At 44.7% G+C, this 901,363-nt stretch overlaps 1 protein-coding gene across 1 annotated transcript; it reads right to left on the bottom strand.

Moving 5' to 3' along the window:
* Positions 1-9,249: 9,249 nt before the first annotated feature.
* Positions 9,250-809,681, bottom strand: LOC145360388 (glutamate receptor ionotropic, delta-1-like). Its single transcript, XM_080215582.1, has 14 exons — positions 809,413-809,681; positions 806,823-806,978; positions 455,521-455,805; positions 369,915-370,120; positions 126,990-127,043; positions 103,872-104,045; positions 99,152-99,313; positions 89,716-89,835; positions 40,094-40,195; positions 38,050-38,247; positions 34,812-35,142; positions 29,930-30,068; positions 9,366-9,561; positions 9,250-9,318 (listed from the first exon to the last, which is right to left on the bottom strand). The coding sequence occupies exons 1-14, from the start codon at positions 809,498-809,500 to the stop codon at positions 9,250-9,252; spliced, it is 2,280 nt and encodes a 759-aa protein (XP_080071708.1). The 5' UTR covers positions 809,501-809,681.
* Between the last annotated feature and the right edge of the window lie 91,682 nt (positions 809,682-901,363).

Genomic DNA, 901,363 nt, shown 5'->3' with positions numbered 1-901,363 from the left:
GAAGCTGTGTGTCTGCTTGTACTCTGCTCACTGACACGGTGGAGCTGTGTGTCTGCTTGTACTCTGCTCACTGACACGGTGGAGCTGTGTGTCTGCTTGTACTCTGCTCACTGACACAGGGGACACTGCGTGTCTGCTTGTACTCTGCTCACTGACACGGTGGAGCTGTGTGTCTGCTTGTACTCTGCTCACTGACACGGTGGAGCTGTGTGTCTGCTTGTACTCTGCTCACTGACACAGGGGATGCTGTGTGTCTGCTTGTACTCTGCTCACTGACACAGGGGATGCTGTGTGTCTGCTTGTACTCTGCTCACTGACACAGGGAATGCTGTGTGTCTGCTTGTACTCTGCTCACTGACACAGGGGATGCTGTGTGTCTGCTTGTACTCTGCTCACTGACACGGTGGAGCTGTGTGTCTGCTTGTACTCTGCTCACTGACACAGGGGATGCTGCGTGTCTGCTTGTACTCTGCTCACTGACACAGGGGATGCTGTGTGTCTGCTTGTACTCTGCTCACTGACACGGTGGAGCTGTGTGTCTGCTTGTACTCTGCTCACTGACACGGTGGAGCTGTGTGTCTGCTTGTACTCTGCTCACTGACACGGTGAAGCTGTGTGTCTGCTTGTACTCTGTTCACTGACACGGTGAAGCTGTGTGTCTGCTTGTACTCTGCTCACTGACACGGTGGAGCTGTGTGTCTGCTTGTACTCTGCTCACTGACACAGTGAAGCTGTGTGTCTGCTTGTACTCTGCTCACTGACACGGTGGAGCTGTGTGTCTGCTTGTACTCTGCTCACTGACACGGTGAAGCTGTGTGTCTGCTTGTACTCTGCTCACTGACACAGTGAAGCTGTGTGTCTGCTTGTACTCTGCTCACTGACACGGTGGAGCTGCGTGTCTGCTTGTACTCTGCTCACTGACACAGGGGATGCTGTGTGTCTGCTTGTACTCTGCTCACTGACACGGTGGAGCTGTGTGTCTGCTTGTACTCTGCTCACTGACACGGTGAAGCTGTGTGTCTGCTTGTACTCTGTTCACTGACACGGTGAAGCTGTGTGTCTGCTTGTACTCTGCTCACTGACACGGTGGAGCTGTGTGTCTGCTTGTACTCTGCTCACTGACACGGTGAAGCTGTGTGTCTGCTTGTACTCTGTTCACTGACACGGTGAAGCTGTGTGTCTGCTTGTACTCTGCTCACTGACACGGTGGAGCTGTGTGTCTGCTTGTACTCTGCTCACTGACACAGTGAAGCTGTGTGTCTGCTTGTACTCTGCTCACTGACACGGTGGAGCTGTGTGTCTGCTTGTACTCTGCTCACTGACACGGTGAAGCTGTGTGTCTGCTTGTACTCTGCTCACTGACACAGTGAAGCTGTGTGTCTGCTTGTACTCTGCTCACTGACACGGTGGAGCTGCGTGTCTGCTTGTACTCTGCTCACTGACACAGGGGATGCTGTGTGTCTGCTTGTACTCTGCTCACTGACACGGTGGAGCTGTGTGTCTGCTTGTACTCTGCTCACTGACACGGTGAAGCTGTGTGTCTGCTTGTACTCTGTTCACTGACACGGTGAAGCTGTGTGTCTGCTTGTACTCTGCTCACTGACACGGTGGAGCTGTGTGTCTGCTTGTACTCTGCTCACTGACACGGTGAAGCTGTGTGTCTGCTTGTACTCTGCTCACTGACACGGTGGAGCTGTGTGTCTGCTTGTACTCTGCTCACTGACACGGTGAAGCAGTGTGTCTGCTTGTACTCTGCTCACTGACATGGTGGAGCTGTGTGTCTGCTTGTACTCTGCTCACTGACACGGTGAAGCTGTGTGCCTGCTTGTACTCTGCTCACTGACACGGTGGAGCTGTGTGTCTGCTTGTACTCTGCTCACTGACACAGGGGATGCTGTGTGTCTGCTTGTACTCTGCTCACTGACACGGTGGCTGTGTGTCTGCTTGTACTCTGCTCACTGACACAGGGGACGCTGCGTGTCTGCTTGTACTCTGCTCACTGACACAGGGGATGCTGTGTGTCTGCTTGTACTCTGCTCACTGACACGGTGGAGCTGTGTGTCTGCTTGTACTCTGCTCACTGACACAGGGGATGCTGTGTGTCTGCTTGTACTCTGCTCACTGACACGGTGGAGCTGTGTGTCTGCTTGTACTCTGCTCACTGACACGGTGAAGCTGTGTGTCTGCTTGTACTCTGTTCACTGACACGGTGGAGCTGTGTGTCTGCTTGTACTCTGCTCACTGACACAGGGGATGCTGTGTGTCTGCTTGTACTCTGCTCACTGACACGGTGAAGCTGTGTGTCTGCTTGTACTCTGCTCACTGACACGGTGAAGCTGTGTGTCTGCTTGTACTCTGTTCACTGACACGGTGAAGCTGTGTGTCTGCTTGTACTCTGCTCACTGACACAGTGAAGCTGTGTGTCTGCTTGTACTCTGCTCACTGACACGGTGGAGCTGTGTGTCTGCTTGTACTCTGCTCACTGACACGGTGAAGCTGTGTGTCTGCTTGTACTCTGCTCACTGACACGGTGGAGCTGTGTGTCTGCTTGTACTCTGCTCACTGACACAGGGGATGCTGTGTGTCTGCTTGTACTCTGCTCACTGACACGGTGGAGCTGCGTGTCTGCTTGTACTCTGCTCACTGACACGGTGAAGCTGTGTGTCTGCTTGTACTCTGTTCACTGACACAGGGGACGCTGCGTGTCTGCTTGTACTCTGCTCACTGACACAGGGGATGCTGTGTGTCTGCTTGTACTCTGCTCACTGACACGGTGAAGCTGTGTGTCTGCTTGTACTCTGCTCACTGACACGGTGAAGCTGTGTGTCTGCTTGTACTCTGTTCACTGACACGGTGAAGCTGTGTGTCTGCTTGTACTCTGCTCACTGACACGGTGGAGCTGTGTGTCTGCTTGTACTCTGCTCACTGACACAGTGAAGCTGTGTGTCTGCTTGTACTCTGCTCACTGACACGGTGGAGCTGTGTGTCTGCTTGTACTCTGCTCACTGACACGGTGAAGCTGTGTGTCTGCTTGTACTCTGCTCACTGACACGGTAGAGCTGTGTGTCTGCTTGTACTCTGCTCACTGACACAGGGGATGCTGTGTGTCTGCTTGTACTCTGCTCACTGACACGGTGGAGCTGCGTGTCTGCTTGTACTCTGCTCACTGACACGGTGAAGCTGTGTGTCTGCTTGTACTCTGTTCACTGACACGGTGAAGCTGTGTGTCTGCTTGTACTCTGCTCACTGACACGGTGGAGCTGTGTGTCTGCTTGTACTCTGCTCACTGACACGGTGGAGCTGTGTGTCTGCTTGTACTCTGCTCACTGACACAGTGAAGCTGTGTGTCTGCTTGTACTCTGCTCACTGACACGGTGGAGCTGTGTGTCTGCTTGTACTCTGCTCACTGACACGGTGAAGCTGTGTGTCTGCTTGTACTCTGCTCACTGACACGGTGGAGCTGTGTGTCTGCTTGTACTCTGCTCACTGACACGGTGAAGCTGTGTGTCTGCTTGTACTCTGCTCACTGACACGGTGGAGCTGTGTGTCTGCTTGTACTCTGCTCACTGACACAGGGGACGCTGCGTGTCTGCTTGTACTCTGCTCACTGACACAGGGAATGCTGTGTGTCTGCTTGTACTCTGCTCACTGACACGGTGGAGCTGTGTGTCTGCTTGTACTCTGCTCACTGACACGGTGGAGCTGTGTGTCTGCTTGTACTCTGCTCACTGACACGGTGAAGCTGTGTGTCTGCTTGTACTCTGCTCACTGACACGGTGGAGCTGTGTGTCTGCTTGTACTCTGCTCACTGACACGGTGGAGCTGTGTGTCTGCTTGTACTCTGCTCACTGACACGGTGGAGCTGTGTGTCTGCTTGTACTCTGCTCACTGACACGGTGAAGCTGTGTGTCTGCTTGTACTCTGCTCACTGACACGGTGGAGCTGTGTGTCTGCTTGTACTCTGCTCACTGACACGGTGGAGCTGTGTGTCTGCTTGTACTCTGCTCACTGACACAGGGGACACTGCGTGTCTGCTTGTACTCTGCTCACTGACACGGTGGAGCTGTGTGTCTGCTTGTACTCTGCTCACTGACACGGTGGAGCTGTGTGTCTGCTTGTACTCTGCTCACTGACACAGGGGACACTGCGTGTCTGCTTGTACTCTGCTCACTGACACGGTGGAGCTGTGTGTCTGCTTGTACTCTGCTCACTGACACGGGGATTGCTGTGTGTCTGCTTGTACTCTGCTCACTGACACAGGGGATGCTGTGTGTCTGCTTGTACTCTGCTCACTGACACAGGGAATGCTGTGTGTCTGCTTGTACTCTGCTCACTGACACAGGGGATGCTGTGTGTCTGCTTGTACTCTGCTCACTGACACGGTGGAGCTGTGTGTCTGCTTGTACTCTGCTCACTGACACAGGGGATGCTGCGTGTCTGCTTGTACTCTGCTCACTGACACAGGGGATGCTGTGTGTCTGCTTGTACTCTGCTCACTGACACGGTGGAGCTGTGTGTCTGCTTGTACTCTGCTCACTGACACGGTGAAGCTGTGTGTCTGCTTGTACTCTGCTCACTGACACGGTGGAGCTGTGTGTCTGCTTGTACTCTGCTCACTGACACGGTGGAGCTGTGTGTCTGCTTGTACTCTGCTCACTGACACAGGGGACACTGCGTGTCTGCTTGTACTCTGCTCACTGACACGGTGGAGCTGTGTGTCTGCTTGTACTCTGCTCACTGACACGGTGGAGCTGTGTGTCTGCTTGTACTCTGCTCACTGACACAGGGGACACTGCGTGTCTGCTTGTACTCTGCTCACTGACACGGTGGAGCTGTGTGTCTGCTTGTACTCTGCTCACTGACACAGGGATTGCTGTGTGTCTGCTTGTACTCTGCTCACTGACACAGGGGATGCTGTGTGTCTGCTTGTACTCTGCTCACTGACACAGGGAATGCTGTGTGTCTGCTTGTACTCTGCTCACTGACACAGGGGATGCTGTGTGTCTGCTTGTACTCTGCTCACTGACACGGTGGAGCTGTGTGTCTGCTTGTACTCTGCTCACTGACACAGGGGATGCTGCGTGTCTGCTTGTACTCTGCTCACTGACACAGGGGATGCTGTGTGTCTGCTTGTACTCTGCTCACTGACACGGTGGAGCTGTGTGTCTGCTTGTACTCTGCTCACTGACACAGGGGACGCTGTGTGTCTGCTTGTACTCTGCTCACTGACACGGTGGAGCTGTGTGTCTGCTTGTACTCTGCTCACTGACACAGGGGATGCTGCGTGTCTGCTTGTACTCTGCTCATTCTCCATTTATCCTCTCTGTTTGGTTCTTTTCCATCGAATTGTCTGCAGACAATAGAACTTTGGGGAGTTGAGGAATTGATAGATTCACATTAACTCTCAGCTGGTTCCAATGTTCAAACCTCTCCTCTTTTCCACTGTTCAAAATCAAAAGAGGTTCACTCACTAAAATCAATTTTTAAAACTCCATTTAAACCAACCGTGACTGGACGACTCAATATTGTTCCTGTTCACACCGTGAAAAACTACATCCAGACCATCGAGAGGCTCAAAGGACGTTCAGTCCGGCTCCGACCAGCTCCCATTGCAAAGCAACCCACAACTCAACCCCCCCCCCCACAACTCAACCCAACTCCCCCCCCGACAACTCAACCCAATCCCCCCCCACAACTCAATCCAACCCCCCCCACAACTCAACCCAACCCCCCCCCACAACTCAACCCAATCCCCCCCCACAACTCAACCCAACACCCCCCCCACAACTCAACCCAATCCCCCCCACAACTCAACCCCCCCACAACTCAACCCAACACCCCCCCCACAACTCACCCCCCACAACTCAACCCAACACCCCCCCACAACTCAACCCCCCCACAACTCAACCCCCCCACAACTCAACCCAACCCCACAACTCAACCCAACACCCCCCCCACAACTCAACCCAACACCCCCCCCACAACTCAACCCAACACCCCCCCCACAACTCAACCCCCCCCCACAACTCAACCCAACACCCCCCCCACAACTCAACCCAATCTCCCCCCCACAACTCAACCCCCCCACAACTCAACCCAACACCCCCCCCACAACTCAACCCAACACCCCCCCCACAACTCAACCCAACACCCCCCCACAACTCAACCCAATCCCCCCCCACAACTCAACCCAACACCCCCCCCACAACCCAATCCCCCCCCACAACTCAACCCCCCCACAACTCAACCCAACACCCCCCCCACAACTCAACCCAACACCCCCCCCACAACTCAACCCAATCCCCCCCCACAACTCAACCCAATCCCCCCCACAACTCAACCCAACACCCCCCCCACAACTCAACCCAATCCCCCCCCACAACTCAACCCAACACCCCCCCCACAACTCAACCCAACCCCCCCGCCACAACTCAACCCAATCCCCCCCCACAACTCAATCCAACCCCCCCCACAACTCAACCCCCCCACAACTCAACCCCCCCACAACTCAACCCAACCCCACAACTCAACCCAACACCCCCCCCACAACTCAACCCAACACCCCCCCCACAACTCAACCCCCCCACAACTCAACCCAACACCCCCCCCACAACTCAACCCCCCCACAACTCAACCCCCCCACAACTCAACCCAACCCCACAACTCAACCCAACACCCCCCCCACAACTCAACCCAACACCCCCCCCACAACTCAACCCAACACCCCCCACAACTCAATCCAACACCCCCCCCACAACTCAACCCCCCCCACAACTCAACCCAACACCCCCCCCACAACTCAACCCAACACCCCCCCCACAACTCAACCCCCCCCACAACTCAACCCAACACCCCCCCCACAACTCAACCCAATCTCCCCCCCACAACTCAACCCCCCCACAACTCAACCCAACACTCCCCCCACAACTCAACCCAACACCCCCCCCACAACTCAACCCAACACCCCCCCCACAACTCAACCCCCCCACAACTCAACCCCCCCACAACTCAACCCAACACCCCCCCCACAACTCAACCCAATCCCCCCCCCACAACTCAACCCAACACCCCCCCCACAACCCAATCCCCCCCACAACTCAACCCCCCCACAACTCAACCCAACACCCCCCCCACAACTCAACCCAACACCCCCCCACAACTCAACCCAATCCCCCCCACAACTCAACCCAACACCCCCCTCACAACTCAACCCAATCCCCCCCCACAACTCAACCCAATCCCCCCCCCAACTCAACCCAACCCCCCCCAAAACTCAACCCAATCCCCCCCCACAACTCAACCCAATCCCCCCCACAACTCAATCCCCCCCACAACTCAACCCAACACAACCCCCCCCACAACTCAACCCAACCCCCCCCACAACTCAACTCAACCCAACCCCCCCCCAAAATCAACCTCTCCCACAACTCAACCCCCCCACAACTCAACCCAACCCCCCCCACAACTCAACCCAATCCCCCCGACAACTCAATCCCCCCCACAACTCAACCCAACACAACCCCCCCCCCACAACTCAACCCAACCCCCCCCACAACTCAACTCAACCCAACCCCCCCCACAACTCAACCCCCCCCACAACTCAACTCAACCCAACCCCCCCCCACAACTCAACCTCTCCCACAACTCAACCCCCCCACAACTCAACCCAACACAACACCCCCCCACAACTCGACCCCCCTCCCCGCCCAGATCAAACTCCTCCTCCGAGCTCCCAGTGCTCCTAGGTCACCGCACGCCTCCCCCCACCTTGTTTCCCCACAGCTCCCCCTCCCAAGCCTGCTGCTAACCTTGTGTTTCGGTAAGGCTGGAGTCTGAAATCGGCAAGTTACCATCGATGAACCTTCACTGGGTACACCAAATGCTGCTGTACCCAGCAGGGGGAGGGGGCTGAATGTGGGATTGGGGTTACACTCAGATCAGCCATGAATTGAATGGGGGAGCAAGCTCAAGGGGCTGAGTGGCCTCATCCTGCTCCTAATGTTTGGGTGAGCTTTGTGATCAGTGAGGATTCTGGGGTTTCAATCTCACAGGGCTGCAGGAGGGTCTGTTAATGTTGGTCCAATATCCAAGCAGGTTCTTTTATTATCTAAGGTATTTGACTAGTTTTTTAAGTGATATGTCCCACCTTCTCTTCTTTACAACAACACACACCCTGGGCCGCCCGACAGCACAGTGGTTAGCTCTGCTGCTTCACAGTGTCAGGGACCCGGCTTCCATTCCCACCTTGGGTCACTGTCTGTGCAGAGTTTGCACGTTGTCTGTGTGGGTTTCCTCTGGGTGCTCCCACAGTCTGAAAGACGTACTGGTTAGGGTGCATTGGCAGTGCTAAATTCTCCCTCAGTGTACCCAAACAGGTGCCGGGGTGTGGTGACTTGAGAATTTTCATAGTAACTTCATTGCAGTGTTAATGTAAGCCCACTTGTGACTAATAAATAAAATTTATATACAGGTTAGGTTGATTGGCCAGGGTAAATTGCTCCTTAGTGTTAGGGGGACAAGCAGGGTTAATATGTGGATAGGGCCTGGTTGGGATTATTGTCAGTACAGACTCAATGGGCCGAATGGCCTTCTATAAGGATTCTATGAATGGAGTTAGCTGCAGATTTTTATTTCAGCTCCAACACCATGTGTGAAGTGTAGAGGACAGAGTGTGAGAGGAGAAACACTTTGATAGTCAATTACAGAGTTAGATTGGAGCAATAATTCTTCCAGTAAGATCTTTGTCTTTGAAATGTGTGACAGAGTGAAAGCGATCACACTCAATTATCAATATTCAGAGAAAAGAATGAACATTTCTTCTCCTTCCTAAAGCAATACAACGCAGAGAGAGACCATTCAGCCACTTACTGGCCCTGTGCTAGAGTCCTTTAGTCCCATGACCCTGTAAATAGTTTCCCCCTCAACTAATTCTTCCATTTTCTTTCCAAAGTTCTGACTGAATCTGCTTCCACCGCCCTTTCAAACAGCACATTCCTGATCACAACAACTCGCTGTGTGAATTCTCCCATTCCACCTGCCACTGGAGTTTTAGCCGACAGGTTGTGACGGTCAGGCGGAAATTTCCGCTTTTTAGACCAGCGAGGAGAATTCCACCCAATGTCTCCTCATCGACTCTTCTGACACTTAGTAACTGCATCGAATCAAACTTCCACTCAACTTCCCTGCTCAATAAGGAACACATCAGTTTCCCTCTGTGTAAGTTCATCCTTCAGGCTCATTAAGCTCGCTTTAGGGATTGTTGGAAAAGGAGAGTAAAGGATCTTTTTGATCTCGAATTGTGATGTTACAAATTGGATTCTGGAGACAGTGAGGATTGGAGCGTGTTTATCCAGAGTGAAGCTTACCTTTGCAATGCCTTCGTTAGTCGCTGAAACACAGTTGTCGATTCCGTTGTTTTTACTGATGGTTCTCCACAGTTCAGTGTACGTGCTGTCCTGCTCCAAAGGATTTGTACCCTTTGCCTGAAAGTATTGATAGACAGAGGAGTCCCTCACTGTGCCGTACGATAAATCAGACTGCTTAGCCAGGTCTTGGAAGGAGCTGGGAGTAAGAGAAAGGAGTTTGAGAACTTAACACAGTGCAATCTGAAAACAGACAAATAACCAGGCCCACCATTGTTAGAGAGATTAATGACTTACCAATTACTGGAGTCTGATACATAGAGTGGCAGTTTACTGAGAGGGGGGTGTGATTTATTGAAGAGTGAATTCGCCTATCTCTACACACAAAAGCTGTGTATGTGTGTGTGTGCGTGTGTGAGAGTATATCTGTGCATGTGTGTGAGTGTATCTGTGTGTGTATCTGTGTGAGAGTGTATCTGTGTGCGTATGTGTGTGTATCTGAGAGTGTATCTGTGTGTGTATGTGTACGTGTGTGTATCTGTGTGTGTGTGTGTGTGTGTGTGAGTGTATCTGTGTGTGTATGTGTATGTGTGTGTATCTGTGTGTGTGTGTGTGTGAGTGTATCTGTGTGAGAGTGTATCTGTATGCGTATGTGTGTGTATTTGTGTGAGAGTGTATGTGTGTGTGTATGTGTGTATCTGTGTGTGTATGTGTATGGGTGTGTATCTGTGTGTGTCTGTGTATCTGTGTGACAGTGTATCTGTGTGTGTATGTGTGTGTATCTGTGTGAGAGTGTATCTGTGTGTGTATGTGTGTGTATCTGTGTGAGAGTGTATCTGTGTGTATGTGTGTGTATCTGTGTGAGAGTGTATCTGTGTGTGTATGTGTGTGTATCTGTGTGAGAGTGTATCTGTGTGTATGTGTGTGTATCTGTGTGAGAGTGTATCTGTGTGTATGTGTGTGTATCTGTGTGAGAGTGTATCTGTGTGTGTATGTGTATCTGTGTGAGAGTGTATCTGTGTGTGTATGTGTGTGTATCTGTGCGAGAGTGTATCTGTGTGTGTATGTGTGTGTATCTGTGTGAGAGTGTATCTGTGTGTGTATGTGTGTATCTGTGTGAGAGTGTATCTGTGTGTGTATGTGTGTGTATCTGTGTGAGAGTGTATCTGTGTGTGTATGTGTGTATCTGTGTGAGAGTGTATCTGTGTGTGTATGTGTGTGTATCTGTGTGAGAGTGTATCTGTGTGTGTATCTGTGTGAGAGTGTATCTGTGTGTGTATGTGTGTGTATCTGTGTGAGAGTGTATCTGTGTGTGTATCTGTGTGAGAGTGTATCTGTGTGTGTATGTGTATGTGTGTGTATCTGTGTATATGTGTTGGTGGGGGGGAGTGGTACAGCACAAAGCACCAACCAGTTTTATGAAGAAGAATGTCCGATGGTCTCAGCTGAATTGAATTGTTTCAGTGTTTTGAATGTTTCTCCGTTCCACCATGTCCATGGATTTGAATAACGTTTAACTAACTGTCCCCCCCAAACCCTGAATCTTAATCAAATCCTGAGCAGCAAAACCTTCCCACCCACTGAGAGCTGCCCCCTCATCTTACACAAAATATTTTTCACTATTTCATTGGTTGCCTTCAGCTGATCGGCTTCTTAAACACAGACAACACAGCCCCTTAAACACAGACAACACACCCCCCTAAACACAGACAACACACCCCCCTAAACACAGACAACACAGCCCCTTAAACACAGACAACACACCCCCCCAAACACAGACAACACAGCCCCTTAAACACAGACAACACACCCCCCTAAACACAGACAACACAGCCTCTTAAACACAGACAACACACCCCCTTTGAAAGAGCAATTTCCCCAGTGAATCATTCAGATAGAGTCAGGGGGCACATACACGGGCAATGTGTTGGAGCTGGGGGTGGGGGTAGATACTGGGTGATGAGGTGGGGCTGGGGGGCAGATACTGGGTGATGAGGTGGGGCTGGGGGGCAGATACTGGGTGATGAGGTGGGGCTGGGGGGCAGATACTGGGTGAGGTGGGAGACTTGTTCACAATATCAACCCTTCAGAAAGTTATTTCCATTCTCACTGACACCAATGAACATCCAACCGTCAAAGAATTCTGCACCTTGACTTCAACCAGTAACTGTGTATTATATTTTAGTTCCTCACTGATAGATATTCATTGTGTGGTAGTGTCGAGGAATTATGAAGGGTAAACTTTACTGGTCAGCACCTCAGTAGTTTGACAAGTCCTTTGTCGCTATCATCTGAATGAGTGTTACTGAACATAATTAAACATGGCAGCTTGTGGGTAAAGTATCTCCAGAATTATAAAGCTGCATTGTGATACATCCAGTTCTTCCCAATATCTGTGGCCAAGACACACACGGGTCATTGCAGAGAATCAACCTGACAAGTTAATAGACAACAACTCAGTCCTGAACTGACTAACAAGGGCATTGCAATACATTGCTGGGTATTTCACAAATGGGTCTCTTTTACTGACACCGTATAACACATTGGGCCCCCAATAAAGAGCGGGGATGGACTGTGCACTTTGGACAAGGAGAAAGAAAAGGTGTCTTTTATCTGTGTGTCCATGTTCCAGTCAGACTGTAACAGAGTGACTGTTTAGTGTCTGTAACAAAGAACAGCTGTCACCAACTGGGGAAAGATTACGGATTCAGAACAAGTGGAAAACTGAAGTTCACTCGGGCTGTTTGGGAAGAAGCTGGCCATTAGTCTGCTTTGGGAATAAGGTGAGATGAAGGAAACTACAAGCTTTCCTCGGTGTACGAACAGTGAAAGAGGCAGTGAGCTCAGCCTGAAATCCCACTGACTGGTCCTCAGCAGAGTTGCCATTGTGGGCCCCCCCTCAGGGAAATGAGGCTGAAGGATTGAGTGGTCATTCAGAACGAGCCTGAAGGATCCCTTCCCCTTCCCAATAAGTTTTCTGTCCATCCTATAGACAATGTCCACCCCACTGGGAAGTTTGTGCTTGACAAGGTGAAGGATGGTGGCGATGAAGATGGAGAACAAGGTGGGGGGGGCGGTGATGACAATTCCCACTTGACTGCAATATGGACCTCAAAGATTTCTGTCTTATTTCTGTCAGTGAGGACTGTCACTAACATCTTACTTGGGGGGGTGGGGTGCGGTGGCACAGTAGCAGTGGTTAGCACTGCTGCCTCACAGCTCCAGGGATCCAGGTTTGATTCCTGGCTTGGGTCACTGTCTGTTTGGAGTTTGCACATTCTCCCCATGTCTGTGTGGGTTTCCTCCCACAGTCTGAAAGACGTGCCGGTTAGGGTGCATTAACCCAAACAGGTGCTGGACTGTGGTGACTAGGGGAATCCCACAGAACACTGCAGTGTTAACATAAGCCTTACTTGTGACTAATAAATAAACTTTAACTTTGTGAAGGAGTTGGAGGATGTCGATGAATTCTCTGGACAGCTGGTCTTTGGCTGGGTCTTCTGTTGCACTTTTTAAATGATCATTCTTGGGATGTGGGTGTCAGTGGCTGGCCAGTATTTATTGCCCATCTCCAGTTGCCTGAGGGCAGTTGAGAGATTGCTGATTAACTGAGCAGAAAGATTTGGTCAGATTGATGAAGGCCGTGTGGAGAGGTTGATGCTGCTCCTTAAAGTTGTTGAGCAGTGAAAATCATGTTCCAGCTTTGGTCGGAAGCCAGACTGCTTTCCGTAAGGATTACCTCAGAGACTGGGAGAAGGTGGGGGCTAGTGAGGATTCAGGTGATGATTCTTCCCAGCGCTGGAGTGTAAGGAGATTCCTCGACAGGTCCCACAGTCTGCTTTGTCTCCTTTCATGGAGATGGTGCTAATAACAGCATCCCTGAGGTCAGCAGGAATCTCTCCTCTTCCAGGTTCCAGGAACAGCTGATGAAGATGACAGGAAATTCCTTCTCCAAGTTTGAAAATCTCTCCTGGAATCCCACTTATAAAGAACAAAGAAAATTACAGCACAGAAACAGGCCCTTCGGCCCTCCAAGCCTGCACCGACCATGCTGCCCATCTGAACTAAAACCCTTACCAGGGACCATATCCCTCTATCCAAGTACTTGTCAAGACACCCTTTAGAAGTCACTACCGTATCCGCTTCCACTACGTTCCCTGGCAATGAGTTCCAGGCACCCATCACTCTCTGTGTAAAAAAATCTGCCTCATACATCTCCTTTAAACCTTGCCCCTCGCACCTTAAACCTGTCCCCCCAGTAATTGACTCTTCCACCCTGGGAAAAAGCTTCTGACTATCCTCTCTGTCTATGCCCCTCATAATCTTGTAGACTTCTATCAGGTCTCCCCTCAACCTCTGTTGCTCCAGTAAGAACAAACCAAGTTTCTCCAACCTCTCCTCATAGCTAATGCCCTCCAAACCAGGCAACATCCTGGTAAATCTTTTCTGTACCCTCTCCAAAGCCTTTGCATCCTTTTGGTAGTGTGGTGACCAGGATTGAACACTATATTCCAAGTGCGGCCGAAGGTTCTATAAAGGGGTAACATGACTTGCCAATTTTTAAACTCAGTGCCCCGGCTGATGAAGGCAAGCATGCCGTATGCCTTCTTGACTCCCCTCACTACCTGCATTGCCACTTTCAGTGACCTGTGTACCTGTACACCCAGATCCCTTTGCCTATCAATACTCCGAAGGGTTCTGTATATTTCCTGTCTTTATTAGACCTTCCAAAATGCATTATCTCACATTTGTCTGGATTAAACTCCATCTGCCATCTCTCCACCCAAGTCTCCAATTGATCTATATCCTGCTGTATCCTCTGATGGTCCTCATTGCTAGCTGCAAATCCACCAACCTTTCTGTTGTCTGCAAACTTACTAACAAACCAGTTACATTTTCCTCCAAATCATTTATATATATTACAAACAGCAAAGGTCCCAGCAGTGATCCCTGAGGAATGCCACTTGTCACAATCCTCCATTCAGAAACACAGCCTTCCACTGCTACCCTCCGTCTTCTATGATTAAGCCAGTTCTGTATCCACCTTACCAGCTGACCTCTGCTCCCATGCAACTCACCTTCTGCACCGGTCTGCCATGAGGGACCTTGTCAAAGGCCTTACTGAAATCCATGTAGACAACATCCACTACCCTATCCTCATCATCTTCATCAGTTCCTCGAAAAACTCAATCAAGTTTGTGAGACACGACCTCCCCTTCACAAAACCATGTTGCCTCTTGCTAATATGTCCATTTATTTCCAAGTGGGAGTAAATCCTGTCTCGAAGTATCCTCTCCAAAAATTTCCCTACCATTGACATAAGGAAAGGAATTAAAGTAATTAAATAAAGGAACAACATTAGCTATTCTCTAATCCTCTGGGACGTGCCGGATCATCGACACAGATGCCATCAGCTTACGCGAGAACACTATCCACCAGGTACACGATACGTACTCGTACAACTCGGCCAACATTGTCTACCTGATACGCTGCAGGAAAGGATGTCCTGAAGCATGGTACATTGGGGAGACCATGCAGACGCTATGAAAATGGATGAATGAATATCGCTCAACAATCACCAGGCCGGAGTGTTCTCTTCAGCAGTCACAGGCATTCAGCCTCTGATCTTCAGGTAAGCTTTCTCCAAGGTGGTCTTCATGACACACGACAATGCAGAGTCGCTGAGCAGAAACTGAGAGCCAAGTTCCACACACGAGGATGGCCTCAAACGAGATGTTGGGTTCCTGTCACACTATCTATAACCCCGCAGCTTGCCTGGGTTTGCAAAAGATATAGTGAAGATTCTCCCAAGTCCATCCTCCTCCCATCCTCCACCCCTCTCCCCTCCCAAACAGAAATCCATCTGAGCCCACCCCCCTCCTCTGGCAGACGGCAGCAGAAGGCCAGGAAGGTGCTGCAGGCTGTCCAACGAGCGCAGTAAGAAGTCCCACAACAGGATTTTAACCTGGTGTTGAGACTTCTTATTGTGTTGACCCCAGTCCAACGCTGGCATCTCCACATCAACGACTGCAGGTCAGAAGGATGGTGGAGGGAGACCAGCAATCCAGGTAGGTTGGGGATATGCTCTGCTGAGGGGGGGGCCTGCCTCCCAGGAGTGGAGGGGTGGTCTGCCTGAGGGGCCTGCCTCCCAGGGGGGTCTGATCATGGCTCATTCCCCTCACTCCCCTCCCACCCCCTGGCCCTCCCCTGTCCTTGAGTGGGCCAACCCTCTTCCTGGCCACCCGCTTGCTCTTTATATATGTATAAAAAGCATTGGGATTTTCCTTAATCCCGCTGGCCAATGATTTTTCATGACACCTTTTAGCCTTCCTTACTCCTTGCTTAAGTTTCTTTTCACTTTCCTGGTATTCGACACTTGCTTTGTGTGTTCCCAGCCTCCTAGCTTTCCTTTTTGACTAGGCTCCCAATATATCTTGTTAACCAAAGTTCCCGAAACTATCCTTCATCCTTACAGGAATGTGCTGGTCCTGAATCCCTATCAACTTACACTTGAAAAGCTCCCACATGCCAGATGTTGATTTGCCCTCTACCTTCTTCAGTTCCTGCCTAATATTGTTGTAATTAGCTCTCTCCCAACTGATCAGCTGCACCTGAGAACTACATGTATCTATCCATCAATACTTTAAAGCATACTGAATTGTGGTCACTGTTCCCGAATTGCTCCCCCATGTCACTGCTCCAGCTTTTTTCATTATGGATCACAGTGTGGCTCACTCATAATAAGTACCTGGTGACAGCTTTGTTCTATTATACACAGGCTGTGAGTACTGCTTGTGCTACTGCATGTGGTATTGTACCATTTCCTGTCATTTACTATTCCCAGCTGGAAGCAGGAATATCTGCAATTGTGACAATCAACGTGGCATGGTATTGGCAAATGAATCTGAAGACCCCATATCAATCGAATTGTTTGCAGCAATCATAGAATCCCTACAGTGCAGAAGGAGGCTATTCAACACATCGAGTCTGCACCAACTACAATCCCACCCAGGCCCTATCCCTGTAACCCTCATACTTACTCTGCTAATCCTCCTGACACTAGGGTTAATTTAGCATTGCCAATCCACCTAACCAGCACATCTTTGGACTGTGGGAGGAAATTGGAGGACCTGGAGGAAACCCACGCAGACACAGGGAGAACGTGCAAACTCTACACAGGCAGTGACCTGAGCTGGGAATTGAACCCAGGTCCCTGGCACTATGAGGCAGCAGTGCTAATCACTGCTAATAGCTATTAGGTGCACGGAAAATGATAAATGGAGTGTATTTTTCAGCGTTTGGGTAATAGAATTGGTTTGTTGACTTGTTCTACCAGTACACTGGGGAGTCTGAGTTACTGTGCTGACCTTTCACCTCTAGGTCATGTCCTTCAGTCATTGATGAGTATCTATAGATTGTGTTCACATTCTGGGAACGAGGGCACTATTGCACCTCTGGGTGGTGTAGATGTGTACCACAGACCATCAGGTGTAAAGTTTCAATCAATACCCCAATCATAGGCACAGAGCTTTGATACGCTGTGTGAAACAGCACTATATCGTACACTCCCACTTGTTTAGTCTGTAATGGAATCAGCAGGATGAGACTGGGAACAATAAGCTCATCTAGCTTTAAACTTTAAACATCCAGCTGATGAATGAATTCTGCTGTCTTTTTGATTTACCAAATCAGAGATTAGCAAAACAATGCAGATGCTGGAAATCTGAAACAGCAATATAAAATGCTGGAAAAACTCAGCAGATCTGGCAGTGCCTGTGGAGAGAGAAACAGAATCACTTCCCAGCCACTTCCCTTCGTGTCCAAGCTGCTGCTGGAGTGAGATGACTTCTTGCAAGCTGTGTAGAGCATGCCTTCTAATTCTATCTTTTACTATCGTTCTATGCTTCTAAAACTGCACTTGCCCGTTTCCTTCTCTATGAACAGCGTGCTTTGTCTGTACAGCACACAAGAAACAATACTTTTCACTGCATGCTAATACATGGGACAATAATAAATCAAATATAATCGAATCAGAAGTGCCTGAAGAGGTTCTCTGACAGTTTGGGTGAAGAGTCAATTAGACTCGAAACATTAAATTCTGCTTCTTTCTGCACAGATGCTGAATTTTTCCAGCATTTTCTGCTTTTATTTGAACCATTTTGCTGAGACTGTTCTGTTGGACTCACTGAGTGTGCACTTATTTACTCAGAGTTTGCTCTATGTTTATTTTCTAAGTTGGAATAATAACCCTGATAACCCTAATAATAACCCCAATAACCCTAATAATAACCCCGATAACCCTAATAATAACCCTGATAGCCCTAACAATAACCCCAATAACCCTAATAATAACCCCGATAACCCTAATAATAACCCTGATAGCCCTAACAATAACCCCAATAACCCTAATAATAACCCTGATAACCCTGATAATAACCCTGATAACCCTAATAATAACCCTGATAGCCCTAACAATAACCCCAATAACCCTAATAATAACCCTGATAGCCCTAATAATAACCCTGATAACCCTAATAATAACCCCAATAACCCTAATAATAACCCCAATAACCCTAATAATAACCCTGATAACCCTAATAATAACCCCAATAACCCTGATAATAACCCTGATAGCCCTAATAATAACCCTGATAACCCTGATAATAACCCTGATAACCCTAACAATAACCCCGATAACCCTAATAATAACCCCAATAACCCTGATAATAACCCCGATAACCCTGATAATAACCCTGATAGCCCTAATAATAACCCTGATAACCCTAATAATAACCCCAATAACCCTAATAATAACCCTGATAACCCTAATAATAACCCTGATAACCCTAATAATAACCCTAATAACCCTAATAATAACCCCGATAGCCCTAACAATAACCCTAATAACCCTAATAATAACCCCGATAGCCTTAATAGTAACCCTGATAACCCTAATAATAACCCCGATAACCGTAATAATAACCCTGATAAGTGTGAGGTGATTCATTTTGGTAGGACAAATTTGAATGCGGATTACAGGGTCAACGGCAGGATTCTGAGGAATGTGGAGGAACAGAGAGATCTTGGGGTTCATATCTACAGATCTCTGAAGGTTGCCACTCAAGTGGATAGAGCCGTGAAGAAGGCCTATCGTGTGTTAGTGTTTATTAACAGGGGGTTTGAGTTTAACAGCCGTGGGGTTATGCTGCAACTATACAGGACCTTGGTGAGGCCACATTTGGAATATTGTACGCCGTTCTGGTCACCTCATTATAAGAAGGATGTGGGAGCATTGGAGAGAGTGCAGAGGAGATTTACCAGGATGCTGCCTGGTTTGGAGGGTAGGTCTTACGAGGAAAGGTTGAGGGAGCTGGGGCTTTTCTCTTTAGAGCGGAGGAGGATGAGAGGCAACTTAATAGAGGTTTATAAGATGATGAGGGGGATTGATAGAGTGGACATGCAGAGACTACTTCCTGGGGTGGATGTAGCTGTTACTAGGGGGCATAACTATAAGGCTCATGGTGGGAGATATAGGAGGGATGTCCGAGGTAGATTCTTCACTCAGAGAGTGGATGGGGTGTGGAATAGACTGCCTGCTGTGATAGTGGAGTCGGACACTTTAGGAACTTTCAAGCGGTTATTGGATAGGCACATGGAGTACTCCAGAATGATAGGGAGTGGGGATAGCTTGATCTTGGGATTGGACATAGCTTGGCACAACATTGAGGGCCGAAGGGCCTGTACTGTGCTGTGCTGTAATGTTCTATGTTCTATGGAATCTGGGAGGCGTGGATAGTAAAATCAGCCATTATCCAATCAATTCTTTTAGTTTAAGAATCAATCATTTTCCTCTAAGTTGGTACAATATTGAGCAATGTGCTACAAAATTCTGTCTTAACCTCTGACACACAAAACACACAAAGAAATACAGAAGGAGGCCATTCGGGCCCACCCGTTGGTGTTTACCCTCTACATAAGCATTGCTTCCAATCATACATATTCACCCTGTCTCCAGGTCACCGGTCTTCATTCTCCAATCCAATCCAATCTTAAATACAGTCTAGAATCATTAATCTTAGAACAACACTCCTTTCAGAAGGAGATGCCTCTGATCTCTCTCTCTCTCCTGGTTTTAGATGCTGTTGGAATCTTTGACCAAGTTTTTGGTTTTGTATGTTGACCTTGTATGTCCCAGTGTCAATGTTTTATTGATAATTGCTCCAATGAAGTCCCTTTGCACATTGAACAATGTAAAAGAATGTTTTAAAAATGCTGCCAATCTCAGTACGTTCCAGAATGCTTCAGCGAGAAGCACAGAATGGGCCTCACCTCATGTAACACACAACACAGGACAAGACTGAACAAAACCCAGAAACCTTTACCACCACCCTGAGACCCAGGGACCATTGCTCCATTCTAGACCCAGGAACCATCATCCCTCCCACCCCCTCGAGACCCAGAAACCATCGCCCCCCCCATCCCCCCCAAGACCCAGAAACCATTGCCCCCTCCAAGACCCAGAAGCCATCAACCCCCCCCAAGACCCAGAAGCCATCAACCCCCCCCAAGACCCAGAAGCCATCAACCCCCCCCAAGACCCAGAAACCATTGCCCCCTCCAAGACCCAGAAGCCATCACCCCTCCCTCAAGACCCAGAAACCAACACCCTCCCCCACAAGACCCAGAAACCATCACCCCCCCGAGGCCCAGAAACCATCACCCCCCGCCAAAGACCCAGAAATCATCGCGCCCGCCCCCCCGCCCCCCCACAAGATCCAAAACCTTTACCCCGGACCCAGAAAGTTTCAACCCCCAGGCTGGAATGAGGGCAAAAGGATGAGAGGGAATGAAAGGAGAAAGGAAGTGTAGAGATGTTGATAAACTGGGAAAAGGGAAAAGCTGCAAGTGTTCACAGCCTGATGCTTCATTGTATCTTGGCATAGTGGGTTTTGATGATGTTATTTAATCTGCTGCTGGGGATCTCAGCTTTGATATCCGTGTGTGTAATCTAACAAATCAATTCTCTTTGTCCTGGGGATTTGAACTGTACGTACATTTCAGTCTAAAAGAGAGTTCAATCCCTCTGGCAGTCAGGGTGAGGAGTGGGCAGAATCAGAGGCTGCATCCTGATTGAGATTCCAGTGAGCGAGGAGGGAGTCTGCATGAAGGGAAGATGATAAGTCTTGAGGCAGCAGAGCCGGTTAAATCGCAGACGGGGGGTGGGGGGAGCCGTGCGACAGAAGGAAAAGGAATGAAAGATAATGTTTTAGAAATAAAGACTTCATGTCAGCAAGCAATGTTTGCAAAACAAGAAACTCCCAGTGGATTTCTTTTCACAAAAGGAATGGACTTCATCTCCTTACTCTACACAATCTGGGACAAGGCTGAGAACGAGGCAATGGGCTTGTGCTAACTTGCTGAGAGAGAATGCGGAAACTTGCCTTTTAATTAAACAAGCAAACAAACATTTGGCTCTCTTGCAAAGCTGTGATGTTAAAGCGAACCCTTTATATTGTTCATTTCAAATAGAGTGAGATCAAGTGAATTAGGAGATTATTGAGCTGAAATATTCACAGACAGAATTCTGAATCCACTTCCACTTTGATGAGAGATGGATACATTTTTTTCGAATGATGCTCACTGACCGATAGCTTTGCTGTTGAACTAACTTCATTGAGAACACATTTCCCTAACACGCACGCACACACACACGCACGCACGCACACAGACACGCACGCACACACACACACGCGCACACACACACACACACATACACACACACACACACACACATACACACACACACACACACACACACACACACATACACACACACAGCTGCAATGCATCTGGAACCAGCCTGACCCTCAATCCTCAGCCCCCCCCCCCCTCACCCAGGTCAGTCTTAGAATGTAACCGGTGACAACTTTCTATTGGATGTAATATGACCAATGGGAACAAGCTGTAAGGGTCAGCTGACCCAGTAAACCATGGAACCAATTACAGAGCGATGTAATAGTCAGCTGACCAGCTGATTCACAAGAAATAAGGCACTCTGTAGAATTGTGGGAAGCTTGGAGTGGCCAAGGGCGAGGCCCCAAGCTTGGAGTAATGATGTTTCTTTATTAACCCTTTCTTTGATTGATAAGTTGGAGTAAGTTTTGTTATATCTTTATTGTCTGCATTTGAAGAGTTCTTTCTGAGGAAATGGGTAGTCCAGGTACAATGTAGCTGAGAATCTGTCACTCTGGACTCCGTAACACAGTCACTTCTTCTCATTGCCCAATTGCAGCACAGGAAGGTTAGGGAGGCATAACAAATGCAAGTTGTTGCTACTGAGAGTTTCCAGATCCAGACAGTTTCCGCCGTCGGTGCGTGCCTGCCGTCGGTGCGTGCCTGCCGTCGGTGCGAGCCTGCCGTCGGTGTGAGCCTGCCGTCGGTGCGAGCCTGCCGTCGGTGCGTGCCTGCCGTCGGTGTGAGCCCGCCGTCGGTGCGAGCCTGCCGTCGGTGCGAGCCCGCCGTCGGTGCGAGCCCGCCGTCGGTGTGAGCCCGCCGTCGGTGCGAGCCCGCCGTCGGTGCGTGCCCGCCGTCGGTGCGAGCCCGCCGTCGGTGCGAGCCCGCCGTTGGTGTGTGCCCGCCGTCGGTGCGAGCCCGCCGTCGCTGCGAGCCCGCCGTCGCTGCGAGCCCGCCGTCGCTGCGAGCCCGCCGTCGGTGCGAGCCCGTTGTCAGTGCGAGCCTGCCGTCGGTGCGAGCCTGCCGTCGGTGCGTGTCTGCCGTCGGTGCGAGCCTGCCGTCGGTGCGTGCCTGCAGTCGGTGCGAGCCTGCCGTCGGTGCGAGCCTGCCGTCGGTGCGTGCCTGCCGTCGGTGCGAGCCTGCCGTCGGTGCGAGCCTGCCGTCGGTGCGTGTCTGCCGTCGGTGCGAGCCTGCCGTCGGTGCGTGCCTGCCGTCGGTGCGAGCCTGCCGTCGGTGCGAGCCTGCCGTCGGTGCGTGCCTGCCGTCGGTGCGTGCCTGCCGTCGGTGCGAGCCTGCCGTCGGTGCGAGCCCGCCGTCGGTGCGAGCCCGTTGTCAGTGCGTGTCTGCCGTCGGTGCGAGCCTGCCGTCGGTGCGTGTCTGCCGTCGGTGCGAGCCTGCCGTCGGTGCGAGCCTGCCGTCGGTGCGTGCCTGCCGTCGGTGCGTGCCTGCCGTCGGTGCGAGCCTGCCGTCGGTGCGAGCCCGCCGTCGGTGCGAGCCCGTTGTCAGTGCGTGTCTGCCGTCGGTGCGAGCCTGCCGTCGGTGCGTGTCTGCCGTCGGTGCGAGCCTGCCGTCGGTGCGAGCCTGCCGTCGGTGCGTGCCTGCCGTCGGTGCGAGCCTGCCGTCGGTGCGTGTCTGCCGTCGGTGCGAGCCTGCCGTCGGTGCGTGCCTGCCGTCGGTGCGAGCCTGCCGTCGGTGCGAGCCTGCCGTCGGTGCGTGCCTGCCGTCGGTGCGAGCCTGCCGTCGGTGCGTGCCTGCCGTCGGTGCGTGCCTGCCGTCGGTGCGTGCCTGCCGTCGGTGCGAGCCCGCCGTCGGTGCGAGCCCGCCGTCGGTGCGAGCCCGCCGTCGGTGCGAGCCCGCCGTCGGTGCGAGCCCGCCGTCGGTGCGAGCCCGCCGTCGGTGCGAGCCCGCTGTCGGTGCGTGCCTGCCGTCGGTGCGAGCCCGCCGTCGCTGCGTGCCTGCTGTTGGTGCGAGCCTGCCGTCGGTGTGAGCCTGCCGTCGGTGCGAGCCTGCCGTCGGTGCGAGCCCGCTGTCGGTGCGAGCCTGCCGTCGGTGCGAGCCCGCCGTCGGTGCGAGCCCGCCGTCGGTGCGAGCCCGCCGTCGCTGCGTGCCTGCTGTTGGTGCGAGCCTGCCGTCGGTGCGAGCCTGCCGTCGGTGTGAGCCTGCCGTCGGTGCGTGCCTGCCGTTGGTGCGTGCCTGCCGTCGGTGCGTGTCTGCCGTTGGTGCGTGTCTGATGTATATCAATTGCTGCCAATCAGTGACAAGGATGGGCTGAATGTAGCATTTCACCTGACCCAGTGAATGCTGTAAGGTGGGATATCTAGACTGGAGTTTTACCGGTACACCCACCCCGATTCCGGGGGCACTGAGGTTTGGAGAATGGCGTTCTCCGTTAGCCTCGGGCAGGATCGTATGATCTTCGGGCTGACGTGCCGGTAAAACTCGGCACTCGTCTCAGAGGATGCAAACCCCTGGAACCAATCCCAATTTTATAACAAGATTACCCAGGAAAATGTGCGTTTCCCATCAGCTTTCTGTCCCAAAGCTCACCATGAAAATATTATTACTCCTTTCTCAGAGCTATACGTGCAAGATTCAAGTGCATGGGATGGGGGAAGTGTATTGAGGTGGACTGAAAACTGATTGGCAGAGAAGCAAAGAGTAAGAATTAATGGGTGGTTTTCAAACTGGCAGGCAGTAACTAGTGGGATGCCACAGGGATCGGTGCTGGGACCCAGCTATTCACAATATATGTTAAAAATTTGGATGAGGGAACAAAATGTAACATCTCAAAGTTTGCAGATGATACCAAGTTGGGTGGGAGGGTGAACAGTGACAAGGATGCAGAGATCCTTCAGAATGATCTGGACAGGTTGGGAGAGTGGATTAATCAGTGGCAGATGCAATATAATTTGGATAAATGTGAGGTTATTCACTTTGGAAGCAAAAACAAGAAGGCAGATTACTACCTGAATGGCTGTAAATTGGGAGAGGGGAGTGTGCAGAGGGACCTGGGTGTCCTTGTGCACCAGTCACTGAAGGTAAGCATGCAGGTGTAGCAGGCGGTAAAGAAGGCAAATGGATTGTTGGTCTTCATTGTAGAGGTTTGGAGTACAGGAGCAGGGACGTGTTGTTACAATTACACAGGGTCTTGGTGAGGCCACTTCCTGAGTATTGTGTACAGTTTTGGTCTCCTTTTCTGAGGAAGGATGTTCTTGCTCTCGAGGGAGTGCAGCGAAGGTTTACCAGGCTGATTCCAGGGATGGCAGGACTGACGTATGAGGAGTGATTGACCAGGTTAGGGTTGTTTTCACTGGAGTTCAGACGAATGAGGGGGAATCTCATAGAGACTTATAAAATTCTAACAGGACGAGACAGGGTAGATACAGGAAGGATGGTCCCGATGCGGGGGGGGAGGTGTGTGCGTCCAGAACCAGGGGTCACAGTCTGACGATTCAGGGTAGACCATTTAGGATGGATGTGAGGAGGCATTTCTTCACCCAGAGAGTGGTGAGCCTGTGGAATTCACTCCCACAGGAAGTAGTTGATGCCAAAACATTGAATGCATTCAGGAGGCAGCTGGATATAGCACTTGGGGCAAATGGGATCAAAGGTTATGGGGAGAAAGCAGGATTAGGCTATTGAGTTGGACAATCAGCCATAATGGTGATGAATGGCAGAACAGCTCAAAGGGCCGAATGGCCTCCTCCTGCTCCTATCTTCTATGTTTCTATATAGTCAATCTGCAGTGTGGACAGAACAAGCCCTTTATCCATCTCTCTGCTTGCTCCAAAAACCAACTCAAATTCAGCCCAGTTCATGGTCCCCACAATAGAGACACAAGATTCAAGCTGCCAAGGACCCACAGACCCCAATCAGTAAGGATAGGCAACAACACCGGGGTGTCCCACAAAGCTGTGTCCTCAGCCCCTGACTATACTCCTTATACATTTATGACCATGTGGCCAAATTCTCCATCAACTCGATTTTTGGATTTGCTGATGACACCACCGGAGTGGGTTGGATCTCAAACAATAATGGGACGGAGCACAGGAATGAGATGGAGAATCTGGTGAACTGGTGTAATGACAATAATTCCTCCCTCAATGTCTGCAAAATGAAGGAGATTGTCATCAACTGCAGGAAGCATAGAGGAGAACATGGCCTTGTCTACAGGGGATGAAGTGGAAATAGTTGAGAGCTTCAAGTTTTTAGGTGTCCACATCACCAACTAAGGAAATTTGGCATGTCTGCTATGACTCTCACTAACTTTTTCAGGTGCAGCATAGAAAGCATCCTTTCCAGTTTTATCCCAGCTTGGTATGGGCTCCTGCTCTGTCTAAGACAGCAAAAAACTACAAAGGTCATGAACATAGCCCAATCCATCACAACCTGCCTCCCATCCACTGACTCTGTCTATACTTCCTGCCGCCTCGGCAAAGCAGCCAGGATAAGTAAGGACCTCGTGCACCCTCGACATCCTCTCTTCCACCTTCTTCTGTCAGGAAAAGGATACAAAAGTCTGAGGTAATGTATCGATCGACTCAAGAACAGTTTCTTTCTTGCTGTCACCACACTTTTGAATGAACCTACTTCATATTAAGTTGATTTTTCTCTACACTGTAGTTATGACTGTAACACTACATTCTGTACTCTCTCCTTCTCAATGAATGGTATGTTTTGTCCATATAGTGTGCAAAAAACAATACTTTTCACTGTATGTTAATACATGTGACAATAATAAATCAAATCAAACAAGCATTACAGCCAATCTCCTACTTGATCTTAGCTAATAGACTGATTAATGGTTCACCCTGACCATGTTGTGCAGCTGGGAAGTTAGTTACTTTCACTGTTACCTGAATAATGTGGGCGGGTTCTCTGCTTGCTTATTGGATTATTGGGATCCGCCGTGATGACAATGTAATCGATGCCCAAAGTCATCACACCCACAATAGAGTGTGCAAAGCCTGAACTGTGCCAGTTGGGCAGTGTATTATTCAATCTCTGGTCTGCACAGTCGTAGCAGTAGATTACTGGAACTAACCACAGACAGGAACCATTTGAGGTCAAATGAAGTCAAGTCAATTCTCTGAGCCATGGGAGCCTTTGGAGTTCAATAGATAGAAGCAAATTGGACAAAATACCAAACAGTACGGTTAGCCCAAAGGGAGGATGGATTATGGATAATTGGGTGAAGTTTTGTGTCCCCTGGAATCACCGGCTTATTCTCGACTTCCACTCCACCACCTGGCTTTATCCTCCAATCCAGTGATCCCCTTAGTGCTCAAAACTCCATCCATCTCAGGGCTGAAGATACTCACTGAGTGAACATTAAAACTCTCCCAGATAGAGAATTCCAGCAAAGACATCTCTCCTCATATCAGTCCCAAATGGTTGTTCCTTCCCCTGAGGCTGCATCCCCTGGTTTTAGATTCCCCAGTCAGGAGGAAGATCCTCTCAGCAGCTCCTTCCTCACACTCTCGTAAGAGTTTTATACATTTCATTGGAATTACCTCTCATTTGGCTGAACACCAGAGAATGCAGCCCATTCTTCCCAAGCTGTCCCCGTACACAATTCCCTTATCGCAGAAATCAAACTAGCCATTTTGCCAAAGGCGGCACGGTGGCAGTGGTTGGCACTGCTGCCTCACAGCGCCAGGGACCTGGGTTTGATTCCTGGCTTAGGTCACTGTCTGTGCGGAGTCTGCACATTCTCCCCGTGTCCGTGTAGGTTTCCTCTGAGTGCTCTGGTTTCCTCCCACAGTTTGAAAGATGGGTGAGTTAGGGTACATTGACCCGAACAGGCACTGGACTGTGGCGACTAGGGGAATTTCACAGTAACTTCATTGCAATGTTAATGTAAGCCTTACTTGTGACTAATAAATAAACTTTAATTTTATTTTTCTTTAGGAAGGAAATCAAATGTGTACATCATACAAAGCTCTGTATAACTGCAATAACTATATAACAGTTTGACAAAGGGTCATCTGAACTTGAAATGTCAGCTCTTTTCTCTCCTTACAGATGCTGCCAGACCTGCTGAGATTTTCCAGTGATTTCTCTTTTGGTTTCTATAAAACTGCAGTCACACTTCCTTAGCCTTGTGCACCATTCTCTTTGTAACAAAGGCTAGCATTTCATTTCCTAATCACTTACAGTACCTGCAATTTCTGTGATTCATGTACAAGAACACCCAAATCCATCTCGTTCCCAACATCCCAGCAATATCCTAAGCTCACCCTGTGATCTGCAGTCAGGTGATGCACTACATAATAACCCAGTGTTCCAGAAAACAATTCAATTCAAAGCTGACCCGGGCCCAAGGGTTCAACCACTCACTTTGTTGATGTTTCTGAGGCAAAATGCCAATACTAACCCAAATAAATCAGTGACACTTAACTCTCCAACATTCCACTCATTCATTATCCAATGACAGGTTGAGTCACATCCTGTGATAGTTGCAATAAAATATCGCACAACTGGTTCCACGCACAGTCAAAATACATAAATTATTTATCAGTTGCTAAAAGAAAGTTAAAGGTGTAATATAACCTACCTGGAGGGTTCAGTGCCCATGGTGAAACTTTCAGTTATTAGTTCATCGGAAACAGCTCTCGCTCAAGCCCCAGCTGCCAGTGTGCTGTCACCCAGCTATGCCACACGGGTGAGATTGGGCTGTGTCCTTACCCAGAGTGAAGCAGCACCTGGTGCCACCCTCATCACCTTCTCACCCAGCCTCGAGTTCACCCTCATAACACAGGGGATGGGTGCCAGCCCATCCAGTCTGGTTAAATAGATGATCAAGTGTCAATTCGATTCGTTACCAAACCAATCAAGCCCACTAACGCACTGTCCATGTGCTATTTGGCCTGGGCAGCTAGGCAGGGGTGGGCCAGCTGGATTTTTTAACTACATTCACCAAAGGGCAGGAGGGGAAGGGGGGGATTTGATCAATGGACCAGTCCCTCACCCACCCACCCACTACTATTTACCATTTTGTCTTACAGGTGCGACCTGACCTGACGTATTTCTGCTGTTTTCTACTTTCTTTTTCAGTTTTCCAGCATGTGCAGTTCTGTTGCTTTTTTTCTGATATTTGTCTCTGAAATTCCATCTCCTCCTCTCTGTCTGTCTCGCTCTCTGTCTCGCTCTTTCTGTCTCTCTCATTCCCTTTAAGTTGCTCCTTAAAAGCTACCTCCTTCACCGTGCTTTATCCGCTGCCTGTGTGCTTTGGTGTCAAATGTTATCTGATATTCACTCCTGTAAAGCACTGTGGGATGTGTAAATATAAAGTAAGAACAGAAAAAAGATAAATAATTTGGACAGATACATGGGTAGGAAAGGTCTAGTGAGATATGGACCAAATGCAGGCAAATGGAACTAGTTCTATTTAGGAAATCTGGTCAGCACGGCCAAATTGAGCTAAAGGGCCTGTTTCTGTGCTGGATATCTTTATAACTCTTTGGGTCCAATTTTACCATTTTGATTCTAAGTGCTGAATCTGGGTGCAGTTCAGATCTGACTTGGAAGCCTGTTCTTAGGTGCCCCCATGTGCATTTGGCCGGCTTCCCTCCTCCTCCTTCCCTCCCCCACCAGAGGTCCTCTGGCCTCTCTCTTCCCCCCCACCAGAGAATGATCTGTCCTTCCTCCTCCCGCACCAGAGATACATCTGACCCCCCACCCACCACAGAATGATCTGGCCCTCCCCCCTCTCCCACCAATCTGAGTTAGGGAGCCTTTGGAAGCTCTGAGTTTACCTCTTCAGAAGCTGGAGCACCCGAAACACACCTTTACCAAGCCTGCCTGTTTTGCGCTGAACCTGGGCTTGCGACCACGATGGTAAGATGCCAGTAAGTTTGGGCATCCAGCTCAAGTCAACTTAAATACATTTAAATTGATGTCACACCCATTTCGGGCGCAATTCGGATCGCGGTCACTTTCAGGCCTCGGATCACACTAATTGTCTCACTCCTGACTTTACCAAGTTTTTGTGCCCTATTTTTGTGTGCAAGGCAGCAGTAAAATCAGGCCTCTGACTCTATCTGGCTCCAGGGCTGGTTTGAAACTTTGCTTCTGGGGGTGGTGGGGTGGGGTGTGATGAGTTATTTGTTACAGCACCCTCCCCTCCAGCCCCACTATCCCTGCCTGTGCTGTAGAATATCCCACACTCCAAACAGATAACCCACCCAAACACGAGTGAAACATCGCAAACCTCATCTATTGGCTACAGTTCTAACAAAGACAAAGTCTTTCTGTGACTTAGAAACAACTTGTGAATTCACATTGCCTCATTTAAGATCATATTAAAATGATAATACTGAAATATTTCTCCATTTGACACAAGATAAAACTCTGTTTTCATTGTAGATCAAGACTGATCAAGAAAGTGCAGATTTAAAATCTCTCTCAAGAACTCAGTCAGAGAGAGACATAAGACATTTCTTCCATCGATCCCAGATGCTATCAAAGGATAAATGAAAGGATTCTGGTTTAATCTTTCCAAACCTTCATCACCAATCTTTTATATGGTTTCCTCAGTGTATGCATTTGAATAAGAAAGTATTTCAGCCCAAGAGACAATTACAGAAAGAGTGATTGTGCTGAATGGGAATTCGGAATGAATCGGGATTGAATCCGACAATGTGATGGTGCGTTAAACACCAGACAAGAACCATCTTCCTTTGGGGAGGACTGTTATAGGTCAGATGAATCTGTCAGGATTAAATGCTACAAAATAACAGCACTGCTAGTGTAATGTCAGCTAAACAGATCAGTTCCTCCAAAGAAAACAGCACAAATTCTCTGCTGCTTCCTGTGCTGAAGAAGTCACTTACTGGATGGAGTTATCCATTCTGGACACAGTCAGGAATGCAGCGAGGTTGGCCGTGTATGAGGAACATACGATCAGTGTGAATAACCACCAACTGCCCATCACGATCCGCATCGCCACTGAGTTCATCGGTGAGTCCCCACCTGGAATCAGGATGAGAAAAGCTTCAAAATAAGGAAGGTTTAAATCAACTCAAATCTGCCGTAAAAATGAAAAGGCCGTTAAAAATACTTCCTGATCAGTTCTGGAATGTTTCTAACCATTCAAGCTGGGAGTTCAGGTGATTCTAATGTATCGGTGCGGACTCAATGGGCCAAAGGACCTCTTCCGCACTGTATGATTCTAACCAATACTCGTTCAATTAGAAAGAGGCCCAGAAAGGAAATATCACATTTAAAATCACTACATAGCAAACACAACAGAATCGTGATAATGGAGAGATTTGTAACGAATGCAGTGTCAAATGGATGGCCAACCCTTACTGGTCAATGATAAAAGCGAACATTCACCCTTTGTGTACTATTACTGTATTCTATCAGTGTACACTGTTATCATGTACAACAGCAGTTGTTCTGTTGGATTCTGCATTCGTTTAAAGGCAGTTCCATTGAGTGAAATTCAGAACAGATATCAAACTGAGATTAAAGGTTGAAAATTAGATGCAGATTGGAGTTTCCAGAATAATTTAAAGATACAATTTCTTCATTTGTGAAACTTGTAGCCACATTCACGATACACAAATTAGATACATTACCAAAATTGCATTAAATTTACATCTACTAATTAAGATAATTACAAAATAGACTTCTTTACAACTCAAAATTGGGCAGATCCATTTTTGTAAAATATACTTTCGTGATGTTAATAAGGAAACAAGAATGCAAATTAATTTTCGATCTTCCTGCCACTTCCTCAGGTTTGCTAAGTGGAACAGCTCCCGGTGCTTTGCTTGCTCTGATCAATAAAAGATTCGATGCTAATTTCATAATGCTGAATTCTTTCCCTCATGGATTAACTCTGAGTCTACAATAAAACAGACCCTGCAAAGAGAACTGCATTCAGCTAGATACAGGGAGGCTGTCACACCATAGGTTCAGACAGGTAGATGGGTGACTGCCAGGAGAGACAGATCAGGCAGAAGCAAGACAGAGAGCAAGGGAAAGGCAGATTAAACTGCATTTATTTCAGGGCAAGAGGCCTGATGGGCAAGGCAGATGAACTCGGCATGGATGGGTACATGGCACTGGGATATTATAGAAATTACTGAAACATGGCTAAGGGGGAGACAGGACTGGCAGCTCAATGTTCCAGGGTACAGATTGAAAGATAGAACAGGAGGTAAGAGAGGAAGGGGGAGTTGCACTTTTGATGAGGGAAAACATCACGGCAGTACTGAGAGGGGATATACCCGAGGGTTCGCTCACTGAGTCGCTACGATAGAACTGAGAAATAAGAAGGGGGAAATCACTTTGATAGGGTTGTACTATAGGCCCCCAAATAGTCTGCGGGGAATTGAGAAGCAAATATGTGAGGAGATTACAGATAGCTCCAAGAAAAATAGGGTGGTAATAGTCAGAGATTTTAACTTTCCCAATATTGACTGGGACGGCAATGGTATTAGAGGGTTTGGATGGAGAGAAATTTGTTGAGTGTATTCAGGAGGAATTTCTCATTCAGTATGTGGATGGCCTGACTAGAGAGGGGCAAAACTTGACCTCCTCTTGGGAAACAAGGAAGGGCAGGTGACAGAAGTGTTAGTGAGGGATCACTTTGGGACCAGTGACCATAATTCCATTAGTTTTAAGATAGCTATGGAGAATGATAGGTCTGGCCCAAGAGTTACAATTCTAAATTGGGGCAAGACCAATTTTGATGTCACCTTCCAAAATAATACTGATAGTCACAGCCATCATCATTTTAGTTTTGGAATCTATGGGGCACGATCTCCCAGCCATTCATGCCATGCTCCCGCTGCAGTGAGGTTGGAGAATTTGGCACTCAACCCAATCTCCGTTCTCCATCGCAGTGCGATGGGAAAAATCCCAAGTGAACGGCCAAAACATTCCAGCCTTAGAAACATGAAGCACGAAGTCATTTGGCCCATTGAGACGGTACTGGCTCTTTGAAAGAGCAGTTGTCCTGAGTCCCACTTCCTTTTTTGCTTGTGACTCTGTTGGTTCCTCGCCAACAGGTAACTGGCCAACTCCCTACTCAACACACTGACAGAATCAGCTTCAACCACTGGTCCAGATCCTGACGACTCTGAGTGAAAATATTTCTTCCTGATTTTCCCACTAAATCCAATGGTTTTCAATCTGTCACCTTTGGTTAGTGACCCAATTGACAGAGGGAACAGTCTTTCTCCATCCACTCCATCAAAAACTCCATCAAAGCTTTTGCCATTAAAGATTCTGAGAGTCAGCTGAAATGGTCTGCTGTACAAACGTGTCCCACCGTGAACAGGATGGGCCCAACAGTCTCTGTTAATGATTGAATTTCTGTGTTTCAATGTCATGAGTATAGGTTCCACTCGTCTCTCAATCTGAGTAAACCACAAACAGGAACAGTTAGAGTCTGCCATGATGAACCATATGGAGCTGACTGGATTGGTGCTGTAAGCAGTCTCAAAGTGTTTCCACCAATGGTACCAAGAACTGGGCCTTCTCTTACACTCCTGGGTTCGCTCAGCCTGATTGGCAGGGTTCAAATATCCGGACGGGGCAGATTCCGAATGTTCCAGCAAACTGTTCAAAGCGAGATTTGAAATGAACAGCCAGCTTCTAAATTTATGCCACCTGTTCACCCATAAACTCATCGATTGCTGAAAGAGCAGACTAGGAAGATTGTCAATCCTGGGAAAACGATTCTCGTCTTTGGTAACTAAAGCCTAATGCAAAGAAAGTGATGTGGGCGTGCTGTGTGCCAATCTTGTGTGTTTGCCATTCACTGATGATGGTGCTGGGAGTTGGGAAAATGGGAGAATTCAGTTGGCTTCCCAACATAACTGATCTGAGGGTATTTGTTCACTTTCTTGATCTACATAAAAGTCTTCAATAACTTTTTCCACAACACTCACCGAGCGCTAACTTGATGGTACTTTAATAATGAACTTGGCAATGTGCTCAATCAGCCAATGCACAAAAGGTTATTTGGGCAAATTTTCCTCTCTGGGTATTCATGCATAAAAATGATAGGAAATAAGATCAGGGTAGATCATCCAGCCCCTCAGACCTCCTCCAGAGTTCAATAAGATTATCCCACCCCAAGCCCACACTCTTCAATTCCATTCATGTCTGAAGATGTATCGATCTCCGTCTGCAATCTACTCAAAGACTGAGCACCCACTGCTCTCCGGGCAGAGAACTCCAAACAATCACAGCCCATTAAATGAAGACATTTCTCCTCAGCTCCATCCCAAATGATCAACATCTCACCTGGCAGGGGGCTGCTTCCCTTTGGCCGGCCTTTCCCTTAGCTGGAGTTTAGCTGTATGAGGCAGCCAGGCGCCTCGTACACTCACACACCTTTTAGATCAATGGGACTTGGACAGTGAGTTAACCCGGAAGAAATCGCAGCCTGCAGTAGATTCTGTGACAGCAAGAAGCTGGGCGCAGGAACTGAGAGGTCAGGAGGTCAAAGTTCACTTGTCGGGAGAGGAGGGACAGAGGAAGTGTAGACCCAGCCAGAACCCATTCCCACGTCCTGAATCACTGGATCTCCCTCCCCCCTCGCCACGTTTACCGTGACCTTTCTGCCATTGCTGCTTTAGTTAGGGGTCAGCCAGAAACAGATTACTGAAAACTCTTCACAGCGACAGGGAAAGAATGAGGAAAGTGGCACTTTATGATCTGAGCTTGCAGAGAGCTATCACAGACACAACAGGCTGAATGGCCTCCTCCTGGGATATAATGTTAATGGGGGCCAGTTGTTGCCCCCTCCCCCACTCCTCCCCCTCCAGGCTCCTCAGTGGTCACCGTAGTGGGAAAAATCACAAAGATGTCTACCTAGCACATAAAAACGTTCCCTGGGAGAGAGACATTAAGCAGGCACTGACTTTTAGCGCAGACAGCTACTTGAAACTAAAGACATGCAGGACGGACAGTTCTTTAAAGTTAAACATGCAGGAATCAGATACTTCAGAAAGTCAGTACAGAGCTCGAGGCACTTTTAAAATAAGGACACACCTTGGACAATAAGGAGATTAGCCATAGATGGGAACAGGGATACATAAATGCAGGAAAACCAATTACTGTATGTATAAACCAAAACTAAATCATTGATAGTCACTAATAAAGGAAATGATTCCATTCTATGAAAATGCAATGTTAAATGCCAATGTCTGTATATGTCTGGCTGTAACCATGTGTTAAACTATCGATCCAACTCAACTATAATGATGTGTTAAATGGATAATGTCCAGACTATCCATTGTCTGAAAGGTATAAAACTAAACCACTCCTATTGTATTACTGAGAGAAGGTAGCTACCCAGTACTGCGGAGTGCCAGTGCCTTTTCTCCACAAAGCTTTGTTAAATAAAATTGTATTGTTGCACCCCCAGTCTGACTCCGAAGTGATAATTTCCCACAACAGTCACCTTTCTTCATTTGTACAATCATCATCCCTTTCTAAACCACCATTCCCACTCTCCACACCTTCCTAAACCACCATTCCCACTCTCCACACCTTCCTAAACCACCATTCCCACTCTCCATCCAATGTACAACACCATCCCCAATACACACTATATTTTCCACATATTCCATGCTATTCCACAATTATATTTCCCAGTTACACTGTGACATAAAGACAATACTTTTCACTGTATCTCTGTACAGGTGACAATAATAAATCAAATCAAATCAGAATGAGCCAGTTGTGATCTACCTTGTTGAACAAACGCCCCGTATACCAGCCAGATGGCACTGTGCAGGGTGCTGGAGGTGGAGGTGGGGGTCTGAGGGTGTGTGGGAGTCTGTGTCCGGACTGACTGCACCCGATTGAGTACAAAGATCAGGACCCCCACCAAGGGAATGGCGGCAGCAATGCAGGCCCAGACTGCCAGGTCAAACGGAGCAAAGATGGAGAAAATGTTGATCTTTTCCTCTGGTTTTTTCAGGAGGATTCCAACAGAATAATCCATGTAGCGTTTACTGAAATCCACCACGCTTTCCCTCTCGGGGGTGATGGTTATTGCTGAGACGGCAATGTCTGCTTTCTGTAAACAGGAAAACACTGGGTTATTGGCATTGAATCAGGAAAGGTACTGTCCCTCCCCATTTCCACACATTGCTTTCTCTTCCTCTATCGCCACTGATCTTCCTCACTCCTTAATAACCTTCCTTTCCACTGTCTACCCGCCTCTTTAAACATTACCACTGACTTACCACCCTCTGGGACAGTCTGTCTCATATTCTCGCAATCGTACTCTCGGAATTGGGCTGCTTTTGTTCAAACTCCTTATTCTGGTTTCCCTGCTAAGGGGAAAGGTCATTCCATAAATAGCTCATCAACTCCTTTCATCACTATAAACACCTCCGTCAGCGCAACCTTCAACTTACTCACCTCCGGAGTACATAACCCCCAAAGCTCTCTGATCACTGAGTCTGAAACTTATGGGCTCATTGAGGTCGAGCCAAAGGAGATATTATCTCATGGTGAAGACTGGATGACAATGCTCCATTCACATCACTTAACGGATGGAGGACTCGATCCTAAATTGTTGCCCCAGACTTTGCAATGTTGGAACATTTGCTACACTGAAGCCTTGTGGGAGCTCTGACCTGCGCAAATGCAGTCATTGCTGGGGAGCCTCTGATGGGAGTACAGTGCTGCCCAGGCCTCTCACACTAACCTGGGTCTGTTGTGTGACACTTAACTGAACACTAGCCCCAGTGTTCTCCTGCTGTTAATTTTTGGTGTGGGTCAGTGATTATCCAAGTACCCACTACAACACATTCCCTCACCCCTGCACAGAAGGTCATAGAATTCCGACAGTGCAGAAGGAGGCCATTCAGCCCATTGAATCTGCACCGAGTCCCTAACAGAGTACTTTATCTAGGCCCTTTTCCCTGCCCGATCCCTGTAACAACATACATTTCCCACGCCTAATCTCTCTAACCTATACGTGTCTGGGCATTAAAAAGCAATTTATCATCACCAAACCTCCTAACAGGCACATATTTTGGGCTGTGAGAGGAAACTGGAGCACCGGGGGAAACCCACGCATAGACTGGGAGAACATGCTGGAATTGAACCTGGGTCCCTGGAGCTGTGAGGCAGCAGTACTAACTTATGCGTGCTGCGCTTTAACCTGGTGTTGTAAGATTTCTAACTGTGTTACTGTGCATTATCAGGGGATTCTCCGTCAACAAGAAAGCTTGTCAGACAGTGAGTGCCTCAACCACACAGCCAGCAGGGAATCTTGAGGCAGGATCCAGTCCTTACTGACTGGTTACAGTTTGCCACTGACACCAAGCTGGAACTTTGCCATCACAGGAATCCTCAGAAAACCTGGCTTCGAGGAGAGGAAACAAAGTGCAAATAATTTGCTTTGAAACGAAAAGGGCAGAGAGAGACTTGTAAAGCTGAGAAGCGCTGTAAACAGCCAGCATTTCGACATTTAAGCAAGTGTATTTTAGAGGGTTTGAAGTCATTAATCTTTAAGTTGGGACTGGAGCTAATGGGCAGAACCCTTCCAGAATCTTCTCTCACATTTCACCTTTGACAAACACAGAGACAGGTGCACCTTCCTCAGCCACTGCGGGAATCTTAACCACAGGCTGCACTTTATAGACGGCCAGCTGCTGGAAGAAAATGGCTTCATTTGATTAAACAAACAGCACACTCCCTCAGCACTGACCCTCTGACAGTGCGGCACTCCCTCAGCACTGACCCTCTGACAGTGCGGCACTCCCTCAGCACTGACCCTCTGACAGTGCGGCACTCCCTCAGCACTGACCCTCTGACAGTGCGGCACTCCCTCAGCACTGACCCTCTGACAGTGCGGCACTCCCTCAGCACTGACCCTCTGACAGTGCGGCGCTCCCTCAGCACTGACCCTCTGACAGTGCGGCACTCCCTCAGCACTGACCCTCTGACAGTGCGGCACTCCCTCAACACTGACCCTCTGACAGTGCGGCACTCCCTCAGCACTGACCCTCTGACAGTGCGGCACTCCCTCAGCACTGACCCTCTGACAGTGCGGCACTCCCTCAGCACTGACCCTCTGACAGTGCGGCGCTCCCTCAGCACTGACCCTCTGACAGTGCGGCACTCCCTCAGCACTGACCCTCTGACAGTGCGGCGCTCCCTCAGCACTGACCCTCTGACAGTGCGGCACTCCCTCAGCACTGACCCTCTGACAGTGCGGCACTCCCTCAGTACTGACCCTCTGACAGTGCGGCACTCCCTCAGCACTGACCCTCTGACAGTGCGGCGCTCCCTCAGCACTGACCCTCTGACAGTGCGGCACTCCCTCAGTACTGACCCTCTGACAGTGCGGCACTCCCTCAGCACTGACCCTCTGACAGTGCGGCACTCCCTCAACACTGACCCTCTGACAGTGCGGCACTCCCTCAGCACTGACCCTCTGACAGTGCGGCACTCCCTCAACACTGACCCTCTGACAGTGCGGCACTCCCTCAGCACTGACCCTCTGACAGTGCGGCACTCCCTCAACACTGACCCTCTGACAGTGCGGCACTCCCTCAGCACTGACCCTCTGACAGTGCGGCACTCCCTCAACACTGACCCTCTGACAGTGCAGCACTCCCTCAGCACTGACCCTCTGACACTGCGGCACTCCCTCAGTACTGACCCTCTGACAGTGCGACACTCCCTCAGCACTGACCCTCTGACACTGCGGCACTCCCTCAACACTGACCCTCTGACACTGCGGCACTCCCTCAACACTGACCCTCTGACACTGCGGCACTCCCTCAACACTGACCCTCTGACACTGCGGCACTCCCTCAACACTGCACCGAAGTGTTTTCCTGGAATCATGGCTGCAGTCACTGAGGGGGATTGGTCATCACACAATCTTATTCTGTCCGACAATTAGACCAAATTGGAAATAAAGGGTCACAGTGAGTGCTCCAATGGAGTTTGGGTTAATGCTTGCCTTGTTAATGAGTTCGCCGATCATTCCATTCCAGGATCCATTCCGAAGCTGTGTGCCATATTTATGATCCACTGCTTGATAAATTTCATACTTAAATCCCAGGTTCTTTGCCAATGCATCCAGCACATCGATGGAAAACCCCTTGTAGCGTTTTGGTTGTCCCAAGATGTTTTCTGCGACCATGACAAAGGGTTCCTCCTGTGAATACATATACACACACACACACACACATACATACATACATACAGACACACACACACAGACATACATACACACACATACACACACACACACACACACACACACACAGATACACACAGCTTAAAACTCGAGCACAATGGCACATCCATTATTTCAAACAAGGGGCAGTCTGACCCCGCCCACTGACCCTCCCCCACCGGCCCCGCCCGCTGACCCTCCCCCACCGGCCCCGCCCGCTGACCCTCCCCCACCGGCCCCGCCCGCTGACCCTCCCCCACCGGCCCCGCCCGCTGACCCTCCCCCACCGGCCCTGCCCGCTGACCCTCCCCCACCGACCCCGCCCGCTGACCCTCCCCCACCGACCCCGCCCGCTGACCCTCCCCCACCGACCCCGCCCGCTGACCCTCCCCCACCGACCCCGCCCGCTGACCCTCCCCCACCGACCCCGCCCGCTGACCCTCCCCCACCGACCCCGCCCGCTGACCCTCCCCCACCGACCCCGCCCGCTGACCCTCCCGCACCGGCCCCGCCCGCTGACCCTCCCCCACCGACCCCGCCCGCTGACCCTCCCCCACCGACCCCGCCCGCTGACCCTCCCCCACCGACCCCGCCCGCTGACCCTCCCGCACCGGCCCCGCCCGCTGACCCTCCCCCACCGACCCCGCCCGCTGACCGTCCCCCACCGACCCCGCCCGCTGACCCTCCCGCACCGGCCCCGCCCGCTGACCCTCCCGCACCGGCCCCGCCCGCTGACCCTCCCCCACCGACCCCGCCCGCTGACCCTCCCCCACCGACCCCGCCCGCTGACCCTCCCCCACCGACCCCGCCCGCTGACCCTCCCCCACCGACCCCGCCCACTGACCCTCCCGCACCGGCCCCGCCCGCTAACCCTCCCCCACCGACCCCGCCCGCTGACCCTCCCCCACCGACCCCGCCCGCTGACCCTTCCGCACTGTCCCACCCGCTAATCAGCAGCATCCTATCAGAGCAATTCTGATTCTCTCTGCAACCTTCACCAACTGAGTCATGTCATTAATATTCCTGAAGAATAATGTTTATTAACATTGTGTTCCTCAATGCTGCTTTTGAAAAATGTGATATTTAGCAATGAATCATGTTCAGGGCATGGGATGCATTGAGCTAGCACCCAGAGTTCGCACACCCCCCCATTGCTCCACTCTCCCCATTCCAAACAATTTGGAAACTGTTTTAGAGAGTTACTGAGGGAAGGAAAAGATGAGTATTAAGCCTCAGAAATATCTCATTGTTGGCATGAGGAAATTCAGCAACATTTTGGAAGCTGGGAATTTCCACAATCTTCCTCATTCCTGTTAAGAGGGTTTTAAAAGAAATACAAGCTGCTCAAAGCATCGAAGAAAGTTTCTTCAGGCTTGTTGATAAAAGGGAGCGTTCCAGAGGGCAGATAACTACCATAAAAAGATTATCAATTTATTGTGGAGAGAAGGGAAAAGGGTTGAAAGGCGGACAGATAATAAATTATTTGGAAAATCATTTCAGAGACAGCACACAGCCAGAGCTTCTCAATGAATGTATGACTCTGACTATAGGTGAGACAGGAGGAATTGGTAATGTTGGATTGCAGCAATGAGTTTAACAGCAGGAGTGACAGGGGAGGGGGAGAGACAGACAGGGGAGAGGGAGGGCGCAGGCAGGAGAGGGGGAGAGACAGACGGGGGAGAGGGAGGGACAGGCAGGAGAGGCGGAGGGACAGACAGGGCAGAGGGAGGGACAGACAGGGGAGATTGAGTGTCAGACAGGAGAGAGTGTGGGACAGACAGTGGAGAGGGAGGGACAGAAAGCTAGCACAAAGATCTCCAGTTACCAGAATAGTGACGACTTTCAGAGTGACACCCTGCATATCACTTTCCAAGCGTCGCTCCTGCAGACTCCCATTCAGACCCTTCACTGGATCCCAGACCGCCAACTATTCAAGCAATAATTAAAGCCAAGTTAGTCAATGAAACCATCCTCGCTTTCTCAGGTTAATGACAAAATGTCAAATCCTCTGATTATCAAAGGTTCTTGTCATACGCTTGCCTTTATATCCGTAAATAAATCATTGATTCAGATCCTCAATAATCATTGGGAGGCAGTGTGGGCAAGGCATTGAATTTAAATCCATCAACTCAGCTTAAACCCAAGGAGAAGAATCGCATTCAGTGAGAATCTCTCCAAGTTGAGTGTGAAAAGCAGCAAGATGTGAAATAGTCCATGGTTCTGAACTGTACTGCATTGTTCCTCAGTGGGTTCATTGGGTGGAAATGATTCTATCACACAACAGATAACATTGGCCTTGGCCAATCCCAACATGCTTTCCAGCCAATGAACTGTTTTCTGTCATGTAGCCGTGGTTGTAATTTAAGGAGATGTGGCAGGCAATTTGTGCACAGCAAGCTCCCATAGACAGCAATGAGATAAACACACAAATCATGTTTTAATGTAGTAAAGTGATGAACCAAACTCTGATCCCAGTCCGTACATCCTTCCAGTTTGTCCAATCTTGAATTTGTTGTACTCAGGATTTATATTTTTTGTTTGCGATATTGAGTAGATGTACAACGCTGGGATTGTCACCCTGCAGCCTGGATGGCTGAGTCTCTGACTGCCTCGTGTTGTGGTGAACAATTCTGAACCAAACAATCAGCCCACGTGACTGTGAGCTCCACACACTGTTGTTGCTCTCAGTGTAACAGTCCAATGGAGCGTAGCCACAGGCTGCCCATTTTACAGGCTGATGCATTTTAATATCCTTTATAGAAATGTCATTGTAACAGGGAACTGTGCAATCCCTCAATGTGAAATGAACATTTCCTGATTTCTGAGTGGCTCGTTGTGTGATATTTCCAGATGAAATTCTTTATGTGACACCAGTAAATTCCTGTGAAATGGAATGACAGTGCAGCCAACAATCCCACTGCCAGATAGGCAGAATTTCCCCATCCTGCCAGCCATGTGAAGTCTAGCGGGCACAGGTGTACCATGCAAAGCTCTGTTGACATCGGATGGGATTTTTCTGGCCTTATCACGAGGTGGGCTTTAGACTGACTCCATTGCAAGCCTGAAGTGAAACACTAACAATCGGCACTGCACCAATACTTACATTGCTGTGGAAAATATCTTCCTTTTTAATGTGGTTACGTTTGAGCAACCCTGTAAAGTGAGGATTGTTGGATTGTTTAAAGGCTTGGTATCATTCTCAATTTGTTGGTGTGGTTTAAGCTGATACAATGCAGAATATAATAGTGACTCTGAGCAAATCCAGGTGTAAGGGGTTCTCTCAGAGATCCTTGCCGTCCTGAGCATTCGAGTTGACCTCAGTGTTCACTCATCCTAAATGCTGGTGCCCACATTCCTGCCACAATCCATTATACCAATTGGAACATGTTAGAAGCTTTGTTCCACCCACCCACCAATTCTGCTGAAGAAACAAGACACAGTCAGACTGGGACCATTGCTGTGTAGAATCAGATTTGGAGCTTAGCTCCAGGTATGATTAACTGACAGCTGAACCAGGAACAGGTGTAGGCCACTTGGCCCCTTCAGCCCGCACTGCCATTCAATAAGATCATAGCTAGTCTGATTGTAACCTCAACCCCACATTCCTGCCATCCCCTGGTAACTTCTCAGTTCTTGTTAATCAAGAATCTATTTGTCTTTGTCTTAAGAATATTCAAAGACTATTTCTCAACCTTCTCGTAAATCTGATCTCAGTCTGAAATGAGCATCCCTTTATTTTTAAAAGTCACCCCTTGTTCTAGATTCTCCCACAAGATGAAACATTCTCGCCACATCCACCCAGTCAAAACCCCTTGGGATCTGGTATATTTCCATCAGGTCGCCACTTACTCTTCTAAACTCCAGTGGATACAAACCCAACCTGTCCAACCTTTCCTCAGGAGACAAACAACCCTTTGCAGGTATGAGTGGAGTAAACCTTCTCTGAACTGTTTCAAATGCATTTAATCCTTCCTTAAATAAGGAGACCAATGCTACATACTCCAGATGGAATCTCACCAATGCCCTGTTTAATACAAGCATAACCTCCATATTTTTGTAATCAATTTCCCTGGCAATAAGTGGTAACATTCTATTAGTTTTCCTAACTACTTGCTCTGTCGGTATACTAATTTTTTATGATTCATACATTAGGACACCCAGATCCCTTGGAATCTCAGAGCTTTGCAATTTCTCACCACTTTGCATTTGCCCACATTATACTCCATTTGCCAGATCTTCATCCATTCATTTAGTCTCTCTATGATTCTTTGTGGCCTCTTTATATCCTCTTCACAGCTTACTTTCCTACCTATCACCAGCAAATTTAGCAACCATTCCTTCAGTACCTTCACCCAAGTCATTTATATAAATTGTAATAAGTTGAGCCCTCAGCACTGATCCCTGTGGCACATCACTCGTTACACCCTGCCAACCAGAATAAGACCCATTTATGCCAATTTTGTTTCCTGTTAGTTAGCCAATCTTCTATCCATGCCAGTATGTTATTTCCATACACCATGAGCTTTTACTTTCCGCAATAATCTTATCAGGTGCTTTTTGGAAAGTTAAGTACAGCATATCCCCTGGTTCCTTTTTATCCACAGCATGTGACTCCTTCAATAAGTTGCCTAAATACAATTTCCTGTTCACCATGGTGACTCTGCCTTATTATCTTGAATTTTCCCAAGTGTTCTTCCATAACATTTTTAATAATGGCTTCTAACATTTTCTCTATGAATGAATCTCACCAATCTTAGGTTCCTGCTTTCCGTTTCCCTTCCATGTTGAACAAAAGAATAATGTTCATTATTTTCCAATCTAGTGGAACCTTTTGTGAATCTAGTGAAGTTTGGAAAATTATAACCAATGCATTAACTATTTCCCTAGCCACTCCTTTTCAGACTCTAGAGTGATGTCCATCCATAACCAGAGATTTGTCAGCCTACAGACCCAACAATTCGCTCAGTACCACTTCCCTATGATTGTAATTTCCACCCCGCTTCCATTTCCTGATTTATAGCTATTTCTGGGAAGTTACTTGTATCCTCTATGGTGAAGACCGTTGCAAAATATTTGTTCAATTCATTCATCATCTCTTTACTTTCCATTATCCATTCCCCAGACCCATTTTCTATTTACATACCTATAGAAACTCTTACTATCTGTTTTTACATTTCCAGTTAGCTTTCTCTCATACTCTAACTTCTCCCTCTATATTAATCTTTTAGTTATTCTTTGATGTTTTTATATTCTGACCTGCCTTCTGACTCACCTTTTCACAACGATATGCTTTTGATATGACTTTGATACTATCTATAGCTTGTTTCGTTAACTCTGGATGGTGGGTTCTTCTCTTGGAATTGTTTTTTCTCATTGGAATGGATCTATTCTGTAGATTTAGAAATATCCCCTTAAATGTTGCCCCATTACCCTATCCCTTAACCTAATTTGCTAATTCACTTTGACTAGCTTTAACTTTCATGTCCTTATAATTTCCCTTCTTTAAGTTTAACATACTAGTTTTGGTCCCGCTCATCTACGTGAAACTGAAGGTTAACTTCAATCATATTATGATCACTGTTACCTAGGGGCACATTCACTTTAATAAACTTACCTATTCCACAATACCAGGCCTAGTATTGCCTGCTGTCCGATTGGTTTCTGAATGTGCTGTCCTAAGAAATTATCCCAAAAACATTTTATGAACTCCTCATCCAGGCGATCTTTGCCCATTTGAATTTTCCAGGCAGATTGAGATTAAAATCCCCCATGATTCTCCCCATATCTTTCTGACAAGCTCCATCATTTCTTCCTTTACACTTTGTCCTACCATAAATGTTAGGAGGGCTTGAAAACCACTCCCATAAGTAATGTCTTACCTTTATTATTTCTCATTTCTACCCAAACCTACATCCTGTTTGTGAATGTGAGTGAGCATAAGTGCCTGTCAGCATTACTCAATTTCCACAATGTCCTCCTATGGGTGGGCCACACCTGACAGATACAAGTTACCCAGCACCTCACAGCGGCTCATCAATCTCCCCAACGAATGGATGCAGAATCTAACCATGGGCCTATTTAGGCTACTGTGAAGAACAACAGTTGGAGTCAATGTCTTTGAGTCATAGAGGTTTACATATGGAAACGGCCCTGTGTCCTGTGTCCAACTTCTCCATGCTGCCCCTTTTTTTTAAAAAACCCTAAGCTAGTCCCAATTGCCAGCATTTGGCCCATATCCCTCTATACCCATCTTACCCATATAACTGTCAAAATACTTTTTAAAAGACAAAATTGCATCTGCCTCTACTACTACCTCTGGCAGTTTATTCCAGACAGTCACCACCCTCTGTGTGAAAGAATTGCCCCTCTGGACACTTTTGTATCTCTCCCCTCTCACCTTAAACCTATGCCCTCTAGTTTTAGACTCCCCTACCTTTGTGAAAAGATATCGACTAATTACCTTGTCTATGCCCCTCATTATTTTATAGACCTCTATAAGATCACCCCTCAGCCTCCTACGCTCCAGATAAAAAAGTCTCAGTCTGTCCAGCTTCTTTATAACTCAAACCATTAAGTCCCAGTAGCATCCTAGTAAATCTTTTCTGCACTCTTTCTAGTTTAATAATATCCTTTCTATAATAGGGTGACCAGAATTGCACACAGTATTCCAAGTGTGGCTTTACCAATGTCTTGTACAACTTCAACAAAACATCCCAACTCCTGTATTCAATGTTCTAACCAATGAAACCAAGCATGCTGAATACCTTCTTCATTACTCTGTCCACCTGTGACTCCACTTCCAAGGAGTTATGAACATAGATCTTTTGTTCTGTAACTGTCCCCAATGCCCTACTATTAACTGAGTAAGTCTCTGAAAACTCATTGATCAAAACCAGCCTGCCCTTTATACTCTTTAAGTAAGACGACATATTGTGCGCAAGAAACTATCCTTTTCACTGTATACCAACTCATGTGACAATAATAAATCAAATCAAATGAAATTTTGATCCAGTGATAGGGAAGAAGTAGCGATATATTTCCAAGACAGGATGGTGAGTGACTTGGAGGGGAATCTCCAGATAGTGATGCTACCAGTAATCTGTTGCTCTTGTCCTAATTGGTAGCTGCCATGGCTTTGGAAGATGCTGTTTAAGCAGCATTGGTGAGTTCCTACAGTGCATCAAGGGAGGCAATAATATAGTGGTACTGTCACTGGACTAGTCACCCAGACACCCAGAACAATGATCTGGGGACCTGGCTTCAAATCCCACCACAGCTGATGGTCAAATTTGAATTCAATAAAAACCTGGAATTAAAAGTCTAATGGTGACCACAAAACTATTGTTGATTGTTGTAAAAACCCAACTGATTCACTAACGTCCTTAAGGGAAGGAAACCTGCCATTCTTACTCAGTTTGGCCTGCATGTAACTCCAGAGCTATAGCAATGTGGTTGACTCTGAAATGGCCAAGCAAACCACTCAGTTCAAGGGTGATTAGGGATAGCTAACAAATGCTGGCCAGCTAGCAACACACAGACCCCACAAACTAATCAAAAAGAATACTTGTCACTTGTCAGCCAAGCCTGGATATTATTCAGGTCTTGTTGCATTTGGACATGGACTGTCCCAGTATCTGAGGAGTTGTGAATATTATACACAATATCAACATCCCCACTGCTAACCAGCTGAAGCTGGCATGGAACTGAGATAACTGACCTCCAACCACCACAATCCCTTTGTGCCAGGTATAACTCCAACCAGTGGAGGGTTTCCCCGATTCCCATTGACTCCAGTTTTGCTCGGACCCATTGATATCACTCAGTTAAATCCTGTTTTGACAGAGATGGCAGTCACACTCTCCTCACCCCCACAGTTTGGCTCTTTTGTCCGTGTTTCAGCAACATTGAGAACTGGGGATCACTGTTTAAAAATAAGAGGTCGCTCATTTAAGATGGAGATGTTGAATCCTTTCAGTCAGAAGGGTGTGTGTCTTTCAAACTCGCTGGAAGCAGAGTCTTTGAATATTTTTAAGGCAGAAAATGGCCAAATGGTTTCTTTCTGCACTGTAGCGTTTCTATGATTCTAAATGGTGGAGCAAGCTTGAGGGGCTGAATGGCCTACTCCATAAGGCTATAATGAGGTCAGGAGCTGAGTAACTCTGGTGAAACCTAAACTGGGCATCACTGAGCAGGTTACTGCTGAGCAGGTCCTGTTTGTTAGCACCGTCGATAACCCCTTCCATCACTTCGCTGATGATTGAAAGTAGACTGATTGGGAGGGTGATTGGCCGGGTTGGATTTGTTCAGTTTCTTGTGTACAGGACACACCTGGGCAATTTTCCACATTGCCTGGTAGATATACCAGTGTTGTAGCTGTATTGGAACAGCACACAATATCTGGAACACAATTCTCAATACTAGTGTTGGAATATTGTTAGGGCCCATTGCTTTTGCAATATCCAGTGCCTTCAGCTGTTTCTTGATATTATGGGAAGTAAATCAAATCACAGACTGACATCTACAGGGACCTCTGAAGGAGGCTGAGATGGATCATCCACTTGACAATTCTGCGATTGCAGTGAATGCTTCAGCCTTATCTTTTGCTCTGATGTGCTGGGCTCCTCCATCATTCGGGATGGGGATATTTGTGGAGTCTCCTCCTCCAGTCAGTTATTTAACTGTCTGCCATCATTCATAGCTGGATGTGGCAGCAATACAGAAATGATCCATTAGATCTGATCCGTTGTTTATAGGATTGCTTTGTTCTGTCTATTCCTTGCTGTTTGGCTCACAAGTCAGTCCTGTGTTGTAGCTTCACCCGACTGGCACCTCAATTTTCCTGGACTCCGGAGGCTTGGACCCTGGGGGCTGCTTCTTATTCCAGTTCCATCCAGCTTCCGGCCCTGCTGATATTGGAGAGCTGTCAGCCAATCCGATTGGTCAGCAGCTCTCTGAGGCGAGACCTCATCCTGAGTGATGGGCAGAAGTCCCAGCTCCAGATTGTTAATGGAGTGTGAAATGGGAAACCCCAACATCCTGAATATCCTCTGTCTCCATACCTCTCTCTCTTCCTGTAAGATCCTCCTTATCACCCAGCTCTTTAACCAAGCTTTTGTTCAACCCTTTCAATAAACATCTCTCTCGATTTGATCCACTGCGTTCTGTGACAAGCCACTGAGTTTAAGTATCTTACTAACTGAAGTAAAGATGCTGACACTTATTCCCCTGAGAAATGCTTTGAGATGTTAAGTGTTCTGGATAAATGCTTCTAGCTGTTATTATTGACTTGGAAGATATTATTTAGCAAGGGGTTGAACAGAACAGTTCAGTCTGTGATGATGGAGCGGGAGGCTGAGAGATCTGACAGTGAGGCTAAGGGGTTTGTGACAGGGATAGTGACTCTGATAATCCCCCCCCAGGGATAGTGACCCCGATATTCCCCCCCCAGGGATAGTGACTCCGATATTCCCCCCCAGGGATAGTGACCCTGATATTCCCCCCCCAGGGATAGTGACTCCGATATTCCCCCCCCAGGGATAGTGACCCTGATATTCCCCCCCCCAGGGATAGTGACTCTGATAATCCCCCCCCAGGGATAGTGACCCCGATATTCCCCCTCAGGGATAGTGACTCCGATATTCCCCCCCAGGGATAGTGACCCCGATATTCCCCCCCCAGGGATAGTGACTCCGATATTCCCCCCCCAGGGATAGTGACCCCGATATTCCCCCCCAGGGATAGTGACTCCGATATTCCCCCCAGGATAGTGGTTCTGATATTCCCCCCCCAGGGATAGTGACCCCGATATTCACCCCCCCAGGGATAGTGACCCCGATATTCCCCCCCCAGGGATAGTGACTCCGATATTCACCCCCCCAGGGATAGTGACTCCGATACTCCCCCCCAGGGATAGTGACTCCGATATTCCCCCCAGGATAGTGGTTCTGATATTCCCCCCCAGGGATAGTGACTCCGATATTCCCCCCCCCCCCAGGGATAGTGACCCCGATATTCACCCCCCCAGGGATAGTGACCCCGATATTCCCCCCCCCCAGGGATAGTGACTCCGATATTCACCCCCCCAGGGATAGTGACTCCGATACTCCCCCCCAGGGATAGTGACTCCGATATTCCCCCCCAGGGATAGTGACTCCGATATTCCCCCCAGGATAGTGGTTCTGATATTCCCCCCCAGGGATAGTGACTCCGATATTCCCCCCCCCAGGGATAGTGACCCCGATATTCCCCCCCAGGGATAGTGACTCCGATATTCCCCCCCAGGGATAGTGACTCCGATATTCCCCCCCCTCCCAGGGATAGTGACTCCGATATTCCCCCCCCAGGGATAGTGACTCCGATATTCCCCCCCCCCCCCAGGGATAGTGACTCCGATATTCCCCCCCCAGGGATAGTGACTCCGATATTCCCCCCCCTCCCAGGGATAGTGACTCCGATATTCCCCCCGAGGGATAGTGACTCCGATATTCCCCCCAGGATAGCGACTCCGATATTCCCCCTAGAGACAGTGGTTTCGATTTCCCCCCAGGATAATGTCTCCCGTGTGTAGTTCCTCTGATTTTCCTCTTTCCATTCGAAAGGACAGCTTTCTTGTGTGAGTTGCATTGAGTCCACCAATCATAAGCAGAAATCCTGCTAGCAAAGAAAGTGCAGTTTTTTTCTGCAGAGTTTGGATGTAATGAAATAAATGGTGTTTCGCTTCAGTATAGGAACGATTACATTTCTGTCCCTTTGTCACTAAAACCTTTACTCACACAGGCATTCTGTTGGATTAAACTGATTGGTTGAATCAATTGTTGAGTTTTCCACTGTGCCAACAGAAGGAATCTGATCCTTCAGGATTCAGGCAGCGGGAGAATCCCTTGGGACTGTTACCCATAGACCAGTTTTCATCAACTTTTACAGTGCAGGAACCCCTTCGACCTTCTAAAAGTACTGACGGGATCCTGGAGAAACATCCTTATTATATTGAATTAAAGAACATTATTAGGTTCAGAGGGATATGGGCCAAATGTGGGCAACTGGGGTTAGCTTAGGGGTTTAAAAAAAAGGCAGCATGGGACCAAAGGGCCCGTTTCCATGCTGTAAACCTCTATGACTCTATAGTAGGGGTAGGTACAATTTTGTCTGTGACTCTATGACTAACAATGACTATTATTGCTAATGAGGTACAAACATACCAGGAAATGTAAAGGATGTTTTACGTGTCGTATATTTATCCAGTTATTATAATTAACATGTTCTGTTACTGAACAAATACATCCAAGCCACACACACACACACACACACACACACACATATCCCCCCACACACACACACACACACACATATATCCCCCCACACACACCTCTGCACATGCATGCTTACTCACACACACACCCCCCACACAACTCCCTCGCATCTCACATACACACACGCACATGCATGCACAGACACACTAATACATACATTCTCTCGCTTTAGTCAGTCGCCTCCATCTGCCCATCCTCCCTCTCTCTAGCCCTCTGTAGGGGGCGGGGGGATGGGGAGAGGGTGATGCATCCATTGGTACCTCAGAAACCACCCCACCCCCAACATCATTTCTTGCTGACTCTAACCTGCTTTCTGTCCATCAAACACCAAATCCTGTCTCCATCTCCAAACCAATAAATCCAAATCAGTTGAAAAGGTCACTAAACCACAACAAAAAGCTTTAAACACACTCTCCTCATAGACTGGAGGAAACTCAACAAATCTTTTGTTACCTTGTGAGGCTTGGGCTAATAAGCAGTGAAAAGTGTTTGAGACGGTTAAACAATTTATTAAGCAGGGCAGCTCAAACTGTGCAGCAATTACAACACACACTTAAACAGCCCTATTAAAGCAGCAATATCTCCCCAGAGAACTTCAGCGGGGTTGGAGGATGATTTGTACCCAGCAGGAATTGGAGGAAGCTGAGCAGGAGAAGGAAGGCAATCTAAGGGAAGGTTTAAGAGGCAGATTCTCCAAAATAATTGACCTCAGAGCAGCAGAGTCATAGAGTCATTGAGGTTTACAGCATGGAAACAGGCCCTTCAGCTCAACTTGTCCATGCTGCCCTTTTTTAATCCCTAAGCTAGTCCCAATTGCTCTGATATTCCCCCATATTCCTCTGTACCGATCTTACCCATGTAACTACCTAAATGCTTTTTAAAAGACAAAATTGTACCCGCCTCTACTACTGCCTCTGGCAGCTTGTTCCAGACACTCACCACCCTCTGGGTGAAAAAATTGCAGTAAGAAATCTCACAACACCAGGTTAGAGTCCAACCAGTTTATTTCCTCTAACCTGGTGTTGTGAGACTTCTTACTGTGTTTACCCCAGTCCAACGCCGGCATCTCTACATCATGAAAAAATTGCTTCTCTGGACACTTCTGTATCTCTCCCCTCTCACCTTAAATCTATGCCGTCTAGTTTTAGACTCCCTGACCTTTAGGAAAAGATATTGACTTTCTGGCTGATCTATGCCCCTCATTACTTTTACATACCTTTATAAGATCACCCTTGAGCTTTCTACTTTCCAGAATAAAAAGTCCCATTCTATCCAACCTCTTATAACTCAAACCATCAAGTCCCAGTAGCATCTTAGTAAATCTCCTCATTCTTCTTAGTTTAACAATATCCTTTCTATAATAGGGTGACCAGAATTGCACACAGTATTCCAAGTGTGGCTTTACCAATGTCTTGTAAAACTTCAACAAGACGTCCCAACTCCTTTATTTAATATTCTGACCGATGAAACCAGGCATGCTGAATGCCTTCTTCACCACTCTGCCCACCTGTAACTCCACTTTCAAGAAGCTATGAACATGTCCCCCTAGATCTCTTTGTTCTGTAACTCTCCCCAACGCCCTACCATTAACTGAGTAAGTCCTGCCCTGGTTCAATCTACCAAAATGCATCACACGCATTTGTCTAAATTAAACTCCACCTGCTATTTGTCAGCCCACTGGCCCAATTGATCAAGATCCCATTGCAATCCTAGATAACCTTCTTTACTATCCATCAAGCCACCAATCTTGGTGTCATCTGCAAACTTATTAAATTCTCATCCAAATTATTAATATAAATGACAAATAACAGTGGACTCAGCACTGATCCCTGAGGCACACCGCTGATCACAGGCCTCCAGTTTGTAAAACAACCCTCTACAACCACCCTCTGGCTTCTGTCATCAAGTCAATTTTGTATCCGTTTGGCTACCTCACCCTGGATCCTGTGAGATTTAACCTTATGCAACAACTTACTATGTAGTACCTTGTCAACTGCACTGCCCTCATCTACCTCCTTGGTTACCCCTTCAAAAAAACTCAATCAAATTTGTGAGACATGATTTTCCACTCACAAAGCCATACTGACTGTCCCTAATCAGTCCTTGTGTCTCTAAATACCTGTAGATTCTGTCTCTCAAAATACCTTCCAACAGTTTACCCACTTAAGATGTGAGACTCACTGGCCTGTAATTCCCAGGCTTTTCCCTGCAGCCCTTTATAAACAAAGGCACAGCATTTGCCACTCTCCAATTTTCTGACACCTCACCCATGACTATCGATAATTCAAATATCTCTGTTAGGGGAGCTGCAGTTTCCTCCCTAGCCTCCCACAATATCCTGGGATATACTTCATCAGGTCCTGGGGATTTACCTACCTTGATGCACTTTAAGACTTCCAGCATCTCCTTCTCTGTAACATGTATACTCCTCAAGACATCACTATTTATTTCCCCAAGTTTCCTAACATTCATGCTTTTCTCAACAGTAAATAATGATGAGAAATATTCATTTAGAATCTCACCCATCTCTTGTGGATCCACACATAGATGACCTTGTTTATCCTTAAGAAGCCCTACTCTCTCAGTTACTCTTTTGCCCTTTATGTATTTGTAGAAGCTCTTTGGATTTTCCTTTGCCTTATCTACCAGAACAATCTCATGTCCCCTTTTGCCCTCCTGATTTCGCTTTTAACTACTTCTACACCCTCCATTGTCTTCAAGGGATCCACTTGATCCCAGCTGCCTACACAAGCCATGTGCCTCCTTCTTGTTGTTGACCAAGGTCTCAATATCCCCAAGGTTCCCTACTTCTACCAGCCTTGCCCTTCACTCTAACAGGAATGTGTTTACCCTGAACCCTGGTTAACACACTTTTGAAAGCCTCCCACTTACCAGATGTTCCTTTGCCTTCCCACAGACTCCCCCAATCAACTGTTGAAAGTTCCTGCCTGATCAAAATTTGTCTTGCCCCAATTTAGAATTGTAACTCTTGGGCCAGACCTATCATTCTCCATAGCTATCTTAAAACTAATGGAATTATGGTCACTGGTCCCAAAGTGATCCCTCACTAACACTTCTGTCACCTGCCCTTCCTTGTTTCCCAAGAGGAGGTCAAGTTTTGCCCCTCTCTAGTCAGGCCATCCACATACTGAATGAGAAATTCCTCCTGAATACACTCAACAAATTTCTCTCCATCCAAACCCTCTAATACTATTGCCGTCCCAGTCAATATTGGGAAAGTTAAAATCTCTGACTATTACCACCCTATTTTTCTTGGAGCTATCTGTAATCTCCTCACATATTTGCTTCTCAATTCCCCGCAGACTATTTGGGGGCCTATAGTACAACCCTATCAAAGTGATTTCCCCCTTCTTATTTCTCAGTTCTATCGTAGCGACTCAGTGAGCGAACCCTCGGGTATATCCCCTCTCAGTACAGCCGTGATGTTTTCCCTAATCAAAAGTGCAACTCCCCCTTCCTCTCTTACCTCCTGTTCTATCTTTCAATCTGTACCCTGGAACATTGAGCTGCCAGTCCTGTCTCTCCCTTAGCCATGTTTCAGTAATTTCTATAATATCCCAGTGCCATGCCCTGAGTTCAATGGCCTTGTACGTCAGGCCTCTTGCACTGAAATAAATGCCATTTAATCTGGCCTTCCCTTGTTCTCTGCTCTGCTTCTGCCTGATCTGTCTAGTATTGGGCTTACTGACACTGCCTTTACTATATGTGCTCTCTTTAACTTCTATGCTGTTCTCAAACTTCTCTTCTGTCTCCCTGCTACTTTGGATCCCACCGCCCCCAGTAACAGGAGGAAAGGGTTTAGGGGTGAGTTCCAATGTGTGATGGATGCTCTCAGTATGAGCAGGATGTGATCCACTGACATTGCTCCTTCCCAATGGACAGACACTTCTGCTGAATGCCTCAATCCTGGTGAAGTAGTGGGGAATTTTCACTCCCGTTTGCAGAGGGTGTCATGGTGAGTGGGAGTTGGAAAATCCCACAGGAAGGCCAGGAATGAGTCTGACATCACGGTAAACCAGCTGACAGTCCAGTCATCAATGATGGCCATGTTTCCCACTCTGCCCGGTCAGGAAATCCATCTCCGATAAAGTCCCTTTACCAGAATCATGCAGCTACATTGGGTGATCAGAGCTGGTGCGTAACTAAAACAAGGTCTCTCAGTATGGTACGACAGTGATGTGAATCTGACAATCTGCACTTTGCTCATGAGTCTGGGTGGAATTTTCCCACTCTGCCAGCTGTGGGAATCGGAGTGGGTGGGACACGGATCTCAGACGAGATATTCCCACCTTGGGATGGACCTGGCAGGAAATTCCCACCCTCAGTGTGGACCGTGCAGCACTGATGGTAATCAGCACCAAGCTCCGCAGACAGCAGCACATTGCTTCCGGGGGCTGCTGGGCGAAGGTTGTTCTGGGGAAGGGGGGCACTGGCCTCAGGCATGGGAAGGGACAGCAGGGTTAGGGCTGTATGGGGGTGTACGAGTGGGGAGATTCCACTCAGACCCATGGCAGGGGTTGAGCACCCTCAGCAGTGGGGTGGGGAGAGGATACAGGACAGGAAGGGAGGAGCAGTGAGTGATGAGGCTTCCGTTTATAGTCTTGCACTCCTCCCCCTGAAGTTGAGTGTTCCTCTTGTCCATCAGGGGTCCCGATGTCTGTGGGTGGGGTCTTGCCAACTCTATCAGGCCCCACCCAGCAGAGTGACTGCACAAATCCTCCCCCTCCCCCAACCATTCCCGCACCCCCTCACCCCCTCACCTGTAGCCCTCCCAACCTGTGTACCCCCACTTCCCCCCCGCTCTGTGTACCCATCCCCCATTGCCCCCCCGCACCCCATGTATCCCCACTCCTGCTGCATCCATCCCCCCATATATCCCCCACCACCTCCCCCCATCCTGTGTACCCCCCCATCCCCCACCCCGACTGGGCTTCTGTCAGAACATGACACTTGGCCACTTTTTGGGAAAATTCCACCCCTAATTTTAGACTTGCCAGGCTATTAATTTCCCAATTCTTTCATCAGAACCTCCTGTCACAACCTGAAACATTAACTTTGTCCCTCCCCATGGAGGCTGGCTGACTCCCGGAGTTTTTCCAGCATTTTCTGATCTTATTTCTGACACATTAAACCTTAAAGCATTCTGTCAAACATTTCACTGGACGAAAAGGGATTGGTTTAGGTTAGTGGGTCATTGTTTTTTTTAACTGGTCGGCGCAACATTGTGGGCCGAAGGCCCTGTTCTGTGCTGTAATGTTCTATGTTCTAAAACTCTGAAGATAGGAAACTAAAAGAAATGTGCATCTTGCTGATACAGATATATGGAAGGTATTTAACAGGTTTGACCAGAATGTGTATCCTGTCTGGGTACAAAACAGAGCTTTCCCCTATGTGGATCAAAGCAATGCAGTGGTCTCGTGTTCAATAACTAAACCTCAACACAGAGTCGAGGATTGCAGAAGAATGCGAGAGGGCTGCTTTATCATCATGTGGAGATGTCGGTGTTGGACTGGGGTAAGCACAGTAAGAAGTCTCACAACACCAGGTTAAAGTCCAACAGGTTTCCACAAGCTTTCGGAGCGCTGCTCGCTGACTTACCTGAGGAACTTTAACCCGGTGTTGTGAGACTACTTACTGTGCTTTATCTTTAATCAGAATGCTTACTGTACTGGCAGCTAGTGATTGGCTATATCCACACCGTTCACATGGCTGGAACACTGCAATGTTCTATCATTAGCTACAGATGCTAACATACATTAGGGTTGGATATGGTGGATTGTGAGAGCCTTTTTCCTCGGATGGTGGTGGCTAATACGAGGGGACATAGCTTTAAATTAAGGGGTGGTAATTATAGGACGGATGTCAGAGGTAGGTTCTTTACTCAGAGGGTAGTAAGGGCGTGGAATGCCCTGCCTGCAGCAGCTGTGGACTCGCCAACTTTAAGGGCATTCAAATGGTCAGTGGATAGGCATATGGATAACATTGGAATAGTTTAGATTAGAGGGTCATTAGATTGGTTCCACTGGTTGGCGCAACATCGAGGGCCGAAGGGCCTGTACTGCACTGTAATGTTCTATGTTCTATAGTGACACAGAAAGATGTTATTCCATTTCCTCTCATTGGAATGCTTGCCTATCTCCACCCCGTGGTTTTGTTTGTTTGCAAACAAATGGAGGGATTTCAAATCTTGGTCAAATATGCAAATTATCGATCACTTGTTAAACATGTAGTGGGTTTAAAAGAGAATTATGAATGGTGCCTCGAGGCAAAGTCTTACTTCTTCTTCTCAAGTGTTTCAGAAGGCAGAGCTCACACTCAGCAACAAAGTCCCACAACAGCTCGGGTGAGGTTGTCTAATTCAGGATTACAAGCCCAACAGACATCACACAGGGGAATTACACAAACTCAGTCTTCACACTGAATATTGAAGAGAAAGATTACAGCTACGCTCCTTATCCCAACACACTGTTACCAAATTGCTGGATCCAGTTTGAATGTTTGTTTTGAACAAGGTGTCTGAGCACACGGGGAAATTTGCCTTGAACCATTGGGTGAGGATGTTGCAGATTGTAAACTTCTTTCACTTGGATTTTCTTTCTTCGACATCAAACCTCTTTCTGTGGAGCAGTAGCCTCTATTCCTAAATAAAAATAGCCCCGAGAGGATTATTGTCAGATTAAATCTGCAGTTGCTGGAGGCACAGACTAATCTTATGTTGCACTCTGTTCAGTCAACAGCTCATGTTTCCGCTGAGATTTAGCAAACCAGTCCAGACAAATGTCAAATTCACAGAGGGATTTGGAGAAGATGGGTTTGGTGGGGCTGGATTAGGGTCGGGGAGGGCTTCTTTAGCAGGGTGGCTTCAGAGAGGGGTGTATAGAGACGGGAATTCAGAGAGGAGGTCTTTGGAAAGGGGGCATTTCAGAAAGGAATGTTTGGAGGTAGGGAATTTGGAGAAGGGGGGAGTTCAGCGAGGGGTATTTAAAGGATGGAGTTTGGAGAGAGGGGGTTTAATGAGGGGAGTTTAGAAGAGGAGTGTTCAGGGAGGTTCAAAGAGCAGGGTTCATAGGGGGCTATTCGGAGGCGAGTTTGAAAGGGAGGTTTAGAAGATGAGAGTTGAGCGAGGGTGATAAGAAAGGGGGTTTTCATCGAGGGGGATAAAGAGGGTGGGCAAGATCGTCCGCTCCTCCTCCACAGTTGAGGAATTATTACTCCTCCTGGAGAAAGCAGTGAGGTTGGCTCGCAAACACCAACACAGAGTGACTGGCTGGGTCTGAAAGGATATCACTGCTACACTGGGACTGCGGCAGGTGGTGAGGGAACCAACAAGAGGGAAAAAGCTGCTTAACCTTCCCCTCACAAACCTGCCTGCCACAGATTATTTCCAAGATGGGGCCAGGCGAGGTGGTTACTTACAAGCTGTGCCCACCATACCTCCTAATTCTACATTTTACTCTTGTTCTACGCTTCTAAAACTTCATTCTAACTCCTTTAAACTCTCTAAAATGCTTTAATGCAATTTCTTACAGATTTGGCACCCTGGACATTCTCTTTTCCACCTTCTTCCTTTGGGAAAAAGATACAAAAGTCTGAGGTCATGTCCCAACTGACTCAAGAACAGCTTCTTCCCTGCTGCCGTCAGACTTTTAAATGGTCTTACCTTGCATTAAGTTGATCTTTCTCGACACCCTAGCTATGACTGTAACACTACATTCTGCACTTTCCCCTTTCCTTCTCTATGAATGGTATGCTTTGTCTGTATAGTGTGCAAGAAACAATACTTTTCACTGTATGTTAATACATGTGGCAATAATAAATCAAATCAAATCAAGGATGTGTTTGTCCATGATAGTATTGGTGGGAGTGACCACTGCGCAGTCCTAGTGGAGGCGAGGGCCAGTCTTCACATCATGTTGTGTGGTGCTATCATAGGATAGACTTCAAACAGATCTAGCAATTCAAGACTGAGCATCCATGGAGGTGCTAGTGGCCATCAGCAGCAGAAGAATTTCACTCAACCACAATCTGTATCCTGGTGACCCGATATATCCCCCATTCTACCATTACCATCAAGCCAGAGGATCAACCCTGGTTCAATGAAGAGTGCAGTAGGGCGTGCCAGAGGAACAGCAGGCATACCTAAATACGAGGTGTCAACCGAGTGAAGCTACAACACAGAACTACCTACACACCAAAGAGCAAAAGAACGAACACAACCTTTAAAACGGTTATCTGCAGTTACGATTCTGCTTATTATTGGGTGGGGCTGGGGGGGAGGGGGGAGGATAAGGAGGTGCAGGGGAGCTGGATTCTCCTGGAATGAGTGCAGAGGCTGTGGGTACAGGGACAGACTGCATGGAGAGCCTTCTTCATGTTCCAACACTTTGTCAAAGTTAACTTAAAAAATAATTCTAACAGAGACAGCTTTCCGGCTCTTTCCACTCCTTGTTGTCACCCATGCCAACTTAAAGCCCTCCACCATCTCCCATGGCCCCTCATATCCCTTCTTCCAACCCATGGCCCTTTACCCAACTCCATGGTCCTCATATCTCCAGTGCCCTCCCTACATCCCCATTGCCCTCTATAGCCCCATGCCCCCACCCCGCTATTTTTTGCCCTTACTGCCCCCAACCCAAACTGAGCTAGTATCCAGCATGGGCAAACTTCAGCAGCCACGCTGGAATAAAATGATGTGTCTGTTGCTAACGTCACTATTTTAAACAAATACTGTGCCATTGGTAAATAAATTCAATACATTGGAATTCCTTCAACAATTTGGTTATGAATACAAGTATTTCTATTCTATAACAACTTGGAGCTGTCAATTAAACTGCTCACTTAACAGGCCCCCCACTGCGATAATGTTAGTTTGTAAAGTCAATCAGTGTAGCAGAAATCCTTTAATAATAACCCTCAGGCTTATGTCAACAGGCAGAATAAAATATCCAGCACTGATATTTTTTAACTGTAGACTTTTCAAAATTTAAAGCTGAGTAGAGTTAAATCCACTCACAGCTCTGATAGTCTGAGAGTTTTGACAATTTAATGAGTTTTGACAGTTCTTTGACAGTGTGATGGTTTGTGCACTTTTTCTGTGTACAATCATGTTTATGTATCACGTCCCATAGGATGTTTTACTTAACCTAATGGGCACCATATCTCTCCAAAGGTATCCTGGCATTATATCCAAAGGGGCATCCCAATTTTCCAAACAAAGCCGCCATGTTTAGACCAATTCTTACTTGGTCTGATCTGCACATGTTGGGTTTCAGTCACCTGAACTGCCCAGATCACACTTCAGTGGAGACAGCTAACGAGTTAAATGGCCAGATTCTCCAATAAAAGAGACATTCACAAACCCCTGCCTAACTTGCATGAAAATAGGAAATATTGTGATGGTGGGGGGGGGGGAGAGGTGGTTCTTAGGATTCTTGCTCATTTTCAATATGTGGGTTGATGTGTCTCAGAAGAGGGTAGGGGATGAATTTAGCACAATTCCCTGGATATGTTACACTGCAGGTTCAATCATCCAGAGAGCTCTGCGAATGCTCACAGGCATTTAAAAACAATATTGTGGATATTCCAGGATTAATCACTTTGTCTTTTGGTTCAAGATAGGGCCAGACTTTAGGAGAATATCTGCCTTTGTTGTGAGTGTGAGGGCCTTATCTCTGTGTAACACAGGATCCTCCAGTGGATACATGATTCCCTCTATTTTCTCTCCATACTGAGGGACAGACCCTGAACTGTTCCACAAAACAGGTCAGAGTCACCTCTGTGAAAAGGAGCCACGGTAAAACAACAACGCCAGCAGTGTGTGGGAATGAAGCCATTGGACAATCCGGAATTACATCTATCGATCTATTTATTTTTACAGAGTTCTGTTGACATCTCCCTGGAAACCTCCAGTTCTATCACCTGGTCCAATTTATCTTCAGGTCATTTTCCTTCCCACACGATCGATAAAACCAGGATCACATGACATCACCATTCACCATCAGGCCCATCAGAATGCAGCACTGAATAAGTACAGGGACAGTAAGAGAATGCTGCAGAGTGCGAGCTCTGAACAGCAACAATGGGAATCTAGCACTGATTCTCCAACATCGTTTAACCTCGTTTGAACAGTGCAAAACTAAACACAAGAAGTAATCAAACTTGTAAAATATGCCAGTGTGGGATGGCATGTTTTTGATTATATTGAGTGTGTTGAGATTGTGCCAAAGCACTGCCAAACATACTGGCTCAAATTGGAACTAATTGGGAATGAGTGGCAGTGGGTTGCTTTGACAGCGTGATATCCGCAGGAGCTAACAGCTGTGCTGAGGGAAAGGCAGATTCAAAGAGGCCAGAGTCAGAATAGGAGATGAGGCCAGGGGAGGCAGGAAGACTCAGCAAGAAGATATCAATCAAGAGAAGAAGCAGGCAATAGCTGGGCTGTGAAGAGCTCTGAACAATACGCCTCTGAAGAGGTGAAAGAAAGAAGATGATTCCTGTCTGAATGATTAAGCTGAGGTGATTGAGTGTTTGCGTTGAGAGAGGGCTGGGGAACACAGCCATTTGAATTAAATCACACACTGTAAACTAAATTGTTTCACAACAATGCACAGAGCTGCTCGAGGGAGGGAGGCAGTCAGGAAAGTAACTGAATTGGAGACAGGAACTGAGGCACTGACCTACATCAAGATCCATTTTCTCAGAAAAAAGTATCCCTTCAGAATAGCAAATACATCGGAATTATAAAAGCTTGGGCTGAGCACCTCCAACAGTGCGGCACTCCCTCAGCACTGACCCTCTGACAGTGCAGCACTCCCTCAGCACTGACCCTCTGACAGTGCGGCACTCCCTCAGTACTGACCCCCTGACAGTGCGGCGCTCCCTCAGCACTGACCCTCTGACAGTGCGGCACTCCCTCAGCACTGACCCTCTGACAGTGCGGCACTCCCTCAGCACTGACCCTCTGACAGTGCGGCACTCCCTCAGCACTGACCCTCTGACAGTGCGGCACTCCCTCAGCACTGACCCTCTGACAGTGTGGCACTCCCTCAGTACTGATCCTCTGACAGTGCGGCGCTCCCTCAGTACTGACCCTCTGACAGTGCGGCACTCCCTCAGCACTGACCCTCTGACAGTGCGGCACTCCCTCGGCACTGACCCTCTGACAGTGCGGCACTCCCTCAGCACTGACCCTCCGACAGTGCGGCACTCCCTCAGCACTGACGCTCTGACAGTGCGGCGCTCCCTCAGCACTGACCCTCTGACAGTGCGGCACTCCCTCAGCACTGACCCTCTGACAGTGCGGCGCTCCCTCAGTACTGACCCTCTGACAGTGCGGCACTCCCTCAGTACTGACCCTCTGACAGTGCGGCACTCCCTCAGCACTGACCCTCTGACAGTGGGACACTCCCTCAGTACTGACCCTCTGACAGTGCGGCGCTCCCTCAGCACTGACCCTCTGACAGTGGGACACTCCCTCAGCACTGACCCTCTGACAGTGCGGCGCTCCCTCAGCACTGACCCTCTGACAGTGCGGCGCTCCCTCAGCACTGACCCTCTGACAGTGCGGCACTCCCTCAGCACTGACCCTCTGACAGTGCGGCGCTCCCTCAGCACTGACCCTCTGACAGTGCGGCACTCCCTCAGCACTGACCCTCTGACAGTGCGGCACTCCCTCAGTACTGACCCTCTGACAGTGCGGCACTCCCTCAGCACTGACCCTCTGACAGTGCGGCACTCCCTCAGCACTGACCCTCTGACAGTGCGGCACTCCCTCAGCACTGACCCTCTGACAGTGCGGCGCTCCCTCAGCACTGACCCTCTGACAGTGCGGCACTCCCTCAGTACTGACCCTCTGACAGTGCGGCGCTCCCTCAGCACTGACCCTCTGACAGTGCGGCACTCCCTCAGTACTGACCCTCTGACAGTGCGGCGCTCCCTCAGCACTGACCCTCTGACAGTGCGGCACTCCCTCAGCACTGACCCTCTGACAGTGCGGCACTCTCTCAGCACTGACCCTCTGACAGTGCGGCACTCCCTCAGCACTGACCCTCTGACAGTGCGGCACTCCCTCAGTACTGACCCTCTGACAGTGCGGCGCTCCCTCAGTACTGACCCTCTGACAGTGCGGCGCTCCCTCAGCACTGACCCTCTGACAGTGCGGCGCTCCCTCAGCACTGACCCTCTGACAATGCTGCACTCCCTCAGCACTGACCCTCTGACAGTGCGGCACTCCCTCAGCACTGACCCTCTGACAGTGCGGCACTCCCTCAGCACTGACCCTCTGACAGTGCGGCACTCCCTCAGCACTGACCCTCTGACAGTGCGGCACTCCCTCAGCACCGACCCTCTAACAGTGCGGTGCTCGCTCAGCAAGGCCAACATTTATTGCTCATTGCCAGTTGTCCATGGGAAGCTGATGGTGAGGATCCTTTTACAAGATGGGTGTGTTTTTCGTGAATTCAGAAAGTTGTAAAGGTTCAATTGCATTGTCCTGGAGTCACGGTTAATCCTGACCCAGTGAGGACATTTCGAGCACATTAGTGAACTGGAAAGGATTTTGTTTCCAACAATCAGCAGTTTACGCTCACCATTAGTGAGGCTTTTTATTCCAATGTTACTTTATTGAATTTAAATTCCACAGCTGCTGTGATGTGAATCTCTGGAATTCTCTGCCCGTTGAAGTGGTGGAGGCTGCCTCGCTAAATATTTTTAAGACGCGGGTTGATGGGTTTTTGATAAGAGAGGGGATTAAGGGTTATGGGGAGAGGGCGGGAAAGTGGAACTGAGACACGACAGATCAGCCATGATCTTATTGAATGGCGGGGCAGGCTCGAAGGGCTGGATGGCCTACTCCTGCTCCTATTTCTTATGTTCTTATGTGATTTGAACTCTTGTTGTTTCAGAACCATGAGCTCAGATTCCTGGATTACTTTCCCAGTGACAATACCATAGCACTGTCACAGTATCTTGTGTTTCCTACTGAATGGGATGTGAGTATGACTGGCCAAGCTCGTGTGTACTGCTCATGCTCAATTGCCCTCGAGACTGGCCTGCCGAACCAGACAAAGTCATAAAGGTGTGAGGTGAGCTCCCCACCCGTAATTAGTTGGGAAACTCTTAATTATTTGATCACTAGACTGTAATTAAGAACATTCTGTATTTGAGAGGAATGACTCATATCTAATGGCTATTTAACAGGCTTTTATATTCATTATCCAGTAAATAGCAGGCAGAGTCCCAGAAGATGAAGAATAAAATCCCAATTCCAGACATGGAATTGCACGTTTGATCTTGGGCCTTGTGAAATGCAGCAATTTGTTTCTGAGCTGAAGCTCTGAGCTTCCTCTCAACAGTTTACGGTTTTGAAGTGTGGTTTTTTTGCAGCATTAATCCTTTGTAGTGAGATTGTAAATAACGTGTTATTAATTCATTACAATATTGTTGTTTGTCAGTCACCATCTATTACCAGAGCTGTTGGAGCCGCCAGTCAGAATCTGCAAACCTTACAGATTGTACAGGAATAAATCATTCATGTCAATGTTGAATTATTTACTCCTGTTGAATGTATGAATTTGCTGTTATCTGGTTGTTGTTTGCATTGACTCAGTGGGGAATTGGTTGCACTGCCTAATCTAAACAGAACAATAATAATCCACAACAGCACCAACACATTTCCGGGAAACAATAGGTGAACAAAGTGATGAATAAATGTTCAAACTGACTGCTCAGTGTGAGCGACAGGCTCAAGATGGCACCTGAGCGAGGTGAGTTCTTGCACGCTGTGCCCAGCGTATCGTCTAATTCCATCTTTTACTCTTGTTCTATGCTTCTAAAACTTTATTCTAACTCTAACAGTGCTCTAATTCAATCTTTGACACCCTAGCTATGACTGTAACACTATATTCTGCACCCTTTCTTTTCCCGCCCCATATTCATAAATTCACAAGATACAGGAGCAGAATTAGGCCATTCGGCCCACTGAATCCGCTCTGCCATTTGATCATGGCTAACATGCTCCTCATCCCCATTTTCCTGTCTTCTCCTCATAATCCTTCAACCCATTCCCAATTAAAAATCTGTCTAACTCCTCTTTAAATTTACTCACTGTCCCAGAATCCACCACTGGTGGATGGGGGGAGCGAATTCCACAGATTCGCATCCCTTTGGGAGAAGTAGCTTCTCCTCAACTCTGTTTTAAATTTGTTACCCCTTATCCTAAGACTATGACCTCTCGTCCTAGAATGCCCCACAAGAGGAAGCATCCATTCCGCATCAACATTATCCATACCTTTTATCATCCTGTATCCCTCTGATCTCCTCTCATTCTTCTAAATTCCAGGCAGTATCAGCCTAAAGTGTTCAATCTCTCTTCATACGACAAACCTCTCATCTCTAGAATGTACAGTACGCTTTGTCTGTTTACCACGTAAGAAACAATACTTTTCACTAATACATGTGACAATAATAAATCAAATTGAACATAAGAACATAAGAAATAGGAGCAGGAGTAGGCCATCTAGCCCTTCGAGCCTGCCCCGCCATTCAATAAGATCATGGCTGATCTGTCGTGTCTCAGTTCCACATTCCCGCCCTCTCCCCATAACCCTTAATCCCCTCGCTTATCAAAAACCCATCAACCCGCGTCTTAAAAATATTTAGCGAGGCAGCCTCCACCACTTCAACGGGCAGAGAATTCCAGAGATTCACCACCCTTTGAGTGAAGAAGTTCCTCCTCAACTCCGTTCTAAACCGCCCCCCCCCCTTTATCTTGAGGCTGTGCCCCCTAGTCCTACTGTCCTTTCTGAGCGGGAAGAGTCTCTCCACCTCTATCCTATCCATCCCATTCATCATTTTATAAGTCTCAATGAGATCTCCCCTCATTCTTCTAAACTCTAACGAGTACAAGCCTAGTTTATTCAGCCTCTCCTCATAGCTCAACCCCCTCAACTCCGGTATCAGCCTAGTAAACCTCCTCTGCACTCCCTCCAAGGCCAAAATATCCTTGCGCAAGTGCGGCGACCAAAACTGCACACAGTACTCCAGCTGCGGCCTCACCAGTGCCCTATACAGCTGTAGCAAGACCTCCCTGCTTTTATACTCAATCCCCCTCGCTATGAAGGCCAGCATCCCATTCGCCTTCCTGACCACCTGCTGCACCTGCAGGCTGGGTTTTTGCGACTCATGCACAAGGACTCCGAGGTCCCTCTTCACTGTCGCATGCTGCAGTTTTTTGCCACGTAAGTAATAGTGCTTCCTACCATTATTCCTACCAAAGTGGACCACCTTGCACTTACCAACATTAAATTCCATTTGCCATTTCCTGGCCCATTCGCCCAGCCTATCTAGATCCTTCTGTAGACTCTCCACACCTTCCGCACAATTTGTCGTTCCACCAATCTTGGTGTCATCAGCAAATTTCGACACCATACACTCGGTTCCCTCCTCCAGATCATCTATATAAATGGTAAATAGCTGAGGCCCCAGCACCGACCCCTGGGGCACTCCACTAGTCACCAACCGCCAATCCGAATAGCACCCATTGACCCCCACTCTCTGCCTCCTATTTGACAGCCAATCCTCTATCCACGCTAACACCCTACCCCCAACTCCATGTCCCCTGACCTTCTGCAATAACCTCTTGTGAGGCACCTTGTCAAACGCCTTCTGAAAATCTAGAAAGACCACATCCACTGGCTCTCCTCTATCCACCGCCCTAGACACATCCTCATAGAACTCCAATAAATTCGTCAGACACGACTTCCCTTTAATGAAACCGTGCTGCGTCTGCTCTATCAAGCAATTCCCTTCAAGATGCCTCGCAATTTCCTCCTTAATGACAGATTCTAACATTTTACCTACCACAGACGTTAAACTAACCGGCCTATAATTCCCCGCCTTTTGCCTGCCACCCTTCTTAAACAACGGCGTAACATTAGCCGTTTTCCAATCTTCCGGCACTTCCCCGGAATCCAGCGACGTTTGGAAAATAACCACCAAGGCATCCACTATCACCTCCGCCATTTCTTTCAGAACCCTCGGATGCATTCCATCCGGTCCTGGGGACTTGTCCACAATCACCCCCTCCAGTCTGTCGAGCACCGCCTCTCTAGTAACAGTAATGTCATTCAGGCCCTCCAGTCCTACCACCTTTCCATCGCTAACACCCGGCAAATTATTCACGTCCTCCTCCGTGAAGACAGAAACAAAAAAGTTATTCAAGGCCTCAGCCATTTCCCCATTCCCTACCACTAAGTCCCCCCTCTCATCCTCTAAGGGACCAACATTCACCCTAGCCAGCCTCTTCCTTTTTATATATTTATAAAAACTCTTGCTATCCTTTTTTATATTAAGCGCTAGCCCAGCTTCATAGTTTCTCCTACCCTTCTTTATCAACTTCTTTGTCAATCTTTGTTGACATTTAAACCTCTCCCAATCCTCTTCTCGCCCACTACTCTTAGCTACTCTAAACGCCTCCGCTTTTAATTTAACACTTTCCTTCACCTCCTTCGTTATCCACGGCTTATTACCTCTCCTCCTACGGTCCTTTTTAACCATCGGAATAAATTTCCGCTGAGCACCAAGAAAGATCTCCATAAAGATCCTCCACTGCTCCTCAGCAGACCTACCTTCCAACGCGCTCCCCCAGTCAACATTCGCCAATTCTTCTCTCATCCTTCCGTACTCCCCTCTGTTCAAATTGAATCCAGTTCAGTTCAATCCTTGGTCAGATGTTTGAGAACGTACCCTTTTTGGGAATCCTGGCTGCTACCCTGCTGATTGTATATGGTTTCATTGCCCCTGGATGTTCAGACAGAGCTCAGTGTTGGGGTATAGGCTTCCTCACTGATTTCAATGTGCAAACTCTCACTCTGCCGTCACCCAGACATTTCCCAATGAAAACCTAGAGGCTCAGTTTCCCCAGAAAGACGAATGTTAATGGAGATAAAAGCAAACTACTGCGGATGCTGGAATCTGAAACAAAAAACAGAAAATACCGGAAAACCTCAGCAGGTCTTGATAGCAGGAGTAAGACCAAGGGTCACCCAGACTTGAAATGTTGGCTCTACTCTGTGTCCACAGGTGCTCATGATGTGGATATGCCGGCGTTGGACTGGGGTAAACACAGTAAAAAGTCCGACACTCCCTGGTGTCAAACCTGGTGCTATCAGACTTCTTACTGTGTCCACAGGTGCTGTCAGACCCACTGAGATTTTCAAGGATTTTCTGTTTCTGTGTGTGTGCGTGAGATGAGGGAACAAAATGTAACATCTCAAAGTTTGCAGATGATACCAAGTTGGGTGGGAGGGTGAACAGTGACAAGGATGCAGAGATCCTTCAGAATGATCTGGACAGGTTGGGAGAGTGGATTAATCAGTGGCAGATGCAGTATAATTTGGATAAATGTGAGGTTATTCACTTTGGAAGCAAAAACAAGAAGGCAGATTACTACCTGAATGGCTGTAAATTGGGAGAGGGGAGTGTGCAGAGGGACCTGGGTGTCCTTGTGCACCAGTCACTGAAGGTAAGCATGCAGGTGTAGCAGGCGGTAAAGAAGGCAAATGGATTGTTGGTCTTCATTGTAGAGGTTTGGAGTACAGGAGCAGGGACGTGTTGTTACAATTATACAGGGTCTTGGTGAGGCCGCACCTAGAGTATTGTGTACAGTTTTGGTCTCCTTTTCTGAGGAAGGATGTTCTTGCTCTCGAGGGAGTGCAGTGAAGATTTACCAGGCTGATTCCAGGGATGGCAGGACTGACGTATGAGGAGAGATTGACCAGGTTAGGGTTGTTTTCACTGGAGTTCAGATGAATGAGGGGGAATCTCATAGAGACTTATAAAATTCTAACAGGACGAGACAGGGTAGATACAGGAAGGATGGTCCCGATAGTGGGGGAGTCCAGAACCAGGGCCTCTGATCTTTGACGACCTTCATGATACACGACAGCGCAGAGTTGCTGAGCAGAGACTGATAGCCAAGTTCCACACACATGAGAATGGCCTCAACCGGGATCTTGGGTTCACGTCGCACTATCTGTAACCCCCATAACTTGCTTGGGTTTGCAAAACCTCACTTACTGTCCTGTCTGGAGACAATACACATGTCTTTAACCTGTGCTTAATGCTCACATTGTCTCCACTCACATTGTCTGCACCTTTAAGACTTGATTAGCTGTAAAGACTCACATTCTAATCAGTATTCTGTAAACTGTGTGTGTGCCTTTATATGCTCCGTTTGTGATCAGAACTCCCCACTCAACTGACAAAGGGGCAGAGCCCCAAAAGCTCGTGGCGTTTGTTACCAAATAAACCTATTGGACTTTAAACTGATGGTGTGAGATTTCTTACTGTGTTTACCCCCGTCCAACACCGGCATCTCCACATCATGGATGGCAAAGTCCCAAGGAAAAGGAACACTGTTTTGGTCTGAGTTACATAGAGCACAAGATCCTGGGATCGATTGATCGCTGGTGTGGGCTATTAGATCAGCAGTACCAGTGTAACAATGGCCATTTCCAATCAGCCACCCTGGCTGAGGGAGAAGGCCCATTCAGTCAGGGCTCCTCTTTCCAATTCCTGACATCAGCTATGACACCATCAACAGCAGCTGTCTTTTGCCAAATAATATCCCAACAGCAGCTGGCAATGGCACAAGTGATGTGGAGACCAGAAACTCAACCTCAATAAGAGACTGTGTCTTCAGCTGACGGGAAGAGAGAGTTTGAGAGGAGGGCAAAAAAAGGCAACCTTTTAAAATGGAGACAATGGGATGTAACTTCTCTTGTGTGTGACCAAGTGCACAAATATCTAACCCTCCAGGGTTACCCAGGAATGAAAGATTAATCTCCGGGAATCTGTCCAACTTCTTCAGCTGGTGAAAGGGAAGCGACTGGAATCATTTCACCAACACAAGGTTCTGGTGAAGGAGCCAGATTCAGACTGCAGCAATACTGGCTGACCCAGAAACTGCCATCCCTGAAATGGGCTAGTTTATCAATGGGTAGAAGGGGCATTGAAGGGCAGGGAGACGAGGAGGCCAGATTTGCTCTGTCGGATATAGAGCAGCTCTCCAGAAAAGCTGCTGGGGCCGGGGGGCACTCAAACCAAGTTCCACTTTGTGTCTCTGCATTCTTAAAGTGGTGAACAGCAAAAGCAGGTGAGAACACCAGCTTTAAGACAAGCAGTCCCTTTAAAAGGGGTATCAACTGTAGCAATGGTTTCAGTTGGAGGCGGGCTAGGAGGAGTGGGACAGCCTTATGTTAACACTGATTTGACCAAGCTAAAACTGGTGCCAGTGAACCAGGGCTAATGTTTCAGTGAAGTGGAATGATTTTAATTTTTCTGATCCAGGTGTTTGAATTCTGTCCCTCTGGATATTGCTGGCACACTCACCAAATATATAAATGGGAGATTCAAACCAAAGCATTTCAATTCAAAACCGGTTCCTGAAGATTAGACTCTTTCTCTGCCCAATGTTCATTATTTTAACCGAGTTAAAAACATTCTGCTCACAGAAAGCTGAGGTAGAGAGAGAGAGAGCGAGACTAAAGGGCCAGCAAGCTGACAATTTCATATAAATAAGCTAGTTGTAGAACAAGCCTAATAAACAAACAAGGGCACGCTAGCAAAATAAACCTTTGAACACAAGCTCCTAATCCAAGCAGGTCAGAAACAAAAGGATGCCATGTTCAATTTAGCATGCAATTGCTGAACGTGACTAGGGCTCACAGGAGAGTACCCTTTCCTGCTTTAGACTCATCTCCAGAGGCTCACAGCTGAATCTAGAATATCTATTTTCCACTTTAATTATGGTATATTAATTGCTTGGAGCTGCTGCATTATTTTCCCGTCTAATTAGCTAATTGTAAATTTACTTCCTTCTCCAGAGACAATGAGACTGAACAGTAAAGCCTGCAGGCTGGAAGCAATCTCCTTCACCATTCTGACAGCAAGGATGTAAAGTCCATTAATAATCCTGGCTTCTGGAATGCTCTGGAAATGACTTCTACCTGTGACTGGAGATGGGAAGAAGTTGAATAGAAAGACTCGAATTTGAACCTTGCTGCAGAGTTTCAGTTGGAGAAGTTGAGATTTCCATCAATGCAGTGGAATATTGACTCAGCACACATCCTGTTCTCGGCCAGCCTCCTCATCGACAGGTTGTAGTTCCAGGCAGGCGGCCAGTATTTCACAGAAAGTCTCAGCACCAGGGCTTAGTGCTGCTGATGGGAGGTGGGACTCGAGAGACAGACTGATTCCCTAGCCACAGGGCTTTTCATGTTGGGGAACCAGATGAAGGGTGAACCTGGCTAGCTGGACATTCTTGCTGCTCTTGGATCACCAGCAGTGCTGTAAAAGGACTTACCTTCGCCCCACTAGTGACCTCACCTCTCTCCAGCTGCTGGTTTGCCGAGGATAAGGAAACCTGACCATTTGCTTCTAAACTCCTTAAAATATTTAAAATCTCCAAACTGCCCCCTGCCCCACCTTGAGGAGTGGGCAAATTAGAGTTGAGATTTTAAATGTTTACACATCTCACTCAACACTAACCCATCCATGTTTTGGTGGTGGAGTATTCCATTCATCACTTTCTCACTGTACAAATGCCTGACCTGCTGCGTAAGGAAGTCTCGCCACAATCGAGTTTTGGTGAGATTGCACCTCGAGTACATTGTGTAGTTTTGACATCCAGATTGAAGGTTGCTTGCTCTGAGTGGTGAATCTAGAACACAAGGGCACAAAGTCAGGAAAAGTGACTGATGATTTGGGATTGAGATGAGGAAGAATTTCTTCACTCAGAGGTTTATGAATCTTTGGAACTGTCTAACCTAAAGGATTTTTAAATGTTCTGTCACTGGTTATATTCAAGACTCATGTTGATCCACCTTTCAGCAATTGGAAGAATTTGGTGAGTGGATCGGCAAGTGGCGTGACGTTTAAAACCAGCCATCGTTGTATTGAATGGTGAAGCAGTTTTGAGAGGCAGAACACGCCACTCCTGCTCCTCCCTTCAATCTTCTCTGTGAAGATTTACAATGAGTTGGAAAGTCACTATTGCCCTTTGTCTTTCTCTTCATATTCTTTGCAATGTCCTTTCACCCTGTCCCTCTGCCAGAGAGCTTCTGGTCAGATTGTTTTAGTTAATTTGAACCATTCTTAATCCAGACTTCTTGAGCTATCTGGAAATAATACTACTGGGAATTGTCAAAGGAGTGGTAGAGCATTATCGATTTAGTGACCTCCAGTCAATAGTTTTGCCAAGCTATTAGGAGAAACTCGATGCATTATCTAGTCATTGACCTCAAATAGACATGGAAGAGACAAGTCATTCACCCTCATTCTAGTGTATCCACCCAGAAAGAACCTCTTGCATTGCTTCACCAGCTTTAACACTAACAAAACCAGCCATTTAACACTCATTCAGGCTCATGTCTTGAGTTATGGCTCTCCCGTGAATTCCTGCCTGGGAAAGATTTGAAAATTGGATTCGTGCCTATATCGGAACACTGGTCTCAGGTGTTGGGGGCTGCCCTGGGAACACTCAAAGTACAAAATAAAATTACCTCAGCATTTGCAAAGTAATTGAATGGATTTGAAACAAAATTCAAATAGGACAAGAGGAAACAAGACATTTTCTTGGCTCCTCACTGTGTTGGAGACAGAGACAGATCACACAGCATCAGCCGGATTAACACCCAAAACATTTCTCCAGCTCCTACATCGCAACCTTGAGTTAGGCATCTTAAAGGAGCTAATTAAAGTATTGTATTCGACGGAACATGGAAATGACCTTTGCGAGAAAGGAAAATTCAGCATAACGTCTGAATTTAATCTCCCAATAAATAAGAATGATGGCCTCTTATCTTTTTATTCCAGTCATCCTTCAATCCCTTCAGTTCATTCCTCAAATAAATCACAATTTCTGCCATAATTTCCATTGTTGGAAATACATATTTAGCTGCTGGAAATAGTCAGACAGTGAATTACTTCTGAAGTGTGGCTTCTGTCTCTGTCACCTTGACAATATGTAAATGGTGGTCTCCTGTGTTTGGAGGTTAGACATTAGAAACCTCATTCCTCTGCACAGATCAATTTCTTACAAGTTCAGTCTCCTAACCTCTCTGCTTTCTGCCTCATTTTCGTCACAGCCTTTGGCAACACATTCCAGAAGCTCTGTTCACTCGCCAGCACAGGGATTTCTTTATTATCCCGTGTCCAGTGGGACCTCACAAACACACTCTCCTGCACAAGGTAATTTCCCCGTCAAACATTCCTCAGTGAATTGAAATTGCACAGATTACTGAGTTTCCTCTTCTGTTTACAAAAAAAAACTCCTTCAGCACAGCAAGAGGCAATTTCAAGTGAATCTGAATTAATAGACAATTTGAGCCAGATGGTGATGTGCGGTCTTCAAATGTTATGCACTGAGAAAATTCACAATAGACCTGTAACTTTTTATTTGGTTTTGTTTACAAGCCACCTTCTATTTCTTTGATTTACAGCTTTGAAATAATTCCCGCTGCCTTTCATTCTTTGAACACCAGCCTGCACCCTATCCTAGACACAGGAGATGGGAGATTTCTGTACAGGTACACCAGGTAATTGACACTTGCTAATGCAAAACCTAAGTACAGAGAGACATACAAAACTTGACAGCTATTTCAAGCCTATCCACTGTTAAAAAGAATATTGCAGAGCTTGGAATTCCTTTTAATTTCCAGTTCAATCTGTGAGGAATCCTTTTCAGTTCCTGAGTGGGATTCTCCGCTCACTCCACCACAGGTTTCACAGTGACAGAGGAGTCCACCTATTGGTCCATGGCGAAATCTCCTCATCCTGATGTTACCAATGGGGTTTCCTATTTAATGCACCACTCACCACCAGGGTGTGTGTGTGTGTGTGTGTGTGTGTGTGTGTGTGTGTGTGTGTGTGTGTGTGTGTGTGTGGTGGTAGTGGTGGTGGTGTGTGCACTGGTGATAGGACCAGAAGATCCCGCAGGCACGAACAGCTGGAAAGTACCGGCCCATGAGTGTAAGACTGGGGGAAACGTTTGCTACAATCACTGTGTTATGGTTCCAGCTGGACAAATCAGATCCCAGAGTGAAACCCAGCTTGATAGATTTTTAACCCGTAAGAGAAAATGTTGGAAAATCTCAGTGGATCTGGAAGCATCTGTAAGGAGAGAGAAGAGCTGACATTTCGAGTCCAGACGACCCTTTGTCTAAAAGGTAGAGAAAGTGGGAGATATTTATATTGCAGGGTGAGGGAACGGAAGGTGAGTCATAGCCACTGAAAGCAGGGGAAAAAAACTGCTAATGGCAGTCCACAGAGAGAATAAAGTGTGTGAATGGCCAAATGACAGTGAAGCTAAAATGAAGATGTGGGGAGGGGGAAATGGATGGGACAGAGATAAGATTTAGAAAAGAAGCAAAGGGGAAGAAAAGGTAAGGGAAGAAGGATAAAGAAGGAGGAGTGAAGAGGAAGAAAAATGAAGAAAGACAATAAAGAAATAAAAGGTAGAGAACAGTTTTAAAATAAAGGAGTTGAGGTGGGGTGAGCTAATCATCTGAAGTTGTTGAATTCGATATTAAGACCGGAAGGCTGTAAAGTACCTTGCCGGAAGATGAGATGTTGTTCCTCCAGTTTGCTTTGGGCTTCACTGGAACATTGCAGCAGGCCAAGGGCAGATATGTGATTGATTTTTATTTTGTTGTTGAGAGATGTAGAGGATAGTTACTGAGCAGAGTCATAAGAGTCAGCTAGTGACTTTTAATAAAAGCATAAAGCATTTTTCAACAAAAAGAGATGACCAATGGTGGAATTTTCCAGCTATTCCTGCCAGTATGAGTTTCCAGTCCTGCCGCCAACAATCCCTCGCTGCAGGCTCCCCTGGCGATGGAGAGTGTGAACATTGGGAAACCCTGTTGACAGGGATGGGACTGGGAGATTATGCTGCTGGCCAATATCAGGCTGCCTCTGCAAATGGCTGGAAAGTACTGCCCCATAGAGCACAACTCCTTCACTTTACAGAAATATATAGAAATTCGTAAAGATAACATCAGTTACAAAATCTATCTTATACTCTAAAGTTCACACTAAGCAGACAGTCCGTGTAAACTCACAGGTGAACTGTGATTGGACATACTACACTCCAAAACCAAGTTTCTGTGGATTTCTCATCAAACCCCCTCGATACACACATGCCACAAATCCAAGGTAGCCACATCCCAGAGACCGGTGGGGTGCACTGGGAACTGAGAGTCTCAGCCTTTGAGGGCCTAAACTCCATTCTGAAGGTAAGCATTTTCTTTTACCTTCTTGGGTTCATCACCCATGATGGTGGTTTGCTATACTCTCGAACAAACACAAAACAAGGTGATTGTGGAAAATGCTGGTGTGTTTCTGAGGGTGAATACACACGGCATTTGCACAATATTTCAGTGAGGTTCCAACACATTTGACATAAGCTAGTTCTGCCTCTCCTGAAGTAGCAGATGGAACAGTTTATTAAAATGATTCTGACATTAATTCAATGCACATTAATATATCAACAGCCACACACTTCAGATACTGCAGTCTTAGATTAATTGTGTCATAGAGTTTTACTGCATAGAAAGAGACCCTTCAGCCCATCATATCCATGCCAGTTATCAAGCACCTATCTATTCTAAATTTGTTGTCCAGCACTAGGTCTGTAGCCATATCTATGGCATTTCAAGTGATCATCTAAATGCTTCTTAAATATTGAGAGGGTTCCCAACTCTATTATCCTTTCAGGCAGCAAGTTCCAGGTTCCCACCACTCTCTGGGTGGAAAAGATTTTCCTCAAGTTTTTAGGAAAGCAAGGTTGTTTTAAGGGATTTATATTTTTATCAGTAAACCTTAGAAATAAGATATCGTTTAATTAAACACAGTTTAATTAAATGTTTCTGTGGAAGGATGGGTAAAATCTATAGTTAGATTCATGTTGGCGAAAGTTGTTTGTATGTGTGGGCTTTCTACTGTGCTTCGAGAGGGTTACTATATGAAGAATCAATAAACTAGCAATGGTCACTTAGCAACGGGGAGCCTTGTAAGATAGTAAAGCTTTCAAGTTTAAGTTTTAGCTGGATATACTCAGCTGAAGAAGACAGCAGGGAGTGAACATCTCTCAACTTTGCCTGGAGAAGCTGGACAGGACAGGATCTGCAAGGAGACAGACTTCCTAAAGAATCAATTCCTATCCAAATAACCAGAGAACTGGGGCAGAAAGACTATCTGAAGATGACTGAAGCTAAGAAAACCAAGACCAAGGTGTTGGTCAGAAACATTCAAGGAAGAGTAAACAAAGTACTCCAAGTTAAAGGGACAATTGCAGTAACCCTCGCTTTAAATTGGGAAAGTCGACATCAGAGGTAAATCAAAAGTTTGATGCCATTTTGGTAGAGTGTGGGAATCTAGAGTTAAAGTAATTGTGTAAAGTTTGTACAGCATTCAAGACAAAGAAATCCAAAAGGCGTGATGCAAAACCTGGATACTAGGGCCTGCAGATAAAAGTGGAGCGAAGATTTTGTTTAAAAGAATAATCTGTAAAATCTGGTCTGGATTTCAAAATGCACAGTAAGAAGTCTCACAACACCAGGTTAAAATCCAACAGGTTTTTTTGGTAGCAAACGCCACTAGCTTTCGGAGCTTTTCCCCTTTATCAGGTGAGTGGGGAGTTCTGATCACAAACAGAACATATAAAGGCACAGTTGACAAAGAGGCAAAGCCTTGAAAGCCACTGGCATTTGCTACCAAAAAAACCTGTTGGACTTTAACCTGGTGTTGTGAGACTTCTTACTGTGTTTACCCCAGTCCAACACCGGCACCTCCACCTCATGACTACTTTCAAAATGCAAACCATTAAAGGAAACATTATTATGAAAGAAGATTTTAAAGCATGTATTTGGGAGTGATGTTTATAAACCACCATGTGACAAGCATCTTGGGGGATTCTGAGCAGAAATCCACAGACACTAATTTGGGTTCAGAGCATAGTGTGGGTATTTGACCACAGCCAATCTATTGCTTAATTGGACTTTGTGTTATTGAGACCACTGCAGCTTAAGGTATGCTTTGTAATCCGTGTTAAACTTGAAAATCTGTATATAGTTGTGAAGTTAAGTGGAGAGTAAATGAGCATTGTATCATCATCCAATGTTTCGGGTTTAATAAAATTTTTTCTTGTTGAAACTAATAAGCAGTCCTATAGCTCTGTTCCTCCATATTTTCTTAAAAAAATTTAATGTTATGGTCTTTTGAGCCAGGGTTCCATTCTGGAATCTTCCCAACCAGTAGTAACATCAACTGGGAGCGCAGCACATGGTGTGGACCTCTGTCACTACATTCAAACATCAACAATAAAACATTCTGGCAAAGTGACCAGGTGCCAGATGGCACGCTGGCACAGTGATTAGCACTGCTGCCTCACAGTGCCTGGAACCCAGGTTCGATTTCTGGCTCGGGTCACTGCCTGTGTGGATTTTGCACATTCTCCCCGTTCTGCATGGGTTTCCTCCGGGTGCTCCAGTTTCTCCTACAGTCCAAAAGACATGCTGGTTAGGTGCATTGATCTAAACAGATGCTGGAGTGTGGTGACTAGGGGATATTCACAATAACTTCATTGCGGTGTTAACGTAAGCCTTACTTGTGACACAAACAAATAAACTTAGAAGAACATTACAAAGAGATATTTTTAAACTCAGATGAAAATCATTCGTTTACTTCTGATACTATTGTTTGAGCAAAGGTAAGTTTAGGATAAGAATTTACACCACATCTGAAAACATTCTTTAGTTTTGTACGTGGAAAGTTTGTGCAGCATAAGAATCAACCCCCAGTTATTCCAGCAGACAGTGTATTTCACACGATTTATATCCTTGTTGCAGTTTTAGTAATAATCCAGGTTTAGCTGTTCACGCGTCAGTCTGTTTCCCTCACTGGGCTGTGTGGGATTATGGGTGGGTATTTAATAATTATGACAATGGATTAATAACCAAATATTCCATGTTCAGATCCCACCTCAAAAAGGTGTGGAATTGATCTTAATAAATCTAATGCTCTGTGAAGTTAAGCAAAAGGACATGAGTATAAAAGGGTCTGCGTGGTCATAAAAGCACAACTGGTTCATTATATTGTTTAAGAAGAGGAATCCTTCTGCCTTCCTAACTCTCCGTGTACTGATAAATCAGGATTTCTTCATGTTGAGAATTATTAGTCGGTAACTCTGAGAGCAGACTGAATTCTGGGTGAGGGGCTTATCATTCCCACTCACAGAGGTTTGGAAGTAAAAAACACTGATTGAGATCTGAAAGACACAACTACCAAATGAGCCCAGCTCCTGGCCTAAGGGAACCAGTTCCAGGGACTGTCTGGACTGTTTCCTCTGGCCAGCTGTTACAGGCATGTTTACCCATGGTAACAGTCACCATGACCAACAGTCCACTGTCAGAGTATGCTGAAATTTGTGTAACACTGTTAATGTACTTTGTGGGCCAGATAGAGACCTGATAACTGCAAATTGGCCTTTCACAAGAGGCAACGTGCTGTCAACATCAGCAGCAGAATTCACCAGGTTATCAATCTTAATTTGATGTGGAGCTTGGGTGAGAACACCAGTTGTAGCAGTAAAAGTTAAAATGAGGTGTGATGCTGGTGAATCTAACACACTCAGCTCTTTGTGTACAAAACACTAAAAATAGCAGTGACTGAGTCATCTGTAGGCCACCAAATCCAGTCAAGAATAGTGGGAAGCTCCCCAGCCGAGGGGATTTTCACACTAACTTCACTGCAGTGTCAATATAAGTCTACTTCTGACACTAATAAATAAACTCTAAAAACTAAAACTTCAACCATGATGGAGTTCAGCATGAATCCAAAACAAAGAATTTAGGGAGGCACAGTGGTTAGCACTGCTGCCTCACAGTGCCAAAAACGTAGGTTCAATTCAAGGCGTGGGGCACCATCTGTGTGAAGGTTGCACATTCTCCCCATGTTTGCATGGGTTTTTTCCACGTGCTCCTGTTTCCTCCCATAGTCTAAAGATGTGTGGGTTAGGTGGATCAGTAATGCCAAATTGCCCCTTAGTGTCCACAGACATGTAGGTAAGAAGGATCAGCAGGGTAAATTTGTGGGGCTGTGGGGATAGAGCCTGGGTGGGATCATCTTTTGGAGAATTGGTGCAGTCACGATGGGCTGAATGACCTCTTCATGCACTGTCAGGATTCTATGAAAGGTTGAAGTTTTTCCACATTTCTCCACATATTTGATGCTGCCTTGTTGAAGGTGCATGTAATAGGTAAAATAGAAATGTTTCCATCCTGTTAAATTTGCCAAGTACGACCATGTTAGCAGCATCCCAGGAAGCCACATAACAAATTGTGATGTCTCCACATAGCTGTCATTCTAAATGCTTTTCCATTTGAGTCATTTTTTTTGGAAGCTGGGTCAATATTTCTGCAGGGGCCCTCATACTTGTTCAGGATGACCCTGACTGCAGAATTCTGAAAACCCTATATTTCTAGTCTTCTTGTGATGGTGTTACTGCAGGAGAGCAAGCAGCCTAAAAGAAATTAATCTTTTCTTGTGTTTGACTTGGATTCACAAAACTTTGCGTTAATGGATTTTGTAATCATCTCGACCTGTGCATGGAGAAACATTGCAACTTCCTCCTACAGTGCAAACGTCCCAACATAAGCAATTCACCCACAGTGCAAGGAATTGTTCACCATTTACCCTCTCCAAAACTGCCATAATTTTTAATAAACCTAGTATTTAACTCAATGTCAATGACTCAAGATTAGATTTCATCGGCAATACTAATGAGTGAGAGTTAGATAAATAAGGGATGTATGAATAGAGAGAGACAGCTTGTTTCCAGCTTGTTTTAATTCCCTTCATACCGTCTGTTGTACAGCAGAGACATGAAGTGAATCTCATTCATTGCAGTTGGAGCTCAGTATCAGTTAGGACAAGTCATTAACTGAATACCTAGCAGCAATCTACACGGCTGTGTTACTCTGCTGGTTACGGTAATAATTGCTCTGTGGGACTGGCTAGCCAGCACAAAGGGTCATGCAGGTTCCTGAGTTAATGAGTTGTTGGCCCTCGGAGCAATTTCATTTGTTCACCTCATACAAGAATTGGCTCTGTCTCTATTACACACTTAGACCAGGGGAGTAAACAAGAATGACTTCACATTCTGTACACTGACCCTGCTTAAACAAAACATTTATTTGTTCTTTAATCTCTCTCAGTTCCAGCATTCCAAACTTGTGCCAGCTTTTTATTTATATGCCCAGATCAAACGAAGAGAGAGACAGACTCTGCTGAAATCCATCACTATGTTTAAATCTCTAAATCTAATCATTCATATTGGCCTGGTATGGATGCTCCCATTCTCTGCTCAGAAGATATCTATGTTCAAACATTTACATGCATGTTGGAAGAGTCAAGACTGAGGGACCCAGAAGGCTGGCTAGGTTACTGCTGGATTTAAATCAACTATATAGACTTTCCAAAGGAATGTGATACAGTGCCACACAACTGTTTTGAGAGAAAAATCGTAGCTGACGGAATAAAAGGGATAACAATATCATGGATACAAAATTGGTGAATGGTAGGAGGCAGACAGGAATAATGGTTATTTTTCAGGCTGGAGAAAGGTTTGTAGTGGTATTGCCCAGGGATTGGGATCCTTGCTTTTCCTGAAATATATTAATGATCTACAACTTGATGTGGAGAGGACAGTTTCAAAGTTTGCAGATGATATGAAACTTGGAGGCATTTTGCTCTGTGAAGAACATAAGAACTAGGAGCAGGAGTAGGCCATCTGACACCTCAAACCTGCTCCGCCATTCAATAAGATCATGGCTGATCTTTTTATGGACTCAGCTCCATTTACCCGCCCACTCACCATAACCCTTAATTCCTTTACTGTTCAAAAATTTATCTATCCTTGCCTTAAAAATATTCAATGAGGGAGCCTCAATTGTTTCACTGGGCAGGGAATTCCACAGGTTCACAACCCTTTGTGTTAAAAAATTCCTCCTCAACTCATCTGCTTCCCCCTATTTTGAGGCTACACCCCCTAGTTCTAGTTTCACCCACCAGTGGAAGCACCTTGCTTCTATCTTATCTATTCCCTTCATAATTTTACATTTTTCTATAAGATCTCCCCTCATTCTTCTGAATTCCAATGAGTATAGCCCCAGTGTACTCAGTCTCTCCTCATAAGCCAATCCCCTCAACTCTGGAATCAACCTAGTGAATTTCCTCTGGATCTCCCTCCAGTGCCCGTAAATCCTTTCTCAAGTAAGGAGACCAAAACTGTACACAGTACTGCAAATGTAGCCCAGCCAAAACCTTATACAACTTTACAGCTAAGGAGTCAGCGTAGATCTTCAAAAGGGCATAGAGAAGTTGGTGGAATGGGCAGATAGGTGTAGATGATGTATTTTGGTAAGAAGAATATGAAGAGACAATGGGCCCTATTTTACCATTGCATCACACCCGAAAATGTGGTAAAGTCGGGCGTGAGACTATTAACATGATCCACCCCCACGTCCGCACAGATGGTCACTTTACTGAAACCCGGGAATGGCCACGATCCGATTTGCACCCGAAACAAGCGCAACGGCGATTTAACTGCATTTGCATGCATTTAAATTGAATTAATGAACTGCCCGCCCAACTCTATCAGCATTTTCCCACTTCCAGCCGTGTTTGCCGATCCGGAACCGCACCATAATGGACATGCTGAATAAAAGACTGTTTCGGGCACTCCAGCTTCTGAAGAGGCAAGTTCAGAGCTTCTAAAGGCTCTCTGACTCAGATCGGTGGTGGAGGGGAGAGGGAGGGAGGCGGGTCAAATCATCCTCCAGTTGGGGGAGGAGGGGAGTGAGGCCAGATTGTTCACTGGGGGGGGTGGGGGAATGAGGAGAGATCGTTCTCTGGGGGGGGTGGGGGAGTGAGGCCAGATCGTTCACTGGGGGGGGTGGGGGAATGAGGAGAGATTGTTCACTGGGGGGGGTGGGGGAGTGAGGCCAGATCGTTCACTGGGGGGGGTGGGGGAATGAGGAGAGATTGTTCACTGGGGGGGGGGGGGTGGGGGAGTGAGGCCAGATCGTTCACTGGGGGGGGGTGGGGGAATGAGGAGAGATCGTTCTCTGGGGGGGGGCGGGGGGGAGTGAGGCCAGATCGTTCACTGGGGGGGGTGGGGGAGTGAGGCCAGATCGTTCTCTGGGGGGGGGGGGGGGGGGGGGGGGGGGGTGAGGGGTGGGGGAGTGAGGCCAGATCGTTCACTGGGGGGGGTGGGGGAGTGAGGAGAGATCGTTCACTGGGGGGGGTGGGGGAGTGAGGCCAGATCGTTCACTGGGGGGGGTGGGGGAATGAGGAGAGATCGTTCTCTGGGGGGGGGGGGGGGAGTGAGGCCAGATCGTTCACTGGGGGGGTGGGGGAGTGAGGAGAGATCGTTCACTGGGGGGGGTGGGGGAGTGAGGCCAGATCGTTCTCTGGGGGGGGGGGGGGTGGGGGAGTGAGGCCAGATCGTTCACTGTGGGGGGTGGGGGAGTGAGGAGAGATCGTTCTCTGGGGGGGGTGGTGGGGGGGTGGAGGGAGGCAGATAAGATGTATCTCTAGTGGGGGAAGGGGGACAGGCCCAATCACTCACTGGAAGAGCAGGGAGCAGATGGATCTCTGGTTGGGGGGAGGTTCGCTGCCACTCTGCAGGTGATCGGTGGGGGGAAGGGGGTTGGTGGCTGTGATTGGTCTGGGTAGCGGAGAGGGGGAAGGGGTTGATATGGGGGACAGTGATGTCTGTGGGGACCATCGCTCCTGACCTGCTTTCTGCTGCCCGGAAGCGATCTGACACAGGCGTGCTTTTTCAAATTGTTTTCTAACTGTGCACGCACAGTTCAGAGCTCAGATCATTTTGGGTGCGCTAACCCCCACCCACAGCGTGAATCGGAGCCACGATTTTGTTTTTCAGGCTGAGTGCTAATGGGGGCTCCTGAGAGCAGGTTTCCAAGTCGGGTCTGAATTGTGCCCAGATTCAGCACTTAGAATGAAAATGGTAAAATTGGGCCCAATATAAAATAAGAAGTACAACTCCTAAAGGGTGCAGGAGCAAAGGGACCTGGGTGTACATGGATCATTGAAGGTGGCAGGACAGGTGGGGCTTTATTTAGAGGAGCACAAGAGCATGGAGGCTGTGCTGAACTTATATAAGATACTAGTCAGACCTCAGCTGGAATATTGTGTACAATTCTGGGCACCACACTATCGGAAAGATGTGTACGCATTGGAGAGAGAGAAGTTTATAGGAATGGTTCCAGGATGAGAACATTCAGTTATGAGGATGGATGGGAGGGGTTGGGACTGTTCTCCTTGGAGAGAAGGCGGCTAAGAGGAGATTTGATAGAGATACGAAGAACAAAGAAAATTACAGCACTGGAACAGCTCCTTTGGCCCTCCAAGTCTGCACCGACCATGCTGCCTAACTTAACTAAAACCCCCTACCCTTCCGGGGACCATATCCCTCTATTCCATTCTCATTCATGTATTTGTCCAGACCCCCCTTATCCGCTTCCATTACCTTCCCCGGCAATGAGTTCCAGGCACCCACCACTTCTGTGTAAAAAAATCTGCCTCATACAATCTCCTTTAAACCTTGCCCCTCGTACCTTAAACCTGTCCCCCAGTAATTGACTCTTCCACCCTGGGAAAAAGATTCTGACTCTCCGCTCTGTCCATGCCACTCATAATCTTATCAACTTCTATCAGGTCTCCCCTCACCTCCATCGCTCCAGTAAGAACAAACCAAGCTTCTCCAACCTCTCTCACAGCTGATGCCCTCCATGCCAGGCAACATCCTGGTAAATCTGTACCCTCTCCAAAGCCTCCACATCCTTCTGATGTGTGGCAACCAGAATTGAACACTATATTCCAAGTGCAGCCTCACTCAGGTTCTATGAAGCATCAACATGATTTGCCAATTTTAAACTCAATACCTTGGCCGATGAAGGCAAGCATGCCATATGCCTTCTTGACTACCTTCTCCCCCTGCGTTGCCACTTCCAGTGACCTGTGTATCTGTACACCCAGATCCCTGTGCCTATCAATACTCCTAAGGGTTCTGCCATTTACTGTATATTTCCTGTCTGTATTAATCCTTCCAAAATGCATTACCTCATATTCATCCGGATTAAACTCTATCTGCCACCTCTCAGCCCAAGTCTCCAGCTGACCTTTATTGATAACGATGGTCCTCATCGCTATCCGCAAATCCACGAACCTTTGTGTTATCCGCAAACCTTACTTTTCAAAATCCTGAGGGGTCTGGACAGGGACCCGTCGTAAAAAGAATCAAGAATGGGAGGGCACAGATTTAAAGTGATTTGCAAATGCGATGCAAACAAAAATACTTTTTGACCCAGTAAGTGATTCAGGTCAGGAACACACTGCCTGGAAGTGTGGTGTAGGCAGGTTCAATGGAAGCATTCAAGAGGGTATTAGATGATTATTTCAAATAGAAACAATGTGCAGGAGAACAGGGAAAAGACAGGGGAATGACACCAAGAGTGGAATTTTATCGGCACATCCACCCAAGGTTTGTACGATCCTGCCTGAGGCTTACAGAGAATGCTGTTCTCCGAGCTTCACCACCCCTGGAATCAGGCAGGCGTGCCAGTAAAATTCCTGCCCAAATCTTAATGCCCATTCAGAGAGCTGGAGCAGACAAAATGGGCCAAATGGCCTCCTTCTGGAGGGAAGGAGAATAAATAAATAGAAGTAAAATTAAAACATAAAGGTCAGTATCTGAGAGACAAAACAGGTAAAATGAACGTTAGAAAATGGTGTTGTTTGTAATAGTCGGAGTGAAGTGGATTCTTCACCCATCGATCCAGGGTCTTTCACCCAGTGTGTTGCAGGTTACGTTTAACAATTAAAATGTGGACCTGTTGCCATTAACAATCCATTTCTCACTGTCAATACCTGAACCACATTAGTACATGGATTCTAAACTGTGCTGTAATTGGACAGAGATCACGGAAGCACAACACTAACTTTTCAATCTGTCCCAGACATTACTGAAGTCAAAGCCCCCTCACCTCTGCCCGGTACACCATAAATATTACCGATCTACCTGGAGCAGACAGTGAGAGTTTAAAGTGAACTTGTAGTGTGGAAATGAGTATCAGTGTAGACCCTGGCAATAGAGGATCTCAGAATCAGGGGCTGGAATAGAGCAGTAAACCTGTTAATGACATTTATAAAGTGATGTCTTGGGAACCAGAGTCATTATCCAGTTCCCAAGCCTGAAACTTATGGTGAATTTACGAACAGCAGAAACCTGGGATTATTGGTGATGTTACTCCAGAGAATGTTGTACTTTTCCGGCTGTTCAAAGAACTTTTGAGATAATATTCAGGAAATATTTGCCACGCTGGTTATGTTGTCATCCGCTGTCTCCGAATAGCTGCTCTCACTGTTGCAAGGTGACACACTCCTCATTCCCTGAGTTATTACAGCACCGCGAAGGCATTCCTTCTCCCAGTGAGAGTATAACATCGGCTTCAGCCTGAGTTTAACTATTATCGGTTTCCTCTTGGGGAAGCACAGGCCATGTAATAGGATAAAGATTCATTTGTTTGACCCTTCACCTTAGCCGGGGTGTAAAATAACTGATATAGGATTGGCAACCTGTTATGGAAATCAAGGAAAAAGAAAACTGGGCACGTGTGTTATGGTTTAGTTGAGTTTTGTTTATTAATGTCACAAGTAGGCTTACATTAACACTGCAATGAAGTTACTGTGAAAATCCCCTAGTTGCCACACTCTGGCACCTGTTTGGGTACACCGAGGGAGAATTTAGCATGGCCAATGCACTCAACCAGCACGTCTTTGGACTGTGGGAGGAAACCGGAGCACCCAGAGGAAACCCATGCAGACATGGGGAGAGCATGCAGGCTCCACGCAGACAGTGAACCAAGGCTGGAATCAAACCCGGTGCAGTGAAGCAGCAGTGCTAACCACTGTGCCACTGTGGGTGGGGCATGAAGCACGCAGAGCAAATAACGGCAGAAACGGGTGGGACGCATAATGGGTGGGGCACGACGTACAATGGATGGGACGCAACGTGTAATGGGTGTGACATGTAATGGGTGTGATGCGTAATGGGTGTGATGCGTAATGGGTGTGATGCGTAATGGGTGGGACGTGTAATGGCTGTGATGTGTACTGGGTGGGACATGACATGTAACGGATGTGATGTATAATGGGTGGGACATGACATATAGTGGGTGTGATGTGTAACGGGTGTGACATGACATGTAATGGGTGTGATGTGTGACGGGTGTGATGTGACATGTAATGGGTGTGATGTGTAATGGGTGGGATGTACGATATGGGAAAATGGAATGTGTCCGCTTTGGCAGGAAGAAGGGAAAAGCAGAATATTATTTAAATGGAGAGATTGCAGAACTCTGAGGTGAAGAAGAACCCAGTGTCCTGGTGGATGTATCAGAAAAGGCTGGTCTGCAGATGTAGCAAGCGATTAAAAAGACAAATGGAACGCAGGTGTTTAATTTAAGGTGAATGAAATATAAAAGTTTGATAGGGTGGATTCCAGGAAGCTGTTCCCTCTTACGGGAGAGATGAAATCCACAGGGACACAGTTTGAAAATAAAAGATCTCCTTTGTAGGACAGGGATGAGATATTTTATATCTCTGAGAAAGTTGTGTGTTTGAAAGCCTGTTCCTCAGAGAAGCTGGGTTATTGCATTAATTCATTTGGCTAAATTAGAGTTTAGATAGACATGGGAGTCAAGGGTTACAAGGATCTTATTAAATGGCAGAACAGGTTTGAAGGGACGAATGGCCTATTCCTGCTCCTATGTTCCTAACTGGAGCATGTAATGAGCAATCTAATGTAAATGAAACATTCAGGCTCTGTAACTGGAGCATGCACTGAGCGCAAGATGAACTTATTAACTCCCAGCAAGTCCATCCGTGCAGGACTAGTACAGCTGGCAGAGAGAATGTGAACCTATGTTGCTATCTGAACAATGAGGTGTGAGGGTGTGCAACCCTGCCAGTACTAATGGGTAATAACTAAAGAGTTCATGTGTTACATTTGTGGAAACAATGCTGAAAGGAGACTAGTATGTGATAGATTTGAAACTGCCAAGACACACAATCATAATATACTGGAGAAATGCTGAATTCATCAGCATAAATTTCCTTTCTCTGATTTTGCACACCCATTATCTTATTAATGCTGGTATTTCAACAGTAGATCACCATAGGAACACATTAAGCTTCCATTCATAATCACCAAGCACGAGTTTGAGGCTCAGAGGTCGAGTTTGACCTCGACATTCACTTTGATGATATAATATGGATTCAGGGAGCCAGAGCAAAGAAAATGTCTGTGACTAATTGTCGCACCTACATCTTCAGCACGCTTCACAAATTAGATTATTGTTGATATAATTCACTTGATCACATCAATTTCTGCAGTCATTCTCTTTCTGAAACTCTCGCATTGTCCCACTTGAAGAGTTTTCTGGGGTATTGAACTGAAATCTAAACCATCCATTAGAGTCTTTGACATATAATTTGACCTAACAATCCTCCCCACCCGATATAATGTTTACTTTAGAGAAAGTAGGACACTGTGGATGCTGGACATCTGAAATAAATGCAGGAAAAAGATGGAAAAAGTCAGCAGGTCTGGCAACATCTGAGGAGAGAGGGACAGTTAATATTTCCAATCTGTATGATTCTCCTTCAGAGCTGGTTCACTCGCTTTCTCTCTCCACAGATGCTGCAAATGTGCTGAGTGTTTGGATTTTTCTTTATTTGAGGGGTTTGTTAAGGGGATTAAGGGTTATGGGGAGAGGGCGGGAATGTGGAACTGAGCCACGACAGATCAGCCATGATCTTATTGAATGGCGGGGCAGGCTCGAAGGGCTAGACGGCCTACTCCTGCTCCTATTTCTTATGTTCTTATTACCCCTCTGCCACTGAAGGCCAGTGGAGGTAACTTTTCTGCCTGTTTGTTGAGCGGTTAGCTTGAAAACAATATATTCAAAATCTAATGGATAGATTGGAATGAAAGCTGGCACACGGATTGGCTATGGCCAATTTTGGTGATGATGCAGATCTGGAATTTCTAAAGGATTTATTAACATTGGGAAATAATGTGAATTGCATTTTCCGAATCTCATGGATTGTCTCAGCTGTTCTGGTACAGTTTATCACAGCTCTGATAATGAGAGCAGAGTTTACTGAGCAGGTTGTTGGAGGCAGGTTAGCCTGAAGACATTAATTACATCTTTTTCTGCTTAGTTACTGACAAGGAAAAGCTGCAAGGAAGACTGCATAACTGTAATAACATTGCATTAACACATCCTGGCAAAGATATGTGCTCTAAGTAATACCCATCCCACTTGTTTTGGATTGATTTTGTTGGAGAACATGCTAATGGGAAACACGATGTTATATTGTAACTGTTAATTTTGGGGACCAATTTATAAGTAAATAATGTGCCTTCAATTAATCTTTCTGTCAGATTTACTAATTTAAAAGTTAAACATCTTTACAACTCATAATCACAAGGCAATTTTAAATAATTGCCTCTTAAATGTGTTTAATGATGTGGATAATGTGGCATCTCTCAGAATGAATGACAGCTCTCAATCACTAATTGGTGCTCATATTTAACCTTCACAAAGCAAATGTATTTTGCCCACACAATTCTCGATTTTATTTTGGAAAAAGATGGTTGATCCCAATAGACTTTCTTCTTTAGTCACAGCAGCTGGGAGAATCTTATCGGGTAAAGGAGAACCCATTCTCAGATCTGTACCGTCAGACCATTAACCACCTATAGTAAGGAGAAGATACAAATCCCCCAGATATCTGCAGGGAGAGGAGACAAGGAGAAGGTTCGATATGTGGAGTGAGACTGTGATTGGGTTGGGATTTTCTTTGGCGAATGTTTCAAAGTGTTAATGGATCTGCTACAAATAGAAAGCAGATCGATTCTCCCCACTTCAGCTGAGCATTGATATATTCCCATTTACTACAGACTAATCAATAGTAAAAGACTAGAAAACAGAATGTTAACACTATTGTATTTCATGCAAACCCACAAAACAGGGTCAAATGGTTGAATCACCTGGTTGTGACTTTTCGAACAACATAAAGTGATCCTTCGCTCACATCCCAGTAACGTGAGTGACCCTGCACTGTCCCCTTACAGAGGGTTTTCAGTAGATCACTTCATCATTTCACACTGAATTCTTCTGTCAGGCACATCAGTTTTTGTCCTTCTGCATTGGACGGTTACATTCTGCTGTGTACACAGTAATCTGATAACAGCACTCTGAGGGACACAGATTGCTAAGATATTGCTCTTTCACAGATGTGCTGGAACCTAGGCAGACTTTCATGGGCTACATATTGATACTGGTTAATGCATTGAACATCAAGGGGAAATAGTTATATTCTCTCTTGATGGAGATGGTCTTTGTGAGAACTGTTACTTGCCATTTATCCAAGCTTGGATATTGTCCCAGCTCTTTCTGCTTTTGAATATGGACTGCTTCAGTATCTGAGGTGCTGAATGTTGTGCTGTCATCAGCGAGGATCCTCATTTCTGACCTTATGATGGAAGGAAGGTCATTGATGAAGCAGCTGAAGATTGTTGGGTTTAGGATGCTGCCCTGAGGAACTCCTGCAGTGATGTCCTGGAGTTGAGATGATTGATCTTCAACCACCACAACCATCTTCCTTTGTGCCAGGTATGACTCCAATCATTGGAGAGTTTTCCCCCTGATTCCCAATGACTCCCGTTTCGCTAGAGCTCCTCAATGCCACAGTCTGTCAAGGACTGTCACTCTCACCTCACCTCTGCAATTCAGCTCTTTTGTCCACGTTTGAACCACTACAGGTAATGAGATCGGGAGTTGAGTGACCCTGGTAAAACCCAAACTGGGAGTCACTGATAGTACTGTCCATCACTCTTCTGGTGATGGACAGTAGATTGATTAGGCAGTAATTGGCCGGGTTGGATTTGTCCTGCTTTTTGTGTACAGGACATACCTGGACAATTTTTTACATTGTCAGTTAAATGCCAGAGCTGTACTGGAACAGCTTTGTTAGAGACATGGCAAGTTCTGGAACCTGAGTCTTCTGTACTATTTCTGGAATATTGTCAGGGCCCATTGCCTTTCCATTATCCAGAACGTTCAGCTGTTTCTTGATATCATGTGGAGTGAATTGAATTGGCTGGAGACTGGCATCTGTGATGCTGGGGACGACTGGAGGAGACTGAGGTGGATCATCCACTCAGTACATCTGGCTGAAGATTGCAGTGAATGCTTCAGCCTTATCTTTTGCTCTGATGTGCTGGGCTCCTCCATCATTCAGGATGGGGATATTTGTGCAGTCTTCTCCTCCAGTCAGTTGTCTAATTGTCCATCGCCATTCATAACTGGATGTGGCAGGACTGCAGATACTAAAATTAATGCTTGCCCGATATTATCCCTGAAGCAGATTTTTCAGGACAGACTAACCACTCATTGATCTTGTTGCTATGTTGTGAGCTTGCTGCATTTTGATTGGCTGGTCTAGTTTCCTACATCACAGTGACTCTGCTCCAAAGTATTTGATTGGTTGTGAAACATTTTGGGTATTTGTGTGAAAGGGAAAGATGTTTTTTTAACTGCAACTTGTACTTTTTTTCATTTATAGTTAGAATCCCATGTAATATTCAGCTTGTGACTTACATTGGGTGAACTGTCATTCACTCGATTCACAGGTTCTGCAGGGCAGTCTGTCAAAGGCTAGTTTAGAGAGAATCAGAATTCATACACAAGAACCCAAAGCTGTAATGAGTGCTGAGAGAAATTATCACAAGAAGATTTTCAAAGTGACACGGACTGAATGAAAACAGCTCAAAGTGGAGCTGCTGTCCCAGGGACAGGAATGAGAGTAGCGAAAGACCAATAATTGTACAATCTCTTCACTTCTTACTTTAGACGATACTAGCTGGTAGTGTGCAGTAAGGAATGAGAAAAAGATTTGTATTTACCCTTCGAATATCTTTCCCAAAGGTTTCACTGTAACTCGTGCCAAGGATCTCAAAGTTAACATTGGAGTTTGACGCACCATTTGCGAATCCCATGGCTCCTGTCAGTCCAACAATTTGACCCTAAGGAAATAGAGGAGAGAACAATTACTCAGCACACATTCAGATCATCACCCATTTCCTGCTCCATCCAATAGCAGCTGCTCCTTCAGAGTATTGATTCTGAACATGGAATATGACCCTTTGCCCAAGAATAATTCTGGGGAACATTCCTGGGGACAGTGACTTTAACATGGATTCCATGAGCCATGTAATGAGTACTTCACATGGGCAGGTGGAACTAGATCATGGCATTGTACTCCAATAGAATCCATTGCCTTCAAGAAACTCCAGTGGATCAAAACTAAAGCAAAATACTGCAGATGCTGAAATCTGAAACAAAAACAGAAAATGCTGGAAAATCTCAGCAGTTCTGTCAGCATCTGTGGAGAGAGAATAGAGCCCATGTTTCGATTCCCGGCTTGGGTCACTGTCTGTGTGGAGTCTGCACATTCTCCCCATGTCTGCGTGGGTTTCCTCCGGGTGCTCCGGTTTCCTCCCACAGTCCAAAGATGTGCAAGTTAGGTTGATTGGCCACACTAACGTTGCCCCTTAGTGTCCTGAGAAGCTAGAGAGATTAGCAGGTAAATAGGGATATGGGGGTAGGGCCTGGGTGGGATTGTGGTCGGTGCAGACACGATGGGCCAAATGGCCTCTTTCTGCACTGTCGAGTTTCTATGATTTCTATGCATCTGGATGACCCTTCGCCAGCTCTGTTCTAATGGATCAAAATGGTTAACAATAGCTCCCATTTTATTGTATCTAAATGAACCAAATGGGTAAGACCGGTACAGAGGGATATGGGCCAAATGCGGGCAATTGGGACCAGCTTTAGGGTTTAAAACAAAGGGCAGCAGGAATAAGTTGGGCCAAAGGGCCTGTTTCCATGCTGTAAACCTCATTGACTCTAAATTACTCCCGCTTACTACCACAATATAGAATCTATCTGATTGAGTCACATCCATCCATCTGAGAGAGGCAGAATAGTTGGGTAAGTATTGGATTGCAGTATAGGAAAGCTAGCACAGTTTAGAGTGACCAAATGGTCTTTTCTGAACTGTAAAGTTCTGTTGTTCGAAGATTCAATGTAAAATTTGATCCTAAGTAGAATAAAACAAATCATTTCCAATTCACACCCATTACTTAAAATATAATGTACAAAACCAGTTTTCATTAACTCCTAGTATATACAACACAATACATCCGGGCCAACATTTATTTACCAACAATGCTAACATGGATGATCTGGTCATTTACTTGTTGCATGTAGGAGTTTGTTGTGTGTAAATTGGTTGTGGTGTCCTAACATTACAATAACAATTACATTTCAATTGCTGTAAGCATTTGGGACATGTTGAAGTCACAAACAGGCCAGATAAATGCAAGTTCCTGTTTTTTTTCCAACATCAGTTCCTGTTCTTTGCCATTATATTAAATTCTAACTCTTGTGAATTCCTTGTTGTGCTTTTGCAGAAAACTGATTGTTGGACCAGTAAGTATACAGTCTTCATCAAACAAAAATGGTCAGATTACTGGTATGATCATTTCTGTACAGCTGACACTATTGGCTTACCCAAGGCTCAGTTGGACACGTCTCCTGTATTTGCCTCCTGTAATTTTGAAAAGAGGTCTTTTTCACTGAGTTACTCAGTGAAAACCAGAGAGGTGGGAAATGGGAGATAATTTTGTGTTAGATTTGTTGGGATTCAGAGTGTGATGATAACCGAGTCACTGCTGTTTGCATAATGGGACGTGGTTTCACATCTTGTGCTTCTTTATCTGACACGGAACGGGAGGTGAGCTGAGATTCTGCAAATCAGTTTTCACAAACAGACATTGGATTCTGATTTAGTCACAGTTTGCAGCAGCACTTGGCACTGATTGGCAAACTAATTACATAATTATCAGGACACATTGCTAATAACAGCAGCAACGTGTCTGAAAGATCCATGGCACAGTTATCCAGCCATCTGTCAGCACACATCAAACCCATCATTTAGAGTCTGATCTACTTCCCAAACACTGTTGCATTTGTCGAAGAGAGCAGCCGTCAGAAAACATCAAATGACATGATGTTCCCGGGGAAGGTCCCTTTTCATTCATTCATCTCCATTAACTCTGATAGTTAAAGCCAGTTCTTGGAGGTTGGAGATGGGTTGTTGTACCTCTGTCAGCAGATACGCCCAGGAATTCTGATGAATTATGATTCCCGTGGCAAGCGGGACAGGAAAATTCTGCCCTTGGTGTCTTTGTGTATCCCTACACAGTGATCTAATTTCCATCTCACCTCGCAACCCCAACAGTCTCCACTCAGTCATTATATAAAAGCAAAGAAATCACTGGAAATAAGGAATCAGCAAGAAATGCTGTTGCTTCACCATTTTACAATGTTCATTAGCATCAAACTGTAAACTGGAGGCCATTATACAATCCCTGCAGTACAGAAGGAGGCCATTTGGCCCATCGCATCTACACCGACCACAATCCCACCCAGGCCCTACTCCCATGACCCCACACATTTACCCTGTTAATCCCCCTGACACTAGGGTCAATTTAGTATGGCCAATCAACCTAATCCACACATCTTTGGACTGTGAGAGGAAATTGGAGCACCCGGAAGAAACCCACGCAGACATCGTGCAAACTCCACACAGGCACTGGACCAAGGCTGGATTTGAAGGCGGGTCCCTGGCGCTGTGAGGCAGCAGTGCTAACCACTGTGCCCCCGTGCTGTCCTGCAGTTTTGTATTTTGCATTTTATTTCTGCTTCGTTCTCAGTTTTGAGCCTTTTTTTGTAGACGATGATTTAAATTTAGATGTGATGGTTCTTTGATTGTTGATCAATTATATAATCAGTAATATTCTTAACTGTAGATTTGGACTTCCACCCAAGGATTTTTCTTGTGCATCCTACTCACACCTGCTGCACTGACTGCCATGAATCAAAACAGAATTATATATCTCTGTCCATTGTTTTAGAAAAAGGAACTGTTCTTCTTATATTGACCTCAATGACCCTTGTATGACAAGCCAGGACAATGAATGGCCGTACATGGGCTGGTCGGTAGGAGATAGAGTTTGACTGGTGAACATAACATCTGGTAGATGGCCAATGGAAGGAGGCACCACCAAAAAATGTACCAACAACTTGGATATCGTGAGGCCAGCCTGGCATTTGGTGCCTGTGAGGGAATCAATAAGGACTGAGACCTGGTTTTGAGAATGCTTGAATCAGGCCTTGCAAGGCTGGAATGAAGCCAGACATTTGGCTGAATGGGACAGTGCCTCCGGGACTGCGTCCTGTAGCCAGAGTGGAATAGTCAACTCCTGGAGGAGGAAAGGGCAGGAACAGAGGGACTGACTGTCGCTGCCATCTGTTGTAAGGTTATTCAGGGACTCAGTAATGTACGTACCAAAGAAAAACTGACCAAATTAGTTACTGAGGTGGAGCAGGCTAATTTAGGATAAATCATTTCAGACAGCTGTTTTCAACAGGTCAATCTGGGGCGAAAGTTTGAAATGTAGAATATATCACATTACGTACAATAAATTCTCACTCCTTTCCTTTAATATATAAAGCACTTTCTCCTTTCAATAAAGTTATCTTTCTTTTTTATTTCTTCTTTTTTATCCTTACTTATCCTTCTGTAATATCAATTGTAATCTTTATATAATTATTATTATTCAACAACATTATTGATTTAGCACGTTATTTGGCATTGTCCCTTACTCCTGTAGAAAGCCCAGAGAACAGTTCTGTCAGGAATCAGAGGTCATATTAAGTAATCTATATTCCACCTTTGTGGATTTTGGAAACAGGGTATAGCTTTAAATAAATTTATTTTTGGTGTGTTTCTGTATTTGAAAGGGTTAATGACTTCCATTCAATTCACATGTCTATATGTTAACGATGGTTTACAACATGAAAGCAAACAGAACTTCAGAGGAAACTAGGTTGTTGCTTAGCAGCCATGGGCCACCTCAGGTTAGAAAAACTTTTTGAATTTGAGTTTAAAATGGACCCAAGAGAAGCTGGACAGAATCAGGAGCTGTAAGAGGCAGAATTTCCAAAGAACAATTGAAAATCCAGAAACAAGGGAATTGGGACAAAAAATTATGTCTCAGGAAAATAGATAAGTTAAAGAAACAAAGAACAAAAAGCTGGACAATGTGCTGTTGGGTGAAGTTAAAGTTAAAAGCAGAGAAAGTGGAAGAGACAGTTGCCAGAAGTGAGAATCCAGACATCCGAGATAAATCAAAAGTTTGGTGACATCCTGATACAACCTGTGAAGCAGTAGTGTACATGGCAATTCAAGGGAGAAATGCCAAAAGAAGAGATTGAAATCCTGGAAGTGGATCCCTGGTGATGGCATTGAGAGAACGCTTTGTTTGGGAGCAGAGCCAAAAGTGGTGTTTTTTTCACGAGTGGAGTTTGGAAGCCAGAGCTCCAGTGAGATCAGTTGGCTCATAGTAAGCACCTGGGCGGATTTAATAAAAAATTTACAGAAGTTGATTTGGGTGACATCTATTACTTGGTTTAAGAGCGTGGTTTGTCTGATCACATTTCATCTATTGGTTTACATGGACTGTGTAGTTACCAAGAACATTAGAGTATAAGATATATTCTGTAAGTTGTGTTATCCTTTATAAATCTATAAAGATATAGCTGGGGTGAAGGAGTGATGTACCATAGTCAATCTTTTCATGCTTATTAAATGTCTTATTATATCGTTATAGGCTAACTGACAGTGTGGGACTTGACTATCCAATAGCAACATAGCTGGAGCCATAACAGCTCTGAACCAAAGTGAGAATTCAAGGGAATTCTCACACCCCAACAGAGGGTGGGGAGGGGATTGAGGAAGAGGGTGAGGGAGGATTGAGGGAGAGGGTGAAGAGGGCATTGAGGAAGAAAGTGAGGAGGGAATTGAAGGAGAGGGGGAGGGAGGGGATTGAGGGAGAAGGTGAGGGAGGATTGAGGGACAGGGTGAGGAGGGAATTGAGGGAGAGGGTGAGGGAGGATTGAGGGAGAAGTTGAGGAGGGCATTGAGGGAGAGAGTGAGGAGGGAATTGAAGGAGAGGGTGAGGGAGAGGATTGAGGGAGAGGGTGAGGGAGGATTGAGGGAGAGGGTGAGGAGGGAATTGAGGGAGAGGGTGGGGGGGATTGAGGGAGAGGGTGAGGGGGCATTGAGGGAGAGGGTGAGGGGGATTCAGGGAGAGAGTGAGGGAGAGGAGTGAGGGAGAGGATTGAGGGAGAGAGGGAGGGAGGGGATTGAGGGAGAGAGGGAGGGAGGGGATTGATGGAGAGGGAGGATTGAGGGAGAGGGTGAGAAGGATATTGAGGGAGAGGGTGAGGAGGCTTCCTCAATGCATCATCTACAACTAAATTTAAACCTAATTAGAAAGAAGCGATTGATAATATCACTATAACACATATTGGTGAATTGTTTGATCTCTTTCAAACAACTTATAAGGCAGGAAATTTCCACTTGAGGTCAAGGGAACTTTGCATAGTCGGTGTCCCGATCTGCTGCACTTCCCATGGGAACATTCCACTCATCATCCGGATAGCTGTAACACACTGAGTTTCTCAGCAAAGGAAATTGTGGGGTCAGAGAGTTTGACAGAGCAAGAGTTTTGGCCTTGGAGGGAGTGCAGAGGAGGTTTACTAGGCTGATACCGGAATTGAGGGGATTGAACTATGAGGAGAGGCTGAATAAACTTGGCTTGTACTCGTTAGAGTTTAGAAGAATGAGGGGAGATCTCATTGAGACGTAGAAGATGATGAATGGGATGGATGGGATAGAGGTGGAGAGACTCTTCCCGCTCAGAAAGGACAGTAGGACTAGGGGGCACAGCCTCAAGATAAAGGGGAGGCGGTTTAGAACGGAGTTGAGGAGGAACTTCTTCACTCAAAGGGTGGTGAATCTCTGGAATTCTCTGCCCATTGAAGTGGTTGAGGCTGCCTCGCTAAATATATTTAGGCTGGAAGGCCTACTCCTGCTCCTATTTCTTATGTTAATGTGGGACTGAGGAAACAGAGCAAGGGTTAATGTGGGACTGAGGAAACAGAGCAAGGGTTAATGTGGGACTGAGGAAACAGTACCAGACACACAGTAGAGACAGACAGATGATCGTAGACTGTGTGTAGTAGAGCCTGGAAGAAATCAGCATGGAGACAGTTCCTACACAGGGCTGTATCTCGGAGATGGGGAGGTTTATAGTTATGAGTTACCAATAAATGGTTGATGTTCAAATGTACAATCCTCCGAACCTCTGAGTGAAAGACCAAACAACCTTCCAACACAAGTCAGCTGGTGCATCCTCTGTGCCTGATTTTACCCTTCTGATTCAAAGTGCTGAATCTGGGTGCAATTCAGATCCCACTTGGAAACCTGTTCTCAGCCACCCCCCCCCCAACCCCCCCCCACCCCCATACACACTCAGCCTGAAGAAAAGTCACAAATCTGAATCGCGTTGTGGGTGGGGCTTATCGCCCCCAAAACGCTGCTGATCCAATTGGAGCCTTTAACTGTGCAAAAAAATTTAAAACCCTCCCCTGCCACCTCGCTCCTGGGCCACAAAAAGTGGATAAAGTAGCCTGGCTGTGATGGCCCCCACATACACCGCCCCACCCCCACAACATAACTGTCCCCCTTATCCCCCCACCCCTCCCGCTACCCAGACCAATCATGACCCCTTGCCCTCCACCCCTCCTCCAGCCGATCACCCGCAGAGTGACAGCGGATCCCCCGCCCCCACCAGAGATACATCTGGCCTTCCTCCCCCACCCCAATCATCGATCTGAGTCAGGGAGCCGTTGGAAGCTCAGAAGTTACCTCCTCAGAAGTTGGAGCGCCCGAAACAGACGTTTGCGGAGCATGTCTGTTTCGCGCTGAACCTGGACAGTGAACGTGGTGGTAAAGGGGGAAGTGCCTGTAAGTTTGGGCGTTCAACCCATTAAGTCAATTTAAATACATGCAAATATATTTAAATTGACATTGCGCCAGTTTCGGGGCATGTTCACAATCCATTTTTGGGTCTTGGTAAAGGGGGAATTGGTGTGGACACAGGCGTTGTTCGTGCTAATCGCCTCACACCCAACTTTGCCAAGTTTTCGTGCAACGCAATGATAAAATCGGGCCCTCTGTGTGAAAGTCTCTCAGAAACAGAACAGTTTCACCCGGAAACAATCCTTGCATCAGCAGACACCACCTCGTCACTATAATAACAGCACTGATACTATCTGCACTTTATCAAATCATAAGAACATAAGAAATAGGAGCAGGAGTAGGCCATCTAGCCCTTCGAGCCTGCCCCGCCATTCAATAAGATCATGGCTGATCTGTCGTGGCTCAGTTCCACTTTCCCGCCCTCTCCCCATAACCCTTAATCCCCTCGCTTATTAAAAACCCATCAACCCGCGTCTTAAAAATATTTAGCGAGGCAGCCTCCACCACTTCAACGGGCAGAGAATTCCAGAGATTCACCACCCTTCCAGAGATTCGCCCCGTAAGTAATAATCCTTCCGACCATTATTTCTACCAAAGTGGACCACCTCGCACTTGCCAACATTAAATTCCATTTGCCAGTTCCTGGCCCATTCGCCCAGCCTATCTAGATCCTTCTGTAGACTCTCCACACCCTCCGCACAATTTGCCGTTCCCCCAATCTTGGTGTCATCAGCAAATTTCGACACCATACACTCGGTTCCCTCCTCCAGATCATCTATATAAATGGTAAATAGCTGAGGCCCCGGCACCGACCCCTGGGGCACTCCACTAGTCACCATCCGCCAATCCGAATAGCACCCATTAACCCCCACTCTCTGCCTCCTATTTGACAACCAATCCTCTATCCACGCTAACACCCTACCCCCAACTCCATGCCCCCTGACCTTCTGCAATAACCTCTTGTGAGGTACCTTGTCAAACGCCTTCTGAAAATCAAGAAAGACCACATCCACCGGCTCTCCTCTATCCACCGCCCTAGACACATCCTCATAGAACTCCAATAAATTCGTCAGACACGACTTCCCCTTAATGAAACCGTGCTGCGTCTGCTCTATCAAACGATTCCCCTCAAGATGCCTCGCTATTTCCTCCTTGATGACGGATTCTAACATTTTACCTACAACAGACGTTAAACTAACCGGCCTATAATTCCCTGCCTTTTGCCTGGCACTGTCACTTTTCTGTTCTCATATATAATACAATCTCAGTTTTAGCAACTGCGATCAAATCTCATCTTAGCTACAAAATTCTGCACATTTTCTAACAGCCAATGGCAATGCAGCTTTTACCAATCAGCACATTAACAATCCCCAGCAGCAGGATCTCCGGATTCCTGGGAGAAGCCAGGTGATCAGCCAGACTTCCCAGAATACACAGCTGTCCCCCACAGCCGACAGAATCAACTTCTCTTCAGATTGGGAACAAGCAGTAAGGGATGACTTACCCAGCCTCTGCCCAGCAATATTCCTAAAGCCCAGCTCTCAAAGCAAGGACTCCACTCAGAGATTTCATTTCCTCTACTCTCAGGTTTCCCAGGCACAAAATGCAAACTGTCTTTCTCAGTAACACAGGTCACATAGCAGGACTAGAACTCACTGGAGGCCGTTCTTGCTCATTGCATTTTGCAGCTCAGAATAACTATCATGAAAACAATGTGGACTAGGTACTGAGTAACGTCAATCCATGCCAGGGGGAATAAAAACACTGGAGCGAGGTGAATGTGAAGGAATGAAATACTCGAGAGAGTCTAACAAAGTAATTTACTCACTTTCGTTAACATAGTGTAAAGCTAATGTTTATTTATCAGTCACAAGTGGGCTTACATTAACACTGCAATGAAGTTACTGTGAAAATCCCCTAGTTGCCAAAGACTACAGCGCCTGTTCGGGTACACTGAGGGAGAATTTAGCATGGCCAATGCATGTCTTTCAGATTGTGGGAGGAAATCAGAGCACCTGGAAGAAATCCAAGCAGACACGGGGAGAATGTGGAAACTCCACACAGGCAGTGACCCAAGGCTGAAATTGAACCCAGGTCCCTGGCGCTGTGAGGCAGCCGTGCTAACTACTATGTCATCATGCAGCTCTTAACGTTCTCTATGTGACTGTAACTTTCTTTCTTCAATCCTTCAGTCCTACAAAAGGTTTCTAACTTTCAAGATAAAGCTCCCACACCAGAAACGTAAAGCTGGTGTTTCTCTTCCGAGAATCTACACCTATAGCACTGGGGACAAGAGAATTCTCAGGACTCCCACTCAGACCCCACGTGGCCTACTTGCCTTCTCTGCAGTTTCAGAACCCTCAGATTTTTAGTTCAGTTCCTCTTACATTTTGAATGGTGTCCAGCATCGACCTCCCTCCGTTCCAGGGCTTGGTTGACTTCCTCATACAGTTGAGGCTTGCCATGCTGTGCCATTTCCGGTCCTCAAGCTTCCTGTGAAAAGCTCCAGCCAGTAACAGGACACTATCATAAAGATAAAGATTGGATGTCTGTGGAACAGAGAGATCACTGTTACTGAGAAGCCATTCCCAACTCCTGAGTGTTGACATTTCTTGTATTGTCAGTAATGATAGTGAGTAGCAGCATTAACACAGCAGTTTCCCTTTGCACTGAGGGGATTTGATACAGTTTTCTGTTCCTGATCATTCACATTGCTCTCTGTCTGACTCATTCCCATTGCTTTGCTGTGAAGAATGCTGCTCAGACTATCCAGTTGTTCATAGAATCCCTACAGTGCAGAAAGAGGCCATTCAGCCCATCGAGTCTGCGCCGACAACAATCTCGTCCAGACCCTATCTCCATAATCTCATGTGTTTACCCTGCTAGTCCCTCTGATACTAAGGGGCAATTAAGCATGGCCAATCCATCTAACCCACACATCTTTGAACTGTGGAAGGAAACAGGAGCACCTGGAGGAAATCCATGCAGACACGGGGAGAATGTGTAGACTCCACACAGACAGTGACCGAAGCCGGGAATCGAATCCAGGTCCCTGGTGCTGTGAGGCAGCAGTGCTAACCACTGTGCGACCATGCTACCCCCCTGTGCTACCGTGCCACCCCTGTGCCACTGTGCTGCCAATGTGTTCTCACCATCCATTCCCTGAGGCATCTTCCGATCTCCTCAGTGTGCCCCTGTCTCTGAGTGAGGAGCTCAGCAAAAGGGAAGGCTGTGGTTATGATCCATGGTGCTCAGTATTGGACTGTCACTGCCCTAACCACACTTCAACCTTGTGACCTTCCACCTTGCCCCCGTGTGCTCCGGATGTGTAAGATTTCTCCAGCTTTGTCTGAGGAGTGAAATTTGATTTCTTGGTCTGCAATTTCTAATACCCAATGAAATAATTCCAATAGGAAAGGGGGTAGATAGTTATCTCCAATCCACCAAGCACACAGGATAACAGGAATCGATATATCTTAGAGCACAGTAAGAAGTCTCACAACACCGGGTGAAAGTCCTACAGGGTTTATTTGGAATCACGAGCTTTCAAAGCGCGGCTCCTTCGTCAGGTGTGTCGGAGCAGCATCAGGTGACAGCACTCCGAAAGCTCGTGGTTCCAAATAAACCTGTTGGACTTTAACCTGGTGTTGTGAGATTTCTTACTGTGCTTACCCCAGTCCAACACCAGCAATTCCACATCATATCTGGGAATAAGGGGAAGAACCAATCAGATGGGACTACACTGATAGTCAGGGATTTACTTGGATAAGGGAAATATTCCAGAGATCCTGGAGATTGCAGACAGTGACTGAGGTCACATAGTCACTGGTACAAGTGGGTTTAATCAGCCTTTTTCAATTGAACCTTTACCTTGGTGTTGAATTCTTCTTTCCAAATGTGCACAGATTTGCTGGCTGCCATTCCCATCCAACTCCTTACACATACTCCTCAGAAACAGGGACAGATTCCATCCATTCAAACTGGTTATCACTGCCAAATAACTTGGATTGGAACATAGAATTGGGAACCATTAGAAAACTCCGAGGTTGATGGACATCAGTGTATTGGGCACCCTGCATACTCAAGGTTTGAGAGGGATCAGCTTTTCCTGTTTCTGAGGGTTGGCCAGGAACTTTCTCCTCCAGAAATGGTTATCTGAGTGAAGTGTCATGTATGCTGGCAGTGCAGAGACTGTGCTGCTGTGGAACTAACAGATAAACTCTATTCATTTCATAGTTCACACTCACTCTGTGTTCATCTGCAAACACCAGTACAGGAGTCAGTCTTACTGACTGATGTTACGTTCCAAATTCATAGCAGCAAAACTGACACTCATTCACTGGAGTATTTCAGTACGTTTGTGCTTCTCATCAAAGAACATAACATTCTATTCTTTAAATGAAAGACATTTATTTGTAGTCACGATAATGATGACAGGTGTGATCTGTATTTCAATGACATGTAGAACAGCAGCTGCAGAAACCTGCAGCATTCATAAAATCTTTCACTGAGAGAATGTTATTCCAGCTACAATTTCCCAGCAATCTGAGTCACATTCCCAAAATGTGTGTGTGTGTGAGTGTGTGTGTGTGTCAGAGAGTGTGTGAGTGTGTGTATGATGTGTGTGTATCAGTGTGTGAATGTGTGTGTGTGTGTGTGTGTGAAAGAGAGTGTGTGTGTGTGTTTGAGAGAGAGAGAGAGAGAGAGAGAGAGAGTGTAACTCAGCACTGAGTTTCCAGCTATTCTCTGGGTGGGTTTGATGGACTGATTGACTCCAGCTTCAAACTGCTTCTACGAGACAGCTGCGATTTTTGTACAATGTAATGGGAGCCAGAGCTGTTTCAGGATAAGACAACAATCATTCCATCCTCACAAGGCTTTCCCTAAACATCCAACCTAAAAATCAAAGTAACCAACTACTGCAGACACTGAACGAAAGACATGCTGGAAATACTCAGCAGGTCAGGCAGCCTCTGTGGAGAAAGAAACTGAATGAATGGGTTGGATCCTCCAAGGAGCAGTGAGCACTGTGGCATAGTCACTCTCACTTCCCCCAGTCTGGGGTTGGATATCTCTCAGCCAGCTTGCTATGGAATGTGCAGCACAGACTGTCTGGGATCCTTTGTGCGCTGCAGTCCCATCCGGAGAAGTGAAGGCACGTCTCCTGCTTACAGCACTTGGGGGAAGGGAACTGTGTGAGCGAAGTGGGCAGGACAGCTCATGGGGGAGTGGGCAGGGTCTGGGTAGTCAGGGAAGAGGGAGGATGAAGTGAGGGCGCTGGGAGGTAGGGCATGGATGAATGGCCAAGGGGGAGTTGAGGAGAGGATGGGGGTTGGTCAGTGGCTGGTCAGTAGTTGAGGGGATATGAGGGTAGTCGGGTGGTCAGTGAGGGATTGGGGCTTGCTTGGATTGTCAGGTGATCAGCAGAGAGCTGGGAGGGTGGGAGTGTACAGATAGGTGTTCAGGGGGTAGTCAGTCAGGGGTGGCAGAGGGGGTAGTTGGTGATCAGGGGACTGGGGGTTAGTTGAAGGTGAGGGGGTAGGTGGATGTCAGGAGGGTCAGTACCAAAGTTATCCAGGAGTTAGAATTGGGTTTAATCTTTCTAACCTGTCTTGGGTAACTATTCAACTGGAGAGTCAAAACCACCCAAAGCCTTCGATTTTACATAGAAACATAGAACATTACAGCACAGTACAGGCCCTTTGGCCCTCAATGTTGTGCCGAGCTACGTCCAATCCCAAGAACAAGCTATCCCACTCCCTATTATTCTGGAGTGCTCCATGTGCCTATCCAATAACCGCTTGAAAGTTCCTAAAGTTTCTGACTCCACTATCACAGCAGGCAGTCTATTCCACACCCCAACCACTCTCTCAGTAAAGAACCTACCTCAGACATCCCCCCTATATCTCCCACCATGAGCCTTATAGTTACGCCCCCTAGTAACAGTTACATCCACCCCAGGAAATAGTCTCTGCACGTCCACTCTATCAATCCCCCTCATCATCTTATAAACCTCTATTAAGTTGCCTCTCATCCTCCTCCGCTCCAAAGAGAAAAGCCCCAGCTTCCTCAACCTTTCCTCGTAAGACCTACCCTCCAAACCAGGCAGCATCCTGGTAAATCTCCTCTGCACTCTCTCCAATGCCTCCACAACCTTCTTATAGTGAGGTGACCAGAACTGAACATAATATTCCAAATGTGGCCTCACCAAGGTCCGGTATAGTTGCAGCATAACCCCAAGGCTCTTAAACTCAAACCCCCTGTTAATAAACGGGAACACACTATAAGCCTTCTTCACGGCTCTATCCACTTGAGTGGCAACCTTCAGAGATCTGTGGATATGAACCCCAAGATTTCTCTGTTCCTCCACATTCCTCAGAACCCTGCCGTTGACCCTGTAATCCGCATTCAAGTTTGTCCTACCAAAATGAATCACCTTGCACTTATCAGGGTTAAACTCCATCTGCCACTTTTCTGCCCAGCTCTGCATCCTATCAATGTCTCTTTGCAGCCTACAAGAGCCCTCCACCTCATCCACTACTCCACCAATCTTGGTGTCATCAGCAAATTTACTAACCCACCCTTCAGCCCCCACTTCCAAGTCATTGATAAAAACCACAAACAGCAGAGGACCCAGCACTGATCCCTGTGGTACACCGCTGGGAACTGGCCTCCAGTCTGAAAATTTTCCCTCCACCACCACCCTCTGTCTTCTATGGTACAGCCAGTTACTTATCCAATTGGCCAAATTTCCTTCTATCGCACTCCACCTTATCTTCTTCATGAGCCTACCATGGGGAACCTTATCAAATAGGCTCTGTCACCCCTGGACAAACCAGTGATGAAGGCTAGGCCACAGTTTACTGTCACAAGACTTGTGAAATAATTCAAAAATTAGTTTCTCCTTCACCGGTTTCGCGTGGGGACAGAATAGCTGAGGCCTAAATATTGTTCACAAAGGAAACTATTTCTCCAATAAATCCATTAGATCTCCGGGAATGCAAAGTTCCATCACATTCCTGAAGCTGCTTAAGTTTAAACTGTTCTAACACAGGGACCTGGAAAAGTTTGATGGAGAAGTTTTACTTGTTGTTATCACTCACTGACCTGTAGTGTTTGTAAGTAGCCTTCCTGTGGGTCACAGAGTAGTGAAGAAATGCGATGGTTGTTCCTCATGCATCTGCGATTGGGGTCCTTGGAGGTGGGGAAGATCTGTCGTACCACTGTCATCCGCCCCAGGGCACTGTGGACAAGCTCCAGAATCTCTGAGTCACTAATTTCCTGTTAATTCCAAATGATGCAATACATTAAATGAGGCACATTTCTGATACAACATCCAAAAGCACAGCATTAACTTTCACCCATACACTGATGACACCAAGTATTGCCTCACTGACCTTCCATGAACTCCTCCACTATTACTAAATGATCTGAACACTTGTCAGACACAGCGCTGGATAAGCAGAATTCTTCTCCAATTAAATCTTGGGAAGATAGAAACCATTCTTTTTGGCCCAATACCAAACTCCCCATTCACTGGTGAGAGAATAGAACTAACATTCCAAGTCTGGACGAACCTGCGTCAGAGTCAAAATGTGTGTGTAAATTGTTAATTGTTACATATTTTCCGGAATCTTTGTCTAGTTCAAGTTATGGGTCAGCATGGCTGAAATAAAGAGTTTTGCAAATGTGAGCCCCCAGCTAGCTTTTAGTCTATCTGAGGTATTGGGTACCTGTCAAGTTGGGTTGCTCGGTGAGAATAGTTAACCAAGATCATGACAGTGCAGTCTGGATTTAGCTTGGGAACAATAGGGGCTCCCCATTCGGAGAACTGTACTGGCTTTATAACTTCTAATTCCACCAAATGCCTCGGCTTTCTGCTGTAGCGAGTATGTTTTGGGTTGAGCTCTCAGAAATGTAGCTCTGAACTCAGGGTTCACATAGATTTTGGCTTTGAACCCCCGCTAAATCTGACTGAGCTCATTTTGATAACTGTCTTTGCACTTACCCAGAATTTCTTGAGAAGCAGTATCAGTCATTTAAAAACATTCCAGACAACTTAGCTTTATCTACTGTAACCAATCCCCCCGCCTGCCGCATCAAGCTTGGCCTCTGACCTTTCACTCATGGGTAATTGAGTGGACTGGTGTTAGTACCAAACTGGTGCAGTTGTGGTGCTGAATATACTCCCCCAGTGGCTAACCTGGCAGTCCTCCTGCTGAATCTTAGGGGTTGGAGACCTTCTCATAGGAATTTGTAGGTTTGTTCACCCAGCTCCCAGCACCTGTGCGAACCTCCATACTCAGTGGTCGCTCCTTCACAAGAAGGACTCTGTCAATGGAGATCTCTTGCTCAACTTAACCATGTTTAACTTATAAATCTCAGCATTTCCTTCTGAATCTTAACCATAGAAAATAGAACCATAGAAAATTACAGCTCAGAAACAGGCCTTTTGACCCTTCTTGTCTGTGCCGAACCATTTTTTGCCTAGTCCCACTGACCTGCACTTGGACCATATCCCTCCACACCCCTCTCATCCATGAACCCATCCAAGTTTTTCTTAAATGTTAAAAGTGACCCCACATTTACCACTTTACCTGGCAGCTCATTCCACACTCCCACCACTCTCTGTGTGAAGAAGCCCCTAATATTCCCTTTAAACTTTTCTCCTTTCACCCTTAACCCATGCTCTCTGGTTTTTTTCTCCCCTAGCCTCAGTGGAAAAAGCCTGCTTACATTCACTCTATCTATACCCATCAAAATCTTATACACCTCTATCAAATCTCCCCTCATTCTTCTACGCTCCAGGGAGTAAAGTCCTAACCTATTCAATCTCTCTCTGTAACTCAGTTTCTCAAGTCCCGGCAACATCCTTGTGAACCTTCTCTGTACTCTTGCAACCTTATTTACATCCTTCCTGTAATAGGTGACCAAAACTGTACACAATACTCCAAATTCGGCCTCACCGATGCCTTATATAACCTTACCATAACACTCCGACTTTTATACTCGATACTCCGATTTATAAAGGCCAATGTACCAAAAGCACTCTTTACGACCCTATCCACCTGCGACATCACTTTTAGGGAATTCTGTACCTGTATTCCCAGATCCCTCTGCTCAACTGCACTCTTCAGAGTCCTACCATTTACCCTGTATGTTTTACTTTGGTTTGTCTTTCCAAAGTATAATACCTTACATTTGTCTGCGTTAAATTCCATTTGCCATTTTTCAGCCCATTTTTCTAGTTGGTCCAAATCCCCCTAAAAGCTTTGAAAACTTTCCTCACTGTCCACTACACCTCCAATCTTTGTATCATCAGCAAATTTGCTGATCCAATTTACCACATTATCATCCAGATCTTTGATATAGATGACAAACAACAATGGACTCAACACCGATCCCTGCAACACACCACTAGTCACAGGCCTCCATTCAGAGAAGCAATCCTCCAGAACCACTCTCTGGCTTCTTCCATTGATGATGTGGGTATGCCGGCGTTGGACTGGCGTAAACACAGTAAAAAGTCTGACAACACCAGGTTTTAGTCCAACCTATTTATTTGATAATATTCTCACTAGCTTTCGAGGGGACAGCCTCTTCGTCAGGTGAATGGAGAGTTCTGGCCTCAGACAGAGCATATAAAGCACAGACAGTTTAGAGATTACTGATCAGTAATCTCTAAACTGTCTGTGCTTTATATGCTCTGTCTGAGGCCAGAACTCTCCATTCACCTGACGAAGAGGCTGTCCCCTCGAAAGCTAGTGAGAATATTATCAAATAAATAGGTTGGACTAAAACCTGGTGTTGTCAGACTTTTTACTGTGTTCTTCCATTGAGCCAGTGTCTAATCCAATTTACTATCTCCCCATGTATACCTAGCGACTGAACCTTCCTAACTAACCTCCCATGAGGGACCTTGTCAGAGGCCTTGCTAAAATCCAGGTAGACAACATCCACCGCCTTCCCTTCATCCACTTTCCTGGTAACCTCCTTGTAAAACTCTAATATATTGGTCAAACATGACCTACCACGCACAAAGCCATGTTGATTCTCCCTAATAATTCCCTGTCTATCCAAATATTTGTAGATCCTGCCCCTTATCACACCTTCCAATAACTTGCCCACCACCGACGTCAAACCTACTGGCCTATAATTTCCCGGATTTCTTTTGGAACCTTTTTTAAACAACGGAACAACATGAGCCACCCTCCAATCGTCCGACACCTGCCCCGTGAATACTGACATTTTAAATGCGTCTGCCAGAGCCCCTGCAAGTTCAGTACTAGCCTCCCTCATGGTCCGTGGGAATACCCTGTCCGGCCCTGGGGATTTATCGACTCTGATTTGCCTCAACACAGCCAGCACTCCCTCCTCTTTAATCTGTAAAGGTTCCATGACCTCCCTTCCTGTTTGCCCTATTTCCATTGACTCCATGCCTGTTTCTTCAGTAAATACAGATGCAAAAAAACCCATTTAGTATCTCCCCCATGTCTTTTGGTTCCATACAAGTCTACCACTCTGGTCTTCAAGAGGACCAATTTTATCCCTCACTATCCTTTTGCTCCTAACATACCTATAGAAGCTGTTTGGATTTTCTTTCACTCTGTCTGCCAAAGCAACCTCATGTCTTCTTTTAGCCCTCCTGATTTCCCTCTTAAGTAGCTTCTTGCACTTTTTATAGTCCTTGAGCATCTGATCTGTTCCTTGCTGCCTGTCCATTTCATACAACTCTCTCTTCCTCTTAATCACCGTTACAATCTCCCTCGAGAACCAAGGTTCCTTATTCCTATTTACTTTGCCTTTAATCCTGACAGGAACATACAAACTCTGCACTCTCAAAATTTCTCCTTTGAAGGCCTTCCACTTTCCATTTACATCCCTACCGGAGAACAGCCTGTGTCAATCCACACCTCCCAGCTCCCTTCTCATTTCATCAAATTGGCCTTTTTCCAGTTCAGAACTTCAACCCGAGGACCAGATCTTTCCTTATCCATGATCAGGTTGAAACTAATAGCATTATGATCACTGGATCCAAAGTGTTCCCTCACACTCACATCCATCACCTGTCCTGACTCATTTCCCAATAGGAGATCATCATCGAATTCTCTCTAGTTGGCACCTCGATATATTGATGTAGAAAATACTCTACCCCGTCTAAACCTTTAACAGTATGCGAGTCCCAATCTATATGTGGAAAATTAAAATCCCCTACTATCACAAATTTCTTCCTCTATTTTATTTACTGGGATCAGGGTGGTTTATTTGGAAGCTGGGAGTACTCTGCCTGCCTAGCATCCTGTCTGAATGTGGCCCATCCTGTTACAAGTGAAGCAAACAAAGAGTGGGATTTTGAGCCCACACTCGCTGTCTGTGAGAATAGCAGCACGGACTCAAAATGCAGCAAAATCCAGAAATCACTGGTCTCATTGGTAAGATTGCAACTTCCAGTTTTCACCACCCGTCACCAGAAATGTAATCAGGGTCACGCGCACTGTTTGCATACAGTTAAATTTCATTTCCATATTATGAAATCACCCAGGTGTGAGGCTGTCGTGGGGATTCCTTCAGGAGCAGAAAGGTGAATGTAAACCCCAGAGGAGAGGGGCATGGCCAGGTATTGGGTTGGCAAGGCCCCCAGCACAAGTTGGTACTGCCAGGTTGGTAACAGTACCAATCTATGCCAGCTGGCTATGCCAGGGGCAGACCACAGTGGGGGTCTCATGGGGGGGGGGAGGGGGCGGTGCAATCCATCTATTTGTGGTGATGGGAGCAGTTGTGGGTGCTGGTGATGCCAGTGATGGTCATTTGCAGGTGGCAGATGGGTGCTGGCATTTACTGTGTGGGTGGCTGTTTGGTCAGCTAGGGTGGGAGAGGTGGGGGGTGAAGGGGTCCAGTATTCAGTGGGGAGAGGGGAGGGGTGCTGACTCTTTTGTTTCTGTCTGTGATCTGGCTCTGGGGATCTCTGTTCACCCTCTGTGCCTGTCACTCGAGGTCCTCACCTCACAGCCATTTTCCTCCAAAGTTGATTCACTTCAACATCCTGCACACAATCGCTCAAAAGAACCCTTCTTAAGGAACTTACAGTGCCTTAAGCTAATTCTATTCCTTGGTCCAGGAATATTTTTGTTTCTGTTAATAGTTTCCTTTATATATTCAGTTTGTTAACACCACAAACCAAGCGATTGCATAAAATGTCATTCAATGAAGAGCCAAATTCAAAGTGCTCAGCCATCTTGATGAAGGTCCACAACAAATGCAGAGATTGTCTCCCCTGGGTCCCTGATGGATGAATTGAACTTATACCATTGTAATATCATAAATTGTAATGTTCCTTCGCTAACACCACAAATCAATCACTTGGCACCTGGAGCCTCCAGAGAGCTTATACTCTGGGGATCGCATGTCGTAAGCAAGATGACTTTTTGTTTGTCTCTCCCAGTAATCTCATTATTTGTGAAAAAATACTGAATCCTCAAAGAACAAAGAAAATTCCAGCACAGGAACAGGCCCTTCGGCCCCTCCAAGCCTGTACCGACCATGCTGCCCGACTGAACTAAAACTCCCTACCCTTTCCAGGGACCATATCCTTCCATTCCCATCCTATTCATGTATTTGTCAAGATGCCCCTTAAAAGTCACTACCATATCCGCTTCCACCACCTCCCCCAACAGCGAGTTCCAGCCACCCACCACTCTCTGTGTAAAAAACTCACCTCGTACATCTCCTTTAAATCTTGCCCCTCACACCTTAAACCAATGCCCTCTAGTAATTGACCCCTCACCATTCAACCTCCATCGTTCCAGTGAGAACAAACCAAGTTTCTCCAACTCTCCCCATAGATGTCTCTGAGTGTAACGGCCCAGCCTTCAATCCTCCGGCCGTCTCTGGAGATCTTTGGAGGCACACCCTTCCCCCTTGAACGCTGACACTCACAACTATACTCTTGTTGCCAATGACTCCTGGCCTCACACTGAGGGCCCCTTGCTCCCCGGCATCCATGCGCTTTCCTCCCATTGGCTAAGGCTCATGTGCTTCCATGCAATAGGTCCCAGGTGGGTCATGTGACCCTTAAAGGGGCCACACCGCCAGAGTAACATCTTGGAATCTTTAATCTGGAAAGAAGTGCCAGCCTTTTGGAGTGGTTTGATTCAGTTCAGGAGGCCGAGCACGGATTGTAAAAGGCAGATTTTGACCAATCTAATAGATTGTCGTAAATGTCTCCTACTCCAGCCAGGATCTGCGGTAACCTTGAGAACGGAACCTGCCGAAAAGGGCTGTTTTGATGAAAGTGGAGCGAGTTTACTGACTAATCTGTTCCTTTACACCTGATGTTTTCCATTGTTGGAAAGTAGTTTTAATCACCCATGGATTTCAGAAAGGCAGCCCGAGTCTTCATGATTGGAATCTGTTCTGAATTTGAAATGCCTTTGCCCTTTCTTTCATCAAAGAAGCATGTGATATCCTTTGATCTGAAGTTCAAAGGGACTCCTTACAACGATCAAATATTGATGGTGTTTGAGGTCGATAAGTGTTATTTACCTGATGTTTTAACATGGGAATATGAATATGAAGAGGTCTATATAACTGCATGGACAATGATCACATTTACATTCTGTGAATTCTAATATCGTAAAGAGGGAAAAGCAGATTCAGGCCCACTCCTCTTCCCAGTCTCGAGTCAGAATCCGGCTTCCTCCTTCCTCAGGCCATGAAAGACATCAGCTTTATTCCAGAACTGCTTCAACACAATGGCAGGGTTTGGAGTTTCAGAAGAGCTCACAATGGAGGGAGGCAGTTTGTTTCAGGGAGCTCCAGAGACGCTAGGGAAAGCCAGCTGTTCCATCGTGTCCTGGGAAAGCCTGTCCGCAACGACTGTTCCTCCTACTGGTCTGCTCACCACCAACAACTCACCCAAGTCCCTGTTCCTTATCATCTATCCAACACACTCCTGCTCACTGTAGCCCTTCTCCTGCTCACTGTAGCCCTCTGAGTAAGCACTGATTAGGGACAGTCAGCATGGCTCTGTGAGTGGAAAATCATGTCTCACAAATTTGATTGAGTTTTTTGAAGGGGTAACCAAGAAGGTAGATGAGGGCAGTGCAGTTGATGTTGTCTACACAGACTTTAGCAAGGCTTTGACAAGGTACCACATGGTAGGTTGTTGCATAAGGTTAAATCTCACAGGATCCAGGGTGAGGTATCTAAATGGATACAAAATTGTCTTGATGACAAAAGACAGAGGGTGGTTGTTTTTCAAACTGGAGGCCTGTGACCAGCGGTGTGCCTCAATGATCAGTGCTGGGTCCACTGTTATTTGTCATTTATATTAATGATTTGGATGAGAATATAGGAGGCATGGTTAGCAAGTTTGCAGATGACACTAAGATTGGTGGCATAGTGGACAGTGAAGAAAGTTATCTCCAACTGCGACAGGATCTTGATCAATTGAGCCAGTGGGCTGACGAATGGCAGATGGAGTTTAATTTAGAAAAATGCGAGGTGATGCATTTTGGTAGATTGAACCAGAGCAGGATTTAATCAGGTAATGGTTGGGCACTGGGGAGACTTACAGAACAAAGAGATATAGGAGTATACGTTCATAGCTCCTTGAAAGTGGAGTCACAGGTGGACAGAGTGGTGAAGGAGGCATTCGGCATGCTTGGTTTCATTGGTCAGAACATTGAATACAGGAGTTGAAATTGTACAAGACATTGGTGAGGCCACACTTGGAATACTGTGTACAGTTCTGGTCATCCTATTATAGAAAGGATATTATTAAACTAGAAAGAGTGCTGAAAAGATTTACTAGGATGCTATCGGGACTTGATGGTTTGAGTTATAAGGAAAGGTTGGATAGACTGGGACTTTTTTCTCTGGAGCGTAGAAGGCTGAGGGTGAATTAATAGAGGTCTATAAATAATGAGGGGCATAGATCAGCTAGATAGTCAATATCTTTTCCCAAAGGTAGGAGAGTCCAAAACTAAAGGGAATAGGTTTAAGGAGAGAGATACAAAAGGGTCCAGAGGGGCAATATTTTCACACAGAGGGTGGTGAGGGTCTAGAACAAGCTGCCAGAGGTAGTAGTTCAGGCAGGTACAATTTTGTCTTTTAAAAAGTGTTTAGACAGTTACATGGATAAGATATGTATAGAGGCTTATAGGCCAAATTTGGACAATTGGGATTAGCTTTGGGGTTTAAATAAAAAGGACCAGCATGGACAAGTTGGGCTGAAGGGCCTGTTTCCACGCTGTAAATCTCTATGACTCTGCTGCTCACAAGAGCCTCTCTGTCTTCCCCAACACCCATTGGTTTCTCCTCTCTCCGTGCCTCATCAATATCGTAATTCTCATTTCCCACCTAGCTCTGTAATCCATGAGTTCATGTCACGATTCAGGGGTGGATTCTTCACCACTTGATGCCTTTAACCTTCAGATCTTTTCCTAAATCTGTTAACATACAACCCTAATCCCACAGTATGATTCAATTCTCTGAGCACATCTCATGTCATTGGTCACTAGTCTAGTCTGCATATTCTGCAGATCTTGCTGTATGTGGGCACAGACTGCTTCAGTTTCTGAGGAGTTGTGAGCGGAACTGAACACTTGATATCCCCGGTTCTGACCTTGTGATGGTGGGAAAGCCATTGGTGAAGCAGCTGGAGATGGTTGAATCTAAAACACCCCAAGGTACTCTTGCAGTGATATTGTGGGACTGAAATGACTGACCTCCAACAACTATAAGCATCTTCCTTTATGCTTCTAACCAGTGAAGAGTGTTTCCCCTGATTTCAATCTCTGTAGGGTTAGTTTGATGTGGCTAACTGCTCATTCAGCCTCTTCAGGTAGCAGTGAAGAATCTACCATATTGGAATTGGAGTCACAGTAAGGACTGCAGCTTTCCTTTCCTAAAGAACACTAGTGAATCAGTTGCGCTTTTTGTAACATGTCATGTATGGATATAAATTTACATTCTCTGGATTATTAATCCAGGCTTCTTGGCAATTGTCACAACTCTACACAGATCACAACCTATTGTCACAACCATGTCACAACTCTACACAGATCCAACTGTCAACTGAAGCAGAAAGGGAGAAGTTAATTTTTCGATTGAGACATTCATTAGAAGGTGGGATGTTTACCATAAGTGAACATTGAAGCAGATTTGACAACATCATTTGAAGGATTAGGTAAATACTAGCACAAAAGTTAAAGAAAAGTTTGCAATGAAAAAGCAAGGTGAGTAGTCTGTTTGAACATTGGCAGAGTGCAATCGATCAAATGGGTTTACTCTGTGCTGAAAGAAGACGGGGATCGAAGAATAAAAAAGTGAAATATTCCATTAAAAATTGATAAACTTGGGCTGACAAAAGCCTGTTTAACAGTGAATGGTCAGTGCGCTCCTAATGTGGAGGTCTGCTAGTGGTTTCTCACTGAGTTCAATGCCGACAGAGCTCTTTAATATGCACAACTTTGCCTACATTGTGGAGAATTGAATTTGACAGGCTGGCGAGGTGAATCTTTCTAGTTCATTTCCTATTCCGTTCAGTCAATTACATGCTTGTCTTGCTTTTTCTTAAATAAAGGGAACTTATTGTGATCATCTAGCTGGATTCGCAGACTCACTTTAGTATTCTTGTTGGGGTTCTAAGTTACTGAGCATCAAGGAACAGGCTCAGATTGGCTGTTAATAAGTATTGATTCATTGATTATAATCAGGAAATCAATTTGAACACCTTAACAAAGCAGTTAGCAGCTGAAGAAGCGAAACATTCAGATGCTTTGCCAGTGTTCGGCACTTGTACACCAATTTGGATTCAATTGGGGAACAATAGATTTTATGCTCAATTAGTTGTCTTAATGCTGAACTTCCGCCTGTGACATGGAACCAACGCAGAAATAACTATCCGGCTCCAATCAGCTAAAAACACAAACTGACCTAATTATCGCTGGTAGCGAAGAGTATCCAATGAAAGAAATTTCTGGAATATCGACAAAGGCAGATAGGCAGACACTGGGAGAAGCAGTGTTAAAGCCACTGGCACCAATAGAAACATAGAAGATAAGAGCAAGCGGAGACCTTTTGGCCCTTCAAACCTGCTCTGCCATTCATTACGATTATGGCTGATTGTCCAACTCAATAGCCTAATCCTGCTTTCTCCCCATAACCTTTGATCCCATTCAGCCCAAGTGCTATATCCAGCTGCTATTTGAATACATTCAATGTTTTAGCATCAACTACTTCCTGTGGTAATGAATTCCACAGGCTCACCACTCTGGATGAAGAAATATTTTCTCATCTCTGTCCTAAATGGTCTACCCTGAGTCCTCAGGCTGTGAGCCCTGTTCTGGGCTCCCCCACCATTGGGAACATCCTCCCTGCATTTACTGCTAAGGCAGCTTTCTCTGCTGTATCATCCTAGGCTTGGTAAGAAGCAGGGAAAGGGTTGGGTCCCTCAGCATCACGCTGGCAGGGTGGTCTCTGATTGAGTTTGTCTGTTTTTAGAAGGTCGGGGCCCCATTTTTAAAGGTTGCCCCTGTGCACAAAGGTTAACGAGGGGAGGAGTTCCCAGGCATGATCTTCTACCACCCCCCGAATGATACTGTGGGAGGTCTGCCGACCAGATGCAAGCCCTGGGAGACTGGCCATGCTTCTCACCAGTCTGAGCTCAACGCTTCTCCATACAGGGGAGGAAAGGTTCAGGCGTATGGGTCTAATAATGAGATACAAATGTATAGAAATGATCTTTCCAGTCAGGCTGTGCCAACCTGGCCACTGGCACTGCCCAAGGAGCAAAGTGGCAATGCCCAGCAGGCACCTTGGAACTGCTCACCAGGCATTGGGCGATGCCAAGGGAAGCAGAACTAATGGGGGAGGGGAGGTGCAGCCTCTGGGGTGGGAGATTGATGGGGGTGAGGTATCCCACTGCCCTTCTGCATTTGGACAAAGGGAGGGAGGCCAGCGATTGGGGCGGTGGGGGGGCTGTGGGTGGGGGGAGGTCGGTGATTGGGGCTGGGAAGGGTTGACGATTGGAGCTTGCGGGGGTCAGAGATAGGAGCTGGGGGAGGTCAGTGATAGGAGCTGGGGGGGGGCGTCAGTGATAGGAGCTGGGGGGGGTCAGTGATAGGAGCTGGGGGGGAGGTCAGTGATAGGAGCTGGGGGGGGTCAGTGATAGGAGCTGGGGGGGGTCAGTGATTGGAGCTGGGGGGGGTCAGTGATAGGAGCTGGGGGGAGGTCAGTGATAGGAGCTGGGGGGGGTCAGTGATAGGAGCTGGGGGGGGTCAGTGATAGGAGCTGGGAGAGGGGTCAGTGATAGGAGCTGGGGGGGGGTCAGTGATAGGAGCTGGGGGGGGTCGGTGATTGGAGCTGGGGGGGGGTCAGTGATAGGAGCTGGGGGGGGGTCAGTGATAGGAGCTGGGGGGGGGGGTCGGTGATTGGAGCTGGGGGGGGTCGGTGATTGGAGCTGGGGGGGGGTCAGAGCTAGGAGCTGGGGGAGGTCAGTGATAGGAGCTGGGGGGGGGTCAGTGATAGGAGCTGGGGGGGGTCAGTGATAGGAGCTGGGGGGGGTCAGTGATAGGAGCTGGGGGGGGTCAGTGATAGGAGCTGGGGGGGGGTCAGTGATAGGAGCTGGGGGAAGGGTCAGTGATAGGAGCTGGGGGAGGGGTCAGTGATAGGAGCTGGGGGGGGGTCAGTGATAGGAGCTGGGGGGGGGGTCAGTGATAGGAGCTGGGGGGGGGTCAGTGATAGGAGCTGGGGGGGTCAGTGATAGGAGCTGGGGGGGGGTCAGTGATAGGAGCTGGGGGAGGGTCAGTGATAGGAGCTGGGGGGGGTCAGTGATAGGAGCTGGGGAGGGGTCAGTGATAGGAGCTGGGGGAGGGGTCAGTGATAGGAGCTGGGGGGGGTCAGTGATAGGAGCTGGGGAGGGGTCAGTGATAGGAGCTGGGGGAGGGGTCAGTGATAGGAGCTGGGGAGGGGTCAGTGATAGGAGCTGGGAGGGGTCAGTGATAGGAGCTGGGGGGGGGTCAGTGATAGGAGCTGGGGAGGGGTCAGTGATAGGAGCTGGGGGGGGTCAGTGATAGGAGCTGGGGAGGGGTCAGTGATAGGAGCTGGGGGAGGGGTCAGTGATAGGAGCTGGGGAGGGGTCAGTGATAGGAGCTGGGGGGGGTCAGTGATAGGAGCTGGGGGGGGGTCGGTGATTGGAGCTGGGGGAGGGGTCAGTGATTGGAGCTGGGGGTGGTGTCAGTGATAGGAGCTGGGGGGGGGTCAGTGATAGGAGCTGGGGGAGGGGTCAGTGATAGGAGCTGGGGGGGGGTCAGTGATAGGAGCTGGGGGGGGTCAGTGATAGGAGCTGGGGGGGTCAGTGATAGGAGCTGGGGGGGTCAGTGATAGGAGCTGGGGAGGGGTCAGTGATAGGAGCTGGGGAGGGGTCAGTGATAGGAGCTGGGGGAGGGGTCAGTGATAGGAGCTGGGGAGGGGTCAGTGATAGGAGCTGGGGGGGGTCAGTGATAGGAGCTGGGGGGGGGTCGGTGATTGGAGCTGGGGGAGGGGTCAGTGATAGGAGCTGGGGGGGGGTCAGTGATAGGAGCTGGGGTGGGGGACAGTGATAGGAGCTGGGGTGGGGGTCGGTGATTGGAGCTGGGGGGGGTCAGTGATAGGAGCTGGGGGGGGGTCAGTGATAGGAGCTGGGGGGGGGTCAGTGATAGGAGCTGGGGGGGGTCAGTGATAGGAGCTGGGGGGGGGGGTCGGTGATTGGGGCTGGGGGGGGTCAGTGATTGGAGCTGGGGGGGGGTCGGTGATTGGGGTTGTGTGGGGGGGGTGTCGGTGATTGGGGCTGTGGGGGGGGGGTGTCGGTGATTGGGGCTGTGGGGGGGGGTCGGTGATTGGGGCTGGGGGAGGGGTCAGTGATAGGAGCTGGGGGGGGTCAGTGATAGGAGCTGGGGGGGGGTCAGTGATAGGAGCTGGGGGGGGGTCAGTGATAGGAGCTGGGGGGGGTCGGTGATAGGAGCTGGGGGAGGGGTCAGTGATAGGAGCTGGGGGAGGGGTCAGTGATAGGAGCTGGGGGGGGGTCAGTGATAGGAGCTGGGAGAGGGGTCAGTGATAGGAGCTGGGAGAGGGGTCAGTGATAGGAGCTGGGGGGGGTCAGTGATAGGAGCTGGGGGGGGGTCGGTGATTGGAGCTGGGGGGGGGTCAGTGATAGGAGCTGGGGGGGGGTCAGTGATAGGAGCTGGGGGGGGGGTCGGTGATTGGAGCTGGGGGGGGTCGGTGATTGGAGCTGGGGGGGGTCAGAGATAGGAGCTGGGGGAGGTCAGTGATAGGAGCTGGGGGGGGGGTCAGTGATAGGAGCTGGGGGGGGGTCAGTGATAGGAGCTGGGGGAAGGGTCAGTGATAGGAGCTGGGGGAGGGGTCAGTGATAGGAGCTGGGGGGGGGTCAGTGATAGGAGCTGGGGGGGGGGTCAGTGATAGGAGCTGGGGGGGGGTCAGTGATAGGAGCTGGGGGGGTCAGTGATAGGAGCTGGGGGGGGGTCAGTGATAGGAGCTGGGGGAGGGTCAGTGATAGGAGCTGGGGGGGGTCAGTGATAGGAGCTGGGGAGGGGTCAGTGATAGGAGCTGGGGGAGGGGTCAGTGATAGGAGCTGGGGGGGGTCAGTGATAGGAGCTGGGGAGGGGTCAGTGATAGGAGCTGGGGGAGGGGTCAGTGATAGGAGCTGGGGAGGGGTCAGTGATAGGAGCTGGGAGGGGTCAGTGATAGGAGCTGGGGGGGGTCAGTGATAGGAGCTGGGGGGGTCAGTGATAGGAGCTGGGGAGGGGTCAGTGATAGGAGCTGGGGGAGGGGTCAGTGATAGGAGCTGGGGGGGGGTCAGTGATAGGAGCTGGGGGGGGGTCAGTGATAGGAGCTGGGGGGGGGTCGGTGATAGGAGCTGGGGGTGGGGTCAGTGATAGGAGCTGGGGGGGGGGTCGGTGATAGGAGCTGGGGGAGGGGTCAGTGATAGGAGCTGGGGGGGGGTCAGTGATTGGGGCTGGGGGGGTCGGTGATTGGGGCTGGGGGAGGGGTCAGTGATAGGAGCTGGGGGGGGGGTCAGTGATAGGAGCTGGGGGGGGTCAGTGATTGGGGCTGGGGGGGGTCGGTGATTGGGGCTGGGGGAGGGGTCAGTGATAGGAGCTGGGGGGGGGTCAGTGATAGGAGCTGGGGGGGGGGTCGGTGATAGGAGCTGGGGGAGGGGTCAGTGATAGGAGCTGGGGGGGGTCAGTGATTGGGGCTGGGGGGGGTCGGTGATTGGGGCTGGGGGAGGGGTCAGTGATTGGGGCTGGGGGGGGGACAGTGATAGGAGCTGGGGGGGGGTCGGTGATTGGGGCTGGGGGGGGGGACAGTGATAGGAGCTGGGGGGGGGTCAGTGATAGGAGCTGGGGGGGGGGGTCAGTGATAGGAGCTGGGGGGGTGGTCAGTGATAGGAGCTGGGGGAGGGGTCAGTGATAGGAGCTGGGGGAGGGTCAGTGATAGGAGCTGGGGGGGGGTCGGTGATAGGAGCTGGGGGAGGGGTCAGTGATAGGAGCTGGGGGGGGTCAGTGATTGGGGCTGGGGGAGGGGTCAGTGATTGGGGCTGGGGGGGGGACAGTGATAGGAGCTGGGGGGGGGTCGGTGATTGGGGCTGGGGGGGGACAGTGATAGGAGCTGGGGGGGGGTCAGTGATTGGAGCTGGGGGGGGGTCAGTGATAGGAGCTGGGGGAGGGGTCAGTGATAGGAGCTGGGGGAGGGGTCAGTGATTGGGGCTGGGGGGGGGGACAGTGATAGGAGCTGGGGGGGGTCAGTGATTGGGGCTGGGGGGGGGGACAGTGATAGGAGCTGGGGGAGGGGTCAGTGATTGGGGCTGGGGGGGGGGACAGTGATAGGAGCTGGGGGGGGGTCAGTGATTGGGGCTGGGGGGGGGGACAGTGATAGGAGCTGGGGGGGGGTCAGTGATAGGAGCTGGGGGGGGGTCAGTGATAGGAGCTGGGGGAGGGGTCAGTGATAGGAGCTGGGGGGGGGTCAGTGATAGGAGCTGGGGGGGGGTCAGTGATAGGAGCTGGGGGGGTGTCAGTGATAGGAGCTGGGGGGGGTCAGTGATAGGAGCTGGGGGGGGGGGTCAGTGATAGGAGCTGGGGGGGGGGTCAGTGATAGGAGCTGGGGGGGGTCAGTGATTGGGGCTGGGGGGGGTCGGTGATTGGGGCTGGGGGGGGTCGGTGATTGGGGCTGTGGGAGGGGGGGGTCGGTGATTGGGGCTGTGGGGGGGGTCGGTGATTGGGGCTGTGGGGGGGGGTCGGTGATTGGGGCTGTGGGGGGGGGTCGGTGATTGGGGCTGTGGGGGGGGGTCGGTGATTGGGGCTGTGGGGGGGGGTCGGTGATTGGGGCTGTGGGGGGGGGTCGGTGATTGGGGCTGTGGGGGGGGTCGGTGATTGGGGCTGTGGGGGGGGGGGTGTCGGTGATTGGGGCTGGGGGTGGGGTCAGTGATAGGAGCTGGGGGGGGTCAGTGATTGGAGCTGGGGGGGGGGTCGGTGATTGGAGCTGGGGGGGGTCGGTGATTGGGGCTGGGGGGGGGTCGGTGATTGCGGCTATGGGGGGGGGGGGTCGGTGATTGGGGCTGTGGGGGGGGTCGGTGATTGGGGCTGTGGGGGGGGGTCGGTGATTGGGGCTGTGGGGGGGGGTCGGTGATTGGGGCTGTGGGGGGGGGGTGTCGGTGATTGGGGCTGGGGGAGGGGTCAGTGATAGGAGCTGGGGGGGGGTCAGTGATAGGAGTTGGGGAGGGGTCAGTGATAGGAGCTGGGGGGGGGGGTCAGTGATAGGAGCTGGGGGGGGGTCAGTGATAGGAGTTGGGGAGGGGTCAGTGATAGGAGCTGGGGGGGGGGGGGTCAGTGATAGGAGCTGGGGGGGGGGTCAGTGATAGGAGCTGGGGGGGGGTCAGTGATTGGGGCTGGGGGGGTCGGTGATTGGGGCTGGGGGGGGGTCGGTGATTGGGGCTGTGGGAGGGGGGGGTCGGTGATTGGGGCTGTGGGGGGGGTCGGTGATTGGGGCTGTGGGGGGGGGTCGGTGATTGGGGCTGTGGGGGGGGGTCGGTGATTGGGGCTGTGGGGGGGGGGTCGGTGATTGGGGCTGTGGGGGGGGTCGGTGATTGGGGCTGTGGGGGGGGGTCGGTGATTGGGGCTGTGGCGGGGGGTCGGTGATTGGGGCTGTTGGGGGGGGGTCGGTGATTGGGGCTGTGGGGGGGGTCGGTGATTGGGGCTGTGGGGGGGGGTCGGTGATTGGGGCTGTGGGGGGGGGTCGGTGATTGGGGCTGTTGGGGGGGGGTCGGTGATTGGGGCTGTTGGGGGGGGGGGGTCGGTGATTGGGGCTGTGGGGGGGGGGGTCGGTGATTGGGGCTGTGGGGGGGGGTCGGTGATTGGGGCTGTTGGGGGGGGGTCGGTGATTGGGGCTGTGGGGGGGGGTCGGTGATTGGGGCTGTTGGGGGGGGTCGGTGATTGGGGCTGTGGGGGGGGGGGTCGGTGATTGGGGCTGTGGGGGGGGGTCGGTGATTGGGGCTGTTGGGGGGGGTCGGTGATTGGGGCTGTGTGGGGGGGGGTCGGTGATTGGGGCTGTGGGGGGGGGTCGGTGATTGGGGCTGTTGGGGGGGGTCGGTGATTGGGGCTGTGGGGGGGGGTCGGTGATTGGGGCTGTGGGGGGGGTCGGTGATTGGGGCTGTGGGGGGGGGGGTCGGTGATTGGGGCTGTGGGGGGGGGGTCGGTGATTGGGGCTGTTGTGGGGGGGGGTCGGTGATTGGGGCTGTGGGGGGGGGGTCGGTGATTGGGGCTGTGGGGGGGGGGTCGGTGATTGGGGCTGCAGGGGGGGGGTCGGTGATTGGGGCTGTGGGGGGGGGTCGGTGATTGGGGCTGTGGGGGGGGGGTCGGTGATTGGGGCTGTGGGGGGGGGTCGGTGATTGGGGCTGTTGGGGGGGGGTCGGTGATTGGGGCTGTAGGGGGGGGTCGGTGATTGGGGCTGTGGGGGGGGGGTCGGTGATTGGGGCTGCAGGGGGGGGGTCGGTGATTGGGGCTGTTGGGGGGGGGGTCGGTGATTGGGGCTGGGAGAGTGGCCAGCCTGCCAGGTTGGGGAAGGGGTGGGCCTGGTTGTAGTCACGAGATGGGACTGCGAGGGGGTGGCTGAATTGGGGGTGGGGGGTGGTTGGAGGGAAGGGTGGAGGTGGGGTGGGGATGGCGAGGCTAGCGCAGCCACTTCCTGGGGGAGGGGGAAGGAGCAATTGGGCAGTGGAGCGGTTGCTGGGTAATTGATGTGGGGATTGAGGGGTTGGTCAGCAATTGGGAGGCCAACAGTGCAGGGTGACAGTGCATGCACCAATCTCAGCACCGACAGATCAGCGCATGTGCAGTGGCGCACCCAGCACTTTGCTGCTGGCTTCTCCAGCAGGAATAGGCCCCAGCCACTGATTTTCAGCGGAATTTACTCTGGGGCACTCTACAGTGCAAAGTGTGGGAGATTCATTTTGAAACACCGGCTGAAAAAACCAGCAGGATTTACTGCAGTTTTCAAGTGAATTTGACACTTAGAATTTATCTGGGAGAATCCCACCCACTGTGCAAAGATAAAACCTTCAATGGGAGAGATAAGAAATGGTGACGCCTTTTGGACCGAGATGAAGAGGTCGCTTTTCACTCAGAGTTGTGAGTCTTTATAGTTGGCTCGCCAGCTATCTGCGGATGCTTCATCACCATTAATTTTAAGGTTGAGATGGACTGAAACGTTGGCCAGAATTCTCCAGCCGTTCACACCCGCGGATTCTCCAATCTTGCCAGCAGCACACCCCTGCCCATGGGTTTCTGGGGTGACATCAGTGGGAATTCCCACCTCCCACCAGAGGGAAACACAGGGCTGGGAGACTGGAGATTCTCATCCATGGTGTCTCAGGGAACTAATAGATATAGGGAAGGGGTGATAACCACAAGGAAGGTTGTGAATGTAGCCCAATCCATCACACAAACCAGCCTCCCATCCATTGACTCTGTCTACACTTCCCACTGCTTTGGCAAAGCAGCCAGCATAATTAAGGACCCCACACACCCCATACATTCTCTCTTCCACCTTCATCCATCAGGAAAAAGATACAAAAGTCTGAGGCTACGTACCAACTGACTCAAGAACAGCTTCTTCTCTGCTGCTGTCAGACTTTTGAATGGTCTTACCTTGCATTAAGTTGATCTTTCTCTATGCCCTAGCTATGACTATAACACTACATTCTGCACTTTCCCCTTTCCTTCTCTATGAACAGCGTGCCTTGTCTGTATTGCGCACAAGAAACAATACTTTTCACTGTATAGTAACACATGTGACGATAATAAATCAACTCAAAGTAGATTTGAAGCAGGGAATCAGCTATGGTCTGTTCCTGCTCTCTTCCTCATCTGTGTTTCTCTTAATGTTCCACTAATGTTCTACTTTTATGTTACTTAAACAGGGACCATTCTTGGAACATAGTAGAATCCTCTGGTGGTCAGGGCTGGTTTCATTTTAAATAATAGTTAGAATTTCCAATGTATGGCCAATGGTTATATTGTACTGATACATAACAAGGCACCATACTAAACAAACCAGTTCCAGCGGCAGTATTGGTTTGTGACACAGAAACTAATTAACCAGTGTGGTATTTCTATGGTATTTCTCAGTGGAAACTTTGGAAATGTTTGCATCAGCCCCCCTCTCCCCCATGTGAAATCCCCAGTGTGTTAAGAGGTGCAATGATCCCTGCAAATGTTCAGCTGTAAAAGGAGGGAGTCGCAAAGGGGAGGGATTAGAAAGATGTAAAGAGAGGCTCCGAACGGGATTGGAACGGAGGCCAGCGAGAGTACAAAGGGCAAAGAGAGGCTCACACAGAATTAAAAATCAGCTTGTTTTCTTTTGTGACATTTGTTATTTTACTTCAAAGTAATTCAGTGTCTGTGAAGCACTTTCAGACATTTCAGGGAGATGTGATAAAGACTGAATAAATGAGAGTTAGTCTGTGCTTCCTCAGAGCTGCGTATAAATGGTAGAGATAAATAAACATATTGTACTTACTTCTCATGGAAATATAAACAGAATACACACTGGTAGTAATCGGTTTGTTCGGGTTTGTTCACAGTTTATACCAGGATTATGCGCAGTGCTGTGAATCTCCCTCTGCCCTGTGCTAATAACCTGCTTTAAAACTAAATTGAAGTTCCCACTGTCAGTCTCACAATGCCATTCTTGTAAATCTGAGCTAGCTCACCAGTTTAATGTTAAGTAGCACTGTGATAACTGACTATTAACTGAATTGAGACTGCTTAAACTCATTCACCTTCCATCTTCTTTGTTTGATGGATCACAAACCGGGGGTGATTCTCCCATCCTGCTGCGATGCTTTTTTTGCACAGTGGGCTTGGAGACTCGAGCGGCGATTGATTCCCACGTTTCCTGCTGCCTGTCCGGGCTGCCACACATCTCAAAGTGCCGGATTTACAGCATCAGTTCGCTGCCTAATATACGCAGCAGGTAATTTGAATATAATTTAAATGCTATTAGCAGGCCCAGGACTGAAATCTCCAGGGCTGCTAGCCTCTCTCCCACCCCATCCCTACTAGGAGTGGTTCACTTGTGAGGGGAACCCCATTTTTGGGAGAATTTTGCAATCTCATAATTGCTTACAGGTTGTGTATATACCCAGCACCTCACTACCTGTTGTCAATGGAGCCACTTCACTATGACATTAATCTACTGGACCATGCTGCTGTACAGAGGGACCTGGGTGTCCTCGTGCAGGAAGCTCAGGGAGTTGGTTTGCAGCTGCAGCAGGTGATTAAGAAGGCAAATGGAATTTTGTCCTTTATTGCTAGAGGGATGGAGTTTAAAAACAGTGAGATTATGTTGCAGCTGTATAAGGTGCTGGTGAGGACACACCTGGAGTACTGTGTACAGTTTTGGTCTCCTTACTTGAGTAAGGATATACTGGCACTGGAGGGTGTGCAGAGGAGATTCACTAGGTTGATTCCGGAGTTGAGAGGGTTGGTTTATGAGGAGAGACTGAGTAGACTGGGGTTATACTCATTGGAATTCAGAAGAATGAGGGGAGATCTTATCGAAACATATAAGATTGAAAGGAATAGATAAGATAGAAGCAGGGAAGTTGTTTCCACTGGCGGGTGAAACTAGAACTAGGGGGCATAGCCTCAAAATAAGGGGAAGCAGATTTAGGTCTGAGTTGAGGAGGAACTTCTTCACCCAAAGGGTTGTGAATCTGTGGAATTCCCTGCCCAGTGAAGCAGTTGAGGATACCTCACTGAATGTTTTTAAGGCAAAGGTCGATAAATTTTTGAACAATAAAGGAATTAAGGGTTATGGTGAGCGGGTGGGTAAGTGGAGCTGAATCCACGAAAAGATCAGCCATGACCTTATTGAATGGCGGAGCAGGCTCGGAGGGGCCGGGGGGTGGGTGGGTGGTGGAGGTTTGGGATGGGAGGGGGCAGCTGCCCTACTCCCGCTCCTAGTTCTTATGTATTACTGGCCAGATTGAGAGCAAAGTTTTCACAGAATGTACGTATATCAGAACCAGTCCCACTGCATGGACCGCGAGGGGATGGTGTGCATTAAGGATAGGGTTGTAAAGAGGAATCTTACATTCCTTTGCCAGGATTCTCTGGCCTGACTGCAGTGATTTTCTCAGCAGCGAATGGCTGTGGGCTGTTGGCTGGTGGTAGGTTTTTCTGTTCCTGTCACGGTCAATGGGATCTCTCACTGAATGCACCCCCATCCCACCGGGAAAACAGACCCTGCCACTGGCATGGAAAGGCAGAATATTGTGCCCCTTGTTTCACTACTTTAATAAAGACTCCATTCCTTTTTAGGAAGATTGAGAGGTGATCTAATTGATGTCTTTAAAATTATGAAGTGATTCAATCAGATACTCTAATAGCTGCGAAGAACAGACAACCAACAAGCTTGCAAAACAAACAAGGGTTATCTGGGGGAAATAACTATACAAGACAGAGATAAGAATGCTTCTAGACCCTAACTGCTGGAAAGCCCACACTCTGCTCTCGATTTGTGCACCTCGCCATGATTTACCCAATGGGTTTTGTGAGCCACAGATAATTTGCCCCTTAAAGGAGCAGGCTATCACAGGGACAGGCGGAGAATAATGTCAGCACTGATCCCACTAGCACCCTGCTTGTGACACAACTCACTCACAAACCATACTCCCCTTTTCCCTGCTTTCATCCACTTTCAATCCACCTTCGGAGTTTCTCTCCTTACCCTGCACCGTCTGCTCCCACCATTCTTTCAGACAACGCACTGCACGTTGTAACTACTCAGAGCATTAAAAAAACTAATCTCCTGCCTGAAACTTCAATCAGCATCTTCTCTGTTTATTATCTGCCCTGAACTGGAACAATCTCTGTTCAAACTTTATGCAGTTTTGTAATTTTCTCTCCCCTTACCTTTCTCTGTTCAATAACTTCTCAACTCCCTCCAAATACCTGACTTCCCTGGTATCATTCCAATAAACTTCCTCCATGCCCTCCATAAAGCCCAACGCTGCCCAGAGCTCTCTGGTTGTAGTGAAAAGAAGTAAGGGGGGAGGGGGGTGCAAAAGAAAGCATGGGCTGGAGTAGGAGATAAATCTGGGCAGCAGTTTGTGCTGCGTGAATTTAGATTGAGATTGCTTCCAGCAATGGGGAACAGGCAGCAATATGTGAAACCAGAGCTCTTATTGATGTTAGGCATTGCAGAGCTTTCCAATACTCAGTGCTGATGGGAAGCTGCAAATCTCACTGAGCTGTTTAGTTACTAATGTGCCTGTGGGAACAGACACAGTCAGTGCATTCAGAGATCATTAACATAGCTTAACATTTGCACATTTCTTGCTCTTTGCAATGTAATCACTTAGAAGGAGAATCAAAGGAGTAACAAGGAGACCAAAGCTACACACAAGTATTCCAGAAACAGTCTCTCAAGTCTCTGTACAACTGCAGTAAAACTTACTGATTTTTATATTCCGTTCCCCTTGCAATAAACACCAACATTCTGTTTACCTTCCGAACCACTTGCTGCACCCCACACCAACCCTGCACCCCCATACACGCCCCACACCAACCCTATACCCCACACCAACCCTGCACCCCCATACACACCCTGCCCCAACCCTGCACCCCCATACACACCCCACACCAACCCTACACCCCACACCAATCCAAACCCCACACCAACCCTACACCCCACACCCCTCCATCCCCGCACCCCTCCACACCCCGCACCCCTCCACCCCCCGCACCCCTCCACCCCCCACACCCCTCCACCCTGCACCCCTCCACTCCCGTACCCCTCCACCCCGCACCCCTCCACTCCCGTACCCCTCCACCCCGCACCCCTCCACTCCCGTACCCCTCCACCCCGCACCCCTCCACTCCCGTACCCCTCCACCCCGCACCCCTCCACTCCCGTACCCCTCCACCCCGCACCCCTCCACTCCCGTACCCCTCCACCCCCCGCACCCCTCCACCCCCCGCACCCCCCCACCCTGCACCCCTCCACCCTGCACCCCTCCACTCCCGTACCCCTCCACCCCGCACCCCTCCACTCCCGTACCCCTCCACCCCCGCACCCCTCCACTCCTGCACCCCTCCACTCCTGCACCCCTCCACTCCCGTACCCCTCCACCCCGTACCCCTCCACCCCCGCACCCCTCCACCCCCGCACCCCTCCACTCCTGCACCCCTCCACTCCTGCACCCCTCCACTCCTGCACCCCTCCACTCCCGCACCCCTTTACACCCACACACCTCCACCCCCACACCGGTCCTCTGTCAAATAAACTTTGAAGTCACAACTATTGCCTGTCAGCTGCAGATTTACATCAGGAAACTATCCTGCAAGTTGATAGCCAGCATCTCCATCCAGCCACTTGCTAAGCCCGTGGCCTGTTCCTTCATGCCCAGTTGTGAATTTGGCAGTGCTGTTACTGGAACAGCTGAAATTCTGATCCTCCCAACTCTCCACAATCCCAGTACAGGAATCCCCCCGTACCCCAGGAGGTTCCAAATTCTTATTCTCCCTTCCTCCCGTTGGAGAATTGGCTTCCTCTGAGCATAGTGAGAGACAGGGCAATTAACAGTATGTGAGTTTTGGACAATAATCCACCTCTTATGAAACAGAATGTCACTGTTGATGCCTGGGACAATGGCTGTGGGCTTACCTCATTTACAAAGACCCAGTGGCTGTCCTTTGACGCTAAGTTTGTCTCCACTGCCTGAAAAACACAAATAGGTAAAACATTATAACAGATCAAAGGCGATCTGACCAGACAGTTGGGTCCTCCAGTAATGACTTACAGAGTTGATAATGTTTCTAAAGTACCAAAATGACTTTAACAAATACTCCAGGCTGCCGAGTTTCTTTCTGAGCAACACTAATATGTTGCATTTTTTTATCGAAGGAGTTTTTTCTACTTTTACTTTTTTCTATTTATTCGTGGCTTGGGGCATTGCCTCCTTTTTTATTATTCACACATGGGACATGGGTGTCACTGGCTGGATTTATTGTCTATCCTTCACTGCCCTTGGAGAGTAGTTGAGAGTCAGCCACGCTGCTGTGGATCTGCAGCCACAAAGAACACTACAGCACAAACAGGCCCTTCGGCCCACAAGTTGCGCCGATCATATCCATACCTACCAGGCCTATCTATATCTCCCAATCCCATTAAATCCCATGTACTCATCCAGAAGTCTCTGGAAAAACCCCAGCCAGTTCACCTCTACTACCACCGAAGGCAGCTGATTCCACTCACTCACCACCCTCTGAGTGACATGTAGACCAGACTGGGTAAGGACGGCAGATTTCCTTCCCTAAACGACATTAGTGACCCAGGTGGGTTTTTCAAACAAGCAGCAATGGTTTCATGGTCATCAGTAGATTCTTAATTCCAGATTTTGATAGGATTCTAATTTCTTCCTCAGCCGGAATATTACCCTGGGTCTCTGGGTTACTAGCCCAGTGACAATGCCACTGCATCACTGCCTCTTCTTTACTTTGGTTCTTGGGTTGTGGGCAGCTTTGGTATAACTCCATTTATTAGCCAGGCTGAGTGCACATTGAGAATTTACCACAGAAAGTATAGCTCCAATCACATGTCAACTAGAACAAGTAGAGATAATTGAGCAGTTTCTCCCCATCAACTTTCAGCCTCACTCTTTCCAGCGAGAGTGGATGAACTCATCGAGCTCGGGATTCCTAGCCGTACCTTACCCACTTTACTACCATTCAAATACTCCTAGTCACACACACTGAAACCATACACAGGCCAATAGAAACCTTGCAGATCCAAACAAACCAGCCAACCAGACGAAGTGGGCAGTAATATCGATTTTTCTTGTGTTCATTGAGTGATGAAAATTGGCCAAGGAACATGGAGAGCTGCCTGCTCTTATCTGATTACAGAAATAGGATCTACATCACTGACCCTCTGACAGTGCGGCGCTCCCTCAGCACTGACCCTCTGACAGTGCGGCACTCCCTCAGTACTGACCCTCTGACAGTGCGGCACTCCCTCAGCACTGACCTTCTGACAGTGCGGCACTCCCTCAGCGCTGACCCTCTGACAGTGCAGCCCTCCCTCAGTACTGACCCTCTGACAGTGCGGCACTCCCTCAGCACTGACCCTCTGACAGTGCGGCGCTCCCTCAGCACTGACCCTCTGACAGTGCGGCACTCCCTCAGCACTGACCCTCTGACAGTGCGACACTCCCTCAGCACTGACCCTCTGACAGTGCGGCGCTCCCTCAGCACTGACCCTCTGACAGTGCGGCACTCCCTCAGTACTGACCCTCTGACAGTGCGGCACTCCCTCAGCACTGACCTTCTGACAGTGCGGCACTCCCTCAGCGCTGACCCTCTGACAGTGCGGCCCTCCCTCAGTACTGACCCTCTGACAGTGCGGCACTCCCTCAGCACTGACCCTCTGACAGTGCGGCGCTCCCTCAGCACTGACCCTCTGACAGTGCGGCACTCCCTCAGTACTGACCCTCTGACAGTGCGGCACTCTCTCAGCACTGACCTTCTGACAGTGCGGCACTCCCTCAGCACTGACCCTCTGACAGTGCGGCACTCCCTCAGCACTGACCTTCTGACAGTGCGGCACTCCCTCAGTACTGACCCTCTGACAGTGCGGCACTCCCTCAGCACTGACCTTCTGACAGTGCGGCACTCCCTCAGCACTGACCCTCTGACAGTGCGGCACTCCCTCAGCACTGACCCTCTGACAGTGCGGCACTCCCTCAGCGCTGACCCTCTGACAGTGCGGCACTCCCTCAGCACTGACCTTCTGACAGTGCGGCACTCCCTCAGCACTGACCCTCTGACAGTTTAGCACTCCCTCAGCACTGACCCTCTGACAGTGTAGCACTCCCTCAGCACTGACCCTCTGACAGTGTAGCACTCCCTCAGTACTGTCTGCCCTGCACAGCAATTGTTTGTATTAAATCCCAGACAATGTGCCCACACAATGAAGCTCTGACAATTCAGCACTCCACTCAGTGCTCCACATCTGTGGAGTAGGAATTGAACTCACAACCTTTTGTCTCAGAGCTGAACTCAGTGAAGATGATTATATTTCGTAATTATTGCACAAGGTTGTTATAGAATAATAGTTCCAAACAAGCACAAAATGATGACAGCGATTTGCCCGAACAAATTCCAAATGCAGCTGCCAACAGAAGAATTGGTGCCTTTCCCATTGGCATTGGCAGGTCAACTGAAGTGGAATTCGATCACTCAAACTCAGATACCTGCCCCTGTATGAATGCCGCAGAGTTAAACCCACCAGGAGTGCAGGGCTCCCAAATCAATGAGCAGCTGTTCAGCTGACATTCAGTAACCCTTCCTGCTTTTCCTTTTCTCTGAATAAGTGAAGGAAGAATAACCCAGTCTCATGTTAATCCAGGAAGCAATTCATCTGAGATCTTTTATCAGGTCGATCTTTTGGAATTATGATTGTGGGTTTACCTTGGAAAGTCTCGACTGCTACAAGAACTCAAAAAAAACACTGAAACCCAGAACTGAACTGATCCCCAAAATTCAATTAATTGCAAAACAAATTAGTCCATTTCAAATCTGTGACAGCAGTGAATCAAGTTGTAGTTTTCCCCATGACAACTGCACTACAATGGTTCTATCCTTCACACAAACTCATGATAATACAATGAGGTACAGTTCTGAAATTGTACCTAGTGCAGGCGGTTACACTAGGGGATTTCAGCTTGTGTACAATAAAGCAGAGAGGTATGGATTAGCGCATATAAGGGGAAGTGATGGCCTAGTGGTATTATTGCTAGACAATTAATCCAAAACTCAGCTAAAGTTCTGGGGACCCGAGTTCAAATCCGCCGTGGCAAATGGGGGAATTTGAATTCAATAAAAAATATCTAGAATTAAGAATCTACTGATGACCATGAAACCATTGATGATTGTCAGGAAAAACCCATCTGGTTCGCTCATGTCCTTCAGGGAAGGAAATCTGCCTTCCTTACCAGGTCTGGTCTACACGTGACTCCAGAGCCACAGCAATGTGGTTTCCTCTCAACTGCCCTCCAGGAGTAACTACAGGTGGGCAATAAATGCTGGCCAACCAGCAACGCCCATATCACACAAATTAATTTAAAAAAAGCCTCACAAGTCTCCATTTCCACCTAATCTTAGAAGACAAACACTCCCATACGGGGAGGGAGAGTTATCCCAATACCAGCTCCTGATGGGCACACCAATTGCTCACCATCCCAGAACAGTTCTTCAGAAGGTGAACATTGATAAGGAAAAAGCTAAATCACGTAGGAAGAGTGCTTTAATTACAGTTTTCACATGTCGGATCTGGTATGTTTGTTACATGTGCGTTCGTCATAACTCAAATTTAAAGGAGCTCCAACAACTCAATAACCACTTCTTATTTTAAACCTCAGAAAGCCTGCCAGATTTGTTTCATTGCAATTAGCACATGGATGGTTAAATATAGTAAAAAGTCTCACAACACCAGGTTAAAGTCCAATAGGTTTATTTGGTAGCACAAGTTTGCGAAAGCCTGTTTTACCAAATAAACCTATTGGACTTTAACCTGGTGTTGTGAGACTTCTTACTGTGCTTACCCCAGTCCAACGCCGGCATCTCCACAACATGGTTAAATATAAACATTGAATAAATATCTGCATCCTTCACAATCCACAAAACATCCTGTTATAGGGAGACTTGAGTGGCGTGTCATCCTAGATAAACTCCTGCCTGGGTATCCTATGGAATTTCCTACTTACATATTCCATTTAAATTCCCACTCATGTATTTGAAGCAAAACCCTGATCATTGGGTGGCATGGTGACACAGTGGTTAGCACTGCTGCCTCACAGCGCCAGGGACCTGGGTTCGATTCCCAGCTTGAGTCACTGTCTGTGTGGAGTTTGCATGTTCTCCCTGTGTCTGTGTGGGTTTCCTCCCACGGTCCAAAGATGTGCAGATTAGGTTAATTGGCCATGCTAAATTGCCCCGTCGTGTCAGGGAATGTGTAAGTTAGAGGGATTAGTGGGGTAAATTTGTGGGGCTAGGGCCTGTGATGGGGCTGTTGTTAACGCAGGCTCGATGGGCCAAATGGCTTCCTTCTACAATGTAGGGATTCTATGATCTATATATTCTATATAAATTCTTGCCTGCATACGGTAGTAGTTTTGTACAGTTTTTTAAGGTTTCATTTTACGCTGTGATTAGAATATCAAAATAATGGAAATTAAACATCTCAGTATAATAATCTCGATTGTAGACTCACTGATTGGAGACCTCAGTGCTGAGCTTGTAAACATTGGATCCCTGACTCTGAAGACATATGAAGAGTATTAAGTATTCTCAAAGTGTAATTCATTCACTACTCTTCACCTGTACACATCAAACTATCATTCTGTCTGGAAAGTTTACAATCCCATCCTGTTCCTCGCGTTCTGTTTCTGACTGTTCACTATTGATATAAAAGTCACACAGGTTTGTCTCACTGTCCTATTTCTCCTGATCATGCCCAGTTCTATTCCTTCATTTTTCTGCCTCTATTTAAGGAGCTGACTTGCAGTTTCCTTTGCCATCAACCTCTAACCTCTCCTCATTTCTATTCAGCTGCAGCCAGCTGTCCATTTTAATTCTGGGGTCTGTTCCAATATATTTTCTCTCACCCAATGCCTTCGATTGAATCAAATTGCTAACTTATGAATCGTGGATTCTGCCCTGGCCATCTGTAGCCACAGTAAAAAGTCTCACAACATCAGGTTTAAGTCCAACCGATTTATTTGATAGTAAACTCACTAGCTTTCGAGGTTTCCTTCTTCTTCAGGTAACCTGAAGAAGAGGGAAACCTCGAAAGCTAGTGAGTTTACTATCAAATAAATCGGTTGGACTTAAACCTGGTGTTGTCAGACTTTTTACTGTGTTTACCCCAGTCCAACGCCGGCACGCTCACATCATCTCTAGCCACAACAGAGCATCTTTTACCAGCTCCTCATTCACAGAATGGTGAACCCATTCATGGCAATGAGAGGATGTCCCCCCTCATGGGGGAATCTGGAACGAGGAATCACAGCTTCAGAATAAGGGCTCTCCCATTTAAGATGAAGACAAAGAGGAGTTTCTTCTCTCAGAGCCTGGTTAATCTTTGCAATTCTTGACCGCAGACAGCAGGGGAAGCTGCGCCATTAAATATAGTCACCGTCGGATTTGGCAGATTCTTGATCAACAAGGGAATGAAGGATTATAGGAGGCTGACAGCAAAGTGGGGTTGAGATGATAATTATAATCAGTTATGATCGTTTTGAATGGTGGAGTATTGTGAGCAGTTTTTGGGCCCCATATCTAAGGAAGGATGTGCTGGCCTTGGAAACAGTCCAGAGGAGGTTCCCTGGAATGATTCCTGGAATGAATAGCTTGTTGTATGAGGAACGGTTGAGGACGCTGGGTCTGTACTCATTGGAGTTTAGAAGGATGAGGGGGGATCTTATTGAAACTTACAGAATACTGCAAGGCCAGGGTAGAGTGGACATGGAGAAGACGTTTCCACTGGTAGGAAAATCTAGATGTGGGTATGCCGGCGTTGGACTGGCGTAAACACAGTAAAAAGTCTGACAACACCAGGTTTTAGTCCAACCGATTTATTTGATAATAGACTCACAAGCTTTCGGGGTTAGCCCCTTCGTCAGGTGAATGGAGAGTTCTGGCCTCAGACAGAGCATATAAAGCACAGACAGTTTAGAGATTACTGATTAGAATGCGAATCCTTACACCTAACCTGTTGTTCAAGACCTGAAGTGGCTGACAATGTGAGTGGAAGGATCACTGATCACAGGTTAAAGAGATGTGTATTGTCTCCACACAGTACAGTAAGTGAGGTTTTGCAAACCCAGGCAAGTCACGGGGGTTACAGATAGTGCGACATGAACCCAAGATCCCTGTTGAGACCGTCCTCATGTGTGCGGAACTTGGATATCAGTCTCTGCTCAGCGACTCTGCGCTGTCGTGTGTCGTGAAGGCCGCCTTGGAGAACGCTTACCCGAAGGTCAGAGGCTGAATGCCCATGACCACTGAAGTGTTCGCCAACATGAAGGGAACAGTCTTGCCTGGTGATTGTCGAGCGATGTTCATTCATCCGTTGTTGTAGCGTCTGCATGGTCTCCCCAATGTACCATGCTTCGGGACATCCTTTCTTGCAACGTATCAGGTAGACAACGTTGGCCGAGTTGCAAGAGTATTTACCATGTACCTGGTGGATGGTACTCTCACATGTGATGATGGTATCCATGTCGATGATCCGGCATGTCTTGCAGAGGTTGCTGTGGCAGGGTTGTGTGGTATTGTGGTCACTGTTCTCCTGAAGACTGGGTAGTTTGCTGTGAACAATGGTCTGTTTGAGGTTGCGTGATTGAAAGCAAGAAGTGGGGGTGTGGGGATGGCCCTGGCGAGATGTTTGTCTTCATCAATGATATGTTGAAGACTCTGGAGAAGATGTCGTAGCTTCTCCGCTCCAGGGAAGTACTGGATGACGAAGGGTACTCTGTCCACTGTGTCCCGTGTTTGCCTTCTGAGGAGATCAGTGCAGTTTTTTGCTGTGGCACATCGGAACTGTCGATCTATGAGTCGAGCGCCATATCCTGTTCTTAAGAGGGCATCTTTCAGTGTCTGGAGGTGTCTGTCACGATCCTCCTCATCTGAGCAAATCCTGTGTATACGGAGGGCTTGTCCATAGGGGATGGCTTCTTTAACATGTTTAGGGTGGAAGCTGGAGAAGTGGAGCATTGAGAGATTGTCTGTGGGCTTACGGTACAGTGAGGTGCTGAGGTGACCATCCTTAATGGAGATGCGTGTGTCCAAGAATGCAACTGATTCTGGGGAATAGTCCATGGTGAGTCTGATGGTGGGGTGGAATTTGTTGATATCATCATATAGTTGTTTCAGTGATTGTTCACCACGAGGCCAAAGGAAGAAAATGTCATCGATGTATCTAGTGTATAGCATCGATTGAAAATTCTGTGCAGTGAAGAAGCCTTGTTCGAACCTGTGCATGAAGATGTTGGCATATTGAGGTGCAAATTTGGTCCCCATGGCTGTTCCATGTGTCTGGATGAAAAACTGGTTGTTGAAGGTGAAGACATTGTGGTCCAGGATAAAGCGGATGAGTTGTAAAATTGCATCTGGAAACTGGCAGTTGTCAGCATTGAGTACTGAGGCAGTCGCAGCAATGCCATCGTTGTGGGGGATGTTGGTGTAGAGCGTCGAGACATACATTGTGACGAGGAGTGTCCCTGGTTCAACTGCTCCGTGTGTGCTGAGTTTCAGTATGAAGTCCGTAGTGTCGCGACAAAAGCTGGGGGTTCTTTGTACAATGGGTTTCAGGATGCCCACGATATAGCCGGAGAGGTTCTCACACAGAGTTCCATTGCCCGATACGACGGGATGGCCAGGTGTGTTTGCCTTGTGTATCTTTGTGTAACAGGAAAATCTAGAACCAGAGGGCACAACTAGAGGGACAATCCTTTCAAACAGAGATGAAGAGGAATTGCTTCAGGCAGGAAGTGGTGAGTCTGTGGAACTCTTTGCTGCAGAATGCTGTGGAGGCCTGGTCATTGAGTGTCTTTAAGACAGATAGATAGGTTCTTGATTAATAAGGGGATCAGGGGTTATAGGGAAAAGGCAGGAGTTTAATCCGGAGAAAACAGAATTTAATCCAGAAAAATGTGAGGTGATGCATTTTGGAAGGTCTAATACAGATAGGAAATATACATTAAATGGCAGAACCCTTCGGAGTATTGATAGGCAAAGGGATCTGGGTGTACAGGTACACAGGTCACTGAAAGTGGTAATGCAGGTGGAAAAGGCATACGGCATGCTTGCCTTCATTGGCCGGGATATTGAGTTTAAAAATTGGCAAATCATGTTGATGGTTTATAGAACCTTAGTGAGGCCGCACTTGGAATATAGTGTTCAATTCTGGTCGCCACACATCCAGAAGGAAGTGGAGGCTTTGGAGAGGGTACAGAAAAGATTTACCAGGCAATTGCCTGGTACGGAGGGCATAAGCTTTGAGGAAGGATTGGAGAAACTTGGTTTGTTCTCACTGGAGCGATGAAGATTGAGGGGAGACCTGACAGAAATCTACAAGCTTATGAGGGGAATAGACAGAGTGGATAGTCAGAAGCTTTTTTCCTAGGGTGGAAGAGTCAATTACTAGGGGCATAGGTTTAAAGTGCGAGGGGCAAGGTTTAAAAGAGATGTACGAGGCAGATATTTTACACAGAGAGTGGTGGGTACCTGGAACTTGTTGCCGGGGAAGGTAATGGAAGTGAATACGGTAGTGACTTTTAAGGGGTGTCTTGACAAGTACATGAATGAGATGGGAGTAGAGGGATATGGTCCCTGGAAGGTAGGGGGCTTTAGTTAAGTGGGGTAGCATGGTCGGTGCAGGCTCGGAGGGCCGAAGGGCCTGTTCCAGTGCTGTAATTTTCTTTGTTCGTTGTTGTTTGTTCTTTAATGGGGATGGGAAAAAAATCAGCTATGATTGAATGGTGGAGCAGATTCGATGGGCCGAGTGGCCTAATTCTGCTCCTATGCCATATGATAGTATGGTGAGGCAGGCTTGATGGGCTGAATGGCCTCCATCTGCTCCACTTATGTCCACTTGACCAATCACACCAGCCCACCCAATTTACCATGTTTTATTTTAACAAAACGTTTATGCTGCAATCAACATGGAGCAATCTGAATGGATACTGAGACCAGGCTCAGAGACTGTCAATACAACCAGCTTTAACAGCATCTGGTTCTCTATACCTGCACGCCACAAAGATTTTTCTGAGCCACGGGTTTGATTACTGATGAGAAGTGGTTCCCTTCTTGACTCAATATTTCCTTATAAGAAAAGCTAAGCTGTCAGAGTCAGATACAGGAGAAACAGACGGAGATGTAAGAATAGAGAGAGGACTGGATGGGGAGGTGGCCATGGAGACAGGACCCTGATTGTAGGCCAAAGATCAGGCTGATGTTCAGCGCTGGCACCATCCCACTGACCGTCTGGATGCTGAATGGCCGGACGGTGTGAGAGACTCAGAATGAATTGAAGGGAAGAAAATAAACTGAAATGAGTCATGTAAAAGAAAATCCCAACACAACAACAGCATCATCTCACTTTGTTCAGTATCATTTTTGGCACAAAGGAAATCTACAATAAAACAAGTAGTTACTTTAGCAAAAGTCTTGAAAATAAAGAAGCAACTAGCTCACTTTATAATATTCCATTCGAAGAAATGTGAATGAGAAACAATGGTTTCTTTGGTATTGATGAGGCCAAGAAATTTCCTTCATTATAACCATGGGAACAGTATGTTGCCTTTGCCCTTCTGTATCTACTGCATAATTATCTCGTAATACCTGTTGTCCAAAGATTGTTAGAACTCAGTGTGATCAAGCAAAGACCCAGTTACTGTGACATTACCCTTTACTTTTTGATATTGTGTGGAGAGATATTGACCTCTGAGCAGTTACTCACTGCCTAGGCAAGACCAGGACTACTCTCAGCTACTCAGCTTCTGGGCTTTGATTCCTACCTTGGGTTTGAGTTTCAAATTTCTAAATCATAAATGTCAGAGGTCCTGAGGCACAGAGGAGCAGCACTGAGAACTTTACACAACATCTGTGATTTATATGCTCTGTCTGAGGCCAGAACTCTCCATTCACCTGAAGAAGAGGGAATCCCCTCGAAAGCTAGTGAATTTACTATCAAATAAATCGGTTGGACTGAAACCTGGTGTTGTCAGACTTTTTACAAAAGAGAAACAGCAGTGATCATTTGGGTCACATATTTACACTGACGTGAAACTTTACATTTCTGATAATAATCCTGTCCTGTATCTCTCTCTTTACACAGGCTGCCTGGCTTGCTGAGAATATCGAGCATTTTCTAACCAGAATCATACCCAGTTCCTAATGGGTGTGAAGGCAGTCGGGAATTCAATAATAATTGGCAATAAACTGCACTGTACACAACAGCACTGATAAACACAATGGGAAATGGAAATATAAAACAGCGCTGAGCCATGTGATACTAACCCTGGAACTTATCAATGAGAAAATGTTCTGCTCCCCAAGAATACAGGTCATCGTCTTGGTGTGAAGTCAAGAAAATCTGCCCTCTCCACTAAAGTTGCCATAGTCCCAGATAACCATGGGCTGCTCTCACTCCATTGAGGCACAGTAAGAAGTCTCACAACACCAGGTTTATTTGGAATCATGAGCTTTCGGAGGTTAGTTCACAAACAGGACATATATAGTTAAAGACACAATTGCAAGATAATAACAGATTGGAATACGAAAAATGGTTGGAATGCGAGTCTTTACAGGTACAGACAGTGCAAGTGGAGAGAGGGATAATCACAGGTTAAAGAGGTGTGAATTGTCTCAAGCCAGCTGGTAGGATTCTGCAAGCCCAGGCCAAATGGTGGGGATTACAGATAGTGTGACATGAAACCAAGATCCCGGTTGAGGCCGTCCTCATGTGTGCGGAACTTGGATGTCAGTTTCTGCTCAGAGACTCTGCACTGTCACGTCAAGAATATTCTGCCTCTGATCTTTGGGTAAGTGTTCTCCAAGGCAGCCTTCAAGACACACGACAGCACAGAGTCACCGAACAGAAATGGTATCGCCATATCCTTTGAGAGAAGGAGCTGACTGGTGGGGATTTTAATCTGAGGGTCACCACACCACAGGTGAGGGGCAAGGTGGAGAAGGCAGGACCTTCATGAATAACCTCAGCTGGTACAGGAATTGAACCCGTGTTGTTAACATCTCTTCTCATCACAAACCAGACGTCCAGCCAACTCAGCGAAACGGTCCTGCATCATCAATGGATTATTGATGCAGAGCAGCATCTGTCAGCCAAGGGGTGAGTCTTTGTTGTAAAATTCTGAACACAAAAGCATTTTCAAAGCAAAATATTCAATTTCTCAAGAGGAAATGACAGCAGTCGCATGGAAAGAAATGGAAACAGAAACAGAGAAATCCATCCTCTGAGTCGGGGGTTACATTTAATCAAAAACTACTTTAATTCAAGCTTCAAAATATAAGAAAACATTAAAGAGAAACACATCAAAGCACATGGTGTTCTTCACACTCAGACCACTTCCATCTCCTCCTTAATGGAATGGTAAATGTAACCTAACCTTTCTTTTCATACAGTAATATATTAGGGCCATGATAATAAAAGAATGTCCATCGCTTCCCCGCATGTTTAAAAACAGCTATTTACAGCTGAAAGCGTCTGTCTGATGTACGTGGGGAAACAAGCTATTAGCAACATCAAACTTTGCCCAATCTCATTTGTAGATATGACCTGAAGTGTGCAGGTTCCTGAACCTCACTGAAGCCTAATGCAGTTTGAAATACTTTCCCAGAGTATTTCAGCATCTCCAGATACAAAACAAGTCTTCATCATTTATAGAAAAGCAATGGAAGGTGATAGAAAACTAGTGAAAAATTTAAAACGGAGATCAGCCCCCCCAACACACCCTCCCCCCTCACCTTTTGTACATCCTCCTGTCCCCGCATTCTCTAAATAAATAATCATCTTTTCCAAATGCTTCTTCCCACTTCCAGTGCACCAGCTGAACTGGCCATGAGTATTCAGCACAATTGCTAAATGACCCATACTGCATATTAGATGTGGCATCATCAGTGCAGCGTAATCGGTGCTCTGCCTTTTACCCGGAAACATCCCTTTCTCTCTCAATAACTCAGCCAGACCTGATCACAGCTTTCCAGGTTGCATGGGGATTCCCATTTTCCCAGCTCGATGCTGAACAAGAGCCCACACATCACTGCCACCGGAACCATCCCCGACCCAGCCTCTGTCCCCACCATCAGGGCGATCACTCCTGGTTCCCCTAAATAGGAGCCAGCTTTAATCCCCGCTGATCGGAACCTCACCTGCTGAGTTAGGAAACTTCAGCAAGCCCAGAGAATACTATCCCGGCCTCACTAATGAGAGAGAAATGGACATTTTCATTTTATAATCAGCCGTGCATTGATTCCCAGTGATTAGGTTGGAAAACATATCCTGGGAAAGTCACAATCAGCTGGATGTTGGTGGAGATTCTACCTACAAACTCCGCGCTGACAGAGTCCGCAATGCAGCGGGCTGGGAGACTCACGCCTGACATCTCAACAAGAACCTCAGGTAACACGCCTGCACAAATTACCACCTTGCTGGTTTCACAGTAGTCTCTGCACCTTGCTGGTTTTACAGTGCAGTCTCTGCACCTTGCTGGTTTTACAGTACAGTGTCGGCACCTTGCTGGTTTTACAGTACAGTCTCTGCACCTTGCTGGTTTCACAGTACAGTCTCTGCACCTTGCTGGTTTTACACTGCAGTCTCTGCACCTTGCTGGTTTTACAGTACGGTGTCTGCACCTTGCTGGTTTTACAGTACAGTCTCTGCACCTTGCTGGTTTTACAGTGCAGTCTCTGCACCTTGCTGGTTTTACAGTACGGTGTCTGCACCTTGCTGGTTTTACAGTACAGTCTCTGCACCTTGCTGGTTTTACAGTGCAGTCTCTGCACCTTGCTGGTTTTACAGTACAGTCTCTGCACCTTGCTGGTTTTACAGTACGGTGTCTGCACCTTGCTGGTTTTACAGTACAGTCTCTGCACCTTGCTGGTTTTACAGTACAGTCTCTGCACCTTGCTGGTTTCACAGTACAGTCTCTGCACCTTGCTGGTTTTACAGTACAGTCTCTGCACCTTGCTGGTTTCACAGTACAGTCTCTGCACCTTGCTGGTTTTACAGTACAGTCTCTGCACCTTGCTGGTTTTACAGTACAGTCTCTGCACCTTGTTGGTTTCACAGTACAGTCTCTGCGCCTTGCTGGTTTTACAGTACATTCTCTGCACCTTGCTGGTTTTACAGTACGGTGTCTGCACCTTGCTGGTTTTACAGTACAGTCTCTGCACCTTGCTGGTTTTACAGTACAGTCTCTGCGCCTTGCTGGTTTTACAGTACAGTCTCTGCGCCTTGCTGGTTTTACAGTACGGTGTCTGCACCTTGCTGGTTTTACAGTACAGTCTCTGCACCTTGCTGGTTTCACAGTACAGTCTCTGCGCCTTGCTGGTTTTACAGTACAGTCTCTGCACCTTGCTGGTTTTACAGTACAGTCTCTGCACCTTGCCGGTTTCACAGTACAGTCTCTGCACCTTGCTGGTTTCACAGTACAGTCTCTGCACCTTGCTGGTTTTACAGTACAGTCTCTGCACCTTGCTGGTTTCACAGTACAGTCTCTGCGCCTTGCTGGTTTTACAGTACAGTCTCTGCACCTTGCTGGTCTCACTGTACAGTCTCTGCACCTTGCTGGTTTCACAGTACAGTCTCTGCACCTTGCTGGTTTTACAGTACAGTCTCTGCACCTTGCTGGTTTCACAGTACAGTCTCTGCGCCTTGCTGGTTTCACAGTACAGTCTCTGCACCTTGCTGGTTTTACAGTACGGTGTCTGCACCTTGCTGGTTTCACAGTGCAGTCTCTGCACCTTGCTGGTTTCACAGTACAGTCTCTGCACCTTGCTGGTTTTACAGTACAGTCTCTGCACCTTGCTGGTTTCACAGTACAGTCTCTGCACCTTGCTGGTTTTACAGTACAGTCTCTGCACCTTGCTGGTTTTACAGTACGGTGTCTGCACCTTGCTGGTTTCACAGTACAGTCTCTGCACCTTGCTGGTTTTACATTACAGTCTCTGCACCTTGCTGGTTTTACAGTACAGTCTCAGCACCTTGCTGGTTTTACAGTACAGTCTCTGCACCTTGTTGGTTTCACAGTACAGTCTCTGCGCCTTGCTGGTTTTACAGTACATTCTCTGCACCTTGCTGGTTTTACAGTACGGTGTCTGCACCTTGCTGGTTTTACAGTACAGTCTCTGCACCTTGCTGGTTTTACAGTACAGTCTCTGCGCCTTGCTGGTTTTACAGTACAGTCTCTGCGCCTTGCTGGTTTTACAGTACGGTGTCTGCACCTTGCTGGTTTTACAGTACAGTCTCTGCACCTTGCTGGTTTCACAGTACAGTCTCTGCGCCTTGCTGGTTTTACAGTACAGTCTCTGCACCTTGCTGGTTTTACAGTACAGTCTCTGCACCTTGCCGGTTTCACAGTACAGTCTCTGCACCTTGCTGGTTTCACAGTACAGTCTCTGCACCTTGCTGGTTTTACAGTACAGTCTCTGCACATTGCTGGTTTCACAGTACAGTCTCTGCGCCTTGCTGGTTTTACAGTACAGTCTCTGCACCTTGCTGGTTTTACAGTACAGTCTCTGCACCTTGCCGGTTTCACAGTACAGTCTCTGCACCTTGCTGGTTTCACACTACAGTCTCTGCACCTTGCTGGTTTCACAGTGCAGTCTCTGCACCTTGCTGGTCTCACTGTACAGTCTCTGCGCCTTGCTGGATTAACAGTGCAGTCTCTGCACCTTGCTGGTTTTACAGTACAGTCTCTGCACCTTGCAGGTTTTACAGCACATTCTCTGCACCTTGCTGGTTTTACAGTACGGTGTCTGCACCTTGCTGGTTTTACAGTACGGTGTCTGCACCTTGCTGGTTTTACAGTACGGTGTCTGCACCTTGCTGGTTTTACAGTACAGTCTCTGCACCTTGCTGGTTTTACAGTACAGTCTCTGCGCCTTGCTGGTTTTACGGTACGGTGTCTGCGCCTTGCTGGTTTCACAGTACAGTCTCTGCGCCTTGCTGGTTTTACAGTACAGTCTCTGCACCTTGCTGGTTTTACAGTACAGTCTCTGCACCTTGCCGGTTTCACAGTACAGTCTCTGCACCTTGCTGGTTTCACAGTACAGTCTCTGCGCCTTGCTGGTTTTACAGTACAGTCTCTGCACCTTGCTGGTTTTACAGTACAGTCTCTGCACCTTGCCGGTTTCACAGTACAGTCTCTGCACCTTGCTGGTTTTACAGTACAGTCTCTGCACCTTGCTGGTTTCACAGTACAGTCTCTGCACCTTGCTGGTTTCACAGTACAGTCTCTGCACCTTGCTGGTTTCACAGTACAGTCTCTGCGCCTTGCTGGTTTTACAGTACAGTCTCTGCACCTTGCTGGTTTCACAGCAGAGTCTCTGCACCTTGCTGGTTTTACAGTACAGTGTCTGCGCCTTGCTGGTTTTACAGTACAGTCTCTGCACCTTGCTGGTTTCACAATACAGTCTCTGCACCTTGCTGGTTTTACAGTACAGTCTCTGCACCTTGCTGGTTTTACAGTACAGTCTCTGCACCTTGCTGGTTTCACAGTACAGTCTCTGCACCTTGCTGGTTTTACAGTACAGTCTCTGCACCTTGCTGGTTTCACAGTACAGTCTCTGCACCTTGCTGGTTTTACAGTGCAGTCTCTGCACCTTGCTGGTTTTACAGTACAGTCTCTGCACCTTGCTGGTTTCACAGCACAGTCTCTGCACCTTGCTGGTTTTACAGTGCAGTCTCTGCACCTTGCTGGTTTTACAGTACAGTGTCTGCACCTTGCTGGTTTTACAGTACAGTCTCTGCACCTTGCTGGTTTCACAGTACAGTCTCTGCACCTTGCTGGTTTCACAGTACAGTGTCTGCACCTTGTTGGTTTTACAGTACAGTCTCTGCACATTGCTGGTTTTACAGTACAGTCTCTGCACCTTGCTGGTTTTACAGTACAGTCTCTGCACCTTGCTGGTTTCACAGTACGGTGTCTGCACCTTGCAGGTTTTACAGTGCGGTGTCTGTACCTTGCTGGTTTTACAGTACGGTGTCTGCACCTTGCTGGTTTTACACTACAGTCTCTGCACCTTGCTGGTTTTACAGTACAGTGTCTGCACCTTGCTGGTTTCACAGTACAGTCTCTGCACCTTGCTGGTTTCACAGTACAGTCTCTGCACCTTGCTGGTTTTACAGTACAGTCTCTGCACCTTGCTGGTTTTACAGTGCGGTGTCTGTACCTTGCTGGTTTTACAGTACGGTGACTGCACCTTGCTGGTTTTACAGTACGGCGTCTTCACCTTGCTGGTTTCACAGTACAGTCTCTGCACCTTGCTGGTTTTACAGTACGGTGTCTGCACCTTGCTCGTTTCACAGTGCAGTCTCTGCACCTTGCAGGTTTCACAGTACAGTCTCTGCACCTTGCTGGTTTCACAGTACAGTCTCTGCACCTTGCTGGTTTTACAGTACGGTGTCTGCGCCTTGCTGGTTTTACAGTACAGTCTCTGCACCTTGCTGGTTTCACAGTACAGTCTCTGCACCTTGCTGGTTTTACAGTACAGTCTCTGCACCTTGCTGGTTTCACAGTACAGTCTCTGCACCTTGCTGGTTTTACAGTGCAGTCTCTGCATCTTGCTGGTTTTACAGTACAGTCTCTGCACCTTGCTGGTTTCACAGCACAGTCTCTGCACCTTGCTGGTTTTACAGTGCAGTCTCTGCACCTTGCTGGTTTTACAGTACAGTGTCTGCACCTTGCTGGTTTTACAGTACAGTCTCTGCACCTTGCTGGTTTCACAGTACAGTCTCTGCACCTTGCTGGTTTCACAGTACAGTGTCTGCACCTTGTTGGTTTTACAGTACAGTCTCTGCACATTGCTGGTTTTACAGTACAGTCTCTGCACCTTGCTGGTTTTACAGTACAGTCTCTGCACCTTGCTGGTTTCACAGTACGGTGTCTGCACCTTGCAGGTTTTACAGTGCGGTGTCTGTACCTTGCTGGTTTTACAGTACGGTGTCTGCACCTTGCTGGTTTTACACTACAGTCTCTGCACCTTGCTGGTTTTACAGTACAGTGTCTGCACCTTGCTGGTTTCACAGTACAGTCTCTGCACCTTGCTGGTTTCACAGTACAGTCTCTGCACCTTGCTGGTTTTACAGTACAGTCTCTGCACCTTGCTGGTTTTACAGTGCGGTGTCTGTACCTTGCTGGTTTTACAGTACGGTGACTGCACCTTGCTGGTTTTACAGTACGGCGTCTTCACCTTGCTGGTTTCACAGTACAGTCTCTGCACCTTGCTGGTTTTACAGTACGGTGTCTGCACCTTGCTCGTTTCACAGTGCAGTCTCTGCACCTTGCAGGTTTCACAGTACCGTCTCTGCACCTTGCTGGTTTTACAGTACGTTGTCTGCGCCTTGCTGGTTTTACAGTACAGTCTCTGCACCTTGCTGGTTTTACAGTACGGTGTCTGCACCTTGCTCGTTTCACAGTGCAGTCTCTGCACCTTGCAGGTTTCACAGTACCGTCTCTGCACCTTGCTGGTTTCACAGTACAGTCTCTGCACCTTGCTGGTTTTACAGTACGGTGTCTGCGCCTTGCTGGTTTCACAGTACAGTCTCTGCACCTTGCTGGTTTTACAGTACAGTCTCTGCACCTTGCTGGTTTTACAGTACGGTGTCTGCACCTTGCTGGTTTTACAGTACGGTGTCTGCGCCTTGCTGGTTTCACAGTACAGTCTCTGCACCTTGCTGGTTTTACAGTACAGTCTCTGCACCTTGCTGGTTTTACAGTACGGTGTCTGCACCTTGCTGGTTTTACAGTACGGTGTCTATGCACCTTGCTGGTTTTACAGTACAGTCTCTGCACCTTGCTGGTTTTACAGTACAGTCTCTGCACCTTGCTGGTTTCACAGTACAGTCTCTGCACCTTGCTGGTTTTACAGTACGGTGTCTGCACCTTGCTGGTTTTACAGTACAGTCTCTGCACCTTGCTGGTTTCACAGTACAGTCTCTGCACCTTGCTGGTTTCACAGTACAGTCTCTGCATCTTGTTGGTTTCACAGTACAGTCTCTGCACCTTGCTGGTTTTACAGTACGGTGTCTGCACCTTGCTGGTTTTACAGTGCAGTCTCTGCACCTTGCTGGTTTCACAGTACAGTCTCTGCACCTTGCTGGATTCACAGTACAGTCTCTGCGCCTTGCTGGTTTTACAGTACAGTCTCTGCACCTTGCTGGTTTTACAGTACAGTCTCTGCACCTTGCTGGTTTTACAGTACAGTCTCTGCACCTTGCTGGTTTTACAGTACGGTGTCTGCGCCTTGCTGGTTTTACAGTACAGTCTCTGCACCTTGCTGGTTTTACAGTACAGTCTCTGCACCTTGCTGGTTTCACAGTAGAGTCTCTGCACCTTGCTGGTTTTACAGTACAGTCTCTGCACCTTGCTGGTTTCACAGTACAGTCTCTGCACCTTGCTGGTTTTACAGTACAGTCTCTGCACCTTGCTGGTTTTACAGTACGGTGTCTGCACCTTGCTGGTTTCACAGTACAGTCTCTGCACCTTGCTGGTTTCACAGTACAGTCTCTGCACCTTGCTGGTTTTACAGTACAGTCTCTGCACCTTGCTGGTTTCACAGTACAGTCTCTGCACCTTGCTGGTTTCACAGTACGGTGTCTGCACCTTGCTGGTTTTACAGTACAGTCTCTGCACCTTGCTGGTTTCACAGTACAGTCTCTGCACCTTGCTGGTTTTACAGTACGGTGTCTGCACCTTGCTGGTTTTACAGTACAGTCTCTGCACCTTGCTGGTTTTACAGTACAGTCTCTGCACCTTGCTGGTTTCACAGTACAGTCTCTGCACCTTGCTGGTTTTACAGTACAGTCTCTGCACCTTGCTGGTTTCACAGTACAGTCTCTGCACCTTGCTGGTTTTACAGTACAGTCTCTGCACCTTGCTGGTTTTACAGTACGGTGTCTGCACCTTGCTGGTTTCACAGTACAGTCTCTGCACCTTGCTGGTTTCACAGTACAGTCTCTGCGCCTTGCTGGTTTTACAGTACAGTCTCTGCACCTTGCTGGTTTTACAGTACAGTGTCTGCACCTTGCTGGTTTCACAGTACAGTCTCTGCGCCTTGCTGGTTTTACAGTACATTCTCTGCACCTTGCTGGTTTTACAGTACGGTGTCTGCACCTTGCTGGTTTTACAGTACAGTCTCTGCACCTTGCTGGTTTTACAGTACAGTCTCTGCGCCTTGCTGGTTTTACAGTACAGTCTCTGCGCCTTGCTGGTTTTACAGTACGGTGTCTGCACCTTGCTGGTTTTACAGTACAGTCTCTGCACCTTGCTGGTTTCACAGTACAGTCTCTGCGCCTTGCTGGTTTTACAGTACAGTCTCTGCACCTTGCTGGTTTTACAGTTGAGTCTCTGCACCTTGCCGGTTTCACAGTACAGTCTCTGCACATTGCTGGTTTCACAGTACAGTCTCTGCACCTTGCTGGTTTTACAGTACAGTCTCTGCACCTTGCTGGTTTCACAGTACAGTCTCTGCGCCTTGCTGGTTTTACAGTACAGTCTCTGCACCTTGCTGGTCTCACTGTACAGTCTCTGCACCTTGCTGGTTTCACAGTGCAGTCTCTGCACCTTGCTGGTTTCACAGCACAGTCTCTGCACCTTGCTGGTTTTACAGTACAGTCTCTGCACCTTGCTGGTTTCACAGTACAGTCTCTGCACCTTGCTGGTTTTACAGTACAGTCTCTGCACCTTGCTGGTTTTACAGTACGGTGTCTGCACCTTGCTGGTTTCACAGTACAGTCTCTGCACCTTGCTGGTTTTACAGTACAGTCTCTGCACCTTGCTGGTTTTACAGTACAGTCTCTGCACCTTGCTGGTTTTACAGTACAGTCTCTGCACCTTGATGGTTTCACAGTACAGTCTCTGCGCCTTGCTGGTTTTACAGTACATTCTCTGCACCTTGCTGGTTTTACAGTACGGTGTCTGCACCTTGCTGGTTTTACAGTACAGTCTCTGCACCTTGCTGGTTTTACAGTACAGTCTCTGCGCCTTGCTGGTTTTACAGTACAGTCTCTGCGCCTTGCTGGTTTTACAGTACGGTGTCTGCACCTTGCTGGTTTTACAGTACAGTCTCTGCACCTTGCTGGTTTCACAGTACAGTCTCTGCGCCTTGCTGGTTTTACAGTACAGTCTCTGCACCTTGCTGGTTTTACAGTACAGTCTCTGCACCTTGCCGGTTTCACAGTACAGTCTCTGCACCTTGCTGGTTTCACAGTACAGTCTCTGCACCTTGCTGGTTTTACAGTACAGTCTCTGCACATTGCTGGTTTCACAGTACAGTCTCTGCGCCTTGCTGGTTTTACAGTACAGTCTCTGCACCTTGCTGGTTTTACAGTACAGTCTCTGCACCTTGCCGGTTTCACAGTACAGTCTCTGCACCTTGCTGGTTTCACACTACAGTCTCTGCACCTTGCTGGTTTTACAGTACAGTCTCTGCACCTTGCTGGTTTCACAGTGCAGTCTCTGCACCTTGCTGGTCTCACTGTACAGTCTCTGCACCTTGCTGGATTAACAGTGCAGTCTCTGCACCTTGCTGGTTTTACAGTACAGTCTCTGCACCTTGCAGGTTTTACAGCACATTCTCTGCACCTTGCTGGTTTTACAGTACGTTGTCTGCACCTTGCTGGTTTTACAGTACGGTGTCTGCACCTTGCTGGTTTTACAGTACGGTGTCTGCACCTTGCTGGTTTTACAGTACAGTCTCTGCACCTTGCTGGTTTTACAGTGCGGTGTCTGTACCTTGCTGGTTTTACAGTACGGTGACTGCACCTTGCTGGTTTTACAGTACGGCGTCTTCACCTTGCTGGTTTCACAGTACAGTCTCTGCACCTTGCTGGTTTTACAGTACGGTGTCTGCACCTTGCTCGTTTCACAGTGCAGTCTCTGCACCTTGCAGGTTTCACAGTACCGTCTCTGCACCTTGCTGGTTTTACAGTACGTTGTCTGCGCCTTGCTGGTTTTACAGTACAGTCTCTGCACCTTGCTGGTTTTACAGTACGGTGTCTGCACCTTGCTCGTTTCACAGTGCAGTCTCTGCACCTTGCAGGTTTCACAGTACCGTCTCTGCACCTTGCTGGTTTCACAGTACAGTCTCTGCACCTTGCTGGTTTTACAGTACGGTGTCTGCGCCTTGCTGGTTTCACAGTACAGTCTCTGCACCTTGCTGGTTTTACAGTACAGTCTCTGCACCTTGCTGGTTTTACAGTACGGTGTCTGCACCTTGCTGGTTTTACAGTACGGTGTCTGCGCCTTGCTGGTTTCACAGTACAGTCTCTGCACCTTGCTGGTTTTACAGTACAGTCTCTGCACCTTGCTGGTTTTACAGTACGGTGTCTGCACCTTGCTGGTTTTGCAGTACGGTGTCTATGCACCTTGCTGGTTTTACAGTACAGTCTCTGCACCTTGCTGGTTTTACAGTACAGTCTCTGCACCTTGCTGGTTTCACAGTACAGTCTCTGCACCTTGCTGGTTTTACAGTGCGGTGTCTGCACCTTGCTGGTTTTACAGTACAGTCTCTGCACCTTGCTGGTTTCACAGTACAGTCTCTGCACCTTGCTGGTTTCACAGTACAGTCTCTGCATCTTGTTGGTTTCACAGTACAGTCTCTGCACCTTGCTGGTTTTACAGTACGGTGTCTGCACCTTGCTGGTTTTACAGTGCAGTCTCTGCACCTTGCTGGTTTCACAGTACAGTCTCTGCACCTTGCTGGATTCACAGTACAGTCTCTGCGCCTTGCTGGTTTTACAGTACAGTCTCTGCACCTTGCTGGTTTTACAGTACAGTCTCTGCACCTTGCTGGTTTTACAGTACAGTCTCTGCACCTTGCTGGTTTTACAGTACGGTGTCTGCGCCTTGCTGGTTTTACAGTACAGTCTCTGCACCTTGCTGGTTTTACAGTACAGTCTCTGCACCTTGCTGGTTTCACAGTAGAGTCTCTGCACCTTGCTGGTTTTACAGTACAGTCTCTGCACCTTGCTGGTTTCACAGTACAGTCTCTGCACCTTGCTGGTTTTACAGTACAGTCTCTGCACCTTGCTGGTTTTACAGTACGGTGTCTGCACCTTGCTGGTTTCACAGTACAGTCTCTGCACCTTGCTGGTTTCACAGTACAGTCTCTGCACCTTGCTGGTTTTACAGTACAGTCTCTGCACCTTGCTGGTTTCACAGTACAGTCTCTGCACCTTGCTGGTTTCACAGTACGGTGTCTGCACCTTGCTGGTTTTACAGTACAGTCTCTGCACCTTGCTGGTTTCACAGTACAGTCTCTGCACCTTGCTGGTTTTACAGTACGGTGTCTGCACCTTGCTGGTTTTACAGTACAGTCTCTGCACCTTGCTGGTTTTACAGTACAGTCTCTGCACCTTGCTGGTTTCACAGTACAGTCTCTGCACCTTGCTGGTTTTACAGTACAGTCTCTGCACCTTGCTGGTTTCACAGTACAGTCTCTGCACCTTGCTGGTTTTACAGTACAGTCTCTGCACCTTGCTGGTTTTACAGTACGGTGTCTGCACCTTGCTGGTTTCACAGTACAGTCTCTGCACCTTGCTGGTTTCACAGTACAGTCTCTGCGCCTTGCTGGTTTTACAGTACAGTCTCTGCACCTTGCTGGTTTTACAGTACAGTGTCTGCACCTTGCTGGTTTCACAGTACAGTCTCTGCGCCTTGCTGGTTTTACAGTACATTCTCTGCACCTTGCTGGTTTTACAGTACGGTGTCTGCACCTTGCTGGTTTTACAGTACAGTCTCTGCACCTTGCTGGTTTTACAGTACAGTCTCTGCGCCTTGCTGGTTTTACAGTACAGTCTCTGCGCCTTGCTGGTTTTACAGTACGGTGTCTGCACCTTGCTGGTTTTACAGTACAGTCTCTGCACCTTGCTGGTTTCACAGTACAGTCTCTGCGCCTTGCTGGTTTTACAGTACAGTCTCTGCACCTTGCTGGTTTTACAGTTGAGTCTCTGCACCTTGCCGGTTTCACAGTACAGTCTCTGCACCTTGCTGGTTTCACAGTACAGTCTCTGCACCTTGCTGGTTTTACAGTACAGTCTCTGCACCTTGCTCGTTTCACAGTACAGTCTCTGCGCCTTGCTGGTTTTACAGTACAGTCTCTGCACCTTGCTGGTCTCACTGTACAGTCTCTGCACCTTGCTGGTTTCACAGTGCAGTCTCTGCACCTTGCTGGTTTCACAGCACAGTCTCTGCACCTTGCTGGTTTTACAGTACAGTCTCTGCACCTTGCTGGTTTCACAGTACAGTCTCTGCACCTTGCTGGTTTTACAGTACAGTCTCTGCACCTTGCTGGTTTTACAGTACGGTGTCTGCACCTTGCTGGTTTCACAGTACAGTCTCTGCACCTTGCTGGTTTTACAGTACAGTCTCTGCACCTTGCTGGTTTTACAGTACAGTCTCTGCACCTTGCTGGTTTTACAGTACAGTCTCTGCACCTTGATGGTTTCACAGTACAGTCTCTGCGCCTTGCTGGTTTTACAGTACATTCTCTGCACCTTGCTGGTTTTACAGTACGGTGTCTGCACCTTGCTGGTTTTACAGTACAGTCTCTGCACCTTGCTGGTTTTACAGTACAGTCTCTGCGCCTTGCTGGTTTTACAGTACAGTCTCTGCGCCTTGCTGGTTTTACAGTACGGTGTCTGCACCTTGCTGGTTTTACAGTACAGTCTCTGCACCTTGCTGGTTTCACAGTACAGTCTCTGCGCCTTGCTGGTTTTACAGTACAGTCTCTGCACCTTGCTGGTTTTACAGTACAGTCTCTGCACCTTGCCGGTTTCACAGTACAGTCTCTGCACCTTGCTGGTTTCACAGTACAGTCTCTGCACCTTGCTGGTTTTACAGTACAGTCTCTGCACATTGCTGGTTTCACAGTACAGTCTCTGCGCCTTGCTGGTTTTACAGTACAGTCTCTGCACCTTGCTGGTTTTACAGTACAGTCTCTGCACCTTGCCGGTTTCACAGTACAGTCTCTGCACCTTGCTGGTTTCACACTACAGTCTCTGCACCTTGCTGGTTTCACAGTGCAGTCTCTGCACCTTGCTGGTCTCACTGTACAGTCTCTGCACCTTGCTGGATTAACAGTGCAGTCTCTGCACCTTGCTGGTTTTACAGTACAGTCTCTGCACCTTGCAGGTTTTACAGCACATTCTCTGCACCTTGCTGGTTTTACAGTACGTTGTCTGCACCTTGCTGGTTTTACAGTACGGTGTCTGCACCTTGCTGGTTTTACAGTACGGTGTCTGCACCTTGCTGGTTTCACAGTACGGTGTCTGCACCTTGCTGGTTTTACAGTACAGTCTCTGCGCCTTGCTGGTTTTACAGTACGGTGTCTGCGCCTTGCTGGTTTTACAGTACAGTCTCTGCACCTTGCTGGATTAACAGTGCAGTCTCTGCACCTTGCTGGTTTTACAGTACAGTCTCTGCACCTTGCAGGTTTTACAGCACATTCTCTGCACCTTGCTGGTTTTACAGTACGTTGTCTGCACCTTGCTGGTTTTACAGTACGGTGTCTGCACCTTGCTGGTTTTACAGTACAGTGTCTGCGCCTTGCTGGTTTTACAGTACAGTCTCTGCACCTTGCTGGTTTCACAGTACAGTCTCTGCACCTTGCTGGTTTTACAGTACAGTCTCTGCACCTTGCTGGTTTTACAGTACAGTCTCTGCACCTTGCTGGTTTCACAGTACAGTCTCTGCACCTTGCTGGTTTTACAGTACAGTCTCTGCACCTTGCTGGTTTCACAGTACAGTCTCTGCACCTTGCTGGTTTTACAGTGCAGTCTCTGCACCTTGCTGGTTTTACAGTACAGTCTCTGCACCTTGCTGGTTTCACAGTACAGTCTCTGCACCTTGCTGGTTTTACAGTGCAGTCTCTGCACCTTGCTGGTTTTACAGTACAGTGTCTGCACCTTGCTGGTTTTACAGTACAGTCTCTGCACCTTGCTGGTTTCACAGTACAGTCTCTGCACCTTGCTGGTTTCACAGTACAGTGTCTGCACCTTGTTGGTTTTACAGTACAGTCTCTGCACCTTGCTGGTTTTACAGTACAGTCTCTGCACCTTGCTGGTTTTACAGTACAGTCTCTGCACCTTGCTGGTTTCACAGTACGGTGTCTGCACCTTGCAGGTTTTACAGTGCGGTGTCTGTACCTTGCTGGTTTTACAGTACGGTGTCTGCACCTTGCTGGTTTTACACTACAGTCTCTGCACCTTGCTGGTTTTACAGTACAGTGTCTGCACCTTGCTGGTTTCACAGTACAGTCTCTGCACCTTGCTGGTTTCACAGTACAGTCTCTGCACCTTGCTGGTTTTACAGTACAGTCTCTGCACCTTGCTGGTTTTACAGTGCGGTGTCTGTACCTTGCTGGTTTTACAGTACGGTGACTGCACCTTGCTGGTTTTACAGTACGGCGTCTTCACCTTGCTGGTTTCACAGTACAGTCTCTGCACCTTGCTGGTTTTACAGTACGGTGTCTGCACCTTGCTCGTTTCACAATGCAGTCTCTGCACCTTGCAGGTTTCACAGTACAGTCTCTGCACCTTGCTGGTTTCACAGTACAGTCTCTGCACCTTGCTGGTTTTACAGTACGGTGTCTGCGCCTTGCTGGTTTTACAGTACAGTCTCTGCACCTTGCTGGTTTCACAGTACAGTCTCTGCGCCTTGCTGGTTTCACAGTACAGTCTCTGCACCTTGCTGGTTTTACAGTACAGTCTCTGCACCTTGCTGGTTTTACAGTACAGTCTCTGCACCTTGCTGGTTTTACAGTACTGTCTATGCACCTTGCTGGTTTTACAGTACAGTCTCTGCACCTTGCTGGTTTTACAGTACAGTCTCTGCACCTTGCTGGTTTCACAGTACAGTCTCTGCACCTTGCTGGTTTTACAGTACAGTCTCTGCACCTTGCTGGTTTTACAGTACAGTCTCTGCACCTTGCTGGTTTCACAGTACAGTCTCTGCACCTTGCTGGTTTCACAGTACAGTCTCTGCATCTTGTTGGTTTCACAGTACAGTCTCTGCACCTTGCTGGTTTTACAGTACGGTGTCTGCACCTTGCTGGTTTTACAGTGCAGTCTCTGCACCTTGCTGGTTTCACAGTACAGTCTCTGCACCTTGCTGGATTCACAGTACAGTCTCTGCGCCTTGCTGGTTTTACAGTACAGTCTCTGCACCTTGCTGGTTTTACAGTACGGTGTCTGCACCTTGCTGGTTTTACAGTACAGTCTCTGCACCTTGCTGGTTTTACAGTACGGTGTCTGCACCTTGCTGGTTTTACAGTACAGTCTCTGCACCTTGCTGGTTTCACAGTACAGTCTCTGCACCTTGCTGGATTCACAGTACAGTCTCTGCGCCTTGCTGGTTTTACAGTACAGTCTCTGCACCTTGCTGGTTTTACAGTACGGTGTCTGCACCTTGCTGGTTTTACAGTACAGTCTCTGCACCTTGCTGGTTTTACAGTACGGTGTCTGCACCTTGCTGGTTTTACAGTACAGTCTCTGCACCTTGCTGGTTTCACAGTACAGTGTCTGCACCTTGCTGGTTTCACAGAACAGTCTCTGCACCTTGCTGGTTTTACAGTACAGTCTCTGCACCTTGCTGGTTTTACAGTACAGTCTCTGCACATTGCTGGTTTCACAGTACAGTCTCTGCGCCTTGCTGGTTTTACAGTACAGTCTCTGCACCTTGCCGGTTTCACAGTACAGTCTCTGCACCTTGCTGGTTTCACAGTACAGTCTCTGCACCTTGCTGGTTTCACAGTGCAGTCTCTGCACCTTGCTGGTTTCACAGTACAGTCTCTGCACCTTGCTGGTCTCACTGTACAGTCTCTGCACCTTGCTGGATTAACAGTGCAGTCTCTGCACCTTGCTGGTTTTACAGTACAGTCTCTGCACCTTGCAGGTTTTACAGCACATTCTCTGCACCTTGCTGGTTTTACAGTACGGTGTCTGCACCTTGCTGGTTTTACAGTACGGTGTCTGCACCTTGCTGGTTTTACAGTACGGTGTCTGCACCTTGCTGGTTTTACAGTACAGTCTCTGCGCCTTGCTGGTTTTACAGTACGGTGTCTGCGCCTTGCTGGTTTCACAGTACAGTCTCTGCGCCTTGCTGGTTTTACAGTACAGTCTCTGCACCTTGCTGGTTTTACAGTACAGTCTCTGCACCTTGCCGGTTTCACAGTACAGTCTCTGCACCTTGCTGGTTTCACAGTACAGTCTCTGCGCCTTGCTGGTTTCACAGTACAGTCTCTGCACCTTGCTGGTTTCACAGTACAGTCTCTGCACCTTGCCGGTTTCACAGTACAGTCTCTGCACCTTGCTGGTTTCACAGTACAGTCTCTGCACCTTGCTGGTTTCACAGTACAGTGTCTGCGCCTTGCTGGTTTTACAGTACAGTCTCTGCACCTTGCTGGTTTCACAGCACAGTCTCTGCACCTTGCTGGTTTTACAGTACAGTCTCTGCACCTTGCTGGTTTCACAGCACAGTCTCTGCACCTTGCTGGTTTTACAGTACAGTCACTGCACCTTGCTGGTTTTACAGTACAGTCTCTGCACCTTGCTGGTTTCACAGTACAGTCTCTGCACCTTGCTGGTTTTACAGTACAGTCTCTGCACCTTGCTGGTTTTACAGTACAGTCTCTGCACCTTGCTGGTTTCACAGTACAGTCTCTGCACCTTGCTGGTTTTACAGTACAGTCTCTGCACCTTGCTGGTTTCACAGTACAGTCTCTGCACCTTGCTGGTTTTACAGTGCAGTCTCTGCACCTTGCTGGTTTTACAGTACAGTCTCTGCACCTTGCTGGTTTTACAGTACAGTGTCTGCACCTTGCTGGTTTTACAGTACAGTCTCTGCACCTTGCTGGTTTCACAGTACAGTCTCTGCACCTTGCTGGTTTCACAGTACAGTGTCTGCACCTTGTTGGTTTTACAGTACAGTCTCTGCACCTTGCTGGTTTTACAGTACAGTCACTGCACCTTGCTGGTTTTACAGTACAGTCTCTGCACCTTGCTGGTTTCACAGTACGGTGTCTGCACCTTGCAGGTTTTACAGTGCGGTGTCTGTACCTTGCTGGTTTTACAGTACGGTGTCTGCACCTTGCTGGTTTTACACTACGGTCTCTGCACCTTGCTGGTTTTACAGTACAGTGTCTGCACCTTGCTGGTTTCACAGTACAGTCTCTGCACCTTGCTGGTTTCACAGTACAGTCTCTGCACCTTGCTGGTTTTACAGTACAGTCTCTGCACCTTGCTGGTTTTACAGTGCGGTGTCTGTACCTTGCTGGTTTTACAGTACGGTGACTGCACCTTGCTGGTTTTACAGTACGGCGTCTTCACCTTGCTGGTTTCACAGTACAGTCTCTGCACCTTGCTGGTTTTACAGTACGGTGTCTGCACCTTGCTGGTTTCACAGTGCAGTCTCTGCACCTTGCAGGTTTCACAGTACAGTCTCTGCACCTTGCTGGTTTCACAGTACAGTCTCTGCACCTTGCTGGTTTTACAGTACGGTGTCTGCGCCTTGCTGGTTTTACAGTACAGTCTCTGCACCTTGCTGGTTTTACAGTACAGTCTCTGCGCCTTGCTGGTTTCACAGTACAGTCTCTGCACCTTGCTGGTTTTACAGTACAGTCTCTGCACCTTGCTGGTTTTACAGTACAGTCTCTGCACCTTGCTGGTTTTACAGTACTGTCTATGCACCTTGCTGGTTTTACAGTACAGTCTCTGCACCTTGCTGGTTTTACAGTACAGTCTCTGCACCTTGCTGGTTTCACAGTACAGTCTCTGCACCTTGCTGGTTTTACAGTACAGTCTCTGCACCTTGCTGGTTTTACAGTACAGTCTCTGCACCTTGCTGGTTTCACAGTACAGTCTCTGCACCTTGCTGGTTTCACAGTACAGTCTCTGCATCTTGTTGGTTTCACAGTACAGTCTCTGCACCTTGCTGGTTTTACAGTACGGTGTCTGCACCTTGCTGGTTTTACAGTGCAGTCTCTGCACCTTGCTGGTTTCACAGTACAGTCTCTGCACCTTGCTGGTTTCACAGTACAGTCTCTGCATCTTGTTGGTTTCACAGTAGAGTCTCTGCACCTTGCTGGTTTTACAGTACGGTGTCTGCACCTTGCTGGTTTTACAGTGCAGTCTCTGCACCTTGCTGGTTTCACAGTACAGTCTCTGCACCTTGCTGGATTCACAGTACAGTCTCTGCGCCTTGCTGGTTTTACAGTACAGTCTCTGCACCTTGCTGGTTTTACAGTACGGTGTCTGCACCTTGCTGGTTTTACAGTACAGTCTCTGCACCTTGCTGGTTTTACAGTACGGTGTCTGCACCTTGCTGGTTTTACAGTACAGTCTCTGCACCTTGCTGGTTTCACAGTACAGTCTCTGCACCTTGCTGGATTCACAGTACAGTCTCTGCGCCTTGCTGGTTTTACAGTACAGTCTCTGCACCTTGCTGGTTTTACAGTACGGTGTCTGCACCTTGCTGGTTTTACAGTACAGTCTCTGCACCTTGCTGGTTTTACAGTACGGTGTCTGCGCCTTGCTGGTTTTACAGTACAGTCTCTGCACCTTGCTGGTTTTACAGTACAGTCTCTGCACCTTGCTGGTTGTACAGTACAGTCTCTGCACCTTGCTGGTTTCACAGTACAGTCTCCGCACTTTGCTGGTTTCACAGTGCAGTCTCTGCACCTTGCTGGTTTCACAGTGCAGTCTCTGCACCTTGCTGGTTTCACAGTACAGTCTCTGCACCTTGCTGGTTTTACAGTACAGTCTCCGCACCTTGCTGGTTTCACAGTACGGTGTCTGCACCTTGCTGGTTTTACAGTACAGTCTCCACACCTTGCTGGTTTCACAGTACGGTGTCTGCACCTTGCTGGTTTTAGAGTACGGTGTCTGCACCTTGCTGGTTTTACAGTACGGTGTCTGCACCTTGCTGGTTTTACAGTTCATTCTCTGCACCTTGCTGGTTTCACAGTACAGTCTCTGCACCTTGCTGCTTTTACAGTACAGTCTCTGCACCTTGCTGGTTTCACAGTACGGTGTCTGCACCTTGCTGGTTTTACATTACGGTGTCTGCGCCGTGCTTGTTTCACAGTACAGTCTCTGCACCTTGCTGGTTTTACAGTGCAGTGTCTGCATCTTGCTGGTTTTACACTACGGTGTCTGCACCTTGCTGGTTTCACAGTACAGTCTCTGCGCCTTGCTGGTTTTACAGTACAGTCTCTGCACCTTGCTGGTTTTACAGTACAGTCTCTGCACCTTGCCGGTTTCACAGTACAGTCTCTGCACCTTGCTGGTTTCACAGTACAGTCTCTGCACCTTGCTGGTTTTACAGTACAGTCTCTGCACATTGCTGGTTTCACAGTACAGTCTCTGCGCCTTGCTGGTTTTACAGTACAGTCTCTGCACCTTGCTGGTTTTACAGTACAGTCTCTGCACCTTGCCGGTTTCACAGTACAGTCTCTGCACCTTGCTGGTTTCACACTACAGTCTCTGCACCTTGCTGGTTTTACAGTACAGTCTCTGCACCTTGCTGGTTTCACAGTGCAGTCTCTGCACCTTGCTGGTCTCACTGTACAGTCTCTGCACCTTGCTGGATTAACAGTGCAGTCTCTGCACCTTGCTGGTTTTACAGTACAGTCTCTGCACCTTGCAGGTTTTACAGCACATTCTCTGCACCTTGCTGGTTTTACAGTACGTTGTCTGCACCTTGCTGGTTTTACAGTACGGTGTCTGCACCTTGCTGGTTTTACAGTACGGTGTCTGCACCTTGCTGGTTTTACAGTACAGTCTCTGCACCTTGCTGGTTTTACAGTGCGGTGTCTGTACCTTGCTGGTTTTACAGTACGGTGACTGCACCTTGCTGGTTTTACAGTACGGCGTCTTCACCTTGCTGGTTTCACAGTACAGTCTCTGCACCTTGCTGGTTTTACAGTACGGTGTCTGCACCTTGCTCGTTTCACAGTGCAGTCTCTGCACCTTGCAGGTTTCACAGTACCGTCTCTGCACCTTGCTGGTTTTACAGTACGTTGTCTGCGCCTTGCTGGTTTTACAGTACAGTCTCTGCACCTTGCTGGTTTTACAGTACGGTGTCTGCACCTTGCTCGTTTCACAGTGCAGTCTCTGCACCTTGCAGGTTTCACAGTACCGTCTCTGCACCTTGCTGGTTTCACAGTACAGTCTCTGCACCTTGCTGGTTTTACAGTACGGTGTCTGCGCCTTGCTGGTTTCACAGTACAGTCTCTGCACCTTGCTGGTTTTACAGTACAGTCTCTGCACCTTGCTGGTTTTACAGTACGGTGTCTGCACCTTGCTGGTTTTACAGTACGGTGTCTGCGCCTTGCTGGTTTCACAGTACAGTCTCTGCACCTTGCTGGTTTTACAGTACAGTCTCTGCACCTTGCTGGTTTTACAGTACGGTGTCTGCACCTTGCTGGTTTTGCAGTACGGTGTCTATGCACCTTGCTGGTTTTACAGTACAGTCTCTGCACCTTGCTGGTTTTACAGTACAGTCTCTGCACCTTGCTGGTTTCACAGTACAGTCTCTGCACCTTGCTGGTTTTACAGTGCGGTGTCTGCACCTTGCTGGTTTTACAGTACAGTCTCTGCACCTTGCTGGTTTCACAGTACAGTCTCTGCACCTTGCTGGTTTCACAGTACAGTCTCTGCATCTTGTTGGTTTCACAGTACAGTCTCTGCACCTTGCTGGTTTTACAGTACGGTGTCTGCACCTTGCTGGTTTTACAGTGCAGTCTCTGCACCTTGCTGGTTTCACAGTACAGTCTCTGCACCTTGCTGGATTCACAGTACAGTCTCTGCGCCTTGCTGGTTTTACAGTACAGTCTCTGCACCTTGCTGGATTAACAGTGCAGTCTCTGCACCTTGCTGGTTTTACAGTACAGTCTCTGCACCTTGCAGGTTTTACAGCACATTCTCTGCACCTTGCTGGTTTTACAGTACGGTGTCTGCACCTTGCTGGTTTTACAGTACGGTGTCTGCACCTTGCTGGTTTTACAGTACGGTGTCTGCACCTTGCTGGTTTTACAGTACAGTCTCTGCGCCTTGCTGGTTTTACAGTACGGTGTCTGCGCCTTGCTGGTTTCACAGTACAGTCTCTGCGCCTTGCTGGTTTTACAGTACAGTCTCTGCACCTTGCTGGTTTTACAGTACAGTCTCTGCACCTTGCCGGTTTCACAGTACAGTCTCTGCACCTTGCTGGTTTCACAGTACAGTCTCTGCGCCTTGCTGGTTTCACAGTACAGTCTCTGCACCTTGCTGGTTTCACAGTACAGTCTCTGCACCTTGCCGGTTTCACAGTACAGTCTCTGCACCTTGCTGGTTTCACAGTACAGTCTCTGCACCTTGCTGGTTTCACAGTACAGTGTCTGCGCCTTGCTGGTTTTACAGTACAGTCTCTGCACCTTGCTGGTTTCACAGCACAGTCTCTGCACCTTGCTGGTTTTACAGTACAGTCTCTGCACCTTGCTGGTTTCACAGCACAGTCTCTGCACCTTGCTGGTTTTACAGTACAGTCACTGCACCTTGCTGGTTTTACAGTACAGTCTCTGCACCTTGCTGGTTTCACAGTACAGTCTCTGCACCTTGCTGGTTTTACAGTACAGTCTCTGCACCTTGCTGGTTTTACAGTACAGTCTCTGCACCTTGCTGGTTTCACAGTACAGTCTCTGCACCTTGCTGGTTTTACAGTACAGTCTCTGCACCTTGCTGGTTTCACAGTACAGTCTCTGCACCTTGCTGGTTTTACAGTGCAGTCTCTGCACCTTGCTGGTTTTACAGTACAGTCTCTGCACCTTGCTGGTTTTACAGTACAGTGTCTGCACCTTGCTGGTTTTACAGTACAGTCTCTGCACCTTGCTGGTTTCACAGTACAGTCTCTGCACCTTGCTGGTTTCACAGTACAGTGTCTGCACCTTGTTGGTTTTACAGTACAGTCTCTGCACCTTGCTGGTTTTACAGTACAGTCACTGCACCTTGCTGGTTTTACAGTACAGTCTCTGCACCTTGCTGGTTTCACAGTACGGTGTCTGCACCTTGCAGGTTTTACAGTGCGGTGTCTGTACCTTGCTGGTTTTACAGTACGGTGTCTGCACCTTGCTGGTTTTACACTACGGTCTCTGCACCTTGCTGGTTTTACAGTACAGTGTCTGCACCTTGCTGGTTTCACAGTACAGTCTCTGCACCTTGCTGGTTTCACAGTACAGTCTCTGCACCTTGCTGGTTTTACAGTACAGTCTCTGCACCTTGCTGGTTTTACAGTGCGGTGTCTGTACCTTGCTGGTTTTACAGTACGGTGACTGCACCTTGCTGGTTTTACAGTACGGCGTCTTCACCTTGCTGGTTTCACAGTACAGTCTCTGCACCTTGCTGGTTTTACAGTACGGTGTCTGCACCTTGCTGGTTTCACAGTGCAGTCTCTGCACCTTGCAGGTTTCACAGTACAGTCTCTGCACCTTGCTGGTTTCACAGTACAGTCTCTGCACCTTGCTGGTTTTACAGTACGGTGTCTGCGCCTTGCTGGTTTTACAGTACAGTCTCTGCACCTTGCTGGTTTTACAGTACAGTCTCTGCGCCTTGCTGGTTTCACAGTACAGTCTCTGCACCTTGCTGGTTTTACAGTACAGTCTCTGCACCTTGCTGGTTTTACAGTACAGTCTCTGCACCTTGCTGGTTTTACAGTACTGTCTATGCACCTTGCTGGTTTTACAGTACAGTCTCTGCACCTTGCTGGTTTTACAGTACAGTCTCTGCACCTTGCTGGTTTCACAGTACAGTCTCTGCACCTTGCTGGTTTTACAGTACAGTCTCTGCACCTTGCTGGTTTTACAGTACAGTCTCTGCACCTTGCTGGTTTCACAGTACAGTCTCTGCACCTTGCTGGTTTCACAGTACAGTCTCTGCATCTTGTTGGTTTCACAGTACAGTCTCTGCACCTTGCTGGTTTTACAGTACGGTGTCTGCACCTTGCTGGTTTTACAGTGCAGTCTCTGCACCTTGCTGGTTTCACAGTACAGTCTCTGCACCTTGCTGGTTTCACAGTACAGTCTCTGCATCTTGTTGGTTTCACAGTAGAGTCTCTGCACCTTGCTGGTTTTACAGTACGGTGTCTGCACCTTGCTGGTTTTACAGTGCAGTCTCTGCACCTTGCTGGTTTCACAGTACAGTCTCTGCACCTTGCTGGATTCACAGTACAGTCTCTGCGCCTTGCTGGTTTTACAGTACAGTCTCTGCACCTTGCTGGTTTTACAGTACGGTGTCTGCACCTTGCTGGTTTTACAGTACAGTCTCTGCACCTTGCTGGTTTTACAGTACGGTGTCTGCACCTTGCTGGTTTTACAGTACAGTCTCTGCACCTTGCTGGTTTCACAGTACAGTCTCTGCACCTTGCTGGATTCACAGTACAGTCTCTGCGCCTTGCTGGTTTTACAGTACAGTCTCTGCACCTTGCTGGTTTTACAGTACGGTGTCTGCACCTTGCTGGTTTTACAGTACAGTCTCTGCACCTTGCTGGTTTTACAGTACGGTGTCTGCGCCTTGCTGGTTTTACAGTACAGTCTCTGCACCTTGCTGGTTTTACAGTACAGTCTCTGCACCTTGCTGGTTGTACAGTACAGTCTCTGCACCTTGCTGGTTTCACAGTACAGTCTCCGCACTTTGCTGGTTTCACAGTGCAGTCTCTGCACCTTGCTGGTTTCACAGTGCAGTCTCTGCACCTTGCTGGTTTCACAGTACAGTCTCTGCACCTTGCTGGTTTTACAGTACAGTCTCCGCACCTTGCTGGTTTCACAGTACGGTGTCTGCACCTTGCTGGTTTTACAGTACAGTCTCCACACCTTGCTGGTTTCACAGTACGGTGTCTGCACCTTGCTGGTTTTAGAGTACGGTGTCTGCACCTTGCTGGTTTTACAGTACGGTGTCTGCACCTTGCTGGTTTTACAGTTCATTCTCTGCACCTTGCTGGTTTCACAGTACAGTCTCTGCACCTTGCTGCTTTTACAGTACAGTCTCTGCACCTTGCTGGTTTCACAGTACGGTGTCTGCACCTTGCTGGTTTTACATTACGGTGTCTGCGCCGTGCTTGTTTCACAGTACAGTCTCTGCACCTTGCTGGTTTTACAGTGCAGTGTCTGCATCTTGCTGGTTTTACACTACGGTGTCTGCACCTTGCTGGTTTCACAGTACAGTCTCTGCGCCTTGCTGGTTTTACAGTACAGTCTCTGCACCTTGCTGGTTTTACAGTACAGTCTCTGCACCTTGCCGGTTTCACAGTACAGTCTCTGCACCTTGCTGGTTTCACAGTACAGTCTCTGCACCTTGCTGGTTTTACAGTACAGTCTCTGCACATTGCTGGTTTCACAGTACAGTCTCTGCGCCTTGCTGGTTTTACAGTACAGTCTCTGCACCTTGCTGGTTTTACAGTACAGTCTCTGCACCTTGCCGGTTTCACAGTACAGTCTCTGCACCTTGCTGGTTTCACACTACAGTCTCTGCACCTTGCTGGTTTTACAGTACAGTCTCTGCACCTTGCTGGTTTCACAGTGCAGTCTCTGCACCTTGCTGGTCTCACTGTACAGTCTCTGCACCTTGCTGGATTAACAGTGCAGTCTCTGCACCTTGCTGGTTTTACAGTACAGTCTCTGCACCTTGCAGGTTTTACAGCACATTCTCTGCACCTTGCTGGTTTTACAGTACGTTGTCTGCACCTTGCTGGTTTTACAGTACGGTGTCTGCACCTTGCTGGTTTTACAGTACGGTGTCTGCACCTTGCTGGTTTTACAGTACAGTCTCTGCACCTTGCTGGTTTTACAGTGCGGTGTCTGTACCTTGCTGGTTTTACAGTACGGTGACTGCACCTTGCTGGTTTTACAGTACGGCGTCTTCACCTTGCTGGTTTCACAGTACAGTCTCTGCACCTTGCTGGTTTTACAGTACGGTGTCTGCACCTTGCTCGTTTCACAGTGCAGTCTCTGCACCTTGCAGGTTTCACAGTACCGTCTCTGCACCTTGCTGGTTTTACAGTACGTTGTCTGCGCCTTGCTGGTTTTACAGTACAGTCTCTGCACCTTGCTGGTTTTACAGTACGGTGTCTGCACCTTGCTCGTTTCACAGTGCAGTCTCTGCACCTTGCAGGTTTCACAGTACCGTCTCTGCACCTTGCTGGTTTCACAGTACAGTCTCTGCACCTTGCTGGTTTTACAGTACGGTGTCTGCGCCTTGCTGGTTTCACAGTACAGTCTCTGCACCTTGCTGGTTTTACAGTACAGTCTCTGCACCTTGCTGGTTTTACAGTACGGTGTCTGCACCTTGCTGGTTTTACAGTACGGTGTCTGCGCCTTGCTGGTTTCACAGTACAGTCTCTGCACCTTGCTGGTTTTACAGTACAGTCTCTGCACCTTGCTGGTTTTACAGTACGGTGTCTGCACCTTGCTGGTTTTGCAGTACGGTGTCTATGCACCTTGCTGGTTTTACAGTACAGTCTCTGCACCTTGCTGGTTTTACAGTACAGTCTCTGCACCTTGCTGGTTTCACAGTACAGTCTCTGCACCTTGCTGGTTTTACAGTGCGGTGTCTGCACCTTGCTGGTTTTACAGTACAGTCTCTGCACCTTGCTGGTTTCACAGTACAGTCTCTGCACCTTGCTGGTTTCACAGTACAGTCTCTGCATCTTGTTGGTTTCACAGTACAGTCTCTGCACCTTGCTGGTTTTACAGTACGGTGTCTGCACCTTGCTGGTTTTACAGTGCAGTCTCTGCACCTTGCTGGTTTCACAGTACAGTCTCTGCACCTTGCTGGATTCACAGTACAGTCTCTGCGCCTTGCTGGTTTTACAGTACAGTCTCTGCACCTTGCTGGTTTTACAGTACAGTCTCTGCACCTTGCTGGTTTTACAGTACAGTCTCTGCACCTTGCTGGTTTTACAGTACGGTGTCTGCGCCTTGCTGGTTTTACAGTACAGTCTCTGCACCTTGCTGGTTTTACAGTACAGTCTCTGCACCTTGCTGGTTTCACAGTAGAGTCTCTGCACCTTGCTGGTTTTACAGTACAGTCTCTGCACCTTGCTGGTTTCACAGTACAGTCTCTGCACCTTGCTGGTTTTACAGTACAGTCTCTGCACCTTGCTGGTTTTACAGTACGGTGTCTGCACCTTGCTGGTTTCACAGTACAGTCTCTGCACCTTGCTGGTTTCACAGTACAGTCTCTGCACCTTGCTGGTTTTACAGTACAGTCTCTGCACCTTGCTGGTTTCACAGTACAGTCTCTGCACCTTGCTGGTTTCACAGTACGGTGTCTGCACCTTGCTGGTTTTACAGTACAGTCTCTGCACCTTGCTGGTTTCACAGTACAGTCTCTGCACCTTGCTGGTTTTACAGTACGGTGTCTGCACCTTGCTGGTTTTACAGTACAGTCTCTGCACCTTGCTGGTTTTACAGTACAGTCTCTGCACCTTGCTGGTTTCACAGTACAGTCTCTGCACCTTGCTGGTTTTACAGTACAGTCTCTGCACCTTGCTGGTTTCACAGTACAGTCTCTGCACCTTGCTGGTTTTACAGTACAGTCTCTGCACCTTGCTGGTTTTACAGTACGGTGTCTGCACCTTGCTGGTTTCACAGTACAGTCTCTGCACCTTGCTGGTTTCACAGTACAGTCTCTGCGCCTTGCTGGTTTTACAGTACAGTCTCTGCACCTTGCTGGTTTTACAGTACAGTGTCTGCACCTTGCTGGTTTCACAGTACAGTCTCTGCGCCTTGCTGGTTTTACAGTACATTCTCTGCACCTTGCTGGTTTTACAGTACGGTGTCTGCACCTTGCTGGTTTTACAGTACAGTCTCTGCACCTTGCTGGTTTTACAGTACAGTCTCTGCGCCTTGCTGGTTTTACAGTACAGTCTCTGCGCCTTGCTGGTTTTACAGTACGGTGTCTGCACCTTGCTGGTTTTACAGTACAGTCTCTGCACCTTGCTGGTTTCACAGTACAGTCTCTGCGCCTTGCTGGTTTTACAGTACAGTCTCTGCACCTTGCTGGTTTTACAGTTGAGTCTCTGCACCTTGCCGGTTTCACAGTACAGTCTCTGCACCTTGCTGGTTTCACAGTACAGTCTCTGCACCTTGCTGGTTTTACAGTACAGTCTCTGCACCTTGCTCGTTTCACAGTACAGTCTCTGCGCCTTGCTGGTTTTACAGTACAGTCTCTGCACCTTGCTGGTCTCACTGTACAGTCTCTGCACCTTGCTGGTTTCACAGTGCAGTCTCTGCACCTTGCTGGTTTCACAGCACAGTCTCTGCACCTTGCTGGTTTTACAGTACAGTCTCTGCACCTTGCTGGTTTCACAGTACAGTCTCTGCACCTTGCTGGTTTTACAGTACAGTCTCTGCACCTTGCTGGTTTTACAGTACGGTGTCTGCACCTTGCTGGTTTCACAGTACAGTCTCTGCACCTTGCTGGTTTTACAGTACAGTCTCTGCACCTTGCTGGTTTTACAGTACAGTCTCTGCACCTTGCTGGTTTTACAGTACAGTCTCTGCACCTTGATGGTTTCACAGTACAGTCTCTGCGCCTTGCTGGTTTTACAGTACATTCTCTGCACCTTGCTGGTTTTACAGTACGGTGTCTGCACCTTGCTGGTTTTACAGTACAGTCTCTGCACCTTGCTGGTTTTACAGTACAGTCTCTGCGCCTTGCTGGTTTTACAGTACAGTCTCTGCGCCTTGCTGGTTTTACAGTACGGTGTCTGCACCTTGCTGGTTTTACAGTACAGTCTCTGCACCTTGCTGGTTTCACAGTACAGTCTCTGCGCCTTGCTGGTTTTACAGTACAGTCTCTGCACCTTGCTGGTTTTACAGTACAGTCTCTGCACCTTGCCGGTTTCACAGTACAGTCTCTGCACCTTGCTGGTTTCACAGTACAGTCTCTGCACCTTGCTGGTTTTACAGTACAGTCTCTGCACATTGCTGGTTTCACAGTACAGTCTCTGCGCCTTGCTGGTTTTACAGTACAGTCTCTGCACCTTGCTGGTTTTACAGTACAGTCTCTGCACCTTGCCGGTTTCACAGTACAGTCTCTGCACCTTGCTGGTTTCACACTACAGTCTCTGCACCTTGCTGGTTTCACAGTGCAGTCTCTGCACCTTGCTGGTCTCACTGTACAGTCTCTGCACCTTGCTGGATTAACAGTGCAGTCTCTGCACCTTGCTGGTTTTACAGTACAGTCTCTGCACCTTGCAGGTTTTACAGCACATTCTCTGCACCTTGCTGGTTTTACAGTACGTTGTCTGCACCTTGCTGGTTTTACAGTACGGTGTCTGCACCTTGCTGGTTTTACAGTACGGTGTCTGCACCTTGCTGGTTTCACAGTACGGTGTCTGCACCTTGCTGGTTTTACAGTACAGTCTCTGCGCCTTGCTGGTTTTACAGTACGGTGTCTGCGCCTTGCTGGTTTTACAGTACAGTCTCTGCACCTTGCTGGATTAACAGTGCAGTCTCTGCACCTTGCTGGTTTTACAGTACAGTCTCTGCACCTTGCAGGTTTTACAGCACATTCTCTGCACCTTGCTGGTTTTACAGTACGTTGTCTGCACCTTGCTGGTTTTACAGTACGGTGTCTGCACCTTGCTGGTTTTACAGTACAGTGTCTGCGCCTTGCTGGTTTTACAGTACAGTCTCTGCACCTTGCTGGTTTCACAGTACAGTCTCTGCACCTTGCTGGTTTTACAGTACAGTCTCTGCACCTTGCTGGTTTTACAGTACAGTCTCTGCACCTTGCTGGTTTCACAGTACAGTCTCTGCACCTTGCTGGTTTTACAGTACAGTCTCTGCACCTTGCTGGTTTCACAGTACAGTCTCTGCACCTTGCTGGTTTTACAGTGCAGTCTCTGCACCTTGCTGGTTTTACAGTACAGTCTCTGCACCTTGCTGGTTTCACAGTACAGTCTCTGCACCTTGCTGGTTTTACAGTGCAGTCTCTGCACCTTGCTGGTTTTACAGTACAGTGTCTGCACCTTGCTGGTTTTACAGTACAGTCTCTGCACCTTGCTGGTTTCACAGTACAGTCTCTGCACCTTGCTGGTTTCACAGTACAGTGTCTGCACCTTGTTGGTTTTACAGTACAGTCTCTGCACCTTGCTGGTTTTACAGTACAGTCTCTGCACCTTGCTGGTTTTACAGTACAGTCTCTGCACCTTGCTGGTTTCACAGTACGGTGTCTGCACCTTGCAGGTTTTACAGTGCGGTGTCTGTACCTTGCTGGTTTTACAGTACGGTGTCTGCACCTTGCTGGTTTTACACTACAGTCTCTGCACCTTGCTGGTTTTACAGTACAGTGTCTGCACCTTGCTGGTTTCACAGTACAGTCTCTGCACCTTGCTGGTTTCACAGTACAGTCTCTGCACCTTGCTGGTTTTACAGTACAGTCTCTGCACCTTGCTGGTTTTACAGTGCGGTGTCTGTACCTTGCTGGTTTTACAGTACGGTGACTGCACCTTGCTGGTTTTACAGTACGGCGTCTTCACCTTGCTGGTTTCACAGTACAGTCTCTGCACCTTGCTGGTTTTACAGTACGGTGTCTGCACCTTGCTCGTTTCACAGTGCAGTCTCTGCACCTTGCAGGTTTCACAGTACAGTCTCTGCACCTTGCTGGTTTCACAGTACAGTCTCTGCACCTTGCTGGTTTTACAGTACGGTGTCTGCGCCTTGCTGGTTTTACAGTACAGTCTCTGCACCTTGCTGGTTTCACAGTACAGTCTCTGCGCCTTGCTGGTTTCACAGTACAGTCTCTGCACCTTGCTGGTTTTACAGTACAGTCTCTGCACCTTGCTGGTTTTACAGTACAGTCTCTGCACCTTGCTGGTTTTACAGTACTGTCTATGCACCTTGCTGGTTTTACAGTACAGTCTCTGCACCTTGCTGGTTTTACAGTACAGTCTCTGCACCTTGCTGGTTTCACAGTACAGTCTCTGCACCTTGCTGGTTTTACAGTACAGTCTCTGCACCTTGCTGGTTTTACAGTACAGTCTCTGCACCTTGCTGGTTTCACAGTACAGTCTCTGCACCTTGCTGGTTTCACAGTACAGTCTCTGCATCTTGTTGGTTTCACAGTACAGTCTCTGCACCTTGCTGGTTTTACAGTACGGTGTCTGCACCTTGCTGGTTTTACAGTGCAGTCTCTGCACCTTGCTGGTTTCACAGTACAGTCTCTGCACCTTGCTGGATTCACAGTACAGTCTCTGCGCCTTGCTGGTTTTACAGTACAGTCTCTGCACCTTGCTGGTTTTACAGTACGGTGTCTGCACCTTGCTGGTTTTACAGTACAGTCTCTGCACCTTGCTGGTTTTACAGTACGGTGTCTGCACCTTGCTGGTTTTACAGTACAGTCTCTGCACCTTGCTGGTTTCACAGTACAGTCTCTGCACCTTGCTGGATTCACAGTACAGTCTCTGCGCCTTGCTGGTTTTACAGTACAGTCTCTGCACCTTGCTGGTTTTACAGTACGGTGTCTGCACCTTGCTGGTTTTACAGTACAGTCTCTGCACCTTGCTGGTTTTACAGTACGGTGTCTGCACCTTGCTGGTTTTACAGTACAGTCTCTGCACCTTGCTGGTTTCACAGTACAGTGTCTGCACCTTGCTGGTTTCACAGAACAGTCTCTGCACCTTGCTGGTTTTACAGTACAGTCTCTGCACCTTGCTGGTTTTACAGTACAGTCTCTGCACATTGCTGGTTTCACAGTACAGTCTCTGCGCCTTGCTGGTTTTACAGTACAGTCTCTGCACCTTGCCGGTTTCACAGTACAGTCTCTGCACCTTGCTGGTTTCACAGTACAGTCTCTGCACCTTGCTGGTTTCACAGTGCAGTCTCTGCACCTTGCTGGTTTCACAGTACAGTCTCTGCACCTTGCTGGTCTCACTGTACAGTCTCTGCACCTTGCTGGATTAACAGTGCAGTCTCTGCACCTTGCTGGTTTTACAGTACAGTCTCTGCACCTTGCAGGTTTTACAGCACATTCTCTGCACCTTGCTGGTTTTACAGTACGGTGTCTGCACCTTGCTGGTTTTACAGTACGGTGTCTGCACCTTGCTGGTTTTACAGTACGGTGTCTGCACCTTGCTGGTTTTACAGTACAGTCTCTGCGCCTTGCTGGTTTTACAGTACGGTGTCTGCGCCTTGCTGGTTTCACAGTACAGTCTCTGCGCCTTGCTGGTTTTACAGTACAGTCTCTGCACCTTGCTGGTTTTACAGTACAGTCTCTGCACCTTGCCGGTTTCACAGTACAGTCTCTGCACCTTGCTGGTTTCACAGTACAGTCTCTGCGCCTTGCTGGTTTCACAGTACAGTCTCTGCACCTTGCTGGTTTCACAGTACAGTCTCTGCACCTTGCCGGTTTCACAGTACAGTCTCTGCACCTTGCTGGTTTCACAGTACAGTCTCTGCACCTTGCTGGTTTCACAGTACAGTGTCTGCGCCTTGCTGGTTTTACAGTACAGTCTCTGCACCTTGCTGGTTTCACAGCACAGTCTCTGCACCTTGCTGGTTTTACAGTACAGTCTCTGCACCTTGCTGGTTTCACAGCACAGTCTCTGCACCTTGCTGGTTTTACAGTACAGTCACTGCACCTTGCTGGTTTTACAGTACAGTCTCTGCACCTTGCTGGTTTCACAGTACAGTCTCTGCACCTTGCTGGTTTTACAGTACAGTCTCTGCACCTTGCTGGTTTCACAGTACAGTCTCTGCACCTTGCTGGTTTTACAGTACAGTCTCTGCACCTTGCTGGTTTCACAGTACAGTCTCTGCACCTTGCTGGTTTTACAGTGCAGTCTCTGCACCTTGCTGGTTTTACAGTACAGTCTCTGCACCTTGCTGGTTTTACAGTACAGTGTCTGCACCTTGCTGGTTTTACAGTACAGTCTCTGCACCTTGCTGGTTTCACAGTACAGTCTCTGCACCTTGCTGGTTTCACAGTACAGTGTCTGCACCTTGTTGGTTTTACAGTACAGTCTCTGCACCTTGCTGGTTTTACAGTACAGTCACTGCACCTTGCTGGTTTTACAGTACAGTCTCTGCACCTTGCTGGTTTCACAGTACGGTGTCTGCACCTTGCAGGTTTTACAGTGCGGTGTCTGTACCTTGCTGGTTTTACAGTACGGTGTCTGCACCTTGCTGGTTTTACACTACGGTCTCTGCACCTTGCTGGTTTTACAGTACAGTGTCTGCACCTTGCTGGTTTCACAGTACAGTCTCTGCACCTTGCTGGTTTCACAGTACAGTCTCTGCACCTTGCTGGTTTTACAGTACAGTCTCTGCACCTTGCTGGTTTTACAGTGCGGTGTCTGTACCTTGCTGGTTTTACAGTACGGTGACTGCACCTTGCTGGTTTTACAGTACGGCGTCTTCACCTTGCTGGTTTCACAGTACAGTCTCTGCACCTTGCTGGTTTTACAGTACGGTGTCTGCACCTTGCTGGTTTCACAGTGCAGTCTCTGCACCTTGCAGGTTTCACAGTACAGTCTCTGCACCTTGCTGGTTTCACAGTACAGTCTCTGCACCTTGCTGGTTTTACAGTACGGTGTCTGCGCCTTGCTGGTTTTACAGTACAGTCTCTGCACCTTGCTGGTTTTACAGTACAGTCTCTGCGCCTTGCTGGTTTCACAGTACAGTCTCTGCACCTTGCTGGTTTTACAGTACAGTCTCTGCACCTTGCTGGTTTTACAGTACAGTCTCTGCACCTTGCTGGTTTTACAGTACTGTCTATGCACCTTGCTGGTTTTACAGTACAGTCTCTGCACCTTGCTGGTTTTACAGTACAGTCTCTGCACCTTGCTGGTTTCACAGTACAGTCTCTGCACCTTGCTGGTTTTACAGTACAGTCTCTGCACCTTGCTGGTTTTACAGTACAGTCTCTGCACCTTGCTGGTTTCACAGTACAGTCTCTGCACCTTGCTGGTTTCACAGTACAGTCTCTGCATCTTGTTGGTTTCACAGTACAGTCTCTGCACCTTGCTGGTTTTACAGTACGGTGTCTGCACCTTGCTGGTTTTACAGTGCAGTCTCTGCACCTTGCTGGTTTCACAGTACAGTCTCTGCACCTTGCTGGTTTCACAGTACAGTCTCTGCATCTTGTTGGTTTCACAGTAGAGTCTCTGCACCTTGCTGGTTTTACAGTACGGTGTCTGCACCTTGCTGGTTTTACAGTGCAGTCTCTGCACCTTGCTGGTTTCACAGTACAGTCTCTGCACCTTGCTGGATTCACAGTACAGTCTCTGCGCCTTGCTGGTTTTACAGTACAGTCTCTGCACCTTGCTGGTTTTACAGTACGGTGTCTGCACCTTGCTGGTTTTACAGTACAGTCTCTGCACCTTGCTGGTTTTACAGTACGGTGTCTGCACCTTGCTGGTTTTACAGTACAGTCTCTGCACCTTGCTGGTTTCACAGTACAGTCTCTGCACCTTGCTGGATTCACAGTACAGTCTCTGCGCCTTGCTGGTTTTACAGTACAGTCTCTGCACCTTGCTGGTTTTACAGTACGGTGTCTGCACCTTGCTGGTTTTACAGTACAGTCTCTGCACCTTGCTGGTTTTACAGTACGGTGTCTGCGCCTTGCTGGTTTTACAGTACAGTCTCTGCACCTTGCTGGTTTTACAGTACAGTCTCTGCACCTTGCTGGTTGTACAGTACAGTCTCTGCACCTTGCTGGTTTCACAGTACAGTCTCCGCACTTTGCTGGTTTCACAGTGCAGTCTCTGCACCTTGCTGGTTTCACAGTGCAGTCTCTGCACCTTGCTGGTTTCACAGTACAGTCTCTGCACCTTGCTGGTTTTACAGTACAGTCTCCGCACCTTGCTGGTTTCACAGTACGGTGTCTGCACCTTGCTGGTTTTACAGTACAGTCTCCACACCTTGCTGGTTTCACAGTACGGTGTCTGCACCTTGCTGGTTTTAGAGTACGGTGTCTGCACCTTGCTGGTTTTACAGTACGGTGTCTGCACCTTGCTGGTTTTACAGTTCATTCTCTGCACCTTGCTGGTTTCACAGTACAGTCTCTGCACCTTGCTGCTTTTACAGTACAGTCTCTGCACCTTGCTGGTTTCACAGTACGGTGTCTGCACCTTGCTGGTTTTACATTACGGTGTCTGCGCCGTGCTTGTTTCACAGTACAGTCTCTGCACCTTGCTGGTTTTACAGTGCAGTGTCTGCATCTTGCTGGTTTTACACTACGGTGTCTGCACCTTGCTGGTTTCACAGTACAGTCTCTGTGCCTTGCTGGTTTCACAGTACAGTCTCTGCGCCTTGCTGGTTTTACAGTACAGTCAGTGCACCTTGCTGGTTTTACAGTACAGTCTCTGCACCTTGCTGGTTTTACAGTACAGTCTCTGCACCTTGCTGGTTTTACAGTACATTCTCTGCGCCTTGCTGGTTTTACAGTACGTTGTCTGCACCTTGCTGGTTTCACAGTACAGTCTCTGCATCTTGTTGGTTTCACAGTACAGTCTCTGCACCTTGCTGGTTTTACAGTACAGTCTCCGCACCTTGCTGGTTTCACAGTACGGTGTCTGCACCTTGCTGGTTTTACAGTACGGTGTCTGCACCTTGCTGGTTTCACAGTACAGTCTCTGCACCTTGCTGGTTTCACAGTACAGTCTCTGCACCTTGCTGGTTTTACAGTACAGTCTCTGCACCTTGCTGGTTTTACAGTACAGTGTCTGCGCCTTGCTGGTTTCACAGTACGGTGTCTGCATCTTGCTGGTTTTACAGTACAGTCTCTGCACCTTGCTGGTTTTACAGTACAGTCTCTGCACCTTGCTGGTTTCACAGCACAGTCTCTGCACCTTGCTGGTTTTACAGTACAGTCTCTGCACCTTGCTGGTTTCACAGTACAGTCTCTGCACCTTGCTGGTTTTACAGTACAGTCTCTGCACCTTGCTGATTTCACAGTACAGTCTCCGCACCTTGCTGGTTTTACAGTACGGTGTCTGCACCTTGTTGTTTTCACAGTACAGTCTCTGCACCTTGCTGGTTTCACAGCACAGTCTCTGCACCTTGCTGGTTTTACAGTACAGTCTCTGCACCTTGCTGGTTTCACAGTACAGTCTCTGCACCTTGCTAGTTTCACAGTACAGTCTCTGCACCTTGCTGGTTTCACAGTACAGTCTCTGCACCTTGCTGGTTTTACAGTACGGAGCCTGCACCTTGCTGGTTTTACAGTACGGAGTCTGCACCTTGCTGGTTTTACAGTACAGTCTCTGTGCCTTGCTGGTTTCACAGTACAGTCTCTGTGCCTTGCTGGTTTTACAGTGCAGTCTCTGCACCTTGCTGGTTTCACAGTACAGTCTCTGTGCCTTGCTGGTTTCACAGTACGGTGTCTGCGCCTTGCTGGTTTTACAGTACAGTCTCTGTGCCTTGCTGGTTTCACAGTACAGTCTCTGTGCCTTGCTGGTTTTACAGAACAGTCTCTGCGCCTTGCTGGTTTCACAGTACAGTCTGTGCGCCTTGCTGGTTTTACAGTGCAGTCTCTGCGCCTTGCAGGTTTCACAGTACAGTCTCTGTGCCTTGCTGGTTTCACAGTACGGTGTCTGCACCTTGCTGGTTTTACAGTACAGTCTCTGTGCCTTGCTGGTTTCACAGTACAGTCTCTGTGCCTTGCTGGTTTTACAGAACAGTCTCTGCGCCTTGCTGGTTTCACAGTACAGTCTGTGCGCCTTGCTGGTTTTACAGTGCAGTCTCTGCGCCTTGCAGGTTTCACAGTACAGTCTCTGCACCTTGCTGGTTTTACAGTACAGTCTCTGCACCTTGCTGGTTTTACAGAACAGTCTCTGCGCCTTGCTGGTTTCACAGTACAGTCTGTGCGCCTTGCTGGTTTTACAGTGCAGTCTCTGCGCCTTGCAGGTTTCACAGTACAGTCTCTGTGTCTTGCTGGTTTTACAGTACAGTCTCTGCACCTTGCTGGTTTTACAGTACAGTCTCTGCACCTTGCTGGTTTTACAGTACAGTCTCTGCACCTTGCTGGTTTTACAGTTCTCACGAGTACTTCATGGTGTTTTGCATATTCTCTGTGATAAAAGCGAAATATTGCACATGTTGGAAATCAGAAATAAAAACAGCGAATCTTGCAAATGCTTGGTAAGTGAACTGCAGTTTTGAGGAAAGAGCCATATTTAACTCTCCCTCTCTCTCCATGGCGACTGCTGAGTATTTGCAGCACTTCGTGTTTTTTTAGATTCTGGGTGATGATCTGATTGGAATGTGTGAGAATCCAATGCTCTGGAACATACAACATAAATACCGACAATTTACAACAACTTGTGTTTCTGTTCGTCTGGTGATTTATAGAATCAGTCAGCTTTGAGAATGACATCCTTCTGCAAACTGAAAAGGTAGTTATTAAATCCCACAAAAATAGCAGAAATGCAAATGCAGCATAAATTGTTAAGATGAAAAGGGGCAATTTGTCCATGGAATCTATCTATCCATCACCAAGCCTGACATCCCGCTTTTCATTCTCGTTCACCTATCAGCCTGCTTTCCCTGGGTGCTTTCTCCTTAGACCATATTTCTATCTTTATAACATTATCCAACTCCAGCCTATTTCAGCTCATCTGTTGCTGCCTTCCTTACATCCAGCCAAGATTATTCCAATACATTCCTACTCCATCTCCCAATTTCAATCCATTTAAAAATAACTGTAGCTCATTTAAAATTTTGCTGTGTGTCTGCACTGCTTTTACAGTACAGTGTAACCAACTGTACTGCATGCCCTAACTCACTCCAAGTCACTCTTAACCCTGTGTTCACTCTCAGTTCAGGACACCATAACGTTAATCCTTCTTTCTAAATCTCTCCGGTGCCAAGCCACTCCCGATCAGTACAAACTCTTCTAGCCTCACAACCTTCTGAGGTTTCTGCACTCTCCAATTCCGGCTTCTTGCACATCCCTGCTCCATAAACGTGGATGGTGCCTTGAGCTGTGGAAGTCTTAACAGCCAGAATTCTCTGCAAATCTCTGCAACCTTTCATCAATCTGAGAGGCATTCTCCCTAAGAATATATCATGTGGTTTGATGTCAAATGTAGTTTGAAAATGCTCCCCTGAAGTGCCTTGGCAAGTTGAAGGTGCAACAGAAACGCTGGGAAGGATTTTCCACATGCCGCCATGGCATGTTTCACGTGGCAAAGCAAGCCCGCCATTGGCAGGCGGGAGGGTCCTGCCACTGTCAGCAGAGTTTTCTGTGTCTGAGGCCCCCCATTACCAGGTAACCAATGGTGGCGGCTCGTCATTGACAGGACTGGAAGATCCTGCCGGCGGGAATGGCCAGAACCTTCCCACTGTTGTATTGTCTTTTCTCTGTTTTATTCCCATTCCTTCCATCAGGCTCGAGGAATCCCTCTCAATGAGCCACCCTCTTAGTTCCATTTCACTGAGCTTTTGATCCCTCCCTTGGCATTTTCTTTGACTTTTTTTTCAGGCAGTTAGCTTTGACTACAGTTCATTGTTTTATTAATAATATATTACTGCTGAATTAATAATTACTATTTGGAATATTTTCAACTTTAGAATACACCCTGCATGATTCAAATTTTGAACAAGCAGGGAACAGGAAAAGGCTTTCAATATGATAGTTTAAAGGATTGGGCTGGACACACCAGGGGTATCTATCACTCAGTCACACTGCCAGCATTTCAGGACAGCTTTGGAATGAGAAAGTGCTTCCACAATCTGCTTCCAAACACCCTGTCCTAGCATCGCTGATGTCAGCACGTCAATCTGATGGCTATTTCCAATCCAGCACACATTAAGTTCAGAGCCAGCTCGCGCCGCTGTCAGTGACAATCTCTGCCTGGCCGAAAACTGAAAGGTGCTGGCAGCAACTCTGACCCTCAACGGCAGCAACTCTGACCCTCAATGGCAGCAACTCTGACCCTCAACGGCAGCAACTCTGACCCTCAACGGCAGCAACTCTGACCCTCAACGGCAGCAACTCTGATCCTCAACGGCAGCAACTCTGATCCTCAACGGCAGCAACTCTGACCCTCAACGGCAGCAACTCTGATCCTCAACGGCAGCAACTCTGATCCTCAACGGCAGCAACTCTGACCCTCAACGGCAGCAACTCTGACCCTCAACGGCAGCAACTCTGACCCTCAACGGCAGCAACTCTGACCCTCAACGGCAGCAACTCTGATCCTCAACGGCAGCAACTCTGACCCTCAACGGCAGCAACACTGACCCTCAACGGCAGCAACACTGACCCTCAATGGCAGCAATTCTGACCCTCAATGTCAACATTGTTGCTGAGGAGTGAATGGAGAAAGCGCAGTGATCCACTCAGTAAATCAGGCCAGAGGTTGGACCTGTATAAAAGTCAGTGTGAAATATATGCAGCTCATTCTCAACTCCTTATTTCCACACAATCCAGAGATTAGATGCAAGAGGCATCAGTCAGAAAGCAATAAATAAATGTTTTTTGATAAATGATGTCTGAGATGGAAGCAGCGTTCTGGTTGCTATGCTTAGCAACATTCTCAATTTGTTCGTAAGAATTCTCTCTTTTTGCTTTTCCAAGCCAAACTTTAACTGTGTTTATCTTCCAAAAGTGAAAGGCTTGCCCCTTATCACAACTCGAACCATCTTACAGCTAACAAATAATATCCAAGTGCCGAGCCATTTTCACTTCAATGCACCAAGATCCAGGGACAGAGTGAGCGGAAATGTGGTTCACACAGAGTTACCATTTGAAATACACCAGTAGAGAGAACACACAATCAATAATAACTCCTCAAAGGGAACGGGGTATATATGTGAAGGGGAACACTTTCCAGGGCTGGAGAGCAATGCAGCAAAATGGGGCTAATTGGATAGATCTTTCAAGAGACCAGCATAGGTACATTGGGCTGAATGGCCTCCTCCTTTGATGTAAATTTGAACAATTTTGCAAGATCCCACAAACTGAAAGATGCACATTTAAATCCTGCCATGCTACCAGGACTTGATGATTTGAGTTATAAGGAGAAATTAGAAAAACTGGGACTTTTTTCCCTGGAGCGTAGGAGGCTGAGGGTGATCTTATAGAGGTCTGTAAAATAATGAGGGGCACAGATCAGCAAGATAGTCTGCATATTTAACATATTTTCCCAAGGTAGGGGAGTCTAAAACTAGAGGGCATAGGTTTAAGGTGAGAGGGGAGAGATACAAAAGTGTCCAGAGGGGCAATTTTTGCACAGAGAGGGTGGTGAGTGTCTGAAACAACCTGTCAGAGGTAGTAATAGAGGAGGGTACAATTTTGTCTTCTAAAAAGCATTTAGGTAGTTACATGGATAAGATAGAGTATAGAGGGATATGGGCCAAATGTGGGCAACTAGGGCTAGCTTAGGGGTAAATAGTGGTTAAAAAGCTCCTTTTATGCATTATTTTTATTTAATTATCAATATCATGGAATTTTTTTATCTGATTCACAACAGATCCATTCCTTCACCACCACTGCCCAGATGTGAATAAGTCATACAGTCCTACAGTGCAGAAGGAAGCCATTCGGCCCATCAGGTCTGCACTGACCACATTCCCACCCAGTCACTATTCCAATACCTCCTTGCATGTATTCGAGCTAGTCTGCTGATAAGAAAGGGCAGTTTAACACGGCCAATCCACCTAACCAGCACATCTTTCAGACTGTGGGAGGAAACCGGAGCACCCAGAGGAAACACACACAGACACGGGAAGAATGTGCAAATTGCACACAGACAGTGACCTAAGCTGGGAATTGAACCCAGGACCCTGGTACTAACCAGTAGTTAGTGGTGTTAACCACTGTGCCACGTGCCACCCAAAATAGATTTCCCAGTTTCAGTATTTAAAAAGCAAGCCCTTGGGAATAACATTAGGAAGCAGCTCTGTCACATCAAAGAATAAATGAGAAACAATACTGTTAACATGCGACACTGAATAAGTTTCAAATCAATACAATCCCAATGTTAATACAAAAAGCTAAAATAATGCAGTTATTTCCAGATGTGCAGTTACAACATGCCAACATCTGTAGATGCGACAAATTATTTTGTGTTCTCCTGAATGACAATTCAAAGGGAGGATGATGAAATCTCATTGCAAAAGTTGCAAAAGTTCCAAAAGTACAGGGCACTGCTGATCAGTACAGCATTCAGTATTCAGTAAGTATGGCAAATTATAAAGCAGCAACTCTGAAACACGATGATATTCAGCACCAGGTGCTGAGTAAAGATCAAAGGAAAACAGCAAGATATCCAGTGCAGGGCTGAAGGGTGATCTTATAGAGGTCTATAAAATGATTAGGGGCACTGATCACCTAGATAGTCGATATCTTTTCCCAAAGGTAGGGGAGTCTAAAACTAGAGGGCATAGGTTTAAGGTGAGAGGGGAGAGATACAAAGTTGTCCAGAGGGGCAACTTTTTCACACAGAGGGCGACGAGTGTCTGGAACAAGCTGCCAGAGGTAGTAGTAGAGGCAGGTACAATTTTATCTTTTAAAAAGCATTTAGACAGTTACATGGGTAAGATGAGTATAGAGGGATATGGGCCAAAAACATCCAATGGGAATTAGCTTAGGAGTTTAAAAAAAAAGGTGGATGGACACACTGGGCCGAAGGGCCTGTTTCCATGCTGTAAACCTCTATGACTGACTCTATGACAAGTTTGGCCACATATTTCAGATGTCATGTGATAGATTTCCAATGGGTGTCTCACTGCAAACAAAGGTTACAAATGGTATAACCTGGATAGGCTGTCCATAATTCATCAGCTTTAGCCATGAATCTAGAGTGAGCCATAATAAAAAGAATCATTGATAAATGTGAAACACTTGCGTGGTTTTTATCAGGACTTGAGGTGAGAAACTAGTCATTCTAAAACTCATCCGGTTAGTCAGTTAGGTATTAGAACGCCGTAGTGAACTGACACATTTCAGAGTGAATTTATACCAGAGGTGAAATGTACTGTTAGTCACTGTGTAACACAGGCATCAAACCACAATCAGTCACTGTGTAACACAGGCATTAAACCACAATCTGTCACTGTGTAACACAAACATTAAACCACAATCTGTCACTATGTAACACAGGCATTAAACCACAATCTGTCACTGTGTATCACAGGCATTAAACCACAATCAGTCACTGTGTAACACAGACATTAAACCACAATCTGTCATTTTGTAACACAGGCATTAAACCACAATCAGTCACTTTGTAACACAGGCATTAAACCACAATCAGTCACTGTGTAACACAGACATTAAACCACAATCTGTCACTGTGTAACATAGGCATTAAACCACAATCTGTCACTGTGTAACACAGGCATTAAACCACAATCTGTCACTGTGTAACACAGGCATTAAACCACAATCTGTCACTGTGTAACACAGGCATTAAACCACACTCTATCATTTTGCAACACAGGCATTAAACCACAATCCGTCACTGTGTAACACAGGCATTAAACCACAATCTGTCACTGTGTAACACAGGCATTAAACCACAATCTGTCACTGTGTAACACAGACATTAAACCACACTCTATCATTTTGCAACACAGGCATTAAACCACAATCCGTCACTGTGTAACACAGGCATTAAACCACAATCTGTCACTGTGTAACACAGGCATTAAACCACAATCAGTCACTGTGTAACACAGGCATTAAACCACAATCTGTCACTGTGTAATACAGGCATTAAACCACAATCAGTCACTGTGTAACACAGGCATTAAACCACAATCTGTCACTGTGTAACACAGGCATTAAACCACAATCAGTCACTGTGTAACACAGGCATTAAACCACAATCTGTCACCGTGTAACACAGGCATTAAACCACAATCAGTCACTTTGTAACACAGACATTAAACCACAATCAGTCACTGTGTAACACAGGCATTAAACCACAATCAGTCACTGTGTAACACAGGCATTAAACCACAATCAGTCACTGTGTAACACAGGCATTAAACCACAATCAGTCACTGTAACACAGGCATTAAACCACAATCAGTCACTGTGTAACACAGGCATTAAACCACAGTCAGTCACTGTGTAACACAGGCATTAAACCACAATCTGTCACTGTGTAACACAGGCATTAAACCACAATCAGTCACTGTGTAACACAGGCATTAAGCCACATTCTGTCACTGTGTAACACAAACATTAAACCACAATCTGTCACTGTGTAACACAGGCATTAAATCACAATCTGTCACTGTGTAACACAGGCATTAAATCACAATCTGTCACTTTGCAACACAGGCATTAAACCACAATCTGTCACTGTGTAACACAGGCATTAAATCACAATCTGTCACTGTGTAACACAGGCATTAAACCACAATCTGTCAGTGTGTAACACAGGCATTAAACCACAACCTGTCACTTTATAACACAGACATTAAACCACAATCAGTCACTTTGCAACACAGGCATTAAACCACAGTCTGTCACTTTGTAACACAGACACTAAATCACAATCAGTCACTGTGTAACACAAGCATTAAACCACATTCTGTCACTGTGTAACACAGGCATTAAGCCACAATCTGTCACTGTGTAATACTGGCATTAAACCACAATCTGTCACTTTGTAACACAGGCATTAAACCACAATCTGTCACTTTGCAACACAGGCATTAAACCAGAATCAGTCACTGTGTAACACAGGCATTAAACCACAATCTGTCACTGTGTAACACAGGCATTAAAACCACAATCTGTCACTGTGTAACACAGGCATTAAACCACAATCAGTCACTGTGTAACACAGGCATTAAACCACAATCTGTCTCTGTGTAACACAGACATTAAACCACACTCTGTCACTGTGTAACACAGGCATTAAACCACAATCAGTCACTGTGTAACACAGGCATTAAACCACAATCTGTCTCTGTGTAACACAGACTTTAAACTAATTGTGGGGGGGAGGGTGCGAGGGTAGGTGACATTACGGGGTTTAAAGTAAAGGAGAGGGTGCAGGTAAGGGGGAGGCCATGGATGTCCCAATAATAAAAGGAGCAGGGGGCGTGAGTAGGGTTGGTGGCATTCCAGCAAATAGGGTACAGGTGAAGGCTGGGATGAAGGCACTTTATCTGAATGGACGAAGCATTCGGAGGTAACTGAATGAGCTGGTGGCGCAGATCAGCACAAATGGTAATGATCTGGTGGCCATTACAGAGACGTGGCTGCAAGGTGACAGGGACTGGGAGCTGAATGTCCATGGGTATCAAGTGTTTAGGAAGGATAGGCGGGAGGAAAAAGTGGGGGGTGTAGCTCTGCTGATTATGGGTAGCATCAGGGTGGTAGCAAGGGATGATATAGGAACCAAAGAGCAGAACGTGGAATCGTTGTTGGTGGAGATTAGGAACAGCAAAGGGAGGAAGGCGCTGGTGGGTGTCGTTTATAGGCCCCCGAATAATGATCTGGAGGTGGGGCGGGCTGTTAACATGCAAATAAATGCAGCGTGCAGGAATGGGACGGCCGTAGTTATGGGGGATTTCAATCTACATATTGATTGGTCGACCCATGTTGGACACGGTGGGCTTGAGGAAGAGTTCTTGGAATGCTGCCGGGATAGTTTCCTTGAACAGTGTGTGTTGGAGCCAATGAGAGAGCGAGCTATCTTGGATCTGGTGTTATGTAATGAGGCGGGTAGAATTAGGGACCTTGTGGTGAAGGATCCTCTTGGGAAGAGTGATCACTGTATGGTGGAGTTTCTGGTGCAGGTGGAGGATGAGAAAGTGGGTTCCCGGACATGTGTCCTTTGTTTGAACAGAGGGGAATACGGTAGGATGAGAGAGGAATTGGCGAATGTTGACTGGGGGAGCGCGTTGGAAGGTAGGTCTGCTGAGGAGCAGTGGAGGATCTTTAAGGAGATCTTTCTTGGTGCTCAGCAGAAATTTATTCCGATGGTCAAAAAGGATCGGAGGAGGAGAGGTAATCAGCCGTGGATAACGAAAGAGGTGAAGGAAAGTGTTAAATTAAAAGCGGATGCGTTTAGAGTAGCTAAGAGTAGTGGGCGAGAAGAGGATTGGGAGAGGTTTAAATGTCAACAAAGAATGACAAAGAAGTTGATAAAGAAGGGTAGGATAAACTATGAAGCTGGGCTAGCGCTTAATATAAAAAAGGATAGTAAGAGTTTTTATAAATATATAAAAAGGAAGAGGCTGGCTAGGGTGAACGTTGGACCTTTAGAGGATGAGAGGGGGGACTTAGTGGTCGGGGATGGGGAAATGGCTGAGGCCTTGAATAACTTTTTTGTTTCTGTCTTCACGGAGGAGGACGTGAATAATTTGCCGGGTGTTAGCGATGGAAAGGTGGTAGGACTGGAGGGCCTGAATGACATTATTGTTACTAGAGAGGCGGTGCTCGACAGACTGGAGGGACTGATTGTGGACAAGTCCCCAGGACTGGATGGAATGCATCCGAGGGTTCTGAAAGAAATGGTGGAGGTGATAGTGGATGCCTTGGTGGTTATTTTCCAAACGTCGCTGGATTCCGGGGTAGTGCCGGAAGATTGGAAAACGGCTAATGTTACGCCGTTGTTTAAGAAGGGTGGCAGGCAAAAGGCGGGGAATTATAGGCCGGTTAGTTTAACGTCTGTTGTAGGTAAAATGTTAGAATCCGTGATCAAGGAGAAAATAGCGAGGCATCTTGAGGGGAATTGCTTGATAGAGCAGACGCAGCACGGTTTCATTAAGGAGAAGTGTCTGACAAATTTATTGGAGTTCTATGAGGATGTGTCTAGGGCGGTGGATAGAGGAGAGCCGGTGGATGTGGTGTTTCTTGATTTTCAGAAGGCGTTTGATAAGGTACCTCACAAGAGGTTATTACAGAAGATCAGGGGGCATGGAGTTGGGGGTAGGGTGTTAGCGTGGATAGAGGATTGGCTGTCAAATAGGAGGCAGAGAGTGGGGGTCAATGAGTGCTATTCGGATTGGCGGTTGGTGACGAGTGGAGTGCCCCAGGGGTCGGTGCTGGGGCCTCAGCTATTTACCATTTATATAGATGATCTGGAGGAGGGAACCGAATGTATGGTGTCGAAATTTGCTGATGACACCAAGATTGGTGGAATGGCAAATTGTGCGGAGGGTGTGGAGAGTCTACAGAAGGATCTAGATAGGCTGGGCGAATGGACCAGGAACTGGCAAATGGAATTTAATGTTGGCAAGTGTGAGGTGGTCCACTTTGGTAGGAGTAATGGTAGGAAGGACGATTACTTACATGGCGAAAAACTGCAGCAGGCGACGGTGCAGAGGGACCTCGGGGTCCTTGTGCATGAGTCGCAAAAACCCAGCCTGCAGGTGCAGCAGGTGGTCAGGAAGGCGAATGGGATGCTGACCTTCATAGCGAGGGGGATTGAATATAAAAGTAGGGAGGTCTTGCTACAGCTGTATAGGGCACTGGTGAGGCCGCAGCTGGAGTACTGTGTGCAGTTTTGGTCGCCGCACTTACGCAGGGATATTTTGGCCTTGGAGGGAGTGCAGAGGAGGTTCACTAGGCTGATGCCGGAGTTGAGGGGGTTGAGCTATGAGGAGAGGCTGAATAGACTAAACTTGTACTCGTTAGAGTTTAGAAGAATGAGGGGAGATCTCATTGAGACGTATAAGATGTTGAATGGGATGGATAGGATAGAGGTGGAGAGACTCTTCCTGCTCAGAAAGGACAGTAGGACTAGAGGGCACAGCCTCAGGATAAAGGGGGGGTGGTTTAGAACGGAGTTGAGGAGGAACTTCTTCACTCAAAGGGTGGTGAATCTCTGGAAATCTCTGCCCGTTGAAGTGGTGGAGGCTGCCTCGCTCAATATTTTTAAGACGCGGGTTGATGGGTTTTTGATAAGCGAGGGGATTAAGGGTTATGGGGAGAGGGCGGGAATGTGGAACTGAGACACGACAGATCAGCCATGATCTTATTGAATGGCGGGGCAGGCTCAAGGGGCCAGATGGCCTAATCCTGCTCCTATTTCTTATGTTCTTATGTAAAGCACAATCAGTCACTGTGTAACACAGGCATTAAACCACAATCAGTCAGTGTTTCAGGATCTTACTGTTGTGCTCATTCAAAAACCGTAAAATCCTGCGTGAGGTCAACAGGCCTTTTCATTCTCCTTCTCCTGCCCACTCCGATTCCCATAGCAGGTGGGCTGGTTACAGTCTGACCAAAATCTGGATTTAAGAGTCTACTAATGGTCATGAAACCATTGTCGAGTTCCATAAAAACCTATCTGGTTCACTAATGTCCATTAGGGAAGGGAATCTACTGTCCTTACCCAGTCTGGCCTATATGTGATTCCAGAGCCACAGCACAGTGACTGACTCTCAACTGCCCTCTGAAATGGAGGGCACTTAGGGATGGCTAATAAATACTCATTTTCTGTACAATGTATTTAAAAAAACTGTCCCTTTATAACACAGCCAAAATCCATAGTTCTTAATGGTGTTAAAGTTATCTTTTTCCCAGGATGGAAGCGTCAATTATTCAGGGGCATATGTTTAAGGTTTAAAGGAAATTTGCGAGCAAGTTTTTTTACACAGAAGGTGGTGGGTACCTGGAACTCGCTGCTGAGGAAGGGAGTGGAAGCAGATACGATAGTGACTTAAGGGGCTTCTTGACAAATATGTGAATAGGATGGGAATGGAGGGGTATGTTCTCTGGAAGGGTAGGGGGTTTCAGTTCAGTCGGGCAGCATGGTCAGTGCAGGTTTGGAGGGCCGAAGGGCCTGTTCCTGTGCTGTAATTTTCTTTGTTCTTTGTGATGTAATTTCTAATGCACTGCTCTACAAAGTTCCATGGAAAAGTTGCCTTATGTCTTTGTAACATGTTTCTCTGATGTGATGCTAAGTCTCTAACAGGGTGAACAGAGGGGGTTTGATATTCACTAGTTAAACATAAATCAGCAATTCCTCCTTCTCATGGCTGGAAATATATTTTACAAAGTTATTGAATAAATGGAACATTATTTAAAAAATCAATCTCGCATCACCATTGCTTTTAATTAAGACACTAGTTCAAGTGAAATGGAAAGTGTGTGTAACACAACTTTCATTTAGCCGAGGCCTTACTTTATCAGAACATTGTCACCCTCTGTAATTACAATGCTTCTCTCTGAGTCTGATAAACAGCAATACGACCTGCACAATAACTGTTGGAAGCCTTTGAATGTTCACTGCATGCATCTGAAACAGCGGAAAGAATGTGGAATAACAAGCTGTTCCTGTCCACTAATAATTAGGAGATGGCCCAATACCCCACCATCCAATCTGCCATCATTGCTTTGATAGCTATTATTTGAACTTGCTGTGATCCATCTTCTTAATCAATTCAGATTAATTTACTACACCAGGCTTTCATTGAAGTATCTAATTTACGCAAACAATTTACCTAGAAGGCAGGAACAAGTGGACTTTTCACGGTAGGATAACTATACAAATAGCAGTCTGGAGATATTTAATGAATTCTTTGAGTGCTCCCCACTGGTGACATGATAATAAACCTGTTCGATCACAGGTGCAGGTTGGAGAGTACAGCTTTCTGCATGCAAGCCCCTGGCAGACAGGATGTAGACCTCCAGTTGTCCTTTTTAGACACTGAGTGAACCTCCTTTCACCTCTGGAAGCTGTGTGACTGAAGCTGTCCTCCAGGCTGTAGATTCAGTTTCAGCAAACTTCTCCCCACACGCTTCACCCAGAATCATTATTTTCAATAAGTTGGTGAAGTCTCATTGGTGCTGCCCCTGTCAATGTTCCACTCCCTCAGCGACCTGGTCATCTTATCCCCTTGCTGACAGGTTATAACATCTTGTTCTCACTGATACTGGAGTGTAACCAACTTTACACTGAGATGATAAGTGTATTCTCTGGTTATCAACTATCATGAGAATTGCATTCACTCCAGCAGTAACAAAGTCCCAATTACAGGAAGAGTGGTTGATTTTAACAGGACCCTTATCTGTAGCACGACAAGCTAAAATTCTTCCTGCGAGCTTCCAAAATGGCTACAGAAATGAAAAATCACATCAAAATGTAGAAAGTCGAAGCAGGAGAGGCCATTTGGCCCTTCGAGCCTACTTTACTATTCATTTTGATCATGGCTGATCACTGAATTCCCCTTTCCCCCACATTCCTTGATCCCTTTCGCCCCAAGAGCTATATCTCATTTCTTCTTGAATACGGATATAAGACATCATTTGGGCCTCTCATACTGCCTCTGACTGCTGCCATTGCTCTAGCACTTTTCCTTCACCCTTTAATATTTTTCACTAAACATCAAACTGCTTTTCCATTGAATGCTGTGATTGATGACTTTATTGGTTCCCTTTAGTCACAGATCCTACATTTTAACGACCCAGAGTGTGAAAATTTGTTTCTGGCTTCCTTCCTCATGGCTCTGCGACAATCTCAGAATGCCCAACTGATTCACAGACTCAAACAAATTCCTCACTATTTACTTTCTCTCAAACTGTTTCAGAAATGTTGACACTTCAGCTGGATGTCCCTTTAATCTTCTCCACGACAGTAACACTATAGCAGCTTTCACAGAACCACAGCAAACAGGTTTATTTTCTAAGCCATCTGTCAGGAAAATGCAAAGCAAGATGTAGAAGCCCAAATAAAGGAGATAGGCAGAAGCTGGGAGTTGTACGCGTTCCATTATAACATTATAACAGTGTGTTACATTTCACAAATCAATGTTAATGCACCAAATGAAACTTCAGTGGGCCCGATTTTACCATCAAATTGAGCCCGTTTTCAGGTGCAGAAACTTGGTGAAGTTAGGTGTGAGGCAAGTAATGCGATCCACACCCGCATCCATGTCAGTTCTCTCTTTACCAATGGTTGAAAACAGCCGCTGTCTAGACCATGCCCGAAATAAGTGTGACATCAATTTAAATACATTTGCATTGTTCTCTGGTGGAGGGGTTGGGATCCGCTGCCATTCTGCATATGATCAGTGGAGATGGGAAGGGAGGGCAGAGGGCTGCGATCGGTGTGGATAGTGGAGGTGGTGCTGGGATAAGGGGGTCAGTTATGTTGTGGGCGTGAGGCAATGTCTGTGGGGGGTCAGGGAGAGGCATTATTCCCCCGGGTGTGATGTGGCAGGGGTGCATTTTTCTATTTATTTTTCTGTGCACGCGCAGTTGGAGGTGTCGATTGGAGCTGCAGGGTTTTGGGTGCATTCGGCCCCATCCACAGGCTTCTGCAGTGCAATTCAGAATCAGTGCTATTGTTTCAGGCAGAGTGAGAATGGGGGCATCTGAGAACGGGTCTAAAAGTCCGATCTGAAACACTCCCAGTCTTAAGTCCACCCAGCACTTGGAATCAAACTGGTAAAATAGGGCTGTTAGTCTCTGAATATTTTCAGCTTCGATTGTTTAACACAGGAAAGGTAAGCTAGAGTGAAAGGGCAGCCAATACTAACAGCACTGCCTGCTGTGAGTTCCACTGAGTGGGGGATACCAAAATGTATCCCTTGGCTCTGCTAAATTAGTTGATTCTCGGCTTGTCTTGTCAGCTTGGATCAGGAATGTCTCACTTGCTGAGACTTTGATTGGATTGAATTGGATATAAACAAAACTAGCTGATTTACACTGAGATGTGGGAATGAGCTTCAGCCTGACAGAACAAAGGCCTTTTCTGATATTTGAGAATGATAGAACCTGTACCTTGCAGAAGGAAGCTATTCGGCCCATTGAGTCAGCACCAATCCTCTAATAGTATATCCCACTCAGGCCTTATCCCAGGAAACCCATAGAACATAGAACACTACAGCACAAACAGGCCCTTCAGCCCACGGGTTGCGCCGATCACATCAACACCTATCTATAACCCCCAATCCCATAAAACCCCATACACTCATCCAGAAGTCTTTTAAAAGACCCCAGCGAGTTCGCCTCCACCGCCACTGACGGCAGCCGATTCCATTCACTCACCACCCTCTGAGTGAAAAACTTACCCCTAACATCACTTCTGTACTTTCCTCCCCGCACCTTAAACCTGTGTCCTCTCGTAGCGACCATTTCAACCCGGGGAAATAGCCTCTGAGAATCCACTCTATCTATTCCACTCAACATTTTACAAACCTCTATCAGGTCGCCTCTCAACCTACGTCTCTCCAGGGAAAAGAGTCCCAGTTCCCTCAACCTAACTTCATAAGGCATGCCTCCCAATCCAGGCAACATCCTTGTAAATCTCCTCTGTACCCTTTCAATAGCTTCTACGTCTTTCCTATAGTGAGGCGACCAGAACTGCGCACAGTACTCCAAATGAGGCCTGACAAGGGTCTTATAAAGTTGCAGCATTACCTCCCGACTCCTAAACTCAATCCCTCGATTTATGAAGGCCAGTACACCATACGCCTTCTTGACCACCTCTTCCACCTGCGAGGCCGATTTAAGAGTCCTGTGGACCCGGACCCCAAGATCCTTCTGCTCCTCAACACTACCAAGACTCCTGCCCTTGATAGTGTACTCGTTCATCCCGTTGGTTCTGCCAAAATGGACGACTACGCATTTATCCGCGTTGAAGTCCATCTGCCACTTCTCCGCCCAGTCCTGCATCCTATTTATGTCCTGCTGCAACTTTTGCCATCCTTCCAGATCATCCACAACACCACCGACCTTCGTGTCATCAGCGAACTTACTAACCCATCCCTCCACTTCCTCATCCAGGTCATTTATGAAAATGACAAACAGCAAGGGTCCTAGAACAGATCCCTGGGGCACTCCACTGGTGACCGACCTCCATGCAGAAAAAGACCCATCCGCAACCATTCTCTGCATTCTGCAGGCAAGCCAGTTCTTGATCCATAAGGCCAAAGGCCCTTGGATCCCATGCCCTCTCACCTTCTCAAGAAGTCTTGCATGGGGGACCTTATCAAACGTGTTTGATAACGTGTTTGTTTACTCCGCTAATCCCCATAACCTACATACCAGTAGGGGCAATTTAGCACAGCCAATGCACCTAACCTGGACTGTGGAAGGAAACTGCAGCACCTGAAGGAAATCCACACACACACAGGGAGAATGTGCAAACTCGACACAGATGGTGACCCAAGCTGGGAACTGAACCCAGGATCCCTGGCACCGTGAGGCAGCAATGCTAGCCTCAGAGCAGCTGACCAATAGTGTTAAAGAAAAGCTAACAGCTCAATAATAAGGCTGAAAGTACAGCAGGATGCAGGCTGGCTGGTTCAGTTGTTATTTGTGCTGGTTTTGTATAATTGGGACCTTTGGACCTGCCATTCATTGTGGGAATGAACAAACTACAATTATACGGTAAGGTTTGCAAGCTCTTCGCTCATTTTAATTGTAAGAAGAGAAAAAAGATGAAAGAATGAATCTGCTGAAGGCACAGGTTTAATTTCGGAGGGTGTATTGACCATCACTGTGATTCTAACAGCTTTACCCAATGCATCTTCTCATTCTCCACAGGCTGCAATGAACACGGATATTGCAGTTTTATGTCGTCCTGGATTTAATATTTGCTCAGATTTATTGAAAATTATTTACCATTTGGGAATTAATTATCTTTTCTTTTTCTTTCAAAACTTGCAAAAATTGGAGAACCCATTACTAAGAGCTTTTCTTTAAGTTCCTTCATAATAAATGCAGAATTCATAGCTAGTCATTGCCATTCTGATTTGGACAGTGATCCACAGATTGGGGATTGGGGGTTCCCCTTCCAAATACAATTCCCACCCCTCTGCTGCCCATCTCCACCTACCGTCCCCCAGCCCTCCCCACCCCACCCTGCGCCCCCTCCCCCTCCCCCAGCCCACTCTACCCCACCCTGCCCCTCCTCCCCCAGCCCTCCCCACCCCACCCTGCCCCCCCCTCCCCCAGCCCTCCACACCCCACACTGCCCCCCCTCCCCCAGCCCTCCCCACCCCACCCTGCCCCCCCTCCCCCAGCCCTCCCCACCCCACCCTGCTCCCCCCTCCCCCAGCCCTCCCTATCACACCCTGTCCCCCCTTCCCCAGCCCTCTCTATTCCAACCTGCCCCCCCTCCCCCAGCCCTCTCTGTCCCACCCTGCCCCCCCACCCTGTCCCCCTCCAACACCTCCTCTCACCCCCATCCATCCCATCCTGCCCCTTTGCTGACCTCTTGGTCATCTTGTCACCCCCCCTCTCCCATCTCGTCACCACCTGCCCCCCCCCGCCCCCATCGCTCAGGCTGTCTCAGGTGACTTAATGAATTGCTGCAGTACATCTTGTAGATATTACACACTACTGCTGCTGTGAGTTGGTGCTGGAAGGAGCGAATCTTTGTAGATGTGATGCCAATCAAGTGGGGCTGCTTTGTCCTGGATGGTGTCGAGCTGCTTGAGTGTTGTTGGAGCTGCACCCATCCAAGCAAGTGGAGAGTGTCCCATCACACTCCCAGGTCTGACAAAGGGTCAGAGGCTCAAAAGCTAGTGGCTTTTGCTACCAAATAAACCTGTTGAACTTTAACCTGGTGTTGTATTTGGTAGCAAAAGCCACTAGCTTTTGAGCCTCTGACCCTTTGTCAGACCTGGGAGTGTGATGGGACACTCTCCACTTGCTTGGATGGGTGCAGCTCCAACAACACTCAAGCAGCTCGACACCATCCAGGACAAAGCAGCCCCACTTGATTGGCATCACATCTACAAAGATTCACTCCCTCCAGCACCAACTCACAGCAGCAGTAGTGTGTAATATCTACAAGATATACTGTTAAAGTTCAACAGGTTTGAGACTTGTTGCTGTGCTTTGTAGACAGGCTTTGGGCAGTCAGGAGGTACAGAAATATTTTGCTCTGTACGATCATTGAAGCAGAGCTCAATGCATAATTCAACTGAAATATAAAACAGAGCGATCATTTAGAATTCACTCCCATTAGTCACTCTGCCTTTCGGACATTTCTTTAATTTCATCATTTTCCATCCCGATGGCATTGCTTCAATTTGAATTCCAGGGAAGCTTGCTCTCGAGAGCTTCAAGTTTTTGGATGTCCGGCTCATCAACAACCTGTCCTGGTTCCTCCGCGCTGACACGATAGTTAAGAAAGCTCACCAATGCTTCTACTTTCTCAGAAGATTAAGGAAATTTGGCATGTCAGCTACAACCCTTCCTAACTTTTACAGATGCACCACAGAAAGCATTCTATCTGGTTCTATCACAGCTTGGTATGGCTCCTGCTCTGCCTAAAACCACAAGGAACTACAAAAGGTTGTAAATGTAGCCCAATCCATCACACAAACCAGCCTCCCATCCACTAACTCTGTCTACACTTCCCACTGCCTCAGCAAAGCAGCCAGTATAATTAAAGAGCTCACACACCCCAGACATTCTCTCTTCCACCTTCTTTCATCAGGAAAGAGATACAAAAGTCTGAGATCATGTACCAGCCGACTCAAGAACAGCTTCTTCCCTGCTGCTGTCAGACTTTTGAATGGGCTTACCTTGCATTAAGTTGATCTTTCTCTACACCCTAGATATGACTGTAACACTACATTCTGCACTCTCTCCTTTCCTTCTCTATGAATGGTATGCTTTGTCTGTATAGCGCACAATAAACAATACTGTTCACTGTGTGTTAACACATGTGACAATAATAAATCCAATCAAATCAAATCAAGTTTTCCATTAAAAATTAGACACTCTCGATGAGACCATTCTCCTTGAAGCGAGATGGGAGGGAGGGGTGACGAGATGGGGGAGGGGGGTGACGAGATGGGGGAGGGGGTGATGAGATGGGGGAGGGGGGTGACAAGATGGGGGAGGGGGGTGACAAGATGGGGGAGGGGGGTGAGGGGAGGGGGGTGAGGGGTGAGGGGAGGGGGTGAGGGGAGGGGGGTGAAGGGAGGAGAGGGTGAAGGGAGGAGGGGGGTGAAGGGAGGAGGGGGGTGAAGGGAGGGGGAGGGGGGTGAAGGAAGGGGGGGTGAAGGGAGGGGGGGTGAAGGGAGGGGGGTGAAGGGAGGGGGAGGGGGGTGAAGGAAGGGGGGTGAAGGGAGGGGGGGTGAAGGGAGGGGGGGTGAAGGGAGGGAGGGGGAGGGGGGTGAAGGGAGGGGGGTGAAGGGAGGGGGAGGGGGTGAAGGAAGGGGGGTGTGAAGGGAGGGGGGGTGAAGGGGGGGGTGAAGGGAGCGGGGGTGAAGGGAGGGAGGGGGAGGGGGGTGAAGGGAGGGGGGATGAAGGGAGGGGGGTGAAGGGAGGGGGGGGTGAAGGGAGGGGGAGGGGGGTGAAGGAAGGGGGGTGAAGGGAGGGGGGGGTGAAGGGAGGGGGTGGAGGGAGGGGGGAGGAGGGGAGGGGGGAAGGCAGGGTGGGTGGGGAGGTGGGGGGTGGAGGGAGGGGGTGGAGGGAGGGGGGAGGGGCGAGGGCTCCATGGAAGCAGCCAGGAAGTTTCACCATATCGCTCGACCCTGGTCTCATTAACTACACAGTCAGCAATTTCCTGACAATTTGCACACCCTCATCCTGCCCTCATCCCGCCCTCATCCCAGCCTCATCCCGCCCTCATCCCAGCCTCATCCCGCCCTCATCCCAGCCTCATCCCGCCCTCATCCCAGCCTCATCCCACCCTTATCCCAGCCTCATCCCACCCTTATCCCAGCCTCATCCTGCCTTCATCCCGCCCTCATCCCACCTTCATCCCGCCCTCATCCCACCTTCATCCTGCCCTCATCCCAGCCTCATCCCAGTCTCATCCTGCCCTTATATCAGAGTTCCATTTTCAAAAGCTGCTTGTGCAGGAACTAACTCATTCACTGAGCTGGCAAGAAGGAGACAGGGATCTTTGGAGCCAAAGTTTAGTTACACCCCTCAGGGTGCCCTTCTCAAAGCTAGCAGGCTGGGAGGGACACCCTCACCCAGCTGATGGGAAAAGGAGGTCAAGCAGGGGGGTCAGCCCTGCGGGTGAGCTGGTCCCTAAGGTAGTCAGTGCCCAGGATCTCCAGTACAGATCAGCCCTCCAATGCCACAAGAGGATGAACAAGCCTCTTGGCACCATCAGGGTCTGTGAACAATCCTCGGCTGCTCACACTACCCGCAATGAATGTTACCAGGCACATGGATCTCACTGGCAAGACAATAAGGTCACTTCTGATAGCAGTCCATCCAGTCAGCAGGTGGAGAGGTCACTGTGCTTCCTTCCCCTTTCCATATAGGAAGATCACACACTGTCTAGAAGGGGGGAAAGGGAGGGGTGGGACAGAGCTCAGGCATGGAGGACACCTACCTGCTTCTCTGAGCCTTGTCCTTACAGCTGGAAGGTGTTCTCCCAGAATGGACAAGCTGCAGTGGGTCAGTCACATGCCACACAATCCAGAGGCTTCTCTCTAAGACTGGGAGCATGAGGAAGACACAGGAAAGACTCTGGAAAAAGGAATGCAAAATACAATTCTTCTCAACTCATCTTTGTTCTCTTTTCACAGGAGAAGTAACTTCATCGCAATGTTAACGTAAGCCTACTTGTGGCCCTAATAAATAAACTAAACTAAATTCATTCATATTCACCAAGAAAGAGAGAGGATAGGAGGGGAGTGGCCAAACTTGGAAGAAGCAACTGAGTGTGAGGAAGGGGCAGCAGGGCTGACAGGAGGCAGACCAGGACCGGACTGTTGGAGATGGGGGAGAATGGATTTTGATCTCCATTCCGTCATAGAAACCCTGGGAGCCAAGGATTTCTCCATGCTGGGGACAGTTGATGCATTCACTTTCTCTCCCCCTCTCTCATTTACATTATGATAAACTTGTCCACTCCCACCCTGCCAACCCTCGGATTCTGTCTCCATCTCCATGGTCCCACCACTAACTCTCACTGAGTAAAATATTGCACCAGTGTCCGGTGGCATCTGGACGTGTACCTGATGTCTTCTTGCACGATTTGATATTCTTCTGGGACAGAAGGTGCCTGAAAATACTACATAAAAGTCTGCCTATAATCTTAAAGATCTCAATTAGATCACTTCACCATCACTGGCCTTTCCAAAGCAACCAGCCATAACTGCTTTGGCTTTTGCTTAACTCCATTCTTCCAAACTCTGTTGGAGCTCAGTTACAAATAGAACACTCACAATACCTGGGCAAAGTAAAAAAAATACACAAGAAGGAGAGCGCAGGAATGTTGGGAATGTGTGTAAGAGAATCTGCACATTAGACATAGAACATAGAACATTACAGCTCAGTACAGGCCCTTCGGCCCTCGATGTTGCGCCGACCAGTGGAACCAATCTAATGACCTTCTAACCTAAACTATTCCAATGTTATCCATATGCCTATCCACTGGCCATCTGAACGCCCTTAAAGTTGGCGAGTCCACAACTGCTGCAGGCAGGGCATTCCACACCCTTACTACCCTCTGAGTAAAGAACCTACCTCTGACATCCGTCCTATAATTACCACCCCTTAATTTAAAGCTATGTTCCCTCGCGTTAGCTATCACCATCCGAAGAAAAAGGCTCTCACTGTCCACCGTATCCAATCCTTTGATCATCTTGTATGCCTCAATTAGATCACCTCGTAACCTTCTTCTCTCTAATGAAAATAACCTCAAGTCCCTCAGCCTTTCCTCATAAGACCTTCCCACCATACCAGGCAACATCCTGGTAAACCTCCTCTGCACCCTTTCCAATGCCTCCACATCTTATAATGCGGCTACCAGAACTGTACGCAATACTCCAAGTGCGGCCGCACCAGACTTTTGTACAGTTGTAACATGACCTCACAGCTCCGAAATTCAATCCCTCTACCAATAAAAGCTAACACACCGTACGCCTTCTTAACAACCTTATCAACCTGGGTGCCAACTTTCAGGGAGTTATGCACAGTACCCCGAGATCTCTCTGCTCGTCAACACTACTAAGAGTTCTTCCATTAGCCCTGTATTCTGTGCTCCTGTTACTCTTACCAAAGTGAATCACCTCACACTTTTCCCTATTAAACTCCATCTGCCACCTCTCGGACCAGCTCTGCAGCTTATCTCTGTCCCTCTGCAAATTGTAACATCCATCCTCACGGTCTACAACTCCTCCAACTTTGGTGTCATCAGCAAATTTACTAACCCATCCTTCTACACCCTCATCTAGGTCATTTATAAAAATGACAAACAGCAGTGGCCCCAAAACAGATCCCTGAGGTACACCACTTGTAACTGAACTCCAGGTTGAATATTTCCCATCAACCACCACCCTCTGTCTTCTGTCAGCTAGCCAATTCCTGATCCACAGGAATTGTCCTGTAGCGACTAGTAAGACAAAGAGACACTGATGGGAATGTAATAAGAACATAAGAAATAGGAGCAGGAGTAGGCCATCTAGCCCTTCGAGCCTGCCCCGCCATTCAAGATCATGGCTGATCTGAAGTGGATCAGTTCCACTTTCCCGCTTTCTCCCCATAACCCTTAATTCCCTTGTCTGTCAAAAACCTATCTACCTGTGACTTAAATATATTTAGCGATGTAGCCTCCACCACTTCAACAGGCAGAGAATTCCAGAGATTCACCACCCTTTGAGTGAAGAAGTTCCTCCTCAACTCCGTTCTAAACTGTTCCCCCACTTAACTTGAGGCTGTGCCCTCTAGTCCTGCTGTCCTTTCTGAGCGGGAAGAATCTCTCTACCCCTACCCTATCCATCCCTTTCATTATCTTATACGTCTCTATAAGATCCCCCCTCATCCTTCTAAACTCTAACGAGTACAGACCCAGTCTATTCAGTCTCTCTTCATAGTCTAACCCCCTCATCTCCAGTATCAGCCTAATGAACCTCCTCTGCACTCCCTCCAAGGCCAAAATATCCTTGCGCAAGTGCGGTGACCAAAATTGCACACAGTACCCCAGCTGCGGCCTCACCAGTACCCTGTACAGCTGCAGAACGACCTCCCTGCTTTTCTGTTCTATCCCCCTCGCTATAAAGGCCAGCATCCCATTTACCTTCTTGATCACCTGCTGCACCTGCAGACTGGGTTTTTGCGATTCATGCACAAGGACCCCCAGGTCCCTCTGCACCGTAGCACGCTGCAGCTTTTCGCCCTTTAAATAGTAATCCCTCCTACTATTATTCCTGCCAAAGTGGATAACCTCACACTTGCTAACATTGTACTCCATCTGCCAGGTCCTCGCCCACTTGCTCAGCCTATCCAGATCCCTCTGCAGACTTTCCACACCCTCTGCGCAATTTGCTTTTCCACTCATCTTTATGTCATCAGCAAATTTTGTCACCCTACACTCAGCCCCCTCCTCCAGATCATCTATATAAATGGTAAATAGCTGAGGCCCCAGCACCTATCCCTGTGGCACTCCACTAGTCACCAACCGCCAATCCGAACAGCACCCATTGATACCAACTCTCTGCCGCCTATTGGACAACCAATCCTCTATCCACACTAACTCCTTACCCCCAACTCCATGCCCCCTAACCTTCTGTAGCAACCTTTTATGAGGCACCTTATCAAACACCTTTTGAAAATCTAAAAACACCACATCTTGTTTTAGGCAACAGGCAGGGCCCAATCTACATTTATTACAACTCTTATTATTTATCATTTTCACCTCTTAACAAATGGACAGAATGTTTCTAACCTGGCAGGCTTGTAACCAGTTCCATAAAGTCACAAGCAAAGGTTTTAACTCTTCAGTTTTACAGATTGTTAACATATATACTGCAGTGAGGCTGCCCGGATGGAATGCATCCCAGGGTTCCCCTCTGTCTACCGCACTAGTCACATCCTCATAGAAATCCAATAAATTTGTCAAACACGACTTCCCCTTAACAAATCCGTGCTGCGTCTGCTCTATCAAACCATTCTTTTCTAGGTGCCTCGCTATTTCTTCTTTGATGACGGATTCAAGCATTTTTCCAACTACAGACGTTAAAACTAACCGGCCTATAATTCCCTGCCTTTTGCCTGCTGCCTTTCTTGAACAGCAGCGAAACATTAGCCGTTTTCCAATCTTCCGGCACTTCCCCGGAATCCAGTGAAGTTTGGTAAATAATCACTAAGGCATCTACTACCACCTCTGCCATTTCCTTCAGAACCCTGGGATGCATTCCATCCGGGCAGCCTCACTGCAGTATATATGTTAACAATCTGTAAAACTGAAGAGTTAAAACCTTTGCTTGTGACTTTATGGAACTGGTTACAAGCCTGCCAGGTTAGAAACATTCTGTCCATTTGTTAAGAGGTGAAAATGATAAATAATAAGAGTTGTAATAAATGTAGATTGGGCCCTGCCTGTTGCCTAAAACTATTAAAGGTGCACGACGATATCCAAGGGAATGTTAAGCTCAGCATTCTTCAGGGGTCACAACCAAATTCCCCAGAGAACCGGGCACAAAGTGACCTCTTCCTTCTGCATTTCTATTGCCACGCTATTGGGGGTACCACTCCCAAATACTTTAACACCAAGAACAGTGTCACTCACTCACACAGGCCAACACACACAACTCAACTTATGTGTGAGCTTGTGCTGGGACCAGCATCCAGACAAGTATGGTTATTGCCATTCCTTTGATGTTGTTCCTTTCCCATTGGTTCTGTTGGAAGCACAGGCTTGTTGATTTACACTTGGTGAACTGTCTGTTCTTCAAGTGAGCATTGCACCTTGTGTCCTGTGACCACAACTGAAAAATATTGAACTAGCATTTGGGTCACTCAAAGAATACCCAACACAACCACTAAAATCCTTCAACAGAAGCTTAGAGCAATGAGGATCTCCATAATGGCAACACTGAGTATTGTGGTAATATAACTCAATAATTCATGGGCAGTTGGTTTACTGTGATATTGTGAACTTGTGGCTGTCAACTTGGCCTGACTGCTTCAATCATTCACAGGTTCACATCACAGGATCAAGGCTGATAGTGTGGGGGAGCTGCACTGAGATACTGTCCTGCTCACAGGTTAAGCTGAGGCCTCTTTGTGTCGGAGAGTCTAAAAGATAGCAAGGTCAGAATTCAAAAACATGTACAGGAAATGCTCCCAGTTCCCTAGTCAACATTTATCTCTTAACCGACATAACTAAGAAAAGATTAACTGATAGAGGTTTATAAAATGTTGAGAGGAATAGATAGGGTGGATTCTCAGAGGCTATTTCCCCGGGTTGAAATGGTCGCTACGAGAGGACACAGGTTTAAGGTGCGGGGAGGCAAGTACAGAGGAGATGTTCGGGGTAAGTTTTTCACTCAGAGGGTGGTGAGTGAATGGAATTGGCTGCCGTCGGTGGTGGTGGAGGCGAACTCGCTGGGGTCTTTGAAAAGACTTCTGGATGAGTATATGGGGTTTTATGGGATTGGGGGTTATAGATAGGTGTTGATGTGATCAGCGCAAGTCGTGGGCCGAAGGGCCTGTTTGTGCTGTAGTGTTCTATGTTCTATGGTTATTTATCTTAGTTATTGGTTGTGACATCTTGCTGTGCATAAGTTGGCCACTGTGTTGCCCAAAGCAGTGAATCTGCCTCAGAAAAGGCTCAGTATGTATGAAGCACTTTGCTAGACTCCACTGGACAAGTGCTCGTGTCTCCTTTCTCTGCCCACTGGGAGGCTTCTGTTTGTGTGTGTGTCCAGGATGCTGCAACATTGCTGGCATCATTGCATCATTATTTATGCTAACCTTGTTGGTCTCTCTTGGTGTCTCATTTTTTTAAAGCAATTGTTCATGGGATGTGTGTGTCACTGGCTGCGCCAGCATTTGTTGCTCATCCCTAACTGCCCTTGAATTGAGTGGCTCGCTTGGCCATTTCAGAGTCACCAACATTGCTGTGGCTCTGGAGGTGCATGTAGGTCAGACCGGGTAAAGACAGCAGATTTCCTTCCCTAAAGGACATTAGTGAACCAGATGGGTTTTTCTAACAATTGACAATGTTTTCATGGTCATCAGTAGATTCTTAATTCTAGATACTTTTTACTGAATTCAAATTCCACCACCAGCTGTGGCTGGATTTGAACCCGGATCCATTAGCTGAATATTAGCTGAGTTTCTAGATTAATAGTCTTGTGATAATACCACTAGGCCATCACCTCCCCACATGTGTGTGTGGATAAAGGGGAACCGTTGGATGTACTGTACTTAGATTCCAAAAGGCATTTGCTAAAGTGCCACACCAAAGGCTATTGCAGCAAATAAAAGCTCACGTTATCAGGGATAATATGTTGGCACAAATTGAAGGTTGGCTGCCTAACAGGAAACAGAGCAGGCACTGATGGACCTTTTCCAGGTTGGCATGATGTAACAAGTGGTGTGATATAGCAATCCGCGCTGGGGCATCAACATGTTACAATTTATAGAAATTTCTTGGATCAAGGGACCAATGGTATGATTGTTAAATTTGCTAATGACAGAAAAAAATCAGAAAATAAGTAGTGAAGAAGACATATGGAGGTTACAGAAATATATCAATAGGTTAAGTGAATGGGCAGACATCTGGCAAATGTGGAAAAATGTGAAATTGTCCATTTTGGTAGGAAGAATTAAAAAGCTTGTTATCTAAATGGTGAGAGCTGCAGCGCTCTGAAGTGCAGAGGGATCTGGGTGTCCTAGTGCATGAATCACAGAAGGCTAGTATACAGGTACAACAAGTAATTAGAAAAGCAAATAGAATGTTATCATTTATTGTGAGGGGAATTGAAAAATAGGGAGGTAATGCTTTAGATGTGCAGGGCACTGGTGAGACCACACTTGGGGTATGTGTACAGTATTCTTCTCCTTTTCTTCAGAAAGATGTAAATGTATTGGAAACAGTTTAGAGAAGTAAACTTTACCTGGAATGGGCAGGTTGGCTTATAAGGAAAGGCTGGACAGACTAGGCTTGTATCCATTGAGGTTCAGAAAAGTAAGAGGTTTGATGGAAACATATAAGATCATGAGGGCTATTGAAGGGTGGATGTGGAGAAGGATGTTTCCTCTTTTAGACAGATGGAGTTTAACCCAGAAAAGTGTGAGGTGACACACTTTGGAAGGAGGAATTTGACAAGAAAGTACTCAATGAATGGTAGGACGTTCGGAAGTACTGTCGAACAAAGGGACCTTAGCGTGTTTGTTCATAGATCTCTGAAGGTGAAAGGGAATGTTAGTAGGATGGTGAAAAAGATATATGGGACACTTGCCTTTATCACAGATTACAAAAGCAGGGAAGTTATGCTGGAGTTGTGTTGAACTTTGGTGAGGAGAATGGTATGCAGTTCTGCTCTCCACATTACAGGAAGGATGTGATTGCACTGGAGGAGGTGCAGAGGAGATTCACCAGGATGCTGCCTGGGATGCAACATTTCAGTTATGAAGAGAGGTTGGATAGGCTTGGGTTGTTTTCATTGGAGCGAAAAGAAAAGATTGAGAGGCAATCTGACTGAGGTGTACAAGATTATGAGAGACATGGACAGAGTGGATAAGAAGCAGCTGTTCACCTTAGTTGAATGGTTGGTCACCAGGGGACACAGGTTCAAGATGAAGGGGGATATGAGGAAGAAGTTTTTTATCTAGAGGGTGGTGACAGTCTGGGGGGAGGGTGGTAGAGGCAGGTTGCCTCACATCCTTTAAAAAGTACCTGAATGAACACGTGGCGCATCGTAACATTCAGGGCTATAGGCCAAATGCTGGCAGCTGGGATTAGCTGGGAGTTCAGGTGTTTCTAATGCGTTGGCGCAGACTTGATGGGCCGAAGGGCCTCTTCTGTGATGTATGATTCTAAGATTCTCGTGGGAGAATCTAGAACAAGGGATCACTGTTTAAAAATAAGGTGTCACCCATTTAAAATGAAAATAAGGCAAAACATTTTTCACTCAGAGGGTTGAGAGTGCCTGGAACTCTTTCTCAAAAGATGGTAGAGCAAAGTCTTTGAATATTTTGAGTTGGATAAATTCTAAATAAGTAAGAGGGTGATCGTTATCAGAGGAGGGGTGTGGTGCAGACTTCAGGTTCCTATCAGATCAGCATGATCTTATTATATGATAGAGCAGGTTTGAGGGGCTGAATGGCCTCCTCCTGCTCTTTGTTCAAACGCTCGTATGTAAATCACAGCACGGACCTTACTTTTCATGCTCACAGCATTTTCTACATCATCAAAAACAGTGTGAAACAATGCAGCAGATATTTTCTGAACTGAATTCCATTCTGATTAACTGATCAATAAAATTAGCCTTTATCCCAAAATTAAAAGTTTTTTTCCATTTAAGGGAGCAGAGCACACCACTGATCTACAACTGGCCCGGAACATTAGCCTGCAACCTTCCATTGCGAGACTGTTAATTTCAACAGTACAATCAGCAAATCTTTATTGACACCATTTAAGTGCAGAGATTCCAATTTCACGCTGTCTTGTTTTGATGTTACGCTTTGACTCCATTTTGCTGAATAAACAGGGGTGTTCAGTCACCCCTGTGCCCCATCAGAGGCTGCACAACAAAACTGTCCACTAGCGCCTGTACTCTGTACACTGCCAGTGTCCGCACTCTGTACACTGCCAGTGTCCGCACTCTGTACACTGCCAGTGTCCGCACTCTGTACACTGCCAGTGTCCGCACTCTGTACACTGCCAGTGTCCGCACTCTGTACACTGCCAGTGTCCGCACTCTGTACAATGCCAGTGTCCGCACTCTGTACAATGCCAGTGTCTGCACTCTGTACACTGCCAGTGTCTGCACTCTGTGCAATGTTTTGGATTAACTTGCCCGCTCAGGCTTTGGATATTGGAGAAATGTGACTGAGATGTGACAATGAAACATATAACTGGAGGCAGCTTCACAACCATTAGATTCATCCAACTGATCCAAAATGGTTGCAGCATTTCTCTGCAAGGTTCTGGTTGCAATGTTAATTATTTGTGTGCCCAGACTTTACTAACTCATAGAACTATTGAATTTATTAACACAAAGGCATTAATTCCATTTGTTATAACTCAGCCCGGCTGTTTAACTTGTCTCGATTCATTTGACTGTTATCAGCTTGGACCAGAGTTCAGGTGGCAATGTGACTCTGTATCATTGGTTAATCCACTTACTGACTACAGCCTCCTCTGTAGAGTGACGTTATTTAACAATCAACAGAGGCAGACACAACCAACTTGATGATCCAACAACTACCTAAATGCCGCAATAAGATGCCCTCTTACTGCCCACATCCCCTTAGGATATCCCAATCACTGTGACCATCCCAACACAATTCCTGCACCCCCCCCCCCCCCAACGTTACTGCCCACATCCATAAGAACATAAGAAATAGGAACAGGAGTAGGCCATCTAGCCCTTCGAGCCTGCCCCGCCATTCAATAAGATCATGGCTGATCTGTCGTGGCTCAGTTCCACTTTCCTGCCCTCTCCCCATAACCCTTAATTCCCCTGTCTATCAAAAACCTATCTACCCATGGCCTAAATATATTTAGCGAGGTAGCCTCCACCACTTCAACAGGCAGAGAATTCCAGAGATTCACCACCCTTTGAGTGAAGAAGTTCCTCCTCAACTCTGATCTAAACTACCCCCCCCCACACCCAACCTTACCTTGAGGCTGTGCCCTCTAGTCCTGCTATCCTTTCTAAGCGGGAACAATCTCTCTACCTCTACCCTATTCATCCCCTTCATTATCTTATACGTCTCTATAAGATCCCCCCTCATCCTTCTAAACTCCAACGAATACAGACCCAGTCTATTTAGTCTCTCTTCATAGTCCAACTCCCTCATCTCCGATATCAGCCTAGTGAACCTCCTCTGCACTCCCTCCAAGGCCAAAATATCCTTGCGCAAGTGCGGCGACCAAAACTGCACACAGTACTCTGGCTGCGGCCTCACCAGTACCCTGTACAGCTGCAGCAAGACCTCCCTACTTTTGTATTCTATCCCCCTCGCTGTAAAGGCCAGCATCCCATTCGCCTTCTTGATCACCTGCTACACCTGCAGACTGGGTTTTTGTGACTCGTGCACAAGGACCCCCAGGTCCCTCTGCACGCAGCATGCTGCCGCTTTTCGCCCTTTAAATAGTAATCCCTCCTACTATTATTTCTGCCAAAGTGGATAACCTCACACTTGCTAACATTGTACTCCATCTGCCAGGTCCTCGCCCACTCGCTCAGCCTATCCAGATCCCTCTGCAGACTTTTCACACCCGCCACGCAATTTGCTTTTCCACTCATCTTCGTGTCATTAGCAAATTTCATCACCCTACACTCAGCCCCCTCCTCCAGATCATCTATATAAATGGTAAATAGCTGAGGCCCCAGCACCGATCCCTGCGGCACTCCACTAGTCACCAGCCACTAATCCAAATAGCGCCCATTGATACCAACTCTCTGCTTCCTATTAGACAGCCAATCCTCTATCCACGCTAACACCTTATCCCCAACTCCATGCACCCTAACCTTCTGTAGCAACCTTTTATGAGGCACCTTGTCAAACGCCTTTTGAAAATCTAAAAACACCACATCTACCGGTTCCCCTCTGTCTACCGCACTAGTCACATCCTCGTGGAAATCCAATAAATTTGTCAAACATGACTTCCCTTTAACGAATCCGTGCTGCATCTGCTCTATCAAACCATTCTTTTTTAGGTGCCTCGCTATTTCTTTTTTGATGACGGATTCAAGCATTTTTCCAACTACAGACGTGAAGCTAACCGGCCTATAATTCCCTGCCTTTTGTCTGCTACCTTTTTTAAACAGCAGCGTAACATTAGCTGTTTTCCAATCTTCCGGCACTTCCCCAGAATCCGGCGAATTTTGGTAAATAATTACGAAGGCATCCACTATCACCTCTGCCATTTCCTTCAGAACTCTGGGATGCATTCCATCCGGTCCTGGGGACTTGTCCACCATTAGTCCCATTAGTTTATCAAGCACTACCTCTCTAGTGACAGTAATCGCATTCAGGCCCTCAACTCCTACCATCCTTCTATCTTTAAGATCCGGCAAACTATTCATGTCCTCCCCCATGAAGACCGAGGCAAAAAACTTATTTAAAGCCTCAGCCATTTCCTCATCTCCCACCGCTAAATCCCCCCTCTCATCCTCTAAGGGTCCAACATTCACTCTAGCCAGCCTCCTCTTCTTTATATGTTTGTAAAAACTTTTACTGTCCTTTTTTATATTTAGTGCTAGTTTAGCTTCACAGTCTATCTTTCCTTTCTTTATCACCTTCTTAGTCATTCTTTGTTGATCTTTAAATTTTTCCCAATCTTCTAATCACCCACTACTTTTAGCCACTCTGAACGCATCAGCTTTTAATTTAATACTCTCCTTTATTTCCTTCGATAACCACGACTGGTTGTTCCTTCTCCTACAGTCCTTCTTCACCATCGGAATATATTTCTGCTGAGTATCAAAAAAGATCTCCTTAAAAATCCTCCACTGTTCCTCAGCCGTCCTACCGACCAATCTGCACCCCCCAATCTACATTCGCCAATTCCTCTCTCATCCTTTCATACTCCCCTCTGTTCAAACAGAGGACACAGGTTTGGGACCCTACTTTCTCATCCTCCATCTGCATCAAAAACTCAACCATACGATGATCGCTCGTTCCAAGAGGATCCCTCACAACAAGATCCCTAATTCTACCTGCCTCGTTACACAACACCAGATCTAAGATAGCTCGCTCCCTCGTCGGTTCTGTCACACACTGTTCAAGGAAACTGTCCCGACAGCATTCCAAGAGCTCTTCCTTAAGCCCACCGCGTCCGACTTGGGTTAGTACTGTGTGCAGTTTTGGGCGCTGCACCTGCGCAAAGATATTTTGGCCTTGGAGGGAGTGCAGAGGAGGTTTACTAGGCTGATACCGGAGTTGAGGGGGTTGAGCTATGAGGAGAGGCTGAATAAACTAGGCTTGTACTCGTTAGAGTTTAGAAGAATGAGGGGAGATCTCATTGAGACGTGTAAGATGATGAATGGGATGGATAGGATAGAGGTAGAGAGACTCTTCCCGCTCAAAAAAGACAGTAGGACTAGGGGGCACAGCCTCAAGATAAAGGGGGGGGGGGGGGTGCAGTTTAGAACGGAGTTGAGGAGGAACTTCTTCACTCAAAGGGTGGTGAATCTCTGGAATTCTCTGCCCGTTGAAGTGGTGGAGGCTGCCTCGCTAAATATTTTTAAGACGCGGGTTGATGGGTTTTTGATAAGAGAGGGGATTAAGGGTTATGGGGAGAGGGCGGGAAAGTGGAACTGAGCAGCGACAGATCAGCCATGATCTTATTGAATGGCGGGGCAGGCTCGAAGGGCTAGATGGCCTACTCCTGCTCCTATTTCTTATGTTCTTATATGTAGATTAAAATCCCCCATAATTATCACCGTTCCATTTCTGCACGCATCATTTATTTGCTGGTTGATAGCCCGCCCCACCTCTAAGTTATTATTTGGGGGCCTATAGACCACACCCACCAGCGTCTTCCTCCCCTTACTGTTCCTTATCTCTGCCCACAACGATTTCATGTTCTGCTCTTTGGAGCCTATATCTTCCCTTACTACCGCCCTGATATTATCCTTAATCAGCAGAGCTACCCCACCCCCTTTTTCCTCCCGTCTATCCTTCCTAAACACTTGATACCCCTGGACATTCAGCTCCCAGTCCCTGTCACTTTGCAACCACGTTTCCGTAATGGCCATTAGATCATCCCCTTAGGATATCCCAATCACTGTGACCATCCCAACACAATGCCCTCCCGTTATTGCCCACATCCCCTCAGGATGCCCCACATGTTCTGCAGACCCAGCTCGCGCCTTGCCCCTGCTCACTGAACAAGCTGGCACAAGAAGCTACCTTCATTTTCTTGAAAAGCCTCAGACGCAAATCCCATTAAGTGCTTTCATGAAAACTCTGATGTTATACCTGCTAATTATTTAATTAGTTAATTTAATTTTCTCTGTCCTATTTGATCCCACGCTAGTAGTTAATCTATAAATATTCTGTGTAATTTCTCTGTTATAAACATTGCTGTAATTGGACTGGAATTTGCTCAACTTGTGGCATTTGATGGAGGATTTGTGAAGCACTGAATCTCCTTGCAGATACACGCTGTGACATGTACACAGCGTTCGATGCACACAGCACACTGCGGGCTTTACAGCTAATTGATCTATTAAAGGATTGAGTCAAAAACTTGTCCCAGATCAGTTTACTCCGATGAGAATGACAGGAATTGTGTTTAGATTTAAACATATATATTCCATACACAAAATACTCCTTTCCTGACATCATAATGTTTCCTGTTGTTGTACTATTGTAACCCTAGGAACAAACGCCGTGATCCTGGACACCAAGATAGAATTCATATTCTCAATTTGCGCTCAGGATGCAGACCAGCTGCAAAACTCTGCCAAGCAGACCAGACAAAGGAACTACACCATCTACATGCACACCAAGAGCAGGAAACTTGAGAAACTTGGCATTACCACCAGCAGTAACCAAGCCTCCCCCAGCACCATAGTAGGAAACAGTACCACCGCAGGGAAGCCCATTGTCAACTTGTCAGACTACACACTTCAACCAGATGAAGTTGAAGTTCTCAACCGAGGACTCACCTTTTGCCCCACCACTCAACTGGACTCCATCAGTCTCGCAGTGGACACAGAGGAATTCATCAGGTGAATGAGGCTGCGGGAGTTCTTCCACAAATCCCAAGAGGCCAACACTGAACACAATGAGACAGCCAATGAACCAGAACAGCCGACAGAGAGATCCGCAGTGCAGCAACCGAAGAGGAAAGAGTCCAATTGGACTCCTCTGGAAGGCCGCTGCCCTCGACTTGACATGTATGCCCAAGCCATCAGGAGGTGCGTTAACACCAGATTCATCAGCTGCACTCACAGGACAGCCCCGAACATCACCCAAGCACAATGCAACGCCATCCACGCTCTCAAGACCAACCGCAACATTGTCATCGAGCCAGCAGACAAAGGAGGGGCCACCGTCATACTGAACAGAACAGATTACTGTAAAGAAGTGTACTGACAACTGAATAACGAGGAACACTAAAGTTACCTACAGATCTGACCAAAGAACACGCCCGTCAACTCAACACTCTGATCATGACCTTTGATCCAGACCTCTGTACTCTGATCCCACGTACTCCCAGCATTGAAGATCTCTACTGCCTCCCAAAGATACACAAGGCAAACACACCCGGCCGTCCCATCGTATTGGGCAATGGGACCCTGTGTGAGAACCTCTCCGGCTACATCGAGGCCATCCTGAAACCCATCGTACAAAGAACCCCCAGCTTTTGTCGCGACACTGCGGACTTCCTACAGAAACTCAACACACATGGAGCAGTTGAACCAGGAGCACTCCACGTCACAATGGATGTCTCAGCACTCTACACCAACATCCCCCATGACGATGGCATTGCTGCAACTGCCTCAGTACTCAACGCCGACAACTGCCAGTCTCCAGATGCAATTTTACAACTTATCCACTTTATCCTGGCCCACAATGTCTTCATCTCCAACAACCAGTTCTTCATCCAGACACACAGAACGGCCATGGGACCAAATTCACACCTCAATATGCCAACATCTGCATGCACAGGTTCGAACAAGACTTCTTCACCGCACAGGACCTTCAACCGAAGCTATACACTAGATACATCGATGACATTTTCTTCCTTTGGACTCATGGTGAACAACCACTGAAATAACTATACGACGACATCAACAAGTTCCACCCCACCATCAGACTCACTATGAACTACTCTCCGGAATCGGTTACATTCTTGAACAGACACATCTCCATCAAGGATGATCACCTCAGCACTTCACAGTACCTCAAGCCCATGGATAACTTCACTATGCTCCACTTCTCCAGCTTCTACCCTAAACACATTAAAGAAGCCATCCCCTACGGACAAGGCTTCCGTATACACAGGATTTGCTCAGATGAGGAGGATCGCAACAGACAACTCCAGATGCTGAAAGATGCCCTCATAATAACAGGATATGGCGCTCAACTCATCGATCGATAGTTCTGATGCGCCACAGTGAAAAACCGTACCGACCTCCTCAGAAAACAAGCATGGGTCATGGTGGACAGAGTACCCTTCGTCGTCCAGTACTTCTCCAGAATGGAGAAGCTACAACATCTTCTCCAGAACCTTCGATGTGTCATCGATGAAGACGAACATCTTGCCAAGGCCATCCCCACACCCACAACTGTGCAACCTCAAACAGACCATTGTCTGCAGCAAACTACCCAGCCTTCAGGAGAATGGCGACCATGACACCACACAACCCTGCCACAGCAACCTCTGCAAGACGTGCTGGATCATCGACACGGATGCCATCATCTCACGTGAGAACACCATCCACCAGTTACACGGTACATACTCTTGCAACTCGGCCAACGTTGTCTACCTGATACACTGCAGGAAAGAATGTCCTGAGGCATGGTACATTGGGGAGACCATGCAGATGCTACGATAACGGATGAATGAACACCACTCGACAATAACCAGCCAAGACTGTTCCCTTCCTGTTGGTGAACACTTCAGCGGTCACAGGCATTCGGCCTCTGACCTTTGGGTAAATGTTCGCCAAGGCGGCCTTCACAACACACGACAGCGCAGTCACTGAGCAGAGACTGCTAGCCAAGTTCTGCACACGAGGACGGTCTCAACCGGGATCTTGGGTTCATGTCGCACTATCTGTAACCCCCATGACTTGCCTGGGCTTGCGACATCTCACTTACTCTCCTTTCTGGAGATAATACACATCTCTTTAACCTGTGCTTAATGCCACCTCCACTCACATTGTCTGCACCTGTAAGAATTGATTAGCTGTAAAGACTCACATTCTAATCAGTATTCTGTAAACTGTGTGTGTGCCTTTATACGCTCTGTTTGTGATCAGAACTCCCACTCACCTGATGGAGGAGTAGCGTTCCAAAAGCTAGTGGCGTTTGTTACCAAATAAACTTGTTGGACTTTAACCTGGTGTTGTGAGACTTCTTACTGTGTAACCTCAGAAACACAGCAGCCAATTGGTACACAGCAAGCTCCCACACAAAATGATGACCAATCTGTTTTTGTGATATTGGCTAATGGAAAAATACTGACCATGACAGCAAGGAGAATATCCAACTCCTCCTTCATGCTGTGCTATTGGGTCTTATGTGCCCACTTAAAAAGAGCAGAGAGGCTCTGGTTTTAACATCTCACCCAAAACAGGCCAATTCTGACAATCTGGCATTCCCTCAACAGTGAGTATCTCTCCCTCGGCAGTGACTACCTCTCCCTCGGCAGTGACTACCTCTCCCTGGGCAGCGGGTAGTCCTTGAAGGTGGCAGTGCAGGTGGAGAAGGTGGCAAAGGCAGCCTATGGTGTGCTTGCCTTTATAGGGAGGGGTATAGAGTGAAAAAGCTGGTGTGTGATGTTGCAGTTGTATAGAACATTGGTTCGCCCGCATTTGGAGTACTGCGTCCAGTTCTGGTCGCATTACTACCGGAAGGATGAGGAGACCCTGCAGAGACTGAAAAGGAGGTTTACCAGGATGTTGCCTAGTATGGAAGGTCTGAGCTACCAGGAAAGATTGGGCAAACTGGGGCCGTTCTCCTTAGAAAGGCAGACGATGAGGGGGGATCTAATAAAGATGTATAAGATTATGAAGGGTATAGATAAAGTGAACAGTGGTAAGCTTTTTCCTAGGTTGGATACAATAATTACGAGGGGCCATGGGCTTAGGGTGAGGGGGGAGAGGTATAACTTGGATGTTAGAGGGAGGTTTTTCACACAGAGGGTGGTGGGGGCCTGGAATGCACTGCCAAGTAGGGTGGTGGAGGGAGGCGTGCTGGGCTTGTTTAAGGCTTACTTAGACAGGCACATGCGCAGACTAGAGATGGAGGGATACAGGAGACTTTTCTAAATAAAGATCAAGAGCTCTGGGACGTTCCTAGGAATCAATTGATTCCTACAGACCTTCCGAAACATTTCATGGCTCACTTGCTTTATTCCTGTGCTTCTGGGGATTCCGTAAATGTCTAAGTTTTGCATGTTTATTGATGTCTTTTCTTTTACTTCACAGGAGATTCGGTCCACCTTGTTGACCAACAAGGGGCATACACACGGTGGGTTGTGCGATGGCTGCTCTTGGATGTTGCTTTGAGGGTTGCCTAGTGCTTCACGTTGTCAGGGTACGCTTAAACTGGACCATCTGACAGGCAACACGACAGCTCAGTGACTATCACTGTTCGCTGTGCAGATACATGGATTTGGGCTGGTGTCTGTGGGAGTTTGCACATTCTCCCCGTGATTGCGTGGGTTTTCTCCGGGTGCTCCGGTTTCCTCCCACACCCCAAAAACATGCTCTTAGGCTGATTGGTGTAACAAATTATCGCTAAATAAGTCTCCCCTCAATCTTCCCCAATAGGTGTAGACATAGGTCATGAGTAGAGGAGGGCACTCATAATGTTAAAATGGCGGCGCGGGCTCGTTGGGCCGAAGGGCCTGTTTCCCGTGTGTGTGGTTCTTTGTTCTTTATACCTCTCTCTGGGCAGAGTATCTCTCCCTGGGCAGCGAGTATCTCTCCCTGGTCAGTGAGTACCTCTCCCTGGGCAGTAAGTATCTCTCCCTGGGCAGCGAGTATCTCTCCCTGGGCAGCGAGCATCTCTCCCTGGGCAGCGAGTACCTCTCCCTGGGCCGCGAGTACCTCTCCCTGGGCAGCGAGTACCTCTCCCTGGGCAGTGAGTATCTCTCCCTGGTCAGTGAGTACCTCTCCCTGGGCAGTGAGTATCTCTCTCTGGGAAGTGAGTACCTCTCCCTGGGCAGCGAGTATCTCTCCCTGGGCAGTGAGTATATCTCCCTGGTCAGTGAGTACCTCTCCCTGGGCAGTGAGTATATCTCCCTGGTCAGTGAGTAGCTCTCCCTGGGCAGTGAGTATCTCTCCCTGGGAAGTGAGTACCTCTCCCTGGTCAGTGAGTACCTCTCCCTGGGCAGTGAGTATCTCTCCCTGGTCAGTGAGTACCTCTCCCTGGGCAGTGAGTATCTCTCTCTGGGAAGTGAGTACCTCTCCCTGGGCAGTGAGTACCTTTCCCTGGGCAGTAAGTATCTCTCCCTGGGCAGTGAGTATCTCTCCCTGGTCAGTGAGTACCTTTCCCTGGGCAGTGAGTATCTCTCCCTGGGCAGTGAGTATCTCTCCCTGGGCAGTGAGTATATCTGTCCCTGGGCAGTGAGTACCTCTCCCTGGGCAGTGAGTATCTCTCCCTGGGAAGTGAGTACCTCTCCCTGGGCAGTGAGTATCTCTCCCTGGTCAGTGAGTACCTCTCCCTGGGCAGTGAGTATCTCTCTCTGGGAAGTGAGTACCTCTCCCTGGGCAGTGAGTACCTGTCCCTGGGCAGTAAGTATCTCTCTCTGGGAAGTGAGTACCTCTCCCTGGTCAGTGAGTACCTCTCCCTGGGCAGTGAGTATCTCTCCCTGGTCAGTGAGTACCTCTCCCTGGGCAGTGAGTATCTCTCTCTGGGAAGTGAGTACCTCTCCCTGGGCAGTGAGTACCTTTCCCTGGGCAGTAAGTATCTCTCCCTGGGCAGTGAGTATCTCTCCCTGGTCAGCGAGTACCTCTCCCTGGGCAGCGAGTATCTCTCCCTGGGCAGCGAGTACCTCTCCCTGGGCAGTGAGTACCTCTCCCTGGGCAGTGAGTACCTCTCCCTGGGCAGTGAGTATCTCTCCCTGGTCAGTGAGTACCTCTCCCTGGGCAGTGAGTATCTCTCCCTGGGAAGTGAGTACCTCTCCCTGGGCAGTGAGTACCTCTCCCTGGGCAGTGAGTATCTCTCCCTGGGCAGTGAGTATCTCTCCCTGGGCAGTGAGTATCTCTCCCTGGTCAGTGAGTACCTCTCCCTGGGCAGTAAGTATCTCTCCCTGGGCAGTGAGTATATCTGTCCCTGGGCAGTGAGTACCTCTCCCTGGGAAGTGAGTACCTCTCCCTGGGCAGTGAGTACCTCTCCCTGGGCAGTGAGTATCTCTCTCTGGGAAGTGAGTACCTCTCCCTGGGCAGTGAGTACCTTTCCCTGGGCAATAAATATCTCTCCCTGGGCAGTGAGTATCTCTCTCTGGGAAGTGAGTACCTCTCCCTGGGCAGTGAGTACCTTTCCCTGGGCAGTGAGTATCTCTCCCTGGGCAGTGAGTATCTCTCCCTGGGCAGTGAGTATATCTGTCCCTGGGCAGTGAGTACCTCTCTCTGGGAAGTGAGTACCTCTCCCTGGGAAGTGAGTACCTCTCCCTGGGAAGTGAGTACCTCTCCCTGGGCAGTGAGTACCTCTCCCTGGGCAGTGAGTATCTCTCTCTGGGAAGTGAGTACCTCTCCCTGGGCAGTGAGTACCTTTCCCTGGGCAGTGAGTATCTCTCCCTGGGCAGTGAGTATCTCTCTCTGGGAAGTGAGTACCTCTCCCTGGGCAGTGAGTATCTCTCCCTGGGCAGTGAGTATCTCTCCCTGGGCAGTGAGTACCTCTCCCTGGGCAGTGAGTATCTCTCTCTGGGAAGTGAGTAAAACTGCAGCAGGCGACGGTGCAGAGGGACCTCGGGGTCCTTGTGCATGAATCGCAAAAACCCAGCTTGCAGGTGCAGCAGGTGGTCAGGAAGGCGAATGGGATGCTGGCCTTCATAGCGAGGGGGATTGAATATAAAAGTAGGGAGGTCTTGCTGCAGCTGTATAGGGCATTGGTGAGGCCGCAGCTGGAGTACTGTGTGCAGTTTTGGGCGCCGCACCTGCGCAAGGATATTTTGGCCCTGGAGGGAGTGCAGAGGAGGTTTACTAGGCTGATACCGGAGTTGAGGGGATTGAGCTATGAGGAGAGGCTGAATAAACTAGGCTTGTACTCGTTAGAGTTTAGAAGAATGAGGGGAGATCTCATTGAGACGTATAAGATGATGAATGGGATGGATAGGATAGAGGTGAAGAGACTCTTCCCGCTCAAAAAAGACAGTAGGACTAGGGGGCACAGCCTCAAGATAAAGGGGAGGCGGTTTAGAACGGAGTTGAGGAGGAACTTCTTCACTCAAAGGGTGGTGAATCTCTGGAATTCTCTGCCCGTTGAAGTGGTGGAGGCTGCCTCGCTAAATATTTTTAAGAAGCGGGTTGATGGGTTTTTGATAAGAGAAGGGATTAAGGGTTATGGGGAGAGGGCGGGAAAGTGGAACTGAGCCACGACAGATCAGCCATGATCTTATTGAATGGCGGGGCAGGCTCGAAGGGCTAGATGGCCTACTCCTGCTCCTATTTCTTATGTTCTTATGTTCTTATGAGTACCTCTCCCTGGGCAGTGAGTACCTTTCCCTGGGCAGTAAGTATCTCTCCCTGGGCAGTGAGTATCTCTCTCTGGGAAGTGAGTACCTCTCCCTGGGCAGTGAGTACCTTTCCCTGGGCAGTGAGTATCTCTCCCTGGGCAGTGAGTATCTCTCCCTGGGCAGTGAGTATCTCTCCTTGGGCAGTGAGTATCTCTCCCTGGGCAGTGAGTATATCTGTCCCTGGGCAGTGAGTACCTCTCCCTGGGAAGTGAGTACCTCTCCCTGGGAAGTGAGTACCTCTCCCTGGTCAGTGAGTATCTCTCTCTGGGAAGTGAGTACCTCTCCCTGGGCAGTGAGTACCTCTCCCTGGGCAGTGAGTATCTCTCCTTGGGCAGTGAGTATCTCTCCCTGGGCAGTGAGTATATCTGTCCCTGGGCAGTGAGTACCTCTCCCTGGGAAGTGAGTACCTATCCCTGGGAAGTGAGTACCTCTCCCTGGGCAGTGAGTACCTTTCCCTGGGCAGTGAGTATCTCTCCCTGGGTAGTGAGTATCTCTCTCTGGGAAGTGAGTACCTCTCCCTGGGTAGTGAGTATCTCTCTCTGGGAAGTGAGTACCTCTCCCTGGGCAGTGAGTATCTCTCCCTGGGCAGTGAGTATCTCTCCCTGGGCAGTGAGTATCTCTCTCTGGGAAGTGAGTACCACTCTCTGGGAAGTGAGTATCTCTCCCTGGGCAGTGAGTACCTCTCCCTGGGCAGTGAGTACCTCTCCCTGGGCAGTGAGGATATCTCCCTGGTCAGTGAGTACCTCTCCCTGGGCAGTGAGTATCTCTCTCTGGGAAGTGAGTACCACTCTCTGGGAAGTGAGTACCTCTCCCTGGGCAGTGAGTACCTCTCCCTGGTCAGTGAGTACCTCTCCCTGGGCAGTGAGTACCTCTCCCTGGGCAGTGAGTATCTCTCCCTGGTCAGTGAGTACCTCTCCCTGGGCAGTGAGTACCTCTCCCTGGTCAGTGAGTACCTCTCCCTGGGCAGTGAGTACCTCTCCCTGGGCAGTGAGTATCTCTCCCTGGGCAGTGAGTACCTCTCCCTGGTCAGTAAGTACCTCTCCCTGGTCAGTGAGTATCTCTCTCTGGGAAGTGAGTACCACTCTCTGGGAAGTGAGTACCTCTCCCTGGTCAGTGAGTATCTCTCCCTGGTCAGTGAGTATCTCTCCCTGGTCAGTGAGTACCTCTCCCTGGGCAGTGAGTACCTCTCCCTGGGCAGTGAGTACCTCTCCCTGGGCAGTGAGTACCTCTCCCTGGGCAGTGAGTATCTCTCCCTGGGCAGTGAGTATCTCTCTCTCGATAGTATATACACCTGGATAGTGAGTGTCTTTTTGTGATGTCTGACTCAGAGCTGACATAAGTCCTGATGTTGTTCACACTGATGGTGTGGGATTGTGTGTCTGTTCAGTTACTTTGACAGGGATGATTGGTGAAGCTACAGAGAAAGGCTGAAAGATAATATTCCCAGTGAATAGATGTGAGTCATTTATTTTTTGGCCATTGTGCAGACTGTCACTGAAGCTCCTAGAAATGTCGGAGAGATGTTGTGCAATACGGGAGATGTTAAAATGTAAGGGTAGTGCGGATGTGGGCAATTAGTGGGTCTGGGTGTATAGTGGGTATAGCACGTTGGGGGACAGCAGATTGGTTGAAGAAGGGGGAGGGTAGAGCAGGTGGGTGCTATAGTAGGGTTGGTATTGGAAAGTGGTATAGTGGGATGGTATAATGAATGGTATAGCGGGATGATATAACAGGTGGTATAGTGGGACGGTGTAGCAGTATGGTGTAGAGTGGTGGTAAAGCTAGGGTGGTATAGTTGGGTGGTATAGCAGGATGATATAGCAGGGGTGGTATAGTAGGGTGGTACAGCGGGGTGGTTTAGTGTGGGTGGTACACTGGGGTGGTTTAGCAGGGAGTGGTATAGCGGGGATGGTATAGCGGGACAGTATAGCATGGATTGTACAGCGAGGATGGTAAAGCGGGGATGGCGTAGCGGGGATAGTATAGCGGGGATGGTATGGCGGGGACGGTATGGCGGGGACGGTAGGGCGGGGACGGTAGGGCGGGGACGGTATGGGGGGGACGGTAGGGCGGGGATGGTAGGGCGGGGATGGTTGGGCGGGGATGGTAGGGCGGGGATGGTATGGCGGGGATGGTTGGGCGGGGATGGTAGGGCGGGGATGGTATGGCGGGGATGGTATGGCGGGGATGGTAGGGCGGGGACGGTAGGGCGGGGACGGTAGGGCGGGGATGGTAGGGCGGGGATGGTAGGGCGGGGATGGTATGGCGGGGATGGTAGGGCGGGGACGGTAGGGCGGGGACGGTAGCGGGGGATGGTAGGGCGGGGATGGTAGGGCGGGGATGGTAGGGGGGGATGGTAGGGCGGGGATGATTGGGCGGGGATGGTATGGCGGGGATGGTAGGGCGGGGATGGTAGGGCGGGGACGGTAGGGCGGGGACGGTAGGGGGGGATGGTAGGGCGGGGCTGGTATGGCGGGGATGGTAGGGCGGGGATGGTATGGCGGGGATGGTATAGCAGAGTGGTATAGCAGAGTGGTATAGCGGGGAATGGTATAGCGGAAATTGCTCTCGCAGGAGATGGTATAGCAGATGCATATATAACACATGGATGTGTAGAATGAATATCCTGCCTGCATGGTGGAAACAAGGTGATGAATGATAGTTCTTCCGTGATGAGCTCCTGCAGTGAGGTGTTGGGCCGTAATAACTACTCTCTGACACAACCGACACCTTGCTGTGTGCAAGCTCCGACACTTGTCAATGGAGATCATTCCCAGCACACACACTATCCGCTTTGCCCAGGCTAAATGCGGCCTTGGTATTGAAGCTGGTACTCTCACCCGTACCCTGAGGTTGGGACCAGAGGGGCGGGAGGGGATGGTATTGGTTATCGAGCCCCACTCCCCTACAGCTCATAGTACCAGCTTATAATTTACTCACCAAACTATCTGGCTGTTTACCTTCACCACCAGAATAAAAGAGAGTTTAATCAGCCTCTTTCAATCAAATCATAAGGCGAATGGGATGCTGGCCTTCATAGCGAGGGGGATTGAATATAAAAGTAGAGAGGTCTTGCTGCGGCTGTATAGGGCATTGGTGAGGCCGCAACTGGAGTACTGTGTGCAGTTTTGGGCACCGTACTTACGCAAGGATATTTTGGCCTTGGAGGGAGTGCAGAGGAGGTTTACTAGGCTGATACCGGAGTTGAGGGGGTTGAGCTATGAGGAGAGGCTGAATAAACTAGGCTTGTACTCGTTAGAGTTCAGAAGAATGAGGGGCGATCTCATTGAGACGTATAAGATGATGAATGGGATGGATAGGATAGAGGTGGAGAGACTCTTCCCGCTCAGAAAGGACAGTAGGACTAGGGGGCACAGCCTCAAGATAAAGCGGGGGCGGTTTAGAACGGAGTTGAGGAGGAACTTCTTCACTCAAAGGGTGGTGAATCTCTGGAATTCTCTGCCTGTTGAAGTGGTGGAGGCTACCTCGCTAAATATTTTTAAGACGCGGGTTGATGGGTTTTTGATAAGAGAGGGGATTAAGGGTTATGGGGAGAGGGCGGGAATGTGGAACTGAGCCACGACAGATCAGCCATGATCTTATTGAATGGCGGGGCAGGCTCGAAGGGCTAGTTGGCCTACTCCTGCTCCTATTTCTTATGTTCTTATGTTCTTATAATGATTGAGTTACTACAGGAACAAAGTTCATTTTAGCAAGTTGCAAAAACTGATTAGCACACAATAGTAATCTGGAAGTGTAACTATCCATCTCACTCACTTGCTCGCACACACACACACACACACACACACACACACACACACACACACACACACACACACACACACACACACACACACACACATGCAAGCAGCATGTACATACATACACAGATACACACATGTAGCCTCTGCAAAGATGGGCTGTTAGAGAGAAACTTTTTAATAATAAAGTTCACATTGCTTTTCTTAATTCATTCCTGGAAGTCCAACAGGTTTATTTGGTAGTAAACGCCAAAACCTGTTGGACTTTAGCCTGGTGTTGTGAGACTTCTTACAGCATTTCTTGCCCATCCCTAGTTGCCCGAAGACAGTTGACAGTCAACCACATTGCTGTGGTTCTGGAGTCACGTGTAGGCCAGGCCAGATAAGGATGGCAGATTTCCTTCTCTGAAGGACATTAGCAAACCAGATGGATTTTTCCAACAATCGGCAATGGTTTCACGGTCATCAGTAGGTTTTTAATTCCAGATATTTTTTGTTGAATTCTAAGTCCACCATCTGCCACGGCGGGATTCGAACCCAGGTCCCCAGAACATTAGATGAGTTTCTGGATTAATAGTCTTGCGATAATACCTCTAGGCCATCACCTGCCCTTGATCCAGTTAATCTGGTTTTAGCAGATGTCTGGAGATTCTCAAGGTGAGAGCTTTGGCGTGTAGGACAATATTAAGCTGGATCAATTCAACTTGCTTCAGCTTTGCAGGTTTCTAAATGTAGACAAGTTAGATTGAGATGAAGATTCCTTGGCTACAGGTTGATAACCACACACAGAATTTCCGGCAAGGCAGAGAGAGGGTGGGTTCCGGTAACCTTCCCTCTGAGCTTAAAAAAGAGAGCCCAAAACAAGTTCAAAACTCGAAGCCTGTTTCTGTCATGCCATTTCCAGTCAGTCACCATCCTTTGCTTTTGCCAGATTCTTTTCCCATCAATCAAAGTGATTGCAGTTCAAAACCGACAAACGCCTCTTCCTCCTTAAACACCTCGCTGGCCAGGCCATCTCTTGGAAGAGGCATGGTTGCTCCCACTCCAAAGGTGAACCTATGTCCTTTTTGTAAAATAAATCCAAGCTACCAAATAATGCAACGTTCCTTCCAAGTTTGAAAAGAAAAATCCAATTGATGAAGTGATGGTTTTTTCAACACTGGCACCTCCCAGATATCTCAGCATCTCATACATCACTGGGAAAGGATAACTTCCTCAGGGCTTTATAGACAGATAGAGGCAACTTCTAATGAAACAAACTTTGCTAAGAGGAAAGTAATCCCAAAACCTTCTCTTTGATACGTATGAAAAGCTCACTGGGCTGGTGATGGTGAAACAACACGACAGTCCATCAGAGGTGACCAGGAATACGGGATGATGTGAACACTGGCTTTATTTCTCAGTCTCACTCAGACCAGAGCAGGGATCACCTTGTAGAACTTTGCACTTTCTAAGTGTCATTTCCCCGGTGCACATTATAAAGCTTTATTTCGTTCATTGCTACTAAAATTACTGCTGTGTAAAACATGGTTTGGATAGTCCCGCTGGCAATTTTCACATTCTGCCTTCAAATTGGATGGTCAAATCCCATGTGGTGCAAAATGTGACAATCTGCGTCATTTATATAAGCAGGACATGCATTGCCTGTGACAGTAACACCATCGATATACACTGAGCCGTGACACAGTGGTTCAGTAATGCGTGTCTCTCACAATCTGTACCTGTCTTGCTCTTTCAGCCCTTTTGGAGCTTGCTCCATTTTGCTGCTAAATTCTACACACGTTTTGCCTGTGGGTAATTTCCACATTTCCATAAATGACTGACTTTAGCCTAGGCTCTTTCTTTCGCAAAGACATTCCACACAATGCTGCTGTCTTACAACAAGCAGCACCATGGTGCCACACTCCCACTGTTTCTCACTGCAGTGCTTCGAGTTCACTGATCCTCTTCCTTTACCCACTTTCATTCAAAAGGCTTTAAAAGAATATATACTTTGCCTTTTCAGTTTTTCTTACAAAGTCCATAACTAGATTTTAATGTGAAAAGCCATTTTTCACCATAATCATCAGAAGGTAATTATTGTCATGATAGAGAAATTGCATTCACATCAAATGGAACAGAATAAAAACAATCTTCATGCATTTTAAATAGAATTATAGAGCTTTACAGCACAGAAACAGGCCCTTTGGCCCAAATTATCCATGCTGCCCAGCTTTTACCACAAAGCTAGTCCCAATTGCCTGCATTTGGCCCATATCCCTCGATACCCAAGTAACTGTCTAATTGCTTTTTAAAGACAAAATTGTAGCCACCTCTGCTACTACCTCTGGCAGTTGTTTCAGACATTCACCACACTCTGTGTGAAAAAATTGCCCCTCTGGACACTTCTGTATTTCTCCCCTCTCACCTTATACCTGTGCCCTCTAGTTTTAGACACCCCTAACTTTGGGAAAATATGTTGACCATCTAGCTGACCTATGCCCTTCATTATTTTATAGACTTCTATAAGATCACCCCTAAGCCTCCTATGTTCCAGGGAAAAAAGTCCCAGTCTATCCAGCCTCTCCTTATAACTCAAACCATCAAGTCCGAGTAGCACCCTAGTAAATCTTTTCTGCACTCTTTCTAGTTTAGTAATATTCTTTCTAAAATGGGGTGACCAGAACTGTACACAGTATTCCAAGTGTGGCCTTACCAATGTCTTGTACAACTTCAACAAAACATCCCAACTCCTGTATTCAATGTTCTGACTAATGAAATCAAGAATGCCAAATGCCTTCTTCACCACTCTGTCCACCTGTGACTCCACTTTCAAGGAGCTATGAACCTGTACTCCCAAATCTCTTTGTTCTATAACTTTCCCCAACTCCCTATCATTAACTGAGCAAGTCCTGCCTCAATTCGATCTACCAAAATGCATCACCTCACGTTTATCTAAATTAAACTCCACCTGCCATTTGTCAGTCCACTGGCCCAATTGATCGAGATTTCATTGCGATCCTAGATAACCTTCTTCACTGTCCACTGTGCCATCAAGCTTGGTGTTATCTGCAAACTTACTAACCATGCTTTCTAAATTCTCATCCAACTCATTAATATAAATGACAAGTAACAATGGACCCAGTACTCATACCTGAGGCACATCGCTGGTCACAGGCCTCCAGTTTGAAAAACAACCCTCTACAACCACCCTCTGGCTTCTGTCATCTAGCCAATTTTGTATTCAATTGGCTACCCTATCCTGGATCCCATGAGATTTAACCCTATGCAACAACTTACCATGTGGTACCTTGTCAAAGGCCTTGCTGAAGTCCATGTAGACAACATCAACTGCACTGCCCTCATCTACCTTCTTGGTTACCCCTTCAAAAACTCAATCAAATTCGTGAGGCATGATTTTCCAATCACAAAGCCATGCTGACTGTCCCTAATATTTCTGTCCACATCCGGCCACCTGCTGTTTGATCATTTGTACTAAATCCTTTTGGCTGGGTTTGCACTAAACAAAACATTCTAATGAGGATAAAATGGTTTGGCACAGCACGGTGGCACAGTGGTTAGCACTGCTGCCTCACAGTGCCAGGGGCCTGGGTTCAATTCCAACCTCGGGTAACTGTCTATGTGGAGTTTGCACACACTCTCCGTGTCTGCTTGGGTTTTTTCTGGACGCTGCGGTTTCCTCTCAAGCTCCAAAGATGTGCAGGTTAGGTGGGTTATCCATGTTAATTTGTTCATTCGTGTCTCAAGAAGAATTGGTTAGGGGGATTAGTGGGATAAATGGGTAGGGTTAGGGGGATAGAGTGGCGAGCCTGGGTAAGCTGCTTTGTTGGAAAGTTGGCGTAGACTCAATGGGCTGAATGGCCTCCTTCTGCACTGTAGGAATTCTATGATTCAATGAGTCCACAACGTAGTGCTGGAGATCCTGCTGAACTGAACCCAAAGAGAGGGTCAGCAAGAAAGTAGTTGTGAGAAAATGAAATGGGCCAATGAGGACAGGGGGTTGCAGAAAGAGGCATCGAATCATTGAATGGCTACAGCGCAGAAAGAGGCCATTCATCCCTCTGTGTCCAAATCAGTTCTCTGCAAGAATAACTCATCTAGTCCCACTCACCCACCTTCTCCCACAACTCTGTAATTTTTTCCTTTATCCAACCGTATTCTTTTGAAAGTCACGATCATTTAGTGTATTCGAGGTCCCAGCTACTTGCTGCATAAAATCTTTCTCCTTATTTGGATGTGATGATAATATACTGAATAATGAGGCTATTGGGACCACTGTGTCTGTTCCCCGTCGAATTGCTGCACTTATTCCTCTTGGTGGTGGCAGTCACTAGTCTGGGAAGTGCTACAGAAACAGTCATTAGCCATTAGGTGGATTAGCCATGCTAAATACACTGGATTATGTGTGTGGGCCTGGGTAAGATACTCTTTCGGACAGTCGTTGCAGACTCGATGGGTTGAATGGCCTTCTTGTGCACTGTAGGGGTGTTTGGGATTTTGTGTTGCAGTGCAGTTTTATAGATGGTGCACACTGCTACCACTGGGCACCGATTGTGGTGGTAGCCAATATTTGAGGTGGTGCCCTCCCACCCCTAATGTTGATAGTGGACAAATTGAGGAGAATGAATAAGGTGTGAACAGAGCAATCCCATGTCTGATTAAACTCACTTTGCACAAATTTCCCACAGTATCTTCTTTCTGTAATTTGTTCAGATTAGTTTGAAATGTAAAAGGATCTTATTCATTTATAACTGATGTTCTCTCAAAGAAAAGTTAACAAATAAACACTCCGTGCTCATTCTTTCTGTTAGAAACGCCGGTGTCCACAGTTACTGAAATTTGCTGTCATCTTGTCAAGATTATAAGGTGCAACTAGAATCACAGACTCCCTCCAGTGCAGAAGGAGGCTATTCGGTCCATCGAGTCTGCACTGACAACAATTTCACCCAGGCCCAATTCCTGTAACCCATGTATTTACCCTGCTAATCTCTCTGACACAAAGGGGCAATTTAGCATGGGTATCCCATCTAACCTGGGCTGCATGGACAGTGGTTAGCACTGCTGCCTTACAGCACCAGGGACGTGGGTTCGATTCCAGCCTCGGTCACTGTCTGTGTGGAGCTTGCACATTCTCCCCATGTCTGCAAGGGTTTCCTTCCTGTACCTGCAATGGGTTTTAAACTTATCATCAAACAGGATATATACCTTTTTAAGCTACAGCACCATACATTTTATTTAATAAATTAAGCCATAGTGTGGTTTTTTAAAAAACTTTTCTAGTATCGCTCACTTTTTAAATTAAGCCAAGACCAAACATTTTATATAGAGAAACAGAAACGGGTGCTCCGGTTTCATCCCACAGTCCAAAGATGTGCAGGTTGGGTGGATTGGCCATGCTAAATTGCCCCTTAGTGTCACAGGGACTAGCTAGGGTAAATGTATGGGGATAAGGCCTGGGTGGGATTGTGGTCAGCACAGACTTGATAGGCCAAATGATCTCCTACTGCACTGTAAGCTTCTATGATTCGAACCTGCATATCTTTGGAGTGTGGGAAAAAACTGAAGCACCCAGCAGACACTGGGAGAATGTGCAAACTCTGCACAGTCACCCAAGGGTGGAATTGAAACTGGGTCCCTGGCACTGTGAGGCAGCAGTGCTAACCACTGTGCCACTGTGCTTTCTCCCTAGTGGAGTAGGGACAGCATCACAACTAATATTTAACCTCGCTAAATATTTTTAAGAAGCGGGTTGATGGGTTTTTGATAAGAGAGGGGATTAAGGGTTATGGGGAGAGGGCGGGAAAGTGGAACTGAGCCACAACAGATCAGCCATGATCTTATTGAATGGCGGGGCAGGCTCGAAGGGCTAGATGGCCTACTCCTGCTCCTATTTCTTATGTTCTTATGACAGGACTGTGTAATTATAGTGCGACAAGTTTTCTCTCAATTCAAATTGGATTATTAAGAGTCTATATTCAAACTCCAAAAAGCCCAGAATATATTGTTTTAAAATCAGGACTGAATTCGATCTGTTTGACCTGAGCCAATGTCTGCACACTCTCACTTCACTTGTGCCATCAATGCTTAGCATTGACACTATGTATAATGCGACAGGGGATTATATTAACATTCTACTGAATCAGCATGTGTCATGGGGCTGCTGCAAAATGTACCTTAAATTATCTGGCATCTTTTAAGATTCTATTTACATCATAAAGTGTGTATTGCTGAGAGATTGTCAAAGGGTCCATGTCAAACTCAACAAAGGATTCTTGTGGAAACTGCATAAATGCATGATGACTTTTCAAATATTTTACACTGTAAAATGATCATTAATATTTGAAAACTTCTTGGTTGGTGTTTCACTGTTGTGAAATGATTTCCAGGCTGCTCAGAAAGTTGTACACGAATTGATGGAACACTTCAGTAAGATTTCACCACTGCAAACACTTCAAACCATCTCACCTCTGTAAAAAAGAGCTTCTCCCCAAGCGCTGGGAGGCATTAGTTTGTGAATGATGTTCACCCACAGTGAGGGATGATCACCTGGTTAGGATGCTGGAGGCAGGAACTAACCATTGAGGCTGTCAGTACCTTCCTGAGGGAGAAGAAGGTGCAGGGTTTACTGGAATAGACAAGTACAGATGAGAGGGGAGTTGGGTTATGTAGGATGGTGTTTATGGTCAAGTAAGTAATCCCTGCTACAGACAGATATTGCCCTTGTCAGAATGAGCAGCTGGACATGATACTGTAAATTTCCATGGAGCTGGCTGTCCGGTGAATGGTGCAATATCATTGTAATGTCCAAACTATGTTAGGGGTTATAGGCTTTAAACAAAAAGATAAAAACGTGGTTTGCACGCGTAGATTCCGAGTAACAAAGAACAGGTTTATTGAAAGAGAGCTTCTTTAGATACAATGTGACTTGCTCTTGAAACAATCATGCAACCACTTAAATATATAACACTAATACATGTTTACATGTAACTAATTATGTGTCTGTGCCATAAAGATGACAGCAATGCATTTTCTGCCAGATTTCAGCTTTATGTGCACAGAATTCTAAAACATCAGGAGTTTATGTATTTTGTGAATAAACACCAAACTTCCAGCAAAGCCCTGTGCACAAGACAAAAGGGGGTATTATTTTCAGAGTTATTTGTATAAAGGAATCCAAAGTCATTGTTATTGTTACTGTGTTCTCTGTTAGCCCATTAATCACCTAGACCAGATAAAAATTAGTGTCTGTGATATGATAAATATTTCCATGGGCAAGTTAACCAAATAACTTATGATATGTGAGACAATGGATGAGAACTTGAAGATTCCAGAGTCAGACGTGAATTGATAAATGTCAAATTCAAGTGATACAAGTTCACCAGGAAAGACATATCACACTGTCTATTTGGAGGAGTGCTGGGTTACACTGGAGGAGTGGCTGGGTTAAATCGGAGGAGTGGGTCCAGAATATGTACCAATTTTCAAAAGACTAAGGGCAGCGGTCACTTTTTTCACTCCTGCTAAACTCGGCTAAGCTAACTTCCTCCTCACAACCAAAATAATGTGTGAAAACATGCTACCAATCTGTTTAGATGAAGAAGTTCTTCCAGTTTGCCATTCTGATTGCCAGCTTTAAGTTTGGCTGTTAACAGGAAACAGGGGGTTGGCATAAACAGGTCATTTGCTGGTTGGCAAGGTGTAGCCAATGGTATGCCACAGGGAACAGTATCAATGACTTGGATTATGGGATTGAAGGGATGGTTGCTAAACTTGCTGATGATGCAAAGATAGATGCAAAGTATGTTGTGAACAAAAAATAAGGAGACTTCAAAGGGACATAGATCAGCTTAACAAGTCCCCAGAAGGTAAAAAACAATTCAGACCAATATTCTTATTTCCCCATTTTACAGTTTTTTTTCCCTTCTGGATGGGCAAAGATCAGGCAAATGGAATATGATAGAGGAGAAGTGAATCAAACACCTTCTCACTCCACTCTCTTCCTCTGCAGTAAATGTGACAGAGATTGCCATGCCAGGGAGGCGATGGTTAACACAAAGGAAATTTGGTACGTCAGCTATGACTCCCACCAACTTTTACAGGTGTACCATAGAAAACATTCTTTCTGGTTGTATCACAGCTGGGTATGGCTTCTGCTTTGCCCAAGACCGCAAGAAACTACAAAACGTCGTGAATGTAGCCCAATCCATCATGCAAATCAGTTTCTCATCCATTGACTCTGTTCCCGCTGCCTTGGCAAAGCAGCCAGCGTAATTAAAGACCCCACGCATCCCAGACATTCTCTCTTCCACCTTCTTCCTTCAGGAAAAAGATACAAAAATCTGCGATCACGTACCAACCAACTCAAGAACAGCTTCTTCCCTGCTGCCATCGGACTTTTGAATGGATCTACCTTGCATTAAATTGATCTTTCTCTACATCCTAGCTATGGCTGTGACACTACATTCCGCTCTCCCTCCTTTCTTTCACTATGAACGGTATGCTTTGTCTGTATAGTGCGCAAGAAACAATACTTTTCACTGTATACTAATATGTGACAATAATAAATCAATAAAATAGAGATCACCATCACAGTGCAAAAACATCACCTGACCAGATGAAAGCTGTCATTTCTCCGGATATCAGTTGGAGCAGGGTTTGGGAAAATCAAGCTGATTGCAGGATATGAACAACCAAGTTAAATCAAGACATGGGTTGCAAAGCGTATCCGACAGAAACCTGTGCTCTGGATGGGTCTTATCAGTAGAGATAGAAAAGCAGGCATAATGCTAAAAATACTAGTTTGATTCCAGTTAGAGGAATGTGACACCAGGCTTTAGGAAAGTCAGAGAAAAGCTACAGAAGTGATTCCGGGGAAGAGTAATTACAGATAGACTTGAGAAGCTGGGATTGTTCTTCCTGGACCAGAGAAATCTGGAGGTAGTTCCAATCATCCAGGGTCTACGTAAAATAGACACAAACTGGTTCTAATGGCTAAAGGTTGGTAAACAGAAGGCACAGATTTAAGACTGGGATTCTCCCCAAAAAATTCTGTGTCTCCAATTTGCAGGAAAATGGGAGTAAGACCCGCTGATTTATTTTCGCGTGATTTTCAGATTGGATCTCCAACACTCTGAGCATTGCAAAATGCACGAGCAGGATTCACTGTGAAAATCAGGGAGCGGGGTCTATTCCCACCCAAGAGACCGGCAGCATAGCACTGAGGGTGCCAGTGCACATGCGCCGATCTGTCAGCACTGAGATTGGTGCGTGCACAGTGACCCCTGTCTGCTGGCCTCCCAATCACTGACGTTCCTGATTGCTGACCAGTCCCACAAACCATCCATTGCTGGCCTACCAACACCCCCCTCTCCCCCTCACCCTCTGATTGCTGGCCTCCCTGAACACTCTGGGTCAGCTCCAATGCCCCCTCCCCATCCAGCCCCAATCTCGTGATTTCACCACACCCCCCATCACAGCCCCAACCCCCAGCGACAGTCCTGACTGCCCCCAACCACCGAGATGGCCAGTTCCAAGCACCTCGTTGGTCCATCTGCCTGCGATGCCTGTGCAGAGTAGCAGCGGGACACCCCACTCCCACCGATTGCCCCAATAGACCCCATCCCAATTGGCTCTGCCCCAACAGGCCCTGACCCTTTGGCATTGCCCAATGCCTGGTGGGTATGGCCACGGTGCCCCTTGGACATTGCCAGTTTACTCCTTGGGTAATGGCAGGGTGCCAGGCTGGCAATGCCCAAAGGGCAGCCTCCTTACCCCTGACCTCCTGGGAAGGGCCTCAATGGCCTCTCTTCCCTCCAGTGGGGTCGGCCGCCAGTTCCCTGTTAGCAGGGAGCAGTTGTAAACCCTGCTGGAGGGAATCACCCCTGGTGGGGGAGGGCGGGGGGGCCCAGAGACCTCAATACTGGGCCTGCGAATGGAATTTAAATCACAATTTGAAGATGGTAATCAGCCAATTTCCAGCGTGGAGCTGATTACTCGGGAAATCTTTGGCTGGGAGACGCGTGGAGGATGTGGTGTCCAGCGGGAAGCCTGCAAAACGGCCCCCGCTGGTGTCTCCCAGCCTGCTGCACTGCGCAAACAGCTGGAAGAATCGCCCCCAAGATGATTGACAAAAAATGAGAAATGGCACGTGGGAAAACCTTTTCACACGACGATGGTTTCTAATTGGGAGTGTATTCTGGTCTGGTGGTGAATCCAGGTTCAGTTGTTGCCTTGGAAAGGGTGTTAGATAAATATTTGAAGAAGATGATTACAGGGGATGTCAGGAGAGAGCTGGGGAATGAGAGTATTAGAATACTTGCTGAAAGGACTGTGCAGAATCGATGGGCTGAACAAACTCCTTCCGTGCTTTAATATGGCAGAAGCTTCCTGAAAAGGAGAGATCCAGTTCAGAGCACAGGCATATGGTGAGTTTTTGGTGGGACAATTAATGCAGCCAGGGCTGCCAGTTGGCAAGCTGTGGCAATGAGAGAAAGTGTTGTGCTGGGCTGGCAGGGACATTTGTAAGGACAGTGTCAAACAGGCGAGGCTGCATGATCCCCTGTAGCCTCTACAGACCTGGAGAGTAAGAAGAATATGATTCATCAAAGATCCTTAGACAGCACCTTCCCAACACTCCACCACTTCTATCTGGAAGGACAAGGGCAGCAGATAAAAGGGAACTCCACCACCTGCAAGTTCCCCTCCAAGCCATTCACCACCCTGATTTGGAAATATATAGGTCGCTCCTTCGCAGTCACTGGGTCAAAATCCTGGAATTCTCTCCCTAATGGCACTGTGGGTCAACCCACAGAATATGGACTGCAGTGATTCAGGAAGGCAGCTCACCACCACCTTCTCAAGGGTAACTAGGGATGGGCAATAAATGCCGGCCAGCCAGCGATGCCCATGTCCCACGACTGAATAAAAAAATGATGGAGATAACATGATATCGGCCTGTTATCCTGATACAGGGAAGAAGCAAGGTGCAAGCAGGAAATCTCAATACCTTTAATATCCTGTCAATGGTTAGATTTTTGTGCTTTTTTCTGCCTTTCTGCCTCTTACTAATCCACTTTGGTAACAGCCATCACGGAGCGAATAATGTGAAACATTCAGCTCCTGTTTCTGATTACATCAATCGTCCTCTTTTCTCCAGGTTTATGTCAGCTGTGTTCATTTCTTTTTGATAACACAGTCTCTCTCACTGCACTATAAACTACACATGTTTTTAAAAATCCAGATACATTAATAAAACAAGAGTGTTTTACCAGTAAGTAGCAGAAATATTCCGTCAAAGGAAGAGGGTGAGCTGAGCGAGGAGTTTTCTGGAAGTAGAAGCGAGCGAGTGTCTCAAAGTGAAGGCAGCGTACAAAACACAGCTGATTCTACACCATCCGCTCAGTATTTCCTCAAGAGTTTCAACTTGAAAATGGTAAAAAGTTTGAGGTTTAAATTTATTTCCTTTATTCAGTACTTACCACAACTGCTGAAAGTACCCAAAGCATCTCACATGCTGCAAGTGACTTTGACATGTGGTGACTTATCTGGGCACACAACGTACAGCAAGATCTCATGAATAGTTGCGATGAATGTTGAATTCCTGTTTCCTTGATGCTCTTGTTTGAGAGAGAAGTGTTAGCCAGGACACTTGGCACCTTGCTTTCCTCGAAACAATGCAGTGCTCCCTTGACTGCTGAAAGCAGCCTACATTATTGGCAGCATGATGGGAAAGTGGACAGCACTGCCACCTCACAGCTCCAGGGACCTGGGTTCAATTCCAGTCTCGTATCACTGTCTGTGTGGAGTTTGCACATTCTCCCCATGTCTGTGTGGGTTTCCTCCGGGTGCTCTGGTTTCTTCCCACATGTCAAAGGTGTGCGGGTTAGTTGGATTGGCCATGCTAACTTGTCCCTTAGTGTTAGGGATTAGCAGGATAAATATGTGGGGTTAAGGGAATAGGATCTGTTGGGATTGCGGTCAGTGCAAACTCAATGGGCCGAATGGCCTCCTTCTGCTCTGAAGGATTCTATGATTCTATAATTACTTGCTGATGTCCTGGAATTGAACTTAAAGCCACAATCTCCCACTGCAGAAGCAACGCGGAGCGGATATTTGAGAGGCCAAAAGGAGAGGGGAGTACGGAAGGATGAGAGAAGAATTGGCAAATGTGGACTGGGGGAGCGCGTTGGAAGGTAGGTCTGCCGAGGAGCAGTGGAGGATCTTTAAGGAGATCTTTCTTGGTGCTCAGCAGAAATTTATTCCGATGGTCAAAAAGGACCATAGGAGGAGAGGTAATAAGCGGTGGATAACGAAGGAGGTGAAGGAAAGTGTTAAATTAAAAGCGGAGGCATTTAGAGTAGCTAAGAGTAGTGGGCGAGAAGAGGATTGGGAGAGGTTTAAATGTCAACAAAGATTGACAAAGAAGATGATAAAGAAGGGTAGGAGAAACTATGAAGCTGGGCTTGCGCTTAATATAAAAAAGGATAGCAAGAGTTTTTATAAATATATAAAAAGGAAGAGGCTGGCTAGGGTGAACATTGGACCCTTAGAGGATGAGAAGGGGGACTTAGTGGTAGGGGATGGGGATATGGCTGAGGTCCTGAATAACTTTTTTGTTTCTGTCTTCACGGAGGAGGACATGAATAATTTGCCGGGTGTTAGAGATGGAAAGGTGGTAGGACTGGAGGGTCTTAATGACATTACTGTTACTAGAGAGGAGGTGCTCGACAGACTGGAGGGACTGATTGTGGACAAGTCGCCAGGACCGGATGGAATGCATCCGAGGGTTCTGAAAGAAATGGCGGAGGTGATAGTGGATGCCTTGGTGTTTATTTTCCAGACGTCGCTGGATTCCGGGGAAGTGCCGGAAGATTGGAAAACGGCTAATGTTACGCCGTTATTTAAGAAGGGTGCCAGGCAAAAGGCAGGGAATTATAGGCCGGTTAGTTTAACGTCTGTTGTAGGTAAAATGTTAGAATCCGTCATCAAGGAAAAAATAGCGAGGCATCTTGAGAGGAATTGCTTGATAGAGCAGACGCAGCACGGTTTCGTTAAAGGGAAGTCGTGTCTGACAAATTTACTGGAGTTCTATGAGGATGTGTCTTGGGCGGTGGATAGAGGAGAGCCAGTGGATGTGGTCTTTCTGGATTTTCAGAAGGCGTTTGACAAGGTACCTCACAGGAGGTTATTGCAGAAGGTCAGGGGACATGGAGTTGGGGGTAGGGTGTTAGCGTGGATAGAGGATTGGTTGTCAAATAGGAGGCAGAGAGTGGGGGTCAATGGGTGCTATTCGGATTGGCGGATGGTGACTAGTGGAGTGCCTCAGGAGTCGGTGCTGGGGCCTCAGCTTTTTACCATTTATATAGATGATCTGGAGGAGGGAACCGAGCGTAGGGTGTCGAAATTTGCTGATGACACCAAGATTGGAGGAAAGGCAAATTGTGCAGAGGGTGTGGAGGGTCTACAGAAGGATCTAGATAGGCTGGGCGAATGGGCCAGGAACTGGCAAATGGAATTTAATGTTGGCAAGTGCGAGGTGGTCCACTTTTGTAGGAATAATGGTAGGAAGGATTATTACTTATGTGGCGAAAAACTGCAGCAGGCGACGGTGCAGAGGGACCTCGGGGTCCTTGTGCATGAGTCGCAAAAACCCAGCTTGCAGGTGCAGCAGGTGGTCAGGAAGGCGAATGGGATGCTGGCCTTCATAGCAAGGGGGATTGAATATAAAAGTAGGGAGGTCTTGCTGTGGCTGTATGGGGCATTGGTGAGGCCGCAGCTGGAGTACTGTGTGCAGTTTTGGGCACCGTACTTACGCAGGGATATTTTGGCCTTGGAGGGAGTGCAGAGGAGGTTTACTAGGCTGATACCGGAGTTGGGGGGGTTGAGCTATGAGGAGAGGCTGAGATCTCATTGAGACGTATAAGATGATGAATGGAATGGATAGGATAGAGGTGGAGAGACTCTTCCCGCTCAAAAAGGATAGTAGGACTAGGGGACACAGCCTCAAGATAAAGGGGGGGCGGTTTAGAACGGAGTTGAGGAGGAACTTCTTCACTCAAAGGGTAGTGAATCTCTGGAATTCTCTGCCCGTTGAAGTGGTGGAGGCTACCTCGCTAAATATTTTTAAGACGCGGGTTGATGGGTTTTTGATAAGAGAGGGGATTAAGGGTTATGGGGAGAGGGCGGGAATGTGGAACTGAGCCACGACAGATCAGCCATGATCTTATTGAATGGCGGGGCAGGCTCGAAGGGCTAGACGGCCTACTCCTGCTCCTATTTCTTATGTTCTTATGTTCTTATGAGAGTTAAAGAGAGCAATGTTTCCCATAAGGACAGTTTTGTGATCAAGCTGAGCAATAACTTTAAGAGGAATTTCACAGAGTTGACAGGAAGTGTCTCCTTATACACAGAGGAAGATGAAACAGGTTTCCAGAAAAGATGGGTGAGGCGCGAAGTCTCGATTAACTTAAAGAAATAAAAGAAAGACTTGCATTGCGATAGTGCCTTTCCTGATCTCAGAACGTCGCAAAGAGTTTCACTGACTTATTGAAGTGTTGTCACTTTTGTCTAGTAGGAAATAAGACGCTAATTTGTGAACACAAGTTGCCACAAACAATAGTCAGAATGGTCAAAGAATTGATTTTTTTTACTGATGTTGATTTGGGAATACATATAATCCAGGCTGCTGGAGTTAGCTCTCTTCTCCTTTCTATCATCCTGAGAGCAAATCAAACCCGTCCAACAGCTTAGTTAGAGAACCATAGAGGTATACAGCTCAGAGAAAGGCCATTCGGCCCAACATGTCTGCAACCGTCAAAGATAAACCTAACTGTTCTAATTCTTTTTCCAGCTCTTGGCCTATAGCCTTGGCTTTGCAAGTACACATCAAAATACTTGTTAAATGTGAGGGTCCCTGCCTCCACCACCTGTTCAAGCAGTGAGTTCTCCACAGCTATCTCCCGTCTGATCGTCTATCTCCTCCTGTAATCGAAGGTTATCCTTCTTACTATTTACCACCTCACCAATGTTTGTACTATCCGTGAACTTGCTGATCAACCCTCCTCTGTTCAAATCCAAATTAAATGCTGAAAGGAGACTGTGCTTCCAACATTGCAGCACTCTCAGCAATGCACTCATGCGTCAGTCTGGATTATAGGTTCCACTTTCAGGAATAGGAGTTGAAGTCGTTATTTTCCCCCTTGGTTAAGGCTGCCAATTGGACAAGATGCCTTTGCAGCCTTTCCTACAGCATGAGTTTATGTCCTTTATTTTGACACTTCCTTCTAATTGTCCACATTCCTTTAAATTTCACCCAACCACAATGTTCTATCCCTGTGATTAACCAGCTCCAGAAACATTCAATAATCATGTAAATCAGCCAACCACTGATGATCAAATACTTTCAGCATATTACCATTCTTGTCAGATTTACCCCAGTCCCCAAGTATTTCTAGTTGATTTAACCCAGTCACCAAGAGCACACTCTTGTGGTCTGTTTCAACCTATTTCTTACACTTCCACACTGATGTGGCTTTGAAAAGTTTTCTATCCTTCAACCTTGCTTCTTTTAATCCGTCCCCAATATTTAACTTAAATGTGACTATTTGGAACCAAACTGATAGTCTTTCATATGGCACTCCGTCAGATGTCTTCTGATTGTCTAGGCGTATGTAGCATGTAGAACTTTCCAGAATGCACATGAATGGTCACTTTTTCCTTCCCTTATGAATCAATATTGACTGCAGTTTATTGTTACTCTTACACGGATAATCAATAGTGCTAATAATCGACTGGGATTTACATGGGATGAATGGATCTGCAGTGCCCGTGTTCTTTTTGTTGCCTTTTCCGAAAATGAATATCATGACAAGTTGTTTACTGGCCGCTACTATCTCTCATTGTCCAATGAATCCTTCGTAATAATTGTCAATGCTTCATAAATCTCCTGTCTTCCAACTTTGGGATCAATGTCAACTTTACCTGGGGAATTTGTTGTTTTCAGCCCATTCACAAAGCTTCCACCTCGTTTACATGAACGTCACTAACTTTGCTTGAGTTACCCTGTGAGCTGGGCAGGAGAGATTACTCATGGACAGTGGGAGAAGCAAGCATTCTGAATACTAACCATTAGTATCCTCTCTGAAACCTGTTTGCATCTTTTACCAAGACCTGGCTCTTCACTGTGTTGGCCATTTGATGTATTGAAGGGAACTGTTCTTATGTGTGACTCTGTAGATGTTCATTCTATTGTTTATCTATATTTCAAGGAGTTTCATTATTTTTGAAATGCTGGCATTTTCTCAAGTCTACCAGACCCCTGTCACCATGATCCTCATGCACACAGTCCTATCCAATTACCCAGTGAGGTCCTTTAATACTACTTACATGTCCTATTCATAGAATCATAAAAACTGTGCAGAACAAGGCCATTTAGCCCATCAAGTCTGCACCGACAATAATCCCACCCAGGCCCTATCCCCATAACCTCACATATTTACCCTGCTAATTCCCCTGAAACTAGAGGCAATTTAGCATGGCCAATGCACCTAACCCGCATATCTTTGGAGTGTGAGAGGAAACTGGAGCACCCAGAGAAAAACCCATGCAGACATGGGGAGAATGTGCAAACTCCACACAGTCACCCAAAGCCAGAATTGGATCCAGGTTCCTGGTGCTTTGACGCAGCAGTGCTAACCACTGTGTGACCGTGACACCTAATTGATTTACCATTCTGCTTTCTTTCGCTTTTTAGATTTCCCTTGATGTTTCTAGCTCTATGGTTCCATCATCCCAATGAACTTCCACCTAAGCTGTGCAACAGAATGTTGTAAAACATGTTTTTTCCTCCATTTCCTCACCTTTTATTACCATCATCCTGCCTGAAAGCAACAGAGCTTCACCAACGCAGTATTATAATACATTCTCTGCGACATTCTCTCCTAGGAAACACTATCATTTGGTTCATTAGCAACAAGACTTATCAATATGAGTTTTCTATATGACAAAAGCATGTTTGCAATGCTCCAGATATGAAACCAATATCAAAGAATGAGAAAGACAACTAGACATTGCAATTTACTGAACTCACTAATTTACATGCGCTTACAATGAATGTACCTGAATTCCTATAGAGCATTCAAGTATCATCCTTAAGGTCATAGACTGCATTACTGAGTAAATATGGCAATTGGTTCCCCGTGCACCAGACCACTGTTGAGTTATACCACCAAGTACATTATTTTAATTAATATTTCTTACATTTTTCAGCACAGTAACCAATCTTGACAGTGCTGTGACAATGAATAATTACTGGCACCAAGTTAATTTCAAAAAGACTTTGGAAGAGACAGCAATTTGCCATAAATTACTGTTTTTCAGATCTTTCACCCAGGAAAACGGGTTCCATTCCCAGTCACATACTGTAAAGCTCATTCCCTCTCTCTCAAATCTATTCTGAACAATGGGAGACAGATAGAATCCACAAAAGCACAGTCATGTTAATCTGCGTGACAACAGTTTTTGTTCTCACCCTTATCCCTAGCATCAACAGAAGACTTTGGGATTTTTTTTGGAGAATACTCTGCAATTAACAGCAAATAAATCTAAAGGCAAATTACTGCGAATGCTGGAATCTGAAACCAAAGAGAAAACGCTGGAAAATCTCAGCAGTTCTGGCAGCATCTGTAAGGAGAGAAAAGAGCTGACATTTCGAGTCCAGATGGCCCTTTGTCAAAGTTTTAACTCTGCTTCTTTCTGTCTCTTATCTCTCCAGCTATCTGCTTCCCTCTCTATCTCTCTCTGCTCCCACCGTTCCCCCCCCCACCCACCTCTGCTTCCCTCTCTATCTCTCTTTGACAAAGGGTCATCTAGACACGAAACGTCAGCTCTTTTCTCTCCTTACAGATGTTTCCAGACCTGCTGAGATTTTTCAGTATTTTCTCTTTTGGTTGCAATTAGTAGCAAACTGTATTCAATCTTCACAGATACTTCTCACTCAAACTGGTTACCACTCATCTGAGCTGCCAACACTAGTGTCTACTCACATCCAGCAATGAACACACTGAGGACAGATGGAGGCTAGAACATATGACCAAATTATCCATATTTCACTGAACCTCAATCACTGTGTGATCTGACCTGATGCTATCTGAACAGGAGCTTGCTCAGGGTGAGGCTCATTGGATTCTTGTGTCAGTGTGTATGGTCCAGCATTCCAATGCAAGATGCTTCCAAAGAGGGCCTCTGTTGCATCCTCCTCACTGGAGGCAACAAGCAAAGCTCAGGCAAGGCATCTAATGTTCCTCTACCAGCGTTTCGAAATGTCAAAGGGAATCACATACAAGGAATTTCATTGAAGATTTGTCATTGTCGGGAGGCAAATGTGAGCTTTGTTGAAAGGTAAGGCTCCAATGCAGCACTGGATTGAATGGCCAGCCACACTGTGGATAGTTGAGTAAAGAGTGATGGTTTAATACTGGAAAAATCCCCGGCTTCCCTTCAAACTCTTCTGGTTGTTTCAACTGAAGGGGCAAACATTGGTTTAGTGACATCAAAACCAACTCTGCACTGGAGCGCCAGTTGGTGTAAACTGTACAAATTAAGGCACTCGAACCTTTAACCATCTCCCTCAGGGGTAAGAGTCCTATCATGGGTATGCTGATACTATCAGCATGCCAATGCTCTGCACCTTTGTTCTAATGTCATTCACAGTGATTGCTGTATTCTAACCATCCAATATTCTGGGATTTCAGTGAGATGGATTTTCCCACAGCGGCACTTGTTTTAATGTTTCACCTTTCAGTCTAACTGGATTAAATTTGAATCTAGGACAATGTTCCGATACAGTAATTCCGCAACACCAGACTCCCCTGACGGAAAACAGAGATCTTTGTCAAATCACCCATGCTGCATTTGAACTCAGACCCAAAGGGAGAAAAGAACATATTCTAATCTGTTGTGTATGTTTTTTGGCACATACATCATTTACAAATATGAGATGTCATTTTGAGCTGAACTCTTGGTGCTAATCCACAAGATTTCTTTTCACTGACAATGATAGCAATGGGTTTTGTTGCAAGATCTGGAACGTTAACTCTGGCCACGGTTCTCTCATTCTGTTGCACTAATTTTTTCGAGTGGGGTTGGAGCTGGGCTGGGCCCAGGAATGATCAGGGGGCCAGTGATCAGGCCTTTGGGTAGACGGAGAGCTGGCATTGCAGGGGTCGCAGGACTGGCCAGCAATCGAGAAGCCGGCAGTGCGGGGCCATTGCATGTGTGTCAATCCCGGTACTGACAAACGGGCACATGAGCAGTGGCCCACTCAGCACGCTGATTTCAGCCTCCCCAGGGGGTAGGTCCGCTCCCTGAAATTTAATGATATTCACACTGGTGACTTTTGAATTCCACCCCATGTGTGCGTCTGTGTGACTACATCTGTGTGTGTGTGTGTGTGTGTGTCTGTCTGCGTGTATGTGTGTGAGAGTGGAGGGATGGGGGCATCGGAGCCAGAGGGAGTGAGGATTTAGCAGCTGCTGTGTGTAAGGGCTGATCAGGTTCCCAGACACAACAGGACCCAATTAAAATAAAGAGGAAAAAGTGACTGACAATAATAAATCCAATCAAATCAAAGCAAATCAAACACTGATGCAGAAATGTCAGGTAAGAAACACATTCAGCGAGAGTATCACAGTATTGGCCACACTCACTGCTCATTCCGGGACTCTGCCCCGGAATGTGTTCAAACGTTCACCACACAGCCCAAATTCTGCGATCTCACTTTCACTGACATCTCCTGGAAGATGTTAAGCCGGAGTTAGCAACCCCAGAGAGGGATGAACTGAAATCACAGAATCGCTCCAATTCACAGGGAGGTCATTCAGTCCATCATGTCTGAATCTACTCTCCAATCAGCCATTCACTTAATGTCATCCTCCCCACAACATTCTCTCTTTTCAAGTAACAGTCTAATTTCCTTGTGAATGCCGGGATTGAACCTGCCTTCACCACACCCTCAGGCAGTGCATTCCAGATCCCAATCACTCGCTGTGTGAAAAGTCTCTCTCCATGTTATTTTTGCTCCCTTTGTCGATGATTTTAAATCTGTGCCTTCTCGCTCTCGAGCCTTAGACAATTGGGAACAATTTCTCCCTTTCTACTCTGTCTAGAGTCCTTGTTGTGTGGAATCTATTGAATCCCCTTATGCTTAACCTTCCTCTGTCCAAGGGAAACAGCCATTAGCTCACCACTTTATCTTCAGAACTCAACTTTCTCATCCCTGGAAACATTCTTGTGAATCTTTTCTGCATTCTTGCTAATGCCTTCACATCCTTCCCAAAATGTCAAGAACTAAATTCTGCAGCTGAGGGACCGTAACACATTAACTTCGCGACTTTGTACTCCCAGTTATAAGGCAAACCCTGATTTGTTTGCTCATCAATTCTTGCACATCCATTAGGCCTGTAGTCGAGATGAAATATCTTGTACCATACAAATAACCTCGTGATGCACACAAGGTTTGTAAAGCTCACATTTAGAATTTTTGCATTGCTTGGAACTATAATATGAGCAGTTCTTTTGTGTTATTTGATAAATGAATGCTCATCTGGGAAGAGAGTCTATACTTTCTGAGATTCTCCAAAAGCTAGCTCGCATCGTGATGGTGACATTTTTGTTCTTTCAGTATGTTTGGTTGAGACGCACATACTCTCGGCCTATCCACGTTCCTCCTTTGCTAGATCCTGCCTACAGCAGTATACTACACCAGGACAGGCCGCAATGAGGAACTGCAGAGCAGACTGGATCCACAACAACTTGGGATTATCCAATCAGCTGCTCAGGTTCCACATTCTTGTGTGATGTGGTCAAGGAGAGTGTAAGTGAAGAATGATCAGTTGGCAGATAGTTTTGTACCTGAAAGTTTTGCTGACACGCAGCAGTAACTAAACTCTTGACTACAGTTAGAAGAAGCCTCAGTGACCAGAAGACTAAGAATATAAAGAAGGAAGCGTTAGCCCAACAAAATAAACAAAAGTTAGTAGGAGCACAAGAACTGAGGCTTTCATCTCCAATTTTCTCTTCCTGTCACCCATACCACCATTCCTCAGTCTCCTGCCTCCCTATCCTCTGCCCCTCTTGCCCTCTCTCTTGCCCTCCTTCCCTCTTTCCCTTCCTCCTTTTTTGCTTCCTTCCCTCTAAAGCACACTCTCTCCACCCCTTCTATCCTCTGGACCCTATCCAATATTTAGATTCTCTCTAACCTTCAATTCCCTCCCACCTCTGATCCCCATTCCCACCATCTCCCCTCTCCATCCATCCTCCAACTCTCTCCCCTTCACTCACCCAATCCTCTGACTATATTCAACCACTCTCCTGAAGCACCTCACCTCTGCCACCCCACAGTGAACACTGACGTGTGCTGGTTATTATTGCAATGCATCAATTACAAGACAGTCACTGCTTTTTTTCTTCATATTGATGATATGCAGTTGTAAACTTGAACATCGACCTCAACTTACTTCAGGAATTCCACAAGTTCTAGTTCAGATTCAACCTTTAACCTCACTTCATTAGAAAGTGGACTCTTTCTTAAGAAGCTGGATTCTTGTCTTAATTTTACTACATTCTGCTGGTCTTACCTACATCACACTCATCCAGTCAGCTGGCTATCATACAAACACAAATCAGTTTGCATAAAGACATCAGCCGTGACATAAGTTACAAACACACACTTCCTTAAACCGAACAGCAGTTTCCCTGTGTACAGTAGCTAGCTTCCATCACTCCACAAAGATGATCACCTGAAACATTAAACTTCATCGTGTATCTCAAAGTCACAGCAGCTGAAGCATGGAACAGAGGCATTGAGTTCACCTCAACTCCACTTATTCCGAATTTGCTTACAGAATTTAAACTGACTGAAGACAGTTGCTGGAAAATACAGCAAGTTAACATACTCTCTGTTTAGCACTCGGATCTCAGTCTGAATCTCGCCTTGGCCTCTGGTCTCTCCTCTCAGACAGGTCTACATCTGCACTGTACAACAATGTTAATGCAGAGGACTCCCCAGCCTGCTATTTGAATGAGAACTCTAATCTGGTTAAAATGAATAGGCTAAAAATGATATTAAAAAGTTGTGAAAAGGAGCAGGAGACCTCGTGCCTGCCCCACAAGACTACGACTGAATTTCTACTTTCACTTTCCTGCCCTGTACCATATCCCTCAATTCCTTACCTAATGCACTCTGTCTGGAATATATTGAATGACTGGACATCCACAGCTCCTTGGGATAGAAAATTCCAATGATTCAAAACCCACAAAGAGAAGAAATTTCTCTTCCCCTCAGTCCTGAATGTCCAGCCCTCCCCCTGAGAGGGTGCCCCCTAATCCGAGACTCTGTAAGCAGAGGAACCAATCTCACAGCATCTATCCTGCCCAGCTCCCCAAGACTCTTTGAAACCAATTTACCAAATGATGTTCAGTGATGACTGTTTCCAGGATTCGAATGGGACAAGATAATGCTAGCCATTGCAAGCTGTTTCAAAAACAGAAAATGCTGGAAAATCTCAGCAGGTCTGACAGCATCTGTGAAGAGAGAATAGAGCCGGGAAGATCCTTCGTCAAAGCAAACTGTTTCACCTTGTCCAATCCAGTACAACAGGAAGACTCAAAACTACTCCTCCAACACTTGATTTCAGTGAGTAAACAGGCTCACCAGATAGTCAATCACATCCTATTGACCCATTTAAATGTAAATTACATATACTTTTTTCAGAAAATAATATTTCAGGGTACAATAAATGAGTAAATTCAAGCTGAGCAAGCTCAGGAGAAACAGGTTATCTTTCAACTTATGCTTCCCAAAGCACTCCAATGCTCCAACAACACTCAAGAAGCTTGACAATATTCAGGACAAAGCAGCCTATTTGATTGGCAACACATCTACAAACATCCACTCTCTCCACCCCGATGCTAAGTAGCAGCAGTGTGTACTATCTATAGGATGAACTGCAGCAATTCACCAAAGATCCTTAGACAGCACCTTCCAAACCCACCACCAAGTCCAGCTAGAAGGACAAGGGCAGCAGATACACAGGGAGCACCAGCACCTGCAAGCTCCCCTCCAAGCCACTCACCGTCCTGATTTGGAAATATATCGCCATTCCTTCACAGTCGCTGGGTCAAAATCCTGAAATTCTCTCCCTAATGGCATTGTGGGTCAAGATGTGGATATGCCGGCATTGGACTGGGGTAAACACAGTAAAAAGTCTGACAACACCAGGTTTATATTTGATAGTTGAGTTTACTATCAAATAAATCGGTTGGACTTAAACCTGGTGTTGTCAGAATTTTTACTGTGGGTCAACCCACAGAACCTGGACTGCAGCGATTCAAGAAGGCAGCTCATTACCACCTTCTCAAGGGTAATTAGGGATGGGCAATAAATGCTGGCCAGCCAGCGACGCCCACGTCCCACCAATGAATAAAAAAAACTTCCCCTCACCCCAAGTCTGGCTCTGATGTAGGCTAATAGATGGAGACTGATCACTGGTTAGTTAACAGTTCCATCCTCCCTGTATTAAGTGATGGTAAAAAGTGAACTTGATGGATCTTGCAATTCCCATATTGCAGTGAATGGTAACTCTTTAAACAGCAATCGGGCTGGTGTGAGAGAAACAGGTTAAGGTTCATCTTCTCACACCAGCAATTTCCATAGCTTAGAGTTTTATAAATTCTACCTCGAAGTAGTGAGTATCTCACTTACTGTACTCACCAGAACAAATGATCAGTAAAGTTTTTAAGAGATTTCTATAACATGCTGTAATAACGAGAAACGATCCAATTTAAATTAATCTCCAGATTCTATTCTGAGCTTCACAATTTGATGTCGTTTTCAATTTCCTAAAAATTCTGGTATTTCATTAATCGCTCAGCTTCCTCTCAGTACCACTCAAACATGCAGATGCAAGGCAGCTCACCCTGTAGAACTGCTGTGAAAGAAATGGGTCATGGGATTCAATAATTGAAGTGTAGGTGAAGGTAATTGTTTTCAAAGTGGCATTTAGGTTCAGGTTGGCTTCCCTGACTTCTGAGCAGCAACACAATCCCGATGCTCATGAATTTATTTCTCACTAACATTCTAAAATGGTCTCTGAAGAGGAAACATGGTATTGCTAAATGAACAGAGGTGAGAGCATCAGCTCGAATCACTGAACCATGGCCAGAACACTGTCAGAATGAAGTCTATTTTAGTGACCAATGTGGATTGCAGTTGGAACAAATGACTAACCTAAACAATATTTCAGCAGCTTACTTAACGTATTCAACTTGTGGCTTCATGGCAAGTGATAATAAATGTATTTAGAATGGTCAAGATTTAATACAAGATTGCTTTCCAGAAAGAAAACTATATCACATCTCACTTCTCACAGAAGAGTTTCAAACATTTTAAATAGTGGTTTAATCATGATGTGTTCGAACAGCAACCAGTTATTATATGAGGTGCATTGGGCTAATTGGGGAAGGGGGTGGGGGAGAGGTGACTAGGTCCCAAGGGAAGTGGTGCACTCGGGGGAGGAGGGGTGGTAACCGTGAGCTGAAATGAGCCATTTTAAAGTTTGGTGAAACGGGTCTTTATCAGAAGAGTTTATATTGATGTGGCAGCTGTAATGGAGTGGAATGCCTCAAAGATGCTTCTCAAGAGTGGAATCTGAGCAACTGGATACTGGACGAAAGTTGGAGGTATTACACTGATGACCAAAACCTTGATTAAAAAGGTTGGTTCAAAGCAGAATTATGGCCGGCACAGTGGTAGGCACTGCTGCCTCGCAGCGCCAGGGACCCGGGTTCCATTCCGGCCTTGGATGACTGACTGTGCAGACACATTCTCCCCATATCTGCGTGGGTTTCCATTGGGCGCTCTGGTTTCCTCCATGCTAACTTGCCTCTTAGTGTCACAAGATGTGTAGATGAGAAGGATTAGTGGGGTAAATGCACGGGGTTACAGGGATAGGGCAGGTGGTGGGCCTGGGTAAAATGGTCTATTGGAGAGTCAGTGCAGACCCAATGGCCAGAATGACCTCCTTCTGTACTTTAGGGATTCTAAGAAAAACCAGAAAGGTTTAAGGAGAGAGCTCCAGAGCTTTGGGTTTGGAAAGTGGAAGGCTGGGCAGCAATGGTATTGGTGGATTGAAGAATATCAAGACGACAAAAGCAGCTAGGATTGGAAGAACACAGAGTTCTGGGTGTGTAGTCTGGAACAATTCAACCACAATGATAAGAAATTTAAAGTCATGATGTTGGTGACTCAAAGCCAAAGTAAGTAATAGACAATGTTCCCTTCTAAACTGCACACAATCACAGTGTCCCCTTTAAGATCACAGAATCCTTACAGTGCAGAAGGCAGCCATTTGCCCACTGAGTCTGCACTGACCACAATCCCACTCAAGCCATATCCCCAAAACTACATACTACCCTGCTAGTCCTCCCGATACTAAGGGGCAATTTACCACGGCTAAGCAACCTAACCTGCACGTCTTTGGACTGTGGGAGGAAACCGGAGCACCCGGAGGAAACCCATGCAGACACAGGGAGAACATGCAAACTCCATACAGTCACCCAAGCTGGGAATTGAACCTGGGTCCCTGGCGCTGTGAGGCAGCAGTGCTAATCACAGTGCCACCATGCCGCCCTAGATACTGCAAGTGGGCAGCCAAGAAATATCATGGTACTGAGCATTACAACAAACAAGCTGTACATAGCACAATATTTTCAAGGATCATTAGTAATTGAGATATAATGAACTGTTAATGTCACACTGTCACCAGCCTTTGGAATTTTTCAAGCTGTTTCGGCACTTGCACCTGTTTGGTTGCAAAACAGATTTACAGGAATTAACCTTTTGCTTTTTAGAAAGGCAGTGGGAAAACAAAAGTGACATATTAGCTCAAAATGATTGGCTAGAGTCAGCACATTAATATTCAGGCAAAGCAGGAGATGGATGGGGTGAGTATGTGATATACATCAACCACTCACACAAAGTGGAAAAGTGGGTAATGTGATATTGACACTGGTCTTGTCACCTACCAAAAGTTTAAAGAAGTGGAGGAGGGAATGATTTACATTTGGGGGAAAAAAAAGCCCATTTTACTGATTAAAAGCCAAATCCAAAACAAGAGATTCCTGAACACATTCTCTCATCAGGACATGAACACCCTGGGCTGGATTTCTCTGTGTTGGGAACTGTGCACTTTTATCATTCACAAACTGAGTGCCCGACTCACGTCTGATTTCACATGTCATTTGTTGTCCTTTCACACCCAGGTCAGGTGGGCCGTACAGTTTGAGCAGGTTGTGCTGGAGTGTGAGGGTACAAAGTGGGTTACGATGCCTGCCTCAATTCTCTAACCCAGTATCGCAACTCTTAACAGTACTGAAAAACACCCAAAACCTCACCCCTCACCTTCCTCAACCCCACATACCCCATGCCTCCTCACGCCAAGCCATATATATGCTCCATGATCTCCCATACAACTTTTATACCCACATGTAATCTTTATGCAATCTCAGAACACGCACGCTATCCCCCTTCATCCTCCACAGCCACTCACCCAGTGGAGGCGATCTTGAGCCCACACTCACCATCTGTGCAAATGCCGGGGGTGGGGGGAACTCAAGTTCTGGAACTCACAGATCTCACCGGCGAGATACTGATCTCAGATATTCCCCTCCCATCGTCAACAACACCATTATTGGCTGCCAGGCCGTAATGAACATGAAGCTGCTTTACATGGAATTGAGTATATTTAAATGTTATTAACTGCCCCCTCCAACACCACCAGCCATCTCTCATTGCTAGAGGGATGGAGTTTAAAAACAGCAAGGTTATGTTGCAGCTGTATAAGGTGCTGGTGAGGCTACACCTGGAGTACTGTGTACAGTTTTGAGAAAGGATATACTGGCACTGACGAGAGACTGAGTTAACTAGGATACTCTAGAATTCTGAAGAATGGTGGGGGGGGGATCTTATAGAAAAATATGAAATTATGAAAGAAATAAATAAGATAGAAACAGGGAAATTGTTTCCACTGGTGGATGAAACTAGAACTAGGGGGCATAGCCTCAAAATAAGGGTAAGCAGATTTAGGACTGAGTTGAGGATGAATTTCTTCACACAAAGGGTTGTGAATCTGTGGAATTCCCTGTCCAGTGAAGCAACTGAGGCTATCTCATTGAATGTTTTTAAGGCAAGGGTAGATTTTTGAAAAGTAAAGGAATTAAGGGTTATGGTGGGTGGGCGGGTAAGTGGAGTTGAGTCCACGAAAAGATCAGCCATGATCTTATTGAATGGCGGAGCAGGCTCAAGGGGCCAGATGGCCTACTCCCGCTCGTAGTTCTTATATTCTGTGTGGATCTTGCACTTTCTCCCCATGTCTGCGTGGGTTTCCTTCGGGTGCTCCAGTGTCCTCCCACAGTCCAAAAGATGTGCTGGTTAGGTGCACTGGCCATGCTAAATTCTCTCTGTGCACCCGAATGGGTGTTGGAGTGTGGGCAACTGCGGGATTTTCACAGTAACTTCATTGTGGTGTTAATGTAAGCCTATTTGTGACAAAACAAAACTGAACATTCACCTACACAAATGGAAGATTGAAGCTTTGAGGCACTTTGAGCGTCATTAATATTTTGAAAATTGGGACATCTCCAGTGTTCCATCCTTCAGTAAATTGGTTTCTAGCGAGTTAACAGTTTGGCACTGGATATGAACGGAATCATTAAACTGGGAAAATTACCCACTTCCAATCAGTGCTTCCATCATCAATCTCATCAAACGAGGATCCAACACGGATTAACAATGGGCCACTGGGAAAAGCTTTCAAATATGTTGATTGAACTGAATCATATTTAAATAAAGAGGATGACTGACTTATTTTATCTTTAACTGCAAAGTTATGCTTATAACAGGGAAAGTGTTCACGATGTCATTCTATAGAAAGGGCAGATGTATTCTCAGTGAAATGTGGAGATGGCAGCATCTGACCGCAAGCCCAGTGTTCAAAATAAAATCATTTATAAATCAACTCAAACTGCAGATTTTCAGAGAAACCCCCACAACTACTGACCCCAATCCACAAACCCTCACAAATACTGACCCCAATCCACAAACCCCCACAAATACTGACCCCAATCCACAAACCCCCACAAATACTGACCCCGATCCACAAACCCTCACAAATACTGACCCCAATCCACAAACCCCCACAAATACTGACCCCAATCCACAAACCCCCACAAATACTGACCCCAATCCACAAACCCCCACAAATACTGACCCCAATCCACAAACCCCCACAAATACTGACCCCGATCCACAAACCCTCACAAATACTGACCCCAATCCACAAACCCCCACAAATACTGACCCCAATCCACAAACCCCCACAAATACTAACCCCAATCCACAAACCCTCACAAATACTGACCCCAATCCACAAACCCCCACAAATACTGACCCCAATCCACAAACCCCCACAAATACTGACCCCAATCCACAAACCCCCACAAATACTGACCCCAATCCACAAACCCCCACAAATACTGACCCCAATCCACAAACCCTCACAAATACTGACCCCAATCCACAAACCCCCACAAATACTGACCCCAATCCACAAACCCTCACAAATACTGACCCCAATCCACAAACCCTCACAAATACTGACCCCAATCCACAAACCCTCACAAATACTGACCCCGATCCACAAACCCCCACAAATACTGACCCCAATCCACAAACCCCCACAAATACTGACCCCAATCCACAAACCCTCACAAATACTGACCCCAATCCACAAACCCTCACAAATACTGACCCCAATCCACAAACCCCCACAAATACTGACCCCAATCCACAAACCCCCACAAATACTGACCCCAATCCACAAACCCCCACAAATACTGACCCCAATCCACAAACCCCCACAAATACTGACCCCAATCCACAAACCCTCACAAATACTGACCCCAATCCACAAACCCCCACAAATACTGACCCCAATCCACAAACCCCCACAAATACTGACCCCAATCCACAAACCCCCACAAATACTGACCCCAATCCACAAACCCCCACAAATACTGACCCCAATCCACAAACCCTCACAAATACTGACCCCAATCCACAAACCCCCACAAATACTGACCCCAATCCACAAACCCCCACAAATACTAACCCCAATCCACAAAGCCCCACAAATACTGACCCCAATCCACAAACCCTCACAAATACTGACCCCAATCCACAAACCCTCACAAATACTGACCCCAATCCACAAACCCCCACAAATACTGACCCCAATCCACAAACCCCCACAAATACTGACCCCAATCCACAAACCCCCACAAATACTGACCCCAATCCACAAACCCTCACAAATACTGACCCCAATCCACAAACCCCCACAAATACTGACCCCAATCCACAAACCCTCACAAATACTGACCCCAATCCACAAACCCCCACAAATACTGACCCCAATCCACAAACCCTCACAAATACTGACCCCAATCCACAAACCCCCACAAATACTGACCCCAATCCACAAACCCCCACAAATACTGACCCCAATCCACAAACCCCCACAAATACTGACCCCAATCCACAAACCCCCACAAATACTGACCCCAATCCACAAACCCTCACAAATACTGACCCCAATCCACAAACCCCCACAAATACTGACCCCAATCCACAAACCCCCACAAATACTGACCCCAATCCACAAACCCCCACAAATACTGACCCCAATCCACAAACCCTCACAAATACTGACCCCAATCCACAAACCCTCACAAATACTGACCCCAATACACAAACCCCCACAAATACTGACCCCAATCCACAAACCCTCACAAATACTGACCCCAATCCACAAACCCCCACAAATACTGACCCCAATCCACAAACCCTCACAAATACTGACCCCGATCCACAAACCCTCACAAATACTGACCCCAATCCACAAACCCCCACAAATACTGACCCCAATCCACAAACCCCCACAAATACTGACCCCAATCCACAAACCCCCACAAATACTGACCCCAATCCACAAACCCCCACAAATACTGACCCCAATCCACAAACCCTCACAAATACTGACCCCAATCCACAAACCCCCACAAATACTGACCCCAATCCACAAACCCCCACAAATACTGACCCCAATCCACAAACCCCCACAAATACTGACCCCAATCCACAAACCCTCACAAATACTGACCCCAATCCACAAACCCTCACAAATACTGACCCCAATACACAAACCCCCACAAATACTGACCCCAATCCACAAACCCTCACAAATACTGACCCCAATCCACAAACCCCCACAAATACTGACCCCAATCCACAAACCCTCACAAATACTGACCCCGATCCACAAACCCTCACAAATACTGACCCCAATCCACAAACCCCCACAAATACTGACCCCGATCCACAAACCCCCACAAATACTGACCCCAATACACAAACCCCCACAAATACTGACCCCAATCCACAAACCCCCACAACTACTGACCCCAATCCACATATCCTCACAAATACTGACCCCAATCCACAAACCCTCACAAATACTGACCCCAATACACAAACCCCCACAAATACTGACCCCAATCCACAAACCCCCACAAATACTGACCCCGATCCACAAACCCTCACAAATACTGACCCCAATCCACAAACCCCCACAAATACTGACCCCAATCCACAAACCCTCACAAATACTGACCCCAATCCACAAACCCCCACAAATACTGACCCCAATCCACAAACCCCCACAAATACTGACCCCAATCCACAAACCCCCACAAATACTGACCCCAATCCACAAACCCTCACAAATACTGACCCCAATCCACAAACCCCCACAAATACTGACCCCAATCCACAAACCCCCACAAATACTGACCCCAATACACAAACCCTCACAAATACTGACCCCAATCCACAAACCCTCACAAATACTGTCCCCCTACCCACAAACCCCCACAAATACTGACCCCAATCCACAAACCCCCACAAATACTGACCCCAATCCACAAACCCCCACAACTACTGACCCCAATCCACAAACCCTCACAAATACTGACCCCAATCCACAAACCCTCACAAATACTGACCCCAATCCACAAACCCCCACAAATACTGACCCCAATCCACAAACCCTCACAATTACTGACCCCAATCCACAAACCCCCACAAATACTGACCCCAATCCACAAACCCCCACAAATACTGACCCCAATCCACAAACCCCCACAAATACTGACCCCAATCCACAAACCCTCACAAATACTGACCCCAATCCACAAACCCTCACAAATACTGACCCCAATACACAAACCCCCACAAATACTGACCCCAATCCACAAACCCTCACAAATACTGACCCCAATCCACAAACCCCCACAAATACTGACCCCAATCCACAAACCCTCACAAATACTGACCCCGATCCACAAACCCTCACAAATACTGACCCCAATCCACAAACCCCCACAAATACTGACCCCAATCCACAAACCCCCACAAATACTGACCCCAATCCACAAACCCCCACAAATACTGACCCCAATCCACAAACCCCCACAAATACTGACCCCAATCCACAAACCCTCACAAATACTGACCCCAATCCACAAACCCCCACAAATACTGACCCCAATCCACAAACCCCCACAAATACTGACCCCAATCCACAAACCCCCACAAATACTGACCCCAATCCACAAACCCTCACAAATACTGACCCCAATCCACAAACCCTCACAAATACTGACCCCAATACACAAACCCCCACAAATACTGACCCCAATCCACAAACCCTCACAAATACTGACCCCAATCCACAAACCCCCACAAATACTGACCCCAATCCACAAACCCTCACAAATACTGACCCCAATCCACAAACCCCCACAAATACTGACCCCGATCCACAAACCCCCACAAATACTGACCCCAATCCACAAACCCCCACAAATACTGACCCCAATCCACAAACCCCCACAACTACTGACCCCAATCCACATATCCTCACAAATACTGACCCCAATCCACAAACCCTCACAAATACTGACCCCAATACACAAACCCCCACAAATACTGACCCCAATCCACAAACCCCCACAAATACTGACCCCGATCCACAAACCCTCACAAATACTGACCCCAATCCACAAACCCCCACAAATACTGACCCCAATCCACAAACCCTCACAAATACTGACCCCAATCCACAAACCCCCACAAATACTGACCCCAATCCACAAACCCCCACAAATACTGACCCCAATCCACAAACCCCCACAAATACTGACCCCAATCCACAAACCCTCACAAATACTGACCCCAATCCACAAACCCCCACAAATACTGACCCCAATCCACAAACCCCCACAAATACTGACCCCAATACACAAACCCTCACAAATACTGACCCCAATCCACAAACCCTCACAAATACTGTCCCCCTACCCACAAACCCCCACAAATACTGACCCCAATCCACAAACCCCCACAAATACTGACCCCAATCCACAAACCCCCACAACTACTGACCCCAATCCACAAACCCTCACAAATACTGACCCCAATCCACAAACCCTCACAAATACTGACCCCAATCCACAAACCCCCACAAATACTGACCCCAATCCACAAACCCTCACAATTACTGACCCCAATCCACAAACCCCCACAAATACTGACCCCAATCCACAAACCCTCACAAATACTGACCCCAATCCACAAACCCCCACAAATACTGACCCCAATACACAAACCCTCACAAATACTGACCCCAATCCACAAACCCTCACAAATACTGACCCCAATCCACAAACCCTCACAAATACTGACCCCAATCCACAAACCCCCACAAATACTGACCCCAATCCACAAACCCTCACAAATACTGACCCCAATCCACAAACCCCCACAAATACTGACCCCAATCCACAAACCCTCACAAATACTGACCCCAATCCACAAACCCCCACAAATACTGACCCCAATCCACAAACCCCCACAAATACTGACCCCGATCCACAAACCCCCACAAATACTAACCCCCTACCCACAAACCCCCACAAATACTGACCCCAATCCACAAACCCTCACAAATACTAACCCCCTACCCACAAACCCCCACAAATACTGACCCCGATCCACAAACCCCCAAAATACTGACCCCAATCCACAAACCCCCACAAATACTGACCCCAATCCACAAACCCCCACAAATACTGACCCCAATCCACAAACCCTCACAAATACTGACCCCAATCCACAAACCCTCACAAATACTGACCCCGATCCACAAACCCTCACAAATACTGACCCCAATCCACAAACCCCCACAAATACTGACCCCGATCCACAAACCCCCACAAATACTGACCCCGATCCACAAACCCTCACAAATACTGACCCCAATCCACAAACCCCCACAAATACTGACCCCGATCCACAAACCCCCACAAATACTGACCCCAATCCACAAACCCCCACAAATACTGACCCCAATCCACATATCCTCACAAATACTGACCCCAATCCACAAACCCTCACAAATACTGACCCCAATACACAAACCCCCACAAATACTGACCCCAATCCACAAACCCCCACAAATACTGACCCCAATCCACAAACCCTCACAAATACTGACCCCAATCCACAAACCCCCACAAATACTGACCCCAATCCACAAACCCCCACAAATACTGACCCCAATACACAAACCCTCACAAATACTGACCCCAATCCACAAACCCTCACAAATACTGTCCCCCTACCCACAAACCCCCACAAATACTGACCCCAATCCACAAACCCCCACAAATACTGACCCCAATCCACAAACCCCCACAACTACTGACCCCAATCCACAAACCCTCTCAAATACTGACCCCAATCCACAAACCCTCACAAATACTGACCCCAATCCACAAACCCTCACAAATACTGACCCCAATCCACAAACCCCCACAAATACTGACCCCAATCCACAAACCCCCACAAATACTGACCCCAATCCACAAACCCCCACAAATACTGACCCCAATCCACAAACCCTCACAATTACTGACCCCAATCCACAAACCCCCACAAATACTGACCCCAATCCACAAACCCTCACAAATACTGACCCCAATCCACAAACCCCCACAAATACTGACCCCAATACACAAACCCTCACAAATACTGACCCCAATCCACAAACCCTCACAAATACTGACCCCAATCCACAAACCCTCACAAATACTGACCCCAATCCACAAACCCCCACAAATACTGACCCCAATCCACAAACCCTCACAAATACTGACCCCAATCCACAAACCCCCACAAATACTGACCCCAATCCACAAACCCTCACAAATACTGACCCCAATCCACAAACCCCCACAAATACTGACCCCAATCCACAAACCCCCACAAATACTGACCCCAATCCACAAACCCTCACAAATACTGACCCCAATCCACAAACCCTCACAAATACTGACCCCGATCCACAAACCCCCACAAATACTGACCCCGATCCACAAACCCCCACAAATACTGACCCCGATCCACAAACCCCCACAAATACTGACCCCAATTCACAAACCCTCACAAATACTGACCCCCTACCCACAAACCCCCACAAATACTGACCCCAATCCACAAACCCTCACAAATACTAACCCCCTACCCACAAACCCCCACAAATACTGACCCCGATCCACAAACCCCCAAAATACTGACCCCAATCCACAAACCCTCACAAATACTGACCCCAATCCACAAACCCTCACAAATACTGACCCCAATCCACAAACCCCCACAAATACTGACCCCGATCCACAAACCCCCACAAATACTGACCCCAATCCACAAACCCTCACAAATACTAACCCCAATCCACAAACCCTCACAAATACTGACCCCAATCCACAAACCCCCACAAATACTGACCCCGATCCACAAACCCCCAAAATACTGACCCCAATCCACAAACCCCCACAAATACTACTCCCTACCCACAAACCCCCACAAATACTGACCCCTACCCAGAGACCCCCACAAGTACTGGCATCTGCCCAGCGATCCGCTATAAAACTGACCCTTCCCCAGGGTGGTCCTGCAAACACTAATGCAGGATCTCAGCTTCCTGTCCTGGGATGCTGTAAGCAAGTTTAGAAGCAGGAAAAATTATGGATCGAGTCCTGGCCCTACGTCCTGGTATAATGGTTCAGCTAATCACTGAATAAACTCACTCTTCCACTACTTGGCTCACACTCACACACACAGGCCACCCCCCTGACACACCGCCTCCCCCCCCCACCACCACCACCACCACCACCACCCTCAGTGTTTTTGACCGTGTTAATTTGCTTTACCTGGAGTTTGTCTTACAGGAGGGAAATAACAGCGGCGTAGAAGGGTTAACGGTCTATTTCTCATTTCTTTTGTTACATGAAAAGATCTGTTATTGTTTCACTTAATAGGTTGTTATAACATTTTCATAATTTGACAGTTTCACATTTAAGCTTTAACTAAAGAGTGATTAAAACGTTTTGTTCTCTGATTACAAGCTGCAATTCCCATTTGCTTGCATGCAAATTCTCCTACAAAAGGAGTATGACCCATATTGCAATGAGGCACTGTATGTTTAATTGCTCATGCATACTAGACTGTGATGCCTTTAATTATTTCTGACACAAAGCAAAATGTGGAAAAATGGCTGATCTTCTTAGTACAGACTGGCATTTAGTCCCAGCTCACAATCACATTGATGACAAGGAACGGGAAGCAGGCAGGCAGTCCCACTGTTGCTCAGAATTTCATTACGCTGATGGAACTTACTGCTAATGTCAGTCACTACACTTCAGCTTTCCCTTTGTAGCAGAATATCTTTATCAATAACCAGTTATCTCCCCTGTGAACATGCAACAACCACCAGAGAGGTCCCGTTCTCCAGCTAATTCCTCCCATCCCCTTATAGAATTCTAAAACTGTTAGAAGCAGCCCTAAAGGGAAAAAAAAGGAAAAGAAAAAGATAGAAAAAGGGGAAGGAAAGGAAAAAGGAAAATAAAGAAAAGAACAAAACAAAGAAAAGAAAGGAAGGAAGGGAGGGAGAGAAGAAGGAAGGAAGAATGGGAGGGAGGAAGGAAGGAAGGGGTGAAGGGAGGACAGAAGAACACAGAACATAGAACATTACAGCGCAGAACAGGCCCTTCGGCCCACGATGTTGCGCCGACCAATTAAAAAAGCAATGACCCTCTAACCTGAACCAATCCCTTTCCATCCATAAACCTGTCCACGGATCTCTTAAATGCCCCCAAACTAGGCACATTTACAACTGCAGCAGGCAGGGCATTCCAATCCCTCACCACCCTCTGGGTAAAGAACCTACCTCTGACATCCGTCCTATAACTACCACCCCTTAATTTAAAGCTATGCCCCCTCGTGCTAGCTTTCTCCATGCGAGGAAAAAGGCTATCACTGTCCACCCTATCTAAACCTCTAATCATCTTAAATGTTTCAATAAGGTCTCCTCTTAGCCGCCTTCTTTCTAACGAAAACAACCCCAAATCCCTCAGTCTCTCCTCATAGGACCTCCCCTCCATACCAGGCAACATCCTGGTAAACCTCCTCTGCACCCTCTCCAAAGCCTCCACATCCTTCCTATAATGTGGGGACCAGAACTGCACACAATACTCCAAGTGCGGCCGCACCAGAGTTTTGTACAGTTGCAACATGACGTTGTGGCTCCTAAATTCAATCCCCCTACCAATAAACGCCAAGACACCGTATGCCTTCCTAATAACCTTATCTACTTGATTCCCAACTTTCAGGGATCTACGTACACATACACCTAGATCCCTCTGTTCATCAACACTATTCAGAGTCCTACCGTTAGCCCTATACTCTACACATCTGTTATTCCTACCAAAGTGAATTATCTCACACTTTTCCGCATTAAACTCCATCCGCCACCTCTCGGTCCAGCTCTGCAACTTGTCCAAGTCTCTCTGTAAACTATGACACCCCTCTTCACTATCTACCACACCTCCGACTTTGGTGTCATCAGCAAATTTACTGATCCACCCAACTATAGTCGTCACTCGGACGCTTACCGGTATTTGTAGTTTTTTTTCTTACTTTTATAAGCACTTACCTCCGAGTATCGGCCTCATTGTTCCTGTGGAGCAGCACCGAGAGGCAGCGATTTTTGGGTGTGTGTGGAGGTCGCGAGTGTGGTACATTTTCTTGTTTATATTTTTAACTGTTATTTCTAGTTAAAGTCGCGAGTAGCGGTGGTTTTTTTTTCTTTTTTAAAATTAGTTAGAAACCGGAAGTCGTCACTAGGACGCTTACCGGTATTTGTAGTTTTTTTTTCAGGTCTCTGACCCTATAAATTGGCACAGAGAGGAGACCCGATCCTCTACACTGGTAGAGAATCCCACCCTCCCACCTCCTCTAACCTAATTATAAGTGTGTGGGAAGTTTTTTTTTCTGCTGGAAATTGTTTCAGGGATGGCAGTTCAGGCAGTAAGCTGCACCTCCTGTGGGATGTATGTGGTGAGGGACACCAGTAGTGTTTCTGCTGATTTTACCTGGAGGAAGTGTGTACGATTGCAGCTTCTGGAGGAGCGTGTTAAGGAGCTGGAGTTGGAATTGGAGGAACTCCGGATAATTCGGGAGGCTGAGGCGGACATCGATAGGAGTTATAAGGAGATAGTCACTCCTAGAAATGAGTCTTGGGTAACTGCCAGGAAGAGGGGAAAGAAGCAATTGGGGGGACAATCCCCTAGGGCTGTTCCCCTCCAAAATAGGTTTTCTGTCCTGGAGGCTACAGTTGAGGAGGAATCAACTGGAGATAGCCAAAGGGAGCAGGTCTCTGGGGGTGAGCCTATTGTAAAAGCTCAGGTGGTTAGGGGATGTAAAAGATTTGGCCTCGTGATTGGGGACTCCACAGTTAGGGGGACGGATAGGAGAGTCAGAGGTAATGGTAGGGACTCAGGGCTGGTGTGTTGCCTTCCAGGGGCTGGGGTCCGGGATGTTTCAGAGAGGGTGTTCAGGACTCTTAAGGGAGAGGGGGATCAACCCCAAGTCATAGTTCATGTGGGGACGCATGACATAGGGAGGTTAAGGGAAGGGGATATTAAGCAGAAATTTATGGAGTTGGGGTGGAAACTTAAGGCCAAGTCGGACAGAGTGGTTATCTCCGGACTCTTGCCTGTGCCACGGGATAGTTTAGAGCAGAACAGGGAGAGGGAAAGTTTGAACTCGTGGCTGAGGGGATGGTGCAGGAGGGAGGGGTTCAGGTTCTTGAGCAATTGGGGCTCATTCTGGGGAAGGTGGGACCTCTACAGGAGTGATGGTCTACACCTGAATCAGAGGGGAACCAATATCTTGGGGGGTAAATTTGCAAAGGCTATGCAGGGGGGTTTAAACTGATTCAGAGGGGGTGTGGGATCCTGAGTAGCGGGAGTGAAAGTGAGGGGGGCATAGATGGGGACTGCAATGCACGGCATCATGGGGGTGGAGCGGAGCAGGGTTTGAAATGTGTATACTTTAATGCGAGGAGTATTCGCAATAAAGTGGATGAACTTGCAGCGTGGATCAGCCGCAGTGTCATGTTGCAACTGTACAAAACTCTGATGCGGCCGCACTTGGAGTATTGTGTACAGTTCTGGTCCCCACATTATAGGAAGGATGTGGAGGCTTTGGAGAGGGTGCAGAGGAGGTTTACCAGGATGTTGCCTGGTATGGAGGGGAGGTCCTATGAGGAGAGACTGAGGGATTTGAGGTTGTTTTCGTTAGAAAGAAGGCGGCTAAGAGGGGACCTTATTGAAACATATAAGATGATTAGAGGTTTAGACAGGGTGGACAGTGATAGCCTTTTTCCTCGGATGGAGAAAGCTAGCACGAGGGAGCATAGCTTTAAATTAAGGGGTGGTAGTTATAGGACGGATGTCAGAGGTAGGTTCTCTACCCAGAGGGTGGTGAGGGATTGGAGTGCCCTGCCTGCTGCAGTTGTAAATGCACCTAGTTTGGGGGCGTTTAAGTGATCCGTGGTTTATGGATGGAAAGGGATTGGTTTAGGTTAGAGAGTCATTGCTTTTTAACTGGTCGGCGCAACATCGTGGGCCGAAGGGCCTGTTCTGCGCTGTAGTGTTCTATGTTCTATACCTTCATCCAGATCATTTATAAAAATTACAAACAGCAGTGGCCCCAAAACAGATCCCTGAGGCACACCACTTGTAACCGAACTCCATGACGAATACTTCCCATCAACCACCACCCTCTGTCTCCTATCTGCTAGCCAATTCCTGATCCAATTAACTAAATCACCCCCAATCCCATACATCTGCATTTTCTACAGAAGCCTTCCATGGTGAATCTTATCAAACGCCTTACTAAAGTCCATATATACCACGTCAACTGCCTTACCCCCATCCACCTCTTTGGTCACTTTCTCAAAAAACTCAATAAGGTTAGTAAGGCACGACCTACCCTTCACAAAAACATGCTGACTATCTCCAATCAATACATTACTCTCTAAATAACTATAAATCCTATCCCTAATAATTTTTTCTAAAACTTTGCCCACAACAGAACTAAGACTCACTGGTCTATAATTCCCGGGGAAGTCTCTGTTCCCCTTCTTAAACAATGGGACAACATTCGCTATCCTCCAATCCTCTGGCACTACGCCTGTGACCAACGACGACCTGAAGATCAGAGCCAGAGGCTCTGCAATCGCCTCTCTTGCCTCCCAGAGAATCCTAGGGTAAATCCCGTCCGGCCCAGGGGACTTATCTATTTTCAAACCCTCAAGAATATCTAGCACATCCTCCTTATCAACTGTAATACTATCCAGTTTACAACCCTGTAACCCAATGTTCTCCACAGCTACATTTATGTCTCCCTGCGTGAATACCGAAGAGAAATATTGGTTCAATGCCTCTCCAATCTCTTCCGGTTCCACACATAACTTCCCACTGCTGTCTCTAACCGGCCCTAATCTTGCCCTAACCAATCTTCTGTTCTTAACATATCTATAGAACGCCTTAGGATTCTCCTTAATCCTATCAGCCAAAGTCTTCTCGTGTCCTCTTTTAGCTCTTCTTAACTCACTCTTTAACTCGCTTCTAGCCAATCTAAAGCTTTCCAGTGCACTACCTGAGCCCTCAAGTCTCATCCTGACATAAGCCTCCTTTTTCCTTTTAACCAGCGAAACAACTTTTTTAGTGCACCACGGTTCCCTTGCTCGACCATTTCCTCCTTGCCTGACAGGGACATACGTATCAAGGACTCGCAGTAGCTGCTCCTTGAAAAAACTCCACATTTCGGATGTTCCCAGCCCCTGTAGTCTCCTAGTCCAACCTATGCTTCCTAATTCTCTCCTAATAGCCTCATAATTACCCTTCCCCCAGTTAAAACTACTGTCCCGAGGTTCCAGTCTATCCCTTTCCATCACTAAGGTGAATGTAACCGAATTGTGGTCACTATCACTAAAATGCACACCAACTTCCAAGTCTAGCACCTGGTCTGTCTCATTTCCCAGCACCAAATCCAATATAGCCTCACCTCTAGTTGGCCTATCTACATACTGAGTCAAAAAACCTTCCTGCACGCTTTGTACAAAAACTGACCCCTCTAATGAGCTAGAGCTATAGCTATTCCAATCAATATTAGTAAAGTTAAAGTCCCCCATAACAATTACCCTATTACTTTCACTCCTATCCAGGATCGTCTCTGCAATCCTTTCCTCAACCTCTCTAGAACTTTTAGGAGGTCTATAAAAGACTCCCAACAGGGTGACCTCTCCTCTCCTATTTCTAATCTCAGCCCATACTACCTCAACAGACAAGTCCTCATCAAACTTCCTCTCTGACACTGTGATACAGTCCTTGACTAATAATGCTACCCCTCCCCCCCTTCTACCTCCTTCTCTACTCCGACTGAAGCATTTGAACCCCGGAACCTGCAACAACCATTCCTGCCCCTGCTCTATCCATGTCTCTGAAATGGCCACAACATCAAAGTCCCAGGTACTGATCCACGCTGCAAGTTCATCCACTTTATTGCGAATACTCCTCGCATTAAAGTATACGCATTTCAAACCATGCTCTACTCCACCCCCACGATGCCGTGCATTGCAGTCCCCATCTATTATCCCCTCACTTTCATCCCTGCTACTCAGGATCCCACCCCCCCTCTGAATCAGTTTAAACCCCCCTGCATAGCCTTTGCAAATTTTCCCCCCAAGATATTGGTTCCCCTCTGATTCAGGTGTAGACCATCACTCTTGTAGAGGTCCCACCTTCCCCAGAATGAGCTCCAATTGTTCAAGAACCTGAACCCCTCCCTCCTGCACCATCTCCTCAGCCACAAGTTCAAACTTTCCCTCTCTCTGTTCCGCTCTAAACTATCCCGTGGCACAGGCAAGAGTTTATAAGTTTATAAACTTGTATGTATTGAGGATTAGTTGAGGGAGGGAAGCAGCTTTCTTTATTCATTCATGGGATGTGGGTGTCACTGTGGAGTAGCATTTGTTACCCAACCCTAATTGCCCCCTGAGAAGGGCCTCAATGAATGAATGAGCTGAAATAGAAGCTGGTGCGATATGTCTTGAACTCACTACAAGAGTGAAGTGGGGGAGCATTTAACACGATGGGAGGAGGAAGGTTGCAAGTTGGATACTGGAGGTAAGAGAAGGATCGGTCAGCACTGACAAGGAGCTTCTCCTGTGTAATCCAGGAGTGAGGCAGCTGTTGGAAAAGCTTCTCTACACTTGGAAGCAGTGTGACAGACTAGAACAGGCTTCGCCTCTGCATTGTTAAACATTGGTGAATGGAATAAATAGTGTTCTTGAAGAAAAATTGGAAACAACATTTTTTGAAGACAGTTTTAGTCACGGAGAAGCTTCATTTGAGATCAAGGGAGATACCTAAGCTGCAAATGTCCATAAGTGAAGACAGTGTAAAGTGAAAAATAGAGCTATTGGTTGGTTTTACATGAAGTACAATGATCTTATAACATCAGCAGATTCGTGAGAGAGAGTCTGAGCAAGAAAAACAAAAATTACAAACATGTCTTTGCAGAACTGAAAGAAGTAAGATTTGAAAAAGCCCATCAAGATGAAGAAATTCTGTGGTTTTATTAGTAGAGGATAGAAGGCTGGACCAGGTGAAGTGACCTGATCTGAGAAAGTAGAGACAAATGTTGCAGAGAGTTGCTCATTAATTTGGTGAAGGAGCAGAGGCCCAGAGGATACTCTTCAGATGACTGTTAGAGTATTTTGAGATGAAACATGAAGACATAAGAACATAAGAACATAAGAAATAGGAGCAGGAGTAGGCCATCTAGCCCTTCGAGCCTGCCCCGCCATTCAATAAGATCATGGCTGATCTGTCGTGGCTCAGTTCCACTTTCCCGCCCTCTCCCCATAACCCTTAATCCCCTCTCTTATCAAGAACCCATCAACCTGCTTCTTAAAAATATTTAGCGAGGCAGCCTCCACCACTTCAACGGGCAGAGAATTCCAGAGATTCACCACCCTTTGAGTGAAGAAGTTCCTCCTCAACTCCGTTCTAAACCGCCTCCCCTTTATCTTGAGGCTGTGCCCCCTAGTCCTACTGTCTTTTTTGAGCGGGAAGAGTCTCTCCACCTCTATCCTATCCATCCCATTCATCATCTTATACGTCTCAATGAGATCTCCCCTCATTCTTCTAAACTCTAACGAGTACAAGCCTAGTTTATTCAGCCTCTCCTCATAGCTCAATCCCCTCAACTCCGGTATCAGCCTAGTAAACCTCCTTTGCACTCCCTCCAGGGCCAAAATATCCTTGCGTAAGTACGGCGCCCAAAACTGCACACAGTACTCCAGCTGCGGCCTCACCAATGCCCTATACAGCTGCAGCAAGACCTCCCTACTTTTATATTCAATCCCCCTCGCTATGAAGGCCAGCATCCCATTCGCCTTCCTGACCACCTGCTGCACCTGCAAGCTGGGTTTTTGCGACTCATGCACAAGGACCCCGAGGTCCCTCTGCACCGTCGCCTGCTGCAGTTTTTCGCCCCGTAAGTAATAGTCCTTCCTACCATTCTTCCTACCAAAGTGGACCACCTCACACTTGCCAACATTAAATTCCATTTGCCATTTCCTGGCCCATTCGCCCAGCCTATCTAGATCCTTCTGCAGACTCTCCACACCCTCCGCACAATTTGCCTTTCCTCCAATCTTGGTGTCATCAGCAAATTTCGACACCCTGCACTCGGTTCCCTCCTCCAGATCATCTATATAAATGGTAAATAGCTGAGGCCCCAGCACCGACCCCTGGGGCACCCCACTAGTCACCAACCGCCAATCCGAATAGCACCCATTGACCCCCACTCTCTGCCTCCTATTTGACAACCAATCCTCTATCCACGCTAACACCCTACCCCCAACTCCATGTCCCCTGACCTTCTGCAATAACCTCTTGTGAGGTACCTTGTCAAACGCCTTCTGAAAATCCAGAAAGACCACATCCACCGGCTCTCCTCTATCCACTGCCCTAGACACATCCTCATAGAACTCCAGTAAATTTGTCAGACACGACTTCCCTTTAATGAAACCGTGTTGCGTCTGCCCTATCAAGCAATTCCCTTCAAGATGCCTCGCAATTTCCTCCTTAATGACGGATTCCAACATTTTACCTACCACAGACGTTAAACTAACCGGCCTATAATTCCCTGCCTTTTGCCTGGCACCCTTCTTAAACAACGGCGTAACATTAGCCGTTTTCCAATCTTCCGGCACTTCCCCGGAATCCAGCGACGTCTGGAAAATAACCACCAAGGCATCCACTATAACCTCCGCCATTTCTTTCAGAACCCTCGGATGCATTCCATCCGGTCCTGGGGACTTGTCCACAATCAGCCCCTCCAGTCTGTCGAGCACCACCTCTCTAGTAACAGTAATGTCATTAAGACCCTCCAGTCCTACCACCTTTCCATCGCTAACACCCGGCAAATTATTCACGTCCTCCTCCGTGAAGACAGAAACAAAAAAGTTATTCAATACCTTAGCCATATCCCCATCCCCTACCACTAGGTCCCCTTTCTCATCCTCTAAAGGACCAACGTTCACCCTAGCCAGCCTCTTCCTTTTTATATATTTATAAAAACTCTTGCTATCCTTTTTTATATTAAGCGCTAGCCCAGCTTCATAGCTTCTCCTACCCTCCTTTATCAACTTCTTTGTCAATCTTTGTTGACATTTAAACCTTTCCCAATCCTCTTCTCGCCCACTGCTCTTAGCTACTCTAAATTCCTCCGCTTTTAATTTAACACTTTCCTTCACCTCCTTTGTTATCCACGGCTTATTACCTCTCCTCCTACTGTCCTTTTTGACCATCGGAATAAATTTCTGCTGAGCACCAAGAAAGATCTCCTTAAAGATCCTCCACTGCTCCTCAGCAGACCTACCTTCCAACGCGCTCCCCCAGTCCACATTCGCCAATTCTTCTCTCATCCTACCATACTCCCCTCTATTCAAACAAAGGACGCGTGTCCGGGAACCCACTTTCTCCTCCTCCATCTGCAACAGAAACTCCACCATGCAATGATCACTCTCTCCAAGAGGATCCTTCACCGCAAGGTCCCTAATTCTACCCGCCTCATTACATAGCACCAGATCCAAGATAGCTCGCTCCCTCGTCGGCTCCAACACACACTGCTCAAGGAAATTATCCCGGCAGCATTCCAAGAACTCCTCCTCGAGCCCACCTCGTCCAACATGGGTCGACCAATCAATATGCAGATTGAAATCTCCCATAACTACTGCCGTCCCATTCCTGCACGCCGCACTTATTTGCGTGTTAACAGCCCGCCCCACCTCCAGATCATTATTCGGGGGCCTATAGACGACACCCACCAGCGTCTTCCTCCCTTTGCTGTTCCTAATCTCCACCCACAACGATTCCACTTTCTGCTCTTTGGCTCCGATATCATCCCTTGCTACCACCTTGATACTATCCTTAATCAGCAGAGCTACGCCACCCCCTCTTTCCTCCTGCCTATCCTTCCTAAACACTTGATAGCCCTGTACATTCATCTCCCAGTCCCTGTCACCTTGCAGCCACGTCTCTGTAATGGCCACCAGATCATATCCATTTGTGTCGATCTGCGCCACCAGCTCATCCACTTTATTCCGAATGCTTCGTGCATTCAGATAAAGCGCTTTCATCCCAGCCTTCACCTGGACCCTATTTGCCGTAACGCCACCAATTGGGACATCCTCGGCCTCTTCCCTTACCTGTACCCTATCCTTAACTTTAGACCTCGTAAGGTCACCTACCCTCGCACCCTCCCCCCCCCTAATTAGTTTAAAGCCCTGTCTACAGTCCTCTTTACTCGATTCGCCAACACTCTGGTCCCAGCACGGTTCAGACCCACCCCATCCCGCCCGAACAAGTCCCACCTACCCCAATACTGGTGCCAATGCCCCATAAATTCGAACCCATTCCTCCCACACCAATCCCTGAGCCACCCATTCACTTCCTTTATCCTGTCAACCCTACGCCCGTCTGCACTCAGTTCAGGCAGTAGCCCAGAGACGACCACCTTGTCGGTTCTACTCTTTAATTCCATTCCCAGCTTTTCATACTCCCTCCCCAGATCCTCAGTCCGTACTTTGCCTACGTCGCCGGCACCCACATGTACTACAACGACCGGGTTCTCACCCTCCCACTCCAGATTCCTCTGCAGCCCAGCTGCGACATCCTGTACCCGAGCACCAGGCAGACAACATACCCTTCTGTGCACTTTGTCATTGTGACAAAGGACAGTGTCAATACCCTTCACCCCACTATCCCCAATCACTACTACGTTCCTTTTCGCCTTCTCTTTGCCTATGTCCTGCTGCATCACTGTACCGTGTGCAGTTTGCTCACCAACCTCACCTGCCTCGTCCTCTTCCAGACTGGAAGCAAGAACCTCAAACCTGTTATGCAGATTAAGAGGCTGAGGCCTCCGCTCCTCACCCCCCTTCCTCCTCCCAGCAGCCCCCTTTTGTCCCTGACCCTTAGATTTAGCCAGTCTAGCAGGGGTGGATGTCACTTGCACCCCAGTGACAATGGCACCCTCTCTCCCCCTGATGAGCCTCAGTGTCTGTAGCTCAGAGGCCAGCTCATCCACCTTGAGCTGGAGCTCCTCCAGCAACCTGCACTTACTACAGACATGGTCACTGGGAAGGACCCTGGGGTCCACCAGTTCCCACATCATACAGAAACCACACATCACATGCCCCTCCATTATTCACTGTAATTTTTTATGGGGAAAAAAAATTTTTTTCCTTGTTTCCTGCTGTAGTAGTTTTGAAAAAAAATTTTTTTCCTTGTTTTTTCAAACAAACTCACCTGGCCTTTTTTCCTCCAAGCCCTTTTTGATATTAAGCCCTATTAACTCACTCTGTTAGTATTTGTGGTTTAAAATACTGTGCCTGGGAATTTCCTTCGAGATTCCTTCACATCTGACCAGATGGACACAAAACAACATTGCAAACCTTCAGTGAGTTACAATATGTCCACATCTCCTTTATCTTTCACTTGTCCACCAAACCCTTCACATTAATGTATATTCACCTGCAAAGTGAGTCAGTCTAACTCTCAAATGTGAATATTTTCCAGTTGTGCTTGTTTGAGGTGCAGGGGGATGAGCGAATGGAATTGCCCCAAATTACAACAGGATCACTTGATCAAGCAGAAAGAAATGATGGGCTTCTTGTATTTATTTGCTATGTCTTGACACGTTTTTATACAATATATTCTCACGGAGACCCTCTGTGTGTTTTCTCTACTTTCAATAGGTTTCAATGCTACGAATATCAGTCACAGTATAAATTGAAAAGTTTTCCCAATTGGAGTTTCTTAAACACACTATCTGACTGATGCTCACAGACAGTGGTTGAATGAGTTGAAGCTTAAATGTTCATACCTAAAGAAGAGATATCTTGGGGCAATTTTCACAACCCGTTGTGCTGATTTTTCAGTGCAGTGGTCCAGAGATTCAAGCACCAGCTGATTCACTCAATTCGCGCTGGGCGTCTGGCCCTGAATTCTGGCATCATCAGATCCACGCTGGCAATTGGCTCAGAGCTGCATTAGATATTCAAATATTCATTTTAATCTAATTTAAATTGGCACCTTCGCACTGCCCACTGCTGGGCAGTGCCAGGGGCTGTGGCCTGAAGAGGGAGGGACCTATGGAGTGGGTTGTGAAGGGAATACGTTAGGAGAGGCCTTGTTGCCAATCGTCAGGAATTTGGGGGGAGGGGGAAAGGGGCACGATCGTTCTGAGCGTGTAGTGGGGGGGGGGTGACATTTCCGGGTGATGTGGGACTCATGATCAGCCGCAGGCCCCCACTATAGCTGTGGGGGAGAGGGCAGGGTTTGTTGAGGCTGGCTGCAGCAGCAGAGGCCTGACATGCCTCATTCTCAAACCTGTCAGGCTCTGCTGGTTGCCAATACACATGTACAGCCACAGAGGTCCGCACATGCGCGACAGTGCCCTCTGCTGCTAGAGCAAGCTGGCTGGTGATTTAAGCCCTGCCCTCTTTCCCCACAGACAAGGAATGGAGCCCAGTTTTACCAATAATTTGCGCCCGTTTTCAGGCGTGAAATCGTGGTAAAGTCAGGTGTGGGGCCTTTATTGTGATTGGCTCCCGAGTCCGCGCAAGTCGTCACTTTACCGAGACCCGCGAATGGCGGGGATCCATTCTGCGCCCAAATCATGTGTTTAAATTGAATTAATGAACAGCCCGTCCAACTCTATCAGCATTTCACCCTTCACCACCGCATTTACCAATCTGGAACCTGCTGAATAAAACTCTGAGTCGGGTGCTCCAGCCTCTGAAGAGTGCATTCAGCATTTCCAACAGCTCTCTGACTCAGATCAGTGGTGGGGGTGGGGGGAAGCTGATCAGATCATTCTCTGGTTGTTGGGGGGGAGGAGGAGGAGGCGGGTCAGATGTATCTCTGGCGGGGGAGGGCTGATTGTTGTCTGGTGGTTCTTCTGGAGGGGAAGGGGAGTGAGGCCAGGCCATTCTCTGGCTGGGGCGGGGGAGGGGAGTGGGGTGCAGAAGAATGGGAGTGAGGCAATTTGTTGTCTGGGGGGGGGTGGAATGAGGCCAGATCATTGTCTTGGGGGGTTGGTGGGGGGAGCAGGGAGGCAGGTCATGGATCTCTGGTGGGGGGGTGGTGACAGATGGATCTCTGGTGGGGCGCAGGGGGGTCTGCTGCCACTCTGCAGGCGATTGGTGGGGGAAGGAGGGCAGCGGTGGCAATCGGTCTGGGTAGTGGGGGGGTGGGTAAGGGAGGCAGTGATGTGTGTGTGTGTGTCCCTTATCCACCCCCCTACCCACACACATCACTGCCTCCTTATACACCACCCCACTACCCAGACCGATCGCCACCCCTGCCCCCCTACCCCACCACCGATCTCCTGCAGAGTGGCAGTGAACTTCCATGCCCCCCCCACCAGAGATCCATCTGCGCCCCCCCGCCCCCAAGATACACCCTCGCTCCCGCTTTTTGCCCCTGGGTCGCTTTCTCCAATTTCTGCGGCTCGGGAACAATCTGACACGGGCGCGCTTTTTCAAATTTTTTTCTAACTTTTCTAACTGAGCTGGATTTAGAACTGTTTGGTAAGATCGCCCCTTATTTATATTGTGTGATACTTTCATTCTCTAGTTTCTACTTGTTATTCAAATTATTTATTTTTGTCTTATTTTCTAATAGAACATAGAACATAGAACACTACAGCACAAACAGGCCCTTCGGCCCACAAGTTGCGCCGATCACATCATCACCTACCAACCTACAGACCTATCTATAACCCTCAATCTCATTAAACCCCATATACTCATCCAGAAGTCTTTTAAAAGACCCCAGCGAGTTCGCCTCCACCACCACTGACGGCAGCCGATTCCATTCACTCACCACCCTCTGAGTGAAAAACTTACCCCTAACATCACTTCTTTACATATTCTTTCCATTTGCAAACTCTTAAGGTTCTGCTCTGAATTTTATACCTGAGGGTCCTACCTCCAGCGTAAGATGCCCATTTCCATATTTAAGGATCCCAAAACCAGTTTCAGCCAAGGGTCCTAGATGACTAAAGCATCCAGGTGCAGTCGATGCAGTTTGGGGGCAACAGATCTCAAAATGGCTATTTCATGTGGATTTACCCGTACTCTTGGGAATCATAAGGAGCAATCATTTTGAAAAGTGTCTAAAGTCTAAAGTGATTCCTTACTAAAGGAGGGGAATATAAAACCCAATACTTTCCTAACATTCTTCCATTCCATCAGCTTCCTTTTTATTCCTCTTCTTGAATCTACTAAATTTACAATTCATTCAACACGCCATGAGGAAGCTGACCCTTGTCTCTCACCTTCTTATCTTTACTCTTCCAAAGTGCAGCTGCAATGATAGCAGGAACCTGAGCACCCCCACCCCCCATCTTCCTCAGCCCCCCAAACTAGCTTGCCCTGATATTAAACTCAACTAAGTTCATTCACTGTTCACACAACATGGCCAACTCTAACATTCTAGAGCTGCAGCAATATTACCAATACCCCTCGGTCACTCACAGTAAAAGCCTTGCTCAAGGGCATTCCTTTTCAGCTATTTTCCATCTCAACACCATTTGTGTTTGCAGGATTTTCAATCTGATTTTTCCTGATCCAAACATTTAGTGCAATGTTCAAGTGTTCTTTGTGTGTCTGTCTGTCGGTGTCCCTCTCACCTTACTCTCCAAACTCATCATGCCCTGACTTGTTAGCCAGGTATCATTCCAAAATAGGAGAACCTCATCACTTTGTCTGGAATCTCCTGCTCTGGGACCAGAGTACAGCCTCCCTCAGACTTTTTATGTCACTCAGAAATTCTCATGCATTTCCAACAATGTATTTAACAGCTACATGGGCTAGTCTTGCTCAGCCATCTCTGTTTGACAGACTGCTGGGTGCCTCGAGGACATCAACCTTTATAAATCTTTTAACTCCTGTTTCACACCACTGATCTCTATTTTTCCTGACTCCTTAATAAAAATAAAACTTGGTATTCTCTTCTCAGGAACACCTATTTCACAAGGGAGTGAGTGTACTGGCTGCATTTTGTCAATCTTCTCCTGAGCCAACCAGACGGTGAAATGAAGATGCAAGTGTTGTGATGATGGTAACTTGCCTCGGAGTTTCCCTCGATGCTCAGTCATGAGGAATAACAAATACTCAGTGAACTTCCGGTGTAATGCTGGATTGTTTCTCCAGCACTATCCATTCGCTGGATTTCATAACGCTTATTCAGGCACTCAGGGACTTTTTTGAGAAATCACTAAAGACGGTAGTAACTAAATTTCCAATTCCTCTGCTGCAAGACTGCTTCCGAGATTTAACATTCCCTTTAATTAGGTTTTCCACCCATTCCCCAAGTCACTGCATTGATCTTTCTATCGCTCTTGCTGCGCAGGTTCCTTTCACACTAACTCAAATGGTCACTTTCTCTGTCTTATGTCTCCCTTGGCATTTCTCTATCTGCTATTATCAGTTCAAGAAATTTACTGACCCAATTTCTCTTTCACATCCTTATCCCAGTGTAAAGTTTCTGTCCCTGCCTCTACTCACTGTTGACTGTGACTCCAGCAGATACCCCATTCTCCTGCCCCTCTCTCCTCACACTCTCAGCAGGAAGAGTCAGGGGCAGGCATGGACAGTTTTTGTGTTTGGTTTTCAGACTGGGCAGTTTGTGCCAGTGGGAGCTGGGCTGAAGTTCCTTCTATAACTCCAGCTGGAGTTGTGTCCTGTAGCTCCATGTGTTTTCAGCCCTCTTGTCACATTCCATTCTACAAAGCAGACGACAATGTTGGGGTCAGGCAAGAGGAGGATTCAACCTGTGCTGGATTACATCAATCCTGGTTTATGCCAAATTATCAATTGCCTGCATCGTGTCAGGATTCGACATTGAGAAATGTTGCCCAAGTCAAACCATAAGTCAAAAATAAACATGACGTGAGACTGATTTATTCAGCCTCTCACCGGAAACGGGCAAGAGGCTGACCGTGCCGGAAATCCGGTTCCAGTAAGATACCGAGAGCTGGGAAATCGGACACAATCCTGATTTCCCGGCTCTTGCGCGATTTTACCGGCTCACCCCACCCATTGATGGGTGGGGCGAATGGGGAAAACTCTGGCCTGGGTATTGGAAAGAGAGAAGGCAGCTCTCTATAAATCAATCTAATAGTAAGTAAAAGATTGGGTGTGGTTTCCTCCTTCACTGCCTGACAATCAGACTGAATTAACAACCTCCTGCAAGTAATCCGCCATCCTTGGACATGTATCACCATTCTGATATTGTCACAAATTCCTGTAACTCTGTCCTAACAGCACTGTGGAGATATTTACACCACATGGACTGTAGCAGTTCAAGAAGGTGGTTTATCCCAGAATCCAATGAATATAAAAAATAATGCCTTGTGGAGAGGTTATAATCTCCAGTGACAGTGACTGGGCCTACAGTAACTCTTCTACTGACTGAGAATATTTTAGGCAGTGATTTTAAAGTTAAAAAGTTTATTAGTCGCAAGTACAGCTTACATGAACAGTGCAATAAAGTTACTGTGAGCATTAGCCCTAGTTACCACATTCCAATGCATGTTCGGGTCAATGCACCTAACCAGACTGTGGAGGAAACAGGAGCACCCCAAGGAAACCCACCTAGGCACGGGGAGAATGTGCAAACTCCGCACAGACGGTGACCCAAGCTGGGAATCAAACCCAGGTCCTGGCCTGTGAGGCAGCAGTGCTAACCACTGTGCTACCATGCTGCCCAAGATTTGTTCTCACCATGTCTTATTCTTCTACTCAACCTCTGCAATACTACAAATATCCACAGAGCGTGGTGGCTACAACAGGAAGAAAATCAATGCACCAAATGGGGGATTGAATCATTAACCGTACAGAAAGCTCTCAGTGTTTACCCAAGACTGACTACCTCAGATCATGATTACTCATCACCACGTTTCCTTCTGGCATCTCACAAATTAAATAAGGCAACTATTTAATTATTTCAAGAAATACTTTTCCAATCATTTGGAAATTTGAAATAGGCCCACTTTATGTTTGGGGCTTCTATAAGGAAATGTATATTGATGGTAATATGAGATACAAAACTGGAATTGGTAAATGACATTTGATAGTGTTAATGTCCTGATGATTCTCTGTCATTACAAATTACTCCACCCTATCAACCCACTAAGTCACAGCAGCAACTCATCTCTGCAGGAATCTGCAGTCTACAGGTTTCAGCACCTAATGTAGAAGTCTACAATGTGTACTTGTCCTTCTCTCTGTGAAACCAAACCTCCTTTCATCAATGCTGCTCTTGTTGTCTACATCAATGGAGACAAAGTCAAAAGGGTTGAGAGCTACAAGTTTTTAGATGTCCAGATCACCAACAACCTGTCCTGGTCCCCCACGCTGACACTATAGTTAAGAAAACCCACCAACTCCTCTACTTTCTCAGAAGACGAAGGAAATTTGGTACGTCAGCTATGACTCTCACCAACTTTTACAGATGTACCATAGAAAGCATTCTATCTGGTTGTATCACAGATTGGTATGGCTCCTGCTCTGCCCAAGACCGCAAGGAACTACAAAATGTTGTGAAAGTAGCCCAATCCATCACGCAAACCAGCCTCCCATTGACTTTGTATCCTATACTTCCCATTGCCTTGGCAAAGCAGCCAGCATAATTAAGGACCCCAAACACCCCGGACATTCTCTCTTCCACCTTCTTCCTTTGGGAAAAAGGTACAAAAGTTTGCGGTCACATACCAACTGACTCAAGAGCAGCTTCTTCCCTGCTGCTGTCAGACTTTTGAATGGACTTACCTTGCATTAAGTTGATCTTTCTCTGCACCCTAGCTATGACTGTACACTCTGCATTCTCTCTTTTCCTTCCCTGAGAATGATATACTTTGTGTGTATAGCACGCAAGAAATAATACTTTTCACTGTCTGTTAATACATGTGATAATAATAAATCAAATCAAATCAATTGTAATCCCCCTATTCCTTTGTCCGAGAATCCATTTTGAAATAGTTTTCTAATTTTGCCTTGTCAATTAATGATGAAAACTTAAAGTTCCTCTGGTCTTGCAATGCCAGTGATCTTGTATAACAGCTCAGCTGATATCAGAAACTGATTTCCATTTTAAGTTTTAATAAAAGCCAGCAGCAAAAATATTAAATGTTCCCCAACAATGTTGGCATCAAGCAAATATGACATCTGCTCAGCGTAAATCTCCCACGGTACCTATAAACAAGGAACTTCCAGAAAATTCTCTAATATGGCAATTCCAATATGTTTTGAATTCCGAATGTCTTTTTGAGGATTCTCCTCTGCTCGATGAGGTACCCAATCAAATTAATGAAATGTAAGAGATTTACTATGGGTCACTTGTGGATTACTGGATTAAATCAAGCAGGTTGTCATCTCATGAGAGAACCTGTGTGGCTTTTAAAGTTTCTGTAAAAGTAATCTGTCATCTATTAGTCTGTGAAAAGGTATCATATTCAGTACCCCAAGATGCTGATACATCACTTTGATTGTCACAGCGTGAGCCCATTAAAATGGAGTTTGTTCAGAAACTATCAGGATCAGCTAATCCTCATGGGTGCAATTCATTACCCAAATTTTTCTCTAACATACAGCGCGAGGAATCGCAGCAGATGTGTTGGGTTGAATTACTGGCAGAGCTGCCACATTTTGCAGCAAAGATCTTTTTAAATGGAGGTGATTGAGCTGTTTAAATTACACAAATGTAAGTAAAAATGATTGAAATTCATATTCTGATGTCTCTCCATCTAAACTGTGAATAATTAAGGTGAGAGTGAAGTATTGCACAGATTTTGATCTTAAAAACCAATTATTGAACAGTAGCAGAAACGGGTTTGAATGGTCAGTGACAGGAGGATGCTGAGGGGGATTGATGCCAGCGTTCTGCACACTGCTGGAATTTCCATTTTTCTCTGCGCACTCACTTTACCATTCTTTATATAACAGGGGCGGGGGGTGGTGCGGTGTCATAGTTTCAATAAGTTACAATGAGCTCAACCATTTGTGCACTGTGAGGAATATAATTTACATTGAAAATAAAAATGTATTGTGAGGTCCACCAGAAAATATGGCCTCCATCAAGTCATTCCAGAAACCATTGCACACTCTTTCAGGCCCTGTGTGACTGATGACCATCTGTATCACACACACACAAGTTTACTTTAGAGGGAGAATTTTCTCCTGTGACTCAGAGGTTTGTGGGTTTGAATGCACGATCTTTCCAGACAGATACTCTAGTGTTGTTATTATAAATATATAAAAAGGAAGAGGCTGGCTAGGGTGAACGTTGGTCCTTTAGAGGATGAGAAAGGGGACCTAGTGGTAGGGGATGGGGATATGGCTAAGGTATTGAATAACTTTTTTGTTTCGGTCTTCACGGAGGAGGACGTGAATAATTTGCTGGGTGTTAGTGATGGAAAGGTGGTAGGACTGGAGGGTCTTAATGACATTACTGTTACTAGAGAGGCGGTGCTCGACAGACTGGAGGGGCTGATTGTGGACAAGTCCCCAGGACCGGATGGAATGCATCCGAGGGTTCTGAAAGAAATGGCGGAGGTGATAGTGGATGCCTTGGTGGTTATTTTCCAGACGTCGCTGGATTCCGGGGAAGTGCCGGAAGATTGGAAAACGGCTAATGTTACGCCGTTGTTTAAGAAGGGTGCCAGGCAAAAGGCGGGGAATTATAGGCCGGTTAGTTTAACGTCTGTGGTAGGTAAAATGTTAGAATCCGTCATTAAGGAGGAAATTGCGAGGCATCTTGAAGGGAATTGCTTGATAGAGCGGACGCAGCATGGTTTCATTAAAGGGAAGTCGTGTCTGACAAATTTACTGGAGTTCTATGAGGATGTGTCTAGGGCGGTGGATAGAGGAGAGCCGGTGGATGTGGTCTTTCTGGATTTTCAGAAGGCGTTTGACAAAGTACCTCACAAGAGGTTATTGCAGAAGGTCGAGGGACATGGAGTTGGGGGTAGGGTGTTAGCGTGGATAGAGGATTGGTTGTCAAATAGGAGGCAGAGAGTGGGGGTCAATGGGTGCTATTCGGATTGGCGGATGGTGACTAGTGGAGTGCCCCAGGGGTCGGTGCTGGGGCCTCAGCTATTTACCATTTATATAGATGATCTGGAGGAGGGAACCGAGTGTAGGGTGTCGAAATCTGCTGATGACACCAAGATTGGGGGAATGGCAAATTGTGCGGAGGGTGTGGAGAGTCTGCAGAAGGATCTAGATAGGCTGGGCAAATGGGCCAGGAACTGGCAAATGGAATTTAATGTTGGCAAGTGTGAGGTGGTCCACTTTGGTAGGAAGAATGGTAGGAAGGACTATTACTTACGTGGCGAAAAACTGCAGCAGGCGACGGTGCAGAGGGACCTCGGGGTCCTTGTGCATGAGTCGCAAAAACCCAGCTTGCAGGTGCAGCAGGTGGTCAGGAAGGCGAATGGGATGCTGGCCTTCATAGCGAGGGGGATTGAATATAAAAGTAGGGAGGTCTTGCTGCAGCTGTATAGGGCATTGGTGAGGCCGCAGCTGGAGTACTGTGTGCAGTTTTGGGCGCCGCACCTGCGCAAAGATATTTTGGCCTTGGAGGGAGTGCAGAGGAGGTTTACTAGGCTGATACCGGAGTTGAGAGGGTTGAGCTATGAGGAGAGGCTGAATAAACTAGGCTTGTACTCGTTGGAGTTTAGAAGAATGAGGGGAGATCTCATTGAGACGTATAAGATGATGAATGGGATGGATAGGATAGAGGTGGAGAGACTCTTCCCGCTCAGGAAGGACAGTAGGACTAGGGGGCACAGCCTCAAGATAAAGGGGGGGCGGTTTAGAACGGAGTTGAGGAGGAACTTCTTCACTCAAAGGGTGGTGAATCTCTGGAATTCTCTGCCCGTTGAAGTGGTGGAGGCTGCCTCGCTAAATATTTTTAAGACGCAGGTTGATGGGTTTTTGATAAGCGAGGGGATTAAGGGTTATGGGGAGAGGGCGGGAAGGTGGAACTGAGCCACGACAGATCAGCCATGATCTTATTGAATGGCGGGGCAGGCTCGAAGGGCTAGATGGCCTACTCCTGCTCCTATTTCTTATGTTCTTATGTTGTCAGGTTTTACTCCAAGTATTTTGTTTAAGAGTCTTGTCTCCCCAGGGCCTGGTCTGATTGTTTACTCAGGTGTTAGAGTCAATGGAGTTTGTATCTAGAAAGAGGAGATCATCTTGATCCATCTTACTTGGTAATGTTCTTGAAGATAACATAGTCATTAGCTCAATCTACGATCTACCAATAGACCAAGCCTGAGGAGATCCTAGTAAAAGGTTTGATTCTGGAGTATAGTTTTGGAGTAAAATGTCCTCCATCATTTTCACCCCATCGTGTTATTCAGCAAGCCTGTGCATATTGTCTGAGCCTCAGCAAGGACAGGAAACCATCAATACAGCCTATCGGAACTGGGGCAGGAAATGTGGTTTTTACCATTGAAGGTTACATTGAAAAACTGAGGCAGCTACAGGTAACTGAGATATTGGCTCCTTGAACAGGGCACAAAGCTGATTTAGCCGTTGCAATCTGGGGATGTCACCAGCTCTCTACTAAAAGTGCGAAGGCTTTGCCGAGATGATGAGAAACAATTGCTCACTTGAAAATGTATAGAGGCAGAGGAGATGCCGATTTTTATACTTTTCTTCATTCTCCTAGTGAGTGTTCAAAGGCATTAATTAGGTGAGGTTGATGTGTTTTAAGATTTGATCCTTCTGACAGTTGAGTGATATTTTTAAATTTGAGATCCAATTATTTCAGTGCATGATGTGTTGCAGCTGTTGCATGTGGAAGCTAGCAGAGACCAGTATGATCCAGGTAACCACATCTGCAGTAAGTGTCTTCAGCCCAAGGAACTCTGGCTCAGACTGGATGATCTGGAATCTGAACTTCAGGCACAGTGAGGCATTAGGGAGGGGGAAAGTTACTTGGTCACTTTGTTCCAGGGCCCCTTAGGCTAAATACTTCAGATTTGATCCAAGGTCTCGGACAGAGTGTGTGACTGTGAATAAGGCAGGAAGCAGGACCCAGGAGGAAATGATGGAGGAACCTCAGCCCTTGCAACTGTCCAACAGGTTTGTGGTTCTTTGAACTTTTGTAGACAAGGGCAGGGACTGTAGGATGGAAAAAGAAACTGATCATGACAGGGTGGTGCAGAAATCCATTTAAGTGAGGGGAATAAAAATGAATGTATTTGTAGTAGAGGAGAGTATAGTCAGGGGTTAGATACTTTTCCGCAACTGGGAGCGCAAGTCCCAAAAGCTGCATTGCCTGCCTGGTGCCAAGCTTAAGGATACCTCTTCTGGACTGAAGAAGTACCTGGAGTGGGATGGGAAGGATCCAGTTGCTGTGGTCAATGTAGGTACCAACAACATAGGTAGGACTAAGAGAGAGGTTCTGCTAAGGGCATATGAGCAATTAGAAAAGCAGGATATATGAGTAGAACAAGTCAACATGGTCTTCTAAAAGGGAAATTATGTTTAGTAAATTTTATTAATGTTTTTGGGGATGTAACTTGTTGGAAAGATGAAGGGGAACCAGTAGATGTTGTATAATTAGGCATTCAATAAGGTGTTTGCATTAGACATGGGTTCATGGAAGTGAGGCTGATATATTAGAATGGATAGAGGATTGGTTGACAAGAAGCAGAGAGTACGGATACATGGGACATTTTCAAGTTGGCAGGTTGTGAATAGTGGAGTGCTGCAAGGATCAGTGCTAGAGCCTCAGCAATTTACAATCTGTATTACTAACTTGGAGAGACAGCGAGTAATGTATCTAAGGTTGCAGATGATACAGAGCTAGGTAGGATAGCAAGCTGTGAAAAGGACACAAAGTAGCTTCAAATGGATGTAGACAGGTTAAGTGAATGTGCTGCAAGGCGGAAGAAGGAGCATAATGTGAGAAGCGTAAGGTTATTTACTTTGGTTATGAGAATAAAAAAGCAGAATATTTTTTAAAATTCATGAAACTTGTCTCTCTGAACATGTGCACTTGTACAAAGAATACAAAACGTCAGAATGCAGGTACAGTAAGCTATTGGGAAAGCAGATGGCATGTTCGCCATTGATGACGTGCTCCTGCTGCAGTTTCCTGATGGCGAGCGGTGCGTCTAATGGGAAACCCTGTTGACAATGACGGGACAGTAAGATCCCATCGCCAGCAAGCTCGTTGCCAATGAGCTCCTGCTACCTTCCGCTGCTGAGAAACATACTGCAGAGTGGGGATAAATTCCACATAATTCCCTTGACTTGGAAATGTAAAACAAGGGGGCACAGTTTTTATATGCTTGTAAAAGTCGATCTGTTTTCATATTCCTGACTATTTTACTCTTCTTAATTTCCTAACAACATGTTAAACTAACTACTCTATAGTTTCCTACATTCTGCCTCCTCTCCTTTTTGAATAAGGGCGTTACATTCACATGTTCCCATTCCATTGGAATCTTTCCCACATCCAGGGAAATTTGGACAATTATAACCAATGGATCCACTATCTCTGCTGCCACTTCCTGCAATACCCAAGGATGTCAGCCATCAGGTTCTGGGTATTTGTCTGCCTTCAATCCCAACAGTTTGCTCAGCACTTTTTCCTGTTGATGATGAATGTTGACTCTTTGCTGGTTTCTAATCCATTGTAAGAAGTCTCACAACACCAGGTTAAAGTTCAACAGGTTTATTTGGTAGCACAAGCTTTCTGAGTGTCGCTCCTTCTTCAGGTGAGTGAGGAGTTGTGTTCACAAACAGGGCATATAAAGACACAAACTCGATTTACAAGATAATGGTTGGAATGTGAGTCTTTACAGGTAATCAAGTCTTAAAGGCACAGACAATGTGAATAGAGAGATGGCTAAGCAGAGGTGAAAGAGATGTGTATTGTCTCCAGCCAGGACAGTTAGTGAGATTTTGCAAGCCCCCAGGCAAGTTGTGGGAGTGACAGATAGTGTGACATCAACCTAAGGTCCCAGTTGAGGCTGTCCTCATGTGTATGGAACTTGGCTATCAGTTTCTGCTCAGCGATTCTGCATTCTTGTGTGTCATGAAAGCTGCCTTGGAGAACGCTTACCCAAAGATTAGAGGCTGGATGCCCGTGACTGCTGAAGTGTTCTCCAACTGGAAGGGAACACTCCTGCCTGGTGATTGTCGAGCAGTGTTCATTCATTCATTGTTGTAGCCTCTGCAGTCTCCCCAGTGTACCATGCCTCGGGACATCCTTTCCTGCAGCATATCAGGTAGACAATGTTGGCTGAGTTGCTGTACCGTGTACCTGGTGGATGGTGTTCTCATGTGAGATGGTGGCATCTGTGTTGATGATCCAACATGTCTTGCAGAGGTTGCTGTGGCAGGGTTGTGTGGTGTCATGGTCACTGTTCTCCTGAAGACTGGGTAGTTTGCTGTTTGAGGTTGTGCAGTTGTTTGAAGGCAAGAAATGGGGGTGTGGGGATGGCCTTGGCAAGATGTTCATCTTCGTTGATGACATGTTGAAGGCCCCGAGGAAGATGTCGTAGCTTCTCCGCTCTGAGGAAGTACTGGACAACGCAGGGTACTCTGTCCACCATGTCATCCTCAACCCTCAGACTAAGCGGTTTGCTTTGCAAAATGTTAAGTCTCTTCTTTAATCTAATACCATCCCTAACCTCCTTAGTAAGACACGCGTGGATAGTTTTCATTCAGCTTTTGTTTTTCTTGAACATTTTGAATTGTTTCTTTAAATGTTTCCTGCTGCTTTTTTTCCTGCAAGTTAACCTTTCAGTCTATTTAACCAATCAACTGTTTCCGGCTACGCCCTCATACCTTTGGAACTGATGTGGTTTAAGATTCTTGTTCGTGATCATTTTGAACGGAGATGAGAAGAAATCTGTTCACTCAGACAGTTGTGAATTCTTGGAATTCTCCACCCTAGAGGGTTGTAGATGGGCCATCATTATATGATGGGATAGAAGAATGTTAGGTCTCTCAGGGAATTAAGGGAGATGGGAGAGGGCCCCATTAGCCCAAGATCAGCCATAATCTTATTGAATGGCAGAGAGGCTTGATGGGCTGCATTATCCTCCTATTTCTTTCACAAATCACCAAGTATAACATTTATGATTCACTGTTAATGATTAATTGCTTTCAGTCTGAAGAATTAAATAAGTGTGATAGTGTTCACTGACAGGATGTGGTTACACATAGAGAGCTCTGCCTCAAAAAATATAGTAATAATTCAGGACTTCCACTGAGTGTCATGCTGCACCTCAGGGCCACACATGTCTGTCCCACCACATTGAACATGTCTGAGTCATGATGTCACATGAGTTGCTGCGTAATGCCTGTTGAAATGTTACGGGAAGTGCCTGTGTGGGATTCTGTTGGATAGTTGGTGTGGACTCAATGGGCCGAATTGCTTCCTCCTGCACTGTAGGGATTCTATAAACACAGGCACCAAATATTAAATCGCTCAGAGTGCTGCAGTCAAAGCACAAATGTTTGATCCATTGCCACAGTATAAAATGTGTCGATCAATATTGACCAATCAATGCTCAGTAATGTATGTTGATCTTTAATGTATTTGTATTAATTGAATTGGGGAAATTATTGTTTAAAATAGATAAATTGATATTCAAAGAAATGTATCTTTACTTAACACTGTGTCAGCTGAACTACACTTTGCTCACTCTGCCATTGGGGATAACACTGTGTAAATTTACTCAAGACCTTAGTAGAAAATTAATGACATCAGTCACTGCCGATAACAGTTACCAATTACAAACGGTATGTTTTGCTCAACTCCCACAATGCACTGCTTACTTCTACAAGCAACTTGGCCCACAGAACAATTCACTTGTACCATCACCCACAGAGCAAAGCACAGTTTAAAATCCAATTGGTTATTAATAGTTCTGTATGGAAATGTTTCTCTCTGTATGAAGATTTCATGCTGTTATCTAGCATGTTCAAGTCTGTAATATCGAGACTGTGCCTGGGATTCACTGTGGATGCTGTTATTTCTTTAGCTCCTTTGTATCAGCCTAGATTTCCATTCAACATCGCAGACCACAACTCAGCTTCCTAAACACATTCACCGATTACCGCAAATCACCTCTATCAATTGGTGCATCTGAGGAATAGTTTAGAGCAAATACCAGTGTTTCTTAAGTGACGGATATTTTAATATGATGGATTATTCCTTTATTAAATTACTACAGGAAGTTTGGACGAATATCTTACACAATCAGAAGTCAATAATTGAGCACTCTCGCCAGCTTCTAAAATGATCTGCCTTCTAACCAGCATCAGAACAGGATTCCAGGCACACACAATTCTTTGCTACCAGTGTCAAATTGGCTTTGCCCAATCGTACAAAGTAATGAGACTTGACCAAAGTTCAAAGGTTATCAGTACTGTATATTCTGAAACTTTGGGAAAACTCCTTCCAATTGCAGAAACCCCATTAAGGTTCCGCAGGTGATATGTTCCACCTTCATTCGAAGTTAAATGTGTTTCACAACAATGCAACATCTCAGGAAGGGAACAGGTAAAAGATTGAGGGAAATGAATAAAACAGTTAACAATGACTGTTAGAGGCTGAGGTAATGTCACAGTTAGAGACCGGCACTGGTGAGGGTGACCTGATATGAGAATGGGCAACTAATTATTTAAATTCACAGCTCTTTGGCGATAAGACAACTTTGCAACAAATTTGAAATGGAAATCACAAACATCTCTTGACTGCAGCAACTAAAAGTTAAGAATGGGTGCGTGAATCCTCACGTATAGAAATAAAGGGAAACTTTCACATACAAATTACCATTTGGTACAGCCAATCTGTGTAGGCATTTACACCCACATCCAACCAAATAGCTCCAATCAAATTTCTCCACCTTATTTCCATACTCCTTCAACCAATGCAATCAAATTTTGAATGTTGATACCATTTCTACTTCACCCTAACTAATCCTGGGAGTGAATTATGCTGCTTCATAACTCTGCGGAAAGAATCTTCGGTACTAAGGTGTAACCTTCTCTGGTTGCTTCCCAGCAGTGCGATATGTTATTGGAAATGTTCATTTCATGTTGTGAAGTTGAGTTTGTAAAGATGTAAAGAATTGGAAAAACTACTAGAGGGAAAAACAGTGTGTGGTCCCTTTAAACGCTGGCTTTGTGGTCAATGCTGGAATGTTTAAAATGCAGATATACAGAGTAAACAGATTGCAATATTTGTTGCAGAGACCAAAATATCAGGCTTGCCTTGGTACAGACTTTGCAAGTTTTTGCATTCTGACAGCCTATCAGTTTAAAGAGGAGATCCAGGTATCAGGAACCCATCAAATTTGAATTTTGCTGTTGTTGTCAGTGTCAAACCAATCCTGACATAGAAAATTGATAAGTCATCCAAGTTATAAAACAGGAACTCAATTATCTGCCAACAGTTCAACTGAGAGCCTGCCAGAGCAGAAGGACATCTCTAGACTGGCTCTCCACCCTGCTAGCTAAAGAACAATCTCCAAAGAGAATTTTCCATCTGTCTAACAGAAGACCATCAACTCAGAAAGACCTTATAGACAGAGGAATCAACAGAAAAACTCCAAAAGCCTCTGAAAGCCATCTGACCTTTTTGTATATTTTCTTTGAGAGTGACTAAAATTCTATTATTACTGCCTTGGTAATGAATGGTCCTTGTATTTATTCGAACAACATTACAGTCAGACCTTCCTTCAATTAATGGTACTTGTTCAGTTAGGGTTCCAGTTGGTTAAATAAAGTGAATGTCAGATCCTTATATTAAAGTTAAGGTTTATTTATTCGTCACAAGTAAGGCTTACATTCACACTGCAATGAAGCTACTGTGAAATTCCCCTAGTCGTCACACTTTAGCGCCTGTTCGGAAGGGAGGAAACTGGAGCAGACACGAGAAGATCGTGCAAATTCCACACAGACAGTGACCCAAGCTAGGAATCGAACCCGGGTCCCTGGCACTATGAGACAGCAGTGTTAGCCACTGTGCCAAGGTGCCACCCCTCTAAATATTAAGGTAGAACAGTTAAGACCTTCCCAAACACTTTGACCAGATTACGAAGTGAGGTAATCATTATTCCATCTAAACATACAGACAAGACCAGTGACTATTCATACAAATGATCCCAATTATCCATCATTGCAATCATTGTAGACAGTGTGTCCTCTCCAATGGGTGAAGAAAGGATATCAATAGAGGGTGAATTTCAGAATAACAGGATAACATCATGAGCTCCATTGTGCATTCTCTCCTCCACGGGATAACGTAGAGCTATAAAATATACACTATTCCTTATAGGGTAATATACAAGAGCCTAATTCAGCATCTTAGGGCCTTCAGGCAATGAAGAATATCCCAGGAAAGGGGAACATCAGGATACCACTATCGGTACAAGTTATATCAGCGAACACTCACATGTACAGGGACCAGTAAGTCATACCCCTAGCCCAGGCTCACAGCACTGCAAACCTCTCTCCTCTCCAACCAAACCAGAGACACCATTCAGACTCCCTGATACCATTTTCCTTCAAAGAAACTGCCATCAAGGAGAAGAAGAATCGTCAAAGCACCCACCAACAGGACATCCGAGGAGAGATACAACTCTCCTCCCGACAGGATAAGGTCAACTCATTCAGATAAGCTGTAACAAATCATATCAACACCCAACCACCGGATAGAGAGAAGAAACCGCAATAAAAGAGGACCATTTGGATTGTCCAGTACATGTCATGTGGTCTTTCAGTATACATTTTCACAAGAATGATGCCTGGAACAGAACAGCATAACCTTATCACAAACAGGACATTGTTCCCCCTAGGACAGACTGGAAGTCTCCATATAAGACCTCTTGGAGGAGGTGACCTCCATCCTCCAGCCTAATCTCCAACTGAAGAAAGACCCCCATAAGACTGCTCCATCACACCCAGATTTGAATTTGGGACCCACAACCACCACGCCCCCAGGGGAACCAAGCTTCAGGGCGAAGTGCAGTCCAGAAGCCCCCAGAAGGGGATGCCTTGGGAGAGGGCAATCTATTCCCCTGTTTAAGATACGCCCCACCCAACCCAGATAACACAGCCATTGCTGGCTTGACCTGCTCTACAACATCCTACATTAAGGGCCAACAAACCAAGAATACTCACTTCACTCTTACCCACCAACTTTCCCCCTCTCTAGGTACCACTCATGCCCCACTATCAACAAATTCAACCCATTACTCTTCATCATTGAAACTCAAACAACTGGATAATGTGCTCACTGTGCATTCCATGGACCAGTGCCCCTGCTCACGCAACCAAATCAAAATAGAAGACCCACAAAACAAGGTTAGATATTCAAAGTTAAGTCAGCTATGGCCAGGCATGCACCAAGACATAATACCCCCACTCCAACATCACTGGAGACACCAGGGATAGAGAGAAATAAAGACCCTTTTCCAGGATACATGATCTGTCTGTATTTAGTCAGGAGACAAACAAGGATTCCTTAGTCCCATAATAACCAAAATTCAAATGAAAAAAGTGACCATAATTGTTCTAATGGGAGTTTTCCTCATCCACATTAAGGACTCAGAAGGTCCTAGTAACCATCTTCATACCAAACTATATGCCTGCTATCACCCAGAAAAGTGAAGGCTCTAAATTTATACACCCCCAGTGCAAATACAAGACAGATCAGAGACTTCAACACAATTATTCCGAGAATACTCATCTTCAAACTTCATGGACTGGGCCTTTCTCCTCCCTCTGTGACTGGATCTAAGACTTCCGAACCCACAGGCCACAATCAGGCAATAACACCTTGTCCAAGACCATCCTCAAGACCAGTGCCCCACAAGGCTGTGTCCTCAGGCCCTTACATTCCTTATACACCGATGACTGTGCGGCCAAATTCCCCTCCAACTTGATTTTCAAATTTGTTGATGACACCACCATAGTGGGTCAGATCTCAAACAATGATGAGACAGAGTACAGGAAAGAGATAGAGAATCTCGTGAACTGGTGTGACAACAATAATCTCTCTCTCAATCTCAACAAAACAAAGGAGACAGTCATCGTCTTCAGGAAGCATGATGGAGGTCATGCCTCTGTCTATATCAATAGGGACAAGGTGGAAATGGTCAAGGACTTCAAATTACTAGGTTTCCAGATCACCAACAACCTATCCTGGTCCCTCCACACTGACATTATAGTTAAGAAAGCCCACCAACACCTCTACTTTCTGAGGAGATTGAAGAAATTTGGTATATCAGCTACGATTCTCACCAGCTTTTACAGATGCACCATAGAAAGCATTCTTTCCGGTGGTATCACAGCTTGGTATGGCATAAAACTATGGTATGGCAAGAAACTACAAGAGTCATGAACAAAGCCAGTCCATCACGCAAACCAGTCTCCCACCCACTGACTCTGTCTACACTTCCCGCTGCCTTGGAAAAGCAGCCAGCTTAATCAAAGCCCACACACACTCTGGGCATTCTCTCTTCCACCTTCTTCTGTCAGGAAAAAGATACAAAAGTCTGAGGTCACGTTGTTATTATTCGTCCACCTTGTCGATGAGGACCTCGACACCATTAGTCATTTTGAGGCTGATATCGGTGTGTCCGAAGATAACTGATCAGGCCAATTCGGGCACGGAATGTCCTGGCACATATTTTACAGACTTGTGTAGACACTGTAGTTGTTGCGCTGGTGGCTCTGGACTTGCACAGCTCGCGCTTAAGTTGTGTTTCAGCAATGCATCTTGCATTTCTTATGTTCTTATGTTCTTTGTAAGTTTGACAGTCCTTGTGGATGAGCCAGCACCAGGTAGGGCGGTTTTGTGCCAGCATTTCCCAGGTGGTCGTGTCAATGTCAAGCAACTTCAGGGAGGCTTTGAGTGTGTCTTTGTAACGTTGCTTCTGCCCTCCATGCGACCATCTTCCAGCAGAATTCCCCAAAAAGGAGCTGCTTGGGTACGCGCTCTTCTGGCATATGGATGACATGACCTGCCCACCGGGTCTGCGCTCTCATCAGCAGTGTGTGGACTGATGGTAGACTTGCTCTAGAGAGAACTGCAGTGTCTTGTACTTTGTCTTGCCATGTGTAATATTCTGCAAAGACAAGTCATGTGGAAATGACTGAGCTGTGTTGCATGCCTTCGATATACAGTCCATGTTTCAAAAGCATACATGAGGGTAGGGAGTACCACGGCACCGTAGACCTTCAGTTTTGTTGCTGGGCTGATTCCTCAACATTCCCACATAGTGGAGTGCAGCCTACCAAAAACAGAAACTTGCCTTTGCTATTCTGCAGTTAACTTTTGTATCAATAGTCACTGCTTGGGAGTCATGAAAGCTGTCAGCCAACTATCCAGTAGCAAAGCCCCAGGGGTAGATGCCATGCCATACCCTGAGGTCACGTACCAACTGACTCAATAACAGCTTCTTCCCTGCTGCCATCAGACTTTTGAATGAACCTTCCTGGTATTAAGTTGAACTTTCTCTACAACCTAGCTATGACTGTAACACTACATTTTGTTCTCTATGAACGGTGTGCTTTATCTGTATAGTGTGCAAGAAACAATATTTATTGTATACTAATGTTTTTACTGCATACATGTGACAATAATAAATCAAGATTGCTGGCATAGTGGACAGTGATGAAGGTTTTCCAGGGTTGCAATGGGATCTTGATCAATTGGGCCAGTGGGCTGACAAATGACAGATGGAGTTTAACTTAAATAAATGCAAGGTAATGCATTTTGGTTGATCTCACCAGGGCAGGACTTACTCAGTTAATGGTAGGGTGTTGGGGGAGTTATAGCACAAGAGATCTAGGAGTACAGGTTCATAGCTCCTTGAAAATGGAGTCACAGGTGGACAGAGTGGTGAAGGTGGCATTCAGCATGCTTGGTTTCATCAGTCAGAACAGTGAATATAAGAGTTTGGACGTCTTGTTGAAGTTGTACAAGACATTGGTAAAGCCACACTTGGAATACTGTGTGCAATTCTGGTCACCCTATTATAGAAAGGGTATTATTAAACTAGAAAGAGTACAGAAAAGATTTACTGGGATGATACTGGGACTAGCGCGATCATCGTATGGTGGAGTTTCTGGTGCAGATGGAGGAGGAGAAAGTGGGTTCCGGGACACGCGTCCTTTGTTTGAACAGAGGGGAGTACGGTAGGATGAGAGAAGAATTGGCAAATGTTGACTGGGGGAACGCGTTAGAAGGTAGGTCTGCTGAGGAGCAGTGGAGGATCTTTAAGGAGATCTTTCTTGGTGCTCAGCAGAAATTTATTCCGATGGTTAAAAAGGACTGTAGGAGGAGAGGTAATAAGCCGTGGATAACGAAGGAGGTGAAGGAAAGTGTTAAATTAAAAGCAGGGGTGTTTAGAGTAGCTAAGAGTAGTGGGCGAGAAGAGGATTGGGAGAGGTTTAAATGTCAACAAAGAATGACAAAGAAGTTGATAAAGAAGGGTAGGAGAAACTATGAAGCTGGGCTAGCACTTAATATAAAAAAGGATAGTAAGAGTTTTTATAAATATATAAAAAGGAAGAGGCTGGCTAGGGTGAATGTTGGACCCTTAGAGGATGAGAAGGGGGACTTAGTGGTAGGGGATGGGGAAATGGCTGAGGTCTTGAATAACTTTTTTGTTTCGGTCTTCACGGAGGAGGACGTGAATAATTTGCCGGGTATTAGCGATGGAAAGGTGGTAGGACTGGAGGGTCTGAATGACATTATTGTTACCAGAGAGGCGGTGCTCGACAGACTGGAGGGGGTGATTGTGGACAAGTCCCCAGGACCGGATGGAATGCATCCGAGGGTTCTGAAAGAAATGGCAGAGGTGATAGTGGATGCCTTGGTGGTTATTTTCCAAACGTCGCTGGATTCTGGGGAAGTGCCGGAAGATTGGAAAACGGCTAATGTTACGCCGTTGTTTAAGAAGGGTGGCAGGCAAAAGGCAGGGAATTATAGGCCGGTTAGTTTAACGTCTGTTGTAGGTAAAATGTTAGAATCCGTCATCAAGGAGGAAATAGCGAGGTATCTTGAGGGAAATTGTTTGATAGAGCAGGCGCAGCACGGTTTCATTAAGGAGAAGTGTCTGACAAATTTATTGGAGTTCTATGAGGATGTGTCTAGGGCGGTGGATAGAGGAGAGCCGGTGGATGTGGTGTTTCTTGATTTTCAGAAGGCGTTTGACAAGGTACCTCACAAGAGGTTATTGCAGAAGGTAAGGGGGCATGGAGTTGGGGGTAGGGTGTTAGCATGGATAGGGGATTGGCTGTTAAATAGGAGGCAGAGAGTGGGGGTCAATGGGTGCTATTCGGATTGGCAGTTGGTGACTAGTGGAGTGCCCCAGGGGTTGGTGCTGGGGCCTCAGCTATTTACCATTTATATAGATGATCTGGAGGAGGGAACCGAGTGTATGGTGACGAAATTTGCTGATGACACCAAGATTGGTGGAACGGCAAATTGTGCGGAGGGTGTGGAGAGTCTGCAGAAGGATCTAGATAGGCTGGGCGAATGGGCCAGGAACTGGCAAATGGAATTTAATGTTGGCAAGTGTGAGGTGGTCCACTTTGGTAGGAATAATGGTAGGAAGGACTATTACTTACGTGGCGAAAAACTGCAGCAGGCGATGGTGCAGAGGGACCCCGGGGTCCTTGTGCATGAGTCGCAAAAACCCAGCCTGCAGGTGCAGCAGGTGGTCAGGAAGGCTAATGGGATGCTGGCCTTCATAGCGAGGGGGATTGAATATAAAAGTAGGGAGGTCTTGCTGCGGCTGTATAGGACATTGGTGAGGCCGCAGCTGGAGTACTGTGTGCAGTTTTGGTCGCCGAACTTACGCAAGGATATTTTGGCCTTGGAGGGAGTGCAGAGGAGGTTTACTAGGCTGATACTGGAGTTGAGGGGGTTGAGCTATGAGGAGAGGCTGAATAAACTAGGCTTGTACTCGTTAGAGTTTAGAAGAATGAGGGGAGATCTCATTGAGACATATAAGATGATGAATGGGATGGATAGGATAGAGGTGGAGAGACTCTTCCCGCTCAGAAAGGACAGTAGGACTAGGGGGCACAGCCTCAAGATAAAGGGGGGGCGGTTTAGAACGGAGTTGAGGAGGAACTTCTTCACTCAAAGGGTGGTGAATCTCTGGAATTCTCTGCCCGTTGAAGTGGTGGAGGCTGCCTCGCTAAATATTTTTAAGACGCGGGTTGATGGGTTTTTGATAAGCAAGGGGATTAAGGGTTATGGGGAGAGGGCGGGAATGTGGAACTGAGCCACGACAGATCAGCCATAATCTTATTGAATGGCGGGGCAGGCTCGAAGGGCTAGATGGCCTACTCCTGCTCCTATTTCTTATGTTCTTATGTTGATGGTTTGAGGAGAGGCTGAATAGACTGGGACTTTTTTCTCTGGAGCATAGAAGGCTTAGGGATGATCTTATAGAGGTCTCTAAAATAATGAGGGGCACAGATCAGCTAGATAGTCAATATCTTTTCTCAAAAGTAGGGGAGTCTAAAACTAGAGGGTGTGGGTTTAAGGTGAGAGGGGAGAAATACAAAAGCATCCAGAGAGCCGATTTTTTTACACAGAGGGTGGTGAGTGTCTGGAACAAACTGCCAGAGGTAGTAATAGAGGCAGGTAAAATTTTGTCTTTTAAAAAATTTTTAGACAGTTACATGGGTAAGATGGGTATAGAGGAATATGGGCAAAACACAGGTAATTGGGACTAGCTTAGGGATTAAAAAAGGGGCAGCATGGACAAGTTGGGCCAAAGGGTCTGTTTCTATGCTGTAAACCTCTATGACTCTATGACTAAGTCGAATCAAAATCAAATTAAAATAAATAACTACTGCATAGCAAGTCAGCTTACTCCACAACTCCCCATTCTTCGCTAATGGCATTGTGGGACAACTCACAGCAATTCCAAAAGGCAGCTCAGCACCACCTTCTCAAGGGCAACCAGAAATGGGCAATAAATGCTGGCCAGCCAGCCACACCCATGTCCCATGAATGAATTAAAAAAAACAGAAAGGAGACCTACAAACAATTAAACCCGGCCTCCCTCATCCCTTCATCGGAGCATAGGGTGATCAAACACCATCAAACAGGAAAAGAAATGGACAATCCTGATTCTTGCAGGGTAACAGACATTAGATGCCTCTGTGCTCATATATCATACACCCTTGTCAGGATAAAAGACAATATCACAAAATCAAGATTATAATCTCAAGGGAACAAAATTCAGGATTAATGATGAACTGCAGGAAAATATAACCAAAGCCAGTCAGGATGGCCAAGCAACATCCAGGATCCATCCAAAGTTTCACCAAAGCCTTTGTATCTCCACCATGTTGTTGTCCCAGAGCCTTGGTAAAGAGAAACCTAGGCCCCAGCAGGTGGCGAAGATCCATCATATTCAGCCAGCTCCAGCCCTTCTCAACGGACACTGAGGACAACACAACGCAAGACCAGTGGAGTCTTTGACTGACCCCAGGCTTCAGAGACTGGATACGTTGCGCTCCATTAAACCAGAAACACCCAGTCTTCACTTCGAGATTGTGAAAGCATGGTAGCCATGCTCTGACCCCATCTTCCTGAATCAACCAGGATGTTTGTCAGGCCATGCAGCAGGATTTCCAAGGACTGATGGTGAGCCCCCAATAAGGAAACTACCCACTCGACTGACAGGATTCTCTTCTCCACTTCATCCAAGCTCTTTAGGATATCTTGCAGTTCATCAATCGGTGCTGTGGAACCGAGACCATCATCCACAATTTTCCCCCCAACTGGCAACCATCATCTCGGTGTTGATGACACTGCCAAAGCATAGGCCCACTCACAGCGAAACCACCATTGCAAACCAAGCTCCACTCCAACTCTCTCCGACTACCTCAATCAAATGAGGATTTTCTTGACTTAACTCAGATCCCTGTGGTCAAAATTCTGCCAGTATCTTCTGGGAACATAGCACAGATTATACACATCAGGATCGGATCATCACAGAGATTGTGCATCAGGACAGAAAAAACAGATTAAAAGATGAGTAGCACCAGAGCTCAAGAAAACACAGCCATCTCGTGCTTAAATCATGTGAGCTTCGAGAGATTAGTTTTAAGCAATGAGACATCAGCAGAAAGCAGAGTTAAAACCTAATGTGGGTTCATTTAATGAACAGACATTCATCAGAAGAAAAATACCAAAACCAAAAGGCCAAATGCCAGTTACAGCTGGCAATGCAAAATTCCAGTTGGGAATTTGCTGAAGAAAAGGTTCATTATCTTCAATAAATTTACAGTTAATATCTGTGTCTGTACCTCCCCATTCCCAATCCATCATTGTTTATCTGAGTACACCGTGGCAGGGATAGTTGTCACGTCATAGCTCCACAGTGTATCCTATGAGAACACAAACTCTCCCAAGAAGTCAAATTACAGCCCATCAGCTGCTGCTGTTCTGTTATGTCACAGCAACAGTGAGTACATTATGCTCTCTGCTATCTATTCTGGGTTTACTTCCCCAAGGTATAGAATCTGTTTCGATCAGTAAACTTATTGGACTCTGTGTTCAGCTTTCAGAATGGAAGGTTCAGTGTAGTTCATAAAACAATGAACTCGAAACAGCAGAATTGTTCATTCACACTTGTTTTGCGTTCTTGATGGGTACATTAGTGGCACATCTGCAGCTGAAGGCATTATAGTTGCAGTAATAGGCAGATTTCCCATTCTCAATCTGAATGATCTCATATCTTTGCCTGATGGATTGTGGGTTTATTAATATGGATTTATATAAATGTGTGTCCGGTACAATAGTTACTAAAACAATTGTTAAGAGTTAATCTTCTTCAAGGATTCTGTGGGCTGAAGCATGCTCAAAGTGTAACAGTGCTCGTTTATACCTTAAGAATCCAAGTGCTGGACAATACAATGTCAGAACAGAAAACACTGCAGTCTAATGGCACTGTGCACCCAAATTCTATTGCTTAATACTTCAAATTGGAAAAGAGATGAACCCTTTTGTATAATGTGTATCAGCCTTAGAATCAATGGTATTATTAACTTTAAGTAGGGAAAGTGCTAATACTGGAATCTGGAATAAATAGCTGCAAAGCAGAACAGTGAGGGTCTGTGAAGAGAAAGAGGTAGATCCATGTTTTAGGTCAAACTCAGAATTTTCACTGTAAACTGTTTACCTGTTTGTTTACAATATGGACAACTCCTACTCTGAATTTCCAGCTGATCCTGAGTTTTTTAACTTAAAAATGATTTCTCATTGAACCTAAATTAATGGCATATATTTATTAATCCCTGAGACAACTTTGAGGTAGTAGCAATATGAAGGTTGATTTTACTGTTGGCGATCTGATCTCCACAATGCAGATGTATTTGTACTGAATGCCTTTCCCCACTGGTTTAATGCAGGTGATGACCCATTTGTTCCAAACATGTGTTCAGCTTAAATTAGAAGAACAGGGAATTAATATCTGATGTAAACCCTTAAAGAGGTGACAGTCATGTTGATTCATTGGAATCCAAAGCAGCTGGCATCCAGAAAAGCAACTCAAAATGGGATCAAAGTTTCCATGTCAAATTAAAAGCAATGGCTAATCATCTGGAAGTTGTGACATTATGAAAAACGGATGAAAATGCTGCCATGCAGCCGATATATTTTTGTCTTTATCCTTTCATGGATGTGGGCATTGCTGATGCAGTCAACATTTCTTGTCCTTTCCTAATATCCCTTGAACTGAATAGCTTGATAGACCAATTCAGAGGGCAGTTAAGAGTTAACCACATCGCTGTGGGTCTGGAATCACAGGTAGACCAGACTGAGTAAGGACAGCAGATTTCCTTCCTAAATGGACATTAGTGGCCCAGATAGATTTTTACAACAACCAATGGCAGCTTCATGGTCACCATTACAGAGACTAGCTTTATATTCCCGATTTATTAATTGTGTTTAAATTCCACTGGCCGCTGTGGTGGGATCTGAACCCATGCCCCAACGCATTAGCTTGGATTATTAGTTCAATGCTACCAACTACAGTACCTTCTCATTATACATTGTTCGATTGCCAAAAACCAGTGGTGAAGGAAAGAACTAGAGGCAATTACACATTTTTATGAGCATTTATTTACTGTGCTACATATTAGAAACATGCACCTCCTAACTCTACAACCACAGTTTCAGCCAAAATGAAGGAGATTGTCATCAACTTCAGGAAGCATAAAGGAGAACATGCCCCTGTCTACATCAATGGGGATGAAACAGAAAGGGTCGAGAGCTTCAAGTTTTTAGGTGTCCAGATCACCAATAACCTGTCCTGGTTCCCCCCATGCCGACACTATAGTTAAGAAATCCTACCAATGCCTCTACTTTCTCAGAAGACTAAGGAAATTTGGCATGTCAGCTACGACTCTCGCCAACTTTTACAGATGCACCACAGAAAACCTTCTTTCTGGTTCTATCACAGCTTGGTATGGGCTCCTGCTCTGCTCAAGACTGCAAAGAACTACAAAAGGACATGAACGTAGCCCAATTCATCACACAAACCAGCCTCCCATCCACTGACTCTATCTACACTTCCCACTGCCTCGGCAAAGCAGCCAGCATAATTAAGGACCCCATGCACCCCGGACATTCTCTCTTTCACCTTCTTCTTTGGGAAAAAGATACATGAACCAACTCAAGAACAGTTTCTTCCCTGCTGCTGTCAGACTTTTGAATGGACTTACCTTGCATTAAGTTGATCTTTCTCTACACCCTAACTATGACTGCAACACTACATTCTGTACTCTTTTGTTTCCTTCTCTACGAATGGCATGCTTTGTCTCTAGCGCGCAAGAAACAATACTTTTCACTGCATTTTAATACATGCAACAATAATAAATCAAATCAAATCAAATTTATATGGGGGGTGGGGGGCACGGTGGTACAGTGGTTAGCACTGCTACCTCACAGCACCAGAGACCCAGCTTTGATTCCCGGCTTAGGTCACTGTCTGTGTGGAGTCTGCATGTTTTCCCCATGTCTGCGTGGGTTTCCTCTGGGTGCTCCGGCTTCCTCCCACAATCCAAAAGACATGCTGGTTAGGTGCACTGGCCATGCTAAATTCTCTCTCAGTGTACCCAAACAGGCACCAGAGTGTGGTGACTAGGGGATTTTCACAGTAATTTCATTGTGAATGTATGCCTCCTTGTGACACTAATAAATAAACTTTAACCAAGTGAAACTGCAGGTGATACCAACCACGCATACAATCAAACACAATAAATATACTATTAAGAAGGCACATCTTGCACACTATTTCCCCCCACTGAACCCCACCACCTCCTCTGTATTTCCATCCTCCAAATTACCAGTTCAATCCCCAATGTCGTGACATCCAAACTCGCCACAATCTCTGTCTTCAGTATACCTGCCAACCATGCCCGACCTTACCATATCCCATCCACTGTATCCCTCACTCCATTCATCACAGAGAAACAAAACTTGCTTCAGAACAAACTGTGGCAAAGGTCTCATCTCAGAAAGTAAATGAGAAGCTGTTGTCCTTGTGATTCAAGTCACTGTCTGAATTCCTTGGGTGTACGGCCAGACATTGATTCTTTTTGTAGCAGTGATTTTGAATTTTTTTTAATTTACCTTACATGGCTGCTGTCACTGTCAAAATGAACCGTGTGTTTTCCTAGCCACCTTCCTCCACTGAAAGTATTTCTCTCCCTTTGGAGTTGGGCTTCACCTTTCAAAGGTAGGCCTTTGCTGTCCATTCAATATTGGGTACTTTGCTGAAACAAGGCAAGTGTAGCCTTGAAAACCTGGCTTGCTCACTCCAGACTGCCCGAACATCAGGTCTCAGACCAACAGCCACGTTTCAAACCCCCCTGCTGGACATCATCGGTTCAACGTCTTTGACACACGATGCACAATCTACTCAGACCAACTGATTCCACCTGCAAGAGGAAGGGTTCTCTTTTATCCCCAAGCCTCTCTGAGGAATATCCAAAACCACTTACCCAACTTTACATTCTATTCTTGCAATCTGGAGCAGCTGCTATACTTGGCATCTTTACTGTCCTAGCAGTCACCACGTTTCTCTCTATGTTTGATCATCTTATTATCCAACACTGAGATCTTACAATTCTTGGGCTAATGTGTGTGCTATTTATGGAACGGGGCAGGTTAGAGGTGTGATTTCCTTCAGCCATTAAGGAGAGGTTCAGGTTGCCTTTCCTGAGAAGTGTGACTTGCATTGATTAACCTGAGAAGCAGTGGATTGTGACAGTTCACAGAAACAGCAATTGGGAATGGGTCATTGAAAAGGGTCCAATGGCCAAAGGATTTTTCATTATTCTGTTTTGTTTATGATCTGACAATTATTCCCATTCTTCGGTGCACGGGACACACATTTTCACAACATTTGCTGCTCAGTTTTCCATCTTCCCTGGAGAAAGGGAGTGTAACTAATATCGCTTAATATTTGAGGAAGAAACGTTCCCAGCAAAACCTCCTCACAAGAATGGGAACGCTTTTGATAAGTGTCAAATGGTCATTGCTAATTTAATTTGATTTATTATTGTCACATATATCAATATACAGTGAAAAGTATTGTTTCTTGTGCACTATACAGACAAAACATACCGTTCATAGAGAAGGAAACAAGAGAGTGCAGAATGTAGTGTTACAGTCTTAGCTAAGGTGTAGAGAAGGATCAACTTAATGCAATGTAAGTCCATTCAAAAGTCTGATGGCAGCAGGGAAGAAGCTGTTCTTGAGTCAGTTGGTATGTGACCTCAAACTTTTGCATCTTTATCCTGCAGGAAGAAGGTGGAAGAGAGAATGTCCGGGTGCATGGGGTCCTTAATTATGCTGGCTGCTTTTCCGAGGCAGCAGGAAGTGTAGACAGAGTCAATGGGTGGGAGGCTGGTTTGCGTGATGGATTGGGTTGTAACCTAATGAACTATTCAGTCCAGTATTCAAAATGTATAATTCCAACATTTTTCAGGCCTCCCATTACATCTTAATGGCAGCTTCCACCAGTCTTTTGTCACAGAATTAAGTACTCCCAGCTGTATGCTTTAATCATACTTCACTCAATAAATAATTTCTTTAGACTCCCAATGAAAAGGGCAGGTTCTTCCTTGCGGCAGTTTTGTTCCTGGGACATTGGAAACATGACCCGGTGCTTTCCAAGTTGCAGTTCTTGTTTGCGTTTATGGTCTGTCTAGTGGCTGCATTGAACCATGTCCAGTCTGATTCACTTACATGGCAAAATCCTCTGGTGTAAATGCTGTAAACTGAGTTACACTGAGTTAAGCTGACTTCACTGAATTAACCTGAGTTACACTGCTGCAAGCTGACTTATGCCGAATTAAGCTGAGTTACATGGAGTTAAACTGAGCTACACTGAGTTACGCTGAGTGAAGCTAAATTACACTGAATTAAGCAGAGTTACACTGGTGTAAACTGAGTTACACTGAATATGCTGAGTTACATTGAGTTAAGCTGAGTTACATGGTGTAAACTGAGTTACACTGAGTTAAGCTGAGTTACACTGAGTTAAGCTGAGTTACACTGATGTAAACTGAGTTACACTGAGGTAAACTGAGTTACACTGAGGTAAACTGAGTTACATTCAGTTAAACTGAGCTAAACTGCTGTAAGCTGAGTTACACTGAGTTAAGCTGACTTCACTGAATTAAGCTGAGTTACATTGGTGTAAGCTGAGTTACGCTCAGTTAAGCTGAGTTACACTGAGTTAAGCTGAGTTACATTGAGTTAAGCTGAATTATACTGGTGTAAACTGACTTACAATGAGTTAATCTGTGTTGCACTGGTCTAAGCTGAGTTATACTGAGTTATGCTGAGTTACACTGAGTTAAATTGAGTTACACTGGTGTAAACTGAGTTCCATGGAGTTAAGCTGAGTTACACTGGTGTAAGCTGAGTTACACTGGTGTAAACTGAGTTACACTGAGTTAAACTGTGTTACACTGCTAAACGCTTAGTTATACTGGTGTAAGCTGAGTTACACTGCACAGCTCCATGGTGGTTCCGTGTCTCCACCATCAATGTACACACAGCTCTGCTCTAACATCACTGCCAAGCTTGAGTGAAAAACACCAAAAGAATAATTCAGCTGTTCCAATTTATAAGAAATTGGCAGGCGATTTTCTAATCAGTGATTCCATCTTCAGCACAGTGAGTGGAATGGAACGCACGATAGAGTAAATATTTCTTGGCTGTGAAAGCAAGACATTAGGGTAGGTTCAGGCACCTTTTGCTATATTCTTAGATCTGTGATACACATTAAGTGATTGACTGCAGTGAGTGGCTTTGGAAGGGAGGTCATCATTCAGGAGAAAATATCATTTCCATTTTGCTGCTGTCTTCCTCTTTGATATTTTGGAAATTTAGCATATTGTGGATTGCAATGTAGGCTGAATCATCAAGGCTAACATTTCTTCTTTGGAGCTACGTGTGCCAATTGGCCCAGCCACTAACGCAACAGTTCAGCTTAGCTTTTCCTAATGTTCTGCTCCATCACTCAGCAACTTAAAACTCCACTCGTTACGATATAAAGGGCAACATTCAGACCAGTAAACAGCAGCAAGGTGTGTGTTCCAAAGGAAGGTGCATGTTCCAAAACATTACCGCATCTAGCTACCCACTCCATTAGTTACATGGACTTGTACTGATAACCATCTCCCTTTGGTGATCAATGGCATTATCATTGGTCAAGCCCCCCCATCATTAACATTCTAGGGGTTACAATCGGCCAGCAATTTAACTGGACAACCCTGGGCAGACAAATGTTAGGAATGTGATGGAATACTTTCCTCTTGCCTGGATGAGTGCAGCGACATTTCAGGAAAATCCAATAACATTCAAGAAGATCAACACCATACAAAACAAAGCAGCCTCCTTGAACATTAAACATTCACTCCCTTCACCATCAACGTACCGTGGCAAGAGTGTGTACCAGCTACACGGTGTATTGAAGCAACTTGCCAAGACTCTTTCAACAACACCTTCCAAACCCGTGACTTCTATCACCTGGAAAGACAAGGATGCAGACACATGGGAACACCACCAACAAGTTCCCTCCAAGTCAGACACCATCCTGACTTGGAAATACATCACAGCTACTTTACTTCTGCTGGGTCAAAATTCTGAAGTTCCCTTCATAACAGCACGGTGGGTGTACCTGCACCAGAGGGATTACAATGGGTCTAGAAGGGCACTAACCACCACCTTCTTAACAGCAATTAGGGATGGGCAACAAATGGTGGCCTTGCCACCAATGCCCACATTCCATGGAGGAATTTTTTAAAAAGTTTAAGTTTATTAGTAGTGTCATAAGTCGGCTTACATTAACACTGCAGTGAAGTTATTTGAAAATCCCCTAGTCATCACACTCCAGCGCCTGTTTGGGTACACTGAGGGAGAATTTAACATGGCCAATGCAACCAACCAGCACATCTTTTGGACTTCCAAAAGATTTGGATGGACAAGGAGTGTCTTGTCATTTTGATTGTAGTCCTGGTAACTACAACCAACCAGTTTCAGACATTGTTACTAGATGCTGTTGGCTACTTGCTGATCATTCAGGAGACCAACAACCCACCCTTAAGAAATGATATCTGTATAAAGGAGTTGCAGCAAACTCTGCATTACCATTAACAATGTACAGCCCTTTCCTGGGCCAATTAATTAGAATCCATAGAATTCTACAGTGCAGAAGGAGGCCATCGGGCCCATTGAGTCTGCACTGAAAACAACCCCACCAGGTCCTATCCCTGTAACCCCATGTATTTACCCTGCTAATCACGCTGACGATAAGGGGCAATTTAGCATGGCCAATCCACCCAACCCGCACATCTTTGGACTGTGGGAAGAAACCAGAGCACTGGAGGAAACCCACACAGACACTGGGAGAATGTGCAAACTCCACACAGTGACCCAAGCCGGGAATTGAACCCGGGTCTCTGGTGCTGTGAGGCAGCAGTGCTAACCATGAACTCATGAAACTGATGGTGGAATGATGGTTAGGATTGCTGCTGAATGGTGTGCAGAACCTTCAGATTGGATTTGGGTTATTAACAAAAATGAATGTTTCAGATGCAAAAGTCAGAAACATTTGTGGATTGTCTGACAAATGATACCAAGTCCCTCTGTATTTTAAAACTGAAGGGGGAGATGAATAATCAGAATTTAAGTAACAACATTCAAATAATTCTGAGGAATACATTAAGGTGTGAATCCCACTTGTGTTCTGTAAATTTCTGGAATATTTCTGACACTGTTCAGAGCTGCTGTCAGTGTCAGGGTTCACTGTGGGTGATTGAGCCTGAAGGTGTGGTGAAGAGGGACTGACAATAGAGCTGCTGAATAATGTTAATCATTTCACTCTATCACTCTTGTCAGCCAGCACAATCACGGCAGGAACAACTACTCACCTTCAGCAAAAAAAAACAAGCTGCGTGCAAATCATGTCTGGAAATATTTTTCAAGAAGGGTTCCTGAATGTAGATTGGCTCTTTAACAAATAAGGAGTCAAAATGAGGCTGTAAACCTGTCCAAATCATTTGATATGAAATGATTTATTTTCACATTGAATTTGTGAGTTACAGAGTAATAATTCCAGTCTCATCTGTTCCCTTTTCTGGATCTGCATTTGTTATATGCCCAATATGCCTTTACAGATATTCTAACTTTATTTAGTACAGCTCCTTCAAGGTCCAGGTGACTCACTTTGCTGTTCACTTCAAATCAATCGACCGCACTGGGCACTGTTGGCTCGATGGTCCAGTCCTCTTCTCCTGATGAGAGCAGTGTGATGTTAAATAGCATCTTCCACTTTAATTTTGCCACAATTTCCTTCACATAATCTTGCCAGGTTTTCTCAGTTGTGGCAATCCTAACATGCAAGACGCAATATCCAACTTCTGTTCCACGTCCAGTCCAATCTAAGCCTCTGGCACATCCGTGGTTTCACCAGTGCAGCTGTCTCTTCAGTTGACGGGCTCCAAAGCTCTGGAACTCCTTCCCTAACCTCCCTTCTCTTTTAATACACTTCTTAAAATCTACCTCCTTGACCAAGCTTTTGGTCAGCTGTCCTGCTATTTCCATATCTGGCACAGTGTCAAATGATGCTTGACCCTGCTCCTATGAAACACTTTGGGATGTGTTGCTACATTAAAGGTGCTATATAAACACAAGTTGTTGTTGTTTTCACAGATAACAAGGATGCACTGAAGAATTTAAAAACTTTCAGAAGACTTCAACTTTCTCTAGCAACCAATCAATCCATCAAACAGAGTTATAATTACAAGATTTCTTTCTCAAATTACTCTGATCCCAAAAAGGATTTTCAGGTATTATGCCTTAATCTGTAAATCTTATGTTTCTGGAACTGGAATGAAATGCAGGCTCCTGGACACAGTGCCATTAACTTATATCAAACTTGTCGCTATCTATACAGGTTTTGTTCATTCATGCCTCAAATCCTTGTGCTCAGGCCTCCAGCATGGCTTAGATTCAGCATTTAACACACGTTTAGATCTGGCAAACTTCAATTATTTACAATGATAAAACTGTCAACATTCTACAAATGTGAGGCATTTGAGATGTTCAGTTTTATGTGCAAACAGACCTTTTTCACTCCAAGATCAAGATGATGTTTCAGGGCAGGTTTCTGACATTGGCTGAGGAAATTCTTCAGCATTTTTAAACAGTTCCTGAAACATGCAAGTCCTTGCTGACAACGTCTTGGCGAAATTATACCCCAGTTCCTTACGTTCAATGGGTTTCATTCAAAGTATTTTGTTGGAATATCTCCTATGTCTGGTGGAGGTGGGTGGACCTACACATTTAATGTACCAGTAGTTCAATTTGAACTCTGCTGTATGTACAAGGAGTACAGGCTGAGACTGATGGAAAATTGTTCTGCTACTCTCAGCATGAAGCTTGGAGATTGTAACTCATACTCTCTCTTGAGTCAGCATCTAGCTGCCAAGTGGCAGTGGGAGTTTCACTGATAAGAGGGAAAGGTGGCATCATAAGCACGTTGCTGTGTGTTGGGGGAGGGTGGGGGGGTGTGGTTACGGGATGGGGTCCAAATGGCATTGGGAGAACAGTCAAGTGGATAGGTTGAAAGAGGGGCCAAAGGCTTTTGTTTGGGGCTGGGGAAGAGGACCTCTTCTGGCCCAGTTCCAACATTGGGTTTGATGCTGTATAGAGCAGTGAAAATCATGGCAGGATTGAAATGACATTATCAAAGCCAACAAACACCTACCACTGAAGCCACATGAAACTCGAGGTTACAATGGCAATGGGTCACAGGTACGGAGGTAAGGAAACTGCCCCAATTTTAACCACCTTCCCACCATTCATTCGTCGTGTTCCTGCCAGGCACGAGGAACTCAAATCAGAGCCTCTCTTTCAGGAAAAATCTAAGACCGCCAGAAACCCACAAAATTATGGGTAGGGTAATGAAAACCCAACCCGACTTCCTGTCTCTCCCCATAACTTTCTGACAACGTTGTACTGTCTTTTGAGAGATCTCTCCCTTGATGGGAATTTTTTGATTTTAAACTGCTACAACTTACAGAAAAACATCCCCAACACATCAACATTCTGCTCATTTCAGCTCCAAATTTACAACCTTTACATTTATTCAGTAGGAACTGACAATGAAATCTGGATGTTCTGATGCTGAAATTTTATGTACAATAGCTAACTGGGTTTCTTCAAATTTCACTCAGTCAATGGAGATGTACATTTCATATTTAATATGAGAAATGACAAAATATTTCACAGAAAGTAGTTGAAAACTTGGTCATATCTTAAGACATGTCAGAATTTTGAGTTAGGCACAGGGTTGAGAAGGTTACCTGACAATCAATGGGGCTCCAATGAAAATAACACCCCACACATCATTCTCTTCTCCGAATGAAGACAAGTTATTGCAATTCATCAAGTGCTGACTTGGTATTCATACCGAAAAACAGTGAAGGATATTGGTAAAAATGGCACATCACTGTGTTATTCCGAGCTGTAAGCAGAGGATACAAGTAATGGTGCTAATGGCAAGCTCTTAACCTGTAAAAAATTCTGCAGCAACAGGCAAGGCACTGAAATTTATTCCATCACAAGATGGAAAGAAATGAAAAAGCAATACAAGAGGGAGAAAGAAAATGGAAGGCACAGTAAGTACAAACATACTTTGAGTGCTAATGTTGTAACTTTATCCCTAGCCTACATATTAAACAATTCACTGGAGGCTCCACAAATACCCCTATTCTCAATGATGGAAAAGTTCCCGTCAGTTAAGGCTGAAGCATGCGCAACAATCTTCAGCCAGAAGTGATGAGTGGATGATCCTTCTTGGCTGTCAGAGGTTCCCAGCATCACAGGTGTCAGTCTTCAACCAATTTGATTCACACCACATGATATCAAGAAATGGTTAAAGGCATTGGATACTGCGAAGGCTATGGACCCTGACAATATTCCAGCAACATACTGAAGACTTGTGCTCCAGGACTTGTTGCACCCATAGCCAAGCTGTTCCAGTACAGTTACAACACTGATAGCTACCTGGCAATGTGGAAAATTGCCCAGGTATGTCCTGCACATGAAAAGCAGGGCAAATCCAGCCTGATTAAAATTATTGTTCCATTAATCCAATCTCAATTATCAGTAAAGTGATGGAAGGGCTCATCTGAAAGAGCTTATATGAAAAGCAAGGCAGCGTGTCTTTAGGACAATCATCCAGTGGCTCTGACATTTGCTATTATGAACTGCTTCAAAAGGCCAGTCATGGCATGAATCAATTCCGGCGCCCCACATTGCCTGAATCCACTACAGTTTGCCTATTCCTGCAACAGGTCCACACAGTCGCCATCTCCCTGGCCCTACACTTAACTCTGGAACACTTGGATAAAGAAAAACAACTATTTATTGAGTACAGCTCAGCCTTCAGCATTATTATTCCTGTAAAATGCATTTCCAGACTCCCTCTGCACCTGGATCTTAGACTTCCTAACCCACAGACCGCAATCGATGAGGATAGGCAACAATACCTCCTCCACGAACATCCTCAACACCGGAGCCCCACAAGGCTGTGTCCTCAGCCCCTTACTATACTCCTTATACACCTATGGCTGTGTGGCCAAATTCCCCTCCAACTCAATTTTCAAGTTTGCTGATGACATCACCTTAGCGGGTTGGATCTCAAACCATGATGAGACGGAGTACAGGAATGAGATAGAGAATCTGGTGAACTGGGGCAGCAACAATAATCTCTCCCTCAATCTCAACAAAATGAAGGAGATTGTTATCAACTTCTGGAAGCATAATGGAGAACATGCCCCAGTTTACATCAAAAGGGACCAAGTGGAAATGGTCAAGAGCTTCAAGTTTATAGGTTTCCAGATAATCAACAACCTGTCCTGGTCCCTCCATGCCAACACTATAGTTATAAGGCCCACCAAAGCCTCTTAGGAAGCTAAGGAAATTCAGCATGTCTGCCAAGACTTTCAGCAACTTTTACAGATGCACCATAGAATGCATTCTTTCTGGTTGTATCACAGCTTGTATGGCTCCTGTTCTGCCCAAGGCCACAAGAAACTACAAAAGTCATGAATGTAGGCCAATCCATCACGCAAACCAGCCACTGACTCTGTCTACACTTCCCGCTGCCTCAGCAAAGCAGCCAGCATAATCAAGGACCCGCATACCCCAGACTCCCTTCCACCTTCTTCGGTTGGGAAAAAGATACATAAGTCTGAGGACACGTACCAACCAATTCAAGAACAGCTTCTTCCCTGCTGCTGTCAGACTTTTGAATGGACCTTTTCACTAATACATATGACAATCATAAGTCAAGTCAAACCAAATCAAATCATCATCAGTGCAATGAGAGGAGAGATACAAAAGGGTCCAGAGGGGCAATTTCTTCAGAGGGTGGTGAGTGTCTGGAACAAGCTGCCAGAGGTAGTAGTAGAGATGGGTACAATTTTGTCTTTTAAAAAGCATTTAGATAGCTATATGGGTAAGATGGGTACAGAGGGATATGGGCCAAATGTGGGCAATTGGAACAAGCTTAGTGGTTAAAAGAAAAGGGTGGCATGGACAAGATGGGCTGATGGGCCTGTTTCCATGCTGTAAACCTCTGTGACTCTATAACTCAATGAAGAGCGCTAAATTAGCAATAACCTGCTCACTGATGAACAGTTTGGGCTTCACCAGGGCCATTCAGCTCCTGACTTCATTACAGCCTTGGTTCAAACATGAACAAAAGAGCTAAACTCCAGAGGTGATGTGAGAGTGACAGCCCTTGACATCAAGGCAAGATATGACCAAGTGTGACACCGAGGAGCCCTAGCAAAACTGGAGTCAATGGGAATCAGGGAGAAAACTCTCCATTGGTTGGAGTCATACCTGGCACAAAGGAAGATGGTTGTGGTCATTACAGGTCAATCATTTCAGCTCCATGACATCTCTGCAGGAATTCTTCAGGATAACGTCCTCAGCCCAATCTCTTCAGCTGCTTCTTCAATGACCTTCTCTTCATCATAAGGTCAGAAGTTTGCCGATGATTACACAATGTTCAACACCAATCGCAACTCCTCAGATACTGAAGTAGTTCATGCCCAAATGCAGCAAAACCTGGACAATATACATTCTTGCCAGTCCAAGCGTGGATATCGTCCAGGTTTTGCTGCATTTGGGCATGAACTACTTCAGTATCTTGCCAACAAGTTACTCACCATCCTGACTTGGAAATATATCACCATTCCTTCACTGTCACTGGGTCAAAATCCTGGAATTCCCTCTCTAACAGCAATGTGAGTGTACCTACACCACATGGACCTGCAACAATTCAAGAAGGCAGCTCACCACCGCCTTCTCAAGGACAACCATGGCCCAGCCAGCAATGCCCGCATCCTATAATCAAATTTAAAATCACTCCCAGTGTAGGTATTGTAACTGTCTCTCTCTGGACAATTGAAGTAGAATATGATAACTCATCCACCGCTATACAGCATCATTACTAATGTAATCCTATGGTTATTTTGTGTATGTTTGTGGCACTGACCCAAGTATTGTATCAATAAACACTCTTTGAGAAAACTAATTGGACAAACTCGGTGAAAATTCTCCAGGCTCTCATTTGTCATTTATAGAGATACCATTACCCACAATTAGAATTCATCAGCTGTGAAAGTCGTGGGCTCCCAATGGAGCTAGGACTGTGTAAATTACAGACACTTATGGACTCATTAGAATTTTACAGGCCTAAGGCTACATCAAGAAATCCACTGAAACACTGTATTTACGTAATAATTACTTGTTCCAGCACTCACTACAAACTGCATTGCAAACTCCTCTTTTACTCTCAGATCCTGGCCTAATTTGGTCTTTCCTTAACAGATGAAATTGCCTGATGGTTGCTTCTTGCAGTTATATGTTAGATCATAAGACCATAAGACAAAGGAGCAGAATTAGGCCACTCGGCCCATTCAATCATGGTTGATACTTTTCTCATCCCCATTCTCCTGTCTTTTCCCCGTAACCCCTGATCCCCTTATTAATCAAGAAGTTATCTATCTCTGTCTTAAAGACACTCAATGACCTGTGTTAACACATAGTCAAAATAATTTACATGTACAATATTATTTTGGGTGTGCAATGACTCTGTAGGCAAAATGCAGCAGTTGTTCCACATTTTCCCGGAGTGTGCCGACTGCCTGTTTAATCTGCTATAGGCGACAAGTCCGGAGGGCACTAATTCAGCATTAACCTTCAAGCGATATCATTACTTCTGTAACATTGCTCTGAATTACTGGGAATTACCGTGAGGAAAAGTAGGCATGTTTGTCTCAGAGTCAGGAATGTCATGAAGTCGAGCTCTGTCACTGCACGTAAGGACCGATTTCACTCACAGATATCATGCAGCACTTTAACAGGACATTTCTCACAGCAGACAAGTCAGTTTAGCTGAAATTACATCTGCAAGAACTCTATCAAGCTATTCTATTCAAATATAAACACCTTGCAGAATTTGTTCAGACATATTTTTGATTTGCATTCCTTTTCTAAATGAACAATTACTTAAATTCCATGGGCTTTCAGTCAAACTGCTGATCCCCTTTCACAGCCTCTCCTTCTCAAATTTGGGATTCTGTCTAAATCTTCTGAGAATGGGTTTGGTTTTTTTTAGCTTGTTTGTGCATTATTGTGGGTCAAAAGTTCAAATTCCCCAGACTCCTTCAATTAACTTTGAAAGTTTAAAAGGACCATTTTTAATTTGTCTTGAGTCCAGGAACACTCTGTACTATCACAGACACAAAAGGGATCACTTCACGTTCCCTTTGTTTCCCTAGCTCTCCCAAGGGCCCAGATTCCCTCTGCATGCTGTTCCAAAGATATTGGCTATCTTCCTTAATGTCCTTGCGTCAGTGCAGGCTTGGTGGGCCGAAGGGCCTGTTCCTGTGCTGTCTTTTATTCTTTGTAATCTCATAGAATCCCTACACAGTGCAGAAGGGGACCATTCGGCCCATTGAGTCTGCACTGACCACATCCTACCCAGGCCCTAACCCCATAGCCCCACATATTTACCCTGCTAATCCCCCAACACAAGAGTCAATTTAGCATGGTCAATCAACCTAACCTGCACATCTTCAGCATATGGGAGGAAACTGGAGAACCCAGAGGAAACCTGCACAGACATGGGGAGAATGTGCAAACTCCACACTGACAGTGACCCAAGCCAGGAATTGAATCCAGGTCCCTGACGCTGTGAGGTAGCAGTGCTAACCACTGTGCCACCATGCTGCCCCAGTGAGGTGAGGTTCCCATTTTCCATAAATGATGCAAGCAATAAATGTCAGCAGGATATTTAATGATGTGAGGCAACACTGAAAAGCCTGGCATCAGCCTGATGTCTAAGGGTACTTGTTTCTAATGGTGCGCTCAATGTTCAGGAACAAGAATCTTGATGGACCTTTGCATTTCCCAGATCCAGTTGCCAATTGCCCACTGCCATTGGGGATCAAAGCTGGGCCTTTCTGATTGCTTAGCTTAGTTACTGATACCTATCTCCCAATTGAAAGGCTCAGTTTGTTACTTTTACATCAGATAGAAAGTTAAGAAGCAGCTATTAAAGAACAAGCTCTCTTGACGGAGGGCTGCAGAATGAGATCATCCAGTGTGTGGCGGGGGTTGGGGGGCAGTCTTTAAAGGATGATTACACACATTCTCACACTGTCTCTCTCTCTCACACACACATGCCACACCCCACACTCACACATGGACCCTAAAGAGAAAATCTCAGTAAGTCTGGCAGCGTCTGTAATGAGAGAAAAGAGCTGCGGTTTCGAGTCCAGATGACCTTTTGTCAAAGCTCAGACAAAGTCCTGGACCTGACTGAGACAAGTAGAGTCATTTCCACCTTCACTGCCTGAGTGGGTATGAATTACCCAGCTATTAATGAACTAATTTTTCTCCTTTCCACTTGAAATCAGGTGTGTTCCATAAAAGATGCTTGATTGGTTCTTCTTGCTAATAGGCCCAGATAGGGAAGGTGGAAATTTACCACATTGTATCCAACATATTGAACCTCCTATTCTCACTCTCTCTTGGGTAGTGTGGTCAGTGTCAGACATGGGCCAGGGCAGCACGGTGGCACAGTGGTTAGCACTGCTGTCTCACAGCACCAAGGACCCGGGTTCAATTCCCAGCTTGAGTCACTGTCTATGTGGAATTTGCACATTTTCCTCGTATCTGTGTGGGCTTCCTCCGGGCGAACAAAGAAAACTGCAGCACAGGAATTGCCCCCCAAACCTGCACCGGTTTCTCCCACAGTCCAAAGATGTGTGGATTAGGTGCATTGGCCATGGTGAATGCATGAAGATAGGGTGGAGGAGGGCCTGGGATGCTCTTTTGCAGAGTTGGTGCAGACTCAATGGGCCAAATGGCCTCATTCTGTGCTTTGGGAATTCTATGAAATCAATAACATCCCCCCATGTGCAGAGTGGAAAATACGCTGGAAAGTTGATTCCATGAATGAAATGAGTTCTTTCACCAGCTGAAAGCCTGGCTAACCCTGACTGCTTTCTAAAAGAAAGAAGCTGTCCAATGAGCAAAGGGCAGGAAAGGGAATTACTAATGCATAAAGAAGCAGAACAAAAGCTGGGTCTATCCAGCACTCTATTAATTTCAGCAGTCGATAAACTGAATTGTGGTTCACCTCCTCAAGGTTATTTGCAGCTGCTGCTTCAGCTGAAACCTTGGAGCGGAAGCTCAGTCTGACCCTGACTTTTGATAAGTTGTGAGCTAGGCAAGAACAAAATTCACATCTCAACAGGAGCACTGGCCAACAAACAAATGAGCAAATCAGAAGAGAAGTTGTGAATGCCGCCACAATTCATATATTCTTACTGAGGATTAAAGAACACTGAATACAAGAGTAAAGTGATGAAGAATTTACTCAGAAGTTGGTCTTCTTCCCAGTTATTCACCTTCCGCAGGATATAACTTGATTGCAAGCAAAGGTCATAGAGGTTTACAGCATGGAAACAGGCCTTTTGGCCCGACTTGTCCATGTTGCCCGGTATTTACCACTAAGCTAATCCCAATTGCCTGCATTTGGCCTATATCCCTCGATACCCATCTTACCCATGTAACTTTTTAAAAGGCAAAATTGTACCCGCCGCTTGTTCCAGAAACTCACCACCCTGTGTGTGAAAAAATTGCCTCTCTGAATCTTTTTGTATCTCTCCCCTCTCACCTTAAACCTAGGCCCTCAAGTTTTAGACTCCTCTACCTTTGGGAAAAGATGTTGACTATCTAGCTGATCTGTACCCCTCATTATTTGATAGACCTTTATTAGGTCACCCATCAGCCTTCTACACTCCAGAGAAAAAAGTCCCAGTCTATCCAGCCTTTCCTTATAACTCAAACCATCAAGTCTCGGTCGCATCCTAGTAAATCTCTTCTGCTCTCTTTCAAGTTTAATAATATCCTTTCTATAATAGAGTGAACAGAACTATACACAGTATTCCAAGTGTGGCCTTACCAATGTCTTATACAACTTCAACAAGACGTTCCAACTCCTGTATTCAATGTTCTGACTGATGAAACCAAGCATGCCAAATGTCTTCTTCGCCACTCTGTCCACCTATGACTCCACTTTCAAGGAACTATGAACCTGTACTCCATGACACACAACAACGCAGAGTCGCTGAGCAGAAACTGATAGCGAAGTTCCGCACACGAGGACGGCCTCAACTGGGATCTTGGGTTCATGTCACAATATCTGTAATCCCCATGACTTGCCTGGACTTGCAACATCTCACTAACTGTCCTGTCTGGAGACAATACACATCTCTTTAACCTGTGCTCAACGCTCTCTCCACTCACATTGTCTGTACACTATAAAGAATTGATTACTATAAAAAATCTGATTACTATAAAGAATCATTATTCTGTAAATTGAGTTTGTGTCTTTATATGCCCTGTTTGTAATTAGAACTCCCACTCACCTGACGAAGGGGCAGCCAGCACTCCGAAAGCTAGTGGCTTTTATTACCAGATAAACCTGTTGGACTTAATCTGGCGTGGTGAGACTCCTTACTGACTTTCTCAATCACACAGCACTGTAACATTAGGTTGATCACAGCACCATAAACAACCTCTTCATTAGAATCCTAACACAGCACAGATGGGAGCCATTCAGTCCATCATCCTGTTCTGCTCTCTCAAACAATCAAATAATTTCATTCACCTGCCATTTCTTCACACTCATAAATATTCATTTTCAAAATATTTCATCATTTTCCTTTTACAAGCTGTTTCAGTTCTATTTACACCATGCTCTCCAGACATTCTCTCTTCCACCTTCTTCCGTCAAGAAAAAGATACAAAGTCTGAGGTCACGTACCAACCGACTCGAACAGCTTCTTCCCTGCTGCTGTCAGATGTTTCACTGAAGTTACCTCGCATTAAGTCGATCTTTCTTTACACCCTAGCTATGACTAGCACTCCATTCTGTACTCTCTCATTTCCTTTTCTATGAATGGTATGCTTTGTCTGTATAGCACGCAAGAAACAATACTTTTCACTGTATTCTAATACATGTGACAATAATAAATCAAATCATTTACATTCAGTTCTGATTGGGTAATCCTTGTTCTGGGAAAAAAGATAATTCTCCTCATCTTCCTTTTGTCCTTTGGCTGATGATATAATTTCTATTTTTTTGTTAGCAACCAGTAACAATGGTTTTTCCCAAATTACCATATCAAACTCCTCATTTTTGAACGCCTTTATCAGATCTCCTCTTAACCTTCTGTGCTTTTCGATTGAAAAGAAAGCCAGTTTCTAGTTTCTCCTTGTAAGTGAAGTATCTCATCTCTGTTATCATCTCAGTGAATCTCTTCTCTACCTCTCCGTGGCCTTGCCATCATCACATTATGTGGATGATTGAGACACTGAAACAAGTGGAAGTGTGGAGTCAAACATTCCTGAAGTATATGTGGCACTGTTGTCATAGCGATGACATGTTTCAAGCCATTGCAAGCACAAGGCATTGAGACCAGACTGTCATATTATCAGAAAGCTGCAGATGAACTCAATCTGCATTAGCGTTAAAAACAAAGGGGTATAAATTCACTTTGTGCAACAGCAACCAACCAATTCCCTTTTCCATTAATGGGAGTGCAAACTGAGCGACCAATTTGCTATCACCCAAGCCACACTTACACTAAAGTTCACAGTGAGTATTGGGTCTATGCAGCAGTGGTTTAGTCTACAAGCTTTGATCTAAAAATCATATTCAAATGCCCACCCCGCGAATGACATTTTTGCAGGCTAATGCCCAGAATTTAGCACTTTTCCACTTTGGAATGCAAAATTTTTGTTTTGAACACCCATTTCATTACATCGAAATTATAATGAAAAAACCGACTGTTCAGTCCAATTATTCTGTGCAAGTGCTCCTACTTCACACACTTTGCACCCTGACCACATGTCCTTCCACTGCCTCCTCCCTCCTGTATGCATCACTCCTTCCCTTTAAATGCATCAATGCTTTTTTGCTTCAACCTTTCCCATGTAGCAGTGCACACAAATTCTTCCTAAATTCTTTATTTGATTGGTTTGTGATTAACTGATGTTTGTTCTCATTGTTCTGGACTCATCTCAGAAATGGAAACAGTTTCTTCAGGAAACCAGCAATCCATCCATAGGAGGTATTCTTTCTGGCTGCATCACAGCTTAGTTTGGCTCCTAAAGGCCAATATCTGCCTGGGTACTTGCCAGTCATGCAAAGTTAAGTCAAGGTCTAGTACTGGACTTGAACTTTAGTATTCTGTAAGATAACTTCTTGTTGATTGGGTGGGTGGTTAATAATTGTGTATAAATAAATATTATTGTACTAACAAGAAGTCTATTAGCAATTCTTTGTCCACAATATAAGACAGACTATGCGGCTGGCGCAGTGACACGTTGCACTGGAATGACCCATTACATATGTTGATCCCACTCCAGATCATTGCTGGGTGAGGCTCAGGAAACTCAGCCTATCTGACCCCCTCTCTCCTCGCATGCTTTGATGCTTGTCCAGGAGTACATGGTTAAGATTGAAAGATTGCGAGGTGAAAATCCCTACCCTACCACACTGTTTCACACTGAGTTAACCCTGGGCTGAAATTGAATTGTGAGTTGTAACAGCAGCATCTCATTATTGCCCCGTTTCTCAACCTCTCTGGCTTTCCGTATTCAATATGTCCTGCCATAAATGGAGAATTCAGTCAGTTGGTACAGGGAAACATGATTCTAGCACATAGCTCTGGGATGTGCTGCTTCCAGCACAATGCTGAAAGGTTTCCTCACATTTTGGTGATAATATCAGATCCTGTACTGCAATCTGCATACAGTAGGCTTCCCAGATTATCCAGCATTTATCAGGCTTTTTTAGAATTTTTTGTAATGCTGTAAATAAGCACAAGAGTTTCCCACAATGAATTCTCCTGACTACCATCCAGCATACTGACCTCCGAGCAGCTCTTGTACGCACTACTGAGGGACAAGGCTGAGTGAAACATTGTTGGTTTGCAATGTATCTCTGCCAATTTCAATGGCTTTCTGTTAATTTATTTTTAGCCTCATTTGTAATCTACGATTGATTTTAAAATAGGTTCATTCACATTTCCATAACATTAAACTTTACTGGAACTTTCTGACAAGGTCAAGACAGCTGCCGTATTCTTGAAAAAAAAGCTTTGCAAGAAGTGAGTCAGAAGCATTACATGGCAGCAAGCTACAGAAAAATCCATTATACACTCTTTTACATAAAAGACTCTTGTCCTCCAGGGTCTTTGTGGCACTACAGACAGAAGGCTGAAAATCAGGAGACATCACTAGTCTTCCATCTTGCTTGCTTTAACAATTTCCTCGCAATCTGAACCCATGTCTCTCAGGGAGTTTGAGACAGGAAGGCCGGTAATCAGATTAGTATGCTGTCTGAGGCCTCGTGGGTCAGCCACTGGACTGGAATATATTCCGGTGTGATTTAAAGCCATGTCAGGCTCAATAGTTTAATGTGCAATGTGTTAGTGTCAACAACAACAAGGGTTATTAGATAATCCAAAGCCCCAGACAAGTGTGGGGGGTGTGAGGGCCTGAGGAAATGCAACCCAGGGAGAAATGTAAACATGACCTAACAAAACACAATCGAATGGATCAAAGGCCTTCTCTATCATTTCCAATGTGTGGAGTTGCAATGGATCAGATGAGTCTAAAGACTCCACTGTTGCTCTCAATTCCACATTCTCACTTCCATCACACTGAAATACACAATGTGAACACTTCCCAATGGATTTGACACCAAAAGCTGGGTGAGATGATGGCTGGAATTCTCTGGCCACGCTGATCTAAAAGCTGTAAATTCCCACCCGATTGTCAATAGTGTTTCGCATTGTTGGCAACTCACCCACTGCAATTCCAGTGGTGGGCGGAATGGGAGAATTCCAGCCCATGATTTTAAAATTAATTTTCCACTGGCCTTGAGACACTGGCCTCCAATTACTGATTTTGGACAGGATGTAGCTATAAATAGTAAGCTCTTCACCCCCCTCCCCTACCCTCCTCCCCTCCCCGCTTCCCCGTCCTCCCCTCCATTCCCCCCCTCCAATGGTTATGTAGAAAGTGTTGAACAGAGGAAGCTCTACATCATAAACTATTAAAAATCTGGCTTTCCCTTTGATGGGACAAACTTCCAGGAAAGGCCAGTATCACCAAGAAACACATGACTGTGGGTCTACAATTGTGCTGATGTTATTAAATCATTTTAAAACACAAAAAAGTAATTCTGATCTGGAGCAGGTTTCAAAAGGATGGGAGCAGAGCAACAACGAAACACACTCACTGGCTCAACTTCCAGGCCAAGATATTGGGCGTTTGGCAAAAGGGTGTTTGGGAAAGAATTGGGTGTCCATGCAGGGAGGTCACCACTTTGCTTCTGGGCCCCAGAAAGCCATTGGAAGCAGCACTTTAAGTGGATAAAAGGCAGTAGAAAGCGAATGGTCTAGAGTATGAAAGTTAAGATGTATAAACGTTTAGTAAGATGGTTAAAGCGCTGTGTGTAGTTTTGTCTTTCACACGATAAGAAAATATTTAGACAATGTACAGAGTGTACAGTGCAGATTCAGTCTGATAGTTTAAAGTAATTCTTTGTTTTTATGACATGGACACTATTTGTAAGGCTGGCATTTATTGCTCATCCCTAGTTATCCAGAGAAGGTTCCGCTGAACCACCTGAGGGGCTTGCTTGTTCACCTCAGATGGACCACATTAGGAAGGAGCTGGAGCCGTATGGATGTTAGAAAACCAGTTTGGTTTTTCTGATAATCCAGAAGTCAGAGATCTTTATTTCCAGATTTTGTGAAAAACTGAATTCAAGTGGTCAAATTTCCAAGAAGGGATCTGAGCTCCAGTTCACTGGATTATAAATCCAGGGACATAAATATTACATCACCATATCTGACATGAGGCAACACAAATATGAACAAAGACTTAGAACAAAGATTTAATAACAATGTTTAAAATTCTGAAGTGATAGCCTAGAGGAGAAATAAACAAACTTTTCCAGTGATGTAAATGAAAGGACATGTGATGTCAATGTTCTCTTGAATTTTTATCGCTATATGTGGCCTGCTTGTTCCATTGTCGGGTCTGTTCCAAATTCCTGTGTGGCTGCACACCCAGGCAGCTTCTGAGCTGGAACATTGGCAGAAGCAAGATTATATCTAAGAATAAGGACAGAGAGCAAGAGAAATTTCTTCACACAGTTTGTTGTGAGACTGTGGAATGTACCACAAAACACAGAATGGATTGGATTGGAAAATGAAGGAAAAGGAGATAAAAGGATATGGGAATGGGGGAGTACATGGTATATGGGTACATATGAACATAGAAATTAGGAGCAGAAGCATTGCAGCCTCGGGTCACTGTCTGTGTGGAGTCTGCACTTTCTCCCCATGTCTGCATGGGTTTCCTCCGGGAGCTCCAATTTCCTCCCACAGTCCAAAGATGGGATAGGTGGATTGGAAATGCTAAATAGGCCCTAATGTCAGGGGGCTGAGCAAAGTAAATATGTGGGAATACAGGAATAGGGCCTGGATAGGATTGCGGTCAGTGCAGACTCGAGGGGCTGAATGGCCTCCTTCTGCACTTTAGGAATTCTATGATGATTTCTGTGAGTAGGCCACTCGGCCTTTTGAGCATGTCTGCCATTCAATAAAATCATAGCTGATCTCATTTTAATCACAACCTCACATACCTGTCACCCAGAAAAACTTTTCGTCCTGCTGTTTATCAAGAATCTACCTAGCTCAGCCTTAAGGATAGTCAAAGACCAAGTAGTTGCTTGCATTGCTGCCTCCCAACGCCAGGGCCCGTGTTCAATTCCCGACTTGGATCACTGTCTGTGTGGAGGCAGCATGTTCTCCCTGTGTCTGCATGGGTTTCCTTCGCATACTTCAGTTTCCTCCCACAGTCTGAAAGACATGCTGGTTAGGTGCATTGGCCATGCTAAATTCTCCCTCAGTGTAACCCGGACAGGTGCCAGAGTGTGGCGACTAGGGGATTTTCACAGTAACTTCATTCCAGTGATAATGTAAGCCTACTAGTGATGCTAATAAATAAATTTTACTTTATCTTTGGAAGAAGAGAATTACAAACTCTCACAATGCTCAGGGAAACAACATTTCCTCAGCTCTGTTTTATTTTAAAACAGTGACCCCTAATCCTACATTCTCACACAATGGGGAACATCCTCTCCAATCCATCCTGTCAAGTCCCCTCAAAATCTGATACGTTTCAATCAATTCCCCTCCTACTTTTCTAAACCCCAGCCTCGCCTGTCCAACCTTTCCTCATAAGAGGTTAATGTGGCATAATTAGAGTGCATGGGGTTAACGGTAATGTATTGGCATAGATTAGGAATTGGTTGGCAGACAGGAAACAGAGTAGGAATAAATGGGTCTATTTTGGAGTAGGGGACTGTGACTAGTGGTGTCTCAAATGGATTATTGCTTGGGCCTTACTATTCACAATCGATGATTTGGATGAGGGAACCAAATGTCATATTTCCAGGTTTACTGACACCACAAAACTCAGTGGAGGCATGTAAAGAAGCTTCCAGATGATTTAGACAAGTTAAGAGTAGGCAAATGCATGACAGATACATCATATCATGGACAAGTGTGAAGTTATCCACTGTGGAGACACAGAACGGCAGAATGTTTTTTTAAAATGGTGATAGATTGAGAAATGTTGATGTACAAAGGGGTCTGAGTGTCCTCGTATACCAGTCATTGAGAGCAAACATGCAGGTGCAGCAAGCAATTAAGAAGGCAAATGGTATGTTGGCCTTCATTGCGAGAGGATTTGAATACAAGGTGAACGGTATAAATCCCCCTCACTGTACTGTCCTCTATTACCAATACACTGCATTTTGCTCCCCCTAATTTAGTGGCTTCCTGTACCTCAGTGCCAGGGTCAGTGAGCTCATCCAGCTGACCATCCCCACTCTCATCCAAACAAGTGGAAAGAACCTCACATTTATTGGACAATTGCAGAGGGTGACACTCATGCTCTCTGGGTCTCCCAACCTGTCTGACTCATTGCCACAGTGTCCAGTCCCTGACCACTGACCCAAACAGAAGACCCTGTCCTAATTACTGTGATGTTTCCCAGTCTGTGTCCTCTTGAAGTTTATCATTATCCTCCTCACAGTTCACAAACTTCCAAGTTTTATGCCATCCACAAATTCTGAAATTGTGCCCTGTGCGTCCAAGTTGAGCCATTAATATATATCAAGAAAAGCTCAATCCTAATACAGGTTCCTGGAAACACCAATAAATAACTTCCTCCAGCTGTTCCCCACTACTCGTGGCTTTATATCCATGCTGTCACTTTCTGTTTTGTCCCCTGGGCTTTACCTCTGCTGGAAAGCTCTTTATGTGCACATTATCAAATGACTTTTGGGAGTCTAGATACACCACATCAATTACATTACCCTCATCAATCCTCTCTGTTACTTCATCAAGAAACTCAATCAAGTTAATTAAACCCAATTTGCCTTTAACAAATCCATGTTGGCTTTTCTTAATTAATTCAAATTTGTCCAAATGACGGATAGTTTTGTTCCAGAAGTCTTCCCACCACCAAAGTTGAACCAGTTGAGCTGTAGTTGCTGGATTGATTCTTATTTATTTCACGTGGTAACATTTCCAGTTCTCCAGTCCTCTGGCAGCACACCTGTAATCTAAGAAGGATTGAAAGATTTTGGCCAATGCCTCCACAGTTTCTACTCCTATGTTCCTCAGTACTCTTGAGCGCATACAATTTTGTCTTGGTTACTTTTCAATTTTAAATACACCAGCATTTTCAGTATTTCAACTATCTCCGGTTTCATTATTACTTTGGTAGCATCTTCTTCCTTGCAAAAGGCAGGTGTGGGCATTTCATTTAGTACCCTGCCAATGCCCTCTGCCTCCATGGATAAGCTTCCTTTTTGGTACCAAACTGCAATCCTCAATATTGTGTGGACTTGGATATATGTCCTCTGTTTGAATTCAAGATTGCTGTATGTAACGTCAAGACCTAGAGTCCCAGCTCTCCTTTCCCTGCAGGACTACACCCTCACTCTGTCTCCTATTGGTGTATCAATGGTAAAAGGCTATTGAGGATTGCAGTTTGGTACCAAAAAGGAAGCTTATCCATGGAGGTAGAGGGCATTGGCAGGGTAGCTAAGGGGCATGACAAACTGGGAAAAAAGTAGCACCAAAAAAGCACAAGAGTGCAGGACAAAGAAAATGGGAAAGTAATAAAAGGGGAATGGAGATGTTTATAAGTCCAACTTCTTAAAAGATTCCTTCCATCAAATTCCAATGATGCCTGCAGGCAGTTTCCCTCAGTGAGAATATTCTTATTTCGGGGAAATCCAGCACTGACTGACAAACAATAACAACATGAATGGCACTGCATTTATTTTATGCTGGGTGGTTGATGTTTCCTCTGCTGTAACCATTTACATTTCTTCTGAAATCATCTTTTTGCTTTTTAAATACTTGACTCATGTTCATGCGTTGCACCATGATCACTCCTGTCATTTACTGACTGCTGCTCATCTTTCCCCTTTTGTCCTTTCCATTGCTGAGACTTTGTAGAAAAACAATTCACTTTTAACACTGCAGTTCTGATAAAAGATCACCAGATTGAAATACTAGCTCTCTCACGAGATGCTGCCTGATTTGCTGAGCCTGTCCAGCAGTTAACTGTTTTTAAAAGTTTTTGAAGTTTATTTATTAGTGACACAAGTAGGCTTACATCAACACTATAATGAAGTTACGGTGAAAATCACCTAGTCACTACACTCTGGCACCTTTCGGGTACACTGGGGGAGAATTTAGCATGGCCAAAGTACCTAACCAGCACTTCTTTCAGGCTGTAGGAGAAAACCACAACACCTGGAGGAAACCCATGCAGATACGGGGAGAACGTGCAAACTCCACACAACAGTGAGCTAATGTCAGAATTGAACACAGGTCCCTGGCGCTGTGAGGCAGCAGTGCTAACCACTGTGCCACCACCGTATTTGTTGTTGGTGATATAGATTTGGGGAAAAATGTTGGAGCAAACAGCAATATTCCCTGCTCCTCTTTCACATAATCACAAACAGTCTAAACAGCCAGGCAGGACTCTGTTTAATATCTCATCTGTATTAAAGTATCATTACCTTACACTGTAATACATACTGGCATTCCTCAGAAAGCAGCTGCAAATGATGTTTGGATTAACTTTCAGTGCCAACATCAGGGCTCATAATCCTTTCAGGTAAATGTCATCACACATCAACAGATTTACTTAAATACTTACAGCTTGCTGTCATAGTCCATGTCTTCAATGGAACTCTCACAATCACTCTCAGGGTAGCTTTTATCTTTCTCAAGGGTAGAAATTATTCTTCCAAAGATTAGGGGACAAATTACTGTTATGAAAATAGCAGAGGGAAGGAAGGATGTGACTCGATCCCATTCAGCAGTCACCAAGGCTCATTTCTTTGTATAATGTGGATTGCTGGAGTAAATGGAACATTGTCATTTCTGGGTGTAATTTGAGCTTTGGTCTGCCTCACAGCACCAGGGATCTGGATTCAATTCCAGCCTTGGGTGACTGTGTGGAGTTTGCATGTTCTCCCCATGTCTGCACGGGTTTCCTCCGGGTGCTCCAGTTTCCTCCCACACTCCAAAGATGCGTAAGTTAGGTGGATTGCTCATGGTAAATTGCCCCTTAGTGTCTCAAGATGTGTCGGTTAGGGGGATTAGTAGATGAGTAAATGCATAGAGTTATGGGGATAGGGCATGTGGTGGGCCTGGTTAAGGTGCTTGGCCAGGGAGTTGGTACAGGCTTGATGGGCTGAATCGCCTCCCTCTGCACTGTAGTGATCCTATGATTCTATAAACTCTTACCTCAGTTACATTTAAATGGGTAATTGTCTGAATAAAACATAACAGTGCTAATTGTTAGGGGCCAGGTCAGAAACTCCAAGTTAGATTGTGAAGTTAGCCTGGACCCTTTTGTTTTGATTTTGTCATTAGTGCGAACATAAGGCATTTCACTCTTGGTGTGATTCTATTGACACACTAGGAAGCTTTATTATAACAAACTTTATTTAACAACACATTTAAAATATAACCAAAAGAATTAGCTTAACTTTTCCCAATTGAAATACTTAATCTTGTCAAGATATAATTCTTAACAGCTAGCTATCCCTATAGTTCCAATTTAAGCAATATTCAGATTCACATAGCGTAGCCTCCAGAGGAAGATCTCTCTTCAAACAGAAAAATTTCAGAGAAAGAGACTTGTTTTCTGACAGATACCAGTCTCTATCTAGAGAGAGACAGAGAGATACAGAGAGCAACTTCTCTGCAATTTCTAGCAGCATTGGTCGTGGTTTCTCTGTGTAAGCCTAGTCTCACCCAGTCACATGATTATTCCTGTCAATCAATTTAATCAAGCCCCACTTTGAAAAACTCAGGGGAAAACACTAAAACAACAATACTACATTAGCCCAGATTAAAACGAAGATTCCAGCAATTAGGATCAATTATGCTTCTGCAATATCAGCGTGTGGGCTGCTGGCAGCAAAATGGCACTAGGTAAATAGAACTGATTACTAAAAAATATCCCACAGAAGAAACATGACTCAAATAAGAACATAAGAACATAAGAAATAGGAGCAGGAGTAGGCCATTTAGCCCCTCGAGCCTGTCCCGCCATTCAATAAGATCATGGCTGATCTGAAGTGGCTCAGTTCCACTTTCCCGCTTTCTCCTCATAACCCTTAATCCCCTTGCCTACCAAAAACCTATCTACTCGCGTCTTATTCTTATGTTCTTATGAGGAGTGTTATCATGAGCATAAAGGCACTCATTTCATCTCAGACTGACTGCCTCTCCGTAAGCCAAGCTGTCTTAGAGACACTGAATTGTTGGGTCCAGCTCAGCGAGCTGGCAGTCCAAATCAAAGAGATTCTCCAGATCTCTGTAGTCCTGGTGGGCACGCCACAGAAATAGTGTGAACAGTTATTTATGAAATATCTTCAATGTTTCTATCAATCAGTGTCTGACCAAAGTTAAGACAAGAGGTAAGATTAACTTCAAACTCCAGCATTCACCTCCTTTTGTAACTTTTACAAAACAGCAGAGAAGCATATTCAGAAAACTAGCTGATTTGAGTATGGATTTCCTCATTCGCGCCCCCCCAACACCCCCCACCTCCCTCCTGTGGAGCACGAAGCAACTGGAAGCTGCATTTCACCCACTTGCACCTTCCTGGTAACACAATGAACCGAACCTCACAATTTTCAAATTGTCATTTATGTGCTTACATTCTGAAATATCTCCATGGACACACTGCCTCCTATAAATAACAACGATGATGTGCAGGCTCAAAAACAGCGTATTCAGAAGATGAATCATTGCATCCTCCTCCGTCATTCACTCTGGATTCAAGATGTAATTCACCTCAGCTGAAAGAAATTGGGGAAATATTTTCACAGTCGTGAAGGGAAACAACAGAAATCTTCAACCAGACTCTGACAGCAGTTTAATTTCTCTTTTTCGATTTGCAATAGTTCGATCGTTGCAGAGTGCTGGTATATTAGATCTGTGCAAATACAGCTGCATGCACCTTACCCTGTTGTACACATTATACTGAAACCACTTTCATCATCTTCAATTTGGGTCATTTACTGGAACGCTCATCTATGAGTCAGGAGGTTGGGGCCAATGCTGCACTCTGGGATTTGTACTTACAATGTAGTCAGGCGATTGAAGCCAGTGCTAATAGTCGGTAACTTGTGAATCTGTGTGCCTGTGTTTGTAGCAAAAATTGTTCTCCAGATGTCCCAAGCAACAAGCTAATTATTCATTCACCGCATTGCTGCAGGATTCTGTATTTGTCTACATCAAAACAGCCAGGAGAAGTCAAAGTAATTCAAATGTGTAATATTTTGAGGTATCTAATATGGTATAAAATTGCTGATTTTAAGGCAAGTTTAGGTATTAGAAGAAACAATAATAAGAAAATAATAAACAGTTACAGCATTATCCTTAGGATCAGCGAGCTCTGGATCATGTAAAGTTCATTTATTTGTCACAGTAAGGCTTACATTAACACTGCAATGAAGTTCCTGTGAAATTCCCTTAGTCACTACACTCCAGTGCCTGTTTGGCTCAATGTACCTAACCAACACGTCTGATGTACCCGGAGGAAACCCACGCAGACACAGGGAGAACGTGCAAACTCCACACAGACAGTGACCTAAGCCAGGAATCGAACCCAGGTCCCTGGCACTGCCAGGCAGCAGTGCTAACCATGTGCCACTGAAAGATGTCCCAAGAATGAATACCAAAGGTTGCTCTAAGGTAAACATAAATGAGGCAGGCCAAATGTAACATGAATGGGACTGTGGTACCTGAACTGGAAGAGATGGGGTTTAAATGCAGTGAGACACAAATCACAGCCCAAGGCAAGGCCCAGAACAAGGGGGATAACTAACTAAAACTAACATTCCACTTGCAACGCACAATACTCTGGATTGAACCTGAGCATTGTCATGCCTTTACCTTGGAGGCACAAACAGAAAGATTAACAATGATACACAATTCATCCTCCAGGCCTGTTAGCTGGAGAACATTACTGCTCGACTCAGATCAGTCTGCACTGCTTTCACTTCATTTCCATTAGCACTAAAAAAACGTTTCACTTCAATATCCCAGCATGGAACTGACATGTCTCGGCTGATAGGCATCACAATGAAGTAAAATTGTATCTGTCCTTACTTTGACAAAAACACCCAACTTAAATGAAAATACAGTTTCTCTATAAATTCATCAATACAGTCAATTAATTTAATGGCTTTTGAGCACTGTTCCCTTGAAACTGTGTGGCTGCAATGCAGCCCAAAGGTTCCAGCTCAGACAGAGCAATTTGAAATTACCTCACGTACAAACCGTGCAATAAAATTTAAAGGTACCACACTCAAACAAATCTGCCACGCACAACATAAAGGCTTTTGCAGAAGGTAAGAACTCATGGTGTGCGTGCTTTATTCACAAACTCACAGGAAACAGAGAGTCAGGGTAAACGGGTCATTTTCAGGTTTGCAAAGTGTGACTAGTCGAGTGCTACAGGGTTCAGTGTGGGACCACAGCTATTTATGATCCATATTAATTAATTGGAAAAAGTGACCGAGTGTTTTCTGGCTACATTTGCTGGTAATACAAAAACAGGTAGAGAAGTAAATTGTGTGTAAGAGACAAACTGCCTGCAGATAAAGGTATGGTGAGTAAGCAAAAAACTATGTAGAGAAGAATGTGGAAAACATAAAGTTGTCCACTTTGGCAGGAAGAGTACAATAAACAGATTATTATTTATATGGGAAGAGTTTACACAATATTGTTCAACAGAGGGATCTGGGTATCCTTGTAAATGAATCTCAAATTGTTGGCATACAGGTACAATAAGTAATTAGGAAAGTAAATGGAACGTTGCTCTCTCCTGCAAGAGGAATGGAGCAGAAAAGTAGGGAAGTCTAACTACAGATGCATAGGGCATTGGTGAGGCCACATCTGGCTACAGTTGTGGTCTTCTTACTTAAGAAACAATATAATTGCATTGGAATCAGTTCAGAGAGGGTTCACTAGGCTGGTTCTAGAATGCCGGGGTCATCTGATGAGGAAAGATTGAGCAGGTTGGGCCTATACTCATTCACTGGTGTTAAAAAGAATGAGAAGTGATCTTAATTGAATGTATCCGATTCTGAGGGGGCTTGACAAGTTAGACACTAAGAGAATGTTTCCTCTCATGGGGCTATCCAGAACAAGGGGCACCATTTAAATGTAAAGTGTCTCCCGTTTAAGATGGGGATGAGGAGAAATTTCTTCTCTCATTTGGATATTAGTCTTTGGGATTCTGTAGAAGCTGGGTCACTGAACAAGGCTGAGCTTTAATTGACCAGCAAATTAAGGGCTTTGGGAAGCAGACAGCAAAATGGAGACCACAATCAAAGCAGCCTTGATCTTATTGGTACAGCAAGCCTGATGGACCAAATTGTCTGCTTCTGTTCCTATTTATTTGCTTGAAACCACTTTTCCATAAATCATACCACCTTGTAAACCAGCAGAAATCCTCATTTCAATTAGTACTTTAGAATCTCCTTTCCTGTTCAATATTCACAACATTAGCTGTTTCACAATGTGCTCAGTGATGCAACTGGCTAAGACCTGTCACATGGGAAAGGTTTCTGTTGGCTGGAATGGATTCTGCAGCTTGCAGTTGGCTGATGAGGTCCCAGAGAGAAGCCATGAGTGCAAGAACAATATCAAAATAACTTTAAAGATCAATCTCAACTCTTTGATTAGATTACTGACTTGGAAGCACTCCCAGTAATTATTTATGAAAAGAGATAATCAGCAGTTTTATAGAAAAGAAGAAAGAAAGTTTGCATTTCTCTACAACTGATATGTCCTCAGACTGTCCTTTAGCAGATTTCAATAACAGTCACAATCATTACGCAGACACACAAGGCAGTTCATTTGCACATAGCGAGGTCGACAGATTTCCGATGAGGCGAATGACTTATTAGTCAGTTTTTAATGATGTTGTCCCAGAGCAGTGGGAGAATTTCCAGCACTTCCGAATACTGCCAAGCCTCCACCTGAACAGGAAGGTTTGGTATTAGATTGACACATCCAACAGAGCAGCACTGCGTCAAATAGGTACTCTGACAGTGTGGCACTCCCTCAGTACTGACCCTCTGACAGTGCGGCACTCCCTCAGTACTGACCCTCTGACAGTGCAGCACTCCCTCAGTACTGACCCTCTGACAGTGCGACACTCCCTCAGTACTGACCCTCTGACAGTGCAGCACTCCCTCAGCACTGACCCTCTGACAGTGCGGCACTCCCTCAGTACTGACACTCTGACAGTGCGGCACTCCCTCAGCACTGACCCTCTGACAGTGTGGCACTCCCTCAGCACTGACCCTCTAACAGTGCGGCACTCCCTCAGCAATGACCCTCTCACACAGCAGTGTCCACTCAGTATTGACTCTTTGACACTGCGGCACCTCCCTCAGTATTGACTCTCTGACAGTGCGGCACTCCCTCAGCACTAACCCTTTGAAGTGCGGCACTCCCTCAGCACTGACCCTCTGACTGTGCGGCACTCCCTCAGTACTGACACTCTGACTGTGAGGCACTCCCTCAGCACTGACCCTCTGACAGTGCGGCACTCCCTCAGTACTGACACTCTGACAGTGCAGCACTCCCTCAGTACTGACCCTCTGACAGTGCAGCACTCCCTCAGCACTGACCCTCTGACAGTGCGGCACTCCCTCAGTACTGACCCTCTGACAGTGCGGCACTCCCTCAGTACTGACCCTCTGACAGTGCGGCACTCCCTCAGCACTGACCCTCTGACAGTGCGGCGCTCCCTCAGCACTGACCCTCTGACAGTGCGGCGCTCCCTCAGCACTGACCCTCTGACAGTGCGGCGCTCCCTCAGCACTGACCCTCTGACAGTGCGGCGCTCCCTCAGTACTGACCCTCTGACAGTGCGGCACTCCCTCAGCACTGACCCTCTGACAGTGCGGCACTCCCTCAGCACTGACCCTCTGACAGTGCGGCACTCCCTCAGCACTGACCCTCTGACAGTGCGGCGCTCCCTCAGCACTGACCCTCTGACAGTGCGGCGCTCCCTCAGCACTGACCCTCTGACAGTGCGGCACTCCCTCAGCACTGACCCTCTGACTGTGCGGCACTCCCTCAGTACTGACCCTCTGACTGTGCGGCACTCCCTCAGTACTGACCCTCTGACAGTGCGGCACTCCCTCAGTACTGACCCTCTGACAGTGCGGCACTCCCTCAGCACTGACTCTCTGACACTGCGGCACCTCCCTCAGTATTGACCCTCTGACAGTGCGGCACTCCCTCAGCACTGACCCTCTAACAGTGCGGCACTCCCTCAGCACTGACCCTCTGACAGTGCGGCACTCCCTCAGCACTGACCGTCTAACAGTGCGGCACTCCCTCAGCAATGACCCTCTCACACAGCAGTGTCCACTCAGTATTGACTCTCTGACAGTGCGGCACTCCCTCAGCACTGACCCTCTGACAGTGCAGCACTCCCTCAGTACTAACTCTGTGACACTGCGGCACCTCCCTCAGTACTGACCCTCTGACGGTGTGGCACTCCCCCAGTGCTGTTATTCAAACATACAAATTAAGAGCAAGAGTAGGCCACTTGAGCCTGTTCCACACTCAATGAGATCATAGCATGATTCTCTTGCTTACAAGAATCTATCTAGCTCTGCCTTAAAAATATTCCAAGATTCTGCTTCCATTGCCTGTTGGGGAAGACTCTCAATCCTCTACTTAGAGACATTTAGAGACACAAGGACTGATTAGGGACAGTCAGCATGGCTTTGTGAATGGAAAATCACGTTTCACAAATTTGATTGAGTTTTTTGAAGGGGTGACGAAGAAGGTAAATGAGGGCAGTGCAGTTGATGTTGTCTACATGGACTTTAGCAAGGCCTTTGACAAGGTACTACATGGTAGATTGTTGCATAAAGTTAAATCTCATAGGATCCAGGATGAGGTATCTAAATGGATACAAAATTGTCTTCTTGACAGAAGCCAGAGGGTGATTGTGGAGGGTTGTTTTTCCAACTGGAGGCCTGTGAACAGCGATGTTCCTCAGGGATCGGTGCTGGGTCCACAGTTATTTGTCATTTATATTAATGATTTGGACGAGAATTTAGGCATGGTTAGTAATTTTGCAGATGACACCAAGATTGGTGGCACAGTGGACAGTGAAGAAGGTTATATAGGATTGCAATGGGATCTTGATCAATTGGGCCAGTGGGCTGACAAATGGCAGATGGAGTTTAATTTAGATAAATGCGAGGTATGCATTTTGGTTGAGCGAACCAGGGCAGGACTTACTCAATTAATGGTAGGGTACCGGGGAGAATTACAGAACAAAGAGATCTAGGAGTACAGGTTTATAACTCCTTGAAAGTGGAAGCACAGGTGGACAGAGTGGTGAAGAAGGCATTTGTCATGCTTGGTTTCATTGGTAAGAACATTGAATACAGGAGTTGGGATGTCTTGTTCAAATTGTACAAGACATTGGTAAGGCCACACTTGGAATGCTGTGTACAGTTCTGGTCACCTTATTATTGAAAGGATATTATTAAACTAGAAGGAGTGCAGAAAAGATTTATTAGGATGCTACTGGGACTTGATGGTTTGAGTTATGGGAAGAAATTGGAGCATAGGAGGCTGAGGGGTGATCTTATAGTAGTCTATAAAATAATTTGGAGGTAAGAGGAAGGTTCTTTACACAGAGAGTTGTGGGGGTCTGGAATGCGCTACCGAGTAGGGTGGTGGAGGCAGGCACGTTGGACTCGTTTAAGATGCAGTTAGATAGGCATATGAGTGAAACGGGAATGGAGGGATATGGTAGGGGCTATTAAATAGGGTAAACCTCGGGAGACACCGGAAGGGCAGGCTGTATAACTAATATGTTTTGTCTTTATTCCACAGGTGGAGGTCCACCTCGTGTCAAGCGAGGGGCATGCACACGGCAGGTTGTGCGTGGGCTGCTCTTGGAAGTCCAGGAGTGGCCTAGTACTTCGTGTCGGTGTGTGTGCTTGATCCTGGACCGATAGACGGGCTCCACAACAGCTCAGTGACTAGCACTGCTAGCTGTGCAGATACATGGATTTGGGCCTGTGTCTGTGGGAGTTTGCGCATTCTCCCTGTGGTTGCGTGGGTTTCCTCCGGGCGCTCCGGTTTCCTCCCACACCCCAAAGATGTGCTCTTAGGCTAATTGGTTTCCACCAAATTGACACTATTTCTTCCCTGAATCTGACTGAGTAGGGTCCCATTCGTAGACATGCAGGGTAGAATAGGTGTAGGGCGATGCGGCGGCGCGGGCTCGTTGGGCCGAAGGGCCTGTTTCCCGTGCTGGGTTGTTCTTGTTCTTTGTAATGAGGGGCACAGATCAGCTAGATAGTCAACATCTTTTCCCAAAGTTAGGGAGTCTAAAACTAGAGAACATAAGTTTAAGGTGAGAAGGGAGAGATACAAAGTGTCCAGAGAGGCAATTTTTTCACACAGGGGGTGGTGAGTATTTGGAACGAGCTGCCAGAGATCGTGGTAGAGGTGGATACAATTTTGGCTTTTAAAAAGCATTTAGACACTAGCATGGCTAAGATGTGTATAAAGGAATATGGGCCAAACGCAGGCAACTGGGACTAGCTTAGGTATTAAAAAAAGGGACATCATGGACAAGTTGGGCTGAAGGACCAGCTTCCATGCTGTAAACCTCTATGACTCTATAACTAAGAACAAAGAACAAAGAAAATTACAGCACAGGAACAGGCCCTTCGGCCCCTCCAAGCCTGTGCTGACCACGCTACCCCACTTAACTAAAACCCCCTACCCTTCTGGGGACCATATCCCTCTACTCCCATCCTATTCATGTACTTGTCAAAACGCCCCTTAAAAGTTACTACTGTATCCTCTTCCACTACTTCCCCCAGCAATGAGTTCCAGGCATCCACTACTCTCTATGTAAAAAACTTGCCTTGTACCTCTCCTTTAAACCTTGCCCCTCGCAATTAAACCTATGCCCCCCAGTAATTGACTCTTCCACCTTGGGAAAAAGCTTCTGACTATCCACTCCGTCCATGCCTCTCATAATCTTGTAGACTTCTATCAGGTCTCCCCTGAACCTCCGTTGCTCCAGTAAGAACAAACCAAGTTTCTCCAATCTCTCCTCATAGCTAATGCCCTCCATACCAGGCAACATCCTGATCAATCTTTTCTGTACCCTCTCCAAAGCCTTCACTACCTTCTGAATTGAACACTATATTCCAAGTGCGGCCTAACTAAGGTTCTATAAAGCTGCAACATGGACTTGTTAATTTTTAAACACAATACCCCGGCTGATGAAGGCAAGCATGTGCCTTCTTGACTACCTTTTCCACCTGCATTACCACTTTCAGTGACCTGTGTACCTGAACACCCAGATCCCTTTGCCTATCAATACTCTTAAGGTTCTGCCATTTACTGTATATTTCCTATCTGTATTAGACCTTCCAAAATGCATTACCTCACATTTGTCTGGATTAAACTCCATCTGCCATCTCGCCGCCTAAGTCTCCAACTCAGCTATATCCTGCTGTATCCTCTGATGATCCTCATAGCTATCTGCAAATCCACCAACCTTTGTGTCGTCCATAAACTTACTAATCAATCCAGTTACATTTTCCTCCAAATCATCTATGTATATATTACAAACAGCAAAGGTCCCAGCACTGATCTCTGAGGAACACCACTTGTCACAGCCCTCCATTCAGAACACCTCTGTCTTCTTTGACCAAGTAAGATGTCTCACAACACCAGGTTAAAGTCCAGCGGATTTATTTGGTAGCAAAAGCCACTAGCTTTCGCAGCGCTATCCCTTCGTCAGGTAAGTGGGAGTTCTGTTCACAAACAAGGCATATAAAGACACAAAATCAATTTACAAAATAATGATTGGAATGTGAGTCTTTACAGGTCAAGTCTTAAAGATACAGACAATCTAAGTGGAGTGCGCGTTAAGCACAGGTTAAAGAGATGTGTATTGTCTCCAGACAGGACAGCTAGTGAGATTTTGCAAGCCCAGGCAAGTCGTGAGGATTACAGATAGTGTGACATGACCCCAAGATCCCAGTTGAGGCCGTCCTCATGTGTGCGGAACTTGGCTATCAGTCTCTGCTCAGCAACTTTGCGCTGTCGTGTGTCATGAAGGCTGCCTTGGAGAACGCTTACCCAAAGATCAGAGGCCGAATGCCCATGACCGCTGAAGCGTGCGCCAACAGGAAGAGAACAGTCTTGCCTGGTGATTGTCGAGCGATGTTCGTTCATCCGTTGTCATAGTGTCTGCATGGTCTCCCCAATGTACCATGCCTCGGGACATCCTTTCCTGCAGTGTATCAGGTAGACAACGTTGGCTGAGTTGCAAGAGTATGTACCGTGTAACTGGTGGATGGTATTCTCACGTGAGATGATGGCATCCGTGTCGATGATCCGGCATATCTTGCAGAAGTTGCTGTGGCAGGGTTGTGTGGTGCCGTGGTCACTGTTCTCCTGAAGGCTGGGTAGTTTGCTGCAGACAATGGTTTGTTTGAGGTTGTGCGGTTGTTTGAAGACAAGAATTGGGGGTGTGGGGATGGCCTTGATGAGATGTTCGTCTTCATCAATGACATGTTGAAGGCCCCGGAGAAGATGTCGTAGCCTCTCTGCTCCTGGGAAGTACTGGACGACAAAGGGTACTCTGTCCACCATGTCCCGTGTTAGTTGTCTGAGGAAGTCGGTGCGATTTTTCACTGTAGCGCATCAGAACGGTCGATCGATGAGTTGAGCGCCATATCCTGTTCTTATGAGGGCAATTTTCAGCGTCTGGAGGTGTCTGTTGTGATCCTCCACATCTGAGCAGATACTGTGTATACGGAGGGCTTGTCCGTAGGGGATGGCTTCTTTAATGTGTTTAGGGTAGAAGCTGGAGAAGTGGAGCATCATGAAGTTATCCATGGGCTTGAGGTACTGTGAAGTGCTGAGGTGACCATCCTTGACGGAGGTGCGTGTGTCCAAGAATGTAACCGATTCCGGAGTGTAGTTCATGGTGAGTCTGATGGTGGGATGGAACTTGTTGATGTCATCATATAGTTGTTTCAGTGGTTGTTCACCATGAGTCCAAAGGGAGAAAATGTCATCGATGTATCTAGTGTACAGCTTTGGTTGAAGGTCCTGTGCAGTGAAGAAGTCTTGTTCGAGCTTGTGCAAGATGATGTTGGCATATTGAAGTGCGAATTTGGTCCCCATGGCCGTTCTCTGTGTCTGGATGAAGAACTGGTTGTTGGAGATGAAGACATTGTGGTCCAGGATGAAGCAGATGAGTTGTAAAATTGCATTTGGAAACTGGCAGTTGTCGGCGTTGAGTACCGAGGCAGTTGCAGCAACGCCATCGTCATGGGGGATGTTGGTGTAGAGTGCCGACACATTCATTGTGAGGAGGAGTGCTCCTGGTTCAACTGCTCCATGTGTGTTTAGTTTCTGTAGGAAGTCCGTAGTGTCGCGACAAAAGCTGGGGGTTCTTTGTACGATGGGTTTCAGGATGGCCTTGACGTAGCCAGAAAGGTTCTCACACAAGGTCCCATTGCCCGATACGATGGGACAGCCGGGTGTGTTTGCCTTGCGTGTATCTTTGGGAGGCAGTAGAGATCTCCAACGTGGGAAGTACGTGGGATAAGAGCACGGAGGGAGCTCTGAAGGTCCGGATCAAAGATTTTGATCAGTCTGTTGAGTTGACAGTGTGTTCTCTGACCGCTCCTTGACATCAGATCTTTTGCTTCCCACTTGGTAAATGTTGCTGGTCCGACTTCTCCCAGAATGCACAGTGATATCCCTTAGCCGCTTCTACCGGGAGCAGCTGAGGAAATCTATGACTCTAAGAGAGGACATTTCTCTTCATCACTACCTTATATGGGCAACCTTTTATTTTTAAAGGGTGACCCTTTGTTCTAGATTCTCCCACGAGGAAACATCCTCCCCATAGCCACCCTGTCAAGTGCCCTCAGGATCTTGGACGTTTTGATCAATTCACCTCTCACTCTTCTAAATTCCAGTGGAGTCAAGTCCAGCCTGTCCAACCTTTCCTCACAAGACAATCCATCCATTCCAGGTATTAGTCTAGTAAACCTGCAATGCACTATTTCTAATGCATTTATATCCTTCCTTAAATAAGAAGACCAATACTGTGCACAAACTCCAGGTGTCCCTCTGACAGGGCAGTGCACTCTCAGTCCCCCTAATTATCAACCTTGGTTATTAGCTCAATGCTGATGTGGGAGTTGAACCCTGTAGCTTGTAACCAACACTGAGAGAGTATCTGACAGAGCTAATTGGTACCATTGACTAGAATCTTACCTGGACTAGCCATATTAATAGTGTGGCTACAAGAGCATGTCAGAGGCTAGGAACTCTGTGGCGAGTAACTCACCTCCTGACTCCCCAAAGCCTGTCTACCATCCACAAGGCACAAGTCAGGAGTGTGATGTAATACTCTCCATTCCCTTGGATGGGTGCAGCTCCAACAACACACAAGAAGCTTGGCACCATTCATGACGAAGCAGCCCGCTTGATTGGCATCCCATCCACAAACATGCACTCCTTCCACCATCGATGCTCAATGGCAGCAGTGTATACCATGTACAAGATGCAATGAAGGAGCTCACCAAGGCTCCTTAGACACGTCGACTGCCTCTAGAAGGACAAAGTCAGCAGATACCTGGAAACACCACCACCTGGAAGTTCCCCTCCAAGCCACTCATCATCCTGACTCTGAAATATATCACTGTTCCTTCACTGTCTTAGTGTCAAAATCCTAGAATTCCCTCTTCATCAGCACTGTAGGTGAACCTACATCTCAGGGCCTGCAGCATTTCAAGAAGGTAGCTTACCACCACCTTCTCAAGGGCAGCTTGGGATGAGCAATAAATGCTGGCCAGCCAACGACACCCACATCCCACAATGAATTTTTAAAAATACCAGGTTTTCATCCAGTTTGCATGCAGTATTGATCTTTGGTTAGCATTGTGTGTCTGGTTTTTCACACTTTGAGGGCATGTTGGCAATCAGAATGAGAGTGTGTAAGTGATGATAAGTTCTTTGTGCTTTAAGCTTGAAGTGATGCAGAGTGGCTCAGCCAACGAAATGCTGATCAGCATGTCTTCCAAAAAAGTCTAGTTACTCAAATTGATGAATTTTTTGTGGGCGTACAGCTGGACAAGTATTTTTCAAGCAGATTACTGCCAATGTGCAATGGCTCAAACAGTGATATTCCCTGCTACAAAACTGTCCGGTTTCCATACACTGCTGGTGTTTGGCTTTCCAGATCGAGGTTCGCTACCTGCATGATCAATGACCACATTTTGCACTCTGTTAGCTCCAATCTTTGCCTATCAGCCATCCACTGAAGTGGAATTGGCTGTTTTGGCTCCATCACCACTCATCCTTTTAATAGCCATGGGTTTTTCAGGAAAATCTAAAACCACTGTTCCTGCTCAATGATTGTGAAATGTTCACCAGGCGAGATCACACTCACAACTTGAATATGATGTGCAATACATAAGGCTGGATTGATGACAAACCTGTCAGTACTCAGTGAAATGAACAGAAAGCTATGTCAGTGCATGCGCAGTTAAACAGTGAAACCCAGAGATGGTGTGAATAATTCTCTGCTCCTCTATACAGCAGGCTGCTGGAACTCATAGAACACAACTCAACTAATGCCAACCTCTGCTTTTGGCCTGATTCGTCCTTCTGCAACAACCCTTGAAACAGCCATGCCTCTTTGAATGAGGTGGAATTGGAATTTAAACAACATGCTCAGTTATTATTAAAGCATTCTTTCTGGTTGTATCACAGCTTGGTATGGCTTCTGCTCTGCCCAAAGCCGCAAGAAACTACAAATGGTTGTTAATGTAGCCCAATCCAATCCATCATACAAACCAGCCTCCCATCCATTGACTCTGTCTACACATCCCGCTACCTCGGCAAAGCAGCCAGCATAATTAAGGATCCCATGCATCCCGGTCATTCTCTCTTCCATCTTCTTCCATTGAGAAAAAGACATAAAAGTCTGAGGTCATGTATTCAAGAACAGCTTCTTCTCCACTGCTGTCAGGCTTTTGAATGGACCTATCTTGCATTAAGTTGATCTTTCTCTACATCCTGGCTATGACTGTAACATTACATTTTGCACTTTCTTGTTTCCATCTCTATGAACGGTATGCTTTATCTGTATAGTGCACAAGAAACAATACTTTTCACTGTATGTTAATACATGTGACAATGGTTAATCAAATCAAAGTTATAATTACTGCTGAACAACCCCTCTGGCTTTGAAAAGTTTATTTTATACTTAAGGAATGTCCATTATAATTTTTCAAAGTCAGATTATTAAACATAATGTTCCAGCTGTTCATTCCGGAGGGATCTGTTCCTGCCAGTGGCACATCCTGCCCCAACTGCAGTCAATGGGAAATCCCATTGGTAGCAGGGGGATCATAAGATCTCCTAGCAGGGAATGATTCGCTGCCTCCCACAGCAGGAAAGATGCCAGGAAATCCTCCCTTCTGGATATTAGCTTCTCCTGTATTCCCAGATGTAGGTCCCAATCTCAATTTTACTCTCTGTCAAATTTATCAGAAATGAAAGAGTTTTTTTAACTTCCAGCTTTGTTATCAGTTAGAACTCTTTAATGTAATTAGCTGGCTTGTGACATCACTGTTGCTTGGCAACAGAAATGAAATGAACATCTGTAAAGGTGAAATTCACAGCTGTGAGACTTCTGTGGGCAGCAGGGAGTTAGTGCAACATCCAGCCCATTAATCATTTATCCAAAACTCCCAACAACACATACTTTTCCGTGTATTTGCCATGGTCCCATCTGTTGACAGTTTACACACTGAGCACAAATACCAGAAAACAAAACTCCTCCAGTCTAACACAAGTCAGTAATGACCATACTTTGTGAAAGCTCAATGGGTTTCAAAGAGAATCACAGAAAGCCACAAACTCATTGGCACAGATCCCAAGAAATCAAGTTCATGATCAGTGAAAATCAGCGAGCAGCAATAACAATCCTTGAATATTTCTCAAGGGTCTATTGTAAAGAAAAGGCCGATTATTGAGCTTTGAACATAAGAACAAAAGAAATAGGATCAGGAGTAGGCCTTCCAGCCCTTCGAGCCTGCCCCGCCATTCAACAAGATCATGGCTGATCTGATGTGGATGAGTTCCACTTTCCCGCTTTCTCCCCATAACCCTTAATCCCCTTGCCTACCAAAAACCTATCTACCCGTGTCTTAAATATATTTAGCGAGGTAGCTTCCACCACTTCAACGGGCACAGAATTCCAGAGGTTCACCACCCTTTGAGTGAAGAAGTTCCTCCCCAACTCTGTTCTAAACTGCTCCCCCCTTATCTTGAGGCTGTGCCCTCTAGTCCTGCTGTCCTTTCTGAGTGGGAAGAACCTCTCCACCTCTACCCTATCCATCCCTTTCATCATCTTATATGTCTCAATGAGATCTCCCCTCATCCTTCTAAAGTCTAACGAGTACAAGCCCAGTCTATTCAGCCTCTCCTCATAGCTCAACCCCCTCAACTCCGGTATCAGCCTAGTGAACCTCCTCTGCACTCCCTCCAAGGCCAAAATATCCTTGCGCAGGTGCGGCGACCAAAACTGCACACAGCACTCCAGCTGCGGCCTCACCAGTGCCCTGTACAGCTGCAGCAAGACCTCCCTGCTTTTATATTCAATCCCCCTCGCTATGAAGGCCAGCATCCCATTAGCCTTCCTGACCACCTGCTGCACCTGTAGGCTGGGTTTTTGCGACTCATGCACAAGGACCCCCAGGTCCCTCTGCACCGTAGCATGCTGCAGCTTTTCGCCCTGTAAGTAGTAGTCCTTCCTACCATTATTCCTACCAAAGTGGATAACCTCACACTTGCCAACATTGTATTCCATCTGCCAGGTCCTCGCCCACTCGCTCAGCCTATCTCGATCCCTCTGCAGACTTTCCACACCCTCCGCACAATTTGCTGTTCCACTTATCTTTGTGTCATCAGCAAATTTCGACACCATACACTCGGTTCCCTCCTCCAGATCATCTATGTAAATGGTAAAATAGCTGAGGCCCCAGCACCGATCCCTGGGGCACTCCACTAGTCACGAACCGCCAATCCGAATAGCACCCATTAACCCCCACTCTCTGCCTCCTATTTGACAGCCAATCCCCTATCCACGCTAACACCCTACCCCCAACTCCATGCCTCCTAACCTTCTGTAACAAACTTTTGTGCAGCACCTTATCGAACGCCTTCTGAAAATCGAGAAACACCACATCCACCGGTTCCCCTCTATCCACCGCACTAGACACATCCTCATAGAATTCTAATAAATTCGTGACAGCACACTCAGGTAGCAACAGCATAGAAACCCTTGCAACCCCACAAAACCCTACATTCCTGCTTATTGGTCTCCTAAACAAGTTAAAGTATTTACAGATGTTAATTTTTGACACAGCAAGGGGATATCTACATAGTTTTTTTGTGTTACGTTGATGCATTATCTTATTATTGGAGTTTGACTACTTTAATGGTTATAATTGCTTTTGCAGTAAAATATAAAAAAACTCTTAAAAATAAGACAAAAACTATTAAAGTCAGATTAAATCATCTGTACAGCAATGGATACAACATCTGAAATCAAACAAGACAACAGGGATGAGGACCAAAATACACAGAACAAATGAAACGCAGCTACCCAAAATAATAAAATTACCCAAAGTAATACATAAGCAAAATCCTGCAGGTACTGAAAATCTCAAATAAAAAGTCAAAATGAGGGAAATACTCAGCAGGTTTAGAAGCATCAGTGAAAAGGGAAACAAGAGTTCATTTAAAATCAATCATCTTTCATTAAAATGTACGTTTAAGATGAAAACTCTGTCCACAGATTCTGCCCGACATGCTGAATATTTCCGGCATCTTTTGCTTTTACTTTGTGTCAGGAACATGAACAGTAACAAAATATTATGGACTTTAATATAATCAGGAAAAAATTAGAAGGAAGATTGGGATGGGACAGTTGTACTAATTAGAGATAACATCACTCACATGGACTGCAATTAAAGATAAGGAGGGATCAGTCATATTAATTGGGGTATACAACTGGTAGTGGAAAGGAAGTGAGAAAGACATATGTAAGTAAACATGTGAAATGAGTAAAGGGCATAGAATAATAATCATAATTTGATTTGATTTCTTATTGTCACATGTATTGGGATACAGTGAAAAATATTGTGTGCTGTACAGACAAAGCAAATCATACATAGAACATATAGGGAGAAAGAGAGAGTGCAGAATGTAGTGTTACAATCATAGTTAAGATGAGGAGAAAGATCAGCTTAATATAAGGTAGGTCCATTCAAAAGTCTGATGGCAGCAAGGAAAAAGCTGCTCTTGTGTTGGTTGGTACGTGACCTCAGACTTTGAATCATTTTTCCGGATGGGAGAAGGTGGAAGAGAGAATGTCCGGGGTGCGTGAGATCCTTAATTATCCTGGCTGCTTTGCCGAGGCAGCAGGAAGTGTAGACAGAATCAATGGATGGCAGGCTGGTTTGAGTGATAGATTGGGCTTCGTTCACAACCCTTTGTAGTTCCTTGTGGTCTCGTAAGAGCAGGAACCATACCAAGCTATGACACAACCAGAGAGAATGCTTTCAATCTGTAAAAATAGGTGAGAGTTCTACATGCTGAATTACCTTAGCATCCTGAGAAAGCAGAGGCATTGGTGGGCTTTCTTAACTATAGTGTTGGCATGGGGAGACCAGGACAGATTGTTGGTGATCTGGATATCTAAAAACTTGAAGATCTCGACCATTTCTAGATTTTAACTGCATCCAAATAAACTGGAAAGGGCAGGCATTGAATGGACAAGAGGGATTGACGGTTTTCAGCGTGTACAAGAAGCCTTTCTCCCCAGTGTGTGAAAAGCCCTAAAAAAGAGGAAATACTGCTGAATCTAGTGAGGAAATTGAAGCAGGAAAGGTAAGAGAGAAAGCGTAGTGGAACAATCAGGCAATGATGACCATAGGGTAGATCCTAGGAGAGGAAAGTCAAGTACTAGGGGACACAGGTTTAAGGAACGTGGGGGCAAGTCTGGAGAAGATGTGCGAGGCAAGTTTTTTGCACAGAGGATGGTGAATGTCTGGAACGCACTGCCTGGGGAGGTGGCGAGAGTAGATACGATAGCAGCATTTAAGGGGCATTTAGATGAATGCATGAGTAGGTTGGGAATGAAAGGATATGGACTCTGTAAGTGCACAAGGTTTTAGTTTAGGCAGGCATTATGATCAGCGCAGGCTTGGAGGGCTGAAAGGCCATTATCCTGTGCTGTACTGTTCTTTGTAGCATAATATTTAAGATTACAATTGATAACAAAGTATAACAAAGGCTAAAGTAATAAATTGAATAAAGCTGATTTTAAGAGGATGAAATAAAAGTAGGAACAATAAACATTGAGTTGGAAGATTAGAGGGAAACATTTAAAAATGTTGATCAATAAAGCCCAGAAGAAAAGTAGCGCACTAAAGAGAACAACAGACAGTGATGGATCACCATGTATGAATAAAAATATCAGGCCAAAATTAAAACTAAAGAAAAAGGCAGACAATAAATACATAGATAATAAAAGAGAAATGACAAAATAAAATGCAAATATGGCAGGAAAGGAGTTGAAGAAAAGTTAGGAAAACAAAGGGGGACCACAAGGTTAAAGTATTAATGAGTATTAAAATAAGGTATACAGCATGTGGTTAAGAAACTCAAAATACTTGCCTTAGTTTGAAGTCTGGAGGTTGGGAACTCCAGTTTGCACTGGCTGGGGAATGGTCACAAATGTGCAGTTTGATGATTTTGCAGGTCAGGGAGCACTCTGTGTGCCTGTGCAGACAGAGACAGAGAGAGAGAGAGAGAGGAACAGCACGGAAAGACAGGTCAAGTGATCTGAAACAGAGTACCATCATGGTGTGAGTGTCCCAGGGAGCAAGAAACTGAAGGGGGATGGAGACAAATCCTAAAAGATGGTCCCAGCTAGGGGATGAAGATAGAGGACAGGAATAGGTACTGTTCAGTAAAGTTATGGAAAGGTTCACAGTAATAGGCTCTGAATTCAACAAACAGTGGCAGGGAGCAGACTATAAAGGAGTGGGCGCAAGGGTAGTCCTGGAGATCTGAGAAGGCAGCCAAAGATGGATGACACTGTGCTGTGGCCATTGGAGCAAAGGTACCCCTTTGGAGAAGTGGTGTTTTGTTTGGCACAGGGGAAGTTCTGAAATTGTGGTTGTAAGATGAAGTTACAATGTGCTTGGACATCTAGGGAAAAGGAACATCAGAAGACAAGCCTGAAATTCTGTGGGGTGAGATGTTCTTAGAACCATCCAGGCAACCTTTAAAGAGAATTCAAAGGTGAGATCTTCAGACAGGAAGATTGTCATGAGAAAGTCAAAGTTTCAGTCAGATTGGTTGATTCTCAATGTGACAAATGCCTGGATGGGTTGTTGGAAAATCCATGGAATCTGGTTTGATTGCATTTATCATCTATTGTACGGTGGTGTATTCAACCATAGTTGTCTATTAACCTACATGTACTTCATAGTTACTCTTCAAAGAGTATACATTGGAAATTGTAAATTGTTTTATTTTTCTGAAGCAAAGTTTATCTTGGTTAATTCCAAACCGGTAGAAACTTGCAGCTTGATCCACTTAACAAGCATCTTGAACCTCAAACTTCATCTACTTTAAACAAACCATTATTGGCCCCTAACTAGATCATCCCTTCATGTCCGGGATCATAATAAGATATTTAAAAAGCAAGGGCAGAGTCAGGATAAGGATAGGGCTACTAAGTGGTACGTATGATATACTCACAGGTATTGGGAGAAATATTTATCAATTTCTTTGCATAGGTGTATACCAGGGAAGCTCAGACATTAATTCTGCCTCCAAGCAGGAAGGTATCAGGAACAGTTAACGAGTGCAGTTCAGTAATTACTGAGGCCACTTGCGCAAGGGTAACTGTTCCTGAAACATGTCTGCTTCGCAGGAATGATGTGGAGATGCCGGTGTTGGACTGGGGTAAACACAGTAAGAAGTCTCACAACACCAGTCCAACAGGTTTATTTGGTAGCAAAAGCCACTAGCTTTCACAGCACTTGCTGCTCCTTCGTCAGGTGAGTGAGAGTTCTATTCAGAAACAGGGCATATAATGACACAAACTCAACTTACAAAATAATGATTGGAATGCGAGTCTTTACAGGTAATCAAGCCTTAAAGATACAGACAATGTGAGTGGAGAGAGGGTTAAGCACAGGTTAAAGAGATGTGTATTGTCTCCATTCAGGAGAGTTAATAGGATTTTACAAGTCCAGGCGAGTCATGGGGGTTACAGACAGTGTGACATGAACCCAAGTTCCTGGTTGAGACTGTCCTCATGTGTGCAGAACTTGGCTATCAGTCTCTGCTCAGCGACTCTGCGCTGTCGTGTGTCGTGAAGGCCACCTTGGAGAACATTTGCCTGAAGATCAGAGGCCGAATGCCTGTCTTTTGTTCACTACTGGAATAACTGTTTGAAAATCGGTGTTGCTTTCTTTAGCCTTTACCTTAAACAAAACTGTTCATCATAACTAAAGCCCCACAATGAGACTGATCATAATCAGTCAAATTTTAAACACTGGGGAATGATGTGAAGAAAGGTGGACTGCACCGTTACTAAGGAAACTCCTTCAGATTCTTCCGCTGACATTGTACCCACACATGTGCAGTAAGCGCTCCTCTAGATTTATGGCAGAAATAAACAAAACCAAACTAAAGTGGTGGGAATGACATTAGTAAAATAGCTGGATCCAGAAGATTTCATCTTTGCATTTTAGAAGAATGTAAGGACAAAATGTAAGAAAGAATATTACACACGTAAAACAATTCAGCAGAAAAGTGAATAGCACACTGGTAGATAGTTATCATTGATACCAAATGCAGAGTAACAGCAGGACCCCCCCACCCCCACTGATCTCCCCCACATAGGCCATGTCCCCAATACACCCTGCCTCTCCCTTGGCTTGGCCCCCTTGGCACTTACTGATGCCCACTGGCAGTGCCAAGGTGCCTCCTGGGCATTGCCACTTTGCCCCTTGGGCAGGGCCAGGAGGGTCAGGCTGGCATTGGCAGGGTGCCCAGGCCCAGAGGGCACCACTCCTGCCTTACCCTTGACCTTCCGGGGGAACGACCATGGATTACCTTCACTCCAGCCAATCAACTAGTTCCAATAGTGGGGAACCATCGTAAACCCGTCTGGAGTGAAACAAACCTGGTGAAACAGGGAGAGAATTGTGGGCCTAGATACTTCAGTAAACAGTCTCTGCTTGTATCTCCGGGCCCGCTGCACTGGCTGGAAGAATCGCCTCCATTGTATCTCAATTTCAATAAAGTCATTGATACGCTACCACATAAAATACTTACGAATAAGGTCAGAACATGTGGTGTTAGCTGACAGGTAATAAAATGGCTAACAAATTGAGTAAAAAAATCAGAAAATAATAGCTGGGAGATTAAGGGTAGTGACAGACTAACAAGCAGTGGGATGTGGTATTCCACTAGTATTGATGCTGGGTCCCCTGTTCTTGACGATTTTCCATTTGGACTCAGGAATTGGAAATACCAGTTCAAAATTCACAGGTACACCAAATTGCAGAATGTAGTTATTTCAGAGGAGACTGTGCAAAAATACACAAAAACATGAAGAAACTTGTGGAATGAATGCTTCATATCTTTTCACTCTTTCACAGGATGTGAGTATTGCTGGTTAGGCCGGCAATTATTGTCCATCCCTCACTGCCCTTGAGAAGGTGTTGGTGAGCTGTCTTATTGAGTTGCTGCACTCCATATGGTCACATATAATCTTAGAGCCTTTAAAGCACAGAAGGAGGCCACTTAGCCCATTGTGTCTATGCCATGCTGTCAGAATATCCACACAGCTTTCGGATGGGAATATGAACAGTGACATTGGTAAGTATGAGGTGGCATATTTTTGTAGGAAGAACAAACAGCCAACTTAATCCTTGAAAAGTAACTATATAAACATGGTAGAGAAGCAAAGAGATCTCGGATACAGATACACACATTACCACAACTAGCAAGACAAGTGGGATGGAGGAGGGATGGAATTGAAAAGTGGAGTAGGTATATTCCACTTGTTTAGAACATAGAACATTACAGCGCAGTACAGGCCCTTTGGCCCTTGATGTTGCGCCGACCAGTGGAACCAATCTAATGACCCTCTAACCTAAACTATTCCAATGTTACCCATATGCCTATCCACTGGCCATTTGAACGCCCTTAAAGTTGGCGAGTCCACAACTGCTGCAGGCAAGGCATTCCACGCCCTTACTACCCTCTGAGTAAAGAACCTACCTCTGACATCCATCCTATAATTACCACACCTTAATTTAAAGCTATGTCCCCTCGTGTTAGCCATCGCCATCCGAGAAAAAAGGCTCTCACTGTCCACCCTATCTAACCCTCTGATCATCTTGTGTGCCTCGATTAGATCACCTCTTACCCTCCTTCTCTCTAACGAAAACAACCTCAAGTCCCTCAGCCTTTCCTCATAAGACCTTCCCACCATACCAGGCAACATCCTGGTAAACCTCCTCTGCACCCTTTCCAATGCTTCCACATCTTTCTTATAATGCGGCGACCAGAACCGTACGCAATACTCCAAGTGCGGCCGCACCAGAGTTTTGTACAGTTGCAACATGACCTCACGGCCCCGAAATTCAATCCCTCTACCAATAAAAGCTAACACACCGTATGCCTTCTTAACAACCTTATCAACCTGGGTGCCAACTTTCAGGGATCTATGCACATGTACACCGAGATCTCCCTGCTCGTCGACACTACCAAGAGTCCTTCCATTAGTCTGATATTCTGTACTCCTGTTACTCTTACCAAAGTGAATCACCTCACACTTTTCCGTATTAAAATCCATTTGCTACCTCTTGGCCCAGCTCTGCAGCTTATCTCTGTCCCTCTGCAAATTGTAATATCCATCCTCACTGTCTACAACTCCTCCGACTTTAGTGTCATCAGCAAATTTACTAACCCATCCTTCTACACCCTCATCTAGGTCATTTATAAAAGTGACAAACAGCAGTGGTCCCAAAACAGATCCCTGCGGTACACCACTAGTAACTGAAGTTTGGAACTCTGTTTGGAACTCTGGTTCGACCACACTTGCAGCGCTCTGAACAGTTCTGGTCTCCATACTGTAAAAAAGATATAAAGACAGTGGAGAAGATGCGAAAGCGATTTATCAAATTAATTCCAAAGGATCCAACAGGAGAAATTCAACAAAGTCTCTATTCTCCTCAACAAAAATCCCACTTCGGAAAACAAAGAGATTTGAAGATTCTGAAAGGATTTGATATGGTCGATGTGATGAAGGTGCTTCCACCTGGATGAGAACAGAATCGGGGCAATAAACATAAGATAGTGATGCATAAATGCAACAAGGAATTCAGGAGAAAGGTCTTCATCAGAGAATGGTTAGAATGTAAATACCACTGAGTGGACTTGGTGGCAAATGGAACAGATGCTTTTAAGGGAAAATCCAGCAAGCAGCTTAAGCAGAGAGGGGAATAGAAGGATAGGTTGATAGGATTCAGTGATGAATGGCTCATGTGGAACATAATCAGTGATGTTGTCCAGTTGGACTATGCAATCTGTTCCTGGGCTGTGAACTATATAATAAGCAGACTGCCTTAACGTGTTGAGTGCTTTTTTTTCAACAAGGAAAAGTCACCATGGTGATTGAAACATAATAATTTCCAGAGGATTGACACAATATGCTTATTCTTGGCTGTAGACTTTATCTGGTCTGCAATAAACACCAAGATGTGTAAGTGCTGCCACGAAATGGAAATCTTTGTCCAGAATTCAGTGCCATGAGAAGTTGCACAATAGAGGCTGTTGTTTGAACGTGAGTTTGAGCTTTAGTACCTGTCTGTAGAGAGCTTTATGTAACAATTTTGGACTAGTTACTATATTAGTTGTAGATAAAGCTGTATTAGACAGTTCGTGACTTATTATCAGATGTAAGTGCAAAAGCCTGCCTGCCTTTTCTTACATTGAATAGAGCTTCTGGTTGTAATGAATTTAAACAAGTCAGTCACAACACAAAGGGTAGACAGATAGGGAAATAAAAGCTGACTTTGTAGGATTTTCTTCTTAGCTTAAAGTGCTGATATTGATTTGCCAGGTCAAATCCTTCTGAAAGTAGTGACTTAGATTAGAGGTCAGAGTTCACTGCTGAGCACAGTAAACTTTAAACACGAGTTATGTCTCACCTTGGGACTGTAGAAAGAGACTGCTGCACTGTCACAGGGTCAGTGCTGAGGGAGTGCCGCGCTGTCAGAGGGTCGGTGCTGAGGGAGTGCCGCACTGTCAGAGGGTCAGTGCTGAGGGAGTGCCGCACTGTCAGAGGGTCAGTGCTGAGGGAGTGTCGCACTGTCAGAGGGTCAGTGCTGAGGGAGTGTCGCACTGACAGAGGATCAGTGCTGAGGGAGTGCCGCACTGTCAGAGGGTCAGTGCTGAGGGAGTGTCGCACTGTCAGAGGATCAGTGCTGAGGGAGTGCCGCACTGTCAGAGGGTCAGTGCTGAGGGAGTGCCGCACTGTCAGAGGGTCAGTGCTGAGGGAGTGCCGTACTGTCAGAGAGTCAGTGCTGAGGGAGTGCCGCACTGTCAGAGGGTCAGTGCTGAGGGAGTGTCGCACTGTCAGAGGGTCAGTGCTGAGGGAGCGCCGCACTGTCAGAGGGTCAGTACTGAGGGAGTGCTGCACTGTCACAGGGTCAGTGCTGAGGGAGTGCCGCGCTGTCACAGGGTCGGTGCTGAGGGAGTGCCGCACTGTCAGAGGGTCAGTGCTGAGGGAGTGCTGCACTGTCAGAGGGTCAGTGCTGAGGGAGTGTCGCACTGTCAGAGGGTCAGTGCTGAGGGAGTGTCGCACTGACAGAGGATCAGTGCTGAGGGAGTGCCGCACTGTCAGAGGGTCAGTGCTGAGGGAGTGTCGCACTGTCAGAGGATCAGTGCTGAGGGAGTGCCGCACTGTCAGAGGGTCAGTGCTGAGGGAGTGCCGCACTGTCAGAGGGTCAGTGCTGAGGGAGTGCCGCACTGTCAGAGGGTCAGTGCTGAGGGAGTGCCGTACTGTCAGAGAGTCAGTGCTGAGGGAGTGCCGCACTGTCAGAGGGTCAGTGCTGAGGGAGTGTCGCACTGTCAGAGGGTCAGTGCTGAGGGAGCGCCGCACTGTCAGAGGGTCAGTGCTGAGGGAGTGCCGCGCTGTCAGAGGGTCAGTACTGAAGAAGTGCCGCACTGTCAGAGGGTCAGTGCTGAGGGAGTGCCGCACTGTCAGAGGATCAGTGCTGAGGGAGTGCCGCACTGTCAGAGCGTCAGTGCTGAGGGAGTGCCGCACTGTCAGAGGGTCAGTGCTGAGGGAGTGCCGCACTGTCAGAGGGTCAGTGCTGAGGGAGTGCCGCACTGTCAGAGGGTCAGTGCTGAGGGAGTGCCGCACTGTCAGAGGGTCAGTGCTGAGGGAGTGCCGCACTGTCAGAGGGTCAGTGCTGAGGGAGTGTCGCACTGTCAGAGGGTCAGTGCTGAGGGAGCGCCGCACTGTCAGAGGGTCAGTGCTGAGGGAGTGCCGCGCTGTCAGAGGGTCAGTACTGAAGAAGTGCCGCACTGTCAGAGGGTCAGTGCTGAGGGAGTGCCGCACTGTCAGAGGATCAGTGCTGAGGGAGTGCCGCACTGTCAGAGCGTCAGTGCTGAGGGAGTGCCGCACTGTCAGAGGGTCAGTGCTGAGGGAGTGCCGCACTGTCAGAGGGTCAGTGCTGAGGGAGTGCCGCACTGTCAGAGGGTCAGTGCTGAGGGAGTGCCGCACTGTCAGAGGGTCAGTGCTGAGGGAGTGCCGCACTGTCAGAGGGTCAGTGCTGAGGGAGTGCCGCGCTGTCAGAGGGTCAGTACTGAGGGAGTGCCGCAGTGTCAGAGGGTCAGTGCTGAGGGAGTGCCGCACTGTCAGAGGGTCAGTGCTGGAGAGGGTGCTGCAGTATCTGGAGTCATTCAGATTATAATGAGAGCCAACCATGTCAGTTCTGCCGATGGATGTAACAGATTTTACTGCACTGTTCTGACTTCTTTGACCATTTATCCAACAGCACCAAAAATACATAATCTGGGCCCTTTGTTGATCTATTGTCTGTGTGATCTTGCTGTGGGTAACTTGAATGCTGTAATCATTCCAATTCAAAATCCATCTGGGGTGGGGAATGATACAGGGGTATTCTGGTCCAAATGGCAGTCACATCCCTAAGGCAGCATCACAGCAACCAGTACCAGGGTCACAACTATTTACACTTCAGTGACTTGGAAGAAGGGACCAAATGTGTGGTTGATAAATTTGCTGATTGGACAAAGGCAGGTAGGAGAGTGAGTTTTGAAAAAGACATAAGAGGTTTGAAATGGGATAGAGGGAGGTTAAATGAATGGACAAAAAAATTGGCAGATGGAGTATAATGTAGAAAATGTGAATTTATCGATGTTGATAGGGAGACTGGAAAAGCAGCATGTTATTTAATTGCAGTGAGATTGTCAAACTCTGAGGTACAGAGGGATCTGGGTGTTCTGGTACATGAATCAGGAAAAATTATTATACAAGTCCAGCAAGAACTTAGGATGGCAAATGGAATGTTGTCATTTATTGCCAAGGGAATGGAATATAAAAGTAGGATGTTTTGCTGCAGTTGCACAGGGCATTTGTGCAGTACTCTCTCATTATATTATAATCATAACATTATAATTACCTGTCATTATCCCTCTCTCCACTCACATTTTCTGCACCTGTAAAGACTTGATTACCTGTTAAGACTTGCATTCCAATCATTATCTTACAATTTAGTTTGTGTCTATATATGCTGTGTTTGTGAACCCAACTCTCCATTCACCTGATGAAGGGACAGTGCTCCGAAAGCTCGTGCTACCAAATAAACCTGTTGAACTTTAACCTGGTGTTGTGAGACCTCTTACTGTGTCCACCCCAGTCCAACGCCAGCAACTCCACATGCATTATGGTAGAGGTAGCAAATTTGCTGAACTGTCATTGTAGTTTCACAACAATTTGTTATGCATTGTGATTTGAGAGATGAATAAGGGGGTTTGCGACTGCAAAAAATAAAAACTGAGAATGCTGGAAAAACTCAGCATGTATGGTAGTATTTGTGGAGAGGTAAAGAGGTAACAGGCAGGATTTTAGGGTCATGCTCGTCACGAAACCTTAAAATCCTGCCAGAGCACAATGGACCTTTCCATGGTTCACTCCTTGGCCGCTCCAATTCCCGAGGTGGGCCAGCTGGTAAAAATTCTGGCCTAAGTTTCAAATCCATATGACAGTTCTGTAGCATTTTCTGTTCTTATTTCAGATTTACAGCATCCACAATATTTTTCTTTTACAACTGCTTTCTCTGAACAAAATGTGAAAGACTGATCTTCCCTCCGACCGTTACAATATACAGCATTTCATTAAGGAATGATTGGACAACATTTTCCACTTCCTTCTCTTACAGTATCACACACCAATTGGAGATCTCCATCTTCAACTAAACTACTAGATATCGGATCTGACATTAGGTAGTCAGATATCTGGGTTATCAATAAAAAAAGTGTGAAGCTCTGTAGCTGCTGCTTTAGGGTGGCGCAGTGGCAGAGTGGTTAGCATTGTTGCCTCATAGCGCCAGGGACACAGGTTCAATTCCCAGCTCGGGTCACTGTCTGTGTGGAGTCTGCACGTTCTCCCTGTGTCTATGTGGGTTTCTTCCGGGTGCTCCAGTTTCCTCCCACAGTCTGAAAGTCGCTGGTTAGGTGGATTGGCCGTGCTAAATTCTCCTTCGGTATACGCAAACAGGTGCTGGAGTGTGCTGACTAGGGGATTTTCACAGTAACTTCATTGCAGTGTTAATGTAAGCCTACTTGTGACATTAATAAATAAACTTTAGTTTCAGACTGATATTACTATCATTAATGTGGAAGAAAATCACACATATTTCAAATAGAGGATTCAATCCATCCCAAGTTGGGCCATAAAGAAAGAGTCTTAAAGGTGAGGAACTTGCTAAAGAATTGACTTCAATATTTGTGGATTTTTTTTTCATCTCAGTTGATTCTTTTATCTTAAGATGATTTTATTCAAGTGATAAGTTTAGGTATCTTCGAAGTGTGCAGAGTAGGAGAAATGAGGAAACATTGCTGAGAATTGATGGAATATCAACAGGTTCTGAAACACCTTTCAATTTGACTCCATGACATCAACATGTAGATTCAATCTCACCCAGTTTCAATGGGTGCGATATTTATAACATCTTCGCTGAGTCAATCAATCCTTATTACAGCACAATTGCTAACACGATATACCCACACTTATATTCATATTCACACCTCCCACACTTTCTAAACATAAACTGCAATTGCCACAGAAATCATTCAAGTCAGAGAAACCACACGAGTAACTGAGTCATCAAGTTTTGTCATCAAGACAACAGAGTCTTAGAAATCAAAAGCAGCAAGTAGAGTGACAAAGTGAATTTGGTATCACTTTAAGAATATCATTCCCCTGCCAGACCTCAGGGGGAGCTCTCAGCATCCCAACTTTATTGAGGCACCCTTGAGCGTACGAATAGACAGCTGGGTCTGAATCTTCCTGTGGGCTTGGCTTGGTTCCTTCACATAGAGGAATAGCACAATCTAAAAATCATCATCCCTCAAGCTGCCATTGTAGGATTCAGTTATAGAAGGTCTAAGTTGCCATAGATTCATAGAATCCTACAGTGCAGAAGGAGACCATTTGGCCCATCATGACCCTATCCCCATAGCCCCATGCATTTTCCTAGCTAGTCCCCTGACACTAAGGGGCAATTTAACATGGCTGGTCCACGTAAGAACATAAGAACATAAGAAATAGGAGCAGGAGTAGGCCATCTAGCCCTTCGAGCCTGCCCCGCCATTCAATAAGATCATGGCTGATCTGTCGTGGCTCAGTTCCACATTCCCGCCCTGTCCCCATAACCCTTAATCCCCTCGCTTATCAAATACATCTTTGGAGTGTGGGAGGAAACCGGAGCACCCAGCGGAAACCCACACAGACACGGGGAGAACGTGCAAACTCCGCACAAGACAGTGATCCAACCAGACATTGGGCCATCAATTTGGACATTGAGAAAACCATCTCCCAAATCATGGGAGGATTTTTCCTGTTGGATAAACCTGCACTATTGTGGGAAATGGTGAGCATGCTGTCATCTGACTGGTTTCAAAATGGGAATGTTGCATAAAACTTACTATATTCACAGGTAGCATGGTGGCACACAGCGAGTGTGGTGGCTCTGAATATTTAAGTCCGAATCACTTCAGGATGTCGGGTGTGACGATACTGTGCCTTTAAGAAATGTATTTGTGTCATGTTCCGTATGCAGGATTTTCTTTTCGAAATCAGTTCTATTTACCCGGTACCACTTTGTAACTGACAGCCCACGTGTTGATACTGTAGGAGTATAACAGATCCTCATTGCTACAGTGTTTGTTTAATCTGGTTAATGCAATGTTGCTATTTTAGTTTTTTCCCTGGGGTTTTTCAGAATGGGGATTGATTGACAGGAAAAATCATGTGACTGGGTGGAGCGAAGCTCTCAGATAGGCACAAGCTCTGTTGCTGCACGGATTCTTTAGAGAGAAGTTGCTCTCTGCCATTTTCTTTCTCTCGATGGAGATTGGAGTCTGAGACTTGCCAGAAGGTGGGTCTCTTTCTCTGAAGTTCTGCTGTTTGAAGATACAGCTTTCTCTGGAGGCTGCTCTATGGCAATCAGAAGAAAGATGCCTTTCTGTATGTGTCCAGAGACATTAAAAGACTGGAAATCTAGTACCCATGTAAGTATCTGGGGGTGATTCTCCCAGCCTGCTGCATTGCTTTAGCAGCACAGCAGGCTGGGAGACATAAGCAGAGGCTGTTTAGTCAGCTTCCCGCTGAGCACCCCGGCCTCCGGAAATTGATGCGGAGCTGATTTTAATATTATAATGAGCATTACCATCCCATTAGTGGGTCTGGGACTGATGTCTCAGGGCCCGCTAGCCTCTCGCCATCTGCCAGGGGTGGTTCACTCCAGCAGGGCTTACAACAACTCCTCAGTAATGGAGAGCTGGTGGCCTGACCCCGCTGGAGTGAAGAGCGGCCATAGAGGCCCCCCAGGGGTTCGGGGTAAGGATGAGTGCCAGCTTCTCCCCTGGCACTGCTTAAGATGCACCTTGGCACAGCCCACCCGGCATCAGGCAGTGCGGGGTGGGGGGGGGGGGGGCAGAGGAGGCAAGGCCTTTGCATTGGGATAAGAGGCAGAGGGATGGAAAGGCCGATTGGGGCCAGACATCGGAGTGGGGAGGTGTTCTGCAGGCAGGGGGATATGGGGAGATCACAGTTGGTGGGGAGAGAAAAACATCAGGGAGGGGTCCAGGAGGCCAGCGAACAGGGGGTTGGGGGGTTAGGGGCATAGCCAACAATTGGGGGTTGCGCGGTTGGCCAGCGATTGGCAGGCCAGCAATGCAGGGCCACTGCGCATGTGCCAATCTTGGCACTGGCAGATCAACACATGCTCAGTGGCCCTTCAGCGCTGTGCTGCCGGCCTCTCCAGAGGGAATAGGCCCCACCCCTGGATTTTCAACTCTCTGAGACACTCTGAGGGGGAATTCATTTTGAAAATCCCGCTAAAAAAAAGTTTCCTCCAGTTTTTACACAAATTTGGCACTTCGAATTTTTTGGGGAAAATCCTGGCCAATATGTTTATTTTTACAAACTGATCCTGAAGAAGGATGCATGTTTGTGGGGCTATTGCTTAAATTGGAACTATAGAGATAGCTAGCTGTTAAGAAATATACCTTGTCATGCTTAAGTATTTCAATTGGTAAAGTTATGTTAATTATTTTGGGTTATAACTATTAAATAAAGTTTGCTTTAATAAATCTTCCTAGTGGGTCAATAGAATCATACCTCGAGTGAAATGCCTTATGTTTGCACTAATGCCAAAAATAAAAAAAAGGACTCTAGGTTATTTTCAGAATATACCTTGGAGTTAGCTTCCGAAGCCATAAAGTCAAGTGAGCCTGGATGATTGAGCTCACCAAGTAGATGCAAATCAGCATTATAATATATTTGAATAAATTATTCAGCCTCCTACCCATTTCTGGCTCCTGCAAACTCACGACAGCTGAGAAATCAGGCATGATCCTGGTCTCTTGGCCCTCCATTGGTGGGTGGGGTGAGCCGGTAATTTCCCGGCTAATTTTCCTTAGGTCCCTACATTAAGAAAGTCTCTATGGAGCCACCCTGTCAAATTCTTCCAGTATTTTAAACACCTCAATTATTCCAACCTCAATCTCCTACACAGAATGCAAGTCTTGTTTATGAAACCTGTTCACATAATTTAAATCTCTTAGCTTGGGTAACATTCTGGTTCACTGATATCCTTTAAGAGAGGAAATCTGCCATTCTTACCTGGTCTGGCCTACATGTGATTCTAGAGCCACAGCAATGTGGTTGACTCTCAACTGCCCTCCAAGGGCAACTAGGGATGGGCAATAAATGCTGGCTCAGCCAGGGATGCCCATGTCCCACAAATGAATAAACAAAATTCTGGCCAGTCAAGGCTGCATCCCTTCAAGATCAACATATCCTCCTTGCAAAGGAACAGAAGGCACCAATTGTCCACTAGTGAATACATGAAGGCATCTGGGTCCGTGGGTTAACTAAGCAGAGTTCAAGAATATGACTCTCTCAAATTGGATTGGACTTTCCCATTGTGGAGTTTTAACATCAGGAAAATAAATTAAACAGGAAGCTGCAAGGACAGAGCTTTCCACAAAAAATACAGGACACACTGCTTCAGTTTTCTCTGCAGAGTCCACTATAGGTAAAAGAGGATCGTAAACAATGATATCAATGGATGGAGGACAATGGTCTGCCTGGATTGGTTCACATTGTTAGCCTAATGATACAATAAACAAAGCACCCAAAGCACTCCGCAATCCCATAACAAAGAGACTGTGCAAGGCTTGTACTCGTTAGAGGTTAGAAGAATGAGGGGAGATCTCATTGAGACGTATAAGATGATGAATGGGATGGATAGGATAGAGGTGGAGAGACTCTTCCCGCTCAAAAAAGACAGTAGGACGAGGGGGCACAGCCTCAAGATAAAGGGGAGGCGGTTTAGAACGGAGTTGAGGAGGAACTTCTTCACTCAAAGGGTGGTGAATCTCTGGAATTCTCTGCCCGTTGAAGTGGTGGAAGCTGCCTCGCTAAATATTTTTAAGAAGCGGGTTGATGGGTTCTTGATAAGAGAGGGGATTAAGGGTTATGGGGAGAGGGCGGGAAAGTGGAACTGAGCCACGACAGATCAGCCATGATCTTATTGAATGGCGGGGCAGGCTCGAAGGGCTAGATGGCCTACTCCTGCTCCTATTTCTTATGTTCTTATGTTTCTTATGTATCTCCAGCTATTGTCGAAATCGGTTTCCTTTCTGATTTACAAGTGCACTCACTGGCAGTATACAGACTCTTCCATGTGCTGATGTATAAAAGGGATGAAACAAGGAGATCCTTCAGTTGTTAATTGTACCGGCAGTGTCACGATCTTTGCAAGAATGGCACCAAAATAGATTTATTATTACTATGCATTGTGCTATAATCCTCCTTGTGGGCTGTTAACAGGACAGTAAAAACTCGCTGCCGTTAAGTGTGGAGGGAGTGGAAACAGTAAATCATTTTGAAAGGGAACTGGATGGGCATTTGAAGAAAACAAACTCGCAGAGTTCCTAGGATCAAGTGGGGGAGTGGGATTGACTGGACTACTCTCTGGACAGCTGACCAGGACTTAGTGAGCTGGCCATTGAGGATTTAAACTAGTTTGGCAGGGGGATGGGAACCAAAGTAAAGGTGAATTAGCTGAAGGGGAACCCGAGAGTAGGGCCAGTGAGACTCAGAGGAAGAGCGGGCAGGGTGTGAATGCTAATCAGAGAGGGTCTGGTGGACTGAAATGCATTGTTTCAATGCAGGTAAGGCAGATGAACATAGAGCTTGGATTAGTACTTGGAACTAAGATGTTGTTGCTATTACAGAGACTTGGTTAAAGAAAGACAGGATTGGCAGCTTAACATTCCAGGATACAGATGTTTCAGGTGGAATAGAGGGGGCTGTAAAAGGGATGGGGGAAGTTGCACTACTGTTAAGGAGAATATCACAGCTGTACTGTGGGAGGACACCTCATACAGTGAGGCAATATGTGTAGAGTTCAGGAAAAGGAACGGTATAGTCACAGTGTTGGAGGTTCACTACAGGCCACTCAACTGCCAGTGGGAGATAGAGGAACAGATATGTAGGCAAATTTTGGCAAGGTGTAAAAGTAACAGAGTTGTTATGATGGGAGATTATTGACTTCTCCCATATTGACTGATTAGTGCCGGGGCGTGGATGGGGCAGAGTTTGTAAGGATCATCCAGGAGGGCTTCTTGAAACAGTATGTAGATAGTCCAACCAGGGAAGGGGACATAATGGATCCGGTATTGGGGAATGAGCCCGGCCAGGTGATCAACATTTCAGTAGGGGAGCAGTTCAGGAACAGTGACCACAATTCAGTAAGATTTAAGATACTGATGGATGAAGAAAATCGCAGTCCTCAAGTGAAGATGCTAAACTGGGGGAAGGCTAATTACAACAATATTAGACAGGAACTGAAGAATATAGATTGGGGGCAGATGTTTGAGGGCAAATCAACATCTAACATGTGGGAGGCTTTCAAGTGTAAGTTGGTGGGATTCAGGACCGGCACATTTCTGTAAGGATAAAAATAAGTATGACAAGGTTTGGGAACCTTGGATAACAAGAGATACTGTGAGTCTAGTCAAAGAGAAAAAGGAAGCATTTGTCAAGACTAGGAGGCTGGGAAGACAAGAAGAAAGTGTGGAGTACAAAGGAAGTAGAAAGAAACTTAAGCAAGGAGTAAGGAGGATGAAAAGGGGTCTTGAAAAATCATTGGCCAGCAGGATTAAGGAAAATTCCAAGGCTTTTATATGTATATAAAAAGCAAGAGGGTAGCCAGGAAAAAAGTTGGCCCACTCAAGGACAAGGGAGGGGATCGATGTGTGGAGCCAGAAGAAATGGGCATGATATTAAGTGAGTACTTTGTGTCAGTGTTCACCAAAGAAAAGGACTTGGTGGATGAAGAATCTGGGATAGGATGTGTAGATAGTTTGAGTCATTTTGAGATCAAAAAGGAGGAGGTACTGGGGGTCTTGAGAAACGTTAAGATAGAAAAGTCCCCAGTGCCTGATGGGACATACCCCAAAATACTGAGAGAGGCAAGGAAGGAAATTGATAGGGCCTTGAGAGAAATGTTTGTATCCTCACTGGCTACAGGGGAGGTCCCAGAGGATTGGAGAATAGCCAATGTCGTTCCTTTGTTTAAGAAGGGTAGCAAGAATAATCCAGGTAATTACAGGCCGGTGAACCTTACTTCAGTGGTAGGAAAATTATTGAAGCGGATTCTTCGAGACAGGATTAACTCTCACTGAGAAATAAGTGGGTGTATTAGTGAGAGGCAACATGGTTTTGTGAAGGGAAGGTCATGTCTCACACACTTGATCGAGTTTTTCAAGAAAGTGAAGATGATTGATGAGGGTAGGGCAGTGGATGTCGTCTACCTGGACTTCAGTAAGGCCTTTGACAAGGTCCCTCATGGCAGGCTGGTGCAGAAAGTGAAGTCACATGGGAGCAGAGGTGAACTGGCAAGGTGGATACAAAACTGGCTCGGTCATAGAAGACAGACGGTAGTAATGGAAGGGTGCGTTTCTGAATGGAGGGCTGTGACAAGTGGCATTCCTCAGGGATCAGTGCTGGGACCTTTGCTGTTTGTAATATATATAAATGATCTGGAGGAAAATGTAACTGATTTGATTAGTAAGTTTGCTGACAACACAAAGCTTGGTGGATTTGCAGATAGCAATGAGACCATCAGAGGATAGAACAGGATATAGATCGGTTGGAGGCTTGGGTGGAGAGATGGCAGATGGAGTTTAACCCAGACAAGTATGAGGTAATGCACTTTGGAAGGTTTAATACAGAGAGGAAATATACAGTAAATGGCGAACCCTTAAGAGTATTGATAGGCAGAGGGATCTGAGTGTACAGGTACACTGGTCACTGGAAGTGGCAACACAGGTGGAGAAGGTAGTCAAGAAGGTATATAGAACATAGAACATTACAGCGCCTGGGAGTAAGTACACTTAGTAAGAAGTGACATTATTCAGAGACCACATTCAGGTTGCAATGGATAATGGAATATAATGGAATTGAACACCAATTATGGAAAGAGGAAACTGAAATTGAAAAATAAATGGCATTTTTTTCCTGCAGGTCACCTCATTCAAGAGCTAGGGAAAAGAAAGAGTGTTCAGGAGCAATAATGAGACAAGGAGTGATGGAGGGAGGAAGATCTTGCTCTATGAAAACTGAAGATTCGAAAGGTTTTTTTAAAAATGACTGAATTGACTCAAGTTCGAAATGACATTTAATCCCCACAAGAATTGATGAATGGACGTAGTAACATTGAAAATAGTCAAATTGTCTCTTTTATGAAACAGCAGTAAGATTAATCGATGGTTTGTGGGTGACAATGATACAGCAGTGCACAGAAACGAGATCCTTTGTGCAGGGCGGAGGAACCAAGAGCCAGGAGTTCTGTGGTTACCACATTCACAGGACGAAATCTGATGTAAAATGTTCTGAGTAGAATCCATCGGGATTCTGAAACAGCACTTTTGTGCCTCTCGTGCCTTAACCTAGCAATATTAATATATCACAACCACACTTGGATAGTTGAAATCTCCAGTGTTGTTCAGAGAAACAAGGCACTTACATCTGCCATTGTGATATCAGAGACTCTGGGAAGACAGTTTGTGGAGTGGTCTGAGATAAAGAATCACCAGTCTGTGAGATGAACCTTCAGTGGTGGAAAGAAGAGTTTGCTCAATATTCATACTTGCAAATGGGAATTTATTTCCACACCCTTGGTTATGAATTCTTTTACCATGGTATTTATTACTATTGAGGACAGTGATGGGTGGCATGGTTGGCACAGTGGTTAGCACTGCTGCCTCAATTTCCTGGTCCCTAGTTTTCCCTGGTTTGGGTCACTGTCTGTGTGGAGTTTGCACATTCTCCCTGTGTCTGCGTGGGATTCCTCTGGGCTCTCTGGTTTCCTCCCACATTGTGAAAAGATGTACGTGCTGGTTAGTGCATTGACCTGAACAGGTGCCAGAGTGTGGCAACTAGGGGATTTTCACAGTAACTTCATTGCAGTGTTAACGTAGGCCTTACTTGTGACTAATAAATAAACTTTACCCTGTGGCCTGGGACACTTTGGTTGAAGAATTCAGGAGTATACCATGGATTTGAGCAGGGCTGCTCTGATAGGCAATGACAGAACTATTACATAAGGCATCAAACACTTGGACATTTTAGTCTCAAGGTTGTAGAAAAATTTAGGTTTAATAATTAACTTGTAGTTTACCTTTGTGTAATGATCAAGGAATCAAAGTCTATTAATCAATTAATCAAACATGATATTTTGTCAATGCAGGACACAAGTAAATCACATAACTAGGCTCTTGTTAAAAGTCAAATCCACATTTGACAAGTACACAGCCCCAAGTCAGCACTGTGAAGTCAAGGTTGATTAAAATTGACTAATGGAAGATCGTTGGGCTAAGAGGGGCAATTTCAGGATGGCAACCTGTGATGAGTGGACCACCACAGGGATCATTGCTGGGATCAAAATTATTTACAATATATATTGATGACTTGGATGAGGGAAGCGAATGTGCTATTGCCAAGTTTGTGAATGGCACAAAAATAGATGGGAAGACAGGTGGTGAGAACGACACTTTGGAAGAATCTTACCAAACGAAGACAGAGTGCTGTTTCCAGTGAGTAAACCAACTTGTTTCGATAGAACGTAAGAACACAAGAAATAGGAGCAGGATTAGGCCATCTAGCCCTTCGAGCCTGCCCCGCCATTCAATAAGATCATGGCTGATCTGTCGTGTCTCAGTTCCACTTTCCTGCCCTCTCCCCATAACCCTTAGTCCCCTTGCCTATCAAAAACCTATCTACCCGCGTCTTAAATATATTTAGCGAGGCAGCCTCCACCACTTCAACGGGCAGAGAATTCCAGAGATTCACCACCCTTTCTGTGAAGAAGTTCCTCCTCAACTCCGTTCTAAACTGCCCCCCCCCCCTCCTTATCTTGAGGCTGTGCCCTCTAGTCCTACTGTCCTTTCTGAGCGGGAAGAGCCTCTCCGCCTCTAGAGAAACTGGTTGTTTTTTTCCTCCGGGTTTTCCGACACTCTGCCAAAAAATATCAAGGAGGTGCTCCCTTTCCCACCCCCAATCAGAGTTGGCACGTCTCTTCCCCCGTGCCGATCATCAGCATCTCCTTCCCCCCCTCCACCGACCATCGGACCATTCCCCACACCCCTCCCACAATGGCCATCGCATTATTGTGGAACCAGTGCTGGGGAGCTGTTTATACAGAGCTCCCCAGTGTTTGCTGCTTTTAAGTCATTGTGGGCTGGGCCAATCAGAGGGAATACACTGTTGGAGTGGTGTGAAGCTTGTGGGCTTAAGGATTATCACTAATGAAGCATAAGATTTGAACCAAAAACATTCCAGCACTATCAGCAGATACCAATACTCTGCCATTTTTGGTAAGATTTTGCTCACCACTCACTCATGACATTCCTGAGATTGCTATTGTCTGAAATAAAACAATGCTCTTAACAGTGAGGTACGACTAAGTTAGAATTTTTTAACTTGTAGCATTGTTCTTTGTAGCCTTATAGCTCTTGTGACTTTTATTCTTTATGAACATGTATTCGGCCATATCTTGTGTCTGTATTTTGTTTTTAATATGCAGACTTTATAAAACCTCTGTATTCTAATTTTTGTAAAGCAATGTACCACTTTGTACTTTTACTATTTTAAAATTAACTTGTACCACATACAGGCAGTTAAGAATTCTATGACACCTAGACATCAATTCAATATTTGGGTTAATCTAAATATTAATCGGTAAAGTTCAACACCATTCTGCCTTCTCCTACAAACACAGATACTGGAACTACCTGAAGGTCCTTTGTCTTAGTGGGAGGACACAGGACAACAAGAAAGGCAATAATGAAAGAGACAGCAATTGACACAATAGATCATGCGCCACCTAAACCAATCAGAATTCAAATATGGGACTAATCGTGCACATGGGTTTTAGTTTGGAAAGAATTAAAAAATATCAGCTCTGAGCTCCTAGATGTGCTGAATTTGAAGATGGAACTGAAAACTGTTTTCCAGCTTGGAGCACAGAACGAGAATGGGAACGAAGAACAAAGTACAGTGCAGGAACAGGCCCTTTGGCTCTTCAAGCCTGTACCAATCATGATGCCCTAACTAAACTTAAAAAAACCTTCTGCCCTAACTCAGTTTGTATCCTTCTATTCCCTCCCTATTCATGTATCCATCCAGATGCCTTTTAAATGTTGCTAGTGTGTCTGCTTCCACCACCTCCTCCGGCACCCACCACCCTCTGTGTGAAAAAATTCCCCCAAACATCTCCCTTAAATTTTGCCCCTCTCACCTTGAACATGTGCCCCCTTGTAATTGACGCTTGCACCCTGTCTATGCATCTCATAATTTTCTGGACCTTTATCAGATCTTCCCTCAGCCTCCGTCTCTCCAGTGAAAACAATCTAGTTTATTCAACCTCTGCTTATAGCCAACACTCTTGAGACCAGGCAACATCTTGGTGAACCTTCTTTTGCAGTCTCTCCAAAGCTTTCATGTCCTGCTAGTAGCAGCCTAACGAAGGTTTGATATAGCTGCAACATGATTTTCCAACTCCTGTGCTCAATGAGATGAGAACGAGAGAGAAAAGTCTGAGGTCACGTCCCGACTGATTCAGGAACAGCTTCTTCCTTGCTGCCATCAGACTTTTGAATGGACCTACCTCGCATTAAGTTGATCTTTCTCTACACCCTAGCTATGACTGTAACACTACACTCCCTTCTTTCTGCACTCTCTCCTTTCCTTCTCATTGAATGTATGCTTTGTTTGCATAGCATGCAAGAAACAACACTTTTCACTGTATGCCAATACTTGTGACAATAATAAATCAAATCAAAATCAGAGGGACAATACCACTCATTGCATGATGTCCTTGCTGAATCGGGAAGCAAGAACCACAGCAATGCAGTAAAGTTGCTGCCCAGCTTGTGAAGTATGACTTTTGTTGCTTGTTGCCTGAATTCCATCACTACATTGTCTTCTATTGTCTAAATGGTTCCAGTCTCAACGGACAAATTAATAGCAAGTGGAGTTGGAGGTAAGAACCCTCAATAAAATGTGCAGGTTCTCCATCATTCTGGTTTTGCCTGTGTCATGCCTGGGTCTATTACAGACTAATGAATAGAGAGATCTCAGTGATTAGTCAACAACTCTGTTGTTGTTATGTAAACACCAGGTGGTCGAAAGAAAACTGGGACCTCAGTCTTTCTTTGCCTAACAATTCTTCTTTTTCTCTGAATAATGACAGACCCCCATGTACTGCCATGGATTTTAACAATAACCCATTCTATATCAGGTATCTCAGCTACTTGCTAATTAGCCCCCCGACACTTATGAAAATCTCAGAATTAAAATTTTGCTTCTCTTCATCTGAATTTGTGTGAATATTTAACTTAATTTCCATTGATTTTGGTTCCTGTCCTTCCTCCATCCTCCCTTTATGTAGCGTCTTTCAGAGTGAGCACAAGACTGGTCAAGGCAACTGTACAACCACTCTGTGACACTGCTGCATTGCAGCAGGGCTTTTTTGGAAGGGTTACAAAGAGTTTATCAGAAACCCAAAGGAATCTTCCAAGATACCAAACAGGCTGGTTTTCTCTCCAGATCTTAGCCACAAAAACAGCTGGCATGTTTCACGCCATCATGTAACAGGGTGGAGCCTAATCACAGCCGAATGGCTGAGTCACACTGAGACCTTGGTGGGCCTGAATCTGATTCTCATTATCTGCCAATGAAAACCAGCAATCCAATCATCAAAACAGAGGTGAATATGTCACCAACAATGTATCAAAGCTGAGCTGACATGTGTGGCTCACACATTGGACACACTCCGTTCATATAGCACATCCACAGCAGTAGGGCTGGCATGAAGAAGTTGATGCCCTGTGTCTGCAAGGAGAAGCAAGATGCCATACATTTCTACATTAGTGAGATGGGGAAGGATGGTGAGACAGAGATCACTAAATCCTGGTGCTCAGAAGCTGTCAGTGGAACTCCACTCCAGCCATGTTTGATTCACAGGCCACACTGTTCTAATCAGCAAATATGTGACTCAGGCCTTGCTGCCAGGTTACAGGTTTGTCATAACTCCGAACTATCTGCTGCTCTTTATGAACATTACATTTCATTCAGCATATTGCAACAGACATCAAAGTATTGGGAAATATTTTGGCTTTACCATGTTTTTTGGTTCATTAAAATATTAATTTTATTTACACAAATTAAACAATTTAAAATAGCTTCATATTTAGTACTGAATTAAATCCTTGAGGCAAATTATTAATGACAAACTATTTTTCTTATCAGCTAATGCAACCCTTAATGAAAATTCAATCAACAAGTCAGGGTTAACTCTATCCCTCCTAATGCTGGAGTATCAGGAGGCAGCATTTAACATTTAATCCCGCGTATAATTTGAAACTGATGTTCTGCACCAATTATCCGTGAAGTTTGACAGAAATGGAACTCTCTCTAACAGTCCCACAATCTTGTGCAGCATTGAACCACCCGGTCTGAACACTGAACTCACAACAGATGGCATCATCCTCTTATTTCCACAAGTAAAATCAGGAAATCAAATATTTTCTTTTCGATTTTGCTGTCTTTTCACTCTTCTCGATGAGGAACGATAACCTTTGGTATCTGGTATCAAGAACTCCTTAAAATGGAGAATACCACTGGAATTTTACCACCTCGCCTACCTGAGCCCAGTGGAGAATGCCGTTCTGCAAGCCTCACCTGCCCCAATTTCAGGGCTGGCGTGCCGATAAAATTCCGGTCATTCCACCTGTGCTTCCTAAACTTTCTTATGAGCATCAATTTATGTTTTACCATTGCCAATTTCTCCACTTCTCCCATAAGCTGTCCAATGTTTTCAACAAGTGTGAGAGGTGATTTGTGTCATTCAGGAACTCCAACCCACTCCAACCCATTTGGAATCTACTCCAAGCTGAGTTAACATCAGTTCTATTAAGGAAGATCTCATCGTTTGGCCAGACTGACTTGATCCCGCAACTTAAATATATTCCTGCTCATTGCAGCCCCATCCCAAGAGTCAGTGTTCCTCCTCAAAGAATGCAACAGTCTCACAATGTTCCTTCATCATTGTAAAAGGCAGGTGAAATTTCCACCTTTCTCCATCTGCTGTATCCCTTTTCCCATATGACTGCTCAGGGGCACAGTCGGCAAGTATAGGAGGCGAGGGTCCCTTTGAACAGGTATACTGTCAGTCAGAGCCAATCTGCCACCAAGTCGCAGGAACTGAGCCGGTGTCACTGACCTTTCGCTGCATAAACCATGGATTAGGCTGATAGAATGCGACAGCACAATTTAAACACTGTTACTGAGAAATCATTGTGTTATTTATATATTCTTCAGGAGAACTGTGATGCTTAATGCTTCTAATTGAATATATTCCACTATTGCTCTACCACGTTCATTATGGAGTACAGCTTCAAAAAGTAGCAATTTGCAAGTTGATTTGGGAGTAATTTAACACTCAAACTGTAATTAAAATGACAAGATTTTTGTGACTAACATCATGTCGTCAAAGAGTAGATGCAGGATGATATGTATCCAATCGGCAACAGATTATTCCCATACAGCACATTGTGATATCACCTTTCTGCATTTCATTAAAGTAACAGTACCGATTTCCATCACCTGGCAAGAGCCCAACTCAAAGAGAGTCAGTGGGACTGCAATGTACTCCCACTGGGGCTTCAGCAATGACAAGTCCATGATACTAAATACACTTGAAGGATACTATGAGAAATTGGAGTTACATAAACAGAAGCGCTGACAATTGGCAAATTAGCATATAACATATCCAACAATTCAAATGATTCTGAATGACCACATTGTGAACAGAAAATGTGATGGAGTTGGAATGGTTTAAAAATTCACAACCCCCAACAGCAGAGTAGAAAGGTTTCCTCAGAGAGGAAATATAATGCTAATCAACTGATCAGATTGGAATAGGACGCAAACAATATGCCTTGTAGTGATATGAACGCATCAGTTTTGTTTCCAAGCGATGACAGAGATCTGGGGTGTTGGGGGTGGGGATGAGGGAACCTATGTCTAAGCTAATTGAGTATGGGTGATTCACAAGGAGGGACCTTGATGGGCCAAATGGTGTCCGATGCCAACTTTTCATTGATTGTGATTTCTACATGGGTTTCAGCACAATTGTGCCAATAGATTAACAGACTAGTCATTCTGTAGATATTGATCATGTTCATCTTTATTATCTTCTCTTCTTTCCTTTGTGCAGTTCAATGATGGAAGGTGTGGACTTTCCCAAATGTCAGAACGGTGAGGAAATGGGAGTGTTCCATGTTGGACTGGACTGCAATGCTGCCACTCTCAGTCATTCTAAGAGAGAGCAGTGAATTGTGGCTGGTTCTGGGAGGCCTAAACAGCCAGTGGTCGGCTGCTTAGCATCGAGTGCCATTTTGGAAGACAGCCCTAATCTCACTGTGCACTGGGAGATCCCCCCTCCTTTCCCCCATGGATATTGGGACCCCCACCCCCCTTCATTGGTGGAATTTTCCCCACTACCTCCTCAACATAGCTGGTATCAGGACCCTCTCGAGTCCTCTTCATGACCCCTGACAGGCTCCATCCTGCATGGTCCCCTCCTTGCATATCTCCTCACCATTCCCCCCCTGCCCACAACCACCACACAATCCCATCACTCCTTCCACTCACACCCCACCCTCCTGGCAATGCCAGGGTGCCAGGTGGCCCCACCCACCAGAGGGCTTCAGTAGCCTCGGAGGCTCCCTCCATGGCCATTGTGCCTTGTCTCCGTTAGTGGAGACCAGTAATGATTCTCACTGGCTCCTGCCGTGCCCAAAGCTCGGAAGTTCCCGGGAGCTGAGAGAATCCGGCATCAACAGGCTATGCATATTTAAATACTGCTATAGATATGCTAATTGCCTGCTGCCCTTTCTGGGTGCAATCCATTTGGACCAGTGGAAATGAAACCAGGACGATTGCAAACTGCTTGGTGCTGTGTGTGAAACTGGTTTTTAGACCCACACATTATTTCCCAGTGCAATCCCTGGCAAGCTCGCAAGGGCAGAAAATCACGCACTCCACCCCCACCCCCCTCCACCCCAACCGCCCCCCCTCCCCCCGCCCCAACCCCCCTCCAGCCTCTCCCCAATGGTGTCATTCCAAATCTCTATCTATGGCTCCCTTAAGGAATGAAACTAGTGTAGCCCTAGGTTCACCAGTATTAGCAGAGAGAGGAGCTTTCTGAGGGATTTGTCAGGTTCCTTTCACCCAGCCCCATACACTCATACAGCTGGACTGAAATGGAGTAAGTCTCACAACACCAGATTAATGTCCAACAGGTTTATTTGGTAGCATGAGCTTTTGGAGTGTCGCTCCTTCTTCAGGTGAGTGAATCAGGAAGGAGCGACACTCTGAAAGCTTGTGCTACCAAGTAAACCTGTTGGACTTTAACCTGGTGTTGTGAGACTTCTTACTGTGCCCACCCCAGTCCAACACTGGCATCTCCACATCCTGAAAATGGACCACAGACTGAGTTACAAAGCCACATATATCACACACTTATCACACACAGCATTAGCCAGGGTTATTCTCAGCAACATTAAATAAAACAGAAGCTACAAGTTAAACAGTAGCAAGAAGTGAAAATATAATCAGTATTCCACTCTGGACAAGAAAAAACAAGTCAAGTGTACTGGACAGGTGGGCAGATCAAGAGTACCAGATAGGTGGCCAAGTCAAGTATACCAGATAGGCGGGCAAATCAAGTGTACCGGATAGGCAGGCAGATCAAATGTACTGGATAGATGGGCAGATCGGGTGTACCAGACGGGAGAGCAAGTCAAGTATACCAGACAGACGGGCAGATCAAGTGTACCAGCTAGGTGGCCAAATCAAGCGTACTAAGTATGTGGGCAAGTCAAGTATACCAGACGGACGGGCAGATCTGTAGAAGTCATATGGATTTGAAACATTAACTCTGTTTTCTCTCTACACAAACACTGCCAGATCTGTTGAATTTTGGCAGCATTTCCTGTTTTTGAAACAAGGTGTACGTTGGAAACACGGGACCGGCTGAGAGACATTGTCAAGGGATAAGCTCCTCAAAAGAGAAACATTGGCCAGAACTCTTCCACCTCACCTGAACGAGGCCGTAAAATCCCCCCCTTTAACTGAGGAACATACCATTCTTGGTTTTTTTATCACAAGGAACCTGTCAGTATTTTTGGAGATTAGCCATGGTACAATTTACAGAAAAGAAAATGCTCCTGTGAGCTGACAAAAATCATCCTTTGGAAACATGAAAAGATAACTGGTACACTGGCTCCAGATCAGGGTGGGGTCACATTCACTGATGAAACTGTTTATTTGCCCATGTTGTGAAACTCAGCATCAGAAATATAAAGATAATGTATAATATGTTGCACCAGTTTAATGCATCTCCTCATTACACTGCTGCAGGGAATGATTAATCACCTTGAGTTTTGGAACATTTGCTAAGTCCATTTCAGACACTGACAGATAGGAATTGGATTTAGGAAGTCTCACTTACACGCAATTAGCAACAAAAGTTGTCAGTAACATCCCAATGCAAAGTCTGGCAGCCTGAAGAAACAAACTGGGACTTTAACGCTGGATTTAGCAAAACTGGCCACTAACTGCACATGTTTTGGGTCTTTAATGGCCTGTCCAGTGTTTTTAAATGTTACCATGAACAAGATGGTTCAGAAATTTTTTGTATAACTGCATTTCTATGGACCAGGAGAGCAGGGCTGAATTTGACATCTCCCATATCGGCACTGTGGGAGCAGCTGATGGGCTGGGTCAGTGCTGGAGTTGGTCCTCAGATTCCCCAAGAAACATAAAGAAGCCTGAGCAATCTGTGTTGGTTTCCAGCTTCATGCAGGGCCTGTGGTCTAATTTTGATCAGTACTGAAGCTGATGTTTTCAGCCACACAACAGGGGGATGTCAGTTTGCAGCCTCGAATTTTTCCCTGTGCATTTGTGATCTTGTGTGTGGAGAGAGTTCATGTATCTTGGAAAAAACATGTACAAGTTGCCACGGAGTGTGATTATTGGAAATCTTTCCTCCACATTCAAGATGTTGCGAGTGACTAGAGGCAATCACTCAGCCCAACGTGCAGGGAGAGGAGAATTGAGTAAAACTCCTCTTCACTTTGTCCTTACAATAAAAATGAGCATTTTCCTCTGGGACCAAGCTGTGAGCAGGCAGTTCCATGACGACCGTATTTCTAGGCATGTTGTGCATGAGTCAACTCTTCACAGCAGAACTTCACACAAGAATGAGAGAATCAGCAGGAAAAGATGCCAGTACAACCCAGGATGCCCATTATTCATTCTGTGAGCCACTCTGAAGATGCAAATAGCTCTTGAAAATGTGGCTAGGTAAATCTTAAATCTAAGTCTAACCCCCACAATCTCCACTGACCACAAAGTGGCAAATTTTCAAATCCTCATTGATGCTAATCCAACCTCATGTGACTGAACTAGCCAATGCTGGTAGTGGTGGTATGTCAGTGATTGCCAGGGACCACTGCTGTTGTTCGCATTGTAATAAATGTCTGAGAGGCTTCAGTCAGTTCAAATGCATTTACACAAAACACTAACAGTGTTTGATGAGGGCTGGTGAGAATAGATTAAGAGACCTCTTATTTTTAAACAGTAAACACAAATTTTGGATTCTTCCATAACAGGAAACATCCTCTCCATATCCACTCTGTCAGTACTCCTCGGGATCTTACACGTTTCAATCACATCACATCTCATTCTCTTAAATTGCAGTGGATACAAGCCTAGCCTGTCCAACCTCACCTCATAAAACAACCTGCCCATTCCACATATTAATCCAGCAAATATTCTCTGAACCGTTTCTGACACATTTACATATTTCCTTCAATAAGAAGACCAATACTGTACACAATACTCCAGGTATGGTCTCATCAATGCTCTGTATAACAGAAACATAACTTCCTTACTTTTGGAATCAATTCTCCTTGCAAAAGAAGATAACATTCTATTAGCTTTGGAGGTCTTATGTTGCAGTGGGTAGCATCCCTCCCTCTGAGCCATGAGCTCCGGGTTCGAGTCTCATCCCAGGACTTGATGGTCAAGGAAGTTCTGTTCGCGAGATGGCCAAACAAATTGAGTGTCAACCTGCAGAATCTTTCCAAAATGCCAATAGCAGACAGTGAGAATGTGAGGGTGGTCAGCCACCCCTGATGTTGAGTGGCACCCCTCAAGCTGTAAGTCCCGTTGACAGACTAGTGACCAGTTCCAGAAAAAATCCTTGCTATGGGGACAGATGAAAAGTCTGCCTTGTGCACCACCAGTTGCAGGAGGAGAAACCACACCATTCTATTAGCTTTGCAATTGATTTGCTGATTAATTTTCATAGAATCCCTACAGTACAGAAGAAGGCCATTCGGTCCATCAATTCTGTACCAATCGCAATCCCACCCAGGCCTTATTTCTGTAGCCCTCATTTACACTGTTAATCCCCCTGATGCTAGGGGCAATTTAACGTGGCCAATCCTCCTAATCGGCACATCTTTGGACTGTGAGGGGAAACTGGAGCACCGGAGGAAACGCGAACACACGCATGCAAACTCCACACAGATAGCGACCTGAGGCCGGAATTGAACCTGGATGCCTGGCGCTATGAGGCAGTGGTGCTAACCACTGTGTTGCCATGTCTAGTTCACTAATGCTCTTTAGGGAAGGAAATCTGATTTGCCAGTCTGGCTTATATGCGACTCCAGACGCACAGGAACATGGCTGACTTTAACTGCCCTCTTAATTGGCCTAGCAACCACTTAGTTCAAAAGCAATTAGGGATGGGCAACAGTAGGAATGGCCCAGCCAGCGGGACCCACATCCCATGAAAGAATAAATATAAATAAGTGAGTTGGAGTTTGAAAGATGGATCAGGGACTGGGCTCTGGGAGGGTGGAAGATGTTAATGGAGCAGAAAATCGATCCACAAATTGTCAATCCACCTTAAAAATGCAAATTACCTCATGGGGATGGAGAGTGAAAAACGTAGCATTGTTATTGAAGGGTGAGAAGGAATGTCCAGGGAATCAGAGAACAGCTGGTTTAACATCAGCCATGGGGACCCTCTTTGAATCATAATTTAAGAGAGAATTCACGCACCCCGGACATTCTCTCTTCCACCTTCTTCTTTCAGGAAAAAGATACAAAAGTCTGAGGTCATGTACCAACCAACTCAAGAACAGCTTCTTCCCTGCTGCCGTCAGACTTTGAATGGACTTACCTTGCATTAAGTTGATCTTTCTCTACACCCTAGCTATGACTGTAACACTACATTCTGCAGTCTCTCTTTTCCTTCTCTATGAATGGTATGCTTTGTCTGTATAGCGCACAATAAACAATACTTTTCACTGTGTTAATGCATGTGACAGTAATAAATCAAATCAAATCAAAGCCATTGAAGTTCAAGGGTGGCCAAGGCTTGTTACCTTTCATAATGTTAAGTATTTGGAGGTGACTGGTTAACAGTGCGACTCCAGCTGATTCTGGGCTGTTTCCACTTGTTTATCAGCACAATCAGGCAGCTTCGATCAAACAAGAGCAAAAGATGAAACGCATTTTGAATGTCAATGAATGACACCCCAAACTATTTCTGTTTGTGTTTCCCACAACCCCAATCACAGGCTTATCTTTCAATTTGCCTGAATCAGTTCCTGAAGATACAAAGTGGCCACACACTCAGGTTGAAACTGTGAGATTCTGTCAATTGTGTTGTTTGAAGAAGGGTCGTCAAACTACACTCATTTTCTTGGTTAAAAGGCATTTATTGAAACATTTCAAAAGCTTTCTTATATATTTAAAAGATATTTTAAAAACTGATGAGTGTACACCAATGGAATGATTGGATGCTTCAGTACAGTATTTGTTCAGGTCATCTTCAATGATTTGATCTTACTGGGTGGTTGATTCGACATTCTTATTAAAAATTGTTATTTGAGGTGGTAAAGCCATTTTCAACTGCACCAGGTCGTTATTACTCATAGATACATCAAGGAATTCTCTAAAGAGAAAATAACCAATTCCATTTCATTACACTGCCCAATTGCACTGCTTCATTGAAGATCCCACTTTTGTGATGATGCAAATACATGTTAGCAAGAGTCTGAATCCAAGTCTAACCAGCACAATTTCACATGCTACAATGACTGCAATTTCCTAAGGCAGCAATGTGGTTTATATAGATTTTCAGAAAGCTTCCAGTAAAGCTTCTCATAAGGCTGGTTAGCAGGACTGTAGCTGCGTGGTGTGGGGGTAACGTAGCAGCAGATAGCTTAAGAAAACAAGAACACAAAACTAGGAGATGGAGTAGACCATCTGGCCCCTGGAGTCCGCTCTGCCATTCAATAAGATCACAGCTGATCTTTTCCTGGACACAGCTCCACTTACCCGCCTACTCACCATAATCCTCGATTCCTTTACTGTTCAAAAATCTACCCTTGCCTTAAAAACATTCAATGAGATAGCCTCAACTGCTTCATTGGGCAGGGAATTCCACAGATTCACAACCCTTTGTGTGAAGAAGTTCCTCCTCAACTCAGCCCTAAATATGCTTCCCCTTATTTTGAGGCCATGCCCCCTAGTTCTAGTTTCATCCACCAGTGGAAACAACTTCCCTGTTTCTATCTTATCTTTTCCCTTCATAATCTTATATGGTTCTATAAGATCTCCCCTCATTCTTCTGAATTCCAATGAGTATAGTTTACTCAGTCTCTCTTCATAAGCCAACTCTTTCAACTCCGGAATCAACCTCTGTAACCCCCTCCAGTGCCAGTATATCCTTTCTCAAATAAGAAGACCAAAACCATACACAGTACTCTAGGTTCACTAACGGGCGGGAATGTGTCATTCTGAGATTGGGAAATAGTTGATTGTGGGGTGTTCTTGGAGCAAGTGCTGGGACTCTATCTGGTCTGTAGGATTGCTGAGGGAAACTGTGCCTTACAAAGGTCAGAAATAAGGAGAAAACATACAATTGCCTCACTTAAAGAGTCAATGGTATACTTTCACTTTCTGTTCCACTAGAACTAGAGGGCACAACTTCAGACAAAGGGGATGATCTTTTAAATCAGAAATGAGGAGGAATTTCTTCAGCTACAAAGTGGTGAGGCTGTGGAACCCTTTGCCACAGAAGCTGTGGAGGCTCGGTCATTGACTGTCTTTAAGACAGAGATACATAGGTTCATGATTAATAAAGGGATCAGGGGTTATGGGGGAAAAGACAGGAGAATGACGACGAGAAAGATATTAGCCATGATTGAATGGCAGGGCAGACTCAATGGGTTGAGTGGCCTAATTCCATTCCTATGTCTTATGGTCCATCTTATGGTTGCATAATCACTTACACCCTGCTAGTTGATAAATTACATTTCCCCTCACTGCCCATTCTGGTAACTATCCATTCTCACTAAGACAGACATGCTAAATACTCCCTTCACCGGGTCATTCAGTGGCTGTCACAGTTTTGGGAATGGGGATTAAAGTTCATTCATAAAAAATAGTCAGATCTAAGTTAATAAGGATAAGGAATAATGCAGCATATCAAAAAGCACTGGTAACTCATACAGAACATCACTGAGCAGTATTATCATCAATTAAATTATGTTCCCTTTTTGGCATTTACTTTGAAAGCCCTTTGTAATGTCAATCTTCATGAATGAATTATTAAGACTAGAAAGGGAAGCAGGAGAGATTGTATTATGCATTGCACCAAAGTCAGCATTTTCTGCAATTCAAGCATTTGTGTCATTGTGTGTTTGTAATTTACCATTTCCTTCTCCTCTAACCCACGCAGGTTCCCATTCTCCTATCACCCCTCTGCCTGCTGACCAACATTAGTTCCTGGTCCACCAACATTATACAGAGTTATATTATATGGAATTATAGACCAGTGAGCCTTACTTCTGTTGTGGGCAAAGTTTTGGAAAGAATTATAAGGGATAGGATTTATAATCATCTAGAGAGAAATAAATTGATTAGGGATAGTCAGCACGGTTTTGTGAAGGGTAGGTTGTGCCTCACAAACCTTATCAAGTTTTTTGAAAAGGTGACCAAAGAGGTGGATAAGGGTAAGGCAGTTGATGTGGTGTATATGGATTTTAGCAAAGCGTTTGATAAGGTTCCCCACGGTAGGCTATTGCAGAAAATGCAGATGCATGGGATTGAGGGTGATTTAGCAGTTGGATCAGGAATTGGCTAGCTGATAGAAGACAGAGGATGATGGTTGATGGGAAATATTCAACCTAGAGTTCAGTTACAAGTGGTGTACCTCAAAGATTTGTTCTGGGGCCACTGCTGTTTGTCATTTTTATAAATGGCCTAGATGAGGGTGTACAAGGATGGATTAGTAAATTTGCTGACGACACCAAAGTTGGAGGAGTTGTAGACAGTGAGGATGGATGTTACAATTTGCAGAGGGACATAGATAAACTGCAGAGCTGGGCTGAGAGGTGGCAGATGGAGTTTAATATGGAAAAATATAAGGTGATTCACTTTGGTAAGAGTAACAGGTGTACAGAATATAGGGCTAATGGAAGGACCCTTAGTAGTGTTGACGAGCAGAGAGATCTCAGGGTACATGTGCATAGATCCCTGAAAGTTGGCACCCAGGTTGATAAGGTTGTTAAGAAGGCATACGGTGTGTTAGCTTTTATTGGTAGAGGGATTGAATTTCGGAGCCGTGACGTCATGTTACAACTGTACAAAACTCTGGTGCGGCCGCACTTGGAGTATTGCGTACAGTTCTGGTTGCCGCATTATAAGAAAGATGTGGAGGCATTGGAAAGGGTGCAGAGGAGGTTTACCAGGATGTTGCCTGGTATGGTGGGAAGGTCTTATGAGGAAAGGCTGAGGGACTTGAGGTTATTTTCATTGGAGAGAAGAAGGTTAAGAGGTGACCTGATTGAGGCATACAAGATGATCAAAGGATTGGATAGGGTGGACAGTGAGAGCCTTTTACCTCGGATGGTGATGGCTAACACAAGGGGACATAGCTTTATATTAAGGGGTGGTAATTATAGGACGGATGTCAGAGGTAGGTTCTTTACTCAGAGGGTAGTAAGGTCGTGGAATGCCCTGCCTGCAGCAGTTGTGGACTCGCCAACTTTAAGGGCATTCAAATGGTCAGTGGATAGGCATATGGATAACATTGGAATAGTTTAGGTTAGAGAGTCATTAGATTGGTTCCACTGGTCGGCGCAACATCGAGGGCAGAAGGGCCTGTACTGAGCTGTAATGTTCTATGTTCTAAATCAAATTTAAAGACTCACCCTCCTTTTCAAATCCATCCATGGTGTCCCTAACCCTCCCCTGCAGCTCTACAGATCTCTGAGGTCTCTGCACTTCTCCAATCCTGGCCTCTTACATCCCCAATTTTCATTGTTCCACCACCAATAATCTGAGCCATAGACGGGCCAAATGGCTGCCTTCTGCACTGTAACAATTAAGTGATTCTATAAAGTTTTCTTCTGAAACCTCTCCACCTTACTCTTTCCTTCTTTTAAATTACCTTGCTGACCAAGTTTTTGGACTTGTTCTAATATCTTCGGCATTGCTTAGTGTCAATTTATGTTTGGTTCATGTTGCCGGTAAAGAGCCTTGGGACATTTTCTGATGTTAAAGTGCTACATAAATGCAATTTATCATATATCACCAGGAAGATTAGATGGTGAATCCAGGCAGATACACCCATCCAATTATCAAGCTCCAAAAGTTGAGTTGTCATTTGGGTGTTTCAGCTCTCTGTGTCAGTTATACACTCCGATATGATACAGCATTTATTCAGCACATTGCCAGAATATTTGCACTACACGACATAACAGCTCATCATATTTACATATTGTCCAACCTGAACATCATTCATTCTTTCTTTGGAATGGTAACTACCCATTCCTCACCAGTGTCCAATAAATTTTAATATGCTTCTAATAAGAAGTGTGAAAGTTCTAATTATTGCTGTCTGTTACACAATTCATAGCTCTTCAGATTATCACTGTGAGTCTCACTAAATCTACACGAACAAGTCAGCCCAGCAGCGCGAAGAAGGCAAAGTAAAAATGGATTTAAATATTCAAAATACATCAGTGGCAAAACTGGATCAAGATTTTTCCATTTCTTTGACACAAACTGCACCATGAAACTGGACCTTTTTGGACCGATGCCCTATGCCCCAAGGGCTCTAGTGCAGCCAAGAACGATGTAGAAGCAGCCTTGACTGCTGTCTCAATGCTAATGAAGATCCTAATACCTCATTATACACCCTGCTCTGAAATTGTTCATGTGCTCTCGGCAAAGCCTGTGCTGCACAACTTCCAATGGCTGTAGTCAGCATTACAACAGGTTAACCCACACATGGCTGCAAATCCCTGACAATAAGGGAGAGGAACATGTTGCATTTACCATAATGTGGAGCTCAGAGAAAGAAGATTTCCCTTCTAGGCTCCACAGCATGAGTGTAGGCCTCCCAAATTGTCCTGTTTCTGTTTGTTACCCTTCCACTTCTTCATCCCCCCCTCTCCTGCTTAACTCCCCCCACCCTCCGCCCACTACACTCTCACCCTCCCAAACCTGCATCTTTCTGTTCTCCTCACTCTCTCTCTCTAATCTTCCCTCTTGTTCTCCTCTCTTTCCCATCACAAACCTTCCTGAGGGGTGCTCCCAGTAGCTCACTGCAATGATTCAGATGGACCCAGCCCCATTATGGGGGATCCCTGGCTGTCTCAGCCTCTGGGCACTCCAGACACCCAGACACCAAACCAATCCACTGTCCAGTTATAATAACATTATTCATGGAGGTAAAGACCCGTTCTGGGCAGAAATTGTGAAGAAACTGTTAGGTTTCATTCCTCCTAATCACGCAACTTTAATATCGCTTTGCTCATCTTCATGCATTTAAAAATTAAAGACTTTTTTGAAAAATTGCAAGGGGAAAGAGTACATTCTGTGTAAAATATTTTACTAACAGACTCTGAAGATGTTGACACTGAGGAGTTTCAGAAAGCTCGGAATTTCACATTTGACACTTCTGAATCAGAAAGGCAGCGAAATTTTCATTATGAAGACAAATAGAACATTTAAAATTAAAAACTGAGACAATCCTGGCTGTTTCAACACCAACGCATATTTGTCACTTTCAGCTTTCCTCCCCACCACCCCAGCATGCCCCAGTCTGGCACCCCTCCCACCCCAGCATGCCCTCATCCTGGCATCCCCCGCATTCACTTTTGCGTTGTGTTGGCCACTGACCTCATTGATGAATGTCTGGGCTCCCCGTGGGCTCAGGAGAAGGACGGCTCGCCGCAGGGTGTCCCGGTAACGATTCAGCTCCTCTGTTTTCATTGTGGTGAAGAGGCTGGCAAAGATCCGACTGATATTCTGATCAATTCTCTGCAGAGACACATCTAATCCCTGGCGAGAGGCTTGGTCCAGAAACCCTTGCAATCCTCGAATATCTGGGAATGCAATCACAAGAAGATTTATTGAGATTACATTATTAAAAGTTTGCTTTACATGTTTCCTAGATAAATACCTAAGGGCATATGTGTCTGGGCCAACACAAAGCCTCTGGTATGTTAGGCTGGAATTCTCCAATGTCCCCACCGCTGGGTTTAATAGTGAGTGGCAGAGGATGAGGGCATTTGCTGGCATGAATTTTCTGCGGGAGTTTCTGCTAGTGCCTGCCATGGCAGATTAGAAACCGGCCAATGACTGGTATGAAGCTGATTTATATCACATTAACAGGACGCAGAGGAAGGCCCAGCCAATATTCTACACCCACGTCCGAATCTCCACCCTACCAACAGGAAAATGCGGCCCAGAACTTGTTTGGAACAATGTGGCGTTCAGAGGGCAGTGCCTAGGACAGCCTTCAAAGTTTAGGATGGAGGCTGTCATGACCTTGGACCCTGGAACCCCACAGCAGTGGGTGGGGAGCATCTTTCAGGCAGATCTTCCAGCTTCAGTATCATTGAGGAGATTCATCTTCCAGCCTCAGAGTTCCTGGAGATGCATCTTCTTTCTTCAATGGTGGGTCATGATGGTGGCTGTCTTTTGAATATGGCAGCCAGATAAGAAGGAGGGACGTGTGTAAACAAACCCACCCTGCCACGGAATAGGCCATTAAAACCCCGGATACAGAGTCAATGAGGTTCAGGCTGGAAGATATGGTGCAGGTCTCCACAGTGGGAAACACCTCCCATCCCCGCCACAGGATTTAGTCTCAGATGGGAGAATTCCACCCTTATTGTGTGATTCTGAGCATGGCCCTTAGTTTGGGAGCTTCTCATGAAAAGTTTACATTTCCCCTTCGCATTTATTCCAACGTTCATATAACCCTCAGGTGGCAGTGCTTCCTACTGAGGCAGGTTTTCATCTCCTGCCCAGACAGCTTCGCACCTACTTCAACGTGTTTGTTAATTCTCCCCCTGAAGAGGCGACTTGATTAAACTCACTGAGGAATGGTCTGCATGTTCTCTCTCTGACTGGAGTGAGAGAATTGACGAAGAGGGAAACCTCGAAAGCTTGTGAGTATTATCAAATAAATCGGTCGGACTAAAACCTGGTGTTGTCAGACTTTTTACTGGAGTGAGAGCAGCAGCATGAGTTACCTGTGAGGTAGAGAGACAGAAAGAGGGAAAGAAAGAAAGAGAGAGAGAGAGATATTCAAGCAGCCAGAGACAAAGATACTCAGTGAGACTGTTGGAAAAAGATGGAGAGAGATGTATAAATGAAAAGGAAAGAGAGAGAAAGAGAGAAGGGGGGTGAAGAGGTAGATGTGTATTGAAAGTGCAGCATAGAATCCAGTTAAACCGTGAGTTGTTTTCAGTTGTTTGAAGAGGTCTGGGCTGTGGTTGGTTATTAAGATTTTGACCTGCTGCTTTATGACAGATTTGTCAATATTGCTGCAGAGTCATTAAACTTTTCCTGTTATACCTTGTGTGCTGCTTCCTGCTGATTGCAAAATACCATCACAGTCAACTGTGCTTGACCAATCAGCAGCCTCTATTCAAAGTGGCCAGCATGTATCAAAGAGAGTTGACTTTACGATGATTAATTTACATGTCTCCTTGAGGGATGATGGATCATTATTAGATTGAATCCTCCCCTCACTACCGCTAGCCTCCCGTAGCTTGCTTGCAACATTCATTACTCATTTATGAAGGTTAAGCTCCCTTTAAACGGGACTCCCTCTTTAATTGATAAATATATTTTTAAATGGAGTCAGTCAGATAGAGAAAGTGGCTTTTTGAGAGGGGTTGCAGATCAAACACAATGCAACTCAAACAAGAATTGATAAAGATACGAGGACAATAGGGAATAAACACACTCCACCTTTACTCAGAATGTGTAACAGGATCAGACACATTCAGTGATATTTTCTGTTCAGTAGTACACACCAATTGCTATCATCCCTAATTTCTGTGCGGAGCTTTAACTGAAGTTTGCCCCATCCGTTCCTGCTATACTGACAGAGAGCTTTGTGCAGGTATATCATTTGCCCAGTTGTACCATTAAAATTTGGTCATTTTAACATTTATATTAATGTAACTGTCAGAGGTTCTCACCTCAATATACTGTGCACCATTATCATTTCTAAATTCATTTGAAATGCGTAAAGGCCTAACACAGGCAGAAATGTAGCATTGTTTGTGAACATGGCAAATTGGAAAGTTCCCACGTTTACCACTCCTTTATATGAGTATAATGCTGTTTATTCACGGATGTGCTTTAAAAGCTCCACAGTTCCTGAATAGATGGGAAGGGATTCATTTGTAGATATTCAGGAATCCCTGGGACACATTACACAACGCCCTCTGGGTTATACTAAATTTATACAACTGCAGTTTAATCTGAGATGTCGTGAGTGTTCAGGTTTAGATCTTCTGCACCGGAATCAGTTTTATTAATTGAATGTCCCTTTCTTACTCCAGTTGTACTGTATAAATCAGTTAGCTCAGTATTAACATAATATATGGGAATCTTTCTAACTGGGGCAATATGTGGCCTGTATATTTAGATTTTTCCCACAGTAAAGATTGGAACAACTTAAATATTTCAATATTTGATTAAAATCACTGGAATTGTTAAGATTGATTAATTCTTCCAGATCTCAGTACGAGTTGTAAAGGAATGTAATTATAAATAAGGAGTTAAAAGAGAATTCAGCAATAAAGAAGGAGTTATGGTATAAATATTAGAACTACTCAGTAGAATTTTTAGACTTGTTGCATTCACTGCAGCATCATTCAAGATAAAGACATACTTACTGTAGAGTAGTTTGACAGTTCTCTCCTTAATTGGGATCAAGGTATTTTGCTAAACTCAACAGCTTTTGACTTGGGGAATTAAGGTGAATGCTACTTTAAATAATGATGCATTTCTTAAATATCTCTCTGCAATATTAATAAGTCTTCAATTCTCCAATGGAAACAAGATTATACTTACTTTCCCTAGAACTATCTATGTTGCGATTACCATCAAAAATGAATTGCATGTTCAGTACTTTACTAAACTTTCATATTATTTAGAAAGTACATTGTTTCATACAGTCTTCTGTATCCAAGCTTGAGATCTCATCTCCAAATATTTTTCAGAGGAGAGGTACCTTGTGAGGAAAGGTTCCCAGACCTGTCTAATATCCAGGTTGTTATAATCTAGTCAAAGCAAGTTCAAATGGCTATTTGGTGTTCCTGCAAAGTGTCCAGATGAGTCATTGGGCCTGATTTTGCCACTGAGTCACGTCCATTAATGGGTGTGAAAATGTGGTAAATCCGTGCCCGCGTTGATGCCCATTTTACTGACGCCCAGGAATGGCCACGATTTGATTCACACCCAAAACGGGTGCAATGGCGATTTAAATATATTTGCAAGCATTTAAATTGAATTAAAGAACTGCCTGCCCAACTTTACCAGCACCTCCCCCTTTACCATCACGTTCACACGTCCAAATTCAACGCGAAACAGACATGCTCGGCAAAGGTCTATTTCGGGCGCTCCAGCTTTTCTGACTCAGTTCCGGGATGGGGGGGTCTGGCCAGATTATTCTCTGGTGAAGTGGGGGTGTGGAAGAAGGGAGGCCCAATCATTTTCTGTTGTGGGGAGGGGAGGACGGGGTGGGTCAGATATATCTCTGGTGGATGGCAGTGGGGGGGTGGGGGGGGAGGGGGAGGCCTGATCGCTCTCTGGTGGGGGTGGGTGAGGGGAGGAGGGAGGCCAGGTCATTTTCTGGTGGCGGCAGGGAGGCAAATCAATGTTTCTCTGGTGGATGGAGGTGAGGGAGGAGGAAGGCGCAATCGTTGTCCAGTGGGGGGAGGATGGTTGGAGGGAGGCTTTCTCTGGGAAGGTGGGGGGGACCCCAATCATTCTCTGGTGTGGTGGGGGGGGTGGGTTAACTCTATCCCATTATATTTCTAATTCTGATCATTCCTGTTATAAATGCTACTTAGATTATATTTCACTTGTCATGAATGTTGTTTCTTTTCCCCCTACACCACCAAGTTCAGAAGAAGTAGAAATGATCTTACTCCCATTTCCCAAATTATCTTCTAAACTTGGAAATGCAGATCTTAGAATTTACTGCAAGTTGGCTGTTGCTAAACACAATTGTAAATATCGTTGAATGGAGCAGTGGTTATTTGTACACACACTGATATGTTTCACTACACAGCTTCAATAAAGGCCTGGATATGGACCTCAGTGGATTTTGCAAGTATAGGCAGCAGAGAGAAGGGATTTCACAGCTGTAATAGTGCACATGCACTTAATGAGTGAAACTATCAAAGTACTCGGCTGTGAGTATATGAAATATCCATCTGGCTAGAAGGTAGGCCAGATGGATCTCTGGTGGAGGTGGAGGGGGGGAGTGGGGCTGCCACTCTGTAGGCGATTGGTGGGGGAGGCGGGGAGGGGGTCATGATCAGTCTGGGTGGTGGGGGATAAGGAGAAAAACTATGTTGAAGGAGTGGGGGCAGTGTCTGTGGGGGCCATCATTCCCGGGCCGCTTTATCCGCTTTTTGCGGCCCGGGAGCAATGCCACAGCAGCACGATTTTCAATTTTTTTCCTAACTGCACATGCGTAGTTCAGAGCTCCAAACATTTCAGGAACGCTAAGCTCTGCCCACAGCGCAATTCGGACTCGCAATTTTTTTTCAAGCTAAGTGCGAATAAAGGTGCCTGAGAACAGGTTTCCAAGTCGGATCTGAATTACACCCAGATTCAGCACTTAGGATGAAAACGGTAAAATCAGGCCCATAGAATCATAGAGGTTTACAGCATGGAAACAGGCCCTTTGGCCCAACTTGTCCATGTTGCCCCTTTTTTAAAAATCCCTAAAATAATCCCAATTGTCTGCATTTGGTCCCTATCCGTCTATACCCATCGTACCCCTGTAACTATCTAAATGCTTTTTAAAAGATAAAATTGTGCCTGCCTCGACTACTGCCTCTGGCAGCTTGTTCCAGACACTCACCACCCTCTGTATGAAGAAACTGCCCCTCTGGACACTTTTATATCTCTCCCCTCTCACCTTAAACCTGTGCCCTTTAGTTTTAGACTCTCCTACCTTTGGGAAAAGCTATTTACTATTTTGTAGACCTCATTATTTTATAGACCTCTATAAGATCATCCCTCAGCCTCCTACACTCCAGAGAAAAAAGTCCCAGTCTATCCAGCCTCTCCTTATAATTCAATCCATCAAGTCCCAGTAGCATCCTAGTAAATCTTTTCTGCACTCTTTCTAGTTTAATAATATCCTTTGTATAATAGGGTGACCAGAAATGCACACAGTATTCCAAGTGTGACCTTACCAATGTCTTGTACAACTCCCGATGTTCTGACCAATGAAACTAAGCATGCTGAATGCCTTCTTCACCATTCTGTCCACCTGTGACTCCACTTTCAAGGAGCTATGAACATATACCCCTCGATCTCTTTGTTCTGTAATTCTCCCCAACGCCCTACTATTAACTGAGTCCTGCTCTGGTTCAATCTACCAAAATGCATCACCTTGAATTTATCTAAATTAAACTCCATTTGCCATTCATCAGCCCACTGGCCCAATTGATCAAGATCCCGTTGCAATCGGAGACAACTTTCTTCACTGTCCACTATGCCACCAATCTTGGCGTCAGCTGCAAACTTACTAACCATGCCTTCTATATTCTCATTCAAATCATTAATATAAATGACAAATAACAGTGGGCCCAGCCCTGATCCCTGAGGCACACTGCTGGTCACAGGCCTCCAGTTTGAAAAACAACTCTCTACAATCACCCTCTGGTTTCTGTCAAGAAGTCAATTTTATATCCATTTAGCTACCTCATCCTGGCTCCCGTGAGATTTAACCTTACGCAACAGCCTATCATGCGGTACCTTATCAAAGGCCTTGCTAAAGTCCGTGTAGACAACATCAACTGCACTGCCCGCATCTACCTTCTTGGTTACCCCTTCAAAAAACTCAAATTTGCGAGACATGACTTTCCACTCACAAAGCCATGCTGACTGTCCCTAATCAGCCCTTGCATCTCTGAATGCCTGTAGATCCTGGCTCTCAAAATACCTTGCAATAACTTATCCACCACAGATGTGAGGTTCACTCGCCTGTAGTTCCCAGGCTTTTCCCTACAGCCCTTTTTAAATAAAGGCACAACATTTGCCATTCTCCAATCTTTAGGCACCTCACTCGTGACTATCGATGATTCAAATATCTCGGCTAGGAGACCTGCAATTTCCTCCCTGGCCTCCCACAATGTCCTGGGATACACTTCATCAGGTCCTGGGGATTTATCTACCTTGATGTGCTTTAAGACTTCCAGCATTGCCTTTTCTGTAATATGTACACTCCTCAAGACTTTATTTCCCAAGTTCCCTAACATCTATGCTTTTTTCAACAGTAAATACTGATGAGAAGTATTCATTTAGGATCTCACTCATCCCTTGTGGATCTGCATGTAGGTGACCTTGTTGATCCTTAAAAGGCCTTACTCTCTCCCTTGTTATTCTTTTGCCCTTTATGTATTTATAGAAGCTATTTGGATTCTCCTTTGCCTTATCTGCCAAAACAATCTCATGTCCCCTTTTTGCCCTCCTGATTTCTCTCCTAACTTTATTCCTACGCCTCCTATACTCTTCAAGGTATTCACTTGATCCCAGCTGTCTTTATTCTTCTTCACCAGGGCCTCAATATCCCGAGTAATCCAGGGTTCCCTACTTCTATCAGCCTTGCCCTTCACTCTAAGAGGAATGTGTTTACGCTGAACCCTGGTTAACATACTTTTGAAAGCCTGCTACTTACTAGACGACTCTTTGCCTTCCCACAGACTTTGCCACTTAACTTTTGAAAGTTCCTGCCCGATACCATCAAAATTGGCCTTGCCCCAATTTAAACTGTTAACTTTTGGGCCAGACCTATCGTTCTCCATAGCTATCTTAAAACCAATAGAATTATGGTCACTGGTCCCAAAATGATCCCTCACTTACACTTTTGTCACCTACTCTTCCTTATTTCCCAAAAGGAGGTCAAGTTTTGCCCCCTCTCTAGTCGGGCCATCCATATACTGAACGAGAAATTCCTCCTGAATACACTCAACAAATTTCTCTCCATCCAAGCCTCTAATACTATGAATACAAAATGAAATGTTTTAACATGTTTCCTTTATCAGCAATACTCAGGCTCTGTACTACAAAAGGACTAAAACTTTCATTAAAAATGTATACAGTTTGCAGGGTTTCAATGCTGTCAGTTTGGGGCTCCCTCATGTGAAGACAGATTGTTAGTCCCAGGAGAGCTGCGGAGTCGGTAAATATATCCAGATCAATCCTTCTTGTCTCAGTCCCTTGGGTTTCCAAAGACAGACACTAATGTGAGGATTCCGAGCTGGATACTGATAACTAATCTATCCTAGGCCAGGCAAGCAGAATGTGAGCTCAACAGTTTTATGCTTTCTTAAAAAACAAGCTCAAAACTTAAAGCTTACCTCCATCAGGCACTTTCCAGTAAATCTCTAAATATTGCCTTGAAATCTTGTTTCTTCCATTTTTTTTATTCATTCATGGACATGAGCATCGCTGGCTGGCCAGCAGTTATTGCCCATCCCTAGTTGCCCTTGAGAAGTTGGTGGTGAGCTGCCTTCCTGAATCACTGCAGTCCAAGTTCTGAGGGTTGACCCACAATGTTGTTAGGGAGGGAATTCCGTGATTTTGACCAGTGACTGCAAAGGAACAGCGATATATTTCCGAGTCAGGATGATGAGTGGCTTGGAGGGTAAACTGCAGGTGGTGGTGTTCCCATTTATCTGCTGCCCTTGTCCTCCTAGATGGAAGTGGCCATGGGTTTGGATTGTAATGTCTAAGAATCTTTGGTGAATTGTTGCAGTTCATCACATAGAAAGTACACACTGCTGCTACTGAGCGTCGGTGGTGGAAGGAGTGGATGTTCGTAGATGTGCTAATCAAGCGGGCCTTTTTGTCCTGGACGGTGCCAAGCTTCTTGAGTGCTTTTAGAACCGCACCCATCCAGACAAGTGGAGAGTATTCCTTCACACTCCTGACTTATGCCTTATAGATGGTGGATAGACTTTGGGGAGTCAAGATGTGAGTTCCTCACTGCAATATTCCTAGCCTTTGACCTGCTTTTGTAGACAGTGTGTGTGTGTGGTGAGTCCAGTTGAGTTTCTGGTCAATGGTAACTCCAAGGATGTTGACAGTGAGGAATTCAGTGATGGTTACACCATTGTATGCCAAGGTGTGGTGGTTGGAGTGTTTCTTATTGGTGATGGTCATTGCTTGGCATTTGTGTGGAGTGAATGTTACTTGCCACTTGTCAGCCCAAGTCTAGATATTGTCCAGATCTTGTTGCATTTGAAAATAAACTGCTGTAGTATCTGAGGAGTCACAAATGACACTGAACATTGCACAATCATCGGCAAACGTCCCCACTTCTGACTTTATGACGGAGGCAAGGTCATTGATGAAGCAGCTGAAGATTGTTGGGCCCAGGACCCTACTCTGAGGAACTCCTGCAGAGATGTCCTGGAGTTGAGATGACTGATCCTCCACAATCATAACCAATTTCCTATGTACTAGGTATGACTCCAACCAGCAGAGTGTTTGCCCCCTGATACTCATTGAATCCAGTTTCACTAGGACTCCTTGATGCCACACTCGGTCGAATGTGGCCTTTATGTCAGAGGCTGTCAGCTCACCTCTAGAATTCAGTACTTTTGTCCATGTTTGAGCTAAGGCAGTAATGAGGTCAGGAGCTGATTGACCCTGGTAAAACCCAAACTGGGTGTCACTGAGCAGGTTATTGCTGAGCAGATGCTGCTTGATAGCACTGTTGATAAAGTTAAAGTCTTAAAGTTTATTTATTAGTCACAAGTATGGCTTACATTAACATTGCAATGAAGTTACTGTGAAATTCCTCTAGTTGCCACAGTCCAGGACCTGTTTGGGTCAATGTGCCTAACCAGCATGACTTTCAGACTTTGGGAGGAAATCAGAGCACCCAGAGGAAACCCACACAGACACAGGGAGAATGTGCAAACTCCACACAGGTAATGACCCAAGCCAGGAATCGAACCCACGTCCCTGGCGCTGTGAGGCAACAGTGCTAGCCACTGTGGTGCTGTGTAATAGTACTGCAAGGTCAGAAATATTAATTCAGTTTGAAATAAGAAGGAGCTCAGTTTGAAGTCTGTAGTTTTGCTTGTCAATGTGAGTTAGAATGGGGCAAAGCTGCAGCTCTTTCTGAGAAAATAACAAATGGGAAATGCCAGGGTTAGCTGCTCTTGTGACAATGGTGATAACCAATATCTAAGATGAAAAGAATGTTTATTATATGGTGGAGTTTTGGAATCAGCTTCCAATAGAGGGTGATGAGAACCTTTCAGTTTATGGATGCAAACTGCTGTCTGCACACAAGTGCTGAAAAATAATCTGTACACAATACACAGCAGATTAGATCAAAAGACAGAAATCAGGCCTAAAATAGTGTTGTCCACCTAGTGAAAGTGAAACTCTCATTCACACCACTGGCACCTTAACTTCTTCAATCCCCTCCAAACGAGTCCCTGAGATTGACCCAACAGAAACACCAGTCTGACCAGATGTTACCCAACAGAAACACCTGTCTGACCAGATATTATCCTTTCCCACGTATAATCCCCATCTTTCCTCACTCTGCTGGCCGCAATCCCTAATGCACTGATTTTGAGATCTTTGTCTATATTTAACAATCTCTTCATAACCAAGGTTTAAACTATCTCTGCAATGTCCTGTCGGGCAATACCTCAGCTGTTGCCCTCCACCAATGGCAGCAGACCCTTTGGCCAACTCTGGAATTCTGGAATCTCCCAGAAAGCCCTCCATCTTAATAGCTCTTTATCTATCTTCCAAAGTTTTCTCATAAACCTCAACTACCCACTTTGGTCCTCTCAATCACAGAATCAGAGAATCATACAGAAGAGGCCTATCAAGTCTGCACCAATGCATGAGAAACATTTGACCTCCCACCTAATCCCATTTACCAGCACTTGGCCCACAACCTTGAAGGTTATGTTCTGCCAAGTGCTCATTCAGGTACTTTTTAAAGAGGTAACGCGCCTCTACCATCCTCCCAGGCCATCACCTTTCCAGACCGTCACCACCCTCTGGGTAAAAATGTTTTTCCTCACATCCCCCTAAACCTCCTGCCCCTCACCTTGAACTTGTGTCCCCTCATGACTAACCTTCCAACTAAGAGGAACAGCTGCTCCCTATCCATCCTGTCCATATTTCTCATAATCTTGAACACCTCATCAGGTCGCCCCTCAGTATTCTCTGCTCCAGCCAAAATAGCCCAAGCCTATCCAACCTCTCTTCATAAATTAAATGTTCCATCCCAGGCAGCATCCTGGTGAATCTCCTCTGCAACTCCCCCAGTGCGTTCACGTCCTTCCTGTAATATGGTGGCCAGAACAGCACACAGTACTCCAGCTCTGGCTCAAAGTGTGGCTTTGCCCCTTTTGTAACCTATGCCTCAATTGATAAAGGCAAGTATCCCATCCTGGCTCAATATCCAACATGCCTCTTGAGTGGAACCCCTTAACATTTTACAACATAGGACATAGAAAAGCTACAGCACAAATAGGCCCTACAGCCCACAAGTTGTGCTGCTACCTACGAGACTTACCTATAACCCTCAATCCTATTAATCCCATGTACTCATCCAGAAGTCTCTAAAAAGATCATATCGAATTTGCCTCCACTACCACTGCCGGCAGCTGATTCCACTCACTCACTACCCTCTGAGTGAAAAACTTACCCCTGATATCTCCTCTGTACCTATTCCCCAGCACCTTAAACCTGTGTCCTCTCGTCGCGACCATTTCAGCCCTGGGAAATAGCCTCCGAGAATCCACCCTATCTATACCTCTCAGGTCACCTCTCAGCCTTCGTCTCTCCAAGGAGAAAAGACCAAGCTCTCTCAACCCATCCTCATAACGCATGCCACCCAATCCAGGCAACATCCTTGTAAATCTCCTCTGCACCCTCTCAATAGCTTCCACATCCCTCCTGTAATGAGGCAGCCAGAACTGCGCACAGTACTCCAAGTGGGGTCTGACTTGCGTCTTATAAAGCTGCATCATTATCTCCTGACTCCTAAACTCAATCCCTCGATTGATGAAGGCCAGTACACCATACGCCTTCTTAACCACATCCTCTACCTGCAAGGCCGATTTAAGAGTCCTATGGACCCGGACCCCAAGGTCCTCTGATCCTCTACACTGCTAAGAGTCTTACCCTTGATATTATACTCCTTCATCCCATTTGACCTGCCAAAATGGACCACTACACATTTATTTGGGTTGAAGTCCATCTGCCTACAATAAAGATGCTATTACAAGCTATCCTAATCCTAGCTCCTAAGTGTACTCTTTAGCCAGTGTGTTTAGGTTGGGATATTAGAGAAATTAATATTTAGTCATTGAAACCCTTAAAGTTACCTACTGTGAACTTTCCCCACCTCAGGTGACGATTATAGGAGGGCTGCAGAATGGCGTCTAGACTACACACAATTTTCTGTCACTTCCCTTGAGGGGTGTTTTGGTATTTGGTTGCTGGGAGTTATCTGAGATTTAAATGAGTCTGCTGGAGCAGTGAGTGTTATGATGGCCATGGGGCATCGTACATCGAGCTCCCCGGGGGCATCGTGGGGTACAAGCTCCCCTATTAAACGAGCGGAGGCTCGTCCAATAGGAAAGGAGCAGCAGGGATTTAAAATCAGCTCTCTTTGTCCAGCAGTGAAAGGACTCTGGAGTGTAACCTGTATACTGTAGCTGCTGGAACACTGCTTTATTCACTATGTTAAGGATGTATTAGTGATGGAAGACGAGCCGCGGTGAGATTATCACAGGCTAACTTAAACTGATGCTCATCAGAAGAAAGTGGCCCATAGTTCAAATCATGATGGAAATATTAGGTTAGATACATGTCTGTATCTTTAATGGGACTTGAACTTCCAGTCTTCTGACTCAGAGGTGCAAGTTTTACCAACTAAGCCATATGTACCTGACAACGCAAGCACAATGGCACAGTGATTCCTCACAGCGCCAGGGACCCAGGTTCGATTCCTGGCTCGAGTCACTGTCTGTGTGGAGTTTGCACATTCGGCCTGCGTCTGTGTGGGTTTCTTCTGGACGCTCCGGTTTCCTCCCACAGTCCAAAGATGTGCAGGTTAGGTTGACTGGCGATGATAAATTGACCCTGGTGTTCAGGGAGGGTTAACAAGGGAAATATGTGAGGTTATGGGGACAGGGCCTGGATGGGGTTGTGGTCAGTGCAGACTTGATGGGCTGAATGGCCTCATTCTGCACTGCAGGGATTTGTTGATGTGATTCTATGATATTACTGAGAGAGATATGAAAAAGATTTAGATAGCTGACATGTAGTGTTAGCAATAGAGAAGATGGGCCAAATGGCCTCCTTTTGTGCAAGCATTTCTAGGATTTTATAGTTAGATTGTAGAATCTGGGACCTGGCTATTTGTCTAATTTCCCCAAATCTTTGTGTGCAATCAATTACCCAAGTCTCAGGACACCATCCTTACCACAACTGTCTTGCTAACTTTTTGTTAGTAAAAGATCAAAACTAAAGCCAATGTTGTTTGCAGGATTCATGCAACATTGCTTACATTCTCGGCAACACTGCAGCGACAGTGGAGCTAAAATCTCCACTGGTTTATGCTGACTGATCTCCTGCTCTCTCACAATAAAAATAAAATACCACCAACACTGGAAATCTGAAACTAAAGCAGAAAGTAAGTCTGGCAGAAGCTTCACAGAGCGAAACAGATTTAATGTTTGGAGTCCAATATGATTTCTCTGGAACAGACTCTTGTGCGTTATCAGTTACATGAGCAACATCAGATAGTTCAAAGATCCTTCAACTCTCTCCTAGTCCAGCTGGAAGCTGAATCCAGCAGTTCAGTATTGAAGCCTATTCCTCAAACTGATCATTCTTCCCTGATGCTACTTTTTAAAAGTCGGAATAGCACTTGCCGTTTTTGCAGTCCCCAGGCATGTTAGTGGTTTCTGAAAGTCATGTCTAACTAGCACAGTTTAATTTTACAAGGAGGTCTCTGATGTGGTTTATAAGGAAATTTTTGTGAAAGATACTTATGAGGAATTCCAAAAGGAATTTGATCAGGAGATAGTTAGGAAAAAGTGACGCATGTGGAGTAAGAAGCAATCTTTTGTCACTGGCAGGGAATTAGTTAGGAGCTGGAGTAAGGATAATGATTATGTACTCAAACTGACAGGATCTGGTAAGTGGTGACTCCGCTGTCCCCCATCCCACCTTGCTCCCCTCCACCCCACCCTGCTCCACCCCAACCCATCCCCCTCGTCCCACAGGATTTCAATGCCAGGAAACCCAGAGCTGTGCAAAAAAAGCCCGATCCTTGATTCTGTAAGCTGATTTTGAGTTTGAAGCCTCGCGTCTCTATGATGGAGCTTTACATCGGGTGAAACAGAGATGCCTTTTTAAAGCCTTTCAAATTATTGGACACAAGGAAAATTGCTTTCCTTGTCTCAGGACATGATTGGTTCAAAAAAACAGGGTTTCTGACTCGCCCTTCAATAATTACCTATCCTCTTCAATCTTCTTATCATCTTCGTAGTCTCCCCTCCACCTGAGTCTAACCCTTGTTCAACACTGCAGCAGGTGAGGCAGAAAGACCATCTTAAAGACAGTCAGGAAGCCCCACATCGAGGTTTCACTCAAAGCGGCCTCCACCAAACTGTTTGAAGGAGTAAAAGGAAGCTGTGTTTTAAAATACTGAAGGACATTGCATTTTGGACATTCTCCCTTCTGAGTTATTTTCAAAAGTCTGCAAGGAGCTGCAAAAGGTCATGAATGTAGCCCAGTCCATCACTCAAACCAGCCTCACATCCATTGACTCTGTCTACACTTTCCGCAGCTTTAGAAAAGCAGCCAGCATAATTAAGGACCCATGTGCTCTGGACTTTCTCTCTTCCACCTTCTTCCGTCAGGACAGAAATTCAAAAGTCTGAGGGCACATACCAACTGACTCAAGAACAGCTTCTTTCCTGCTGCCATCAGACTTTTGAGTGGACCTACCTTGCATTAAGTTGATCTTTCTCTGCACCCTAGCTATGAATATATCACCACATTCTGCACTCTCTTATTTCCTTCTCTTTGAACGGTATGCTTTGTCTGTAGAGAGGACCTTCGGCTCATTCGGGAGAGTGAGGAGGTTATAGATAGGAGCTATCAGCAAGTAGTCACACCAGGGCAACGGGATGAGGGCACTTGGGTAACTATTAGGAAGGGGAAACCTCAGGTGATGGAGAGCACACCGGTGGATGTCCCCCTTCAAAATAAGTACTCTGGCCTGAGTACTACTACGGGGGACAGCTCATCTGAGGGAGGAAGCGGTGGCCAGGTCTCTGGAGCTGAGCCAGTGAGTCGAAAAATCAAAAAAGAGAGCAGAAAGGTAGTGCTAATAGGGGACTCCACAGTGAGGGGCACGGACAGGCGTTTTTGTGGACGTAGACGGGAGTCGCGGATGGTGGTTTGTCTCCCTGGGGCTGGGATTCGGGATGTCTCTGGGCGTGTCCCAGACATCCTGAAAGGGGAGGGTGAGGAACCAGAGGTTGTAGTACATATAGGTACTACTGACATAGGCAAGAGGGAGGCACTCGTGAAAAGGGACTATAGGGAACTGGGTAGGCAGCTGAGGAAGAGAAAAGCGAAGGTAGTAATTTCAGGATTGCTGCCTGTGCCACGGGAGAATGAGGGAAGAAATGAAATGAGGTGGAGGCTGAATGCGTGGCTGAGGGACTGGTGTCGAGGGCAGGGATTTCGGTTCCTAGATCACTGGGACCTCTTTAGGGGTAGGTGGGACCTGTACAGTAAGGATGGGTGGCACTTAAATCCCAGGGGGACTAATATCTTGGCGGGAAGACTGGCTAAGGCTACCGGGGGGACTTTAAACTAGAAAGGATGGGGGGAGGGAATTGTGATGGGGAAACTGGGACGGAGGAGGTTAGCTCCCAGGTAGGGGAGGACCGCAGGCAGTATGGGGGGGAGGTTAGACAGGGGGTGGAGAAGGGAAATGCCCAGACTGAGGGGGTGAAGTGTATATATTTTAATGCAAGGAGTGTAGTGAATAAGGTAGATGAGCTTAGGGCGTGGATTGCTGCTTGGGAATGTGATGTGGTGGCCATTACGGAGACTTGGATGTCTCAGGGACAGGACTGGGTACTTCAGGTGCCAGGTTTCAGATGCTTCAGGAAGGACAGGGAGGATGGCAGAAGAGGTGGTGGAGTGGCACTGTTGATCAGGGACAGTGTCATGGCTGCAGAGAAAGAGGATGCCGTGGAGGGACTATCTACAGAGTCTCTGTGGGTGGAAGTTACGAACAGCAAAGGGTCAAAAACTTTGCTGGGTGTATTCTATAGGCCACCCAATAGTGACAGGGAAGTTGAAGTGCAGATAGGGAAACAGATTCTGGAGAAATGTATTAATAACAGAGTTGTTGTGATGGGAGACTTCAATTTCCCAAACATCGACTGGAATATCCCTAGGGTAAGGGGTTTGGATGGGGAGGAGTTTGTTAGGTGTGTTCAGGAAGGTTTCCTGACACAGTATGCGGATGAGCCTACGAGGGGAGAGGCTGTACTTGACCTGGTACTGGCGAATGAACCAGGGCAGGTGATGGATCTCTCGGTAGGGGAGCATCTTGGGAATGGTGACCATAATTCTATCTCCTTCACAATTGCATTGGAACGAGATAGGATCAGGCAGGCTAGGAAGGTGTTTGTCTGGAGTAAGGGGAGATACGAAGAAGTCAGGAAGTTACTTGGACAAATAAACTGGAAGGAGGCGCTCTTAGGGAAAAGTACCGAAGGAAGGTGGCGGATATTCAAGGAATGTTTGTCTGGAGCTATGCGTGACAACGTTCTGATGAGACAAGGGGGTTTTGGTAGGTCGCGGGAACCGTGGTGCACAAAGGCTGTGTTGAACCTAGTCAGGAGGAAAGGGAAGGTGTACAAAAGGTTCAGGGAACTCGGAGAGGTTAAGGATCTTGAGGAGTATAAGGACTGTAGAAAGGAGCTTAAAAGGGAAATTAGGAGAGCCAGAAGGGGTCATGAGAAGACCTTGGCGGGTAAGATTAAGGAGAATCCCAAGGCCTTTTATAAATATGTGAAAGGTAAAAGGATGAGAAGAGAAGGGATAGGACCTATAAAAGGTGAAGGGAGAAAGGTCTGTGTGGAACCAGAAGAAATGGCAGAGGTGCTTAATGAGTACTTTGCCTCAGTATTCACGGTGGAAGCTGATCTGGGAGATTTTGCCACGGATTTGCAGCAGATGGAAAAGATTGAGTTTGTGGGTATTAAGGTGGAGGATGTGTTAGAACTTTTGAATTCTATCAAGATTGATAAGTCGCCGGGACCAGATGGGATATACCCCAGGATACTGTGGGAGGCGAGGGAAGTGATTGCAGAGCCCCTGGCGATGATCTTTGCGTCGTCAATGGAGACGGGAGAGGTTCCGGAAGATTGGAGGATTGCGGATGTAGTCCCTATTTTCAAGAAAGGGAACAGAGATAGCCCGGGAAATTACCGACCGGTGAGTCTGACCTCAGTGGTTGGTAAGCTGATGGAAAGGTTTCTGAGGGACAAGATTTACGACCATTTGGAGAGGTTTGACATGATCAGGAATAGTCAGCATGGATTTGTCAAGGGCAGATCGTGCCTTACGAGCCTAGTTGAGTTCTTCGATAATGTGACTGAACACATTGACGAAGGAAGTGCCGTGGACGTGGTGTACATGGACTTCAGCAAGGCGTTTGATAAGGTCCCCCATGCAAGGCTTCTTGAGAAGGTGAGAGGGCATGGGATCCAAGGGCCTTTGGCCTTGTGGATCCAGAACTGGCTTGCCTGCAGAAGGCAGAGATGGGTCTTTTTCTGAATGGAGGTCAGTCACCAGTGGAGTGCCCCAGGGATCTGTTCTAGGACCCTTGCTGTTTGTCATTTTCATAAATGACCTGGATGAGGAAGTGGAAGGATGGGTAAGTAAGTTCGCTGATGACACGAAGGTCGGTGGTGTTGTGGATGGTCTGGAAGGATGGCAAAAGTTGCAGCAGGACATAAATAGGATGCAGGACTGGGCGGAGAAGTGGCAGATGGACTTCAACGCGGATAAATGCGTAGTCGTCCATTTTGGCAGAACCAACGGGATGAATGAGTACACTATCAAGGGCAGGAGTCTTGGTAGTGTTGAGGAGCAGAAGGATCTTGGGGTCCGGGTCCACAGGACTCTTAAATCGGCCTCGCAGGTGGAAGAGGTGGTCAAGAAGGCGTATGGTGTACTGGCCTTCATAAATCGAGGGATTGAGTTTAGGAGTCGGGAGGTAATGCTGCAACTTTATAAGACCCTTGTCAGGCCTCATTTGGAGTACTGTGCGCAGTTCTGGTCGCCTCACTATAGGGAAGACGTAGAAGTTATTGAAAGGGTACAGAGGAGATTTACAAGGATGTTGCCTGGACTGGGAGGCATGCCTTATGAAGTTAGGTTGAGGGAACTAGGTCTCTTTTCCCTGGAGAGACGTAGGTTGAGAGGCGACCTGATAGAGGTTTATAAAATATTGAGAGGAATAGATAGGGTGGATTCTCAGAGACTATTTCCCCGGGTTGAAATGGTCGCTACGAGAGGACACAGGTTTAAGGTGCGGGGAGGAAAGTACAGAAGTGATGTTAGGGGTAAGTTTTTCACTCAGAGGGTGGTGAGTGAATGGAATCGGCTGCCGTCAGTGGTGGTGGAGGCGAACTCGCTGGGGTCTTTTAAAAGACTTCTGGATGAGTATATGGGGTTTTATGGGATTGGGGGTTATAGATAGGTGTTGATGTGATCGGCGCAACTCGTGGGCCGAAGGGTCTGTTTGTGCTGTAGTGTTCTATGTATAGCGCTCAAGAAACAACGCATTTCAATACAAAAATCAAAGATTACTTTTGCTCTGTGAATGTGCCATTCTTCAAGAAAACACAGGTCAAAGATAATTTTCCAGCAGGGAATACCTAGAGTGGGAAGAGATTCCCATTTAATTGACCATGAATGAAACACCTCCCCACTACCTAGTGGTCTTAGCTACCTCCTCATTCATTGAACCAGAATAGAAACAAGTCATCTCCAAATCTGACAGACTGAGTGTTATCTCATTTAATTTTTTTTTAGTGGTTTGTTTTATTTCAACTCAGAATGTACATGTAAAGGACAGTATTTCAATTTGTACAAATGCCTCTGGGCAAGAAATGTCTGAAGGAACTTCTGGTTTTAAGTTGGATTCTTTTTGTGAACCCATGATTAATATAAAATCGTCTCACTTCAGGTCTCAATTTTCAACACTAACTTTAATAAATACACGCATTTCATATGGAGAATTAATCAGATTACTTCACAAATGCTATCTTCACCCTATCATACCCATATATTGGACCAGTTATTTTGCAGCATAACTTATACTGCACGGTTAAAATTATTTGTAAGATATACCTGTTCTGTCAATTTGCATACTTTTTCTTCAAATCACATCATATTCTTTTTGACAGTTGATTGAATCCCTTCTTTATGCTTCTCTACCCAAACACCTGCCCGACTGTTCTAGACTGCCCACATAGTTTCACTTAGAAAGTATTGCTCTCACCACTTAACCATGGGTGGCACGGTGGCACAGTGGTTAGCACTGCTACCTCGCAGTGCCAGGGACATGGGTTTGATTTTCAGCTTGGGTTACTGTCTGTGTGGAGTTTGCACATTCTCCCTGTGTCTGCATGGGTTTCCTCCAGGAGTTCTGGTTTCCTTCCATAGTCTGAAAGATGTGCTGGTTAGGTGCATTAACCATGCTAAATTCTCCCTCAGCGCACCCGTACAGGTGCCAGAGTGTGGCATTGCAATGTTAATGTAAGCCTACTTGCGACGCTAATAAATAAACTAAAACTAACCAGAAGGTTATCAGTTCCAGCCCCATTTGAAGACTTTGAGCACATAATCAAGGCGAGCGCCAGTGCAGTGCTGACTGGGCAAGTACTGAGGGAACACTGCACAGTTGGAGGGTCAATACCCAGGCAGTTCTGCACTGACAGATGTTAATTGTATGTTGATTAGATTGTTAGGACACACAAGTAAAGGACATTGTTTAATTAAGTACCTTTAGCAAATATAAATCGGGTGTGTAGAAGGAGAACTGTGAGATTGGAAAACAAAGTCAAAATCTCTTGACAAAAACAAACAATTCTGCATCTTGGTTTCTGCTTCACTAACTGGCTTGGAGCCTGCTCATATCAGAAGGTCAGTACTGAGGAAGTGGGAGGCTGTCTTTCTCTCACTACACAATGACAGTGTGGTGTTGCCTGACACGGTGTTTGAGAAGCTACACGTCAGCCCCACAATCCAAATTCAGTCTGTCATAAGCAAGTCTTAGGTGGAATCAGAAGGAGCCCCGAAAACCCTGGCATTTGATTCATTTAGTCTTTGCAAAGTAATGGCTCTCTCCATGGCAATTTGGGCTCCCAGCTGCTTGTTCCATATTCCCCGGGTGAAGTTTGTCACTCAGTCTTGCAACAACAATGCATCGGGCTAAGGTCCGGACAGAAACTGCAGTGAGTAACCTTGGTGTGAAGGAGTTGTACTTGGGTGAAGAAAAAAATCAGATGCTGATGATAAAAAGAGGTATAAACTCTGGAATATAAATGTCTTCAGGCTAAGACTGAACAGTAGCAATGGACACACGGGCACACAGGAGCTTAGACTGGACTGCAGGCACTTTAATTGAATGAGCTGACCCATGGTTTCATCTTTCAATCAACCTGCATCTTTTTAATTACAGCTGAGTGCTCCCAGCTTGTCTTTTTCCTGGCAGCATTCTGCATCTCCCACTCTATTCCTTTCTCAAAACCTTTAAATATTAATATCATGCATATACACAACAAAAGAGAATTTATTTTACTCTCAGTGTCAACATGCATGGTATCTTGATGAGGAATTATAGTTTGCTATATAAAATTTGGATTTCCTATGGAGAAATCATGGGGACACTTATCCAGATTGTGAGTCCAATGTTTTTCTTCTGATTATAATTCCCTATCATTGCTTCTCAGGGGTGAATTAGATTCAACAACCTTATAAATGGTTTCTTTTTCACTGGAGAGATGACAGAAATCTGGAGCAGAAATGGTAATGTTCCATCTAGGAGTCTAACTCTTAATTATAACAAATATTAAATTGAGAGAACTCAGCTGCTAACAGCTATTGAACGGTCTCTGCTTGAATTGAGGAGTGGTAAGGAGACAAAAGAGACAGAAAAATGAGGGAAAGGTTAATTTATATGCAGCATTATGTAAAATGTTGTCTTCACAAATTGTCCATTTTTATGCATCCACCCTATCCCTGCTGCTCCCAACTCCCACCCTCCTCCCAAGGGAACATACAATCTAGCAAATATGCATATCTCAAAGTATTTTTTTGAATGTGATGCCCCAATATACTGGGAAAGTCTCTAAACTCCATTTAATAAAAACATAATTTTCCCAGAAATAATTACAGGGCGGCACAGTGGTTAGCATTGCTGCCTCACAGCACCAGGGGCCCAGGTTCAATTCTAGCCTCGGCACCGTCTGTGTGGAGTCTGCACATTCTCCCCTTGTCTGCATGGGTTTCTTCCTGGTGCTCCTGTTTCCTCACACACTCCAAAGATGTGCAGGTTAGGTTGTTAGGCCATGCTAAATTGCCCTTAGTGTCAGGGGATTAGTGGGGTAAATATATGGGGTTACGGGGATAGGGCCTGGATGGGATTGTTGTCAGTGCAGGCTCTATGGGCCAAATGGCCTCCTCCTGCACTGTAGTAATTATATGATTCTATGAATTGGTCTATGTGCAGCATAGGAAAAAGTGGAGACCGTTCAACTTCCTGAATTGGCGTTATTATTACATAAGAACATAAGAACATAAGAAATAGGAGCAGGAGTAGGCCATCTAGCCCCTCGAGCCTGCCCCGCCATTCAACAAGATCATGGCTGATCTGAAGTGGATCAATTCCATTTACCTGCCTGCTCCCCATAACCCTTAATTCCCTTATCGATCAGAAATCTATCTGACCGTGACTTAAATATATTCAACGAGGTAGCCTCCACCACTTCAATGGGCAGAGAATTCCAGAGATTCACCACTCTTTGAGTGAAGAAGTTCCTCTTCGACTCCGTTCTAAACTCCCCCCACCCTATTTTGAGGCTGTGCCCTCCAGTTCTGCTATCCTTTCTAAGCGGGAAGAGTCTCTCTACTTCTACCCTATCTAGCCCCTTCATTATCTTGTACGTCTCTATAAGATTCCCCCTCAGCCTGCTAAACTCTAACGAGTACAGACCCAGTCTATTCAATCTCTCTTCATAAGCTAACCCCCTCATCTCCGGTATCAGCCTGGTGAACCTTCTCTGTACTCGCTCCAAGGCCAATATATCCTTTCACAAATACGGGGACCAAAACTGCACACAGTACTCCAGCTGCGGCCTCACCAGTGCCCTGTACAGTTGCAGCATGACCTCCCTACTTTTATATTCTATCCCCCTCGTTATAAAGGCCAGCATCCCATTCGCCTTCTTGATCACCTGCTGCACCTGCAGACTGGGTTTTTGCGACTCGAGCACAAGGACCCCCAGATCTCTCTGCACCGTTGCATGCTGCAGCTTTTCACCCTTTAAATAATAAACCCTCCTACTATTATTTCTATCAAAGTGGATAACCTCACATTTGCTAACGTTATACTCCATCTGCCAGGTCCTCACCCACTCACTCAGCCTATCCAGATCTCTCTGCAGACTTTCCACACCCTCCATGCAATTTGCTTTTCCACTCATCTTCGTGTCATCAGCAAATTTTGTTACCCTACACTCAGCCCCCTCCTCCAGATCGTCTATGTAAATGGTAAACAATTGAGGTCCCAGCACCGGTCCCTGCGGCACTCCACTAGTCACCAAATGCCAACCAAAAAAGCACCCATTGATTCCAACTCTCTGCTTCCTGTTAGATAACCAATCCTCAATCCACGCTAACACTTTGCCCCCAATTCCGTGTACCCTAACCTTCTGCAGCAACCTTTTGTGAGGCACCTTATCGAACGCCTTCTGGAAATCCAAAAACACCACATCCACCTGTTCCTCTCTGTCTATTCAATCAGATATGAGGGGACTAAGTTCTCATCCTGTACATTTTTTATAAAATACATGTAGATATCTTTATGGCTATTTTTACAATTTTAAAAACTGGACAAAGACCTTTTAAAACGGTTGAAACTCTGTCAATCTGTGACCCTTGACCAAACTGATCTAACTGGCAGTATCACAGAATCTTGTACCTCATTATCTCTGAAGAGACACCAGTGACATCCCTGTGGGCTTCAGAGACCAAGTTCAAAGGGAACTATATAAAGTCCATCTGCATTTCACAACCCAGATTGGCCACCTGAATCTCACTTGTCTGCTAGGACAAAGGGCCAGACAAACTTCCTTTCAAATCTTAATGGTTGTGACAATTAACCATCTTGGGAACCCAGACAAGGGTACATGTACCTTGTCAAAGACAATGCAAAGAGCTGGGCATCATGCGATACAGACCTCTTGCTTGTATAACCAGTGATATTGCCTTGCTATTCTGCAAAGTCTCAGTTTGCCACTTTACCATTTAATTAGCTGGGTCATTAAGGGACAGAGTTGATGGTCTGAAATTGTTGAACTCAGTGCTGAGTTCAGAAGGCTGTAAAGTGGCTAATGGGACGTTGAGATGCTGTTCCTCGAGCTTGGGTTGAGCTTCACTGAAAAATTGCAGCAGAAAGAGGACAGAAATGTGAGCATGGCAGCAAAGTAGTAAATTAAAATGGCAAGCACCTGGACGTTTATTGTCATGCTCACAAACTGAGACTATACCAGTCTACCTGTCCCCAGTATACAGGAAACCACATTCTGTGAAGAGAGAGGAAATAAAAGGGCAGGTGTTACGCCTCCTGCAAAATAAGAAGTCTCACAACACCAGGTTAAAGTCCAATAGATTTATTTGGTATCACAAACTTTTGGAGCGCTGCTCCTCCATCAGGAAATAAACCTGTTGGATTTTAATCTGGTGTTGTGAGATTTCTTACTGTGCTTATCCCAGTCCAACGCTGACACCTCCTCATCAAATACAAGGGAAGGTACCATGGGAAAGGGGTGAGGTGTTGGGGGTGATGAGGAATGGACCAGGCTGTGTTGAAGAGAACTTTTTCTTCAGGATGCTGAAAAGGGAGAAGAAGATAGTTTCGAAGGTGGTAGCATATTGGAGGTGATGACTCTGTCAGGGGACAATCCTCTCAACATGGAGGCAGGTGGGCTGAAAAGTGATTTGCATTCTGTACCAGAACATCCAGATCCCTCTGCACCACAGAATTCTTAATGTATCTATGTCCCTTTGCAGACTCCTGATGTACTCTGCACAACTTACTCTCCCACCTATCTTTGTGTCATCAACAAATTTAGTAACCATCCCTTCACCCATGTCATTTGCATTGATTGTAAACAGTTGTGGCTCCAGTGCTGATCTCTGCGGAATTCCATTAGTCACAGTTCAGCATCTGAAAATGACCCATTCCAGTCACACAATCCAGCCAACACAAATTCCTCAAATATTAAAAATAGAGTCTTTAACGACTCAGATAGCGTGCGACTGAAAAAAACTTTCATTTCCATGTGGCATTTGGGTGAGGGAACCACAGTTACACGGACCACTGAAATACCAATGAGAATTAACCAAAGGAATAAACCTGGACTCCCATCAAATAACTGCTTGTTGTCAGACTCAATTTTGACCTTATCAGCACAATATCCATGAATGTTCTCCACCAAACACTGACTGCTGTTCAAATACAGTGAGGAGAGGAGAGGAAATACTGGGGAGTGGGTTACCTAGGGACCTTGGTGTATGTGGACAAGAATTGTTTCAGTATCTGAGGAGTTGTGGACAACACTGAAGACAGTGAAATCAGCGAACATCTCCAATGTTGGTCATTAAAGAAGTAACTGGAGATGAATGGGCTTGGGACATTATCTAATGGAACTCCTGCAGCAATGTTTGAGGTTGAGACAACTGGCCTCCAACAACAATCATCTCCTTGTGCTAAGTATGACTCTAAGCAGTGGAGCTCTTTCACATTAATTGACTTCAATTTCCCTAGTGCTCCCCAATGTCACACTTGATCAAATGCTGCCTTGAGGTCAAGAGCAGTCATTCTCACCTCTGGAATCCAGCTGGATAGAAGTAAATTACTCCAAATGCTGGAATCTGAAACAAAAGAGAGAATGCTGGAAAATCTCAGCAGGTCTGACTGCTGAGATTTTCCAGCATTTTCTTTCCATAAACCAGTTCTTTTGTCCATGTTTGGACCAAGGGTCATGTGTGATTTTGTTTCTGGTTGAGTGTGTGGGCATGGGAAAGATTGTGTGTGTGTGTGTGTGTGTGTGTGTGTGTGTGTGTGTACGCGCGTGCGCCATGTGGATGTGTGTGTGTTTGGGTGTACTTGTGCGTGAGTGTGTGTGAGTATGTGCGCGTGCGTATGTACGAGCGTATGTGTGTGTGAGTGCGTGTAAGCGCATGTGTAAGAGTGTGTGTGTGAGTGCATGTATGTGCGTGTGCGCGTGTGAGCACGCGTGCATGTGTGCACAATCAGATAATTGGCCAGTATTCACTGTTTGTATTTACACATGACAAATGGGAAAAGAATCAGATTGCCACACGACTGAGACTTGAACTCCCTAAATAGCTTGAATTAATAAACTGTTGGGAGTTAACTCCAGTTCACCGTGTGATCCATAAAGAGAACAGGAACTCCAGGCAGCAGCCTGCACTGTCTGCCATCTTACCATTAACATGGTAAGAAGTTCCACAAAACCAGGTTAAAGTCCAACAGGTTTATTTGGTAGCAAAAGCCACTAGCTTTCGGAGTGCTGCCCCTTTGTCGGGTGAGTGGGAGTTCTATTCACAAATAGGGCATATAAAGACACAAACTCAATATACAAAATAATGATTAGAATGCCAGTCTTAAAACACACACAACTTACCATTAAAACAGGTAACCACAGAAGGAGCTCTGTCCAGGTACAATTACCTGGCCCCCATCTACACTGTGAATTCCTGGAACATTGGAACTGGTGCCTTCAAGCCGGGTTCAGTTCTTTGTGCCTCTTCTCTCCTCGTGGAAGTCTGGCTTCTGGAAAGACGGATCCCCTGGTGCTACTTACCCAATCTAACCTCAAAAGAAATCCTCCATCAGACTTTCGATTCTGGGCACATGTAAAACCCTAACTCGTTTGTTTACTGTAGTCTTGCCCTGATCCCTCTTCCCTTGTTTATCCCTCCTTTATTTTATGAGTGCAAAAAAGGGCAGAAGTTGCAAAACCCCTGCGTTTTACGCACGTGTGAAATAAACCAACCATTTTTAATTTTATCTTATTCTAGGTTTGCTGTGTAGGTTACTCACAGAGGATTGGAACACTCCAAATTTAAGGGTTGGGAAAAGTATGTTAGCATTTACTGAAGGTGAAATCAAAAATCAAGAGGTTTTCTGTTTACAGATGGGTAATAAGAGGAAAAATCAGGGCTGTTTAAATTAATCCCTCACCTGTCCGTGACCTGCTGAAAGGGTGAGTAAAGATTTCACTGGCTGTAAACCCGAGAGGTCGCCTGACTGTTGCAAATAATCAGATTGCAACTTCAGCATATCAAGGGTTAACTTTAACACATCTTCTAATTTTAATTAATGTAGTTATCTGAAGGTATTTTCAAAGGATATTTTATAAAACTAAATAGTTTACTCTACTATAGGATTTAACTCAAGGTCACGTAGCTAATTAAATAAGAGAAGTTCAGGAAATGGAAACCTGTTCAAAGTATGTATTAAAATTCAGATCCTCACATTCCTATTCTGAACATTGACAGTCTTTTGCATAATGTGTTTAAAATCAGCTGTGGCTTGAACCTGACTGCGAGTGCTTATATACAGAATACTAATAATACACAGTGCTTGTCAGAGTGAACAGAAACCACATTATAAACCCCTCAGTTTAAGCACTATCACTGTTGTGCATGACATACTATCATCACAAGAGCCTCATACAGGTCATATGCCCTTCACATGTTAGTTTTTGATTATAGTAACAAGATTGATAGCAACAATGATGGATTTTTCTTCCATTTTTAATGTCACTCCAGGCTGGAAAACCTGGTTGCTAATTTAAGTCGGTGCTGAAAATGAAAGGGTTAAAGGAGCTGTTGGGAAACTATTCAGTAAATACACTACGCACTCCTCACCCACAATCTGTAAGAATGATGAGCTTAACCTGGTTCCAATTTTGAGAAAAAGACCAATTGATAAAGACCAATCGTTTGCAGAGCTGTGCAGCATCAAATAGAAAGGCAGTTGAGTTCTGGAAGTGTTAGTTGTGGTCTTTGCCAATGTGACAGACTAATGCAGTGATGGTGAGTAGATGATTGACTTGGAACCATAAACAAATGTAAGCTGGGTCTCTGTGGAGTTATGACCAGTTACTGGTGAAGAAATTTGTAACTCAAAAACTGAGAGAACAAAAGCACCTCGCTGTGCATTTCAGAGCTGGGAGTTACTTACACCAAAATACAGGCAGATATATAAGTTTGTACACTGTACGAACAGAAATGAACAAGATCACTTAGCATGGAGGCAGCAGGAAATTTAGAATATGCCCAGCATGGAGAAGGGTGTGTGGGGATGAATGTTTTGGGGAGGGGTGGGGATGGGGAGCGGGGTACATGGAGAGTGAAGTAATAAGAACCTGACTTCCCCCACAAAGGTTTACAAAGTGAAATGGTGAGTAAATACAATCAATAAACCTGTGCAGATTGCAACAACCTGAGCAGCAACATCTCATTGCAGATACTCACAAGCAGAAAATTGAAGTTTGACTTTATTCTGCCTATGGGCTACAAGCGAATCAACTCAATTAAAAAGGAAAAAACCTTTCAACCAGCACAGTGAGTTCACATGAGTTTAAATCTCCAGTCTGATTTTAACACTGGTCTATCACCTCTGAAATTAATGAACAGAACAGGAAGATATGCTAGGAGCAACATGGGGAACATCGAAAAAAAATGAGGTGCCAATGTGGTGAATTTGTATCATAAGCAGCCTGCTATACACAGAGCAACATGGTAGCATAACCAACTGACCAGATCAAAACTCCAAAGTCCTGCCATGTCCACTCATGAATAGTGGTGGACAGATCTAAAGATTCCCTATCCTCAGTGATGGGGAGCCTAGCAAGGACCAGTGAGCTTGCACAAGCCAGTGGGACAGAGATTGCAGCCGGAGTGAGATTCAGCCAGAGTGAGGGTATTGGGAATTTGGAGCAGGAGTTCAATGCTGAGGGGAGTTGCTCATCTTCAGGAGGAGTGGAGAGGCAGATGTGTGAGAGAGACTCGAGGGCAAGTGATAGGTAAAAAGAAATTGAACTGTGACACCACAGCCAGCAGTCAAGTGATTGGCTGGTGACTGGTAAGTAGTTTTTCCTTTCCCTTTTCTCTTTTTTTTGTTTTGGCATTGTACTTGTTGTAAGTTAACAAAGGGCTAAGCCACCGTGTCATGCTCCTCTTGTGCAATGTGGGAATTTAGGGATTCTTCTGGTTCAGGAAGTGTGTCCAAATGCAGCTGATTTAGACACTTGATGGCTCTGGAGCTGTGAATGGATTCACTTTGGAACATCCATAATGCTGAGGAAGTCGTGGATAGCACGTTCAGTGAATGGTCACACAGCACATAAAAATTACTGAGGGAGATAGAAAATGGGCGACCAGCAGAGAGAGGAAGAGTAGGAAAACAGTGTCGGGGTCCTCTGCAGTCATCTCCCTCCAAAACAGATATACCATTTTGGATACTGTTGGGGGAGATGGCTCACCAGGGAAAGGTGGCAGCGGCCAGCTTTATGGCATAGGAGGGCAGAAAAAAGAGTGGCATAGCTATAGTGATAGGGGACTCAACTGTAAGGGGAATAGACAGATGTTTCTGTAGATGCAAACGAGACTCCAGGATGGTATGTTGCCTCCTGGGTGCAAGGGTCAAGGATGTCTCGGAGCAGCTGCAGGACATTCTGGAGGGGAAGGGTGAACAGCCAGCTGTCATGGTGCATTTAGGCACCAATGATATAGGTAAAAATGGGATGAGGTCCTACAAGCTGAATTTAGGGAATTAGGAGTCAAACTACAATGTAGACTCTCAAAGAGAGTAATCTCAGGATTGCTACCGGTGCTACAAGCTCATCAGAGTGGGAATGTCAGAATACCTAAGATGAATACGTGGCTTGAGAGATGGTGCAAGAGGGAGGGGTTCAGATTGCTGGGACATTGGAACTGGCTCTAGGGGAGATGGGACCAGTACAAATTGGACAGTCTGCCCCTGGGCAGGACTGGAACCAATGTCCTCGGGGGAGTGTTTGCTAATGCTGTTGGGGAGGGTTTAAACTAATGTGGCAGGGAGATGGGAACCGATGCAGGAAGTCAGAGGGAAGTAATGTGGGGACAGAAACAAAAGGCAGTAAAAGAAAAAGTGGAAGGCAGAGAAATCAAAGAAAAAAGCAAAAAGGGCCACAGAACAGAGGCTGTGGAGAACTCAGCATGGATAAAAGATTGGCTGTCTAATAGGAAGCAGAGAGTTGGTATCAATGGGTGCTATTCTGATTGGCAGTTGGTGACTAGTGGAGTGCTGCAGGGATCGATGCTGGGGCCTCAGTTATTTATCATTTATATAGATGATTTGGAGGAGGGGGCTGAGTGTAGGGTGATGAAATTTGCTAATGACACGAAGATGAGTGGAAAAGCAAATTGCGTGGAGGGTGTGGAAAGTCTGTAGAGGGATCTGGATAGGCTGAGCGAGTGGGCGAGGACCTGGCAGATAGAGTATAATGTTAGCAAGTGTGAGGTTATCCACTTTGGCAGAAATAATAGTAGGAGAGATTATTATTTAAAAGGCGAAAAGCTGCAGCATGCTACGGTGCAGAGGGACCTGGGGGTCCTTGTGCACGAGTCGCAAAAACCCAGTCTGCAGGTGCAGCAGGTGATCAAGAAGGCGAATGGAATGCTGGCCTTTATAGCCAGGGGGATAGAACAGAAAAGCAGGGAGGTCGTGCTGCAACTGTACAGGGCACTGGTGAGGCTGCAGCCAGAGTACTGTGTGCAGTTTTGGTCGCCGCACTTGCGGAAGGATATATTGGCCTTGGAGGGAGTGCAGAGGAGGTTCACCAGGCTGATACCGGAGATGAGGGGGTTGGACTATGAAGTGAGACTAAATAGACTGGGTCTGTACTCGTTGGAGTTTAGAATGATGAGGGGGGATCTTATAGAGATAATGAAGGGGATGGATAGGGTAGAGGTAGAGAGATTGTTCCCGCTTAGAAAGGATAGCAGGACGAGAGGGCACAGCCTCAAGATAAGGGGGGGCGGGGGGCAGTTCAGATCAGAGTTGAGGAGGAACTTCTTCACTCAAAGGGTGGTGAATCTCTGGAATTCTCTGCCTGTTGAAGTGGTGGAGGCTACCTCGCTAAATATATTTAAGTCACGGGTAGATAAGTTTTTTACAGACAAGGGAATTAAGGGTTATGGGGAGAAAGTGGGAAAGTGGAACTGATCCACTTCAGATCAGCCATGGTCTTATTGAATGGCAGGGCAGGCTCGAAGGGCTAGATGGCCTACTCCTGCTCCTATTTCTTATGTTCTTATGTTCTTATGTTCTCAGTGAAGGCGAAGAGAAATAAAACACAAAGAGAGTGTATAAAACATGACAGGACAGATGGTACGAGTAAGTAGGGCAGAGAGCAAGGGAAATCGAGATTAATCTGTATTTGTTTCAATGCAAGAAGCCTGACAGGCAAGGCAGGTGAACTCAGGGCATCAATGGGTACATGGGACTGGATATTATAACAACTACTGAAACATGGCTAAGGGGAGGACAGGACTGGCAGCTCAATGTTCCAGGGTACAGATGCTATAGGAAAGATAGTTTAGGAGGAAAGGGAGGAAGGGGAGTTGCACTTTTGATTAGGGAAAACATCATGGCTGTACTGAGAGGGGATGTATCGAAGGGTTCGCTCACTGAGTCGATATGATAGAATTGACAAATAAGAAGGGGGGAATCACTTTGATAGGGTTGTACTATAGGCCCCCAAATAGTCAGCGGGGAATTGAGAAGCAAATATGTGAGGAGATTACAGATAGCTCCAAGAAAAATAGGGTGGTAATAGTCAGAGATTTTAAGTTTCCCAATATTGACTGGGACGGCAATAGTATTAGAGGGTTTGGATGGAGAGAAATTTGTTGAGTGTATTCAGGAGGAATTTCTCATTCAGTATGTGGATGCCCTGACTTCAGAGGGGGGGCAAAACTTGATCTCCTCTTGGGAAATAAAGAAGGGCAGGTGACAGAAGTGTTAGTGAGGGATCACTTCGGGACCAGTGACCATAATTCCATTAGTTTTAAGATAGCTATGGAGAATGATAGGTCTGGCCCAAGAGTTAAAATTCTAAATCGGGGCAAGGCCAATTTTAATGGTATCAGACAAGAATTTTCAACAGTCAACTGGGGGAATCTGTGGGAAGGTAGAGGGATATTTGGTAAGTGGATTTCAAAAGTGTGTTAACCAGGGTTTAGGATAAACACATTCCTCAAGGAGTGAAGGGCAAGGCTGGTAGAAATAGGGAACCCTGGATTACTTGGGATATTGAGACTCCAGTCAAGAAGAAGGAGGCATATAACATGTATAGGCAGCTGGGATCAAGTGGATCCCTTGAAGAGTATAGAGGCTGAAGAAGTAGAGTTAAGACAGAAATCAGGAGGGCAAAAAGGAGATATGTGATTGCTTTGGCAGATAAGGTAAAGGAGAATCCAAAAATACATAAAGGGCAAAAGAGTAACTGGAGGGAGAGTAGGGCCTCTCAAGGATCATCTACATGCAGATCCACAAGAGATGGATGAGATCCTAAATAAAAATTGCTCATTGGTATTTACTGTTGAGAAAAGCATGGATGTTAGGAAACTTGGGAAAATAAATAGTGATATCTTGAGGAGTGTAATATTATATAGAAGGAGGTGCTGGAAGTCTTAAAGCGCATCAAGGTAGATAAATCCCCAGGACTTGATGAAATGAAATGTATAAACATTGTGAGAGGCTGGGAAGGAAATTGCAGGTCCCTTAGCAAAGATATTTGAATCATTGATGGTGACAGGTGAAGTGCCTGAAGACTGGAAGGTGGCAAATGTTGTGCCTTTGTTTAAAAAGGGCTGCAGGGAAAAGCCTGGGAACTACAGGTCAGTGAGCCTCAAATCTGTAGTGGATAAGTTGTTAGAAGATGTTCTGAAACAGTATCTATGACATTTAAAGAGGCAAGGACTAATTAGGGGCAGTCAGCATGGCTTTGTAAGTGGAAAATCATGTCTCACAAATTTGATTGAGTTTTTTAAAGGGGTAACCAAGAAGATAGATGAGGGCAGTGCAGTTGATGTTGTCTACATGGACTTTAGCAAGGCCTTTGACAAGGTACCACATGGTAAGTTGCTGCATAAGGTTAAATCGCACTTGATCCAGGTAGGCAGTTAGATACAAAATTGTTTGATGACAGAAGACAGATGGTGGTTATAGAGGGTTGTTTTTCAAACTGGAGGCCTGTGACCAGCAGTGTGCCTGATGGGTCGGTTCTGGGTCCACTGTTATTTATCATTTATATTAATGGTGTGGATGAGAATATAGGAGGCATGGTTAGTAAGTTTGCAGATAACACCAAGATAGGTGGCATATGAACAGTGAAGAAGGTAATCTCAGACTGCAGCAGGATCTTGATCAATTGGGCTAGTGGGTTGACGAATGGCAGATGGAGTTTAATTTAGATAAATGTGAGGTGATGCATTTTGGTTGATGGAATCAGCCTACGATCAGGACCTGCTTGGTTCACACAGAACATAGAACATTACGGCACAGTACAGGCCCTCCGGCCCTCGATGTTGTGCCAACCTGTAAAACCAGTCTAAAGCCCATCTAACCTACAGTATTCCAAAATCATCCATACGTTTATCCAATGACCATTTAAATGCCCTTAATGTTGGCGAGTCCACTACTGTTGCAGGCAGGGCATTCCATGCCCTTACTACTCTCTGAGTAAAGAATCTACCTCTGATATCTGTCCTCTATCTATCACCCCAATTTAAAGCTATGACCCCTCATGCTAGCCATCTCCATCTGAGGAAAAAGGCTGTCACCGTCCACCCTACTATCCTCTGATCATCTTATATGTCTCTACTAAGTCACCTCTTAACCTTCTTCTCTCTAATGAAAACAGCCTCAAGTCCCTCAGCCTTTCCTCATAAAACCTTCCCACCATACCAGGCAACATCCTGGTAAACCTCCTCTGCACCCTTTCCAATGCTTCCACATCTTTCCTATAATGTGGTGACCAGAACTGTACGCGATACTCCAAGTGCGGCTGCACCAGAGTTTTGTACAGCTGCAACATGACCTCATGGCTCTGAAACTCAATCCCTCTACTAATAAAAGCTAACACACCGTACGCCTTCTTAACAACCCTATCAACCTGGATGCCAACTTTCAGGGATCTATGCACAAGGACACCGAGATCTCTCTGCTCATCTTCATTACCAAGTAACTTGCCATTAGCCCTGTACTCTGTATTCCTGTTATTCCTTCCAAAGTGAATCACTTCACACTTTTCCACATTAAACTCCATTTGTCACCTCTCAGCCCAGCTCAGCAGCTTAGCTATGTCCCTCTGTAACCTGCAATCTCCTTCCGCACCGTCCACAATTCCACCGACTTTAGTGTCATCCGCAAATTTACTAACCCATCCTTCTAGGTCCTCATCCAGGTCATTTATAAAAATGACAAACAGCAGTGGCCCCAAAACAGATCCTTGCAGAACACCACTAGTAACTGAACACCAGGATGAACATTTCCCATCAACCACCACCCTCTGTCTTCTTACAGCTAGCCAATTCTGCTCCAAACTGCTAAATCACCCTCAATCCCATGCCTCTGTATTTTTTGCAATAGCTTACCATGGGGAACCTTATCAAACGCTTTACTGAAATCCATGTACACCACATCAACTGCTTTACCCTCATCCACCTCTTTGGTCACCTTCTCAAAGGACTCAATAAGGGTTGTGAGGCATGACCTACCCTTCACAAAACAGTGCTGACTGTCCCTAATCAAATTATTCCTTTCTAGATGATTATAAATCCTATCTCTTATAATCATAACTTTGCCCACAAGAGAAGTAAGGCTCATTGGTCTATAATTACCAGGGTTGTCTCTACTCCCCTTCTTGAACAAGGGGGCAACATTTGCTATCCTTCAGTCTTTTGGCACTATTCTTGTAGACAATGATGACCTAAAGATCAAAGCCAAAGGCTCTGCAATCTCCTCCCCAGCCTCCCAGAGAATCCTAGGTATAGGAGGCTTAGGGGTGATTTTATAGTGGTCTATAAAATAGTGAGGGGTGTAGATAAGATAGATCTTTTGCAAAAGGTAGGGGAATCTAAAACATATGTTCAAGGTGACAGGGAAGAGGTACAAAAGGGTCCGGGGGGCAGTTTTTTCACTTGGAGGGTGGTGCGTCTCTGGATCGAGCTGCCAGTGTTCGTAGTAGAGGCCGGTACAATTTTGGCTTTAAGAGGCATTTTAACAGTTACATGGGTAAGATGGGTATAGAGAGACATGGGCCAAACGTGGGTAATTGGGATTAGCTTAATGTAAAAACTGGGTGTCATGGACAAGTTGGGCCTAAGGGCCTATTTCCAAGTTGTAGATCTCCGACTCTTTGACATCAGCGCTGAAGTATTTGGAACCATTTTCAGCCAGAAGGTGATGGTTCATTCCAACCCCCAGTCGGTATAAAGTGTGGATGGGGTTATCAAATTCCTTCCATGAGCCTCCAAGGATTCTGAAAACATGCCTGAAACTGGCCCAGGCTGATCAAAATCATAAATTGTTTGAAAGACCTTGATTTTAATTATCCATTTCACACAGATCAGTGGCTAGTTGTGTGCCTCAGGGATCAGTATTGGGGCCCCAATTGTCTTCAATTTACATGAACGATTTGGAGTTGAGGACCAAATGTTAAAATTCGCAGATGACACTAAGATGAGTGGCAGAGCAAAGTGTGCAGAGGATGCTGAAGGTCTGCAAAGGGATATAGATGGTCTAAGTGAGTGAGCGAGAGTCTGGCGATGGAATACAATGTTGGTAAATGTGAGGTCATCCATTTTGGTAGGACTAACAGCAAAATGGACTATTATTTAAGTGACAAAAAATTGCAGCATGTTGCTGTACAGAGGGACTTGGGTGTCCTTGTGCAGGAAGCTCAGGGAGTTGGTTGCAGGTGCAGCAGGTAATTAAGAAGGAAAATGGAATTTCGTCCTTCATTGCTAGAGGGATGGAGTTTAAAAACAGTGAGATTATGTTGCAGCTGTATAAGGTGCTGGTGAGGCCACACCTGGAGTACTGTGCACAGTTTTGGTCTCCTTACTTGAGAAAGAATATACTGGCACTGGAGGGGGTGCAGAGGAGATTCACTAGGTTGATTCCGGAGTTGAGAAGGTTGACTTATGAGGAGAGACTGAGTAGACAGGGGCTATACTCATTGGAATTCAGAGGAATGAGGGGAGATCTTATAGAAACATATAAGATTATGAAGGGAATAGATCAGATAGAAGCAGGGCAGTTGTTTCCACTGACGGGTGAAACTAGAACTAGGGGGCATAGCCTCAAAATAAGGGGGAACAGATTTAGGACTAAGTTGAGGAGGAACTTCTTCAACAAAGGGTTGTGAATCTGTGGAATTCCCTGCCCAGTGAAGTGGTTGAGGCTACCTCATTGAATGTTTTTAAGGCAAGGATAGATAATTCTTTTACTGTTCAAAAATTTAAGGGTTATGGTGACCGGATAGGGAAATGGAGCTGAATCCACAGAAAGATCAGTCATGATCTCATTGAATAACAGAGCAGGCTTGAGGGGTGAGATGGTCTACTCCTGCTCCTGGTTCTTTTGAGTCAGTAGCACACAGACTGCACCCAGATGTACCAGCTACAGGGAGTATTCCCTTCCTCCCCCAGAAGTGGCTTCCTTCTTCCAGCCCTTCCCCACTGCGGGCAGCAATCAGCTGGCCAGCCCAGCATGACAGCTTTTAACTTACACAAACATTGAGAGCAACAGCATGGCTCCTGTTCAGCGAGAGCAGGTCTCTGGCTCTATGGCGGCCTGTTACCAAGAGTCCGGCAGCCCCACTCCTCCAGTGAGATTGATCTTCTGAGAGTTTGCACATGGGAAGGCACCAGCTGACCATTGGCTGGATTGAAACTCTCAGAACAACAATGAGTTGCATCAGCTTTTGAGCATCATTGCTAGAATAAATGCTCACCTGAGGAAGGAGCAGTGCTCCGAAAGCTTGTGCCACCAAATAAACCTGTTGGACTTTAACCTGGTATTGTGAGACTTCTTACTGTGCCCACCCCAGTCCAATGCCAGCATCTCCACATCATGAGCACCATTATGTTGGTTCTTGGCTGATGTTTGGGGCAAGAGTCACAAATCAACGTTTCATACCACTCCCAAACCCTTGCCTATGTAGATAGTTCTGCTGCCAAAGTAAACCTGAGAATAAAATCAAAATTTCTTCAAGTTGTATTTCTGGCAGCTTACAATCACCACTTTATGCACCATTTGATTAACTAATGATGCCTTAATTTCTATGCAAGTCCAGTCCACACAGCCCTGCACACTTGGGAAACCTGCAAAAGGAAGCAATCTGTACTCTGTGTCTGACTGTTTGTCTACACTTTGGGGAAAATAGATGAACTGCCAGGCTCTATGGAAAATGCATCTGTCACCGTATGAATACAGATTGAGTTGCCTGGAGCTAAACTTCTGCAATCCTGCTCCAGGTGCTGTAATGAATGTAAACAGCTAAAAAGCTGCACTAACATTTACCGTCATAGTATTGGGAGCCTGCGAAACATCCTTTACATCTATTATTAGCATGTGGCAAATTTCACTGATTAACCTCAGTGAAAATACTTCTCAAGGGCAAAGAGGGATGGGAAATAAATGCCGGCCTTGCTCGTGATGCTACATCCCAAGAATGAATTAAAAAGACATGACTCCTCAGTTTATATCCTCTTTACTTCGCTTTACATTCACTTGTATTGACCAGACCTGCAAATGGCATTTCCCTTGGCCTTACCCTCACTTGCTCTGATGTTTATCACAACACTGAAAAAGCTTTCTAATCAATGTCACACTGACAGTTCTTTGACAGCTCAGCTAATGATTCTTTTTGTCTTATCTGATGATCTCTCTGCCCCTTTCTACAAAAGTAAACATATAAAACTGGAACCAACTTGTGCGTCCAAGCAGTTCAAACCTTCCTTCAAACAGCAAATGTTCACATTTTGAGAAGACTATTTTTCCATCAGCAAACCTTCAATGAATAGTTTAATTTATTCCAGAGTAAAATTCAATTATACAATCCTGAAAGGAAATGTAGCAACAATGGAAAAATAATTTGTACTTAGCTCAACAGTCCAATCCTATTGCCAAAACCTGTGTACCATATCATTCTGCTGGATGACTGCTGTGAACCAGAATGAACTCAGCAACAGGACAATGGAACAAATGCTGCTCTTTATTTGGTCAATCCAATCTTCTAGAAAGATCAACCATGAGAAATGTTTTGGAATACCTGGTGGATGTCCTCCTCAGGGTCAGCTATCAGGAGTTGTTCATGAACTGTCAGCACAGAGATAGGCAGGTGGAATTTCCTGTGTGACATGGAGGTGATCTTGAAGCCATTCCCGCTGCCCATGAGGATGCCGGCAGGAGCTTAAGATCAGAAATCGCAGATCTGGATTTCAGATCTTTCTCACCTCTCGTTTTAATTTGAGTGAACCTGATTTACATTAATTTCAATATATTGTAACATGAATACATGGCCCCCTCACCAGATATCAAACCAGATACGTCGGTGCGGTTTACAACTGGTACACCCTGACGTGAACCTGTCATGGGGATCCCCAGGGGCCATAAGGGTAGATATAGCCTCAGGGAAGAGGGAAATGGTGAGGCAGTAACCTAGCACTGCCCCTTGGCACAGCCAGGTTGGCACCATGCCCATGTCAACTAAGCAGTGCCACTCTGACAGTGTTAACATATGCTGGGGGCATTGCTGGGGTGGACCCCATTGAGAACCTCATTGAGGGGGAATTTGTTTGTACGTGGTGGTGGATTGGAATGATGGGGAAGCGGGGGATGCTGGCAGTGACCACTTTGGGAGGTGGGTGGCCACTTTGGGAGGTGAGAGCCGCCTTGGGCTCTGGAGTATGGGGGAAGGGGCCAATAATTGTGGCGAGTGGGAGGTCGGCATGAATGCCGGCTCTGATTGAGGGGTAGGGGGTGGTGGTGGTGGTGGGTGTGAGCTTTTCATTCCTGGATGATGTGACGTCGCGCTAGAACAGGTTACAATGGGTTCATCCACAGATGAAGCTGTTATCCCTCAGGGGCACAGAGGAAAGTACAGCCCTCGGGGGAGAGGGACATGGGCACTGCCCTTGCAATGCCCCCTGACAATGCCAACCTAGCAGTGCCAACCTGTGCCAGGGCTATGCCAGAGGCCTAGGGAGAGCCTCACATGTGGGAATTGTTCTATTTGTGATGGGGGAAGCAGACACAGAGAGCAATGGGGATGTCAGATGATTCTGGGGGGGTGAAGGCAGAAGGGGTAGGAAGAGGGGGAGATGTCAGGGGTGTGGGCAAGGGCACAGGTATCTCTGAGGTGGAGGGGGCAGTACTGTATTTGTTTGTGTAATTGGGGTAAACTCGGTCTCAGTGAAGCCAGTTTCTTATCAGAGTGATGTGCAAACCACGCCCAGTATTTTCTTTAAAGGGACAGGATCAGGAAGATGACACTTTGTCAAATTCTCGTAAAATTCCAAAGTATTTAACCTCTGACTTACTTTGTTTTACATAAAATAACTACCTCTGACTCTGTTATACATAACACATTCAAAAGCTTCACAAAATATCCCAACAGCTGGCTTGGACTCAGATGCGACCTGTTACAAGATAAAATGATCAGATTCCCTCCCAATGGGCTTTGCCCTGATGTCTCCTGGGTTGATTGTTCCGTGGGAGCATTGAAGAGAGGCTGCGATTTGAGAGTGGAGAGCTGTGGGTGAGTAAAAGTGACTTTTTCTTTTAGAAACTAACTTTATTTTTTAGTGGGTTTTTTTTTGATTGTTTTTTTTTTAAGTTTGACCCCGGTTTGACCCCGGAAGTAGTTGCGAGGGCACTCGGGTCGCGTTTTTTTTTTACCCGACTATAAATTAGACCGGAGGGGTTTCCCGATACTCTACACGGGTAGAGTATCCCAGCCCTCCCCCCTCCCCTAACCTAAAAAAAAAGAGAGAGAGAGAGGGGCTCTGTCTGAGAGCTGGTAAGACTGCTTTTGTATTTGTGTGTGCTGTAAGTGCTTTGGCTCACAGGGCCAAAGAGATAAGGTAAGTTGTAAGTTTTTTTTTCCCTTTTTTCCTTTGGGTTGCTATAAGGGGTAAATATGAGTGTGAGACCTGTATGTTGTTGCCAATGCAACATGTGGGAGGTCTTGGAGGCTCCTGGCCTGCCAGACATCCACACCTGTGCTCGGTGTGTGGAGTTGCAGGCCCTACGAAACCAGGTTAAGGAGCTGCAAATGCAGCTTGAGGACCTTCGGCTAGTTAGGGAGAGTGAGGACGTTATAGAAAGGAGCTACCAGCAGGTAGTCACACCAGGGCAACGGGATGAGGGCACTTGGGTTACCATTAGGAAGGGGAAAACACGGGTGATGGGGAGCACTCCGGTGGATGTCCCCCTTCAAAATAAGTACTCTGGCCTGAGTACTACTGGGGGGGACAGCTCATCTGAGGGAGGAAGCGATGGCCAGCTCTCTAGAGCTGAGCCAGTGAGCCAAAAAATCAAAAAGGGAAGCAGAAAGGTAGTATTAATAGGGGACTCCACAGTGAGGGGCGCAGACAGGCGTTTTTGTGGACGTAGAAGGGAGTCGCGGATGGTGGTTTGTCTCCCTGGGGCTGGGATCCAGGATGTCTCTGGGCGGGTCCCAGACATCCTGAAAGGGGAGGGTGAGGAACCGGAGGTAGTAGTACATATAGGTACTACTGATGTAGGTAAGAAGAGGGAGGCACTTGTGAAAAAGGACTATAGGGAACTGGGTAGGCAGCTGAGGAAGAGAAAAGCGAAGGTAGTAATCTCAGGATTGCTGCCTGTGCCAAGGGAGAATGAGGGAAGAAATGAAATGAGGTGGAGGGTGAATGCGTGGCTGAGGGACTGGTGTAGAGGGCAGGGATTTCGGTTCCTAGATCACTGGGACCTCTTTAGGGGTAGGTGGGACCTCTATAGTAGGGACGGGTGGCACTTAAATACCAGGGGGACTAGTATCTTGGCGGGAAGACTGGCTAAGGCTACCGGGGGGACTTTAAACTAGAAAGGATGGGGGGAGGGAACTGTGTTGGGGAAACTGGGACGGAGGAGGTTCGCTCCCAGGTAGGGGAGGACCGCAGGCAGTATGCGAGGGAGGTTAGACAGGTGGTGGAGATGGGAAATGCCCAGACTGAGGGGCTGAAGTGTATATATTTTAATGCAAGGAGTATAGTGAATAAGGTAGATGAGCTTAGGGCGTGGATAGCTGTTTGGGATTGTGATGTGGTGGCCATTACGGAGACTTGGATGTCTCAGGGACAGGACTGGGTACTTCAGGTGCCAGGCTTCAGGTGCTTCAGGAAGGACAGGGAGGGTGGCAGAAGGGGTGGTGGCGTGGCACTGTTGATCAGGGAAAGTGTCATGGCTACAGAGAAAGAGGATGTCGTGGAGGGATTGTCTACAGAATCTCTGTGGGTGGAAGTTAGGAACAGCAAAGGGTCAAAAACTTTGCTGGGTGTAATCTATAGGCCGCCCAATAGTGACAGGGAAGTTGAAGTGCAAATAGGGAAACAGATTCTGGAGAGATGTTTTAATAACAGAGTTGTCGTGATGGGAGACTTCAATTTCCCAAACATCGACTGGAATATCCCTAGGGTAAGGGGTATAGATGGGGAGGAGTTTGTTAGGTGTGTTCAGGAGGGTTTCCTGACGCAGTATGTGGACAAGCCTACGAGGGGAGAGGCTGTACTTGACCTGGTACTGGCGAATGAACCAGGGCAGGTGATGGATCTTTCGGTAGGAGAGCATCTTGGATATGGTGACCATAATTCTATCTCCTTCACAATTGCGTTGGAACGAGATAGGATCAGGCAGGCTAGGAAGGTGTTTGTCTGGGGTAAGGGGAGATACGAAGAAGTCAGGAAGTTACTTGGACAAATAAACTGGAAGGAGGCGTTCTTAGGGAAAAGTACCGAAGGAAGGTGGCAGATATTCAAGGAATGTGTGTCTGGAGCTCTGAATGACAACGTTCCGATGAGACGAGGGGGTTTTGGTGGGTCGAGGGAACCGTGGTGCACAAAGGATGTGTTGAACCTAGTCAGGAAGAAAAGGAAGGTGTACAAGAGGTTCAGGGAATTAGGAGATGTTAAAGATCTTGAGGAGTATAAGGACTGTAGGAGGGAACTTAAAAGGGAAATTAGGAGAGCCAGAAGGGGTCATGAGAAGACCTTGGCGAGTAAGATTAAGGAGAATCCCAAGGCCTTCTATAAATATGTGAAAGGTAAAAGGATAAGAAGAGAAGGGATAGGACCGATAAAAGGTGAGGGGGGAAAGGTTTGTGTGGAACCAGAAGAAATGGCGGAGGTGCTTAACGAGTACTTCGCCTCAGTATTCACGGTGGAAGCCGATCTGGGAGATTTTGTTATGGATTTGCAGCAGATGGAAAGGATTGAGTACGTGAATATTAAGGAGGAGGATGTGTTGGAACTTTTGAATTCTATCAAGGTAGATAAGTCGCCGGGACCAGATGGGATGTACCCCAGGATACTGTGGGAGGCGAGGGAAGAGATTGCAGAACCCCTGGCGATGATCTTTGCGTCGTCAATGGAGACGGGAGAGGTTCCGGAGGATTGGAGGATTGCGGATGTAGTTCCTATTTTTAAGAAAGGGAACAGAGATAGCCCGGGAAATTACCGACCGGTGAGTCTGACCTCAGTGGTTGGTAAGCTGATGGAGAGGCTTCTGAGGGACAAGATTTACGAACATTTGGAGAGGTTTGACATGATCAGGAATAGTCAGCATGGATTTGTCAAGGGCAGGTCGTGCCTTACAAGCCTAGTTGAGTTCTTCGATAATGTGACTGAACACATTGACGAAGGAAGTGCCGTGGACGTAGTGTACATGGACTTCAGCAAGGCGTTTGATAAGGTCCCCCATGCAAGACTTCTTGAGAAGGTGAGAGGGCATGGGATCCAAGGGCCTTTGGCCTTGTGGATCCAGAACTGGCTTGCCTGCAGAAGGCAGAGAGTGGTTGTGGATGGGGCTTTTTCTGAATGGAGGTCAGTCACCAGCGGAGTGCCTCAAGGATCTGTTCTGGGACCCTTGTTGTTTGTCATTTTCATAAATGACCTGGATGAGGAAGTGGAGGGATGGGTAAGTAAGTTCGCTGATGACACGAAGGTCGGTGGTGTTGTGGATGATCTGGAAGGATGGCAAAAGTTGCAGCGGGACATAGATAGGATGCAGGACTGGGCGGAGAAGTGGCAGATGGACTTCAACGCGGATAAATGTGTTGTCGTCCATTTTGGCAGAACCAACGGGATGAACGAGTACACTATCAAGGGCAGAAGTCTGAGTAGTGTTGAGGAGCAGAAGGATCTTGGGGTCCGGGTCCACAGGACTCTTAAATCGGCCTCGCAGGTGGAGGAGGTGGTCAAGAAGGCGTATGGTGTACTGGCCTTCATTAATCGAGGGATTGAGTTTAGGAGTCGGGAGGTAATGCTGGAACTTTATAAGACCCTTGTCAGGCCTCATTTGGAGTATTGTGCGCAGTTCTGGTCGCCTCACTATAGGAAAGATGTAGAAGCTATTGAAAGGGTGCAGAGGAGATTTACAAGGATGTTGCCTGGACTGGGAGGCATGCCTTATGAAGTTAGGTTGAGGGAGCTGGGACTCTTTTCCCTGGAGAGACGAAGGTTGAGAGGCGACCTGATAGAAGTTTACAAAATGTTGAGAGGGATAGATAGGGTGGACTCTCAGAGGCTATTTCCCCGGTTTGAAATGGTCGCTACGAGAGGACACAGATTTAAGGTGCGGGGAGGGAGGTTCAGAAGTGATGTTAGGGGTAAGTTTTTCACTCAGAGGGTGGTGAGTGAATGGAATCGGCTGCCGTCAGTGGTGGTGGAGGCGAACTCGCTGGGGTCTTTTAAAAGACTTCTGGATGAGTATATGGGGTTTAATGAGATTGAGGGTTATAGATAGGTCTGTAGGTTGGTAGGTGATGTGGTCGGCGCAACTTGTGGGCCGAAGGGCCTGTTTGTGCTGTAGTGTTCTATGTTCTATGTTCTATGATCCTGGGCTACTGCTGCCGATGTCTCTAAATCTTGCCTTCTGATACAGACATTGCATATTTCCAGCCATGTTCTCACAGGACAGGCACTAATCAATCACTGTCTTTTTAGTCATAAATACTGAGAGTCGTGCCTCTGTCAGGGGGTCGTAATTCTCTCCGGAACATAACACACAGGGCTCCATGTTCAATCACTATCTATTTCAAGGCACAGCAACAGTCACTGTCCAATCAACTCCTGTGTTTGGTCTATCCTGTTCCTTGTTGCTCCCACAGTCCTTCACCCTTTTAACCACTGGGCTTTTCTGACGTCTTTACTTTGCTGGTGCCTTTATAAATGCTCATCAGGCTCCAGTGGATTCTGATGTCTCACTCCACACATCCCTCTTTCGGGGTATTTGTTGGGCCATTTTGTCAAGTTTTCCCTTGCCTTCCTATCTTCCTATCCTTTTTACATGAGTTTATAGTTTAACTTAAGGAGTCTTCAAATGATGAACTTCCTGTAACCAGCATCTACAAGTCAAAATCAGACAGACAATCTCGGTCCCAAGAAATACCTTAATTAAATCAACATCTGATCAGTATTACAGGATTGCTTCAATTTCAAACTTTTGTAAATTAGTTTAACTTCCTCATGATATTATCTTTCCATGATATCCTGAGTATTTAAGATTTCTAGGAAGATGTCGAAATATTGCTGGGAAAAATGTTAAGAAAGAGCATTAACAATTATTTCCCCCTCGCTGGCAGCGTGAGCTCCCAGATCAGGCAGAACATGGATCAGATAGATGCAAAAGAAAAGGATCTCTAAGGTGAGACTCATTAAAATGCAGAGTGTATATAATAGATCAGTTGATGCATCCTTTGTACCTCTGAGCTAAATGTCAGGCTTACAATAAATTCTGTCGAGATGTTCCCTGCTATGCCTTGTTCTATATCACTCAAATTGTGGCTGTTATGCAGCTCAGAGCTAGTCTCGGATCAGTAACTGCAGTAGTGCTTTGCAGCCTGCAGCAAAGAGTTGAGATGGCTTGGCTGGGAGAGAAAGCTAAGGAAATATCTGCTCATGCGGACATGCAAGAGGGCGAGATAGAACATAGAACATTACAGCGCAGAACAGGCCCTTCGGCCCACGATGTTGCGCCGACCAGTTAAAAAACAATGACCCACTAACCTAAACCAATCCCTTTTTGTCCATAAACCTATCCACGGATCTCTTAAACGCCCCCAAACTAGGCGCATTTACAACTGCAGCAGGCAGGGCATTGCAATCCCTCACCACCCTCTGAGTAAAGAACCTACCCCTGACATCCGTCCTATAACTACCCCCCCTTAATTTAAAGCCATGCCCCCTCGTGCTAGCTTTCTCCATCCGAGGAAAAAGGCTATCACTATCCACCCTATCTAAACCTCTAATCATCTTATATGTTTCAATAAGATCCCCTCTTAGCCGCCTTCTTTCTAGCGAAAACAACCCCAAATCCCTCAGTCTCTCCACATAGGACCTCCCCTCCATACCAGGCAACATCCTGGTAAACCTCCTCTGCACCCTCTCCAAAGCCTCCACATCCTTCCTGTACTGAGGGGACCAGAGCTGCACACAGTACTCCAAGTGCGGCCGCACCAGAGTTGTGTACAGTTGCAACATGACGCTGCGACTCCTAAATTCCATCCCCCTACCAATAAACGCCAAGACACCGTATGCCTTCTTAACAACCTTATCTACTTGATTCCCAACTTTCAGGGATCTATGTACACATACACCTAGATCTCTCTGTTCATCCACACTATTCAAAGTCCTCCCGTTAGCCCTATACTCGACACATCTGTTATTCCTACCAAAGTGAATTACCTCACACTTCGCTGCATTAAACTCCATCCGCCACCTCTCGGCCCAGCTCTGCAACCTGTCTAAGTCTCCCTGCAAACTATGACACCCTTCCTCACAATCTACCACACCTCCGACTTTGGTGTCATCAGCAAATTTACTAATCCACCCAACTATACCCTCATCCAGATCATTAATAAAAATTACAAACAGCAGTGGCCCCAAAACAGATCCCTGAGGCACACCACTCGTAACCGAACTCCATGACGAATATTTACCATCAACCACCACCCTCTGTCTCCTGTCTGCTAGCCAATTCCTGATCCAATTTCCTAGACTACCCTCAATCCCATACATCTGCATTTTCTGCAGAAGCCTACCATGGTGAACCTTATCAAACGCCTTACTAAAATCCATATATACCACGTCAACTGCCTTACCCCCATCCACCTCTTCGCTCACTTTCTCAAAAAACTCAATAAGGTTAGTAAGGCACGACCTACCCGCTACAAAACCATGCTGACTATCTCCAATCAATTCATTACTCTCCAAATAACTATAAATCCTATCCCTAATAATTTTTTCTAAAACCTTGCCCACAACAGAAGGTCTATAATTCCCGGGGAAGTCTCTGTTCCCTTTCTTAAACAATGGGACAACATTTGCTATCCTCCAATCTTCTGATACTATACCAGAGACCAACGACGACCTGAAGATCAGAGCCAGAGGCTCTGCAATCACCTCTCTTGCCTCCCAGAGAATCCTAGGGTAAATCCCATCCGGACCAGGGGACTTATCTATTTTCAAACCCTCTAGAATATCCAGCACATCCCCCTTATCAACTGCAATACTGTCTATTTTACACCCCTGCAACCCAGTGTCCTCCTCAGCTATATTCATGTCCCCCTGCGTGAACACCGAAGAGAAATATTGGTTCAATGCCTCTCCAATCTCTTCCGGTTCCACACACAACTTCCCTCTACTGTCTGTAACTGGCCCTAATCTTGCCCTAACCAACCTTCTGTTCTTGACATACCTATAGAACGCCTTAGGATTCTCCTTAATCCTATCTGCCAAAGTCTTCTCATGTCCTCTTTTAGCCCTTCTTAACTCACTCTTCAACTCCCTCCTAGCCAATCTAAAGCTTTCTAATGCACTACCTGAGCCCTCAAGCCTCATCCGAACATAAGCCTCCTTTTTCTTTTTAACCAACGAATCAACTTTTTTAGTGCACCACGGTTCCCTAGCTCTACCAAATCCTCCTTGCCTGACAGGGACATACCTATCACGGACTCGCAGTAGCTGCTCCTTGAAAAAACTCCACATTTCGGACGTTCCCAGTCCCTGTAATCTCCTAGTCCAATCTATGCTTCCTAATTCTCTCCTAATAGCCTCATAATTACCCTTACCCCAGCTAAAACTACTGACCCGAGGTTCATGCCTATCCCTTTCCATCACTAAGGTGAACGTAACCGAATTGTGGTCACTATCACCAAAATGCACACCAACTTCCAAGTCTAACACCTGGTCTGGCTCATTTCCCAGCACCAAATCCAATATAGCCTCACCTCTAGTTGGACTATCTACATACTGAGTCAAAAAACCTTCCTGCACGCTTTGTACAAAAACTGACCCCTCTAACGAGCTAGAGCTATAGCTATTCCAATCAATATTAGTAAAGTTAAAGTCCCCCATAACAATTACCCTATTACTTTCACTCCTAACCAGGATCGTCTCCGCAATCCTTTCCTCAACCTCTCTAGAACTTTTAGGAGGTCTATAAAAGACTCCCAACAGGGTGACCTCTCCTCTCCTATTTCTAATCTCTGCCCATACTACCTCAACAGACAAGTCCTCATCAAACTTCCTCTCTGACACTGTGACACAGTCCTTGACCAATAATGCTACCCCTCCCCCCCTTCTACCTCCTTCTCTACTCCGACTAAAGCATTTGAACCCCGGAACCTGCAACAACCATTCCTGACCCTGCTCTATCCATGTCTCTGAAATGGCCACAACATCAAAGTCCCAGGTACTGATCCACGCTGCAAGTTCATCCACTTTATTGTGAATACTCCTCGCATTAAAGTATACGCATTTCAAACCCTGTTCCACCCCACCCCCACGATGCAGTGCATTGCAGTCCCCTTCTATGCCCCCCTCGCTTTCACCCCCTCTACTCAGGATCCCACCCCCCCTCCGAGTCAGTTTAAACCTCCCTGCATAGCCTTTGCAAATTTTCCCCCCGGGATATTTGTTCCCCTCTGATTCAGGTGTAGACCATCACTCTTATAGAGGTCCCACCTTCCCCAGAATGAGCCCCAATTGCTCAAGTACCTGAACCCCTCCCTCCTGCACCATCCCCTCAGCCACGAGTTCAAACTTTCCCTCTCTCTATTCCTCTCTAAACTATCCCGTGGCACAGGCAAGAGTCCGGAGATAACCACTCTTTCTGAATTGGCCTTTAGTTTCCACCCCAACTCCATAAATCTCTGCTTAATATCCCCTTCCCTTAACCTCCCTATGTCATGCGTCCCCACATGAACTATAACTTGGGGTTGATCTCCCTCTCCCCTAAGAGTCCTGAATACCCTTTCCGATACATCCCGGACCCCAGCCCCTGGTAGGCATCACACCAGCCCTGAGTCCCTACCATTTCTTCCGACTCTCCTATCCGTCCCCTTAACTGTGGAGTCCCCAATCACGAGGCCCAATCTTTTGCATCCCCTAACCACCTGAGCTTTTACAATAGGCTCACCCCCAGAGACCTGCTCCCTTTGGCTATCCCCAGTTGATTCCTCCTCAACTGTAGCCTCCAGGACCGAAAACCTATTTTGGAGGGGAACAGCCCCAGGGGATTGTCCCCCCACTTACTTCTTTCCCCTCCTCCTGGCAGTGACCCAAGACTGATTTCTAGGAGTGACTATCTCCTTATAACTCCTATCGATGTCCGCCTCCGCCTCCCGAATTATGCAGAGTTCCTCTAATTCCACCTCCAGCTCCTTTACACGCTCCTCCAGAAGCTGCAATCAAACACACTTCTTACAAGTAAAATCACCTGAAACACTACTGGAGTCCCTCACCACATACATCCCACAGGAGATGCAGCTTACTGCCTGAACTGCCATCCCTGAAACAATTACCAGCAGAAAAATAAAAATAAAAATATTAAAAAAAAACTTCCCCCACACTTGTAATTAGGTTAGAGGAGGTGGGAGGGTGGGATTCTCTACCAGTGTAGAGGATCGGGTATCCTCTCTGTGCTAATTTATAGGGTTAGGGGCCCGAGAAAAAAAAACTACAACTACCGGCAAGCGTCCTAGTGACGACTTCCGGTTTCTAACTAATTTTAAAAAAAACCGCCGAAACTCGCGACTTAAACTAGAAATAAAAAGTTAAACAATATAAACAGAAAAATGTACCTTTTTTGCTGCCTCCTCACACGCCCAAAAATCGCTGCCTGGTGGCACAGTGCTAATGTCACTAGACTGATAATCTACAGATCCAAGGTAATGCTTTGGGGAGCTGGGTTCGAACCTCACCAGAGCAGGTAAAAAAATTATTTGAGGTGAGTTTTCCACACAAGCTGGGGGAGAAATATATCATGAGTGAGACACAACCAGAGTGAGCGTGTGTTTTTGGGGAATTTGGTGCCCAGGGGAAATTTTGGCTTTCTGCTCTGCTGTAGGAGCGGAGGCTATAGAGGAGAGTGCTGACGGGTGAGTAGTAGGTAAGGTCGGGTAAGTATTTACTACTTTCATTGCTTATAGTTTCTAAGGTCTTGTGGTTTATCGTTTGTAAGAGCTATATCCTGTTGTAATAAATATCAGGAAGTAAGGGCCAAGACTAATTGATATTACTTAATTTTAAGCATCTTCGAAAAGGTTTAATTTAAAGTCATGACAGGAGTGCTCAAAGCTGTGGTGTGCTCTTCAAGCTCCATGTGGGAAGCTGGAAACATTTCCAGTGCCTGGGGTCAGCATGTGTGCAAGAAATGTCTCCAATGCAGCTCCGGAAGCCTGGATTTCAGAGCTCGAGTGGTGGGTGGAGAGTATCATGGAAAGAATCTATAGAGAGATAGTCAAACAGCAGGCTCAGACTCCACAGGCAGGAAGAGAAAGGCGCAGGAAGAGAAAGGCACAGTAAGAGAGCTAGGTAGGCTGTGCAGGAATCTTCTATGGCCATTCCCCTGCAAAACATTTTGGATACTGTTAAGGGAAATGACCTCTTGGGGAAAAACAGCAACAGCCAAATTCATTGCACCATGGTTGGTTCTGCTGCAGAGAGGAAGAGTGAAAAGTCTGTGAGTGCAATGGTTATAGGGTATTCAACTGTCAGGGGATAAGACAGGAGTTTCTGTGGCCACAAACAAGACTCCAGGATGGTATGTTGCCTCCTTTGTGCTAGGATCAAGGATGTCTTCGAGCAGTTACTGGACATTTTGGAGGGGGAGGGTGAACTGCCAATGGTCTTGGTTTATGTTGGTACAAACAACACAGGTTAAAAAATGGAGGCAGTTCTAAAAGCAGACATAGAGTTAAGAAGTTGAAAAGTAGGACTTTGTAGGTAATGATCTCAGGATTACTATACGTGCCATGTGCTAGTCAGAATAGAAGCAGCAGGATATATTGGATGAATACACGGTTGAACAGGTGGTATGAAGGGGAAGGTTTCAGATTCCTGGATCAGTGAGACTGATTCTGGGGAAGGTGGGACCAGTACAAACTGAGGGGGGGGGGGATTTAAACTAAAACGGCAGGGCAATGGAAACTGGAGCGGGAATCGAGGACAAGAACAAAAGACAGTAAGGGGAATAAGAAAAGTGATAGGCTGGGAAATCAAGGGCCAGAATCAAACAGAGCTATGGAAAAATAATGAGAATAGGCCAAGGAATGTTAAAAAGGCAAGTCTTAAGGTTTTGTGCCTTCGTGCAGGACGCATTCACAATAAAGTGGATTAATTAGAGTCATAGAGGTTTACAGCTTGGAAACAGGCCCTTTGGCCCAACTTGTCCATGCTGCTTTCTTTTTTAAACCCCTAAGCGAATCTCAATTTGCCGCTAATGGCCCATATACCTCTATACCCATCAAAGCTATGTAACAATCTAAATGCTTTTTAAAATATAAAATTAATATAATTTATAACATACTATAAAATTATAAAATATAAATTTTGTGATTTTTATCAATGACTTGGAAGTGGGGGCTGAAGGGTGGGTTAGTAAATTTGCTGACGACACCAAGATTGGTGGAGTAGTGAATGAGGTGGAGGGCTTTAGCAGGCTTCAAAGAGACATTGATAGGATGCAGAAAAAAAGTGGCAGATGGAGTTTAACCCTGATAAGTGCGAGGTGATTCATTTTGGTAAGACAAACTTGAATGCAGATTACAGGGTCAATGGCAGGGTTCTGAGGAATATGGGGGAACAAAAAGATCTTGAGGCTCATTTCCACAGATCTCTGAAGGTTGCCACTCAAGTGGATAGAGCTGTGAAGAAGGCTTATAGTGTGTTAGCATTTATTAACAGGGGGTTTAAGTTAAGAGTCGTGGGGTTTTGCTGCAACTGTACAGGACCTTGGTGAGACCACATTTGGAATATTGTGTTCGGTTCTGGTCACCTCATTATAAGAAGGATGTGGAAGCATTGGAGAGAGTGCAGAGGAGATTTACCAGGATGCTGCCTGGTTTGGAGGGTAGGTCTTATGAGGGAAGGTTGAGGGAGCTGGGGCTTTTCTCTTTAGAGTGGAGGAGGATGAGAGGTGACTTAATAGAGGTTTATAAGATGATGAGTGGACGTGCAGAGACTATTTCCTCAGGTGGATGTAGCTGTTACTAGGGGGCATAACTACAAGGTTCATGGTGGGAGATATAGGAGGGATGTCCAAGGTAGATTCTTTACTCAAGGAGTGGTTGGGGTGTGGAATAGACTGCCTGCTGTGATAGTGGAGTCAGACACTTTAGGGACTTTCAAGCGGTTATTGGGTAGGTACATGGAGCACTCCAGAATTATAGGGAGGGGATAGCTTGATCTTGGGATTGGACATAGCTCGGCACAACATTGAGGGCCGAAGGGCCCGTACTGTGCTGTAATGTTCTATGTTTCTATGTACCCACTTCTACTACTACCTCTGGCAGCTTGTTCCAGACACTCATCACCCTCTATGTGAAAAAATTGCCTCCCTGGACATTTTAGTATCTCTCCCCTCTCACCTTAAACCTATGCCCTCTAGTTTTAGACTCCCCTACCTTTGGGAAAAGGTATTGACTATCTATCTGATCTGTGCCCCTCATTATTTTATAGACCTCTATAAGATCACTCCTCAGCCTCCTATGCTCCAGAGACAAAAGTTCCAGCCTATTCAGCCTGTCCTTATAACTCAATCCATCAAGTCCCGGTAGCATCCCAGTAAATCTTTTCTGCACTCTTTCTAGTTTAATAATATCCTTTCTATAATAGGGTGACTAAAATTGCACACAGTATTCCAAGTGTGGCCTTACCAATGTCTTGTACAACTTCAACAAGATATCCCAACTCCTATATTTAATGTTCTGACTGATGAAACCAAGCATGCAAAATAAATGCCTTCTTCACCATTCTGTCCACCTGTGACTCCACTTCCAAGGAGCTATGAACATATACCCCTAGATCTTTGTTCTGTAACTCTCCCCAGTGCCCTACCATTAACTGAGTAAAACCTGCCCTGGTTCAATCTACCAAAATGCATCACCTCGCATTTGTCTAAATTAAACTCCATCTTCCATTCGCCAGCCCACTGGCTCAATTGATCAAGATCCCATAATTAATCGAGCAAATAGATATAAACAGGCATGATATAATTGGGATTATGGAGACATGACTGCAGAGTGACCAGGATGGGGACTGAACATCCAGGGATGTTCAGTATTTAGAAAGAATAGGTAAAAAATAAAGGTGGAGTTGCATTTCTGGTTAAAGAGGAAATTAACCACCTACAGAGGAAGAATATTAGCTCTAACAATGTGGAATATATATGGGTGCAGCTAAGAAACACCAAGGGGCAAGAACGTTAGTAGTGTTTATAGATATAGACAACCCCGCCCCCCCCCCCCCCTTCCCACCCCGCAAAATGTAGCGGTGATGTTGGGAATGACATTAAATCGGAAATTAGGTATGCATGTGACAAAGGAACATCTGTAACTGTGGATAATTTTAATGTTCATATAGATTGGGCAAATCTATACCATATAAATACCATAGAGAAGGAATTCCTGGGGTGCATACAGAATGGTTTTCTGGACTAATACATTGAGGAACCAACCAGAGAACAGGCCTTTCTAGACTGGATATTGAGCAATCTAGTTTGCAAGACCCCTTAGGGATGAGTGACCATAATATGATAGAATTTTTCGTCAAGATGGAGACTGATGTAGTTGATTCTGAGACTAGGGGCCTCAGTTCTAGTTGGCTGTGATAGATTGGGAAACATTACTTAAAGGGATGATGGTGGATAGACAGTGGCCAACATCCAAGAAACATAAGAATGAACTCCTATGTTTCAACTGTTTTTTGCAACAGTTGGTTGTTCCTGTGCCATGCCTTACAAGGGAATTTAGAGATAGTATTAGATCCAAGGGAGAGGCATACAAATTAGCCAAGGAAAACAACAGACCTGAGGACTGGGAGCAGTTTAGAATTCAGCAAAGGAGGACCAGAGGACTGATTAAGAAGGGGAAAATAAGAGTACAAGGGTAAGCATGTGGGGAACATAAAAACTGACTAAAAGTTTCTATCATTATGTGAGGAGAGAAAGCTTGGTAAAGACGGTCAGAAACAGGGGAATTTATAATGGGAAGGAAGAAATAGCTGACCAACTGATTACATACTTCGTTCTGTCTTCACAAAGAAGGACACACATAAGATTCCAGAAATGTTGGGGAACACAGGATTTAGTGAGCTGAAGGGAATTAGTAGTGGAATGGTACTGGAGATATTGATGAGATTGAAGGTCATAAATCCCCAAGGCCTGATAATCTACATCCCAGGATATTTAAGGAAGTGGCTGTAGAAATTGTGTTTGTGTTAGTGGCCATTTTCAAGATTCTGTGGACTCTGGAACAATTCCTACAGATTGGAGGGTGGCAAATGTAACCTCAATATTTAAAAAGGGAGGTAGGGAAAAAAGAGGGAATAATAGACCAGTCAACCTGACATCAGTAGTGGGGAAAACTAGAATACATTATCAAAGATTTTATAGATTTGGAAAACAATGCCAGGATTGGACAGGGTCAGCATGGATTTATAAAAGGGGAATCACGATTGACAAATCTACTAGAATTCTTCAAGGATGTAACTGGTAGAGTTGATGAGAGGGAGCCAGTGGATGTGGTTTATTTGATCTTTCAGAAGGCTTTTGACAAAGTGCCACATAAGAAATTAGCATGTAAAATTAAAACGCAAAGATTTGAGGTGGTGTATTGAGATGGATAGAAAATGGTTGGCAGACAGGAAAGGAGGAGTAGGAATAATAGAGTCTTTTTCCAAGTGGCAAGCTGTGACTATTGGGGTAACGCAGGGACCATTGCTAGAACGCCAGCTATTCACAATATATATTAATAATTTAGATGAGGGATCTTAATGTAATATCTCCAAATTTGCAGATGGCACAAAGCTGAGTGAGAGGGTGAGCTGTCAGGAGGATGCAGAGATGCTTCAGCGTGATTTTGACAAGATGAGTGTGTGGGCATCTGCATGGCAGATACAGTATCATTTGGATAAATTGAGGTTATCCACTTTGGTAGCAAAAACAGGAAGGCTGAATTGCAGTAAATTGAGACAGGGGAACGTGCAAAGAGACCTGGGTGTCCTTGTACATCAGCTGCTGAAGGTGAGCATGCAGGTGCAGCAGGCGGTAAAGAAGGTAAATGGTATATTGGCCTGCAAGGCAAGGGGATTCGATAACAGGAGCAGGGGTGTTTTGCTCCAGTTATATAGGGTCGTGGTGAGGCCTGGAATACTGTGTGCAGTATGGTCTCCTTATCTGAGGAAGAACGCTCTTGCTTTGGAGGGAATGCAGGGAAAGTTTATCAGACTGATTCCTGGGACAGTGGGAGTGTTGTGTGAGGAGAGATTGAGTCAGTTAGGATTATATTTGCTGGAGCTCAGAATAATGAGGGGGAAATCTCATAGAAACCGAGGAATTGCTAACAGAACTAGACAGGATGGATGTAGGACGTGTAATCCTGATGGTGGGGGAATCCAGAACCAGGGGTCATAGTCTAAGAATAAGGGGTAAATATTTTAGGACTGAGAATGAGGTGAACTTTCTTCACTCAGAGTGTGGTCAGTCCATGGAGTTTGCTACCACAGAAAGCAATTGAAGCCAAAATATTGAATGTTTTCAAGGAGCAGTTAGAGCACTCGAGAGAAAGGGGATCAAAGGATATTGGAGGGAGGAAGAATCAGGCTATTGAGTGGATGACCAGCCATGATCATAAGGAATGATGGAGCCAGCTTGAAGGGTGTAATGGCCTCATCCTGCTCTTATTTTCTATGATTCTTTGAAAAGTATTGAGATAGTAAGGAACTTGGTGAGCACTGTCCACACTGGAAGCAGCTGTACATAGACAGCGACCAGGAGATACAGTTTATGAATCAGCTTTCTCCACAGCTCAAATTGTGACTCCAGAGTGAGACTGCCACTTCTGGATTGCAGTGGAATAGGATTGTCCAAAAACACAGCTAAGGGGAAAGTTCTGATGCCCTTCTGCTTTCTGAGTCAGACAGTATTCAGCATTCACCAGTATTTGATGTTATGTAAAGTTCCAGTTCCCCAGGGGCCAAACACTTATGGTAAGACTATGAATAATTAACATGTATTTAATAAGAATCTATTGCCATTGTGCTAATTAGTAATATTTCAACAACTCTGTAAATGTAGAACTATAGGAAGATTATAAATGTTTGATATCAGGAGACACGCATTATTAATTATAGACGAATACTGCCGCAGAAATATTCCCCATTGCTCCTCTGTTCCATACCATTTTCTCAGTTGCGTTTTAGTATTATTTTACTCATACAGAGGCAAAGCCAGACCCTCAGCGCTTCTCCAGAAAGTTCATTCAGTCATTGACTGGGCCATCATTGCTGTGACTGGAAGCCTACACCAATATTCAACTTTGTCATCTCTCGATGTCAGCAGCCTGCACTCGCAGACCAAGTGTAGCCAGGACCAACCATCAGTTAAGGACTGGCAGAGGAAATGGCTAATCCGAGTGTACATACAACAGGTCATCAAATAATGAAAGAGAGATTTGAAAACAACAGGAGCAACATTAGGTGATCTAGCTCTCCATGTACTGATAATGTGTGTGATTATGACACCAAGATTGGGGGAACGGCAAATTGTGCGGAGGGTGTGGAGAATCTGCAGAAGGGTCTAGATAGGCTGGGCGAATGGGCCAGGAAATGGCAAATGGAATTTAATGTTGGCAAGTGTGAGGTGGTCCACTTTGGTAGGAAGAATGGTAGGAAGGACTATTACTTACGGGGCGAAAAACTGCAGCAGGCGATGGTGCAGAGGGACCTCGGGGTCCTTGTGCATGAGTCGCAAAAACCCAGCTTGCAGGTGCAACAGGTGGTCAGGAAGGCAAATGGGATGCTGGCCTTCATAGCGAAGGGGATTGAATATAAAAGTAGGGAGGTCTTGCTGCAGCTGTATAGGGCATTGGTGAGGCCGCAGCTGGAGTACTGTGTGCAGTTTTGGGCGCCGCACCTGCGCAAAGATATTTTGGCCTTGGAGGGAGTGCAGAGGAGGTTTACTAGGCTGATACCGGAGTTGAGGGGGTTGAGCTATGAGGAGAGGATGAATAAACTGGGCTTGTACTCGTTAGAGTTTAGAAGAATGAGAGGAGATCTCATTGAGACGTATAAGATGATGAATGGGATGGATAGGATAGAGGTGGAAAGACTCTTCCCGCTCAAAAAAGACAATAGGACTAGGGGGCACAGCCTCAAGATAAAAGGGGGGAGGTTTAGGACGGAGTTGAGGAGGAACTTCTTCACTCAAAGGGTGGTGAATCTCTGGAATTCTCTGCCCGTTGAAGTGGTGGAGGCTGCCTCGTTAAATATTTTTAAGACGCGGGTTGATGGGTTTTTGATAGGAGAGGGGATTAAGGGTTATGGGGAGAGGGCGGGAAAGTGGAACTGAGCAGCGACAGATCAGCCATGATCTTATTGAATGGCGGGGCAGGCTTGAAGGGCTGAATGGCCTACTCCTGCTCCTATTTCTTATGTTCTTATGATCAAAGCGGGGATGGGGGGGGGAGGAAATGATGATTCGGCTCCCTTTCTTTATTCAACCCCCTCCGTTGTTCACAGCATGGTTCTGTCCCTCGTGGACATCTTTTCCTGGTCCAAATGTTCTTACACTTTAAAAGAAGTCATCTTAACCAGGCTTTCATCAGTTAAAGAAAGATACAGTTTATTAATTACTAAAACATGAGAAAAAAAACAATAAAAAAGCAAATCACCTGCACACAGATTAGAAATGAGAACTCAGTCAAAAATAAAAGTTTACAAAGATATACGAATCAGTCTTTGGCTTGTTTATGAGGAGTAGATGGTGAACGTTGCCATTAGGTTGGGTGATTCCGGTTGCACGGACTTTGGCAGTTGAGCAGTTGGTTTGGAGATTTTTGGTTCTGAAAGTTAACTAAAAGGAATTGTCCTGCTTTTTCTTTGTCTGTAGCTTTGCCGACTTATGACTTGTTTCCAGCAATCAGAAAGGGAGAATTTCTTTACCTGCAGGGATCCCTAGTGAATGCTTTTCAGCTGCGACCTTCATAGAACATTGCAGCTTAGAAGAACTAGAACACCAGGGTTTTAAACCCATGTTGTGTATTCCTGGGACAGGTAAAAAACACAAACATGTATTTCACCCAGAACTGCTTTCTTTCAACTCACAGCACTGTTTGAAAAACAGCTCACATGAGATGGTTATCAGTCTCCATTATCTCTACAGGAGATTACAGTTCAGTTTTTGCATTTCATCTCTTCTTTTGAAGTGTGTCTCTCTGAATATCCTTGACACTCTCCAGGTATGATGTGGAGATGCCTGCGTTGGACTGGGGTAAACACACTAAGAGGTCTGACAACACCAGGTTTAAGTCCAACCGATTTATTTGATAGTAAACGCACAAGCTTTTGGGGTTTGCCCTCCGTCAGGTGAATGAAGAGTTCTGGCCTCAAACAGAGTATATAACAGCACAGACAGTTTAGAGATTACTGATTAGAATGTGAGTCTTTACAACTGACCTGCTATTCAAGTCTTAAAGATGCCGACAATGTGAGTGGAAAGAGCATTATGCATAGGTTAAAGAGATGTGTATTGTCTCCAGACAGTACATTAAGTGAGGTTTTGCAAACCCAGGCAAGTCATGGGGGTTACAGATAGTGCGACATGAACCCAAGATCCCAGCTGAGACCGTCCTGGTGTGTGCGGAACTTGGCTATCAGTCTCTGCTCAGCAAATGTGCGCTGTCGTGTGTCGTGAAGGCCGCCTTGGAGAACGCTTACCTGAAGGTCAGAGGCCGAATGCCTGTAACCACTGAAGTGTTCACCAACAGGAAGGGAACAGTGGCCACAACACCATACAACCCTGCCACAGCAACCTCTGCAAGGCATGCCGGATCATCGACATGGATGACATCATCACACATGAGAACACCATCCACCAGTTACATGGCACATACCCTTGCAACTCGGCCAATGTTGTCTACCTAATACGCTGCAGAAAAGGATGTCCCGAAGCATGATACACTGGGGAGACCATGCAGATGCTACGACAACGGGATGAATGAACATCGCTCGACAATCACCAGGCAAGACTGTTCCCTTCCTGTTGGTGAACACTTCAGTGGTCACGGGCATTCGGCCTCTGACCTTCGGGTAAGCATTCTCCAAGGCGGCCTTCATGACATACGACAGCGCAGAGTCGCTGAGCAGAGACTGATAGCCAAGTTCCGCACACACCAGGACGGTCTCAACCAGGATCTTGGGTTCATGTTGCACCATCTGTAACCCCCATGACTTGCCTGGGTTTGCAAAACCTCACTTACTACACTGTCTGGAGACAATACACATCTCTTTAACCTATGCATAATGCTCTTTCCACTCACATTGTCGGCATCTTTAAGACTTGAATAGCAGGTCAGTTGTAAAGACTCGCATTCTAATCAGTAATCTGTAAACTGTCTGTGCTACTTTATGCTCTGTCACCTGATGGAGGGCAAACCCCAAAAGCTTGTGAGTTCACTATCAAATAAATTGGTTGGACTTAAACCTGGTGTTGTCAGACTTCTTACTCTCCAGGTATGACATTCTATGCTCTCTCTCGGGACTGAGTATAATCCGCACAGGAACTTCCTAGACGGTCACTGAATTATCTTCTCAAAATTTCTATCCCCTGCCATTTTTTTGCTGGTATGTCCTCTTTCAAAAAACACGTCTTACTTAAACATTCAATGTCTCCTTAAGTAATTTGGGGCAATGATCCCTTGTAACGACACATTGATCAATGTGTGACTAATTTAAAAAGGAACATTGCCTCATTTTGTTTGGGTGAAATGAGATGGAACATATAACTGAAGTAAGTAGTACAACAACTAGGAAATTGTGGTGAACTGTTATAAGACAGAGACTCAACTGGAGCACTGTGACACACTTTAGAAAGGATGTACAGATATTGGAGAAGGTTCAGAAAAGATTTATAAAAATGGTCTTGAGGTTTCATTTACAAGAATATTTGCAACAAGCAAGAAACTGCTCTCCTGAGAGAAGAGAAAACTGACAATGGACTTGGGAGAGAAATTCAAAGTCATGAGGAGTCTGGACAGAATAAATAGGGAAAACTCATTCCCATTTTTGAGAACCAAGTAACGTCCATTTAAAGTGATTGTCAAAACAAATAGGCAATGTGAGGAGAACCTTTGTATGCAGCGACTGGCTCACATTTGGAGTTCATACCTGAGACTGTGGTGGAGGAATATTCAATCCTGGCTACCAATTGGATAATTATCTCCACAGAAAAGAATATAGGGTTATAGGGCAAAGACTGGGACTGGCTTACTCTCACAGAACATTAATTAATTAATCATGGACACAGTGGGTGGAATGACCGCCTTCTGTTTTGTAACCATTTGACAAAATTGTGACCATAAGATGGGCTCAACATGAAATTAAAAGGATAATGAAAAATCAAAGATCAGGGTGATGGAGAGAAATCCAGCCCAAATTAAATGGGCAGAAAGGCCAGTCGGGGTGAAACATTGAATCTGGGCTGGATATGGTCCAAAATAGCTGCATTTCCATTGGACAAAAAGTGTCCTATGGCAGTAGCGTTTCAGGGATAAAAGAGATCAAAATTAAACTCTAGTTCGAAACTGAGGAAGTGATGAAACTGAGCTAATTAAACTTAACAGAAACCACAAGAAACTGCAATGGCAGGTGAAAATAAATATGAAAATATTCAGCAGATAACTTAAATGAATAAGGGCTTTCAAATGCATCAACAAATGAGCAGATACAGAGAGCTACTAAAGTTATTTTAGACTGTTCAGGAAAACAGCAAGCAAAGACATGATTGGCTGAATGATTTTCCTAGCTGACTGGTTTCAGGAAACACTGTAATGTGACGTCTCCACTCCACACATCCTCCTGGCTATCCACTGGGATTGTTTAATGACTATAGAACACAGGATAGTTTGGTGCAGTGGGAGAAATTAAGACAAGAATCCTTGTTAAGAATTAAAAATGACACGTTCAAGTAGCCATGGAATGCTCGCAACACTGGCTGCATCTTTTCACTCACCTTTATGAAGAATGACTCTTGCGTTTCTTAATTTTAACATATAGTTAATATCTATTTCACTGTGTCATACCTAAAACCTTCACTTCTGTAAATGTAATTTAAAAATAACTTACATCTACAAAATACTTAATCTTGTCTCAGAAACATCTCAAGGGACTTGACAAACAGTTACTACTTGTACAAATATGGTTTAATATATACAAATCTCCATCATGTAACAGGTAGGCAGGGTGGTGGGGGTCCTTCATCAATTCCTATATGTCATATATCCCAACCATGGTCATTGCAAGATCCAAATTTTATGACTTCAGGTTCTAAATGTAATGAAATCTACTTAAAGAAACTTCCAGGCCATTTCCATGTGGTTCTGTGTAGACTTGAAACGATAGAGCGATTTTATTATTTTGATTCTGAATGCTGAATCTGGGCGTGATTCAGATCTGACTTGTAAACTCTGTTCCCAGGCGCCCCTATATGCACTCAGCCTGAAAAAAACTGTCAATCTGAATTGCGCTGTGGGCAGGGCTTATTGCGCCCGAAACGCTGCTGCTCCAATCGGCGCTTCAACTGTACATGCGCAATAAAAGAAAATTGAAAATTGCTCCCCTGTCACATCGTTCCCGGTTTGCAAAAAGCAGACAAAGCTGTCCGGGAACAATAGCCCCTACAGACATAGCTCCACCCCCACAACATAAATGTCTCCTTTATCCACTCATCTCCCCCCGCTACACAGACCGATTGTGACCCCCTGCCTCCTTTCCCCCCACCAATCGCCCACAGGGTGGCAGCGGAACCCCCCTGCCCCGCACCCCCACCCCCCCCAACCAGAGAATGATCTGGCCTCCCTCCTCCCCCTACCCCCACCAGAGGGGAATCTAAACCTCCTTCCTCCCCTCCCCACTGGAGAATGATCTGGCACACCCCTCCCCCACCGATCTGAATCAGGGAGCTGTTGGAAGCTCTGAATATAGCCCTTCAGAAGCTGGAGCACCCGAAACAGACCTTTGCCGAGCATGTCTGCTTCACCCCAAATCTGGATGGGCAAACGTGATGGTGAAGGAGAAAATATCAGTAGGATTGGGTGTCCAGCTCATTAAGTTAATTTAAATGCAAGCAAATGCATTTAAATCACCATTATGCCTATTTCGGGCACAGTACCAATCACGGCCATTTTCGGGCCTTGGTAAAGTGGATATCTGCGCGGACGTGGGCGTGGATCACACTATTCGCCTCACACCCGACTTTACCAACTTTTCGTGCCTGAAAACGGGTGTGACATCAATGGTAAAATCAGGCCCAATATTACCATTTCTTCACTGTCGCTGTGTCAAAATCCTGGAACTCCCTCCCTAACACCACTGTGGGTGTACCCATGAGGACTGCAGCTGTTCATCGCCACCTTCTCAAGAGCAATTTGGAATGGGCAATAAATGCTGGCCTAGCCAGTGACACCCACATCCTGTGAAAGAATTAATTAAAAACTTCTGAACTTTCACCAAGATGTGTGTTGGTTTCTTCTTTCTCACCATCCCATCACTCTCTGATTGCCCTGTTCCCTGAACTTGCATAATGTCCTAAATATGTTAGAGGTTGTGACTTTCAAACAAAAAAGAAAGGTTGTGCTTTGCACGCATAGATTTAAAGTAATAATAATGTTTATTGCAGGAGATGATGCCCGTATAGAGTAGAAAATGAAATTAAACGAGGACATCACTATCAAATCATGTGACCATCTCTTAAAGCAATCATGCAACCACTGAAATATCTAAGAACTTGAAAGGAGCATCTCTGCAGGAAACATAGACAATCCCATCTGTCTGCTGCCAGTCAATCACGTGTTGTGAAGTTCACACCATCAATTTGCATTTTCAGTCCCCTTAATTGTCCAATTATTTCAGGCAAATTAACCAGCTCAAGTTGAAACAAATCATGTTCCTTCCCTTCTGTTCCTCCGCCTGTGTGATTAATTTTCAGTTAATTAGAGTGTCCCAGCTCATGGAACTACTGTGGAGTATGAAATTTAATGCAGTCAAATCCTCTGATTGCACTGTGGTCACAGGAGTAAAGGCAATAAAATGACAATGTGGTGGCGACTAACAATCCTGCTCAATGACAAATCTATTTCTTCTATGAAGCATTGAGGAGGTTTGCTTATGTTAAAAGTGTGCGTAGCCTTCTGTGACAGAGATACTGCTCAAAACTTGGAATTTAATTTCAGAACCAAGACAGAGCTTCTGAAATGTAGGGTTTGATGGAAATTGGAATTAGGCTAGCAAAATTGCAACACCGTCTCTCCCAGTGGCCCTGTTAAATAAGTTCTGCCTTGGGACTGCCAGGTAATCCTCACAGTCTCCAATACAGGCTATCTCACTTAAGGATTGAGGGTTCTCAGTCCACTGCGCATTGAGAAAATCCCTCCATCTTTGTTTGAATGTAGACATTAACATAAACAAATTACAAGTAAACAATTTAGTGCGGACATGCCAATGTTAATACGGCATAAGATCTATTTCTTTAAAGTTTATTTATTTAGTGTCATAAGTAGGTTTATATTAACACTGTAATGAAGTTACTGTGAAAATCCCCTAGTCGCCACGCTCTGGCACCTGCTCAGGTGCACTGAGGAAGAATTTAGTACAGCCCATGCATCTGACCAGTACATCTTTTGGACTGTGGGAGGAAGCCAGGTCACCCAGGGGGAAGCCCCCACAGACACAGAGAGAACATTCAGACTCCAGACAGATGGTGACCCAAGCCAGGAATCAAACCCAGGTCCCTGGTGCTGTGAGGCTGCAGTGCTAATCACTGTGCCACCATTAGATTTGGTGCTGGATGAAGTGATTTGTTCCAGCAGTTTCTGGTTGATTAGTTGGAAGGTGAGTATATGGAAAGGACAAACTCTTTCAGATTGGCAGTGGTTCAATGTTAAACAGCCCTCAGACTTATAAAAATATTGTTACACAGAACAACTGCTTTTGCAGCCAGTCACTGCACACAGATCAGTAGCTCTATGTAAACAGGGCATCATTCTCAATCAGAAAGTAAGGAATGAATTTAAGATAAATGAAATAAAGTAAATACAATAAATCCAAACATATGAACAAGAAGGAGAAGGCCATTCGGCCCCTTGAGTCTACTCCACTATTTAATTCGATCAACGTTAATCTGGTAGTAACTTCAAAACTGCATCTGACTTACTTAACTTATCATCCCCAAGAGATTGTCCACCTCTGTCTTAAAAATACTCAGACTCTGCTTCCACCTCCTGTTCAGGGAGAGAGTTCAAGAGACCTTCTGAATGAAAAAACTGTCCCCTCTGCTTTTTAAATGGGCGACCAGTTATTTCTAAACAGTAACTCCCCCCCGTTCTAGATTCCCCACAAGAGGAAACTCCCCTTTACATCCACCCTTAAAGACCTTTCAGGATCTTGCATATTTCAATCACATCACCTCCTACTAATCTAAACTCCAGCAGATATAACCCTAGCCTGTCTGACCTTTCCTCATAAGTCAACCGTCCCATTAGACCATAAGACATAGGAGCAGAATGAGGCCACTCAGCCCATCAAGTCTGCTCCACCATTCAATCATGGCTGACTTTTTCTCATCCCCATTCTCCTGCCTTTCTTCCTAGCCCTGAATCTCCTTATTAATCAAGAACCTATCTATCTCTGTCTTAAAGACACTCAATGACCTGGCCTTCACAGCCTTCTGCGGCAAAGAGTTCCACAGATTCACCACTCTCTGGCTAAAGAAATTGCTCCTCACCTCTGTTTTAAAGGCTCATTCTTTCAGCCTGAGGTTGTGCCCTCTGGTTCTAGATTTTCCTACTAGTGGAAACATCCTCTCCATGTCCACTCTATCCAGGCCTCGCAGTATCCTGTAAGTTTCAGTAAGATTCCCCATCATCCTTCTAAACTCCCAACAAGTACAGACCCAGAGTCCTCAACCGTTCCTCATACGACAAGCTCTTCATTCCAGGGATCATTCCTGGGAACCTCCTCTGGACCGTTTCCAAGGCCAGCATATCCTTCCTTAGATATGGGGCCCAAAACTGCTCACAGTGCTCCAAATGGGGTCTGACCAGAGCCTTATACAGCTCAGAAGTACATCTCTGCTCTTGTATTCTAGACCTCTCAACATGAACACTAACATTGTATTTGCCTTCCTAACTGCTGACCGAACCTACACATTAACCTTAAGAGAACCTTGAACAAGGACTCCTAAGCCTCTTTGTCTTTCTGATTCCCTAAGCATTTTCTCATTTAGAAAATAGTCTATGCCTCCATTCCGCCTTCCAAAATGCATAACCTCACACTTTTCCACACTGTATTCCATCTGCCACTTCTTTGCCCACTCTCCTAACCTGTCCAAGTCCTTCTGCAGCCCCCCTGCTTTCTCAATACTACCTGTCCCTTTACATATTTTTGTTTCATCTGCAAACTTAGCAACAGTGGCTTCAGTTCCTTCCCCCAAATAATTAATGTATATTGTGAAAAGTTGTGGTCCCAGCACTGACCCCTGATGCACACAATTAGTCACCAGCTGCCATCCTGAAAAAGGACCCTTTATCCTCACTCTGTCTTCTGCTGATCAACCAATCCTCTATCCATGCCAGGATCTTACCCTTAACACCATGGGCACTTACTTAAATCTTCACTGAACTTCCAATACATTTACATCCTTCCTTAAACAAGGAGACCAAAACCAACTGCAATGGTCGAGGCTCCTGCACTCTTGTCCTCGAGGTCCCCTTACCGGTCTCACTTGCAGTCACATTCTCCTGTCTCTGACCACTGAACAAATCAGAAGACCCCATCCTAAGTGATGTGACCATCTCCTGGAATATACTGTCCACATAACGCTCCCCCTCCTTGATAGGCCACAGTGTCTGCAGCTTGCTCAATTATTGGGAGTCAAAGTTCCCTCAGTCGCAACACTTACTGCAAATATGTTTGCCCTGGACCACAGCAGTATCTAGAAGTTCCCGCATCCTGCAATTACAGCGCATCACCTACCCATCCATCTCTAATAGGTGTTAATTAATTAATTAAACCTGTAACTTTCAATCAATTTTGATACTGCCAATACACTTTACAATATTGATAAAACTTAGTTTCTCATAATACCAAATAAAAACATAATCAGGAAAAAGTTCTATTTAGTTTTCAAAAAGAAGGAAAGGATGAAGAAAAGAGTCTCAGCCTGATTTAGCAAGATAGCATCCTCTTCTCTGGATCAGAAGGTTGTGGGTTTAAACCCCATTACAGTCTTTTGAACTAATGCTAGCACTACAACAAATGAGCTTTTAAGGTAATATCATTGGTTCATATTAAGGATCTAACTACATTGTTTGAATAAGAAGGTTGAGTTCCCCTGGTCTCTTGGCCAACATTCCTCCCTCTTAAATCACCACCAAAAAGGACTAACTTGTTATTCACCTCATTGCTTTTTATGGAATCTTGCTGTGTACAGGCTAGCTGCCAAAACTGCTTCCATGACAGCATTACCCGCCCTTCATTGGTTGCGAAACAGATTAGGTGTTTGTGAGATGTGATAAAACATTTTATAAATGCAGGTTCTTGCTAAAAAAATGAACAGATTTCAACAGTCAAAGAGAATAAATAGAATGGGAAGGAGTGTGCAGAAACGGTATGTTCATTAAGACAGTGTTTGGAATAGACACAATCCCAGAGGTACTGGTTCTTAAGCTGCAATTCTCACTGACAGGTTGTCATAACAATGACCTGACCTCTCTAGAGAGTAATTAATAGATTAGGAAAGATGAGGCCCAACAAGTAGCCACTTACAGATGTGTACACACTGCAAGAGATGATATCTGACTGACAGGATGAATGACACACTGTGAAAACCTTCTTAATTAATAAGGTGATATGCATGCATCAGCACTCAGATCCAAATCTTATTCTGGTATGTTATAGGAACCAGTTACTTACTGGTTCTGTCGGTCAGCTTCTTTGTCAAGGTGAATTCTGTTCACCAAGAAGAAAATGTTAATGATGGAATAGTGAGTGATTGTCTCAGCCTAGCCACCCAGTGGCTGTGTGAAACACTCCCATTTCAGTAATATCACACACAAAGCAAAAGGCTGAAGCTCCTTGCCATAAGAGACAGCCTGGTTCATCAGAGGTGGATGTCGCTGGCAAAAGGCACCAATCATTGCCCTTGAGAAGGTGCTGGTGAGCCCCCTGGTTGGACCATTGCAGTCTGTGTTGTGTAGGTGCATCTACATTGCTGTTAGGGTGTTCCAGGATTCTGATCCAGCAACAGTGATGGAATGGCAATATAGACCAGAATTCTCCAGCTGCTGCTCCAAGCGAGGAAGGAGAACTTGGCGCTCAGCCAAATCTCTGTTCACTGCAGTGGGACTGGAGAATCCTGATGGTGTGAACGGTGCAAGAATTCCAGCCACATTTGCAGGCCAGGATGGTATGTTCCTTGGAGGAGAACTTCCAGTTGGTAGCACCTGCTACCCTTGTTCTTCTGGGTGGCAGAGATCACAGGTCTTGAAGGTGCTATCACAGGAGGCTTGAGAGTTGCTGCAGAGCATCAACATGGTGGGTCTCACTGGAAACCAGCTGAAATGATCCACACTGTTACATGAAGGACCCACACAGGAGAGAGAATGGATGCTGTGATAATCCACGGGATTTTTTTGTTTTTTCAGCTGTTTAACGGCCCCGTATGTTACAAAATCTGTAGTTATTGGCAGGTTTCCATTGTTATAAAGCGGAGGGTGATCTTCCCCCTCTGAGAACTAACACCAAAACACCCAAAGAGGAGAACCTCGCCTTATAATCTGTAAAAAGTGTGGGTGAAGTGGTGTGACCTGCTCTTCAGCAACTCCTAGTGGTTAAATACAAAATAAATTCCTGACACTCACTCTAAAATCAACACATAACAATTTATTTATCTAAGTAACAGAGAGCAAATTAACTAAACTACTGACAACTGAATAAATCCCTTCTATTAACTATTCCTGAATAAAACAAGATTCTAATGCTGTTCCAATAAATACAATTCCCACTCATTAACAAAAATAGAATTAATCACTCTCCAAATTACAATCAGGTTTTGTCTCTTCCAGAACATTCCGAGCTTTTCCTGTTGATGCTTTAGTCTGGAACTTCTTTCTTCTTTGGTACCTCTTCTATCTAGATGGTGCTGTCTCTAAAACACAGATGAAGCTATGAGTGCCAGCGATTCTCTCTAGAGAGAGAGTTGAGAGCTGAGAGCTGTAGCAGGTGGCAATTGCTCTCTCTGTCCCACTGCCCTCTTCTTTTATACACGTGATGATATACCAATATTTCCCACATTAGGATTGGTTCCAGGTTGTCCAAAATCATCAGATTTAAATTTAATAGGTTTTTGGTATCTAAGCGCCTGATTCAGATTGATTGGCTAAATTCAAAAACCTGTTGCCTTGGTAAAACTGCTGCTTGGCCTTTCGATACAAATGTCCCAGTCTGGGCTCTTTGTATACTGCTCTTAAGCACAGAAAAAACACCACAATTTACTGGGACCACACACTGCTACCCCCACTCCCACTCCGCCCCCTCCCCCCCATCCCCCAAGTATTTTAAAAACAGCAAATTTTAACTTCCTGCCTCCCAATCTATAATGACTCTATCCACCCTTGGCGAATGGGGGCTCAGAAACATTACTTTGACCAACAATGAGGCAGGTGATGTGTGCGGCAATGAATCAGAGACTTCTACAAGAAACTGATTCACAAAATGACACAGCAAGGAACAACATAATGCGGATATATATGTGTGTATGTATATTTGTCTGTGTGTGTGTGTGTGTGTGTGTGTGTGTCTGTATGTGTCCATGTGTATGTCTGTGTGTGTGTGTAAGTGTGTGACTGTAAAGTGTGTGTATACATGTGTGCGTGCGTGTGTGTGTGTACGTGTGACTGTATATATACATATGTCAGTGTGTGTGTGCATATAGGCTGTGTGTGTGAGTGTGTATGTGTTGGGGGGGGGTGTTGGGATGGGGAGAAGATAGTGTAAATAAACACGGTTTACATGGGTATGTGTCCAACATGTACATTAGACAGAGTGAGAGGGGCTGACAAGTGCTGCAAAATTAGAGGGCCCAGAGTGGTGCTTGAAAATATGTTTCAGGTTGTGATCAGTCTGAGCTGAAACAAAGGCTCTTCTCCTCCATGGCCCCATTTGTCCAGATGTTCACTCTGAACTCTTGCACCTCCATAAGGCATTAGTGAGACCACGTCTACAGTAACGAACAGCATTGGTCTCCTTAATTAAGAAAGGATATAAATGCGTTAGAAGCAGTTCAGACAAGGCTGATTGATTGGTACCTCGGCCGGGGGATGACTCATAAAGAAAGGTTGGACAGGCTGGCACCTTATCCAATGGCAATTAGAAGAATGAAACATATTAGATCCTAAGAGGACTTGGCAGGGTGGATACTGAAAGGATTTTTTCTATCATAGGGGAGACTTAAACTAAAGAACATGGGTTAACAATAACGGGCTTTCCATTTAAGATGGAGGTAAGAAGATTTTTTTTACAAAGAGGGTTGTGGATCTTTGGAATTTTCTTTTAATTGTTCATGGACACCTCTGGCTGGGCCAGCATTTATTGCCCATTCCAGATTGTCCTTGAACCGAGTGGTTTGCTAGGCCAATTAACAGTGAGCAACAATGCTGTGGATCTGGAGTCATAAGCAGGCAGACAGGTAAGGACAGCAGGTTTCCCTCCCTAAAGGGCATTAACGAACCAAATGGGTTTTTAAATCAATTGCCAATGGTCATCATTAGAATTTTAATTCTAGATTACTTATTGAATTCAAATTTCACCAACTGCCATGGTGAGATTTGAAACCATGCCCTTGGAGCATTGCTCTGGGTCTCTGGATTACTTGACTAATGACAATACCACTACATCATCATCTCTTCTGGAGCTGTGGAGGTAGTGTCACTGAATACATTTTAAAGCAGAGGTAGAGGGACTGTTGACTAACAACAAGTCAGAGGTAGTGGGGAGAGGGGGAGGGGGGGCAGCAGGTGTTGGCAAAACTGAGGCCACAATCAGGTCAGCCATAATCTTATTGAACAGAGAAGGCTCAAAGGGCTGAATGGCCCACAGCTGCACCTAACTCATACATTAATATGCTACGAGGAAAGATTGGATAGGGTGAGGCTGTTCTCCTTGGAACAGCGGAGGCTGAGGGGAGGTTTGATTGAGACATACAACTTTGTGAGGAGCCCAGATAGAGTGGATGGGAAGGACCTTTAGCAGAGAGGTCACTGACTAAAGAGTTATTGATGCAAAGCAATTGGTAGAGAGATTAGAGGGGAGATGGGGGAAAAAGATTTCCCCCTTGAGGATGGTGAGGTCTGGAACTCACAACCTGAATGGGTGATGAGGCAGAAACTCATTTAAATGGCATCTGGATTTGCATCCGGTATGCCTTAAGCTGCACGAGCAAATGCTGGAAAGTGGGAAAGGCTGGCGGGGGGATCGTTTTTCAGCTGGCATAAATGTGACGGGCAGAGTGGTCTCTTTCTCTATCATCAGTTTTCTGTGATTCTCAGAAGAAACACACTGGGACGAGTATAAAAATCAGGAGATAATCTAATTTGGTCCCTTGAATTATTTTTCCAAACAGACCATGGCCTATTCAGCAAAAAATGGAAGAAATGGTAAAAAATAGGAAGATAAGGTTCTATCCCTGATCCCTAATGGGAATGACAGGTATTATTGTTGTTAAGAAGGCGTACGGTGTCTTGGCGTTTATTGGTAGGGGGATTGAATTTAGGAGTCGCAGCGTCATGTTGCAACTGTACACAACTCTGGTGCGGCCGCACTTGGAGTACTGTGTGCAGTTCTGGTCCCCACATTACAGGAAGGATGTGGAGGCTTTGGAGAGGGTGCAGAGGAGGTTTACCAGGATGTTGCCTGGTATGCAGGGGAGGTCCTATGAGGAGAGACTGAGGGATTTGGGGTTGTTTTCACTGGAAAGAAGGCGGCTAAGAGGGGATCTTATAGAAACATATAAGATGATTAGAGGTTTAGATAGGGTGGATGGTGATAGCCTGTTTCCTCGGATGGAGAAATCTAGCACGAGGGGGCATGGCTTTAAATTAAGGGGGGGTAGTTATAGGACGGATGTCAGGGGCAGGTTCTTTACCCAGAGGGTGGTGAGGGACTGGAATGCCCTGCCTGCTGCAGTTGTAAATGCGCCTAGTTTGGGGGCGTTTAAGAGATTGGTGGATAGGTTTATGGACGAAAAGGGATTGGTTTAGATTAGTGAGTCAATGTTTTTTTTTTAAAAATAAGACTGGTCGGCGCAACATTGTGGGCCGAAGGGCCTGTTCCGCGCTGTAATGTTCTATGTTCTATTCCCATGTTACAGTCAGTCAGCTGCCTTTTGCTGACACTGCGCAGATGTTAGCTTTACAGTCACTGTGAACCGAACAATGTTTGGCCATCACTCATTCTCCAAACCACTGGCCCCACTCAGATCATCTTAGGTTTCTTTGAATGATGAGATTCTGTCCTTCCGACTTCATTGCCTCATTCTGCATCTTTCTCCATCCAAAGAGTTTCCCAATGAATCACAGCAGGTGTGTAGATAAATTAACAACATTTCAGACACAACTCACTGCACCTGTGTGAACCACTGGGAATGTGTAAGTGGAGGCAGGGACAGCTGTGTGTGAATCCTGCCAGCACAGCAGGAAGTCGCACTCAAAAGGAACAGCCCATAATGACACCATGAACACTCCCCTTTTTCTCACACCCAAGACAAATCTGTCAATTTCTCCTTTGTCCTGACCTATCCTTGATTGTCTAGTTTTCCTCACCTGCCCCTTTCCAACTACATCATTGTGCATATTTCTACCTAGCTTCAGTTCTGTAGAAGGATCATTTAGTTCTGAAATACTAATTCTGGGGGAGATTCTCCCGCCTCTCTACAGTGTATTTCTCTCCTTCTGAGGGACTGTATGATTTTATCCTGTTGGTCGTTAATTGGGGAACAAAAGCAACAAATCTACAAAGACAAACTCACACACACACACCCTTCCCTATTTATACTACAGAGGTGTACAGCATACATACATAAAGGTATGCATTGAAACTAGGAGCAGTAGTAGGCCATTTGGCTCTTTGAGCCTGCTCCGCCATTCATTTTGATCATGGCTGTTTGTCACATTCAATGTCCTGATCCCCCCTCACTTTTTCCCATGTTCCTTAATCCCTGTAGCCCCAAGAGCTATATCTCATTTCTTCTTGAAATTAGACAACTTTTTGGCCTCAACTACATTCTGTGGTAGGGAATTCCACACATTCACCAGTGTCTGGGTGAAGAACTTTCTCCTCATCTCAGTTCATAGAATCATAGAATCTACAGTGCAGAAGGAGGCCATTTGGCCCATCGAGCCTACACCATCAACAATCCCACCCAGGTCCTATCCCCACAACTCCACATGTTTACCCTCCTAGTGCCCCTGACACTAAGGGGCAATTTAGCATGGCGAATCAACCTAACCTGCACATCTTTGGAGTGTGGGAGGAACTGGAGCACCCAGAGGAAACCCATGCAGGCAAGGAGAGAACATGCAAACTCCACATAGACAGTAACCCAAGGCTGGAATTGAACCCAGGTCCCTGGCGCTGTGAGGCAACAGTACTAACCACTGTGCCACCATGCTGCCCTAGAAGTCCTAAAAGATTTACTCCTTATCCTCAAACTATGATCCCCTAGTTCTGGATTCCCCCACCATCAGGAACATTCTTTCTGAATTTACCTGTCTAATCCCGTTAGAATTTTATAAGTTTTTATGCGATTCCCTCTCACTTTTCTAAACTCCAGTATATATTATCCTAATTGACCTAGTCTCTCCTCATATGATAGACCTGCCATCCCAGGAATCAGCCTGGAAACCTTTGCTGTACTCCCGCTAAAGCAAGGCCATCCTTCTTCAGATAAGGATACCAAAACTACACTTGGTACTCCTGGTGTGGCCTCACCTATGCAATTGCAGTAAAACATCACTATTGCTTTACTCAGATCCTCTCCTATGAAGGCCAACACATTATTTGCTTTCTTTACTGCCTGCTGTACCTGGGCGCTTACTTTCAGTGACTGATGCATGAGGACTCCAAGGTTTCACTGAGTATCCACCTCTCTCAATTTATGCCCATTCAGATAATAATCTGCCTTCCCATTATTACTACTGAAGTGGAAAACCTCACATTTATCCACATTATGCTGCATCTGCCATGCATACGCCCACATGCTTTGCCTGTTCAAATCATGCTGAAGCATCTCTGCATCCTCTTCACAGCTCACCCTCCCACCCAACATTGTATCATTTGCAAATCTGGAGAAAATACATTCAGTTCCCTCTTCCAAATCATTAAGATATAATGTGAACAGCTGGGGTTCAGCACAGATCCCTGTGGAACACCACGAGTCACTGACTGCCAATCAGAAAAAGACCCATTTATGCCAATTCTTTGCTTCCTATCTGCTACCCAGCTTTCGATCTATCTCAAGATATTACACAGAATCCCATTAGCCAGTAGTCTGTTAAGTGAAATCCTTTCAAAAGCCTTCTGAAAGTCCAAATAAACCATATTCTCCCTGGTCAACTCTACTAGTTACATCCTTGAAGTGTGCAAAGGTTTCTGTTGGAATTGTCCCTGTTGTATGTGGGTGGATTCTCGAATTCTGTTGACTGAGTCAGCTTAGGCTCGATTATCAATAAATTATGATGTCAGTTTTGATTTTCTGCTCATGGACTCTGAATATTTGAGGGAAGTCCTGTTCAGATTAATTAGACAGGCAGCAGCAAAAGGATCTACAATCATTTCATATCATTTTAAGCTTCTCAACAGCTTTCAGAAATTCCACCCTTGAGTCCAAGCCTCAGTTTCGTGGTTCCCAACTCTGGTTGGGATGTATTTCTGGAGGTTTCATCACATGACTTCTCATTTTTAACTGCAGGGCTCAATCAGCAGTTTCCTCCATCACCAATATATATTCTTTATAAGTGTCCAACAAAAATAAAATAAAATTCAAACACCCCTATAATTTTTTGCGCTGGTTTTCTTGCAGCTTGTATGCGTTTGCACAGTGTGTGGTATAAAGAAAGGTGAGTTAAAGATGTGGACTGCGATATGGAAATATGAATATTGTGGCTTTAACCAAAACCTGGTCCAAGGAAGCACGGGACTAGGAGTCAAATATTCCTGGACACAAGGTTTTTCAGGATAGATAGGAAAGGAACAAAAGGGGGAAGAATGGCAATATTAATTAAGGAGAGCATTACAGTGATAAGGAGAGGATGTTCTAAGGGATAAAAGACAGAATCTATTTGGCTAAACCTAAGGAACAAAAAAGGTGCAATTGCGTTGCTTGTTATAGTCTACAGGCCATGGACTAGTAAGAAAGAAACAGGGCTAAATTTGCAATGAATTTCTTGAGAGGTGCAAAGATTATGAAGTAGTTACATTGGGAAACTTTATCCGAATATAGATTGGGATAGGAGCAGTGTAAAGGGCAGAAGTTCCTGGAGACTGTTCAGAAAGATCTTCTTCAGCACTGTGTTTCTTGTCCAGTGAGGAAGGAAGCACAACTAGATCTGATTATTGGGAATAAGAGGGGCCAATAGATCAAGAGTCAGTCAGAGAACAATTAGGGACAATGATCATTGTATCAGAAGGTTCAGGTTGCCAGTGGAAAAGAACAAAGAACAATCCAGAGTGAAAATAACAAATATTGGGAAAGCAGACTTCAATGGGGAAACACAAATCTGGGCTGAATAAATTTGAGTCAAAGATTGGAAGAAAAATGACAGCTGAATATTGGAATCCCTTTAAAGAAGGAATAGTTTAGAATAGCCTTGGTATATTGCCATGGAAGTGAAAGGTCAGATTAGCAACTCCACAACTCCTGGTGAAAAAGACAGAGGGCGCGATCTTGCTGCCTGGTTACGCCACACTTCCACTGCAGCAGAGGCAGAGAATTTTGTGACATTCCAAATCTCCGTTGACCGCAAGACAATAGAAAAATCTCGCTGGAGTCAACGGTCAGAAAAATCCAGCCAGAAAGTAAGATGAGAAAGAAAGGGTGAGTTTCTGACAAATGCCAGGTGGACAACACACTGAAGATAGACAGTTCAGAGAGGAAGTGAAGAAGTAAATAAGAGAAGCGAAAATAATATGAAAAGAGATTGTCAGCTAACAGCAAAGGAGTGAATCCCAAAGGCCTCCATGGCAGATAAGTAGTAAAAGGGTGTCTTTACCAAGGCAGCAGTGAAAAAGGAGGCAATTCATCAAGGCTTTCAAATTGATGACATAGTATTGGATAGAATATCTGTACTTTAAGCCGACTGGACACCTGGACTAGATGAGATACATCGTAGGATGCTGAGGAAAGTGAGAGTAGAAATTGCAGAGGAGGTTATGTTGAACTTGTGTAAGACACCAGTTCAGCCTCAGCTGAATACCTATTATATTGAAAAATTAAACCAGAAAAGATAATAATTAATGCACAATAGGTACAAATATACAAAAAACAAACTTAATAGATGTTTCTAGCACTGACAATGTTTCCAGACACTGACAGCTGTTGCCATTCACTGACAGATGTTTGCAGACACTGACAGATGTTTCCAGCACTTACAATATTTCCAGACACTGACTTGTTTCCAGCATGACAGCTGTTGCCGTCCACTGACAGATGCTGCATGTTGCCAGATGCTGACAGAAATTGCCATTCACTTGCAGATGTTGCCAGATGCTGACAATGTTCCAGACCTGCTGAGTTTGTCCAGCATTTTCTTTTTCTTTCAGATTTCCAACATCAGCAGTATTTTGCTTTTGTTTAAATAAAGGATGTTTCAGTGTATTATAGAATGGCACAGTGGTTACCACTGATGCCTCACAGCACCAGGGACCCAGGTCTAATTCCAGCCTCAGGTCAGTGTCTGTGTGGAATTTGCACATTCTCCCCATGTCTGCGTGGGTTTCTTCTGGGTGCTCTAGTTTCCTCCCACAGTCCAAAGATGTGTGGGTTAGGTTGATTGGCCATGCTAAAATTGACCCCAGTGTCAGGGGACTCGCAGGCTAAATATGTGGGGTTACAGGAATAGGACTGGATGGGATTGTGGTCTGTGCATACTCGATGGGCTGAATGGCCTCCTTCTGTACTGCATGTATATTTATTCTAATAAAAAGGTTTTTTTATTCAACAAATACTTCCAATTCTGACCTGCTTGCCATTTTTAATGGAACACACACACCCTCACTCATCCTCTCACTCATATCTCATCCACCACTCTCACCCACTCACCCTCCTGTTGGAACTACCCCTCCCCCTACCCCCAGCAGCTCTCGGGGCCCCCAACTTTTCCTCAAGGCTGGTCCTATTGTGGAATCAGTGCAGGTGGAACACAGTTTGGGAACCCCTGGATTAAATAGTTATCTAACAAGGTACAAAGTGCAGAGTTATTGGTGAAGATTGTGTTTATACTTCAACTCTGATTAGGCTGCAGTCCACATGCTGCGCATTCAGAAGGTTAATTGTGTTTATTTTATTCTGGGTGAATGTATTATTGTTATTCTTAGAGTTGTTCCCTGGGGTTTCACAGTAGGGTTTGATAAGCTTGATTGATAAGAAAATCATACTTCTGGGTGGAGCTAGGCTTACAGAGAGAGAAAACAAAAGCAGGCGGTTGCAGTTTGAAGTTTTTTGCCTGTTTCTCTCTTCCTGAAAATTGAAGTTTGGGGATCTCCTGGACTTCAGCTGATTACTTCTCCAGAGGTCTGCAAAAGGCAAGAGGTCTTTTCTCCCCCTCTCTCACTGGAGTTCTACTATGTGAAGACAGGTCTTTCCCTGGAGGCTGCTGTGTGAGAGTCAGAAGACAGGTGTCTCTCTGTATCTCTATCTAGAGGGGTTAAAAAGTTGGAAAACTAGCAACACATGTAAGCCTGTGTATTCTTTGCAAATTGACTCTGAAGAGGAGCTTGTGTCTGCAATAACTATTGCTTAAATTGGAAATAATCCAGATAGCTAAAAGTTAAGAATTGTAACTTGTCATGTTTAAGCATTTCAATTGGTAAACATTATGCTAATTCTTTTTGCTTTTGTTCAACTGGACTGTTAAATAAAGTTTGTTTTAAAAAAAGCTTCTGAGTGCCCAGTTATGTATGGGCAACATACAGTCCGACTCCCCTCAACAGTGATAAAAAGCCAGAGCACAGCCTCTTGGGAAGGGACTGGTTACAGAAAATCCACCGAGATTGGCAACAGATTTTTGAAAGTACATATGGCAGATCAGCCTTCTCAAAAGTCAACCCACAGAAAGCGACTGGCTCGGACAGGGTACCCAGACAAGCACTCAGATCCTGCGTGGATCAATTGGCACGGGTAATCGCAGACATCTTCACCCACTCTTTATACCAATCTGAACTCCCTGTCTGCTTCAAGAAGATGACCACGATCCCAGTACCAAAAAAAAGCAAGGCAGTGTGCCTTAATGGCTATCAGCCGGTGGCTCTGACATCCATTATTATGAAGTGTTTCAAAAGGCTAGTCATGGCACAAATCATTTCTGGTCTCCCAGATTGCCTGGAACCACCATAGTTTACCTACGACCACGACGGATCCACAGCAGGTGCTAACTCCCTGGCCCTACACTCAACCCTGGAACACCTGGATAACAAGGACACTATGTCAGACACCTATTTATTAACTACAGAACAGTCTTCAAAACCATTATTCAACACCATAACACCATTGAACTCTTCTCCAAACTCTAGGGTCTGGGGCTTGGCTCCTCACCCTGTGACTGGATCCTAGATTTCCTAACCAATTAACTTTCAAAAGTCATTTGGAGGAGTCTGAGCAGGCAAAGGAACATCTGGTAAATGGCAGGTTTTCAAAAGTGTGGTAACCAGGCCTTCAGAGTAAACACATTCCTCTTAGAGTGAAGGACAAGGCTGGCAGAAGTAGGGAACCTGGATGACTTGGGATATTGAGGCCCTGGTCAATAAGAAGAAAGAGGCACATGACATGCATAGGCAGCTGGGATCAAATGAATCCCTTGAAGAGTATAGGAGGTGTAGTGGTAGAGTTAAGAGAGAAATCAGGAGGGCAAAAAAGGGACATGAGATTGTTTTGACAGATAAGACAAAGGAGAATCCAAAGAGATTCTACAAATACATAAAGGGCAAAAGAGTAACAAAGAAGAGAGTAGGGCCTCTTAATGATCAACAAGCTCAGCTGTGAACGGAACCACAAGAGATGGGTGAGATCCTAAATGAATAAATCCAATGATAAATCCCCGGGACCTGATGAAGTGTATCTCAGGATATTGTGGAATTGTCGACAGCCACAGGTGAGGTGCCTGAAGATTGCAGGGTGGCAAATATCGTGCAGGGGAAAGTCTGGGAACAACAGGCCAGTGAGCCTCACATCTGTGATGGGTAAACTGTTGGAAGGTATTTTGAGAGACAGCATCTACAGGCATTTAGAGATGCAAGGACTGATTAGGGACCATCAACATGGCTTTCTGACTGGAAAATCATGTCTCACAAATTTGATTGAGTTTTTTTGAAGGGGTAACCAAAAAGGTAGATGAGGGCAGTGCAGTTGATGTTCTCTACATGGACTTTAGCAAGGCCTTTGACAAGGTATCACATGGTAAGTTGTTGTATAATGTTAAATCTCACAGGATCCAGCGTGAGGTATCTAAATGGATACAAAATTTCTTGACAGAAGCCGGAGGGTGATTGTGGAGGGTTGTTTTTCAAACTGGAGGCCTGTGACCAGCGGTGTGCTTCAGGGATCAGTGCTGGGTCCACTGTTATTTGTCATTTATATTAATGATTTGTATGTGAATATGGGAGGCATGGTTAGTAAGTTTTCAGATGACGCCAAGATTGGTGGCATAGTGGACAGTGAAGAAAGTTATCTCCGATTGCAGCGGGATCTTGCTCAATTGGGCCAGTGGGCAGATGGAGTTTAATTTAGACAAATGTGAGGTGACACATTTCAGTAGATTGAACCAGGGCAAGACTTACTCAGTTAATGGTAGGACACTGGAGAGAGTTACAGAACAAAGGATCTTGGGTTACATGTTCATAGCTCCTTGAAAGTGGTGCCACAGGTGGACAGAGTGGTAAAGAAGGCATTCGACATGCTTGGTTTCATCGGTCAGAACACTGAATACAGGAGTCAAGATGTCTTATTGAAGTTGTACAAGACATTGCTAAGGCCACACTTGGAATGTGTGCGCAGTTTTGGTCACCCTATTATAGAAAGGATATTACTAAACTAGGAAGAGTGCAGAAAAGATTTATTAGGATGCCACCAGGACTTGATGGTTTTGAATTATATGGAGAGGCTAGACAGACTGGGATGTTTTTCTCTGAAGCATAGGAGGCTGAGGGGGTGACCTTATAGAGATCTATAATATAATGAGGGGCATAGATAAGGTTACCTTTTCCCAAACGTAGAGGAATCTAAACTAGAGGGCATAGGTTTAAGGTGAGAGGGGAGAGATACAAAAGTGTCCAGAGGGGCAATTTTTTCACACAGAGTGTGGTGAGTGTCTGGAACAAGCTGCCAGAGGTAGTAGTAGAGGCAGGTACAATTTTCTCTTTTCATAAGCATTTAGATAGTTACATGGGTACGATGGGTATAGAGGGATATGTGCCAAATTCAGGCAATTGGGATTAGCATAGGGGTTTAAAAAAAAGAGCGGCATGGACAAGTTGGGCCGAAGGACCTGTTTCCATGCTATAAACCTCTATGATTTTAACCCACAGATCGCAGTCAGTAAGGATAGGCAACATTGCCTTCTCCACAATCATCCTCAACACTGGTACCCCACAAGGCTGTGTTCTTAGCCCCTTACAATACTCCTTATACATTTCTGATTGTGTGGCCAAATTCCCCACCAACTCAATTTTCAAGTTTGCTGATGAGACCACTAGAGTGAGTTAGATCTCAAACAACGATGAGACAGAGTACCCGAATGAGATAGAGAATCTGGTGAACTGGTGCGGCAACAATAATCTCTCCCTCAATCTCAACAAAAACTTCAAGTTTTTAGGTGTCCAGATCACCAACAACCTGCCTATACCAACATTATAGTTAAGAAAGCCACAAATGCCTCTGCTTTCTCAGGAGTCTAAAGAAATTTGGCATGTCTGCCATGACTCTCATCACCTTTTACAGATGCACCTCGGAAAACATCCTTTTTGGTTGTGTCACAGCTTGGTATGGTTCCTGCCCTGTCCAAGACCGCAAGAAACCACAAAGAATTGTGAAAGAAGCCCAGTCCATCACACAAACACGCCTCCCATCATTGACTCTGTCTACACTTCCCACTGCTTGAGAAAAGCAGCCAGCATGATCAAGGACATCACACACTCCGGACATACTCTCTTCCACCTTTTTCTGTCGTGAAAAAGAGACAAAAATCTGAGGTCGTGTACCAACCAACTCAAGAACAGCTTCTTCCCTGCTGCCATCAGACTTTTGAATGGGTCTACATCATATTGAGTTGATCTTCCTCTACACCCTGGCTATGACTGTAATTCTACATTCTGCACCCTCTTCTTTCCATCTCTATGTACAATATGCTTTGTCTGTATCGCGTTCAAGAAACAATATATGTATATTAGTACATGTAACAATAATAAATCAAATCAATTTTAAAAAATGGGTACTGGAAATTTATACAAAGTCATTGGGAAGTATACCGAAGTGTTCCAAGGCCGAGGGAAGATTAAAGGTGCTAAGACCAAAGTCTACATGGACACTAAGTCCTGACCTAAATACTTCAACACACAACCAGTCCATTTTGCCCTACGTGCTAAAGTAGAGGCCGAATTGGAACACCTAGAGAAACCTGGCATTATGCACCCAGCACAATTTGGGCCATGCCAATTGTCTGAGTTTTAAAACTCTCTGGGTGATGTTTGAATCTGAGGAGTTACTGCAAAGGGAGAGTTTGGATGGGCTTGTCCAGCAACTTGTCTAGCATGTTAGAGTTTGATTAAAAAGGGAAAAATGTGTGTTCCTGGTCAACGAGATAACGTGCCTCATGTACAGAATTGACTAGGATGGATGATACCCTGTCAAAGAGAAGCTAAAGGTCATAAGAGGAGCTCTGACTATATACAACAGAAATACAATGGTGTTCAAGTCTTTCCCATGTCTCATAAATGACGATGGAAAGTTCAACCTGAACTTGGCCACTCTGCTGGTATGCCTCCATTTACTGTTAAAAAAAAATCAGAAATGACCATGGCAAATGTTGCAAGAGGTAGCCTTTGTAAACATCAAATAACAATTGCTGTCAACAAATATACTAGTCCATTATATCCTCCTGACACTACTCCTTGTAACCTGCAATGCCTCCCCCTATGGGATAGGTGTGTATTATTGCACCATTTAGATAATGTGACAGAATGTCCGATCGCATGTGCATCACAAACCTTGGCAAATGCAGACAGGAAGTATGTCGACATCAAAAAGAAGGTTTGGCCATGGTGTTCACAGTGGAAAAGTTCCACCAGTACATCTGTGATTGTCATTTTACCAGATTAACTGATCACAATCCTCTCTTGAGTCTCTTCAAGGTGATTATTCCCATTGTATCAGTCCAATACTGGGCCCTGCTATCAGATGCCTATGAATATACTTTAGAACATCATCTAGGAAGGCACCTCACCAATGCGGATGCCTTGAGCCACCTGCCGCTACCCATCACCCTAACTTTTCCCCGGAAGATGAATGAAGTTGTCATGATTCTGAACTTCACGGGCACTCTGCCAGTATTCACCATGCAAATCTTGGCATGGACCCAGAAAACTCAACATTGGTGACATTATGTCATGTTGCCCTAAACAGGACTGGGCCTGCTGAAGTGTCCCAGGTAGGGACGAGTGTGCGTACACCACCGGAATGGTTTTACTTTGCATTCTGTAATAAACTATGTTCCTTTCCAATCGAGCTTCTTCAGTCTTTACATCTGGAAGTTTTGCCCCCAGGAAGCTGTTGAGACTTTGGATCAGTTGAAAATTTACAGAGACAGATTGTGTTTAGACGAGTTAGCCAGGAAAGACCTAAAGAGAGAGCTAAGAAGAGCCAGGAGGGGACATGAGAAGTCTTTGGAAGATAGGATCAAGGAAAACCCTAAAGCTTTCAATAAGTATGTCGGGAATAAAAGAATGACTAGGGTAAGATTAGGGTCAGTCAAGGACAATAGTGGGAAGGTGTGCGTGGAATCCGAAGAGATAGGAGAGGTACTAAATGAATATTTTTCCTCAGTATTCACACAGGAAAAAGACAACGTTGTCGAGGGGAATACTGAGATACAGGCTATTAGACTAGACAGGATTGAGGTTCATAAGGAGATGGTGTTGGCAATTCTGGAAGGTATGAAAATAGATAAGTCACTTGGGCCGCTTGGGATTTATCCTAGGATTCTCTGGGAGGCTAGGGAGGAGATTGCAGAGCCTTTGGCTTTGAACTTTAGATCGTCATTGTCTACAGGAATAGTGCCCGAAGATTGGAAGTTAGCAAATGTTGTCCCCTTGTTCAAGGAGAGTAGAGACAACCCTGGTAATTATAGACCAGTGAGCCTTACTTCTGTTGTGGGCAAAGTTTTGGAAAGGATTATAAGAGATGATTTATAATCATCTATAAAGGAATAATTTGATTAGGGATAGTCAGCACGGTTTTGAGAAGGGTAGGTAGTGGTTCACAAACCTTATTGAGTTCTTTGAGAGGGTGACGAAAGAGGTGGATGAGGGTAAAGCAGTTGATGTGGTGTATATGAATTTCAGTAAAGCGTTTGATAAGATTCCCCACAGTAAGCTATTGCAGAAGATACAGAGGCATGGGATTGAGGGTGATTTAGCAGTTTGGATCAGAATTTGGCTAGCTGCAAGAAGACAGAGGGTGGTGGTTGATGGGAAATGTTCATCCTAGAGTTCAGTTACTAGTGGTGTGCTGCAAAGATCTGTTTTGGGGCCACTGATGTTTGTTATTTTTTATAAATTACCTGGATGGGGGTGTAGAAGGATGGGTTTGTAAATTTGCAGATGACACTGAAGTCAGTGGAGTTGTGAACAGTTGAAGGATGTTGCAGGTTACAGAGGGACATAGATAAGCTGCAGAGCTGGGCTGAGAGGTGGCAAATGGAGTTTAATGTGGAAAAGTGTGAAGTGATTCACTTTGGAAGGAGTAACAGGAACACAGAATACTGGGTAAGTTACTTGGTAGTGTGGTTGACTAGAGAGATCTCGGTGTCCAAGTGCATAGACCCCTGAATGTTGACACCCAGGTTGACAGGGTTGTTAAGAAGGCGTACGGTGTGTGAGCTTTTATTGGTAGAGGGTTTGAGTTTCAGAGCCATGAGGTCATGTTGCAGCTGTACAAAACAGTGGCCGAGATGCCGCTTTTGGCTAAGATCAAGTATAGTATCGACATGCTGCACTTGGTTGAAGTCATTAGGTTACATTTCAGCTTCTTTTGAAGCAATTTTTTAAAGTGGCATCTTGGCCTTTTGACTAAGATGCAAATAAGATCAAGCTTTGGAGGAGGAGCCTACTCCAATCAGCTTGGATCATGTAGATCAAGCCCAAGACAGGTGGTGAGAGCCCTGTCTTGTCAGCTTGGATCAGGAATGTCCCAACTTGTTGGGACTCTGAATTGGATTGGATTGGAATAAAGGTTAAAAAAAAAATTTTTTAAACTACCCAGCCTCTGGGGGAACAGTAACCACGACACCACACAACCCTGCCACAGCAACCTCGAAGACGTGCCGGATCATCAACACGGATGCCATCAACTCACATGAGAACACCATCCACCAGGTACACGGGACATATTCTTGCATCTCGGCCAACGTGGTCTACCTAATTTGCTGCAAGAAAGGATGTCCTGAGGCATGGTACATTGGGGAGACCATGCAAACACTGTGACAATGGATGAATGAACACCACTTGACAATTACCTGCCAAGAGTGTTCTCTTCCTGTTGGCTAACACTTCAGCAGTCACGGGCATCCGGCCTCTGATCTTGGGTAAGCGTTCTCCAAAGTGGCTGTCACGACACACGACAACACAGAGTCGCTGAGCAGAAACTGATAGCCAAGTTCTGCACACATGAGGATGGCCTCACCCAGGATTTTGGGTTCATGTAGCACTACCTGTAACCCGCACGATTTGCCTGGGCTTGCAAAATCTCTCTAACTGACCTGGCTGGAGACAATACACATCTCTTCAACCTGTACTTAATGTGCTCTCCACTCACATTGTCTGTACCTTTAAGACTTGATTACCTATAAAAAATCACATTCCAACCATTATTTTGTAAATTGAGTTTGTGTCTTCATATGCCGTGTTTATGAACAGAACTCCCACTCACCTGACAAAGGAGCAGCGTTCCAAAAGCTAGTGGTGTTTGCTACCAAATAAACCTGTTGGACTTTAACCTGGTGTTGTGAGATTTCTTGCTGTGTTTATCCACTCAATCGAGCACGGAGCTGTCAGTTCTGGCAGTTATTCAAACATGGCCTGAGTTCACTGTCTGATCCCTAAAGATTTCCCTGCGTGCTTTACAAGGAAATCCCCTCATCTGGAGCTCTTTAATCTAACTCACACAGCTGTCACAATCTCTGGCTGCTGATAACCCTTCGCAATGCCTGAATTCAGCACAGTAGCATCAGTCTGGGCCAACACTCTCTGACAATCCTTCTGATACTTCATGATTGTCAATTTACTTGGTCTGAATCAAGGGCACAATAAATCCCCAGTTACCTGAGGATTAGAGATGTGAAAGTGTCAGAACAGGAAATGTGAAGAACATTCCAATTTTCCAAATGGTAATTGGAGACTTCAGTGTTGTCCAGCTATCCAATGACCAGATGAGGTTTGGACTGGACTGGATACAAGGATGGTGGTTGAAAGAACAGCAAAGGTTATTTTATCCAACAGAGGGTTCACGAACATCCCATCTCCACCACATCCATCCCCAACCTTAAACTTTAGGGCTTCATCCTTTTAGCATAGAAACAACAGATGCACAGATGAGAAAGTAATTGGTAGTAAAATGTTTATCTCCTCTAACAGGAAGACGGCACATTCTGCTCTTGTTCCTGACATGACTCGATGGCACAAAGTTCTCTGCTGCGTATCAATCATGAAATGTACCAGACATCTTTCCCCTCGTTATGTTGTGCACCCTCTGTTCATATTGCTTCAGGCAATTCAAGTGCTGCATTTATTTATTGTACAACCTTTCAGATTTCTTACTGTCCACTTCAACAGTCTGTTATAGCATTCCTGACAGAGATGTTGAAATAAGATTTTCAGAGGGGACACAAGGCTGTGTTAGGTGAAGGACTGGCGACTACAAGCTTGCCACAACCCAGGGAACCTCTTCCACTAATATCAACATTAATCAGGATACGAGATACTCTTCACTCCTTCCACTCTCATTCAAAGCAATCACAGACTCCGAAACTGGGGAGAAAGTAAGTTCATGTCAAACTCAAACCTTGCCAATAGGGGGAGTTTCAGATTCTGGATTATTCCTTATGTAACCGAATCACAGGTAATGAATGAATGATTATTTTGAAAATTTGTGTTACAATTTGATCAAAACATTCACAAAGTTCAGATGAATATTGTATGTACCACAGTCTGGGAGTCAAAACTATGTTATTCATGTTGCAATTTAACATAAACAAAACACGAGAGTGGGGGGTGATTCTCCCAGACCGCTCGCATCTCCCAGCACATCCGCACTGGAAATTGGCAGGGAAGTGGATATATTATGCTAATGCACGTTACCATATACTTTAAATGTGATTAGAGAGACCGAGACTGAATTCTCTGGGTCCAATAGCATTTCTCATCCCGCGAGGAGCATTTCACTGTGGCGGGGATCAGACTGGCTCCCCACATTTGGGGAGCTCGTGGCCTGACCCTGCTGGAGTGAAGGGGCCTCCCAGAGACTGGGGCAGCAGGAGGTTGCCATTGGCACCCTGTCAATGGCAGCCTGTGCCCCCGGCACTGCCCAAGAGGCAAAGTGCCAATAGCTGGGGGCACCTTGCCACTGCACATTGGGCACAGGACTGTGACAAGGGGCTGCAGCCTATGGGGGGTGGTGGGGACATCAGTTGGGTTGGAGGGTCCCGCTGTCACTCTGCATAGGGATTGGTGGGGGAGGAGGGTGGCATGGGGGTTTGGGACTTCGAGTGAGGTGGGGGGGTGGTGTTAGGACAACTAGTGGGGTATGGGAGGGATCTGGTGGGAGGCAGCAGATCGGGGCTGCTGGGCAGGGGAGGGGGGGGAGTGTGGGAGTTGTGGCTGTGCCAGACCATTGTTGAGGGGCCAGCGATTGGACCTTTGGGAGTTGGGGGGGAAGGGGGGCACTGCTGGAAAGCCAGGCATGAGGGGATTGCAGGGCTGGCCAGCGATCGAGCTGGCCACCAATTAGGAGGATGGCAGTGCAGGGTCACTGCTGATGCACTGATCTTGGCAACAAAAGCACAGTGGCCCGCTCAGAGCTATGCTGCCAGCTTCTCGGGTGGCAATAAGCCCTCCCCTTGAATTCTGGAGTGAATTACACTGGGACACTCTGAAGTGCTGCGTCAGAGAGAGTTATTTTGAAGCTCCCACTGAAAAAATAGTGGGATTTACTCCAGTTTTCACACAAATTCGACACTTGGGGATTTTTTTGGGAGAATTCCATCAAGATCTTAACACTGAAAATGATGAAACATTTAAAAGATTTTCACACTTCTTTTTGAGGTTGTTTTGACTGTACTTGCAAACCAAGTTTTTAAAACCTAACCAATGGGATAGATTTGACAATTGGATCTGAGTTTTAGTTTGAAGGATTATTCTTGGAGTTACAGTTCGGCCTGACAGTAGTTGGTTGAGTGTAAACCTGCACAAAGTGTGGAGTTAGCTGACCTGCTGCATTCTGCGGCAAATCACTCACCATAGTTGCTGTCGTAGAAAACAATGAACTTCTGCCACCGAAGCTCATTGACTAGTCGAAGTGTGACATCCCCGATTCGGACAGGAGGTCGAGCAGGAAGTGTGTACTCCTCCAGGTCGGGATTCTGGATGAGCTGACAGGCAGTACGAGGAGAGCCTGCATTACTGCGCTGTACAAAGAGATGAGGAATATGCATGGTGTCTGTGAGAGACTGGAGGGCAGTGGCTGAGGTGCATCCAGTGGAAGATACCAGGGCGAGGATTCCTTGAGTCATCAGGTCACATGCTGTCACACAAAAAGAAAGAAACAATTAATCCCCAACTGTTGGGTAAAAAGGACATTAATATGATGAAGTGGTAGTTTGGCGATAATTAAGTGGAGGGTACAGCTGAAACAGTGAGTGTAAAACTAGCCTCATTACTCTGCCACTGCACAGGGGGAATGTCAGAATCCAAGGTGGTTCTGTCTTTGATTTTTGCTTTGTGTGGCAACAGCTTCTGTCCACCAGAATTTTACTCAAGCCCAGATTTAAAAAATCCCCACATTCTGCAGACTGCAGAGGTCAATGAAGAAAAGTAGTTTGGAAAACCAGACTGCCATAACTCTACACAACTAATTTCACAATAATTACATAGATTAATCACCTTCCACAGGGAAAACTGCACAAGGAACTTAAAATGTTATGCTGGCAAACCAGATAAGATTACATTGCGCCATACAGGCACAGAGAAATTTACTGTGTCTAACACTTACTGTACCTACTCTGGGTGTGTTTGATGGGACAATATAGTTGGAACTTTATTCTGTGTCTAATTAATGCTGTACCTGCCCTGGGCGTGTTTAATTACACACATTATAGCACATTTCAAAATCTGAGACAATCAGAAAGCACTTTTCAGCCACCCAAGTATTTCCTTAAGAAACCAATTTGCACACAACAGGGTCTCACAATGAGATAGATGTTTGATATAATGAACATGGTTGAGGGGTAAATATTGGCCGTGACACCAAGCCAGAGAATTTCACCCATAATTCTTCCCTCTCTCTTCTCATTTTCTTTCCGTTACTTGTTTCTCTGCAGCTGAAAAGAATGTAGAACAACAAAGTTCTCCTCCAACAATCTCAATCTGGAATCAGGTGAGGAAGATTACTGTGCCCATTCTAGCTCCTTCTTCACAAAAGAAGACTTCCAAAAAAATGGATTTGAACTAATTCCTGGACTACCAGTACCTCTCCACTTCCCTCTGGGCTGTTCCAAATGCTAGTCCCACACAGTTTCAGACATTGGTTCTGAAACTGTCCCTTATTGTAACCTGTGGCCTGTTCTCTCACTGTTTGATTGAAGCGCTATTTGCTGCATGATGTACTGTTTAAAATTCTGACCTGCATGAGATGCACTCTCAGTTCTCATTGAGCCTTACAGCAAACCATTCAGCTACCTTGGCCATCTTGGCTCTTTTGAAGATCTGTCCAGTTTAGTCCAGCTTTTTATCCAAATCCCTGACGATATGTCCTCAAATATAATTCAATTTGAAAGTTCCTATGGAAACCGCTTCCTCACCATTTTCAAGTTGTTTGTTCAGAGCTTAGCAATTGCTATGTGAAGATGTTTTTCTCATTGTTCTTCTAGTTTTTGTGCTAATTATTTTAAATCTATGACTGGTTATCAACCCACTTGTTGGAAGAAATAACTTCCCTGCCACTTTATCTATCAAAACCCTTCATAATTTGAGCACCTCTATTGGATCTCCCCTCCATTTCTCTGAGAGGAATTGACGCTTAAGTTTATTTATTAGTCACAAGTCAGCTTACATTAACACTGCAATGAACATAGAACATAGAACACTACAGCACAAACAGGCCCTTCGGCCCACAAGTTGCGCCAATCGTATCCATACCTAACAGGCCATAGAACTATCTATAACTCCCAATCCCATTAAATCCCATGTACTCATCCAGAAGTCTTTTAAAAGACCCCAGCAAGTTCGCCTCTACCACCACCAACAGCAGCTGATTCCACTCACTCACCACCCTCTGAGTGAAAAACTTACCCCTGACATCTCCTCTGTACTTGCTTCCCAGCACCTTAAACCTGCGTCCTCTCGTAGCGACCATTTCAGCCCTGGGAAATAGCCTCCAATAATCCACCCTACCTATGTCTCTCAACATTTTATAAACCTCTCTCAGGTCACCTCTCAACCTTCGTCTCTCCAGGGAGAAGAGACCTAGCTCCCTCAACCTATCTTCATAAGGTATGCCTCCCAATCCAGACAACATCCTTGTGAATCTCCTCTGCACCCTCTCTATAGCTTCCACATCCTTCCTGTAGTGAGGCTACCAGAACTGCGCACAGTACTCCAAGAGGGGTCTGACAAGGGTCTTATAAAGTTGCAGCATTACCTCCTGACTCCTAAACTCAATCTCTCGATTAATGAAGGCTATCACACCATACGCCTTCATGACCACATCCTCTACCCGCGAGGCTGATTTAAGAGTCCTATGGACCCAGACCACACAGTCCTTCTGCTCCTCAACACTGCTAAGACTCCTACCCTTGATGTTGTGGTCCTTTATCCCATTGGACCTGCCAAAATGGGCCACTACACATTTATCCGCGTTGAAGTCCATCTGCTACTTCTCCGACCAATCTCGCATCCTATCTATGTCTCACTGCAACTTCTGACACCCCAATGAAGTTACTGTGAAAATCCTTTATTCGCCATACTCTGGCGCCTGTTCGGGTCAATGTACCTAACCAGCACATCTTTCACACTGTGGCAGGAAATCGGAGCACATGGAGGAAACCCACACAGATGTGGGGAGAACATGCAGACTCTGCATAGATGGTGACCCAAGCCGGGAATTGAACCTGGATCCCTAGTACTGTGAGACAGCAATGCTAACCACTGTGCTACTGGGCCACTTCACTAATCTCACCAATAACTAAAATCCCCGATCCTATAAATCTTCTCTGTTCCCTGTGCAGTGCCCTGACACTCTTCGCAAAGCTGCTTCTGCTACTGTGGATCATTTACTTGAAAGTAGCATTTAACTCTGTCACTGAACAGGGGTGGCACAGTAGACAGTGGTTAGCACTGCTGCCTCTGAGTGCCAGGGACCTGGGTTCAATTCTGGCCTCGGGTCACTGCTGTGTGGCATTTGCATGTTCTTCCCATACCTGCGTGGGTTTCCTTTGGGTGCTCTGGTTTCCTCGCACAGTTTGAAAGACATGCTGGTTTGGTGCATTGACCCAAACAGGTGCTAGAGTGCGGCGACCATGAGATTTTCACAGTAACTTCATTGCAGTGTTAATTTAAGCCTACTTGTGATTAATAAATAAACTTTAAATAAACGCTAAAGAACAGGGCAGAATGTAAGAGAATGATTACCAGATTACTGTACGTAGTTATGTAGATAACTTCTCTTATTACTTATGTAGCGGCTACATAAAGGAATACCAAGCTCATTAATAGCAGTCAAGTAATGTTGGCCACAAGCTGCTCTTGCTGCCACAGGAGCAGCGCATTTAGCAGTAATTAAAAGAGTCATTAATTTATTGCACTCTCGGCCTCCAACTCTCACACTCACAGCCAAAACAGAAGCGGCTCGCTGACTGGAAGGATTTGGAATAAACTATAGAGGGTAATTTGCTAAATTCCTCCTTTGGCCTGGTACAAGCAGCATGTTACAAATTCAGAAAATCTCGCTCCTCACAGGGAAGATGTGAGTGGCCGATGGATGTTTAGTATCAAAAACCATGGCTGTAAAATTATGCTGAATAATTAGGAATAGTTACTACATTAAGGTGCAATTCCTTGCCTGTTATTTTAATCCAGGAGTTTACATGAAATTGGCAGATGAGCCTGTGTTAAACAGCAGTGACAGTGAATGTCTTCACAATTTCAACATTCACAGTGTAATGTTTTAGGCCTAAAGACAACTACCTGTCAATCCTACTCCCAGTCAGCCAATAGCAAGCGAGCAGGGACAGCTGGAAGTGGGTGGTGCGGAGGGGATGGGGGTCTTGAAGCTTTTCCATTCCGCTTCTTCTGCTGTGGAATGAGCTACCCACTGATCTTCTTTTATAGAACATAGAACATAACAGCGCAGAACAGGCCCTTCGGCCCACGATGTTGCGCCGACCAGTTACAAAACAATGACCCACTAACCGAAACCAATCCCTTTTCGTCCATAAGGTTTCAGAAGGAAATCACAGGAACTGGCCCATGACAGGCCAGACGCAGAAGTCAACCCCACAAACACTCTACTGCCACATGAAGGATGACTCTAGGATTTCTCGCTTTGAGATGTTTGCAAAATATTATTGCATAAGCTTTTCTCTATATCTCATACCTGCACACACGTCATTATAAATTCCTACGTCCGTATTTATATCAGAAAGTGTCATGTAAACGTGTCACACTGTAGTGACATCTTTCTGCTGGTGGTGGTGTTACATTACATGTGTCTCCCTACATCTCACCCAATACCATTGACTCTGTCTTGTAAATTGGTGATTTAACTGTAATGGGGTGAGAACAGAATGAATGACTTTAACTTGGGACTGATTTCACAGCTGAGTGTTTGAGTCCAACGATCGCTGTCCTATAAACATGAAGGTGATACTCAGACTGGGCTCCCCATTAGGATAACTGAGATGAGAAACTTCTAACTGTATACCACTGCCTCCTCTCACAGCTACTAGCCTGTTGAGTACGATTGCCAGTTTATTGGCAGTTACTAATGGGTTATGACTTGCCCGAGTAAAGGAATGCATTCACTAGGAATCCTGATGAGAACATCCCAATAGAATTCAAACTGGGCCTTTAGCTAACAAGCACAGGAAGGGGATTTTGTGTCATGTATTATTTAAAGAATTCAGAAATGACAGCATTCAATCCACAAAATGGCATTTTCTTCCATTTTAAATATTGATAAATCAAGACCATAAGACCATAAGACATAGTATCAGACTTGGGCCACTCAACCCATCGAATCGGCTCCGCCATTCAATCATGGCTGATATTTTTCTCATCCCCATTCCCCTGCCTTTTCCCCAAGCCCCTGATCCCCTTATTAATCAAGAATCTATCTAACTCTGTCTTAAAGGCATTCAATGACCCAGCCTCCACAGCCTTCTGTGACAAAGAGTCCCACAGATTCACCACTCTCTGGCTGAAGAAATTCCTCCTCATCTCTGTTTTAAAGGCTTTAGCCTGAGGTTGTGCCCACTGGTTCTAGTTTTTCCTACAATAGGAAACATCTTCTCCATATCCACTCTATCCAGGCCTCACAGTATCCTGTAAGTTTCAATAAGATCCCCCCCGTTATCCTTCTAAACTCCAATGAGTACAGACCCAGAGTCCTCAGCCGTTCCTCATACAACAAGCTCTTCATCCTTGTGAACCTTCTCTGGATCCTTTCCATGACCATCACATCCTTCCTTAAATATTGGGCCCAAAACTTCCCACAATACTCCAAATGGAATACTTCATGTTATGAGTTTAAGCAGCAGCTCTTTTTCAAGTTTACAGGACAGAAGTTTATGAAACAGTTTTAATTTGTTCTTGTACACATTCCCTAAGGGCGGATTTTTCTGTCTCTCCTCAAGGGATTCCCTTGTTGCTACCACACAATTCCGGGTAAAATTCCAGCACAAATATTCATCAGGCATTAATTATGACTGTTTCCAGCTCATTATTCACGACATAATCCTAATCATTATGTAACATCAACAGACAATTAGTTTAAACAAAAGAAAATGTTTCTTGCAGTGCACAATGTTAATATTGTCTGTATCTCGGAAAAGAAGATTAACCCAGTCTTCTTAACTCTTTTGGTGGTTTGGATGGACGCGAAAGATCTAATGAAAGAAGTGGGATGGCGCCTATAACTGACTATGCCCACTCTGCCCAAGAGGCAAAACCAAAAATTCACCCCCTCTAAAATAAATGAGTTGCAGACATTTGAGTGGCTGTTTTGATGCATCATTCGCTTTAATATAACCCCTCAGATGCCAGTATTTCTCACCAGCCTCTTGCAATGTGAGTAAGACTTCCCTGACTTGTTCACGGTGTTCTTGTTTCATTGACCTTGTATCAAAATGTCATCCACATGAAGTATAATGCCAGTATAATGGAGATTGTCCTTTGCAATAGTTCAGGGGCAGGTGTGGTGCCAAACGACAGATGGTTACACAGTTCTGTCCAAAGGATGTTTTGAAAGTAGTTAAGCGTTTGGACTCCTGGTCAAATGGCAATGCCAAAACATGCCTTCGATGTCAAATTTGGTGAATAAGGTGCTTTTTGCAAGTTTGGCCAGATTCTCATCTACCAAAACCATCAGATGTATTTCTCTGTCAATTGCCCTGTCAATGTAGATACAAATGGAGCCATTAGGATTCAGGGCTAGTATCTTAACAGAGTACCAGCTGGTTGGTTTAGTCACTGACAAAATAACTCCTTGTTGCAGCATCATCTCACTCTTATTCCTGACTATCTTTCAGGCCAGATTAGGCAAAGAAACTAAACACTTGTCTTGAGTATAATGTAACACATGGATTTTAGATAAACTAAGCCTGTAAAAAGTGTGGGTCAAATCATAACCTGTGTGGGGAATTTCCCCTCAATTCCACTTCAACATTGGCATTACCTGCTTTCAGAAGTAAGTTCAGGGTTATGCAGGCTATGTTTTCTCCTCAACAAAGAATATTCTTGGTTCTTGATAGCACAATGTTTCAGAAGCATCCTTCCCTCTGTATTCCAGTGTCGGATCTAGCTGGCCTTGAACATTCCCCCACCTTGCTGGACACTGAAGTTGAATTGAGGATGGTTGAACCTACACTCTATTCAGTCATGAAACTCTGCCACATAACACTGAGACACCAGCTCCTGTGTCCACCTTCAACAGGGTCAAATATCCATTTTCATCAATGTCAGTACTCTAATACTGGTCTGTATTTCTCTTTCTGTCTCCTAGGAAGGTGCTTTCCTGGTCGTCAAGGTCTTCAATTTCTTGAATGGAGATTTGTTGATCAGATTTCTCCATTTGTCTTGTAAACACTGATTTCCTGCAATGGCAGACCACTTTTAATTTGCTACATCAAATTGTGCAATTCAGACAGGGCATTCTTCTCGCTTGTAGACTTTCTCCCTGCCACAGCAGAAACATCGGAAATTGGAGAGTAGTACCCTTTCTGGGCATTTCTCATTGCTGACTTGCTGCAGCCTACACACCAAACAACTTCATCCAGCTGTTTTTGCAAGATTTTGTAGAATTTTTTGTCTCTGACAAAAGCCTCATTCTGCCTCTGCTCCTCAGTCTGTCTGCCTTGCTTCAATTCAAATCTTCCCGAGGTTATAAGAGATTCTCATGTAAAATGTTAATAGCTATTCGATCTCTATCCAGGTCATCTTTTAGTGTCCCATTCTCTGAATTTTCGACAAAGTGGTAAAATACACTAATGAATCTCTCAATGCCAGCACCCTGTTTTCGACCACAGTGATAACACTTCACCTGTTTAATGACAATATTTTTACTAAGTATGGGTCAAAAGCTCCAATGGCCTTCTTGTAGGAGTCTGTCTCTTCATTCACCCCCTCTAACCAGCACATCTTCTGCTATACTCACAACCTCATGCATCAAAGTTCATCTCTGTCCTCTTGTGAGACCTGGGGTGCTGCAGTACAGGATAAAAGTTCTTGGCTAATCTTGCCACTGCACGGACTATCTTTAGCTCTTTATATTTTGTAATGATTCTGGTAGGATCAAAGCAGTAATCCTGAATTGAGGTTGCCTTTCTTACACTGCTTGTCTTGGCAGGCACTGGGCTGCTCTCATTGCTTTGTTATCTCTGCTGTGGTTGCTGGGTTTGACCTTGGTTTCACTTGAAACTTTTCCTGCTGTTTTCTGCTGTTTCTCTGTGGGTGCAGTCATTGCTGTGACCACCTGTTATAAGGATTTTATCCTGAGACACATTAGCTTCTTATTCTGGAAGAGATCTTGTCGGGGATGATGGTCTATTGTTAAATACACATTTATTTACAGATTAGCTGTTTATGAAGGTTAAGACAAAGGCATTGCTATCCAAGGTACCTCTCAGTCATCGTTTCTCTGCAAGACATGCTGGATCATCGACATGGATGACATCATCTCACGTGAGAACACCATCCACCAGGTACATGGCACATACTCTTGTAATGCAGCCAACCTTGTCTACCTAATACGCTGCAGGAAAGAATGTCCCGAAGCATGGTACATTGGGGAGACCATGCAGACGCTACAACAACGGATGAACGAACATCACTCGACAATCACCAGGCAAGACTGTTCCCTTCATGTTGGCGAACATTTAAGCAGTCACGGGCATTCGGTCTCTGATCTTCAGATAAGCATTCTCCAAGGCGGCCTTCACGACACACGACAACGCAGAGTCGCTGAGCAGAAACTGATAGCCAAGTTCTGCACACATGAGGACGGCCTCAACTGGGATCGTGTTCATGTCACACTATCTGTAACCCCCAGGACTTGCCTTGAACTTGCAACATCTCACTTACTGTCCTGTCTGGAGACAATACACATCTCTTTAACCTATGCCTAATGCTATCTCCACTCACATTGTCTGCATCTTTAAGACTTGAATAGCAGGTTAGCTATAAAGACTTGCATTCAATCAGTATTGTCTAAACTGTGTGTGCCTTCTATATGCTCTGTTTGAGACCAGAGCTCTCCAATCACCTGACGAAGGGGCAAATCCCAAAAGCTCGTGGGTTTACTATCAAATAAACTGATTGGACTTTAACCTGGTGTTGTGAGACTTCTTACGTGACTCCTTGCACAGTCTTAGTAGTTATCATTAACATTAACCCTTTACAGAGTTCACACAATCCAAACTACAGACACTTCCAAGTCTGAATAGCCTTACAGGTTATGATTTGACCCTGGCAATTTTTCTATTTGAACTGATGCTAAATCGAGTTCCCTATTCAGGGTAAATTTTCAGGGTAAATTGATGCCGGACATTGTTTCATGCTAAACATAAGATACTGACCCTTTATCAGAGACTTCTTCAAACTAAGGCACGACTGAAAGGTAATTAACATTAGACATCACATTCACTCTATTAATAAATGATGGACTTTCATTCCAATATAGGTTCATTCACTGCTAACTCTCAGGAGATTCCAAACATCAAACTAAATAAGCAATCCAGCTGGTCTGAGAATCCTAATCATAGCAACAATGAGAGGATTAGATACTGAACAAGAATTGGAAGAATTCAGGCACCTAACTGAAGACGCACTGGATTAGATTGGTGTCCAGAGACAGAGACAGGATAAGACAAGATAGGTTGACGAGGGAAATAATTTGGGACAACAAATAATGGACAACAAATGCAGGTGTAGCTAACCTTGCCTAAATACTGTGAAAGAACAAAAAATGAGGCACAAAGATGGGGCCGCAGTAAGATAAGAACCAGAGGGCTGCATTGAAAAGGAAAAGTGAAGGAGATAACATTGAAAAATCCTCACCCATAACAAAGAAATTAAGAATAAATTCTCCAATTAAATCTCCAAGACTCTACATGGAATACAAACAAGTTAAATACAAAATTTTGATCCTCTCTGAACCTAATCCTTGACTTAACTCATCCTATCCTGCCCCCGAAGCTTCAGATCTTGTTTCTTTGATCTTTCATGGGATGTAGACATCATTTATTAAATTCAGGGAAAATTCCATCAGATTGAAAGATAGTGAATGCAACTCAATAATGAAGGGAGACAGAAAGCAGGAAACTACAGGCCAGTTACCTTAACATATGTTGTAGGGAAAATATAAGGAGTCATTCAGGACACTTAGAGAAATTCAAGGTAATCAAGCAGAGTCAAGATAGTTTTGTGGAAGGGAAATCATGTTTAACCAATGCTTTGAAATTCATTGAGGAAACGTGCTGTGGATAAAGAAGAATCTAAGTGCAGTGGATGCACTGTGCTTAGATTTCCAGAAGGTGTCACATCAGGTGTCACACTAAAGCTTATTGTGGAACATAGAAGCTCATGGTGCACATGGTAACATATTGGCATGAGTAATATTAGCTAACTAACAGAAACAGAGTAGACAAGCTGTATTGAGTGGTGTGCCATAGAGACTGTGCTGGGGCCTCAGCTTTTTACAATTTATATAACAGACTTGGATGAAGGGCCAAAGGAATGGTTACTAAATATGCTGATGGTACAAAGGTAGGTAGGAAAGAAAGATGAGACAAGGACATAAGGGATACAGAAGGTCAAGAGACTGGATAAAGATCTGGAAGATTAAGTATAATGTGGGAAAACGTGAAATTGTCCATTTTGGAAGGGAGAATACAAAGAAGCTTATTTACTAAATGGTGAGATATTGCAAAACTGTGAGATATAGAGGGACCTGGGTGTCCTAGTGCATGAATTGCAAACTGTTAGTAAACTGGTACTATTAGGAATTAGGAAAATTTATAGAATGTGATCATTTGTGAGGGGAATTGAATACAAAAATAGAGAGGTTATGCTTTAATTACATAGGGCGTTGGTGAGACCAGTCTGGAGTATGTGTACAGTATTGGTCACCTTATTTAAGAAACAATGTAAATGCTTTGAAAGAAGTTTAGGGAAAGTTTACTAGATTTTTTTTTTCTCTCCTTTCAGATATTGCCAGACCTGCTGAGATTTTCCAGCATTTTCTCTTTTGGTTTCAGATTCCAGCATCTGGAGTAATTTGTTTTTATTCAAGGTTTACTAGTGATACTTGGAAAAGCAGGTTTATATTACGAGGAAAAGCTGGACAGGCTGGTCTTGTATCCATTGATGTTTAGAAGAGTAAGAGATGACTTGAATGAAACCTTTAAGATCCTGAAGGATATTGACAGAGTGGATGTGAAGCGGATGTTTCCTCTTGTGGAGAATCTAGAGCTACGGATCGCTGTTTAAAAATAAGGTCACCCATTTAAATCAGAAGTTCGGAGATTTTCTTTCTCTCAGAGGGTCTATGGAACGCATGTCCTCAAAAGGCAGTAGAAACAGAATTGTTGAATATTTTAAGGCAGAGCCAGGTAAATTCTTGATAAACAATGGGGGTCAAAGGTTACTGTTGGAAAGAAGTCAGGGGCTGGTTGGTGGGGTTAATGGGAATGAGGTTACAAACAGATCAGCTATGATCTTATTGAACAGCAGAGCAGGCTTGTTGGGCTGAGTAGCCTATTCCTAATTTACATGCTCATATGTTCAGAGTCAACTATATTACTTTAGATCTGGAGTCACATGTAGGCCAGATCAAGATGGCAGATTTCATTCACTAAAGGACATGAGTTAACTAGATGGGTTAATGACAATTGATGATTGTTACCATAACTTTAATTCCAGATTTTTGTTAACTGAATTGGCCGCCATGGTGGATTTGAACGCATGTCCCTACAGTGTTAGCCTTGCCCCCTGGCTTATTAATCCAGCAAAATTAGCAACTGTCTCCCTTTGTGCTGGTGTTTTGAATACTGGTTTTACCGGATGCACATAGCCATTGCAGACGGTGAGTAATCTATATGATGTATTGATAACTGAAGGAAAACATTTTGCTGGGTGAAACAGAACTTTCACATCTTGAGCACCAGTTGTGTGCCTCAGCCCAAGGTCCAGGCATTTAATCTAGACTTCGCAATAAATAAAAAGGTATTTTTCGCTCAGAGGTCCATATTGAAATCTCTAATTTCAGCTGTCAGCCACTCATATGCCTGAAATAGGGAATATCGTTGACTGATGAGGCCCTGGGAGATTTAGTCCAGAGACAGAATGGATATAATTTCTACAAAGCAAAATATTGTGAAACTGTGCTGAAATTTGCTCAAATTCACATGGGCCATAGTAAAATAGAACGTCCTCAGCAGCTGCACATTTACTGCAGCTGGTTCAAGCACAACAGATTTTAAAACTTATTGGCAATGTTATATTAAAGCTGCTTTATTTAGCCTCACGTAGGAAATGAGCTTCAGGGAGTAAGAGTGAGACTGAAAAAGGGACTGGTCGCAAGAATGAGTTGAGACAGTGGAAGTGATATGGGAGCCCAAATTGACTGGAGGTCCCCTGAAGAGAGGGAGATCAGACAGGCGTACTGTCTTTATTGACAATGGACTGTGTGGAGCTACCATGCCAGTCACATTGCTTTTAAAAAATTAAATTTACTAATTATATTTTCAGTTTTCCCATTAATATCACCCCTCTTTGGTCTTGATAGCAGTTCTGTTAACAATTGAAAGATGCAAGATTTGTCCTTCAACAGACTGTGTCTTGGTCATGAAGAATTCTACAAAATCTTTAGCACACCACTTCATTTCCCAGTGACCAATTCAACTGACAAAAGAAATCTCTGTCTCACTCTGATGGCAAGACTTTCTAAATGGAAGAGGTGAAAAGGAAAGGGAGATTGCAGAGCTGGAGCTGCAAATGAAATGTCACAGAATACTGCACATTGGATTACAATCGTAAATTAGAACAACTCCTTGGGCCTTTTAAGAAAGGAATCATAAACTTCAGCAGCAAGCTATTAAACTGCACCGAGCACCTATCAATGCAACAACATTTGGAGAAAGAAATAATCAGCTGCTGGCTTGGTGAAACAGTGCTAACAACTGGCAGCGTGATCAGAAAACTCTGCAGAGCCGTAACCCCAGACTATTCTGTTCACTGGTGTCGTTTCAACAAATGGAGACTGTGAACACTTCAATTCTGAATATTTAGGACTTTCCGATGAGTGTTCAGGATAGTTGGTCTGTCACCAAATTCCTCCCACTGGAGGACTCAAAATTCACCCCATTGAACACTAGCCCTCTCACGCTGCATTGGGCAGCACTGGGCTACACTGGCCATTACCCATGGGATTCTCTGCAGCAGTACAACAAGGTCTTGCTGATAGAGGTATATAAAATGATGATGGGTATAGATAGAGTGAATGCATGTAGGCTTTTTCCACTGAGGCTAGGGGAGAAAAAAACTAGAGGACATGGGTCAAAGGGGAAAAGTTTAAAGGGAATATTAGGGGGGGCTTCCTCACACAGAGAGTGGTGTGAGTGTGGAATGCCAGATGAAGTGGTAAATGCGGGCTCACTTTTAACACTTAAGAAAAACTTGGACAGGTACATGGATGAGAGGGGTGTGGAGGGATATGGTCCATGTGCAGGTCAAGTGGGACTAGGCAGAAAAATGGTTCAGCACAGACAAGACCTGTTTCTGTGCTGTATGTGTTCTATAGTTCTACGGTCACTTTGACAACATTCCCGCCACTCATGACTTCAATAACCGACACGAGCAGCAGTGTCATGGGATCATCATCATCTCCAAGTCCCAGTTTGCGCACACACCACCTAAAAGGTCAGATATTACTGGTCATTCATCACCACTGAGTCACCAACCCCATCCATCACTTTGTACACACAGAGACATAGTTCCCAAAGAGAAGCCACATGCTGTCACCAGCCGCACATTGCTGGGGTTGCAGGGCTTTCCCCTACCCCTGCCAAGGCTGCAGGGCTATCCCCTATCTCTACTGGGGCTGTAGGGCTCTCCCCTATCCCTACCAAGGCTGCAGGGCTATCCCCTATCTCTGCTGGGGCTGTAGGGCTCTCCCCTATCCCTGCCAAGGCTGCAGGGCTATCCCTTATCTCTGCTGGGGCTATAGGGCTCTTCCCTATCCCTGCCAAGGCTGTAGGGGGTTCAGTAATGCTATCACTCTGGATTGGCAGCAGGGGGCAGCATTAATACCACACAGAATAGGTCATTCATCAAAAGACAATGAGTGATCGCAACTGTTCCACCAAAGTCAGTCAAATATCTCCTCACTCTGAACTCACTCACACATTCACACACACACGCACGCGCACACACTCACACGAACTCATTCTCACACTCACACACACACACACACACATACATTCATTCACTCAACACACACACACTCACTCACTTACTCACACACGCTCACAAACACAGACACACATTCACACACACTCACTCATACACACACACGGACTCAAGTACTCTCACACACTCACACACACACACACACACACTCACTCACTCAGAACTCACTCTCACACAAGCCCATAGACATTTGCAGGACAACACTCCACAGGGATCTCACACAACGTCAGTTCAAGGACATTACCACTTACTCTCTCACACATGCCCTTGCATCTCCATCTGGACTCATGTCCTGTGGAGTACATGACCTCATTGTGTACACAGCTCCACTCACGACCCACAAAAGGCAGGCCCCTCATCATCTGGCTGGTCATGCATCCTGCCAATACTCTCTCCATCTGTCTTTATGCAGCGCAGCCTCATATACCATAGGAGGGAGAGGTCCCAGACCAGGCGTGCACTCAGCAGAGTGAAGGTCCTCACTCCCTCTGAGGAGTAGCTGAAGAGAACTGATGACAGTGGGTCAGCGGCGCACACTCAGGTAAGGAGCCTCACCCCTCAGATAGCGATACAATGAGTGCACTGTCATGTCTTCCAGCTGCCTGCCACACACTAATTATCCCCACTTTATTTTCCAGGCACTTCCAGAAAACAGCCAATGGCAACATCTCCAGCAGGGAGGACACCTCGAATGAGGAATCAGAGGCTAGCGCCACTGAGGTGATACAGAACGCATTATGCTCTTGCTGGAGGTGGATCTCCTCCAGGAGCTTTGTCAGGCTGAGGGCATACAGGTTCAAGTCTGCTGAGGATTGTAGAATAGCTCTTACCTCAACCAGGCTGCTGTAAAAACTGAGATGCGAGACAGATACTTGAAGAGGCAGCACCTTCTGGAGTCTGATGCCAGCATGCCCTCTTCCAATTGGCACCTCAGCTCTGCAAGGACACATGTTCCCGAGGTTTCACCAGGCTCAGGACAATGGTGAGCCTAATGTGTAAATAGTGACTCTCTGACTGAAATGCATGGTTGAACTGAGAGGGGCAGCAATGTTTGTGTTCATGTGGGCCCATGATTGAAGGCACTTGTCCAAGAATATACTCACTGCAACTCCACATTCTCCTTGTGGGAGCTGGTGTCTATGAGGGCCTCATGTACATGCCTGCCTTGTCTGACCTGTACTTTGGCCATTTCCCCCTGCAGCCTTGGCTTCCTCGACCTCATCACCCTCATTCTATTCATTGTTCTCCTGAATGGTATAGTCCCTGGTAACTCCTCCCTTTTCTGTAGCATTGCATTGTGTAGCACACAGCAGGCCCCAACAATCTGTGAGCACCTCTGTGAGTACAAGGAGCACTCTACCTGATCTGTCGAGGCATCACTATTATATCTCCAAATGCTTGAGTAGCAGAATGTATATCTTTGTAGCTTCTCCCAGCTGGATCTTATGGCTGCAAAATAGGTGTCATCAGCCGCATCCTTTTCCAATACCCTATGTCACTGAGAAGCCAATCTTGGATCCTGTGTGGGCTTCCTTGAAGGTGATTAGGATCTCAACCACTCAAGATGTCTGAGTCATGGCAGTTTTCTGGGTCTCTTGCATGATTTGTTCCGTGTGGTCAGAGGCCAGTTGCACACTGAGTGAGTGGTAGTCCTTCCTGTTGATGGTTGGAGTGTTTGTTTCTAGGGAGGTTTTACAACCACATGAATGCAGTTGATGACACCCTGCATCTATGGGAATCTAGAAATTACTGTCAAGCTCCGGCCTCCTGGCTTGCTTGATCCTGAGTGAGTTCAATGTAATTGTGGGCCCAGGCCTCCAATCCTTGTTCGCATTACAACTGAAGTGGATGTACCAATGCCCCATGTGGACTTTACCTTTCCCCTTCTTGAGGCCTATTGCACAGTGAGATAGAGAAACCATCACCACCCACACTCCCTAAGACAACTTCAAACATCCCTACGCTATCTTTTCCGCATCTATGGGTTGCAGAGACCTCCCCTACTCTGAGTGTGCTATCTGTGATCCAGTATTATGCCAGACACCTCCCCGGCCCAATGTGCCTGATGTTATCACCACACCCTATGCACAACATACTGAATGTGACTGACAGTGAACTGACATGTCCTCCCTTTCACTGGATTGGGTCAAGTACAGTTTTTGAAAGGCCTTGAATATAAACTGAAGCACTCCTTCATTCTGCCACACTCCCATTCTGGCCCCAGATATCTTATGTTCCTCTGTAAGAGACTCTTCCCCATTCTGGCCTAGAGGACGCTTCCTTCCTCACCTTACTAGTCACATGGCTAAGCGTAAGCTTTGCCACTGTTCTCCCTCAGCTGGTCGAGTCCGTGCCCGACAGCCCCTTCCCACATTTCTTCCTCGCCCAGGAGAGCTCTTGCCCTGCAGTACATTAGCCCTGGTCTGGTAGGTACAGCCTTGCCTGTGATACTCCCTGGGAGCGACTTGGTGCTGCCTGCAAAGGCTGGTGTTGATTCCAAGGTGCCACAATGCAAGGTGGAGAACAAAGCTCAAAGTCATGAGTGAAATGCAGGCCATCAGGTGCACATCGTGAAAGGTGCTGGTCTAATTGGATGCTGACATGGCCTATTGAACCAGCATGGGGGAGGGTTATTCCAGAGAGCAGCCATTATAATGAGTGTGGATGATAGTCAAATGACTTTTCCAACCTGGTGCAGCAGGAAACACGTGCACCACTGAAGTCAGAAATGGACAATCAGAATGAAAAATGGGACATAAAACACATTTTTTTGGCTCTCAGAATATGTTCCACTCCCATCTCTCGTGAAACCTCCCCAGGGTGGAAGTGGGAAATCCTAGGCAAGCATTTCAACCCTCAAGCCGCCATTGGCTGCTCTCTATTTTTTTGAGGGGTTCCTGCTAGAGCAGCCATTTAAATTGCATTCACATCAAGCAGTGATGCAAGGCATGTTTCATTGTAATAGCTTGCCCACAGCAATAGAACAATAGCAGCGCAGAGAATCAAAGTCTTAAACAGAGAAAAGACTTACATATATAGCCTGAGTTTATCTCACAGCCAACAAAGTACTTCTGGAGTTTAGTCACAAAAATTAGATAAATTATCAAAAGATCCTCATCAGAAGATATTGGTTAATATTTCCTTGTTCCTCCTCAAATGGAGCCATGGGATCCTTGACAGCCATGATGTGGATATGCCAGCGTTGGACTGGAGTAAACACAGTAAGAAGTCTGACAACACCAGGTTTTAGTCCAACCTACTTGACAGCCACTATTGAATGTGCATATCTGGCCAGTTCAGGATAGTCCGACTTGTGTTAGTTTGTTTTCTAGATGTGATACATGCAAGGCTAACATTTTTTGCCCATCACTTCGTTTTTCCTTCAATCCCTAATGTCCATGAAGTGATGGAGTGTCCGAAATGCTGCTGGGGACTGAGTTCCAGGACTTGTTCCAACACTGCTAAGTTCTTGCTTCTGTGCATTTTTACCCTTTCCTGGTAAGTATTCTCTGTTGTTGGTTCTTCAGTTACTCAGTCATGTCAAATTAAACAAGTACCATTCTCCCGGAACTACAGATCTCCTCTGAATGTATCTGCGCAGCAGCACAATCCTCTCCTCCTCATTCACACAAAGCTCAGAATGTCACTACACTCTGGGTGTAGAAATGCAAGTCTGACAAATAATAATCACACACAGCACAGAAGAACAATGGCCTCTCCATCTTCCCATACACACCCTCAGAGAAGTAAGGCTAGCCAAAAGGCTCAGGACTCAAGTGAGCTGAGGCCCACAGATTAGTACATTTAAAATAGCTTTAATAAAAGTTACAGTTCTATAAACTGAGCATCCTCTTTATGAGGAGGGCTGGGTGAAACTAGGTACATGGGGAGAGAATAGAACATAGCAATACAATGGTGCTCTATGTATCTCTGTCTGTGTCATGAATTTTGCCCGTATCTTCATTAGGTTTCCTGCTCAACACACTTAGATCCTTCATTTGTTGATGCCACAGAGGGGTGAAGGCAAGGTCATTCATTTCCATAACTTTTGAACTCAGAGAATATAGCAAAGAAATATGATTTTGCAAGAGAATTCCAGAGGATAATAAATTATATTTCCAAGCACCTTAACGTGACTCAGACATATATGCAATGTTTCTGAAAGTTCTGCACCAGTAATAGAAAGTGGAGTACAAGTTGCTATGGCAACATGCACTTTTTACACCTATGTTGTAGCCTGTAGCTTTCATTTGTGATGGTAGATGCTCCAACTTTCTTTCCATCACATAACTGATCAGGAATCTCTTCTGCTCTGACCACCTGCCATTGGCATGGGTTGCAAGGATTACTGGTTGCTAGTCAACCTGTTAGCAGCGTTACGAATGCATTTTCCTTGACCATCAAGTCCTGGGGTGGGATTCAAATCTGCTCGAAAAAACCTCCTCAACAGAAAATAATGCATCGATACATATAGCCAAGCCAACTGAATTTTCAGCTTTCAACAGCCAGTTGTCAGAATTCTCCAGTCTCACACACCCCACCACTGCTGCCAGCAAGAACTGGGAATTTGGCATTCAACCAAATCTCCATTCGCTGCAGCAGGACTGGAATATCCCAGTCGCAGGTGAGGTCGGAAAATTCCAGCCAACAAATGACTCATAAGAAATGTTTGGCAACATTACAACTAAATCCCACTCTTTCATTCTTACCAAGAATACTTCTGTGGTTGGGAAAATGTAATCAGAACTGCCAGTTGACAGGCTGTGAAATATCTAGAAATGAAATTTATTCTCTTCTGCCAAGTCTCCAAGAATGAGATTTTGTGTGGACATAATCTTAGTGGAGAAAGATTCCAATCTGTACTTGTCCACAGAAAGGATGAGTCAGTGAATCAACTGGAAACGTTGCTGCGATATTGTCTACCTAATGATGCATGGTTTGCAGAATTTTATAAAAGTATCTCCGGTCTCATGCATAGTCTTTCTGATATTTTTATGTTTCAGTAAGTTCACATCTGGCCCTTCTGATTAGCTGCTTGCCACAATGTAGTGGATCAAAAAAATTACAGAAAAAGTTATCAACTTTCCTTTATCCACATAACCTTTTCCCGTCCAATATGCCTAATACTCACCATCTAAAAACAAAGAAAATAAGATACTGGAGCAGAATTAGGCCATTTGGCCCATCAGGTCCACACCACCATTTGATCATGGTTGATATGTTCCTCATCCCCATTCTCCTGCCTTTTCCCCATAATCCTTCAATCCATTACCAATTAAAAATCTGTCTAACTCCTCCTTAAATGTATTACTAACAATGGTTCTAGTTTACCTTTCATACCTCTGGCATAATGTCCATTCTGTAATCACCTTTCCCAAGTTTACCACTAGCATCTTTCTCCACCACACAACGACCAGGGTGATTCTGGCTGCTCTTTGTCTTCCCACCACTCACCCCAATCATCCAGCAGGAAATCATACTAGTCAAGAACATGTCTGGACCAACGTGGTGTGTACATGTGGGCACTTGCCTGAAGAAGGCCCGAGTTGTCTCCACAGTTTGGGCTGGAGGCCTCTAGTAACTGTGGACCCCAGAGCATGTAACAGAGGGGGGAGTGAGGGTTGTTGTGGCAGCATCTACCAGGTAAATCTTCTAGCTTTGATATCTTTGAGGAGATCTATGTTCCAGCTTCAGATTGCTCCTGGAGGTTCATATTCTATCTTTAAGGTGGGTCAGTTATGTCCGGATGCCTTTGTGAAAAGACATGTGGATATGATGGCAGAGCACAAGCCATCCAGCTCATCCTACTGCCCGTCGTTGCTAAGTGCTCGCAAAGTCTATTTAATTGGCTGGGGTTACGTGGTATGGTGCAAAGTCTCACTGGCCTTTGGAATGAGAAACACTCCCCGAGCCAGCACCTGATATGGGACTCAGACTCAGAACTGAAATTCCACTCATTTTGCTTGATTCTTAGCTATCCTCTGAAGGTGCCTTATTACAAATCATTCAGCATCGCGCTGATTGTGGTCACCATCTCCTGGGGGAAATAGGCACTGACAATTAATGCTGCCTTGCAGTGACACCCACAACCTGAGAACATGTTTGGTTAGCCAAAGTCTGCTTGCTCATTTAAAGGAAACAGGCTATTCATAGAATCCCTACAGTGGAGAAGGTGGCCATTCGGCCCACTGAGTCTGCATCGACAGACACTATCCCCACAACTCCACACATTTACCCAGCTAATCCCTTTAACCTATGCATCCCCGGACATCAGGGGCAATTTAGCATGCCCAATCAACCTAACCTGCGCATCTTAAAGTTAAAGTCACAAGTAGACTTACATTAATACCGCAATGAAATTACTGTGAAAATCCCCGAGTCGCCACATTCCGGTGCCTGTTTGGGTACACTGAGGGAGAAGTTAGCATGACCAATGCACCTAACCTGCACATCTTGGGACTGTGGGAGGAAACCAGAGCACCCAGAGGAAACCCACACAGACATAGGGAGAGTGTGCAGATTCCACACAGACAGTGACCCTAGCCAGGAACTGAACCTGGGTCTCTGGCACTGTGAGGCAGTAGTGCTAACCACTGTGCTGTCCTTTGGACTGCGGAAGGAAACTGGGTTCCCTGGAGAAATCCATGCAGACATGGGGAGAATGTGCAGACTCCACACAGCTGGGAATCGAACCTAGGTCCCTAGCACTGTGAGGCAACAGTGCTAACCACTGTGCCATCGTGCCACCCTAATACTTCCTCTACGACAATAGAAACATCAGGTAAATTTGGTAATGCTCATATTAGAACAACTTTAAAGCCCAATTTCAAGGCCCTGACGTTAATCTTGGTGTTTATACAAAATAGCTTGGGTTAAAATTGCAAACTGATTTTCACTGAATGTATTATTAATAAGAGTAACAGGTAAAGGTGGATTAAAAATACATAAGCCAAACATGGCGCAGAAACAAGACTACAGAACGTGGAATAATACAGGATACAATACCTAAGATAAAGCAGAACATAAATACAAAGGAGATTGAAGAGGCACAGCGCAACACTGGAGGAAGACTAGATAACACAATTCAGAATAGCAGTCTCAAATATCTCGAGTGGCTAACCTGTCCAATTCAATTCCAATCAGCTCAACACAATATTTTCATTAAAAATTGTGAAGCCATGTATCAACAGATAGTAATTATGAGTAATTATTGAGCTTCAACCTTGGCGTTCAGTATGGTCCTATCATATATTAAGCTGATCTTTCTCCACGCCCTTTCTGTGACTGTAACACTTCATTCTGCACCCTCTCCTTTCCTTCTCTGCTATGTACTCTATGAATAGTATGCTTTCTATGAATGGTGCACAAGAAATAATACATTTCACTGTATCCCCATACATGTGACAATAATAAATCAAATCAAATCAAATCAAATCAATATTACTTTGCTCACACTTTAAAGAAGCACACTAAGGGCCCAATTTTACCATTTTCATTTTAAGTGCTGAATCTGGGCACAATTCAGATCCAACTTGGAAATTTGCTTTCAGGCGCCCCCATACGCACTTAGCCTGAAAAAGAAATTGCGGATCTGAATTGCACTGTGGGTGGGGCTTATCGCGCCTGAAATGCTGCAGCTCCAATCGGAACACTGAACTGCACATACGCAGTGAGAAAACAATTTGTAAAACGCACCCCTGTCACATGGCTCCCGCTTCGCAAAAAGTGGACTTTCTGTCCACTCCGCCCCCCACAACCAGAGATACATCTGACCTACCTCCTCCTCCCTCCCCCCCATTCACCAGAGAATGATCTGGCTCACCTCCCCCCCTCAGAAGCTCTGAACTTACCTCTTCAGAAGCTGAACATGCCGAGCATGTCTGTTTCGCAGTGAATCTGGACGGGCAAACGCGATGGTAAAGGGGGAAGTGCTGTTAAAGTTCGGCAGGCAGCCCATTAATTCAATTTAAATGCTTGCTAAATGCAATTAAATCACCGATGTGCCCGTCTTGGGTGCGATTCGAATCACAGCCATTTTGGGGCCTTGGTAAAATGGGCATCTGTGCAGACGCAGGCACAGATCATGTTAATGGACTCACGCCCAACTTTACCAAGTTTTCATGCCTGAAAATGGGCACAACGCAATATTAAAATCGGGCCCTATGTCTGCTATGGTGAAGATACACTTCCCAGATTATTCCATAAACATTGGTGGGAGGGTGAGGGCGGCATAATACCTCCATTGTGCCTGCCTCTGCTCCCCATTTACTCTGAATGATATTATTTCACTTTGTGCAGTCTCAGTGCAGTGCTGCTTACCTATGTTGGATAGTATGTTTCTGTGGAACAGAAAGAGGCCATTCAGCCCCTTGAGCCTGATCCAGCATTTCATTATCTCATGCCTGTTCTATACTTGAACTCATTCAATCACCTTTACCCTGTAATCTTGAACATCCTTACCCAACACAAATCTATTGATTTCAGAGTTAAGGTGAGGGAATAACTTGCACACAGCTCATTGATTGCTACAATTCACTGATCCTCACCTGCTGCTTGTGGTTTCTGATCTCCCTGTTCCGTTCCCTAGGGTGTTTTATATCTGCAGAAATTCACCTTGAAATTCATTTCCATTCTCGCTATAGGTAATTAATTGCATGGATGCCATCAGCAGAGATAGTTTCAATATCTTGTGTTGAACAGTTGGTAAATGTTTACTCAAAGGCAGTTTGCATAATAACAAAGCACCTCGAGTATTGAAATGCATGACTTGAATCTGATCACAGTGTACAGCTCAAGTAAACAAACTGTATTCTCATGTTGCACACTCACAGGTGAGGTGACTCGGATCAATGCAGATATGGCTATTCCCCATGGGTCACAGAAATTGTTTCTTCTAGTCAGTATGGTAGAATTTATCCAATCGTATGCTTTTCCCCAATAGAAGCCAAAGAATTGAGAAATTACTGTCCCAATTGCTGTCCAATCCCTGAACAGAATTTTCAGTATATCCTTGAAAAGTCAATGCAACAAAATGGCCCTGTCTTCACAATGGCTGCCGGATCAGTTTCCCCGAGCAAAAAAGGAATGTGAAAATCAATCACTTGATGGTGTTCCTTTTCAATATAGTATCAGGTTCCACCGTTTTCAGAAGGAGATCTGAGTTATGAGGAAAGGCTCTTCTTTTTCTATCTCTGGATTGGAGGAATGATTTCTTCAACACCAGATGCCATGGTTCCCTAAAAATAGATTTTTAGGGAACTTCAGCTCAGTTTCAAGAAAATGTGAAGTCCCAATTGAGCATTAAATTGTTCATCTTAAAGAATTAGGAACTCATCTAGAGGCTCCAGCAATCTGGCTGGTGTGGGAAATGATAATATGCAATATGAGGTTCTCGATGGAGCAGAGGTTTACCCACAGCAAAGCCATGCTACATTTCATCTGGAATCTGATGCTGAGCAAAAGATAGTGGCTCTGATTTTACCGGCACATCTGCTCCGAACTCGCTGAACACATTCCCCGTGATCTTATGAGTCTCAGGTGGGCGAGCCGGTAAAATTCCAGCCAGCAAGTCTACAACCCAGTACAAAAAAAAATAGAAACGTACGTGGTAAAGCACAAGACTCAGTGTCAGGCTTTTATTTCCTGAACATTGAGTATCTAAACAACATAGATAGGAGCTTCCTTTATTAGGCCGATATGGACATGCGCCTCCTCTGGTAGGAATCATAACCTGCACCTTCTCATAGTTAAATACTACTTGTACTGGCCTGAATGCCAGAGTAAAGGGCTGGATTAACTGAAAAGAACATTGGGGGAATACTGGTAGGAATTAAAATGCCCAATAAATGCTATAAGAATAATTGTATATTTTGTTGTAGAATAGGGGAAGATGGTGATGTAGTGGAAATATCACGGGACTAGTAATCCAGAGGCCCAGACAAGGATTCAAATCTATTTAAAAAAATTAAATTCAACTAAGAAATCTGAAATACGAAGTTAGTTTCAGCAATAATGACAATTTTAGTTGTCATAAAAACCCATCTGATTCACTAATGTCCTTGTGGGAAGGAAATCTGCTGTCCTTACCTGGTCTGGCCTACATGTGACTCCAGGACCACAGCAATGCCAAAGAAGCCAGTAAGTTTAAGGGCAATTGGGGTAACACATGTTGCCCACACCCCATGAAAGAATAAAGAAAAAAAAAGTTCCAATGTCCTACGAACTTAAATACAAACTTATATTAGCATTAGCATTGCTGCCTCACAGCACTAGAGACCCGAGTATGATTCTGGTTTTGGGTGAAGGTGTGGAGTTTGCACATTCTCCCCGTGTCTGTGTGGGTTTCCTCTGGGTGGCTCTGGTTTCCTTCCACACTCCTAAGATGTGTAGGTTAGGTGGATTGGACACGCAAGGGCAGAGGGAGGAGGGACTGGGCCTGTGTAAGATCCTTTTTCAGAGAATGGGTGTTGATGGGCTGAATGGCTTCCATCTACACTGTAGGGATTCTATGAACATAATAGATTTACTGCCATTAATTGTATCCTGGCTAAATTCTGGGAAAATGTGAGATGTGAATAATTAAACACAATTACAATCTTTAGAAGTTTTGACACAGTAACACTGAAAACATTCTACAAGGTGATGACAAAGAAATCCAGGAAGAAATACCATACATCAAACAGTCAAAACTCTGAACGTACTCCAAGGGCTGAACAAAGATTTGTGCTGTGGAATAAACCCCATTGTTGTTTGTCCATCGTCATCGATGAGGACCTTGACACCATTAGTCATTTTGAGGCTGGTTTTGGTGTATCCGAAGATGACCGATCAGGCCAATTCGGGCATGGAATATCCTGGCACATATTGGACAGACTTGTGTAGACACTGTAGTTGTTGCGCTGGTGGCTCTGGACTTGTGCAGCTCGTGCTTAAGTTGTGCATCAGCAATGCACCTTGCTTTGTGAGCTTGACAGCCTTTGTGGATGAGGCAGCGCCAGATAGGGCTGTTTTGTGCCAGCGTTTCCCAGGTGGTCATGTCAATGTCAAGCGACTTCGGGGAGGCTTTGAGTGTGTCTTTGAAACGTTTCTTCTGCCCTCCATGTGAGCGTCTTCCAGCAGAGAGTTTCCCAAAAAGGAGCTGCTTGGGTATGTGCTCGTCTGACATACGAATGACATAACGTGCCCACTGGGTCTGCGCTCTCATCAGCAGTATGTGGACTGATGGTAGACTTGCTCTGGAGAGAACTTCAGTGTCTGGTACTTTGTCTTGCCATCGGATGCGTAATATTCTGCAAAGACAAGTCATGTGGAAATGATTGAGCTGTCTTGCATGCCTTTGATACACAGTCCATGTTTCACAGGCATACAGGAGGGTAGTGAGTACTGCAGCGCTGTAGACCTTTAGTTTTGTTACTGGACTGATTTCTCGACGTTCCCATACAGTGGGCGCAGTCTACCAAAAGCAGAACTTGCCTTTGCTATTCTATAGTTAACTTCTGTATCAATAGTCACTGCTTGGGAGAGGGTGCTGCCAAGATAAGTGAACTGGTCCACTGCCTGTAGTTTCTGCCCTTTGATTGGGATTATGGGTTCTGTGTACGGTGCATGAAGAGCAGGCTGGTGCATGACTTCAGTGTTTTTAATGTTGGAGGCGAGTCCAAAGTTGTCACAAGCCGTGGAAAATTTGTCCATACTGACTTGCATCTCTGGCTCTGAGCCAGCATACAGGGCGCCGTCATCGGCAAAGAGGAAATCTCTCAGAACAGTCTCCTTCACTTTGGTAATAGCTTGAAGACTCCTCAGGTTGAAAAGCTTCCCATCCATTCTGTACTTGAGGCTGATTCCAGCAACACTACCTTGGAAGGCATCATTCAGCATGGCAGTAAACATCATGCTGAACAGTGTGGGTGCGAGCACACAGCCCTGTTTGACACCATTGGTGACTGGGAATGCCTCAGAGGATTCTCCGCCATCCAGTACTCTGGCCATCATGCATCATGGAACTGGCGTACCATCTGAATGAATTTGGGAAGGCAGCGGAACTTTGACATGATCCTCCACAGGCCTTGTTGGCTTACAGTGTTGAAGGCTTTAGCGAGATCAACAAAGGTTGTGTAGAGCTCGCGATTCTGCTCCTGACACTTCTCCTGAAGTTAGCGCGCAGCAACAATCATGTCAGTAGTCCCACGACCTTTGTGGAAGCCACACTGTGAATCTGGAAGCAGGCCTGGCTCCAGATGAGTGACCAGATAATTTAGCAGGACTCTTGCAAGGGCTTTTCCTGTGATGGAGAGCAGCAAGATTCCTTGGGGATTGTCACATACTTGCCGATTGCCCTTCCTCTTGTAGAGGTGTACAATGGAAGCATCTTCAAGTTCCTGAGGAATGGATCCTTGCTTCCAAAAGGACTGGAACAACTCGGTGAGCTTCTTGATAAGTGCAGGACCAACAGCTTTATAGATCTCTGCGGGTATGGCATCTGCCCCTGGGGCTTTGCCACTGGATAGCTGGCTGACAGCTCTTGTGACTTTGGCTACTACCGGTGCGTCTCCATGGTGCTCCTGATATCAATGTGGGGAATCCTGTCTGTTGCCTCATCCTTAATAGATGACGGTCGGTTGAGGAAGGCTTCAAAGTGTTCAGCCCATCTCTACAGGATCTGAGCCTTCTCTGTAATGAGAGTTGGACCATCTGTACTCGGGGGGGGGGGGGGAACTCCCGAGAGATTGAGGTCCATAGAGAATGTTGAGGGCTTCACAGCACGGTTTCAAGTCATTTCTGTCAGCGTATCCCTGTATTTCATCTGCCTTGGTGCTCAGCCAGGCATCCTGCATTTTACACAGTTTATTCTGGACTGTCCTGCGAGCACTGGTAAAAGCATTTTTCTTGGTAGCTGAAGATGGGTCGTTCTGACAGGCCTGATGAAGACAGTGCTTTTCAACAAGTAGAGCCTGTATCTCCTCATCATTCCCATTGAACCAATCATGCTGCTTGCGGGTGGAGGGCCCGAGCGTCTTCAGCACAGATGTATGGACAGCATCCCTGAAGCGTTCCCAGTTGTCCTCAGCGCTGCCTGCGAGGTGTAAGTCAGCAAGCTTGATTTCTAAGTCTACAGCCAGTGCAGAAGCTATGCTGGGGTTCTTTAGCTTGGCCGCATTGATTCTTTTCATAACCTTGCTTCCTTGGGGTCGCCTCTTGGGTCTGATGCGGAGCTTCATTTTGGAGACAATGAGCCTGTGATCTGTCCAGCAGTCAGCACCACACATGGCTTGGTTACTCTGACATCCTGCCTGTCTTTTCTCATTCACCTGACGAAGAGGGAGTCCCCTCAAAAGCTTGAGTTTACTATCAAATAAATCGGTTGGACTAAAACCTGGTGTTGTCAGACTTTTTACTGTGTTTACCCCAGTCCAACGCCGGCACATCCACATCATGTCTTTTCTCCTGACAATGACATAGTCGATAAGATGCCAATGCTTAGAGCGGGGGTGCATCCAGGAGGTCTTGTTACGGGTAGACAGATGGAAGGTTGTGTTAGTGATGAAGATGTCATGTGCTGCACAGGTCTTCAGAAAGAGTAGGCCGTTACTGTTACATTTGCCCACTCCATGACTCCCAGTGACTCCCTGCCAGATTGCAGAGTCACACCCTACTCTTGCAGTGAAATCACCAAGCAAGATCAGCTTGTCTGCACTGCTCACTGCTGATAGTAGGGCATCTAGTTCTTCATAGAACTTGTCTTACATCTCGTCCGGGTTGTTCATTGTGGGGGCATAGGCGCTGATCAGGGTGGCTTGACTTCTGTTCTGTCACGGAAGCTGTAATGTCATAAGCCAGTCGTTCACACCCTTGGGTAGACTATCAAGTTTCCGAACAAGGTGACTCCTGATGGCAAATCCAACTCCAGCATCACGATGCTCATCGCTGCCCTGGCCACTCCAGAAAAAAGTGTTTCCACCTCCAGTTTCAGTCAACTGACCTACGTTGGCAAGACGAGTTTTGCTCAGGGCTGCAATGTCAATGTTGTGTCTTTCAAGCTCTCTGGCAACTAAGGCTGTTCTTCTCTCTGGTCTGTCTGCTTTAGGGTTGTCCAAAAGCGTGCGCCCGTTCCAAGTGCCAGTGGTGAGCAGCGTCACCTTATGTTTTATTTTGTGTGTTCGACCACAAGATGGGATCTCTGCCAGCCGCGGTAAACTGGCCAGGGTGTAGTGAACCCCGCAATGTTTAGGGCACCTTTTCTGGCCCCTTCCTCATTCTACGGAGGTGAGCAGTGCATTCCTGAAGAGGACAGCTCAGTCGCCCATGTAGACGCCGAGTTCCACTGCTGCTTCGATCATTGGAAAACGACCATTAGACCTGAGCCGCCTGCGTGCAGGTCCGTGATTACAGCTCCCAGTGTATCCACACCTGCTGCTTCGTTGCTCGCCCATCGCCACAGGACTTAAAGGGTTGAGTAGGTCACTGATGATGATGATGATGGTATCGAAACTAGCACTTGATTTGGATTAAAGTGAGGGAGAGTTGCGCAGTGTCAGCCTCACTCTCTCTTCCCAATTCCCACCTAGATCCAGTGGCAAGACAAGAGTCAAGACAGCTGGAGATGGGACTAGGCGCAGTGGATGACCAGGACATCTTCCGTGTCTTGTTCTGCTCTTCGCGTTCCACGATGGCTGCAGAGACCGCCTTCTTGACCGTTGGACCTTCCATTGGTCTCTCTCACTCAATCTGCCGGACTCTGTCTTCACATGCTGGGATAGACATCTCCCTAAATCACTGAGGGTTGAGACCCGTCAGCTACTCTCACCTAGTTTCGCCAGCTTGTCAAGGCCGTTGCCCGGAGTGTGTCCGCTGTCGCATGCAAACAGCTACGGGAAGCCACACGTGAGAGCTGAGTGCCAGGTAGGGACAAAGGATGGACAAACCGCCTTGAAAGGATGCAACATGTTCCCCCACAAAAGGTATTACCCATCCCTGACACCCCATACACGTCCAAACCCCACTACTACATATGGAGAAGTCAGTGAGGTCTGTCCCTGCAGTGCACAGTCCACCACAGCTACTGAGGTGTGGCGCTCACTGCCATTGGGTTACAACCCTGGCTCACTGCACTATCTACGTCATAATGGAACAAAATAGCACACTGCTGCCATTGATATATAACTGTTGTACTTAAATAAACAGCACGTAGCACCTTTAGACAGATGATCTACCCTCCCAGTACTGTCTGAAGGCAGAATCAGACATTATACAAGATAGCAGGAACCTCACAGAGTATTGCCTGGCCAAAACATATCAAGGAATTCAGATAAAATCAACATTGCAAAAGCGAAGGTCGGGCAGTTAATGAATACCATCCAAGCAGTGAGATGTATCACAGGCTTGCAACAAACTCAGTATTTCTTACTTTGCCATGACACATCATTTGATCACAATGCAGCTTTAGTTCCACATTGCTGACCGGGGAATCTTGGCAGCAATAAGATGATCCAACAGCCCAATAAACAGCAAATGTCATATTGAATAAATCAGAGCACTGAGGGGCAGAGGGATGTTCCCAGATTTCTGCTTCTAGGAAAACAAATTATCGCCATGATCCAGTTGGGCCAACAGAAATTACAACGTGGAAACACGCCATCCAGTCCAGGCAGCTCATTTGATGTTTAACCTCTAAGTGAGTTGTATCCAAAATCCCACATACCCATCTCCTTCTCATATTTAAGATGACAGGGTATGGTGGACTGAGGGAGTGCTGCACTCTCAGAGGAGTCATCTGTAGATCAATATTAAACCATGGTGCATGAAGAGGTTTCCTCTGGAGGTCCCCAGCATCACAGATGTCAGCCTTCAGACAATTTGATTCACTCCATGGGATACCAAAAGTGGCTGAAGATATTGGATAAAGAAAAGCATACGAGCTCTGACAACATTCTGGCTGTAAAACTAAAGACTTGTGCTCCAAGACTAACTGTTCATAGAACATAACAGCGCAGTACAGGCCCTTCGGCCCTCGATGTTGCGCCGACCAGTGGAACCGATCTAATGACCCTCTAGCATAAACTATTCTAATGTTATCCATATGCCTATCCACTGACCATTTGAACGCCCTTAAAGTTGGTGAGTCCACAACTGCTGCAGGCAGGGCATTCCACACCATTACTACCCTCTGAGTAAAGAACCTACCTCTGACATCCGTCCTATAACTACCACCCCTTAATTTAAAGCTATTTTTGCTCCAGTACAGCCAGGACACCCGTATCTACCCAACAATGTTGTAAGTTCCCCAGTACGTCCACAAGAAGCAGGACAAATCCACTTAATACCCCATCAATTTACTCTCAATCATCAAAGTGATGGAAAGCCTTGTTGATCTTTAAGTGGCACTTACTCAACAATAATCTACTCACTGATGCTCAGTTTGAGTTTCGCCAGGGCCACTCAGTTCCTGACCTCATTACAGCCTTGGTCCAAACATGGACAAAGAGCTGAACTCCAGAGGTGAGGTGTGAGTGATTGCCTTTGAGCATTTGACTGAATATGGCATTAAGGAGCCCTAGCAAAACTGAAGTCAATGGGAATCAGGAGAAAAATTCTCCATTTGTTGGACTCGGACTGGGCACAAAGGAAGATGGTTGTGGTTGGTGGCTAATCACTGTAGTCCTGGGACATTACTGCAGCAGTTCGTCAAGGGAGTATTCTAGGCCCAACCATCTTTAGATCCTTCTTCAAAACCTTTCTTCCAACACCAGGGTTGAAGAAGGAATGTTCACTGATGATTGCACAATGTTCAGCACCATTTAGAATTCCTCAAGCACTAAAGCTCAAATGGCCTGATCAACTTGGGCTGATAAATTGTAAGTAAAATTCAGACCACACAAATACCAGATAATGGCCATCTCCAGCAAGACAGTATATAACTATCTCCCCTTAACATTCAATGACATTACCAATGCTGAATCCACCACGATCAACAGGTTTATTACCTTTGACCAGAACTTTAACTGGATTAGTCATAAAATTACTGAGGCTACAAGAGGACATCAGATGCCAGGAATTCTGCGGTGAGCAACTCACCTCTAAACTCCCCAAAGCCAAGACACAGGTCAGGAGTGCGATGGAACATTCTCCACTTGCATGAATGAGTGCAACTCCAACAATACTCAAGAAACTTGACATTATTCAAGACAAAGCAGCCCACTGCATTCTATCCATCATCTTAAACATTCAGTCCCTATACCACCGACCTACAGAAATAGCTTGTTAAGATTCTTTCGATAGTAGCTTAAAAACCCACTACCTCTATTACCCAGTAGAACAAGGGCAGCAGCCATATAGGACAGCACCATCGATAGGTTCCTCTCCAAGACACACACCAACTACAATTATATTGCCACTTCTTCACAGTCACTGGGTCAAAATCCTGGAACTCCCTCCCTAACAGCACTGTAAGTGTTCCTACACAACATGGATGCAGTGGTTGAAGAAGACAGCTCACCAACGCCACACTTACAAGGCACGTAGGGACAAACAACAAATACTGGCCAAGCCAGGAACGCCCACATCTCAAGAATGAATAAAGAAGTTGCATTCCCATGTCATTCTCCAAAGGGAACTGAATTCTCTTGATGGACTAGTCAATGCTCCTTTCCAAATTAAAACACATGAAATAATTATTCATTGCCTTGCTATTTGTATGATCTTGTATGGTGCACATAAAGTAATCATTTGGATGTGGGGCACGTGGATGTGAAATAATGTGCAACATAAACACAAGTTTTCTCTTTTGTCTCCTAATTTAGAGACCTCAGGATTAATGAATTCACTGTCGGATTTGAACCCACAACCTTTTGCAATTATTAAAAGATTGCGTTGAAATTGTTTTAATTCACAGCATCAGTACAAAATACCTTGAATAAGGAGGAAAACTGAGTGAAAGCTGTAATTACAATCAAATTACAGCAAGAAATCCAGAAAAGAAATCCGATTCACACAGACGTACACCTGACATGCTTCAAGAATTAAAAACAAATTCATCTGGAACTTGACAACAGAAGTGGAGATAGACCAAAGCATATCAAAGTGCTTGGAATATTCTGTCACTTTAGAGATGGACTGGTTTGGATCGTTCATCCGAATGTGCAGAGATTAGCTTTAAGCAACTGTTATTGGCTTTGGCCATGACCCCTGAAGCAAAGAACCCATCCCAAACAGTCATTTGATCCTCTCTGAAAAGGATCCTCTTTCTATTTCCTATCTGATATCTCTCCACCAGTTTTAAATGGTTCTTTACATATTTTCTATTTTATTTTTATTACTGCTAGGCTAGAATATTATACATTATAGACAAGAAGTGGTAAAACCCAGAATAATTTACCTAAATTCAATAGCAGTGCGCAGGCTAAAGGAGCTTTGTCTAATATTCAGTGCTCTGTGGGATCCACTCACATCCTGATAGTATCTGGAGCATTATTTCAAAACCATACATTAACTATCACAAACACCTTTGCAGATTTCTTATTACGGCTTTCATGCAGACAGTTGATAGCTACTTGTGAAAGGATTCCATGACCAACACCATCTTGGATACAGGTTGAGGAATTACTTGCATGGATCATTCTGCAAGTCAGCCTTGCTTGTCGGGAGCCTGGGTGCCAGCAGCACCTATCAGAAGCGCAGATGCATAATGCTTTTAATTACCTGATCAAACAGGCAATTGTTAATATACTCACAGTGTTTACTTCCTCTGGAATGGACTAAAGAACCTGAACCTTCAGGATGATTGAACTATGCCCAACATGTCTCCAAACTCAGCGGAGAAATTTTGCGAAGCACTGATCATTTCACATGAGTCACTGGTCAGGTTTGACACAATAGGAACGAGTGTGTGTCATTCTCATATTCAAGAAGGGCAGAGGAACCAAACTTGACAACTACTGATCCATACTTTTCACGTCAGGAATAATTCCAGGCTTGCTATGTATGCTATATGTCTGCTTTTCCTACCTCAATAAACAGATAATTAATGATCAAATCAAAAACTAGTATGAAAGTAACCTAGTAGATAACAGCCCAAACAATGTTAGAAGGGGCAGATTCTGCCTAACGAAGTTCCTGGACTTTGTTGAAAGGACAAGTACACAAATACACTTCAGGAAATTTTGTTACATTCTCCACTAAAAGGTGGAAGTGCTTTAGTAAAGTACCATTTAAATACTTGTCGCGTTTAAGTGAGATAAATCACAAGGTGTAATTCTGATTCTCTCCGAATGATGCCCTGTGATTTGACAGGGCTTTGCTTTAGAATCTCATGTGAAGAAAGGCATCTCTGACAATGCAGCACAATCTCAGCACTGAACCATAATGTCACCAAGACTGATTATTCAGTCCCAGAGTGGAACATGAATCCACAATCCCCTACACCTATGCTCTCCGCTCTAATGGAAGGCAGACATGCATTTTTCAGCAATTCTGATATTCACACAGTAATAGTTTTTTAAAATAACCCTGACCGATACAAGAAAGCCAGATACGATCTAAGGAGATCAAAGATGCCAAAAGACGGTACCGGACTAAAACTAGAGTCCCAGGCTAGCCCTGTCGACTATGGCAAGATCTGCAAGACATAACTGGCGACAAGATGAAGGCATGTAAGATCGCCGGCTCCAACGCACCCCTCCCTGATGAATTCAATGCACTCTCAGCCCGTTTTGAGCAAGAGGTCAGCGAGAGCATCCCCTCCACCCTGGAAGCCATGGATGAATATGTATCCGGGGTCACCATTGCAGATGTCAAAGCAGCTTTCTCAAAAATCAACCCACAGAAAGCAATAAGCCTGGATGGGGTACCTGGACGAGCACTCAGGTCCTGCGTGGATCAGCTGGCGGGGGTATTCGCAGATGCCTTTAGCCTCTATTTACATCAAATGGAAGCCCTATTTGCTTCAAGAAGACAACCATCATTCCAGTGCCATAGAAAAGCCATGCAGTGTGCCTTAACAACTATCAGCTGGTGGCTCTGACATCCATCATTGTAAAGTGCTTTGAAAGGTTAGTCATGGCACAAATCAATTCCAGTCTCCTGGACTGCCTGGATCCATTGCAGTTCACCTACTGCCACAACAGGCCCACAGCAGATGCCATTTCCCTGGCCCTGAATTCAACCCTGGAACACCTAGATAACAAGGACACCTAAGTCAGATTCCTATTTATTGACTACAGCTCAGCATTCAACATCATTATTCCCACGAAACTCATCTCCAAACTCCATGGCCTGGGGCTCGGCTCCTCCCTCTGTGACTGGATCCTGCACTTCCTCACCCATAGACCACAATTAGTAAGGATAGGCAACAGCATCTCCTCCATGATCATCCTCAACACCAGTGCCCCACAAGGCTGTGTTCTCAGCCCCTACTATACTCCTTATACAGCTATGACAGTGCGGCCAAATTCCCCACCAACTTGATTTTCAAGTTTGCTGATGACACCACTGTAGTAGGTCGGATCTCAAACAATGACGAGACAGAGTGCAGGAATGAGGTAGAGAATCTGGACAACTGGCGTGATAACAATAATCTCTCCCTCAATGTCAACCAAACGAAGGATATTGTCATCGACTTCAACATGCTCCTTTCTCCATCAATAGGGACGAAATAGAAAGGGTTGAGAGCTTCAAGTTTTGAGTTGTTCAGATCACCAACAACCTGTCCAGGTGCTCGACAGACTGGTGGGACTGATTGTGGACAAGTCCCCAGGACCGGATGGAATGCATCCGAGGGTTCTGAAAGAAATGGCAGAGGTGATAGTGGATGCGTTGGTAGTTATTTTCCAGATGTCGCTGGATTCCGGGGAAGTGCCGGAAGATTGGAAAACGGCTAATGTTACGCCGTTGTTTAAGAAGGGTGCCAGGCAAAAGGCAGGGAATTATAGGCCGGTTAGTTTAATGTCTGTTGTGGGTAAAATGTTAGAATCCGTCATCAAGGAGGAAATAGCGAGGCATCTTGAGGGGAATTGCTTGATAGAGCAGATGCAGCATGGTTTCGTTAAGGGGAAGTCGTGTCTGACAAATTTATTGGAGTTCTATGAGGATGTGTCTAGGGCGGCGGATAGAGGAGAGCCGGTGGATGTGGTCTTTCTTGATTTTCAGAAGGCGTTTGACAAGGTACCTCACAAGAGGTTATTGCAGAAGGTAAAGGGGCATGGAGTTGGGGGTAGGGTGTTAGCGTGGATAGAGGATTGTTTGTCAAATAGGAAACAGAGAGTGGGGGTTAATGGGTGCTAATCGGATTGGCGGTTGGTGACTAGTGGAGTGCCCCAGGGGTCGGTGCTGGGGCCTCAGCTATTTACCATTTATATAGATGATCTGGAGGAGGGAACCGAGTGTATGGTGTCGAAATTTGCTGATGACACCGAGATTGGTGGAACGGCAAATTGCGCGGAGGGTGTGGAGAGTCTGCAGAAGGATCTAGATAGGCTGGGCAAATGGGCCAGGAAATGGCAAATGGAATTTAATGTTGGCAAGTGCGAGGTGGTCCACTTTGGTAGAAATAATGGTAGGAAGGACTATTACTTACAGGGCGAAAAACTGCAGCAGGCGACGGTGCAGAGGGACCTCGGGGTCCTTATGCATGAGTCGCAAAAACCCAGCCTGCAGGTGCAGCAGGTGGTCAGGAAGGTGAATGGGATGCTGGCCTTCATAGCGAGGGGATTGAATATAAAAGTAGGGAGGTCTTGCTGCGGCTGTATAGGGCATTGGTGAGGCCGCAGCTGGAGTACTGTGAGCAGTTTTGGTTGCCGCACTTACGCAAGGATATTTTTGCCTTGGAGGGAGTGCAAAGGAGGTTTACTAGGCTGATACCGGAGTTGAGGGGTTGAGCTATGAGGAGAGGCTGAATAAACTAGGCTTGTACTCGTTAGAGTTTAGAAGAATGAGGGGAGATCTCATTGAGACGTATAAGATGATGAATGGGATGGATAGGATAGAGGTGGAGAGATTCTTCCCGCTCAGAAAGGACAGTAGGACTAGGGGGCACAGCCTCAAGATAAAGGGGGAGCGGTTTAGAACGGAGTTGAGGAGGAACTTCTTCACTCAAAGGGTGGTGAATCTCTGGAATTCTCTGCCCGTTGAGGTGGTGGAGGCTGCCTCGCTAAATATTTTTAAGACGCAGGTTGATGGGTTTTTGATAAGCGAGGGGATTAAGGGTTATGGGGAGAGGGCGGGAATGTGGAACTGAGACACGACAGATCAGCCATGATCTTATTGAATGGCGAGGCAGGCTCGAAGGGCTGGATGGCCTACTCCTGCTCCTATTTCTTATGTTCTTATGCTCCCCCCATGCCAACACTATATTTAAGAAAGCCCAACGACACCTCTACTTTCTCAGAAGATTAAGGAAATTTGGCATGTCAGCTACAACTCTCAACAACTTTTACAGATGCACCACAGAAAACCTTGTTTCTGGTTATATCACAGCTTGGTATGGCTCCTGCTCTGCCAAAGACCACAAGAAACTACAAAAGTTTGTGAATGTAGCCCAATCCAGCATGCAAATCAACCTCCCACCCATTGACTTTGTCTATACTTCCCACTGTTTCAGCAAAGCAGCCAGCATAATTAAGGATCCCACGCACCCTGGACATTCTCCCTTCCACCTTCTTCCACTGGGGAAGAGACACAAAAGTTTGAGGTCACATAACAATTGACTCAAAACAGCTTCTTCCCTGCTGCTGTCAGACTTTTGAATGGGCCTACCTCATACTAAGTTGATCTTTCTCTACACCCTAGCTATGACTGTAACACTACATTCTGCACTCTCTCCTTTCCTTCTCTATGAACAGTATGCTTTGTCTGTGTAGTGCACAAGAAACAATACTTTTCACTGTATACCAATACATGTGACAATAATAAATCAAATCAAATCCAATCAATGAGTTACACATTCAGTTGACTGGAAGGAATATAACAACAGAAGCAAATGAATCACCTTGGTTTCAGGATGAGTGGAGCCGCGATTAAGTCAGCTGAGTTATTTGCACAGAAACAATAATTTGTATGAGCAAATTAACTCCACAGCATTGATGGCAGATCACAAAATAAACCATCAGGTTATATATAAACCATCTACTGATCATTAGCAGTGTTGGATGGGACTGGTAATGGGTTTCTTTCTTGTGAATGCTGATCACTAAATATGGAATCCTGAATAATGGGCAATTAATCTGTGAATCCCCACATTTCAAACTGATCCGACCCTTCACTTGCTCAGAAAACAGATTCAAACACAGGGCCAGACTCTATCTACAGATGGACGGAAATGTGTAAAGACCCTCGGTGGCGTCAGCTCCACACCTATACACTCTCCTGTACATATCGATATAATTATGAGTTGTTAACTGACTCAGGGTAATGGAACCTACTTCACGGAGTCCAAAGCAGGATTCTTCACTGAGAAATACACTGGTGTCCACAGAATAAAGCAGACTCCCATCACCTAATGAAATCGCCTTGGACCGGGATTTTACTCAGTATCAGAATTTGCAAATGGGAGCTTTCCATTCCATTTTTGCTGGAGCTCTTATATCATCACTCCCTTAGTTTGCTCACTGAACATTTTATTTTCACTTTGGGGTCTGGGTTCAACTGGTTAATAAAGTGTTAAAATTCCACAGTTTTACTGAGATCTAGGTTCTGAATCTAACAACAATAAAGCTATTGCAGTAGCCCTGAAGTGAACTAATCTCAATCCAGTTGACACTGGTGGCTGAGCTTCTTATTCCCTTTATTTGACAGTCTTGCTGCCACATCTTGAAAATCAAGGTGGTGTTTGGAAGATAACTAGCTCACAACTGGCATTTCTAGAAAATTCTACCTGCAATATTTAATGCAACTATGCTCTGAACACTGTATAAAACATGAACAGTATGAAGTTCCATTCTATCGTGCTCAGGCTGCATGAGAAAGTTGAAGCAGAATCAATGTGAAGGTCACAGTAAGGTAAAACACTAATAATTTTAAAATTCAACTCGTGAATTCCCATTTCAAAAATGATCACCTTTCTAATGAGTACTTGGGCCAAATCTAGACTCTGTCACTGGTATTGCGATAGTGATGGTTTCTCAAGGCAAACTCAAGTTACAGGTCAGTGTGGCATTTAAAGAGGAGTGACAGGTTGCTAATGGGGCTGTTTAACAGCCAGTACTGGCCCAGGGAGGTGGAGGCAGATGGATATGAAGTGTTTTCCACTGGATGTTAGGTTTAACTCCCTGCTATGCCTGCAGTATTGCCGGAAAGGATGAGTTCTCCATCTGGTTATGTGCCCAGATTGGACAGAAGAGGATGAGAGATCAGGGTTAATAAATACTTGAGTGGGTTAGACATATGGTTGAATAGTGTAACATATTCATCCTAGTTCTTCTAATCATGTGGCATTCTTAACAGTGACATTGTTAACTGTATAATAATTCAAAATCTATACGTTTGGAATCTGAGACCATCCCACCATCAGTCTATTTGACGTTTATAAGGAGTATTGTCATCGAGATTCAGGTTAAAAAGGAAGGGCATCATTAAAGATCTTTAATATAACCAAACCATCAAAGCAACAGTATCTGGCTCTGATCTTTAACATCGAGTCCTCATCATGGATCTCCGAACACTCAAACCTGTGGGTGGCATGGTGACACACTGGTTAGCACTGCTGCTTCACAAAGCTAGGGACCTGGGTTCAATTCTGGCCTTGGGTGACTGTCTGAGTGGAATCCGCACATTCTTCCCATGTCTGTATGGGTTTACTCCAGGTGCTCTGGTTTCCTCTCACAGTCCAAAGATGTGCAGGTTTGGTGCATTGGTCATGCTAAATTGTGCCTCAAGAGAAGGTGATGGCCTAGTGGTATAATTGCTAGATTATTAATCAGAAACTCAGCTAATGTTCTGGGGACCCGGATTTGAATCCCGCCACGGTAGATGATCTGGAATAAAGAATCTACTAATGATCATGAAATGATTGCCAGGAAAAACCCAGCTGGTTCACTAATGTATCTTAGGGATAGAAATCTGCTGTCCTTACCTGATCTGGCCTACATGTGACTCCAGATCCATAGCAATGTGGTTGACTCTCAACTGCCCTCTGGCAACTAGAGATGGGCAATAAATGCTGGCCAGCCAGCAATGCCCATGTCCAACAAATGAATAAAAAAAAGTGCAAGTCAGTGGGTAAATATGTGGGATCACAGGGATAAAGCCTGCGTAAGATGCTCTGTTGGAGAGTCAGAGCAGACTCGATGGGCTGAATGGCCTCCTTCTGCGCTGTAGGGATTCTATGATTCTATAAATCTTTTTCACATTGTGTTCTACTGAAACTCCCTAATAATGATGGGTTATAATGGGGCAGTTACTGTTACAAATAGACTCTGATGGTGGAATGTCTTATAATGCTGGGTTCTAATGTTGGACCTTTATTATAATTGAGTTTGGCAGAGCAAATCCTTTATTAACATTGTTAACTTTTCATAAGGACAAATAAGAAAGAAAGGGTGATATGTTGCTTTGTTAGTACAAGATAGAATAAGTACGATAGCAAGAAATGATCTTAGATCAGGAGATAAAGAATCAATATAAACAGTGGCAAGAAATTACAAGTGGAAGACTACGCTAACCCTAATCCTAACAGTAACTATACTGTAGGATGGAGAACAACCATTGTGGAGTCAAAAATCTTTTTAAAACCTATTATTAATTTACAGTTAACTGTCAGTATATAAGGCACTAATCCTTGGCAATGATTCTTGGTGCTGCTTTAAACTTTATTTGTCGGCTAAGGAAGGACAAGGTGCAAAGTGTCCATAGATAAATAGTGCTGTCTACACCTGCACTTGGGTGGCAAGTGGCACAGTGGTTAGCACTGCTGCCTCACAGCACTAGGGATCTGGGTTCAATTCCAGCCTCAGGTCATTGTCTGTGTGGAGTTTGCACGTTATCCCCGGGTTTCCTCCAAGTGCTCCAGTTTCCTCCCACAGTCCAAAGATGTGCAGGTAAGTGGATGGCTGTGCTAAATTACACCTTAGTGTCAGGTGATTAGCAGGGTAAATATGTGGGATTGCAGGAATAGGGCCTGGGTGGGATTGTGGTCGATGGGCCGAATGGCCTCCTTCTGCACTGTATGGATTCTATGATCTCCCTTTAAAGATAAATAAGGATATTCCTCTCCTGACTGAAATGCCTTGATTTGTAATTCAGCATTGAGGAGTAGACGTGTGGCTTCACATTGCCATGGAATCACTGTCCCTGAGTCACTGCCATTCACCCTCTGCTGGCGCAGCTTGTAACACACACCCGTTCAAAACTATATTCACCTACATTTTAGCCACAGGATCAGGGTGATTTTTGTCAGAGAATCTGAGATAGCTGAGCAACTGTCTGTAAATAACACACTCATGGACCAGAGGTGAGTCAGGAATACGAGACAATAATTGTTGGAAGTTAACGGAAAAGGCTCTAAATAACCAAAGATAATATTGCAACAGTACAGCAGTGTCATGGTGAATCCCTTTCAGGACACAGAGTCAATTGGCAAGAATCTTCAAGAAAGGCTTTCTGAATAGCCAGTAAGCTTGATTCAGCAAGCACGCCACAAGCAAAGAATACTTGTGGTTGACTTGGAGAATGCTGATCTCCACAGGCCAACAGTTAATTCTGGGCTAAGACTCTTCAAATCAGCACTCAGACTCAACTTCACAAATCTAATCAAACTACAAATTCAGATAGGGGCCAATGTGAGATTCTAAAAAGTAGTCAACAGAACCCACTCAGCATTCATCACAGCATTTCCTTTTGGGAATTCAAGCTTTTTTAAAGGACATTTTGAAATTTACCACACATTAAGTACAGCTCACCGCATTGTGAAACATAGTCTACACACACTGGCTGGAAACCTCCGTCCGTTCACGCCCTGCCAACGCTGCCAGCAAGGATGAAGAATCTGGCGCTCAGCCAAATCTCGGTTTACTGCAAGGGAACTGGAGAATCCCGCTGGCGTGAACGGCTGGAGAATCCTACCCAGGTATATTGAATGAGAGAGTGAAAACAGGATAGAGTGAAAGGGACTGGGATGGAGTAAGTGTGTTAGAATGCCCAGAGCGCTAGTTAATGTTTAAAGAGAAATTCAAACACCTAGTGTTCACCTGAAAGAAATTATGGTACAAGATTCCATGATCTAAAACAAATGGATTCTACTGTTTAAGAACAAGCCAAGCAAACAACTAAATATACACTTTCTTAGGTAAATACTTATACTTTACATCAAAATGCAGAGTGAAACACAACCACAAATGCTTAAACTAAAATTCTCAAAGAAATCTTCCCGTTACCTGATTTTTCCTTCAGGCTACTTATCAAGTGTTTGAATGTTCCTTCATATCCTGGGACAAAAACAAAATGCCACAGCTCTCAGATATTCACTTTGATCACTTCTCAGTGATCGTGCTATCTTCCAAGCCTTCTAGTAGCTTCTATCTAATTGTTCCTCCACCAGTCCTCAAGGATCTTTCAATTGTAGACACTCTTGCCCAGTACGAGCTCCATTACACTACTTCCCAGCCTGCTGAACAGGACTTAAACCCACCAACTTGACTTCTTTTAGCTTTAACCACACAGACTTTCTGAAAAAATTCAACAGACAACTTCCCAGAATTCCAACCAAGATTCCACCCTGAATTTCCTGTCTCTATGGAAACAAAACTGGTTGAGATGTCTGTTGGATTTTTAGATCAATTAAATTCTTACTTCAAAATGAAGTAACTCTGGGACCTATCAGAATAAATACATTCAGTTAAATATAATTCTAACAAAGTCAGGGAAATTCTTCTTAGACAGAGGGGGGTTTTCTGGCCTCCCTGTGGCATGTTTCTCCTGGCAGGAAGGGGAGTACTGTTCGCTGATATCTAGTGGCCCCATTGCTGTCAATGGGACTTTCCATTGTCTGCATCCAATGCCGCCAGTAACTCGGGGGTGTGCCATTGGTGGGGCCAGAAGATCCAATTAGCGTGAACGGCTGGAAAATTCCACCTTACTGTCTGCAGTTCCCCCATTCTCCTAACCTTCACCTTATAAACACACATGGTCATGGGACCCTTTGAACTGCCATTATTTGAAGTGTTCTGGCAATTTCTGAAGTCCAGCATTTTAATTACCTTTCCTTTACAACTTCAATCTTGCTAAAGTTAAAACTTATCTCTTAAACATGAATATGAACCATGCACTAAATGATTGTGGCAAGAGTCAGAGAGTGAGAGAGAACTGAGTAAAGGGATTATAAAAGATAAATTGTGAAGCAGCCCGGGTACACGGTTGTATCTTGAGGGAAGGTATGAGCACTATGTTTACAGAGCAGGTAGGGACACCCCCCCCACCCCCCCAAGAACCCTGATTTTAACTTTGGAAATATCTGATGGTCTTTGAAAAATCAACTCATCTATACTCTGCCATCACCGTACAGGTCAGTATGGAGAACCAGGAGTCAAAGTGAGGAAAAGGTTAGATCTCCCTCACAGTGCCCAGGCTGTCACTCCATAAGTGGCCCATTCTTAATGCTCTGATCAGATTGATCAAGAATTCATTTATTTCAGTACGCTTAAAATAGAAATGAAGATTGCAAGGTGTCAACGCTTGAACAAGCACTCTGATAACTCAACTCTAACTTACAGCTCAGCATTGTCTTTTGGGCGTTTAGTACCATTAGATTTTAAAAGGCCTACTTCAGCCTGTAATATTAAGAGAGTTTGCACTTTGGCACATGTCAAAATAATATCGTTGCTTTGATCACGATTGATTCTCAGCGTCAAAGAAGTTTTTGTCTTTGGAAGCCTAAAGATTTTGCTATGGAGAAGAATCAAAGCGAGATTGAGAGAGAAAGCGAAGGAGACTGAGACAGAGAAAGATCAGAGAATGCTCTCTGCTGCAAAAATAGCCCTATAGCTTAGCACACACATACACATACACACACACTGTGAGAGACTTTCCAATATTGTATTGTCTTAGGCTTGTTCATACACTGACTGACACTAATGCTTCAGGCTAATTAGTGAGTATATATCATTTAATCTGTATAACATTTACTTTATTAAACTTAGTTTATCAAATTGAAAGGAGATATAGTGGGAACCCAATGTACATTCTAACATGTGACTGCAAAATGAAGACAAGAGTCCTAAGATCGTGAAGGACACAATTCAGGGAAGGCCACTCCCATGATAGCCCCTTTAAACTATTAATACCTTCGGGAAAATGTAGCAAAAATGTTAAGGAAATATGATATGATACAAGTATAGACTTAATATAATCATAGAATCATAGAGACTTACTGCACAGGAGGAGACCATTCAGACCAGTCAGCCTATGTTGAAACGCTGAAAGAACAGTCACGCTAACTCCCAATCACTTCGCTTTCTGTTCACAGCCTATTAAATTCCTCACTCTCAAAGATCTGTCCAATTTCCACTTAAATGCATTTATTTTTCTGGTACAGGATTCCAGATTCTGTATATTCTCTGAGTGAAAAAGATTTCCCCCTCATCTCCCATCTAGATATTTTGTCAATGAGTCTAAACATATGGCCTCTGATTAACCCAGTCGCTGGAGCAAATAACTTTTCTCTATAATCTCACGACAAACTAGGGCAGCTCTTCACATTCTTTGTTTGAACAGTTCTAACTTTTCCAACTTTTTCTCAAAATAAAGTCCCATATCCCTGGCAGCATCTTGGTAAATTTCTTCTTTACTTTTTCCATGTTAGCTGTGATGTCAGAGTACCTAACATAGACTTGCTGAGGCATAAAAGAGGCATCAGTGTTAAGCTTCCAAATTTCAGATCATCAGAATTGATTCCTTGATTTCATCAACAACAATATAACTCACAGAGACCTGAGCAAACAGATACAAAGACCAAAGTGACAGTGGGAGACATGATGTGGAGATGCCTGGTCTCAACCCGGTGTGGTGAGACTTCTTACCGTGACATTGGGATGGAAAGCCAAAATCCTGGTCAAACTGCAGAGTTTTAACACAGATCTTCATTACAAGTTTAAATTCTTGTCTTTGACATGCTGTCAGGATAGGGAATAGGGTATATGGAGTTAGGCCACAGATCAGCCTTGATCTCACTGACTGGCAGAACAGGCCCAAAGGGCTCTAGGCCTCTCCTGTTCCTATTTGCTTCCCTGTTTTAATGCTGATTTGATCCTTCCTGACAAATAATTGGATGTAGCATTATGGGAGCAGAGATTAGGTATTTTATACATCATGAAAAATGTCTCTCAATCCAGGCCACTCAGACGCCCGAGTTAAACTCTATCTACTTAACATTCAAGTCTGGTTCCCCAAATCCATGCTGCAGGCATTATTTCCATGTCTCCTGAACTGGTTGTGTGCTGCTTCCTAGCAACAGGCAGTGTGGTCTGTGCTGTGCATCCGTGATATGTCTCTGTCTATGCATCTGCCTGCTTGGTGTCTGTGCATTTTGTTAAAGCTTTCTCAAGTCCCTGCACCTTCATCAGGAACAGTGATGGTGAGCATTCTATCTGTACGTTGCAGTTGAGACGATGTTTGCCAGCTCAGCGATGAGGCAGTCTATTTCAGAGTTCACTTCTCCACACAAAGCAATTAGCAGCTGTGATACAATTGGGCAGAATGATGAGTTCTTGATTCATCTAAGACCCAATTGGATGCTGATTAGAGAGATGTCAGGATTGGTTATTTTGAAAAGGAGAGAACGGACTTTTTCACCCAAGCCCATCTTGTGAAGAGGGTTTTATCCTATCAGCTTAGAATCAAACCAAGGGCAACAAACACAAGAACACAGGAAATAGGAGCTGGAGTAGTTCCCTCAACCCATCGAGCCTGCTTTTCCATTCAACACAATCATGGCTAACCTTCGGTTTCAACTTCATTTTTCTGTCAGCTCTGCATATCCCTGAACTCCCTTAGAGACTAAACATTTGTCTTTTCCAGCCATAAATGAACTCAGAGGTATTTGATGTGAAGGAATGTATCCATGTACGCAAATTCCCTCCCCTCAGAGAAGTCCCATGTTTGAACAACAAAGTAAGGGCCTTGATCTCCTCCAAACGCACTATCAGCAGCTTCCTTCACTTATAAACTGTTTACAGCACAGACAGAGGTCATTTGGCCTATCGAGTCTGCGCTGGCCAAAAAAACAATTCACCCAGCCTAATCCCACTTTCCAGCATTTGCTGCCTGATCCTGCACTTGAGGTGCGATGTCAGGCACTTTATAAATGAGTTGAGGGTTTCTTCCTCTACCACCCTATCATATTCACAAACCTCGGAATCTTGGACCAAGCTCCAGAGAGTCCAATGTGCTGTGTCGGGTAAGCAATTAGAATGGAGGGCCACTGCTTTCTGACACACCTGACATTGTCTAGCAACAGAAATCAAGTTTGGCCACACAAGCGCTACAAAGACATGCTGAAGGGAAATGTGAAGTGGTGTGGCACAAGTCTAATGAGCTGGAAGAATCAGAGCCCTGATCCATACAGCCTCTGCCACTTTTGAAAAGGATCAACAACAACTTCTTATTGCTGCTGGCATACAACGTCTTACATCAGCATTTGTCCATTCACAGGATATAAATTCCAATACCCCAACTGTTTTCATCACTGCACGTAACCATCTCCATGTTCATCACTGATGAGTCTGTACATCCATCTTCTTCAAATCTGAAGAACAACCACTATCATCACCCTGTCAGGCAGTGAGTTCCAGGCCCCTGGATCCCACTGGGTGAAAGGTTTTCCTCATCTCCCCTAGAATCTTTCTACCTATCACTTTAAATCCATGTCCTCTAGTCACTCTGTTGAAGTAAATAGATCATTCCCATCCACTCTATCAGGCCCCTCACAATTTTGTACATCTCAATCAAATTTCCCCTCAGCATCCTCTGCATCTGGGTGGAAGAATCAATTACTAGGGCTCATAGCTTTTAAGGTGCGAGGTGCAAGGTTTAAAGGACATGAACGAGGCAAGTTTTTTTACAGAGATTAATGGGTGCCTGGAACTCACTGCTGGGGGAGATAGTGGAAGCAGATATGATAGTGACTTTTAAGGGGCGTCTGGACAAATACATGAATAGATTGAATATAGAGGGATATGGTCTCTGGAAGGGTAGGGGATTTTAGTTCAGATGGGCAGCATGGTCGGTGCAGGCTTGGAGGGCCAAATTCTCTTTGTTCTTTAACCTCAGACCATCCAATTTTTCCTGTACTCTCAGTAAAGCAAAGATACCCTTTCTCTAATGAGGTGACCAGAACTGCATAAAGTACCCAGGTTGTGGCCTATCTGATATTTATACAGTTTCAGCATAACCTCTCTTATATTCCATGCCTCAGCTAATAAATGAAAGGATTCCGTATGCCTTCTTAACTACCTTATTGACCTGTCTTGCTACCATTTTCATTTTGATTCTTTAAAAATTAAGCCCAAAGTGTAAGGATTGTTGAGAAGTCTTGCCCAGTGATCTCCAGAAAACCTCTACTGTGTGTCCACTCTTAGCACATCATTCATCTTCAATAAATCATATCAATGAAGCAAGCTCTATGACCCCTAGATTCTGACGGTCACTTTCTCAGACTCCATTGAGAAGAACATAAGAAATAGGAGCAGGAGTAGGCCATCTGGCCCTTCGAGCCTGCCCTGCCATTCAATAAGATCATGGCTGATCTGTCGTGGCTCAGTTCCACATTCCCGCCCTCTCCCCACAACCCTTAATCCCCTCGCTTATCAAAAATCCATCAACCCGCGTCTTAAAAATATTTAGCGAGGCAGCCTCCACCACCTCAATGGGCAGAGAATTCCAGAGATTCACCACCCTTTGAGTGAAGAAGTTCCTCCTCAACTCCGTTCTAAACCGCTCCCCCTTTATCTTGAGGCTGTGCCCCCTAGTCCTACTGTCCTTTCTGAGCAGGAAGAGTCTCTCCACCTCTATCCTATCCATCCCATTCATCATCTTATATGTCTCAATGAGATCTCCCCTCATTCTTCTAAACTCTAACAAGTACAAGCCTAGTTTATTCAGCCTCTCCTCATAGCTCAACCCCTCAACTCCGGTATCAGCCTAGTAAACCTCCTCTGCACTCCCTCCAAGGCCAAAATATCCTTGCGTAAGTACAGCGACCAAAACTGCACACAGTACTCCAGCTGCGGCCTCACCAATGCCCTATACAGCCGCAGCAAGACCTCCCTACTTTTATATTCAATCCCCCTCGCTATGAAGGCCAGCATAAGCCCTCTCTCTCTCTAACCAACAGCTTCAGCTCTGATGAAGGATCATCTAGACTGGAAACGTTGGCTCTATTCTCTGTCTCCACAGGTGCTGTCAGAGCTGTTGAGACTTTCCAGCATTTTCTGTTTTTGTTTCAGATTCCAGCATCCGCAGTAATTTGCTTTTTGCCTTCATTCTCTTTCTAAGATCTTTTCATAATTTTTTCTTGCAGAATAGCCAGAGAGTTCCTCAGAGGTTTCTGCAGTTGGAGACATCATTACTTTGTCACGATTGTTGGAATACGCCTGGGGAAGAGACACACTATTGGACTCTTCCTACAACGCCAAGTCTACAGTCCCATGTTGTAGCTTCCAACTGCTTAGCAGATTGAAGTTCTCCATTAGTTCACCAGGAGCCTAACTATCTGTTGATCACTGTGTATACCACCTGTCCTCTGTAGTTTAGCATTCCACTGTATTGCTGAGAAACTGCTGCATTGTCAAAGGCACTTTATAAAGGAAAATTCTTTCTTCCTTTATCACTGAAGGCATCAAAGTAAATTTGGCATCTCTATACTGAAATGGATTTACTATGGGGATGCTTTTAAAGAACTTATATATAATCTTCAAGAGATTGCTCTTAAAAGACATGTCGATAAACTCCAAAGGGTTTATAAATGGACATGCACTCATTTGACTTTGCAACATAAAATCGCTTTGGAGGAGTAAGATCCAACTGATGTTTTACCCAAGTCCCACTCGCACTGAACTTAACTCCGAATTTATTTCCAATTGAAATACAAAACCCACAAAGTCTGTGGAAACTAGCACTGCCAAACTATTTCCCAAAATGAGCTGGGTTGAGGCATGATTTGGGAAGCAGGTGAGATATAGACAGTGCTGGAGAGCAATCCTTGAAGAATGTCAATAATGACACATCGCAGAAGTACGTCTCTCTCTCACTCACACACACATGCACACACGCACACATGCACACGCACAAACAAAAACATATACAAAATATGCATCCTCACACACATACACACAATACAATCATGGGCTTTTTTATAACTCAGTCTTAGATTTTCCAGCTCACCATAGAATCAGAGAAACTTCCAGGACTGAAGAAGGCCATTTATTCATTTTGCTTTGTTGACTCTTTAAAACAGCAGTCATGCTTAGTCCCACACTCACTTTTTGTCCATAGCTCTGTAAGTTTCTCCAATACCTGCCCAACTCTTTGAAAAAATACTTGTTGAATCACCTTCCACCATTTTTTCATGTAGGGTGTTCCAGATCCAACATTTTTAATACTGCACGGTTCCCAAATGTGAGCAGCAATGTCCTCAAACCCAAAACACTTCTTCCCTAGTGACCCAAGCTAATGTTTGAGCTTCTGCCCTCATGGAGGTGATGGAGACTCAGTGGCTGCACATAAGATAAATCTCGGCTCCTGTTAATTCCCTGATGTCTTTCTCATTGCTAACTGCTCTTGCTGCTTCAAATTGGGATTTCTCCAGCAACAAACACTAATAACAACCCTTTCCAATCATCCAAGCCCCCGACTAGGACAAAGCGAAGAGCAAGAAAAACCAAAGGAACTTATCAATTACCAAAACACAATGAATGTGTCTGAAAACATCGAATCTCAAGAGGGAGCCATAGTCAAGCTGTTGCAGCTCAATGGCAATCAACTGTGGCAATGAATTGATTCTCAGTCAATAACTCTTCGATCACAATGATGCTGCCGTGAGAGGGATCCGGGAGACAGTCACTAGTCTTTGTCTCCCAAAGTACATTGGCTACAGGCCACACTCACATGTGACACTGTCGCAACATTTTAGTTTTATTTATACCATATTTACAGACACTCTACTGCTTTCCTTGTACAGTCACCTGTTTTGCTCTACAAAGGGAATTGGTTCTGATGGTGGACAGCACATCCAGATATTCAGCACCAACAGGTTAAGACAGACAGCAAAGGAAAGAATGAAAAAAAAAAATCACCAAGTGTAGGCAGCAAATAGACCAGCAAGCAGGCTGATCTGCCTTTGTACTACTTGTAGATCTTCTGGGTGTTAGAACAAGATGCTGATATTTATCTCCCAGTTTAGCCTATAGTCTTGTCTAATGCTCAGAAACTCAGTGAAAGACCAGGTACCTGTAGCTGCCGAGAAATTCCTGAGGTCAATTCGAGATCAGTAAATTGCTTTAAAAGTCCTATGCAAGTATATGCTGTCTCCACTGGGGGAGAGCTAGAATGTCAGCATGGCAAGTGTTTTACAGCACAGAGGGAGGCTCTTTGGCCCATTGTGTCTATGTTGACCATCAAGCACCTATCTATTCTAATCCCATTTTCCGGCACTTGGTCCACAGCCTTGTATTGCAATGGTATTGGTTCCTGCTGCCACCACTTTTTCAGGCAGTAGTTTCCAGATTCCCAGCACCCCCGGGTGAAAAATCTTTCTTCAAATTCTCTCTAAATTTCCTGCCCCTTATTTTAAATCCACATCCCTTGGTTATTGACTCCTCTACCAAGGGGAAAAGATTCTCCCTATCTATCCCATCTATGCCCCTCATTTTGTACACCTCAATCAAGTTCCCCCTCCAAGCCTTCTCTGCTTGAAGGAAAACAACCCTGGCCTCTCTTGATAGTTGAAACACTCCAGCTCTCGCAACAACCCGGTGAATCTCCTCTGCACTTCTCTCGTGAATCACTTCCTTCTAGTGTGTGACGACCAGAACGGCACACAGTAAGCCAGCTGTGGTCTAACCAGCATTTTATGCAGCTCCGTCGTAACCTCCCTGTTCTTACATTCTGTGCCTTGGTTAATAAAGGCAAAAATCCTGTATGTTTCTTAACCATCTTATCTACCTGTCCTGCTACGTAAATAGTTATAACAGGGGATATGCACATTTATAATGGGCACAAGTACAGGAAATAGGAACAGATGCAAAATATTAAATTTTGAAAACAGCAAAATGTAACATAGGAATAAGAATTCTGGGAAATAAAAGCTGTGAGCCAACAGGTTAGGTGTCATGATCACACTTGGTCCTGCTCTGTACAATATCTCTCAGTGGTTTCAGATAAATCCTGACTCTCAGGCAATCCGGGACATTCATTTTCTATCCTGACACTGTGTCCTGCTGAATCCCTGACCCCGAATATTTCTGCCTCTACAAACAGGATCCTACATTCTCATTCACCCCATTCGAAATCAGCCAGGCCCTTTCTCTAATGAGACAGAGTGGAGATGGAAATACAATTAAAAATAAAATAATTACAGATTCACTTCACCTTACTGCAAATGCCTCCAGGCTCCAGTTGAAGTGAAACTTGATTCTGTTCTTTGTGTAAGGAGAGTTTTGTGCAAAACGCCAGTTACACACTGAAAATTTCACACAATTGATGAAAGGATTCCATTGCGCAGCTGAATGGGGCAAGTGAGAAGGAGAAAGGGAAAGTGAAAGGGCAGTGCTGACGGACTTCTGCTCTGGGTTGGAGAGGTACTTGCAGTGGGAGGATGAAGAACCCGTTTTCGTGGTCTATGTCGGTACCAACAACATAGGTAGACCAAGGAACGAGTTTCTGTGTAGGAGGTTTGAGGAGCTAGGCACTAATTTAAACAACGGAACCTCCAAGGTTATAATCTTTTGGTTATTACCTGAGCTGTGTGCCAATTAGCAAAGGGTTCATAAAATTAGGGAGCTAAATATGTGGATCACTTCTCCTGGTGTAGGAGAAGTGGATTTCAGTTTGTGAGTACTGGCATTCGGGGTAAAGTGGGGGCTGTATCATTGGGACAGTCTACATCTGAACTGTGCTCGGGCCAGTTTCCTTGCAAACCATATAACTAGGGAGGTAGAAAGAGCTTTCAACTAAATAGAGGAGGATTGGTTCTGTAGAGGAGGTATGTAGGCTTATGAAGCAAAAGGATATGGCAGCATTACAAGGCAGCTATTAAGGTAATGATACCCATAGTGTGATAGGAAGGGACAGAACATAAAAGATAGTAATAAATAGGGTCAAAAAGGGAAAAACTGGTAACAAGGTAAAATGGTGTTCAGGGCAAGAGAGTGTGACTGAGAGTGACTCAGGTCACGGGACCTAGAAGGCAGTAACACAGAAGCCCCAGTTTTGGCAAGTGTCCAACAGGTTTGAGGTTCTTTTAGCTTATTTGGATGATAGCTGGGCAACCAAGTGGATGAGTTGATAAGACCATGGTATAGGACAGGAAACCATTCAAGTAGACCCAGCAAGAAGGAATGCAGTTGTAGTAGGAGACACTATAATGAGGGAGATTGATACTCTACTCAGTAGCAAAAAGGAAGAGTCCAGAAGGCTGCTTCGCCGGCTCGGTGCAGAGTTCAGGACATTTACTCAGGGCTGGAGAGCAACCTGAAGTCAAAGGACAGGATTGAGTCTTTGTGGTCCATGTAGGTACCAGTTATAGAGGCAGAACAAGAAAAAAGGTTTTGCATCGTCAGCATGAGGAGGTGAGGGGAGATGAGACTGACTGCACTTAAAATCAAGGCTGCATCTGACCGAGAATGGAGCCCAAGAAAACTGCAGTGAAGAGAATTAGGGAGAAAATTCTCTACTGGCTGGAATAATATCCAGCAAAATGGAAGATGATTGTGGTTGTCCATTTCAGGGGTAGCACGGTAGCACAGTGGTTAGCACTGCTGCCTCACAGAACCAGGGAATGGGTTCCATTCCCAGTCTCAGCTGACAGTCTATGTGGAGTTTGCAAGTTCTCCATATGTCTGCAAGGGTTTCCTCCAGGTGCTCTAGTTCCCCCCGCCCCCTCCCCCCCACCAAAAACACACACACAGTCCAAAGATGTGCAGATTAGGTAGATTGGCCTTACTAAATTCCCCCTTAGTGTCCCAAGATGTGTAGGTCAGGGAAATTAGTGGGGTAAATACATGGGGTTAGGGCCTGGGTAAGATGCTTTGTTGGACGGTTAGTGCAGACTTGATGGGTCAAATAGCCTTCTTCTACACTTTAGGGAGTTTAGGGACATCTAGAACTCAGAATCACAGTTGATCATTTAAGACAGAAATGAGGGAAAAATATTTCTCTTCGAGTGCCCTGAGTGTCTGGAACTCACTTCTTCCAAAGGCAGTGGAAGCAGCTTCTTTGAATATTTTTAAGGAAGAGAGGGATAGATTCTCGATTAGCAAGCAGATGAAAGATTATTGAGGCTAGGCAGGACTGCAAAGTTGAGATTACAATCAAATCAGCCATGATCCAACTGAATCGTGTTACAGGTTCAAAAGACTGAATGGCCTCCATCTGCTAATTCGTATGTTCATTTGTATGTTCATTTGGAGTACAATGTTAGCAAATGTGAGGTTATCCACTTTGGCAGGAATAATAGTAGAATGGATTACTATTTAAAGGGCGAAAAGCTGCAGCATGCTACAGTGCAGAGGGACCTGGGGGTCCTTGTGCATGAGTCGCAAAAACCCAGTCTGCAGGTGCAGCAGGTGATCAGGAAGGCAAATGGGCTGCTGGCCTTCATAGCGATGGGAGATTGAATATAAAAGTAGGAAGGTCTTGCTGCAACTGTACAGGGCACTGGTGAGGCCGCAGCTGGAGTACTGTGTGCAGTTTTGGTCACCGCACTTGTGAAAGGATATTTTGGCCTTGGAGGGAGTGCAGAGGAGGTTCACTAGGCTGATACTAGAGTTGAGGGGGTTGGACTATGAAGAGAGGCTGAATAGACTGGGCTTATACTCGTTGGAGTTTAGAAGGATGAGGGGGTATCTTATAGAGACGTATAAGATGATGAAGGGGATGGATAGGGTCGAGGTAGTGAGATTCTTCCTGCTCAGAAAGGACAGCAGGACTAGAGGGCACAGCCTCAAGATGGGGGGGACACAGTTTAAAACAGAGTTGAGGAGGAACTTCTTCACTCAAAGGGTGGTGAATCTCTGGAATTCTCTGCCTGTTGAAGTGGTGGAGGCTGCCTCGCTAAATATTTTTAAGACGCGGGTTGATGGGTTTTTGATGAGAGAGGGGATTAAGGGTTATGGGGAGAGGGCGGGAAAGTGGAACTGAGCAGCGACAGATCAGCCATGATCTTATTGAATGGCGGGGCAGGCTTGAGGGGCTAGATGGCCTACTCCTGCTCCTATTTCTTATGTTCGCCCTGGAACACTAGTAACAGTTTGGTGAACAACCCCTCATTTTTAAACAGTGACTCTGAGTTCTACATTGTCCCACAAGAGAACCAGCCTCTCTACATCCACCCTGTCAATATCCCTCAGGAGTTTATATGTTTCAATCAAGTCACCTCTCACTCTTCTAAATTCCAGTGGATACAAGTTCAGCCTGTCCAACCTCCCCTCATAAGATAACCTGCCCATTTGGTGAACTGTACTCTTTCTAAAGTTGTATTTTAAACATGTTCCGTTGGAGGATGTTTCTAGCAGGTCCTGGAAGTTGTCGGCCCTGTGATGTCTGTGACGGGTGTCCTTCATTGTTGCTGAAGCAGTATAATTGATAACATGTTGATAATAATCCGGCCGAGTGTAGTGTTCTGTGAGTTAATTGTCCTTGGTGGAATTGCTGAGTAGAGCTTGATTTGAGATTGAATAAAGGTTTATGTCATGTGCTTCAGAGAAAAGTCCCATTTTGGTTTCACTTTTCAGTAGTAATTTGAAGTGGAGAGAAGCAACAGTGCTTTTCCCTCTCTCTGGAGTTGGGGCTTTAGTTTCATTTCTTCCTAAAAGCTGGTAGAGGAAGGAAGCATCTCGGTCTCTCTCTTTCTTCAGAAGCTTGCAGAAAGTTCCAGGGCTGGGAAACCTCAGCGATTTAATCCAACATTCAAAGAACCAGTCTACAGCAGGTGTTAAAAAGGTGGCAACCTAGCATCACATGAGCATACTTGCTTTTTGCGTCAAGTCTAGAAAGGGCTATATGTTTGTGAGATGTTGTTTAACTTGGAACATCACAGATAGCTAGCTTTTAATGTTCCTACGGTATCATGTTATCCTAAATCTGTTATTATAGTTTAATTGTCTTCTTAAATAAACTTTGTTTGATAAAAGCTCCCTAGTGAGTCACTTGAATCATACCTAGAACGATACATCTTACACTCATGCCAAATTCAAATGTAAAAAGTTAGGATCTAGGCTAACTTCATAAAACATCTTGAAGTTTCTTAACAAGGTCCATACATTTCTTTGAAGGTGCAGCACTCAGAAAAGTATAAATTCAAACCAGTGCTCTCTATAATTATAGCAAAACATCCTCCTGTTTAAATCATTGTGCTCTACTGATAAAGATTAACATTGCATTAACCTTTGTGAGTACTAAATTTTAATGACAAATTTAGTGTATTTGGATCCCTAAATCTCTTTGTATTTCCAATGTTCCTGGCTTTTGATATTCAACTAATAATCAGATTGATCCTTCATTGGCCCAAAGTGGATGCCACCCTGAAGCCCACATTGAAATCGATCGACTACATTTATTCCTATTCTGTTTCCTGATCATTTTACTCTCCCATCTGCACTATTTAGAATATTTAGAATATCACCTATCACTAAATTGTTATTTAGGTGATTGATAAATATTGTGAGGTTTTGGGGCCTTATCACAGATCCTTCTGGGACACAAGAAGTCACTTCCCTCGAGCTGAAGTACATATTCACCACCCCTTTCGCCTTCTACCATCAGGTCAGTAATTCTCCAAGCTTTAATTTTAGCTAACAGCCCCTTATTTGAAATCTTATTGAATGCCTTCTGTAAGTCCAGATGCATTGCAGCTGTAGAGATTCCTCTGCATACTACATTAGATACTTTCTAAAAACAAATCTAATAAGTTCATTAGATATGATCTACCCTTTCCAAATCCATGTTGGCTCCCTCTATTCAACTCAAATTTCTCTTACGTGGTTCACCACTCTGAACTTAATTCGAAATTTCAATTAGTCCTCCACAATAGATATTAAATCGTCAGTCTTCATTCAGACAGAACCATTCAGACAGTTCCAAGGTAGCGCCGGAGCGTGGCGACATCTTGCAAGCTGTGCCCAGCATACCTTCTAATTCAATCTTTTACTCTCATTCTATGCTTCTAAAACTTTACTCTAAACTCTGCCACATTCTGCACTCTTTCCTTGCCCTCTCCATGAATGATGTGCTTTGTCTGTATAGCACACAAGAAACAGTACTTTTCATTGTATGTAACAATAATAAATCAAATCAAATCAAATTCCTGCTTCTCTTTCTCATGTTTTTCTTAAATAATGAAGTTACATTTGCAAGTTTCCAATTCAGTTTCCTGATTCTAAAGAACTCTGAAAGATTATCCCAGAAGCACCTGCAATTCTCACCTGCTCCCTTTAGAATCTTGGGCTGAAAACCCTCAGGTCATGTGATGTCTCAGTCTTTAGTGCCATTGCTTTTTCTAAATAGTTTTTTTCCCACTAATTTAAGTTTAATGAGCTCCAGTCCTTGATTCATGATTAAGTTCCTTGGAATAGCAGGTAAATTATCCTCTTTCTCCAAACTGAAGGCTGACAGAAAGTAATCTTTCAACAAGTCTGCTATTTCCTTATTTCTGTTCGTAATCTCAGCACATTTTGAAGGGTCTCACATTATCATTGACTCCCTTTCCCTTATAACTGTAAAATCCATGGGTTAATCTTGATATTCCTTGCAAGATTCTTTTCCTATTTTCGCTGCTCTTTTTGTCCACTTTCCGTTATATCTGTCCTACTTACCTGCATTACACTATCATTTTCACTGTTGCATTCCATCTAATTCTACATTCACCCCTCAATTCTATGACTCAGCAAGGCTGTTTTATTTGGTAAAGAGAGTTCTTTCCCCACTGGGTTAAATGTTGATCCTGTATTATGCAAAATTCTTTTTTGATCACCCCGCGCTGATCACCAGCAGTTTTATCAATAGAACTGTTTTGAAACGTTGGCTTCCATCAGTCTTTGTCTTTTCCTATTGGTTAAAATTAGTACAACCAAAATACAAAGAACAAAGAACAACCCAGCACGGGAAACAGGCCCTTCGGCCCAACAAGCCCGCGCCGCCGCATCACCCTACACCTATTCTACCCTGCGTATCTACAAATAGAACCCCTGACTTAGCCAGATTCAGGGGAGAATAGTGTCAATTTGGTAAAACCAATCAGCCTAAGAGCACATCTTTGGGGTGTGGGAGGAAACCGGAGCGCCCGGAGGAAACCCACGCATCCACAGGGAGAACGCACAAACTCCCACAGACACAGGCCCAAATCCATGTATCTGCACAGCTAGCAGTGCTAGTCACCGAGCTGTTGCAGCGCCCGTCTACCGGTCCAGGATCAAGCACACACACCGACACGAAGTACTAGGCCACTCCCGGAACCTCCAAGAGCAGCCCACGCACGACCCACCGTGTGCATGCCCCTCGTTTGACAACGAGGTGGACCTCCACCTGCGGAATAAAAAGACAAAAACGTTAATCACAAGCCTGCTTTTCCGGTGTCTCCCGAGGTTCTAACCTTATTTAATAGCCCCTACCATAACCCTCCATCCTCGTTTCACTCATGTGTCTATCTAACTGAACCTTAAACGAGTCCAACGTTCCCGCCTCCACCACCCTACTCGGTAGCGCGTTCCACACCCCCACAACTCTCTGTGTAAAGAACCTTCCTCTCATATCCAAATTATACCTCTCCCCCCTCACCCTTAAATCATGTCCTCTTGTATTTGTAACCAATCTAGGGAGCAGTCTCTCGCTATTGACTCTGTCTATTCCCTTCAGTATCTTATATACCTCTATCATGTCCCCCCTCAATCTCCGTCTTTCCAAGGAGAACAGTCCCAGTTTCTCCAACCTTTCCTCGTAACCCAGCCCCTCCATGCCAGGCAACATCCTGGTAAACCTCCTCTGCACCCTTTCCAGAGACTCCACGTCCTTCCGGTAGTAAGGTGACCTGAACTGGACGCAGTACTCCAAATGCGGTCTAACCAACGTTCTATACAACTGAAGCATTAGACGGCAGCTTTTAAACTCTATACCCCTTCCTATAAAGGCTAGCATTCCATAAGCCTTCCTGACAACATTCTCCACTTGTGTCGCAACCTTCATGGATTTGTGAACCTGCACTCCCAGGTCCCTCTGTGTTTCTATACTCCTAATTTGTCTACCTTTAATCACATAGCTCCTCTCTACATTATTCCTTCCAAAATGCATCACCTCGCATTTGTCAGGATTAAATTCCATCTGCCACCTATCTGCCCAATGCACCAACCTATCTATATCCTGTTGTATCACCTCACAATCCACTTCGGTACCCGCCAACCCTGCCATCTTGGTGTCATCAGCAAACTTGCTGATCACACCACCTACGCTCTCTTCCAAGTCATTTATGTAGACTACAAAGAGGAGAGGTCCCAGTACTGAGCCCTGCGGCACACCACTGGTCACTGGCCTCCAGCCGGACAAAGCCCCCTCCACAACTACCCTCTGTCTCCTATTACCCAGCCAGTTCTCAATCCACCTAGCTACCTGACCTCGTATCCCATGCGCCTTAACCTTTTCTACCAGCCTACCATGAGGGACTTTGTCAAACGCCTTACTGAAATCCATATAGATGACATCAACGGCTCTCCGTTCTAGAATCTTAGTGACTGTATTAAGTTTCTCCTTTGTAAACTTAATATTGATTTCAATATCTTGTTCACTGTTAGAGAAGTGTTCTCCTCCTGTCAAATCTGTTTCATTACTCCTTATTAATCAGGTGGCATTAGGACTGCTGCCTCACAGTGTCAGGGATCTGGGTTCGATTCCCGGCTTGGGTCGTTGTCTGTGTGGAGTTTGCGCATTCTCCCTGTGTCTGCATGGGTGTCCTCTGGATGTTCCTGTTTCCTCCAACAGTTTGAAAGATGTGAAGGTGCATTGGCTCAAACAGGTATTGGACTGGTGACTAGGGGAATTTCACAGTAAGTGTTAATTTCATTGCAGTGTTAATGTAAGCCTTACACGTGTGACTAATAAATAAACTTTAACTTTTCCCTGCATCCCTGTTGTTTCTGGAATTCACCTGAAAATTACTTTGAGAAATTCATTATCTGTCTGATTCGACCCACTATGTCCTCCCTAATCTATATGAAAATAAAGTCTTTGGTGAAAAGAAATGTGCTTTTGCTACTAGGCTTTAATCTCTGAATTCATAAATTCTATCACTTCATTGTTGCTATCAGGAGGTTTGTAGACCACTTTGTTGAAACCTCTCATTCATCAGCATAACCATCAAGACTACACCGATTGCCATAAGCTCATAGATCATAGACTCCCTACAGAGCAGGAGGCCATTCAGCCCATCGAGTCTGTACCAACCACAATCCCGATCAGCCCCGATTCCCATAACCCTTCGCATTTACGCTGCTAATTCCCTCTGACACTAGGGTTATTTTAGCCAATCAACCTAATCTGCACATCTTTCAGACTGTGGGAGGAAACTCACACAGACACGGGGAGAACGTGCAAACTCTACACAGATCAGTGACCTGAGGCTGGAACTGAACCCAGGTTCCTGGCACTGTGAGGTAGCAGTGCTAACCACTGAGCCACCCCCATGCATCATCCTCTCTTGTTACAATGTCCCATCTGAACCTTAACCTCATTTACTCACCTTGTTTCCATAACACCTAACCATTCACTCTTACTTAAATATTTGCCATTCTCAAGTTTTGAAATTTTCAACAGTTCTCCCAACCTCAACTGCTTTTTGGGCACAGATTTCCACTAACTTTGAATGAGAAATTGCTTAGCCATCATCTAGATCTGCTGGCCAAAAATGTTAATTGATTTCAGGATCTTATTGTTCACCTGAATGTTGTAGTTGACACTGTGCCAACTATCTCCAATTGTTCTTGTATTTCAGGATCTTATTGTTCACCTGAATGTTGTAGTTGACACTGTGCCAACTATCTCCAATTGTTCTTGTATGAGAGATAACTCCAAATTTCCCATTCTTCCAATCTATCCAATTAAATAAATGATAAAGGACACACAAACCTACAAATTAGGAGCAAGAGCCTTTAGCCCCTCAAGCCTGCTTCTCCTTTCAATAAGATCATGGCTGAGCTGACAGTGGCCTCAGCTTTGTATTCCGCCGACCCCCAATAACCTTTGATTCCCTTGTTAATAAAGAATAGATCTACCTCCACCTAAAAACGGGTCATTGACCCTGTCATCACCCTGCCATCACTGCCCTTTTGGGAAGAGAGATAGAGATAGGATAGAGGGTGAGAAAATGTTCCCAATGTGAAAGGATGGAGAACAAGAGGGCATAGATTTAAAGTCATTTGCAAAAGAAACAAAAGCCACATGAGAAAAAAACATTTGAGGACAGCGATGGTTAAGGCCTGGAATGTGCTGGTGGCAGATTTAATCGAGACGTTCGATTAAAAGGACCAGACATTATTTGAAAAGGATCAATATGTAAGTTTGTGGGGAGAAGTTGCGAGAATGGCACTAATTGATCAGAGAGCTGACTCGATGGGCCAAATAGCCTCTTTCTCTACTATAAAAATTCTATGATTCTGTGAGAATTCCAAAGGTTCGCAGTCCCCTGAGAGAGAAAAAACTCCTCACTTCAGTTTGAAACATGAGCTCCCTGATTTTTAAACCATGTACTCTAGTTCTAGCCTCGCCCACAAAGGAAAATATTCTTCCACAGTCCACCCTGTCGAGTCCTTTGGGATCTTTTGTGTTTGGATCAGATCACCTCTGAAAGTTCTAAACTCCAATGAATACAGGCTCAGTCAATCCAACCTTTCTTCGTAAAATAACCCCTCCTCTCCCGCACCCCAGTTATCAGTCAAGTGAACCTTCTCTGAACTGCTTCTAATGCACTGATACCCTTCTTCAATAGAAGAAAACCGTACGTAGTATTCCAAATACTAATGCTCTGTTATAAGTGGTAATAATATCCCTACATTTATATTCCATTCCTCTTTCAATAAAAATCATCCTATTTACATTCTTAATTATTTGTTGTACCTGCATGCTAACCTTCTTGATTTGTGCACCAGAACACTTCTGTAGCTGCAATCTCTCTTTATTTAACGACACATTGCTTCTTAACTCTTCCTGCCAAAGTGAATAAGTTGGCATTTTCCCACATTTTACTCCATCTGCTAAAGTTTTGCCCACTCACTTAGAACATAGAACATTACAGCGCAGAACAGGCCCTTCGGCCCACCATATTGCGCCGACCAATTAAGAAAAAAGCAATGACCCTCTAACCTAAACCAATCCCTTTCCATCCATAAACCTATCCACGGACCTCTTAAACACCCCCAAACTAGGCGCATCTACAACTGCAGCAGGCAGGGCATTCCATTCCCCCACCACCCTCTGGGTAAAGAACCTACCTCTGACATCTGTCCTATAACTACCACCCCCTAATTTAAAGCTATGTCCCCTCGTGCTAGCTTTCTCCATCCGAGGAAAAAGGCCATCACTGTCCACCCTATCTAAACCTCTAATCATCTTGTATGTTTCAATAAGGTCTCCTCTTAGCCGCCTTCTTTCCAACGAAAACAACCCCAAATCCCTCAGTCTCTCCTCATAGGACCTTCCCTCCATACCAGGCAACATCCTGGTAAACCTCCTCTGCACCCTCTCCAATGCCTCCACATCCTTCCTATAATGTGGGGACCAGAACTGTACACAATACTCCATGTGCAGCCGCACCAGAGTTTTGTACAGTTGCAACATGACGTTGTGGCTCCTAAATTCAACCCCCCTACCAATAAACACCAAGACACCGTATGCCTCCCTAATAATCTTATCGACTTGATTTCCAACTTTCAGGGATCTATGCACATATACACCTAGGTCCCTCTGTTCGTCAACACTATTCAGAGTCCTACCGTTAGCCCTATACTCTACACATCTGTTATTCCTGCCAAAGTGAATTACCTCACACTTTTCCGCATTAAACTCCATCTGCCACCTCTCGGACCAGCTCTGCAACTTGTCCAAGTCTCTCTGTAAACTATGATACCCCTCTTCACCATCTACCACACCTCCGACTTTGGTGTCATCAGCAAATTTACTAATCCATCCTTCTATACCCTCATCCAGATCATTTATAAAAATTACAAACAGCAGTGGCCCCAAAACAGATCCCTGAGGCACACCACTTGTAACCGAACTCTATGACGAATACTTTCCACCAACCACCACCCTCTGTCTTCTATTAGCTAGCCAATTCCTGATCCAATTAACTAAATCACCCTCAATCCCATACATCTGCATTTTCTGCAGAAGCCTTCCATGGTGAACCTTATCAAACGCCTTACTAAAGTCGATATATACCACGTCAACTGCCTTACCCCCATCCACCTCTTTAGTCACTTTCTCAAAAAACTCAATAAGGTTAGTAAGGCACGACCTACCCTTCACAAAACCGTGCTGACTATCACCAATCAATTCATTACTCTCTAAATAACTATAAATCCTATCCCTAATAATTTTTTCTAATACTTTGCCCACAACAGAAGTAAGACTCACCAGTCTATAATTCCCGGGGAAGTCTCTATTCCCCTTCTTAAACAATGGGACAACATTCACTATCCTCCAGTCTTCGGGCACTATACCTGTGACCAACGACGACCTGAAGATCAGAGCCAGGGGCTCTGCAATCGCCTCTCTTGCCTCCCAGAGAATCCTAGGGTAAATCCCGTCCGGCCCAGGGGACTTATCTATTTTCAAACCCTCAAAAATATCTAGCACATCCTCCTTATCTACTGCAATACTATCCAGTTTACAACCCTGTAACCCAGTGTTCTCCACAACTACATTTACGTCTCCCTGCGTGAATACCGAAGAGAAACATTTGTTCAGTACCTCTCCAACGTCTTCCGGTTCCACACATAACTTCCCACTGCTGTCTCTGACTGGCCCTAATCTTGCCCTAACCAATCGTCTATTCTTAACATATCTAAAGAAAGCCTTAGGATTCTCTTTAATCCTATCAGCCAAAGTCTTCTCGTGTCCTCTTTTAGCTCTTCTTAACTCACTCTTTAACTCCCTCCTGGCTAATCTATAGCTTTCCAGTGCACTACCTGAGCCCTCAAGCCTCATCCTGACATAAGCCTCCTTTTTCCTTCTAACCAGTGAATCAACTTTTTTAGTGCACCACGGTTCCCTTGCTCAACCATTTCCTCCTTGCTGACAGGGACATACTTATCAAGGACTCGCAGTAGCTGCTCCTTGAATAAACTCCACATTTCGGATGTTCCAAGACCCTGTAGTTTCCTAGTCCAACCTATGCTCCCTAATTCTCTCCTAATAGCCTCATAATTACCCTTACCCCAGCTATAACTACTGCCCCGAGGTTCATGCCTATCCCTTTCCATCACTAAGGTGAACGTAACTGAGTTGTGGTCACTATCACCAAAATGTTCACCAACTTCCAAGTCTAACACCTGGTCTGGCTCAATTCCCAGCACCAAATCCAATATAGCCTCACCTCTAGTTGGCCTATCTACATACTGAGTCAAAAAACCTTCCTGCACGCTTTGTACAAAAACTGACCCCTCTAATGAGCTAGAGCTATAGCTATTCCAATCAATATTAGTAAAGTTAAAGTCCCCCATAACAATTACCCTATTACTTTCACTCCTAACCAGGATCGTCTCTGCAATCCTTTCCTCAACCTCTCTAGAACTTTTAGGAGGTCTAGACTCCCAACAGGGTGACCTCTCCTCTCCTATTTCTAATCTCAGCCCATACTACCTCAACAGACAAGTCCTCATCAAACTTCCTCTCTGACACTGTGATACAGTCCTTGACTAATAATGCTACCCCTCCCCCCCTTCTACCTCCTTCTCTACTCCGACTGAAGCATTTGAACCCCGGAACCTGCAACAACCATTCCTGTCCCTGCTCTATCCATGTCTCTGAAATGGCCACAACATCTAAGTTCCAGGTACTGATCCATGCTGCAAGTTCATCCACCTTATTGCGAATACTCCTCGCATTAAAGTATACGCATTTCAAACCATGCTCTACTCCACCCCCACGATGCCGCGCTTTGCAGTCCCCATCTATTATCCCCTCAATTTCAACCCTGCTACTCAGGATCCCACCCCCCCTCTGAATCAGTTTAAACCCCCCTGCATAGCCTTTGCAAATTTTCCCCCCAAGATATTGGTTCCCCTCTGATTCAGGTGTAGACCATCACTCTTGTAGAGGTCCCACCTTCCCCAGAATGAGCCCCAATTGTTCAAGAACCTGAACCCCTCCCTCCTGCACCATCTCCTCAGCCACAAGTTCAAACTTTCCCTCTCTGTTCTTCTCTAAACTATCCCATGGCACAGGCAAGAGTCCCGAGATAACCACTCTGTTTGATTTGGCCCTAAGTTTCCACCCCAACTCCATAAATTCCTCTTAATATCCCCTTCCCTTATCCTCCCTATGTCATGTGTCCCCACATGAACTATGACTTGGGGCTGACTCCCCTCTCCCTTGAGAGTCTTAAACAGCCGCTCCGAAACATCCCATACCCCAGCCCCTGGGAGGCAACACACCAGCCCTGAGTCCCTTCCATTACTATTGACTCTCCTATCTGTCCCCCTAACTATGGTGTCCCCAATCACCAGGCCCAATCTTTTACTTCCCCTGCCCACCTAAGCCTTCACAGCAGGCTCACCTCCAGAGACCTGCTCCCTTTGGCTATCTCCAGTTGATTCTTCCTCAACTGTAGCCTCCAGGACAGAAAACTTATTTTGGAGGGGAACAGCCCGAGGGGATTGTCTCCCCGATTGCTTCTTACCCCTCTTCCTAGCAGTTACCCAAGACTCATTTTTAGGAGTGACTATCTCTTTGTAACTCCTATCAATGTCCGCCTCAACCTCCTGAATTATCCGGAGTTCCTCCAATTCCAGCTCCAGCTCCTTAACACGATCCTCCAGAAGCTGCAAGTGTACACACTTCCTGCAGGTAAAATCAGCAGGGACACTCCTGGTGTCCCTCACCTTGTACATACCTATTTGCCTGCCTATTTCTCTTTGCAGATTGCATATGTCCTCTTCACAACCCACTTTCCTACCTATCTTTGTGTCATCTGCAAATTTAGCAACCATCCCTTCAATCCCTTCATCCAAGTCATTGATATCGATTATAATGACAGCATTAATTGAAGCATTTTAGAACATAGAACATAGAACACTACAGCACAAACAGGCCCTTCGGCCCACGAGTTGCGCCGATCACATCAACATCTACCAATCTATAGACCTATCTATAACCCCCAATCTCATTAAACCCCATATACTCATCCAGAAGTCTTTTAAAAGACCCCAGCGAGTTCGCCTCCACCACCACTGACGGCAGCCGATTCCATTCACTCACCACCCTCTGAGTGAAAAACTTACCCCTAACATCACTTCTGTACTTTCCTCCCCGCACCTTAAATCTGTGTCCTCTTGTAGCGACCATTTCAACCCGGGGAAATAGCCTCTGAGAATCCACCCTATCTATTCCTCTCAACATTTTATAAACTTCTATCAGGTCGCCTCTCAACCTTTGTCTCTCCAGGGAAAAGAGACCCAGTTCCCTCAACCTAACTTCATAAGGCATGCCTCCCAGTCCAGGCAACATCCTTGTAAATCTCCTCTGTACCCTTTCAATAGCTTCTACGTCTTTCCTATAGTGAGGCGACCAGAACTGCGCACAGTACTCCAAATGAGGCCTGACAAGGGTCTTATAAAGTTGCAGCATTACCTCCCGACTCCTAAACTCAATCCCTCGATTTATGAAGGCCAGTACACCATACGCCTTCTTGACCACCTCTTCCACCTGCGAGGCCGATTTAAGAGTCCTGTGGACCCGGACCCCAAGATCCTTCTGCTCTTCAACACTACTAAGACTCCTGCCCTTGATAGTGTACTCGTTCATCCCGTTGGTTCTGCCAAAATGGACGACTACGCATTTATCCGCGTTGAAATCCATCTGCCACTTCTCCGTCCAGTCCTGCATCCTATTTATGTCCTGCTGCAACTTTTGACATCCTTCCAGACCATCCACAACACCACCGACCTTCGTGTCATCAGCGAACTTACTTACCCATCCCTCCACTTCCTCATCCAGGTCATTTATGAAAATGACAAACAGCAAGGGTCCTAGAACAGATCCCTGGGGCACTCCACTGGTGACTGACCTCCATTCAGAAAAAGACCCATCCACAACCACTCTCTGCCTTCTGCAGGCAAGCCAGTTCTGGATCCACAAGGCCAAAGGCCCTTGGATCCCATGCCCTCTCACCTTCTCAAGAAGTCTTGCATAGGGGACCTTATCAAACGCCTTGCTGAAGTCCATGCACACCACGTCCACGGCACTTTCTTCGTCAATGTGTTCAGTCACATTATCGAAGAACTCAACTAGGCTCGTAAGGCACGACCTGCCCTTGACAAATCCATGCTGACTATTCCTGATCATGTCAAACCTCTCCAAATGCACGTAAATCTTGTCCCTCAGAAGCCTCTCCATCAGCTTACCAACCACTGAGGTCAGACTCACCGGTCGGTAATTTCCCGGGCTATCTCTGTTCCCTTTCTTGAAAATAGGGACTACATCCGCAATCCTCCAATCTTCCGGAACCTCTCCCGTCTCCATTGACAACGCAAAGATCATCGCCAGGGGCTCTGCAATCACTTCCCTCGCCTCCCACAGTATCCTGGGGTTCATCCCATCTGGTCCCGGCGACTTATCTGTCTTGATAGAATTCAAAAGTTCTAACACATCCTCCACCTTAATATCCACAAACTCAATCTTTTCCATCTGCTGCAAATCCGTAGCAAAATCTCCCAGATCAGCTTCCACCGTGAATACTGAGGCAAAGTACTCATTAAGCACCTCTGCCATTTCTTCTGGTTCCACACAGACCTTTCCCCCTTCACCTTTTATAGGTCCTATCCCTTCTCTTCTCATCCTTTTACCTTTCACATATTTATAGAAGGCCTTGGGATTCTCCTTAATCTTACCCGCCAAGGTCTTCTCATGACCCCTTCTGGCTCTCCTAATTTCCCTTTTAAGCTCCTTTCTACAGTCCTTATACTCCTCAAGATCCTTAACCTCTCCTAGTTCCCTGAACCTTTTGTACACCTCCCCTTTCCTCCTGACTAGGTTCAACACAGCCTTTGTGCACCACGGTTCCCGCGACCTACCAAAACCCCCTTGTCTCATCGGAACGTTGTCATGCATAGCTCCAGACAAACATTCCTTGAATATCCGCCACCTTCCTTCGGTACTTTTCCCTAAGAACGCCTCCTTCCAGTTTATTTGTCCAAGTAACTTCCTGACTTCTTCGTATCTCCCCTTACTCCAGACAAACACCTTCCTAGCCTGCCTGATCCTATCTCGTTCCAATGCAATTGTGAAGGAGATAGAATTATGGTCACCATTCCCAAGATGCTCTCCTACCGAGAGATCTATCACCTGCTTTTAACTGCTTCCTAGGCAGAATTCCCATTTGTTCATATTTAATATTCTGCCATTGTCTCATTCTCACCCATCCGAAGAATGTCAGAATATTAATATTTGTTGCTCTCCAACAAACCAATCCCTTTTCCAATTCTTCCCATGGACCAGAGCAGACCCTTTAGCCTCTCAAGCCTGCTTCTCATTTCAATAATCTAACACTTCATTTGTACACTTTGTTCAATTTGCCAATAGCACCAAGTGATTAGTGAATGAAAGGGGTGATGGGTTTTCTTTCCATTTTGAGGTTCAGCACTTTACAGATTGGTGGTCCAATGTGGGACTTTTGGTACAAACAGTAGAGAAATATGTCTGGAGGTGAAGTGAAGAATATTGTTTAAAGAGAGTAGGGGTGGGCTGGATTCAGTAAAATGACACGCGTGAGAAAAGTGTCCGATTATGTGGAGGTTTCATTCTTTTGCTTGCTACTGTATTCCTCCATGGCCTTTTTCATGATAACATTATAGCAGTAATCATTTTTGAAAGGACCAAACTATGATTTGAAAACTCTCCCTTACCAATTACTTAGGTCATTGTGGAAAATCATTTGTACAGGCAGCTGAGATCAGATGTAACCTTTTGTTTTCCTTCCACCAGTTTTTATTTTTCTTATGGCAGTGTTTAAGAACAAAGGGGCAGGGACCCTTTTAAGTTATCTCAAAATGTCAAAAGTAATCCTATTCAGGCATTCTCAGGTCCAGAGACAAAGGTTATGCAGTAACTAGTGAAATATAACCAGTCTTCAGATGAAATCGATTTGTTTCCTTTTTATTTGGCACTGTCTACATAAATTTGAAACATTTACTAGAAATGCAATGAGTTTGGCAGACACGTTAGAAGTTAATAATGGCAGCATGTAATAGAGAAGACAGATCTGAGGGAAAATTGGCAATGTATTTTAAGGCTGCAGAAGCAATATGGGGAATTGAAGTAAAAGATTTGTGTTTCAACTTTGTGGTTGCTTTTTAACAATGAACTGTGCCTCTCTGATGCATTATGATTTGGGTCATTGTCCAATAGTCAAATTATTGCTCCCAAGAACTGAAACAGGATATTATGAACAAAGCGTTTGGATAGGATCCCATCAGGCAAACAAAGCTATCTTTTTTGCCACTGGGGTATATCTCAAGCACAATACTGAACTGCTGGCCTTGTACACAGATAGAAAGCACCACACTAGCCAAAGTATATGACTCAGATTTAATTAGATTGCAATGTTTCACTAAACTTACTATATGCAGGAGCTTTTCAAACTAAGTTGCGAGACAGGAAACACATAGGATCAAGATCACACTCCAGATATGTACCTCTGTTAAATTGCTTTTGGAGCCACCAAATGAGGTCAGGGCCAAGTATGTTACCCCTTAACCCTCCCTTCCCTTCACCCAGAGGTCAATAGCCAACATTTTCCACCACACGTAAAGAATAGTGAGATTACGAGATGAATCTGATACTAACCCAGTTTGAGTTGGATAAAATGGTGAGAAAAAAATGATGACAGAATTAAAAGCAACAGAGCTGTGAAACGGTCAGTGAATCTTTACTTCCATTGACTTCCTTTCTGACACTAACTTTGAGCTGAAGTTCGGATGTGTTGGATGGCTTTGTGAAGCTGTGATCTTTGTATTAATGGATCATTTTGAAAAAAATGGGAATCCACCAGGTCAGGTGTGATTTATGCAACTTATTGTGACGATCTATTTCGTACAATTTTTACTTTCTTGTCCCAGTGCAGAGAATTTGACTTAGCTTGTGTATGAGCTATCTGTGGCCGTACAGAGCGTGTATCATCTGAAAACTACATAGAGGACTTTTGATTAAAGTCTTTTGTTTTACTGTTTCTCATCAGGATTTGTCTCCTTTGCCTTTCATGATGAAGGTTGTGGATGGAAGCCCATTCTCAGACCTGTCCACTTGCTTTAGTTCTTGCTTGTTTCACTCTGCAGCTTGGCCCAGTTATCCAAGCGAAGTTGGCACTTGGATCCACTGCAGATTGTGCAGGGTTCAGTCCTAGTATGTTAAAGCATACTCGTGGTTTTAATGGTTCAAACTGAACAGATAATTTTATCTTTGTCCTTTGGGGGACTTACATTTGATCTGTAAAGCCGGAAGAGGGAGTCCCAGAGGGAGAGAGTGCACACTCCATTTCAGACAAAGAAACATTTGACTGTACGGTGGATTTTCACATGTCACAAAAAGTTAATATCATAATTTCCTAGACTCAGCTGAGATGAGTTCTGAAACTGTCATTCACTTACTCAGAGCTACCCATCAGTATTGTAACGTGATGAAGTATTTTGCACTCTTGAAACTGAAGGGGTGTCAGTGCTGGGCAATGGCATCATTCCACTTCAAGTATCCTGTATCATCATCAAAAACTCCCAGGGCAGCTACAGAACCAGTTAGATATAGAGTAAGGCTCGCCTTCCACTGTCCTGTCATACACTTCCAGGGCAGGTATAATACTGATTAGATACAAAGTAAGTGTCATCATTCTTGACCAGCAATTTAAGGAAAAGTAACCACTTCATTTACAGGTTAAAACTTTACACAGGCCTCCAGCCTCATAGCAGCAATCAGTTCCCAAGATGACTCTAAGAAGCCTCCATTACCCTGGTAATCCCCATCTTTTTCCCCAGTTGGTCCCCTCTGCAGATTGATCCTTAAAGGGGTATTCACCACATGCCTCCCCCTCTAAGTCCTTTTGTACAAATGCCAATCCTCAACTTGCACAGTCCAAGTAATTAAACATTCAGTACATGAATTTAGTCAATTATAAATTAAGTCCTTCAGGGCTTTCTGAATCCTTGTGAAGCAGCATAACTTCTCTGTCTGGGGTCCTTCCACAGAACTGTGGTCAGCTAAAGCCACAATGACAGGCACAGGCAGTTCAATTCGATCTGTTTCCATGCAGACCTTTGTTTTGCCACAGGATAACCAGCGCTACAACAGTCGGAAACATTTCCTGATGGCCGTACTAGCTGCTGGGGTAACTTGTGCTCTCTCAAGTCATCGATTTTTGAACAATTCTATCTTCTACGTCCACTTGATAAGACAGAGGTCCACTTTAGAGACAACAGACCCTATTTTACCATTTTGATTCAAAGCACTGGGCAGACTTGAAATTGGGAGTCATAAGAGTCATAAAGGTTTACAGCTTGGAAACAGGCCCTTCGGCCCAACTTGTCCATGCTGCCCTTTTTTTAAAAACCCCTAAGCTAATCCCAATTGCACACATTTGGCCCATACCCCTCTATACCCATTGTACCCATGTAACTATCTAAATGCTTTTTAAAAGGCAAAATTGTACCCGAACAGACAGTGGAGTGTGGTGACTAGGGGATTTTCACAGTAACTTCACTGTGTGTGAAAAAATTGCCCCTTTGTACACTATTGTATCTCACGCCTCTCACCTTAAACCTATGCTTCTAGTTTTAGAATCCCCTACCTTTGGGAAAAGGTATTGACCATCTAACTGATCTATGCTCCTCATTATGTTATAGACCTCTATAAGATCGCCAGAGCCTCCTGTGTTCCAGAGAAAAAAGTCCCATTCTATCCAACCTCTTCTTATAACTCAAGCCATCAAGTCCCAGTAGCATCCTAGTAAATCCTTTCTGCACTCTTTCTAGTTTAATAATATTCTTTCCATAATAGGATGACCAGAATCTTGCTATGAAGCTTCCCATTTGCTCCGACCGCAAGAGTGATTGAAACCAAGAATTCTGCATGTGGATACTGGTTTTTCAATACTTCCTTTTTTTTTGAATGCTTTGCTCCCACAGTCCAAAGGCGTGCGGGGAAAACAATGCTCTACAACCACTCTCTGGCTTCTGTCATCAAGCCAATTTTGTAATCCATTTAGATACCTCACCCTGGATCCCATGAGATTTCACCTTATGCAACAACCTACCATGCATTACCTTGTCAAAGGTCTTGTTAAAGTCCATGTAGACAACATCAACTGCACTACCGTCATCGACTTTTTGGTTACCCCTTCAAAAACCTCAATCAAATTTGTGAGACATCATTTTCCACTCACAAAGCCATGCTGACAGTCCCTAATCAGTCCTTGTGTCTCTAAATGCCTGTAGATCCTGTCTCTCAAAATACTTTCCAACAACCCACCTCAGATGTGAGGCTCACTGGCCTGTAGTTCCCAGGCTTTTCCCTGTAGCCCTTTTTAAACAAAGGCACAACATTTGCCACACTCCAATCTTCAGGCACCTCACCCGTTACTATCGATCATTCAAATATCTTGGCCAGGGGACCTGCAATTTCCTCCCTAGCCTCCCACAATGTCCTGGGATACACTTCATCAGGTCCTGGGGATTTATCTACCTTGATGCGCTTTAAGACTTCCAGCACTTCCTTCTCTGGACAGCACAATTTATTTCCCCAAGTTCCCAAACATCTATGCTTTTCTCAACAGTAAGCACTGATGAGAAGTACTCATTTAGGATCTCATCCATCTCTTCTGGATCGGAACACAGATGACCTTGTTGATCCTTAAGAGGCCCTACTCTCTCCCTTGTTATTCTTTTGCCCTTTATATATTTGTAGAAGCTCTTTGGATTCTCCTTTGTCTTATCTGCCAAAACAATCCCCTTTTTGCCCTCCTGATTTCTCTCTTAACTCTACTCCTACAACCCCTATACTCTTTCAGATCCACTATCAATCTCAGGACACCACACCACACTGATGCCAAATGGAGAGGGATAATAGGTTAAAACCAATTCCTTCAAAGGGTCAAAATGTACTAAAATGTTTGAAGAATGCAGCAATTGCTTTCCTCTGTTAAAAGCTTCTCTCTGGGGCATTATCCAAAACCAATGCTGTTGCTCCTTTAGCAGCAGATGCAAGGGAGTTAATAATGTCAATCTTCAAGGGAATGTTTCAGATCAGACTTTTAGATCCGTTCTCAGGTGGCCCCATATGCACTCTGTCTGAAAAAATATCAGCGATTCTGAATCGTGCTGCACAAACCTGCAGGCAGAGCTTAACGCACTCTAAAACTCTTCAGTGCCAATCGGCACCTCCAACTGCGCATGCATGGGAAAAAAAAATGATAGAATGCTGTTCCCCTGCCACATTGCTCCCAGCCGGATAATGCCTCCCCTCTGGTCCCCACAGACATTGCCCCACTCCCACAACACTATTGACCCCCTTATTCCACCCCCCCACTCCTTGCCACCCAGACTGATTGTAGGCCCCCCCTTCTCCCCCACCAATCTCAGGCAGAGTATCAGCGGACCACCCAACCCCCCACCAAGATCTCAAGCAGAGAACCGTCAGATGCTCGGCACTTATCTCCTAACTGGAACGTATGAATCAGACTTTTGTGGGGCATGTCTGTTTCATGCTGATTCTGGGCGGGTGAACATGGTGGTAAAGGGGGAAGTGCTGTTAAGGTTGGGCATACAGCCCGTTAACTCAATTTAAACACAAACAAAGGCATTTAAATGGGCACAGTCCCGATCACGACCATTTTCGGGCCTTGGCAAAAGGGGAAACTCTTGCGGAGATGGGCATGGATCGTGCTACTCACCTCACGCCCGACTTTACCAAGTTTTCACGCCCAAATGGGCGTAACGCGATGGTAAAATCGGATCCAATGACTCCAGGGACCCAATTCGACCCACTTGCAGAATTCCTCACGTACAATGAGTGTGTTGGCTTACATGAATTAGGGTTTGTCTTCTGGCTGCTTTAGCTGTCCTCAATCCACCCGTCAAATTTGGAAACATGATGCTCTGTCTCATTCTGAGACAAGGGTTCATTAATAAGCCTGCTGGCCAGGCTCCTGTTGTTGCATGTGGAGTGGTCCTATAGCACAGAGGGAATCCTGAGATTCTGGTCTCCAGGCTCCGTCTTGACTGCTTATTTAAGCAAGAGTTAAAGGTTTGGACGGCATGTTTAGCTTAAATGATGGGGTAGCCAGGTGCAGTCCTAATGAGCTTAATACCACGGAGGATGGTGAAGTTCCGAAAGTCAGCACTCATGAATATTGTTCTATTATCAGACACAATGGGGGCAATCTTACCTGCCATTCACATCACTCTCTCGTTGCAGTAAGATCGGAGAATTTAATGACTAGTCAAATCTCCATTCAGCGCAGTAGGATGGGAAAATCCCGCTTTATGACTTTGGGTATTCCATGGTTGGAACATTGAGAAATTATGCCAATGTGGCACGCGATATTGGAGACTTCACTTCAAACACTTCCATCCACTTTGAATGTGTATCAACAAGGAGCAGAAGAATTGTGTTTGTGAATGGACCAACATAATGATTATGACTCATACCCAGAGCTAGCCAGGTCACTGCCAGGGGGCCATGGGGCTGCAACAGGAAACCTTTATTGCAGTTGGCACTTCACAGTCCTCGACAAGGCTCTCAATGTCAGCATAAATGCCAGGCCACCAGACATAATTCCTAGCAAGCATCTTCATTTTAGATATACCAGGCTGAGCGCTGGATAATTCAGCTAGGAGCAACTCTCTTCCTGGTACACTGCTCCGGCTCCCCGAAGTATGAAACCATCTTGGCAATTCAATTCATCTTTTCATATAAAAGATGGTTTACTCTTTTCAGAAAGTGGCTTATTGGTCAAATCATTCCTATCCTGCGCCTTACCTTTGGACACAGTGGTTCCTAATTTGTCCAGTTCTTGATCTGTTTCACTGAGACTGACAACATGTCCAAGAGAATTAATGCCATGACAACTTTCAGCAGTACCTGGGGGAGGTGCAATGCTCTCTTGCAAAGGTAGGTGACTAAGTGCATCTGCATTTGCCATGTGTGTTCCAGGTGGGGTGCTTGAAGGTATATTTGGAGGTGGAAAGGGTTAACCCCCAATGCTAAATTCTTGCTGATGTGATTGACAGAATAGCCTTGTTTTCAGCAGCTGCTGATCAGAAATAATAGCAAAGTTTCTACCATACAAACATTGGTGGAATTTCTTGACACCAAAAACTATTGATAATCCTTCTTTCTCAACTTGTCAGTAGCCTTTTATGGCTTCTGAGAGGGTTCTCAAGACATATCCTTTTGGCCTTTCAGATCCACCATCAATCTCATGACACCACACCACACTAATGCCATATGGAGTGGGATCACAAGTTAAAACCAATTCCTTCGATAGGTCAAAATGTACTAAAATGTTTGAAGAATGCAGCAATCACTTTCCTCTGTTAAAAGCTTCTCTCTGGGGCATCATCCAAAACCAATGCTGTTGCTCCTTTAGCAGCAGATGGAAGGGAGTTAATAATGTCAATAAATTTGATTAAAAATACTCTTAGTAATTAAATGATTTGAGCACCGATGTGTTTTTGGGGGCCAGTGCCTCATTCATGTCTCTGATCTTGTCTTCCATGAAGTATAAACCTTGTGCCTCTACACGGTACTCAGGCAGACTACCTCAGTGACTTGAAAAGTATGTCTCCTTCTTGAGGTGAACTCCAGTCTCCGGATATCTCTTAAGCTCCTCCGCAAAGTTAGTTAGATGCTTGACTTCTGTTGGTCCAGTTATAAGGACACCAACAAGACATACTATAATTCATGGCAGCCCTTGTAACAGATTTTCCACTGTGCTCTGGGAAATAACACATGCTAATGACACACCAAAGGGCAGGCATGTATATTGGAACAAGTCTTCGTATGTGTTTATCGTAACATGCCTATGGGAAACATTGTCTAAGTCATGTTGCTGATGTGTGTAATTTATATCCAGCTTTGTATCAGATTGGCCTCTGGCCAGCTTTGCATATAGCTCCTCAATCTTTGGGATTGGATATTTAACCAATTTGTCAGCCTGATTAACTTGTAGTCCTCATAAATGCAGACATAGAACATAGAACATAACAGCGCAGAACAGGCCCTTCGGCCCACGATGTTGCACCGTCCAATTAAAAAAGCAATGACCCTCTAACCTTAAACCAATCCCTTTCCATCCATAAACTTATCCACGGATCTCTTAAACGCCCCCAAACTAGGCGCATCTACAACTGCAGCAGTCTTGTCTGGCTTCAACACCAGGACTATGGGTGCTGCCTATTCCACAAATTGAACTGGCTGGATAGCTCCTAGTTTTTCCAATCTCTTTCATTCAGTATCCACTTCTTCTTGTAAGACAAATCATAGAATCCCTACAGTGCAGGAAAAGGCCATTTGGCCCATTGGGTCTGCACTGATCACAATCCCACCTAGGTCCTATTCCTGAAATCCCACATATTTACCCTGTCACTAGGATCAATTTAGCACAGCCAATCAACCTAAATTGCACATCTTTTGGAGTGTGGCAGGAAACCAGAGCATTTGGAGGAAACCCATACAGACGCAGGGAGAAAGTGCAAACTCCACACAGACAGTGACCTGAGGCTGGAATTGAACCCGGGTCCCTGGCGCTGTGAGGCAACTGTGCTAACCACTGTGCCACCATGCTGGTACTGGTCTTGTCCTAAAAAATTGAGCCGTTGCCTCTATATCCACATAGATCTCGATCTGTAGGCCCTTTATCTTGTCTAACTCATCACTGAAGATGGGCATAACTTGTACCTTTAAGACTTCATTGCCTGTAAAATCTCGCATTCCAACCATTATTTTGTAAATTGAGTTTGTGCCTTTAAATGCCCTGTTTGTGAACAGAACTTCCACTTACCTAACGAAGGAACAGCTGGTGGCTTTTGCTACCAAGTAAACCTGTTGGGCTTTAACATGGTGTTGTGAGACTTTTTACTATTATTACTGTCAGCAGCCTGTTGCTCATAGCTTACAGCTACTGGTGTCATGCTTATTATTTTCCTGTGTAAGTTGTTAACTCTGCTTTAGTATACTTTAAATTCAATGGCTGGCCTCCTTTTCTCATGTAACAAAGTCTATGTTGACCTATCACAGTCACAGGTATCCTGGTGTCAACTGCCATCTCAGAGGATTTACATTTGCCAAGAATATTACAGTCATGGGGGCTATGCTATCTTGCCCACTTTCATATGAAGCAGGGAGTGAACATTTAAACTGTTGGTGTCAGCTTCTTCCACATCAGATACTTGTGATGCTTTACGTAATCGGCTACTGGGTCGTGTTTTTTTGCACCGATGCCTTAAATTGCCTTTCCTGTGATAGAAGAAACATTGATATAGCTTCGGTATAGCTGCAGGATCCAGGGGGATGGTTACCTCCACAACGGTGACACTCTTTTCCGATTGATTTCCTCTCCTAAATCTTCTTGTTTTATTTGTGTCTGAATTCACTTTCCATTTCACTGCTACACTTCATTTTTGGCATCACTGCTGACTGCAGATTTCTACCTTAGCTGGTAAATGGCACCCTCTTCATGCTTCGTAACAATGTGCACCTTTTTTTACTGCTTTCCATTGCCAGCGTTATCCCCAACGTTTGCACAAAATTTACATCTGCCAGTAACTTCCATTGAATGGCCTCATTATTCACTACACACAAATCTGTCCCATAGCATATCATTCAAAATGGCTCCAAAGTTGCAATGCTCTGAGATTTGCTTCAACTTAATGGTTGCCCTGGGGCACTCCCCTTGAATCAAACCTAAATTGTTTCAATATGACTGATGATTTCAGATGGAGATGTGAATTTATCAATTCAACAATCTCACTGAATGACAGTCAGGCGTGCGTGGAGTTTTGAGACTGTGAATCAATTTGTTTGTCTGGGTTCCACACACACTGAGGAAGGCTGTCTTTCTCTCCCCTTCTTCTTTGTTCTGTTTTCCTTAAAGTAATAGCCCAAACACTCTCTGAATTGTGTCCAGTCCTCCATAGAGACATTAAAAGGATCCATTCATACAAATCAGATTATTATTGTCACTTTTGTTTCAACTTTACTCAACTTCAGTGGAAACTGTACAATCACAGTTCAAGGTTCACTTTTATCCTGATCATCAATGTAATAATTCTTCACCAGTTTAGGAAAAAAACAACAACAGCATGTTTATCTCCAGGTTAAAACTAGACAGAGGCCTTCAGCCTGGTGGCTGCAATCAGCTCTCAAGGTGATGCTAAACACAGAAGCCCAGGCACCATGGTTATTCCCCTACCTACTTCTCAGTTGCTTCTCCAGGTCATTAAAGGGACAAGCCTCAAGGGTCAAGGATTAAATGATCACGACAGTAAGTCTCCCTTTACAGTGCCCTGTCAAACACTCCTGAGGCAGACTCCCGCATGTCTGCATGGGTTTCCTCCGGATGCTCTGGTTTCTTCCCACGGTCCAAAGATCTGCGGGTTAGGTTTAATTGGCCATGCTAAAAAAGTGCCCCTAGTGTAATGAGATGCATAGGTTAGAGGGATTATGGGTAAATATGTAGGGATATGGGGGTAGGGCCTGGATGGGATTGTGGTCGGTACAGACTTGATGGCTGAATGGCCTCTTTCAGTACTGTAGGGCTTCTATTATTTCTATGATGATATAACATGGTTTCGATTTGAGAACAAAAAGTAGGAGTAGACCCACAGTCTATTTTGTCTTCTCTGCTATTCAACTAGATCATGACGGAACTTGATTTCAACCCCACTTTCTGCCGGCTCCCCATAGTCCTTGTGAGACCAAAAATCTGTCTATTCCAGTCTTAAGTTGTTCAATAATGAAGAACTCACAACCCCTCTGGGGTAGAGAATTTCAAAGATTCACAACCTTTAGAGTGAAGTCATTTCTCCTCCTCTCAATCGGTCTCCTTTCCCTACTGTCCCTATGTTTTAGATTCTCAACCAGCTGAAACAATGGCCACGATTCTCCTAAAAAAATTTGCCGAGCATGTCTGTTTTGCGTCGAATCTGGACGGGCGAACATGAAGGTAAAGGGAGAAATGCTGGTAAAGTTGGGCGGGCAGCCCATTAATTCAATTTAAATCATACAAATGTGTCTAAATCGCCGTTGAGCCCATTTCAGGCATGGTTCAGATCGCGGCCATTTTCGGGCTTTGGTAAAGTGGGCATCTGCACAAACGTGGGCACGGATCGCGCTAATCACCTCACACCCGACTTCACCGAGTCTTTGTGCCTGAAAACGGGTACGATGCAATGGTACAATCGGACCCTCTACTTCCTGTCTATGAACCAATTTTCCATCCATGCTAATATATTACACCCAACTCCATGAGCTCTTATTTTGCCTATTAATCTTTTGCATGGCACCTTATTGAATGTTTTCGTAAATCCAAGTATATTACATCTACTGATTTCCCTCTATCTATCCTCATCAACTCCAGGGCAGGTGCAGAGAAATACAAAATCCATTAATAACATCATCCCCCTTGAGGGTAGGTCATCAGCATTTAGTGACTTGCTCTTTATTCTCAAAAACCTTTCCATCGCCTACAAGATACAAATATTCTCCACAGCTCCAACATAACTCAAAAACTTGATGTTCTCCCGGTTAAAAAGGTCTACTTGATTGAAGTAACACACTCATCACCTTAAACCTTCACTCCCCCTGCCAAAGGTGCAATGTGACTATACAGCATTGTAGAACTTTGCCAAAGCTGCTTAACAGCACCAACTAAACTTGCAACCTTTACCACCTGGAAGGACAAAGGAATTGGTGCATGGACACAGCAATACCTCAAAGATCCCCTCCAAGTCACACACTGTCCTGACTTGCAGATATATCATGGTTCCTTTCTGGGACAAATACTGGAACTTCCTAATAACAGCACTATGGAAGTACCTACATCACATAAACTGCAACTGTTCAAGAAGTTAGCGCACCATTTTGTACATTGGGCAATTAGGAATGGGAATAAATGACGGCCTTGCCAGAGATGCATATGTTCAATAAATAAAACATAAATTTTGATTTACCACATCCAAAGGACAAATCTAAGAAAAATTCCTGAACAATATTTTTGTGAAGTCTTCAAAGCCATTTCATGGGGAAGACCAGAATTGCAGATATTACTGATGTAATTTCATTGATAGATTGAGTTTGTAATATTCTTTATTCTTTATTTTCCTCTGTGTACCAGATGGGTTCTGATTAATAGCAAGGCCAAATGTTTCCATACTCAATAAGCTTCAATCCTGCATCCATTCCTTGCCTCCCAAACAACACGATTGGACATTCAGAAGAATGAAGACACAAGAAAAGGAAGAATGCTTAAAATAGGAAAGCTTCTCAGAAATTGACAATCACATTAGAGAATAAACAGAATTAATCAGGGGCTGGCTTGAAATACAATGATGTGGGTATGCCGGCGTTGGACTGGCGTAAACACAGTAAAAAGTCTGACAACACCAGGTTTTAGTCCAACCTATTTATTTGTTGGATAAATAAATAAATAAATAAATAAATAGGTTGGACTAAAACCTGGTGTTGTCAGACTTTTTACTGTATTTTATTGAAATACAATGACAAGCTGAGATCAAAGGCAGAAATGAGTGAGAACATTGGTAATAGTGAGTATTTGTACAATGTAGTAAATGCTCAACTGGGACTACTTCAAGCAACAGTCAACATGATACAATGCCATCGGGTTACATTTTTTATGTCAACTGTACTCTAATGTAGCTTTTGAGCTGAGGCTGGGGGAACTGCAATTCAGTGCTCTAGAAGCAGTTTTTGGAATGGAATTATTTCTAGGCCAGTTTGGTAAAACTTAGGCAAATGACCTGTGCCTGGTTCCAGAACCAGCAGCAACAGTCTTGTAAATCATGAGATTGAGTCTTTAGAATGGCTCTGTAGCTGAAATCTAGGATGCTGTTCTCTTCCTTCATTCTTGCTGACTTCACTCAATTACACAATAATCCATCATTGTTTGTGAATCCTACGCAATCACATATTTCATTAAGAATTCTCTCCAGTGCAGCTTTTGAATTGGAATTTGAATAAAACTTGGTTTGCCAAAATTAATGTAAATCATTCCAATCTGAAATATTCTGCTGCATGTTTGCTTCTGTTTAACAACACTCTCTCATTCCAAGCTTTTGTGCTTCTCTTCAACAGGAAAGATAAACAGGACGTGGGTAGTGTGTGAAAGCAAATGATTCAGTTCAGCTTTTACATTAAGACGATGGTCAGATGGTCAAGAGTTTTCCTGCATGCTATTTCACAATTTGAAAAAGGATAGGTTTTGGAATGAAGCTGAAAAAATGCCACAGGTAACAGCTTGGACACATAGTGATAACTAGAGGCTGAGGAAAATGTTAAAGATTGGTGCATCAGCTCAGAATGTCAAAGGCTTTGTGATGTCCTCGCAAATGGCCCATCTGCCAAAGGCATGTAGCACAGTTGACAAATCACTCACAGAGTGACCAAGTAAACATTTACACAGGCAATCATAAATCAGGGCAGAAATTTCAAGGTGACAGATAATCTGATAGCCAGAAGTAACTTCTAACTAATCGAGCTACACTTAAAATAGGGAGAAGGATTTTTCAACGTGGACAAATTTCCAAAGAGGGGCTGGCATGAGAGGCATTGAATAGGAAAGAGAAGTATTGAAAAGAAGCAAGCCTTAAAGATGAAGAGTAAGTCAGCATCCAGGTTGCTGCCCTACTCAAGTTCAGAGTGGAGGATCTGGGAGAATCAGTGTAATCAGGTAGACCAAAATGGAAGATGTTTCTTTACCAAGAAGTGAATCTCTCTTTGGTTACTCTTGGCCTTTTCTAGGATTTTACATTTGGCTTTGTTCTGAACTCTTAAAAAAATACTGCAGGTTAAATAAAGAGCAAGAAAGGACAGCTACAAATTACTGTCAATCTCCTTCATGACCTATTCAACACGTATGGCATGAATGAAGAAAAGCAGATTGTTGAAAGGTAATTATGTTTTATTTAGCTGCTGTTAATGAAGCTAACCGAAAACCAGCAGTTCAGACCAAGCCAATTACAGGAGACGTTGTGACTCTGGCACTGTCCCTGCACCACATTTTTGGTGCTGATTGGGATATCGGCATTCACAGTAGATTTCATTTCTAATGCAGTTCTGAACAGTCACAGATTGTATTAATGATCTTTTACTATTTCCTGGTAAGACTTTTGCTTGAAAAAATTAAAGCCACAAAACAGATCCTGATCTTGGTCTTGAATAAAATTAATATTAAGATAATTTCCCACCTGTTTTTAAATTTGGCAATTCATATAATTTTGAGCCACGTTTCTAATTCATGGCTGTTTAGTCCTAACTTAATTTTTTACCTCCATCCAACGATTTCCAAACTTCAGTCCATGATTTTGAATTCCAGACTGTCTTCAAGAATATTACAGAGTCATAGAGGTTCACAGCACAGAAACAGGCCCTTCGGCCCAACCTGTCCATGATGCCTCTTTTTTAAATCCCTAAGCTAATCCCATTTGCCCGCATTTGGCTCACATCCCTCGATACCCATCTTACCCATGTAACTGTCTAAATGCTTCTTAACAGACAAATTGTACCTGCCTCTACCACTATCTCTGGCATCTTGTTCCAGATACTCACCACCCTCTGTGTGAAAAAACTGCCCCTCTGGACAATTAGTATCTCTCCCCTCTCACCTTAAACCTATGTTCTCTAGCTTTAGACTCCCCTACTTTTGCAAAAATATATTGACTATCTAGCTGATCTGTGCCACTCATTATTTTATAAATCTCTATAAGATCACCCCTAAGCCTCCTACGCTCCAAGGAAAAAAATCTCAGTCTATCCAGCCTCTCCTTACAACACAAACCATCATGTCCTGGTAGCATCTGAGTAAATCTTTTCTGCACTCTTTCTAGTTTAATAACAATCTTTCTAAAATAGGATGAGCAGAATTGTACATTCCAAACGTGGCCTTACTAATATCTTGTACAACTTAAACAAGACATCCCAACTCCTGAATTCAATGTCCAGACCAATGAAATCAAGCATGCCAAACACCTTTTTCACCACTCTATCCACTTGTGACTCCACTTTCAAGAGCTATGAACCTGTATACCTAAAGCTCTTTGTTCTATAACTCTTCCCAAAGCCCTGCTATTAACTGAGTAAGTCCTGCCCTGCTTCGATTTACCAAAATGCATCACATCGCATTGATCTAATCCAACTCCAGCTGCCATTCATCTGCCAACTAGCCCAACTCATCAAGATCCCATTGCATTCCTAGATAATAACCTTCATCACTGTCCACTCTGCCACCAATCTTGGTGTCATCTGCAAACCTACGAACCATGCCTACTAAATTCTCACTCAAATCATTAATATAAATGACAAATAACAGTGGACCCAGCACCCATCTCTGAGGGATACCGCAGGTCACAGGCCTCCAGTTTGAAAATCCTCTACAACCACCCTCTGTCTTCTGTCATCAAGCCAGTTTTGTATCCATTTGGTTACCTCACCCTGGATCCTGTGAGATTTAATCTTATGTGACAACTACCACGCAGTACCTTATCAAAGGCCTTGCTAAAGTCCATGTAGACAACATCAACTGCACTGCTCTCATCTACCTTCTTGATTACCCTTTCAAAATACTTAATTAAATTTGTGAAACATGATTTTCCACTCACAAAGCAATGCTGACTGTCCCTAATCAGTCCTTGGCTCTCTAAATACCTGTAGATCCTGTCTCTCAAAATACTTTCTAACAATTTATCCACTACCGATGTGACGCTCACTGGCCTGTAGTTCCCAGGCTTTTCCCTGCAGCCCTTCTTAAACAAAGGCACAACACTTGCCACCCTCCAATCTTTAAGCGCCTCATCTGTGGCTGTCGATGATTTAAATATCTCTGCTCAGGGACTTGCAATTTCCTCCCTAGCCTCCCACAATGTCCTGGGATACACTTCAACGAGTCACTTCATCATATCACTTGATGCTGAAAGGAAAACAATATCCTTCACATCAGAGTGTCTTGTGATCCTCAGTTTATCCATTTGCGCCACTGTGTATAGGAGACCACAGCACCTTTATAACAAATAACCACATGTTATCATAGTCTGCAGCTTAGATTTCCCAATTAGCACTGCATTAAAATAAGTTAAAATGTTATTAATTGAGGGTCAAGTACTGTCTCTTTCAAGCCTTACTACGATGAGCTAGGGGAGTACATTAGCCTGCATATAATGTGGTATTTCTGTTGTAAACAACACGAGGAAATATTTTTTCTTTCTCCAGAAAATGATGTGCAGTGATTCAGGTTGCCTGCTGACTCTCTTAGCTGGACCACTTGAAATGGTATACAAAAGAGAAAAGGTGAGGATGATGTATATTGCAGACTTCAGAAAAATTGGTAGTACACAATAAGAAGTCTCACAACACCAGGTTAAAGTCCAACCAGTTTATCTGATAGTAAACCCACAAGCTTTCGGAAATGGTGTTACTTCATCAGGTGTGTGGAAGGTTCTGATCAGAGAAGGGCGTATAAAGTCACACACAGTTTACAGAATACTGATTAGAATGCAAATCTTTACAGCTAACCTGCTTCTCTATCAGAACCTTCCACACACCTGATGAAGGAACACTGTTTCCAAAAGCTTGCAAGATTACTATCAAATAAACTGGTTGGACTCTAACCTGGTGTTGTGAGACTTCTTACTGTGTTTACTCCAGTTCAACACCGGCATCTCTACATCAGTTGGTTGTACAGCCAGCCATCACATCATTTCCCTGAGTGCAAACATGCCACTTTGCAAGATACATTTCCATGACAACATCACCTGCTTACAAAGATTCTCTGCAATATTCATGCCATGCGTGAGCTTTTACTAAGTAAAGACCAAGATTGGGAGGGGTAAGGGGGAAATGAGAGCTGATATTTTGTTCAGAGATTGTGGTTCTGGTTAATTATCTAATATCATACAGAACTCACAGTTCAAGTATCGAGCTAGAGGCAATAAAATAGGAAGCCTGTCACCTCAGCCATAGGATTTAATCTTGCTGGTACAACATGGTACTCAGCCACACAGAGGATACAATCTGTAAATGCAGCTGGTTGTGATTAAGAGGAAGATGAAGCAGAATTAAAAATGCAAACCAAAGAATTTTGTTTAGAAATCACGTCTTCAGACACAGTACACCAAGGAAAATAAGTTAAAGACATGCAGGTCTACCTCTGTCTCTCAGTTAAATGCAGAGTTCTGCGTGGGCTGCATGCTGAAAGCTGTAGCCTCACTATGTAAATCATTGATTTCATTTACCTCCCCCCTCTCCAGTCTGTCCATCGTATTACTCGGTAAATATTTAGGCAGCTGTACCCAGACTGACACAGCCTCTGAATACCAACGCTGGCTCAAATGGTTAGAAGTACACACACAGAAAACACACAACACACACTGCATGATAATTACACAAGTAAACACAAAAATGAGAATCACAACACAAAAACGACAATATTTATAATAGGCGAGCTAAACATCAGTACCCACAATTCACAGACAGAATAAACATGCAGACAGACACGCTAAACACAGTTACAGACACATTAAACACAAGTACAGACACACTAAACACAGATACAGGCACACACTAAACACAGATACAGACACAAACTAAACGCAGATACAGACAAACTAAACACAGATACACATAAACACAGTTACAGACACAAACTAAACACAGATACAGATACACATAAACACAGTTACAGACACAAACTAAACACAGATACAGACACACACTAAATACAAGTATAGAAACATACTAAACTCAGATACAGAAATGCTAAACACAGATACAAACACACACTAAACACAGATACAGACACACACTAAACACAGATACAGACACAGACACACACTAAACACAGGTACAGACACACACTGAACACAGGTACAGACACACACTGAACACAGGTACAGACACACACTAAACACAGGTACAGACACAAACTAAACGCAGATACAGACAAACTAAACACAGATACACATAAATACAGTTACACACACACAAACTAAACACAGATACAGACACACACTAAATACAGGTATAGAAACATACTAAACTCAGATACAGAAATGCTAAACACAGATACAGACACACACTAAACACAGATACAGACACACACTAAACACAGGTACAGACACACACTAAACACAGGTACAGACACACACTAAACACAGGTACAGACACACACTAAACACAGGTACAGGCACACACTAAAAACAGATACAGACACACACTAAAAACAGATAGACACACACTAAACACAGATAGACTCGCTAAAACGCAGATACAGATACATACTAAACTCAGATACAACACATAATAAACACAGGTACAGACACACACTAAACACAGGTACAGACACACACTAAACACAGGTACAGGCACACACTAAAAACAGATACAGACACACACTAAAAACAGATAGACACACACTAAACACAGATAGACTCGCTAAAACGCAGATACAGATACATACTAAACTCAGATACAACACATAATAAACACAGTTACAGACACAAACTAAACACAGATACAGACACACACTAAATACAAGTATAGAAACATACTAAACTCAGATACAGAAATGCTAAACACAGATACAAACACACACTAAACACAGATACAGACACACACTAAACACAGATACAGACACACACTAAACACAGGTACAGACACACACTGAACACAGGTACAGACACACACTGAACACAGGTACAGACACACACTAAACACAGGTACAGACACAAACTAAACGCAGATACAGACAAACTAAACACAGATACACATAAATACAGTTACACACACAAACTAAACACAGATACAGACACACACTAAATACAGGTATAGAAACATACTAAACTCAGATACAGAAATGCTAAACACAGATACAGACACACACTAAACACAGATACAGACACACACTAAACACAGGTACAGACACACACTAAACACAGGTACAGACACACACTAAACACAGGTACAGACACATACTAAACACAGGTACAGACACACACTAAACACAGGTACAGACACACACTAAACACAGGTACAGGCACACACTAAAAACAGATACAGACACACACTAAAAACAGATAGACACACACTAAACACAGATAGACTCGCTAAAACGCAGATACAGATACATACTAAACTCAGATACAACACATAATAAACACAGGTACAGACACACACTAAACACAGGTACAGACACACACTAAACACAGGTACAGACACACACTAAAAACAGATACAGACTCACTAAACACAGATACAGACACACGGAACAAAGATACGGATACACACTAAACACAGATACAGACTCAGTAAACATAGATACAGACACACACTAAATACAGATATAGAAACATGCCAAACTCAGATACAGAAATACTAAACATAGATACAAACACACACTAAACACAGATACAGACACACACTAAACACAGACACAGACACACACTAAACACAGATACAGACACACACTAAACACAGATATAGGAACACAAAACACAGATACAGACACACATTAAACACACATACAGACACACTAAACACAGATACAGATACATACTAAATTCAGATACAGAATCACCAAACGCAGATGCAGACACACACTAAACACAGATACGGACAAACTAAACACATATACAGATACATACTAAACTCAGACAGATACACTAACCACAGGTACAGACACACACTAACCACAGGTACAGACACACATGAAACATAGACACAGACACACACTAAGCACAGGCACAGACACACATTAAACACAGATACAGATACACAATAAACACATATACAAACGCTAAACACAGATAAAGACACACAAAACACAGATAATAGAACATAGAACATAGAACACTACAGCACAAACAGGCCCTTCAGCCCACGAGTTGCGCCGATCACATCAACACCTACCAATCTATAGACCTATCTATAACCCCCAATCCCATTAAACCCCATATACTCATCCAGAAGTCTTTTAAAAGACCCCAGCGAGTTCGCCTCCACCACCACTGACGGCAGCCGATTCCATTCACTCACCACCCTCTGAGTGAAAAACTTACCCCTAACATCACTTCTGTACTTTCCTCCCCACACCTTAAATCTGTGTCCTCGCGTAGCGACCATTTCAACCCGGGGAAATAGCCTCTGAGAATCCACCCTATCTATTCCTCTCAACATTTTACAAACCTCTATCAGGTCGCCTCTCAACCTTCGTCTCTCCAGGGAGAAGAGTCCTAGCTCCCTCAACCTAACTTCATAAGGCATGCCTCCCAGTCCAGGCAACATCCTTGTAAATCTCCTCTGTACCTTTTCAATAGCTTCTACGTCTTTCCTATAGTGAGGCGACCAGAGCTGCGCACAGTACTCCAAATGAGGCCTGACAAGGGTCTTATAAAGTTGCAGCATTACCTCCCGATTCCTAAACTCAATCCCTCGATTAATGAAGGCCAGTACACCATACGCCTTCTTGACCACCTCTTCCACCTGCGAGGCCGATTTAAGAGTCCTGTGGACCCGGACCCCAAGATCCTTCTGCTCTTCAACACTACTAAGACTCCTGCCCTTGATAGTGTACTCGTTCATCCCGTTGGTTCTGCCAAAATGGACGACTACACATTTATCCGCGTTGAAGTCCATCTGCCACTTCTCCGCCCAGTCCTGCATCCTATTTATGTCCTGCTGCAACTTTTGACATCCTTCCAGACCATCCACAACACCACCGACCTTCGTGTCATCAGCGAACTTACTTACCCATCCCTCCACTTCCTCATCTAGGTCATTTATGAAAATGACAAACAGCAAGATAGACACACGCTAAACTCACATACAGACACACACTAAATACAAATACAAACATACACTAGAAACAGACACAGAAAACATTGTTAGTCACACACTAAACACAGTTGCAGACTCACTAAACACAGATACAGACACAAACTAAACACAGATACAGACACAAACTAAACACAGATACAGGTACATACTGAACCCATGGGGTCACAGACAACTAGCTCAAAGCTTTAAACAAAAACTCTGCTAATATGGTCCCAAATGCTTATTTTCAAACGTTTATGACATTTTCAGAAACAGTCAGTCAGCTCCTTGCAGTAGTTGCAGAAGCTGCAATCAACAGTTTTTGTTCAGTAAAGATCATGAATCATTTGTCAATGGAACTGTTGTTGGTAGATGTACCTTCCAACTGAGGCAGCTGCTAATAGGCAGCCCGCAAACTGACCATGTGATGGAACTATTCCAGCAAAGTTGCCCGACCTTGGAGTCCAGTGCCCAAGTTGAGGCTTCAGGATGTGTCACTGACTGGCTGTTTTATACAATAATCTGATTCAGTGAAATGGGCCATTGTTTTTTGATGATGCAATAACACAACTCCATGTTACGATAAGTAGTATTACAACACCAGGTTCAAGTTCGACAGGTTTATGTGGAATCACAAGCTTTCAGAACACTCACCTGATGAAGAGGCAGTGCTGCAAAAGCTCATGCTACCAAATAAACCTGTTGGACTTTAACCTGGTGTATTGTGGAACTTCTTACTGTGCCCACCCCAGTCCAACACTAGCATCTCCACATCATAACTCCATGTTAGTGATTCAGGCAGTTTAATGGTAAGAAATTCCACACACCTTGCTTTTAAGCACTGATTTCGAACAGTCTGTGCAAGAACCAAACTTGTTATCTCGTGGCCTCATGGAAAGAGATTTAAGTTTCTTTTTATGCATTGATTTCTGCAATATTTCCTCCGGTTTAAATCAATTTCAAAGCTTTCATCTCTTTCTCCATCAGAACTGCTGTATCAGACATTCCATATCATGATAATCTTTTCAAACATAGCTAATTGTATTACATGGATTACATTATCCATGGGGCAGAATGCACCAGAATCATTCCCTTGTTATAGTATCTGACAGTCCACTGAGGCAAGTATCACACGTTCTCAAACAAATATCTGTTCCACTGATATTTAGAACTTATTTATGATTACCAGAAGGGATTGTTAAATCTATACATCAAGCACACATTCAACACCACTGCACCCACCTCATCAGAACAAAACAGGCATAACAGTAACAATTTACCAGAATACTTCCTCAAGTCTCATTTGCACCATTGTTCAGAACCATTTCTTCTGTGGTTCTGGAGTTTGCCTCATAAGTTGAAGCCTCATTCAATTTTGAAATGAAGGGCCTGCTCCCATTTCTCAGAGACGTGGTGAAACTTGATGGAACCAGCACTCTGTAAATGCCAATTAGTTTGCTAGATTTAGAATGCCTACTTAGAAATCTGTAAGGTGACCACTGAGGGCTGCCAAAGAATCCAGCAGCTGAACTTTAATGAACCAGCAGTGCCCCTCCAGCTTCCAAGTTTCTTCTGTGGCTTGGTGCCAGTCTACACTCACATCCACGTCCCATTTACCATCCTCCCCACCCCCAACCCAGACATACCTGTGAGTAAGTGTCAGTGTCCTCTCGGGTCTCTCCCTGCACTGCTAATCGCTAATAGCTATACTCTAGAGGCTGACACAGTTTCTTTCTCTCTCTGTCGAGATACTGTCGAGACTGGGTGGCCATTGGTAAATGAGTTAATCCTCTGCAGGAGCAGAGCCTGATGCAAAATGTTCGTCCTGACCTATGATTAATTCTCTTCACAATGCACAGGAATAGTTGATATTAAACTCACTGATTTAAAGGTCTTGGTGCTCATTAGTATAATAAATGTGTTAAATTATACCTCAATACCAATTAAATTTTGTTTTAATGTTGCATGTTTTGTTAGCCTCTGCAGAACAAATTACTACAAATCAGAAGGTGCCGGGCAACTTTAGTAATGGAAATATTCCAGGTTACATCTGGAAATACTTTTATACTTAAATATTTAAGTATATATTTGAATTATTCAAGATTGAAATCAAGTTGGTGTTTCCATCAATTCCATTAAACTAGATTATATTTTTGTCCTGCTTTCAGTCTTTCTCTCAGGCAGTCCTTTGGAGTTGAGGATGACTTGCTTACACTCTAAAAATGAATTCTCAGCTGACTGAGGAGTCCACTGTTTGACCTACAGCCTCTGTCACAGGTGGGCAGATAGTGGTTGGAGGAGTAGGTTGATGGGTTCCTCAGTTACTGCCTGCACCTTTCGGTGTTTGAGGTTCCCCGGTTACTGCACGCTCCTTTGGGTCATAGTCATAGAGTCATAGAGGTTTACAGCACGGAAACAGGCCCTTTGGCCCAACATGTCGATGCCACCCTTTTTTTTTAAACCCCAAAGCTAATCCCAATTGCCTGCATTTGGCCCATATCCTTCTATACCCATCGTACCCATGTAACTATCTAAATGCTTTTTAAAAGTCAAAACTGTACACACCTCTACTACTGCCTCTGGCGGCTTGCTCCAGACACCACTCTCTGTATGAAAATATTGCCCCGTGGACACTTCTGTATCTCTCCCCTCTCACCTTAAACCTATGCCCTCTAGTTTTAGATTCCCGACTTTTGGGAAAAGATATTGACTATCTAGCTGATCTGTGCCCCTCATTATTTTATAGGCCTCTATTAGTTCACCCCTCAGCTTCCGACACTCCAGAGAAAAAACTCCCAGTCTATCCAGCCTCTCCTTATAACTCAATCCATCAAGTCCGGTAGCATCCTAGTAAATCTTTTCTGCACTCTTTCTAGTTTAATAATATCCTTTCTATAATAGGATGACCAGAATTGCACACAGTATTCCAAGTGTGGCCTTACCAATGTTTTGTACAACTTCAACAAGACATTGCAACTCCTATATTCAATGTTTGGACCGATGAGACCAAGCATGCTGAATGCCTTCTTCACCACTCTATCCATGTGTGACTCCACTTTCAAAGAACTATGAACATGTACCCCTAGATCTCTTTGTTCTGTAACTCTCCCCAAAAACCTACCATTATCTGAGTAAGTCCTGACCTGGTTCAATCTATCAAAATGCATCATCTCGCATTTGTCTAAATTAAACTTAATCTGCCATTTGTCATGCCACTGGCATTGATCAAGATCCTATTGCAACTGGAAATAACTTTCTTCACTGTCCACTATGCCACCAATCTTAGTGTCATCTGCAAACTTACTAACCATGCCTCCTATATTCTCATCCAAATCATTAATATAAATGACAAATAACAGTGGACCCAGCACCAATCCCTAATGCACACTGCTGGTCACAGGCCTCCAGTTTGAAAAACAACTCTCTGCAGTCACCCTCTGGCTTCTGTCAAGAAGTCAGTTTTGCATCCATTTAGATACCTCACCCTGGGTCCCGTGAGATTTAACCTTATGCAACAGCCTACCATGTGGTACCTTGTCAGAGGCCCTGCTAAAGTCCATGAAGACAACATCAACTGCATTTCCCTCATCTACCTTCTTGGTTATCCTTTCAAAAAACTCAATCAAATTTGTGAGACATGATTTTCCACTCACAAAGCCATGCTGACTGTCCCTAATCAGTCCTTGTGTCTCTAAATGCCTGTAGATCCTGTCTCTCAAAATATCTCCCGACAACTTGCCCTCCACAGATATGAGGCTCACTGACCTGTAGTTCCCAGGCTTTTCCCTGTAGCCCTTTTTAAACAAAGGCACAACATTTGCCACTGACTAATCTTAGGCACCTCACCCGTGACTATCGATCATTCAAATATCTTGGCTAGGGGACCTGCAGATTCCTCCCTGGCCTCCCACAATATCCTGGCATATACTTACTTCATCAGGTCCTGGGGATTTACCTACCTTGATGCACTTTAAGACTTCCAGCACCTCCTTCTCTGTAATATCTACACCCCTCAAGACATCACTATTTATTTTCTCAAGTTTCCTGGGCGTAGGGTAGATAGGATTAAAGAGGTGAATGGGTGGCTCAGGGACTGGTGTGGGAGGAATGGTTTTGAATTTATGGGGCATTGGCATCAGTATTGGGGCAGGTGGGACCTGTTCAGGTGGGATGGTGTTGGTCTGAACCGTGCTGGGACCAGAGTCCTGGCGAATCGTATAACTAGGACTGTAGATAGGGCTTTAAACTAATTGGGGGGTGCGCGCGAGGGTAGGTGAAATTACAGGGTCTAAAGCATAGGAGAGGGTACAGGTACGGGAAGAGGTCAAGGATGTCCCAATAATAAAGGGGGTAGGGGGCATGAGTAAGGTTGGTAGTGTTCCTTCAAATAGGGTCCAGGTGAAGGCTGGGATGAAAACACTTTATCTGAATGTACGAAGCAGTCGGAACAAAGTGAATGAGCTGGTGGCGCAGATCAGCACAAATGGATATGATCTGGTGGCCATTACAGAGACGTGGTTGCAAGGTGACAGGGACTGGGAGCTGAATGTCCGGGGGTATCGAGTGTTTAGGAAGGATAGACGGGAGGAAAAAGGGGGAGGGGGGTAGCTCTGCTGATTAAGGATAGTATCAGGGTGGTAGTAAGGGAAGATATAGGCGCCAAAGAGCAGAATGTGGAATCGTTGTGGGTGGAGATTAGGAACAGCAAGGGGAGGAAGACGCTGGTGGGTATGGTCTATAAGCCCCCAAATAATGACCTGGAAGTGGGGCGGGCTATAAACGCGCAAATAAATGATGCGTGCAGGAATGGAACAGCAATAATTATGGGGGATTTCAATCTACATATTGATTGGTAGACCCATGTTGGACACGGTGGGCTTGAGGAAGAGTTCTTGGAATGCTGCCGGGATAGTTTCTTTGAACAGTGTGTGTTGGAGCCGACGAGGGAGCGAGCTATCTTAGATCTGGTGTTATGTAATAAGGCAGGTAGAATTAGGGACCTTGTGGTGAAGGATCCTCTTGGGAAGAGTGATCATTGTATGGTGGAGTTTTTGATGCAGATGGAGGATGAGAAAGTAGGATCCCGGACCTGTGTCCTCTGTTTGAACAGAGGGGAGTACGATAGGATGAGAGAGGAATTGGCAAATGTAGATTGGGGGTGCAGATTGGGAGGCTGGTCTGCTGAGGAACAGTGGAGGATCTTTAAGGAGATCTTTCTTGGTGCTCAGCAGAAATTTATTCCGATGGTAAAGAAGGATCGTAGGAGAAGAGATAATCAGCCGTGGATAACGAAGGAGATAGAGAGTATTAAATTAAAAGCTGATGCCTTTAGAGCGGCTAAAAGTAGTGGGCGAGAAGAGGATTGGGAGAGGTTTAAATATCAACAAAGAATGACGAAGAAGCTGATAAAGAAAGGAAGGATAAACTATGAAGCTGGGCTAGCGCTAAATATAAAAAAGGATAGTAAGAGTTTTTATAAATATATAAAAAGGAGGCTGGCTAGGGTGAATGTTGGACCCTTAGAGGATGAGAGGGGGGACAAGGAAATGAGGCCTTGAATAACTTTTTTGCTTCGGTCTTCACGAAGGAGGACGTGAATAGTTTGCCGGGTGTTAACGATGGAAAGATGGTAGGAGTGGAGGGCCTGAATGAGATCATTGTTACTAGAGAGGTAGTGCTCAACAGACGAGTGGGACTGATGGTGGACAAGTCCCCAGGACCGGATGGAATGCATCCCAGGGTTCTGAAGGAAATGGCCGAGGTGATAGTGGATGCCTTAGTGATTATTTTCCAAACTTCACTGGATTCTGGGGAAGTGCCGGAAGATTGGAAAACGGCTAATGTTACGCCGCAGTTTAAAAAGGGTAGCAGGCAAAAGGCAGGGAATTATAGGCCGGTTAGTTTAACGTCTGTTGTAGGAAAAATGCTTGAATCAGTCATCAAAGAGGAAGTAGCGAGGCATCTTGAGAAGAATTGTTTGATAGAGCAGGCGCAGCACGGATTCGTTAAGGGGAAGTCGTGTCTGACGAATTTATTGGAATTCTATGAGGATGTGTCTAGTGCAGTGGATGGAGGGGAACCGGTGGATGTGGTGTTTCTCGATTTTCAGAAGGTGTTTGATAAGGTGCCGTACAAAAGGTTGTTACAGAAGGTTAGGGGGCAAGGAGTTGGGGGTAGGGTGTTAGCGTGGATAGGGGATTGGCTGTCAAATAGGAGGCAGAGAGTGGGGGTCAATGGGTGCTATTCGGATTGGCGGTTGGTGACTAGTGGAGTGCCGCAGGGATCGGTGCTGGGGCCTCAGCTATTTATCATTTATTCGGATGATCTGGAGGAGGGAGCCGAGTGTAAGGTGTCAAAATTTGCTGATGACACAAAGATAAGTGGAACAGCAAATTGTGCGGAGGGTGTAGAAAGTCTGCAGAGGGATCTAGATAGGCTGAGCGAGTGGGCGAGGACCTGGCAGATGGAATACAATGTTGGCAAGTTTGAGGTTATCCACTTTGGTAGGAATAATAGTAGGAAGGACTACTACTTACAGGCTGAAAAGCTGCAGCATGCTACAGTGCAGAGGGACCTGGGGGTCCTTGTGCATGAGTCGCAAAAACCCAGCCTACAGGTGCAGCAGGTGGTCAGGAAGGCAAATGGGATGCTGGCCTTCATAGCGAGGGGGATTGAATATAAAAGCAGGGAGGTCTTGCTGCAACTGTACAGGGCACTGGTGAGGCTGCAGCTGGAGTACTGTGTGCAGTTTTGATCACCGCACTTGCGCAAGGATATTTTGGCCTTGGAGGGAGGGCAGAGGAGGTTCACTAGGCTGATACCGGAGTTGCGGGGGTTGAGCTATGAAGAGAGGCTGAATAGACTGAGCTTGTACTCGTTAGAGTTTAGAAGGATGAGGGGGGATCTGATTGAGACATATAAGATGATGAAAGGGATGGATAGGGTAGAGGTGGAGAGGTTCTTCCCGCTCAGAATGGACAGCAGGACTACAGGGCACAGCCTCAAGATAAGGGGGGAGCAGTTTAGAACAGAGTTGAGGAGGAACTTCTTCACTCAAAGGGTGGTGAATCTCTGGAATTCTCTGCCCATTGAAGTGGTGGAGGCTACCTTGCTAAATATATTTAAGATGCAGGTAGATAGGTTTTTGGTTGGCAAGGGGATTAAGGGTTATGGGGAGAAAGCGGGAAAGTGGAACTGAGCTACTTCAGATCAGCCATGATCTTATTGAATTGCGGGGCAGTCTCGAAGGGCTAGATAGCCTACTCCTGCTCCTATTTCTTATGTTCTAAGTTCCCTAACATTCATGCTTTTCTCAACAGTAAATATTGATGAGAAATATTCATTTAGGATCTCACCCATCTCTTGTGGATCCGCACATGGATGACCTTGTTGATCCTTAAGAGGCCCTACTTTCTCACTTGTTACTCTTTTACCCTTTACGTACCTGTAGAATCTCTTTGAATTCTCCTTTGCTTTATCTGCCAAAACAATCTCGTGTCCCCTTCTTGCCCTCCTGATTTCTCTTTTAACTCTACTCCTACACCCCCTATACTCTCCAAGGGATTCACTTGATCCCAACTGCCGATGCATGTCATGTGCATCCTTCTTCTTCTTCTTGATCAATATCCCAAGTCATCCTGGGTTCCGTACTTCTACCAGCCTTGCCCTTCACTCTGAGAGGAATGTGTTTACCGTGAACCCTGGTTCACACACTTTTGAAAGCATGCCACTTACGTCCCTTTGCCTTCCCACAGACTCCCTGATTAACTTTTGAAAATTCCTGCCTGATACTATCAAAATTGGCCTTGTCCCAGTTTATAATTTTAACTTCTGGGACAGACCTATCATTCTCCATAGCTATCTTAAAAACAATTAAATTATGGTCACTGGTCCCAAAGTGGTCCCTCAATAACACTTCTGTTACCTGCCCTTCCTTATTTCCCAAGTGGGGGTCAAATTTTGCCCCCTCTCTAGTCAGGCCATCCACATACTGAGTGGGAAATTCCTCCTGAATACACTCAACAAATTTCTCTCCATCAAACCCTGTTTGAGGTTCTCCAGTTACTGCGTGTTCCTTTGGGTGTTTGAGGTTCCCCAGTTATAACGAGCTCCTTTGGGTGCTTGAGGTTCCCCAGTTATAACGAGCTCCTTTGGGTGTTTGAGGTTCCCCAGTTATAATGAGCTCCTTTGGGTGCTTGAGGCTCCCCTGTTACTGCGAGTTCCTTTGGGTGTTTGAGGTTCCCCGGTTACTGCATGCTCCTTTGGGTGTTTGAGGTTCCCCGGTTATAACGAGCTCCTTTGGGTGTTTGAGGTTCCCCGGTTACTGCATGCTCCTTTGGGTGTTTGAGGTTCCTCGGTTATAACGAGCTCCTTTGGGTGTTTGAGGTTCCCCAGTTACAGCGTGTTTCTTTGGGTGTTTGAGGTTCCTCCGTTACAGTGTGCTCTTTTCACTGCTGAAGATTGGCTTGCTCTCGGCGATGGAACTTGAGATGTTCATCTTATTCCCAGATGGTTTTCCTCCACTCTGGGCAGGCTTGGGTCAGGATTTCACTGGAGTCAGCGGGGATGTTGCACTTTAGAACATAGATCATAGAACATTACAGCGCAGAACAGGCCCTTCGGCCCACGATGTTGCGCCGACCAGTTAAAAAAAAAACAATGATCCACTAATCTAAACCAATCCCTTTTCGTCCATAAACCTATCCACGGATCTCTTAAATGCCCCCAAACTAGGCACATTTACAACTGCAGCAGGCAGGGCATTCCAATCCCTCACCACCCTCTGGGTAAAGAACCTACCCCTGACATCCGTCCTATAACTATCCCCCCTTAATTTAAAGCCATGCCCCCTCGTGCTAGCTTTCTCCATCCGAGGAAAAAGGCTATCACTATCCACCCTATCTAAACTTCTAATCATCTTATATGTTTCAATAAGATCCCCTCTTAGCCGCCTTCTTTCTAGCGAAAACAACCCCAAATCCCTCAGTCTCTCCACATAGGACCTCCCCTCCATACCAGGCAACATCCTGGTAAACCTCCTCTGCACCCTCTCCAAAGCCTCCACATCCTTCCTGTAATGAGGGGACCAGAGCTGCACACAGTACTCCAAGTGCGGCCGCACCAGAGTTGTGTACAGTTGCAACATGACGCTGCGACTCCTAAATTCAATCCCCCTACCAATAAACGCTAAGACACCGTATGCCTTCTTAACAACCTTATCTACTTGATTCCCAACTTTCAGGGATCTATGTACACATACACCTAGATCCCTCTGTTCATCCACACTATTCAAAGTCCTCCCTTTAGCCCTATACTCAACACATCTGTTATTCCTACCAAAGTGAATTACCTCACACTTCGCTGCATTAAACTCCATCCGCCACCTCTCGGCCCAGCTCTGCAACCTGTCTAAGTCTCCCTGCAAACTATGACACCCTTCCTCACAATCTACCACACCTCCGATTTTGGTGTCATCAGCAAATTTACTAATCCACCCAACTATACCCTCATCCAGATCATTAATAAAAATTACAAACAGCAGTGGCCCCAAAACAGATCCCTGAGGCACACCACTCGTAACCGAACTCCATGACGAATATTTACCATCAACCACCACCCTCTGTCTCCTATCTGCTAGCCAATTCCTGATCCAATTTCCTAGATTACCCTCAATCCCATACATCTGCATTTTCTGCAGAAGCCTACCATGGTGAACCTTATCAAACGCCTTACTAAAAAAAAATCCATATATACCACATCAACTGCCTTACCACCATCCACCTCTTTGGTCACTTTCTCAAAAAAGTCAATAAGGTTAGTAAGGCACGACCTACCCGCTACAAAACCATGCTGACTATCTCCAATCAATTCATTACTCTCCAAATAACTATAAATCCTATCCCTAATAATTTTTTCTAAAACCTTGCCCACAACAGAAGTAAGACTCACCGGTCTATAATTCCCGGGGAAGTCTCTGTTCCCCTTCTTAAACAATGGGACAACATTCGCTATCCTCCAATCCTCTGGTACTATACCAGAGACCAACGACGACCTGAAGATCAGAGCCAGAGGCTCTGCAATCACCTCTCTTGCCTCCCAGAGAATCCTAGGGTAAATCCCATCCGGACCAGGGGACTTAACTATTTTCAAACCCTCTAGAATATCCAGCACATCCCCCTTATCAACTGCAATACTGTCTATTTTACACCCCTGCAACCCAGTGTCCTCCTCAGCTATATTCATGTCCCCCTGCGTGAACACTGAAGAGAAATATTGGTTCAATGCCTCACCAATCTCTTCCGGTTCCACACACAATTTCCCTCTACTGTCTGTAACTGGCCCTAATCTTGCCCTAACCAACCTTCTGTTCTTGACATACCTATAGAACGCCTTAGGATTCTCCTTAATCCTATCTGCCAAAGTCTTCTCATGTCCTCTTTTAGCCCTTCTTAACTCACTCTTCAACTCCCTCCTAGCCAATCTAAAGCTTTCTAATGCACTACCTGAGCCCTCAAGCCTCATCCGAACATAAGCCTCCTTTTTCTTTTTAACCAACGAAACAACTTTTTTAGTGCACCATGGTTCCCTAGCCCTACCAAATCCTCCTTGCCTGACAGGGACATACCTATCACGGACTCGCAGTAGCTGCTCCTTGAAAAAACTCCACATTTCGGACGTTCCCAGTCCCTGTAATCTCCTAGTCCAACCTATGCTTCCTAATTCTCTCCTAATAGCCTCATAATTACCCTTCCCCCAGCTAAAACTACTGACCCGAGGTTCATGCCTATCCCTTTCCATCACTAAGGTGAACGTAACCGAATTGTGGTCACTATCACCAAAATGCACACCAACTTCCAAGTCTAGCACCTGGTCTGGCTCATTTCCCAGCACCAAATCCAATATAGCCTCACCTCTAGTTGGCCTATCTACATACTGAGTCAAAAAACCTTCCTGCACGCTTTGTACAAAAACTGACCCCTCTAACGAGCTAGAGCTATAGCTATTCCAATCAATATTAGTAAAGTTAAAGTCCCCCATAACAATTACCCTATTACTTTCACTCCTATCCAGGATCGTCTCCGCAATCCTTTCCTCAACCTCTCTAGAACTTTTAGGAAGCCTATAAAAGACTCCCAACAGGGTGACCTCTCCTCTCCTATTTCTAATCTCCGCCCATACTACCTCAACAGACAAGTCCTCATCAAACTTCCTCTCTGACACTGTGATACAGTCCTTGACCAATAATGCTACCCCTCCCCCCTTCTACCTCCTTCTCTACTCCGACTAAAGCATTTGAACCCCAGGACCTGCAACAGCCATTCCTGACCCTGCTCTATCCATGTCTCTGAAATGGCCACAACATCAAAGTCCCAGGTACTGATCCACGCTGCAAGTTCATCCACTTTATTGCGAATACTCCTCGCATTAAAGTATACGCATTTCAAACCCTGTTCCGCCCCGCCCCCACGATGCTGTGCATTGCAGTCCCCATCTATGCCCCCCTCACTTTCACCCCCTCTACTCAGGATCCCACCCCCCCTCCGAATCAGTTTAAACCTCCCTGCATAGCCTTTGCAAATTTACCCCCCAGGGTATTTGTTCCCCTCTGATTCAGGTGTAGACCATCACTCTTATAGAGGTCCCACCTTCCCCAGAATGAGCCCCAATTGCTCAAGTACCTGAACCCCTCCCTCCTGCACCATCCCCTCAGCCACGAGTTCAAACTTTCCCTCTCTCTATTCCTCTCTACACTATCCCGTGGCACAGGCAAGAGTCCGGAGATAACCACTCTCTCTGACTTGGCCTTTAGTTTCCACCCCAACTCCATAAATCTCTGCTTAATATCCCCTTCCCTTAACCTCCCTACGTCATGCGTCCCCACATGAACTATAACTTGGGGTTGATCTCCCTCTCCCCTAAGAGTCCTGAATCCCCTTTCCAACACATCCCGGACCCCAGCCCCTGGTAGGCAACACACCAGCTCTGAGTCCCTACCATTACTTCCGACTCTCCTATCCGTCCCCTTAACTGTGGAGTCCCCAATCACGAGGCCCAATCTTTTACATCCCCTAACCACCTGAGCTTTTACAATAGGCTCACCCCCAGAGACCTGCTTCCTTTGGCTATCCCCAGTTGATTCCTCCTCAACTGTAGCCTCCAGGACCGAAAACCTATTTTGGAGGGGAACAGCCCCAGGGGATTGTCCCCCCACTTGCTTCTTTCCCCTCCTCCTGGCAGTGACCCAAGACTCATTTCTAGGAGTGACTATCTCCTTATAACTCCTATCGATGTCCGCCTCCACCTCCCAAATTATGCGGAGTTCCTCTAATTCTACCTCCAGCTCCTTTACACGCTCCTCCAGAAGCTGCAATCGAACACACTTCTTACAAGTAAAATCACCTGAAACACTACTGGAGTCCCTCACCACATACATCCCACAGGAGATGCAGCTTACTGCCTGAACTGCCACTTTTTCAAGGAGTTAAAAACAGTTGTCACCAATATTCTTATTTCCCAGTTTATACTGGTGTTCCATTTAAAGGTACTCAAGACCAGTTCAGGCTAGTATTCTTATTTCTCCATTTTTACTATTACTTTTCTTCTTCGGCTCAGAGTCAGAAGGCTGGACCTCACTGCAAAAACCTTAGGTTGAGACTGACAGACCAGGAACCAAAAGAGTGCTGCACTGTTAGAGGTGTTATCCTTTGAATGGGATGTTAAAATGAAGCTCCTCTCTGAACTTTTGGGTGGTATAAAATAAACCATGGCTCTATTTTGAAGAAGAGGAGAATTCTCCCTCATTAATGTACCAGCCTACACTTTTCCTTTAACTAACATTGCTTATAACAAATTATCTGATCATTACCACATTACTCTTTGTGGGAGCATACTGTGTGATAACTAAGTGCCACATTCCATACATTCCAGCAGTGTCCCGAGGCTATGCACCTTGATTTTCAACTGACTGTAAATTTTGCGATTTGAACTGAGATGGACAAACTTAAAATACAAGCCACTTTCCAAAGTGAAGGTGAGAAACAAACAAATCATCTTCAGGGGAGAGTGAGGAGAGAAAAAATCCTACAATCCAGACACCCATCAAAACTCATAATGTCTCAGAAAGATACATTAAAAATCCAGAGTATTGATATCAGAACAATGGCCGCCACACCCAAAATCTCTTGGAAAATATACAATGGGTGAAATATTTTGTGGGCAGCATGGTAGCACAGTGGTTAGCACTGCTGCCTCACAGCACCAGGGAGCCAGGTTTGATTCCCAGTTTGGGTCATGTCTATGTGGAGTTTGCACATTCTCCCTGTGTCTGCATGGGTTTCCTCCGGGTGTTCTGGTTTCTTCCCACAGTCCAAAAGACGTGCTAGTTAGGTGCACTGACCATGCTAAATTCTCCCTCAGTGTATCCAAACAGGGACCGGAGTGTGGTGACTGGGGGATTTTCACAGTGACTTCATTGTAGTGTCAATGTAAGCCTACTTGTGACAAATAAATAAAATTTCAAGGTAAGGCTGTCCAGCCACTAGACAGAGATCGCAACTCACACAGATGGTGTCAAGAAAGTCTTCAACAGAAGAAACAAACCAAAAACTCTCCGCCTCTCTTTCTTTTGGATTAAGAGGGTCCCCCAGTTCAAGAAGTCAATTTTACCAGAAACCTATGAGTGAATTAAGATCACATAACAACTGAAACATTTTCCACATCTGACCACATCCACAAAACCAGGTAAACTAAATCAGCTGCAGTTTAAAACCTACACTTCCAGGACAATCAAAGGATATTTAGCCATCTATTCTTTTGCTAATTTAATTAGATTCTAACTCTCTTTATTTCTCATGTTAGTGTGTAGTGTGCGTGTGTGTGGCCCGAAGAGTATATTTTGGCCAAATGTCTGACATTGCAATTTTTATTTCATAACACTATTTAAATGTAATTCTAACAAATGAATCAGCCTAACTATTGACAGTTGAATAATATTTAAAAATGAAAGAAAGCAACTTTGCTTTTGAGCTTATGACTATTCTAGTTTCAAATAAGCCCCATTCATGGATAGATCAAAACCATTTTTAAATAACAGTAAGAAGTCTCATAACACCAGGTTAAAGTCCAACAAGTTTATTTGGGAGCACAAGCTTTCAGAGCACTGCCCATTCATCAGATGAGTGGAGAATTGGGTTCACAAACAGAGCATATATAGACATGGACTCAATTGCAAGATAATTGTTGAAATGCGAGTCTTAACAGATAATCAAGTCTTTATAGGTACTGACAATATGAGTCTATATATGCCCTGTTTGTGAACATAACTCTCCACTCATTTGATGAAGTAGCAGCGCTCCAAAAGCTCATGCTAGCAAAAGAGCCTGTTGGACTTTAACCTGGTGTTGTGAGACTTCTCACTGTGCCCACCCTCAGTCTAATGCTGGCATCTCCACATAATTTTTAAATAAGTATAGTTAACAAATCCATGCATTCTGCTATAAATTGTGTTAACCATCTTGATATTTTCAGCAAGATTTTGTGGAGTGCGAGTTCTCAGGAGCAGTTTGCAAATGCCACTGACTTGAGCCAGACCTCAGCTCTGACAAAGGGTCATCCAGACTTGAAATGTTGGCTTTATTCTCTCTCCAGATGCTGTCAGACCTTGCTGGGGTTTTCCAGCATTTTTGTTTTTGTTTCAGATTCCAGCACCCGCAATATTTTGTGTTTACCTCAGCTAAAGCTGACTGCTTTCTGCTGCAGACCTAGCTCCGCCCATTGCCACATCAGAAACTGATTGATAACTCATGACTCTTTTCAATCAACTGAATCAAAAACTCCAGGAGAAATCTCCATCGATAAATAAAAACCCATTAGCTCTATCCTAAGTAAATAGTACAAGGTTAAAATTAGTAATTGTCCTGCTCTCCCAGCATCTGAGCTGCATTCCCAACAGACATAATGACTGCCTATAGAACAAAGCTGAATTTTTAAACATTCCCCTTAAGACATAAATATTGCAGTACTATGATCACACAATACCAAAAGAAAGCTGCACTTTCAGAGTTAGATAGTGGGATTTTCTACACCCTCCATGGTATATTTTCCATTGGTGGAGGCTGTTCACCATTGGCCAGAGATGGGATCTTGCAATCTCACCAATCCCTAGGGTATGCCCTTCCTGCCGATGACTGGGCAACCCATCTGGGGTGTGGCTGGAAGAACCCACTGGAGGGAAGTGCCAAAATATCCCACCCATTCACATCAGAGGGCAGCTCTGTTTTTCACTTGAATGTTACAAAGAACCAAGAACAATACAGCACGGGAAACAGGCCCTTCGGCCCAACGAGCCCGCACCGTCATTTTAACATTGAGTCCCCCCTCCACCCATGACCCTTGTCTATGCTTATGGCATTCCATATTGAGGGAAGATTAATTTAGGGACAATTTGTTACACCAGTCAGCTTAACAGCACATCTTTGGGTGTAGGAGAAAACCGGAACACCTGGAGAAAACCCACGCAAGCACGGGGAGAATGCACAAACTCCCACAGACACTGGCCCAAATCCATGTATCTGCACAGTAAACAGTCTTAGTCACTGAGCTGTCATGTTGCCCAGCATCTGGTCCAGTTTAAGCGTACACTAATGACATGAAGTACTAGGCTACTCTCGAAACAAAGAACAGCCCTCATACGACCCATCGCGTGTATGCCCCTTGTTGGGCAACAAGGCAGACCGAAGCACCTGTGGATTAAAAGAGAAAAACATCAATACCATGCACATTCTTATACAAACATTTAAGGGAATCCCCAGAAGCTCAAAAGTAAAACAAGTGAGCCAGAAAATATGTTGGAAGGTCCATGGGAATCAATTGATTCCCAGGGACATCCCAGGGCTCCTGAACCTTATTTAAAACAGTCTCCTATATCCCTCCAACTCCATCCCGCTCACGTGCTTATCTAAGTAACTCTTAAACAACTCCAATGTGCCTGCCTCCACCACCTTGCTTGGCAGAGCATTCCATACCCCCACTACCCTCTGTGTGAAAAACCTCCCTCTAACATCCGAATTATACCTCACCCTCCCTTACCCTAAGCCTGTGGCCCCTCGTAATGTGCGTTTCCAATCTAGGAAAAAGCTTACCGCTGTTTACTCTATCTATACCCTATATCTATAGCTATTGTTAAAGTTCCCATTTCCCAACTGAAATCAAAACAAAGTTCTCCTGGTTTCCTGGCCAATATTCATCCCTCAACCAACAATTCCAGAACAGGTAAACTTGTCATTTCTGGGATTGTGCCATTTCCAAATTGGCTTCTGTATTGGCCGACATTATAACTGTAAGAACACTTCACAATAATTCATTGACCCTGAAGATGTGGAAGACACGCTATTAATGAAGGTTCTCTCTTTCTAGATTATACAAGAAAAATCATTTTAGCAGAACGGCTGAAGGATTGCAAGCTTTCAGTTTGTGGTTTCGGTCCACTGAACTTGAACATAGCTGCCAGTCAGAGGTATAAGTTATGTCTTCACATTTTGGAAATATGGGATGCATGGAGCTATCTCCAGTAACAGTTAAAATTTTCAGATAAGAACTGACAATACAAAATAATCACAAAGAAATTCTATTTCTTCTCCATCTTTCCCCAAGAATACCATTTAATGTGTACACACACTTCCTGGATGTTGTTACAATCTGCATATTTTTAATTAATTTACATTTAAATTCAACTGCCATTGTTCAATTTTCATCTTCAATTGATCCAGATATTTATGCATCACATTTCTACTTGTTACCTGGCAACATCACTTGGCAACATCAGCAAAGTTTAAAGTATTATTCAAAAATTATTGTTTATCAATAGAGTGCGCAGCAAGACACTGAACTGATTCCTGGAGGACCCTGCTACATACTGCTTTCCCATTTCCTGCTTAAATTCCCATCCTCCATTTCCTAGACTTGAAGAACTTCCCCATTTAGTTAATGAATTTGTTATTAATTCTCAGATCTGCAACTCTATTAGAAGCCTGACTGTCCAAGTAAATTTTATTTACTCGACAATCACCATCCATTGGCTGAACTTGCTCCTGAGAGAATTTGATCAGATATGAGACCTGACCTACTGCTCCTGGATCCATGCTGATTGCTGCTTTTGGTACCTGTGCCCTATTGACAGAATTCCACATAATAATCTCACACATTTTCCACCACAAACATTAGTCAGTTTGGTGTAGAACATCACAGACAAAGTAAAAGTTGAGAGCTTCATGCTTTTAGGTGTCCATATCACCAACAACCTGTCCTGGTCCCACCATGCAGACACTATAGTAAAGAAAGCCCACCAACGCCTCCACTTTCTCAGAAGACTAAGGAAATTTGGCATGTCAGCTACAACTCTCAACAACTTTTACAGATGCACCATAGGAAGCATTCTTTCTGGTTGTATCACAGCTTGGTATGGCTCCTGCTCTGCCCAGGACCGCAAGGAAGTACAAAAGTTGTGAATGTAGCTCAATCCATCACACAAACCAGCCTCCCATCCATTGATTCTGTCTACACTTCTCACTGCCTTGACAAAGCAGCCAGCGTAATTAAGAACCCAACGCACACCAGACATTCTCTCTTCCACCTTCTTCCATTGGGAAAAAGATACCAAAGTCTGAGGTCACGTACCAACCGACTCAAGAACAACTTCTTCCCTACTGCTGTCAGACTTTTGAATGGATTTACCTCCCATTAAGTTAGAGTCATAGAGGTTTATAGATTGGAAACAGGCCCTTTGGCTTAACTTGTCCATGCCGCCCTTTGTTTTCAAAACCTCTAAGCTAATCCCAATTGCCTGCATTTGGCCTATATCCCCCTATACGCATTGTACTCATGTAACTCTCTAAATGCTTTTTAAAAGATAAAATTGTACCCGCTTCTACTACTACTACTATCTCTGGTAGCTTGTTGCAGACACTCACCACACTCTGTTTGAAAAAAATAATCCTCTGGACACTTTTGTATCTCTCCCCTCTCACCTTAAACCTATGCCCTCTAGTTTTAGACTCCCCTACCATTGGGAAAACCTTGTCTCTGCCCGTCATTATTTTATAGAGCTCTTTAGGTCACCACTCAGCCTCCTACGCACCAAAGAAAAAAGTCCCAGTCTATTCAGCCTCTCCTTACAACTCAATCCATCAAGTCCAGGTAGCATCCCAGTAAATCTTTTCTGCACTCTTCCTACTGTAATAATATCCTTTCTATAATAGGGTGACCAGAATTGCACACAGTATTCCAAGTGTGGCCTTACTAATGTCTTGTAGAACTTTAACAAGACGTCCCAACTCCTGTATTCAATGTTCTGACTGATGAAACCAAGCATGCCGAACGTCTTCTTCACCACTCTGCCCACCTATGACTCCACTTTCAAGGGGCTGTGAACATGTCCCCCTAGATCTCTTCGTTCTGTAACTCTCTCCAATGCCCTACCATTAACTGAGTAAGTCCTGCCCTGGTTCAATCTACCAAAATGCATTATCTTGCATTTGTCTAAATGAAACTCCATCTGCCATGTGGCAGCCCACTGGCCCAACTGATCAAGATCCCATTGCAATTGGAGATAACCTTCCTCACTATCCACCATGTCACAATTTTGGTGTCATATGCCCCCTATATTCTCATCCAAGTCATTAATATAAATGACAAATAACAGTGGGCCCAGCACTGATCCCTGAGGCACACCACTGGTCACAGGCCTCCAGTTTGAAAAACAACTCTCTACAGCCACCCTCTGGCTTCTGTCAAGAAGCCAATTTTATGTTCATTTAGATACCTCACCCTGAATCCCGTGAGATTTAACCTTAAGCAACAACCTATCATGCAGTAACATGTCAGAGGCCTTGTTAAAGTCCATGCAGACAACATCAACTGCACTGCCCTCATCTAGCTTCTTGGTTACCCCTTCAAAAAACTCAAGCTGATCTTTCTCTACACCCTAGCTATGACTGTAACACTACATTCTGCACTCTCTCGTTTCTTTCTCTATGAATGGTGTGCTTTGTCTGTATAGCATAAGAAACAATACTTTTCACTATATGTTAATACATGTGACAATAATAAATCAGATCAAACCAAATCAAATCAAATACACACCACTCTCCTATTGTTTCCATGTCAGGATATCATTTTCTTGTGCTTTATGTGATGCTAAAATCAGAATTCTGTGACTGCAGCAATACATTGCAATTTGGATAAGAAAACCAGGTGAATTCAATCCACAATCCTATCAAAGGAACTTTCCAAATATTCAGGAGTGGGGTAAAAAATACCAAACATTATACTGAAGCATTATGCAATTTTGCTATTTGCAATGTTCTCTTTATTAATGGAATATAGGATTTAAGGTATGGTCTGTAATACATCCATGTTATGAGCATCTTCCAGGCACAGTGACATCAAAACAAAACACATGTATCAGCCACCTTCATGTCTGTCTTTTTTTACAAGTCTTCCCCAAAATGTAATAGATTTTGACATTGAGATAGGAATAATGTGACCAAATATTGGCACCAACTGGCAACAGTGACTGTGATGAATGAGATTAGCCAGCTCTCAATAACTGAGCTGCTGACATGGTGTAGATTTTTGGCTGGATTGTGCAAGGACTGAGTTTCAAACTATCTCTTCGGTGAATGGGATATCACCAAGTTCCAACGTGTGTTGGGCTAAAAGTGCTTTTCTGGCAGGAGTGTATTTTCAGGGTTGAGTTTGATGACACTGCAACTGCAGAGGGCACACATCCTGCTGTGTGCATCAGAAATGGTGCCCGTCTAAAAAAGGAACAGGAGGGAAGGAGAGGATCTCAATCCAACATTTTTCCTTCCATTGCGCATTGTCCATTCACAATGTCATTGCCGTTACCTTGAGACCAAATGCAGATGCTCTGCACTACATTAATTTTGCTTAAATATTTGTTAGGAAGGGGTGACATTAGTGAAGTACAATTAACTGAAGAGCAGTTAATAAACTTTCTAATAATTTCTCCATGAAAAGCAAGGATTAATTGCATAGTCCAGCACGCTTAAAATTGCATGTCTTTAATGCACAACCTCAATGGTCGTTCTGAATTACAGCAGGTTCGATTCCCGGTTGGGTCACTGTCTGTGTGGAGTTTGCACATTCTCCCCATGTCTGCAAGGGTTTCCTCTGGGTGCTCCGGTTTCCTCCCATAGTCCAAAGATGTGCGGTTAGGTGGATTGGCCATGCTAGATTGTCCCTCAGTGTCGGGGGACTGGCTAGTGTAAATGTATGGAATCGTGTGGATCGGGCCTGGGTGGATTGTGGTCAGTGCAGACTTGATGGGGCTGAATAGCCTCCTACATTGTAGGATTCTATTCCATAATCAGTCTGAAAGCATGCATCTGAATCAGGCCTGATTCATGCTCAGTATATTGCAAGGCCAGAACAGTTCCTCATGCTCTCAAAAGTTGAAAAGGGACTAAAGGAGCTACAGAGAAATGCTGTGCTAGCAAAAACTGGCTGATTGAGCAACTCCCAAATCAGATAAACCAATGGACCAAATGTTTCAATCAACCACTGGATAATGAGCAGTGTTCATGCTGTGCTCGCAAGATTTTTGTGCAGTTAGTCAGATCAAAGGCATTCTCAAAGTCAGATTTGTCTCATGCTCATGCAGAGCTCACATGGATGAAGGGAGTCAACAGTATCTCATGATAAACATACACATGGTTATGTTCCCTTTAGTGTGACAACAATCTTCCAAGCTGCAATAGATAAGGTTTGGCAAGGACTGCCATACTGCCCATGCAATCAGAATGATGTGTTGATCATGACCACAACAGAGAAGGAGAATCTTTAAAGGTTGGGTGCAGTGTTAAAGCAGCTCAACAATCTCTGTTCCTCCACATTCTTCACAACCCTGCCGTTGACCCTGTAGTCCGCATTCAAGTTTGTCCTACCAAAATGAATCACCTCGCACTTTTTCAGGGTTAAACTCCATCTGCCACTTTTCTGCCCAGCTCTGCATCCTATCAATGTCTCTTTGCAGCCTGCAAGAGCCATCCACCCCATCCACTACTCCACCAATCTTGGTGTCACCAGTAAATTTACTAACCCACCCTTCAGCCCCCTCTTCCAAGTCATTGATAAAAATCACAAAAAGCAGAGGACCCAACACTGATCCCTGTGGTACACCGCTGGTAACTGGCCTCCAGTCTGAAAACTTTCCCTCCACCATCACCCTCTGTCTTCTATGAGACAGCCAGTTACTTATCCAATTGGCCAGATTTTCTTCTATCCCACACCTCCTTACTTTCTTCATGAGCCGACCATGGGGAACCTTCTCAAACACCTTACTAAAATCCATGTATACAACATCAACTGCTCTACCTTCATTTACACACTAAGTTACCTCCTCAAAGAATTCAATCAAATTTGTGAGGCAGGACTTACCTCTCACGAAACTGTGCTGACTATCCCAGATTAAGCTGCATCTTTCCAAATGGTCATAATTCCTATTTCTCTGGACCCTTTCCATTAACTTACCGACCACCGAAGTAAGGCTAACTAGTGTATAATTACCAGGGTCATTCCTATTTCCTTTCTTGAAGAGAGGAACAACATTTGCCTCTCTCCAGTCCTCTGGCACAATCCCCGTGGACAGTGAGGACCCAAAGATCAAAGCTAAAGGCTTCACAATTTCATCCCTTGCCTCCCAAAGTATCCTAGGATGTACCCCATCTGGCCCAGAGGACTTATCAACCCTCAGGTTTTTCAAAATTGTTAATACATCTTCCTTCAGAACATCTACCTCCTCCATCCTATTAGCCTGTATCACATTCTCATCCTCAAAAACATGGCCCCTCTCCTTAGTGAACACTGAAGAAAAGTATTCATTCAACGCCTCTCCTATCTCTTCTGGCTCCATGCACAAGTTCCCACTATTATCCTTGATTGGCCTGAACCTCACCCTAATCAGTTTTTTATTACTCACATAAGAATAAAAAGTCTTGAGATTTTCCTTTATCCGACCCGACAAGGACGTCTCATGCCCCCTCTTAGCTCTCTTAAGCCCTTTTTTAAATCATTCCTTGTTGTTCGTCCATTGTCATCGATGAGGACCTCGACACCATTAATAGTAGGAGGGATTATTACTTAAAAGGCGAAAAGCTGCAGCATGCTACGGTGCAGAGGGACCTGGGGGTCCTTGTGCATGAGTCGCAAAAATCCAGTCTGCAGGTGCAGCAGGTGATCAAGAAGGAGAATGGAATGTTGGCCTTTATCGCCTTTAAAAGCAGGGAGGTCTTGCTGCAACTGTACAGGGTACTGGTGAGGCCGCAGCCAGAGTACTGGGTGCAGTTTTGGTCGCCGCACTTGCGCAAGGATATATTGGCCTTGGAGGGAGTGCAGAGAAGGTTCACCGGGCTGATACCGGAGATGAGGGGGTTAGCCTATGAAGAGAGACTGAATAGACTGGGTCTGTACTCATTGGAGTTTAGAAGGCTGAGGGGGAATCTTATAGAGATGTATAAGATAATGAAGGGGATAGATAGGGTAGAGGTAGAGAGATTCTTCCCGCTTAGAAAGGATAGCAGGACTAGAGGGCACAGCGTCAAGATGGCGGGGGGGGGGGTCAGTTTGGATCAGAGTTGAGGAGGAACTTCTTCACTCAAAGGGTGGTGAATCTCTGGAATTCTCTGCCCGTTGAAGTGGTGGACACTACCTCGCTGCATATATTTAAGTCACGGGTAGATAGGTTTCTGATAGACAAGGGAATTAAGGATTATGGGGAGAAAGCGGGAAAGTGGAACTGATCCACTTCAGATCAGCCATGATCTTATTGAATGGCGGGGCAGGCCCAAAGGGCTGGATGGCCTACTCCTGCTCCTATTTCTTATGTTGTGTTCTTATGTTCTTACCATTAGTCATTTTGAGGCTGGTTTCAGTGTGTCCGAAGATGACTGATCAGGCCAATTCGGCACAGAATGTGTTGCGCTGGTGGCTCTGGACTTGTGCAGCTCGCATTTAAGTTGTGCTTCAGCAATGCACCTTGCTTTGTGAGCTTGACAGCCTTTGTGGATGAGGCAGCGCCAGGTAGGGCGGTTTTGTGCCAGCGTTTCCCAGGTGGTTGTGTCAATGTCAAGCGACTTCAAGGAGGCTTTGAGTGTGTCTTTGAAACGTTTCTTCTGCCCTCCATGTGAGTGTCTTCCAGCAGAGAGTTCCCCAAAAAGGAGCTGCTTGGGTATGCGCTCATCTGACATACAGATGACAGGACCTGCCCACCGGGTCTGCGCTCTCATCAGCAGTATGTGGACTGATGGTAGACTTGCTCTGGAGAGAACTTCAGTGTCTGGTAGTTTGTCTTGCCATCTGATGTGTAATATTCTGCGAAGACAATCATGTGGAAATGATTGAGCTGTCTTGCACGCCTTTGATACACAGTAAACGTTTCACAGGCATACAGGAGGGTAGTGAGTACCGTGCCGCTGTAGACCTTCAGTTTTGTTGCTGGGCTGATTCCTCGATGTTCCCATTCAGTGGAGTGCAGTCTACCAAAAGCAGAACTTGCCTTTGCTATTCTGTAGTTAACTTCTGCATCAATAGTCACTGCTTGGGAGAGGGTGCTGCCAAGTGAACTGGTCCACTGCCTGTAGTTTCTGTCCTTTGATTGTAATCATGGGTTCTGTGTACAGCGCATGAGGAGCAGACTGGTGCATAACTTCAGTGTTTTTAATGTTGATGGTGAGTCCAAAGTTGTCACAAGCCGTGGAAAATTTGTCCATACTGACTTGCATCTCTGGTTCTGAGCCAGCACTCAGGGCGCAGTTATCAGCAAAGAGGAAATCTCTCAGAACATTCTCTTTCACTTTGGTAATAGTTTGAAGACTCCTCAGGTTGAAAAGCTTCCCATCCACTCTGTACTTGAGGCTGATTCCAGCAACACTGTCCTGGAAGGCATCATTCAGCATGGCCATAAGCATCATGCTGAACAGTGTGGGTGCGAGCACACAGCCCTGTTTGACGCCATTGGTGACTGGGAATGCCTCAGAGGATTCTCCGCCATCCAGTACTCTGGCCATCATGCATCATGGAACTGGCGTACCATCTGAATGAATTTGGGAGGGCAGCTGAACTTTGACATGATTCTCCACAGGCCTTGTTGGCTTACAGTATCAAAGGCTTTCGCGAGATCAACAAAGGTTGTGTAGAGCTCGTGATTCTGCTCCTGACACTTCTCCTGAAGTTGGTGCTCAGCAAAAATCATGTCAGTAGTCCCACGACCTTTGTGGAAGCCACACTGTGAATCTGGAAGCAGGCCTGGCTCCAGATGAGTGACCAGACAATTTAGCAGGACTCTTGCGAGGGTTTTTCCTGAGATGGTGAGTAGCGAGATTCCTCGGGGATTGTCGCATACTTGCCGATTGCCCTTCCTCTTGTAGAGGTGTACGATGGAAGCATCTTTAATTTCCTGAGGAATGGATCCTTGCTTCCAAAAGGACTGGAACAACTTGGTGAGCTTCATGATAAGTGCAGGACCAGCAGCTTTATAGATCTCTGCGGGTATGGCATCTGCCCCTGGGGCTTTGCCACTGGATAGCTGGCTGACAGCTTTTGTGACTTTGGCTACTACCGGTGTGTCTCCATGGCGCTGTTGATATCAACGTGGGGAATCCCGTCTATTGCCTCATCGTTAATAGATGACGGTCAGTTGAGAACGGCTTCAAAGTGTTCAGCCCATCTCTGCAGTGTCAGAGCCTTCTCTGTAATGAGAGTTGTACCATTTGTACCTAGGAGGAGGGAACTCCCAAGAGATTGTTGAAAGCTTCATAGAACCGTTTCAAGTCATTTCTGTCAGCGTATCCCTGTATTTCAATTGCCTTGGTGCTCAGCCAGGCATCCTGCATTTTACACAGTTTATTCTGGACTGTCCTGCGAGCACTGGTAAAAGCATTTTTCTTGGTAGCTGAAGATGGGTCGTTCTGACAGGCCTGATGAAGACAGTGCTTTTCAACAAGTAGAGCCTGTATCTCCTCATCATTCCCATTGAACCAATCATGCTGCTTGCGGGTGGAGGGCCCGAGCGTCTTCAGCACAGATGTATGGACAGCATCCCTGAAGCGTTCTCAGTCGTCCTCAGCGCTGCCTGCAAGGTGTAGGTCAGCAAGCTTGATTTCTAAGTCTACAGCCAGTGCTGAAGCTATGCTGGGGTTCTTTAGCTTGGCCGCATTGATTCTTTTCATAACCTTGCTTCCTTGGGGTCGCTTCTTGGGTCTGATGCGGAGCTTCATTTTGGAGACAATGAGCCTGTGATCTGTCCAGCAGTCAGCACCACACATGGCCTTGATTACTCTGACATCCTGCCTGTCTTTTCTCTTGACAATGACATAGTCAATAAGATGCCAATGCTTAGAGCGGGGTTGCATCCAGGAGGTCTTGTTACAGGTAGGCAGACAGAAGGTTGTGTTGGTGATGAAGAGGTCATGTGCTGCACAGGTCTTCAGTAAGAGTAGGCCGTTACTGTTACATTTGCCTGCTCCATGACTCCCAATGACTCCCTGCCAGATTGCAGAGTCACATCCTACTCTTGCATTGAAATCGCCAAGCAAGATCAGCTTGTCCGTACTGCTCACTGCTGATAGTAGGGTGTCTAGTTCTTCGTTGAACTTGTCTTTCATCTCGTCCAGGTTGTACATTGTAGGGGCATAGGCGCTGATCAGGGTGGCTTGACTTCTGTTCTGTAGCAGAAGCTGTAATGTCATAAGCCGGTCATTCACACCCTTGGGTAGACTATCAAGTTTCCGAACACGGTGACTCCTGATGGCGAATCCAACTCCAGCATCACGACACTCATTGCTGCTGCAACCGCTCCAGAAAAAAAGTGTAACCACCTCCAGTTTCAGTCAACTGACCTACTTTGGCAAGACAAGGTTCGCTCAAAGCTGCAGTGTCAATGTTGTATCTTGCAAGCTCTTTGGCAACTAAGGCTGTTCTTCTCTCTGGTCTGTCTGCTACAGGGTTGTCCAAAAGCGTGCACACGTTCCAAGTGCCACTGGTGAGTGGTGTCACCTTGTGTTTTATTTTGTTTGTCTGACCGCAAGATGGGATCCCTGCCAGCTGCAGTAAACTGGCTAGGATGTAGTGAACTAGGCAATGTTTAGGACACCTTTTCTAGCCCCTTCCTCATTCTACGGAGATGAGCAGTGCATTCCTAAAGAGGACTGCTCAGTCGCCCAGGTAGATGCCGAGTTCCACTGCTGCTTCAGTCAGCGGAAAACGACCATTAGACCTGAGCCGCCTGCGTGCAGGTCCGTGACTACAGCTCCCAGTGTATCCACACCTGCTGCTTCATTGCTCGCTCATCGTCACAGGATTTCAAGTGTTGAACTGGACGCTGATGATGATGATGATGTCGAAACTAGCGCTTGATTTGGATTAAAGTGAGGGAGAGTTGCGCAGTGTCAGCCTCACTCTCTCTTCCCAATTCCCATCTAGATCCAGTGGTAAGTCAAGAGACAAGACGACTGAAGGTGGGACTAGGCACAGTGGATGACCAGGACATCTTCTGTGTCTTGTCCTGCTCTTCGCATTCCACGACGCTTGCAGAGACCGCCTTCTTGACCCTTGGACCTTCCATTGGTCTCGTCTAGTCAATCTGCCAGACTCTGTCTTCACATGCTGGGATAGACATCTCCCTATCTCACCGAGGGTTGAGACCCTATCTCACCGAGGGTTGCTCTCCCACAAACAAATCTAACACTTGGCCCGGTTCATTGCCCAGTACCAAGTCCAATGTGGTCCCACTTCTTCTCGGCTTATCCACATATTGTGTCAGGAAACCCTCCTGCACACACTGTACAAAAAAGTGTCCCATCCAAACTATAACATCCGAACTATAACAAAATGCTTGTGATGCATGTTAAAGAAGACCAACCAATGGTACAATACCAGCCTCCCATCCATTTTCTCTGTCTACACTTCCTTCTGGCTCAGAAAAGCAGCCAGCATTACTAAGGACCCCACACATCCCAGACATTCTCTCTTCCACCTTCTTCCTTCAGGAAAAAGAAACCAAAGTCTATGGTCACGTACCAACCAACTTAACAACAGCTTCTTCCCTGCTGCTGTCAGACTTTTGAATGGACCTACCTTGCATTAAGTTGACCTTTCTCTACACCCTAGCTATGACTGTAACATTACATTCTGCACTCTCTCGTTTCCTTCTCTATGAACAGTATGTTTTGTCTGTTTGGCACACAAGAAACAATACTTTTCATGTATGTTAATACATGTGATAATAATAAATCGAATCAAATCAAAAAAACATGTTCACAACAATGCGAACTGCAATCTGAAACTAGCAGCTGATACTTCGAACTAAAGAGTTGGGGGCAGAAGTCAGTCATGTCATAGATGATGATTAAGAGAAGCTAATAGTGTTTGTGTCATATCCTCTTACCAAGATGAACATAACTCTGTATAGATAAAAAATGATGTGCCTGGAATAATTTTCAGAATCAAAAAGTTTCATCAATTTTTGTTGGATAGAAATTTCACACTTGTAACAATCTCGAGCAAGAATGTTGGCATTTATTGCAAGGTGAATGAAACATAAGAGCAGGGAAGCTTTAGTGCAGCTTCACAGGGCATTGAAGTACTGAGTACAGCTCCGGGCTCTGCATTTGAAAAAAGATATAGTTGTGTGAGAAACAGTTTAGAGATGGTTCATTTGACTCACCGAGGGGCTTATCTAACGAAGAGACGTTGAACAGGTTGGGCCAGTGGAGTTTAAAAGAATAAGAACATAACATAAGAACATAACATAAGAAATAGGAGCAGGAGTAGGCCATCTAGCCCTTCGAGCCTGCCCCGCCATTCAATAAGATCATGGCTGATCTGTCGTGGCTCAGTTCCACTTTCCCGCCCTCTCCCCATAACCCTTAATCCCCTCTCTTATCAAAAACCCATCAACCCGCTTCTTAAAAATATTTAGCGAGGCAGCCTCCACCACTTCAACGGGCAGAGAATTCCAGAGATTCACCACCCTTTGAGTGAAGAAGTTCCTCCTCAACTCCGTTCTAAACCGCCTCCCCTTTATCTTGAGGCTGTGCCCCCTAGTCCTACTGTCTTTTTTGAGCGGGAAGAGTCTCTCCACCTCTATCCTATCCATCCCATTCATCATCTTATACGTCTCAATGAGATCTCCCCTCATTCTTCTAAACTCTAACGAGTACAAGCCTACAAGAATGAAAGGTACTTCTTGAAACACACAAAGATCCTGAGGGGATTTATTGGACAGATATCAGGAGGATGTTCCCACTTGTGGGAGAGACTAGAACCAGGGGACACAGTTTAAGGATAAGAGGTCTATCGTTTAAGAAATGGGGAGTATTTTTTTGTCTCAAAGCATTATTTGTATGTGGAATTCTCTTCCCCAGAAAGCGGTGAAGACTGGATCATTGAATTTATTCAACGCAGATTTAGACAGACTTTTAATAGACTAAAGGAATCAAAGGTTTTGAGTGGCAGATGGCAGGGTTGTGGCCACAACTAGATCAGTCACGACCTTGTTAAATGGTGCAGCAAACTCAAAGGACTAAATGGCAGCTCCTGCTCCTAAATCCGATGTTCCGATGTAAACAGCTATTCTGCAGCCAAGGACTGCAATACCAAACATGGTACTGTTAAGAATGCAGCAGTGAGCTGTACCTGCCTCACATTACTACAATGCATATTGCAGTCTGAGAGAGAACCCAGTTGCTGACACACTGGCTGGGATTTTACCGGTTCGCACCATCCGGCGATGGGCAGAGAAAGCTGATAAATTCACACGAGTGCCAAGAAATTCAAAGTAGAAATGGTCGAGAGCTTCAAGTTTTTAGATATCCAGATCACCAACAACCCGTCCTGGTTCTCCCCAAGCCAACACATGTGGGCATGTGAAATCCTACCAATGCCTCTACTTTCTCAGAAGACTAAGGAAATTTGGCATGTCAGCTACGACTCTCACCAAGTTTTATGGATGCACCACAGAAAGCATTCTTGCTGGTTGTATCACAGCTTGGTACGGCTCCTGCTCTTGCTCTGCTGAAGACCGCAAGGAACTACAAAAGGTCGTGAATGTAGCCCAATCCATCATGCAAACCAGTCTCCCAACCATTGACTCTGTCTACACATCCTGCTGCCTCGGCAAAGCAGCCAGCATAATTAAGGACCCCACGCACCCCAGACATTCTCTCTTCCACCTTCTTCCTTCAGGAAAAAGATACAAAAGTCTGAGGTCACGTACCAAAAGACTCAAGAACAGCTTTTTCCCTGCCACTGTCAGACTTTTGAATGGACCTACCTTGCATTAAGTTGATCCTTCTCTACACCCTAGCTATTAACATTACACCCTAACATTACATTCTGCACTCTCTCGTTTCCTTCTCTATGAGCGGTATGTTTTGTCTGTATAGCACGCAAGAAACAATACTTTCCACTGTATACTAATACATGTGACAATAATAAATCAACTCAAATCCAATCAAATCAGGATTGCGCCCAATTTCTCAGCTCTCGCGATTTTAGGAGAATCGGATTTCTGGCAAGATCAGCCTCACTGGAAATGTGAGATAGGCTGAATAGTTTAAATGCTTATTTGCATCTGTTTAGTGAGTCCATGAATGGGGAACAGTTGGCCTCGCTGGTGGAACCTGAGGCCCCCAGAGAGACTGAGGGTGGGGGGTGCCCCTTGGGCAGTGCGAGCCTGGCGGTGCTATCCTGGCACCTTGACACTGCCAGTCTGGGGAGGCAGGGCTATGGGGGCAGGACTTTTGAGGATGGGGCTATGGGGTGGGGCCTGAAGAGGCAGAGCCTGAAGGGGACAGGGCCTGAAGGGAGTGGCCCAATCAAGGAGAGTGGGGTCCACTGCACATTCTACAGATGCGATCAGATCGAGGAGAGAGGGGTGCAATCAGTCTGGCCGTTGGGGGCTAGATGTCTGTATGTTATGGGGCTTGCGATTGGCTGCAGGCCCCTGCGGTTGCAGCGGAGGACTACACATGCGCAGTAACTCCCTTTACCGGCTGGCTGATAAATTAAGCCCAGTCCACCGCCACCTGCAGCAGCTAGAAACAGCCTATATCATTTTTTGAATGACTAAATACGTAAAATTGGGCGTGAAAACTCCCCAAAAAACAGATCAGAATCAGATCTCCATTTTCACGCTAGCTGGACACTTGGAATTATTCTCATAAAATTCTGCCCACTGTCCCATCTGCCACAATGAGAACTTGAGATGTGGGCTGTGAAGATGCAATCTTAACTCGGAATAGTAGGTGCTGATTCTCCGGGAAAGTGGTCTATAAACAGACATTGAATGGTTGGACAGGTTTGCACAATATCCAGACGAGGAACTGGAACCACTCCACAATTGTAATGAATCGTTTTGTGAATGGGACTGCATCAAGTGGAGTCAAAGTGATGGATTCATTCTTTCGAAGAGAAGTGTCATGGATGTTTTAAAAGGTGTCTCTCCAAAGTCGCCAGCGAACAATGTATTTGTATGTGTTGTGTATTTTCTTACTCAGAGAATGAGAAATTCAATTTAAAATAAACCAACTGCAAAATCTTTTAGCTGGAAAAAGAAAAGGCTGTTTCATTTCATTCAATTGCTCTGAAAATTACTTAAGAAATGATAAAGTTTAATTATGACAAATGAAAATAAAATGATACTTATAAATATGTTCAAAGACGTGCTGGTTCAGTGTAATAGCCAATGCTAAATTCTCCCTCAGTGTACCCGAAAAGACACCAGAGTGTGGTGACTAGGGGATTTTCACAGTAACTTACTGCAGTGTTAACGTAAGCCTACTTGTAATACTAATAAATAAACTTTTAACTTTAAAATCAATGTTGGTCCCTATTTAGTGCATGAGATGGAGACGTTGGACTGGGGTGGCCACAGTAAGAAGTCTCACAACACTAGGTTAAAGTCCAATAGGTTTATTTAGGAGGGTGTCTTTCAGCATCTGGAGGTGTTTGTTGCATTCCTCCTCATTTGAGCAGATCCTGTGTATACGGAGGGCTTGTCCGTAGGGGATAGCCTCTTTAACATGTTTAGGGTGGAAGCTGGAGAAGTGGAGCATCATGAGGTTATCCATGGGCTTGCGGTACAGTGACGTGCTGAGGTGACCATCCTTGATGGAGATGCATCTGTCCAAGAATGTAACCGATTCCAGAGAGTAGTCCGCAGTGAGTCTGATGGTGGGATGGAATGCTGAAAGACTCCTTTGTAAGAACAGGATATGACGCTTGACTCATCAATCAACAGTTCTGACGCGCCACAGCAAAAAGTTGCACCGACCTCCTCAGAAGACAAACACGGGACAAGGCCGACAGAGTACCTTTTGTCATCCAGTACTTCCCCGGAGCGGAGAAGCTACGGCATCTTCTTTGATCACTTCAACAATGTCATCGAGGAAGACAAACATCTCACCAAGGCCATCCCCACACCCCCACTACTTGCCTTTAAACAACTGTGCAACCTCAAACGGACCACTGTTCATGGCAAACTACAGGAAAACAAAAACCACAACACCACACAACCCTGCAAAAGCAACATCTGCAAGATGAGCCAGATATTTGACAGGATACCACTATCACACATGAGAACACCACCCACCAGGTATACAATTCGTACTCATGAGACTCGTCGAACATTACCTATCTCATACACTGCAGGAAAGGATGTTCCAAGGCGTGGTACAAGGGTGACACCATGGAGACGCTGTGACAACAGATGAATGGACACCGCTTGACGATCGCCAGGCAGGAGTGTCCCCTTCCCCAGTCAGGGAACACTTCAGCAGTCACGGGCATTCAGTCTCCAATCTTTGGGTAAACATCTTCCAAGGCGGCCTTCATGACACACGGCATCGCAGAATCACTGAGTAGAAACTGATAGTCAAGTTCCACACACAAGGGCAGCCTCAATTGGGATCTTGGGTTTATGTCACACTAAATGTAACCCCCGCCTGGGCTTAGAAAATCCTACTAACTGTCCTAGCTTGAGACAATTTACACCTCTCTAACCTGTGCTTAACCTTCTCTCGCACATTATACCTATAAAGATTTGATTTCCTGTAAAGACTCACATTCCAACCATTCTTCACATTCTGATCTGTAATTATCTTGCAATTGTGTCTCTGTCTATATATATATATATATACACACATGTATGGTGTGTTTGTGAGCCTACCTCCATGCACTTGATGAAGAAGCAGCGCTCCGAAAGCTCGTGATTCCAAATAAACCACATGTGGAGATGCCAGCGTTGGACTGGGGTGGGCACAGTAAGAAGTCTCACAACACCAGGTTAAAGTCCAAACAGGTTTATTCGGAGTGCTGTTGGATTTAAACCTGTTGGACTTTAACTTGGTGTTGCGAGATCTCTTACTGCAGGCTGATATGCTTTGAAGACAAGATGTTGCATTGTTTGATGCGAAGGTCTTGAGGTTGTAGAGTTGTCTCTGCAGCTGTGATGGTTCTACTGTTGAGTTGCCACAAGTTGCTTAAACAGGTGAGCTTAGTACATGGAATCAAAGTTTACAGAGGTCTGTTACTTCTGTTTTGCAGATATGTTACTTTTAATTGCCTAGCTACAGCATACTCATGGCTATTTTAAGATGCCTTCCTCTGTTTCTACGTGGGCTGAAACTTCTTCAAGATGGTTCTCTGGAGACCTGCTGTTTGCAAACAGCTTGCTTAGCCTTTTCTATGTTTTTTTTGTAAGCCAGGATAGACACTGAGTCAACAAGGCTGATTCTTGTTCCAAATAAAGAAGCTGCTTAGGCCAGGCCTGAGACCGATCTTAGCCATTGTCTGTTTGAGGGCCCTTTGTAGACCCAAATATCTTCTGTGAATTCCCTTGAGGTAAACATGGTCTGGTCTACATTTGGATAGTAAGGACTCCACGAAAGAAGTCATGTGACTATTAGAATCCATTTTGTTTCATTCTTTTTAACATCAGTGTAAGTTTTTAAAGGGTAACCTTAAAATGCTGTTAATTTTGAAATTCATAATGCCGTCATGAAAACAACGTGATGTTCTAGCAGATCATCATATTGAGCACACAAGAAATAGTCAGTGTGAAATCCATTGCAAAAGAATTTGTTTATTTATCTTGTCTAGACAATGAACTAGAATCATTGGTAAGCAAATGTACCATCTGTCAAAAGCATAGAAATAAACCAGCAAAAGCTCCTTTGCAATTGTGGTCATGGCTGATTCATCCATTTAAGGAGTTAATGCAGACTTCTGTGAAAAGGAAAATGACAATTTCTTGGGGCTCCTTGATAGACACTCAATGTGAATCAAAATAAAATCCATGGTTCAAAACATTAGCCCAGTGAACCACAAAGAGTAATGTTCCATTTTAGTTTGTCATGGATTTTAAGAACGTAAGAAATAGGAGCAGGAGTTGGCCATCTAACCCCTCGAGCCTGCCCTCCCATTCAATAAGATCATGGCTGATCTGAAGTGGATCAGTTCCACTTCCCCGCTTTCATCCCATAGCCCTTAATTCCCTTGTCTATCGGAAATCTATCTACCCGTGACTTAAATATATTCAATGAGGTTGCCTCCACCACTTTAATGGGCAGTGAGTTCCAGAGATTCACCACCCTTTGAGTGAAGAAGTTCCTCCTCAACTCCGTTCTAAACTGCACTCCCCCCCCCGCCTTATTTTGAGGCTGTGCCCTCTAGTTCTGTTTTCTTTTCTAGGCGGGAAGAATCTCTCTACTTCTACTCTGTCTAGCCCCTTCATTATCTTGTAAGACTCTATAAGATCCCCCCTCAGCCTTCTAAACTCCAACGAGTACAGGCCCAGTCTATTCAATCTCTCTTCATAAGTTAACCCCTCATCTCTGGTATCAGCCTGGTGAACCTTCTCTGTATTCTCTCCAAGGCCAATATATCCTTCCGCAAATTTTCTGAGGAGTTTGGCCCAGAGACTGCCCTCAGTTATGTTACGCTCCACCCCAATATGTCATGGAGCAAAGTAGTATCCTTTTCCTTATTATTCAGTATCAAATTGAGCTGTTAGGATAATTAAAGAACACTGAAGAAACAAATGGTGCATGGATACTCAGATTTTGGTATGAAACAGTGGCTAGCTAATTTTCTGCAGAATTATAGAATAACTCCACGCTCCCTGACAGGATATACACCTGTGGGTCTACGATGAAAAGAATGTTAAGGACACATCTGAGTGTTGTTCTACCAAATGTTCCTGTTAATGCTGAATGTAAACTGTTCAGTCAACAAATAAAAACAAATTACTGCGGGTGCTGGAATTTGAAACCAAAAGAGAAAACACTGGAAAATCTCAGCAGGTCTGGCAGCATTTGTAAGGAGAGAAAAGAGCTGATGTTTCGAGTCCAGATGGCCCTTTGTCAAAGCTTTGACAAAAGGTCATCTGGACTCGAAACGTCAGTTCTTTTCTCTCCTTTCAGATGCTACCAGGCCTGCTGAGATTTCCCTGCGTTTTCTCTTTTGTTCAACCAAAAATGTTGGCATGATAAAAAAAGAGAATTAAGTTTCAGACATAATGAATATCTTTGTATTCTGAGTCTCCGTAAGTCTATAAGAAGACCAACAGAAGTAGGCCATTCAGCCCATTGAGTCTGCTGTGCTATTCAATGATATTATGACTGATCTGATATGATAATCTTCAAGTCCACTTTCCCACTGATGTGGAGGAGCGAATTAGGCTAATAAACACACAACCATAGATTTAAGAACACTAATTTTAGAATAAATGATCTTGGATTATGGGAACATAAGTCAGCCAGGGTTATTGCCACAGAAGACAGCTCTGCATAATTAACAAATATTTCTCATTTAAAACATGTATTTTAAATTTACAAAATGGATGTGTTTTGCTTTTGGTTATATTTTGTGAAACTTCAGTTGGTGGCAAAATGTTCTTGTTTGTCCATCGTCATCAATGAGGACCTCGACACCATTAGTCATTTTGAGGCTGGTTTCGGTGTGTCCTAAGATGACTGATCAGGCCAATTCGGCACAGAATGTCCTGGCACATATTGGACAGACTTGTGTAGACACTGTAGTTGTTGCGCTGGTGGCTCTGGACTTGCACAGCTTGCGCTTAAGTTGTGTTTCAGCAATACACCTTGCTTCACGAGCTTGACAGTATTTGTGGATGAGGAAGCACCAGGTAGGGCGGTTTTGTGCCGGCGTTTCGCAGGTGATCATGTCAATGTCAAGCGACTTCAGGGAGGCTTTGAGTGTGTCTTTGAAACGTTTCTTCTGCCCTCCGTGCGAGTGTCTTCCAGCAGAGAGTTCCCCAAATAGAAGCTGCTTGGGTATGTGCTCGTCTGGCATACGGATGACATGACCTGCCCACCGGGTCTGCGCTCTCAAGAGCAGTGTGTGGATTGATGGTAGACTTGCTCTAGAGAGAAGTGCAGTGTCTGGTATTTTGTCCTGCCATCGGATGTGTAATATTCTGTGAAGACAAGTCATGTGGAAATGATTGAGCTGTCTTGCATGCCTTCAATACACAGTCCACGTTTCACAGGCACACAGGAGGGTAGTGAGTATTGCTGTAGACCTTCAGTTTTCTTGCTGGGCTGATTCCTCAAATGTTCCCAAATGAAATCCCATGAGGTCAGGGTGCGTATTGCTATTGGCTGGAGTTAATGACAGGATGGTTACTGATTGATTTATATTAATGTTTACTGGATAATGTCCACCAGAAAGGTGGGTAATATGATTTTGGGATTCTATAATTGCCTTCATGTGGGCATTGTTCTTCGGACTGATATCCAGCTGCCCACATTCTATACCTTGTGTGCAGAGCTTCCTCATATCATTCTCCCATTTGGTTAAATAAAGTCATGTGTTCAACATCAGTATACTGCATTGAAAGTCTTTGTATTAGCTTTTGTAGCAATACATAGCCTCGAGAGGAAGCCCCCATCTATACCACCTCATCCCAATAACCTTTACTGATTAAAAATCTTTCCTCTCAGCTTGAACACACAAGTCACACATGCGTAGGGAATGTTGTATGAGTGTGTATTTGGTTGAGATAGATAGCAAGATGAGAAACATCCATGTAGACCACATGATCCCAGCAAGGGCTAAATCACAACATGAACATAATCTACTTGATCACAAGTCCATTCCAAAGTCTGAACCAATTCAGACTTTAGTGTCTGAAATACCAGTTTCTGAAGAGAAACCCGGATCTTCTGTGAGTACTGAACCAAAGTCCATGCTACTCCATTCTAGAGTATGTAAGGAGATCAGGGAGGTTTCAAAAATCACTTTCCAAACTTGATTTGTAGATGTAGTTGAAAAACATAAATTGAAGTTAGATAGTAGTTTTCATCACCACGAGATCTCCAAATACTTTAAAGACAATAAAGTATTTTTGAAGCTCAGTCATTGTTGCAATGTAGGAAGTACAGCAGCCAACACGTACAAACTCCCATAAAAATCAATATGATAGTGTTTCATAGTAATGTTGACTGAGGGAAAATATTGGCTCGGACACCATGGATAACTTCCCTGCTCTTCTTTAACATAGTGCCCCGGGGCTTTTATATCTATCTGCACAGACATAGGGCCCCAATTTAACATCTTATCTGAAAGATGGCACTTCCAATAGTGTAGCATACCTTCAGTACTACACTGATGTTTCAGTTTTTATTTTTGTACTTAAGCCCTAGAGTCATGGTGTCATGAAAACATTTTTATTTATTAGCGTCACAAGAAGGTTTACGTTAACACTGCAATGAAGTGACTGTAAAAATCTTCTCATCGCCACACTCCAGCACCTGCTTGGATTACACTGAGGGAGAATTTAGCATGGCCAATCCACCTGAACAGCACGTCTTTCAAACTATGGGAGGAAACTGGAGCACCCGGAGGAAGCCCACACAGACACAGGGAGAACGTGTAGACTCCACACCAGTGACCCAAGCCAGGTATCAAACCTGGGTCCCTGGTGCTGTGAGGCAGCATTGCTAAGCACTGTGCCACCATGACTCCCACATATCCAGGATATCCAAGAAATTGAAATTTTTTTTGCTGGTAATGTTCTGATTACTTATTTTAAACTGTGGGAATATGTAAGATCATTAAAACAGGGACAGAGTGACTGTGTGAATGGAACTGGAACATCTGGTATGTTAATGAGTCTAGCAACACTGCAAACAGACGTTTACCTCAGGCAATATAGTAAGAATAGGTGCAGATCATAAATAGATTTGAATAGGTTTGTTGAGGATTCAAGGGAAGATATACACAGTGTGGAGGAAAGGTGTCAGAGGGAAGGTAGATTAAGTGAGTTTACTTTGTTTTTACATTCTAAAAGCTGAAATAGAGAGATTAAGGTAATTAATTTTGGGAGAGAGCCATTTCAAAGGATGCAGGTCAGAAAAAGGAGAAATCAGAGTAAATAAACATATTTATAGGATATTGAAATACAGGAATAGCTGTTTGCCTCCCAACAAGTAGTGCATGTGGAGATAATCTGATTGAAAGTCAAGCTACTTGTTTATCTCAGAAACAACCCCAAGAGGTGCAAAAACCCTGTGTGGTAACAGTTATTGGATTTTTGTAAATGTTAAATCTATAAGGTGTTGTGGAACAGACTGGGTACAGTTAGATCTGAATCTAGTTTAGCTAAGATTGTTGGAACTGTTTTAGGTACTGATACTGTGTAAAGCCATTGTCGTAGATAATTTTTTTTAATTGAGATTTTCTTTCATGAGATGTGGCCAGTATTTATTGCCCATTCCCAAATGCACTTGATCTGAGTAGTTTGCTTGGCCATTTCAGAGGACACTTAAGAGTCAGCCACATTTCTGTGGCTGTGGAGTCACATATGGGCCAGACCAGGCAAGGATGGTAGATTTCCTTCCCTAAAGGACATTAGTGAACCAGATGTGTTTTCCCGATAATCGACAATGGTTTCATGGTCATCAGGAGACTTTTGATTCTAGATTTATATTCTGGTATTCAAATTGCACAATTTGCCATGGTGGGATTTGAACCTGGGACTCTAAAGTATCATCCTAGTCTCTGAATTGCTCCTCAGTCCCACTGTGCCACCTCCCCCTCCTCCCTGAGTACGTCTAATTTACTTTACTGTTTTTCTTCTATTTCTTAACAAACATTGATTTTATTAATGTCATCACAAAGAGTTGGGGAGATCATTTTCTTGATTCTGAACGTCTCCTCATTCCATATAAATTGCAAACACAGTTGCAGCAATTGTTTCACATTTCTCTTCTGGGACTTTAACAACATGACATTTAGCATCAGCTGTGCCCTAAACAGTGGGACTTGACCTGAAAGCTTTACTCAGCAAGAGTGTTATCAGCTGAGTGGCAGGTAACACCAGTTGTAATCTTGCCAAAGGTGTATATTCACAGAGATCTGTATATTTTATTCTGACATTGTAAAGAGGATGCAGTGTTACATATTTGTATACTATGAACGTGCCCAGCGTTCAGTGACATCAAAAAATGTGAACCGAGTCCTCTCTGAGTAATTTCACCAAATTTACTGCATCTTTGCAGGTCCTTGCACTAGACTGGTACACAATCAGAATGGAGGCAAAAACGGCCCCAGCTCATTCACGTACAAGCCTTCCACCCCCAGCAGACAGCAATCAGAAATGAAGAGCTACACTTTGCATTGCACAGTCCCAAGCTTCTAGCTTTAAAAATATATACAAACAGCTTCTTATTTCCTAAGCAGTATATTAATTGAGAAACTACTGAATACCAAATTTATTCCATTCAAGCCAAGGGCTTTGTGGCAATGGTTGAGTTACACATTCTGTATTCCACAGCTGAATGCTCCATTCCTTCCGGGAATACACTGATGTATTGATTTGTAAGAAACGTTCTGGATTCAGTCATTGCAATTACAGCAGTTTTACCAACACACTACAGCAAGACAACAGGGAGCATAGGTTCCATCCCCAGCACCACTCAGTCCCAGCTTTAACTGTGAGCTGCAGGAGTTGCTAATTGAAGGCCAGACACTTCACAGATCAGGGGGAAATCTGGCCATGAGCCACTATCAGGTGTTTCTTAACAGCTGTTTCCAAACATTAGGAACAAGCACCACGTATGTGTCCTGTGGGAAGCAGCAGATGAATCTGACACCTTCCTGAAATAAAGAAATGACGTATCTCTAGAAGAACACAGCTTAGTTCCAATACAATCTAATGCTCTGGTGGGTCAATGAACACATTAACTGATTAGCGACCATTGACAAGAACAAAGGACAAAGAAAATTATTGCACAGGAACAGGCCCTTCGGCCCTCCAAAGTCTGCACCGACCATGCTGCCCGATTGAACTAAAACCCCCTACCCTTCCAGGGACCATATCCCTCCATTTCCATCCTATTCATGTATTTGTCAAGATGCCTCTTAAAATCACTATCGTACCTGCTTCCACTACCTCTCCCGGCAATGGGTTCCAGACACCCTCCCACCCTCTGTGTAAAAAACTTGCCTTGTATATCTCCTTTAAACTTTGCCTCTCGCACCTTAAACCTATGCCCTCTAGTAATTGACTCTTCTACCCTGGGAAAAAGCTTCTGACTATTCACTCTGTCCATGCCCCTCATAATCTTGTAGACTTCCATCAGGTTGCCCCTCAACCTCCGTTGTTCCAGTTAGAACAAACCAAGTTTCTCCTACCTCTCCTCATACCTAATGCCCTCCAAACCAGACAACATCCTGGTAAATCTTTTCTGTACCCTCTCCAAAGCCTCCACATCCTTCCCATATTGTGGCAACCAGAGCTGAACACTATATTCCAAGTGCGACCTTACTAAGGTTCTATAAAGCCACAATGTGATTTGCCAATTTTTAAACTTAATGTCCCCGCCAATGAGGACAAGCATGCCATATGCCTTCTTTATTACCTTCTCCACCTGTGTTGCCACTTTCAGTGACCTGCGTACCTGTACACCCAAATCCCTCTGCTATCAATACACCAAAGGATTCTGCCATTTACTGTACATGTCCTGTCTGTACTGGACCTTCCAAAATGCATTACCTCACATTTGTCTGGATTAAACTCCATCTGCCATCTCTCCATCCAAGTCTCCAGCTAATCTTTCTCCTGCTGTATCCTCTGATGGTCCTCAAATCCGCAAATCTTTGTGTCCTCTGCAAACTTACTAATCAAACCAGTTACATTTTCCTCCAAATCATTTATATATATTAAATCATGACAATAGGTCATAAATAATACAATAGGTCATCAGAAAGCTTGTAGATAGTGAGGTTAAAGGTAAGGAAATCATCCAGAGATAATGTAAAGATCTGCCCACACCTTTTCATATCATTGTCCAGAAGGGAAATGACAATGGATAAAGAACTGCTGAAATCCTAAAGAAGTAATTCTTGTCATTATTAATTACACTTTGACAGTGGGGCAAAAACTGTGCCACATGGTGGTCAGTGCACACAGGCTTGTCCCCTTTTTCCTTTCTTTATTTCTTGGGTCAAATAACGAATGAAAGTAAAAGTGTAACACCACTGTCCAAGATCCCACTGATAGTGATCCCTCAATGCACACTCCCTGTGGCAATACCTTAATCTCTGCTCAAAGGTTTTCCATAGCTGAGATGAGGGAATCAGTAAGAACGTGAGTTTTTTTTTAATATCCAATTCAATCCAATCAAAGTCCAATTCGAAGTCTCAGCAAATGAGACATTCCCCTCCAAGCTTCCCACTTCCCGTCTTGGGCTTGATCTACATGATCCAAGCTGATTGGAGCAGACATTGCACCTTCTCCAAGGCTTGATTTCATTTGCATCTTAGCCAAAAGGGCGAGATGCCGCTTTTAAATAATTGCTTCAAATGAAGCCTCAGTGTAACCTCATGCCTTTAATCAAGTGCAGGATGCCAAAACTACACTTGATCTTAGCCAAAAGGCAGAGAAGCTTTTTAAAACTTTATTGATCCAATTCAATCAAATCAAATCCAATTCAGAGTCTCATCAAGTTGAGACATTCCCGATCCAAGCTGACAGGACAGGGCTCTCACCTCCTGTCTTGGGCTTGATCTACATGATCCAAGCTGATTGGAGTAGGCTCCTCCTCCAAAGCTTGATCTGAGAAGTTACTGCTCCAATAAGCCACGTTGCAATCTCTTCCTTTTTATGAAATCTTCTCAAATTCAATGTTTGCATTCTTCGGTTCCGTATCTATTTTGTTAAGCCTGACTTGACTGAGCGATTTGCAAATTTTCTGGAATGTGTGTACAAATCATTAAAACACACAATTTAGAAATACAAAATGCAGCACTATAGCAAACGGCAGGGAAGAAAAAATTAAAATAACAAGAAGAACAAACTCAAGGAGCTTAGATGGAATAAATAACTGTTGCATGAGTGTACAGCTAATAAGGGAGTTATTTTTTGAATTCCAAGCTGTCCCAATTTTCATTACATGTGGATTTTAGGCACCAGAGCATGAAGCTTGGAGCTGCTGATTAGAAACCTAGTCATGATGTGGAGATGCCGGCATTGGACTCGGGTAAACACACTCACACGCACCCCAGGAGAACTCCCACTCACCTGACGAAGGAGCAGCACTCCAAAAGCTAGTGGCGTTTGCTAACAAATAAACCTGTTGGACTTCAACCTGGTGTTGTGAGACTTGTTACTGTGGTTAGAAAACTATCCATAGCAGGGAACTCGCAATAGAACCAGAAGAGTCAATGGAACAGGAAAAGCAATTCATAAGCAGAGGGACTGCATTAATGCAGGATATTTCCACAGTGGTTCACTTTTGCTGTCAAGAACAAACCAAAATAAACAATAGAAATTCATCCCAAAGTATCAATGGACAATTTCAGTGAGAAAAGCAATGCAGACGTTTATTATTCAGTTAGTGCCAGCAAAATGTTCTTGGACAATGGCGAAAATTGTGGGCAAATAGAATGTGTGTAAAGATGGGACCTTGGTTTCCACACCACGTGATGGTCTATGTGGTCCAGAGATAGTGAACGCTCTGACTGGGTTTTGTGGGTACTGTTAATACATTACACTTTAGTTTGTCTTTATTTTGGAAATTGGCTTTCAGAGCTTGGCTTATTCTTAGTTTCTTCCAGCCAGTGCTAAGTAGTTTGGGTCAGCTCTGTCAGGCCAGGGCTACCATGGTCTGTGAAGGACGGGCAGGATTGGTGAGCCCAATTTTTTAATTCCTTTGTTTCCTGTGCCCCCACACCAACACAAACACACACACTCGCACCAACACACACACAGACACTCACACACACATACACACTCATACACTAACAGAGACATACACACAAACACACATAAACACACACATATACACAAACACCAACACACACTCACATACACATACACCCACACACATACACTCACAAGGCAGTTGCCATGGTGTACATGGATTTTAGCAAAGCATTTGATAAGGTTCCCCATGGTAGGCTACTGCAGAAAATGCAGATGCATGGGATTGAGGGTGATTTAGCAGTTTGGATCAGGAATTGGCTAGCTGATAGAAGACAGAGGGTGGTGGCTGAAGGGAAATATTCAACCTGGAGTTCAGTTACAAGTGGTGTACCTCAAGGATCTGTTTTGGGGCCACCGCTGTTTGTCATTTTTATAAATGACCTAGATGAGGGTGTAGAAGGATGGATTAGTAAATTTGCTGACGACACCAAAGTTGGAGGAGTTGTAGACTGTGAGGATGGAAGTTACAATTTGCAGAGGGACATAGATAAGCTGCAGAGCTGGGCCGAGAGGTGGCAAATGGAGTTTAATACGGAAAAGTGTGAGGTGATTCACTTTGGTAAGAGTAACAGGAGTACAGAATATAGGGCTAATGGAAGGACCTTTAGTCGTGTTGACGAGCAGAGAGATCACGGGGTACATGTGCATAGCTCCCTGAAAGTTGGCACCCAGGTTGATAAGGTTGTTAAGAAGGCATACGGTGTGTTAGCTTTTATTGGTAGAGGGATTGAATTTTGGAGCCATGAGGTCATGTTACAACTGTACAAAACTCTGGTGCAGCTGCATGTGGAGTATTGCGTACAGTTCTGGTCGCCGCATTATAAGATGTGGAGGCATTGGAAAGGGTGCAGAGGAAGTTTACCAGGATGTTGCCTGGTATGGTGGGAAGGTCTTATGAGGAAAGGCTGAGGGACTTGAGGTTATTTTCATTGGAGAGAAGGTTACGAGGTGACCGAATTGAGGCATACAAGATGATCAAAGGATTGGATAGGGTGGACAGTGAGAGCCTTTTTTCTCGGATGGTGATGGCTAACACGAGGGGACATAGCTCTAAATTAAAGGGTGGTAGTTATAGGACGGATGTCAGAGATAGGTTCTTTACTCAGAGGGTAGTAAGGGCGTGGAATGTCCTGCCTGCAGCAGTTGTGGACTCGCCAACTTTAAGGGCGTTCAAATGGTCAGTGGATAGGCATATGGATAACATTGGAATAGTTTGGATTAGAGGGTCATTAGATTGGTTCCACTGGTCGGCGCAACATCGAGGGCCGAAGGGCCTGTACTGCCCTGTAATGTTCTATGTTCTAACACACAGACACACACACACCAATACACATGCACACACTCACACACCAACACATATTCACACATACTCATACACTAACACAGATACACACACAAACACACCTATATACACTGACGCCAACACACACACTCACGCACACATACACCCACACACACACTCAGACAATGCACACACCCACCCATACGTTCACACAGACACACACACAGGCACACACACACTAAATTTTCCTTTCACACTAATCAGTTTACATTGCTATAAATCCCAGAGAAAAAAATATGACAAATTATGTCAAAAGTTTAAAGGGTTTATGCTCTGAGGATATGTTATATAAAACGTTCATTTATAATGTCATTAGCTGGACATATCTATCTTTTTGAAAAGGGTGCTTCTGCAAAGGGCACTGGCCCACTGCAGCTACTATGGTGCATTTGAGAGGGTCTCAAGCTGCTAAATAAAGACACACATCTGTCCTGCCCACCATGAGAGCGGGTGAGGAGCTGACCGTGCAAAGGTCCATTGACCTCGGGCATAATTTTCCAGTCTGGGGGAGAGCGCAGCAGGAAAATCCCACCCACAGAGTCTACAAAGCTCTCAGAGACTGTGGCTAAAATACACCTCGAATGAAACCAGAAAGAGGTCGCGTGACCAAGTTTTCACGTGTAAAATATACTGGATTTGAATTAACAGTAAAAGAACAACAAGACGGCAAATAGCCTTACTCATTTCTCTCTTTCTCTGAAGCCTCCTTCATGAAAGTTGCGTTCTTTGTGATTTGAAAACCCACCAGAGGATTTCATTGTACAAGCCAAGAGTTCTTACAGGAGCAATCTGAATCAATACGACTGTCTCCAAGAGAAAAGAGAATCAAACACCCAACACAGATCTCTTTGGGAAACTCAAATACCAACAGTTACAGTAGAGAGTGACCCTTTTGCAGTGAATAAGCATTCAGACAATCCGTGAATATTTATATTTCTGACTTTACTTCTTACTTGGCGAAGTTTTTTTTTGAATGCTTGTATGTGTGTGCTGTTTCTGTGTAGTGGGTAGTTGGACATATTTGGACATGTTAAATATCTTGTTAATAATTTCTGTTTCTTTGTCGCAGTGAGTTTTTGCCATAAAACTAACTCTTTACTTGCTAACTTAAGGAAGCTGGCTGGTTTATTTCTTATACTGAGCTACACACAGGTAAGATGTGTTGAGTATTGCGCGCAGTTCTGCTCACCACACAACTGGTCTTGAGGATGTTGACTATGAAGAGGTTGAATAAACTAGGATTGTTTTCACTGGAAAGACAGAGGCTGAGGAGAGACCTGATAGAGGTCAACAAAATTATGAGAGGCACAGAGAGTCAGAGGCTTTTTTCCAAGTTGGAAGTGTCAATTACAAGGGGGCGAAGTTCAAAGTGAGAGGAGGAAGTTTAAGGGAGATGTGTGGGGAACGTTTTTCTGATGTGGATGTGCCGGTGTTGGACTGGGGTAAATGAAAACACAGTCAGACTTAGAACGTTTTTCAGGCAGAGTGGGTGGATGCCTGAAGTGCACTGCCAGAGGAGGTGATGGAAGCAGGCACATTGGCAACATTTAAGAGGCATCTAGATGGGTACATGATCGGGAGGGGATAGAGGAATATGTACCAACTAAGGGCAGGGTTTTTTTTTAGTTTAATTAGGGCATCATGGTCGGCACAGGCTCAGAGGGCCGAAGGGCCTGTTCCTGCGCTGTACAGTTCTTTATTCTCTACATAAGAACATAAGAAATAGGAGCAGGAGTAGGCCATTTAGCCCTTCGAGCCTGCCCCGCCATTCAATAAGATCATGGCTGATCTGAAGTGGCTCAGTTCCACTTTCCCGCTTTCTCCCCATAACCCTTAATTCCCTTGTCTGTCAAAAACCTATCTACCCGTGACTTAAATATATTTAGCGAGGTAGCCTCCACCACTTCAACGGGCAGAGAATTCCAGAGATTCACCACCCTTTGAGTGAAGAAGTTCCTCCTCAACTCCGTTCTAAACCGCCCCCCCCTTTATCTTGAGGCTGTGCCCCCTAGTCCTGCTGTCCTTTCTGAGCGGGAAGAGTCTCTCTACCTCTACCCTATCCATCCCTTTCATTATCTTACACGTCTCTATAAGATCCCCCCTCATCCTTCTAAACTCCAATGAGTACAGGCCCAGTCTATTTAGTCTCTCTTCATAGTCCAACCCCCTCATCTCCGGTATCAGCCTAGTGAACCTCCTCTGCACTCCCTCCAAGGCCAAAATATCCTTGCGCAAGTGCAGCGACCAAAACTGCACACAGTACTCCAGCTGTGGCCGCACCAGTGCCCTGTACAGTTGCAGCAAGACCTCCCTGCTTTTATGTTCTATTCCCCTTGCTATAAAGGCCAGCATTCCATTTGCCTTCTTGATCACCTGCTGCACCTTGATCTTGATCACGTCTGTTCATATCTATATTGAATTGGCAATGTTTTAACTTCAAATTCTGTTACAGCCAACCCAGCAGGGGACAAAAGGAGAAACAAGCTCACCTCTCCTAACCCAGTCATAACAGTTACTTCATTTACGTTAAGGAGGTGATGGCCTAGCGATATCGCTAGACTATTAATCCAGAAACTCAGCTCATGCCTGGGACCCGAGTTTGAATCCAGCCAGGGCAGATGGGGAATTTGAATTCAATAAAAAAAACTATCTGAAATTAAGAATCTACTGATGACCATGAAACCATTGTTAATTGTAGGAAAAATCCATCTGGCTCTCTGACGTTTTAAGGAAAGAAATCTGCCATCCTTAACTGGTCTGGCAGTAACTCTAGAGTCACAGCAAATTGGTCAACTCTCAGCCGCCCTTGGGCAACTAGGGATGGACAATGCTGGCCAGCCAGTGACAACCACGTCCCACGAGTGCATAAATAAAGGGATAAACTAAGTTTTTACATAAACAAAAAGGGTTCAGCCCTAAAGTTCTGCCATGTTGATTTCTTGGAGAAAGTATTTTCTCTGATATAAAGTTTGAGTATAAAGACAGAATATGGTTTATTTAGAAAAGAGTCATCAGGTTACGATGTACGGTAACCCATTCCGACCTTTCTTTGCCAAATCATCTTGTAATTTGATTGAGCGCAGACATTTTCGGGATCACTGTTATAGAATGTATACTTGTCAACTGGCACCCTATACCATAGCTTATTGTTCGGGTCTCTGCAGCCTGTATTTAACAGAGCATCCCCACTGGAATATAATTCATTCCACCGCCTTCAGGGACCTGATTGTGGGCTGTAAAAATTGACATGAACAAAACCAGCCAATTCCAGACGCCATTTAAAGCTAAATATTGAATCTCTGGAGTCTTAACTTAGTCAATCAAATTCTTTGGCCTCAAACTTGACCTTCTGGCCCGGAGATGAGGGTACAGCTCACTGAGGTAGATGAGCATAGTATCGAGCCAGAGTGGATAAGAGCGGTACAGAGCAAGCTGAATGAACTCTGTCTGTGCTGTAACCATTCTATGATTGTATAATTCTGGAGCCGAGATTAGAATCTCATCACGTTTCTTTTATTCATTCATGGGATATAGACATTACTGGTTAGGCCAGTATTTTCTGCCCATCTTGAACTGCCCTTGAACTATGGGCAGTGAGCTGCTTCTGAACATTCAACATATGGGGATGTTGAGTTTTTCTTTTTCAATTTTAATTTCTATTCACTGAACAGAAGTATTCAGTCAGACAGCTTTCATTTACTGTTCTTACTCTTTTTTGGGACTCGCAACTGTACTTTACTGTACGCTTAAGAAAAAGAGGGCTGACTCCATTCCACATTAACAAATAAAGCAGGCTTACAGAGATGGAATAGGAAACAAAGGGAGACCACTGCGAGATCACAAAGGATGTGCAGCCTGGCCTCTGACAGGCTGTCTCATTAGCCCTGCGATACCCATATCACACACTTCATTCAAACAACCTGCTTGCTGAGATTTTCTCAGCCATTGAATCTAGACATTAATCAATATAAAGGTCTTTGCAGAGGAGTTTAATGAGTTCTGCATCTCATATTTGGCCTCCATATTAGTACTCATCAGTGAGTTGCTGTTCTGACTATATATGTTAAATTTCTTCATTAACAAACTGTATTGCTGGAAGCTAAGATTGTACAGATAATTCATAAACCCCTGCTGCAAGTTACAGTTGGAGGAGAAACTACATTCATTTATTGCAAGCTGCTTTCAGGGAACCTGGTTTGAGCGACAGGAAGGGGTGCCAGCATTTCATATTACTGTTCCTTTGACAAGAGAAGCAGATAGAATAAATGAGACATGTACATGCCATGTGCATACAGACACATAGCTCCATTCGCAATACCTGCAACCTCAAGCTCCACAAACTAAGGGGTATATGTTGACACCGCATTCATTTCCTGGAACTTTGATATAAACTGTTTCTCACTCAGAGGGCCCAATTTTACCATTTTGATTCTAATTGCTGAATCTAGGCACAATTCAGATCTGAGTTGGAAATCTGCTCTCAGGCGCTCCCATATGCAATTAGTCTGAAAAAAAATTGCAGGTCTGAATTGCGCTGTGGGTGGGGCTTATTGCACCTGAAATGCTGCCGCTCCAGTCGGGGCTTTGAACTGCACATGCGCAGTGAAAACAATTTTGAAAAATGCGTACCTATCACATCTCTCCTGGGCTGCAAAAATCAGATAAAGCAGCTGGGAGCGAAAAGCAGGGATGGTGGCCCCCATGCCCATCACCCAACTCCCACAATATAACTGTCCGCCTCATCCACTCACCCACCCCGCTACCTAGACCGATCGCGACAGTCTGTCCCCCTTTCCCTCCACCGATTGCCTGCAGAGTAGCAGCAATCCCTGCCTTTCCCCACACCAGAGATCCACCTAGTCTCCCTCCTCCCCCACCAGAGAGCAATCTGGCTTCTTGCCTCCCTCTCCCCCCCCTCCAGAGAATGATTGGGCCTCCCTCCTCTCCCCTCCCTCACCAGAGAATGAACTGGCCCGCCTCCCCGCCCCCACCCCACCACCAATCTGAGTTCGAGAGCTGTTGGAAGCTCTGAACTTATCTCTTCAGAAGCCTTGACGAACATGTCTGTTTCACACCGAATCTGGACAAGCGAACACGATGGTGAAGGGGACATGCTGGTTAAGTTGAGTGGGCAGCCCATTAATTCAATTCAAATGCATGTAAATGCATTTAAATTGCCGTTGCACCTATTTTGGGCGTGATTCGGATTGTGGCCATTTTCGGGCTTTGGTAAAGTGGGCATCTGCGCGGATACAGGCGCGGATCGCACTAATCGCCTCACGCCCGACTTTACCACGTTTTCGCACCCAAAAATGGGCGAAACGCAATGGTAAAATCCATTGTGGCAAAATCCACTGGGAGTAGAATTCAGAGTCCAGGCAACCCAACTGTTCTTTGGGAAGGCCAGACTATATCCAGAATGTTCACCATCAGTCATTCAATACCATCATGGCTGATCTATGCCAGTCTCAGTTCCTTTCCTGTGCCATTTTCCCCATCACCCTCTATTCCTCGATCTATCAAATATTTATCCATCTCTACTTTGAATACTTCTAACGATCCAGTCTTCACCATCCTTTGGGGCAGCGAATTCTAGAGATTCGCCACCCTCTGCAAGAAGAAATTTCTACGCACCTCAGTTTTAAATGACCGGCCTTTTATCTTGTCACTATACCCCTTATACGAGACACTCCCATTAATGAAAACATCTTACCATCTACCCTATCACGCTCGTTCAGGATCTTAAATGTTTGAATAAGGTCACTTCTCACTCTTCCAAACTCCAAGGAATACAGACCGAAACTTTTAGTCTCTCTTGATAAGACAACCCTCTCATCCCATTAACTAGCCTGGTGAATCTCCTTTGGACTGTCTCCAATGTTACTATATACTTTTTTTTAGGTAAAGAGACCATTATTCCAGATGGCAGAATTCCAGATGAGGCCTCACCAACATCCTGTACAATTGCAACAAATTCTCCCTATTTTTAAAATCCAACCCCTTTACAATAAAGGCCAAAATGCCATTGGCCTCCTTAACTACTTGCTGAAGCTGCTAATTTTTTTGTGATCCGTGCGCTAGAACAACCAGATCCCTCTGTACTTCATTCGCCTACAACTTTTCTCCATTTAGATAAAAATCTGTCTTTTGATTTCTGCTACTAAAGTGCATGACCTCACACTTCCCCCCCATTAAACACCATCTGCCAGGTTTTCACCCAGTCACCAATTTATCTTTAGACAATTCTCATCATAACCTGCCCTTCCAACTATCTTCACATCATCAGCAAATCTGGGAACCTTACATTCTGTTCCTTCCTCCAGGTCATTGATGTAAATAATGAACAATTGTGGGGCAAGAACTGATCCCTGCAACACTCAACTAGTTCCATCTTTCCATTCTGAAAAAGACCCATGTATTCTAATCTCACTGTTATATGGCACCAGTTTTCATTCCATGCTGACACACTTCCTTCAGTTCCATGGGCTTTTACTTTATGTACCAGTCTCTTTATGCGGCACCTTGTCAAATGCTTTCTGGAAATCTAAATATCACTACATCTATAGGTTCCCCTCTATCTACTCTCCCATTACCAGAAAATTTGTCAAACATGATTTACCTTTAGTAAAACCATGTTGGCTGACTGATTTTATTTAGCTTTCCTAAATGATTAGGTTAATTGATTATTTTGATTACTTTATTGACTCCAGCGTTTTGCTAATAATAGATGTTAAACCAACTGGCCCACAGTTCCCTGTCTTCTGCTTTTCTCCCCTTGTGAATGAGGGAGTCACACTGGCTGATTCCCAATCCTTTGGTACCCTGCAGGAATCAAGCAAGCTATGAAAGATTTTAACCAATGTAGCCATTTCCTATCAAGACAGGTTTAAATAGTTTGGGTTTGTATTCCTTGTCTTTTAAAAAGCATTTAGACAGTTACATGGGTAAGATGGGTATAGAGGGATACAGACAAAATGCGGGCAATTGGGACTAATTTAACATAGAACATAGAACATTACAGCGCAGAACAGGCCCTTCGGCCCATGATGTTGCGCCGACCAGTTAAAAAACAATGACCCTCTAACCTAAACCAATCCCTTTTCATCCATAAACCTATCCACGGATCTCATAAACGCCCCCAAACTAGGCGCATTTACAACTGCAGCAGGCAGGGCATTCCAATCCCTCACCACCCTCTGGGTAAAGAACCTACCCCTGACATCCGTCCTATAACTACCCCCCCCTTAATTTAAAGCCATGCCCCCTCGTGCTAGCTTTCGCCATCCGAGGAGTTAAAAAAAGGGGTAGCATGGACAAGGGCCTGTTTCCACACTGTAAACCCCTATGACTCTAAAACCCTAGCAAGCATTCATCAGGTCCTGTGATTTGTCCACATTTAGCCCCTTGAGTTCTACCCTATCCCTTGTGATTGGATTTTTTTTTATAAGTTTTACCATGTTATTTGAAATCAGTCCTTCTAATATCTTAGGGATATTAGCAAACTTCTCCCACTGTGAAGACTGATGCAAAAAAAATTTATCATCTCTTCCATTTCTTTGTTTGCTGTTATCAATTCAGCAGCCTCATTCAGTGGAGGCCCCACATTTACCTTAGCTGCCCACTTCCTATTTATATATCCATAGAAACTGTAAGTGTGTTTAATGCCATAAGCAAGTTTCTCTCAAAATTCATTTTCTCCCTAATGAGCTTTTTTTTTGATTTCCCACTATCCTTTACCACTTTGTAAATTCTGCTTTCTAATTTAACATTAACCTTGACCTCTTGTGTTAACCATGGATTTTGCCTTTCTCGAAGAATCCCCATTTTTGATTGGGATAAACTCCTGTTGAGCATTTGGGACCAACTGCTTGAAGACCCACCGCTGCCCATCTACCGGCCTGTATCTTTACCCCGTTCACCTTAGACACCTCTTCCCACATACCATTATAATTGCACTTATTTCAGTTGAAGTCACTGGTTATGGACCTCTTTACCCTCAAACTGTATCTTGAATTCTACCATATTGTGATTACCACCCCTTTTGGGATCTTTAACCGCAAGATCCCTTATTAATTCTTCTTCATTATATTAAATCAGAGTTGGTTCCACAAGGTACTGCTCTAAAAAGCAATCCCTGATGTACTCCACAAATTCTTCTCAACTACCCTTGCCAGCTTGCTTTGTCCAATCAATACGCAGATTAAAATATCCCACGATAATTACAGCTCCCTTCAAACATGTCCCGACATTTCCCTATTTATGCCCTGATTTCTTGAGGGGTCACATTTTGGAGGTGTGTAGATTACTCCCACTCTTGCCTTCCTACTCCTGCTGTTCATGATTTTAACCCAAACCAACTCTACATCACTATCCACTACCTCTCAATCACAAATCAGCACTGCTTTGAAACTTTCCTTGGTTAACAATGCAACCTCACTTCCTTTCCACTTTGGTCTGTCTTTTGGAACATTGAATATCTTGTAATGTTGAGCACACAGTCCTGGTCACCCTGCAACCACCTTTCCGTAATAGCTAATACATCATACTCAGATGTTGCAATACCTGAGTATCAACTCCTCTATCTGTGGTTAAAGTTCGATATTCCCATCTACCCCATAATTTCAATGTATACCACGCCTCTGCCCCATGACTGAAATCCCATGTGAATCAAATTCACTATTCACTCAGTTGCTGTCTCACTCCGACTTGCCTCCTTGCATGTCCCTTACTGGCGATAACATCTGTCTCCTTCTGATATTTGGGGTCCAGGCCAAAAATTTGATCTGGGTGCACAGGAAGGTCTAGTCCTGCTCCATCTGACCAATACCATTGCTGAGACCAGGGTTAGTGATCTCAATTATATGCCACATTCTAAGTGGGTGCAGAGAGACAAATATTCCAACTCAGGAAGCCCTTAGCCCTCGTCTCCAACCCCTTACATGAACAGCCTTGTAGGGGTAGGGTGGGTCACAGAGGTGAGGAGTCGGGGTGGGTGCGGGAGTGAGGGGGGTGCGCCCTACCTGAGTCCATTGTCATTTTGGTGAATGTCTGGGGAATTACAATGGGCGCACACTCAAATATCTTCAATGCTAGGACATCTGGGAGGCAAGTGTGAACAATATGAATAAATGGCATCCCTCAATATGCTGCATAATCACAATGTGTATTCATGATATTTGTTGCATTGAGACTCTTTACCTGAGGAACAGCAGTTGTTCAGACATTCACCGGTCCTTGAGTTTCGAACTCATTTTTTAAACAGGTTTTTGAATTAACTGAAAAGGACAGAATGGGCCTTTATACAAAAAGTGGCTAATCCTAAATCATTGATCATAAAATCCTACTTTGCAGAAGGTGGCCTTTTGGCCCATCAAGTTTGCACCAATTCTCTGACAGAACATCTGAGTAGACCCACCTCTGCCCTGGCCTATCCCTATAACACCATTTCTCTTGGCACACCAAGTGGCAATATGGCATGGCCAATCAGCCTAACCTGCACATTTTTGGACTGTGGGAGGGAACCGGAGCACCCGGAGGAAACCCATGCAGACATGGGGAGAGCGTGCAAACTCCATACAGACAGTGACCCAAGGCCGGAATCAAACCTGGGTCTGGTGCTGTGAGGCACCAATGCTAACCACTGTGCCACCATGCCATAGGCACAAATATACCAGAAGATTAAACAATCATAGTCTGTCACAGAAGGTTATTCGAAGTGATTGGGGGAAATCAATAGCATTTTCAGAGACAAGGCATTTTCTTAATGCAAAGAGTAGTTAAGACATTAAAATCATGAGTGTCAGCAAATGCATGTCAAGAGTTGGATATATTAAGGATGCAAATTGCATACAGTATTGGAAGGTCATCATATGCTTAAAACATTTAATCAGCTTCAGCAAGAATTTCTCCTTCTTTCATTTGGGTTACCTGGTGTGGAGAAGAGGATTCAGGCAATTAGCACGGTGGAGATGTGCACTGGGTGCTGTCATATTGACTGAGAATCCTGAACTGATGATGTAATTGATTAATTTTCAGCTACATACCGTGACTATAATTGTGCCTGGTATGCTTCAGAATGTTCATAAAACATGATGGCATTAAATCGGATCAGCAACTGGTGAATTTGTTAGCTTTGTGGGAAACAAGGTTTAAGGGAGTGAAAATATATTAAGTAAAGTCAGGCAAATTCACCTCTGTATGGAATGTCCTAAGACATGGTACGAAAACTGAGCAAAGGCCTGTATTTTAGGGGAAGTCAAGTATGGGTCACAGAAACACAAGAACTATATTTAATTTCTTCTTGAAATTACACAATGTCTTGGCCTCAACTACATTCTGTGGTAATGAATTCCACACATTCACCATCTTCTGGATGAAGAAGTTATTCCTTACCTCGGTTCTAAAAGTTTTACCCCTTATCCTCAAACTATGACCCTGAGTTCTGGACTCCTCCATCATTGGGAACATTCTGTCTAACCCTGTTAGAATTTTATAAGTTTCTATGAGATTCCCTCTCACTATTCTAAATTCCAGTGAATATAATCCTAACCAATTTAGTCTCTCTTTATATGACTGACCTGCCATTTCTGGAATCAGCCTGGTAAACCTTTGCGGAACTCCCTCTATAGCAAGGTCATCCTTCCTCAGATAAGGACACCAAAACTACACACAATACTCCAGGTGTAGCCTCACCAACACCCTGTACAATTGCAGCAAAATATCCCTGTCCCTATACTCAAATCTTCTCGCTATGAAAGCCAACATACCATTTGCCTTCTTCACTGCCTGCTGTGCCTCCGCGCTGACTTTCAGTGGCTGATGCACGAGAACACCAAGGTCTCGTTGAGTATTCACCTCTCTCAATTTACACCCATTCAAGTAATAATCTGTCTTCCTTTTATTGCTATCAAAGTGGATAATCTCACATTTATCCACATTATAGTGCATCTGCTATGCAGATACCCACACACTCAGCCTGTCCAAATCACACTGAAGCATCTCTGCATCCTCTTCACAGCTCACACTCCCACCCAACTTTGTATCATCTACAAATTTGGAGATAATACATTCAGTTCCCTCTTCCAAATCATTACTATATAAGGGGAACAGCTGGGATCCTAGCACAGATCCCTGTGGAACACCACTAGTCACTGACTGCCAATCAGAAAAGGACCCATTCATGCCAACTCTTTGCTTCCTATCTGTTAATCAGCTTTCTATCCATCTCAAGATATTTCCTGCAATCCCATGTGCTTTAATTTTACATAGCAGTCTGTTATGTGAGACCTTGTTGAAAGTCTTCTGAAAGTCTAAATAAACCACATCCACTGATTCTCCTCAGTCAACTCTACTAGTTACATCCACAAAGAATTCCAATAAATTTGTCAAGCATGATTTCCCTTTTCAGTATCCACCTCGGGCCAGTGTTTATAGCAAATGTTCCAATAGTACAAATAGTAATGATCATCGAGACACTGACAGGAAGAATCTCATTCAGAGAATCTTGGAACTATTCCTGATCTTATAGGTTGTGGTCAGCGGAGCAAGGAATCAGTTAGAAGCTACACCAGAGAGATGCTTAGCAATCACATGGAAGACTGGGCCTCTTAGGGTATTTATAACAGTCAAAAAGGGCATTTTGAAACAGTTCATAGGGACTCCCTGGAAACAGTCCATTCAGGATGGCATCACCTTTGGCCACTCACAGAGCTGATCATGCAGGGACTATTGAAAACGTAGAAGGAGAGATATAAGAAAAGTTCACCTTCCTTTTATTCCTCACTGTTCAGGCAGCTTGGTAAACAGGTCAGAAGTTGGATCTTTTTCCCGGGAACCTTGATCAATGCTCCAAATACGAGAAGGCACTAGAAGGAGGCAACTGGGCTGGGTGAGAGGAAAACTTGTGAATATCACTTAAGGAACATGTAACCCTTTGGAGGAATAGGAATAAGAAAAGTGATAGGCAGAGAAATCAAGCTCCAGAATCGAATAGCACCACAGTGAAAACTACAGGAATGGACAAAGGTTGTTAAAAAGACAAGTCTTAAGGTTTTGTGCCTTAATGTGTGAAGCATTCACAATAAAGTGGATGAACTGATCAGTTAAATAGATGTAAACAGATGAAGACATGCTGCAGGGTGACCAGGGATGGGGACTGAACATCCAGGGATATTCAGTATTTAGGAAGGACAGATAAAAAGATAAAAACTGTGGAGTTGCATTGCTGGTTAAAGATGAAATTAACACCACACTTAGGAAGGATACTGGCTCCAACAACATGGAATATATATGGGTGCAGCTAAGAAACACCAAGGAGCAAATACAATAGTATATATAGAGACCCCCAAACTGTAGTGGTGATATTGGGGATCACATTAAACAGGAAACTAGATATGCGTGTGATAAAGGAATACCTGTAATTGTGGATGGTTTTAATCTACATATAGATTGGGCAAATCAAACTAGACACAATGACATGGTTTTCTGGACCATTAAATTGAGGAACCAACTAGAGAGCAGGCCATTTTAGACTGGGTGTTGGGCAATGAGGAAGGAACAATTGGCAATCTAATTGTGCGTGACCTAGAAAAGAATAATTGGCAATCTAATTGTGGCACCTAGAAAATAATGGTTTGATAGAGCAGACGCAGCATGGGTTCGTTAAGGGGAAGTCGTGTTTGACGAATATATTGGATTTCTATGAGGATGTGACTAGTGCGGTAGACGGAGGGGAACCGGTGGATGTGGTGTTTCTCGATTTTCAAAAGGCGTTTGATAAGGTGCCGCTCAAAAGGTTGCTTCAGAAGGTTAGGGGGCATGGAGTTGCGGGTAAGGTGTTTGATGGATAGACGATTAGTTGTCTAATAGGAGGCAGAGAGTTGGTATCAATGGGTGCTATTCTGATTGGCGGTTGGTAACTAGTGGAGTGCCGCAGGGATCGGTGCTGGAGCCTCAGCTATTTACCATTTATATAGATGATCTGGAGGAGGGGGCTGAGTGTAGGGTGACGAAATTTGCTGATGTCACAAAGATGAGTGGAAAAGCAAATTGTACGGAGGTGTGGAAAGTCTGCAGAGGGATCGAGATAGGCTGAGCGAGTGGGCGAGGACCTGGCAGATGGAGTACAATGTTAGCAAGTGTGAGGTTATCCACTTTGGCAGAAATAATAGTAGGAGGGATTACTATTTAAAGGGCGAAGAGCTGCAGCATGCTACGGTGCAGAGGGACCTGGGGGTCCTTGTGCATGAATCGCAAAAACCCAGTCTGCAGGTACAGCAGGTGATCAAGAAGGCAAATGGGATGCTGGCCTTTATAGCGAGGGGGATAGAATATAAAAGCAGGGAGGTCTTGCTGCAACTGTACAGGTCACTGGTGCGGCCACAGCTGGAGTACTGTGTGCAGTTTTGGTCGCTGCACTTGCGCAAGGATATTTTGGCCTTGGAGGGAGTGCAGAGGAGGTTCACTAGGCTGATACTGGAGATGAGGGGGTTAGACTATGAAGAAAGACTAAATAGACTGGGTCTGTACTCATTGGAGTTTAGAAGGATGAGGGGGGATCTTATAGAGATGTATAAGATAATGAAAGGGATGGATAGGGTAGAGGTAGAGAGATTCTTCCCGCTCAGAAAGGACAGCAGGACTAGAGGGCACAGCCTCAAGATAAGGAGGGGGGGGGCAGTTTAGAACGGAGTTGAGGAGGAACTTCTTCACTCAATGGGTGGTGAATCTCTGGAATTCTCTGCCTGTTGAAGTGGTGGAGGCTACCTCGCTAAATATATTTATGACACGGGTAGATAGGTTTTTGACAGACAAGGGAATTAAGGGTTATGGGGAGAAAGCGGGAAAGTGGAACTGAGCCACTTCAGGTCAGCCGTGATCTTATTGAATGGCGGGGCAGGCTCGAAGGGCTAGATGGCCTACTCCTGCTCCTATTTCTTATGTTCTTATGACACCCCTTCAGAACGAGTGACCAATAGAATTTTTAATGAAGATGGAGACTGACATAGTTGGTTCTGAGATTCAGGTTCTGAATCTTAATAAAGGAAACTACGATGATTGCGGCGTGAGTTGGCTGAGATCGATTGGGAAATGTTGTTTAAAAGGGACGATGGTGGATAGTCAATGGCAAACATTCAAGGAGCGTAAGGGTGAACTTCAACAATTGTTTATTCCTGTCTGGTGCTAAAGTAAAACTGGAAAGGTGGCCAAACCATGACTTACAAGGGAATTTAGAGATAGTATTAGATCCAAGGGAGAGGCATACAAATTAGCCAAGGAAAACAACAGACCTGAGGACTGGGAGCAGTTTAGAATTCAGCAAAGGAGGACCAGAGGACTGATTAAGAAGGAGAAAATTGAGTACAAGGGTAAGCATGTGGGGAACATAAAAACCGACTGTAAAAGGTTCTGTCGTTATGTGAGGAGAGAAAGCTTGGTGAAGACAAATGTAGGTCCCTTACAGTTAGAAACAGGGGAATTTATAATGGGAAACAAAGAAATGGCTGACCAACTGAATATATACTTGGGTTCTATCTTCACAAAGGAGGACATAAATAAAGTACCTGAAACGTTGCGAAACACGGTTTATGAGAGGAGGAACTAAAGGAATCAAGTAGTGAAATGGTGTTGGGGAAATTGATAGGATTGAAGGTTGATAAATCCCCAGGGCCATCTACACAAGGAAGTGGTTCTAGAAACAGTGGACACATTGGTGGTCATCTTCCAAGATTCTGTAGGTTCTGGAACGATTCCACAGATTGGAGGGTAATTAATGTAATCCCAATATTTAAAAAGAGAGGTAGAGAGAAAACAGGGAATTACAGAGCAGTCTGCCTAAAGTAGTGGGGAAAATTCTAGATTACATTATCAAGGATTTACAGCAGAGCACTTAGAAAACAATGGCAGAATCATACAGACTTCGCATGGATTTACAAAAAAAAATCATGCTTGACAAATCTACTGGGACTCTTCAAGGATGTAACTAGTAGAGTTGATGACTGGGAGCTCGTGAATGTGGTTTATTTTGGCCTTTCAGAAGGCTTTCACAAAGACCCACATAAGAGATTAGTGTGTAAAATTAAAGTGCATGAGATTGGGGGTAGTGTATTGAGATGGATAAAAAACTGGTTGGCAGACAGGAAACAAAGAGTAGGAATAAACGGGTCTTCTGCCAAACAGCAGGCAGTATTCCAGAAATCAGTGCTCGGACCCCAGCTATTCACTACATATAAATTGATAAATTAGATGGGGGGAACTAAATGTAATGGCCAGAATTTTCCAGCTGTTCATAACAGTGGGATTCTCCAGTCCTGCTGCAGTGAACAGAGATTTGGCTGAGTGCCAAGTTCTCCATCCTTGCTTGCAGCGGTGGCAGGACATGAACAAGTAGAAAATTCCAGTCAATATCTCCAAATTTGGAGATGACACAAAGCTGGGTGGAAGGGTGAGCTGTGAGGAGGATGCAGAGATCCTTTAGTGTGATTTGGACAGGCTGAGTGTGTGGGCAATTACATGGCAAATACAATATAATGTGGATAAATGTGAGGTTATCCGCTTTGGTAGCAAAAACAGGAAGGCTGATTATTATCTGAATAGCTATAAATTAGGACAGGAGGATGTGCATAGAGACCTGGGTGTCCTTGTGCACCAGTCGCTGAAGGTCAGCATGCAGGTGCTGCAGGCGCTGCAGGCTGTAAAGAAAATAAATGGTTTGTTTGCCTGCATAGTGAGAGGATTCAGTAACAAGAGCAGTGATGCCTTGCTCCAATTATACAGGGCCTTGGTGAGGCCACATTTGGAGTATTACGTGCAGTTTGGGTCTCCTAATCTCAGGAAGGATGTTCTTGCTATGGAAGGAGTGTAGCGGAGGTTTACCAGGCTGATTTCAGGGATGGCAGGACCGATGTATGCAGTTCAGAAGAATGAGGAGGGATCTCATAGAAACCTATAAAACTCTAACAGGACGAGACAGGGTAGATGCAGGAAGATGTTCCCAATGGTGGAGGAGTCCAGACCCAGGGACCACAGTCTGAGGATAGTGCGTAAACCTTTTCGGACAGACATGAAGAGAAACTTCTTCACCCACAGAGTGGTCAGCCTGTGGAATTCTCTGCCATAGAAAGTAGTTGAGGCTAAAACATTATTTGGGGAGGGGACAGAGGTCCACTACCCCAGGTCATGAATTGCGATGGCCTGGAGAAGTGGGAGTCTGCGGGTTTTGCGTTGGGCACCTCTCCACTGCCAAACTCCCAGAGTGGCACTAACATGAAGCATATTAAAAGCCACACATGTAAATACAATTAGTGGGCTTACAGCCTGAATCAAATGGCCCTCGCTATTCACCCACCCTCCCAGGGGCATCTGCAGCAGGAGGATTTGGTACAGTGTGTTAGACCCAAGGATCAAGGAAGCACCACCAAACCCTCAGCCCCTATCCTCTCTCTCCATACCACACAGGCATGAGGTTTATCTGAGCCAACAGCCCACACATGCCCCTTTCCCTCTCAGACACCACCACCACCACACCAGCATTGACAACTTGGCCTGCCACCTTGAGCCACATGGCGGCTTGAGGAGATAGGTCCAATGGCTACTTGTCCTCTGCTACTGCAGAGGGAGGGTCCCTCAAGGGTCCTGGGGATTGAGTGGGCTCGGCCTGGGGGAAAGGGGTTGACCTCACCACTCTCTATCTGGATGGGTGCGAAATGGACTGCCCCTTTTATCCCTGGCAGACCTGTAGATCATTCCCTGGCAAGGTGTTTTCTGCATTCATGTCTGTAATCAGTGAAAATCCTGAAGTGGCCAGGTCACTTTAACCTTCATGTCCTCCGCTTATCTGGCAGGATTTAAAATCATTATCGCGCTCCGTTCTGCAATACAGATTTTTCTGTCTCCTTGTCAGAAGCTGCAGGTGAAAGCAGACCCCTTAGAAACCCTCTGACATAGAGGAGGTGTCAATTTCACCTGGGGGAGGGGGTTTCCAGTCTGCCCAGCTGTGCACTCACCCCGGTGTACGCACACAGTTTTGATTTGATGTTGCTGAGACTTCCCAGTAGCAGAAATCTTCACTGCAATTGAAGCCTTTGATGTGTAACAAGTTCAGGGTACAGTGCTTTGTCTAAGATTCAGCTGTCAGATCAAGGGATTTCTATCGTTCTCCAGCCACCTGTGTTTATTTTGATTTCTCTTCAAGTTGACTGCACCTCAAGCACCCCATTGATCCTGCTCACAATGTAGACAGAAGCCAATCCTGATTTACAGCCTGTGAGTTCACTTCCTCTTTTGCAAACCACTTCAAAGAGGGATGGATCCCACATGATCTGTTCATCAGAATGCTTTTCATATCCTTGTGATTTTCAAACATAGTTCAATAAAAATGAGTTTGAGAATGGGATGCTGGCCTTCATAGCGAGGGGGATTGAATATAAAAGTAGGGAGGTCTTGCTGCAGCTGTATAGGGCATTGGTGAGGCCGCAGCTGGAGTACTGTGTGCAGTTTTGGGCGCCGCACCTGCGCAAGGATATTTTGGCCTTGGAGGGAGTGCAGAGGAGGTTTACTAGGCTGATACCGGAGTTGAGGGGGTTGAGCTATGAGGAGAGGCTGAATAAACTAGGCTTGTACTCGTTAGAGTTTAGAAGAATGAGGGGAGATCTCATTGAGACGTATAAGATGATGAATGGGATGGATAGGATAGAGGTGGAAAGACTCTTCCCGCTCAAAAAAGACAGTAGGACTAGGGGGCACAGCCTCAAGATAAAGGGAGGGCGGTTCAGAACGGAGTTGAGGAGGAACTTCTTCACTCAAAGGGTGGTGAATCTCTGGAATTCTCTGCCCGTTGAAGTGGTGGAGGCTGCCTCGCTAAATATTTTTAAGAAGCGGGTTGATGGGTTTTTGATAAGAGAGGGGATTAAGGGTTATGGGGAGAGGGCGGGAAAGTGGAACTGAGCCACGACAGATCAGCCATGATCTTATTGAATGGCGGGGCAGGCTCGAAGGGCCAGATGGCCTACTCCTGCTCCTATTTCTTATGTTCTTATGTTCTTATGTTCTTAATTTCATAATACTTTGCCAGTATTATGACTTATTCTATTCAAGTCTGAATCCGCACAACAATTGATATGTATCAATATATTAAGATAGCATCAAATGAAACACCTAACATTAACAGAGTCATAGAGGTTTACAGCATGGAAACAGGCCCTTCTGCCCAACATGTCCATGCCGCCCCTTTTTTAACCCCTAAGCTAGTCCCAATTGCCCGCATTTGGCCATACCCCTCTATACCCATCTTACTCGTGTAACTGTCTAAATGCTTTTTAAAAGACAAAGTTGTACCCACCTCTACTACTACCTCTGGAAGCTTGTTCCAGGCACTCACCATCCTCTGTGCGAAAAAATTGCCCCTCTGGACGCTTTTGTATCTCTCCCCTTTCACCTTAAACTTATGCCCTCTAGTTTTAGATCCCTTACCTTTGGCAAAAGATGTTGACTACCTTATCTATGTCCCTCATTATTTTATAGAGCTCTATAAGATCACCCCTAAGCCTCGTATGCTCCGGAGAAAAAGTTCCAGTGTATCCAGCCTCTCCTTATAACTCAAACATGTCTGATCCAAGTGCATTTAACAGGATATAGAAAATATAGCAACTCAATTGTGGCTAACGATGGAAAAGGAGACATGATGGAAAGGACAGATAAGAGCCACACATGGTAGAGATAATAGGATTGGAGTAGTCATTTACAATCTTTCTTCAGCCTTCCTTAAACTCAGTGGTGGTGTCAGAGGACTGGAGAATTGTAAACATTACACTCTCATTCAAAGAAGTATGTTAAGCCAAGTCCAGCAAATAGAGGATGGACACTTTAACGCTGTTGATGGAGAAACTTTTAGAAACAGTAATCTGGGACAAAACGAATAATCATATGGACATATGAGAGTTAATTAAGGAAAGGGAGCATAGATTTCTTAAGGGGAGATTGGGTTTAACTTGCGGGAGTTTTCTGAAGTAGAGAGATTGATGAGGGCAATGCCATTTGGTACACATGGATTTCCAAAAGACATTTCATAGAAAATCACAGAATCCTTACAGTGGAAGAGGGACAATTCAGCCCATTGAGTCTGCACTGGCTCTCTGAAAGAGCATTTTAGCCTCACTCTCCTGCTTTATCCCTGTAACCTAGCACATTCTTTCTCTTCAGATAGCAATCCAATTCCCTCTTGATCTGCACCTGCCTCCACCATCCTCTCAAACAGTTCACTTCAGACTCTACTCACTGCTATGCCTTTGGCCAATCATTCTGAATCTGTGCCCTTGAGCTCTTGATTCATCAAGTATGGCGCCCAGAATTGGACACAGTATCCAGATGAGGTCAAACTAATGAATTATACAAGTTTAACATAACTTCCTTATTCTTTTACTAAATGCCCTTATTAATAAAGCCTAAGATACTATGATCACAATTTTACTGGCTCCCCATGCTGGTCAAATTAAAAAAGCTCAAAGCAAACGACTGCAGATATTGGAATCCGAAATTAATGCTAACAGTTGTACAAGATGTATGAGGTAGATTTTTTACACAGACGGTGGTGGATGCCTGGAACTCGTTGCTGGGGGAGGTCATGGAAGCAGAAACGATAGTGACTTTTAACGGGCATCTTGACAAATACATGAATAGGATGGGAATAGAGGGATATGGTCCCTAGAAGGGTAGGGGGTTTTAGTTAAGTCGGGTAGCATAGACGGTGTACGCTTGGTGGGCTGAAGGGCCTGTTCCTGCGCTGTAATTTTCTCTGTTCTTAGTTGCTTGCACAGATGCTGTCAGGCCTGCTGAGATTTTCCAGCATTTTTTGGTTTTGTAATCTAAAACAGAAGAACATGCAAGGTGACAGGAAGAAGGCAGCAGTATTACACTAAATGAATTGCTCAGACAGAGCAAGCTGTATATGATCCAGACGGCAAGAATCAACAATATGCCACTAACACAAGAGGAACTGCCCGTGACTCAGAATCAGCAAATCTTCAACAGGTGAGAGAATTGGGCCCAGCTGTGGATTTTTGGGACTATGTCTCATAAAAGCACTTCCTATCAGCTAAATATGATGGACCAATCATAATAGGTCAGAGGAGAAGTTAAATAGTAAAGGCAGTGTCAGTAATCCTCGTACTAGACAGGTCATAGAACATAGAAACATAGAACATTACAGCTCAGTGCAGGCCCTCCGGCCCTCAATGTTGTGCCAAGCTATGTCCAATCCCAAGATCAAGCTATCCCCTCCCTGTAATTCTGGAGTGCTCCATGTGCCTATCCAATAACTGTTTGACAATTCCTAAAGTTTCTGACTCCATTATCACAGCAGGCAGTCTATTCCATACCCCAACCACTCTCTGGATGAAGAATCTACCTCGGACATCCCTCCTATATCTCCCACCATGAACCTTATAGTTATGCCCCCTAGTAACAGCTACATCCACCCGAAGAAATAGTCTCTGCAAAAGCAAGACAAAGCAAGGAATGTCCAGATTAAACTGCATTTATTTAATGCAAGAGGCCTGACGGGCAAGGCCAATGGACTCAGGTATATGGGAGGATATTAAAGCAATTACTGAAACATTGCTAAGGGAGGGACAGGGACTGGCAGCTTAATGTCCCAGGGGACCAATGCAATCGGAAAGATAGAGCAGGAGCTAAAGGGGGTTGCGGGAGGTGGGGGGGTTTGTACTTTTGATTAGGGGAAACATCACAGCAGTACTGAGAGGGGATATACCTGAGGGTTCGGCCACTGGGTCTGTATGGGTAAAACTGAGGAAAAAGAAGGGAGAAATCACTTTGATAGGGTTATATTATAGGTCCCTAAAGAGTGGCGGGAAATTGAGTAGGCAGCAAATATGTGAGGAGATTACACGTAGCTCCAAGAAAAATAGGGTGGTAATAGTGGGGGATTTTAACTTTCCCAACATTGACTGCAACAGCTTTAGTATTAGAGACTTGGATGGAGAGAAATTTGTTGAGTGTATTCAGGAGGAATTTCTCATTCAGTATCTGTATGAACCGACTAGAAAGGGCACAAAACTTCATCTCCTCTTGGGAAATAAGGAAGGGCAGGTGACAGTGTCAGTGGGGGATAGGCTAAATGCAGGCAATTGGGATTGGCTTAGGGGTTTAAAACAAAAGAGTGGCATGGACAAGTTGGGCCAAAGGGCCTGTTTCCATGCTGTAAACCTCTATGACTCTATAGACCTATTGTGGCTTTTGTCCTCCCAGAAGACACTCAGGAGAAAGATACCTGGAAAGGAGAGTTAAGAAAATAGGAGAAATATTGAACAGCAGCCAAGAGAAAGAGAACCTTTCGGACATGACACCAATGAGCTGGCAGCTACTTGCAAAACTTAAAATTAATTAACAACATCGGCATTCTAAATGAAGCTTAGAAAAGCTGATTGAAGGTTTTAAATTCCTTTATTCATGGAGGCTTCTTTAGAGCTGCACGTTTCTTTTGAACTTCTCAACTTTTTTAATAAAATTCTGCTGAAGAACCATGCATTTTTATATTTGAGATAGGCTTGTGCAGTAACTTGCTGGATCCAGCATCCTGACTCTGTTTCTATAGTACAAGGTTCTTTAACATTCCTATTCTCTTCTCCTCAAACTGCCATCACACTCTCGTCAATATTTAAAAATATAATTGTTTTTCTTGAGGTTTTATACTTCAGCCTAAGTACCATGAGCCAGAGATCTATTTTTCAGTTTGTAACTTAGCAACATGCAATTATTTCAATAAGTGCTAAAAAATCTAACTTCAGAACCAACAGATAATGCCATGGAAACCAGGCAGCAGATAGAGGGTATATAGCTGACAGCATTTGATGCAATTGTACAAGGTCTCCTCCACTGTGTTTTGAGCATGTTCCTCAAATTCAACCTGATAGTAACACCTCAAATGTACTGTTTAGTTTCCAAATCGCCATTGTGATTGCTTCCAAATCCAGCTGTCTGTCTCTTGCCAAATGACAGTTTGTGTCTGTTATAGAATGAGCTGAGATTGCCCAAATTTGCAGCATTTGTTGCTTATAACTAACAGTGTGAAAAAGCAGTGTGATAGGAAAAAGCAGCTATTTCCATTCTCCTGTTCCAATAATCTGCCTTGATCCACCTTCAGAAAACTGCTTGACCACCTCAACATTGTTTCAGTTTGAAATATGTCATGTGTATGGTTTTTCACAATGGCATCACACACCGAAATAAACAGAGCCTTGAGAAATGGCCTGCATCCACTAGGAAATGTGTTGAGATTACTTGAGGAATTCCTTTATGGCCCTTCCAGCTGAAGAGCAGTCTCCATCCTCATGCCTACGCCTGAACAGCATCCAAAAGGGAATTAGCAATATTCTGTGTCCACCAGTTTGAAGTTAGGTGAATCCTCAGCAATCCAGATGTTTGAGAAAGAATTTGACCCCAATGATGAGTTGCAAGTGAATGATACTGGCTCTCTTTAGTTGCATTTTCAGTGTGGTACTACCAGTGTGTCACTGTTTCACTTTGTCACCTGCCCAGTAATGAGTACGCAAATTCACTGTAAACAAAAGTGGTAAACGGGCAGGGTGTTAGTGTGGGAGGGTTCTTGTGCAATGTCACCGTGCCTCACTTGCAAACCCATTCCTACTTGATTAATGCAGAAGGAAGTCAGGCACATATGCTAGAACTTCTAGACCAGTTTACAAAACATTTCATGTAAAAACTTAAACCTTTTACAAAATTTGAGATAATCCCAAGCAGCATTATGTCCCATTATCATAAAATGAAACAGCTCCTCAATATGTCTGAACTGGAGAACATTGAGGTCCACAATCCCTGCCTGGGGGAACTGTGGGATCCTGAAACCTTATCATACTTGTCCTGGAATGCAGAGCAGCCAGAGGCAGGAACTGATTGGACTGATCCTGATAAACTTTGTTTTATTCTAATTTTGCTTCCAATTTCCACCCCTCTCACATGATCCATCTCCATCACTTCCTTTCTTATCTTTAACTCCACTGGCTCCAGTTCTGGTGATAGATTGTCTCCCAGTATTCATTAAACTCACCAACTCCCACATCTAGCTTAACTACATCTTATCACAGCAGGCTTCCTGTGAAGTCTCCAACGTATTTTCCAAGTTTTGCCACGTCTGTCACATCTGTTCCGATGATGCGACTTTTCAAAATGGTGTTTCTGTCATGTCTTCCTTTTTCCTGAGCTGAGGTTTCCCCCATTGTGATTGACATGGTGGTCAACCATGTCAAACCCATCTCCTGCACTTCAGCCCTCATCCCTTCCCCTCTCTCTTCAAACCATGATAGAGTCCCCCTTCTGCTGACTTTCATCCACCAACCTCTGTATTCAAAGTATCATGCTCCACCATTTCTACCAACTCCTGCATGATTTTATTCATTTTATTTATTTATTAGTCACAAATAGGTTTACATTAACATTGCAATGAAGTTACTGTGAAAATCCCCTAGTTGTCACACTCTGGTGCCTGTTTAGGTACACTGAGGTCAAATTTAGCATGGTCAAGGTGCCTAATCAGCATGTCTTTCAGACTGTGGGAGAAAACCGGAGCACCTGGATGAAACCCATGCAGACACAGGGAGAATGTGCAGACAGCGACCCAAGCTGGGAATTGAACTTAGGTCCCCAGCGCTGTGAGGCAGAAGTGCTAACCTGTGCCACCAGGGAAACAGATGGCATCACAAACACATCTTCCCTTCTCCTCCTGTCAGCATTGCGTACGGACTGTTCCCTCTGTGATACCTGGGTCCACTCCTCCATCAGCCCCAATACCTCATTCACTTCCCACAGCACCTTCCCAGGCAATTGCAGGAAGTGAAATTCCTGCCCCTTTACCTTCTTCTTCCTCACTGACCAAGGCTCTGAATATTCCTTCCAGCTAAAGCAGAGGTTCACTTGCACTTGCTTCAACTTATTGTACTGTATTCACTGCTCAAAATGCACTCTTCTCTACACTGGAGAGACTAACTGCAGACAGGGTGACCACTTTGTGGAACACTTCTACTCAGTTCACAAGTATGACCCAAATGCTCCAGTCGCTTGCCATTTCAACTCACCATTTTGCTCTTATGTTCACCTTTCTGTCTTTGGCCTGCTACAATGTTCCAGTGAAGCTCAATGCAACATGGAGGAACCACTCCACATTTTAGAATCTCTTGAAGGTTGAGTTCAATAACTTCAGACCATCAACTCTGTCCTCTATTTTGATCATTTTTTCCTCACAGGGCCAGTTAGTAACTTGTTTTGCTTCCAGAAAGGGCAGATTGTTATTCTGCCATTAACACTTTCTACTATCTGACCTTTACGCAATTACTAGCACCTGCCTTAGTCTTAATCAATCAAGACTACTCTGTTTACCTACGTCCATGATATCTTTCTCAAACCTCTCCTGAGCTCCCACCTTCCCTGACACCCCTCTCTTCAACTGCATTAAACCAATCGAATTTCTTTCTTTCTTCTGTTCCTATAGGCTGGAAATATTAACTCTGTTTCTCTCTCCACACATACTGAGTTTTTTTCAGCATTTTCGTTTTTTTCTTCAGATTTCCAGCATCTGCAGTATTTTGCTTTTATTTTGCATTCTAAGATAGTTTCGTGAGTGATGAATAACAAACTCAACTTAAATGACAAACTTTGGTTCTTTCCTGAATCAGTCTCTTTTGTTTTTAATAATCTATATATAGCACACATCACAGGCTCTCACCTTAGCCCTCACTCTAATGGACAATAGTCAAACAGTTTAATATGAGCACCCAAACACTAATACTGCAAGGCTGCTGATAAAACCACAGCTCCATCAAATTAACATGTGCATGGCCCTTCAAGGTTCACCTTAAAAATAAGTGCAGGATAACCCGTGGGGATGGTGGGATTAACCTGCTGAGTGATACAGGATACATTAAGGCAAATGCTGAGATTTCATATGCTTTCGGGAATTGTAAAGCACTATGATATCACAGAAGTGAGAGCCTCAGAGAGGTTTAAAGAAGACAGATGCTGGAATTCTACTGCCCCGCCTGCCACAGGAATTGGAGTGGACAGAGGGTAGACAATGGGAAGTCCATTGACCTCAGGTGGGATCTTCCAGTCTCGGGTCGAGCAAGGCCATAGAATCCCACCCAGGCCTAGAGTTTAGGATTGATACTGAGAAACTGGGAATTTAAACCGATTTCCTTTGGTTACTGTGTTCCTGACATCACTAACAGATGGTGACCAGAGGCTCTTATTCCAACTGAAGCCAAGTATTTGTTAGAAAGGCAAATGATTTAATTTAAATGAGAATTATGGCACACATGACATAGCCATGTGGCAGCTAACAGAGGACCTTGGGTCAACATTCCTATTCAATAATCTGTGGGAAGTAGAAAGTTAATACCACACACAAACCTTTAGGATTTTGTGATCACTGCTCCTTTCCTTCAAAACCCTTTTTGTAATTTATTTTATGGTTTTCGTTCCTCCAAAATTCTGCCTTCTCCTGTCAGGTGTGTCCTGCTTGATGTCCCTGCTGGCCTTTGTGATAATGCTATGGGATGTTTAAGACTGAGATCTGTATAAATCTAACTTTTTGATCAACTGCATGAGCAAAGCATTACAGGGAAACCAGGAAACATAAAAATTAAACCATCCTACAAAACAATCGCCAAGTAGTATTTAGATTGCATTTAATTCTTCCAAATTGAGTAGGAATCTGATTATTCCTGAGTTGGTTTGAATACAACTTCATGTTTCAATTTTTTCAGTGGAAGTCTCAAGTGCCTTGTGGTCCGTGTACATAGATGGTTAAAACATTATGGACATGTATAGAAAATGATTAAAATGGCCAATGCAACTGTGGCTTTTACATCTAACGAGCTAGAATACAAGGGGGTGGGCATTAGGGTACATATTTACAAAACCTTGGCTTGGCCACACCAGAAGCTCTGGACACCAGAGGAAGGCAAACTTTCCTTTCTGAATCAGGCATTCTGGTTTTTATGAGGGCTCGGAGATTTCTACTAAAAATATTGATGTGAGTGAAACCAATAAAACGTTTTGAGAATGAAAGCTGTAAAAGGGAATGGGATAAGGGCAGCGGAGTGGACAAAGTAGATCACTCTTTAAGGAAGGTGACACACACATGGTAGGCTGCAACAGCCTCCTTTTATGTTGCCAATTTTATAATTCTAAGTAGATCTTGCACCAGAAGTCTGATTTTTCATATAGAAATCAGTTGTAATGAATCCAGGAAGAGTAGGAGATTGGTTTCAGTAGGTAAAGCCAGCTCACAGTGTTAGACTTTACTTACACACATAATGCAGCTGCAGTGAGCATGAAAACATTTCCGGTCTATAGGCATCAGTGACTTGTTCATTAGCACTGAGGGAATCTCACTCAATCTCTCATTGTATGAATGGGCCCAGGCTCTGGATTCTATCTTCTTGTGTTTGTATCTCATAACTCCACAGCTCTGCAACAAATAAATGTAACTGAAACCACGAGCCAAGGCCAACCAGCCAATCGCAGCCATGGAGCAGCAAGGGTAGCAGGCAAGGAGCAACTCGTCCCAGCCTGGGTGAGGAGGGCAGGCCAGCCCAATTCAAGCCTTACCAGCACTAGGAGATGACAAGTATGGCAGGAGCTTGCCTTGAAGACCCCAGGTGTTTATAATAAAAGTTCAAGTTTATTTATTAGTCACAAGTAAGACTTACATTAACAATGCAATGAAATTACTGTGAAACTACCCTAGTCTCCACACTCCGGTGCCTGTTTGGATACACTGAGGGAGAATTTAGTAATGCTAATACACTTAATCAGCACGTCTTCTGGACTGTGGGAGGAAACTGGAGCACCCGAAGGAAACCCACACAGACACGGGAGAATGTGCAAACTCCACACAGACAGTGACCCGAGGTTGGGAATCAAACCTGGGTCCCTGACACTGAGTGAGCAAGGTTAGTGAGATGGAAGAGTGTGAGGGAGACTGTACAGTTGTGGGAGAGTGGAGATGGGGAGAAATAGTGTGAGTGTATGGGGGCACTAAGGGAGGAGAGTATGTGGGGGGGTTTAGGCAGTGTAGTAAACTCACAGGGAGGGAGAGTGTGAGAGGCAAAAACAGAAAATGTTGGAAAATCTCAGCAGAGTCTGACAGCATAGAATCACAGACGCTGTCAGACCTGCTAAGATTTTCCAGCGTGTTGTGTTTTGTTTCCAGCATGATTCCAGAGTGTGAGAGGGCTGGCATGCATTTTGGTGCATCTTTACAAGGTTTAGTTGCAATAATATAATTCACAATTTTGTAGGGTCACACTGTGGCACAGTGAGGCATTGCTGCCTCACAGTGCCAGGGACCTGGGTTCGATTCCCACTGTCTGTGGGAGTTTGCACTTTCTCCCCGTGTCTGCGTGGGATTCGTCTGGGTGCTTTAGTTTCCTCCCACAGTCCAAAAATATGCGGGCTAGGTACATTGACCATGCCAAATTCTCCCTCCAGGCGCCAAAGTGTGGTGACTAAGGAATTTTCACAATAACTTAATTGCAGACCATTCTGACAAGAGGTAAGCTTGGTGTGTTTTTTACAAGTTAAAAAGCACTAAAGCAGGATCAATTTGTGTATTTTTGTGGCATGTGCTTTTGTGTTCTGTGGGGCGTGCGTTGGCGGGGTCGGGAGAGATATGACAACAAGTGGGCAAAAATGATGGTGAGTGCAGGACCCCACAAAGTGTAAATCAATCTCTGATTGCAAGATGCATTGCAGCAACTTGCCCAGTCTCCTGTGGCTGCAACTTCCAAACCTATTGGACCTATTCTTCCTCAATCACTGCCATCAGTCTGTTTCTACCCCGTTCCATCTTTTCAGCATTTTAAACACTACTATCATGTTCCCCCATATCTTTCAAATAAACACCTCAAATTGCATCACAAGCAATTATACTAAAGAACAATGACTGTCCAGCCATTTTATGCACAGCAAGATTCCACAAAAATCTATGAAATGAATGACCAGTTATTCTGCTTTTCGTTGCAGCCAGAAGAATCTCTGCTCTTTCCAATAAACGTTTTGCTTCCCATCATTCACAGCATCTGATCAGGAGCACAGTATCTCTGAAAGTTATGAGTATGAACCCATAGCCACTTGACTCACTAATGAGAATCCTGTCAACTGCACCAAGCTTTCAGAGTTGCTTCAAAACTTTGAATGGGTGTGCAGTTGTTGTAAAAGTCTTGTTAGAATTCATAATAATTTGGCTTTTCAGAGTGAACTACTTCCATATGATTCACCGTTTGGGGAAAATGTACAACCTGTCATAATGATTTATCAGTACTGTCTAAAAAGCATTGTCAAGCACTCGTACTTAAATTTCATTTGACAAGGGGCGATGTGCCTGCTTAACAAAAGAGGTTGCTTATTGGTTCAGAGTTCTAATTCATATTAATGATTGATCTTAATTAGACTGTGACACCTTCCTCAATAGTATGAACATCAAAGCCCTATTAGCAAAAATGAAGCATCATCTGCACACTTTGCTTCTTTGTGTACTCATAGCAGAAACTGGATCCTGCTCCATTGTGTTCACCTTGCTGCACTGAGTCTACTCACGCTCTGCTGAACACTGGGGCAACGGGTGACAAACAGAAGTACTCAGAGAGAGTGGAGTGAATAAAAAAAGATGAATTACTCCCTCGCTCCTCGCCACCAAAGAAAATAATGAGACAAAAATTCTCCATATCAAACTAGAAGCTAATTAACCTCTTGTGCCTCCATTTCTTTGATTTTTTTTCAAGATACAATCTTTGATGAATTACATAAGTTGGAAGGAAGTCAGGTGTCAGAGTACTGATCAGTTATGCTTACATCAAATAAGTACTACAAAACATGGATCTGATATCAAACTCGAGACAGTTTTACAGGCTGTTTGTCAGCAGTATAATAAACACAGCGGTAATGTTTCTTCAGTTGCTATTGCTTTTTGAATGTGTTCTGAGAGACAGGATAAGAACATAGAACACTACACCACAAATAGGCCCTTCAGCCCACAAGATGCACCGATCACATCTATACCTACCAAGCCATAGAATTATCTGTAACTCCCAATCCCATTAGATCCCATATAATCATCCAGAATTCTTTTAAATGACCCCAGCCAGTTCGCCTCTACCACCACCGACGGCAGCCGATTCCACTCACTCACCACCCTCAGTGAAAAACTTACCCCTGACATCTCCTCTGTACTTGCTTCCCAGCACCTTAAACCTGTGTCCTCTCGTAGCGACCATTTCAGCCCTGGGAAATAGCCTCCGAGAATCCACCCGATCTATTCCTCTCAACATTTTACAAACCTCTATCAGGTCGCCTCTCAACCTTCATCTCTCCAGGGACAAGAGACCTAGCTCCCTCAACCTATCTTCATAAGGCATGCCTCCCAATCCAGGCAACATCCTTGTAAATCTCCTCTGCACCCTCTCAATAGCTTCCACATCCTTCCTGTAGCGAGGCGACCAGAACCACGCACAGCACTCCAAGTGAGGTCTGACAAAGGTTTTATAAAGTTGCAGCATTACCTCCTGACTCCTAAGCTCAATCCCTCGATTAATGAAGGCCAGTACACCATACACCTTCTTGAACACATCCCCCACCTGCGAGGCCGATTTAAGAGTCCTATGGACCTGGACCCCAAGATCCTTCTGCTCCTCTACACTGCTAAGACTCCTACCCTTGATATTGTACTCCTGCATCCTGTTGGTCCTGCCAAAATGGACCACTACACATTTATCCGCGTTGAAGTCCATCTGCCACTTCTCCGTCCAGTCTTGCATCCTATCTATGTCACGCTGCAACTTCTGACATCCCTTCAGACTATCCACAACACCACCAACCTTCGTATCGTCGGCAAACTTACTAACCCATCCCTCCACTTCCTCATCCAGGTCATTTATGAAAAGGACAAACAGCAAGGGTCCTAGAACAGATCCCTGGGGCATTCCACTGGTGACTGACCTCCATGCAGAAAAAGACCCATCCACAACCACTCTCTGCCTTCTGCAGGCAAGCCAGTTCTGGATCCACAAGGCCAAAACCCCTTGGATCCCATGCCCTCTCACCTTCTCAAGAAGTCTTGCATGGGGGACCTTAGCAAACACCTTGCTGAAGTCCATGTAAACCACATCCACCGCTCTTCCTTCATCAATGTGTTCAGTCACATTTTCAAAGAACTCAACTAGGCTCGTAAGGCACGACCTGCCCTTGACAAAGCCATGCTGACTATTTCTGATCATAAACTGTCACTTTGAAAGGACTAGATTAGTCAGCGATAGCCAGCATGGTTGTTACAACAAGGTCATTTCTTACTAATTTAATCACATTTTTTGAAGTAACAAGGAAGATTAATGAGGATAATGCAGTGGATGTTGTCCTCATTGAGCTCGGCAAGGCAGTTGACAAGGTTCTGCATGGCAGACTGGTCAGAAGAGCAAAAGCCCATGAAATACAGGGGAATGTGTCGAGTTGGATCCAAAATTGGCTTAGTGATAGGAAACAAAGATTGTGTGCATTGCTGGTGAGGTCAGCATCTATTGCCCATTCCTAATTGCCCTCATAAAGGAGGTGGTGTGCTACCATCTCGAACCACCGCAGCTTATATAATGTGGATACGCCCACAATGCTCTTCTTAGGGAGGGAGTTCCAAGACTTTGACCCAGCGACTGTGAAGGAAAGGTGATGTATTTCCAAGTCTGGATGGCAAGTGGCTTGGTCAAGAACTTCCAGGTGTTAGTGTTCCCATATATTTTCTGTCTTTGTCTTTCTAGGTGGTAACAGTTGTGGGTTTGAAGCATGCTGTCTAAGGGGCCTTGGTGAGTTATTGCAGAACATCTTTTGGATGGTGCATGTTACTGCTATTATGCATTGGTGACTGGACAGTGTCGCATACATCCCTTGAATTAATTTTAAAAAACAGCTCTTTGGGGGAGGGAGTGAATGTTTTTGGATGAGGTGCCAATCAGTGATATGTCCTGTGCTGTACGTTATATATATTAATGACTTGGACATAAATGTAGATGGCATGATTGGGAAACTTGCAAATGACAAACAAATTAGCTGTATAGTTGACAGTAAAAGGGATACAGTTGTCTCCAGGTAGGTTGAGGGAGCTTGATCTTTTCACCCTGGGGAGATGAAGGATGAGAGTTGACCTGATTGAGGTTTAAAAGATGTTGAGAGGTATAGATCAGGTGGATTCTCAGAGGCTATTTCCCAGGGCTGAAATAGTCGCTACAAGAGGACACAGGTTTAAGGTGCTGGGGAGTAGGTACAGAGGAGATGTCAGGGGTAAGTTTTTCACTCAGAGGGTGGTGGGTGAGTGGAATCAGCTGCCGTCAGTGGTGGTTGTGGAGGCGAACTCATTGGGGTCTTTTAAGAGACTTCTGGATGAGTACATGGGATTTAATGGGATTGAGGGTTACAGATAGGCCCAGTAGGTAGGAAAATGATCAGCGCAACTTGTGGGCCGAAGGGCCTGTTTGTGCTGTAGTTTTCTATGTTCTATGTCTCCAAAATGATATCAATGGCTGGATGGATGGAAAAATGGCAGATGGAGTGTCAGTTAAAGCTAGCACTGATTTAAAGTGACAGGGACAAGGATTAGAGGTGGTATCAGGAAAGACTTTTTCAGCCAGAGGGAATTCACTGTCTGGTTTGATACTGAAGACAGAAACGCTCAACTCATTTTAAAGTGGATTTGCTACTGGGTGCATCAGTGCTGCTACTCTTGGAGTTTTCCACATGCTCACTCTGGAATGATGTGCTTTTTTGGAAAGGACAGGAATGTTATCCCAGACAATGCATTATTCTGCAGCAAGGATAGAGCGATGACCTTTCAAAGCCACAATGTCTCACTACTGTTGAGTAAACACGAGTGAGAGTTTAATCGTTACTTATCCAGGGAATTAACCAGATTGGAAAGTGTTTATAAATTTCAGGTTATAGCTCAGAGGTTTTTGAGATTGTCCTAAAAGTGTAAACGAGGTCTAGAGTGTGACCACTGGGCATGATGTCTGCATTTATCAGCACGCTGTTACCATTATATTCAAAGGTAGCTCTTGGACTGAAAGATCAAACTGAGCTTGCAGTTCACTCATAGCCAGAAAGAATGTCATCGTACAGGAACTCTTTCTTCTGATGGATTCTAATAGTATCAGGCCTTCATTTATCTTACAGCTCACCAACCTCAAGTGACTGCTCTCCCCTAGCTGGACCATAAATGTAATTTGCCAGCCACGTACCTAATTAAACTGAGAAGAATGTTTTTAGTTCTAATTATGTCATCATGATATCAGTTGGTATGAATGCAAAGCCTGTGTGATCTCTCACAACTGTGCAACCTTCTGACTGGCTGCGTGACCTTATCATTGGTTAAAATATTTGTTTAGTAGTTCATGTATTTTTGGTCAGGGATCTGTCTCTTCAGCGTGTGTGGAATATGTTTTAAGGAAACATGCGTGTGTGTGTGTGTGTGTGTGTGTGTGTGTGTGTGTGTGTGTGTGTGTGTGTGTGTGTGTGTGTGTGTGTGTGTGTGTGTGTGTGTGAGTGTGTGGGGAAAGTGAGGAAGGGGGTATAGATGAACCATAGAAAATTACAGCTCAGAAACAGGCCTTTTGGCCCCTCTTGTCTGTGCCAAACCATTTTTCTGCCTAGTCCCACTGACCTGCACTTGAACCATACCCCTCCACACCCCTCTCATCCATGAATCCATCCAAGTTTTTCTTAAATGTTAAAAGTGAGCCCGCATTTACCACTTTACCCGGCAGCTCATTCCACACTCCCACCACTCTCTGCATGAAGAATCCCCCCCTAATATTCTCTTTAAACTTTTCTCCGTTCACCCTTAACCCATGCTCTCTGGTTTTTTTTCTCCTCTAGCCTCAGTGGAAAAAGCCTGCTTGCATTCACTCTATCTACACCCATCAAAATCTTATACACCTCTATCAAATCTCCCCTCATTCTTCTACGCTCCAGGGAATAAAGTCCTAACCTATTCAATCTCTCTCTGTAACTCAGCTTCTCAAGTCCTGGCAACATCCTTGTGAACCTTCTCTGCACTCTTTCAACCTTATTTACGTCCTTCCTGTAACTAGGTGACCAAAACTGTACACAATACTCTAAGTTCGGCCTCACCAATGCGTTATATAACTTTGTAAGAAGTCTGACAACACCAGACTTCTTATTCTGTTTACCCTAGTCCAACACCGGCATCTCCACATCACTATACAACCTTACCATAATACTCCAACTTTTATACTCGATACCCCGATTTATAAAGGCTATAAAGGGACGTATGTGTGTATGAGAGTATGTATGTATGTGTATCATAGGTGTGTAGTGTATTTGTGTCTATAATTAAGTGTGAGGGTGTGGTGCAGGCACTTGTTTGTATATAGTATTTTCTGTACTGTGTACTGGTGCCAACTACTTTACCCACACTCAGTCCACTTTCTTACTTATGATAAATGCGTGCTGGAATGAGCTATGCCGTCAGCCAGAGCCTATGGAACCAACACTCGGAGACACTCTGGACCACCCACAGTGGTGGGGAACCTTGCAATAATTACACAAGGGTAGAGAAAGATAGAAAATGTCATCCATCACAATGTTCATGTTGCCATACTTCAATCCACCAGATGGATAGTAACAGCTCTGAGGCTACTGACAAGGCCATTAAAGATTTATGGCTTTAAAATAATGAAGCAGAAAAGTTATAAAAAATATTCAGGATCTGATCATCTGAAATCTAATAACTTGGAAATGTTTTGTCTGTAAAATTGAGATTCATCAGTTTCTGACAAGATCGTTAGCATCAATGACGACTTATCCAAACTTCCTTGCCTGCTTGAGTGCAGCTGGGATAGATTCCACGTGAATGGTTCTGGTTTTTCTCATCCTGCCACAGTTTCTGTACAGGAGTGACAGTTCTGTTGTTACAGATGCACTGAATCACTCAGGGTTAATGCTCTTCATCTTGTAGTCAGATTTATTGTTTTCAAACTTACATTGGATTGTATTCCTGAATAATAAACCTAAATTCATAGAATCATAGAATCCCAACAGTGCAGAAGGAGGCCATTTGACCCATTGAATCTGCACTGACTGTCTGACAGAGTATCTTACCCAGATCAATCATCCTGTCTATCCCTGTATCCACACATATTCACCATGGCTAATCCCCCTAACCCACAGATCTTTGGACACTTAGGGGTAATTTAGCATGGCCAATCCACCTAACATGACATCATTGGACTGTGGGAGGAAACCAGAGGACCCGGAAGAAACCTATGCCAACATGGGGAGAATATGCAAACTCCACACAGTCACCCAAGGCCAGAATCGAACCTGAATCCCTGACACTGTGAGACAGCAGTGCTAACCACAATGCTGTCCTTTGCTACCCAACTATTTGTTTTTTTAACGAGTGTGTAAGATATCATACTGAACATTTTGTTATCCCAAAAGTTCATAGAATCAAACAAAGAAGCAGCAGTAGGCTACCTGGCCCTTCGAGCCTCTTCCACCAACCATTTTGATCACGGCTGATCACCAAATTCAACATCCTGTTCCCCCCTTCCTCCCATACCCTTAATCTCTTTAGTCCCAAGAGATATATCTAATTTCTTCTTGAACTTAGACAATGTTTTGGCCTCAACTACTTTCTGTGGTAGTAAATTCCATACATTCACCACCCTCTCGGTGAAGAAATTTCTCCTCACCTCAGTTCTAAAATGTTTACCCCTTATCCTCAAACTATGACCCCTAGTTCTGCACTCCCTCACCACTGGGAATATTCATTCTGAATCTACCCTGTCTAATCCTGTTAGAATTTTATAAGTTTCTATGTGATCCCCTCTCACTCTTACATAATCCTAATTATTTAGTGTCTCCTCATATGATAGATCTACCATCCCAGGAATCATCCTGGTAAACCTTCGCTGTGCTCCCTCTATAGCAAGAACATCCTTCCTCAGATAAGGACACCAAAACTGTACACAATTCTGTCCATTGTGTGGCCTCACAAACACCATACATAATTGCAGTAAAACATCCCTATTCTTACACTCAAATCCTCTCACTATGAAGGCCCACATGCCATTAGCCTTCTTTACTGCCTGCTGTAACTAGTTTAAGCCAATGATGCACAAAGATACCAAGGACTCGTTAAATATCCACCTCTCTCAGTTTACACCCATTCAAGTAATAATCTGTCTTCCTATTTTTGCTACCAAAGTGGATAACCTCACATTTGTCCACAGTATCCTGCATTTGCTATGCATATGCCCACTCACTCAGCCTGTCAAAATCACGCTGAAGCATCTCTGCATCCTCCTCACAGCTCACCATAGCACAGATCCTTGCTGAACCCCACAAACCACTGACTGCCAATCAGAAAAAAATCCCATTTATGCCAACTGTTTGCTCCCTATCTGCTAACCAGTTTTTTGTCCATCTCTAGATATTTCCAACAATCCCATGCGCTTTAACTTTATATAGTAGTCTATTATGCAAGACCTTGTCAAAGGCTTTCTGAAAGTCAAAATAAACCACATCCACTATTTCTCCTCAGTCAATTCTACTAGTTACCTTTTCAAAGAATTCCAGTAAATTTGTCAAGAATGATTACCCTTTTTTAAGTCCATTCTTATTTGATCTGATTATACCACTGCCTTCAAAATGCTGAGCTATGAAATCCTTGATAGTAGACTCGAGCAACTTCTCCAGTACTGATGTTAGGCCCACTGGTCAAAAGTTCCCTTTATGAATCGCAGGCTTGCTTTCGCTACCCTCTAATCTGCAGGAATCAGTCCAGAGTCCAAAGAATTTTGAAAAATGACCAGCAATGGATCTATTATTTCTAGGACTATTTCCTTAAGTACTCTGGGATGAAGAGTATCAGGCCCTAGAGATTTAACCATCTTCAATCTCATTAATTTCCCCAAAACAATTTCTCTACTGATACTGATTTCCTTCAGCTCCTCATGAGAACTTGTGTCTCTCAGAACTTCTGGTACATTATTCATGTCTTCCTTTGTGAAGTCTGAAGCAAAGTACAATTGCCCCAGTCTACCTGGGCCAACTCTTTCATACATAAGAACATAAGAAATAGGAGCAGGAGTAGGCCATCTAGCCCTTCGAGCCTGCCCCGCCATTCAATAAGATCATGGCTGATCTGTTGTGGCTCAGTTCCACTTTCCCGCCCTCTCCCCATAACCCTTAATCCCCTCTCTTATCAAGAACCCATCAACCCGCTTCTTAAAAATATTTAGCGAGGCAGCCTCCACCACTTCAACGGGCAGAGAATTCCAGAGATTCACCACCCTTTGAGTGAAGAAGTTCCTCCTCAACTCCGTTCTAAACCGCCTCCCCTTTATCTTGAGGCTGTGCCCCCTAGTCCTACTGTCTTTTTTGAGCGGGAAGAGTCTCTCCACCTCTATCCTATCCATCCCATTCATCATCTTATACGTCTCAATGAGATCTCCCCTCATTCTTCTAAACTCTAACGAGTACAAGCCTAGTTTATTCAGCCTCTCCTCATAGCTCAATCCCCTCAACTCCGGTATCAGCCTAGTAAACCTCCTCTGCACTCCCTCCAGGGCCAAAATATCCTTGCGCAGGTGCGGCGCCCAAAACTGCACACAGTACTCCAGCTGCGGCCTCACCAATGCCCTATACAGCTGCAGCAAGACCTCCCTACTTTTATATTCAATCCCCCTCGCTATGAAGGCCAGCATCCCATTCGCCTTCCTGACCACCTGCTGCACCTGCAAGCTGGGTTTTTGCGACTCATGCACAAGGACCCCGAGGTCCCTCTGCACCGTCGCCTGCTGCAGTTTTTCGCCACGTAAGTAATAGTCCTTCCTACCATTCTTCCTACCAAAGTGGACCACCTCACACTTGCCAACATTAAATTCCATTTGCCATTTCCTGGCCCATTCGCCCAGCCTATCTAGATCCTTCTGCAGACTCTCCACACCCTCCGCACAATTTGCCTTTCCCCCAATCTTGGTGTCATCAGCAAATTTCGACACCCTGCACTCGGTTCCCTCCTCCAGATCATCTATATAAATGGTAAATAGCTGAGGCCCCAGCACCGACCCCTGGGGCACCCCACTAGTCACCAACCGCCAATCCGAATAGCACCCATTGACCCCCACTCTCTGCCTCCTATTTGACAACCAATCCTCTATCCACGCTAACACCCTACCCTCTTAGTCCTGCATAATTACCTTTGCCCAATGCTAAAACCTGAGTATGTGATTCTGTCTTCTCACTTCCAACTTGAATTTGAAATCCTATCATGCTGTGGTCACTCCTTCCAAGTGGATCTTTAACTACAAAGCCATTAATCATTCCTTTCTCATTAGATAACAGTCAGTTCTCTGGGGGAGCTCCATAACATACTGCTCTAAGAAACAGTCCCTCATACACTATGAACCCTTCCTCTAGGATACTCTTGCCAAGTTGGTTAATCCAGTCAATATGCATGTTAACGTCACCCATAATTACTGATGTGTCCTTTTCACAAGCCCTCCTCATTTCCTGATTTATACTAAACCCTAATTCTGAAGTACTGTTTGGGGGCCTGTAAATTTCTCCTAGCAATGTGTTTCTTTCCTTGCTTCTTAATTCTACCCAGACTGACTCAACATTTCAGTACAATACACAGTGGGGGCTGATTTAGAATCTCCACATCATTGTGCCAAAGCCATTCCACAGTATCAGAGGGAAGCCTGATGGAACAAGAGAAGCAGAGGGTTGGCACCTGGACAGGTCAATCTTTGTTTCATCAATGTCAACCTGGATCTAATGTCGAGACCATGACAACACCAGGTTTTAGTCCAACCTATTTATTTGATAATATTCTCACTAGCTTTCGAGGGGACAGCCTCTTCGTCAGGTGAATGGATACCCACATCGAGACCATGAGGAACAGAGAGGCTGGCTTCCCAGACGGTGTCATGAAGACCTCTATGTGGGTTACTGGATTATCTTTTTGCCGTCTCCGTCTACTGCTGCCTTCTATTTCCACATTTCAAACGATGACACTTTAAGCCCAATCTCAGGGATTCCTTCCATTGCTATATAACAGGAAAAGTGGTGTGAGGTAGTAAGAGATAAAGGGGTCCTGCATGGTTTGGACACATCCTCTGGGCAGACATGTTCCCATCCTCAGCAGTAAGTAAGAACATGTTCCAGGCTGCATTTTCCACACACCTGTTAGCACGGGAATCTCAGACTGTCTTCCATACCATCCCACTCAATAAGCGCCTGAGGAGCTCCTTTGAAATGATTCTGAATCAGCAGATCCCTGACATTTATACCACCCTCATGAGCCCATCTCGTCTTGAACTGTGTCCAGGTACTTCTCTGTTCAGTGTCATTTCCTTCTACCTCTACTTCCTCCTCCTGTCATGCTCTTTTGTTAAGGAGCTTTCTCCTTCCAGATCTTCACTATTCTCAAGGTCCACACATCTCTGGAGGACCAAACAAGACAACTGAAAATTGAAGGCAATGAATTGAATTCTGTGCTGGGGACTGTTAACCAGACTTACTGGCAATGACACAGCTCATTTTCCAATTCTAGCAAATTTTAGGATATCAGACATTGTAATGGAAGTAATGCATTCATATTCAGTCCTTGTTACTGTTCCCTGGGTTTATTTATCAAACAACAATCTTCTGTTTCGGAAATGCTGAAAGTTAAAAGAACTGAATCGTTAAGGTAGGAGCTAAAGATTTAAACATGTCCTCCCAGATAAATGCTTGCTGATTTGTTTTTTTAATATTGTGCTTTTCAATTAGTATCTTTAAATAATCCTCTTGTCAGGCCCTGTGGATCACAAGCTGTCTGCTTTCACTCATTCTTTGACAATTATTTCCTGAAACCTTGATTAATTTACTTCCAGATGTAGCTTACATCTCCATAGCAGCCACTGCAACCCAGCAACCACAGTCTGGTGGCCTTGATCTTATTGGTGGCTAATTCAGTTGGACCACAGACAACACTATCAAGAAATGAATTCAGCATGGGAGTAGATCAGTATTATCAAGGGAACCATGAAATGTGTTGCTATTAGGATTACACTCACTGAAGCTTAGAAGAATGAGGGAATTCATAGAAACTTATAAAATTCTCACAGGGTTAGAAAGGGTAGTTTCAGAAAGACTGTTCTCAATGGTGGAGAAATCCAGAACTAGAGGTCATAGTTTGAGGATAAGTGGTAAGCCTTTCAGAACTGTGGTGAAGAGAAATTTCTTCACCCAGAGAGCGGTGAATCACAGAATCATACAATATTACAGTGCAGAAGAGGTCATGCAGCTCATCGAGTCTGCACTGATGCATAAAATGCCCTGACCTGTCCACTTAATCCCACTTGCCAGAACTTGGCCCATAGACTTGAATGTTATGGCATGCCAAATACTCATCCAGATACTTTTTAAAGGATGTGAGACATCCTGCCTCCACCACCCTCCCAGACAGCGCATTCCAGACCATCCCCACACTCTGGGTACAAAGGCTTTTCCTCGAATTCATCCGAAAATTTTTAATTTGTATCCCGTTGTAACTGACCCTTCAACAAGAGGAGCAGCTGTTCCCTATCCACCCTGTCCATGCCCTTCATAATCTTGAATATCTCAATCAGATGGCCCGCCAGTCTTCTCTGCTCCAGAGAAAACAACCCAAGCCTATCCAACCTCTCTTTATAACTTAAATATTTCATCCCAGATGGCATCCTGGTGATTCTCCTCTGCACCCTCTCCAGTGCATTCATGTCCTTCCTATAATGGATTGGATAGGGTGGACAGTGAGAGCCTTTTACCTCGGATGGTGATGGCTAACACTAGGGGACATAGCTTTAAATTAAGGGGTGGTAGTTATAGGACGGATGTCAGAGGTAGGTTCTTTACTCGGAGGGTAGTAAGGGTGTGGAATGCCCTGCCTGCAGTAGTTGTGGACTCGCCAACTTTAAGGGCATTCAAATGGTCAGTGGATAGGCATATGGATAACATTGGAATAGTTTAGGTTAGAGGGTCATTAGATTGGTTCCACTGGTCAGCGCAACATTGAAGGCCGAAGGGCCTGTACTGCGCTGTAATGTTCTATGTTCCATAATGTGGGGGCCAGAACTGCACACAGCACTCCAGCTGTGGCCTCACCAAAGTTCTATACAACTCCATCATGACCTCACTGCTTTTGTAATCTATACCCCGATTGCTAAAGGCGAGTGTGCCATATGCCTTTTTCACCAGCCTATTAACCTGTCTTTCCAGCTTCAGAGATCTACGAACAAACATGCCAAGATCCCTTTATTTTTCAGAACTTCTCAGTGTCAGACCTTTCATAGTATACTTCCTTATCAAATTATTCCTTCCAAAGTGCATCACCTCACACTTTTCAGGGTTAAATTCCATCTGCCACTTATTCATCCATTTGACCATCTCGTCTATATCTTCGTGTAATCCAAGACACTCAAACTTAGTGTTTACCACTTAGCCAATCTTTATGTCGTCAGCAAACAAGTGGTGCCAAACTTGCCAGGAAAATTTCAAGGCCCCACCAGCAGCCTTGTTGCACCTTTAGGGATGGCCAGAGAGACCCTGGGTGCGAGTACATGCAGACTTCACAGGGCCATTTATGGGCTCCATTTTGTTAATTCTTATTGATGCCCTTTCAAAACAGACCGAGATGCACTGGATGGCCTCTACTGCCTCTTACAGTACCATACAGAAACTGTCAGTCTTTTAGTATGCATGTATACCCAAGGTTTTCGTGACAGAGAACAGGACATCATTTACCAGTGGGGAAGTTTCAAACCTTCATGAGTACGAATGGAGTGAGCCACATCTACACAGCATTCTACCACCCATCCTCAAACAGCCTGGCTGAGTGGGTAGCCCAGGCATTCAAAAGTGTCATGAAGAAACAAACCACAGGTTCTCTTGAAACAAAGCTCACATATTTCCTTTTTAATTAGAGAACTATGTCAGATATGATTGTGTAATAGCCTCCATGGAGCTACTGATTGGTTGCCACATTCAGGCTAGGCTTAGTCTTACATTCGCAAATTTGGCCGGCAATGTCCATTTAAAACAAGAACGCAAAGAAGGGGCCATGACAGTCAGAGACTGGGTAGAAACTTCAAACTGGGAGAGTCTGTGCACGTGAGGAACTTCAGCAACAGCTCTCTTTGGATTCCGGGAGCTATTCTCAAGAAAACAGGACCCGTGTTTTATCAGCTGAAAACCAGGGAGGAGACCTTAAAGAAACACATAGATCATCTCCAATGCAGGCAACCTTCTGGACGGAGTGAGTGGGAACTGAGTGAGAAGGGCTTTGGCTTGCTGGGCTTAGGCGAGTGCAGGCTTGGAGAAGGTGAGTGACAGATTTCTGCCTTGGGCACTTACAGGAGGTTGGGACATGGTAGGGAATATAGGGAGGAATGTAAGTTGCGTCCGGTGCCACATGTGGGAGTTCCTGGTGGTGTCACGGGTCCCCAAGGTACACATCTGCAGTAAATGTTCAGAACTGCAGCGATTGAGGGCCCGGGTCAGGCAACTCGAGGGGCGACTGGAAGATGCGTTTCTAGTCAGGGAGAACGAGGAGATAATGGCTGGGAAACATGAGCAGGAGGAGGTCTCAAGGGCTGAAGAGAAGGGAGGATGGACGACTGTTAGGAGGGGAAAGAGGAAGAAGAAGAGTAGTCAGGGTCCCCCGGCCTCCCCGGAGGCCCCCCAAGGTTCGTCGGCAGGGGCACAGAAAAATAGGAAGGAAGGGGAGACTGACTTAGAGGGACGGAAGGGGGCTGGTAAGGTGATAGTGGTAGGGGATGGGAGGGTCCGAGGGATTGATAGGAGGTTCTGTGGGCAAGGGCGCGACTCCAGGATGGTGGTCTGCCTCCCTGGAGCAGGGGTAAAAGATATAATGGAAAGGGTAGAGGGAATTTTGAAAGGGGAGGGGACCCAGGCAGAGGTCATAGTACACGTAGGGGAGGGGGATATAGGAAGGAGGAGTAGGGGAGAGGTCCGTAGGCAATTTAGGGAGTTGGGGGCCAAACTAAAGAGCAGGACCTCTAGGGTGGCACTGTCTGGGTTGCTGCCCAGTACGAGCAGGGCTAAGAATGATGAGATCATGCAGTTGAATGCATGGTTGAGGGACTGGTGTAGGGTAGAGGGGTTTACTTATGTGGATCACTGGGAGGTGTTTAGGAGAGAAAGGCAATTGTACAGGAGGGGTGGGGAGGATTTGAACGGGAGGGGGACTAGTGTCTTAGCAGGGAGGTTAGCTGGGGTGTTCAGGAATGATTTAAACTAATAGGGAGGGGGGGTGGGGAGGTGGCTGGGAGAGAGACGGGTGAAAGGAAAATTATAAGGGAGAAGGTGGTTCCGAGGGACGCTTGTGGGTTGAACTGTGTCTGTTTCAATGCTAGGAGTGTGGCAGGGAAAACGGATGAGCTTAGGGCCTTGATGTTTGTGAGGCAGTTGGATGTGGTGGCTGTAACGGAGACGTGGTTACGGGAAGGGCAGGACTGGCAGCTGAATGTTCCTGGGTACAGGTGTTTTAGGTGTGACAGAGGAGGGTTGAAGAGAGGTGGAGGGGTGGCACTGTTAGTCAAGGAAAACATCACAGTAGTGCAGAGGGAGGGCGATATGGAAGAGATAGGGATTGAGTCGCTGTGGGTGGAGTTGAGGAATAAAAAGGGAGAGATCACATTGCTAGGGGTGTACTATAGGCCACCCAACAGCCCAAAGTCAGTGGAGGAGGCAATTTGCAGGGGCATTTTGGACAGGTGCAGGAAGAATAGAGTGGTTGTAGTGGGTGATTTTAATTTTCCCGGAGTGAATTGGAGGGGGCCTAGAGCTGGGGGTACGGAGGGAGAGGAGTTTGTGAAATGTGTTATGGAAGGGTCGCTAGAACAGTATGTAACTTGCCCGACTAGGGGAGGGGCTATACTGGATTTAGTGTTGGGAAACGAGCCGGGGCAGGTGGGTGAGGTAGAGGTAGGCGAACATGTGGCGAACAGTGACCACAAGTCCGTCTACTTTAGGATAAAAATGGAAAGGGACGAGTGCCGTCCAAACGGGAGTGTGCTGAACTGGGGAAAGGCGAGCTATGGCAGGATTAGGAGGGAGCTGCAGCAAACTGACTGGGAGGGACTGTTAGCTGGCAAGTCCACGGTTGGCAAGTGGGAGGCTTTTAGGGACAAAATGAAATGGTTGCAGGGGAGGTATGTTCCGGTTAAGCGAAAGGATGGGAAAGGTAGGATTAGAGAGCCGTGGATTACGGGGGATATTGAAGACTTGGTCAGGAAGAAGAGGGAGGCGTATGTTAGGTCAAAACAAATGGGTACGGAGTGTGCGCTGGAGGAATATAGAGAGAGTAGGAGGGAGCTAAAAAGGGGAATTAGAAGGGCGAAGAGAGGGCATGAGATGGCTTTGGCTGGTAGGATTAAGGATAATCCTAAGGCATTTTATTCCTATATTAGAGGCAAGAGAGTAGTTAGAGGGAAAATTGGTCCTCTTAGGGACAAGAGTGGAGAGTTGTGTATTGAGTCGGAGGGAATGGGGGAGCTCCTGAATGAATACTTTGCGTCGGTATTCACGAAGGAGAGGGGTTCGGAATCGTGCGGTCTCTTGGAGGGAGCGGAGGTTCAGTTGCAGGATATAGTTATTACAAGAGAGGAAGTGCTAGGGCTTTTAGGTAGCGTAAGGACGGATAAAGCTCCGGGGCCTGATGGTATTTATCCCAGGCTGCTTAGGGAGGCGAAAGATGAAATTGCTGGGCCTCTGGCGCACATCTTTGTCTCTTCTTTGGACACAGGTGAGGTCCCAGAAGACTGGAGGGTAGCAAATGTGGTCCCGTTGTTCAAAAAAGGTAGTAGGGATAACCCTGGGAATTATAGGCCGGTGAGTTTGACGTCGGTGGTAGGGAAGTTAATGGAAAAAATACTTAGGGGTAGGATGTATGAGCATTTGGAGCGTTGCGATCTGATTAGGGATACGCAACATGGCTTTGTTAGAGGGAGGTCTTGCCTTACGAGTCTGGTGGAATTCTTTGAGGAGGTGACAAAAACGGTTGACGATGGGAGAGCCGTTGATGTCATCTATATGGATTTCAGTAAGGCGTTTGACAAAGTCCCTCACGGTAGGCTGGTAGAAAAGGTTAAGGCGCATGGGATACGAGGCCAGGTAGCTAGGTGGATTGAGAACTGGCTGGGAAATAGGAGACAGAGGGTAGTTGTGGAGGGTACCTTGTCGGGCTGGAGGCCAGTGACCAGTGGTGTGCCGCAGGGCTCGGTACTGGGACCTCTCCTCTTTGTAGTCTACATAAATGACTTAGAAGAGGGCGTAGGTGGTGTGATCGGCAAGTTTGCTGATGACACCAAGATGGCAGGGTTGGCGGGTACGGAACTGGATTGTCAGGTGATACAACAGGATATAGATAGGTTGGTGCAGTGGGCAGATAGGTGGCAGATGGCATTTAATCCTGACAAATGCGAGGTGATGCATTTTGGACAGAATAATGCAGAGAGGAGCTATGTGATAAAAGGTAGGCCGATTAGGAGTATAGACATACAGAGGGAGCTGGGAGTGCAGGTTCACAAATCCATGAAGGTTGCGTCACAAGTGGAGAACGTTGTTAGGAAGGCTTATGGGATGTTAGCCTTTATAGGAAGGGGCTTAGAGTATAAAAGCTGCCGTCTAATGCTTCAGTTATACAGAACGTTGGTTAGACCGCATTTGGAGTACTGCGTCCAGTTCTGGTCACCTTACTACCGGAAGGACGTGGAGTCTCTGGAAAGGGTGCAGAGGAGGTTTACCAGGATGTTGCCTGGCATGGGGGGACTGGGTTACGAGGAGAGATTGAAGAGACTGGGGCTATTCTCCTTGGAAAGACGGAGATTGAGAGGGGACATGATAGAGGTATATAAGATACTGAAGGGAATAGATAGAGTTAATAGTGAGAGACTGCTCCCTAGACTGGGTACGAACACGAGAGGTCATCACTTAAGGGTGAGGGGGGGGAGGTATAATTTGGAGGTAAGAAGAAGGTTCTTTACGCAGAGAGTTGTGGGGGTCTGGAATGCGCTACCGAGTAGGGTGGTGGAGGCAGGAACGTTGGACTCGTTTAAGATGCAGTTAGATAGGCACATGAGTGAAACGAGAATGGAGGGATATGGTAGGGGCTATTAAATTAGGGTTAAACCTCGGGAGACACCAGAAGGGCAGGCTGTATGATTAATATTTTTTGTCTTTATTCCACAGGTGGAGGTCCACCTCGTGTCAAGCGAGGGGCATGCACACGGCGGGTCGTGCGTGGGCTGCTCTTGGAAGTCCAGGAGTGGCCTAGTACTTCATGTCGGTGTGTGTGCTTGATCCTGGACCGATAGACGGGCGCCACAACAGCTCAGTGACTAGCACTGCTAGCTGTGCAGATACATGGATTTGGGCCTGTGTCTGTGGGAGTTTGCGCATTCTCCCTGTGGTTGCGTGGGTTTCCTCCAGGCGCTCCAGTTTCCTCCCACACCCCAAAGATGTGCTCTTAGGCTAATCGGTTTCTACCAAATTGACACTATTTCTTCCCTGAATCTGACTGAGTAGGGTCCCATTCGTAGACATGCAGGGTAGAATAGGTGTAGGGTGATGCGGCGGCGCGGGCTCGTTGGGCCGAAGGGCCTGTTTCCCGTGCTGGGTTGTTCTTTGTTCTTTGTTCTAGTCGTGCTCCACACCGGCCTGTGGACAGGAAACTGTTCCCTCAAGAGCCAATCATCTGGATAATTAAGATTTTGGCTCGGACATGGAGACTGAGATGGCAGAAACCCAGTCAGAGGTCACTAAGGACGAGCCCCCTATAGCAATTCTTCGATGGTCTTTGCAGAAGGGGTGTTCACCTATCCATTATATGCCCCCTGACCAGACCACACGAGCGATGGAGATGAAGCCATGGGCAAAGAGACAAAGAAGGCCCTATCACGGTGATGGTTTTACTTTGCATTCTGTAATGAACGAGGCTTCTTTCCAGTCACGCTGAGTCGTTACAGTTTTTAGAAGTTTTTAAGTCCTCTTCTTTTTACTCATTCCTCCTGCTCCAAATCTTCTCATTCCGCATTTTCTTCACTTCCTCTTTTTTCTCTTCCTTCATCCCATTCTTTGCAACTTTTTGCCTCTTCATCATCTTCCATTTCCTCCTCTTGCTTTCTCTTTATCTTTTAATTCCCTGGATAAAGCTCTCATTTTTTATTTTCTTTCTCAAACAAGAAGTAATTGTTCAAAACTACTAAACCTAGCTGCTGGAAGCTTTAGATTTAATAGAGCCTAATAAATTTGCAAGAATTATAGACATTATATCTGTGTAATACAGATTATAGAGGGATTAGTCCTGCTCCATTTTGTGATTCTATTGTGAGGCATTTTTCTAAAATTGCTCCAATAGTTTGTGAGCCCAAACTATTGGAGCAACTATTTTGCTTCATCACGTTATAATGATTTATTCATCTTTAAACTGAAGTAAACACTCTTTGTTCAGCGAGCAGCAGGTTTATGATAAATGGGATGTGTGACATGGTAAATACATTCCACTGTTTGTGATCTGTGTTTTTTTGGCCTGTAACATTGGTTTGTGAGAGAAAATCGATCCAGACAAGGGACAAAATCTTACCAAAAAAATGGCAAGTGTTGGTTCATGCACGTGAAACAGAGTGTTTTTCGCCAATGGTACCGGCCTGTTTTCGGTTTGGATATTCTACCTCATTAGCAATAATTTTTATGCCCACAAGTTTCATGTTCCATTTAATTGGCCCACCTCACAATGACATAACAGCTGGAAGCACTGGGGAGCTCCGTATAAACAGCTCCCCGGCACTTGATCCACAACAACTGCTGGAGATGGCAGGCAAGAAAGCCACGCTGCGCTTTTCGGAGGGGGCCCTCATCAGGATGCTTGATGGAATGGAGGAGAAATGGGAAACACTCTATTCCCACTCCAGGAGACGGATTTCCAGCAGGGTCACCACCCCTATCTAGGATGCAGTGGCAGCCCTGGTCAGTGCACGCGTCTCCAGAAAAGGATGGGGCAGCAGTGTCAGAAGAAGATGAATTATCCTTGAAACGTCAGCTCTTTGCTCTCCTTACAGATGCTTCCAGACTCACTGAGATCTTCCAGCATTTTCTCTTTTGGCTTCACAGCCCCAACCCTTCCTCGCACTCAGCCACCTTAGATTTTGCCAACACCAGGTTCCCCCCTCCTTCCCACAATCACCATGTTCCCCCAGTAGCTACCATGCTCCTCACACTCCAAGTCCCACCCAAGCCCCATGTCTGCCACACCTCATCACCATCTTAGATGTCAACATTCCAACATACAGTCTCCCTCTCTGTGTCACTGCAGGACAAACTCAATCACAACAGGCATCAGGAAGCATGGCCAGCTGGAGTCATGCCCGAGCTGAGAACCCTCACATGTTTTGAGGAGGAAGCCCTGGAGCTGGCCGGGGAGGAGGAAGAGCGTGCCTGCGCTGCCAGTGAAGTGGGGACAGCAGAGAAGAAACGGCTTCTGTGATCTCTCTTTCTGCAAGTGCTGCTGTAATGGAACAGGAGTGACATCCTCGATCTGGCCAACTATCGTCCCAGATCAAGCTAGGGCTCTCAGGGGTTAGAAGTTGTCCCACATTTTCTCTCTCACTCCAATGTGAAGGTAATGAATGGAAATCTGGGAGATTGGCTGTCAACTATTGATTGATATATTTGGTTGACTCTCCCAGGAATTTAAGGATCTATCTGATTCTCTGATGTCCATTCTCCCACTAACTGCTGGTAACTAGAATCATGTTTCAGATGCAGGTGGAGATATTAGTTGCTTCACCTCAGGTTTCAGCAAAGTGCAACATTCCATCAGATTCCCACAGAAGCCTTCCTCTCTGCACATAGACTGACAAGAAGCATATTACTAAAAATCAGACTCTTCTGCCCATGTCCATCTTGGGATATGGGAGATTTAGAGAATGGGCACCTCCATCCTAAGAGACTCATGGATTTCATGCCCCTGATCACAGTCTATTGACACCTGCAAAGTGGGTATGTGCAGACATACATGAAAGGAAGATTATCTTACCTGTTGAAATTAGTTTTGTTTCACAATATTGGCTGTGAAGTTCCTGGAAAATGTGTTCAGCAAAGGAGATGTTATTGAAAGAAAATCATAGAGGGGGGTGGGGGTGCGGGCGGGTGAGTGGCACAGCTAATCCAACTAGAGATGGCAGATTGGAGATGTGCACAGTGTTACTAACAGCCCCAGACTGTAATTTCATGCTTGACCTCCAGACTGATCCACAGAGACTGAAGGAGCAGATCCGTTTGTCAAAAGCAATAGTAGGGGAGGAATTGTGCAAGTTATATCAACTGAATTGTAGTAAAATTTCAACATGTTGTAGAAGCAATGCATGACTGGCTGTATCACACAGTTCACCTGCATTGGTGCAGGGACCTAATGGCTCCATAGTAAGTAGCTTGGTACGCTTCCTGCCAAGTGAATTTAAGCAGTGGCTAGTATGTCATACAAGTGTGTTAGACTGTGGTTTGGACAATTCAACATACAGATTTGGGATCTCAGAAGAAGTTTACTGTTTGGAAGATATTCCCAGGAATTGTTTAGTTTGGACTTACAAATGCATTTTGAAAAACTGCACTTTCTGATGTGAAGGGTAGTAGAATTGAGAACACATTGGATTGCTCTGGCTCAATCACACGCGTTGAGAGGGAATGCCTTGTCTTGAATTTTTTAAGTTTGGGATTAGAAGACAAGGAATTTTGAAGCTTTCACCTGTCCAATTTGAAAAGCCTCCTAATCAGCTCCTGTCCCTTTCTATCGATAACACATGACTACCCGGCCCTTTTCCTGGGAGCAGGGAAATGCTATTATCAGGAGAATGGTTACTCACAGAAATGTGTTCACTTCTTTTAATGCCAGCAAGCCAGAATGTCGTTTCTTACATTGGTATATGGGAACAGCATGGGATGACTACAATGTGTTTCATGTGGAGTCAAATACCCAGACATATTTTCTAAAACTAATTAGACCACGTTAATATCATTTTATTTTTCAGTCTGAATCATGAATAATCCCCTCATCAACCCAGTTTATCGATCTTGAAAGTTGTACAATTGGTAGGATTTATCTTTTTCATGTTCCTATATCCATTACTCATTATGACACCTAAGCAACAAGTTGCATCATATAGATCAGCCATTGACTTGGTAGCAAAAGAGGCTTGAGGAGCCATAGTTTCTTAGATTCAGCGATAAACTGTAAGGAAGAGAAGCTGCGATTCATGGAACGATGTTTGAATACAAAATCAAAAATGCAAAATCGAAAATCAATTGGAAAATAAGCTATTAGTACCAAAGGAAGAGAAAGAACCTCACTCCACCTCCACTTATCCACTATCCAAACCTTCAACTTTATTATTCCAATGCTCTCCAGCTAGCCTCACATCTTCCAGCCTCCATAAATCTCATCTCATCCAAACTGCAGCTGTTGAAATCGTAACTTGTGTAAAGTCTGATTGACCCATTCCCCTGAGGTCACTGATCCAGCATTGCCTCAAATCTAAAATTCTCATCTAGATTTTCAAATCCATGATTGACCTTCATCCTCTCCACCTCCGTAACTCCTCCAACCACACAACTCAGAGATTGGGCACTCCTCTAATGCTGACCTCTTGCACATCCCAGATTTGAAACCTGCCTGTCTTTCTATCCATCTTTAAAATGTTCCTTAAAATCTATCTATGATGATGCTTTTGATTGTTTGACCTTATTTTACCTTCTGTGGCTCAGTATCAAATGTTGCCTCCTATGCTTCTATTAGGTCCAACGTCATTCTTCCCACATCGAGCCTGTTTAGTCCCATCAGGATTTTATAAGGTCCCCTCTCTTCTTCTAAATTCCAGGGAGTACAAGCCCAGTTGATCCAGTCTCTCTTCAAATGTCAGTCCTGCCATTCCGGAAATCAGTCTGGTGAACCTTTGATGGACTCTCTCAATAGCAAGAATGTCCCTTCTCAGACTAGGAGACCAAAATTCAAGGTGTGGCCTCACGAAGGCCCTGTATAACTATAGCAAGATATTCTTACTCCTATACTCAAATCCTCTTGCTATGAAAGCCAGCATGTCATTAGCTTTCCTCACTTCCTGCTGTACCTGCGTGCTAACCTTTAGCGATTGTTCCACAGTGACACACAAGTCACATTGCACTTCCCCTTTTCCTAAACCGCCACTATTCAGATAACAAAAGAAAATTACCGCAAATGTTGGAATCCAAAACCAAAAGAGAACATGCTGGAAAATCTCAGCAAGTCAGGCAGCATCTATAAGGAGGGAAAAGAGCTGATGTTCAAGTCCAGATGACTCTTTGTCAAGACTAAAAGGCATAGAAAGAAAGAGAATTTTATCTGCAAGGTGAGGGAATGGAAGATGAGTCATAGCCACAAAACAAGGAGAAAGGTTGTAAATGGCAGTCCATAGAGAGAATAAAGTATGTGAATGCCCCCCTCCCCCCGCCACATCTTAATCTGTCACATTTTACCCTCTGATTTCAGCTTCTCTGCGGTTTGCCATTCAACCTTCTATTCTCTCTACCAACTGCCATTAGCATCTCTTTGTCTTTCCCCTTGTTTTTGTGGCTATGACTTTCCAATATGGCTAGTAGACAAAGTATTCAGCAAGAAGATCAGTTAAAGAGACTTTAATAGAATGGTATGCACATTATCCCCCAAGATCTTTGTAACAATGGTCATGGCCACTGCTAAAGTCTCTGTTCCTGGAAATGGCAGTCAGGCAATTTATTGAAAAGGCAACGTCAAAGCATTGTTTCTCACAGGGAGGGAAAGAACAAGGGCGGATTTTAGTGTGTGAGGATAGTACGGCGACTGAGCTGCCTTTTTTAAACAGGGGACAGGAGGAGGCTGTTCCACTATTCTGTGAGGTCACAGAGATTTACAACCTAACACTGCATACCTGTCTTGCCCCATATTTATTAGTGTCACAAGTAGGCTTACATTAACACTGCAATGAAGTTACTGTGAAAATCCCACATTCCAGTGCCTGTTCGGGTACACGGAGGGAGAATTTAGCATGGCCAATGCACCTAACCAACACGTCTTTCAGACTGGGAGGAAACCAGAGCACCTGGAGGAAACCCTCGCAGACATGGGGAGAATGTGCAAACTCCGCACAGACAATGATCCAAGCTAGGAATGGAACCTGGATCCTTGGCAATGTGAGGCAGCAGTGCTAACCACTGTTTACGTTGGTACCTTTGATTATCAAAAATCGATCAATTTCTCACTTAAAATTCATATTTGATCTTTTAACCATTAATTGCTATATATGGACAAGGGTCCTAACTTCTGGCAGCTTTTGCGTGTTAATGTGTTTCCTCATTTTACTCCTGAAACATCTGACTCTATACTTTTTAAACTATGCCTCATAGGCTGGAATTCGCTAACCTCACCCATGGCTACGATTCTCTGATCCCACTACAGTGAATGAAGTTTTGGCTGAATGCCAAACTCTCCATTCTCACTGACAGCAGTGGCCAATGTAGAAGATCAGAGAATTCTAGCTTTGAGCCTTCCCTGTTAATAAACTGAAAAAAGAGTCAAGAGACAGACATAACATGATAGAATGGAAGGGAAAAGCTTGAATGATTCACCGTTATTTGATCCGCAGGTCAGACTGCTTGTGCATGATTTGAGGAATAACAAAGATCAGTTCTTGATCTCCAAAGATCACCAACAACCTGTCCTGGTCCCCCCATGCTGACACTATAGTTAAGAAAGCCCACCAACACCTCTACTTTCTCAGAAAATTTGGCATGTCAGCTACAACTCTCACCAACTTTTATAGATGCACCATAGAAAGCATTCTTGCTGGTTATATCACAACTTGGTATGGCTCCTGGTCTGCCCAAAACTGCAAGAAACTACAAAAGGTAGTGAATGAAGCTCAATCCATCACACAAACCAGCCTCCCACCCATTGACACTGTCTACACTTGCTGCTGCCTCGGCAAAGCAGTCAGTATAACTAGAGACCCCACGCATCCCAGACATTCTCTCTTCCATCTTCTTCCATCTGGAAAACGATACATAAGTCTGAGGTCACGTACTGACTGACTCAAGAACAGCTTCATCCTTGATGCCATCAGACTTTTGAATGGACCTATCTTGTATTAAGTTGATTTTTCTCTACATCTAGCTATGACTGTAACACAGCATTCTGCACGCTCTCCTTACTTTCTCTATGAATAATATGCTTTGTCTGTAATCACGTGCAAGAAACAATCATTTTCACTGTGTACTAATACATGTGACAATAATAAATCAAATCAAATCAAAACTTTTATGTGCAGAATAATGTGTATTTATTTTTAGTTCTATTCCTTCAGTCTGTGACACTACATTCCTGATTTAATAGTGAAAGAAATGTCACAGTGAAGTAATTAGTTATTTTCCAGTACAGAGTCCAGGAGGAGTTTAGTAGTTGTGATGTTTAGCTGATTAATCCTGTACACTAACTGTGAATTACAGGGATGTTAACAGTTTATTTGCCACTGTCCTTTCCAAACCTGTTTTTTTTTGTTTTTATTCCAATTCAAACAAATCAAGTCCAATTCAGACTCTCAAGACGTTGAGACATTCCTGATCCAAGTTGACAAGACCTCACCTCCTGTCTTGGGCTTGATCTACATGATCCAAGCAGATTGGAGTAGGCATAACTCCTCCTCCAAGACTTGACCAAACCTACTTTTAAATGGCTTCACAGGCGATTGGGAATGGAACATCAGTATTAGTAGTTAGGATCAGTTGCTTGACAAAGCAACATCCTTTGACAACCTTTGGTGTGTCACACAATTCAGGATCTGAGAAAAGAAAGGTTTCCTCAGCATTCCATCAAGATCCTCAGGAACAGTGGAAATGCCAATTATTGAGGCAGTCTGTGCGGTGATAACCACCTGTCTTGGCCATTGTACCCATACGCTGCTTTCAATTTATGAACCTGCTAAAGAGACATGCAGACCTCATCAACGCTTTCTGAGCTGTATTACTGTTAAATTAAATCACATGTAGTTTAAGAAATTAGTCTCTGGCCTATTTTAGACATATTTTGTTTAATACAACATAGAAAAGTTTTTAAAATATGATGACAATTACCTTTGCACTCTGTTTGTAACATTACGGTGCTGTTCCCTCCCACAGCGCACAGTGAGTGTTAAGAGAGGTATTCAAAAAAATGGGCAGGCCTCGCTCAGGGGGGGCAGGGATGGGAGGACCAGAAATTCCCACCTGAGCTCAAAGGAGATTTCTGTTGTCGGACCCTCGTCCATGCCGGGCAAGGTGGAGAGTTCCAGCAAGGGACTCTGATTGGCTAGGGAACTGGTTTTCTGCCTGAAAGGTTGGTAGGCAAAGGACACAGATTTAAGACCATTTAGAAAAAGGGTAGGGGAGATGAGATTACTGTTTTTAGCACATTGATTTTCTATGATCTGCCAAATAAAGAGTAATGAGAAAAGATTCAATAATCACTTTCAAAAGAAAGTGGATACATACCCAAAAAGGAAATATTTGCAGAGTAATGGGGAAAAAAATAGGGGATTGGGACTAGCTAGAGAGCTCCGTCAAAGAGCCAGGACAGAGATGAGGGATTGAATGGCCTTCTTCTGCTCTGTAAGATGCTATGATCAATGCTATTATACAGCTGTTAAACAGCTGTTAAGAAGTTCCAATCTTGTGAAATGGGTAATTATGAATATTGTTGTGGTCTCCAAATTGATTCATCTCAGCTCTGTCCTATGATTAATGATTATTTACCAATTTGACTGCATCAGACTGACTTGGAAGGCAAAAGTTTAAGTTTAAAAGATGACGCAGTAAAGAGCTAATTTTTATACTGATATGTAATCAGTTGGGACCAAAGGCTGAAATTGTTGTTGCTGATAGAAGTGGGAGACTGTTTAGTACATTTGAGACATTTCTTGCCACATTATTTTAAAATAAATGGAATCATGCTTGTATTACAGAGGCCTTCTATTCATTACAACCCCAATTTAAAATCTATGGCTCTCACATAGCGTTTCCTCACACTCCTCAACAATGGACTATGAAAACAGTTGATGACATAATTCTTACAAATTAATCAGAAAAACATTATTTTGCAATAGAAACCACCAGAAGCAGGTGATTTAGGCATTATTCACATTTGCTGCATGTGATAACTTGTGTAAAATTGTTTCTGGGCTGTCTACTTAGACACAATGACTATCTTTCAAAAACGATTCTTCACTGTTAAGCATTTTGAAAAATCCCAGGAGTGAGATAAGACCACATCTCAATTTTTGTGATGGATTGTTATTGAACCAGCTTGCCGTACACATTTGCTTTATGTTGGATGTTTATGTTCCTGATAAATGTTTGCCATCTCACTCATGATAGTGTCTTAATACAAACTCCACTCCCTCTCAATACTCCAGGCTCTCAGTATAAACTCTTCTCCCTCCTCTTTCACACCAGCCCTGAGACTCAATATAAACTCTAACCTCTCCTCACTACCTAAGGATCTCAGTATAAACTATAACCCCTCCCCACAATCCCCTGAATCTCAGTATGGATACCAGTATAAAGTCTAAGCCCTCACTGCCCATTGAGTCTGAATATGGCAAGAAATGTCTCATAAATGTACTAAACAGTCTCCCACTTTTATCAGCAGCAACAATTTCAGCCTTTGGTCCCAACTGATTACATATCAGTATAAAAATTAGCTCTTTACTGCATCATCTTTTAAATTTAAACTTTTGCCTCCAACACTCACTTACTGGGGAATTGTGAGCATACTGGGATAGTGTGACTGTACGGGGCTGTGTGAGCATACTTGGGGACTGTAAATATACTGGGGAGTATGTGTATATACTGGGGAGTGTGAATATACTGGGAGATGTGCATATACTAGGGGTGTGTGAATATACTGGGGGATGTGCATATACTACGGGTGTGCGAATATACTGGCAGATGTGCATATACGAGGAGAGTGTGAATATACTGGGGGATGTGCATATACTAGAGGAGTGTGCATATAATGGGAGGAGTGTGAATATTCTGGGGAGGGGAATGTGAATTTACTAAGTGGGTAGCTACACTGGGGGAGCAGTCTGGGTAGGAAATGGCAGGACACCAGTAGTTATCCCATGCTGCCCTGAGCTTGAATGAACAGTTGAGGGTTAAGGGAATTTTGAGTTCATTCTAATCAGACCACAAATGATTATTTTGAGAGAAGGAGATCTCCCACACTATTTCCTTTCTCCAAATCCTTACTCAGTAAAATTACATTCTAAATGGCTATTGGCATCATTCTTTTAACATTTCAGATTTTGAATTTGTGAGCTCTTCTGGTTAGTTGCCGAGAACTGAATAAACCTAAATGGCAATGCTTACAGGCATTCCCATGAGCCAATCATTCCCAGTGCAATAATCTACTCCCCAACTGAATCACAATAAAACAAATTCAGATGTGGAAATCAGAAAGAAATGTTAGACCAGGATCTGATTGGTGAAATCAGCATCAAACCCCTGGCCAATTCCTGGTTCAGTGCAGTTTCTCTGAAATGCTTCAAACTGAAATGCTGGATGTGATCCCAGTGTGATTCTTGGTCAGGGCTGGGAGCAAAACTGTCTCCGATTTTTCAAAGAAGAAATTGTGTGGATCAACCGATCAGTGGGAAAGGGCAAGGGAAAAAAATGTAGAACTAGTGAGATAAATAGAGCATCGGCTGGGTACATGACAGGAAGACCAAGATAGCTGATTGAACAACAGGTAGATAGTTGCACAGCAGACAAATAGAAATCCTCTCTGGGATTGTATAAACAGACAGATAGTTAAACTGATAGGCAGAGCCAGGAAAAAGGAAGTTCTGACAGAGTCTCTCCCAGGGCAATGTTCTTTGGGAATAACATGATGAATAAAAGGAAAGCTGAAACTTCAGTTCCTTTGAATCTGTTTGGCTGATTGTGGTGATTATTGTGACAGAAAATGAGCTGCAGCATAGAAGTCTATCTCCATGGCAACATGAGGTGATAGTACAATTCATCACCTTGTTAATTTCAGGTGGTGAATGAAGCAGAGACATGGGCATAGTCGTAAACATAGCCATGGACATGGACAGGTAAGTCACCCCCAGAGCAAGCAAAGCACCTGACACAGGCAAAGTCAGAGAGAACAGAATGTAACCCAACCACGCAACCTTCTCACATTGTATAATTTTACTGTTTCCGATTTGCAGGAAGTCTAATGAAGAGTAATGGTGATACCTCCAAACAGATCGCAACAATAAAAAATATCAGGCAGTATTTGAGAAAGAAGATAAATACAATACAGAGTTGGTATAGAAAAGCAGATTGGTAAATCAGTGCTTTAAAGGTGAATCTGGCCTCTGCGCCTCTGTATTCAAATCCATTACTGCCTGAAGCTTCTGCAATTCATCTCTCCCCAGTGATTGCCTGTTTTTTTTTAAATAATGATATTGTCTCTATTTGCAGCATTATCCTTGAGGAGTGGGGCTTAAAGACACAGGTAAGGTTGGCTCCACAGAGTTTGGGGCACTCCCATCTCAAATTGAAATTAAATACACCCTCCCGCATCATCACCGGCAAAAGGCATCAGAGCTCTCCCTCCCCCCACTAATGCAGGCACCACACTGCCCTCCCTTATGCAGATATTCTCCCACCATCCCACCCCCGCTCCCCATGAAGGCATCCCTCTTGCAAAGGTGGCACCCACCCCCACACAATGCAGGCATCCTCTTCTCCCCCCCAAACCATTAGAAACATAGTCCCCTTCCCCCCTCCTCACACTACAATACAGGAACCCTCCCTTCCCCTTCATGCAAGCAATCCCCCAGCATCACCAGTCCCCCTCATATAACAGGAAGCCCCAAATAGGGTCCTCTAGAAGCTCCAACCCTAGCCCCACTTCTGTCAGTGCCAGGTTGACAGTGTCAGATTGCAAGGGGCAATGCTCAGCCATTTCTTTCACCACCCAGAGTCTATACTCACCCACGAACTCCCAGGGCAGTCATCATGACTGGTTTTCGTTTTTGGAAACCAGCAGTAATTCCCGCAGATGTGACATCATGCCATTGGGCAGCTGACATCTGGAAAAGCTAGAAGCTCCAGCCTAAAGCCATATGTACATATTTAAATAGAGATAAATTGATGGAAATCACAGCCTCACTGGGTGTGACCCTGATTACGTCATGGCGGGGAGGCAGGAAAGATCTCACCCCCATCTCCATGATAACCCTGTTGCGAGAGTTTCCAGCCATGATGGGATTTACACATGCATCAAATGGGGCTGCAAAATCCTGGGCAGGGCTGGGTGACAATTAGAAAAGCTTTCCTTTTCAGAAATTTCCTTTAGATCAGTGTCTTTGCTATTTATCAAATTCTGACAGCTGAAAGTTCAGAAAGAACATTTTGTATCTTGTCAGCAGCCTATAGCAAAATCATCACCATAACAACGAGAAACAGCCAATTACAATATCCTCACCATAACAATGCTGTCATCTGCCTGACCTTTTAGAGAAGTTTCCAGCTGATTTATGGGTTCCTTAAAACATTATAATCATCACTTAAGAAAGATCCCAAAGCATATATATATATACACAATCAATTACTTTGATACACTGTGAATATTATGTCAGCAAATGCAAGTGTCATTTTGCACACCACAGAATCCAACAGACGATAATGGCATGAAGGGTCAGTGAATATATTATGGTTTTAGTGGTTTTAAATGAAGGTGAATTATTGACTTGGACCCCACGAAAACTCCCTATTCTTCTTCCAGTTAAGTTGTGCAATATTTAGCACCCACCTGGACTTGTAAAATCATCAGTTGGGTGCACAATTTAAAGCTTCATTAGAATACCACCTCTGCCAATGTGTCAGTTACTGGCCTGATTATTAGCCAAAAGTTATAGACGCACTCCAAAAACGTAACTGAACCTGCAACCATCTTCTTTTCATTCATGGGACATGAGTGTACTGGTGAAGTCAGCGTTTATTAATTATTCTTCAGAAAGTGGTGATGGGCCTCCTTTTCGAACTGTTAGAGTCTGGATGATGATGCCATACCCTCAGTGCTGTTAGACACAGTTCCAGGATTTTGACCCAGTGGCAGTGAAGGAATAATAACACAGGGCAGGTGGAAAGAGAACCCAGAGGCAGTTACCACTACCTATACAAGCAAGTGACTCGCCCAGAGGTAGTATATCCGAACAGCCTTCTCGAAAGCCAACCCATAGAAAGTGACTCGCCCGGATGGGGTACCCAGATGAGCACTCAGATCCTGCGTGGATCATCTGCCCAGAGGTATTCGCAGACAACTTCAACTTCTCTTTACAACAATCTGAGGTCCCTATCTGCTTCAAGAAATACCATCATTCCTGCGCCAAAGAAAAGCCAGGCAACGTACCTGAACGACTATCACCCAGTGGCTCTGACATCCTTCATTATAAGAACATAAGAACTAGGAGCAGAAGTAGGCCATCTGGCCCCTTGAGCCTGCTCCGCCATTCAATAAGATCATGGCTGATCTTTTCATGGACTCAGCTACACATACCCACCCACTCACCATAACCCTTAATTCCTTTACTGTTCAAAAATGTATCTATCCTTGCCTTAAAAACATTCAATGAGGTCGTCTCAATTGCTTCACTGGGCAGGGAATTCCACAGATTCACCCCTTTGTGTGGAGGCTAAAAGGGGTCATGAAAAGCCATTGGCCATTAAGCCATTAAGGAAAATCCCAAGGCTTTTTATACATATATAAAGAGGAAGAGGGTAGCCAGGGAGAGGGTTGGCCTACTCAAGGACAGGGGAGGGAATCTATGCATGGAGCCAGAGGAAATAGGAAGGTATTAAATAAGTACTTTGCCTCAGTATTCACCAAAAAGGATTTGGTGGATGATGAGACTGGGAAAGGGTGTGTAGATAGTTTGAGTCATGTTGAGATCAAAAAGGAGGTATTGGGGGTCTTGAAAAATATTAAGGTAGACAAGTCCCCAAGGCCTGATGGGATATACCCCAGGATACTGAGAGGGGCAAGGGAGAAAATTGCTGGGGCCTTGAGAATTCTTTATATCCTCACTGGCTGCAGGGGACATCCCAGAGGATTGGAGAATAGCCAATGTTGTTCCATTGTTTAAGAAGGATAGCAAGGATAATCTAGGTAATTACAGGTCAGTGAGCCTTACGTCAGTGGTGGGGAAATTGTTGGAGAGGATTCTTTGAGACAGGATTTACTCATACTTGGAAATAAGTGGATGTATTAGCAAGAGGCAACATGGTTTGTAAAGGGGAGGCCGTGTCTCACTAACTTGATCGAGTTTTCCAAGGAAGTGATGAAGATGATTGATGAGGGTAGGGCAGTGAGTGTTGTCTACATGGATTTGACATGGTCCCTCGTGGCAGAGTGGTATAGAAGGTGAAGTCGCATGGGATCTGAGGTGAACTGGCAAAATGGATACAGAACTGGCTTGGTCACAGAAGACAGAGGGTAGCAGTGGAAGAATGCATTTCTGAATGAAGGGCTGTGACTAGTGACATTCCTCAGAGATCAGTGCTGGGACCTTTGTCGTTTGTAATATAAATAAACGACTTGGGGGAAAATGTAACTGGTTTCTAAGTTTAATTTGTAAGTTTGTGGACAACACAATGGTTGGTGGAATTGCAGATAGCGATAAGGACCATCAAAGGATGTAGCAGGATTTCGATCTGTCGGAGTCTTGGTCAGAGAGATGAACAAGGGAGTTTAATCTGGACAAATGTGGGGTAATGCATTTTGGAAGGTCTTAGACAGATGGAAAATATATAGTAAATGGCCGAACCCTTAAGAATATTGATAGGCAGAGGGATCTGGTTGTACAGGTGCACAAGTCACTGGAAGTGGTAACGCAGGTGGAGAAGGTAGTCAAGAAAGTATATGGCATGCTTGTCTTCATCACCCGAGCCTTTGAGTTTATAAATTGGCAAGTCATGTTGCAGTTTTATAGAACGTTGGTTAGGCCACACTTGCAATACAGTGTTCAATTCTGGTTGCCGCACTATGAGAAAGATGTGGAGGCTTTGGTGAGGGTACAGAAAAGATTTACCAGGATGTTGCCTGGTATGGAGGGCATTAGCTATGAGGAGAGGTTGGAGAAACTTGGTTTGTTCTCACTGGAATGACGAAGGTTGAGGGGTGACCTGATTGAAGTCTACAAGATTATGAAAGGCATGGACAAAGTGGATAGTCAGAAGCTTTTTCCCCAGGATGGAAGAGTCAATTACTAAGGGGCATAGGTTTAAGGTGCAAGGGGCAAAGTTTAAAGGGGATGTACGAAGCAAGTTTTTTTTTTACAGAGGGTGGTGGGTGCCTGGAACTCGCTGCCGGGGGAGGTAGTGGAAGCAGGTACAATAGTGACTTTTAAGGGGCTTTTGGACAAATACATGAATGGGAATTGAGGGATATGATCCCCGGAAGGGTAGGGGGTTTTAGTTCAGTCAGGCAGCATGGTTGGTGCAGGCTTGGAGGGCTGAAGGGCCTGTTCCTGTGCTGTAATTCTCTTTGTTCTCTTTATTCTTTGTTAATGAAGGGCACTTTGCAGGATCTTTGCAAGATGCACCTTTGTGGTGCCTGAATCCCACGCCTAGGTCAATGCTGAATTTTCAATCCAGTAATATCCTCATTGTAGTTTGTTGTAATGGCTTAATTGATACAACTGAGTGGTTTGCAAAGGAGGCCATTTCAGAGGGCAGTAAACAGTCAACCACCTTGCTACGGTTCTGAAGTTCCATTTAGGCCAAACTAGATAAGAACCTACTGACTCAGAGGCACATAGTTATCCACTGAACGTGAACTGACGTAAGTTCACGATAATGTTACTTTCATGTGGATTTTCTGTTATAATTTAACTTTTCTGGGAAGTGAAAGATCCCAGCAGTTTCCACAGCAATGAGGCCTTGCACTTCAGGATAGGTATGTGAAACACCCTGCGCATCTGCTCACTTAGCATGTGTAACTTGCCACAATTTGGAGTAAGACACCCCTGGGAAGAGAGAAATAGCAAATTTTGAAAGACCCTAACAAGACCCATAGGTAAAGACTGTACAGACAGGTATAACAGCAGTTTTCAAATTAACCCTTCCTATGGCTCAACAAGTAAACTCAGAATTTTTTTTGTGAGGAAGAGGGGATGGCTAAAATCTGCAGGAAATAACTGAAGAGTAATAACTATGCTATGGTAAATCATGCTGCGTGAAAATTAAAAGCTTGAAAGTGTTCACTGAACACCCATTGATGAAGGATGGAACTATCTTCACTACGCATTGCAAACATGCACTTCCTAACCCAACAAGCACAGTTTCATATTATCATAGGACTAAAAATGAAACCCCAGTTAATGCACGTCATCAATATTTAGGTACAATTAACCTGCAACGTTGCTATCTGTACCTTCCCAGGGTATGAGGAGGTATAAATGCTCTCATGAAAGGTAGCATTGTTCTCTTAAACACGAGTCCCGCGAACACAATTCTCAAAGTCTCTGCTTTTCCTGGTCTTGAATCTGTCCTGATTCACCAAGTCTCTGGATGAACCAAGCGAAAAAATGGAATGCTTCATTTAAAATACTTAGCTGAAGTATCCTGAAATATCTGCTTAAATGTCTGCCACTGCTCTATTAATCTATCTCCTAGCCTAGTATACCCGTTCACTTCAGCTAGATCAGCTTTCATGCCCACACAACTGCCCTTATTAAAGTTTAAAAGACTAGATTTAGGTCCACTCTTCTCCCTTTCAAACTGGATGTAAATTCAATCATACGATGGTCCCTGCAACCTAGGAACACCTTTACACTAGAGAGAATTAATTAATCCTATTACATTACACATCGCCAAGTCTAATAAAATCTGCACTCTCTGGTTAGTTCTAGAACGTGCTGCTCTAAGAAACTATCTCAAAAGCATTCTATGAACTCTTTATCCAGACTATACCAATCTGATTTTTCCAGTTCATAGGTAGATTAAAACCACACATGGTAATTACTATCCCTTTATCATAAGCATCCAATATTTCTTTCTGTATACTTTATCCTACATTGCAGTTATTGTTATGAGGCCTGTAGACCATTCCCATCAGTGACTTCTTTCCCCCACTATTCCTCATCTCCACCCAATCTGATTCAACATCCTGATCTCCTGAAGCCATTCTAGATTAACTGCACCACCTTCACCTAATTTCATATCCTTCTTGAATGCCATAAACCCCACAATATTCAGAGTCCAATCCTGCAGCCACCATAATAGGCACTCATCTGATGAAGGAGCAGCACTCCGAGAGCTCATGCTACCAAATAAACCTGCTGGACTTTAACCTGGTGTTGCGTGACTATTTACTGTATCATAATAGCAATCAGATCATATTTATTTAGTTCAATGTAAGTATGGTCAGTGGGACTAAGCAAAAAATGGTTCGGCACAGACAAGAAGGGCCAAAAGGCCTGTTTCTGAGCTGTAATTTTCTAAGGTTCTATGAATCTGTTTATTTTGCTATGAATGCTATGCACATTCAGATATAGAGCCTTTAATTTTGTCTTTTTCTTATCTTTGTATCATCTAGCCTTGAACATTGATACACTTTTAGTTTTTTTTCTATCCCTTATTGCCATTCTCACACTCTATTTCCCATCTTATTATTTTCCTCTCTGTCCTTGTCTCCACTCTTTGATATACCAAATATTTTTACATTTGCTCCCTTGGCCCCAGTATTTGGTTTAAAACCCTTTCAATTTCCTTAGTAATGTAGTTCATAAAAACAACTGGTCCCAGCATCATTCAGGTGTAGACTATCACAACGGTACAGAGCCCACTTTCCCCAGTCCTGATTCCAGTGCCCTACAAACCAGGGTGCACGTCTCCCACCCCAGTTTTTGAACCACATGTATGTATCCTCTGCCAAACTGCACGTGGCTCAGGTAATTATCTTTGAGGTTCTGTTTTTAAATTTAGTGCCTGACTCCTCACACTTTCTGCGCAGAATCAATTTCCTATTTCTACCTATGTCATTGGTATCTCCATGGACCACAACAACTGGATCCTCTCCTTCCCACTGCAAGTTTAAGTATACCTAGTGCCCTCTTGTACTCTTCACTGAACTTAATGAACCAATTGAACAATGGTTTTAACTGAAGGTGATGAGTAATGATATTTTAAAAAATCTTCCGTTGTGCTTGATTTCTTTGGAACATCAAATGAATGGGGTATTTGCCATGCTGTGAGTTGCATTCCACAGCAGTCATGGATGTTGATGGGCAATTCATGCATCCTGACTGCGACTCCAGACAGCCCTCTTTGATAATAGTGTCTGACCCTGAGCATTGAACATTTCATTAGCTTGCCTGATGCTACAATTTATTTAAACTTTATTCTTGTCCTTTTTCTGATTTGTTTCATGTTTGTGGGCAGTACTGACTTGGCTGAGGTCACTCTTCCCACATTGTGTCAGACTGTTCATTCTGTCTCTCCTGTCTGGAAGCAGACACTAACTCTTCAGGTACTGCTGCTTTCCAGTAATATCATATTGCCTTTCACACAACCTCTGCCAGGAATTAAATAAAATGTGCCATCTGGCCTCCCACTCTGTCATATTTGTCATCAATTCCAGAACTCAATCATTGATTTAGTTAATCTGCAAGGACTTCCAAAAGTTAGCCTTGCCAAAACACTGTGCCGAAATGAAAGTGCCCACAACAAGTATGAAATCCCAGTGGGATATCTTGAATCATTTCTAATATCCAGAAAAGCCAATATTTTTACTTAAAGAATCTTCCCATCCTAAATGTTTCAAGGAGACTACACACTCTGGCCACCAGCCTTTTACTCCACTCTCTTCTGTTCCCAGGAACTATTCAAAGAACAGCATTCAAATTTTCCCAGTGCCCGAGCTGGCCAACAATCTATCCTTCAAACAACATTTGTCACTACCAACAGCTCGGTTACCCACTCTACAGTGACCATCAGTCAAAAGTTCTTAATTGTCTGTGAAATGCCTCGGGACATCCAGAGATCATTTCTTTTTGGATTACTATAGACCGTGGGGTATAAATCGACCTTTGAAGTTTCAAAAAAGTCTTCCGAATATGTGGGAATATTTTGTATGTCAAGTTGGTAAAGTAAAACACCAGTCTTCCTGCCAGTGATAGTGTCAGCCATTGCCATTCTAAAACATGAGCAAACTAGTTCCAGTAGTTGAAATGGACTCAGCGTAACAGATTTTATCAAATTAAATAATACTGCAAGGAGAGCTGAACCACAATTATAATGCTTTAAAAACTAGCAAATTCATTACCTTTGACTTCCGATGCAAAGTGGTCATCAAGTTCATCCTGAGTAATTTATTTTTAATTCTTCAACAGAATATGGACATTTACTGCCCATTCTAATTGCAATTGAGGAAGCGAGCTACAATATTGAACTGCTACAATCCATGTGGTATAGGTACACCCACAGTGCTGTTAGGGAAGGAGTTCTAGGATTTTGACCCAGCGACAGTGAAAGAACGGCAGTATATTTCCATGTCAGGATGGTGAGTGGCTTGGAGGGGAATCTCTAGGTCTGGTATTCCCATTTGCTGCGTTTGTCCTACTAGGTGATAGAGGTGGTTGGTTTGGAAGGTACTGTCAAATGGTGGAGCAGGCTGAGGTGATAAGTTCCTTACTCCTATTTTATATGTTCATACATGGGATCTAAACAGGTGCCACATTAATAAACTGCATTCTTTGCGTAGACTACTAGGGCACTTACTTCACACACTAACAATCCACAGCTTCACTCCATCCTCATGGGACTGATTTTTCCATTTTGATTCTAAGTGCTGAATCTGATGATGCAGAACCGATTTGTAAACCTGCAGTGTCCGAAACAGACCTTTGCTGAACAAATCTGGATGGGCGAACGCGATGGTAAAAGGAGAAATGCTGGTTAAGTTGGGCAGGCAGCCCATTAATTCAATTTAAATGCATGCAAATGCATTTAAATTGCCATTGCGCCTGTTTTGGGCACGAATCGAATCGTGTCCATTTTCGGGCCCTGGTAAAGTGGGCATCTGTGCAGACACAGGCGTGGATCATGCTAATTGCCTCACGCCCGACTTTACCAAGTTTTCGCGCAATGGTAAAATCCGGCCCCATATATCTAATTGTTGTCATGGATATGCACAAAAAACAGTGTGTAGAACAAGATTTTCAGCATAATTTTACATTTGAAAACCACCATAGGCTTTAGTTTTGTTCTGCTGGCCTCACAGGCTAATGCAGCATGAATCTTGTCTTCTCAGGTACTTTTATTCTCATTAGAGCTGTTTTCAAACCTTTCCATTCCACAATTCAGTTCCTAGGTATATTGAAATTCATGGATATTTCGTGCATGGTGCCAATGTTACACAATGACTACACAGGCTTCTTTCACCGTCTGATGATGGGTTACTAAAAACTGGCAATTTTGGCATCAAGTTCTTTTTGGGGGTCTATGAATCATCATGTCTTTTGCTGCAATTTTCAATGCATTCATTCCATAAACCACCTAGACCAACTAGCTGTTGCTCTGAAATCTCTGATGCAAGAGTTTGAGTTGGTGCACTTTCAACCAAATGTGCAGGTTACACTTCTGGTGACAATGTAACCATTCTAATGTTTTTCTAGGATTCATCCCCATACACAGATCCTTAAAAGTGACAGCACAGGTGGAAAAGAAAATGCCATGCTTCCCTTCATTGGCTGGGGCATCGAGTATAAAAGTTGGGAAATTATGTTACAGTTGTATAGAACGTTGATTAGGCCACATTTAGAATACTGTGTCCAATTCTGGTCACCACACTACCAGAAGAATGTGGAGGCTTTGGAGAGAGTGCAGAAAAGGTTTACCAAGATCTTGCCTGGTCTGGAGGGTATTAGCTATGAGGAGTAACTGAATAAACTGGGATTGTTCTCCCTGGAAAGATGGAGGCTGAGGGGCGACCAGATAGAAGTTTATAAAATTATGAGGTGAACAGTGGAAACTTTTTCCCAGGGCACAAATGACAATTCCAAGGAGACACAAGTTCAAGGTAAGGGGCGGGGGGAAAGGTTCAGTGGAGATGTGCGGGGGGAGTTTTTTTACACAGAGGGTGGTGGGAGCCTGAAATGCACTGCCAAATGAGATGGTTGAGACAGTTATGTTAGCCACATTTAAAACGTGATAAACATTTAAAATATGATAGACACATGAACAAACGGGGAATAGAGGGATAGAAAGGATTGGTTAGATAGGACAATGTGATCATTGCAGGCTTGGAGGGCCGAAGAGTCTGTTCTTGTGCTGTACTGTTTTTTATTCTTGTTCCTATAAGCTTCTCAAACTCAGGCCAATGTTTTGTCCTTGTTCTCATGATGCATTGTGTCTTGGACATCTTCCACAGGGTGGATTTCTTTTTCTTCTATTTTCGCACCTTCTTTTCAGGAACAACAAATTCCTTCACTGCAAATGTTATCATTTTTAGCTTGAAACCAACTTCATATTTCTATCCTTTTGCAAGAAAACCTGAGGGCGGATTTCTCCCCAAAACATTCTAAGTGTCAAATTAGTGGAAAAACTGGAGTAATACATGCAGGTTTTTTCAGTGAGAGTTTTTCAGTGGGAAAGCAATAGTCTAGTGGTATTATTGCCAGACTATTAGTCCAGAAAATCAGCTGATGTTCTGGGAACCTGGGTTCGAATCTCTCCACGGCAGATGGTGGAATTTGAATTCAATAAAAAAGAAATCTGGAATTAAGAATCTACTGATGACCATGAAACCATTGTCATTTGTTGGAAAAACCCATCTGGTTCACTAATGTCCTTTAGGGAAGGAAATCTGCCATCCTTGACTGGTCTGGCCTACATGTTGACTCCAGAGCCACAGCAATGCACTTGACTCTCCACAGCCTTCTGAACAAGGGAAACTAGGGATGGGCAATAAATGCTGGCCCAGCCAGCGATGTCCATATCCCATAAATGAGTAAAAGTTTACACCAAAATCTCCCCAATAAATTGTCCTATCTACATTCTGTGCAGTGTAGAGGCCACCAGCATGAATATCATTAAACTTCAGGTGGCGGGGCCTATTCACGCTGGAAAGGCTGAAATCAGCAGGCCCCTGCGCATGTGCAATGTCCGCATACTGTCAGCCTGCAGTTTGCTGGCCAGCCTGGGATCCCCGCACTGGTGGTCCGTCCTCCCACGACCCCTCCTCCCCGGTCCATTTGCAGGCCAACCCCGAGCCCCTGTCCCTTCCTGGCCCACTCCAAACTCCAACGGCCCTCCCAGCAATGACGATTTCCACCCCCCCTCCCCTTCATGGTGTTGACTGCTTGATCCCATGTACCAACTTTTAAAGCATTTTAAGTATTTTAAAGTTTAAATATTGAGGCTGACTTCTAATGTGAGTCCAGCCCTAAACATGGATTTATTGGCTGAAAAAAGTGGGGTTGAATTGTATACCCAATATGGGCCTAAACATGCATTTTGGCATTTATAAACTGGGTCAATTTACATGCAATGGTCTACTGGGTCTATAATGAGCAAACAGAATTTCAGATCAGCTGACAGTTTAATGGATTAGGCAAATAAACGAGGTAGAAACCAATATCAGGGCAAGGTCAATGTTGGATAATATTTCATATGGAATGAAGTGGGGTGAAATTTGGTACAGGGTCTGGTACAGAAGTATGTTGATTCAGGGTTGTTAAAGAATGATGTTAACACACAAAAATATGAATTAGGAATAGGAGATGGCCACTCGGCCCCTCAAACCTGTTCTGTCATTCAACAAGATTTTAGCTAATCTGTTTTTGATCTCAGCACCATATTCCTGCTCACCCCGGATAACCGTCCAGCCCCTGATTGAATAAGAATCTGTCACGCTCTACCTTAAAAATATTCAAAAATCCTACTTCCACAGCCTTTTGAGGAAAAGAGTTTTGAAGACTCACAGCCTCAGAGAAAGCAATTCTCCTTGAGTCTGTCTTAAATCAGCAACCATTTATTTTTAAACAGTCATCCCATTCTCAATTTTCCAAGAACAGGGTTAGGATTAGGATTAGGGTTAGGGTCTGCTCCACATCCACCCTGTTAATACCCCTCATGATCTTAAAGGGTTCAATGAAGTCACCTCTTAGGCTTCTAAACTCCAGTGATATGGACTATGAAGAAAGGATGAGCAAACTTGGATTGTTTTTTTATTGGAGCATCAGAGGATGAGGGGGGACCTGATTGAGGTTTACAAAATTATGACAGACTTGGATAGAGTGGATATCCAGAGCCTTTTTCCCAGGATCGAAGAGTCAATTATTCAGGGACATAGGTTGAGAGTGAGAGGGGAAAAGTTTAAAAGGGATGTAAGGGACAAGTTTTTCATACAGAGGATGGTGAATGCCTGGAACGCGCTGCCGGAGAAGGTGGTGGAAGCAGATTCCATAATAATGTTCAAGAGGCATCTGGACAGATACGTAGATAAGCCGGGAATAGAGAGATATGGACCACATAAAGGCAAGAAAATGTTAGATGAGAGAGACATCTATGTTGGCACAGACCTGGTGGGCCAAAGAGTCTGTTCCTGTGCTATACTGTTCTTCATTCTTTATAAATCTAATCTGTCCAACCATTTTTCATAAGACACTTGCCCAGTCCCAGTGTTGGTGTCATTAATCTTATCTGAGTTGTTTCCAATTAATTTATATTCTTCCTTAAATAAAGTACTCCAGATGTAGTGCCACCAATGCCCTGTACAACTGAAGCATAATCTCCTTACTTTTGTAATCAATTCCTCTAAAAAAGAGTCCTATTAGCTTTCTGAACTGCTTGTTGTACGTGTACACCAACCTTTTGTAACTTTTGCACTTGGACACCCAGATCTCTCTGAAGTTCAGAGTTCTGCAATTTCTCACCATTTAGATTATAAACTTATTTGTTATTCTTCCTGCCAAAATTGAGAATTTCACATTTTCTCACATCACACTCAATTTGCCAGATTTTTGCCCACTCACTTAACTTCTCTATTTCCCTGTAGTGTCTCCTGATGTCCTCTTCGCAATATACCTTCCCCTCTCTTTGTGTCATCAACAAGTGTAGCACTGATTCCTGTGTCATTACATCCTGCCAATCAGAAAAAGATCCATTTATGCTGTGTAGGGTTGGGGGGAGTCACTGCACATTCTACAACAGGATCTATGAGGCTGGGAGGGAGGAGACACTTGGGCTGCAGTACCTGATGGGGGGACAGGAATAGAGATGGGGTGAGAGGGGGGACAGTGATCAGGGCTGTTCCGGGGGTGGGGGGGCGTGGTAAAAGAGAGGGTCAGGTAGGTCGGTGATCCGGGGGTGGGGGGGTGGTGTCAGCGGTGTTTGGGAATCCAGCAATCGTGAGGCCAACAATGTGGGGGGGGGGTGCAGATTGGAGCATGCACAGTGGCCCACTCATCACTATGCTGCCAGTCTTTCCAGCTGGGTGCCCCCCCCTCCACCCCCAACACACCTCCACTTTCTGGTGTGAATCTTCCTTGGCACCCCATGGAGCAGGAGTGCCGGAAATTCATTCCACTAAGTACGCCTAAAAAACAAGCGGGAAATTCTCCTATTTTTTTGGGCACTTTTTTTTGGGAGAATCCCAGTCCTGGTCTCACCAATACCCTGTACAACTGAAGCATAACCCCTCCACACTTAAATTCAATTCCCCTTGCAATAAATGATAACATATTAGCTTTGCGAATTACTGGCTGTACTGAGACACACAGATCCATTAAGGAAAAGCAAGACAGTTGTAAAACAAGTTGCAGATACACAGTCCTATTTTACCAATTACACAAAGTCTACATCTACCAAATACTCAGCAGCTCTCAGAATATCTGTGGACAGAGAAAAAGAAGCCACAGTTTCAGGTCGATGATCTTATGTCAGTATTTTCAACATTAGCTGTTTCCATGAACCATGGGAGATTCGATAGCTGCTGTGACAAGATATATGTGGCAGGTATGTCTGTGGCTGAAAGGGCAAATAGTGACTAAAGGGAAAGCAAACAAGTCAGACTATATCTAGATCATAAAAAGAAAGGTGACCAGGGTAAACATTACTGCTAATATGATGGGCATTGACAGAAGATATTGCTGCTGAGTCTACATTTCCGGCGCAGCAGAGGCGAAAGAATTGAAATAGTAATTACACAGACCCTGCTTACCAAGAAGATGTTATAGTTATGGAACTCAAAGATATCAAAAGTAGCAATTGTTTCATTCAGGCCTTTGTTCCCAGTTGGCTCACTGAACCTCCAGTCTGTTATTTCTGATCTTTCTTTGGCTCTATTGAGATTGAACTAGGATCTTACAGTTCTATGCCTGAAAGCCTTTGACAGCAATCTAGGACAAGGGATGGTTCAGTGTGTACAGTACGGGTTGGTTCTTGGAGTGGAGACTCTTTCCTCATTGGAACTTGATTCTGGCAAGTGGTCTCCACCCTTTGTGCTTATCTCTTAGGCTTGCTTCCTTCCTACCTATCCACCACTACTTTTTAGCTAGCCACATAATCTCTGTGTCTGTATGTCTTTTTTTCTATTTTTGCCTCCAACTAATATCACTTAAATGTTCTCCATGTAAACACTTTAGAAGTCACTCTATCTTGTTCCTCTTTCCCTCATTCTGCTCCTTTCAAAATGCTGCTTATTTCAGGACTGAAATGTCACTTCCATCCTGTTTTCTAACCTGCTTAGCAGCATTCTCGGGTTTTGTTTTAAATGTTCAGCAGCTATAAGATTATTATGTGTGTTTTAGCTGTGATGCCCTGGTGTGAATCAGCCAAGCAGGCTCAAGTGCACAGCACCTGCAGGTACACAGACTGGCAATGACTCAGTCAGCTTCAGGAAGTGCGGAGAAATCTGGTTGCCGTGATCTCTATAGGCACGACTGTTGGTTCTTCGTTCCAGCTTCTGTTAACCCAAATTAAGTAGATGCAGCTGGAGAGACCAAAAGGGAAGAAACAAACTAGGAAGAGATCAATCACACAAACTTGGTACGAGATCTCATTGTATTCAACTCCAACAGAAAACAATGATTTTGTGTATAAGTGGTTGCTGGAACCAAACTTTGGCAGAATTATTGTCAGCGGGTAGAAACTCGGTCTAATACCTCACCGTCTCTTCAACTGACAATTATTCTCTCATTATTTGAGAATTCGTCCTAAGTTATCTCTAGATTTACTATCAATATATGTTGAATTTTATTGTTTCTCTTGAGTCGTCAGGTGTTTTTCTGCACTGCAGGCTCCATTTCTATCTAATTCAATTCCTCGCAATGTCCTGCAAAAGACTGTTACTCGGACCAAGTGTTAGGGTACGGATCAGATACCCCAAAGTATGTTCTGAAGCCAGGCTACACCCCAACAGTTTCCTATTTTAGCATTAGTCTTAAGATAAGTTATTTCACTCCAGAGAGGGAGAAAGAGAAAGAAAGAGAGAAAGCGAGAGAGAAAGAAAGACAAAGAAAGTGAGAGGGAAAGAGAGAGAGAGAGAAAGACAGAGAGAGAGAAAGAGAGAGAGAAAAAGAGAGAGAAAGAGAAAATCAATCATTAGTCTGCATTCTAAGCACTTGAGTCACCTGATGCCTGGATAAATCGGCACTGTGTAAAACAGAACTGAATGTTAAACATACTCCTCATAAGAAACGTGATATGATTGCATTTCTTAAAGGCACAGTATCACTGAGTAAGGTTAAGAACGTTGTTTACGTAACTACAGCCCTGAAACAGCTGCTGACTGACTTAACATCATTACTAAACATTTAGAAGCATTAGGGATCTTGCCATTCCTCAATCTCCTACAGACGCAGGTACTATGATCCAACATGAAGGAGGAAAGATCCTGTTTCATAAGAACATAACATAAGAACATAAGAAATAGGAGCAGGAGTAGGCCATCTAGCCCTTCGAGCCTGCCCCGCCATTCAATAAGATCATAGCTGATCTGAAGTGAATCAGTTCCACTTTCCCGCTTTCTCCCCATAACCCTTAATTCCCTTGTCTATCAGAAATCTATCTACCCGTGACTTAAATATATTTAGCGAGGTAGTCTCCACCACTTCAATGGGCAGAGAATTCCAGAGATTCACCACCCTTTGAGTGAAGCAGTTCCTCCTCAACTCCATTCTAAACTGCCCTCCCCTTATTGAGGCTGTGCCCTTTAGTTATCCTTTCTAAGCGGGAAGAATCTCTACCTCTACCCTATCTAGCCCCTTCATTATCTTGTACGTCTCTATAAGATCCCCCCTCAGCCTTCTAAATTCCAACGAGTACAGACCCAGTCTATTCAATCTCTCTTCATAAGCTAACCCCCTCATCTCCGGTATCAGCCTGGTGAACCTTCTCTATACTCCCTCCAAGGCCAATATATCCTTTTGCAAATACGGGGACCAAAACTGCACACAGTACTCCAGCTGCGGCCTCACCAGTGCCCTGTACAGTTGCAGCAAGACCTCCCTGCTTTTATATTCTATCCCCCTCGCTATAAAGGCCAGCATTCCATTTGCCTTCTTGATCACCTGCTGCACCTGCAGACTGGGTTTTTGCGATTCATGCACAAGGACCCCCAGGTCTCTCTGCACTGTAGCATGCTGCAGCTTTTCACCCTTTAAATAATAATCCCTCCTACTATTATTTCTACCAAAGTGGATAACCTCACATTTGCTAATGTTATACTCCATCTGCCAGGTCCTCGCCCACTCGCTCAGCCTATCCAGGTCTCTCTGCAGACTTTGTGTGCCTTCCACGCAATTCGCTTTTCCACTCATCTTCTTGTCATCAGCAAATTTTGTTACCCTATACTCATCCCCCTCCTCCAGATCGTCAATGTAAATGATAAACAGTTGAGGCCCCAGCACCGATCCCTGCGGCACTCCACTAGTCACCAACTGCCAACCAGAAAAGCACCCATTGATTCCAACTCTCTGCTTCCTGTTAGATAACCAATCCTCAATCCACACTAACACCTTACCCCCAACTCCATGCACCCTAACTTTCTGCAGCAACCTTTTGTGAGGCACCTTATTGAACGCCTTCTGGAAATCTAAAAACACCACATCCACTGGTTCCCCTCTGTCTACTGCACTAGTCACATCCTCATAGAAATCCAATAAATTTGTTAAACACGACTTCCCCTTCACGAATCCATGCTGCATCTGCTTGATCAAACCGTTCTTTTCTAGGTGCCTCGCCATTTCCCCTTTCATGACGGATTCTAGCATTTTTGCAACTACGGATGTTAAGCTAACCAGCCTATAATTCCCTGCCTTTTGTCTGCTACCTTTTTTAAACAGCGGTGTAACATTAGCCATTTTCCAATCTTCTGGCACTTTCCCAGAGTCCAGCGAATTTTGATAAATAATTACGAAGGCATCTGCTATCACCTCTGCCATTTCTTTCAGAGCGCTGGGGTGCATTCCATCCGGTCCCGGGGACTTGTCTACCTTCAGTCCCGTTAGTCTATCAAGCACTACCTCTCTAGTGACAGTAATTGCATTAAGGACCTCATCTTCTACCATCCTTCTATCTTTAATATTCGGCAAGCTATTTGTGTCCTCCTCTGTGAAGACAGACACAAGGAACTTATTTAAAGCCTCAGCCATTTCCTCGTTACCCACCGCTAAATCCTCCCTCTCGTCCTCCAGGGGTCCAACATTCACTCTAGCCAGTCTCTTCTTTATATACTTGTAAAAACTTTTACTATCATTTTTTATATTTAGAGCTAGTTTAGCTTCATACTCTATCTTTCCTTTCTTTATCACTTTCTTAGTCATTCTTTGTTGTTTTTTAAAATCTTTCCCAATCTTCTAATTGCCCACTAGTTTTAGCCACTCTGAACGCATCAGCTTTTAATTTAATACTCTCCTATATTTCCTTCAATAACCACGGCTGGTTATCCCTTTTCTTACAGTCCTTCTTTACCATCGGAATACATTTCTGCTGAGTACCGAGAAAGATCTCCTTAAAAATCCTCCACTGTTCCTCAGCCGTCCTACCAACCAATCTGCACCCCCAATCTACATTAGCCAATTCCGCTCTCATCTTATCATACTCCCCTCTGTTCAAACAGAGAACACTTGTTTGGGACCCTACTTTCTCATCCTCCATTTCCAAAACTGCCTGACATGGGAGCCGAAGCTGAAGGCTCAAAAGGTCATGTTACCTGACAATGGGATAGTTTGAAGTCACACTATTTGCAATGGAAACTCTCCTGGACCCCAAGGGAATATTCGCTGCAACAGAAAATACTGGCAAAAACCGAAGACAAACAGAAGAGATGTGGTAAAAGATATCAGTAATCGTTCTTGCTGTGAACAAGTGAGGGTAATGATTAGAAAAGAACATCGACAGAGTTTTTTCCTTTTTATAAGAGGATTGAGAAACCAGCCCAACTTCTCTTTATTAATTAGGGTTCCACAACAATTCATTTTCAAGAATGATATTAAAATAAACACCACTGTTGCTGTAATGTGGCATTATCCATGAGCCAAATCATTCAATCTTGATTCTGACAGCGAAGTCCCCAATATAGTTTGTGGTTGCTACAATCTATTTATTCCAGCTCCTTCATATTGAATGGTGCAGCCCATTGATTATCTCATGCCATATGGAGATAGGTGGAAATATTTTAACTCGTCAAACAGGGTAAAATTTCTGAGATTAATTGCTGTGTACTGATTATTTTTGAAATATTGATTATTTGTGAACAATTTTAGTTTAATAACAGGAAGAAAGAAATTTGAAAAATGGCCCCAGTTTTATTTTCCACTCTGTTTTGTCACTGATTTTGACTTGGGCGATCAATCTGTGTGTCTTGCAGTGCTGACATTTCAGCCCAATAAACAAGCACAAGTGGATTGGTTTCCTCCCTATTGCCCTTTGCCATGCTGTTGAAATGTTAATTTAATCAGCAAAACACTAAATAACCTTGCAGCCTCAGCTGATTTCTACTGTTAAACTGAGTGGCTTGGCCTCACAATGCCAGGAGTCCTTCACTATGATTGAATCTAGAGTAGAGTTTGACAGTCTGAGGCTGCAGTGAGAAGATGTAACTATGGAGAAGGCAGCACTCCAGCTTTCACCACAATGCCCTCACTCCCATCTCACTACTCAGTGCCAATCACACTGCTTCGTTCCAATATCCTTCAAGCTGCAACTCCAGACTGAGCAAGATCAAAGCAGAATCTGATGAATTTGCCAGTTCCATATTTGCTCAATTTGTTCTTTTAAAATTACTGCAGTTGTAAGAAATTTTCACTTTTCACTGAAAGAGCAATGTGGAACGGCTCTTAGCTCTGCTGCCTCACAGCACCAGGGACCCCGGATTTGATTCCTCGCTTGGGTCACTGTCTGTGCGGAGTTTGCACATTCTCCCTCTGTCTGCATGGGGTTTCCTCTGGGTACTCCGGTTTCCTCCCACAGTCCAAAGATGTGCAGGTTAGGTGGACTGGTCATGCTAAATTGCCCCTTTGTGTCCCAAGATTGTGGTTAGATGGATTAACCATGATAAATGTGTGGGGTTATGGGGATAGGGTTAGGGAGATGGCCTGGGTAAAATACGCTGTCAGAGATTCGGTGCAGACTCTGGGCTGAATGGCCTCTTCTGCACTGTAGGGATTCTATGATTCGATGATTAAAGCATGGTGTTGAAATAGCTAATCAACGTCCAGGGCACTTGGGCAGATGGTGCTGCATAAGAACAAATCCAATAGAGGACAAGTTGAAAATTGCCTTATGGTGAATGCTGCCGTTGTAAACAGTAAATTGACAAATTCACCAAATACAATAATGATTTGAAAGGCAGAGAAAAGCAGGGAGAAATGTATTTGATATTTATCAATATTGATTGTAAAGACACCAGAGCACTGGGTCATCAATTTTGTCCAGATAAATATCATAAAGTCCTTGTGAAGATAAGGAAATAGAACGGAATTGCAGCAGACTTGTCATCTAACAGTGATCAGAAAAGGTACAGCAGGAGAGAATATATGCACACAGTACTCCAGGTATGGTCCAACCAAGGTTCTAAACAATTGAAGCAAGACTTCAGCACTCCCGTATTCAAATCCACCTGCAATAAAGGTTAACATACTATTAGCCTTCCCCATCATCTGCTGCACCTGCATATTAGCTTTCAGTGAATTATTGTTGAGGGCACTTGTACCCTTTGTACATCTACACTTTCTAAGAGAAGGCAGTGGTAGCTGCATTCCTGAACCATTGCAGTCCATGTGCTGTTTTACACCCACAGTGCTGTGAGGAAGGGAGTTCCAGGCTTTTGATCGTAAATTGTGTAACTTAGATAAGAACTTGCAGGTGGTGGTAACCGTATGCATCTGCTGCCCTTCCTTTAGATGGTAGGGGTAATGAGTTTGGAAGGTGCAGTTAATGGAAACGCCGTTGAACATCAAAGACAGAGGGTTAGATTCTCTCTTTTTGTGATGGTCATTCTCTAGCATGTGTGGTACCAGTGTTACTTGCCACTGTCAACCCGATCCTGAATGTTAGCCAGATATTTCAATGTCAACCATTTGTCCAGTCTAACAGATATTGTCCTTCAGGACTGAACCAGCTTGTTTATCAGAAGTAGTACCAAATCACTATTGGTGATGGACATTGATGCCTCGACCTATACTACATTGTGTGTTCAACATGGAGGAGCATCAGCTTAAAGCTGCCAGTAAATGGTAATAACAGGACTCTCTTTACCCATTTTGACCTGAAGCCATGAGTTTTAGAGTGTTGGGTAGTTCATTCCAAGCATCATTGCAGCTTCTCACCTGCAAAGGTGATAATTTATGCTTCAAAGCACAATAGCCATCAGGTTGCTCCAGCTCATAACCAAGCCTCTCTCTCAAAAAACAAAGAAAATTACAGCACAGGGACAGGCCCCTTTGGTCTCTCAACATGCACTGGCTATGCTGCCCATCTAAACCAAAACCCTCTGCCCTTCTGGGAACCATGTCCCTCCATTCCCATCTTATTCATGTATTTGTCCAGCTGCCCCTTAAAACTAACTATCATATCTGCTTTCACGGCCTCCCCCGGAGCGAGTTCCAGGCACCCACCACCCTTTGTGTAAAAAGCTTGCCTCATCCATCTCTTTTAAACCTTGCCCCTCATGCTGAATATCAAGTCACAGACAAATGAATGAGGGGTGGGGGGGGCGCTGTAGGTGGTGGCTGTTGGAAAGAGGCTAATCTACTGCTTTTGGGTTTGTATTTCTGCCATCCACCCAGAAATTTCTCTCACAAAGTCAGTCACAGTTTCGAGTCACAAAGATATCATTAAGATATCCCAACACACTGTCTGAAGAACATCTTTCCATTCTTGTTATCTGAAGCTCACAGATTTTACAGGAGAAGGCGAGGACAATTACAAAAAGAGAGGAAAATGTAATACACGCACAATGTTCTTCCAGTACTCATCACAATTATTCAAATTAAACTGCTGCACTGTACTGTGGGAGCAACTATGGAACCAGACCAGACTTTTATTATATTTTAATTAATTAAAAAACACTTCCACATAATTGAAATATTTGAAGAGCTCTAATATATTCTCAAAGGAGCAGCCTGGGTAAGTGCAGTTACTCCTTGGAATGAGTTCCAGAGGATAACTGCTTGTCCAATTTGAATTGCGGCTGTCCCCTGAGCACCTGTGTGAAGAGAAGTTGCCAGGGCCCACTGTCTCTGTACAAAATGCTGCACAGCTGCTGACACACACAGGCATTCGCACTGCCGTTGTCGTAATTCTAATTTTAGTAAAACACTATCAGACCAGCCAACTCCTGGTGTCTGTGCTGCTAATTTCAATCTCTTATCCCATGAGCACCCTCACAGAAACAGTATTATCTCCACAGCAAATCCCACCTACACTAATTCCATTGGTTGACTTCCCGCCTGACTCCATTCATCTGCTGTGAGACCGTCTTCCACACCCTTTCTTATCTCAAAGATACACGATTAAAATATTCTCCTGACTGGCACCACTGAAATTCCCCTTCCCATACACCCCCAATCCATTAATTCCAGTTCATCCTAATCTATGCTCTAACTCACACCAGCTCCTGTTCATCCATCATCCCTGTGCTTGTAGGTTTAGTCTAGCAAAGGCTCAAATTTAAAATTCTCATCCTTGTGTTAAAATCCCTCCAGCGCCCTGGTCTTCCCCATCCCTTTTCCCCATGTTCTCTATGAAGGTTTTGCCTGTATAGTGTGCAAGAAACAATACTTTTCACTTATCCCATGTGACAATAATAATTCAAATCAAATTGAATTGAACATAAGAAATAGGAGCAGAAGTAGGCTATCTGACCCCCACCTGTCTGATCTGCTACTTGATAAGATTATGGCTGATTTGACAGTGGCCTTCAATTTATTTTTCCTGCCTGCCACCACTTAACTATTGCTTCCCCTGAAGGTCAAAAATCAATCCAACTTAATCTTGAACAAATTCAATGACCCAGCCTCCACTGCTCTCTGCGCTAGTGAATTTTACAGATTGACAACATTCTGAGAGATGAATTTCTTCCCCAACTCTGCCTTAAATGGGAGGCCCCTTATTTAGAAATTGTGATCCCTAGTTTTAGATTTCAACATGAGACAAGATATCCTCACAGCATCCCCTCAGCATCTTTGATGTTTCACGGTGATCTCTCACTTTTCTAAACTCCAGTGAATATAGGTCCAATCTGTTCAATATTTTTCTCATAACACAACTCATTCCAGGAATCAATCTAGTCAACCTTCTCTGAACAGCATCCAATGCAAGTACATTCGTCTTTAAATAAAGAGACAAAAACTGCACAGTTTTACTACTCTGGGTCTCTTTAATGTCCAGTGCAACAAAACTGCCCACATAGAGGCCACGATTCTCCCAGCCCACTGCGCTAATGTTTTAGCTCAGTGGGCCAGGAGGATCCTGCAGCTGCTGATCTATGGGATTCACTTGCGCATTCACACCTCGCTTGCGTCTCCCAGTGCCGGATTTCCGGCGGTGTCTGCTCTGCACCAGAAATCAGTGGGGAGACGTGGAAATGATATAAATAATCATTTCCCTACAATTTAAATGAGATTAGCGGGCCCGGGACTGAATTCTCCAGGCCCGCTGGCCTCTCCCACCCCGCCAGAGTCTTCCACTCCAGCGGAGATTACACTTGCTCACTTTTGGGAAGTTCACACCCTGGCCCCACTGGAGTGAAGGGGGACAATCGGGGGCCCCTCCAGAGGATTGGACAGGGGAGGTATCCTCTGGGCATTGGCACCCTGGCAGCCTGTGTCTCAAGGCACAGGGGCACCTTAGCACTGCCCATTGGGTATATGAGGGTGGGACCTAGGGGGCGGGGCATCCTGCTGCCACTCTGCAGTTGGGATTGGTGGGGGAAGGAGAGAGAGAGATCAGCAGCTGGAAGGGTTGGCACTATGGAGGGAAGGGGGTCAGCATTGTGGGGGGTGGCACTGTTGGAGGAGTGACTGGTGCAGGGGGGAGGTGGGTAGAGATCGGGGCAGGCTGGAGGAGGGGGGTGGGGTTCGGGCCTGGTCCTGAGAATGGTCGGAGAGCCAACGATTGAGCCATGGGGGGTGGAGAGCTGACAGGGGTCATGAGACTGGCCAGCAATCGGGAGGCCAGCAGTGCGGAGCCTCTGCGCATGTGATCTTAGCACTGACAGACCAGCACATGCACAGTGGCCTGTTCAGCTGGCTGATTTCAGCCTCTCCAGTGGGAATAGGCCCCGCCCCCTGAAATTTAATGATACTCATGCGGTGGCCTCTGCAGTGCGCAGAGTGTGGGAGATTCTTCTCTGAACTCTCATTGATAACACTTGAGTGTATTACTCCAGTTTTCACGCTAATTTGACACTTAGAATTTTTTGGGGGGAATTCTATCCATATACTACATTCCGTCTACAATAAAGGTCAACATTCAAATTGCCTTTCTAACTGCTTGTTGTACCTACATGCTAACCTTTTGAGATTAATGCCTGAAATATCCAGATTTCTTTGACCCACAGCATTTGGCAGTCTCAGTCCATTTAAATACATTCACCATTTTAATTGTTCCACCTCTGTTAGCCAAGTTGTCTCGTCTCTAAGCTCTGAAATTCCTCTCTAAAACTTGTCACTTCTCAGCCCTCTAAGATATTCCTTAAAAATTACCACCTTGATCAAGTATCTGTAATGATGTTGTGTCAGCAAATCTCAATTATCTGATATTGTAATTGAAAATAAGGAAATGGTAGACTTGCCAAGTAATTATCTTATAACTATCTTCAAGTACAGATGTGAGATACCAGAAAAAAAGTAAAAATAGATCAGGGGAGAACCTTACTGGTTTTAATGCAGATCACAAATTGGCAATGCAGGAAATAATAGAACATAGAACATTACAGCGTAATACAGGCCCTTCGGCCCTCGATGTTGCGCTGACCAGTGGAACGAATCTAATGACCCTCTAAACTATTCCAATGTTATCCATATGTCTATCCACTGACGATTTGAACATCCTTAATGGACTGGATTTCAGGTTTCTTGACGGGGTGAGGGAGGTGGGACGAAAACTAAGTGGCCCACTCATTCCTACCCCTGCCACCTCAACTCATTCAATTAAGCAAATTCATGGCCATCCAGTGGGAAGGTGGCCAATTAGAGAAGCAAAGAAGGGGGCTCCGTGCCCAGTTGGCACTGTAGGCCAGGATGTCATGTAGCAGATGGGTATCGCTACGACCAGGAGTCAGTAACCACTGGAATTGTAAAGGCCTGCTGCTCTCAAAACTGTCATTTTTTTGATGGCTCAAAAAAGGTCAAAAAAGTACTTCAAAACAAAATATACAAATGCTGCCACCTTCCCCAGCAGAAACTGCAGGTACATTCAACCATGGTCCCAGCAGCCTGTCTTTTCTTCCACCTTTGTACTGCCTATCATAGCTGCTGTCAAACATTCCCAAACCTTTTCAAATTCAACACTTGAAAAATGCATTTGGCAACAAAATGTTGAAGACAACTGGGTTGTCAAGAACTACTTGTTAATTAGTGATTACAGAATGATGGATGGGCTATCAATTTCTGTCTCCATCTGCCTTCACCTGACGGTGGAGCAGCACTCCGAAAGCTTGTGATTTCAGATCAACCTGTTAGACTATAACCTGGTGTGGTGTGGCCTCTCATCTTGCCCACTTGTCTTCCAAACCTGGGAAACTGGCATGATGGCATCATATTGCTGACACAACATCATTGCACCCTGTTTTAATTTGTGTGGGCAGTGGGACAAAGCCCCCAGCTTGTAAATGTAAAATTCAGCCCAATGAGACTAAAGGCAGACTGATCACCTGGATCTGAAACAAAATGCTGGAAAATCTCAGCAAGTCTCACAGCAGCTGTGGAGAGAGATTAGAGCCAATGTTTCCAGTCTGGATGATCCTTCATCAGGGCTTTAGGATCTGATGGTTTCCACTTCAGGTATTCAAAGAAATAAGCGAGTAAATTGTCAAAGTTAGAGATAATCTTTAAAAATTCTATCGGTTCATGAATTGTTACTTTGGATTGAATTGATTAACGTCACACGTTATTTAAAAAGAATGGGAGAGATTAAATAAGTAATCACAGACCGTTTAGTCTAATATCAGTGTTAGCGAAGTCTCTTGAATCTGTTATTAGGAGCAAAGTGACTGATCATTTGGACAGGTGTGGACTGAGCAGACGGCAGCAGCATAGATTCTTAAAGGTAAGTCGCTTACAAAACTAGCTGAACTCTTAAAAAAAATCCCTGAAATGACAATTAATGGAATGTCAATGGACATTATTTATATGGAGTTCCAGAAAGTACGGGACAAGATTTCACACTACAAAAAAAAGGAAAGTATATGGAATTGGAGGCAACCTTTCGACATTGGCGGGGAATTGGTTAAACGATAGATGAAGAAGAGAGACAAAGCGTATTAACTCAAATTGGCAGGATGTGAAAGATGGTATCGCACCACCCCCTCCCCCCAACCACTCCATGCTGGGGCATTATATTTTCACTATATTTATGGATTACTCAAAAGGGATGAGACCTAACATCCAAGTTTGTGAACACTGATATAAGTGTAAAAATCCAGGTCAGAATCTGCAAAGTGTTTTATGAAGTTTGCCTGGATCATCGGTTCAGCAATTTGAATTTGGTTAGGATATGCATTAGATGTTTCACTTCAGGTGTGATTCAAATAACCCACTAGGGAGCTTTTATTAAACCAAGTGCATTTCACAAAACAGTTAACATACAGCAATTACTTTTATCAATAACAAATAAGAGAAAAGGCAATCATGATATTATATAACCCCTAACAACTATATGAAATATTCCAACCAAACATACCCCTTAACACAGATTTACAACAGAAAATAAGACTGCTCACATGATGCTATAACTTAGTCCTTTGGCTGGAGAATTGGAACTCTGACTTCCTAGCCTTGTAACTTGCATGAGAGCTTGAGGTGGAGGTAATGCCACTGCGGGCCACTACTTTTTCCCAACAAACCAATTCGAGACAAAGACACTCTAGTTACTAGCTACCAAACCACAAAAAGCAGAATTCTCACTCCAGGAAGGCAAGAAAACTTGCTTCCAGTTACTCAGCAGAGTTTACAATGCCAGGGAGAGAGAAAACCTGCCTGCAGCTTAATAACCAGGACAGCCTCTGACCCTGAACCAAAACTGAAAGTGAATCCTTGGATCCCACTGTGGAGGAACCACCTGACCAATCGTCCCCCTAACTATTCAGAAGGTAGTAAAATCCCAGATACTGCATGATGCTCAGAGTAAAAATAAACAGAACCCCTTTTTAATCATTTAAGCAACAATAAAAGGACTACTAAGCAGACAGCTCGGGGCCTGCTTGTAAAAGCACAGAGCATGATTTTAAAAATATATTTCTTAAAAGTTCAGTAGCGTCACAACAGTGAGTAGTGTAGACAGAGTGAGAAGCTGCAAAGGGACAAGGTTAGATTAAGTGAATGAGCAAACCTGTGGCAGATGGCGTTCAATGTGGTTCTTTGGACCTAAGAAAAATAAATCAGAATATTTTCTAAGTGGTGAACAGCTGGGAACTAAAGCAGAGGGATTTACGGATCTGTGTATAGATATCACTACAAGATGCCAGATAGATACTAAAAATAATTTAGAAGGCTAGTGGAATGTTAGTCTTTATCACAAAGGAGTTGGAATACAAAGAGTTGGACTTTTGTTATAACCTGTACAGAGAGCTCTGGTCAAACTCCAGTTGGAGTGATGCATTTACTTCTGGGTACCATACGTCTAAAAGGATAAAAGAGCCTCAGAGAGGAAGCAGTACAGATTTACCAGAACAACAAAAACAAAACATATGACTTGTTCAGAAGCAGATGATGAGCTATTGAATTTGAGAGGGTGACACTGTCACTCTGTCCACAGATACTGTCAGACCTACTGAGCTTTTTCAGTATTTTCTGTTTTTATTCCAGATCTCCAGCATTCGCAGTATTTTGCTTTTACCAAAGTAACACTGGGGCTAAAATGGTTAAATCACCAAAGCTAAACTAGGCTTCTATTGTCTTGACTATAGATTAAAGGAATTATGTACTTGAGGTGTTGAAGGTAATTAAAGGATTTAATAAAATGGATAGGGAGAAAATAATTCCTCTGATGGGAGAGTTGAGAACAATTGGGGTGGCACAGTGATTACACAAGAACACAAGAAATAGGAGCAGGAGTAGGCCATCTAGCCCTTCAAGCCTGCCCCGCCATTCAATAAGATCATGGCTGATCTGTCGTGGCTCAGTTCCACATTCCCGCCCTCTCCCCATAACCCTTAATCCCCTTGCTTATCAAAAACCCATCATCCCGCGTCTTAAAAATATTTAGCGAGGCAGCCTCCACCACTTCAACGGGCAGAGAATTCCAGAGATTCACCACCCTTTGAGTGAAGAAGTTCCTCCTCAACTCCGTTCTAAACCGCCCCCCCTTTATCTTGAGGCTGTGCCCCCTAGTCCTACTGTCTTTTTTGAGCGGGAAGAGTCTCTCCACCTCTATCCTATCCATCCCATTCATCATCTTATACGTCTCAATGAGATCTCCCCTCATTCTTCTAAACTCTAACGAGTACAAGCCTAGTTTATTCAGCCTCTCCTCATAGCTCAACCCCCTCAACTCCGGCATCAGCCTAGTAAACCTCCTCTGCACTCCCTCCAAGGCCAAAATATCTTTGCGCAGGTGCGGCGCCCAAAACTGCACACAGTACTCCAGCTGCGGCCTCACCAATGCCCTATACAGCTGCAGCAAGACCTCCCTACTTTTATATTCAATTCCCCTCGCTATGAAGGCCAGCATCCCATTCGCCTTCCTGACCACATGCTGCACCTGCAAGCTGGGTTTTTGCGACTCATGCACAAGGACCCCGAGGTCCCTCTGCACCGTCGCCTGCTGCAGTTTTTCGCCATGTAAGTAATAGTCCTTCCTACCATTATTCCTTCCTACCATTATTCCTACCAAAGTGGACCACCTCACACTTGCCAACATTAAATTCCATTTGCCATTTCCTGGCCCATTCGCCCAGCCTATCTAGATCCTTCTGTAGACTCTCCACACCCTCCGCACAATTTGCCATTCCCCCAATCTTGGTGTCATCAGCAAATTTCGACACCCTACACTCGGTTCCCTCCTCCAGATCATCTATATAAATGGTAAAAAGCTGAGGCCCCAGCACCGACCCCTGGGGCACTCCACTAGTCACCATCCGCCAATCCGAATAGCACCCGTTGACCCCCACTCTCTGCCTCCTATTTGACAACCAATCCTCTATCCACGCTAACACCCTGCCCCCAACTCCATGTCCCTCGACCTTCTGCAATAACCTCTTGTGAGGTACTTCGTCAAACGCCTTCTGAAAATCCAGAAAGACCACATCCACCGGGCTCTCCTCTATCCACTGCCCTAGACACATCCTCATAGAACTCCAGTAAATTTGTCAGACACGACTTCCCTTTAATGAAACCGTGCTGCGTCTGCTCTATCAAGCAATTCCCTTCAAGATGCCTCGCAATTTCCTCCTTAATGACGGATTCTAACATTTTACCTACTACAGACGTTAAACTAACCAGCCTATAATTCCCCGCCTTTTGCCTGGCACCCTTCTTAAACAACGGCGTAACATTAGCCGTTTTCCAATCTTCCGGCACTTCCCCGGAATCCAGCGATGTCTGGAAAAGACTGATTGGCACTACTGCCTCACAGCACCAGCGACCCAGGTTTGATTCCCAGTTTAGGTCACTGTCTGTGTGGAGTTTGCACATTCGCCCCATATCTGTGTGGGTTTCCTCTGGGTGCTCTGGTTTCCTCCCACAGTCTAAAGATGTGTGAGTTAGGTGGATTGGCCATGTTAAATTGCCCCTTGGTGTCAGGGGGATTAACAGGGTAAATACATGGGGTTACAGGGATAGGGCATGGGTAGGATTGTTGTCAGTGCAGGCTCGATGGGCCAAATGGTCTCCTCCTGCATGTAGGGATTCTATGATTCATTTTATGATTACCACAGGATTAGAGCAAGCCATTCAAGATTGACATTAGGAAGCACTTCACATATCTTGTTAAATAAGGGTATTAAGAATTATGGAAAGGTAGGTAGTTAGAGTGAAGGCACAGGTCAGCCATGGTCTAACTTAAAAGAGATCCTCTGAAAAGGTTGGCAAGTGATAGACTCAGGTGTTAGAATCATAGAATCCCTACAATGCAAAAAGAGGCCATTCGGCTCATCAAGTCTGCACCGACCACAATCCCACCCAGCCCTATTCCCGTAACCCCACATATTTATCCAGCTAATCCCCCTGATACTAAGGGTCAATTTAGCATGGCCAATCATCCTAACCAGCACATCTTTGGACTGTGGGAGCAAACTGGAGCACTCGAAGGAAACCCATGCAAACATGGGGAGAACATACAGACTCCGCAAAGACAATGACCCAAGGCCAGGTCCCTGGCACTGTGATGAGCCACTGTGCCCCACAAAATAGCTCGTGTACTAACAAAATGAAACAATTGTATAAAATAATTCCTGGATATTTACACATCAAGGCCCCCCATCCTAATTCCTGCAATGGAAAAAGATAAGTCACAGGGTAAATTTCCACTTTCCACACTGCTAGAATGTTGTAAATTTATGAACCCCAAGAATGGTCCTAATTGCAGATGGAATGCCTTGAGCTGCCAGTGCAGTTGCCCAGAGTGTATGCGCTGTGCACACTGGCAAATGTCCCCTTGTGACTGTGCAAGCTACTTTGTCTGATCCCTGTAGAATATTCCTCCCAGTACAAGAGAGGATCTGGGAACTTACTGCTGAAGATAAGCAACGGAAGAGTGATTGTGTAACTTATTAAAATCAAGGTCACATAACTAGACAATAAATAGTATGTGTTTATGACGATGAACATAACACATTGAAGACAAGAGTACAAGGTTATTAATCAGAGGCTTGTGAATAATTTTGGAACAATGAAAGATGAGTTTGAACATTATAATTAGATTCATTTATGCCTGCTGTTACACAGACTTTGCTAACCTATTATCCTGTGCTTGACTGGGATGAGTCACTATCCATTGACCCAGTGTACCCACATATTTGGTTGTGTCTGAGTAATAATACAGTTCTGCTAGTTACAAGGCCCCAGGGTTGCTTCTTCTTCCCCCACTCTACTGACTTAATGACCCTACTTCAGAGTGAAATTAGAGAATGGTTTGAATGAGCTGTGAAGAGTTTTGAAATCACGAAATGTTGCAGAATTGCACTTCTGTATTATTGCAGACATTTGCAGGGTATAATTTCTATTCTTTCATATAGCCAAGTGATGATTTTATTTGATTTGATTTATTATTGTCACATGTCTTAGCATACAGCAAAAATTATTGTTTCTTGCATGCTACGCAAAGTATACCGCTTATAGAGCAGGAAACGAGAGCGTGCATTATGTACACTCCTCAAGACATCAGTATTTATTTCCCCAAGTTCCATAATATCCATGCCTTCCTCAACAGTAAATACTGATGAAAAATATTCATTTAGCATTCGCTCATCTCTTGTGGATCCGCACACAGATGACCTTGTTAATCTTTAAGAGGCTCTGTTTGTTCCCTAATTTCTCTTTTGTCCTTTATGTATTTGTAGAATTTCTTTGAATTCTCCTTTGCCTTATCTGCCAAAGCATCTCGTGTCCCCTTTTTGCCCCCTTGATTTACCTTTTACCTCTATTCTGACACCCGCTATGCTCTTCAAGGAATCCACTTGATCCCAGCTGCCAAAGCAAGTCATGTTCCTTGGTCCTTGGGAGCACAGCAGAGAGGCAGCGATTTGTGAGAGGAGAGCTTGAGGGTAAGCTAGAGTGATTTTTTTTAAACTAACTTTTCTTGTTTTTTCTTTAAATTTTAAACCAGAAACCGGAAGGAGTTTGCAAAGAGGCTTGGGTAGTTTTTTATTCCCTTACCATAAATTGGAACGGTGAGGAATTCCGATACTCTACACAGGTAGAATATCCCACCCTCCCCTCTCCTCTAACCTAAAAGGGAGAGAGAGAGAGAGAGAGAGAGACTCGGAGTGAGGGCAGGTAAATTTGTTCTTTTGTTTTTTGTGAGCTGTAAGGGCCTTGGCTCACAGGGCCTAAGCCTAAGCAAAAAGGGCGAGGCAAGGTAAGTTTATAAGTTTTGAATTACTTTTTTCTCTCCTGTATTTCTAAAAAGGGCAATTATGAGTGTGAGGCCAGTATGTTGTTGCCAATGCAATATGTGGGAGGTCCTGGAGGTTCCTGGTCTCCCAGATGTCCATATCTGTGCTGGGTGTGTGGAGCTGTGGTTCCTAAGGGATTGGGTTAAGGAACCTGAACTGCAGCTCGAGGACCTTCGTCTCATTAGAGAGAACAAGGAGGTAATTGACAGGAGCTACCAGCAAGTGGTCACACCGGGGCAACAGGAGGAAGGCAAGTGGGTAACTGTTAGGAAGGAGAAAGCTCATGTGATGGAGAGCACGCCGGTGGATGTCCCCCTTCATAATAAGTACTCCTGTCTGAGTACTGCTGGGGGGGGACAGCTCACCTGGGGGAGGCAGCGGTGGCCGGGTCTCTAGAGCTGAGCCCAACCCAGTACTTCAAAAAAGTAAGGAAAAGAGGAGAAAGGCAGTGTTAATAGGGGACCAGACAGGCGTTTTTGCGGATGCAGACAGGAGTCGCGGATGGTGGTTTGCCTCCCTGGAGCTGGGATCTGGGATGTCTCTGGACGCGTCCCAGACATCCTGAAAGGGGAGGGTGAGGAGCCGGAGGTTGTGGTACATATAGGTACCGCTGACATAGGCAGGAAGAGGGAAGGGGTCATGAAAAGGGATTATAGGGAATTCGGTAGACAGCTGAGAAAGAGGAATGCAAAGGTAGTAATCTCAGGATTGCTCCCTGCGCTGCAGGAGAGTGACGGCAGCAATAGAATGAGGTGGAGGGTGAATGCGTGGCTGAGGGACTGGAGCAGGGGGCAGGGATTCCGGTTCCTGGATCATTGGGACCTCTTTAGGGGCAGGTGTGACCTGTACAATAAAGATGGGTGGCACTTGAATCCCACGGGGACCAATATCTTGGCGGGAAGGTTGGCTAGGGCTACTGGGGGAACTTTAAACTAGAAAGATTGGGGGGAGGGAATCGAGATGAGGTGACTGAGAGCGAGGAGGTTAGCTCCCAAGTAGAGAAGGACAGTAGACAGTATGAGAGGGAGGTTAGACGGGTGATGGAGAAGGGAAGCGCCCAGACCGAGGGTCTGAGGTGTGTCTATTTTAATGCCAAGAGTGTAGTGAATAAAATAGATGAGCTTAGGACGTGGATTGCTGCTTGGGAATGTGATGTGGTGGCCATTACGGAGACTTGGATGTCTCAGGGACAGGACTGGGTACTTCAGGTGTTGGGATTCAGATGCTTCAGGAAGGACAGGGAGGGAAGCAAAAGAGGTGGCGGAGTGGCACTGTTAATCAGGGACAGTGTCACAGCTGTAGAGAAGGTGGATGCCGTGGAGGGACTGTCTACGAAATCTCTGTGGGTGGAAGTTAGGGACAGCAAGGGGTCAATAACTTTGCTGGGCGTTTCCTATAGGCCGCCCAATAGTGACAGGGAAGTTGAGGTGCAGATAGGGAAACAGATCCTGGAGAGATGTAGTAATAACAGAGTTGTCGTGATGGGAGACTTTAATTTCCCAAACATCGACTGGGATATCCCTAGGGTAAGGGGTTTGGATGGGGACGAGTTTGTTAGGTGTGTTTATAGAACAGAGAACATTACAGCGCAGTACAGGCCCTTCGGCCCTCGATGTTGCGCCAACCAGTGGAACCAATCTAATGACCCTCTAATCTAAACTATTCCAATGTTATCCATATGCCTATCCACTGATCATTTGAATGCCCTTAAAGTTGGCGAGTCCACAACTGCTGCAGGCAGGGCATTCCACGCCCTTACTACCCTCTGAGTAAAGAACCTACCTCTGACATCCGTCCTATAATTACCACACCTTAATTTAAAGCTATGTCCCCTAGCGTTAGCCATCACCATCCAAGGAAAAAGACTCTCACTGTCCACCCTATCTAACCCTCTGATCATCTTGAATGCCTCAATTAGGTCACCTCGTAACCTTCTTCTTTCTAACAAAAATAACCTCAAGTCCCTCAGCCTTTCCTCATAAGACCTTCCCACCATACCAGGCAACATCCTGGTAAACCTCCTCTGCATCCTTTCTGATGCCTCCACATCTTTCTTATAATGCGGCGACCAGAACCGTACGCAATATTCCAAGTGCGGCCGCATCAGAGTTTTGTACAGTTGCAACATGACCTCACGGCACCGAAATTCAATCCCTCTACTAATAAAAGCTAACGCACCATATGCCTTCTTAACAACCTTATCAACCTGGGTGCTAACTTTCAGGAATCCATGCACATGTAAACCAAGATCTCTCTACTCGTCAACACTACCAAGAGTCATTCCATTAGCCCTATATTCTGTACTCCTGTTACTCTTACCAAAGTGAATCACCTCACACTTTTCCGTATTAAACTCCATTTGCCACCTCTCGGCCCAGCTCTGCAGCTTATCTGTGTCCCTCTGCAAACTGTAACATCCATCCTCACTGTCTACAACTCCTCTGACTTTGGTGTCATCAGCAAATTTACTAATCCATCCTTCTACACCCACATCTAGGTCATTTATAAAAATGACAAACAGCAGTGGCCCCAAAACAGATCCCTGAGGTACACCACTTGTAACTGAACTCCAGGTTGAATATTTCCCATCAACCACCACCCTCTGTCTTCTATCAGCTAGCCAATTCCTGATCCAAACTGCTAAATCACCCTCAATCCCATGCATCTGCATTTTCTGCAGTAGCCTACCATGGGGAACCTTATCAAGCGCTTTGCTAAAATCCATATACACCACATCAACTGCCTTACCCTTATCCACCTCTTTGGTCACCTTTTCAAAAAACTTGATAAGGTTTGTGAGGCACAACCTACCCTTCACAAAACCGTGTTGACTATCCCTAATCAATTTATTTCTCTCTAGATGATTATAAAGCCTATCCCTTATAATTCTTTCCAAAACTTTGCCCACAACAGAACATAGGACACTAGAGTACAAACAGGCCCTTCGGCCCACAAGTTGCACCGATCACATCTATACCTGCCAAGCCATAGAACTATCTGTAACTCCCAATGCCATTAGATCCCATATACTCATCCAGAAGTCTTTTAAAAGACCTCAGCCAGTTCGCCTCTACCACCACCGACGGCAGCCGATTCCACTCACTCACCACCCTCTGAGTGAAAAACTTTCCCCTCACATCTCCTCTGTACTTGCTTCCCAGCACCGTAAACCTGTGTTCTCTCGTAGCGACCATTTCAGCCCTGGGAAATAGCCTCCGAGAATCCACCCGATCTATTCCTCTCAACATATATAAACCTCTATCAGGTCGCCTCTCAACCTTCATCTCTCCAGGGACAAGAGACCCAGCTCCCTCAACCTATCTTCATAAGGCATGTCTCCCAATCCAGGCAACATCCTTGTAAATCTCCTCTGCACTCTCTCAATAGCTTCCACATCCTTCCTGTAGTGAGGCGACCAGAACTGAGCACAGTACTCCAAGTGAGGTCTGACAAGGGTCCTATGAAGTTGCAGCATTATCTCCCGACTCCTAAGCTCAGTCCCTCGATTAATGAAGGCCAGTACACCATACGTCTTCTTGACCACATCCTCCACCTGCGAGGCCGATTTAAGAGTCCTATGGACCTGGACCCCAAGATCCTTCTGCTCTTCAACCCAGCTAAGACTCCTACCCTTGATATTGTACTCCTGCATCCTGTTGGTCCTGCCAAAATGGACCACTACACATTTATCCACGTTGAAGTCCATCTGCCACTTCTCTGCCCAGTCTTGCATCCTATCTATGTCACGCTGCAACTTCTGACATCCTTCCAGACCATCCACATCACCACCAACCTTCATATTGTCGGCGAACTTACTAACCCATCCCTCCACTTCCTCATCCAGGTCATTTATGAAAATGACAAACAGCAAGGGTCCTAGAACAGATCCCTGGGGCACTCCACTGGTGACCGACCTCTGTGCAGAAAAAGACCCATCCACAACCACTCTCTGCCTTCTGCAGGCAAGCCAGTTCTGGATCCACAAGGCCAAAGCCTGAGAAGTGGGGTCTGAGGGTGCTGGGGCCTGAGCAGAGTGGCGAGGGAGGAGGGAGTGAGAGGGACAGCAATCAGTGGTGGTGGGGGGAATTGGTCAATATCCGAGGAGGTGCGACCAACACGGAAAGTGATCAGCATTGGGCCCCACTGTCTGTGGACGGTGCAGGGTTTGAAGACAGGAGATCTCCCAGTGTGCTGGGCGATTGGGGCACATCTGCGCAAAAGTGTTCTGGGAGCTCAGCAGCTGGCTTCACCGGCTCAGGACCAGACTAGGCTCTGCCCAACCTAATGGCAAGAATCGCATTTGACTTTTAACTAAATGCCATACGTTTATGACTTGGAGCTCACCCAAAAAATGGGCACGAGTCACTCCTGTTCCCATGCTCGTTCAGCACTCAGAACTTTTTCCATAAAATTCTACCTGTTGTGCTATACCAAGAACAGGAAAGGAAATATAAAGAGATCTCAAGTCAGCTTAATGCAGGGTTTGTAACACCCGTACTCTGCTGCCAAATACTCAATAAAACATCATCATTACGAATCCTTCTAGATTATTATTACGGGAAGTGTGTGCTCAAAATGAAACAACAGTATCTTACATTCCGGGTTTCTGAACTGAGGATCATAGAGAATAATGCTGTCAGGAGGGAACGAGATTAAACACTTTAAACACAGCCAGAAAATTCATATACTGGACTTTTCTATTTTTGGTCATTTACTGGCTCATTATTTCTGTTGCTGTTTACCAATGAAACAGGTTTTGTTGCAATGACAATGCTGATTTCATTGGGCTATATGATCAACCAGAAGTCGGAACAGGATGTTCTGAAAATCATTGTCATGCTCAGCAAAGAAGCAATGAAAAATACTTGAACAGTGTACCTTCCATGTGTCTGAACTAAAGGCAAGTCTATTGTCAACTACCGAATGCAGAAATGTGGTAGATATTATTGAGGCTTTATCGGCGCAATTGGGAAAGATATCCTGAGCAAAATTGTGCCTTGCAGGTATGAATCTTATAAAAAGGCCATGTTGCCAAATAAATTCCTCTGTCAATGACACTAATCCTATTTGCCGTGTAACATTGAATAACGTGAAGCCACTATTTACTTTAATCGCTATCGCGCATTGCCCTTTGCCTTGCAAAGCTTCCAACGAGTGGCGGCTGGAATGGAGGCAGCTTCAGGGCATTTTAAACACAATCAGCCAAAAAGCAGCTGCCTATTCCAGTCTGAATTCAAATCGAGTGTTCAACAGAGAAACATATTCTGGGCAGAAGTGTTCTCAGATTTCATTACCTATCAGAGAAGATAATTTGGTCACCAATTTACTGGAGTTTCAGCAGCGATGGAAATGTAATTGCAGAAATGAAACAAAGCATTTGCCTGCCTGCCTGTTTCTGGTATTGCTTTGACTGGATTAATTCACATATTTCCAGGAACTCATACTGAACATGTACAGTCAGTAAAAGGCGTGATATGTTGTAATGGAGGGGAGGAGGAATAAAGCGGAAACTTCAGCTATAAACAGGAAGGGCAAGTCGCCACATTTACTTCATTGAATTTTTATTGGGGAAGAGGCCTGTGATTTGACATGTTTGTTCATCAAAATCTCACAGGATTTGTGAACTCAATGTGAATGTCTCCAGGATCCCAATTTAGGGAAACAGTAAATACAATTGAACTGAACTAGATTTCCTCAGCCGGGGAAGGACAGGAAAATGTTCACTGAGCAGTTAGCTTCGGGGGGAAGAACTGACACAAACACATGCATGGTGTGCAAATTAAGATCCTTTGTGCTATAATTTTTATGATTTTGTGATTCCACAGTCTCTTCTTTGAGCCTAGATCTAATTTTAAGGTTATTTCCCCTTGTTCTTGATTTCCTGACACAAGTATCAGACCACCCCTCAGCTTCTTTACATTGAAGAGGATAAAAACAATGCAATGCAATCTCCCTATTAATCTAATCCTCTAAACCTTGGTATCATTCTATGAATCTGCACTGCAACACCTCCCCCCCACCCCCTCAAAGATCAAGGAGGCGATGGCCTAGTGGGATCATTGCTAGACTATTAATCCAGGAACTCAGCTAATGTTTCGGGGACCTGGGTTCAAATCCCGCTGCAGCAGATGGTGAAATTTGAGTTCGATTTTTTAAAAATGTGGAATTAAGAATCTACTGATGGCCATGAAACCATTGTCAATTGTCGGAAAAACCCACCTGGTTCGCTAATGTCCTGTAGGGAAGGAAATCTGCTGTCCTTACCTAGTCTGGCCCATGTGTGACTCCAGGGCCACACCAATGTAGTTGACTCTGAAATGGCAACTAGGATTGGACAATAAATGCTGGCCAGCCAGCGAAGCCCAAGTCTCATGAATAAATGAAAACAAATCCATATGTCCTTCCCGAGGTGCAGTGTCATGAACTGAATGGAGTACCACAGATGGGTTTGACTAAGGTTCACCCATCAACAGGGGGCAAAATTCCTGCCTCACACCTATGCCCAAATTCCTGACCTACCAGTCTATCCTTTGATTCAGTAGGAAAGAACCCAAAAGAACTTGCCAGCAGTAGATAGGTAACCAACAAGGTACTATCATCCCCAATGTTGTGCAGAAAACCCAGACTTATCCAATTAGGATTCAGAAGTATTTTCAGGTTCAGTGCCTGGGTGGCAATCTGGGGGACTGCAGCATAATACACACTTGATTTTCATCTTATTGCAATCAACGGAATACAAATCAGGCATATTCCACAATGGGAATGTGACCAGCTCTACCAGATTACCAGCCAGATCATGAAGTGGAAAACTAAGTCATAAATGCTGCTTGAATCGATGGGGAACCATTGCTGAGATGTGGGACCTGATTATGGAAAGAACAGACTGAGTTGAGCAGATAAATGTAAGAGAAGCACTAGGGATGGAATATTGTTGCTATCCGAGCTCTGGTACTACAACCAGCTGCTTGAAGGCATTCTCAATGCAATGCCACAACCTCTTTATTCACAGTGCTTGCCATGGGTTCCTCCTTCTCCTGAACCTCCTTTCGCAGTTACTCAAGGTTGCTGCCAGTGAGACACCACAACCTCTTTATTCACAGTGATTGCTATGGGTTTCTCCTTCTCCTGAACCTCCTTTCGCAGATACTCAAGGTTGCTGCCAATTTCTGTTGCCCTTATCTAATGCTAATCAGTTGTGAAGCTTCTCTCTTTAATTATGCACTTCTCTGGCCTTCAAACAGGTGAAACAAGCTGGTTTCTGTAAACTCAATAATAATTTCATTTCAATCTTCAATGAAGGGAAAGTACTTTAGGCGATTAAAGCGGCTCAATTAATAAAATGACATCTGACAACTTCGTCTGTCTGATTCAGTTTAACTTGAACCTTTTCCCTTTGCTTCTTTTTTAACAACAAGGCACCTTATGACATGAGAAGTCTTTATGAGGAAGGATATGAAAAACAAGACAATAAAACAAGACAGTGTGAAGGAAGTCTGAATTCAGTGTAAATTGTATGATGTAAAAGTGCACAGTGGGCTGGGATCTCTAACTGTGCCCGTGGTCGCCCCACTGCAAGTGAGAATGGTGAATTTGAATTCTCCGACACTTCCAATTTTTTTTAAGAGGGGACCTAAAATTGCTGCCAAGACTAGCTCCTTGGAGATCAGGGCACCCCCTTTCAGGTCCCCCCACTTCTGGACCCCTGTTCTGGCTCCACTTCGAACTCCACCTTCAGCCACCCCCTCTCACCCCCGTCCCCACTTTGACCCTATCACCACGGAGGCAACATACCATCCTGCAGTCTCATTATTTTCAGCCAGAAAAACGCCTATCTATTCCCTTTACAGTTGAACCCCGTATAACTGTTACATTCATGACACTTTTTACTCCTCCCCTCTGCAGCAGAACCAATTGTGGTACAACGGATTTGGCTATTGTTTTCCCTGAGAGGTCAATTCCCTCAACAGTATCCAATAGGATACATCTGTTTTGCAAGAGAATAGCTACAGGAGATTCCTGCACTTCTTACCTAGCTCTCTTGCTCTGCCTGGTGGTCACCCATTCCCTTCCTGTAGAATCTCAACCTGCAGTGTGACCAGCTCTATATACGTGCTATCCACAATACTCTTTGCCTCACAGGTGCTCCACAGGGTCCCCAGCCGTTCCTTGACACCAAATCTTCCGCTTTCCGCTTCTCAGTAGACATTGCTGCACCAACTGCTCCCAGAATGCCTCAGCAAAGTCCCTTTGATGCTTCTAAGGCATTTGCTCCCCTTGTATTTTTTAAAAGTCTTTCTTTTCAATCTCATTGTGTCCTGAATGTCTCTGGTCCATCCATGGTTATCTGTACATGTTATTTCTTCCTTTCACCCTTGAGGGAACGTGCTGGGCTGCACCCTCCCCATTTCCTTTTGGAATACCCCCCCCCCCCCCCAACTTTTCCGTAGATTTTTCCATTAGTAGCTGGTCCCAGTCTACCTTGATCAGTGAACCTGATGACATTGGGACATGAATCTCTGCATGAATGCAGGGCTGGAGAATATGCTTTGATTACTTTTAGGTGACTGCTGTACTTATCGATGAGGAAGTGAGCATTGCTCCACTATCATAATCCAACTCAGCTCGATTTGCTGGGCAAACAATGCACCTACTTTACAGATTGTACAGTGCGGAGTGAGCAAATGCATTGTTAGTCTACACAGTATAACATCTGGGGTACAGTAACAGTGTGGCAAAAGGCACCTGTTTTGAGGACACTCCAAACCAGAAAATTCGTGGCCATGCCAACAGGCACTAGCCAGAAATCATAGGGCCTGGCCTTCAGACAGACCTGGCTCCTAGACGAGCCTTACAGCCTACAATAGTCCATCAATGTAAAGGGATAGGTGGCCATTCGAGGTGGGAGTTTTTAAATGCTCATTTGGAACCTGTTGGGGGGGCAGTTTAGATTGGAGTTGAGGAGGGACTTCTTCACTCAAAGGGTGGTGAGTCTCTGGAATTCTCTGCCTGTTGCAGTGGTGGAGGCTACATCGCTAAATATATTTAAGTCACAGGTAGATAGGTTTTTGACAGACAAGGGAATTAAGGGTTATGGGGAGAAAGCGGGAAAGTGGAACTGATCCACATCAGATCAGCCATGATCTTATTGAATGGCGGGGCAGGCTCGAGGGGCTAGATGGCTTACTCCTGCTCCTATTTCTTACATACTTATGTAGTATTGACATGGGTGTACCTGTTCTTTAACAGTAGGGAACTGGGGCCTGCACTAACGTTTTCGTTTTAGATTAATTATTAGTGTCACAAGTAGGCTTACGTTAACTCTGCAATTAAGTTACTGTGAAAATCACCTAATCGCCACACTTCGGCACCTGTTCAGGTACGCTGAGGGAGAATTTAACATGGCCAGTGCACATAATCAGCACATTTCTCAGACTATGGGAGGAAACCAGAGCACCCGGAGGGTGCCCATGCAGACACGGGGAGAACATCCAGACTCCGCACAGTCAGTGACCTAAACCGGGAATCAAACCCAGGTCCCTGGCGCTGTGAGGCAGCAATGCTGACCACTGTGCCACCAGGGTTGGCTCAGGATTTGAACCCATAGAATTGAAGAGGAATGGAACTCTAATAAATGTGAAGTTGTCCGCTTTGTGAAGTGATTGCTCTATGGGTATCGACAATAGAATCACTGTCCAACACTTAAAAGGATACGCTCCTGCTTGGAAACAACATTTATTTTCACACAGCTCATTCTTATGTAATGGACTGCTCACTGAAGGAAGAAGTATCTTTGGAATTACCTAATAATTTTAAACCACAGGCTACAGGGAACTTGCATTTATGCAGTGTAGCACCTTTCAGAATGGTGGGATGGCCCAAAACACTTTACAACCAATGAAGCACCTTTGATCTATAGCTACTGCTCAGAAAAATGGCAACCAATTTAACAGCAATGAAATCAATTAACAGAGTATTTGTTTCTCTGTGCTGGATAAGGAATATATATTGGCCAGGACATCAGGAGAATTCCCCTGCTCTTCTTCCAATATTGCCATGGGCTCTTTAGTGTCTGGCTGGGAGGGTCCCACAATGGAACCCTGGTTCAAAAGACTGTGGCTGGATCACCGGTGGCAAGATCTTCTGGTGATGTTCCCAATGATTTCCATTTGACTCCACCTTATGCCATCAAGAAACCTGTGGTGGGGGTGCACTGTTAGCAGGACCTGCAGATCCCAACGGCATGGACAGCCGGAAAATTCCGGCCAGGGTTTTTTGAACCAGTATTCCAGCCAAACACAAAAGATCCCATGGCAATATTGGAAGAAGAGCAGGGGAATTCTCCCAATGTCCTGGTCAATACATATTCCTCATCCAACCCGGAGAAATAGATGTTCTGGTTACTTATTTCATTGCCATTAAATTGGTTGCCACATTTCCGAGCAGTTTCACAATATATCTTATGCTCGCAAGTCCTTGGTCCCTGTAAGCCAATAGGTGAACTGTGATCAGGCACGCCACTCTGAAGCCATGTGGCAGATGCCACCTAACCAAGTTTCAGTGGATCTCTGCTCAACTCCACCCCCCCACCTTCCCCAAGATGATTATTACACCATGAACCAACTGATCTCACTGGACTCTGGCTCCCACATGAGTGTTTCCAAACTTCACTCTTGAAAAGGCACGTCTTAGAATCTTCTTTCAAAAAATTGTTTCCCTCCACTGTTTTCAGCAAGAATTTTTTCAATATTCTTCTGTCATGAATAGCCACATGATTTCAAGTTTTCAAACAATCTCTCAGTTGCTTGGTCCCCAACAAAATACTGTTGCTCCAAAGATTGGAATAAGGACATCAACCTTTTGATTGTCTCAGAGATCTGGCTTTCCCCAACCAGTTTCACCCAGTCTGCCCTTTCGAGGTCTGTCTTTAAATTCAGTGAACAGTACACTGCTCAAATTCCAGTTCCTGGTTTCTTTTTTACTCTAATCAGTTCATTCTCTAGTTACTAGAGCTAACTGTCCTTTAGTTTCTGGGACTTGCTTTCTTCTGATTACAAGATTGTTCTGCTTTTGGTAGAGCTGACAGCTGTTCTCTCTCTAGCTGCTCAGCTCCTTCTGCCTGGGTCCAGTTAAAATAAAAATGCTAGTTCTTCCCTAAAGGTAGCCCCTGGTTACTAAACCAGAGTTCCTTTATTTTCTAAGCACCTGTTTATCTTTCATGCCGTAAACTCTCTCAGTCCTGTAGGGACAGATTTCTAAATGAACCCAAAAACCCCCACACATGCAAATACCTTTGTTTAAGATGAATCTAATTAGTCAGTGCCGTGGCTTAGTTGGTTAAAGTCACTGCCTTGTAAACAGGAGATATCTCAGTGATGCCTTGATGCTTTGTAATTTTCTTTGTTCTTTGAAGAATAGGGGGTTTTAGTTCAGTCAGGCAACACAGTCGGTGCAGGCTTGAAGGGCCTGTTCCTGTGCTATAATTTTCTTTGTCCTAGAGTTTTATCCTAAAATAAAGCAAACTACTGCAGATGTTGAAATGTGAAACAAAAACAGAAAATGCTGGAAAATCTCAGCAGGTCTGATAGAATCTGTAGGGAAAGAATAGGAGAGTTTCATCTTTTCTTGCACAGAAACACAAAAGTAAACTCACTTAAATCTATACTTTATTTCTAACACCCAACAATATGAACGTAGATCACACAAAACTACCTCTACTTCCTGACAAAGGGCAGTGGTTAGACACCTCATTCTAAGATGGCACCTCTAACAGGGGCATGCTCTAACAGCAGAAATATCAGGCTAAATTAAAGTGCTGCAGTCTTTAGAGTGGAAATGCGATCCACAATCATCCTACTCGTGATGAGAGGGCTACCAGCAGAGCAAAGCTAACAATTATTTGAATGGGCCCCTCAAGGAATGAGTGACATAAACTGTGAAGAGGACGGATGGATGTCTCACTTACTGAATCTGTATCTGTGGTTAATATTGGACCCGCTAAGAGATATAAAGCCAATACACTGTTTATCACTCCTGGATGTAAGGGGTAGTGAAACAATTGCAGGCATCATTTTATTGGTAAGTGAGAAACAAGATATATTGTGGCGACATGAGGAGAAAACTTTTTGATGCAATTGACAATAGTTAACAGTGGCAAAGTTGTGTTTCTTTCATGACCAACACTCACCATCCAAAAATGAGTGGAATACCTACTTGGCCATCCTGACCTGTCTCAAACTCAACCAGGCTGCCCACCTCCCCATCTCCAGGAAAGGAAAGATAGATAGAATCATATGTGTTTACAGCATGGAAACAGGCCCTTTGGCCCAACTTGCCCATGCCGCCTTTTTTTGAACCACTGTGCTAGTCCCAATTGCCTGTGTTTGGCCCATATTCCTCTATACCCATCTTATCCCATGTAACTGTCAAAATGCTTTTTAAAAGGTAATATTGTACCCGCCTCTACTACTACCTCCAACAGCTTGTTCCAGACACTCACCATCCTCCTTGTGAAAAAATTGCTCCTCTAGACCCTTTTGTATCTCTCCCTTCTCAACTTAAACCTATGCCCCCTAGTTTTAGACACCCCTACCTTTGGGAACAGATATTATCTAGCTGATCTATGTCCCTCATTATTTTATAGACCTCTATAGGATCACCCCTAAGCTTCCTACGCTCCAGGGAAAAAAGTCCCAGTCTATCCAGCCTCTCCTTATACCTCATACTACCAAGTCCTGGTAGCATCCTAGTAAATCTTTTCTGCACTCTTTCTAGTTTAATAGTATCCTTTCTACAATAGGGTGACCAGAACTGTACATGGTATTCCAAGTGTGGCCTTACCAATGTCTAGTACAACTTCAACAAGACATCCCAACTCCTGTATTCAATGTTCTGACCAATTAAACCAAGCATGCCGAATGTCTTCTTCACCACTCTGTCACCTGTGACTCCACTTTCAAGGAGCTATGAACCTGTATCCTTCGATCTTTTTGTTCTATAACACTCCCTACCATTATTAACTGAGTAAGTCATGCCTGGTTCAATCTACCAAAATGCATCACCTCACATTTATCTAAATTAAACTCCACGTGCCATTCATCAGCCCACTGGCCCAATTGATCAAGATCCTGTTGCAATCTGAGTTAACCTTCTTCACTGTCCACTAGACCACCAATCTTGGTGCCATCTGCAAACTTACTAATCATGCCTACTAAATTCTCATCCAAATCATAAATATAAGTGACAAATAACAGCGGACACAGCACCGATCCCTCAGGCACACTGCTGGTTACAGGCTCCAGTATGTAAAACAACCCTCTATAACCACCCTCTGTCTTCTGTCATCAAGCCAATTTTGTATCCATTGGCTACGTCACCCTGGATTCCATGAGATTTAACCTTATGCAACAATCTACCATGTGGTACCTTGCCAAAGATCTTGCCAGAGTCCATGTAGACAACATTAACTCATTGCCTTCATCTACCTTCTTGGTTATCCCTTCAAAAAACTCAATCAAATTTGTGAGACATGATTTTCCACTCACAAAGCCGTGTTGACTATTCCCAATCAGTCCTTGCCTCTCTAAATATCTGTAGATCCTGTCTCTCAAAATATTTTCGAACAATTTATCCACTACAGATGTGAGGCTCCCTAACCTATAGTTGCCAGGCTTTATCCTGCAGCCCTTCTTAAACAAAGGCACGACATTTGCCATCCTCCAATCTTTAGCCACTTCACCTGTGGCTGTCAATGATTCAAATATCTCAGCCAGGGGACCCGCAATTTCCTCCCTGGCCTCCCACAATGTCTTGGGATACACTTCATCAGATCCTGGGGATTTATCTACCTTGATACGCTTTAAGACTTCCAGCACCACCTTCTCTGTAACATGAGGAGATGTCAGGGGTAAGTTTTTCACTCAGAGGGTGGTGAGTGAGTGGAATCGGCTGCCATCGGTGGTGGTAGAGGTGAACTCACTGGGGTCTTTTAAAAAACTTCTGGATGAGTACATGGGATTTAATGGGATTGAGGGTTATAGCTAGTCTTGGTAGGTATGGATATGATCGGTGCAACTTGTGGGCCAAAGGGCCTGTTTGTGCTGAAGTGTTCTAAGTTCTATGTTCTATGTACACTCCTCAAAACATCACTATTTATTTCCCTAAGTTCCCTAACATCCATGCTTTTCTCAACAGTAAATACTGATGAGAAATATTCATTTAGGTTGTCACCCATCTCTTGTGGATCCACACATAGATGACCTTGTTGATCCTTAAGAAGCCCTACTCTCTCTCCAGTTATTCTTTTGCCCTTTAAGTATTTGTAGAAGCTGTTTGGATTCTCCTTTGCCTTATCTATCAAAACAATCTTGTGTCCCCTTTTTGCCCTCCTGATTTCTCTCTGAGCTCTACTCCAATGCCCTCTATACACTTCAAAGAATCTGCTTGAACCCAGCTGCCTATACATGTCATGTGCCTCCTTCTTCTTCTTGACCAGGGTCTCAACATCCCGAGTCATCCAGAGTTTCCTACTTCTACCAGCCTTGCCCTTCACTCTAAGAGGAATGTGCTTACTCTGAACCCTGGTTAACACACTATTGAAAGCCTCTCACTTACCAGACATCTCTTCGCCTTCCCATAGAGTCCCCCAATCAACTTCTGAAAGTTCCTGCCTGATACCATCAAAATTGACTTTTCCCCATTTTAAAATGTTAACTTTTGGGCCAGACCTATCATTCTCCATAGCTATTTTGAAACTAATGGAAATATGCTCGCTGGTCCCAAAGTGATCCCTCACCTACACTTCTGTCACCTGGCCTTCCTTATTTCCCAAGAGGAGATCAAGTTTTCCCCCTCTCTAGTCTGGCCATCCACATACTGAATGAGAACTTCCTCCTGAATACACCCAACAAATTTCTCTCCATCCAAACCTCTAATACTTTGGCTGTCCCAGTCAATATTGGTAAAGTTAAAATCCCCTACTATTACCACCTTATTTTTCTTGGAGCTATATGTAATCTCCTTACATATTTGCTCCTTAATTTCCAGCTGATCATTTGGGGGCTTATAGTACAATCCTTTCAAAAACATTTCCTGCTTCATGAGAATGGAGGAGTGTTACTGTTGTGTGAGGTAACTGAGACAGGAAGTTATTTTTTGAGTTAATGTAGAGTGGGTGAAGAATCACTAGCTCATTCAGGGCCCCCCAGAAATCTATCACCATTATTGCCGAAATAAATGTATTTTCTTACAATGGTGAGTCAGGTGTTTTATTGAAAAGAGCAGAGGGTTGAAGAAAATCCCAGGAGAAAGGAGTGAACTTTGGATCCTGTCGCATCAAATCGCTGTTCAATTAGATCATGTGACTTAATAAACACAATTCTGCTTTCCTGCAGTGTCTAATTGTTAAAGTGCTGGGTTATATTTGTAATTAGCCATGTTCTGAACATACAGCAGAGAGCTTGCCTTGTTTGATAGCAAGTCTTTCATGAGTTAGAAGATTGTTATTTGTAAGTTGAACTTCAGGAATTCAGTTTGGAATGCATTCTAACCTCGGTGGGAGAGATTGCTGGACTGTCAAAGACAATGAAATTCAAATGGAAGATTTACAGGTTAGTTGCCTGTTCAACGGATTAGGTAGGTGTCAAAGATCATAGAATTAAAGAATTTTTACAGCATAGAAGGAGGCTATTTGACTCATCATGTCTGCATCTTTTCTCTGTCAAAGAACAAAGAACTAACAGCACTGAAAATCACAACACAGGGACAGGCTCTTCGACCTTCCAAGCCTGCACCGTTCATGCCGCCCGGCTTAAGTAAAACCCCCTATCCTTCCAGGGACCATATCCCTCTATTCCCATCCTATTCATGTATTTGTCAAGGCACCCCTTAAAAGTCACTATTGTATCTGCTTCCACTACCTCTCCTGGCAGCGAGTTCCAGGCACCATCACCCTCTGTGTAAAAAATCTGCTAGGTAAGTTGTCAGAGCAACTTATTTAGTGCCAGTCACACTGATTCTCCTTGTAACCCTGCACATTCTTGCTTTTCAGGTAACAATCCAATTCCCACTTGAATGTCTTGATTGAACTTGCCTGCACCAGGCACTCAGGCAATGACATCTGGATCCTAACCACTCGCTGCATGAAAACATTTTTTCCCCATATTGCCATTGCTTCTTTTACCACATTAAATGTGGGCCCTCTGGTTCCCAAGCCTTCCACCAATGGGGAACATTTTTTCCCTATCCACTCATCTAGATGCCTCATGGTTTTGAATACCTCTATCAAATGTCCTCTTAACCTTCTCCAAGGAAAACGTCCCTATTTTTCCACATTAACTTTGTAACAGAAGTTCTTCATCCCTGGCACAATTCTTTCCTGCACCCTCTCAAATTTTTTTTATTCATTCATGGGACATGGGCATCGCTGGCTGGCCACCATTTATTGCCATCCCTAGTTGCCCTTGAGGAAGTGCTGGTGAGCTACCTTCTTGAATTGCTACAATCCATGTTTTGCAGGTTGACCCACAATGCCATTAGGGAGGGAATTCCAGGATTTTGATCCAGCGACTGTGAAGGAACAGCGATACATTTCCAAGTTGGGATAGTGAGTGGCTTGGAGGGAACTTGCAGGTGGTGGTGTTTCCATTTATCTACTGCTCTTGTCCTTCTAGATGGAAGTGGTCGTGGGTTTGGAAGGTGCTGTCTCAGGATCTTTGGTGAATTGCTACTGTGTATCTTGTAGGTAGTATACGCTGCTGCTATTGAGCGGTGGTGGAGGGACTGGATGCGGTATCAATCAAGGGGGCTGCTTTGTCCTGACTGGTGTCAAACTGTTACATAAGAACATAAGAACATAAGAAATAGGAGCAGGAGTAGGCCATCTAGCCCTTCGAGCCTGCCCCGCCATTCAATAAGATTATGGCTGATCTGTCGTGGCTCAGTTCCACATTCCCGCCCTCTCCCCACAACCCTTAATCCCCTCTCTTATCAAAAACCCATCAACCCGCGTCTTAAAAATATTTAGCGAGGCAGCCTCCACCACTTCAACGGGCAGAGAATTCCAGAGATTCACCACCCTTTGAGTGAAGAAGTTCCTCCTCAACTCTGTTCTAAACCGCCCCCCCTTTATCTTGAGGCTGTGCCCCCTAGTCCTACTGTCCTTTCTGAGCGGGAAGAGTCTCTCCACCCCTATCCTATCCATCCCATTCATCATCTTATATGTCTCAATGAGATCTCCCCTCATTCTTCTAAACTCTAACGAGTACAAGCCTAGTTTATTCAGCCTCTCCTCATAGCTCAACCCCCTCAACTCCGGTATCAGCCTAGTAAACCTCCTCTGCACTCCCTCCAAGGCCAAAATATCCTTGCGTAAGTACGGCGCCCAAAACTGCACACAGTACTCCAGTTGCTGGAGCTGCACTCATCCAGACAAGTGGGGAGTATTCCATCATACTCCTGACTTGTGCCTTGTAGATGGTGGATAAGCTTTGGAGAGTCAGGAGGTGAGTTACTCGCTGCAGTACTGCTAACCTCTGACCTGCACTTGTAGCCACTGTGTTTATGTAGTGAGTCTAGTTGAGCTTCTGATCAATGGTAACCCCAAGGATGTTGACACGATGCCTCACATCTTTCTGAAAGTGTGGCTCCCAGAAGTGGATGCAATATTCTAGCTGAGGCTAATAGTGTTCTATACACATTGAACATAGAACCATAGAACATTACAGCACAGAAACAGGTCTTTTGGCCCTTCTCGGCTGTGCCGAACCATTTTTCTGCCTAGTCCCACTGACCTGCACTTGGACCATATCCCTCCACACCCCTCTCATCCATGTACCTGTCCAAGCTTTTCTTAAATGTTAAAAGTGAGCCCGCTTTCACCACTTCATCTGACAGCTCATTCCACACTCCCACCACTCTGTGTGAAGAAGCCCCCCCCCACCTAATATTCCCTTTAAACTTTTCCCCCTTCACTCTTAACCCATGTCCTTAACCCTAGCCTCAGTGGAAAAAGCCTGCTTGCATTCACTCTATCTATACCCATCATAATCTTATACACCTCTATCAAATCTCCCCTCATTCTTATACGCTTGAGGGAATAAACCTTTCTCTGTAACTCAGTTTCTCAAGTCCCGGCAACATCTTTGTAAACCTTCTCTGCACTCTTTCTACCTTATTAATATCCTTCCTGTAACTAGGTGACCAAAACTGCACACAATACTCTAAATTCGGCCTCACCAATGTTTTATACAACCTCACCATAACATTTCAACTCTTATACTCAATGCTTTGATTTATAAAGGCCAATGTACCAAAAGCACTCTTTGTGACCCTATCTACCTGTGATGCCACTTTTAGGAAATTATGTATCTGCATTCCCAGATCCCTCTGTTCTACTGCACTCTTCCATGTCCGACCATTTACCCTGTAAAACATATTTTGCTTGTTTTTACATCTTCCATTCCTGCCAAAGACAATCCCCCTTGGCAAGATCCCCAGTGGCGAGCCATGCAAAATGCCATGGATACTGGCAGGACTGGAAGGTCCCATCGTCATCCAAAGATGTGTCATTTCTGCTGCCAGAAAATATGCCGCAGATGGACTGTAAAACTCTGCCTTATGTCACTATTAATAAAGCCCAGGATGCTGGGTGCTTTATTGACTGCTCTCTCAACATGTCTTGTCAGCACCAATGATTTATGTACATTTATAGCCAGGTCCCTTTCTTGCACATCCTTTAGAATAATACTCTTTATTTTATATTGTCTCTCTGCATTCTTCCCACCAACAGTAGCTGCAAGTAAATTATTCCATCTTCTCCTCATCTGGATGAGAGCCAATCCCAAGGCAGGGCTGCCTTCAGCCCTACATCATCAACGTCCCAGTGGATGTGTGAACAAACTGAAATGATAACATTATTGGAGCCATCCTTTACATGTTTCCCTCCATCTCCAAGACAACAGGTAAGCGTTAAGCTCTTCACCGGACCTCCATCTAGACATGGCTTCCCCCCCCCACCCCTGCAGGATCAGAGATGGGTGCTCCCCCCCATTCATACATGATTGCATATGGACCATGATAATGAGAGCCAGGTACAAGAAGCCTCAAATGGATACTTTTCCCCCTGTCTCCACCACCTTCAAAACTCTATAGCGAGACCATTGTCTTGGAGCACTAACGATTCCTTGTCAGTCAATAAATTCAGCTGGGACAGTGGAGGTTTGGAGTGGCAAAAACCTGCCCTCCATCTGCTGCACCTCTTTGACAGGCAAGCTGGCAAGACCTTATTCTGTGCAGCATTCTGCAATAGTGCAGTCTGGAGTGAACGCCCCTATTGCACATCCATATCAAGTGTGTGCTGTTGATTGGTTAATATTCCAATCCAGGCTGTAATTCTGAATGTTTGAAAGGGCTGAAGAGCTTGCGTTGCTGCTTGCATTGATTGTTCTGGTTTTCTACTCTTCCCTTGCCTCCTTTTATCCCTGCTTCTGTCTGCAGCACCAAATTGGCACCAAATGAACAGCAGCTCCACCCTTGCTGAGGTCACAATGTTATCAGACCCTCCTCCCATTGACTGACCATCTGCTGGATCAAGTTCAGTTTGGAAAAATGGTTAACTTCACCTTTCAAACTCAGTTCACTCCCTTCCACCCTCCCCTTGTTGCCCATAAACTTCCTCCCAGCACCATAAACTCACCCAATGTCACCACCCTTCTTCTCTCAATCCCTCCATTATCCTGGACCCGACCATCATCCATTTTCACATGGCTTTCTCCCCTCACAGCTGCCATCTGTTACCATGCCGCTGCCCACCCTGATCCTACCAACTTGTCTTGTCCTCCTCTATGACCCACTCAATGAGACTCTCGCCCTAGACCTGCCACCCTCCACATCCCACTACCCCCTCTGACTGAGACTGTTCCCTTTTTTCATCTGTACTGTGTTTTCCCCCAGAACCTCAACATTGACACTACCAAGCCTGCCCTCTGAGACACACCCCTCCTCAAACACTCTCACCCACCTTTCTCCTGACTTTCCCCCTTCCTTGGACACTCTCCTCACCTTTACCCTGTCAAGCCTTTCCTCCATCCCCTGTCCCCCGACCCCACTTCCACTCTCTTCCAGGCTCTCTTAGAACTGCATTTGGATAACAGCACTCAATATGAGTGAAGCAATGCAAGGTCCCCAAGAAGCAGAAACTAACATCTACAAGCCTCAAAGCTGTGAAGGTCACCATGTGCATGCCACTTATATATATCCATAAAACTGAACGGTGGTGGGGAGCTCCATTCCAGTGAGGTAGGATTTTAATGAATATTCATGAGAAGCTATTGGAAACAGCGTTCCTGACATTTTCCATTAGGAACCTCCACCCGCCTTGAATTCACTTTGAAAGTTGGAAGAACAAAATTACAACAGTTTGTCCTGCCAATGGGAAACAGAGCCAAGGCAATAGCGGGAGGCATTTCATCAGGTTCACGACTGGCGTCCTGTTACCCAAGGGATATTTTTAGTGCAATCAACTATGCGCTGGAAACCGGCCTGAAGCCGATTATCATGTGGAAATGGCATTGAAATTGACATTTCAATACAATTAGAGGGCAAAGGCTGGCATTTTCTGGGCACGCTCTTGTCTCCACCCGCACCAGGAGTGGTTCCCACCGGTGGGATTTATAACTGCTCCCCACTGATGGGGAACAGGCATCCTCACCCCACTGGTGGGGACAGAAGCCATTGAGAAACCCCCGGAGGTCAGGTGCAAGGAGGGATGCCCTTTGGGCACTGGTCACCAGGCACCCTGGCACTGCCTAAGGGGCAAATTGGCACTGCCCACAAGGCACCTTAGCACTACCCACCATGAACCAGGCAATGCCAAGAGCGTGGGACCAGATGGGTGCAGGGCATAATGGGGGAGTGATTGGTGATGGGAGGGACCTGTTGCCACTCTGCAAGTGAGATTGGTAGGTAAGGCAATGAGGAGGGCAATCAGGGCTGGTCTGGTGGGGGAGGGGGGTCAGGAAAGCCCGCAATCAGAGGCGAGCAATCAGGAAGCCGGCGATGAGTGGGGGAGGGGCAGTGCGCATGTGCTGATCTCCCCACTGAAAGATTGGTGCATGCGCAGTTGTCCGCTCAGCATGATGCTTCCAGCCTCTCGGGTGGGGATGGTGGCCCCATCCCCCTACTTTTCAGCATGAATCTCTCTCTGGGTATTGCTCAGAGGGTCGGCAATTCATTCTGGTATGTATGCCCAAAAACAGGCAGGAAAAACTCCCATTTTCCTACCTGTTGGGCACTTAGTTTTGGGAGAATCTCGATCCAGGTTTTTTTGCCTCCCGCAGTGCCCCCACCCATCATGATTCCTGCTGCTCCTGGCAGCAAAATATTAGTTCTCATTCCCATCGTTTTTCTCCCAGGTTTGCTGGCAGCAACATCCAGAAGATTAATCTCTATTACAATTCTGGACAGTTGGCAACTCTAACAGCAACACAAGGTTAGAAATTGAATTGTGGAGTTACACAGCAACAGATCCCTCTCAGAGAAATCTCTTCTAACATTTCAATCACTTATCAGCCAAGTATTATGATATGGAATGAATTCATTGCAAAATATATGCATACATGAGCTAGATAATACAGTTTCTGGACTGGTGCTGGTTCTGAAACTGATTGGCAAGTGAAAGCAACAGCCTCAGCTTCAGTTGCTGACATCTAATCAAGAATACTGACCTTACCTGATAAATGCTTGCAATGAAGCAAAACAGAACATCAACAGGTCACCATCTGTGCGGGGTTTGCACATTCTCTCTGCATGGGTTTCCTCCAGATGCTCCGGTTTCCTCCCACAGCGCAAAGATGCGGGTTAGGTTGATTGGCCATAATAATTGACCCTAGTGTTGGGGGATTAGCAGGGCAAATATGTGGGGTTACGGGAGTAGGGCTTGGGTTGGATTGTGGTCAGTGCAGACTCGATGGGCAGAATGGTCCCCTTCTGCACTGTAGGGATTCAATGACTGTATGATAACTAAAATCTTGATGTTGAGTTGGTCTAGTTCCAAGGACCTCACATTAGCAGGCACAGGTTTCCTTACAGATTCTCTCTGTGGTAAGAATATTCATTTATAGGAACCCTGTCCATCAGTTCTAATGCTGCATTCACAGTGGATAAAGGGGCCAGTTTGCTCATCACTATTTGAAGTTGTTCTCAGGGAAAGGTATCTACATTAACGATGATACTCCAGCCACAAGCAGAGTCAATTTTTATGATTTTCTTTGGTTTAGCTGATACCAGCTCAATATGTAAATTTGGAGGGGTGCCCAGATTGCGTTTATCACAGTCATTACTTTGGCACTGTATTAGCTGTTTGAATTGGAAATCCCTCATGAATCTTCCCTGGTCAGTGAGAATGGGGGAGATGGATGCTCGAATCCTTTGCTCTTGTAAAGTGCGAATCAACTGCTAAAAACCACAGACAGGCACTCTGGATCATCTTGCAGCTTGCCTCCAGTTACTGTTTTTGAGGAGTCACTGAAACTATGATTCAGTGATTCATCTTCAAGTTTGGCAGCACACAGGGACAATGTGTGCCTCTATTCTGACCTGCTTCACACAGCGTTTCTGAGTATATAATCCTGGCATTTCAATTAATTCCAGCCTTTCAAAATATAATGTTTTACAACTTATTTTCATTAGAAGCGTTGCTCCTAAGGTTATGACCTAGTGTTTCAGTATTACGCACTGATCCCGAGTTAGCCAAGTGTTCTATTAAGAGTACTCGGATAAGCATGGTTTAAGCACTACTTTGATCTGCTTCGACACATCCATAGAGTGGCACAGTAGCTAGCACTGCTGCCTCATAGTGCCAAGGTCCTAGGTTCAATTCCAGTCTCGGGTCATTGAGTGTGGAGTTTGCACGTTCTCCTCGTGTCTGCATGGGTTTCCTCTGGGTGCCCCAGATTCGTCCCACGCTTCCAAAGATGTGTGGGTTAGGTTGATTGGCCATGCTAAATTGATCCTAGCTGTCAGGCGGATTAGCTGGGTAAATCCGTGGGGTTACAGGAATAGGGCCTAGGTGGGAATGTGGTCGGTACAGACTTGATGGGCTGAATGGCCTCTTTCTGTACTGTACTGTAGGGATTCTATGATTCCACTTTCTAACCATGGAAAGTAATTTTTAAAGCTGGATGTACCTAAACTCTGGAGAATTCGCTCAATATTTCACATCAATCAGTCACCTGAAAAGATAAAATGTTTTCAGAATCTGTGCTGTTTGAGAGCCTCTCAACATTTGACAGACAATCCATTAATTTTGAAGAGGACAGGGGAATACTCGGGTTTTCAAGTCTGTCTTCAATAGAAAGAAAACCAAAACAATCACAACATGTCTCAGTGTACAGCAACAACAAAAATCCTTCAGTCCATTTGAACATCCAGAATTACAGCCTGGACTGGAATGTCAACCAATCAACAGCACACACTCAATATGAACATACAATAGGGGCGTTGACTCCAGACTGTGCTATTGGAGAATGTTGCACAGAATGAGGCCTCACCAGCTTGTCTCACACTATTGACTAGCACAGCAAGTCATGACCATTATATAAATGACAGGAAGCACTTCGACAAGATGAGAAGTTATTTCTGCTGCTGCACAAAAAGAATGACGTCCAATTCCTTTCATAACAAATGAAAACAAATGCAGGAAAGATTGTAGCTACCTCTATTATGTTGCTATGGCTACCATCCCTTCTTCAGAACAAATGATTGCGATCCCCTCACAAAACTTCGTCTTGCAGCAGTTTAGCTGAAAGACCTATTGAGCAACTCATCTTTGGAAATTTAATTTTGCAAGGAAGCACCTTGAATTAAAGTTTCTTCCAGCAGTAAAATCAGTGAGGCTTTGTTGTCTTTCCCGATCAGTCAGTGTCACTACTTAGGGTACGTTCCAGATACTTTGGCTGCTAGTATTAGATACGGGTCATTGTAGAGTGAAACCTGACTATACACAGCAGATGTAAAAGAGTATAAATAGTGTTTCTAACCCAACAAGATGCATAATGAACGGTTAATCCCAGTCAATGAATAAAATTACACAAGACTAAATTCTACTTAGGAAGAATGGTTGATTTAGGAAATGGAAATGTCATTGTGATGCGGTAAAGGGCACTTTTCCAAACTTAGACATTATCCAAGACATATTGTTAAGCAAACAGGAGGGAACTGCATTCAACATCTATCCCACGTGAGACATATTGCAACAGACATTGTGTGCTATTTGTGAAATTACGTTAGCTTATTTTAATGAGTACTAAAATTTAGCAATAATTTTAAACTGCATCTGGAAGAGTGTCAGTTTGGACACTGACATAAATCTGATTATATCAGAATAAAATAGACCTGATGATCTTTGCATTAAATCCGGTTTAATGCCAGTGTGATATATTGATTCTTTACTGATACTGAACGACAGCAATCTCCAATCTGAGGCCCCAGCTTTACTGTACATGCAATAAAGCAATCTATAATACCTCCCCGCTCGAGCCCCAGGCAGTACCAAATATTTATAACACAGAAACAAGCATTCAGTTCAGCTGGTCAATTCCTGTGTTTCTGGTCCACACAAACCTTCCTCCACTCTTGTTGCTCTAAGCCCATCACTATGTCCTTGTATCCAATTCCAGCTCACGAGCTTATCCAGCTTTCTCCTGAATGCACCCACATTCTTGACCTGAGCTATTCCTTGTGGTGACAAGATTCACACTCTATGGAAAGTAATTACTCCTAAATCCAAAAACCGCTAAGGAACACGAATGTTCCCATTACTACAGGGTGTCATTGTCCCTAATTTAGATGTTTGTTTGGCATTCTGGTTCCTCAGTATACCATGTTTAATAAAATTATAAACCTGTTTCTGAAGAACCAACATACAAATTAGGAGCACAAGTAGACCATTCAGCTCTCTAAGCGTGCTCTGCCATCCCATCTAGCCCACATGCAAACACTGAAAAAAGTAAGCAGCGACCAAGTAGTGAAATGCACAGTCTGAGACATTGTTGTAATCTAAATCTACTTTCATCAGAAGTTATCTGTGATTATGTCCAGTTTCATTATGCTACCAGCTATCCTCGGGGTCATAAACCTCTGGCCAGCCCAGAGATGTTGAAAAACTGGAAGAATAACAGATGAGTGCTTTATCTTGAACTTCAGACTGCGTAACTTGTGCAGCTATGGAAACATCTTGCAAATTATTTGAGGTTTAAAACAGCTGCTGGGTGTTAATTCTCTTGTATCCAGATTCCTATCTCTAAATGTGTGCTAATTTACATTCTAATGCCCTGCTGACATCAACCTGTTCAATGCACGAGGATCTGAAAGACCTGTCCATCATACTTATCTTTGAAGAGTGTCAGATGCAAAGTGCAAATGTATTGTGGCATTAAAATGTGTTTCTTTTCTCTGACTGGTTTATTACTTATAAATTATAATTATTTATTATTTTATGTGAAAAACATGTAAAACTGGACGAGCCTGTTTACTGAACTGCTCCTTTAAATAACCAAACTGCAGTGAATTGTCTGGCGAGCAAATTAATTACTTTCTCAAAGACTCTGATAAGCAGACTGCATGAGAAGGATTTTTCCAATACAATAGTTTTCTATATTTCTAATAGTTTAGCCAACTGGAACTTACAGAAAAGAGTTCTGTACAAAGGGAGCAATGTGGAGCCACAAGCGAGGAGCGAACATGATATGAGCTCCCCCCAGTAAATCCTGTTCAGTCTGGCCCCATTTTGTAACACTACAATTTCTTTTCAATTCTCTGACTGTGCTGAGAAGACTAAATTCCTTGTTTACATTCAATTTTACACTCCAGTACTGTTGACTAGCTCCCTGATTGACAGGTCCAAAATATTTCACATGGCTGCATGGTGTGGGGGGGGTGAAGGGGAGTGACCCATATATTTGATGGTAGAGGTGAGGTTAACCCGCAGTTTTGGGGTTGCTTACTTAGTCTGCGGGGGGTGAGGGGGGGAGCTTCGCCACTTTCATTCAAGAGGCCAGGGGAAAGGGGGCCTGTCAATGAAATATTAATTTAAAGGTGGTGCCCCAACTTCTGAGAAGCGGGGTTGGCTGGCATGTTCCCCATTGGGGATAATTTTCCCAACAGAAGGCAGTCAAATCCCACTTGGCAAGCATCAGTACCAACAGAAAACACTCTAGGTTCTCACAAGTGGAAAAAGTTCGATTTTATTCCAGAGAATCACAGCCAATATAAACTAAATTGGACAATTTCACAAAAATCACAGAATCCTTCAGTGAAGAAGAGGCCCTTCAACCCATCGAGCTGTACTGACACATGAAAGGCCCTGACTTGCCCACCTAATTCCACTTGCCCGCACTGGGCCCATAGCCTTGAATTAATGGTGTACCAAGAACTCATCCAGGTACTTTTTAAAGGATGTGAGGCATCCCACCTCCACGCCCTCCCAGGCAGTGCATTCCGGACCATCACCACCCTCTGAGTAAAAATGTTTTTCCTCAAATCCTCCCCTAAACCTCCCGCCCTTCACTTTTAACTTGTAACTGACCCAAGCCTATCCAACTTCTCCTTATAACTTAAACATTCCATCCCAGGCAACATCCTGATGAATCTCCTCTGCACCATCTCCAGTGCAATCTCATCCTATCTATAATGAGGAGACCAGAACACCACACATTACTCCAGTTGTGTCCTCACCAAAGTTCTATACAACTCCATCATGACCTCTCTGCTTTTGTAATCTATGCCCCGATTGATAAAGGTGAGTGTGCCACATGTCTTTTTCTGCCTACAGAGATCTATGGACAAACATGCCAAGTCCCTTTGTTCTTCGGAACTTCCCAGTGTCAGACTTTCATAGTATACTTCCTTGTCAAATTATTCCTTCCAAAGTGCATCATCTCACACTTTTCAGGGTTAAATTCCATCTGCCACTTAGCTGCCCATTTGACCATCTCATCTATTTCTTCTTGAAACCCAAGACACTCAACCTCACTGTTAGCCACCCAGCCAAATTTTTATATCATCAGCAAACTTACAGATCCTACTCCCCCACATAGTCACCTATGTCATTTATATAAATGATGAGCAATAGGTCCCTGTGGTATGCCACTGGTCACTGGCCTCCAGTCTCTAAAGCAACCGTCTGTCATCACCCTCTGTCTCCTACCGCTAAGCCAATTATGAATCCACCTCATCAGATCACCCTGTATCCCATGTGCATAAGCCTTCTCAATCATTCTCCTTTGTGGCACTTTATCAAAGATTTTGCTGAAATCCACGTAAACTACATCAACTGCACAACTTGCATCTACACACTTGGTTACATGCGCAAAAAATTCAATTAGATTTGTTAGGCATGACTTCCTTCTGATAAAGCCATGCTGACTATCCCTGATCAAACCTTGCCTCTCCAAATGCAGATAGATTCTCTCCTTCAGAATCTTCTCCAATAATTTCCCAACTACAGATGTGAGATTTACTGGTCTGTAGTTCCTGGCTTGTCTCTACAACCTTTCTTAAATAGCAGAATCATGTTAGCTATTCTCCAGTCCTCTGGCACCTCCCCACTGGCTAGGGAGGAATTAAAAATTTGGGTCTTAGTCTCTGCAATTTCCTCCCTTCTCTCCCACAACAACCTGGGACACAATTCATCTGGACCTGGAGGTTTGTCCACTTTTAAGCCCACCAATACCTCCAATACCTTGTCACTCCCTGTGATAATTTTCTCTGTCACTGTCTCCCTCCCATGTTTTCTGCAACTTGTTAATTTCTTTATCCATGACAAATCTGAACTGTACCATGTTGTGGTTGCGATCACCAAAGTGCTCCCCCACCAACACATCAACCATCTGTCTGGCTTCATTTCCCAGAATTAGGTCCAGCACAACTCCCTCCCTCATTGGATCCTCCACATATTGATCTAAGCAGTTTTCCTGTATACATTTTAAGAACTCTACTCTATCTAAGTCCTTAACATGATGGCTATCCCAATTTATGCTGGGAAAGTTGAAATCACCTAATATAATTACCCTCATATTATTTTTACACCCCTCTGCGAATTGTGCACATATTCGCTCTTCAATTTCCCGTTGACTATCTGGGGGTCTATAATAAACACCTAGTAATGTAGCTGTCCCTTTTTTATTCCTAAGCTCCACCCACAAAGCTTCATTTGATGCCCCCTCCAAGATATCATCTCTCCTTACTGTAGTAACTGCTCCTTAACTAATACTGCAATATCTCCTCCCTTTTTACTCCTCCATCACCTGAAGATCCTGTATCCCAGGACATTGAGCTGCCAATCCTGCCCCTCACTCAACCACGTCTCTGTAATGGCTATTATATCATAATTACACGTGTCAATTCTCGCCCTTAACTCATCTGTTTTACTTTTAATACTCCTGGCATTGAGGTAGAGGCCTTCCATCCTTGTCTTATTCCCTTGAAACTTACTACCGCTCTATTCCCTCTGACCTAACTGTGTTTCTATGTTATACTATGTCCCTATTCTGATAACAGTCTGGGTTCCCTCCCTCTGACAAACTAGTTTAAACTCTTCGCAACAACACTAGCAAACCCACCAGCATTGGTCCCATTCTGGTTCAGATGTAGACTGTCCCTCTTGTACAGGTCCCACCTTCCCCAAAATGGTCCCAGTGGTCCAGGAATCTAAAACCCTCCAGCCTGCACCAACTCTCAAGCCATGCATTCATCTGCTATTTCTGTACTCACTAGCTCGTGGCACTGGAAGCAATTCAGAAATGACAACTTAAGAGGTCCTGCTCCTTAGTCTATCGCCTAACTCCCTGATATCTTGGTGCAAGACCTCATCCCTCTTTCCAGCTATGTTATTGGAACCAACATGTGTATGACCTCTGCCTTATCACCCTCCCTTTCAGGATGCCCTGAGCGGCAGCTTTTCTGTGACATCCCAGACCAGGGAGGGAACACACCATTCTGGAGTCTCTTTCACCACCACAGAAGTGCTTAGCTGTGCCCCTGACTATGGAGCTCCCTATCATTATTGCTTTTCTGCTCTTTGACCCTCCCTGCTGAACAACTGAACCAGCCATGGTGCCTCTGCACTGACCACTGGTATTGTTTTCCCCCGAAAGGTCATTCCCCCCACAACAGTATCCACAGCAGTATACTTGTTAGAGAGGGGGACAGCTCCAGGGGATTCATGCAATGGCTGCCTACCCTTTTTGGTGGTCACCCATCTATCTGCCTGCACCTTAGGTGTGACACGTCTCTGTAACTCCTGTCTATGATGCTTTTCACCACCATCTGCATGCTTCTCAACGCATCCAACTGCTGCCCCACGGCTGAACCATGCAGTCTGTGAGGAGTTGCCATTGGATGCATTTCCTGGAGATGTAGCCATCCGGAACACTGGAAGCGTCACGGACGTTCCACATCTCACGGTTACAGCACTGCACGCCACTGACTAACATTTCAAGTGTTAATTAATCAATCACTTCAAAATAAATTATTAAATTTAGCCTTTGCTTAAAAAGGGCTGCAGGGAAAAGCCTGGAACTACAGGCCAATTAGCCTCACTTCTGTGGTGGGTAAATTGTTGGAAGGTACTTTGAGAGACAGGATCTACAGGTATTTAGAGATGCAAGGATTAACTAGGGACAGTCAGTATGGCTTTGTGAGTGGAAAATCATGTCTCACAAATTTGATTGAGTTTTTTGAAGGTGTAACCAAGAAGGTAGATGAGGGCAGTGCAGTTGATGTTGTCTACATGGACTTTAGCAAGGCCTTTGACAAGGTACCGCATGATATGTTGTTGCATAAAATTAAATCTCACGGGATCCAGGGTGAGGTAGCTAGCTAATTGGATACAAAATGGGCTTCTTGACAGAAGCCAGAGGGTGGTTGTAGAGCGTTGTTTTTCAAACTGGAGGCCTGTGAACAGCAGTGTGCCTTAGGGATCAGTGCTGGGCCCACTGTTATTTGTCATTTATATTCATGATTCGGATCAGAATATAGGGAGCATGGATAGTAAGTTTGCAGATGACACCAAGATTGGTGGCATGGTGTACAGTGAGGAAAGTTATCTCCAATTGCAATGGGATCTTGATCAATTGGGCCAGTGGGCTGATGAATGGCAGATGGAGTTTAATTTAGACAAATGCGTGGTAATACATTTTGGTAGATTGAGCCAGGGCAGGACTTGCTCAGTTAATGTAGGGTGTTGGGGAGAGTTATAGGACAAAGAGATCTAGGAGTACATGTTCATAGCTCCTTGAAAATGGGGTCACAGGTGGACAGAGTAATGAAGAAGGCATTCGGCATGCTTGGTTTCATCGGTCAGAACATTGAATACAGGAATTGGAATGTCTTGTTGAAGTTGTACAAGACATTGGTACAACCACACTTGGAATACTGTGCGCAATTCTGGTCACCCTATTATAGAAGGGATATTATTAAACTGGAAAGAGTGCAGAAAAGATTTACTAGGATGGTACCAGGGCTTGATGGATTGAGTTATAAGGAGAGGCTGAATAGACTGGGACTTTTTTCTCTGGAGCATAGGAGGCTGAGGGGTGACCTTATGGAGATCTATAAAATAATGAGGGGCATAGATCAGCTAGGTAGTCAATATCTTTTCCCAAAGGTAGGGGAGTCTAAAACTAGAGGGCATAGGTTTAAGGTGAGAGGGGAGAGATACAAAAGTGTCCAGAGGGGCATTTTTTTTCCACACAGAGGGTAGTGAGTGTCTGGAACAAGCTGCCAGAGGTAGTAGTAGAGGCGGGTACAATTTTATCTTTTAAAAAGCATTTAGATAGTTACATGGTTACGATGGGTATAGGGGGATATGGGCCATTTGCGGGCAATTGGGATTAGTTTAGGGGTTTTTAAAGAAAACAGCAGGATGGACAAGTTGGACAAAAGGGCCAGTTTCCATGCTGTAAATCTCTATGGCTCTATGACTATGACTAATTAAGCCCTTCTTTCCTTGTCCTCATCCAACCAATTCCAGCCCTTACTGATAATGAACCACAATATGTAGCTTTGAAATTATAAAAAGTGATAAAATTTGTAAAGACTTACCAACCTGACCCGCTATTACCAATTAGCACTCTCCCTCTGCTGTAGCCTCTGCTGCCTGTTTCACCAGGCTGCACTCAGTGCAGACAGAACAGCACTTACTGGCCTCTGTTTTTATAGGTTTCAATTTACAATGCCGCAGAATTGGTTTGAACCAGTTGTACAATTAACCAGCCGGAGTTACAGTTGAGGGCTGACTCAGCTGATTCCTGTTTCAGGAATGCACTAAAGTGCGGCTTTTAACTTCCCAATTAAAGAACTAATATAACTAATCCTGAAAGCAAGTTTAATGACTACTTGCCTCCTTACAACTTATCAAAAGGGGTACAGGAACAGAGAGCTACTCTGTATACACATACCTTTGAAGGTGGCAGGACAAGTTGAAAAGGTGATTAAAAATTCCAGCAGGATCCTTAAGTTTAGTAGAGACATAGAGTATGAAATAAAGGAAATTGTGATAACTTTAAATTACTGGTTAAGCCTCAACTGGAGTATTGTTCCCAGTTCTGGGCACCACACATTAGGAAGACAGACAAAGTCTTCGAGAGGGCATGGAGCAGATTTATTAGATTTGGAGCAGGGATAAGGATGTGCTCAGATGGGAGAAGTTGGAACTGTTTTCCTTTGAGCAGAGAAGGTGAAGGAGAGATTATTCAAAATGATGAAGATTTTATGGAGGCAATAAAGAAAGCCCCCTTTCACTGACAGGAGGATTGAAAACCAGAGGACAACGATTTAAAGAATTGGCAAAAAGCTGGAGGGATGGATGAGAGACAACCTTTCTTTAAAACAGTGAGTTACTGTGCCTGTCAGAAGGATGATGAAGCAGATTCTATGCTGCAGTAAATTTCAAAAAGGGGATTCAGAAAAATACTTGGAGAATGAAAGAACTGTAGAGCTCTGGGGAAAGTGGGGAGTGGGATGGATAGCTCAGTTGGCACAGACACAGTGGAGGTGAATGGCCTCCTTCTATGCTTTAAGATTCTATTAGGCAGTCAGGGATACACTCGGGCCTCTGCTTCCAGTTGAGGACTACTATGCACCCATAATTATTGACACATTCTATTATATAACAATCCCACTCCGACTGGGGACCAAATTGATATTATTTGTCAGAGTTAATGATCTGTGCTCCAAAACTAACATTTTAATGCATTGGATTTAGATCATCACCAACATTCTAGGAGGTATGTGATTACAGATTCAAATTATTTCTCTCTGTTTCTCTCATTCCAATCAAAGGGATTCTCTTTATTAGTTAATGAAGCATCACGGCTCTCTCACAAACACTGTTAATTAGTGTGTATTGTGTCAAAACATTTAACAAAAAAGCATCTTCTCCCTAATTCTGCTTGTGATTTTTTTTCTTGAAGGTGAGTGTTTGAAACTTCATATTCAATTCCTAGAAATTTAGCTCCTACAGCTAAGAAATCTTCAATGAAACAGTTAATAACAAATGTCAGTTTATTCAAGAATTGGGATTAAACTGTACTATAAGGTAATGGGATATGATCTGGATTACTAACCTAGTTTACTGAGCAGGATTATTAACGCAGTTTATTAACCTGGATTACTAATTTGGATTACTCACCTCGTTTACTAACCTGGTTTACTAATTGGGGTTACAGACCTGGTTTATTGACCCGGATTACTAATGCGGTTTACTAACTAACCTGGATTACTGACTTGGATTACTAACCTGGATTACTGACTTGGATTACAATCAGGATCACTAACCTGGACTACTGACTTGGATTACAATCTGGATTACTGACTTGGATTACTAACCTGGTTTACTGACTTGGATTACTAGCAGATGTTTACTTGCCAATCACAAATCCTATTTGTAGCCAGCTGGAAATCCCATTTTGAAATGTTAGCCAAGGTGTTTGCAACACCATCTGACGGGCCCTCAGCAACAAAGTATAAAGTACGATATTGACGCACAGAACAGTCTTCATGTCCACTCCAGCAAGTTAACTTCTTTGCCAAGTTTTGTTCAGTTACTGTGTGTAATTGCAGATGCTATCCATGTAAACATGCTCTGAAAGCACAAGGTGTAGCTGCTCAGGCCATGCACCATCAGTATGACGCCAGCAGTAGTTTAACTGGAAGCCGTCACAATCAAACACAGCATGTGTCACAAAAATGAGTGATGGGTTTGCAAACACTCCTGAATGCAGACAATCACCTGTTCATGGGGCAGTTATAATCCTAATCAAATCTCTGCTGGCAATCAATGCTGGCCATTGTGATAGTTTCCTATTAAACAGCTCAGTATTGTGGAGATCCCTTTATGATGAATGGACAGATTATATAGTTATTCACTTGCACACTGTGAAATGAGCACATTTCTCTGAAGGCCTGCAGAGTTGACATTTCCAAATCATTGAAAATATTTCCGAAGTTTCAGAATTTATTGTCCACTTGGTGTAGAACCCAAAAGGTCAGCATTTGAGCAGCTGCTTTGTTACATAGATCTTTTTACTTTTCTTTTCCACTCTTAGAAAGTTAGAGAACTGTCCACAAGGGGAATCTGATCTTTTTAAAATCAGTATTGCTTAAAAACCATGCTAACAGTTATTTGGCTAATATTATTGATGTCTCTGCTGCTGGTTAGCAGAGAAGGTGGCACAGCTTTGTTAATAACATTTAGAGGAACAATTATTTAGTTCCTTGGTGAAGTGCCTAGCAACTGGCTGAAGTAATTGCCAGGGGTGAAGCTGACAGTAGCTAAATTTGCATATGATATAAAGCCAACGAAGGTGGTGGGCTCCAAAGCTCAACTGGATAAACAACAGTTAGATTTGTATATTCTCGTAAGTGAACTGACAGGTGGCAGATAAAATTCAATGGAGAAACAGAAAGTGCATCACCTGAGAATATAAAATCCAGAGATTATTATTTGAACGGAACAAAAGTAATGCACATGGAAAATGAGGGAATCCTGATTGATAATAAATTTAAGTCATCACAAAACTGCACGTAGTAGCCTTGTGTAAGGCAAATCTGATGTTGGAATGTGTTTAAAGATTAACATTGGGCTGAAATAGTCAGGTAATCCTGCCACTTTATAAATAATTAACACGGCCGCACTTAGAATAATGTGTACAGTTCTGGTCACGACAGCATACAAAGGAAGACAGTGACCAGAATGTCTAATGGTGGGATGGGTTCTGCAGAACAATTTGTAAATTGAGCATGTCCTCACAGAAGTTTGAGAGGGGATATGATTGCTGTTTTTAAAATGCTAAAGAAACTGGATAACAAAGGTCTGTACTTGAAGTGGGGTAAATTCAAAACTAATATCAGCAGACAATATTTCAGTGAATGAGTATTGAGTCACTGTCTTCCTTTGTATCCTGTCGTGACCAGAACTGTGCGCATTATTCTAAGTGCAGCCGTGTCAATTATTTATAAAGTGGCAGGATTACCTGACTATTTCAGCCCAATGTTGATCTTTAAACACATTCCAACATGAGGTTTGCTTTACTCAAGGCTACTATGTGCATTGTTGTGATGACTTAAATTTATTGCCAATCAGGATTCCCTCATTTTCCATGTGCATTACTTGCGTTCTGTTCAGTCAACAGAATCACCTTCCCACGGATAAGGTAGCAGCAGATAATATTGATTCGTTCAAATGTAAATTAGATAGATTTCTCTCAGAAAATAATATGTTGGGAAGCAGTATATGCGCAATTTGAGACTTGATGTGTGGCCAGTATAGTATGTTTGCAAGAGCAGGTGATGGTTGCCCCAAGTTTCACATTGCTCTCAACCACTGGGACTTTGCTCAATTCAAATCTGGGTCTGTTGTACATTAATTGGTAGAGATTGGTTGCTATAATTGGTTACAAACTCTCCTATTCTTTTATCATGCGACTAGCAGATTGTAGAAGGTGAATTAGATGGATCTTGAAAGTTTTTCACCTAACAATTCCTAAATTCCTGTGTGTGCTTTCCTGCAGTCAGTGCTTAATATTGGGCACACTCAGTGAAGATATATTATCATTACAGTAGAGGAATGTATCAATTACATAAAATGTCACTCTCACACTCCAGTGAGCTGGGAATCCTCCTTCATAGTGGGAATTGACTTGTAAGTATATGCTGTGACAGCTGTGTTAAAGATCAATCCAAAAGCTCAAGAGAAAGCTGAGATTATAAATAAAAAACATCTTTCACCAGAACAGTGGATTTGTGGATCAAAGTTTGTCCTGTTTGTAGACTGGTTTCTTTACTTGGTTTGTGTTACCCTTCTGTTGCCTTCTCCTTTAGCTTTCTGATTCGTTAAAGTCACAATCAACCTCAAAAGTCAAAGGTTCCAGCTGAAACAGTCAAAGCCAAACAATGGTTTCAAGATGTCCATGGAATTACAACAGATTTTAAGATAAATGAATGAAAAGTATGAAATCTAAAATGTGGGAATGATGAGGAGTCACTTTTGCAACTGAACAATGAATTGAGAGTTTGAACCGCCAACACAGATTGGGGGTGATTTTGAGCCCACACTCTCTGCCTGTTGTTGTGTTTGTCCTGCAATGGCACAGAGAGGAAGAGTATAGATGGGAGTATTGACATTAAAGATGGTGCTGAGGTGTCGCAGGTGTGGGGCTTGGGATAGAAGTTGGAGTGTGAGGAGCATAGCAGTTACTGGGGGAACATGGTGATTGTGGCTGGGAGGAGGAACTCAGTGCCTGGTGTTGGCAGAGACCAAGGTGGCTGAGTGAAGGAAAGAGCTGGAAATGTGAGGAATGAGTCTGGAGGTCCATTGGGAGACTGGGGACAGTTCACTCACCCTGGCTGAGCGAAGAAGATAATTCATCTCCTTCTGACACTGCTGCCCCATACTTTTCTGGAGCGCGCTTGCACTAACAAGGACTGCCACTGAATCAAGAGGTGGTGACCTTGCTGAAAGGCCGTCTCCTGGAGCGGAGGTAGACTGTATCCTGTCTCTGCTCCACTTCATCCAGCATCCTGATGAGGGCTCCCTCCGAAAAGCGCAGCGTGGCTTTCTTGCCTGCCATCTCCAGCAGTCATTGTGGAACAAGTGCAGGGGAGCCGTTTATACGGAGCTCCCGTGTTTGCAGTGCTTGCAGCTGTTAAATCGCTGTAGACAGGTGAATCAGAGGGAACACACTGCTTGAACGGTGTGAAGCTTGTGGTCATAAAGATGATCACTGATGAGGCATAAGATTTGAACCAGAACCATTTTGGTGCTGTCAGCTGGAAACACTCCGCTAATCATGTCGGAGCCCTCATTAACACTAAATGATCACTCACTAACACTTCCGTCACTTATCCTTCCTTATTTCCCAAGAGGAGGTCAAGTTTTGCCCTCTCTCTAGTCGGGCCATCCACGTACTGCATGAGAAATTCCTCCTAAATATACTCAACAAATTTCTCTCCATCCAACCCTCTAATACTATGGCTGTCCCAGTCAATGTTGGGCAAGTTAAAATCTCCTATTGTTACCACCCTATTTTTCTTGGAGCTATCTATAATCTTACATATTTGCTCCTCAATTTCCCACTGGCTATTTGGGAGCCTATAGTACAACCCAATCAAAATAATCTCCTTCTTCTTATTTCTCAGTTTCACCCATACAGACCCAGTGGCCAGACCCTCGGGTATATACCCTCTCAGTACTGCCGTGATGTTTTCCGTAATCAAAAGTGCAACTCCCCCTTCCTCTCTTACCTCCTATTCTATCTTTCAATCTGTACCCTGGAACATTGAGCTGCCAGTCCTATCCCTCCCTTAGTCATGTTTCAGTGAATACTATAATATCCCAGTCACATGTACCATCCATGCCCTGAATTCATCTTCCTTGCCTGTCAGGCCTCTTGCATTGAAATAAATGCAGTTTAAGCTGGACTTCTCTTCCTTTCTGCTCTGCTTCTGCCTGACCTGTCTGGTATTGGGATTACTGACACTGCCTTTACTACTTAATGTGCTCTCTTAACTTCTGTGCTGTCTCAACCTTCTCTTCTGTCTCCCTCCTGCTTCGGATCCCATCCCCCCTACCAAACTAGTTGAAACTCTCCCAAGTGGTTCTAGCAAATCTCCCCACCAGGATATTAGTCCCCCTCTAGTTCAGGTGTAACCTGCCCCCCTTGAACAGGTCACTCCTTCCCCTGAAGAGATCCCAATGATCCAAAAATCTAAATTCCTTCCCCCTGCAACAGCTCTCAAGCCACGCATTCACCTGCCTAATCCTCCTATTCCTACTCTCACTAGCACGTGGCACTGGTAGAAGTCCAGAAATTACTACATTCGAGGTCCTGCACTATAGCCTTCTGCCTAACTCTTACATTCACACTTCAGGATCTCATCCTTTTCTCCTACCTATGCTGTTAGTACCAATATGTACAACGACTTCTGGCTGCTCACCCTCCCCCTTAAGAATGTCCTGCAATCACTCAGTGACGTCCTTGACCCTGGCACCAGGCAGGCAACACACCATCCTAGTGTCTCGATCACAGTCACAGAAACGCCTTCTGTGCCTCTAACTACCTATTACTGCAGCTCGCTTGCTCTTTGCCCGACCCTGCTCTACAGCAGAACCATGTGTGGTGCCACAGGCCTGGCTGCTACTGGTATTTCCCCCTGACAGGCTATCCCCCTCAATGTATCCAAAACAGTATACCTGTTTGAAAGAGGAGTAGCCACAGGAGACTCCTGGAGTCACTCATCTACCTAACTGAACTGGTGGTGTAACAACCTCCCTGTAACTACTGTCTATCACACATTGAGACTTTGCAGATTAATAATCCAGAAGCATTAAGATCCAGGTTAATGTTCTGGGTACATTGCAATGCGTGGAATGTAAACATAATTAATACATCTTGAATTGAAAACTACTCTCAGTAATGGTGACCATCAATCTTTCATCAGTTGTCATATGACCCAACTGAATCATTAATGTCCTTTAAGGAAGGAAATCTGCTGGTCTGGCCTACATGTGAGTCTAGCCCAGAATATAGGATTCAGATGCAGGAATGGTCTATTCAGCTCTTTGAGCTTTTTCTGCCATTTGATGAGAGCTGACTGTATTCTAAACCCCATCTCACACCCCATAAACCTAGCCTCCTTTGTCTTGTCAAAATCCATCCAACTTATCCTGTATTATACCGCTCTTAGGAGTATTGATAGGCAAAGGGATCTTGGTGTACAGGTACACAGGTCACTGAAAGTGGCAGTGCAGGTGGAGACGGTAATCAAGAAGGCATACAGCATGCTTGCCTTCATCGGCTGGAGTATTGAGTTTAAAAATTGGCAAGTCATGTTGACGCTTTATAGAACCTTAGTAAGGCCACACTTGGAATGTAGTGTTCAATTCTGGTTGCCACACTACGAGAAGGATGTGGAGGCTTTGGAGAGGATACAGAAAAGATTTACCAGGATGTTGCTGTAGTGTTCTATGTTCTATGTTCTCACTGGAGCAATGGAGGTTGAGGGGAGACCCGATAGAAGTCTACAAGATTTTGAGAGGCATGGACAGAGTGGATAGTCAGAAGCTTTTTCCCAGGGTGAAGAGTCAATTACTAGGGGGCACAGGTTTAAGGTGCAAGGGACAAGTTTCAAAAGGGATGTACGAGGCAGATTTTTTACACAGTGATGATGGGTGCCTGGAACTCGTTGCCGGGGAAGGTAGTGGAAGCAGATACGGCAGTGACTTTTAAGGGGCGTCTTGACAAGTACATGAATGAGATGAGAATGGAGGGATATGGACCCGCAAGCATAAGGAGTTTTAGTTAAGTCAGGCATCATGGTCAGTACAGGCTTGGAGGGCCAAAGGGCTTGTTCCTGTTAATTTTCTTTGTTCTTTAATAAATTCAATGATCATCTCCCAACAAGAGAGAATCCAGCCATTTCCACATTGACATTCTATGCTGCAGAGGGACCTGGGGGTACTTGTGCACGAGTCGCAAAAACCCAGTCTGCAGGTGCAGCAGGTGATCAAGAAGGCGAATGGAATGTTGGCCTTTACAGCGAGGGGGATAGAATATAAAAGTAGGGAGGTCTTGCTGCAACTGTGCAGGGTACTGGTGAGGCCGCAGCTGGAGTACTGTGTGCAGTTTTGGTCGCCGCACTTACGCAAGGATATATTGGCCTTGGAGGGAGTGCAGAGAAGGTTCACTAGGCTGATACCGGAGATGAGGGGGTTAGCCTATGAAGAGAGACTAAATAGACTGGGTCTGTACTCATTGGAGTTTAGAAGGATGAGGGGGGATCTTATAGAGACATATAAGATAATAAAGGGGATGGATAGGGTAGAGGTAGAGAGATTCTTCCTGCTTAGAAAGGATAGCAGGACTAGAGGGCACAGCCTCAAGATAAGGGGGGGTGCAGTTTAGATCAGAGTTGAGGAGGAACTTCTTAACTCAAAGGGTGGTGAATCTCTGGAATTCTCTGCCTGTTGAAGTGGCGGAGGCTAACTCGCTGAATATATTTAAGTCACAGGTAGATAGGGTTTCTGATAGACAAGGGAATTAAGGGTTATGGGGAGAAAGCGGGAAAGTGGAACTGATCCACTTCAGATCAGCCATGATCTTATTGAACGGTGGGGCAGACTCAAAGTGCTAGATGGCCTACTCCTGCTCCTATTTCTTATGTTCTTATTATTACCATCACTGAATCCCCCACTATCAACACCATTGAACAGAAACTGGACTAGCCATTTAAATATGTTGTTGCTATGGCAGGTCAGGGATCAGAATCCCATGGCAAGTAACCAACCTCCTGATTTCACAAAACCTGTCCACCATATACAAAGCAGAAGTCAGATGTGTGATGGGATATTCTCCACTTGTTTGGGTGAGTGCAGCTCCAACAAGTTTGACACCAGCCAGCACTCCATCCACTTACAACATTCTCTCCCTTTTCCACCAGCATATCATGGCAGCCGTGTGTACCATATACTAGATGCGCTGCGGCAACTTGCCAATGTTCCTTCAATAACACCTTCCAAATCCACAACCTTTACTTCCTGGAAGGACGTGGGCACCAGGTAGATGGAAACATCACCGTCTGCAGGGTCCCTCCAAGCTACGCACCTTCCTGATTTGGAACTATATCACTGTTTCTTCATGTAGTTCAATCAAAGTCCTGGAACTCCTTCCCTAACAGCACTGTGGTATTCTTACACCACACGGACTGCAACAGTTTAGGAAGGCAACTCACCACGACTTTCTCAAGGGAAATTATGAATGGGCAACCAATGCTGGCCTTGCGAGAGATACTCACATCCTGTGAGCAAATAAAAAATCCCAAATACAAATAAAATGAGAAAATAATCAATAACATTCACAAGCAAGTAGTCAGTTCTGTGTGTGTTGGTACGTTTCCATTAGCCCATGGTCCATTTCAGTTTTCTTCTCAAGTCAGCACCTGAGCACTTGATGTGGAAACGTGGGCTGACACTAGCCCTTCTCTCTGGTGTTCTGGGTGCTTAAACAACAGTTAAAGAAATGCAACATCATGGTTCAAAATAATAACAGTAACTGAGAAATAACCTCAATTAATTCTGTCACTAGATTAGAATTTGGAGATAAGACCATAAGCCACAGGAGCAGAATTAGGCCACTCAGCCCAGTGAGTCTGCTCTGCCATTCAATCATGGCTGATATTTTCTGATCCCCATTCTCCTGCCTTTTCCCCATAACCTCTGATCCCCTTATTAATCAAGAATCTATCTATTTCTATCTTAAAGACACTCAATAACCTGGCCCTCTACAACCTTCTGCAGCAAAGAGTTTCACAGATTCATCACCCTCTGGCTGAAGAAATTCCTCCTCATCTCTGTTTCAAAGGAACGTCCCTTTAGTCTGAGATTGTGCCCTTCTAGTTTTTCGTGCTATTGGAAACATCCTCTCCTTTAAGGATGAGTTGGATGGATTTTGATAAGATAAAGGAGTCTAAGTTTATGGAGGCAAGGTAGAGTTTAGAATACAGTCAGTTCTTATCAAATGGCGGAGCAAGCTCAAAGGGCTGAATAGACTACTCCTGCTTCTAAATCCTATATTCTGGGTTCAGACTCATGTGTAGGCCAGATGTCCTAATACACAGCTTGAAACTGAACACAGGCATGTGGAATGTTTTGTGGTCACGAACAGAATTTCACCGCCTTGTACACTTCAAACCAGATTGAGAATATCAAGGTTGCAATTTACAAAATGTGTGTAAAGCCACAAATGATTCCCAGCAGAAACTCAATTAGAAAACCTCAAATGTTTTGAACAGGGATTCCCAAATGTACTCCAATACATTTATATATCAGGCCAGTACGCCGGAATCATCTCTCTGCTGTCTCCAAAAAATCTAGCCACTGTAGCATGCTGACAGAACAGTGTAAAGCCAAACTGCTCTCTGAAGGTGTGTACTGGCAAGGAGACCTCTTGGGGGGCCCAGGGGCTTGGGGGGGAGGGGGAGGCTCATGCATGGGCACTATTCTGACACCACCCTGCCCTAGCATCCTGGACTACTCAGGTATAACTTGGCACCCCACAACTACCGACACAGCCCTCCCCACTCACGAGCACTGTCTGGATAGTGCTAAGATAGTGTTCAGGTAATACCGGGGAAATATAGCTGAATAAAAGTACGTTACATTGCTAAAAGACAGTTTCTGATGCACTTCTTTGCATAGTTTATCCATTGAACTAATTGCTCTTAGCACAAGAGCAGAGGCATTAGAAATATTGATTCAATTCTGCTTAGCTTCGTTACATTCCAATTGATCCCAGCTGGCTCAGTAGATAAAATGGACAGTTCTGAACCCAAATGGAATTTTTATCAAGGCTGTGTATTTTTAGAATTACTAACTTTGAGAAAGGAACAAAGATGGTTGAACATTTTAATGTAGATCCTTCTGAATACAACCTTCGCCAATTACCAGCTGTGTGTGTCCTGCATTCTCTAGTTTCTGTTTTGGCATTTCCAACATTTACCATACTTTATGTTATTCAATGTTACACAACAATAATAATTACATTTCAAATCAATTCCAAGAGAGGGCTGTTTCTGAATCAGACTAAGGGGGCAATTTTCCAATCTAGCTGTGCCTGGCAGAGATCATGCCAATCCCAGGAAGTAGCGTGTGGACCTAAAAACTGATTCTACACCCAGTGCCAAAAAAGGTTTGCAATCATCACGGCCCACTTCTACTGGCATGAACAAAAAGGGCATGAAACGGACTAGCATATTTAAAGCAGCATTTAAATATGCACAGCCCATTAGATGCTGGATTCTCCCAGCTCCCTAAAACTTCCAGCCTTCAGGCACAGTGTAAGATAGGTCAGAATCACCATGGTCTTCATTTGCAGAGATCAGGCACAATGACCATGCCTGGGGCCACGAAGGCCCTTGAAGCCCTCTGGTAACTGAGGACATGACTGGGCAGTGCCCACCAGGCACTCTGACAGTGTCAACTGGGCACTGCCAATGTGCTGGGGTAGTGCTAAGGGGATATGGCCTGAATGGGAATGGGGCTTGAGTGGGGGCTGTGATGGGAGTGCACTATGGGGGAGCAGTTTGCAGAGGGGGGGGATGTTGTACATGGAGTTCACATGGGCAGGGTCGTGCGGAGGTGGTTCATGCTGGGGGGTTCGTGCAGGGGGGTCATGAAGGGGGTTGTCGTGGAGGGGCTTCATGCAGGGGGTTTAAGCGGAAAGGGTTGCGCAGAAGTGGTTTGTAAGAGAAGTTTAGAATAACCTGGGACTAAAATACTGACAGATCAGAGTGAATAGAGTATAGAAAAGTCACAAAGTGCCTGGGCGGCACGAGTGGCACAGTGGTTAGCACTGCTGCCTCACAACGCCAGAGACCCGGGTTCAAATCTGCCCTCGGGTAACTTTGTGGAGTTTGCGCACTCTCCCTGTGTCTGTGTGGGTTTCAAACTGGATCTGTAGGTGTTGGGGTTTCACTTGACCGGAAGTAGCAACAACAAGATAACTTACTTACTCAAAGACTCAAATTGCTTGTGTGCTGTTCTGATCTGATCGCTGATTGTGTGCTATCACCTCTAGTCTGGAAAGGTGTTGTACTCTTATTGCTTTGCCTAGTTCAGTTTCTGTGGACGTGGACGGAGTTATTATGTTACACGGCAGTATTGTGGAACTGGAATAGCTGACAGCACTGAAACAATGAGTCAATTATTTACCCATTACCGTAAGGTCCCCAGTGAGGGTGGAGGGGGTTGGGGGTGGGGGGGAGTGCTGACATGATGCATACAATTTCAAACACCTTGTTAAGACTGTGCTTTAATTTTGGTGCTACAATTTGAGCTGATTTGAACAGTTATGAGAGGCCACACCCACAGCATGCATTTCTGTTTGATGAAATGCTGCAGCACCTGCAGATCCAGTTTGATCCTTTTGGTTCAAAGAGCAGTGTTTAATAGATTCTTTGCTTACACTGTGCAAGAAGCTACCTGTTCCTATAACGATAAGTTATATTGTCTACTTAGAAGTGTTTAAAATCATGACAGGATGGGAAAAGGTGGATAGAAGCAGACAGTCTCCAGCAGTCTGCTGGGTCGAGTGAGGACCAAAGCACAAGACTGAATGTAACAGATTTGGGATAGAGGACAGGAGAAACAAAGCTATGGAATTCACTATCAGGGCTTGTAGTTGAGGAAGAATTTGTGCCAACATTCAATATGAGATTGTGTAAGTGGTCGAGCAGTGAGAAGTTAACTGTGCTTAGTTGGTGACCAGGTCAAACTCCAGCTTTTCTTGGGAGTCAGGGTGTGAAAATTCAGACATTCATGGATTAAAATCTGGGTTCTGATTTAAGGAACTGGATCAGTGAATTGAAACATTGCTGCTTTTAAATGTAAAATTTGCAAATGCTCTCATAGGGATTGTTCATGCATTGCGCCATCTGTTGAAATATGATTGGTACATCCATTGCATTTATAAAGAGGGTAATGACCACTTGGGACTTTCTTATTTCCCTCAAAGTCTGCATCATCTCTGGCACCTGAGAACATGGAAAATATATCTTGTGAATCTTCTCTGCAATAATACCGAGCAAAGTGCAATTTTGCATCATTTTGTGATATCAAAACTCTTCGTAGTTCATTCAAACCATTCACTAATTTCACTCTGAAGTAGGGTCATTAAGTCAGTGGAGTGGGGGACGATGAAGCAATCTTGGGGCCTTGAAACCAGCAGAACTGTATTATTACTCAGACACAACCAAATATGTGGGATACACTGGGTCAATGGCTAGTGACTCATCCCAGTCATGCACAGGATAATAGGTTAGCAACAACAACAGGAGATTAATAACCACATCATGTCTCTTGAATTCATTCTGAATTCCTGCAACATTATGCACAAATCTCTGCTCCATATTTTTAAACATTATCATCCCCAAATGTCGTATTTGTCTTCTTAAAGGCAGACATTTTTGATAGGAAAAGGCCTTGTGTGTTAAGTTGCACGACAATCTCCGTGGTCCCCTTCAAGTCATGCACTCGGACATAAATCAGTTTTTTCCTTGTCACAGGATGAACCTCCTCAAATTCCTGCCTGACACCATCATGGAAGCCACATCATCGCAAGGGCTTCATCAGTTTAAGGAGACAGGTCACCTTCTCAAGGCAACTGAGGATGGGCAGAATGCCAGCCTTGCCACTGCCACCCACACCCCAAAATTAAAGCTTTAAAATGTGAACTCAGTTACTTGTTAGGTATTTGTATTACTACTGATGAGCTTCCTGAAGATCTGCTATCTCTGCATGTAGTAAAGGGTGACTATCCAGCATTGATGAATATGGCTGGAGAAGATTCAACTGAACTGGCTGAAATCAACATGACCAATGGAGAATTAGGCCTCACAAAAATGTTAAAGAAGCAGAATGTTGTGTTTGATGGAGACTGAGGGAGCAGGAAAGAATTTATAGTTCAACTCTAAATAAAACAAGAAAGCCAAACAAAATGCCATATATTATTAAAACCAAAGGTGGAAACTGACTTGGAAAGTCTTCTGAAGACAGAAGTCTTGGAACCGTCAGCATCAGTGATTGGGACACGCCAATAGTTCTAGTCATCAAGAAGGATGAATCCGTAAAGGTTTGCGGAGACTTCAAGGTCACCATTAGTCCAGTGTTATATGGGGAACAGTACCTATTAGCCTACTTGTTTATGGGATTGGGAGACGGCCAATGTTTTAACAAAATTGACCTGAGTCAAGTTTACTTACAGATGAATGCGGACAAGAAATCATAGAAACTTCTGACAATCATGACATACAAAGACTCGTTCTGGTATCAAAGATTGACATTTCGTATCACTTCTGCTCCTGCATTGTTTCAAAGGGCAATGGATCAGATCACAAGAAGATTGGGCAGAGTCCAGTGATATCTGGATCACATCCTAATCACTGGAAGAGATGAAGACAAACATCTTCAGAATTCAGATGCTACCCTCCAGAGATTGGAAGGCCATGGTCTGAGAGTCCAGAAGGAGAAGTGTGAGTTTTCCAATCCTCTGTTGAGTATTTGGGACACGTAATTGATGCAGTCGTCCTTCACAAACCTCTTTCTTGTAGACTTACCTACATCTTAGAATATTAATCAGTTGTATTCTTTCCTTGGATTGGTCCAAACTTGGCAACCATTCTGAAATCATTATATAACCACTTATGCCTGAACAAGAGGTGGAAGTGGTCGAATCAATGCAATTATGCTTTCATGCAAGCCAATGAAGCATCACTTAAATCTGAAGTTATTTTGATCCTACTCTACCCCGACAATTAGCTTGTGATGTATTCTCTTGTGGTACTGGAGCAGTGGTCTCCCACATCATGCCTTCAGGTGAAGAAAGGCCCATTGTTTTAGAATCTTGAATCTTGAGCAAAATTGAAAGCAACTACGCACAAATTGAAAGGGAAGCATTAGGGACCATCTTTGGAGTAAAAAATATTCAAATCAGTTCCTGTTGTGATGATACTGTGTCTTTAAGAAATGTGCTTGTCTTGTTCTTGTGCAAGATCTGCTACAACAGATTGTAGTTTGTTTTCATTGTCGGCGATGTTCTGTCTGGGTCCAGCAACACAGTATTCTTACAGCAACAACATAAGTGATCTTAATTGCTCCATGTTTGTTTTAATCAGAATTAATGAAGAGTTCTGTTGTTTTGTGTTTTCCCTGGGATATTTCAGAGTTGGGCTTGATTAGGTTGATATGACTGGGGACAGCTAGGCTTTCACAGAGAACTCAAGGCAGTCTACATTTGGGATTTTTAGAGAGGGGTTGCTTTCTCTGTATCTCTTGCTCTGTCTGAAGTGGAGACTGGAATCTGCCAAGAAATAAGCCTTTTTCTCTGAGATTCTACTGTATGGGGTGGAGCTTTCTCTGGAAGTTGCTGCATTAGAATTAGAAGATGGGTGTTCATGTGCATCACTTTCCAGAAATGTCAAAACGCTGGAAATCCAGTACCTACGTGAGCATTTTTGGTTTCTGTGCTAACTGGTTCGAAAAACTAGATTTATGTTTATGGGGGATATTGCTAAATTAGAATAATGGAGTGAAGTAGCTGTTAAGGATTACACTGTGTCATGTTTAAGTCTTTTAATTGGTAGAAGTTATGCTAATTCTTTTTGATCTAAATGTGTTCTTACATAAAGTTTGTTTTAATAAAAGTTTCCTAGTGAATCACTTGAATCATACCTAGAGTGAAACCTAATGCCAAAATCAAATGTAAAAGCTAGAGTCTAGACTAACTTCATAAAATATCTTGGAGTTTCTGATCTGATTCTTAACACTGCACAGAAGAGAATTCACATTGTTGATAGACCAGCATCTGCTAACTACCATTTTTGGACCACACATTGGAAGTCCATCACATGCAGCAGGTAGAATGCAAAGATGGACATTGCTCTTGTCTGCACATATTTTCACCATTATGTGTCAACAGTCAAGCCTATATGGTAATGTGAATAGACTTTCAAGATTGACAAACTACCTGCTCAAATGGGAATATCTTTTACTTCAAACAAGTAGACAGTACCCCAGTCACATTTAGTCATGTGAGGATGTATACCCAGAGCAATCAGATAAACTCAGAAGTGATAGATGCAGTATTACGAGGGAAGACCTCAAAATGAATGCCTAACCTGAAACCATACCACTCCAAGGGATTGGAACTATACAGTCAGGCTGCCTCCTCTGGGAGCTCAGAAGGATCATTTCACCATCACTGAGAAAATGGGGGTTACAGAAGTTACTTGAAGGTAATAGTAAGGAGTTATTTCTGGTGGCCTGGACTGAAGGCGGAAATTGAAAAGAAAGCTAGAATATGTTCTTCCTGTGCAAAGGAACCGGTCACCCTGAGCAGCGCTGCACCCATGGGAATAGCCTGAAGGGGCTTGACAATGAGTGCATGTGGACTTTGTAGGACTTTTTGAAGGACACATGTTCTTGGTAATTATCGATGCTCACACAATAGCCAAAGGTCACTATGATAAAATCAACTTCAATGGACAAAACTAGTGAGAATCTAGAATATTTAATCAGTTTAGATTCCCTAAACAACTGGTCAACAATAGCGGACCTATGTTTGTCTTCCAAGAATTTAAAAATTTCTTGTAAGAGAATAGTATTCAACAAATTAGGCCCATACTGCCAATCAACTAGCAGAACATTTCATTCAAACCATGAAATATGCCCTGAGAGCAGCCAGAGAATAAGGTTCATTGATCAAATCTCTTAACAAATTGCAACTAGTGGATTGAAATACTATACAATCAACCACTAAGACCTCGCCTGCATTATTAATGATGAATAGTCAAGAACACAAGAAATAGGAGCAGGAGTAGGCCATCACTAGGAAGTCGTCACTAGGACGCTTACCGGTAGTTGTAGTTTTTTTTTTGGGTTTATAAGCACTTACCTCCGTGAACTGGCCTCATTGTTCCGGAGGAGCAGTATCCAGACGTAGCGATTTTTGGGCGTGTGAAGAGGCAGCAAGAAAGGTGCATTTTTTCTGTTTATTTTGTTTAACTGTTTATTTCTAGTTTAAGTCGCGAGTTTTTTCGGCGGTTTTTTTTAAAAATTAGTTAGAAACCGGAAGTCGTCACCAGGACGCTTACCGGTAGTTGTAGGTTTTTTTTCTTGAGCCCCTAATCCTATAAATTAGCGCAGAGAGGATACCCGATCCTCTACACTGGTAGAGAATCCCACCCTCCCACCTCCTCTAACCTAAATTATAAGTGTGGGAAAGTTTTTTTTTGTTTTTGTTTTTTTTTCTGCTGGTAATTGTTTCAGGGATGGCAGTTCAGGCAGTGTGCTGCATCTCCTGTGGGATGTATGTGGTGAGGGACTCCAGTAGTATTTCAGGGGATTTTACTTGTAAGAAGTGTGTTAGGTTGAAGCTTCTGGAGGAGCGTGTAAAGGAGCTGGAGGTGGAATTAGAGGAACTCCGCATAATTCGGGAGGCAGAGGTGGACACTGACAGGAGTTATAAAGAGATAGTCACTCCTAGAAATCAGTCTTGGGTCACTGCCAAGAGGAGGGGAAAGAAGCAAATGGGGGGTCAATCCCCTGGGGCTGTTCCCCTCCAAAATAGGTTTTCGGTCCTGGAGGCTACAGTTGAGGAGGAATCAACCGGGGATAGCCAAAGGGAGCAGGTCTCTGGGGGTGAGCCTATTGTAAAAGCTCAGGTGGTTAGGGGATGCAAAAGATTGGGCCTCGTGATTGGGGACTCCACAGTTAAGGGGACGGATAGGAGAGTCGGTAGTAATGGTAGGGACTCAGGGCTGGTGTGTTGCCTACCAGGGGCTGGGGTCCGGGATGTATCAGAGAGGATATTCAAGACTCTTAGGGGAGAGGGAGATCAACCCCAAGTTATAATTCATGTGGGGACACATGACATAGGGAGGCTAAGGGAAGGGGATATTAAGCAGAGATTCATGGAGTTGGGGTGGAAACTAAAGGCCAAGACAGACAGAGTGGTTATCTCTGGACTCTTGCCTGTGCCACGGGATAGTTTAGAGAGGAATAGAGAGAGGGAAAGTTTGAACTTGTGGCTGAGGGGATGGTGCAGGAGGGAGGGGTTCAAGTACTTGAGCAATTGGGGCTCATTCTGGGGAAGGTGGGACCTCTATAAGAGTGATGGTTTACACCTGAACCAGAGGGGAACAAATATCCTGGGGGGTAAATTTGTGAAGGCTATGTGGAGTGGTTTAAACTGATTCAGAGGGGGGGTGGGATCCTGAGTAGAGGGGGTGAAAGTGAGGGGGGCATAGATGGGGACTGCAATGCACGGCATTGTGGGGGTGGGGCGGAGCAGGGTTTGAAATGCGTATACTTTAATGCGAGGAGTATTCGCAATAAAGTGGATGAACTTGCAGCGTGGATCAGTACCTGGGACTTCGATGTTGTGGCCATTTCAGAGACATGGATAGAGCAGGGGCAGGAATGGATGTTGCAGGTCCCGGGGTACAAATGCTTTAGTCGGAGTAGAGAAGGAGGTAGAAGGGGGGGTGGGGTAGCATTATTGGTCAAGGACTGTATCACAGTGTCAGAGAGGAAGTTTGATGAGGACTTGTCTGTTGAGGTAGTATGGGCAGAGATTAGAAATAGGAGAGAGGTCACCCTGCTGGGAGTCTTTTATAGACCTCCAAAAAGTTCTAGAGAGGTTGAGGAAAGGATTGCGGAGACGATCCTGGTTAGGAGTGAAAGTAATAGGGTAATTGTCATGGGGGACTTTAACTTTACTAATATTGATTGGAATTGCTATAGCTCTAGCTCGTTAGAGGGGTCAGTTTTTGTTCAAAGTGTGCAGGAAGGTTTTTTGACTCAGTACGTAGATAGGCCAACTAGAGGTGAGGCTATATTGGATTTGGTGCTGGGTAATGAGCCAGACCAGGTACTAGACTTGGAAGTTGGTGTGCATTTCGGTGATAGTGACCACAATTCGGTTACGTTCACCTTAGTGATGGAAAGGGATAGGCATGAACCTCGGGTCAGTAGTTTTAGCTGGGGGAAGGGTAATTATGAGGCTATTAGGAGAGAATTAGGAAGCATAGGTTGGACTAGGAGATTACAGGGACTGGGAACGTCCGAAATGTGGAATTTTTTCAAGGAGCAGCTACTGCAGGTCTGTGATAGGTATGTCCCTGTCAGGCAAGGAGGATTTGGTAGGGCTAGGGAACCGTGGTGTACTAAAAAAGTTGATTCGTTGGTTAGGAAGAAAAAGGAGGCTTATGTTCGGATGAGGCTTGAGGGCTCAGGTAGTGCATTAGAAAGCTTTAGATTGGCTAGGAGGGAGTTGAAGAGGGGGTTAAGAAGGGCTAAAAGAGGACATGAGATGACTTTGGCTGATAGGATTAAGGAGAATCCTAAGGCGTTCTATAGGTATGTCAAGAACAGAAGGTTGGTTAGGGCAAGATTAGGGCCAGTTACAGACAGTAGAGGGAAGTTGTGTGTGGAACCGGGAGAGATTGGAGAGGCATTGAACCAATATTTCTCTTCGGTGTTCACGCAGGGGGACATGAGTGTAGCTGAGGAGGACACTGGGGTGCAGGGGTGTAAAATAGAAAGTATTGCAGTTGATACCGGGGATGTGCTGGATATTCTAGAGGGCTTGAAAATAGATAAGTCCCCTGGTCCAGACAGGATTTACCCTAGGATTCTCTGGGAGGCTAGAGAGGTGATTGCAGAGCCTCTGGTTCTGATCTTCAGGTCATCGTTGGTCTCTGGTATAGTACCGGAAGGTTGGAGGACAGTGAATGTTGTCCCATTGTTTAAGAAGGGGAACAGAGACTTCCCTGGGAATTATAGACCGGTGAGTCTTACTTCTGTTGTGGGCAAGGTTTTAGAAAGAATTATTAGGGATAGGATTTATAGTTATTTGGAGAGTAATGAATTGATTAGAGGCAGTCAGCATGGTTTTGTAGCAGGTAGGTCGTGCCTTACTAACCTTATTGAGTTCTTTGAGAATGTGACCAAAGAGGTGGATAGGGGTAAGGCAGTTGACGTGGTATATATGGATTTTAGTAAGGCGTTTGATAAGGTTCACCATGGTGGGCTTCTGCAGAAAATGCAGATGTATGGGATTGGGGGTAATCTAGGTACTTGGATCAGGAATTGGCTAGCAGATAGGAGACAGAGGGTGGTGGTTGATGGTGAATATTCGTCATGGAGTTCGGTTACGAGTGGTGTGCCTCAGGGATCTGTTTTGGGGCCACTGCTGTTTGTAATTTTTATTAATGATCTGGATGAGGGTATAGTTGGGTGGATTAGTAAGTTTGCTGATGACACCAAAGTCGGAGGTGTGGTAGATTGTGAGGAAGGGTGTCATAGTTTGCAGGGTGACTTAGACAGGTTGCGGAGCTGGGCCGCGAGGTGGCGGATGGAGTTTAATGCAGAGAAGTGTGAGGTAATTCATTTCGGTCGGAGTAACAGATGTGTTGAGTATAGGGCTAACAGGAGGACTTTGAATAGTGTGGAGGAGCAGAGGGATCTAGGTGTATGTGTACATAGATCCCTGAAAGTTGGGAATCAAGTAGATAAGGTTGTTAAGAAGGCATACGGTGTCTTGGCGTTTATTGGTAGGGGGATTGAATTTAGGAGTCGCAGCGTCATGTTGCAACTGTACACAACTCTGGTGCGGCCGCACTTGGAGTACTGTGTGCAGTTCTGGTCCCCACACTACAGGAAGGACGTGGAGGCTTTGGAGAGGGTGCAGAGGAGGTTTACCAGGATGTTGCCTGGTATGGAGGGGAGGTCCTATGAGGAGAGACTGAGGGATTTGGGGTTGTTTTCGCTGGAAAGAAGGAGGCTAAGAGGGGATCTTATTGAAACATATAAGATGATTAGAGGTTTAGATAGGGTGGATAGTGATAGCTTTTTTCCTCGGATGGAGAAAGCTAGCACGAGGGGGCATGGCTTTAAATTAAGGGGGGGTAGTTATAGGACGGATGTCAGGGGTAGGTTCTTTACCCAGAGGGTGGTGAGGGATTGGAATGCCCTGCCTGCTGCGGTTGTAAATGCGCCTAGTTTGGGGGCGTTTAAGAGATCTGTGGATAGGTTTATGGACGAAAAGGGATTGGTTTAGATTAGTGGGTCAGTGTTTTTTTTTTAAAAAAACTGGTCGGCGCAACATCGTGGGCCGAAGGGCCTGTTCTGCGCTGTAATGTTCTATGTTCTATCTAGCCCCTCAAGCCTGCTCAATAAGATCATGGCTGATCTGATAGTGGATTCAGTTCCACTTACCCACCCGCTCCCCATAACCCTTAATTCCCTTATTGGTTAAAAATCTTATCTATCTGTGACTTAAACACATTTAACGAGGTAGCTTTTACTGCTTCATTGGGCAGAGAATTCCAAGGTTCACTACCCTGTGGGAGAAGAAGTTCCTCCTCAACTTTGTTCTAAATTGACTCCCCCGTATTTTGAGGCAATGCCCCCTAGTTCTTGTTTCCATTGTAAATGGAAATAACCTCACTGCTTCTACCCTGTCTAGCCCCTTCATTATCTTATATGTCTCTATAAGATCTTCCCTCAACCTTCTAAACTCCAATGAGTACAAGCCCAGTCTACTCAATCTCCCCTCATAAGTTAACCCCCTCATTTCCGCAATCAACCTGGTGAACCTTCTCTGTACCCCCTCCAAAGTGAATATATGCTTTCTTAAAATAAGGGGACCAAAATTGTACACAGTCAACTGTGATTGGCATTCAACCTGTTGAAAGAAATTGTATAACTGCAACAATGAAGATAAATAGAACAACAGGGACGCAAAGCAGAACTTTATATAAGAACATAAGAACATAAGAACATAAGAAATAGGAGCAGGAGTAGGCCATCTAGCCCTTCGAGCCTGCCCCGCCATTCAATAAGATCATGGCTGATCTGTTGTGGCTCAGTTCCACTTTCCCGCCCTCTCCCCATAACCCTTAATCCCCTCTCTTATCAAGAACCCATCAACCCGCTTCTTAAAAATATTTAGCGAGGCAGCCTCCACCACTTCAACGGGCAGAGAATTCCAGAGATTCACCACCCTTTGAGTGAAGAAGTTCCTCCTCAACTCCGTTCTAAACCACCTCCCCTTTATCTTGAGGCTGTGCCCCCTAGTCCTACTGTCTTTTTTGAGCGGGAAGAGTCTCTCCACCTCTATCCTATCCATCCCATTCATCATCTTATACGTCTCAATGAGATCTCCCCTCATTCTTCTAAACTCTAACGAGTACAAGCCTAGTTTATTCAGCCTCTCCTCATAGCTCAATCCCCTCAACTCCGGTATCAGCCTAGTAAACCTCCTCTGCACTCCCTCCAGGGCCAAAATATCTTTGCGCAGGTGCGGCGCCCAAAACTGCACACAGTACTCCAGCTGCGGCCTCACCAATGCCCTATACAGCTGCAGCAAGACCTCCCTACTTTTATATTCAATCCCCCTCGCTATGAAGGCCAGCATCCCATTCGCCTTCCTGACCACCTGCTGCACCTGCAAGCTGGGTTTTTGCGACTCATGCACAAGATCAAGGATAAGGAGTTTTGGTTAGAAATTACTCCACAGGAAAGAAATGGATTCTGGCCATAATCTTTGCACAGACTGGACTTGTCTCTTACACCAGAGATGATGTTATCTGGAAAAGACATTCTGACCAACTATTGCTGGGAGAACAGATCCACTGGAATTGGAACCTGCTGAGAATCCAGATCCAGCCATCTAATGTAATGACCTGAACCTTCCTACAACCCTGAGACCAAGGAAACTGTTGAGGAGAGAGAGCAATACCTCATCTACTAATCAGATACTAAGACAATGTCTAATGCCTACCAAAATGGAAATGTAAAGGAAAAGACACTGGACAGTCACTATCAAATATTCCAAGAGACACAACCTCCAGACCATCTGACTTATTAACAGTAACTGAATTACTGGTTATTGTTTTGAACTTGTTGGGGTGGTTCAATTTAAGGGGGGGAGGAAATGTTACGTTTTTGTATTAATCCTTATTAGCTTATTGTGTTCTGTTGTGTCAATATATTCATGTATTCATCTGAAGTGACGTCACAAGTCCTTAGTGCAGGAAACAGGCAGAGAAGAAGCAACCTTTTAAATAACACATACCTATAAATGAAGCTCTGTTGTTTTTAACCCTCCATGCTACCTAGCATGATTTTCCAACATACAACAATATTTTTCTCAATTTTAATTGTCTTTCAATGCTACCTTTCATTTGTCTCAGTGTTAGAATGTCGCCACCTTGTTTTTCTTTGTATTCTTACTCTCACTGTTCCTGTATCTGTTGTGTTATTTTACTGGCTATCCTGTCTAGTTGACTGACATTATTACAGTTCGTTAGAGAGGTACTGCTTCCCCGCCATGAGGTTAAATAATAAAATCTGTATAGGCTTCACACAATCACTTAAACTGAGCCTCACACAATCTGTCAAGATCTTCATCAAAGACAGGCACATCCAGAGAGACTCCAAGGCAGTGATTGATTAAAATTTGGAAATGTGTGACCACACACAGCAGCAAATAGTCATCCTAAAGATTGGTTACTGCACTAATGAGCAATCCTGCTATGTTTCAGTTGTGTCCCAGTAAAAACCAATGGGATAGATCTCGAACAAGGCTAAAACTGCAGGCATGCTGCTTGCTGTATACACATGTTACACTGCTCCAGGGTAACTACTATAACATAGTACTGCATTGAGCAGCCTTTTACAAAGGACTAATGAATCTTAATGCAGGGAGCATAATTCCCAGCCAGGCTAATTGTACAGATCTGCTTTCATTGAGTAGCTGAAATTTTCAAGGTGTTTGCAAAGGCAAATGCTTAAGAAGGATGCTAACCAGTAAATTAGACTGTAAAATAGTGCAGAACACAAACCTTACACATGACCTTGTCGCCGTTTCTTCCTGGGAGCAGTTATCTGATGTGGATGTGCCGGCGTTGGACTGGGGTAAACACAGTAAAAAGTCTGACAACACCAGGTTTTAGTCCAACCGATTTATTTGATAGTAAACGCACAAGCTTTCGAGGTTTCCCTCTTCGTCAGGTGAATGGAGAGTTCTGGCCTCAGAACTCTGCTCAGTTATCTGAGCAGCAGACTCGATCAGTCACCACTATCCCTGAATACGGCATGCAGTGTCACACAATCTGTCAAGATCTTCATCAAACAGCGGACAAAAAAAGGACAAAATAACTTGCTAATACTGGAAATCTGAAACAAAACCACATCAACTCTGTCAACATCTGTAAAATGTAGGATTTTTTAAAAATAAAATCTTTTGTCAAATCTGAAAACCAGGGGATAAAATACCATTGAGTCATAACACACAAGAGGAGGAATTTGGCCTATTAAGTCCATGCTAGCCCTCTGTAGACTCATTAAATCAGTCGGTCCCATTCCCCTGCTCTATTCCTATAAGCTGACAACTTTATTCCCTCATCTGCCCATCCAGTTTCCTTTAGATAGCATTCATCATCTCCACTTCCACCAACCTCATCGGCAATGGGTTTAAGATCATTTCCACTCACTGTGTTAAAAAGTTTTTCCTCACAATCTTTTCCTGCATCTGTTATTCAAAACCTTAAATCTGTTTCCCCAATCCTTGTACCCTTGTACCAGTGGGAATTAGCCAATCTTTGCGTACACCTCCATTAAATCACCCCAAAATCTCATTTGCTGCTGAGAGAACACCAACCTCTCCTTCCTAGCCTTGCAGCTTTCTGACTTTAAGCCAATTTTTTATCCAAGCTGTCACTGACCTTCGAAGTGGCACTTTGTGCAAGGTGTTCTTAAAATCTGAATAGATAATATCCATTTGTATTTTCTTCAACAACCTTTTCTATTACTTCACCAAAAATTAGATTAAAATTAAATCTTTTTTTGATTTTTCTTGCCAATTATTGTTTCTAAAATCTTACCTACCACTAATGTTAAACTGACCAGTCTGTGGCTCCCAAGAATGTCCCTGAACCCATTCTTGAACAAGACAGCCACATTTAGAATCTTGGGATTTGAGTGAATATAAAGGGAACATGAATAGATTTCTGGACATGGAGTTAAAGCAAGTCAATGGAGTTCAGGGACAAAACTATCATCATGCAATATCTGAGGACTCAAGGAGCTGAATGGTCAGTCCTGCTCCTTTGGCAGATATGCCAAACACACAGAGGAAGTTAACTGGATCACTGCTCTTCAAACTGCTCCGTAAAAAAATTTATTTATTTTCCATTATGATTGACGATGACAAGATTGTTGTTAAGTCTGACACTTTCTGTTTTTGTACCAAAATAAAAGAGATTGACAATGTTAAAGACATAGCAAGCCAAAATTGAAGGGGTATTGTTCAAAGCCTCTCCACTGCTAAGTCCGTCAGTAGTTTCTATGGGTAAAGCCACAGCAATTCCCTCATCACTGGTTAGAGACAGTTATAAATCAATGGCGCCTGGCTCACCCTCTAACAATGGCACAATAAGTCCGATCGGTCTGGTGCCTGTTAGAGAACAAGGTCAATAGAAGTAAAAGGAGAGCACACTGCTGCGGTGCCAAGAAAAGCGCATTGCCCTAAACCGAATGTCTTCTGAAAACAATCACAGCCATCCAATTCACTTCACTCATTAAAATATATATCAGTGCAGCATTTACTGAGTGCTCAGACAGTTTTCCAAGATGAACATTTCTTCCCCACCCCAATGTCAGGCTTACAATAGATCATTTCAAAGGAATTAAGTTAAATAAAATGTAGCAAAATAAACTGAGGGGACTAAATGAGTTACCGGCTTGCTGGTAGCTGCCAGTGTATCTGGAAACTGCTGCCAGCAATCACACTGAACCTTCACAATCAGACATTTCAAACACAGATGAACTCTTTGGACAAATACATTCACAGTCGCATTGACAAGCTCATCTAATGAGATCAGCCATGGGATCTTTCCAACAAGATCAGTCACTGAAAGCACACCCTAGAATTATAATCAGTCTGATATTTCGGAGAGAGCTAAATTCAATTCCCATTTATAGCTCAACTCTAAATATCAATTGTTTCTTTGTGAAAAACAAGACGGCTGCATCAACTGTTCAGACAATCCTTTCACAGAAGTCAATTTGCCACTTGAGAGTTTCCCAGAATGGTTGCCTACATTACTGGAATCTGCAGCAAATCAATGTTGTTGCTCATTGCTGCCAACACCACTTAAAGAAAAACTCCTTAAAGATCTCATTTTAAGAAGGAACTAACTACTCTCACTACACTAGCAGTGGCTCACTGAGAGCATAGATACATTTGTCAGAGAGGTGGGAGCGAGGGTGGGCTTTTATACAAAGAGGATGGAGAAAGAGAAAGAAGTGCACGTGTGCAAAAATGTGCAGGAATTAGTGTAAATAAATTGGTCCCTCTACAAAGATATGTAGAGGGACAGGTAGTATTGAGGAAGCGGGGGGAGGGCTGCAGAAGGACTTGGACAGATTAGGGGAGTGGGCAAAGAAGTAGCAGATGGAATACAATATGGAAAAGTGTGAGGTTATGCACTTTGGAAGAAGGAATGGAGGCATAGACTATTTTCTAAATGGGAAAACGTTTAGGAAATCAGAAACACAAAGGGACTTGGGAGTTATTCAAGATTCTCTTAAGGTTAACGCGCAGGTTCAGTCGAAAGGATTATGCAGTGTTAGCATTCATGTCGAGAGGGCTAGAATACAAGTGTAGGGATGTACTCATAAGGCTCCATAAGGCTCTGATCAGATCCCATTTGGAGTATTGTGAGCAGTTTTGGGCCCAGATCTAAGGAAGGACGTGCTGGCCTTGGGAAGGGGTCCACAGAAGGTTCACAAGGATGATCCCTGCAATAAAGAGCTTGTCGTATGTGGAACGGTTGGGGTCTCTGGCTCTGCACTCATTGGAGTTTAGAAGGGTGAGGGGGGATTTCATTCAAACTTAAGGGAGAAGAAAAATTATCAGTCATGATTGAATGACAGAGCAGACTTGATGGGCCAAGTGGCCTAATTCTGTGCTTATGCTCATGGTCTTATCGTAGACTAATAGCGAAAGGAGCAGTCAGTCTGAGCAACAGCTATGTGTCAAGGGAGCGACAGTGACTCACAATTACTGACGTCTCCATAACCTCTGCATGACTGCTTTATTTTAAATATCTTGCCTTGTATTTCCATTTTGATACAAAATCCACCGAGATTAAAGGACTGAATGCCACGTGGACAAGCCTCACTTTGTCATTTACGGTTTGTTGGTGGTGTTGGAGCAGAAAGTTCCTACTCTGTAAATCACGGCCAGGTTTCACTAAAACGTAGGGGGAGATCTTGAGCCTGCATTTGCCATCTGAGCAAATGTCAGCAGCAGCTCACGATCCAGAAGTCAGTGTTCCCACCAATGGAAATGCGATTTTGGATCTTCCGCGACCCTCATAGCAACATCATGGGCATGAACCTGCTTTACATGGATTTGAATATATTTTAATATAGTTAACTAGCCCCCTTGCCGGTTATTGACCACCTTCACTAACAGGACGTTAGATCGGCACAGTTTACAACAGGTTCATCTAGATGTGAACCTATTGTCAGGGTCTCTCTGGGGGCATAATGGTAAGTATAGTCCAAGGGAAGAAGGACATGGGTAGGCAGTGCAGATGCCATCCCAATTCTCTGCAGCCAGATTTTGCTGGGATGGTGAGGCTCCGTCCCTACATGATGGTTTGAAACACGCTCCCTTGATTTTTTTGGCAGAGTGTGGCAAAATCTGGAGAAAAAACTGGCCTGTTTCAAAGTGTCAGGCTCAGACTGAAAACTAGAACAAAGCTCTCTAGTTACAGTTTTCTCTTAAGACTTTGACCATCTTATACGACAAAAAGTGAATGGGTGGGGTTTGTGCCATCATTCTGGTGGAACAAGGCCAGATAAATCCAGAAAGACTGACTCTACAGAGATTGGGGTGTCATCTTTATAGGGCCCCCCATCAGAACAAAAAAATCCTGTGCCATCACGGGAGTATCAGGGGCTCTGCCCCCCACCCCCTACAATCACACTGGCATTCCTTACTCCCCCCACCCTCTGCTGAAGTATCACCAGCATTTCCCTCCCTCCCCACTCTGCTCACTCTTCCCCCCTCACCCCACATCGCACATCAATTAACATCCCTCATGGGGCTCCCACTAGGGCCCACTCCTGGCACTGTCCCCTGGCACAGATTGGCACTTCAGGGTTGGCTTTTGGCAGTGCCAATCTGTGCCGGTGAGCATGGCCCTCTCTCCCCAGGGACTATACAGGCGAGGCATACAAGATGACCAAAGGATTGGATAGGGTGGACAGTGAGAGCCTTTTACCTCGGGTGGTGATGGCTAACACAAGGGGACATAGCTTTAAATTAAGGTGTGGTAATTATAGGATGGATGTCAGAGGTAGGTTCTTTACTCAGAGGGTAGTAAGGTCGTGGAATGCCCTGCCTGCAGCAGTTGTGGACTCGCCAACTTTAAGGGCGTTCAAATGGTCAGTGGATAGGCATATGGGTAACATTGGAATAGTTTAGGTTAGAGGGTCATTAGATTGGTTCCACTGGTCGGCGCAACAGCGAGGGCCGAAGGGCCTGTACTGAGCTGTAACGTTCTATGTTCTATACTTACCTCTGTGCCCTCAAAAGAGATCTCCTTGACTGACATATATTTGACCAATCCTGTTGTAAACTTTGCTAACGTGAATATATAATAAAGGAGGATCACTGGGGCAGGGGCTGATTAATAAAACTTAAATTCATGGGCGTGACTTCCTGACCTTGTGACTGTGACAACTAAGAGTCATTGTCACTCTGGAGAGAATCACATTGCCCAAGTTTCCAGATTTTCGGCCCACGTCACCATTCTCTATGATGGCAAACGCACTGAAGATCCCCCACCGTCTGACAGTTGCAGAATCCAAAGATTGAGGGGGAATTCCAGAATCACCACTCTATCCTTTACATGATACTAAATCTGTATAGTACACATTTGGAATCACGAGCTTTCGGAGCATGCTCCTTTCTCAGGTGAGGAAAGTTCATGATTCTGGACTTTAACCTAGCATTGTGAGACTTCTAATAATAGCACTGAAGGAGGCTTTTGGGGAAAGGAAGGGAATGAAGTGTAATGGTGTTAGGAGAGTGAGGAGAATGAAGTGTGACAGTGCTGGGATGGTGCACCCCTGGAATGTATACTGTGAATGAATTAATATCTTCAAATGAAACAAGTAGTGGCAAATCATCTCAAGTTCTTTATTCCATTTATATTCAAATGATTCTGGAACACAAACTGAAATTGTGTCTAACATTCCTTCATGTTTTTCTAACCTTTTTCTTCAATTTGCACTGACACATGCACCAACTCTACAGTTTTGATTTTCTGAAGAATTAATAAACAATTGAAACAAAGGAAGATACAGGATTTTGTGTCAAAAATCAAAACTGAAGAGTTCTAGTATAAGATGAGTTTGAGATTGATACAGAGCTATGGGGAGATCATAGGTAGGGAGGTTTTGGACTGATACAGGGCTAATGTGAGTGAGTGGGACAGTGTGATTAGTTTTGAAATATTGTAGTGAAGAGTTGACACAGAAATGCTTTTCTCTGTGATGCAAATTTATATTGTTCTATTTTCCTGGAGTTCACACAGGTGAAAGGCATTTCCTGTTATAGCGTTGCATAACATTAATTGTTATGAATTAAACTCTGTAAATTCTGAGAAAGATTTATCATAACATTGAACTTGTATTGATGTAAAATGTCTACTCGCAGTGAAAATGATTTTAGACTAACAAAGGATTTAATCTAAATGTTAACCAACATTTCTTTTCTCAGATGCAGACATACCTTTGATTTCCTTCCATACTCAGAAGGTCCTAATTGTTAAAAATGAGCACGAGCTGGCAAACACTCTAATCACGGCATTCAGATTACCATGACCCAGAACGAACTGGACGCTGGAAACGAACTGGTGTCACAGCTTTCAGTTCCCAAAATGGGTTTTGTGCACACAACAATACAAAACAGCTGAACACTCAAGAGTGCTTCCACTTTTGGAAGCTGTACTGTCCTCGCAAGATTTCTCACCACAGCCAATGCACCTACTGTTCTGCCAAAACTCTGCCAGTTCTGCTGTGAAGCCACTGATGGAAGATATTCAAAGTACACTAGTAATGACTCACTCTTCTGCATTCTCCGATTAATCCACTCTGCATCTCCTCACAGCAGTGTAGCAGGGGTCCCTAACCATTCAGAGCAAGGATGGGGTATTTTAACAATGGAATAGCAGGGCATATTTGTCACCTTAAGTATCCAATATTCTTTAGAGTTTAGAAGAATGCAAGGTGATCGCATCAAAACTTTTAAGATTTTGAAGGGTCTTGATGGGATAGGCACTGAGATTGTTTCCACTAGTTGAAGAATCTGAGGCACGAGAGCACAGTCTCAGGGTAAGACCATCAAAGCTTCATTCAAAAAAAGGTCTTACTCTGTGGACAGTTTGAGGTGCCATTTGTATGTTACTTGATGGATTGTAATTACAATCAAAGTAACAGTGTGAAAAATTAATGACAGGCTCACTCACTCCATTAGATTTATTTGTGAGTGATTTTGGAGTTTATGTGGGAGTTTAATGCATAGTCAGAAATGCAGAGTACATATCCAACTGATGCAGTTTGGTAAGGCTTTGGAACAAGAAATGTGGAATGATTTTGATTTGATTTATTATTGTCACATACATGCATTGAAAAGTATTGTTTCTTCCACACTATATGGAGAAAGCATACCATTCATAGAGAAGGAAAAGAGAGGGTGCAAAATATAGTGTTACAGTTATAGCTAGGGTGTAGAGAAAGATCAACTTAATGCAAGGAAGGTCCATTCAAAAGTCTGAAGACAGCAGGGAAGAAGCTGTTCTTGAATTGGTTGGTACATGACTTCAGACTTTTGTATCTTTTTCTCAAAGGAAGAAAGTGGAAGAGACAATGTCCTGGGTACATGGGGTCTTTAATTCTGTTGGCTGCTTTGCCAAGACAGCGGGAAGTTAGACAGAGTCAATGAATGGGAGGTTGGTTTGCGTGATGGATTGGGCTACATTCATGACCTTTTGCAGCTCTTTGTGGTGTTGGGCAGAGCAGGAGCCCATACCAAGCTGTGAATACGACCAGAAAGAATGTTTTCTATGGTGCATCTGTAAAAGTTGATGAAAGTCATAGCTGACATGCTAAATTTCAATGTCAATTTGAGTCAGAGACAAAACTGACTGGATATAACTGAATATAATGTTTTATCCTGGGATGTGTGGAGCCATTCTAATAGACAGAATTTGCATTGATGCTTAAACCTGACAGTAGCACAGAGCTTACTGGGTACAACTTAGTTATACCTATTCTGATCGCCCTTCACACTGGACCTCGTAAAAGCCTCAAAGGACCTACACAAAGAGAACAACTTTATCACTTCTGCTCATCGTTTCTGAAAGCTGGACAGCATGCGTATCTGATGAGATGCTCAAGGAGCTACCTTGCAACACCGAGTGCCATTTCCTTTTGTCATTGAAAGCTGAGCTGCCAGTCACAGGTTCAGAGGGCATTACTGGTTCCAGTTTTGTAGAATAGTTGAGGGCAGTGAAATGGGAGACTGGAAATAATCAAAAAAAGTCAGTTTGTAACTCACCAAAGGGAGATACCAAAACCGGTTGCAGAGAAAGTCACTGTTCCGCTCCTCTGGTATAGTCCATGGCTTATTCCAGCTGGCCATAATCACAACTGGACACCATGATTTGTATCAGCCCTCTTTACACGATCCAATCCAAAACCCATATGATTTTATAGTCCCAGAAACTAAAGCCTAAATCGAGACAGTCTCCTGGAGTTCCACAGTCCACATTGTTATTAATAATATGCATTTTTAAAATCACTCTTTAAATTATTCCTCAAGGGATGGTGGGCATTGCTGACAAGGCCAGCATTTAATGGCTATCCCACACTGCCCAAGAAGAAGACAGTGGTGGCTTTTTTCTTGGCTGTGGAAGTCCATATGGAGACATAGTTCCACAATGTTGCAGAAGAGAAAGGTCCAGAATTTAAATTCAATAAGGCAATAATCATATCTGTTAGTTCAAGATGCTTTAGTCAAGATAAGAATAATTCAGCACCAGCTGAAAACTGTTTGAAAGTTTGACAACAAAAATGTTAATAAAGTGCATTTTAATAAAATACTTTAATCATCATTAAAGACCAATTTTACTGGGGGAAATCAAAAACAAGTTCAGCAAAGTTTGTACAGCTTATAGAAAAATGTCGACACATGGGAAATAATGCAGCTCTCAAACACAGGAAAATATGATAAAGGCAAGCTCATTAAAGAAAGGAAAGCATTAGCACCTTAACAATCATTCAGAACTGTCACAAAGAGCTTCAACAATAATGGATTATTTTCAAGTTCAGTGATTGTTGATGTGTGGGCAAACATATAACCAGTTATGCATAGAAGAATTCCAAAACCAGCGTTCCTGCTGCCAGTCAATGCCCTCCAAGAAATGGGGTGGAAGCAGATGTAACATTTATATTTTAAAAGGGAATTGGATATACTTGAAAGTAAAAACGTTGTTGGCCTTGGGGAAAAGTGCGCGAGACATAATGGCCCAAAGGATCTCTCTCTGTTCTATAACATTTGAATACAGGAGTTGGGGCATCTTGTTGAAGTTGTACAAGACATTGGTAAGGCCACACTTGGAATACTGTGCACAATTCTGGTCACCCCATTATAGAAAGGATATTATTAAAGTAGAAAGAGTGAATGAAGCATGAATTTTGGTTCACTGTAGATGACGTAAGCAATGCCCCAAATAACTGTATATCAGGAATGGGAGGGAGAGAAGAACGCAGGAAAATCATAATCACCAGGCAAGTGGTATTGAGCAAATTGCTGGAAACATCAGGCTGACAAATCCCCAGGTTCAGATGGACTTCACCCACAAGAAGAAAGTGGCTCATGAGATAGTTTCATTGGTTTTAATTTTCCAAAATTACTCAGAATTGAAGAAGGTTCCATTATTTTCGACAGTAATAAATGTAACTCCTTTATTCAAGAAAGGAAGGATACTGAAAACAAGAAACTGCAAGCTAGTTGGTCTAACATCAGTGAATGGGAAGAAGTTAAAAGCTATGATTAAAGGTGTTATAATAGAGCACTTAGAAAAATTCAAGGCAATCAGGCACACTCACCATGGGTTTGTTAAAGGGAAATCATGTTTAACCAATTTATTGGAGTTCATTAAAGTAGTAACCAATACTATGAATAGAAGGGAACAGTTGGATATACTATATTTAGATTTCCAGAAGACAGTTGATAAAGTGCCACATCAAAGATTACTGCAGAAAATAAAGGCTCAGGGTGTACGGGGTAACATATTGTTAGGAGATAGAAGATTGGCTAGCGAACAGGAAATAGAGTTGGAATAATTTTTTTTCAGGTTGGCCATGTGACGGGTGGTGTGTCACATAGTTCATCACAGGGGCCTGAACATCTTACAATTTAAGTGAATGGTTTGGATGAAGATGTGGTTGCTAAATCTGTTGATGACATGAATATAGGGAGGAAAGTAAATTGTAATGAGGACGCATGAAGACTACAGAAATAGGATAAGCGAATGGGCAAAGAACTGGCAAATAGAATATAATATGGGCAAATGTAAAATTCTCCAAATTGGCAGAAAGAACAAAATAGAAGGTTATTGTCTAAATGGTGAGAGATTGAAAATCTCAGATTCAGAGGATATCCAAGGATTGTAAGGGAAGTGAGTGTTGGAATTACTGTGATGACTTCAGCCAGGCCAACGCGGTTAGCTTGCTAGAGTATGAATGACCTGATGAGTGCCTTCCGCACCTGCTGTGCACCGCAGGGACTGGCGTGTGTTATAGACACTGATAATCACATTTTGATTTACTGTTTTAAGTTTCCTTTGGACTTTGGTTTTTGATTGGGCCGTCCCCCCTTCCTTTTGGGGGGCTGCCCCTTTTAATTTGTCCCTAAGTTAGTTTGAGTTCGTTTACTCGTTGGGTACATAAAAGAACTACCTGATAAGTCTTAGGCACCTGGTGTGGAGGGGGGTGGGTCAGGAGGACAATGTCCTCGTGAACCTGCTCCTGGGCCTGGTGAAATGAGCCATCAACAGGTCCAGGCAGCAGGCAATTGACGGGGTTGTCCATCCTGACTGTCTAAGTCTCTACCAAGGCTATATGCACGGCCAGGTATCCCTGCAGAGGGAGCATGTAGTGTCCATGGGCACAGTTGACACCTTCTGCACCCGCTTGGCAACACAGGGGCTGGGGTGTATTATAGCCCGTGATAATTACCTTTTAATTTGATTTTATAAGCTTCCTTTGTACTTTGATTTTTGGTTTGAGTTGTTCCCCCTCCTTTTAGTGAGCTCCCCTTCTAATTTGCCCCTAAGTTAATTTGAGTTCGTTTATTTGTTGAGTATGCAAAAGAGCTACCTGATGAGTCCTAATTGATGGTTAGATCAGGGAGCCTCATGCTCCCTATTTAAAGCAGGTGTGTCAGACTCCCAGTCTGCATTCAGCAGGGAGTAACTGGAGAGCTGTCTGTGTACAGATGTATGGTGTGAATAAAGTAACGTGATGATGGGACTTTCGCCTCCGTGGAGTTATTACAGTTAGCTATACTTTTTCAGTCTTCTTTCAGATTCTGGGGCAGTGCCAGGGGACCTGAGAATTGTAAATGTTCAAAAAAGGGTGCGAAAATAAACTTAGCCACTACAGGTGGGAAATTGAGAAGCAAACATGTAAGGAGATTACAAATAGCTCCAAGAAAAATAGGATGGTAATAGTCGGAGATTTTAATTTTCCCAACATTGGCTGGGACAGCAATAGTAGTAGGGGGTTGGATGGAGAGAAATTTCTTGAGTGTGATCAGGAGGAATTTCTCATTCAGTATGTGAATGGCAAACTAGAGGAGCAAAAGCTGACCTCCTCTTGGAAAATAAGGAAGGACAGGTGACAGGAGTGTTATTGAGGGATCACTTTGAGACAAATGAACAAAATTCAATAAGTTTGAAGATAGCTAAGGAGAATGATAGATGTGTCCCAAAAGTTAAAATTCTAAACTGGGGCAAGATCAATTTTGATGGTATTAGGCAGGAACTTTCAAAAGTTAATGGGGGGAGTCTGTGGGAAGGCAAAGGGATTTCTGGTAAGTGGCACACTTTCAGAAGTGTGTTAACCAGGGTTCAGGGTAAATACGTTCTTCTTAGAGTGAAGGGCAAGGCTGCCAGAAGTCAGGGACCGTGGATGACTCGGGATATTGAGGCCCTGGTCAAGAAGAAGAAAGAGGCATATGACATGCATAAGCAGTTGGGATCAAGTGAATCTCTTGAAGAGTATAGGGTGTGTGGGAGTAGAGTTAAGACAGAAATCAGGAGGGCAAAAAGGGGACACAAAACTGTGTGACAGATAAGGCAAAGGAGAATCCAAAGTGCTTCCACAAATACATAAAGGGCAAAAAGAGTAACAAGGGAGAGAGTAGGGCCTCTTAAGGATAAACAAGGTTATCTATGTGTGGATCCACAAGAAATGGGTGAGATTCTAAATGAATATTTCTCATTAGTATTTACTGTTGAGAAAAGCATGGATGTTAGGGAACTTGGGGAAACAAATAGTGATGTCTTGAGGAGTGTACACATTACAGAGAAGGGGGTGCTGGAAGTTTTAAAGCGCAACAAGGTAGGTAAATCTCCAGGACCTGATGAAGTGTATCCCAGGATATACTTCATCAGGTATACTTCCCTTGTGGCTAGGGAGGAAATTGCGGGTCCCCTAGCTGAGATACTTGAATCAGCAATAGCCACGGGTGAGGTTCCTGAAGATTGGAGAGTGGCAAATGTTGTGCCTTTGTTTAAAAAGGGCTGCAGGAAAAAGCCTGGGTACTACAGGCCAGTGAGTCTCACATATATGGTGGATAAATTGTTGGAAGGTCTTTTGAGAGACAGGATCTACAGGCATTTAGAAATTCAAGGGCTGATTAGGGACAGTCAGCTTGGCTTTGTGAGTGGAAAATCATGTCTCACAAATTTAATTGAGTTTTTTGAAGGGGTAACCAAGAAGGTAGATGAGGGCAGTGCAGTTGATGTTGTCTACATGGACGTAAGCAAGGTATCACATTGTAGGTTGTTGCATAAGTTAAATCTCACAGGATCCAGGGTGAGGTATCTAAATGGCTACAAAATTGGCTTCTTGACAGAAGCCAGAGAGTGGCTGTAGAGAATTGTTTTTCAAACTGGAAGCCTGTGACCAGCGGTGTGCTTCAGGGATCAGGGCTGGGCCCACTGTTATTTGTCATTTATATTTATGATTTGGATGAGAATATCGGGGGCATGGTTAGTAAGTTTGCAGATGATACTAAGATTGGTGGCATAGTGGACAGTGAAGAAAGTTATCTCCAATTGCAACGGAATCTTGATCAATTGGGCCAGTGGGCTGACAAATGGCAGATGGAGTTTAATTTAGACAAACGCAAGGTGATGCATTTTAGTAGACTGAACTAGGGCAGGACTTACTCAGTTAATGGTAGGACATTGGTGAGAGTTACAGAACAAAGAGATCCAGGGATACATGTTCACTGCTCCTTGAAAGTGGAGTCACAGGTGGACAGAGTGGTGAAAAAGGCATTCGGCATGCTTGGTTTCATCGGTCAGAACATTGAGTACAGGAGTTGAGACGTCTTGTTGAAGTTGTAAAAGACATTGGTACGACCACACTTGGAATACTGTATGCAATTTTGGTCACCCTGTTATAGAAAGAATATTATTAAACTAGAAAGAATGCAGAAAAGATTTATTAGGATGCTACCGGGTCTTGATGGATTGAGTTATAAGGAGAGGCTGAATAGACTGGGACATTTTTCTCTGGAGCATAGGAGGCTGAGGGGTGACCTTATAGACGTCTATAAAATAATGAGGGGCATAGATAAGGTAGACAGTCAATATCTTTTCCCAAAGGTAGGGGAGTCTAAAACTAGAGGGCATAGGTTTAAGGTGAGTGGGGAGAAATACAAAAGTGTCCAGAGGGGCAATATTTTTACACAGAGGGTGGTGAGTGTCTGAAATAAGCTGCCAGAGGTAGTAGTAGAGGTGGGTACAATTTTTCTTTGAAAAAGCATTTAGATAGTTACATGGGTACGATGGATATAGAGGGATATGGGCCAAACGTAGGCAATTGGGATTAGCTTTGGGGTTTTAAACAAAAGGGTGGCATGGACAAGTTGGGCCAAAGGGCCTGTTTCCATGCTGTAAACCTTTATGATCCTATGATATTGTTAAGGGACGCAGGTGAAAAGCTTTGTTTCATGAAGCACTTCAGCAGATATGCAAGAGATATTTAAAGAAAGGATTGGTTCCATCTTCAACTTTGCAATGTTAAGGATAAAAGTTCAGATTACTGCTGAAATTTACCTACATGGTGCATCCAAAAACACTCAATCTTCAAATAAAACATTCAACTATTAAATGGGTAACGTTTGTATTAGTTTCCAGTCTGCAATTAATCAGTTCTTCAGCTGCGGAGCAGAATAGAATGCAAAATAATCGTATCAGATTAGGGAACAATACCCCATTTACTGAATCACTTCAAACGAATCCTTTCACAACCTAAACCACATCCAACCAACAACCATGTTTACGAAGTATCACGGAAAATTACTGCTTCCATCAATTAACATTAATTGCCAGAAAAATTATAGCTGTGAGAGAATAAGCACATAATAATAATGATGTAAGAGCATAATAATAGATCTAAAGGGAAGCAAGAAGGACTAATATAATCAAAGACATAGTTTGACCGAGGCCTTCAACTGCCTAATTACTTTGCATCTTCCTCCGATGTCAAGCTTTCGTGCATTCGTAAAGTGGAGCGCAAGGAGGAAAATATGTTTCCACATCACATCTATATCAAGTTCTGCCTAGTCTGTCTGTATTTAGCCCACATGGATTATTAGATTAAGGGCCTGATTTTACCATTTTGATTCTAAGTGCTGAATTTGGACACAATTCAGATCCAACTCATAAACCCTGTTCTCAGGTGCTCCTCAACCTGAAAAAAAGTCACAAATCTGAATCACGCTGTGGGTGGGCATCGCCCCCAAAACACTGCTGCTTCGATCAGAGTCTTGAACTGCATATGCACAATCAAAAGAAATTTGAAAAACACTCCCCTGCCACATTGCTCCCCACCTGCTTTATCTGCTTTTTGCAGCCCAGGAGCGATGGCCCCCACAGATATGTCCCCAACCCAAAACATAACTATCTTCCTTATCCACTCAATGCCTCGCTACCCAGGCCGATTGCGACCCCCTGCCCCACTTCCCCCTCACCGATCACCCGCAGAGTGGCAACAGACCCCTCCCCTTCCTCCTCACCGACCACAGGCAGAGTGGCAGCAGACCCCTCCTTCCCCCTCACTGATTGCCTGTAGAATGATAGTGGGACGCCCCTGGCCCTGCCCTCCCCCTCCCCCTACCAGAGATACATCTGGCCCTGCACCTCCTCTTCCCCCCACCAAAAGAGAATGATCTAGCCCTCCGTCCTCCTCCCCCAACATCCCGCCCAACCCCCCCATCAGAGAACAATCTGACCCACCTCCTACTCACCCCCTCTTGAGAATTATAGGGCCTTCCTCCTCCTCCTCCGTCCCACCAGAGAATGATCCCACCCAGCCACCACCACCACCACCACCGCCACCACTGAGTTAGAGAGCTGCCGGAAGGTCTGAACTTACCTTAGGACACTTAGGTCAGAACTTTACCACCTCACCCAGCCGAGAACAACTGAGAATGCCGTTCTGCAGGCAAATGCATTTAAATTGACATCGCCCCTGTTTCAGGCATGGTCCCAATCATCTTCATTTTTGGGTCTTGGTAAAGGGGGAACGGCCGCGGAGGCAAGTGCAGATCGTGCTACTGACCTCATGCCCAACTTTACCAAGTTTCCACCCTGAAAACAGACGCAACGCAACGGTAAGATTGGGCCCTAAGAATCTCCTTCTGCACCTCAATATAAAACATTGTTCTCTGCACCCACAGAACTTCCGTATCTCTGAATCAATATTTGAAGTTATTGAGTTAGACTGTTCATTATGGGCCGAATTAAATACAGCCCACGTTTGGGTTCCTCATAAACTAGAAAATAGAATCAAAATGCTCAAACTCATTCCAGTCAGAATCATTATGTACAATCCCTTCAGCCTGAGCTAAAGAGCAGCACCTCAATCACTGCTCTATTCTTCCTCCAAACCTTGTGTGCCTCACATTCTGCTTCACTAGGGCATTTCACATTTGTCTTGCTCTTTGCCTCAGACATCAGAATGCCGTGTTTCCTGTCACACAAATGCCTTTTTATTTTTGAAAACTTACTTTCAAAAAACTTCCAACTAAAAAAATGACATAGCAAACTGCTTTAAAATGTGAGGCTATACTCCAAGGTGCAGGTGAGGAAAGCAAACAAGAATCCCCTCTGAAAGGATGTGTGAGGAGACAGACATGTCAAAGGAAACCTACAGACATCAAAATGCAACACTCAAACTGAGGAAGAGATTAAAAATGCAAAGTGCTGAGTTTTAGTTAACAGTAAAGATAAAGAGATCCACTAACAAGACAAATGCACCTGGCAGATATTCAAATGCCACTGCAGACTCATTCCCACAAACCCATGTTGAAGACAAAATAACCCCATCTTCTGCGTTCTATAATCTTGAATGGAATTTTCATGAAAAATGACTAAGGTCAGAATTTTAACACCTCGTATGTCCCAGGCTCACAGAACAGCATTCTCCATTGGCCTCGGGTGGGTGAGGTGGCAAAATTCCAGCCTAATTGTCCTAGCAGCAAGAAAATAACAGCGATCCATGCTGGTCTCTCCACTCCGCATTTGTCCCACACTCAGTCGCTTATATGGAGAGTGGTGAGTTGCGTGCTGGCACTGAGGTGGCCAGGGCCTAAACACACCAGTGAACTTGTCTTTAGAGCACCATTTTGCAAGGGCACCCCAATCTCAATGCACTGGGACATCCCCTCCCTCCCCTCACAGGCGTGGGACCCCACCCCATCAGTATCATATTCCCCACCCCCTCCCCAACCCAATGGGTTGCTGGCATCAGGGCCACTCCGATGGGTCGCCCGTCAGGACCCCTGACATCACCCCCATCAGGTCCGCCGATATGATCTATCACTTCATGAGCCTCCATCATAGCCCTCTCAATCATAGTGCCACTGTCATAGCGCCCATCAAGTCCCACCTTCGGCACATTGATGCCCAACTGGCACTGCCAAGGTGCCTGGTTACCAGTGCCAGGTGCGCACTAGCCAATGGGGACCTGGAGACTATACCACCTGGCCACCAGGGGCTTCCATGATCTCCAGATCCCTGCAGTGTCCACTGTGCCAGTGATTTGCCCCAGCCTGACCCCTTGCCGGAAAGGTGGGAGCAGTCTGAGAATAGGGACGGTTATGTGCCAAACTCCCTAAAGCGATGGAAATCCAATCTATCTGATACAGATTGGCCTCGCACTCTTTCTGGGCACAATCCAGTTCACATCAGTGGAACTGTGTGGGATGATTGCAAGCTGTTGGGCGTCAGGTATTTTCAGCCCACACGCTATTGTTCAGGGGATTGAGGGACTGATGTATGAGGAGCGATTGACTAAATTATGATTGTTTTTGCTGGAGTTTAGATGAATGAGGGGGGAATTCATTGAGACTTATAAAATTCTAAGAGGACTAGACAGGTTAGATGCAGGTAGGATATTCCCAATGGTGGGGGGAGTCTAGATTCAAGGGTCACAGACTGAGGATTCGGATTAGACCATTTAGGACAGAGATGAGAAAATATTTCTTCACCCAGAGAGTGGTGAGCCTGTGGAATTCATGACCACAGGAAGTAGCTGATGCCAAAACACTGAATGTATTCAATAGACAGCTGGATATAGCACTTGGAGCGAATGGGATCAAAGGTTATGGGGAGAAAGCAGGATTAGGCTATTGGATTGAATGATCAGACATGATTGTGATGAATGACAGAGCAGGCTCGAAGGGCTGAATGGCCTCCTCCTGTTCCTATCTTCTGTGCTTCTATGTTTGGGATCTGCATAATCTGTGCCTAGCACGGTGAGATCAAAGAATTGTCACCTCTCATCTCAACAATCAAACTTCATTATAATGTAATGATTACAACAATGACTGTAAGCTATGTTAATGAAATTGCTTTTTGGGAATTTACAATCCTGTGTCACTGGCAACAATATTCTAATGTCTGACTTAACTTACACGAATCATCTTTCTGAGAATCTCACTGGATGATGTGAAGAGAGTGGCTATATATTTATCGAGAGTACCAGCAGAGAAGGTGGCCAATCAGCCCTTCAGATATCTGCCAAAGGAAAGAAAGACCATTTTCCAGCTCTAGACATTAACCACCACAGATCTAGGTAATTCTAATGTGTAAGCATGTTTCGCATGTTCGTTCGAGACTTCCTACCTCTAGGTTTCTGCCATAACCACCCCCCAGCGGCACCCTCCCCCCCACCACTCTGCTTAAAACTATTTCCCACTCAATTCCCCTTTATTTCTTCCGCCAATCATTTTTAGTCCATGCCTCCTGGTAACCCCTCTGCTATAAGAAATGGGTCCTTCCATATTCACTATGTCAAGGCCCCCTCACAATTTTATGCCTGGCTTCGCTAAAAAGCTTTCTGGAAAGCCAAGAAAGACTGTGATTTAAAAAGGTATTGGAAAGCTTCTCTGCTTTCTAGCAAGGCTCAGAAACTTGGAAAAAATGCTTTGTTAAAAATATGTGGCCAGCCCATCCAGCTGCGGAGAAAAGAGAAGCTACTTCAGGATTAATTAGATGTGAGATGATTATATCAACAATGCAGGCTTTGATCTCCCTGGGTTCTCAGCCAAAAAAAGCTTTCAGCTACCAACAGATCATTTGCTTCCTGTATTAACAAACAAAGTCTAATCCTTTCTTTGATAAGATTTGAGCTGTCAGTCAAAATGCTTTTAGCAGTAGACCATTTGCTGCTTCCGAAAACTAACAAAGGCTAATCCTTAAATTGATCTGTTGCAAACCTGTCAATCAAGCAGCCTCCTAAAACTCAATGGAGCAGATAGTAATTTTGCAAACAAACACTGAAGTGAAACTGACAACCTCCTGTCAATTAAAACACTTCAAAGGAGCCAGACAACAGGTGCAGCTCTTTGGATGATAAATGGGATAATCCCAGTGAATCTGACAATTTACTGTCAATCAAAGCAGTTCAAAGAGGTCTCAGAGCAGCTGGGCTTTATGAGAGAAAGTAAGCGGATCTCCCTATCGAAACGGACAGCTCCTTTCCATCAGAACACTTTATCTGGAGCTTATGACATTAACCAAGGCCAATCCCTACTCTGGAATGGAGGGCTGTGGTGATTCTGAAAACTTCCAGGTGCACAGGGGGCCTGGATTTTAATGTGACCAGGAACTTCAAACCACAGAGACAACAATAAGAAACTTTACCAGAAGGATATCTGAAATCACCATCCTAAGAGCAAATATTTTTTCCAGGGCTGCAAGGAGAAGTGCAGCCAATAGACCACCATCCCTGGGGAGACACCTGAGGTCAAGCGTTTCCCACCAGCCTGAGCACCCCCACCCTCCAAACTCCAGATGTCCCCCTGCCCCCGCCTGGCAGTGGCAGACTGTCATAGAGGCACTGGTGGAAGCTGCAGTTTACTCCATGCCTCCCCCCACCCAGAGTCCATGACACAGGGTCCATGCTTCTCTGGACCAGGTGGAACGGGGGAAGGGAGGGGGGTGGGGCGGGAACAGGATAGGATCGGCACCTAGTGGGAATCCTAATTGGGTCTTCTCTTCTCGCCCAATGGAATGGGCCATTAGGATTCCCGGCTGGGGCAAACTGACCCAGAGAATCCCAGCCCATATATCATCATTCTGACTTGGAAATATCTCGCTGTTCCTTCATTGCCACTGGGTCAAAATTCTATGACTACCTTTCTAACAACACTGTGGGTCACCTACACCATATGGGCCACAGCAGTTTAAGAAGACTGCTCACTATCACCTTCTCTAGAGCAGTTAGGGACGGACTATGAATTCTGGCCTAGCCAATGAAGCCCACATCCCACAAATAAATAAAAGAAATTATTTTAATTTTTATTTTTAATCTAACTTTTCTTACTTCTGATATCTGGATGTTGACACGGTTGTATCTTCTTTATTTCCTCATGTTTAGCCGCTAATAAACCTGCTTTTTCTTTGACTCGTAAAAACATGGTTTGATTGGCTCCTTCTTAAGAAGTGAATGCATTTGGAATGGAAAAGTGGATCTACAGGGGGAAAAATGTTAAAACCCTTGTGGCATCCCATTTGAGGATGCCGAGTGAAGGGGAGACATTTGAATCATAGAAACCCTACAGTGCAGAAAGAGGCCACTGTCCACAATCCCAACCAGGCTCAATCCCCAGATCCCCACATATTTACCACTAACCTATGCATCCCAGAACACTAAGGGGCAATTTCGCATGGCCAATTAACCTAACCCGCACATCTTTGGACTGTGGGAGGAAACCGGAGCACCCAGAGGAAATCCATGCAGACATAGGGAGAATGTGCAAACTCCACACAGTTACCCAAACTGGGAACCAAACCTAGGTCCCTGGAGCTGTGAAGCAGCAGTGCTAACCACTGTGCTACCTCATTCATTCTTCTTCATTCTGTAACACTCCACACAGAGTTATCAATGCAATGTTAAAATTACAAATCTTTTCTGGAGGAAAATGTGACATAATTCCAAGCAGACATGAGAGCCTAAGTAATGTACCAAATTCGCATCAATAGCACCTCCAGCTCCAAGAGGCAAGGTTAGTAAGACGACCTGTCAAGTTCCCAAGACACACATTAACAAGATTTGAACAAACACATTGAATCAGAGACTGATGCAGCACTGAAGGAAGCCAATCATTCCAGTGTGCATGTGTGAGCTTTTTGGAAGAATTAACCAATTACTCCCACACTCTCTACATTGCCAAAGCCCTGCAAATGCTTTCTCCTTTTCTAGGATCCATCCAATTCTCTTTAGAAAGTTATATTGAATCTGCTTCCACTGCCCTTTCAAGCAATGCATTCCAGATCATAACAGTTCACCATATATAAATAAAAACATCTACTCATCTTCCCTCTGATTCTCTTGTTAATCAGCTCACATTCATTCCTTTGGTTACTGATCTTTCTGTCACTAGCATTCTATATTATTTATTATAACAAAATCCTTCATAATTTCCAGCATATCTACTAAATCTACCCTTAATCTTCACTCCTCCGAGGAATTGAACCCCAGCTTCTACAGTCCTGCAGATTCTCCATGTAACTGAAGTCCCTCATCCCTGGTAAATCTCAACAACTTCTCGATAGGTCATGACAGCCTTCGTAAAGTGTGGGACTCAGAACTGCTTGTTAATTCTCCAGCTGGGATTTAATCAGTGTTTAATAAAGATTGAACATAACTTCTTTGCTTTTGTATCATATCCCTCTGTTTATAAAGCCAAGGATCCCAAGTGCATTTGAACAGTCATCTCAATTTGTCCTGACACCTTCAAAGATTTGTGTCCCAGATTCCTCTTACCTGCACCCCTTTAAATTGTCCCACTCAGTTTTATATTATCTCTCTTTATTCTTCCTATCTAAATGTAACAGCTCGCACCTCTCACATTAAATTTCATTTGCCATATGTCTGCTCATTTCACCAAAGATATGGCCTCCTGAAATCTGTTACCATCTTCCTCACTGTTTGCTACATCTTGAAGTTCCTTCTCATTTGAAAACTTTGAAGCTATGCCCCAGGTCCAACTCATTAATAGGCATCAAAAGTCCTAATACCAATCACTAAGGACCACCACTGTATATACCCTACAGTCCACAAAAACTGCCATTTAGAGTGACTCCCTGCTTTCTGTCCCTTAGACAATTTTGTATCCGTATTGTCACATTGTTTTAGTGGAAGTGGCTTTCAATTGTGCTGAAAAGTTTACTCTGTGTTTTTTCCAGAACATTTTTAAAAGTTCATCCACACTAAAGTCACTACATTCATTAATTCCCTTCTGTTACTTAATTGAAGAATTTAATCAGGTTTGTTGGACGTGATTTGCCTTTAACAAATACATATTGCCTCCAAAGGAAGATTTTATTTTGATCCCTAATCAGCTCCGCCCTTTCTTTGACAACCCTTTTACTCATGATATATTTCAAGGTTGTTTTAAAGTTCCATTTTAAGTTACCCGCTTTGTTGTCCAACATAAGATGAACAGATTAAGAAGATCAGAGAAATGGAATTAGATGGATGCTTTAGTGTAGAATTTGTCCCAGCACTGAACACATGGCTTTTTTCTACTGGATTTAAGAGAAAGATCATCAGTGGTAGACTTCAGCAAAAGAAAAGAACGTGTTGTGTGAATTGGAGAAAAAAAACAGCAGAAACAATTACTGCCAGAAGATCAAAAGCCAGAATGGAGAACATAAAATAAGTTGTCACAGCTTGAGGCAATTCCCAGCTGAAGGAGCAAGTATGCTACTTACTCTTGGTCTCCTCTCAGTTCCATTCCTGCAAGGAGTTGAACAGCAATAGTGCAGTTTTTGGGAACTAGATCATTTCAAACATTGCCATTTTTTGGAATGACTATCTGAGCTCAGTTCAGCCTCTTGAACTGATAGAACAACTGAGGAAGAATACACCAAGAAAGAGGGATTCATTCACTAAGTGCTCAGAGTGTTTCATGTACAAGCAACGACTGTCATGTCTGCTATTATATTAGCAAAATGAGCTGACTCAAAGAACAGCATTTTGGGTGATTGAATGAATTGCCATCAATAAAAATGCATAAATAAGTGAGTGCTAGGGACCTGATCTCATTGTGGTATATGATGCTATACCTCAATATCTATAGCTGGAGATTACATTCCCTTTAACTAAACTGCAAAAAATATTTGTTTATAATCAATAAAACTGTTTCTGTGTAACAACGTCAACTGCATCACCAACTTAAATTTGGATTGTCCTCCCCACATTCAAGATGATCTCCAGAAGAAAGTTCACTTGGGAGCTTGAAAATTGGAAGCAAACCATTACTGAAGAATATGTACAAATCTTCTTTCATCATGAAATGCCAATTCTCCAATTTGTTTGAGCAGAGCTCAGTGCAGGGGATAAGAACTTACTTTTCAAATAAGTTGTTACCAGATTGGAAGTTCAAGATTTGAAACTCAGGCAATCAGAGATAGGAGAGACTTCATACATACTGAGATACAGCTGCCACCCTACAGAGTAGTCAACTTGGTTGAAATTTTCTCTCAAGTGCAACCTGCTACAGTAATAAACTAATACAACTGGCAAGCTACAACATGAGAATTTCAACGAAATGAACCTGTCTGATGTACCATTCCAAAACAAGCCTTCTTCTTTGTCCATATGATTTTGCAGTCCATTTACAAACTGGCAAAAAATTCCTACCAATAGAAACTCATCATATTCCAACTTTGGGAAAATTAAGATTAAAAACAAAATGAAACAATGGATAAAAGAACATAAAAACAGGGAGTTGATTAAAGGCAGACATTTTTTTCTTTGGAACGGTTCCCATCGATTTTAGGGCAGCTAATATAAGCCTGCTTTTCAAAAAGGAAGGTAGAGAGAAAACTATAGGCCAGTGAGCCTAACATCAGCACTGGGGAAGTTGCTAGAATCCATTATCAAGTATTTCATAACTCGGCATTCGGAAGGCAGTGGTATAATCAGACAAAGTCAGCATGGATTTACAGAAGGGAAATCAAGTTTGACAAATCTATTTGAACTCTTTGAAGATGTAATTCGTGGAGTTGACCAAGGAGAACCAGTGGATATGGTTTATTTAGACTTTCAACATGCCTCACTTACTACGAGGCCTCACACAACAGATTACTATATAAAGTTAAAGCACATGAGATTACAGGTAATGTTTCGAGATGGACAGAAAGTTGGTTAGCAGATAGGAAGCAAAGAGATGGCATAAAATGGGTGTTTTTCTGATTGACAGTCAGGAACTAGTGGAGTTCCGCAGGAATCTGTGCTAGGACCCCAGTTGTTCACATTATATATCAATGGTTTAGAAGAGAGAACGGAATGTATTATCTCCAGATTTGCAGATTATACAAAGTTGGGTGGGAGGGTGAGCTGTGAGGATGATGCAGACATGCTTCAGCATGATTTGGACAGGCTGAATGTGTGGGCACCTGCATGGCAAATGCACTGTAATGTGGATAAATATGAGGTTATCTACTTTGGTAACAATAATAGGAAGACAGGTTAATAGTTGAATGGGTGTAAATTGAGAGAGGTGGATACTCAGCCAGACTTTGAAGTCCTCATGAATCAGTTGCTGAAAGTAAGCGTACAGGTACAGCAGGCAGTAAAGAAGCCAAATGGTATGTTTGCCTTCAGAGTGAGAAGATTTGGGATGTTTTCCTACAATTGTATAGGACATTTGTGTGCAGTTTTGGTGTCTTTATCTGAGGAAGGATGTCTTTGCTATAGAGGGAGTACAATGAAGTTTTACCAGGCTGATTCCTGGGATGGCAAGTCTGTCATTTGAGGGGAGACTAAATCAATTAGGATTATATTCAGTAGAGTTTAGAAGAGTGAGAGGGGTCTCAGAGAAACACAAAATTCTAACAGGGTTAGACAGGGTAGATTCAGAAAAAATATTCCCAAAGGTGGGGGAGTCCAGAACTAGGGGCCATAGTTTGAAGATAACGATAAACCTTATAGAACTGAGGTGAAGAGAATTTTTTTCACTCAGGGGGTGGTGAATGTGTGGAATTCACTATGACAAAATGTATTTGAGGTCAAAACATTGTCTGATTTCAAGAAGAAATTAGATATAGCTCTTTAGGCTAAAGGGATCAAGGGATATGGGGGATGGGGGGAATCAGGATATTGAATTCAATGATCAGTCATGAGCAGGCTTGAAGGGCTGAATGGCCTACTGCTTCTAGTTTCTATGTTGTAATGCAACACTGGGTCTTAATGGTGTATATGTTTTGTTTGTTGTAGCATATTACAGTCTTTCTTGCCACGTGTGTGTTTTTCTTTTATGTTAATAAATGTTCTTTATTAATCGTTCACACAATGACTGGACTGTTTCCTCACTGGGTTGTACATTGCTCCTCACATTATACCAAAAAACCATACACACCACTAAGAACCGGTGTTCCAAGTTACCCTCCTAGATTTTGGGATATTCTTGCAAGCAATATTAGCAGTATTTATAACAAAATTGGGGGCCATAAGTTCATAAGATATAGGAGCAGAATTAGGCCATTCAGCCCATCAAGTCCGCTCCATCATTCGGTCATGGCTGATATGCTCCTCATCCTCATTTTTTTGCCTTCTCCCCATAACCCTTCAACCCATTACCAATTAAAAATCAAACTCCTTTTTCAATTTACTCAATGTCCAGCATCCACTGCACTTTGGGGCAGCAAATTCCACAGATTCACAACTCTTTGTGAGAAGTAGTTTCTCCTCAACTCTGTTTTAAATTTGCTACCCCTTGTCTTAAGACAATCACCTCTCGTCCTAGAATGCCCTACAAGAGGAAGCATCCGCTCCACATCTACTTTATCCATACCTTTTATCAGCTTATATATCTCAATTTGATCTCTCGTTCTTATAAATTCCAGAGCGTATTGGCCTAAACTGTTCAATCTCTCTTCATATGACAAACTTCTCATCTCTGGAATCAATCCAGTGAACCTCCTTTGAACTGCCTGCAATGCCACTACATATTTCCTCAGATAGGGGGACCAAAACTGCACAATACTCCAGGTGCAGCCTCACCAATGCCTTGTATAGTTGCAACAATACTTCCTTATCTTTATATTCTATTCCTTCAGCTAAAAATGTCAACATTCCATTCACTTTCTTTATTATCTGCTGTAGCTGCACGCTAGTTTTCTGTGATTCATGAACAAGGACACACAGATTCCTCTGCATCGGGGTACCCCAAAGTCTCTCCCCATTTAGATAATAAGTCACCTTCCCATTTTTCCTACCAAAATGCATGACTTCATACTTTATATTCTTTTATCCATTGTTTCATATTGTTTTTAATCTTAATTTTCCCAAGTCTTAACAATCAGAACTGTTGGCCTCAGCAAACAATTCATAAAGTATGTGTTGCATAGTAAGGAAATGGAAATGTTAACATGGGGCAGAATGTTTTGAATATACACGGGCAGGCTGTTACAATTCTGAAACTTAAGATTTTTTGGACTACGTTTTTAAAATTAGCTTGAAATGAAGGGCAGGGTCATGTGGCTATTCCAAATAGGCTTGACAGTCAAGGGACTGGCTGAGCAAGGTGTGAACTTCTCATGGCCTGGGAGCAAAGGACAAGAACAGCTGCGTTAACAGTGAATGCATTTGCTGACTCCAAGCTGTTTAGCAGAAGAAAAAGAAAGCAAAAGAACGGCAATTGATCTAGTCAGAAGAGAGAAGAAGTGGCTGGTTTATGTGTGAGTTACTGAACCCAGATGTGGGAGGAAGACTCTCTAGTCAAGGATATGCAGTCCACAGCCATCCAATGAATCCAGGAGATTTTTCCTCAACCTGGGGCACAGATTTGTTTTTCCCAGACTCGTTTGGCATTGGGCAGCTTTTTGTTGCAGCTGCTCTGATTGATTGGCCTTTGAATACCCCGATTAGTCAGTCAATTAGAACATCCTGATAGGCTAATCAGGGATTCCAGGGATATACTCAGTTTAACATTTCTCTGTGCGCAAGATAGATCGGAGTTTCCAGTTTAAAATAAATCACTTGGTGAAAAATAAATCACCTTTCAATAAACCGTATGGAAATCGCTCTGAAAAAAAGAGAGACTTTGATTTAAATACAACCATTGAACCTTAGAAAATTACAGCTCAGAAACAGGCCTTTTGGCCCTTCTTGTCTGTGCCAAACCATTTTTTTGCCTAGTCCCACTGACCTGCCCTTGGAACATCTCCCTCCACACCCCTCTCATCCATGAACCCGTCCAAGTTTTTCTTAAATTTTAAAAGTGACCCCACATTTACCACTTTATCCGGCAGCTCATTCCACACTCCCACCACTCTCTGCATGAAGAAGCCCCCCCTAATATTCCCTTTAAACTTTTCTCCTTTCACCCTTAACCCATGCCCTCTGGTTTTTTTCTCCTCTAGCCTCAGTGGAAAAAGCCTGCTTGCATTCACTCTATCTATACCCATCAAAATCTTATACACCTATCAAATCTCCCCTCATTCTTCAACGCTCCAGGGAATAAAGTCCTAACCTATTCAATCTCTTTCTGTAACTCAGCTTCTCAAGCCCGGGCAACATCCTTGTGAACCTTCTCTGCACTCTTTCAACCTTATTTGCATCCTTCCTGTAACTAGGTGACCAAAACCGTACACAATACTCTAAATTTGGCCTCAACAATGCCTTATACAACCTTACCATAACACTCCAACCTTTATACTCGATACTCCGATTTATAAAGGCCCATGTACATTTACGATCCTATCCACCTGTGACGCCACTTTTAGGGACTTCTGTACCTGTATTCACAGATCCTTCTGTTCACCTACACTCTTCAGAGTCCTACCATTTACCCTGTACGTTCTACTTTGGTTTGTCCTTCCAAAGTGCAATACCTCACACTTGTCTGCGTTAAATTCCATTTGCCATTTTTCAGCCCATTTTTCTAGTCGGTCCAAATCCCTCTGCAAGCTTTGAAAACCTTCCTCACTATCCACTACACCTCCAATCTTTGTATCATCAGCAAATTTGCTGATCCAATTTACCACATTATCATCCAGATCATTGATATAGATGACAAACAACAATGGACTCAACACCGATCCCTGCAACACACCACTCGTCACAGGCCTCCACTCAGAGAAGCAATCCTCCACAACCACTCTCTGGCTTCTTCCATTGAGCCAGTGTCTAATCCAATTTACTACCTCCTCATGTATACCTAGCGACTGAACCTTCCTAACTAACCTCCCATGACGGACCCTATCAAAGGCCTTGCTGAAATCCAGGCAGACAACATCCACCACCTTCCCTTCATCCACTTTCCTGGTAACCTCCTCGAAAAACTCTAACATATTGGTCAAACATGAACTACCATGCACAAAGCCATGTTGACTCTCCCTAACAAGTCCCTGTCTATCCAAATATTTGTAGACCCTATCCCTTATCACATCTTCCAATAACTTGCCCACCACCGACATCAAACTTACCGGCCTATAATTTCCTGGATTTCTTTTGGAACCATTTTTAAACAACGGACCAACATGAGCCACCCTCCGATTATCCAGCACTTCCCCCGTGAATACTGACATTTTAAATTTATCTGCCAGGGCCCCTGCAAGTTCAACATTAGCCTCCCTCAAGGTCCGTGGGAATACCATGTCCGGTCCTGGGGATTTATCCACTCTGATTTGCCTCAAGACAGCCAGAATGTTTGTGAAAGAATCACAGACAATGATGCTGGTGGTGGAACTTCTTGGAAGCCACACAGCTTATTTTTATAGGAGTTAGTCAGGGTAGAATGTGATAGTGGGAAAGGAAAGGAAGAGACACAAACCAGAATTTTACCAGCATGCCCACCGATTCCAGGGGGTGGGCAAGGCTGGAGAACAGCATTCTCTGTTTGCCTCAGGTGGGATCGTACAAACATCGCGCAGGCGTGGCAGTAAAGTTTCATCCACAAAATGGTAAAGTGGAAGAGTGAGAAAGATCGGGTGGGAAAGGGGCAGAGACAGAGCAACTGTGGGGAAAGGATAAGAGAGAGAGACAGAGACTGGGTGGGAAATGGGGAAGAGTAACAATATGTAAAAGAGGGAAAGTACGGGGGAGAATGAGTGTGAGAGAGTTGTAAAGGAGAGAGGAGAGACAGACTGGAAGAGGGGAGAGGGTAGGAGAGACAAAGTTGGGAGGGGATGGAGAGGAAGGGGGGACAGAAGGAGGCAGAGTGGGAAAAGGGGATGTCGAGAGTGATGTAGTGTAACCTGTACAATGAGAGTAATGTAATCTGAATGAACAGGATGAATTGAAATCAAACGAGTCAGCGCAAATGAAGATGGAGATTTTCCAGGTTGAAGTTGACAGTCATGTTTGAATAGATAGGGTTGTTGTTTGTTCATCTTCATCGATGAGGACCTCAACAACATTAGTCATTTTGAGGCTGATTCGGTGCGTCAGGCCAATTCGGTCACGGAATGTTCTGGCACATATTTCACAGACTTGTGTAGACACTGTAGTTATTGCGCTGGTGGCTCTGGACTTGCGCAGCTCGCGCTTAAGTTGTGCTTCAGCAATACACCTTGCTTCGTAAGCTTGACAGCCTTTGTGGATGAGGCAGCACCAGGTAGGGCAGTTTTGTGCCAGCATTTCCCAGGTGGTTGTGTCAATGTCAAGCGACTTCAGGGAGGCCTTGAGTGTATCTTTGAAATGTTACTTCTGCTCTCCTGCGAGCGTCTTCCAGCAGAGAGTTCCCCAAAAAGGAGCTGCTTGGGTATGCGCTCGTCTGACATACGGATGACATGACCTGCCCACCAGGTCTGCGCTATCAGCAGTGTGTAGACTGATGGTAGACTTGCTCTAGAGAGAGCTTCAGTGTCTGGTACTTTGTCTTGCCAGCTGAAGAGTAATATTCTGCGAAGACAAGTCATGTGGGAATGAATGAGCTGTCTTGCATGCCTTCAATACACAGTCCACATTTCACAGGCATGTAGGAGGGTAGTGAGTACCTCGGCACTGTAGACCTTCAGTTTTGTTGCTGGGCTGATTCCTCGACATTCCCATACAATAGGGCAAATCTATGGAATGCAGAACTTGCCTTTGTTATTCTGCAGTCAATTTCTGTATCAATAGTCACTGCTTGGGAGAGGGTGCTGCCAAGATAAGTGAACTGGTCCACTGCCTGTAGTTTCTGATAGACAAGGGAAGGTTTCTGATAGACCAGGGAATTAAGGGTTATGGGGAGAAAGCGGGAAAGTGGAACTGATCCACTTCAGGTCAGCCATGATCTTACTGAATGGCGGGGTAGGCTCGAAGGGCTAGATGGCCTACTCCTGCTCCTATTTCTTACGTTCTGCCCTTTGATTGTGATTATGGGTTCTGTGTATGGTACATGACTTCCGTCTTTTTAATGTTGATGGTGAGTCCAACTTTGTCACAAGCAGTAGAAAATTTGTCCGTACTGACTTGCATCTCTGGCTCTGAGCCAGTATACAGGGCACAGTCATCGGCAAAGAGGAAGGCCCTCAGAACAGTCTCCTTCACTTTGGTAATAGCTTGAAGTCTCCTCAGGTTGAACAGCTTCCCATCCATTCTATACTTGATGCTGATTTCGGCAACATTGTCTGGAAGGCTTCATTCAGCATGGCAGTAAGCATCATGCTGAACAGTGTGGGTGCGAACACACAGCCCTGTTTGACGCCACTAGTGACTGGGAATGCCTCAGAGGATTCTCCGCCATCCAGTATTCTGGCCATCATGGAACTGGCGTACCATCTAAATGAATTTGGTGGCGGGGGGCCTCCACAGACCTTGTCGGCTTACAGTGTCGAAGGCTTTCGCGAGGCAAACAAAGGTTGTGTAGAGCTCGCAACTCTGCTCCTGACAGACCTCCTGAAGTTGGTTCACAGTGAAAATCATGTCAATAGTCCCACAACTTTTGCAGAAGCCACACTGTGATTCTGGAAGCAGGTCCAGCTCCAGATGAGTGACCAGACGATTTAGCAGGACTCTTGCGAGGGTTTTTCCTGTGATGGAGAGCAGCAAGATTCCTCGGTGGTTGTTGCATACTTGCCAATTGCCCTTCCTCTTGTAGGAGGTGTACAATGGAAGCATCTTTAAGTTCCCAAGGAATGGATCCCTGCTTCCAAAAGGATTGGAACATCTCGGTGAGCTTCTCGATAAGTGCAGGACCAGCAGCTTTGTAGACCTCTGCAGATATGTGTCATCCATGGCTCCATTGATATTAACCTGGGGAATCCTGTCCATTGCCTCATCGTTAATAGATGACGGTCAGTTGAGGACGGCTTCAAAGTGTTCAGCCCATCCCTGCAGAATCTGAGCCCTCTCTATAATGAGAGTTGTACCATCTGTATTCAGGAGGGGGGGGACCTCCTGAGAGATTGAGGTCCGTAGAGAGTGTTGAGGGCTTCATTAGAACCGTTTCAAGTCATTTCTGTCAGCGTATCCCTGTATTTCATCTGCCTTGGTGCTCAGCCAGGCACCCTGCATTTTACGCAGTTTATTTTGGACTCTCCTGCGAGCACTGGTAAAAGCATTTTTCTTGGCAGCTGAAGATGGGTCGTTCTGACAGACCAGATGAAGACGGTGCTTTTCAAAAAGTAGAGCCTGTATCTCCTCCTCATTCTCATCGAACCAGTCATGCTGCTTGTGGGTGGAGAGCCCGAGCGTCTTCAGCGCAGATGTATGGACAGCATCCCTGAAGTGTTTCCAGCATCCTCAGTGCTGCCTGTGAGGTATAGATCAGTAAGTTTGATTCCTAAGTCTTCAGCCAGTGCTGAATCTATGCTGGAGTTCTTTAGCTTGGCCACATCGATTCTTTTCATAACCTTGCTTCCTTGTGGTCGTCTCTTGGGTCTGATGCGGACCCTCATTTTGGAGACAGTGAGCCTGTGATCGGTCCAGCAGTCAGCACCACACATGGCCTTGGTCACTCTGACATCCTGCTTGTCTTTTCTCCTGACAATGACATAGTCGATAAGATGCCAATGCTTAGAGCAGGGGTGCATCAAAGAGGCCTTGTTATGGGTAGGCAGATGGAAAGTTGTGTTGGTGATGAGGAGGTTGTGTGCTGCACAGGTCTTCAGTAAGAATAGGCCCTTACCGTTACACCTGCCCACTCCATGCCTCCCAATGACTCCCTGCCAGATTGCAGAGTCACACCCTACTCTTGCATTGAAATCGCCAAGCAAGATCAGCTTGTTGGTACTGTTGGATAGTAGAACTTGTCTTTCATTTCATCCGGGTTGTTCATTGTGGGGGCATAGGCGCTGATTAAGGTGGCTTGACTTCTGTTTTGTAATGGAAGCTGTAATGTCATAAGCCAGTTGTTCACACCCTTGGGTAGGCTATCAAGTTTCCAAACAAGGTGACTCCTGACGGCGAATCCAGATCCAGTATCACAACACTCATCGCTGCTGTGACTGCTCCAGAAAAAAGTGTATCCACCTCCAGTTTCAGTCAACTGACCTACGTTGGCAAGACGAGTTTCGCTCAGGGCTGCAATGTTTATGTTGTGAGTTGCAAGCTCTCTGGCAACTAAGGCTGTTCTTCTCTCTGGTCTGTCTGCTGTAGGATAGTCCAAAAGCGTGCGCACATTCCAAGTGCCAATGGTGAGCAGTGTCACCTTGTGTTTTATTTTGTTTGTTCGACCGCAAGATGGATCCCCGCCAGCCGTGGTCAACTGGCCAGGGTGTAGTGAACCAGGCAATATTTAGGACACCTTTTCTAGCCCCTTCCTCATTCTACAGAGGTGAGCAGTGCATTCCTGAAGAGGACTCCTCAGTTGCCCAGGTAGACGCTGAGTTTCACTGCTGCTTTGGTCAGCAGAAAACGACCATTAGACCCAAGTTGTCTGTGTGCAGATCCATGACTACAGCTTCCAGTGTATCCACACCTGCTGCGTTTTCGCTCGCTCATCACCACAGGACTTCAAGGGTTGAACAGGACACTGATGATGATGATGGTATCGAAACTAGCACTTGATTTGGATTAAAGTGAGGGAGAGTTGCGCAGCGTCAGTCTCACTCTCTCTTCCCCATTCCCATCTAGATCTAATGGCAAGACAAGAGTCAAGGCGGCTGGAGATGGGACTAGGTGCAGTAGTTGACCAGGACGTCTTCTGTGTTTTATCCTGCTCTTCACGTTCCACGATGCTTGCAGAGACTGCCTTCTTGACTGTTGGATTTCCATTGGTCTCGTCCACTCAATCTGCCGAAGTCTAACTCTCTCAAAGTGTGTGCGCGAGGGAGGGATTGTACACTGGATACCATGGCCATGCAAATGGTGCCATGAATGCAAAATATCATGGGACTTGGAAAACAGGAAGCTCACCGGTGAGATCTTGTCCAGAAACGTTGGGAATCTCATTTCAATATGTTTCCATAAAATTAATGGGCTTCCCTGCCATATCGACTTGCACATTTTGAATTCCTCCTTACAACTGCTTTTTAGAAATGTGAACCAGAGGAAGAGAACCTGCCAGGAGTAGACTCTTGAGGGTGAGAGTCATGCCCAGGTGGTACCCTGGCACTGTCACATGGCACCCTAACACATCTGGCACTGCTCACTAGCACATTGGCACTGCCCACTGAATGGATGTACGAATTAGCCTGTTCCTGTGTTGCAATCTCTTTGTAATAGTTGAGTTCAAAATGAAGTTTGATGTAATGGGCACTGGCTGATTTTTGGCTTTCGTTGTTCATTGTTCCTGAGCAAAATCAAAGTAATTATACCTCAGCCATTACAAAGTGTATTTGGACATGGTTTAGAGGGCACGGACTTACCCTTTGCTTAAATACGATTCTATACTCCATAAAGAAAAAAAGTATCGACAAATCTCCTGCCTGTAATCCCTCCCAGGAATTTATTATTCTCCAGATAATTTAGTGTTAATGAGGATCGAAGCTTGAAGGTCAGTTTTTGTACTGTTTTAACGTGCAAAATGTTTAAGCTATCATCCAAAAATGGTACTTGGTAGTCATTAAGTGCAGCTAGGGATTGAGTGGGTGTTGGTTAAAATTGAGAATTGATCTCCTGGACATCCCGTGAACAACCCAGAAAAGGAATTTACCAGCTAGCCCAGTGAGCATTTTTGCTCTACCTCGAACTGGACTCGCACAATAGTGTGGTTTCAGCAATGCAAGGTATTGTGAGTGTCTATTGCAACCATTGGTGCCGCACTGTTTAAAGTGCCAGGGATGAATGTGGGAAGAACCAGATCATTAAAAACACCAGCATCTCACCTCAGACCCCCTTCTCATAAAATCATAGAATCCCTACTGTGCAGACAAGGCCATTCAGCCCATCAGGTTTGCACCAACTCTCCAAAAAAGCGTCTTACCCAAGCCACTTGTAGCATCCTGGCAACTAAAAGGAGACGAGGAATGTTGGGTTTGTTTATTTGCTTCACCAGCCCCATCAATCAGGCCTTCAGTCCACATGTTCTCCACTCCCTCGCTCGGACCTGACACAGGAGGTTTAACTACCTGGGGGAGGTGGTGGCCTGGTGGTATTGTCATCAGACTCGTGGTAATGCAGAGGCCCAGGCTAATATCTGGGGACCATTTTGGAATCCTACAATGGCTGATGGTGAAATCTGAGTTTTAAAAAAGTCAAACGGTGACCATGAAACCATTGTCGATTGTCGAAAAAACCCATCTGGTTCACTAATGTCCTTTAAGAAGGAAATCTGTCATCCTTACCTGGTCTGGCCCATATGTGACTCCACAGCCACAGCACTTAGGGATGGACAATAAATGCTGGCCCAGCCAGCAACACCCCATGAATGAATAGAGAAAAAAATATAACTCCCCCCTCTCCCACCCCACACTCCCAGCTTGGTTGCAGCAGATAATAGAAAGTAATCAGGTTCTACGAATAAGTTCAGCAGGATCTGAGGAGAGCCCATCTTTCCAGGTATCCCCACCTTAAAGCAATTCCTTCACCCATCTTAGAGTTAACACCCAGATCTCAGTTTCGGGCAGCATGGTAGCATGGTGGTTAGCACTGCCACCTCCCAGCCCTGGGGACCAGGTTCAATTCCTGGCTTGGGTCACTATCTGTGTAGACTTTGCACGTTCTCCCCATGTCTGCGTGGGTTTCCTCCAGGTGCTCCAGTTTCCTCCCACGGTCCAAAAGACATGCGGGTTAGGGTGCACTGGTCATGCTAAATTCTCCCTCAGTGTATCCGAACAGAAGCCGGAGTCTGGTGACGAGGGGGTTTTCACAGTAACTTAATTGTCATGTTAATGTAAACCTACTTGTAACACTAATAAATAAATTTAGAAACTGAGAGTTTCAGCATCCCAGAAAGTAAATACTTTGCACCACTCCTGAAGATGTTTGTATCAGGCTGTTCTGCTATCCTCACTGAGGCTGATTTGAACATTAAATTGCTTTGGAGCTGTGAGTCCTCTCCAGGTCAATTCAAAGCCTGTATTTCAGGCCAGTCTGTTTCTGTGGTGAATGACATGTTATTTCTGACACAGATCCTTTTAGGTCTGAACCAATCTGTAAAATGTCAATGCTTCAGAGAAGAACAAATATATTTCTAATCTGCCTCATCAAAACTGATCCCGAGACAGTCATCAAAGGATCTAACAATTGGCTTTCATTTTTAATCCAAGCCCATTCTCTTGTTGTCTGCACTCACCACGCCTACCCTGAGGGATAGTCCAAACCTTTAGGTTGCAGGCCCATGAGCAACACTCAGTTTGTACTGTTTGTAGCTGAAAGTCATCATTCTTGGGAGCCTGTAGTAAGTCTTATTTATTCTGCTCTTTGTACCATACAACGTCTTCCATTGGGGTTTGTTATCTATGAAGCAGCTGTAAATATCTCTTGACATTCTCTTCAATAAAGAAAAACTTATGCTACGACAGTATGAAAAAGATTCTAAGTGCCGAACAAGCAAGAAAATAGGAGAAGATCGTGCAGGGTTTTTGGGTGGACTGCAACTCGCAATCATATGGCTCCCAGTGCAAAAGAAGTAGCAGGATGCGATTCTTATCAGCAATGCGGGGCGGGGGGAGACCTGGGCTCGCCGGGAAAGCTAGCTGCTAAACTCTAGGGGCATGATTAAGCAGAGTCTTGATTTCCCAGAGATCTCCTGCTGCCTCCCCCCATTCACCCCATGGACATCAGATCCCCCCACACTGCCAATTGCCCCCGAGAGCTGGTTTACCCCACCCCACGGACATCACCGCGCATCCCCCACGCCGTTCGGCCCTGCCTGCAGAGTTTCCCCCTCCCCCCAACAATCACCTCTCCCCCTGCCAATTGCCCCCATTGGCAGGGTTTCCCATTTACGCCCACCAATCACCCCCCCAACTGCAGAGTTCCCTCCTTCCAATCCCTGTGGAGATCCGCCCCCCCCCCCCAACAATCTAATCTATAGCTGCAAATCACTGAAATTCTGCACAAATAAATCATCACAACAAATGCATTCTTTCTCTCAACTCATTTTTCAAAAAAAAATCTATTAAATCCAAAATTTTTCCCTCTTTTAGCAAGCATTCACATCATTACATTTAGGGGACTTTTTAATAGAAGCCTCAGCACCAAGGATAGTAATCATTTACTGCAATAAATTATCTATCCCTTAAATTACATCCAAAAGCTAATGGAATTAAGCAGGAACATTGACAAAACTGGTGTTGTGAGAATAATCACTTACCCCTTCCATTAAAATTTTCCACATTTCGCTATAGTGTTACCAGCTTGCAATCTATCCATAGCTCATCTATTGAGATTATGGAAGACATGCCCATGAGAATGTCACTTCTGTGCTTTAACTATTTTGGCTCGTCATGTAAAGCTATTGTTGATGATGTTAATGTTGTCCCCGTTCACTGGAAATTTATCTGATCTGCATTTAAAACAAACAAGCTAATGCCACCTTTGAAAAAGTGGAGAGAAGAACTTGGCAAATGCCCAACAATCTTCTGTACAATAATATCATTGGTACGAATTTCCAATCAGCCCTTCACCCTCTTTCTCTGGATACTGCAATAAATTGTTTTCACTGCGCCACCTTGAAACGTTCTGAACCAAACAATGGAGGAGACAGGATGAGATTTTAGCATGTGTCAATGCCTGTGCCCCCAAACACATGGAGCTTCCCTTATAATTCATCAAATCCACTTACCCAGAAGCGTACAAACATCCTGCAGACCCATTCACACATACACACCCACACACATCTATTCACATACATTCCCCAAAAGAAAGAAAGAAAGTCTGAAAAAGACCAAGGACTGGGACAGAAGAAGGTCCCAGGAAGACAATGAAGTCAAGGGAAAAGAACAGATGTCTGAACAAGTCCTGTTCAGTGAAGCTAAAAGTGCAGAGCAAAAGCGGAGACTCCGGATTAAGAAGGCAAAGCTGCAGGAAGAAGACATCAAGCAAAATAACCTCACAAGAAGCTAGAAGATCTGAGAAGATGGTCAAAGGTTGGTGATGCCTTACTACAAGTCTTTGAAGCTGTGGTTTTCTGTTAGTATGGCTGAGTATCTGAAAGAGTGCATGAAAGGCAAAGCTTGAATATACATGATGATCCTGGAGCTGGATCCTTGTTGAATATATCCAAGAGAAAACATCGTTTGGGAGCATATTTCAAGAGTTCGTCAAGAATGAAAACTCTCAAGAAAAAGGCAGAGAGCATGATTTTCTGCCTTATCCTCTCCCACCCCTTGCGGTGCATTTTCTAGCAGAAAAAGGGCTTGTCATTGGCTACCAGCAGAATCTTCCAGTGTTGCCAATGTCTACAGTATTCCATGTGTTTCACACATCTCACCACCAGGGAACACACCACAGGGGGTCGTCTTTGGCAGAACCAAAAGATCCTGCCAGTGGGAAGTGCCGTAATAAACTGTCCAGAGATTTGAGAGACCGGTTGGTTCACCGTGTGACAAGCGGGGGGAGTCGATGAGAGATCCATAAAGATTGCTTTGGAGGCATCTGTCACTTGATTTCAGAGTTTGGTGTGACTGACCACAGTTCACCTATTGGTACTGTATATTTACTGTGAATAAGATAGAATGTATGTATCCACATGGATTGGTAAAGGTATAATTGTAGTTTATTCCCTGCGATGGAGGGCAGGACAGAAAATTTGGTGGACTATGCAGAAGTCTGTTGACCTCCGACAGGAATTTCCGGTCTTGGGGTGAATGCAGCTGGAAGACCTGGCTCTGTGACTCTGTTCAGTAGCCAGCCTAATTGTTGCTCAACAAAAAGTTAAAGTTAGGATCTATCAAGCCAGATTCCACCCTAGGACATGACTTGACCAGTAGTAACATCAGCTAGGTTCATAAAATCACTCACCCAGACACCAACCCACACTCACCAGACCCACTCACCCAGAAACAAACACACCCACTCACCCCACCCACTCACCCAGACACAAACACATCTACTCACCCAGACACATACACATCCATTCACCTAACCCACTCAGTCAGTCACAAACACACCCACTCACCCAGACGCATACACACCCACTCACCCAGACACAAACTCATTCACTCACCCCACCCACTCACCCAGACACAAACCCACCCACCCACTCAGGCACAAACCCACCCACCCACTCAGGCACAAGTACACACACAAACATCCCATCCATTCACTCAAACACAAGCACACATGTAAATGTCCCACCCACTGACCCAGATATAAGCACACCCCATCTACTCACCATTTTCATACACTGCCATCTACTCACTCACTTGTACACACCTACCTCCTCCACATCCACACACATACTCTTACAGTCTCTCTGGAATAAGTAACAGCAAGTGCTTGCTATGGTTGAGTAACCCAACTATTAAAAGAGTTGCCAGTTCAAAATAAATTCTCAAAATAAATCAATAAAATGAAAATACTTAACAAAATATGATATATTTTGAACAAAATAAAAAGCAAGTTGGGAGTTTCATATTCTAATGCAGGACAGCATCAAGCCCTATTACATTGGATTGTAATTTTAGTAAAATTTTAGTTCAGCATTACTCTTGCTTCAACATCCCTTCCACTACTTCCCTGGTACTTACTGAACTTGTTTGTCTGTTTTTATTGCCATATGATTGCTCATGTTTGCATGTTTTTAACCTGATTACTTCATCTAAGAATGAATATTTTGATATGATTCACACTGCAGTTTAGTCTTTGGATTACAAACATTTTTCTTGAATAAAATACCACAATTATTATTATTCCTATTGGCAACCTGCTTCTGTAAAGTGAGCACGTCAGTCAATCATCCAATCAGAGCACAGTGCCATTCTCATTACAGTTTGGAGAGAATGTCGCATTGTCAGGACTTTTCAATCTGGGTGACAGAGGCAAGGCATGAAGCAGATGTCCTGTCTACCTGTTTCGGTAAATGTTAAAAGCATAGCACGAAGACAGTGCATTGGTTTTCTGGAGCAATCAGATCAAGTGTAGCAAAGGGCCTCCCATCATCTGAATCAATCCAAGAAAATGACTGATGTCAAAAATAAAATGGCCTATTCTTACCCCAGATCTTCTTATCACACATTCAGGAGAAAGATTACAATTCAAATAAAGAGATTCTTCCAAGAAGTGCACTGCTCACATTGGCACTGGTTCGTTTACTGTGCCTCAAATAATGTACTAGGAAAATGTGTCCAATACATTCTTCAGTGAGCATTTTAACTACAAACTAATTGAACCAAGGTGATAAAATGTATCTGAAGGGTAGGATTTATGAACATTTAGAGAAGTTTAGTATGCTCAATAGTAGCACGGCTTGGTCAAAGACAGATTGTGCCTTACAAGCCTGGTTGAGTTCTTTGAAAATGTGACTAAATACATCAATGAAGGAAGAGTGGTAGATGTGATTTATATGGACTTCAGCAAGGCATTCAATAAGGTCCCCCATGCAAGACTTCTTGAGAAAGTGAGGGGGCATGGGATCCAAGGGGCTGTTGCCTTGTGGATCCAGAACTGGCTTGCCCGCAGGAAGCAGAGGGTGGTTGTAGATGGGCCTTTTTCTGCATGGAGGTCAATCACCAGTGGAGTGCCCCAGGGATCTGTTCTGGGACCCTTGCTGTTTGTAATTTGCATAAATGACCTGGATGAGGAAGTGGAGGGATATGTTGGTAAGTTTGCTGACGACATGAAAGTTGGTGGTGTTGCAGATAGTTTGGAGGGATGTCAGAGGTTGCAGCGTGACATAGATAGGATGCAAGGCTGGACAGAGAAGTGGCAGATGGACTTCAACCCGGATAAATGTGTAGTGGTCCATTTTGGCAGATCAAATGGGATGAAGGAGTATAATATCAAGGGTAAGACTCTTAGAAGTGTAGAGGATCAGGAGGACCTTGGGATCTGGGTCCACAGGACACTTAAATCGGCCTTGCAGGTAGAGGATGTGATTAAGAAGGCGTATGGTGTACTGGCCTTCATCAATTGAGGGACTGAGTTTAGGAGTTGGGAGATAATGTTGCAGCTTTATAAGACCCTAGTCAGACTTCTCTTGGAATACTGTGCTCAGTTCTGGTCGCGTCATTACAGGAAGGATGTGGAAGCCATTGAAAGGATGCAGAGGAGATTTACAAGGGTGTTGCCTGGATTGGGTGGCATGCCTTATGAGGATAGGTTGAGGGAGCTCGGTCTTTTGTTCTTAGAGAGATGAAGGATGAGCGGCGACCTGATAGAAGTGTATAAGACGTTGAGAGGTATAGATCAGGTGGATTCTCAGAGGCTTTTTTCATAGGGCTGGAATGGTTGCTATGACAGGACACAGGTTTAAGGTGTTGGGGAGTAGGTACAGAGGAGATATCAGGTTTTTCACTCAGAGGGTGGTGGGTGAGTGGAATCAGCTGCCGTCGGTGGTAATGGAGGCAAATTCGATAGGGTCTTTTAAGAGACTTCTGGATGAGTACATGGAACTTAATAGAATTGAGGGTTATAGGTAAGCCTAGTAGGTATGGATATCATCGGCACAACTTGTGGGCCGAAGGGCCTGTTTGTGCTGTAATTTTTCTATGTATCAAGAAAAGTCTTGGCTAATTGTTCTATTAGAATCAATCTGTTAACATTACTCTGTAAACCGCAGCAATGTAAAAGGACATCAGCATGTCAGCATTAAACAGTTAAATATTAATTTTAGCCTGCAGCTCCAGTCACACAAAAACAGGGAGCAGCACTTCTAAGACAAACTATCTACAGCCAAAATGACAGTAATCCCGGCAATGGGAATAACATGGCAATGGACAACCAGATTAATAGCAACAGGCGTAATAACAGGCGCAATAGGCCCAAGAAAATGGGTATGTCTTGGCAATGGGCTAAGGGAGCAAATGTGTGTGTGTGTGTGTGTGTGTGTGTGTGTGTGTGAGAGAGAGTGTATGTATGTGACAGTGTGAGAGTGACTGTGTGTGTGCGCGCGTGTGTACTTGTACCCTCAAAGTCAAATAGCTTATTGATGTTCAATGATCTCTTGGCTGGGGCAACAGTGGGTGCTTAGTACAGCAGAATTGCGGCAGACACAGAATTTAATACCAGGAGCAAAGAAGGAGTGGCAGCTGTCAAGTGAACCAAAACACCAATGCACATCTTAGCTTTAGTGCTACACTTCTGAAACCAAACTAAATAATTTCAAATAAAATTAGTCCTGTCCCCCAACTTAGAACAGCTTTTGTTGACTGCAAGAAACACACCTCACTGACCAGACCAGCTATCGTGCCCACATTTCCAGGTATAGGGTGACAGAGGGTAACCTGTGGATGTGGTGTTTTTAGATTTCCAGAAGGCGTTCAATAAGGTGCCTCACAAAAGGTTGCTGCAGAAGATTAAGATTAAGTTCGGGGTAAAGTGTTAGCATGGATTGAGGACTGGCTATCTAACAGGAAGCAGAGAGTTGGAATAAATGGGTGCTTTTCTGGTTGGCAGTTAGTGACTAGTGGCGTGCCGCTGGGATCAATACCGGGGCCTCAACTGTTTACCATATACATAGACTACCTGGAGGAGAGGACTGAGTGTAGGGTAACAAAGTTTGCTGATTACACAAAGATGAGTGGAAAAGCTAGTTGTGTGGAGGATGTGGAAAGTCTGCAGAGAGATTTGGATAGACTGAGTGACTGGGCGAGAATCTGGCAGATGGAGTATAATGTTGGCAAGTGTGAGGTTATCCACTTTGGAAGGAATAATAGTAAAATGGACAATTATTTAAATGGTGAAAAATTACAACATGCTACTCTGCAGAGGGAGTTGGGGGTCCTTGTGCATGAATCGCAAAAGCTCAGTCTGCCAGGTGCAGCAGGTGATCAAGAAGGCAAATGGAATGTTGGCCTTTATTGCGAGAGGGATGGAATATAAAAGCAGGGAGGTCTTGCTGCAGTTGTACAAGGTGCTGGTGAGGCCGCAACTAGAGTACTCTGTGCAATTTTGGTCCCCTTATTTGCGAAAGGGTATATTGGCCTTGGAGGGAGTGCAGAGAAGGTTCACCAGGTTGATACCAGAGATGAGGGGGTTAGCTTATGAGGAGAGATTGAGTAGATTGAGCCTGTACTCGTTGGAGTGTAGAAGGCTGAGGGGTGATCTTATAGAGACATGTAAGATGATAAAGGGGCTAGATAGCGTAGAGGCAGAGAGATTCTTTCCACTTAGAAAGGGAACAAGAGCTAAAGAACACAGCCTCAAAATAAGGGGGAGTCAGTTTAGAACAGAGTTGAAGAGGAACTTCTTCTCTCAGAGGGTAGTGAATCTCTGGAATTCTCTGCCCATCGAAGCGGTGGAGGCTACCTCATTCAATATGTTTAAGTCACAGATACATAGATTTCTGATCAATAAGGGAATTGAGGGTTATGGGGAGCAGGCGGGTAAGTGGAACTGAACCACTTTCAGATCGCCATGATCTTACTGAATGGCGGGGCAGGCTCGAGGGGCTAGATGGCCTACTCCTGCTCCTCTGTCTTATGTTCTTATAGAATCACAGAATCTCTACAGTGCAGAAGAGGCCATTCAGCCTATGAAATCTGAACTGACTCTCTGACAGGGTATCTTGCTTATGCCCTCTCCCACACCCTATCCCTGTAACCCTATGCATTTAACAAGACTAATCCATCTAAACTAGATGAATCCATCTAAAATTGACATCTTGGGACTCTAAGGAGCAATTTAGCATGGCCAGTCCACCTAACCTGCACATCTTTGGAGTGTGAGAGGAAACCAGAACACCCGGAGGAAATCCACAAAGACATGGTGAGAAGGTGCAAACTCCACGCAGACAGTGACCAAAGGCACAAAGCCATGTTGACTCTCCCTAATAAGTCCCTGTCCATCCATTCCCCCTCTTGTATTTGTAGATCCTATCTCTTAGTACTCCTTCCAATAATTTACCTACTACTGACGTCAAACTTACCAGCCTATGATTTCCCAGATTACTTTCTGAGCCTTTTTTAAACAATGAAACAACATGAGCTATCTTCCAATCATCTGGCACCTCACCCGTGAATACTGACATTTTAAATATATCTGCCAGGGCCCCTGCAATTTCAACAGTTTCCTTCAAGGTCCAAGGGAATACTCTGTCCGGTCCTGGGGATTTATCGACTCTGATTTGCCTCAAGACAGCCAGCACCTCCTCCCCTTTAATCTGTATAGGTTCCATGACCTCCCTACTTGTTTGCCTTATTTCCGTAGACTCCATACCAGTTTCCTTAGTAAATACAGATGCAAAAAAATCATTTAACATCTCCCCCATTTCTTTTGGTTCCATACAAAGCCAACCACCTGATCTTCAAGAGGACCAATTTTATCCCTTATTATCCTTTTGCTCTTAATATACCTGTAGAAGCTTTTAGGATTATTCTTCACCTTGACTGCCAAAGCAACCTCATGTCTTCTTTTAGCCCTCCTGATTTACTTCTGAAGTAGTTTCTTGCATTTTTCATATTCCTCAAGCATCTTATTTGTTCCCTGTTACCTACACATGATGTGGATATATACATGTCATATATCTCTCTCTTCTTCTTTATCAGAGTTGCAATATCCCTCGAGAACCAAGTTTCAAGGTTCCTTATTCTTATTCACTTCGCCTTTAATCCTGACAAAAACATACAAACTCTGCACTCTCAAAATTTTTCCTTTAAGGCCTCCCACTTACCAATCACATCCTTGCCACAACACAGCCTGTCCCGATCCACGCTTTTTAGATCCTTTCTTATTTCTTCAAATTTGGCCTTTTTCCAGTTTAGAATCTCAGCCCGAAGACCAGATCTATCTTTATCCACGATCAAGTTGAAACTAATGGCATTATGATCACTGGAACCAATGTGTTCTCCTACACACACTTCCGTCATTTGCCCTAACTCATTTCCCAGTAGGAGATCTAATATTGTATCCCCTCTAGTTGGTACCTCTATATATTGATTTAGAAAATTTTCCTGAACACATTTTACAAACTCCACCCTGTCTAGACCTTTAACAGTATGGGAATCCCAATCTATATGTAGAAAATTAAAATCCCGTACTGTCACAACTTTATGTTTCCTGCAGTTGTCTGCTATCTCTCTGCAGGTCTGCTCCTCCAATTCTTGCTGGCTATTGGGTAGTCTATAATACAACCCCATTAATGTGTCATACCTTTCCTGTTTCTCAGCTCCACCCATATGGCCTCAGTAGACAAGCCCTCTAATCTGTCCTGCCTGAGCACTGCTGCAACATTTTCCCTGACTAGCAATGCCGCCACCTCCCCACCGCGCCCCCCCCCACCCCCACCACCACCACCATTCATCCTTCTGCCTCTATCGCGTCTGAAACATTGAAACCCTGGAACATTGAGCTGCCAGTCCTGCCCCTCTGTAACCAAGTTTCACTAATGGCTATAATGTCATAATATCTTGTGCAAATCTAAACCACGTCCACACAGATCACAAGGCAATTGTGGCGACGTAATGCATAAATGGAAAATTTTAAAATCTCCATTGACCCCTTCATGAGGTCTGCAGTCAATGGTGAGGACTACCAGGCATCAACTCCCTCCCAATTGCATCCAGCAATGCTGCCAGTTTGGGGAAGTGGGCACTGTCCTACCAGCGGGAAGTGTCATACTTAAGAATGGTTATTGTGCTGTGTGTTATTTGGGGCATTGGCCGTAAGGTGTGTTTCAACGAATATGAGAATGTCAGGCTGTTGCAAATATAGCGGAGGAATCACAAGCTGAGGTTCTGAGGTGGACCATATATTGAACAAATGTTGCTGTCCACCCGATAGCAACTTCATGATGTAGTTTAACTGTGAACAGGAAGGTGCATGTTAAAGAGAAAAAAACTTAAATTTCTATAGTGCCTCTCATTCCCTAAAATGTCTCTAAGTTTTTCAATGAAAGAAACACAGCAGTCAATTTTCATGGAGCAAGTTCCCACAATCAGCATAAATACACGACTAGGTAATCTGTTTGGTCGATGCTGGTTGAGGTAGATGTATGGGTTGGAATTCCTTGCTCTTCTTCGAATCGTGTCACAGGATCTGTCACATCAACCAAGAACACAGGTGTGGCATTAATTTAGTGTCTTATTGGAAAGATGGTTGTTAGCTACATTACAGGATGAACTTCTCCATGGTCCAATGGAAACATCATTTATTGAGCAAATTAACCCCCACAGAAATTCACCAACACTGTGGCCTCTGTAGAAAGTCTTGAACCCATAACCTCCTGACTGAGAGGCAACAACCGAACCTGATTCACTCTTGTCAGGATTTTTTAATTAACCACACTGATATTCAGTTTAAGCACAGATGAACGTATTATCGACTGGAAATCTGCACTCACCATAGAGAGTCTTAGGTTTCAATTTAGTTGCTAAATAATTATCTTTCTATGTAATGTCCCTCACTCACAAATGCAATACCTGGTTTTCTTATCTCTTATTGTTACAATAAAAAGACTATTGATTGCTTCACAAATTGCCACATTTAGAGACCCAGCTCATTGAAGCACGACTTAATTTAGTTGGGAAAGACAATGTGACACAATTACAGAAGCTGTCCTTCCTGCAATGCAATTAAACTGCTAGTAATGTTCTTCTTCTGCAACAAGGCCTCAACTCTGAGTGACACAGCAAAGTGGCCTTTACACAAATTATAGTCGATAGTTAAATTACACTGTTAAATCCAATCACACCTCTGTAATTCATCCAGTATTTAGTCCCTTACTTTATCTAAATATTAATATCTAATTGACAGGATGATTACACAAAAAACATTGTCCAATGTCTCTGGAAGTATAACTCCCTTTTAAAAGAACTTCCAGACAATTAAATAACTTTCATTATGAAGCAGTTTGTCTGTTTACTGTCATTATCTAAGTTAACTTTCTTTTAACATAATGAAGGGAAGTTTTTCTTGAACATTGACTTTGTTTAATCTTGTTAATGTATTTACAGGAATTTCTGTCTTTCCTTCAGACTTCCAACAATTGTAGTTTTCTTTTTCATTTTATCTATCTTTCAATATATCCATCTCCCTGTATCCATTCCTTTTGAAAGTCTTCAGAAAAATTGTTACAAGTATAAAATAAAAAAAGCTGAATTCATTCTGCTCTGTAAATGAGAGATGACAAGTTACTGTTTTGCCAACTTCCCTCACCAACTACCAATTAAACTCTGATTGACTTTGGGTTGTTTTTACTTACAGCAATCAGTTCTTGTGTCCTTAAATGGACGGGATAAATTAAATACAGCTATGCTGCAACAGTTATATGTTAGAATCTTCTACCCACAATGAAATTCAATTTCATCCAACTTGCCAAAGGAACTACAAACTTTTACTTCCTGTTCTCATGATTTAGTCAAGATTCTGTGTCAACTTCACCCATTATGAATTCCTATGTCTACGTTTGTAATAATACTGCGTATGTAAACTCCTGCCAGAGGTGGTGCTGTGGTATTTAGTTTTGTATTTGCTAATTCCCCTCAACCGGGTTATATTCTGCTTTCTGAACTATTACACGTTTTGTCATAAGAACATAAGAACTACAAGCAGAAGTAGGCCATCTGGCCTCTCAAGCCTGCTCCGCCATTCAGTAAGATCATGGCTGATCTTTTCGTGGACTCAGCTCCACTTACCCACTCACTCACCATAATCCTTATTTCCTTTACTGTACAAAAATTTATCTATCCTTGCCTTAAAAACATTTAATGAGGTAGCCTCAACTGCTTCACTGGGCAGGGAATTCCACAGATCCACAACCCTTTGGGTGAAGAAGTTCCTCCTCAACTCAGCCCTAAATCTGCTTTCCTTTATTTTGAGGCTATGCCTCCTCGTTCTAGTTTCACCCACCAATGGAAACAACTTTTTTGCTTCCATCTTATCTATTCCCTTCATAACCTTATATGTTTCTGTAAGATCCCCCGTCATTCTTCTGAATTCCAACGAGTATAGCCCCAGTCTACTCAGTCTCTCCTCATAAGCTAATCCTCTCAACTCCAGAATCAACCTAGTGAATCTCCTCTGCCTCTCCTCCAGTGCCAGTATATTCTTTCTCAAGTAAGGAGACCAAATTATACACAGTACTCCAGGTATGACCTCACCAGCACTTTATACAGCTGCAACATAACCTTGCTGTTTTTAAACTCCATCCCTCGAGCAATGAAGGACAGAATTCCATTTGCCCTTTTCATTTAATTACTTAATTTAAGTAATTAAGGAATTTGCCTTCTTAATTTAGTCACTAAACTATGAAAAACATTAATTGAGAAGTCTCAAATTTCTGAATAGTGATGTGGAGGAACTCCCTCAGTGCAAGATTTCCCACACAGAGCAGCAAAGACAATCAGTGCATGTCCTCTTTTTTACTGCAATAGCTGCCATATTCTGGGAAGTGTTTAAAGGTCCCCCAAACTTCTCAGTGTGTTCATGAATAACTATAGGTAAATAAGTGTGTAAGTGGCTGGGGTGGCAAGTGGATAGGGTGGCAGCTGATACAATTATATATTATTAGGGTGGCAGGTGGGTGAGCTGGTAGGTAGTTTGTTGGTAGGTTGGCAGTTGGATAGGGTAGGTAAGGGGCTAGTCTTGGAGTCAAGAAAGAAGTCAAGGTGTCAGAGTGATTGACTGGACGATCCAATGTATCGTCACCTATTAATGAGTAGGATTTTTCCAAAAATGATTTCTGGGTGATAATTTAGGTAGGTCATTCAGAACTGTCATGAGTCTCTGACTCTAACTCAGAGTTAGAGTTTGTTTTGGAGAATTTAAGAAGCAGAGGAATTTCTCATCTGAAGTTCAAACTTCCCAGGCAATTCCTATCGAGGCCAGTGTGTCGGAACTTCTCTAATGATCCAGAGACTAGAAGGTATGATCCAATGAATTTACTTGCAAAACTTTCTCCATCACAATTTGCTAAAGATATCCTTTTATTGCTTTAAAATATGTTATCCTTTGATTTATGTTGAAAGATATCACCAGTATCTATCATACATCTTCAAGGCACATTACTTCCAGCTAACAGAGACTGACAAGAATCTGTTCAGGAAAGAAGATGATGAGAATATAGAGACATTATTAATATGTTAAGATTGGGAACTAGAGTTGGGGTGTTAGGGGAACGTGCTTTGAGATTGTGTGACGGAGTTTTATTCTCACTCAGGCTTGAGCAAGATTGATGAGTCAAAAATGCCTTTTTCTTGTTCTAAACTTTATTTTCTTACCTCTAATGATCTCACTATATCACATCGGATTGGAGTCATGGGTCATTTCACATTTCACTTGGACTGAGTCAGGACTTCTTGATATTCAGGTCCTGGCCATGTGGAATCCAATATATTTGAGTGGTGAAAGGGAGATTGTTTTATTTAGAATATTGAAATAGGGTAAAGAGAAGATTATTAATGGTGTTTTAAAATGCTTCATAAAACAGAAGTTCCAAGATCAGATCAAACTTGTCATTGATATAAATGTTTCCAGTAGCACAAGGGCATAAAATCCTGCATGAAATTTTCACTCCAACCGCACAGGGTCAGAGAGTGGGATTTGCCGGCCATGCTCATCACAAGGCCAGAAATTCCCACTTGAGGTCAACGACCTTTGCATGGTCCGCCAAACTTTCTGTCCTGCCTGCTACAATTCCCGTGGTAGGTGGAATGGGAAAATTCCACCCGTAGAGTCATAGAATTGTGTAGTGCAGAAAAGGCCCTTCAGCCCATCGAGGCTGCACTGACAATAACTACCGCTAAAGTCAAGCTAATCCCATTTTCCAGCATTTGTTCCATATCCTTGAATGTTATGATATTTCAAATACTCATCCAAATGCCTTGTAAAGTTGTAAGGTTTCTGGCCTCCACTATCTACTCAGGCAGTGCACTCCAGATTCCCACCACCCTCTGAGTAATTTTTTTTCAAATCCCCTCTGAATCTCCTGCCTCTTACGATAAAACTATGCCCCTTATGATTGATCCCTTATCAAAAGGAACAGTGGCTTTTCCTATGCACCCTATCCATACCGCTCATAACCTTATACAGCTCGATCATGTTCTCTCTCAGACTTCCCTCTCGAGTATAGCTCAAATACTCCATCCCAAGGAAAGCTTTTCATGAAAAAAATTTAGAAGATTGAAGGATATTTGATCTATGTTTTCACAACATTAAAGAAATAGGCAGGGTAGATTCAGAGTATCATGCTCAGTGTAAGCATGCAGATAAAAGCAACATACTATGGATGCTGAAAATCAAAACTAAAAACTGAAAAATGCCAGAAAACCTCTACCTTGGCAGTGTATGTGGAGAGAGAAACAAAGTTAATGTTCAAAGAGAGGGGGAAATATGATGGATTTTATACTGTAGAGGAGGGGTTGAGGCCGGTGGAGCAAAGTGAATGGTGAGTGATAGGTGAAAGCTAGGAGAGATTGGACAAAGATGTATTGGGTATAAGATAAGCGAGCAGATATTAGATATTGTGGACTTTAAGAACATTCCTTATGAAAGCAGCCACAAAAGCTGTTAAAATGGCTACAACCTGACACATAGGTAAGGGATCTGAAGCTGTGGACAGTATTCAATAGTGGTTAAACATGGAAATAAATAAGTGTACTTCACGCCCACCTTTGAAGTTTACACATCTCATTATTTAAGGAGAAACTTGCATTTGAGGAATATAGGATCTCCAGACTGTTGGACTGAGTGCCATATTGAACAAAGGAGGATATTTGAGCTCAATTTGGGACAGAGATATGAATGAATCACCATTATTACCTGCCACTGAATCATGGTGATCTAGACCCCAGAAGTGTTAACACTTCATGTGACTGAAACTAACGTTTAGGGACTGCAGTTTAAAATATCCTGAACAAAGCAAATCCAGCTAAAAGACCAGAAACAGCTAATCTGTCAATGCTGAAAGTCTTCTCTGCAGCCAAAATACTTGTTCTAACTTCCAGATTCACCTGAGAACAAATCTCCTGGCTGTTCATCTGCAAGAGGCTTTGCAGATTCATGAGAATCCTTTCTTCCTAAGATACCTTCAGTCCAATTGAAGCATTAGCTGAGCTAGGAAGATATCAGACCTGTATCAACGAGAGACTGAGTTAAATTCCATTGTTAGAAATATGGCTTTAACTTTATCTCTGTCTGTTGTTTGCACGTGTGAAAGTGTAAGTGAGGTGAATGATTAGAATGTCACGGTTTAAACACTTGGAGAAAGTGTGTGATAATAAAGGCCCTCTTTATGCTTAAAATCACCAAAAGACCAGCTGCTGAAATTTATCTCAAATTAGGAAAAATTGCTCTGAGGATAAGGAAAAACTGATATCTTACAAACATCCTGATTACCAACTTGAAGGGTCCACATCAAAATGATGGGTTTCTGATGAGGTCCCTAATGTTATATTGAAGTAAATAAATGTGAAAGACAACATGGCATCAGGTTGCAGATTAGGCATGCTCTCACTGAATGGTGAGGAGGCATTTCTTCATCCAGACAGTGGTGAGCCTGCAGAATTCATAATCACAGGAAGGAGTTGATGCCAAAACTTTGAATGTATTCAAGAGGCAGCTGGATATAGCACTTGGGGCAAATGGGACCAAAGGTTATGGGGAAAAAGCAGGATTAGGCTATTGAGTTGGATGATCAGCCACGATCGTAATGAATGGTGGAGCAGGTTCAAAGGGCCAAATGGCCTTCTCCTGCTCCTATCTTCTATGTTCCTGTGTTTGAGGGGCTAAATAGCCTGCTCTGGTGCCTATCCTCAAACTTTTCCGAACAAACACAAAGCAAATGCCATTAGCTGGAAAATCCCATTTGGGATCCTGAACCTCAGATTTTTAAGATTGCTGGAAGATCTATGCAATAGCAATGAAGCTTGCCGACAGAAGTGCATCACCCTTTGTGTTTTAATCTATTTTTATTCCCACCCACTGATAAATATAATTATGTTTCTGATCACTTAAAAACCTTTCTCCTTTCTACGCCTCATCCAATCAGAAAATTGGTAGTTCAAATCAAAAATGTACCTGCCCGTCAAACTCAACTGGTTGGCAATTTGAATGCCAAGGTAGCTAGTCATTCCAGATTTCTTGCACAATTAGGATAAGTAACACACGAGAGCATCTGTCACTCAAACTCAGTTGGAGCCGTAGGGGTATCTATTGCCTCCTGCTGGAAAAAAATGTACAATGGCAAACAGCTAATTGCAATATCAGTTGGGATGAAATTGAAATAAAACACTAAAACTAACTTTCGTACTGGCTCTATCAGTGCAGGTGTCCTTGGGGAGATTGGCCATGATTCTCAATGTCTTCTGTTGTAAAGTACATTCCCTTGAGTGTAAGGGCCAATCCTGACTTAACCACCGTTCACAGTTGAATAATTTATTTTCCTCCAACATGTCTGGAACTGTCATAAACTGGAAGGAGGCGTTCTTAGGGAAAAGTACTGAAGGAAGGTGGCAGATATTCAAGGAATGTGTGTCTGGAGCTCTGAATGACAACGTTCCGATGAGACAAGGGGGTTTTGGTAGGTCGAGGGAACCGTGGTGCACAAAGGCTGTGTTGAACCTAGTCAGGAGGAAAAGGAAGGTGTACAAGAGGTTCAGGGAATTAGGAGAGGTTAAAGATCTTGAGGAGTATAAGGACTGTAGGAAGGAACTTAAAAGGGAAATTAGGAGAGCCAGAAGGGGTCATGAGAAGACCTTGGCGGGTAAGATTAAGGAGAATCCCAAGGCCTTCTATAAATATGTGAAAGGTAAAAGGATAAGAAGAGAAGGGATAGGACCTATAAAAGGTGAGGGGGGAAAGGTTTGTGTGGAACCAGAGGAAATAGCAGAGGTGCTTAATGAGTACTTCGCCTCAGTATTCACAGTGGAAGCCGATCTGGGAGATTTTGTTATGGATTTCCAGCAGATGGAAAGGATTGAGTACGTGAATATTAAGGAGGAGGATGTGTTGGAACTTTTGAATTCCATCAAGGTAGATAAGTCGCCGGGACCAGATGGGATGTACCCCAGGATACTGTGGGAGGCGAGGGAAGAGATTGCAGAGCCCCTGGCGATGATCTTTGCGTCGTCAATGGAGACAGGAGAGGTTCCGGAGGATTGGAGGATTGCGGATGTAGTTCCTATTTTCAAGAAAGGGAACAGAGATAGCCCGGGAAATTACCGACCGGTGAGTCTAACCTCAGTGGTTGGTAAGCTGATGGAGAGGCTTCTGAGGGACAAGATTTACGAACATTTGGAGAGGTTTGACATGATCAGGAATAGTCAGCATGGATTTGTCAAGGGCAGGTCGTGCCTTACGAGCCTAGTTGAGTTCTTCGATAATGTGACTGAACACATTGACGAAGGAAGTGCCGTGGACGTAGTGTACATGGACTTCAGCAAGGCGTTTGATAAGGTCCCCCATGCAAGACTTCTTGAGAAGGTGAGAGGCCATGGGATCCAAGGGCCTTTGGCCTTGTGGATCCAGAACTGGCTTGCCTGCAGAAGGCAGAGAGTGGTTGTGGATGGGGCTTTTTCTGAATGGAGGTCAGTCACCAGCGGAGTGCCTCAAGGATCTGTTCTGGGACCCTTGTTGTTTGTCATTTTCATAAATGACCTGGATGAGGAAGTGGAGGGATGGGTAAGTAAGTTCGCTGATGACACGAAGGTTGGTCGTGTTGTGGATGGTCTGGAAGGATGGCAAAAGTTGCAGCAGGACATAGATAGGATGCAGGACTGGGCGGAGAAGTGGCAGATGGACTTCAACGCAGGTAAATGTGTAGTCGTCCATTTTGGCAGAACCAACGGGATGAACGAGTACACTATCAAGGGCAGAAGTCTGAGTAGTGTTGAAGAGCAGAAGGATCTTGGGGTCCGGGTCCACAGGACTCTTAAATCGGCCTCGCAGGTGGAGGAGGTGGTCAAGAAGGCGTATGGTGTACTGGCCTTCATTAATCGAGGGATTGAGTTTAGGAGTCGGGAGGTAATGCTGCAACTTTATAAGACCCTTGTCAGGCCTCATTTAGAGTATTGTGCGCAGTTCTGGTCGCCTCACTATAGGAAAGATGTAGAAGCTATTGAGAGGGTACAGAGGAGATTTACAAGGATGTTGCCTGGACTGGGAGGCATGCCTTATGAAGTTAGGTTGAGGGAGCTGGGACTCTTTTCCCTGGAGAGACGAAGGTTGAGAGGCAACCTGATAGAAGTTTACAAAACGTTGAGAGGAATAGATAGGGTGGACTGTCAGAGGCTATTTCCCCAGGTTGAATTGGTTGCTACGAGAGGACACAGATTTAAGGCGCGGGGAGGGAGGTTCAGAAGTGATGTTAGGGGTAAGTTTTTCACTCAGAGGGTGGTGAGTGAATGGAATCGGCTGCCGTCAGTGGTGGTGGAGGCGAACTCGCTGGGGTCTTTTAAAAGACTTCTGGATGAGTATATGGGGTTTAATGAGATTGAGGGTTATAGATAGGTCTGTAGGTTGGTAGGTGTTGATGTGATCGGCACAACTCGTGGGCCGAAGGGCCTGTTTGTGCTGTAGTGTTCTATGTTCTATGTCTGCTCTCACATGAATCAAGGTGTCATTTGGTCAAAGTGCTTAAAAGTTACTAACATTTAAAGTCCACAAACTAGCACAAGTCAGCGCACCCATTAGCAAAGGAGAGAAAACCAGATTTTGATCTACAATACAAGAAAAAAAACAGATACTGGAAAATCATTCCAGCTTGTTCGTTTCTCAAAGAAGTTCTCAATAGATTCTCCAAAGGGGCAATGAGACTAACTTGGCACTATTTCAAATGATCAAAATTCAGAATACAGACAGTATCCTCCCAAACCCACACTACTGTCCTCACATATTCAAACAGATTTCTTAATACAATGTAAATTTTGAGTTGCAGTTGCCTCTGGGAAAAGATAGAGCTGCCCAAGCTACATCAATATTCCTTTGTTCCATAGATATTTCTGAATTCTAAAGAATTTCTAATGATCAAATAGAATTTTCTGAGAAGAACATTCTTTACAAACACACGCTGGTGATTTTTAATTTGTGGTTTAACCCTCATGGATTAACTGAAGTGAACACATCGTAGCCTGAGGCTCATTCTGGTGCCAACAGAACTATTGACTTGGCCTTAAAACCACCCATTACTTGGAGCAAAATCAAAAATACTCAACTTCAAATGTCTGAGATATTCTGTCCCTTCCACATGAGAAAACAAGTAATGACTCGAATACCAAAATTCAAAGTCTAAATAACCCACTGTAAGCAGGATGATATTGGGGGAAAATAGCTCTTAGTTTTTGGCCATTGTATGAAACGGCTTACCAAAGAGAAACAGATAGTCTCTTTGTTTACATGTTTATCTTTGTGACCCATGAAAAAGCTTATTATAGTGAGGGTGTACTGTAGAAAGATGCTTTTCAATGGATTCTCTGTTAATCAATGATTTAAATAATGTATTATGCCAGTGGCAGAATTTTGAAAGTTTCTTGGTGAGAGTCGCCAGGAAAACCAGACAGAACATATTAATGATTTATAAAACTGGGAAGAAAAACTCTCCTCTTTGCTATGGGTAACAGGATGAAAAGTGAATTTAGAAAAAATAAGTTTACGACATTACAACATGGACAGAGAGAGATGAACCTTACTGCAGCAGTTTAATGGTTTCTTTACAAATGCTGAACATGTGGAATTGCCACCTGCATGTGGGAAGTGTTGGCAAATTCAAAGGAAAGCTGTACATATTTAGCTTAAAGTAAGTGATTAAATGGTAGAAGAGACAAGTTAGTTGTTTCTACCCAGCCAAATAAACTACAATATCTCCCAAACCTGTCTCTCAAACGTTTACAGATTTCTCTGTATAGTGTGTACTCCACTCACAGGTGGAAGGCATCAGAAAACACTGAAAACTGGACCGTTAAGTGATAAATTAATTTTAACACAGAAGAAAGCAAATGGCATGCTTGCCTTCATCGACTGGGGCATTGAGTATGAAAGTTGGCAAGTTGTATTACAGTTGTATACAATGTTGGTTAGGCCACATTTGGAATACTGTGTTCAATTCTGGTTGCCACACTAGCAGAAGGATGTGGAGACTTTGGAGAAAGTGCAGTAAAGGTTTACCAAGATGTTGCCTGGACTGGAAGGTATTAGCTATGAGGAGTGTTTGAATAAACTGGGATTGTTTTCCCTGGAAAGATGGAGGCTGAGGGGGCGACCTGATAGAATTTTATAAAATTATGAAGTGCGTAGATAGGGTGAACAGTGGAAGCTTTTTACCAGGGCAGGAATAGCAATTACAAGGGGCACAAATTCAATGTAAGGGGCAACAGTTCAGTGTAGATGTGTAGGGGAAGTTTTTTACACTGTGGATGGAATGCACTGTCAAGTGAGATGGTTGAAGCAGTTATGTTAGCCACATTTAAGACTTATCAGGATAGACACATGAACAAATGGGGAATAGAGGGATATAGGCAGTTGATCTAGATAGGACAACGTGATCAGTGCAGGCTCGGAGGGGCGAAGGGCCTGTTCTTTGTTCTTTATAAATATAATACAGGAACCCGAAGGTGGGTCCTAACCTCAGCACCACAATCTCAAGGAGTCAGGTGCAAATCCCCAATTAGTTGGGGAGGTAGACACTGTTCTCTGCAGTCGAGCATGTGAATTCTGAAGGTTGTGTTGCCTTCTCAGTACCAAGGTTAGGACATCTCCTTGGGGCTGGGGAAGAATTTGAAGTGGGAAGGAAAGGATCCAGTTGTCATGGCCCATATCCATACCAATGACAGCAGTCGAACTCAGGAAGAAGTTCTGCTAAGGGAGTATGAGCAGCTAGAAGCTAAACTCTAGCTGTGGTGTTGGGGGTGTGGTGATGGAGGGATGATGTGGATGACTGGGGTGGACACACACCAGGTTAAAGTCCAACAGGTTTATTTGGAATCATGAGCTTTTGGAGTGCTGTTCTTTCATTACCTGAGAGTTTCATTTCTGTCTTTTGGATGCAATTTTAGGGCCGCCATACATATTTGCCTGCAAAATTTTGAGTGAGTCCGCTTCTCATTGCAGAAGCCTGGAGGCAGGTTTAATAGGTCCAAAACTTTGCAGCTCTGAGTGGAACCTCCGACTGCACATGTGCAAACAAAAACACTGCTGCTCCCCTGTCAGATCCCTCCTAGGCCAGATAATGCCTCCTCCTGGCCCCCCACAGATATTGGACCCCTCCCCACAACATTACTGACCCCCTTATTCCCTCAAACCCCCCACCATCCAGACAGAACATGCCCCCCACTCTTTGGGCGAATAGTCCAACAGATGAGTCACCTGATGATGGAGCAGTGCTCCAAAAGCTCATGCTATCAAATAAACCTGTTGGACTGCAACCTGGTGTTGTCAGGCTTCTTACTGTAGAATACTTACTGAAAAGAAAAATTCTCAAGGGAAAACCCAACATCGGTAGTTAACCAAAAATATTAGGAAAGCATTAACCTTAAAAACATATAATTGTGCTAAGATGAGTGACAGGGCAAATTATTGGCCAGCTAATAAAGAATGGAGCGAATGACTAAAAGATTAATCAAGAAAAATAAATTAAAATATGAGAGAAAACTAATTAGAAATTTAAAAACAGATAGCAAGAGTTTTTACAGGTATTTAAAAAAAGAGTAAGTAACGTGAATGTTGGTCCACTTGGAGCAGTGCGGAGTTAATAGTAAATAATAAGGAAATGACAAATTAATTTAACAAGTATTTTGCTTCTTGAACTCATTGAAGGTAGCAGGACAGATGGACAGAGCAGTTAATACAGTATACAATGTCTATCCTGTGCTTCACTGATAAGCGCATAGAGTATAAGAGCAAGGAGGTTATACCTGAACTTGTACAGGACACTAGTTAGACCTCAACTGGAGTACTGTGCACAGTTCTGGATGCAACAATTTAGGAAGGATGTGAACACATTGGAAAGAGTGCAGAAGAAGTTGACACGAATGATTCCAAGCTACTAGATGGTTATTTGAATGGAAAATTGTCCAGGATTACAGGGGAAAGACTGGAGAATGGCACTAAGTCATTCAGTGAGCTGAATGGACTGAATGAACCCCTTCCACACTCTAACAATTCTGTGATTCCGTCTTTAATGTAGAGAATACAAAATATATTCAAGTAATAGTTGTAAATCAGGAGGCTGAAGGGAGAGAGGAACTTGGTGAAATTACAATCACTTGGGAAGTACAGATCAACTGATGGACCTCTGGCCTGGCAAGTCTCCAGATCCAGGTGGACTTCATCCTAGAGTCTCCCTCTCGTAAAAATGGATGGCATTGCATTAGCTTTCCTCATTACATGCTGTACCTTCAACATAACTTTATGTGTGTTGTACACTAGAAAACCCAGATCCCTTGAACCTCAGAATTTTGCAGTCATTTTCCATTTCAGTGATATTCTGTTTTGTATTCTTCTTGTCAAAATGAACAATTTCACATTTCCCACATTATACTCCATAAGCCAGATTTTTGCCCAGTCATAACCTATTTATATCCATCTGCAAACTTGTATGCAAATGCATTTATGTTAATTTTCCTAGATTCTGAAAAGGTTCCACCAATCAGAAAGTAACAAATATTACTGCTCTATTCAAGAAGGGGAGGGAGCAGGAAACAGGAAACTATGCTGGTAAAATGTTGCGGTAAGGATGTCTGATCAATCATTAAGAAAGTTATAGCTGGGCACTTAGGAAAACTAAGGTGATTGGGAAGAATCGACATGGTTTCATGAAAGGAAAATCTTGTTTAACCATTTTATCGGAGTTCTTTGAAGGACATGCTGTCGTGTTATGGTTCAGGTCAGAAACTCCAAAGTGTTCTATTGGACATAAGTTTTGCATCTTGAATTTGTCTAGGATAAGCATGAGATGTTTCACATCACGTATGATTCAAATGACCACTAGGGAGCTGTTATCAAATCAAGTTTATTGTAAGAATATGATTAATATATTCTTAGTAAAAATATTAGCAATAACTTCTATCAATTACAAACAATACTAAAACAGCCACAATAATGTAACTCTTAACGAATATAGGAGCTGTCCCAATCAAACCAATCCCATAAACAAGACCCTTCAAACATGTTTAATACAGCATGGACTCATGCTCATGTGATACTGGAATTGAGTCCTTTCGATGAAGGCTGCAGTTCTCTGGATAAACTCAAAATAGTTTGAAATCAGAATAGCTTCCTAAAACACCAGGGACTCTAGGCAAGCCACCGACAGCAGATTCACCCCTTCAGAAAAGCAAAACCTTGCTTTCAGATGACCAACCAAATTTCCAAAACCAGGGAGAGAGAGAGACTTATTTTCAGCTTGATGCCCCTTCCAAAACTCAAGCACAAACTGTAGCTCCAAACTGAAAATGAAGAAAACTCCTATCACCTGACATGCTAACTAGTCTTTTTCTCCTAACAATGCAGAGTCATAAACATACCTGAGTAAAAATAATCAAACCCCATTTAAGTTATTGAAGTAGCAATGAAAGGACATCTCCAGTCAAGATGGTAACATAAGAACATAAGAAATAGGAGCAGGAGTAGGCCATCTAGCCCCTCGAGCCTGCCCCGCCATTCAATAAGATCATGGCCGATCTGTCGTGGCTCAGTTCCACTTTCCCGCCCTCTCCCCATAACCCTTAATCCCCTTGCCTATCAAAAACCGATCAACTCACGTCTTAAAAATATTTAGCGAGGCAGCCTCCACCACTTCAACGGGCAGAGAATTCCAGAGATTCACCACCCTTTGAGTGAAGAAGTTCCTCCTCAACTCCATTCTAAACCGCACCCCCCCTTTATCTTGAGGCTGTGCCCTCTAGTCCTACTGTCCTTTCTGAGCGGGAAGAGCCTCTCCACCTCTATCCTATCCATCCCATTCATCATCTTATACGTCTCAATGAGATCTCCCCTCATTCTTCTAAACTCTAACGAGTACAAGCCTAGTTTATTCAGCCTCTCCTCATAGCTCAACCCCCTCAACTCCGGCATCAGCCTAGTAAACCTCCTCTGCACTCCCTCCAAGGCCAAAATATCCTTGCGCAAGTGCAGCGACCAAAACTGCACACAGTACTCCAGCTGCGGCCTCACCAGTGCCCTATACAGCTGCAGCAAGACCTCCCTACTTTTATATTCAATCCCCCTCGCTATGAAGGCCAGCATCCCATTCGCCTTCCTGACCACCTGCTGCACCTGCAGGCTGGGTTTTTGCGACTCATGCACAAGGACCCCGAGGTCCCTCTGCACCGCCGCCTGCTGCAGTTTTTTGCCACGTAAGTAATAGTCCTTCCTACCACTATTTCTACCAAAGTGGACAACCTCACATTTGCCAACATTAAATTCCATTTGCCAGTTCCTGGCCCATTCGCCCAGCCTATCTAGATCCTTCTGCAGACTCTCCACACCCTCCGCACAATTTGCCATTCCACCAATCTTGGTGTCATCAGCAAATTTCGACACCATACACTCGGTTCCCTCCTCCAGATCATCTATATAAATGGTAAATAGCTGAGGCCCCAGCACCGACCCCTGGGGCACTCCACTAGTCACCAACCGCCAATCCAAATAGCACTCATTGACTCCCACTCTCTGCCTCCTATTTGACAGCCAATCCTCTATCCACGCTAACACCCTACCCCCAACTCCATGCCCCCTGACCTTCTGTAATAACCTCTTGTGAGGCACCTTGTCAAACGCCTTCTGAAAATCAAGAAACACCACATCCACCGGCTCTCCTCTATCCACCGCCCGAGACACATCCTCATAGAACTCCAGTAAATTCGTCAGACACAACTTCCCCTTAACGAAACCGTGCTGCATCTGCTCTATCAAACAATTCTCCTCAAGATGCCTCACTATTTTCTCCTTGATCACGGATTCTAACATTTTACCTACAACAGACGTTAAACTAACCGGCCTATAATTCCGTGCCTTTTGCCTGCCACCCTTCTTAAACAACGGCGTAACATTAGCCGTTTTCCAATCTTCGGGCACTTCCCCGGAAACCAGCGACGTTTGGAAAATAATCACCAAGGCATCCACTGTCACCTCCGCCATTTCTTTCAGAACCCTTGGATGTAACAAATGACATTAGCTGAGGCTGCGAGCTAATAAAACACTGAAGCTGTGAGAGCTGCACAGATCATGACGTTTTAAAAAACCTTTCTTAAAGGCACACTAACGTCACAGCCAATAAAGGTGAACCTATCTGTCAGCACATTGTAGTTGGATTTCCAGAAGGCGTTTGATTAGCTGCCACACAAGGGTTATTGTGGAAAACAAAAGCTCATAATGTAGGGGCTAACATATTAGTATTGATAGAAGACTTGGCTGGTTGGCAAAAAACAGAGAATATGCATTAATAAGTCTTTGTCTGATTGGTAAAGTGTGACAAGCGGAATCCCTCAGGGATCTGTGCTGGGGTCTCAAATATTTACAATTTACACCAATGACTTAGATGAGGGAAGCATCGTAGCTCAATGTGCAGATGACATAAAGATGAGGAAAGCACGTTCTGAAGAAAACAAAAGTTTGCAGATGAATATAGAAAGGTTCTGAGTGGGCAAAAATCTGGCTTATGGAGTATAATGTGGGAAATGTGAAACTGTTCATTTTGGCAGGAAAAATAAGAAATAGAAGATCACTGAAACAGAAAACAACTGCAGAATTCCAAGGATCAAAGGGATCTGGATGTTCCAGTGCATGACTCACATAAAGTTAGCATGCAGGTACAGCATATGATTAGGAAGGCTAATGGAATGCTATCCTTTTTAAAGAGAGGAATTGAACACAAAGCTAGAGAACTTTTGCTTCAGTTTTACAGGGCTTTGGTGAGACCACATCTTGAATACTGCGTACAGTTTTGATCACCTGACTTGAAGAAGAATGTAAATGCATTGGAGGCAGTTTAGTTCCTGATGAGGAAAGGTCAGACAGACTGGTCTTGTTTCCACTGGAGCTTAGAGGAGTAAAGTTTGACTTGATTGAATAATAGATCCTGAATGGTCTTGACAAGAAAGGGATGTTTCCTTTTGTGGGTGAGTCCAGATCTAGGGAGTACTGTTTTAAAATTATGGGTCACCCTTATAAGACAGAGATGAGGAGGTTTTTTTTTCTCTCCAAGGGTTGTACAACTTTGGAACTCAAAAGACAATGGAAGCAGGGTCCTTGAATATTTTAAGGCAGAGGAAAGTAGATTCCTGTTAAACAAGGGAATCAAAGGTTATTGGGGTAGGTGGAAATGTGTAACTCAAAATACAAACAGACCACCCAAGATTTATTAAAAGTGGGGGGACAGGCTCAAGGCACTGAATGGTCTATCTTGTATATATCTATGCTAGCAGAAAAGACAGTAGATATGCTGTGGCTGGTCCAATGGTAGTAGGTTATTGTTAATGTTTGCTCACAAAGTCAGACATTTGAGGAGATATTTCATAACTCTCAATGAAAATATGCTCCTTTGGGAAAGAAAGACCCTATTAGAAGCATGAACTGTGGCTAACAGTTAAGAATGGTATCAAATTGAAAGAAAAGGCATACAACGCTGCAAAGATAGGTGGCAGGCCAGAAGATTGGCAATTTTTTTAGAACTCAGCAAAGGATGACTTAAAAAAAGGATAAATTGAGTATGAGAGGAAACTAGCAAGAAATGTAAAAATAGACAGCAAGCACTTCTACAAGAATATAAAAATGAAAAGGGATGTTAAAGGGATGGACAGTAAATGAGGGTCTAGCCAGCAATTCCCACATCCCATAAAAATGATTTTTTTAAGAAGTGTGTTGGTCCCTCAGAGGATGAAACTGAGGAATAAATAATGGGGAACAAGGAAATGACAGAGACTTTGAATAAGTATGTTGCACCTGTCTGCACAGTGGAAGTATCCCAAGAACAATCAAAAATCAACGGGCAAAGGAGAGGGGAGAACTTGAAACAATCATTATCACTAGAAGAAAACTAATGGGACTAAAGGCTAACAAGCCCTCTGAACTTGATGCCCTACATTCCAAGGTCTTAAAAGAAATGACTAGTGGAAACATCGCTTAAAATCTTACAAAATACCCTCTTGGTGCTGTTGGGAGGAGTTTAAACTCGTTTAGCAAGAGGCACAGAGCATTAGTTCAATAGGGATACAATAGTAAAGGAATCAAGACAGAGGGAGTTGAGCCATGTTAGGTTCCAAGGGAGTAAAGTGAGGCTGGATGGTCTCTTCTTTTGGCACAGTAGTTAGCACTGTTGCCTCACAGCGCCAGGGACCCAGTTTCGATTCCCGGCTTGGATCACTGTCTATGCACATTCTCTCCTTGTCTGCGTGGGTTTCCTCTGGGTGCTCTGGTTTCCTCCCACAATCTGAAAGATGTGCTGGTTAGGTGCACTGACCATGCCAAGTAGTCTCTCATTGTACCCGAACTTGCGACTAGGAATTTTCACAGGAACTTCATTGCAGTGTTAATGTAAGCCTACTTGTGACACTAATAAATAAACATAAACTTAATGCTGGGAGTATTATTAGTAAGACTAATGAATTAAGGGTGTGCATTGACATGTGGAATTGCGATATTGTTTCCACCACAGAGACACGGTTGAGGGAGGGGCAGGACTTGCAACTCAACATTCCGGTATACAGGATTTTCAGGTATGACAGGGGATGGTGTAAAAGAGATCATTTTGCATTATTAATTTAGGAGTCAATTATTGCAGTAAGGAAGAATGATACCTTGAGTCTTCAACTGAGACTCTGAGTAGAGTTTAGGAATATAAAGAAGCCAGTCACATTGCTGGCAGTGTTTTAAGGCCTTCAAACAATCAATGGGCTATAGAGGTGCAGATATGTAGACAATTTACTGAAGTATGTAAAAATAATAATAAGGGTAATTATATTTGGGGATTCAACTTCCCAACATTAATTGAGATAATCATAGTGTGAAGGGTGAAGGGTGGAGTGGGGCGGACTTCTTAAAATATATTCAGGAAAACTTTTTATGTCAACATGTAGAAGGTGCAACAAGGGATGGTGCAGTGTTGGATCTAATTCTAGGGAACAAAGTTGAACAGGTGTTCAAGGTGGCAGTTAGGGAGTAATTTAGTGATAGCGACCACAACACAGTACAATTTAAGTTTGTTATGGAAAAGGAAAAAGATGGTCTTCAAAAAATTGGTTTTGGATTGGGGGAAAGGCAGATTTTATTAAAATAAGGCAGGATACGGCCAAAGCACACTGGGAACAGCTTCTTGTGGGAAAATCTATAGCAGAACAGTGGGAGGTGCGGCTGTGGGGGGAGTTGGTTCAAAAAGGAAATGGGAAGAGTACAGGCCCAGCATATTCCCTTTATGCAACGAGTCCAGAGAGCCCTGAATGTCTAGGGATATTCGGGTTTGGATAAGAAAGAAAGGATTTTAGCAGGTACAAAGAGAGCAGCTCAGCAGAGGACTTTGTGGAGTCTCAAAAGTGCAGGAGGGAAATCAAGAAAGAAATCAGGAGAGCAAAGAGGGGGCATGAAAAGGCAAAAGTGGGAAGGATTAGGGAAAATCCCAAGATATTCTGTAAGTATATTAAGGAGAAGAGAATAACCAGAGAGAGAGTGGGGCCCTTTAGGGACCAAGGGGGCAATCTATGCTTGGAGCTGGAGAACATTAGTAGGGTATCAAGTGAGTACTTCACATCTGTCTTCATTCAAGAGAAGGAGGATGTAGGTACAGAATTCAGGGAAAAAGAGACTACGAAATTCTTGAAAAGTTTGATATAGGGAATGAGGAGGTTTTGGCAAGGTTAAAAGTGGACAAATCTCCAGGTCTGCATGAGTTGTACCCCAGGCTGATATGGGAGGCATGGGAGGAAATTACAGGGATTCTGATCCAAATTTTTAATTCTTTGTTCGCCATAGGGGAGGCACCAGAGCACTAGGGAACTGCTAATGTGGTTCTGCTGTGTAAGGGTTGTACAGATAAACCAGACTAGTGAATCTCGTATCAGTGATAGAGAATCTATTGGAGAACATTTTTAAGGATAGAATTAATTTCCACTTGGAAAGGCAAGGTTTGATTCAGGGGTAATCAGCATTGTCAGAGGGAGGTGATGCCTAATAAATTTGACTGAATTTTTTGAGGTGACCAGGTGTGTAGACATGGGTAGTGCAGTTGATGTCATTTATATAGATTTCAGCAAAGCCTCTGACAATATCCCAAATGGGAAACAGATAAATACAGCAAAAGCACATGGGATCCAAGGTAACATGGCAAGATGGATCCAAAACTGGCTTAGTGGTGGGAGTTAAGGGTGGTGGTGGAAGGCTGTTTGTGTGACTGGGGGATGGTGTCCAGTACGTGGTCCTTCATTGTTTATGATATATATCAATGAGAATATGGGGGAGTGATCAATAGGTTTGTGGATGACACAAAGTTTGGCAGGGTGGTTAATAGTGAGGAAAAAGGACTTGGGTTGCAGGAAGATACAGACGGGTTGGTCAGATGAACAGGTCAGTGACAGATATAATTTAATCCTGAGAAGTGAGAGTTGATGCACTTTGGAAGGAGTAACAAGACAAGGAAATACTCAAAGAATGGCAAGACACCAGGAAGCTCAGGGGAACAAAGGGATCTTGAGTGCTTGTCCACAGATCTCTGAAGGTGGCAGGACAAGTTAATAGGGTAACCAGTGTTCATTAAAGTTCAGAAGAGTAAGCGGGGACTTGATTGAAACCTTTAAGCTCCTGAGGGATATCAACAGAGTGGATATGGGGCAGATGTTTCCGCTTGTTGGACAATCTAGAACTAGGGATCACCACTTAAAAATAAGGAGTTGCTGATTCAATTCAGAGATAAGGAGAATTTCTTTTCTCTCAGAGGGTTGTGAATCTCTGAAACTCTCTTCCTCAAAGGGCAGTGGAAGCAGAATCTTTGAATATTTTTCAGGCAGAAGTGGATAGATCGGCATTGTAACCTCATTCTTGCCGACCTTCAATCAGATTAGCCATGATCTTATCCAATGGTAGATCAGGAATGAAGAGCCGAATGGTCTACTCCTACACTGAATGTGTATGGTCACACATACGCTTGCATGTATATTGACACGGATGGAGGATTGGCCAACAAATGAGAAAGAGAGTCTGAATAAATTAGTCATTTCAGCTTCACAAACTGCAATAGTGCCACAAGAATCAGCACTGGGGCTTCAACTATAGATAGGTTATATGGGTGGACTGAAATTTAGCAGAGTATATTGTGGAAAATGAGAGGTTGTCCACGTTGGTGGGATGAGTGGAAAAGCAGAATGTTATTGAAATGGAGAGACAGAATACTGTGGTACAGAATGATCTGTGTGTATTCAGACACAAACCAAAAAAAATTCACGTGTAGGTACTGAATGTTGACCTTTGTTGCAAAGGGGAGAGATATAAAAGTTGGGAAATCTTGATCCGATTGTAGAGTGTTGGTAAAACCTGTTATGACATCGGTAGACACCATAAACAAGAGAATCTAATTTTCAATTATTAGTAGAAAGAAATTATTTGACAAGATTTCACATTTCGAAATTTGTACTGTAATAAATTGCTAAAGAAAAGTGACTGTTTTGGTTTTGCAGACAGCTTATATTTAAATGTAGAAATTGACATTCTCCTTGTATGTTTATCATTCATCACACTCTCCACAGAGCTGCAGCTGCTCTGAGCTTCTAATGGAGTCCTGTATCACACTTCGCTGAGTGGCCACCTCCAGGTGTTTCCTTCATTTTTCAGAGACTTTCTCAAATCCACTACCAGCAGTAAGGTCTGTTACAATGATTCTTCTGCCTCCTAGCTACGCCAGAACAAATCTCCCACAGTCTATAGAAGGCTGCAGGATAGGTTCCTTTGACTGGAGATCATCCGGCTGTAGTAGCTTGGGAGTCTCTGGGTCATGGTAAACTCAGAGGCTGTTGCTATTGTTTCCAACATGTAAATGTCTCTACTGTCTTCTCAGTAAAACAGTCTCAACCCTTTGATTTCTAACAATCAAACCACCAGACAGACTACAGAACAGGTCATACGACCCCTTCACTTACCCTAAATTTAAAGGTGCAGTACCAAATGTGAACAATCTGATCAATGTCGAATTGTAACACATCACACCTAGACCACTACATATAGTTTTGGTGTCCTTACTTATGGAGGGATATATTTGAAGCAATTCGGAGAAGGTTCACTAGGCTGATTTTTATAAGTTGTTTGTCATATGAGGAAAGATTGAGTCAATACTTTTTGGAGTTTAGAAGAATGAGGTAATCTTCTTGAAACATGTAAGGTTCTGAGGGAACTTCACAGGATAGATGCTGAGAGGATGTTTCCTCTAATGGGGGAATCTAGAAGTGGGATCTTCTTCTCTCAGAAGGTCATTAACCTTTGAAATCCTCTCCCCCAGCCAGCAATGGAAGTTGGGTCATTTAATATATTCAAGGCCGAATAAGACAGATTTTTGATTGATAAGAGAGTCAGGGTTATGGTAGGCAGGCAAGAAAGTGAAGTTGAGGTAATGATCAGATCAGTTGTAAAGCAAGCCTGTTTTTAAAAATATTGTAAATGCCATCTGCACCTTGCTTTTGGGTATTGTCGGTTCTTGCACTAACTTTGTCACTGATTCCTCTACAGTAATAGCAAATGTGATAAAGTTGCCAGCTCTGAAGTAGTGGGGTAATCAGTGATCTAACAAATGCATCCAATTTGCAGTCTCCCTATTTTACAAGCAGAGATGGCCTTACACCTTAAAGATTTAGGGCACTGATCAGTATCATAGCTGCTGAGAGTAAAACAAAGCAATGTCTTCATAACTTTTTGATAAAATGCATGTGGTCTGTTCTGTCCATATATTAGTCAGAGGGCTGAGAATGCTGTAATACCCAATTAGTCACATCATCCCTGAACGGTACCCAAATTTCTTTGAGCCCTGAACCTTGTACATAAGAACATAAGAAATAGGAGCAGGAGTAGGCCATCTAACCCTTCGAGCCTGCCCCGCCATTCAATAAGATCATGGCTGATCTGAAGTGGCTCAGTTCCACTTTCCCGCTTTCTCCCCATAACCCTTAATCCCCTTGCCTACCAAAAACCGATCTACCCGCATCTTAAATATATTTAGCGAGGTAGCCTCCACCACTTCAACGGGCAGAGAATTCCAGAGTTTCAAGTGACTTAGTCAATGAGAATGTTACCAACTGAGCCACAGCTAACATTATCGGGTATCGAGAAAGATATGGTACAGGAGGAGAGAACCATAAGTACTTGGTTAGTATGAAGGTGTGCAATAATTGAGGGTAGTATGACAGCACAGTAAGATTTGGGGTTGTTTCAAGCTTGGTGTGGGTCTTAATATGAATCATGCAATAAATAGGGTCTATTATCAATTAAATATTCAGCATTGCCAAGCATTTATATCCTGATTATTAAAGCTCTATATTTACAGCTATGCTAAAGCATTAATAATTCATTATTATAGTTGGTTAGAACTGCTTTTTGGGGTATTAAACGAGGCTTAATTATTTATTTAAAAAGCTATTACAGTGTTATTGAATTGTAAATTTTTAATAGTTTTCGTACTTCAGTTTTCTTAGGCAAAAATTTCTGAATCACAGCAGCCATTTAAAATTAAGCCATACTGATTTCTGTTAAAAACTAGAGATCATTCCAACAGGTGCCTCTAACTGGTACAAGGTGGAGAACCAACAGTGTCTCCAATTCTGCACTAGCTTTTCCATTCACTCCTTCCATCTTTACTTGTCAAACTTAGCACTGGGAAACTTGGGTGGGGCAGGGAAGTATATTTGGGGAATTAATCTACATAAGGGGGTGATGCGTTGATAGAACTGCACTGACGAAATATACAGGAAAATGTTTAATCATATTCAGGGTAAGTCAGTGGAGGTCATATTTTGATTTGATTTGATTTGATTTATTATTGTCACATGTATTAGTATACAGTGAAAAGTATTGTTTCTTGCACTGTATACAGACAAAACATACCATTCATAGAGGAGGAAACGAGAGGGTGCAAAATGTAGTGTTACAGTCATAGCTAAGGTGTAGAAAAAAAATCAACTTAATGCAAGGTAACTCCATTCAGAAGTCTGACAGCAGCAGGGAAGAAGCTTTTCTTGAGTCGGTTGGTACGTAACCTCAGACTTTTATATCTTTTTCCCAACGGAAGAAGGTGGAAGAGAGAATGTCCAGAGTGCATGAGGTCCTTAATTATGCTGGCTGCTTTGCCAAGGCAGCGGGAAGTGTAGACAGAGTTAATGGATGGGAGGCTGGTTGGCGTGATGGGTTGGGATACATTCACAATCTTTTGTAGAGTCTTGCGGTCTTGGGCAGAGCAGGAACCATACCAAGAATGCTTTCTATGGTGCATCTGTAAAAGTTGGTGAAAGTTGTAGCTGAAATGCCAAATTTCCTTAGTCTTCTGAGAAAGTAGATATATATTGATATATTAGAAGGATATATTGATTTTGGAGAGGATGTGGAACAGATTCACCAGATTACTAGAGATTTGAGCATTAATTTATGAGGACAGGATGTATAAACTTAGTCTGTGTTCTCTTGGGTATAGATGATTTAAAGGTAATCTAATACAGGTTTTAAGATAATTGAAGGACCTGATACCAGTGTTCAATTGTTCGATGTTTGATTATGTGTGTCAGTTCTCTCTTGTGTGATTAATTGAGCCTGGATGTGTTTACTGAACGGAGGCTAGCTGCTGCAAACGTGGAAGCAGATTACAAAGGATCTAGTGTATCATCTCAGTATGTCTCCAAAACATAGAATACAACAACAGAAATGAAAATGATGGAATATAGTTTAAAATTACTGACTCCTTTTTTCAGTAAGAGATCCACTGATGCTATGGGATTAATGGATTTTAGATATCAAAACCTACCTGTTGACTACAGGAATGGATAGTGCAGATGTAGCAGTGACTCAAGACGTCTATTGTCTTTGAACAGGAGGCGAGTGAATATTTGAGCAGCTCACAGAAAACACATCCATATTTGATAAGGGGGTAATTCCGCTTGGAAAACGATCGCTACATTCCATCAGGGACACAAGGGAAATATTGAGCCCATTAAAACAATATGCAACAGTACTGCAGAAATTAGCTTCTACGTGTGAATTTGGCACACTAACTAACAAATTCATTCAGGATCAATTAATTGAAAAAACTTTAATTCACGAAATAGGAAATGCCTCCTCGTGGTAGATGATGATTTAATCGTGGAAAAAGCAATAACCTAAGCAGTGAATCTGCCACTTTAGATTCAAAGACGCTGCACAAAAATGTACCCTCAAACTCAAGGCTGAAGATACAGCTTTCCCAGTGCAAAGATTACAGATAAATGCCCTCAAGATCAGATACCCTTGAACATGTGCCCAAATTGTGAACATACTCATCAATTCACAATGCCATGCCCAGCTCAAGGGAAAAGGTGTAACTTATTCTTAAAGCAGAATCACTTTGCAGGTCAAAGAAGAGGATTTAATTTGTCCAAAACATAGAGGAGTCTCTTCCTGAGAGTGACAAGTAGCATGTATGTATATATTTTATACGTTTATATATTATACATATGTATGTAATATCACGGATATTAAAGTACCAGCTCATTTTAAGGAATGCTTAGTCAAGATCGCAGGTATCCCAATGTCACTTTGCATCGTAATTAGTGCAAACAAACTCCACCATTGTTATTTTTCATAACTTTCTCTCACTCTGCAACAATCACTCTTCAAACTTACGATGACTCAATCATTCCGGTTTTGGGGATGATCACATTTTCAGTACATTACAAAAACAATACCCTAGTCAGGCTCATGTTCTAAGTAGCCAAAGGCATCAGCTTGTGGGGATAAACCTTCCTGATGGGCTTGACTTCAAACTTGCAGGCCCCACGAGAGCACATATTAATTTTAATCAATGGCACAGATTATACATGTCAGTATCCTTCCTTATTTAATCAAATCTAAGGAAATTGAGTATTGTCATACTCCTCACATCAGCACACAATTCAACCAGTTTTACAAAAGTTTACAAAATGGTGCACATTTGTAATAATGCCAAAATGTCCCCAGAGCTGAAACAACCAGAAGCAGATGATAACATTGAGCAAATCCACTCATCACCATAGAGATAGAACATGACCATTGTGCGACGCATAAATGGCCAACCTAATCTGCATTGGCCTTAAGCTGGTCAAGAAACTAATCATGCCAGCCAAATATCATATGATGCAAGAGCTATCAACATCAGTCCATGATTCTACAACCTTCACAAAGCTCAACATGCAATTAAGAACATAAGAAATAGGAGTAGGAAGAGGTCATTCAGCCCTTCAAGCCCACAGTGACATTCAACAAGGCGATGGTGGATTTTCTACCTCAACACCTTTTTCCTGCACTATCCCAATATCTGTTTATGTTTTTAATAGGTAGAAATCCATCGATCTCAGCCTTGAACATATCCAATGACTGAATTTCCACAGATTCCTGGAGCGGACAATTCCAAAGATTCATTGAGTGAAGAAATTCCTCCTCATCTCACTCCTAAATGGTTTGCCCCTATTCCGAGACTGTCTCCTCTGGTTCTAAACCCCTCTACCCCAGCCAGGAAAACATCCTTCTTACATCTACCCTATTAAGACTTGTAAGAATTCTGTGTGTTTGAATGAGATCACCCCTCGTTCATCTAAACTCTAGAGAATAAAGTTTATTTAATCTTGCTGCAGAAGACAATCCATCCATTGCAGGAATTAACTTAGTGAACCTTCATTGCAATCCCTCTTTGGCAAGTATACCTATTCTTAGCTAAAGAGACCTAAACTGCACGCAATACTCCAGGTGCAGTCTCACTAATACTATATATCTATGAGCTATCTCCAGATACCACTTGCAGAGCAAGGCTGATATCATAGTTTTTGTCATGCATGAAGGTATGTTTCTGTACTGCAGAATGCCATTTAGATTAAATTCAGCATCTAGCACATTCTAGAACATCATTTCTTCAGTCTTGTCAGACATTGAGGGGTTATAAACTTATTTGGTGTTGCATTGTCCATGGAAGGAACATAGCAGAACGTGATCAATGGTTATCAGCGGTGCTCTTTCAACTCAAACCACACAATTTAATGCTCAGCAAAGGAAAATGCACATTTGTGGCATCTGAGATTGATTTTCTAGACTGTAGTGTGACAATAGTCGAAGTAAAAATTACATCCAACACTAAAGCCACTCATGCACTTCTCACCCCATCTAATATGAAGGAGTTGGCATTGTTCCTCGGTACTTCCAACTTTTATCACAAATCCATTCCTAAATGTACAGAGATCGCAGCATCTCTTCAGGAGCGACTGCACACAGATGCATAATGAGAATGGACAATTGCACAGCAAGCAGTGTTTGATGCTGAATATTGTTAGCCACATCAGGATCTGGTCATTGATCTCTACGTATCAACAGATGGTCAGATCATCTCCAACAGTACAACTTTGAGGTTAAGCATCTTACAGCTGAGTTCATTATGTAGATCCACAACCTCAAATTCATAGATGTGAACACCATCAACAGAGACCTCCATATCTTGAAGACTATTTCTGTACTTAGAGAAAATAAACAAGGTGAACTCTAAGAAATTACAACATTTGTTGTTTAGGGTGGTTTAATTTGGAATATGGCCTTTGGTGTCGTGTTCACTTGTTTGATGTTTCATTATGTGTGTTTGTTCTCCATTCTCATTGTCTACTTAGTTAAGACTAGATGTGGTTACTTAAGAAGAGAGAGAGACTGAACTGAGGCTAGTTGCTGTAAGGCTGTGAGCAGGTATTTTGAAGCTTTGTAAATAAAACTCCTGCACACAAAGGAACTGGTGTATCATCTCTCATTTCTCCAAGGCATAAGACACAACAAAAGGGAGAAACTATTTCCTCTGGGAGGAAAATTAAGAATCAGAACTAGAGTTGGGCCATTTAGGTGTAAATTGAGAAGCTTTTCCACAAAAAAGGTAGTGGAAATCTGGAATTCTCTCCCAAACAGCTGTAAATTCTGGGATAATTAGAGCTTTCAAGATTGAGATCGACGAAAAAAAGGGTACCAAGGGATATGGAACTGAGTCATGGTAAGGTTTACCTGTCATTTCAGATGATTATATACTTCAAATACTGAAGGAGAGCAGTATTTTAATACTATAGATGAAGTATTCCTTTCTATAACACTGATTTACTATCTAATTATTCCCTTTACATATTAATGTGACAGCAACCATCTCAATTATGCCAAAAACACAAACTGAAACTTCTTTAAAAAAAAACTAGATATTCTAAGTCCTATTATCAAGAAGGAAGACATTGTCATCTGTCTGCGATAAACTGGATGTATAAAGTACCAACCTACAGGTTTCCTTGCAAAAGACAAATATCACAGAATGTAAAAGCTTAATGATTGCCTGCCTGGTACTGGGCATGTCCAAGCAGCCAACGCAAGTGATTTTCAACAGCTGCTTAATCACTTCTTTTATGTGACATTAAATAATGCAGCATCCAGAATGCAATAATACTGCAGAAATGTCATCCTCCTGCCTTCAACTGAATGCATTATACTAAGCCAATATGTCCAATGGAAATAATATTGTAATCACCATATCCTAACAAAGAACAGTGAAGTAAAATGCAAGGCATTTAATAGGAAGCTATTGTTGGAACATAGTTGACAACAAACAATATCTTACATTTTTCAAAACAAAAGCATTCCACTGTGCTTTACAGGAAAAGTGGAAGACACCAAGTAGGAAGCAAAGAACAGTAGAGAAGCTGATTGAAGGCAGTGAAAAGGGGAGGTTCTTGAGAAGGGAGATACAAGTAGCAAGGACGAGGGAATGGAAATGAGGAGATGCAGCAGCTGCAGTAGAGGGGTGAGTGAGTGAAGTGAGTGAATGAATAAATGAATGAGTGGCAGAAGATCAGACATCTGAGTTGGGAATTAGAGAAGGAGATTAATGAAGAAGATTGCCCCTGGAGGGATTTAAGAGTGAGGTTTTTAAAATGGCTGTACCAGAAGATCAGGCCCAGAGTAATGCATGTGTGAGCAATAGCTTACAGACTGCAGAGTTCTGCATGAGTGGAGGATTTGGAGAAATTGAGTCTTTGGCTGAATGGAAATTAACATTCAGAGAATCATAGAACATAGAACATAGAACATAGATCATTACAGCGCGGAACAGGCCCTTCGGCCCACGATGTTGCGCCGACCAGTTAAAAAAACAAACAACAACAATGACCCACTAACCTAAACCAATCCCTTTTCGTCCATAAACCTGTCCACAGACCTCTTAAACGCCCCCAAACTAGGCGCATTTACAACTGCAGCAGGCAGGGCATTCCAATCCCTCACCACCCTCTGGGTAAAGAATCTACCCCTGACATCTGTCCTATAACTACCCCCCCTTAGTTTAAAGCCATGCCCCCTCATGCTAGATTTTTCCATCAGAGGAAAAAGGCTATCACTATCCACCCTATCTAAACCTCTAATCATCTTATATGTTTCAATAAGATCCCCTCTTAGCCGCCTTCTTTCCAGCGAAAACAACCCCAAATCCCTCAGCCTCTCCTCATAGGATCTCCCCTCCATACCAGGCAACATCCTGGTAAACCTCCTCTGCACCCTCTCCAAAGCCTCCACATCCTTCCTGTAATGTGGGGACCAGAACTGCACACAATACTCCAAGTGCGGCCGCACCAGAGTTGTGTACAGTTGCAACATAACGCTACGACTCCTAAATTCAATCCCCCTACCAATAAACGCCAAGACACTGTATGCCTTCTTAACAACCTTATCTACTTGATTCCCAACTTTCAGGGATCTATGTACACATACACCTAGATCCCTCTGCTCCTCCACACTATTCAAAGTCTTCCCGTTAGCCCTATACTCAACACATCTGTTATTCCTACCAAAGTGAATTACCTCACATTTCTCTGCAATAAACTCCATCCGCCACCTCTCGGCCCAGCTCTGCAACCTGTCTAAGTCTTCCTGCAAACTATGACACCCTTCCTCACTATCTACCACACCTCCGACTTTGGTGTCATCAGCAAATTTACTAATCCACCCAACTATACCCTCATCCAGATCATTAATAAAAATCACAAACAGCAGTGGCCCCAACACAGATCCCTGAGGCACACCACTTGTAACCGAACTCCATGATGAATATTTACCGTCAACCACTACCCTCTGTCTCCTATCCGCTAGCCAATTCCTAATCCAGTTCCCTAGATCACCCCCAATCCCATACATCTGCATTTTGTGCAGAAGCCTACCATGGTGAACCTTTTCAAACGCCTTACTAAAATCCATATACACCACGTCCACTGCCTTACCCCCATCCACCTCTTTGGTCACTTTCTCAAAAAACTCAATAAGGTTAGTAAGGCAACTCAATAAGGTTAGTAAGGCAGAAATGAATGTGGCTGCCACTCTGAATCTGTGACAGACATCAGCACATGCAGTGGAACATTGTGGCCTATCTCATCTCGCATCCCACTCACAATACAAACATCATCGCTTCAGCTGACCTGAAGTCAACTGCATTTAATTCTTTAATTATTGAACACATGTAACAACAGTCAAATGTTGCATTAACACACGGAGGGCAACACAAAGCTGCTGCAAAATAGTACACCAAATCATTGAGTTTCCTGGATTGTTTCATCATCACATGCAACTTAACATTTTCAATTCAAAAAAAGCTAAGAAATAGGATTAATGCAATTTTTTCCCATACCTCTTCTAAAAATCAAACACACAAGAGAAACAAATGGACAAATCACTGCAGGGAGAAGATGTTTGGTTATTTCAGAATTATATCAATTCCTTTGGTCAGAGGTGCTAAAGTGAGATGACCATCAAGAGAAGGTGGAGAAGAACTAGACCCAAGATATCAGTTCAAATTGTCACACAACCTTCAATCATTATTTACCCACAAATCCCACCATCCCCTCCCTTCTTATTAGAATCATTCAATGTCTGCACTCTGGGGAAGAAGTAAGTTATTCTAATAATAACAAATAATTTGTAAAAGTTATAATGGCAAGGTATCAAATATTAGATTACTAATTTTACCATTAAGGGGTTGGGTGTTACAGGTGAAATTGTGGATTTGTTCAGCAGAAGGGACAGTAAAGTCCTAGTGTAATTGTTGACTTGGAACGATCAGATTGTAACCACAAGCTGACATTCCAGTGTAAGATGAGTATTCGCAAGTGGATCCGGCTGAACCCGGAAATGTTTCATTACATGATTCTCTCTTTTTTGAAAGGAAAGGTTTCCTCTTTATATGGGATTACTTGAGCTGAGTAAATGGAAGGGTCTATTGCCCCTGGTCTTCCATTGCCAGGGGACTGGAACCCAGAGGTAACCTAGAAGATGCTCAATGATTACACGGGAAGTTAAAACTTCCGTTGGGCAATGATCTTGCATTTGGAACCATCTGAAATTTTGGCTAATCTGAAACTTCGAATGGTGACAAACCTTTCAGCAGATAGTTACCCAGGAAATGATAGAATGATTAAAGTCACTTCTAACTCCTGGATAATTATAGCACTGACCAACGCACCACCACCACTCTCCTAACCCTCCCACCCCCTCCCCGAATAAGCATACATCCCCAATTCCCTACTGGCGCCACACATCCCCCCCCTCCATCCAAACCACTTAGCTGACACATTTACCCTCTTTCTTGTCAAAGTGGCTGGGACCTTTCTGGCAGTTAGTGCCATAAATAGGGCAGACTTTCCTTCCCCCGATACCTCTGTAATACGCAGAAGGGCTCCAGGAGCAATAGCTCCACATTTCTCAACAGACTGCATCAGAAATCCAGGTGAGAAATGTGCAGTCCAGGAAGGTAACTGAAAAGGAGCAGAATGGCAATTTGACCATTGATTGCCAGTCCATGGAAATTCTGATCAAGTTCTCCTAATATGGACTTGTCTGCTACACTGTGATTGGTATAGACTACAGCTCACGTTTCAGTTAAGCTAAAATTGGTATTGAAACCACATCTTCCATTGTTCACATCTGTTGCTCTGGTTTCCTCACTAACAAAAACTGCAAACTTATCCCATGATAGAAAGTTGGTGCTAAGGTACAGCTTCTTGTCATAGTGATTTCCTGTCATTACTGACACAATGCAACATATATGTCGAATCAGTTAGAAAAAACACAATTTCCCACTTCACTGGTAAGAAATAGACACACAGGAATATAATTTGAAATTATATATTCAAATTATATATGCATAATTTTAGCATAACAAAACCAAGGCACAAACCAGTAAAAGACAATTTCAGAAATGATGTCAGAAAGGACTTCCTCACATAGAGGGATCCCTGGAATGGATTCAGTATGGATTACTCGAGGTAGAAATCAGGAATTATTCAACATACAATTAAATACTGTAATAGTGTGACAGTAGGACAGTCAGGTGGGCTAAATGGCCTCTCCCTTACCTTTAAAATATCAAATCTTTTCGGGATGTGCTGCCTTGTCCAAACTAACTGGATTCTTTCAGCTAATAGATGCAATAAAACAAGTTCAATGTGGGCATATCTCGCCCAACTGCTAACTCTTCCAACAGCAGTTCATCTTAAAAACAGATGAAATCAGGCATTGTCTTCACAATATTTGTCTCCATTCATTGGAAATTCATGAATATCCACAGTTTATTATACAACTTTTTCTAATGTAACTGCAATCCACATTCAACTATTCTGCTAATTCAGACACAACTTTCTTACACGAATTGCATGATGCAATTGAGCAATAATAGGATGAATAAATCTGCTTAATTGACTTAAATTCAGTTACAGATCAAATAAACATTGCAATCAGAAAATATATTTTGCATCAAACCTAGCAACATAACTGCAAAAAAAAATACTTTGAAGGAAATGTCCCTTGGCAAATTACACAAAAATAATCCATTCACTGAAAATCTGTCATATAGGTGTGGCTGGGAGGTGTAGGTGTCCTCAGTGTTCAGCTCCCAGTCCCTTCATATTGCGTTGAGGAGCCACTGAAGGAAGGGGCAGTGCTATTCCCGCAAATTAAACGAAGGAAGGAGAGAAAGTCAAAGGAAATCATCTGCCAATTGCTCTCGTGCTTCCTTGTGGCACATTTCATACTGGGGAAGCCCGTGATCAGGGCAAATGGCATATCAAGCACATGTCTAAGTGGCTGTTAAAAAAAGCCACACGGTTATTTTAAATACGTGAAGACATTTAAAAATAAACAATAAAGCCCTTTTTCAGGGCTATTAATTTGAATGTGAAGCAGCAATCTCTTCAGCGAACCCAGTATAAGCAGGTTTGGTGTGACGTGCGCAGTAATCCAGCTGGTTCTGAAGGGATTTGAATGAGTCAGTTACATTTGCACTGGTATTTACTGTTAAAAACCTCAATTTCGCTGGTCAGAATCCGCCTCTTGCGTACACTTCCTATTACAGACCTCAAGAGATAAGTTTGGAAACAATGAGTGGAAATTATCTGAAGGCTTACATCCAGGTTGTCCATTTGTTCCGCAACTGTCCCCAGCTCCAGAGACCCTCGGTGAAGAATCTACCCTGTCAATCAGCAGATAGCCCGCTTATTCATTCCTTATCAAACAGCGCCGACCACCGGCAAACACTGGGCACCAACCCAGACTCTTCCAAGTACAATTGCAAGGAAAGGTGTTCATTTGGGAATATTTGTGGATAAGTTTCAGAGAATATTGAGCAGGAGAATGAGGTTGGAGTTGTAATTGGGCCCCGGTACACATGATGAAGGCGGCAATGGGAATTTTGTGTTTAATCCACTTACCTTCCTGTACTGTCTGAAAGGGATTGTTCGCCTCAACGAATTTGATGGAATATGTTATTTTTTCACTTTGTAAGATGTCGTCATTGAGACTGAGGTCAGAGACGGCCAGCTGGAAAACCTCGTCATCCTTTGCTGCACTCTCCTCAAAGATAGCACCTGGGGAGAGAAAAAGGGAGAGCTAAACCAACAGCAGTGGACAGCTTCATTTCATTGCAGTCTTTATTCTGTAATAATTAAACCGTTTCAATGAAAAAACGCTGCAGTGCAAACGAGGCGTTGGGATCCCCAAGCCTGTAACAATTTGATGAGAATCATTTCAGCACCAAGGAGCTGTCCACCGCCTTGTGTGAATAACCGGGAGTGTCTCTCGGAGTCTCCAGCCACCTTCCTCCATTAGAAAGTCAGAGCAAAACAATTCAATATTGTAAAAAATATCATTGAAGATCAACATTTGCACATCCAGTGGTTAGTATGGGGACTGGTGCAATTTAATAAATGGGAACCCATTGCGGGATCACTTCATTCAGCGATTCTTTACACGCTTATTAAATTGCGGGATCATTTAGAAATTATTTGAAGCGTAACTTTGAAAATGGGAGAGCACAAGGCACCCTGGCTTGATTTTTTTTTCAGTTTAATATCAATCAGAATTCCCACCTTAAAAAGATGAGCGTTTCTTAGAAGCTGTCTGATATGAACCTATTGCATAGACGAATAAAATAGTTGCCCCGTGATTTTTATTAGTATAAAGATTACAAAGAATTATAGACCAGAGCAGCTGTTGACATTACAACATTTTGTAGCAGAACTCGTTACATCAGAGCCCTGTCCAGTCCAGCCTGCGGAGCTAGAAGTGCACTGCCCAGGCCTGTGTAGTCTAGGCCTACATATCAGGGTCGTCCAGAGTCCAGGCCTGCGTCGCGGGGTCCCATTCAGCTCAAGTTTGTGTCAGGTCTCTACAGTCCAGGCCTCAGTAATAATGTTCTGTGCAGTCCAGGTCTATATCTCAGGGCCTTGTACAATCCAGGCCTGTACAATACATAGAATGGTTACAGCACAGGAGACAGCCATTCACCCCATCGTGGGCGTGCTGGAACACTGAAGGGACAATTCGTCAAGTGCTATCGCTGGTTTTTTTCTGTCAGTATTTTAAGATAACGATCCCAAATTGTAGTTTTGAAGTGAAGAAATAATGAAAGGCACAGTTAGTACAACATAGTTATTCAAGGAGTTAATTCGGCAACTGACCGCTAGAGATGGGGTTATGTGCTCCTGTATTACTTAACTCTATTAGAGGAAGCCGGGCAAGGTCTCAGTATCTGAGATGTCTCGGCGCTTATTGCTTTGGGCCGATGTGTCTGTGTGTGTTTCGGGATGGTTGTAATTGTCGTTTTAATTGTAACAGTCAGCCTTCGTTTACAAGTGAAATATAACAGCGCTATACATCCGTGCTGTATCTGATCACTTGTGTACGATTGGCCACTGTCAATATTTAAGAAATTATTTTAGTGTAAGATAGAAATAATGAAGTGATTTATCGCCATCATTTCTCTTCTCAAAATGAGCTGCTTAGCGCTGTCTCCATTTCAGATCGCGGTTTGAATAAAATGGGGAATTCAGAAACAATGAAAAGCAGTTTCCAGCCTCAGCTCCACATCCACCAGTCTGCAGGCTGCCACAATCTGCACTTGTCTCTATCAAAGCCTAGGCTGCCCATGCTGTACAGGTGTCTGTCTATCCCAGCAAAGGCAAGCACTCTGAGCTAGCGATCCCGGCCCAACAATCCGCAATCCAGCAGTGCCATGTACAAGAAGTGGCTGTTAAATATTCCTCGTCTCCCCAAGTCTGTGTCTCACACACATTCCACCCTCCCGTCTTCCCAGGGCCCGGGAATGTGAATACAGAACTGAGGATTGGCTGCTGTGTGCAGCCGACATGGCAGCCTTTGCATTTGCTATTTCTGATCTCAGACTCCCGAAATCAGCAACCTCCTGTAAATCAGCGAGCTCAGAGGGTGATTGCTACAGGTCGCTGCACCGAGCTCTGTCTGATTTTACTGTGTGCCAATAGCAACATGCTCGGAGGCAGAGGGCCGCCAACCCTACTCTGTACCGCAGGGGCAGAGGGACTGGGGAGGGGGGTGACAGCCTGGGGCAGAGGGATTGGGGAGGGGGGTGGAGATCAGTTGAAACTTTTGACGTTGCGATAGATTCCAGGCTGAGAAGAGCTCTCGGAACCTTCTCTCCAGGTGAGCCCTTTGCGAGCTCCGTTAGGCTGGGAGCAAAGAGCCGGGGTTGGGGCTAGAAAGTTTGTTGGGATTCTGTCTTGGAATCCCGGGATGGAGGAAAGGATACCAACACAGCAGCTGCTGCAGCTCGGTAGGGTTGGGTCCCGCTGTCTGGCTCCGGATCGTTCCCTGGTGCTTTAGCCGGGATCCCACACCTTTCCCGTTCACAGCGACCCTGCTCGGCACTGGGGTCCCTGACTGGCGATCAGGAGCCGACACTCCCTCTAATCCTCACCCCGGAGCCCTCACTCACATCAATTCATTCAAAACATAGACATTCCTTCTCTTTCGGCGGGTTCTTACCGATGTGAATGATGGAATCTGCCCGCACTAAATCGCTGCCAAAAATCCAAGGCAAGACGGTTAAGAAGCAGAGTGGTAGAACTTCCATTTTTTCCTTTGCGCATCAGCCGGCTTTTCTGGACAGCCGGGGCTCGGGGCAAATCCTGAACCCCCCACCCCACTCCCCCAGGCACACACACAGACACACAGAATACAACTGCGATCATTAATAATCAGAACGAAAAAAGCTGGGGGACAGGACAGCAGCGAGACAAGCCGAGGAGCGCGGAGCCGCCGCTTGCTGCCACAAGCTCACAGACATAACAGGCAAATTGCGGAGGTGTCCCTGCGCCACGTGATTGCAGAGTGAGTGTGTGTGTGTGTGTGTGTGTGCATCCAACTAACACACAGATGGAGACAGATTAAAGGCAGGGAGCAAGCTGGAGATTGGAGCAGAGAGAATGAGGCAGTGAGACAATAAAGAGAGAGAGAGAGGGGATAGACTGAGGCTTCCAATCTGCCTGATATTGGGGGTTGCAGTCATTGGGAATCCAGCAAATTCGTCAAATTTCTCCGGGGAAACCCGCGATCCTTTCTGTGCCAAGGAAGCCCAGCACCCCCTCCCCCCCCCCACTCCCCCGGGAGGGGGCTTCGTGGCTCTGGCCTCAGGGTGAAGGGACTGGGAAGTGTTAGGACTGGAAGCTAAAAGCTGGATAGCGAAGGAGCCGGGCTCCGCACGCTCTTCGCCTGAGTGTTAAACCTGTGGCAGGCACATCGTTCCTGTCGGATATATCGGCAAGCGGCTGCTGGTGGTCCAGGAAGTTTGATTCTGCACAGAGGACAGGCCGCTGCAGTTATCAGCTGGATGCTGCAATGATTCCCACCTGTGTGTTTTCCCACTGTGTATGCTTCAATAAGGTGCGAGTCAGAATGGGAGAGCTGTGTGTGAATGGTCTGTGTGTTTGGAATAAAGAATTAATGTTGTGAGGTTTAAGCGCAGGCTTGTGATATCTGCAGCAAGAAAATCAATGGCAGGTTTCTAAAAATCACATCTCAAAGCCGGTGTTTCAGAGCTAAACACAATATCAGGATGTCTGCGCGGACAGCAAGTGTGAGACATAAAAGCTACAACAAGCGGTATACAGTCAGATTTTCATTTTGAGTTACAGGGGTTTTCTTAAACTGAAAGTTTATAAATTTAATAATCCGATGTATGATTGATAGTGGGTTTGAAAGTTTGGCGTGAGTCCGGCATCTTTTACCGAAAGTTATCTGTCGATTGGGGTTTTATAATCTGGTAGAAAACGGGGTAGAAATTTCAGGATTAAGAATGTGTCATATTCCTGATCTGGGTAGAGAGAGATACATAGCCGGAGCCCGCTGCCTCTGCCCCTATTCATTTGGTTTAAAACATGGTCATTATTCGAAACTTCAGACAGGAAGAACAGATAAAAGAACTGAACAGAAGGAACAGGTTCTGAGCTTGGAAGTTCTAACCAAGTGCTGCAGGAGTTGGGTGCCACTGGCTAGGTGAGAATGTGCTTTTCGAAGAAAGGACAACGAAGGGAGAGGAGGTGAGACAAAAATAGAAAATACTGGAAAATCTCAGCAGGTCTGACAGCATCTGTGGAGAGAGAACAGACTTAATATTTTGAGTCTGGATGATTCTTCGTGCTGAATTTAGGGAGTTGAAATGTATGCAACAGCCATCCCGGCCGGAGGATAAAATATCCTTTCTGTTAACTGGGAGTTTACAATAATCAGTCCAGATTACAATTCCAGGACGAGGCGGCTATACTATACAGCGAAGGAGTACAGGGGGCAGGATCTGAAGCGCTGGAGTACATGTCCATGTCAGTGATTATAAAAAAATCAAACAATCGGAAAAAATACAAAAATGGAGATTCCGTGCCATTTCTAACCTGTAAATCTATCACTGAGGGAAAGAACCTAATCTGACCAACAACCATTCCGAGAATGGAGGAAACATGCCTACAACATTGGAGGGTGGAGTCGAGTATTTAACTGAACAGGCGGATTAATTCCATAACGGAACAAATGAGGATGCGTGTTAAAGATTGTTCGCTGGAACAGAGTTGGTGCTCTGGCTTTTGGACGGATGTACAAAAACAGTGATTCTATGATGGCAATGCTTTGGCAAGGTTAGCCAATGAAAAGTTGAGCATGGATATTGGCCAATGTTGAGCTGCCTATGCTGAGTTTGCTGACCTCCGGTTGGATTGCTCAAAAGCCAGAAATCAGTCTGCTCCCGACGACTGTTCGATATTCCCTGTGTGAAGAGGAGGAGGATTCTATGATTAGGCTTCACTGTCCTCGCTTTCAAATAACTGAACACATGCATTATCAAGGAGCACACAGGAATGGTGGCTGTTTGGGTGAGATATTAAACAGCATTGACGGAGCCTCAGACTGACAGCCCAGCAAACTGACAATAAATCTGAAGAGACGAAAGGAACGTGAGAAGGATAAATGAAGGAAAATGTTTATTTTCTAGCTAATTTCTTACCCTTTTTATTTTCCCCAGTATGACCCTATAGTCCATTCAACCCTCTCCCTCCCTCAGTTGAAAAGTTTAACTGAGAAAACGTATTTCTATGTCATATTACAGGTGAAATGTAACCAGAAGTGAGGACGCAGCTCGAGAAAAACAGAGATATTTGATGGAAATTTGATGCTGGATTTGGAGGAGAAATCCAGTGTAGTGTTTTGCAAAGTACTCAATGACATCCGTTATAAATTTACCTAAGTGTATGTAGGGATATGGGGGTAGGGCCTGGGTGGGATTGTGGTTGGTGCAGACTTGATGAATGGCCTCTTTCTGTACTGTAGGGTTTCTATGATTTCTATGATAATCAGGATGCTCAGAGGATAGGGATTGTTCGTTACCCTCTGGCATCTCATTTCTGGGAATCAGTTCTGCACACTCTTGTACAAAGTTCTGTGCGAAACAGGCTGTTAGAACTCCAGCCAGATAAGAATCCAGCAACATTAGCAGGAAACCAAACTGCATCCACCCGCCTCAACTGGCGCGCCCACACCGGCTGCAATGTACATTGAATCCTCCTCTTGGTTTTGAATAGATCGTTTTTAAAAAATGTGGACAAATAATACAATAATGATTATCTTTATCCGCGATTGCTCCGTAAAGATATTTATCCCATAAATCCAGCCTGATGTGTGAAAAAAAAATGTTTTCACACACCGAGTGATTGGAGTCTGGGATGCAGTGGCTGAAGATATGGTAGAAGCAGCTTCAGTGAGGCCATCAAATGATTATATGAACAGAAACTGTGTGCAGGGTTACGGGGGTAACCTGACGAAGGGGGTAACCCCGAAAGCTAGTGAGTATATTATCAAATAAATAGGTTGGACTAAAACCTGGTGTTGTCAGACTTTTTACGGGGGTAAAGGCAGGGGAATGGCATTCAGTCATGACGCCCGTTTGCAGAGCTGATGCAGACACAACGGGGCGAATAGCCTCCTTCTGCGCGTAACAATTCAATGATTCTGTGAGCTCTCCAGAGACAAATTCAGGAGCAGTTTCAGTGAAAGCAAACAACATTACCAACCTAAGAAGTACAATATCCACTGTAGACGTCTTGCCTTTGCTTTGAATTGCATTGCAAGACAGAATGACATGATAACTCATTTGTAATGTATATTTAACTAGAAAGATAAATTAACTGCAGTGAATATGCTTATAGTCCAGTTGAGGCTGTTTGTGAGATGCTTTTTCTCATAATCATATGTTATGAAAATATAACGATTCTACCGGCATTGGTGTTTCACCTGTTTCAGGTGCAGCCACATCACAGGTGTGGGGATAGACTGCACTAACATCATATTAGTAATGTTGTGGAAACCTCAGGAATTCCATAAAGAACCTTATTAATAAACTTTTCCGAAATCTAACAATTGAGATCTGGCTGGGAGGGAGCGTGGTGACTAGGGGATTTTCACCGTAACTTCATTGCAGTGTTAATGTAAGCCTACTTGTGACATTAATAAATAAACTTTAAAACTTAAGGGTGGCAGGGTCTGCAGTGAGTTTTGATAACCATCCAGGACCAGAATATAGAAATAAATGAAAAACTATGAGCTCAGTTGCTAGTGCTTCACATCTAGGTCGGAGATTTATAAGTTCAAGGGAAGTTGGGTCAGCAACTGATATAGGGCAAGACAGGCAGTATTCCAGTGCTGAAAGAATGTCACATTGTCAACAGTGTTATCCTCCAGGTTAGGCATCAAACTAAGGCCCTGTATGTCTTTTCCACTGTTCTGCTGCTTGCAAATTATTCCATGATACCTTTGAATAATTCCTTTACAAAAAGCAGAGATTCCATTCACTCTATCCTTAACTACCATTCACAGAAACAGATTTGGTAACATTCATCTCATTATTTGTGTGATCTCTTCATGTGCCAAATGGCTGCATTTTTGTCTGTTTTGTAAGTCATTTGTGTGAAGTGCTTTGAGGTATGATACAGAATGCAATATTAATATGAGCCTTTTACAATTTCCAGAGGCATGGCAGTTGGTTTTCTTCAACTAAAAAGCAAATGTTTGTTGTTTGCTGTGTTGAAAACTCAGTGCAAGCATTCGAAACAGAACACAGCAGGACCAGTGGAAGAGCAACACACCTAAGATAGTAGCACTACAATGACATATTTATATGATCTTTGAATTTATTTTCTAATTAACACTGTTGCAGTGCTTTAATTTTGCTCCCGAGTTGTATTATTGCTATTTGTCATTATGTGGAATTTTCCCAGAATTTTGATAAATCTGATGTATATACCTTTATCACAAGAAAGAGAAGTAAGCACATTGCATGCCTATTTATTCCATTTTAGTTTCATGGACATACTCAACATTCCAGTTATCACTCGTTTGCCCATAAATCTTACTTTTGATGCGAAGGTTCTGCATAGAACATTACAGCACAAACAGGCCCTTCGGCCCACAAGTTGCACCGATCACATCTATACCTACCAAGCCATAGAATTATTTGCAACTCCCAATCCCATTAGATCCCATATACTCATCCAGAAGTCTTTTAAAAGACCCCAGCCAGTTCGCCTCTACCACCACCGACGGCAGCCGATTCCACTCACTCACCACCCCGAGTGAAAAACTTACCCCTAACATCTCCTCTGTACTTGTTCCCCAGCACCTTAAACCTGTGTCCTCTCGTAGCGACCATTTCAGCCCTGGGAAATAGCCTCCGAGAATCCACCTGACCTATACCTCTCAACATTTTATAAGCCTCTATCAGGTCACCTCTCAACCTTCGTCTCTCCAGGGAGAAGAGACCTAGCTCCCTCAACTTATCTTCATAAGACACGCCTCCCAATCCAGGCAACATCCTTGTAAATCTCCTCTGCACCCTCTCAATAGCTTCCACATCCTTCCTGTAGTGAGGTGACCAGAACTGCGCACAGTACTCCAAGTGGGGTCTAACAAGGGTCTTATAAAGTTGCAGCATTACCTCCTGACTCCTAAACTCAATCCCTCGATTAATGAAGGCTAGTCCACCGTATGCCTTCTTGACCACATCCTCCACCTGCGAGGCCGATTTAAGAGTCCTATGGGCCCGGACCCCAAGATCCTTCTGCTCTTCAACACAGCTAAGACTCCTACCCTTGATATTGTACTCCTACATCCCATTGGTCCTGCCAAAATGGACCACTACACATTTATCCACGTTGAAGTCCATATCCATATCATGTCAATATCAGTACTGGAGAATGGAACGGGCATTCAGTAGAAGAATCAAGTACTCATGTGAAAAGGGGGTGAGATACAGAGAAAAGCACACATGAGAACATAAGAAATGGGAGCAGAGGTACATCATTCGGCCCATCATGCCTGGGTTAGAGTTAAGGACCCTTAACACTTCATTTCTATATCAGCCACTATGCTGGCTTTGTGCGATTTGCAATTTTGTACTGAAACAGAAGCAGTTTAGCACTGCCAACCCCATGAGTACTATTTATCAACTCAGATTGGAAGGTTGTGTGCTGTTGTTAGACAGTTGGTAACATATAGAATGTATTACATAAAATTACCATAGCATTTTTGAGGATTTACGTTCTTGGAGTGAAGTTAATTATTAGCCTTTTCTCTGATGCTGCATGTTCTTTATCACAGTTATGTGAAATCGTACGTCAACAGAAACATAAATATTTTATGCATATACAAAATATGAAGCCATAACCATAGATGTGCAGCATCCATCTCCTTTGGATTTGGTGGTGATGGGGGGTAATCAATTGATCATCAGGAGAATGAGCATGTCCAATCCTCCACTCTCTATTCATGTGACATTGAGATAAATGATAATCCCTCTATTTTTACCCTCGTTGACAATAGATACTTGGCACAAACCAGAGATTGCACCTGGGACATGCTTGATTATGGGCTGGCTGAACTCATTGTGATCATGGGAACTATCATTTTTTCAAATTTGGTGACAGGTTTCTATATCAAATATTCTCAAGTCATAAATACCAGGGGCAAATTGGAAAGCAAAGCTCCTTCTAATCAGCAACAAAACTGTGAAAAGTGAATACCTATGTGTTGCTTCCAAAAGTCCAGTCCTACACTGTGTACCCAAGGAATAATTAAAATGTGAAAAAATATTTACAAATCCTCTGAAAAAACAATAACTAGTGTTATTAACTAGGAGGGCCGATCCAGTTAAAACAGCGCCTGTTGCAGTTTCTCGTTGATTATAAAACCTATTCACTTTAAACTAACTCAGAGCTTCCAACAACAACAGGATTTATTTTGCTATAATTCTTTTAGATGCAAAACAAGATAAACAAGGTTTCAAGCACTCAGGTGGAAGTGTTATAAACACAATGTTGATAAGATGATTATGATTTGGGGACTGTCCCTTTAATTTTGGATAAAATGGAAGAATGAAGAGGGTCTTCAACCTATTTTGAATTCTGTTCGACAAAACACTTGGTTATTAAAGGTCAAAGGGAGGTCTAGGTTGTTTTCTGAGAAGAAAGTGCAAGATGTCAAAAGCATCTGTGATGATTGTGAGCATATTACTAGTCTCCAAACCCCAGAAGGAAGTGTTAGAAATGTCAGTTTTTAACAAACTGCTGAACTGTAACTGTCTATTTAATTCCAAGTTTAAATAACGTTGGGGAATAAAGGATAGCTAATTAGGAATTTTAGCTGGATAGAAGACCTAGGTGATTCATGTTACCAAGTACACAGGCTTTGATGAGGGAATAATTTGAATTATAGTATCTAAATGAAGCTCACAGAGACAAGCAGTCTGCAAGAAGCTGAGTGAGAGAGAGAAAGAAAGAGAGAGCGGGCAGAAAGAGAGACGCAGTTGGTCTTTATTGTTCACGATGCAGAATGCAGATAGGAGTTCGTACTCAAGTTGAACAGACCAAGTTCATGAGGATTTAAACAAGGCTTTGGTTTGAAGGAGGAATCTCCAGTATAATCCTCAACATAAAAGTCAGTTGTGGGATAAGAAGGACAGCACGGTGGCATAGTGGTTAGTACTACTGTATTACAGTGCCAGGGACCTGTGTTCAATTCCCACCTTGGATCACTGTCTGTGCCAAGTCTACATGTTCTCCCCCTGTCTGTGTGGGTTTCCTCTGGGTGCCCTAATTTTGTCCCACAATCCAAAGATGTGCTGGTTAGGTGCACTGGCCATGCTAAATTGTCCTTCAGTGTACCTGGACAGGTGTTGGAGTGTGGCAATTAGGGGATTTTCGCAGTAACAATTGCAGTGTTAATGTAGGCCTATTTATGATGCTGGTAAGTAAACTTAAACTATTCATTTCTAAAAAGAGAAAGGAAGCAAGACATTGGAAGTTAAAAATAACTTTGGATTGACTTAGGGAAGATAAAGTGTTCTCGTATGTGACAGAATAAAGCACAGTCGCAGTTAGAAATTTTCAGTCCTTTTAAAAGTTAAATAGGGAAACCTTTCTGCAGTTTGGTGGATAAATTATTGCCCGAAACAGTGTTTAAGCAATGTTGCTTTCAGTTTTTTTGTTACAGTAAATGTCTTAAAACTTGGCATTTTGTCATGTGATCCTTCCAGTCAGTCACTGGAAATTCAAACATCTTTCAAAGGTGTATCTATCTCAATGGGGATTGTAATAAAAGTCTCCCAGGAGAAGAATAAATCCATTGAAGCATCCGATCAGGTCAGAATACTATTCTTATAACAAAGATAAAGTAGGATCCAAGGAGGCTAAAGCTATCTGGAAAGGTTAACAAATGACTTACATTTTGTAACCGGAATCATACTTCCTGTGGGTGTGAAAGCTATTATGGGCCAGAGCTTCCCCTGCTCCCAATTTCTATCATTTGGTGGTTACTCAGTATTCATCAAACTGGACCACAAACTGCAAAGCAAGACATAACTAATGCATTCTTTCTTTCCCCTTGCCCATGTTTACCTTGGATTTCACCTTTCCCATTTTATCCATCTCTCTTCACCCATCCACCTCAGCCTCCCGGCAACAAGCTGGATTATTTCCAGTCACCCATAACAGGTAACAACTTGAGATAGCACAGTGCAGACACTCATAGAAGCAGAGACAATACTTCCAAACATTTATCAACGTTCAATTAAATATAAGATAGGGCAGCAAAAATCAACACCAAGGAAGTCGTTTTCAGTTTTCACAAAGTGTCCTGTTTTTATGTCCATGGTTCCTAAATATTAGATTGAACCCAGTGACCTTATTGACTGAGAGTCCTATAGTTTGAAGAAATCATATTGGCAAACAGGGAGAGGTGGTGGTTTAGGGGTGGTTTCACTGGATTAGTAATCTAGAAGTCCAGACTAATGCTTTGGGGACATGAGTTCTAGTCCCACCATTGGGTTTGTTCCATAAATGAACACTTTATTCTCCCACAACCAGTCTTAGTTACTCTAGGCTCCCTGTTCCTTTTCCAGCCAGATAACTTCTAATTATCAATTAATTAGCAAATTTGTAATTAAAAGCCATGAATTGTCATTAAAAACCCAACTGATTCACTAATTCTTTTTGGAGACGATTATCTGTCATCGTTGCCTATCTGGTCTGGCCTGCATGTGACTCCAAACCAACTGCAATGTGTTTAACTCTTAAATGCCCTTTGAAATTGTCAAAAAAGGTACTGAGTTTTTCCAAACCATCACAGAAAAGTCAAACAGGAAAGAAACCAGAAACACCTCCTCACATCGACCTACATACTAGAACGTCAATGGCACACTCAGCCACTTTGCCCCTGCAAAGACTTCTTTAATAAGATTCAAGGGCTTGTGTCAACATTGGGAAAGCTGTCCCTTTGATGAGTCAAGCAACAGCCTGATATAATTATACTCACTGAATCATATCTTATAGTCAATGTCCCAGACACCACTGTATGCCACTGGCATGATCAGAGGTGACTGAGCAGAAGTGGCAACACAGTAGTATAGTCAGGAGAAGTTGCCCTATAAGTCTTCAACATTGGCTCCGGATTCTATGCAGTCTTAAGATCAAATATGGGCAAGGTAATTCCCTACTGACTACCAACTAGTGTGCCATCCCAGCTGATGAATCACTACTCCTCCATGTTGAACACAAATTGAAACAAAACACTGGAAGTGACAAGGGCACAGTCCGTACTTGAATGCAGGACTTCAATATCCATTACCAAGACTGACTTGTTAGTGCCGCTACCATCCGAGCTGGCTGAGTGCTGAAGGACATAACTGCTACACTGGACCTGTGGCAAGTGAGAGAGAACCAACAAGATGGAAAAATGCATTCAACTTTGTCTTTGCCAATCTAATTCTCCTCGTGTCTGTGTGGATTTCCTCTGGGGCTCCGGTTTCCTCCCACAGTTCAGAGATGTGCAGATCAAGTGGACTGGCCAAATGGCATCCTACTGCATTGTGGGATTCTATGATTCTTCTATGACTGCATAAGAAATTGACATTATCAGTAGGAATGACCACCACAGAGTCCTACTGGAGGCAAAGTCCTGCTCTCACATTAAAGATATCTCCAATATGTTGTGTGGCACTAGCATTGTGCCAAATGAATAGCTTTAGGACAAATCTAGCAACTCAAAACTGGGCATCCTTGGGGCACTGTGGGCCAGAGGGAGGATTTTAGTCAATTTGTAAACTCATGGCCCCACTCTACCATTGTCATCAAGCTGAGGTTTGATTCAATGAAGAGGGCAGGAAAGCATGCCAAGTCCAGCTTCAGGCAAAGCTAAAAACAAATGTGTTAACCTGGTGAAGCTTCAACACAGGACTACTTGCATGCCAAATAGCAGAATCAGCATTGGATAGATAGAGCTATGCAATCCCACAACCAGCAGATCAGTTTGAATCTCTGATGTCCTACCATATCTAGTTATCAATGATGGTGGACAATTAAACAACAAACTGCAGGAGTAGACACCACGTGATAGGGAGCTCCGTACATCAGTGAAAAAGACAAGACTGAAACATTTGCAGTCAATCTCAGTCACTATTGCTGAGTGGATTGGTTTCTTCCTGAGGCCCTCTGCATCATAGTTGCCGGTTCTTCTGCCAATTCAATTTACTCTAAATGTGGTATCAAGAAATGGCTGAAGGCATCGTATACTGCAAAAGCTATGGAGCCTGACAATATACCGGCAGCAGTACTGAAGACTCACACTCTAGAACTAGCATATCCCTAACAAACTAGGCGAGTATAGCTACAACACTCACATTTATATGCCAATATATGAATGGATATTTCAGAATGTACAGAATAGATACATTCCAATGAGTTAGAAAAGTCCAAGACTCACCATCTGTGGTTAACTAGAAAGGATAAAGATAGTATCAAACTTAAAGATATAGCCTAAAGTTGTGAAAAAATAGTCAGATAAGACGACTTGACAGAATATAAGGGACATCAAAAGAATGACTAAAGATCAATAATAAGTACGAGAGAAAGCTAGTCCAAAATATAAAAACAAATAGAAAGAGTTTTCATAATATGCCCAGATATGTCCTGTCCACAAAATGTAGAACAATTCCAACCCAGCTTATCAGTCTATTTTTGATCATCAGCAAAGTAATGGAAGGTGTTGTTGACAGTGCTATTAACTGATGAATGTGTGAACAAGGAATAGCAGCAGGCCATTCAGCCCCACAAGCTTACTCCGCCATTTAATAAAATCACGGCTGATCTGATAGTAACGTCAGATCTGTATTCCACCTACCCCTAAAAACCTATTCCCCCTCGTTTACCAAGAATCTATTCACCTTCGCCTTTTCCCACATTATACTCTACTTGCCAGATCTTTGCCCACTCACATAACCTATCAATATCTTTTGATAAACTCTTTGGGCCCGATTTTACCAATCGGAGGCTAAGGGCCGGATCTGAACGTAAAACAGATCCGAGCCCGGAATCCTTGTTCTAGTGCGCGCATACGCTTTTTGCTGGCTCCGATCCAGTCTGCACTGCCGGAACAGAGCTCTGAATTGTGCATGTGCAGTTCCAAAAAAGTCTGAAACAGCATGCCCAGGCGCGAGAAACAAAACCAGCAGTGGGGGGGGGGATGGTGTGTGTGTGTGTGTGGACAGGCAGACTTGGGACAACACCCCCAACCCCGCACAGCCACAGATCCATCTGAGCTCCCCCTCCCCGCTTCTCCAGTACATGCCAGCGGAAGGCCAGAGAAGTGCTGCAGGCTGTCAAACCAGTGCAGTAAGAAGTCTCACAACACCAGGTTAAAGCTCTAACCTGGTATCGTGAGACTTCTTACTGTGTTGACCCCAGTCCAATGCCGGCAGCTCCACATCAACGAGTGCAGGTCAGAAGGATGGTGGAGGGAGGGCAGCGATTGAGGTAGGTTGGGGGGGGGTCTGCCTCCCAGGGGGTTTGGATTGCGCAGGGGCCGATGAGTTTAATGCATTTAAATCGTCGGGCCACCCAATTGGTCTGCGCCCAAATCAGGTGTCGGTAAAGGCACGATCTGCTCAGATTCAGGTGCAGATCGCGTTACAGGCCCGACACCTGAATTTACCGCAATTTCGTGCCCAAAAACGGGCAGGAATTTTTGTTCAATTTGGGCCCTTTAATGTCCTTTTCACAACTTACTTTCCTACCTATCTTTGTCTCATTAGGAATTTTTGATGACCATCTCTTCATCCAAATCATTCACAGGAATTGTGAACAGTTGAGGTCCCAGCACTGATTTCTGTGGAACACCACTTGTTGCATCTTGCCAAATTTATGCTTGTTTTCTGCTTCCTATTAGCCAGCCACTCTTCTACCCATGCCAAAATGTTACCCAGATACCATGAGCTTTTATTTTCTGTAATAACTTTACCAAGTGCCATCTGGGAATCTAAGCACGGTGCATCTGTTGGTGCCCCTTTATCCACAGCATATGTTACTTCCTCAAAGAACTCCAACAAGTTGGTTAAATATGATTTCCCTTTACAAAATCACGTTGACATTGCCCGATTACCTTGAACTTATCCAAGTAACCTGCAACAGATATTAAGATAACTGGCCTGGCAGTTCCCACTTCCTGTCTCTCTCCCTTTTTGGATAATGTAGTTCCACTCGAAATTTTCCAGTCTAATTAGAGCTTCCTCGAATCTAAGAAGTTTTGGAAAATTGAAATCAATGCATCAACTATCTCACTGGATACTTGTAAGACCCAAGGGTTAAGTTCACAAGAACCCGAGCTCTTGTCAGCCCGCAGATCCAACAATTTACTCAGAACAAAGAACAGTATAGTACAGTAACAGGCCTTCGGCCACCAAGCCTGCACCAATCATGTTGTCCTACTTAGACGAACTGCCTGTATCCCTCTATACCCCACCTGTTCACATGCCTATCCAGATGAGTCTTAAATGTCGCTACCATATCTGTCTCAACCACCTCACTTGGCAGTCCATTCCAGGCCCCACCACCCTCTGCGTAAAAAACCTGTACATCTACACTGAACCTTCCCCCCCCCCACTTACATTGACCTTGTGCCTCCTTATGATTATCATTTCTGCTCTGGGAAAAAGCTTTCAAATATTCACCTTATCTATGTCCCTTATAATTTTATAAACTTCTATCAGGTTGCCCCTTAGCCTTCATCTTTCTGGGGAGAACAATCCCAGTTTATTCAATCTCTCTTCAAAGCTAATACCCTCCATACCAGGGAACATCCTGGTAAACCTTTTCTGTACTCCCTCCAAAGCCTCCACAGCCATCTGATAGTGTGGTGACCAGAATTGGCCTAACCAACATTTTATTTAACTGTAACATAATTTGCCAACTTTTATACTCAATGCCCCATCCGATGAAAGTAAGCATGCCATATGCTTTCTTCATCACCTTTTCCACCTCTGCTACCACTTAACGATCTGTGGACCTGGCTCCCAGATCTCTCTGTATGTCTATGCTCCTGATGGTTCTGCTATTTATTTTATAGCTCCCACCTGAATTGGATCTACCAAAATGCATCACCGTGCATTTGTCCAGATTAAAATCCATCTGCCATTTCTCCACCCAATTTTCCAGCCTATCTATATCTTACTGTATTCTCTGACCAATGTTCATCACTATCTGCAACCAGTACCACTTCTCTGGTGACTAATTTTCCTGAGTTCTTCATTCCCTTTCATTTCTTGGATACCAGCTGCTTCAGGGATGTTAGTTGTATCCTCGATAGTGAAGACTGATACAAGATACCTGATGAACTAATCTGCTTTTCATGATCAGTTCTCTAGTCTCACTTATTACAGGACCAAATGCTCATTTTGCTACTTATTTCTTTTTAAAATATTTATAAAACTTTTTCTATCTGTTGTTATATTTTGAACTAGCTTTCTCTCATACTTCTTATTAATCTTTAGTCATCCTTTGATGTCCCTTATATTGTCACATTTTTTCATCTATTTTTTCACAATTATATGCTTTTTCATTAAGCTTGGTACTATCTTTAACCTTTCTAGTTAATCACAGATGGTGGGTTGTCCCTTGGACTTTTCTAACTCATTGGAATGTATCTATTCTGTACATTCTGAAATATCCCCTGAAATCTTGGCCATATTTCTCCATTGACCTATCCCTTAACTGAATTTGTCAATTAACTTTAGCCAGCTCAGCTTTCATGCCCTCATAATTGTCCTCATTTAAATTTAAAAGCATAGTGGGTGATCTTATCAAAAAATTCAAAGTCCAGGAGAGTTTCTGATCTATTTTTTGGGTGAGTTCAAATCTGCTATCTTAACCACTGAAACAAAAGAAACCTCAAAAACAATTTCTGGCCTGTAGGGGCAGGGCTTAAATCACCCAAACGTTGGCTAAGAACAGCAGAGTTCGCAATTGTACATGTGCAAGTCTCTTATAGCAGAGGCCTATCACTCAGCCTCTGCTGCTCACAGCAAGCTTCCCCCCAGCCCCCCTCCAAAAGTTGCAAGGGTCAGTGGCCTATTGGCCTTAAGATCTTAAACTCTAGGGATGTGATCTTACCAGCCTGTCACACCAGTCAATTGGCATGGTGAGCCAGCAAGACAGGGTGAGAGGTGAAAAATCGGGTTCGCAACGGGTTTCTTGCAATCTTGCCAGCCCCATTTTGTCACCAAAATCAGCCTAGGTCCCAGAAAGAGCACAAGGCTGATTTTAATATTAATGTTTTATATGTCAGTAATGAGCCCCGGATGCTATCGTTTGGTCTCACTTATCTTACTTCCCCTTGCCAGTCAAGGTCTTAACCTGCGAAGATCACAGATAGTCCCCTTCAACACGGACCAGACATGACAGCCTAGCTAGTGGAACAGGAGGCCATCAGGGTCAAGGCTGGGCATTTCCTGATCAAGGCCTGTTCCTATGTTCCTAAACTTACTTGCTCATTCAATTATACTCCACGGATCTTGCAAATTGAAGTGAAGTGATATGATGCCAAAGTACTTCACTGAAGCTAAGATAAAAATGGAATTGTTTTCTTGGGTGACAAGTACCATTTAAGTTGATGTTGGGCCAAGAGCTGATTTATCTGGTGGGTTGTTGACCTGCCAGTTCAGAATAAATATACTCCAAATCAATCCAGCAGTACTGTGCTAAGTGATGCCACTGCCTGAATTTCTCCAATTACATTAAACAAAGAGCTTTTACATATGTATAAATCTTATAATCTATTGGTACATATTGTCTGAACAGTGAGGTCTATATTCAAACAAAGACTGTAAGGTGAGGGGGGAGAGATACAAGAGTCGGAAGGGCAATTTTTTTCATATAGAGGGTGGTGAGTGTCTGAAACAAGCTGCCAGAGGTAAAGGCGGGTATAATTTTGTACTTTAAAAAAAGTGTTTAGCTAGTTACATGGGTACATCAGCAATGCAGGAAGGGCTATAAGATGTTCAACATTTTAAAATTATAAGCAACAGAATAGCAGGTTTGAGACAAGGCCTGGTTTAAGTAATCTGTCAACACCCATGGTTTAGCAAGATTCAGAAAGATTGCTGGTGCCTGACTCACTACACAACCACCATCAGGAAATCACAGGACAAAGAACACAGTTAAAGGACAAAAGGCGGCAGAAGAGAATGAATAAGAGGACTGCATGGTAGGTGTCTGGAAAATATTCAGTCGGAGTTGTATGGAGAACTTACAGCATCTGAAAGAATGATTCGATAACTTACAACAAATTAATTTGGCGGTGAACTTGGATAGAAGTGAGTTTGCAGAAGCACAAGTTACATGTTTAGGCCAGACTGGAGGACATGGTCAGATAGTCCCATGAGATGCCAAAGTAAAAGCAATTACAGAGTTCCCAGAGCCTGCATTAAAGAGGGAATTTCTACAATTTCTGGGCAAAAGTGGATTTTGTGCCAAACTTTAGATAAGTGGTTGCAGCAATAATTGAACTCTTAAAAAAAGAATAAGTTGTTTAACTGGACAGTAGAGTGTCAAAATGCATTCAGAAATCTAAAAACTGTGTCGATAACAGCACCAGTTTTAGTAACAGTGAATTATGTCAAACTGATTAAATTGGCTATTTATACAAGTGGTATTAGCATTGATGCAATGTTATTATAAGAAGGCAACACAGGTCTCAAAAGCCTGTGGGATATTTTTCAAGAAAGCTAAATATTCATCAACAGAAATATTGTACTATCAAGAAGGAAACACTAAGGTTGGTTTTGGCATCACAATAGTTTGAAGTATATGTTGCCAACAATTCACTGGGGGCAACAGTTTACATGAACAATTCTTTGCGATTTTTGGAAAAGTTTTGAAATTGGTATACGAGACTGCTTCAGTGGAGTCTATCTTACAACTATTTAACTTTCAAATTAAACATGTGGCTTTAACAGCAAACATAACTGTAGATGCATTATCAAAGGGTTTAAGTTGTGAAGAATGGACATTTGAAACTGGTGGAAAAGGACTGACATGAACTTTATTTTTAATAAAACTTTGGGTGCACATGCATGCATTTTGTAATATAATAGTATATACGTTAGAAATAAGTAGGAAATAGCAAGAAATGGTTGAAAAATTGAAACTTTTTATTACGGTTCATTTTTGAAAAAGAGGGAGAGCGGTCAGGAAAATGCATCAGGGAAATCCAAGAAATTGGAACATTCTCCGCTGGCAATGTTTTGGTTATATATTTTAAACTGTAGAAATATGTGAGATAATTAATGTAGGGACAGTGTGACTGTGCAAATGGAACTGGGGCATTTGATATGTTAATGAGTCTCGCAAGACTGCAAACAGATGTTTACCCAAGGCAATTTCGTAATAATGGGGACAGAACATGAATAGGTTTGAATTGGTTGTTCAGGGTTCAAAAGAAGAAATGCAAGGAAAGATGTCATGGGGACGGTGCAAAAAGTGAGTTTTCTTTGGTTTTTGGTCTAAAAGCTAAAATAAAGCGATGAAGGTAATTATGTCTGCGAGAGTGCAATTCCAAAGAAGTTAGATCAGATCAGGGAAAGATCAAAAGGAAAAAACATATTTAAGGAAATACTGAAACCTATGAAATGAACTTTATTTTCAGATCACAGCTAATAGCAGGAAAAACTGTTTAATTCCCTGCAACAACTATTTATGAATGAAGCCTGATTTGAAAAACAAGCTACTGGTTATCTCAGAAACAACCCCAAGAAATGTGAAAACATGGTGTGGTAACCAGTTACTGGATCTTTATAGATCTTCAAATCTATAAGATGTTGTGGAACAGTTTAGGAATAATTAGCTCTGAAGGTAATTAACTTAAGAGTGCTTGGAACTGTTTAAAGTGGTGACACTGTGCAAAGCCACTGTCTTATTTAAGCGGACTTTGATTTTACTTTATTGCTGTGTCTTCTATGTCTTAATCAATATTTATTAAAACCATCACAAAGAGTCAAGAGATATCATTCTCTGGATTTTAAACCTGTCCTTATGCTATGCAAACTGCAAAGTACATTTGAAGGTAGTTGTTTCAAGTATCCCTTGTAGGATTTGAACAACTTAGCAATTACCATTAGCCATGCCCTTAACAAAATTAAGGGCTCTTTGTGGGATTTTAAAATAATAATTTCTTGATTGTTTGGAATCGGTGAATTTAAAGGCAAAGGAATGGAGTATTGAACCAACAGTGTTTTGAGATTTTAAACTTGGTGACTGCAAAATACTGAAACACAAAAACTTCTCTAGTAGTAGAAAACATAACTTTAGTGGCTTTACAAAAAGTAATTAAGCTAAATTAATGGAATTGACAGTTAAATGATAATTAAGATTACCCGCAAGGTAAGGAAAACAGACAAGGTATAGAATAGCAGTTAGAATTAGACAGAACACCTGAGTGACTAAGTTCTCTCATTGGAAGGGGCTTAAACCCAACTGCAAATGAAAAAGACTGAAAAGGAAAGAGAATGGCCATTTCAAAGAGAACAGGCAGAAAGGAAAATGAGAGAAAATGAAAGAGAACAAGAAGAAAGAAGACAGGGAAGGAAATTGGGAATGGCAAGATGAGAAAAGGAGGAAAGAGAAAAGGAGAGATGGAGAATTTTAGCTTAGAAACAATTAAAGGAGAAGCACGAGGAGGTGGAGAGGAAGAATCTCAGAGCCCTCCTCAACCATTCAATTTGCAAAATATAATTGAAGGTCGTTGCTTCAAATTTCATTTCTGGGATTTGAACAACTCAGAGTATTATGAAATGAAATTTTGTTTGTGGAAAGGGTGAGGAACCACATTGTTCCATTTCTGAGCTTGGAATATACATAAGGATCTCTTGTAGATCAAGTAACTATCTAATGAAAGATCCAATTCTAAGAAAACTATGTCTGTACTTTGCTGGTCAGTCTAGTTTGGATCTGAATATATCAGTCTATGGGGGATGCTTGTGAAAGGCTAAAGATAATAGAGTAAATTAAATTAGTAAATTAGAAAGGAAATTAGGAGAGCCAGACAGGGTCATGAGAAGGCCTTGGCGGGTAAGAATAAGGAGAACCCCAAGGCATTCTACAAATATGTTAAGAGTAAAAGGATGAGATGTGAAAGAATAGGACCTATAAATGGTGAAGGGGGAAAAGTTTGTGCGGAACTGGTAGAAATGGCAGAGGTGCTTAATGAATACTTTACCTCAGTATTCACGGTGGAAAACGATCTGGGTGGTTGTACTGCAGGTTTGTGGCGGACTGAAAAGATTGAGTATGTGGACGTTAAGAAAGAGGATGTGTTGGAACTTTTGAACAACATCAAGGTAGATAAGTCGCTGGGACCGGATGGGATGTACCCCAGGTTACTGTGGGAGGCGAAGGAAGAGATTGCAGAGCCTCTGGCGATGATCTCTGCATCGTCAGTGGAGGCGGGAGAGGTTCCAGAGGATTGCAGACGTGGTTCCTATATTCAAGAAAGGGAACAGGGATAGTCCAGGGAATTACCGACCGGCGAGTCTAACCTCAGTGGTTGGTAAGTTGATGGAAAAGATCCTGAGGGACAGGATTTATGAACATTTAGAGAAGTTTAGTATGATCAAAAGTAGTCAGCATGGCCTTTGTCAAGGGCAGGTCGTGCCTTACGAGTCTGGTTGAGTTCTTTGAAAATGTAACTGAACACATTGACGAAGGAAGAGCGGTGGTTTATATATGGATTTCAGCAAGGCGTTCAATAAGGTCCCCCATACAAGACTTTTTGAGAAAGTGAGAGGGCATGGGATCCAAGGGGCTGTTGCCTTGTGGATTCAGAACTGGCTTGCCTGCAGAAGGCAGAGTGTGGTTGTGGATGGGTTTTTTTCTGCATGGAGGTCAGTCACCAGTGGAGTGCCCCAGGGAACTGTTCTAGGACCCTTGCATAAATGACCTGGATGAGGAAGTGGCGGGATGGGTTGGTAAATCTGCCAATGACACGAAGGTTGGTGGCATTGTGGATAGTCTGGAGGGATGTCAGAAGTTGCAGCACGACAGAGATAGGATGCAAGGCTGGGCGGAGAAGTGGCAGATGGACTTCAACACGGATAAACGTGTAGTGGTCCATTTTGGCAGGTCCAATGGGATGAAGGAGTATAATATCAAGGGTAAGACTCTTAGCAGTGTAGAGGATCAGAAGGACCTTGGGGTCTGGGTCCACAGGACTCTCAAATCGGCCTCGCAGGTGGAGGATGTGGTCAAGAAGGCATATGGTGTACTAGCCTTCATTAATTGAGGGACTGAGTTTAGGAGTCAGGAGATAAGACCCTAGTCAGACCCTACTTGGAGTACTGTGCACAGTTCTGGTCACCTCATTACAAGAAAGATGTGGAAGCTATTGAAAGGGTGTAGAGGAGATTTACAAGGATGTTGTCTGGATTGAGTGGCATGCCTTATGAGGATAGGTTGAGGGGTCTTTTCTCCCTGGCGAGACGAAGGATGAGAGGTGACCTGATAGAGGTTTACAAGATGTTGAGAGGTATAGATCGGGTGGATTCTCAGAGGCTATTTCCCAGGGCTATGAGAGGACACAGGTTTAAGGTGCTGGGGAGTAGGTACAGAGGAGATGTCAGGGGTAAGTTTTTCACTCAGAGGGTGGTGGTGGAGGCAAACTCGTTGGGGTCTTTTAAGAGACTTCTGGATGAGTACATGGGATTTAATGGGATTGAGGGTTTATAGGTAGGCCTAGTAGGTAGGGATATGATCAGTGCAACTTGTGGGCCAAAGGGCCTGTTTGTGTTGTGGTTTTCTATGTTCTAAAATAGTTTGGAATTAACAGTTTTGAGAGTATTGACTCAAGGCTTCTGATAACTCTTTACTGATATTAATGGTCTCATGACCAGAAAAGCTTAGTAGGTGAAAGACAGTATTGAGAGTATCTCCCCGTGTCTGCGTGGGTTTCCTCCAGGTGCTCTGGTTTCCTCCCACAGTCCAAAGATTTACGTGTAAGATGGTAAATTGCCCCTTATTGTCAGGAAGACTGGCCAGGGTAAATACATGGGGGATAGGGCCTGGGTGGGAATGTGGTTGGTGCAGACTCGATGAGCTGAATGGCCTTTATCTGTACTGTAGGATTCTATGAGAGGCCAAACCCTAAAGATATTAAATATTTGAATTTTCAAAAGAAATTTCTGCAACGTTCAAATATTTTTGAAACAGCTGAATGGACAATATCATATCAACAGCTGCCTTTCTCTGTAATTGGAGCCTGCAATCTGAAACTTGCAATGAGATGTCCTCGCACATTCCAGCTCTTGCTGGAATGAATGTGGGAGACTGCGGGTGGCACATGACAGATTGCACCTTCTTTCAGATTTTCTGTTTTGCTAAACTCATGGGACAACCTTCTGTGTCATCAGTTCCTCGTGAAAATAATAAATCAGGTGAATGTCTCTTAACATGAATATTTCATTGATGGCGTGATCGAGGAAGAATATGTGCTAACTAACATAAGTAGCCTGTCTCTCTCTAATTTTAAATTATATGTGCAAATAGCATTTGAATGAGTAGAGATAATGATTGGTACCCAAACATCATAAGTCCAATGGGGCATTTAAAGAATTATGAGCACAGCATGCCATCTTTCTGAATGAACAGTACAGAATAACTCAGTTTGCCAGTCCAATCGCAATTGGAATTGATAAACTTTCAGTGAGATATGAGTGGGAACAATAGCTGCTTCATTCTTTATTCTCTGCGTGTCTGAATCCCACCATTAGTGGAGTCTGTGTGCACACTCCTCGAGGCAGAGATTGTACAATTTCATGACCTCTGTTTATTTTACCTCAGATACCTCATGTTGAAATACCAGAAGTTCTCATGAATAGTTGTTTATACATGATCAATAATTAATACAACATTCAAGTAATTCATCTGCATTCATAAGTAAAGTTGTAAAACAATAACCAAAAAAATGTATTTGCTGCTCTGTCAGCTAATACTCCACGGGGCAGAACCATTCACATCTGTAACTGGAAAAAGTATTTGTCTGATAGCAGAGGTTTCTTTACTCCTCTCAGTCAAATTTCCACTGCACTCACTCAAAATAATACATTTCTGCAGTGGTTTAGCCAAATTGAACCTTTCAATTTCTTAAGGTGGCATAAGTGTAGGAGGAAAAGCAAAGGAGGATCAAAGGCAAAGTAGATCTCAATGGAGAAGAAAAGTTTAGAAAGTTTGGGCTTTCATTCTCGTATGGGGACGGGGGTGCGGATGGCGCTGAATGTATTCTGTGTAACCAGGTTCTCCTGGTTAGCTAGCTCAGTGTCCTTAGGGAGGTAGGAAAGGATTCCCCAGAATTTGCCTTGAAATTGGTGCAGTGTCTTTTTCCGTGTATTTTTGTCTCACTCAAGAATCAGGCGTACAAGCGACTGTGTAGGGTGAGGAAGTTGTGCAGTCCAATGGACAGCACAAGCAATTATTGTGCCTATCATCCTGTCACAACCTTCTTTTCATACATTTCTATCTCAGTCAAATGTACTGACTTGATTAGTTAACAAAGTAATGGGAAAATGACACTCAGACACACACTAGGGCAGTCTTACCAAAATTTGGCACAGTGTTGATATTGGCAAGAAAAACAGCAAGTTTCTCTCCATATCGTATCACACTTTATCAAATAAACAGCTGGGCAAATTTCACACCGTAATATAGAGGGCAGGGCCTCAACACCAGGAAAGCCAGCTGCAATGAGATCGGGGTACCATATTCAAATGGTTCCCCAATCAGAATAATAATACACAATAATAAACATGTATCACACGAATGCTAGGTTTGACTTAAAGATTTTTTTATAGATTGTGAAGAAAAATTTAAAAATCAAAGGAATATAGAATCAGCTATCCTTTGGCTCATTTTTCTGTGGCGATTCCAGGATTTGAACATTTTGTTTAATTTTCTTCCTATTTGTAGCTCTATGGAGCAGATTTCCACCTCTTGCTCCTAAAAGATTTGGTTTGCAGTAGATTCATTTTCTTAACTTGGTTACTTTTCAAATTCTGTGCACAATAATTCCAAGAGAGAAAGAGAGACACTTCTTGCAGCCTTTCAGTACATTCTTCCAGTTTCTGTCCTGACTTAGGGGGGAGAAAAAAAGAGTTCTAAAGAGCTTTGCTGGCTGTATATTCCAAAGCAGTTGAATCACCATGTTATTGTATTATGGAACAAGGAATTACATCTTTTGATGTCTCATTTCAGATACACTCCTGAGGGAGCAGTGAGTGTGATTGAATTTGCTCCTTTTCACCCATCTTCTAGGTAGAATGAAAATTGTACATTCAGCTGGCTGGCAGTCTTCCTTTGTCTTAATGTGATTACAGTTCATTAAAAATCCAGCCAGAACAAAATACATTAGAAACTGTACCTGTTTCTTTTTAAAAAACATCCTCATAACAGCAGATAAATCCTTAATTAGAATATCTAAACCTGTTAGCATCAGCAAGTTAAATGGATATTTCCATTAACTTGCTGATACTAACTTCCTGACACAGTATGTGGATAAGCCTACAAGAGGAGAGGCTGTACTTGATTTGGTATTGGCTAATGAACCTGGACAGGAGTCAGGTCTCTCAGTGGGAGAGCATTTTGGGGATGGTGATCATAACTCTCCCCCCTTTACATTAGCATTGGAGATAGGATCGACAAGCTAGGAAAGTGTTTATCTGGAGTAAGGGGAATTATGAAGCCATCAGGCAGGAAATTAGAGGCATAAAGAGGTTTTCTCAGGAAGGGAAGAGATTGCAGAACCTCTGGCGATGATCTTTGCGGAATTCCGGAGGATTGCAGATGTGGTTCCTTTATTCAAGAAAGGGAGAAGAGATAGCCCAGGAAATTATCGACCAGTGGGTCTAACCTCAGTGGTTGGTAAGTTGATGAAGAAGATCCTGAGGGGCAGGCTTTATAAACATTTGGAGAGGTACAGTATGATCAAAAATAGTCAGCATGGCTTTGTCAAGAGCAGATCATGCCTTATGAGCCTGGTTGAATTTTTTGAAGATGTGACTAAACATATTGATGAAGAGCGGCAGATGTAGTTTATATGGACTTCAGCAAGGCGTTCGATAAGGTCCCCCATGCAAGGCTTCTTGAGAAAGAGAGAGGGCATGGGATCCAAGGGGCTGTTGCCTTGTGGATCCAGAACTGGCTTGCCCACAGAAGGCGAAGAGCGGCTGTAGATGGGTCTTTTTCTGCGCGTTCGGTCACCAGCGGAGTGCCCCAGGGATCTGTTCTGGGACCCTTGCTGTTTGTCATTTTCATAAATGACCTGGATGAGGAAGTAGAGGAATGAGTTGGTGAGTTTGCCAACGACACGAAGGTTGGTGCTGTTGTGGATAGTCTGGAGGGATGTCAGAAGTTGCAGCATGACATTGATAGGATGCAAGACTGGGCGGAGAAGTGGCAGATGGACTTCAACGCGGATAAATGTGTAGTGGTCCATTTTGGCAGGTCCAATGGGATAAAGGAGTATAATATCAAGGGTAAGACACTTAGCAGTGTAGAGGATCAGAAGGACCTTGGGGTCCAGGTTCACAGGACGCTCAAATCACCTTCGCAAGTAGAGGATATGGTTAAGAAGGCATATGGTGTACTGGCCTTCATCAATCGAGGAATTGAGTTTAGGAGTCAGGAGGTAATGCTGCAGCTGTATAAGACCCTGGTCAGACCCCACTTGGAGTACTATGCTCAGTTCTGGTCACCTCATTACAGGAAGGATGTGGAAGCCATAGAAAGGGTGCAGAGATTTACAAAAACGTTGCCTGGATTGGAGAGCATGCCTTATGAGGATAGGTTGAGAGAGCTTGGTCTTTTCTCCTTAGAGAGACAAAGGATGAGAGGTGACCTGTTAGAGGTGTATAAGATGTTGAGAGGTATTGATTAGGTGGATTCTCAGAGGCTTTTTCCCAGCGCTGAAATGGTTGCCACAAGAGGACACAGGTTTAGGGTGCTGGGGAGTAGGTGCAGAGGAGATGTCAGGGGTAAGTTTTTCACTCAGGAGGTGGTGGGTGTGTGGAATCAGCTGCCGGCAGTGGTGATGGAGGCGGATTCGATAGGGTCTTTTAAGAGACTTTTAGATAAGTACATGGGACGTGGAGACTCATGCAGACATGGAGAGAACGTGCAAACTCCACACAGGCAATCACCCAAGGCTGGAATTGAACTCGGGTCATTGGTGCTGTGAGACAGCAATGCTAACCACTATGACACCATGCCACCCATGGTGATCTCGACTCCGGTGCCAGACAGTCAGTCTGTCTCTCTGGCTTGATATCAACCACTTTCAGCCAGGTGATAACAAAGAGTCTGCCCTTATTACAAAGCTCATAATTTTGGAACTAGTCAAGTACCTTGTAATGAGATGTGGTGGGTCTGTCAACTTTAATGGGCCAACTGGGCAGTGTTCTCTGAGACACAGATTTTCACTTTCAGCCCATTTCAAAGACTGTCGTTGGAAAATGCCATTGAATTCACAGACCACTGACTGGAATAATTAACAGACTCCCTTATAGTCTCTTTCCAACAATTAATTTTTTGATTGAATGTTTAATTTTCCATGTGAAATATGGAACTTTGCCTAGCCATTTTTAGAGCTGGTTCTAGCTTTTAAGATAGACCACAATAGACTTAACACCTCTGCTTTTTGAGGCAAGAAATTGAGTTCAATTAATTCCGGTTCATTTGCTGAGAAAGTTGCACTGTCTCTGAAGGTTGATTACGAGACAAGTGTTAACATTCAATATTAGGACAGACTTCTTATTTCTCAACTATTTGAGTTGACCATGAAAGCTAAATTATCCATCTTAAGGGGAAATGTATTTTGACTGACATTTGAAGGTAATTGAGATATGTTGTGAAAAAAACCCACCTACAGCCATCTCTTAGGCTATTTCCATTTAACTGGAGCTGCTGGTACAATCAGCAACTATGAAATGCAATATTACATCCAGGATCACAAAATTCAGCATATTGAGGACAAATTCTACTATGTAGATTGATCAGTTCATTAACTGCAGGTGATATTTTGGCTTGCCGTTGAGCTAAAAGACCACAAACCAAACTGGAGCCATATATTCACCTGTACTTCAATTCTGATCATTTATTATTCTACAATGATTGCTTGGCAGAGTTTATACATTCAATGACAATGAAATCATTTCCTGGCTCAAGGATGTTCAGTTACAGTCTAAAAATACTTTATTAATGTAATTAAAGGCAATGAATGATCTGTACCATACCAACGAGTTGAATACTAATCGGGAATAATAAATCTTTCATCGTTTTGAGGCTGTTTCCAATTCATTATTCAGGCCCAATTTTACCATAGCATTGCGTCCATTTTCCAGCACAAAAACTTGGTAAAGATGGGCGTGAGGCGAGTAGTGCAATCAGCATCTGCCTCAGCGCCGGTCCCCCCTTTACCAAGGCCCGAAAATGGCCGCAACCGGGAACGTGCCCGAAACGGGCACAACAGCCATCTAAATGCATTTGCATGCATTTAAGTTGATTTAATGGGTTGTAGGCCCAACTTTACTGGCACTTCCCCCTTTACCACCGTGTTCACCAATCCGGAATCGGCTTGAAATGGACATGCTCCATATAAGTCTGATTCCGGTACTCCATCAACGAGGGTTAGCGAGGAGGTAAGTGTCTAGTGTCTGATGGTTCTCTGCTGCTCATGGGTGTCCTTTCGTTGTGGCCATTTTCTTTCTCAGGTCAGTGGGGGCTCTGTGAATGTGTGGGAGGGAGGGGGGCTGTTGCTCAGCAGAGTGTCCGATGTCCGATTTGCAGCACAGACCGGGTCTCAGCACTGACCTTGGGTCTTGTTGATGCTGAAAGATGTGCACAAAGCTTTTGCAAATTGCATTACTGCAGCCTCTCAACTTTTCAAGGAACTGTGATTCTGGGAAGCATGTGGGTAGGGGAATGTGGGGGGGGGCCTCTGTGATTCTGGGGAGCATATGGCTGGGGGAATGGGGGTTTTGTCATTTTACACAGCATGTGGCTGGTTAAATGGGCAGTGTGGACTTTTGATGAGCTAGGGCAAGCAGTATTCCTTAACCTCTACATGTGCTCCCCTCCACTTCCAACCCCTGCCCACCACCCCCTTCGGAGTCACAAGATGGCTTTTGCGATGCAACCAATTAATCTTGATGTTCTTTTAGTTGCCGCTGGGGCTGAGGAGGAGCTGGAGGAAGAATTGCGGGCACAGGAGGCCCAGGCTTTACTACTGGGGGGGGGAGCACAGCACTCTCAGTGGCTCCAAAATTGACGGCTGCTCTGAATTTTTATGCAACTGGCTTTTCCCAGATCCCGAGTGGAGATGTCTGTGGCATTTCCCAGTCAGCTGTGTACACTTACGTCAAGCAGATCACAGAAGCCCTGTCTGCCTGGGCTGGGCAGTACATCAAATTTAACCTGGACAAGACCCATTAGGAAGCAGGGTTCACAGCCATTATCGGGATGCCTAATGTACAGGGGGCCATCGACTGCACCCACGGCACCCTCAAGGCCCCTCTGCAGATTCCACCAAGATTCATCAACAGAAAGGGGTTCCACTCCCTGAATGTCTAACTAGTGTATGACCACAATATGAACATTATGCACACCTGTCTAAGACACCCAGACAACATGTGTGACAGCTTAATTATCAGGAACTCTGACACACCAGAGGCATTTGAGGAGGAGCCCAGATTGCAGGGGTGGCTCCTGGGTGATATGGGTTACCCGCTTCAGATATGGTTGCTTAGGCCTGTGACTGAGGTGGAGACCCGCTATAATGAGGCCCACGTAGCCACATGCGCAATGGTGGAGAGGCGCATTGGGCTCCTCAAGATGCAATTCCGGTGTTCTGGCGGGGCTCTCCAATACAACCCAGTGATCTCTGCCTGCATAGTGGTCGTGTGCTGTGCACAATCTGGCTCTACAGAGAGATGACCTATTGGAGGAGGAGAAGAGGAGTTTCTTTGGCAGGCAGGACGGTGATGACGACTCACTAAGCATCATCATATCATCGGCGCAACTTGTGGGCCAAAGGGCCTGTTTGTGCTGTAGTTTTTCTATGTTCTATAATGATGGTGCAAGCTAGTCTGACTCCAACTTGAGCTCCGCATGCACACTGGCACCTGGGCCCACGTCTGTGTAGTGGGTAAAGAATCTGCCCTAAGGCAGGTTGGGGTGGGGAACAGGAGGAAATCACACATGAGTTCTGGGAACCAACAGCTTCCTTTTCTCAGTGAGACAGCATTGAGGGGTCTCCCCAGCTGACATCAACATGAAGTATCCTTCTGGCAATCATCAATGGAAGAGGATTCCTATTCAAGACAAATTAGTCACAGGTAGGTAATGAAAAAATATTTAATGATTATAATAAAGGTGTTTAAATAATAAGTTCTAACATAAAAACTTGTGAATAGAAAACATTAAAGTGCTTAAAGATCTATATAACTACTGCAGACCTTCAACCATGCCATCTCCGTACAACTACAACTTCCTAACCTTACGTGGCCTATCACTATGACTCACTGTCTCTCCAGAATGTACACTGGAGGTGGAGGGGGCCAGCTGCCTATCATGCCCTATGGCCTCTGATGCACGTGGGTGGGTCTCCTGAGGCCCTGGACCTTCAGGACCATGCTTTCAGGTGTCTGGGGCGGCTCCATGCACTCTCTTCATCCCACTGCCCCTGCGATGCCTCAGTGTCAGGAAGGATGGCGTCAGAAGGTATAGCCATAACCACAGCCTCCTGTCTGGAAAGTCCCGGCATGGGCTCAAGCCCATCCTCCTTTCTCGGGATTTCTGTGGGCCTCTGGATCACTCCATGGGACAGCGGTGCTTCTGCAGTGGTCCTGCCAATCCTGGAGGACCACTTGCATCCTACCCATGGTGGTCAAGCCCTCTACGATGACCAGCTGAGTTGGGGGCCACCTGTCAATGGTTGCAGCAAGTGCCCTCTGAGACTGGGCCACGTTCTGCAGCCCCTCAGCCATGACCCTCTGTGACTGGGCCACTTTCGAGGTCTGCTGCCGTAGCCCACTCTGTCTCAGCGGTGAGCCGCTGGGTCTCCTTCAAGCTCTGCAGCCCTTCAGCCATGGTGATCTGTGAATTGGCCACATTCTCAAGGTCTGCTGCTGTAGCACCCGTGTCTCAGGACACAAGGTTAAGTGCAAGGGAAGGACTGGAATCTGGAATGCCAAAAATATAATTCACATTTTTCCACTGAACATAGAACAAAGAACCAACAAAATTACATCACATAAACAGGCCCTTCAGCCCACCAAGCCCGCAGCGACCAGGTTGCCCTTCTGAATTGTAACCCTCTACCCTTCCAGGGACTATATGCCTCTATTCCCATCCCATTCACCTAACTGTAAAAATGCTCCTTAAAAGGTCACTCTCATATCCACCTCTGCAAGCTCCCCCAGCAACGAGATCCAGGCACCCACTACCCTCTCTGTGCAGCTAAACATGCCTCGTACATCTCCTTTAAACCTTGACCCTCGCACCCAAAGCTCGTGCCCCCGAGAAGTTGCCTCAAATTGAGTGAAGGATTGACAGGTGCTCACTTCTTGACTCCAGCCCAACCATGCTGTCGCTGACAGCCCACATCTCCCCTTCCCTGGACAGTTCCAACACCTGCTCCTCAAAAGGGGGTGAGGACCCAGATGTCTGGCTCATCACCCCGTCTTTGTCCTCTCACAGGTGTTATGGTCAGTCTTCTCCTGTGGAGACAAAAGGAGCCATTAAAGAAATGGTGGTGTGACTCCTGCAGAGCATCGGGTGGTGGCCCTTAGAGGGCAAGCACAGTGGGGCTCTTGTGGGGGGGGATAGGAAGAAGGTGCTGGAGGGTCAGGAACTGCAAACATGGAGGGTGCTGGGGATAGCAGGAGCTGAGGGAGATTTGGGGGAAGATGCTAAATAGGGTTCAGCGCTCACCCTTGCTGCCCGAATGAGGTCACTGATCTTCTTGCAACTCTGCTTCATGGTTCAGGGGGCCAGTGCTCTGGCACTGACTGAGGCAACAACCTCCTCCCAGGCCACATTTCCATCAGCCCCACCCTTACCAGTGTGCATCCTCCTGGGATGAAGGCGGCTTCTTGCCTTGCCTCTGCTGCATCTAGCAGCCTCCTCAGGTCACCCTCAAAAAATTGGAGGGTTGTCGTGTAACCATTTTTTCCTGTACTACCTGCCTGCCTGTCCATCTTTGGATTTTTAATGGAGCTGCCTTTCATTTTGTACAGCTGACTATGATCATACAATGGAACAATGCTGCCAAGTATATTACAACTACTGATACTGAAGTAAATTCTGTACACATAGTGGATCTTGAGAGATGTATCAAGAGGTACACTGAAGAAATTGTGTTCCACCTGTTTCAACTTCAGGAGACCCAAGAATTCAGAATTTACAAAGCTGTAGCCCACTGAGGTAGTGGACACTCATTCATTGCTCCACTGTCAATGCACTATAAAAAGAGTTCCCAAAACATTGACTCATGTCTCCAACAACAAAACTGATAACTGGCCTTTAATCTTAACACTGGTTATGGAATTTTGCTGAGCATAAATTGGCTTCTGTATTTCCCTTAAAAAATAAGTACAAAAAGTACTTGTGATAATCATAGGCCTGGACCCAATTTTGTCTCTTTTCTCCATCCCTCACAATGCACAAAATGATACATACATTAGCAGCACAACAACAGCAATATATTTCTTCTCCAGGACATCCCTTCTCTCTGCTCTGATCTTTTGGTCCACCCAGTCACTCTGATACCCTGCCTTCTCCTCCAAACGTCACAACTCTATAGGATGTCTACATTTGCATCACAATATAGATTGAGTATCCTTTATCTGAAACCCTTGGGGCCAATTCTGTTTCACTATTCAGATATTTTCGGGTTTCGGATCTACTGTATATATGGTAAGCCAAACTTACTTATATTACAATAACTATAGTCCACAAATACTAGATTGTTTCTCCATTTGCCAACTCTCATACACACTATTTCTTACCTGTTGACACATATCATCCCTGTAATATAATGTTGCATTGCTTTATTAACATACAAATTAACTGCATAGCTGTTCAAAAAATCATTTGGTTTTTGAATACGTTCAGTTCTTGGATGCACAGAGCAAGGATATTCAATCTGTAATTAATTTGCATCGTCTCTGGGAATCAAAGGCAAAGCAATTACTAAAAATATTGATGTTGCTTAGTTAATTTCTTTGAAGTATTTTGGTACTGTCATGTGTCTGTAAAATGTGCTCGAAATTGACTCCTGGGGTGTCATACTTCATAGTTTACCAGCATAGACCAATTGAATATGAAATCCAGTGGCATTTAGCTCAGAAGAATAGTCTAATGTACAGCTCAAGCTCCTGCACCTTTTACCAATAAATTTACTTTTACTTTTCCAATTTAGAGTGCATACCAAGATCACAGTGAGTTGAAATCTCATCAACATTACACTAAAAAAAAGTTAATTGTAATATTTTTAATTGATCTATAACTTGTGCAGTATTTGCAGGTAATCAACTTCACAGAGATCACAAGGAATAAAGTTATGTAAAGGGAAGTTAACCGATATGATTTATATTTATTCATGGTACCTACTGTGTAGTTCACATGTGCTAGAGTTCTGAGAGAATTATGACCCAGCACAAAGTGAGACATAAATCACACATCATGACATATTCACTTTCTGGAGTTCTATCACATCATTAACTGTTTTTCTAAATACATCTACATATTGTCATTCATTCTCATTACAACAACTGGAAGTGGATAATACTTTACAAGATCTGCTCTGATGGAGAAAATCCTTCAGCCAATTTGATCTGTGACCCGAATCTGTAGTGTCCAACTGTTTCTTAAATTAATCTGGTGTCCTAGCCTCAATCACCTTTTCTGGCAACCATGTAGTTGCTAATCATTTTCTACATATGCCATTGAATCTGGCCTAAACTTGCTTTTCACAACCCTGAATGTGTAGGCTCTTCAACATTTTCACTGGAAGAGGTGAGTTGAGGATTGCTGCCCTTGACGTCAAGGCAGCATTTGACTGAGTCCTAGCAAAGCTGGAATAGATGGGAATTGAAGACAAACTCTCCACAGATGTCAGTACTACCTAGCGCAAAGGAAGATGTTTGTGATTATTGGTGTTCAATCATCCCTGTCCCAGGACATTCACTGTGGGTGCTCCTTAGGGTAGTGTTCCAGGCCCAAACATCTTCAGCTGCAGCATCAATGACTTTTCCTTCATAATGAGGTTCGAAATGGGGATGTTTGCTAACAACTGCACAATGTTCAGTGAATCCTCAGGTCTAAAACAGTCCATGTCAATACACAGCAAAATCTGGACAACATTCAGGTTTAGGCTGATATGTGGCAAATAACATTCATGCCACTCAAATGCTAGGTATTGACAGTCTCCACCATAAGAGAATCCTACAGCTTCCAAGGCATTACCATCACTGAACCCCCACTGTCAATATCTGGACGGATTACGATTGGTCAGAAGCTGAACTAGACCAGTCTATAAGCAGAGTGGCTACAAGACCAGGTGAAAGGCTGAGAATTCTGCAGAAAGTAAATTGCCTCCTGATTCCCGAAAGCCGGTCCACAATCTACAAAGCACTAGTCAGAAGTGTGATGGAATACTTGCCTGGATGAGTGAAATAACATTAAAGAAGCTCAACACCATCCATGACAAAGCACTCCCTCCACCACTAATGCACACTGTCAGCAGTGGTACCAACAACAAAAGGTACGGCAACAACTCGCCAATGCTCTCTCGACAGCATATTCCAAACCCTGACCTCCATCACCATGAAGAATGAGAACAGCAGATGCACGGGAACATGACCACCTGCAAATTCTCCTCCAAGTCATTCACAAATTCACTGTTCCTTCAAAATCCTGGAGCTCCCTCTATTGCAGAAGCATGGGTTTACCTATACCCCATGGAATGCAGCGATACAGGGAGGCAGCATATCACCATCCTCTCGAGGGCAATTAGAAATGAGCAAAAAACATGTTGGCTTAGCCAGTAATACCCATGTCCCATGAAAGAATAATAAGAATTAGAAAATGGTTCTGGGAAACAGGAATTGAAAAACAGTTGGGTTAGGATGAGGAAATGAAAACACTTGATATTTTGAATTACAGGAAAATATGTGCAGGGAGCGAAAGTCCTGAGCCAAACTATAAGTAGAGACAAATATCCATGAGAAGAGGCAAATGTTGCCAAGTATCCAGCAGGATAGAAATGGTGCACAACAATAATGCAAAATTGCATATATCGTCAATATAAAGTACAACAGTTATAACAACAATGTACTATAACAAAACAGCAGAATTCAATAATTATGAAGCATTAATACAGAGAATGCAATAATAATAGTAATAGCACAGCAATAAAAGAGTAATAATACAGCAATAGATTGAGAGTAGCTAAAGTCTTCAGGCAAATACAGAGGTCACCATTGCAAATGTCAGATCAGTTTCTCGAAAGTCAGACCACAGAAAGCGACTGGCCCGGATGGGGTACCCGCTCAAGCATTCACATCCTGCGTGGATCAACTGGCAGAAGTATTCGCAGGCACCTTTAACCTCTTTATAACAATCTGAGCTCCCTGTCTGCTTCAAGAAGACGACCATCATACCAGTACCAAAGAAAAGCCAGGTCGCATGCCTTGATGACTATCGTCCAGTGGCTCTGACAGCCATCATTTTGAGGCGCTACGAAAGGTTAGCCATGACATGAATCAATTCCAGCCTCCCAGACTGCCTGCATATCATTGCAACAAGTCCACAGCAGACACCTGGCCCTACACTCAACCCTGGGACACCTGGATAACAAAGACACCTACATCAGACTCCTATTTATTGGCTACAGCTCAGCCTTCAACACTATTATTCCAATAAAACGCATCTCCAAACTCTGTGGCCTGGGGCTCAACTCCTCTGTGACTGAATCTGAAGCTTCCAAACCCACAGACCGCAATCAGTAAGGATAGGCAATAACCACGGTCATCCTCAACACCAGTATCCAACAAGATTGTGTCCTCAGTCTCTCACTGTACTCCTTATACACCTATGACTGTGTGGCCAAATTTCCCTTCAATTCCATTTTCAAATTTGCTGAATACACCATTGTAGTGGGTCAAATGAAACTTGGCATGTCCATTACGACTTTCACCAACTTTTACAGATGCACAATAGAAATCATTATTTCTGTATCACAGCTTGGGATGGCACCTGCTCTGTCCAAGTCTGCAAGTAATTAAGAAGGTTCACCAACGAAGCCCAGTCTATCACACAAACCAGCCTCCCATCTACTGACTCTGTCTACACTTCCTATTGCCTTGGAAAAGCAGCCAGCATAATCAAAGACCCCAGGCGCCCTGGACAGTCTCTCTTCCACCTTCTTCTATCAGGAAAAAGATACAAAAGTTTGATGTCACATACCAATTGACTCAAGAACAGCTTCTTCCCTGCTGCCATCAGACTTGAATGGACCTACCTCATATTAAGTTGATCTTTCACAACACCCAACTATGACTGTAACACTACATTCTGCACCCACTCCTTTCCTTCTCTATGTACAATATGCTTTGTTTGTATAGTGCACAAGAAACAATACTTTTTCCCTGTATGCTAATACATGTGACAATAATAAATTAAATCAAATCAAAAATCTAGTCAACAATAATAATTGCAACATAGTGGCATAATTCTGAGAATAAATGATGAAAATTCAGTACAGTTAAGCTTCACACTGGCAGGAGTTGGGGCCAGGGAAGATTTCTGGGTGTAACACCAGAAATCATCTTTGGTGAAGATCTTCAGATCAGATGCGTAACACAATGCAGCAATTTATTTCATGGCCTTTCCCATCACCCATGGCACCTTTCCATGCAATCACAGTGCCCTTTACCTCTTCGATGCATACCATCCAAGGTCCACAACACTAATTTCAAGTTTAGCTACATTTCACATGCACCTCTTTCAATTTGGCGTATTGCATTCTCAGCTCCCAGTGCGGTCTCCTCCATCTCAGAGAGGCCAAGCATAGACTGGGTGATTGCTTTGCTGAGCACCTTTGGTCTGTGAGCAATCAGGACCCTGATCTTCCGGTTGCTGCCATTTCAACACACGATTCTGCTCCCATGCCCACATATCTGCCCTTGGCCTGCTGCAATGTTCCAGTGGAGCCCAAAGCAAACTGGAGGAACAACATCTCATCTTCCGGCAAGGTACCTTACAGCCTTCCGGTCTTAATATCGAATTCAACAACTTCAGATGATTAGCTCTACCGCATCTCAACTTTTTTTTTAAAGCTGTTCTCTACCTTTTATTTCTTTATTGTCTTTCTTCTGGTTTCTGTGATCCATCTTTCATTCTCTTACTGTACAGTATAAATACCTGAGGGGTGGGGAGGGATAACTAGCAGGAGGCTTCCTTGTCAATGTTTGACTTGATGCCATGAGATATCGTGAAAACTGGAATCAAATACAAAAAACAAAAAACAAAGAACAGGAACAAGCCCTTCAGACCACGATGCCCTAACAAAATTAAAAACCTTCTGCTCTTATTTGGTATGCATCCCTCTACTCCTTCCCTAGTCATGTGCCCTTCCAGGTGTCTCTTAAATGTTGCCAATGTGCCTGTTTCCACCACCTTCTCTGGCAGTGCATTCCAGACACCCACCACTCTCTGCATGAAAAACCTCCCCTGAACATCTCCCTTAAAATTTACCCCTCTAACCCTGAACCTGTGCCTCTTTATAACTGACACTTCCACCCTTGGGAAAAGCCTCTGACTATCCACCTTGTCTATATTTCTCAATTTCGTAGATCTCTATCACGTCTCCCTTCAGCCTCATATCTTTCTAGTGAAAACATTCCTAATTTATTCAACCTCTCCTCATAGTCAACACACTCGAGAACAGGCAACATCCTGGTGAACCTTCTTTGCACTCTCTCCAAATCTTCCACATTTTGCTGATGGTGTAGTGACCAAAACTGCACAAAATACGCCAAATGCAGCCTAACCAAGGTTTTATATAGCTGTAACATGATTGCCCAACTCACTGGCCTGTAATTTCCTGGATTATCTCTGCTTCCTTTCTTAACAAGAGAATTGGCTATTCTTCAGTCCTCTGGAACCTCACCAGTGTAGTCAATGCCCTGGCCAATGAAGCCAAGAATGCCGAATGCCTTCTTAATTACCTTGGCCACCTGTGTTGCCACTTTTAGGGAACTGTGGTTGTGCACACCCAGGTCCCTCTGTATGGGTTCTGCCATTTACTGTATTATTCAAATCTAAATTTGATCTTCCAAAACGCATCACCTCGCAATTGTCCAGATTAAACTCCATCTGCCATTTCTGTGCCCAAGTCTCCAATCTGTCTACAGCCTGTTGTATCCTCTGACAATCCCCGGCACTATCAGCAATTCCACCAATCTTTGTGTCATCTGCAAACTTACTAATCAGACCATTCACATTTTCCTCCAGTACATTTATATATACCACAAACACTAGATGTCCCAACACTGATCCCTGTGAAACACCACTAGCGGCTGAAGTCTGTATAAAGTACATCCACAGCCCTTCCCTTATCAATTATTTTTGTCAACTCTTCAAAAAACTATCAAGTTGGTGAAATATGACCTTCCCCAGACATGCTGCCTTACACTGACTAGTCTGTTTTCTTCCAAATGTCCATACATCCTGTCCCTCAGCATCTTCTCCAACACTGACATCAGGCTCACTGGCCTGTAATTTCCTGGATTATCTCTGCTTCCTTTCTTAACAAGAGAATTGGCTATTCTTCAGTCCTCTGGAACCTCACCGGTGGTCAACGAGGATGTGAAGATATCTGTTAAGGCCCCAATTATTTCTTCCCTTGCCTCCTGCAGTAACCTGGGATAGATCCCATCTGGCCTGGGTGACTTGTCTACCTTAATGCAATTTAGGATACCCAAAACTTCCTCTCTCCCAACTGCATGCCACTGTGCTACCACCTCTAGTGGATCTGTCATTGGGACAAGACACACCCAGGAATGGTGATGGTGGTGTCTGGACAGTCATACTCCTAAAACCATAGCCACACACAATGTCAGGGTGTTGCTTGATGAGTCTGTAGGGACAACTCTCCCAATTTTGGCACAATCCCCCAGAGGTTAGGAAGGACGACTTTGAAGGGTCAAAAAGGCTGAGTTTTCTATTGTCATTTTCAGTGCCTAGGTTGAAACCAGGTGATTATCCAGTTTCAATTCTTTTTGTAGACTTTGTAGCAGTTTTGATACAACTGAATGACTTGCTCAACAATTTCAGAGGACATTTAAGAGTCAGCCACACTGTAGTGGGACTGGACTCAATGTAGGCCAGACCAGGCAAGGGTGACAAATTTCCTTCCCTAAAAGACATCAGTGAACCCAATGCATTTTTACAACAATGGTTTTATGGTCACTATTACAGAGACTAGCTTGTGACAATTAGCAACTTAAACTAAACATAAATCAGCAAAGCTGTGAAGATAATTAGATTTTGGGAAATGGAAAAATAGCTTACAAAAAGAGACTGCATTCATATTGCAATGCATGATGTATATAAATTCATAAATATTCCAAATAGTTTATTTATTCAAACATTGCACTTTATAATATTTCTACCCCAGTATCTAATAACTTAAAGTGCACTGGGATTAAATAAAAATATTTTATTCTCCATGAGATAGGAATAGTGTGCAGAGACATGGAGATGTGCGACACCGCACTCTGGAAAAATAAACTACATTTTACACTTGATTTTGGAAATCATATCAAAGAGGAAGAGGGAAACCAAATGCATGATACGCATTCAATGTTGAAATCAGAGATTTTAGCATAGAAGGCGGTCACTCAGCCCATTGTTCCCATGTCCGTTATTAGGATTGTGATAACAGAGCACTTCAGAAAATCGTAGTATGATCAAGCAGAATCAACACTAATTTATAAGAAGGAAATCATGCTTGACAAGTTTATAAGAGATGTTTTGAGACTGTCATTTGTAGGGTGGATTAGGAGGAAGCCCGTGAATGCAGCACATTTGGGTTTTCAAAAATCATTTAACAAGGTGCATCACAGAAGGTTATTATACAAAATAAGAGCTAATAGTATTAAGAGAAGCATACTAGTATGTATGAGGATTAGTTAATAAGCAGAAGAAAGAATAGGATTAAATGAATCATTTTTGGGTTGGCAAACTATAATTCTTGGGACCAAGGATTAGTGCCAGCGCTTCAGATATTAACAATCCACCTGAGTGATACAGTTCACATGACCATGTGCAATGTATTCAAGTTTGCTGATGATATAAAGTTAGAGGGAAAGTAAGCCTAAGGAGGACAGGAGGTTTTAATGAGATACGAAGAAGTAAAGCGAATGGTCAAAACAAGACAGATGAAATATTGTACAATGTGGGCAAGTTATATACTTTGATAAGTGAATTGGGAAAATAAGAACATGTTTTAAATCAAATAAAACTGAAAAATGTTGATATTCAGAAGGACCTGGTGCTTTGTACATAAATCACAAAAAGTGAACATGAGTTATAGAACATAGAACATGACAGCACCATACAGGCCCTTCGGCCTTCAATGTTGCGCTGACCAGTGGAACCAATCTAATGACCCTCTAACCTAAACTATTCCAATGTTATTCATTTGCCTATCCACTGACCATTTGAATGCCCTTAAAGTTGGCGAGTCCACAACTGCTGCAGGCAGGGCATTCCACGATCTTACTACCCTCTGAGTAAAGAACCTACCTCTGACATCCGTCCTATAATTACCACACCTTAATTTAAAGTTATGTCCACTCGTGTTAGCCATCACCATCCGAGGTAAAAGGTGTCTTTGATCACCTTGTATGCCTCAATTAGGTCACCTCGTAACCTTCTTCTCTCTAATGAAAATAACCTCAAGTCCCTCAGCCTTTCCTCATAAGACCTTCCCACCATACCAGGCAACATCCTGGTAAACCTCCTCTGCACCCTTTCCAATGCCTCCACATCTATCTTATAATGCGGCGACCAGGACTGTATGCAATACTCCAAGTGCGGCCGCACCAGAGTTTTGTACAGTTGTAACATGACCTCATGGCTCCGAAATTCAATCCCTCTACCAATAAAAGCTAAAACACCGTACGCCTTCTTAACAACCTTATCAACCTGGGTGCCAACTTTCAGGGAGCTTATGGCAAGCAAATAGAAAAACAAATGCAATGTTAGATTTAAAGGGATTTGAGTACAGGAATAAAGATGTTTACTGCAATTATACAGAGACTACACTTGCTGTACAGTGTATAGTTTTGGTGTCTATACCCAAAGACAAATTTAATTGGCATATAGGGAGCCATCGGATCTATTTTCTTTTTCAGAATAAAATTGAGAATGACTGGTTCAATCTTTATTAAGCATCCTTTAGAATTAGTATTTTACAGAAAGCAAAAGAGATTAATTTACTGGTAAGAGAGAGAGATCTTGTTGCAAAAGCTTGTACAGCATTCAAACAGCAAATGAACAGCAAACATATAGCTATACAGAACATTATAACTTCTTCAGAAATTACTAGAAACAAACAGTGCAAATGTCGTCTGTAACTTTCGACAAACAATTCACATCTTGTTTATGACAAGGGATCATTTCTGCTTAACACTGCATTTTCAAATATAGCCAAGTTTCTAAGCTAAACAAAGAATTCCAAGCTGAATTTTAAAATATGGTCAAATGAGCTTAAGTTAGCTTTAAAGCAAAGCACAATTAGTTATGTACCTTAAAATGAAGCCTTTTAACTAGGCAAGCCACACACAGGATCCCACAGGAGCGTAGCAAAGATTCACTAATCTGATGCTGGGACGATGAATGTTGGAGTAAACTAGATCTATATTCCCTAGGATTTAGAGTAATGAGAGGGGATCGCATTGAAACACACAACATTTTTAAGGGATTTAATAGGGTAGATAGCAGAAGGATGTTTCCCTGGCTGGGAAGTCTAGAAATAGGAGGTCAACATCTCAGAATAAGGGTCAAATATAAGGACAAAAGGAGTAGGTCATTCAGTTTTCTGAGCCTGCTCTTCATTCAGTGAGATCATGGTGTTCTACTCAGAAGGCCATTTGGCCCATTGAGCATGCACCAACAACAATCCCACCCAGGCCGAACCTACACATTTACTCTGCTAATCCCCTTGACACGAAGGGTTAATTTTTCATGGCCAACCAGCCTAAACTGCACATCTTTGGATTGTGGGAGGAAACCGGAACACCCGGAGGAAAGCCATGCAGACTCGGAAGAACGTGCAAACTCCACACAGTGACCTGAGGCCGGAATTGAATTTCAGCATAATTTTCCTGCACTCACCTTGTATCCCTAGAGTTGTTTTAACATGTAGAAATCTATCAATTGCAGTCTTGAACATACTCAAAAATTAGCCTCCATAGTCCTTTGGGACAGAAAAAACCCAAAATTCACCATCCTTTGAGCGAAGAAATTCCTCTTCGTCTCACTCCTAAATGACTTGTCCCTTATAATGAGACATGTCCCCAGTTCTGGACTCCCAGCCAGGGAAAACATCCTTCCTACATCTTCTCTATTGAGTCCTTAAAGATTTCCATGGGGGCGATCTTACTAGTTCGTCTCACTGGTTGATCAGCGTGCAAGCTGGTAAGATCCCGAGAGAGGCGAAAAAGCCTTCCACGATACTACCAACACTATGAGGCCAGTGTGATTAAACTCATACCCGGGAAGGCTGACTGTAATATTTAAATCCTGATTAAATCCGGAATCGTCTGGGCTCACTTGCCTTAATGGACTTGAAAGACGGCGACTGAGGGGAGATCTAATAATGGTGTATAAGATTATGAAGGGTATAGATAGGAGTAAACAGAGGTAGGCTATTTCCTATGTTAGAGACAGACAGTACGAGGGGCCACGAGCTTAGGGTGAGAGGGGAGAGGTATAACACGGATATTAGAAGAAGGTTTTTCCACACAGAGGGTAGTGGGGGTATGGAATGCTCTGCCAAGTAAGGTGGTGGGGGGAGGCACGCTGGAGTTGTTTAAAAGTAACTTAGACAGGCACATGAGTGGGTTGGAGATGGGAGGATATAGGAGATTGTTTTAATTAAGGTTCATTAGCATTGGGACATCCCTGGTAATGTAAAAGGATGTGGTATGATACCAATGTTTTTCTCTTTTAATTCACAGGCTTCAAGTCGGTCCACCTTGTTGTCCAACGAGGGGCATACACGTGATGGGTCGTACTGGGGCTGCTCCTGGATGTTCGAGAGTAGCCTTGTGCTTCAAGTCGTTAGTGTGTGCTTAAACTGGACCAGATGCTGGGCAACACGACAGCTCAGTGACTACCACTGTTTGCTGTGCAGGCACATGGATTTGGGCCAGTGTCTGTGGGAGTTTGCGCATTCTCCCCGTGCTTGCATGGGTTTTCTCCGGGTGCTCCAGTTTCCTCCCACACCCCAAAGATGTGCTATTTAGGCTGATTGGAGGTAATAAATTGTCCATAAATTAGTTTCCCTCAATGTGAAATACCATAAACAATAGATAAGGGTCATGGGTGGAGGGGGGGGCTGATAATGTTAAAATGGCGGTGCGGGCTCGTTGGGCTGAAGGGCCTGTTTCCCGGGCTGTTTTTGTTCTTTGACTGAACTTAACTTAATGGACCAGATAGAGTCAGAGGTTTACAACATGGAAACAGGCTCTTCGGCCCAACTTGTCCACGCCACCCTTTTTTTTGTAAAAACCCCAAAGCTAATTCCAATCGCCTGCATTTGGCCCATATCCCTCTATATCCATTGTACCCATGTAACCATCTAAATGCTTTTTAAAAATTAAAATTGTACCTGCCTCTACTACTACCTCTGGCAGTTTGTTCCAGACACTCACCACCCTCTGTGAAAACATTGCCCCTCTGGACACTTTTGTATCTCTCTCCTCTCACCTTAAACCTATGCCTTCTAGTTTTGGACTCCCCTACCTTTGGGAAAAAATATTGACCACCTAACTTGTCTATGCCCCTCATTATTTTATAGAGCTCTGTAAGGTCACCCCTCAGCCTTCTACGCTCCATAGAAAGAAGTCCCACTCTATTCAGCCTCTCTTTAAAGCTCAATCCATCAAATCCTAGTAGGTGATGACCCCACCGGTGGGACAATTGAGGTCCCCTGGGTTGTTCAGGGACAGGTAGAGGGCAGTGCCAACCTGGAACCCTAGCAGTGCCCCCAGTATTCTGTATTGGGGGTGTCGCCAGGGCAGCAACTGACCAGAGGGGTATGGGGAATGGGGTGGAGATTGACCAGGAGGGAGGGAGGAGGAATGGGGGTGACAGAGATGGGGATTGGCCAGAGTCGGCATGATCAGTGAAGGGGGCTGGGGGTGTGATATCTGCAGGAATGAGATAAGCTCATTAGCTGTGTACTCTTGTAAACAATTAGTGCACTAGGAGATCAGCGCATGCATAATAGCACCCTCTAGCAGTCATCAGCTAGCTTCCCGGTGAGAATAGTCCACCTACTGGCACGACTCACACTTTGGCCGAAAACCCTGTCTGGGAGCTCACCCAAGAAAGGACACCTCTCATTCTTCTGAACTCCAGAGAATAAAGGCACTGTTTATTTAATCCTTCCTCATAGGACAATCTCCCTCACCCCAGGAATTAGTTAACCTTTATTGCACTGCTTCTATGGCAAGTATATATTGTCTTGGGCTAGGAAATTAAAATTACACAACGGGTGAAATATTACCAAGAGAAATCAGTCAGCTTTCTCTCCAGATCTTACAACACCACCAAATAAAATCAAGAGGGGGAGGGGTTAACATGCCATCACACAGGGAGGGGGTGCTAACACCACCAGCAAAAAACTTGTCTGTTCATAGATCGGGGGCCATGTTTAAAGAATGCTCCAATCAGACCAAGAGTAAACCTTCCCCTTAGGTCACCATGGAGGGAGGTTTCTGCCACTGATTCGAGTTATCCTCCCCCCACATTCGGAGCTAGAATCTGCTCACCCCCCATCCTCCCCAATGGCTTTTGCTCGCATCCTCTGTTCCCTTGTACGCTCGCAACCCACAATGTGAATGAATCCCTCCCCCTCCCCCATGTGGCTCCCACTGAGGCCTGCACTTTGGCACTGCCAAGGTGGCACAAAGCCTGGCCTTGTTTCTGTCCCCAGGGCTGTATTTACCTTTACACCCCCATGATAGGTTCACCCAGATGTGAACCTGTTGTAAACTGCACTGATGTTTGAAGATATGGTAAGGGGTCAAGATACAGCAAAGGCAGTATTTAAATATATTAAAATGCAAATGCACACAAAACAGGTTCACACCATTATGGGTGCGAACCTGATGTTGCTGCTGGAGAGGGGAGAGGAAGATCTGGCGACTGCAACTTCCAGATCTTGAGCCCCTGCTGGAAACCTTGCAGATAGCGAGCGTGGACTCTAGATTTCACACAATTCTCCAGATGTGGTCTCACCAAGGCTCAATATCATTAAGTCATAGGAGTTTACAGCATGGAAACAGGCCCTTCAGCCCAACTTGTCCATGCCACTTATTTTTTTAAAGCACCATGCTAGTCCCAATTACCCGCATGTGGTCCATATCCCTCTCCCCATCTTACCCATGTAGCTATCTAAATGCTTTTTAAAAGACAAAGTTGTATCCACCTCTACTACTATCTCTGGCATCTTGTTCCAGACACTTATCACCCTCTGTGAAAAAATTGCCCCTCTGGGCCCTTTTGTATCTCTCCCCTCTCACCTTAAAAGTATGCCCTCTAGCTTTAGACCCCCCCTCCTTTGGGAAAAGATGTCAACAGCAACAATATAATTACAGTAAGACTGTACTCAAATCCTCTTGTAGTAAAGGCAATATATAATTGGCCTTCTTAACTGCCACACGTTAGCTTTCAGTGACTCATGAACAAGGACACCCAAGTCCTTTGGAAGTTCAACACTTCCCAAACTTCCATCATTTATTTCTGTAAATACACTATTTCTGTTTTTCCTACCAAATTGGATAATCTCACATTTCTCCACATTGTTCATCATCTGTCAAACTTTTGTGCACTCACTTAGTCTCTCCAAATCTCATTGAAATCACTTTGCATTCTCCTCACAGCTCACAATACCTAGTTTTGTATCATCTGCAAACTTGGAATTATTGTATTTAATCCCCAAATCCAAATCATTGATATTGATTATGAATAGCTGAGGCCCGAGCACTGATCCTTGCAGGACCACACCAGTCACATCCTGCCAATCTGAAAATTACCCATTTATTCCTACTCTCCGTTTTCTGTCCATTAGCCAGTTCTCAATCCGTGCCAGTATATTCCAGCCAATTATATTTGCTCTAATCTGTCTACTAACTCAAGTGGGTACTTGTCAAAAGGTTTGAAAATCTAAGTATATTATATCCACTAGCTCCCCCTTACCTCTTCGGCTACTTACACCCTCAAAAATACTTTGTCCGTAGCCTTTACTATTTTTTTTCCTTATAAAGAGACAACAGGTTTGTTAAACATTATTTCCTTTCATACATCCATTACACAGCCATTTAGGACTGAGTTGAGGAGGCATTTCTTCAGTCAAATATTACAAATCTTTGGAATTCTCTATTCCAAACTTCTGAGCTGAGGTTGCTCAGTCAGTGAGTACATTCAAGTCAAAGATCCGATAGATTTTTAGATACTGAAGGAATTAAGGACTATGGGGAGCTGAGGTAGAAGATTAGCCATCATCTTAGTGATTGGCAGAGCAAGTTTGAAGGGCCAAATGGCCTATTCCTACTCCTATTTCTTACGTTATGTAGCAAAAGTAGTTCTACATCAGAGATACTTACTGTAATCATGTTTAACAACCATGATACCTCTTTCTCCTTACCCTTTAATATTTTTTCCTTACAAAATGTTCAAACACGAGTTTATCAATACTTTTCAGAAGGGAGCAACGCTAATATTTTTTAGATGAGCAGCTTATATCAAAGACTTGTTTACACATCAGGACCACCTGACACCCAAATCAGTCAAGGTTCACTATTTACTCCCTCTCATTGGTCCTTACATTTGTAGCGGCTTGGAGCCACAACAACAAAATATGAACCTTCAAGGTCTGCCTGCAAGGTTTAATGAGTCACAAAATTTTGCTGCATGCTCCAGAGGACATACTGGCTCCAGAAATAAAATTTCCTGAGGCGGAAAGCTTAGCATTCTACTATTTGTGAGGTGTTGAAATTCACAATCTAGTGCTTCAACCATTACTGTGAGAGGAGGCTGAAAATGTGAGCAGCCATGCAAAGTAAAGTCATCAGTAAAGTGATATATTGGGAGCGATGGTGAGTGGAGGTCATTGATACGGAGAAGGTGCAGAATGAGAAAGAATAAAGCTCTGGGGAACTCCTGAGTTAATAGAAAGAGTCAGAAAATGAGCCATCAATGACAGGATAAACACAAAGCATTGAAGGGGAAACAAAACTGGAGAAGGTCCTGCAAAAGAAGTTTGATTAGGAGTGTGTGCAGCCCAAATCTGTTAAAAGTTCTAAATGTATGAGAAGGATGACAAATGATCCTTTAAATGTTCATAAAAAATTGGCAGTATGCTCCTTAAATATTCACGTTCTGGAGATATTCGTACCATCATTTTTCCAATTATAGTACTTATTTTCCCCCAAATAAATTACCTGGAAGTTTCTTTTTTTTGTGTGTGATGTGACCAACACTGGCAATGCCCGTATTTGTTGCGCATCTCAAAGTGTCTTTGAACTGAGCAGCTTCTTTAGGCCATTTCAGAGGGCAGTTAAGAGTCAACCACATTTCTGTGGGTCTGGAGTTACATGTAGGCCAGACCAGACAGTGCATGTATTACACTTGGTAACAAATCAAAATGTTTGATTTTCAGCCACTATTTACCAAATCATTTTTTGAAACAAATGATTATTAAGTTACCTGTCAGTTTTCCACATTTATTAGGTCTAACACAGATAGAAAATATACAGTAAATAGCAGAACCCTTAATAGTATTGATAGGCAAAGGCATCTGGGTGTACAGGTACACTGAAAGTGGCAATGCAGTGGAGAGGGTAGGCGGGTAGGCAAGTAGGCATACAGCATGCTTGCTTTCATCAGCTGAGTTTAAAATTGGCAAGTCATGTTGCAGCTTTATAGAAGTTAGGCCGCACTTGGAATATAGTGTTCAATTCTGGTCGCAACACAAGGACATGGAAGCTTTGGAGAGGTAACAGAAAAGATTTACCAGGACGTTGTCTGGTATGGAGGGCATTAGCTATGCTGAGAGGTTAGAGAAACTTGGTTTGTTCTCACTGGAGCAACGGAGGTTGAAGGGAGATCTGATAGAAGTCTACAAGATTATGAGAGGCATTGACAGAGCGGATAGTCAGAAGTTTTTTCCCAGGGTGGAAGAGTCAATTACTGGGGGGCATAGGTTTAAGGTGCAAGAGGCAAAGTTTAGAGATGTACAAGGCAGATTTTTTTTTTACGCATAGAGTAGTGGGTGCCTGGAACTCGTTGCTGGGGGAGGTAGTGGAAGCAGATATGATAGTGACTTTTAAAGGGCGTCTTGACAAGTACATGAATAGGGTGAGAAGAGAGGGATATGGTCCCTGGAAGGTAGGGGGGTTTAGTTAAGTCAGGCAGCATGGTCGATGCAGGCTTGGAGAGCCGAAGAGCCTGTTCCTGTGCTGTAATTTTCTTTGTTCTATGAATAAAGGCCTTAAAATGTTGTGGCTAAATAAACGTCCTCAAATATTCATGCAGCTCCTGCAATACTTCATTGTGTCGCTCATCGTTATTGTAAATGGCATCACAGCAAATTTGGTTCTCCACCTCAGCAGTGATAGAATGCCAGAACACAGGTGTTTTCTGAACTATCTGCAGCACTTGTGCTGCATCACGGATAGATTAATGACATACTAGCCTTTATTGATCCACTAGACAGTGAGCAAAACATCTGGTTTCTTTGGGTTGCCCAAAGAGTAAACCCGTGCTCCAATATCAGAGCCACTCATTCCACTTCTAGTTCTTCTTTTGTTTAAATAATTGATTACAGCTGAATTCCGTTGCTTGCTCCTGGTCTGTTATGCCCCAGGAATAATGACAAGATCAGCCAGAGAGAAGCTTTGCATCGCTGCTATGCAATCAGCATCTGGTCAAACACCACTCGTCCAACGTATTTCATGTCTACAAACAATCACACCTCTTAGCTACGTGCTGTTATTTGGGGCAGTTTGTTGTTTGAACATAACATACAAAAGTATTTTGATGCCATTGCCATATGTCTACAGAATGACGGTGAAATGATTCTTTTTGATGCCAGTTGATCTTAAGGTGAGCAATTTTTCCTCTTTTGATCGCTATTATTTGTCAAACGTGAAGGATGGCTGACTCACACCGGCAACCTGAAATGCATGAGAATGGTTTTCAACTGACATTCACAAAACTGCATTCAAAATCTTCAGGCATACTGGTGCGATTCAAGTGCATTGATGTATGCATGTCATAATTTCGCTTAGAGGTAGCATCGGTTTCAAAGTTTTTGTGATATAAAGAGCTTTCAAACAAAGTTCTATAGTGCTGATTGCAAACCATCTTGCTCAATGTTGGTGAATACATTGCAAAAGACATTGCTCAAGCAGTGGGTGCTGGACCTTTCTTTCACAGTAGGGTCCTTGCCTACCTTGTTTCAGGATTTTAGCTTGGCCTTTGAAATTCATCTAAATCTAATTTATCTCTCTAACACTGAATAGCCATGCTGCCTGCTCTGCTATCACAGATCTTCAGCAACTTTTATCACCTGAAGTTTGAAGGCGGTGGGTAATTCATTTTTTTGCTCTATCATGCTAACAGTTAGAAGGAAGAATCTCACCTTCTGTGTATTACACGTGAGTGCTGGCTGCTCAGCAAACCAGAGCAGAGTCAGATCCTTTAGGTAATGGCTCTAATTCTTCATGAACTATAAAAAGAACCATGAAGCTTTCCTCTTATCCTACCATCTGTACTAGTGTGTGTGTGTTTGTGGGGCCAGGGAATGAGAGTGATGCATGAACATTGGTTGCGATTTACCTCGTTTTAAATTTGAGAAATCGTTTCAATAAACTTACCTTGTTTTCTGAGTTGAAACAAAGACTTGACTGACTAATTCTTTAAAATCTGAAAACATTAATCATGGGACTCCTACAGTGAAGGCAAAGTGCATCTTGTTTAAAATTTTAAAAACTATTAGTCAGACTTAGAGTGGTAGAATAGGGGAGTAATTTTTACCCCTCTTTATGTAGTCTTAATATTGGGGGTGATCTTGCCCAAAAAATTCTAAGTGGCGAAAGAGCGTGGAAACAGAAAAAAAAACTCCCTTTTTTTCAGCTAGGAAAAAAAATCAAATCTTATCACACTTCGAAAAAAAAAGAGGCAAAGTCTGATTCCTGATAGGAGGAGGAGGGACACAGTCTATTCAAATCTGGAAGCCTGCTGATGACTGTTAGAGGCTGCTACTGCACATGCACTGTTATCTCCTACTGCACTATGTGCAAGAGTACGTAGTGCATTGTGAGACTGTCACTCCTTCCCCACTCCCCAAGACACTGCCTCCCTCGCCCACCCCGATCACATCTCCCTGATCGCAGCCCCTCTGCATTGATCACCAACCATTGACTTAGGGTGGGGGAGTTAATCACTGAGTGCACAGTTCCCAGGCACTGCTTCTACTTCTGGCCCCACTGCTCTCCTTCCCTTAGGTCCTGCCCCTTAGCACTGTTCATACCCAGTGGACACTGCCAGGGTTCCAGGCTAGCACTGCCCAAGGGGCACTGTCCTCCCTGCCCCCGACCACCTGGGGTGCCTTAATAGTGAAGGTCCCAACAGCAAGTCCATCACGCCTGGTCCCCATTGATGGGGACCAAATGTAACCTTCACCGGTGAGGATCTCCGCCAGCAAGACCGTTAAAGCAAACGAGCCTGAATGATTACATCCCAGGCTTGTTAATCATATTCAAATGAAATTATAAAACGTTTAGATCAGCCTCAGGCCTTTCCCGGGTGCAAGACTGATTACGTAGGCTTAACAGGGCTGGTAATATTGTGAGAGGTGAGAAACCAAGTGCAACAAGCTGGTAAGATTATCCCCACTGCCTTTGAATGCAGGGTGAACAAAAGAAAATCTTTAATAAATTTCTTTCTGGTATAGATACAACTGCATCAACCATTTTGACAAAGCATGTCATTCCACCAGGGATTATTTTTTGGAGAAAAAAGTAAAACAAAAAAGACAAAGTGAAAGAGTGAGGACAATTTTGAGCAAAAGATATAAACAAAGTAAGTTGCGGTACTTCACATGTTTTACTATCTCTATGTTAATTTGGGATCAAGTCCTTTAGTTTGGATACATTATTCTAGCATAATTTGCTCACTTTTTTTAAATTCATTCGCAGAACATGGGCATTGCTGGCTGGCCAGCAGTTATTGCCCATCCCTTGTTGTCCAGGGGCTGTTGAGAGTTGACCACATTGCAAAAAAGTAAGAAGTCACTTTGACCACAGCATTGCAAAAGTTTAGTTGTGTATTAAACATATAAGATAAGGCAATTTCGAATTTTCAACTTTTTGCTCACAAAAATCTAGGTGCATACTATATTCTGAGTAGTACAGTACTTATGCTTGCGTATCTGGATTCCACTGCAGAATCACAGGTTATGAATAATGAACCTTGTTCCAAAACATTTCCTTAAACCAATTGGGGACCCCAAAAACTAATTGTGTAGATTTCAGAAAATCTGCAAATCAAGCTTCTGTTCATAATCTTAATTGTTGCCCCAATACATCCCAACAGATTGAAATTTGAATGTAGATCTCTGTATGAAATATCCCTCTTGATAAGCATGCTTCTTTTAGTTTTACAATGTATATCCTAATAAGTTTATTTATATTTTTATAACCACACAGTCTGGCTTCCATGAACCTAACTGTTTCAGCACAGTATAAAGAGAAAGGTCAGGAAGATTCTGAATTGATTAAGGCTTAAGCACATCAAGAGCCAACTGACATGCCGCGGACTTATCAATAAGATCCCCGTTTCTCTCTGCAATTCTAATGCATCATCTTAGAAGTATGGCACCAATACTGGACAAGAAATAGTTGATATACCTATACAACACAAGAGAGCAACCTTGAGTTTTAAAATTTATACTTAATTCGTAAGGTAAAACCTTTTAAAAAAACTGCCAGAAAACTGAACTTTCTATCAGAACACATTAAAGATTGAGTAGACAGTTGACATGGTTTTATAAAAAAGGGACAAAGCTATGACAAATGTTCGACAAATCTATTAAAAGGTTTTTGAGGTTTAAAACTGGAAGGGTAGATAAAAGGGAAATTGGTGGATGTAGTAAATTTGAATTTTCAAATGACATTTGCTGAGATGCCAACAAATTATTGTACAGGATAAGGGCTCAATGGGTTAGGATGATAGAGAATTGGTTAGAAATCAGACCTCAGGAACAAACAGATACTTTTTTGGGTAGCCAGGCTGTTACTAGTGGGGTGCCTCAAAAATCAAAGCCATAGCCTCAATGTTCACCATCAATATGACTTAGATGAGTTTGTGACATTACAAAGTAAATTGTGAAGAGGAACAATGTTGGGTTGAGCAAAACATGCGACTATCAATATAAGATAGCCACCAAGAAAGCAAATAGGGAATTCAGAAGAAATTTCTTCACCCATAGTGGTGAGAATGTGAAAGTCATTACCAAAGAAAATGATTAAAGCAAACAGCATTGATGCATTTAAGGGAATGCTACATAACCACATGAGAGAGAAGGCATAGGGAGCATTGTGCTGATAGATGAACAAAGATAGGAAGAGACTCAAGTGGAGCATGCATACTGGCAAGGCCTGGTTGGGCCTGTTTCTGTGCTGTATATAATGAGTGATATGTAGTGAGATTAGAAGAATATGTAGATCACTATAAAACACACAAGATTCTGAGAGGGTGTAACAGGGTAGTTGCTAAGAGACTATTTCCCCTGCCAAAACAGTCCAGGGTTAGAGGGTTCAATTTCAAGATAACAGGAATGCACATTTCTGACTAAGATGACAAGAAATTTGTTTTCTGAGGGATTGTGAATTTTTGAATTCTCTACTTCAGAAGCCAACAAATGCTCAGCTGTTGAGTATATTCAAGTGAGGTCCATAGATTTTTGGACATTAAGGTAATCAAAATTAGAGGGATCAGGAGAGGAGATGAAGCTAAGGCTGAGTATCAGCTACGATCTTAGTAAATGGCAGAGCAAATCTGAAGAACCTGAAATTTACATACACACGTGTGTGAAGCTGTTGGGACAAGTTGATAAGTTTGCCTTTATAAATTGAGACACCAAGGGCAATTTTGAGCCCACACACTCTGTCCATAAGAATGGCAGCACATGCTCAAAATCCAGAGAGGCTGGGAAAGTGCGATTCAAGCCACTGAGTTTCTGAGTTCCAATTTTCCAGCCCCCTCACTGGCAGAGTTGTGTCATGAGGAGATTGTCAAAAAGAGCAGTGAGGGCACAGAAGAATCTCAGGCTACGGACAGGGCCCAACTAAGCTGAAGCACTAGGGATGGTCTCATAGCCTCTTGCTTCAGGATTGAGCAGGACTAGGGAGGGAAGAGCTCTCCCACCATGGGGACTAATATCTCACCAGTAATGTGGTGCCAGCAGTATGCTCCTTGCTCCCTGCTGTTGCTAGGTGTCATGGGCAGGGCACTGAAGCTGTTAGCTGGATTCTGCAGGAGAACGATGATTTTTTATTAAGGACAGAGCAATGCTCCTCATCCTCAACCACATGTCTGACTCCTGCCTGACAGAGAGCTTAATGTGTCTTGTCATCTAATGGGCTTATCATTTGTCTCAGAAACATCAGCTATTATAGGCCCTGCCTATTTCAGGGGTCCTGTCAGCATCTCAACAGCTCTTGGGCTTGTGATCATTTGAGAACAATTAAACATGAGAGGGGTGCGCTTCAATTTGGGGGGGTGGTTTCCACCCTTCCATGAATGGTTGGGAAATGGACACTGGGTGGGGAGGGGGGTGGTGGGATATGCTGGCAGCAGCAATGTCTTAGTGCTAAATCTGTCCCACACAAGTGATGCAGTGTCATTCTCACACTTCACAGGGATGAGGTGAGGTGAGTGCAATGGTTCCCCAAGCTTGGTGGCACGAACAGGCAATGTGGAGTCTCTGTGGGTGAATAAAGTCAATTTGAATGCAAAACGGCCAATATAAAAAGGTGACCTATCTACTGTAATGCCCATATTCACCTGTGTCCACTAAATGCTCAGTTTCTTAAACTTTCTTACCCTCACGCGACATCTGGGTGAATCCCCAGAATTCACAGCCGAGGTTGAGGCAACCTGTCGATTTCCACACCCTGTTGCTTGAGACAATCTTGGCAGATGTTTCCCCAAGGGTCCGGGACCTGGAGGATCCAGGCTTACTTTCGGGCATGACTACTGCCCTCCTCGGTGTCCAAGACTGGAGGTGTGTCGCTCACAAGGGGGGTGTCAGATAGACTGTGTCCCCTGACTGGAGGGCCCCGGGCTGTACTCCTGCTGATCCTCTTCCCTTTGGGCTCCCAGAGGCCCCCGTGTCTCCTCCATGGGATAGAGAGGCAGCTGGAGTGAGGCCTGCCATCCTATGGTGGATTCCCATGTTCAGAGGCTGAACACACCGGATATTCAGTGCCAGCAAGATCACTAGAGGTGATAAATTGGGTATGAACCTGATTTCTCAGCTCTCTTGGAACCTTACTATCTCACCCCACACATCGACCTCCACTTTTCACACCAGAGGCAACACTCTGCCATTTTTGGGTTAAGATTTTGCCAGTGACTGCAAAAGCTAAACTGTTATAAAACACTGGGTTTGGCCTCAGCTGGAATACTGTGCTTAATTCGGGATGTCACAGCCTTAGTGGATGTAGTGACTTATTCTAACAATACTAGCGGTATGGGCTTTCAGTTACATTGTGAGATTTAAAAAGTTAGGTTTGGTCTCATTAAGGCCCACTCTGCTGCTCGTTCATATATAGAGAAGGTTGAGGGGAGATTTAACAGATGCACTCAAAATTTTGCAGGCTTTTATTTAAGTACATATGGAGAAACAGTATCTACTGGCAGGAGGGTAAGCAGTGGACACAATGTTCAGATAACTGGGAAAAGAACCAGTGGGGAATATGAGATTTCTTTATCTTCTGATGCACAGTGAGCTAATACGATCTAAAATGCACTGCCAGAGAAGATGGGTGGAAACAGATTTCAAAAGAAAACTGCAGAGCTATGGAGAAAAGAATTGAGAAGTGGGACTAATTGGATAGCTCTTTCAAAGAATTGTCACAGGCATGGGACCAAAGGACCTCCTTCTGTGCTTTATGGTTCCACAAATCTATCAGAACGTATAGGTTGCAGTGCTTGTAAACATAACTTGTTCACCATGAGCTGAATGATCAGTGACATTGGGATCAGAATTTTTCAAAGAAATCAGTCTAAAATTAAAGTAAATGCATCCAAAGGAATCATTAACAAGGTCACAAATAAAACAGGAAGTTTTATTTAAAAATGATATGGTATCATTCACTGCTCAATACATTTATACAAAAGCATAGAATTGGAACTATTCATCAATCCTCCTCTTTTTGTCAGTTTATGTACAATTTTGTCATCTTTGTGTTGGGTTTCATCATTTAAAGATACAAATAATCACAGGTAAAACCCCTTGCAACAGAATTGTCTGAATTTCTTCTTGACCTTGTAAGCATTCAAGTGAACATCCCCCCAAATTAATCCAACATATAACACCCAATGCTCAGTCACACCTGTCCATTCACATTGTACACATGACACTCCTAATAGGACACAAACTGTGTCTGATAGTATTCAATCAACCAGGCATTTTGACCAGAGTCTACTTCACAAATTTGCCATAAGTGAAATAAATTCTCATCTCATTTGTTCAAATAACAAGATGCTGACCAACTCACTTTATGCCTTTTCTGACCAGTGGGCTCTGCAAGATATCAGCTCCTTATGGTGTAAAGAGCTAAATTCTCAATTAAATCTGATTGCTTATACTATTAGTTGGACCGGCTATACTTTTTTTTGTTAGACATGCCATCCTTGTGAGAAAGGAGACATTTGTCATTGGCCTGCTTAAACAAAGATAATGTTAGGCTGGAAGCTTCCCACAAAAGGGCGTTTCATTTATTAATCCAATTTTAGCAATGTATAAATATTATGGATAACAAGAGGAAGTGTTTTGTGGTAACTAAATAATTACACATATTGTAGTGTGCTATGTACAGAGTTGTAGGTCACACACTGCAATTACCTTGTAATCACCCCAAAATATTGATTATGTGGAAACAATATGAATGTATTAACTGAATTGGAGATGTTTGGAGACATTCGGGGTAAGTTTTTCACTCAGAGGGTGGTGAGTGAATGGAATCGGCTGCCGTCGGTGGTGGTGGCGGTGGCGAACTCGCTGAGGTCTTTTAAAAGACTTCTGGATGAGTATATGAGATCTAATGGGATTGGGGGTTATAGATAGGTCTATGGCTTAGTAGGTATAGATGTGATTAGTGCAACTTGTGGGCTGAAGGACCTGTTTGTGCTGTAGTGTTCTATGTTCTATGAATAATAGACACCACTGTTTTCATTGTTTCCTTTCCTCAAAGGATTGTTTGAAGCTGGGGTACAGATCAACATGGCAACACCCCACACCTGCAAAGAGTGGTCATAGATGGGTCATATTCTGCACGGAGGTCAGTCACCAGTGGAGTGCCTGGGATCTGTTCTGGGATCCTTATTCTTCGTGATTTTTATAAATGACCTGGATGAGGAAGTGGAGGGATGGGTTGGTAAGTTTGCCAATGACACAAAGGTTGGAGGTGTTATGAATAGCGTGGAGGGATGTCAGAAGTTGCAGCGAGACACTGACAGGACGCAAGATTGGGCAGAGAAGTGGCAGATGGACTTCAACCCAGATAAGTGTGAAGTGGTTCATTTTGGCAGGTCAAATAGGATAGCAGAATATATTAATGGTAGGACTCTTGGCAGTGTGAAAGATCAGAAGGATCTTGGGGTCCGAGTTCATAGGACGCTCAAAACAGCTACGCGGGTTGAAGCTGTGGTTAAAAAGGCATATGGTGTACTGGCCTTCAATCGAGGAATTGAGTTTAGGAGTTAAGAGATAGTGTTGCAGCTATATAGGACGCTGGTCAGACCTCACTTGGAGTACTGTGCTCAGTTCTGGTCACCTCATTACAAGAAGGCTGTGAAAGCCACAGAAAGGGTGCAGAGGAGATTTACAAGGATGTTGCCTGGATTGGGGAGCATGCCTTACGGGGATAGATTGAGGGAGCTCGGCCTTTTCTGCTTGGAGAGACGAAGGATGGGGAGTGACCTGATAAGAGGTGTATAAGATGTTGAGAGGTATTGATCAAGTGGATAGTCAGAGGCTTTTTCCTAGGGCTGAAATGGCTGCCACAAGAGGACATAGATTCAAGGTGCTGGGGAGAACATACAGAGGAGATGTCAGGGGTAAGTTTTTCAGAGAGTAGTGGGGGCGTGGAATGGGCTGCCAGCAACAGTGTGGAAGCGGATCTGATAGGGTCTTTTAAGAGACTTTTAGATAAGTACATGGAACTTAGTAAGATAGAGGGTTATAGATAAGTCTAGTAATCTCTAAAGTAGGGACATGTTCGGCACAACTTTGTGGACCGAAGGGCCTGTATTGTGCTGCAGTTTTTCTACGTTCTATGTTCCTTACTCCAGGGATTGCCAGATGTTGTACTGACTGAGATCAGCCAATTAAGCACACACCAGGGTAAAACGAAGATGCAGCCTGATCTGTGTAGCTCAGCCCCAGGTGGTGTATTCACAACAAATCCCAAGGAAAATATTCTATTATTCTCTATTTATCTAATTCTGAAGGTATTTTTCCTATGGTATGCTTCTTACAGTTAAATTCAGATAATTGGAGCAGTTTATTAGCTCACAGACCACCAACACAAAGCATCTAGTAATACTACACAGTGATTGCAGCAGGAAGGTTTGTCATTTACAGGAAACAACAATACCTGAATGATTTAATTGTCTATTTACCATTAAGACTAATTTGTGAACTGGTAGGACCTAGGAAATGTGGTCAGAGCTCATCAAAACTCAATACAAGAGCCAGCTGTTTGGATCACTAGCATTACTGAAGCCATCTAAACAGCTGCATTAGATCAGGTGCAGAGGAGATGTTAGGGTAAGTTTTTCACTCAGTGTGGTGAGTGAGTGGAATCAGCTGCCATCGGTGGTGGTAGAGGCGAACTCGCTGGGGTCTTTTAAGAGACTTCTGGATGAGTACATGGGATTTAATGGATTGAGACTTATAGATAGGCCTGGTAGGTATGGATACGATCGGCGCAACTTGTGGGCCAAAGGGCGTGTTTGTGCTATTGTGTTCTATTTTTAGAGGTTTTGTGAATTTTTATCATGTCCATCTTGACTGTGCATCACCTTGATTATGTATAACCTAAAATTAGGATCTTTGGATATTAAACACATCACCCAGAAATTTTGTTGCATGCTATTCTAATTAAGAAATTAAACCAATAAGATAGCAATAAATAGCACAGCAATTTCATACTGTCTTTGTGTGTATAATTATATGCTAACACAAAAATAAAGTTTTTTTTGTACTCAAAATTAGTACTTCCTCTTACCTGGATTATAATCCAGCATGAAAACATTGAAGAACATGCTTTTATAAAGAGCCTTTCATTTCATCAGGATCTCTTAAAGATACTTAAAGAAAATTAGTGACTTTGATGATGTAGTCATTGCTGCTTTGTCAGAAAACACAGAAGCCAATTTAAGTACAGCAATCTCCCACTAACAATAAAAGGAGATGAATGGCCAGTGAATTAGTTTTCTATTTCTGTTGGTTGAGGGATGTATACAGCAGACACTCTGTACAGAATAAGGACCTACAAACAGAGGACACAACTGATAATTATGGCAAGTCACTTAGCTCAGTTAGAATCATTGAATCATAGAAACCCCTACAGTGCAGAAAGAGGCCATCTGGCCCACCGAGTCGACACTGATCACGATCCCAACCAGGTCCTACCCCCATATCCCCACACATTTACCCATAATTCCTCTAACCTACACATCTCAGGACGCTAAGGGACAATTTTAGCATGACCAATCAACTTAACCCACACATCTTTGGACTATGGAGGAAACAGGAGCACCTAGAGGAAACCCATGCAGACATGAGGAGAATGTGCAAACTCATACAGTGACCCAAGCTGGGAATCGAACCCAGGTCCCTGAAGCTGTGAAGCAGTGCTAACCACTGTGCTACCATGCCGCCCACTGTAGTTGACTACAGTGTGGTGCAGAACCAAACTAACACCACAGGTTCAATCCCCATACCGACTGTGGAAGCAAAGTGGGACCCCTCATGCTAATTAACCAATTGACACTCCCTAGAGTGTTACACTTATCCTTCCTGGACTGCAATCACCGACCTATATGCTGATCCTGACGGTGTTGATTAATTCAGAAAAGTTGCTCAGGACAACAGAACTCCCAAATACGCGACAATCCCAGAGAATTAACTGACAACATCCACCTGAACCACTGAAACAAGTAAATGGGAAGTCAGTTCAATATCTCATCCAGAAATACTCAATGTAGCACTCTAGCAGTACAGTACTAAGCGTCAGCATGGAATGTGTTCAAGAGTGAGGCTTGTGATGGATGTATTTTCTGGGTTCACAAACAGATCAGGAGACATCGTGAGTCACACAATCAAGGTACCCAATATGATGATAAATTGCTGAGATGCTTAATGCCAACATGATGTTTGTCACTGCAGTTTGTAGGATTTTACTGTGCAGTCGCTGGGTGAAATTTAATTCCTCCCTCAGTAGTGGACTAGGTGGCGGTGGGGGAGGAGGGGGGCAGCTGCTGTCGAAGCGGAAAGGAAGATGGTGGGTGGAATGCCTGTCACCTCTCCAAGTCGATCAGGGGAGGAGTAGGTCAAGGACTGACCTCTCACCCGGAAATCAACTGAAGCTCTTAAGCATCAATTAATGGCCATTGACGGGTTCCACCCCACCACAGCCAGTATCCTGCCAGCAGGACTGGCCCTACTCCACCAAGGGCCTTCTTGCAGGCTCAAGGAGAGGACCATCCTAATCGGGCACCCTATGGCTAGTGATGGGGTCACCCATGGCAAAGGCTCCCCCCTCAGAAAGCACTCCCTGCCTGCATCAATGATCATGATGCCAGGCAGATAATTGCCTGATGGGCATGCAATTGCATTGGGAGGTCCAGAAATGACCATGGTGATACTATCACCAGTTTTCTTACATGCGCACCAGCCCACCACAGCCATAAAATTTAGTTCAACTAGTGAGGGGGGCTCATATGGAGCATAAACATCAGGATAGAACAGTTGGACTGAATGGTCTGTTTCTGCACTGTACGCAGAAAGTAATTCTATGTAATTATCCAAACAAAAAGTTGTTACTAACTGGAAGAATAAGATTTGTTGTGTATAACAGGCATTGCTTGATGAAGAATATTACAGACGCTGGAAATAAAAGCAGAAAACGTTGTAAGTACTCAACTGGTCAGGCAACAACTGGAACTGCAGCATTTTCTGCTTTTATTACTACATGATAAAGTCTGGTTACAGCAGTATATAGCACTATTAACTCAACTAAAAATATAACTTAAACGTTAATGTGTAGTAATAGTAGGATTTCTTTTGATGATTATCACAGGAAGATCAAACTTTGTAATTATTAAAAACTACACAAATAATGATTTGTTTCTACCGTTGGAAACATGCTTCAAGTATTATTAATAGCTGTGGGCCATCAGCCTGATATGATTAATATCTCTGCTCCAGATACTGACCGTAATAAATTGTTATAAATTATCCAGCAACTTTCACCGTACAAATATTTACCATACTGCTCTGCACTTATCTGCTACTCATTTGCTGCTGGTATAACTCTTTTGTTATTGTTATGTTATATTTAATGTTCTTCCCATGTTATACTAGATAGCAAGAGAATTGTCAATAAGGAACCCTCTTGGTTTATCCATCCTGAAACCTTACAATCTGCCCATTGCAGCATGTATTGTTTTATCGGTTTCAGTGTTTTCACCTCTCCTCCCCATCTATAGTTCATTCCATGTCTTGAATAATATTAGAACCATACAATTTCTACAGTGTAGAAAGAGGTCATTCAGCCCACTGAATCTACACCGGCTCTCCCAAAGACCATCCCATCCAGGCCTTCGCCTCCAGCCAATCCCCATAATGCTGCACATCTACCATGGTTAAGTCACCAAACGTACACATCTTTAGACTGTGGGAGGAAGCCAAAGCACAAGGAAACCCATGTACATACAGGGAGAACAAGCAAACTTCACACTGTCAATCACCCAAGCCAAGGCCAGAATCGAACCCAGATTCCTGGCCCAGTGAGGCAACAGTGGAGCTATTCTGATACAAACAAGTTACAGTGTTCCATCACCCACCTGACTTCTGCCATGTAGATGATGAACAGGCTTTGGTGAGTCAGAAGGTGAGTTACTCATCACAGAATTCCCAGCATCTGGCCTGCTCTTGCAGCCACACAGTGCTCATACGGATGGTCCACTTCACTTTCTAGTCAATAATAACCCCCAAGAACATTGATGGCAAGGGATTCAGCAATGGTAATACATTTGAACATCAGGGAAGACATTTAGATTCTCTTTTGTTGAGAGATTATCATTACCTGGCATCTTCCAGACTCAGAACTGCAACCATCTAGTAGGACAAGGGTGTCAATATACGGGAACGCCATCATCTGGAAGCTCTCTTCCAAGGCATTCCCATCCTGACTTGGAAATATATCACTGTTCCTTTACTTTTGCTGGGTCAAAATTCTGAAACTCACTTCCTAACAGCACTGTGGGTGTACTTACACCTCTTAGACTGCAGTGGTTCAAGAATGCAGCTCACCACCACTGGGAGTAAAGACCATCCTGGGAATTATAGACCGGTGAGCCTTACTTCTGTTGTCAGCAAAGTTTTGGAAAGAATTATAAGGGATAGGATTTATCATCATCTAGAGAGAAATAAATTGATTAGGGATAGTCAACACGGTTTTGTGAAGGGTAGGTCATGCCTCACAAACCTTAGGGTTTTTTGAAAAGGTGACCAAAGAGGTGGATAAGGGTAAGGCAGTTGACATGGCATATATGGATTTTAGCAAAGCGTTTGATAAGGTTCCCCATGGTAGGCTACTGCAGGTGCATAGGATTGAGGGTGATTTAGCAGTTTAGATCAGAAATTGGCTAGCTGATAGAAGACAGAGGGTGGTGGTTGATGGGAAATATTCAACCTGGCGTTCAGTTACAAGTGGTGTACCTCAGGGATCTGTTTTGGGGTTACTGCCGTTTGTCATTTTTATAAATGACCTAGATGAGGGTGTAGAAGGATGGGTTAGTAAATTTGCTGACAATACCAAAGTCGGAGGAGTTGTAGACAGTGTGGATGGATGTTACAGTTTGCAGAGGGACATAGATAAGCTGCAGATCTGGGCCGAGAGGTGGCAAATGGAGTTTAATACGGAAAAGTGCGAGGTGATTCACTTTGGCAAGAGTAACAGGGGTACAGAATATAGGGCTAATGGAAGGGCTCTTGGTAGTGTCAACAAGCAGAGATCTCGGTGTACATGTACATAGATCCTTGAAAGTTGGCACCCAGGTTGACAAGGTTGTTAAGGCGGCGTACGGTATGTTAGCTTTTATTGGTAGAAGGATTGAATTTGAGCCGTGAGGTCATGTTGCAACTGTACAAAACTCTGGTGTGGCCGCACTTGGAGTATTGCGTACAGTTCTGGTCGCAGCACTATAAGGATGAGGCGGCATTGGAAAAGGGTGCAGAGGAGGTTTACCAGGATGTTGCCCAATATAGTGGGAAGGTCTTATGAGGAAAGGCTGAGGGACTTGAGGTTGTTTTCGTTAGAAAGAAGGTTGAGAGGTGACCTAATTGAGGCATACAAGATGATCAGAGGGTTAGATAGGGTGGATAGTGGAGCCTTTTTCCTCGGATGGTGATGGCTAACACAAGGGGACATAGCTTTAAATTAAGGGGTGGTAATTATAGGACAGATGTCAGAGGTAGGTTCTTTACTCAGAGGGTAGCAAAAGCACGGAATGCCCTGCCTGCAGCAGTTGTGGACTCGCCAACTTTAAGGGCGTTCAAATGGTCAGTGGATAGGCATATGGATAACATTGGAATAGTTTCAGTTAGAGGGTCATTACATTGGTTCCATTGGTCGGCGCAACATCGAGGGCCGAAGAGCCTGTACTGTGCTGAAGTGTTCTATGTTCTCAAGAGCAATAAGGGATGGGCAATAAATTCTGGCCTAGGCAGCAATGATCACATTCTATGCAATGAATAATAATAAAAAACTTGTATCACACACATGCTACTTGCCATTTAGCAGCCAAGGTGGAACTCTGTCTGAGTTTTGCTGCATATTGGCATAGATTGCTTCAGTATTTGAAAAGCTGCAAAAGGCAGTGAACATGTTTGCACAATCTCCATTTCTGACCGAGTTGGAGGGAAGGTCATTAGTGAAGCAGCTGAAGTTAGCTGGGCCTAGATCTCTACCCAGAGCAACTCGTACCATTTTGTCCTGGGGCTGACATGACTGGGCCACAAAAACCACAACCGTCCTCTTTCGTGCTGGGTACGGCTCCAACCAGTGGAGGGATTTCACCCCAATTCCCACTGACTTCAATTCTACAATTTTGTTGATCTGTGCTGAGTTAGTCAATGATCTCTCTCAAATCAGATGTAGCATTCCAGGGCTAGAATAAGAAAATTCTGCTATTTTGCCATTCACAGCTGCTGTCTGCAGTGACAATTTATTCACTAGAGCCTGTGCCAATAAACTGCCTGTCCTGTTAACTTAAAAATTCATTGGAGAATACTTCTCTTTACAGCGCAACTACAAATACAGCAATTTCCTTTTAAAACAAAAAGACTGTCAGAGTACATGGACTTCAAACAGACAGCAAGATCCCATTGAACACCAGGCCATTAGATGTCAAGGATTTGTTTATCATAGCTGCTATATACAATAATCCTGGTTAAAACAACATGTAAGCAGGGTTTCAGGCAATATTCCTGTGTAGTTACAAAAGACCAGAATGGGGAAATTGCTTGTGGGGAATTAAAAGAATAAACGTTCATATTCTATTACATAAGATAACAAGAATACATGGTGCAACTTAAGGTGTTGCACAGGAAATTTTTGTGGAAGATGTTCATCATCCTATTTACTTAGCTTTCCACTGAAGTTACAATGGCCGTTCAGGGGAATCTCCAAGAAACTGCTGATTATTGATTTTTATTAAAAGTAAAATACAAAAACAGCTCAGCAATACAGTTATACTAAACAACCTGTGTAGAAAGTTTCTACTAGTAAATCACCTTCTCCACTTCTTCACTCACTTTCTATAGTATTTATGTAAGAATAGAAAAGCAGAATTTATGTTTAAAGGTCTGCAAATGTTGGTGTTCAAAGATCTTTGGGTTTGCTTGTGCAAGGAATACAGTTAGCATGAAAGTGCAGCAACCAATTACAAAGGCAAAAGGCATGTTGATCTATATTGCCAGGGATTGAAATACAGGACTAAAAAGTCTTGTTACAGCTGCAGAGTGTGACTACATCTGGAATACAACATGCAGTTTCAGTTTCCACATTTAATAAAGGATAAGATTACATTGGAGACAGCACAGTGAAGTTTCACTAAATTCATCGCAGGGGGTGAAGAGATTGTTCTATGACAAGGCAATCTTATTGAAATGTACAAGTTTCTGAAGGGGTTTGATAGAGTGGATACAGAAATTAATTCTGCTAGTTGGAGAATCTAAAACACAGGCCTCAGTCTCAGGATAAGGGACCGATCATTTAGGACTGAGATGTGGAGAAATTATTTCACTCAAAGGATTGAGAATCTTTGGAATTCTATACGCCAGAGGACTGTGAATGCTCTATCTTTGGCTGGGATAGACAGATTTTTGGTCTGTAAGAGGATCAAGGGATATGGGAAGCAGATGGGAAAGTGAAAGTGAAGCCCAAGATAAACTGTTCTTGTACTGAATGGCAGGCAAAGCAGGTTCAACAGGTCTAATGGTCTGTTCCAGCTGGTATTTTTGTGTTCTTGTGATTAGAAAGGCAAATGGATTGTTATAATTTATTGTAAGGGGAATGGAATATAAAAGTAGGGAAGTTTTTCTACAATGAGACCACATCTAGAATACTATATACAGTTTTGGTATCCTTACTTGAGGAAGGCTGTAATAGCATTTGAAGCAGTTCAAACAAGGTTCACTCAACTGATTTCTGGGATGAAGGAGTTACTTTGAGGAAAGATTGGCAGGTTTGGAGTTGAAAAGTTGGAATTGAAAAAAATGAGGGGCGATCTCACTGACACATGCAAAATCCAGAGGGAAATTGACAAGAAGGTTACTGGAGGATATTTTCCCTTGTGTAAGGGAGATGAGAATGAGAGGGTACAGTTTAAAAATATAAAATTGTGACAAAAATAGCAGGTGAGAGGATTGGGAGCAGTTTAAAAGGATGACCAGAAGCTTGATTAAGAAGGCTAAATTAGAGAATGAGAGTAAATCTGTAAGAAACATAGAAAAAAAAACTATAAAAGGTTCTGTAAATATGTAAAAATAAAAAGAGATGTGAAAATTGTAGTCCAAAATGGGAGGATTTATAATGGAGATGGGGGAAATGGCAGCGCAATTAAGCTGCTACTTTAGTTCTGAAAAGGAAGAATTGAAGGAATTCAGTATTACTAAAAAGGATGGTGCTGGAGAAATTAATGGGACTGGAAGCCGATAAATCCCCAGGGCCTGATAATCTGCATCCCAGCATACTAAAGGAGGTGGCTATGGAAATGATGGATGTGCAGGTTGTCATTTTCCAAAATTCTATAGATTCTGGAACATGGCAGACTGGAGGGTGCCAAACATAGCTCCACTATTGAAAACAATTGGAGAAAACAAGAAATTATGGCCTGGTTAGCCAATCAGTAGTGTCTGGGAAGGTAGCAAAGGCCGGAAACCTTTATAAAGTATTTGGATGAGCACGTGAAACTTCACAACATTCAAGGATGTGGGGCAAATGCTGAAAAAGGGGATTAGCCCAACTTTAATGGCAGTTTTTGTTGGCGCAGACTTGATCGGCCAAAGGACCTTTTGTGCAAGCTGTAAGGAAAATGCTAGAGTTGATTAGAAAGGATGTGATAACGAGAAAATATAAACAAGTTTAGGCAAAATCAAGATAAAAGCAAATTACAGCAGATGCTGGAATCTGAAAAACAGAAAATGTGAGAAAATCTCAGCAGGTCTGACAGCATCTGTGGGGAGAGAACAAAACTATCGGGGGCAACCTTACCAGCTCATCACGTTAGTCGATGCACAGGAAGAGCTGGTAAGTTAACACGAAAGACGTAAAATCAGGTTCACAGCCAGTTTCTTGCCTTTCACAATCTTACCAGCCCTGGATTTCCTGCATAATCAGCCTCACATCTGGGAAGGACAAAAGGCTGATTTAAATATTAAAATTCTAATTTAAATATAGTTAGAACATAGAACGTTACAGCGCAGAACAGGCCCTTCGGCCCACGATGTTGCGCCGACCAGTTAAAAAACAATGACCCACTAACCTAAACCAATCCCTTTTCGTCCATAAACCTATCCACGGATCTCTTAAACGCCCCCAAACTAGGCGCATTTACAACCGCAGCAGACAGGGCATTCCAATCCCTCACCACCCTCTGGGTAAAGAACCTACCTCTGACGTCCGTCCAATAACTACCCCCCCCTAATTTAAAGCCAAGCCCCCTCGTGCTAGCTTTCTCCATCCGAGGAAAAAGGCTATCACTGTCCACCCTATCTAAACCTCTAATCATCTTATATGTTTCAATAAGGTCCCCTCTTAGCCGCCTTCTTTCCAGCGAAAACAACCCCAAATCCCTCAGTCTCTCCTCATAGGACCTCCCCTCCATACCAGGCAACATCCTGGTAAACCTCCTCTGCACCCTCTCCAAAGCCTCCACATCCTTCCTGTAATGTGGGGACCAGAACTGCACACAGTACTCCAAGTGCGGCCGCACCAGAGTTGTGTACAGTTGCAACATGACTCTGCGACTCCTAAATTCAATCCCCCTACCAATAAACGCCAAGACACCGTATGCCTTCTTAACAACCCTATCTACTTGATTCCCAACTTTCAGGGATCTATGTACACATACACCTAGATCCCTCTGTTCATCCACACTATTCAAAGTCCTCCCGTTAGCCCTATACTCAACACATCTGTTATTCCTACCAAAGTGAATTACCTCACACTTCTCCGCATTAAACTCCATCCGCCACCTCTCAGCCCAGCTCTGCAACCTGTCCAAGTCTTCCTGCAAACTATGACACCCTTCCTCACAATCTACCACACCTCCGACTTTGGTGTCATCAGCAAATTTACTAATCCACCCAACTATACCCTCATCCAGATCATTAATAAAAATTACAAACAGCAGTGGCCCCAAAACAGATCCCTGAGGCACACCACTCGTAACCGAACTCCATGACGAATATTTACCATCAACCACCACCCTCTGTCTCCTATCTGCTAGCCAATTCCTGATCCAATTTCCTAGATTACCCTCAATCCCATACATCTGCATTTTCTGCAGAAGCCTACCATGGTGAACCTTATCAAACGCCTTACTAAAATCCATATATACCACGTCAACTGCCTTACCCCCATCCACCTCTTTGGTCACTTTTTCAAAAAACTCAATAAGGTTAGTAAGGCACGACCTACCCGCTACAAAACCATGCTGACTATCTCCAATCAATTCATTACTCTCCAAATAACTATAAATCCTATCCCTAATAATTTTTTCTAAAACCTTGCCCACAACAGAAGTGAGACTCACCGGTCTATAATTCCCGGGGAAGTCTCTGTTCCCCTTCTTAAACAATGGGACAACATTCGCTAACCTCCAATCTTCCGGTACTATACCAGAGGCCAACGACGACCTGAAGATCAGAGCCAGAGGCTCTGCAATCACTTCTCTTGCCTCCCAGAGAATCCTAGGGTAAATCCCATCCGGACCAGGGGACTTATCTATCTTCAATCCCTCAAGAATATCCAGCACATCCTCCTTATCAACTGTAATACTGTCTATTCTACTCCCCTGCAACCCAGTGTCCTCCTCAGCTATATTCTTGTCCCCCTGCGTGTACACCGAAGAGAAATATTGGTTCAATGCCTCTCCAATCTCTTCCGGTTCCACACATAACTTCCCTCTGCTGTCTATAACTGGCCCTAATCTTGCCCTAACCAACCTTCTGTTCTTGACATACCTATAGAACGCCTTAGGATTAAGGAGAATCCTATCAGCCAAAGTCTTCTCATGTCCTCTTTTAGCCCTTCTTAACTCACTCTTCAACTCCCTCCTAGCCAATCTAAAGTTTTCTAGTGCACTACCCGAGCCCTCAAGTCTCATCCGAACATAAGCCTCCTTTTTCTTTTTAACCAACAAATCAACTTTTTTAGTGCACCACGATTCCCTAGCCCTACCAATTCCTCCTTGCCTGCCAGGGACATACCTATCACAGACTCGCAGTAGCTGCTCCTTGAAAAAACTCCACATTTCGGACATTCCCAGTCCCTGTAATCTCCTAGTCCAACCTATGCTTCCTAATTCTCTCCTAATGGCCTCATAATTACCCTTCCCCCAGCTAAAACTACTGGCCTGAGGTTCATGCCTATCCCTTTCCATCACTAAGGTGAACGTAACCGAACTGTGGTCACTATCACCAAAATGCACACCAACTTCCAAGTCTAGCACCTGGTCTGGCTCATTTCCCAGCACCAAATCCAATATAGCCTCACCTCTAGTTGGCTTATCTACATACTGACTCAAAAAACCCTCCTGCACGCTTTGTACAAAAACTGACCCCTCTAATGAGCTAGAGCTATAGCAATTCCAATCAATATTAGTAAAGTTAAAGTCCCCCATAACAATTACCCTATTACTTTCACTCCTAACCAGGATCGTCTCCGCAATCCTTTCCTCAACCTCTCTAGAACTTTTAGGAGGTCTATAAAAGACTCCCAACAGGGTGACCTCTCCTCTCCTATTTCTAATCTCCGCCCATACTACCTCAACAGACAAGTCCTCATCAAACTTCCTCTCTGACACTGTGATACAGTCCTTGACCAATAATGCTACCCCTCCCCCCCTTCTACCTCCTTCTCTACTCCGACTAAAGCATTTGAACCCCGGGACCTGCAACAACCATTCCTGACCCTGCTCTATCCATGTCTCTGAAATGGCCACAGTTATAGTTAATGAGCCCAGGACACAATCATTTGGGCTGACTTGCCTTAATGGACTCACCAGTCCATTACCAGTGAGAAACGCACACAGTCCCTATCAATAGGGACTTGACATGGCAGCCTTGCCACCAAAGGTCACTGAAGCCTCCCCAGATGGTCAGGTGTGGGGTGGGGAGTGCCAGCTTGGCACCCTGGCATTGCTAGTATGGCACTGAGCAGTGCCAAGGGGCCAGGCCATGATGTGGCAAGGCCTAAGTAAAGGGTGAGGCCAAGATGGCATGAGGTATAAGCAGAGCTGTGTACTCTGAAATCAGAGATCGATAGGGCTGGGAGGAGGGGAATTCATGCGGCAGTTAGGTTCAGAGTGGGGATGGTCATGTCCAGTGTAAGCGGGGGGCAAACTCTTTCTATTCTGCAGTGCAGAACAGAAAGAGAGACACCTGCACATGAGCAATAGCACCCTCTAGTACGAGCAGCTGGCTTTCCGGTGACAGCAGACTCTGTCCACTCCCTCTACTGGCAAGAATCAGATTATGCAAAATATGATGCACAAAGTAGCATAAGATTTCATTTGTGGCCTTGCTGAGAAAAAAAAACAGATCTGAAACTTTGCTGTTTTCACGCTCATTCGGCTCTGAGAATTTGTTTTGGTAAAATCACTTCCACCATTTCAAGTCTGGATGACTGCTTGTTAGACAAAATCATGTGGAGATGCTGGCATTGGACTGGCATCAGCAAGAAGTGGCACAATAAGAAGTCTCACACCACCAGGTTAAAGTCCAACAGGTTTATTTGTAATCACGAGCTTCCGGTGAGTGGGTGAAGGAACAGCGCTCTGAAATCTCATGATTCCAAATAAACCTGCTTTACTTAACCCTGGTGCTGTGATACTTTTTAATTAGACAAAATCAACATGGATTTCTGAAAGGGACATTATGTTTGCATTCCTACAGGAGGAGTGTTTTGAGGACACAACTAGTAGAATAGAAAAGAGTGAATGAATGGATGTGCTGTATTTGAATTTTTAGAAAGCTTTTGATAAAGTGCCACATAAGATGTTAGTAAGCTCAGGCTGAGGCTCAGATCCTTGCTCGCTAGTGAAACCTCAAATAGACAAGTCACTGGGATTGAGGTTCTTCTTGTTCACCCGCATAAACTTACAAATGTCGTATAATAGCTCAATAGCGTAATCATCTAAAATATTGTAGCTTACTGGCACAAAGTGAGCACAAGACTTGGTTCTACCAGCCTGTGCCTAATACTCATTGGATTCAGGTAAACATTCTATTTTCTTATGGGGAGGAAGAACCTGTATGCTGTATTAGGCAAAAAGAGACTCCAGCTCCAAGACTTTTCATTAAGTCGTTTAGGAATTCTCACATTTTGTGTGGATTTACATGGTAGATATTCAGATGTTTACAACAAAAAAAAAAGGCCCTTGAACAACCAAAAGAGTCAGACAGGGCATCGGGTTAACAATATCATCCAATAGATAGCACCTCCACAATTCAGTCAATTTAAAATATTACACTACTAGTTTGGATTGTCTGCTCAAGTCCTAGAATACATATATGGTGGACAGGGGGGTAATTTTTATGGCTAAACATTTCTGGCTTTAGAGAACATAAGAAATAGGAGCAGGAGTAGGCCATCTAGCCCTTCAAGCCTGCCCTGCCTCTTTTCTCATCCTTTTACTCTTCACACATTTGTAGAACGCCTTGGGATTCTCCTTAATCTTACCCGCCAAGGCCTTCTCATGTCCCCTTCTGGCTCTCCTAATTTCCTTTTTAAGCTCCTTTCTACAAGCCTTATACTCCGAGATCCTTAACATCTCCTAGCTCTTTGAACCTTTTATATGCCTTTCTTTCCTTCCTGACTAGGTTCACCACAACCTTCGTGCACCACGGTTCCCGCGACCTACCAAAACCTCCCTGTCTCATTGAAACGTTGTCGTGCAGAGCTCCAGTCAAACATTCCTTGAAAATCTGCCACCTTCCTTCAGTACTTTTCCCCCCCAAGAACACCTCCTTCCAGTTTACTCGTCCAATTATCTGCCTGATGTCTTCATATTTCCCCTTACTCCAGACAAACACCTTCCTAATCCTATTTCTTTCCAATGCTATCGTGAAGGAGATAGAATTATGATCTCTATCCCCAAGATGCTCTCCCACCGAGAGATCCGTCACCCGTCCTGGTTCATTAGCCAGCACCAGGTCAAGTACAGCCTCTCCTCTCATAGGCTTATCCACGTACTGTGTCAGGAAACCCTCCTGAACACCAAATAAACTCCTCGCCATCCAAAACCCTTACCCTAGGGATATTCCAGTCGATGTTTGGGAAATTAAAGTCTCCCATCGCGACAACTCTGTTATTACTACATCTCTCTTGGATCTGTTTCCCTATCTGCACCTCAACTTCCCTGTCACTACTGGGCAGCCTACAGAAAACACCCAAAGTTATCAACCCTTTGCTGTTCCTAACTTCCACCCACAGAGACTCTGTAGACAGTCCCTCCACAGCATCCACTTTCTCTGCAGCCATGACACTGTCCCTGATCGACAGTGCCACTCCGCCACCTCTTTTGCCTCCCTCCCTGTACTTCCTGAAGCATCTGAATCCCGGCACCTGAAGTACCCAGTCCTGTCCCTGAGACATCCAAGTCTCTGTAATGATTGTTGCACAGCGTTAATTCACGGGATCCAGGGCGAGGTAGCCAAATGGATACAAAGTTGGCTTGATGACAGAAGACAGAGCGGTTGTGGAGGGTTGTCTTTCTAACTGGAAGCCTGTGGCCAGCGTTGTGCCTCAGGAATCAGTGCCGGGTCCACTGTCATTTATATTAATGATTTTGATGAGAATTTAGGAGGCATGGTTAGTAAATTTGGATTGGTGGCATAGTGGACAGTGAAGAAGGTTATTGAGGATTGCAGTAGGATCTTGATGATTTGGGCCAGTCGGCTGAGAAATATAGAAATAAAGTACAGGCCCTTCGGTCCTCAATGTTGTGCCGAGCTATGTCCAATCCCAAGATCAAGCTATCCTCTCCCTACAATTCTGGAATGCTCCATGTGCCTATCCAATAACCGCTTGAAAGTTCCTAAAGTGTCTGACTTCACTATCACAGCAGGCAGTCCATTCCACACCCCAACCACTTTGAGTGAAGAATCTACTGTGACATCCCTTCTATATCTCCCAACACGAACTTTGAAGTTATGCCCCCTAGTAACAGCTACATCCACCTGAGGTTTAATTTAGATAAATGCAAAGTGATGCATTTTGGTAGATTGAATCAGGGCAGGACTTACTCAATGATGGTGTTGGGGAGAGCTATAGAACAAAGAGATCGAGGGGTACAGGTTCATAGCTCCTTGAAAGTGGCGTCACAGGTAGACAGGGTGATGAAGGCGACATTCAGCATGCTTGGTTTCATTGGTCAGAACATTGAATACAGGAGTTGGAATGTCTTGTTGAAGTTATACAAGACATTGGTACAGCCACACTTGGTATACTGTGTACAGTTCTGGTCACCCTATTATAGAAAGGATATCAATAAACTAGAAAGAGTGCTGAAAAGATTTATTAGGATGCTACCAGGACTTGATGGATTGAGTTATGAGGAGAGGCGGGATAGACTGGGACTTTTTTTTCCTCTGGAGCATAGGAGGCTTACGGGTGATTTTATAGAGGTCTATAAAATAATGAAGGGCACAGATCAGCTAGATAGTCAATATCTTTTCCCAAAGGTAGGGGAATTTAAAACTAGAGAGGTGAGGGGGGGAGATACAAAAGGGTCCAGAGGGGCAATTTCTTCAGAGTGGTGGGTGTCTGGAACAAGCTGCCATAGGTAATAGTAGAGGTGGGTACAATTTTCTCTTTTGAAAAGCGTTTAGACAGTTACCAGGGTAAGATGGGTATGGAGGAATATGGACCAAACGTGGGCAATTGGGATTATCTTAGTGGTTAAAAACAAAGGGGTGGCATGGACAAGTTGGGCCAAAGGGCCTGTTTCCATGCTGCAAACCTCCAGGACTTTGACGACTGTATCTGCTGAATCTGTCCCAACTGGGTAGACCATAGTTTGACAGCTAGGAAGACGCACGTTGTTTGCTGTGCACTATGTTTGGTCTCGATGGGGATTTCAGAGATTTGTTCTAAAATTGCAATTTTGAACAGACAGATTTTAAATAGTCAATTGAAAGTGTGCAAGTCAGGCAGTTGGCCAAACAGAGGAGATAGAGTCAGTCAGCATAATTGCAAAACAGTATATTACTAACCGAGACAAGGAACAGACAGGCAATTTAACAAACACTTGGTTGAAAAAAATTTTGTTCAAATAAACAGAGTTAGCAACACACACCCAGTAAAAAATAAAATAGATGATATACCTTATGGTATTTATCCAAGGTATATGAACAATTATAGCTCCAGGTGCATTTCCTGTCAACTTTTTCCTCATTATAAATGGAATGTCCCACGTCCACATTTATAATAGAACTGGCCATGTCAAAAAACACACTAATAGCACTAGACAAAAACAAAATTACTGCAGATGCTGGAATCTGAAACCAAAAGAGAAAATGCTCGAATATCACAACAAGTCAGGCAGCATCTGTAAGGGGAGAAAAGAGCTGACGGTTCAAGTCCAGACGACCCTTTTCAAAGCTGACAAAGGGTCATCTGGACGCGAAACGCAAGCTCTTTTCTCTCCTTACAGATGCTGCCGGACCTGTTGACACTGTAATAACACTCTCACATAAGAGGGGATCTTTTTTCCCCCCTCAGGAACCTGAATGAGAATGAGCATGTTAATGTTTTTGTTTGAAAAAGATTCCAAAATACACTGAAAGTCTAACCCACTTACATTAGCTGAGGTCCAGTAGTAGCAACGAAGGTCTTTATTTCCACTTGAGTTTTTTCTGACCAAAATATCATTACCTGAATAATGCATGTGTTAAGAAGGACACTCATTATTGGCCTCCGTCAATACGAAGTAACTGAGTCGGATTTTGTGCTGTTGCTAGCAGCGAGAGTTGGACAGAAGGCAAAAAAATTTGGTTTCCCCAATAACAGGATAAATTATTGGAAATCTGTTCTGTCAACTTTGAAGGTGGATTAAAGGCAGGTTGAGCTTCCTAATGATAAATATCAGGAATCCTGCTTGCATGCATGTCTTCCAAATCAAGTTGCCCCCCAATGAGAACTTAGAACATTTAGTGTCGTGACTGCGTATCAGTGGCCTGCACCTGACCAAATTCACCTCTTCCACAACTTTGAAATGCATAGATATTGCATTTGCCTTCTTGGGCACCTTGTAAAAATTCACTCATATTGAGTGTCATTACCAAACGCTGCATCAAGGCTAGACTAGGGAGTCAGCTGAAGGCTGGAAGAGGGCGGTTGGTAGGGTAGAAGGGTGGAATGAAAGCTGGACAAGAGGTATGCTTCCTGTGACAGGGTTGGGAAAAAAAACGTTAAGGGAATACTGCACGAATGTCTGGGGAAGCAGGGATGAATGGGATAAAGTGTCCAGTGAAGAGTGGGGTAGGTGTGCAGGCAGGGAGGGATGGTGTTGGTGGGGTCTTTGAGGGAGAACACAGGGTATTGGTGATAGGAGGAAACAGTGAGAAAGGGCGGAGTAAAATGGCAGATCAAGAGTGAAAAGTCTGGTAGCTGAAGGTCCCATTGGTTGGCTCATGGAGGCAGACAAGACAGATGGCTCAGATAGAAGCAGCAGCCAGGGTCAAGGTGGCCACAGGGGCAGCAATGGGTAACATCTGAGGGGAGAGGGCTATGTGGAAGTGGATCATGAAAGTGTTCAGGGTGACAGAGAGAAAAGGAATGGTGATATTGGGTGTGTCTGTGGTAATGGGGGTGGAGTTGGTAGGTGGCAGTTTTAGCTTTTTAAAGTTTATTTAGTCACAAATAGGCTTACATTAACACTGCAATGAAGTTACTGTGAAAATCCCCTAGTCGCCGCACTCCGGCATCTGTTCAGGTACACTGAGGGAGAATTTAGCACGGCCAATGCAGCTAACCAGCACATCTTTCAGACTGTGGGAGGAAACTGGAGCACCCAGAGGAAACCCATGCTGATACAGGAAGAACATGCAGCCTCCATACAGACAGTGACCGAACCTGGGAATCGAACCCAGGTCCCTGGCACTGAGGCAACAGTGCTAACCACTGAGCCACCATGCCACCGAATAAATAAATTCTCAACGTGATGACTGGGAATTAACTGCTTGGAAGGCAACTGTGCTCACCACTGTACCACCATCGCCCACTAGTGAGAGGCCAGAAAGATATCTGCAGTGGTACTAAGCTTTGTAAGAAATTACTACAGTTTGGGAGGCATTATTTGAAACAATTATGGAAATCGGTGGCTCAATCTCGTAAAAGCCTTTAAGGCAAAGAAATCTAAATGGCTTGGTGTAAATCCTGGACTGGATTTGCTGTCAAACTGGGGAACTTGTAATGGGAGACAAAGAAATGGCTAACCAACTGAACACATACTTTGATTCTGTCTTCACAAAGGAGGACACAACTAACATACCAGAAATGTTGGGAAACACAGTTAAGTGAGATGGAGGAACTGAAGGGAATCAATATTAGTAGCAAAATGGTGTTGAGGAAATTAATGGGATTGAAAGTCAATAAATCACTAGGACCTGATAATTTACATGCCAGAGTACTTAAGAAAGTGGCCCTAGAAATAACTGATGCATTGGTGGTCATCTTCCAAGATTCTACAGGCTCTGGAACAGTTCCTAAAGATTGGTAGCTACTGTAACTGCACTATTCAAAAGGAGAGGTAGAGAGAAAACAGAATCATAGAGCAGTCAGCCTAAAGTGGTGGGGAAAATTCTAGATTACATTATCAAGGATCTACAGCAGAGTAGAATCATACAGAGTCAGCATGGATTTATGAAAGGGAAAGCCTGTTTGACAAATCTACTGGAATTCAAGGTGTAGGCTGTGAGGAGGATGCAGAGATGCATCAGCATGATCTGCACAAGCTGAGTGGGCAAATACATGGCGAATGCAATATAATGTGGATGTGAGGTTATCTACTTTGGTAGCAAAAACAGGAAGGCAGATTATTATTTGAATGGCTATAAATTGAGAGGGGGGAAATGCGCAACGAGACCTGGGTATTCTCATACACTAATCACTGAAGGTAAGCGTACAGGTGTAGCAAGCAGTAAAGGCGGCAAATGAGTTCCAATGGTGAAATCAGAGCATAAAAGACACTTTGCTGTTGACGAAGAAACTAATCAAATGCAACTTTCATGTGTTGTGATGGTCTGCATTCCAAGAGGGTCTGACAGGAAGGGATGTCTTGCTCTAATTATACAGGACCCTGGTGAGGGCACATTTGGAATATTCTGTGCAGTTTTAGTCTTCTTATCTGAGGAAGGATGTTCTTGCTATAGAGAGAACGCAGCAAAGGTTTATCAGCCTGATTCCTAGGATGGTGAGACTGACGGGGAGGTTGGGTAGAACCTTCATACAAACCTATAAAATTCTAACAGGACGAGACAGCGTTGGAGGAGGAAACTAAGGAGTCATAGTCTAAGGATAAGGGGTAAACCTTTTAGGACTGAGATAAGAAGAAATTTCTTCAACCAGAGAATGCTAAGTCTGTGGAATTTGCCACCACAGAAAGCAATTGAGACCAAAACAGATGTAACTCTTGAGGCAAAAGGGATCAAAGAATATGAGGCAGGGAAAGGCTGGAATAGGCCTTTGAACTGGATGATCAGCTGTGATCGTACTGAATGGCGGAGCAGGCTCAAATGGTCGAACGGCCAACTCGTGTTCCTACTTTGTTTCTGTGTAAAGGTGGAGTGGAAGCTCTGTTCAAAAGTGTCATTTGGAAAATGTGGACTGGATTTCAGAACGCAAACTGCTAATGGAAAGTATACTTTAAGAAGATTTGAAACTGTGAATTTTCAAAGTGGAATTTCAATTCACTTATGTGGAAACTGGAGTTCAGTGAACAAGGTGTCTCATGGAATCAGGATCATCTCGGGGCATTTTGAGAAGAAATTCACAAACATTTATTTGGTTCATAAATGAATGAGTCTGTCTTACCAGTCAACTTGTGCTGAAAAGGGACTGTGTGTTAATGAGATCATTACACTTAAGATGTATTTTGTAATCAATGTTTATTTCAAAATCCATGTGTATTTGTTAACATTAGAGGACAATAAAGGCATATTGTATTATAATTCAAGCTTTTCAAGTTTAATAAATGTTTCTTGCTGTTTAAACCTCGCTCCCTTTTTGGGCATGAAGCTGATCTCACCCGATATCAGGGGCTGGTAAGATCACGAGAGGCAAGAAATAGGGCACAAACTCAATGTCTGGGCCCTCTCACAATTAATCGATCATCCATTCTGGGATCTTCCTGTCCAGTTGTAACACTGATTAGGATTGTCACAATCACTACTTCACTTTGTAAATTGTTCGCTGCTTCCTCTCTCCCTTTAATTTCCTTATTATGGCATCAGCAACAATTCTGACAAGCTAACATTTACTTTTCTTAAGAGTGTCATTAATACATAGAACATAGAACATAGAACATTACAGCGCAGAACAGGCCCTTCGGCCCACGATGTTGTGCCGACCAGTTACAAAAACAATGACCCACTAGCCTATACCAATCCCTTTTCGTCCATAAACCTATCCAGAGATCTCTTAAACGCCCCCAAACTAGACGCATTTACAACCGCAGCAGGCAGGGCATTCCAATCCCTCACCACCCGCTGGGTAAAGAACCTACCCCTGACATCCGTCCTGTAGCTACCCCCCCTTAATTTAAAGCCATGCCCCCTCGTGCTAGCTTTCTCCATCCGAGGAAAAAGGCTATCACTATCCACCCTATCTAAACCTCTAATCATCTTATATGTTTCAATAAGATCCCCTCTTAGCCGCCTTCTTTCCAACGAAAACAACCCTAAATCCCTCAGTCTCTCCTCATAGGACCTCCCCACCATACCAGGCAACATCCTAGTAAACCTCCTCTGCACCCTCTCCAACGCCTCCACATCCTTCTTGTAATGCGGGGACCAGAACTGCACACAGTACTCCAAGTGCGGCCGCACTAGAGTAGTGTACAGTTGCAACATTACACTGCGACTCCTAAATTCAATCCCCCTACCAATAAACGCCAAGACACCGTACGCCTTCTTAACAACCTTATCTACTTGATTCCCAACTTTCAGGGATCTATGTACACACACACCTAGATCCCTCTGTTCATCCACACTATTCAAAGTCCTCCCGTTAGCCCTATACTCGACACATCTGTTGCTCCTACCAAAGTGAATTACCTCACACTTCTCCGCATTAAATTCCATCCGCCACCTCTCGGCCCAGCTCTGCAACCTATCTAAGTCTCCCTGCAGACTATGACACCCTTCCTCACAATCTACCACACCTCCAATTTTGGTGTCATCAGCAAATTTACTAATCCACCCAACTATACCCTCATCCAGATCATTAATAAAAATTACAAACAACAGTGGCCCCAAAACAGATCCCTGAGGCACACCACTCGTAACTGTACTCCATGATGAATATTTACCATCCACCACCACCCTCTGTCTCCTATCTGATAGCCAATTCCTGATCCAACTTCCTAGATTACCCACAATCCCATACATCTGCATTTTCTGCAGAAGCCTACCATGGTGAACCTTATCGAACGCCTTACTAAAATCCATGTATACCACGTCAACTGCCTTGCCCCCATCCACCTCTTTGGTCACCTTCTCAAAATACTATTCAGAAACAACAGGGTCAAAGCACTGTTCTTTCCTGGACCCCATACAACACCTCTCCTCAATCTGACATTGCCTACAGATTATGCCACTCACTGCCAGAGATTGTCAGTTGGTCAAAAGTGACTCAGTATCAGTGGGGGCACAGGCATTACCCTAAAATGTTTCAAACTTATTTCAACACTGGGTGTTAATTACAGGGTTGAATTATATAGGCAGTAGAGAGCAGATGGCCACAATGCACCATGTGGTTGGATTGGTAATTAATATACACAGTTGAAACAACAAGTCCACTGAAGCATCCCAAGCTAATGACTGTATCTTTGCTAATAATAAATAGGCTTCCTCTCGTAACTCCATCATTTACATTATTACCATCCACTGTTCAAAAAACACACGTTTTGGAAACAAAGAAATTGATTAAATGTGTATTAAATCATTTAAAAATCATTTAAAAATCAAAACTAAAGATGAGACTTACGTGTACAGACCTTGATGTTTTGGGGTAGATGCTAATCTTGCTGATAGGGGATTGGCAGTCCATTTTATACTCCACAAACATGCATGAGGGACGTAAAATCAACTGACCGATTAGATATTGCCCAAGATGCATTTTTACTTGCACATCTGCTGAAACCATGCCTCAAAAACAGGAAGAGGCAGTTCTCCAGGAGTCAATGAATTTGTGTCGTTGTCCTTCACTGAACTGAAGTAATGCAAATACTGCAGATTCTGGAAATCTGAAATAAAAATAGCAAATGCGGGATAAGCTCAGCAGGTCTAGCAACATCTGTACAGAGAAACAGATGTAACCTTTCAAATCTAAATGATCCTTCTGCAATGATAGATTGACTCTTTGACATAAGTTATTGACTTCAGAATGGTTCATAAAACCAAATATGGAAAAATACTTCTGCAATCTTCTGGGGCCCACATTTCTTCTTGTTCACTAAGTTAATGATTTTAAATAATTGTCAGAGAGACAGAAGTAAAGGGCAGGAGTTTTCATCTGTTGGGCAACTTGTTTGAGCAGTTCACACCTGGATTTTGTTTGCCAGTTCAGGACAAAAAGGACACGAAAGTGAACCCTTTAAATGCCACCCTGGCCTAGAAGTGGTGAGACGTGGATTGTAGGGTAGTTTTGGGGAGAAAAATATAGAAAAACATGATATATCTCCTACCTTTTTATGCTCCTGTTGTTAATTTTATAAAGCATGAGGCAGCAATAAAATTCAGAGGATATCAGGAATTGGATGGATACAACATAGAACATAGAACATAGAACATTACAGCGCAGAACAGGCCCTTCGGCCCACGATGTTGCGCCGACCAGTTACAAAAACAATGACCCACTAGCCTATACCAATCCCTTTTCGTCCATAAACCTATCCAGAGATCTCTTAAACGCCCCCAAACTAGACGCATCTACAACTGCAGCAGGCAGGGCATTCCAATCCCTCACCACCCGCTGGGTAAAGAACCTACCCCTGACATCCGTCCTGTAGCTACCCCCCCTTAATTTAAAGTCATGCCCCCTCGTGCTAGCTTTCTCCATCCGAGGAAAAAGGCTATCACTATCCACCCTATCTAAACCTCTAATCATCTTATATGTTTCAATAAGATCCCCTCTTAGCCGCCTTCTTCCCAACGAAAACAACCCTAGATCCCTCAGTCTCTCCTCATAGGACCTCCCCACCATACCAGGCAACATCCTAGTAAACCTCCTCTGCACCCTCTCCAATGCCTCCACATCCTTCTTGTAATGCGGGGACCAGAACTGCACACAGTACTCCAAGTGCGGCCGCACCAGAGTAGTGTACAGTTGCAACATTACACTGCGACTCCTAAATTCAATCCCCCTACCAATAAACGCCAAGACACCGTACGCCTTCTTGACAACCTTATCTACTTGATTCCCAACTTTCAGGGATCTATGTACACACACACCTAGATCCCTCTGTTCATCCACACTATTCAAAGTCCTCCCGTTAGCCCTATACTCGACACATCTGTTGCTCCTACCAAAGTGAATTACCTCACACTTCTCCGCATTAAATTCCATCCGCCACCTCTCGGCCCAGCTCTGCAACCTATCTAAGAATACAGAATACAGTTTTAGATAAAGCATTGCATTAAATCACTTTTACCAATAAACAACAGAATATATGGTATCATGGAAGCAGACAATTATTTTGTAATCCTAAGAATCCCATGATGAAATGTGTTTCCACTGCAAGATGCTTCTCTCTTCTGCCGTTAATAGAGTCTTTTATACATCAGGATATTGCTGGTTTACATTGAAGAACTGTGACAATGAGAAGGTTCAACTGGCAAGGAAGTAGGGTGGCATAGATTTCTCATCAATCAAATAGTTCAAAAGGAGACCTCAATAGCTTAATCCCATCTGCTCCACATCATCTATACTGTGAAGGGAGCTGATTTGTCAGCCTGTTTTGTTGACAAGCCATGCTAATTCTTTCTAAGGCCAGCAACACTTGTATTGAAAAATTACACCCATGGCCCAGGGTTGCCAGGAAGTGACAAGCTTTGCAAAAACATTTGCTGAGTGTGTTGTCTTGTCAGCGAATGCTCGCTGTTCAAGTTTCAGAGACTCACTGGAATGCAGAGGTTTGGATGTTTGCCGGGTTAGCTGGCATTACTTTTTCCCAGGATTGTTTAAAGAAACTGTCAGTCAGTTTGGGGCCTTGAAGTGAACATTTTCACAACTAGAATTATAGTCTCATTATTTATTCATTTACACTGAGGAGTCTATTTGTTAAAAGGATAACTCGGAGTCGTCTTAAATGAAATAGTGTACTCTCAATAAATAATGACTATCATATCAGATTGACTGATGAAGTCAGTTCGAGTCTGAGGGTGGCACAGTAGTTAGCACTACTGCCTCAGAGCCAGGGATACAGGTTCAATTCCCAGCTTGAGTCAATGTCTGCATGGAGTTTGCAAGTTCTCCCCATGTCTGCATGCATTTCCTCTAGATGTGCCTGTTTCCTCCCACAATCTGAAAGACATGCTGGTTAGGTGCACTGACCATGATAAATTCTCCCTCAGTGTACCCGAACAGGCACCGGAGTGTGACAACTACAGGATTTTCACAGTAACCTCATGGATATTTATCTCAATACACTGCAAAGAACAGGACAGCACAGGAAACAGGCCCTTCGGCCCTCCAAGCCTGTGTCACTCATTGGTCCAGCTAGACCATTTGTTTGTATCCCTCCATTCCCAGTCTGCTCATGTCACTATCCAGGCAAGTCTTAAACAATGCCAGCGTGTCTGCCTCCACTACCCTACCTGGCAGCGCATTTCAGGTCCCCACTACCCTCTGCGTAAAAAACGTCCCTCTGATATCTGAGTTATACCTCGCCCCTCTCACCTTGAGCCCGTGACCCCTCGTGATCGTCACCTCCGACTTGGGAAAAAGCTTCCCACTATTCACCCTATCTACACCTTTCATAATTTTGTACACTTCTATTAGGTCTCCCCTCATTCTCCATCTTTCCAGGGAAAGCAACCCCAATTTGCCCAATCTCTCCTCATAGCTAAGACCCTCCATACCAAGCAATATCCTGGTAAACTTTCTCTGCACTCTCTCCAAAGCCTCCATGTCCTTCTGGTAGTGCAGCGACCAGAACTTGACGCAGTACTCCAAACGTGACCTAACCAGCATTCTATACAGCCGCAACATCAGACTCCAGCTTTTATACTCTATACCCCGTCCTAAAAAGGCAAGCATACCATTTGCCTTCATCACCACCTTCTCCACCTGCGCTGCCACCTTCAAGGATCTGTGGACTTGCACACCTAGGTCCCTCTGTGTTTCTATACTCTTGATGGCCCTGCCATTTATTGTACAACTCCCCCCTACATTAGTTCTTCCAAAATGCATCACCTCGCATTTATCTGGATTAAATTCCATCTGCCATTTCACCATCCAATTTTCCAGCCTATATCCTGCTGTATTGTCCGACAATGTTCATAGCTATCCACAAGTCCAGCCATCTTCATGTCATCCGCAAACTTGCTGATAACACCAGTTACACCTTCTTCCAGATCATTTATAGATATCACAAATAGCAGAGGTCCCAGCACAGAGTCCTGCAGAACACCACTGGTCACAGACCTCCAGCCAGAAAAAGACCCTTCGACTACTACCCTCTGTCTCCTGTGGCCAAGCCAGTTCTCTACCCATCTAGCCACCTCTCCTTGTATCCCATGAGCCTTAACTTTCTTAACCAACCCGCCACGAGGGACTTTGTCAAACACCTTACTGAAATCTGACACCCACGGCCCTTCCTTCGTCAACCGTTTTTGTCACCTCCTCAAATAACTCCACCAAATTTGTAAGGCACGAGCTCCCTCTTACAAAACCATGCTGTCTGTTACTAATGAGATTATTCCGTTCTAAACACGCATACATCCTATCTCCAAGAATCCTCTCCAACAACTTCCCTACCACGGACGTCAAGCTCACCGGCCTATAATTACCAGGGTGATCCCTGCTACCCTTTCTTAAATAATGGTACCACATTTGCTATCCTCCAATCCTCAGGTACCTCACTTGTGTCCAGTGAGGAGACAAAAGATTTCCGTCAGAGGCGGAGCAGGCTCGAAGGGCTAGATGGCCTACTCCTGCTCCTATTTCTTATGTTCTTATCTCGTCTCCCTGAACAGTCTAGGATAGATGCCATCAGGCCCTGGGGATTTGTCAGTTTTAATGTTCCCTAAAAAACCTCTGATATCAAGGGAGGAACACTTCCTCCCTTGCAATGGAGATTCTCTCTAACAGGTCAACACCTCCCTCTGAAACACTCCCAGTCAACACAGCCCTCTCCTTTGTGAATACTGATGCAAAGTATTCATTTAGGATCTCCCCTATTCCCTTGGGTTCTAAGTATAATTCCCCTCCTTTGTCCCTGAGAGGTCCAGAGGTCCACTGTTACATTCACAGTGTTAATGTAAGCTTACTTGTGACACTAATAAATAAACTTTAACTTAAAAGAAATGTGTCTCTGGGACAGGAGATATGTTGTTTGTTGCTTTTCAAGATAGGATGTGGAGATGCCAGCGTTGGACTGGGGTAAACACAGTGGGTTTACTATCAAATAAACTTGTTGGACTTTAACCTGGTGCTGTGAGACTTCTTACTGCTTTTCAAGATACACAGGGAACTGGGATAAAAAAAAAATCAACTGCAGATGTGTTCTGTGTATAACACAGAAACAAGGAGGAACCACAGCCTATCACAATGCAAGAGGTCAAGCAGGCAAACTATCTCTCCCTCTCTATGCTGCTGAAGAAGGCTCAGCAAAATCCACAAGTTACAGGAATTTGGAAAGCTTTTCAGCTACCCTACAGAATCTAGCGTCTCCAAGCTATCTGCTAATTATCAAAGTCAACCCTTGTTGCACATTGTTGTGACAACTAAGGGAGATTGAGTAAAGAAGGAGAGCTGACTAACTCCTCCCCACCTGATGGACGTAACAAAATTGGGGCTCCATTCAAAAAGCTAATGAGTAAACCTTCCGCAGGGACACACCGTGTGCAGACGGGCGTAGGGTTGATAAGATTAAGGAAGTGAATGGGTGGCTCAGGGATTGGTGTGGGAAGAATGGATTTGAATTTATGGGGCATTGGCACCAGTATTTGGGTAGGTGGGACCTGTTCAGGTGGGACCTGTTCAGGTGGGATAGGGTTGGTCTGAACCGTGCTGGGACCAGAGTCCTGGCGAATCGTGTAGATAGGACTGGCGAAGGATGTCCCAATAGTAAGGGGAGTAGGGGGCGTGAGTAAGGTTGGTGGCATTCCAGCAAATAGGGTACAGGTGAAGGCTGGGATGAAGGCACTTTATCTGAATGCACGAAGCATTCGGAATAAAGTGAATGAGCTCGTGGCGCAGATCAGCGCAAATGGATATGACCTGGTGGCCATTACAGAGACGTGGCTGCAAGGTGACAGGGACTGGGAGCTGAATGTACAGGGGTATCAAGTGTTTAGGAAGGATAGGTGGGAGGAAAGGGGGGGGGGGGGGGGCGTAGCTCTGCTGATTAAGGATAGCATCAGGGTGGTAGTAAGGGATGATATAGGAGCCAAAGAGCAGAAAGTGGAATCGTTGTGGGTAGAGATTAGGAACAGCAAAGGGAGGAAGATGCTGGTGGGTGTCGTCAATAGGCCCCCAAATAATGGTCTGGAGGTGGGGCGGGCTGTTAATGCGCAAATAAATGCAGCGTGCAGGAATGGAACGATAATTATGGGGGATTTCAATCTACATATTGATTGGTCGACTCATGTTGGACGCGGCGGGCTTGAGGAAGAGTTCTTGGAATGCTGCCGGGATAGTTTCCTTGAACAGTGTGTGTTGGAGCCGACGAGGGAGTGAGTTATCTTGGATCTGGTGTTATGTAATGAGGCAGGTAGAGTTAGGGACCTTGTGGTGAAGGATCCTCTTGGGAAGAGTGATCATTGTATGGTGGAGTTTCTGATGCAGACGGAGGAGGAGAAGAATGTGGGTTCCCGGACACGTGTCCTTTGTTTGAACAGAGGGGAGTACGATAGGATGAGACAGGAATTAGCGAATGTTGACTGGGGGAGTGCATTGGAAGGTAGGTCTGCTGAGGAACAGTGAAGGATCTTTAAGGAGATCTTTCTTGGTGCTCAGCAGAAATTTATTCCGATGGTTAAAAAGGATCGTGGGAGGAGAGATAATCAGCCGTGGATAACGAAGGAGGTAAAGGAAAGCGTCAAATTAAAAGCGGTTGCGTTTAGAGTAGCTAAGAGTAGTGGGCGAGGAGAGGATTGGGAGAGGTTTAAATGTCAACAAAGAATGACAAAGAAGTTGATAAAGAAGGGTAGGATAAACTATGAAGCTGGGCTAGCGCTTAATATAAAAAAGGATAGTAAGAGTTTTTATAAATATATAAAAAGGAAGAGGCTGACTAGGGTGAACGTTGGACCCTTAGGGGATGAGGGGGGGAACTTAGTGGTAGGGGATGGGGAAATGGCTGAGGCCTTGAATAACTTTTCGGTCTTCACGGAGGAGGACGTGAATAATTTGCCAGGTGTTAGTGATGGAAAGATGGTAGGAGTGGAGGGCCTGAATGACATTATTTTACTAGAGAGGCAGTGCTCGAAAGACTGGAGGGACCGATTGTGGACAAGTCCCCAGGACCGGATGGAATGCATCCAAGGGTTCTGAAAGAACTGGCGGAGGTGATAGTGGATGCCTTGGTGATTATTTTCCAAACCTCACTGGATTCCGGGGAAGTGCCGGAAGATTGGAAAACGGCTAATGTTACGCCGTCGTTTAAGAAGGGTGGCAGGCTAAAGGCAGGGAATTATAGGCTGGTTAGTTTAACGTCTGTTGTAGGTAAAATGTTAGAATCCGTCATCAAGGAGAAAATAGCGAGGCATCTTGAGGAGAATCGTTCGATAGAGCAGACGCAGCACAGTTTCGTTAAGGGGAAGTCGTGTCTGACGAATTTATTGGAGTTCTATGAGGATGTGTCTAGGGCGGTAGATAGAGGAGAGCCGGTGGATGTGGTGTTTCTTGATTTTCAGAAGGCGTTTGATAAGGTGCCGCACAAGAGGTTATTACAGAAGGTCAGGGAGCATGGAGTTGGGGGGGTAGGGTGTTAGCGTGGATAGGGGATTGGCTGTCAAATAGGAGGCAGAGAGTGGGAGTCAATGAGTGCTATTCGGATTGGCGGTTGGTGACTAGTGGAGTGCCCCAGGGGTCGGTGCCGGGGCCTCAGCTATTTACCATTTATATAGATGATCTGGAGGAGGGAACCGAGTATATGGTGTCGAAATTTGCTGATGACACCAAGATTGGTGGAACGGCAAATTGTGCGGAAGGTGTGGAAAGTCTGCAGAAGGATCTAGATAGGCTGGGCGAATGGGCCAGGAACTGGCAAATGGAATTTAATATTGGCAAGTGTGAAGTTGTCCACTTTGGTAGGAAGGACTATTACTTACGTGGCGAAAAACTGCAGCAGGCGACGGTGCAGAGGAACCTCGGGGTCCTTGTGCATGAGTCGCAAAAACCCAGTCTGCAGGTGCAGTAGGTGGTCAGGAAGGCAAATGGGATGCTGGCATTCATAGCGAGGGGGATTGAATATAAAAGCAGGGAGGTCTTGCTGCAACTGTACAGGGCACTGGTGAGGCCGCAGCTGGAGTACTGTGTGCAGTTTTGGTCGCCGCACTTACGCAAGGATATTTTGGCCTTGGAGGGAGTGCAGAGGAGGTTTACTAGGCTGTTACCGGAGTTGAGGGGGTTGAACTATGAGGAGAGGCTGAATAAACTGGGCTTGTACTCGTTAGAGTTTAGAAGAATGAGGGGAGATCTCACTGAGATGTATAAGATGATGAATGGGATGGATAGGATAGAGATGGAGAGGCTCTTCCCGCTCAGAAAGGACAGTAGGACTAGAGGGCACAGCCTCAAGATAAAGGGGGGGTGCGGTTTAGAACAGAGTTGAGGAGGAACTTCTTCACTCAAAGGGTGGTAAATCTCTGGAATTCTCTGCCCGTTGAAGTGGTGGAGGCTGCCTCGCTAAATATATTTAAGACGCGGGTTGATAGTCCCCTTGCCTATCAAAAACCTAAGGGTTATGGGGAGAGGGCGGGAAGGTGGAACTGAGACACGACAGATCAGCCATGATCTTATTGAATGGCGGGGCAGGCTCGAAGGGCTAGATGGCCTACTCCTGCTCCTATTTCTTATGACTTAAAAGGATGCTCCAGTCAGCATCACAGTGAAACAGACTGGCAAAAGGGTCCTGTAGTCAGCATCACAGTGAAGGAGATGGAAAGAGTGTCCTGTAGTCAGAATTGCACTGAAGCAGCCTGGAAAGAGTGTCTTGTAGTCAGAATTGCAGTGAAGCAGCCTGGGAAGAGAGTGTCCTGCCATCAGCATTACAGTGAAGGAGGCTGGAAAGAGTGTCCTGCAGTCAGTATCATATTGGAGCAGCCTGGGAAGTGTGTCCTAAAGTCAGAATTGTAGAGGGGCAGCATGAGAAGAGTGTCCTGCAGTCAGCATCACAATGAAGCAGCCTGGGAAGAGTGTCCTGAAGTCAGAATTGCAGTGAAGCAGCCTGGGAAGAGTATCCTGCAGCCAGCATCACAGTGAAGCACACTGGAAAGAATGTGTCCTGTAGAATTGCAGTGAGGCAGCCTGGGAAGAGTGTCCTGCAGTCAAAATTGCAGTGAAGCAGCCTGGGAGTATCCTGTAGTCAGAATTGCAGTGAAGCTGCCTGGGAAGAGTGTCCTGTAGTCAGAATTGCAGTGACAGACTGGGAAGAGTGTCCTGCAATCAGTTGTTTTTGAAAAAATACAAAGAATGACAACATATGAAAACTTTAGGTTAACTGGTTGTTAGGAAACTACTGTTGGAAACTACAAATTTGGGAAGTGTGTAGACTTGAAACATGCAAGAGTATTTGGATCTAACTGAGCAAGTTAGGGGCAATATATTACGATAACAAAGGAAGCGCAAGGGAAGTTAACATTTAAAGTAAGGTCTCAAAAGACTTACAGCATGCTGTTTGCATTGTAGTCAGAATGTTCGGAGTGAAATAAGCTCCCTTACATAAATCAGTATTCTTTTAAGGGAGTAACTAACAAGCTTAATGTAAAGGGAAATCATGAAAGCTTGCATCCATAATGTGCTTCCCCCATGCCACGTGGGAAATCATGGACATTCCCAGTGTCCCTGGTGACTATACGTGCAGGAAGTATATCCAACTGCAGCTAATTGCTAACTGTATTTTGGAGCTGGAGAGGCCGGTGGACTCCCTGGGAAGCATTCACGATGCTGAAATTGTCATGGACAGCACATTGAGCGAGATGGTCACACTTCAGCCAGACACAACAGGCAGCAGAGGAAGGCAAGAGGAAGACTGCTATGGTCAGCCCTCTCTCGAACAGATATGCTATTTTCATTACTGCTGGGGGGAGGGGAGGCAGGATTGACTTCACAGGGCATAGTAATGGAGCCTAGTCCATGGCATCGTGGGTGGCTCTGCTGCACAAAGGGGAGAAGAATGGCAGGAATATAACAATAGGGGGTTCAACAGTAAGGGGATCAGACAGGTGCTTCTGCAGCTGCAAAAGAGACTCCAGGACAGTGTGTTCCCTCCTTGTTACCAGGATCAAGATATCTTGGAGCAATTGCAGGGTATTCTGAAGTTACTGCATGCACTAGTGTTTAGAAGGATGAGGAGATCTGTTTGAAATGTATAAAATTCTAACGGGTCATTTTCCAAGTGACAGGCAGTGACAAATGGGCTACCACAGGGATCAAGACTTGGGCCCCAGCATATACAAGTGACGTGGATGAGGGAGCCAAACGTAACACTTCCAAGTTTGCTATTGACACAAAACTGAGTGGAATTAAGAGTTGTGCAAGGAGACTTCAAGATGATTTAGACAGGTTGAATGACTGGGCAGATGCCAACATGGCTAAGTGTGAAGTTATATACTTCAGTGTGAAAAACAGAAAGGAAGAATATTATTTAAATGGTGATCTATTAGAAAGCATGGTGTACAAAGGGATCTGGTTGTCCTTGTACACCGAACAATGACAGTGAAGAGGCAGGTGCAGCCAGCAATTATGGAGACAAATGGCATGGTGGCCTTCAGTACAAGAGGATTTGAGTTCAGAAATAGAAGTGTCTTGTTGCAATTAAACAGAGCCTTGGTGAGACCGCACTTGGAGTACTGTATTAAGTTTTGGTCTCCCTACCGAAAAAGGGACATACGTGCCATTGATGGAGTGCAGTGGAGGTTCATTAGACTGATACTGGGGTTGGTGGCACTGTCCCATGAGGAGAGATCCTCAAAAAAGCTCCAGGAGGAATTTCTTATTCAGAATGTGAATGGCTCGACCAGAGAGGGGGGTAAAACCTTACATCCTCTTGGGAAATAAGGGCAGGTGACAGAACTGTTAGTGAAGGATTACTTTGGGACGAGTGACCATAATTCCATTAGTTTTAAAATAGCTATGGAGAACAATAGCTCTTGCCCAAAAGTTAAAATTCTGAATTGGGGCAAGGCCAATTTTGATGCTATTAGACAGGAACTTTCAGAAGTTGATTTGGGGGCTCTATTGGCTGGCAAACAGATGGCTGGTAAGTGGGAGGCTTTCAAAAGTATGTTAACCAGGTTCAGGGTAAGCACATTCCTTTTACAGTGAAGGGCAAGGCTGGCAGAAGTAGAGATCCCTGGAAGACTTGGGATATTGAGGCCCTGGTCAAGGAGGAGAAGACATATGGTAGGTACAGGCAGCTGGGGTCAAGTGAATCCCTTGTGTTGTACAAAGGGTGTCTGACTAGATTCGAGAGAGAAATCAGGAGGGTAAAAAGGGGTCACGAGATTGCTTTGGCAAATAAGGCAAAGGAAAATCCAAAGAACTTCTACAAATATATAAAGGACAAAATAAAGGCACAACGGGAGCCTGCCCGCCTCAACACTGTCCTCAAACATCTTTCCCACTCAAATGAGAAGGGTGCACATGCAAAAGGCAGTTGTGGGGAGGGTTGGGTGGCAGGGAATTCCCCCCACTTGAGTCCCCATCAAGTGAAAGGCCATAAAATACAGAAAACGAAAGAAAAGGTTGAGGGAAAGTTGTGGGATCTCCACTCAGGAGACCAAATCTCGGCACAACTTGCACTGAAGAGATCCAATTCTTGCTCCTCGGACCACCTGTCATGAGAAGCGGAGTGCCCCAGTATGGGGTGATGGTCACTGGTGGCCAACCCGACAAGTTCCACCGTCCAGAAGACTCCTTGAAAGCGGAGCCACAGGTGGATGGAGTGGTGAAGGCAGCACTCGGCATACTTGGTTTCATCAGTCAGAACAATGAATGCAGGAGTTGGGACGTCTTGTTGAAGTTATACAAGGCATTGGTAAGGCCACACGTAGAATACTGTGTACAGTTCTGGTCGCCCTATTATAGAAAGGGTATTATTAAACTAGAAAAAGTGCAGAAAAGATTTACTAGAATGCTACCAGGACTTGATGGATTGAGTTATAAAGGAGAGGTTGGATAGACTGGGGCTTTTTTCTCTGGAGTGTCAGAGGCTGAGGGGTGATCTTGTAGAGGTCTATAAAATAATGAGGGGCACAGATCCGGTGGATAGTCAATATCTTCTCCCAAAGGTAGGGGAGTCTAAAACTAGAGGGCATAGGTTCAAGATGAGAGGGGAGTGATGCAAAAGTGTCCAGAAGAGCAAATTTTTTTTTTGTTAAACACAGGGTGGCAAGTGTCTGGAACAAGCTGCCAGAGTAGTAGTAGAGGCGGGTATAAATTTTGTCATTTAGATAGTTACATGGGTACAATGGGAATAAAGGGATATGGGCAAAATGCAGGCAATTTGGATTAGCTTAGGGGTTTTCAAAAAGAAAGGGCAGCACGGACAAGTTGGGCTGAAGAGCCTGTTTCCATGCTGGAAACCTCTAAAAAGAATAACTAGGGAGAATTTAGGGCCTCTTAAGGATCAACAAAGACATCTCTGTGCAGATCCAAAAGAGATGAACATTTCTCATCAGTATTTACTGTTGAGAAAAGCATAGATGTTAGAGAACTTGGCAAAATAAATAGTAGCGTCTTGAGGAGTTACATAACGGAGAAGGTGGCGATTGAAGTCTCAAAGCATGTCAAGGTAGTTAAACCCTGGGACCTAATGAAGTGTATCCCACGACACTATGGGAAGCTAGGGAAGAAATTTCAGGTCCCCTAGCAGATATTTGATTCATCGACAGTCCCAGGTGAGGTGCCTGAAGATTGGAGGGTGGCAAATGTTGTGCTTTTGTTTAAGAAGGGCTGCAGGGAAAAGCCTGAGAACTACAGGATGGTGAGCCTCACATCTGTAGTGGGTAAGCTGTTTGAAGGTATTTTGAGAGATAGGATCTACAGGCATTTAGAGATGCAAGGGCTGATTAGGGACAGTCAGCATGGCTTTGAGAGTGGAAAATAGTGTCTCACAAATTTGATTGAGTTTTTTGAAGCGGTAACCAAGAAGGTAGATGAGGGCAGTGCAGTTGGTGTTGTCTTCATGGACTTTAGCAAGGCCTTTGACAAAGTACCACAAGGTAGGTTGTTCATAAGGTCAAATCTCACAGGATCCAAGGTGACGCAGCCAAATGGATACAAAATTGGCTTGATGGCAGAAGACAGATGGTGGTTGAAGAGGGTTGTTTTTCAAACTGGAGGCCTGTGACCAGCTGTGTGCCTCAGAAATCGGTGCTGGGTCCACTGTTACTTGTCATTTATATTCATGATTAGGATGAGAATTGAGAGGTATGGTTAGTCAGCTGGCAGATAACACCAAGATTGGTGGCATAGTGAACATTGAAGGAGGTCATCTAGGATTGCAACAGGATCTTCATCAATTAGGCCAGAGGGCTCACGAATGGCAGATGGTGTTTAATTTAGATAAATGCGAGGCGATGCATTTTGATGGATTGAACCAGGGCTTATTCACTTAATGGTCGGGTTTTGAGAAGAGTTACAGAACAAGAGACCTAGATGTACAACTTCATAGGTCCAAAAGTGGAGTCACAGGTGGACAGAGTGGTGAAGAAGGTATTCAGCATGCTTTTTCATTGGTCAGAACATTGAATACAAGTTTATTGAAGTTGCACAAGACATTGGTAAGCCAACACATGGAATATTGTGTACAGTCCTGGTCACCCTATTATAGAAAGAATATTATTACACTAGAAAGTGCAGAAAAGATTTACTAGGATGCTACCGGGACTTGATGGTTTGAGTTATAAAGAGAGGTAGGATAGACTGGGACTTTCTCTGGAGCGTAGAAGGCTGAGAGCTGATCTTATAGAGATCTATAAAATAATGAGGGACATTGGTCTGCTAGATAGTCAGCATCTTTTCCCAAAGGTAGGGGGGTCTAAAACTAGAGGGCGTAGGTTTAAGGTGGGGCGGGGGGGATACAAATGGGTGCAGAGGGGCAAATTTTTCACACAGAGGATGGTGTCTGGAACAAGATGCCAGAGGTAGTAGTAGCGTGGGTACAATTTTGTCTTTTACAAAGCATTTTAGACAGTAACATGGATAGATAGGTATAGAGAGAGATATGGCCAAACATGGGCAATTGGGACTAGTTTAGTGGTTAAATAAAAACGGTGGCATGGACAAGTTGGTCTGAAGGGCCTATTTCCATGCTGTAAACCTCTACGACTATGTCTGGGCCTGCAAACGCTAGTGTTTAGAAGGATGAGAGGAGATCTTATTGAAACGTATAAAATTCTTACAGATTTGAGGGAGGTACTCCAAAGATGCACACAGAAATCCTTCTTGAAAGTTCCCAGGGAAGGGTTTATGTGGCAATTGTCAAGAAACCCTAACTTCTACTGGACAATTACATCACTGCAATGGAAGCCATCTGACAAATGATTTAAGATGCTAACTTCAAATAGTACTGCTAGGGTTATGCCTATAGTTACTCCATAAAAAAAAAATAAATTAAGCACTTCTAACTCCATCCCAACTACGTGAAATACCAGTTCAATCACCGCAGAAGACACCCTCACAACCCTGACCTCCCCCACTCCCGGGACTCTACCACACTTAAGTTATCACCCATTCCTTCCAAGGGATTGCCTCCCACTCTTCACCAGCCTGACTTTCATTCCTGACCCACACCTGACTGGATCCTACCCTCACTACCCAAGCTCCACCCCACCATGACATCCAATCTTCAACATCTGCACCCCACCCACCCTCCCCCAACATCAATATGCCCTCCCATCATCCAATTCCCACCCTCCCCCTGAATTCCCCCCCAACTGATGCCCCTCCTTGCCCAGACACCCAAACTTCCTAACTCTACCCTGACTTCCAAACTCCCACCCACTCAACTTCCCCAACCTCCAATCTCCATTCCTGACCTTCAATTTTCTGATCCCCAATCCCCCACTTCCGATTCCTCAGCTCTGCCAGAAACAGAAGTCAAACAATGAAATAATGGACAAGGAAGCAAGTCATGGAAAACTGACAGTGGTACAAATGTTAGCATTGCTGCTTCACAGCGGCAGGGATCCAGGTTCAATTCCTGGCTTTGGTCACTGTGTGGTTTGTGCATTCTCTCCTGTGTCTGCGTAGGTTTCCTCCTAATTTCCTCCCACAGTCCAAAAGATGTGCTGGTTAGGCTAACATGCTAAATTCTCCCTC

Source organism: Carcharhinus amblyrhynchos, chromosome 31, assembly GCF_965287045.1.
Source record: "Carcharhinus amblyrhynchos chromosome 31, sCarAmb.v2.hapA, whole genome shotgun sequence".
NCBI lineage: Eukaryota > Metazoa > Chordata > Chondrichthyes > Carcharhiniformes > Carcharhinidae > Carcharhinus > Carcharhinus amblyrhynchos.
This window is presented reverse-complemented; position numbering and strand designations above follow the sequence as displayed.

What these genes read in the sequence shown, in the direction of transcription:
- LOC145360388 (XM_080215582.1), bottom strand. Translation starts at nt 809,500, where the DNA reads ATGGAAGTTCTACCACTCTGCTTCTTAACCGTCTTGCCTTGGATTTTT. An exon ending in GCTACTTACAAACACTACAG is followed by an intron (nt 99,314 to 103,871) that starts GTCAGTGAGTGA and finishes TCTGTTCCACAG; the next exon opens with ACATCCAATCTTTATCTTTA. An exon ending in CTAACGAAGGCATTGCAAAG is followed by an intron (nt 9,319 to 9,365) that starts GTAAGCTTCACT and finishes CACTGTCTCCAG; the next exon opens with AATCCAATTTGTAACATCAC.